The 1,153,433-nt window shown below is 44.7% G+C and overlaps 7 protein-coding genes and 1 pseudogene across 10 annotated transcripts; 5 read left to right on the plus strand and 3 right to left on the minus strand.

The window, feature by feature from the left end:
• Positions 1-3,706: 3,706 nt before the first annotated feature.
• Positions 3,707-153,075, plus strand: WWC1 (WW and C2 domain containing 1). Of its 2 annotated transcripts, none has more exons than XM_068534595.1 (23): positions 3,707-3,825; positions 77,202-77,311; positions 87,284-87,487; positions 97,996-98,072; positions 99,576-99,655; positions 105,332-105,461; positions 106,838-106,984; positions 108,197-108,270; positions 111,897-112,139; positions 117,694-117,783; positions 118,593-119,128; positions 122,642-122,750; positions 123,152-123,232; positions 123,901-123,987; positions 125,197-125,389; positions 130,639-130,791; positions 131,431-131,522; positions 138,205-138,343; positions 139,663-139,827; positions 145,488-145,580; positions 148,143-148,376; positions 150,562-150,683; positions 152,298-153,075. In XM_068534595.1, the coding sequence occupies exons 1-23, from the start codon at positions 3,707-3,709 to the stop codon at positions 152,362-152,364; spliced, it is 3,345 nt and encodes a 1,114-aa protein (XP_068390696.1). In that variant the 3' UTR covers positions 152,365-153,075. The 2 variants fall into 2 exon arrangements, with proteins under 2 accessions (XP_068390696.1, XP_068390697.1); XM_068534596.1 differs by lacking the exon at positions 3,707-3,825 and adding an exon at positions 36,586-36,663.
• Positions 30,334-30,557, plus strand: LOC137758580 (mitochondrial import receptor subunit TOM7 homolog). The gene has a single exon (XM_068534594.1). It carries the CDS (start codon positions 30,334-30,336, stop codon positions 30,499-30,501), a length of 168 nt encoding a protein of 55 aa, XP_068390695.1. The 3' UTR covers positions 30,502-30,557.
• Positions 153,076-177,504: 24,429 nt separating the features above from the next.
• RARS1 (arginyl-tRNA synthetase 1) lies at positions 177,505-201,001 on the plus strand. Its single transcript, XM_068536337.1, has 15 exons — positions 177,505-177,597; positions 178,902-179,036; positions 182,129-182,317; positions 183,273-183,381; positions 184,073-184,173; positions 185,021-185,142; positions 186,088-186,208; positions 188,415-188,544; positions 189,528-189,632; positions 192,389-192,567; positions 192,932-193,041; positions 195,329-195,434; positions 199,380-199,552; positions 199,694-199,941; positions 200,782-201,001. Exons 1-15 carry the CDS (start codon positions 177,553-177,555, stop codon positions 200,889-200,891), a joined length of 1,983 nt encoding a protein of 660 aa, XP_068392438.1. The 5' UTR covers positions 177,505-177,552; the 3' UTR covers positions 200,892-201,001.
• Positions 201,002-216,737: 15,736 nt separating this feature from the next.
• On the plus strand, positions 216,738-223,885 carry FBLL1 (fibrillarin like 1). The gene is made up of 3 exons (XM_068534597.1): positions 216,738-216,797; positions 222,162-222,227; positions 222,548-223,885. The coding sequence occupies exon 3, from the start codon at positions 222,762-222,764 to the stop codon at positions 223,767-223,769; it is 1,008 nt and encodes a 335-aa protein (XP_068390698.1). The 5' UTR covers positions 216,738-216,797; positions 222,162-222,227; positions 222,548-222,761; the 3' UTR covers positions 223,770-223,885.
• A 9,094-nt stretch (positions 223,886-232,979) lies between these two features.
• PANK3 (pantothenate kinase 3) lies at positions 232,980-254,465 on the minus strand. The gene is made up of 7 exons (XM_068536338.1): positions 254,135-254,465; positions 248,324-248,676; positions 245,891-246,144; positions 244,071-244,247; positions 242,925-243,048; positions 240,656-240,781; positions 232,980-239,188 (listed from the first exon to the last, which is right to left on the minus strand). Exons 1-7 carry the CDS (start codon positions 254,160-254,162, stop codon positions 239,138-239,140), a joined length of 1,113 nt encoding a protein of 370 aa, XP_068392439.1. The 5' UTR covers positions 254,163-254,465; the 3' UTR covers positions 232,980-239,137.
• A 99,208-nt stretch (positions 254,466-353,673) lies between these two features.
• SLIT3 (slit guidance ligand 3) lies at positions 353,674-973,652 on the minus strand. Of its 3 annotated transcripts, none has more exons than XM_068536340.1 (36): positions 973,007-973,652; positions 927,880-927,951; positions 921,669-921,740; positions 869,437-869,508; positions 573,214-573,285; positions 534,197-534,268; positions 510,617-510,688; positions 504,590-504,753; positions 495,202-495,343; positions 485,201-485,272; positions 480,223-480,294; positions 476,154-476,225; positions 462,841-462,984; positions 461,203-461,366; positions 451,132-451,282; positions 449,871-449,945; positions 442,888-443,031; positions 442,421-442,564; positions 439,553-439,716; positions 438,340-438,472; positions 429,099-429,167; positions 426,417-426,488; positions 425,735-425,806; positions 417,076-417,147; positions 415,245-415,408; positions 412,743-412,870; positions 408,403-408,500; positions 404,477-404,616; positions 402,698-402,791; positions 398,311-398,448; positions 391,314-391,554; positions 389,176-389,306; positions 358,927-359,081; positions 357,979-358,264; positions 356,616-356,824; positions 353,674-354,258 (listed from the first exon to the last, which is right to left on the minus strand). In XM_068536340.1, exons 1-36 carry the CDS (start codon positions 973,201-973,203, stop codon positions 354,023-354,025), a joined length of 4,575 nt encoding a protein of 1,524 aa, XP_068392441.1. In that variant the 5' UTR covers positions 973,204-973,652; the 3' UTR covers positions 353,674-354,022. The 3 variants fall into 3 exon arrangements, with proteins under 3 accessions (XP_068392441.1, XP_068392442.1, XP_068392440.1); XM_068536339.1 differs by lacking the exon at positions 353,674-354,258 and adding an exon at positions 354,271-355,022 and having other exon boundaries at positions 973,007-973,305; XM_068536341.1 differs by lacking the exons at positions 389,176-389,306; positions 391,314-391,554 and having other exon boundaries at positions 973,007-973,305.
• On the plus strand, positions 426,567-428,258 carry LOC137755387 (guanine nucleotide exchange factor subunit RIC1-like). The gene is given in 3 exon segments (XM_068531537.1): positions 426,567-427,091; positions 427,093-427,250; positions 428,090-428,258. Coding segments are annotated over 3 exon segments (852 nt in total).
• A 146,458-nt stretch (positions 973,653-1,120,110) lies between the features above and the next one.
• LOC137758583 (COMM domain-containing protein 2 pseudogene) lies at positions 1,120,111-1,120,696 on the minus strand (annotated as a pseudogene).
• Between the last annotated feature and the right edge of the window lie 32,737 nt (positions 1,120,697-1,153,433).

Consider the following 1,153,433-nt stretch of genomic DNA (forward strand, 5'->3'; position numbering starts at 1 on the left):
GCCCGTGCTCCTCAACAAGAGAAGCCACCGCAATGAGAAGCCCGCACACTGCAAGGAAGAGTAGCCCCCGCTCGTCGCAACTAGAGAAAGTCTGTGCACAGCAACGAAGACCCAACGCAGCCAAAATAAATAAATTAAATAAAATAAATAAATTTATCAAAAAAAAAAGAAAATAGTTCACGGGCCGAATTATGAACCACACATAATGCACAACTAAAGAAAGGGGACATTATCGGCTCAGTCACATAAACGTAACTGCATCCTCCAGGATGCGTGGGAGGCAAAGCATGATATAGGGAGGAACAGTCATGGAGTCGGAAGAAAAATCTCCGCAGAGGTTTCCACAGCCTCCATTTCCTTGAAGAATGTCAATGCTAACAGGAAAGTACTGCTGGCATATCTGTTCTTTTTTTTTTTTTTAAAGCTAATTTCTCCTCCTTACCATCTTCATGAAATATGTTACCCTGCCTCTCTGATTCTCTGAGACACGTGTGTGTTCTCCTTTGCTGCTGCGGTGGGGGAAAGGATTTCAGTGGGTGTCTTTTAAAAAACAAGACAACCTGTTTTCAGGCTCAGGTGGGCGACCCGGTTGTGAAAGCAAACGAAGAAAGGCTTGTCCTGTGGTTACTTCTGCTCGGCCCCTACTCAGCTCCAGAGCAGCCAGATGCAGCCCCAGGAGGAAGGCCGGGAGAGGCTGGGCTTCTTGTCAGATTCCTGCAGTTCATTCACCTGTAGAATAATGTCCAATTTGCCCTATCACATGGCTGAGCCGGTTTTACCTTTAATCCCTTTCACGTTGGTCCTCAGCCTCGAAGAATGCCTAGGGATGATTCACCCACCATCACATGGGGCAGGCAGTCATCTCTTTCATTACCTCACCCTGCTTGCAGCTTTTGGGAGATAACCCAGGATTCTTCTGCCATGGGGAGGTGGGGGGGGGTGGAGGTAAGGTGAACAGAGTAAGGCTTTAAGGAGTTGACTCCTGCTCTGGTCTCAATTTCCTGCTTCCCAGTCCAGGTCTAAAGATGTGCAGGAACAAGTCATGTGGAAATGCCAGGGCTTGGGCACCTGGGCTAAAAAGAAAGTTGGATTTGGTGGTCTAAAAGGGGTTTTCCCTTCACAACCAACATCAGCCAGTGGGAAGGCATGGTTGCAAAACAAGACAAAAAAATGAAAGCAGCAATTAGGAAGATTGTCACAAACAACCACACACAATTTTCAGGCAGGGAAAGGACATGGGCTTGTGTTTGGAACAGAAAATACTTCATCAGTTTCACAGGGGTGTACATGGTGCTCCAAATGTACCACAAGGAGGCCCCTGAGATGACAGCTTACTATGGAGTGCCAAGCCCTCTACACTTCTCGTCTGTAGCCCTTACAACAAGCCCTACAGAGTCTATATTATTATGGTGACTTTCAGACCTAAGACTGGGACTTCAGTTAAGCAAGTTACTCAAGGTTACAGCTAGAAAATAGGGAGGGTTTAAGACCCACACAGACTGGTTCCAGAGCTTTTGCTTCTCAGCCAAATAATTACGAAGCAAGCATCAAAAGGGACAAGCATTCATAAGCATCTATGATATTCCAGATCCAGACCATGCATAGGTCCAGGAGTTGCAGAGTAACTAAAAAAAAAGAAAGAAAGAATAGGTTAATGGTGGAGAGCACGAGTACTGAAGTCAAGCCTAGGTTCACTTATTAGCTCTGTATCCCTGGTCAACAATATAGCATCTTGGAGCCTCAGTTTTCTCAACAGTGAAATGGGTATAATAAGTAGTATTCCTTATTCCAGAGTGGTGTTGTGACACTTACATGAGATCCTGCGTGTGAAGCACCTAGCACCATGTTGACTTTAATTTTGAGCTATTGCCCTCATCACTAATGCGAGGATTTTATACATAGTGAAGTTGAGGCCCAAGCAGAGGTAGTGTAGAGGGCTATGGGAATCTCCCCATAAAAGGAGGGGGAACTCCTACTTCTAGGTATTCTGAGGCCAGTCTGAGGCCCACATTTCTGGACTTTTGTGCATGGCATCTACGGAATGAGGGAGGGAGGGTAAGGCCAAATACTGAGCCCATGAGTCTGGCCTTAAGAAGTAACTGGCTTTGCAGAAGGCATTTGGAGGTGAGGAGCTGCCGTGGTGGGCCTTCTCTATCAAAAGAAGATGAGACCACAAACATGGGATTCTCCCCTTTGCTCAGCACACCCTGGCCCATACAACACAGAATGCTGGCTCCTCTGGGAGACTGTGGGGCTCAGACAAAAGGATACACCACACTGGGCTTCATTCCTGCAGTCCAGCTCCCCCCTATATATCCAGGGCAAAAAAAGGTTAAAGACACAGTCAGAAGCCATAGACAGCCAGTTGATCCTTAACTCAACTGTAATTAAGTAATTACAAATTTTTAATTTCTCAAGCAATATTGATTTTAAAAATTTCTTCTCATTTTTTTTCAACATGGAATTTTGCTTTGCTTGCTTTCTTCTTTTTCGTAACCCCCTTCCCCCAAAGCTATAACATATCAAATAGTATCACAGATGAGAATGCAGGTGAAGCTGCCTGGGACAGGTTAAGTATTCAATTTAATGAACAACAACAATGTCATTACTATTACTTTTACAGAGTGCTTCCCTGACACCCCCTGGAAGTCCTCCGGGGGCGAGGCGGGTGGGTTGGGTTGATAGCACTCCTAATTTTACGGTCCCGGGGAAAAGCCAGCTACATTTGCAAATACGAGGGGTGGGGGGATGGGTGAAACAACGTGAGGAGAAGAATAGAATAAGAGGGAGACAGATGGTGTGTGTTGGGGGAAGGGATCAGAGATCCTGGAAAACTTATGTTCCCCGATTTGCAAGAATGTTTCCATTTAACCACTTCTTGCCTGACTCCTGATTCTACACGAGAGAAACGAGGAGTTGTAAGATTTGGTGCCACCTGTGCAAGAGCCTAAACACTCGGGGTGGAGAGAGCCAGGAGCGTTGGGAAGCAGAGGGAGAGCGGGTCGTGCTTTAGCCTCCTGGGGCGCCAGTCTGGGTCAGGGACCCAGGTAAGGGGCGGGCTTCCATTCCTCCGGCAGGAGCAGCCGGCGGTTGGGACTGTCCCACGAGGGGGCGCGTCTCGGGCCCTAGGACCCGCCCTCGCTGCGCTGGGCGCGGGGAGGGGACGCGGGAACCCTGGCGCCCGGTGCTCCGCCTCCCGTTTCCGGGGCAGCGCGGTTACCTGCACCGCCCGAGCCGCACCTGGCGGAGGCAGAAGTCGCAAGCCGAGCGGTCGCTGAACGGCGGAGCTGAGAGGAGGGACAGCACCCGGCTGGGGGGAAGAAGAGGCGGCGGCGGGCGGCGGCGTGGAGGCTGCAGGGCGCCGCGCGCCGCGGAGGAGGGCAGGCGGCAGCTGCGCTCGGCTCGCTCTGCCCCGCCGGCGGGGCGCGCACCCGGGCCCGCACCGCGCCGCTGCGGACGCACATGGCAGCGTGAGAGGCCGGCGGCGGGAGGAGCGGGCGGCGCCGGGCCGGGGCCGCAGGGCCGCATGGACAGCGCCGCCACCCCGGCCGGCCCTCACTAGGGCCCCCAGTCCGCGGGCGCCACTCCCCCGATCATGGTGCCTCGGCGGCCGCTCGAGCCGAAAAGAGCCGGCCGGAGCCGCTGAGCCGGGGATCCCCGCGGCGGCCGGGAGCTGCATGGGGGAGCGCGGGCCGCGCTCGGGAAGATGCCCCGGCCGGAGCTGCCCCTGCCGGACGGCTGGGAGGAGGCGCACGACTTCGACGGCAAGGTCTACTACATAGACCACACGAGCCGCACCACCAGCTGGATCGACCCGCGGGACAGGTAGGACCCCGAGAGGACCCCTCCTGCCCCACGGGCCACCAGCCGGGATTGTGCAGGGGATGCCGAGGAGCTCGGCGAGCCTCTTCGCTTTCCCGCATCCCACACGCTCCACCTTCATCCCCTTCTAGACCGCCGCTCCCGCCCGGGTGGGCTGCCGGGAGGAGGGGACGGCCAGTGAGTTGGCCCAGGCTGCCGCCACCGCCTTCCTCTGATGAGGACTCAGGCCCCAGCCGGCACCTGCCCGGAGTTTTGACCTTAAGCTCTAGCCCCGCCCCCCGCCCCCCGCTTCCCCTTAGTTGGGTCGGGCGGGGGCTGGGGGAGCAACCTAGCCGAGTGATGCTGGGGCTTCCCGGGAAGGCTTTCCCCAGCACGGGGTGGGGGAGGAGGGGGGATGGGGAAGCAGCTGGTTTGGAGCGGGTGGCAGGCACCCAGGACTCAGTGGGAGACCGCTGGAGGAAGGACACTGCGTGCGTGCAGGGGAAGGCAGCCTGGAGTGTGGTTTTTGACAGGTGTCTCCGCGGCTCTGAGAGGAGCACGGGAGCAGTCTGGGGGCCTGGAGGCCGAGAGAGGGAAGGAAAGGAAGGAGCGGGGGAGGTCTGATCGGGGAGACCGGTTCTCCAGGAATCTCACGGCAACTTGGAAGCTGTTAGGATGTAGATGGAGGTGAGAGGCCTCCGCAAAGCCCTGCCCATCCCTCTTTCTCCTCCTTCCCTCCCTCTGGGGACCGCGGCTCCTCAGCCCTGCACCAGCGCGTCCTGACCTTGGTGGGCACCAGGCCGGCTGGAGCACCGGATTTGTTTTTGCTGAGGCAGGTGGAGTGTGAGATGGCTGGTGTGGCTCTTAGCTTCCAGACTTTCTCCTGGTTTTGACTGCTTGGCATTTCTTTGCACACACGCACCCCCTCCCCATGAATATCCTGGGGGGAGGGGAGGACCACCCTCTGGGACCGCTTTGTTGTGCTTTGCTGTCACCTCTGTGGTCAAAGTGCCTCAGGAATGTGGAATTTTCACCTGGTCGCTGTGACCTTGGGTGTCAGGTGCCTGTAAAGCAATGGAGGTGAATTGTTTGGACCCTTCATCCTGTGGGGTTGGGATGGAGGTTCCAGAAGTCCAGGATGGGGTGTGTAGTGAGGTGAAGGTTGAGAAAAAGCAGAAAGAAAATGTGAACTGAGATTCCTCGTGGTTTCTGTGAGCACTTTGGTTCATTCATTCAACATTTACTAGGTGCCTCCTCTGTGTTCAGTACCATGCTGAATGTCTCATCAATTTAATCCGGAAGAGAAATTTTTAACGCTGGAGAGCGTCCCGTGAGCAAGCTGCTTTTACCTCTGAGCCTCAGTTTCCCTATTTGTCAGGCAAATGATTTGCTTGGAAGGGAAGTAGTAATAGTGGAACTCTTTTTTTTTAAATTTATTTATTTAATTTATTTTATTTTTGGCTGCGTTGGGTATTTGTTGCTGCGCTCGGGCTTTCTCTAGTTGGCGCGAGCGGGGGCTACTCTTCTTTGCGGTGCGTGTGGGCTTCTCATCGCAGTGGCTTCTCTTGTTGCGGAGCACGGGCTCTAGGCGCGCGGGCTTCAGTAGTTGTGGTGCGTGGGCTCAGTACTTGTGGCTCGTGGGCTCTAGAGCGCAGGCTCAGTAGTTGTGGCGCACAGGCTTAGTTGCTCCGTGGCATGTAGGATCTTCTCTGACCAGGGCTCGAACCCGTGTCCCCTGCATTGGCAGGCAGATTCTTAACCATTGCACCACCAGGGAAGCCCAACAGTGGAACTCTTCAAAGTTGGAAGGGACATAGAAGATCAAGGCCCAACTCCCACTTTCAAACGTGAGACAAACTTTGAGGCCTGGAGGTGCGATTTGCTTGTGTTTTGATCTTTCCACCCCTCTGCCTTATGCCGAGTCCTTTACTGGCTCTGAAGTTCTAACCTCCACACTTGTGGTCCTACTCACTTTCCTTCCCCATGCCCCCCTCAGGGTCAGTTGCCCCAGGGACTCTGTTGCTGTGTTGGTGAACTGGACAGTCCCTTGTCCTCTCCTAATACAGGCACAAGTTCGAGTTTCTGTGTCCTCCCGTATTTTAGGTCCCAGCAGCTACCGAGTTCAGTGTGCTGTTAGCAGTTGAATGTCGAGGACACTGCTAACTCGTCCCAGGTCATGCATCTAGAAACTTCTCTGGGGTGCTGAGAGGATAACACAGCTGTAGAAGGCTTCTTAAACAACGGTCATTTTTTACCCTTGGAAGAGGGCAAGCAGTATAGGTTCTGTGGGATACTGACTTGACTAGAACATAATTTCCCAAATTTTAGTATTATGTGGACCACCTTTTTTGCTATATCCACCTGTTTTATTGCTTACTTAATATGTGACTTTAAATCAACCCCATTTGAATTTTTTTTAGGCACTTTCATAAAGGGGAAACTAGTAACATCTATTGCCCCCAATACTAGGGAACCTTTAAAAATACAGTGGAGGGGAAAAACAACAGTGCCATTATATTTGAGTTCACTCCTGGGGCCTGTCCACGGCTCCAGCAACAGGGCTGTGCAGCCTGTGTTTTTAGGCAGATTGGCAGGCATTAAAAACATATTGGCACTTCATAGAGCTGCTCACTCTCTCCGCCTTGTAAGCCACTGGTTTGAATGCTGCATCTTTGTATTGATATCTCCTGGTCATCCCACCTGCACTGGCCCAGGGTGGGGCCCCTGAGCTTGGGGCGCTGAGGGGTTCTGAGCTCACTGCGTGGTGAGCCAAATTTGAAAGTTTGGGGAAAGAGCTGAGCAGAGGGTATCGACTTCTGACTCCCTGGTATTCCCTCCTGCACACCCCAGAAGGGGGTTTTGCCTTCTCGTCCTACCTGTGTGGCCTCAGGCAAATCGCTTGACCTCTCTGAGGTGCAAGTGCTCCTTCGGTGAGAGAAGAAGGTTGATGAGGTGGTCTCTAAGCCCCCTGCCAGTTCTCAGATAGGATTTCGCTGATTCGGGTTTGGCCTCGCCTTATCCCTCCTGACTCCGTGGCAGAATTGGGAGTGGGGGGGCGGTAGGCAGGAGGGTGAGGGGGCTGAAAGGAGGAGGAGAAAATTTAACAAGGCTGAAAAGCGCCAGGCTTCTTTGGGGTGGTGAGGTTAGGGGAGAGAAATTCTGCCAAGGCAGTTACATCTCTGCAGCTGGTTAATGCTATGAAACAAAATATCACATAAAAAAATTAAAAAACAAAAAAGATTCTGCTCCTTGAGTGTGTGTGTGTGTGTGTGTGTGTGTGTGTGCGCGCATGCACGCGTGCCCATTTGTCTTGGTTTTTTTCCTTATCTGAAGCAAGAAGATACACCTGTCCATTCCCCTGAATTTAAAAGAAGTAAGTCAAATGGTCCTTCAGTCAGAAAAGTGATTTCTTAGCCGCAGAGAACAGAATAGCGTCTCGGGTTACCAAGCCTGAAGAATGTCCTGGCACATTCCTCTCTCTGGGCCTGAGCTGTTTTGTGTGCTGTCCGGCTTGGAGGCTGCTGGGGGTAGGGAATCCAGTTTTCAGCTTCCCCTTTCACCAGGGGGTTGGAAGAGCTGCGGGCAGCCTTGCCAACTCTCTCCCCTTCTCACCCAGGGGAAGACTGGGAGGCCGAAATTCCTGAGGACGGTTGTCCCAACAACCGGAGAGGGGCCAGTGGGCAGCTCGGGCCCTGCCTACTGGGCCAAAGCTCCAACGGCACCACGGGCTCCTCCTGAGGCAAGGCTGGTCTGAGAAGGTGACAGGTCTGTGGGGAATCAGGTGCTGCAGATCGGGCCGCGAAGCAGCGTGCCTTTAGCAGAGTAACCCCGGGTGCTTCTGGGAGCTTCCAGCAAAGAGCCAGCATTCCGGGTATATTTAGCTTAGAGGTATGCAACAACAAACACACTGATTGTTCTCCGGAGGAAGAATGGATTGTTGGAACTGGCCCTGCCGGGGAAGGTTCCTGAAGCCTAATTCCTGCTCATTGGGGGGTTTGTCTTCTGACCTTCTAGGAACCACCTGGGAGCTCTGTGGGCACAGTTTCTGGGGCTGTGTGATCAGTGCTAGAGATCCACGTGTCTGGGAGGCCATGTTGAGAGAACCCAGCAACTTCTCTCATGATTTGAGGGGGAATTTTTGCCAACGCTGTTATTTCAGGAATGATTCATAGTGTACGACGTTGGGTCTACAGCAGGCAAAAGATCTTAATCTCCTTCTGGTCACAGACCCTTATAAGAATCTGACAAAGGTTAAGGGTGTTTCCTGAAGAAAAGCATGAACACGGCTTTTGGCACATAATTTCAGGGAGTTTGTAGACCCCGGGTTCATAACCCCTGCCAGAGATTAACTTAAAAACTGTTCATCACTACCTGTAGGCCCTCCTGTTTAGCTAGGTAGGACATAATGATTGAGCATTTACTATATTCAGGTAGTCTGCTGACAGAACTTTACATGGATAACTTCTTTTAATCCCCCTAACAACCCTGGGAATAGGTTATCTGCCTGAGAAACCCGAGGCTCAGGGGGGCTAAGTTTGGGGAAAGCCACTCAGCTTCTGAGGAGCTGAGATGGGAATGCCAGGCATGCCGACTCCAGAACCCAAATTTCTAACCACTCAGCTGCCTGGAATCCGTTGCTGAATTAAGATCTCTGCTCCACTGCCTAAGGAATTTGGCCTTGGGGAATGGAGCCAGGACAGGCATGATTTCAGTTAACCTGCTGCCATTCTGGTGTGGCCAGGCCATGGTTATCCAGCGAGTGGTGTAGAAAATGGAAAGAGGTTGAGTCTTTGAATCCTGGCATCTTGGATCGGCTGCTTGCTGCCTGAGTGACCTTGGCAAGTTACATATTCTCTCTGAGCCTTGATTTTGTCTTCTTTAGGATGGGGTGATGCGCATAAGCTGTCAAGGGCCATTATGAGCATGAAATAAGTTAAATCACGTAGGGCAGCTAGCACAGAACCTAACATACAGGAGACACTTGGGAATGCCAAACCTTTTGACTTTTACTAGGAAGTACTTAGGAAATACTTAAGTCAAATGGAGACTGAGTCTCCATCCAGCTCTGTAGCAGTTTGCAGCTGGAATGGACCTTTCTGGTCATGTAATCCAGCCCTCTCATTTCACTGATGAAACAGACTCAGAGACTGGTGACTTACCCAAGGTCACACAGCAAACGTCAACCTTGAGTCTCTAGTAGAGGTCTCCTTTCTTCTTTCTTTTATGTAAACTTTTCCCTAAAAATCAGACCCAGTTTCTTCTCATCCATGGTAATAATTTGAGAATATTTTATGCTTGTGGTTTATTCTTTGTAATCCTTTTTGACTATGCAGACCAGCAAGTTTCTTTCATAGCATTGCAATCATTTCTGAGTCGTGTCATAGGAATGTGTTATATGTTGACCAGTTAAAGTACCAGCAATTGCAAGTGCATTACTGTTTTTATAATCAATTTAAATAGATTTAAGGTTATTGTCGGACTAATGTCACTTTCCACCAATTTACATTCTGACAAGCTTTCTTAAGTGGGAATTATAACCAGCCTGCCAGGGAATTTACCCAAAGCCTCTATTCTCCATGCTTCTGCTTTTAATGATCCACTAATACCTTTAGCTTGGGCCTTTACAATTATTAGAGGGTTTTTCTTCTCCTTCCAAGGCTTGAATTTATGATCTACATATTTCATGGGAGTCTGCAATGCATGGGGATATCTTACGTCATTCATTAAGAAAGAAATAAGGTTAAAAAGCACTAGTCTAGCTGACAGGAAGAAATAAGAGGCATTGGAACCCACAAATGAATAAAATAATAATAAATGCTAAGTCTCCTAATATGTATTCTGTGCTGCACACCAAGTGTTTTATATTACGATCTCATTTAATCCTTTTGCCAACCATGTAAGGTAAGTACTGTTATTTTCTCCATCCTCAGATAAGGAAACAGCAATTTAGAAAGGTTAAGAATTTATATTTGCTCAAGGTCACCACCAGTAGGTGATGCACCCAAGATTGGGGCCCAGCTGGTTGAACTCCTGAATCCACACTCGAATTAGCTATTGCCATTTCAGGGCTCCAGATGCCCTGTTGACAAGCTGGGCTGGAAAGTTACCATTTACTCCTAAAATGAGGCAAGCCTGCTGTGGATCTCCGGGAAAGATGTTGCCAAGGAGGCTTAATCAGAGAAGCCAGTGAGATCCACATGGCAGCTTAGGAGACTATCGGGCACAAAGTCTACCTTCCGGGAGCAGCCAGCTAACCAGAGCTCTGGGAGGGAGGGAGGGAAAGAACAGAGAAGGAGGCAGAGAAACTCTGAAGGATGCGGTGTGTGGAGAGAGTTCAAAGTCGTTCCCAAGTCTCTCGGGTAAATGCTCCCAAAGGCCAGGGACTTAGTAGCCAAGGCAGCGCCTCCCTGTCACCACCCCTCCTGCTCTTGGCCTCGCCAAACTGACCTGATTCCCCACTCCCCTGGGATCCCTGGGAGCTGTGCAACACTGCCCTTTTGAAGAGAAGCGAATCAGGTTGCCTTGGTTACTGGGAAGGTTGGAACGCCAAGCTCAGGTGCACATAAGGAGAGACGAGGCTAGAATAAGTGGGAGTTGGAAGGTGGCCGGCGTGCTGCTGCAGAACTCTCTGGATGCAGGAAGCCTCAGTCAGGTTTTGGCAGCATTTGCAGGGGGTGCCAACTTCACTGCAGTCAGCTGTCTGTGCTGAGTGTCTCCAGCCACGTCTGCCTCCAGGCTGCGGGGATCTGCCCCTGGCTCAGCGAGGGGCCCTGGATAAGAGAAACCCACTCCTCTTGGAGAAATGGCCTGGGTAGCATCTCCTAGTACTTCCACTTGGACAGGGCTGAGGGCTGGATTGGGGCTGAGTCTGGGTGAAAAATGCATGCCGTGCCTCTCCCAGCGTGGAGGGGCCAGCCGGCCACACACCTTTAGGTGGAACAGGTAAAGGCTCTAGTTACTGCTACTGACAAGCTTCTCGGCTGCCCTGAATCCCTGTTTCAGAGTGAGATAAAAGAAGAGAACATTCAGAAACTGGATACAGTGGCGTTTTGTTATTTAACCTTCACCAGCGGGCCGTTAAGCCTCCGGCTCCTGAGCAGAAAAGCTCCTGCCAAAATAAAGGGGGGCGTTCACTGTTGTTGTGTGGGGGGAATGTAGAACATTCTATAAAGATGCTAGACAGGGGAGAGGGAGTGGAGTAGAGAGAGCAGGGAGGAGGGGAGGAAAGGACAAGTGCAGTGGGTTACCTCCACCCCCATTGCCTCTTCAATGCTTCTACCCATGACATCTCACCATTAGAGAGAAATGGGATCTTTCAGTTTCAAATGTCTGCCAAAGAAAAAGGACAGAGGCTTAAGTTCTCGTTCAATGGTCGGCCAGAAAAAAAAAAAAAAAGCTGCATCAAGATTAGGGACACCTTTGTTGGCTTTTTTCTTCTCCTGCTCCATTCATCACTCTCCGGCAGCCAGGACACCAGGCCAACGGCAGCTGCTGACTTTCCCCAGCCGGCTGCCTGCTGTTGCCGGGCTTGGTTTGGTGGCAGCAGGGCTGTCCCCATGCTGGCTTCCTCCCCGCCCAGTGGCGGTTACTTGTTTGATTTGTCTCTGGGATGCCCTTAGGATCCACTGACTGATACCTGACTTGGAAGGATAAAGTATCAAGATCCAGGCATCAGGTGGCTGCTAGGATGAGATGACCCTGGGACAGCCTTCCAACCCTACATCTGTCGTGGCTTTTCCTGGATAGTTAGGGCTCTGTGAGCATGGCGTTGTGTAGTCCAGGAATCTCTTACACGTGCATTTGTATCACTAACAGTGAGAACCATAACTGGCCTCTGGTGATCATGATGCTAACAGTTATATTTAGTCATCTTTATCCAGTAGCTGGCATGGGCCAAACACAGTTTGTTGCTCATGGTATTTTTCTGGCGTTTTGCAGATGAGGAAACTGAGGTTAAGAACGGCCAAGTGACAAATTCAAGGTCATAGAGGTAGAAAGGGGCAGAGTTGGAATCTGAATCTAGGTTCTTCTGATTTCAAAGCCTTACTCTTTGCACCACTGCAGTCTTTTTCAGCGAATTTGGAGAGAGGAAGGGAAGAGGGGAAGGGAGCAAAGGAAAAGGGACCTTTGTAACTACAGAGAAATAAACAACACATCTATCAGCATATATACCTTGCTCACTGTGGAGGAAAATGTTTGTGTGGTTCCAGCCGAACATTGGTTTGACATACCACACTGTTCCCTGCAGTAGATAAGGCCTTCATAATGATCTCCAGAGGCCACCAAGTCAAGTCCTGTCTCTGTCATTTACATATAGTAAGTCACCTTGAACAAGTCCCTTCTTTACTGTGTAAAACACAGGTAAGCGTAGGACCTACCTACCACCGAGGGTTGTGGGGAGATGAAAGGACCTCAGCCATGGTGGGTCTTACCCAGTGCCTGGTACACACCAGGCTTTCAAATGGGAGCTGTGACTAGTTAGGCTAGTTTACCCTTCTTTGCCTTGGTAGAGAAACAAGAACCATTGTCCCTTCCTTGCCAACTCAAGTTTTTTCCTGCTGAAGCAGGGCTCACCTGAGCCACGTTGACATCAGAGTTTGCAAACCACCTTGGGGCACTCATTGTGTAAATAAACCAATAAATTCTTTTCCCAGTAGTCTTATCAGAGGCAAGCCCTTGTTTGGAATTTCTGAAGTAAAGTGACTCTTGCCAGGGAGCTGGCACCAGGGCGGTGTGCGAAGCAGGGATAATGAGTTGCAGTGGTCACGGCTGAGTGAAAACGGCTGCTGTGGGAACTGGAGGTCTCTGAAATTCATTGGTAACTGCTCTGATATCTTGGCCCTTCACTCGTGCTTCCCTGTGCCCTGCTCTGATATCCTGGCCCTTCACTCTTGCTTCCCTGTGCCCTGTTCCCTGAGAGCTGTTTGAGAACCTGCTGATTTTAGCATGGAGGTGGTGCAGAAGGGCATTGGTGTTTATCGTGTCCCACCCAGCCAGGGGTTGGCAATTCATTCAGCAGGTATTTATTGAGTGCCTACTGGGCTTCAGGCTCTGTTGCCCTAACCAAGGATCAGAGCAAAGTCCCTGCTACAATGGGGTGTACCCTCGGGCAAGGGAGATGGGCAAACAGTTAAACAGATAAATTACATTCTGACTGGGGGCTTGGTATTTGCTAGAATTCTTTGACCCATCTTAGGAAGCTGGAGGGATGGCCCTGTCTAGGACACCTGTTGGTAGTTGCTGTGTGGACTTGGGCTTTGGATCTGAGAGACCTTTGCGCCTTCCCTAGGGTGTTACCCAGAGCCTGTTAGGATGAGCTGGGCACCGGGCTAAGTGCTGGGAATGCAAGGGTGACATAAGACAGTCTCCAACTCATAACATTTGCTACAATTAGTGAGAGACAGTCATCAAACTGTGCAAATAGAAATGTCAGGTTCTCTGAACCTTGGTTTATTTCCTCTCCTCTTTCATCTGGACTCAACTTAGAAATATTTATTGACTGCCCGTAAATGAATAGAGTGTCTGTAATATGCCAGGCATTGTTCCAGCACTGGGGATTTGGCAGTGATTAAGCCATCAAAAATCCTGTCCTCATGGAGCTTACATTCTAGAGCAGTGAGTGTCAAACTTGGGGAAGTGTCAGAATCACGTGGAGGGTTTGTTAAGCCCGGTCCCACCTGCTCACTCCCACCCACACACCCAGTTTGTGTCAGTAGGGCTGCCGTGGGGCTGGAAGTTGGTGTTTCCAGGGCGTGATGCTGCTGGTTTGTGCCCTGTTGCTTTGCAGACCGCTAACAGTTGATTTATTGAATCCTCGCAATAACCTGGGAGGATTGGGGGTTAGGGTGGGGTAGGGGAGTTGGGGGGAACCCTCTCATGGCTGTTTTACAGACAGGGAACTGAAGAAGGCAGGTGAGGTAACTTGGCCCTCCCTCTTATGCTAAGCAAGCTAAAGGAAGTGACTTTAGGAGCAAGCACTGTTTAACTGCCTCGCCGTGATTGCTATGAGCAATTTTGTTCTAGTTCTTTTGCTGACCCAGAGCCTGACTGGTGGCAAAATCCAGTCGGGTTTGCTCCTGCATTGTGAAATAAAGGACAGGGAAGCAGGAGGTCTGAGCAGATCCCAGAAGCCAGAAGGAAATTCTCTTTACATTAGAATGTGTGGAGTTATGCATCCATGGTCACAGAGAGGAACAGAGGGCACGGGTCTTCCCTGTTTCTCCCTGATGCTGAGCCAGGAGACCTGTGCCGAGCCCGCTCTTCAGAGGAAGGGGTGCTGGGCTCCTTCACCCCTAACCCAGTCTTACTTCGAGTCTAGGAAGTGCAGGCGAGGTGTGGCGAAGAGGCAAGGCCCTCCTCTCAGAATCCTCACAACAGCCCTCTAGGGAGGCCTTTTCCCCTTGACCATGACTTGGATTGTACATCCTCAGCCTTGTCACTGGCTAGTTCTCTGACCTTGTTTAAGCTACTTAAAGCCTCCTGAGCCTCAGTTTCTTCACTGGCAAAATGGGAATAAATTAGAAGCTACGGGCTTCCCTGGTGGCGCAGTGGTTGAGAGTCTGCCTGCCAATGCAGGGGCACGGGTTCGAGCCCTGGTCTGGGAAGATCCCACATGCCGCGGAGCAACTGGGCCTATGAGCCACAATTACTGAGCCTGCGCGTCTGGATCCTGTGCTCCGCAACAGGAGAGGCCGCGATGGTGAGAGGCCCGCGCACCGCGATGAAGAGTGGCGCCCCCACTTGCCACAACTAGAGAAAGCCCTCGCACAGAAACGAAGACCCAACACAGCCATAAATAATAAATAAATAAATAAAATAAAATAAAAGACAAAAAAAAAAAAAATTAGAAGCTACCTCGTAAGCCAGAATGAATTTCGAGGTCTCTCATTATATTTAAGTTCCGCTGTCTGGACAAATCTAACGACAGAGATTAAGGCTTCCTTGATAGCTTCATCTATAGTTCTGTAGTTTCTGCTCAGTTCATATATTTTGAGCACCAGAATTTTTTTGGACATAAACCTCTTTCTTCTCATTTCTCTGGAAAAATGGATCATACTTAAGCAGATACACATCTTCCCAGACAACAAAGACTTCTGCTAGACGGGACTATTAAGCGGTATCTTAATAGCTCAAAAAATTTCAAACCAGCCTGAGTGGTTTATTTCCACTGCTGATATAGAACAAATATTTGCTGGCCGCAGGTGGAGGACCCTGGGTGTTTCTTCAGCCTCCTAACTGGTCACCAGACCTGAGTGGTTCTCAAAATGTGGTCCCAAACCAGGACATCAGCTTCACCTGGGAAGCTGTTAGACCTGCAGACTCTCCTGTCCCACCTCAGACCTACTAATCAGACACTCTGGGGGGTGGAGCCTTGAGAGATGTCTTTTAAGGAGCATCCCAGGTGACTCTGCTGCCCCCTCAAGTCTGGGAACTACTGGCCAAATGTTTGCAGCTAGAATGACTTAAGGTATTTTGTGAGTGGTCGCAGGCAAAAACTGGCCAGGTTTGAAGAGCCTTCCAAGCACAGGTCGATGCAGCCCGTTGAAATGGTCTTCATCGGCTTGAGAACATTTTATGATCGATCCCCAAACCCTTATTGTCCAAGCGGGACCTCCACACTTCTTTCACCAGGCCTCACCATCACTTAACATCTTTGCATCAAGATTCAGCTCACAAGTGAAGTGTAAAAAGGCCTTCCCCATCTCCCTCACCTGGGCTCCATGAAACCTTATGCTGTAGTAGGACAGCGTGACTACCCGCATCCTCTCCATTCTTGTTAATAGGCAGCTCAGTGGCTGGCACACAGTAGGACTGCACCAAGCCAGGAAATGGCTGCTCCCCAGTTGGGAGTTTGGGATTCTGTTTCTGGCCCTTCCTCGTAGCAGCAAGTCCCTTGGCCTTCCTGAGCCCTAGTCTTCATTGCTCTATGATGGGGGAATAATGACCTTTGGTGTCCTTTCCACAATGGAGTATAGGAGTCTGTGTCTGGATCTCGGGGACAATAGGATCAGTCAGTGATTCTCAAGTTCAGTTGCACATCGGACTCAGCAGAGGGGGAGTGCTAAAAATACCCATGCCTGCCCAACTCCCAGAGAATCTGGTTTCATTGGTCTGGGGTATGGCCTGGGCATGGGATTTCTAGAATCTCCCCAGTTGACTCTGGAATACAGCCACATTGGAGAACCACAACTGTAGGTAAATACCTCCCTTCCTCAAAATGCTTGTAGAGTTTGAATGAGATTATGCGAAAGTACCTTGTAAAGGGCTTTAAAATTTAAGAGTTACACAGTTCCACATGGAAAACTGAATGAAGATGATTCAGGAAGTATTAAAAAATAGCTATGGGCGGGGGGGGGGTGGAGAAGGAGATATTTGAGGGATGTCAGGCACCTTGCAGTTTGGTAATTTCCCCTCTTCTAGATCTATCTTGCTATTTCTTTCCTGATGCGTTAAGTATCAAATTGATTTGGGCTCATCTTTGCCTTAATGTGAAAATCTTTCAACTCGCATTGCAGGAGTAATGCTTTTAAATAAATTGGTCTAAGCTATTTTGGAGTTGTAGGCCTTGGGGGTGGGCAGCTGCTGTCTGTCCCCAGCAGATCTTGGTCTGGATTTCATGCACACGTCTGAGTCCTCGAGACTCCAAGGGAGTGGGGAATGCAGATGTTGTCACCGTGTAGATCGTGGCCGGTGGATAAGAGCTCATCATAGCCAACACTTACTGAGACTCTAGATGGTGCAAAGATCTGAGCTGAGTGCTTTGAGTGCATTTTCCAATTTAATTCTCCTAGCAACCCTGCGAGGTGAGAACCGTTACCATCTCCATTCTGCTGCTGGGGAAACTGAGGCTCAGGCAGTTGAGAACTTGCCAGTGATGGCACAGCTAATAAGTGGCAGAACTGGGATGCCACTTTCTCTGCCGCCACAATGCACCCTGAAGGCCAGGCCAGGCTAGGCTGTCAAGGAGAGCAGCAATACTGAATTTGTTCTGGTAATTCAGACCATAGCTCCTTTCACTACTGTGATTTCTTGAGTAGCAACTGCGCTCAGTTGCTCAGGGTCTGTCTGGATAGCTAGACCTTTCTGTTTGCTCTGCTCCTGTTTTCGGAGATGTCCCTCTCTCAGTGAGCAGGGTGAGTGAGCTCTTTTTCTGAGTACAGTCAGTTTTTCAAAATTCCTCCAAGGATCACTTTCCTAGACCACATTCCCCTGTCCTGGTGGTGATCAACATCTTTGTTTCGCCCTCCTTGTAGACTGTTGTGCTCAACGTAGCCCCATCTCTTGTTACTTTGGCATGAAAGACTTAGCAGGAATCAAATTCCCTTTGGACGCTTTGGTGTCTGAATGGCATGTGGGCTTGGACTGCAGCACTCTTGCTTGCCCAGTGGCACATCCTTCAGGATGTTTGTTTGGGTTCACTAGAAGTCAATTGGGTCATCTCAGATCTGAAGTGGCTCTAGCCGTGCACAAATTACCTTCCACTTCTGTTGCGTGTTGGGTAGAATCGAAAACGAAGAATGCCATTACCTTTTGTGTGTTTGGTTCCTGGTGGGAACTGTGCGAAGAAGAGGGTTCAGCAGTGACCAAAGGCAGACGTCATTCCTCATAGAGCTTACGGACACATAATAAGAACATGAACAAAATACTTACAGATTAGGAAAATAAAGAGGATGCTGTATTAGAAAATAATAGGTCTTGTAAATGACACCAAAGATCCAGCTATAGAATTTAAAAGTTCTGTAGTGAGAAAAACTGTTTGCTTTTACCTTTAAGTAGGATCCATCTATAGTGATCGCTGCTCTACCTCTTCAACCAGGTTTTCTTAATTCAAGTCAGGAGATCCTGGCACTCACTGTAGTGGCAACAAGTAGTGTATTTTCTTTTTTTTAGCTTTTTTTTTTTGAATGAAAGATTCTTTAACTTCTGTAGTGCTTCACAATTTTCAGAAGTTTCACACACGTGATTTCATACAGTCTCATAATAACCCTCCTTTTTTTTTTTTTTCATCCCCTACCCCTATATTGTGCCTTTCCCCTTCCCTCTCCCCACTGGTAACCTGTAGTTTGTTCTCTATGTCTGTGAGTCTGCTTCTTTCTGTTTTATTCCCTGTTTTGATGTATTTTTTTGATTCCACATATAAGTGATATCATACAGCATTTGTCTTTCTCTGTCTGACATACTTCACTTAGCATAATGCCCTCCAAGTCCATCCACGTTGCTGCAAATTTCATTCTTTTTTATGGCCGAGTAGTATTCCATTGTACATGTAGACCGTATTTTCTTTATCCATTCCTCTGTTGATGGATACTTAGGTTGCCATACCTTGGCAATTGTAAATAGCACTGCTATGAACACTGGGAAGCAGTGCTTTTTCTTTCTTTTTTTAAAAAAATTTATTTATTTATTTATTTTTGGCTGCATTGGGTCTTCGTTGCTACGCGCCCGGGCTTTCTCTAGTTGCAGCGAGCGGGGGCTACTCTTCATTGCCGTGCGCGGGCTTCTCACTGCGGTGGCTTCTCTTGTTGTGGAGCATGGGCTGTAGGCACACGGGCTCAGTAGTTGTGGCTCGCGGGCTCTAGAGTGCAGGCTCAGTAGTTGTGGCGCATGGGCTTAGTTGCTCCGTGGCATGTTGAATCTTTCTGGACCAGGGCTCAAACCCGTGTCCCCTGCATTGGCAGGCGGATTCTTAACTACTGTGCCAACAGGGAAGTCCCGGCAGTGTTTTTTTCTTAACTTTGGCCAAGGAGCTCTGTTCTTCCCCCAAGGCAGCATGATTGGTCAACCACATGCATCTGAAATTCCTAAGAGAATTAAATGCAGATTCCAAGGAAGGCCTGGCTTTGGTCAACATAATCAGAGTTTCTGGATTATGTGAAACCCAGACTCCTTTGTAAAAAGAACCACTGAGTGATTTTGATACCATCCTAGGTTTGAGAAGTACTGATCAAGGAATAGACTTGTTTCAAAGTGCAAATCATTCTAGAGACTCGACCAGGACTAGAATCCTTTCAGCCTCTTCCACAACCTGGCCTACTTATTTATTGGTCCTCACCTCAAAAACGTCTCTTCCTTTCTTCAGGCATCCATGGGTTTCTAGAGTGTGCTCAGGTGCTCTCTCCCCAAGAGTAAGCCTTCAGTCCTACCCCATGCCCCTTTCTCTGAGGGACACAGAGGGGTTCCATACCCACCGCCCCACACCCCGCCCCCCATTCCTGCCTTACCCTCCATCCTCCTCCTCCCATCCCCGTTCTCTGAGCAAAGTTCCAGGAGTGTCACCAGGAGACCTGCGGCGGCATCTTCCTTGACCTCCCTGTAGTGTCTAACCGTGTTGCCAGCTCTCCTCCTTTCCTGGCGGTCATTCTTATCCAGGAGAGTAAGGCATTGTGCAGTCTCCTCCCTAGTGGTGACCTGTGTTGCCAGGCCTTCGACCACCTGCTCTGCACTGAAACCTCAGGTGCTTATTTCCAGTTTCCGGCTGGACATCACTTCTCTGTCCAGGCGAGCACTGCAAACCACCACAAATCTAAAACTGAATCCAGTCCAGGTCTCACACCAACAGCTTTGCCCATCTGTGTACGTTGACGCCCCACCTCCCTCACCGGCCACGTGGGGTACCACTTGCTGCACGAGGCCTTCCCTCATCTGTCATCTCCTGCGCCGCTCTGGCTGGAGGGTATCTACTTGAAGCCAGGCCTGTTCTGGTCAAAAGCAACAGAGGCCCACATGACATGGCTCTAGAAAAGAGAGGCTGCTGTGAGGTTAGAGATTTCACAGGAATCTAAGGACGGGCATAGCGGCCCCCACTGCCAGGATGGTGGGAGCTGCAGCTGGAGGCCGTGAAGAATAGCGGTCTCCACGTACGTCCCTCTGTTCCCTCCTGTCGGCCCGCTCATGTCATGGTTTCTGCTACCTCTGAAACCTACACACAGACCACAACAAATCTAAAATTTTTTCATACATTCGTAAACCATGTTATGAATTAGTTCTGCCTTGAACTTGCTGTGTGACCCTGGGCAAGCTACTTAATCTCTGTGAGCCTCAGTTTCCTCACTCTATATAAATAAGACGAAGGGTAATGATAGCCAAGATTTTATTGGGTGCCAAACCCTGCTCTAAGTGTTTTATATTTATTAGCTCAATTAACTGTCACACTAACTTTCTGAGGGAGTTACTGTTACTATCCTCATTTATAGATGAGGACGTGGAGGCACAGAGAGGCTAAGTAATTTGCCCAAGGTCACACAGCTAGAAAGTGGCAAAGCCAAGATTCAAACTCAGGCTTTCTGGCTCCAGAGCTCACGCTATTAGACCGCCGTTCACTTTGAGGAGTTATTGTGAGAATTATAGCGTGGTGGATTCTCTTATTTAGGACACATAGCCGAGAGCAATACTCAGAGTAAGTACTTAAGAATGCTAACAGTCATGATGTCATCACAACATTAGTTTGCAGGTGACCCATATGACCTTCACAACCCCAGCCGACCTCGTAACTCTTCGCCTCAGCAGCCACGGCTAACCCGGTGTCCCCAGTTCAAATTCTTGTGAGAGATGCTGATTTGGAAAGATGACAGAGCTGGCCTTGAACTGGATTCACCTGGTACAAGAAATCACAACAGAGCTCAGGGGTCATGTACCAACCACGGCAGCTCTCTACTCAGGAGAGGCCGTGGGCAGCTGGCATCCCTAGGTCGTTCTTTCTCAGAACTTCCAGAGTCAACTGTTCTGAATGCTCTGGCAGTTAGGGGACCTGGCGGTTACTCTCGCTGAGCACATGCTCGATTCTGAGCCCTGCTTTTGGCCTCATCCCCTGTGGCAAGCTCCCATTCGTTTCCGTGACCCTGACTCTCGCTGCTGGAAGTGGGGCCTGTGGACCAGCACATCAGCACCGCCTGGGAGCTTGTTAGAAATGCAGAATCTCAGGCTCCACCTCAGACCCGCTGAATCAGAAACTGCATTTTAACAAGATCCCCAGTGGTCCTTGCAGGTTAATGTTTGAGTAGCCCTGGCCAGCGAACACTACTTATGTCTGCGTAGCGCTGTTTTGTTTTTTTGTTCTGTAGCTGACTGTGCCTCTAACCAGCTCCGATATAGATATCAGATAGTATCAGTAAGCAGTGGATTCTTACAACCAGGTATAAACACTACCAAGGGCAAGGAGCTTCTCAGCCTGTTCCCACAGCCCCACATGGAATAAGGGATTGAAGCCGGATCGGGGATGGGAGTGGGGGAGGGCTCAGTTGCAAGGGGGGAGTGTCGCACCTGCTGAGAAAAGACAGGGTCCTGAGCCTGCAGCATGCCCACCAGCGGGGTCAGATGCCAGAGGTCAGAGTGGATGCAGGCGGTGTGGAAGTCCACCACGGTGGCAGGATGTGGTCTCCGGGGTGCATGGGGCAGTCAGAAGATGGGAACCCTTGGTGGCAGGGGCAGTGTCTCTCAACTGCAACACAGAATGAGGAGGTGGCCCGGTGGGCACCTGGCAGAGATCACAGAGGCAGGATTCCAGCCCTTAGAGAACAGTGGCAAGAGCAAGACAAGGAGGTCTGGGGTCCCCAGTAAGCTTCCCAGGCAGAGGCTTGAGCCAGCAAAATAAATGGCAGGCTCCCTGGAACTAGCTTTGAACAAGGCAGAAGTACCGCCATGAGGGGACTAACAGAAACAGTGCCTGTGGCCAAGGCTGGGACCGGCTGAGCCAGGACCCCCATGCGCAACCCCGGACCCAGCCAAGGGCAGCCTGAGTGGGGTGGCACTGGGGCAGGAGAGGGCAGGCTCCTGGTGGGGGACCAGGGGCGGGAGGGGCAGGCAGCCAGCTGCAGGCTGGAGGGAAAGTGTGTATGAGGCCCTGTGGACCGCCTCGCCTTCCTGGCATGAGGGCGGTGGGGAGGTGTGGCTGGATGCCAGAGGGCTTTCCCATCACTGCTCCCTGGCCCCGGTTCACCTGAGAACAGCGTTCCCCTCATAAGCGTGGACCTTGCCCCCCGACACATTCCCGAGATAACACCCAGCGTCATCCCGGGAACACGGTGACAGCCCGACTGTGTGAGCGAGGCTCCCGACACCCTCCCTGCATTCATTTCCAGTTTGCTGGATGTTGTATGTGTGTCTATGTAAAATGACTGAAGAACGAGTCATTAGTGAGCCGTCCAAAGTCCCTTTGGGAACATTCCAGGAAAATCAATATCCCATCAAAGCCACAAATGGCTTTTTTCTTTCCCCCACTCCTTCAAAGCAGGGTTTCTCAGAGTGTGATCCGCCTACCTCCTGCCTTACTCCCCCATGGAGATTGTAAAACACAGATTCCTGGGGCCGTACCTGAAAACTACTGAATCAGAATCTCAGTGGGGCTTCCCAGAATCTGCATTTTTAACCTGCCCCCCAGCCGATTCTAATACACCTTAAAACTTAAAAACCTCTCCTCCCGCTACCCACAAGGCACTTTCTTTCCTTTGCCTAAACCGGATCCTTGCCCTGCCTGCTGGTACTCCCTCCCTGTGCTGCTACACCCACTTAAAGGGCCACCTCTTCCCAGGAGCCTGCCTAGCTGTCTTTGTCCCAGCTCATGTAGGGGGCCCGCTGTGCACCCTCCTAACATGGCTCTGCCACATCGTCGTCATTTTTTTCCAGTCTGTGTTCTCCACTGAATGGTAACGCATCCTGTCGAGCCTCCCCAGGCCCAGCACAAAGTTTTGCACCTAATTAGAACTAATAAATGAATACGAGCAAAGGCAGATGAGAGGTAATGGTGAAGCCGCAGAGTAGAGGGTGAAAAGTAGATGCTTCCCAGTAGGAAGCTGCCACCTTCCAATTCTTCTCTCGGTCATTCTGAACTCTTAGGTCAAGTTTTGGAGCCAGAGGGCAAGTATTGGACCCAAGGAGAGCCCAGGGCTCTGGCTGGCCTGGGGCACAGCCCACCTGTTTGGGGCTGAGGCATCCCCAGTGGAAGCCTAGCTCTCTATCTACATTTTGGAAAAACTCCAGCAGAAAAAAAGGCTCAAGGATGGTTCGCCAGCCCCAAGCCTGACGCCAAACTCAGGGCCTCTAGAATGTTCAACACCCCCTCCCCTTGTCAGGCAGGAGGAGTCAAAGAATAGAGCTATCGGACCATGAAACTCCCAAGAGTCCTTTCCCCCAGTGTTTCTCAGAGATTGCTGCCACTGTTTTCTGTGTGAGGCTCCGAATTGCCATTTGCCAAACTGGTAAACGTTGACCCAGCAGAAATCAGGCAAAAATAGGAGAAGCCCCTGGACAGGCTGCCTTAATCGTGTTGGTGAAGGGAGAGCCAGGTGCCTGTGAGCTGGAGAATGCTGCCCATCATCTCGCTCTGAAAAACAAAATGTATTTCCTTAATCTTAACAACTTGAGCACCCCGAAACCTGCTTTACCAGTCCAGGGTGCCTCCTCTGATCTTGCTTGCTTCTCTGTGTATACGGGGCGGGGGTCGTGGGACACGGTGACTTTGGAAAGGCCTGGCCTGTTGAGACTCTAGGGTCAGCCCAGACTGCTGTGACCACAGGGGACCTTAGCCCCGGGGACAGACTGACCTCTTAACGCATGAAGTCAGAGTGAGGGCACCTGCTCTCAGTCCGAAGTAGGGTCGGAAGCTTCCTGGGTTCTTTGAAGAGAAAGAGGATTGGCTGAAGTGTAGGTGGCAGGGCAGAGCAGCTGAGGGCTCCGGGCACAGTAGGCCCTCAGCAAATAAATGCTTCTCGCGTTGAGCTGGTGAGAAGGGAGCAGCCAGTGTTAAATGTGGGCTCTGTCAGAATCCTTCAGACATTTGCTGAAATTCCATGAGGGCGTCAGGGATTATAAGGTTTTAAGGTCATTAGTGAGTTTCTTTCGTGATTTTTTTCATAAGGATGTCATTTCTGAATCCACTCTCTTTCTCTTCTCATCTCCCCAAATTACCCTTCCTCCTTCCCTTCCAGGAGGAGGACAGTACGGCGTTATCATTTGGTCAAAATTTCACATTCAGAAAATGGTAACGTTCAAAAATCTTGTTCAATGCTGCAGCAACCCCCCTCCCCCAAGCTGGAGGTTGTGACAGCTGTCATTTACTGAGGAATTTTACATGCATTTACCATTTCACTTGTGCCTTCCAGAGGAGGCAGCTGAGGCCCAGAGAGGCTAGAGAATTTATCAAGGTCACACAGCAAGTTGGCGAGTGGCTTGGGTTTTACTGCGGGCTCTGTGACTCCACGGCCCCGGGTGCTTGTCAGTGCCACATCCTTGTCTCCTAGAGGTCATTGGTGCTTGTTGATATAACATCGCTGCGAACCATTTCTCCACCATTTCTCAGAGCGTTTTGTCCACGTGTCCTGATTAGAGAATTAGTTAAGCTCTCGAGCTCTCCGGGGAGCCGTGGCTGGAATCCTGCCTCCTTCCTAGAGTCTGCAGGCAGCCAGATCCCACAGACCCTGCTCTGTCGGGCGGTGAGGACGAGAGATGTGGCCCCGTGGTTGGGGGGCCGGCAGGCAGGTTGTGATGACCCACGGGGTACGTGCTCCCTGTCAGTTCCCAGGCACTGAACCCAGGCACCCCCCCCTCCCCACCCGGGACCTCCTCTCCTATTTCCCTCTTTGCCTCCTGCCCTCCTAGGATCGACAGCTATTTGGAAAGGTGAGCACAGAGGCCTTTTCAGAAAGAGTCCTGTTCTCCCGTCTTCCTGGTACCCTCGCTCACTGGAGAGAGAGAGAAGCAGGATTGTGTGGGGAGGGAGAGGCAAGTGTACGGGAACAGTTTAGATCTAATTGTTCATGATCCAGAGTGTCCTCGTTTGCATTCAGGGATGCCACCCGCCTTTGTGAGGGGTCACACCACGTTGAATGATGTGTTATCAGTGCAATGCAATAGCCCGATGACGTCATGAAAATCCAGGCTTTGGGAGAACGGGTTCACAGGCAAGAACACAGCGATGAAAAGATGGAAGGGCCTGGTTACGCTGCATAATCCAGCTTTTACTGTATAACCCCTGGGCTTATTGGCCCCTTGTTCCTGTTCTCTTTGACAAAGAATGATTTTTTTTTTTAAACTTTCTGATTAGCAATCAGTAGTTTAAACCTGCTAATCACCTCTTTAGCTTGGCATGTGGACCAAGGAAAGGCCACAGCACTTAATCTGTTCTCTCAGATCCAGAAGTTCAGAAATGTAGTCAGCCCCAGTTTTTAAAATAATTAGACTGTTATTCAGGATAATGCCTACTGTAATTGTATATATATATATATTTTTTTAAATTTATTATTTATTTATTTTTGGCTGCATTGGGTCTTCGTTGCTGCACACAGGCTTTCTCTAGTTGTGGCGAGCGGGGGCTACTCTTCATTGTGGTGTGCGGGCTTCTCATTGCGGTGGCTTCTCTTGTTGCGGAGCACGGGCTCTAGGTGGATGGGCTTCAGTAGTTGTGGCTTGCGGGCTCTAGAGCACAGGCTCCGTAGTTGTGGCGCAGGGCTTAGGTGCTCTGCAGCATGTGGGATCTTCCCAGACCAGGGCTCGAACCTGTGTCCCCTGCATTGGCAGGCGGATTCTTATCTACTGTGCCACCAGGGAAGCCCCTACTGTAATTATAATAATCAACATTCTGAGGTTTATTATGTAGAGACTTGTTTTAGTTTACTTTTTAAAAAATTTATTCTTAATGGGTAAAATATACATAACATACAAGGTATCATTTTAACCATTTTTAAGTGTACAGTTCAGAGGCATTAAGTACATTCCCTTTGCTGTGCAGCTATCCCCACCATCTGTCTCCAGTTCTCTTTTCATCTTGCAAAACTTAAACTCTATCCCGGTTAAACACTCACTCCCCATTCCCCCTCTCCCATCTCCTGGCAACCACCACTCTACTTTCTTCCTGTACGAATTTCACTGTTCTAGGTACCTCATATGAGTGGAGTCATACAGGATTTGTCCTTTTGTGACCGGCTTTTTTCACTCAGCGTAATGTCCTCCAGGTCCATCCACGCTGCAGCGTGTGTCAGGATTTCCTTCCTTTTTCAGGCTGAGTACTATTCTATTGTATGTTTACACCATGTTTTGTTTATCCATTCATTTATTCACGGACACACTTTCACCTTTTGATTATCATGAATAATGCCACTGTAAACACGGGTGTAAAACTATCTGTCTGTGCCCCTGCCTTTACATCCTTTGTGTACGCACCCAGAAGTGGAATTGCTGGATCATATGGTAGTTCTATTTTTAATTTTTTGAGGGACTGCTACGCCGTTTTCCACAGTGGCTGCACCATTTGCCATTCCCACCGGCAGTGCACAAGGGTTCCAATGTCTCCACACCTTCACCAACACACTTAGTATTGTCTGTTTTTGTTTTTTTTTCATAGTACCCATCCTATTGGGTGTGACATGGTATCTCGTGGTTTTGATTTGCGCTTTCCTGATGATTAGTGATGTTGAGCATCTACACAGATACTTTTAAAAAAACGAACTTCTCCTGTCATTTCAAAGCTAAAGGCAGTAAAATGTAAGGTTCAAGGCGCTGAATCTGAGAAGTCGTGCTGCCTGGGTTTAAGTGTTGGCTCCACTCCTTGCTGACTGCAGCTGTGGGTCAGTTGCAAGATCTCTCTGTGCTTCAACTTCTCACCTGTAAAATGGGGTAATGAGTAAACTGCCTCATAGGGCTACTGGGAGGATTCAGTGATCTAATAGAGATAAATCTCATGGGAAGTGTGAGACTTGCTATATGTGTTTGATGAGTGCTGGGCTTCTTTACTCTCAGAGTAGAATCTGCTGCCTTCCATCCTCCAGGGATGGTTTTCCTCTCTGCCTAGTCTTTTTCAAGTGGGGTAACAGCCTGGGGAATTTGAGGTGAGATGGTGGCTTGAACCCAGTAGGTTTTCACACCCCCAGGTTGGGCATGTCAGGAGGAAAAAGAGCAGTGGCACAACTACTGAAGCCCGCGTGCTCTAGAGCCCGTGCTCCGCAGCAAGAGAAGCCACCTCAATGAGAAGCTCGCGCACCGCAATGAAGAGTAGCCCCCGCTCGCCGCAACTAGAGAAAGCCCGCGCGCAGCAACGAAGACCTAACGCAGCCATAAATAAATAAATAAGTAAATTTATTAAAAAAGAAAAAAAACGAGCAGTGGCAGCCTCTGAAATCCATCCTGAAACTCGGCAGCATCTGGTTTCGAGAGTGAGTTTGTGTAGAGCTGGCAGCCAGGAAATGGGACTGGGAATCTAGTGCAAAGGTAGTTTCTCTGGTTCCTTCAACCAATAACTATTAGAGCAAATAACCATCTGGATGAGGAATGGCTCCTAATTGCCTTGGAGTAAGGCAGTTAGCTAAGGGTTTGTGTTGCTGCATGTGTCACCATGGGACTCTGCATCCTGACGGCCTGGAGAACTGTCCTCAGGCCTGTATCCTCTGCATCTCAGCATTTGGGCCTCCCTGTTGTGCCCCATCTGTAGGTCATTAGTCTCCTGTGAGAGAGATTAGGGTTCCCCTGTCCCTAATTCCAGGGGAAATTCCAGGAGTGTCAGAAGGACCCTGGGTCCTTCCCAGGGCAGATCTCTGACTTGGTCACTCAGCCCAAGGGAAAGAGTCATGGGAAAGTAATCCTCATCTCTGATCCTTCTCTAAAGCCTAACCCAGTTTCCTTAGCAAACATACTGGAGGAAGCGGTGGCGGGGCAGGGAGGGCGGCTTCCCCCTCGCCTGCCTTTACCTGGTTAACTCCTTCTCAGGGCCCAGCTTTCAACATCAGTTCCTCAAGGGATCATCACCCTGCTCCCCGAATGGGGCCAGGTGCAGTGTTTATATTCCCTCACAGAGCAATATTCTTTCTCTTTAAATCAGTTGTTCAATGGTTATTAGCTAAGACCTCATGTTTTCTTCTGTTTAGTGTCAGGCCGAGGAGTCTTCTAGACTAGCCATTCTCAAAGTGTGTTCCCTGGAGGCCCCTGAGATTCTCTCAGAAGGTCTGCAACCTCAAACTTCATAATAATACTAAGAAATTATCTGCCTTTTTAACTTTCTACCTATCATGGGAGGACTGTGGAGTTTCCCAGAGGCTACGTGACATGCAGTTTTGCAACAGACTGATGCAAAAGCAGCTCTTGGGACTCAGCGGTCTTCTTTTAAGCCATTCATTAAAGAGATTTGCAAAAATGTAAAATAAGGCCACTCTTCTCACTAATTTGTGGGGGAGGGCTTGGAAAATATAATTAATTATAAGGATGTGATTTATGTTAACATGTGATTGGTTTATTATTTTATTTTCAAAGGAATTAATAAATATTTAAAATTTTTCTGTTTTCATTTCTAATATGATAAATGTTGATAAACAAAACCCACATGTGGACTTCCCTGGTGGCGCAGTGGTTAAGAATCCGCCTGCCAATGCAGGGGACACGGGTTCCATCCCTGGCCCCGGAAGATCCCACATGCCGTGGAGCGACAAAGCCCGTGAGCCACAATTACTGAAGCCTGCGTACTCTAGGGCCCACGTGCCACAACTAGAGAAAGCCCGCATGCAGCAATGAAGACCCAATGCAGCCCCAAAAAAAAAAAAAACACCCACATGAACAACAACTCTTGGGGTCCTCATGTTTTAAGAGTGTGAAGGTGTCCCAAGACCAAAAATTTGAGTGAGGATTGCTGCCCTAAGCAGGGATCAGGAACTTTTTTCTGTAAAGGACTGGTGGACCATACCCTCTCTGTCTTAACTATTCAACTCTATAGCATGAAAGCAGCCATAGATAATATGTATACAAATAGGCATGGCTTTGTCCCAATGAAACAAGCAGTGAGTGAGTTTGGCCTATGGGCCATAATTTGCCATCTCTTGCTCGAGGCTCTAAGCTCTAAAATGCCAGGAACCACATTTAACCGATAAATTGCTTTATCCCCAACACCTAGCACAGGGCCTGCTACTTAGTAGATGCTTAGGAATTATAACAGAAATAGTGTTTAGCGGCTGGTTGTCCAAGTCAAAAATAACAATGGCTTAACTTCAAGGTATAACTTCTTTAGCACATTAAAAAAAAAAAAAATCAAGAGGCAGGCCAGTTAGGGCCAGGGTGATGGCTCAAGGGACCCAGGTTCCTTGTGCTTTCTGGTCCACCATTCTTAGCATGTGACTTCCATCATTAAACTCACCTCATGGCTCAACCAACCTTAAAGAGCCTCAGGAGAATTAAGCTGATCTGCCAATAATGAACTGCCCATCAGAACAAAACTTAACATTCTTCAAAGAAGGAACATAAAATCCAGATTCTCGACAGCTTAGTGTTCAGAGTGTCTAGCATACAATAGAAAAGGTACTAGACTTAGGAAGAAATACAGTAGAAACAGACCCAGGGATAGCAGAGATATTGGAATTAGCAGAAAATGAACTAATATTTATTATAGATATGTTTAAGGATTTTTAAGGAAAAGAAATCAGTAGGGAAATGGAACCAAATAAAAATTCTAGATGAAAACTACAGTATCTGAGATGAAGACTTCCCTAGATGGATCTAACAGTAGTTCAGATGATGCAGGAAGAAAGATCATTGAACGTGAAGTCAGAGCAGTAGAAACTATCCAAACTGAAGCACAGAAAGGAAAAAAAAAAGTTGGAAAAAAATGGTCAGAAGCTCAGTGATCTGTGGGATGTTGTTAATCAATCTAACAAAGGTACATTTGGATTCCCAAAAGGAAAGGAGAGAGAGAGAGAATGAGAAAGAAAATATATTTGAAGAGGTAATGGCTGAAAAGTTTCAAAGTTGGTGAAAAATATTGACCCACAGGTCCAAGAAGCTCAACAAACCCTAAGCACGATAATCATGTGGAAAATCACATGTAGATACATCATAGTCACCTTGCTGAAAACTGAAGAGAAAGAGGAAAATCTTAAAATCTCCCAGAGGATAAAGACATGCTGCATGTAGAACAATAAGAACCATTGCTAACTTATCAGAAACGATGCAAGCCAAAAAATAATTGAATAATATCTCTGAGGTGCTGAAAGGCAGAAAAAACAGTCTGCAACTCTGTATCAACAAAAGTATCCTTAAAAAATGAGGGTAAAATCAAAAGCTTTATTTTCAGTTATAAAGGCCCAGAGAAATGCTCACCAGTGGACTTACACAATAAGAAATGTCAGAAGAAATTCTTTGGGGGGAAAGAAAATGCTATCAGATGGAAACGTGGATCTACATGAGAAATTAAGAGCACCAGAAATATAAAAGACTTAAAACTTTTTTCTTAATTTCTTTAAAAGATAATTGACTGTTTAAAGCAAACATAACGATAGTGTTACTTTCATTGAAATTTTTTGAAAGGAGGAAAAGAGAATCAAGAAACAGATGAGACAAACAGAAAACAACTAGTAAATTAGTAGACTTCAGTCTAGCTACATTAATAATTCATTAAAAGTAAACAGACTAAACACGCCAATTAAAAGGCAGATATTGTCAGGTTGGGGGGAGAAAGCAAAACTCCAGTGTACAGGCTGCCTACAGTAGATTCACGTTGATGTGAATACACAGGTAGGTTAAAGGTAAAAGGAGGGGGGTCTTAAGTGTGTCACCTGGGCCATCGCCATGGTAAAGCTGAGCAAAGAGGCCAAGCGGAGGCTGCAGCAGCTTTTCAAGGGAGGCCGGTTTGCCATCCGCTGGGGCTTTATTCCTCTCGTGATTTACCTGGGATTGAAGAAAGGTGAAGATCCTGGAATGCCTGAACCAACTGTTTTGAGCTTACTTTGGGGATAAAGGACGATTTGCTCATCTGGTTTTGGAAGCAGTCAATGCAGAGGAACAACGTGGAAGGTGTGGACTCCGGCTGGGATAAGAGATGCGACATCGTTTAGATGTTCACCAGTTGGATGACACAGGCTCTTCTCAGATGTGTCTGTGGCAGAGTGGGACCTCTACTGACTTATTTACAGTAAACCGTACTAAATTAAATGTTTTTAACAATGTTAAAAAAAAAAAAAAGTCAAAGGATGGGAAAGGTATAGCATACAGATACTAATCAAAAGAAAACTGGCCAATTAATATAATAATAGGCCAATTCATCAAAAAAACCATAATAACCCTAAATATGTACACACGTAATAGCTGAGTTCAAAGTACATGAATAAGTAAGTGACTGGATCCACTCTTCACAAGGGGAAGGGCTGATGGAGACATTTCCTCATTCCTGGCCCGTCTCCGCTGAGTCAGTGAGGAGGACAGCAGTAGGGGCAGAAGCAAGCCGACTCCGTAGCTTCGTTCTGTGTTCCACATTTGTGTCCTTCCTGTGCCTCTGAGAAGGCAGGCCCTGGGCTCTCCCACAGGGGCCCATGCAGAGAGTTCCCACAGGCTACTCCACCTCTTCTTGCCCTAAAGCGTTTTCTGGAACCTGCCAACCTCACATGGGTTGCCAGCCAGGACTAGGGCCCGTGCACCTGAGGTTGGAGAGGACTGGGGTCCTAGAGTGATGGATGGGGTCAGGGTTGGTCCTGGGGAACTCCAGGTGTCCGAGGACACAGGATAAGGTGGCAGCGTCTACTACCTTCAGGCTGGCTCCTGCCGTTCAGATACTGAAAGGGGCTGAGTCAGCCCCAGGTGGGGCAGGGGAAGGGGTTAGGGGAATTTTTAAGCAGTAATGAAGTGTTGCCTGGAAGGGGAAAAGGAGGTGGTTTCCAGATAGGGTGTGCCTAGATGACAAAGAATTGCATTATTTTCAGTCCCATTTGCTGACAATCCAGCAATGATTTCTTTCCCCTTCCCTTCCCTTCCCTTCCCTTCCCTTCCCTTTCCTTCCCTTCCCTTCCCTTCCCTTCCCTTCCCTTCCCTTCCCTTCCCTTCCCTTCCCTCTCCTTTCCCTCTCCTTTCCCTCTCCCTTTCAAACTGTTAAAAAAATTGTGGCAAAATACACATAACATAAAAATTACAATCTTAAGCATTTTTCAGTGTACAGTTCAGTGGCATTAAATACCTTCACGTTGTCATGCAACCATCACCACCTTACCATCCATCTCCAGAATCCTCTCCATCTTGCAAAAGTGACTGTCTGTACTCATTGAAGAACTAGCTCCTCATTCTAGCCCCTGGCAACCACCATTCGACTTTCTGTCTGTATGAATTTGACTACACTGTGTATTCCATGTAAGTGGAATCATGCGGTATTTGTGTTTTGGGGACTGGCTGATTCACTCAGCATAATGCCCTCCAGACCCATCCATGCTGTAGCATGTGTCAGAATTTCCTTTTTTAAGGCTGAGTGATATTCCATTGTATGTACACACCACATGTTTCTTTTTTTGTCTGTGTTCAGTCTTTGTTGCTGTGTGCGGGCTTCCTAGTTGCGGCGAGTGGGGGCTACTCTACGTTGCGGTGTGCGGGCTTCTCATTGTCGTGGCTTCTCTTGTTGCGGAGCACAGGCTCTAGGTGCATGGGCTTCAGTAGTTGTGGCACGTGGGCTCAGTAGTTGTGGCTCATGGGCTCTAGAGCGTACGCTCAGTAGTTGTGGTGCATGGGCTTAGTTGCTCCGTGGCATGTGGGATCTTCCCGGACCAGGGCTCGAACCCGTGTCCCCTGCATTGGCAGGCAGATTCTTAACCACTGCGCCACCAGGGAAGCCCACCACATGTTTCTTATCCATTCATCTGTTGATGGACGCTGGGGTTGCTTCCACCTTTTGGCTCTTGTGAATAATGCTGCTCTGAACACAAGCGGACAGCAGTGATTTTTTTGTTGTTTAATTTTGCTTTCTGTTAAGGTAATGAGGTAAAGGCGGGGATAGAAGTTAGTGGTTCAGGACACGGGCAGCCTTATTTCACACAGGAGACCTAGAAAATAAGCACCTGGGAGAGTTTATCCGTGCAGATCTGCGTGTTTGATGGGACAGAGCTGTCGAAACCTTTCAGTAGTTGGGGGCTTTAAAGTCCATCCCACCCTTCTGCCAATCCTTTGCCCTTCGTGGCCCCCGTGGTCACAGTTAAGATGTCATTTCTTGCTTCGGCTATTGTAACAGGGTGGCCAGACTCCAAGATCATTTTCCAGCAACTCATGTTGCAACTACTTCTGGAAGTTTCTTCCACAGGGCCTTCCAGAGCAAATTGCTCCCCTTCTCAGAAACTTCTCATGGTTCTCCAATGCCCATAGAAAACCCCGAAACTTCTTAGCATGACTCAGGGCCCCACTGGCCTTCCTCGGCCCCTTCCCTCTCCTTCCCTCCATTTCCCTCATTTATTGATTGGCCCATTTGTTCACCCTGGGGCCTGTATTTTTGTATTTGTTTCCGAGGTGCATGTCTGATGTTGACTCATTGAAATAGTGTGTTAAAGGGCCAAGCACATAAGAAGTGCTGTAATGTTTATGATGAAAAGAGTTTTACCTGGGGTCTCATTAGCTCTAGAGTGATAACCTCATGAGGTCAATTGTTTCATCCCCAGTTGACAAGCTGAGAAATTGAGCTTTAGAACTGCTGAGAAATGAGTTTGTAATTTTGGCCCTTGGATCAGATTCAGAACCAAGAATCAGAACCAAGCTGTTCCTCTGAGCAAGGCTATGGCTTTATGAGATCCTGGAAAGCCGGAGGCAGCAAGAATAAATGCTCAGGGGCTCTGGATATGCTCTCTTGCCAAGGAAAGATGAGGTTTTGTGGGGACTGAGTTTGACTGAAGAACCATGAAAGGCCAGTGCTTGTAGATGTCTACTTAGTGAAAGCCTGAGTGTAAAATAGCAGAGTGGAGCATTCAGTTGGCTGCTTTTCCAACTCTAGAAGGATATATAAAGGGAATATAAGCTCATGTTGGAAGGAACATGCTTCTCCCTTTATAGGGGACCCAGGAATGAGGAAAAAGCCTTACCAAAATAGGTTGCATTCATGCTGGTAAAATTCTGAATGCTCAGCTGGATCGATGAGGAAGTTGGAGCAAGTGGGTGGATGCAGACTCCTTCCTCCAATGGGCAGCTTGCTGAAATGCTGCAGCTGAGGACAGAGGAGAAATCAGAAATGCCCATGGGGTGGTGAGGGACTTGCTCAAGGTCACCCAGCTAAAATAAGCTGAGCTGGGCCTCCCACAATTTAAGAGTACAGGTCCAGTGGTTCTGGCGTGTCATGCAGGCTGCTTTTAATACACACCTTCCAGTTGGAGCCCTGTAGTACCGTGCAAAGAGCATGGGCTTTGGAGCATCATTTGCAGGCTTGGCCAGGTTAGCCGGCCTCAGTGCTTTCATCTCTCTGCAAGGCGTGGATAAGAACCCTTTCCTCACCGGGCAGTGTTGAGGACTAGTGAGCAGTCAGGCAAAGCTGCCAGCAGGTGCCTAGGACAGAGTCGGGTTACTAATGCTGCTGTTTCCTGGTGAGTTCTTGCTTTATCAGCTCTTCCTTTGCTCGGCGGTGTGTATAGCCATCGCCTGGGACTTGCCCCACGTGGTCAAGATTCTTGGTTGACTGCGCCTTAGGTGCTCTCACTAAAGGAATAGAAGGTTCTGATTGAATGCAAAGGTCAGACAAGTACAGCCTCCTTACTTTTCTTGTTAGAGCATTTCCATTGGCCTACACCAGCGATCGTGGGGTAGGTACGGGGAATTTCCTCACTTCCTTTTCCCCCAGAGTATCTGCATGACCTCAGTTTCTGGTGACTCTGTTTGCCGTGGTGTTTGGTACTTCACCTGCTCAGCCAGCATCCACCCTGCGCTGGCTGTGCCCTCGCCCCTCTCCCACCTCCAGTAAACTAGACGTGCCTCACTGAGAACATCAGCTTTGTCTGGAGAGAGCAGGTGGACCTCAGCCTCTTTCCCGCCTGCAAAGTTCTATACCCTAGAGTTTCCAGGAAGCCACTTGATTGCATTACTGATTGATAACTCCGTTTACCCTGGAGTGGAGACAGCCACAGTTCCGAGTTCTGCTTAGGATTTATCGTGTGCTGACGTCAAAGCCCAAGTGAAAAACTGAGAAGGCCTGGTTATGCCGAGTGCCTGTCGGACACCACCGAGAAGGCTTTGAGGTCTCTTATTTTATATGTTTAAAAAGGGCTCCTTCTTCTTTTGAGACAGAACTTCAAACGAAGCATTCCAAGCCACACTTCCTTTTGGTAAATCTTAACCAGTGTAAATGTTTGCTTTTGTGTTGTAAATCTTAGGAGGTTGGGCTGGGGGGGGAGGGGAGGGAGGGAGGAATTTCAGAAGCAGGTGTCCTGCCAGCAAAAGTTAAAACTTAATCTGCTGTTTGGGGTGTTTGGGGGAGGCGGGTGGCTGGAAGGGGAGCGTTCATAATTAACGAGCCATGCTAATGAACTGGAATTTGGAGACAGAGCTTTTTTGCCAGGTTGTGCGAATTCCTGGACCTCGTGCCCGCGGCCCCCTGGAAAGAAAGGGAGTTTAGGAAAATTCCGACTTGCAGGCAGAAACCCCTGTTGGGGAAGTCAGTGAATGAACATGGGAGGAACAGGGCAAAACAGTAATTAAAAGGGCAGAAAGATAAAGGGGAAAGTGAAATGATACAAAGCAGTATTCATTAATAACTGTGGGTTTGGTTAAAATGTAAATTCTTCTAACAGTTATTAAAAGAAGCGTCCATTTCCCTGCTTCCCTGGCTGGGTCCCCCCTCACCACACCCAGGGGCATAATACACTGAATAGGAGGGTCTGGGGAATTGGCCTGGGACCCACACTCTCCAGGAAAAAGACTTCAATTTGCTGCCTAAGATACACCCCCTCGGAAGAGACCCTTGAAAACCTGGGACACTGTGTGGAGGGAGGCCACGTGTGCCATGTGTAACTTGGGCAAAGGCATTCACCTTCTCCTAGACTCAGTTTTCCTGTCAATGAAATGGAGAGCAGTGGGCACTTTCAGAATGGTGAGGATCTCTTGTGATTGTGGATGCTTGCCCCTGCATTCAGTAATCATTATCGTTAGCCCCACCCCTGCAGAGCCCCCGCTGCGTGTATGGAATGTTCTGGAGGGGGATGGCTTAGTGGGAGGTGATCCTGGGGTTAATGAAGCTGAGACCTCCCTCCACCTCTACGTGTACTCACTCCCTGAGGCCCCTTTTGCCTTTCTCTTTCCTCTGTTCCTCTAGAAGGAGTTGGGGCTGGTAGTGGAGGGAAGGGGACAGAGCTCGGCGAGAAGGATGCAGTGAGGGTTTGGCAGGCAGCGGCTGGGTTTGGGGACTACAGCGCTCTGCAGTTCAGTAAGAGGGAGATGGAGAAAGGGTTGGGCCCTCGTCCCGTCCTCTCCCCTAAAGCTACTGAATCTTTTTACTATGAGAAGCAGCGGGTGCTTCTAGAATCCTGTACCTCCAATCCCCCCCGCCCCGCCTCCCCGAGAGCCTCAAACTGACCTCAAGGCAGAACTGCCAAGAAGTGAGCTGGGTGACTCACAGCCATTCCCCAGTTTGGGGCCATCAGAACCCCCTACCCACACTGGCGGGTCATGCTTCAAACGGCAGCTTTGCCACTTCCTCACTTAGCCTTGAGTGTGAAAGCAGCAAAACCGGGGAAGCAGCCTAAACATCTCACGCTGGGAGCTGCACACGTTAAGTTGGGGGGCATCCACACAATGGAGTGCCGTGCAATTAACAGAATGAGGTAGAGCTACACGTGCTGATATGGAAAGACTTCCAAGAAGTGTGATTAAGCAGACAGCAAGATTCAGAATAGTATGTTTTGTGTTTTTAAAATGGGTTTAAAAATACACATCCATATGTAATAGAGTCTTACAGAGGGGCTCCAAAGCATCAGGTATTCCCCAGAAACACTGAGCCCACACAGGATAAAAATAGCTGCTGGTCCAGCATCACTCTTTGAGCCTCACGACTTTGGAACTACTTTGTGTTTCTACAGCCTCGCCTTTCCCACTTCACTGAATTACCTGCCTGACTCATGTTGTGATTTGAGCTTGCAACTCCCAGTCAACGGAGAGTGAGTGGAGGAAGATTGTGTACGCACCATAGTGTAATTTTTTTAATATAAATTTATTTATCTTATTTGTTTTTGGCTGCATTGGGTCTTCGTTGTTGTGCGTGGACTTTAGTTGCGGCGAGCAGGGGCTGCTCTTCCTTGCGGTGCGTGGGCTTCTCATTGCTGTGGCTTCTCTTGTTGCGGAGCACGGGCTCTAGGCGCGCAGGCTCAGTAGTTGTGGCGCATGGGCTTAGTTGTTCCGTGGCATGTGGGATCTTCCTGGACCAGGGATCGAACCTGTGGCCCCTGCATTGGCAGGTGGATTCTTAACCACTGCACCACCAGGGAAGTCCCACTGTAGTGTAATTCATCAGTTTTGTTTTGTTTTTTAATTTTATTTACTTTTGGCTCTGTTGGATCTTCATTGCTGTACGTGGGCTTTCTCTAGTTGTGGTGAGCGGGGGCTACTCTTCGTTCCGGTGCGCAGGCTTATTGCAGTGGCTTCTCTTGTTGTGGAGCATGGGCTCTAGGTTCATGGGCTTCAGTAGTTGTGGCGCATGGGCTCAGTAGTTGCGGTGCGCGGGCTCTAGGGCACGCAGGCTCAGTAGTTGTGGCTCGCAGGCTTAGTTGCTCCACGGCATGTGGAATCTTCCCGGACCAGGGATGGAACCCGTGTCCCCTGCATTGGCAGGCGGATTCTTAACCACTGCGCCACCAGGGAAGTCCCTCATCAGTTTTGAGATGGACTGTTTTTGTTTGTTTGTTTGTTTTACAAAAACAAAATGTTAACATCTTCAAATGTTAACCTGCTGACACCTTCAAATTGGGGATGAGTCTTAGCAATGCCGTTGGCATGGTAATTACGACACACGCACACACTCTGCTGCTTCTGCTAGCGTAGCTGGTACCATGGCTCCTCTGTGTTTCAGTCCCAAACAATCTAAGAACTATTGTGGACGGACCTTGGTTCTTATCAAAAAACCCGTCTTCGACATCTTCTGGTACAATCAAGAAAGGATCAGAATCCAAACTCAAAGTAATTTTCAGCAGCTTGGAAGAAAATCAGAGGCATTATCAGAGGTCTCTTTCAAGAAACGCCACCCCAGCACTCCGTGGCACAAAGAATGGCACTGTGAGGAACCCGCAGGTGCAGGTGACTCAGAGCTGAGGAGGGTGCAAGCTTATCAATACCTGAGCTAATGTCGTTTGCTTCTGTTTTTCCTTTTTGCATATATGGAAGAGAGAGCCATGTAATTAAGTCCATACCTGAATAAGCCTAAATAAGCTTTTTCAATACATATAAATATTCTGAGATAAAGAAAGCATGGGATCATAGTTTATTGGCAGTGTTGTTCTTTCTTTGTTGTATATATAATAAAACTTTTGTAAGTGACGCTTGTTCTCTTAGGTTTGATGAAGTCTAGTGGATGTGTATATGTGCTGGGCACATCACATGCTGGTATGTCCATGAAAATATTTCTGGAAGGACACACAGGAAATCTTTTTATTTTTTAATTGAGGGTAATTAACATATAACATTATATTAGTTTTAGGTGTATAACATAGTGGTTCAGTATTTGTACGTATCGTGAAATGATCACCGCAGTAAGTCTAGTTAACATCTGTCTGCATACGTAGTTACAAGTTTTTTTTTTTTGCTTGTGATGAGGACTTTTAAGTTCTACTCTCACAAACTGCTAAATATAAAATAGATAAAAGCAAGAACTTACTGTATAGTACAGGGAACTGTATTTAATGTCTTGTAATAACCTATAATGGAAAAGAATATGAAAAACTATGTATTTATATGTGTACAACTTAATCACTTTGGTGTACACCAGCAGCTAACACATTGTAAATTGACTATACTTCAATATGAAAAATTAAGATCTGCTTTCTTAGCAAATTTTAAATATGCAATATAGTATGGTTAACTGTAGTCACCATGCTGAGCATTATACCCCTATGACTGCCTTATTTTATAACTGGAAGCTTGTACCTTTTGGCTCCCTTTACCCGATCCACCAACCCCCCGACCCCATCCCAGGCAACTACCAATCTGTTCTTTACATCTATAAGCTTTTTTTTTTTTTTCTTTGTAGATTTCACATATAACTGAGAAGGAAATCTTAACTTTCCTGTTTTTTTAGGGACACCCATGGGTGAAGAGGGGAAAGGTTCTTGTTGCCTGTATTTGCAGATTGTTTTTTTGTTCGTTTTGGGTTTTTTTTTTTAATTAATTAATTTATTTATTTTTGGCTATGTTGGGTCTTCGTTTCTGTGCGAGGGCTCTCTCCAGTTGCGGCAAGCGGGGGCCACTCTTCATCACGGTACGCGGGCCTCTCACTATCGCGGCCTCTCTTGTTGCGAGCACAGGCTCCAGACGCACAGGCTCAGCAGTTATGGCTCACGGGCCTAGTTGCTCCGCGGCATGTGGGATCTTCCCAGACCAGGGCTCGAACCCGTGTCCCCTGCATTAGCAGGCAGATTCTCAACCACTGCGCCACCAGGGAAGCCCTCGTTTTGGGTTTTTTAAAAGATACTTTTCATTATATTTTCTCTGATTTTTTATTTACTTTTGTTAAAAAAAAAATTTATTGGCAGTACCTCTGGAGTCTGAAGCCACATCTCAGACCTCCTGACCTCCTAATCTCTGGGGGTGGGACCCCAGGGGCCAGGCAGCCAGGTTCGGTTATCTATCTAGCCAGGCTGAAAGCCAGCCAGCATCTCCGCATTTGTGAGACCAAGATTTCCCTGAGGCTCATCAGGGTTTCAAAGAAATTACTAACTAACTAACTAATTAACTATCTTGCTGCCTTCCCCTCTTTCTCTCCCCATTCCTTCCTCAGATGTTTTTTGAGCACCTCTCCTGTGTATATAGCATCAAACTCCTACAGACCCTCCTCTCCCTTCTGGAGCTGTAGGGGGTGCCCATTTTGCACTAGAGGTACCTGAGAAATGTGTATGTCATTACAATCCTTGATCATCTCTTTAGAGCCTTTAAGTCTGAGAATGTGCCCTCAATGCTATGAACCCCCCCGCCCCCACCCGGGGAAAAAGGCTTCTCCTCCCTGGAGTGATCTTGATGCAAGGCCAGGTGTAGATTTATCAGATTCCTAACGATGGGCAGCACCTCTGTGACCTTTGCAACCCAGAGAGGCTGCTCTGAAGTGATGTCAGTCTACAAAGGCCGAGCTCAGTGCTGGTGTGGCCGCCAGGGCTTTCCAGAAGGAGAGGGACAAGTGGGAAGAGGACGGCTCCCCCCATCTCCCCATCAGCCCAGACCCATCATTTTGGGGACTTTGACATGGCTACTAAAGTTCCCTAACTGATATACCTGCTTTTTCTCTTCCCTTCTCACTCCACTCTTCAAGATCATCTGAATACAATGTTCTTACAGAAATTCAGTCTGATCATGCCATCCCTTGCGTTAAAAACACTCTGATGCTCTAACATGGCACATAGGACATAAGTCTGACCCTGACTTTGCCTCTCCTGCCCCATCCTGCCCACCCCCCCTCCGCCCCCCACTGTACTCTGACCACAGGTCTGCAAAGGCCTGGCAACTCTGTGCATTACAGCGTCTTTGCAAACGCTAGTCCCTCTACCTGGAATCTTCTTCCCTCCTTGCTTCACCTTTTAACACCTACTTACCCTTCAGCCCTGTGCTTAATCATCACTTACTCAAGGGAGCCTCCTCTAACGTTGCTGAGTAGTTCAGGCCCCCCACAGTCTCATGCCGCTGTGTGCAGCCACTTCGTAGACCTGCTCACATTAGTTGTGTGACTCACTCTCTTCTCCGCCTCAAGCTCCCCGAGAGCAGGGGCTCGGGCTGTTTCTCCATAAAACTCTATCCCCAGTGCCTGGCTGCAGTGAGCTCTGAACTTTTATGTTGGACAAATGAATGGCTGATCATCCTGCTAAGCAGTGATGCTTCTCCCAAGAGGCAGTGGCAGGCCCTGCCCCCAGCAGGCTGTGACCAAGGAGGCTGATTGGTGGGATGGAACGCAACAGGTCCCTCTGGTATCCTGGATACCAGAGAGGGTGGGAATGTAAACTGGGCCCAGAGGCTGCATTCTTGAAATTTCACTTCAGCCCAGGAGGAGTCTGCAGGGAAGTGAACCTGACCTTGAAGTTCTTGCCTTTATTTTTTTCTCCCCCTCTCTCCTAAAAAAGTGAGATAAAAGGGGCAATCCCGCAACACATTCTTTCTGAGGGAGCTGCTAGGTAGGAGCTTCTGAGTCATGCTCCACTCATCACCCAGACCTGCTTCTTGCTGGTACAGGTGCGCCTTCCAAGACTCCTTGGCGTCGCATGGCCTGGAGGAGGTGAGGTTGCAGGGGGCATGCTCCCTGGGCACTCGCAGAACATCTCAGCAGCAGTTTCCCAAATGAGGTGCCACAGAAGGCAAAAGGTGGGCTGATGATAATAGCAGGTGTTTACTGAGCATCTGTTATGGCCCCAGGAAATGTGCTAAGCATTTTGCCTGCTTTATATGATCTGGTCCTCCCAACACACCTGTAAGTGAGGAATTACTATGCCAGATTAGACAGATGAGGAATTAGGACTCAAAGAATTGAAAGATCTGCCTATATCCATCCATACAGCTGGGGGTGGAAGTGCCAGGATGTGAACACAGGTCCATCTAGGAGCTTCCACACCTCTGTTCTGACCACTGTGCCCTCTGCAAGTTGCCCTGACAGCCAGCCCCTGACCACTTACAGTCTTCCTAGCACTTCACATCTGTTCATTTAATTGTTCACAAATTTGATGAGGAAGATATGATTACTCTCATTTCTCCAATTACTAAACTGAGGCTTAGAGAACTTAATTAAGTGACAGAACCAGGATTCGAACACAGTTTTGTCCACCTGCAGAGTCCTTGATTTCCTCCCCCCTAGGAGACCAGGGAAGTCTGTGTTGCTTATAGCGAATCACTTTTCCTCTCTGGTCCTCAGTTTCCTCATCTATAAACCAAGGACACTGGACTCTTATCAGGGGTTTTCAAACGTGTTTTAGCCATGGAGCCATTTCTTCAAGTGGAATCTTGCATTGAACCCTGGTGTATGCACCCCTACCTTTGCTGCCCACTCCTGCTGTAGCCAGCCTGCCTGGGTACGTGCGTCCCTTATACCCCATATATTCTCAAACAGATCCCAGTTTGAGACCTCAGCAGTAGGCGACTTCCAAAGGCCTTTCCAGTGTGGTCAGCCATCTCTGCTTCTGTAATTTGGGGTCCAGTAGAAGAGCCAGGGCACATTCTCATTCTTAAAAACAATACTTCGTGTTCTCCCACCTGCTCAGGACTCCAGTTCAAAGGGTGCTGAGCCTCTGCCCCAGAACACCCTTCCTGCGTGTTTAGACACTGACTCAGCTGTAGGGAATGAAGATGAAACTCATCGTTGTGATTGTGCAGTTAGTGTTCTGACTTGCCGGGAAATTCATACAGATTAGTAGTTATTGCAATACAGCTGGAGGTAAACCGAGTGGGTTCAAATCCCTGCACCTTCACTTCACACCTTGAGCCTGGAGGGCAAGATACCAAATCGATCTGTGTTTTCGTTTCTCCTGTGCATTGAGAAGGCGATGATACCCACCACAGGTCCTAGTATTAAACAGCGTGGTGTACGTGCTCAACAAATATTCGCCATTATTCATCATCATGTTTGACAGCACATGCTATTTCTCATGTACCATGACCACAGTTAGAAATTGTCACCCAGGTAGGTAACCTCGAGTTATGCAAAGTTTGGGGTGGCATCCTAAGAAAAAGGAGCATCCTTTATCAGCATCCCAACCACCTACACCAGTGGATGGTGGTGATATTGTCGGGGCCCTGCAAAGCCCCAAACTTGTAACTTTCCTCTCCCCCCCCCCGACTCTTACACGTGGTGGTGAACAGCCCTGTTCAGTATCCATACACCCCACTTTCAAACCACTTGGCACTTGAGATGAATTATTGTTTCTTTACTTTTGAAAAGTAAACATCTGATGATGTTTCAACAGATACATCAGTGGTTCGTAACTGGGGAACATTTTGACAGCTCCTTTCCCACCCGCCCCAGGGCACATTTGGCAACGTCTGGAGACTCTTTTGGTTGTCACAACTGGCAGGGTGCATCGGTGGTTAGAAACCAGGGATGTTGCTGAACATCCTACAATGCATAGTACAGTTCTTCCCCTACAATGAAGAATTATCTGGCCGCAGATGTCAGCAACGGCTCATGGTGAAGGCCAAGGTCAAAAAACCCTGAAATCTATGTTAAGCACCTATGGTGCAGGTCTGGTCCTTGCTCACATGGATCTTGTAGTCTAGTGTGCGTCATGGGGGGATTAGGGGGACAGAAATTAAATGACTAAACAAAGAAACAAACATATAATTGCCCATTGTCGTAAGTACCCTGAAGGAAATAAAATGGTGCCCTGGTGGAGAATAAACATCTAATTAAGATGGCTCGGTCAGATAAGACCTCTCTGGGAAGGGGACAGTTAAACTGGGATCTGGAAACCCAGGAGCCAGCCATGCGGAGAGAGGAGGAGCGATTCCTGGCGTGAATCAGAATGTGCAGGATGGCTGGAGTAGGGGAGCCTTGACAAAAGTGCTAGGAGCTAGAGGAGGCAGGGGGCCAGACGTGAGGGGTCTTCAGGCCTGGGCAAGGGTGTGGCTTTTGTTCTAAACACAATGAGAAGCCACTGAAAAGCCTGTGACAGGGACAGGGCAGGATCTTGTTTAATTTTTTTTTTAAGATTTAAGAAGTATGAATTGGAAGGGATTTTTCCGGTATTAAAAATGTTGAGAGGTGCTAAGAAACCAGTCCTGGCCGTCGTAGGGACGAAGGGATCCAAGGAAGCCTTGACCCTCTGCAGGTGTGAGGACACTTGGAGTTACATGAACGAAGACACTTTGAGAGGGGAGAAGCAGAGCATGTCAGCTGGTCTCTTGGTAAAAACCAGATTCCCCCCAGAACAGAGGGTTGGGGCTGAGGTGGGGTGTCCTGGGACCTGGGGAGGGAGGGAGCTACCTCACAACTAGCTGCCTAAGGGAAGAGGATGCAAACGAATAGGGGGGTGCTCTCATTTGATGCGAGGGAGAATGTTTGTTTTTGCCAAGTGGTTCCCACTTCAAATCCAGGGAACCCCAGGGTTTGGAGAACGTTGTTCTGTCTGTATGTGATGGTTCAGCACACGGGTTTTGCCTGCTTCTGCCACTTACCAGCCATGTCACCCTAGGCGAGTTACTTAATCTCTGTGAGCCTCAGTTTCCTCATCTGTAAAGTGGGTGAGTACTTCCCTCCATGGGCTATGAGGTTGAAATAGTGTACTATTTGTAAAGTGCTTAGTGTGTAATCAAGGTTCAATGAGTATTAGTTATTACGTAGTTAGTTTAGATAACACTTTCACAAATAATACATTTAATTTAGTCCTTATAGCAGTACTATGAGATAGGTACTATGATTTTTTAAACAGCTTTATTGAAATGTAATTCAAATGCCGTACAACTCACCTGTTTAAAATATGCAATTACATGACTTTTAGTGTATCCACAGAGTTTTGCCACCATCATCACCACAGTCACTTTTAGAATATTTTTATCACCCCCAAAAGAAACCCAGCTCCCCTTAGCCATCACCTCCTCAACTTCTTCCCACCCTTATTCCCAGCCCTAGGAAGCCACTAATTTACTTTCTGGCTCTATAGCTTTATCTGTTTTGGACATTTCATATAAATGGAACCATATGTGGCTTTTTGTGTCTGGCTTCTTTCACTTAAAGTTTTCAAGGTTCATCCATGTTGTTAAGTACTATGTCAGCACTTAATTCCTTTTTATTGCCAAATAATATTCCACTGTATGGATTTACCACATTTTGTTTATCCATTCATCAGCTGATGGATAGTTGGGTTATTTCTACTTTTTGTCTACTATGAATAATGCTGCTATGAACATTCACTTGCAAGCTTTTGCATATATATAAGTTTAAATTTCTCTTGGGTACCTAGTAGGTACTACTCTTACCCTCATTTTATAAGTAAGGAAACTCAGGCATGGAAAGGTTAAGTTACTTGCCTAGGTCCCACAGCTAGTGTGTGACAGAGCTGTAATCAGACCGCAGGCAGTCTAGCCCCAGAGTCTGTGCTCTCTTGAGAGCTTCCTACATAACTACTATGATGGAAGGAGCCAGAGAGACCAGGCGAGAAAAGCAGACACATCCCTGCCCGTACGAAGCTTACCGGGAGACCACAGTGCAATAATCAAAGACGCACAAAGCAACTAATGTAGCAGCTGTAACAGTAGAGAGTTACAGGTTCTGGTGGGTGGGCTGGCGGGCCCTGGGATGTGTCCTCATCAGGGGTGCCTGGGCTAAGAGCTGCAGGATGCAGAGGGCTAACCAGGCAGAGATGGAGGGAAGGGAAGTGGCAGCCTTGCACGGGTGCGAGCCCTCCAGGGTAGGGCCAGTAGAGCATGCATCCTTCAGAGGCCAGGCATTTACTTAGCTTTTATTTAGCCCTCTTAGTAGGCACAGGGTTCCACGGATGATGGATCCTAGGACAGTGCTGGCAGAAAAATCCCTCCAGCTCAGCACCAGGCGTGAACACATCCTTCTGTCGGCTATTACTGATGTCTCAGTCAGGGAGACCCAGATTTCAATCCCCACCTCTCATCTTAACCATCAAAAGGCTGGGATGCTTCAGATGTAAACCTGGGGTGGTGGTTTTCATCTCCTTCCCTCCAGGTAGCTGACCTTTCAATGGGGGAGAAGATGCATTCCTCTTCAAAGGGGTGCATGTGTCTTGTGCTGATGAAAACTGGGTTGGGGAAAAAGGAAGGTGTCATCATCAGATACACCCCAGCCAGGGGTTTGGCCAGCCAGGTCTTCCCCTGACCCCTTCTTAAGGGAGCCATGAAGAGGACCTGGTGATTCACCCACAGGCAGCAGAAGAAAGCCCTTGTCGTCTCTTGCTGGCAGCGATTGAGCCCACCCCTTTTTTCCAGGTGGGCGCGGAGTAGGTGTTCTTAGTTAACTATGCCCACCTCACACATTCACAGCCACGCTGCTCCCTGCTGGGGCCAGACACCAACCTGTGTAATGTCCCCTTATACAGGAAGCAGCTCCCTGTCCCCAGGGCCCTGGGTCCAAGTGCTTCATGAGACCGTGGAATGGCCCCCTCCACATGAGTCGCGGTGAGTGACTTTCAGACATGGGGGAGATCAGACTAAGCGCCAGTCCAGCTGGCCTGGTGTTCTCCTGAATTGTATGGAGCACAAGGAGGGAGAGGGAAAACGTGCAGATCAGGGTAGTAGGTCTGGGGCTGGTGGAGCTCACCTAGGACAGGGACTGTGGAGGGAAGGGTCACTAAGCAAGAATCAGGGCATCAGCGGCTAGGCAGGCACTCAGCTGGGTCCGAGTCACAATGTTAGGTGCTGTGGGTGAATCACAGAGACAGGTGGCACATCCCCTTGCTTCCCAGGCACTTACAGGTCAGCCAGTGATGTGTGTCGTGAAATTAGATTTGGGGTTCAATTCGTGCTGCCAGGTTCAAGCAGAGGGAGACTCCCGTGGCCTTGGTGGAGGCGCTGAAGGCTTTGTATGTTTTAGAAAGGTGATGCGGTCGCCGGTGGCCCGAGGGGTCGTGGAAGGCTTTCAAAGGTCAAGGCACTGAGGCAGGAAGGGACACAGTGACTAGATTCTGTTGCATGGAGAAGGGGACTCGTGGAAGGGGAGAGAACTCAAAGGGTAAATGAAGAAGAGCCTTGGAGACTCAGCTAAGGAAACCTGTAAGTGATGGGAAGGCCTCGGAAATTCCTGAGCAGAGAACGAGAGGACGTGTTTGCAGGACGGGGCCGAGAGCAGACTATGTTGCGTGTGGATTGAGGGCGCTATTGTGGGGCTCCCAAGCCCTATCATCCTCCAGGCAGTGGAGCTTATTCAAGTGCCCACTGCCAAGTACCTGTGTCAGGGCCCAGGCAGGGAGCAAAGGGAGTTTTCAATTCCATTGCTGAATGATTCCTTCTGTTTACGCCCTCCAAGGAATGACCGCCTCCCGGAAGCTTGGCATTCTTGTCCTATAACCACTGCCCCAGCCCTAAGCTTCCCCACCCTAGCCCCGGGGCTCTACACAAACTTCCCACTGCACAGATGAGGCTCCCAGCCCATACTTGACCAACTTTAATTCCCTCTTCTGTTTGGACAAACCCTTCATGGTATTGAAGGTATTGCTAGGGGACACGGAAGTACCTTCCTGATGGAGGGACCTAACATTTATTGAGTGCTATCGTGTGCCCGGCACTTGACTTTGGGCATGACAGTCTCTGTTTTGAGTGTTTACTACGAAGCAGGCACTGTGCTGTGTATCTCACATTATCTCACATGCTTTTCACAACAGGTGTGAGTGTGGATCCCCATTTTATAGATGAGGAAAACTGAGCCTCAAAGGGGGAGGTAACTTGCCCAAAGTCACGGAGCCATGCTGCTTGTGGGCAGCAGCACACAGCTGGTGGCAAAGATGTCGGTGACCAGGTGTGTCTCCTCCTCGTCCTCAGAGGTTCAGACCTCAGAGGTTTGCCCAGCACCCCAGTAGAAGACTCAGTCTTCCACTGATGGCATTTCTTAATAATTCATGTGCTTCTCCCTTGGCTCAGTTAGGAATTTAAGACCACTGCTACCTCTGCCTGTGACGGAAAAGAAGCTATCATGCAGCAGATCGCAGCAGTGGTTTGCAAGACCCCTGCATCCTAAGCATTTGAATTAAGAGTTCCTCTGGTACTTATTTTCCAGCTAGAACAGTCATGATAAAGCAGTGGAAGTGTATTCATTATCACTGTTCTGCTTAAAAGACTTTGGGCTATTTATGTGAAAGGAAAGGAGATATGTCTTGGTGTTTTAAATCAGATAGTTTCTCAAAAGACTTCATTGGCCTGAAAAACTGTTCACTAGCCAGCAGAATTTTCATTTGTCCTTCTAAGCTTGAGAGAAGCAGGTATCCCATGGGAAAGAATAAGCGGTTTAAAGCTGGGTTCCAGTCCTAAAGCTGCCACGTGCTTTCGATCTGAACTGCAGTTTCTCACCTGTAATATGGGAGTGTTACTTTTGCCTGGCAGAATTTTCCTGTCAGTCAAGGTGAGATCGTAGAAGTGATCAGAGTTTCATAAACTACCAAGTGGATATACATGTGTGGAGTAACAGTATACAGTTTCCTTCATTCCTGGAGTTCTTGAAGGCATCTGGTGCAACAGTAGACGGGAGAGTTCTTTGAAGAGTGAGCAGCTCTCTGCATCTCTGAGGCAACGGCATTATTGCTCAGCCCTTCGCAATGGGTCTCCCACAGCAGGAAGCAGGGAGGGCTTGACAAAAAGCATCACAGGGGTTCCTATTCCAAGGGGAGATTGCACTTAGAAGAGAAACTAATTAAAATGGAGATCAAATTTATAGTAGGTATTGGGGACAAAAGATTTTATTTTGAGAAACAAAACAAAGTTTGGACGATAAGCGGATTTTACGTTGTGTTTAACAAAATTTAAGATGTAGTTGCAACTATGCCCCAATTCTTAGTACAAATAAAGCGTTGATTTATTTTTTGTGTAATTATTTTAACACAATTAACATTAGCAATAGGGACAGCTTTCTCTTCTCACTTGACTTTCCCAGCAGATGCATAAGGAAGGTAATTTTTGCCAGATATTGGAGAGAACTTCACCAGGTTCCCAAGGGCCTCATCTGATCCCTATTGTCACTGAAGTTCTCCTGTTGTGAAGAACCTGTTGTCTCTTCTTCGTCCTGCTGGATCTTCTCCTCTCTTGTTAACCGGGGAACTCCACCACTCCTCGGGTGTGACTTGAGTAGTTCTTTAGCATCCCTTTCACCGACTTCCTGAAATCCTGCATCGTTTAGAATATTAGTTATTTCCCCTTTAGATGATGTGTGTTGTACTTGCATCGCTTTGTCAACTGCTAATACATCCAACCAACCCAGGTGGTTGTCGACTTGAAACGTTATGGGCTGGGCTGGACACGGATGTTAAATGGGGAGTGGTATTTGAGCAGGCACTGATTTTATAAGTGCTCAGTTCTTCATGGGTTAAATTTTCAGATCGTGATGACTCTTGCTTCCCAAATTGGTCTTCTATGTACAGGGATCAAGGTAATAAATATCCAGTTACTGAGTTTCCCATGATTAAGAGTGGAGGCTATAGAGTCAGAGCACTTGGGTTTTGCTTGTTTGTTTGTTTGTTTGTTTGTTTTTGGCCACACCACGAGGCATGTGGGATCTTAGTTCCCCAACTAGGGATCGAACCCGTGCCCCCTGCAGTGGAAGCACGGAGTCTTAACCCCTGGACCGCCAGGGAAGCCCGCAGCACTTGGGTTTAAATCTCAGTACCTACTTGTACAATCTGTGTGACCCTTGACAAGATAATTAAATTATCAGAGTCTCAATTTTTCCTGCCTGTGTAAAAGGGACAGTGTTACAACCCCTAACTCATAGGGTTTTTAATGAAGATGAAACGAGATAGTTAAGGTAAAGAGCTTGGTTCATTTCCTGAAACTTACTGTATGTGTTGTTATTATTACCAAATGTTGTTGTTCATGATTTTCACCAGAAGTTTTCACTCATCTGTGGCCCAGATTTTCCGTGGAGCTGCAGTTCACAACGTGAGTGACACTCTACATCCAAGTCTAGGGTCTAACATAAACAAGGCTTCAGCAGGAAGGAGAACCGCCTCAAGGTTGGGAACAAGAGTACTGCCAGCATTCGGGACTCTGTGTGGTGTGAGAGGCTCTACCCAACACCACCTTGGCAGAGAGAAATGACTGACCCGTCTCTTATTAGAACCTGATGGTCAAGGGAGGTACACACCTTCCAGAGCATTGGACCCGGATGCCACCGCCCCAGCTCTCCAGCTGCCTGGAGCTCGCTGCTCCCTGATATTAATCAGGTGCCTTGTGTCCTATGTAAGAAGCAGAGAGGAAAAGGGCATGGGAAAGGCAAGTTCTTGCAGACCGATACCAGCAGGGCTGGAGTTAGGCTAGTTAGTTAGTTAGTCTGTATTTCAGACGTACAGAAACACTGTAAAGAGACAGCACACACCTTGCACGTAGTAGGCATGCCTGAAATCCTTGTTGAAAGAATAAATGCACACGGAATACACTGGAGTTCCTCCTGTTTTTCTCGGAGCAAAGGAATTCAGTTGAGCCATTGTTGAGAAACCTGTGTGACTAGTTAGAATTAGTTAAAAAGTAAAAGCTGGGGGACCTCCCAGGGCCTAAGTTTGCTATGCTTTTTGAGTGATTGTTCCATAAATTGGCAGTGGTTTAGAAATGGTTGCCAAATGTGACAGTGGATGTGTGGGTCCCCGTAAAAGGATTTTCGTAAGAGCCATGTGGTTAAGTCAGGCACTGTGTCTCCCCCTGTCCCCAGATGCTTTCCCTCTGATGTGGGGACACTGGACACACATTCTGAGGGTCTCTTGGGAATCTCAGGGTGGTTGGGGGGGCATATGGGAGGAGCTCTGCAGCTCAGGAACAGGCGTTGTTTTCCGAGTGTAGATTTCTGAATCTGTGACACTGGGCTTGTACTCAGGGTCCTCCTTCCATTCCTGATGGGGTCCTCGGAAATCACCCCCAGGCGTTGGCAATAACCCCCAATCCACTGGACCAGCCTCCAAGCGACAAGTGTACTCCCCAGGGGCCAAGGCCAGGGTCTCCCCAGCTCAGGCAACAACTTTGGCGCACTGGGGTGGGCGCTGTTTCCTGGGACCTGGGATGTGGGGAATTCTTGATTTAGCAGGTTTGGGCCACACGCCCTCCAGGGCAGACCCCAGGGGAGAAGCAGTTCCACGGCGACTGCTTATTCAGCCCACCATGTTGGGGGTCCCTTCCCAGCTGCCCATTTGCCTCCCCCAGTGCCCACCCTTGCCTTGCCTGGAGATGGTGCTTGGAACTGGGGGCCCCAGGTCCCAGCAGCTTCTCCAGGGTCTCCTTACACCTTTTGTTGAGATACTGCCGCTGAAAAAAAGGTCCTGTGAAGTCCTTGCTCACTCTGTTGGGACCTGTCTGTGGGTCCCCTGCTAAAGTGGAACTGAAACCCCCTTTTAGCTGTTCTGTCAGCCTGTGGCCTGATCTGAACGTAGGCTTTATTTTCTCACGTACACCCTCCACTCAAGCGTCAGGGCAGGGAGCTGAAGGAAGGGCAGAGGAATCCACGTGGGGATCCATTTTATTTATTAGCCTGGGTGAAATCTGATGGCGATTTTTAAGTAAAGTTGCCAAGCACAGTCAGTCCAAAAAAACCAAATCCCTATATATTCACAGTCATCATACATGCCAGCATCATTCTGTGCACTGTCCACTGGGGACACTGCAGTGATGGGAACAGGCCTGGTGCCTGACCTTGGGAAGGTCACTGTCTCCAGGGGAAGATTGTAAGTCATTTGAAGCAAGGCTGGGATCTAACCTGGTCTGGAGGGTCAAAGGAGTGGTGTTCGGGTGATGGTGACTTAAGCGTTCACCATACCTATCATGAGAAAGAGTATTGAACACCTGATGTATCCAAGCACCGTGCAGACACATGGCAAGCCTGAGCTCCTTTACTCCCGTGAGCTAGGTCTTCCTGTCAGCCACATTTGACAGGTGGGCGGTGCAGCAATGAAGTGACGTGTGCAGGGCACACAGCTGCCCAGTGGCAGGGCTGGTCCTGAGCAGAAGGGATGCGACTGCTCTTTTAGGGCAGGGGGTTGGGTGGGGGGAGGGTGCAGCTCAGGGAGACCGGAGCCGTCACCCTCACCCTCTCTCCTGTTTTCCTGCCAAGGAAAGGCACGTCCCCAGGATGTTTGCAGGCTTTATTCCGCCTGGGCACTTACCCAGGCTCCTTTAATCCGCAGCCGGATGGGAAGAGCTGCTGGCATTGCTGGCGGAGGGAAGGGCCACACAGCTTTGTCCCTCTCCTGGAGCATACCTCTCAGCAAGTTCCTGGGTGGGGTGGGAGCTTGGCCGGGAGCACAGGCCTGCCTTTATCCCACCTCGACGTCAGATGGCCAGAGAAGAGCCTTGCTGACTTGCCAGCTGGGGGTGATGGCCATCACAAACAAGGGCTTCTCCAAGGAGGAAACGCAAAGGCTCCCTCTGGAGAGCTGGGGCCGGGGAGGATGGAGGAGTAGTTGTCTGGTTAGGGTCTACTTGGGAAACACAAAGGAAGATGGAAATGATCCACCTGGGAAAGAACCTTACGAGAGCCCTTCCTGAAGGTGGCCTATAAGGAATTTGGTGACCAGACCCTAATCTACACTTTGGGTTCTTCACTTGGGGATGTGGGAAGAAAAGAGTTTCTCTTCTGGTGGACAGGTTCTTGAGTAGTCCGAAAATTCTAATAGCTAACGTGCCTCAACTGCTTTCCATATGCCAAACCCAATGCCCAGTAGTGTACACACATTGTCCTGTGAGTCTCCCAATACCCCCATGGTGGGGGGACTACTGTTATCCCCATTTTACAGAGAAGAAAACTGAGTCATGGCGAGGTTAATGGACATGCCCAAGGTTCTAGAACTGGTAAATGGAGGAGTGAGGTGTGTTCTCTTCCCAGCTCTACCATCGAGTGACCAAGGCCACGTCACTTTCACTCCCTCAGCGTCACTTTCCCTACCTCCACAGTGAGATGACTGGACATGATGATTTCTACAAGTCCGTTCGCTACCGGGGCCCCATGATTGTGTCACAGGGACCTGCAAGGTCATTCAGTCACAGAGGGGCAGGTCCTCTTGGGCACCTAGGTTTCTGACACCCCTGCCCGGTTCTCCCCATGCACACCTTTTTCTGAGCCAGCCTCCTGAAATCTCCTTCTTTTTTTTTTTTTAACTTTCTTTTTTTTTCCTTCCCTTCCTTTTCCAACTTATTTTTGGTTGCGTTGGGTCCCCGCCGCTGTGCACAGCCCCCCTCCAGCTGCCTCGAGTGGGGGCTACTCCTCGCTGCACTGCGCGGGCTTCTCATTGCGGTGGCTTCTCTTGTTGCAGAGCAGGAGCTCTAGGCACGTGGGCTTCAGTAGCTGTGGCACGTGGGCTCAGGAGTTGTGGCTCGCGAGCTCTAGAGCGCAGGCTCAGGAGTTGTGGCGCACGGGCTTAGCTGCTCTGCAGCATGTGGGATCTTCCCGGACCAGGGCTCGAACCCATGTCCCCTGCACCGGCAGGCGGACTCCCAACCACTGCGCCACCATGGAAGTCCTGAAATCTCCTTCTGTCTACCGCATCTCCTACCTTACAAACTAAGGGAGGTTTTTATTTCTGTTACGTTTTCTTTCATGTTAAATGTTTTCCAGCGTGAAGCTCAAGGACCCCCTTTATTCCCTGTGAAAGCTTTCTGCTTCCTGTTCCACTCTGCGGGGCCTGGTCGTGGCCATGCAGCCTTGCCTTCAGCACAGCCCTGCAGGCAGGCGTTACCAGCCCTCTAAGAGTTACTGAGCGCCTGGCACAGGGCTTTCCCAAGGTCACATAGTCCGTGAGTGGCTGCTCCAACCTGGGATGCACCCCCTGGTCTGCTGTTAGGCACGGGATAGGTGCTCAAGGAGTGCAGCTTTCTTTCACCTCGTTACACTGGCTCTTCCTTCCTTTGCTTCTGTTTGCAGACGGAAGTCAGAGCAGGGCTGGGAGTGGGGTTGACAACCTCTGACCCACTGGGCCAGGGCCTCCCAAACCCTCCTGCTTTTGGAAGAGTTGGTCTGGACCAGGCAGCTCCACCAGCCCCAAGTCAATGACCGAAAGCAGCCTCCTTAGTGCCTTTGTTTCCTCAAAGCAGTACTCAACACTTCAGCAGCAGAAAGGGTGGTAATCCACGTGGGCCCCATCTTCCAGGGCCCTCCCAACATCAGCTCTCCACCTCTGCTGCTTGAAACACCTGCTTCACTGTCCATCTCCAGGTCAGTCCTCCGGGAGGTCATTGCCCGCAGCCACATTGGGCATTAAATTCTATAGGGATAGACTGGGCACATACTGGGAAGATCCAAGAGAAGTGGCTGTCAGCTCCAGAGCTCTGGTGATGGCCTCAGGACTTGGGTTCTCTCCATCTCCTGACTCCACCTGCTGCCCTATCGAATTCATTCTCAGTTTCCACATGAGGGGCTTCTAGGATTCAAGACAAGTGCAAAAAGGGGTCTCTTTCCTTCATGGATCAGACAGAAGTCCTGGGGTCGACTCTCACTGGTCCATACTGGGTCACTTGCCTGCCTCTGAACCAGAAACAGGGTTCAGGGGCGTAGAATGGGGTTTGGTCAGGCCCACATCAAATGCCCATCTCTAGAGCTGGGCTGAAATCAACTCCCCACCAAAGCACACGGACTGAGAATCCTAGAGAGGTGATTTCCCCAGGAAATTTGCAATACGCTCACCAAAAAGGGCAGAGATGGGTGCCTGGTGGCAAAACCCAAACAACTGTCCTCCATACCTTCCCCTCCTGGTCCCCAGGGCCCAGTCCATGCGGGGGCTGCCCATGTGGGCCAGATGGGCACCCAGACAGAGGTTGAGAGCTCCTCCTCTGGACTGACTTTCCCACGTCCCCTTGGGTCCCTACTTTCCAGCAAATGCTCTATTCTCTTCACTCAAAGATGAAGGGTATCTGGCCAAGGGCAGGACAGGGGAGCAAGGGAGTGGAAGAGATCCTGTCATTATCATGATCATTCACTCATCCCTTCATTCATTCCTCTGCTCATTGGATTACTCAGCTATAGGCTCAACACATGTTTATTAATGTCTAACATTGCAGGCAACAGGTTACATCAGAGTTTCTCAAACTTCAGTCATTGGTGTACCCTCTTCCCAATTTCCCACTTCCCAGTTTTTGGTAAGAGCCAATAGAAGCAAAATGATGTTATCAGTTCTTAGCTGATAGGTCTGAACCTGGGGTCTGATCTCTTTTTATTAAAAGGGGAGCTTGGCAGACGTTGGAGGTTGAAGACACCGTATCACCAGCCTGCGACTGTGTTCTTGATCGAATCTGAAAAGCTGAAGGGGGATTGAAAAGGGAATCACTTTGTCACAGAAAGAGCCAATGCCTAGTCCTGCCTTGTATGTATGCCACATAAAGCTGTCCTGTGTGCCACTGAAAAGCATCGTGTACCCATGGGAAAAGTAAAATACTGGAGGGATTCAGAAAGGAATCCAGCGTAGACTTTGCCTTGAAGCAAGTTCCACTCTAGTAGGAGAGAGAGCGGGACACAAATGACAGTGCTATGAGGCAGGATGTGATGGAAGGAGGGGTCCAGAGGAAGTGCTGTGGGAGATGAGAAGAGGGTGCTCCCCTAGGGGGGGATCCTGACCTCCAGAGAAGGGGGTAGGGCATCCCAGGCAGAGGGGAGGCATGGGAAAGGCAGGGAGGCTGGGGGTTTGGAGAGCAGCACGGAGACCCGCCCATGGGTATGCTGTTCCTGTGCTGAGTGCCACCTGCCCACTCAGGTGTCCTGTTTACACTCGGATCCTAATGGTGGTGTTTAGTCAACTCTCCACTCAGAACTGAGACCAGGATGTCTGCCCAGTGCTTATTCCCCACACGCTCTCCACCCAGGACACCCTGGTTTGCTCCACGTTCTCTACCCCAGTCATCCTGGAGGGGCCGCTGGTGTAGTCGAAGGAGCCCATGTGGATTCAGAGCCCAGAGCTGCTCCTTTCCAGCGGTGGGCTCCTCTCTCCTGTGTATTGGCGGTCATCCAAGTACCTTCCTCAGAGGGTAGATGGGAGTGTAAAATGAGACAAGGCACACAGAGCGCTGAGCACACAACCTGGTACAGGCAAGACCTCAATAAATAACGGACACGGTTTGAAAAATATTATTCCGGACGCGCTTACCGTGTGTTTTACAGCAGAGACACAGTTGGCCTCCCATCCCCATTGCTTCCCGACTCTGGGACCCTAAGAAAGTTAACCTCCCTGAGCTTCAGTTTCATCATCTGAAAAATGAGATATCCAGCCAGGCGCTGAAATAACGTTTACAAAGGAAGACACAGTATACCCTTGGCAGATATTTCTTTTGCCTGGGCAGCTTCAGCTGGGCTTTGGGTTTATCTGGTAATTATTCAGGTATCATTCGTTGAGCTCCAACTTGGTTCCAGAGCCTCCCAGACTTTTTTTTTTTTTTTTTTCCTTCTGATTGTCAAAATAACTCTGCAGGGTATTCTTATTTTTATTCCCTTATTTATTCATTGGTGGTTAAGAGCGCAGGACCTGCTGGCCTGGGTTAAATTCCCAGCTCTGCGGCTTGGCTTTCCTGCTGTAGGGGCTCGAGCAACTGGCTCAACCTCTTCATGCCTCAGTTTCCATCTAAAATGCTACAGAATAGTATCTTCTCAGGGGATTGCTAGGAGAATTAAACTGAGTTCATACTTGTAACTCTTAGGTCAGTGCCTGCCAAATAGTAATGCTCTATATTGAGAGCTCTTATTGTTATTATTATTAATGAGGTGAAGTTACTTACCAGATGATCAGTGAGTGAACCCAAACTTGAACCCAGACGTGTGTGCTCTAACACCCATGTCCTTTCCACTCCACCAGAAGCCTCGCTCCCACATGGAAACCCTTCTGTGTATTTTGGGCCCTTCTAGGGTGCCCGAGACAGCCCCTCCCAGCTGCCTCTCATCCCTGGGGCACCCCAGGCTTACCTCTGCAGATCTGCTCACTTCCCTCTCCTGCCTTCCCTAAGAAGAGGCCACCACTGACCTTCCCCGCTCCTTCCCGGGCTTTCCTGGAGCAACCCCAAGACCAGCCTGCCTCTTCCTTCCAGAATTTTCTTCCAGACCCTGAGGTCGCTCTTGCCCTTTGCATGAGAAGTTCTTAAGCAAAGAGACAAGATGCTGTTGATGTGCAAACATGCGACAGCCTTGTTCCTGGCATCGGCCTGCTCTGACCTTGCTGAGTCTTTCCGCCCCAAAGAATTAGGGTCGCTGCTCCTCCCCTATCTAAGCCCCCAGGGATCCCAGCCCCCTTGGCCTGGACTGTGGTCTTGAGGGCTGTTCTTCCTCAGCTGTGTGTCATCGGGCCAATCACAGCCCCTCTCGAGGCCTTCGTTTCCTCTGCTGCACACGCCTGGTGGTGAAGGTTGAAGACACACTGTGTTGTTTACTTGTGCTGACTCCAAGTGCTGCCCTTCAAGACCCAGGCTACTTCCTGCTTCCTTTCGGGAGCCTCCTGGGAGCAGCCAGCCTGCAGGGCTCTCCTTTCTTTGAATCCTGTGGCCCGTTTCACGAAAGTTTCATTTTAAACAATGTCCTCATTGTTTTCATGCCTTCATATATGTTATCGTGCGTGAATGAATATGTTTGTCTGTTTATTTCCAGCTGGGTGTAAGCTCATGAACGGTATTCAGCGCTGGGCGCCTAATAACTCTGTAAAAGATATTTGTTCATTAGCTTAGGCTCCTTCAAAAATTAATGTTTTTTCATCTTTTGTTTTTCAATATGGATGCCATCGAGCAGACATGAACCAGGGCTCATTGTTGAGTCTTTTTGCACTGGTTTGCTTGTTCTCTAAGGAAAAGCAGCATTTCAACTATTTGGATAAATTTCTTTTTTTTTAATTTTTTTAAAATTCTGGGGTTTTTTTCCCTTTTTTTTTGTATTCTTTTTTTTTTTTTTTGGATAAATTTCTGAAATGTATTTTAGCTTACTTTAAAAAAAGTCATTCATTCTTTTCTAAATCCTATGGGAGCCTGGGATGTGGCCAGCACAAGCACTGTCCTAGGTACAGAAATAAATTATTATTCCTGAAGTTAACAGGACCCTTGGGGTTCACTGTGGACCCAGTTCCAGGGTCTGGCTTCGGCCAGTCCACAGAGAGACGTTTCTGGAGGCCCATGTCATCCCCTCCATCAGCGAGTTTCTTCTTCATGGACCTGTTCTGGCCCTATCAGTTCAAAGCCTTCCCAAGGAGGGTTCTCAGGGCCTGTTCTTTGGTAGTTTCCAGTTTGCTGTGGACTGTGTGGAGGGCATTGAGGGTCAAGCGTGAGCCTGTAACAGACTCTGGAATGGGGCCACGTGCTTCGTGCCCCTGGAACTCTGTAGGAGTCTGGTGCTGGCTTTGTAAGTGTTAGGCTCAGGGACTGTGCCTCAGGAGGGAGGGAAAGGAAAACAAAGACAAAAAAAGAAACTCAAAAACCTTTCCCCAGGGACTTCCCTGGCGGTCCAGTGGTTAGGATTTCGCCTTCCAGTGCTGGGGAGCGGTGAGGGTTCGATCCCTGGTCGGGAAGCTAAGATCCCACATGCCTAGCGACCAAAAAAACATAAAACGGAAGCAATATTGTAACAAATTCAATAAAGACTTTGAAATGTCCACATCAAAAAAATCTTAAAAAAACAAAACCAAACTTCCCCCTTGGAGAGGAAGGGATACTCACAAGTCCTCTGTTTCATTCATTCAGCAGAGAGTAGAGGCATCAGCTAACTCTGTGGTCTGCCGTAGGGAGACAGTGGTGAGGTCGGCAGGCTGGCTCCGTTTGAGTGGGACCGACAGACAGACAGACAACATGTCAACAAATACAGTGATAGAAAGTGATGGGAGGGCCCACTCAGGCAGGGCTGCCTGGGAAGGCCTCTTAGAGATGGCCTTGCGGCTGAGAGCTGACAGACAGAAGGGAACAGCCGTGCAAACTGTGGACGGACATGTGGGTGGGCACAGGTAGCGGCATCCCGGGCAGAGGGCACTGTGCGAGCCAAGGATGTGAGGTGGGAATGAGGTGGTTGAGTTCTGAGAATTGAATAAGGCTGGAGAGGTGGGCAGGGGGCCGGGCCACAGCCAAAAGTTAGGATTTCCTCCTGGTTTGGGTGGCAAGGCTTTGAAGGGATTGAAGCAGGAGAGTGGCAAGATTGGATTTATTTGGAGTGTTTTATGGGGTGGGGCGGGGGAGCAGGAAGGGAGGGGGTAGAAGAACCGAGAAAGCCAACAGCTGGAGGAGTGAGGAAAGGGGGCTGCAAAGTGGAGAGGGGGAGAGGTGGGGAGGGGGTGGCTGAGAGCCAAAGAAAAGAGAGAGCAAGATGGCAGGGGTTCCCTCGGGGACCCTGATGAGAGCAAATGGGAGAGATCTGGGGGCTTCTGGAAATCTAGCTGGTGAAGGTCCAGGCCGTGGACTGTGAAAAGCTCGAAGCTCAAGGATCAGTTTCCCCATCCATGTAGGACGTGGAGAGCGAGCCAGGAGGGAAGGATCCTGGCTCATCCACTGGTACTTGACCCAAATATGTTCTTTTTCCACCATGAAATCTACTGATTTCTACTGATCAGACTTTGTTAAGGAGCTAAAAAGCGTATCTCTTGGAAGGCTTCACTCAGGAGAGAAAGTAGAGGGAAGCGAAGGAACCCACACTTCGTGAGCCCCGTTCCGTGCTGGGGGAGCCGACTGCACGTGGCCCACAGAGGTGAAGAGTCTGGCGCGAGCTCTCACAGCTGGGGACCCGGGTCTCCGTGGTCCCCGAACCCTTGCCCGCTCCCCTGACCTAGTTAAGGCTCTGGGCCCCTCTGTGTTGGTGTCTGTGGAAAAGTAGCCGAAGTACATGAGTGCCAAGCTGGCTTCTAAGTCAGCTGGCTGGGAGTGTTCCCGGCCCAGCCCCTGCTCTGATCTGGGGAGAGCGTGTGGTGATGGAGCCAGCAGGGGCTCCCCAGTAACTGACACCTATAGACAATCCACAAGGGTTGTTTCCACCCTCCGGTGTCACCTCCTTCTCCCAGGACTTCTGAGCAGAGCTCTCCAAGGCCTGTGGAATGCATGTGCCAGGGAAAATTTCGCTTCTGCATGATGATGATTATACTAATGAAAGTGACACAGGAGTAGGAGACAGAGACCTTCCTTGGCTACCCATGGGTAATCCATTCCCCAGGGAAGGAGAACTGGCCATTTCCACACTCTTCTCCAGTTACCAGCTGGGAATGACAGGGGAGAGCCATCAAGACAGTTCAGGAGGGGACCGAGCAGTGGGCCAGGGCTCCCGTGGCCCATGTCCAGTCCTGGCACAAACAGGGACCCGGGAGCCCTGTCGGTTTAGGAGAGTCTCTGAGTATTGGTTTGCTCATTTGTAAAATGGGGGATTCCCAAGATCTTGATTACTAGTCAACATAGTAATGATACCGCTGTTGTGATGGGTATTTGAGAATCAAATATGGTCAAGAATGCAAAGGCACTTTGAAGACCCGATCACAAATTTCTTTGTTGGGTCAAGCAAAACTTGGAACGTAGAGGACCTAGCTCTGAACCCTGCTGGGAATTGCCACGAACCATTTCTTTCTTCGTTTGCTTTTTTGTGAGTACATTTATTCATTCAATGAACATTCACTCGGTGTCTGCTCATATAAGATGCTGAGGTTACAGCGATGAATAAGATACTGCTCAAGTCCTTGTGAAACTCATGGAAGTGACAGACATATAAACAAATAATAAAAGTACATATATTGTTTAAAAAAAAAAAGGAAGGAAGGAAGGAATGTTGTTCTGGGCAGAAGGAACAGTGAAGGCAAAGGTATGGAGCATGTGAAATAGCCTGCAGTTTGCATTGGGTGATCTTGGTGTTGTGTCCTTACCAGGAGCAGCCGGGAGCTGCTGCCATTTTTCCTCAGCCAGAACATTCTCAGGGCAGGGAGACTGGAGTGAGAGTTGTTTTAACAGCTCCTGCTGCTGAGTATTCTAACCATGGTCTTATAACGGTTTGTGGTCTGATCTCTATCAACTTTCTATTTGACACACAAAATATTTCAAGCTGCCCCTTATTTTTTACCCTCCACTAGCACTCCACCAGCAAAACCTAATTTGGGGTCATTGGTAATCGTTTGGTTTTTTTCCTCTGTTCTTCATACCCTGATGTCGGTAGGGAGATCATCTAGAACAGTAAGTCCCTTACGTGCGAACGACTTCCATTCCAAGAGCGTGTTTGTAAGTCCAGTTTATTGATTGATTGATTGATTGGCTGCATTGGGTCTTCACTGCTGCCCGCGGGCTTTCTCTAGTTGCGGTGAGCGGGGGCTACTCTTCATTGTGGTGCGCGGGCTTCTCATTGCGGTGGCTTCTCTTGTTGCAGAGCACGGGCTCTAGGTGCTCGGGCTTCAGTAGTTGTTGCTCACGGGCTCTAGAGTGCAGGCTCAGTAGTTGTGGCGCTCCGGCTTAGTTGCTCTGCGGCATGTGGGATCTTCCCAGACCAGGGCTCGAACCTGTGTCCCCTGCATTGGCAGGCGGATTCTTAATCACTGCACCACCAGGGAAGCCCCCATAAGTCCAGTTTATTTGTAAGTCCAACAAAGTTAGGCTAGGTACCCAACTAACACAATCGGCTCTATAGTACTGTACTCTAATAGGTTTATAATACCTTTCACACAAATAATACATAAAAAACAAAAAAACAAAAAAATATAAAACATTTTTAATCTTACAGTACGGTACCTTGAAAAGTACAGTAGTACAGTACAACAGCTGGCATACAGGGGGTGGCACTGAGTGAACCGGCAAGAAGAGTTACTGACTGGAGGAGGGAGAGGAGGTGGGAGACGGTAGAGCTGAAGGATCGTCAGCAATAGGAGACGGAGGACAAGCTGCAGTTTCACACATGCCTGATGTTGATGGCACAGGTGCTGGTTCCTGGCTGGATTCAATTTTATCTATAAAGATCCTGTACTACTGTACTCTCTACAGTATTGTACAGTAAAGTACACAAAAGCACAACCACTTGTAGAGGATGCACGCACGTGACAATGTACGCCAGACACGTGACCTAGCTTACGTGATTGGACATGTGAACACACATTTGCATCTTTGAAAGTTCACAACTTGAAGGTTCGTATGTAGGGCACTTCCTGTAATGATTTTCACATCTCCTCAGGGCCTTTCACATCAATCTCTAGACAAACTCCCAAGCTTGTCTCTTCTGGGGTCTCAGACTTTAGGGAGGAGACCCAGGAGGGCTGCCTCTGTTCCTCTCCTGGCAGCTGGACCAGGGCCATGCTGGGGGTCTCATTGGCCTCCACAGTGCTTCGTGGCCCCAATTCTATGCAGGAATCATGTAACTACTGTTTATGCTTGTTTTCTTTCAATATTTTAATGCTTTTCTAGACTCTGAATTTTTCTGTAAGAGGAAAATTAGGATTCATTTTCGAATGACTTTTTTATGAAGGGGGAGTAAGGGGTTCTGGAGAGAAGGACTGAAAAATGTACTTGGTATTTTTAGGGGTTTTTGTCTTATTTCTGATTATGAGAGAAGCAAAAACAAACGAACAAACTTGAACTTCATCCCCAACAAGGAAACAGCGAACACTGTCAACATTTTGGCATTTTTCCTTCTAGTCATTTTCCCTTTTACTTGCAGGCGGGTAAGATTATGCTGCATGCACAGTTTTGTAACCTGCTTTTTTTTTTTTTTAATTTATTTAATTTATTTATTTATTTTTGGCTACATTGGGTCTTTGTTGCTGCGCACGGGCTTTCTCTAGTTGCGGGAGCGGGGGCTACTTTTCTTTGCGGTGCGCGGGCTTCTCTTTGCGGTGGCTTCTCTTGTTGCAGAGCCCGGCCTCTAGGCATGTGGGCTCAGTAGTTGTGTCCCGTGGGCTCAGTAGCTGTGGCTCGCGGGCTCTAGAACGCAGGCTCAGTAGTTGGGGCGCACGGGCTTAGTTGCTCCGCCTCATGTGGGATCTTCCTGGATCAGGGCTCGAACCCGTGTCCCCTGCATTGGCAGACAGACTCCCAACCACTGCGCCACCAGGGAAGCCCTGTAACCTGCTTTTTAAATTTCTTTTCAATTCTGTAATATAAACCTTCTCCCTTCTGTCATTCAAAATGCTTCCTGAGCATCCATTTCAAACAGTTGCATCAAATGATTATAACCATAATTTACCAACTATTCATTCCCTACAGATACTGAGGCTGTACACATTTTTTTCTTCCCATGGTAAATAATGTTGCCTTGAACATCTTTGCGTATAAATCTTCCCAGCCGCGTAGGGTCAGAACAGCAGCAAGTCGCCGATGCGTTTGTCTTCAAGGCAGTGGATTAAGTTCTTGAGGCCCCTTCTCTTATAGGAACCAGGTGCTTCCCTGACTGCTCCTGTCCTTTGTCAGCTGTGACTTCTGCTCCTGGGTTGGGCGCCGCCGAGAGCGAACATCTCTTTCAATTTGTCTAAAACACACCTTCTTCTTCTCTTTATCTTCCCCAGCTCTCACAGCCTCCCCCACAGCGTTCCTAATAAACATTCCTAATGTTCGTCCCTAATATTTGTAGCCAGAGCAAAAATAGCCCCCTAATTTTCCCTTCTTACCAGACTTTACAGTTTAAAACCACAGGGGATAGTTTTCAATTCCACGGTATTTAAAACATTACCTCTTCCGGCCTCCCAATTACGTAGATTCACCATCTCCGTTCACTTTCCGAGGAATAGTTAAGACCTGAATTCAAATGCTCAGTCTACCTCTTAACAGCCGAGCGACCTTGGTCAACTTAACATCTCTCTCTAAGGCTCCATTTACTCTTGGGTACCATGGGATCGTAATGGGAGCCACTTAACTGGATTGCTATGAGAATTTAATGACAATTAGTACACTTAAAGTGCTGTGTGTTAGTGTTGTTATTCGCTAAAGGTTTTGACTCTGGGTCAAAACAGGAGCATGCAAGTCACCTCCAAGATGCTAGATTTTCATGACAAAACGGTACCATGTAATGCCAGACCTGGAAGGATGGCGTTGAGATGGAGTCCACCCCCCGCCCCCGGTTTCATTGATGGGGCAACTGAGGCCCACAGAGGGGAAGGGACTTGTCCAGGGTCACCTGGATGGGTATAAGATATGACATCACAATGCTGCTCCTATGATCAGGCAGCAGGAGGGGCTCATGGCTTCAGAGCACAGATAGAGCCCTTCCATCAAGCCCGGGGAGGGGGTGGGGGGGGCTCATCCTTTATGTCTAGGCCTCGGGTGGGCTCAGTGTGGGATTCAGCTAATTGTCCAGATCCCACCCATTGCCTGTTAAGCCCCCCAGATCAATCCCAGAGCAGCTAGGAAGCTTGTGGAGTATTAGAAACACTATATATATCCTCTCTTGCACTGCACAGGTGATTTCCTATGACCCACCCCCCCATACCATCCACGCTTGTGTGACCGCACACACCACACATACACACACACATACCTACCTCTTGGGCCCATTGGAAATTCATATATTCTCCCCTGGCACGGGAGCTGAAGGCGTCTGCCAACCTGTGGGTTTCTTTTCCATGTGGCTCACCATCTGGAGTGGCCACCTGGCCTCCTTGTGGAGTGTGTGTGTGTGTGTTTGCGTGTTTGCGCACACTAGCTCAGGCACCCATGTCCCAGGGCCAGCGTATTGTGTCCCCTCTCTGTGCTTGAACGGCTGAATGAACAAGAGCAAGAGAACAGAGGTGCAGAGGACAATACCCAGAAGTCATCCTGGCAGCGTGAATGAATAATTCATATTGTATCTGCTGCTTTCCAGGGCTTCCCCAAATAGCTGTTTTAATTGCTTATTTGTTTCGCTGCTGACTTTAATTCAGCCGCCTTCAGCTCAGAACACTTTGGTGTTTAACGTTGACTCTCAGGTAGGGCTTCCCTTTGGGGAACAACGGTCTGTTTTCTTCCTTAAAAAGAAATAATGGGAGGGAAAATAAACCCTTAAAGTTGTACTTTTCAGAGGTAAAAACCATTTTCTTTTCACCTCCTGTGCAGAGCTCCTTTGTAATCAGTCACTGTAGGCCTCTGTGGTCTTGGAGAATAAAGAAATAGCGGTTACATGGACAGGCAAGGCGAGCTTCTGGGCTAGATCAGTCGGCCCACTGTGATGCAATCGGCAAACACTTGGGCATCTACAGATTTTGAGATTCTCAGACATGGCCAGGCTGTGCTGCCTTTTGCTTTCCTACACATGCCAGCCAGAGCATCTAGGAAAGGTTATTAGGAAGGCCCTACCTGCCTGGGCAGGCAACCTGGGGGCTGCCCTGCCAATGTAGCCCGTAGAATAGTAGGGGGTCCAATGCCATGTCCCCCCCGGAGCTCTGGCAGGATGCCTCTAGTGTGAAATGCGTGGCTCAGCTTTGAAAGGGCTTCTGCTGGTGGTCCTGGTGGAATGACCTGGAGAAGGGGGCTGGTTGGAAGCCAGACATTTGGAGCCCCTTATATATAAATATAAGGGTAGCCGGAGGTAGCAGGATGTAGAGTGTGGAGGGCCTGGGCCGATAGAAACCGTGTGGGTTACAGCATGAGGTGACGGGTGTGAATCTGAAGACACAAAGGGCACCCAGGACACCCTTGTTGGTTGCAGAGATGGGGCCAGTGGGCTTTGTGGTCTGGTCCCACACCTGCAGAACAGGGGCACCTGTAGAGCCAGTAGGCCAGGGTGCAGTCAATTACTCCCCCTCACCCCCCGCCCCCCAGCTCTGCTTGGCCTTCTGTCTGCAGATAGATGCAAAGGGTAGAGGGCTGGTTTAATGTGGGAGGACAGAAAGTGATGCTCACTGAGGACCTCCTAAGTGCAGAGGAGCAGAGGGGTTAAGAACCTGCGTTCCGGAATCAGGTCCATGTGCTGCTGTGTGCTCACTGGCTGTGTAACCTCAGGCAAGACACTGTGTGGGACAGGAGCTCAGCGAACACTAGGAAAGGGCTGATACAGCTGCTTCCGGGATGTGCTCAGAGAGAGGCCGGGGGGCCGTGACCAGGCCCTGAGAGTGGGACGGGAGGCAGAAAGCTTTGATAAAGAAGGAGAAGGAGAGGGATTTCTCGAACACAAGGTTCGACACCACTTCTAAAGTTCCTGCAGTTATTAAATAGGGGATGTTATACACCAGTCGTCCTAAGTATGGCGCTGGGACCAGAAGCATTGGCATCACCTGGGAGCTTGTGGGAAATGCAAATTCTCAGTGCAGCCCAGAATCAGAAACTCTGGCAGTGAGTCACCGCTCTCTGTGAGTTAACAAGCCCTCCAGGGGATTCTGATGCAGCTCAGGGCTGAGGACAACCGCTGTATACAATAAGGGGAAGTCTGAAGGGGTGTTCAGAGAACGGGTGCATATGGGCCAGGGAGACTAGGGAGTGTTAGGAAACCTGAGTGCCAGCAGGATCCATTCCTCTGTGGCTGTGTGACCTTGGACAATTCCTTAGGACACAGTCTTAGAAACTCAGTACTGAAAGGTCCTTCAGCGATCACTGTGTCATCTTCTTATGGTGGGAACGGGGAAACAGTGGTCCAGGGTGAGGAAGGGACTTGGCTATAGTTCCTCAGTGGCAGAGCTGAAAATTGAAGCCAGTTGGATTTGCCTCCTGACAAACTAAGTGTCCCAGGATGTATCAGCTTGCCTCTCTATGTCTCAGTTTCCACATCTGTAAAATGGAACTAATAGTAGTACTTAGATTATTTTAAATAAGTTAATATCATATAGTATTGAATATGGGGTTTTCCTTTATTTTTTCCTTACAACTGTATTGAGGAATTGCTGAAGCACACTAACTTGTATGTATTTAAAGGGTGCAATTTGATGAATTTTGACATACACGTATACATCTATGAACCTGTCTTCATAATCAATATAACAAACATTCCCATCACCCTCGAAACTTTCTTTGTGCCCTTTTATAATCCCTCTCTCCCTCTACTCCTCCCCAGGCAACTACTGATCTGCTTTCTGTCCTTAAGGTTGGTTTGTATTTTCTAGAATTTTATGTACATGGAATTGTGCAGTACAGTCTCTTTCTTCCCTGGTTTCTTTTACCCAGTATATTTCTGAGATTCATCTGTATTGTGGTGTGTGTTAATAGTTTGTTCCTTTTTATTACTGAGTAGTATTCCAGTGTGTGGATGTACATTTGTCTATCCATTCCCCTATTGATGGACATTTGGATTGTTTCTAGCGTAAGGTTATTACGAATCAACATAACATTGATTTTAAGAAGCACCATTATTTTATGTGCCACTAAGAAAGGAAAAGTGCTACCAATTAAATTATGACTCAATGTTTTTAAATTAACTAGAATGTTTATTTCATACTGATCAAAATAAATCTTTCAAGCTTAGGTTTTTTTTGTTACTCACATATCGCTTTTTTACATACCAAAAAAAAAAAGGAATACCTAAACAAAAATAAAGCTCCAGTGTTCCTAATACATCTTATCATTCCGAATCCAATTCTTTGGAGTCAATTTTTAGCTCAGAATTACTGATGTCTGTGCTTTTAATATCGTCATCCTTGGTGCCCTCAAGGGTGTTGGTGATGCATCCTTGTTATAGGGCCCACAGAGAAGCTCAAAGGCTCCGGTGCTGGGCTCTGCAGCCAGCGTGGCAATTATGCAGTGGTAGCCTCCCTTGCAGTCCTGCTTTGGGAATGTTGCTAAACGTGTCTGTTCATTGCCTTCTCCACCCTTCCCCACAATCATTTGGTTCCTAGGGGTTAAAAGTGCTCCACTATTGTCTCTGAGATTTTATCCCAAGCCCATGACATCTTTGATGTCTGTGCACACACGGGCGGTGACAGCTCCATCAGGACCGCAGCCTAGCTGACAGTGTCGTAAGATGTCAGCAGTGCTAACACACATCCCAGTTTCGGAGATGCTAAAATGTATTTTAAAATGTGCAGCTCAGAATCGTTGAAACAGAGTCTATGTGTACTTTGTAAGTACTCAATGAAATTCAGCTTTTATTATTATTATTGCATTACTGTGAAGCATCAATTTCCTGTTGGTCAAATGAGGGCGGCTGTATCTGCCTCACAGAAATGTTGTGAAGGTAAAGGACATGATTTATTTCACATAGAGCATATGGTCCAGTGCCTAGTACTTAATTGACCTTCAGCAAAAGATGTATTGTTTCATTGCAGCCTCACAATGCCCTTGACTTTGGGGACCGGCAAGATAGAAGACTTGTGAATGTTGAAGCTGCAAAGGGGGCCTTAGAAATGCTACATCTCAGCTCCCTCATTTTACAGATGGGAAGCCCAGAGAGGGTGGGTGCCTTCCCCAAGGGCCTGGTTCATCTGGTGGCAACATCAGGATTCAAACCCAGATCTCGTCACTCCCCTTCCAATGCTCTGCCTAAACTGTGTTGTCATGGAAGGAGCCACAGGTCAGGATCCCAGAGAAGCCTTCATGGCCAGTTCCATTTCCAGAAGGATCAGCTCCTCAGGCTGCATGGCTGGGGTGAGGGTCAGAGCTCAAGGAACAGGAATGGCCAGATTCCAGGGAAGGGTGGCTTTGGCCTCTGTCCATCACGCTGGAAGCTCCTGGACAGCCCAGCACCTGGGAGGACCCTTTGGAAACCCAGCTCTTGGGACTGGGAAGGAGCAAAGCTGGGGGTTGAGTGCCCTCAGGGTCATAAATACAAAAAGGAGGAGCTCTGCATATCTGCCCAGCACCACATGCCAAGGGCTCTATTGAGCTGTTCCTAATGTACTAATTCGTTCAGTGCTACCAGAGCCCCGTGAGGCAGGTTTTCTTGACTGCTTTATACCTATGGGGAAACTGAGGCTTAGAGCTGGGGAAGGAATACCTAAGATTACACAGCTAAGAAAGATGGAACTGGGAGTCCCATTTGGTTCTGTTGGCCCTTTCTATAGGGCACAGAACCTCCTTAGCCTAACTCCCAATTCGGGAATGAGAATGGAGCTGGGTGAAGGGCAAACATGTATACCCAGTGCTTTGTTCTGCTGTGGTACTGGGCTTTAAGAGAATTACCCTCCAACAAGGGAACAAGCAAAACGAAGGGCCCATCTCCCAACCTTGTCTGTCCATGAATGGGAACTTCATAGTTTCATACGGGTTCTGGCCCAGTGATAATTCTCCTTCCAGTATAACAGGGTTAGTTAGCCCAGGACAATACTATCAATAACTATTTCTTGAAGCCTGTTCAGATGATTGCTGTATCTCAGATGGAGCTGAACTCAGCACCAGGCTGACTTGATCTCTTGGTGTCATGAGTGTGATGCAGGCCTGGGGTTGGTCCCCAGGTTTTAGTCTCAGCCTTGCCACTGGGTCCTTGGGTGGCTCTGGGCAAGTCTTTCTCTCTGTACTTCAGTTTTCTCACCAATAAAACAAGGAGTTGATTTGTCAGATCCCAGATATCACACTCAGTTTTAACATTCCTTAATACCCCTGCATCAGGTCCTCATTTGGACAGCAATGAAAATAATAATGAGTTGCTCACATTTATTGAGCACGTACTATATACCAAAGTGATATTTCATCCATTATCTCATCTAATCCTCAAAGAACACTGTAAGGTGGGTTTGAACAGTACTTACCTGAAAGCGTTGTTATGAGGACCAAGTGAGTTAACATATGTAAAGTGCTTGGAACAGTTCCTGGCACAGAATCCATGCTCAATCAATGTATTATTATTTCTCCTGTTCTGCAAGTGTGAAAACTGAGCCGAATAGAGTTTAAGTATCTTGCCCAAGGTCACAGAGCTAGAAACTGGCAGAGCCGAGATGTAAGCCCAAGGAGTCTGGCTCCAAAGCTCTGTGCTCCTAATTTCTACTCTGTGCTGCCTCTAGATAAGACAAGATGCAGGAGAAAGATGTTAGAGAGCAGTGGGGACTACGTGCAGCTAGAGAGTACCTGCCTCCAAAAGGCACGCTAGCTCCATTCTTAAAACACAGCACTGTGGTAGACAGACAAACATATCTATAAGCTGAATTTGGCCACCCAGTAGTCAGTTGGCCATGCCTAGGCTAATCCGTGATCTGGTTCTCAGAATCTTAATCTTAAATCCCAGCAAGTGAGATGCAGAGGAATAGCAGAATCACCACTGTGTCAGTGAGCTGGAGGGTATCCAGGGATGAGTAGGCATAAAGACATGGGGATGGAGACGAAGGAAGGGAACAGGCCCAAGGCTCAGGTGTGTGATCCCAAGAACTCAGTTCGGGGGGACAGAGTGAAGGCAGGATTTAGCAGGAGGAGGTAAGCCACTGGTTTGTGGAAGCCTGGGTTAAAGACTAGAAGGGGGTAGGGGGAACAGTCTGGAACTTTCCCTCCCCAGAGGAGAATGCCAGGAATGAGAGGGAGTGACTAGACCAAGAAAGCTTCTGGATAAACCAGTCCTACCAAAGTAGGGAAGCAAGGAAGTCTGGGGGTCGAATGACCAGAATGTCGAGACAGGTGTTTTGAGGGTAGAGGGACGGAAGTGTTTGAGGGAAAGAAAACTTGGAAATTCCTGGTGTAAATGCCTCCTTCAGAGAACACATTTTGAGAGCCAAAGCCAATCCAGCTGCCACCTCTTAACTCTCTCTGGTTTAATTTCCCAAAAAAAAACCAGAGTCCCAAGTCCTCCAGGAAAGGAGGCGGTGGAATACAGTGCAAGGCTTGTTGGCTATTAGCATGAACCAGTATTTTGCCTCATCATGGAAAGGGATATAAAACCTAACTGATAAGAACAGGTGATGTTGGTCGAGCCCTGTGTGCCGTGGGCTCAAGCATAGCTCATTTAATGCAGGTAGTCACTCGGAACATCCCCACTTTACAGATGGAGAAGCAGGTTCAGGCAAGTTAGGGTCCACGCCCAAGTGGACAGAGTGAGTAAGTGATGGCGCCTGCATGGCAACCCCTCTAGAGCTTATGATTTTTTTTTAACCACCACTCGTATCTCTCGAGTTGAAAAATGGGGACAGTAATGATGATGACGATGATATGATAATAGCTAACACATCCGACCGACTTGAGATGAGAGATGACACAATTCTCACGGTGCGCAGAGCGCAGAAGTCTCTCAGCTGTTAACAGCCCGCATTTACTGAGGGCTTATTACATGGCAGGCCCTGTGCTAAGCACTTTACGTGGGTTATCTCATTTAATCCCTGCAACATCCTTATGAGATTGGAATGTCTAAGTTTCACAGAGAAGGAAACTCCTAACAAGGTTAAGTAACACACCTGTGGTTGTAGACGGAGCAGAGTGGGTTTCAGCCCAGCATCAATTCCACAGCCTTTGTGGGTAGCAACGACCGGGCCTCCCCATTAGCCGTGAAGCCCACCACCGTCTTCCCTGGACTACTTCCTTCTCCAGCCTCCCCCCGCCTACACCCCGTCGTCTCAGTCTCTCCCTTCTCCCACCCCCTTGGTCTTTCACATCTGCACAGCTGACCTAGCATCTTATTAACTATCCCTGCATCCTCTCATTGCCTGGGGTTCACAGTCCAAGGTAGCGTAACCGCTATACGTGCTGTCACAGGGATGGGCCACTCCCTGCTTTCAGTGTAAGCCTCGGCTGCCTGGCCAGACCCTCTGCTCTCGAAGGCAGAAACAAGGCTTATTCAAGTGTCTTAGCCCTCGTCGTGTCTGGCGTGGGACCAGGCTGTTGTGTCCATGCAGTAAATTCTTCTTTTTTTTTAAAAGCCTGATTGAGTTTATTTTTTAATTTTTATTTATAAATGTATTTATTTTATTTATTTACTTTTGGCCGCGTTGGGTCTTCGTTGCGGTGCGCGGGCTTCTCGTTGTCGTGGCTTCTCTTGTTACACGGAGCACGGGCTCTAGGCGCACGGGCTTCAGTAGTTGTGACGCACGGGCTTAGTTGCTCCGCGGCAAGTGGGATCTTCCCAGACCAGGGCTCGAACCCGTGTCCCCTGCATTGGCAGGCAGATTCTTAACCATTGCGCCACCAGGGAAGCCCACGCAATAAATTCTTGTTGCTTGGAGGCCTGATTGAAAGGAGGGAGAAAGGAGTTGAGGAGAGGGTGAGTCAGAGAGCCTCTCTGGGTCGCCTTCTGTAGCTCGGCACTAGGGTGGCGCGGCGCTCAAAGTCTTAACGGGGACCCCAGAGCCCCAAAAGCCCAGCCTCTGCCCACTCTACCTCCAGTTCATCACTCTTAACGTGAAGATACGTGGCTTTCTTTTCTGTTCCTCACACCATCATCCCTCCCCAAAGCCTTTGTACTGGCCGTTCCTGTTGCTTCCCACCATCTGGTCTCCCCTCCAAGATCACCTCCTCCGAGAAGCTTCCCTTGCTTCCTTTGACTGCCCTTCCCCGCCCCACCCTTACACAAAATCCCACTACCCTGTTGTACTTTTCTGAATAGCATGAGTCTCTGAAATGATCCTGTGGATTCATTTTCTGGTTGGGGTGTCTCCCTGACGGGAGTGTAAGGGCAAGGTCCTGTCTGTCTCGTCCACTTCTGTAGCTGGGTGTTTGCTCCGGTTCAGCTGTGGTTCATGTGCTCAGCCGTCCTCACCAACTAGGAGATGGTGATTTTTTTTCATCCCCAGATTTGTTTAAGGAATGAATGAAGGTGTTTGCACCAAACCGAATTAAAGGGAGGAAGGAGAATTGCAAAGATTGCACTTTCTTCCGGCCACCCCAGCCTTGCAGGTGTGGGCTGCTTAGCACTGGGGCTCTGCCGCGGTCCGGTGGTGGAGTGTCCTCAGGAGTTGTGTAATCCTGAGCTATGGGAACTATGCGTGTGAAACACCCCGGGGCGGGAAGAACCGGCCTGGCCATTGTGCCTGGGCTGGGAGGAGAGGTTCGGCTGAAAGTTTGGACAGTTCTTGGCATGCAGTCTGCAGGGCCCTTTAGAAAGCGATCCCGCCCAGTTGGCCCTCAGAGAGAGCACGGTCTGGGGGGGCCAGCATCCCGCTGGACGGCGATAAAGAGGTTACTGTGGGAAGCGTTCAGATTGCTCGGGAAGCACTAGGAACATGAAAGATATGTTACGCGTTCTTCAGTCCCAAGAGAATCACCACCCAGTGTTAGACTTGGCAAAAGGCTTTCTGCTCCTTCTCTGAGCTGCCTCCTTAGAAAAGACGCGCTGTCTGAATACTGAATGCCAGCCGTGGCGATGTGGAGCTGGAAAGAGGACGAGGGGCCTGCGTTCCTGGACAGGTGATCCCACAGGACCCTACCTGTCTCCAAGGCAACACATCCGGGCCCCTTTTTTTCCAGGAGAGCCTGTTGTGAAACATTCAGGAATGTTTGTGCTCCTTCAGAGATTTGTAATTAAGAAGAGGCAGAACTAGTTCTCTTTTGGCGCTCTTCCCTCCTTCCCTCTCACCCCTCCGGCATTTGGGTCATTTGATTTCACGATCTGGGTTTTCAGCGGCCCAGGACTTGGAGGCTGGAGGAAGGGACTGTACCGGGCTGGATTGGGGCGAATCGCTTCAACAGGGGATGGGGGCTGGGAGTTGCAGGCAGGCCCCCAAGGCCTGGCCACATCTGAAAGCAGACATCTCTTCCCAGCTCACATTCTTGGCACTTGCCCAAGGGGAAGCACTGCAGGCCAGAGAAGCACCCACAGTTTCCCAGGGGAGACTGGTTTAAACGGACAGTTCCTCTCTCTGGGAAGAGAAGTGTGTGCACATGTATATATGTATGTGTGTGTGTGTGTGTGTGTGTGTGTGTTTAAATCCTTGTGCAGCTAAAAACGCTTCTCTTCATCCTGATTCTCTGAATGACACGTCTCTGCACACTGAATAATTCATCTCCCTCTTGGCATTTGTTCCAGAGAGAATCTTGCTGTCCAGATTTCTTGTAAGTTGCATAGTCTTCCAATAGAAGCTTTTCTCTTTCCCATGGAAGAGCTCTGGGAGCCTGGATATCAGCCCTCTGGTTTTTTTTCCATGATCGCTTTGAAGGGAAGCCTGAATATCAAACCCAAAGCCTTCCTTTCTCCTCTTGCCCCCTCCGTCTAACATTGGGTCCCCTGGATTCCCTCTTCTTTATCCCTGTTGGGCACGATGTCTGTGTTCACCGTAGGCAGGAATCAGCATCTCAGCCCTGGTAGGATATCCAATGTCGGGTACATTACTGATACTTGTATCTAACATTTACTTCAGGTCTGAATTCTTGATGTCCAAGCCTGGAACAATCAGTGGAGTTAATGGTTTTCTGGAAAAGTGATGCATTTTGGGTGTCTTAGACCTGCCGCTCCTCCCTCAGTCCCCATCCTCACACACAGAGTTCAGTGAATCCCTTGTCGTGGTAACTGTGAAACAGTTGTCTTTCCATGAAGCAGTCGTGCATTATCCAAGTGTATTGCGTAGCTTTGCACCAAGATATAGAATACTGAAGTTGCAAATAGGACGCAGCTTGGGTGCTGTCTGCCTGCTTCAGATTTCCCCCCTGCCCAGCTTCATCATCTGTATCTCGGGCATAGCTTCCTTTGTGCTCCAGACTGTTCTGAGACTCCCTTGGTCTTGTCAGTTTTTATTAGCAAAGCTCAGGTTCTGTAGTCAGGCAATGGGGCTTCAGGTTATACCTCTGGTGTTTGCCAGCTCCGTGACGTTGGGTGTGTTTTCTCACTGGTAAAATAAAGGAAGAGTGCCTGTGGCCCAGAGAGGGAACATGATATGTACGTAACTTGTTTTCTAGGCCTAGATTTAGCCATTATTAAATATTTTAATTCCAACTGATATAGGAATATTACAGAGAAACTAGTTTAAAAAAATGATTAGAAAGGAAAAAGTTAAATTATGTTAAAATCCCTATACCAAGATAGCATTTTAATGTATATCTTTCCAGTTCCTCTTCTACAAACATATATGCATTTTAGGCAAAATATCATATACTGTAACAGTATCCTGTAGCTTTTTTTTTTTTAATAGATCTTTATTGGAGTATAATTGCTTCACAATACTGTGTTAGTTTCTGTTGCACAACAAAGCGAATCAGCCATATGCATACACACGTCCCCATATCCCCTCCCTCTTGAGCCTCCCTCCCATCCTCCCTATCCCACCCCTCTAGGTCATTGCAAAGCACCAAGCCGATCTCCCTGTGCTGTGCTGCTGATTCCCACCAGCCAACTATTTTACATTCAGTAGTGTATATATGTCGATGCTACTCTCACTTAGCCCTGGCTTCGCCCTCCCACCCCATGTCCTCAAGTCCAATCTCTAGGTCTACCTGTCTGCCCCTTTATTCCTGCCCTGCAACTAGGTTCATCAGTATCTTTTTTTTTTTTTTTTTTAGATTCCATATATATGCGTTAGCATATGGTATTTGTTTTTCTTTTTCTGACTTAACTTCACTCTGTATGACAGACTCTAGGTCCAGCCACCTCACTGCAAATAACTCAATTTCGTTTCTTTTTACGGCTGAGTAATATTCCATTGTATATATCTTGTTCAACAATGTTGCTTTTCCTCATAGTATGTTAAGAGCATCCTTCCATGTTGGCAAAATATAGAACACACCATTAATTTTTGTTCTTAGGTATTCGTTATTATATTCACCCATTCCACAAATGTTTATTGAGCACCGATCGTGGGGAACATAAGATTCTGTTGCTTAGACGCACCATTGATGAAATCATTTAATTCATCCCCAGGGAAGAATTTTGAAAGGTGTTGATCCACACAGGGATTCAGGGAGCTGTGGAGAGGAGATGTATCTTTTATCTTCTTGATTTTCTAGGTTGCAAAGTATAACTAACAAGATTCCCATCTCCCCAGCCAGGCTGGCAGGTGGGGCTTCTCAGGGCTGAGCCCAGGGAGAGGAATGAGTCAGAAACAAAGGTCTGACTGTGGTTGGCTCAGGCATTCCTGTTCCCTCCCAGATCTATCTGTCCTCAGTAATAGAGTCACTTGCCGTGGAGGAGTATACCTCTGTATGGAGTTTTCCTTCAGAGGCCTTTTCAAAGCTGTGTTAGATGAAATGATGTTGGATGAGATTTGGCTGTTGGTCACTGGTCTTCATTCTCCATCAGGAAGTGGGAACAAATCATTTACAGTAGTTTGAGGAGGAGGAGGAGTACTGAGGGACATGGTCTTTTGTTTCTGAAGTCTATGCAGGGCTTGGGGTGGAGTGGTGGAGTGGGCTGAAGACAGCTTTGCGGAAACTTTATCCAGGTTGGCAAAGGTGCTCCTGAATGAAGTGCCTTCTGACCCGAGGAAATCACCTGTGTCTTCCCCACCTCTTCCTTCTTTTACTCCAAGACGGTGGCTTGTAATTTTGCGTGGGGCTCAGGAGATGCATTGAAGATGTCAACTTTCAAGAGAACCTTTTGGCTCACAGCAGGGGCTCTGAAGACAGAGTGCCTTGCTTGAAATCCCAGCTTTGTCATTGTTATGGACATCGAGAATGTTATTTAATCTTTCTTAGTCTCAGTTTCCCCTTCTGGGAAGCAGAGAAGAATGTTCTTTGAGCGTCCATTTGCACCAGCCTCTGCACTAAATGTTTTTACAAACGTGACTTTATTTAACATTGACAACCTGGAGAGTTATTATTATCCCCACATTTCAGATAAAAATACTGAGGCTCAGAGAGGGACAGTAAGTTGCCATACTCACACAGCTGGTAAGTAATGCTTATTGAATCCTTATTGGCTAGGGCTTAGTCTGTTGCATATCATATACGCCTCTGCCTCATCCTTTGTCTCCCACAATACAGCAGTAAATTACTGACTAACAGAAGCTTTGGGACTATCCATTCCTCCAGTCAATAGATACTTTTCTTAGCCTACCAGACCCTAGATATATAGTGGCACATGAACACACCAGGTCTATCCACCAGGGGCTCTTGCAGTGTTTCTTTTTTCCCCACATATTTTGCTTTAAGCTTGATTTGGAGTGGGTTTAAGAGGGAAGGAGATTGCACAAGATGGGAGAGTCATTTCCTGCGGCTTGGAGGGAAGTTCTTGATCAGGAATCCTAGACCCCGTCCCACTCATCTTTCCTCCTGTCCCATTGTACGTCAGTTTGCCAATCTGTCTAAAGAGTGTTGAAGCCGAGCCTTCCGGGCTTCCAGAATTGGGAGGGGATTGGGAGCAGACAGGAGACGGAGAATATTAGAATATGTATTTTAGGCAGATACAGCTATGGGGAAAAACCAAAGGGGCCGTCTGGGGGCGCCACTCAGGCTGACTTTTGTGTACCTAGATTCCCGGCTCCCTGCACGCTGGCTAAAGTGCTTGACCAAGGGTTTATGGTGTTTTCCAGCCTTGAAAAACCTTTGTTTGTTTCGTTGGGTGATTTGTCTGTCTGTCCATCTGACTTAGCCACCAAGACTGGGTGATTACTGCCACCTCACTCCCCACAATATGGTGACTTAGAGGGTGGTTATCGCTAAAAGATCAGTTTGGCCTGGATTTTGCAGGGAAGGACAGCAGTGGGTACAGGCATTTGGGAATCGGCCCAGGAAGCAAAGAAATACGGTTTTTGGCCAAACTCACAAGGAGGGAACATCTGCTATTCTAGATGCTGCAGTAAGCTAGTTTTCCAGAGGGGAAGGAGGTAGGACAGACATGGGCTAGAGCCGGGGGGATGGCTGGGGCTGTGGTGGACAAGTGAATTGCAGGTGGAGCAGCCAGAGAGGGCTGGAGTTCGAGTCCGGAAGTAAGACTTGACCCTCGAGCCCTTTCCTGTGACCCCCCCTCACTTAGAGATGCAGGAACAGAGGCCCAGAGAAGGCAGGTGACTTGCTCAAATCACTCCCCAGTTTGTGGCAAAGTTGGGAGCCGAGCAGATTCACCGCCTCCCTCCCAGGTGCTCTAATCCTGCTGCTTCAGTTATGCATTCATCTTCCCGGGGACAGCAGAGCTGGTGTCACAGTGCAAAGCTTCTGGATCTGGTGGGTCGGCGCAGAGGAGCAGGGAGGTTGAGAGCAGCTACATGTTGCGGGGTCTTGGGGACCGTGGGCTGATGGAATCTGTTTCTCCTCTCCCTTGCCAGGTACACCAAACCGCTCACCTTTGCTGACTGCATTAGTGATGAGTTGCCGCTGGGATGGGAAGAGGCGTACGACCCACAGGTTGGAGATTACTTCATAGACCACAACACCAGTAAGTTCCTGGCCGTCCTCCCTTCCCATCTCCTCTGCCCATCCCTCTACCTCCTGCCCAGCCCCCAAGTCTGGAAGAGCTACCAGCAGGGACTCATGAAGCCAGATTGTGTTTTGTTTCACATAGAGTTAGACAGAGATGTCAATGTAGATATAGATAGATAAAGTATGCTCATATATAAATAACAGTTCAGAAGGATTTTAAATAGAATCTAAAACTCCACCTCTCACAACCCGTCTCCCCGATTTTACAGAGGCAACCACTGCTATCAATTTCTTGTGTATCACTCCAGAAATTTCCCAGTCATGTGTGTTTACGTGTATATGTACATATATTCTTTTTTTACATATATTGATTTCCACGCATACAGATTTTTTTTCATATAAGGTAGATGTGTCCCTGTCATTGCCAGACCATTTTGGAGCAGTCACTGCCCCCAAAGCAGGTCCCCAGCAGCCAGCATGCACACGTATGTGTCTGTCATGGAGTGGTCTGACTGTATGTGCCTCTAGCCCATCATACCGTTCAGCCCACCCTCACATCGTATCTGTGCTCCAGGTATCCTGACCCAGAGTGAAGATTCTTAGTGTCTTTGTCTCTGTGACTGTGATGGAGGCATAGGTTGATACAGGAAGAAGCATGTTGTCTGACAGGTGGAAGAACCCAGGTCGAGGTACCCCAGCCGGGGAGAGTTGATGTGTATTTGGGCCTCATCCATCACGCACCTTCTCGGCCAAGACTATTCCTGTCCTCGGAAATTCGCTGCCCCATTTGTTCACGTGTACAGGGGAAAGACGATGTTTCTGTCTCGCTCTCCACCTTCTGAACTGTGGGATTCCTTTTTGTCCTTTCAGGCAAGAGGAAAATGGGATGCAAAGGCACGTGTCTGAAGGTTGAGATTAGGGCGCCAAATCCCAGTGGCCCCTGTTTCCTGAGTGTGCACTCTGTGCTGTGTGCTGGGAGAGGAACTGGAGAGACATCACTCATTCAATCATCCCAGCTTCCCTGTGGCATGCTAGGGTGATTATCCCCACCTTAGAAATGGGACTCACAGGTAGAAATCGACTGCTCAACACTCAGAGTCAAAACATGGCAGAGCTGGGATTTGAACTGGTGCTGGGAGTGGAGTTGGGCTTCTCCATCCACTTCCTCCTCTGGGTTTCAGTAGCACCTGGTCATACCTCTGCTGTGCCCCTCATCGCTCTGTAGTATAACCATTTACCTACCGAGACTAGCTCTTCTAGAGCAGGACAATGTCTAATTCACCTGTCTAGTCCCAGGCCTTTGCCTGGTAAGGCACGTAGTAGGTGTGCACTTGACCTTTGCTACATAGAAAAGGGCATACGTGCATGAATGCATGACCAAGTGGGTGAATGAGCGGACTATTGTTGGCACCAAAGCATAGGAGAGTTTCTGAGAGACGGCTAATGGCATTAATTGCATTGTTGGTGGTAGCCGAGGTTTTTATTAGCACTCATGATTGCATACGGGATAATGAGAAGTAAATATGCCTAATTGAGTATGTATGGGGAATGAGGTTAATGCTTGGAGGGCTGCACGGTATGCTGGGTTAAACACTGATGTACAGAACCCCTAATCAGTCCTTTCCTGTTTGTAATTGCTGAGTGCATCCCCTTCATTAAAATCTGATGGTGGGAGTGAGATTTTCAGGTGCTTCTGGGAGTTGCTGGAGAGATAGAAGGATGGAGTATCATGCAGTGGCAGAGTTTATTCTGGAGGGGATGATGGCAGAAATGGGGGTATGTGTTGGGAGGTGAGTAAATGAGAACCACAATAGGAAGAATTCTCTCTGGTAGTTTTACCAGCTATCGGGCTACTGGTTTTCTTTTGGCTGGAAGGTGCTCTCATTGGACGGAGGGTACCACCTCCGCAGACGGAGCCAGTGATACAGATGCGGTATGTATGTGACCATCGAGGCCCAAGCACTCAGAGCCGTGGGCTCAGACCAATCCTCTGTGTGTCCACTGACTGAAATTACTCTCTTAAGAGTTCTAGACACAATAGAATTGAGCAACAAATTAAATCCACCATCCAGCGTTCGTTCATTCAGCAAATATTTATTGACCTCCTACAATGTTCTAGGCACTGTTCTGGGAGCGTGGGGTACGTGAGAGTTCAAACTGACAATGATCCTTGTCCTTACAGAACTTTCATTTTGGCAGAAGAAACAGAAAATAAACAGAATAAGTAAGCAGATTATGTAGTATTTTAGAAAATTATCAGTGTTATGGGAAAAGGGGAAGCAGAGCATGGGGCTGAGGTGTGCTGGGGTGCCTTTGTGGGTGGCGGGGAGGGACAGTGGTAAAGGTCTTCAGGAAGAAGACCTTGTCGAGAAAATGAGATTTGAGCTAAGACTTGAAGGAGGTGGGGAGAGCGTTTCGAGTAGAGAGAGCTGATCGAACAAAAACTCCACTGCGTGATCACATTTAGCTCGCTTGAGGGATGGCAAGGACGCAGGTGTGCATATAGCAGAATTCGTGAGGAAGCGAGGAGAAGGGCATCAGGCCAGCAGGGTGTGGGCAGTGGTCCACCTGAAGGGTTCAGGCTTTTATTCAACATGGTGGGAGCCATTGGAAAATTTTAAGCAGATGAGTGGCGCGTGACCTGTTTTATGTCTTAAAAGGGTCACTCTGGCTGCTTTGCTGAGAATAGACCTTAGTGGAACAAGGGCAGAAGCAGGGAGACTTGTAAGAGATGATTGCAATAGTCCAGGTGACAAAGGACAGTGCCCCAGACCAAGGCCGTAGTGGCAGAGGTGGTGAAAAGTGGCCTGAAGCTGGAGGTATTTTCAAGATAGAGCCAACAAGCCTTCCTGATAGATTGCACGTGGGGTGTGAAAGAATGGGATAAATGAGCCTCTCTGGGCCTGAGCAGTTGGCAGGATGGAGTTGCCATTTATTGGATGGAGAAAACTGCAGGAGGAGTGGGTTTAGGAAGAAGGAACAAGGGTTCATTGGGATGTGTCGCATCTTCCATGCCTGTTACACACCTGAGAGAAGGTGTCGCTGGTCAGTTTGATGTAGGAATCTGGTGTTTGGAAAAGAGATCTGGGCTGAAGATGTGTATTTGGGAGTTGTTGGCATATAGAGAGTATTTAAAGACATGAAGCTGGATGAGATCACCAAAGGAATAAGTCAAGACAGAGAGAAGACAATCAAAGAATGAGCCATGGGGTCCTCAGACAGGAGGAGGGTACAGAGAAGAGGAAAACCAGTCATGATTCTGGGGAGTGATCGGAAAGATGGGAGGAAAGCGAGAGCGTCTTGGCAGCCATGTGAAGGAGGCATACCGAGGCGAGAGGTGTCAACCCTGTCAAATGCTTCTGACAGATCAAGTACGAAGAGGACTGAGAATTGACCGATAGATTTAGCAAACCCCTGTGACGCTGGTGACCCCGACTTGGAGGGCAGCTTTGGACAAGGACTAGGGGAAAAAGCCTGACTAGAGTGAGTCTAAAAAAAACGGAGGGGAGGCATTGGAAACAGCAAATATGGACAACTCTTTCCAAAATATAACCCGCTTTCATTATTTCATTTATCCGTATTCAGTTTTCCCACTGCCGTGTACATCCAGCATGGTTAGATGGTTTTAATCAGTGATCAAATTGTGTGTTCTGCTGTTTTCTCTTCATACTATGTCATGAATATTTGAGAGATGCTACCTAGTCTTCATATTTGTCATTTTTAATGTGTCAAATAGATGTACTGATACATTTTAACATATAAAATGAGTGTACCATAATACCCCCCTATTGCTGATCTTTTGGGTTCTTTCCATTTGTTTGTTATAAATAAATAACACTAGGGGAAGAATCTTTATGCATATTGCTTTTTTCTTCTATGATACTTTCCTGGAGTTGTATTTCCAAATGTAGGATCGCTAACTGAAAGATTATAAACACTCGTGAGCCTTCTGGTACCTCTTCCTAGTTTGATAAGTATTTCTAAAAGATCGTGTCAATCTGTATTGCCACAGCAATAAGGGTACTATTTTTCTCATACCTTCATCAGTCAGTATGGGGCCAGTTACTTTTCGATAAATTCATCACAGGTTTAAACTGTTACTTCATTGTTTTTCATTTGCATTCATTTCCATAGTGACAAGGTTGGACGTTCTCCAGATGTTCAGCTGTTTTTAAGACAATTGTTGTTCAAGCTGTTAGAGAATTCAATAGTGTTAGTCATGTGGGTGCGCATGTGGTGCGTGTAGAAAACAGGCGTGTGATGGGTAGAGGCGGTGGGGTGAGGGATGTGTGAAGTGCAGTGAATGTGTGAGCTTTATGGAGAGTGAGTGTGAAGTGTGTTTGTAGGTAGAGGTTTGGAGCCTGGGGGAGGCTGAAGAACTGGGTCTCCATGATGGCTGCGCTCAATTGGCTAAATGTTTACTGGAAGTAGCTGCATTTTGGGGAGAGGGGGCATGAGGGGGGAAGGGGACAGAGGGATGCTGTTGTGTGTAGCTGAGTTCGTGACATGCTGAATGATGAAACTATGTCCATGTTTAGCTTTCATAAAAACAAGAACTCAAAAATAGTTGGCCAAGGACATCGCTAAGAACCTGCCCAGGTGTAAAGTTATCTATTCCGGTGAGGTGGACTTAAGGAAGTGGAGTGTCAGCAGAAGGGGCTGGGCTTGGGAGGACCCCTCAGAGTGTGACCAGTTCAGGATGAACAGCAGTTAGCACAGCTCCTTACAACCACCTAGGGAGCTGCCCCCAAAGGACAGTCTTTTCAAGAGTTGCTAGTACAACTGGTATCCACATGGAAAAAAATACATCTCCACTTCTCCCCCCGCCTCACACCATATGTAAAAATAAATTCAGAACGGACCACAGACCTCAACATTAAAGCTAAGACTAGAAAACTTTGAGAAGGAGACTAAGGAGAAAATCTGCAAGATTTTAGGGTAGGCAAAGGTTTTTTGGACAAGGCACAGAAAGCACTAAGCATACAAGAAAAAAGTAATAATAATTGGGCTTCATTGAATTAAAACTTCTGCTCTTCAAAAGACCATTAAGAAACTGAAAACGCAAGCTACAGATAAGGAGAAAATATTTGCAATACATATATCTGACAGCAGATCCATATCAAGAATATAAAAAGAACCCTTACACCTTAATAGTAAGAAGCCCAACAACCCAATAAAAAGTATGAGCAAAAGATTTAAATAGACACTTCACTAAAGAAGACATACAAATGGCCAATAAACACATAAAAATATGCTTTACATAATCAGTCATTAGGGAAATAGGAATTAAACCTACAACGAGGTACCACTATACGCTCACTGTAATGACTAAAAATGAAAAAGATCGACAGTACCAATGGTTGGGGAGGACGTGGAGGAACTGGAACTCTAATTCACTACTAGTGAGGATGTAAATCAGAACAACCATTTTGGAAAACAGTTTTTTAGTTTCTTATAAAATTCAACATATAATTAACATACAAGCCAACAATTCCACCCCTAGATAGTTTTACCTAAGCGAAATGCAGACATTGCAAAGACTTGTGCACGCATGTTCATTACAGCCTTATTCATAATAATCTCAAACAACAACCCAAAAGTTTATCAAAAAGTGAATTATGCTGTATTCATGCAATAGACTGTTATTCCACAATAACAAAAAATGGACGACTGATACAACCTAAATGAGTCTCAAAAGCCTTATGCCAAGTGAAGGAGGTGAGATCCAAAGAGACAACTGATACAACCTAAATGAGTCTCAAAAGCCTTATGCCAAGTGAAGGAGGTGAGATCCAAAGAGCACATGCTGCTTGATTCCATTGTCATGAAGTTCTAAGGCAGAACCGGAGGGAGGAAGTGGGTGGAAGTGACTGACACAGGACTGCAGGGTAAAGGAACCATTTACACATTGATAACAAGTGGTAGTTGATGGTGTATGCGTTTGTCAAAACATATCCAAGACTACACTTTAGATGATTGTGCTTCATTGTATTTAAATTACGCCTTAATGAAGGTGATTTAAACAAGGTGTTGATGCCCAGTTAATACTGCAGACCAATTAAATGGAAATCTCTGGGGTAATTTCCATCATGCAACAAGGTTGAAACCAGTGTTCTTGTGTGGGGTCGTGGGTTGTGTTTGTCTTTCTGTGCATCCATCTATCTGTGTTGGTTTGTGCTGCAGAAGAAAGCCTGGGTCACCAAAAATGGTAGCCAAGCCAGCCTTCAATTAAGGCTCTCACGTGCTCTTATACTCCAAGGAGTGCGGCCTCCAAAGGGAGGGCGCCACTCTCAGATTAAACCCAGAACACCATGGGGAGGATCCATCCAGGGATGCCCCAGGGCATTTGTCAGGGACCCAGCATTTCAGCTAGCCCTCTGGCAGGTGATTCTATCTGGAGCTCAGCATCGCACCTGCCAGCCTTGCCTGCCGTCTTCTGTGACTGCTCAGCCCACCAGTGTTGTCACCTCTTAGCAGGTCTAACCTTCGGTGATATGTTGAAATTATTTGGGGAGCTTTGCGGGTCACCATTGCCTCCTTCCCATCCCCAGAGATTCTGATTTAATTGGTCCAGGGGTGGGATCTGAGCATCGGGATTTAAAAAATTTCCCCCAGTGATTCTACTATGCAAACAGGGGTTCTTAGACATTGGCTGCACAGCAGTTACCTGGCGAAGCTTAAAACTGCCAGTGCCTGGGCCCTACTCTTGGAAACTCTGATGTTAAATGTTCTGGGGGCAGAATTCAGGCTTTTGTTTTTATTTTTGTTTTTTGAAGCTCCATAGCTAATTATAATATGCTGACTGGACCCAGTGTACTGGATGAAGTGCCAAACTTTTTTTTTTTTTTTTTTTTAAAGCAATTTTGCTGAGAGTCTGGGGGGAAAGGCACTCTCATAAAGCTGTCAGTGAGAATAAAAATTGGTACAACGTTTGGGAAGATAATTTGGTAGTGTCTGTTAAAATTTAAGATGCGTATACCCACTGACCCAGTAATTCCTCTTTTAAGGAATTCCTCTTTTTACACTACAGAATTAATAATAGCACACGTTCATAGAAGTATGTTTTTAAGAATCCTCACTACAGCATTGGTTGTGGTAGCAAAAGAACTGAAAACAATCCAGATGTTTCCTGGTAGTGGTCTGGGAGACCAGTAAAGCCCTATCATAAATAAATGTTAGTACCATACCATGGAATACTATGCAACCATTTAAATGACTGAGGTAAGTAAAAAATAAATGAATAAATAAAAGCAATGGTACAAATGAAAAAAAGGATAAATTAAAAATTGAGGTAAATCTTTATGTACCTATAAGGGAAAATGAACATGATATATCATTTGGAGATGAAAGCAAATTGCAGACCAATATACATGACATGGGCTACTTTACATTAAAAATAAATTTATGTGTGTAGATATGTATGTATAAACAGGTTTGTATATAATCAGAGGGCAATATCTGTTAGTGTGTGAGACTCCTAACGGCAGTTACCTCTAGGATGTAGGATTGGAGAGATTTAAACTCCCATTTCTTACTTTACGAATTTGCAATGGTGGAATTGTGAGATTTTTCTTTTTTTGTATTTTTCAATATTTTTCCCAAAAATGTAAATTTTTTAAAAAATGACAAACTTTAAAAAACATCTGCACCCTGGCCATGTTTCTTTTCTTTTCTGTGGCCCGTGTCAGCCAGAAGTGCGGGGCCCCTGAGGGGAACCCAGGAGTCCCTAACCCTGAGGGAATCCACATCTGCTGATGGGAAATGGGACCCCACAGTCTTTCAGCCCAGCTTTGTAAATTCTCTCCTCCCCCTTTTTTTCTTCTCTTACAAGTGTTCCTCCCTCTTACTTGGTTGAAGAGTTGCAAAGCTTTCTTTGTGGGAAGCAATTTTGTGGCCCCTGCCAGCCATCTTCACACCTTGTTTTCTTTCCCAGAAAAAGGGAGGAGGAGAGCTTGAAGAATTGAATAGTTTTGGCTTTACTCTCACCATCATTTGTTTACTTTACCTGGGTGTAAGTACACTACAGCTTCCTGGGAAGCAGTGAGGCAGGGCCCATTATCCTCTTTTATGATTAGAAAAGTAGACTCAGAGGGGTCAAGCAGCCTGCCCATTGTAACACAGTGATTATTGGCAGGCATGAGAACGTGGCCCTGCTACTACCTCTTTGATTATTCTTCCCGTCCCTTCTTTCTTTCATTGGAAATACTCACTGGGGCCTATTCAGGAGGATTGAGAGCTAAAGGGACTGCAAAAGGAGGTACAGACTCAAATCCCTCAGGAGCCACACACATGACGTAAATGAATGAAGCAGATAAATTGTGGACCCACAGTGGCCATGTCTTCTGAATGATCAAGAAAAACCAGAGGGCTTCCCTGGTGGCGCAGTGGTTGAGAGTCTGCCTGCCAATGCAGGGGACGCGGGTTCGAGCCCTGGTCTGGGAGGATCCCACATGCTGTGGAGCAACTGGGCCCGTGAGCCACAATTACTGAGCCTGCGCGTCTGGAGCCTGTGCTCCGCAACAAGAGAGGCCGCGACAGTGAGAGGCCTGCGCACCGCGATGAAGAGTGGCCCCTGCTTGCCGCAACTAGAGAAAGCCCTCGCACAGAAACGAAGACCCAACACAGCCATAAATTAATTAATAAAAAAAGAAAAGAAAAGAAAAACCAGAGATCAGGATTTTAATAAATCTCCTTGTTTTTACATACCAGTAATCAGTTCAAAATTAATAAAGTTCTTTGGGCTAAGCAAAACCTATCTACAGGCTGGATTCACCATATGACTGTGATTATACAATTTCTGGTGTGTTAGTCGCCCCTTACCCCACCCACCAACTGGGAAATGACTGAGGAGTTGACAGTCAACGGGCATTGATTCTTGGACATGGTTTTGACCTCTTTGACATCTGCTCAGCTGCCAGCTACCCTTTTTAAAAAATTTTTTTGTCTTCTGACTTTTTTCCAAGTTATCACTATACATATTTATTGTACACATAATTTTAAAAAATAAAAAATAATGAAGAAAAGGCATCCTACCATCAAGACATATCTGCTGTTGATAATTTGCTAAGTTTCCTCCTAATCTTTTTGAGAATGTACATATGTATTTTGATAAATACAAAATTATTTATGCAGTTTTGCACCCAGTACTTCTACTCACTTTTATATCATAAGCACCTTTCTGTTTTTTTAAAAATTTTTTTCGAAGACATTATTTTTAATGGCTGTTTTAGTGTATTATGTAAATATAGCATACTTATTTGAGCAGTTATTTCCTGTGTGACCTTGAGCAAGTCACTTAACCTCTTTATGTCTCAGTTTTCTCTTTTGTTTAATGGGGGTAATAAAAGAATCTTCCCTATAGGGTTAATGTAAGGATTGGAGAAGTAAATAGATATAAAGTAATTAGAATAGTGCTTGGCATAGAGTAAACATTAAATAAGTGCTTGATGATTATTATGGCTTTATACAAATGCATTTTTGCCTGAATTTATTGCTTTTTATAATTACTACAGGAGAAATTATTGGACAAAGGGTATTAATGTTTTAAGGCTCTTGATTTTCATGGTCAGATAACCTTCTAGTAAGGCTGTTCTAATTTACATTTCCAACACAGTATTTCTTCATATCCTCTGAAATATCAGTTATTTTACTTTCCTTTACTCTTTGCCAAAATGAATGACCTTAAGCGTCTATAATGTTGTTGAGCCTCTCTGTCTAGATTAGAACTCATATCTGGTCCTTCCTCTGGCTGTTCCCAGACAGACTGACTTCAGGTTTGTAAACTGATCCTGGTTTGTGTGTGTGTGTGTTTGTTTGCTTAATCCAAAGGAAGAGTCTCTGTTGTTTAATAGGTAAGTTTAACCCATTCACATTTATTGTGATTTTTCTACTTATTATGCTTTTTGTTTTCTGGTAGTAGATTCTACAGGCCACCAACTCAACAGACATTTGTGAGGTGCTAACCTAGGGTCTCTGGGGTCTGTTCCAGAAACCACTCAGATTGAGGATCCCCGGGTACAATGGCGGCGGGAGCAGGAGCACATGCTGAAGGATTACCTGGTGGTGGCCCAGGAGGCCCTGAGTGCACAAAAGGAGATCTACCAGGTGAAGCAGCAGCGCTTGGAGCTCGCGCAGCAGGAGTATCAGCAGCTGCACGCCGTCTGGGAGCACAAGCTGGGCTCCCAGGTCAGCTGTGAGTACCTCCCCCGCCCCAGGACACCCACAAACACAACTACAGGGAAGAGGGAATGGCCACACAGAGTCTTGCCTCTATTGCCTCTCAGTGTTTCTCAGATCTACCTATTTTCTTTCATCTCCACTCTTTGTCCAAACCACCACCCTCTCTACTGTTTTCCGGCTCCTACTTGTGCTTTACAATGATTCATCTACCATTTTCATTCCATTTCCGTTCATTCATTTGTCATCTCAAAATGCCAGACTTATTACCTGTCTTCTTATTGAAAGCCCTTCAGTGGCTGGGGGCAGTGGGGAGTTCTTGGTTAATGGATAGTTTCAGTTTGGGAAGATGAAAAAGGTCTGGAGATGGATGGTGGTGATGACTGCACAACAGTATGAATGTCTTTAATGCCCCTGAGCTGTATATTTTTAAATGGTTAAAGTGGTAAGTTTTATGTTATGTGTATTTTGTCCCATTGCTCTTTCCATAGCCCACACAGCCGCACGTGGTCAGGCCCCTGCTGGCCACTCCCACCTCATTGCAGGCTCTCATTCACTAGGCTCCAGATGCACTGAATATGTACATCGTGCTCCCGTCTCCTGCCCCGCACCTTTCCACTTTGGGGCTTTTGTAATTGCTGCTCCCCTGCCTAGGAAGCTTTTCTATTGGTCTGTTTGCACAGCTGGCTCCTTCTCACCCTTCCAGTCTCTTCCTTCAGGTCATGTCCTCTGAGAGGTTTGCTTCTGACATCCCCATCCACAGACTCCCTTCCCCAGCATTAACCTCTGTAATGGCTCTCTGTTTATTTTGTTCATAACACGGATCACAGTACGTCTGCTTATACGCTGCTGTCGGTATTTCCGAGTGGAGGAGATTTCCTGTCTCCCTGGTTTCTGCAGGAGGAGAAGAGGCATGCCAGGGTCCCCAGTCCTTCATTCCCAACATAGGGAAATGCCAGATCAGTAGCTTTTAAGGAGTCTGTTGACCTTTTCTGATGTGTTGAGGTTTTTTTTTTGGTCATTTGCCACTTTTTTTTTTAACTTTTTAAAAATTTTAAATTTTTAAAATAATATTTGTTTTATTTTTTATTTTTTTGGCTGCGTCAGCACATGGGATCTTTGTTGAGACATGCGGAATCTTTCATCGTGGTGCACGGGCTTCTCTCTAGCTGTGGTGTGCGGGTTTTCTCTCTCTAGTTGTGGCACGCGGGCTCCAGAATGCAAGGGCTCTGTAGTTTGCGGCACGTGGGCTCTCTAGTTGAGGCAAGTGAGCTCAGTAGTTGTGGCGCACGGGCTTAGTTGCCCTGCGGCATGTGGGATCTTTGTTCCCCGACCAGGGATCGAACCCGCGTCCCCTGCATTGGAAGGAGGGTTCTTTACTACTGGACCACCAGGGAAGTCCCTACCACTCTTTTTAATAACTAATACTTTCCTGTGTTTAATGAGTGCTTACTACATGCTAGCCTGCAGTCTGAATATGTTATTTCAGTTAATTCTCATAACAGTTCTATGGGCAAGCACAGTTAATATCCTCCTGTAACAGATAAGGAATCTGCAGCTTAGAGAAGCCCAATAACATGCCCAGGGTCTTAGAGCTGGCGAGAGGTGGTAAGTTGCAAACATATAAGTTCCGTCTGTCCCAACAACACCTGCATTGTGGGCCAAAGGGCCAGCATTAGGCCACAGTGTCAGGGTGTCCGTGGCTTGGCTGGGTCCTCGAACACTCCCCCTGTCTTTGAGAAGTTTGGTCTGGGAGGAGGACTATGAGTGGTTTATTCACTGTCCCAGCCCCGCCCTTTTCCTTGGCAATTCAAGAAAAAAAACAATCTCAGATTATAGAAAAGAACTGGATTACACTCATTAGCCTTTTCTAGGTCAAATAATGTCCTAGAGATCATCATGAGGGTTTTAGCACTTAATCTATCTTAGTCAGCTGGGGGCTGGCATAACAAAATACCACAGAGTGGGTGGCTTCAACACAGACATTTATTTTCCCACAGTTCTGGAGGCTGGAAGTCTGAGGTCAGGATGTCAGTATGGATGGGTTCTGGTGAGACCCCTCTTCCTGACTTCTCACTGTGTCTTCACGGGGCACAGACAGAGAAAGAGAAACAGCAAGCTGAGTGGTGTCTCTTCTTATAAGGTCACTAATCCCATCATGAGGGCCCCACCCTCAAGACCTCATCTAACCCTAATTACCTCCCAAAGGCCCCTTCTCCAAATACCATCACATTAGGCGTTAGGGCTTTGACGTATGAATTTGGGGGGAACACAATTCAGTGTATAGCATTATTCTTACCAGAGCCCTGGAGGGAGATATTAATATCGCTTGTGAAACTCAGATTCAAAGAGATAGAGGATGTTTTTCTTTCTAAAGTCCTGCAGTCTGAAAAAGTGACAAGTGTATAGAAAAACAAACCTTCCTGTTTTGGAGGTCAGGATGTATACATGGACCCAAGGTATCGCCCCACAAATAACTTACTAATTTTGGGGGGTAAAATGTATTTTTACACAGGAGAGCTGCAGCCACCACCTTACACAGGTGTTAAATTAGCATCACCAATAATGAGGCAAACTGACATTATGTGCTTTCTGGTGTGATGCAATAAAAGCTTAACAGAGGATTCTTGACAAAAATGTTTACTCTGAATCAAATCATGGAGAAACGGCTAGACAAATCCATAATGTGCAATATCCTACAAGATAATTGGCCTAGACACTTCCAAAAAAAAAAAATCCTGTGAAAAAACAAAAAGAGGGGAAACTGTTCTAGACTTAAAAAAAAAAAAAAAAAAGCCTAAGGCGGCATAAACCCAGTGAAGTGTTTGCACCTTGACTAGACCCTGGGTGGAGGGGAAAGCAGCCATAAAAGATATTCTCAGGCAATTGGAGAATTTTCTTAGTTATAATAATGATGTTGTAGCTATGTAGGAGAATGTCCTGTTTTTTATTTATTTATTTTATTTATTTTATTTATTTATTTTCTGTATTTTTTTCTTGGCCGCGTCGGGTCTTCATTGGGGCACACGGGCTTCTCTCTAGTTGTGGCACACGGGTTTTTTCTCTCTCTAGTTGTGGTGCGTGGGCTTCAGGGTGTGTGGGCTCTGTAGTTTGTGGCACGCGGGCTCTCTAGTTGAGGCCCGTGAGCTCAGTAGTTGTGGCATGCAGGCTTAGTTGCCCCGCGGCATGTGGGATCTTAGTTCCCCGACCAGGGATCGAACCCGTGTCCCCTGCATTGGAAGGCGGATCCTTTACCACTGGACCATCAGGGAAGTCCCGAGAGTGTCCTGTTTTTAAGACACATGTGTGGCATCATGTCTGCAACTTAATTCCAAAAAAGTCCAGGGGGAGAAAATGAAAAAATTATGGTGTCAGCCTTAAATGAACAGATCAATGATACATTGATGGTTTTGAATATGGGATAGGTTTTTGTCTTTTGCCACCATTTTCCAGTAATCATTCTTTGAGGGCTTGCTATGAACCAGGCATCCTACTGAGAGAAAGAACTGGAGTGGAGGGAGGGATAGACAGAACATATGTGGGGAAATGTTAAACGTTGGTGGATCTAGGTGAAGAATCCATCAGTATTCATTATATTATGTTTTCAAACTTCCTGTAGATAGAAAGTTTCCAAAATATAAAGGTAAGGTGGGGAATAAAGAGTCAAGTGGCAGGAATGCAGCATTCCTAGTGGGGGCTGTCCTGGGTGTTGTGGGATGTTTAACAGCATTCCTGGTCTCTCTACCCACTAGATGCCTGTAACATTCTCCACCCAGAGTTGTGATCACCGAAAGCGTCTCCAGACACTGCCCTAGGGGGGCAAAATTGCCCCCAGCTGAAAACCACTGGTCTAGATAAACCACTTAGCACAATTCCCTTAGAACATATTAATGGCTCAATAAATATTCTCTTGACAGGAAATACATTTTGAGAATGTTGACTCTGGAGCTAGACTGCTGGGGTTCAAATCCAGGATATGTAACTTCCTAGCCGTGTAACTTTGCACACGTGATGCAGCTTCTCTCTGCCTCAAATTCTTCATCTATATAATTGACATAATAATAGTATCACATTGAGGTGTTATGGGGCTTAATTTAGTTAAATACAAAGTATTTGGAATAGTACGTGTCACATTCTTAAGCTCGCAATAAATAATAACAATATTTATTTGATATTATTAATTTATTGGCATTTGAAATGACAAAGACTTTTAACTGATTCCTGGAACCAATAAGAATAAATACATGATTCGTGGTAGGAATTGATACAGTCCTATCATATGACTTCTGACGCTACTAAGTGCTCCATCAGGTTCAAAAACACCATCATTTTGGTTTTTCTTTTTCTTTTTTTTTTTTTTTGGCCTCACCATGCGGCATGTGGGATCTTAGTTCCCTGACCAGGGATCGAACCTGTGCCTCCTACATTGGAAGCTTGGAGTCTTAACCACTGGACCGCCAGGGAAGTCCCAAGATACCATCATTTTGAATGTTAAAGAAGGAGTCATCTCAGATCACTAGTTCTAAGATGCAAACCAGTGAGGGATGGCCCAGTCCAAGCATCCCAGTGAAATAGGCATGACCCAAGGCTCCTCATGACTTTCTTTGGATTTTATAAGCCAGGTTTGCCTTCCAAGTCAAGCTCTCCAGCATGTTGATAGACCGGTGAGGTAACATGCCTCCCTCTAACTCAAATGATCTGCTGGGGCTTGTGAGAGTTTTGCCGCCTTGCCTTGGCTGCTGTAGGGCTTTGGCTGCAGGTGGGGCCCTGCCCTGGGGCTGGAGGCTTTGTTGTCATCTCTGGTGCAATCTCTAGCTCCACGAGGAAGGAGAAGAGAACTCACATTTAATGTACACCTATTAAATTTCTGCAGGGCAATATGCTGGCACTCTACTTATGTTTAAAGTAACCTCGCTACACACACACACACACACACACACACACACACACAATCTTGCAAGGTATTGTTGTTCCCATTTTACCAATAAGAAAACTGAGGCCCAGAGAGGGAAAGTATCTTCCCCAAGGTCACACTGGTAAAAAGTGACAGAAATAGCTTTTATACCCAGGAGTGTCTGACCTCAAAACCAGTTCTCTTAATTTAATCCAAGTCAGCCAGTCAAATTCTAAGGTTTGGGGGCTATACTGGGGTCCTTCCATCCTCTGAAAGATGAGAACTCGGGAGAGCTGGGTTCTTTGGGACCTCACCATGCTCCTTCCTCCTCCGGGCCTTGGTTTCCCATTTGAAAAATCAATCACTGGGAGCCTTGCAGCTAAAAATGCCAGTTGAAAAAAAAAAAAAAAAATGCCAGTTGAACCACCTACGTGCCTTCACTCATTCCTGAAACTAAGAAAATATCAGATAAGAGATTTTTATGGCATACACGTACAAGGACAGGGAGACTTGGAGAAAAAAGAGGAGCAGTAAAATATGGAGGCTGGAAAGTGGAAGGTCAGGTGGCAGCCTGTCTGATAGACTGGAGAAAAGAGAAAATGGGCTGATAGTGAGGGAAAAAACAGGCCTCTAGTCTACCTGGGGCACGTGCAAAAGCCTCGGGAATTGGAGGGAGTGGCTGTCTCAGTGTGGAAGTGAAGTGAGGAGGGCCTGAAAGAAGATGGGAGGAGAGTTGTTCCTGAGACACAGACCACCAGATCTCCTTCCAGATCAGTGCAAGCAGGCCACTGCCCATCCCCAACGTGGGGAAACATTGGAGGTTTATTTTTTTGAGGTGCACCGTACTGAAAACATGGTGATTAAGTGAACATGGACTTGAGGATTGAGACCCCAGCCCGCCTGTACCACTTGACTCCCAGAAGGGTGCCAGGCTATTACCCTCCAGGCTAGACAGTAGAAGAGTGTGGGGAAACGGAGTCTCTTCTCTTCAGAGAAAAGAGATGTGAAGAGAAAAGATGTAAAGGCACTGACGGTGAGGATTTCTAGATGAAACAGTCCAGCCAAATCACGTACCAAATAACCCACAGTCAACCATGTAACCCATCATCAACAAGCTCCACGCCAGCCAGCTTTTTGGGCCCCCAGTCTTAAGCGTGAGCAGACAGCTGAGATTCCAGACATCCATGGAAAGCCTCTAACATGAACAATAGAGATTAAAACACACACATGGTGATAAGGAGCCCTTGTAGGAAACAGGGAATATGCGTGGAGAAGAAAACATCGAGAGAAGCTGCACAACCATGAAACTAAAACAGGATGCTACATCTTATTAAAAAAAAAAAAAAAGGAGTCTTCAGAGAACACAAAAGAGCCTTAGGAAATTAAACTATGAGAGTAGAAATGAAAAATCCACAGGAAGCCTGGAAGGTAAAACAGAAAGTTTTCTAAAAAGCAGAACAAAAATAAAATGAGATGGAAAAAAAGAGCATCAGGCCAAGAACTCTATCTGAGTAATAAAAGCTCCAGATAGAGCAGAAGAAACAGAGGGGAAGAAGCATCAGTAGCATAATGCAGAAAAATTTCCCAGAACTGATAGAGGGAGAGTTTTTAGATTGAAAGGGCTCAGTGAGCACCCAGCACAATGGACAAAAGTTAACTCACACCAAAGACATATCATTGTGCAACTTCAAACACTGGGAACGATTCAAGATCCTAAAAGCTTTCTGAGAGGAAAACCAGGTCACACAAAAATGATCAGGACTCAGAATAGCTCCAGGCTTCTCAACAGTAACACTAGAAACCTAAAAGACAATGGAGCAATGCATTCAAACTTTTAAGGAAAATCATTTCCGCCCGAGAAGTCTATATCCAGCAAGACCACCTTGACTCAAGGACCGGCTAGAATAACGATCTTTTTAGATGTGCAGGTTTTCCAAAAGTTTATTTCCTTCATGGGTCCTTTCTCAGGTAGCTCCTGGAAGTGATATTCTACCAAAATGAGGGGGTAGTCACAGAGCGGGAAACATGGTATTTAGGAAGGAGGAGGGAAGGAGGCAAGGAGGGGGGGGTCTCAGGATGCCAGCTGTGCAGAGAGAGCGCCCTGAAGCTGGCACATGCCTTGCGAGACAGAGCCCAAGAGGGGACCTCTGTGAGAGGAGATTTAGATAACTGGCCAAGTGTGAAGTTGAATCAGTGTTAAATCTGTGGAAAGTAGGCACGCATAAAAATGATAATTATTAACTCTAGGAAAAACAACCCAAAAAATGTGCTGGAAAGAAAAAGTAGGCAAAGTTGGCTATATGCCTCGGCCCTGACTAGTGTTTACAGTGTAAAAGTAATGCAAACACTGAAGGTTGCTCTCGCCAAAGTTATCTGATGAGGAGCTGGGAGGGGTGTCCTGTGTGGGGTAGGGGCTGAGAAAGGGAGTGAAGGTAACACTCCATCCCCCAGAGAGAGAAGTGAATAAATCATGCCTAAGACTGGAAAAAATCAAGAAACAGCAAAACATGCATATTGTCAGACACACACGGGTGGACCCCCAAGAAACTGGCTGAACCCGTTGAAACAGTTCCTTTTTCATGAGTGAGATAAGCGGATTGGGGAATGCTCTTTTTTTATAGCAAATCTTGGGTGTATAAAATATATAGTATTTTATATATACTGTTAACCTGTTCATATATAACTTGAATAAAAACTAAAAATTAAACCTATAAAAAGGTGTCACCTTGAAGGCACACCTGTTTGAATATAAAATTATTTTGTTGTGGGTTAGTGAGGGGACATGGACACAGAAAGGAAGCTGATGACCTGCTTCTTGACTGGGGTGCTGGTCACTTGAGGGTGTTTCTTTTGTGAAAATTCATCAAGCCGCACACATGATTTGTGTGCTTTTCCATTCTCGCATGTATTTTTCACTTCAACAAAAAGTTTATTTAAAAACTAACGGGCCGGGCTTCCCTGGTGGCGCAGTGGTTGGGAGTCTGCCTGCCGGTGCAGGGGACACGGGTTCGAGCTCTGGTCTGGGAGGATCCCGCGTGCCGTGGAGCAACTGGGCCCGTGAGCCACAATTGCTCAGCCTGCGCGTCTGGAGCCTGTGCTCCGCAACGGGAGGGGCCGTGATGGTGAGAGGCCCGCGCACCGCGATGAAGAGTGGCCCCCGCTTGCCGCAACTGGAGAAAGCCCTCGCACAGAAACGAAGACCCAACACAGCCATAATAAATAAATTAAAAAAAACAAAAAACAAAAAACTAACGGGCCACATCCCACTTCAGCAGCTTTGGGTATAAGCAGTGCATTTCACAGTGATTCTCCAGAGAGTAATAATTCCAGCCCCTGGTGGCCCAGTTGGCAGAGTCTCTTCTTTTTTGGGTTCCCTTCCCTGGAGGGTTTCTAAGTGTGCCCATGGAACACACTCACGTTCCACAATCAGCCCTGGCAGCGCTGATCCCCATGGCAACCCTCTCCTTGTTAGGGTCAGGACCTGCCATGCTTCACAGGCTCTCCCAGGCTGCTAACAACTCGCCTCCACACTTCCCCCTAGTGTAGACCACCCATCCAGCAGCACCGATGAGCAGGGTGGTGAGCGGGACGGGGTGCTCACGGAACGGGCACCCCCCTTTTTAGGTGTATCCCCATCTTACTTCCTCACTGATGACTCTTCTTGTCTTTTTACCATGTTTGCACTACCGATCGGTGGGTAACGATTGTTAATTACCTTAAAATTTTTCCAAAAGTACCTATCTGGGGAATTTGCTTAAGTCAGTGCCTCCAGCTATGTATCCAATTAGGTCCCTCCCCTGAAATCCCCAAGTCCGGCAAAGACCAGAGTGCAGAAAATGAAAGCTTCAAATTGGAAACAAAACATGTGTCTGGAGTCCCTGTTCCATGCTCACGACGAGGTCTGCGAGGTCCTCCCTGTTCAGGTGTTCCTGCCACTCATCTCTTCTGGTAAAGCCTAGCCTCCGTCATCATCATCACCATCACCATCATCGCAAACTCAGCAGAGACGTAATGAATGCTACCCATGGTACAGAATGTCTTGTCAGTTACTATGCAGGGCAATTTTGTTTCTCAAACTTCCCAGTGTTCCATTTTAACTTTAACTTTCCTTATGCATAATCAAAAGGTCCACTCAAGTATTTTAACCAAATCCAAAGAGCAGAGCAGCGTCCCCTTCATGACTGTCCATTCTACCTCCAGACACTGAAAATTGCTAGCAATCTCCAAATAAGCCTCTCTAGCCTCAGAAAAATCCAGGTCCCAGCAGGTGATGTTAAGTGGAAAGGGGAGGTGATGAAATTGCTCAGACTATGGGATTAAGGACTTGGGAGGAACGCTTCTCTGGCCTGTCTCCCAAGAATGACTGTCCCTTTCCTGAACAGTGGGGCTGTGTTTACCTTAAAGACACAGTGACTCTTACATGGGGCCGATTTCCCTCTTCACATCAGCAGGTAGCAAGCTCAGAGCCAGGTCTGTGGCCGCGGGTCAGGAAGTGGGACCTCATGGTATGCAGTGAGCCCTAATCTCATGCCACTGGCTTCTTTACTCTCATTGTCCCTTGTTTCATTTTCCTTACTTTAAATGGATCACTCTGTTGAGTCCATTTTTGTAAGCCTTAAAATCCTTTATCAAGAAACAAAGAAATACTACTTTTAAAATGCAGTAAGATTACAGCTAAAGGCATACCTCATTTTATTGACACTTCACAGATTGTGGTTTTTACAAACTGAAGGTTTGTGGCAACCTGGCGTTGTCAGATGATGGTTAGCATTCTTTAGCAATAAAGTATTTTTTAATTAAGATATGTACTTTTTTTAGGCATAATGCTATTGTACACTTAATAGACTGCAGTATAGTGTAAACATAGATCTTTTAGGCACTTTTAGGCACTCAAAAAAATTTGTGTGACTCGCTTTATTGCAATAATCACTTTATTGCAATAATCGCTTTATTACGGTGGTCTGGAACCAAACCCATAATATCTCTGAGGTATGACTGTACATGATAGAACTGTAGATAAACATTGGAAGGTAACTTGGAGAGAAGGTAATTGTATTAGGGTGATAGCGTTACAGGTAGTTTATTTTCCTTTTCAAATGTACATTAATATTGTAAAGTACAATAAATATTTTTAGTAATTTCTTTTGATTAAAAGTTGTATGTTTGTGTTAGAAAATGTAGCAAAGACAGAAAAATACAAAGATGAAAATGAATGTTATTCATCATTCAAATCTCTAGATAGCAGTATTATCTTTTTGCTATATTTCTCTCTGGTCTTTTTCCAGATGTGTGTGTGTGTGTGTGTGTGTGTATTAACTGTGTATATTTTACAAATTTAACTTATTCCTTCTTTGTGGTTTTTTGTAAATTATTGTTTTTATATAACAGTAAGTTTTGGACATTTCTCAAATGTTCAGTATCCTTCAGCACCATCATTTTAAATCACTTAAGTTGTATAGTCCCCGTTTTATATGTGTACCATATTTATTTAACAAATTCCCCTTTGTTGGACATTCAGGTTGCTCACTAATAGTCATTCCTTTCTGGGTTTACCTAGATGGCCAAATAAGCCAACTTGACCAAAATGTGTTTCTTCCATAGAAAATTTTTTTTTTGCTTTTTCCTTGCAGTGGTCTCTGGTTCGTCATCCAGCTCTAAGTATGACCCTGAGATCCTGAAGGCTGAAATTGCCACAGCAAAATCCCGGGTAGGTCCTCTTTGCTTATACTTTTGATGGGGGTCACTGAGGCAGCCTTAGGCTACTAGCCCACCCACAAGACCAGAGTAGATGCTTCCACCAGGCACTGGCAGCCAGTGCTGACTAACAAGATTCTAAATAATGACAATAGTAGCAGCAGTAGCCATCGTTTCTGTAATAGTAATGGTAATAGCAGCCACCCTTTCGCAAGCACTCACTGTATGCCAGGAGTAGCCCTAAATGCTTCGTGAGTTCTACCTAATGCCCTTGAGACGGCCCCATGAAGTAGCCACTGTCAATATCTACATTTTGAAGATGAGCCGACAGAGGCTTAGCGGGGGACTAAGTAACTTGCCCAAGCTCACAGGGCCTCAAGGCTTACCTTAAAGTTTTTAATGTAAGGTGCTATTTTGCTGGGACTTCCCCGGCAGCCCAGTGGTTAAGACTTCGCCTTCCAATGCAGGTGGCCGGGGTTTGATCCTTAGTCGGGGAGCTAAGATCCCACATGCCTCGTGGCCAAAAAACCGAAAACATAAAACAGAAGCAATATTGTAACAAATTCAATGAAGACTTTAAAAATGGTCCACATCAAAAAGATCTTAAAAAAAAAAAAGATGCTGTCTTGCTAACCACTGCTTATTCTGCAGTATTGTATTTGATTACTTCCTGATTACCTTAGGGGGATAGATATTTTTATTCTCCCTTTACTGATGTGGAAACTGAGGACCAGCAGTTAAATGACTTGCTCAAGATGAAGTCAGTGTTGTGAACACTGGTTTAGTGCACCTTCACGTAGGTTCTACAAATTCAGATGCCTGCAAGAACACATGAAAGGGGGACGGGGGCTGGCAGTGAGGCAGTAGGGAGTAGTGGGGACTGTGTAGCCTAGGGGGTGGGCCCTGTCTAAAGGGGTAGTGGAATTTCAGCCCTACGCTCTTATGGCCATGCTGGAATGTAGGCTCCGCATTGGCAGATCTTCAAGTATTTTTAGAAAAGAACTGTATATCTAGGCCAAGTATATGAAACATCTCAATATTTAATCATTAGCAACTAATTTTTAAAAATTTGATAGCACTGCAAGCCAAACAAAGCAATCCTGCAGGCTGAAGCTGGCTCCCTGGCCATGTCTTGCCTATAAAGTTACTACGTTGCCTCTTAACCTCCATGCACTAGCATATCCAGTACCTGCTTGAAGTAATGCACGACCCAGGAAATTGCCATTCTCCTCATCTGTCAGAATAGGAAGGGGAGGCTCACAGAGGTGAGGTGGCTTGAGAGAGGTTAGCCAGCTCTTGTCTGCTTCCTGTTTCTCTGGAGCAAGGGCCAGCTAGGAATGGCCTGCAGGACAACTGGACCGGGGTGCCAACCGAATGGGCAGCTGCTGAGACCCAGGCAACATCAGTGAGGGGAGCCCAAGGGATGTTGACCTGAGTCATTATGCAGGGGCAGTGGGGGACTCTGGATTGATACCAACCTCTGACCCAGCCCCGTGTGTGGTCTTCTGCCATCCAGGTTAACAAGCTGAAGAGAGAGATGGTTCACCTCCAACAGGAGCTACAGTTCAAAGAGCATGGCTTTCAGACACTGAAGAAGTAAGTCCACCCTGCAGTGCGGGGCATGGGGATTGCCCCCAACCCGTGCTCCCCTCCTGCCTTCTCTGTCCCCCTCCCCTTCAGTCTCTTTCCATCCTCCTTGAAATGGGACTCTCTAATCATTCGATTCCAGTTCTATTCCACTGGCATTTACTGTCACCCAACATTGAGGTTTGGAAAGAGAAAAGGGGAATCATTTCAGACCACCCGGTTCTCATCGTCCTCTGAATTCCCGAAGCCGTTAAAGTCTGTTCCATTCAGTTGAGTTTTGCCAGCCGGTCATAGAAACAAGCATCATTGGGCATTTCTGTGCACCAGTCTCATCCCCTCCAGTAGATCTGGGAGAATCTGATACGCACACAAACAAAACCACCTCTTTCCATGGCCCCTAAAAGTGAGCAACGACTTCAGCTAGGGAGCTCCCCAGAAGGAACAAGGATCTCTTCCACAACAAACGAATTATTAGAAGAGTGGGCACCATGCCGTGCATGCTGTGCTTTATGGGTGACTGCAGGGGTTTCCAGAACTTTGACCAAATGTAATTTTCACTTTTAGAAGCTGACTTGCAGCCAAGCAAGATATAGCTCTGTTGTTACCTTAGAGAAGATGTGTTCATTGTCACTATCATGATTATACTAGCTAAGATTTGTTGAGCAGATACTCTGTGCCAGAGAGCATTTTCAGTGTTTCTGCACGGGTGACCTCATCACAACTCTATAAGCGATGCTCTTTTAGCTGACTCCATTGTATAGATGGGGATAATGGGGCACATAGTGCTCCTAAGAGTTAGCTTATTGTCATTGTTAACCATGGGGATCATCGAGACTTGTGCACTGAGTCATGTTCAGTACATCTGATGGGCTTACGGGATGGTCATTACAGAGGTGCCTGGTAGCCCTCGTGGAAGCTCCAAGGAGGACAGCCAGTAGGTTTCTCTGTTCTAAGGGACGTCCACCTGGATTCCCAGAGAGGCCACCTCTGTACAGACAGCAGCTTCTGTAGACACTTGCTGTTTCACTCTCCCTGACTGTACCTTTTCCTCATTCCCTGGACCTCAGTCCACTCTTCACCACTCTGTGGCCACAGCCCCGAGCCTTTGGGTGTCTGTCTCCAAGTCCAATTAATCGAGCAAACTGTGACCACCAGTCAAGGGGCCGGTTGGTTCTTATTCACATCTCCCCACTCCCCAAACCCCCCCGCCCGGGTGAGTTATCACAACTATCCCAGAACACAGGGTAGAAGGAAGTATGGCTTTGGATTATAGATTGTGTAAAATACCTTTTTGTGTTCTATATTATGGCTTTGTGTTTATATAGATATATGTGATTTCGGTAGGTATATATACACATGCCAATCCCGTCTCTCAAACTGGGTCCTAGTCTCATCAGGACAAGGGGCCGTGCTTTATGCTTCTTCGTAATCACCAGTGGTGCCAAGGACAGTTGAGGGCAGTACTGTGACCTCAGAACATTCCTGCAAAGCAAATAGCCTCACGAGTCCTCCACTTGGTAGTAGAGCAGGTTCTGAGCACATAGTTTAAGGGCTACTCACTCTCAGCGCAGGTGCCCTTCCCTTTCCTCTCCCGCCTCCCCTCTCTGCCATCCTCTGGAGCTTCGGGTTAGAACACTTCCCATTATCCTCCAAGCCACCACAAACCTGTTTTACCACTTTGTCACCCTGCAGCAGCATTGAAAATTCTTGTTGCTTGGTAAGCTGACGCTGAAACCCCTAAGACAAGCCTCCTTTTTTTCCCCTTCCCTCGCCCGCCCGTTTGATATGGGGCCCAGATAAGACTGCATCACTGCTCTGGCTACCCATGCTCCTGGGCCGGAAGCCGGCCCCGTGTTCACTGTAGAAGAAGGTTTCTGCTTTAATGGGCACCTTGGCAGAGAGGGTTAGGGATGTCGCCGCAAGGGACCGATGGCCTAGGTTCAAATCTCAGTTCCCTGGGAACGTGGAAAAGTGGCTTAACCCCCTTGAGCTCCTGTTTCTTTATCTGAAAAATAAGTTATTGTAAACATTGAATTGGAAAATCCACATCGAGCGCGTGACTGTGCCTGGCACGTGGGGAGAGCCCAGTGAGCGGAAGGGGGTGGTGACCTGTAGCTAGTTGCCTGCTTGCGCTCGGGGAGGAACTCAGATGAACTCTGCGTCCTCCCTGGGCTCGAGGCCGCGCTCGGTATGTGCTTGTGTACCGGTCTCCTCGTTTCATTGTCTCTAATCCCTTTAAGAGCAGTTTTTATTCTGCCTCACTGATGGGGCTGAAAATAGACCCACGAGACCCCCTAGCTCGTGAGCGTCAGAGCTTGCTTTGGAACCCGGGACTCTTGGATTTTGAAGCTCGTGTCCTAATACCTCCCTTCCTGGTATCATCCCAGATAACCCCCTCCCCAGACCCAGAAAACATCAGGCCCCTTACCCTCTCACTTGGGATCCTTTTCAGTGTCTAGTGGGGGATGACCCAGTCATTTCGTGGCCTCCTCTCTTTTCAGAACCTGGGGGAAGCTGAAACTCATCCCTTTGTTCACTTCTTGGTCAGCAAACCCAGTTTTAAAAAGCAAAAATTTGCTGAGCATTGAAGCATACCTCGTAGAAGAGGCTGAAAATAAAAATCAAGCCCAAAGCTTGGGATTTGGCCCTGCCAGCTGCCCTGAGCCCTCGTAAATAGGGAAGTCTAGGCCCACCAGCCCCGTGGGAGGAGGGCAGGACAGCATCTTTCTGCATGTCCCCAGAGCCACCCTGCCCAGGTGAGAGTCGTCTGGACAAGACCAAGAGGAGTCGGCCGCCGTCAGAGCCTTGGCTTCACGTCTCTGTGGCTGCCGGGTGTGTGAATCTCTCAAGTGCTGCGAGAAAGGACAGCTGTGTAATTTGGAAATCCTAAAACACACCCTCTCCTTCCCACCAACCACGCAACTTTTCTTTCCCTTAAAAAAAAAAAAAAAAAAAAAAAAAAGATTCATTCACTGAGTGCATAATGGTAACCCTTTGTTCTCCTCCCCCGCTCCCCCAGTCCTAAGAGTGTTCCCTCTCCCAGCTACTCTCTGGAGCCAAATTCCAGAGCCTGGGTTGCTAAGGCCGCTGAGAGCCATCAGGTAGAAGGTGCCTGAGGCCCGGCAGACAGACCACGTCTGTCCCCTCCTGAGGAGTCAAAGCCACCGTCCCCCAGCTGGCAGAGGACAGCCGGGCACAGACCCTTCCCCAGAGCCCCCAGCCCTGTTCAAGCAAACCGCGTCTCCCCTGCACCCCTTTCCCATTTGGGGCAGGGCCACCTCCAGTCCCAGACACTCGGCTGTGCTGGGAAAGCTCCCTGTAGACTAATTTTTCAAACTAAATCTGAGACCAGTCTTAGCCGACCGGGCAGGCTTGCCCAGGCCCAAGTCCTCGAAAGGAACAGACAGGCTATTTTTAGTGGGAAGACATAACTGGGGCTTTGTCTTCCCTGCACGGAGGAGGCTGAAATAACGGAAGGGAGGGGGAGGGCCGAGCTGAGACCGCATCTTCCCCCCACCCCCTACCAACCCACTCCCCTGCTCACAGGCCCGGACAATGAGGCCAGGATGGAAACCTGTGATTCCCCACTCGGATTATTTTTATCCCAGGACACTTTGGCCTCTAGCAGGAAACCAGAAAGGAATGCCTATGAGTGGTTTCTCATCCTGAAATAATGGGTTTGTGGTGTTCCCTTAGACTGTAAAACTTCCTTTTCTTCCCCGGGAACTGAAACCTCGGCCCTAGCCTTTGATGAAAGGGTGAAGCAGTTAAAATTTCCCTCTGCCCTCAGAACCTTTTCCACAGCACAGCCCTCCTTCCCCAGAGGGCTGGGCTCCCCACCACCTCTGATTTGTCTGACCTTCAGAAAACGACACCGTTACCCTTCGCTTTTTTACTCCCATCGTCCCCCATCAGAACGAACCTGTGTGTAGGGCCTGGATGAGCTGGTAAGCTCCCAAGGATGGAAGTATTCTAACTCCTCACATTTGCCTGGTACTCCCTAGTTCCCCACCTGATGTTCCATCCTTATCCCATTTGACATTCCTCACAGCTCCGTGAACACGGGCCGGGCAAGATGACATTATCCAGGTTTTCTCAGAGGAGGAAGCTGAGGACCCATGTGCGTGAGGGCCATGCCCAAGGTCACACTACTAAGTGGTAGGGCTGGGAGTTCTGCATCCTTCTCACCTTTCCTTCACTGTGGCCATTAATGAGAGAAGCAAAATCATCCCTGTGGTTCTCACCAGGGATGATTTTGCTCCTCTCCCCCAAGAGACATGCGGTAAAGTATGGAGACGTTTTTGGTTGTCACAACTCAAGGTCAGGATGCTGCTAGCATCTAGTGGGCAGACACCAGGGGTGCCACTGAACATCCTACAATGCGCAGGACAGCCCGACAACGAAGAATAGTCTAGCCCCAAGAATCCTGAGGTTGAGAGAGCCAGATTAAAGGACATGAAACAATGTTCAACATTGCAAATCATCGGGAAGTGCAAATCAAAGACCACAATGAGCTATTACCTCACATCTGTCAGAATGGCTATCATCAAAAAGAACACAAATAACAAATGTTGGTGAGGATGTGAAGAAAAGGGAACCCCTCCTACACTGTTGGTAGGAATGTAAATTGGCGCAGCCACTGTAGAAAACAGTATGGAGATTTCTCAAAGAACTAAAAACAGAACTACCATACGACTCAGCAACTCCACTCCTGGGTATATATCCAAAAAACACTAATTCAAAAAGATACATGTACCCCAACGTTCATAGCAGCATTATTTACAGTTGTTAAGGTGTGGAAGCAACCTAAGTGTCCATCAACAGATGAATGGATAAAGAACATGTGGTATATGTATACAATGGAATACTACTCAGCCATGAAAAAGAATGGAGTTTTGCCATTTGCAGCAACATGCATGGACTTGGAGGGCATTATCCTAAGTGAAATAAGTCAGACAGAGAAAGACAAATACTGTATGATATCACTTATATGTGGAATCTAAAAAATACAACAAACTAGTGAATAAAACAAAAAGAAGAGGACTCACAGGTATAGAGAACAAACTAGTGGTTATCAGTGGGGAGGGGGAGGGGGAAGGGGCAGTATAGGCGTAGGGAGATAAAAGGGTTATTATGGGGTTATATGAAATCATGTGGGTGAAACTTTTGAAAATTGCAAGGTACTATAGAATTTAAAGAATCTTTCATTCAATAAATAAAGTAAAATAAAACAAAATAACTCTAAGGGGGAAAAACGGACTGTTTTATGCCAGATACTAAAACTACACAAACATATTCAAGCCTGTCGGATCACATCTAGGACATTACCACATAAATTATTAATTATAGCACAGCATACTGAGTGCAGTGTCACAGCTATGCACAACGTGTTATGAGAACACCTAGCCCAGCCTGGAGGACTCAAGGATGTAATCAGGGAAGGCTTCCTGTAAGAGTTGACTTCAAGAATGATGTTGCTTCTGCAGCCCCACACTATGGGACATTTGCAATTTGACAGGGACCTTCTGTGCCTTATCCAATAGGCAGGACCTGGGGAAGAAGGGTATGCAGGGCAGAGAGGAGACTTCTTCCAGGACTGAAGCACTATGGTCTATGCTTTTCTTCTGGGGAAACCCCATCCCTCGCCCTATCTCTGTCTGACCTTTCCTGTTGACTGTCTCCTAGAATCGATAAGAAAATGTCTGATGCTCAAGGCAGCTACAAACTGGATGAAGCACAGGCTGTCCTGAGAGAAACAAAAGCCATCAAAAAAGCCATCACCTGTGGAGAAAAGGAAAAGCAAGATCTCATTAAGGTACGAGAGTTCCAGTGATGTGGGCCCCATCCCAGTTTCTCCTGAGCACCTTCCTGTGCCAGGACTCATGTGGGCTATTTCCACATGCTGCAAGATCTTTGAGTTCTCTCACTAGTTCTCTTGGGCTTTTAGTCTCATTTTATAGAAGAGGAAATGGAGGTTCAGAAGCATGAAGTGACTTGTCTAAGGTCATTGACAGCTAGTGTCAATGGCAGAACTGGAACAAGAGCCCTCTGGTCTAGTCTAAAGGCCACCTCCTTGCCACTAGCTTTAGCCATCTGGCTTATTTTGCACAGAACCAAATGGAGGGAGGTGGTTTCAACATTACCTCGACGTCAAAATGTAGCATCTTTATAAGCATTTCATTTCATGTTCCACCTCTGTGCTGGGAAGTGACAAATGATGACAGATATGATTTAATATCTCTCAGGCAGTAGTGCCAAGCACTTTGCACGCACTGTGCCTCACTTATCCCTTACATCAGTGCTAGGTTATCTCCATCATATAGCCAAAGACTGCACAGATCAGAGAGTAAGCGGTAGAGCCAAGATTCAAACCCATGGACACCTGACTCAGAAGCCCATTCTCTTAACCCCTGTACAGCCCACCTACCCTCAAAGGAACTGCCTCCTTGACCTCTGAGATATTCTATTTTCGTTCCCATCGGCAGATGAGCAGTCAAGCTCAGAGACACTGTAAATGACTTGGTGAAGGAAGCTTTGCACTCTGTGAGAAACAGAATAATTTCATAGCTCCTGCCCAGGACTGCAGCCCAGTGACAAGACATTAGCAGACAGTGAGGCATGTTCCGATCGTGTTTAGCAGTTAAGAGTACCAAGTCGGATAGACCAAAACCAAATCCTGGCTCTGTCAATTGCCAGCTTCTCCCTGTAACAACTCCCTCGTGGATAAAATGGGGGCTAATCATAGGTTACTCCTCGCAGGACCGTGGTTAGGATTAAATCAGATCATGGTAGAGCTGACAGTTATTGAGTATTGACTGAACTAGTGCTTTACACTGGTCATCTCGTTTAATCAATATGATAGCCCTGTGAGATAGAACCCGTGATTATTCCCATTTTGCAGGAGAGGAAACTGAGGCACAGAGAGGTTCATCAACAAGCTCAGACCACACAGCTAGGAAGTAGCCGAGCAGGGCTTCCAGCTCAGTCCGTGTGGCTCCAGAGCCAGTGTCCACACTGGTTGCCCCCATGTAAAGGGCCTGGCCCAGTGCTTGGCACCCACTCACTGGTAGCTCTTTACAGGATGAGTGGGATGTCTAGGGGGAGCATGGGTTCCTAGTAGATTCATAGAGAGTGACAGGCCCAGAGCTCCCTCCCAGGAGGGTGCGTCGCCAACCCTGCCCTCCGTTCCAGAGCCTCGCCATGCTGAAGGACGGCTTCCGCACCGACAGAGGGTCTCACTCTGACCTGTGGTCCAGCAGCAGCTCTCTGGAGAGTTCAGGTTTCCCGCTGCCGAAACAGTACCTGGATGTGAGCTCCCAGACGGACATCTCAGGAAGTGTGAGTAGACGGCGCGTGCTGCTGCGGGCCCCCAAGGGACAGAGTACCCTTCTTGTTACTCACCTGAGGAGCTGGCTGGTGACCACCGTCTGTGGGCCTGGCTGTAACTCAGCCTTCTGGAGCTCCGTTCTCTTGCAGACCACCTGGCCCCCGGATGACATGAGATGATGATGTGGAGAAAAAGCCAGCACTGACTCCCCTGGCCACGTGAATGCATCTCTAGATGCTGCCCAGAAAGTATGTTTGAAGGACCAGGCGTCTCTCTCTGGTTTCCTTCGTGCTAATTTGCAGCGCCATTCTGTTGTTCTTTCACCAGCTGGGAAACAGGATATTTCCCTCCTGTTCATCCCAAAACAATGCATACAGCTTTCAGACAGCTGCTTGCCTCCCAGTTCAAAAGCTCAGCCCGGTCGGAGTAATGAATAGTGCAAGTGCTGTCCAGACGTCGCTCCTGAAAGACTTAGAGCAGGACTGACCCACGGCAATCCATAACTTTGAAGAGCTTTTGTTTTCCTAGAGCAGGTGACATTGAATGAACCAGCCTCCATGGCTAAATGCTATTCTGTCTGGTTTCTATAGTCGTATTCCCACTTGTGAGGAGAAGCTGTGTTCACGTCTGATGGGGTGAGCCGTGTAGCTTCTTGCCACTCCCGACAGAGCGTGGCGTGGCAAACGGGGCTGCGCTCTCCTTCCCCACACCACCCATGTGTCCAGCTACAAGCCACCTGTGGGCCAAAGTATTTGTGAAGGAACTGTGTGCCTTCTTCCAAGTTCTGGGACCTTCCTCTCACTCACTCAGTGTTGCACTCCTGACTGCAGGCTCCCTGAGTGTCTGGTGGGCCCCCTCCCAGCACGCCCAGAATGGCTATCTTGTGTATTGGCTGTCCGTATTTCCTCCTGACCAGCTGTCCGCCATGCTTTTGGTGCTCGAATGGGCTCCAAGCCATTTGGGGCTGCAAGATGATATTCTGGGCCCTTGGCTTCTCTTCTAGAAGTGTTAAATATCTGAGTTTGGGGCTCTTCCCATGCCTTAAGGAAAGAAAGTGTTTTTCCCCTAACTAGCTTCCCTGCAATTCACACAGCCAGCTCAGTAATTGGGGACTATTTTTAGCTGCTTCCCACACAAGCTGTCAAGTCTCTCATGAGCTCCTGAAACCCAGCTCAGCACTGGCCACAATAGCCATATAATTCCCGACTTGTTCTTTCCTCCAGTTCGGCACCAGCAGCAACAATCAGTTGGCGGAGAAGGTCAGATTGCGCCTTCGATATGAAGAGGCTAAGAGAAGGTAATTAGGGGCTGGGGGCAGGATGGCCCCAACAATGATAACTACCATTGTAGAGTGTCTGCTCTGTGCCTGCTTTTTACACATCTCATCATGTTTAATCCTCACAAAGATTGCGAAGGTATTATCATCTTCATACTTTAATCCTCTCTGAAACTCAGGAAATGACTCAACCAGGGACACTTAGCTAGATAAAGAATGGAACTATGCTTTGAACCATACTTTAAACCTCAAAGCCTCGTAATCTTTCCACTTGCCCACCTGAAAATCAACCTCTAAAATCAAGGTTTACCAACAATTGTATAAGTAGTTTGGTGTGAAGGAGCACAGCTGGGGTTTTAGCAACAGGCTAAAAAGACTACGGATACTACCCACTTCAGTGTCTCCTGCCCAACTGGGAACAAGCTGTGTTTTTAAACTGTGTAGACACCAGGGACTTCAGATGTTCTGTGGCTTCACAGAATCCTAAGCAGCTGGGTTCCATTGCCACAAATAAAATTAAAATAGTAATCAAAGCTGACATTTTTAGAGCATCTGTAACGGTCCACGCAATGTGGACAGGAATCCAATAGAAACTATTCAATAGAAGAAGCAAAAAAGGAAATTTGTTGGCCATTGAACTCCAAAGTGCTGCGGTAACTAGCTTCAGGCACAGCTGGATCCAGGGATTCAAATGATGTTACATAGACTCAAACGCTCTCCTTTTCTTAGCCCTGCTTGCCTTTGTGTTGACAGACTTTCCTGTCAAAGCAGAAAGATGACCCCCAGCAATTCTAGGCTTACATACTACCAGGTTAGAAACCCCAGAGGACCTACCTTTCACAACTGTTTTAACAAGCTTTGGGTTTGAGACTCACTGGCTTTTCTGGGAGAACCAATCGTTATTGCAGGGTGGGAGGAATAAGAATTCTATGAAGGTCCAAGCCATGGGTCACGTGCACGACTCTGGGAAGGGGACTGAGGTCAGCTTTGTGGGAACCAAGTGACTTGAAAGTACGGGAGGACTGATTTCCCAAAGAAAATTTGGAATATTGTTAACAAAAGAAGGAGAAATTGGATACAGTTCAGGTGGGGAGAAACACATCCTGTGCACTATTTCAGCTCCCCCTAGAGGTCCAGCAAAACAGCACGACTTCTACGTTTGGACAACCACTTCTTGTCCCCTCTGAAGGCGACCACTCTGAACCCTGGATCTATTCCAGTTTGCTGGAATGCCTATCTTAGATGATCTGTTATGGAGAAATGAAAGGACTGAAATCTTCCCTTTGGGGCTGAGCCATTAAACTTCTCATCACAGAGCTTCCTGGCTCGTCCTTTATCCAGCTTTGTGCCTCCCCCTTCACCCAAAGGTAGTTGAGCACATTATTGACCGTGGGATTTTTGCAGAAACTAACGCCTGTGGACGTAATACGTCTCCGGTCAAAAATGTGTTAAGTATAAAGAATAGAGCAGCCTGCTGAATGGGAAAGCAGAGGCTGCAGGTCTTGAAGCAGGGAGGGCAGGTGGCTATATAACGCAAGGTCTGATCATTGTGTGCCAAGTTTTGTCACATGTGCGTTTCTTGGGAGTGAGTCTAGCAGATTTCATCAGATTCTCCTAAGGATGTATGGCTAAAAGTTTAGGGATCACTGGCATAAGGAAAACGCCACCAGAAAGTACATCCAAGAAAGCATCAATTACCCCTCCAATGTCCCATGTGTAGTGGAGCCCCTGCCAGACCTGGCCATACCACTCTATCCTTGAAGCAGCTGGATGGATAACAGCAGCTACAGAGTTATCCCAAAGCCAGTTTTGATGGATTGCTGTATATGTGAATATGGAATTTAAATTAATTAACTCTGAGAATCCCTGCTGAGACACTTGGCTGGGGAATGAGCACATGTAGATGTGTTTCTCTGTATGGAATTTTCACTACACAGCACGGAGATCTTGTCTCCAACAGTGTTTTGAGTTTGGTCACATTGTTTGCAGATAAGATTGAACTGTGACATCCCTGGTGGTGCAGTGGTTGGGAGTCCGCCTGCCAATGCAGGGGACGCGGGTTCGATCCCTGGTCCAGGAGGATCCCACATGCCGCAGCGCAGCTAAGCCCGTGTGTCACAACTGCTGAGCCTGTGCTCTAGAGGCCGCGCGCCACAACTACTGAGCCAGCGTGCCTAGAGCCCGTGCTCCGCAACAAGAGAAACCACCGCAATGAGAAGCCAGCGCACCGCACTGAAGAGTAGCCCCCACTCCCCGCAACTAGAGAAAGCCTGCGCGCAGCAACAAAGACCCAACACAGCAATTTATTTATTTATTATTTATTTATTTAATTAATTAATTAATTTAAAAAAAGATTTAACTGAGGGGTCCAGAGGTCTGGGACCTCAACAGATATTGACCATGTTTATGACCTGCAGTCTTAGGTGAGCCATATCCTCTCTGGCCATCTGTCCAACAGGGTTACCACCAGGTCCTATCCAGCCTTTAGGGATGGGGTGAGGCTAGGACAGTGATAGCTAAAAGCACTTTGCAAAGACTAAATCCTAAAGGATCACATGATTGCTTTTAAATATTTGAAACAATACTCTTAGCAATACTGTGAATCTTAATTTGATCCAACAATAATCATACCTAAAGTCTATGTCACACTTGGCATTATATAAAGAGCTCTTAATGATATGTTTTCACTTGGTCCTCATAACCCACCTTGCAAGTACCATCATTATTCCCATCTTACAGATGAGGATACTGTGTCTCAAAGCAGTGAAGGGCTCCCAACTCCTTCCTGTAACACTTATTAAGGGCCTGCAGTGTACCAGGCACTGTGCTAGAAGCTTGTGTTACCTAAATGATTTCTTAAGAAGGTCAGAGCCAAGACTCCAACCCAAAGCCTCTGACCTCAAATCCGCAGCTGTTCACAGGGTGTTGCCGCCACTTTCTAGACTGAGAACACAAGGTTAGAAATGGCAGTATTTGCTGTGGTCATAGTGGGCCCATGACTGCCATTGGTTCAGCACTTATGTGCCAGACACACTGAACACATAATTGCTCATTTTCACACCAGTTCTGAAGGACGAGTAACTGTTTTCTTATATACAAGGCTCAGGGAGTGTGCCCAACATTACACACCTAAGAAGTAGTTAAACCAGGGAATAAGCACAGTAGCAGCAGAAACATTCACTGAGTGCTTGTTTAGCATGCACGAAATGTTGTGCTTGGACATTTTATGAATTATGTCATAAAACCTTCAACCGTTACCCCACAAGGAAGGAAGTTTTGTTATTCCCTTCAGAGAGACGAAGAGACTTGCCCAAGGTCACCTAGCTAGTGGTAGGAGGCTATTGCCTGGTGACGAATCCACCTCTACTCTATCAGGCTTCGTGTCCCTCCGGGCAAGGGCGCTGCCTCTACCCTATCCCTGCAGAGCCTACTCACGGTTGGCACATGGTAGGCACCGCATATGTGTGTTAGATAAAAATCTGTTCCTTGAGACCACACGCTGATGAAAAGGAAGTCAGTCACTGTCAAAAAGGATGCTCTGAGGACAGCATGCCTCCTCAGACCACGTAACCTTGGAAACACAGTCCGTCACGCTCCTCCCGCATTGCCCTGGGCACACCAGTCACGCTCACCCTCTTGGCCCGCAGGATCGCCAACCTGAAGATCCAGCTGGCCAAGCTTGACAGCGAGGCCTGGCCGGGAGTGCTCGACTCCGAGAGGGACCGGCTGATCCTCATCAACGAGAAGGAGGAGCTGCTGAAGGAGATGCGCTTCATCAGCCCCCGGAAGTGGACCCAGGGGGAGGTGGAGCAGCTGGAGATGGCCCGGAAGCGGCTGGAGAAGGACCTGCAGGCGGCCCGGGACACCCAGAGCAAGGCGCTGACCGAGAGGTGGGGCTGGGCTGGGGGCTGGGGGGCCGGGGCCCTTCCCTCGCTGCCGGTCCATCCTCCGGCCCCCCGTTGGGGTGGGGAGAGGTGATGGGGACAACCTGGGGCTCCTGGGCTTCAGCCCAAGGACACTCAGTTTAAAGATCTCACCACTTTGCAAAGTAGCAAATCTGGGGAAGTGACTCACCATCCAGCTACCCCAGAACTTTACACAGGGAATCGCATTACCAAAAAAATCTGCTTACCTGCAGGTTTTCAGAGATTATCTTCTGACTAAGATAAACTCTATGTAATTTAGAGCAGTCGTTCTCCAACTTTGTGACAGTGATTCACATTGTATTATTATCTAACAGACAACAGTTTCACGAAGCAGTGCATACTCCTTCTCTGTGTGACAGCCCTCTGATATTTTCTTTTATGTTGCATTTCTTTTCATGCTGGTCGTGACCCACTAAATTGATTTCGCCACACGCTAGCAAATTGCAATTCGCAGTTTGAGATACACTGGTTTAGATGGGGGTTGCGAACTGAGACGTTTATAGGAGTCAAGCAGGTGATATAAATGCCAGAGGCCCACCTGGCCGTGGGCCATGTTAGACTGGAAGGTACAGACCCCACTTGTCTAAAGCAGGCGCCGTCTGCAGCCAGTGGAGGTGCAGGCCCCAGGCTGCCAGAGGTCCCCATAGTTCAAGAAAAGAGTTGTTTGGATTTTTTTTTTTAATATTGGCAACTAATCCAAAAATTTTTTAAAATACCATGAGGGCTAAATCAGCTTCATCTGTGGGCTTGATTTAACCTGAAAGCCACTGGTTTCCATTCTCCGGTTGAAGCCTTATAACAGACTTTACTTCCTGCAGTGTCTCACCAGCCTCCACACCCACATTGCACAGAGCACAACTCCGTGTTCACAGTGGGTCCTACAATCCCCAGTTTCTCATTCATTCATTCATTCATTCACTCTGTCCATCAGCCCATTGTTTATTCATTCATTCATTTAAGAAACGTTTTGTTGCACATATTTTGTGTGCAAGGCAATTTGGAGGATTCAGAAATGAACAAGTCATGATCCCTGCCCTGATACCCTTAAAATCTATTCAGTTATTTTCACTTGTTTTTTTGGCAGCAGACTTTATTGAACAAGGTCCCTGCCCTTAAGGAGCTGGAGTTGAAGATAGTGATTTTCAAAATTGTTGGGGGAGGTGGGAGGTGGGGGAGAGGGATGAGCAAGGGAATTCCTCTTTCCAGTGAAATCAGAGGCAGAAGCCCAGTTTATAAAGCAGATAAACTTGTCTGGGCCCAGTGGCAGCAGGCCAGGCATCCTAGGTGCCTTGCATCACCCCACTGTGGGTCCTAAGATGCCTTCAGGGAGCCTCTCGAGTGCTAAGGAACCCTGCTTGCAATCCCACCCTAGTAACTGAGTAAGCTCTATTTGCACATGGCGGGGTGCCAGATGGGTCAAGTTGACCAGCCTCTTTCTGGCCTCTTGTAACCACATCACACAGCCCATTGACTGGTCAATGGTGGGGAATCTCTCCCCACCAAGCCCCTTGTCAGAACTACTACCAGGGATGTGTCACTTTCCTCTCCTTTATCTTCCCCTGGGAGGGGTGGCTGATCAGCGCTGACCTACCACCAGGCAGGTGGGAGAGGGAGGAGGAGAGGGCTTCAATATTTGGTGTTTTGTAACCCTAGGAAGCACCTTCTAGAATTCTCTGTTAGTGCCAAGACTTTGTCCTGCTTTCCCCAAGGCTGTCTGTGCACCTTGGGGACAAGGCCTGTGTCCAGACACCTTTGTGCCTTTAGAGTTAGTTGAAAGAATAAATGGTTCGCCAGCCTGGGCAGACGCTTACAGGCCTCTGTATATATCTCCTGGTCTGTCTCCCAGTCCTCTGGGCCCCTGACTTGCTCCCAGACCCTACAGCCGTCCCTGGAAAGCCCTCAGCTTTTCATTATGCTCACAGCCGGCAGCTGAAGAGAGCAGATCCCTGGCAGCCTTACTCCTTGTTGGGTCAATAGAGATACCCTTCCCACCACCTACCTTGTGCAAGTCATTGACCAATATGGACTTCAGTTGCCTAATAGGGAAAAAAAAACAGGATAATTACATTGAATACTTAAATATTCTGAAGGCAGGTGGTTTTACCAGATCGTGAATTGAGGCTCTTCTCTGCTATCATAATTTTGGTTTCTCGAAACTAGGATTGGATATTCTCCTAGAGACCCCTATACTACATGCAAAAGGTACCATTAAGTATCAGACTCTGTAAGCTATATCATCTCATTTAAACCTCCCAGCAACCCTGAGGTTAATCTCCATTTCATAGTTGTGGAAACTGAGGCTCACCCAACGTCACCAAATGGCAGAGCTGGGATTACAACCCAGGCTTGCTGGCTCTGGAGCTCATGCTTGCCTTAGTCTCCTGCCCACTTAGAAGGTCTTTTATTATTGCCTTCAGCCCCGTCTTTCAAAGGTCTGATTGCTCCCCTGGAACAGTGAGTTCACACGGCCAGTCCAGGGAAGCCAGAGCCTCCACGCCATGGCAGCTGCTGAGCAGGTGTCTCGAGGTCCCAGAGGGCAAGGTCCCCTGGGGGACATGCAGAGAGAAGCCAGGGGGCACGTGGGCAGGAAGAGGCGAGATCCTCGGGAAGGACAGGGACGGGGCTGACGGCTGTGAGCCTCCTGCACGAAAGAGAGGAGAAAGCCCACCCAGCCGTCTTCATCTGTGTTCAGCTGTCTGCCTGTGGCCCCCTGTTTGTCTGTGTTCATCCCTCTGACTCTCTTGTTCTCTCTCTAGGTTTCTTTCTCTTTTTGCTTCTCATGCTCCTCTCTCTCTTCTCTCTCTCTGTCTCTCCACATGGGACTATTAGACTCCTCACCTCACACAACAGCCTCTCTGTTCAAGGTGCCTTTGAGAAGGCCAGGAAGAGACACATACAGGAAGAGCACACCACAGGGCCTACCAGACCCCAGTGTCGAATCAATCAGAAGCACAGACCTCCCCCAGTACTCCCCGTCCTGCACGCTGCTTCCTCCTCCCTCCCCAGGGGCCCTCCCCAGCACTCCTGAGAGCTGCGGTGCCTGTTAAGAGTGAGGACTCCCTGCCCCCACCCCAGGGACCAATTCCCCAGGCCTGAGATGGAGCCCAGGCTCTTGCATTTTTAACCAGCACCCCAGGGGCTGAGCCGCAGCTTGTGGGGATTCCAGCCCCACCTTCTGGGTCCTCTGCCTGCTTCCGCGCTTGATGCGTTCTTGGCCTCCCGGCATGTGCCAGGCATCCCATGCAAACACCGTATGGCCAGCGAAGCCCCAATACCTGTAGGAGGCCGCCTCGGCATCTGTGTGTTGTTGCTGGTAGCTACACCCCTGTGCTCGGGAGGTCAAGGCCACCTGGCTCCCGGTCCCCTCAGCCTCCTGTTGGGGCTCCACTGGGGACCTGCACTTACTGCCAGAGCACACCTCTGTGGTCTCCTCCCAGGGGAGAGGAAAACAAAGGTAGAAATGGTGGCCCAGGCTGCGCCTTGACCCCAGACCTCACACCCTTTCAAGGTCTTGCTCTTACGGAGGGTCAGATTCCACAGTTGTGTCCATTGCACTGAAAACCGGGGTTTTGTTCATTACGGGCTCCATCTGCCAGCCCCCCTTAGTCCCGGGCAGGACTCTGGAAAAACAGGGCTGGGGACTGAGCTGGCCAAGAACCATGCCGAGGCCGCGGCTCCCGTGGTCTTTTCTGAAATTTCACAAGGCCACTTCCCCAGTGACTGGTCCTGCCCCTCCCTTATCACTTTGCAGTTGTGTCTCAAGCAAGCTCTGGTCTTCACGGCAGGGCCTGTGCTGGAGGCCTTGGGCGTGTCGGCGGAGGGATGGCGGGGTTAGGTTTTCCATGGAAATGAACTCTTTCTCCCAGGCCCCTGGCTGGGTTGGCTGTGCTCTGGGAGCAATGAGTCAGTCATTCCTCCTGCAGCAGGATGGCATAAGGGGATAAGATGCCAACGGTGGGACATATCTGTCCATGGGAGATTTAACATCCAGGTCTCTCAACAGAGCAAATGAGCTTTCCCTCCATCAACTGGGGAAAAGTCTTCCACTCAGCAGTAACTTTTCAAGCACATCCATGTGGTGGGCACCATGCTAGGGGCTGAGAGAGCGAGGCACAGTTCCTGCCTTACAATCCCCAGCCAGTGCAGCAGCTCAGAAACCTTACTGTGCCTAAAAGTCACCTGGAATAGGGAATAAAGATGCAGATTCCAGGGACTTCCCTGGTGGTCCAGTGGTTAGGACTTGGCACTTTCACTGCCGGGGCCCGGGTTCAATCTCTGGTTGGAGAACTCAGATCCTGGAAGCTGCACAGCGTGGCCAAAAAACAAAAACAAAGAGATGCAGATTCCTGAGCCCTGCGCCTAGACTTTCTGATTCAGTAGATCTAAATAGAACTCAGGGATGTGCATTTAATAAGCACACCTCCCTTTCTGGTGGGGGAGCTCTGTGGGCCACAGACAGAGAACCACTAATCTAGTGGATGCAGGAGAGCAGCCCAAGTCATGAGTGGGTGATGGAGCTCCTTCCCTGTCAGATCCAAGGGCCAGCACCCTCTCTGGAGCCCACCCAAGCCGCCCCCGTGGGGAATTTCAGGAGAAACTGGGGGCTGAGCAGAGCCTATATCCAGCCATCCCTTCTAAACTCAAGGGTTTTGCCTTCAGGGAGGGAGTTGCTGAATTGGGCTCTGGTGTGGGCATGCCTGGGTGCAGGCCTTAGCTCCGGGGTTCTGACGCTCTGTCACGCTCACCTGGATCTTCCCCAGGCTCTCTGGAACCACTCTCTTCAGCTCCTTGGCTGACTACTGCCCGTCCATTCAGCCTTGGGATGCTTATAGACTCAGAGCTCAGTCCTGGACCCTACCTTTTTTTTTCCTTCTATATTTTACCCTAAGATGGTGCATTCATTTGTTAGGGCTGCCAAACCAAAGTTCCACGAACTGGGTGACTTAAACAATGGTAATTTATTTCCTCACAGTCCTGGAAGCCACAAGTCCAAGGACAAGGTGTTGGCAGGGTTGTTTCTCCTGAGGTCTCTCTCCTTGGCCTGTGGATGACCCTCTGCACATGGTCATCTACCGTGTCTTCACTTGGTCTTCTCTCTCTGCATGTCTGTACACAGCGTAGGGAGGGATGGTTGGGTGGAATCCTAATTCTGCCAGTAACTCTCTAGCTTTAAGTAAACTATTTAACTCTAAGAGCCTCAGTTTTCTCGTATATAAAGTGGTTAAAAAAAAAAATTCTTACTATGCAGGGTTATTGTGCAAATGATTTAAGGCAACGTTATAAGTTTCTTAGTCAGCCCCTGGTATATAGCAGGTGATGCATATAGCAGTTACTATAGGATTATACATAGAGGCCATACCTCTCCAAACATCCTAATATAATGCCTCCAGGAAGTTCTCGTGTGTGCCTCTGTGGGTCTGTGCGTACATCTCCATGAGCCCATGCCTGTCATTCCTCTTTCGGGCAGATGGAGGCGGGTTCCCTCCGAGCTCCGCACTCATGCCTTCTCTCCCTTCAGGTTGAAATTAAACAGTAAGAGGAACCAGCTGGTGAGAGAGCTTGAGGAAGCCACCCGGCAGGTCGCAGCTCTGCACTCCCAGCTGAAAAGGTGAGTAGTAGGCAGTGGGGTGAGCGCTCCCCTGGGCACGGCCGTATGCAGGCAGGCAGCCCAGCCCAGCCCAGCTTCTGCCCTTCACGTGTCCTCCATGGCCTGAGCGTGCCCGTTTAGCAGCACAGCAGGCAGACGGATGATCTGGGGGACTCGCTCTGGGCCTGGTGTGGCTGGGGGCAGGGTCCTTCACCTCCCCAGACTGCAGCCTCCTCGGTCCTCTGACGACACAGCAGAAGGCCCCAGCTGGGTGCTAGCGTGTCTTGTTCACGTCTCTCCAGCCAACTTGCACAACGCAGAGAGGGTAGGCCTCAGGCTGGCGCCTCGGTGGGCAACGTGGCTGGAATTTTATCACGACATTCTGTTTTCATCAAATATTTTTAACAATTGACAATGCTTTTCAAATTACACTTAGGATATAAAGTTTCCTTTTTAAGAAAATTATATTAACGTGTAAAAAGTGAGTTGAGTTGAAGGAAAATATTAAGCAGCGTTATTTGGGGTTGGATTCAAATATGGAGAAATATGAAAATGGAATGCTGCTGGTGGAGGTTTGAGAAACAGAGATATCGAGGAGAAAGTGGACTTTTAAGGCAGCTGGCTTGGGTTCGAATCCCAGCCCTGCCAGCTCCTGATTATGTGGCCTTCTCGGGATATCCTCTTTAGTGAAATGGGGATGCGTGGTCCGCCCTGGAGACTGTCAGGAGGGTCTGATGCGATGGTGCATTCTAAGTGCACGTGGTGCTTCTCGGGGGAAGTTCGGGGCGGCCCACCCACTCTGTGTCCTCACCCTCCCTCCCCTGCCCCAGCCTCTCTGGCAGCATGCAGAGCCTGTCCTCGGGCAGCAGCCCCGGATCCCTCACGTCCAGCCGGGGCTCCCTGGCCGCCTCGAGCCTGGACTCCTCCACCTCGGCCAGCTTCACCGACCTCTACTATGACCCCTTCGAACAGCTGGACTCGGAACTACAGAGCAAGGTGGAATTCCTGCTCCTGGAGGGGGCCACGGGCTTCCGACCCTCGGGCTGCATCACCACCATCCACGAGGACGAGGTGGCCAAGACCCAGAAGGCAGAGGGGGGCGGCCGCCTGCAGGCCCTGCGCTCCTTGTCCGGAACTCCGAAGTCCATGACCTCCCTGTCGCCCCGCTCCTCGCTCTCCTCCCCATCCCCGCCCTGCTCCCCCCTCATCGCTGACCCCCTCCTGGCTGGAGACGCCTTCCTGAGCAACCTGGAGTTTGAAGACCCCGAGCTGAGTGCCGCTCTTTGCGAACTGAGCCTTGGCAACAGCACCCGGGAGAGGTACCGGCTGGAGGAACCCGGAACAGAGGGCAAGCCGCTGGGCCAAGGTAGAGGGCACCACATCCTGGGGGCGGGAGCCTCCAGGAGGGAGGAGGGTGGGAATTGTGCTCGGGTCTGAGTTCCAAACCCCAGTGATGATTATGGGCAACGTGTTTTTTTTTTTTTTTAATTTATTTTATTTTTGGCTGCGTTGAGTCTACATTGCTGCGCGCGGGCTTTCTCTAATTGCGGTGAGCGGGGGCTACTCTTTGTTGTGGTGCCCAGGCTTCTCATTGCAGTGGCTTCTCTTGTTGCAGAGCACGGGCTCTAGGTGCGCGGGCTTCAGTAGTTGTGGCACGTGGGCTCAGTAGTTGTGGCTCATGGGCTCTAGAGCGCAGGCCCAGTAGTTGTGGCACACGGGCTTAGTTGCTCCGCGGCATGTGGGATATTCCCTGACCAGGGTTCGAACCCATGCCCCCTGCATTGGCAGGCGGATTCTTAACCACTGTGCCACCAGGGAAGCCCCTATGGGCAACATTTACTGACTGCTTTCTATGTGCCACATCTTTACATGGTATATTGATTTATTTATTCATTCAGTAGGTATTTATTATGTGTTTACTATGGTCTAGGTCTTGAGCGAAGGGTTTTCCATGGTGGGTTCATTCATGCAACAGATATTAAGTACCTCCTGAAACTAAATGCCAGGTCCTGTGCTAATGGGTGTACATGGATTCATTCATTCTTTCATTCAGCTGATATGCCCTGTGGGTTAGTCACACGGATACAGCGTGGAGGACAGACAGGGTCCTGGTTCCCGTGAAGCCTACATGCAAATGAAGGCACAGACAATAACTGTACAAGCAGATCAATAAAAGCGCTAGGAAGAAAATAAAACAGGGCATGTGATGGAGCCTTTCAGGTTGGGTTAGGGCTGCCAGTTCACATTGGGTGGTGAAGGAAGGCGACGCTTGAACGGAGGCTTGAGCAATGAGAGGGAGCCAGCCTTGGGAGAAGCAAGAACAAAGTCTCTGAGGCTGGAGCAAGGGGCTGCAAGAGGGGCCAGAGGAAGGAGATCACCAACAAGGCAGAGAGTTGGGCAGAGTACGGGTTGTGTAAGGTAAGGAGTTTACGTTTTACCCTCATTGCAGCAAGGATCCGTGTGACTGTTTGAAGCCAGGGAATGATATGACTCCCATTCTGCATGGGGTCAGAAGAGAGCATTATGGTGTGGACTGAGATTCAGGTCGGAAGCTGTCATCATCAGCTTCAGGTCGGATGCTGATGATGACAGCTAAGATTTATTTCAAGAAAAATCTTTAGCAGCAACCACATAATAAATTATAATAGTTAAAATTTATTGGGGTGCATTATGTGGTGAGCAATGTGCTTTATATGATGAAATAGGTTACTTCCATTATACCCATTTCACAGATGAGGAAACAGACGTTCAGAGAGGTGCTTCCCCAGCAGGTGGGGAAGCAGGGATTGGAATCTGGGTTTTTCTGACCCCAGAGCCCAATCTCTTTATCGTCACGCTCCCCTTAGGACATGAGGCAGCTCTGTGTATTTATTCCTAAGACACTCCTGGTGCTCGCTGATGCCATCATGCCTATGGTATGAAGGTCAGGACTGAGCAGGGTGATTTATCAAGTTCAGATGTGCAAGATACCAGGCACCGTTAGGCATACTTACTCACGGTAAGCCTCACAACAACACTATGAGATGGGTGCTATTATTATCCTCATCTTACAGACTGAAAGGAATGAGACTCAGCAAGGTTAAGTGACTTGTCCAAGGTCACTGTCACTGCTGTGAAGCGGTAGAGTCAGGACTGGCTCCAGGACCACCTGCCTAGAACCCACAATGAGCCATGTGCCAGCTCTGTCGGCAAAGGGCTCCTGGTCCTGGCTCCCGTGAGGACAGCTAGAAGCTCAACCCACTTCAGCCGTCAGCTCCGGGAATGGGTGGGAGGGCTGCCGCTGCACCCAGAGCTATCAATTCCTTCGTGTGCAAGGACCAGTGGGAGCAAGGGGGAAACGACGAGATTTCCCGGTTAATTAAAGGCTCTTCTGCGTGCGTGCCAGCCGCTTCCTTAGAAGAGGAGCCCAGAGATCCCTGGGGCTCCCTCACCGGGAAGGGAGTCTTGCTGAGTGTCCTCAAACAAAAATAAAAACAGGCTTCCTACTGCAGCCGGTGGCAAGCTTCAGAAAATTGTTCCCTGGAGGGGAGGGGTGTGCAGGTGGTACCCCTAACAAGGCTCAAGAAGCGTTCCCGGCACTCCCTGTCTAAAGGCTGTGATAAGCGGGCTCGGGGATGCTGGGACCCCAACCGAGTGCAGGGAGCAACCCCCATCCCCCCGCCTTCTGCCACAACGTCCGTGCAGCTTGGGGGCCAGAGCCCGCTCACGTCTCAGGTTGGCGTTTCTTCATGCCACCTCCAGAAGCCTTCCCCGCTGCCAGCTGATGCCAGGCTGAGCCCAGACACTAAGCAGGTTATGCGATTAGCGCCACTGTTCAGTCAGCAGACAAATTAATCTCCTTAAGTGGTTTAGTGGAGGGTGGAGAGGGGTGGGTCTGAAGGCAGGAGGTCTCCAGGGCTGCAGCCGCAGATGTGGGACACAGGCTGGGAAAGCCATGCCCACATGGCCCCTTGGCTTCTCCCAGGCTCACTGTCACCATCCCCACCCCCAGCCCCTTCTCCTGTCTGCCCACCCCCCGCCCATGTGCCTGGCACACAGGGGGTGCTCAGAAGTGCTGGCCGTGAGGTTGAAGCACCTGAATCTGTCCTTCCCCTGCTGCGTGGAGGTCAGGAGCTGTCCTATTCATCTTAGTAGCTCTGAACTTAGCAATGGACCTGGCACACCGTCAGCGCCCATTACTTGGGGAAGGAAGGAATGTGCAGTGTGTGCTGAACGCTCGGGTCTGAGCCCCGGGAGAGACTTCTGAGGGCCTCTATCAAGGGCAGGGGAGATGGACTGAGTTAGGAATGGAATGGGATGGGCGAGTAGGACAGCCGGTACTTAAGTCCTTCCCTTCTTTCTCCTCTTGCCCCTCCCAAGGGTCCGGGGGCTGTTTGCCCCAGGTGTGTAGGGATCGATCTAGAAGACATCACTGTAGTGATGGGAATGATAGTCGTAGTAACTAAGGATGGTGGTACTGACTTTTCTAGAGCACTTCCCCTGCACCAGTCTCTGTACTAAGGACTTCCCTATATCATCTCATCCAGTCTTCCCAACAGCCCTGCAAGGCAGGTATTATTATCCCCATTTTACAGATGACGAATGCAGGGCTGAGAGGGAGTAAATCAGTGTCCCACTGTCATGAAGCAGTATGTGGCAGAACTGCAACTTGAACACAGGTGGTTTGGCTCTGGAGTCTGAGACATTAAACACAGAATCACATGCTACCCTTTCCTTCACCGCAAAAAAAGGCAGGACCTTGCTGTCAAGTGCAGAGGTGGCTGGATTTTGGCGGGACCATGTTAGGACAGTGAGGGCATCAAAAGATGTATTGTGACGACAGTATCCTGATTTCTAAACCGCGCCTTGCCATCCTTCCTTTTTTCCTCTCTTCTTCCAGCTGCGAATAAGGCTCAGGGGTGCGACCTGAAAGTGGCCTGTGTCTCAGCTGCCGTGTCGGATGAATCCGTGGCCGGGGACAGTGGTGTGTATGAGGCTTCCGTGCAGAGGTGGGTCCCTGAGTCTTGGGAACTCTGAGTATGCAAGGCCCGGGCCTGCTCAGGTGTGTGGGAGGGACCCACAGGAGGGTGGTGCTGAAGTAGCAGCCAGAGCTCCTCCTCCTGGGGCTGGAGATGCTTCACATTTGGGAGACTGCTAGTTCCGCAATTGCCGTTAAGGGTGTATGGCTAGAGGAGCAAGTATTAGAGAAAGCGCAGCTGCTGCTTCAAGAGAGGGATCCGGAGTAGTTGTGGGCAGGCAGGGTCCACAGGGAGGCTGAGCAGACCCAAACCTTCCTCCTTGAGGACCTAGCTGCTCCCTCCCAGAGAGAACCCCGTCTCTGGAAAATGACTTTGGCCCCTGGTCACTACAGGGAAGCCTGACCCTCTTTCTTTCCTGTGTTGCTTTCCAGACTGGGTGCCTCAGAAGCCGCTGCTTTTGACAGTGACGAGTCAGAAGTAGTGGGTGCAACCCGGGTTCAGATCGCCCTGAAGTAAGTGGCAGGGAGGGCGGGACAGAGGGGTGTGGTCTGTGCAAGGTCTCCTCCTGGCCTGCAGCGTCCCCAGCATTTACCCTCACAGCTGCCCAGTGAGGCAGGCAGAACCAGCAGGACCTGCTGACAGCTGTGGGCTCCTAACTAAAGGGGGTTGGGGAGGGGAATCTCTTTCCATGCCTCCCAGTTCCCCATTTCACAAAAGAGAAAAAACAAGGTTTGAAGACCTTGTAAGTTGCCTGATTCACTGAGCTGGCCAGTGGCAGAGCCAGGCAGGGACCAAGACCTCCTGCCTTTTGGCCTGTTTGGTCGTTGTTGCCACGGCTTTTGTCTTATCATCTCACCTGGACCGAAGTCAACCCCTGGGCGCTGCAGCCCAGATTTCTTATTGTTTTCTCTTGATGCAGATTGGCCCCAATATTTTTTAAAATAGGAATTAAGTGCCAGTGTTTAAATGTCAGGAAATTTTATACAACCTCTGGCTTCTCTTTAAACATTCAGACCGACAGCTCTGGACCTGTGTCCCTGCCTGGCAGCAAACACTGGGCCTGTGCTCCCCAGCTCACCGCAGTCCCCAGAGCAGCCAGCAGCCGCCTCTGTGATTATCAAGGGAGAGAGAGATAAATGTGTTACTAACAGGTGCTCCATATGCCCCCTTTTCATTTCAGGTATGATGAGAAGAATAAGCAGTTTGCAATATTAATCATCCAGCTGAGCAACCTTTCTGCTCTGTTGCTGCAGCAAGACCGGAAAGTGTGAGTGTGTAGCTGATGGGCTGTATATTATCCTCTCCCGCGCTGCGCCCATCCCAGGGGACACTCTCCTGCTCTGTTCTGCTCCAACAACAGGCCCCGTAAACCTCTGTGGGTACTTAGTGCACATGACCGTGATGCACAGTGTCAGTGCCGTGAACGTGGATGCAGGCAGGGTAGCAAACACGCTCGCTCTAAACAGAAGCGCTCCAGACAGCTTCAGACCTTCCACATATGCGTCCTGAGCCCCTGCCAGGCGCCAGCACTAAGGAAGGGGTGGTGAGCAAACCTCTGCCCTTGTAAACTTGAAGCCTGCTGAAGAGGAAAGTCACGGCCCCTTTTATCTGCTCTAAGCTCGAGTATTCCACGCAGAAAGAGCCGGGCCTGCCTTTCTGAAGAGCCGGCTCCCATCACTGTGCTTCTATTGGCAGGTTGTGATGGGCGTTTACCTTACGGTTGATGATACAGCAAAGACCGGCACTGTCTGCCTCCCAGCTCGGTCCTGTGCAGACCGGGTTTATGTTGCATTGAGCTCGTCTGCCTACGTGTTCCTCCTTTGCTAGACCGTAGGCCTTCAGGGCAGCAGCAGGAGCTTATATTTCTGTGGCCTGCACCCAGCCAGCGTCTGGGGTGTGACACGTGGGAAGGAGGAAGGCAGGCTGGAAAACAGGCAAAACAGAAGGAAGACAAGATGGGACACTGGACTTGCGTGCACTCTTTGCTGTTACAAACAGGGCCGGGATGAATAACCTTCTCTGTAACTCATTGGTACTTGTGCAGCAGTATCTGTGCCTAGAAGCCAGCTGTCTGGGTCAAAGGGTGAATGCATGTGTACTTCTGTTAGGATTGTCACCTTCCCCTCCGCCGGAGTTGTGGCATTTTGCCTTCCTACCAGCGGTTGTATGAGTATTCCTCAGTGTTAACAAGCAGCCTGTCGGATCCTTCTGTTCACAGCAGTTTGCACACCGTTGACCTCAGGCTCCACAAGCTTTGAGGGCCTCACGATTGGGGGATTCAGTAGAAGGAAAAGCAGCACATTGTCCTTGGGGCCCTTATGCATCCCTCATGAATAACTGCATAACTACTGGAGAAATTACAAACTCTTGTCCGCTGTTGTTTCCTTGGGGATTTGCAGCAGCCGTTTAGCCTAACACCTGAGCCCCAGACCTGGGCTGACCTGACCCAGGCTTTCCTGTGTTTCTGTCCCTCTAGGAACATTCGTGTGGCTATCCTTCCCTGCTCCGAGAGTACCACCTGCCTGTTCCGGACCCGGCCTCTGGACTCCTCGGACACCCTGGTGTTCAACGAGGTGTTCTGGGTGTCCATGTCCTACCCAGCCCTTCACCAGAAGACCTTAAGAGTCGATGTCTGCGCCACCGACAGGAGCCATCTGGAGGCGTGCCTGGTGAGGGCTGTGTCTGTCTATCTGTGCAGCCTTCTGTCCTTCTGGGGATTGGTCCACCTTGCACTTCAGGAAGAAGACTTGGAGAAACACAGCTTGTGCTATCAGCCCAGCCCTTCTTGGGTTCTAGGCAGGGGCTCTTCCACAGATGAACAGCGTTGTTCCCAGACTTATTGAGAGCAGGGGAAGGGGAAGCGGGGAGCTCCTTTTTCTGCCGTGGAATTGCAGCGCCACATCCCTTGTGCCTGAGGCTGAGTCACCAGCCTTCCCACCGTGTGGCCTAAGACTCTTTAATTCTGTCTGTTTCCTTATCTGTAAAACCAGCTAACACTGGCTCCCTCACAGGTGGTTCTCTGAGGGTTAAATGAAGCACTAAAGCAGTGCCTCTCGAACTTTCACGTGCACACAGGTTACCTGCGGCTCTGGTTAAAATGCAGATTCTGATTCAGCAAGTCTGGGCAGGCAAGCAGCAAGATTCTGCATTTCTGTCAAGCTCCCAGGTGATGCCAGTACTGCTGGTGCCTGTAGCAAGGATGTAAAGCAAAGTGTCTGCACACACTAGGTCTCACGGGAAATCAGTTTCCATCCCTTTCCTGCTTGGCGAGGGTTCATAACAGCGTCATTGCCATTTATGTTGTTGTTATTGCTCACAGGAATGCAGTAGCTTGTGCCAATTGGATGCAATTTATATGGTGGGCTCTGAGCTAAGCTCCTTACGTGTGTTATCTCTGCTGATCCTCACTACAATCTTATAAAATAGGTAACTGTTACACCAGTGAGGAAACCGAGGCACAAAGAACTTGCCCAAGGTCACACAGTCAGGAAGTGGCAGGAACAGAGTTAGAGCCCAGGCAGGTCCACCCGTGTCAGACCCTGGATGTTTTCTATGTGCCAGCACAGTGCTCCCTGGAGCCCCCGGGTGGGATGGTGACTGCAGGATTTGGCAGGCAGGGTGGGTGCTGCTGAAGGATGGAGCGGAAAGCTTTTCCAAATCCAGGCTCCAGGGAGTTCCCTGGTGGCCAGTGGTTAGGACTCCAGGCTTTCACTGCCGTGGCCTGGGTTCAATCCCTGGTTGGGGAACTGAGAAAACCCACAAGCTGCACAGTGCAGCCAAAAAAAAAAAAAAAAGTATATATATATATATATATCTCTACCTATATATAGATAGATAGACAGATACTGACACACACACACGTGTGTGTGTATATATATAAAAGGATAGAATTTTTATTATTTATTTATTTAATTTATTTATTTTTGGCTGAGTTGGGTCTTTGTTGCTGCGCGCGGGCTTTCTCCAGTTGCGGCGGGCGGGGCTACTCTTCGTTGTGGTGCGCGGGCTTCTCATTGCCGTGGCTTCTCTTGTTGCGGAGCACGGGCTCTGGGCGCGCGGGCTTCAGTAGTTGTGGCACGCAGGCTCAGTAGTTGTGGCTCGCGGGCTCTAGAGTGCAGGCTCAGTAGTGGTGGTGCACGGGCTTAGTTGCTCCATGGCATGTGGGATCTTCCCGGACCAGGGCTCAAACCCATGCCCCCTGCATTGGCAGGCGGATTCTTAACCACTGTGCCACCAGGGAAGCCCCAAGGAAAGAATTTTTAAAATAAAAATGAATAAACAAATCCAGGCTCCTCCAGTGAAGAGTTTCCTTAGCCCCGAGCATTCCTAAATGAGAAGAGACTCAATCCTGTGTTCTTCTCCTAATTGGATGCCTTTTATTCCTCCTTCCTAATTGACGTCTGGCCATTGCTGGTTGCCATGGCAGCAGCCAAAGCGCTCATCCCGCCGTGCCTTGTCTCCGTCCACGGCCAACGGGAAGCCTCCGTTCCCGTGTCCCGTGGGGACGTGAGTGTTAGGCTGTTGTGTTTTGGTGGCTGGAGGAGGAAAGGAAGCGAGACAAGAGGAGGAAGGGCCGTTGGCTCCCACGCACGGTCTCCCCTCACTGCTGGGTTTGTGGAATCCCTGGTCTGTTTTGAGCCATTTAACCAGCCGGGCAAGGACAATAGTACCCATCCTGAGTAGTGTCTGCGTGTCTAGTACTGGGCTAAGAACTTTGTGTGCAGTATCTCATTTAATCCTCATGACAGCCCTGGGAAGCAATATTAGGATTATCTCCATCTGACAGATAAGGGATCAAGGCCCAGAAAGGCTAATTAACCGGCTCAGGTCATCCAGCAAGTAGGTAGAGAAGTCTGGATTTGAACAAGGATTCCAGCATCTTGACGCATCATCATCACACTATCCTACTGGATTATGGGTGTGGATGAATACTGCCTTCCCCAATATCGTGGGCAACAGTTCCACCAAATGCTTTAGGGTGGTATCGCAGGAGTCACAGGCTTTCCAGCCGGGTCCTGGTTACTCAAGCCCTGACTGTGCACGTTCTGTAAAGGCAGCCCCCTGTCCAGGCCCCACTCATATCCCATGTCTCATCACAACCGCCCCCTTGCCCCTTTCTCACTATGCCATCCCCACTTGGCAAAAGCCCAGCCCCATCAAAGTGAACCCTCCCCTCCTCTCCGCCCGTGCAGTTGGAGCAAAGCGCACACACCACCGCCCTGCGGTGTCATTTTAAAATCGTGGTCACGAACCTCCCGTGAGCCCTCTTGCTGCCCAGCGTTTATACTGTGTCTCCCTGGACCACTTACTCTCCTGCTTGTCTCAGTGACAAATTCTTATCCTCTCCTCTCTCCTCTCTCCTCGCCCTTACTCTCCCTCCGCTGAGGCCCTCCCTTCACACCCAGTTCTGGAAGAGTAGAAGGAACCCCACAGCTGCCACGCCGCACCTACCTGTCCTCGTGGGCTCTGCTGTTCTTCCTGGAGCTAAGGATGGGCCCTCCCCACTCCCATCTAGGGCCATCCTCTCTCAAGGGCGTCACGCCAACCGTTACTCTTTTGCTCTCTCCTGTGTCTCCAGTTTTCCCTCCTCACTGGATCTGGCCTATCAGTATGCCAACATCCTGTTATTTCTCCCCTGCTTTAAAAAAAAATTTTTTAACCCCATTTCTTCCTCCATTTACTACATTATTTCTTTCCTTTGCTCTCTAGCAACGCGTGAAAGAGGTGTGTGTGTTCTCTCTGTATCTCAGTCCACGTGAGCTTTTGCCCTCATCGTTCCACCAGAAATGTGCTCATCAGGGACCTCCTTGTTGCTAAATCCGGTGGCCGGCTCTCCATTCTTGTCCCTCTTGGCCTGCCTACAGCGTTTGGTACAATTGCGTACTCCATCTTCCTCAACATCCTTTGCCCTGACTTGGCTTCCCAGACCCCTCGCTCTCCTGGCCTTCTTCCCCCATCACTGGCCTTCTCTGTCTGTCTCCTTTGTAGATTCTTGCTCATTTCCCTGACCTCTCTCTGTTTGAAGGCCCCAGAGCTCAGGCTTGCTCCTCTCCCCTTTTCTACTTGCGTGCACTGCTTCGGTGATCTCATCCTATCCCCTGGCTTCAAACACCATCCCATGTGATGGTGCCAGCCTGGGCCTTTCCACTCATCTTGGCGTTGTATGTCCACTGCCGGAATCCACATCTCCTCTTGCATGTCCAGTAGCCATCACCAGTGATGTGTCCACAAGCACGCCCCTGATGTTTCCTCCCATGTCTTCAGTATCTCATCAGCTGAAGGCAACCCCATTCTTCCACTGCCCAAGCCAGAGACATCAGGGTCATCCTGGACCCCATTCTTCCTCTCATACCCCAACTCCAATCCTTCAGGGCCTCCTGGAAGCTCTGCCATCAGGAGATCCCCAGATTCCAACCACTTCTCTCCGTGCTCCTGACCTACTACCACCTCTCGCCCGGTGGTTGCAGAATCCCCCACTGGATCCCCCTGCTTCTGTTCTTGCTGCCCTTCGTCTCCTTTCAACACGGTATCCAGGGGCATCCTATTAAATTGCAGATGACTGCATGCCACTCCTCTACTTGAAGCCTTAGGATGGCTTCTGTCTCCACCCAGAGTCAACACCTGGGCCTTTGCCTGGCCCCCCAGGCCCTCCAGGGTCTGCTCCTTGTCATCTCTTGGACTTTATCCCCAAGACTCTTCTTCCAGCCTCCTTTTGCCCCTTGAATACACCCGCACGCCCCCTTCCCCAGCGCTTCGCACTGCTGTCCTCTCTAACCGGAATTCTCTTCTCCCGGATATTGATGGGCAAATCTCACTCCCTTGCCTCATTCTGATCTTAACCCAAATGTCACCTTCTGTGTGACGACTTCCTTCCACCCTATTTAAAATCACATTGCCCCCTCCACTCTCTTACCCCCTTCTCTCCACTTTCCCTGTATTATTTTCTCTGCAGCACTTTACATCACCTAATATTTCTCTATATCATAGGTATTAGGGTACATGTTATTTTCACATTTTATCATCTGTGAAATCAAGATGCAGTGTATACTAGATGGCAGGTCATAGTCTAATTGGCAACTATTTTTCTTTCTTAGTGGTACATGAAATAATAATACACTTTATAATCGATGGCATCTTAGACTCTATGAGACACAATATAGAAGTTACTTATTGATTATCTGATTCCCCCAGACTGGAATGGAAGCTCATGAGGGCAGAGATTTTTCTCTGCCTTAAATCCTTCCATATCCCCAACACCCAGAACAGTGCCTGGCACACAGAGGCTACTGGGAAAATGGGTGTATGTTGAGTAAATGAATGAACAAATGCATAAATGCCGTCAGAGTGCATCCAGTTTACTGAGGTAGACCATTCACGCCTATGAGCCAGCCTAAAATTGACTGTTATCTTGTTGGAATTAATATAGCCTGGAGAACTCTCTACATCACTACCTAGAGATCTTCCTTATTTTTTGTACATAACTATGTAATATTCCACCCTATAGATATATTACAGTTTACGCCTCCAGTCCCCTGTTTCTGGAGCTTTGAGTTGTTTTCCTTGACATCAGTCCTGGTCATGATGTTTTTTGACTCTGACACCAAAAGCAAAAATCAACAAGTGGAACCACCTCAAACAAAAGCTTCTGCACAGCAAAGGAAATCATCAACAAAATGAAAAGGCAACCTACTGAATGGGAGAAAATATTTGCAAATCATGTATCTGATAAATATTTAAAGAACCCATACAACTCAATGAAAGAATAAGTTAGTGAACAAGTGAGTTATTGGAAAATGATTAGCAGCTAGCCATTTCTTCCTCCCAGGAAGCTTCTGTCTCACCTGGAGTGGTGTTTTGCATACTGCCCCCAGAATACCTTGTCACCCCCTGGTTGTGCTTTTTTTCCCATTCTCCACAGGGAGGCGCCCAGATCAGCCTGGCTGAGGTCTGCCGGTCTGGGGAGAGGTCGACTCGCTGGTACAACCTCCTGAGCTACAAATACTTGAAGAAACAGAGCAGGGAGCCCAAACCAGCGGGAGCCATGGCCCCCATGCCAGGACCTGAAAGCACGGTGAGCTGGGCCACAGCTTTGCACCCTTCTCCTGCACATGCGGCACCTGGCTGGATGAAAGGAAAAGCCTCTCCCTGAATTGGAGGTGGCTGGACATCAGAGGTGGAGTAATTATTAGAAGAAACTGAGTCTCAGAGACATTAAATAATTTCCTCAAGTCACACAGGCTTCCTCACCATAGACACCATTCAGTATGAAGACTCTTCCTCTAGGAAGCCTTCCCTGAATACAGCCCCCAAGCTAGCTTTGCCACCATGCCTCTGTTCTCAAACATCCAGTACTTATCTCTCTCATAGTCCTTCCCAGATTGTTTTGTTATTGATGGTCTATGGGGTGGTCTCCCTGACTAAACCATGCTCTCCTTACAGCCGGAGACCTATAATTCCGTCTCACCCAAACACTAAACTTGGCTGTCTTCCAAACTCTGTCTGGGCATGCAGAGGTTATTCTCCAGAGAACTGCCAGTTAGAAGAACTAAGGACTGTATTTCCAATTTATTTGACTCTACAGCAAGACGCTTACCCACTCTGGTCTTCAGTTTTACCCTCCGTTTACTGGGAGGGTGACACACTCTGATTCCTGCCGGGTGGGGCTATGCCCATGGTGTACGGATGGACCCATCAGCCTTTGTCTCTGCAGGATGCCGTGTCTGCTTTGCTGGAACAGACAGCCGTGGAGCTGGAGAAGAGGCAGGAGGGAAGGAGCAGCACACAGACCCTGGAAGACAGCTGGTAAGTGAGGGTGCCCCTGGGAACTGACCTGGCTTGGACCTGAGCCCAAGGATGAGATCCCCAAATACCAGGGCAACCAACAGAAGTGTTCCTCTGTGAAAATGGAGAACCTCTCTCCTCATGGGTTCTCTACAGGCAAAAAGGCAGTATATAGTCTGGTACAGTAGTTCCCAAAAATCCCTTCCCAGTTTGTCATTTTGTGTTCCAGGAATTATTCATGCTAGTTCACATCTAATATTAGTGTTTGTCTTGATGAACTTACATTTATTTTGGTTAAAAAAAAAATTCTTCGGAAGCTTTATATTACTAGAAGTGGAAATAAGTATAATTTGCCATAAATTGAAGATTCCTCAGTAAGGAATTGCAGTTGACTGCTAGGAACAGAGAGCAGAAATAATGGGCTTAAACAAGATAGAAGTGTACTTCTTTGTTACTTAAAAACAAGACTGGAAAAAGGCATTCCAGGGCACGTCTGTCAGCCCCACGATGTTACTGGGAACCCAGGCTCTTTCTCTCATTCTACTTTGTTGGCCTTAGGTGTGACCTCCATCATCAAGGCTGCTAAGCGCAGAATGGCTGCAGAGTCACCAGCCATCAGGCAGGCATCAGGAAAGAGGAGAGACAACAGAGTCTTCCTGCGTGCCTTGTAACCAAGGAGCATTCCTGAAAGTCCCACCCAGCAATTTCTACTTGCTTCTCATTGGCCGAGCTTAGCTACTTGGCCTACCTAACTGCAAGGGAGACTGGGAAATGAGGTCTCTTAGTCGGTACAAAATTCAGGATTCTGTTACTAAGGAAGAAAGTAGGAATGGATATTGAGTAGGCCATGAGCCAAGTCTGCCTCAGAAGGTAACTGTGGAAGATTAAATGTAATGAAAATACAACAAGAGTATTCAAGTCTAGCTGGGTATATTGCTTGCCAAGGTTCTAAGACTAAGGTCTCCTCTCCCGTTGTTAAAAAGGAAGGTCAGTCAGTGTTTCAGCAATGTTAAAGACATGCTACTGCCCAAGAGAGACTTCCTCCTTGATGTAAACAGGTCTGAAGGAGAAGTGAACAGGACACAGCTTTCTCGCTGTGTGATCAGTGTTCTTTAGTCCCTTGTTTACCCACAGAAGGGTCTTATGACACACTTTAGGAAACAGTGATGTAGACTGGGGTTCAAATCCTAGCTTCATCTTTTTTTGTGTAGCCTTAGGCAAAGTGTTTTTAATCTTTGTATTGCAACATAATGTACATACAGAAAGGTTGACATAAGTGTACAGTTCAGTGAATTTTCGGAAACAAAACTACCCGTGAATCCAGTGCCCAAATCGAGAAGCAGAGCGTCAGCGGCTCTCCGGAAACCCACACATGCTTCCTCCCAGTCCCTGCCCTCGCCCTCAAGAGCACCCACTCTTAGGCAAGTCGTTCTGACCTTGTCTGATCCTCAGCTGAAAAGTGGGGACATCACACCGACTGGGTGGGGTTATCAGAAGGGACTGAAGGAAAAGCCACTGATGAAGTGAAAGTGCAAAGCTCGTAGTAGACACGGAAGAAACAGCAGAGATTCTTAGCAGTAAATCGAGGAGCAGCACGAGTAACTACCAGCTGGAAATGAGCACAGCCTAGGAACCTTGCCATTTGGAGGAAGTGTGTGTAGTTGTACTTAAGTGCATGTGCTCTGAATCCAGACAGATGTGAATTTGGAGTCTCACTCATCCAACTCCCTGTGGGATTCTAGGGCTGGGTGAGGCCTGAGCATCAGTAAGTTTAAAAACTTCGTGGGTAATTCTAAGGTGAAGCCTGGGCTGAGAACCAGGCTCTAACCCTGGTTTCCCTATCTGTGAAATATAGATTTAAGAAATAGCCACTGGCTTCCCTGGTGGCGCAGTGGTTGAGAATCTGCCTGCCAATGCAGGGGACACGGGTTCGATCCCTGGTCTGGGAAGATCCCACATGCCGCGGAGCAACTAGACCCGTGAGCCGCAACTACTGAGCCTGCGCGTCTGGAGCCTGTGCTCCGAAACAAGAGAGGCTGCGACAGTGAGAGGCCCGCACACCGCGATGAAGAGTGGCCCCCACTCGCCGCAACTAGAGAAAGCCCTCGCACAGAAACGAAGACCCAACACAGCCAAAAATAATTAATAAATAAATAAAAATTAAAAAAAAAAAAAGCCACTACACATGGGGAATTTTGTAGACTCAAAAAATTACGCATGCTGAGCACTTAACACAAACCTTTACTCACAGGAAGCACTCAGTGACTCTTCTGTTACAGCCCTAGATTATATGTTTGGTCTCACATGAAGTCTTTCCTTAGTATCTTTTACTCCAGGGGTGAGCAGGTGTTTTCTGGAAAGGGCCAGATAGAAAATGTCTGCTTTGTGTGCCATACGGACTCTGTTATATCCACTCAACTCTGCCATCGTAGTGTGAAAGCAGCCATAGATGGTACCTACACCAACCACCGTGATTCTGTCATTGAAGCTTCATTTACAGACACTGAAATTTGAATTTCACATCATTTGCACACACCATGAAATTTCGCTCTCTTTTCGATTTTTTTTTCAGCCATTTAAAAATATAAAAACCATTCATAGCTTGGACCTTGCACTGTCCAAAAACAGGCAGTGGGCTGGATTTGGCCCACAGGCTGGCCCCTCTCTTCCTCTTCTCTTCCTCCATGTGATAAAGAATAGGGCAAGGTTCCTGAATTTTTGTATGTTCGTACGTTTTAGGATTCTCTCTAAATGGTCTCAGTTTCTCTTTCCTTCTCTGTCCCACTCCATCTGTGTCTCCCTGCTTCCTTCCCTTTCCCTCCCTCCCCACCTCCTTCCCTCTCTCCTCTCCTCCTCCCCTCCCCTCTCCTTCCCTTTCTCTTCCTCCCTCCTCCCTCCCTCCATCACCCCGCCTTTCTCTTTCTCCTGTCTTTTTCCCTCCCTCTTCCCTCTCTCTCCCTCTCTCTCCTTCTCTCTGGCACACTGCAAAGGTCTGATGCCGGAAATAGGCCCAGGACCTGTCTTCCAAAACCCTGGCACAAGATCAGTGGTTTCCGCCAAATTCCAAGCTTATGTTGAGACTTTTCACGCCATCTCCTAGCAACCACCTTCTGTTCTCTCTCCCTTTGTGGCCCCCTCTCTCCCCACCCCTTGCCATTCAAACTTCCCCAGACACTGACTTACAAAGAGGGCTGGGAATCCCAGAGCTGCTATACTGGGGTAAATCCATCTGCAGCCCCCTCCCCCCAGACTGGAGGCTTCTTTTGGTCCTGGAATGTTAACTAGCTCTGCTGTGCCCGCTCAGCTCTGGAGTGGAGGGCTCCAGAGACTGGCCCTCCGTTCTCATCTCCTCTCCTTCCCCCTCGGCACCCAAGGCCCAAAGGAGGGTGCCATTGTTACTCCCTCCTTTTAATTGTTTAGGTTTCTTTAGTGCATATAATCAGAAGACTCGATCTTTTTTTAAGATCCACAAGCAAAACAAAACTCTTAGAGGATTAGAAAATATAGAAGAATATAATCACAGACAATGCTAGAGTGAAAATCCTTTTATTTACCTCCTCGGGGACTTGTGTGTGTTTGTCTAGGACAGAGGTTGAGAAGTGGCCTAGCTGAGTCCCAGGGCATGTGTGTTTTATATTTTACCAGGCACTGCAGAATCATTCTCAAGTAAGATTGTCCTAGTAAATGCTCCACCAGCAGTGATTGAGAGTACCCCTAAAGCTACATCCTCTCTGATACAATATAATTGACGAGTATTTAATCAAGAATATGTACATGTTTTGTTTTAGCAGATGCTGCTAAATTGACTTCAGAGTATAAATTGGCTGCTCTAATTAACACTCCCCACGGGGATATGCCTTTTTCCCAAACCCTCACTTCATATTATCAGATATATATTTTAAATTTTTTATTTATTTATTTTTGGGCACTTTTCCAAAGGGTGCAAAGATGTGACTAATTATTTTTCTCTTTACAATTGAGGGTTTTTTTTTTTTTTTTCCTTCCTGGAAAATACTTAGATCAGCTTCTTAGTCACAAAGAAGAGACTTCCCTAGTGGTTGAGCACTTCGTGGAATTGAACAAACGTGGATTGGAAACCTGGCTGCACCACTGAGTGGCCTGTGACACTGGACAAGGCCTACCCACTCTCTGATCCTCCGCTTTTGAATCTGTAAAACGGAGACAAGAGTGTCTTTCAGTGTGGTTGTGAGACCTCCGCGAAGCACCTGCGGTTCATTAAGCCCTCAGTCCATGCTGGTTAGTGATGTGGCATCTACACAATCCTCACTAAGGTGCTCCCTGTGAGCACTCGTGTTTAATGGCTCTTTTATGTGTAGATCAAGGTGGCTGGGGGGGACTTCCCTGGTGGCGCAGTGGATAAGACTCCGTGCTCCCAATGCAGGGGGCCCGGGTTCGATCCCTGTTCAGGGAACTAGATCCCACTCGCGTGCCACAACTAAGGAGCCTGCATGCCGCAACGAAGGACCCGGCGAGCCACAACTAAGGAGCCCTGGAGCCGCAGTTAAGGAGCCCACGTGCTGCAACTAAGGAGCCCACCTGCCACAACTAACAGCCGGTGCAACCAAATTTAAAAAAAAAAAAAAAGAGGCCAGCGGGGAGAAGCCCCTCCGTAGCGATAGTCCCCATCTAAGTGCAAGGGAGGTTTTCATCACAGGGCTGGGGATGGAGAGCCAAGATCTGTTCTCCCTGTTGGGAAAATCCTAAGGGAGATTTTATGTTTATCCACAGTCTCACTGAGCGAGCTAGCTAGGTGTCAAATTCTCTGCTTTTGGCTGGAATTCCTCCAGCTCAGTATGGTAATACTATCTCATGCTGATCAGAAGCCTGGTGGTTATGTATGTCTTTGAAAAGTAAAGATGGGAATGGTGATAAATTACTAATTAACAAATTCCGTCCATTTGTCACACCAACTCCTTCCAACCCTGGAGTCCAAGGAGAAAGGATAATTATGAAGAGTATCACCAAAAATAAAGTCTCTTCAACAAATGGTACAGCCACCCCATTGGCTATCCATATAGAAAAAAATAAATTTTGAGTACCATGGACAAAAATTAATCTGAAATGGATCATAGAGCTAAACATAAAAGCTGAAACGATAAAACTTTTAAAAGAAACTACCAGAGAAACTCTTTGCAAAGACTTCTTAGGTACAGTGTAAAAAGCACAAACCATTAAAGAGAAAAACTGATAAACTGGACTTTATCACAATCAAAAGCTTCTGTTCTTTGGAAGACACCATTTAGAAGAGGAAAAGGCAAGCCAGAGACTTGGAGAAAATATTTGCAAAGGATTCCAATCTAGAATATATAATGAACTCTTACAACTCTGTAATAAAAAGACAGCCCAATTTTTAAATGGGCTAAAAATTCTAAGAGACACCTTGCAAAAGAAAATATGAATGGTCAATAAATGCAGGAAAATATTCTCAACAGGAAAGTGAAAATTAAAACCAGAACGAGATACGAGTACTCACTCAGTTGAATGACTAAATTTGAAGATTAACAATACCAAGTATAGGTGAGGAACCAGAATTCTCATAATATTACTGTGGGAACATAAAATGGTATAACCACGGGGGAAAAACATTGAATCACTTATACTTACTGTTTGACCCAGCAATTCTACTCCTAGGTATGTGTATATATATATCTGTAATAGTCTGAATTGTGTCTCCCCAAAATTCAGATATTCAAGCTCTGACCCCAGTACCAGAGAATGACTGTTTTTGAGTACAGGGTATTTAAAGAGCTGATTCAGTTATCACAAGGCTGTTAAAGTTAGGGTGGGCCCTAATCCATTGTGACTGTTCTTATAAGAAGAGGAGATTTGGACACACAGAGAGATGCCAGGGACACACATACAGAGGGAAGACCACATGAGGACACAGCATGAAGGTGGCCATCTACAAGTCACAGAGGGCGCCCTCAGAGGAAACCAAACCTGCCCACACCTTGATCTTGGACGTTAAGCCTCCAGAACTATGGGAAATAAATTTCTGTTGTTAAAGCCACCCAGTCTGTGGTATTGTGTTATGGCAGCCCTAGCAAACTAATACAACGTCCAAGAGGAATGAAATCCTATTTCTACACAGACTTGTAGGTGAATGTCTATAGAAGCTTTATTCATAATTTCTAAGAAATGGAAACAATCCAAATGTTTATCACCTGATGAACAAAGTATAGTCTATCCATCCAATGGAAGATTACTCAACAATAAGAAGGAGTGAACTATTGATACTATGCACCAATATGGATGGATCTCAGAAACATGATGCTGAGAGAACGAAGCCAGAGACAAAAGAGCATATACTGTCTGATTCCATTTCTATGAAATACAAGAAAAATCAGATTGAATCTTTAGTGACAGAAAACTGGTCGGTGGTGGGCTGGGGCTGGGGAGAGTTTAACTGGGAAAGGGTACAAGGGAACCTTTCAAGGTAATGGAACATTCTTTATCTTGAGTGTGGTAGTGGTTACACAGAGGAACACACTGGTCAAAACTCATCAAACTATACACGAAATGCATTTTGTTATATGTAAAATATACCTCACTAAAATTGATTTTTTTAGAAAGTGTCCTCACTCCTGAAAATGCTTGGAAGCCCTGCCCTGGATGCACTTAAATGGCAGGTGAACAGATGAAAGTGGGTGCTGTGGGTAATCAAAGTACCTTGTCATCACAGGAGGTGCGAGGAGGGGACCAGCGAGAACGAGACAGCAGCTGAGGAGGAGGAGGAGGAAGAGGAGGAAGAGGGGGAAGGGGAAGAGGACATTTTCACTGAGAAAGCCTCACATGATATGGATGAGTGCCCAGCGCTAAAGGTAGGGAGGGCTGGGGACACGGGAAGGGCTGTCCTGGGGAAATAGCCCTCAATCCTTGAACCTGAGCAATCAGAAAAGGCTCGGGGCTAAGTCTCATGCTCCAGCATCAGGGGACAGGCCTTCAGAGTGGGATGACCTGCAGAAGGTTGTGTAGGAGTGTCCCTGCCTGGAATTGGGGTCATTTCGGTGACAGTAAGCCAGGAGAAGTTGACTCATCCCCCTCATCTCTCCCGCCCTCTGCAGTTCCCGGTTTTCTGGGCAGACCTCAGTCTTTGCAGGCAGGTGGGTCTGGGTTCAAATGCCAGCTCTGCTCCTTCCTAGCTGTGTAGCCTTAGGCAGATGACTTCATCCCTCTCCAGCCTTGGTTTCCTCATGTGTAAAATGGACACAGTAATACCAACCTGGCAGGTGGGTTCTAAGATTTTGAGTGAATGGATTTCTCCATTTGGGTCTGCCCAAAGTGCAATAGGAAAGAGGTTCTAGTCAAGTTCCCTTCGCCTCCTGCTTCCCTGCTGCACTAGGGTTACATGATACAACAGGCTTCACGCTCCAAAGAGACCTCCATGTTCTTTGACCTGCAGGACTCCTGGAAGTGGAGTGACCCATTGTGTCTGAGCCGGGCACGTGGGGCTGGAGAGGCAGGTTGTGCACTGCACAAAGGTGCCTGACCCCTGGCGGGGTGGGGGTTGCAGCGGGGGTGTGAGAGGAGAACCTGGGCCTGCCTTCTGACTGCCCCGCACCGAGGGGAAGTCTTTCCGTAGTTTCTCCAGCCAAAGGGGGTGCCTTTTTCAAAATCACATGAAGGCCCTGTTTTGGTGAATCAAGGCCCTTCATTTGGGTGTTTTTATTTACCTCTGCTGGTAACTACTGTGAAAGGACAATAGAAAACCTGATCACCTAGTTTAGATAACGAGATCTGCTAGTTGCCTCCATAACTCCATGAAAACATCTGCAGTTCTTGGCTGGGGCCGTGGAGGCCTTGGTTACGGCTTTGTTAAAATACGGTTGGTCTTGAGGGTGTGAAGTCCGGGACTTTGGCGGGTGAGGTGCCTCTGCTGCTTACGTGAGCTTGTTAGGGGACTGAACATCTCCCACTAGCCCCAGCCCACAGGTGTCAGGGAGGACTGGGGGCCAGTACTCGGGGCCTCGGGCGCTGTCCTGGCTGGGCTGGGGCCGCGGAAGCCCCTGGCTGTGACTGAGGACCAGAGGCAAGGTGACAGGGGTGGGGAGCAGCTGCGGAGGGTGCCCCATGAGTCTCAGGGTGGATGGCTGAGACTCTGCGGATACCGATGGCCTCACAGCTGTGACCTCTTCCTCAGGTGGACAAAGAGACCAACACGGAGACCCCGGCCCCGTCTCCCACGGTGGTGCGGCCCAAGGACCGCCGGGTGGGTGCGCCATCCCCAGGGCCATTTCTTCGAGGGAGTACCATCATCCGCTCCAAGACCTTCTCCCCGGGCCCCCAGAGCCAGTACGTGTGCCGGGTAAGCAACCGTGTGGCGCTTCCCTCCCCCAGAGCACCTGCTTCTCTCCCAGTAGCCGAGAGCCCTGGTTCTCACACCGTCCTGGGTGCAAGTTCCCACTGCGCTCACCTTGCGTCCTCGTCGGAGCCTGTTTCCTCATAATGTTAACAGACCGACTCTATGGGGTTGCTTTAAGGATTGAATTAGCTAAAGCCTGGGAAAGCCTCCATAACCAATACAGGGCCAGTGATTTTATAATTCCAACCAGTTGGAATTCTCCCCTCCTCCTTGTTTATGCCCTGCCCTGCCACACCCCTTGCTGAGATCAGACTGACCCTCACCATCCCTGATGGGCAGGCAGTTCCTCCCCTTCCAGGGCAATTGCAGCGTGCAGCCTGAGGTTACAAAATAGCAACAGACCTGTTTATTACTTAGTCATGGGTTTAGGGGTTTTGGGGGTTTTTTTTTTATATCTTTATATTTTTTTTAATGAACCTAAACATTAACTATAGACAGAACACTCATGAATTCTTCCTGGAGACCAATGAGCATGAGCCCGTGTTGTAGAGAACACTGCTCTGGATTGCTTCAGTCCTTCTGTGTTTCTGCAGGTGGCACCATGGTCCCAGCACCTAGGAAAGGCACGTTGCCATTCTCTTTTAGGGGTTTTTTTAATCGAACTTTTTGCTAACATTGAAAACTTAGGAAATTCAATTAAAAGTTTTAAAAAATGAAGAGGTTTCAAATAAAATTCCAGTTTCTCTTGGGAAAAAAAGGGACTGTCTGGCCCCATGGGCTACACATTCTGTCACAGACACAGCTGGCTGGAGCTGAGCAGTGAGGGCCACTGCCCTTGGAGGGGTGGAGGGGGCAAGGCTTTCAAGTTCCCTGTGGCCTCCACCTGGCCCTCTTTAACCTATTTCACTTGCCAACCTGCTCTTGCAGGCCCCGCTGGATTTAGAAGCCGTGCAGTAGGCTTGGCTCCCTGATCCCTTTGCCTTGCTATCCAATTAGTCTACCCCGTCTGAGGGGTCATGCTGTTTGCTGGGGCTACAGAAACCAAGACCCTGTTCCTGACGCTCAAATGACATGTCGACATCCTTCCTTACCTCCTACCTACCTTCCTTACCTCCTACCATGAAGAACCAACCAGCAATAACTAGAAGCATAAACAGAAACTTCCTGCCTAGTGTGCCAATAAGTTGTCACAGGAAAGGCCCATGGAACCTGCCCCACCTCGTCAACCTGCCACCCACCTGCCTATTGTTATAGGGAGGGGGAGGGGATATGGGGGGTTCAATATCTGATATTCGGTATCCAAGGCCTCCAATTATAAGCTTGAGTAGGGAAGGTAATTTTTTCATAACATGACAATTTCACTAATTTGAAATTGTGGCTACTTTTCAAATTAGTCCCCCCAAAACATTCCCTGTAATACCTCCCAGAAATAACGTAAACCTCTCCCATCTGTGTCAAGTCTCTAGCTAATATTTGAGCTTGTAAGCATCTGAAAAGACAATGTGAGCACCTGCAATGTAGCTGCGTATCTTGCGAAAGGTACAGGGTTTCCTGCAGTCACTGAATGTGATTTTAACATGAGGGAATTCGTGAATCACAAGTGAAGAATCCTGCAATTAAGCCAGCACACAGCTGAAGAAGAGAAAAATCCAGTCCATGTTTCAAATGTGAATAACTTGAAGGACTTAGAAAAGCCCTTAGGATAATGGATAATCTGTTTCTGGCAAAATTGCTGACTTTATGAACGTGCGGTGGAAATCAAACACAAAGTGAAGAATGTCACTTGTTGGAAACATCACACCAAAAGAAATGAGTGTTTGATTCATCCTTTGCCATCAGGATTTAGAATGCAGTTGTAATTTTGTCAAATGCAAGATATGAAATATAACTTGTGAAAAGTGTTTTTCTTTTCCGACTAAAAACTCAAACTTTTTTCCCCAATATTTACAATAAAATTCTGGTCTCCTGGGTAAATGGATTCGCTTTAGGTGGCCTTTTTCAGGATTGGCATCCTTGAATAACAGAGAGCTCCAGTCCCATTTATTACGCATCTTTAACACACCTAGCACTATGCTGGGCCCTTCCCATATTTTATTATCCGGACCCTGCAGGGCTGCAGATTAAAAAATTCCTACTCTGCATGGATCACCTGCCACAGGCAGAAACGACCTTTCTGGGACTTCCCCGGCGGTCCAGTGGTTAAGACCCTGCCTTCCAATGCAGGAGGCGTGGGTTCAATCCCTGGTCAGGGAACTAAGATCCCACATGCCATGGGGTGTGGCCAAAAAAACGAAAAAAAAAAAAAAAAAGGTCTTTCTTAGCAAAGCCGTATATTTTTCCTTCTTTGTTTTCTGACTACACTTGAGCCCAAGCTTATCGGTTTCTTGTAGATTCTTACTTAAGGCTACAAGAAGTAGCCAATGGTACAACATCCTGAATTTTTTCCTATCATTTCCCTTAAAGCTCTGTAGGCGTGCAGATACAGATATCTCTGTCTCTCGAGATACAACAGGTAACAAGTGTATCCCTCTGGTTTTCACCCACAGAATGAGCATTCTCAAATTCCCAACAGGGAATATTGCTGTCTGTGCTGTGCCCCATCCTACCTCCAGTACACAGCCAGCTCCCTGTCTTCTGGTCTGTGGTTTATAGCACCCCACTCCCCAGTACCAAGTCCTGTACTGGTCAGGGTTCTTAATAGCAAGCAGTAGAAACAGACTGTGAGCAGTGTATGTGGGGAAGAAATGTTTGGAAAGGAAATTGAATAGTTCACATATTCATCAGAAAGCTGTAGAACCAACCTCAGAAATCAGGCAGGAACAAGGCGGGCCAGACCACAGCCAAAATCATACCACAAAGACAGTCAAGGGGGGACACCCCAAGTGCTGCTGTAGAACGTGGTCCCAGCTGGCTGTGCCACTGCCTCTGGGGTTCAGCACTGATTCCTCCACCAGACTCCTACCGCTGCAGGAGGCCAGGGAAGCTCCGGCTACTGCCGCTGCGGCCACTCCTCAGCCACTAAGGGCTTCTCCCTGAGAAACCAAGAAACACGGATGCTCATGGAGCAGAGGAGAATGGCCTGGTTAAATCCAAGAGGCACAGTGACAGAGAATTGGTCCAACTAACCAGGCTGTGATTCAAAGACCAGAGCAGTTGCATCTAACTGTCAGAGTCTAGTCCCGTGCCTGCTTCTAGCTACAAGGGAGGCCATGAAAGCAAGACTCTGGTACTTTCTGCTTCATTCGTGGAAAGTGGGCTTCATCTCCCACCGCGAGTCGTAAGAGGATGGTAATTAGATTAGCACCCCCTCCCCCCCCAAAAAATCCCTATTTTCCTGTGTCATCTAATGTCACAAACAGCCCTGCAAGGCATGTTGTATTAATCCCATTTCATATATGTAGAAAGTCGGGGCACTTTGTTCTGAATACAAGCAATCCCTTCTGGCCTGATGCCACACATCTGCACATCAAGTACCCTCTGCTGGGTGTCTCCCTTCTTTGGTCCTCAGCATGGCCTGTGTCACCTGGTGAGTTTCCTGGGCTTGGGACCCCCACTGGACTTTAAATCCGTGAGGGGTGGAGACGGTATATTATACTCCCCACAGCTCTCCGCAACCCCTGTGTCTTTAACACCTACGTATTTATCAGCAGTGCTGGCACATGTGTTGGTCGGCTCACTTTGACCTGAAGGATACAGTCATTCCAAAATTCTCATTTCCCTGTAGCTCCCTCTGACTGCCAATTATTTCACCTCTCTGCTCTTCAATTTCCCTAGCCATCAGATGGAAATAACAAAAAGGCAACAATATTCTCTACCATCTGAGATCAAATGCATTACAACATCTTTCAGAAAAAGTTAAATTCAAGGACTTAATGTAGCTTTCATCGCTTTTTTTATAACATGGTCTTTAGCATATAAACAACTACGACTCGGGATTTCCCTGGTGGCGCAGTGGATGAAACTCCGCGCTCCCAATGCAGGGGACCTGGGTTCAATCCCTCATCAGGGACCTAGATCCCACATGCGTGCCGCAAGTAAGGAGCCTGCGTGCTGCAATGAAGGAGGTGGCGAGCTGCAACTAAGGAGCCCGCCTGCTGCAACTAAGGAGCCCCCTGCTGCAACTGAGGAGCCCACGTGCTGCAACTAAGGAGGCTGCCTGCTGCAACTAAGACCTGGTGCAACCAAATAAATAAATAAATATTTAAAAAAAAAAAAAAACAGCTACGACTTAAGCATCAATTGTCCTGACACATATTCTAGTTGGTATGACACATATTCTGTGAGTGTCAGCTATGGATTGAAACAATGTAGGATAAATCCCCCTTCTGATATGATATGCAGCCCGTCTATTTGTATGAATCCACCCCAGTCAAGATGGTCCACCCCTCTGTCTGTATATTCGTTTCATCTCTGAGCCCTATGTGCATCCTGGGGGCCAGAAGAGGACATGGCCTTGGAGTCAAACAAACGGGACCTTGAACCCTTGTTCTGATGCTTACCAGAACATTTCACTGAACGTGAATGAAATGCTTACTGCATGACTTATAAAAGTGTGTTAATGTCTCCAGGCCTCAGTTCCCTCAGTTAGGATTGTTTGAAGATTCAATGAACCTGTCAGTAAAGCCCATGGCACATAGTAGGGGCTCCGTCCATGTGGCTGCTATGGTTACTGTTGTCTATTTCTCATTCTGGTGGAGCCTCTGCCTAGTGTAGTAGCTATTTCATCAACGTAGCAGGACTATTAATATCATTATCACTAATAATTATTAATAACCACAAAAATGATGATGTGGACAGCTTCTCAGAAGAGACCTGCAGCGGTGAGCTGCCAGCTGCCAGAATAAACAGACTCTGTAGCATCAGCCTGTGGCGATCCCAGTGACTTGGAAATACGACTCCGGAGAGAAGCCCCCGCCTCACACATCCTGGGATGCACTGCCATCCTCACCTCCCTCTCCGGTCCTCCCATTGGGGACACACACTGTCAGTGGAAAAGCATCCACCTTGACCATAGCCCTGATCTCTGGCTATGGATGAGGAACATTAGCTCTCTGGGGAGAGTCCATGTCACTAAGTGACTGAAGGATTCTGAGGAGGGGAGAGCTGTGATCGGCACAGCCCTCACAGAGCGTGTCTGGCCCATCTTCTCCAGGGATACGGTCCCCGAGGCTTTGCCTGTGGGCTGCTTTTTTATGTATATGTCAGTCTTGACAGGGGCTCCATTTGAGCCATGAAGGCGGCTCTCGGGGCAACAGGGAAGAGTTGATACAAATAGGCCTTAGCGTAGGAGGTCAAGAGGTCAGTAGATCCTGGAGTCACGCTGTCGGGTGTCAACCCCGCCATGCTGCGGCTACCAGCTCTCCAACCTCGAGCAAGTTCGGTAACCCCTAACCCTCCGTCTCCTCACCCATGGGTTGCTGGAAGGGTTACATGAGATATCGCATGGCTGGCACGCAAGGGGTGTGCATCGTTGAGTACACACTCAGTGAATGTTCACCGAGAGAGAAAAGGAAGGTTGAATGGAACCTGCCTCCTGCAGCCCCCGGGGAACAAGGAGAGGAAGGACTGGGCTGAGGGCAGGGACCCCACCATGCTCCAGGCCCCAGTGGGCTTTCCGCATGCACTTAGAGCTTCATTAGCTTCCCACGCCTTTTCTCTGGCAGCTGAACCGAAGTGACAGTGACAGCTCCACCCTGTCCAAGAAGCCACCTTTTGTTCGAAATTCCTTGGAGCGGCGCAGCGTCAGGATGAAGCGGGTAAGGCGATCACCTCGGAGCTGTGCGTCCACCTGCTCCTCCCTCGTTTCCCCGAGCCACGTGTCCGGCACACACATCCCCTGACGCCTGACCGTTTCTCCTCAGCCACTGGTTGGAAGAAAGTCGCTCTCGCAAGCATGGGGCTATTTGCAAATGGAACTTGGTAAACTGTAAGGCCTGGGGAGGCACTGGGGAAAGTGCCAGAGGGTCAATGTAACATCGTTATTATGACCAATAGGCTTAGATCAGGAGTGTGCATACTTGGCTTTGTTTTCTTGGGTAGGAATCAGAGTCACTGAGAACTAATCAACCCAAGACGTCACAGCCACCGATGGGAGCCTGCCTCAGGCAGGACCTTGTTCGGTGTGTGTCGTCTAGCTGACTGGGCAGCTGCAGGTCCTGACAGCCTCCCTGCTGGCAGAGAAGCCGGGCGCCCCCCCCCCCGCCCCCCATGGGCTTCTCTCAGTCCAGCTGGAAATGCGCAGGGAAGAGGCCACAAGCTGTCCCCGCAGAGCAATCTGGCCTTTCCTTATGGAGACTTGGCTGAGGGGTCAGGATGGGGCCGTCTTAGACAATGGCCCAACTCCCAACAGGGACTTTCACCAACCAGTCAGGGCTGCAGGAGGTGCGGTGTGGCCCTCCCCACTTTGGCCTTTCAACGCAGGCTCGACAGTAGTTCTGGCGAGCTTGCAGAACTGGAAGAAACCCGGGAGCCAGAATGTCAGAAAGAGAAGCAGAGAGAGCAAAGGGAAAGAGAAAGTGCAGAGAAAGGAGAGGGTGCTGACAGCCCCACGCAGGGGCAGCCGTTCCGCATCTCCCGCGGGCCTGCTGCTGACAGCCCACACGGAGAGTGGTCCTGTGCCTGTCCCCACCCCGCCCCACCCAAGTCTCCAGAAAGAACTAGAGAGAGCAGGAGAAAGAAGGCAGTGCAGAAGAGGCGCACCTGGAAAGGAGAGAGCGCTGGCTGCTGGAGAACGTGGACATGGCCTTAAGTGGCAGGGATGTCCCACCCCAGCCCTACCCCGTCTGCTGTGGCTGGCTGGTGCTACAGTCCCTGGAGCACCAAGTCTCCTTGGGAGCTTGTTGATGATGCAGATTCCGAGGCCACACTCCCAGACTTGTCTCATCCAGGCAGCTGGGGTGGGGCCCTGGAAACTGCATTTTAATAAGCTCCTCGGAGGATTCTGGAGCAGGTGTTCTGGGATCCACTCCTGGAGAAATGATGCTGCAGCTGCAGAAGCTCCCGCCTGCTCCCCCTGCACATCCTACGACTCACTCCCTGCAGTTACCTAATCACAGGAGTGGTAGCCCATCATATTCACAGGTCCCACCCACACTGAAGAGGAGGGGGTTACACAGGGCTTGTATGTTAGGAGGTAGGAATCTTGGGAGCCATCTTAGAACTCCATCTCCCACAGTCATTTAGTCATTCTTTTTTAATGATTAGTGTTTTCTGATAGGAGAGTTAATGATTGTAGTTAATCAAGATCTTTTACATACAGATAACTGAAGAACTCAACTCAACTATAGCTTGAAAGTGAAAAAGGGAATGTATTGGCTCATTTAATGGAAAACTCTAGGATGTTGGACTGACTTCAGGCATGGATTGACCCAGGAGCTGAACCAATGTCATCACGCTTCAGTCCCCCTCTCATGGCACTGCTCTCTCCAGATGGCTTAATTCTTAAGCAGGGCTACCCCATATGCTGGTGAAGACGACCATGATCAGTTCTAGGTTTATATCTTGCTGGCTCAGCGGTCTCTGTGTAAAGACATTGCCTCTTTTCCCAGTAGCTCAGCAAAAGTGCCAGAATTGAGTGGTACTGCCTGGGCTTGGATAACATGCTCACCCCTGAAGCAATCACTGAGATTCTGATTGGCCAGGTTCAGGTCACATTCCTATCCCTGAAGCCCCCCATGTGAAACAGATGGATTGACTATGGCAGATGAGTGGATCCCCAAGGGAAGATGAGGACGCTATTACTATAAGACTAGAGACGTGGAAGCTGAACAGGCAGAAACAATAGATGTCCATTACAGGACCACAAAGTCAATGCATGGGGAACAGACCTGCATTGAGGAGACAGCTTTAGAGCAGGATAGTGACAAGAATCCAGTAAAGGAGGGGGTAAATGTTGAGGACACTGTGAGCAGGGAAAGCAGCACCATGTAGGGAGTGAGTGGGTAGGTTCTGGAGCTGGCTCCTGGGGTGGAATCTCGGCTTTACTGCTTATAATCTGTGTGATTTAACCTCTGGGAGCCTCTTCATCTGTGCAGATGATAACGGTCAGGACCTCACAGGGTTGTGAAAATGAACTGAGGTAACAGAAGTAAAGCGCCTAGCACCGTGCCTGGGACATAAAAATGCTCAATAATACGAGCAGTAGACATGGAAAACATCAAGACGGGCTCCAGGGGGAGGGAGAGCCCCATTCTTGAAGGAGCGGAAGCCCGCGGATGAACGAAGGAGGGAGGGTGTCTGAGGTTCAGACCAGGGGGTCGTGTGAGCTCACTAGACCCGGCCCTGTAATAACGGGTCAAAAACCATCCCCACCTCCATAGCCTTCATCTGTCAAATCCCTGCGCGCCGAGCGCCTACCACGCACCTCGCTGGACCTCGAGTTGGACCTGCAGGCGACCAGGACCTGGCACAGCCAGCTGACTCAGGAGATCTCGGTGCTGAAGGAGCTCAAGGAGCAGCTGGAACAGGCCAAGAGCCACGGGGAGAAAGAGCTTCCCCCGTGGTTGCGGGAGGACGAGCGCTTCCGCCTGCTGCTGAGGATGTTGGAGAAGCGGGTGAGTGGCGCTCCGCCCGTGCAGAGGGCGCACTGCTGCAAGGGAGGCCGGCCGGACCTTCGAACGGGTCCTGCAGCCCTGTGACGCACTTGGAGTGTTCCCAGGTCCCCTCACGCCCATCGGCAAAGAGATCCAGGAATCCCTCTGCCCAGCAAACTTTATTAACTCTTTACCTGGCTGCCAGGACCTTTTGCTGCATTCCCGTGTTTATGTGTGCAAGCCCTTATTATTCACACGTTTATTCCTCCAGGTGGTCCTTCATCAAACATGTTGGGTACCTAATCTACGCTGGGGCACACGCTTGAACAGAGCAAATACAGAACGCTGACCTGCCCCAGTGCCTGCCCATGCGGTCCCGCAGAGCAGGTGTTTCCAAATGGGAAAGCGGCGGCTCCTGGCAGGGCTTTGTCCTGAGGGAGACGCCTGGGAATACAAGCCTGCTCGCGTCCCTGCCCTAGTGTAGTGAGTTTGAGGGATTTCGGCAGTTGCTCAAGGAAGAAGATATAACCACAAAATGGCCAGAGCACACAATGAGTTTAATTTGAGTGGCTGCTGCTTTCACAACTTTGCATCTGGGGGAAGTCCCTCACTGCATGACAATGCCCCCCCCAACCCCCACCAAAGGCAGCTGTTCTGGGACCACTACCTAGAGAGGAGGAGGGCAGGGGAAAGGGGGTTGGAAAGGGGGCCTAGCCATCTAGATGATGTCATTCAGAGTACCATGAGGAGTCTGGGTTGGAGAACACCAAAGCAGCAGCAGTTTGGGGTCTCTTATAGCCCCGGGGTTTATCTTATCTATGACTAGCAGATGTTGGGTGCAGCTTTAGGGGGTATGCAAAACAGGCAGGTTCTAAACAGCTAAAAAATCTTCTTATTTGAACTTCATTTTAAACAGTTGGATGGGTAAAAATTTGACTTTGGCACCAGTGGGCTCTTGAGATCCCAGACTATGGTGAAGAAATAAATACCATAGGGCCAACACACAGAGGCCACCTTCGACTCCATTTCTATAATACCTGCGAGGATTACGGTCCATGGCAGAAATGATAGACTTTTGCTAGTTTTCTCTGTACACAGCCAAGCAGTGCAAGAGCACCTTACGGAGGGTGCCTGCCTGGATTGTTGGGAGGGCCATTAGCTAAAATTCCAGCTCTCAATGCAGGTGACGATAACTTAGAGCAGGAAGGTGGTACTGGGCTTCTTAGGTCTGGACTAATGTGGGAGGTTCAAATTGACTCTGGTAATTCAGAAGTTCCAGAAATGTTTATTTCTTTCTTATTTATTACTTATACCCTAATGTACTTATAATAGAGTTATAATAATAGCATTAAGAGAAAACAGAAAATTAGAGGAAGTTTTAAGGAAGAGAAGGCAATAAATATATCCCTAATCTAATGGTAGTTGTCTATTACATTTATCTTGGCGCTTCCTAGTAGCCAAGGCAAAAAGAGGTAAGAAAACAAGTGCATATGTGCCCTACCTTAAGAAAGCACCAACTAAGAAAACCTGACCTTTTAAATAGAAAAAAAAAAAAAAAAGTACATCTGTGACTGTCTGATGATGAGCTTCTATTAAAAAGCCATTTAAATGGTAGCTTCATTGACCAAAATTCTGTCTTTATGCAGTGTTTTCAAGTATATGGAACATAGATATTTTAGGGCTCTCTGGTTTGTTCTCAAAAGTGCTTCCATAGGTTTGTATCAGGAGGGAAGAGTGTAACGTGCCTAAAGCCCTTGAGCACAACTGCATGACTTGGAATTGGGTTTCCACCGTTTCTCAGTGGTTTGACGTTAAAGAAATTTCTTAACATGCCTGAGCCTTAGTTTCCTCATCTGTAATATAGAGGTAATTTAAAAATTTACCTTCTTAGGTGGCCCTGAGAATTAGAGAGGCAGCACACATTTTACCTGGTAGCCCCTGTCTCCTTACTTCTGACAGGTCCACACAGGTATTCAGTTCCCTGGCCCTGAAAACCTGTCCCGTCTGACAGATGATGGGATCACTTCCCCTCATTGTTCGGGATAAAGAGGATCCTATGGTGGAACAGGAAGCGTCAGGGTGCCTCTTCTGTGACCCTCAAACCTTTTAACTGCAGCAGACTCCTTATTTGTGCTAGAAAGTCCTCCGTGGCTGACCCATTTCTAGAGACCCTAAGGACTCTCTACTGCCTCACTTTGCCCTCCAGATGGACCGAGCAGAGCACAGGGGCGAGCTTCAGACAGACAAGATGATGAGGTCGGCCGCCAAGGACGTGCACAGGCTTCGAGGCCAGAGCTGTAAGGAGCCCCCAGAAGTGCAGTCTTTCAGGTCAGCACGTGGGCGCCCGGCCAGCCGGCTTTCCCTTTCCCACCGTGCCCGCCCAGCCTCTGTCTTCTTTTCTCTGCCTCACTGCTCCCCATCCCACGCTCCCTTCCGTAGCGGAGCCCCAGCTCCCTCTGTAGCAGATGTTCACCCTCTGCCGAGCCGTCTCCGGCAGTCTGTGAGCCCTGCGGTGCTTTCCCTCAGCTGTCTTGCTCAGTCCCCGCACAACTCGAGCTCATGTGTTAGATCCTCTTGTTTAATGAATCAGCCACCTGCTCCACCCTTTCCTCTTAGCGTTTCCATCCCCAGTAATTGCGGAGGATTGGCTGAATGATAAATAAGCCTGGGAGTGATGGATGCTTGCCGGGCCTCCCTAGCTCTGCCTGCTGCCTGCCGGGGTCTCGGGGAGATGCCTTCTTGCCGCCCTGGACCCAGGCGTGTCACGGGAGGGCGCCACACGCCATTTGGCCTGGGCCTCCCATTCACAGAGGGCTTTGCATTTAGACTTGTGTTGTCCTCTCAGAAAAGATACTCATGTTTGTGTATGTGCTAAAACACATTCCTTTGTGGAATATAAACGTGTAAAATATACTGTCATTTGTCTAACCACATTTGGACCTCCCTTAATTTCTAACCAATTGGAAATCTAAAACAAACCAACGGTGGAAGTGGCCCAAGGGCCCTTTCAGACTCTGGAGGCCTCTGATTGGAACTGAAGGTGGCTGGGCCTGGTAATGTCCCCTACAGCAGTGGTTCTCAATCAGGGATGATTTGGGCCCCTGGGGGACATTTGGCAATGTCTAGGGACTTTTTTTTTTTTTTTTTTTGGCTGTGTTGGGTCTTTGTTGCTGTGCGTGGGCTTTTCTCTAGTTGCGGCGAGCGGGGGCTGCTCTTCTTTGCGGTGCGCGGGCTTCTCATTGCGATGGCTTCTCTTGTTGTGGAGCGCGGGCCCTAGAGCGTGCGGGCTTCAGTAGTTGTGGCATGTGAGCTCAGTAGTTGTGGCACACAGGCTTAGTTGCTCCGCGGCATGTGGGATCTTCCCAGACCAGGGATCAAACCCGTGTCCCCTGCATCGGCAGGCGGATTCTTAACCACTGCACCACCAGGGAAGTCCCTAGGGACATTTTTGATTGTCAGACTGGAAGGAGGGGTGGGAGAGCTTGCAGCTGGCATCTAGTGGGTGGAGCCCAGGAATGCTGCTAAACATCCTACATGCACAGGACAACCTCACCACAAAGAATTATCCCGGGCTTCCCTGGTGGCGCAGTGGTTGAGAATCTGCCTGCCAATGCAGGGGGACACGGGTTCGAGCCCTGGTCTGGGAAGATCCCACATGCCGCGGAGCAACTGGGCCCGTGAGCCACAATTACTGAGCCTGTGCGTCTGGAGCCTGTGCTCCGCAACAAGAGAGGCCGCGATAGTGAGAGGCCCGCGCACCGCGATGAAGAGTGGCCCCCGCTTGCCACAGCTGGAGAGAGCCCTCGCACAGACACGAAGACCCAACACAGCCATAAATAAATAAATAAATAAAATTAAAAAAAAAAAAAGAATTATCCTGCCCATTATACCTATAAAGTGAGGGTGAAAAACCCTGCTTTAAAGGGATGGCCTCTTTTACAGGGAGAAGATGGCATTTTTCACCCGGCCTCGGTTGAATATCCCGACCCTCTCTGCGGACGACGTCTAATCGCCAGAAAAGTATTTCCTTTGTTCCACTGACCACGCTGTGAACCTAGACTGTGGCTAAATTTATTTATGTGGTGTTATATGAAGGTACTGAGTCACGAGTCCTCTAGCACTCTTGTCGGTTTGAAGACAAACAGATTTTTTTAGTTTGGGTTCTATTATTAAAAAAACAAAAACAAAAAAACCCACAAAAAACCAGCATTACAATGACAAGATTGTATAGTTTGTATATTTAGGAATGTATTTTTGAGAAAGAAAATTTAAATGAACTAAAGCAGTGTTAAGTTGCTGCTCTTCTTAAAATAAAATTGTTTAGATTTTTTTTTTTTTTTTTGTACAGCTCTACCTTCTAGAGGTTTCACTGCAATAAGAAGTAATGTTTGGGGGACGGTAATCCTCAAAGGACGTCCTGCAGATGTCACAGCACAGCTCACCTTTCCTACTTAACATATTTTGTACAATAGTTAAAAAAAAAAAAAAGTGCACGGGAACTGTTTGGGGGATTCTGAGGTGCACCCACGAATCTTCACGTGCTGTGATGTGTTTTTATGTGGCCGCCTGACATGGAGTAGGCAGCGTGGGGCCGGCTGAGCTGCCCAGCCCGTGCCAGTGACAGGCCTGCCCACGCTGGCCTCAGATGCCCAGTGAAGCCACTGAAACGAGTGAGGGAGGGCTGTGGAGAACTCCTTTCAGTTTTATCTCCATCAATAAAGTGGCCTTTCTGAACGAACGTCCTCTCTCTCTTTTTCTCCTCCACCCCCTCACTTCATCTGTGTTTCCCTGATTTTGACTCTCTGCTTCCCAATCATTCCCTCCCTACCCATCCCCAGTCCAGGGGATGATTTTTTTCTTTCCTCTGCTCATTTGCTCATTAAGTGAAAATCACTGCTCAGCTGGGGCTGTTGCAGACATCCGAAGTCAGCCGTTAACAAACAAGTAGCAGAATCTCTTCCTCCTTCCTTCCTCTGAAATTAGCCCGTGCAGTTGTCCTCCAAGTGTTGGGTTGGTCCAAAAGTTCGTTCGGGTTTTTCCATAAGATGTTACAGAAAAACCTGAACAAACTTTTGGGCCAACCCACTATAATATGTTGCACTGCCAGCCACATCAGAATCACTTGGGGCAGCTTGTTAAAAGTACAGACTCCTGGAGGAGAGAAGATGGCGGAAGAGTAAGACGCGGAGATCACCTTCCTTCCCACAGATACAGTAGAAATACATCTACACGTGGAACTGCTCCTACAGAACACCCACTGAACGCTGGCAGAAAACGTCCGACCTCCAAAAAGGCAAGAAACTCCCCCCGTACTTGGGTAGGGCAAAAGAAAAAAGAAATAACAGAGACAAAAGAATAGGGACGGCACCTGCACCAGTGGGAGGGAGCTGTGAAGGAGGAAAGATTTCCACGCACTAGGAAGCCCCTTCGCGGGCAGAGACTGCGGGTGGCAGAGGGGGGAAGCTTTGGAGCCACGGAGGAGAGCGCAGCCACAGGGGTGCGGAGGGCAAAGCGGAGAGGTTCCCGCACGGAGGAGCAGTGCCGACCAGCACTCTCCAGCCCGAGAGGCTTCTCTGCTCCCCCGCCGGGGCGGGCGGGGCTGAGAGCTGAGGCTCGGGCTTCGGTCGGATCCCAGGGAGAGGACTGGGGCTGGCGGCGTGAACACAGCCTGAAGGGGTTAGTGCACCACAGCTAGCCGGGAGGGAGCCCGGGAAAAAGTCTGCAGCTGCCGAAGAGGCAAGAGACTTTTTCTTCCCTCTTTGTTTCCTGGTGCGCGAGGAGAGGGGATTCAGAGCGCCGCCTAAACGAACTCCAGAGAAGGGCGCGAGCCGCGGCGATCAGCGCGGACCCCAGAGACGGGCGTGAGACGCTGGGGCTGCTGCTGCCGCCTCCAAAAAGCCTGTGTGTGAGCACAGGTCACTCTCCACACCGCCCCTCCCGGGAGCCGGTGCAGCCCACCACTGCCAGGGTCCCATGATCCAGGGATAAATTCCCCAGGAGAACGCACTGCGCGCCTCAGGCTGGTGCAACGTCACGCCGGCCTCTGACGCCGCAGGCTCGCCCCGCCTCCTCCGTACCCCTCCCTCCCCGCGGCCTGAGTGAGCCAGCGCCCCCGAAGCAGCGGCTCCTTTAACCCCGTTCTGTCTGGGCGGGGAATAGACGCCCTCAGGCGACCTACACGCAGAGGCGGGTCCAAATCCAAAGCTGAACCCCAGGAGCTGTGCGAACAGGGAAGAGAAGGGGAAATCTCTCCCAGCAGCCTCAGAAGCAGCGGATTAAAACTCCACAAACAACTTGATGTGCCTGCATCTGTTGAATACCTGAATAGACAACGAATCATCCCAAATTCAGGAGGTGGACTTTGGGAGCAGGATATATTAATTTTTCCCCTTTTCCTTTTTTTTGTGAGTGTATATGTATATGCTTCTGGGTGAGATTTTGTCTGTATAGCTTTGCTTTACAATAGCTTTATTTTACTTCACTATATTTTATCCTCTTTCTTTCTTTCTTTCTATTTTTTCTCCCTTTTACTCTGAGCCGTGTGGACGAAAGGCTCTTGGTGCTCCAGCCAGGCATCAGGGCCGTGCCTCTGAGGTGGGAGAGCCAACTTCAGGACACTGGTCCACAAGAGACCTCCCAGCTCCACGTAATACCAAATGGCAAAAATCTCTCAGAGATCTCCATCTCAACATCAAGACCCAGCATCACTCAATGACCAGCAAGCTACAGTGCTGAACACCCTATGCCAAACAACTAGCAAGACAGGAACACAGCCCCATCCATTAGCAGAGAGGCTGCCTAAAATCATAATAAGGCCACAGACACCCCAAAATACACCACCAGACGTGGATGTGCCCACCAGAAAGACAAGATCCAGCCTCATCCACCAGAGCTCAGGCACTAGTTCCCTACACCAGGAAGCCTACACAACCCACTGGACCAACCTTAGCCACTGGGGACAGATACCAAAAACAACGGGAACTACAAACCTGCAGTCTGTGAAAAGGAGACCCCAAACACAGTAAGATAAGCAAAATGAGACGACAGAAAAACACACAGCAGATGAAGGAGCAGGGTCAAAGCACACCAGACTTAACAAATGAAGAGGAAATAGGTAGTCTACCTGAAAAAGAATTCAGAATAATGATAGTAAGGATGATCCAAAATCTTGGCAATAGAATAGACAAAATGCAAGAAACATTTAACAAGGACGTAGAAGAACTAAAGAGGAACCAAGCAATGATGAAAAACACAATAAATGAAATTAAAAATACTCTAGATGGGATCAATAGCAGAATAACTGAGGCAGAAGAAAGGATAAGTGACCTGGAAGATAAAATGGTGGAAATAACTACTACAGAGCAGGATAAAGAAAAAAGAATGAAAAGAACTGAGGACAGTCTCAGAGACCTCTGGGACAACATTAAATGCACCAACATTCGAATTATAGGGGTCCCAGAAGAAGAAGAGAAAAAGAAAGGGACTGAGAAAATATTTGAAGAGATTATAGTTGAAAACTTCCCTAATATGGGAAAGGAAATAGTTAATCAAGTCCTGGAAGCACAGAGAGTCCCATACAGGATAAACCCAAGGAGAAACACGCCAAGACACATATTAATCAAACTGTCAAAAATTAAATATAAGGAAAACGTATTAAAGACAGCAAGGGAAAAAAAACAAATAACACACAAGGGAATCCCCATAAGGTTAACAGCTGATCTTTCAGCAGAAACTCTGCAAGCCAGAAGGGAGTGGCAGGACATACTTAAAGTGATGAAGGAGAAAAACCTACAACCAAGATTACTCTACCCAGCAAGGATCTCATTCAGATTCGATGGAGAAATTAAAACCTTTACAGACAAGCAAAAGCTGAGAGAGTTCAGCACCACCAAACCAGCTTTACAACAAATGCTAAAGGAACTTCTCTAGCTGGGAAACACAAGAGAAGGAAAACACCTACAATAACAAACCCAAAACATTTAAGAAAATGGGAATAGGGACATACATATCGATAATTACCTTGAATGTAAATGGATTAAATGCTCCCACCAAAAGACACAGGCTGGCTGAATGGATACAAAAACAAGACCCATATATATGCTGTCTACAAGAGACCCACTTCAGACCTAGAGACACATACAGACTGAAAGTGAGGGGATGGAAAAAGATATTCCATGCAAATGGAAATCAAAAGAAAGCTGGAGTAGCAATTCTCATATCAGACAAAATAGACTTTAAAATAAAGACTATTACAAGAGACAAAGAAGGACACTATATAACGATCAAGGGATCGATCCAAGAGGAAACTATAACAATTGTAAATATTTATGCACCCAACATAGGAGCACCTCAATACATAAGGCAAATACTAACAGCCGTAAAAGGGGAAATCGACAGCAACACAATCATAGTAGGGGACTTTAACACCCCACTTTCACCAATGGACAGATCATCCAAAATGAAAATAAATAAGGAAACACAAGCTTTAAATGATACATTAAACAAGATGGACTTAATTGATATTTATAGGACATTCCACCCAAAAACAACAGAATACACATTTTTCTCAAGTGCTCATGGAACATTCTCCAAGATAGATCATATCTTGGGTCACAAATCAAGCCTTGGTAAATTTAAGAAAATTGAAATCGTATCAAGTATCTTTTCCGACCACAATGCTATGAGACTAGATATCAATTACAGGAAAAGACCTGTAAAAAATACAAACACATGGAGGCTACACAATACACTACTTAATAACGAAGTGATTACTGAAGAAATCAAAGGGGAAATCAAAAAATACCTAGAAACAAATGACAATGGAGATACGACGACCCAAAACCTATGGGACGCAGCAAAAGCAGTGCTAAGAGGGAAGTTTATAGCAATACAAGCCTACCTCAAGAAACAGGAAACATCTTGAATAAACAACCTAACCTTGCACCTGAAGCAATTAGAGAAAGAAGAACAAAAAAACCCCAAAGCCAGCAGAAGGAAAGAAATTATAAAGATCAGGTCAGAAATAAATGAAAAAGAAATGAAGGAAACAATAGCAAAAATCAATGAAACTAAAAGCTGGTTCTTTGAGAAGATAAACAAAATTGATAAACCATTAGCCAGACTCATCAAGAGAAAAAGGGAGAAGACTCAGATCAATAGAATTAGAAATGAAAAAGGAGAAGTAACCACTGACACTGCAGAAATACAAAAGATCATGAGGGATTACTACAAGCAACTCTATGCCAATAAAATGGACAACCTGGAAGAAATGGACAGATTCTTAGAAATGCACAAACTGCCGAGACTGAACCAGGAAGAAATAGAAAATATGAACAGACCAATCACAAGCACTGAAATTGAAACTGTGATTAAAAACCTTCCAACAAACAAAAGCCCAGGACCAGATGGCTTCACAGGCGAATTCTATCAAACATTTAGAGAAGAGCTAACACCTATCCTTCTCAAACTCTTCCAAAATATTGCAGAGGGAGGAACACTCCCAAACTCATTCTACGAGGCTACCATCACCCTGATACCAAAACCAGACAAAGATGTCACAAAGAAAGAAAACTACAGGCCAATATCACTGATGAACATAGATGCAAAAATCCTCAACAAAATACTAGCAAACAGAATCCAACAGCACATTAAAAGGATCATACACCATGATCAAGTGGGGTTTATCCCAGGAATGCAAGGATTCTTCAATATATGCAAATCAATCAATGTGATACACCATATTAACAAATTGAAGGAGAAAAACCATATGATCATCTCAATAGATGCAGAGAAAGCTTTCGACAAAATTCAACACCCATTTATGATAAAAGCCCTGCAGAAAGTAGGCATAGAGGGAACTTTCCTCAACATAATAAAGGCCATATATGACAAACCCACAGCCAACATTGTCCTCAATGGTGAAAAACTGAAACCATTTCCACTAAGATCAGGAACAAGACAAGGTTGCCCACTCTCACCACTATTATTCAACATAGTTTTGGAAGTGTTAGCCACAGCAATCAGAGAAGACAAAGAAATAAAAGGAATCCAAATCGGAAAAGAAGTAAAGCTGTCACTATTTGCAGATGACATGATACTATACATAGAGAATCCTAAAGATGCTACCAGAAAACTCCTAGAGCTAATCAATGAATTTGGTAAAGTAGCAGGATACAAAATTAATGCACAGAAATCTCTTGCATTTCTATACACTAATGACGAAAAATCTGAAAGTGAAATTAAGAAAACACTCCCATTTACCATTGCAACAAAAAGAATAAAATATCTAGGAATAAACCTACCTAAGGAGACAAAAGACCTGTATGCAGAAAATTATAAGACACTGATGAAAGAAATTAAAGATGATACAAATAGATGGAGAGATATACCATGTTCCTGGATTGGAAGAATCAACATTGTGAAAATGACTCTACTACCCAAAGCAATCTACAGATTCAATGCAATCCCTATCAAACTACCACTGGCATTTTTCACAGAACTAGAACAAAAAATTTCACAATTTGTATGGAAACACAAAAGACCCCGAATAGCCAAAGCAATCTTGAGAACGAAAAATGGAGCTGGGGGAATCAGGCTCCCTGACTTCAGACTATATTACAAAGCTTCAGTAATCAAGACAGTTTGGTACTGGCACAAAAACAGAAATATAGATCAATGGAACAGGATAGAAAGCCCAGAGATAAACCCACACACATATGGTTACCTTATCTTTGATAAAGGAGGCAAGCATATACAGTGGAGAAAAGACAGCCTCTTCAATAAGTGGTGCTGGGAAAATTGGACAGGTACATGTAAAAGTATGAAATTAGAACACTCCCTGACACCATGCACAAAAATAAACTCAAAATGGATTAAAGACCTAAGTGTAAGGGCAGACACTATCAAACTCTTAGAGGAAAACATAGGCAGAACACTCTATGACATACATCACAGCAAGATTCTTTTTGACCCAGCTCCCAGAGAAATGGAAATAAGAACACAAATAAACAAATGGGACCTAATGAAACTTAAAAGCTTTTGCACAGCAAAGGAAACCATAAACAAGACCAAAAGACAACCATCAGAATGGGAGAAAATATTTGCAAATGAAGCAACTGACAAAGGATTAATCTCCAAGATTTACAAGCAGCTCATGCAGCTCAATAACAAAAAAACCAACAACCCAATCCAAAAATGGGCAGAAGACCTAAGACATTTCTCCAAAGAAGATATACGGATGGCCTACAGACACATGAAAGGATGCTCAACATCATTAATCATTAGAGAAATGCAAATCAAAACTACAATGAGATATCATCTCACACCGATCAGAATGGCCATCATCAAAAAATCTAGAAACAATAAATGCTGGAGAGGGTGTGGAGGAAAGGGAACACTCTTGCACTGTTGGTGGGAATGTAAATTGATACAGCCACTATGGAGAACAGTATGGAGGTTCCTTAAAAAACTACAAATAGAGCTACCATACGACCCAGCAATCCCAATACTGGGCATATACCCTGAGAAAACCATAGGTCAAAAAGAGTCATGTACCAAAATGTTCATTGCAGCTCTATTTACAATAGCCAGGACATGGAAGCAACCTAAATGTCCATCGACAGATGAATGGATAAAGAAGATGTGGCACATATATATACAATGGAATATTACTCAGCCATAAAAAGAAATGAAATGGAGGTATTTGTAATGAGGTGGATGGAGTTAGAGTCTGTCATACAGAGTGAAGTAAGTCAGAAAGAGAAAAAGAAATACAGTATGCTAACACATATATACGGAATCTAAGGGAAAAAAAAAAAAAAAAAGGCCATGAAGAACCTAGTGGCAAGACGGGAATAAAGACACAGACCTACTAGAGAATGGACTTGAGGATATGGGGAGGGGGTGGGGTGAGATGTGACAGGGTAAGAGAGTGTCATGGACATATATACACTACCAAATGTAAAATAGATAACTAGTGGGAAGCAGCCGCATAGCACAGGGAGATCAGCTCGGTGCTTTGTGACCACCTAGAGGGGTGGGATGGGGAGGGTGGGAGGGAGGGAGATGCAAGAGGGAAGAGAAATGGGAACATATTGTATATGTATAACTGATTCACTTTGTTATAAAGCAGAAGCTAACACACCATTGTAAGGCAATTATACTTCAATAAAGATGTTTAAAAAAAAAAAAAAATACAGACTCCTGGACCCCTCCCCAGACCAGGATGGCTCAGAGACCAGCTTTTATCCACGTTCCCACTGTAAGTCTTATGCACGCTGCAGTTTGAGGGACCAGCTGGTTTAATATGAATGAAGACCAGGCAGAGGCAAAGTGGTGTCACCCCACATCCTACCGGAGAGTCAGGCAGGGGACACTAAGAGACGTGATCCTCTCCGGGTCACTGAGGACCATTGGGGGAGGGTTAAGGAGGGAGTAGAGCCCCCTTCTAGGCTTTGGGGGCTTTCCCCCAACTCCTCACTACATTCCTTACATGGCTGTTCCTTGTGTATTATTCCTTATGTAGAAGGAACCTGGAGTGGTGTAGAATCCACTGTTATTCCCCACGTGGCTTCCAGGTCTTTGGACAGCCAGGCCTCCCTCTAACTATCCAGTCCAGTTCCTCACCACCAAGCCGGGGCTTCACCTCTCTGAGCACACGAGTGTCGAATGCACTCTCTCACCTTCTGTGGAAATCCATCGCACGTGCTGAGGGTTGGCTTGGACGTTTCTTTAAATGAGTATCAACGTTGTCCCTGACTCAATTGTAATAGGTCCAAGAGCCCAGGGGTTGCATCTTGTGCTGTTCCTGTGGCCCTTAATGCCTGCTCAGCTTAGAGCATTGAGACAGCTGCTGACCCTGCCCTTCAGTTCAGGGCTCTGGCCGCAGCAATGGGGCAGATGACCTATCCCACTGGCCACCACGATTAGACTGAGGCTAGGCCTGGGGCCCCAGCTGGGCCAATCAGAACCTTTCCCCTGCATTTTCCACCTGAAGGTTGAAAACTAGATTTTCTCTTCCCAAAGCTATCGTGACCGTGATTGCAGCTTCTGGGGCTAGCCCTAAGGAGAAGAGCAGATAAAAGAAGTGGAGAAAGAAGGGGTGTTTTGGGGTCTGAATCCACCAGGACCAGAGGTCAGCTGCATCCTCGCTCTATTCTTAGTCTGTTGGTGAACCAAGTCAAGAGTGCTCGGTAAAAACTTGAAGGTCCTGCAACGGGATTTTTTCACTCAGTCATACCTTCATCCGTGTTCAGCTTTCCCGACGAGGGTCAGCCCCTCCCACCCCCAGAGCAGCAAGTGCTGAGAAGCAGAGCCCTAAACGCCCTCCTTGAGTGTTGGAAAGGCTGCAGCCAGAGAAGTGTGTCTCAGTGTTGCTTCAGCCTATGGAGCATTTGGGAGAAGAAGCAGACCACCGCTGTGGAAGGCAGAAGGCCCTCTGTCAGCCATGGCATTGAATTCTCTATAAAAGCAGTTCACTGGCCAAACACCAATACATCCTGTTGCTTGCCTGGCAAGAAATTGAGGAATAAATAAGGGATCTTCCATTTGTAATTGTGCTTGTGTCTTCTCCAGAATCTTCAGGAAAAAAAAAAGCTCAGACATGTGAGATGACTTGCTCAAGATCACTCGGATAATAAATGGCCAGAGCTAGGATGCAGATCCTATCTTTGGACTTCAAAATTTCTATTGTCTTTCAGCTCCACTCTCTGTTTCCTGGGGTTACCACGTCACATGAGGTCCTACTTGAAGGGACTTTGAACATTTGGTTTTGAAGAATGAAGTCATGAAATCCTGTGGTTTCTCTGTATGGGGGTATGGAGAACGGAGGGGTGACTAGGAGACTAGTCTGGGAAAAGACACTCAGTAAACCTCAGTGGGTCTGACTGTCCTGTTCATAAAACCGGTAGTTGCCTTTTGACTGTAAATATTTTGCAGTGTGCACACTGGCAGCCTTTGTGCCTCCTGCCTCCGAAGAAAGCTAACCAGCAAGATCTGTCCAGTGAACTGTCCCTCTGCTGATCAGGTTCCAGCCACGCTGACCCTTCTTCTCTCCATCCCCACCACAGGGCCTTTGCACCTCTGGTTCCTTCTGCCTGGTTCCACTCTTCCACCGTGTCTTCATCCCCCCACTATACGGCCCTCTGTTCATCCCTATTCAGATCTCAGTTCAATCCTCACCCCCTTGGAGAGCCTCTCCACCCTGACCCTGGGCCACCCCATCCACTTACCCTCCCACACGTCATTCTGTGACACAGTGACCTGCTTTGTTTGCTTCAGAGCGCTGTTCCTCTCTGCAGTGATCTTGTTACATCCCTCTTGCCTGTCTCTTCCCTCTAGGACATAAGATCTTAAAAGCAGGGACCTTGCTTGCCTTGCTTTCTGTTGGATCTGATGCAGAGTGGGTCCTTAATAAATACCTGCGGAATGAATGAATGAGATGAAAAGTCTGCCCCAGAGGTGTGTTTAATCTCGTCTCCTTTGTCATTCCAAATCAGGAAGTAAGGTAGGTTCTGGGTGGGAGAGGAGTACTGAAGACTGCTATGGGGGGGTGTCAGGATGCAGGTGTCTCTCCAATCAGGCTCAGCGCACACCCCCAAACACACCCACACGTCACCCTACAACATAAAGAAGCAGAAGTGATGGGGATTCCTAGTGTGCATGTGCATGCACACAGATATATATATACACACACACACACAGTGTTTACGTCCTTTGGAGGAACAGTTAGATTTTTTACCCTGAAATCAGTCCTCTCTTCTAGCAATTAGTTTTATTATTTTAATGGCTAATACTTACCTACTGCACAAAGTCCAAAGGGCACTCAAGAGCCATGGTAGCAAATCCTTCCACTGCTGTAGGCCTCGGCACTGTTCTAAAGCTTTACTTATTGTTAACTCATTTATCCTCACAATGGCCCTATGAGGTAGATAGTATCATGATCATTCCTATTTTACAGTTGAGGAAAGTGGCCTAGGGAAGAGTGGGATTAAACCCAGAGTGTGCTCTTAAGACATCTCACTACAGTGACAAGTCTTCTTCACACTTCTGTCCCTACCAGCTACTTCCCTCACTAAAGACATCCTGTATTACCAGTTTCTCCCATGTCTTTCCGGAGATAGGCAATGCATAAACAATCTTATATGTGTATCCTTTTTTTTTCCACCTGAAAGTGCATGCTAGACAGACTGTCCTGCACCTTTCCTTTTCTCACTTAATAAGATATCTGTAAGCTATTTCATTCTTTTTTTTAACAACCATGTAGTATTCCACTGCATGGATATACCACAGATTAATGGAGGGACATTTGTATTGTTGCCAGTTTCTTGCTTTTACAGCATCTAATTGCTGTCTTTTCCATCCATCCTTTCACACGTATATGAGAGGATCTATAGATAAATTACTGCCTATGTTTTAAAAATGCATTATCAAAGCTCCCTGTGAAGCTGTAAAAGTGCCTCTCAGTCATTTCTTCTCAGCATGTTTGCTGGCTTCTTTAAGTGGCGTGAAGACTCCGGGAGATATACATTACAGGCACTGAAAAGAATTAAGTTGTTAATGAAAGGTAGGGAAGTTGTTATATTCTAGTAGAAAGTATATTCTTGTTATATTCTAGATGCTCCTGGGTATAACTAAACGTAGAAGTTTGTCCTGCACCACTAATAAGTCTTCTCCCAGGGCACTTGGGACTGAGTACATTTATTTAGGAGAACATGGTAAGTCATATATTTACAACCAACCGTAAATATACATGAAGCTAATGAGAAGTAACAAAATGACCTAAGCTTAATTTTATAAAAGTTTCTACCACTTGCATTTACGTATTTGGTATTTTGGTTTTGGATCTCTGATCATGAGGATATTGGACACATAGAGGCAGGCATCATGCATGTCTTGTGCACCCATTTTAGCCCCAGGGCCAAAGAAGTCCCTGAGGGATATCAGACCCTCAAACAATTGTTCAGTGAATGAATTAGTCTAAGACCAAAGTTCTAATTCCAGTCCTGCCAAGTAACAACACAAACCCGGGTAATTTCCAATGGTTTTCCTTTTTTGTTTGTGGGGTTTTTGGGGGTTTTTTTCCAGTGGTTTTCCACCCTTTTGCCAGGCTGTCTTGATAACCAATGATATCATGCAGTGTTTCCCAAAGCGAAGTGTAGGAGAAGATGTTAGAGGGTACCTAGGTGAACTTTGTATAATGATCATCATATGTTTATTTTAACTTGGCCAATAAACCCATGAATTCACAGCTACTACTCCTTAGGGTGAGGATTAGCAAATACTTAAGTTAAAAAAGTGAATCAATTTAAAGAAAAAGATCGGGAATTCCCTGGCTGTCCAGTGGTTAGGACTCTGTGCTTTCACTGCCGAGGGCCCGGGTTCAATCCCTGGTTGGGGAACTAAGATCCCACAAGCCCCATGGGGTGGGGGAAAAAAAAATCAATCACATAATCAACATAGTGGCACAAAGAAATGGCGAAAGTAGTGATGATAGAAGCACATTTAGAAATGATTGAGTTAATATATCTAGAATGGTTCTAGGTATCTATAAGCTATTTCATTCTTTTTTTTCAGTTTTTTTTTTAACTTTATTTTATATTGGAGTATAGTTGATTAACAATGTTGTGATAGTTTCAGGTGTACAGCAAAGTGATTCAGTTATACATTTACATGTGTCTATTCTTTTTCAAACTCTTTTCCCATTCAGCTTGTTACATAATAGTGCTATACAGTAGGTCCTTGTTGATTATCCATTTTAAATATAGCAGTGTGTACATGTCAATCCCAAACTCCCTAACTATCCCTTCCCCCGACACGTCCCCCCTGGTAACCATAATTTCATTCTCTAAGTCTGTGAGTCTGTTTCTGTTTTGTAAATAAGTTCATTTGTATCATTTCTTTTAAAATTTATTTATTTATTTATTTTTGGCTGTGTTGGGTCTTCGTTGCTGCGCGTGGGCTTTTCTCTAGTTATGGTGAGCGGGGGCTACTCTTCGTTGTGGTGCGTGGGATTCTCACTGCGGTGGCTTCTCTTGCTGCAGAGCATGGGCTCTAGGCGCCTGGGCTTCAGCAGTTGTGGCACGTGGGCTCAGTAGTTGTGGCTCCTAGGCTCTAGAGTGCAGGGTAAGTAGTTGTGGCGCACAGGCTTAGTTGCTCTGCAGCATGTGAGATCTTCCCAGGCCAGGGCTGGAACCCGTGTCCCCTGCATTGACAGGCGGATTCTTAACCACTGCGCCACCAGGGAAGTCCCATATCATTTCTTTTTAGATTCCACATATAAGTGATATCATACGATATTTCTCGTTCTCTGTCTGACTTACTTCACTCAGTATGACAATCTCTAGGTCCATCCATGTTGCTGTAAATGGCATTATTTCATTCTTTTTAATGGCTGAGTAATATTCCATTTTATATATGTACTACATCTTCTTTATCCATTCCTGTGTCGATGGACACTTAGGTTGCTTCCATGTCTTGGCTATTGTAAACAGTGCTGCAGTGAACATTGGGGTACATGCGTCCTTTTGAATTATGGTTTCCTCAGGGTGTATGCCCAGTAGTGGGATTGCTGGGTCATATAGTAGTTCTATTTTTAGTTTTTTAAGGAACCTCCATACTGCTCTCCATAGTGGTATACCAATTTACATTCCCACCAAAAGTGTAGGAGGGTTCCCTTCTCTCCACACCCTCTCCAGCATTTATTGTTTGTGGATTTTTTTGATGATAGCCATTTTGACTGGTGTGAGGTGATATCTCATTGTAGTTTTGATTTGCATTTCTCTAATAATTAACAATGTTTAATATCTTTTCATGTACTCTTGGCCATCTGTATGTCTTCTTTAGAGAAATGTCTATTTAGGTCTTCTACCCATTTTTTCATTGGGTTGTCTGTTTTCATGATATTAAGCCACATGTGCTGTTTGTAAATTTTGGAGACTAATCCCTTGTCAGTCACATCATTTGCAAATATTTTCTCCCAATCTGTGGGTTGTCTTTTCATTTTGCTTATGGTTTCCTTTGTTGTGCAAAAGCTTTTGAGTTTAATTAGGTCCCATTTGTTTATTTTTGTTTTTATTTCCATTACTCTGGGAGATGGATCGAAAAAGATATTGCTGCGGTATATGTCAGAGAGTATTTTGCCTATGTTTTCCTCTAAGAGTTTTACAGTGTCCAGTCTCACATTTAGGTCTTTAATCCATTTTGAGCTTATTTTTGTGTATGGTGTTAAAGAATGTTCTAATTTCATTTTTTTACATGTAGTCGTCCAGTTTTCCCAGCACCATTTATTGAAGGGACTGTCTTTCCCCCACTGTATAGTCTTGCCTCCTTTGTTGTAAATTAATTTTTTTTTAATTTTTATTTTATTTTATTTATTTATTTATTTATTTTTTTGGCTGCATTGGGTCTTCGTTGCTGCGTGCAGGCTTTCTCTAGTTGTGGCGAGCGGGGACCACTCTTCGTTGCAGTGCACAGGCTTCTCACTGCGGTGGCTTCTCTTTATTGTGGAGCACAGGCTTTAGGCACACGGGCTTCAGTACTTGTGGCACTCAGGCTCCATAGCTGTGGCTTGCGGGCTCTAGAGCACAGGCTCAGTAGTTGTGGCACACAGGCTTAGTTGCTCCACAGCATGTGGGATCCTCCCATACCAGGGCTCGAACCCATGTCCCCTGCATTGGCAGGCGGATTCTTAACCACTGCACCACCAGGGAAGTCCCTGTTGTAGATTAATTGACCATGGGAGCATGGGTTTATTTCTGGGCTTTCTATCCTGTTCCATTGATGTATATTTCTATTTTTGACCAATACCATACTGTTCTGATGACTATAGCTTTGTAGTATAGTCTAAAGTCAGGGCACCTGATTCCTCCAGCTCTGTTTTTCTTTCTCAAGATTGCTGTGGCTGTTTGGGGTCTTTCATGTCTCCATACAAATTCTAAGATTTTTTTGTTCCAGTTCTCTGAAAAATGCCATTGGTAATTTGATAGGGATTGCGTTGAATGTGTTGATCTCCTTGGGTAGTATAGTCATTTTGACAATATTGATTCTTGCAATCCAAGAACATGGTATGTCTTTCCATCTGTTTATGTTGTCTTAGATTTCTTTCATCAGCATCTTATAGTTTTCAGAGTACAGGTCTTTTGTCTCCTTATGTAGGTTTATTCGTAGGTATTTTATTCTTTTGGATGCAATGGTAAATGGGATTGTTTCTTGAATTTCTCTTTCTGATCTTTCATTGTTAGTTTATAGAAATGCAACAGATTTCTGTGTATTAATTTTGTAACCTGCAACTTTACTGAATTCATTGATGAGCTCTAGTAGTTTTCTGGTAGCATCTTTGGGATTTTCTATGTATAGTATCATGTCATCTGCAAACAGTGACAATTTAACTTCTTCTTTTCCATTTTGGGTTCCTTTTATTTCTTTTTCTTCTCTGATTGCCATAGCTAGGACTTCCAAAACTATGTTGAATGAAAGTGGCAAGGGTGGACATCCTTGTCTTATTCCTGATCTTAGAGGAAATGCTTTCAGCTTTTCACCATTGAGTATGATGTTAGCTGTAGGTTTGTTGTATATGGCCTTTATTATGTTGAGGTATGTTCCCTCTATGCCCACTTTCTGGAGAGTTTTTAACATAAATGGGTGCTGAATTTTGTCAAAGGCTTTTTCTGCATCTATTGAGATGATAATATGATTTTTAGTCTTCAATTTGTTGATGTGGTGTATCACACTGATTGATTTGTGGATATTGAAACATCCTTGCATCCCTGGGATAAATCCCACTTGATCATGGTGTATGATCCTTTTTATGTATTGTTGGATGCAGATAGCTAGCATTTTGTTGAGGATTTTTGCGTCTGTGTTCATCAGTGATATTGGCCTGTAATTTTCTTTTTTTGTGCTATCTTTGTCTGATTTTGGTATCAGAGTGATGGTGGCCTCACAGGATGAGTTTGGGAGCTTTCCTTCCTCTGCAATTTTTGGAACAGTTTCAGAAGGATAGGTGTTAGCTCCTCTCTAAATGTTTGATAGAATTCGCCTGTGAAGCAATCAGGTTTTGGATTTCTGTTTGTTGGGAGTTTTTTAATCACAGTTTCAGTTTCAGTGCTTGTGATTGGTCTGTTCATATTTTCTATTTCTTCCTGGTTCAGTCTTGGGAGATTGTACCTTCCTAAGAATTTGTCCGTTTCTTCCAGGTTGTCCATTTTACTGGCATACAGTCACTTGTAGTAGTGTCTTATGATCCTTTGTATTTCTGTGGTGTCAGTTGTAACCTCTTCTTTTTCATTTCTAATTTTATTGATTTGAGTGCTCTCCCTTTTTTTCTTGATGAGTCTGGCTAAAGGTTTATCAATTTCATTTGTCTTTTCAAAGAACCAGTTTTATTTTCATTGATCTTTGCTATCATTTTCTTAGTCTCTATTTCATTTATTTCTGCTCTGATCTTTATGATTTCTTTCCTTCTACTAACTTCAGGTTATGTTTGTTCTTCTTTCTCTTGTTGTCTTAGGTGTAAGTTTAGGTTGTTTGAGATTTTTCGTATTTCCTGAGGTAAGCTTGTATTGCTATAAACGTCCCTCTTAGAACTGCTTTTGCTGCATCCCATAGGTTTTGGATCATTGTGCTTTCATTTTCATTTGTCTTTTGGTATTTTTTTATTTCCTCTTTGATTTCTTCACGTGATCCATTGGTTGTTTAGTAGCATAGTGTTTAGTCTCCACGTGTTTGTGTTTTTTGCAGTTTTTTTCTTGTAGTTGATTTCTAATCTCATAGTGTTGCGGTTGGAAAAGATGCTTGATATGATTTCAGTTTTCTTAAATTTACCAAGGCTTGCTTTGTGGCCCAGCGTGTGGTCAGTCCTGGAGAATATTCCATGTGCACTTGAGAAGAATGTGTATTCTGCTGCTTTGGGATGGAATGCTTTATAAATATCAATTAAGTCCATCTGGTCAAATATGTCATTTAAGGCCTGTGTTTCCTTATTGATTTTCTGTCTGGATGATCCATCCATTGATGAAAGTGGGGTGTTAAAGTCCCCCACTATTATTGTGTTACTGCCAATTTCTCCCTTTATGGCTGTTAGTATTTGCCTTATATATTGAGGTGCTCCTCTGTTGGGTAAATATATATTTGCAATTGTTATATCTTCTTCTTGGATTGATCCCTTGATCATTATGTAGTGTCCTTCTTTGTCTCTTATAACAGTCTTTATTTTAAAGTCTATTTTGTCTGATATGAGTATTGCTATTCCAGCTTTCTTTTGATTTCCGTTTGCATGGAATACCTTGTTCCATCCCCTCACTTTCAGTCTGTATGTGTCCCTAGATCCTAAGGGGGTCTCTTGTAGACAGCATATATATGGGTCTTGTTTTTTTTTTTTTTTTTTAATTAATTTATTTATTTATTTATGGCTGTGTTGGGTCTTTGTTTCTGTGCGAGGGCTTTCTCTAGTTGTGGCAAGCAGGGACCGCTCTTCATCGCTGTGCGTGGGCCTCTCACTGTCACGGCCTCTCTTGTTGCGGAGCACAGGCTCCAGACACGCAGGCTCAGTAGTTGTGGCTCACAGGCCCAGTTGCTCCGCGGCATGTGGGATCTTCCCAGACCAGGGCTCGAACCCGTGTCCCCTGCATTGGCAGGCGGATTCTCAACCACTGCACCACCAGGGAAGCCCTATGGGTCTTGTTTTTGTATCCATTCAGCCAGTCTAGTCTTTTGGTTGGAGCATTTAATCCATTTACATTTAAGATAATTATTGATATGTATGTTCCTCTTGTCATTTTCTTAATTGTTTTGGGTTGATTTTGTAAGTCTTTTTTCTTCCCTTCCTCTTTTGTTCTCTTCTCTTGGGGTTTGATGACTAACTCTAGTATTGTGTTTGGGTTAGTTTTTCTTTTTTGTTTGTGTATCTATTGTAGTTTTTGTGTTTGCTGTTCCCATGAGGTCTTGATATAGCAGACTATATATGTACCAGGTCGTTTTAAGTTGCTGGTCTCTTTCCTGCCTAGAGGAGTTCCTTTAGCATTTGTTGCAAAGCTGGTCTGGTGGTACAGAATTCTCTTAGCTTTTGCTTATCTGTAAAGCTTTTGATTTCTTCATCATATGTGAATGAGAGCCTTGCTGAGTAGAGTATTCTTGGTTACGCTCTTCCCTTTCATCACTTTAAATGTATCATGCCACTCCCTTCTGGCCTGCAGAGTTTCTGCTGAGAAATCAGCTGATAACCTTATGGGAGTTCCCTTGTATGTTATTTGTCATTTTTCCCATGTTGCTTTTAATATTTTTTCTTTGTCTTTCTTTTTTGTCAATTTGATTACTGTGTATCTCAGTGTGTTCCTCCTTGGGTTTATCCTGCCTGGGACTCTCTACATTTCCTGGACTTGGATGACTGTTTCCTTTCCCATGTTAGGGACCTTTTCAGCTTTTCTCTCTCTCTTCTCCTTTTGGGACCCCTGTAACGTGAACGTTGGTGCATTTAATGCTGTCCCAGAGGTCTCTTAGACTGTCTTCATTTCTTTTCATTCTTTTTTCTTTATTCTGTTCCACAGCAGTGATTTGCACCATTCCATCTTCTAGCTCACTTATCCATTCTTCTGCCTCATTTATTCTGATACTGATTCCTTCTAGTGCATTTTTCATTTCAGTCATTGTATTGTTCATCTCTGTTTATTTGTTCTTTAGTTCTTCTAGGTCTTTGCTAAACATTTCTTGCATCTTCTAGATCCTTGCCTCCATTCTTTTTCTGAGATCCTGGATCATCTTTACTATCATTATTCTGAATTCTTTTTCTGAAAGATTGCCTATTTCCACTTCACTTAGTTGTTTGTTTTTCTGGGGTTTTATCCTGTTCCTTCATCTGGAGGATGAAACATAATCCTCTGCTCTTTCATTTCATCTAACTTTCTGTGAGTGTGGTTTTCGTTCCGCAGGCTGTAGGATTATAGTTCTTCTTGCTTCTGCTGTCTGCCCTCTGGTGGATGAGGCTATCTAAGAGGCTTGTGCAAGCTTCCTGATGGGAGGGATTGGTGGTGGGTAGAGCTGGGTCTTTTCCCTCTGATGGGCAGGGCTGTGCTCAGTAAGACTTTAATCCACTTGTCTACTGATGGGTGGGGCTGTGTTTCCTCACTCTTGGTTGTTTGGTCTGAGGCAACCCAGCACTGGAGCCTACAGGTTGTTTGGTGGGGCTAATAGCCTCTGGAAGGGCTCATGCCAATAAGTACTTCTGAGAACTGCTGCTGCCGCCAGTGTCTTTGTCCCCACAGTGAGCCACAGCCACCCCCCGCCTCTGCAGGAGACCCTCCAATACTAGCAGGTATGTCTGGCCCAGTCTCTTATGGGGTCACTACTTTTTTCCCCTGGGTCCTGGTGGACACGAGACTTTGTGTGTGCCCTCCAAGAGTAGAGTTTCTATTTCCCCAGGTCCTGTGGAATTGCTGTAATCAAATCCCACTGCTTTTCAAAGCCAGCTTCTCTGAGGACTCCTCCTCCCATTGCCAGACCCCCAGGGTGGGAAGCCTGACATGGGGCTCAGAACTTTTACTCCTGTGGGAGAGTTTCTGTGGTATAATTGTTTTCCAGTTTGTGGTTTGGCCACCCGGCGGGTATGGGATTTGATTTTATTGCAATTGCGCCCCTCCTACCATCTTGTTATGGCTTCTCCTTTGTCTCTGGATGTAGGGTATCTTGTTTGGTAGGTTCCAGCGTTTTTTTGTCGATGGTTGTTCAGCAGTTAGTTGTGATCCCAGTGTTCTCGTAAGAAGGGCTGAGCACACGTCTTCCTACTGCACCATCTTGAGCTATTCTATTTCATTCTTTTTAATAACCATATAGATTCCACTAAATGAAGGTACCATGAATTAATTGATGGATATTTATGTTGTTGCCAATCTCTTGCATTTACACGCAGTAAAATGCCTTCATATAAAGACTAAGGCTGGTGTGACACTGGACCCAGGTGCTGGACAAGTGGGAATGATGAGGGCCAGGGACCCTAGGACCCTGGGTGGCCTCCCCACCATCTCTCTGACAGCAGAGGGGACAAGGAGAGGTTTTCAGCATGGGGAGGGACCCGTCTCCTATTAGGTCAGGACTTTGTCTTGGTCCCATCCCCCTCTGCCCAGAAGTCACTCTGTGCTTGAGGCAGTTCTCATTGTGAGCAGGAGGGTAAGAAAGGGGGCCTGTCCTCACCTAGAGCCTCAGTATGGGAGCTTGGTGAGCAATATTTTTCACTTTAGAATTTGTTTTCAGTTACTATGTAATTAATATACATGGTTAAAAAAAAACCTCAAATGCTACAGAAAGACATAAGATATAAAATAAGACACCCCCATGCTCTGGAATCTACAGTTAATAATTGTCAATCTGGTGGTTATCACTTAAATAATTGATCTTTATTCCTTGTTCATTGTCTGCAGGCAAGATCTGTCCCTTCCCTGCCATAAAGATGAGGAGATTGTGCCACATACTTTCCCTTTCTCCTCAGCAACACCTCCTAATTTTTGTTAGTTACATCATTATTTTTTATGTAGTTTAAAACAGAGTATCACATTTACATTCTCCTCTGTAATGATCATCAAGCTTCCTGTTATGAGTTGATTTGAAAAATTAAGAACTATTAACAGCATTTACAATACGATGGTTGAAGTAAACATTATTCCCTACGGAAGTAGAAAGTATGTTTGGTCCTGGGTCATTAAACTCTTGTTACTGGAAGGAAAATTCAAAGATCCAATAATCTTTTCCTTCCCCATAACCTTCTTCATTTCTTTCTGGCCAGACTTAGCTCACTATTTCTCATACCCTGTATCTTCATTTTTGGATTCCTAGTCCAAGAGCAAGTTCTGTCAGTTCTACCTCCAAAATACATCATGAATCTATCCATTTTTTTTTTCCTGTTACCACTTTGGTTCATTATCCCTCACCTGGACCACTTCCAAAGCCTCCCGTATTAGTTTGCTAGTGATGCCGTAACAATCTGCCAAACTGGAGCTGGGTTGTGGGTGAGGCTTAGCCAACAGAAATTTATTTTCTCAGAGTCCTGGAGGCTAAAAGTCTGAAATCAAAGTGTTGGCAGGCAAGGTTGGTTATTTCTGCAGTCTTTCACCTTGGTTTGTAGACGGCAGTTTTCTCACTATGTCTACACATGGTCTTCCGTCTGTGTGTGTGTGTGTGTGTGTGTGTGTCCTATCTCATAAGGACACCGAACATATTGGATTAGGCCTCACTCTCATGACATCATTTTAAATTAATTCCATCTTTAAAGACCCTACCTCCAAATACAGCCACATTCTGAGGTACTAGGGGTTAGAACTTTGACATATGAATTGAGGGAGAATACAGTTTGGCCTGTAACGCCTTCCTTTTGAAAAACAAAAATTAGACTTCTCTGGTACGCCATCCAATGGTTCATATTGTGCTTAGAATAAAATTAAACCCCCCTGCCTTCACTTACAAATTCTTATATGCTTTGCTTTTGCCAATCTTTCCATCTCAGGTCACACCCAATTCCCCTCCTTTCTGCTTTCGAGTAAACTTAGCTCCTGTCTCAGACCACTTGCATTTGCTATCCTCTCTGCCTAGAACCCTGTTGACTGACGAAAAAAAAAAAAAAAGCACAACCTAAAACTAAAAGCTGAGAATTACGGGTTTTTTTGGCAGACAAAACTGAGGACTTTCAGAAGGAGAAGAACAAATTTCGTACATTAACGCATATATGTGGAATCTAGAAAAACGGTACAGATGAACCGGTTTGCAAGGCAGAAATAGAGACACAGAAGTAGAGAACAAACGTATGGACACCAAGGGGGAAAGCGGGGCGGGGGGTGATGAATTGGGAGATTGGGATTGACATGTATACACTAATATGTATAAAATAGATAACTAATAAGAACCTGCTTATAAAAAATTTAAAAAAAAAATTTTTAAATGCTGTGCTAATTGTAGCTTATTTAAAACTTCTAGTCCTATAATTCTTTGAATTATTTGAAACTGAAACAGGAGGAAAAAATTAAAAAGGAAAAAAAAAAAAAAAAACGAAAAAAACCCTGAGGACTTAAACCTGGGATACAGCCTCTCAGTTAGCTCTGAGGGACTGCTCCCAAGAGGTAAGGGGGGAGCCAGGGTATATAGGAGTTTTTGTAACCAAGACCTGGTAGTCAGAACATCGAAAGATCACTGTTACAGAAAACTAGATATCTCAAGTTAATGAAGTTAGTACTTTTCTATATATGGGAAGATGCAAGAGTCTGGGCTCATTGAAATCATTCCTTTGATATGCACCTTAACTATCTAGAACAAGTATCCTGCTTTTTTTCCATCCTGAATCCCCTCAGGGTGCACAGCTGGGGGTTGCTGCAGTGGCTTAGGGCTTGGCAGTGGGCAGCCCATTTGTCTCCATCCTGAGTTCCCCTGGGGTTCACCGGCTGGGGGGCTGTAATGTGATGGCTTGATGGCTGCAACATCCTTTGTTTGCTGATACGGCAGGCAACATTTTTCATTCACAACCCTCCTATTCGTTACATTAAGAAACAGTTTTTTAGCAATGTCCTGTAACGAACTGGGCGATATGCACCTCAGGGTGTAGGAAGACATTCTAAGGGGGCTCAGGGCCTGGATACATGAGAAGAATCCATTTACAGATTGTGAATTTTTGTATACTCTTTCCTAAAATTTCTTTGCCCGCAAATTTAGTTATCCAGTTCTCTTTTTATATCTCGCTTTCCACAGAGAAAGGCATAACACCCCTCCCACTGCCCTGGGTATAAACTAACAGGAACTGAACAAGGCATATTTTGTCAAGGAGGAAGAGATTTTCCCCTACCCTCTAGATATTTCGGGCTGCCTGGTCTAAGAATTAAATTGACATGAGACAGGTTAGCAGGAGAAATCACAGAAAATTTTAATAATATGTATACATGGGAAAAACTCAGGAGAAATGAGGAACTCCCAAAATGGCCCAAGCCGCCACCTTAAATACCATCTTCAGCTAAAGACAAAAGAGGGCATTGTGGGTAGTGGTTTGGGACTTCCAAGGGGAGGAAGGCAATTCACATAGAGATGGAAAAGGAAGTGTTGGGTAAATAAACGTTGGAGACAAGAGTGGGCTCTGATCTCTAGGCCCTGCCAAGTTTCCCCCAGTACACCTAGCCCACATTCTTTGCAGATATCGATGGTGATAGCTCTATTCCAGGAACAGGCCCTTTATCTAAATTCTTTAGGCCGATAAGGGCAAGGTAAAAAGAAAGACTTCCCGAGTCTTCTGTTTCATAAAAATAATCAGCCTAAAATAATCCTCACACCAAAGAGACACATTTTGAGGTGGCAGATTTTGCTTCTCTACAACTTCAAGAATTTCCCCTGAGGGTAACCCCTTTAGCACCAAGCAAAGGAAACTTACTAAAAAGATGACCCTTTTTCCTGCTTTGTTTCAAAGGCACAAAGGTGGACATCTATCTGTCCATTGATTTGTCCATTCACCAACTCATCCTTCCCTCCATCCATCTTTCTCTCTTAGAGAAGTAAAAACGTGTCACAGGGACATATATTAACACTTGTGTTTGGCTTAAAAATAAAAATGAAAGCAAACTTCAAAAACAAAAAAAAATAGGTAAAAATGATATGAATTATTTGACTTGACAAAGAGAACTGGCTTTGCCAATTAATCAATATGGTAAACATTTTCCATAAATTGGATGAGCTAAGTTCGCCGCTCCATGGTTTTGATGAAAATACATTAACAGCACTTACAAAAGAAACAAGATGCCAGAAAATAGTTCATTACCACTATTTCAATTTGTTGCAAGAGCTTTCAGATGTCAACTTTAAAAAGTCTGTAGACTATAGTAAGAATTTAAAAAATTCATTCATGGGCCAGAGAGCAAAAAAGTTTAGAGACCACTGTTTGAAGCACTGGGGCTCCAGGGAAGAGTGAACAAGACAGTTAACGTCCCTGTCTTCTCAGAACTTAAATCCCAGATTAGCTGTTTAAAATTTTAATTCAAATGTTACCTGCTCAGAGAGACCTTCCCTGACCCAAGTGACTCTACCACATTATCTTCCTGGCAATTAAAACTCATTGAGGGGTTTCCCTGGTGGTGCAGTGGTTAAGAATCCACCTGCCAATGCAGAGGACACGGGTTCGAGCCCTGGGCCGGGAAGATCCCACATGCCGTGGAGCAACTAAGCCCGTGAGCCACAACTACTGAGCCTGCGCTCTAGAGCCCACGAGCCACAACTACTGAGCCCATGAGCCACAACTACTGAGCCCGCGTGCCTAGAGCCCATGCTCCACAACAAGAGAAGCCAGGACAATGAGAAACCCACGCACTGCAATGAAGACCCAACACAGCCAAAAAATTTTTAAAAAACCCTCAAGATTATTATTTACTTTCTTTTTAAATTTATTTATGGCTGAGTTGGGTCTTTGTTGCTGCACGCGGGCTTTCTCTAGTTGCAGTGAGCAGGGGCCACTCTTCGTTGCAGTGCCCAGGCTTCTCATTGCAGTGACTTCTCTTGTTGCGGAGCGCAGGCTGTAGGTGCGCGGGCTCAGTAGTTGTGGCTCTTGGGCTCTAGAGTGCAGGCTCAGTAGTTGTGGCGCACGGGCTTAGTTGCTCCGCGGCATGTGGGATCTTCCCAGCCCAGGGCTCGAACCTGTGTCCCCTGCGTTGGTAGGCGGATTCTTAACTGTTATTTACTTTCTTGTCTGGTATATCTATTCCCTCTAAAATGTAACCTCTATGAAAGTAAGGACCTTGTCGGACTTGTTTCCAGCTGTGTTCCAGCGCCTGGCATAGTGCTGGCATATTAATGTACATAATAAATGCTGTTGAATAAATTAATGGATTTTGTTAGTTCTGTACCCATTTCACAGAAGGGTTAAATGAAGCCCTTGAGAGACAAAGGCTTTAGGTTAAGTGCCTCTGTCCAAGTCAGTCGAGCACAGAGCAGGTCTGGTCCGATTCCCCTCAAATCCTTTGCCCTCGTCCCAACATCAGAATCTAAAGGCTGCAGCCCCCCAAATCCTTGCAGAAAATTCCCGCGGGTTCTCCCCGCAGTGTCTCCTGGATTTCACCAGGTGGCAGCAGAGGCGACACCCACGAGACGGCTGGGCGGGGTCGGGAAAGGCAGAGGGAGAGGGGTTCCGCTTCCGGGCGGGGCTTGCCGCTTCCGCTTCCGGCGGCTTGGTGGGTAAGGCGCTGACGAGAGGATGGACGGGTTGGTTGCTCATTGCTCCGCGCGGCTGCTGCAGCAGGTGGGACAGCGTGGGTCCGGTGGGAAGGTTTGGAAGGGAGGCGCCGGGGCCCGGCTCCCGCCCGGGCAGCAATAAGGCGACGGCAGCGAGGCGGAGACCGGCCTGCGCTGCCTCGGAAGCTAATGCCCTCCCAGGAACGCTCTCCCAGAGGTGGGAGAGGAGGAACCCGTGGTTTCCAGGCCCGGGAGGGTCCCCCCTCTCTCTGACTTCCCCAAGCCAGCGTGTCCGGGGGGGGGGGGTTGGGCTGGAGCCTGGCGTGTTGAGTACAGCCTCGAGCAGTGCTCGTCTTTTCCCGAACACGCGCGCGCTCTCGGTGGAAGCGCGGGACCAGGCAGAGGAGCCCTGGGTCCTGTTTGCAGCTCAGCCACCGTTCTCGCCGTGCTGCTGAGCAAGAGGAATCCTGAAAAGCCTGTGCAGTGGTTCATTATCAAGCTGGAGTTTGCTCTCTTGCCCTCAGTATTCGTGGGGGGAAGAACTATCATAGTTTGTCAAAAAGTGACAGTTCCCTTACCCTCTAGGCCCAGGTGGGGAGGGCTGGGAGGGGTGATGGGAAAGTAGGTTACGGAGTGTCATCTCATCACGGGCACTGCTTTATGCCAAATCCCTCACAACGGTATAAGTTGGTCAGGTAAATTGGCACGTTCTTTACTGCTCTCCTCGCACGGTCTTTGTCCGTGTGGGACTGTAAGTACCCTCTCGCTGGGTTGTGATAAGAGTAATAGAGATAATTTATGAAAAGTGTTGGCTCAGTGCCTGGAACATAATGTATGCTCATTTATGGCAATGTTTTCGGCTGTAGTTATGTCCAGGTAGACTATCTGACAGTTAAAGTGAGGGCGTGTCTCCCTGAGTAATGCAGTTAGGTTGGAAGCTTGATTTTCTTTCGACTGGACATGTCTTTAGTTGGAGGAGAACATCTGGTCTAGGACCTACGACCCTGGAAACAAAGAGAGGAAGAAATGGGAGAATCCTTTTGTCTCAGAAAAGGCAGAAGGGGTGGCACTTGAGCCAAAAAAAGAAACAAGCGATCCGAAGCTTATCCCCTTGCATGCTTAACACTCCTGTTTCTCCCCGCCAGCACACACGCTTCATTTTTTCTTATCAAGGATAATATCCTAATGTCATCAGAAACCTCAAGGAAGAAAAATCACAGCTTATCCAAAGGAAACTCCTTCATTCCCATCACCTCTGCCACACCCAGGTGTAGAGGAGGGGAAAGGAGGAAGTAAGCCTGTGGTACAATTTATTATGTGGTGGGAGTCATCAGTCATGAGGGACCGAACAAAGTGGCTTTTCTTTCCTAGGAGAAAGAGATTACGTTTCTGACCGCTGAAATTGATCGGCTGAAAAACTGCAGCTGTTCAGAAGCTTCTTCAAATTTGCAACAGTTGCGGGAAGAAAATTTAAAATTAAAGTATCGGCTGAATATCCTTCAGAAGGTGAGTACTCTGGGTTCTGGTTTCATTCTACAATTTAAATTATTGTGTCTTTTCTTAAAATCCTTGTTCTCGAAGATTCTGAAAGCATGCCCTGAGGAATTTGGAAAAAGGAGTGAAGAAACCCTGTCCTTTCTCCCTGCATGAGACAAGTTAGGACTAAGTTGTTGGTGCAGATGATGGAGAAATTGCTCTTGTCCTTCTAGGGCCCTTTGAAATGTTTCATCATACTAAGTGTTTGGCCAGCTTAATTTTGCATAATTGCTTCTATCAAATGGAAATATTTTTAAATACACTCGCAGCCCTTCTCTGCTTTAAGTTTGTTATTGTACAGTTTTACTTCCGTATTTTACAGCGTCATATATATATATATATTTTTCCACTTAGTATTTCAGAACATTTTTTTCCATGAAGCTTGTGTTGTACTGGTTATTTAATGACTTCATGATCTAACAGTGTTTATAAGTTTTGTCAACATAATGAGCTTGCTTCAGTTGGGATTTTAATTTCTTGGCCTGCTGGTGACGCATCCCATAATTGTTCTCCTGTGTGTGTACTACTTTCCTCGCATGGTCTTTGCTGCACTGGCCTTATACCTTTTTTCCAAAGCTTACCCCATTTATTCATCTTAGACTCTGCCTGCCCCACTCCCGTGAAGTCTTTTTTATTACCTACCTATCTCTTCTGCTTAAAATAGCTTTGAGTCTTCTAAAGTCACAAAATTCCTTTTCCATGGAATTGCCCCCAAAATATCTCACCTTTCTGATTACCTCATTCATTCTGCACTTATTTCTACTCATTTCCCTATTATATTTATTTCAATTCAGAGGTATTATTAAATCCCTAATATGGGCTAGAGTCTAGGAGGGAAAAGATACAAAAGGAAGTACAATGTATTCTAATACACATTTTCATAATGGGAACTAGCTCTAATTGTAAATAGAATTCTGTCAGTGTAATGTGGAAGGCATATTGGTTCTTTCACAGATACTTTGCCCTACTGAGTAACAGCACTGAATACAAAGTACACAACACAGAACAGCAAGCCACAGAAGAATAAATAGTGAGGAATGCCCATTCTCCCTACCCTCTTCCTCTGGCTCACTTTGGCCACATGCTCTGAGTTAGAAACACGTGTTGGATGGTTGTCTCAGAGGCATTTTTGCCCTTGTTTTCATTAACTCAACAGCCTCAACTCTTCCTTACACCCCCTCCCACTGAGCTGTCTTCCCCCCCTCCCCCGCCAAGATTAAGTCTTATATTTACTTAGTACTTATTAGAATTAGGGGTACGTTTTTCACCAGTGACAATGTTAAGATTGCTGTGTGATGGTGCTCTTATTACAAAATCACAGATTTTGAGTGATCTGCTTCTTATGCTAATTTTCTCATAAGCTCTGTGGTTTTAGGAGGTTTTTTTTTTTTTTTTTTTTTTTTTGCATAATGTGAGGTGTTTCAGAATGCTTATATTGAGTTATAGCAAAGATGTTTGTACCATATGTAATATTTCTTAACCTCATGGAACTTACCATTTTGGGGGAGAAAAGACTTGCATATTTAATTATAGTCAAATACTTAATTGCATGGTGCAGAAATCAAGTACAATGGATTCATATACGTGTGTTTACATATATACACACAAAAACATACACACATCCATACATATATACTGATATTCCCAGCCTTTAAAAATAGATTGAGATTTATCTACAATTGGTTTTGGGTCTTAGGATCATATCTAAATAACTTTAGTATTGTGTCAGCCAAAAAGTTTGTTCTGGTTTTTCCGTTAAGATGTTACAGAGAAACCCAAATGAACTTTTTGGCCAACCCAATATTTGTTATTGGAAATCTTTAGATTGTGAAAAGCGTATCTTCCCCTTTTTTGAGTGTGTCATCACAGAGGAGTCAATTATTGACTAACTAAAAATTTAAATCAGTATTTTAGTGAGTTTAAAGAATATAATTTCTTCCATGTGGTAGAGAGTGTGCCGAGGAAGCAAAGAACTTGAAATGCTCCATTCTAGCAGTACTGACCACGAGTCCTGACTTTGCCACTTGCCTTTGTTATCTTTGGCCAGTTACTTAATCTCTAGCCCACAGGGAAATGATGATAGTAGTCACAAACCGAATTTCTGTTATGTAGATGAAGTAAAATAATGCACATAAATAAATAAAGCACTTGACTCAGTTCTTGAGACTCAAGTTACTCAGTAGTACTCAGTTCAGTACTACTCGAATCATAGTTTTCATTATTGTTGCCATTCATATTGCACATCATTGGCATTTTGACTTATGTAAAGTTGTGATTACTTTGTAGCAGCATTTTCATTTGTATTCCATTATGAGCATATGTGTTCAGTCACCAGTCATCTTGACCTGCTACCTGGCAGGTACAATGCTAGGTGCCAGGGATCGAGCCATAAATAGGACACTTTCTTTGCAATCAGAAGTCTGGTGGTACAGACAGATAATTTGGAGAAGGTATGAAAAGTGCAATAATAGAGGTAATTAATTAATTCTACACCATCTTAAATGAGTATATTCCACTTCAGAGAAAGTGAGAAATAGGAGGTAGTAGTAGTCCAACATGGGAATAGCAGTGAGACAAAACAACCCGTTATTCTGATATATTAATATTACCCAGCAGTATTTTTTATCTGTTTCATTTCATGCCTTGAAGGAGTCAGCATTTTAATGGAGAGAATGTATTTTTTTATTTCTTTTGTCCATAGAGCTTTCAGTTCCGGCATTTGATAAGAAGTTATTTAGGATTTATTTTGTATTATTTTCTCAGTGCTTTAGGGAAGCTGAGAAAATCCAATCAGCCCCTTACTCTCTATTGCTAATTTCTGTTCTGATAAAATAACTGTAGAAAGAAAGTACTCAGGACATTTTTACATGTATGTCTTAGATGCTGTGGGATAGACTTGTCCCATTAATGTTTCTCAGCATATCCTAGGTATGAGAGTATTACACTATCAGTGTATATTACCTTTCAGTTCTTCTCAAGACATTTCAAGATTTCTCAAAATATTTGGGAAAATTTTGTATGATAATTTAGAATTTATTGACATTTTCATTCTTTTCTTACAGAGTCTTCAAGCAGAAAGGAGCAAACCAACTAAAAATATGCTTAACATCAATAGTTGCCTACAAGAGGTCTTTGGTTGTGCCATTAAGGCTGCCTATCCAGATTTGGAAAATCCTCCACTGATAGTGACACCAAGTCAACAGCCCAAGTTTGGGGACTATCAGTGTAATAGTGCTATGGGTATCTCTCAGGTGATTATATTATTATAAAGCATTCTTGGTGATTTGATTTTGTTAAGCATTATAATTATCATTACCATTTGCATAAATAATAGCAAATTGTATCCTCAGTGGAAACATTTTCCACAGTTCTGAAAAACTTGAAGAAAGGGAATGTATGTTTTTAATTTTTAAAAAGCACTAATTTGAATATTTAGATTTTATATATATATATATATATATATATATATATATATATATATATATATATATATATATATATATTTTCTCTATATATATTCTCAGTGTTTAAGGGTAATGGTTGGTATTGTTTTGGCACTTCCCTCCTTTTGTGTCCAGGATGGCAATGTGTTATTGTTGAGGGATTAAAAGTTAGCTGTCTAGAACCAGCATTCCCATCAAATATTTGATGGAGATGTGTCTTTGAGGTGGGCTTGTGTATTTCATATTCAGTTAGAGGAGTTCCCTATTTTTAATAGCTACATTGTCTAATGTGTTAGTAGTTTATTGCCCCTGGTTTGGGACTTTTTGCTTTCTTTTCATTGCTGAATAGAAAGGCTTCATCTAAAGAGACCAGATTTTTTTCTAGATAATTTTTATGTGTCTGCACTGGGGTTAAGTTTATAAGGGTGCTATTTATTACTCAAGTCTGAATATTTGAAAATTAAGAATGTGAATATCCTGGAAACGGGCATTATAACTAAAGACTTTACAAGTCTTCATTAAAAAGCTCTAGATAGTTGTGGCAACTCATTTTGAAATGGAGGTCCTGTGGTTTTGGCACTCTTTTATTCCTTCTGGCACTTTGATGTCTGATGCTTTAATCTATCCCTTTACAAGGTCATTGGTCTCTGCTTTTCTGCCTTTTGATGGGTCTTATGTCAAATGTATCTGATGCTTTGTCAGTTGTGCATTTCCTAGTACCTTGCTGAAACCTGTTGTGTAATGAATCATTTATGTTTTATAGATGCTCAAAACCAAGGAACAGAAAGTTAATCCAAGAGAAATTGCTGGAAACATTATCAAACACCTCCCAGACAATGAATATATTGAAAACGTTGAAATTGCTGGTCCTGGTATGTCATAATGTTATCTTTCTTAAGTAGTTGTATTGATTGCTGAGTCCTTTAGAAATAAGAAAACTTTTTTTAGCCGTGCCACGTGGCTTGTGGGATTTTACCAATAGTTTCCCGACCGAGGGATTGAACCCGGGCCCACAGATTTGAAAGTGCCGAGTCCTAACCACTGGCCCGCCAGGGAATTCCCAAGAAAACCATTTTAAATATAAACATAGGGTTATAACTTGTATACTGAACAAGATGATGAAAGCACCTTAGATTGAGAGTTAGGAAACTGTAGTTTTAAACTAGACTTAGCCACCCTGGTCTTGGATGAGTTACTTTATCTCCCTCTGGCTTAGTTTTTCATCAGCAAAAAGGAGATAGATCATGGCAGGTATTCTGTACGAAAGGATCATCTCTCTTCTGTTAAGAGGTGAACAAATCATTTGCTGAGAGTGAAGGGGCCCTGAATTAAGTAAGAAGCTTTCAGAAGAGTGGTGAAGGTTTGAAATAGATGCTGAAACAGGGAACTTACAGGAGTGCTCAAGCCAAGGCCCTAAGTGGTGTTGGAAGCCTGAAAAGTTTTGCCAGAACCAGACTAAGGCTCTGGAGCCAGCATAAGTGACATTGAGAAAGACTTTGGGGGTGAGCAGTCCTCAAGTTTGTAGGCTATCTGATTTTTTTTCTCTTCTCTATTGTTCTTTAGGTTTTATTAATGTCCACTTAAGAAAGGGCTTTGTATCACAACAGTTGACCAACCTCTTGGTGAATGGTGTTAAACTACCTGCCATTGGAGAGAACAAAAAGGTATATGTACAATTTTTGATTGATATAATAATACATTAGAATTGTGTTAGTTGTAACTAGGAATGGCTTTCACTTTTTATATTGAGATTTAATCATTAATATTTTGAGATTATGAACATAGCTGTGAAGTAACTTTTCCCCTGGGTCTTGATTGCTATGTGATTTTTCCTTTCAATCCATAAAGCATTTGAGGTAGCCAACCGATGTAAATTTACGAGTTGTCTCTGAAATAGAGAATAGAATTTGTTAAAACAAATTTGATTATTTTTCAGTTAATAATGGACAGGTTTCATCAGAAGACCTAACACAATTGAATTACAATGCAAGCTACCGTTTAAGTCTTCAGTTTATTATTATTATTAATAATAAATTTATTTATTTTATTTATTTATTTTTGGCTATGTTGGGTCCTCGCTGCTGTGCACGGGCCCTCTCCAGTTGCGGCGAGCGGGGGCCACTCTTCGCTGCAGTGCACGGGCTTCTCATTGCGGTGGCCTCTCACTGCGGAGCACGTGCGGGCTCTAGGCGCGTGGGCTTCAGCAGTTGTGGCATGTGGGCTCAGTAGTTGTGGCTCACGGGCTCCAGAGCACAGGCTCAGTAGTTGTGGCACACGGGCTCCAAAGCACAGGCTCAGTAGTTGTGGCGCACGGGCCCAGCTGCTCCGTGGCGTGTGGGATCCTCCCGGACCAGGGCTTGAACCCGTGTCCCCTGCATTGGCAGGTGGACTCCCAACCACTGTGCCACCAGGGAAGCCCTTAAGTTTATTATTAAATGTTATTAATGACTGTGTTAGCAGAATAAAATGTTTATATGCCTTTAAAAAAAAAATCTTTATTATTTATCCTAGGTTGTAGTTGACTTTTCCTCTCCCAACATAGCTAAAGAGATGCATGTAGGCCATCTCAGGTCAACGATCATAGGAGAGAGCATGTGCCGCCTCTTTGAGTTTGCAGGCTATAACGTGCTGCGGTATGTACTCTTGGCTTTCTTTGGAGATTTCTATAGACAAGGGAAAATGTCACTTGAGAAAGAATCTGACTAAATCAGTGATTCATAAGTGTGGTTCTGCTTCATAATCACCCATTAGGCTTTTAAATTATGTCCTTGGCCCTTCCTCTGGACTAACAGCTTTTAAGACTTGGGGTAGGGGGTGGAACCAAGGAAAAAGCTCCCCCATTTGTTCCACAAATATTTCTTGATTGTCTCCCGTATACTAGGGGTATATATTCCAGTGGGAGAGGTAAGCAAGAAACAGATTATGCTGGGCCTTGTAGGCCATGGTAGGAAATTGGGATTTTATTAAGTGCAGTGAGAAGTTATTGGAAAGTCTCAGTTAGTAGGGCATGTAATCTAATTAGAGATTACTCTGGTTTCTGTGAAGAAGCTAGGCAAATAAGGGAGAACTACAGTAATGAATTAGAAGGCTGTTTTAATAATCCAGTTAAGAGATGATCTGGTGGTTTGAGATTAGATGAAAGCCGTGAGGAATGAGAAGCGGTTGGATTGACATATTTGGAAGAATTTTGTCCATTGACATTTGGGAACCACTAATTACACTAAATAATTAGTTGAAAAGTTAAATTTTCATAAAATTGTGGTAATGACCAACATTGGCCCAGCTGCCGTTGTCCCAGTTAACTACACAATAAACAGATCACTGTCCATTGATAGGAACTTCATGCAGCAAATCCTAGAGGCCTGCTATTTGCAGCCTCCATTCCTGGGTATGCAATACTAAACATAACAGACCTGGTTTTGCCTCTCAGACCAGTTGAGGAAACACCTCCATAAAAAGATATTACTAAATGTGATGTACTGGCACTTAATGTTAGTGGTTCCTAATGGAATATAATTCCTCTAATTTAACCATGTTTATCATTTTAAAGTGATTTTATGTTCTGTGTCTGGTATTAGATTAAACCATGTAGGAGATTGGGGAACCCAGTTTGGCATGCTCATTGCTCACCTGCAAGACAGATTTCCGGATTACCTAACAGTTTCACCTCCCATTGGGGATCTTCAGGCTTTTTATAAGGTTTGATTTCATTTATTATTCTATTATTTGTGTGTTTATCATTTATCACAATTATTTGTTGTCCTTAGGAGTTTAAAATGGTATTTGAAGCTACTGTGTTATAACAGTTGCTAAACTCTCTGTTCCTTAACACATTATGTTTGCTTTTTTTAATTGGTGTATGTTAAAAATTTAATTCTACCACATTACCCATTCTTAAGTGAATTTAGGAGGTTGTTAGTCAAAATACATTTTAATATTTAAAAATTTCTGATGCTGTAGTTATCGTCTTCATTTTATATATTTTGAAAGCATTGTTAAGTATATATAAACAGTTTTTGCTTTTGTTTTTTTTTTCTCATTCCATAAATAAGATTTTAATATATATGATCTTTTACAAGGAAGAAATACCAGAGTCATGTCTATTACACAACAAGTTTACCATTTTCTGTGTGTGGATGAAAGGAGGGGCTGGAGAACAGTCTCAAAAAAATTAATCAATTAGGGGATAACTACTGTAACAGCCTCGTATTCCTAAATGGACCTTCAAACAGTTGGTTTTACTGTTTACAGCATAGACTTAATATAAGTTTTCATTCACTTAGTAGATTTCAAAAGCTATGTCTTACAGGGTTTGAAATGGTACATTTTTCAAAATATACCAAGAAACACAATTAGTATTTAGGGAAGATATTGATTGATATACATATGTTTTGCATGAGTATATGATTTCAACTGATGGAGTATTTTTCTCTTAAAAGTATTTTATTATTATTTTTTTAAAACATCTTTATTGGAGTATAATTGCTTTACAAGGGTGTGTTAGTTTCTGCTTCATAACAAAGTGAATCAGTTATACATATACATATGTTCCCATATCTCTTCCCTCTCTCCCTCCCTCCCACCCTCCCTATCCCACCCCGCTAGGTGGTCACAAAGCACCGAGCTGATCTCCCTGTGCTATGCGGCTGCTTCCCACTAGCTATCTGTTTTACATTTGGTAGTGTATATATGTCCATGCCACGCTCTCATAAACAGCTTTTTAAAGACAGTTTACCATAAACCATAATTTTAAATCAATTAGTGTGACTCCTTTACTTATCCGTATACAAACATTCAAACATTATCATTTGTGGTTATAATATCATTTTTGTATTCTGACGGTTAAACATTTTATCAGACTCTTTCATATTACTTTATAACAGCACATTATTTTGGATTTGTGGACCGAAGTTTATTTCACTCCCTATTGTTGGATTTTTTTTCCCCCCATTTTGGGGGAGCTCAAACTTCATACATGGAGGGCTTTTTCCTTTTTAAAATTGTTTCCTTATGATAGACAGTATCCCAAGAATAGAATTACTGCATTAAAAAGTAAACATTTGTGGGTTTTTTGGTTGGTTGTTACTGGGTTTTTTGAAGTTATTTTTGTCTTTTGGTATGTATTTTCTAATGAAAAAATTGAAAGTAAACTGTTTACTGATATCAGATGGGTGAAATAACTTATAATCTCTTGGGATTCTGTGCACTGAATATAATGAGGCAAATCTGTTAATGCAATAAAATGTTTCTAATACATTGCTAAATTTTAAAACCAAGGTAAAAGAAAAGCCATGTATTTCCAGTTTTTTTTAAACACATAGATCTGTAATTATAAAGAAATGTCTAGAATTTCCATCAGAATGTTATTGCTGGTCATTTGGGGATGGGATTAACAATAATTTTTTTTTTTTTTTTAGTAGCATGTGTTGCTTTCAAAATAGATATAAAAACAATGAAAGCAATTGTATTTTTAATTACAAAAAAAATTGCTCATCCAGAATGGAAAATAGAGCCCAGAAAATTCCTCCTCATCTGTTAGCTATTCATTATTACTCTCCTGGAACATAGCATTGGTGTGAATTGGAAAGGTAGAGGTAGCACTGTGGTGAGAATTTTATATATATATGTGTATATATATATATATATATTTTTTTTTTTTTAGAATTTTATATTTTTAAGAAAAATTATTTCAGAGGAAATAATAGGGTTTTATTGGCACATTCATCTGTAACAATACTCTTTGTTGAGATAGAGCACTTGTTCTGGTGTTCTAAATTTTTACTTCCTCACTCTGGTCTATTTGTGGGGTTTGTCTAGGTCTTTTACTGAGAAATGTACAAATTTTTTATCTAGAAATATGGGGGTCACTCTTTACAAACCTTACCTTTCTTTTAAAACAACACAGGAATCCAAGAAGAGATTTGATACCGAGGAGGAATTTAAGAAGAGAGCATACCAGTGTGTTGTTTTGCTCCAGAGTAAAAATCCAGACATCATAAAAGCTTGGAAGCTTATCTGTGATGTCTCCCGCCAAGGTGAGTTTCTGGGCTTTGTTCATTCATCTAACAGATACTATTGCCTATAGTTTCTTGAGTTTTCAAAATTGACCTTGAATGACATGTTAAATTTTCAAGGACTAGCAAATAGATTATTTTTCTTAAGTATTTTCTGAAGTTGAAACTACAAAGAAAGTTTATAAAGACAGGCAGGTGCAAAATTTAACTTCCTTAGAAGTCAGGAAAAATTAGTTAGGAAAGAAAGTAGGAAAGAAAACGATGCTTTTCACAGTAGCATCCAAAGCTATAAAAATAGTTAGGAATAAGTCTATCCAAGAATGTGTAGGGCTAAAATGAAGGGAAATACACAAAAGGATGGAATAGAATGTTTGGATAGAGTGTCATGCAGAATCCCCTAGTTCTCCACATTCATTTGTGGTTTTAAGACGATTTTAACATAATCTGAAAGGTCACTTTGAGGAATAAATGAACAAGAATAGCCAGTAGATCTTTGGAAAAAGCTGGTGGCTGTTTTGCCACGCTAGGCAGTAAAATGTGTTGTGGTACTGTAGGTTATCTTGTGTCATTAATGCATGGCTAGACAAACAGATAAATGGTACAAATTAGAAAAAATATATATAAGAAAATTCAGTAAACAGTTGACCTCTAAATAGGAAAGGCTTTTCTTTTTTTCTTCTCATTTACATTTTCTAAGAGTAAATTTTTTAAAAATTACAGAAGGTATTTGTTCCTTGCAGGAACAAAATAAATGTAGACAGGAAAAAAGGAGATACATTATCTGTATTCCTACCCACTATTAATAATTTTGATGTGTATCTTGCTATATTCTTTCCAAATTTTAAAAGTGGCAGTATGTATGTAATGCTCTGTTTCATACATTTTCATGTAATTAATTTCCTTCCAAATGCTTCAGTTAAATAATAAATTTCTTCTAAGGTAAGATGCATGTTTCCTATTTGTTTAAATTACACATTTTCTTTATTTGGTAACTTTTTCCCTAGAGTTTAATAAAATCTATGAGGCGTTGGACATCTCTTTAATAGAGAGGGGAGAATCCTTCTATCAAGATAGGATGAATGATATTGTGAAGGAGTTTGAAGATAGAGGTGAGTTGTTTTTTTTTTTTAACTTTATTATACAAATTTTCAAACATAGGCAAAAGCGGAGGGAATATTATAGGGATCCCCAACTCCATGCACTTGTTACCCAACTTAGTTATGAATGCAGGCCGATCTTATTATGTCTATATCTTCCTATACACACTGCTTATATCATATAATTTCATGTATAACTGCTTTGGTTTGTCTCTGAAACAACAGACCCTTCATCCCACCCCAAAACCACAATACCATTATTATTCCATGACAGTTAATAATTCCTTAATATTAAATAGTGAGTCTAGAGTTCAAACTTCCCAAGTTGATTCATAATCTTTCTTAATCATGAGTATTTTTTTCAGTGTCTGCACATTTGTTTACTATAAATTCTGTAGGTCATGGGTTTCTCTCCGTTAGCCCCATCCTTTTTTCTCATTTATTTGAAGAAACTAGGCCGTTTGTCTTACAGAGATTCCCATATGGTGTTATGTAACAATTCCTCTATCTGTATTTTCTAAAAAGGTTTGATTAAATTCTGGTTTGTGTTTTTCTTTTCTTCCCTTTTTTGTTTTGTTTATTTGCAAGAATGCCAATTTTTAGTTGGCTCTCTTATTATGATGTTAAGATGAATTAGTGGGTTCAGGTGTTGTCAGCCTGATCTATCCTTTAATTTCCCCATTAGACTTTCCCCTAGAGGTTTTAGCAGCTGTTGATTGTCATGACTTTGCTCCATTGTTTCATTAGAGATTGGAAAACGGTGGCATTCTGTCATTCCTTTGTTTGTTACCTGGAATTCTCATGTGCAGAACTTTGTCACATCATCATTTTGGTTATCCTGAGGTACAATTCATAGAAGACAAACAGTATAAATTCTTGGTCCTTTATTTTTCTTTATCAATTTTCAGAATAATAAATTAATTTCTTAATATCTTCCAGATGTGACAACTGGATTGTTTTTAGCATTATTGTAAATTAGGTTTAATATCTCTTATGTTTTTCGACCATTTGCCTTAGATCTGGTTTCAGCCAATCTGATATCTCCAAGGAAACTTGGTTCCTTGAATGAGAAATGGTATTTGTTAGTCACATTCTGGAGCCTAGGGACCATACTTTTAAGATAATAAATTTTTAAAAAAAATTTTAAAATTGAGATATAGTTGATTTACAATGTTGTGTTAATTTCTGCTATACAGCAAAGTGATTCAGTTACATATATATATATATGCACGTATGTGTAAATACATATTTTTCGTATTCTTTTCCATTATGGTTTATCACAGGATGTTGACTATAGTTCCCTGTGCTGTGCAGTAGGACCTTGTTTACCCATTCTATATGTAATAGTTTGCATCTGCTAACCCCACACTCCCACTCCCTCCCTCCCCCCGCCTTGGCAACCACAAGTCTGTTCTCTGTGAGTCTGTTTCTGTCCTGTAGATAGGTTCATTTGTGTCATATTTTGGATTCCACATATAAGTGATATCATATGGTATTTGTCTTTCTCTGTCTGACTCACTTCACTTAGTATGATAATCTCTGGGTCCATCCATGTTGCTGCAAATGGCATTATTTCATTCTTTTTTATGGCTGAGTAATATTCCATTGTGTATATGTACCACATCTTCTTCATCCATTCATCTGTTGATGGACATTTAGGTTGTTTCCATGTCTTGGCTATTACGAATAGTGCTGCTGTGAACATAGGGGTGCATGCATCTTTTCAAATTATAGTTTTGTCCAGATATATGCCCAGGAGTGAGATTGCTGGATCATATGGCAACTCTAGATTTAGTTTATTGGGGAACCTCCATACTGTTTTCCATAGTGGCTGCACCAATTTACATTCCCACCAGCAGTGTAAGAAGGTTCCTTTTTCTCTACCCTCTCTAGCATATTTTATTTGTACACTTAAGATAATGAAATTTTAATAATGAGAAAAGCACAGAGAAGTTAGTAACTTCCCAGAGTTACATAGCTAATAAGTAATAAGTCTGAGATTCAAACCTGGGCAGTCTGGCTTCAGAGTTTGTTTTTAACCAGCATTTTATACTGCCTTCACCTTACCAAGCATCAGTTTCCTAAAGTGTAAAAAAAAAAAAACCAGTAATAACAGTACTTACTGCATAGAGTTATTGTGAAGGTTGAATTTAAGGCTTAGCATAGTATTTAGCACATGGTAGCATGCACTCAAAGATAGCTGTTTTTACCATCATGTACTCTCCTGTCCCTTCTTGCATCCAAGAATTTTGTCTTTTTCATCATGAGTGTATGAACATGATTTTACGTTTACTTTTCACTAATCACTCCAAATGCTAAATCCTGCCATGTTTGTCTCCTGAACTCTGTTGCAGTTTTAACTTTAAAACTGTAAATGAATGAATACATTTTAAGAGGTAATGATAAAAATTGCATCCTTCTCCCAAAGGAAGGCTGTGACTCCAGCTTGAAAACAAAGCACAGATTTCCGTGTTCTGTGTCTGCTGAGCAGGTGGGCTCCAGTGAGATGCTCTATGAAGAGTTTGGGAGTCAAGTGTAGGGTTAGTCCAGAAAACTGCCAGGATATCTCACCTGTGCCCTGAACACACCCTGGGTGCCCAGACAACCTTGACAATAGCCATTTTCCAAGGCTCATGCTAGGTCACATTGAGGAAAAAAATCCTGTGATTTTTTTTTTGAGCTCTCTAATAAATATCCTATAATGGCTAAGCATTTATAGTCCTTTAAGATTATTTTAACGTTATTAATAAAGTCTTTTTTTCTTCTAGGATTTGTGCAAGTGGATGATGGCAGAAAGATTGTGTTTGTTCCAGGATGTTCCATACCATTAACCATAGTAAAATCAGATGGAGGTTATACCTATGATACATCTGACCTGGCTGCTATTAAACAAAGACTATTTGAGGAAAAAGCAGATATAATTGTCTATGTGGTGGACAGTGGACAAGTAAGTGAGTTTGAAGATTTGTATATGTTTACATTGTCCGATTGGTGAGGCATTTGGCCCTATAAGACCCTATAAATTTCCCTACAAAAATTCAGAAAAGTAATGTAATATAAGGGAAAGAACAGGGTTTGGATTTGGCCAAACTTGTATACTTCTCAGCTTTCCCGCTTGTCTCTGTAAACTGAAGGGGTGTTCCTTTTCTCATATATAAGGAATAAAGAAGAGCTTTTACAACTTTACTTGCCTTACAAGATGTGTGAGTGATTTGAATTTTACAAATTTTTATTCCTAAGCAGAAGAGCTTTAAGTTATTTTTTTAATTAGAAAGTTTAGCAAGTAACTTTCTCTTTCTATTTCTTTGTAGTCTTTACACTTCCAGACAACATTTGGTGCTGCTCAAATGATTGGTTGGTATGACCCTGAAGTAACTCGAGTGTCTCATGCTGGATTTGGTGTGGTGCTGGGGGAAGACAAGTAAGTCTGGAAAATCTGAAGGTGGAAATGACACACCTGACCCCCACATTTCTTTGAAAGAGGCTATATTTCATTTGATACCATAGTCTACGTATGCTGTAGTGGTGTACGCAGCTGAGCTGTTTTGTACCTATGTCTTATCACTGCCAGAGAATGTAGCCTTTTAGGGAGAATTTAGAGAAGTTTTTAACATCTTACATTTAATATTGTCTTAGGATCACTTAGCTATTTAATCACCATATCATTTTAGATTTGGTGACACGGCCTAAATACTACCATCACATAAAAGTGGGTGATGTTTCTAAAAACTGCATGAGCTAGCTCAAGATGCTTAACAAGCCAGTGTACAAAAGCCCTAATTAAGCATGTAAAAGGCAGGCTAGGGGTGTCAGGGTATTTATTTTAGATACAAGATTATATGCAGACTAAATACCTTAGATCAAACATCTAATTGTAACATATGACTCTTCTGTATAGCTGCGCTTTTTTGTAATGAGAAGACACTGGGTCCTTACTGTCGTTTTCATGGTCCTAAGAAAGAGCTGAAAAACTAACCCTCGTGTTAGTATTGCTTTATAGTATCTTAGTTTCCTAACTATTGGTTTTTTTGACTAACATTTAGATGATTATTCCTACAGTTAGGAGAAAATTAACACATTTACCTTTTATATCTGATGTTTATCACCAATATTTATACATTGGCATTTAATTTGTTTATCATGTAATGGCTAAGGGATTTTTTACTTTTTTTGGTTGTTGTTTTATATTTCTGCATTCAGTATCATGTAATTATGGTGTCCTACACCATAAAAAAGAAAAATAATATCAGTGATAGTTAGCCAGTAGCAGCCTACCATATTTTAAATATTGACATTAAAATGCTCAGATTCTGCCATCTATTATTTAGTGAATTTTTCTGTTTTAAGGCTTTTTACAGTAAATAACTTATCATTTTATTTGATCATCTTCCTGTTTATTGAGCACCTCATTGGCTGGGTGCTCCACAGTGTGTACATGAAGATAACATAAAACATGGGCTCCTTCCTGAAGAAGCCTGTCATCTAAAGCAGAGCAGTTTCCTGTGGAGCCTGTTAAAATATACATGCCAGGCCCTACCAGGAGAGTTACTGACTTACTAGGTCTACAGTGGGTATTAGGCATCTGTTTTTGAAAGCTCTTTTGGTGTTCAGATATGCATCCCTCTTATTAGAACCACTGGTCAGAGGAGTAGACCAACACAAAAAAACAAAAATTCAAGGCAGGCGCAGGTAGGGAATAATGGAAAAGACCAGTTATTGCAAAGTGGAGACATTAAGGAAGGCTTTCTTAGCATTTTGGCTAGGCTTTATGATGGATATCATTTCATCACACAGAAGGTCTGGAAGTTGTTGGAACACTCAAGGAGGGGAGGGGATGGTATAAGGAAAGCTATGGAAGTATTTAATGTATTTTTGGAATAATAAAGGAGTTTTAATTCTATAATGAAGGGCAAGATGATCCTTTTTAAGGCAGCTCTGAACATATAACTTTAACAGGAAGTATCACAATTACTTTGGCAGACTTTGTGTTAGATAGAAAAACATGCTTCCTTTGTACCATTATTGGGATTGAAGGATTTTATTAACTTAAAAAAAAAGAAAGAAAGAAAGAAAAAGACATCATATACTTGGATGTCTTGCAAACTTCTTTTTAATAGGTAAAATCCAGTTTTCATGAAATGCTTTTTAATAGTGCAGTTGCCCAGGGCAGTGCTTATCAGTACTTTTGCCCCGTCCACAGAGATTCTGATTTCAGTGAGTATGAATGGGACCCTGGCATCCAGTTTTAAAGTTCTCAGGGTGATTCTGATATGCTTCTAGGGTTGGTTACCACTGGACAGGTGGAATTACTATTCAGAGAAATGCAAGTAAGATTCCAGTTAAGAATTTGCTTATTTCCCAAGCAATTCTAGAAGCAAAAGTGTAATTAATAATTTTCTAAGAAGGTAAAACAACTGAGCCAAACTTTGTGTTCAGAAAAATGAACAAATTAACAGATGTCTTCTTTTCTTCCGTTTTAGCGAATGAATTGAAGGTGAACATGTAGAGAATGCTATTAGGAGCCTAAAGCATAGAATGCTTGGAGTTGAGGGTTATAGATGAAAGACACTTGACCGTATCTGCTTTCTTTTGGCATCCTCCCTGGTTGTCAGCTGAATAAGGCAGTGTCAAACCTTAATTTTCAAAGATTTGTAAGTTGGAGGGTCTGCTTCAAAATCTGTTTAACTGGGACATTTAAATTTTATTAGGAAGAAGTTTAAAACACGATCAGGTGAAACAGTGCGCCTCATGGACCTTCTGGAAGAAGGACTAAAACGCTCCATGGACAAATTGAAGGAAAAAGAAAGAGACAAGGTAATCCAAAGACTTATTTGTGTATTGTGTAGCATGCATTGTGTTGTGGTTTTTTATTTTTGTCTTTATTGAGAGAACTGGGGAGGATTATAAGGAGTCAGTCCACTTTTGACAGGCTTATGTTACTCAGATTTTATTGCACAGTTTGTTTCTTGAATTGTTGAGTATTTATAGTGAAAATACAGTTCTTGGCTATTACAAAAGGCCATGGCCTTTTCCGCCTTTGTTAATGTGGCATAGAATCTCTGCTTCTTATTGGCAGTTCACCTGTCACTGCTTTGAACCAGTGATGGGAGAATATTGAAGATTGAGACAGTCTGAGTGAAGAGCCTACATTAGAGTGTACATCTGCTGAGCTCCTCTGTCTGGGAGCAGTTGTAGACTGATCATAGCAGTAAACACCTACCACTCTCGGCCACTGACGAGCCATCAGAGTAGGAAACATGATGGGCTTTCATAGCACCCTTAGAAAGGACTATGGTTGGATCTGTGTGGAATTTGGAGGAACTGCATCAAAGTGGGAAAAAAAGCATCAAAAAAAAATTTTTTTAAGATGGTAATAACAGAGGTCAAGGATTGAGATTCAAAGAGTCTTAGGTCTTTTACTCTCCTGCAAGTCAAGTGGTATTTTGGAATGAACATAATTACTATAAACAGAAGAGTAAAATAACAGAAAGAGACACAGAATAGGAAGAAATGTAGACATCAAAGAGCCAAACAAAAAAAAAGGCTCTTTGAGGACACACTCTCTTGTTTGGTTTGGGTAGATCACTGATAATCCAGAGAGCATGAAGGCAGGCTGTAAGGCTACATTCTTCCCATCTGTTCCCTTTCCATTGTTAGCAAAACGAAATGTAAAATACTTTTTTTCTCTATTTCCAGTAGGTGGTTGTCAGGTATACCCAGTTGGTATCTCCAGAATGGTTTTGCCTTTTAGTTCTGGCCTAGGCACAAGTGGCACAATCAGATGAAAACTGGAAAATTTAGTCACCTAATAAATTTGTTTAGTCTGCATGATAACAAGAACTGCTTTGACTCTTTTATTTATTTGGCCATTTCAGCTAGTATGTTTTGATTTGCATACAGTAAAATGTAAAGCTTGATGAATTTTTACACACACATATGTATAGACATGATAACACCAACCAAACAAGTTATATATCCATCACCCCGGAAAGTTTCTTATCACCATAGATCACTTTTGTTTATTTGAGGACTTTAATGAAATCATAACATGTGTTCTGTTTTCCAGGTGTATCAGTAGTTCACTTCTTTTTATTGCTAGATAATAGTATGTATGTATGTATGTATGTATGTATGTATGTATGTATTTATGGCTGCATTGGGTCTTCATTGCTGCTCTCGGGCTTTCTCTAGTTGTGGTGAGCGGGAGCTACTCTTTGTTGTGGTGTGCAGTGGCTTCTCTTGTTGCGGAGCATGGGCTCTAGGCGCACAGGCTTCAGTAGTTGTGGCACATGAGCTCAGTAGTTGTGGCTCATGGGCTCTAGAGCACAGGCTCAGTAGTTGTGGTGCACGGGTTTAGTTGCTCCGCGGCATGTGGGATCTTCCCGGACCAGGGCTCGAACCTGTGTCCCCTGCATTGGTGGGGGGATTCTTAACCACTATGCCACCAGGGAAGTCCCTAGATAATAGTAGTATGTTTCTTCTGTTGGTGGACATTAGGGTTGTTTCTGTTTGTTGACTATTACAAATAAGAAGCTAATTTCAGCATTGCTGTTCAAGCCACTCTATGGGTACATGCACTTTCCTCTTGGATGTATATCTAGGAATGGCATTGATGGGTTGTAGGGTGGGCTTATGCTTAACTTTATTAAAAATTGTGCCAAGGAGAGAGTTGTAACCGTTGTACACTCTCACCACTAATACGTGATTGTTCCAGTTGCCCCATATCTTCTACTATAACTTTTTGTGAGTCTTATTTTAGCTTTTCTGGTGAATGTGTATTAGTGTGTCACTATGGTTAAAATTTGCATTTCTCTGATGAGTAATTTATGTTGACCATTGCTTATTGGCCATCTGGGTGTCTTTTGTGAAGGGTCCGTTCAAGTCTTTTGTACAGTGTTTGTTTTAGACCATCTATTCATTTATATTTATCCACGTATTTACCCTTTCCTGTGAACTTTATTCCTCCCTGCAGTTTTTTTTATTGCCTAGGTTTGGTTTGGAGAGGGAGTTAGGGAGTTTCGTTCTTTCCTTTGTACTTATCTTGCTTGGGAGTTGCTGAGCTTCCTGTGGGTTGGGCTCCTCATCAGTTTAGGAAAATTCTCAGCCATATTTCTTCAAATATTGCATCTTTGCCCCATTCTGTTCTGGAATTCTAAGTACATATATTATGTTAGAACTTTTGACTGTCTCCCAAAGTGTCTTTCACTTTTTTTTTCACTTTTCTTCTCTCCGTGCTTTATTTTGAGTATTTTTCTACTTCAGATATTTTGCTGTTCTGTATTCCAAATGTCTATTGAAATTTTGCTTTTCATCCAATTTTGTCTCTCGTCTAATTATTTGAATACCTTAATCATAGTTTTCTTTTAGCTTTTCATTTTGAAATTTTTCTTTTAGCTTTTCATTTTGAAATAATTTCAGACATACCAAAAATTGTAAAATAGTACAAAGAATTCCCATATTAGCTTCCCCAAACATTAACATCTTACAGCTGTAGTATGATTATCAAAATCAGGAAATTAACATTGCTGCAATACAATTCACTAATCTGCGGACCTTAGTCAAGTTTTGCCATTTGTCTCACAGACGTCCTTTTTCTAGTCTAAGATCACATGTTGCATTTAGTTTTCATGTCTCCTTAATGTTTTTTAATCTGGGCAGTTCCTTGCTCTTTCTTTGACTTTCATGATCTTGACACTTACGAAGGGTCAGGTTTTTTGTGGAATGCCCCTCAGCTGGATTTATCTGGTATTTCCTCATGATTAAATTCCAGTTATGCAGTCTTGGGAAGACAGGAGTTCTTCTCACTTTGTTATTTCAGGAGGCACATGATGTTGAAATTTCTCATGATTGTTAATATTAATTTTGATCACTTTGTTAAGGTGATACTATCAGTTTTCTCCACTGTAAAATTACTGTTTTTCTTCTTTGTAGCTAATAAGTATTCTTTAAACAATTCCAGACTTTAAAGTTGCTGTTGACTTGTTTTTGTTGTTTCTATTGTCTTGTTTCTCCCTCCCCCTACCTCACCTCCTTGGTTTTTAGTCATTTCATCTGACCTTGTGGATGAAAAATTATAATGGTTCTAGATGATATCATCTTCCTAGTTAGGGTTTCTGGCTGACAGATAGCATACCAGCTGGTTGTCTTGATGGTGTCCTTGTGTTGGTGCTTTCTGGTGACTTCAGACAGTTGTTTCATATAATTTATTCAGCTTTTAAGTAGTTGATTTTGCTGGAAGGGTTAGTCTACTTCAAGCCACTGCATCATGTCCAGAACAGAAATCCTTACTTACTTACTTGTGACCTAATAATGCTTCAGAATGTATGACCAAATTTAGCAAAACAATATTAGATCTCCAGTTCTTGACACCCTATTTTAATTCCAGTTAATTACCTGACCCTAATTTTTGTTTTTATTTTACTGTACTTGTTTCCTGTAAGCTACCTCATAATCTTTGATGGAATGAAGCGGATATAAACTAATAATTGGTGCTTTCAGTTTCTCATTTACTGAGTAACGTATTCAAGCGGACAGTTCATAATTTACAAATCAAGCTTCTCATGGAAACATTCGTCGTTATGCAGAGCTGATGAATTGTATTTTCATTGTTCCCTTCTTTGTAGCTTGGTCCATGTTTTCCTACCTCAAGTGTTGATATTTATTAAAGTTTACTGATTAAAAAGCACCATTAGATGCTCCTTCCGCCCATCTTTTGTCTATGAGACAGGATTATGAAGTATTTTTTTCTTTTTCCAAAAGGTCTTAACCACAGAGGAATTGAAGGCTGCTCAGACATCTGTTGCTTATGGCTGTATCAAATATGCTGATCTTTCCCATAACCGGTTGAATGACTATATCTTCTCCTTTGACAAAATGCTGGATGACAGAGGAAATACAGCGGCTTACTTGTTGTATGCCTTCACTAGAATCAGGTAATTGTGGGTACAGCATTGTTTTATTTTGAATCAAATGATGATCATTTCTAGTTTATATCAGTCATTTCTTATTACATGTTTCAATGGAGAAGAATGTACTTAACAAAGGGAAATGATGGCTGTTACCTGATTTTTCAGGTCGATTGCACGTCTGGCCAGTATTGATGAAGAAATGCTCCAGAAAGCTGCTCGAGAGACCAAGATCATTTTGGACCATGAGAAGGAATGGAAACTAGGCCGGTGCATTTTGCGGTTCCCTGAGGTTCTGCAGAAGATTTTAGATGACTTATTTCTCCACACTCTCTGTGATTATATCTATGAGCTGGCAACTACTTTCACAGAATTCTATGATAGCTGCTATTGTGTGGAGAAAGATCGACAAACTGGTGAGTGGCTCATCTAATAGTCATTTTGGGGATTGGGCATCAACAAGGCATTTATTTGAGTTGGATGTAGGTGGTTTTCAATTTGTTTTATTTATGGAAACCACCTCCCCCCCCCATTTTTCCCCCAATTACACATTAATCCATATCATACACACAAGACAAAATTGAGCTAGCTCTAATAAAAGCATAAACGGAATTCTTCCCATTCCCAAACTGACTAGTTTCCCCACCCTCAGGCACATGGGATGGAACCATAAGAGTCCAAAGAAAAACAGTTGGAAGGCCACTAGGTATAGGACATTTCCAACAAAAGCAGTGTGACTGAGGGTCCCAGAATGAATCTTTGGGGTTCTTGATAACGAAAACTACCCTTGGGGGAAAAAAATGATACCTTTTGGAGGCTTTTTGCTCTACCCTGTTACATAGTTAATGAAGTAGACTGAATTAATGTGTTACATGGCAAGTAGGCATTTCTGAGAGTCATGCCTGAGAACTAAAACTTCATTAGGAAAAAAATCTCACCATTATGGTGTTAAAGTTTATAGTTAATTCAGACCATGAGGCCTAGGAAAGAACTCTAAAAAGAAAGATAAAATTACAGTCTAATCAGTGCAGGCCTTGTATCTCTTTTATCATCAGTTGAAAACAGATTTCTTGAACAGAACACTTTTATTTCTTAGATTGTCTCCCCTTATAGTTTAAGGTAAAGGTGATTCTAGTTAAAGCCCCAAAACATCTATGGGTTGGGCTATTCACTTCTCAGTAAAATCCAGAAGTAACATACATTCTTTAATAGTGATTTGTAAAAAGAAAATTTACTGTCTTTTTCTGTGTTCTCAGGAGAAGTATTGAAGGTGAACATGTGGCGTATGCTGCTGTGCGAAGCAGTAGCTGCTGTCATGGCCAAGGGGTTTGATATCCTGGGAATAAAGCCTGTCCAAAGAATGTAATCCTCCTTAGGTTTGAACACTGTGTGATTTTTACCAAAGTGGCCATTAGCATTGTTTGCTTTTTTACAATCATGTGGATACAAAAACAAGTAAAAGAAATTTGTCAGCTATCTACAGAACATGTGGTTCTTTATCTCTCACGACTAGGCTTCTGAAAAGAAAAATACTGTCACTAATTTTAATTAAATAAGGAATCCCATTTATTGAGCCCTACTATAGTCCCCAAGAACACAACCTTCATTACCATTTATTCTAGAAAAACAAATGCTTAATAAACATGAATGGTATTGCACCATGCTGTTTCCAAGGGTCTCCAAGCTCAAAGGAGCCTTTGATATGCTCTTAATGAGTTAATGACAATAGCTACCATTTATGACCGGTATGCACAGAGCCCATGTCCACAGAATAAAGGATAAATTGAGAATAAATATCTAACCAAAGAGAGAAGAATAGCAATGAGAAGACAAATTATTAAAAAGAAGCCAAGTAGAAGTTCTGGAGTTGAAAAGTATAACTGAAATGAAAGATTTGCTAGAGGGGCCCAACAGCAGATTTGAGCAGATAGATAGATGATAGATGGAGGAACTTAAAGATAGGCCAAATTGAAATTATACAGTCTGAGAAAGAATTATATTAATGCCTAGAATGAAATTTTTAAAAAATGAACAGAGCCTAAGAGATGACCTATAGGACACCATCAAAAGTACCAACATATGTATAATGGGAGTCCCAGATGAGAGGAGAGAAAAGCATAAAATATTTGAAGAAATAATGGCTAAAAATTTCTCAGATTTGATGAAAAACGTTAATCTACATATAGAAGAAGCTTAATGAACTCCAAATGGGATAAACTCAAAAGAGATCCTTTTTGAAATACGTAATCAAACTGTTGAAAGACAGACAAATTGGAAATCTTGAAAGCAACAAGAGAGAAGCTACTCAAATCACATGCAAGGGATCCTCAATAGCAGCGGTCCCCAATTTCAGCAACAATTTTTCCACAGACGGGGTGGAGGGTAATGGTTCAGGCGGTAATGTGAGTGATGGGGAGCAGTAGGTGAAGCTTTGCTCGCTTGCCAGCTGCTCACCTCCTGCCGTGTGGCCCGGTTCCTAACGTTCAGTTATTTCGCCTTCATCAGTTGTCTGTGTCACTGAATGAGAACTGCTAAGGAATGAAAGAGTTTAAACCCTTTACTTCGGACCACACTCAGCCTGTCTGCATCCCTCTGATTGAACCACGAAGGGAGGAGGGAGGCGTCCCGGGGCTGCTGCTCACCACCGACACCCACCCTGTCTAGCACACTTTTGGTCACCAGGATTTTACCAGGTTTGTTCTTTTTAATTCTCAACATTTGGGGTAGAGCTGGATGGTATGAAGCCCCAATTTCCCATTGTGTTTGTAGACAGTTTCAACTGAAGCGATCAGAAACTAGGACTAAAACTTCCTATAAATGAGAAAATTCCCCCAAAGAAGCACTTTAAAGGTATCTCTGAGAAAAGTTAGGGAGCAGAAGTCACTGAGTGATGTAAACCCATGCACACACAAACACACACAATCAAATAAAAAGCAAAAGAAAATGCAATAATTAAGTGCCAGTCTTCTCGGTCCACAGCGCAGGGGTTGGGGACGCCTCTTGGTAGGATTGACAACTACAGAAAACACAGGAAGTGGGGGATGGAGCTATATAGGAACGAACATTTTGTACACTGTTGATGTGAAGTTGTTATAAACTAAAGTTGTCTAATCTTGGTTGTTATAAACTAAGTTTAGATGTTACTTATTATCCCCAGGGCAATCACTAAGAAAATAACTCAAAAATATAAAGTAAAAGAAATTACAAGGGAAATGTTTAGAAATACCTATTCCTTTTTAAGTTGAATAATATCTATGGTATGTATATACCATATTTTGCTGGTCCATTTATCTGTTGATGGGCACTTGGGTTGCTTCCATGTTTTAGCTATTATGAATAATGCTGCTAATGATCATGAGTGTTCAAGTTTTCTTCAGGACCCTGCTTTCAGTTCTTTTGCGTATATGCTCAGAGGCAGAATAGCTGGATCAAATGGTAATTATTTTTAATTTTTCAAGGAACTGCCGCGTTTCCCACAGAAGCTGTACCATTTTACATTCCCAGCAGCAGTGCACAAGGGTTCCAATTTCTCCATCCTTGTCAACACTTTTTGATAGTAGCCATCCTGTTGGGTGTGAGGTGGTATCTCAGTTGTGCTTTGCATTTCCCTAATTAGTTAACATTTTGAAGGCAGAAGGAAGAAAATAATAAAGACTAGAGTGGAGATGAATGAAATAGAGAATAGGAAAACAATGGAGAAAATCAAACCAAAATTTGGTTCTTTGAAAAGATCAATAAAATCGACAAACGAAACATTTATAGCTAGACTGATGAGAGCTCAAATTACTAAAATCAGGAATGAAAGTGGGGATATTACTACTAACCTTACAGAATAAAATGTAAGAGAAGACTATGTACGGTTGCATGCCAAAAAAATTGGACAACTTAGATGAAATTTTAAAAATTCCTAGAAACACACAAGCTACCAAAGCTGATTGAAGAAGGAATAGAAAATCTGAATAGGCCTAAAACAAGTAAAGAGATTGAATCAGTTATACCAAAAAAATTCCAATAAGGAAAATTCCAGGATCATATGGCTTCTCTGGTGAATTCTACCAAACCTTTAAAGGAGAATTAATATCAATTCTTCTCAAAGTCTTCCAAAAAATAGAAGAAAGGAATCACTGCCTAACTCATTCTATGAGGCCATTATTACCCTGATACCAAAACCAAAGACATCACAAGATAAGAAAAGCACAGATCAATATCCCATATGAATATAGGTGAAAACCTCAAAAGTACTAGCAAATCAAATTTAACAATATTAAAAGAATTAATACATCATGAGCAAATGAGGGGCTCAAATCAAGATGGCGGAGCAGTAGGATGTGGAACTCCCCTCCTCCCAAAAATACATCTACAAATGGAACAATTCTTATAGAACACCTACTGAACACCAGCAGAAGTCCTAAAACCTGAAAGGATGAGAAATATCTCCACATAACTGGGTAGGAAGAAAGGGAGGGGAAAAAAAAAAAGGGACAGGACCTGCACCACTGGGAGGGAGCTGAAGAAAGGAAAGATTCCCACACCCTGGGAAGCCCCCCTCACCTGCGGGGAGATCAGCTGGGACAGAAAAGGAGCTTCAGAGCCTCAGAGGAGGGCACGACAACCAGTTTGTGGCAGGCAGAACAGAGAGACCTACACAGATGGTCCGAGCCACCACCCTGTACCCCCAGCCTAACGCACATCCACTGGTACAGGTGGGGGCTGGGTGCTGAAACACGGGGTTTAGAGGACAAACCTGGGGAGAGGACTGGTGTTGGCTGCTCGGAGACAGACTGAAGGAGCTGGAGTGTGGTACGGCCACAACCAGGGCTAGAAGCCAGGCCCACCATAGAAACGAAGCACCGTTGTTAAGTGGTGCACGAAGCGGGGAGGGGGAGCCGCCGTTACAGCCTCTTTCTCCACGTGCTAGCCCCTGCCCACTCAGGCTCCGGGAGAGCACGCCCCAGCTGCCCTGCCTCGGCCAGGTCCCACCTGGGCAGTCTTGCAGGCCCCAGATGCCACCTAGGCAGGCTCTGAGGCCAACCACAGCCTCAGGAGCAGACACCAGCAGTTTGCCCACATTCAGAGGTAGGGCCAAAAGCACAGCTGAGCCCCAGGGGCCACACAACTTAGGAAGCAGGGCTGAAAATTCAGTGCCTGTGGGACATCCGAACAGACAGCGGGTGCTCCCGCGGCTGGGACGGGTCTGGCCTTAATAGCTGTGGGTTTTGCGGGTGCATGCACGCAGGGTCTGGGCCGTGCCAGGGTCTAAGCTACCTCTATAGCTCCCACAGCAGGTCCAGATGTGGGACTTCTGCTGTCCTGGGACCTGACTTCAGTGGCTCTGTACTGGTGTCCTCGAGACACCTGGGTGGGTGGCCGACATACCCACGGTTGAGGCAGGGCCAAGGGCAGTGCCAACAACAGTGTACTTTGTGAGCCCAGACAATGGGTGAAAGGTGACACATCAGAGCACACTCACCGGTGAACAGCTCCAGCAGAGGAATACTCAGTGGCTCCCCTCCCAGTGGGAGTGCTCCAGTCCCATCTACCTCACACCACAGCTCAGTAACGCAGCTCAGAAGCAGATCTGGGGACGTCTACTCCAACATCTAGGTAGCAGACCCTGCCCCTGACAGGGCAGTGACAACCACAGAGCAAAGAGGAGGCCCCACTCAACATCCAGTGCAGGCTCTGGCCACCACACCACCAGTCACACCTCCTATCAAGGGGATAATGGCCAGCATACACTGAGGAAAGAGGTGGCAGCCATGCATACTAAAAAGAGCCCTTGTGCCAAAAATGTTAAACCCATGTAGGCTACAAAGGGACGCTCCCACATTAGTATAGCCCTCCAGGACCAGAGTAGATAACTGTTTTTCCTAAACTCATAGAGCAAGAGAAATATAAGTAAAATGAAGAAGCAGAGGAACCATTGCCAATAAAAAGGTCCAAGAGAATTCCCCTGAAACAACCAACAGTGAAACAGACCTCTTCAGTCTAATAGACAAAAAGGAGATAATGAAAATACTGAAGGAATTAAGAAAGGCTATTGGCAGAAATGCAGATTACTGTAAAAAGGAACTAGAAACTATAAGGAGGAACCAAGAAAAAATAGAAAATTCATCATGAGCAAATGAGACTTACCCAGGAATGTAAGGATGGTTCAACATTTGAAAATAAATCCAAGTAATACATCATATTAATTAATTAAATAGCAGCACTATTTACAAGAGTCAAGACATGGAAACAACCTAAGTGTCCATCAACAGATGAATGGATAAAGAAGATATGGCAAATATATATACAATGGAATATTACTCAGCCATAAAAAAAGAATGAAATAATGCCATTTGGAGAAACATGAATGGACCTAGAGATTATCATACTAAGTGAAGTAAGCCAGACAGAGAAAGACAAATATATGATATTGCTTATATGTGGAATCTAAAAAAAGGATACAAATGAGCTTATTTACAAAACAGAAATAGACTCACACGTACAGAAAACAAACTTATGGTTACCAAAGGGAAGGAGGGGGGAAGGATAAATTAGGAGTTTGGGATTAAAATATACACACTATATATAAAATAGATAACCAACAAGAACCTACAGTATAGCACAGAGAACTCTACTCAGTATCTTGTAACAATCTATAATGAAAGAGAATGTAAAAAAAAGAATATATATTTTTATATATGTATAACTGAATCACTTTACACCAGAAACTAACAATTGTAAATCAACTATATTTCAATAAATTTTTTAATCAAATTTAAAAATATTATTTAATATGTATTGTTGATTGATTAACATGAAAACTCACAGACAGCAGCACTATAACTCATGCCTGAACAAAGCTTATGTAACACACTTATTTGCTTTCAAAGGCACATCATAGCCTTCTTGGACAATTTCAAACAGCGAGATCACCAACAAAAAGCACAAAAGTGTCACTAAATAGGCCACAAAAAGGACCATTTTTTTACAGTATGTGAACTGAAACAAAAGATGGCAGAACAGCACCTTGTTCAACCTAAGCTGGTAATGTGTTCATTGGGTGACTCAAATTTTTCACTGCTCTGTGCATAGCCATGAATGATTGCAAAAGCTCTACGAGTATCAATTTGGGGGTTATGAATAAATGTTAGCAAGCTGTTAAACTCACAAATATGGAATCCACGAATAGGGAGAACAAACTGTATCTTGCTGGTGACTTGATTTTCTCTCATCCTGTAATGTCTGTTTTTCTTTAGAGCTTTTATTTACTTTTATAAATTTATTTATTTATTTTATTTTTGGCTGCATTGGGTCTTCGTTGCTGCGCGGGCTTTCTGTAGTTGCGGCGAGCGGGGGCTACTCTTCATTGTGGTGTGCAGGCTTCTCATTGCGGTGACTTCTCTTACTGCGGAGCACAGGCTCTAGTCTCACGGGCTTCAGTAGTTGTGGCACGCGGGCTCAGTAGCTGTGGCTCACGGGCTCTAGAGTACAGGCTCAATAGCTGTGGTGCACGGGCTTAGTTGGGGGATTGGGAATGCTGCTGGGTGACCAGCTCATAGTTTCTGCTCTATGGGACAATCATTCCTTTTATGTTGTTTAGTGTTAGTTTGCTACTGCTGTTATAACAAATTTCCACTAATTTGGTGGCTTGAAATAATAGAAATTTATTCTTTCACAATTCTGGAAGCCAGAAGTCCAAAATCAGTATCACTGGGACAAAATCAAGGTATTATTGCCTCTTCCAGCTTCCAATGGCTGACAACATTACTTGACTTGGCCACATCATTCCAATTTCTGCCCCTGTGATCACATCACTTTCTCTTCTGTGAAATCCCCTTCTGCCTATAAAGTTACATGTGATTGCCTTCAGGGCCCACTCAAATAATTCAGGATAATCTCCCCATATCAAGATCCTTAAGTGCATATGCAGAGACTCTTTTCCCATATAAGGTAACATTTACAGGTTCGAGGAATTAGGATCTGATATTTTTTACGGACATTTTTCATCTACCACACCTAGTCTTGTCTGTCCATGTGCTTTGTGGGCAGCAAGCTCTTACTCAGAGTCCTGTCAGACTTCCCGGCTTATACCCAAGGGTTCACAATCCAGCTAAGCCTGGGAAGGATGTGTCCATCTCTGAGGTAGAGTGACACACCTCTAAAGAGGCCAGAGAAGTTACCAGGAGCCAAGAAACTGGTCTGTTTCCAGCTCTCCTGTGTACCTTGGACAAAGGGCCCATGCTTACAAAGCCTTGGGTTCCTTATTTCTGAATGCTCTTCTACACCAGGACAGCTCAGAGCTGCTGCAGATGAACTTGCAAATTGTAGCCCTCTCCTTAGTGAAAGACAGTTTAAGGGAAGTGATTTTTTTTTTTTTTTTTTTTAGAAAATTTTTTTTTTCTCTATTTATTTATTTATTTATTTATTTTTGGCTGTGTTGGGTCTTCGTTTCTGTGCGAGGGCTTTCTCTAGTTGCGGCAAGCGGGGTGCGCGGGCCTCTCACTATCGCGGCCTCTCTTGTTGCGGAGCACAGGCTCCAGACGCGCAGGCTCAGTAGTTGTGGCTCACGGGCCTAGTTGCTCCGCGGCATGTGGGATCTTCCCAGACCAGGGCTCGAACCCGTGTCCCCTGCATTGGCAGGCAGACTCTCAACCACTGCGCCACCAGGGAAGCCCTAAGGGAAGTGATTTTGCCTCATTTCTCTGCTTTGGCTGAGTCCGCTCAAGCATAGGCAACAAACATCAACAGATCCCCTACCCCCTACCAGGCTTCCTTCTAGGCCCAGGACGATACAGTACCTCAGACACCAAGGAGCCCCCAGCTAAAATGGGGGTAAAAGGGGGGCATGGCATGGGTAAAGGTACCAGGAAGCCCCAGGGTGAGAAGGCTCAATTATATCTCACAGTATTCAGGCTCACTCATTATAGGAATGTTTTTAAGAAACAGATTAGATATGACTAAAGTTAGTGAGTTGCATTATTTTAAAAGGTCTCAGGCTCTAATCATGAAGTCTAGGGTGCAGGTGAAGGACTCCCCAACCTACTTTTCTTCAGAATAGGTCAGAACAAGAAGAATTTTTCACTTTAGAAAGGAGCAGGACTTCCCTGGTGGCGCAGTGGTTAAGAATCCACCTGCCAATGCAGGGGACACGGGTTCGATCCCTGGTCCTGGAAGATCCCACATGCCGCAGAGCAACTAAGCCCATGCACCACAACTACTGAGCCTGCGCTCTAGAGCCCATGAGCCACAACTACTGAGCCTGCATGCCACAACTACTGAAGCCCACGTGCCTAGAGCCTGTGCTCCGCAACAAGAGACGCCACCGCAATGAGAGCCTGCGCACTGTAACAAAGAGTAGCCCCCACTCGTTGCAAATAGAGAAAGCCCACGTGCAGCAACAAAGACCCAATGCAGCCAAATAAATAAATAATAAAATAAATAAATAATAAAATAAAATAAAAACTGAAAAAGAAAGGAGTTAAGAGCCTCCAGTGTGGTGGTATGAAATGGGACAGATGCATCCACGGAAACTAGAGGCTTGAAGGGGGATATGTGGGACAAATTTCATACAGCTAACCTAATAGGGAGCCAAAGGTTACCATAGACAAACATTTCTATAATTATCAGAAAATTTGAGTTGCTTCTAGTTTGTCAAGGGAGGGAGGTTTGGGGTATTAAAAAGGCCATCCAGCATTTCTCCCTGTATTCTGCAAGGGAAGGGGAAGGGCAGACCCCACCCCAGGGAATTCTTCACTGAACATAGAGGTTAGATGGGCAACAGGGACCTCAGTGGACTGAGAGGCTACCATGCTACAAGGAGTGTCAGGCCAAGTCTCCTGTGTTGGTGTCTGACTGAGACAGGAGTCCAGAAATTCTGTGTGAGTGCCGTTTGCAGACTGGGTGCAGAGGGGTTTGTCCTAGACCACCCTCTAGGAGACCCTTGTTTGGTTAGGATTGCTACCCTTTGAAGGGAGGCACTGATCCATTGGTCCTTTCCTTCCCAACTGGCCCTTTCAGCATTGTTTCTACCTTTCCCAGTGAGCTCTAGCTGTAATTACGAAACTAACTTTAATAAGTTTAGTCCTGTAATAGAAATAAAATGTGTTTGTCAAAACCCATAGAGGGTATAACACCAAGAGTGAGACCAGATAGAAACTATGGACTTTGGGTGATGATGACGTGTCAATGAAGGTTCATCATGGGAACAATGTAGCACTGGTGTGGGACATCTATACTGGGCGAGCCTGTGGGGTGGGGGGCTCAGGGTATATGGGAACCCTGTACTTCCTGCTCAAATTTGTTATGAACCTAAAACTGCTCTAAAAACTAGTCTCTTTTTTTTGAGGAACTGTATGAGAGCTCTTTGCTCACCTTGACCTCCTTGAATCCCTAGACCAGCCTAATCTCCTTGGTTTGTTTTGAATAGAGTATTTGCCAAATATTAAGGGCAAACTCAGTAGAGAGTTGGAGTCAACCATTCAAGAAATTTCCAACTTTCGAGAGTGTCTTTTTTTCCCCCAAATAAATAGTTAGTTGGCTCTTAATTGGAAAAACAGAGGCTGAGTATTGCATCCTATTTGGACCCTATTTGGTGTTTCCTGACTAGGCCTCTCCCCTAGACAGTGTATCAGAGAAAAACATGGAACCTATTTTTTTGGAGCTGGAATGTAAATTAATTTTCTGTTATTATCCTCCTCGCATTCCTTTCATTCCTATGGATATCCAAATGGTTTTAATCAAAATTAGATTGAGAGCCAATATTACAGTTATTCTTTTTAAAAATAATGTTTTTCCCCCTTGCCACACAACTGACTTTATTTTTATTTATTTATTTATTTGGCCACGTGGCATGGCTTGCAGGATCCTAGTTCCCCAACCAGGGACCGAACCTGTGCCTCCGGCAGTGAAAGCACAGAGTCTTAACCACTGGACCGCCAGGGAACTCCCACCACAGAACTAACTTCAGAAACTGAATTAACAAGAAAAATTAAGTTACCAGTAATCCAAATGCCCATTTATAAATACTGTAGTATTTTGTTCCTTTTGTGTACAAACATATGCATGTGTGTACATATATAACGGGAAAGGGTCATATTTTAACTAGATTTTTTTTTCAGTTAATATGGGCATTGGTCCGTGGCTTTGCATATTCTTTCAAAACATCAGTTTTAGGATTTCCCTGGTGGCACAGTGGTTAAGACTCTGTGCTCCCAATGCAGGGGGCCCGGGTTCAATCCCTGGTCAGGGAACTAGATCCCACATGCATGCCGCAACTAAGAGTTCGCATGCCACAACTAAGGAGGCTGCGAGCCGCAACTAAGGAGCCCACGAGCTGCAACTAAGGAGCACACCTGCTGCAACTAAGACCCATAGCAAACAAATAAATAGTAAAATAGATAAAATTTTAAAAAATAAAAGATAATTGGAGAATATTAGAAACGTTAAAAAAAACCATCAGTTTTAGTAGCAAATTATATTCCATTTTATGGCTATGCTACAATTTATATCAGTCTTGTATTGTTGAACACAGAGCTTATTTCTTAACTTATGCTTTTTCAGGTGATACTGCAGTGAAGACTCTTGGGTATAAATCTTGGCACAGATCCATGATCATTCTCCTTCTAGTAAACACCAAGAGGTGGAATTGTGGAGTCAGAAGGTACACTCCTGGTAAAGGCTTCAGCACAATTAACAAATGGCTTGAGAGGGAGGGAAGCACATCACAGTCCCAGCAGCAATGCATGAAAACTCCATGTCCTAAATCCTCGTCATCACTGGATATTGAGTTTGACAGGTTTGGCAACACTAGCTTAGTACTGAGAAAATTAATCAGCCTGAGATCACTGCACCCTAACTCTGTGTTAAAACACAAGAGAAGTATATGTCCTGGTTCTGAAGGAATTCATAGAATATGGGCCGGGTTTTTCCTGGCTCAACCACTTACTTCCCTGCTGTTTGGCTCTGGAAGAGTTACGTACCCTCTTCGCCTTAACCTTGCCTGCGAGCTGTGAGGATGAGTATTTGGACTGAATTTATCATATTCTCATTTATATTTGTATTATATATAATATATAAATGAGAATATATATATATATATATATATGTTCTTATTTATCCTCCCCAACTAGACACAAATATATATATATATAATAAACTAATAACTATAATATATATATGGTTAATATATACAGGGTTCAAAAGCAGTTGTCACTGCCATTGCTATTACTACTACTACTACTGATTATAATAATCATTGAGATGGCTCTGGGTAGACACTTAACAAATGTTAATTACCACTTACAAGCTGTTTAACTTGGCTTAGAAAAGTTACGCCCTCTCTCCAATCATTAGCTTCCCCATCTGTTCAACGGAACTAAAAATACCCATTTCCTAGGATTACTGTGAGGATTATAGGAAATGAAACAATCAGCTCAGTACCAGGAATATAGAAGGAAGTTTTCTTCCTTTAGGAATATTTTAGAAACCGACTTCAGAAAAATAATGCATAATGCCTGATAATAAACAACTCAGTTTCTTTTGTGAAGAACTCTAAGATCAGGGGCTGAATCAGCAAGAGCTGGTGAAACTACATCTTTACCCTTTATCCTCCTTTTTGGAAAAATTATTCTTTCGAAACATCAACTCTTTTGGCCTGATGTTCTGGTCCCTGTCACTGGGTTTGCCTGGCTGACGGCAAAAAATCATTGGCTGAGGTGCCAATGTAGGAGACTGAAATAAGAGTAGGGATTAGGTGGAGAAGAAGGAAACTCTTTCTCCCTATGTTCTTGCTTAGTTAATACCTAATGGCTTTTTAAGGGGTTGCAAGTATAGTTTAATAAAAATGTGCCAATATCTAGCAGCAAAGGCACTCTGCCAACATCATAAGCCCCTCTGTACCTGCTCTGGCGTAATAACTTTGATAAGAACTACTCATTACTGAGCACCTATTGTAAGACTCTATAATCCTTCCAACAACCTGATTATTCCAATGAAGACATAGCTATTCAGAAGACATAACAATTCAGAGCCAGGACTGGGACTCATGTCTGTTTGCCTTGAAGTACATGTTTTTCCTTGTCTACTTTCTCTCTCTTCCTCTCCTCTTTCTCCTCTAGTACTTTTCAGATTCCTGCCTTTTCCTTCTAGCCCACCTGGATTTCAGGCCAGCCTTTGTACCCATCCCAGGTGCATCACCGATCCCCATGGCTTTAAGATCTCCTGTTCCCATGGCCCTGCACCTGGTGGACTGAGAGGGATGCCAGCTGCTCTTTCTTTGCAGGGCACAGAGCTCTGAGTAGCACACCAAGATGTGCAGGAACCTGGAAGCTGAGAACGCTTACATATTCTGAGTCTCTGAGTCATTGAAGAAAAAGAAGGTACTTCAGTGAAAAGGGCTCAGCCTTACTAGGAAGTATAAAGGAAATATTAAAGGCGCTGTGTTTTTAAATAGTATACTTAGCAAACTTGAATATTTTTGGCTAAAGTAATTTCATATTGTGACCAAGGGAACTGAGTAAGAGTTCAATTAAGGTACTATGAGGAGACAGGAGCATTGCATTTAAACAGACCAATGTTTTAACAGTTAAGATTATTTTTTATCTTTGACCTAAAGGAGACAAGTATACTCAACAGGGAAAAGATAGTCTCTAAATAAACAGTGCTGGGAAAGCTGGATATTCACATGCAAAAGAATGAAATTGGACCCCTATCTCACATGACTTACAAAAATTAACTCAAAGTGGATTAAAGACTTAAATGTAAGATCAGAAACCATAAAACTCCTAGAAGAAAACATAGGGGAAAAGCTCCTTGACATTGGGCTTGGCAATGATTTTTTTTTTAGATATGACTCCAAAAGCACAAGCAACACAAGTGAAAATAAACAAGTGAGACTACATCAAACTGAAAAATTTGTGTATAGTCAAGAAGCAATCAACAATATGAAAAGGCAACCTATGTAATGGCAGAAAATATTTGTAAACTACATATCTGATAGGGGGTTGATATCCAAAATACATAGGGAACTCATACAACTCAACAGCCAAAAAAAAAAAAAAATTCCCATGCAAATAATCCAATTAAAAAATGGGCAGGGACTTCCCTGGTGGCACAGTGGTTAAGACTCCGCACTCCCAATGCAGGGGGCCTGGGTTCAATCCCTGGTCACTGAACTAGATCCCACATGCATGCTGCAACTAAGAGTTCACGTGCCACAACTAAGGAGCTCATGTGCCACAACCAAGGAGTCGGAGAGCCACAACTAAGGAGCCTGGGAGCTGCAACTAAGGAGCATGCCTGCTGCAACTAAGACCCAGTGCAATCAAATAAATAAATATATATATATATATATTTTTAAAATGGGCAAAGGATCAGAATAGATGAATAGACATTTTTCCAAAAGATATTCACATGGCCAACAGGTACATGAAAAGGTGCACAGCATGACTAATCATCAGGAAAATGCATTTCAAAACTAAAATGAGATATCACCTCACACCTGTTAGAATAGCTATTACCAAAAAGACAAGAGCTAAGTGCTGGTGAATATGTGGAAAAGAGGGAACTCTTGCTCACTGTTGATGGGAATGTAAATTGGTGAAGGCACAATGGAAAACAGTATGGCAATTCCTCAAAAAATTAAAAACAGAACAACTATATGATCCAACAATTCTACTTTTGGATATATACCTGAAGAAAATGAAATCACTATCTTTGAAACTGAGCAGGACCCTACAGGGTCTTTCTGGGGAAAGACACCCAACCTGTGTCCTCCATCTCTTATTTTAAAAAAAACTTAAGCCTCCTAGGCCTTCCAAAGAGCAAATATAATCAGAAATACAGAACAAAGGAAAGCAATCAAGCAAGACAAAATAATAATAGTTTAACCATAAAACAAAGTCAATGACCTTTAATTCCTCCTCAGAGGCTGTAGATAATATCCTGATCCAGATCTTTGAGTTGTTTTTCAGATATTAAAACCCCCACAAGATGGAAGAAGTTGACTGCATGCTGACCACTAACATGTAGCCCCCAGACGAGCTGGAGCGTGAAGATCGATAATGCTGACCTCTGTGACCTCATCTGGTTGCCTCACCACCCACCAATAAGAAAATTGTGTGTGAGCTGATCACATACTCCACAACACTTTCCCTCACTTTGTCTTTTAAAACCCTTCCCTAGGGACTTCCCTGGCAGTCCAGTGGTTAAGACTCCATGCTTCCATTGCAGGGGGCACGAGTTCAATCCCTGGCCAGGGATCTACGATCCCACATGCCGTGGGACACAGGAAAGAAAGAAAGAGAAAGAAAGGGAAAGAGAGGAAGGAAGGAAAGGAAGGAAGGAAGAAAGAAAGGAGAGAAAAAGAAAGGAAGGAAGGAAGGAAGAAAGAAAGAAAGAAAGCCATTTCCTAAAAGCCATCAGGGAGTTCAGGTTTTCTGAGCATTAGCTGCTTGTTCTCCTTGCTTGTCACCCTGCAATAAATGTTGTACTTTTCTTCACCAAAACCCCGTGTCAGTAGATTGGCTCTGCTGCAGGCGAATAGACCCAAGTTTGGTTTGGTAACGACTTGAAGAGATATCTGCACATCCACATTCATTAGAGCATTATTTACATTAGCCAAGACATGGAAACAACCTAAGTGTTCATCAATGGATGAATGGATAAAGAAGTTATTATACATACACACACACACACACACACACACACACACACACACACAGAATGGAATACTATTCAGCCATTAAAAAGGAACTCCTGGTTGCCATTTGATCCAGCATTCCCACTCCTGGGCATCTATCCAGACAAAATTATAATTTGAAAAGATACATGTATCCCAATGTTCATTGCAGCACTATTTACAATAACCAAGACATGGAAACAACCTAAATGTCCACCAACAGATGAATGGATAAAGACGATGTGGTACATATATACAATGGAATACTATTCAGCCATAAAGAAGAATGAAATACTGCCATTTGCAGCAACATGGTTGGACCTAGAGATTATCATACTAAGTGAAGGAAGTCAGAAAAAGAATGACAAATACCATATGATATCACTTATATGTGGAATCTAAAATATGACACAAATGAACCTAACTATGAAACAGAAACAGATTCACAGACATAGAGAACAGACTTGTGGTTGCCAAAAGGGAGGGGGGAGGGGAAGAGAAGGATTGGGAGTTTGGGATTAACAGATGCAAAGTATTATATATAGAATAGATAAACAACAAGCTCCTACTATATAGCACAGGGAACTATATTCAATATCCTCTGAAAAACCATAGTGGAAAAGAATATATATATGTGCATAACTGAATCACTTTGCTATATAGCAGAAATTAACACAACATTGTAAATTAACTATACTTCAATAAAATAAATTTAAAAAGAGAGAGATGCCAGAGAGGTTACTTTCTCTCCCTACCAGGTGAGGTCACAGTGAGAAGGTGGCCATCTACAAGCCAGAAAGGGACAGCTATCACCAGAAACCGACCATCGACCATGCTAGCAACCTGTTCTTGAACTTCTGTCCTCCAGAACTGAGAAATAAATTTCTGTTTCTCTGGAGGACCCTGATGAATGCAGCCATCTAAGCTTTTTGAGGACTTACTAAGTGTCAGTCACTAATTCTACAGGGGGAAATGGAGTGAGAGTCTGAGCCACCCCAGAGAAGAAGTGCCACACCCAGTGAGGTAGTGGGCAAACGTCAATGGAATCCCAATTAAGGGACTTGAACTATTCTCCAAGGCCCAGATATTAGGAAAGGAGAGACGGTTCTCTTTTTTACTTAACATGCCATATTAGACATGAGATTGAGAACTGATTATTACTCTGGGCTTTAGTCATGTGTTAGTAAAAAGGTATTACATTTTGTCTTGAGGAATAAATTGAAATATATGCACAGTGAACAGTAAATTTGTCTGTGATGTTCATGTAGGTATACTGATCCAGGTGTGCCAGACTGACATTATGCAGTAGATACCTGTGACAAAAACATTTACTGTTCACCAATGATCCCACCCACATTTCCCAGCTGCCTTTCAGTTAGACAGGGCATGTGACTAGTCCTGGCCAATGGGTTGTGAGTAGAAATGACTGTGTCAAACCCTAGGCCACAACAGAGAAAAAGGAAAGTGAGTTCTCCATGCCCTTTCTTCCCGCCTGGCAACAATGGGAGCCTTCTTGTTTCTCATGTTACAGCCACAGGATGTTGGTGTGTGAGCCGTGCAGTGACCATGTGGAGCGAACCTCCGACAGATCTTCAATGGACATGAAATGTAAGCAAGTGGGAAACGTAGTTGTATTAATCCATTGAGGTTTGAGGGCTGTAATATGTTACTGCATCATAGCCCGGTCCATCTTGACCAGATACAACTGTGGCTGTCACTAGGGGTAGAGATGCAAATCCCTGGAGTCACCTTTGGAAGCAGACCACGGCTTATAGAAAACAGGTTGGGGAAGCCTCTTCAGGAGCGAACGTTTAAATGCTAATTACACTGGGGATGAGGTTGCACAGCCTTCCAGCTGGTCTTACCTAAATCATGACTAGTCACTCCTTAGGCAATTTTCTGGAACGGTATATGAGAGAAAGAGAAAAGTTTCTCATATATCTCGTGAAGTCTATGGGTAGGACTGATGTACTCCATGTTACTACTGAAGCCCAGTCACAGATATAATTATGAACATCATGTGAGGGCATACATTATGGAATAATAAGTCAATTGTAAGCAAAAGTTGAAGTGACCATAGTTGTTCTTATTGGCTGTCAAAGCAGTGTCTGGATCACAATGCCAACTTATCCCTTTAAGAAACTTCTTGAGCAGATGAGACACACTGCTAAAGAATCTTTGAAAATGAGACAGATTTTAATGTTGTAAGTAGCCCCAGATGAAATTTTGAGTGGCAGAGGTTTTTTTTGACACCTCAATCTCTTTATGATGCCAATACTTGGCACGAGTCCCTGCCTTGGTTGCATTCTGGGGTCATGCACAGGAGAGGGGAAAATGTTCCACTGGACTGAGAGTCTTGTTGGTGATGGGTGCTCCCAGGCTAGAGCAGCCCAACAGAGAGCCTGTAGCAAATGGCTATGCAAGGTAGGAATCAAAGGCGGGAGACAGAAAAGGTCTCTGTGGGAGTCATCAAACGTCGTGCTGGGAAAGGTTGCCTCTGATCAGAAACAAGATGTGAAAACTTGGTTTGCAATGATTCCAAAGCTGTCAACAGCAATGAGGCAGTGGGAAAGAGCCTGAGAAAGCCACCTTTGTCTTGCAGACCTGGAGGGAGAGTGATGTTGGAAGCCTTGGCAGATTATTGCAAATGACATCAGTAATATGAAGCAACTGATGGGCCACTAGGGGCAGGGGTGGGAAGATATCTGGAGAAACTGTCACTGCTAGAGTGTGGTGGAGGCTGCTTCAAGCCCTGGTATGAAATCTAGTGCGTAGGGCGGGCCACCAAAACCTGGGGAAATAGGCACCCCCAGCAAGGTGGCACACTCCTACTGCTAGTTTACAGTAACTACTCCTGCAGAACAATTCTAAATTCATGAAGATATTGCTCATTATGTTTAGAATTTGTAACCACTAGCCATCCCTCCCAATGGATTCCATTTAATGGAATCACATGGGAAGGCATGAATTGCTTGAGAGCATCAGTTCTGAAATGAGCAGCAAGTGCACTGGAAAGGCCACCATTGTCCACTTAAAACAGAGGCTGTGAACAAGGGCCTCAGAGATACTGGTATCGTGGTGAAGGAGAATTAATGACAACATAACAGAAAGTGATAAGAGAAAGGTCAAGATATGTCAGTAGGTGTGCCCTCTAAGACTTATACTAGAGTGGCAAATAGAATTATCTAAACTATTTAAGGTAAAGTTTGGCGGATCTCTTGCTGTTGGATTCTGATCTCCTTCAGTAGCCTGGTGGCATAGTGGAGAGGGTTCATTGTGGAGGATTGGGCTTTAGTACCCTGAATAAAATCAAAAAAGGAATAAGCTATTCAAATGTAACTGCAGAGCTCCATGATACTGTGCACCAGAGGGAAAAATATTAATGCTTATTGATGAGAGTTTTGTACTGCGAAGTTAAATACAGTTAAATACTACCTGTAATACAGGTAGTATTAGTACATTTATAGTATGACTTTATTTCCTGATGTAATAAGCTTTATGAGTCATGTACTTTTTCCAAGTTCTGTTTGCACAACAAAGTTCGGGCTGTATTTGAGATGTAGTGGCCAACTAAAGCAGGCACCATTGATGCCCTATCTAATATCCCCTAGACTCACCTCTGAGTTCACCTGCAGCTGTGGTAAAGAGCTTCCAGCGTGATTGCAGCTCCCCATTCCAAGTGCCTGCTTCTCTGCCTGAGGGCTGTCTGAAGCATCAGGGGAATTTGCTGAGCCACACACAGGAGCAACTCAAAGGATAAGACAGTTAATGTTCCAGAAACAGGACTTCCCTGGTGGCGCAGTGGTTAAGAATTCGCCTGCCAATGCAGGGGACATGGGTTCAATCCCTGGTCCAGGAAGAGCAATTAAGCCCATGTGCCACAACTACTGAGCATGCGCTGTAGAGCCCATGAGCCACAACTACTGAGCCCACGTGCCACAACTACTGAAGCCCACGCACCTAGAGGCCGTGCTCTGCAACAAGAGAAGCCACCGCAGTGAGAAGCTCGTGCACTGCAAAGAAGAGTAGCCCCTGCTCGCTGCAACTAGAGAAAGCTCGCACGCAGCAACGAAGACACAACACAGCCAAAAATAAATAAACATTTGAAAAAAAAAAAAGTTCCAGAAACAATTCCTGACAGTTGGGGAAGGGAGAATGGTGGATTACTGCCCCCGCCTCCCAGCCTGCAGTGGAACAATTCTGAGATGCCCTCTACACAGTTTCTCAGAGAGTAATCAGAACAGTTGAGCCCTGGGACTTCCCTGGTGGCACAGTGGATAAGACTCCGTGCTCCCAGTGCAGGGGGGCCCAGGTTTGATCCCTGGTCAGGGAACAAGACCCCACATGCATGCTGCAACTAAGAGTTTGCATGCCACAACTAAGGAGCCTGCAAGCCACAACTAAGGAGCCCATGTGCAAGCCATGTGCCGCAACTAAGGAGCCCGCCTGCTGCAAGTAACACCCTGTGCAACCAAATAAATTTTAAAAAAGAACAATTGAGCCCTAATCATGCACTGTGCTAATCTGCTCATTAATGCACTGTTTCGTAGCCTTTCTACCTTCCCTGTCTCATTTTCCCCACACCCACATGTGCTTCCTGGGATCACCTGGACCCAATCCTTGTATCAGGGTCTGTATTAGTCAGGTTTCTCCAGAGGAATAGAACCAGTAGGATAGATAGATCAATCTATTTCTCTATATCCATATCTATAGCTCCATGTCTATAGCTATATATCTATATCTACATCTACATCTATGTATCTCTATAGAAAGATTATAAGGAAATGGCTCACGTGATTATGGAGGCTGGCAAGTCTAAAATCTGCAGAGCAAATGTTGCAGTTCAAGGCCAAAAGCAGGCAGGCTGCTACAGGCCCAGGAAGAGTCAATACGCCAGTGCAATGGCTGTCGGGCAGGAGAATTCTCTATTACTCAGGGGAAGGTCAGCGTTTTGTTATATTCAGGACTTCAGCTGAATGGATGAGGCCCACCCACATTATAGAGGGCAATCTGCTTTACTCAGTCTACTAGTTTATATGTTAATATTATCCCAAAATACCCTCACAAAATACTTAGGATAACATCTAACCAAATATCTGGGCATCCTGTGGTCCAGTCAAGTTGACACACAAAATTAACCATTACAGGGTCTGATTTGGGGGAAATCCAAACCAAGGCACCAAGCATAGCTCATCAATTTGGAGAAGCACCCCTTGTAACGAGAGTAGAAACCTCTAAAGAGAGTGTTTTATGTGGACCATACACCTCAGGAACCATACGTGCACTCTCTGACCCCTTGTCCACATTCCAACACATAGGCTTCTGGCCCACATTAAGGAGGCATTTTGGACAGAAGGGAAAACCAGACCTGGTGTTGCTGTCCATGAATTTGAGACAGAAAGACTCCTGGTCCACGATGGAATGAAAGCTTTGCTGTGTGGACTCTGCCTGACATTTGCCCTAATATTCAGTTACATTTTGTCCTTCTCTGGACCAGGCACTTAGTCCCACTAATAGGGAGGTCCACCGATTGCTTACACCACCTACCTACACCATCTTTCGTTGCTCCTGGTTGAGCCCAAAGCAAGCTCCAGTAGCTTAACCGGCCCCCATTGGTGTTGCTGTCCGTGGTTCTAACAGAACGAGCAAGCCTCTGTGTTGACACCTGTTTTGCTGTCCATGGTGCTGCCTAATGATTTTTTTTAATATAAATTTATTTTATTTTATTTATTTATTTTTGGCTGCGTTGGGTCTTCATTGCTGTGCACAGGCTTTCTCTAGTTGTGGCGAGCAGGGGCTTCTCTTGTGGAGCACGGGCTCTAGGCGTGTGGGCTTCCGTAGTTGTGGCACCCAGGCTCAGTAGTTGTGGCTCATGGGCTCTACAGCGCAGGCTCAGTAGTTGTGGCACACAGGCTTTGTTGTTCCATGACATGTGGGATCTTCCCAGACCAGGGCTCAAACCCATGTCCCCTGCAGTAGCAGGCGGATTCTTAACCACTGAGCCACCAGGGAAGTCCAATGATTCTTTTTTTATGCTCAGGAAGATGCTGCATATTGAAAGAGCAGGTTTTTGAAACGTAGACTAGAACTCAATGATAAACATGAGATTTTGGCTCTTGCTGATGTGTGTTATAGGATTTAGTGCTCTGGTGTATGTGTCCCCATTCAAACTGAAGAATCAATATTTTCTTGCTGCCCCATATTCCCAGAACAGGTTCTAGGATTTAGCACAGTTGATGGAAAAGAGCAGAGCTAAATAGAGAGCAACCAGGGCTGAAACTTGCAGGCTATTAACCACATCAGGGGAGTCACTATCCTTTGGAAATCCCTGGCTTGGAATTTTCCTCTTTTTGGCTTCCTATGTCCAATGTAGTAGAAAGTCTTGTGGATTCTATCTTCTAAATAGCTCTTAGATTAGGCTACTTCATCTCACCTCTGCCAACACTTCCATGACAATGATGATCATCACCACTACTACCATCACCACCTTCACTCTTCTAATTACCATCATTTCTCGCTGGGATCATCCCTTTAGGATAAAAATTTCAAAGTGGAATAACTAAGTGGAAGTATAGGTACGTTGTTTAAGGGTTTGATAGAATATCTGTACCAAGGTGCATTTCCACCAACCTTGTAAGAGAGGGCCAGAGCCACTTTCAGGTGGCAAAAGAGCTATCAGCAATACATTTCAATTAAAGATTGACCGAAAGAAATACGTTAAAATACTAAACAGGGAGTTCCCTGGTGGTCTAGCGGTTAGAATTCGGCACTTTCACTGCCGTGACCTGGGTTCAATCCCTGGCGGGGAAACTGAGATCCTGTAAGCCAAAATTAATTAATTAATCAATCAATCAAGTAAGTAAGTAAAAAACATAAAAAAGCTAATGCTTACAGAGCACTTAGCATGCACCATGGCTGGGCAAGTGTATGTGGTGCTTTAAAACAAACCTTTGTGGTACGTTCTGTTTTCAGATGGAATAATGAGACACAGGTCAAGAAACTTGCCCAAGTTCAGACAAGACCCTCGGAGAAGGTCAGGTAAGCTTTCTGAGACCACACAGCAAGCGAGTGGTGCAGCAAGTACTGAAGCCGATGTTTGTCTCCCCCTCTCCTGCCAAGGAGAACTGCCAGGGGTCCCTGAGAAAGCAGAAGATGGGGAAGAGGGAAGGGAGCAGGCTGCGTCTGCGCGCGTGCTGGGAAGCGGGGGCTTCCGGGGCTGCAGGGTCGCCATAGCGGGTGTGATGCAATCACGCCCGTCGCTGCGTCAACGGCGGCTCCAGGGATGCGGGGACTGCAGTAGAGCAGGTCCCCACTGCCGCCCACCTCGTCCCTGCCGCCCACCGCGGCTAACCCGGCAGGCAACCGCTGTCGCTAACCTTCGTCCAGCGTCAGGACCACCGCCCCGGAGCCACCAGCGACCCCGACAACATCTCTCAGACACCGGCAACCCTGACAACCGCCCCCAGGTACCGGCGGTCCCTGACAACCACTCCGAGCCACCGGTAACTCTTGACAACCGCCGCCAGCCCCCCCCACCCCCACCCCCCCGCCACCCGGCGCCTGGGGCGCGCCATGAAGTCGGCGGTGAGCGCGCGCGGTGGGGTGTCTGGCGGCCGCGGGGGTGGCTGCTGGGGCGGAGGGCGAGGAGGCGGAGGAGGAGGGGGCAAAGGAGGAGGCGGGGGCAAAGGAGCAGGAGGCGATGGCGGCGGCCCGGGGGGCAAGGGCGGCTTCGGAGCGCGAACGCGCGGCTTCGGAAGCGGCAGGGGCCGGGGGCGTGGTGGCGGAGACGGCAGGGACCGCGGAGGCAGCAGGCAGCGGCGTGGCGTGGCCAAGAGCAAGAACCGCCGCAGGAAGGGCGTCACCACGGTATCCGTGGAACCGCACCGGCACGAGGGGGTCTTCATCTATCGCGGGGCGGAGGACGCTCTGGTCACACTGAACATGGTGCCCGGCCAGTCGGTGTACGGCGAGCGGCGGGTCACGGTGACCGAGGGCGGCGTGAAACAGGAGTACCGCACGTGGAACCCCTTCCGCTCCAAGCTGGCCGCGGCCATACTGGGCGGGGTCGACCAGATTCACATCAAGCCCAAGTCCAAAGTGCTGTACCTGGGTGCCGCCTCGGGGACCACCGTCTCCCACGTCTCCGACATCATCGGCCCTGATGGCCTAGTCTACGCGGTCGAGTTCTCCCACCGCGCCGGCCGCGATCTGGTCAACGTGGCCAAGAAGAGAACCAACATCATCCCAGTCCTCGAAGACGCCCGGCACCCCCTCAAGTACCGCATGCTCATCGGGATGGTGGACGTGATCTTTGCCGATGTGGCCCAGCCAGACCAGTCCCGCATCGTGGCTCTGAATGCCCACACCTTCCTGCGCAACGGGGGCCACTTCCTTATCTCCATCAAGGCCAATTGCATCGACTCCACCGCATCTGCCGAGGCAGTGTTTGCTTCTGAGGTGAGGAAGTTGCAGCAGGAGAATTTGAAGCCTCAAGAGCAGCTGACCCTGGAGCCCTATGAGAGGGACCACGCTGTGGTCGTCGGGGTCTATCGGCCCCTTCCCAAGAGCGCCAACAAGTAGCAACCCAGCTCGGGCTGTCCCTGAGATAATGCCTAAGGCTGTGCTGTGTTCAGTGTTACTGTATGTGTGTTTTCTTTGTGCGCCGCTTTTCTATTAAATGGCATAAAGAAACAGTACCCAGGTGTATCAGTGAGGCCAGACTCAGTTATCCCCAAATCTCCAAATCCCCCAAACTCTAAAATAGCCAAGATAACAGGTGATAGGGGTCCATCAAGGATCAGCCTGGGGACTGTGCTTACTCCAATCACTCAGGGTCCTGACTCTTCGGAGCCCCTCTTCACTTGTCACAGGGACAGGGGAAGAGAGCTGGGGAAATAATGAGCTTATAAAATCCCCTTTGGAACCGAGGGGACACTTCTTACACATTGACCACGTCACGTGACCAAGCCTGACTCCAGGGAGTAGCATTGGATATTGATGGACGGTAGTGTAGTCTAACACACCCAATCTATCTGACTCCAAGCCAGAGTCCTAACTATAATATATATTTAGTACTTTACTCTTCAAGGAAGCCCTTTTGCATTCCCTAGTATGTGTGATCAGCACACCAGCCCCAAGATGGCTTTGTTACCATTCCCCTTTTACAGGGGAAGCCACAGAGCTTCTGAAGGTAAACTGGTTGCACAGCCAGTAAGGAGGTAGAACTTAACTGCCAGTCTTTGCGCCTCTAAATTCACTGCTATTTCCTGTACACTAATGGGATCTTACCTCTCCCCCATATGGCCCACGCTGAACAGACCACAAGTCCTAACACAAGGACACACACAAAGAACAGGGCTCTCTGGCTTCTCTGTGTTCTTTCTCCACCTCCCTGTGCTACCCTTTTCTTAGATTTCAAAATAACAAAACAAGGCAGGGAGGTAGGATGTGAGTCTACCTCAAAAAGTATTCCCACCACAAGGCATAATACACCCAAAGTGGCATCACCAAGTGTCTCAGAAATAACCAGAAAAATGACTCCCAGAAAGTATCTGTCTCTGAAAGGCATTTCCTGCAGGCCCTGAATCTCAGTCCATTCAATTCTGGCTCTCAAAAGCAGCCCAAAGGGAGCAGGAGACTGAACAATCCCAGGAGAGCTGGCAATGTTCCAAAACCAAGACTTAAAAAGGTCTTTCATTTATTCATTCACTCATCCACTCAAGAAATCCCCACTGCCAATTGCCAACGTCATCGACATTGCATCCGGGAATGACTGCTCCCTAATCCGTCATTTGGAGAGTGGGTCTACCTTCCTGAAGATGTGCTTGGATAGAGATTATGGTTAGTTTGCATTTTCTGAGGGCATACTTCCTTCACACAATAAGAAGATAAATCAGATTTCTAAAAGGCAGCCACCCTTCTCCTCCCCTCCCCTTCCCACAACGCACACACAGAAGCTATTCCATACAATGCAGGGGGAGAGCTACAGTTCAGATTTGCTGGCCAGACTGACTCAGGAAGAAGAGGGTGAACGGAGTAAATGTCTACAGAACCCTGAACCAGGCATTTCCACAAACAATGTGAGATCTTCATTAAAACCCTGCAAAGCGAGGATCATTATTCCTATTTAACAGGGGAGGAAACTGCAGTTCAGAGATATGACATGACTTGCTTAAGATCCCCCGGTAAGTCTCACAGCCAGAAACCAAACCCCCAGGAGTCTGACTCCAAAATCTATGGCCTTTCCCCTGAGGTCTATGCTGGCTCCCTTACTTTGAAAAGCCCTCTCTCCAGTCCTAGGCTAATTGATTCATTGCTGGGATGAAACCCTGAGGCTGGGAATGGACTCCCAGGAAACAGGATGATTCCTTCTGGAATCTTAAAGGGTCCAGTCCTTCCTCAGAGCCAGCTCAGTCTCAATAAGGAGCTCTTGGAGCCTGCTTACAAGGTGTCTGTCCCTCCAGATCAGGGACATGGCAGGGGAAACTTGGCCTCTTTCCTTGGTGTAAGCATTCCCACATACAGAGAAAATTTATAGTCCATGTTTGAAGCTGCTTGAAGTGGGAACATCAATGGAGACATGGCATGAAAAATACCTCCTGAAGAATGTCTCTGAGCTGCAGACGGGTTCCTGGGCCAATGGAACAACATGGTAAGTCCCAGGAGAAACATAGGAATAAGGACTAAGGGAATATAGGAGGGAAGCTGAAACCTGGTTTTGGAGGATGGGGAGGAGCCGGGGGGTGGGGGGCGGAAGTATGGGACTGTAATTCCAGTGAGCAGTGAGGTTCAGGACATAGGTAGCAGTGACATCGGGCACCTGACCTGCTTGGGTTCCCAGAGGCATTAAATTGGGGTCCCTAGGCGTCTTAGACTGCTGCGGCTACCCTAACAAAATACCACAGTCTGCATGCCTTAGGTAATAGACATTACCTTCTCACAGTCCTGGAGCCTGGAAGTCCAGGATCAAGGTACCAGCAGGGTTGGTTTCTGGTGAAGCCTCTCTCCTTGGCTTGTCAATGGCTGCCTTCTCCCTGGGTCCACACAGGGCCTTTTCTCTGTGTGCACAAGGAGCGAGAGAGAGAGACAGAGAGAGAGAGGGGAGGAGAGAGAGATCACTGGTCTCTTCCTCTTCTTAGAAGCACTCCAGCCCTCTCAAATTACAGCCCCACCCTTATGACCTCCCGGAACCTTAATTACCTCCTTAGAGGCCCTATCTCCAAATACAGTCACATTTGAGAGAGCTGCAACATTTTAATTTGGGGGAATACAATTCAGCCCGTAACACTAGGGCTGGATGGGAACTTTCAGCTAAAATGCCCATCTTGCTGGCTTTTGGAAAGTGACTGGGGAAAGCAATGTGCAACTGAAGTTCCTGCACAAAGCTCAGAGTGTTATCCCTTTCTCCCAACTTTCCTCTTATTGTCAGTGTAAAATACCCGAGAATTAACAGTTAACATAGAGGCCATGGGTTGGAGCGCGCGGTGGGTGGGGTGAGGAGTGATGGGGAGGGAACTTAGTTGAGCTTCTAAGAGGATTGGTTCAACCTGGGAATTGGTTCAGCTGGGTGGAATTTGCTGCTGAGTTTCAGAGAATCAGCAGCCTGACAAGAGCCACGGCTGAGCCCAGCCCAGCAGGTGCAGTGAGGCTGGAGGCTGACGCTCAAAGACTGGGTGAGATGGACCCTGAGTCAGAGAGTCAGCAGGAACCAGCAGGTAGAACACACAGACCCCACCTACCGCCTACCCTCACCCTCAGCGTGATGTCCCTCTGCCTCCTCCACCCCATGCCCCTTGGGGTAAGGGGAGGAAGAATGGGGAGGGAAAAGAAAACAAAGGGGACTGTTTTAAACCGGAAGAAACCAACTTCTTTTCAACTGGCAATTTCCCTCCCAGCTGCAGTCCTGCTACCAAGCAAGATGCTTTAACCACATCGGAGCCGCAGTGAGTAGTATGTTTGGACTCTGCAACACTCGTATTTGTCAAGCACTTATGATGTCCCAGGCATAGAGATAAGCATTTATTTGATTGCAAAAAGTGTTGTTTTTAAATTAATAACGGGAACAAACATAGCAGAAGCTACTGAAACATAAATGTTCAGGTTAACATTTGCTGTAAAATGCACACCGGTGTCAGAGCTGCCGGAAACGTCTGTGTGGCCTGGAGCGAGACAGCACGTGAGACCCCTGGCCAGTGCCCTGCCCCTTTCTCTTCCCACCCCTGGTTCTGCCCCACCTCCTGAAGGGGCTCACCCGCATGTCTGTAGACTCCCAGGCCTCAAATCCAAGATCCGACCCCCTGCTCTTCAAACAGCCTCCTTTAAGCTCCTTGGGACTAGAGTTGTAAACTGGGAGCGTGGTCCCTTCTCGGGAGGACTGGCCTGGGGAAGAATGATGGAAGCGGACTTGGGCTGTTAGGCTGGGCGCCCAGTGCCCAGTGCAGGATCTAGAAGGTGGTGGCGTGGGCTCCTGGGGGCACGGCCCTCGGCCCGTATGGACTCCTTGCCCCATGGGGCAAGGTGCAGGCAGAGGAAGGCCAGAGCGCAGCCCTGTAAGTGCAGGGCCCAGGGCAGGGGCCCTGGCTGACCAGGTCTGAGAGTGGCCCCTTGGCCCGTCCACTCAACCAAATCTCAGTGTTCCTCCTTACGGAGGCCAGTCTAACTCCTCCAAGTAGTCTTCCCGGCTCTTGGGCTCACAGGAAATTCCTCTTGATTCACGTTCTGAGGGAGACAGCATTTACCGTGCACGTAGTACGTTCCAGGTGCCTCCAGACACCTTGTTTCACTTAATTCCCATAACACCCCCTGGGAGGCAAGTGTTATCCTCCCTGATATCACAGATGAGGAAGCTGAGGCTCAGGAAAGTGACAGGAATCACCCAAGGTGTGATGGAGCTGGAGAATGGAAGATCTGGGGTGTCCTGGAGCAGAATGGTACATATTCATTCTCTAAATCAGTGAAATTAAAACCAGACGCTCTAGGGGGAAGGCCTGGCATCGGTGTTTTCGGTAAGTCCCCCAGGTGATTCTAATGTGCATCCAGGGCTGACACCACTATTTAAAACCCCATACCCCTCTTGCTGTTGATTGGGAAAGGCAGATTTAGGATAGTACTTGAGTAACTGGAAGATGACAGCTGAGCTTTTCTGCAGGGTCTCTGGGACAGCCCAGGATGCCCCCTGAGGTTCCTAAGAGAAGGAGGGTTGAAGTCTGTGACTGAAGAAAAAGTTACTGGTATTCCTGCCTCTTTGGTCCCTGGTTGAGTGCTGCCCACGGATCTTGTTTGTAAGGAGCTCAGCTGAGCTGGGAGCGAGAGCTGAGCTGCCAGGTGTGGGAGGAGCTCAAAAGGCAAGGAGCCAAAAATGAGAGTTCAGTCTTTAATCATTTACTGTGGTGGAATAAGCAAAAGGCTAAAACTGGAGAAAGCGCCAACTCCCCTGTTCCATATTCTCACATGGAAAGGCGCCGCAGCCGAGGGTTGGGGGTTCAGAGCTCCTTGGGGATGTCTTACTGCTAAAGGCACCCTTGAAAAAAAGGCTCCAACGTTTTACGGACCCTGAGGCTGCTGGTGAGGGGACGAACGGGGAAGGCTGGGGGTGGAAAAGTCTTCAAGGTTCTCCCCTCCCCCACAAGGAGGCAGAGGTCCTCAGATCAAAACCTATAGAGGACTTCCCTGGCGGTCCAGTGGTAAGACTCCGTGCTTCCCCTGCAGGGGGCACGGGTTTCCCTGGTTGGGGAACTAAGATCCTGCGTGCCGCACACAGCCAAACACACACACACACACACACACACACACACACACACACACACAAAACAAACCTGTGGAATGAAGGTGACGGGTAGGAATGTAAATTTACCTGCCGAGGGCCCTGAGTCCTTGACCGCAAGCCCCTTCAGAAACCGAAGTGCGCCGGCTGTGCCCCAGGTCTGGTGTGAGGAGGGCAGCTTCCCCCAGTCCCGCCAGCTGTGCCGCCTGAAGCCTTCCTAATCGCCTGTGGTCAGGCCTGAGAAATCAGTCACACATGATTCTTTTTTTTTTTTTTAGAGAGCTTTTTTTCTCTTTTTAAAAATTATTTATGGCTGTGTTGGGTCTTCGTTGCTGCATGCGGGCTTTCTCTAGTTGCGGCGAGCGGGGGCTACTCTTCGTTGCAGTGCGCGGGCTTCTCTTTGTTGCAGAGCATGGGCTCTAGGCACCTGGGCTTCAGTATTTGTGGCTCGCGGGCTCTAGAGCGCAGGCTCAGTAGTTGTGGCGCACGGGCTTAGTTGCTCCGCGGCATGTGGGATCTTCCCGGGCCAGGACTGGAACCCGTGTCCCCTGCATTGGCAGGCGGATTCTTAACCACTGCGCAACCAGGGAAGCCCCCCATGTGTTTCGTACAGTAAATTGTCAAATGGAAACAGCCTCCAGTACATGCTACTAACACCACTTTCCTACTTCTCCTAAGGCCACACATCCATTGGCACATGACCTACCTTCCAAGTTGTCAGGTGAGCGAAGTTTCACTTCTCCACAACATGAATCGCCATCCTTCCATCCTCTGATAGCAGTTTTTCTGCCACCTGCTGCCAGTCCCTAATCCAGGGCCTCATTATTTAGGTTTCTATTCTTCAGCGGCATCCATTGCTGGTACCAACGTCTGTATCAGTTGGGATGGGCATATCAGATGGGTTAGGCGGTGGTGACAAACTCCCAAAGTCTGTGCCTAAATGAACAGTTTGTTTTCTTCCTCACACTATACTACCTTCATTATTTTGTGGGTGGTTGAGGGAGAGGGGCCTCTGTTAATTTTAGTCATTTAGGGATCCAGGCTAACAGAGTAGCCACCATCTTGAATGCTGCTGGCTGTCAAGAGGGAAAAGATGGCTCTGGAAAGTCTCAGGTGATTAAGTGCTCTAGCCATGACATGGTAGTTCCAACCACAACTCACTCACTAGTTGGCCAGAACCAGTCATATGAACCTTTTCAACCACGAGGGAGCCCAGAAGTACAATCCTACTGTGTTGGAAAGGTGGAATAAAGATCTCTGCTGAACAACATTAATGATGAACACAAGATCATCACATGGGGGTAAGAAATTTTCCTCAGGGACTTCCCTTGCAGTCCAGTGATTAGGGATCTGTACTTACACTGCAGGGGGCACAGATTCGATCCCTGGTTGGGGAACTAAGATCCTACATGCCAAGCGGGGAAGGAAGGGAGGGAGGGAGGGAGGGAGGATGGAAGGGTGGTTACCTGGGTGTATAAACTTATATTTACTTAAATATACCATTAAATATTATTGTACTTAAAACCATACCTCAATAAGGTTGATTACAAAAAATAAAGAGGTCCAAAACCAAAAGTAAACAAAAATCAGTAGTAGCAGTTACAAATTCACTGAAATCTTTTTTTTTTTTTGAGGCAGTAAACAGATGTCCTGAAAACTGGAAGAGGTGTTCTAGGAAATCTGAAAACACAAGGTATCAGGATTCTTTATTCAAATTGTTAAAATATGATACCTAAAAACAAAACAAAACAAAAACCAAAACCTACGTTAACACATACTCACTTAACTTTTTCAAGTTCAGGGCCTTGAATTTCCTGAATGGCATGTTTAATATATGATAAAAGTTGGATTTTCCTCCACCAAAGAAATTGGGGGTAGCAGACTCCAAACTCTAACTAGAGAAAAATGAGCAAATTGGGCTCTTCAGTCCAAAAGAACATGCCTTCATGGTTTTGATAATTTTTGTTTGTTTCTAGAAACTGCAAAGGTAACTTTTATAGCCCTGGCTGGAGGTGTGCACTTATTTACCTAAATGTAAGTAAGTGTACTGGTGTATTTTTTTTTTTTTTAATCTTTACGTTTGAGGTCAGGTAAATTCACTATGTTTTTTAAAAAATATTTATTTATTTATTTGGTGGCACCAGGTCTTAGTTGTGGCAAGCGGGCTCCTTAGTTGTGGCATGCAAACTCTTAGTTGCAGCACACATGTGGGATGTAGTTCCCTGACCAGGGATCGAACCCAGGCCCTCTGCATTGGGAGTGCAGAATCTTATCCACTGTGCCACCTGGTTTATTGTTGAGCTCTGGGAAAAGCAACATTAAATACCAATTTTTTATGTAAAGAAGGAGGTACAATCCCAGAGATGAGGAGTCAGGTTTTCCAAGTTTATTTTAGAAAACAAAAACAAAAACAAAACTTAAAAACTCTCAAAATCAGAAGCACAGGAATATCTTAAAATAGTTTATAAAGCTTTTTGCATAGAAAGAGATCAAGACTTCAGGTGCAGAAACATTAACAATGTTTGTTCAATACACAATACACTCCACTGAGGAACATGTCAATAGAAAAGAGATGTCTTCCTTTCAAAACGTATACACCAGCTCTGTGTATAGAAGTCAATATAAGCCCTTTTCTTTCCCTCCTGGAATACATTTATTTTTATTATTATTTTTTTAAATAGATCTTTGTTGGAGTGTAATTGCTTCACAATACTGTGTTAGTTTCTGTTGTACAGCAAAGTGACTCAGCCATATGTATACATATATCCCCATATCCCCTCCCTCTTGCATCTCCCTCCCTCCCACCCTCCCTATCCCACCCCTCTAGGTGGTCACAAAGCACCCAGCTGATCTCCCTGTGCAATTCGGCTGCTTCCCACTAGCTAACTATAAATTTATTTTGAATGAAGCACTTAAACTACGCATGTAGCCTTCAACTACGGTTGACCCTTGAACCACCTGGGGAGTTTGGGGGGCCTGATCCTCCGCACAGTTGAAAATCCACGTATAACTTAAGAGTTGGCCCTCTGCATCCGGTTCGGTTCCTCTGCACCTGTGGATTCAACCAATCTAGGATCATGTAGTACTGCAGTATTTACTACGGAAAAAAATCTGCATGTATGTGGACCCGGACAGTTCAACCCGTGTAGCTCAAGGGTCAACTGTACTTTTGCTCTTCAGTAGCTTATTTCCAATTGCTTGCAATGCACTTGGAGAGCTCAAATCTAGTACTTCCACACCAAACTCATAATTTTTCCCTTAGTCACTGTCTCACACTTTTTTCATCCTACTGAAATTTTTTTTTTTAAACAAAGGATATGTACCTTCACAAGTTACCTGGTTTTCATGTTTTCAACCATTCCTATATGCCTGGAGTCTAGGCAATCAGTTTGAAAACTCAGAAGTCAATTTTCCAACTGAATTCCTCACATATTACAGAACACCATCGAAGCTTTTACAAGAACAACGCTAACAGACATTGTCTATTAAAAGCAAAGAAACGAAGTTTTGGTTTAGAGAAAAGCGTGTGTGACATAACCCTTAACAAACTGTGGTAAGAAAGTACTGCACATGTTCCGGCATCTCTGCTGGGAGCGCATCTAAGGGCCACTCTGCTGTCAACATCCATTTCTGGCATAGGACACCATGGCCTCGGTTCAAGGAAAAGCAAAGCTTTTCACATGTTAATAAATGTAAGGCTTAAATTTCAGGAAGGTCTGCACTGCATCTCTGATAAACTAACATTTGTGCTTTCTAAGGCTGGGGAGAGGAAAGTGGGGAAAAACTTCAATTACATCTTACAAAGGGAGACTAGATAGATAAGGACACTTCCTCTACAATTAATTCACTCAGTAAGTACCTTTTACTGAATGCCTTCTCTGTGCCAAGTACTGGGAATACAGAGGTGAGCAAGACTTTACGAAGTCCTTTCTCTCAGTTTACATTCTACTAGAGTTGATTCAATTAAAACCTTATATTTATTTGAAGTGGAAATGTGGGAATACAATATAAACAATAAAAAGATAACATAGTAAACAACTTAGAATTTATTTGCAAGGTAGGAAATAAAAAGCATGATTTTAACATTTATTTAGAATATGAACAAAACTAGAAAAAGTTAAACTACAGAAAAGAAAGTAGAGAGTACTGAAGTTGGCTTAGTGGCCATATAATACAAACAAGCAAAACCCAAGTTTCTTTCATGCAAATAAGCCTTAAGGAAAAGAGAACAGGAATGTTTATAGAACAGACCACAACAAGTATCTTAAAAATTTACATAAGAAACTGTACATAAATGAAAAAATAAATTAGACAATTTACAAGAAATGTTTTATAGGTTATAATAGGCTATAACTTAGTTTATTATGAATAAAATTTGTAGCACATCATACATTTTTACATCACAGATTCAGTGTTAGAATAATTCCAACATGACAGAGCTCAGACTTGGCAAGAACAATGCAATAGATAGAATAAGGCAACTTAAACGGAAATGGCTTGTATAAGTAAAATTAACACAAACATCTTCTAGGTATGATTTGATCTGTAACTGGGCAGAATTAAGACAAATGCCACTCAATTTCAGTTAAAAAGCCAGAGTTTCACTGTAGTTCAAATAAAAAGTCAAAGCACACAATGTATTAAAAAAATGATAAAACCATCTTAACCTGACTTACATCCATGTTCCATTAATTGTATTTAGGACAAGGAGACCAGAATATTAATGTTAGGTCTATAAAGTTATCTTTTGTTTCTAAATGTAAACTAAAAAGGGCACCTCAGAAAAAAAGTGGCAGATTTCAAAATGGCTTAATACTGGTGACAACTATCAACTGTGCCAGGTATGAGATCCGTATGATTCAGAGACACAACATAAAGCTAAAATAATCTCAAACTATCTGCATTATTTATGTATATTTTACAAATTATACAAAACTGAAATGTTTTCTTTGAAAGCTACTGGAACTGTAGGTACTGCGATGTATGAAAGATGTTGAGAAATAGAAAAAAAATCAGCACTATCTTAGATGTGAAATTTAGTTGCACATTTATACAATTCAAAACCTTGAATTTTAACTTTACTCACTCCTTTGAAAAATACATTCCTCATTAGTTCTTTTAAACACAAAACTACTGGTCGCTACAGCAAAAAGACTGAAAATCTAAAAAGAGAAATAGCCTTTTGACTACACAAAGAGCCAGAATGTAAAGATTTGGGTTTTTTTCTTAAGGAAAAAAAAAATTGATTTCCTCTCAAACACATTATTCAGTACCAGCTGTAGTACCTGAAGTCCCAACATCAACTCACTGCTACATTTATTAAGCTGGAAATATCAGACACATGTACAATCTGATTATTCTCAGGCAATCCTAAGGATAAAGGTATTTTAGGTCTTTATCATACTTGATGTAGATGACTACAATCCATGACATTTCAACTCACTTAGAGATAATTAAAATTGCGTTTTATAAATCCCACTATGAATTGTGTTTGACAAAGGCAATAATTCTAGGAGGGGTTTATCCCACATCTATCCCCACTCACAATGATCAGAAATAAGAAACAGCTTAAAGAAAAGGGCTATTAAAAAAAATCCCAAATATATCTAACATTCAAACATCCATAAATTTAGTGGTATGTTTCTTTTTGTACAACGGAAAAGTTATAATAATGCCCATATAATTTTGAAGTTAGAGCACAATAAAAATTCCAGATAGCTCTACAGATTAAAGCACATACACACACACACACACACACACACACAAACACACGCCCTTGATATTACTTTAAGGTATGCCATTACAGGCAATAACAAAACATGAGAGAATAACTAATACCATTCTATGGTGAGAATCCAAAAGCTAGTACCTCTCAACATACATCAACACAAATAAAATGAACTCTAAAACATGATGCCACATATCTGAACAAATTGTTTTCGTCACTTCAAATGGTGCCGTGAATGGAGCAACTAACTGTCTTTTGGGACGGCCTGCTTTTCATGGAACCCTTATTTTCAATAGGCTATTAAAATACCTCAAAGGAAGAAAAATAATTACTCACTTTTTGGGGTCTTTGCTAATCAGTTACTAGGCTCAGTAGAAATATAAAGCTACTGTCTCAAATATTGAAAACAGGCAGTAATATCGATAAAGCACATTACTTTCTGAGATTATCTGATGACAGAAACAAAGTTGGCTGAATTCCTTCTCTATTAGAATAAAACACCCTAAAATAAACAAACTTATTGGGAAAATAGGACATCATTGACGTTTCATGGCAAATCATCATGTTAAATAAGGTCAAAGAGTATTATTACAAAAATGCAGTATGTTTCTAATATTTTGTTTATACATACCACAAAACAGTAAGTTAAATGCAAAATAACACATACTCATTTTTCTGGTGATTATCAGTTTTTACATGGCTTTAGCAGAGAAAAAGTTTCTAAACTACATTCTCAAATGCAACAGACTAAAAAGCATAAAGTGCTCAATAGAGAAAAAACAAAATATGAAACATTTTGCATATAACAAGCAGAGTGGTTATAAAGGACATTTGGAAACTACTGCCTTGCTAAGCTTTCCACCCAAAAATGCGACCTTAGAAATCAAGGCAAGATGCCTTGATTCAAGGCAAGATGGACGACTGCTCTTAGAAGGCAAGAGTACCGCTGGACATAGAGGAAAACCTTTTCCCTTTGAGCTGCCTCATTTTTCTTACAGAAATGGACTTTCAGGAACTGGTACTGAGAATACAACAATCACATTTGCACGCAAAGGTAAAAAACTCAGGAATCTTCACAGTCTAATATTTGGCAAACAATCTGAACCTCTAGAAGGACTGTCAAGACGCCACATATATTACTGGCAATAGCGCTAACTTTACCTAAACTGAGAGTCCACCTATTTAAACTAGAGTAGCTGACCAAGGAACGCCCTTGTCAATAGGCAAGGAAGTCTACTAGTACTTTGTCTTTGGAGAAGTCGGGGTGTAGAACTGAAGGCCATTAGTTCTCAAAGTCTCTCTGGTTAAAAGGCAGTCTTCTGGGGGTACGGATGGTGGTAGCGGTGGTGGAAAGTTCTAGACCTTGTGTTCTTTACCAAGCGCCCAAGCAAACTGATAGTGATCCTTGCATTTGAAAATGTTATTTTTAAAAATGAAAATTAAATCCACAAGTTATAAACAAGATTCTCCTTGTGTGTACAGAACTCAATGAAGAATTAAAAGGGTTTCTTTTTAGTCCTTTAGAATTGGCTTCTCAAAGTTCAATTAGATAACGTGTGTGTGTGGGGTTAAGTCTTTGGAATCATCCAATTTACTGCAGTGAAGGAAATACATATTTTGAAGACGGATGAGGATGCTCAGGATGTGTCTTGGGCAACTTTATTATTAGTATCATTAGAGAAACGATACCTACTGTAATGAGACGGCAGGATGCAATGTAAGATGTTTTTTGGAATGGTCAGACATACAGCTTGTCTGAATAAAATAAACTAGGCCAAATGAGGTATTTCTTATCCCTCTTTACGTATTTAAAAAATAAGGTTCTCACGTGTTCCCTCTCTAACGTTCTTTAAAAAGTCCAGATTCAAATTTAAGTTTTAATGAATACATGATAGTGTTCATTTTTAAGAGCTAGTTCTAGAAACTACACTAATACAGTAACCACTACCCAAACGTGGCTACTGAGAACCTGAAATGTGGTTAGTCTAAACTGAGTTGTGCTGTAAGTGTAAAATACATACTGATTTTGAAGACTAAGTAGCTACAATCCCCCAACCCAAAAAAACCCCTAAATAACTTTTTATGATGATTACATGTTGAATTGATGACACAGATATACTGGGTTAAATAGAAATATATAATTTAAATGAATTTCACCTGTTTCTTTTTACTTTTTAAAATATGTCTGCTAGAAAACGCAAAATTACATGTTGCTCACACTTATTTCTATTAGACAGCACTGTTCAAGAACATAAGAGCTTTGAGGCATTAAGTTGATTGGGATTAGAACCAAACCTATTTACCACTCTATGCTTATACAAGCATTTTCCTGGGATCATAATAAAAAACTAGAATCTTGGCAGCCTTCATCACAATTCTGTGTTCTTATTAGAAATACTTATTAGAATTACTCCAGTAATTCTAGATTGTACAAGAGAAAAGCCAAGAGGTCTGTCTTCTCACAGTGGTGAGATAGTTGCTCACTTTATATGCATTTTAGCAGGTAACTTCAGTTTCAAAAGACAAAAAGTATGAATCATAGTCCCAAATTAACCAAAGTATTGATCAAAGTAACTTGTATATGCTTTTTTTTTTAACTTGTATATACTTTTACCATTCCATTTCCTTCTTGACGACAGCCCCAAACCTATAACTGCTAATGTACAGTTTGCCACAGGTATAAAACTTGAAGTTATCATTTAAAAGCAAAAGCTTCTTGTACAGATGCCCAATCATAAAATTCTAAAATAAAAAGATAGCTTTTGGCTGAAACATCTAGTCACGAAAATGGAAACATTTAGTAAGAAAAAGTTTAAACATTGTAGGTTTTCAAAATGACCACTGACTGACATGAATTCAAAGTTCTAAATATTCTACATTCTCAAAATTACCTTCACATGCTTTTCCCTCTGAACATTACTATTATTCGTATGTTCATGTCTATAGAGAAAGAAAACTGAATTTTAAGTATTTGAGCACAAAATTTGAAAACTACAGGGAGAAATATCTTTATCAAGCACCACCTCTTGAGAGTCAATTGAAAATTTTTCTCTACGGAGCAAAACTGTCGTGTAAAAAGACAGCATAATACCTCTTTCTTCCTGTAATATAAAAGTTTTAAGCTCTTCAAAGTACATCCAGATTTACTCTAATTTAAGGAGGTGAACAGTTTTTCCCAATTTTCCCCAAGTCTTTCAACTTCCTAAACCATAAGTAACAGTCTCAAAAAACTTTGCTGAACTATTGGACCTCCAAAATGTTACTGCCGAAGTAAAAGTCTGAAAAAATTTATAACATTATAAAAAATGACTTCAAAATATAGGATAAATTCCAAGGCAAAAGGATTTACAAATTTTGGAACTATAATGCTTTTATTACCAGAATGTACGAAACATTGATCCTTTTATAATTCTGCAATACTGCCTCAGATTCCCAGTTTCAAAACAACTTGTCTTTTAAATTTCCATAACATGCGTTTAGAATAAATGATTTTGTTGCTGTTCACAGTAGAAGACAGTCTTTAGCTTTGATGGTTCAGACCTAATTAAACAGAAATGGCTAACTTTGGGCCTAAGATAAATGTGGTATAGAGAGAAGAGCACAGAACCCTACCAATACACATAAGCCATACTCCATTCAAATAGTCCTGGGACCTCACTGAACGGACTTTCAAATAAGTAATTAAGCCTCCAATTAAAAAAAAAATTTTTTTTAAATGTACTATCTGATAAACTCAAAATACAAAAAAATGCAGTATCACCAATTATGTGCATTTTCTAGGATTCATTTTAAAATTCAGGCTAATGTTTAACAACAGTATTTCAATTAAATTATGGTATTTGAAAAAGGTTATATACTTCTGAGGAAAGAGCACATAAACATGCTTTTTGGGAGAAGATATGTTTGGAAAACAACAGTAATGAATAATTAATATTGCTTTTTAACATTTCTAAAATCATATAAAAATGATCATCTCTGATTGCCGTTTCAGTAAGTTTCGATACAGGGTATGTTACTGTCCACTTACTAGTAACCAAAACACACAAAGAACAGACTTGTAACAAATATTCAGAATCAATTCTTTTCAAGAGATAAACATTTCTGAGACTTTAAGATTCACGTTTGAACATACAGTACTGCAATGTTGGCTACATAAAATAAAATAAATAGAAAATCTTTCAGAGGAAGCTCATTAATCAGAGACTGTATTGCATTTAAGGATTTAACACTGGCTATATACAGAAGGGAAAGCATTTCGCTTAGAAATACTTCACATTACTGGAGCTCTCTTTTTAATATGGCAACACATAGCAGCTTACCATTCTGACACTTAAAAATCAACAGGAATAGTGCTACTCTTTCATCCTTTGGTTCCCAGTGACAAATAATGTAGTAATAACACCTCTGGTTTTCAGTTCCTCTTGAATGACATTTATTAACAGAGAGAAACCCGATGCTTTAGCTGAAATTTGGCAGCCCAAGAAGTGCACCAACTGCTCCAAAATATCCCTGCATAATTTAAAAGCAATTATTAATGTAGTGCAGCTTCTAAATGAACACGTAATATTAACCACTATTAAGAACACATACTTGTGTATAATCTATTTGAGAACATCGATTCAGAAAGGTACCAATTTGTGTCATCAGTTATTGTAAAAAAATATTTTTTTAAACTGTATTCTCAATATATACAACTTTTTTTTTTTAGTAATTGAATTCCATGTTTAATTGCTCAATATTTCAATCAACAGTCTACTTGAAACAATCAAATAAGTTTTCTGGTAGTATATATTCTTCATACATTACAAATATTGGGTTGACCAATAAGTTTGTTCAGGTTTTTCCTTAAGATGTTGCAGAAAAACCTGAACAAACTTTCTGGCCAACCCAATACATATGTATGTATATGTATGTTTTTGTATTATAATTGAAGCTAAGCATTTTCTAGTTAATTATAATATATATACCTTTGAAATACATATTTTTTTATAAAGAGTGGCTGTCAGACACTAAAGCTTCTAGGACTATTGCTGCAATTCTGGCTCCCCTCCCCTTTCCTGAAGAAAATTCCTTTGGCTCTGCCTGCCATTCCCACAGCAGAGGACACGCCAGGTGGAGCTGCACAAGAGTACACGTTCTGACCTCTATAGCGAGAGCAGTGACAATGACACATGGAAGCTCGTAAGAGCAGAACAAATACTCAGAATCTGTATTATTAAAATGCTTAATAAAATATTCACTTGACCACAAACAAAATAATTCAAGGTAAGTTTACTTAATTCAAAACATTTTGTGAACTGATACTTGCTCCAATCAGAATTTAATTGGATATTGTGATCGAATAGGAAAAGAAAATCTTGAAGAATAAACTCCGAAATGTTAACAGTGGTTACCACTGGATGTGGGGGTGAGGCTGTGGTGGGAGGATTAAGGAGATTTTCATTGCTAAATTATATATATATTTATTGTTCATATTTACCATTTATTCTCTCAGGGGAGGAAAAAAAAAGAAAGAGGGAATTCCCTGGCGGTCCAGTGGTTAGGACTCTGCGCTCTCACTGCCAAGGGCCCGGGTTCGACCCCTGGTTGGGGAGCTACTACTAATATCCCACGTGAGGCGAGGCCAAAAAAACAACAATAAAAACCAAAACAAACAAACAAAGGAACAAAAGAAAACAATTTAACAAAACAAACCCACTAAGTACACAAGCAGCCCCAGTATTTAATGAGCTCACAGACCTGATACTGCTCTCTCTTTTTCAGAAGAACTGTGAGATTCTCATCTTAATGGGATGTCTGCCAGGTTACAAAAACGCCCACCCCCTAACTCAAACTGAAGTGAGGGAATCAACATACTATTTACGTAAATTGCAGTTTTATACTTCACTTATAAAGTACCGGGCAAGGAACAATATATGAAACCTGCATTTCAAAGCATGCTATTAATATTCACAAAACTTTATTTTCATATCATACCTCATGCTCTAGAAACAATGCTTTCAGTTGACCTTTTGACCAGTAATCCAGTGCATATGCCAAAAGTTTCATGGAGAGAGTATTGACACGTAAAAAGTTTCCAACAAAGACAACTCTGTTTATCTTCTAAAAGAAAAGAACAAAGAAAATGACTTGAAAAACGAATTATCAAGTAGATTTTACAATACAATACAGTTTATGAGATCTCTACTTACAAATATAAACAACTGGTACCTTTTTTTAGTGCCTACTACATTCCTGGTATATGCCTTCATTATCCTGAATATTTAAAAATTAGTTTAGGACATGCCACTACACTTGTCAAAACCCATAAAATGTACACTAAGAGTGACCCCAAATGTAAACTATGGACTCTGAGTGATGATGTGTCAATGTAGGCTCATCGATTTTAACAAATGTACCAAACTGGTGCTGGATACGGACAGTAGGGGAGGCTGTGCGTCGGGGGGGGGTCAGTGAACTCTGTACCTTCCACTCAGTTTTGCTGTGAACCTACAACTGCCCTAAAAAATAACGTCTAATTTAAAAAGAAAAGTTCTGGAAAGACCCTAGTTAAATGATCATAGATAGACTTGTTTTTGAAAATGGCCAATAAGTAATACATTCAGCAAAGAAAGTAATTTGGAGAAATGTTACTGATGAGATAAAAGGAGACAAACCAAGGAAAAGTATTTTAAATGTGTTTAGGATTAAAAACAAGCTGTAAACTTGGTCAGCATGTTGCAGTTTATGCTCAGCAATGATACAGAAACCGTGGACTTTATCTATAGCACTGGAGAGCAAAACTGACTGGGATACTGGCATGCCCACCCGACCCCTAGGGCTTCCAGATGGAGGAACTGATGTTTGTTTTGAATCTCCAAAAAACCTATTTCTACTCTCACAATAATATAAGTACTTCTGCGTATACATTTTTGCACACTGAGTTTGGATAGCGTAAACTATAGCCTTAATTACTGTTAAGTCAATTGGCCAGTGAAAATCTGGACCTACAGGGATAACAAAAAAGATCCCAGATTACTATCTGCCCCCTCAAAGTTAAATATTGCCCAAACCTAGGTTAAAATGCCTGCTAGTGGCTCCCTCAACTAACTTACTACACTGTTATTAAGAAACTTAAAAGACAGTATTCTAATTTTGAATTTAGAGTAATTCAGAGGATTAATTCGAGTCTCTGCACAGTTTTCTCTCTGCTGGAGCCTCCCTTTCCCCAAATATCTGCACCCATGATTCTCTCACCTCCATCAAATCTTTGCCTAAGAGTCACATTTTCAACAAAGCCTTCCTTTAACTACCCAGTTACTCAGTAATTTGTCCTCTGCCACTCCTGGTCTGCTCTCAATTCTCTTTATCTTGTTTAATTTTCTCCTTTTTAAAAATAGCATTTATCACTTAATACGGAATAATTTACTTGTTTACTGCATCACTAGAATGGCTGTAAGCTCCACAAAGTCAGGGATCTTTGTTTTCTTCACTAATTTATCTTAAGTGCTCAGAACAATACCTGGCACATGGTACTCTGTAAATATTTACTCAGTGAACAAACGAATGAGTGAACAAATGAAGAATTCCTTTAAAAAGTAAAATTCCCAACACATAAAGTATTTGATATTTATAAAAATTAAATGGGCATATACCTCTATTACACAAAGGCAAAATTGTATATACCGTCTTCTTCAAATAAAAATAACCCAATTATGAGGTAAATCTAGCAGTACATGATTTTTGTAAGTATATACATCATTCAAATTTCATGTGAAGAACGGTCTCAGTGCCTTCATAGCCCTGTACAATGCTGCTTGATCCATATGCAACAAGGCAGCACTGTAAAGAAGCCGAGGGCAGTAAGAAAACTTCCAAGTACTTCACTAATCAAATGTAACACTAGCAGGAAAAAAAACCCCACCCACTTTCAATAATAAGTTACCTCAAAGCGTCTTATTGTTTAGATAGAATTTTTGTTTTACAACTTCAAGATATTTAGGTTGTATATTTCTGAAAAGGTTTCTGGATAAATATGAAATGTAAATTATCTCTTTGTCCTATTTCCGATTTGAATTATCTGCTACTTTCTTTAAAGGTAGTATTCACAATTGGATAGGTAACATATATATTAATGAATCTTGGGATTTAATGGATTAAGAGATCTCGATCCTATGAGGCCTCCTTAAGGAATACGAAGAAGTCTGCTACATGTACATAAAACTCCAACTCACATTTTTCATATAATTAAACAATTTTTTTTTACCTCATTAACAGCACACATTCGTGCCACAGAACCAATGTTATTGGTGATAGTAACTAATGTAGCTCTTGCTAGATCTTCTTTACTAACAGATTCTCGCTTCTCCTTATAAATCATATTCCCAAAACTGCAGAGAAATGAAAAACAAAAACAAATCTGCTGATAACAAACAACATTTCATACATTTTGAGAATATAGCCTACAGATAAATCTACACATGTATAAAATAAGGTAGACATGTACAAGGTTACTGACCCAATGAACTGTACGTAGTAAAATACTGGGAACACCCAAACATCTATCAAACTATGATATATTCATACAATGAAATACCATGAAGCTGTTAATTAAAAAAAAAAGGGTGGGGGGAGAAAGGAAGGAGGGAGAGAGGGAGGAATGGAAGGAAAAAGAAGAAGACAGAGGGTAGGGAGGGAAAGAGGGAAAGGATGAGGGAAGGAAGGGGGGAAAAAGAGAGAGAGAGAGGGAGGGGGGCAGGCAAACAGACTAGGATATACTGCTGTTGTAGACTATACAGTCCTCCCTCTTACCCATGGGGGATTGGTTCCAGGACCTTCCTTGGACACCAAAATCTCTAGATGCTCAAGTCCCTTGTATAAAATGATGTAGTATTTGCATATAACCTATGTATATACTTTAAATCATCTCCAGATCACTTAATAACACTTAATACAATGTAAATACTATGTAAATAGTTGCCTGTGTGCAGCAAATTCAAGTTTTGCTTTTTGCAACTTTCTGGAATTATTATTTTTCCAAATATTTTCGATCCGAGGATGGCTGACTCTGTAGATGTGAAACCATGGATAAGGAGACCCGACTGTATATAGTATACTATATAATGGTATATAAATGTTACCTTCTAAAAGTTACCTTCTGTAAGGGGAGGATAAGGATATTTATTTGTATTTGCATAGAGAAACACTGGAGGGATACTCAAGAACTAATAAAAAACAGTTTCCTATAGTGCATTCAGGGGAGACTTTTGATGTATATTTAATTTTAAAACGATATCAATGTTCAAAACTTAGAACTAAACTGGGTAAGAGGAAGCCCCTTACAACTTCCTGATGCACTGCTTTCTAAAAACTAAATAAGCAACTTTAATTACAATGTAAATGTTAAACTTACCTAGATGCTACAGCCCAACCAGGCAGACCAAATCTTTCATAATCTCCTCCGTAAATATCACGGACCAGCTTGTCAGCTTGGGTGCTGTCACCTTTGGATGCCATTTCAAGAGCCTCTTCAAAACTTTCACAGCCAGTCAATAAACTACATAAACCAAGAAAGGTACCCCCTCCAAGGCTAAAGAAAATAAAGAAACTTGGTAAGTTGCATTTACACGCTGTATTCTTTCTCCAAAGTAAAAGGATGGAGCACTCATTTATTCAATAAACACATGGATAGATATTGCTAAACCTAAGAAAAACACATAGCAAAACCAAATTTGTCAGATCAAAGAATAAACCAAAGGAAAAAAATGTTGTCGTGTGAACAACATGACACAGAAGACCTTTTATATCTTCTAATATCTTCACCTGATACCTTACACTTTGTAATTGCTAAAAATAAATGTTTTTGTGTGCATGAAAAAGGAGTGCTAAAAGTTAATACCATACAAATTAAAAGGGGAAAAATTGTAATTCTAAATGGTTTCCAGGAAATAATTTTGTGAAAGGCCTATTTACTTAGCCTGACAAGGCTGAAATCAACTCAATGTGATACATTAACATTTACATGACTCCGATATGAATACAGTGAGGACATTTATGTCAGGCTGGTCATCATGTTAAAGACAGAAATTAACTTGGTTCTATTATTCTTTTGGATATGCTCACAAAATGAAATTATGCCACTCTAGCCCCTAAATTCAAAACCTCTGCTCCCTAGTCTCACCTAAATTCCTAACAGGTTCTATTCCTGAATCACTGTTGGAATTTAGTTAACAGACTGAATTTCTGTCTTTTTGAATTGACTGAAGTAGGTAGTACTTCCCTGTAGTTCTTTGGCATAGAGAGTTACAACGGAGGTAGACTTTCAGCCACCACAGAAATAAAATACTAATTAAAATTAAGTATTATTCAAACAGGAGTACTACATTAAAATTCAAATGAGTTTTTTTCGGGACTTCCCTGGCAGTCCAATGGTTAAGAGTCTGTGCTCCCAACACAGGGAGCATAGGTTTGATCCCTGGTTTGGGAACTAAGATCCCACATGCTGCACAGCGTGGCCAGAGTTTTTTCCACAAATCAATCTAATTTAAAGCATCCTAAAATCTTTCTTCCTCAATTAAATAAATAGGAATCTCCAGCTTCCTTAAAAGTTGATAAAAGCACATATTGGAATCATAAGGAAAATTTTAAAATCTCATTTCACATTCATATTTCAGGTATTAAAGAAAAAAGTTCATGTTAAATTCATCCTATATGAATTAATTACAATGTTGCCAAATACTCCACTTAAATGTGAATCAAGTAAGAATGTTTCAAGCTTTAGGCTTAAATATATCTACATAAAAATGAGAAAAATGCTTTGGAAAATAAAAATGTTATTGGAATCATTCCAGATAAAAATTCACTCTTTTCATTTGGAAATTTTGATGCCAAATGATGCTAGCCAATATAAACATTTAATGATTTTAGTTTGAGTCTACACACATGCCTTATAAAAAAGTATTATCTGCAACACTTTAACTTATACTTACACATCTACATTTTTAGCTGTTGCACAATACACATTAGTTTTCTGATGAAGCTAGCGTTAATATATAGATTTCACAATTTCTGTGTATAAAACAATATGAACATTACATGAAGTTTCTAAAAATCTTATATTTGTATTTGTATGGAAATATGTATGTAAATATGTTAATATAAATGTTTCAGACATTAAAAAAAAAAAAAAAAAAAACAATATGAACGCTGCCATAAGAACAAAAAGGTTACTACCTTGTCCCAGTTACTCGTTTATAGTTGTCTTTGGAATGGACTGCTAAAATACTGACTCCAGAACCAATGTTCACTACCAGAAGTGGATAGGGATCATCCAGGTTGAAAGGCATCTTTTGGCATCTCTCAGGTTCTGAGGCATTAGCAAAATAATAGCACTCTGCTTGTCCATTGAAACTGACAGAATCTATATACAGCAAGCCCTTTACAAGGCAGTCAAGTTCATCCAGTTTGTGCAGGTGGAGGTTTCCAATCTGTAAAAAAACACCAAAGCGAGTTTTATAAAGTGAACAAAGGACAGCTTTCAAAATACTTGACTCGACTACACCATATAATTTCCATGTACCTTACAAAACTTCAAAATCATGTACAACCCACACGTTTTCACTTGTCTTCTTTTGTGTCAAAATCTCTTAGGGACTTCATTTAGTCCTGTGGTTCTCAGTGGTGGTGGTATTACTTCTAGAGGCGTTTTGGACATCTGTGGGGACTTTTTAGTTTTCACAAAGATGGGGAGGAGGGGAGAATCAAACTAACATTTACTGGGCAGGGTCTTGGGGTGCCAGACGTCGGCAATGGGTGGGGCAGTTGTGCAAAAAAAAAGAGTTAACCCTTTCCTGCATTACCTTTGAACATTATGACAGACATTTTTGTAGGCAGCAGTAGGAAAATTCGTTTATAATTATCTGAGCCTATGTAAACACAAAGTATTTTATCTATATGTGTATAGACACAAGGTATTCTTTACGTGGTTTTAATACATACTACATTTGCTAGGAACGCAACCACCATATAAACTGAGGAAGTGTTGTACTTTTTACTGTTTGGAACTTTACCTTGTGTTGTTTAGCATCTTCGAAAGTTATGTCACAACAGCAATACCACTTATGGTATTTGATTCTCCAATAAAACATACCTTATCAATCTAGCATTTGTGGCTTTAGAAATTAAGTTCAATCTATGTACATACAAGCATCTAAATCTGACTACTTCATTATGCCCTCTTGTGTGATCATACCAGAGAATCCACCTACTGATATATAAATACCTTAATTTCCTATCTTTATATTATAGTTTGGGTACTAATGTGAAATTATTAAATTCATTTCAGGTTAGTAAAGAGTATATTATAAAATATTTACTATAAAAGATCTCAGCTTAGATAAGCTTTTCAATTCTCTAAGGACTTACTAGGTATCACTCCCCCTTGTGTTCCCATGGCATCTCTTTTCATAGCAAAAGTATTAATTGTAATGCATTGTACTTCTTAATTATAATGCACTGAACTTATAGTTCACTTAAATGTGTGGTCTAGGATACTGCACTCTTTGAGAGCTAAGTCTGTGTCTTATTCCTAGCTGACTTCTCAGTGCCTAGCACAATACCTAACACAAGCTAGATGTTCAAATATTAGCTTAATAAATGATTGAGCACCAACAAAAATATTATAAAACTTCATCACTAGAAAATATCAATACTTCTTAAAAAAAACTTAGAACTCCGTAATTTGAATTCCAGTATCTCCAAACAATGGCCAGGTGAGAGCTGGCTTCAAGGACACTGCTTTTGGCAAACATTAAATATCACGCATCCAAAAAAACTGGTTTCAAATTTATGGTCAGATTACTCAATAAACTGAATACAAATCAGTATTACTCATCATAAAAATTTTTAATAAAAACTACCCCAAATTACAAGGTATTCGCTTCTGGGAGCCATGTAAGTGATCACTTATGTTCTAGATTTTCTTATGTGAATTTGAGAAACTAAATGGTCCACATGCATATTTTCAAGAAAAACAAATTTCAGTAAACCCAAGTATAACCTTTTAAATCTTTATTCTAATGGGAAGGACTGGACGCTTGGCAAACCCCTACTAGCACAGAAATCGACGCTTACATAATCCGCCTGCCACATCCAAATGACCCCCTTCAAGACAGAAACATGGTAGGGTCGATGCTATAAAATCCAAGAAAAAAGGGTTAATAGGGACTTTCATTCAGGTGTCTGTTAATCAAAAGATACAGGTTTCAGTTGGGGTTTGGGAAGATGGTGGCCTTAGGAGAGATGACTGGATAATACTCAAAAAAACAAGCCAACAGAATAATAGTGAAAATATTTCAAGCCCCATTTATATCTGGCTTTGCACACTTCCAAATTCACTGAAGTCTGCTTTTACTGTAGCTTTGTAGCAGTTCCTAAACTTAGCAGGTTTTACCCCATATTATGTATGACAGGCCCAACTCTGGCCAGTTTTTACTCATTGTATAAAGGTGTTTAAATGCTCCAATCAAAAGCAAGTCATGAATACATACTTCCCCTGTATCAGCAGGGGGAACTAGTCTAAGAAACATACCAGACAGAAAAGGAGCCTCATACTTTAAAAACTGAAGAGAATGGGTATTGATTTTTGCCTGTAAGTTAAATACCTACTGTGCGAAAATCTTTTTCAAACTTGTAAGCACCACCTCCTGTAGCACATAGCACCGTGTGTAATGTTGAGAAGTTTTTATCTCTTCCCATTTGGATAAAAGTAGGCAGGTCCTGGGTTGGAAATCTGATAAAGTGCAAGTTCCCTCTCCGGCCAAAAAGTGTTAAATCTTTCAGTTCAAGGTGTACATCCCGAATACCAGTGGATCCATAGGCTACATTAGAAGTCAAATATTTCCGGATACTTTTTAAGCTCTCAACTTCTTCTTGTTCTTCTTCTGCTGTGATATCGATAGGTTCAAAATATGAGAGCTTTACCAGAGTTCCCCCGATGTCCATGCCAAACCATGGGAAAGCTATGGATAAAAAACAAATAAATAAAAATATATATCCTGATTTTAGAAATGCAAATTAGGACCTAGTTAATTAGCCACAAGCTTCATTTACCCTGAATCATGCATTCAGTCGATAATACTTTTGAGGTAAGACAGATCTCTGTGAAACTCACCCTTTTCCCTTCAAAGTGTTATTCTGTGTATTTTCTAAAAACCCGTAACTTAGCATGCCTGGGGCTGGACCAGGGCCTTTTAATTCCTGGTCTGGTAGGCATTCCTTTTCATTTATTACATATTTATCATGTGCCCCAGGAGATTAGGAAAAATTTGGTTTTAATAATAGGTCATCACCTACGGCTTGAAAATGTTTCTAAGATTTTAATGTAATAAAATTGGCCTATCATCACTTCAAGTAACCCAAGGGAAAAAGTACCTCCTTAAAAAGAACTTTTTTTCTTTGCTCATTAAACTTACTGGGCTTCTTTAGTGCATCTGGTTAATAAAATCAGCTGTTGATAACGTTGAAGGTAAATCTACTTGGAAACAGGCACACTTGGGGAGGTAGTATCATCTGGGTTTGGGACTTGGTGCTCTCTCACTAACTGGGCTATATGACATTGGAAAAGCCATTAACCTCTCAAATCCTAGTTTCCTTAAGATCTGTTTCTATTCTCTGGGATCTTAATCATTATGATAGAGACAAAAATAATTTAATACTTAAGATACATAGATTATCAAGTGCCTAACAACATGTATTTAACAGTTTATTATGTATAAGTTGTCAAGGAAATTTAGTTCCCTCTAAAATTCTACTTTGTTTCTTATATATTCATATTTTACTTATTTGATATGTGTGTACCATTAGAAACTGGGAACATACGATTCAACGAGAAAAGATTCTATACATTTCTCTATACAGGCACAATGCTTTTGTCACCTATAGATTTGTATAAACAACTAAGATGCTGAAGAAACTAAATTGTCTCAGTTTTGTTGGGTAGCTAGCAATGGAGGCCATCTTAAATAAGTAAAACACTTGTATTGATATATATATTTTTTTGGCCACACCCCGTGGCTTGCGGGATCTTAGTTCCCTGAACTAGCACCCTGCGCCCTGGGAGTGAAAGCGGGGGCTACAAGGGAATTCCCAGTAACACACTTTTAAAATGAATGAGAGGCCATTCAAGACTCATCTCACATCTAGCCTGTTAGATACATCTATGTCTGTTCTCTTAGGGGTATCTGCTCTTAAAGGAAGAGTAACTTGAGGTGCTATATTGCAGACCATGAACGTCTTAGTAACCTTAATATCCAAACTAGAACATTATAGGTCCCTTCTTTTGCATAGAAATCCTTTCAACTCGGCAGAGTTCTGGAATTCATTTCCTTATGCCAGAGAAATAATCACCATTCAAAAAGTATGGGGGAGGCAACAAGAACACAGAAGACACATATTCTTAATTATGATCCACTCCTTTCATTTAGCAAGTGATCTAATTTCCAGTGCATTAAAGCAAATACTTATGCTTGTTATTCTGTCACTAAAATGAGAAGGGGAGGGGGCACAAAACTCAAACTTTATTGATTTGTGATAAAAGTACAAAGTTATTAAGTACAGAGGCCCACTAATATTTCCATGAGGTAAGAAAAATACCACTTTCCAAAGAAATCCGGCAAATATCTAAATCTATAGCTTTCTTGCTTCTGGCCAAGGGACAGGTTAAAAGTAGGTCACCAGTGCATAAGCATCCTACTTCTTGCATACAGCCTAAACATTTCTCATTCTTTCGAGAATAAACTCTCCACTGTCAAGGTGAAAAAAATGAACCAAAATACATTTAAAGAACAAAACATACCTTCCATAAATATAAATAAGTACTTTGATGATGGCAAATAAACATTACCTTCTACAGACTTTGAGCATTTCCTAGAATCTCTCATGATCTGTTTATGTGGCCTTCCAAAAAAATAGTAGCTCCTATTCTATTTCTCACCTTAGCCTAAGAGAACTGCCATTAGTTCCCCATAAGTAACAAAAATATCCAGAATCACCATAAGCAGAGTGCTACCAAGAAATTATCTTTCCTACCAGGTAGATTATGTATGCAAAAGAAGAAACCCACATGCCTGATCACCTTTTTAGCCACAAGGGCAGACTGTTAATTTCTAACAAACTGCATTATAAAAGTTTGGTGTCTTGTTAAGTGTTGGTAAGAGGTAGCGGAGAAGCTTTAAGGAGCTATTTAATTGCTATTGGCCCCATGCAGATTTTAGCCCAAAGGGATCCTATGCGAAACTAGGATTTAATTGTTCTTGAGCAGAAAGAGAAACCAAATGCTGAAAATGTTCAGAAACATTGGTGGATTATTTTAAGGAACAAAATTCTAAAATGAGCATGTGCAGTGGTCAATTCCAGATACGGTTCAAGTTCCCGAATAAAAGACATTTCACTCTTCCCAATAATCATTCCGAATAAAAATGTTGCTTTAAAACAGACTAAGAAAATAAACCATACTCACACCTTCAGTATTATAATTCCTCAGAAGAGCTTCAGAAGACTTTTCCCCCCTTTGGTAAATTAGTTACATCTAAGAGAATATTAGAAACTATCACCTCCAACTGCACCTTACTATCCACTGGAAGTGATCCACTTAAGTAATGACTCAATTTACAAAGGGGCCCATCAAATTACATAGAAGCAAACGCCACACATATGCTACATACTTCTCTCTGGTCTTGACAAAAACTTCACATACCTTAGTGCCTGGGTTAGCAAAGCAGGCACCCAAACCTACACTGCACCAAATGAAAAAATATATATATGTATATAAATAAAATCTTTTATTATTACCTTGTTAATCATGTTACATGCTCTACAGGTAAGCAGAACAGAGGCTGACCCTTACCTTAAAAAATCATGTCAGTTGAGGTACAGAAGAACACACACTGTTTAGATTTTTACTATTATTTAAGTAGTGTGAAAAACACAAATAAAGGTAATGCAAACATTGCCACTGTTTTGGTTCTAGCAAAAAATTTTCATTAGATTAACGTTTGACTTCATTCTTCCCCTGGAGTTGAATTAACACGTAATTTCAAATGCTCATCTTTTAGTTATACAATTTAGAGGATGAAACCAATTCCTTTTCTTATTTTCTGGTTAAATACAGGCATTTGGTTTATAGGCTGGTATATACTAGTGATGTATCAAAAAGCAATGTTTTCTAACACTTGGGTGAGTAACTGTAAGAAAGTGTGTGAAGCCAAAGTCACTTGTTTAACTAGTATGAGATACAGTTTTTAGTTACTAGTGCTGCTCTAAGGATTAAATGACACAATGCATGTAAAGATAGTGCCTTACATACAAAGTGCTCACTAAATTTATGATTATAAAAAAAAGAAACCCTACGCAAGAACTCAAAAACAAAACAAGTGTGTCTTTAGCTAATCTGAGTGGTTTGAAACATCAGAAATAATACTTTCCAGTTATATATATATATATATTTCCATGACAGTTCATAGTTGAAATGCTTTCTTCCCCACACACAAAAGAACAAGATGTTCTTTATTTTTACTGTAAAGAGCTGAGTAGACAGTAAAGTCATCTTTTACATATAGGAAACTGGAAATGTTATTTCAGACTTCTAAATCATATTAATTGACTGGTTTTTCAGCATAACTCTATTTTAACATTAATGGTCTCACAATGTACCACAATATATTAATAAACAAATTACTTCTAAAAAATAGGTGTTCTTTTATTTCTCAACCTAAAGTTTATTTTATAAACTTTATAAATTATCATCTTTGCTAGGTATGAAACACCTTTGCCACAGACGGTATTCACACCTGATTATAAGTTTGCCCAAATCTAAGTAATCAAATCGCTGTCATGGCAAAAATAAAATAATACCATAAGGGTCAGAATATGAGCTTGTCATAGTTAAACTCATTTTACTAAATGGAAATTCTAACACAAGCAGAGAAAACCTGTGTGTTGAGGGAAGATGTCCAACTGTTCTACATTACTGCATCTGTTCAAGATTCATTTAATTCAGCAAATGTAAAGTAAAATAGTAGTGTTTCTATATTACTCTCTCATTTTAAGACTTCACATCACTATTTCATAGACTCCTGAACGAGAACTCTTTAGCTATCGTTGTTTTTTTTTTTTAAAAAAATCATTGTTTAAAAAAATGTTTTAATTGGCAGATAAAACTACCAGATCATAAAGGTTTGTGCTTCTCTAAGTATTTAGACTACACCCTACAGGTGCAAAAGAAAGAATACAGGACTATGAGTCAGGTGACTTAGGGCCCTGAACCTCTGTTAGCAGAGTTGGTTGGTGCAGCCTTGGAAAAGTTACTCTGGGGCTCAGTAAGTTCAGTTTTCCTCAGCAGTAAAATCAGAACCAAATTATCTCACATTTAAATAACAATTAACAGTTTTTGGAGTGCTTTGGTATGTAGCCGCTCCGTGGAGGTTTTCAAGACCGGACGGGCGGGAAAAGCCAGTATCAGTGCTCCCGTTCTATAGCAAGATATTTCCTAGAACTGTTGGGAAGATCACACAACACTGCAAAATGGCAAAACACCAATACAATTCTAAGACAGAAGCATGCATCCCGCATTCCTAGTCGCTCTGGAAGAATGAACTTCAAGTATGACAATCACAACGGCTGAGTGATCAAATAAGCCATTCACAGGAGTAAAAGGTTTTAAAAAGGCTAAAAATAAAAGGAAGCAAATAAAAGTTGATCTACTCTCTTTAAGTATGGAAAGTTTTTGTTTTTTTTTTTTAAGTATAGGCTATATATAGTCGTAGAAAAATCTCTACGGGTAGTCACCAAAATATTAATAGTGGTTAGCTCTGAGTGGCGGGAATACGGATGACTTTGATCTTTTTATCTGTTTTTTAAAAAACAAACATGAACTAGTTGTTATTCTAAACAAGTCACGTCACTTACCCACCGGTAGGTTACATGCCGTGTGTTTAAAAGCTCTAATTATAACAACAGAGACAACTCCCAGGAACCCACCGGGATTTCAAGGACACAAGCAGAAAGCTCAGAAATCAGTTTAAAAAAAATTAAAAAAAAAAAAAAAAAGATTGGTAAATGTCCCCGCGCAACTTGACATCTGTGACCACCCATTTTCAACTTGACTTCAGAGGAAGCTGGGAGCGCGCACTGGTAACTCTGGTCTTGCCTGCCAAACCCCAGAACAAAAATTCCCCCTTGCACCTCCCAGCTCTCGAGGAGGAAGGAGGAGGAAAGGCTAGGGGGCGGCAAGCGTTCGTCAACCGAGCGTAGGGGGATGGGGAGGGAGCCTCGAACCGGGTGCTGCAAAGGTCCCTCCGCCCCCATCCCATGCTGGGTGCCGCCGGGGAGCGACCGGCTTCGAACCAGGCCACCACAAGGGGCTTCCCGACGTGGCCCAACTTGCTCTCCCAACCCGACGAGCCCAAGCCCCCATCTTACAGGGTTTCTTGGCATCCTTGATCTTCATGGCGTCGGCCTGAGGGGCGAGAGGCAGCCTCGGGTACGGCGCGCAGAGGGTTGCGGCGGCGACTCCGGGGGTAGCTGGGCCGCGCTGGGAGGCCCGGCCGGTTCCTCCCCTCGGGCCGGGCGGGGCGGGCCAAGGGCGGGGCGGGGGCGCCTGAGACGAGGCCCCGGCCCAGGGGGCGGCCCCCCCCACCCCCGCGAGGGGCGGCCGGGACCGAGCGAGCAGGGGAAGGCCGCCGGCCTCGCCGCTCCGGGGCCCCCCGCCGCCGCTCCAAACAAAAGGCCCCGGTCCCCCGAGCCGCCGCCGCCGCCGCCGCCGCACTGAGAAGCAGCCCGCCCAGGCCTAGCGCCCACGTGATGCGAGTACCCCCTTTCTCCGCTCTCCGCCCGGCTGCTGGGGATTGTAGTTCCGCGGGTCGCGAAGCCCAGCTCTCAGGCTGCAGCCTTACAGATGGACTACAAAACCCAGGATGCATCGCGGGCCCTCCTCCGAGGCCCCTCCGCTTCCGGAGATGGCCTCAGAGTGGTCCCAGAGAGAAGGGGGAGGGGCCTTAATCACGCCAGCGACGGGGCTACCAATGGTGGCTGATGTGGGCGGGCTCCCGAACCCTAGAGTTCAAGCCTCGCACCGCCGCCGAGAGAGAAGAGGAAGAGAAGTCTTTGCTGCTACCAACATGGCAGTTCTGCAAGGCGCAGACTTCCTTTGGAGGCAGAAAACCTGATCAGTGTGCCAGGGAAAACGCTAAATACAGGGCTCTAGAGCCGCTCTTTAGAGAGACCAGTGAATGCATTTGTAAATTAAAGTCATTCACGAAGGTATCCCCTGGCTTAAGACACACCGCGAATGCTGGAGTTGGAATGATGATGATAGTAATGGCAATAGCAATAATAGGTAACATTTATTGAATGCTTACCATGTCTCAGGCACTCTGCTGAGCTCTTTTGGGGAATTATTTGATTTAATTAAGTAACTTTGTGAAGTGCGTGCAATTATTATCTATCACTCATTTTGAAGATGGGACAGTAACTGAGAAGTCACTTGCGGAACACATGCCTTTTGCCGCGGTTCCATGGTCCCCTCAGGGGCCCTGTGGCCCAGCTCCCTCCTTCCAAAGGGGGAATTGATCCCCAGAAAAGAAAATTAGGTGCTACAGTTCTCACTCCTTTTCCTGTGCCTGCTAGATTCTGAGTTCTCTAGCTGGAATGGGAAGGGACGGCACTGGGAGCTCTTCTCCTGGCCTCCCCTCCCCCAATTAGCTGACCAGGGATTTAGTGACTTTGGCAATGGATGGTTTGAGAGTTGGCAATGGAGGATTGAGCCTTATTGCACCTTCTTTGTGGAGGATATGACAAGGATTGTGAATAAGAACCGGAAGGGACACAAACGATGATCATTTAGGGAGCATGAACAAAGAGCTAGCACAATACAAGTGCTAGCTTGAAATATAATGATTGAAATATAATGATTAAGAACTTAAACTTGAATTCACATCTTGGTTCTGCAATTTGGTTATAAATTTGGGCAAATTACTTCATCTCTCTGATTCTCATTGGGAATGATGATGCCTACATCTCATGGGATTGAGATGAAGATTGAGTTGAAAGAAGGCATATAAAGTGCTTACCTCGTTGCCTGTCCTAGAGATAGTGATCAGTAAGTGATAACTATGTTTTTATCGCCATTGTTAGCCTTACTGTAAAGATAAGGGAGAAAGATTAAGTATCTAGACTGTTTGTCCAAGGTAATTATTTAGGATTGGACCCGAGGTCTGGTGCTTTGTGGTTCCTTATCTTTTGTTATTTTGATCTCAGTTTCCACGTTTGTTATTTAGAAATATATTTTTATTTATATGTTTTATAGAAACATTCTTCTGAGCTCCCAGATATGTGACCCCATAACTTAGAACCCTGAGTGGCAGACTTAACCTTCTTTTCCTCTTTTTTTCCCCAAGTCATTCCATCCCACACAGAACACTCGATATTCTTGAATGGTCCTGTTTTCCCACATTTTTTTGGAGCGAGAGCCATGACTTCTGATTGACATGGCTTCAAAGAGTGTTCACTATCTCATGTGATTCACCCGCTGCTTAAGTCTCGTGTGCAACCCTGTTGTCTACCAACAGATATCTTTCAGTTGTTTCCTGCCTCATTTGGTAGCATCTGCTTGGAAGTTAAAGGGGAAGTGATACCTGTGCCTTGTAATAGGCTGGCCATGAACCAAGAGGAAAGTGAGCTGGAAATGAGAGCCATAGGAATTTGGGTAAGTTTTTTGTTTTTGTTTTTTTGGCCGCGGGGCACGGCTTATGGGATCTTAGTTCCCTGACCAGGGATCGAACCTGGGCCCATAGCAGTGAAAGCGTGGCGTCCTAACCACCGGACCGCCATGCCAGGGAATTCCCTTGGGTAAGTTTTGGACACAGGCTTTTGCTAGTTTCTGTGGCCATACATGGATAACTTAGTTTAATTTAGCTTCAGTGTTAGGCTTACACCTGTGATGTCATGTGCGAGAAAAACACTGACCTTCAAATAGTGAGAATCCTAGCCTTAGATCAGTCATGGAATTTCTGTATGACCCTGGGAAATTCCTTTCTCCGCTCTGGGTTCAAGTTACACATCTGTAAAATGAAACAATTGTTTGAGATTTCTTCCATCTCTGAATTGACGTTCATTAACATATGTCTCTTTTTTAGGAGCAATAGGAGATGAGTTCAAGTTTTCCCCAGTGTTACTGAAACTGACAGGTCATCATGCTTCAGTTTCTGGCCAGAATCTTTCTTCTGCAGCCCCTGTTGGCTATCAGCCCTAATCCCTCCCTCCAGCACGGTCTGGTTAACTGCATTTTCTCTCTTCCCTAGCATGTCCTCAGAATCCTTCCTGGCAGAGTGAGTGCAGGAGCTGCAAAGAACATCTAAAGGGTCCAAGAGAAGTTCTTGATCTGAGCACTTCCTGTCTCAATATTTATTGTCTACCAAACACGGTTAATCCTCCCCATCTTGCAGAGTGACAGAGGAGACCTGACACATGTTCATTTTGCTTTTACTGAGTGGGTCTCCATGGAGACAGGTGGTAGCTTGTACGTAATGATGACTATGAGGTCTCCTGGTGTGAAGAAAACAGACACACACAAACACACACACATTCTAGCTTCAAAGCCCAGACCAAGCTTGTAACAATGGGTTCTGTCTCTAATTAGATGGTCGAGAACATACTCCAGTCAGTCCTTGAATCCACGGAATCAAACCAGCCTCTCACCGTGGGGAGCATCATTAGTATAGCGTCATCGACATCATCATTATCATCATCATCACCATCACCATCATGAAAGCGGAAACACAGTTCTGTCCAACAAATAATAATTGAGCCTTGACTATGTTCTGGACGCTGGAATACATGCCGGGGGAGAGAGAGGTAAAAAAGGGAGAAACAATAATCAAGTCAACAAATCAGTAAACGAGAATAGGCTGTGATAAGTGATGTGAAGGGAGTAATCAGGTTGATGTGCTGGAGGGTACCTGGGATTGCAGGAGAGGAGGAGGGCTGCACTTCAGTTTAGATGGTCAGAGAAGGCTTCTCTGAGGAGGTGGTGTATGAGCAGAGATCCCTGCAGATTGCTGGCGAGGACAGAGGAGTGGCTGGTACTGAAGGTCACTTGGGTGGAGGGACAGAAGCAGAGCATGGGGAGTAGAGAGCAAGGAGTAAAGTGATCGGAGGTGGAGTTGCAGAGGTGGGCATGCTGGGCCTTGAGGACCCCTGGAAGATCTTAAGCAGGCGAGTGACATGATCTCTGATCTTAGAGGGCTACTCCAGCTGCTTCGTGAAAGATGGGTGGATTGGAGAGGTACCAGGACTTGTAAAGACTAGTCACCTCGGACTCCTCCCCCTCCCTCCTGGCCCACATGCAATCAGTTGCCAAGTGTGTGGTGGGAGCCCTCCGGGAACTGTGCGAGGGCTTGAATCCGTGTGGTGGCAGCAGAGAGAGAGAGAGAAGTGCTCAGATGGAGAACTTCATTTAAGAAAAGCTTATGGCGCTCCTACAGTGTGCCGGGCACTGTTGTAGGGATGAGGGATATGATGAAGAACAGGACAAAGCCCCCATCCTCTTGGAGCTTATATTCCAATGGGGACATAGCAAGCAAGTAGACCGACGTAGAGTATTATATTCAGTAGTATAAATTAGATAGTATATTTAGATAGCATAAATGCTTATGAAGATAACAACGCAGGATGAGGGATCACGAGTGATGGGGTGTTTGAGATAAGAGTGGTGGTTGAAGATGAGTTAGACGAAGTGGATGTGGGGAGGGAAAGGGAGGCTTGAAGGGTAAGTTTTAGGGTTTGGGCTTGAGCTCTAGGGTGTATGGTAGTGTCACTTACAAAGAAGGGGGGCATGGGGAATAAATAAATGGGAAATCAAGGGTTCTGCCTTGGCCTTATTGATCCTCTAGGGCAGTGGTCCCCAACCTTGTTGGCACCAGGGACCGGTTTCGTGGAAGACAGTTTTTCCACTGTCGGGGCGGGGAGGGGGACAGTCCAGGCGGCAGATGAAGCTTTGCTCACTCAGCCGCCGCTCACCTCCAGTTCCTAACAGGCCTCGGACCTGTACTGGTCCTTGGCCCAGGGGTTGGGGACCCCTGCTCTAGGGCCATCCTCTCCTCAGATGCGGGACACAACGCATGTTTTGTTATAGGAGTCAGCTTGTTTCAGTAGTTGACGATTTGCATTTTAGAGGCATCCACAGCTTGGGTGTCACATACTCCTGCCCTGCCCAGGAATGAGTCCTGTCAGGTATTTCCCTATGGGAACAGAGAAGAGCCTCTTTCTGGAGCTCTGCTCTGCCCGCTGATCCCCACCTCCTGACTCATTAACCTCAGCAAGTCCAGATAGGAGCTCGTCGTCCTCCCACCCCCTCTTCTCTTGCCTACTCACTTTCGTAAAGGCCCTGCCTCAGCTCGTGGTACCAGCATCCACCCACTCGCCCAACACAGAAAGCTGGGAGTCATCCTGGACTCCTCTCGCCCCCTCGCCGTCCACAGCCAGCCAGTCACCCGGTCCTCTTGTTGTCCTCGCATCTATTCCTTCCTGTCTAACCTCACTGCTCTCGCCTGAGCACCAGCCTCTGCATATCACATTTATACTCTTAAAGGTCCTTCCTGCCTCTTGGCTGACTTTATCCCATCTGCCCTCCTTACTGATGCCAGAGTGAGTTTTCTCAAAAGCAAACCAGACTATCATTTCCAGGGCTTAGAACCATGCCTCTCCCGCAGTATTGTCTTCAGGATAAAATCCCATCCTAGGACATAAGACCCACCATGATTGGATGCTGGGAACCTCTTTAGCTGTATCTCTTGCCTCTCTGCACCCTTCATTATATGCTCTGATAAGACAAAACTGCTTATAGTAAACTGAGTACATGCTACTGCCCATTACTGTTACCTCTTGGGCGTGTGTAAGCCTCTCTTCTTGAGTTCCCATTGAAAGCCTATTTATACTTTAAAACCCAACCCAGAAATCCCCTCCCCTGGAAAGACTTCCTTTCCTCTATGCTACTTCTGGTCCCTGTACATGCTTCTCTGTTTACCACTCATTGCATCATAACATAGTGATCCATTTACTCACCTGTCTCCTTCAATACCAGATGAACTCTTTGAGGGCTAGGGTTGTGACTTATTCTGCTGGGTATCCGCAAGTCTAGCATGGGGTCTGATCCAGGAAGTTGGCCCACAAATGATTAAATTGGATGAGTTTGGGTTCAAGTCCTTCAGATGCAACCTGGAAACTCATCCTTCTAGAAACTTCCAGAACCAATAATTATTGACAACAAAGGCAATTTAGTAGGAGTGAATCATTGTACTTTATGGGCATAACACTGAAGAGCGTAGCACCCGGGAACCATTGTGTATTTCCTAACACCTTGTTTAATCAGGGACAGCTCTAATTATAGATGGACCTCTTCCTGGCCCTGGGACGCCTACGCAAGTGTATTTATTTATCAAGGCTTTGACCAAATTAGAGCAGAGTGCAATGGTTAAAAACTAGACATCACAATCCAGCAGAACCAGGTCCTGATCTCTGATTGACTGTGAAGCTTTGGAGGGGTAATTTTTCCTCCCTGTGTCTTGGTTTCCTCATCTGTAAAATGAGGATAAAAATGGCTCCCATGCCTTCAGTCTTTGTGAAGACGAAATGACTTCCTGCATCTAAAGTGCTTGGTACAGTCGCTGGCCGTGACAGCTTTGGTGGTGACTCCTGCAGAGACAAAGCATTCACGCTGATATTCAAGCCGCCATTTAAATGTCTCTTCTGCCCTCACTAGCGTATGCAAGCAGACTAGATTAGGGTGCCTGTTTGACATCTTAGAAAACTTCAGGACTTTTGTTCATAGCATTCATCATGACACTGTTTGCGTCATATTTCGTCTGACTTCCTGACTCAGCTCAGAAAGATCCCAAAGGACTGTGTTTTTTAATCCTTAACTCTTAGCACAGTTCCTGACACAGAGAAAGCTCTCATTGAATATTTGAATGACTGAGCAAATCTTTCTTACTAGCATGCTATCTTGGCATGGGGTATTTCTGTGTGTGTGTGCGTGTGCGTGTGTGTGTTTAGGGGGGCTATTTGGTGAGGTTAGAAGTGAAAGCACTGATAGAAAGCCCATGGTGATGGAGAATGGGGGCAGATTCTGGTTAGGGAGCTCTGCACCAGTATAATAAGAGATTAAGAGCACATAAGGACAGGCCCCGGCATCACAGGATTTTTAAGGCTGTCACTGCCTTAGGCTGTGAGGCCAGTGTGTATAATAAAAATAGTTTGCACATTTCTGCTTTGGAAATCAGGACTCTGACTGAGAGCTTAGCCAACTAGCCAGCAAGAATAGCTTTCTGGAGCTTGGAGCCTCATGAAAATTCCAAAACTGGGGAATAATCAAAAAAAAAAAAAAAATAGGTTTGTTTGCTGGCTTTGAAAAACTGCATTTAAAAAAAAAAAGGAAAGCAAAAAACCTTCTCAATATTCTCTTCATCTGCAATACAAATTATCAGACACTTCCTGTGCACCAGCCCACAGATGAGAGGAAGAAGGAGCCAGGAATAAAGCAGGTGCTTCATAGGAAGTCATTGGCTAGGGCATGAAGAAGAGTAAGGAGTACGGTGTGGTCGCCAGACTAATGCTAATCTAAGTGTGGGGCACAGGTGAGTGCCGACACCACCTGTTTGTGATTAGCTCCCAATTCGATAGGGAGCTTGCCACAGGATGTAATACATCAACGACATCACTAGCACATTGTTTGCAGTTCAGCCACTATTTTTTTCATAGCAAGATATGCTCAATGAAGGTAGCACTGTATTCTTCCCTGTTTTGGCGCAATCCGTCACTGCCTTAGGCTTGGACCAGTAACGGATAGTTCTCTGACCAGCTGCTTTGAGCAGCACTGGTCTAGAGCACGGACTTCAAAATCAGTCAGACTCAGCTCTGCTGCTTAAGCGAATCTCCTGAGCTGTCTGAGCTTTGGATTCCAAGTCTGGAAAATGGAGAGTCATTCATTCAAAACAAATTTTGAGCACACACTGGTATGCTAGGCACTGTTCTGTGAGTTGAGGATGTTGCAGTGACCCCGGCTGATAGGATTCCTGCTTTCATGGGGCCTACAGATAAAGAAGTGAGATAATTACAGCTTATGATAAGTGCTGTTAAGAATGTCAACTGACCCTTTGATGTGTGTGTAACAGATTGGATGGTTAGGGAGGTTTAAGAAGGAATCAGCTGTGCAAAGAACTCAAGAAAGAGTGCTCTAAGCAGAGACGAGAGCAAGTGCAAAGGCTCTGAGGCATGCTGGGGGAAACAAGAAGATGGCTAGGGTGTCTGGAGTGGAATGAGGGAGGGGAGGTAGAGCATGGGGAGAGGTGAGGTCAGAGAGGATCCAGTTCAGGCAAGGCTTAGTAGGACACAGGGAAGAGTTTGGATTCCATTCTAGAAGCAATGTGATACCACTGGAGGGTTTTAAACCAGACCATAAAGTTTTTTTCTGAACCATGGTAAAGAGTTTAGACTTTGTTCAAAGAACAACAGGGACCCACCAAAGATTTAAAAGCCTGAGAGTGTCAGGATTAGAACCACATTTTATAAAGTTTACTTGGGCTGTGGTAAAGACAGCAGTTAGGTGGGACTCGAGGCAAAGAGACCAGCTAGGGGAAGACATTCTGGTAGTGGAATGAGTGGAGAAATGTAAGAATGACCGAATTAAGATCCTTAACTGGATCGCAGTTTATGTCATGAGCCTCACCGCCTCTTGCTTTGGATGTTCTGTGGCATGAACTTTAGGTCTTTGTGAAAGTCAGTTTTTAATTAACACTCAACTAGCTGAATTGACTAGCTAACATAAAATCAAACTACATCCTCCATCCACTCTTCAGAAACTGACTGCTTGTGTACAGCGCTGGTCTTGTCCATGGTATAGAAGTCGGTCTCCTTTACCTTGTTCTCCTCTCACCTGTTTACCTTCATACCCACTGATGCTCAAGTCTAGGTGAGCCTATCTCCAACAGCAACTGTACGAGAGCGATTTCCATCTGGAACCAAACAAATGCCTAAGCCCTATTTGGAATGTGTATTTCCACAGTCATCCAGCCAGTGTTGCACAAGGCAAACTGGCACTTGGTCAGCCTGCTTAAAAGAACTTTCAGTGCTCTTACATGAGAGGTGGGCTGTTCATCACCAGAGACCTTGCTAGCCATCATGTTGGCAACAATGATGAGAGCTGCTTATTGAGCAACTACTAGGCACTGGGCTAAGGGATTTACGTTTATTCTCTGATTTTAAACCTCACAACAACCTTATACGATAGGTGTTCTTAACTAACTCTATTTTAATGAGAAAGGAACTGGGAATCAGAGAGGCTAGGTAACTTATCTAATGTCATACAACTCATCAGATGCCGACCTGGATTTGAACTTAGTTCTTGCTAATTCCAAAGCCTTGTGTCATTTTAATAGTAAATTTTAATTTATTTTTTCATTCTAGTGACTCCTTATAATTTTTAAAGTTATTTATGCTCATTGTCACACATTCAAACAATTTGAGATTATATAAACTACTGAAAGTATTTGTTCTGGTTATCGATTGCTGTGTAACAAATCACTCCAAAGCTTGGTGGCTTCAAAACATTCATTTAATTATCACCTCACGTGGTTCTGGGACCTGACTGGGCTCGGCTAGTTGTGTCTCTCTGTGTCTGTCATCTGGTTGTGGTCGGATATCAGCTAGGGCTGGAGTCATCTTAAAGCTTTTCTTACCCTCAGGTCTGGCCCCTGAGGCTGACTGGGACCTCCCTGGGACTATCTGCTGGAACACATACACTTGGCCTCTCCCTGTGGCCTGGGCTCCCTCAAAGTGTGATAGGTGGGATCCAAAAGGAAACGGAAGGAAGTAGAAGCTGCTCATTTCTTAAGGCCTGGGTCAGAAATGGGCACAGGGCCACTTCTGCTATTTTCTATGGATCAAGCCAAGATTGAGGGGAAGGAGACATTCCATGAATGTCAAAGAATTTGGAGGCCATATTTTAAAACTGCCACAGTCTGCTTCTGACCGCAAATTATTTCTTTTCCTCTTTCAGCAAAATGAACTTGTTCCATCACGAGACGCTCCCAAACTTCTCATGCCGTCAGGTTCAGGCTTGAAGTCCAGGATCTCGTCTTTGGTATCATTTCCAGGTATGACTGGAGGTGCCTTGAGTGTGGTTTCTTAGTTACAGCTCTTCAAGAATGAGTCTTATTTTTTGTTAATGAATTTTTAAAAATAATTTATTTATTTATTTATTTTTGGCTGCATTGGGTCTTCGTTGCTGCGCGCGGGCTTTCTCTAGTTGTGGAGATGGGGCTTCTCATTGCAGTGGCTCCTCTTGTTGCGTAGCTTGGGCTCTAGGTGCATGGGCTTCAGTAGTTGTGGCATGCAGGCTCAGTAGTTGTGGCACACGGGCTTAGTTGCTCTGTGGCATGTGGGATCTTCCCAGACCAGGGCTCGAACCGGTGTCCCCTGCATTGGCAGGCGGATTCTTAACCACTGCGCCACCAGGGAAGCCCAAGAATGAGTCTTGATCTGAGTATCTGTGAAGTAAAAAGATAACTTATCTGTCTTCCATACCTAACATCCAGCTGTGGGCTAGGCATCTGAATACTGCAGTAAATGTATTGTGGGTTCCTTGATTAGGGTCCAGTTCTATTCAATGTTTCTCTGCAGCTCAGCCTGTTACCCGAAAACGGGGTTTACCTCTTGGTGGATGTGGAAGCCAAATGACACAACCAAGTCAATGAGTGGGAGAAGGAAGGATTTATTACTTGCAGTAAGCAAGGAGAACACCTGGGATCTTCCCCAAAGCAAAACTGGGGAAGTTTTAAGCTAAGGGTGTATACATATTCATGAAGGGGCTTGAGCAGAGAATTCAGCCTAGAATTGGGGCAAAGGTTGACAGAGCTCAAGCTTGAGTTGATTGAAGTCACGAGGGTCAGGAAAGGTCAATATCATCATTCCTTAGGTTCTGACCAGCCTGGGGTCTTAGCATGCAGTTACCATCCTCCATCTGGGTGGGGGGCCTTAGTTCCTACAGAACTCAAAGCTATGTATTAGATTGTTATGTATCTCCTTCTCTTTTCGTTCAAGCTGATTCTAAAAAACTGAGGATTTTTATGATTTTTACTGGAGTTCCTTGCATGGGGAAAAAAGCCACGACACAAATCTTTTTGGCTCCTGTTAAGTCCTTTTCTACCTTGGATGCCTTTTCAGACCACTGTGGGACAATGCCCTTAAGAATCTTAGAAATCCTGTTGTTTATGGAGATAGGAAGGCACACCCTTAAGCTCTTTAGAAGGATTTTGTCTGTTTGGAATGGTTAATGAGGTACCTTCTTAAACCTCTCTGAGCTCTTAACAAAAGATGCAATGCTCATCCTTTGCTGGATAGCCATTTTGACTTGAGAATAGTTTGCCCTCTGGAGAAGCTGGGAGTGAGAAGTAGTTTTATTTTCAAACCCAGAAAACACTGGCTTTGACATAACCTCTACGTTCTGCTTGAAAACCAAAAAAGTTCCTCTTTTTAGCTTCTCTCTCTTCTTTGCATTTTACTAGAGGCAGGTTGGTCAGATCATCATGTTTATGAGGTATGTTTCCTACTTTTTGGCATTACAGCAGACAACAGTGTCACCAAACTTTCTGAAACCGTGAACCTCAGATTGGGACCTGAACCCACATGCCGGGACTCGAACCCAGCCAAAACCGGAACCCAGCCAAAACCCAGACTGGGACTCGAACCCGCATGGCCGGCACTCGAACCCGGCCAAAACCGAGATTGGGACTTGAACCCACACAGCCGGGACTTGAACCCGGCCAAAACCCACAGTCTTCCAACTGAGATCACACACCTGGTTTCAGGACTTAATGAAGCTCAGGTTCTTGATGTCTCATCGTGGAAAGAATTCAGTGAGAGACAAAGTGATAGGTAAGAAGTGGATTTATTTAGAGAGAAACACTCCACAGACAGAGTGTGGGCCACCTCAGAAGGTGAGAAAGGCACCAGGGTATGGGGTTGTCAGTTTTTATAGTGGTGGGTAATTTCATAGGCTAATGAGTGGGAGGAGCATTCCAGCTATTTCAGGAAGGGGCGGGGATTTCCAGGAATTGGGCCACCGCCCACTTTTTGATCCTTATGGTTGGTCTTGGAACTGTCATGGCGCCTGTGGGTGTGTCATTTAGCTTGCTGATGTGAGCATATACTGAGGCTCAAGGTCTAGTGGAAGTTGACTTGTCCTCCATCTTGCACCCATTTGCTTCTAATCAGTTTATATCATATCCTCGGGCTATGTCATTCTTTCAAAGGTTGTGCCCTGCCTCCCTCCCTCCTGTTTCATTTCCCCCACCCACAAGGGTCCCCTTTTGCTCATGGTCCTCAGGCTTGACAAGGCTCATTTAGCCAGTTCTCAGTCAGAGTCTCTCGTGAAGTTGCAGTCGTCTGGTTGCGGCCAGAGTCATCTTGAAGAATGGCCCAGGCTGCACCCATCTAATCCCTCCTCTGGGAATTATCACTGGGGTATTGACAGAGGAATCCAGTTAACTAAGGGCAGCCAAGGCGAGAGACATGGGGACTTTTAGAATCAAAGTGGGGCTGAGCGTAGTATATTACTAGACCATATGCAAGACGGTTAAAAAGAAAGTCATCTGTTGGGAGAGAAAACAGAGGTAGAGATGACAGAGAGCACTGGGCACTCTGATTCCTGGTGGCTTTCTAAGCCCATACGTTCTGTCTGGGCTTTGTTTCCATAATACCTTTGCATTCTCACCATAAACTTCCATTTTGACTTGATTTTGAAACAGGAGGGAAGGAGGCAGGGCACAACCTTTGAAAGAATGACATAGCCTGAGGACATGACATAAACTGATTAGAACCAAATGGGTGCAAAATGGCAGACAAGTCGACTTCCACTAGACCTTGAGCCTCAGTATATGCTCACATCAGCAAGCTAAATGACACACCCACAGGCGCCATGACAGTTCCAAGACCAACCATAAGGATCAAAAAGTGGGCGGTGGCCCAATTCCTGGAAATCCCCGCCCCTTCCTGAAATAGCTGGAATGCTCCTCCCACTCATTAGCCTATGAAATTACCCACCACTATAAAAACTGACAACCCCATACCCTGGTGCCTTTCTCACCTTCTGAGGTGGCCCACACTCTTTCTGTGGAGTGTGTTTCTGTCTAAATAAATCCACTTCTTACCTATCACTTTGTCTCTCACTGAATTCTTTCCACGATGAGACATCAAGAACCTGAGCTTCATTAAATCCTGAAACCAGGTGTGTGATCTCAGTTGGAAGACTGGGTTTTGTCTGGGTTCAAGTCCCGGCTGTGTGGGTTCAAGTCCCAATCTGGGTTTTGGCCGGGTTTGAGTCCCAGTACGTGGGTTCAAGTCCCAGTCTGAGGTGCACGGTTTCTGCTTGGCCTGGGGAGATTTCTGTTTCTGACATGCAACATACTGCCCTGACCGGAAGCCTGGAGAGATATGGTGAGACTCTTTATCTTCACTCTAGGAGTGGTGGGAAGAAACGAACATGTGCTTCAGGGCCCTTGACTCAGGCATTCATTTATTTATCCATTATTAATTCAAATAAGTCTCTACTGAACTTCTTTTGGTTACCAACTTCTGCTGGGCACTGGGGACATGGAGGTGAACAAGGCTGACAATGTCCCAGTCCTCGTGGAGCTCACAGTCTAGTGAGAATCACCCAGAGCCAAGTTCAGATTCCTTCTCTGCCAGTTAGTAGTGAAACTGAGCGGGGCCCTGTGGGGATCCCAGGCATGGAGGCCTTTTTGTCCCCCATTTCTTGTAGGCAAGACTCCAGCCTCCATGACCTTTCCTGAGTTCCAAAGGGCAGATTCAAACAGTTGCTAATCAAGGGAGGCACGGCCAAGAAAGCCCCTGAGGCAAGATTAAAGGGACCAGAGAAGCTCATCAAGATTAGGAGACCCACCCCCTGAGACCCTGCACACACCCTAATCTTGTCAGAGACCCCAGCTTTGAACCATTGTTGTAAAACCCCTCATCAAATCCTCCCCTGTTGGGACACATAGTTTTTTCACGGCAGAAGCCTGGTGTGTGTCCTTTTGCCTGGCAAATTAATAAAGCTATCCTTTTCTACTTCACCCAAAACTCCGTCTCCAAGATTTTTTTTTTTTTTTAAATTACACTATACTAGGTGTGCTTTTATTTATTTATTAATGGCTGTGTTGGATCTTCGTTTCTGTGTGAGGGCTTTCTCTAGTTGTGGCAAGCGGGGGCCTCTCTTCATCACGGTGCGCGGGCCTCTCACTATCGCGGCCTCTCTTGTTGCGGAGCACAGGCTCCAGACGCGCAGGCTCAGTAATTGTGGCTCACGGGCCCATTTGCTCCGTGGCATGTGGGATCCTCCCAGACCAGGGCTCGAACCCGTGTCTCCTGCATTGGCAGGCAGACTCTCAACCACTGCGCCACCAGGGAAGCCCTGTCTCCAAGATTTGATTCAACATGTTGAGAGGCTGAGCTTTAGGTAATATTAGCTGGGTGAATTCCCCACTTAACTGGAGATTCTGTTTTCTCATCTGGGAAATGGGCATCACTTTGTGGAGTTGGTGTGAAGATTAAATGATACATGTGTATATATGTATATATATATGTGTAGATTATATGGGATTTGAAAGCCCCTTAAATATTTGAGTTTCTTTTACCTTTTCACTGTTTATTAAATCAGAGTTGACATTTTGGGTTGGAAAATTCTTTGTTGTGGAAGGCATTGCAGGATGTTTAGCAGCATCCCTGGCTTCTACCTAGAAGATGGTAGTAGCACTTCCCTGATCCCCAAGTAGTGACAACCAAAAATGTTTCCACATGTTGCCAAAAGGGCCCCAGGCGGGTAGGGGTGGGCAAAATCGCTCCCAGTTGCAAATCCCCACTTTAGATAAAAGGCAGACATTTTTGCATAAAACTACAGACCCCAACATTGACCTCTGCATCTGACTTCCCAATCCATCTGACTCCTTTCCCCTGGGTTTTTGCCTCCAAAACTAAATGGCATCAGGAGGAAGTAGGTACCAATGCCAATTTTATAATGTTGACACTGAAGAAAGGAAAATCTGCATAGCCCCCTCCTCCCTTCCTCTCTGAGGCCAAGCCCAGTCCTGCCTGTTTAATTACCTCCAGTGATTTCAGCATTAACTAGGTCTGCTGATCCACCCTGGTGTGAAGAACTAGTCTTGACCAAATCTGATAGTGCAGAGAAATCGGAGCCTTTCCCTAGTACCTTTCATGTGGGCCCCAGCTTGGGTTGAGGGTCATGGCTTTGGTGGGTCATAGTTGGAACACATTTGGCATTGGCATTGACATTGTCTGAGGGTGAGGAAGGGATTCTGTTTCCACCGGTTGCTCTACAGTATCACAGTGGGTCATGGGCATAGCAGTCTGATTAGTATAGAAACTGAATTTGCATGGCAAGAATATGATTTATCCATAGAACTATAAAAATATCTTAGTTTTCCAAAAAGGCCTTTCTTTATACTTTATATAAATTTGAGAAAGAATCAGTTGTCCATGTTAAATATTATGGTGATGATGATAATGATTTCATCTGGGATAGTGGCTTTCTCCTGGCCCTCTGCTATCAGAGCCTGTGGGGCAGGACGGGCCTGGCTCTCTGATCCTCTGTCTTACTACTTTTTTGTTTTTGGCTGCGTTGGGTCTTCATTGCTGCACGCAAGCTTGCTCTAGTTGTGGTGAGCAGGGGCTACTCTTCGTTGCGGTGTGCGAGATTCTCATTGTGGTGGCTTCTCTTGTCACGGAGCATGGGCTCTAGGCGCGTGGACTTCAGTAGTTGCAGCACATGGGCTCAGTAGTCGCAGCATACGGGCCCTAGAGCACGCAAGCTTCAGTAGTTGCGGCACGTGGGCTCAGTAGTTGTGGTTCTAAGGCTGTAGTGCGCAGGCTCAGTAGCTGTGGTGCATGGGCTTAGTTGCCCTGTGGCATGTGGGATCTTCCCGGACCAGGGATCGAACCTGTGTCCCCTGCATTGGCAGACAGATTCTTAACCACTGTGCCAACAGGGAAGTCCCGTCTTACTACTTTCTCTCTTGCTCATTTACCAGCCTTCTGCTGTTCCTTGACTACCAAGCTCCTACAAGGCCTGTTTTTTGTTTTTAATTGAAATATAGAATATAGTTGATTTACAACATTGTATTAGTTTCAGGTATACAGCAAAGTGAGAGATTGGTTCAAGATGGCGGAGTAGAAGGCCGTGTGCTCACTCCCTCTTGCGAGAGCACTGGAATCACAATGAACTGCTGAACAATCATTGACAGGAAGACGCTGGAACTCACCAAAAAAGATACCCCACATCCAAAGACAAAGGAGTAGCTGCAGTGAGATGGAAGGAGGGGCGCAATCAGAGTAAAATCAAATCCCATAACTGGTGGGTGGGTGACTCACAGACTGGCGAACACTTATACCACAGAAGTCCACCCACTGGAGTGAAGGTTCTGAGCCCCATGTCAGGCTTCCCAACCTGGGGGTCCGGCAACGGGAAGAGGAATTCCTAGAGACTCAGAGTTTGAAGACTACACGGATTTGACTGCAGGACTTCGACAGAACTGGGGGAAACGGAGACCCCACTCTTGGAGGGCACACACAAAGTAGTGTGTGCATCAGGACCCTGGGTAAGGAGCGGTGACCCCATAGGAGACTGAACCAGACCTACTTGCTAGTGTTGGAGGGTCTCCTGCAGAGGCGGGGGGTGGCTGTGGCTCATCGTGGGGACAAGAACACTGGCAGCAGAAGTTCTGGGAAGTACTCCTTGGCGTGAGCCCTCCCAGAGTCTGCCATTATCCCCACTAAAGAGTGGGTAGGCTCCAGTGCTGGGTCACCTCAGGCCAAACAACCAACAGGGAGGGAACCCAGCCCCACCCATCAGCAGACAAGCGGATTAAAGTTTTACTGAGCTCTGCCCACCAGAGCAACAGCCAGCTCTACCCACCACCAGTCCCTCCCATCAGGAAGCTTGCACAAGCCTCTTAGATAACCTCATCCACCAGAGAGCAGACAGCAGAAGCAAGAAGAACTACAATTTTGCAGCCTGTGGAAGGAAAACCACGTTCATAGAAAGATAGACAAAATGAAAAGGCAGAGGACTTTGTACTAGATGAAGGAACAAGATAAAACCCCAGAAAAACAACTGAATGAAGTGGAGATAGGCAACCTTCCAGAAAAAGAATTCAGAATAATGATAGTGAAAATGATCCAGGACCTCTGAAAAAGAATGGAGGCAAAGATCAAGAAGATGCAAGAAATGTTTAACAAAGACCTAGAAGAATTAAACAACAAACAGGATAAACAATACAGTAACTGAAATAAAAAATATACTAGAAGGAACCAATAGCAGAATACCTGAGGCAGAAAAACGGATAAGTGACCTGGAAGACAGAATGGTGGAATTCACTGCCACAGAACAGAATAAAGAAAAAAGAATGAAAAGAAATGAAGACAGCCTAAGAGACCTCTGGGACAACATTAAACGCCACAACATTCGCATTATAGGGGTCCCAAAAGGAGAAGAGAGAGAGAAAGGACCAGAGAAAATATTTGAAGAGATTATAGTCGAAAACTTCCCTAACATGGGAAAGGAAAGAGCCACCCAAGTCCAGGAAGCGCAGAGAGTCCCAGGCAGGATAAACCCAAGAGAAACACGCCTAGACACATAATAATCAAATAGACAAAAATTAAAAACACAAAAATTATTGAAAGCAGCAAGGGTAAAGCGACAAATAACATATAAGGGAACTCCCATAAGGTTAACAGTTGATTTCTCAGCAGAAACTCTACAAGCCAGAAGGGAGTGGCATGATATATTTAAAGTGATGAAAGGGAAGAACCTACAACCAAGATTACTCTACCCAGCAAGGATCTCATTCAGATTCGATGGAGAAATCAAAACCTTTACAGACAAGCAAAAGCTAAGAGAATTCAGCACCACCAAACCAGCTCTACAACAAATGCTAAAGGAAATTCTCTAAATGGGAAACACAAGAGAAGAAAAGGACCTACAAAAACAAACCCATAACAATTAAGAAAATGGTAATAGGAACATACATATCAATAATTACCTTAAACGTGAATGGATTAAATGCTCCAACCAAAAGACACAGGCTCGCTGAATGGATACAAAAACAAGACCCATATATATGCTGTCTACAAGAGACCCATTTCAGACCTAGGGACACATACAGACTGAAAGTGAGGGGATGGAAAAAGATATTCCATGCAAATGGAAATCAAAAGAAAGCTGGAATAGCAATACTCATATCAGATAAAATAGACTTTAAAATAAAGACTGTTACAAGAGACAAGGAAGGACACTACATAATGATCAAGGGATCAATCCAAGAAGAAGATATAACAATTATAAATATATATGCACCCAACATAGGAGCACCTCAATACATAAGGCAACTGCTAACAGCTGTAAAAGAGGAAATCGACAGTAACACAATAACAGTGGGGGACTTTAACACCTCACTTACACCAATGGACAGACCATCCAAACAGAAAATTAATAACGAAACACAAGCTTTAAATGACACAATAGACCAGATAGATTTAATTGATATTTATAAGACATTCCATCCAAAACCAGCAGATTACACTTTCTTCTCAAGTGCACATGGAACATTCTCCAGGATAGATCACATCTTGGGTCACAAATCAAGCCTCAGTAAATTCAAGAAAATTGAAATCATATCAAGCATCTTTTCTGACCACAACGCTATGAGATTAGAAATCAATTACAGGGAAAAAACGTAAAAAACACAAACACATGGAGGCTAAACAATACGTTATTAAATAACCAAGAGATCACTGAAGAAATCAAAGAGGAAATCAAAAAATACCTAGAGACAAATGACAACGAAAACACGATGATCCAAAACCTATGGGATGCAGCAAAAGCAGTTCTAAGAGGGAAGTTTATAGCTATACAAGCCTACCTCAAGAAACAAGAAAAATCTCAATCTAACCTTACACCTAAAGGAACTAGAGAAAGAAGAACAAACAAAACGCAAAGTTAGTAGAAGGAAAGAAATCGTAAAGGTCAGAGCAGAAAGAAATGAAATAGAAACAAAGAAAACAGTAGCAAAGATCAACAAAACTAAAAGCTGGTTCTTTGAGAAGATAAACAAAATCGATAAACCATTAGCCAGACTCATCAAGAAAAAGAGGGAGAGGATTCAAATGAATAAAATTTGGAATGAAAAAGGAGAAGTTACAACAGACACTGCAGAAATACAAAGCATCCTAAGAGACTACTACAAGCAACTCTATGCCAATAAAATGGACAACCTGGAAGAAATGGACAAATTCTTAGAAAAGTATAACCTTCCAAGACTGAACCAGGAAGAAATAGAAAATATGAACAGACCAATCACAAGTAATGAAATTGAAACTGTGATTAAAAATCTTCCAACAAACAAAAGTCCAGGCCCAGATGGCTTCACAGGTGAATTTTATCAAACATTTAGAGAAGAGCTAACACCCATCCTTCTCAAACTCTTCCAAAAAACTGCAGAGGAAGGAACACTCCCAAACTCATTGTATGAGGCCACCATCACCCTGGTACCAAAACCAGACAAAGATACTACAAAAAAAGAAAATTACAGACCAATATCACTGATGAATATAGATGCAAAAATCCTCAACCAAATACCAGCAAACAGAATCCAACAATACATTAAAAGGATCATACACCATGATCAAGTGGGGCTTATCCCAGGAATGCAAGGATTCTTCAACATACGCAAATCAATCAATGTGATACACCATATTAACAAAGTGAAGAGTAAAAACCATATGATCATCTCAATAGATGCAGAAAAAGCTTTTGACAAAATTCAACACCGATTTGTGATAAAAAACTCTCCAGAAAGTGAGCATAGAGGGAGCCTACCTCAACATAATAAAGGCCATATACAGCAAAGCATATATATATAATAAATATGAATATATATATGATTCTTTTCCATATAGGTTATTACAAAATATTGAGTATAGGTTTCTGTGCTATACAGTAGGTCTTTGTTGTTTATCTATTTATTTTTAAATTTCTTTTTTTATTGAATACAGTGGATTTATAATGTATTAATTTCTGTTGTACAGCAGACTAACTCAGTTATACACATATATACATTCTTTTTAAAAATACTTATTTATTTATTTGGCTGCGCCCAGTCTTAGTTGAGGCATGCAGGATCTTTAGTTGTGGCATGCAGGCTCTTCGTTAAAGCATGTGGGATCTAGTTCCCTGACCAGGGATTGAACCCGAGCCCCCCGCTCCCCCCGCATTGGGAGCGTGGAGTATTAGCCACTGGACCACCAGGGAAGTGCCTATACATTCTTTTTTATATTCTTTTCCATTATGGTTTATCTCAGGATATTGAATATAGTTCCCTGTGCTATACTGTAGGACCTTGTTGTTTTCCTTCAGGGCCTTTGCATTTGATGTTCCCTTTTCCTAGAACATGCTCTATTTTAGCTCGAGCCGTCATAAAATACCACAGTCTGGGTAGCTTAAACAGAAACTTATGTCTCACAAGTCTGGAGACTGAGAAGTCCAAGGTTAAGCTGCTGACAAGGTAGGTTTCATTCTGAGGCCTCTTCTCTGGGCTTGTAGGTGGCCTCCATCTCACTGTGTGCTCACATGGGCTTTCCTCCAAGCGTGTGTACAGAGGGGCAGGGAGAGCAAGCTCTCTGGTGTCTCTTCTTACAAGGACACTAATCCTATTGGATCAGAGCCCCATCCTTATGATCTCATTTCACCTTCGTTGCTTCCCTAGTGGCCTTATTTCCAAATACAGCCACACTAGGGGTTAGGGCTTCAGTCTGGATTTTAGGGGAATGCAAACATTTAATCCATAACACTCCTCCATTGGCTTTATCCCTACCTTGATATAGCTCTGGGCTATCTATGACATATCTTCCCCCCTTTTCCCTGTCACTTTCTGTCCTTCTCTTTGTTTTTCTTCCTAGAACTTAGCACTACCTAAATGATTTTACATTTAAAAGAATTGTGTTTATTATCTGTCCCTACTTCATAGATTTCAGGATTAAGTGAGCTAGCTTTAATAAGGTATTCACTCAACAAATGTTTATTGAGTGTCTGTAATGTGCAAGGTCTTGAACTAGGTTCTAGGGTTGCAGTGGTCAAGAAAAGCACACACACACTCCTGCCTTCAAGTTGCTTACAGTCTGGTAGGAACATTTATGGAATACTTACTATGTACCAGGTATGGTGCTAAGAGTTTTGCTTAGATGATTTTGTTTAATTGTCATAAAAATCCCATGACATAGGTCCTATTGTTGATTTTATGGAAGGGACAACTAAGGTCCTAAATAGATGAGCTACTTTTTCAGGGTCAATTCAGCTGATTGGAGCTCGGTCTTGCAGTCTGACACCATAGCTGATGCTCTTGACCACGTGTTAAACTGTACGTGGAAGGCTCAGTGGAGCACAGAGCATGTTCAAGGGGATGAACAAAGTCATGTTTGGCTGTAATCTCAGTGTTGAAAAGATTTCAATACTGATTATTCCCAGTAACCATCAGAATAACCCACAGGTGCACTTCACTGTAAACAAATTTGGATATAAAAACTTGCATATACAAGATTGATATTCTGAGGCATTATCAAGAAAGTTTTAGGGCTTCCCTGGTGGCGCAGTGGTTGAGAATCTGCCTGCGAATGCAGGGGACACGGGTTCAAGCCCTGGTCTGGGAGGATCCCACATGCTGCAGAGCAACTAGGCCCGTGAGCCACAACTACTGAGCCTGCGCGTCTGGAGCCTGTGCTCCGCAACAAGAGAGGCTGCGACGGTGAGAGGCCCGCGCACTGCGATGAAGAGTGGCCCCTGCTCGCCACGGTTAGAGAAAGCCCTCGCACAGAAACGAAGGCCCAACACAGCCAAAAATTAATTAATTAATTAATTAATTATTTTAAAATTTTTTTTAAAATTTATTATTTATTTATTATTTTTATTTTTGGCTGTGTTGGGTCTTCGTTTCTGTGTGAGGGCTTTCTCCAGTTGCGGCGAGCGGGGGCCACTCTTCATCGTGGTGCGCGGGCCTCTCACCATCGCGGCCTCTCCTGTTGCGGAGCAGAGGCTCCAGATGCTCAGGCTCAGTAGTTGTGGCTCACGGGCCCAGCTGCTCCGTGGCACGTGGGATCTTCCCAGACCAGGGCTCGAACCCGTGTCCCCTGCATTGGCAGGCAGACTCTCAACCACTGCGCCACCAGGGAAGCCCTAATTAATTAAAAAAAAAAAAAAGAATGTTATAAAAAGCATTGCCATGGGATTCCTTTCCTTTAGAGTGTGTGATTGAAAACACAATGGGGGCTTTGGGGGTAGACAGACCTGGGTTCAAATCCTTGCTCTGTCACTTATTGCCCTTGGAAGCTTGGGTAGGTTCTGAGACTCAGTTTTCTTATCTGTAAAATGGGGATAATATGTACTTCATAGAGTTTTAAAATATTCCTGCAAATAGAGGATACTTAATAAATGGTAGCTAGTTTTTATTATAGTATCTTTTTCACAGTGCATTTAAACACTAACTTGATTTTTTTTAAAGGTTACTAACCTGTACAGAAGCATCTGTATTATATAAAGTGAGTGGTGTAAACTAATTGCTTGGAAACAGATCCTTCTCCATCAGTTTCCCTGAGCACCTCAAAATAATTCTATTAGTCCCCAATTCCTTTTCCCTTGAAAGGAGGGTCTTTGGGACTGGCAGTTCTCCAAGGTTCTGGGAGCTCAACGGAATCAGGTCCCTTGGCATACCATGTGTCTCCTTTCTCTTTGCCTCTGATTTCAACAGGACTGAGTCTGTGTCAGTGTCAGTGGGTTGGGGAAGGAAGAAGAAGAGATAAAAAGGAAAAGTTTGAACTTGAACCCAAGTCATAGCCAGCTCTCATTGGAACCCCAGAAACCATCTTCCTCCTTTGGATAGGACAAAAAGACTTAGAATCTCACCGTCATTGGGCTTGTCAGACCACATGGGACCGCATAGTACCATGCTTTTGGCTGTGAGTGTTTGGAAGGCATCTGTGGGTTTTGCCTGCCCAACATCCATTCTCATTTCTTGTAAAAATAACTTGACTTTTTTTTCTTTGAGAAACTAACCTTCTCCTGGTCTCAGTCCCTCTTCCAGGTCCAGGTAGGTGTGTAGGCAGGCCTGGCAATCAACATGTCTCATTCCTCTGACCACAATGGTTGGTTCAAGGATGACAGTATCATCCAAATCTGGGCCAGCAGGTCTCAATTTTGATGCTTTTATTGGCCTTCTTTTCCCCCAGGGATGGTAAGCTCTGGGGATGTAAGCCTGCTTCTGCCTCAACCCTCTAGAGAGAGCTTACTGCAGAGTGGAGCCAATGTGACCGGAGACCCCCATGCTCATAATGTCATTTGAGTTCCTCCCTTGTCAGGCTTGGATTTTCAGGTACTTGAGCCAATAAATCCAGTGCCTCCATTTTTTTTTTTTTCTTAAATCAGGTTGACTTGGGTTTTTGACACTTGGAATCAAGAGAGTCCTGAGTCATGGATCTGACTTTGTTGGGCTGGAGTGAATGGAAGAGGCACCCAGGGTGTGAGGGGGTCTGGAAGCCATGCCCTAGCAGAAGCTCTTAGGGAGACCAGCAGTGTTCGTCCCCGTCTGGAGGGGCTGTCTCTGGGCTGCTTGTCTTATCTCGTCTGGTTAGGTGTGTTCTCAGGGCAGAACTAGATCAAAGAGAGGTGGTTATGGAGGAACAGATGGTGAGGACATGATTTCCAATTTGCTGGAGAAATATAGTTGGAAATTCCTAGTATAGAAGTGAGAGCCTTGTCACTAGAGCTGTCTGATTCCAGGAGGCTGGACTGACCCTGCCAGTAATGCTAAGCGGGTTTGGGTGGGTGGGGAACAGATTTGGACTGAATTTGAGTTCCATCTCTATTTTGGGAGTTTCTGATTGAATGCAGAATGTTTGGAAATATCGTTCAGCCTGGAATACGTGTAAATAGGAACTTGTAGTGTTTGTATTCTATCTTTATTTTTATGATAATCCTATGTTACTTTTGTAAGCAGAAGAAAACAATAAAAGAAAATTTTAAGGAGAAAAAAAAGAAAAAAAGGTGTGCCCTTGTAAGGACCATGTCTTTTGCACGCCTCTGGCTCCAGTGCTAGCACCGGGGCAGCAGAAGCTGGGTAGCCTGGTGATGAAAAGCAAAGGCCCTGGAGCCTAACCCTGGGTCTGTCACTTGCTGGATGAGTGACCTTGGGCTTCACCCCATGAGGCTATGTCCTGTCTGTAACATGGGGATCCTGTTACCTGCTGCTTAGGGTTGACCTGTGGATTGACCATAAGGCGTGGGAAGCACCTGTCTGACACGTGGATTGTGCTCAGTAAACGGTAGCTGTTATTATCAGAGAACCTCGGCGATCACCCTGCGGACGCCGTTTCGGAGAGGAGCTCAGGGTGAGATGCGAGGAGGAGAAGGTGTGACAGTTGCAGAGACTGGATTCTGCTCTGGCCACAGGACACAATGAATGCCTTGTCTCGTGCTGCTTCTGTGTTTTTTTGGTGGGGGGGAATTCTAGTTTTTTCTTTCCTGGATAAGTTGCATGCGTCTTATGTCAGGGTCCTAGAAGCCACGTCTGGGACAGGAATAGGGGCACTGTTCAAGTGATTTATTGGAGTCAGTGCTCTCAGGAAAAGGAGAGTGAGCAGGGCCAGCTATGTAATTTGTGGGGTCCAGAGCAAAATGAAAATGGGGGGCCCTTCATTCAAAACAAAAAGGGAAAAGTGCTGTTGAAGATACTAACTTATAAAACCTTTCCCTGGGACTTCCCTGGTGGCAAAGTGGTTGAGAATCTGTCTGCCAATGCAGGGGACACGGGTTCAATCCCTGGTCCGGGAAGATCCCACATGCCGCAGAGCAACTAAGCCCGTGTGCCACAACTACTGAGCGCGCATGCCACAACTACTGAAGCCCACGCGCCTAGGGCCTGTGCTCCGCAACAAGAGAAGCCACTGCAATGAGAAGCCCACGGACCTCAATGAAGAGTAGCCCTCTGTCACCACAACGACAGAAAGCCCGTGTGCAGCAACGAAGACCCAACGCAACCAAAAAATAAATATAATAAATAAAATTGATTCTTTAACAAACAAACAAAAAAAACAAAAACCTTTTCCTTTCTTCCACGATCTCTCTCTTAACCTGCCATGATTTTTTTTAATCTGGTATTTAATGTAGTTCTAAGTAAAGGAAAATGTAAAATTTAAATTTAATAAATTTTACCATTCCTTTTTATCTTGTGCAATGCCAATTTAAATGCAAATATCAGCGTGTTTAGCTTGGATGTGGAATCACCAAAATGACACAATTTGTTTTTTTATGGCTCATCCCCAGAAGGTGCCTCCAGTTAGTCAGAAGAGACGAACACAAGCCAGACTCAGGAAGGCTGGAAGGAGGGTGCACGAGGCATAAGGATGCGCTGAGCACCTGATGTGCCGTGTCCTGGCTGGGGAAGTTGTGCCGGGAATCTTCCCTTCTCACAGGCTACCTGCTCCAACCCTCAGTGGAAGGAAATCCTAAGGGTCCAGCAACCTCCGTGCCGGGATGTCTAGGTACCTGCCTCGGGAGTAGGTGAGAGGCTTGTTCTTGCCCAGTGCCAGCTGAGTGTGCCAAGGGCAGCGACGGCTGCCACCAAGCCCTGCCCCGGGAAGCCTGCGTGCCTGTCCCCACCTTTCCCTGTGCCTGCTCTCAGGCCGCTTCCCGGAGTGGAGGGCCACAGCAGTCACTGGGTGGGGCAGGGAGGGAGAGGCTGTGCAGAATGTGGGGTGTCAGGGGGTAAAGGAGGTGAGGAGGCAGTGGGAGGTGGCACTGCCTCTGAGCCAAGGCTCCAAGTCCCTGTGCATCTCTCTTGTCTTAACGTACATAGGACTTCCTTTACAAAACAGATTCAAAGAAAAATTAAGAATTTCAAGATGGCAAGTGCAATTAAGAATTTCAAGATGGTGGGAATTCCCTGGTGGTCCAGTGGTTAGGACTCCACGCTTTCACTGCCGAGGGCATGGGTTTTATCTCTTGTTGGGGAACTAAGATACCGCAAGCTGCGCGGTGTGGCCAAAAAAAAAAAAAAGAAAAAAAGAAAAGAATTTTAAGATGGCAAGCACAGAGCATAAAACCCCAAGCACAGGGCCCTTCTGAGCACTGGACCCAGTGTGACTGCCTCGGTCCTATGCCCATGAATATCTCTGACGTCATTCTTTTGCTCATCCACTCTTGATGTCTTTTGATTGGGTATATTAAGCAAAACCTAGTTGGCTGTCCTAATTTGTCCCCATGATTTCTATGTTTGATGAGCCATCTGCCTGGGTCCCTGCAGTTCAAGCCCCCTGGCTGCTATTCTGACCCTGTTGCCCTTTATGGTAATTGCACCATCTTGTTTCTTAGGGTTGAGTGCTTCCATCGGTCTTTGCTACTCTGGAATTTTATTCTCCAAGTTCTTCTATGGAGCCCAGTTCTGTAACAGCCACTATTGAGCTTCTCGTGATACCATTGCTCCCTCACCAACACTTTTCTTATCGCCATGCTAAATGGAGAGTTCTCCAGGCCTTCCCAAGGAACATGGGCAGCTTGTGGGTTTTCCTGTCTTATATAGTAGGCACGTTCTAGTATGCCCACTCCTCTGAGCCTTTGTGTCCTCCCCTCCAGTTTGCGGTGGCAGTCTGGCATCTCTACATTGTTCAGTTTGGATCATTGCTTTTTTGAATCTTTCAAGTACTGTCCCATCAGCATATTGGAACCATCCTCTGGGGCCCTTGCCAGGGTGTTAAATCCTATATCACTGGAGAGGATCCCTCCACATCAACAAACTCTACTTACCCAGTTTATATCTCACCACCCCCCCCCCCAACCTTGATCCATCACCCTCAGAATCTTCCACAGGCCAGTTTGGGCTTGTGTATGTTGGCCAGGTCTGATATATAATCCCTTTCTTTCCTCAGCAGGCATTTCCTGAGTTGGTCCATACTAAGGTTTTTCCCTGGTTATCAGTCTGGTGGCCAGGAAAGGAGGTGGGGCAAATCCCTAGGAGGGCACGCGTTGCTTTGTAAAGCACCTGCTTCATTTTCCAGAAAGGTAGGGTGGCAGTGGGGCTCTGTCTTCCAGCAAGGGAACAGAGACTCGTCTGCAGGCCCAGAGGGTTCAGGAGTATCTGGGTTTATCTCTTCAGGTAGCCCCTCTCAAGAATCAGGATCCTCTTTCTCCCTTCTGGGGCTTTGTCTTTGGTGTAAAGGGATGCACGTAGCCGAGAACTGGCCTTCTTTGAAGTTCTGCCACTCTTACAATTCAGTCCTGCCACCTGATCTGTGTGCCCTCCAGCTGCAGGAGATGCAAGTCTCTTTAAATGCTGCCACGCAGGCCCTCTGAAATTGTTGATCAATGAGTCTGTCATTTTCTCTCTTTAACAAATCAACAGTGCTGAGCAAAAGCCACCTGATTCAGAGGTCTGTTTGGTGACCACTTCCCCCAGACCTCAGATGCTAGAGACACTGTATCATCGCACCCCCTCCAACTTTACTGCATCCTGTTCACCGAAGGTGAAAATCAGCAATCTCATGAAAGCGGCACGCAGTTTGTTTCCTAGGACCACTTCTGGTACCAACTGTTCTGGATTGGTTTCACTAGAAGCAGAAGCTGAGATGGTGTTCGTTGTTCAGCAATTTTTTTTTCTTTTAATAAATTTATTTATTTATTTGTTTGTTTTGGCTGCGTTGGGTCTTCGTTGCTGTGCACAGGCTTTCTGTAGTTGCGGCGAGCAGGGGCTACTGTTTGTTGCGGTCCGTGGGCTTCTCATTGTGGTGGCTTCCCTTGTTGCGGAGCACAGGCTCTAGGCGCGCGGGCTTCAGTAGTTGTGGCGTGCAGGTGCAGTAGTTGTGGCGCACGGGCTTAGTTGCTCCGCGGCATGTGAGATCTTCCCGGGCCAGGGCTGGAACCCGTGTCCCCTGCATTGGCAGGCGGATTCTTAACCACTGCACCACCAGGGAAGTCCATTCAAGCAATTTTTTGAGGGAGCGAAAATGAAAGGGAACGAGGAAGCCAGACAAGGCTGGTGAAAAGCCCAGCAGGAGTGTAGTCTCAGTGGGCGTCTACTTCGGCCGGATCTCCCTGGGGTGCTCGGCAGCACACATGCGCTCACAGAGCTCTCCCCACCTTGAGGCAGGCAACACGCCTGTTAAATCCCCGTACCAGTCTGCATTGTCCGCCTCTCCTAGCAGGGAGCACAGACCGTGTTGTTCTGTCCTCCTTCTCAGAAACCTGTCTCCAAGGGAAAGTGGATCCTAAGCTTAGGGGAGAGAAGCTCAAAGAAGAGGTCTGGCCTTTGGCCCAGTTTCTCTGGAAAATGATTTCAGGCTTGAAGACATTTTAATTCACTGTAATGTGTGTCATTGGCATGGGGACAATGAGGAGGCCTAGAAACTGCAGCTGTGCAGCCAGGTTTGCCTTCTGGGATCCTGTAGTTGGCTAATGATGGACACCACAGGGATTGCGTTGCACAGGCCTTCGTCTTTGTCTCCGCTTGATTCCTGGAATGTTCAGTACAGGTTCACTAATTACGGACTGAGTGAAAGAATCGATATGAAACCTGAAGAACTTGGGATATAGGAACAGATTTTCTATTTTTCAACCAGATGTTTCCAGTGGATGCGAGAGGCAGGGATGACAGGAAGGAGGAGGGTGAGGCTTAGTGCCTGTAGACCTGGGTTAGAATCCCAACTGAAATCATGTAACTCGGATTGGGACTTGAACCCACGCACTGGGACTCAAACCGAGCCAAAACCCAGATTGGGACTTGAACCCATGGTCTTTTAACTGAGATCACACACCTGGTCTCAGGACTTAATGAAGCTCAGGTTCTTGATGTCTCATGGCAGAAAGAATTCAGTGAGAGACAAAGTGATAGGTAGGAAATGGGTTGATTTAGAGAGAAACGCACTCTACAGACAGAGTGTGGGCCATCTCAGAAGGCGAGAGGCACCGAAATATGTCATGGTTAGTTTTTATGGGCTGGGTAATTTCATAGGCTAATGAGGGGGAGGATTATTCCAGCTATTTTGGGGAAGGGACAGAGATTTCCAGGAATTGGGCCACTGCCCACTTTTTGATCTCTGATGGTCGGCCTCAAAACTGTCATGGCACTGGTGGGTGTGTCACTTAGCTTATGCTAGCTAATATGTTACAATAAGCATATAATGAGGCTCAAGGTCCACTGGAAGTCAAATCTTCCGCCATCTTGGATCTAGTTAGTTCTCACCAGTTTTTGTCATGTCCTATGGCTGTGTCATTCTTTTAAAGTTGTGCCCTGCCCCCTTACCTCCTGTTTCACAACCATGACACTTCATAGCAGCGTGACCTTGAGCTTGGGGCTTGACTTCTCTGAGCCTCAGTTTCCTCTTCTGTTAAATGGGGATGGCACCTGTATCCACTTCATAGGGTTGATACAAGGATTAAATGAGATAATGCAGGGATTCAGTAGTTGTGGCACGCGGGCTCAGTAGTCGTGGCTTGCAGGCTCTAGAGTGCAGGCTCAGTAGTTGTGGCGCTTGGGCTTAGTTGCTCCGTGGCATGCGGGATCTTCCCGGACCAGGGATCGAACCCGTGTCCCCTGCATTGGCAGGCGGATTCTTAACCACTGCGCCATCAGGAAAGTCCTAGATTTTTAAAGTTTCTCAAGGATAAGCAGGTAGGACGCAGAATGTGTGAGCGCATTAATTAAATGCTCACTTTAAAAGGCAAAATAGTCCTGCATTTCAAGAAGCAGTTAAGGATTAATTGGAACAGAAATAGGCAGGATCAAGTAAGCCAAGACCACAAGCTCTGAGATGCCATTTTAACATCAGGAGATATAACCAGTCTTTAGGAGTGTCTGCTTCTCTTAATGCTTAATTACCATGATGACGAAAGGGAGGATGATGATGGAGGCTAGTATCACCATAAGATAGACAGTATGTCTATCAGCCCCCAGAAGTTCCTTTATGCCCCTTGGTAATCCCATTATCTTACCCCTCCCTGCCTCTACCCTCTCCAGGCAACCACTGATGGCTGTCACTTCAGAGTAGTTTGCATTTTCTAGTGTTTTGTATAAATGGGAGTTCTTCTTTTTTTGTCGGGGTCTGGCTCTTTTTAATCTTCTTAATAACCCTATGAGGGAGGTAGAGAAAGTTGAATTTCGGAAAGGAAACTTCCTAAGTCGTGACTGGTAAGAGGCACACTGGTATTAGAATTGAAGTCTGCATACACAGCCCCAGATGGTAAGCAGCACCCCTTACATCACATGACCTTCCCAAGAGTCGACACTCCGAGGAAATGCCCTGAGAGGCCTTCTCTGAGAAATACTGAATCCCTTACACTTTTTTTTTAACTTTTTTATTATGGAAAATTTCAAACAAATAAAAAAGTGGAAGGAGTAGTGTTAATAAATTCCCATGACTCCATCCTTTAGCTTCAAGAATTATCAACACATGGCCAATCTCATCTCATCTATATCATTCTCTTGTCCCCTGAATCCCTTACACTTTTATAAAAAGGTGTTTACCTAGCAGCTAAAATTAAATTCTCCTCTAAAGGGAGTAATTTTGAAGCAATCTTTCATATTGCTTATAAGATTTATTTTTAATGATTGGAGAAATGCTTGTTTCCTCTGGTTAATAACCTAGACACAAAATTATATCTATAATAGTAAGATCTCAAAGTTGAGAAAAAAAAGTTAAAGTCACTTAGAAAAAAATGTTAATAGTGTTGTCTCTGGTAACCCACTGAGGCGTGACAGGGAGGGAGTGGGAAGAGTACAAGTTGACTTTCAAGTTACCTTCTTAGGTGACTGAGTAGATGGTGATACCATAAACCTGGTAGGGACTTCACTAGAAGAAACAGAGTAGGGGTGGAATGAGTGGTAGGGCAAGACGATGACTTCAGTAAGGTTGTGATGAATTTAAGCTCCAATGGGAATTGGATGCATGGACATAGGCTTATCTGCGGGACATTACCCCTCAGTTCATGGCACACACAAAATGTGTATCTTAGAACTGATGAAGGATGGAAGTTCTGCCAGATTGCTCTCCAGTTTAGCTGTTCTGGCTTTCTCTCCCATCAGCAGTGCAAGAGGGTTGGTTGGTGTTTTCTCATAGCCTTGTCAACACTTGGTGTTTTCTTTTTTTAACATTTTTTTTTTTGGCTGTGTTGGGTCTTCATTGCTGCGTGCGGGCTTTCTCTAGTTGCGGCGAGCAGGGGCTACTCTTCATTGTGGTGCACGGGCTTCTCATGGCGGTGGCTTCTCTTGGCGCCCGGGCTCTAGGCACGCGGGCTTAGTAGTTGTGGCGCACGGGCTCTAGGCACGCGGGCTCAGTAGTTGTGACGCACGGGCTTAGCTTCTCCACGGCATGTGGGATCTTCCCAGACCAGGGTTTGAACCCATGTCCCCTGCATTGGCAGGCAGATTCTTAACCACTGCGCCACCAAGGAAGCCCCTGTGAAGGCTTTTTTAAAAACACGAGACTAACATTTAAATCAGTCGGCTTTGAGTAAAGCAGATTACACCACGCAATGTGGGTGGACCTCATCCAGTCAGTTGAAGGCCTTCAGAGAAAAAAGACAGTGGTCCCTTGAAGAAGAGGGAATCCTGCCTCAAGAGGGCCTTCATACTTCAGCTGCAACTCAGCTCCTTCCTGAGTCTGCAGCCTGCGGGCCTGCCCTGCAGAGTTCCAACTTGCCAGCCCCCAGAATTGCATGAGCCAATTTCTAAAAAAACAAAAAAACCCCTCTCTCTCTCTCTCTCTCTCTCTCTCTCTCTCTCCCTCTCTTTCTCTATATGTATGTATATACACATCCTATTGTTCTGTTTCTCTGGAGAATCCTGACTAGTACAGGGATATACTTAATTTTTTTTCCCCTCAACTATTCTAGAGAATGATGTAACCCTGATTCTAAATTTAAGATTTAGGATTCAGTCTCTTAAGTCTGACTAGCTGTGTGTGAATCCTGTCTCAGTCACTTGCTACATGATTTTTTGAAAACTTTAATTGAAGTATTATATGCATATAGAAACACAAACATATAATAAGGGTATAGCTTAATGGATTTTCAGAAAATAGATACAGTAGTGTAACTAACACAATAAAAACCAGAACATTACTAACACTCAAGAAACTTCCCTTATTCCTATTTCCGGTCACTACCTGTACCCTCACTAAGGGAAACCACAATTCTGACTGCTAAAAGAATGTATACGTCTTGACAATTTTTGTACTTTATATGCAAAGAGTCATGCAGTATGTGTTTTTGTTTGTGTTGTATCTATCTTCTTATGCTCAACCTTTTTGAAGATTCATTTGTGTGGTTGTATGTCATTGTAGTTTGTTCATTGTCATGTAGTATCTTGTATAGTATTTCACGACATGGCATGCTACATTTTATGTATTGATTTTAGTTTTGATGAGCATTTGGGTAAATTTCCGGTTTCTTATTTTGTTTGCGATTTTGAAGAGAGCTATCATAACCATTCTAGTGCATGGCTTTTGGTGAGCATAGGTAGGCATTCCTGTTTAGTACGTCAGCTTTAGTCAGTAAGGCTAAACAGATCTCCAAAGTAGGCACGCAAGTATACACCCCATCACCAATGTGAGTTCTAATTGCTCTACTTTATCACCCATACATGTTATTTTTCCATCTTTTTTATTTTTATTTTTTTAAATTATTAGCACCTTTAATTATTATTTATTTATTATTATTATTTTTTTGGCTGTGTTGGGTCTTCATTTATGTGTGAAGGCTTCCTCTAGTTGCGGCGAGCGGGGGCCACTCTTCATCGCGGTGCGCGAGCCTCTCACTATCGCGGTCTCTCTTGTTGCGGAGCACAGGCTCCAGATGCGCAGGCTCAGTATTTGTGGCTCACGGGCCTAGCTGCTCCGCGGCATGCGGGATCCTCCCAGACCAGGGCTCGAACCCGTGTCCCCTGCATTAGCAGGCAGATTCTCAACCACTGCGCCACCAGGGAAGCCCCATCTTTTTTATTTTAGCCATTCTGGTTCTGATGGGTTTGTATCACATTGTGGATTTCATTTGCATTTTCTAATGACTAGCAAAGCTGAGGGCCTTTCATATCTTTCTTAGACATTTGGTAATCCTCTTTTGCAGAGAGATCTTTGATACATTTTTCTATTGTGTTTTTGGTCTCTTTCTAGTTTATTAAGGTAGAAAGTTAGCCTAGAAAGTTAAGTAGACAGTTGAGGTCTTTCTTCTTTTCTTATATAGGTATTTAAAGGTGTGCATTTCTGACTAAGCATTATTTTAGCTACGTCCCAGGAATTTTGATCTGTTATGTCAGTTCAAGATGTTTTCTAATTCTCTTGTGATTTCTTCTTTGACCCATGGGTTATTTGGAGATATGTTGTTTAATTTCGAGATATTTGAGGAATTTTCTATCTTTTTTTTTGGCTGCACTGCACAGCTTGAGGGATCTTTGTTCCCTGACCAGGGATTGAACCTGGGCCCCCGGCAGTCCTAACCACTGGACTGCCAGGGAATTTCCTTTTTTTTTGAGGAATTTTCAGATTTCTTTCTGTTACTGATTTCTAATTTAATTCCATTGTGGTTGGAAAACACACTTTGTATGATTTCAATCCTGTTACCTTTATTCAGACTTGTTTTATGACCTAGCATATGCCTCAGATTTTATTTGACTTTCAAAAGCTTTTAGCCTAGTTCATTTATCCTCCTGCACTCCTAGCCTTTGGAGTCAGCAAATGCGTACTCAGGAAAATCAGATGTGTCTGAGGCTCCTTGTTCTGATTTTGTCATTCCAGCTCTAAGCAATAGCAGAAAGCTTTGATGGTTGCCCTTTCCCCTCATACTGGCTATTTGCCTGGGCCAAGTCCCTAGTCCTCAACCCATGGCCAGATTTGGCAAATGCTCCCAGGGGAATATACCAGCTGCCTATCTGACAGGTCTCTTCTAAACTAGTCTGCCCTCCCTGAGATTTTTAGCTCATCCAGTCCTCATTAGTGCCACAGCCCTTTGACACCTTTAGAATGTGATTTTTTGTAATTTGTCTGGTCTTAATAGTTGCTATTAGTGACAGTGTAGGCCTGTTTCAACCTACATCCTACCCAGAAGTGGAAGTTGTTTGTCCTATTTTAGATGACAGTATCTTTGCTGTGCTGTTTACTCACCTTTATTTCACATATGGCGTACAGCTTTCCTATGGATTTGTTTCTCGTCTTGCTGGAATATTACCTATAAAATATTTTCAAAGGCAATCTTCGAGTGATAAAACTGAGACTCTTTATATAGATGAAAATTCTGGGTTTGATGTTCTTTTCCTTTAAAACTGTTGAAAATATTGTTTCCCTTCGTAGTATTATTATTCTTTGAGGCCCCAAATTGGAAACAACCTAAATGTCCTTCAACAGTAGAAGAGATAAAATAAACTTTGATATGCTCATACTGAGCAGTGCTATACAGCACTATACAGCAGTGCTAAGAGAAGGCGATGTTACCTCCCTGGAGATACTTGGCAATGTCTGGAAATATTTTTTGGTTATCACAACTTGTTGGGGCAGGAAGAGAGGATTGCTACTGGTATCTAGTGGGTAGAGACTGGGGATGTTGCTAAACATTCTACAGTGCATAAGACAGCCTCCGCATAACAAAGAATTACCTGGCCCATACAGGTCAATAGTGCTGAGATTGAGAAACTCTGCCTTGCATCAGTGAGAATAAATGACAATTGCTACATGGGTGCAACCACATGGTGAATCCTACAAACATAATGTCGAACAAAAGAAGCCAGTTACAAATGAATATATACAGTGTGCGTCTATTTACATAAAATTCAAAAAAAAGCAAAAACTAAGGATAGTTAGCTGTAAGGATAGGGTTGTCTTTAGGGGGCAAATGGTGACTGGTAAGGGCCAAGAAGACTTGTTGGGTGGTGGGTAACATTCTCTTTTTTGATACGGGGGTTAGTTACACAGATGTGTTCACATTGTGAAAATCAAGCTGTGCTTTTTAATTGGTGTGCTATACTATATACATATATATAATTTCAATAATTATAATTTTATGTATCATTTTATTAATATATATATTACTTGAATAAATGTTTTTCAAAGTTCCACTGTCTGATTTTAAGAGGTGATCTGTTCTTCCTCTTTGGAAGCATTTACATTTTCTCTGCTTTTGATGTTCTGAACTATCATTGTAATGTCACTATAAGTGGGTTTATTCATACCTATCTGTCACTCTGTAAGATCTTTTAAAGTCTTTCATTTCTTTCTAATCTTAGGAAAAAAAATTGGTCGTTGTTTCTTCAGATATTTTCTTACCTATGTTTATTTTTTCTACTTCTTTCCTGCATATCTCAACTTCATTTTATTAAAAAAAATTTTTAAAATTTTATACTTCTTTAGTCTCTTCCCAGTTATTCTGTGGGTGATTGTCTAGACTAGAATTTCCAGTCTTGCTAATTCATTCTTCAGCTTTATTCATTCCGCTTTTCAACCAATCTATCGAAGTTCATTTTTTTCACCATTATATTTTTTCATACTATTTTTCAACCCAATGTTGCTTATTTTTCCTATGGTTTTTCAATAGATGTGTTTGTTCTTGAATGGGTTTATGAACTCTGATCCTCTTCTATGTTTTTGAAGATATTTGTTGTGCGTATTTGATGTTGTTTATTGTGCTTTATGTGATATTCACTGAATGCCCTTTTGACTTTCTTTTATGGTGTTTCCCATCAGTTATTTTACCGTGTGAGCTCACATGCACTAACCTTCTCCTGGGGGGCTCATCGCCTCATCTAGAGGGAGGGCTGGAAGGCCTGGCCATGGCTTGTGTTCTGCCACGTGCTGAGAGTGTGAGTGTGTGTGGACGTGTCCACTGCAGGGTGAGCACTCTGGAATGACAACCTGGAACGAACCGTCATCAAATGCAAGTTTGTGCACCTGACGCACAGTGAGGCCAAACAGTACAGAAACGTTGGAGTTTGGAGCAGAGAAAGTTTTATTGCAGGGCCAGTCAAGGAGACGGTGGCTCACGCCCAAAAAAACCCTGAACTCCCCGAAGGGTTTCAGCAAAGCATTTTTAAAAACCAGGTGGGGGAAAGGGGTCACGGGGTATGTGATCAGCTCGTGCGCAATTCTCTGATTGGTTGAGGTTGGGGTAACGGGGTGGTGTCACAGGGGTTAAATGATCAATCCTTAGGCTCCGGAGGCCTGGGGGCCTCAGGCTATGGGGCAAGGAGGAGTGCCCAGAGCCAGGCCATCTGTGTGCACCTGCTGTTCTCTGTTCCCCAGCCCAGCCAGTGCCCTACTGCTGCTGTTCTGCCCCAAAGCACTGACTGGCAGGCAATTCCACCCCCAGCCCCTTGGAAACACACGAAAAGAGTGGCTCTAAGATCCCCTTCAGAATCTGTCACCTGGTTGGCACTTGACTGTCATCTTATTTCCTAGGCTACTGTCAGATTCATCAACCCCCCTTTCACCTTCATGTGTTCTTCAGGGTTGATTTGGAGAGAGGGAGCTAGCAGCCCTTGTTAGTTTCTCATCGTGCTGGAAACCAGAAGTGGTAACGAGTGGACTTGAAAAGCTGCCTCTTAATAACCGTGTGACCTCAGCCTAGTTACTTAAGTTTGCTTATCCATGAGCTATGACTGATGATGGTAACTGCTGCTTGTTATCTGTTAATAAATATTTATAACTGTTGTTGTTATGACATGGTTTGGGTAGTCATCAGTGGGGAGCTGATACTGGTGGTTGGAATTGTGGATTTGAATGTCATATCCCCGTGGGAGTGAATACTGCAAGGAATGAAGGAGGCTTAGGGAGTAGCCCTGGCATTTAAGGGTTAATGGGGAAAAAAAGCAAAGGAGATGGAGAGGGAGGGTACACGTCAGGAAAAGGTAGGGCCACAGAGGCCAGGGGAAAGGAGAGTCTCGAGGAATGTGGGAGGAAGTGTCATCCTCAGACCACGTGCTCGGGAGAAACCTTTTTGTTTTTTCCAGTCTATTGGATTTTGCACCTTGATGATCCCTGGTGAATTTAAATCAGTTTTAGTGGAGAGGAAGGGACAGAAGCCACATTGCAGCTGGTTGAGAAATAAACAGGAGGTGAAGAAGTAGAGACATATACAGACCTTTCCCCCAAAATGTTTGGCTGTGAAGAAAAGGAAAGCAATAAGGCAATAGTGGGTGGAATTGTCAAGTCAGAAGACTTGCAAGTGCGTTTGTTTCTTGCGGGCAAATAGCCAGTTCCATCTCTCCCATCTTTTTCTCCCCTTCCTTCCTTTTCTCTTCTCCTTCATCCATTTCCTCTTTCTAATTTTCTTCTATAAGCCTAACTTTCTACCATGCTAGAAATGAATCTTAGGTGACTAGGAAGGTCCAGAAGAGAGAAAGAGAGAGAGAGAGATTGAAACTACTTGAGGAGGGAGGGAATAAATGGTAAATGGGACTTCTCCTGAGAAGAAGAAGGATGGGGTCCAGAGCCCAGACGGGCCTTGGATGTTTTCCCAGTGTTGCAGGAGGGGAGGAGAGGTATCAGTGTAGTTAAGTTTGCAATGGGGGAAAATGGGGAGGGGGAAGGAAAGTAAACAGGGTTTCTTCCACTGTATTTAGTTTGGTTCATTAAGAACTGAAACTGTGGGCTTCCCTGGTGGTGCAGTGGTTAAGAATCCGCCTGCCAATGCAGGGGACACGGGTTCGAGCCCTGGTCCAGGAAGATCCCACATGCTGTGGAGCAGCTAAGCCCATGCGCCACAACTACTGAGCCTGCGCTCTAGAGCCCACGAGCCACAACTCCTGAAGCCCGCGTGCCACAACTACTGAAGCCCGTGCACCTAGAACCTGAGCTCCGCAACAAGAGAAGCCACCGCAATGAGAAGCCTGTGCACCACAACGAAGAGTGACCCCTGCTCACAGCAACTAGAGAAAGCCCATGCACAGCAATGAAGACCCAACGCAGCCAAAAATAAATAATAAATAAATAAATACAAAAAAAAAAAAAAAAAAAAAAGAACTGCAACTGCACAACTCAGATTGGGACTTGAACCCATGGGCTGGGACTCGAACCCAGCCAAATCCCAGATTGGCACTTGAACCCACTGTCTTTTTTAAATTTTTTAAAATTTTTGGCTATGTTGGGTCTTTGTTGCCACATGCGGGCTTTCTCTAGTTTCGGCGAGAGGGGGCTACTCTTTGTTGTGGTGTGCGGGATTCTCATTGGGTGGCTTGTCTTGTTGGGGAGCACGGGCTCTAGGGGCACGGGCTTCAGTAGTTGTGGCACACGGGCTCAGTAGTTGTGGCTCACGGGCTCTAGAGCTCAGGCTCAGTAGTTGTGGTGCACGGGCTTAGTGCATGTGGGATCTTCCCGGGCCAGGGCTCGAACCTGTGTCCCTTGCATTGGCAGGTAGATACTTAACCACTGCACCACCAGGGAAGCCCCCAAACCCACTGTCTTTTAATTGAAATTGCACACCTGGTCTCAGGACTTAATGAAACTCAGGTTTTTTATATCTCAGTGCAGAAGGAATTCAGTGAGAGGCAAAGTGATAGGTAAAGAGTGGATTTATTTAGAGAGATACACATTCCATAGACAGAATGCAGTCCATCTCAAAAGACGAGACTGGCTTTGGGAGAAACACACTGCACAGAGTGTGGGTCATCTCAGAAGGCCAGAGGCCCTGAAATATGGGATGGTTAGTTTTTATGGGCTGGGTAATTTAACAGGCTAAAGAGTGGGAGGATTATTTCAACTATTTTGGGGAAGGGGTGGGGATTTCCAGGAACAGAGCTACTGCCCACTTTTTGGCCTTATATGGTTGGCCTGGGAACCGTCTTGACGCCTATGGGTGTGTCATTTAGCTTATGCTAATGTATTACAATGAGTGTATAATGAGGCTCAAGGTCTACTGGAAGTCGAATCTTCCGCCATCTTGGACCAAGTTGGTTCTAACCAGTTATGTTGTATCCTCAACTCATATGTCATTCTTTTAAAGGTTGTGTCCTGCCCCCTTCCCTCCTGTTTCAGAACTTCAATAGGCTTGAAATGAGCATCTTCATCTTTCCCAGAGACAGATAATATTCTCTTCTCACAGAGCTCTGCGCAAGAGTGAGATAGAGTGAGAGCGGTGTAGAGGGGCTTTGTGAGCTGTGAGCAGTGCATTGCCGACGGGAAAGGCATTCGTCAAAAACATCTATTTTGGCCTGATTATTGGCTCAGATGATGCCAGAACTCAATGACACAAGCTCAGACCTAGTGATGACCTCTGGGGAGACCCACGCACAGGGGTCATTGACGTGTGACAGGGTATTTGGGGCCCAGATGATACTTGTGGGGATAACACCTCCACCACCTAGGTCTCTTAGACTCTGTTTTCAGCTACTTGTATTTTTGTGGGTATGGGAAGGGTGTGTGAGTGTGTGTGTGTGTGTGTGTGTGTGTGTGTGTTTGTGCACATATACATATAGGATTGGAATTTATCCACTATATGCAGATGTGCAAAAAAGAGAGGAAGGAAGGAAGGAAGGAAGAAAGGAAGGAAGAAGGAGGGAAGGAGCAGGGTGTATGGCATTTTAAAAAATTAATTTGTTTTTATATGTATTTTTTCTTTTTATTGAGGTATGAAACTGAGCAGGGCCCTGTAGGGCTCCCGGGCATGGAGGCCCTTTTGTCCCCCATTTCTTGTAGGCAAGACTCCAGCCTCCATGACCTTCCCTGAGTTCCAAAGGGCAGATTCAAACAGTTGCTAATCAAGGGAGGCGCAGCCAAGAAAGCCCCTGAGGCAAGGTTAAAGGGACCTGAGAAGCTCATCAAGATTAGGAGATGTGACCACAGGAGGCCCTGCACACACCCTAATCTTGTCAGAGACCCCACCTTTGAACCATCAATTCCTCATCAAATCCTCCCAGGTTGGGACACATAGTTTTCGAGGGCGGGCGCCCACTGTGTCCCCCTTTGCCTGGCAAAGCAATAAAGCTATCCTTTTCTACTTCACCCAGAGCTCTGCCTCCGAGATTTGATTGGGCACTGTTACTGAAAGCTCGGCCTCTTTGTATTCCTTTGGAACTCAGGGAAGGTCATGGAGGCTGGAGTCTTGCCTACAAGAAATGGGGGACAAAAGGAGGCCTCTGTGCCCAGGCCCCACTCAGTTTCAGCACCCGTGTACAGAGAAGCTGAGCTTTCAGCATCGTGTGTAGTTGATTTACAATAGCATATTGATTTCAGGTGTACAGCGCAGTGACTCAAAATTTTTATAGATTATACTCTATTTAAAGTTGTTATACAATATTGGCTGTATTCCCTGTGCTGTACAATGTATCCTCGTAGTTTATTTCTTTTCTACACGGTAGTTAGTATCTCTTAATCTCTTGCCTCTGTCTTGCCCTGCCCTGCACTCCCGGGCATCCCTGATTTTCTAACATTCAGGCTCTCTTGCTCGGAAGTACCCAAAGAGCTGAGAGCAAAATGTGTTAAGAGCCTGTATGGTCGGGCCACTCAGGATGGCTCCTCTCTTGCTCTCTGTACATCCCGTGCCTGACCAGTGCCTGCTTCACCTACACCCTACGCACAGGACTGACCTTCCTGTGTACTTGCCCCAGGCCCCAGCTGGTGATTGTTCTCATCAAAGGGGCAGTGAGGGGCGTGCCCGTCTGCTGGTTTCCCTGGTAACTGACGAGCCTACCAGATGTCAATCCCCCTCTAACTGGTAATCTCTCCTCCCCCCACCTCCCCCAGAGAAGATCACCACCGTGTCCTGCTGACCGTCCACTACACGTGGCGGGGTGTCGTCGCTCCAGGACCTTGCTTCAGACGTGTAAGCTCCCGCATCCATTGAACCATTGATGATTCTGTTTCTGACTCCAGGGCTTTCTTCAGTCTTGAAGCTGGGCAAGGGCAGGACTTGCAGGTCCGTGGGGTGCAGCCCAACAGAGCCCTTAATATCTAAGGGAGGTGATAGACCAGCTGTGCAGGACATGCTAAATGGGGATCAAAAATCCTGGTCCCTTTGCTACTTTAAGAGTATAAAAGAGGCAGGTAGATCGTGGAGGGAGAGCGACCAAGAGTAGGAATTTCTTTGAGAGGTGCTGTGTATCTTCTCCCCCTGCCCCCACACACCTTGAATGAAGTGAGGGCGCTCCCTGACAACCACTGAGAATGTGACAAGTGTCTCCCAGAGTTCAGGGGTCAATCTGGGACAGATGCCTCTTCCTTCCTAAAACTAGAGGCAAGAGGTTGGCTGGAGCTCGCCTGAGGAGGCAAGACTACCATGGGCGCACGCCAAGCCAGCTGGCAAGGAAACCCAAGGGATAGGCCTCTCAGGGCACAGAACGGAGACAGCAGGGATTGGGTTGGCTGACATGTGTGAGTGTGTGTGTTCACGCGGGCACACGTGCTTGTGTGTGATCTGGAAGTTCATCCTCAGTGGGCACCACGATGAGAGCTGCTGGGAGATACTCATCAGCCTCAGTTTCTCCTTCTGAGAGCTCCAGCTGGGCATAGCCTCCAGACTTCCCACTAGAATCCTCTTCTGCCCCCAGAAGTCTCTGGCGGTGACTAAAAGGAAACATGGTGCCTCAGAGACAAGGCATTTCACCAGCTTCTCCTCATCTTGTGACACTTGTGTAGAAATATAGGGATGGTTGTTAGGCCAGGCTGGGCCTGGTATCCAGGGACATGGCCCTTCCTGACCTCCACTCTCCTGGGGCCTCCAGAATACCTGCCATCCATCACCAGTTCCCTAGCCTGTTATCCCCGGCCAGAGAGATGAGGTCATGGACCAATTGCCAAAGTTGCCCAGTGCTGGGTCCTGGAGCTGTGAGGTCTGCGACAGTCAGAACCCCTGGCAGAGCTGAAACAAAGATTAAAGAAGTGAGAAAAAGGGACTTCCCTGGTGGCGCCCTAGGAATCTGCCTGCCAATGCAGGGGACACGGGTTCGATCCCTGGTCCGGGAAGATCCCACATGCCGCGGAGCAACTAATCCCGTGCACCACAACTACTGAGCCTGAGCTCTAGAGCCTGCGAGCCACAACTACTGAGCCCGTGTGCCACAACTACTGAAGCCTGTGTGCCTAGAGCCTGAGCTCCAAAACAAGAGAAGCCACTGCAATGAGAAGCCCACGCACCACAACAAAAAGTAGCACCCGAATGCCGCAACTAGAGAAAGCCTACGCACAGCAACGAAGACCCAGCAACGAAGACCCAATACAGCCAAAAATAAATAAATTAATAAATTAATAAGTTAATTAATAATAAAAAAAAGAAATGAGAAAAGTCATAAGTTACCATAGTTCAAACAAAGAACATGAAATCCCAGTGCACCCAGAGGGCAGACTGCTTAGTCAAGGTTTCTCCACCCTCCCTGGAAGATTTCACAGAGCCCATGGGCATTAGCACATGTCATGAGTCAGGCCAGCATTTCAAATCAAGATGGGATGCACTCACATTAGCCTAATAGCTTGGACTTTCTATCAGCAGATTTGGATTCTAAGCCTGGCTTTATCACTTACCAGCTTCAGGGCCGTAGATGTGTAGTGTCACTTCCCCACTCCGAGCCTCACTTTTCTTCATCCTTGGAGATGATCATACCTATTCTAAAGGGTTGTTGTAGGAATGAACTGAGGTAACACATATGAAGTGGCTTGTTTGATGTCTGGGAAAGAACAGGGACATACAAACTGCTTTCTTTCCTTGTCAGCTTTGACCTGGACCCCTGTCTCTGATCATATTGATGGAGCAACCACTGCTTGTTGGGAACAGAGGGAGGGAAGGTTTCTGCCCCATGTCCTTGTAACACTGCAATGATGGTAGAAAGGATGGGCATGCTTCCTCTCAGCCAGCCACTCCCAATAGGGAATGCCATCCACCTGTAGGATGGGTGCAATGGACTCTGTGTCAGGCACCAGGGGCCAGGTGTGATGCCGGGTCAGATCCATGCAGAGCATAGATAAAACCCCACAATCTGAAAGAAAAACCTGGCTCAAGACCCTCTTCTAGGGACCCTCCCCAAACCTAATGGCCTCCTCACCTGATCTCCCAGCTCCAGTTTCACACCTTGAATCCATCTTCCACGTTGCCTCAGAGGGAGCTTTCTGAAACCCTAGCCTGTTCATGTCACTCCTCTTCTTAAAACCCTCAGTGGATCCCTATTGTCTAGCAATGAGATTTTCAGAAAATGGATTACGACCTTTAGTGGGCCATGAAATCAGTGTAGTGAGTTATAGTCAGCCAACATAAAAAAAAAAAAATTGAATAGACTAAATGTCAACCTCAATCACATGGATTATTTTGTGAGACAATTGTTTATTTCAGTATTGTTTATTTCAGATTGTTACAAATGTAAGTGTGTATTCTAAGTGGGAATTTGAGCTCCACATATTTGACATGTATTTAGGATAGTGTGGCATAATTTTTAACAACTTTGCATTGAGGTATAACATTTATTCAAGTAAAGTGCAGGGTCTTAAGTGTGCAGCTTGATGAATTTTTATATATTCATATTCTCACTTAGCCACTAACCCAGATCTAGATATAAAACATGTCTAGCACCTGAGAAAGCTCCTTCCTACCCCTTTCCTGTCATAACTGGAGTATTTATGACACCCCACACCCACCTCCGCTCCCTGAAAAATAATCACCATTCTGACTGCTATAATCTTCAGTTAGTTCTGCCTATTCTTGAACTAAATGACATCAAAGAATATATACTGTTTTGGGGTTTGGCTTCTTTAGCTCAATGTTATGTCTGAGACACATTCGTGAAGTCACATGTAGCTGTAGTGTGTCCATTTTCATTATTGTATTCTATTGTATGAATATACTGCAATTTAATTATCCAATTCTCCTGTTGATGGACATTTAGGCTGTTTCCAGTGTTTGGCTATTAGGAATAAAGCGCCTGTGAATATTCCCGGGCATGTCTTTTTGTGGGCATATCCACTCATTCCTTTTGGCCATACTACCAGGAGTAAAATTTCTGGGTCACAGGGTAGATGTATGATGCCTATTTAAACTGCCAAACGGTTTTCCAAAGTAGTTACATTTGAGATTCATATGTACATATGTCTACATCTATACATATGATGTATATATGTATATACATATGGTCCAGGTTGCCATGTGAAATGATTTTATTATCGTGGCTCTTAGTAAGAAAAACACATTGAAAACTACTCATTAGAGGAAAAAGTCATATTCCTTAGCATGACTTACAAAGCAGCGTATGATCTGCTTCTTTCTGTCTCTCCTGCCTCGTCTCCCACCCATTCTTCCAGTCTCTTCACTTGCCTGAAAGATCTCTTCCTTCTTTTTTGTTTGTGGACTCCTACTTGTCCTTGAATATTCATTTCAAATTTTATTTTTTCTAGGAAATCTCCTCTGATCACCCCTTTCTCCTGTCACTTTTTGCCCCTTTATAACCTGCCCATCCCTCTATCATAATGCTTAGTGCCTTGTATTCTGTCTCCTACCAAACTATTTCCTTATACATGAGCTCCTTGAGGAAAAAAACTGTGCTCCACCTTTAGAGTGCGTGGTGAACATTTGTTCTTTGCCTTCCCTCCTCCACTACCCCTTCTTTAGTAACAGCATCTAGTTTTAATCCAGGGAGCTACCTTTCCTGCACTCTCAGTTCAGGTAGCTCAGATGTGGTTCCATTCAGCTGGTATCAAAGATGTGCTTGGAATCGCCGTCTTGATCACCTTGGTTGCCTAGCTGGTTGGAAAGAGCTTTGGGGGACATGGACCACATTGTCTGAGTCTTCTCCATCTCCTGCTCACCCTGTGGTCGCTAGCCCATTACTTACTAGGTACTGTGCTAAGTGCTTTACATTTACAACTTCATTTAGTTTTCCCAGCAGCCCTACGAGGTGAAGGTACTATTATCATCCCCAGTTACAGATGAGAACTTGGGTTCAAAGAGATAAGTAGCACTCAGCTAATGTATATTTGTAGAGCTGGGACTTAGACTAAAAGCTCAGGGCTACCTTTGTATCAATGATAAAACATTGAACTTTTCCTCTGTTGAGAGCAGATGCTTGAAGAAAATAATTTTCATGTATGGGTAGGTTTTTCACAGGTGTTGCAGGAGTGGCCCCTTTACTTTTCTTGAAGCATTTTAAAGATGTCATGATGTTGTCTTCTGGCCTCCATTGTTTCCAATGAGTAGTAAGCTGTGATTATATTTGTTCCTCTATATGTGTTGTATCTTTTATTTTCTGGATATTTTAAAGATTTTCTCCTTATCTTTACTCATCAGTAATTTGATTATGATGTGCGCAGGCATGGTTTTCTTTGTATTGGTATTTATCATGTTTTGGGTTTTCTGAGTTTCTTGAATTGTAGATTGAAATTTTTTCCTATCGAATTTGCAAAAACTTCAGCCATTATTTCTTCAGATATTTGCTTTCTGACCAATTTTCTCTCCCCTCTTCTTCTGAGACTCCAATAACACCAATGTCAGACTACGTAATTTTTCCCATCAATGCTCTGTTCATGTTAAAAAATTTTTTTTTCTGCCGTGGTTCAGTTTGGATAATTTCTGTTGACCTGCCCTCACTTTCACTTATACTTTCAGAATATCCAGTATGCTCTTATCCTATCTAGTGAATTTTTAATTTCAAACATTGTATTTTTCAGTTTGGGGGTTTATGTTTGGCTTAATTTTTTTTTTTTTTTGGCTGCACCATGTGGCACATGGGACCTTAGTTCCCTGACCAGGGATCAACCCGTGCCCCCTGCAGTGGAAGCACAGAGTCTTAACCACTGGACCACCAGGGAAGTCCCCTGGCTTAATTTTTTTTCAAGTAATTTTTTATTTTATTTATTTATTCATTTATTTGTTTATTTTTGGCTGCACTGGGTCTTCGTTGCTGTGCTTGGGCTTTCTGTAGTTGTGGCGAGCGGGGGCTACTCTTCGTTGCGGTGCGCAGGCTTCTCATTGCGGTGCGTGGGCTTCTCATTGCGGTGGCTTCTCTTGTTGCGGAGCACGGGCTCTAGGCACGTGGGCTTCAGTAGTTGCAGCATGCGGGCTCAGTAGTTGTGGCTCGTGGGCTCTAGAGCGCAGGCTCAGTAGTTGTGGCGCACGGGCTTAGTTGCTCCGCAGCATGTGGGATCTTCCTGGACTAGGGCTCAAACCCGTGTCCCCCGCATTGGCAGGCGGATTCTTAACCACTGCGCCACCAGGGAAGTCCCTGGAATCTTTTTTTTTATATTGAGGTAAAATTCATATAATAGAAAATTCCCATTTTAACCATTTTAAATTGTATAATTCAGTAACTTCTAGTACATTCACAATGTTGTACAACCATCATCACTGTCTAATTCCAGAACATTTTCATCACCCCCAAAGGAAACCCCATACCCATTAAATATTTAGTCACTCCCCATTCCCCCTTCCTCCCAGCCCCTGCCAACCATCAGTCTACTTTCTGGATTTGCCTATTCTGGACATTTTGTATAAATGGAATCATACAATATGTGGCTTTTTGTGTTTGGTTTCTTTTCACTTAGTATATGATTTCAAGGTTTGTCCATTGCCTGGAATTTTCAGATATTCATTTTTGTGTAGGCTCCTGTGTTTTTTTTTTTTTGACTTTTCCAAGTTAATTTCTTCTCGGGGGTTTCCTATAGGGAACAGGGAACCCTGGAGAAGTGAGGGGTGGGAGTGCAGAGTGCGTGGGGCACACTGACACCCTTCTGTTCGTAGGTTTCTGTTTCTGCACCCCATTAACAATGCTCTTGAGGCTCTTCTGTAGGAATATCTCAGTTTTTCTACCTGAAAGTCTCCTCACTCGAACTGTAGTCAAAACACTGATGTCTTTCTAAGGTGCCCATTTAAATGCAACGAGGTAATGTTGTTTAGGAAGAAGTACTTGTGTTTTCAAATCAAATGTGGATTTGAATCCCACTTTAGAGACTGCATATAGGTTTGGGGAATCCCAGAGTAGAGGAGACCTGTGTCTACTTTGTCGGCAGAACCTGGGCACGTTCCCAGAGATAGCCTGTGCCATAACATGGCATGAAAGGAGTAGAGTAGAAACAGCTGCTGCACACTGGGTCTGAGTCAGCCGTGTGTGGTGGGAGCGCATGAGAATGACTTTTCCTCGTGTCTAAGGGTAGCAAGCAAGTGGGTGAACAGCCTTGGCTCCCCCTCATTTCTGATGGTCCCAGCATGGCATAGGGGCCACCAAGGGTTCCCAGACATCCGTGGGGAGCAGAGAGGTGGCATAGAGAACCTGCAGACCTGGAGAAGACCTACTGGATAGATGAGGCAAAAGTAGACAAGACACGTCCAGAGGTCCAGATGAATATCGGGACATCTCAGCGGCTCATGGGAATACACGAGGACAGCAAGGGGCAGACACCTTCGCATAGAATTCACATTCACATAGAATTTAGGTGTGATCCTGGAGAAAGTGGCAGAGGCTGAACTGAATGAGATTAAGTTTTTGCTTTGCAGCAGGATGGGGGCTCAAAACAGAGATTCAGTTCAACTTAGAAAAGGCAGTGCACATTTTTAGCGCTTCTGAATAAGTAAGCTGAGAATCCTAAATTAAAATAATTTTTTTTCCCCACTGCGCTTAATTCCACTTTATTTCATTTTAAGCCCCTGAAATAGGTAGGCCCTCTCTCTTTAAAAACATTATCAGAGAAGAGAACCCATGATTGAGCTGACCATTAGAGAGGAGAACTTTCTAGCTTTAGGGGACAACCAGCTGGTGCAGAGGTGCAATTTCTCAGCTGAAGCTCTTTGGGAAAATGCCACAGGCCTGCAGCCTGAGGCTTCCCTCTGGAAAGGGAGGGGTTAACTTAGACTGGGTCCCTGCCGTCCTTGAAGCCGGCTTTTGTGAAAGCTCTACTTCAGCTGCAGGGCTTCCTTCCTCATCCCCCTCCCCCTCTTTTATCCTTCCCTTTTAGAATATTTTAGAAATTGAGGTGAAATTCACACAACATAAAATTAACTACTTTGAAGTATACACTTCAGCGTCCTTTAAGTGCATTCACACTGTTGTGCACCCATCACTTCTATCTGGTTCCAAAACATTTTCATCAGCCTCAAAAGGAACTCATTAACTATTAAGTAGCCCCTCCTCAATCCTCTTCCCCCAAGACCTTGGCAACCACCAATCTGTTTTCTGTCTCTATGGATGTACCAATTCTGCACACTTTATATAAATGAACTTATACAATACGTGACCTTTTGTGTCTGGCCTTTTTCCTCATCCCCTTTGTACCTTTCAGTCCTATCTCTTCTCCCCCAGGCTTTGGGGCCCACCCAAGCAGTCCTCCAGGCATTTCCAAGAAAGGAAGGAAGGTCAGAGGGCTTGGGGGTGGGAATTAAATCAGTTGAGGGAAAAAGAAACCCAGCAGTTTCTGATCAGGTCTCAGCAGCTGAATTTGGTTTGGAGGCCCATTATCTCAGGCCACTAGGTTTTAAGTACCAGGGCCGGGGCTTCTGAGCCACATCATGTGGGAGACAGCCTTGCCCTGCCTTCTGACTTGAAACAGATGCTCTGTGCCCATGAAGGAGGGCTGAGTTTTGAAAAGAATGCAGCCCGATGGAGACAGTGGTGTGGCTGGATTTTCACAAAGTCATATTTATAATCAAGCGGAAAAGCATGGGGAAACAGCTCCAGGATCAAGTTGCCCCTTAATTCCAAGTGGCTACACCTGGCCAGGAGACCCAGGGACGCCGCGCAGACGCAGTAGAAACGTACGTCATAAACTTGTGGACCAGCTCTGGTACTTCTCTGATTAATATACAGCCAGGATCTTGAAACCGTAAGTGAAGGAAATTGTGGGGGGAGGAGATTAGAGGTGGTGGCTTCCGACTCTTCTGTGTGTTTGGTAGAAGAACTGGCAAGTGACGCACTGCTGGCTCTCTGGTTTCTCTCTCGGGCTTCAGTGACTTTTTTGTGGCGCAAGATGCCCATCTTCTTATGTTCCCTGGGAAGGAGAAATATGGGTTGGAATTGCAGAACATGCTTTGGGCAGGCTCCCTCTGGGTTATGTTCACGCAGGATGGGCTTGTTTGTCTTGATCCGTGAAGGTCTGTCCACCACTGTATGGTCTCTGAAAGTCACACAGTGCCCTCGTCTCTCCTCCTTCTAATATCATTTAGACGCAAAACTGTATGACCTTGGGTAAGGCATTTCCCTTTGTAAAGCCTCAGCTTCCTCAGCTGTACTTGAAGACATTCGATTATGTAGTGGGTTGAACAGTGTCCCCCCAAAGTTCAGATCCACCTAGAACCTCAGAACGTGACCTTATTTGGAATTGGGGGTCTTTGCAGGTGTACTTAAGGTAAAGATTGTGCATTACCAAGAAAAATGCACAATGTAAGAGAGTGAGTTTCAGTTTTATTCGGGCCTTACTGAGGACTATAGCCCAGGAGATAGCCTCTCAGATAGCTCTGAGGAACTCCAAAGAGGTAAGGGAAGAGCTAAGATATATATATATATATGAATTATTTATTGGGAAAAACTTGTAGTAAAAAGATTAATACTCATCACAAAGGACAGACATCTCAAATTAATGATTTTAGTGCTCTTCTGTGTTTGGGAAGATGCAAGAATCTGGGGTCATTGAAAGTTTTTCCTTAGATATGCATCTTAACTATCTAGGGCCTGCATATCCAAAGCACAGAATGCTTTCTGTTTTCCTCCATCCTGAATTCCCCTCACAGCGCACTGTTGGTGGGCAACTGCAGTGGGTTGCAACTTAATCCTTGCAGAACTAGAATGGGGGGCAACATTTTTTGTTTTACAATTGAGATGAAATCCTACTGGATAAAGATGGACCCGAAATCCAAGGAGAGTGTCCTTAGACAGAAAAGGACACTTAGACACACAGGGAAGAAGGTCATGTGAAGATGAGGTAGGCAGAGATTGGAGTGATACATCTACAAGCTACGGAATACCAAGGATTGCCAGAAAACACCAGAAGCTAGGAGAGAGGCAGGGAGTTGCTCTCTCACAGCCTCCAGTAGGAATCAATTTTGCTGACGCGTTGATTTTGTGCTTCTGGCCTCCTGAATGGTGTGAGAATAGATTTCTATTGTTTGAAACCAATTTATGATACTTTGTTATAATGACCCCAGGAACCTAATACAGATTAGATACTGTCTCTGGGATTAATCCATATCTTCATGAAGTTTATAGTTTTTTTTTTTTTTAAGGATTATTTTATGCTGATTACTTTTTTTTTTTTTTTTTAGAAATTCACGTTCTTTTATTTATTTATTTATTTATTTATTTATGACTGTGTTGAGTCTTCGTTTCTGTGCAAGGGCTTTCTCTAGTTGCGGCAAGTGGGGACCACTCTTCATCGCGGTGCGCGGGCCTCTCACCATCGCGGCCTCTCTTGTTGCGGAGCACAGGCTCCAGACGCGCAGGCTCAGTAATTGTGGCTCACGGGCCCAGTTGCTCTGTGGCATGTGGGATCTTCCCAGACCAGGGCTCGAACCTGTGTCCCCTGCATTGGCAGGCAGATTCTCAACCACTGCGCCACCAGGGAAGCCCAAGTTTATAGTTTTAACAAAGTGTACTCATATAGTGTATTTCTCATGGTAAGTTCTTGCCAAGTGCGATGCTGTGATTGGTAATAAATATATATTTGGGGACTCCCCTGGTGGTGTGGTGGTTAAGAATCTGCCTGCCAATGCAGGGGACACAGGTTCGATCCCTGGTCCAGGAAGATCCCACATGCGGCGGAGCAACTAAGCCCATGCGCCACAACTACTGAGCCTGTGCTCTAGAGCCCGTCCTCCACAACAAGAGAAGCCACCGCAATGAGAAGCCCGTGCACCACAACGAAGAGTAGCCCCCGCTCACCGCAACTAGAGAAAGCCCGTGGGCAGCAATGAAGACCCAACACAGCCAAAAATAAAAATAAATTTGTTAAAAAAAAAAAAATATATATATATATGTATTTGGTCTTCCCTTTTTCTGGCACAGTGCCCCTAAAAACCTTGGAATTTCCTGTGATAAGTGCCATAAAGATGTATTTTGTTGTGTTAATGACGTGACTTCTGGAAAGCACCTAAGGTTGGGGGCTGGCTGCCCATGGAGCCAAACACATGACAGAGGGTTGGAGCTTTCAGTCCCACCCGCTGACACGGGGAGGGAAGACGGGCTGGAGATTGAGTTCAGTTACCAACGGCCAATGACTTAATCAGTCAAACTTCTGTAACGAAACCCAAAAAGACTAGGTTCGGAGAGATTCCTGGTTGTTGAGCTCGGAGAGCATGGAAGCTCCGCCCCCTTTACCCATAGCTTGCCCTAGGCATCTGTTCCTTCTGGCTGTTCCTGAGTTTTATCTTTTCATAATAAACTGGTACTCTAGCAAGTAAAATGTATCCTGAGTGCTGTGAGCCACTCTAGCAAATTACTTGAACCCAAGGTGGGGTTATAACCTCCAAATCAGAAGTACATGTAACAACCTGAACTTGCAGTTGGCTTCTGGAATTGGCGGGGGAGCAGTCCTGAAGCACTGAGCCTTTATCCTGTGGAATCTGATGCTATCTCTGGGTAGATAGTGTCAGGACTGAGTGAGATTGTAGGACACCCAACTGGTGTCTGAGAATTGCTTGGTGGCATGCGGGGAAAGTACCTGCCCTCTCTCCCACTGCCCCCATTGGAAATTGGGTTAAGGCAGGACCTTTTAACCTTTTAAGGTAACTTTTCTCTGTTACAAGTGGATTTTATCAGCCCATTCCTTTTTGTTTTTTGGTGCAGATGCTCAGAGAGATGACATATTTACCCAAGTGACCTAGCAAGTCAGTGACAGCCCTAGGACCCCAGTTTACGTGCTTTTCTCTCTAGAGCGGGAGCAGGTAGAGGATATTGGTGATAATATTGCAGTGGCCCCCGTCAGCTGAAAAGTTCTGAGTCCATGGAGGATGTATATGATGGAAGATGACCCTCATGGGCATGGGCTAAAGGCCCCTTGGGGAACGACCAGCCTTACCAGCTACACCTTCGTGATCCTGCCCTAGATCTGACCATGAGACTCAGGCGTCAGCTTCCATGGACCCACCACCTTCTCCTATCTTTACAACACCTGTTGCAGTCCCTCCTTCTACCCCTGGAAAATAGAGATTGTTTTTGAGGCCAAAGGTAGGGTAGCATAGTGGGGTGGAAAAGTGTATAATTTTAGATTTAGCAGACCTGGGTTTGAATCCTAGCTCTGCAGTTTACTAGCTGCGGAACTCCGAGTAATGACATCACTTCTCTAAGATCCAGGTGCTTCATCTATAATATGGAGATAATAATCCCTACTTGCAGAATTTTGGAGATGGTTGGGGATAAATGTGCAAAACCTCTGGCACACAGCCGCCACTCTGTAAAAAAAAACAAACAACTGTTCCCATTATTTCCCTGAATAGTTGCATCAGCTTTATTCTAGTGCTTACAAAAGGTCTGGTTTCAGTCTTCCAATGAATTAGCTCGTCAGCTTTTCTTAATCCCAGGAGCCCTGGTATCTTGCCCAAGACAACCCTGAATGTGGGAAGGTGTCCAACAAGAGACTTGCCAAGGGCTTGTGCAAATCATGGTGTGATCGTGGAAAGGACATGGGCCTGTTGTTCTTAGTCTAACCTGGTTCAGATTACCCCTCGCCATTTCCTATCTGTGGGATTCAAGTCTTTCTCACTCATTGGTTAAATGGGGAGAACAGAAACTTCTGGCAGCATTGCTTTGGTTGTGTATAGATGTGTGATAAAGAGTACATACCCAATGAAGTTCAGTTTTTTCACCTTCTCGTTTTGTGAATTCACCTTCTCACCTGTGACTGGGAAATCTTCCACTTCTCCAAACGCTGTTCTTTTTTTTTTTAAGTTTTGAATTTTATTTATTTTGTATACAGCAGGTTCTTATTAGTCATCTATTTTATACACATCACTGTATACATGTCAATCCCAATCGCCCAATTCATCACACCACCACCACCACCCCCCACCACTTTCCCCCCTTGGTGTCCATACATTTGTTCTCTACATCTGTGTCTCAATTTCTGCTCTGCAAACTGGTTCATCTGTACCATTTTCTAGGTTCCACATGTATGCGTTAATATACGATATTTGTTTTTCTTTTCTGACTTACTTTGCTCTGTATGACAGTCTCTAGATGCATCCACGTCTCTACAAATGACCCAATTTCATTCCTTTTTATGGCTGAGTAATATTCCATTGTATATATGTACTACATCTTCTTTATCCATTCATCTGTCGACGGGCATTTAGGTTGCTTCCATGACCTGGCTATTGGAAATAGTGCTGCAATGAACATTGGGGTGCATGTGTCTTTTTGAATTATGGTTTTCTCTGGGTATATGCCCAGTAGTGGGATTGCTGGGTCATATGGTAATTCTATTTTTAGTTTTTTAAGGAACCTCCATACTGTTCTCCATAGTGGCTGTATCAATTTACATTCCCACCAACAGTGCAAGAGGGTTCCCTTTTCTCCACACCCTCTCCAGCATTTGATGTTTGTAGATTTTCTGATGATGCCCATTCTAACTGGTGTGAGGTGATATCTCATTGTAATTTTGATTTGCATTTCTCTAATAATTAGTGATGTTGAGCAGCTTTTCATGTGCTTCTTAGCCATCTGTATGTCTTCTTTGGAGAAATGTCTATTTAGGTCTTCTGCCCATTTTTGGATTGGGTTGTTTGTTTTTTTAATATTGAGCTGCATGAGCTGTTTATATATTTTGGAGATTAATCCTTTGTCCATTGATTCGTTTGCAAATATTTTCTCCCATTCTGAGGGTTGTCTTTTCATCTTGTCCAAATACTGTTCTTATATCCTATCAGCCACCATCAAAAGGAGATGGAAGATGCAATCATTTTTAAAACCAGGGTTGCTGGAGAAGAGGTCGCCCCAAGAATCCCTCTTCAGTTAATTATATTTTATTCTAGTGTTATGGAATTAAGTTGTGGACCCTGCTCGGGCTCTAGCCTGGCTGAGGCTCTCTGCCTCAGTGGGGGAGGGTTCTTTTTCCCTTGGGTTCAAGCAGCCGAATAATGAAACCAAAGCTGAGATCCACAGAGCACAAGCTTTATTCAGTGGCCAAAGAATGCAAAAGGGGCAACTAAGTTCACAGATCAACTTCTCACCCACTTGGCGAGAGGAATTTAATTTTAAAGAATGAAGACAAAGGGAGGAGGAGTGAGGCTAATGATGGGGAGGCATATGCATTAGTCCACCTGAGAAGGGGCAGGGATTTTTCGAGGGAGTGGGATGCCACCCCCGTTGTATCCTTTTTTGGTCCTTAATGTCTGGTCCTGGCTGCTGGTAAGTGTGTCTTTAAATGTGTTAATGTAAGGTCAGTGTATAATGAGACTCTCGGTCTGTTGGATGGAGGTCCGTCTGTTGGATGGAGGTCGTATTTGTCACTATCTTGGTCCCAGGTGGTTCTATCTGGTTTTGTTTGTTTGTTTGTTTGTAGCTTCCTTTCTTATCTCTGGACACTTTAACTTAAAAATTTATGTTAACTCCTGCTGAAGGTGGAGGTTGGCAGGCTTTGAGCAAAGACCTGGAGCTGCTCTGGCAACACTAGGACTCAGAGCAGGTTGAGCAGCTGTTCCCTCCTCCCCGCCCCACCTCCAACTTGGGTAAAGAGATATATATTTATGCTGCATTTTAAAGTTTAATTTTTAAAACCAAATGAAAACTGTGTCTTGGGTCCAATGAAGAGAGTTTTAGACTTTTAAGAATGTTAATAAAAACTTGGTGCTGGGCTTCCCTGGTGACACAGTAGTTAAGAATCCACCTGCCAATGCAGGGGACATGGGTTCGAGCCCTGGTCCGGGAAGATCCCACATGCCACAGAGCAACTAAGCCTGTGCGCCACAACTACTGAGCCCGCATGCCACAACTACTGAGCCCATGTGCCGCAACTACTGAGGCTGCACTCTAGAGCCCGCAAGCCACAACTACTGAAGCCCGCGCACTTGGAGCCCGTGCTCTGCAACAAGAGAAGCCACCGCAATGAGAAGCCTGCGCACCACAACGAAGAGTAGCCCCCGCTCGCCGCAACTAGAGAAAAGCCTGTGCACAGCAACGAAGACCCAATGAAGCCAAAAATAAAATAAATAAATTAAAAAAAGAAACCATTCACTTTAAAAACAAAACAAAAAACCCACAAAAGCTTGGTGTTTTTTTTTTAGCTGCCAAATATTGGCATCTGCATTTATCACCTATATTTACTTGGTGTGCAGGACTCCACAAAGTGGATTCTTAGCCTTATCATATCCATATTGTGTTATATTTTAAAATTGAGATAAAATTGACATATAACAAGTTTCAGGCGTACAAGGTTATGGTTTAATATTTGTAGATATTGTGAAGTGATCACCACAATAAGTCGAGTTAACAACCTGTCACCACACATAGTTACACATTTTTCTTGTGAGGACTACATTTAAGATTTACTCTCTTACTAGCTTTCAACTACACAAGACAGTATTATTAATTTCAATTTCAAATATATAATACAGTCCTATAGTCATCATTCTGTACATTATATCCCTGGGACTTAATTATTTTATAACTGGGAGTTTGTGCCTTTTGATTCCCTTCACTCATTTTGGCCACACGACTCTGCCTCTGGCAACCACCAATTTGTTCTCTGGATCTATTAATTTAGTGTTTTTTTTTGTTTTTTTTGTTTTTTAAAGTTTCCACATATAAGAGATCATACTGTTTTTGTCTCTCTCCCTCTGACTGACTTAGCATAATGCCCTCAAATTCTATCTTTGTCATTGAAAATGGTAAGATTTCTTTTTTATAGCTAAGTAATATTCCATTGTATGTATACACCAGATTTTCTTTATCCTTTCTTCCATCAGTGGATACTTAATGGGAATTCCTTGGTGGTCCAGTGGTTAGAGCTCCATGCTTTCATTGCCAGGGCCTGGTTCAGTCCCTGAACTAAGATCCCTCAAGCCTCGCTGAATGGCCAAAAAAAAAAAAAAGATACTTAGGTTGCATCCATGTCTTGGCTATTATAAATAATGCTGCAGTGAACTTGGGGGTGCATATATCTTTTTGATGTAGTATTTTTGTTTCCTTCCAGTACCCAGAAGTAGAATTGTTGGATCATATAGTTGTTTTTTTGTTTGTTTGTTTGTTTTCTTTCTAATTTTAAAAGTACTACATGTTCACTGAAGACAACTAGAAATACATAAACGCAAAAGAGAAAAGTAACAGTTACAATCCCTCAGAGGTAACCACCATTAGCATTTTGATGCATTTCTTCCCAGCGTTTCCATTTAAAAAAAAATTGAAGTATTGTATAACTGACCTACGACACTATGTTAGTTCCCGGTGTATAACACAGTGATTCAATATTCCTGTACATTGCAAAATGACCATCGTGGGACTTCCCTGGTGGCGCGGTGGTTAAGAATCCGCCTGCCAATGCAGGGGACACAGGTGTGATCCCTGGTCTGGGAAGATCCCACATGTTGCAGAGCAAATAAGCCCGTGTGCCACAACTACTGAGCCTGCACTCGAGCCCGTGAGCCACAACTACTGCGCCCAGGTGCCACAACTACAGAAGCCCATGCTCCACAACAAGAGAAGCCACCACAATGAGAAGCCCGTGCACTGCAATGAAGAGTGGCCTCCCGCTCGCCGCAACTAGAGAAAGCCCACGCGTAGCAACAAAGACCCAACGTAGCCAAAAAATAATTAATTAATTAATTTAAAAAACAGTCTCCAAACCTCTAAAAAAACAAAAACAAAAAAAACCCCAAGATGACCATCATGATGTGTCTAGTTACTATATGTCACTATACAAAGCTCTTACAATATAATTGACTATATTCCCCATGCTGTATGTTTCATCCCTGTGTAGTTTTATTTTTAATTAAAAAAATTCTTTATTGAAGTGTGGTTGATTTATAATGTTTCAGATGCATAGCAAAGTGATTCAGTTATACATATATGTATTCTTTTTCAGATTCTTTTCCAACTGTAGGTTATTATAAGATATGGAATACAGTTCCCTGTGCTATGCAGTAGGTCCTTGTTGATCTGTTTTATATATAGTAGTGTGTTTATGTTAATCCCAAACTCCTAATTTATTCCTCTGCCCCTTTTCACTTTGGTGACCATAAGATTGTTTTCTATGTCTGTGAGTCTCTTTCTGTTTTTTAAATAAGTTCATTTGTATCGTTATTTTATTTATTTATTTAAATTTTTAAATTTATTTATTTTATTTATTTATCTTTGGCTGTGTTGGGTCTTCGTTGCTGTGCTCAGGCTTTCTCTAGTTGCGGCAAGCAGGGGCTACTCTTGGTTGTGGTGCGCGGGCTTCTCATTGCAGCGGCTTCTCTTGTTGTGGAGCATGGGCTCTAGGCGTGCAGGCTTCAGTAGTTGGAGCACGTGGGCTCAGTAGTTGTGGCTCACAGGCTCAGTAGCTGTGGCTTGCGGGCTCAGTAGTTGTGGCTTGCGGGCTCTAGAGCTCAGGCTCAGTAGTTGCGGTGCACGGGCTTAGTTGCTCTGCGGCATGTGGGATCTTCCCAGACCAGGGCTCGAACCCGTGTCCCCTGCATTGGCAGGCGGATTCTTAACCACTGCGCCACCAGGGAAGCCATATTGTTATTTTAGTTTCCACATGTAAGTGATATATATTTGACTTTCGCTGTCTGACTTACTTCACTTAGTATGATAATCTCTAGGTCCATCCATTTTGCTGTAATGGCATTATTTCATTCTTTTTTATGGATGAGTATTCCATTGTGTTTATATACCACATCTTCTTTATTCATTTATCTGTCCACGGACACTTAGGTTGCTTCTATGTCTTGGCTGTTGTAAATAGTACTGCAGTGAACATTGGAGTGTGTGTATCTTTTCAAATTAGAGTTTTTGTCTCTTCCAGATATATGCCCAGGAGTGGGATTGCTGGATCATATGGTAGCTCTATTTTTAGTTTTTTAAGGAACCTCCATACTGTTCTCCATAGTGGCTGCACCAATTTACATTCCTACGAACAGTGTAGGAGGGTTCCCTTTTCTCCACACCTCTTCAGCATTTATTATTTGTAGACTATTTGATGATGGCCACACATTTTGACCATGTGAGGTGATACCTCATTGTAGTTTTGATTTGCATTTCTCTAATAATTAGCGATGTTGAGCATCTTTTCATGTGCCTATTGGCCATCTGTGTATCTTCTTTGGAGCAATGTCTGTTTAGGTCTTGTATCCATTTTTTGATTGGGTTGTTTGTTTTTTTGATATTGATTTGTATGAGCTGTTTGTGTATTTTGGAAATAAAGCACTTGTTGATTGCATCATTTGCAAATATTTTCTCCTAGTCTGTAGGTTGTCTTTTCATTTTGAAACCTCACTTTTTACTAAGGCAACTAAGGGAGAGCTCAAAGAGGAACTGGCTTATGAATTGGGCCTTCAAATAAGGATGTGATTTAATTTAGACTTGGTAAGAGGAAAAGGGAAACCGTTCAAATGAAAGACAAGTGCACGAAAGCAGGAAAGCTTCACGGTGTGCAATAAGGAGCCAGGTTTGGTTATGTAACTCCAAATCTTCCTTAATTTTTTTTTTTTGAAGTATAGTTGGTTTATAATGTTTTAGTTTCTGGTGTACAGCAAAGTGATTCAGATATATATATATATATAAAAATTTTTTTTTTCAGATTCTTTCCCCCTATAGGTTATTACAAACTAATGAGTATAGTTCCCTGTGGTATACAGTAGGTCCTCATTGTTTATCTATAATGGTGTGTTTATGTTAGTCCCAAACTCCTAATTTATCCCTCCCCCCATTTCCCCTTTGGTAACCATAAGCTTGTTTTCTGTGTCTGTGGATCTATTTCTGTTTTGTATGTAAGTTCATTTTTTTTAAATAAATTTATTTTATTTTTGGCTTTACTGGGTCTTTGCTGCTTCACGTGGGCTTTCTCTAGTTGTGACGAGCAACTACTCTTTGTTGTGGTGCGCGGGCTTCTCATTGTGGTGGCTTCTCTTGTTGGGGAGCATAGGCTCTAGGTGCGCAGGCTTCAGTAGTTGTGGCACGTGGGCTCAGTAGTTGTGGCTCGCGGGCTCTAGAGCGCAGGCTTAGTAGTTGCGGCACATGGGCTTAGTTGCTCTGCAGCATGTGGGATCTTCCCGGATGAGGGCTCGAACCCGTGTCCCCTGCATTGGCAGGCGGATTCTTAACCACTGTGCCACCAGGGAAGCCCTGTAAGTTCATTTGTATCATTTGTTTTTCACTTATATATATCACCACATATAAGTGATATCATAGGGTATTTGTCTTTCTCTGACTTACTTCACTTAATATGATAATCTCTAGGTCCATCCATGTTGCTGCAAATGGCATTATTTCATTCTTTTTTATGACTGAGTATTATTCCATTGTATATATATACCACATCTTTATTCATTTGTCTGTTGATGGGCATTTAGGTTGCTTCTACGTCTTGGCTGTTGTATATAGTGCATTGGGGTGCACGTATCTTTTTGAATTAGAGTTTTTGTCTCTTCCGGATATATGCCCAGTATTGGGATTGCTGGATCATATAGTAACTCTATTTTTAGTTTTTTAAGGAATCTCTATACTGCTCTCCATAGTGTTCTGCCCATTTTTAAATCAGTGTTTGTGTTTTTGCTCTTGAATTGTATGAGTTATTTATATATTTTAGTTATTAATCCCATATGAGATAAATGATTTGCAAATATTTTTTTCACATTCAGTAGGTTGCCTTTTCATTTTGTTGATGGTTTCCTTTACTGTGATGAGGCTTTTTATTTATTTATTTATTTATTTTAAAAATTTTATTTGTTTTTCGCTGCGTTGGGTCTGTCTGGCTGCATGTGGGCTTTCTCTAGTTGCGGCGAGCGGGGGCTACTTTTCGTTGAAGCGTGTGGACTTCCCACTGCGGTGGCTTCTCTTGTTGCAGAGTATGGGCTGTAGGGCGCACAAGCTCAGTAGTTGTGGCACATGGGCTTCAGTAGTTGTGGCTCGTGGGCTCTAGAGCATAGGCTCAGTAGTTGTGGTGCATGGGCTTAGTTGCTCCGTGGCATTTGGGATCTTCCTGGACCAGGGCTCGAAACCGTGTCCACTGCATTGGCAGGAAGAGTCTTAACTGCTGCACACCAGGGAAGTCCCTGTGATGAGGCTTTTAAGTTTGATATAGTCCCACTTGTTTATTTTTGCTTTTGTTGCCTTTGCTTTTCGTGTCATATCCAAAAAAAAAAATCATCACCAAGATTGATGTCAAGGAACTTACCTGCTATGTTTTCTTCTAGGAGTTTTATGGTTTCAGGTCTTAATGTTAAAGTCTTTAATTCACTTTGAGTTAATTTTTGTGTATGGTGTAAGATAATGATCCAGTTTCATTCTTTTGCATGTAGTTTGTCTAGTTTTTTCAACTCATTTATTGAAGAGATTGTCCTTTCCCCATTGTGTATCCTTGACTCCTTTGTTGTCAATTACTTGACCATATATGTGTGGGTTTATCTCTGGGCTCTCAGTTCTGTTTCACTGATCTATGTGTCTGTTTTTATGCCAATACTATAGTTGTGATTACTTTAGATTTGTAATACAGTTTGAAATAAAATATGATGCATCCAGCTTTGTTCTTCTTTCTTAAGATTGCTTTAGCTATTTGGGGTCTTTTGTGATTCCCCACAAATTTTAGGATTGTTTTTTCTTCTGTTTCCTTGAAAAATGCCATTAGAATTGTGATAGGGATTGCATTGAATCAGTACATTGCCTTGGGTATTGTGGATATTTTAACAATATTAACTCTTACAATCCATGAGAACTGAATATCTTTCCATTTATGTATATCTTCAGTTTCTTTCATCCCTGTCTGATAGTTTTCAGTGTATATGTCTTTCACTTCCTTGGTTAAGTTTATTCCTAGGTATTATATTTTTTTTGATGTAATTATAAAAGAGATCATTTCCTTAGTTTCTCTTGCTGATAGTTCATTATTGTATAGAAACACAACTTCCTGTTGTGTTTCTGATTTTTGTATGTTAATTTTGTATCCTGTGATTTTACTAATTCATTGATTAGTTCTAACAGCTTTTTGTGTGGTAGAGTCTTTAGGGTTTTCTATATATAAAATGCCATCTGAAATAGTGACAGTTTTTAATTTTTCCTTCCCAGTTTGGATGGCTTTTACTTCAATTTCTTGTCTATTGCTCTGGCTAAGACTGCCAATACTATGTTGAATAAAAATGCCGAGACAGAGCATCTTTGTCTTATTCCTGATCTTGGAGGAAAAGCTTTTATCTTTTCAAAATTGAGTGTGATGTTGGCTGTGGGTTTGTTGTATATGGCCTTTATTATGTTGTTATGTTCCCTCTATACCCACTTTATTGAGAGTTTTAATATAAATGAAAGTTAAATTTTGTCAGGAATTTCCTGGCAGTCCAGTGGTTAGGACTTGGCACTTTCACTGCCGTGGGCCTGGGTTCAATCCCTGGTCAGGGAACTAAGATCCTGCAAGCCACATGGTGTGGCAAAAAAAAAAAAAAAAAAAAAAAAGTTAAATTTTGTCACATGCTTTTTCTGCATCTATTGAGATGATCATATGATTTTTATCATTCATTTTTTTAATGTGTAGTATCACATTGACTGATGTGAGGATGTTGAACCATCCTTGCATCCCTGAAATAATTATAACTTCATCATTATGTATGATCCCTTTTTCTGAGATATAATTGACATATAGCATTGTATAAGTTAAGGTGTACAGCATAATGATTTGACTTACATATATTGTGTACTGATTATTACAGTAAGTTTAGTTAACATCTGTCATCTCATATAGAAACAAAAAAACAAAAATTAAAAAAACTTTTTCCTTGTGATGAGAACCCTTAGGATTTACTCTCTTTACAACTTTCCAAATACCATACAACAGTGTTAACTATAGGCATCAAGTTGTACATTACATTTCCAGTACTTATTTATCCTGTAACGGGACACTTGTACCTTTTGACCGCATTTCTCCATTTCTCCCTCCTCCCAAGCCCCTACTGCCTCTAGTGACTACAAATCTAATATCTTTTCTATGAGATTTGTGTTGGGTTTTTAGTTTGTTTGTTTTTGTATTAAGATTCCATGTATGGTGAGATCATACTGTATTTGTCTTTGTCTGAATTACTTCACTTAGCATAATGCCCTCAAATTTCATCCATGTTGTTGCAAATGCCAGGATTTCCTCCTTTTATTAATTAATTAATTAATTAATTTTTGGCTGAGTTGGGTCTTTGTTGCTGCGCGCTGGCTTTCTCTAGTTGCGGCGAGTGGGGGCTACTCTTCGTTGCGGTGCGCAGGCTTCTCATTCCAGTGGCTTCTCTTTGTTGTGGAGCATGGGCTCTAGGCGTGCGGGCCTTAGTAGTTGAGGCTCACAGACTCCAGAGCGCAGGCTCAGTAGTTGTGGCGCAGGGGCTTAGTTGCTCCGCGGCATGTGGGATCTTCCCGGAACAGAGCTGGAACCCGTGTCCCCTGCATTGGCAGGCGGATTCTTAACCGCTGCACCACCATGGAAGCCCCAGGGTTTCCTCCTTCTTAGGGCTGAGTAATATGCCATTGTATACACACGTATATATGCCACAGTGTCTTTATCCCTTCTTCCGTTGGTGAACACTTAGGTTGTTTCCCTGTCTTGACTATTATAAATAATGCTGCAAGGAACATGGGGGTGCAGATGTGTCTTTGACATAGTGTTTTTTTTTTTCCTTCAGATATATTTCCAGAAGTGGAATTGCTGGATCATATTGTTGTTTTATTTTTGTTTTTGGAGAAGCTCCATACTGTTTTCAGTAGTGGCTGTACACCAACAGTGCACAGTGGATCCCTTTTCTCCACATCCGTGAGAACATTTGCTGTCTCTTGTCTTATAGCTATTAGCCATCCTAACAGGTGTGATGTGATATCTCATTCCAGTTTTGATTTGCATTTTCGTAGTGATTAGTGATGTTGAACATATCCTCATATATCTGTTAGCCAGCCATATATCTTATTTGGAAAAATGTCTTTTCAGGTTTGCCCATTTTAAAAAATTGGATTATTTGAGTTGGAGCTATTGAGTTGTGTGAGTTATTTATATATTTTTATTTTAACCCCTTATCAATATATACAGTTTGCAGGTATTTTTTCACATTCCATAGGTTGTCTTTTCACTTTGTCAGTCATTCCTTTTGCTGTGCAGAGACTTTAAAATTTGATGTAATCTCACTTGTTTGTTTTTGTTGCTTGTGCTTTCGCTGTCATATCCAAAAAATTATTGCCAAGATCCACATCAAGGGATTTTTTTCCTATGTTTTCTTCTAGGAGTTTTGTGGTTTCAGGTCTTACCTTTAAGTCTCTAATCCATTTAGAGTTAATTTTTATAAGTGTTGTAAGATAGGTGTCTAGTTTCAGTTTTTTATATGTAAATATCCAGTTTTCCTAGCACCCTTTTTTGAAGAGACTGTCTTTTCTCCGTTGAGAATTCATGGCTTCCTTCTCAAATATTAGTTGACTGTATATGCATGGGTTTATTTCTGGGCTCTCAATTCTGTTCCATTGGTCTATATGTCTGTTTTAAAGCCAGTACTGTACTGTTTTGATTACTATAGCTTTATAGTGTAGTTTAAAATTGGGAAATGTGATGCCTCCTGCTTTGTTCTTCTTTCTCAGGATTTCTTTGGCTATTTGGGGTCTTTTGTAATTTCAGGATTTTTATTTTTCTATTTCTGTAAAAAAAAAAAAATTGCCGTTGGAATCTTGATAGAGATTGCATCGAGTCTTTGGGTGGCTGTTAGTACTATGAACATTTTAACAAAATTAATTCTTCCAATCCTTGAACACAGGATACTTTTCTACTTATTTGTGTTGTCTTCACTTTCTTTCATCATGTCTTATAGTTTTCAGAACACAGATCTTTTACCTTCTTTGTTAAGTTTGTACCATATTTTATTACTGTTGCTCTTGTAAATGGGATCATTTTTTTAGTTCTTTTTCAGATAATTTTTTTTTAGTGTATGGAAATCCTACTGATTTTGTGTGTTAATTTGTCAACTTTGAATTTATTGATTAGATTCAACAGTTTTTTGTTTGAGTCTTTAGGATTTTCTGTATATAAAATAATGTTATCTGCAAATAGAGACAATTTTACTTCTGCCTTTCCAATTCTGTTACATTTCATTTATTTCTTACTTAATTGCTCTGGCTAGAATTTCCTGTACTGTGCTGAATAGGAGTGGTCAGTGTGGGCACCCTTCTTTTGTTCCTGATCTTAGAGGAAAAGGTTTTAATTTTCCACCATGATATTAGCTGTGGGCTTGTCCTTTGTGGCCTTTATTATGTTGTGGTACATTCCTTCAATTCTTTTTTTTTTTTAAATTTATTTATTTATTCATTTATTTTTGGCTGTGTTGGGTCTTCATTTCTGTGCGAGGGCTTTCTCTAGTTGTGGCAAGCGGGGGCCACTCTTCATTGCGGTGCACGGGCCTCTCACTATCATGTTCTCTCTTGTTGTGGAGCACAGGCTCCAGACGCGCAGGCTCAGCAGTTGTGGCTCACGGGCCTAGTCGGTCCGTGGCATGTGGGATCCTCCCAGACCAGGGCTTGAACCCGTGTCCCCTGCATTGGCAGGCAGATTCTCAACCTCTGCGCCACCAGGGAAGCCACCTTCAATTCTTAATTTGTTATAAACAGATAACTGAATTTTGTCAAATGCTTTTTCTGTGTTACTGAGATCATCGTATGATTCTTATCTTTCATTGTATTGTGATGTATCACAATGATTGATTTGTATATGTTAAACCATTTTTTGTTGCCGAGGGATAAATTGCACCTGATCATGGTGAATAATTCTTTTATGTATTTATTTATTTGGCCACGTCACACAGGTTTTGGGATCTTAGTTCCCCAACCAGGGATTGAACCCGGGCCCTTGGTAGTGAAAGCATGGAGTCCTAACCACTGAACTGTCAGGGAATTCCCAAATAATTCTTTCAATGTGCTGCTGAATTTGGTTTGCTAGTATTTTATTGAGAATAATTAATTAATTAATTAATTAATTGATATTGACATATAGTTGATTTACAATATTAGTTTCAGGTGTACAGCATAGTGATTCAGTATTTTTATAGATTACACTCCATTAAAAGTTATTACAAGATAATTGCTATTATTCCCTGTGGAGAATTTTTATATCTATATTCATCAGGAATATTGGTCTGTTGTTTTCTATTCTGGTAGTGTCATTTTCTGGCTTTGGTATCAGGGTAATATTTGCCTCATAAAATAAGTTTGTGAGTGTGCCATCTTCTTCGATTTTTTTTTTTAAAGACTTTGAACATAATTGGCCTTCATTCTTCTTGAAATGTTTAGTAAAATTCACCAGTGAATTTTTCTTCCTGGCCCTGGGCTTTTCTTTGTTGGGAAATTTTTGATTACTAATTAAATATCCGTACTAGTAATTGGTCTGTTCAGATTTTTCTATTTTATTTTTTATTTCTTGCTTTTTATTTATTTATTTTTTTGGCCACGTGGCTTGTGGGATCTTAGTTCCCCAACTAAGGATTGAACCCAAGCTCTCGGCAGTGAAAGCATGGAGTCCTAACCACTGGACCATCAGGGGATCCCCAGATTTTCTATTTCTTTATGATTCAGTCCTGGTAAATTGTGTGCTTTAAGAACTTTTCTATTTTTTCTAGGTAGTTCAATTTATTGGCATTTAGTTGTTCAGAGGAGCCTCTTATGATCCTTTGTATTTCTGTGTTATCAGTTATAATGTCTCCTTTTTTATTTTTAATTTTGATGATGTGGATCCTTTTTCTTTTTACTTGGTTAGTCTAGTTAAAGTATTCTCAGTTTTATCATTTCAGAGAACCACCTCTTAGTTTTGTTAATCTTTTTTATTATTTTCCTGTTGTCTATTTGATTTATTTCTGCTCTAATCTTATTATTTCCTTATTTATTATTTATGATTTCCCTCTGCTAACTTCATGTTCAGTTCTTTTTCTAGTTTCTCAGTGCATAGAATTAAGTTACTTGAGAACTTTCTTGTTTCTAAGGTAGGCATTTACTACTATGAAATTCTCTCTTAGAACTGCTTTTGCTGTATGTCATAAGTTTTGGTATATTGTGTTTTCATTTTTTTAATCTCAAGATAACTTTTTAATTTCCCCTTTAATTTCTTTGATACATTGGTTGTTCAGGAGAGCATTATTTAATTTTCACGTATTTGTGAAATTTCCAGTTTGCTTTCTGTTACTGATTTCTAGTTTCATACTATTGTGGTCAGACAAGATACTTGGTGTGATTTCAATCTTCTTCTTTTTTTTTTTAAAATTTATTTATTTATTTATTTATATTTTTTATTTTTGGCTGCATTGGGTCTTCATTGCTGCGCTCGGGCTTTCTCTAGTTACGGCGAGTGGGGGCTACTCTGTTGTGGTGCACGGGCTTCTCATTGCAGTGGCTTCTCTTGTTGAGGAGCACAGGCTCTAGGTGCATGGGCTTCAGTAGTTGTGGCACACAGGCTCAGTAGTTGTGGCTCGCGGGCTCTAGAGCGCAGGCTCAGTAGTTGTGGCGCAGGGCTTAGCTGCTCCGCGGCATGTGGGATCTTCCCGGATCAGGGCTCGAACCCGTGTCCCCTGCATTGGCAGGCAGATTCTTTTTTTAAAATAAATTTATTTATTTATTTATTTATATTTGGCTGTGTCGGGTCTTCGTTTCTGTGTGAGGGCTTTCTCTAGTTGCGGCGAGTGGGGGCCACTCTTCATCGCGGTGCGCGGGCCTCTCACTATCGTGGCCTCTCTTGTTGCGGAGCACAGGCTCCAGACGTGCAGGCTCAGGAGCTGTGGCTTACGGGCCTAGTTGCTTCGCGACATGTGGGATCTTCCCAGACCAGGGCTCGAACCTGTGTCCCCTGCATTGGCAGGTGGATTCTTAACCACTGCACCACCAGGGAAGTCTGATTTCAATCTTCTTGAATTTGCTTAGACTTGTTCTGTGGCCTAGTATATGGTCTCTCCTAGAAAATGTTTCATGTGTGCTTGAAAAAAAAATGTGGATTCTGCTGTTGTTGGATAGAATGTTCTGCATTTGTTCTGTTAGGTGCATTTGGTCTATAGTGTTCAAATCTGCTCTTTCCTTATTAATTCGCTGTCTAGATGATTTTTCTATTATTGAGAGTGAGTTAAAGTCCCCAACTATGATTGTACTGATGTTTATTTCTCCTTTTAGCTGTTAGTTTTTAAAAAAAAAAAAAACATTTATTTATTTTTTGGCTGCGTTGGGTCTTCATTGCTGCACACGGGCTTTCTCTAGTTGTGGCGAGCGGGGGCTACTCTTCGTTGTGGTGCGTGGGCTTTTCCTTGTGGTGGCTTCTCGTTGCGGAGCACGGGTTCTAGGTGCACGGGCTTCAGTAGTTGCAGTGTGCAGGATCAGTAGTTGTGGCTTGCGGGCTCTAGAGCTCAGGCTCAGTAGTTGTGTCTCATGGGCCTAGTTGCTCCGCGGCATGTGGGATCTTCCCAGACCAGGGCTCGAACCCATGTCCCCTGCATTGGCAAGCGGATTCTTAACCACTGCGCCACCTGGGAAGTCCCTAGTTGTCTATTCTTGTAGTTTACTTCATGTCTAAACTTCTTTAAGAGGCCTATTCTGAATTCTTTGTCTGACAGGTCATACATCTCCATTTCTTTAGGGTCAGTTATTGGAGGTTTATAAATTTCCTTTGGTGGTGTCATGTTTACCATGTGTTTCATGATCCTTGATTCCTTACATTGGTATCTGCATATTGAGTAAATAGTTTCCTCTTCCAGACTTTACAGGTTCATTTGGCAGAGACAGTTGTTCGCCAGTCACCTCACTTTGGGTTTCTGGACATGTCTACTGGTAACATCCTTGGGTAGGTGGGACTTTCTACCAGTGTTTGTTTTGAGGCAAGGCCACTGTCCAAGCTCTGAGGCTGGGGTGCCGGGTACTGCTGGCTGGGAGGAGTTGGATGAGTCTGCTGGCTTGATTCCCTGCCTAAGCAAGGGTCTAGGATGGACTCTGTGGTTGCCTGGGTTCTCTGGTCAGGCTTACCAGATGGTCAGGACTGGGTAATATACTCAGAAGTAGGTGGGGCTATGAATTAGCTTCTCTGCTTTTGCGGGGAAGTAGGATGGGCCCCAGGGGCTGCATAGCTTGTCACTTGGGGACCTGAACCAGGCAAGACTGTGTACTGGATTCTCTGGTCAGGCAGTGCTACTACTTTTCCCCTATAGATGGGGAAAGGCACAGGCTCTCTGTTCAAGCCACTTAAGCAGGGCAATTGGATCGTCTGTGTAGCTTCCTGTCTGCTCTGGTTAGATTCCCTGTTTGGGTGGGCTGAAGCCTGTGGTAAGCAAGAGGTGGGGCTAAAATTAGTTTTCTTGCCCAGGTGCTGTGGGAGAATCAGCTCCAAGGCTGGAAACGCTGTTTGTGGTCTTGGCTCATTTTGATCAGTGCCCCAAGTTCTCTGGACTAACAGGGCTGTTGCCTTTGCTTTGAAGACTGTTAGCTCTGCCTCTTGGACTCTCTGAGTGTTGCAGGACTGCACAGCTTTCCAGGTGTTCTGACCAGGCTTTCTGGTCAGGTGGGGCTGGAAACTTCACTCAGCTGTGAACACTGCTGTGAGTTGGCTCCCCTTCATGGGCAGCACTGGAGAGCCATCTCCAAGTAGCCTCCCAGGATTTCCAGATCAGGCTTTGCCGTCAGGAGGGATCAGGAACTGCACTGAGCAGTGGGTGGGGCTATGAATTAGCTCCCCTGCCTGGGTGGAGCAGGGAACCCTCCACCTTGGCCCTGACTCTGCAGAAGATCAGCTCTGACTGCTGTACTCTATGCTCCCATGTTTACAGGCTATGTAGCTTACGGGCTTATGATTAGGCTTTGTGGTTGGGAGGGGCTGGGAGCTATACTCAGCACTGAGTGGGGCTATGAATTACCTTCCTACCTGGCCCGGGCAGGGCAGTTGGCTCCAAGCCCAGCAAGACTTTTTTTTTCTTGATCCATTCTGCTACGCACCCCAAGTTCCCTAGCCTGGCAGTGCTACTGGCTTTGCTCTGCCAGTAGAGCAGTCAGCTCTGCCTTGAGCATTGCTGGGCTGCACAGATTCCAGGTGCTCTGGCAAAGCTTTTTGGTTGGGCAGGCTGGGAGCTATACTCAGCAGTGGATGGGGCTGTGACTCAGTTCCCCTGCCTATGGGGGCTGAGGTGTCGGCAGACGAAGTGTCAGTGCAGGCAAGGTTCATCGTTTGAGGTCCCAAGTCAGGCAGAACTGTGGGCCCTGATCAATTCCCCGGTCAGACTGCACCCTGGTCCTGGTTCTACAGATAGCAAAGGTGCTGGTTAGGACTACTGTTGGGGCATTGTAGGCAGGAACTGGGTCTGGCAAGATCTGAGTGTTGGTTGTTGAAACTCTTTCCGCCTTCTCCATCATAAACAGATTCCCAGTGGTCAAGCCCTGCAAATTGCCCTGCAATTCCTGTGGTGTGAGACCAAAGTGGGGTTCCCAAGAGGTGGCCCACAATGCTGGGACAGCTGGATTTCCACCCTGGGTTCCCTTTTCCCACTGGAGCAACGGTGGGCTCAGGGGAGATCTCTCAGTGTGGTTCAGTGGTGGCCTGGGGGAAGGGCAAACGTGGTCAGTGTGTAATTGCTTCTCTTACTCTTCTAAAGCAGTCTGTCTTGGTGTCTGTGGTGCAGGGGGATGCTTCAGCCTCACCTGCCACGTTCTAGGATTTTCGCAGTGGAGTCTTGTCCATGAAGAGCTGTTAGTTGTTCTTCATGTGATGGGGAACAAAGTCAAGAACAACTTAGGTCACCATCTTGGTGATGACATTCTCCTGTATGATCCTTCTAATGTACTGATGAGTTTGTTTTGCTAATATTTTGTTGAGGATTTGTGCATCCATGTTCATCAGAGATACTGGCTTTTTATTTTCTTGTAGTGTTCTTGACTACACTGACTACACTACAGCGTCAGAGTAATGCTGGCCTGGTAAAATGAGTTTGTAAGTGTTCCATTCTCTTCTATTTTTTGAAAGAATTTGAGAAGGATTGGTATTAATTCTTCTTTAACTCTTTGGTAGAATTCACTAGTGAGACCATCTGGTCCTGGACTTCAGTTTGTTGGGAGGTTTTTGATTACTGATTCAATCTCCTTACTATTACTTGGTCTGTTCAGATTTTCTGTTTCCTCATGATTCAGTCTTGATAGGTTGTATGTGTCTAGGAATTTATTCATTTCTTCTAGGTTGTCCCATTTGGCATATAATTGTTCATAGACGTTTCTTATTATCCTTTGCATTTCTGTGGTATCAGTTGTAATATATCCTTGTTCATTTCTCGTTTTATTTGAGTCCTCTTTTTTTGTTGGTGACTCTAAGTAAAGGTTTGTCTATCTTGTTTATTTTTTTCAAAAACCCATCTGTTAGTTTCATCTTTTCTGTTGTCTTTTTAGTCTATTTCATTTATTTCCACTCTGATCTTTATTTCCTTCCTTCCAATAACTTTGGGCTTAATTTATTCTTATTTTTCTTGTTCCTTGAGTTGTTGAGTTAGGTTGTTTATTTGAGATATTTCTTTTTTCTTAATGTAGGCATTTATTGCTCTGAACTTCCCTCTTAGAACTGCTTTTGCTGCATCCCATAAGTGTCGGTATGTTGTATTTCCAATTTTATTTGTTTCAAGGTTTTGTTTTTTTTTTAACATGTAATATGTGGGAGGTTCTTGGTATTTTGATTATTATTTATTTATTTATTTATTTTTGGCTGTGTTGGGTCTTCGTTTCTGTGCGAGGGCTTTCTCCAGTTGCAGCAAGCGGGGGCCACTCTTCATTGCGGTGCGCGGGCCTCTCACTGTCGTGGCCTCTCTTGTTGCGGAGCACAGGCTCCAGACGCGCAGGCTCAGTAGTTGTGGCTCACGGGCCTGGTTGCTCCGCGGCATGTGGGATCTTCCCAGACCAGGGCTCGAACCTGTGTCCCCTGCATCAGCAGGCAGATTCTCAACCACTGCGCCACCAGGGAAGCCCCTCAAGGTACTTTTTGATTTCTCTTTTGATTTCTTCTTTCACTCCTTGGTTGTTCAGTAGCATATTGTTTAATATCCACATATTTGTGAATTTTCCAGTTTTCTTTTTGTAATTGATTTCTAGTTTCATACCATTGTGGTTGGAAAAAAAGCTTGATGTGATTTTAGCCTTCTTAAATATATTAAAACTTGTTTTGTGGCCTAATCTATGATCTGTCCTGGAGAATGTTTCACATAGACTTGAGTAGAATGTGATTTTGTTGCCTTTGGTTGGAATGTTCTGTATATGTCTGTTAAGTTCATCTGGTTAACATGTCATTTAAGGTCAGTGTTTTCTTATTGATTTTCTCTTTGGATGATCTATCTATTGAAGAAAGGCAGGTATTAAAGTCTCCTACTATTATTGTATTGCTGTCTATTTCTCCCTTTAGGTCTGTAAATAGTGACTTTATATATTTAGTTGCTCCTATGTTGGGTGCAGAAATATTTACAAATGTTATCTTTTTGTTGGGTATACCCCTTTATCATTATATAATGACCTTCCTTGTATCTTATTACAGTCATTGTCTTAAAGTCTAATTTGTGTGATATAAGTGTAGCTACCCCAGGTTTCTTTCGGTTTTCATTTGCTTGGAATATGTTTTTTCATCCCTGCATTTTTAGTTTTTGTGTGTCCTCACATCTGAACTGAGTTTCCTGTAGGCAGGATATAGATTTGTCTTAAAAAAAAAAATCCATTCAGCCACTGTATTTCATCAGAGAATTGAGTCCATTTACATTTAAAATAGTTATTGATATATATGTTCTTCTTACTATTTTGTTAATTGTTTTCTGGCTCTTTTGTTGTTCATTTGTTCCATTCTTCTCTTGCTGTCTTCCTTTGTTAACTGATGATTTTCTGTAGTGTTATGCTTACAGTTCTTTATCTTTTGTGTGTCTCCCATAGGTATTTGCTTGTGATTACCATGAGGCTTACATAAAACAACTTATATCTATAACAATCCATTTAAAGTTGATAACAACTTAAGTTCAAATATATTCTAAAGCTGTACATTTTAACTGTCCCCTTACGTTTTGCTTTTAATGTCACAATCTGTATCTTTTTATCTTGTATATCCATTAACAAATTATTATAGTTATGGCTATTTTTATTATTTTGTCTTTTAACCTTCATGTTAGCTTTAGAAGTGATTAACTCGCCACCTTTACAACATTAGGTTATTCTGAATTTTACTGTATATTTACCAGTGAGATTTATACTTTCATATGTTTTGCTGTTACTAATTAGCACCTGTACGTTTCCACTTCAGTCCCTTTAACATTTCTTATAAAGCTGGTCTACTGGTGATGAACTCCTTTAGCTTTTGCTTATCTGGAACACTTTATCTCTTCTTCAACTCTGAAGGACAAATTTGCTAGGTAGATATTGTTTGTTGGCAGTTTATTTCTTTCAGCACTTCGAATATATTGTGCCACTCCCTTCTGGAATGCAACATTTCTGATGAAAAAAAACTTTTAACAACTTGTAAAAACAAGTTGTTACATACAACTTGTGCCCTTGTATGTAACAAGTTGTTTTTCTCTTGTTTTAAGATTTTCTCTGTGTCTTTTTTTTTTAACATCTTTAGTAGAGTATAATTGCTTTACAATGGTGTGTTAGTTTCTGCTTTATAACAAAGTGAATCTGCTATATGTATACATATATCCCCATATCTCCTCTCTCTTGCATCTCCCTCCCACCCTCCCTATCCCACCACTCTAGGTGGTGAAAATTAACATTTTAAAGTGAACAATTCAGGGGTATTTTTTTTTAACATCTTTATTGGAGTATAATTGCTTTACAATGGTGTGCTAGTTTCTGCTTTATAACAAAGTGAATCAGTTATACATATACATATGTTCCCATATCTCCTCCCTCTTGCATCTCCCTCCCTCCCACCCTCCCTATCCCACCCCTCTAGGTGGTCACAAAACACAGAGCTGATCTCCCTGTGCTATGCAGTTGCTTCCCACTAGCTATCTATTTTACATTTGGTAGTGTATATATGTCCATGCCACTCTCTCACTTTGTCACATCTTACCCTTCCCCCTCCCCATATCCTCAAGTCCATTCTCTAGTAGGTCTGTGTCTTTATTCCCGTCTTGCCACTAGGTTCTTCATGACATTTTTTTTCCCCTTAGATTCCATATATATGTGTTAGCATAATGTATTTGTTTTTCTCTTTCTGACTTACTTCACTCTGTATGAGAGATTCTAACTCCATCCACCTCACTACAAATAACTCAATTTCATTTCTTTTTATGGCTGAGTAATATTCCATTGCATATATGTGCCACATCTTCTTTATCCATTCATCCGATGATGGACACTTAGGTTGCTTCCATGTCCTGGCTATTGTAAATAGAGCTGCAATGAACATTTTGGTACATGACTCTTTTTGAATGATGGTTTTCTCAGGGTATATGCCCAGTAGTGGGATTGCTGGGTCGTATGGTAGTTCTATTTTTAGTTTTTTAAGGAACCTCCATACTGTTCTCCATAGTGGCTGTATCAATTTATATTCCCACCAAAAGTGCAAGAGTGTTCCCTTTTCTCCACACCCTCTCCAGCATTTATTGTTTCTAGATTTTTTGATGATGGCCATTCTGCCCGGTGTGAGATGATATCTCATTGTAGTTTTGATTTGCATTTCTCTAATGATTAATGATATTGAGCATTCTTTCATGTGTTTGTTGGCAATCTGTATATCCTCTTTGGAGAAATGTCTGTTTAGGTCTTCTGCCCAGTTTTGGATTGGGTTGCTTGTATTTTTGTTATTGGGCTGCATGAGCTGCTTGTAAATTTTGGAGATTAATCCTTTGTCAGTTGCTTCATTTGCAAATATTTTCTCCCATTCTGAGGGTTGTCTTTTGGTCTTGTTTATGGTTTCCTTTGCTGTGCAAAAGCTTTTAAGTTTCATTAGGTCCCATTTGTTTTTGTTTTTCTTTCCATTTCTCTAGGAGGTGGGTCAAAAAGGATCTTGCTGTGATTTATGTCATAGAGTGTTCTGCCTATGTTTTCCTCTAAGAGTTTGATAGTGTCTGGCCTTACATTTACGTCTTTAATCCATTTTGAGTTTATTTTTGTGTATGGTGTTAGGGAGTGTTCTAATTTCATACTTTTACATGTACCTGTCCAGTTTTCCCAGCACCACTTATTGAAGAGGCTGTCTCTTCTCCACTGTATATGCTTGCCTCCTTTATCAAAGATAAGGTGACCATATGTGCGTGGGTTTATCTCTGGGCTTTCTATCCTGTTCCATTAATCTATATTTCTGTTTTTGTGCCAGTACCAAACTGTCTTGATTACTGTAGCTTTGTAATATAGTCTGAAGTCAGGGAGCCTGATTCCTCCAGCTCCATTTTTCGTTCTCAAGATTGCTTTGGCTATTTGGGGTCTTTTGTGTTTCCATACAATTTGTGAAATTTTTTGTTCTAGTTCTGTGAAAAATGCCGTTGGTAGTTTGATAGGGGTTGCATTGAATCTGTAGATTGCTTTGGGTAGTAGAGTCATTTTCACAATGTTGATTCTTCCAATCCAAGAACATGGTATATCTCTCCATCTGTTTGTATCGTCTTTAATTTCTTTCATCAGTGTCTTATAATTTTCTGCATACAGGTCTTTTGTCTCCTTAGGTAGGTTTATTCCTAGATATTTTATTCTTTATTTTGCAATGGTAAATAGGAGTGTTTTCTTAATTTCACTTTCAGATTTTTCATCATTAGTGTATAGGAATGCAAGAGATTTCTGTGCATTAATTTTGTATCCTGCTACTTTACCAAATTCATTGATTAGCTCTAGTAGTTTTCTGGTAGCATCTTTAGGATTCTCTATGTATAGTATCATGTCATCTGCAAACAGTGACAGTTTTACTTCTTCTTTTCTGATTTGGATTCCTTTTATTTCTTTTTTTCTCTGATTGCTGTGGCTAAAACTTCCAAAACTATGTTGAATAATAGCAGTGAGAGTGGGCAACCTTGTCTTGTTCCTGATCTTAGTGGAAATGGTTTCAGTTTTTCACCATTGAGGAAAATGTTGGCTGTGGGTTTGTCATATATGGCCTTTATTATGTTGAGGAAAGTTCCCTCTATGCCTACTTTCTGCAGGGCTTTTATCATAAATGGGTGTTGAATTTTGTTGAAAGCTTTCTCTGCATCTATTGAGATGATCATATGGTTTTTCTCCTTCAGTTTGTTAATATGGTGTATCACTTTGATTGATTTGAGTATATTGAAGAATCCTTGCATTCCTGGGATAAGCCCCACTTGATCATGGTGTATGATCCTTTTAATGTGCTGTTGGATTCTGTTTGCTAGTATTTTGTTGAGGATTTTTGCCTCTATGTTCATCAGTGATATTGGCCTATAGTTTTCTTTCTTTGTGACATCTTTGTCTGGTTTTGGTATCAGGGTGATGGTGGCCTCGTAGAATGAGTTTGGGAGTGTTCCTCCCTCTGCAATATTTTGGAAGAGTTTGAGAAGGATAGGTGTTAGCTCTTCTCTAAATGTTTGATAGAATTCGCCTGTGAAGCCATATGGTCCTGGGCTTTTGTTTGTTGCAATATTTTAAATCACAGTTTCAATTTCAGTGCTTGTGATTGGTCTGTTCATATTTTCTATTTCTTCCTGGTTCAGTCTTGGCAGGTTGTGCATTTCTAAGAATCTGTCCATTTCTTCCAGGTTGTCCATTTTATTGGCATAGAGTTGCTTGTAGTAATCTCTCATGATCGTTTGTATTTCTGCAGTGTCCGTTGTTACTTCTCCTTTTTCATTTATAATTCTGTTGATTTGAGTCTTACACCTTTTTTTCTTGATGAGTCTGGCTAATGGTTTATCAATTTTGTTTATCTTCTCAAAGAACCAGCTTTTAGTTTTATTGATCTTTGCTATTGTTTCCTTCATTTCTTTTTCATTTATTTCTGATCTGATCTTTATGATTTCTTTCCTTCTGCTAACTTTGGGGTTTTTTTGTTCTTCTTTCTCTAATTGCTTTAGGTGCAAAGTTAGGTTGTTTATTCGAGATGTTTCCTGTTTCTTGAGGTAGGCTTCTATTGCTGTAAACTTCCCTCTTAGAACTGCTTTTGCTGCATCCCATAGGTTTTGGGTCGTCGTGTCTCCATTGTCATTTGTTTCTATGTATTTTTTGATTTCCCCTTTGATTTCTTAAGCGATCACTTCATTATTAAGTAGTGTATTGTTTAGCCTCCACGTTTTTGTATTTTTTACAGATCTTTTCCTGTAATTGATATCTAGTCCCATAGCGTTGTGGTCGGAAAAGATACTTGATACGATTTCAATTTTCTTAAATTTACCAAGGCTTGATTTGTGACCCAAGATATGATCTATCCTAGAGAATGGTCCATGAGCACTTGAGAAAAATGTGTATTCTGTTGTTTTTGGGTGGCATGTCTTATAAATATCAATTAAGTCCATTTTGTTTAATGTATCATTTAAAACTTGTGTTTCCTTATTTATTTTCATTTTGGATGATCTGTCTATTGGTGAAAGTGGGTTGTTCAAGTCCCCTACTATGATTGTGTTACTGTCGATTTCCCCTTTTATGGCTGTTAGTAGTTGCCTTATGTATTGAGGTGCTCCGATGTTGGGTACATAAATATTTGCAATTGTTATGTCTTCTTCTTGGATCGATCCCTTGATCATTATATAGTGTCCTTCTTTGTGTCTTGTAAAAATCTTTATTTTAAAGTCTATTTTGTCTGATATGAGAATTGCTACTCCAGCTTTCTTTTGATTTCCATTTGCATGGAATATCTTTTTCCATCCCCTCACTTTCAGTCTGTATGTGTCCCTAGGTCTGAAGTGGGTCTTTTGTAGACAGCATATATATGGGTCTTGTTTTGTATCCATTCAGTCAGTCTGTGTCTTTTGGTGGGAGCATTTAATCCATTTACATTTAAGGTAATTATCGATATGTGTGTTCCTATTCCCATTTTCTTAAATGTTTTGGGTTTGTTATTGTAGGTGTTTTCCTTCTCTTGTGTTTCTTGCCTAGAGAAGTTCCTTTAGCATTTGTTGTAAAGCTGCTTTGGTGGTGCTGAACTCTCTCAGCTTTTGCTTGTCTGTAAAGGTTTTAATTTCTCCATCAAATCTGAATGAGATCCTTGCTGGGTAGATTAATCTTGGTTGTAGGTTTTTCTCCTTCATCACTTTAAATATGTCCTGCCACTCCCTTCTGGCTTGCAGAGTTTCTGCTGAAAGATCAGCTGTTAACCTTATGGGGATTCCCTTGTGTGTTATTTGTTGTTTTTCCCTTGCTGCTTTTAATATGTTTTCTTTGTATTTAATTTTTGATAGTTTGATTAATATGTGTCTTGGCATGTTTCTCCTTGGATTTATCCTGTATGGGACTCTCTGTGCTTCCAGGACTTGATTAACTATTTCCTTTCCCATATTAGGGAAGTTTTTAACTATAATCTCTTCAAATATTTTCTCAGTCCCTTTTTTTTTCTCTTCTTCTTCTGGGACCCCTATAATTCGAATGTTGGTGCCTTTAATGTTGTCCCAGAGGTCTCTGAGACTGTCCTCAGTTCTTTTCATTCTTTTTTCTTTATTCTGCTCCGCAGTAGTTATTTCCAGTATTTTATTTTCCGGGTCACTTATCCGTTCTTCTACCTCAGTTATTCTGCTATCGATCCCTTCTAGAGTATTTTTAATTTCATTTATTGTGTTGTTCATCGTGCCTTGGTTCCTCTTTAGTTCTTCTAGGTCTTTGTTAAACGTTTCTTGCATTTTGTCTATTCTATTTCCAAGATTTTGGATCATCTTTACTATCATTATTCTGAATTCTTTTTCAGGTAGACTACCTATTTCCTCTTCATTTGTTAGGTCTGGTGTGTTTTTACCTTGCTCCTTCATCTGCTGTGTGTTTTTCTGTCATCTCATTTTGCTTATCTTACTGTGTTTGGTGGTTTCCTTTTCGCAGCTTGCAGGTTCGTAGTTCCTGTTGTTTTTGGTATCTGTCCCCAGTGGCTAAGGTTGGTTCAGTGGGTTGTGTAGGCTTCCTGGTGGAGGGGACTAGTGCCTGTGTTCTGGTGGATGAGGCTGGATCTTGTTTCTCTGGTGGGCAGGTCCACGTCTGGCGGTGTGTTTTCGGGTGTCTGTGGCCTTATTATGATTTTAGGCCTCTCTGCTATTATGATTAGCCTCTCTGCTAATGGATGGGGCTGTGTTCCTGTCTTGCTAGTTGTTTGGCATAGGGTGTCCAGCACTATAGCTTGCTGGTCGTTGAGTGAAGCTGGGTCTTGGTGTTGAGATGGAGATATCTGGGAGATTTTCCCAGTTTGGTATTATGTGGAGCTGGGAGGTCTCTTGTGGACCAGTGTCCTGAGGTTGGCTCTCCCACCTCAGAGGCACAGCACTGACTCCTGGCTGGAGCACCAAGAGCCTTTCATCCACACGGCTCAGAATAAAAGGGAGAAAAAATAGAAAGAAAGAAAGAAAGTGGATAAAATAAAATAAAGTAAAATAAAATAAAATAATGTTATTAAAATAAAAAACACGTATTAGTAAAAAAATGTAAAAGAAAAAAAAACAGACAGACAGAATCCTGGGACAAATGGTAAAAGCAAAGGTATACAGACAAAATCACACACAGAAGCATACACATACACACTCACAAAAAGAGGAAAAGGGGAGAAAATAATATATCTTGCTCCCAAAGTCCACCTCCTCAATTTGGGATGATTCGTTGTCTAGTCAAGTATTCCACAGATGCAGGGTATATCAAGTTGATTGTAGAGATTTAATCCGCTGCTCCTGAGGCTGCTGGGGGAAATTTTCCTTTCTCTTCTTTGTTCGCATGGCTCCCAGGGTTCAGCTTTGGATTTGGACCCGCCTCTGCATGTAGGTCACCTGAGGGCGTCTGTTCTTCGCCCAGACAGGATGGGGTTAAAAGAGCAGCTGATTCGGGGACTCTGGCTCACTCAGGCTGGGGGGAGGGAGGGCTACGGATGCAGGGCGAGCCTGCGACGGCAGAGGCCGGCGTGACGTTGCAACAGCCTGAGGCGCGCTGTGCGTTCTCCTGGGGAAGTTGTCCCTGGATCACGGGACCCTGGCAGTGGCGGGCTGTACCGGCTCCCGGGAGGGGAGGTGCAGATAGTGACCTGTGCTCGCACACAGGCTTCTTGGTGGCGGCAACAGCAGCCTTAGCGTCCCATGCCGGTCTCTGGGGTCCTCGCTGATAGCCGCGGCTCGCGCCCGTCTCTGGAGCTCCTTTAAGCGGTGCTCTGAATCCCCCTCTCCTCGCGCACCAGGAAACAAAGAGGCAAGAAAAAGTCTCTTGTCTCTTCGGCAGCTGCAGACCTTTTCCCAGAATCCCTCCCGGCTAGGTGTGGTGCACTAACTCCTTCAGGCTGTGTTCAGGCAGCCAACCCCAGTACTCTCCCTGCGATCCGACCAAAGCCTGAGCCTCAGCTCCCAGCCCTGACCCGTCCCGGCGGGTGAGCAGACAAGCCTCTCGGGCTGGTGAGTGCTGGTCGGCACTGATCCTCTGTGTGGGAATCTCTCCGCTTTGCCCTCCGCACCCCTGTGGCTGTGCTCTCCTCCGTGGCTCCGAAGCTTCCCCCCTCCACCACCCGCAGTCTCCGCCCGCGAAGGGCCTTCCTAGTGTGTGGAAACCTTTCCTCCTTCACAGCTCCCTCCCACTGGTGCAGGTCCCGTCCCTATTCTTTTGTCTCTGTTTCTTTTTTCTTTTGCCCTACCCAGGTATGTGGGGGAGTTTCTTGCCTTTTGGGAGGTCTGACGTCTTCTGCCATCGTTCAGTGGGTGTTCTATAGGAGCAGTTGCACGTGTAGATGTATTTCTGATGTATCTGTGGGGAGGAAGGTGATCTCCGCGTCTTACTCTTCCGCCATCTTCTCTCTCCTCCTTGTCTTTTTTGTTTGTTTGTTTGTTTGTTTTGGCTGAGTTGTGTCTTCATTGCTGTGCATGGGCTTTCTCTAGTTGGGATAATCAGGGGCTACTCTTCATTGTGGTGTTTGGGTTCTCACTGCAGTGGCTTCTCTTGTGGAGCATGGGCTCTAGGCACGTGGTCTTCAGTAGTTGCAGCATGAGGGCTCAGTAGTTGTGACACGCAGGCCCTAGAGCATGTGGGCTTCAGTAGTTGTGGCATGTGGGCTTCAGTAGTTGTGGTGCGCAGGCTCAGTAGTTGTGGTGCAGGGGCTTAGTTGCTCCACGGCACGTGGGATCTTCCTGGTCCAGGGATCGAACCTGTGTTCCCTTCGTTGGCAGGTGGATTCTTAACCACTGTGCTACCAGGGATGTCCCTCTCTTTGTCTTTAGCTTTTGGCACTTTAATTGCAATTGTCTTGGTGTGGATGTTTTTGTGTTCCTCTTTTTGGAACTTTGTGGGCTTCTTGGATCTGCATTTCTGTTTCCATCCTCAGGTTAGGGAAGTTTTCAGCCATTATTTCTTCAAGTAAGTTTTCTGCTTTCTCTTCTCTTTCTAGAACCCCGATAAAGTGAATGTTGGTTCACTTGATGTTGTCACATAATTCCGTTTAGCTGTCTTCAGTCTTTTTTTATTCTGGTTTCTTTTTTTTTTTTTTAAGATTGAAATATTTAATTACTTTTATTAGTCATTGGAGATTATTGCAAGGGAGTCATAATTTTTTTTAATTTTATCTTTTATTTTTATTTATTTATTTTGGCTGTGTTGGGTCTTCATTGCTGTGCGAGGGCTTTCTCTAGTTGCGGCAAGCGGGGGCCACTCTTCATCGTGGTGTGCGGGCCTCTCACTGTCGCGGCCTCTCTTGTTGCGGAGCACAGGCTCCAGACGCGCAGGCTCAGTAGTTGTGGCTCACGGGCCCAGTTGCTCCGCAGCATGTGGGATCTTCCCAGACCAGGGCTCGAACCCATGTCCCCTGCATTGGCAGGCAGATTCTCAACCACTGCGCCACCAGGGAAGCCCTATCTGGTTTCTTTTTGCTACTCTGATTGTGTGAGTTTCACTGCCCTGTGTTTGAGTTCACTGATCCTTTCTTCCACTTCATCTAGTCTGCTTTTGAATCCCTCTGTTGTATTTTTCAGTACAGTTGTTGTATTCTTCAACTCTGTGATCTCTCTTTGGTACTTACTTATATTTTCTGTCTTTGTTGAAATGATCACTTTGTTCATACATTTTTATTTTGAGGTGAGTGAACATGTTTTTTTTTTTTTTTCTGCACTACACAGCATGCCGAATATTAGTTCTCCAACCAGGGATCAAACCCTTCCCTTCCCCCCATACCAGCCCTATGGTGGAAGCGTGGAGTCTTAACCACTGGACCACTGGGGAAGTCCCTGAGTGAACATCTTTATAACCATTATTTTGAACTCTTTCATCAGGTAAATCACTTATCTACATTTCATTAAGGTCTTTTCTGAGATATTAGCTTGTTCTTTCATTTGGAACATATTCCTCTGTTTCTTCATTTTCCTTGACTTCTCTGTTTGTTTCTAGTATTAGATAAAAAAGTCACCTCTCCCTGTCTTGAAGTAGTGACCTCATTTAGGAGATGAACCTTATTGTTAAATCTTGGCCTAGCTGTTGGTTGTCCTTCAAACCTTTGTGATTGTCCAAGCAGCCTTACCACTTTTTTAAAAAGTTGAAGTATAGTTGATATACAATATTATATAAGTTGCAGGTATATAATACAGTGATTCACAATTTTAAAGGTTATACTCCATTTATAGCTATTATAAAATATTAGCTATGTTCCCCATGTTGTACAGTATATCCTTGCAGAATATTTTATACATAATAGTTTGTACCTCTTAATCCCCTCCCCCCTTTCCTCTCCCCACTGGTAACCAGTAGTTTGTTCTCTGTAACTGTGAGTCTGCTTCTTTTTTGTTATATTAAATAGTTTGTTGTATTTTTAGATTCCACAAAGTGATATCATACTGTATTTGTCTTTCTCTGTCTGGCTTATTTTACTTAGTGTAATACCTTCCAAGTCCATCTGTGTTATTGCAAATAGCAACATTTCCTTCTTTTTTTGTGGCTGAGTAGTATTCCATTGTATATATGTGTGTGTATATATGTGTGTGTGTGTGTGTGTGTGTGTGTGTGTGTATGTATGTGTGTATACCACATCATCTTTATCCATTCATCTGTTGCTGGAGAGTTAGTTGCTTCCGTATCTTGGCAATTGTAAGTAATGGTGCTCTGAACATTGGGGTACATGTATCTTTTTGAATTAGTGGGGTTTTTTTTTGTTTTTTGTTTGGATATATACCAGGAATGGAATTGCTGGATCATATGGTCGTTTTATTTTTAGTTTTTTGAGAAACTTCCATACTGTTTTCCATAGTGGCTGCACCAATTTACATTACCACCAACAGTGTAGGAGGGTTCCCTTTTCTCCACATCCTCACCAATATTTGTTATTTGTGTTCTTTTTGATTATAGCCATTCTGACAGGTGTGAGGTGATATCCCATTGTGGTTTTTTTTTTTTTTTAATAAATTTATTTATTTTATTTGTGGCTGCGTTGGGTCTTTGTTGCTGTGCACAGGCTTTCTGTAGTTGCAGTGAGCAGGGGCTACTCTTCATTGCGGTGCATGGGCTTCTCATTGCGGTGGCTTCTCTTGTTGCGGAGCACGGGCTCTAGGTGCACAGGCTTCAGTAGTTGTGGCTCGTGGGCTCTAGAGTGCAGGCTCAGTAGTTGTGGTGCACGGGCTTAGTTGCTCTGCGCATGTGGGATCTTCCCGGACCAGGGTTCGAACCGGTGTTCCCTGCATTGGCAGGCGGATTCTTAACCACTGTGCCACCAGGGAAACCCCCCACTGTGGTTTTGATTATCATTTCCCTGATGATTAGTGATGTTGTACATCTTTTCTTGTGCCTGTTGGCCACCTTTGTTTCCTCTTTGGAAAAATGTCTATTCAGTCCTTCTGCCTATTTTTTAATCAGGTTTTTTTCAGTGTTTATTTTTAAAATTTTGAGTTGTATGAGCTGTTTACACATGTTGTATATTAACCCCTTATTAGTCATATTATTTGCAAATATTTTCTCCCATTCAGCAAGTTGTCTTTTCATTTTGTTGTTAGTCTCCTATTCTATGCAAAAGCTTTGAAGTTTTAATTAGGTCCCATTTGTTTGTTTCTGCTTTTATTTCCTTTGTTTTAGGAGACAGATCCAAAAAAATATTACTATGATTTATGTCAAGCAGTGTCCTGCCTTTGTTTTCCTTTAGGAGTTACATAGTATCCAGTCTTACATTTAGGTCTTTAATCCATTTTGAGGTTTTTTTTTTTTTTTTTTGGTATATGGTGTTACAGTATGTTCTACTTTCATTCTTTTACATGTAGCTGTCCAGTTTTCCCAACACTACTACTGAAGAGACTGTCTTTTCTCTGTTATGTATTCTTGCCTCCTTTGTCATAGATTATTTGACCATAAGTTCATGGGTTTATTTCTGGGTTCCGTATTCTGTTGCGTTGATCTGTGTGTCTGTTTTTGTGCCAGTACCATACTGTTTTGATGACTGTAGCTTTGGAGTATAATCTGAAGTTAGGGAGTGTGATTTCCCCAGCTCTGTTCCTTTTTCTCAAGATTGTTTTGGCCATTTGGGGTCCTTTGTGTTTCCATACAAATTTTAAAATTATTTGTTCTAGTTCTGTAAAAAATGCCACAGGTATTTTGATAGGGATTGCATTGAATCTGTAGATTGCCTTGGGTAGTATGGTAATTTTAACAATATTTTTTCTTCCAATCCAAGAACACAGTATATCTTTCTATCTGTTTGTGTTTTCTTCAGTTTCTTTCATCATTGTCTTATAGTTTTCTGAGTAGAGGTCTTTTACCTCCTTAGGTAGGTTTATTCCTAGGTAATTTTTTCTTTTTGTCGTGATAGTAAATGGGATTGTATCCTTAATTTCTCTTTCTGCTAGTTTGTTGTTAGTGTATAGAAATGCAAGTGATTTCTGTATATTAATTTTGTGTCCTCTCACTTTACCAAATTCATTGATGAGCTCTAGTATTTTTCTGGTAGTGTCTTTAGGATTTTCTATGTATAGTATCATATTATCTACAAACAGTGACAGTTTTACTTTCTCCTGTCCAATTCGGGTTCCTTTTATTTCTTTTTCTTGTCTCATTGCTGTGGCTAGACTTCCAATACTATGTTGAATAAAAGTGGCGATAGTGGACATCCTTGCCTTCTTCCTGATCTTAGAGGAAATGCTTTCATCTTTTCACCATAGAGTATTATGTTAGCTGTGGGTTTTTTGCATATGGCCTTTACTATGCTGAGGTATGTTACCTTTATACCCACCTTCTGGAGAGTTTTTTATCATAAATTGGTGTTGAATTTTGTGAAAAGCTTTTTCTGCATCTATTGGGCTGATCATATGGTTTTTATTCTTCAATTTGTTATGTGGTATATCACATTGATTGATTTGTAGATACTGAAAAATCCTTGCAACCCTGAGATGAATCCCACTTGATCAAGCTGTATGATCCTTTTAATGTATTGTTGGATTCTGTTTGTTAGTATTTTGTTGAGGATTTTTGCATCTATGTTCATCAGTGAAATTGGCCTGTAATTTTCTTTTTTGGTGATATCTTTGTCTGGTGTTGGTATTAGAATGTTGCTGGCCTCATAGAATGAGTTTGGAAGTATTCCTGACTCTGCAATATTTTGGAATAGTTTGAAAAGGATAGGTGTTAACTCTTTTTTAAGTGTTTGGTAGAATTCTCCTGTGAAGCCATCTGGTCCTGGACTTCTGTTTGTTTTGAACTTTGAAATTACTGACTCAATTGTATTATTGGTAATTGGTCTGTTCATATTTTCTATTTCTTCCTGGTTCAGTCTTGGGAGATTGTACTTTTCTAAGAATTTCTGTATTTCTTCTAGGTTGTCCATTTTATTGTCATATAGTTGTTCACAGTAGTCACTTATGATGCTTTGTATTTCTGTGATGTTAGTTGTAACTTCTCCTTTTTCATTTCTGATTTTGATTTGGGCCCTCTCCCTTTTTTTCTTGATGAGTCTGGCTAAAGATTTTAAAACTTTATTTTTTCAGAAAACTAGCTTTTAGCTTCATTGATATTTTCTAATGTTTTTTAGCCTCTACTTAATTTACTTCTGGTCTGATCTTTATGATTTCTTTCTTTCTACTAACTTTGGGTTTTGTTTGTTCTTCTTTTTCTAGTTGCTTTAGGTGTAAGGTTAGGTTTTTTATTTGAGATTTTCTTTGTTTCCTGAGGTAAACTTGTATCGCTATAAACTTCCCTCTTTGAACTGCTTTTGTTGCATCCCCCAGGATGATTTTGGATCATCCTGTTCTTATTTTCATTTTTTCTAGGTGTTTTTAAATTTCCTCTTTGATTTCTTCAGTGATTTATTGGTTGTTTGGTAGCATAGTGTTTAACCTCCACATGTGTGTGTTTCTTGCAGTCGTTTTTCTTATTGTTGATTTCTAGTCTCATAGTATTGTGGTTGGAAAAGATGCTTGATATGATTTCAGTTTTCTTAAATTTACTGAGGCTTCTTTTGTGGCCTTGCATGTTGTCTACCCTGAAGAATGTTCCATGTGCACTTGAAAAGACTGTATTCTGCTGCTTTTGGATGAAATGCTCTGTATATATTAATTAATTTCATCTGAGTCTAATTTGTCTTTCAAGTTAATTGTTTCCTTATTGGTTTTCTGTCTGGATGATCTGTCCATTGATGTAAATGCGGTGTTAAAGTTCCCTACTATTGTATTATTGTCGATTTCTCCTTTTATGTCTGTTAACATTTGCCTTATATATTTAAGTGCTCCTATGTTGGGTGCATATATGTTTACAATTGTTATATATTCTTGGATTGATCCCTTGATTATTATGTAGTGTCCTTTTTTGTCTCTTGTAACAGTCTTTATAGTGAAGCCTATTTTGTCTGATATAAGTATTGCTACTCCAGCTTTCTTTCTTTTTTTTTCTTCTGATTTTTATTTTATTTTGGTAGCACCATGTGGCATGTGGGATCTTAGTTCTCCAACCAGGGATTGAACCCATGCCCACTGCATTGGAAGCATTGAGTCTTAACCACTGGACCACCAGGGAGGTCCCGTCTTGTAACAGTCTTTATTGTATTGTCTGATATAAGTATTGCTACTCTGGATTTCTTTTGATTTCCATTTGCATGGAATACCTTTTTCTGTCCCCCTCACTTTTAGTCTGTGTGTGTCTTTTGATCTTAAGTGAGTCTCTTGTAGGCAGGATATATATGGGTCTTATTTTGTATCCATTCAGCCACTCTGTCTCTTGATTGGAGCATTTAGCCTATTTATATTTAAGGTGATTATTGATATGTATGTTCTTATTGCCATCTTGTGAACTGTTTGGTGGTTGTGTTTGTAGTATTTTTTCCCCTTTCTTCTTTGTGTTGTCTTCTCTTGTGGTTTGATAACTATCTTTAGTGTTATGTTTGGATTTCTGTGTGTGTGTGTGTGTGTGTGTGTGTGTGTTTATCTATTATAGATTTTTGGTTTTTGGTTACCATGAGGTTTTTCTATAGCAATGTATATATATATATATGTAATTGTCTTAAATTACTGATCTCTTAATTTCAAATGCATTTTAAAAATCCTGTATCGGTACTCTTCTCCCTTCATGATTACTGTTTTTGATATTATATTTTGCATCTAATTGTTTTGTGTATCCCTTAACTGCTCATTGTGGATATAGATGATTTCACTACTTTTGTCTTTTAACCTTTCTACTAGCTTTGTGTGTGGATGTTTTCCAACCTTTACTGTATGTTTACCTTTACTGGTGAGCTTTTTTATTTCATAATTTTCTTGTTTCTAGTTACGGCCTCTTATTTTTCATGTAGAGAAGTTTCTTTAACATTTGTTGTAAAGCTGGTTTGATGGTGCTGAACTCTCTTAGCTTTTGCTTGTGTGTAAAGCTTTTGAGCTCTCCATCAAATCTGAATGAGAGCCTTGCTGGGTAGAGTATTCTTGGTTTTGTTTCCCTTTCATCACTTTAAATATATCATGCCATTCCCTTTCGGTCTGCAGGGAAAAAAATCAGCTGATACCCTTATGGGAGTTCTCTTGTATGTTATTTCTCTGTTCCCTTGATGCTTTAAATATTTTCTTTTTACCTTTAATTTTTGTCGTTTTAATTACAGTGTATCTTGGTGTGTTCCTCTTTGTGTTAATCCTGTATGGGATTCTCTGTGCTTCCTGGACTTGGGTGACTGTTTCCTTTCCCAGGTTAGGGAATTCTTCAGCTATTATGTCTTCAAATATTTTTTCTGCCCCTGTCTCTCTCTTCTTCTTCTGGGACCCCTATAATGCACATACTATTGTGCTTGATGTTGTCCCAGAGGTCTTTTAAACTGTCCTCATTTGTTTTTGTTTTTTTCTGTTCACTGGTAATGATTTCCACTACTCTGTCTTCCAGCTCACGGATCGTTGCTTTGTTTCATTTAGTCTACTGTTGCTGCCTTCTAGTATATCTTTCATTTCAGTTATTGTAGTCGTCATCTCTGTTTGGTTGTTCTTTATATTTTCTAAATCTTTGTTAAAAACTTCTGACTTCTTGCTATGTGCATCCATTCTTCTCCTGATCTCTTTTTTTTTTTAAAGAGTAAGGCATATTAGGGAGTGAAAGGTTTTTTTTTTTAATATTTATTTATTTATTTATGGCTGTGTTGGGTCTTCGTTTCTGTGCGAGGGCTTTCTCTAGTTGTGGCAAGCGGGGGCCACTCTTCATCGTGGTGCGTGGGCCTCTCACTATTGCGGCCTCTCTTGTTGCGGAGCACAGGCTCCAGATGCGCAGGCTCAGTAATTGTGGCTCACAGGCCCAGCTGCTCCGCGGCATGTGGGATCTTCCCAGACCAGGGCTTGAACCCGTGTCCCCTGCATTGGCAGGCAGATTCTCAACCACTGTGCCACCAGGGAAGCCCTCTGATCTCTTTTATCATCTTTATGATCATTACCCTGAACTCTTTCTGGGGTAGATTACCTATCTCTATTTCACTTTATTCTTCTTCTGGGGTTTTATATTGTTCTATCATCTGGAACATGTTACTCTGCCACCTCATTTTGTCTCAGTTGCTATCTGTATTTTTATGTATCTGGTAGCTTAGTTATGTTTTCCGACCTTGTAGAAGTGGTCTTTTGTAGGAGATATACTATGCATCCCAGCAGTGCACTCCCCTCTCATCACCAAAGTTATATGCTCTAAGGGTTCCCCCTATGAGGTCGTTGTGGTGGGCTGACTATGTGTGTGGTCTCTTAGGCTTGGTTGGCCCCAGCCTGGTTGGATGCCAGGTCCTGCCTTGTGCAGAGGCTGCTGGCTGCTGTTTGGCAGTGTCTGATCACAAGGTGGCTGACTGCAGAACCCCAGGGGCCCAGGGGCTAGTGCTGGCTACCTGGTGGGTGGAGTCAAGGTCCAGAAGACTCCAGGGCTGTTGCCCACTAACTGGTGGGTGAAACCCCATCCTGAGGTTAGTGCTGAACTATTGACAGGCAGAGCTGTGTCCTGGAGTCTGACTTCAGGGCTCAGGGATCCCAGAACTTGTATCAGATCACTGTTGGGGGGGGTTGTCCTGACACAGTTGGGTATGGGGTCTGGGGTGTCCCAAAGCTTGTGTTGACCTGCCAGTGGGCAGGGCTGAGGGCCAGTTGGTCCCAGGGCAGGGTCTGGCCTGATTTGGGCAGGCTGGATCTGCAGGCTGTGGGCTTGTGGTTTTCTTGTGTCTGGTGTCTGCCCCTGGTGGGTGAGGCTGGTCTAGAGGCTAGTGCCGGCTTCTTGTAGAGCAGGTCTGGGGCCTGGCCACTGGTGGGTAGAGCTGGGTCTTGGTCCTCTAGTGGGTAGGACCATGTCTAGAGGTGACTGTGGATTCAGGAAGCCTTTAGGTAGCCTGTTGCTGATGGGTGGGGATACAGTTAGTTGTTTGGCTTGAGTTGTCCCAGCACTGGCACCTACAGACTGTTGGGTGGGGCCAGGTCTTGGCTTTAATGAGCTAGGGGGAGGATTCTATAATGTTGCCCACACACACCAGTGTCCATGAGGTAGAAGGAGCTCCCAAGTGTGGCTACCACCAGTGTCTATGTCCCCAGGCTGAGCCACAGCCACTCCCTGCCTCTCTGGGAGATTCTTCAAGAGCGGCAGGTAGGTCTGGTCCAGGCTCCTATCAAATTACTGCTTTTGCCCTGTGTCCCATGCATGTGAAATTTTGTGCGCGCCCTTTAAGAGTGAAGTCTCTGTTCCCACCAGTCCTTTGGGACTCCCGGAGCCCTGCTGTCTTTCAAAGCCAAATGCTCTCTTAGTTTGTCTTCCTAGTGCAGGACCCCCAGGCTGGGGAGCCCAACATGGGTCTTAAAACTCATTCCTGTGGGAGAGCCTGTGCAATAATTATTCTCCAGTTTGTGGGTCACCCACCAGTGGGTATGGGACTTGATTATACTGTGAGTCCGCCCCTCCTACCTGTCTCATCGTGGTTCCTTCTTTATGTCTTTAGTTGTAGAAGTTCTTTTCTGTTAGGTTCTGCAAATAGTTGTGATTTTGGTGTGCTTGTGAGAGGAGGTGAGCTCAGGGTCTTTGTATTCTGCCATCTTGGCCAATCTCCGACAGCTTTTTTTTTTTTTTTTAATGTGGTTTCTCCAAATTTTAAATGTTGTCTCAAGTCAAACAAAGCATGTCTATAGACCAGCCTCAGTCTGTGGATTCCTGATTTTCCAGTTCTAAGGCTCATTGCCGTGAAGATCTAATTGACCCAGTTGATTCACGGTGTATAAGCTGCTGATAATCTACATGGCAATTCTTTTTCACACTGAGGATCAATTAAAGCATAAATAAAACTAAAGGTGGTATTAGCTATACACCTGACATACAATAGACTACAGTCATTTAATGCCCAGTTTGTGACAGGTGCTTTGCTTACATAATCTCATCTAATCCCTACAACAACCCTGCAAGAGAGAACTATATATTTTTTTGTGGCTTCCAGTTGTTCAGTGTCAGTGTCACAAAGGGGAGGATTGTAGTTAGCACCTGGATTCAGGCTGATTGGAAGCCAGACCCTCAGGCAGCAGCTTTTAAAGTATGCCAATATACCTCTTTCAGGGAAAGACTGGAATATTGACATTTCTGTCTGTTCCCTGTGCACTGAGCTCTGGGGTGATAGCCAGTTAAGAACTGCATCTTAGTTTGCTACCATAATGTTGAACCCATGCACACAAGCCCGGCTTGCCAGTAGAGCTGGGCTGTCAAGGGATGTTTTCTCTTGGTGGCAACCACAAAAGCTGGGGTACCAGGAGTATGCTAACTCCTTTCTTGGAGACACCAATGATCTGGGGTGGAGCATAGGGAGAGTGTGAAGATGGTACCTGCCAGGTCTCCTGGGTCTTTGGAGAGGGTTGTAGTCAGCTCCTTGATGCTTGTTGAAATAGAAGACTGCCTCTCAGTTTATGGCTATGAAGATAAGCTAATAGGCCTCTTTCACAGAAAGGCTGGAGGTGTGTTTTAGTCTGCTATCTCTGTGCTGTGCCCTGGGGTCAGGGTAGCCAGAAAAGAACTTTCTGTTTTTGTGATAGTCCTGTAGGACCCATGAATGTAAGCCCCGCTGGCCACCAGAACCAAGTCAGAAAGAGAAAAACAAATACCGTATGCTAACACATACATATGGAATCTTAAAAAAAAAAAAAAAAAAAAAAAGGTTCTGATGAACCTAGGGGCAGGACAGGAATAAAGACGCAGATGTAGGGAATGGACTTGAGGACATGGGGAGGGGGAAGGGTAAGCTGGGACGAAGTGAGAGCGTGGCATGGACATATATACACTACCAAATGTAGAATAGATAGCTAGTGGGAAGCAGCCGCATAGCACAGGGAGATCAGCTCGGTGCTTTGTGTCCACCTAGAGGGGTGGGATAGGGAGGGTGGGAGGGAGATGCAAGAGGGAGGGGATATGGGGATATATGTATACGTATAGCTGATTCACTTTGTTATACAGCAGAAACTAACACACCATTGTAAAGCAATTATACTCCAATAAAAATGTTAAATCAAAAACAAAAAAAAGAAATTAAGGGATGTCCCCTGGGCGGCAGCCCCCATAACCAGGGCACCAGATGTAGACTGGTGCACCAGATGTGTGTACAAGCTCCTTTCTGGGAGATGCTGGGAGGACAGCAGAGGGAGAGCACAAAGATAGCACCTGTCCTCCAAGACTTCTGGAGAGGATTACAGTTGGTCCTTAAATGTGTGTTCAATCAGAAGCCTGCCCCTCAGTCTGCATCCATGAAGATAAACTCATAGGAACTTTTCCCAGAACGACTGGGTACCTCAGTCTGTTCCTTGTGCTTTGGCCTAGGGTATAGCTGTTTAAGAACTCTTTCTCTGTTCGTTTCAGTCCTGTGGGACCCACAAACGCAAGCCCTGCTGGCCTCCAGAACCAGGTGATGAAGGGGTGTTCCCTGGATGGCAGTGGCAAAAATCAGGGTGCCAGCTGAGCGCACAAGTTCCTTTCTAGGAGATGCCAGCAACCTCGAGTGAGGCAGAGGGAGAGCGCAAATATGGCTCTGTTTTTGGAGAGTATTCCAGTAGGCCCCAGAGGTATGTTAATTTAGATGCCTGCCCCTCAGGCTGAAGCTGTTTTTTTTTAAATAAGCAAATAGGCCTCTTTCACAGAAAGACTGGGCACTTTTCACTCTGCTGCCTCTGTACTGTTAACTTTCTCAGCTTACCATAGCCTTGTTGGTCTTGTGGACACAAAGAGAGAGATTTTGGGGGCTTGTATGTCAGGTGCAGATCTTAAAAGTTGGGATGCCAGACGTGGGGTTCCAACCCTTTGCTCTTCACGGAGAAGGTCAGGGTTGTAAGTTCCCTCCTGATCGTGGGTCACCACATGGGGGGTGGGATTTATGGCGAGATTGTCTTTTAACCTCTCTGATTCATTTCAGTGTGTTTTTAAAAAAATTATTTGTTTATTTATGTATTTATTTATTTATTTTATTTTTGGCTGCATTGGCTCTTCATTGCTGTGCGTGGGCTTTCTCTAGTTGTGGCAAGTGGGAGCTACTCTTTGTTGTGGTGTGTGGGCTTCTCATTGTGGTGGCTTCTTTTGTTGCAGAGCATGGGCTCTAGGCACGTGGGCTTCAGTAGTTGTGGCATCTGGGCTCAGTAGTTGTGGCATCTGGGCTCAGTAGTTGTGGCTTGCAGGCTCAGTAGTTGTGGCGCATGGGCTTAGTTGCTCTGCGACATGTGGGATCTTCCAGGACCAGGGCTCAAACCTGTGTCCCCTGCATTGGCAGGCGGATTCTTAACCACTGCGCCACCACGGAAGTCCCTTCAGTGTGCTTTTGTGTGTGTTTTTTTCTCTTAGTTACTTTTTGGGTTTCTTTCAGAGGAAATTGTTCTGTATGTAGCTGTAGATACGGTGTGTCTGTGGGAGGAGGGTGAGTTCAGGATCCTCGTATGTTGCCATCTTGAATTGGAACTTATCAACTTTTCTAAATAACTGCCTGTTGTATTTATTATCTGTCATTTTGCCCACCCAGCATCTATTCCCCTTTTTCCTTGGAGAAACACCTGTTCTCAGTCTCTCCTACCTGTTTCTGGCTCCAGAGGTGGTCATGTCGTACTGGCTTTGGCCAATCAACCCATCTTATCCCCTTGACTATAATGTTTGGTTCAGTGATGGGCGTTTGCCTCAAGTCAGGCCAGTAAGAGCCAGTGACTCTTCTGGGATGTCTCTTGGAATTATTGGAAAAGAGAAGCCCTTTTTTTCTCCTGGGCTTGAAATTAGTAGTATGTACTGCTTTCAGTCTGGTGTGGCTGGGAGTCACTTTGCCATCTCCTCATCTCTCTCTTCCTGAGAATGCAGCCGATGCAGAAGAAAGCCAAGTGTGCACAGGAGACCCCAAGCCCTTATGACACTGTATGATCTCTAGGGAGCAAACACCCCTGCCTGATGCAGCAAGAACTATCTCAGCTTTTCCAATGACTTGAGACAATATACTTCTTTTGTGGCTTCAGTTTGAGTTGCTTTTTGCCACTTGTAATCTCCAGAGCCTTGACTGTGTCAGGTATTGTCATCCTGTTTTCTAGATGGGGAAATTGAAGTTCCTGGTGAGGTTGCCAAAGTCAAGCAGCCATGCTGGAGGAGAGGATGCGGTGATCTCCAGGGCAGGTGGAGCTGGAGAGGGAGGCCTGCCCACTTCGATCCTCCCTGCTCTCAAGCCTCAAGGCTTGCCTCACCCCCTACCTCCTGCAGGAGCTGGCAAACAGGGACGTTTACAGAATCTATTTACAGATCCCTGGTCTGGAGCGCTCATGTCCCTGCAGCGCTTTACAGGGTTACGCTGCCGACCAGGGAATCATGGCATCATTATTGAGAGTTGTTCCAGCACCCTCATCACATTTTGAAGCTGGACTTCTTGTGACTTCGACCCATACTTTCTTCGCTCACCTTTGACAGACCGCAGACAGATCCTCAGTTCTCATGTCTCGATTTGATAACCATCCATGCTCCTTTGGCCGGGGCCTAGCTGAAGGGGCGAGTTCCACGAAATAGAAGCATAACCTTTTTACTAATCCGTTCTTTATTTCTCTGCCAATAGAGATCCAAAGATGAATGTCCCCTGCCCCACCGTATTTTGTGTGTGTCGCCTAAGCATATTAAGTTCATAATCCATGGCTCTGAATCCTTCTGCAATGACTCCATAGTAAGGACAAAGAGTGACAGTGGCACCCCATTGCTGGAAATGTCTCAGTCCCAGTTTCCCATCAATAATGGTGTTCTAAATACTAGTAGAGACCATCAGCCTGCCATGTGTTCCCACAAAGGGACCATCCTCCCTTGAGCAGGCCACTGTTTCTGTCCATTTAGTACCCCTACATCCGTCTTCCTTTGAACATGATTCCAGCCGACTGTTCAATGAGGGATCCGATTAATCCAAGCCAGGGTTTCTCGGGCTTAGGATGCTGTACGTGGGGTCTGGATAATTCTCTGCTGTGGAGGCTGTTTTGTACATTGCAGGATGTTGAGCAGCTTCCCCGGCCTCCATCCACTAGATGCCAGTGGCGCCCTCTGCCCTGGTCCTACAATCAAAAATGTCTCCAGACGTCGCCAGATGTCTCCTGGGGTAGGGGTGGGGGCGAAGCCTCTCCCAGCTGAGAAGCTCTGCAGTGGACTGACACAAAAGGGAACTTGAGAGAGATCGATAGACCCGTAGGTCGCAAACCCGGGAGGAGGGGCTCCTTGGTCTAAGCATGGAAGGTGGAGGCTGTGGGTTCCTGGCCAGCAGCTCCCCCTGGCAGGGACACCCAGGCTGTGTGACATAGCATGTGCCGCCCAAAACCTAACCACCCCCCAGCCCCCCACCCCCCATTTCAGGTTCTTTTACACTGAAACGTAGGAAGCCAATGTCAAGGGCATCTTGATGGGGGCTCAGGGCACCCAGCCTGTGTGGCCCTGTCTTGCTCAGGAAATACCAGGGGAAGAAGTACAGGCCTGGGTCCTTTTCCAACACTTAATGCATCTGCTGCCTACCAGTGTCTTGCTTCCTGTGGGATTCTTCACAGGGGAGATAAACTGTCATCTGCCAGGGAAGTGAAGGTGACCTTCAGCTAGCCAGTAGTGGCCTTTGAACCCGTGGCATTCCTCATTCAGAAAGGCCATGGGCTCCCAAGGCTGCCCCAGGGCTGGGAAGCTGAGGGGTGAGTTCCGCCCGCCTCCCCTCACTCACTAGTCCTCTCCTAGTGCTGTCTTGCTCTCGGCATCACCTCTGGCCTCCTAAGAAGCTCGGGCTACCCACCTCCCTCGGATGCCACCCGGGTGAGAGCAGATAGCTACTGAGTGCTGCAGGGTCAGGCTTCCTCCTTCTTCTGTTTCTTCTTCACCCCACCCCGTGTCTAAATTCTTCAGAGAGGCCTTCCTCAACTTCACTGTGTAAAGTAGCCACCAGCTAATGTGTCAGGTCATCTCTACTTTTTTATATTATCTGATGTTTTCTTTGATTGTTTGCTGATTGACACTCAGTTAAAAATTAAGCTCCAGGAGAACAAGGACTTTGTCTGGGTCATCTTCGTAGTCCTCAGTGCCTAGACCAAAACCTGGCACATAGCAGATCTTCAGTAAATGCTTGTGAAAGAAGTGACAAAAGGAGGGGGTTTAATTAGGCATTGGAGTCCCCAGGAGGAGTCCTCCTTCACATCTTAATAAGTGTGCTCTGTGTTGGAGTGGCTTCCCCCTCTGTGACCCTTGGCCCCCTATCTGTGACCATACATAGACCACGTGCCCTGCAGACCTTAAGCCGTGCGTTGGAGCTTCTCTCCCATGTCTCTGGGGAACCCTGGATCCATTTTTCCCACTTCATGGTGCAAGAAACCAATTTTTTTTCACTTACTCCACACCAGACTTGCCCAAACCCCACGAATACAGTAACCTTTGCTCCAGGGAGTGTGAAGGTCAGGAGTAAAATAAAGCACACACCACAGAGCAGCGCTGAGGGTATGGTATTCACAAGAGCATCTGATAGCTCTTCTGTGACTCATCCATTTATTTTAATGATATCAGCATATGACAGTCTGTTGGAAAAAAAAAAAACCCGAAACACATTATTTATCCCATACTGGGGAAGTGACGCTATTACATTGTTTTAAAAAACATCTTAAAATTTCTCCTCTTAGAAATTTGTTGAGTTAGAGAAATAAGCTTTGCCAAATGCCCCATTCTGTCTTTGCTGGCCTTGCTAGCTGGCATCTCTCATCAACTTTCCCCAAGTGTTTCCTTTGGCACCGTCTAACCCAGACTGGGAAACGTGGATAAGTTTCACCAAACCACATAGTTGCCCCAGCTTCCCGGCCACCTGAGGGCACCGGGAGAGACGGCCGTAGGGGAAGGTGAAGGATACTTTCCCGGCCACCAAGAAGGTATTGGAGGGCCTGTCTCAGGCTTCACTCTGCCTGGATGCCCCCTGTGGATTCGCAGGAAGAACTTTGGCCTGGATAGGCACCTGGGTCTATTCCTGCCCCTGGTGTTCATTTCCTGGATGACCTTGGTCTCTGGTCTAGACACGCCATTTCTCTGATTCTCCGTGTTCCCAGCCACTAGGGACCCCCTTGGGTTCCTCCCACTCTGATATCTGGGACCCTGTGGGCCTTTGAGCGGCAGGTCCATTTACACTAGGGGCTTCTGCTCCCAGCAAAGGCACCGCGTGGCTGCTCGGCCTAAGGGTTCCGCCTGCTGATAGCTTTGTACCTGGTGAAGGGCAAGGTTACCTCAGTCCCCATCCTGGCCACTCCTGGGTTCCTGAGGGTCATCCTGGGGGATTTTCTCCTCTTCCCCTGGTGCTAGGAGATCTCCCTCCCTTTCCTTGCCTCTTTCTGCTTTGTCCCCCTCCCCCTCTCTGTCATCTTTCTGAAGTGTCAGACTCAGGTTCTTTACTATGAAATTGAAAAGGCAAAGCCATGTTGTACAAAGGGCCTTTTGGCATGTCAATAATAGCAACAACAATAGTAATAATAACAATAGCATCTTACATTTAAGGTTTTTAGTTTACACTTTACAAAGAGCTTTTAAATACATTATCTCACTAACCATTTTAGGGTCCCTTGGTTGAGTCAAGAGGGACACTCCCTTCCCCTTTCCCTGAACCCTGCTCAGGGGGGGAACACAGCCTGAGCCCCTTCTTCTGCACACGTGCACATCCTCACACACAGGCATTGAACCATTACGTGTGCAAGTTAACTCCTTCTGTCCCATGGGACTTTCTGTTTCTAGAATTTGGCTGCTCAAGAGAGTTTTCATCTCCAGTTGTTAGAGAAACTTCATTTTGGGGAGGATTTTCTTAATGGTTCTGAGTTTGGCATTTCATAAAGTCAGGGCTACCAAAATTGAGGGGAAAGCTCAAAATCACCGCCAAGCCACACTGAGAGAAAGAACCCTGTCCTTTGGCTGTCTTGGCTGACTGTGTCTGGATTCGGGGCTGGGCCCAGGGGTGATTGGCAGAGAAAGGCCTCAGATTCTTTGGGGAGGCAGAGGGAAAGCTGTCAGCTTGGTGAGTCCTCCCAGAAAGTCAGGGACCCTGGGTGGGGCTCTCAAGATGGCAGGCTGAGTGGGCTTTGTGCTGGGTGGGGAGAGCTAGCTGGGAGTGTTGGTGGTAGAATAAGGCTCAGGACCACCTGCCTGCGTGAGGAGGGCTGGCAGGGCATGGGGGATGGGAGGGGTATTGGGCAGATCCCAGGACACCCCTTCCAGGGGTGAGCTTCTGAGCTACCACAAATACTTTGTGACTCATCCGGAAATCAGCATTGTCTAGCCTCAACAAACTGAAGTCAGCAACCAGGGAAGCCCCAAGGCCATTTTGGGTGGCAAAGCCCTATCTCTTCTTCCAGGCCTTTCTCTACTTTGCCACCCGTTCTCTTCAGAGCTTGTTCTGCTATTCCCCCGCTCAGAAACCCCTGCTGGGGCCCTGTGGTCTAGCCTGCCGCACACAGCTCTTTGTGGTCGAACCCCTGCTTCATGTCTACCCCATTTATCCCTGCTCCCCAGTATGCATCCACACTCCTGCCACCCCAGACCTCTGACTGCTCCCCAAACATGCCAGGTCTTTTCATATTCCCCTGCTTTTTAATAGGGCATTCATGGAAAGTTCAACTCACTTTCCCGTGCCCAGGCAAACTCCTATTCATCTTTGAAGACCCAAGATAGGAAATTCCTTACTCTGGACAGCTACTTCCATATAATAAAACAATTGTCTATTTCCATGATTGTTTCTGCCTCAGACTGTAGGATCCTTAGAGGCAGGACCTTTTTCCTTCCCATGAGGAGCAAGTCCTGGAGTTAGACAGGGTGGGCCCAGATCCCGGCTCTGTAATTTATTAGGCATCTGCTCTCATGCACGTTAACTTCTCCATGCCTCAATTTACTGAACTGTAAAATGGGTTAGCAATGTCTTTACTACAGGGTTGTTTTGAGAATTAAGTGAATATATATTATATATTAATATATATAAATTAGAATGGTACCTAATGTATAATGTAGTAAGTACTAAGTCAATCAGCCATTAATATTTGAAACAGTCATCATAAGGTACAGTAAGTACCTGGAACATGATGTATATTACATATAATATACATATTTTAAAGTAAATTCCTCTATCTTATCCCTCCCTCTCTTCATCCCTCTCTTCTTTTTGTTTCTCTCTCCTTCCCCCTTCCTTCCTTCCTCCTTCCCTCCCTTCCTCCCTCCCTCCCTTCCTCCTCTCTCTCTTCTCCCTCCTTCCTTCCTTCCCTCCCTCCCTCCTTACCTTCCTATCTGCCACTTGCCTTTTGTTCCTCCATCTTCTTTTCTTTCTCCCTTCTTGATTCTTTGAGCCTTTGGCTCGCCATCAGCCCTCAGAGAACCACTGAGCTCCTCTGGGGCTGCTCAGAGCTGGATGGTCCACTGGGGGCCCCACACTCTCCTGACTCTTCTGCAGGGGAGGCTCCTGGGGGAGGGAGCAATGGGTGCGAGACGGGGGTCGGTGTGAGCTGCTGAGCCCCTGGACCATCTGCCCTAGCCTGACTGGGGTGGAAAGGGGCAGACGAGGGTGGGGAAGAGGCAGGGGCAAGTCCCCTTCAGGAGGGCTGGCAGTTCCTGGAGTGGAGTCTGGGCTAGACAGGCTGCCCTGGCTCACACCCCCTGATACGTTAAGTCCCCCAGTCTAGACTCTTTCTGGATACCAAGGAGGCAGAACAAGGAATGAACAAGGCAGAATGAGAGCAGGAAAAATAGCAGAAAAAACCATTTCCTTTTCTGGTAGGGGTTCTCTGATGAACTTAAACTGCCTGCATCTCCTGTGTTTATGTTGTTCTGGAGAAGGAATCTAGAGTTTTTAGTCTAGGCTCTAGGCTTGGCTCATTCATTTATCAGAGATGTGGCGTAAGGAGAGTTACAGGGCTGGAGCGAGGCCTCAGTTTCCTTATCTATGAAATGGGGTTATATTGCTTCCTTTCTCCGGGGGCAGGGGTCGCATGGATAGAATAAGGTGCAGTGCGGATATGCACGGAAAAGTGGTACAGACGGGCAAGGGGTCTTCGTCATCATGACGGAGGCCTGGAGGTTTAGGTGTCAGAGGCCTAGCTACCCCATGGCAGGAGCCTCCCAGAACTTGCCAGTGAGTCGGGCTGCTGCAGAGCTGTGGGCAGGCTTGGCTCCAGCCTTCCTCATTCCCAACAGCCCTGGCTGCTTGCTCTCCTGGTGTCGCCTCCCAGTACGAGGTTGGCTGAGGGAGGAGAGTGGTTCAGAACTTCCAGTGGAAGGGCCAGTGCTGGGGCTTGAGGAGATGGGTGACCCCTGCGTTCCTGGAGGAGCAGCAGGGGGACTGCCTTCCTGGGGAGGGGCAGGAGAAGGGCAGCTGTTTCCAGATTTGGCAAAACAGGCTCAGATGAAGCCTGTGGCGGAGTTCAGACAGTCCTGTAATGGAATCAAGGGCAGCCAGGACGGGGAGGGGGTCTGCAGTGGGCTCAGACCCTGCAGGGGCCCGGGACACACGGGCGGCGGCCAATGCTTTGGGTCCCAGGGTGGGTCGGAGGCCAGTGCCCAGCGGCTTTTCCTGGAAGAACTGGGCATCCTGGGCTTCGGCAACCAGGACTGAAAAGCTGGGTGCTTGTAGGGAAGGAAAAGTCATTAAAAATCGGAAGAAACAAAGAAAAACCTTTTCCTTCGCTCTTTTCCTCTTCTCGTTCTGTTTGTTTCCTGAGCTCAGTAAGCAGGTTCTGGTTTCTGCCGACCTAACGACGACAGTGTTTCCTAGACGTATAAGCCTCCTCCTTCCTTCTCAGACAGGCTGTCACTTCTTCATGCTCATCCTTTCGTTTTAAAACATTTTTATTAGCCTTTTTTCTTAAAACTTTTAACAGCTGTTTATAAAAACACGACAAATACACAACACAGAACAAAAAGCTCGGTAAAAATAACTCACTATATGGTACATATACTCAGATGGTGTGATATATTTATATAATAAGAGATGAAAATAGTCACTTTCCATAATAAAAATAAGTTCTATTTTTTGTTTATTTTACAATATACTTAATATTCTCTTCTTTTGCTTCCTCTCCAGCTTCTACTTCTTCACTGCGAATCTCGCAGGGGGTCCCACGTGGCCGTCCCCACCCACCCAGCTGGAGTCCGGGAGGCGGAAGGGCTGCGGGGGGCCTTAGGAGCACGGTCGGCAGCCGCACTCTAAGTGTCTCTCCACCTCTTCCACGAACGAGGAGCCGTCTGTGCACTGGAACACGTATTTCCGCCGCTTGCTGCGGGTGGGCTGGCAGCACTGGGGACCGCAGCCCCCATGACATTCCATTACGGGCACCTTGGAGGCCGTGGCACACGAGGCGTAACCTTTCTGGCGGCGGATCACCTCTCGGACTACCCCCCCCAGGCATGGAGTGTCTGCAGAGGGCGGAAGAGGTAAGGGCAGGGCATTGGGGCTGGAGATGGCTGTCGGGGGGAGGCTGCTCTGAGACACCTGTGGGCCGAAGCCCGTGCGTACTTACTTACTCATTCACTCATCCGTCCGTCTCCCTGCCCACCCTCCCATAACCCATCTCACTCTTCCACAAATACTAAGTGCCGTTCCGTGCCAGCCTCTATACTAGGTTTAAAACTAAGCCCCAAGGATAGCAGGGTGACAAGAGCAGGCTCGGTCCCTTCCTTCAAGGAATTTAAAGATCAAACTAGTTGTGGCAGATTGGGGGATTGAGGGCTACATCCCATCCCAGATCTATGTTGCTTGTGCCACAGACGCTTAGAAACCAAATTAAATGCCAACATTAAAAGAAAAAGAAAAACCCCCACAATGCCAGGAGATTGCATCTAAACATTGGGATATCTGGTTTCTTTGAAAACCAGGGGGTCTGGCAAAGCTGAGTCTGCATCCCTGCGTGGCAATGACGGGCTGAAGCCGCGGGCTTTAGATGGGGCCAGGAGATCTCCAGTTTGCCCCAGTCCCCACCACTCTCAGTAGCCTGTCTCCGCTGGTGTAGAGTCTAGACACTAATTACAGTGTCATTTAAATAAATATATTTGTAATGATAAACTGAGGCGGATGCTACGGAGAAACGGGATGTGTTTGTTTATACAAAATACACGGCAAAGGAGCCTGACTAGCCCAGGGGCCAGGGATTGTCTCTGGGAAGTGATGCTGGAGTTGAGATCTGAAAGAGGAACAGCAGTCAGTGAGCCAAAGAGTCTGGGCGGGGGTGGGGTGGGTGGTGTGTGTGCGCGCGCACGTGTGTGAGCTTTTCCACAAGTTGTAGAAATGAGGGGAGGGGAGGGGACCCCTGGATCTGTTTAATCCTCTGGTCCCTGACCCAACTCTTCACCTTGACCCCACTACTGTCCCCAGTACACTGGGAAAGCATCTGGAGCAAGGCACTGAGAGAGAGAGTAATGGATTCAGGACTAGGATCCTCGGCCACACAGCCTTGGATCCCTGAGCCTTGTCATCCCTGAGCCTCAGTTTCCTTGTCTGGAAAATGGCAACACATGTCCTGGTTCTTCCTGCTTTTTCATGGGCTGTTATGAGCATCACAGGGATTGTGAATGCAAAAGGGCTTTATGCAGTTTAAAGCTTTAGGTGGTTAATGTGACGTAATGTGAATTTTTTAAGCTTGATATAGTTTTTTAAAATTATGTGATTGTTAACAGGATCAAAAGAAGACTAATGATGATAATAGGTGTGTGTGATGTGCAGGGCAGGGAGAATGCAAACTCGGCAGCATGTTAACAGTTGGGCTGTCCAGTTGAAGGGAATGGGAACGCTGTTTATATTGTTCTGGCAATTTTTCTGTTAGATATGAAATTATTTCAGAATACATTCTTTAACAAAATTGGTTAAGAATGGTATTTCAACAAGGTATAAAATGTGAAAGAGTCCTCTAGTGACAGGAGGTGGCCTGCCCAGGATTCTGGTGGCAGGAAGGAAGACGAAGCCTTCTCAGTTTCCATGCAGGAGAAAAACCTCCCAAGGTGAGACAGAACCATTTCAGCTGGAATATAATTTAATTTCAATTTTCCTTTTTTGCACTTACCTCCAAATTAATACACTAAAGGGGCCACTAAGTGAGGTAAGTGATTTGATGTTTTTGAAATGGGATCAGACCAAGGAACTGTCTTTTGTTGACCCAATAATGGCATGAGATTTGGGAGGAGACTGCAGAGCAACATCTGAAATGTTAATGTGATTAAGAACCATCGAGGGCTCTTGTTAAAATGCAGGTTCTGATTCAAAAGGTCTGGGCTGGGCCTGAGCATCTGTATTTCTAATAAACTCCCAGGTGAGTCAGTGGTGCTGGTCAGAGGGCCACTCTGGCAGCTCCAGGGCCAGCAATCAGAAAAGGAGGGGAGGAGAGAGGAGAGAAAGAACAACCCAGACTGCTCACACAGTCCTGGCGGTTTGCAATCTCGAGAGACCCCAGCTGGAAATATCCAGCTAAGCCGTTTCTGAATCCTTGACCCACAGGAACTGTGTGGGATGGAACATGTTTAGTGTGGTTTTGAACGGCTATGTGTTGGGGCTAATTTGTTACGTGGCAATGGGTAACTGATACAGGAAGTTATAGTGTTGCCCCCCATATTCAACATGATGGAATTTGAGGCTCAGAAAGTAACTTAATGAAGGTCATGCAGCCTCTAAGTGGCTCAGCCAGAACTGGAACTTAGGCCATCTGAATGTGGAGTCCAAGTCTGACCCCTGCATCCTTCCCGGGCACCATCCCCCCACCCCCCCATGCGCACAGTGGACCCACCTTGTTCGCAGTGTTCCCCACTAAAGCCGGGCTGGCACAGGCAGTAGGGCTCCCCTTGATCTGAGACGTGGCATTGCCCGTGGTGACACTTGAAGGCTGAGCAGGCGTTGGCAGAGTCATTCTTGTGGTCACACAAGGCCCCTCTGTAGCCCTCAGTGCACTTGCACACGTATGAGGTCCCAGTTGCCACACATCTCCCCTGGTTGCAGCTGGGGGCAGAGGCGAGGATGAGAGGGGAACCAGGCAGTCAGTGCAGCTGGAGGGTTCCTTTGTCCACCCCAGCCAGGCCCAGGCTCAGACCAGGGGACACGGAGCTGTGGGACCTTAGGCCTTCTCCATCCCTTGGTCCACCCTCCACCAGCCCAGTGGCTGAGAATCAGTTAGCTGGAGGCTGTGAGCATCCCCCAGTGACACTGACAGCTGTGAGCTTGATGAGGCTGGCTGCTTTACACACAGGCGTCAGAACCCACGCAGTCTCCAAACAGTTTAATTGTTCTGCCATCTTAATTGATAACACGCTTACTACTATCTCTACCACCACCAGCTACCACTTGCTCTGTGCCAGGCATTGGGGTAAGTGCTTTACACCTAGCATCAGTCTTATTTTCTACAATCCCCTCTCCTCTGCTGTCCTGTGCAGTAGATAGTCCTATCCACATCTCATAGATGGAGAAACTGATGCCAAAGCCTGGATTCTTAATTGTGCTGCAGCATTCTCTCTACTGGGATGACATTCAGAGGCAGGGTTCATTGTAGACATATTTGTTACAGAGTCAAACGCATACACACTCACACACACACACACACACTCCAGAGCTACCCAGGAAACTCAACCCCTTTATAGCTATCCTTCACTCCTGATCCACAATATCATGTCCCAGCTTGTTCAGCCAAGCAAATTGCTAGACATGGCTCTGGTGTTATTTTTGGCTGATTCAGATTTCTGAACACTGAGGATGCTGGGTCTCCTATTTTTAGCACAAGGCCTGACACATAGTAGGCCCTCAGTAAATATTTTGATGCATAATGAATGCCAGAGCCACGAAATGATTCGGCTGTGCGTGGTTATACACCCCTGGTGCCCTCATAGGGTACCACTGAGTGGGGAGTCGAGTCGGGCCGAAATGCACCCACTTGCCAAGGTGCATGCGCACAGGTGCCCCTTTCAACTTCTGAAGGCCACTTGACAAGTGTTTTTCAGCTAGGCTCTGGCACACTGATGTCTCCTCTGAGCAAGACCTGCTGTTTGGATGTGTTAAGCCCCTGACCTTCTAAGCAGCCCCTGTTTACAGTCTGACTGCAGTTCCTCCGGCTTCCATCAGTGCCCACTTCCCGGGCGGGGCAGAGGGGGAGGGACACTGACCTGTGGCCGAGGCAGGGGTCGCGGGCCTCCTGGTCGCACAGCGGGCCGGCCCAGCCTGGGTGGCACTCGCACACCATGCTGTCCTTCTCCACGGCACGGCACAGGCCGTGCCTGCACACGCTGCAGGACTTGCAGCCCGGCGAGACGCCCAGGGCCTGCGGCGGGAGGGCCTTGAAGTCCTGCAGCTCGTTGTTGATGCGCACCTCGTGGATGCAGCCGTGGAAGCCGCCCAGCGGCCGGTCCACGCCCTGGCGCAAGGCCGAGAGGCCCGTGGAGGTGGGGATGCCTGCGGGAGGGACACCAGGACAGCGACCTGAAGACACTCCCCTGCCCACCCTGCTCGCCCGCATTCCAGCCCTCGGAGGTGGACTCCTTGGGAGAAGTCTTGGGAATCTCCATATTGAACAAGCTGCTCTGATGCCTTTTTTTTTTTTTTTTTTTTTTGCACATAACCCTTTGAGTACTACTGGCTCAAGGCTGGGTTTCAGGCCCATGCTCTGCCAGACTGGTGGCTCCTTCTCTCTTTGGCCTTTGAATGGCCTTAGTAGCAAACATGCTCCTCTACATACATCAGCTGAGCCTCACAGCATCTGAGGGGGTGGCAGAGCAGAGGGAAGCCTGTATATTGAAGGGGCTGGCCTCTGTCTCCCTCTCCTCCCTCCCCATTCCATCTTCACCTTCCACCATCCTCCGTAAAATTGTAGTTTCTCAGAAGGAGCCCTGCTCTCTTTCTTTTCCTCTTCTCCTCCCCATGATCTGGCTAACTATTCACACTTTAGGGAGCAGCTTGGTTGTCACTTCCTCCAGGAAGCCTTCCTTGATTAGCTTTGGCAGTGGGTGCCGAGATGAGAGCAGCAAGCCCCACCAGTTGGCCTGGGGGTGGGTGCCCGAGCACAGGGAGCAGGTGGGAGGTGGAGGTGTTTGGGGTGGGAGGGGATGGGGCTTTACCTCCAAGGTAGAGGGGGCTGTTGATGCTCACTGTTGGCTGCTTCTGGAGCTTTCCCAGGCTTTTGGGGGCTCCTTTGTCCACCACCAGGTTCAGGGTCTGGTTTAGCATCACCAGCTCCACACTGTGAAACTGCCCGTCATTCACAGTCTCCACACTGGGCAGGAGAGAAGCAGGAGAGACAGAGGGTTTGCTGAGTGCCTTCCACAGCCTGCACTGGACTGTGAACTTGACTAGTATTCCTTGCATTTTGTTTTGTTTGTTTTTTATTTGGAAATAATTTCAAACAACATAAATCACAAAAATAAAAACAGTACAGAGAACGCCTATTAATTACCTGTTACACCTATAGATTCTCCAGTGAGTCCCATTTGCTTTATAATTCATTTCATCTATCTTATTTATCTCCATAGATATACAGGCATACCTTGGAGATACTGTGGGTTCAGTTCCAGACCACCTGATGAAGCAAGTCACATGAATTTTCTGGTTTCCCAGTGCGCATAAAAGTTATGTTTATACTACAGTGTACTCTATTAAGGGTGCAATAGCATTTTGTCTAAAAAACAATGTACATACCTTAACTTAAAAATACTTTATTGCTAAAAAATGCTGACTGTCACCTGAGCCTTCAGGGAGGCATAATCTTTTTGCAATAATAACATCAAAGATCACTGATCACAGATCACCATAATAAATACTGTAATAGTGAAAAAGGTTGAAATATTATGAGAATTACCAAAACATGACACACAGACATGAAGTGAGCAAATGCTGTTGGAAAAATGGCACCAACAGACTTGACACAGAGTTGCCACAAACCTTCAATTTGTAAATAATACAGTATCTGTGAAGCACAATATAGCAAGGTGCAGTAAAATGAGGTATGCCTCTAAGGGTATGGAATCAGCTGTCAAAAACCTCCCAACAAACAGAAGTCTAGGACTGGATGGGTTCACTGGTGAATTCTATGAAACATTTAAAGAAGGCTTAATAACAAACAATCCTTCTCAAACTCTTACAAAAAATAGGAAGGAACACTTCCAAACTCATTTTACAAGATCAGCATCATCTTGATACTAAAACCAGACAAGACTGCCACAAAAAAAGAAAATTACAGGCCAATATTCCTGATGAACATAGATGCAAATATTCTTAATAAAATATTAGCAAATCTAATTCAATAATACATTAAAAAGGTCAAATACCATGATTAAGTGGGGGTGTATTCCAAGGATGCAAGAATGGCTCAAAATCACAAATTCAATCAGTGTGATACACCAAATTAACAAAATGAAGGATCAAAATCATGTGATCATCTCAATAAATGCAGAAAAAAGCATTTGACAAAATTCAACATCCATTTATGATGAAAACTCTTAACAATATAGGTATAGAACAAACTCAACAAAATAAAGGCCATATATAACAAGCCCACAGCTAACATTATATTCAGTGGTGAAAACGGAAAGCTTTTCTTTTAAAATCAGAAACAAGACAAGGATGCCCACTCTTGCCATTTACATTCAACATAGTGCTGGAAGTCCCAGCCTGAGCAATTAGGAAAGAAAAAAAAAAAGGCATACACATCAGAAAGTAAGAAGTAGAACTGTCACTATTTGCAGATGACATGATGTTATATATAGAAAAACCTAAAGTTTCCACTAAAAAACTGTTGGAACTAACAAATTCAGTAAAGTTGCTAGATACAGAATTAATGTATAAAAATCAGTTGCATTACCCCTCTTACACCAATGGACAGATGATCCAGACAGAAAATCAATAAGGAAACAAAGGCAGAAGAACTAATAAGTGAGCTGGAGGACAGAATGGTGGAAATAACCACCAAGGAGCAGAATAAAGAAAAAAGAATGAAAAGAATTGAAGACAATCTCAGAGACTTCTGGGACAACACTAATTGCAGCACCAACATTCGAATATAGGGGTCCCAGAAGAAGAAGAGAAAAAGAAAGGGTCTGAGAGAATATTTGAAGAGATTATAGTTGAAAACTTCCCTAACATGGGAAAGGAAATAGTCACCTAAGTCCAGGAAGCACAGAGAGTCCGATACAGGATAAACCCTAGGAAAAACACACCAAGACACACATTAATCAAACTAACAAAAATTACATGCAAAGAAAAAATATTAAAAGCAGCAAGGGAAAAAAAAAATAACACACAAAGGAATCCCCATAAGGTTATCAGCTGATTTTTCAGCAGAAACCCTGCAGGCCAGAAGGGAGTGGCAGGATACACTTTTAAGTGATGAAAAAGAAAAACCTACAACCAAGATTATTCTACCCAGCCAGGATCTCATTCAGATTTGATGGAAAAATCAAAAGCTTTTCAGACAAGCAAAAGCTAAAAGAATTCAGCACCACCAAACCAGCTTTACAACAAATGCTAAAGAAACTCCTGTAGGCAGGAAACACAAGAGAAGAAAAAGACCCACAAAAACAAACCCAAAACAATTAAGAAAATGGTAATAGGAACATACATATCAATCATAACCTTGAATGTGAATGGATTAAATGCCCTAACCTAAAGACACAGACTGGCTGAATGGATACAAAAACAAGACCCATGTATATGCTCTCTACAAGAGACCCACTTCAGACCTAGGGACACAGAGATTGAAAGTGAAGGGATGGAAAAAGATATTCCATGCAAATGGAAATCAAAAGAAACCTGGAGTAGCAATACTTGTATCAGATAAAACAGACTTTAAAATAAAGACTGTTACAAGAGATAAGGAGGAAAGCTACACAATGATCAAAGGATCAATCCAAGAAGAAGAAATAACAATTATAAGTATTTATGCACCCAACATAGCAGCACCTCAATACATAAGGCAAATGCTAAGAGCTATAAAAGGGGAAATCGACAGAAACACAATTATAGTGGAGGATATTAACACCTCACTTACACCAATGGACAGATCATCCAGACAGAAAATTAATAAGGAAACACAAGCTTTAAATGACACAATAGACCAGATAGATTTAATTGATATTTATAGAACATTCCACCCAAAAGTGGCAGAATACACTTTCTTCTCAAGTGCACATGGAACATTCTCCAGGATAGATCATATCTTGGGTCACAAATCAAGCCTCGGAAAATTTAAGAAAATTGAAATCGTTTCAAGCATCTTTTCTGACCACAACACTATGAGATTGGAAATCAATTACAGGAAAAAAAAAATGTAGAAAACACAAATACATGGAGGCTAAACAGTGCACTACTGAATAACCAAGAGATCACTGAAGAAATCAAAGAAGGAATAAAAAAAATACATAGAAACAAATGACAATGAAAACATGACAACCCAAAACCTATGGCACTCAGCAAAAGCAGTTCTAAGAGGGACGTTTATAGCAATTCAATCTCACCTCAAGAAACACGAAACATCTCAAACAATCTAATGCTACACTTAAAACAACTAGAGAAGAACAAAGAAAACCCAGAGTCAGTAGAAGGAAAGAAATTATAAGGATCAGAGCAGAAATAAATGAAATAGAAACAAAGAAAACAATAGCAAAGATCAATAAAACTAAAAGTTGGTTCTATGAGAAGATAAAGAAAATTGATAAACCCTTAGCCAGACTCATCAAGCAAAAAAGGGAGAGGATGCAAATCAATAAAATTAGAAATGAAAAAGGAGAAATCACAACTGACACTGCAGAAATACAAAGGATTATAAGAGACTACTACAAACAACTAGATGCCAATATAATGGACAACCACGAAGAAATGGACAAATTCTTGGAAAGGTACAATTTTACAAGACTGAACCAGGAAGAATTAGAAAATATAAACAGACCTATCACAAGTAATGAAATTGAAACCATAATTAAAAATCTTCCAACAAACAAATGTCTCGGGCCAGATGGCTTCACAGGCGAATTCTATCAAACATGTAGAGAAGAGCTAACACCGATCCTTCTCAAACTCTTCCAAATAATTGCAGAGGGAGAAACACTCCCAAATTCATTCTATGAAGCCACCATCACCATGATACCAAAGCCAGAAAAAGATATCACCAAAAAAGAAAATTATAGACCAATATCACTGATGAACATAGATGCAAAAATCCTTACCAAAATACTAGCAAACAGAATCCAACAACACATTAAAAGGATCATACACCACGATCAAGTGGGATTTATCCCAGGGATGCAAGGATTCTTCAATATACGTAAATCAATCAATGTGATACACAATATTAACAAATTGAAGAAGAAAAACCATATGATCATCTCAATAGATGCAGAAAAAGCTTTTGACAAAATTCAACACCCATTTATGATAAAAACCCTCCAGAAAGTGGGCATAGAGGGAACCTACTCAACATAATAAAGGCCACATATGACAAACCCACAGCAAGCATCATACTCAATGGTGAAAAACTAAAAGCATTTTCCTCTAAGATCAGGAACAAGACAAGGATGTCCACTCTCACCACTCTTATTCAACATAGTTTTGGAAGTCCTAGGTATGGCAATCAGAGAAGAAAAAGAAATAAAAGGAATACAATTGGAAAAGAAGTAAAACTGTCACTGTTTGCAGATGACATGATACTATACATAGAGAATCCTAAAGATGCCACCAGAAAACTACTAGAACTAATCAATGAATTTGGTAAGACTGCAGGATACAAAATGAATGCACAGAAATCTCTGGCATTCCTATACACCAACAATGAAAAATCAGAGAAATTAAGGGAACACTCCCATTTACCATTGCAACAAAATGAATAAAATACCTAAGAATAAACCTGCCTAAGGAGGCGAAAGACTTGTACTCAGAAAACTATAAGACAGTGATGAAAGAAATCAAAGATGACATAAACAGATGGAGAAATATACCACGTTCTTGGATTGGAAGAATCAGTACTGTGAAAATGACTGTACTACCCAAAGCAATCTACAGATTCAATGCAATCCCTTTCAAACTACCAAGGGCACTCTTCACAGAATTAGAACAAAAAATTTTACAATTCATATGGAAACACAACAGACCCCGAATAGCCAAAGCAATTCTGAGAAAAAAAAGAGTTGGAGGAATCAGGCGTCCCGACTTCAAACTATACCACAAAGCTACAGTAATCAAGACAGTATGGTACTGGCACAAAATAAGAAATATAGGTCAATGGTACAGGATAGAATGCCAGAGATAAACCAACGTACATGTGGTCACCTAATTTACGACAAAGGAGGCAAGAACATACAACGGAGAAAAGACAGCCTTTTCCGTAAGTGGTGCTGGGAAAACTGGACAGCTACATGTAAAAGAATGAAAGTAGAACACTCCCTAACATCATACACAAAAACAAACTCAAAATGGATTAAAGACCTAAATGTAAGACCAGACACTATAAAACTCTTAGAGGAAAACATAGGAAGAATACTCTTTGACATAAACCACAGCAAGATCTTTTTTGACCCACCTTCTAGAGTAACGAAAATAAAAACAAAAATAAACAAATGTGACTTAATTAAACTTAAAAGCTTTTGCACAGCAAAGGAAACCATAAACAAGACAAAAAGACAACGCTCAGAATGGGAGAAAATATTTGAAAATGAAACAACAGAAAAAGGATTAATCTCCAAAATATACAAACAACTCATGGAGCTCAATTTCAAAAAAACAAACAATCCACTTAAAAAATGCACAGAAGACCTAAAGAGACATTTCACCAAGGAAGACATACAGATGGCCAAGAGGCACATGAATAGATGTTCAACATCACTAGTTATTAGAGAAATGCAAATCAAAACTACAGTGAAGTATCACCTCATGCTGGTCAGAATGGCCATTTTCAAAAAATCTACAAACAAAAAATGCTGGAAAGGGTGTGGTGAAAATGGCACACTCCTGCACTGTTGGTGGGAATATAAATTGATACAACCACTATGGAAAACAGTATGGAGGTTGCTTAAAAAACTAAAAATAGAACTACCATATGACCCAGTAATCCCACTGCTGGGCATATACCCTGAGAAAACCATAATTCAAAAAGAGTCATGTACCACAATCTTCATTGCAGCACTATTTACAGTAGCCAGGACATGGAACCAACCTAAATGTCCATTGACAGATGAATGGATAAAGAAGATGTGGCACATATATATAATGGAATATTACTCAGCCATAAAAAGATACAAAATTGAGTTATTTGTAGTGAGGTGGATGGACCTAGAGTCTGTCATACAGAGTGAAGTAAGTCAGAAAGAGAAAAATACTGTATGCTAATGCATATATATGGAATCTAAAAAAAAAAAAGGTACTGATGAACCTAGTTGCAGGGCAGAAATAAAGATGTAGACATAGAGAATGGACTTGAGGAAACGGATGGGAGGGGGAAGCTGGGGCGAAGTGAGAGTAGCATCGACATATATATACTACCAAATGTAAAATAGTTAGCTAGTGGGAAGCAGCAGCATAGCACAGGGAGATCAGCTCAGTGCTTTGCGATGACCTAGAGGGGTGGGATCGGGAGGATGAGAGGGAGACTCAAGAGGGAGGGGATATATGGGGACATATGTATGCATATGGCTGTTTCACTTTGGTGTACAACAGAAACTAACACTGTATTGTGAGACAATTATACTCCAATAAAGATCTACTAAAAAAAAAAAAAGAGTGGATCACTGAAGAAATCAAAAAATACCTAGAGACAACAGAAAAGAAAAGCATGATGATCCCAAACCTATGGAATGCAACAAACCTATGGAATGCAGTTCTAAGAGGGAAGTTTATAGCGATACAGGCTTACCTCAGGAAACAAGAAATATCTCAAACAACCTAACCTTACACCTAAAGCAACTAGAGAAGGAACAAACAAAACCAAAGTTAGTAGAAGGAAAGAAATCATAAAGATCAGAGCAGAAATAAATGAAACAGACAATAAGAAAACAACAGAAAAGATCAATGAAACTAAAACCTGGTTCTTTGAAAAGAAAAACAAAATCAATAAGCCTTTAGCAAGACTCATCAAGAAAAATAGGGAGAGGGCCCAAATCAATAAACTCAGAAATGGGGGCCTCCCAGGTGGCACAGTGGTTAAGAATCCATGTGCCAGGCTTCCCTGGTGGCACAGTGGTTAAGAATCCACCTGCTGGCGGATGAAGAAGATGGAAGAGTAAGACGCGGAGATCACCTTCCTTCCCACAGATACATTAGAAATACATATACACGTGGAACTGCTCCTACAGAACACCCACTGAACACTGGCAGAAAACGTCAGACCTCCCAAAAGGGAACAGACGCCCTCAGGCGACCTACACGCAGAGGCGGGTCCAAATCCAAAGCTGAACCCCGGGAGCTGTGCGAACAAAGAAGAGAAAGGGAAATCTCTCCCAGCAGCCTCAGAAGCAGCGGATTAAAACTCCACAAACAACTTGATGTGCCTGCATCTGTTGAATACCTGAATAGACAACGAATCATCCCAAATTCAGGAGGTGGACTTTGGGAGCAGGATATATTAATTTTTCCCCTTTTCCTTTTTTTGTGAGTGTATATGTATATGCTTCTGGGTGAGATTTTGTCTGTATAGCTTTGCTTTATAATAGCTTTATTTTACTTCACAATATTTTATCCTCTTTCTTTCTTTCTTTCTTTCTATTTTTTCTCCCTTTTACTCTGAGCTGTGTGGATGAAAGGCTCTTGGTGCTCCAGCCAGGCATCAGGGCTGTGCCTCTGAGGTGGGAGAGCCAACTTGAGGACACTGGTCCACAAGAGAGAGACCTCCCAGCTCCACGTAATACCAAACGGCAAAAATCTCTCAGCGATCTCCATCTCAACATCAAGACCCAGCTTCACTCAACGACCAGCAAGCTACAGTGCTGGACACCCTATGCCAAACAACTAGCAAGACAGGAACACAGCCCCATCCATTAGCAGAGAGGCTGCCTAAAATCATAATAAGGCCACAGACACCCCAAAATACACCACCAGACGTGGACGTGCCCACCAGAAAGACAAGATCCAGCCTTATCCACCAGAACACAGGCACTAGTTCCCTCCACCAGGAAGCCTACATAACCCACTGAACCAACCTTAGCCACTGGGGACAGATACCAAAAACAACGGGAACTACGAACCTGCAGCCTCTGAAAAGGAGACCCCAAACACAGTAAGATAAGCAAAACGAGAAGACAGAAAAACACACAGCAGATGAAGGAGCAGGGTCAAAACACACCAGACCTAACAAATGAAGAGGAAATAGGTAGTCTACCTGAACAAGAATTCAGAATAATGATAGTAAGGATGATCCAAAATCTTGGAAATAGAATAGACAAAATGCAAGAAACATTTAACAAGGACCTAGAAGAACTAAAGAGGAACCAAGCAACGATGAACAACACAATAAATGAAATTAAAAATACTCTAGAAGGGATCGATAGCAGAATAACTGAGGCAGAAGAACGGATAAGTGACCTGGAAGATAAAATAGTGGAAATAACTACTGCAGAGCAGAATAAAGAAAAAAGAATGAAAAGAACTGAGGACAGTCTCAGAGACCTCTGGGACAACATTAAAGGCACCAACATTCGAATTATACGGGTCCCAGAAGAAGAAGAGAAAAAGAAAGGGACTGAGAAAATATTTGAAGAGATTATAGTTGAAAACTTCCCTAATATGGGAAAGGAAATAGTTAATCAAGTCCTGGAAACACAGACAGTCCCATACAGGATAAATCCAAGGAGAAACACGCCCAGACACATATTAATCAAACTGTCAAAAATTAAATATAAAGAAACCATATTAAAATCAGCAAGGGAAAAACAACAAATAACACACAAGGGAATCCCCATAAGGTTAACAGCTGATCTTTCAGCAGAAACTCTGCAAGCCAGAAGGGAGTGGCAGGATATACTTAAAGTCATGAAGGAGAAAAACCTACAACCAAGATTAATCTACCCAGCAAGGATCTCATTCAGATTTGATGGAGAAATTAAAACCTTTACAGACAAGCAAAAGCTGAGAGAGTTCAGCACCACCAAACCAGCTTTACAACAAATGATAAAGAAACTTCTCTAGGCAAGAAACACAAGAGAAGGAAAACACGTACAATAACAAACCCAAAACATTTAAGAAAATGGGAATAGGAACATACATATTGATAATTACCTTAAATGTGAATGGATTAAATGCTCCCACCAAAAGACACAGACTGGCTGAATGGATACAAAAACAAGACCCATATATATGCTGTCTACAAGAGACCCACTTCAGACCTAGAGACACATACAGACTGAAAGTGAGGGGATGGAAAAAGATATTCCATGCAAATGGAAATCAAAAGAAAGCTGGAGTAGCAATTCTCATATCAGACAAAATAGACTTTAAAACAAAGACTATTACAAGAGACAAAGAAGGACACTACATAATGATCACGGGATCAAACCAAGAAGAAGATATAACAATTGTAAATATGCACCCAACAAAGGAGCACTTCAATATGTAAGGCAAATGCTAACAGCCATAAAAGGGGAAATCGACAGTAACACAATCATAGTAGGGGACTTGAACAACCCACTTTCACCAATGGACAGATCATCCAAAATGAAAATAAATAAGGAAACACAAGCTTTAAATGATACATTAAACAAGATGGACTTAATTGTTATTTATAGGACATTCCACCCAAAAACAACAGAATACACATTTTTCTCAAGTGCTCATGGAACATTCTCCAGGATAGATCATATCTTGGGTCACAAATCAAGCCTTGGTAAATTTAAGAAAATTGAAATCATATCAAGTATCTTTTCCGACCACAATGCTATGAGACTAGATATCAATTACAGGAAAAGACCTGTAAAAAATACAAACACATGGAGGCTACACAATACACTACTTAATAACGAAGTGATCACTGAAGAAATCAAAGGGGAAATCAAAAAATACCTAGAAACAAATGACAATGGAGATACGACGACCCAAAACCTATGGGACGCAGGAAAAGCAGTGCTAAGAGGGAAGTTTATAGCAATACAAACCTACCTCAAGAAACAGGAAACATCTCGAATAAACAACCTAACCTTGCACCTAAAGCAATTAGAGAAAGAAGAACAAAAAACCCCCAAAGCCAGCAGAAGGAAAGAAATCATAAAGATTAGGTCAGAAATAAATGAAAAAGAAATGAAGGAAACAATAGCAAAAATCAATGAAACTAAAAGCTGGTTCTTTGAGAAGATAAAGAAAATTGATAAACCATTAGCCAGACTCATCAAGAGAAAAAGGGAGAAGACTCAAATCAATAGAATTAGAAATGAAAAAGGAGAAGTAACCACTGACACTGCAGAAATACAAACGATCATGAGAGATTACTACAAGCAACTCTATGCCAATAAAATGGACAACCTGGAAGAAATGGACAGATTCTTAGAAATGCACAAACTGCCGAGACTGAACCAGGAAGAAATAGAAAATATGAACAGACCAATCACAAGCACTGAAATTGAAACTGTGATTAAAAACCTTCCAACAAACAAAAGCCCAGGATCAGACGGCTTCACAGGCGAATTCTATCAAACATTTAGAGAAGAGCTAACACCTATCCTTCTCAAACTCTTCCAAAATATTGCAGAGGGAGGAACACTCCCAAACTCATTCTACGAGGCCACCATCACCCTGATACCAAAACCAGACAAAGATGTCACAAAGAAAGAAAACTACAGGCCAATATCACTGATGAACATAGATGCAAAAATCCTCAACAAAATACTAGCAAACAGAATCCAACAGCACATTAAAAGGATCATACACCATGATCAAGTGGGGTTTATCCCAGGAATGCAAGGATTCTTCAATATATGCAAATCAATCAATGTGATACACCATATTCACAAATTGAAGGAGAAAAACCATATGATCATCTCAATAGATGCAGAGAAAGCTTTCGACAAAATTCAACACCCATTTATGATAAAAGCCCTGGAGAAAGTAGGCATAGAGGGAACTTTCCTGAACATAATAAAGGCCATATATGACAAACCCACAGCCAACATTGTCCTCAATGGTGAAAAACTGAAACCATTTCCACTAAGATCAGGAACAAGACAAGGTTGCCCACTCTCACCACTATTATTCAACATAGTTTTGGAAGTGTTAGCCACAGCAATCAGAGAAGACAAAGAAATAAAAGGAATCCAAATCGGAAAAGAAGAAGTAAAGCTGTCACTATTTGCAGATGACATGATACTATACATAGAGAATCCTAAAGATGCTACCAGAAAACTACTAGAGCTAATCAATGAATACCAGAAAACTACTAGAGCTAATCAATGAATTTGGTAAAGTAGCAGGATACAAAATGAATGCAGAGAAATCTCTTGCATTTCTATACACTAATGACGAAAAATCTGAAAGTGAAATTAAGAAAACACTCCCGTTTACCATTGCAACAAAAAGAATAAAATATCTAGGAATAAACCTACCTAAGGAGACAAAAGACCTGTATACAGAAAATTATAAGACACTGACGAAAGAAATTAAAGATGATACAAATAGATGGAGAGATATACCATGTTCCTGGATTGGAAGAATCAACATTGTGAAAATGATTCTACTACCCAAAGCAATCTACAGATTCAATGCAATCCCTATCAAACTACCACTGGCATTTTTCACAGAACTAGAACAAAAAATTTCACAATTTGTATGGAAACACAAAAGACCCCGAATAGCCAAAGCAATCTTGAGAACGAAAAATGGAGCTGGGGGAATCAGGCTCCCTGACTTCAGACTATATTACAAAGCTTCAGTAATCAAGACAGTTTGGTACTGGCACAAAAACAGAAATATAGATCAATAGAACAGGATAGAAAGCCCAGAGATAAACCCACACACATATGGTCACCTTATCTTTGATAAAGGAGGCAAGCATATACAGTGGAGAAAAGACAGCCTCTTCAATAAGTGGTGCTGGGAAAATTGGACAGCTACATGTAAAAGTATGAAATTAGAACACTCCCTGACACCATGCACAAAAATAAACTCAAAATGGATTAAAGACCTAAGTGTAAGGGCAGACACTATCAAACTCTTAGAGGAAAACATAGGCAGAACACTCTATGACATACATCACAGCAAGATTCTTTTTGACCCAGCTCCCAGAGAAATGGAAATAAGAACACAAATAAACAAATGGGACCTAATGAAACTTAAAAGCTTTTGCACAGCAAAGGAAACCATAAACAAGACCAAAAGACAACCATCAGAATGGGAGAAAATATTTGCAAATGAAGCAACTGACAAAGGATTAATCTCCAAGATTTACAAGCAGCTCATGCAGCTCAATAACAAAAAAACGAACAACCCAATCCAAAAATGGGCAGAAGACCTAAATAGACATTTCTCCAAAGAAGATATACAGATGGCCTACAGACACATGAAAGAATGCTCAACATCATTAATCATTAGAGAAATGCAAATCAAAACTACAATGAGATATCATCTCACACCGGTCAGAATGGCCATCGTCAAAAAATCTAGAAACAATAAATGCTGGATAGGGTGTGGAGGAAAGGGAACACTCTTGCACTGTTGGTGGGAATGTAAATTGATACAGCCACTATGGAGAACAGTATGGAGGTTCCTTAAAAAACTAAAAATAGAACTACCATACGACCCAGCAATCCCACTACTGGGCATATACCCTGAGAAAACCATAGGTCAAAAAGAGTCATGTACCAGAATGTTCATTGCTGCTCTATTTACAATAGCCAGGACATGGAAGCAACCTAAATGTCCATCGACAGATGAATGGATAAAGAAGATGTGGCACATACATACAATGGAATATTACTCAGCCATAAAAAGAAATGAAATGGAGGTATTTGTAATGAAAAAAAAAAAAAAGGCCATGAAGAACCTAGTGGCAAGACGGGAATAAAGACACAGACCTACCAGAGAATGGAATTGAGGATATGGGGAGGGGGTGGGGTGAGATGTGACAGGGTAAGAGAGTGTCATGGACATATATACACTACCAAATGTAAAATAGATAGCTAGTGGGAAGCAGCCACATAGCACAGGGAGATCAGCTTGGTGCTTTTTGACCACCTAGAGGGGTGGGATGGGGAGGGTGGGAGGGAGGGAGATGCAAGAGGGAAGAGATATGGGAACATATTGTATGCGTATAACTGATTCACTTTGTTATAAAGCAGAAGCTAACAACAACAACAAAAATACTTAGAAACAAATGACAATGGAGACACGACGACCCAAAACCTATGGGACGCAGCAAAAGCAGTGCTAAGAGGGAAGTTTACAGCAATACAAACCTACCTCAAGAAACAGGAAACATCTTGAATAAACAACCTAACCTTGCACCTGAAGCAATTAGAGAAGAACAAAAAAACCCCAAAGCTAGCAGAAGGAAAGAAATCATAAAGATCAGATCAGAAATAAATGAAAAAGAAATGAAGGAAACAATAGCAAAAATCAATGAAACTAAAAGCTGGTTCTTTGAGAAGATAAAGAAAATTGATAAACCATTAGGCACACTCATCAGGAGAAAAAGGGAGAAGACTCAAATCAATAGGATTAGAAATGAAAAAGGAGAAGTAACCACGGACACTGCAGAAATACAAACGATCATGAGAGATTACTACAAGCAACTCTATGCCAATAAAATGGACAACCTGGAAGAAATGGACAGATCCTTAGAAATGCACAACCTGCCGAGACTGAACCAGGAAGAAATAGAAAATATGAACAGACCAATCACAAGCACTGAAATTGAAACTGTGATTAAAAATCTTCCAACAAACAAAAGCCCAGGACCAGACGGCTTCACAGGCGAATTCTATCAAACAATTAGAGAAGAGCTAACACCTATCCTTCTCAAACTCTTCCAAAATATTGCAGAGGGAGGAACACTCCCAAACTCATTCTACGAGGCCACCATCACCCTGATACCAAAACCAGACAAAGATGTCACAAAGAAAGAAAACTACAGGCCAATATCACTGATGAACATAGATGCAAAAATCCTCAACAAAATACTAGCAAACAGAATCCAACAGCACATTAAAAGGATCATACACCATGATCAAGTGGGGTTTATCCCAGGAATGCAAGGATTCTTCAATATATGCAAATCAATCAATGTGATACACCATATTAACAAATTGAAGGAGAAAAACCATATGATCATCTCAATAGATGCAGAGAAAGCTTTCGACAAAATTCAACACCCATTTATGATAAAAGCCCTGCAGAAAGTAGGCATAGAGGGAACTTTCCTCAACATAATAAAGGCCATATATGACAAACCCACAGCCAACATTGTCCTCAATGGTGAAAAACTGAAACCATTTCCACTAAGATCAGGAACAAGACAAGGTTGCCCACTCTCACCACTATTATTCAACATAGTTTTGGAAGTGTTAGCCACAGCAATCAGAGAAGACAAAGAAATAAAAGGAATCCAAATCGGAAAAGAAGACGTAAAGCTGTCACTGTTTGCAGATGACATGATACTATACATAGAGAATCCTAAAGATGCTACCAGAAAACTACTAGAGCTAATCAATGAATTTGGTAAAGTAGCAGGATACAAAATGAATGCAGAGAAATCTCTTGCATTTCTATACACTAATGACGAAAAATCTGAAAGTGAAATTAAGAAAACACTCCCGTTTACCATTGCAACAAAAAGAATAAAATATCTAGGAATAAACCTACCTAAGGAGACAAAAGACCTGTATACAGAAAATTATAAGACACTGACGAAAGAAATTAAAGATGATACAAATAGATGGAGAGATATACCATGTTCTTGGATTGGAAGAATCAACATTGTGAAAATGACTCTACTACCCAAAGCAATCTACAGATTCAATGCAATCCCTATCAAACTACCACTGGCATTTTTCACAGAACTAGAACAAAAAATTTCACAATTTGTATGGAAACACAAAAGACCCCGAATAGCCAAAGCAATCTTGAGAACGAAAAATGGAGCTGGGGGAATCAGGCTCCCTGACTTCAGACTATATTACAAAGCTACAGTAATCAAGACAGTTTGGTACTGGCACAAAAACAGAAATATAGATCAATGGAACAGGATAGAAAGCCCAGAGATAAACCCACGCACATATGGTCACCTTATCTTTGATAAAGGAGGCAAGCATATACAGTGGAGAAAAGACAGCCTCTTCAATAAGTGGTGCTGGGAAAATTGGACAGCTACATGTAAAAGTATGAAATTAGAACACTCCCTGACACCATGCACAAAAATAAACTCAAAATGGATTAAAGACCTAAGTATAAGGCCAGACACTATCAAACTCTTAGAGGAAAACATAGGCAGAACACTCTATCACATAAATCACAGCAAGATTCTTTTTGACCCAGCTCCTAGAGAAATGGAAATAAAAACAAAAATAAACACATGCGACCTAATGAAACTTAAAACTTTTGCACAGCAAAGGAAACCATAAACCAGATGAAGAGACAACCCTCAGAATGGGAGAAAATATTTGCAAATGAAGCAACTGACAAAGGATTAATCTCCAAGATTCACAAGCAGCTCATGCAGCTCAATAACAAAAAAACGGAGAACCCAATCCAAAAATGGGCAGAAGACCTAAATAGACATTTCTCCAAACAAGATATACAGATTGCCAACAGACACATGAAAGAATACTCAACATCATTAATCATTAGAGAAATGCAAATCAAAACTACAATGAGATATCATCTCACACCGGTCAGAATGGCCATCGTCAAAAAATCTAGAAACAATAAATGCTGGAGAGGGTGTGGAGGAAAGGGAACACTCTTGCACTGTTGGTGGGAATGTAAATTGATACAGCCACTATGGAGAACAGTATGGAGGTTCCTTAAAAAACTAAAAATAGAACTACCATATGACCCAGCAATCCCACTACTGGGCATATACCCTGAGAAAACCATAGTTCAAAAAGAGTCATGTACCAGAATATTCATTGCAGCTCTATTTACAATAGCCAGGACATGGAAGCAACCTAAGTGTCCATCATCGGATGAATGGATAAAGAAGATGTGGCACATATATTACTCAGCCATAAAAAGAAATGAAATGGAGGTATTTGTAATGAGGTGGATGGAGTTAGAGTCTGTCATACAGAGTGAAGTAACTCAGAAAGAGAAAAACAAATACAGTATGTTAACACATATATATGGAATCTAACGGAAAAAAATACAGCCATGAAGAACCTAGTGGCAAGAGAGGAATAAAGACACAGACCTACTAGAGAATGGACTTGAGGATATGGGGAGGGTGAGGGGTGAGATGTGACAGGGTGAGAGAGTGTCATGGACATATATACACTACCAAATGTAAAATAGCTAGCTAGTGGGAAGCAGCCGCATAGCACAGGGAGATCAGCTCGGTGCTTTGTGACCACCTAGAGGGATGGGATGGGGAGGGTGGGAGGGAGGGAGATGCAAGAGTGAAGAGATATGGGAACATATGTATATGTATAACTGATTCACTTTGTTATAAAGCAGAAAATAACACACCATTGTAAAGCAATTATACTTCAATAAAGATGTTTTAAAAGAAAAAAGAAAAATAAGAATCCACCTGCCATGAATTCTATCAAACATTTAGAGAAGAGCTAACACCCATCCTTCTAAAACTCTTCCAAAAAATTGCAGAGGAGGGAACACTCCCAAACTCATTCTATGAGGCCACCATCACCCTGATACCAAAACCAGACATAGATACTACAAAAAAAGAAAATTACAGACCAATATCACTGATGAATATAGACGCAAAAATCCTCAACAAAATACTAGCAAACAGAATCCAACAACACATTAAAAGGATCATACACCACGATCAAGTGGGATTTATCCCAGGGATGCAAGGATTCTTCAATATACGTAAATCAATCAACGTGATACACCATATTAACAAACTGAAGAATAAAAACCATATGATCATCTCAATAGATGCAGAAAAAGCTTCTGACAAAATTCAACACCCATTTATGATAAAAACTCTCCAGAAAGTGGGCATAGAGGGAAACTATCTCAACATAATAAAGGCCATATATGACAAACGCACAGCAAACATCATTCTCAACGGTGAAAAACTGAAAGCATTTCCTCTAAGATCAGGAACAAGACAAGGATGACCACTCTCACCACTATTATTCAACATAGTTTTGGAAGTCCTAGCCAGGCAATCAGAGAAGAAAAAGAAATAAAAGAATAGAAATTGGAAAAGAAGAAGTAAAACTGTCACTGTTTGCAGATGACATGATACTATACATAGAGAATCCTAAAAATGCCACCAGAAAACTACGAGACCTAATCAATGAATTTGGTAAAGTTGCAGGATACAAAATGAATGCACAGAAATCTCTTGCATTCCTATACACTAATGATGAAAAATCTGAAAGAGAAATTATGGAAACACTCCCATTTACCATTGCAACAAAAAGAATAAAATAGCTAGGAATAAACCTACCTAGGGAAAGAAAAGACCTGTATGCAGAAAACTATAAGACACTGATGAAAGAAATTAAAGATGATACAAATAGATGGAGAGATATACCATGTTCTTGGATTGGAAGAATCAATATTGTGAAAATGACTATACTACCCAAAGCAATCCACAGATTCAATGCAATCCCTATCGAATTACCAATGGCATTTTTTACGGAACTAGAACAAATCATTTTAAAATTTGTATGGAGACACATAAGACCCCGAATAGCCAAAGCAGTCTTGAGGGACAAAAACGGAGCTGGAGGAATCAGACTGCCTGACTTCAGACTATACTACAAAGCTACAGTAATCAAGACAATATGGTACTGGCACAAAAACAGAAGCATAGATCAATGGAACAAGATAGAAAGCCCAGAGATAAACCCACGCACCTATGGTCAACTAATCTATGACAAAGGAGGCAAAGATATACAATGGAGAAAAGACAGTCTCTTTAATAAGTGGTGGTGGGAAAATTGGACAGCTACATGTAAAAGAATGAAATTAGAATACTCCCTAACCCCATACACAAAAATAAACTCAAAATAGATTCGAGACCTAAATGTAAGACCGGACACTATAAAACTCTTAGAGGGGGCTTCCCTGGTGGCGCAGTGATTGAGAATCTGCCTGCCAATGCAGGGGACACGGGTTCGAGCCCTGGTCTGGGAAGATCCCACATGCCGTGGAGCAAGTGGGCCCGTGAGCCACAATTACTGAGCTTGCGTGTCTGGAGCCTGTGCTCCTCAACAAGAGAGGCCGCGACAGTGAGAGGCCCGCACACCGCGATGAAGAGTTGCCGCCACTCGCCGCAACTAGAGAAAGCCCTCGCACAGAAACGAAGACCCAACACAGCCAAAAAATAATAATAATAATAATAAAAAAAACTCTTATAGGAAGAACACTCTTTGATATAAATCACAGCAAGATATTTTTTGATCCACCTCCTAGAGTAATGGAAATAAAAACAAAAATAAACAAATGGGACTTAATGAAACTTCAGAGCTTTTGCACAGCAAAGGAAACCATAAACAAGACAAAAAGACAACCCTCAGGATGGGAGAAAATATTTGCAAACGAAGCAACGGACAAAGGATTAATCTCCAAAATATATAAACTGCTCATTCAGCTCAATATTAAAGAAACAACCCAATCCAAAAATGGGCAGAAGACCTAAATAGACATTTCTCCAAAGAAGACATAAAGATGGCCAAGAAGCACATGAAAAGATGCTCAGCATCACTAATTATTAGAGAAATGCAAATCAAAACTACAATGAGGTATCACCTCACACCAGTTAGAATGGGCATCATCAGAAAATCTACAAACAACAAATGCTGGAGCAGGTGTGGAGAAAAGGGAACCCTCTTGCACTGTTGGTGGTAATGTAAAGTGATACAGCCACTATGGAGAACAGTAGGAAGGTTCCTTAAAAAACTAAAAATAGAATTACCATATGATCCAGCAATCCCACTACTGGGCATATACCCAGAGAAAACCATAATTCAAAAAGACACATGCACCCCAATGTTCATTGCAGCACTATTTACAATAGCCAGGTCATGGAAGCAACCTAAATGCCCATCGACAGATGAATGGATAAAGAAGTTGTGGTACATATATACAGTGGAATATTACTCACCCATAAAAAGGAACGAAATTGAGTCATTTGTTGAGACGTGGATGGATCTAGAGACTGTCATACAGAGTAAAGTAAGTCAGAAAGAGAAAAACAAATATCATATATTAATGCATGTATGTGGAACTTAGAAAAATGGTACAGATGAACCGGTTTGCAGGGCAGAAGTTGAGATACAGATATAGAGAACAAATGTATGGACACCAAGGGGGGAAAACCGTGGTGGGGTGGGGATGGTGGTGTGCTGAATTGGGCGATTGGGATTGACATGTATACACTGATGTGTATAAAATTGATGACTGATTAAAATAAAAAAAAAGAATCCACCTGCCAATACAAGGGACATGGGTTCGAGCCCTGGCCCGGGAACATCCCACATGCTGCGGAGCAACTAAGCCCGTGTGCCACAACTACTGAGCCTGAGCTCTAGCGCCCGCAAGCCACAACTACTGAGCCCACGTGCCAGAACTACTGAAGTTCACGTGCATAGAGCCTGTGCTCCACAACAAGAGAAGCTACTGCAATGAGAAGCCCGCGCACCTCAATGAAGAGTAGCCCTCCGCTTGCCACATCTAGAGAAAGCCCATACACAGCAACGAAGACCCAATGCAGCCAAAGATAAATAAATTAAAAAAAAAAAACCCACCTGCCAATGAAGGGGATATGGGTTTGAGCCCTGGTTCAGGAAGATCCCACATGCCGCGGAGCAACTAAGCCCATGCGCCACAACTACTGAGCCTGCCTGCCACAACTAGTGAAGTCTGTGCTCCTAGAGCCCGTGCTCTGCAACAAGAGAAGACACTGCAGTGAGAAGCCCACGTGCCACAACGAAGAGTAGCCCCCGCTCGCCACAACTAGAGAAAACCCACGTGCAGCAACGAAGACCCAACACAGCCAAAAATAAATAAATTTATATTTAAAAAAATCAAAAATGAAAAAGAAGTTACAACTGACACCACAAAAATACAAAGCACCATAAGAGACTACTGCAGGTAACTATATTCCAATAAAATGGACAACCTGGAAGAAATGTAGAAATTCTTAGAAAGGTACAATCTCCCAAGATTGAACCTGGAAGATATAGAAAATATGAACAGACCAATTACGATTACTGAAATTCAATCTGTGATTAAAATACCCCCAACAAACAAAAGCCCAAGTCGAGACGGTTTCACAGGCAAATCCTACAAAACATTTAGAGAAGAGTTAACACCTATCCTTCTGAAACTATTCCAAAATATTGCAGAGGCAAGAACACTTCCAACCTCATTCTATGAGGCCACCATCACCCTGTTACCAAAACCAGACAAATATACCACAAAAAAAGAAAATTACAGACCAATATCACTGATGAACATAGGTGCAAAAATCCTCAACAAAATACTAGCAAACTGAATCCAATAATACATTGAAAGTATCATACACGATAATCAAGTGGCATTCATCCCAGGGGTGCAAGGATTTTTCAGTATCTGCAAATCGATCAGTGTGATACACCACATTAACAAACTGAAGAATAAAAACCATATGATCATCTCAGAAGATGCAGAGAAAGCTTCTGAAAAAATTTAACACCTATTTATGATAAAAACTCTCTAGAAAGTGGGCATAGAGGGAACCTACGTCAACATAATAAAGGCCATACGTGACAAACCCACAGCTAACATCAGACTCAATGGTGAAAAGCTGAAAGCATTTCTTCTAAGATCAGGAACAAGATAAGGATGTCCACTCTCAACACTTTTTTTCTTCTTTTTCTTTTTCTTTTTTTTTGGCCACATAGCGTGACATGCAGGATCTTAGCTCCCTGACCAGGGATTGAACCCACGTCCCCTGCAGTGGAAGTGTGGCGTGCTAACCACTGGACCTCCAGGGAAGTCCCTTTCACCAATTTTATTCAACATAGATAGCCACAGAAATCAGAGAAGAAAAAGAAATAAAAGGGATCCAAATTGGAAAAGAAGTAAAACTGTCACTGTTTGCAGATGACATGATACTATACATAGAAAACCCTAAAGACACTACCAGAAATCTACTAGAGCTCGTCAGTGAATTCAGTAAAGTTGCAGGATACAAAATTAATCCTCGGAAGTCTGTGGCATTTCTATACACTAACAACAATTTACCATCACATTAAAAAGAATAAAATACCTAGAAATAAACCTACCTAAGGAGACAAAAGACCTGTACTGCGAAAACTATAAGACGCTGATGAAAGAAATTAAAGATGATACAAACAGATGGAGAGATATACCATGTTCTTGGATTGGAAGAATCAACTTTGTGAAAATGACTATACTACCCAAAGCAATCTACAGATTCAATGCAATCCCTATCAAATTACCAATGGCATTTTTCAGAGAACTAGAACAAAAAATTTAAAAATTTGTGTGGAAACACAAAAGCTCCTGAATAGCAAAACAATCTTGAGAAAGAAAAATGGAACTGGAGGAATCAGGCTCCCTGACGTCAGACTATACTACAAAGCTACAGTCATCAAAACAGTATTTTACCAGCACAAAGACAGACTTATAGATCAGTGGAACATGATAGAAAGCTCAGAGGTAATCCCACATACCTATGGTCAATTCATCTACAAGAAAGGAGGCAAGAATGTACAGTGGAGAAAAGACAGTCTCTTAAGTAAGTGGTGCTGGGAAAACTGGAGCCACTTGTAAAAAAATGAAATTAGAACATTCTCTAGCACCATACACAAAAATAAACTCAAAATGGATTAAAGACTGAAATGTAAGACTGGATACTATAAAACTCCTAGAGGAAAACATAGGCAGGACACTCTTTGACATAAATAACAGCAATATCTTTTTGGCACCGTCTCCTAGAGTAATGAAAATAAACCCAAAAATAAACAAATGAGACCTAATTAAACTTAAAAGCTTTTGCACAGCAAAGGAAACCATAAACAAAATAAAAAGACAACCCACAGAATGGGAGAAAATATTTGCATACGATGCAACTGACAAGGGATTAATCTCAAAAATACACAAACAGCTCATACCGTTCAATATCAAAAATACAAATAACCCAACCAAAAAATGGGCAGGAGATCCAAATAGACATTTCTCCAAAGAAGACATACAGATGGCCAAAAGGCACATGAAAAGATGCTCAATGTTGGTAATTATTAGAGAAATGTAAATCAAAACTATGATGAAGTATCACCTCACACCAGTCAGAATGGCCATCATCAAAAAGTCCACAAATAATAAATGCTGGAGAGGGTGTGGAGAAAAGGGAACCTTTCTATACTGTTGGTGAGTACGTAACTTGGTACAACCACTATGGAGAACAGTTTGGAGGTTCCTTAAAAAACGAAAAATAGGACTACTATATGATCCTGCAATCCCACTCCTGGGTATATATCCGTAGAAAACCATAACTCAAAAAGATACATGTTCACTGCAGCCCCAGTGTTCGTTGCAGTGCTATTCACAATAGCCAAGACATGGAAGCAACCTAAATATCCATCAGCAGATGAATGGATAAAGATGTGGTACATATATACAATGGAATACTACTCAGCCATAAAATAGAATGAAATAATCCCAATTGCAGCAACATGGATGGACCTGGAGATTATCACTGTAAGTGAAGTATGTCAGACAGGGAAAGACAAATATCATATGCTATCATTTATATGTGGAATCTAAAATAAATGACACAAATGAATTTATTTACAAAACAGAAACAGACTCACATAGAAAACAAACTTATGGTTACCAAAGGGGAAAGGTGCAGGGGGAGGGATAAATTAAGAATTTGGGAGTAATATATACACACTACTATATATAAAATAGATAAATAACAAGGATCTACTGTATAGCACACGGAACTATACTTAATATTTTATAATAACCTATCTGGGAAAAGAATCTGAAAAAATATATATATACACAGACACACACACCTATACATACACATAACTGAATCACTTTGCTGTACACCAGAAACTAACACAACACTGTAAATCAACACTACTTCAATTTAAAAAAGCAAAAAGCAATCAGTTGCATTTCTATACACTAATAGTGAACTATCAGAAAGAGAAATTAAGAAAACAATCCCATTTACAATCGCATCAAAAAGAATAAAATACGTAGAAAAAATTAAATTGAGGAGATATAAAACCTGTACACTTAAAACTGTTAAGACATTGATGAAAGAAAGTGAAGGAGACAAAAATAAATGGAAAGATGTTCAGTGCTCATGGATTGGAAGAATCAGTAGTGTTAAAATGTTCGTACTACCCAAAGCAATCTACAGATTAAGTGCAATCCCTATCAAAAGTCCATTGGCATTTTTCACAGGAATAGAACAATCCTAAAATTTGAATGAAACCATAAAAGACTCTGAACAGCCAAAGCAATCTTGAGAAGGAAAAAGCTGGAGGCATCACTCTCCCTGATTTCAAACTATATATATTACAAAACTATAGTAATCGAAATAGTGTAATACCGGCATAAAAACCGACACATAGATCAATGGAACTGAATAGAGAGTCCAGAAAGAAACTCATGCATATGTGGTCAATTAACTTACAACAAAGGAGCCAAGAATATAAAAAGCAGAAAGGACAGCCTCTTCAACAAATGGTGCTGAGAAAAGTGGGCAGCCACATACAAAAGTAGGAAACTGTACCACTATCTTATACCATACACAAAAATTAACTCAAAATGGATTAAGGACTTGAACATAAGACCTGAAACCATAAAACTCCTAGAAGAAAACATAGGTGGTACGCTCCTTGACATTGTCTTGGTGATGATTTTTTGGATTTGACACCAAAAAGCACAAGAAACAAAATAAGTGGGACTACACCACACTGAAAAGCTTCTGGGCAGCAAAGGAAATCATCAACAAAATGAAAAGGCAACCTAGTAAATGGGAGAAAGTATCTGCAAATCATATATCTGATAAGGGATTAATATCCAAAATATATAAAGAACTCATACATCTCAACAGCAAAAACCCAAACAAATTGATTTAAAAAATGGGCAGAAGATTTGAATAAACATTTTCCCAAAGAATTCATAGAGATGTCCAACAGGTACATGAAAAGGTGCTCCGCATCACTAAGTGCCAGGGAAATGTACATCACAACCACAATGAGACGTCACCTCACACCTGTTAGAATGGCTACTATCAAAAGGAGAAGAGATAACAAGTGTTCTTGAGGATGTGGAGAAAAGGGAACTCTTGTGCACTATTAGAGGGAATGTAAGTTGGTGCAGCCACTATGGAAAACAGTATAAAGGTTCCTCAAAAACTTAAAACTACCATATGATCCAGCAGTTCCACTTCCGGATATTTATCTGAAGGAAACAAAAACACTCACTAAATATCTGCACCTCCGCGTCCATTGTAACATTACTTACAATAGCCAAGACATGGAAGCAACCTAAGTGTCCATCAGTGGAAGAATGGATAAAGAAAATGTGGTATATATGTATGTACAATGGAATACTATTCAGCCATAAAAAAGAAGCAAATCTTACCATTTGTGACAACATGAATGGACCTTGAGGGCATTATGCTAAGTAAGTAAGTCAGAGAGAGAAAGGCAAATACTATATGACCTAACTTATATGTGGAATCTATTGTAAAACAAAACAAAATGAAAAAACCTGAGGAAAGACTGGTTGTTGCCAGGGGTGGGGGGGTAGGCGAAATGGGTGAAGTGGGTCAAAAGGTACAAACTTCCAGTTATAAGAAAAATAAGTCCTGGGGGTGTTATATACAGCATGGTGACTACAGTTAATAATATTCTATATTTGAAAGTTGCTAAGACAGTAGATCTTAAAAGTTCTCATCACAAGAAAAAGAATTACAACTATATATGGTGATGAATGTTAACTAGACTTACTGTGGTGATCATTTCACAATATACACAAATATCGAATCATTGTTGTACACCTGAAACCAATATAATGTTACACATCAACTATATCTCAATTAAAAAAATTAAGCATTGATTCCAAATGGAAACTTCCCATAACCTTGTCTGTGCCAGTAGGTGCTTGTGGGTTAATAGGTCACCTTCTTCCTGGCATATTTTAACCAGGGTCTCCTGGAAATAATGCCTAAAGCTGGTGGTTTTCAAATGGGGTCCCTGGAGGTTTGATGTGGGCCGTGATGAAGGTTCTGATTTCTCACCACCACTTTGCAAATCACGATGGTTCTATTTCTACTTTTATTTATTTATGTATTTTAAATCTTGGCCTTTGAAGTATGGATGGGAAAAATGGCTTTGCTGCTACAAAAGAGAAAAAAATTGGGAAAAGGAAAACAAACTCAAAACCAACCTGCTCTGAACTCTAAAAGAGATGATCCTACTGTGGTTCCAGGGCCCAGTAATTAGTCTCCTGGAAAGACACTCAGGGACTTCAGGGGAGAGAGGGGCTCTGACAGTCTTCGTTGTTACCCTCTAAGCTCGATGAACCTGCATCGACTGGGAGGTGGGAAGCTTTGGCGGTGCCAGAGCCAGGCTGGGCGGCCCCTGTCTGGGACTGGTGTGAGAACATATGTTGGCCAAGAGTGGCCCATAGAGTTCTCTTCTGCTTTTAATAACAATTGTTGGGGGCCGGGGGAGGAGACACGTGTTGAGAGCTGAACTAGGCTGGGTACTTGCATTCTCTCATTGAACCCTAACAACCCCCAGGTGGGATGTACCATTTTTCCTCCATTTTAGAAATGAGACCTAAGGCTCAGAGACTATGTCTAGTCTGAAGTCTTAAAGTGGGGCTGGTAGAAGCAGGACTCAAATCCAAGCTCCCAAGGCACAGGACCCCACACCACCCTGGGACGAATGGTCATTCCTCGATGCGCTAGGCGTGCTCACCTGGATGCTGAGGTGTGACCACTAGGTGGCGACAGAGCCTCATAAAGAGTTCCCGGGATTCCGGTCAGGCAGCAGCCTGAGACCTCAGCCTGCACCACAGCAACCCCGGACTCCTGGACCATCGGAGCAGGGCCATACTCCCTCTCTAGGCCCCGCCTTTCATGCCCCAGCATGTGGGAGAGCGGGTTCTGGTGGGAGCCTGGCCTGGATCTAAATCCCAGCTCTGCCACTTCCTGGCCTCTGTGCCAAGGATGCATCTGAACATCAAGTTTCTCATCTCTAAAACAGGAGTGATGACGCACGTCCGGGGCTTGCAGATGAGAAAAAGACCTGGCAATGGATGGGTTTGTGGTAATTATGACAAAGGGAGCATGCACTGCTTGCAAAGAGAGGTCTCCTGGGGTGTTTTAAAATGGCCAACATTTAAACCCTGAAGCATTTTACATAGAAACCCTGAATTTCTAGCTTCTTTTGAGAATCCGCTTTCCCACACAGCTGCATCTGCTAGAGCCATACCCTCCAGGCTACCACAGTCCCCACCAGTCCCTATTGGGCCTCATTTCCCCCAAGTCTGTCAGCTCACTCAGCCCCTTGGGCCTTGCAGGCAGGGGAGTTTGCTCCTCAGACAAATCTTGGAAGTGAGGAACAGTGCAGTCTGTCCCCATTCCGGGGCAGGTAGGGCTTGGGTGGGTTTTTGTGTATTTCCCTTGGGCCTGGAATAGAACCTCACCACCTGTGACTCCCGCTGGGCACCCCCAGGAAGGAGGGCACGAAACCCAGCTGCTCCAGGCCTGTATATCCCTGCTGGGGGCCGCGGCGGGCAGAAGTCTGCAGACTGCCACCTCCCCTGAGTAGACCAGCCTTGGTTTGCCTCCCTGGCTCTGAGGCTTTGGAGGCCAGAGCTCGCTGCTGTGACTCTGAGGAGGAGATCTCATTGTGAGGCTGGGATGGCCTCCTGGTCCCATCAGCTGCTGGTCAGCTGGGCCCGTGCCCTCTGTTAACCCCGGCATGGCCTCCTTGCGTACCGATGGAGTCTCCCCTTCCCCAGAGCCTCCTCACTTCTCAGCCTGCGGAAATGCTCACGAGCGACAGCTCACGTCTCAGCTCAAACATCACCTCTTCCTCCAGGGAGCCTTTCCTGGTCCTCTAAGCAGAACCAGCCATCTGCTGCTTCTTCACTGTGCCCACAGCATGCACTGGCGTCTCCTGTGAGACCTGTTTTATCCTGCTCAGGCAACAGTTGCTTATTTACATGTCTGCCTTCCTCCCTGGATTGTGTTTTCCTGAACGCTGTGGCTCCTACACCCAGCCCAGGACCCACACGAGGTGCTGTAAGCAGCTTCTGGCAGGAAAGAGCTCTCTGCAGGAGGCCCCCTTTGTCTTGTCACTAACCTTAAACTTGCACCCCCATGCTCTACTCATCTCCAGCCGAAGCACACCTTTCAGATCTTTTGATCGCATAATACTTTGCCTAACCTGTTGGTTCTTTCCACAGATCAAAGAAGTAGAAATGAATAAGTAATTAACAGATGACCAGATCTCTCCACTAGCTTCCCCTTCAGTAATCTCACAAACTGTGTAAGCAAGATAGCATCTAAAGAAAAATCACAAGAAGTCGACAAGTCTGCACATAGTAGGAGATGGTGATGACTGTGACCACCCCCCCCCCCCCCGTCTCAATGATTAACTGAGACTGCTTCCGTTTTTCCCTTTAAAAACTTTCACGGCCAAGCGGAATCTTTAGATGTGGTTTTTGGGGGACACTGAGTCCATCATCTCCCCAGATTGCCAGCATTCTGATTAAAAGCAACTTTCCTTTCTACCAACATTTGCCTCTCTCTCGAGTATCGATTTTTGAGCGGCAAGCATCTGGCCCTGATTCAGTAACAACGCCTGAGAGACATTACTGAGGTGAGTGAAAGCGTGCAGTGTTGGGGCAAAAGCAGGGCTGCCTAGAGAAAAGTATTTGGATGCAAAACCATTTTTTTGTTTTTGGCTGCGCTGCATGGCACGTGGTATCTTAGTCCCCCGATCAGGGATCAAACCCGCCCCCTGCATCGGAAGCTCAGAATCTTAGCCACTGGACCACCAGGGAAGTTCCCGCAAAACCATTTTTAACACAAGATTCTTAAGAGACTTGGGCCCTTTAGGATTTGGGGCTGAAGGGCACTAAATATCTGTCACCAGGCTTGGCATGAGGATCCTGGCAGGGACATCCTTTACTTGGTTCCTCCCATGGGTAAGAGAAGGGGCCGGGGGTCTCCCCAGGGCCACCTGCTAACTCTCACCTGACTCCCTGACAAGGGCTGGAGATGGCAATTCTCCAGGTTCCTGATTCATTCCTCCCACCCTGATTAAGACAACGGCAGAACGTTCCAACATTCCTACCAACAACACACCTCTCTACCAAACCAACAGCTAACATCAGTGTGGGAAGGGCGGGGAAGGTCCCCAAGCTCTGGACAGAGCCCAGCTGCTCCAGAGTCTGGCTGTCACCTTCTGTCCTTCACCTGCCCATGTACAGGCTCAACTTGCCAAGTGCTTTCTCAACCTCCAGCCCCCAGGAACACCCCTGGAGGGACGTGGTGCTGTCATGCACAGCACACCGGGGAGAACACGGAGGCAAGAGGTGGAGTAACTTGGCCAAGCCCAGATGTGTCTGACGCCCCAGGCTTTATGTAGGGCTGCCCTGGCCCCACCCCCGGCTCTCTCTCCCCTGCACTTCACCCATGACCAGCAGCCCCAGGAACAGAGATGTTAGGAGGCCCTGGCTCCAGGGAACTCTGAGGCTCCCGGGACATCCATGGTACCTGCTGTCCTAACCTGGCTGGTCTTGCCTCCTGCCACCCTCTGTCGTGACCCTTCTGCTCTGGTCGCTGCCTTTTCATTGTCCCTCAGGCTTGTCGCTGCTGTTCTCCCAGCCTGCCGGCCCACTGCTCTCCCAGATCACACAAATTCTTCAAGACCCCTTGCAAATGGCTCCTTCTCCAGGAAGCCTTCGTGGGTAAGCTAGCACTTCTCAGAATCACCTAGAGGCTCTTTAAAACCGGTGGCTGGGCCCGACCCCAGAGCTTCGGTCGGTAGGTCTGGGGTGGGGTCTAAAGATGTGCATTTTTCTAACAAGTTCCTGGCTGCTGCTGCTGCTATGGGGCTTCACCTCCAGAACCACTGGTTTGCACCAATGGTTTTCAACTGGGTTTGTTGGAGGCGTACTGGGGGCCTTCGTGAGAGTTGGTGTGAAGGAGGAAACTTTGCTCCCCCCAGCTCTGCAGGGCAGCTTTGCTTCTGTGCGTTTAATATGATGGAGTTCCATGTAAAGTTTTGATTGAAGAAGGGATTTAGTTATTGGGAAAAAATGCTGCCCTTCACTCACCCTGATCAAATGTGCTCTCGCTTCCAGAGGGGAAGGGCTGGCCTCTGGATGTGGGTCTCTGTCACATCCTATGTTTTCCCCAAGTAATGGCTCTCCTTCCACGGGAGGTTCTATGTGATTTTTAAGTGTAACACAGACAAACATTTCTCACTTGAGGAGCTACTTCTATAAGTATTATAAAAATATTTATAACTAAAATAATTTTTAAATGTTAATAGTTTAGAATTCATTTTACTGAGAAGTAGGAAAAAATTCTAACATGTTGAACTAGCAGAGCTGTGATTTCACAGATGATATTACTCAAGCTGAAGCTAAATTTAAAAAGGGAACAGATTTAAAGCCGACGTAAGGTAGCGTGTTAGGTAACAGCCCAGCTGACATACTGATAATGTAAAAATCAGGGTGATGGTTGGAAAGACTGCAGTTTAGGAAAAACTGTCCTTTAGAACGGTTTGAAAGTCACTTGAGGAGTCCTGCTCCCTCTGTGCTCTGGAATTTCTTCCCCTTGAGTTCCATGCTCATCTCCCCCTGTTTTTTTTCTTAAACTAATACAAGATTAGGATGACATTTTGAAAAGGGCATCTCGTTAAGCAGCCCGTCCCCACTGGAGCACAGGCTCCGGCCCAGTAGCCAGCTGGCCATTTATCTTATGGTAATGAGGTGTCATCTCCCCACGGGGTCTGCCTTCCTCCCTTCCACTCCTGCCTCTTCCTCCGAGACCGCCTCTCTCGCTCCCACCCGCCACTCTGTGCCAGCGGAAAGTGTGTGTGTGGGGGGCAGGGAGAGGTGGCACCAAAGCCATCCTGGCATCTTCTCCTAGTGCTGGAAGCAGGCGCGAAGGTGCGAGGGGGCTTGTGCTATGGGGGCGGGACTGTGGTCCTCACCTGTACACCGTGGTCGGCGGGGAGCTCAGGCTGTCGTAGACGAGCCTCACATGGCCCTGGTACAGCTCCAGTGCCAGGGGGTCATTGTCTCCCTTGTAGAGAAGGATGCCGTTGTCCTTGTCCGTGGCCACCTGGAGGGAGTCATGAGGGTCAGGGCTCCCCTGAGTCCCCACCTCTCCCGTCCCCGCCTCACAGAGCCCTCTTCCAGGTGGCCTCTTCTGAACGAACCCTGGATCTGAATTCATGTCCTTATTTCCTCCTTTATCTAGTCTGTTCATTTCCACAAGGAAGGCCTATACTTAATGCTCCAGCAAATGCTGATTGAGCAATTCAACAAATATTTATGGAGTCCCCTTTATGTGCTGCTATGTTTTTATGTATGTGTGTATGTGTATGTGTGTGTGTGTGTGTGTGTGTGTGTGTGTGTACACATATATAAAAATGCCTGGAGCCCTGAGCTCTGATCTAGCCTCTTGGGGCCTTGGTGTCTCTATATAAAGCATAATAATAATTATAAACAAAACACTACCTGTTACTACTTAATTCTGTGTTTACTATGAACCAGGCACTGTGTTAAGTGTCACCTAGGGAATTTTTTAAAACACAGTGTCTGGGGCTTCACCTCAAACCACTTGCATACAGATCTCTAGAGGCCAGAGCCAGGCAAAGATACAAAGTGCCCCAGGAGATTCTAAAGTGTTGCCAGGCTGAGAAGCACTGGTTTCAAAGCTGCTGCCCAGAGGGCGTCTGTTTGCCAGGCACAGGGCACCAGGGGTGGGGCTCTCTGACCAGCCTCTTGGCCCCAACTGCCCAGCCCAGGAGCAGCTGATGTTGGCCTGGGGCCAGACCTTGGCAGAGGCCAGGTCCATGTAGGAGCCCTTGCCCATGAAGCTGATGGTGAGCAGGGGGTCTGATAGGATACTGGGCTGTCCGGGGCACTGGGTGCTGCTCTGGTTATTGGGATGTAACACTTGCGTCCCTGGGTGGCTGGGACTGAGGGAGGAAGGCAGGAGGGCAATGAGAGGACCAGGGGCAAGGGCAGTGATGGCAACCAGAGCTTCTTTCTTGTGTACGCCTGGGGTCAACCCCCATCTCAGAGGCCTGCCCACTGGACTGTAGGCTCCACGAGGTGAGGCCGTGTGAACTTTCATACATCTCTGCAGCCCCAGTGCCTCAAATGGTACCTGGCAGGGGTGGATGCCCAGTGGATCTTTGTTGAGTGAATATTTTCTCCATAAGCTTAAACCTGGGCTAGTGTGGCCATAACCAGAGGAAGAAAGGGCCTTAGCGAATGCTATGTGGCGGAGCCACTAACTGGCCTGCACCCTCTAGCTGTGTCTCTGGGGTCCCCCCTGCCCACTGAGCCTACAGGCAGGGGCCTGCTCTTTATCATACCCCTTCCCTTCTCTCTCTGCCCCCCAACAGCATTGAGGTCACCCAGAAATGTAGTCTGGAAGAACTAGTCAGGTCCATAGGTAAGGAACTTGACAGAAGTTAGTTGGAAAAGAATTTGGTTCATACTGAATGGTTTCCTGTTCCCTGAAAAATGCCCTGCTCCCTTGTGCCTCTGGGCCTTTGCACATGCTGATCTCTGAGGCTCGAATGCACTACCCCCCTTCATCCTGCACCATCAGCCCCTCACCCTTCCGCCCTTCTCCAGGCAAACTCCTACTCATCCTTCAGATCTCAGCTTAGTTCTCATTGCCTCTGGGGAGCCTTCCCTGATTCTTCCCAGCAGGCTGGGATCACTGCCCCGCCCACGTGCTCCCACAACACCCAGGGTTGTCATTGTCCCTTTTCTTGTCATCCTGCCCTGGGCAAGGGGCTTCGCCTGTCTTGTCCACCACTGAATCCCCAGTGCACAGTGTCTGGCATGTAATAGTTGAATGAATATTTCCTAGAGAAAAGAATGAATGAGGCTGGAGTGGGGGCTGCTCTATGCAGTGAGAGCTGGTCACGAGCTGTCTATAGAACCCTCTGGACAGAGCTCGTCCCGGTCCCCCCAAGCTGAGTGTTGTCCCTTATGATGTGTAGGGAAGCGGGCAGGACTGCTGCGATCTGGGGCATCCCAGCTGTTCTTGGAACAGAGCTTGGGGGCATGTTAGGGTCCTTCCAAGGGCTGGGTGGGTGGGGCGCACCTGCAGGGAGATGTTGGCCTGGGGCCGGACCTTGGCGGAGGCCAGTTCCACGTAGGAGTCCTTGCCCACGAAGTTGACGGTGATGAGCTTCTCGCACCTTGGGCCAGCGAAGCCCGGGGGGCAGCGGCAGGTGGGCTCCTGCTGCACCACGATGCACTGGGCCCCGTTCTGGCACTCGTACTGGTCGCAGGGGCTTGTCTGTAGCAGGACCATGGGCGGGGGATGCTCACAGTAGAGCCCGCTGGGAGGGAGGAGAGGAGGATGGGGGGAGGGAAGATGGGGAACAGTGAGAGGAGACATCAAGTTATTTAGGCCAAAGAGCCGCTAGCAGAGACCATGGCATGAGAGGGAACTGAGACTAGTTCCAGCCCTGCTAGTGACTGGGGCAAGGCCTGATCCTTCTCTAAGCCCCAGATTTCCCATTTTTAAAATAATGGGGTCAGACTAGAGCACAGGTCCTCAATTTCAGTGTCATCAGAATTGCCTGTGATGAATTTGTTGAAAGTACAGATTCTCATCCAGCCATGGATCACTGGATAAGCAAAACGGGGTACATACACACAAGGGAATAACACTCAGCCTTGAAAAGGGCATTCTGACACATGCTACAGTATGGATGGACCTTGAGGAGATTATACTAAGCCAAAGAAGCAGATAGAAAAAGACAAATGCTGTCTGATTCCACTCATATGAAGTACCCAGAGTGGTTAAACTCATGGAAACAGAAAGTAGAATGGTGGCTGCCGGGGGACTTCGCTGGTGGTCCAGGGGTTAAGACTCCATGCTTCCAGCGCAGGGGGTGTGGGTTCAATCCCTGGCCAGGGAACTAAGATCCCACATGCCACGTGGTGCGGCCAATAAATTAAAAAAGAATGGTGGCTGCTGGGGCCAGGGGAGGGGGAACGGGAAAATGTTGTTTAATTGGGTACAGAGTTTCAGTTTGCTAGATGAAAAGAGTTCTGGAGGAGTTCCCTGGTGGCGCAGTGGATAAGAATCTGCCTGCCAATTCAGGGGACATGGGTTCAATACCTGGTCCAGGAAGATCCCACATGCCACGCAGCAACTAAGCCCGTGCACCACAACTACTCAGCCTGCGCTCTAGAGCCCACAAGCCACAACTACTGAGCCCATGTGCTGCAACTACTGAAGCCCATGTGCCCTAGAGCCCATGTGCTGCAACTACTCAGCCCACGTGCTGCAACTACTATGCCTGCATGCGTAGAGCCCGTGCTCTGCAACAAGAGAAGCCACCACAATGAGAAGCCCACACACCACAACGAAGAGTAGCGCCCATTAAGAGAATTCAGCACCACCAAACCAGCTTTACAACAAATGCTAAAGGAACTTCTCTAGGCAGGAAACACAAGAGGAGGAAAAGACCTACAAAAACAAACACAAAACAATTAAGAAAATGGTAATAGGAACATACACATTGATAATTACCTTAAATGTAAATGGATTAAATGCTCCAACCAAAAGACATAGACTGGCTGAATGGATAGAAGAATAAGACCTGTATATATGCTATCTACAAGAGACCCACTTCAGATCTAGGGACACGTACAGACTGAAAGTGAGGGGATGGAAAAAGACATTCCACGCAAATGGAAATCAAAAGAAAGCTGGAGTAGCAATTCTCATATCAGACAAAATAGACTTTAAAACAAAGACTATTACAAGAGACAAGGAAGGACACTACATAATGATCAAGGGATCAATCCAAGAAGAAGATATAACAATTGTAAATACGCACCCAACATAGGAGCACTTCAATACGTAAGGCAAATGCTAACAGCCATAAAAGGGGAAATCGACAGTAACACAATCATAGTAGGGGACTTTAACACCCCACTTTCACCAATGAACAGATCATCCATAATGAAAATAAATGAGGAAACACAAGATTTAAATGACACATTAGACAAGATGGACTTAATTGATATTTATAGGACATTCCATCCAAAAAAACAGAATACACTTTGTCAAGTGCTCGTGGAACATTCTCCAGGATAGATCATATCTTGGGTCACAAATCAAGCCTTGGTAAATTTAAGAAAATTGAAATTGTATCAGGTATCTTTTCCAACTGCTATGCTATGAGACTAGATATCAATTACAGGAAAAAAACTGTAAAAAAAAATACAAACACATGGAGGCTAAACAATATGCTACTAAATAACCAAGAGATCACTGAAGAAATCAAAGAGGAAATGAAAAAATACCTAGAAACAAATGACAATGAAAACACGATGACCCAAAACCTATGGGATGCAGCAGAAGCAGTTCTAAGAGGGAAGTTTATAGCAATACAAGCCTACCTAAAGAAACAAGAAAAATCTCAAATAAACAACCTAAACTTAAACCTAAAGCAATTAGAGAAAGAAGAACAAAAAACCCCGAAAGTTAGCAGAAGGAAAGAAATCATAAAGATCAGATCAGGAATAAATGAAAAAGGGCTTCCCTGGTGGTGCAGAGGTTGAGAATCTGCCTGCCAATGCAGGAGACACGGGTTTGATCCCTGGTCCAGGAAGATCCCACATGCCACAGAACAACTAAGCCTGTGCACCACAGCTACTGAGCCTGCGCTCTAGAGCCCATGAGCCACAACTACTGAGCCTGTGTGCCGCAACTACTGAAGCCCGCGTGCCTAAAGCCCATGCTCTGCAACAAGAGAAGGCACCGCAGTGAGAAGCCTGAGCACCACAACGACCCAACACAGGCAAAAATAAATAAATAAAATAAGTAAATTTATTTTAAAAAAAGAAATAAATGAAAAAGAAATGAAGGAAACAATAGCAAAGATCAATAAAACTAAAAGCTGGTTCTTTGAGAAGATAAACAAAATTGATAAACCATTAGCCAGACTCATCAAGAAAAAAAGGTGTAAGACTCAAATTAACAGAATTAGAAATGAAAAAGAAGTAACAACTGACACTGCAGAAATACACAGGATCATGAGAGATTACTACAAGCAACTATATGCCAATAAAGTGGACAACCTGGAAGAAATGGACAAATTCTTAGAAAAGCATAACCTTCCAAGACTGAACCAGGAAGAAATAGAAAATAGAAACAGACCAATCACAAGCACTGAAATTGAAACTGTGATTAAAAATCTGCCAGCAAACAAAAGCCCAGGACCAGATGGCTTCACAGGAGAATTCTATCAAACATTTAGAGAAGAGCTAACACCTATCCTTCTCAAACTCTTCCAAAACATAGCAGAGGGAGGAACACTCCCAAACTTATTCTACGAGGCCACCATCACCCTGATACCAAAACCAGACAAAGATACAACAAAAAAAGAAAATTACAGACCAATATCACTCATGAACATAGATGCAAAAATCCTCAACAAAATACTAGCAAACAGAATCCAACAACACATTAAAAGGATCATACACCATGATCAAGTGGGGTTTATCCCAGGAATGCAAGGATTCTTCAATATACACAAATCAATCAACGTGATACACCATATTAACAAACTGAAGGAGAAAAACCATATGATCATCTCAATAGAGGCAGGGAAAGCTTTCAACAAAATTCAACACCCATTTATGATAAAAACGCTCCAGAAAGTAGGCATAGAGGGAACTTTCCTCAACATAATAAAGGCCATATATGACAAACCCATAGCCAACATTTTCCTCAATGGTGAAAAACTGAAACCATTTCCAGTAAGATCAGGAACAAGACAAGGTTGCCCACTCTCACCGCTATTATTCAACATAGTTTTGGAAGTTTTAGCCACAGCAATCAGAGAAAAAAAGAAATAAAAGGAATCCAAATCAGAAAAGAAGAAGTAAAGCTGTCACTGTTTGCAGATGACATGATACTATACATAGAGAATCCTAAAGATGCTACCAGAAAACTACTAGAGCTAATCAATGAATTTGGTAAAGTAGCAGGATACAAAATTAATGCACAGAAATCTCTTGCATTCCTATACACTAATGATGAAAAATCAGAAAGAGAAATTAAGGAAACACTCCCATTTACCACTGCAACATAAAGAATAAAATACCTAGGAATAAACCTACCTAAGGAGACAAAAGACCTGTATGCAAAAAACTATAAGACACTGATGAAAGAAATTAAAGACGATACAAACAGATGGAGAGATATACCATGTTCTTGGATTGGAAGAATCAACATTGTGAAAATGACTCTACTACCCAAAGCAATCTACAGATTCAATGCAATCCCTATCAAACTACCAACGGCATTTTTCACAAAACTAGAACAAAAAATTTTACAATTTGTATGGAAACACAAAAGACCCCAAATAGCCAAAGCAATCTTGAGAAAGCAAAACGGAGCTGGAGGACTCAGGCTCCCGGACTTCAGACTATACTACAAAGCTACGGTAATCAAGATAATATGGTACTGGCACAAAAATAGAAATATAGATCAATGGAACAGGATAGAAAGCCCAGAGATAAACTCACGCACATACGGTCACCTTGTCTTTGATAAAGGAGGCAAGAATATACAATGGAGAAAAGACAGCCTCATCAATAAGTAGTGTTGGGAAAATTAGGCAGCTACATGTAAAAGAATGAAATTAGAACACTCCCTAACACCGTATAAAAAAATAAACTCAAAATGGATTAAAGACCTAAATGTAATAAGGCCAGACACTGTAATATAAACTCTTAGAGGAAAACATAGGCAGAACACTCTATGACATGAATCACAGCAAGATCCTTTTTGACCCACATCCTAGAGAAATGGAAATAAAAACAAAAATAAACACATGGGACCTAATGAAACTTAAAACTTTTGCACAGCAAAGGAAACCATAAACCAGATGAAGAGACAACCCTCAGAATGGGAGAAAATATTTGCAAACGAAGAAACTGACAAAGGATTAATCTCCAAAATATACAAGCAGCTCATGCAGCTCAATATCAAAAAAACAAACAGCGCAATCCAAAAATGGGCAGAAGACCTAAATAGACATTTCTCCAAAGAAGATATACAGATTGGCAACAACCACATGAAAGGATGCTCGACATCACTAATCATTAGAGAAATGCAAATCAAAACTACAATGAGGTATCACCTCACACCGGTCAGAATGGCCATCATCAAAAAATCTACAAACAATAAATGCTGGAGAGGGTGTGGAGAAAAGGGAACCCTCTTGCATTGTTGGTGGGAATGTAAATTGATACAGTCACTATGGAGAACAGTATGGAGGAAGTTCCTTAAAAAACTAAAAATAGAACTACCATGTGACCCAGCAATCCCACTACTGGGCATATTCCCTGAGAAAACCGTAATTCAAAACAAGTCATGTACCATAATGTTCACTGCAGCACTACTTACAATAGCCAGTACATGGAAGCAACCCAAGTGTCCATTGACAGATGAATGGATAAAGAAGATGTGGCACATATATACAATGGAATATTACTCAGCCATAAGAAGAAACGAAATTGAGTTATTTGTAGTGAGGTGGATGGACTTAGAGTCTGTCATACAGAGTGAAGTAAAGTCAGAAAGAGAAAAACCAATACCGTATGCTAACATATATATGGAATCTAAAAAAAAAAAAAGGTACTGATGAACCTAGGGGCAGGACAGGAATAAAGACGCAGACATAGAGAATGGACTTGAGGACGTGGGTGGGGAAGGGTAAGCTGGGACAAAATGAGAGAGTGGCATGGACATATATACACTACCAAATGTAAAATAGACAGTTAGTGGGAAGCAGCTGCATAGCACAGGGAGATCAGCTCGGTGCTTTGTGACCACCTAGCGGGGTGGGATAGGGAGGGTGGGAGGGAGATGCAAGAGGGAGGGGATATGGGGATATATGTATATGTATAGCTGATTCACTTTGTTATACAGTAGAAACTAACACACCATTGTAAAGCAATTATACTCCAATAAAGATGGTAAAAAAAGAAAAAAAAAAAGAGTAGCCCGCACTCGCAGCAACTAGAGAAAGCCCGCGTGCAGCAACGAAGACCCAACACAGCCAAAAAAAAAAAAAAAAAAACAACGAGTTCTGGAGATGGATGGTGGTGATGTTTGCACGGCAATATGAATGTACTTACTGTACATTTAAAAATGCTTAAGATGGTAAATTTTGTGTTATGTGCATTTTACCACAACCACAATTAAAAAAATTTTTTTAAGTGTGGGTTTCCAGCTCCTTCTCCCCACCCCAAATTCTAATTTTGTAGCTCTGGGGTGGGGCTCTGGAACTTATATTTTCACAAGCCTCGCATGCAGATGGTCTCAATCAGGCTTTGGAACCCACTGCCTTGAGAACTCATGGTTCCTTCCAGGCTCACGTTCTCAGAGTCTATGAGCAGGGCTCGGCTGCACAGTCAGATCTGTATCTCCATGAATACTGACATGTATACAGGACTGTCCCCCAGTCTGACCCCCCTTAAGTGGCCCCTGCCTCCCCTCCAGGCCCCCCTGGGCCCTTCCCTTCCAGTCAGTGTGGGCACGAGAGCCGGCACCCTCATACCCCTTCCACGTACCCCACAGACATCTGACCACCTGGCCAGGGCCTCCAGTCTCCCCTTTCTCTCCCTGGCTTCACTGATTCCAATGACTGACCCCCAAACCCTCCCATTCGCCTCCATTTTCCTGCCATTAGGGGACCATACTGTTTTTGTTCTCCAGCCCAGAAAGAAGACTCCTGCCAGCGTGGCCATGTGCCTACCCACACCCTCCAAGCTGGGCTCCAAAACGGTAGCGTCTTTCATTAGACGGAATCACGCCCAAGTTTGACATACTATGAGCTGGACCCTAAGTCCGACTTCCACGTGGTTGCCTTGGGTACCTCTTTTTTTCCATCTACAACATGGGGTGAACAAGGTCTGCTCTGGCACTTGGAAGTGCTGAAGAAGGTTTGGGGGAATAACAGCACCACAGAGACCTAGGGCTAGGGCTGTCTGGGTCTCCACCCTGGCTGCCTGGGCCCACCAGCCCCCAGCCCGCTGCCCCCTGCCATCCGGCCGCTTGACCATACCTGAAGCCCTGGGGGCACATGCACGTGTAGCCGTTGACCGCATCCACGCACTGGGCCCCATGGCGGCACCTGTGGGCTGTGCAGTCGTCACTGTTCACCTCGCAGAGCTTCCCGCTGTAGCCAGGGAGACATTCGCACCTGGAACACAGCGGAGCGAAGCTGTTCTACGGCCCGGCCGGCTTCTAGGCAGCCTCTCCTCTATCTACCCATGTAGCCAAGTCCCCGCAGCTCTTGCCTGCTCCCCAAAGCCTGGCCTGCAGTGGGTCTCATGGGCTGTCCACAGCCTCTGGTCACTGCAAGCCGATGTCTGCCTGCTTCACATGGGGCATCTTGTCAGGAGCCGGCTGAGGAGCGCAGGGCTGCGGTCACACAGGTTTTGGCTTGGATCTACCACTGTCTACATAGAACTAATATTCAGCTTAGCCTGCCTTTGTGCCAGGCACTGGGCTAAGCACCTTTCACAGAGTGCCTTGCTAAGGCCTCCCAGCACCCTGTGAAGGAGGGTCGGTCCCCCTCCAATACCAGGAGGAAACCAGGGCTCCAGGAGAGCTGACCTGACTTCCCTGAGGCCCCCCACCGTGTAACACTTATGTGTGTCAGTGATACTTCATTTACACTTATGTGTGTCAGACCCTGTTCTCAGTGTATCTGGCACTCAGTGCCTCTCTGTGTTTCAGTTTCTTCACTTTTCAATGTGACTGATGATCAATAACGTCACCTCTTAACGGTGGTTTTAAAAATTAGGTGATACCCTCTGTGCAGGGCACTAGATCCACACTGAGTAAACAGTCAGTGTGATATGTAGAAGGTGCTGATAAGGATGATGAAGAAATGATGCTGTTGGCACTCCCTTTGATTCTATTCTATTGTTTGTTCATTTTTCCCCAGAGATTCGGGCTGATATAAGAAGGTGAATCCCTTTGCATTTGATAAATGCCTCCTGGTCCCCAGGGGAGAGGATGGGAGCTACTGGCCCAACCCAGGCCCTGCAGGCCGACCCGCCCCTCCCTGGGGAGCATGGTGTCAGCAGCTCCATCACATCCTCGCTGGCCCAGGTTTCAACCCGGCCAGAGACGGCTGCTGCGGCGGGTCTCCCTACACATGGGCCTGAGACACGCATCTCTGGGCTCCTCTGTCTGGGATGACAATGTGCCGAAGTCCCAGCAAGGAAGACACCAAAGGTGTACCACCTTACTCACAGCGGCTTCAGCACACAGGCATGTGTGAACACAAATGCTTCCTGGCTCCTCTACACCTCTCTGGGCTCATTGGCTGAATTCCGCTGGGCGGAGTGTAAATAATAACCACAGCCTATCCAAGTCAGAGGAGGAAGGTGGTACGGGCAGGGGAAGGTGTGGTAGGGGTGGCCAGGTGGGAGGGAAGTGAGACCTTGGAATACTTATGTGACGCAGGAGCCTGACTGGGGAAGCATCAGGGCAAAGGGATAGTCCTCCCTCCTCCCTCTCCTCCCTCCACCCCCTTTAGGATGGCTGGAAGTGGGCTGGAATCACAAGTAGACCCTGGCAGTGCTGGGGCTGCCAGAACATGGTGCATGCTGTGGATTCATGGCAAGGTAAGATACTCAGGGGGTGGGGTGTCCCCGGAGGGGGGGCAAGTTCTAGAATCTGAGGATTTACTGGACCTGCGTCCAAAAGCTGTGAAATCTGCTAAGATCTGACCTATTTACTTATTTGATGGGTAAATTTGAAATATGTGACCTATTGCTGCACCAGAAGGTGCAAACTTTCACATCTTAGCCCCCATTCCTTCCTAGTCTTTTAAAGGAACAGCTCGGGGATGCCTTTTGGGGGCACATGCTCAGTATATCACAGGCCAGGCCTCTGCTAGGGTTAAACCTGGCCCCAGCAGGCATCTGTGTTTGTGTCTCCTGAATTCTAAGAAGTACCTGCAGAGCAACTCAAGCTGTATGAGCTTCTCCAAGGCAATAATAGCTGCTCACTACTTACAGGGGAAAACCCAGCCTGATAAACATGGCATTCGAGCCTACTGAGCAGGTCTTTATGAGGAATTAGGGAAGCCATGCTCCCTCGCAGAAGAAGCAGTGGAAGTCTGGAGGAAGGTGTGTTTACATCCTTCTTTTCTCCCAGTGCTACAGCCCTCTCCACACCTGCGCTTCCTAAACGAAACATCCAGGGGTCTTGTTGAAAGTGCAGCTTGTGATTCAGGGAGTCTGGGTGGGGCCTGGGAATTAGCATTCCCAACAAGCTCCCATGGGATGCTGACATTGCTGGTTCGTGGACCTCACCTCCAATAGCGAGGATCTCTACAACATTTCCTCATCGGCCAAAGACAAGCATCTGGTGGTACAACCTGCATTCCCTGTTGTCCTCCAATGTTTTGCCTTTATCTTTTTTCTAAAGCGTAAGGGTTATGCAACTTTGATGTGCATTCGACCTACTGATTCTGGACCAGGAGGAGTAACCAAGTGACTCCAGGAGCCTCTGGATTTAGCCGAGGAATCAGTCAGGCCCGGATTGACTCGCATCCCTTTCTGTGCACGTGTGTCGGCTGCTTGCTGCACCTCACGGAGCCTCAGCCCCACATAGGAGGTGGGTAACAGTTTCTACATCCTAAGATCGCTGAGTGTTAAGTGAGATAATGCACAGTGCCTGACACAGAGGGAGTGTTCAGTGCATGCTAGCCACTGCCATCTTTGTTTCTGTTATTATTTTCAGTGTGCATGGGCAGTGTTCATTATTATTTTCAGGGCTTCAGTATATTATTATTTCAGTGTTCATGTCACAGATACTGATAGAGTACTATCTGTTCTGTTGAGTTGAGGCCTCATTAGAACAGCATACAAGGAAATCCCCAAGGATAAACATCTTCAAACTTGGGCAAAGGTTGCACTGACTGCACATCTCTTTTGTTAATGCCCCTGTTGCCTGCCTTGGGATGTGAGTTGTTATGGTGATGGCAGGGGAGGGCGATAACATTATAAAATGATGCACTGGGAGAAGGGACTTTTCATTTAAATGCATCTCAAAAAGAAAAAAAAAATCAACATTACTGAGTTGGCCTGCAGACCTCTTCAAGATTCTAAGAGACATTGTGCATAAATATATCAATATTATCTCAAGATTTTGAAAGCGAGACTGGTTTCTATATTCTATATTGTCCTTGAACTCAAGGGGTCTTGGTTACAGTAGAGAGAGTTTCCAGGGACAAGTAGTAGAGAATCGTGATCTCTGGTCCTAAGCCTCTAGCACCCCATTCCCAGACCTGTACCCTGGACCACTTCTGACCAGTCTCCAAGCTCGCTACACTCGTCCAAGCCAGCGTCCTCTGAGCTTGCCGTCCACTCGGCCTGGAATGCCACTGGTCTCCTTCCCATCTACAGATATTCTACCCACTCTTCATAGCTCAGATGCCCGGTCACCATCACTGCCCCTTCTTAGGTACACCCAAAGCACTTTTCCTGTCAGTCCAGCCAGCTCGGCTTTGGGTTCAAGTTTGTGTTTTAAGCATCTCTTCCTACCCCTTTGCTCTTCCTTCAGTTAAAGAACAGCCCTGATCTGAAGTCAAATCCTGGAGTGGGAAAAGCAGGGTGGGGGGGAGGCATCCCTCGCTCTTACTCAAGCTCAGGGAACTCGATTATGTGAAAGCCCACCCGGCACATCTCCGAGGGGACAGGAGCAGGTAAGGCAGACTTGAAGGAGGGTGCACGCACCAAAGGACCGCAGCTTCCTTTGCTCCCTCTGAAGCCAGAGGCCCTACACGCCTCTTGCGTTTTCCCTGGTGGTAAGCTCTAGGCTTGGGATATCCAGATAGAAAAGGAAAACACAAGAAGAGGTGCTCACGGCCCCCTCTCACCCTCACCTACTCTAGACTCTTCTCCCACCTGTGGGGCTCCCTCCTTCACGCAGCGCATCCCAATTCCACCCATTCTTTGGTGGTCACTTCACATCCTACCTCCTAGGGTGGGGGGCTTGCCTCTCTGCTCCAGAAGCTTCTTCTCCCCCCCTCCTCAGAACCCCAGCAGCACTCAGAGCCAGAATCTAGGGCCCTAGGAATTGCTTCTTTTCTTAACCTTTGTTTTGTGTCAACTTTTCCTCCCCTAGGTCCATGGCAAGGGCCTTAGAGGGAGGGAATTGAAAACCTCCTGCGCTACGCACTGCCTTCAGCACAGTGAGAATCTGGGGCCTGAGGGAGAGGGAACAGAGAGGACAGACACAGAGACTCAGAAAGAGAGACAGAGAGAGACCAAGAGAGTCAGAGATACAGAAAAGCACATGGTAACAAACAAGTAACAGGCAGAAAGAGAGAGGAAAAAAAAATATGGAGGGAGCCCCAGAGTCTCTGCCTCAAACCCAGACTGCTGGAGCCGAGTCCTTGGGACCGGGTGCTGGGCACGAACGAGCCTCACCTGAATCCTCTGTCCAGGGAGACGCACTTTGCCTCATGCTGACAGAGGTTCATCCCGGGCACGCAGTGGTCGATCACCTCGTCGCACAGCTCACCTGGTGGGGCGGGTAGAGAACCCAGGCATCAGGGAGGGTACCGGGGGGATGCCCTGGCTAGAAGTCAGGTTCATCCAGCCCCTGGCCAGGAGGTCACGGGTATCAGGAGCCCTGCATTTGCTCTTTTGGCGTCTCCTTTCTCCTGTGCCTCAGCCTCGATTTCCCTGGCAGTGACCATGGGAAGACTGCAGGACCTCACCCGGGCACGGTCACTGCACCACCATTTGGCTATTTCACTTGATTATATAGGGGCGGCAGCAGCTGAAACCACCCCTGACCTTGGGCTATGCTTATTTGTTTTTCCTTCCACACCCATTTGTGGAGCACCTCCTGTGTGGCAGCACTGTGCTGGGGACACAGCCGTGACCTGGCCCTGTCCCCCCCTCCCCCCCATGGCTAGTGCGGGGTGGGGGGTGTATCTACAAATAAGCAGGCAATTAATTACAACACAGAGCTGTCAGCGCGATGACAGGAAAACTCGGTGGAAACCCAGAGGCTTCCTGGAGGAGGGGACAGCGCTTAGCAGCACAGCCCACCTGTTAACAGGTAAGTAAGCCCCTTGGATTTTCTCAGAGAAGAAAATATGGAAAGAATGTGGAGTTCTGGTCTCTGGATACATCCCCTTTGAAATTCACAGTGTCAGAAAATGCCTAACAGGCCATAAATACCCAAGGATATAAGCCCTGAAATACTCACACCACCTGAAAGTGTGTTTTGGGAATGTGGGAGGTAAGATAGGACGGCAGGGGGGAGGTCCCTGGCACATGCGCCTCTGAGCTTTGCGCTTCCTCACATTCCACCCCCGGCAAGCCAGGTGGAGAGGGATCTAGAAGAAACAAACTTCCAGCCAGGGAGGTTCATTCAGAGGGCAGGCGTGGGCAGGAGAAGGCAGCCTGGGCCGCGGCTCCCAGGGGACGGTGCAGAGGACGGTCCTGAGGATGGCCGGGGAGTAAAAGCATGACAGGCACAGCCCCGGCGTCTGTTCTCTGTTGCGGTGAGGATACGCTGACACCCCCCCACCCCGTCCTCATTTTGCCCCGGTCTCTCAAGACCACAGAGAGCACTGTGTGCGTCTAAGCCTCCCCTCACCTGCTGGAGACACCCAGAGAGGTGCGTTCTTCGTGGGGGGCACTTTCTGACGTTTCCTGGCGCAGACAAAACCACTACGTCCCATTCTCAGGAACAAAGTACAACACACCAGAACTGCACCCCGGTCCACGGCAGACGCAGGCGGGAAACTGCCTTAATGCGTGTTTCCTCAGCTCCCTCCACCCCTGCCCATGTGCCCACCGTCGGTTCAGACCCGAACGGAGCGTGACCGCAATGCAAGTGCCTCTGTGCCGGCTTCAAACACCACCAGGGCTCCAGAGTTCCCGAAGGAGGGGATGAACACGAGCCAAATGAACACACAGCTGAAAGGGCCCTGGGGACCTGCTCAAAGTGGGGAGGAGCTAGTGATTTGCAGGGCGGGTGGGGGGGCGGCAGAGGGGTGGACAGGCTAGAAGAGAGAGGGCCTCTGGGAAGCCTCTCATGGCACAGTACCAGGCTTTGGGGATTCAAGACTTTGTCCAGAGGGGGACAGGAGGTGGAGTCTTTGGAAGAAGCTAAGAAAGTGGTACTCTTCCAATGCACGGCAAGCCACAGTGTGCACACGCCAAGCCCCACTCGGGTGTCAGGGGGCTCACCTGTGTAGTTTGGTGGGCACACGCACACGTAGTTGTTGATCCCGTCCACACAGGTGGCGTTGTTCTCACAATCGTTGTCCTCGCAGTCGTCCGGGTTGATCTCACACCGCTGCCCCTCGAAGCCCAGGGGGCAGGAGCAGCTGTGGGGACGTGTGGGTGCGGAGAAGGGAGCCGGGGGTCAGGGAGAGGGGTGGGTTGGAGCGGCAGAGGGGAAGGTGGGAAATACAATCAGTCAGGTTTCTCCTCTGGATGGAGGTCCCGGGCAGCACGGTGGACCCAGGAGGGCTTGGGGTCCTGAGCAGGAAGACCCTTAGGAGCCTGAGAGGGCATTTCATCTAGCCCCCTGTCTCCGGGCGGTATTCCATCTCCCCTGGCCCTGGGTGGCTACCTCGCCAGGGGGCAATTCCCATCAGCCATGCCTCCTTCACCGCTCCCCCAGCTGGATGTGGTTTCCTGGGTAGAGCTTAAATTCCTCCAGCTGGCTCCTAAGCAGCCTTTGGGTAGTCTCTTGTAGACAAGGAGAGAAAGAGCAAAACGAACCCTGCCCTTTTGGTGATTCTCTACTCAAGGGCAGCCTTTTTATCTGGAGCAGGAGCAGGACATAGGTCAGGCTCTGCAACCAGGTTTCCTGGGAGTTAAATTCTGCGTCTCAGTTTCCTCAGCTGTTGACTGGTGCTATTTATCTACCCCCAGAGTGGCTGCAGGCATTCAATGAGATTATACAAGCAAAATGCTTAGAAGGGTACACAGCACAGCGAAAATGTTCAGAACATGTTAGCTAGATTTAGTTCTAGGCAAAACTACCCACCTCCTTAACCTTATCCTCAGGGATGCCATTTCTCCCTGTCAGGTATTCCTGCTACTTCTGAGCCCCCTCCAGCTTCTGGGGGCTGAGGGAAGGGTGGGAGGGCCCCTCTCCTGCCAACACTTTCTGGTGAGCCTGGCTTAAAACACCATAGATCAGTATGAGGCATTTTCTTAACCTGTCTCTGGTGTGTTAGACCTCTTGGATTAAAAACCTCAACCCCCGTCATCTGCCTGACCTTGGCTACATCCCCAGGATTAGGCATGCAAAGTCAGAACTGATGAAGTCAGTTCTGGGCAGCTGACAAGGGGTGAAGGGGGCTGGGAGGATGCAGGTGGGAGCCGAGCGTTTGATTAAAGAAGCGCTGCAGGGAATTTCACTTTCTGTGGCCCATTCCCCCTCGTCAGGGGCCAGGGACATACACCCCATCCACGAACGTGTGTTCCAGCCTCAGACCTGGAATTCCAGGCCTCTCTCCGTTTCAGAGACTGCTGTGACTTGGGCGTTTAGCTAAACAACAAAACTAAACTAATAGGAAGTGGATTTTTGTGGTCCTAGAATCCTAATTAACCTCCTTCCCTCTATGACCTGAAAACTGGGTCACATTTTCTACAAAAGGCTGGGGGAAGAGTCCTTGGGTCCGAGCTCTTGAGCTGGAGCAAAATGACTCTAAGTCCTTTTTTTTTCTCTTAGGGACCCTGGCCATTCATGAAAAAGGTCATTTCTTCAGAGCCAGACAGTGGGTAGTTTCCCAAAGATCTTAAACCACAGTGCTGCCTATTTTCCTCAAATAAGCTACTCTGACTCTCCCCGGAGCCTTAGAACTGCGTAAACGTGGGGTGAGAGTGACTGGTCAGGGGAGCAGGGGTTGTTCACGGACTGGGCAGAGGGTGGGAAAGAGGCTAAAGTTTTTTTCTAGCCTCGCTGGAAACCTTACAGGAGGTGGGGCGGTGAGGGGGTGGAGCTATCAAGGATATCTCAAGAGCAATGTGTTAGCTGTAGGGACAGCTCTTTTTTGAGCAGAGACACAATGTGTCAAGACTGGAGAAGCATCTGTATGAAGAGGTAGGTGATGCTTCCAGAATTCTGACCAGTAAGAGGTGTCATGGATTGAATTGTGTCCTCTCGAAAAGATATGTTGAAATCTTAACCCCCCCCCGCCCAGTACCTGAGAATGTGACCTAATTGGGAAACAGAGTCACTGCAGCTGTCATTTGTTAACTGAAGACCACATTCACCGGAGTGGGGTGGGCCCCTAATCCTATATGACTGGTGTCCTTATAAGAAGATGGCCATGTGGAGACAGACACAGGGAGCAGGCCATGTGCAGCTGAAGGTAGACATTGGAGTGATGCAGCTGCAGGCCAAGAAATGCCAGAAACTGCCAGCAGCCATCAGAAGCTAGGAAGGGGCGAGGAAGAATCTTCCCTTGCGGGTTTCAGAGGGAGCATGGCCCTGCTGACACCTTCACTCTGGGCTTCTGATTTCCAGAGCTGTGAGAGAATCCATTCTTTGGTTCCAAGCCCCCCAGCCTGTGGTACTTTGTTATGGCAGCTCTAGGAAACAGATAGAGGAGGGACAAAGGAGCAAAGCCTCCGTCCGAACAGGTGGCTCTCCCTCTGCCAGCCTACCAGGTGCTGCCCCGAGGGGCAGTGCTTTCCTGCTGCTTGAGGAGCCCACACGAGCTATACCATCCCAGGGATGTGGGCCGCATTGCCTGCACCTTCCACCCCGTTTTCCTAACCCTGTGGGTCTGGGCCATTTTCCTTGAAAATTAAGTCCTAAAAATATTTCCAGTTCCTTTGAAATCCTCAACAACGGAGGGTGGAGACGGGATCCTTCCGCTCACCTGCAGCGAGGGGAGCAACACAGTCGCCTGCAGGGGGCGCTCCTGTCCCTTGCCGAGGCGGGTCCCTGGGCTCGGGGGTGGCGGTGAGGGGGCAGACCCAGGCTTTCGGTCCTGGAGGTGTGATTCCTGGCTGAGGCCAGGTGGCCACCACTGTGAGATTTCTGGGTGGTTTCTCCCCCCACCCCACCCCCGGGGCTCTCAGCAGGTGAGAGTGCCTTGTTTGGCCTGCAGGCAGGAAAACGAACTCTGCCTTGCTTTAAGAGTTGATTCTGATGGGGCGGGCTTGGCAGATGGACACGTGGGCGGCTGGGTTCCCTGGGGAGAACCCAGAGCCCAGAACCTGATTTCTTTCGCAGAACAGGCAGCAACCCTGGCCACAGGGCTTTTGATAACTGTTTGCGACCTGAGCGCTAAGACCTCCGCACACAGCTTGCCGCCAGATGCCCCTCCTTTACCGCCTGACCCACTGGCTCACTGGGGCTGCCAAATGGGCCAATTGCCACTGGTCTGCTTTGCCAGGGTAGGGCCCGGGAAACTGGACATGTGCACACAGCTGGGAGGGTGGGAAGCAGGGAGGGGCCTGAGGTTTGGCAGAGCTGCAGAAGGCCCACTCCAAGGACAGCGATGAGAAGAACCTTAAGTGCCTTCTACCCCTTTTCCTCCTGAGCTCTTAATGCCAGGGAGAAAAGAGGTGGGGTTTAGAGACTCAGGAATGAGTGTCAGGATATGGGACCTAGAGCCAATCAATTCTGTGCCTCAGTTTCCTCATCTGTTAAATGGGGATAGTACCTACCTGTACCGGATAGGGTCCTCGTGAGGATTTAAATGAGGCTTAGAGTCACTGCCTGGCACATAACGAGCATGTAATCAATGTCACCTATTATTATTGTTTTTTTATAACACAGAAAAGAGTGGTGGAATTACCAGGCTGGCAGGTCTTTGAGCCATTATCCCATCCTACTCTGACTTTAGTCAGCAACTGTGGCTTCCCTTGGAGACCTCCTGGCTCTGGAGACGGGCTACCTGAATTCAGATTCCTGTACCAATGCTTACTGTGTAACTGTGGACAAACGATTTATCCCTTTGATGCCTCGACTTCCCTATCTATACAAGAGGGATAGTAGTAGCTGCCTTACAGGGAGTGAAGAGCCTTGGAGTCCTTCACATAAAGGGCCGGGCAGAGTGTGGGCACACAGCTGTGCTCCCTCAGCCTGCCCCAGGAGCCTGACCACGAAGACTGAGAGGAGGGAAGGCCCAAGGGCGAGCTGTTACCTGAACCCATCGTTGTGGCTCTCGCTCAGGTGGCAGGTGCCTCCATGCAGACAGGGGTTCTGGAGGCAGGTGTTGATGGGCATAGTGCAGTCTTTGCCCTGAGGAGCAGAAGAGAGAGAAGTGTGTGGTTAGGGAGGCTTTTTGTGTCTGCCATGATGAAGAGACTCCTGTGGGTTCCCAGCTTCCTTTGGGATGAGGTCAGGGAGATGGCTGCACGGAGGCCCTCCCTGGGACAAGCCTGCTGTGTGACCCAGAGAAAGCCCGAGGGAGCCCTTGCCTTTGGTCACTCCACAGTGAGGAGGGGAGGAATGCTGAACTCAGGAGTCTGGGCCCCAGCTTCACTACTTCCCAGACTTCACCCGCTTCTCGCCATCCTAACCTGTAGGCCGAGAGCAGGGGCTTTGGAGCCAGGAAGACCTGGTTTCACATTCCAGCTTCACCTCTTCCTGGTTGGCTGGCTGACCTTGATCTTGTATAATAAGCCTTTTAACTTCTACAAGCCTACCTCATAGAGCTCTTACCAGAATTAAACTAGACCTTTCAATAAGGAAGTGCTTAATATTACATAACACATCTAGCACATAGTAGGCATTCTATAAATACCAGTAGATGATATTATTACTAGCCTCACTGAGGCTTAGCGGTAATCCACAACTTGTAGGATGGAGTACGGCTGAAGTGTGGTCCACAGACCTGGGCCCTATAAAGTGACAGCCCCCCAAGAGAGTCATCTTTGGTGGGTCTGGACGTGGGCCCAGGTGTTGGCATTTACTCTCAAGTTCTGCAGGTGATCCTGATGTTAGGCCAGACTGAGATCTCCTGTGAGAGAGAGTTTTGGGTGGGGTGGGGTGGGGTGGGTTTCCTTTGGAGCAGGCCCCCCTGCAGGGGATGTCTGAGCTGAGAGGGAGCCAAGCGTATGTAGGTGGGGAAGAGTGTGCCAGGCAGAAGGAACAGCGAGGGCAAAGGCACCATGCAGGGAGGCTGAGACAGAGACTGTGGGCATTAAGACCCAGCGTCCCTGGGAGCAGCGCAGCTCTTGGTCCTCTGCGTCCAGCTTCTCCCCCGGGACCCGTGGACCAGTGCTGCACCCAAGTCTTGGCTGGCGGTCCTCGGGAGGACCTGTGGGGTCTGGTGGCGGCAGGGAGGCATCTGCTGGGTTTGTTTCTGGGCTGTGGGCTCGGCGTGGGCGCCGTGCCAGGCGGGGGCGATCGCAGGAGCCCTTCCGCTGCCACACCACCTGCTCGCCATCTGCCCGAGAAAATCCTCTTCCCCGCTCTGCCGAGTACTGCCGCCTTCTCGCTATCTCCACGCCGAGCCTCAGGCCCTGTCTCCAGCAATCTGAAGTCAGGCCCGCGCCTGTCTGCTTCCCCTTCAAGCCCCGTCACGGGTAAAGGGCCCGTCAGAGGTTTCTCGGAGGGGACATGGAGAATGCAGCTCGGGTTGGGGTCTGGTTCTATCCTAAACCAGAGCAACGTGGGATCCCTTTCAGAAAGTCCATGTGTCGATGGAAACTGCGAGGCTCCTTCTCACTCCCATTTATGGAGCACATTTTCTGTTCCAGGCCTCACGCTAAGTTTTATGTTGCGTATAATGTTCGTAACACCCCTGCAAGATCGGTATGGCTGTTATTACCCGCATTCTCACAGAGAGGGAAGGCAGACTCGGAAAGTGAGGTGCTGTCCCCACGATCGCACAGCAGCAAGCGGACATCCAGTCCACAGCCCGCGCTGGGAACCGCGATGCTGTGCTGGGCACTCACTCTGCCCCTCTCAAAACACGGGCTCTGCAGTGAGGCCGGTCTGAATGCACGTGCTAGTCCGGCTGCTGCTACGTGCCTTGAGGAAATTACTAGTTCTCTCTGAGACTTTTCATCACCTGTAAAATGGGAATAATGATGTCTACCCCACGGAGTTAACGAATGATCAGCAGTCACACTCATCTAAGGCACCTGGCAGGTAATGGTAGCTCCATAATTAAGAGCTATTCAGATAATGACCATGATGATCATGGGGCTCTGCGATAGAGCTGAATGTGGGTAATTAAAAGACTTTTGCAGGCCTTTGGTCGTTGCTAAGTAGTTCACGTGTGTGCGCGTGTACGTGTGTGTGTGTACGCGCGTGTGTGTGTGTGTGTGTGTGTGATGAATGGGCCATGGATCGCAGGACTGGAGAACCCTGAGCAGGGCAGGGCAGGGACTCCATGGCCCCTGCCTGGGCCAGCCTCTCTGCTCTGGGGACTCTCAAGTACCAGGGAGTCCAGGGCGATTCCTCCCCTGGGGGTGGGGGAGGGGGAGGTGTCTCCTCCAGCCCCTTATGCCACAGAGCACTGAAGTCCAGGAGGCAGAGCCTAGCCCTTGATCATGTGGTAACTGGGCCTGGAGGTGGGGATTTCTGTCACTTACATGTTCGTGAGAAAAAAATCACCATTGTCAACACCTGGTCAATTAGTTCAGTTCAGCTCTCTTCAGCCTCACTTTGCTCAAATCCACTAGATTGGGGACGCTCCTCGGCTATCCCCCACGACCCCCTCCCCAGTGTGTGAGTGTGTGTGTGTGAGTGTGTTTGTAAAGGTTGTGGCTGGGGCTTCTAGCTTCCTTTACAGGAAACCAGCAACATACCACCTGTTCCTGATGGCCCATTCCACACCCTGGTATTAGGGACCGGCATAGGCTGTAAAGTTAAAAGGCATCCATACGACAGCTGCTGAGTACTTACTGAATGTTAGGTACTGTCCTAGGTGCGCTGCATGTGTTATACTGTACACTTGATTCTCACAGCAAGGCTGTGTGGCAGGTCCTAGTGTGCAGATGGGAGGCCTGAGGTGCAGCCACTGGCCATCACCACCCGGCTAGGGAATGACAAAGCCAGGATCCACACCTGCTGATCTGTGTAAATCCACAGCCTGAGTTTTCTCCACTGAATTAATACGAGGGAGTTTGAGGATCCAGGCGTTTGAGCATGTTTGCTTAATTTCTAGTCTTTGCCTACAATATGTATGTGTGTTTGTACACGTGTGTGTGTGTGTGTACGTAAGTGTGTGTGCAGGGGCGTCGTGGGTCTGGGACTCCTGTGGGTGTGAGGCCTGGGGTTGGCTGCCTGGGGCAGGGAGGCTGTCTGACTGGCCTCATAGGAAGCTTTTGGCTCTCTTGTCTCAGGCTCAGGCCCATAGGTGGCACTCTGACACTGTCTACTGGAAGCACAGCTACGCTGAGAAAGCCACCAGGGAGCCCTGTTCCCCAGCGGCAGTCTGCCCCTCAAGCTTGTCCCTATACACGTAAATCCCCCTGGGGACAGGACACCCGGGGATGCCAGCTCCCTCCTGCTCAGCTTGTACCAGCTGGGTGCACCAGACAGGCTGGGGACTGTCTTGAAATTCTCGACGTGCCTAGTGCCTTCAGATGGGTGCCCTGGGATGGCTGGAATCTGGGAAGCTGGGAGGGTCCTGGGGAAGAGGACCCAGTCACGGCTTTGCTGACCCCAGTGAGGTGCAGTGAGGGGTTCGGCTATTCAGGAAACCTCCAGGCGAAAGTGGGGCCGCTTTGGAATCATGTGGCCCTGGGTCTTAACCCAACCCTACTGCTTACAAGCTTGGGCCAGTGAGTCAAGTCCTTTCAACAGTCTGAGGCTCAGTTTCCACATCTGCAAAATGGGAATCAATAAGTCCTTCCTCACAGGGGAAAAGACGACTAAAGTGCCAAGCAGAGTGCTTGGCGCATCATCCATACTTTATAGATGTTAATATGGAGGCAGGATAATGTGTTCTAGATGCTGCTGGGTGAGAAGAAAGGAGGGAAGGGTTATTCTGGAATTAGCCTGGATTTCTGGGGATCTCTATCCCAGCCCTTGTTGGCTGATCTGAGCCTGTCAACAGTGAAGGCTGGCCTTTTAGTCCTCCATCCCTGTATCCTCCTCAAGCTGGAGCCAGTGCTTCCAGGGCTGGCTGGCCTGCGGGCAGGGAAGGGAGGTGGGGGGAGGACCTGGGAATCACCCTGGCAGGAGGTCAGTGTGGTGGATTCAAGGGATGCCTCTCCTTGGAGGCACTTTAACTCTCTGAGACTTAATTTCCCCGTGTTCAAGAAAGAACATACAAATATTACATTTCCTCCTTATCTCACTGCATCACTGTCAAGACTATATGGGGTCCTCTGTGATGGGTGTGGATGTGATACAACTGGGCAGCCCCCAGCAGTGCTGGGGAGAACGGGAGAGTTGCTGGCAAATGCTGTCTTGGAGTGACCTGTGAAGTGGACTTATCCACCGTCCGTGGAAAAGGGAGGGTCAGCAGTGAACAGTGCCCCTCCCTCGGCCGTGGATGGTAGGGGGCGGGGCCTCCCGTCATACCTTGTAGCCGTAGGGGCAGGCGCAGCGGTACTGCTGCTCCACGGGATCCTGGCTACACGTCCCGTTGTTCTTGCACGGGCTGGAGAGGCAGGCATTGCACTTGACCGCAATGTTGATGTCCACTGGCCCTGGACAGCAAAACCAGAGCGTTGGTGGCAGGTCCCCACGTAGGCTCACTGTCACACCTCCCTCCCTCCCCCTCTGCTCTGGCCCCGCCCTCAGTCAGCCACCAGCCCCTCCCACCTCTGTCCAGAGGGCAGCTGGCCCTGCGCAGCCAGCACATCCAGTGCAGCTAGAGTGCCATTAATTCAGCCAACATCCAGAGAGGAAAAAAATCACAGCGGGACATCATTCGGAAGCACTTCTCAGTCAAATCAATTACCGTAATTAGCCTGATCTGATTTTGGTGCTAATCTGCAAACAATGCACCATAATTAGAAACCCCTTGTGTATCTCTTTATGTTCGGGGAGCTCTGGGCCCAGGCTCCATTTGGACCTCCCGTTTTTCCTTCCCCAGACACCCGTCCTCATGGAATAGTCTGTGCAGGGCTAAGGAGGGCACAGTGCCTGGGCCAAAGGCACACATCACATAGGAAGTCCTCCTTGTAGAACCCTTGAGTCGGCAGGAAGAAGTAAGAAATGGGCCCGGAAGACACAGCAACGATGCCGATGAGGGATGGTCAACTGGGCTCAGGTACACTTTGCATCCATTACAGTTTCAACTGTGTCCTGCTCTCCTCAGCCATCAGGGCTGGAGGGAAGGGAGGCCACGTCCCTACACAGAGCTCTGTTAACAGGGGCTGTGCTACCGCTGCAGCCAGTGTTGACAAAGCCCTGGATAATCAGGCCCTATTTCATGTCAGGACTTTAAATGATCCCAGGATAACAGTCATCAGTGTGGAGATTGGGTTGAGATTGACGGCAGGGTGAGTCTGACCATTTGTGGGTGGGGTGAACAGAATGGGCTGATTGAGAACCAATGCCAGCTGGCTCAACTCTGGCTGCACCGAAGAACAGAGACGTCGTCTGTTCCAGGGAGACTATGTGTTCCAGGGACACAATGAAGTTTTAGAGGTAAAGTATATCTGTAAACCAGAATAAACATTGAGGCCTTAGGAGATGAGCAGAGGACATTAACAGGCAAATGTGTAGTACAAACGGAAAGTAAATTTTTGGAAAAAAAAATAGTTCCGGGCTTCCCTGGTGGCGCAGTGGTTGAGAGTCTGCCTGCCAATGCAGGGGACACGGGTTCGAGCCCTGGTCTGGGAAGATCCCACATGCCGCGGAGCGTCTGGGCCCGTGAGCCACACCTACTGAGCCTGCGCATCTGGAGCCTGTGCTCCGCAACGGGAGAGGCCGCGACAGTGAGAGGCCCGCGCACCGCGATGAAGAGTGGCCCCCGCTTGCCGCAACTAGAGAAAACCCTCGCACAGAAACGAAGACCCAACACAGCTAAAAATAAATAAATAAATAAATAAATTTGTTAAAAAAAAAAAAACAGTTCCCCCAATAATCAAAAACAAACATGAGGGGATATAATATTTTACCTGTTGAATTAGCAATGAATACAAAATGAGATAAAATAATGCAAGGGTCTGATGAAAAACGCACTCAAACGATGCTACTGGGATTGAAAATTGGTTACAACCCTTTCTGGAAATCAATCTGGCATTAAGTGTGAAAAGCTTAGTAATGACCATATACCTTGGCTCAGTAATTTCTGTTCTCTGAATCTTATTTAAGGACATAATTTTAAACAGAGAAAGACATTTATGCAGCCATGGTAAGAAAATAAATGGAAATACTCTGAAAGTTCAAAACCAGGAACTGGTTAAAGAAGTTATGATGGAGTGTTACAGCTTGGTGGTCGAGACCATCCACTCTGGAATCAGAAAGACCTGGAATTCTCTTAACTGAGATCTTGAGAAGTCATCTAACCTCAGTAAGCCTCGGTTTTCTCATTTTTAAAAGTAAGAACAATACTAAAGTAGACCCCACAGAGGTGCTGGGGAATTAAATAAATGACTCCATGGAAAGTGAGAATTAAATGAAATAATACATGAAAAAGTGCTTAACATAATGCCTGCCACATAATAAGAACCCAGTAGTAGTTTGTTATCACAATGATCATGCAGTCAAATCAAAATCTCATGTGCCCCAAATGTGCTGTAGTAAAACGGGAAAATGCTTATGCTCTAAGACTGTTGGGTAAAAAATGCAGGTTAAAGATTTTCTCAACTATGCAAAAATACGTAGAGTAAGAGGTCAACGAGGAATATGTAGAAATGGCAGCAGAGGGGCTTAGGGGAGCGAATGACAAGTGGACCCTTAGATGCAGGTCCACATCAGTTTCAGCATCTGAGTCTTTGTGTGGCCAATGGAAGAACAGGGCAACGGTTTTAGAAGTCACACCTGTTGAGTTGCCTAGCTCTGACAGGCTGCTGCGGACACAGCAGACCCTGCAGGGGGCAGGGAGGGGTGGAGGGGTGAGTCAGCACCTACCTTTGCACTGGAAGCGGTGGGTGGGTGTGGTGAGCAGGAGTCGGTCAGCCATGGGCTCGGGGCTACTGCAGCGGGCGATGCCAGGCTCCTTGTAGCCGGCCTTCACCCACTCCGACAGCCAACGCAGGCTGCAGTCGCAGTGGAGTGGGTTGGTTCCCAGTGCCCTACGAGGCAGAGCAGGAAGTCAGGCTCCCCCCGCCCAGCTTAGCCCATAGGCCCCGTAGTCTTGGTCCTCTGGAAAAGCAGAATTTTCAGACTTTGGCTAGATTGGGGGTGTCTGACAGGAGGACCAGCAGAGACTTCACTGGGGTGAAGTCAGGAACTCCAGACTGTACCTCCAATCCCTGCAGATGTTTCAACCCCACCCAAGCCCCTCACATCCCTAAGGCTTTGCTCTCACCTACCCTGGTAAGATTCCATCCTCCACTCACCCCCAATCTCAGCCCCTCCAGGAGGCTTCCTGGACCTCTGGCCATTGATTATCTGGCTCTCTTGCCCCACTAAAGGTTGCACTGGAGGATGCACTCTGCAGAGAAGGTTTTGATACCCAGCAACCTAGGAAGTAGCTTCAGACCACTGAAGGAGCTCAGAACATGCCACCCCCAAATATGCTGCTTTGTCTATTGACTATTTTGAGCTGAAGGCACTTGAGAAACAGCAGATGCTGTTTCTAGCTAAAAGCAGGTCATACTTCCTATGAGAAAGGTACCCTCCCTGGGCCAGGAAGAGAAGGGCGTTGATACCAAAATGGATCTGTGCAAACAAACCTACTAAAATAACGCCGATCTTCCATCAGTTTCTGCGTGATTTCCTAGTCCTGGTCCCATGATTTACCGCCCCTAGTCCAAGCTCCTCCGTCGTGTCAGAGCCCCATACTTCATCATTCTTTGTGTAAAAATGGTATATAAGCTTTGGGGCCCAATGGCTTCTTTGGGTTTTCATTCTCCTTTTGAAGACTCCCACATACACATAAAAATATTAAATACATTTGTATGCTTTTCTCCTGTTAATCTGTCTTATGTCGGGCCGGCCACAGAGCCTAAGAGAGTAGAAGGAAGGTTCTCCTCCCAGGCACCACTCGGCTGACAAGTGCAGGGGAGGGAAATGGTATCATCCAGTGCAGACACCTCCAAAGTGCTGTTTGAGGAAGAAAATACGAAAACTTCTGCTGATTTTTAACCATAGCCTTTAACATTTCTATTTTTTGAATGTTTTATAATATGCATACATAATATATCAGTGTTGTATATGTGCACAATACAAAAATAATTAAATATACAGACAGCAGGTATACAAACTCAAGCATTTTCACTGGCAGAGGTATGTAATACCTAATATTTATGGGCCTCAGTCTCCCCTGTATAAAGTGGGAGGGGACTACCTGATGCCGAGTGCAGAAGGAATATGTGCTTTGGCGTCAAGGCAAACCTGGATTTGAACCAGGTCTCTGCCACCTGCTAGCTGTGCAACCCTTGGACCAGTTCTTCAGCCTTTCTTAACTTCAGTTTCATCGTGTCTAATAAGGAGATAAAAATGCTTTACTGCTGTAAGAAATCTATGAGATAATTCCTCTAAAGTGTTGAGCATGTAGTAAGAGTTTTATGTTCGTTCTCATTAAATATTTACATTGCTTACATAATTATGTCTTTGAAGGCATCCGAAGCAGAGAACACACAATGTGCACAATGTGGGTACATTTTTGTAAATAAAACGCGCTCTATTCATATGGAAAGAACCACACTGAGGTGGTAGCACTGACAGTATTATCTCTGGCATTATAATCTTTTCTGTTTTGAGGAGATGCACGTGGGGGAGAAACAGGGCTACTTACAGATGGGAAAGAGAGGTCAGGTCATTGAAGGAGCCTTCGGGAACGCTGGAGATGTCGTTGCCATGGAGGGTTCTGAAGCAGAAGCACAGGTCAGAAGGTTAACCCCCAGTAACAGCTCTGAACTCAGCACCCTCTCTTGGCGTCCCAGGCTGGCCCGGTCATGCCTCTGAACATGCAGAGCCCCACTGCCAGCAGCAGGAGGGGATGTCTCCCTCATGTCACGTGCACGGATGTTTCCGTGCCCAGATCAGCAGCAGGGATGTCGGGAGTAGAGGCTTAGGGAAAGACAAAGATGAATCAGACAGACTCGGGATGGAATCAGAAATCAGTCCCTTTCAGCTGTGGAACATTGGGTGAGTTACTTTCCTTTTCCTGGCCTCCATTTTTGCACCTGAAACATGGAGACAGAGAGCAATCTAGTGAAGGCACTGGGGTTTCAGAGATAATGTGAAGAACTATGGTTGAGACCAGAAGTTCTGGAGCTGGGCTGCTTGCATTCAAACCCTGACTCTGTCACTTACCAGCTGTGTGACTATGGGGAAAGTTACTTACCCTCTCTGTGCCTTGGTTTCCTATCATAAAATGGGAATGAAAGAAAGTAAAAAGATTTGCCACAGAAGGTACCTTCGGTTGTGGGTGCGTTAGTCCATGTAGAGCCTGGCATTTTCTAAGTACTAAATGGTTAACCTTATTAATATTTGTAAAAGGTCTTGAACAATGCCTGGTACAGATCAAGAAACTGTTTCCCTTCATATTCACCTAGACAGATTTTAGGGAGATTGAGAAATGCTATCAATCCCAGTTCAGAAGACAAAGGGAAGGGGGCACTCAGCTCCTGGGGAGACTCCCTGGAGCCGGACACTCATCTTTATGGGAAAGGGTGTGGCATTACCCACACACATATGTGGGTATTGTTCTTGTGTGCACCTGAGTGCATTATCCGACAGTGTGTCCGAGGGGCCAGGCAACCTGCTTGGCTCTAATCACGCCTCTCTCCACCCTGCGGTGTAATAGCTGGGAGCTATGCTCACTTGCAGGGCGGTGGCACATACTGAGCTTTCAATAAGTGCCTGGAGAACAGGTTTTTGAAAAATATTGAAGGAACATGGCTCCGCTGCTCAAGTAACAACATGAGCCAATCCACAATTCATGGGTTATACCCTCCGTGGAAGGATTACTCATCCACTGCATACAAAAAAATCCCCAAACTGCTGACTCACTTTGGGGCTGGCCCCTGAAATGCAAGGAGTGACATTCGTAGAAACTCAGAGGTTTCCTTAGTGGCTGCTGGGCACCGTCCCCTGGGCTGTGAAGGGAGCCCTAGTTAAACAAAGGGGGTGATAACGTTGTCTGTGAAAGTGTAAACAGGATAGTAACTTATGAATCTGCTCTTCTGTTCTCCTTCTAGCTGATGTTAGCTTGCCCTGGGTCTTCAGCTGAAATATAGATGTGAGCTTAATTACACTTAATAATGAGCAGAGCCTCTCAAGCTGACTTGAGCATCAGGGCTAATACACATGCAGATTTCTGAGGCCCATTCCCAGAGATTCTGATTCAGTGGGTCTGGGGTGGGGCCTGAGGTTCTGCATTTCTAACACCCACGCGCCAGCCCCCCCTGCTCCCCCGCCAAGATCCCTGGTCTCCCTGAATGGCAGGGTGAAAGCTTTCCGTGAAGCTTAGGCAGCCAGGACAGTAGGATGAGGGTACCCAGTCCTCTAAAGAGTGTTCGTGGAAGGCTTCTCACCTCCCTGAGTAAGAAGGGGCTAGAAGCACTTCCTCACACTTTTATCAGTATCATTTAGTCGCTAATCCATGTGGTTATTTATGAATCACACCGGCTCCCGCCTGCTATTAACTTGGATGACTTCACGGCTGCTTGCTGTTTGGCAAACGCACCCAGCCCCGCTGTTAATCATTTCCGAATGCGGCTCCGGCCCCTGGAGAGGCACAAAGCCCTAATTTAAAAACACCAAATGACCCAAAGGCAGCTTTGGTACTGGGACTCCTGCAAGCCACACTCCCATTTATTAAGAGCTGATCCGCTGAGGTCTCTATAAACTGCAGAGTAATGGGGCTGTAATTTACTGGGACAGTGCTAAAGAAATCTGCCTACACTGCAGGTTCTGGCTCCTGGTTTGGCCCCCAAAGAAGGACTCTTGCATGTCCAACCACCCTCCTAAAGGATGCCAGGGGAGTGGCACAAATGTGCCCTCCCAGGAAGCACTAAGCACTCCCCCTTTCCCTCTCGTTCTCCCTTACACCTCACAGGGAGCTGGTGCAGGCAAGCAACTCTGAACTGGGAATGACTCATCTTCAAGCATCCGGGACTCTTTTTTTTCCCTCCTGACTCTTAGGAGGTGTTAAGGCAGACTAGGGAATTTCAGGATGCAGATGAGGACATCATGAGAGCAACTGGAGGGCATAGCCATCCCCTGTCAGTTCTGGGCTGCCTGAATCTGGGTCTCCGAATCTCTAGGTGCTCACAGTTTGTATGATAGATGACGTGAACTATCCTCATCCTAAATGTGGGATGGGGTGGGTGAATTCTCTTCTGAGCAACACAGGCCACTCCCGGGTGACCTGGGGTTTAAGGTCTGGAGTCAGACAGCCTGGGTTCGAATCCCTATTCTGATAATCACTGTCTGTGTGACCTGAAACAACTGACATTATTTCTGTGCCTCAGTTTTCTCATCTCCAAAATAGAGGAATTCTTAGTATCTACCTATAGTAGATACCTTTTGGGGGGTATGGGTTGACCAACATCATTCTCCTCTTTTCTGTAACAGTTCCTCCCTCTTCCATTAGGGAATCACCCCTGCCCACTTCTGAGTCCAAGTGGTCTGGCCTCACGGGCAGAGCTATGGACCAGGTCTGCCCAATCGGAGTCACAGTGATTGGTTTGAGGTTGAGTATGTGACCTAAGTAGGCCAATGAGAGATCTTTCTGGGGCTTTCCTTGGAACTACTAGGACAGAGGCAGTTTCATTTTGAGAGGCAGAAAGAGATGCATTTCTGACAGTACCACTGGAGTACCCGCATCCAGCCATAGAATCTAATACCTACTACTGCATTTTTCAGTTACCTGCATCGTTAAATTCTCTTTTTCTGCCTAAGGTGGTTTGAACTGATTTTCTTTTCCTTTAGGCAGGAAGGGATCTAATATACTGCTTCCTAAGCTAGGATTTAAAGATACAATGCAAGTGGTTCATCTGGTACAGGATGCAATGCAGGGCCAGCACACGGTAAGCCCTCACTCGGGTCAGCCACGATTATTGCAAGCATCGTCATGACTCCTTCCCCTCTATGTTCCTGGACATATTTGGGGCCGTTCCTCTCAAGGCGTTACCCGCCTAGAGTAGAAGCCCGAAGGTATGCAGCCTATCATCCCAAAGGAGCCCCGTGGAGGATTCCAGGAGAGACACTGAATTTTGGCAGAGCTGCCCTGTGTCCATCATCTTTCGGCCCATGCCTTTCCTGCCACCCCACTCATTAATTCTCATCCCAGGCCTCTCTGGGCAAGGAAAAAAACACTCCCATTTTTAAAAAGGCCATGTCCCCCCCCCCCCCCCCCCAGTCTTCAAGAAAAGTCTGAAATGAGAGGCAATAAAAATAGATGATAACCTACGACAGAGCAGGATGGAAGGTGGTGGAAAGAACACTGGGCTAGAAGCCAGGAGACATGGGTTCCAGCCTTGGTTCTGCTCCCACCTTATGACGAGTGGGCAGCACCTCCTCCTGCTCCCACCCCCAGAAGCCACATTCCAGCCACACCCGGAGCTTCCTGTATATCCCACCCCTCCACCCCCACGCACATGCCCTTCCTGACTTCCAGGCTTCTGTCCAGTGAATTTATATTTTCCCTGCCTAGAATGTTCTTCACTCCCATCCCTATTCGGGTAACTCCCTCGGGCATCCCAGACTCAGCCTTGGAAGCAGAAGTTAAGAGCAGTGATTCTGAGAGTAAACAGTCTTGGGTTCAAATCCCAACTTTACTCTCTCCTCGTCGTGTCACTTTGGGAAAGCTACTCAATTTTGCCAAGCTTCTGTTTCCTCATCTGGGAAATGGGGATAATGGTGGTATATTCTTCATAGAATTGATGGGAAGAGTGAATATGACAATGTAACTAAAGCATTTAGCCCAGTGTGCAGTGCATAGTCAAGGTTTAACAGATGTCAGCAGTGGTAACTATCTCTCAGAAAGTCTTTCTGATGGCCAGTACTGGCTTCCATGCCTCTCACTTGTATTCCTATGGCTCTTTCACAGGCATCACCCTGTACTGTAGTTGTTTGTCTATTTCCCGTTCTAGACCGTGCGCTCTCTGAAAGCAGGAACTGTGCTACATTCACTATTTGTGCCCCACCCGCCGTGGTATTTAGCATAGCATTTAGCTCACAGTGGGCATTCAGGAAAGGATGAAGAAGTGAATGATGTTGAGCAAGTCATTAAACCTTTCTGAATCTGTCTCCTTGTCTTATAAATGAGTGGTTTGGACAGGGTTTCTCAGACTCACTCCCCACTTCTAAAATTCATAATTAAACTTTTTTTTTTTTTTTTTTTTGTGGCACAAAAGGGCCAAACCAGGACCACAAGGAGTCACCTTTTGGCTCACCAAAATTGCCTGATGTTCAACAGCTGGTCAAAAATGGAATGGGGTTGTCTGGGAAGGGAGCGAGCTCTTAGTCTCTGAAGGTAATCAAGCAAAAGGGCAAATGGAGCCCTTTGCAGAGATGTTGTAGGGAGGGTCCATGCAACCAGTTGAGCAGTGGTGAACAGCCGCATGTGCATAAACAGCAAGCACAGTCTTATTTCAGGGAACAGGAGCTAAAAAAATACGGATGATGAATGATAATCCCGCTCGCTCCCTCACAAGCACACACTGACACAGTCCTGGCGCTAGCTGATTCCAGGTGGCCCTCCTGCAGCTGGGGCTGGGGGGTGACAGTTGGGACCACACGCACACAAGGCATGTGGCTCGGCGTGGGGCAGAGATCAGGGAACACACAGATCCCTGAAAAAGGACTAGAATGTCCAGGAGGATGTTCTCTTCCGGCTATTTTTAGATGAGGAGTGAGGTAGGAGAAGCATGTTTTCACACAAAGTTTTGCTCTCAAAGCTCCTTGACCAATATCCTGTCTCTGAAATGTATTCATATCCACCCACCAACACACACACACACACACACACACACACACACACACACACACACACTCTCTCTCCCCCTCTTTCTCTCTCTCCCTCCTGAATGTCAGGTCTTTCGTGCTGCTTTCCAGAACACTTTTTGCCCTTTGTCTATGGCTGAACCTTGCTGCTCATCCTCTTTTCTCACCCCAAACTGCCAGCATCCCTGGGTCTCTGGTTATTTCTGAAATTCTAATCAAATTAATGAAACCCCTTAGAAATGAGACAAGAATATATGAATGACCACATGCAGTTACAGGTACAGCAATTTCTGATTTCCAAAATCCTGTTTTGCTTCCCAACCCCCCAAATTATAAATATGTTACTGTCATCATTCATCTTTGTCTTCACTTATTACAGAAATGATTTGATATTACCCATTAGCTATCAATGGTTTTTTTCATTTATTTGCCCATGTTCCCTTATAGTCCTTCTTCATGGTTATCAATGTTATAATTGATATGGTTACAGTTACTAGATAGCAGTGTGGGAACCTGTTTACCACACAGTGTTATGTGGAAAAATAAACCTAATTTGTATATATGTACATATATATGGGTGGATATATATATATACATACAATTGTACATATATCCAGTTATAATTGTAACAATATACAAATTAGGCTTATTTTTCCACATAATGCAATGTGGTAAACAGGTTCCCACTCTGCTATTAGTTTTCCTCTTTTAATAATTGCACTTCAGGGGCTTCCCTGGTGGCGCAGTGGTTGAGAATCTGCCTGCCAATGCAGGGGACACGGGTTCGAGCCCTGGTCTGGGAAGATCCCACATGCCGCGGAGCAACTAGGCCCATGAGCCACAGTTACTGAGCCTGCGCGTCTGGAGCCTGTGCTCCGCAAAAAGAGAGGCCACGATAATGAGAGGCCCGCGCACCGCGATGAAAAGTGGCCCCCACTTGCCGCAACTAGAGAAAGCCCTCGCACAGACACGAAGACCCAACACAGCCATAAATAAAATAAATAAGTAAATTTAAAAAAAAAATTGCACTTCATCGACTGGTTGCATCATGCTTTCCTTAAATATTTCCCCACTGTGGCCTTCTGGGTAATATTTAAAATTTAGGTTAAACATAACAGTGCAACCAAGATCTTAATGCAGAGAACCCTTCTCTCTTTTTTGGATACCCTTTCGTAAAAATTCCTAGATGTGCAATTAACTGGGAGAAAAGATACAAATATCATAAAAGAAACGCAGCCCATAAACATTTTAATTTTTCCTGCCTTGGCCCTTATGCAGAAAATGGTTGCTCGCCACTGAGGTAGATACTTGGAATGAGGGCCTCTAAGATCCTCTTTTATCTATGAGAGCCCATGATTCTAAAATGATGGTGCGAAAAGCCTACTCATTCTGAATTCAAGAAGCAAGCACAAGTGTGTTGGATGTTTATGTGGACTCCTGGTGAACTAATGACAGCACTGGTTCTGGAGTGACACCAACGAGGTGCTGAGGAAGGAGGAAATCCTGGACAGGGGGGTGATGTGCACCCCACCACGCTGGTAGACAGACAGATGGACAGGCAAACGTTCTGTCTCTTTCTCCCTTCCACATGTTGAGCTGTCCCAACCAGAGCTACTCTGATTATGAACATAGGCACACGGATCCCATTGAAATGGCAGGTCGCACCCCCTGGCAGCCAAGCTATGCCCAGAACTGGAAGACTGGGATGGGGGACAATAGATTGGGATTGAGGGGGGATGGCAGGGGGTGGGGCAGCAGGTCCAGCCCCAGCCAATGAGATGAGCCCATCTCCCGTTGTGTTCAACTCGAAACAGGGAAATGGTTCTGCTGATGTTTCCATTCTCGAGCTCCCCAGAGAAGACAGATAATAAGTAAGTGACAGTAACAGATTGCACACTGTCAGCGCGGGTACTTCTTTGCCCCCCCCACAGAATTGATTTTTAATAACAGCACAGATGACATGTGGCAGGAGTTGTCGCTGACACTGGTGTTTTGTGGGCCTCAATAAATCACATCAGCCTGGAGGCTCCGGAATGGACCTGCTCATTGGGTGCTGTTTGCTGACTGTAACTGGGTCCTGGTAAGGATCCCGGGGCTCTGAGTCAGGAGGCTGGATTCTGCAACCTCCTGACTGCTGAATCTTGGGCCAGTGACTTCTCCAATCTGGGCCTCAGTTTTCCCATCTTTAAAATGGGCATAACCCTCTCAACCGCACAGCACTATGAGGCAATGACCATGAAAAGCCCCATAAAATACGGTTTTCACTATTATAGTCATAATGGGCCAGAAGGAAAAGAAGTTGATAGGTTTGGGGGCAGAGTGTCTGGCATCTCTGTTCTCATGGGAAGATCATTCAAAGGCTCCTCCCTTGCCAACAAAATAGGTGCAAGATGGGCAGGCAGAAATATCAGGTGACAATGGGCCCAGGGTTGGGGTGGCAGTGAGGTGCCATTCTTGCTCTTGCAAGTGCTCATGTGAGAATAGTCATAACAAATGAATATGAAGTGTTTACCATGGGCCAGAGCTGTGCTAAGTGCTTTACGTACAGTATCTCATTTAATCCTCATAAGACCCTGTGAGGCCATTACCATCGTTATCTGATTTCATGATGAGAAGACACACAGCTAGGGAGGGGCAGAGCCATGCCTGGAAAGCAGGGGACTCCATGGCTATCTTACCTTTGCTCAGAGCTCATCTGCCTCAGTTGGCTGTCCACTACCCTTGTGTAGGCCAGGGCCAGGCAGGTATCATAAGGTGACAAGAGGTGGGTGGGCGGTGTGGAGGCTGCAGACTGCAGAACTCTGTTCAAAGGGGCGGGACGGCTCAGCCCTGTAGGAATGCAGAGGGGAGCCCTGGAAGGCCAGGTCTCTGCATCTTCCAAGAGAGTGTAGAAATCAGGATTTATATGAGAAACTTCCTGATATTTAAATGTTGGCAACTTATTAGAACTTTAAAGATACTTTATGAGTCGACTCAGTTGCGAACGGATGGCTGTGTGTGTGCACTGGCCCTGGCCGCTGGCTTCCAGCTTGGGCTCTCCGATGCATGAGCTTGGTTTCCTTGCAGAGGTTCACAGTGTTAACATCGCCCTTCTGAAGCCAGAGGGACCAACTGTGATGTAATGGTCATCAGAAGAGCGGCCAAGTGCTGCACAGTGTGCTCTGCTAGGGTGCAGAATATAACTGCATAGAATTGCAGATCCTAATCCTAGCAAGGGATGTGCTACGGATCCCATTTTGCACATAAAGAAGTAGGAAGTCAGAGGAGTTAGTGATGTGTGCCAGGTTCCACAGAGGAAGTGAGCTGGAACAGGGAATCACTGACTCTTAAGCATGAGCTCTCTCCGCCCCATTGAGCGAATTAAGAGTGTTGGGTAGGGGAGGGACGCATGGCGGGCAGAGTGGGCTCTGAGCAAAGAAGGGCAGGGAACAGGAGTGCTCAGTCCTGCCTGCTGTTACCCAGCGAAGTATAAGTTGAAGTCAGCGCGCTGGGGTACTCACAGCACTCGGAGGGACCGCAGCCCATTGAAGGAGTGGACTGGGATGCATCGCAGCCGGTTGTAGCTCAGGATCCTGCGGGAGAGGACACACAGGCTCTGTTGGCTCTTCCTATTCTCAGCTACTGAAGCATGCATTGTCCACGCTGGACCAGTCAAAGCAAACGGTTTCTTTACCCTCCCAATTTTAATAGACTGACAAAAAGCATCCTAGGGATAAGGGGAAGAGAAACATTCCCCATCACTCCGGGAAGCTCACGGGCTTCATTTCCCAGTTTCCTCATATGTTCCTTAGCAGGCTGGCTCCCTGACCAGCTTTGCCATCACCTCCGTCTATTGTCAGATGGTGAGTGCTCACAGTGTACAGAGCTAATGGGAAATGAATGGGTCTGAGCAAAATATAATTGTGTAGGGAAACCGTCACTGGGAGAGAAAATTCACAAATCACAGAAGGTATTCCAAAGAGGAACTTTTCCAGAAGTAATTAGGTGCCAACTCCTCTCTAACCGCCCAGACAGTGGAGTTCTGACCCACTCTGTTTTCCTTCTGATGATTAAGGTCTGCCCTGCGCTGGGTCAGCCACAGCCCTGAGGATCGCTAGAGCGGAGCATGTAAGCCTGAGGGGACAGAGGAAGGATGCACTTAGTACCAGGCCCATGTTAATCACAGCAGCTCACTGTACTCACAGGGTGGAGAGGTGAGACATGTTACTGAAGGTGTAGTTGGTCAGCATGCCAATGCTGTTGTTGCTCAGGTCACTAGGAAAAGTAAGCAGAAGGGTCACGTTGTACTGTTAGTTGCATCCAAAGGGGGTCATTCCCAACTTTCACACATGCATGCATGCCTGCTATCCATCCATCCATCCATTCACCCATCCATCTGCCCATCTGCCCACCCTCCATGCATCCATTCATCCATCCACCCATCCACCTGTCCATATGTCCGTCCACCCATCTGCCCATTCATCTATCCATCTGTCTGTCTGCCCATTCATCTGCCCATCTGTCCATCTACCCATCCATTTGTCCATCCACTTATCTTCCCATCCATCCATCCATCCATCCATCTGTCCATCCGTCCATCCGTCCATCCACTTATCTTCCCATCCAACCATCCATCCATCCATCCATCCATCCATCCACCTATCTGTCCATCTGTCCATCCATGCATCTGTCCATCCACCCATCTGCCCATTCATTCGTCCACCCACCCACCCATCCATCCATCCATCCATCCATCTGTCCATCCGTCCATCCATCTGTCCATCCACTTATCTTCCCATCCATCCATCCATCCATCCATCCATCCATCCATCCATCCACCCACCCACCCACCTATCTGTCCATCTGTCCATCCACCCATCTGCCCATTCATTCGTCCACCCACCCATCCATCCATCCACTGGTCTGTCCATCCACCTATCTGCCCATCCATCCATTCATCCACCCAACCCCCCACCCACCTTCCCATCCATCCATCCATCCATCCACCTGCCCATTCATCCACCCATCTGCCCATCTGTCTATTCACCCACCCATCCGCCCATCTATTCACCCATCTGCCCATTCATCTATATATATATCCATCTGTCCACCCATCCGTCTGCCCATCCATCCACCCATCCACTCATCCTCCCCATATGTCCATCAGCCCATCCATCCACCTGTCCATCCACCCATCCATCCACCCATCTATCATCCATCCCTCCATCCATCCATCTGTCCATCTGCCACCCATCTGTCCATCTGTTGGCCCATCTGTCCATCCATCCATCTATCCACCCATCCATCTATTCACCTATCCACCCATTAGTCCAAATGTTCATTTTTTTACTGAAGATTTATTCAATCAGTCATTCCACCAATTGTCATTCATTCATTCATCTATTTATTCAGCTATTCAAACATTCAATGATGTCTATCCATCGATTTTATTCTACCAGCAAAACATAACACATAAGACAACAATTTCTCCTTGTTGTAGTGCTTTTTTCCCCCTGATCAATTCTTCTCCTCATAGCCCCTCCACCGTCCCTCTCTTCCAGCATTCATTTATTCCATCTTATCAGATTCTCTCTTGGGGGAATGAGGTTGGTGGGAGTGTGGTCCTTTGCCAACTGCAAGCTCCAGCTTCTCCCCGAGGATAAATATCCAGAGCAGTGCTTTTCAACATCAGCTGTACATTAGCATCATCTGGGGAGCTTCAGTTCTCCGAGGCCTAGGTTTCATGCCCAGATATTCCGATTTAATTGGTGTAAGGCAGGCTTGAGCATCAGTATTTAAAACAAACCCCAAACTACTGATATATAATCAGCTGAGGTTGAGGGCCATTGCTCCGGGGCTCCCTGCCCCCTAAGCAGATGGGGCATCTTTCAACAGCACTTGCCCAAGGATCCTGGGTGCCCTCTTGGCAAGGCAGTGAGGGACAAAGCTCACGGGCTCCCCAGCTTCCTGGGCCCCGCCCGTGCCCAGCAGCCCTGCTCCTCATTCAGAAGTTTTCCTGGGTTTTGGCCGACTTGGAGCCAGTAGCGGCTCCCACCTGAAAGAACCTCAATTTGAACCAGCTCCTTAGAACATTTTCTGAGTAACTAAAGAAGGAGGAAGAAGAAATGCCAAATTTATGCTTTTGGCAAACTTAAGTGTAGCCACAGCTTGCAAGAAACTGAGGGATCTCGGGAATTTAATTGGGAGACCAGAAGGTCAGAGGCTCCAAGCCAAGGAGGAAGGTGCCACAGGTGGCCAATGAGGCCAGGATCTGGGTACTTCTGCGTGAAGTCCTCACTGGGTAAGACCTGGCACATCCGGCCAGCCCATCCTTCCCAGCTGCCTCTTGCTGCTCCACCCAGGGGGAAAAGTGCAGGAATGCGGGCTTCCCTGGTGGCGCAGTGGTTGAGAATCTGCCTGCCAATGCAGGGGACACGGGTTCGAGCCCTGGTCTGGGAAGATCCCACATGCCACGGAGCAACTGGGCCCACGAGCCACGATTACTGAGCCTGCGCGTCTGGAGCCTGTGCTCCGCAACAAGAGAGGCCACGATAGTGAGAGGCCTGCGCACCGCGATGAAGAGTGGCCCCCGCTTGCCACAACTAGAGAAAGCCCTCGCACAGCAACGAAGACCCAACACAGCCATAAATAAATAAATTAATTAAATTAAATTAAATAAAAAAATAAATAAAAGCAGTAACGTCAGCAGGCCCAACTGGCCCTTGAAACAGGAGCTGCTCCCAAGAGCATAAAGGAAAAAAAAAAAAAAAAAAAGTGCAGGAATGCCCCAAAGCCTGCAGCGCTGCCCTACCCACCCTCTGCATCAGTTTCCTGCGCTCCCCAAGGACAGAAAATGAAATATCCCACCAACGCTGGGCTCCTTACATGAGTGTCAGGTGCCGGAGGGTGGGCAGCTCCTTGGGCACGGCTGTTAAGTGGTTTCCTTCTAGGTACCTGAAAGAGAGGTGCAGAGTCACGTCGGGCAAAGAGACACTGGGCACATTGCCGTTATCTCAAGATGCCTCTCCTGACTTCCCAGGCTGGATTGGGTCCCTGTTTTGCTCTCGCATAGCTCTTTTTTCCCGCACTTCAAAGCATATACTACATTTGTCATCTAATATTTATTTGTGTGATTGCTCAACTAATGACACTTTTCCCCACTGGGCTGCTAAGCTCCATGATGGCAGGGCTCTTGCCTAAAACTGCCCAGGGTTGGAGTCCCCTAAGACTGTGTACAGAGCGGCACACGGTAGGTGTTCAATAAATTATATGTTGAATAAAGCACCCACTTTGTACCTGGCCTGCACAATACCCTTACATGGCAGGGATTCACAGTTGAGAAAACAGAAGTTCAGAGATGTTAAAACGCTTGCCCAAGGTCACACAGCAAGTGGCTGAGTTAGGACTTGAACCCAGGTCTCTCTGACTGCAGTTTTATCACAGTTCCAAACGGCCTCTATTTAGCTACCGGAGTTTGTGGAGAGCTGAGCCATTAAGAACCCTAATTCCGTGTTGAGTATCTCTGATATGCATCTGGAAACTGAGGAGACAGGGCATGTTCCTGGAGCCCTGTGCTATGGTCCCCAGCAGGAGGACCACATGCAGGAGGGGACGGGGTTCAGAATGAGGCCGCACCAACAGAAGGAGACCCCTCCTGAATGTGCAAAGGCTGAGCCTAGACCTGCCTGGACTGCGGGGTCCTGTGCCAAGCTGCTCATCAGACACCCAAGCGTGGTTGAAGATGGAGAAGGAAGTCGTGCTTTGATGATGAATTACAAAGGTTATTACTACCCTAAAGAGGAGACATGGGCTGATTCATTTATCCCCACCCTTGCTGTAGACCCCTTTCCCTGGGCTTCCTGTTGCTCTAAGGACAAAATAGCAAAATCTTTAAGATGGCTTATAATGTCTACTCTCAGCTCCTGGGTGAGTCTCCCTTGACATAAAGCTCTCATAGCTTCCTCTCCCATAAGAGTCAACATCCGGCTGCTGCTGTTTGTTGGTGCCGTGCCTGCCTTAGGCTCCACGAAGGCAGATCCTCTCTAGGTCTACCTTTTTCTAGCTCAGGGCTTCTTAAACTGTAATGTACATATGAATCACCTGGGATCTTGCTAAAAAGCAGATTCTGATCCAGTAGGTCTGCCATCAGGTTGGAGAGTCTGCATTCTTGATAGGCTCTTGGGAGATGGTGGAGCTCATTCATGGTCTACAGGCCATATTTTGAGTAATGAGGTGCTAGCTCACTGCCTGGCATCCAGTAGACCCAGCACAAAATGACTGAATGGGATGAAATGGGTTAAAATATGATATGGGTAAGTGTGTCAATGACCAAACCGGGCTTAGCTTTAAGGACAACTTGTCCTTACCTTACCTTAAAGGTAAGGCATTGGGCATTACCTTAAATTAAGGCCAAGTGATTTTATTCCCTTGGCTGGCCCTGAGGGATCCTCGTGGCACAGAACATTGGGCAGGACCCCACACGGTCTCTGGTTGCCATGGTATGTTGGATTAATGTCCCTTTGGTCCTCAATCTTTGTTGTATATCTATTTCTCTAAGAACTATGCTAGATGCTGGGGGAGATACAAAGATGAACCAGACCCCATTTCTGCCTTCAGGGAGCTGGATCACCTGACTTAAAATTCAGCAGCACACGCGTTTAGATTATGCCCTCAGGCAGAGGAGCTAAGAGAAATGTATTCACTGATGTAGTCATTTATTCAGGCAGAAATACTTATTGGGCAACTGCAATGTGCCAGGTACCGTATACACTGGTGAATAAGATAGGGGTGGTGCCTACTTTCTGGCATTTAAAAATCTAATGTGCGTGTGGGAAGGAGGGAGGGAGAGGGGAAGGAGAGAGTGAGAGAAGGAGAGGGAGAGAGAGGGAGGGAGAGAGAAGGGACACACACATAAAGTGATATAAATTACAAATTGCAATGTGTGCTTTGAAGGAAAGGAACAAGGTGTAGTGATAGACAATGCCCAAAGCTTCCTGCAGAAAGATGCAGCCAAGGGGGAGATGCAGCATAGGAGACTGCAGCCTGGGGAGGGCCCTGAACTTGAAGGAAAGGCTGGGGAGGCCAAAGTCTGGTGGGTGAAGGGAGGACAGCGGGAGGTGGGGCAGATCACACTGTGGTCAGTTCATTCACCTGTCAGAATGGCTATTGTCAGAAAGGCAAGAAACAACAAGTGTCAGCAAGGATGTGGAGAAAAGCGAGCCCTCGTGCACTGCTGGGAATGTAAAATGGTGCAGTCACTATGGAAAACAGTATGAAGTTTCCTCAAAAAACGAAAAATTGAACTACCATACATCCAGTAATTCCACTTCTGGGAATTTATCTAAAGAAAACGAACACACTAATTTGAAAAGACACATATAGACCCCGGGCTCCCCTGGTGGCACAGTGGTTAAGAATCCGCCTGCTAATGCAGGGGACACAGGTTCGAGCCCTGGTCCAGGAAGATCCCACATGCCGCGGAGCAACTAAGCCCGTGCGCCACAACTACTGAGCCTGCGCTCTAGAGCCCGCGAGCCACAGCTACTGAGCCCACGTGCCACAACTACTGAAGCCCGTGGGCCTAGAACCCGTGCTCCGCAACAAGAGGAGCCACTGCAATGAGAAGCCCGTGCACCACAAAGAAGAGTAGCCCCCGCGAACCGCAACTAGAGAAAGCCTGCGCGCAGCAACGAAGACCCAACACAGCCAAAAATAAATAAAATACATAAATTTATAAAAAAAAAAATACATGGACCCCAATGTTCATAGAAGTCTTCTTTACAACAGCCAAGCCATAGAAGCAACCTAAGTGTCCATCAGTAGATGAATGGATAAGGAAGATGTGGTATATACACAATGGAATACTTCCCAACCATAAAAAGAATGAAATTCTGCCATTTGCAGCAACATGGATGGACCTAGAAGGTATTATGTAAGTAAAATAAGTCAGACAGAGAGAGCCAAATACTGTATGATTTCACTTAAATGTGGAATCTAAAAACCAAAATAAAGCAGAAACAGACTCCCAGATACAGAGAACTGGTGGTTGCCAGAGAGGAGGGGGCCAGAGGACGGATGAAATAGGTGAAGGGGATTAGGAGACACACATTTCCAGCTATAAAATAAATAAGTCACGGGGAGGAAATGTACAGCATAAGGAATATAGTCAATAGTATTGTATATGATGATGGATGGTAACTGGTCTTATTGGGGTGATCATTTCATAATGTATAAAAACATTCAATCACTATGTACCTGAAACAAATACAATATTATATGTTAATTATAACTCAATTAAAACCCCCCCCAGACTCCCTAAAAACCAAAGTGCAAGGAGAGGCCATGACTGCAGACAGGTGCAGGGGCCGGCGTTTTGGAGAGCTTCCTGAATGCCTCTTCCCCAGCATTACCTGCGGGACATTTACATTTTGTGTGGACACTGGCCCTGCCCCTCATCAGGTGATGGCAGTGGAGGGGCAGGCATCTGAGGGGAGGCTTCCAGCTCTCTCCGCTGGGCAGGGAGGCTGCGGGCATGGTGGGATTCCGGGGTCTACGCAGGCTGAAGGAGGGGAGACAAGCCGAGCTGGGCCGCCACCTGGTCACCTGCAGGAAGTGCTTTGTGGATGAGTGGCATGGAGGGAAGCTGGGAGGCAGAAGCTGGATGAATGAGCAGGGCTGCTGGGGAGGCGCTGGTCCAGAGAGCATCTCTGCTAGAGGGAGACTGATTAACCCCAGGGGAGGGAGCAGCCTGAAGGAGTCTGGCCTCAGCCTGGGAGCGCTCTCTCACCCTCTTCCGCTGCTCGTTCTCTGACTCTCTCTCGTTTGTTTGCTACAATTACTTAGCAAACTTGAGGCATCTAAGATGGAACCCAGAACAAAACACCGAAACCCCAAGTCTCCTTGCTGGGGTCTTTTTAGAAGACCCTGTGGCAAGCACATCGGAGGGTGGGCCTATGGCTTGGGCTTGCTGTGTGGCTTGAGGTACGTTACTCAACCTCACAGACAGCACAATGACAAGGCCAATAACAAAACCAAGACAAAATTCACCGGCATTAGCTGAGGTGTACACGCCAGTGCTTTGGGAGAAAGACTCTGGTCTGTTATCTCCTTTAATCCTCTGGCGTTGGGGGGTGTATTTTGCTGGGTATTTTTGTCCATTTTGTTGGCAAGAACACTGAGGCGCAGAGAGGTATAAGCAGTAAGCTCAGGAGCCGGGATCTAAATGCAGATCTGTTGGACTCCAGAGCCCGAGAAGTCAGCCCTATGTTGCTTCACCTCTCCACTTTGTGTCTCTTATTTTCACTTTTGGCTCTCTCAGCCCAAGAGGATATGCTCTACTCTGTAATTGATTTGCTAACCCTCACTAGAATGTAAGCTGCACGAAGCAGGGGGTTTTGCCAGTTTTGCTTCCTGCTGTATCCCAGAGCATAGTATGCTCAGCTCAGCTCATGGTAGGGCCTCAAATATTTGTTGAATGAATGAATGAATGTGGTGAAAGGCTGTTCACAGGACCTTGGATTAAAAAGACAAAAACCTACAGTGGTGTCAAGGAGTACCCTTGGCCTGGCCTAGCTCCATCTGCAGGGCAGGCCGTGCTCCACAAATGCATGCATTTGCTAAACAGTTGAATAAATGCACAAATGACCACTGGGGTTCAGGGATGCTGACAGCATCCTCATCTGACACAGGGAGGTTCAGGACCCTGGAGGATGGGCAACATGACACAGATGATTCTAGAGCCTCTGGAGCCCACCATGCCAGTCACCCTGGGCTCCAGCCTGGCTCTGGTTAGGACTATGCTGATTATATCAGCCTCTCTCCCTGCTTAAAATCCTTCCCTGTCTTCCACTGCTTGTTGGAGAAGGGCTACCCAACTCTTGCTCAAATCCTGCAAAGCCTTCGGTGGTCTGTCCTGTACCAGTCAGGATTCTCCAGAGAAACAGACCAACAGGGAATATGAATATATTACATATACACATATATTAATACACACACATATGGAGAGAGAGAGAGAGAGAGAGAGAGAGAGAGAGAGATGAAGAGAGAATTTATTCTAAGGAAGGTCAGGCAGGCAGACTTGAAATTCAAGCGGGATTTTTATGTTAACACTCAGGAGGCAGAATTCCCTCTTTTCCAGGAAACCTCAGTTTTTTGTTCTTAAGGTCTTCAACGGATTTTATGAGGCCCACCTCCACCTTAGAAAGGGTGATCTCCTTTACTTCAAAAGCCAACTGACTGTAGATGTTGATGCATCTACCAAGTACCTTCACGGCAACATCTAGCTCATGTTTGCCCAAACAACTGGGCACCACAGCGTGGCGGAGTTGACACACGAAATTAACACTTGCAGTCCCTGCCTGCCTCTCTGGTTCACCTTACAGCAAACTCTCCCTTGACCTCTGGTTCCACCTCCACTGACCTTACCCCTCCTCGAACGCCCCACGCTCCGCCTGGTGCGGGGGCAGGTCTTTGCACCCGCTGGTCCCTCTTCTCCCTCCTTGTTACCTCACATAGATGCTCTGGCCTCCGCTTGAGCTTCGTTTCCCTGATACCATCCCCCGCATCCCCTGGGGACATCCTTTGCGTGAATTTGTGATGATGGGGCAGAATCATGTCTGTTTTGCTCACTAGAGCATCCTTGTACACTAGCGGGCAACAGTAGATGCTCAGGAAACATCGTCTGTGTGATGAAGACCCCAGAACTCCCCAGGTGCTGTTGCATTTGGCACTGCGGAGCCAAGTGGGAGCTGCGAGGGAGCTGTTTTAAGTGCAGAATGTCCCTGGCGACCTGGCATCGAGGCTCAGAGGATGCAGAATCAAAAGGTTTCACTTCAGAAATGCAGACGCGATGGTGTGGGAAAACGCTCTTTGTAGGAAGCCCTTCATGAACACTCTGAACTCCAACGTTGCCTCTAGCCTGCAGCCCAGGCCCCTGAGGGACCCTTTCAGAAGACTGCACTCTTGCCCTGCCAGCCTTAGAACTACTAGAGCATTTCGAGCAGGTCAACCTTTGCGTTGATCTGCATTTAAATGCTCTGTTTCAGCCCCAGCGCAAGCACACGAGGACACGTCTGCCTCGCATGAAAATCCGTGGATGGACCTAGAGTCTGTCATACAGAGTGAAGTAAGTCAGAAAGAGAAAAACAAATACATTATGCTAACACATATATATGGAATCTAAGAGAAAAAAAAAAAAAAAAAAGGTCATGAAGAACCTAGGGGTAAGACGGGAATAAAGACACAGACCTTCTAGAGAATGGACTTGAGGATATGGGGAGGGGGAAGGGTAAGCTGTGACAAAGTGAGAGAGTGGCATGGACATATATACACTACCAAACGAAAAATAGATAGCTAGTGGGAAGCAGCCGCATAGCACAGGGAGATCAGCTCGGTGGTTTGTGACCATCTAGAGGGGTGGGATAGGGAGGGTGGGAGGGAGGGAGACACAAGAGGGAAGAGATATGGGAACATATGTATATGTATAACTGATTCACCTTGTTATAAAGCAGAAACTAACACACCATTGTAAAGCAATTATACTCCAATAAAGATGTTAAAAAAAAAAATCCACACGGAGCGTTGAATGGATTGTTCCCCATTTCTGTTTCGAGCTTTGTGGTGCTGACGAGGGCCGCACAAAGAATTCTTGGACCCACTGAATGGTGAAGGAGGAGGAGGGCAGCCCCCTTCCAGGAGCCCCAACTCCAAGCCAGGAGTCCGACTGGGGGCCTGGGGTGATGCACGGCCAACTCCGGAGTCAGGCAGCTGAGCCTCATATTCAGGCTCCACTAGCTAATAGCTGTGTGACCTTGGGCAAATTAATTACCCTCTCTGAGCTTCTGTTTCCTCATCTGTAAAATGAGGTTGATAATAATCACCACCTTGAAGTAATTATGAAGATTAGATGGGACTTTCTGTGGAAAGCCTTGGAGCGGTGCCTGGCTCTAATACCTTTGAATTATTCAAAACAGTTTGAATACATATATATACATATGTATATACTTAACCTCTCTGAGCTTGCATTTCATCTGTTTACACGCACAGATACATTCATACATATACGTACACACACATACACACATACGTCTACCCACCCCTTCTCAGTGAATTAAACTTAATTTTGTTTTGTAAGTTGGCAGCTCTGCCCGAGATAACTAATGATGCCAAGGGAGCTGGAAAGCCAGTGTTGGAAACACTGAATCTGGACTCAGCCAGTGTCCCTGAACAAGAGACCTCCAAGCCCCAGTTTTCTGGGCCTGCCAGCTTTCACTTTCTCTGGCATCTCTTTTCTTGCCTCCCTCTGCCCTCCCCAGATACTCCCTCTCCCCTCCAGGAGATGGTTTGGGAACAGGGGTGAGGGCTGCCCTCCTTGGCGGGCTCTGGAACCCACGTCTGGCAGAGGGAAGCACCATCATTTCCAAAGCAGGAAATCAGGTCTCCTCCCAAAGCTCTGAAGTTTACCTTATAATTACGGCCAATTATCTTTGTCGTTTCAATCTCTGTTTCGTGAGCTTTGGGGAAAAGCGTCCGAGGGCCTGTTTTCACGGCATTTTCTTCTCTTTGACACGTGACACTTGGCACTCAATTAGCCCAGGAAGGAGGCATGTACCTGGGTCATTTCCTGCAGTCCCCACCCCAAGCCCAGCCCAGCCCAGCCCACCAGGGAGCGGGCGTGGAGCTCACCACACTGCTTCTCATGCACATCTCTGAGGGCACGGCCCCAGCCCAAACCCAGGGCTGACACAGACTTTTCAGTGACTATCCCGACTTTCCTTCTTTCCCTTGGGCTGGCAGCCCTGGTTACAGCCTCGCTGAGTGTCAGGAGACGCCAGGAGCTGTAACACACACCCAGGAACCTCTCAGCCGTTCTAGACCAGAGCGTGGTCAGCTTCCACCCCGTGAGGCACTGGCAGAGCCAGAGGGCGCGTGCTAAGCTGGCCCAGGGGAGGGGGTGTGCCTGGGGTCCGGGCAGAGAGGGCCAGAGTGAGAGGTGGCCGGTGGCGTGGCCCGGCCGGGCCCTCTGGGTTTCCGCCAGCCCCTCTCCTGGCTCTGCCCCCTCCCAGCACGCGGCCTCAGCTCGGGCAGCCTCCCTCCCTTCCCATCATCCGCTCCACCCCCGCCCCCCTCCCCAGAGCAGCTTTCTCCAATCTTCACATCGAAGTCAAATCTCCCTACTTTCGGATGTCATAGCAACCTTGATTCCTCTTCTTTGTAGCGCTTTTCACGGCTGTCATGTCACATGTGCCTCTGAGATGATCGAGTGAATGTCAACCTCCCCCATTAAACCGTGAGCCCACGCGTGGAGAGGTCATGCCTGTTTTGTGTACTACTGTCTCTCCAGTGTTAGCAGAGTACCTGACGCAAGTGGCAGGCACCCAACAAATACGTGTTGAGCGAATGAATGGGAGACTGAACGGGGCTCGCACGCCTGTGCGTGTGTGGGGCTCACCGGGCCGCAGCTGCGCTGCTCCTGCGACCTTCCCGAGAGGCCTCCCTGCCTGTGGGACGCTCTGAGCTTCCCCGGGGGCAGAAATAACGTTTTGTCCACAATAGTAAGAGCCCTTCAGGAAGAGAAGGGCCTCTCTTTCATTTAACTGGGAGCTTCTGGGGCAGGAGGAACCCCTGAGGAGTTAGTGTCAGGAGCTTGGGCTATGCAATAAGAAGGCTCCTGGGTGGAGAGTGAGCAGAACCCAGAGCTAAGATCTCATCTGTAAAATGGGTGTTTTTAAGGTAGAACAGGATCATATTTGTAGAAGTGCTTGGTAAGCCATAGTGCCTCTGGGCCCATGTTTTGACGATTATCCTGTGCTGTTTCTGGTGTCAGACTGAGGGACTATGGGGGAATCTAGAAGGCAGAGCAGGGGACTGGGGGGTGACAGAGAAAACGAGACAACAGCCCTCCCACTTGTATTCTGAATACCGTCACCTGCCAGGCAGAGGCTTGGGGAGGGGAGCTTCCTGTCCCCGTGTGCAAGCTGCTGCCTGCCCCCTGCTGAGGCTCTGACACCACCTTGCTGGGACCCATTCAGGAAGGGCATCCCCAGGCTGTCTTGCTTGCAGGGGTGAAGTGTGACGGATGCCGGTAGTGGCGGGATTACGGGGTGTCAGTGGTGGGGGGGGTACTTACAGCTCCGTCACGTCCTTGGGGATGCCTTTGGGGAGGGTGCGGAGCCCCTTGTTGCTGCATCGCACCACCGTCTCCACGCAGGTGCACTGCTCGGGGCAGCGCGGGCCCAGCTGGCAGCTGCTCTCATCATTGCCTGTGGAGAGCCGGGGAGTGAGCATGGCGCAGGTGAGCGAGGCCCGTTCCCCGACCCAGCTGCCTGCAGGAAAGGGAAGCCCTCCGCTTCGAGCCAGAACTGGGAATGAGGAGCTTGCTGGTCTTATCCGTGGTTGGAAGGGGAAGAAGATGCACCTGGGTTGGGGAACAGGGCTGCCCATCTTCTACCACATTTAACATAAAACAAAGACGCTAAAAACTTGATTAACCAGGTGTTAGATATATAAGAGGTTACTGTTAACCAGGTCTGGATAAGCCAAATTGACTGAAGGAGTGGTCAGGGTAGGGGCAGGGCCCTATCTACTCCCCTCCTTCTCCTCCCTCTCTCCACACCTTCCACTATACAATCCCTCTGGCGTGGTGAGCGTGTCCCCAGCCCTCATTATACCTTAACCTCAGTTAATCTACAAACCAGTTCATCCGTCTCTATATAACCTAAAGTTGACCAAGTAAAAATTGTACTGGCTTGAATTTATGCAAACAAATATGCCCTCTGGAATCCTGACACTCAAAGCCTTGAATCTTCAGGTATTCGTACTGCCTAGCCAGTGACAGGAATTTCCCAGAAGCTCATCTTGAAGTCTGTCTCTCATGAGCACATACTCTCAGCCTCATGATGATGCAGGCAGGAAAACTTCGGCCCAGGGCTGCCATGTACAGTTGTGTAGGTAGCGTACTGCACAAGGGTGCGCCACCATCTAATGAGTGCCAACCTCACTGTGGATACGGCAGATTAAGATATTTGGTACAACAGTGTCTTCACAGATGGCTGTAAAGTATCTCGTTTTAACAAAAGCAGTATATTATGACAGATTTCTGACTGATGGAGGTCAAATGTCTTTAGAAAGAGGCACCTGTTCTTAATTTGCATGACAGAGCCATGTGGGCTAGAAGCAGGCCTGCAGAGCCCTTCAGGGCTTGGGCTGCATGCTGAGGGCAGAGGAGAATCAGATCTCGGGGGGTCCTGACCTGCAGTTACCGCCTGCCCGCACCTCTTTTCTCTTGTAGCTCCCTTGTCTTCCCAGGTGTTGCTCCCCTGCCCCGCCCCCAGCCTTCTTACCTTCACAGGTGAAGTCCTGGATGGCCACGTCCTGGATGGGAATCTCCTTGAGGAAGAAGGGCTTCTGGCACCGGGGGTTCCCACTTACGATTCGCCTCTTCCTCAACCACTTGCCGAGCCAGGCCAGGTGGCAGTTGCAGTTGAAGGGGTTGGACAGGAGGTTTCTGGGAGGAGAGAAGGGCCCTCTCTGAATGGTTAGCCTCTACCCTTGTCCCGTGGGAGCTGGTCCTGGGATCCAGGTCTGCAAGCCTAGGGCCTGGCTCTCCAGGCAGGTCTGCTTCCGGTTCAGGGGAAGGAGAAAGGACGAAGGAGGTAGAAGGTCTGGGAAAAGGAAGGCAGACTCTCTTCTAAAACCCGGAGGCAGTCTTTGCAAGGGTCTCATTCCAGACCTCCGCGGATGGATATGACGCGGTCTCCACCATGCCCTCCTTTGTTTGATGAACTCCAGCTGTGTGAACTGCCTCAATTCCTCCACAGAGATTTTCTTACACTTAGAGCCTTCATGTGTGCTGCTCCTCCCGCCGGGGATGAATTCCTCTACGGTGTGCCTGGCTGGCCCCTCCTCTTCCTTCAGCCCTCAGCTTAAATGACCCCTCCTCAAAGAAGCCCCTCATCTCAAGGGAAATGAAAAGTTCTGCCCTGTCCCGTTCTCCCCCCTCATCCCCCTTCATTTCCTTCACAGCATCCATCTGAGCTGGTAACGCCTCCCTCTTTGGACTCTCAATTCCCGGAGGGGAGGGACCAGGTCTGTCTGTCCTGCTCAGTGTCTCCAGGAACTAGCAGAACATCGGCATAGGCACTTTATACAAATCTGTCAGATGCAGTGATGGGATAGATGGAGGGATGAGGGCAGCTATCACTTTCTGAGGGTTTCCTAGAGGACAGGAACCGGGCCGAGCGCTTTACAAATCCATTTTCTCATTCAGACTTGTCACAGCAACCCTAGGAAGGAGGGGACAGTATTCTCATCTCACAAATGAGGAATGTAAAACTTAGGGAGGTTACAGAAGAGGGCTGGAGAGCCCTTGAGGGTCTGCGGTTTGACATGGCAATTAAGGGCTTGGGAGTCAGTCCTTCCTGGGGTTGATTCTGGCTCTGATACTCAGTAGCTGTGAGAAGGTGGGCAAGTTCCTTCCCCTGTCGGAGCTGGTTCCCTTCATGCTTTGTGACTCTAGCCCTCTCGGCATCTTTTGTGTCTTTGGATTCCCAGTGCAGAGGCATCCAGGAGGGGTGAGAAGTGGGCTGAGATAAACCAACCCACCCGTGCTAGTTCTTAACCCACTGTCCTCTATCTTCACGTAACACATTCATTCAACTCATCCACTTATTCAACCATTATATAATGGGCCAGGCTTAGTGCCAGGCTCAGGTGTAGGCACTGAGGATAGAGGAGTGAACAAAACAGTCATATATCCCCGTCCTTCATCCTTCTGGAACGTATGCTCCAGCTGATGGGAGGCAGACGATATGTAATTAACAACAAAAAGTATAGTATGTTAGGAAAATGGTCAGTGCTATGGAAAAAATCAGAAGAGCAAGGCTGGAAGAACTGGGGGTGATGGCAGAGGGGTGGAATGGGGCTGAGGCAACTGACATTTGAGCAAAAAATAGAAGGAGGGGAGGGAGCCAGGGGGAGGGCTTTCCAGGGAGTGGGAACAGCCAGTGCAAAGTTCTAAGGTGGAAGTGGGCCTGGGGTGTGCGCAGAACAGTGAGGCCAGTGGGGCTGGAATGCAAGGAGGTTCTGTGGGACTAGACTGCATGGGGCCTTTAGGACATTCTGTAACTTTGGCTTTGATTGCCAGTGAGGTGGCTGAATGGGAGCATGACCACGGGCAGCAACAGGAGATGCAGCAATAGCCTTTCTCTTCTGTCTTCCAAAGGGTCTTTGGAGAAGGCAAGGGAGGGAAAAATGAACCACCAACTAAGGGTAACAGAGCCACATGGAAATACTATGAGAAACCATAAAAGCTAACATGTGCTGAGTACTTTTTATATCTCAGGCCCCTGCTGTGCATTTTACCAATATTAACAAATTCAGTCCTCATAACAGTCCTATGAGGTGGATTATGAGAAGGGACAATTAAAGCACAGAGAGATGAAGTAACTCTTCCAAGGCACACAGCTAACAAGAGGTAAAGCTAGGATATGGACCCAGAAAATTTGGCTCTAGAGCCCAAAGCTTTCACCATTATTCTAAACAGCCTCCCTTACCAATACAGTGAATATTACGGGCAGAAAAATTCGTCCAGAAAGCTAGATTCTAACTGGTTCTGATACACATTTAAGCAGTCAGTGACATCATTTTAAAACCCCCTGTCACATCATGTCACTGGCCTGCTTAAAACCTTCTGTGGCTTCCTGATGTGTTTTGGATGAAGACCAAAATGGCCCACGGCAGTCCTGCAGCCTGGCCCTGGTCTCCACTCCAGCCTTGCCCACTCTTTACTATGACCACATTGGACTTTGCTCAGTCCCGCATATCTGCTCTGCTTCAACCTAGCACAGGGCCTTTGTACATGCTCTTCCCGCTGAAAGAAATACACTTCCTGCTTTCGCAAACAAGCCAACTCCCACTCACCTTCCAGAGCATAGCTCCAGCGTTCCTCGACAAAGCCTATGTTAGGCTTTCATATCACTGCGGACCTCCCTTCTGTGGCAACTCGCTATGCTGTGAGCTCCAGGAAGGAGGGCCCACGTCTGTGAATCCTCAGTAGCAAATGGTGCCTGGCACATGGAGGGAGCCTGCCAAGTGTTTAAGTTGACAGATGGATAGATGACCTTGGGCCAAATATAGTAGGGTGTTGTGAGAGGAGAGGTCTGCAGGAGAGGAGCCCAGAATGAGTGCACCATTGGTCCAGGGGGACTTACATGGTGGACAGGGAGACAAGCGTGGTGAAGGCTCCGGGGGTGATGGTGGTGATCCGATTGTCGTAGAGGGACAGCAGCCTCACTGAGCTCAGGCCAGCAAAGGTGTCATTGCTCACACAGCTGATCAGGTTACTCCTCAGCATCCTGCAGGGAGAGGGGTGGGGTGAGCAAGCACAGGTGTCATCCTTTCCCTCCTACGGGTGTGTGTGTGTGTGTGTGTGTGTGTGTGTGTGTGCGTGCGTGCGTGCGTGCGTGCGTGTGTGTGTGTGTGTTGGGGGGTGCTCAGCATGCTAGGTTCCTTCCCATCCAGGGCTGGGAAATGTCTGATGTCTCTCCGGCTCCAGGATTCAGCAGGCCAGGCCGGCGCCCGGGCCCAGTCCGCTGCCCGCCAGCCCTCACGGCCCCTCTGATGCCCCTGCTCTCCCATCTCCCTCCCTCTGGCCTTGGCCCGGGCCCTGGGAACTCACAAGGTCTTGAGGCCGCTGAGGCCACGGAACATGCGCCCATGCACTGTTTCCAGCTGGTTCCCTGTCAGCATCAGCTCCTGCAGGCTGGCCGCTCCGTCAAAGGCACCCTCTCTCACCTCCTTGATCTTATTGTTACTCAAGTTTCTGGAAGGAGGGGACAGAAGAGGTCAGGACGCAGGGAGGGAATGGCTTCCATGCTGAAGATGTTTGGTCTTCAGCACCTGTGCCTCAGGAAGCAGGGAGCCCAGCCCCCCATGGGGTGGATGGGTGGGCTACCTGTGTGAAACAGACTGTGTAGCATTTGAAGTCTTTCAGTACAGTTCTCTTTTCAATGCCCTGGGGACTGGCAGATTTCAAATGGTTCTCAAACTTATTTTCTCTCTTCCACAGATACTCTCACTAAGTAGTGATTCCCAAGAGGAGAGCAGGAGGAAAATACAAAACATGCCTGCTCCCTGCGGGGTGAGGCATTTGTAGAACCTTCGGCTCTTTCACCATTTGAGATCCCTGATATAAATGGACCCTTTCTAGTTACTAGAGTTTGGGCACTTATTATGTACTAGGCACCATGTGAGGGGTTTGACCAACAGAATCACATCAAATCCTCAAAACAACGCCCATCAGATGGGCATCATTTTTATCATTGTCCTGTTTTATGGATGAGGTGGCTGAGGCTCAGAGACACTAAGTAACTTGCCCACAGTCACACAGCGGATAGCACTGGGGTCAGAGACCACGCTTTCGGGCACACAGAAAAGCCTCCAGTGAACCACTTTTCCCACGTGAATGTTCCTTGGACGATGTGGATGCCCATCCCTTCTATTACTGCTCTGCAGAATTCAGGGTTTGGGACACTGTGTTTTCCTAAGTGGGCTCGGTCCTATCAAGTCTCGGTGCTGCCATTTCCAACACTACCCTCGAGCTCTGAGAGCGGGCTCTTCCCTCCAATGCCCAGTCACCACGCAGCAGGCTGCATGGGAGACCTGAGCAGCAAGTGCGTCCCGCAGAACTATAGGTGCTGCGAGCGGCAGGGGGTCTCCACAGACCACCCAAATGTTCAGGCCTGAAAGGTAGCCCCAGCTGGCTGGCTGGGGCAGAAAGTGATGGAGTTACAAAAGCTGAGGGAAGAATCCAGCTTCCCCAGCAAACACCCTGGGGGGGCCTTGTTCTGTGAACAGGAGACCCGTAGGTGGAGACACGGCTGCTAACTGGCTGAGCACCCTGAGCTTGTTAGAACTGAGGGCTCAGGAGAGATGGACCAGCTGGCCCATTGTACTGTTGGACACACTGAGGCCCAGGGAGGGGAGGCCACTGCTCCTGGTCACAGAGCACTGAAAGGGACAGAGCACTCCATGAGTCCCTGGTACTACTGCTTCTCTCAAGTGCCCTCCTTGTGGAGCTCTGGCCTGACTCACAGCACCCCTGGGGGTGAAGCCTCCTATAGGGATGGTTCAGAGCAAGTAAAGTTCAACTGGGCACCCAAGGGCTCGATACAGGTTGCCTGCCTGCCCTCTTCCCGAATAGGGACTGGGTCTGCGGGGGTGGCAATGCCCACACCTGTGGGCAGGTGTGGAGGAAACAGTTCCCACCCTCGCATTGTCTGCTCCCTCTGTGCTCCTGGTCATGGCCTTCCTCGCCTCCCTCCTTCCATCCTGCTGAGAAAACAGGTGCAAATACTCCTCAGAATCCCTCCCCTGAGACCTGACAGAGCTGGGAGATTCTCAAACTGGATTTCTGCTCCCTGCCTGACTCTCCTGCAACTCAGCCGGTCTTCTTATAAATCCTGGTAGCCCTGGTCCACGGTAACTCGGAAATGAAGGTAATACACAGGGGAGACTGCAAGTTACCCCCAAGTTCGACATGGGAGGCGAGAGAAAGACTTTCCCAGCAGCTATAACTCATCCAAGTGCTGGAGCTTCTCCTCCAGCTCGAGAGAGTTAGGCTTCTTGGGGAACTGAAGTACATGGGGTGGGCAATGAAGATGAGTTACAGCAGCTAGGAAGTGGGAGGTTCCCACTTCCTGACATCTTTTTCTTTAAATGAGCAGAATTAACATCACATTAACTGTAAGGTTTGCGAACTGGAGTTCCTCGGGCTGGGAGAATGGAAACACAAGGAGAGTGAAAAAAGGGGATAGAATTTTCCAGAAGACCAGGCTGCTGCTCTCTCTCCATCCATCAAAGCACCACACAAAACTGCAGGCAGCTTGGGCGGGAGGACAGAGAGAGAGCAGCTTGGGGCAAGTGCTCCAGACGCAAAACCAGTGCCTCAGGGTTTTGTAAGAGCTCCATCTTATTCTCAGAGCAGTATCTTCCTGAAGATGCCCCAGATCCCAGGAAACCTCCAAACGCGAAACTAAGGGCACTGAGCCTCTCTCCCTTTTTGTCTCTGCAGACCCACCTGAAGGATTACTGCTTCATCATGGCTTTGACTCCAGTGAGGATGGGGATCTCACACCTGAAAGGACCCAGCCTCAGAAACTCCCACCCCAGGCCGGGGTTGGTTCAGAGTGGTCCACGGCAGGACAGACCCAACGCTTGGCCACACTGCCTCGGCAAACTGCTGGGTGTACCTTTCAGAACCTGTACTCATTCTTCCTAAGAAACACCAAGGCCCCTGTAGGCTGGGGGATTCATCTCTGGAAAGCCTGAGTCTGAGGAGGCGAGCCTGGACTTCTTCTAGGTCTCTGTCTCTTCAGGTTTGTAGGACAGCCCATAAACTCTGGCAACAGAGAAGCATCTGTAATCCTGTTTAAAAGTCCAGTCCTCAATGGACATACAGTTGGGAGAGACCTAAGCGGAGTTTTCTGGAAGCTGAGGCTACCGGGTCAAGATTGAGGAGCACACTGGCACCCTGTCAGGTCGGGGAGGTCCTGTCTACCTCCTTATGGACCTCTCCGGCCCCCGGAGGTGGAAATTCTACTTCGAGCTGGGGTTACAAGCTCAAACGTCCACAGGGTCCAGGCAGGTGACCTAAAATTGGAAGCAAGCCCAGTGGGGACGGCAGTGATCAGGAAAGCACGTGCCCCAGCTGGGGGGCGGCCGCTCCTCAGCTCAACTCAACTGGAGCCGCTTGGGAACATGGGCTCAGTTGTGCCAGATCCTCTGATTTTCCAAAAGGTGCTAGAAATCCACATTTATTTTTCTGTGGAAACTCTTGATTTTTAAAAGAGGGCAACTACTTCTTATTAAGAACACAACCATCATGGACCTGGAATCTGTCATACAGAGTGAAGTAAGTCAGAAAGAGAAAAACAAATACGGTATGCTAACACATATATACGGAATCTTAAAAAAAAAAAAAAAAGGTTCTGAAGGACCTAGGGGCAGGACAGGAATAAAGATGCAGACGTAGAGAATGGACTTGAAGACACGGGGAGGGGGAAGGGTAAGCTGGGACGAAGTGAGAGAGTGGCATGGACATATATACACTACCAAATGTGAAATAGATAGCTAGTGGGAAGCAGCCGCATAGCACAGGGAGATCAGCTTGGTGCTTTGTGACCACCTAGAGGGGTGGGATAGGGAGGGTGGGAGGGAGACGCAAGAGGGAGGGGATATGGGGATATATGTATACGTAGAGCTGATTCACTTTGTTATACAGCAGAAACTAACACACCAGTGTAAAGCAATTATACTCCAATAAAGATGTTTAAAAAAACCCCCAAAAAACACAACCACCACCACCAAATCCACCCATGGGATTTGATTTTGGCTAGAGGGGTGCTAGGTTTCAGCTTCTGCTTGAGATGCTCCTTCAGTGTAAGAAGTGATCTGAAAGTTCGCCCGAGAAGAGGCCGTGACCCCACTCTGAATGGGAGGTCACTTGAAAAGCCACCTTGAGTTACCACAGTCCTAATAACCTTTGTGGGGAACAGCTCACATCTTTTTTTGCACCCCTCAGTGATACTTATGAAATCTCATTATTCCCACATGACAGGAAAGGGCACAGAGGTTCAGAACAGTCTGGAAAGGCACCGCAGAGTCCAAACTCCTGGCTGTGTGTCCACTCTCCTCTGCCTCCGCGCCCTGTCGGGGTGCTGCCGTCCAGACTGTAACCTTAGGGCCCTGGCTCCACAGTCCCTGAGGAAGCTGAGCAGCCTCAGTCACGGCACAGCTGGCTTTAACCACTCTGATGGGCACAATTCCAGCTGACCCATCACCTCACGGGAGTGGAGGGGTGGTGATGGGTCCCAGCAAATAAGGACTGTTTACTTAACAAGAGTCGCCATCAAGTTATTTTAAATAAGTGGTTGCAGCTGGGGGTCTCTGGGACCAGATCTGCCCTACTGGGACGTGTGCTTGGTTGGCTGACACTATATGTATATGGATTTAGGCACACACACGTGCACACACATGCGTTCACTGCCTTCAGATAGTGCGTGCGTTCCCCAGCTACTCTGCACTGTCACCACTCCTGGCTTGATTTTTAAACTTGGACAGGTTACTTTCTGTGTTTCAGCTTCCTCATTTGTAAAACGAAGCAATCTCATAGCTGTTTTGTTTTTCTTGGTGAGGGGTAAGTGCTTGCATATCAGCAGAGTCTGGCACACAGAGTAAAGTGTTTAGTAACTGTTAGTCGCCGTTATTATTATTGCTGCCTTGCAACCATTCCCTTTCCACAGGGCGTCCTGAAAGCACGTGAGTTTGTAACTCCTGTTTTAAATGTATAGCCATCGGCTCTGGGTCACGTGACCCAGATGTCCTCTTTCTGTCTTCCAGCACCTTCTCACCGCAGTCCCATGGACAGAGGCCATGTCTTTCCCCTTATCTCTTATACTTACTTCTGATCCTCATCACACCTTACAAGGAAGGTGGACTTGTTTCTATTATGAAAGGCCCAGAAAGGCTAAGGGCATTCCTAGGGTCACACAGCAGGCGGGGGGCAGAGCTGAACTCAGAACAAATGCCGGCCTGCCTGTTCTTCTGCCATACCTGGATTTCCGGCTGCTCCCGTGAAGGGAGTATTTGGCAGCTCTGACCTTCCTTCCAGCACGGCAGATGCTGGGAGGAACTTAGTGACGTCTGCCCCTTTTGGTGAGGACTCGGCCTACATTTTGCCACAGTCCGCACCACTCCCTTTTGTGGCTTGGATGCTGAGGCTGGGAGTTGGCTGCGACTTATCATTGCATTTGTGCTGTTGTTTTTGTTGGTGTACAGAAACAGTTCTTCATACTCAGGTCCCTGTCAAAACTAGGAAGATGAAAGGCTCAGAGTGCTTGAGTTTCACCTAAAATGGGAGAGCGCATATTTCTTCATGGAAGCAAAGACTACTTGATCCTGTTTATTGTGCAAATATGCACTTGGCCAGCTTTACTTGTTTTAATACATGCCTTATCTCCATGTGCATGTAAATTTGTTTTGAGGTTAAAAAATGTATGCATTTTCGGGGGTTGAATTTAAAAGCACATCTCCTGGCAGGTTATGGGTGATGTCTGTGCTGGGTTCCTGAAGCTAGAGGTGGGCTTGACCACTCGGACAGCCATGAACCTCACCAGGACCCACGTGTGTCCTCCCTCTACTGCCCCCTCAGTTACAGTGCTCTCCACTGCTCCCAGTTACAGAGTTGTCGCTGAGGCCATGGCCAAGGTGGCAACTGCAGGCAGGGAGGGAGGGAGAAATCCTGAATAGCACTGATGCGATCCAGATGCTGCCCAGGGCAGGGGAAGGTCTCTCTCCTTCTTGCCTGCAAGGGACTGATGGGTGGAAGAGTGGAGAGCAAAATAAAATAAGGGTTACCATTAATTCTCATTATTCATCGTGGTTAAGCTCTACAAAGTCACTGGGCAAGATGAATTAGTGAATGCTGAACCACTGCTGTGAGGGGCGCCTCTGGTCACCATTTTCATTAACTGATCAATACCTAACCTTGTTTGATGCATGTTTCTGTTTAAAGACATCTTATTGAATATATATTGTTGATTTATTTACATTGCACTCACAGCCAACAGCACCATAACTCTTGCCTGAACAAAGCTCATGTAACACGTATTTTCTCCGTAAGGCGCATCACAGCCTTCTATGCTTACGATCACTAGACAGCCCTCCAGTGCTAAGCTACGGGGCCATTTTAAACAGTGAAATCACCCACAAAAGCACAAACATGCAAAAAAAGAAATGTGGCACTAAATATACTGTGGATTGGACACTTGTTTACAGTCTGGGAGCTGAAACAAGAAATCAGAGCGTGGCCTTTTTCTATTTCAGCTGGGGACATGCACGTCGGGGGACTCAAATTTTTTGCTGCCCTGTCTATGTATATGAATGACCATGAAAGCACTGCGCGTATTGATTCTGAGATTACAAATAAATGTTAGTGAGTAGGCAAACAGCAAATACAGGTTCTATGAATAATGAGGCTTGACCGTTTTCCTTTGTTCCAGAGGCAGACTCAAACTCTGGGGCCGGGAGATGTGGAGGATGGGGTGGGAGTGGGGAGCAGGGTCAAGGAGAAGGGAATTAGATGGCAAAGAGCCCCCTGTCCATGCTGGTACCTCTGCTGGCACACCTGGGAAGGGAAGGGGAGGGGGAAGCAAGGCCAGCTGTGCACCAGTGTGATTACAGATGAAGGAGGTGAGGCAGCTGTGGCGTCTCCGCTCCGATGTGTCTCAACCATGTGGAGGCCTTTAGGGTCCATCTAAAAACAGACCTTCTGACTGTTACCTCATAAAAATTACTAAGTGATGTGCACCCTAGATCCCCATGTCCCATTGCTGGTCCTCACCTGAGTCCCTCCGACCACCCACTGGGGTAGACATTGGGCGTGGGGTGGAGGATGCGGGTGAGCAAGGATGGGGTGAGGGTCAGGGATGGTGCAAAGTGCATGCTCTGCCTCTGTACAGCCCTGCCTTAGTGTCTTGCTTCCCAGGACGTGCCCATAGCAGGGGTCAGGAGGAGACTGAGAGGGGCTGGAGCGGAGGGAGAGGGAGCCACCCGTGCCCCGGCGTTCTGCTCCAGTCTGCCAAATTCCTGAGACTGACTTACATTTTCCGCAGGTTGGGCAACTTCTTGAAGATACCAGTGGCCTCTAGAACAGATATCTCATTGTCGTTCAGTCGGCTACATGGGAAGCAAGCAGATGAGGCGGTGGGTTAGCTGTGGATGGGACACCTCCTCCATTGGTCCCCCATCCCCCCGTGGCTTCAGCTGAATTGCCACCTGGACCTCACTCAGTCCAGGTCAATAGCACCATAGAAACCCTCCGTGTACCCCATCAGCATGGGGGGCCCAGCAGCAAGAGGAGGGGTGTGAGAAGGGGCCAGAAAGGAGAGGAAGACCCTCTGCCGAAGGTGTATTCAACTTTTTGAACGCTCAGCACTTAACAATCAAGTGCCAATGATTTGCCTTCATTTTGTAGGGGTACCAATGACCACTTAAACCCCCAGGGAGGTTTCCCCAGGTTCTTCCAACTCTCCAAGCCACTCAGGTCTTTCCTGACCACATCCCTCTGCTAAGGGCAGCTCAGGGACTCCATGCCCAACATTCATATAAGTTCAGGGAGGGCAGGAGAAGTCAAAGATAATAATAATAATAATAGTAATAATAATAATAAAGACCACCATCATTTATGCAGGGCTTAGTCCATGCCAGGATTCAAGATAAAGTCTGTGCTTGCATCCTCTTACCTAATCTTTGTAACCCCCGTAGGAGGTAGGTATCAACACCTCCATTCTATAGCTCAGAATCTGATACTCAGATCTGAGAAGCAACTTGCCCAACCTCAGGAAAACTGGAGAAGACAGGAGTCAGGCCCAGATCCATCACCCACCCCATGCTGTAACTTTGAGCTCTGCCACTTCTGGATAAACCAACACGCCTCTTTATTAGCATGGATAACCAGAGGCTCAGATATACCTGATCGTTCTAGCTGTTTTTTCACTTTAGGACAGTCATTTATGCGCTATCCATCTTTCCGGTTATGTTGTAAGCTTCCTAAGGGCTAGGAGGGGTGGTCTGCTTTGTTCACCAGGGAGAAGGGTGGGCCTGGCACAGTGCTTGGCTCGCAGCGGGTGTTCAGAAAATCTTTGTATCAGTAGAATGAATGAGCTGTCTTTATTTGTGAGCAAGCTGTCCCCCGAGGATGCTTGGGGGAGTCTGCCCTCATCCCGGGACGCAGGGGACACCAAGGAGCACCCAGGTGACTGAGCCGGGAGGGGGCCACCTCTAGGAGCCCACACCCACCCTGGCTGGCTCAGGGAGACTGGGCGTGGGGACGTGCAGGGGCTCCCGCCTGGGCAGCACTCACAGGTCGGTGACGTATTCGGGGAGGTGGCTTGGGACACGGGCCAGCTTCTGGTTGGAGCAGTCCACGATGGTGCCCTCGCAGCGGCACCTGTCCGGGCACACGAGGTCCATGAAGCAGTCGCTGCTGAACCTGCTGCGGTAATCCTCCGAGCCTGGGGGGGGGGGGGCGCCAAAGAGGGGGCGTCAGTGCCAGCCGGTCCGGCATGGGGCGAGGTTGTGGGCACTGGAGGTGGGGAGACACGGGGCGGGGGGATGGCCCAGTGACAGAGGCAGCAGTGCCCTCATTTTTTGGCCACCTTGCTCTGCCTTCCCCGCCCCCCAGCCTCCAGGCTGCTTGCTCTCCCTTTGGTCTTTGTCATTCGTCACTTTCCATCTAATGCCGCAAGCTCCGTGGGCTCTTAAGCTTCTGTGGGTCATGGACCTTTTTGAGGTCCCTGTACCGAATTTGGTCTACGATTTACGGGGGGTACTTAGTCCCTGATGCCCATGATCCACGGACCCTCTAAATATTCATGAGAATCCAAATGAAGAGATTTTGATGGGGTTTTGATGGGAGCTATGCCAGGGGTGGGAATGAGGTCAGGGAAGAGGGTCATAAACTCAGTTGTCTTCAGGGACAAAGCAGGTAATGAAACGATAAAGGGGGCCCAGCACATGGCAATCAGTACCCTTGACACCTGGTTTCATGACTGGGAAGCAATCATGAGAGTTGGGGTCCTGGGGAATTGAAGCCCACTGCCTTAACGTTTGGGAATTTGGCTCAGGGTTGCCTGATAATTCTTTTAAAAAATTATTGGTGATGAATTCAAATGTAAAACACTGTAAAGGCAAGTATAATTCTTGTGAGGGTTAGATGTACCTGCTGCCTTTGAGAGGAAGCTCTGTTTAACTACAGTGAAAAGCCAGTTCCAATGAGCTAAAAGTAGTTGGAGCTAAGATTAATTTTTGAAATTGAATTTTTCTGGAGGTTACATACACAGTAATGGTAACAGGGCCAACGACGTGCTGTCTTGAGAGATGCCCTGGGGAGCCGCTTTAATGATCAGAAATGATCCCCTGGCACCTGGGCGAACCTCTGTGAGACCACAAATCTTGCCCGAAATAAAAGGGAAGCTCTGGTTCTCCTATCAGACACGAGCCAGTTGATGGGGGTCGGGTCTCTTTTCTTTTCCCCTTCAGTGGTTCATCAGCACAATGCCAGGCACAAGAGCTTGGCTCACACTTGTCCAGTGCATAAATGGGGTGTCCTTAGCACATAAATTGTTCCATACGTGCGTATTTCTGCAGTGTTTCAGAGAACGTGAATGTCATTTGTTTGCCTGGCTAGTTGAGGTGGACCTTGGCCCTCTTATGTGTATTAGGAGCGGAACGGGGCATCTGCAGTACAGGGGTTTTAGCAATAGAAGGCGTGGATTTGCCCAGGCTTTGCCACTTACTAGCCTCAATCTCTTCACATGTAAAACGGGAATCACATAATTGCCCCTATCTCACAGGGGCTGTGAAGATTTGAGGAAGATCAAGGCGGTGGAGAGCCTCCGGAAAAGGGTCAAGAGTTGTACAGATGTTTGTGATTCTATTTTTTTTGAGCACCTAGCGGAACATTCGGCATGTCAGAAGCCGTTAAAACATCAGCGTAGTGAGTGATGATAGCTGATGTGTACTGAGCATGGAGCACGGGCAGGGCACTATTCTTTGAACTTCAAATAGGCGAGCCCATTAAATCTTCACAACACTCTGAGGCTATCGTGACTCCATGTTATCGATGAGGAAACTGAGGCCTGCAGGTCACTCAGGACGTGGCAGAGAAACAAACCCAGGCAGGCTGCGGCCGGGGCCCATGTGACTAATACTTTGCTTTACTGCAGATGTGCTTTTGGACAAAACCTTAATCCCAGACCTAGGAATGATCATAAAGTCAAGCTGGTGGAGGTGAATTGAATGGCATTTTCCCGCAGTGGGCTGCAGGGAGACAGGAAGCAGATGTCTCCACTGCCCTCTTGGTTTCTCACTCCTCACGTTTTCTCCCCATGGTAATGCCTGATTGGGGATGGACTTGGTGGGTCTCTGATTCTGAAGTGACATCATCCACCTAAAACAGAAGGTCAAGGCCTGGACCTGTCTCTTTCCCTCTTTGCTCCTTCCCCATTCCCCTCCTTCATCCACTTTCCACCTGCAGGCTTGTGTGAGCAAAATCCAAGCAGGTATCCCAGGTGTTTTGGGCGGCTCCCTGGTCCAATGCATTATGCAACTTTCTTGCCCTTGGCTTGTCAGCATCCGTCCCACTGAATGACTCTGACCTGGGCTGTTTCCGGCCCCCCACCCGCCGACGCATCAGCGTGCTGAGTCCTGGATGAATTTCATCGCGCAAACCCTGCTAGATGACAACCCTCTCTTATTCCCCACGGCGGTTCCCCACGGTGACGGTGTGAAGGGGCTTTTCGTACATAGGCACGCATTTTTCCTTGAGAAGGTGTCTAGGATGGGATCCTTGCAAAGCGGAGGAACCCTGAGTGATCAAAGCCAGAAAGACAGGAGGGAACACAGTTTGCTCGCTGACATGATGAGCCTGAAGATGAGCACCGGCTGGGCTGCGGCTGGGGACAGCTGCCGATTAAATGCATTTTCGTTTCAATCAAGGTGAGAGCGTCTGTAGTTAGCAGGAATCGCTCTCTGTAGTATACTTAGATTATAACTGGCCGACCTGTGCAATGGAGCCGCTGACCCATTTTAATGAAATGATTTTGCAATTAGATTCGATAGACTAATGTGTCCTTTCCAACACTTTTCCCCCTGCTGTTTTTGTTATTGCCCTGGTTTGTAATAACGAGGGGGTCAGAGTGTGGTATTTCATATGAGTGGGAGCCAGAAATGTTAATAACGGCGTACGTACAAAACTGAAAGAGTGCGTTCCCCAGTCGGAGCCAGCCTGAAATGCCACCTCCATCACTTCATATTTCATTACCCAAACTACTCAGGGTTTCTCGGAGCCATTTGTTATGCCTAATGCTCATAACTACCCAAAAGTATTTTTAACTTTTCCAGAGCTTTAAAAGTCAATTTCAATCTCAATGCATATTTGTCACTGCCAGAAATACTTAGTAGGAGAGGAGTAACTGAAATAGGCCGTTGCTTCTTGTCTTTAGGGGAGTTGAGACAGGAGAGGTCTCGGAGGATTTGAACAAGGGCCATAAAACTAGACGCCGGCTGAAATGGGTCTCGGGAGAGCTGATGTCACCTGGCATCTCCCCTGCTCCTGCCCCCGTAGCCCTTCTCCCCCTTGGTGGGCAGCTCAGAACGACGACACTTGGGACGTGAGCACAGAGAAACTTCAATAGACCAGGGGAGTGGAAATCCACAGCAACGCGGTTTTATTATGAATCCCTGCCCTGCCGCCACTTCCCAGGAGAGGATGTATGTAATGTTTGGATGGTCACGGGGTTGGGGCAGGTGGGGAGCCAAAGCTCCCATCCTTTGGATGGACTTGGCTGCAGAGGCCAGCACTGGGCCCAGGGTGGCCGCTGTCACTAGCAGTCTGCATTATGCATCACCCTCTGGGCAACCAGTTTGTTTAATGGAAGTCACAGATGCACGGTTATCAGGGCACCAAGGACCTGCCAACGCACGTGTCCAGAGATCTCCTCTTCTACCTCCAATACCCCTAAGGTGGGTGGGATGAAAGAAGGAGGAAAGGAGCAGAAAGAGGAACTGGGGGAGTAGGAGGCCTGCCGGGGCTCTTCAGCTTGAAAGGACAAGCAAAGGTTATAGGTCATGAATGGAATCAAGAGAACATCGTTATCCACTCGTCGGCAAAGGCCAGGGGACCAGACACCAGTTGGCTGGAAAACACCAATTGTTTACCAGGAGTTTGGAGATTGGGTGGGCAGACAGCTGTCCTAGTAAGTTCTCCCTGTCAGAGTCTAACATGAATGCAGTTATCTGCCTGGAAGCAGAGGGAAATAGCCATGGCCTGTAGCTGGTCACTGCCTGGTCACAGCCAGCTGCTGGAGGACCAGGGAGGCACCCGTGGAAGGGCACCCTGTGGACCCACTCCCGAAGGCCTGGCCCTGGCATGGTGGCGGCAGTGCCAAGGAACTCAGAATGCCCTCTCTGTTCAGAGGGAAAGGAAATTTCTCTAGGCCCGAGGACTTGTTCTGTACCAAATGGGTCTTGGTATATTTATGCTGGAGGGGAGGAGCCATGTAAACAGGGATGCTTGCTCTCTTTCTTGCTCAAGTCATTTTCTATTAACAGAAGGCAGTTTGAAAGGGAGTGTTAGTTTTTTCAACTCCCTATCAAGTCAAGTCAAGGTCTTTTTGATTTTATAACTCAAGGCCGTGGGGCTGTCCGCAGCTGGGAAAGCTGAGGATTACAGTTGTAAAGAGCAGCCATGCTGGAGTCCAATGACCCTGGGCAAGTTAATTGGCCTCTCTGAGCCTCAATATTCTCATCTGCAAAATGGGACTTATAGGGTGGTTGTGAAAATTAAACAAGGTAATGATGTAAAATAGTTCAGCACCCAGTCGATAGTAAGCACATGAGAAAAGAATTCAGAGAGGTAAATAGGACTCTCCATTACTCAGCAATGGCTGGGGCCCTGGCTCTGAGGGGTAACCTGAGAGAGAGGAGACAGTGAGAGTCACAGATCGCCATGGAAGCCCAGAGCCCAGCTCCTGGCTCAAGCCAGGGCCCTCTCTCACATGGGACAGGACACACACTCCACGGCATGAACCAACAACACAATCTTCCGGTTACACTGAGTCTAGGATTTATCAAGAAATAAGCAGCATGGGAGGTGCCAAGACACCCCTCTCTTTATTATCAGAGGCAGTGGGCTTCTGCACAGACCCCACATGGCACTGAACTAGCACCATTGAGGAGCCCAGCACTTCCGCCTCATGTTAACTGTGCTTGGAAGGTCAAGGAAACAGCTTGGACTTTAGGCTGCATGGGGACCAAAGTACTCGTGAGGAGAGGGGGTCAGTTCCAGAAGGAGCCTCAGGTTGCATCCAGTGTCTCAGACTCATGGCAGTTTCATCATTCTCATGCTCACATTAAGTCCTAATGCTTCCAATAAAGATGGTAGGTGGAGGGTGGGTACCAGAAGTATGAGCTTTGCGTTAACTGCCACGTGGGAAAAGGACCTCGGGCTGGGACTCTTCCGTGAAACAAAGGGCATACGCCTTGGGTATACGTGTTCTCTTCAAGAAGAAAAACAGTGGTGTCTGAGCTCAGACCTAGCTACTTTACCACTTGGCTGGCATCCAGACTAGATTTGGGGGATGGCAACTCCATTTGGGATAGAGACGTGGATGCAGATCTCAGCTTGTCCCCCATATGCTTCCCCATCCCTATTTCAGCCCAGATCTGCTACCTGGAGGTGGAGGTTCTCTGTGAATCCTTCGAGACTCCCACCCCCCCCCCCCACCCTTCGTGAGGCTGGACCGAGAGAGGCGGGTCTGGCAGGTGGTGGGCTGCGGTGCTCCAGAGCAGAGAAGAGGTGTCCAGCGGTGGCGGGCCATGCTGCAGGAGAGCGCGGTGCTTTCCGCGGTGCTTGACAGAACCATGTTCCGTTTCCATCGTTCCACCACATGGTTAGATCAAGCACAAAGGAAAGCCCCGCGGCGACTGGTCAGAGTCAAGGTCAGGAAGCAGCGTCAGAGAGAGGACAGGAGCGCTCAGAGGAAGCAGCGTGGAGAAGCGGAAGCCGGAGCAGGCCCCCACTGAGCGTGATTAGTACCGAGAGCGGGGTTCCACAGGAACACGTCCGGAGACAGGAGCCCTACCGCCCTTCACGCCCCGCCCCGGGGGAGACACAGGAGGAAGGGAGAAGAACGGGTGGGAGGCCACTGGACATCCCTACTCAGGAGTATCAGGGCAGAACAGATCCTTCCCAAGGGGAATTATGACCACAAATGTCTGGGATTGTATTGCAGGCCTGAACTGAGCCTCTGAACCCCGCTCAATCACACCGTTAGATGTGCCAAGACGTCGAACTTAGCAGAAGCATCTTCTGCATTCTCTGCTGCCTAGGGCCCATCCCATAGCAGAGTGGTTCCATGACAGGCTGTTCCCCCGGCGCCTTCAGTAAAGAGACAGGCCACGGTTCCTAGTGGTCTAGCAAAGCTGCAATGCTCTTCTTTAGAAAAAGTCCCTCTGATGTCTCCTCAGTATCCTTCAAGGCCCCCAGAAACCCCTGGCTGACAGATGTTCATCACAGATCAATCAAGGTATAGTAGAGAAGGGGTGTGACATTGAGAGAAAATACATGTTCCTAGCAGGGAGAAAGTCGGGGAAGCCACGGCGCCCTGGGTTTGGGACTGAGAAACCCACAGTCACAATGATCATGACAAAGAGCCTCTTTCAAACTAAGAAAAGGAAAGAAAGTGGAAGATACCAGATTCTAGGGTCCTTCCTGACTTCCGCCATGACTGTAAATCATGGAGTGGGCCGAGGAGACCAACAACCAGTTGTTCTTGATGCCATGGGCCCAGGGAGGGTGCCCAGCCCTTACACCCTTATCTGCAAAAGATCAGCGGCCGTTTTTATGAATTTCCACCCAAGCCGTGAAGAGGAGATGTGTGCATCTTGAAGAGACCAGAGTCAGGGCATCTTGAAGAGACCAGACTGGGACCCTCACTGCGTTGCCCTCTGACAGGGTCACCGTCCCTCCACAGTGTGTTTTTAGGACGAGATGGTGGCAGCATACTGACGTGTATAGGTTATCTGTGATGACTGACTGGTGAGTCCAAGTCACTCCACAGCTCCGGATCTGGCTCCACCTCTTGCTGAGCCCTCCCATCCGACCGACTAGAGCTGGCCACTGTAATTTAGACTCAACTCTGCTTTGAGTCCCTCCAGACAGGCAGGGCTCTGCAAACACTCTGGTTTGGGGATTTCGTATTCAAGTTTGATCAGGCCCTCGGCACCAGAGCAGGGAAAATCCATCCCTTTCGTGCCCCTGTCCCCAAGCTTTAAAATTCCCCTCCTTCTCTTTGGTTTCCTTCAACAGAAAGAAATAGAAGGGCCCAGGAGAAAATTATCAATAACCTTCTCAGCATATCAGAAGTCCTGGGTTACAGATCTTGTCCTGAAAATACCACTCTATAATCTTAGATAAGACTTCCTGCTGTGTGAGCCTCATTTTCTTCCTCTCTAGCATGGACTGGGTAATCTCTGGGGGCTCTAAAGTTTTGTGATTCCCTGAGAGATGTCTTGCCCTTTGCCATGTTTGTACAGATGAGGACAGGGAGTACACCACTCTGTACTTTTCACCACCAGTTTCTTCTTGCCAACTGGATCTCCATACACAAAGTGGGGGAGGCATGACGGAAGGCAGACAGCATTTTCCAGCCGCCAAGTGCTCCCCCGAGGATGGGCTTGGGGTCTCAGGCAGCCAGATGGTGCCTTTTGAGGAGGCCTTAATCTGATGGTCAGATTACCCCAGCCGGCAGCATTCACCTCTAACCCGATCTTGCTGCCCAGGGCAGCGGATACAGCTGATAGAGGCAGACACAGTGCAGCTGGGAAGCCAGATGCCCAGCCTAAGGAGGGGCTTTATGCGTTGCAAGAGCAGCCCTCAAATTGGCTCCTAATTACATCAGCTGTCTTTGCAATGGGAGTGCTTTTAGGGGAAAGTAAAACGCAGACTTATTATCTGTCAAATCCAGTACGTGTCACCTGCCCCTCCTTCTTTCTTCTTGAGCTTCCTGGAAACACAGAGCTTTAGAGCTATGGCTTCTGCATCCCTCAATGCTAAGCAGGTCTGGGCCCCAGTGCCTCTCAAAGCCAAGGCCTTTGGAGTGCACCAGTAGCTAGCTCTCTTGACCTCTCTTGTCTGTAGCTACATAAAATAAGAGCATATAGGATGTTATATGTTAGGATCATCACAGCTTGAACTTTCTCTACCTTTATAGGAATAATCTTTCTGGTTAGTATTGATGTATAAAAAATATTTTAGACAGGGTCAATCCAAAAACCCTGCCCCTTTTCCCTATTTGTTTCTTTGTAAAATTTCCAATCATTCCTACCCCACATCGGAAAAGAAGCCAGGGTTCCTCCAGTGCAAAGATAGGTAGGTAGTGGCAGATCTAGAGCTAGAACTAAGCTCTACTGTTTCTAGGTCTACTGGCTGTTTTCCTCTTTCTCCTACTTAGTTCTGTCTGTACGCCATCCCCAAACCCAGCCTACAGTCATTCCAAGGCAATGAATGGCTGAGCCCTGGGCTGATTCCATCCCCACCCTATGCCCCAGGGTCTTGGCATCAATCAGGATCTCGAGATCATGATGGGACCACCCCCCCACCAGCCCCCAGACTGAGGGATCGGGCTTGGCAGATGGCACCCTGCCCTCCTCGGCCTCTTATCACCCCTCTTCTTGGGCACAACTGCTGTTAGAGGTAATTAACTCAGCCCCAGCCAGACATGGGTAGGAAGAGAGGAGGCAGAAGGAACAAGAGGTGTAAGTCATGAGGAAAGGGCCCGGGGACAAGACAGTTGTGCCTCAGGGCACAGCTCTGGGCTGGGAGAGCGTTTTCCTCCCTGAGATCCTGCGGCCCCAAGAAGGAACTTAAGAGTTCAGGGCCTGAGGTTGGGGGTGGGGCCATGAGGCTGGGGAAGGAAGTCATCCAAGCAGCTGGGCCTCCTTCCCAAATGGCCCTTCTCTCCTACATGCTGCGTGGTGTCGAGGAGTGAGCCAGACCTGGGGTCCGAGCCTGCCTTTACCGTCTGCTTGCTGTGACCATGGGGTGCCCCCTCACCTCTGAGCCCTCAGCTCCCTCTGCTGCAGCAAGGGGACCTCTCCTGCTGATCTCACAGGACTACTGGAAAAACCGAGTCAAACTAGAAGCCCTGAGCTGCTCATCAGCGGCAAGAAACTGCTCTTGTAACTGACATTGTTATTCTGGGGAAGACACATTGAGATGGATGTCTCAGACTGCCGCCAAGTCCCTGGGGTCCCTCCAAGCCCTCTCAAGGTATTTGCTTCTGTTGAAAAAAATAAAACAGCTCAGGCTGATCATTCTGGAGGCATGGACTGAAGAATTTGACTTTGAGGTCAAGAACAACGTGAAAGAAGTGGAGGTCTGCCTGCTGGTCTTCTCCCGGCGACTAGGGCTGACACTGGCCTTCTCCCCAGGAAAACCCACCGACACAAGATGCTCCGGGCTGGGAGAGAAGAACAGTTCCTGCTGACACACAGATTGTGAGGGTTGGCTTCACCCCATCTCACCACATCATACTATCAACGTCTCACCATTGGGAGCACAAAGCAGCTTGGTGATTTTTTTTCCAGTAGCAAACAACACAAATGATAGTCATTTTTAACTGCCTGTTCATCCAGCTCTTGGGTCAAGGAGAGCGACTTCTCTTTCCAAGATGAGCTGAGAATTCCCCCGCCATCCACCAGCCCCTCCCTCCCCGTTTCATTTCTGGGTGCGGTAGGGAGGAAGGTTTCTGGAGAGAGCTTGGGAACTAGAGAGCAAGGCTTTGCTTTCCTTCTGAGCAACACTCTTTGCTGTTCTCTCCATGATCAGAATGCACCCATCTGGGGTGGAGGAGAGAGCAAAAACGCCTGTGAACCCTAGAATACACTGTGGTCCAAGGGCTGTACCGAAGGTGGCCATAGAGGAGGAGAGGAGGGCCCCAAGGCTCCATGCTTCCTGCAGCCTGGCCTGGGGTATATTTATTTCTCTATCTGCCACTTGGGGAGCGTGATTTGGAAACTAACACAATACAAAATAAATAAATCGTGGCCTCTAAAAGATCGCACGTGTACAGGCTGCCTCATCCCCTCGTTTCCACCTAGCTCGGGAGATGTGCTGCTGCTTGGGTTCTGTCTCTCCCCAAATCACCCCCCTTCCTCCCCACAATGCTTTTATTGTGTGTGTGTGTTTTATTTTAAATCCATAAGCTAATTGGTTTTCTGCGGGGCTAACTGAATTTTCCCAATTTAATTTGCAAAGATGCTCCCCAGGAGCCATTACAGCGCGCGCTGTCCTCCAGATTGGATTACTGGCCTCTCCGGGGCTGCTGTACTCTGAGTCGGAAGGTGGGGCCCTGCCCCATAACCTGATTACCTGAGCAGCGGAACTTCTTGCTCTTGATCTGGCTGATGCGCTTGTTGGCCAGCCGGCGCGGGCTGCTGCAGCGGGCCCCGCTGGTCTCGATGGGGTTGTCCTGAAGGTAGTCGGCCAGCCACTTCAAGTGGCAGTCGCACACAAACGGGTTTTGGGCTAAGTGGCTGCGAGAGGGACGGGAGTTAGTCAGATGGGACCCCTGGTGCCACGTTCCGCCACCACCCTGCCTGGTGCTAGGCTCTGGCGCCAGGCTCCCTCCCTCATCGCCCCAGGAGGCCTCGGGGGGAGGTGGGAGCTGCTCTCAGATGAGACCCGGAGAGGGGGGCCTGAGTTCTGCTGTCTGCAAAAGACAGTCACAGGTGCAGCCGGCATCCCGTCTGGGGAATCAGCCTTCCTTACTCTCCCCACCTGGGTCAGGACCCACCCCTGATCGTCTCCAATCTCACCCACACCAATCCTGAAGGGCAATGAAAGTTGCAGGCTTAGGGTTTATGCTGAGGGCAGACTAAATTTTATTTCTCCAAGCTCAGGAACACCCGGTACATAAAGCAGCTGGCATGGTGTTGGGCACAGGGCGGGTGTTCCATTTATAGGAGCGGGTTTTGTTCTTACCATCCTCAGCATCACAAGGGCAACAGCACCACGGGCCTGGCTTCCCCCGGCTCAGTGAGAAAACTATCCAAAGCACCACACTCAGTGCTCAGCACGTGGTCGGGGTTCAGTGTGTAGCAGCTGCTCTTAACCTTTATTGGCTCCCGTCTCTGGCTACGCGGGCAGTAAGTGCCAGACGACTCAGAAGGGCTCCAGAAGCCCCCAGGCTCATGGTCAGGCCTGGGGCTGGAGCTAGGGTCTAAGCTTAGGGGTGGAGCCATCAGAAACACGGGCTGAGATCCGTACTCAGGTGTCATCTATCTAATGGAACTATTTAGGAACGTCTGCAGGGCTTGGGAGTGAGGAATTGTTCCCTAACGAGGGTGGTGGAATACTCCCGTATTCTGGTAGAGCGTGCCTGTGCCAGAGGCTTGGTTTTGCGGGTGTTGGTGGGCAGGAACGGGTGATCAGCAGAGATGGAACCTGCTCAGGATACAGTGGCCACAGTGGTTAAAAGAGCAGGTGAGCAGCCGCTCGGCCTGGATTCAAATCCTGCTTCTTACTAGTTGTGCAACCTTGAATAAGTTACTTAACTTCTCTGTGCCTCTGGTTTCCTCGCATAGAAATGGGGGATCACAAAAGCACCTACCTCCTAGGGTTGTTGTGAGGCGTAACTGTTTGGATACAGGGAAATCACCCAGTGGGGTGCCAAGCATGGTGTGAGTTCTTAGTACAGGCGAGCTAGCGCTATTATGATTTTTAAAAAAATTGTTTTTTCTTGGGCAAGCCATGCAGCATGTGGAAATGGTAGTTCCCTGACCAGGGATCAAACCCACGCCCCCTGCATTGAAAGCGCAGATTCTTAACCACTGGAGTGCCAGGGACGTCCCAAGCTAGTGCTATTATTAATATTCCGTTCTCGCTGCAGGCTCCAGGACTCCTCCTGGACGTGCTCACTTTGCCTTCATTTTGAATGTTCTCTGCGACTACGTGTTTGGGGTTGCTGGCTGGCTGGGCACGTGCTGGCACTCGAGGTGGCATACTCACAGCGTCTGGATGGCCTGCAGAGGGGCAAAGAGCCCCTTGCTGATGGTCTGAAGCTTGTTGTCGTATAAGGAGAGCAGGTTGAGGCTCTGCAGGTCCTGAAACGTGTTCACCCGCAGGCAGTTGATCTTGTTGGCATTGAGGAGCCTGCAGGCAGGAGAGAGAGGCTGGTGACTCACTAATCCTTGTGATGACCTGCGGAGCAAGGGCCACGCCTGCAGGCTTCCCAGTGCTCTCCTTACAGCAGGGGCTCCCACCCTCAGCAGAGAAAGAGAGGGACTTGCATGCCTGTGGCCACCGAACCTCCGAACACGTCCGGGCACTCATGCACCCGGTCACCACGGATGCTGTGTGGCACACCGATCACTTGGAGACTTCCCCTGCACCCATGCTCTCGGAGGGAGACCCGAAATGGCACCCTGTGTGCTCCACTTTCTGCTTTAGCATGCAGAGCTTCCAGGACTCAAAAAAAAAAAAAAAAAAAATCATTTGGCACAATTATTTTGATGCTTTAGCTGATTGACTAAGGGTAGTTTTGATTCAGAAAATTCCTTAGAGTTCTTTTGGATCACTGATCCCATTGGAAATCTGATGAAAGTTATAGGTCATCGTCCCAGAAAAAATACATCCGTGGGTAGGCATGTGTGCACACACATACACATCCTTTCTCTCTCTCTCACACACAGAGAAACACAAACACACACATGGACGGAGTCCTGTGTGATTCCGCAAATAACGCATGTTCTGAACATGCTGTTTACCCCTTTCATAAGGTGATTCCTTCTCCTCCTCTGTATCTGAGCCCAAATGTCAGCTCCTCAGAGAGGCCTGCCCTGACCCCCTCATCTCCAGTGCGACCCCTACTATTGTCTCTCATAGCCCCCTATTTATTTCCCTCGTAGCACTTCTCTCAATTTGTGGTTAGAGGATATTTGTTTACTTTCTTGTTTATCATTTGCCTCCCACCCAAGACGGTAAGTTCTATGATGGCACAAATGACATTATTTTATTCCTCCCTTTATTCCTAGTGCTTAGCAGAAGGATTTATTAAGAAATACACTCAACTCCATATGCAAATCCAGGGGGTCACTCTCCTCTAAGGTGACACCTATCCCCCAGGGTCAGCCTTCCTATCCATGAGGGACCCCGTTCTGCCATGGGTTTAGTTCTTCAGACCCGCCCCGGCCAACCAAAACCAAAAAAAGAAGCATAAAAGGAAGCTGCCTTTCTGGTGAAATGCTGGTCCATCCTAGGTGATGCCATTAGGGTTGTAGAAGTGTTTTCCAGAATGGGGCTGGCAAGGCAAGCACTTTGGGTCCTACAGATGTCCTTTATGATCCTAGGCTGACTAGCTGTGCCCTTGAACCTCGTGTGAAATCATTGCTCACCCACTCTTGAATGAAAGTGAGGGGGTTACTAAACTAACCGGCAAAAAGGCTGGAATTTAAAAAATTTCTCTTTTCAATGCTGGCTCAGAGCTTCCCTCATGGGGAGGGACCCATGGGATGCATCATGGCTGGCTTGCCTCTGGAGGCTCTTGATGCCAGGGTCCAGGGCACTGGAGCTGGTAACGGAGGGGCTGCCATGGGAGCTCAATCATCCACGCCCCAACTCCCTTGCTGCAGGCCGGTCCTGTGAGGCAGGCAGCTGTGGCGGTGACAAGAGGAGGAAGAACTGACGTTTAATCTGGCTAATAATGGGCAGGGTCCCAAGGGTTCACACAGATGTCCTCCTGCCTCCCAGTGGCAAAAAAAGCTCACGTTGCTAGAATACTTTTCATGTTTTCCAGCGTGCTTTCCTGACATCCTTTTATTCTCACAGTAACCTGGGCAGATGGGCAGAGCCAGCCTTGCACGTTACAGTTGAGGAAACTGAGGCTGAGAGTTTGGTGGGCTTGTTCAAGGTCACACGTTTCCAAGGCGCATGCTGCATGCAGTTGTGGTACTCTAGGTCTCTGGAGGGTTTAGTTTCTTCTTTATGAATGCCTTATCTACCCCACCCATCTGTCTATCCCCTTTGTAGCAATTTCCCCCAAGAATTTACTGTGCTTTGTATATTAAATTTTAGTCGAAATCACTCTATTTGGGGGGTATTCCAAGGAGGATGCTATGGGGCAGAGAAACAGGGAGAAGAGGGAGAGGATCCAACAGGGCTAAGTCCCCACGGGTCAGGAACGAACCCTTCACACACACACATTGTTTGGTTCTCTTGTTTAAAAAGAAAAATAAAGTATGCGGTAGATGATATGTACCAAAGCTTGATGTTCAGGGCCTTCTGAGGGCATCATCTTGCTAGGAAATATCGAATTATCAGTAAAGAGACCAGGTCAGAAATGCCAATCTCATGACCTGAGGATAGAATCCTCCCTGCAGCATATTGCAACATCCCACATGCAACTCTGTTCATTCAGCCCTCCCAGTGTGTTAAAAACTGGGACGAAACTCTAATGAGGTATCACCTCACATCAGTCAGAATGGCCATCATTAAAAAGTCTACAAATAACAAACGCTAGAGAGGGTGTGGAGAAAAGGGAGCCCTCCTACCACTGTTGGTGGGAATGTAGACTGGTGCAGCCACTATGGAAAACAGTATGGAGGTTCCTTAAAAAACTAAAAAAAGAGCTACCATATGATTCACTCCTGGGCACATATCTGGAGAAAATGCTAATCCGAAAAGACACATGCACCCCAATATTCATAGCAGCACTATTTACAACAGCTAAGACATGGAAGCAACCTAAGTATCCATCGACAGATGAATGGATAAAGAAGATGTGGTATGTTTATATATATATATACACACACACATATATATATACACATATATATATAAAATGTAATATTACTCAGCTATAAAAAGCTGAGTAATATATATATATATAATGTATATATATATATAAAATGTAATATTATCTATATATAAAATTATATATTTATATAAAATATATATATATAAAATGCATATATATATAAAATGTAATATTACTCAGCTATAAATATATAATATATATAAAATGTATAAAAAGAATGAAATAATGCCATTTGCAGCAATATGGATGGACCTAGAGATTATCATACCAAGTGAAGTAAGTCAGACAGACAAAGATAAATATATGGTATCACTTACATGTGGAGTCTAAAATATGATACAAATGAACTTATTTACAAGACAGAAACAGACTCACAGACATAGAAAACAAACTATGGTTACCAAAGGGGAAAGGGGAAAGGAGTTTGGGATTAGCAGATACAAACTACTATACATAATGGAAAAGAATTGAAAAAGAACATACATACATATATATGTATAACTGAATCACTTTGCTGTACATCAGAAGCTAACACAACATTGTAAATCAACTATACTTCAATAAAAAATTGGGACATCTCTCTCTCTCTCATTCACACACATCAGATTTCTATTTTCTCTTGAAAAAAGTCAGAAGCTCTAGTAACACTGGGCCCACTGGAGGCAGCCACGGGGTTGCTGCCCCCTTTAGATAAGACATATGCTCCATTTGCCACAGTCCTCACTATTCCCTATTGTGTGCCCTTCACAAGTCTATTCTACTGACCTTGCCTGAGTAGGCATTTAGATTTGAGACCCTAGTGTAGATTCATGAGCCCAATTGCTGTACTTGGTTCTGGGGAATGCCAGACACTGGATAAGGCGGATGGCTATGGGGAGAGAGGAGTGCGACTCTGATCTGCCTTGAAAGGTTATCTAAACTGCAGGCCACTCTGGCAACCCTCCTCACCCATCAGAACTATCGAGGCTTCTTTTTCTGCCCACTTTCTTGTTCCCTATTGCTCCTAGATCTCTCAGCATGAGATGTTATCGCAAAGATGTAAGGCATCAAAACAACCCAGGCTGGCACAATTTTGAGTTAAAGATAGTGCATAAGCAGGAGCAAAAGGAAACACAAAAGGGCAGAGTCTCCCCCTCACTTATTCTCTCCCAGGATGCTTGGCTCCCTAAGGCAAGATGCATCGGTGCAGGGAGAGATAAAATTAAGCTGCTTATCCAGATTTAGATGCCGAGGACAGCCTCACTGATCCCCAGCACAGGCGACATCTAACAGCCTGTCGTTCTGTCCTCTATCCTTTGGGAGGAAGGTTGGCAGCTACTCAACTGGGTCTGGCTTCCATGAAAGGATCTCTGAGCTCTCTGGCACATGGACAAGAGTTGCAGGGGAATTAAACAAACAAACAACATCCTAATCATTTGTAGAGACGTGGATGGACCTAGAGAGTGTCATACAGAGTGAAGTAAGTCAGAAAGAGAGAAGCAAATATTGTATAATAACGCATACATGTGGAATCTAGAAAAATGGTATAGATGGTCTTATTTGCAAAGCAGAAATAGAGACACAGAGGTAGAGAACAAATGTATGGATACCAAGGGGGAAAGGGGTGGGGTGGGAGGAATTGGGAGACTGGGACTGACACATATACATTATTGTTACTATCTATAAAATAGACAACTGATGGGAACATACTGTATAGCACAGGGAACTCCACCTAATGCACCGTGGTAACCTAAATGGGAGGGAAGTCCAAAAGGGAGGGGATATCTGTATGTGTATGGCTGATTTATTTTGTTGTGCAGTGGAGGCTAACACAGCATTGTAAAGCAACCATAGTCCAATAAAAATTAATTTAAAAAAACACCCTAAAAAATAAAAATAAAGAAAAACCACCCTGTGGTGGAGCAAACAGAGAGTAAACAACTATTTGCAATGGGGTTCAGCAATTCTGTAAGAAGTTCTGAACACAGGCCTTCTCCCTCTTTCACTGGAGGGATGGATTCTGCCTCTTTCTCCATCAAGGCTGCTTGACCTGTCCCAGTTCATTCCCCTTTGAGGAGCAGTGGTGTAACTGCTGTGTGAATTATTAATAATGCAGCAACATCTCCAGAGACCACAGCTCTGCGTGCAGCCCTGTGCCAAAGGTTTTCCAAAGCGCTTTCCATGTAGTATTTTCTTTCACCCTCACGGCAGCACTATGCTTGTCCTCATTTTGCTGATGAGGAAACTGAGGGTCAGAGTGGTGATGGATTTAACCAAGGTTGCCCAGTGAAGTTCCAGCCTGTCCGACTCCAAAGTTCCTCTCTCATCCACCATGTAAAATCCATCCTCTCATTCCTGTGCCTGGTGGAAGGTGTTGCCTGTTTCTGGGGAGTGGCTGTCTTTGCTAGCTTCGGAATGCACCTGGGCACACTTCAGGTGGACGTCTGGTTGGGTCCGGAAGACTGCTTGCCTCTTGGTTGCGTAGAGGCATCAGGAGTCCTGCTGACTCTTAGGGAGAACCTGGCACCAAGCTGCTGCGATGGGTTTGCTCTTTGAAATGCTCACTAAACTGCCACTGGCACAACGGCAGGCTCTCTGCTGAGTGGCCTGCACCTGTGCAAAGCAGGGTCTCAACCTTCACGCATCATTGACTAAATGCCGATTTAGGAGCTGGTATGCTTGGCTCTGTACTCCCCTCACCCTGAATTCTCACTCAAGGCAGACCAGGGGACGGCGATGAAGCAGAGACAAAGCATCCCTTAAGCATCCCTTATGCAAGATGGGATGCTCCAGCTCGCCTCATTCGAGAGGCTGCCTGGTACTCAAACTCCAAATTCTGACGCCCCCAACTAGATCTCAGCTTGATCCGTTACTGGAGCCAGCGAGGGGTGAGGGGTTGGAGATGTACTGTGTTCATCAGTATTTCCCCAGAAGCAGATCCAACCATCTTGCGGGGCCACCCGTTCCCAGACTCACCTCCCAAAGGAAACGTGGAGGTCATATAAACAAAAGAGAGATGGCGGTTGGCCGGGGGTGGGGCTGAGATGATCAGGCCAGGTTGAACAGCTGGGACCACGTGACCTAACAGGTAATAAGCACTATGTGTGGCCAGGCACTTGCTCAGCTCCTTACAAATATTAACTTATGGAATCTCCGTCTGACAGATGATGAGACCCCTGGGACTCAAAAAGCTTGAGTACTTTTGACCAAACTTGCACAACTAGTAAGTGGTAGCTTGAGATCTGGATCCATGCTATCTTAGTTCAAAAGCCTTTGCTCCCCCTCCCATGCCTGTGAAGGGACCGTGGGAAGCGCCCGAAGCTTGTGGAAGGAGGTAGAAGGAGGTTTCTGTAGCCACTCCCATTAACTCAGTGATGATTCTACAATAAGACGAAAGCAAAGAGCCGTGCTCCCGTCAGAGGAAATTACGGAGAGTGCGAGTACACAGACATCACCTTCTAAACTTACGTCTAAGTGTGAGCTCTACGAGGCACTCTTCCCGCCCTCCCCTTCACCGAGCCCTTTCAGCTTCCACATATGTTCCACGTCAAGAGGTATTAGCACTCAGCCCATTGACTAACCAACCTAACGATGCGGCGGAGAGATAATCCTTTCCAGGAGCTGATGCCTTCAGAAAAAAGCAAGGCAGGAAACAGAAGCCATTGGGAGCCTCACAGCTGGAGCGTGGGGCGGGGGGAGGGGGAACGAATAGCACGAGTCCTCAGTCTGGGCTAAGCAGGGCTCTTCTGATTCCAGTCCCGCTGGGGGACCGGGCCTAGCCCGGCCAGAGAAGTCCCAGGTGCTCTCGTCGCGCGTAGCAGCTTGCAGCCTCATTCTCTCAGGGTGCAGGTAATAGGGGGAGATGGGCCACAGGAGGGAAGTGAGGTCCACCCTGACCTGTGAAAAGGACCCCCGCACCCAGTCTCCCTGAAGAGGCCACATGGTGGGGGTGCACTTTGTAGCAGCTGTTCTTACTCTTTAGTGGCTCCCGTCTCTGGCTACAGGGGCAGAGGACCACTGAGGCCCCATTTTTAGCTACTGCCCTTGCCCACATCTCCTCCTCCAAGAAGATTCCCCTGAGCTCACAGCCTTGGCCGCAAGGTTTGGAAAACACAAACAGCTGGAATCAGGCTTAATGATAAATTGCATCAAAATCACCTACGTAACGCCAGTGGTTCACATATTGATTCAGTGGCCCCGAGCTCTCATCTGGGTGATATTTATATTCTCCACATCTGCCCACAGGTCTGCGGAAGACAGCGGTTTAAGGCTACTCCTCCTACTTATACCGTGTTTGTCTGCAAACACCAAAAGCATATTCCAAACCTGGAGTGTACAAGGTCTTCTCAGAAAACGTGTCAAGAAAGAGCGCAGCAGTCCCTTCCTGGAGAATAAGTGAAGCCCTTCCGGGAAAGACCACGGGATAGGAAGATGGGCCCAGGCTCCCGCCAGGCAGGGACTTCATGGAGCCTCCTTTTCTTAAAGTGACACTGGCAGGGGGCGGGGGGGGGGGGGTCAGTTTCTGTTTCGTAAACACTCAGATGCATCCATAGGAGGGGAAAGATGTACCAACAACCCCATGGCATAACCCTTTCTCTGGCTCCTCCTGTAGGGGAATGATTTTTCAGGAATGGGTTACAAAGGCTCTCTGTTATCAAAAAAAGTTCTCTGTGTATCCCTGCAAGTATTTCTCACTATTAAGCACTGGCATTAACTATTAGTGAGGATGCCAATTAGGGGAGCCATTCTGGACCCCTGATTAAGCTGCAGGATTTAGATTTAACCCCTCTCATTATTGTGTCTTTCTCTTTTAGAAAAATTTCTTTAGAATTAACCCTCTGCCACCCTGAGAGTCTTTATCTACTCATTGTAATAAGGACCACTCTCTTGCCTTAGAACAAACATGCTATTATCTTTCCCATATGAAATACGGGGGATGTATTTTGACCTTTGGCAACCTCCTGAGGCTGGACATGGGGAAGAACCTGGTGACATCTGGTGTCACGAGGTCAAGGACTTCTGACCCCGCCCAGAATCTTCTCTGAGCCTGTGAATGGGTGCTCTGGGCCACGCCATGCTAAACACTCACAAAGAAACAAGAGGAACCCTCCAAGTCCCTGGGGGCAATGATGACGCTTTCTTCTCTCCTGATAATGACTGCACTGCTGGTCATGGGCTGTGTGTGGGTTGTCATGGTGACTCAAACTGAAGTGCAGAAACGGGGCGGCCTGTCTGAAAAATAGGACCTCCTTTGACTCCACAGATTTAGGAGGGCACGAGGAAGAGTGTGCAAGCAACGGGGACCTCCTAAGGTAATCAGAGGGAAGCTGAGCTTCTGAGACCGGATGAAGGAGACATCACCTGCTCTCAGGAGATCCAGGGCCTCACCTAGGGTGACCTGGCTTGCCCCTTCCCTCCCCAACAGCTACTAGGGTGGAACTTGCCTATCTGACTGCTACCTGCTTACTGATCAGTCCTTTAAGTGGGATAAACCATTCACTCAATGACCAAAGCATGGAATGATTCCAGAATTTAAGTCCCCCCAAGAGCTTTCCTTAGGAAGCTCCAGGTACACAAGAGAGGGAAGAATTCCTCCCTCAAAAATGCATCACAGGGGCTTCCCTGGTGGCGCAGTGGTTGAGAATCTGCCTGCTAATGCAGGGGACGCGGGTTCGAGCCCTGGTCTGGGAAGATCCCACATGCCGCGGAGCAACTAGGCCCGTGAGCCACAACTACTGAGCCTGCGCATCTGGAGCCTGTGCTCCGCAACAAGAGAGGCCGCGATTGTGAGAGGCCCGCGCATCGCGATGGAGAGTGGCCCCCACTTGCCGCAACTAGAGAAAGCCCTCGCACAGAAACGAAGACCCAACACAGCCAAAAATAAATAATAAATAAATAATAAATAAAAATGCATCACAAAGGAAGTCTGCTTCTACTGCTGGGGAGAATTCTCATCATCTCACCTCAACCCAGTCTTTAAGAACAAGCAGCTTCCTGATTGCCCTCTTACAGGGCTCAGCTCAAACTTTAGTGGGGTGAGGACAGTCAACCAGAGGAAGTTCCATGGGAGACAGAGGGTCTGTGATTTAGACTGAGGCTTAACAAGAGGAGCTGATAAAGCATCAGTTCCATAGTACTCCCTCCTTGGCTTGAGCCAGTGAGGAAGTCTTGTTTCGTGTATCACAAAACTAGCTCTGCAGATTGGCCCATGACTGGGTCAGAAGCAGATATCTCTGGTGTGGACTCCAGATTCAGACTGCTTGGGTTCCAACGCTCCATCGCTTACATGCTGAGAGACAATGGCCAAGTTACTTAACCCGTCAGTTACTCAGTGTCTACGTCTATAAAATGGGCCTCTGAACAATGCCTTTCTCTTAGCATGGTTGTAAAGGTTAGATGAGATGATGTACGTGAAATTGCTTAGCACAGGTTCTGGAACATATTAAGTATTCAATAAATGGTAGCTGTTAGCAGCAGCAGCAGTAGTTGTACTTGCAAAACAGCTGGTGAGGGAAAGTGAGCTATAGGGAGCGGAGTTTTGCTCACTGCCCTGTAACTCGCATGTTGCTTGGAAAACTCCAAGATGCTCCAGTGGTCTTGTCTGCCTTCCAAGAAAATCAAACAACAGGTGCCGGGCTGTCTTAACTTATTCCAGCCCTAAGACAGTCTGGTTTGGTTAAGACCTCTTGGAGCAGGTTTAACATCGACCGGAGCCAGCATTTACACAAAAGCTTCCACCTCAAATGACTGCCTACCCCACTTGAATCCCTCTTCCGTGCATGCCATGCCATCAATGAGCACTAACTGCATGTGCTGATCCCCCGGGGGAGCTGTAACGGCGCAGCTTACCGCTGCCCATCAGAGGGGAAAGTGATGGCTCCGGAGACACGCTGACTGCTTGCTTTCCTTGCCTTGGGGAGGACTGACCCCTGAGCTGCAAGGTGACATATCTGGGGGCACTCTGGCTGGCTGCACACACAGGATCATCATCTCCACTCACACCCTAGGAACGCAGGAGCCAGGGTGGGCAGGGGAACGGCGAATAGCTAAGCTTTCACCCTGCTTCTGGTGAGGAAGGGCATGGATGGAGTCTGGGAGAAGAGGACAGGTCACTTCTCGGGTGATCAGAGTCGGGCGCGCATGCCCAGTGGCACGTCCGGTCCTAACCTTGGATTCTGAGATGTCTCTATGTGGGAAATTTCAGTTCTCTGCAGTTTAGGAGGGAGTCTCTAAACATACTTCTTGCCCTACTGGGCACCTGACTCGTGTCCCAGTAGCCTGTTTTAAGGAAGGAAACAGACAGACTCCCTTGCATCCCCCGAAGATCATAAGGGTTGTTACTAATAACAAATGTGTGTTTATACAATGGAAGTCTGCAGGAACTGAACCTGTTTAGGATTAATTACAGGGAGACATACTAGCTATTTTCAAACACTTGAAGAATATGAGAATAGCCTTTTCCGAGTTTCCCAGAAGCCATTACTGAGGTTTAGTATAAGAAAGAGCTTCCTAACCTTCTAACTACACTGAGACAACTTATCACAGAAACTTATCAGCAAAAGAGTAGTAGGATTTGTCCCAGGGTGCGTGGGACGGGTTTCCATACCAGCTGGGTGAGAGGCTGTCCTGGAAGCCCTGAAGATTTTGGAAGTCCAGCTAAAGGAGGTGACTCTTGAGAGGCTGACACCAAGAGGATAGGGGGTTGGGGGTCCTTCCCAGGACTGCTGAAGCTTGTCCATGGAGACCCATTTGCTGCAGCCTCTGAGAAACTCTGAAGACTGAGATATCCTCCTATCAGCATTGGCCATCTGCCCGAATAAACAGGGCAAGAGAATGACCCAGGAGGGCTGGGTACAGAACAGGCTGGGCAAGTGTGGTGGAATAGCTGAAAAGTTTAGAGAAACAGGGAAAGGGGAGATGGGCAGGCAGGACAACCAACTACAATGCACCTGCTTTACTCCTGGTAGCGTCATGACAAGTGCCAGAAAGGAAACATCCAAGATCATTTTGGGTGGCAGAGACAGCTTGGCTTTGTGATGCACCCATAACCTGAGAGATGGAGAGAGAAGAAAAAAATACAAACCTCTTGCAAAAAGTCTTCGAGTCAAAGGACAGGAAATTTCCCAGACTAGCAGGGTATTCTAATCAGAGTCTTCTTATCGGAGTGTCTCCAGTCTAACAAGGAGAAATCCAATCTACCGCGGGCTGAACGCTAAATTAGATCTAATCAGGACCTGCTTTCTAACTGCTCAACAGCAGGTCAAAGCCCAATGACGGCCACAGTTGCTGGTTCTTTCTGGAAAGTGAGGTGGCCTGAGTTGTGTCAACTCTCGGTCTCGAGAGAAGGGGGGGATGCTTTGTCTTTACTCCCAGCTACTCAACTCCCTCTACTCAAAATGGTGATACTCAGCCAGAGTTGCCTTCCTGGTCCATGCAAAGTACTGTTAGCTCTAGTCAGCTCACGACTGCTGTCAGCTTGCAGCTGGGATACATTTCCTTTTTTAAAAAACATGCATTTATGGAATCTTTGCTACATGCCCTGCACTGTGCTAGACACTTTGATGCATGCTACGTTTCTCCTTAATGCATGCAAGGGCATAGAGCTTTCTGCAATCAAAACACAGACTGTAAAAGGATATTCACTCCAGCCCAGTGAAACACACCACCTCCAAATCTAACTCTAGGCCATGCTATTGTTACTCTTCTTGGAAGGGATTAATAGCTACAGCTAACTGGCCTTATAGTGGCAGCTATAACTTACAGTTTCTTTGCTACAAGCAAAGAATACCATCTGTGAACCCCCCAGCTCCCTGCAGAGCCCTGGCATGTCATTCTAACAAACAGCCACAAAGGCCCACCAAGGGCTGCAACTTTTGAACACTAGTAGGTAGGTACACAGAGACACAGAGAGTGAGATAGACACGGAGACAGAGGTGTGAAGGGCTGGATGGGTGGGATGCAGAGAAAAAGAACAGAATTTTCTTTCTCTTGCTTTCGGCTTCATTGAAACAAACCTGACTATTGCTGTGATGGATGTGCTGCCTGGAAACTAGCTGGGCATCTCATCCGGACATGATTCACATTCTTATATTGTCTTAGGAGACTCTGTCCAGGGCTGAGTCTTACAGGACGTGGGAAGGGTAGGGAGTAAAGATGTGAGAAGAAAAGGCTAAAGGAAAAGTCTCACTTCCTTTTTCTTTGGATGCCACCATGTGAGATGCGTTGCCAACCTTCCTCTATTCACCATTGCTCCTGGCCGCCCACCCATCCGGAGCCACAACTTGACTACATTGTGTGCAAGCTCATAATGGAGCTTCATGTAACTGCCCACGGGAGCAGGGAGGCCCCAGGCCCCTTCCTTCCTGCCTGTGACTTGGAGGTGATTTTACAATGGCATACATACAAATGTGCATGCACACACACACACACACACACACACACGCACACACACACACACACACACACGCACACACATTCATCTGTACTCAGATGCATGCCTCTGGGAACATGCGTCTTGTGCTATTCAGAGGTCTGGGAGGCTTCTGAGCCACAGGACCCCATAAGCTCTACTCCAGCTTCCACACCTGTTTTGCTGTGTGACTGAGGGCAAGTCATTTACCTCTCTGAAACTTGGTATCTTCCATTGCTCACAGGATACTCAAGATCAATTCCTAATACCAATAGGAATCGTGATGGTCCCTGAGCACACATGGACATGCATGCGCGTGTGTGCACACACACACACACACACACACACACTCCCCACACCCATAGTACATGTGTGTAGATACTATGGCTACCTGATCGCAAACCAGAGATAATTCTCCCCCAATCATAAAGTCTTAAAATACGGGATGAGCTAAATTCCTTTCCTGGCCTCTCCACATCAGAGTTCATTTATCTTCTTCAAACATTTAAGCTCAAATGACCACAATGAAATAAATGCAAATAAATTATCCCAGAGCTTAAAATTTGAGGCAACAAATCTTCCTTTAAATTAAATAAACGCTTCCCAGCTCAGCCATATCTTACCCAGATAGAGTCACGCCGGTGACTGATCACGCTCTTCTCTAATTATTTCACTGCCCCACCCCTACCCTTCTTCAGGGTCTCACGTCTACCGGCAGCTCTGTTTCAGCTTTCGTATCGGAATATGGTGTATGAATATTTTAGTTCCCTAAGTTCCGAGCACACCCCTGCCCGATGCTTCCCTTTGTAGGATTCATCTCTGGCTTAATTTCTAGCCCCCCAAGCCTGAGGTTAGTGATTCATACCTGGGCCAGGCTCCCGAGCTGTATCATCTAGCTCGTTTACATTGACCTTAGCCTTCCTCTGCCAACTCCCTGGCTCTCCTTCCACCGAGAAGAGGTGATGGAGGTACGGGGTGGACAGCTCAAAAAAAAATTTTTTTTTCCTTTTAATGGGCATAAAGTCAAAAGAAGAACTCTACAGAGCATGGCTCAAAGTTTGCAGGAAAGAGCCTGCAAATAGTTCCAGAGACACGATTAGTGACAAAGTTCCTACTCACAGCAGCTGTAGGGACACCAGCCCATCAAACAATCCCTTGGCAATCTCGGTGATCTTGTTCCCATAGAGCACCCTGGAAAAGAGCAGAGAGGACAGTGGTCACTGCGGATGAGAGGCCACTGGAACTCCTTCAAGTAGGAGGTCGCCAGCTCGGCCCACTCTGGGGGGCATCTCAGAGCACTGGCTTCCCCAGCCTGCCTCACCTTCTCCTCACCAGTGAGACAGTGGGCTAGTGCCACTGGGGGCTGGAGGGGCAGGCTGTCCGGGAGGCGAGAAGAAATGGGCTCCATCATGTTCTACTCCTGGGCAGCCCAGCTCAATAAATCATCCACAATAGGAAGACGCAATCCCTTTGTGGTATCTCCCAGAGCTGCTAATATGACTCACACCCCAGCAATAAATAAGATGTGTGGGAAGCTGGCCAGCCCTGTGTTTTCTTGTCTTCAATGGGTATTGATCAGGCTGAGCCCAGCCTATAGAACGTTTCCTTTTAATATCCTGTTGCATCCTAAGAATTCCTGAGCTGAGTCCTTTAATCATCCATCTAGACAGGGCTTTGGGTATCTAGGGTCCTATCTAGATGGCTCAGGGACTGCTGAGTCAAGGACTGGCTCTTAGGAAAAACTAGGGAGCAAGGAATTGTTATCGCGGTACCAGCAGCTTCTACATTACAGCCTTTTTTCCTATCCTCTGAGCTCCAGGAGCCAAGGAACTCAGAATTCTTTTACCCTTCTCTCTTCCACCCTACAGTGTCCCTCACACTGGGTGTCCTATTCAAGGGCTGGTCTCTGGTGACCTGTGAGGCTTGGGGAAGAAGTGTACTGGGTCTGCCTCCCCCGAAGACACCGCTGGCCTCTCTCTGCTCTCATCCATGGCACAGACCTTGCTGTCTCTTGGGTCCAGCCTCCTCCGAGATGGAGGGAACTTAGCTAAGAAGAATTTTTTTTAAAAATTCCCTCTCGAGCCCTGGAGTGCCTTGAATGAAGGCAGGATTCGGTCCCCACTCAGATTGCAAATCCAGGCTGTGATGTGTCATTGAGGAGGCCAAATATGAGGATGAGGAAACGGTCAATGGGAGCGATAAACCCAACTCCCCATTCTCCAGACGCCACCAGGAGTGAAGAGTGAGCGTCCCGCTCAGCCTGCGGGTGTGTTTCATGAATGTTTCAGCAAATTAATGGCTAAATAAGAGTCAGCAGGATGGCTCAGGCTCGCATTTGTAATTCATACTATTAATGTCCCACCGCTCAGTGTGCCAAATGCAGTCGTGTCACTGTCCGTTCGCTGATGTCAGAACCTCCAGGGTAGCAGAAGCCGGAGGGACAACGGGGCTGGGGCGGGGAGGGGTTCCTCAAATCATGTGTCTGTATGGGGCAGCTCTAAGCCTCAGTGGGTCAAAACCACTCTCCGGCAGGCTGACGTGGGCTGTGGGTCCACCTCGGGGCACCTGGGTGTGGACCTGTCTGGCTTTATCCCCAGATCTTTCCTTGACTTTCCTTCCCACCTTTCAGATCTGGGCTCCAACACCTCGTCCTTGGGAAGCTTCTCTTGAATATCTTAGTCAACATTTTCTACCACCTGTCACTCTATTTTTATTTCTTCATCCCTTTTCATTATGTCATGTTATATTACTTATACATTTATTTATTTTAAACATTTTCTGTGCCTCCTGCACCGGCCCCCTTGAGTATAGGTTCTGTGTGTGGTGACATCATGTGGCTTGTTCATGGCTGGGTCCCTAGAGTTGAAATCTGAATAGTATCTAACACAATAAATATTTGTTGAAAGAATGAACAGCTCTGGGCTTTCCTGGTGGCACAATGATTAAGAATCCTCCTGCCAATGCAGGGGACACGGGTTCGAACCCTGGTCCGGGAAGATCCCACATGCCACGGAGCAATTAAGTCCGTGCGCCACAACTACTGAGCCTGCGCTCTAGAGCCCGCGAGCCACAACTACTGAGCCCACGTGCCACAACTACTGAAGCCCGTGTGCCTAGAGCCCGTGCTCCGCAACAAGGGAGCCCACCGCAATGAGAAGCCCGTGCACCGCAACGAAGAGTAGCCCCCGCTCGCCGCAACTAGAGAAAGCCCGCGCGCAGCAACAAAGACCCAACGTAGCCAAAAATAAATAAATTAAAAAAAAAAAAAAAGAATGAACAGGTCTGGGGTAAAGGCTTTCCTGCCCTTTACGTTGGCCATTCCTGACTTTGGACTGGGGGTGTTGGTATTCAAAGCTCCATGAGGCCAAGGGTCTTGTCTGTCCAGTTCACTGCCACATTCTCAGTGCCTATAAGGCTACTCAGTACACAGTAGGCATCTACTGAATAGCTGAATGCATGCATTGGGGGTGAGAGGCACTTCACTTAAACAATGCCCTGATATATTTCAGAATTGGCTAGTGGCATGCCAATTTCCTGTTTGGCAACCAGATTTTGAATTTCTTTTCCTGCGAGACAGGAAGCGTCTCACTGTCCTCAGATTGTTCCCAGATCCCGGCAGAGGGACAGTAGACAAGGGGAACAGGAAGGTGGGGACAGGGATAGGATCGTGGTGGCAGATGGCCACTCTCCCTTCTCCTCTGTGATCTTCAGCACAATAAGCAGACACTAATCTCACACACAATCCTGTCTTTGATATCCCAGCCAGATGTTCTACCCGATAAATGAAACTACTTTACTCCGCCAGCAGCAGGCAACAACTGAATCAAGAGACTTCCCTGTCTTCAGCCCCTTCCCAGTGGGATAGGGCCAGGTCGGGGGAGAATGTGTGCCTCGTTACCTGCCCACTCATCCATTAAACAAACCGGTTGCACAGAGAGACAAAGCATGGACAGCTTGCCTCTGAGCGTCCTTACTTAAACAAACCGGTTGCACAGAGAGACAAAGCATGGACAGCTTGCCTCTGAGCGTCCTTACTCTTGGGCAGGTCACCAAATAATACAAAAACTATCAACTGATGATACCTTTGCTGTATCTTATACATTTTATGTTATCTCAGGAGGGCAGCATAGCATGGGGATCAAGAGCACAGTTCTGGAGTCAGACTGCTTGGGTCCAAATCCTGCCTCTCTCGCTTGTTACCGTGGACTTTGGATAAGTTACATTTATTTATTCAACACATTTTTTTGGCACGGTAACTACGTGCCAGGTACTGTTTGAGGTGCCAGAGATTCAGCCAGGATCAAAAGAAATAAAAACCTCTGTCTGTGTGGAGCTTAGATCACCCAATTTCTCCAACCATTAAAGACAGAAGAGGATAGATCCTATATTTTAGGTCATGGTGAGGATGAAACTTGCAAGCCTCCTAGAATAGTACCAGGTACACAGTAGGTGCTCAATAAGTACTGCCAATGATTGTTGTGACTGTAATCATGAATGTGTGTCAGGCAGGAAAGGTGTCATCGTCCCCATTTTGCCTGTGAGGGAACGCACACAGAAGACTCAAGTGACAGTTCCTGTGCCACAGGGCGAGTCACTGGCAGAAATCAGGACAAAGCTCTGTACTTCCCTGCTCCTGAGGGTCTCTGAGCTCCTGGTGGGCATAGCTTTGGTTCCATCCACTAGGCTGCTTTAGGGTTTAAAAATCAAAGAAAAGAAAGGCTTATAGGATGGGGTTGATGCTTTCTCAGGACAATAGCCATGAGGTTGGTCTGGAGAAAAAGGCTTCAAATCAGAGGAAGAAAATGAGCTCCTTCCTTGACAAGGCCACGTGCACAAGTAAAATGGGTACATGGTAATAATCATACATTACGACTCTCTCCCTCCACCTCCCCGGACAGCACTGCCTAGGCATGTGGGATGGGAGTGCGGTTAGAGGAGAAGATGCATTTGAATTAGAAGCCAATAACTAGGAAGGCTGCTGGGCATTTAATCAATAAAAATAATGCATTTGGGGTTGTAGAAATATTCCCCAAGATCAATTTCCCCTGAAGAAATATTTGTTTCTTTTACCAGGTTGCCACAAGTGTGTAAAGGAACATAAAACCTTGATAAACACCCCCTGAAAAATATGGACGCCCCCCTCGCCCATGCTCCCACCCACACCCTACACACTTTGCTCCCCACTTACAGCGATGTGAGCGATTTCAGACCCTGGAAGGCATCTGGAGCGATGTCCGAGATCTGATTCTTGCTGATGTCTCTGAAAAATTAACCAGAGACTCTGAGAACATAGCTCAAAGGTGTGCTATGGCCATTCCTAAAGTGTGGACCAAGCATTTCAGGTATGCAAAATGGTGAGGATGAATTCATCACTTAATCAATTTATTTATTCATAGTGTGAGAGCAGGGGCTTAAGGATCATTCAGTTCAACTGCCGCATGATAAAATGCACTACATTTGTATCACTCTTCTTGGCTTCCAAAGAATGCTCACTCATGGCACCTTGACTTTGACATAGGGCCATGCACACGTGAGCAGGTGGGAAATGGAAGCCAGTGAGATTAGGGCCTCATCGTAGGTCTCATAACCAAGCAATTATAGCATAAACAAAGCAAAAGCTGGCCTTGCCCAAACACAGCCCAAGGTTCCTGTAAGCCTCACTTTCTTGCCTCATGCCTTGGCAAATGCTTATTTTTCTCCCCAGAAGTCCTGAGTCATTTCACCTCCTCAGTGACTTTTCCTTCCTGACCTGAATGGAGGTTTTGAGCAGTGACTTAAGTCTCTGTTTGGTTCAGTGCATCTTCCAGGCCGGGTGATGTAAAGACATCATGAGATTCTCATGGGATGGCTTTGAGATGTGGGCTTGTCGCTGGCAGTTCTCCTCAGACGGGAGCAAGCCCAGGGCGATGACGATCAGGGCTTTGGGATAATGTGAGCGAGAAGGATGCTGTGTGTTAGAAAGCAGCTAACCTGGCCTCGTTGGCGCACAGGAATCTCCCTGACCCGGAGGCTGCCCACTCTGCACCCCAGTGTCTTCTGAGCGCCTGTCTCGCTAACAACACTTTCCTGAGGATGGAGACTTCTCTTAGGAGTTATTAGCTCAGGGACAGCCTCTGGGCTCCTGTCCCTGGAAGGGGAGATGCTCCAATTTCCAGCTACAATGAACCTCTCTGGTTCCTTTTCTTTACCAAAATAAATCAATGGGTCTTTGCTTTTGTGGAGAAGAGGGAGAGCTGGGGTCTTGGAGGGTCAACAAGGAGGAGACAAGGGAATATTGCCAAGCAAGAACATCTAAGCAGATTCCTTAGCAACTGCCTCCAGCGAGGCCAGACGTCCCAGCCCCACAGCCTCTTAAGCTCAGTCCTTCTGCCTGTGTCTCTCCTCCTCCTACTATCCTTCAAAAGGGCTGCGCAACAACCTTTGCCTAGTCCTCTGCTCCCTTCCCTCCTTGTTTCCAAGACCTGCGAGTTGAAAGACACTTCACAGGTTAAGGTTTCTTAGGCACAGCTGTTGAACTTATCCCTTTAGCAGGCGAGATCGCCTCTAACAAATGCACAGATTGTGCTCGCAAACTAGTCAGCTTACACTGGCCTTTTCTTCAGAGCTCTGCTTTTGTATAAGGGTCTTAACAAGCAAATGCTCCGGATTATCCTAATCTTGCTCGCAACTCAGCCTGGCTGCCTAGCAAGGCATTTCAGGCAAGCATGCAGGGTCGGTGCTTGGATCAGACTAGTGAGAAAGCCTCATTTGTTTGTTTTTTGGGGTTTTTTTTTTCCTGACATTTTTAATGTGATGTCCCTTCAAGGTCCTTGGCCCTCTACCATGTCAGAGGAGGTTCTGTGACCAGTGGGGAAGCCCTCTGCTTTAGCCTTGTCAGGGCAAATTCGTTTTCAGTTCACAGCTAGACTTCTGGATGCACCCGTCTCTAAGGACAAGGTGAGATGTCTCGTGATCTGGAGATGCTGGGCAGTGGAAACTGGAGAAGTGATAGTTTAGCTGGGAACTGACCCTGGCGGTCACTTCATCTTAGTTCTTCATTCTGCAGGAAGGAAACAGCAGCCACAGGTAAAGGACCTGTAGCCACAAGTGACTGGACACAGCGATTTGGGTACAGAGCTGGCATCTCCAGTCTCCCTTCCATTTCACTGTGATGGGTGCAGAAGGTGGTGGCCCTGGCCAGGAAGGTAGGCTGGGGAAGGCTTCAGTGCCCACCCATCTCCACGCCTGACCCCTCCCAGTCCACATCAGGTGGTCCCAGAGCTGACTCCTGGTGTTTGGGTCGCCCTCGATGACCAGTGGTTCTCAAACCTCACTAGGGTGTTTATTAAAATGCACCCACAGAGGGTCTGATTTGGCCTTCTGGAGAACTGGGGTTAGAAATCTGCATACGTAACAAATCTCCAGATGATTCCCAGGCAGGTGGTTTCTGAGTCATACTTTAGACCAGTATTTCAGAATCTGATCAGTCTCAAACCTACCCCAGGTCCCCTGGGGCTTGATAAACTGGATGGCGGAGAGGAAGTGGCCTTTGCAGACAGTTCAGAAGTGAGGTGGTAAATTCCAGTACCGACGAGGGTCAAGCGGGGATCATAAGCGTGAGACACTAGGAATTGGTGGAACTTGTGGAATATTGCTCTACCTTAGAACATGGGAGGGAAAGAACTCAACACCTTTGAAGGTCTGGCCTTCAAGTGTCAGTGCTCTCGGTTAACCAACCCTGTAAGACTGGCCATCCTCTCTGACGTCTGCTATTCTCCCTGCAGATGGCGTCTCTATCTTGGTACTAGATTTCACGTGGAAGTACTTTTTTTACACTAAGCTGACCGCTAGAAATTCATCCTCTTCAGGGACAAAGCCATTCAACATTCAGTCAAGCCATTCAATCAAGGAAAATTTTTTTTTTCTTTTTGTCATTGGAGATAAGAAGAGGATGCGGTTCACTCATAGCTGAGGGAAAACCTTTTTCTGTGGGATATTAGAGATAAACTGGTCACGTATACCTAGGAGGAGTTCACCCTTAGGGTTGTAAATTCCGTTTTCACCAGGGACCCTACTTCTCCAAAGCCCTTGCATTTCAGTGTGGGTTTCTGAAGTTCTGTTAGTCAGAAAAATTTCTAAGTGGTCTCTCTTCCCTACCGCCATCCCCTTGGGGGGGAATAAAAGGGCATCATAGTAAATATCAATAGCATCAGAAGTGATCAAAAATGATTTACTTCCCAGGTCGTGACGGAGAAGATCTTATGAATTTTGAATGCACAGATCATGGCAACTCCAATGGGATGGAGAAGGGACAGTAAAACATAGTCACACTCTAAATTAACTGGACTTCACAAAAAATTAGAGCAGTCACTTAAATCATGTAAGAGATATAGGTTGGGGCCGTGACTGAACTTGTCATTTTTCATTGAAATTACTATCTGGCTGCATAATCAAGCTGGGCTTTAAAAATGAATTGGGGGGGGCATATGGAGAGTGAGCTGGAGAAGCAGGGAGACCAGGAGATTAATGGCCCAAGGTTTAAATATTAAGGTCTATATTTATACAGCTCCTCCAGCAGGAATGCTGCCAAAGGGAGGGAAGGAGTACGTGCTTAGGGCTGGCGCATTATGTTGGTTTCTACTTCTGGAACTGTACCAGGAGAAAATCTTGTTTGGTTTGGATTTCCAGGGAGATGGGAAGTTGGCTTCCTAAGATCTGAGGGTAAAGCGTACCAATGCCACTGTTTCGCAGGGATGTTTATTTTTAACATAAAAGGAGCAAGCAGACACTTAACCTCTTTAATGCAGGCCCTCCTACTCAAGGGAAACCGATGAATCAGCCTGCGGTGGAAGGGAACAAGACCAAGTCCATGCATATTTCTACCTGCCCTCTCTCTTTTCTCTGTGTGGGGGGCCAGAGAGAGTAGGCAAGTGCAATCAAAGCAGCATCGTGATTACTGGGCTATAATAAATGATTTTTTAGCCTGGAAAAGGGACAGGAGCCTCCCTCCTAGGCTCTTAGTATCTGTGATGGCAATGGCTGGGTTGTTTCTGAATCCTACTAGCCTCCCTTCAGAGCACCCCGCTCTGAGTGACTCACAGAGCAGTGCTCAGGGTGGTCACGTGATGGGGAGGGGTGGCGCTGATGATGTTACCACGATGGCAGGGATGAGGGTCATGAGGCTCAGATGCTGTCAATGGAGTAGGGAAGGTACCCTGCAGTGTTGGTGTCAGCAGGTACTGATAGGCTGTAGTGATGGCGCGGTATTGGATATGGTGGTAATGGCCATGCTGGGGATCATCATGGGCAAGGGAGGTTCCAAGGCTTCTTATCTCACTTAGAAAGATTAGAAAGTCCTTACCATGGTCTAAAGAGCCCACGGGAGCTGGCCCTTATCTACGTCTCCAGCACAATCCCCACCACTTTCTCTTCGTTCACCCCGTTCCTCCTCACTATTCTGCAAACCATCCATGCACGCTCCTGAGAACTCCTCTAGACTCACTCCCTTCCTTCATTCAGGTCGCCGGCACACGGAGGCCTTCATGGGTCAACCCATCTAGAGACTACCCCTCCATCAATCTCTAGCCCCTTCCCTTCTTTTGTTTTACATTCTAGTACTGGTCAGTTTCTGACATTTACTTGGTTTTATTTCTGTGCCCTCCCACTCGAATATGCAAGCTCCATCAGACGAGACTTCGTTTTAGTTCACCCTCTACCCACAGATCCCAGCACGGTTCTTTGTTCCCGGTGGACATCGGCTAAGAATTTGTTAGATGAATGCGTTCATGGTGGTAGGGATGTTGGTGACGGTGCTGTAGGATGATATAGGGAAAGGGCCACATCTCTACTGAAGCTCCTACTTGAGGTCCACATCCCCCAAACCAGGGGACAATCAAATGGTGAGATGGGATTGTTTTAGGCTGACACAGCCCCACCTCCCACCCAGATCATTTTACTTCACTCTAGTTGGAGTCGCCCTTAGATCTGAGGTGCCTAAACCCATACACCGCCCCATCTGAATGCAGCACTCTGGCCTTACCTCCCCGTCTTGGGAGACATTCCAGGTCTGACACTGCACTCTCCTGAGGATTGTGATGCAGCCTCTCATCTGGGCAGGCTGCCCGCTACACACAGTACCCCCCCAAACTGAAAACATTTGGGCCCATTTCTCTCCAGGGGAGACTCACATTCGCTTCAGTTTCTTGTACTGGGTGAAGGCTCCAGCAGGGATGGATTTGATGGAGTTCTGTTCCAGGCGTCTGAGAAACAGAGCAGAAAAGAGTCGATTAACCATCCACCCAACAACAAATGGTTGCCGGGGGGCCCTGAGAACAGGATGGTCTCTCCCATCACGTGGCATACATTCTTAGATGAGGGAGCCTTGGTAAACACCGTCCGAAAGCCAGAGACTCATGTTCTGGTGTGTGGAGCGGCCAGCTCAGGGTCTGATACACCCTGGGAGAAAGCTAGAAAAGATGACTTCTCCTTGAGGATATTTGGTTCTTGCTTATGATAAGTTGTCTTTGGGGGGCAGTTGTCATCTTCAGAAAATGCTGTAGGAAGTAACCAGAATGCTGAAAAAGTCAAAGGGATAAAGAGAAGGAAGAGTAAAGAGAGATGGACAGAGAGCAATGCCTATCTGTTCTGGAAGCATGTCACCATTCAGTTAAAACCTCCACCATCCTGCTGCTGGGGTGCAGTACAGGCAGAGACTTCATTTCTGGGCTTTTCTTTTTTTAATGGAGGTATAATTGACATATAACTTTAGTTTCAGGTGTACAACCTAATGATTCAGTATTTGTTTCTGGGTTTTTCAATTGGCTGTTCTAATATGATGAAGAAATAGCCTTCAAGTCTCTAGGCTCCCAGCCTGACATTCATCAAACTGGCTCCCTGATATCCTGAGGGCCCCAGGGGCCCCGAATGGGTCACTCCCCTGGGTTGCTGCTACAGTCTGTAGCTTTATGGCCTTACGGACTTTGCTGAAATGCTCCCTCTCCTATTACTCTGGAAAGAACAAGAGATGCTGCAGGCCCAGGGCCCAGAGCTTCCTTGGAAGAGGAACATGCGGAGCAAGCAAGCCTTTTCATTCCTCATTCTTTCATCTATCAAATGACATCCCATCACCAAGAACAGGTGTGGTTGGAAACAGGCATGAGCGAAGGCGGGGCCCTCTATTAGAGGTGATGAATGACGGCCTGGTCCAGGCTGAGGAGTCAGCACTTCCTCCTCATCCATCTCCTGTCTCTCCGAGGTGTGGATCTTTTCATCACCTCCTCATTTGGCATGGATGTTCCCCAAACCCTCTGCTGGGAAGACACAAAAAAGGGTGTGTGTGTGTGTGTGTGTGTGTGTGTGTGGAACTGGCCCCCTTGGAGGCTACATCTAGAGGATGCACACTTCTGGCTGGGAAGAACCCATTCATCTTGAAGAGTAATCCCCGCTGCAGAAGAGGGGAGACAGTTGTATTAATTTGTGCCTCTGCGATCTCATCTTCACTGGGGGAAAGAGAGTATTTGTTACTGGAACCACTAATGGAGCAGTTTGCCAGCAATTTTCCCATTTCAAACAACATCTCAGCTGCTAATGTGGAATGGTTTGTCAGGCCTACCCATAACACAGACAAATCACTCTCCAGGCCGAAGGAAGGGGGTGAGGGGGGAGGAAGAGGAAGGGCGGGTGAGAGGAGAGAGGGAGCATCAGGACAGATCATTCTTGGCTGCCGGATGAATCGAGTCTACAAATGAGGCTGCCACGGTCTATTAAGAGAGCCTCCGTGGGGCTGGAGGGGCCGGGGAGCGTGCTCTGTCGAGCACGTGGGCATAGGCTGGCTGGACAGCGGCCTGGCTGGCCCGCGGTGAGCCAAAAAGCACGCCACAAGGTCGCAGAGGCTGCGGGCTCCTGGATATAGCCACCCACAGAGGCAGCAGACCCGGGCAGGCTGCCTTGACTGAGAAGTTCCAAGGACATTCTCATTTTCCAGCTGAGCAGAGTTCAGGGATTTCTCAGCCAAGGCAGCAGCTCCGTGAACCTCTGGGGCTGCCAGTCGGGTGGCAAATGCTCTCCAGGAATCCTGGGATTCACCTGCCGTTTTTGCAGGGGGATTGCGGCTGGAGGATGCCTCTGGAGAGAGCCACTGTCTGTAATGATGGCAATCCCCTCAGTTTCTGCAAGAGGATCCACTGCTCCCAGCTGCAGGCCAAGAGCCCAGGCAAGTCAGGTCAGCTGGCTGACCGTGCAGTTCATAATGAATAACGTCCACTTTAGTAATGGGTGCAAGAGCTAAGGGAAGGATGAATCAGTGAGTAGGATGTGATACCTATGCCCAAGGAGTTTAATAACCTGGTGATAGAGACCAGCCCAAGACGGTCCATCACAGAACCAGATTTTATTGCTAACATAACAAGAAGAGTTGTCCTTTATGGACTCGAGTTGGTTTATGTCTATTATCTCTTTGAATCCTTACACTTCTGAGGCAAGCTGTGTCGGCCCTACTTTGTGGACGAGGAAAATAAAACCTACATGGATCAAAGAGCCTACCCAAAGTGACAGAGCTAATGAGTGGCAGAACTGGCATCTTTCTCTTTCCGTCCATTGGATGCACTGCCTTCTCTATTTTTTGAAAACAGAGAAAGTGAAGTCCATATACTAAAATAGCTTTCCCAAAGTCCCAGAAAAGTTTAAGTGGTGAAGACCCCAGTACTCATTCTGAGACATCATGCAGCCTCTGCAGAAGTAGGTATGTTGTAAAAAGGCTGTAGGAGTTGAGGGAAGATGGAATATAGATGCATGGGTGTGTATATATATATATATATACACACACACACACATATATATATATATATATATATATCAATATATGTATAAAATATGCAAATAGAGTGCAAAGCTGTGGCTTTGAACAAAGAACAAAGAATTCCCATCTTAGCCTGTTAACCCTGGCAGGGACGTTGCTGTGTATCCTGTACCCTTTACCCTTGCACACTCTGGGGATGGTCTTTATTTCTGCAGTCTCTCTGCCTCTTATGCTGCTGTGGGTACCCGCTGGACATCCAATCCCTTACAGGGTGCCAAGGCCAGGACGTGATGTGGGTTAGCCTTGCCCCAGGGGGCATTAGAGTTTGTCAGTGTGCTTCAGATGTAAAGTTAAGGCAAGGGTGAGGATAGTAACAGTAAGAGCTACTATGTATCAGCTTGTACTTGTAAGTCAGGCATCAGACTAAGAGCTTTGCACCGTACATCTAACTTAGTATTGACACCCCTCTGAGGCAGATCCTGTTTGTTTTCACTACTCCCACTTTAAACATGAGAACACTGAGGCTCAGAGATGTTAAGTCACTTGTCCATATTCACAAAGCCAGGAAGAGCTACAGCCGGGACTCAAACTCAAGTTCACCCAATTGGAAAGCCTGCACTCTCAGTCACTGAGCTTTGCTGAATACCATGTGCTGCGGAGGCACCTCCATTCCTTTAGTCATTGCCCGTTCATCCTCAGGAAAACTGCCCCTCGGTCAAGGGAGGAAGTCTGGGGTGTGTGCGCACACGCACGTGTGTGGGCACACACACAGTCTCTACACAGCGGGCAGCCTCTGGTGGGTTTTTGCACAGCTTGGAACAAGCATGCAAAAATCCATACTCCCGGTGACAAAAATTCAGTGTGAAAGACAAAAAGCAGCATTAGCATCAGCAAAAAACTGTCACATTTAGGGATGTGTCTGAAGCCAGCGGCTGTCTTTGGTCTCTCTTAACTGGCACATGTGTCTTTCTTTGGCAAACATTCTTCAGGCTGCAAACTGATTTAATAGAACTAGCATAAAAACAAACATACAAATCAAACATCTGAGCATCTTCCGGCACTGGTAGAAACAATGCGAACACCTGATGGGGATTTCAGCCATTTGCGTTCTGTATTGATTTGCCCTAGTTCCTCAGTGCTTCCTTAATGATCTGCCATTTGCAAACACGCGACTGAACACAATATATTTCTAGCAATACATAAGTCAACGTGATGCCGGAGGAACTGGCAGGGGCATAGCTGGTGCAGGGCCATGGCAGCAAGTCAACTGATAGAGAGTTTCTGGAGCTGGATTAGAATACTGGTTGCAATAATGGTGGACATCTACCATTTATTGAGGGCTTTTTATATATCAGACACTGTGCTCCTCACACACTGGCTCATTTTATTCCTTCAACAATACTACAAAGCAAGTAGTATCACTAATATAATAACAACAGAGATGAGGCATGTGGGCATATGTGACATGAGTCATTCCTAACCAGCTTTGCAGAGTACCTGACATTGCCTACAGAAAAGAGAGGTGCAGACACAGAGCCAGATTTGCTCTTCTTATTATATGCATATTCTCAGATGTCTCCAACAGAGAAATCTTTGTCATCAACTTGGAAAAAAATGAGAACTTGAGACTAAAGCATTCTATCATGTCACGTATGTGACACGTGCATGAGCTTTTTCCTTTTAGATTCCACTTAGTAGCTTTCAAACATTGTGCTAATTTTCTACACAATTATGTTATATTATTTAATCTTCATGGAGAATCTCTAGTAGGGACGATGAGCCCCATTTTGCAAAGATGGGAACTAAGTGAAACATGAGATGTTAAGAAAGGTACCAAGAAAGAGGCAGAACCGGGATCCAAACCCAGGACTATCTACCCCAAGGCTCTGTTCTTAATTATTCTGCTGCCTGATCAGCTTCACCTTTATCCCACCTGCCCCCAACCCACCCCATCCCCCCTCCTTCCACATGGAAGCCCCCCGGAAACCTGGTGTCCTCAGAAGAAGATGTGGTACGTATATACAATGGAATATTACTCAGCCATAAAAAAAGAACAAAATAATGCCATTTGCAACAACGTGGATGCAACTAGAGATTATCACACTAAGTGAAATAAGTCAGAAAGAGAAAGACAAATACCATATGATATCACTTACATGTGGAATCTAAAATATGGCACAAATGAACCTATCTACAAACAGAAACAGACTCACAGACATACAGAACGGACTTGTGGTTGCCTGGTTGCCAAGGGAGAGGTGGGGGAGGGACAGGGATGGACTGGGAATTTGGGGTCTGTAAATGCAAACTATTACGTTTAGAATGGATAAACAACAAGGTCCTACTGTATAGCACAGGGAACTATATTCAATATCCTGGGATAAACCATAATGGAAAAGAATATAAAAAAAGAATGTATATATGTGTAAAACTGAGTCACTTTGCTGTATAGCAGAGACTGGCACAACATAGTAAATAACTATACTTCAATTTTTTAAAAAAGGAAAAGAATCCCTGATGTTGATGATTTCCAGAGCCCTCCAGCCCTTTTGTTCTGCTGGCTGCTTTTTTTTTTTTTTTTTTTTTAACTTCTCTCTCTTTTTAAAAATGTCCCTGGTGACCAGTATCCTGGGAGCATATCTGCTTTGTTTAGCAGATAAACCATTGTTTATCTCCCCACCCCAGATAAACAATGGGGTTGAGGGGAGGCTAAGTGGAAAATGGGGCTACCTTTTCCCCTAGATGCTTTTGATTTATGATTTGACGTTTAAGTCCATCCACAACCTTTCTCCGGCAACTAAATTTACCTGTTATAGCCAAGGGCATGAGACTCGGGATGACACTAAGTGGAGGTATAGAGCAAAAATGGAAGAAGATGGGACAGAGATGAAGGTGAGGTTCTAGGCACAGATGGCCCCTCTCGAGCCCTGAGGCCAGGAGGGCGGAACGAAGACCACAGAACAGAAGAACGTGTGGGCCTCTGGCTCTTCCCAGAATCTATCCCTGCTGGAGGCTGCAGCGGGTTCAGAGAAACGACAGGGAGCAGCAAGGACAGCGCTGTGGGTGGGAGCTCAGTTTTGAGGAAAATCTGCAGTGAATTGTCTCACTGTGGGTTCTCTGGAAGAAAGCTGTTTTTAGAGGAATTGGCTCTGCTATTTGGGGAGACCAGTGCACACTTCTCTGAGCTGCTTTGGCTTTGAAAAAAATCTAGAAGAGTCTGCAAGATTGCTTTGCATGAGAGATAGACCTTCCTTCCCCTGAATGTTGGGGAGCGCAGAACCCCTCCCAAGGTTTAAGTGCATCACTGCCAGCTAAGGATTGCACATGTAGGGAACAGAGAACCAGATGTGGTGCAAAGCGACCCTAAGGAGAAGGAGAAATCTGGGTTATATAGGTGGCTATGGACATGAGGTGGAATTCTTGATGGTAAAAAGAGAAGTCACGTTCAGATGTCTTTGGGATGATAAATCAGACACTTCCTGTGCATCTTGGGGTGCATGCTACAGTTTCTACTCCCTGCTCCCTCTTTCTCATCTTTCAACCTCCCCCACCTACTGGTCTTCTCTCATTGATAAGAGGATGAATTTTAACTGCTCGAAAGACTTTTAGGCCAACACACAGATCCCCAGGCACGGGCTTCGTTGCCTCAAGGAACAAACAGGTCTCCTCTGCAAAGGTCTCTCTTACATGTCACCTCTCCCAGCACCTAACCAGAGAATCTTGCCTCATCTGCTTTAATGTCTCAGCTTTATTTTATCACAGAGGAGAATGAGGCAAGCACAGCAAGAGAAGTTCTAGGCGATCTGTCTGGTGGGTCGTGTGTGCCCGGTCAGCAGGGGCAGCCTTATTTCCATGTCTGCATACATTTGCATGAAGATGAGCTACTGCCAGGCTCCATTCACAGTGCAAGTGGCTAGCCTAATTCTTGAACCTGTTCTCTCAACCATAATCTTCAAAGAACTGACGGAGCTTTATGGAGGGATCTTACGCAGGTAGCTTCAGCTCCTGTGATGTGGTTTCCAACCTTTCTCACCATGCCTAATATAAAAGTGGTGGCAGTAGTAGCCGCAGTTGTAGTAAAATAATACCAATCGCTGCTAACATAGTATATCCTATGCGCCAGACCCAATACTAAGCATCTGATAGCATATATTCATTTCACTTTCACACGAACCATTAAGACGGTACCACTAGCCTCCAAATTTTTCAGTTGAGTAAACCAAGACTCAGAAATGTTATTTGCCAATGGCTAAAAGGCAGGGCAGAGCTAAAATGTGGGTCTGCCTGAATTCATGGTCTACACTCTTAAGACCGTGCTTGTTGCTGTGGCTGCTTATTTTTAGAAGTACTCTAGCTAGGTTGGCCATTCCCAGACTTCTAGATTTCATAGGCTAGGTGGTTACAGACCTCTTATTTTGTCAATTAAGGCAATCTCTGTGTGTCTGTTGTACATAACATTTATATATAGACTTATAATTATATAATAATGACACATATGATTAAACACATATTTATATTACACACACATATTCATCCTTCAGTGGCCATCATTTTATAAAATGAAGAGTATTTTTAACAACAATGATAACAGAGTAAGGAAGTCTAGAAATTTAAAACAAAGGACACTTCTTGAAATGGAATATTTTTGCTCAATGGAAAAATATCACATTGTTCTTGTTATTCTTACTTGACCTCATTTAAGGAAAAACTCAGTAATAATCAAGACAGCCTTTCAGAAAGAACTAGCCTAGCTTGTCAATGTTCCTTTTAAAATTCAATGTCCAGGTGTGAGCCCAACGGCCCAGGTATGGTCTGGCCTCCATGGGTCGCATCTCCAGTGGGGACGTCTGTAATTTCTCTCCCCCAGACACCTGAGCTGTGTGCCCGTGAGGCCCAGGCTGGAGGCATAGGGGTGTGGAGTGGGAGAGGAGGGCGGGCAGGCCCGAGCTCCTGAATCAGGGCTGGGGTTTGGGACCTGGTCAGCGGAAGGTCTGTGGTTGCCAAAGAGAAAAGATAAAAACTGGCAGATGTTAGGGGAAAGGAACGAGCCGGGGCAGAGAAAGAAACCAATGTGCTATGGGAATCTGAAATGCGATGAATGTTGGCAGGAATTCTGTCTTGACACCCTCGTTGGGAGGCCCAGAGTCCTACCCTGGCATGGATGGAGGGGATGGCCCTTGTGACGAGGAGCACAGGGTTAACTGGGTGGAGAAAGAGACCAGGCTGGGGAGGAAAGTGGGAAGACCATGGGTGCAGAGAGGGAAAGAAGTGGGGGGTGGATCAAGGGAGGGAGAAAAAGAGAAGGGCGAACGGTACAGAAAAGGCAGAGAGGAGGGACAGGCGTAGGGGGAAATGGGGGACGAAGGGCAGGGGGTGGGGATGGGCGGGACAGGTGTGAGGTCTAAGTGAAGTCCCGGGAAGGAAGGGCTCTCCAAGGCTAGAGCGACGGACCACAAGGAGTGAAGGCAAGTCACAGTAAAACACAAAGGGAATTCACTGTTGGTTTTTGCTAAAAGAAGACTGACGGCTGAGTGAAGGTGGAGGAAGGTACAGAAGGTGTGGATGTCAGGGCCAAAAAAACACTCGTGGCTGACTCGCTCCTGCCTGCAGGAAGGGTGTGGAGGCATGGGTTGTGTCCACTGGGGCTGGGGAAGAACGTTTTAAAGGGAATCAGAGAAAAGCTGGCAAAGCAACTGAAGAAAGAAGAAACGAAGGCTCCCCTGTTGTAAGTTATATGTTTCTTCTCATCTCAATCAGGGTGAAACCAAAGTCATTAAAATGATCTGGCCCCTCATTACCCCTCTGACCTCATCCCCTGACACTCTTCCTTGTGTTTACTCCACTCCAGCCACACTGGCCTTCTGGTATACCAGGCACAGTCCTACCTCAGGACCTTTGTGCATGCTGTCCTCTCTATTTGCAATACTCTCCTCCAGATATCCACTTGCTTTTTCTCTCACTCATTTCTTTATTTTTCTGCATAGAACCTACCATCTTCTAACATAATATCTAATTTACTTTGTTCTGTTTATTGTTTATTGTACTCTTCCCTCAACTAGAATGCAAGCACCATAAAGGTAGAAATTTGGTCTATTTTGTTCACTGCTGCTCCCTAAGCACAGAACAATGATTGGACCACAGTGGGCTCACAATAGATGTTTGTTGAATGAATGCATGAATGAATGAAAGGGTCAGTGGGTCATCTATTGGAATGCATTGGGAACAGAAGGGCATGCATAAGAGGAGAAAGAGGAGGGGGAGGAGGGGAAAAGGGAGGAGGAGGAAGGAGAGGAGGGGAAGGGGGAGTAGGGAGAGGAGATGATGCAGCAGAGAGGTGAGGGAAATGTATACAATATCTTTCATTTGGAGGGCTTTTATCTAATGGTGTTTGTAGTTGGGGGGGTTCCATCTAATGATGTGTTTAATAAAGCCATCTAAAGATGAAGGTAGAAGTGAAAACAGTTATTGTCATGTAAAGAGTGATCTTCAGGTCAATGTTCACCGACCCTCTACTCAATCCAGAATGAGACACTGGCCATTTTCTAACATATGAGAGAAGAGTGGACAAGATTAAGCTACATGGACAAACAAATTTTACTGGAGTTTTGGACACCTGTGCACACACATAGACACACACAATCTTGTCTCATTACCCAAAGGTCTAATCTAGACGACAGTAATCTGATTTGAAATGATTAAGAGCTCAGTCTCTTGCTCAGTAATAGTAGCTGTGAAATCAGTTCATTATTCGTATACTTTCCTCCTCCACCACCATTTTATAGAAGGCTTGCCCTTGTGTCAAGGGCTATATTAAGTGCTTTACATGTGGTATTTCATTTAGTTTTCACAATGACCCATTGAGTAATACTATAATTATCACATTACTATAAATGAGAATACTAGAGACGAGGGAGAGCAATTATTTTGCCCATAATCACAAACAGCTAGTACATGGTAGAGGCAGGATATAATCCCGGGGTGACTCTAGGGCAGGGACTGGCCAACCTTTACTGCAAAGGGCCAGACAGAAGATATATTAGGCTTGGTGGGCTGTAAGTTCCTTTGTCACAACTACTCAATAATGCCCTACAAGAACAGCCATAGGCAATACATAAATGAATGGGTGTGGCTGTGTTCCAATAAAACTTTATTTACAAAAATAGGTGGTGGACATACTTGGCCCATGGGCTGTCATTTGCTGACTGTGCTCTAGAATCTATGCTCTTAACCCCTGAGCTATCATACCTGGGAAAGCCTGGAAAGAGAGCAAAGAGATGCTGAGTGCTTTCAACAGTCAGCTCTAACAGCCCAGCATGCCGCCAGCCTGTGGGGGACTGGCTGAGACCAAGAGGCGAACTCGCCAGGGACAGAGGGCAGCGGACAGGCACTTACATTTCAACGATGCCCTCTGGCAAGTTGGCGGGGATCTCCATCAAGCCCTTCCCTCGACAGTCCACGATGTTATTACTGCAAGTGCAGGCTGAAGGGCAGGAGATGGAGTTGGCATTGCAGGATGGAGGCTCCGAGTGCGGGCCTGTGGGACCAGAACACAATGGTCAATTCATGTCAGTGTCAGCAGCCGCCTGGGCTTCTGTGTCTCTTAACCAGCTTCCCAAGGAGGCAGCGTTACCTGATCAGCTACCTGAAAAATCATCACCAGTTAACATCGGCCCTCAGATGGAGACACAGCTGCTGCTGGCTAAACATTCAGCCAAGAGGAGAGAGTCTACCCTTGACCTGACCATTTCTAGATTGTTCCACTTGCTCTGTCATCCCCTCATCCTTAGTCTTTCAGAGACAGAGTTGCTCTCAGAATCAATCACACATGAAAATATGCCACTGCAATGCAAAGAGCATACGCTGGGACTACTTTTTCAGGGAGTCCCATGTCTGAATGACATTCCAGGGTTTTGGGCTTTTATCTGGGGCTTGGATACCGCATGTAGACACACCTTCGTTTCTTTCTCAAGTGGCTGGAAGTCACTATCAGAACCAAGTGGGAAGAGAAAAGGTGACAGAATTTCCTCATTTGGGGCACTGATGTTGTCCAAGTGTCAACAGATCCATCAACAGCGACATCCAAGGCCTTTTCAAACAGCTTTTATGTCCAAAGAACATGTAAATAAAACTTATCTCATTAGAAAAAAAGTGAATAAGTTACTACATATTTTGGAGTCTTAGTTTTGTTTGAGGTGAGAACCCGTGTGAATTTAACGCAAAGTGGTAAAAAACCCAAGAAAATGGCAAGGAAGGAGCTTATTTAGAAAGCCGAATGAAGATAAACATATTAGCAAACTAACTCAAGATTCAAAGAGTCATAAGAATCTTAATCACTTTCTCTGGTGGTCACACCAAATCGCTAGCAGAAGTAAATTCAAACATTTTAAAGACACTGTAAGTTTTCACGCTATGACTGTTTCTTCAAAGTGAGGTAAGAATTGCAAACCTGTGGTTAGTTTCTCAAATGTGGACACTGTGGTCCAAAAGGTAAACTCAACCCAATGGCCTTCTCAGGACCTTATCCTATACCTGGGGATCCAGCCAACAGGGGTGATTTCAATGTCTTTCCAGATCCACCTCCCTGAGCAAAGGGCCATGGGCTGAGACCAAACTCAGACTAACTCTGCAAACACCCTCACTGCTCAGACATGGACCGTCTGGCTGGGGGCTCTTGGAGAGAGGTTAAACGTGAAACATGGAAAACACCTGTAGGCAAAGATGATTTTGGTTTGGCCCCTGTTCACTGGAGAGGCTGAGGCTGGGAAGCCAGAGCGAGTCTAGCTACGGTGGTAGAATCAGAGGACTGACCGGGCCTGGGGCAAGTCCTCGTTTGGACAGTGAGTGAGCCTTAAAGCAGAAGCTCCCCTCTCCACGTTCAACAGTCCCTATACTTGGGGGTGGTCCTCCTGCAAGACTCAAATCGATGCCTATGGCTTAATTTGGAACATTTACTTTGCCATAAGTGCAACCCAGTGACCAAAGATTCTTACTTCCCTTGGCCTCACTTTCACACACACATACACAGACACACAGACACACACACACAATTTAAAAACACCCTCTTAGGTGGAACATTCGAGCAAATATTCTTGTCTAGGGTACAAGGACTTCAAACTCTCCAGTGTCACACTAGTGGATCTAACAGAGACCATGGAAAATGCCAGAGAGATGATAACTTACATTAAAATCCCCAAGTGGAACATTCTCTTAGATAGAGAGGTGGTGCTGGCTTTGTTCCAAACTGGGAAAGTCTTTACATTTCTGAGAAAATGACAACCCCAGAGAGCCAGCCTGTAAGAACCTCAGATCAGGAATGAGACTGTTGTGGCCAAGAGTGTGGGCTCTGGAGTCCCACTGGCTCAATTTGAACCCTGGTTCTATCCTATCATCCTTATGTCCCCGTGCCTCAGTTTTCCCCACCTGTAAAATGGGGGAAACAACAATACTTACTTCATAGCATGGCTTTATTGCTAAGGCAAAGGAAATTAATGCACGTAAAATATCAATATTTAGAAGAGGGCATGGCACAGAGTTAGCGCTTAGTCGTGTTATTTGTTATTGTTTTTGTTGTTATTATTGTTATCACTGTTTTTTGGCTGCACCATGCGGAACACAGAACTTTCCAGACCAGGGATCGAACCCTCGCCCCCTGTGGTGGAAGCATGGAGCCTTAACCGCTGGACCACCAGGGAAGTCCTGTTGTTGTTATTATTAATAATGGGTCTGGCTCTGCCATGAATTGTCTACAAGACCTCAGGCAAGTCACAGTACCCCCCCGCCCTGAGCTTTTCTGCTGCCATCTTGGTGAAGTTTGGACTGCATGACTTCTGAAGTCCTTTCTGGGTCTAGAGATCGACTAGTGTTCTTCAGAAAAATGGAAGTAGAAGGAGCAGAAGACACCTAAAAGCTTTCCCTCCTCTGCTGCATCTCTTTGCAGGTGGCAAAGAGGATCTACAGCGGGCAGGGCTCACGTCCCCTCACCTGCATCCTCCCAAGGAGGCTGGGAGCGTCAGGACTGCAGGTGTCAGGGCTTCTGAAGTGTAGATGGTGCTCCCCAAAGAAAACTGCCATGCCTGGCCCTGCATATCAAGGGGCTCGGGTGCCTGACCAGCCAGGGAGACACGCCACACCCCGCACCTTCCTGGATGGGAAGCATCAGGGGCTCCAAGGAGCCCTGAGCCTGAGCACTTGCCTTTCTTTCCATCCACTGAGGCACAGGGTATCCGATGGCCGTCCCTCTTTTGATCTGTCAAAATATTACTTAGTGGGGTATGTCAGAAAAGAGCGGAAGAAAGGCGCTATGTTTTACGGCTCACATGGGCAACAGAAAGTTCTGAAATGGAGTTTCTTCAAAGGTACCCCTTCTGACTTCTGTGCTGAAATGAATTCTGTTTAAACCAGACCCAGGCTGCAGCCTTGAGTCCCTCTGGGAACGAGCTGTGTCTTTCACAGGGTGGCTCTGATCTGGAAGAAAGGGTGTGCTACATTGCAAAGGATGTTGTCAAGGCCAAAAAGGATTTGAAAAGCTTCCTTAACCAGGTCACTAACAACACCTTTAATTACGCAGAGAGAAACAACGGTAATTATAGTCTCTGTCAGCATCCTGGGCTGGCAGCTCCCCAGCTAGGTATTCACACATGGCAAGGATGCTACTCTCTTGTTGAAACAAAACACTTCAGGTTTAAGCCGGGGTTGAAAGATGAGTTTGCTTTCCCTGGAAACATTCCCCCTTAATCAATGCTGGAGGGACCAAGCCTATTTCCCTCTGGGCCTCTAAGTCCTGTGTGGTAGAAGTCCTTCCCCTTTGCTTTCTGTCTCTGGACAGAGTGAGACTAGCATGTAAGTTCTACAAGGTCAGTGACCTTTTCTGTCTTATTCACTATTATATCCTCAGTGCCTAAAAGAGGGCCTGGCACAAAACACTCAATAAACACACCTTGGGTGAGTGAGAGGATGAATACATGAATGAAGTTGCCCCAGAAGCCTTAGAGACATGGGGACTGAATGCCACCAAGCTATGGAGGTGAACGATTCTTCTGGAAGGACCGTGAGGGGAGGCCCCCTGAGTTCTGAGTGCCCTGGGCGCCGGTCCATAGCATCAGCCTCAGAGTGGGGAAACGGAGTGGCAATGGGTAGACAGGACTCTCACGCCTGAAGCTCAGGTCTTTCTATCACAGCAAAGGCCATCTGTCCAGTCCCCCGAGGCTCCCTCTGAGACTAGCTCACCTGCGCAGGTCAGGTGTCCTAGGTCCTCTGTCAGCAAATCCATCCCTCCCAGCCTTTCCTGTGCACACACGTTGAGGCTAAAGAGAGTGATGCAGGAGATAGGAGATTTCCAAGGGGGACAAAGCGAGGAAACACCTACCTTTCTACCCAGCAAACTCTATGACGACAAGCTAGGAAGCAGAGAGGAATGGGAGCAGAGCTTTTATATTGGGGTAGAAGGAGTCTCTGCGTCTCCTTGATGGAAAGGGTCTCTCTAGGTGTGTGCCTGCCTGCATGCACGTGTGTGTCCCTGTTGTATGATGCGTTCTCAGGGGGCCTATGAGTCCTCATGGTCCTCGAGGGAGCCTGCCGACTGGTACCACTGCCTCTTCTCCCTGGCACAGCAAGGGCCTTAAATCAGAGCGTACTGATGAACTAGCAGGCAGACCCCCTGTCATCTACTTTCTAAGACGTTCTCTTATAAACCTAGGAGTGCATGTGGACTTGTTCTTCCTTTCTTCATTTTAAAATAAGTGCCCAGCTTCTCTGCTCTTGGAACTCTTCCATCCCAGTGCTAAAATGCTACTGCCCTGGGGTGGAAGGATGTCCTGATCAGAGTAGGGAGATGGGGATGTGGGCCGAGTACCTGTCTCTCTTCTGGGGGCCCATCTCACCTTTCCTTAATCACTGCAGCTCTGGAATTTCAATCTGGAGCCAAAGCCACCTCTGTGCCAAACAAGGAGGAAGCTGAGATGCCCGGCCTCCCTTCAGATGTCTCCTAAGACTCCCTGGACTGTGGCCTGATGTCTGGAGGGAGGGCAGAGCAGAGCTCGGGGGGAACGGAGGTGCTGGCCCTTCCTGCTCTTACTGGTCATCAAGGGAGCTGCTTCCCAGCCCAGGGGGTTGTCAACGAGCAAGAGGGCAGGAACGCGTTCCCAGCTAGACCTCTCACAGGGCAAGTACCTGTGGTCACCGGCATGGACATTGTACAAATTACCCTCCCTCTGCTGACTGCACAATTCTCCCTCTGGTTCTGAGAAAGAAGAAAGATGGAGCAGCGACCAGGGATATGACTCCTGCCCAGCTCTGACCCCATCTTTGTTCTTCTGCTCATTGGCAAACGGGAATGATCATCACCCTGAAAGCCAAAGGCCCTAACTTGTCTGCCCAGATGAGTGGGGCAGAGGTCACCGAACTCCAGGCCCAGAGAGGGCCATGGAGATGGTGGGGAAACAGAAGCCCTGAGAGAGAAGCGTACCTGCCCGTGGACACAGTCGTGGCCAATCTAATAATGACCATCATTCTCATAATAGTAGCTAACGTTTATAGGATGTTTCCTATGCACTGCACTGAGTGCTTTGTATATATCACCTCACTTGACCCTCATAAAACCCCTGTCGTAGATCCATTATTATTATTCCCATAATAGAAGGGCTCTTCTACCATCTCCTCTGCCAAAAAGACACCCACCTTGCCTCTCTATTGCCATGAAGTGGAAAACCGTCAAAGCCTTGGAATCTCAGGAGGCAGGAAAGGAGGCTCAGGGGAGAGACATGTATTGTGTCAGCTACCCTGGAGATGGCTGGACACTCTTGCGTTAGAGCCGTTGTTTCTCTCTTTCTGTCTTTAAAGAGAACTTCGCCCAGTAGAGTGCGGACAGTTGGAAAATCTACTGGCCTCGTGAGCGCGTGGAAATAAATTAATTCCAGTATTCAAATTAAGCATCCCTGTTGGCCTCTGGTCTTTCAAAAGCCAACAACAGACTGCAATGACAATGGGACTTGAGCAATTATGATGAGAATATAAATGAACATGATTTAAATACCAGAGGCATGATAACTTGGAGAATGGCTAAATAAACCTAATAATCTCATTCCTGCAATGTCCAATTATGGTGTTTTAATTAAAACCTCCTAAGGGAATGGGTGGCTAGTCATGGCTCACCTTAATTATCTTTATACCTAGTAACTAGTCTCAAATTAAAAAAAAAAAAAAGATGTAGAAGGGGAAAGTTTCTTGTTTCCAAGGAGATACACCTGTTTCATTTTTAATAATAACTGAGGAAGAGTTTGTTGAGAGGCTATTAGGATCCAGCACTATTCTAGGTATTGGGGCACCGGAAAAAAATGTAAGACACAGAGCCTTATTACTAGAAGACAAGATTAATCTTCATGAAAATATATCTCACATTCAAAGGCAAAGGACGGATAAATGTGAAAAGGGTGGACAAACCAATGGGTTCAAAGATATTCAGAGGAAAGAGATAACTGACTCAAGAGGTCAAATATTTAGCTACTACCCTTGAATTACAAATTGTAACTGGTAGAAACTTTCTCAGATTAAGGGATAAGAAAATTGACACGTGGAAGACAAATCCTAAAGTTTAAACTCCAAAATAAGCCCTTTAGCTAAGGATGGAAAAAAAAATTCAACTTGCAACTCACGTGAGCCTAATCATGGCCAAAGCAGAACCTTTTCTCCAATCTGCTGTATGAACTCATAACGTCCACTGAGGGACTCTTCTAGTCCTAGGGCCCTAACTTCCTCTTAAAACAAGGAAAATTAACAGAAATCCCTTCAGCAAGAGCTAAAGGAAACTAAGCAGTCCTGCTGTATATCATAGAAAACTGTTAATAATAAATAAAATAAGAGTCTCCCACCCTTGTGAAAAATGCCCAGCTCTCTCCCCAGGGGAGGAAAATAAACGCCTTTGATTGAAGGGGACCGTTGACAGAGGGGACGAATTTTGCCAGAGTGTGCTACTAGCAAATTTCTGGGTTAGCTGCGGTGATAAGGAACCAGTAGCCTGGACTTCTGGGGAGAAGAGGCTGGGCTCCAGACAGCCGGATTTAATTCAAAGGGAGATATCAGGAACTTGGGCAGGCAGGGCTGTCACAGGCTGAGAGAGATAAAGCTCTTTCCTGTCTCTGGAGTCATGCGTTGGGTGAATTTTTCGATACCGTGTAGGGGCGCAGGGAGGTTTTTCTAAGGCTGCCTCAACAGGGGCCACTGGTGATGAATACGCATAGGGATGGTTGAAGTACTGCCCCATGCCCTTTTTTCTCCTGAGCAGACGACTTCTATTTTTTAAGAGATTTTCATGCTCCTCCTTTCTTGACTGAAGTCCTCCTCCTGCGGGTTATGGGAGAAATAGCTTGGATGAGGAGGGACCCTGGTGGTTTTGCAGCTTTCAACAATGGCCATCAGGTCTGTCCCAGACCGCCTCATTCGGATGCCTAGCTGGGCTCTGCCGTGGGGCAGGGCCTGCACCCTCAGAGGTGGGCTGCATCTCATGGTAGGCGGGTTGGTCGGTACCTGAAAATAGCCCGTTTCTTTGACCTCCTGTGCTTGCACAGGCTGAGTCCTGCTCCACGCTGCTTCCTCTGGCATCCTTTTATCACAGTCTCACCACCTACCTTGAACAAATCATGAAAGACGTAGTACTTTTGGGAGGGGGTGCTCCTCCTGAACCCCACTAATGAGGGCGGTTGTTCATTCGTTACAGATGTTCAGTTCACCAGTTCCCCCCGCCATTGTATCTGACTTACTTTTCAGAAAGTTACCCTGCACAGCATCCTATTTTGAAGCCTTGAGAGCCTGGGAAAAGCATCTAAAAAATCCCCCATGCATAGGGGCCCTAATATGTCACTCCCTTAAATTCATACTACTAGTGAGAGGGTGGAGGTTAACAGCATATTCATGTCTGCAGTCTGTGGATTAAATTCTCGTGTCCTTAAAAGACACCTGGCCTCGTATGAAGAAGTTACAGCCCGTCACAAGCAATGGGCTTGATTGCTATAAACAGGGGATATGACAAAGGTCACAGTCACCTATGTAACTATTAATCCACCTGTGAGATCCAGCTTTTTCAGAGGAAGGAGACCTGGGGCAGTAACGTTTCCAGGACCCAGGAGGATCAGCCTTCCGGCCCTGGGTTTTGGGTCCTGACTGCTGCTGGGTAAGCAATGTCTCGGCACTCCCTTGATGGGAAGGTGCTTTCATGACAAAGCACCTTCGTGTTGGTGCGCAGCTTTAAACTTGGTACCCACCCGTAATAATGTGTTTTAACCTTCTCCCTAATTAGTTTTTCTCAATAGCTTTTGGATGACTCCTGCACTCTATAATTATTTCTTTCACTGGCACTTATGCCGATATTGTACCCTTTGCCTAATAATTACTGTAATTACAGTCACTATATTTGAGTTGGGTGCCTGTGTGATAAACGGTTTTATTATGTGTTTGATGGAAAGTGATTTCTAAGTGGGCGTCTATAGGAAATTGTTGAGGTACTGCTCTGAAACATGTTAAAATATTTTTGGGTATTAAATGACTTGATAAAGTTGTAACATGACAGGAGAAAGCAGCAGATCAGGGAGATAAAGTTGAATTCAAGGAAAATTCCTATATATGGCAAATGCAGCCTAAGAGCAGAAGAGGGCCAGTCTGCACTCCTGGCCACATGGGGGTCCCATAGCGCATAGTGGGCTCAATAAACCTTCCATACTGAAAGTGGGCAGCAATTAAAAAAAGGTGAAAAGTGCAGTCCCCACCCACGCTAAGCTCCTCATTGACCTTTTCCCTTCCTACACACCAGAGCCCCAAGATCAGCCTTTAGAAGCCACTGGGTCCCAATTCCAGGACTGAGTTCCTGGATCTCAGGAATGCATCTTTGGGGAACTCCTCAACTGAATACTCTTTTTTTTTTTTTTTTTTTTGAGGAAATCAAGAGATTAGCTTACTTCCTTGCCACCAGAAAAGGGAAGAATGGATGGGATTGGGCAATGTCAATGAAAAGTAAAAACAAACAAGCAAACAACATTTAGGACCCAAGGCAAAGGTGACATCCTCTGGGAAGCTTTTCTCAGGCCACTCAGCCACCTCCCGTCCTGGAGAGATGAGCGGCCTTCAGTCATGTCCAAGCACAGCTCTGTTTTCTGTACTACATGGGCACCTGTGCTTCTATTACAGTTCGATTACCCACAGATCAAACTCTCGTGTTTGCTCAGCATTTTGTGGGCCCACTAAACTATAATAATTAAGCTCCACTCATTAGCTCTCACCAAGTGCTGTGTATTATGCTAAGTGCTTTATATGCATTACTTCATTTAATCCTCCCACCCATCTCTGGAGTTATGGACTACAATTTTTTCTATTTTGCAGACATGCAGAAACTTACCAAAGTCACACACCATTAACAGACAGAGCTAAGATTTCCAGCCAAGCAGGCTGACCCCATAGCCTCTATTAGCCTGACTCTCCATTTCTAGGAGCAATGGGCGATAGGAACGGGTTTGGCCAATGCTCAAGTACCTAATGGACTCTGAGGCGTCAAAGGAAGTGATTCATGAGTTCCTTGAGCATTTTCCTTTATCAGATGGCAAGAGCTTCTTTTCTGGAACCCCTGGAGGCACCTTAGAGTTCTTTTAAGTGACTGGCGAATGCTGGGGCAACCTGCGAGGCTCCACACCGAGCTCTGGGCTGGGGTGTGCGTTCAAGGCCAAGGTGATGTTAAGGAGAGCTCACAGGTGGGCGAGTCACAGGACAGGAGGGGAGGGGAGTGGTGGGGTCACCTCACCTGGGCACACGTACTCCTTCTTCTGCACGTCCGCCACGTTGAAGCCCCTCAGGTGCACAGGAGCCATGCAGAGAGTGAACTGGCCAATGGTCCGCCTCTGTCGCAGCCAATCCGAGAGCCAGGCCAGGTGGCAGTCGCAGTACAGGTGGTTGGAGTGGAGGCGCCTGGGAGAGGGAGGGACAGAGGGAAGATGCTGTCACAGCAGGAAGTGGGGAGGATGCCACTGTCTGAATAGAGTGGGCTGAACCTCCGTGCCCTTTGCCCAGTGTGACAATCCTCGGGAGCCCAGGGGAGCACTGCCCTCTGCACCGTGGAATCACCACAGGAGCCTCAACCCTCTTATTGCCAAGCCACAAATGACAGTCATCTTCTCGTGCCGGCCACATCCAATGGAGGCCTCCAGGGTTCTGAGCAATTCCCATTTTTTAATAGTAATTCCACCCTTTTCTCTCCCACTCAGGAAAGGCTCAACACATAGAAGAGGGAGGGTGACATTATTACAGCAATGATCCTGATTCAGGTCAAACTTCCAAAAGGGTGACTCAGGTGTAGCTTTCCGTACTTTAGCTAGCCCTGGTTACAGATGCTTTACAACGGCTTCTTAATCTCCACGCTCCAGTCTGTGGTGAACTGTGGCCGAGATCGGCTGTTGTCTTTCCTCTCCTTCCTTCGTTTTCTCTCTAAGTGTCCCTTTAATGGACCCCCTGTGTGTCATGCTGGTGAGCCTAAAACCAATACCGCTGTGTGCTCTAGCCAGGGTAAGCAGGGCACAGAGAGAAGGGTACTTGCTGAAGGATGTACCTTCTCTTCATCCTCCTATTTAAATAAGGTGTTTACAGACTCTTGTAATCCACAGCACTTTCTCCAGAGTGCCCTTCCTAGCCTTCCCAAGTTCAAGTCCACCTGGTGTATTTGCTATTCTGACTGGTTCAGTGCCTCTGAAAAGGCTTTATCCATCTTCAGGACTCTTGGGCTTTCTCCCTCTAGTAGCTGTGGTTCCAGATCAGCTTCTCATCCTGGAGTGAATAAGATTCCTGAGACGGATCTGGAGGTTCCACATCTGAGGGGAACCTCATCTGGTTAAGTTGAATTTCCTTTCCACTGTCTGGAGGGCAACCTAAGGATACCCAGGGGCTCCTAAAGGTTCCTCCCCAGGGTTTCTGCATCAGGGGTTTCCAACTTCCACAGTCCCTACAAACTTAGATCATTAGCAGTGGCGGTAGGTGAGTTTTAGTCACGACAGCTTATCATATACTTGGCTTTCTGATGCAAATTTTAACTGCCCCATCCTGCACCTGCACCAGCCAGCAATATCTTGGGACTTGCAAGTACTCTGTGTCATGCCAGTTAATACTGAGTGGCAGACCGAAGCAGTGGCTCAGGCTACATCCGTGTCTGAAATGGAGAGAGCTGAAGGGCTCTTGACCACACTCCACTTAGTGTAAGGTCAACATTGCTAAACATTGGCCAAGTGTAGCCCATCTGCGCTGCCTGCCAGCAGAGTCTCCCTGGCCCTGCACGGGTGCAAATTTCGGGCAGGCCAGGGCCACCAGGGACCTTGGCAGACTCAGGGTGGGGGTCCCAGGTCCCATAATATCAGACTGACTAAACAAACCCATATCCCACCTAGAATGCCATTTTTTTCTGCTGAAAAATATTTGAAAAGATTTTTTACGATTTTGTTTAAACATGATTAACTTTGATGCTATAATTTTCTTTTTGTATTTCAGAGCCAATTCTTAAAAGTCAAAGACAACTGCATAGACCCCCAGGACCAAGATACTGTGCCTGTAATGGGCCCCAAGCAATGCTCGCCTCTGAGCGTCAAAGCTCAGGCCCCGATGCTGTGGAAACAAGCCTGGCTCCCTCTTAGTCTGGCACTCCAGGAAGAGGTACGACAGGTGGGAAGGGGGAGGGGAGGCAAAATCCTAACCTGGAGGGAAGGACCTCTGTTCTAAGAAGGAAGGCAAGACCTCTGTGTATTCAACAAAGATGACCACTTTGTGCCAAGGATGGAGGAGGGCCTGGTGTTGGACTTGGAGCTGGTTACTCTTTCCCAAAGAGTATGAAGGGGAGGAGGGAATTCCTTTTCTGCATTGGGACTTTTTGGGAAACTGCAGGATGAGGGAAAATGATCTGTCTCCTGACCCATCAGTGAGCTGTTGAGAGACAGAGAGAGAGAGACAGAGAGAGAGAGAGAGAGAGAGGGAGAGGGAGGGAGAGAGAGATGATTGCGCAGCCAGGAATACACCACCAGGTATAAAGGCTGTCTAGGAAAAAAGTGACAGTGGGTCAGTTCTTAGTGACAAGGGAGAGCAGAGGTAGGTTGCAGTGGCACACACAGGCTGAGGTGCCAGAGTTTTTTTGTGTGCCTTTTAATGAGTTTGGCTTTTATTAGGAAAGGCAGTTGCCCTCTTTGGCACTGAGGTATGGAAGCTAAGGAAACAAGGCGGATCAATGCAAACAAATTCCCATCAGTTCCAGTCAGAGGTAAGAGATCAATGGAACAACAAAAATGAGGTTTAGGTAAGTCAGATCCTAACTGAGCTGATTAATTTCTGGGATAATCAAAATGTCAGCGGTTTCCCTTTTGGAAGATTATATTAGGTTGGTTGTTCCTTAACCCCCACTGGCGAGCCCCAAGCTACCTCTTTTTTAACCTTGCTACAGATGGTCCTTATCCCTTTGTCCATTTCCTGTAGGAATTTCTCCTCTCGTAAGTAGGACCATGGAAAAGAGGTGACCCAAACTGCTTTTGAAGCCATGTGAAGGCTCTTGTCAAAAGCCCAGGACAGTGGACAGGCTCAGATCTCCCCCTCTTGGAATTTTACCCAGCAGAAGGGCTGGAGAGTCGAGCTGGGCAGAGTCTTTCAAGCTGCCTTTTACATCATGTTTCGTAGATCAAATTGAGCAATGTTATCCCAAATACGAATGTTAAAAGAAAAAGAATCTTGATTATCTCGAAACTTGAGCCCAGACACTGCCAGGAGTATGTCTAGTTTTCTTGAGTGAGAAGAGACATAATCTTAATTACTTTCAATAACTTTTGTGATGGCCATGACACAAGGAGGGTGGCCTCCAGTGGCCTTTCAGCCATGTGGAAGCTCCGGTCTCCCCTTCCTCAGCTCACCTGATGCTCTTCTGCTTTTGTTCCTACTGAATGGGACAAGCTCAGGTTCTGATGTCATAGTGCCAGAATCTGACATAGGCTCTGTGGTTTTCGACTTTGACCTTGGGCAGCAATCTAATCCTGGGCCTCAGTGTTATCATCTATAAAACGGGGATATTAATGGTGCCTCCTTGCTTGGGCCATTGTGAGGATTGAAATGATTCATGAAAAATGCTAAGCACAAGGCCTGGGACACCGTAAACTACCGAAGAAATGTTTGCTCTTATTATTCTTACTGTGAGGAGACTAGCTCCAGACTTCAGGCTCTTCCCAACCCAAGGCCCTGCCTGTACAAGGCTATCATTTCTTAGCCACCAAAGCATCAAGGTGGCTACGTGGTTCCTGTCAGTTGTTCTGTGGTCTTTTGTGGACAGAAACACCATATTTCATGTTGGCGAAACCACTTTTACAGAAGATAAGGTGAATGAATACAAATGCCAATTTGTAAAAGGTGCCTTTTAGCCACAGATGCTAAATTAAATTTCCAGCAAATCCTTTTAGAGAGGGTCAGCGTTCATTTTCTATAAAATGTGGCTTCCTGAATTCAATATAAAAGCTTTCCTTTAGAAATCCCATTTACGACTTCCTTCCTCTCTCCTCTTCCCCCTTTCTCCACCACCAGCGCTCCCCCCTCACCACCACACTTTAATTACAGTGAAGGGGGATTAGTCAGCTCAAGTCTCTGGGGTGTTCTCTACAGAGCCATCTCTGAAATTAAACTAAAGAGAAAATGGCAGCAGGCAGGGAGCAAAGAGAACAGACGAGATTGATGGATTGATCTGAACTCATCAGATGAGTGTTCAGGACCACAGGGAAGTATGACAGCAGAAACAAGGAGAAAAAACTCTCCTGCCCTCTTCCCCCACCCTTACAACACCCCGACAAAGATCCAGACCTCACCATCTTCCCTGCCTCCCGTGGACCCCTCCCTGCTCTCTTACTGATGCTTTTCAACTGAAAATAACAGGAGGGGAGGTAGAAATCACAAAGCTGCAGCCCACAGGAGCTGGACTGCTGGTTGCGCAGGCGAGAGCCGTATTTCTTCTATTCAACCCACTCGCCTGGGGAGATGCGGGCCCAGCACCCCGAGGACCCAGTGATTTCTCCTGCACCATTCCCTTTAATTAATCAATCTATCTATCTATCTATCTATCTACCTATCTATCTATCTATCTATCTATCTAGGCCGCACCATGCAGCACGTAGGATGTGGGATCTTAGCTCCCCGACCTGGGATCGAACCCGTGCCCCCTGCATTGGGAGTGTGGAGTTTTAACCACTGGACTGCCTGGGAAGTCCCACCATCCTCTTTTAAAAGGGAAGTAAGAAGATAGATGTTCTTGGCTGAATTCTGCTACCCCATGAGGGAACAGAGGGAGAAATGGGCACAATGATGGAAGCTGAGCTTGGATCCTCCTTCTATATAATAACTTGTATTTGTTGCGTGGACACCATGACCAGGCGCTTTACATGTTAGTACATGTCATTCCCACCATAACTTTGAGGCAAGCGCTTATGAATTCACTATCTATGAAGAACAGAGAGATGAAGCAACTTGCCCAGAGTAAGTGGCGGAGCTCGTATTTAACCTCAGGTCTGTCTGACTCCCAACTCTGTGTCCTTCTGAGGGCTCTCTGTATCATCTCCTCATCAATTGCTTCATTGATCTTTGCTTCATTCTTACCTGAGATAAGGTCACTTTCTCACTAATGCAGGGGTCTCAAACCTTATGAGTACTGAGATCTCCTGGAGGGTTTGTTAAAAACAGATGGCTGGGCCCACCCCAGAGATTCTGATTCCATGGGTCTGAGGTGGGACCTGCAATTTTGCTTTTCAACAAGTTCCAGGTGATGCTGATACTACTGGTCTAGGGACCCCCCACTTTGGGAACCACTGTTCTAAGGATTTTCACATCTGCTTGGATGCAGTGTTGCTCAGGGGCCATAGATAAGCTGGTTGCTTGGTATTTTTAATCCAGATTTCTGGATAATTAGTACGATGATGATAATAATAATATAACTATAAATACCATTTATTGTCTACTATGTGCCAGGCACTTTACTCTTGGGGGCTGACTCTCCCCTACTGCTGTGATATAAACTCCATTGACGCTCCACCAACACAAGAAAAACATCAAGTATGAACCTCATTGGAAAGGCCAGCAGAGTACATTTGCAGGTGAACTGAAAAAGGATTTCTGGCTGAGAGAGGACAACTTCCCAGGTAACAACGGCACTAGACCTGCTCTCGGTATGGGGCGCCGTGGGGAGATTTGCTTCCTGAGTACACATTCTGGAAGGCTTGAGCCCACCCAACACATTAAAGATAAAGAACGGAGTTACTGCATTCTGATACCAGAGTATCATCCAGGGAGCAGGAAAGTGTGGTGTGTGGCGGGTGGGAGGATGGGGTGAAGGAGCAGCTAAGACTCCCCCTCCTCCACCGTTCCCAGAGCGGGAAACAACTGTAGCCTTTGGCAGGAGGACAGAACTGCCGGTGGTACAGGACATGAACTAAACAAATGATGAATTATCACATCCCTGTTCTAAAATGTAACACCAATAAACTTTTCCATCCAGGTGGAAAACACAAAGAAGATTTCCCCAGTCCAGGAAGATTCCTGGGGTGAAGAGAATTGAGTTGGCCTGAAGCAGGATGGTGGTTCAGAACCATGGATGGCTCCGTGACCCTTCCCCACATCTGCCCTCGCTCACCAACACCCCTTAGTCAGTAGCAGAGGGAGGGGGCATTTGGATGTAGGAACCGAGGGTGAGGTTTTACAAGCAGCTGAGAATGTTGCTCTGAAGCTGCATAAGGTGGGGAGCAGGTGGGGGAGGAAGCAGGGGACCTTTACTCACAAGGTTCGAATCTTCGGCATGTGGTTGAAGCTGGTGACCAGGATGCGGCTAATGTTGTTGTTATTGAGAGTGCTGCGGAGAGAGAGGAGAAACAGGTCAACAGGGCAGCAGCGTGGCGGGTACCAGGATGCTTATGGAAGGTGGGGAAGGGATGGATGTGACTGCACGAGGGACCATCAATCAACAGCCATGGGTCAGTTGGTGCAGCAGCCGGAGACAAGTGGACGGGTCTCCAGATGATAAGAGAATCCCTGATTCCTTTTACAGGTGGATCCCTCCTTTCCTCTGCTGCCCTCTCAGTACTTACTTACCTACCTGGAGCAATAAGGTTGCTTCCTGAAATCCTACCGTGTCCTGAGTGCTTCATTACAACGTCGCTGATTCCCACAACTACAAGGCCAGTTACATGTTCTTGTTCTCATTTTAGAGAGAAGGAAACAGATACAAAGCATCTTTCTTAGTTGCACACAACCCTACAGGGGAGGCTTTATCCTTGTGTTATAGATGAGGAAACTGAGCTTCAGAGAAGCAAAACTACTTTTCCAAGGACTCACAGCTATTAAGCTGTGGACATGGGATGTGAACCCAGCACTAGCTTGCTCCAAACTCCTCGCTCTGCCCATTATACATACTGCCTCATACAGGGTGCTATCGTGGATAGGTTATTTTATGAGTATTTTCCAGCCATCTTCTGGCTCTTTAAGCACATCTTGTCTGGAGTGAGTCTGTGAGCTCTGTGAGGACAGGGATTAAGTCTCTACTCGCTTGTGCCTCCCCACGACCATGGATGGAGACTCCTCCAGTGCAGCATTGACACTGACTGGTATCTTTGTACAGGGAAAAGGGAAGAGAGGGATGTGAGCCCCATAAATGGACCAGAATGAAATCAGGCTGTAGGTAAGTACGGCCCTGGGCTTACCCTTCTAGAAGGACCTATTACGGGAGCCCAGGGAAAGCATGGCAGCCAAGGAAACCATGTGCAGAGGTGGAAATGTTATGTAGCAGAAGGGCCTGTCTGGGTCGGTTATTTCAGTGACTGTGCAGACAGAGGCAACCGTTCGCGGCAAGACTGTTCTCAGCTCTCTGACCCACACCTGCCTCACTTTGCATCCCAAAGAGCAGGAGATGGATATAGCCCATGGGACGCTCCTTCGTGATGGCCACTTACTTCTGTGCTCTTCCCTCTCCTGTGCTCCTCCAAGGCCACATCAGATAATACCCTCTTCTCATCCACCCCCTCCTCTTACCCTCCCACGGGGTCCCACCGGCCCAGGAAGGAGCCTTTCTTTGGAAGCCTTCACTGGTTAAAAAGACTTCTTTTGCCCCTGGCTCTCGGTAAACACATTATCTTCCTCTTAAAACGCCCTCTAACATTTTCTACCTTATGCACTCCTACAGTCCCAAGGCCTGGTCCATACATGGTTCAGATTGAGTCTTCTATACCCTAGTTGTGCGGTCTCGGGCCAATGATCAACATCTCTTAACCACAGCTTCTGCATCGGCAGAAGGAGGCAGGCAATGGTACCTACCTCACAGGCTGGTAAAAGGCTTAGCAGACACTATGTGCTCAGTAATTGAGGCGACCATTTAACTGACGTTGGTGGAGAGAATCTAGTCCTGTCCTGGTCATTCCTGTTCCCCTCACACAACCCCAACCCCCAAGGGAAAATAAACAGAGCTCTGCCTGGCACACAGTGGCCCCCCCACACACCCCACCCCACCCAAGGGGCCCTGCACACATGCTTTCTCCCCTGGGGACACTAGTCCACAGCAGGATTCCAGGGACCACGTACCCCTCACCCCAGGCTATTCCTCAAGGCCTTTGGCCAAAAAGGCCAGGAGGAAATCTATTTACACAGAGGCACAGAACCTAATACTTTTTCCCCCCTCCCTGTCATATTTCTTCTGCACCTACCCTGTGTCTGGCATTATTTTAGGCATATAGTATGATAAAGAGGAATGAACCAAATTTACACTGCCTGCTTCTGCCCACTCTGGAACTTTACTAATGCACCAATTCAGACACTTGACATTTTATGAAGTTGAACCTACATAGCTATTTTGTTTCATGTGCCTTATCTTTTCTATAAGTGTGTGTGTGCATGCGTGTGTGTGTGTGCATGCGTGTGTGTGTGTGTGTGTGTGTGTGAATCCATCCTATCTCCATCCACCCAGGAAGTGTTCAGAGCATGTCATCAGACAGGGCGGAAGAATCGGTCCTTCCCACCGGTCCGGGCTCTCCTGCCTTGGTAGGGAGTTTCTGAGGAGCGACTGCTATGCTCCCCATCCCACCCCCTCTCCGGCGGATTAGGAATGCCTCCAGGGCAGAAACAATGCCTTCATTTCCGCTTCCATCCATCCCAGAGTTCTAGGCTCCACACCTGGGGGATACCTAAGCTAGGGTCGTTGACTCACTACCAGACAAAAATCTGAGTGTCCCCCTTATCTCTCAAAAGCAAGGAGCAAGAAGCCTTTGCAGAAAAAAGGCTTCCTTCCAAACATACCTAGCAACTCAACATCAGGCTGAGTTCACAGCCAGCCCTAATTTAGCTGAATATACAGCGCAGTTATATGCCGGGCTTGGATTGTAACTGCATCCGGCAGTCGTCCGGCAGCGATGACTTATTAATGTATGACTACACTGATATTTAAATGTGAGCCGTAATGAGGGCTATAAAACATTTACGATAATAGCAATTATTCCAGAACCAAAGTGACTAAACACAGTATTCAGACCTTCATGATTTGCTGTGTGGGGCTGCCCGGCCCAGGGACGTCAGAGGGTTGCTAACCTCTTGGATGCCGATCTCCATGGCAGCTACAGTTTCTTTTTCCCTAATAAACACAGATTTATTTGATTTCCAATCTTGGTGGCTTTTGCCCATGCAGGGAGCATTCTTTTCTATCTGGTTCTTGTGTCCCAGCCTAAGCAGCTGGCATTTGATGGAGATGTCATTGTCATAACCCTGATGCAGAAGAGCAGAGTGGGTAAGCATGGCCTCAAAGGCAATGACCTGGTTTAGATTCTGCCTCTGCCACTTACAGCCTGTGCAACCATGAGTAAGTTTTCATAATCTTATTAAGTTTCCTCCTCTGTAACATGGGGCAAATAGCAGCACTGATCTCACAGAGCTTTCCTGGTGATTAAATGAGATGGTACTAATAATTGCCAACATTAACTGAGAGCTTATTTTATGCCAGGCAGGCACTGGGCTGAGGGTCCTACTTGTCATCTCATTTCTATAACCACCCGATGAGGCAGGCACCTTTCTATCACCTCCATGTCATGGATGAAGCAAGTGGTGGTACCAGGACTTAAATCCACACAAGCCTGACTCCAGAAATGACACCTGCCTTAGTTGCCTAAGGCTGCTGTAACAGATTACCACACATTCTGTGGTTTAAAGCAACATAAACTTATTCTCATACAGTCTGGGGGTCAGAAGTCTAAAATGGGTTCACGGGACTGTGTTTCTTCTGGAGGCCTCAAGAGGAGAATTCATCTCCTTGTCTTTTGCGGCTTGTAGAGGCCACCATATTCCTTGGCTCATGGCCCCTTCCCTGTATCACTCCAACCTCTTGCTTCTGTTGTCACATCTCCTACTGTTCACTCTGATGTCCTGCCTCCCTCTTAAGAGGACCTGTGTGATGACACTTAGAGCCTGACTGGATAATCCAGGATAACCTCCCCATCTCAGGCTTCTTAGTCATATATGCCAAGTTCCTTTTGCCACATAAGGTACGATTCATAAGTTCCTGGGATGAGGACATGAACATCTTTGGGGGGACATTATCCAGCTGACCATCACGCCCTTGAAACAGGGCATGGAAAGCACACTTGTTAGCACACTGCCTGGCTCATAGGCAGTGATCGGTAATTATTAGCTATTATTATTGTAGCTTGTGTTTGTTTGGTCCTTTATGGTTTACAGTATACTTTCACATTCATCTTATTTGGTACCTGAAGCACTCTGAGGTTAAAATTATTATCCCCATCTTACAGATGAGCAATTTGAGGCTATAAGACATGAGAGACCTACCCAGGGTAGCAACGAGCTCCTAGAGGATTCAGGACTCACTACTCTTTCTTTTCACAGTTTCTCCCAACTTTATCACTGCCTCCTGTTTTCAGGGCAAGTTTGTTACTCCAGCAAAGATATTCTCTGTCATTTCTACTCAGGGACCCAAAGCCGGAAATAACTGAGCAAGCCTCCCATTGCCTCTTGTTCTAGAAACTTTCTTGAAAATTAATCAACAGAAAAAATAAATGGTTTGGTCTGACAATGACCCACCTCCACCCCCATTAGATGACTGCCCAAGCCTAACCTATGGTGACCTCATCAACCTCACCTTATTTATTACTTCCATTTCCTGGAAGAGTTTTGCTAGTTCTAGAATCTAGCTTTAATCTCACTGCCCTGTTCCTATTGAGAAGATATGCTTTACCCCAAGTCGCCCTAGTTGGAAGCTTTTCTCCAAGTAAGTGCTCTTAATTCAGCATTTTCCGTCAGGTTTCAAGCTCAAGTTCAGGGTCACATTAATTCTATGAAACTTCAAGACTGCCCTGGCGTCCCCTTTTTGTACCATGACAAGCTACTGAATGGGCATTTCAGTATGAACTAGAAATAATGCAATTTCCCCCCATCGGATTTATTTATTTAGTTAGTTAGTTATTTTTTTAAATTGGGGTATAGTTGTTTTACCATGTTGTGTTAGTTTCCACTGTACAGCAAAGTGAAGTGGAGTTCCCTGTGCTGTACAGCAGGTTCTTATTAGTTATCTATTTTATACATATTAGTGAATATATGTCAATCCCAATCTCCCAATTCATCCCACCCCCAACCCCCCTCTTTCCCCCCTTGGTGTCCATGTATTCGTTCTCTACATCTGTGTCTCTATTTCTGCCTTGCAAACCGGTTCATCTGTACCATTTTCCTAGATTCCACATATATGCGTTAATATACGATATTTGTTTTTCCCTTTCTAACTTACTTCACTCTGTATGACAGTCTCTAGGTCCATCCCTGTCTCTGCAAATGACCCAATTTCACTCCTTTCTATGGCTGAGTAGTATTCCATTGTGTGTATGTATCACATCTTCTTTATCCCTTTGTCTGTCGATGGACATTTAGGTTGCTTCCATGTCCTGGCTATTGTAAATAGTGCTGCAGTGAACATTGTGGTATATGACTCTTTTTGAATTACAGTTTTCTCTGGGTGTATGCCCAATAGTGGGATTGCTGGGTCATATGGTAGTTCTATTTTTAGTTTTTTAAGGAACCTCCATACTGTTCTCCATAGTGGCTGTATCAATTTACATTCCCACCAACAGTGCAAGAGGGTTCCCTTTTCTCCACACCCTCTCCAGCATTTGTTGTTTGTAGATTTTCTGATGATGCCCATTCAAACTGCTGTGAGGTGATACCTCACTGTAGTTTTGATTTGCATTTCTCTAATAATTAGTGATGTTGAGCAGCTTTTCATGTGCGTCTTGGCTATCTGTATGTCTTCTTTGGAGAAATGTCTATTTAGGTCTTCTGCCCATGTTTTGATTGGGTTGTTTGTTTTTCTGATATTGAGCTGCATGAGCTGTTTATATATTTTGGAGATTAATCTTTTGTCCGTTGATTCATTTGCAAATATTTTCTCCCATTCTGAGGCTTGTCTTTCCCCCTTGTTTATAGTTTCCTTTGCTGTGCAAAAGCTTTTAAGTTTCATTAGGTCCCATCTGTTTATTTTTGTTTTTATTTTCATTACTCTAGGAGGTCGGTCAAAAAAGATCTTGCTGTGATTTATGTCAAAGATTGTTCTTCCTATGTTTTTCTCTAAGAGTTTTATAGTGTCCAGTCTTACCTTTAGGTCTTTAATCCATTTTGAGTTTATTTTTGTGTATGGTGGTAGGAAGTGTTCTAATTTCATTCTTTTACATGTAGCTGTCCTGTTTTCCCAGCACCACTTATTGAAGAGACTGTCTTTTTCCATTGAATATCCTTGCCTCCTTTGTCATAGATTAGTTGACCATAGGTGCGTGGGTTTATCTCTGGGCTTTCTATCCTGTTCCATTGATCTGTATTTCTGTTTTTATGCCAGTACCATATTGTCTTGATTACTGAAGCTTTGTAGTGTAGTCTGAAGTCAGGGAGTCTGATTTCTCCAGCTCCTTTTTTCTTTCTCAAGATTGCTCTGGCTATTCGGGGTCTTTTGTGTCTCCATACAAATTTTAAGATTTTTTGTTTTAGTTCTGTAAAAAATGCCATTGGTAATTTGATAGGGATTGCACTGAATCTGTAGATTGCTTTGGGTAGTACAGTCATTTTCACAATATTGATTCTTCCAATCCAAGAACATGGTATATCTCTCCGTCTGTTTGTATCGTCGTTGATTTCTTTCATCAGTGTCTTATAGTTTTCTGCATACAGGTCTTTTGCCTCCTTAGGTAGGTTTATTCCTAGGTATTTTATTCTTTTTGTTGCAACAGTGAATGGGATTGTTTCCTTAATTGTTGTTAGTGTATAGGAATGCAAGAGATTTCTGTGCATTAGTTTTATATCCTGCAGCTTTACCAAATTCATTGATTAGCTCTAGTAGTTTTCTGGTGGCATCCTTAGGATTCTCTATGTATAGTATCATGTCATCTGCAAACAGTGACAGTTTTACTTCTTCTTTTCCAATTTGGATTCCTTTTATTTCTTTTTCTTCTCTGATTGCTGTGGCTAGGACTTCCAAAACTATGTTGAATAATAGTGGCGAGAGTGGACATCCTTGTCTTATTCCTGATCTTAGAGGAAATGCTTTCAGTTTTTCACCATCGAGAATGATGTTTGTTGTGGGTTTGTCGTATATGGCCTTTATTATGTTGAGGTAGGTTCCCTCAATGCCCACCTCCTGGAGAGTTTTTTATCATAAATGGGTGTTGAATTTTGTCAAAAGCTTTTTCTGCATCTGTTGAGATGATCATATGGTTTTTACTCTTAATTTATTAATGTGGTATATCACATTGATTGATTTGTATATATTGAAGAATCCTTGCATCCCTGGGACAAATCCCACTTGATCATGGTGTATGATCCTTTTAATGTGTTGTTGGATTCTGTTTGCTTGTATTTTGTTGAGGATTTTTGCATCTATATTCATCAGTGATATTGGTCTGTAATTTTCTTTTTTTGTAGTATCTTTATCTGCTTTTGGTATCAGGGTGATGGTGTCCTTGTAGAATGAGTTTGGGAGTGTTCCTTCCTCTGCAATTTTTTGCAAGAGTTTGAGAAGGATACCCCATGGCATTTAAAAGACAGTCCATCTACCTCCCATTTCTCTCTTATAAAGCCCCTACTTACCCCATTATACATACTATATTTCTATTGAGACTAACCTGTATTCTAGTCTCTTTTCTGTTTTGTCATAATTAGAGCATTAATGTCTAATGAAAAGGGACTGTTTTCCATATTAAAATCATCTGTTTGGACAATGCTACTTCTACCAGTGGATTCCATTCTCTCTTGCTTGTGAGCACTAGAGAGGGCACATTAAACTTTTTTTCCAGGGCACTAGGGGATTAGCGCACTTACTATTGCTCCTATAGTGCACGTAATTGAACACTGGTACCCGGACAAAGTTTGTGTTTCCCTGTGTTCTTCAGCTAAATACTGGGGCACCCAGGCAACACAAGGGCTCCTAGTCACAATGTATGTATGAAGCTGTGGTACGCATACCAGTCTGTTCCAGGGGTTGGCAAACTATTGCCTACAGGCTAAAGCCCATCCAACGCAGCCTGTTTTTGTAAATACAGTTTTACCCATTTGTTTATGTACTGTCTATGGCTGCTTTCACATTACAGCAGCTGAGTAGTTGCAACAGAGACCATATGGCCTGAAAGCCTAAAATATTTACTAACTGGCTTTTTATAAACCATGTTTGCTGCCCACTGGCTGCTCTAGAACTGGGCAGTTCCGGTCCTGTCTTTGCCAATGATTAGCTGTGATATGCTGGGCGAGTCACATAACTGCTTGGTAAGGAGAGGGGATTAGGTCAATGACTTTCAAAACTTAAAGACTGTAAAATATTGCCAGGAAAGCAAGCCCCAGTGGCAAGTGGTAGGGCTGGGATTCAAAAATGGGCAATCTCACCCTAGAATCCACACTTCTTATTCCCATCCCACTCTCCCACCTGGGAAGCTGGGCCCCACTGCTCCTGGAACCTGTAATGCTGTGATGGAATGAGAGCCTAGCAGAAGGCCCTGTTCAAGAGACAGGGCAGGAGAACCCACCTTGGGGTGGGCAGGGAATGAACTTGGACAGTGGTTCTCCAGGTGTGGTCCCCAGATCTGCAACATCACCTGTGGACTTGTTAGAGATGCATATGTTCAGTATATGCATCAGGCCAACCTACTGAATCAGCAACTCTGGTGTAGGCCCAGCTTTGTGTGTTTCAATGAATGAGAGGATTCTTATGCAAGCTCAAGTTGGAGAACCAGTGAACTAGGGAAAAGGCTAAGGACAGAGCCTTGACCAGAATGTGGAGGGCAGCACATGGCTGCCCCTGAGACCGAAGGCCTCTTGTGTGGAGAGCACAAGGGAGTTGGGTCTCTTCCTGTTTAGGGAGAGGCCCAAGTTCTTAAGTCGTACGCAGTCCTCAACGGAGGTGGCTGTGATCACTCTTAGAGAGGTCCGACTTGATTTCTGCCCCTGGCTCCCCACTGATCTCTGCTGAGGGCTAAAGTGTGGCTCTCCCTTGCATCACTCAAGATAACCATCTTTGATCTGGAGGAGCTAAGTCCAGCTGCAGCCACGCCACACTGGCAACCTTAATAAGGCTGACATTTCCCTCCGTCTCCTCCGATTAGGCCATTGCTTTGTCAGGCTGTGCTTTCCTGGCTCTGGGTGTAATCTGCATGTTGTGTGTCCATAACACTATGTAATTGGCTCTAATGCAGCAATATTATCTGTGAGCATGTATCACATAATTGCAAAACCAGGCATCCACAGTAAGTGCCACTGCAGTCTCCCAGAGTGCCAAGCTTCCTGGGGGTGCTCTTGGAACCCCTCTTCTTCCCCTCCGCACAGGTGGGGATCCAGACTCCTTGGGTCAGATAGACCGTCTTGGTAGCTCGGCCCATTCATCTCCTGTCTCAAGGCAGGCTGACCTCTCCTTAAGTCTAGATAAATAAGGTGGTTCCCTCTTTAAGGGTCCCCAGGAAGGAGACTCTTGGTGGGTCATCAGCAGCCATGGCCATGGCAACAGGATGTCTTTTTAAAGTGAGTCTAGAGATTCCATGACTTGTACTTACAAATGTGGGAGCCCAGTGGCCAGCACTCTAAACTAAGGAGATATAACTACCTCCCACAGGGCCTACATTGAATTCACAGGGCCAGGCACAACCAAAGTAGGCAGAATCATTTCCGAAAGAGCTGATGAGTGCAAACACTGTGGCTGGACCCTGTGGGAAATACGTAAATGGCTGCCATGGGGGCATGAAAGTACAGAGGGGTTCTGGTAGCATGTAGACCTCAAAGGGAGGGTCTGGCAGGGCTCACTTCTGCCTCTCCCTCTTGCTGTGTCAAAGCAGGACTGGCTTGTCCTGGTCTTGCTTGGTGGGTGTTGACTGACAGCCATCATGGTGCCAGGAATCAACCATGGTACCTACTGCTGATGACCAGGCCCTTCCACATGCTCCTGGATCCTGGGAATGTGAAAGCTGTTGGCTAGCTCGGCCCATTAGAATGTTGTGTAGGTGGCATCTCTGTGGACTTGGCCCTGGGAGAGCACACACTGAATGCCACTGGGCCTACCGAGGTTGAGAGAGGCATCCCCAAGCCTCTCTCCCAGCCCAGGGTCTCTCCCCAACTGCACTGACTCAGTCATTTTTGGATGAAGTTCCCTGGCTGTTTCCCTCCTATCAAAGCTGAACTTGCCTTTCTCACCCAGCTATGCACTGTTCTGATTTGGCCGGAAGCTCTGGGAAATTCCAGAAATCAGGAAGCATAATGTACAATAACGTGTCCTTCGAGAAACCTAAACTGATGTTATAGGTTCTCCCATGAGCTCTCTGCTTTCCTCCAATGAGGTGGACTAGTAAAGGACACTGCTTTGAGGTGCGCTTGCCAAGATCTTCCAATAAAGATGCCCATGACAATAACAACAACAATACTGATGCTATTGATCATGTTTTTGCTAATTGCATGCATTATCTCATTTAATTCTTCCAACAATCCTGAGATACTCTTGTCATTTCCACTTTGGACCCTGGAAAGATCAATGAACTCTGCCCCGATCACATAACAGTAGAGTTGTGGAGCCAATATTCAAATCCAGGAAAGTGTCACACCAGACCCTATATTTTTTATCATTACACAAAGCTGCCTCTTACAGGATTGCCTTTGGCAGACATCGGCCATCCAACTTCCCCGCCGTCCAGAGGTGGAGGTGAATCAGATGTGTTAGTGGTAGAGTCAGCCCTGCCTGGCTTCGATGTGGCAGGGACCCAGGTGTTTGCCTCGCGGTCAAGGCTGTTCAAAGCAACAGCGTCACCCGACCCTCCTCTGGTCCCAGGAACAGAGAAAGCTCAGCACGGACAGGAGGACGGTAGTAGAGGCTACAGAGAAGAGAGGGCAATCGTGGCTCAACGCCTTCCAAGGTCCAGGCTTGGCCGACGAGTCTAAGTGTTGCCAAAAGCCGCCCTGACTGTTGGATTGGCTGATTGGGATTTTTCAGAACACCCCGAAGAACCAAGAGTCCAGATCTGCTCCTTGAGAAAAGCTCATCTTTTGCCTGTTTGGAGCAGACAATGAGTCTCTGAGGGCAGATGTGGTAGGAGGAATGAAAGATGGAGGGAGAGAGAAGAGACAGGAGGGTGGGAAGCCATCTCCCTTACGGTACCTGCTCTCCTGGACTATCCTGGGTGCTGCCTAATACTGATTTCCTTCATCTCCCTGCGGACCATTTAAATTAAAGCTCATAACCATTGTGTGGGCATATAATGAAAACAACCGATGCTGCACTGATTAGTCCATTACTCTCAACTGTTAGAAAACATAATGACCTCACAAGGGGCCTTATTCACTGACGTATAGCAGTCGGGCTCTCATCTGACACCTCAAATTAGCAGCCAAAGCAATAACAGCTGGGGTTTTTGTCTCAATATTTGTACCCGACTCTAAAGTGATTTGGCACTGGGTGAGCGTTATTTTTAAATACAGAGCTCTCACCGCCAAGTAACATTTTAAATGGTCTCCAGGTGTCATGTAAAAACCTACAGAAATAAATAAAAACAATCAGCTGCCAACTGGGGCCTCTGATGATATGGATTCCTTAACAAAAGGGCTTGTCTTTGGTTCTGCCTTCATTATACATTCATATTATGACAGGCAGAAACTCATCTCCTTCCACCCAGCAGAGCCTCAGTGTTAAAAAAAAAAAAAAAAAAAAGATGCCTGCAAAATAAATGTAAAAAGTGGAAGGGCAAAAGAGAAAGATGAATCTTCAAATCCCACCATTGCTCAGTCAGACGCTTGCGGTGTAAGTATTCGTGATGCTCCAGTGTTTTTGGTTCCTGGATTCTGAAGAACGCCTTACTCATTTACCGAGATCATAACAGATACTGCCTGGTGGTGATGCAGTATGATTCAACTGCCTCCCAATGACCAGCTGAATTGTAAAATGTACCTTAAACGACAACATGAATGAGATGGCCTCAGTCTCCTAATTCTATTTCATCATCTGTAAACTGGGAGCCTGGACAATCAATCTTGTCTACTATATTATTTAGAAACCAGGCATTTTCCAGTGTGCAAGATGTCTGCTGGGGGTGAAAGAATGACCTCCAACTTACATAACTGGACAGGTGAGTTTGTAGTTGAGACGGAGAGAAACAGACAATTCCACCTCAGCTGCCCTTGAGCCAGGAAGGGAGGAAGAAGGGGAAAGTTCTTAAATACCCACGAACGTGTACACTAAGAGGCGGCAGAGAGCACATCTGTTTTATGCCCCGCTGTGTAGGCAGGACCTAGCTCTGTGTTTGGCACAAAGGATGACTCAATAAATATTTACTGAAGGAACGGATGAGTTTCCAAATGCAAAGGGTCATGCTTTTGGCATCTTTCGATAAAAAATAAATTTCCACTCTAAACAGCCTTCTGGGCTGATCTGGGAGTACAAAGTCAATTGCCTACAGGAACGAGGCTTGACATCTGAGGAAGGGAACTGTGCGTAAACACAACTCTACCTACTCGGGACCATCGCTTCTCGTTTCAAAGGTCTGCTGCTACGCCGGAACGTGGGTGCAGTGCCGCCAGCTTTCTCCTTTTGTTGAAGAGAAAGCCAGACGTCTAGAATTTTTATGTGAAATCTCCTTGTTCCTCCATATTGGTGACTAAATCGCCTTAAGGAGCTAAAGTCACAAAGGAAACATACCCAGGGGCTGGATTTGGCTTGCGGAAGCCAGTTTTCAGTCTCTGAACCAAGCGGATTACTTTAACAATCTGAATCAAATATACATATTTAACATCTATATAGCACATATGGGCTATATAAATAAATAAATCATCAAAGTATTTTAATGGCATTGTGGTGCTGTGTGGTTAAAGCCTTCTTCCCATACTGCATCTCCTGAAGGGCAGGCTCTGGTTAAGGCACGCTCCAGGAAACTACTATTCAAACCGACTACCTTTAAACGGTTGAAAATTGATATTCAATGCTTCCCCCACCCCCCCATCATTACTCGGGGACAAAGAGCCCTGAAGAAGAGTCTGTTTATAGGGTAAAACTGTGTTCCGCCAGGCCTGTGTGCTCTTGTCTAGTTTCTGTTCGCTACTCATCAGCTCTGTGGCTAAACACATAAGTTGTTTCTCGTGGACGGTTTGGAACTTAGCCACTTCAGAGCTGTTAGCAGAAAAAACTGCACAGGGTGCAGGAAGGAGGCTCTGCTCTTGGGCTGAGATGTCAGAGGGAACTTGTTTTTACCTGCTGATGTTTGTAAGGGAAGGACTCTCTCAGGGAACTGGGTATAGTTTACACTTCGGGCTATGTAGGCTCAAAGATGGGGTCCCTGGTGCTTACTCATGGGGCCTCGGGTCACCCCTGCTAGCTGGGATCAATGATGCAGAATTTGATCTCTTCCCAGACTGCCCTCTGACTGGGGTACCGGTATCCCCCAAGCAGTGGCCTCAGGACTGGAAGCTTCTAGAAAGGGAGGGTGTGTTCCCCATGTTGAAGGTAAAATGTTCCCTCTGGTAAAATGCTGGAGATTAAGGGATGTTGAGATGGATAGGACATACAGGCTGGCTCCACTAATTTTTGTTTCCTGCCTGTTAATATAGGGAAAGGTTAGATGGCAATATACAGCATTAGATAACAGTCAATAGACCCATTTTCTGGCCTGGTTCTTCCGTGAAATTTTCCTATAGCTGTGGGCAAGTCACTTAACCTTTCTGGGGAGTTTCTTTCTCTTCAAATGAAGTGGTGGGACCAGTTGACCTCCAGGGTCTTCCCCCGGAGCCTGCAGTTCCACTCTCCAATTTCACTAGGGCTGATGTTGGCTCTAAAATGGCATTTCTGGAAATAGGAATAGTTTTCCAGAAGGCGGTGGAAGGGATTGTGGATGCCCAGATCTATCTAGGTCTGCATAAAGACAGGACATCTGACCAAACTCTGAAAGTTGCAACCAGCCCCCGCTGTGCAGCATTTGAAAATAGTTGCGCGGGTCGGCTCTTTTTCTTTCTCTCTTTATGCAGACACCAGGCTCAGCTTCTGCGGGGTTAATGGGCTTGCTTCCCTAACTGCCTGCTGCATCTTCCGCTTATGTATGGAGAAGGGATGGGTCTAGACATGGGAGCGATTTTCCTACCTAGTTGACTTTGTGGAAGTCATTTGCAGAGCTGAGAGAAGTGAATAATTGGGATCCAGAAACTAATTCACTCAGAGAGGGTTTTGCTTTGATGAGAGACGGTTTTAATAAGCCTACTCCTGGGCTTCAGTGAAAATAGGTCTTTTGGGGGTAAAAGATCCAGATGTTTAAATTAAGAGAGAGAAAGGGCAGAGTTGGGGGGTGGGTGGTGAGGGGTGTGGCAGGTATTTCAAAGTATCTAGCTTCAGAAAATATACCGTTTAAACACTGTGCTTATTAATGGATGTGAAATGGCTCCAGGGGTTTGGAGCAGGGCAGGCAGGAGAGTGGGCCTGGTGGGAGCTATGCAGATTTGCAGAGGGCATGCCCTGTCCAAATGCAGTCCTTGCCCCTCAGCTCTAAACCTGCACTATCCGATAAGGCAGCCACAAGCTACGTGTGGCAATTTAAATTCATATCAAGTAAAATTAAATAAAGCTAAACATTTAGTTTCTTAGTTGCACTAGCCACCTTTCACGTGCTCGAGAGTCACATGTGGCTAGTGGCTATCATCCTGGACAGCTCAGATATGAAACACTTCCTTCATCAAAGAGAGTCCTTTAGTGCAGGGGTCCCCAACCCCCGGGCCGCGGAACGGTACCCAGCCTCAGCCTGTTAGAAACCGGGCCGCACAGCAGGAGGTGAGTGGCGGCAGACAAGCGAGGGAAGCCTCATCTGCAGCTCCCCATCACTCCCCATCGCTTGCATTACGGCCTGAACCATCCCCTGCCCACCCCCTACTCCCTTGCGTGGAAAAATTGTCTTCCACGAAACCGGTCCCTGGTGCCAAAAAGGTTGGGGACCGCTGCTTTAGTGGACAATGTTGCTCCGGAGCACCACAGCCACATGTCAACCCAGGGTTGCCACAGCTTCTAAATATTCAAGGGAAGTTGAAATCATATACTTTTCTATAAAATTACCCAGGAGTTAAGTGTTGGGAATGAATTCTAATTTTTTTAAACACTGGAAAGACCAAAAAATTAAAAAACAGGAAGAAACCTCACATTGGCAGGTTTCATTCAATCCATGGATAAAATAGAGCTGATAGCTGGGGTCCTCAAAAGAGAAGGGGCTCTCTACAGCTTTTCTACAGTGAGTCCAAATATGGCCTTGGAGAAACAGAACCATTATTCCCTTCATCCCTCCTCCTCACCATCCCTTACTTGTGTGCGCCTTCAAAGATAGGAAGTGAAAGCTCAGGGAAAGGGAAAAACGATGCTCTGATTCTCCCCAGCTCTGTGTCTCTATGTCTTCCCCATGCTCTCCTCCCCTCCAGAAACCCAAGTGACAGGAGGGATCAATTTCCTAGGATCTTGGCTTTCAGGACCCAGTTCTGTAGAGTAATGGACTCTCGGCCATAGGTAAGCCAAGCCACCCAATATTCCACAGCCCGGGTGGAAGTGGCAGTATCAGTCATAGGCAGGTTTGACTCTTCAAGGGCATTCACGAGCTGATAAGGGGCAAGGTACAAAAGGTGCTCAAACACTGGTCACCAAAGCCACTGCTGGCAGCTGGGGCATGGAGAAAGGGTAGTGTCTGACCATCGGCATAGGAGCGCCTTTTCAAATCAGCATAGAAGCTCTGTTTTGGGAGTGAACTGACCCCTGAATGCCTTTGGCAGCTCTGAGGCATTTCCTCACCAGCCACGTGCTCCTGAGAGAAAACCCTCCGGAATCTTTTTTTCAAAGATGCAAAGGTATTTTTCCATTTTGTTTTAGGTGGGACAAAGCTAAACCAAAAGGCTGCCCCCAAACCTAGTTTGTCAGGCCAGAATCTCAGCCCAGAGACCTAGTGGCTGTAGTCTACGGCCCCTGGGGACAGCAAGACTGTGACCTGATTCCACCTAAGTGCTGCCCATAGGAGATGCTGACAGCGGGAGTCTCACTGATTCAAGACCCTCTGTTGGTGAAGAACGATTCAATGATCTTCACCATAGCCTCTCAATTCAGGAATGAAGAGCAATACATTTTCAATTCAGAAACTAAACTAGCCTTTAGTGAACAGGAAAATGAAATAAAATGGAAACCACTAGAACCCCCCCCCCCCAGATTCTAGTTACTTGGACTATTAAAGGGCTGCTTATTTAAATGGAAAAGATTATTCTACATTTCAAAGAAATGTTCACTTTTTCCTTAAGCTGATGTTCTCAAAACCAAGTTTGTTATTTTAAGAGCTTGATTATGATCCAGCTCCCAGTCTGGGTGACTATGAAGGAGGGGTGTGCATTTATGGGAAACCCAGTTCCCTTCCTAGTACTTTGAGGGTCGAATGGAAGTTAACTATGTTTTCCACAAAGTACAATTTTAATCCTAATTGCCTCAACAAATCACAATTTGCAGCACAGTACCCAAAAAATTATATTCTGGAGATATTTTAAGCCTTTCATTAAGCAATGACAGTTCTATATTCAAAGCTATGTCAGGATTAAACGCCCTGATTCGGAAGGCTGTTGTGTTGAAACAAATAAAATGTTTGCATCTCCCAGAGAAACCCAGGTGAAACATTTTGTAAATAAATGAAAATGAATCTTGTCTCTGTTAGAAAACACCAATTTTCATTGTGGCTATAATTTTGTTCCTTCTTAAAAAGAAAAAGAAAAAAGAAAAAAAATCACCACTTAGCTAAAGGGATAAGAAACCAAAGGTAATGTGAGAAATGTTTCAGTAAAATACGACATTGTTCAACATCTAAAATAATTCTGGGACAACCACAATCTTAGTTCTGTTCAGGGCCACGTCAAAACAGAGAATCTAGAGACTGGGGTAGGGTAAGCTTCAAATGCAGTTCATTACAACCGGCCCTCTGCATCCACGGGAGCCGCGTCCCGGATTTAACCAACAGCGGACTGATCCGCGGGGATCTGGGATCCGCAGGATACGGCACCAGAGGATGCAGAGAGCCGACTGGTAATTTCAACTCAATTTGGTTCCATGAACTTTAACTGACCACCTACTATGTGCCAGGTTTCTGCAAGGCAGTGAACAGTATAGAAGTATTCTCTGACTTTGATTTTTATGAGCGTCCTGATGGGGCATCTGTTAGACATATGACTGAGGTATCTCCTTTAATCCCCATAACTAGCCTAAGAAGTGGTATGAATGTTTCTCTTTTGCAAGGGGATGAACCCCAAACCATTCAATCTGGTGAAGCTGGTTTGGCACCCACTGCTAAGGGAGGACCGTAAACTCCAGCAGCTCAGCCTTTGCCTCCTGCCATGTCTGGGGCAGTCTCATGGAACGGGATGTGATGCTGGTTAAGCTGACGTCATAGGTTTAGATCTGAGCACCCTAGGCGGCAACTTTTCAAAAAAGAAAGTCTGTGGTTCCTGAATTATTCTGGGCATTTACTACAGTGAATAATCTCACTAATGCATATAATTGTTTCTCTAGGATGTACTTTTTAATTTTAATTTTTTTTGGTAGCAGAGCAGTTAAGTGCAGGGGATTTGATACTGGAAGAGTAATCCCCTTCTTGTACTTATCCGTGTCACCCTGAGCAAGTTATTCAACTTCTCTAAGCTTCAGTTTCCTCACTGGTAAAATGAGGAAATTACCAGGATCTACCTCGTAAGGGTGTAGAACGGGGTTATGTAAAATACCGCATTCTGATATCTTATCACAGGGCCTGGAAGATAGAAGATGCTAAAACATGGAGGCTATAACAATAATTATAATATTTATAATAACTATACTAATAATTGGTATGATGTCATTGCATTATATATCAACACATTATTATTATTTGTTAATCAGAGCATCTGGTTCCATACCCAGAGGAAGGTCATTTGAAGTGGAGGACACGCCACTGCTTGCATTAAGCGCTGGGTTTTCTGAACTGGACCAACCATGTCTATAAATGTCCCAACGCCCAGTACCCAGCACCCTGCAGCTGGGACAACCACCCTGTACTAGGAGAGTGAGCACACCCTGATCTGGGTATCAGGACTGGTGTCAATTTCTTTTCACTGCCTTCTTATATCAAAACAGGACTTTCTTTTACATTCACTTTCTGTATCTACAAGTAGGGCTCAGGGTCAGGCCATGTCATACTTGCCCAGAGGTGGTTCAAGTAGAACTCTGCTACAAGTCTGGTTAATTCCCATCACTGCTTTAACTCGACTCTCTTTTCTCTAAACGTGGACTGAAAGGGAGCTCATTACCCAGGCTGATGCTGGGGTCTAGGGAGCAAGAAACAGGGTGGGAGGTATTTGTCTCTTGCTTCTCATCATGTGAATAAACCCAGTTACAATTGTTTTAGAATCAAAGGGAATTTGGAGGCGAGCTCAACTCCTGAGAAGAACTTCCCAGAAGATGAGACATGAGACATCATGTCTCATGGGCACCTGATGGCTTCTGAGGTACCCCTGTCCAGTCTGGGAGTCTTCGACTCCCCATCACTTAGCTCTGTCTGTGCTTGTCTATTCAACAATTCTGGTAAAGCCCTCGCCTTTAGAGTTTGATCTGCCAGAGGACCTGCTCATTTAAAGCTTTACTGTCCCTGGTATCTGGCACTATGGTGACACACAGTGCATCCTTGCTTCTTGGCTGGATTAAAGCAGGGGCTGCGTGGGCTGGCAGGTCACTGAAATGGGGGAAGGTCGGTGAGAAAGTGGAGTCTACATACCCCATCTACGGAGGGTATGTGCTTTTCAGTCACAGCTCACCGTTGCAATGCAGAAATGCAGCTCAGGGTTGCCAATGTTTCTGATTCACCAAAGTCCAAAGCTGGAATTCTGGACTTTTACAAAAAATAGCATCAATTTGCAATCTGAAATGCTAATTTAAAATGGTAAAAAAACACTCCACGGGATTAAAAAATCCCTCATCTGCGGCCACAATGTAGTCTGTGATCTAGTTTGCAACCTCTGGTTTCGAGGGAGCTGAAAGCAGAATCTTTGTTTGATTCTGTCATGGACTAAAGTTTGCCCTCCCCCAACCTGCTAAATAATATAAAACATTTAATGATGAGGTTGGAAAGGACAAGTGTGCTTAGGACCCCCAGTCTTACCAGGGGATTTCTTCTAAACAGCCTAACTGCCTGCAGATGCCCACTGTGGGCAAAGAACATGGGATCAGGGGTCCGGAGACCCAGGTCCTAGTCTTTTGTTACCGCTAACTTGCTGTCGCCCTTGTCTAGTCTCCTAGCCAGGGCTAGGACTAGGGTGAGGGAAGCGGGGTGCCCTGGGTACGAAATGTTAGGAGGCGGGCCCCACTCTAGTCCCGACCCTGCTCTCAACCTCTCTGTGCCTTATCTCAACAATAAGAGGTCATCCTGGAGACAGCTAAGGTCCTTCCAGAACCAGCCTATGATGATGTCACTGAACTTCCAAAATTGGTAAGTGACATAAATGGGAGTGAGGCTTTCAAAACAGCACTCGTGGGTTATCTGCAGACCTGTCGCATCTATGTGAATTTTGGCCAGTACTAGTGATTTATCAAGGGCAGACCACTCACGGAAAGCGCTTTCAGGATGTGTTCCTGACATCTTTAGCCTGGCATTTTTGGCAGCATATCTACTGAACTTCTGATTTGCTACAAGTAGTCAGGAGACAATGTCTGAGAATCTCTTCTCTTCTCCTGCAATACTGTTGAAACAAAATTAAATAGTTTGTTAACTAGGTTGTCTCATTTTTGTTTCATTTGTCCATACTCTTAATTTTTTTTCCATTAAACATTTTTCCGACCCAAGATGGCATGTCGGGGAGAGAGGAGCCTGGTAAAACTGGTGACATGCCTGGCTCTCCTCTACCTAGCTGGCGGGGGCTAGAAACCCAGGGCTCCGAATCCCTCCACAGATGATTCCTGACCAGCCAGGGAAACGCAGTCTTGGCATATTTGACCGTGGTTTAAACACGCCTTACTCAGAGAAAATCTAGTACGCGAACCGCCAAATGTACAGATCAAGCAGGAATGAATGGTCCATGATTTGTGTAACAGAAGGGCGTCTGACTCACAGAAAGCGAGGTCCCTCAGTTAAGAACCTTAAGCTCCATACAGAAAGTTGGGGCTGTATTTTAGGGAGGTCTGGAGAACGGAGCACTGTGGAGTACCAAAATCAATTGGTGATGTCCAGAAGTGAGAAAAAGTCATCGCTGGGACTAGAATGTACGTCAGTGAAAAAGCAGGATGATTTTCTTTCCCCTGTGAGTCTGATTTACCTTCAACTTTGTGGGGAGCCATCCCTGGGTAAAGGGAATGACAATTTTACAGGCTGTGGGAGGCTCTGGCGTTCTCCTCGGCAGGACCGCGAGTCACTGATAGCTTGCCTAGACCAGCTCTTGGGGTCAGTTCACACCGCCCTGCAGCACACATTGGTCATGCTTCAGGGCAGCCAACATCACGAGAGCCTTAGCAACACAGATCAGAAAGGCAGCTTGGTAGAAGGGTTAATTACACAGGTTCTGCTGCTTGCTAGTTAAGCAGTTACTTGGCTTCTCTGAAATGGGTATCTCTCTGTAAAAGGAGGGAGACACTAACAGTTTCATGGAGGGGTTGTGAGGATGCAAAGAGATAACAATGTAAAAGTACTGCTTTTGGTGTTGGGTACTAGTAACTGCACAACAAATGCCAGCTATTATCACTTGCTTCGCCCGTACTATGCTTTCCTTCTCACTCCCTTTTCTGGCTACCTGAAAAGGGGAGGGTGGTGGCTCTCTTCCTTTGTCTACCATACTCTGTGCTGGACATCTGCCATTGGGCATGAGTCAAAAATGAGGTTGAGGTGGGCAGATTTCACAGTCTTTCCCAATGTTGCACAGTTCCTACTGCTAGGGGTTCCCGCCCAGACTCACCCCCTAGGTTCAGTGCAACCAACCTCAGACTGGATGGAAAGAGGTTTTATAGCATTTCCATCCGCAGAAAGGATGGAATAACAGGGTGATCCCATGTGAAATATTTTCACTAGTAGTTTTTTGTCCCTAAACTTAAGTTAATTTTGAGAGAGCTTTCCATGAGGTAATCAGGAGTGTTTCCTTATTTTGTACTTCATGCTGCCTAGTGTCAGAGAGAAAACACACCTGAAATACTATATTTTGCCTTCTTGACTTGCAGACTTTAAAAGCTTGAGATACTTAGACACGACCTTTGTGCGGACAGAGTGTTTTGAATTCCCTCCCGCCCCCCGTCTCTGTCTCTCTCTCTGAAGAATTTATTAAGTTAATGTATGACGCCCTCACTTAGTTCCTATTTATTATTTCATTGTCAAGTTTCTTTATGGTGCCTAAGTTGTGATTACAGAGAAGTATTATAAAATGTCAATGCGTAGATGAGACTTGGAAGGTCTGGGGGTAGGGCGGGGAGGTTCTTTAAATGGAGATGTCAGCTCCAGCCAATTTCAGAATGGCTCACCATGAAGACGGATGGTTCCAAAGCTGTGTGCCTCTGCTGGAAATTAAAAACCCATGGAATACCTGATTATGATTAATTTTCAGTGCTTAGCCATGTGAAGCCAAATGAGAGTGTCTTTAAAACAAAGCTATTGATCTAGCTTTGTTTGGAATTGAGAAGATAAACTAATCAGATCCTGGGGGCGCTTTATAATGATGGGCAAAGAGAACTTTTTTTTTCCATCCTGGGTTTTTAAGCTTCAAGTTTGAGAGACCTGGTGTATCTGGATAAAATATAAATATATATTTTGATAGCAAATATCAGAGTAGAGAGGGGCAATCCAATTCTGTCCCGGACAGGAGTCTGGTGGAGATGAGGGCATGGTGGGGAGAAAGTTAGGGAAGTGGAGGGGACATCATTTAGAGATCCCCTCCTATGTCGTATATAGGGCATCTCCTCTTAAAGTTAAAGAAGCAGACTCAGAGAGGTGGAGTAGCTTGGCCAAAGTGCCACCACATTCGGGATTCCACACCCAGGCGTGTCTGACTGTACAGCCCTTCCCTCTCCCCGCAGACAGCCTTCCTGGTGAGGCGAGATGACACCACTCCGAGTCGAGAGAACTAACATGTGGGCTGTCAGGTGGTCACAGCTGTTTTGTGGCAGCTGGTGACTTCCATTTCCTGGTCTCTTCCCAGGGAATTTTCTCATCCTTCTCAAGAAGAAGGTGATATGCTCCTAGCAGCCCTTTCTACAGAGGCTTTTTTTTTGCAGGCAGGGAAAATCGAGCCTACCCTTCTCAGCTCCAGCCTCTTGCTACGAGGAGTCCTGGGTTACTAAATTTGGGCTGGCATCCTCTCCCTAGCAGACACGCATTTGGTGTCGGTTCCGGGGTCAGAGTTTGGGTGAGGAGAGACCATCCATCTTAGGAATGACAACCTGACCTCTCTGGCTGTGGGTCCTGCCTTTTCTGTACCGGGAATTCTCGGTTTTCATCCGATTTCCAGCAGCTTGCAGCATCATCATCCTCTCTGATTTCCCGTGATTCCTCTTGGAATCACCTTCCTCTCACACAACGTGAAGAGGACGTCTCCAACCCACTGCTACTGTCTGCGGGGCCAGGTGAAAAGGATGGTGGAAGGAGGACCTTCCCTTATGGACAAAGGGACATTTTAATGTACCTGTTCTTCCATTTATTTGACATTTATTCATTCTTCTGGAAGTCAGAGATATGTAACCTGGTGACTACGTAATTTATTTATTTATTTAATTTTCAGGGGGATGCTCAACACATCCTATGCTTATCATTCTGGCTAGAACTGTAGCATCAGAATTATTTTTAGAAGCAAGCAGTTACAGAACTTGGAAAGGGGAAGTCACCCCCGAGATAAAGCAACCGTCCCCTTCATTTTTCAAATGAGAAGCTGAGGGTCCAAGCACAGAAGGGACTTGCCCAAGGTCACACAGCTAACTGAGGGGCTGAGTCGGGACTGAGCTGCACGTCTCCTGAAGCAAGTTCTGCTAGGCTGTATTGCCTTCCTCTCCAGGTTTCCCCAAATCAGGGACGGCTGGAAGTGTAGTTGGGGCATAGGGGAGAACAATCAAAATGTTTTCTTACACAATTCAATTTTAGTTTGAATGACCCCAGGATGCCTCCTAGCCGACTTTCCCCCTGGAAATCAGGTGTCCTTAGCTGGACCCATCTGAAAATCCAGAACACAGAAGGGCAGCTACACATTTTTCCTAGACAAGGTGTGCAGGGTGGTCTTCTGGGGAGGGGTCCATCTCCTCTCATCTTCCCCCCAGACCTTGTCACTTTAAGGTTACTGCTTAAAGTTTGGATTTAATCCTGAGATGTGATCCCAAGTGCAACAGCAATGACTGGACTTTACCAGGCTGTTTGGCATTCCCCCTGGTCCTGTGCTAAAGTCCCTTTCTGATTCTGGGTAATTCCAGCCGACCCCCTGGTGCTACCCCTTTCTCATCTCCCAGACCTGTAACCTGCCTCTCCGTAAGTAAGCCCACACTCAGACGCTCCCTGATTGCTCTGGCAGGCGCTGGGGGTCTACTCCAGCCCATCTGTTTCACCCAGCAACAAATACCGTGGGAGCATCGGGGGAGAAAGGACTCAATTGAGACTTAATTAGCAGTAACCCCAGTTTGTGGGAGGAGAGAAATCCCACTTTGCTGCCTGCAAACACTTTGGCCAAGGTGAGCCGGAGGGATCTCCCGGTTCCCAATTTTAATAGCACTGCAGCAGAAGACACAGAAATGCATCCACACGGACCCCCCCAGGCACACACACTCCCCCTCTCTCCTCCTCACCCGGACACACACACGCACGCACACGCACACAAGGCAGCGATCGCAAAATCAACTCACAGGATCTCTAAATCACGCAGCGCTCGGAAGGCTCCATCTTCAATGCAGCTGATGCGGTTGTTGTCTAGTTGCCTGTGGAAAAGCAAGGGAAGATCATGAAGGCTGAGTGGGGGCCGTGCTGAGGAGCTGGGCAGTCTGGGCCGGGTGTCCCTGGTCCCCCGAGCGCCTGCCCCTCCACCCTCGCCGGCTCTGCTCGTCCCCGCCAGGAGCTCGTGCAGAGCCAGCCTGTCTGCCACGCTGCTGTCTCTCCTCTCTGACTGTCTGAGGGAACTACACAGACGAGCGCACCAAAGGCTGTCAGGTCTCAGTAAATATTAATTGCGCATTTTTTTTTTTAGGCAGAAGGGAGTAATTTCATTACATTAGGGCATCCAATCCATTACGAGCTCTTACCGTCATGTCACTGAAACAATTTCATTAAGCTAAAGGCCTGTAAATCATTGGAGGTCACTGCTCTGCCCTCCGTGACCTCCCAGAATGCTTTTTTTCCCCCTCTCTCCCTCTCCCTGTCTCCCTTTTACTGGAAGTTGCGGTCTTCTGCTCTGACACAGTGCTAAATCTCAAGGCTTTATCTGCCCAAGAGCAGCAAGGGTGCATGGGGAATATACCAATTCCAAATTAGACTCAACTAATCTAATTTTATAGTCTTTTTATTATTCTAAGCACCAAACGTCTGTGGTGGTTTGATGCCTCCGTGCTTTGTTATGGGGCCCATCTGGTAGGTCATTCTATTGAAGTATTTTCTGACTAAATACAGATTCCCTCAAACTGCACCAAGCATCATCAACATTAAAGAAATTCATTGATGGAAGCGTTCTGGATGGGGGAAAAAAAAGGACTATCATTATTGCCTTAAAGATATACCACTTAAATTTAAATTGGGGAGAATTAAATGCACCTATTTCAGGACTTTTTTTTCTTATGTCCCTTTCGATCTTATGAGCACGGAAATCATGTCTTTTAAAAAGATGCCTTGACTAATATACATTCCAGCTGGGGACTGAGGTTATTCTAGTTGAAGGATAACAAATAGATCCCACTATCTCAAATGCCTGACGTGTAAGTCAGAAGACTTACCATGACCACACCCCAACTGAAATATCATCTATTATGTATATATATATAATTTAATTTAAAAAAAAGATGTTATACAGAAAATGGTTATTATCACCAGGCTGTCTTATATTTTGTGTGCGGAACACACACAAAATATAATTTATGCTGGGGGCCAGGAGAAAAGTGTGACTGGAAGAAAATATTGTAAAGCGATTATACTCCGATAAAAAAAAAGAAAAAAAAAAAAGAAAGAGAGAAAGAAGTGTGACTGTGTTGAAAAACTCCCTCCTAGACTCCTTTTTCTTTCTTTTGTCTCAGACAAAATCAGCCCCTCTCAGGTGGAGGGTTCTCCTGATGCTGGAATTTTCACTTGAAACTTGTGCTAATCTATTCCAAGACAACTCTCTGCAGAAGATATGTCAAAGCTGCCTTTGGTAGCCCTCTTGGAGCATTTTATATTCTGCTGAAGGAAGGTGGAATTACAATTAAAATCCTATTATCACTGAAAAAATATATAGATGCAGGATTGCGTAAATACGCAGGAATGAAACACGTAGAATCAGAGTGATGGAGCGCATCACAGCAGATGGGCTCTGCCGCGGTCTCATGCGGAACGGAATCATCTCAAAAGACGCTCCCGATACAACACACTAGGTGTTTAGGATTACAGAATAGGCAGGAAATGGGTATCTCAAGAAGCAGAAGCACTCCGTAGGTTGACAAATTCTACATCTAGCGTTCAAAGTCCTTGCTGACGCCAACTCACACGGGATCTCAGAGTAGTTCCTGCTACCCTGAATTCTTCCCTTAACGAGAGTTGACTGAGTGGCCTTTCTGTAGAGCTCCTGTAAGCGTTGGGGCCGCTGATTCCCCGCAAAGGTTCTGTTAAGGCAGCCTGCTACCACTGCCCAACTTCTAGATTTATCATCGTTTAAGTGCCAATGAATCAACAACCCTTGCTCCACGCCAAGGCCACCGAACCTTACCAAGCAGAAATGCAGTGGAGCTGGCTTTTGGCGCCAAGAAATTGTTCATTGAACATGCTGAATTCGGCAAAAACGGTACCATCCGCCTAAGTAGAAAAGTACCTAAATCGTCCAATTGGGAAGTCTGGGGTAGTGCATAGAGATGGCAGTCTGTGGTGCACCTGCTTTTGTGCAGACATTTTAGAGAGGTCCTGGCTATTAGAATATTATTTATTTGCCAGATTTGTGAAGCGTTTTCCATTCCTTTTCTTTATGAGTGCACCAGAAACCAAACAGGATACTCTAAATGCACAGACTTTTACATTAAAAGTATGTAACTTGCAGGGGAGAAGAAACTCACAGAAAGAAGAGAACAAATGAAGTGGTAGAAAGAAATTAAAAAGGGTAGGGGGGGAAGGAGATGTGCAAAAGATTTTAAAAAATCCACTAGTCAGTCTCCCATCAGGGTCCTGCCACTCAGGATACAGAGCAGTGGGGACAGAGTCTCTGAAAGGACTCTGCTCATTTTAAGGCTAAAAGCAGAGATCTCTAGTACGTTATCAATTACGTGATGTTTAAATAGTTTCAGGGGGTGGCACTAGTTCTTCATGAATAATGGGGAAAACCAAGCTTTAACATAAGCATCTCTGTGGGTGTATTTTATAGAGTATTTTGGAACACATGAAATGTATCAAATTTTAAAATATTTATGCTGAAGTGTGCTTTTCTAGAAGACATTTATTATAACCAAGATTGTCTCCTTTCATTCGAGCCACAGATAAACAGTATCCCCGCCTTGGTGGTCAGAGTCCTTCCCAAGACGCATCATTCATTACAGAAGTCTACAGGGGTAAAGGCCTGCGAGGGTCCTGTCAGGAGACGAAAACCCGAGTTACTTCACTTCCCAGCTATTACATCTCCATGGCACTGAGCATCAGAGTGTTCGTGAAATGCTCATTAATTGTCTGCAATCAATTCTGATACTTCCTGCAAATAATCTAGGTCCCTAAAACAAAGTAAAAACACACGTGGGTCCGACAAGTTTTCGTTTTCTTTCAAAATTACATCTCAGACACACACAAGTTAGTCCTGAAGCACAGGAGAGGGGAGGTGAAATCAAAGCAAACCCAGCATCTCTCTGTGGGTGTTGGGAGAGAAGTGAAATAGACACATAGAGAACATTCCAGAGCTAAGGCCAAAGCATTTGTCTTAGCAGTTTGCTTCTGGGGGTGGATGGAGGCTGCCGACGTATGCTCTAAGCTCTCAAGTCAAAGGCCGATACTGTGCCTTTGAAAAGACTCATGCAAAGATCCGCTTAAAAACAAATCAAAAAAGCCCACTGCCCGCCACATACACCGTTACTCAGGAGGCAGGTGCAAAAGGAACTTCGGACACGGGAGCACTCAGAACTCAGCCATCTGAAAGTGCCTGGTAGCCCTCTTTCTATTTTTCCTTGGCAGTAAGAAGTGTGTTTTGTACTGCTACTGAATCTTTTCTTCTTGCCCCACGAAATAACCCACCCCCATGCCTTGCGTAGCGCCAGGGACTTCACAGCTGGTCACGTATGGCTGCAGAATGAGTCCTTCTAGAGCAAGTGTGACAGGGCTGGGCTCAAAATGTATGGAAGAAAGCTCTAAGCCACGAGCAACACTGTCCTGGCTGTGGCCCTATGGCCCTGGCACTAACAATAATGACAGAGCATTCCCTTCACGAGCACATGGGGGGCCGCCTTTCTGTCACACAGATCTCTGCGAGCCAGCATTTGGGAAGGTCGCTTGGAAGAAAGGGAGATTTCCATGGGTGCAGAGTGAAGGTGGGGAGCAGGAAGGCAGTGGATGGAGGAAAGGTTGGCTGTTTATTTTTTGGAGGCGACTTTTATTGTCCTCTTACTTTATACAGAATACTCAATGTGATTTACACTCTCCTGCCTGTGAATAAGGCGAGAAGCCCCCAGACGTTCATGATATTAAATTAACTGCTCTCATTTCCCTGGGCAGCTCAGATTTCGGCAAACAATGTGAGTGCTAAAAGGATACCAGAGTCCATTTAGAAAGGAATCCTCCAACAAGAACTAAATGCAGACTCCCGGAGAGGAGCTTTCTGACTACTGTATTTTCATACTCTGAGAATATAAACAAGTCAGAAAGGAAAGTCAGCGTGAGTGAGGACTTAAAATAATCTCCACAAACAGCGGACAGGGAGATAGTGCTTTTGTAAGAATTCCCATTTGTAAGCATAATATTATCACAATTCATCTCTTTCCATCACAATTTCAAATTTCATCATTGAAGCAGGATAGAAATATTTTTGCAGTTCAAAAATGAAAAGAAGCACATCTAAATCCTTAAAAAGGGGTTTAAAAAAAAACTGATTACAGTATCAAGAGGCATCTATCTATCTCCCAAACACCACCACACAACAACAAGAGAAGAAAGAAAATTTCATGATTTCAGTGATGCATTTGAGACTCCATGAGGAATACCTCGAAAAGAGAAAGCTCCAGAAATAGGCTTTAGAGAGCTGGAAGAAAAGAAGAATTCCCAACTAGCTATCTAGATGCAAGGTCTACATACCAGGGTACACCTACCCAGATGCTCACTTCTCATCCTGATGTTCTGTGGGTCTCAAGCATCTCAGCCCATGGATCGGTAAACTTAGCCTCAGGGCACTGTCACTCTGGGCCCAAAATTCAGCTGCAGTGTTTTGCTATAGGACTGCAGCGACTCTAGCTGCAGTCCTCCTAATGCTAAATGGGGGAAGTAGCTAAAGCTCAGCACCCTTTGGAGTTAAGCAGTTTGCTAATTTCCGAGCAAAACGATCTACACGAAATGCGCAAAATAAGTGGAAGGGCTTCTGCATGAAATTCACAAGGGAAGCCTTACTAGAAATTCAAAGCAAGTCTATGGTCCCGGAATCCAACAATTAATGAACCTATAAGAGCAACTGAGTATTATTAGATGTTCACACTGATTAGGTACCGGGGTATAGAATGAAGTGTGAGAAATCCTTTGAAAATATTTGGATGGTTATCACCTGTGGTTTTATATCTCAGTTATCTTAAAAGGTATAAGAGAATTCTAAAAACTAAACTAATTTGAATTTGTTTTTGATGAAATAGATATGTTCCAACATAAACATATTCGAAGTGTATTTCTTTTTCTGCACCGAGGAGAAATAGAATGTTGCAACTATGAAAAAAACAAAAAAACAAAAACCTGGGAAAAAAAGAACCTGCTTTCTTAAAACAAGCCAGAAGACAAAACATGAAGTAGCCTTGACCTGCTATTCCGTTTCTTCCTGTTAGCCAACTGTCCTTTAAGGAGAAAACAAGAAATCTAGTAGTGTTTCTGAAGGTTGCTTTATATGACAGTTTAACATTCTAAAAAAATCATTATTGAAGAACAAATTATAGAAGCATTTGTCTTCTGCTGGCTGGGGTCTTCAAAAGAAACAAAGTAAAGCTCAAGGTTATTTTAACTGGCAAAAGGAAAAAAAATCACGTTCAAAAGAAATGCATACACTTCATATAATTGAGTACTGGTCACACTTTGTAGGCAAATCAAACACTTGATCCAAGCCACAGTCTGCTAAGGAATTGTCACTATCTCTCATCATTAAGGAGCTACTGTAATTCCACATTAAAACATCTCAAATGAGCAAAAAGAGGTGAATCTATTATTTTGCACATTTTGTACACTTGCCCACCAGACCTAAGAACAACTGCATATAGATATGTTTACTGATCCATGAATTATTTATGTATCCACAAAGATTCTTGTCTATAGAACTGACAATTTTATGCCTACTTTTCCTACATAATAATTACATGTACTATCTCCCTATTATATGCATGTAAATGAAAACACATATTATAAGATAGGTAAAGATTCTTGTCTATAGAACTGACAACTTTATGCCTATTGTTCCTACATAATAATTACATGTACTATCTCCCTACTATACGCATGTAAATGAAAACACATATTATAAGATAGATAAAGAAAGTGATATTGATCTCTGAAATTTAACATGCCTGCATCAGTTACACTTACAGAGATATTTAGATAATTAAGTGATTGTTAGCATTCCCAAACTTCAACCAACCAAATCTACTTTGCAAAGGACAGAGTCCTAGGTTAACTAAGGTCTCTGATCAGAACATCCTGCCTAGAACTTAGTTAAAAATTGAAGCATGGATCTGTTTTACCAAGCATCGTTATGCATACTTCGCCACATGCCCAGCATAATACCTTTTATACAGTATATATCATACTGCTGTTTGACATATGCAACTTCTCAGCAGGAGAATGACTGCATCCACTCCAGTAGATGCTCCTGAAAGCCAGCTCTGCAATAATGCAAACACAGATGTTGGATTAGCACCAAAGCGGCACGCCAGACTTTGGAGAATAAAGGCGTGTTTTACACATCACTGGGAAATATCAATAACTCCACTTCTGTGTTTATATAGTTTCCGGTTTGTCGGGGATTTGGCAAATGAATTTGTGCAGAAAAATGTGTGTGTGGGGGGGTGTTAGAAATCCCTGCAAATTAATTCAGCAGGAAGGACAGTTGTTGGGAAGAAGCTGAGCTCTCATTTATTCTGGACAAGTTTCAGAAACAAATTTCTGGCTTTTCTAGATAAAACAACAACAACAAAAACCAAGCAAACAAAAAGCAAATCAAACGAAGATACCCCATATTCACAATGAGAGAATTTCTTTTCTCAGCAACTTTTAGACCAAGGGACCGAGGAAGTTTGGTTATTGTTTGCAAAATGTGCTCTCATGTTTGGAGGCATGCCTCAAATCCAGCCTTTCTTGTGTCAACCTGATATGAGGACCAAAGGACTTTATAGCTAGGATGTCCAACTTGCCAAGGTTGGCCCAGAACTTCCCCCGTTTTAGCACTGAAACTTCTGAGACCAATCCTGGGAAACTCTTCCGTCTCAGGTAAACCTGATGGTTTTGCACCTTAGTGTATAACTCTGTTGGAAACATTTATTCTCAGCACATCATCCCTTCACCAATGTCGCTAAACCTTAAAATGTCTGTTGATTCACAAACTTGGCTTTCAGTTATATCATCTCTAAAAAGCTCCTCACTGCAGCTACTGTAAAATGGGCTGTTGCTTTACAAACACACCTGCAACTGGACTGGTGGGGGCCTTCAAAGTGGCTGAAATGTTCTAATGTGATTCTTAACCTTCCTCACTGGGAATTAAAATTTCTTTGTAAGAGGCATCCTTGCTGATGTCATGAATACTCAGAGGCCAAACAAATAAAAGGCTGTCTCCATAGTGATGGGGGGTCGGTTTGCGGTTTCCCTAGTTACACTCTTGAGTGATAACCATCTGGGGTTCCTCCCTGGCAGAGGGGAGAGGGAGTGAGAAACTGGAAAGACGAAATGTGCTTTTGTTAACAAGCCTGAAAGTTATCTCCCATATCTCTGTGTTTTACTTCTTTTTAAATCAACCAGCACAAACTGTAGTGAGTTTCAACATTTTTTCACCCTCATGGGCATTTTGGAAATTTTTCCTTTGGACTCTAGGGGTAAATGATTCCAGCTGTGAGAATATGACCCATAAGCACAGCCGGAGAAGAGTATTTTTTCCGATACTGAAGTGACTGCAGGCATCGGAGCCCAGGTGGGACACTGGTTTTCATTCAAATATGGGATGGTAAGCAGCACTACTCTGGTCTGAAGTCAAGGGTCTCTCCCAAACAGTAAGCCTGCATCACAGGAGGGCAGGGACAGCCTCCTAAGACCTTGAAAGATCTTTGTTTCCCTTTAAAAAAAACCCCATGGATCTCTCATGTAGAAATTTAAGACTTCCTTGAATTTAGCCACATTTCCAACTCTCAACATTTGCTACCCATTTTTTATAAAATGGAAGACGAGGGCTCCTGTACTTTCTGGCCATGTGATTGATGTGATTCACATCTGCCCCAGTGGGCCTGGAGGGCAGAACATGGGGTCAAAGAAGATTATTCTGGAGTCTTAAGGTTCTGGACTTGCTTGGGACTTGCCACTCCTTTCTTCTGTCCTATTTCTTTCTTTTGGAATGGGACCATCTGGCCTATACCTGTCCCACCATTGTGTTTTGGAAGCACATATATATTTGATTTCACAGGTTCACAGCTTTTGTCTCAGAATGAATCATAGCTCGAGTCCCACCCATATCTGATTTAGGTGATATTTAGATGAGACTTTGGACTTGAGACTTTTAAGTTGAGGCTGGACCGAGTGTGGGTCTATTGGGATGGAATGAACATATTTAGCATGTGAGAAGGACATGAATTTGGAGGGGATCAGGGGCAGAATACTATAGACTGAATGTCTGTGTCTTCCCCGAATTCATATGTTGAAGCCTATCCCCCTAAGTGAGTAGGTCATGAAGGCAGAGCCCTCATGAATGGGATTAATGTCCTTATAAAAGAGGTCCTATAAAAAGGGCTCCCGGGCTTCCCTGGTGGCACAGTGGTTGAGAATCTGCCTGTCAATGCAGGGGACACGGGTTCAAGCCCTGGTCCGGGAAGATCCCACATGCCGCGAAGCGACTAGGCTCGTGAGCCACAATTGCTGAGTCTGCGCGTCTGGAGCCTGTGCTCCGCAACAAGAGAGGCCGCGATAGCGAGAGGCCCGGGCACCGCAATGAAGAGTGGCCCCCGCTTGCCGCAACTAGAGAAAGCCCTCGCACAGAAACGAAGACCCAACACAGCCATAAATAAATAAATAAATAAATAAAATTTAAAAATAAATAAATAAATAAAGCAAATAATTAAAAAAAAAAAAAAGGGCTCCCTTGCCCCTTCCATCATAGCAAAAAGACAGCTGTTTAGGAGGCAGGCCCTCAGCACACAGAATCTGCCGGCACCTTGATCTTGGATGTCCCAGCCTCCAGAACGGTGAGAAACACACTTCTGCTGTTGGTAAGCCACCCAGTTTCCGGTATTTTGCTACAGCAGCCTGAACAGACTATGCACCATCCATGCCCCCAAGTCTCAGTTTCTCTGTCTGTAAAATGGAGATAATAACATTTAGCCCGAAAGGAAGTTTTGAGTACGCAAGTTATGAAATGTATGCACTCTGAAAATGTATTTGTGGCCTTGCTTAATTTTCTTTGCTTTTTTTTTTTTTTTTTTTTTTTTTTTTTTTTTTAATTTTTTATTTTTTTTTTAATTTTCTTTGCTTTGAAATAAATAATATTAAACATAAGAATGCGTCTTACATAATCTCAAAGGGCTCTTTCAGCTCTCAAGTTATGGGGCCCGAGGTCAATTTCTTATGAGATTTTTAAGAGAAAGTTCCTGCTCATCTTACTCAGATCCTGCTGTGATTTGAGCCTATCCTTTTATCCCTTCTTCCTCCATCCCAGACCAAAGAATCTATTATTGAGATATTCAATATATTCTTTCTGGACTGAGGGCAGCAGTTCAGACTCACGTGCTTTTTGCACTTCTCCAGCTGATATGAGATTGAAAGACAAGAAGCCATCAAAACCCTGTGCGGAAGACAATACAAATTTTTCTCTTACCAGGACAATGATGTCAAAACAGACCCATATTTACAACTCCCGTAGGCGTGAACCACTAAGAAGGGTAATTACAAAATTTAACCCCATTTCTTCGTGGCCATTTGCAATTAATAACCAATCAAGTAATGTATTGAGCACCTAAACTAATCAAATGCCACACCATCATCTATGGTGTATGATTTCTTCATCTTAACATTCCTTAATCTGTACACAAACCTTGAACGACTCCCTGCGGCCTTACGCTGTAACTGTTACAACAACACAAGCACAATAATCACCGCACGTGGTACCTACTCACATGTAGTAGGCATTAAGTATTGAGCTGAGTATCTTCAATATCTTCTCTCAGTTGGGTCTCACAATAACACCACCCCTATTTTACAGAAAAGGCAAGTGAGGCATCAAGAGTTTCATCTCTAAGCTCGGCTTTGGACCCAGATCTGTCCACACCCATAATGACTGCAGGTGATGCTGTTTCTCTGTAAATGGCCCAGACTCCTTAGCATGGCATTGTTCACCCTCGCTATGCACCATGGGAGAGTACCACGTACTCACTTTTGCTGGTCCTTTCCCCCTCCTCCGTTTGGGGAATCCCTTCCCCTCCATCAAGGCCCTCCTCAGAGGCCACATCCTCTATGAAACCTTCCTCTGCAAACTCAGGCAAAATGAACCACTCTCTCCAAAACCTCCTGACCCTTTGGTCATCCTTCCATTAAAGCACTTACTTCACAGCAGTAGGACTAGCTGTAAACACAGGAGGAAACCAAGGTTCAGAGAGGTTACGTAGCATCTTCAAGGCAACTCAGCTAATAGATCGGACAGTCAGGTTCACACCTGTATTCCTGATCCGGGAAACTTAGGTCTCACCCTCCATGCTATCCCACCTCTCCCTGACTTTCAAAGTGCAAGGATGGGGAGCCTATAAAGTGACTGTGTGGACTTAACTCATTCATATTCAGATAGAAAGAGGCTGGTGAGAAAAGTCAAGGTTTGGTCTTGGCATATGTCACGGAGACCCAGTTGCTGTCATTGGTCTGCAAGCATTCTGACCCAGAAGATGGGAGGTGAGGGCAGTGCAGTCAATAGGGTCCCTTCACCTCCCCTGTGTGTCTCTGAATTAGATTCCCTGGGAGCCCTAGGCCACCTGACTTTTAGGATCATTGGAGAAACCAGGCTGATTTTAGCTCCAGTTTCTGGAGATAATGGGAAGGGATCTACACCCTAAGGAGATGCTACAATTCCAGGTCACCTATTGGGACTGATGGGCAGTCTCCTGACCAGGCTGGGACAGCTTAGTGCTTCTTGAGCAGGGGTGAGGCACATCCAGGGAAATGGCTCTCTCTGCTCCAGGCAAGTGGCAAATTGCACAGATTTTAATCAGTCTTTCCTGGGCCTGGCCTTCCCTAGTGTCACATAGGCTTGTCTTCTAAAGGTGTACAAGCCACGGGTCCTGAACAACTGGGTAGCCCTCACCAGGTCATGTACTCAGATGTACGGGGTCAGTGGCCATTAGCAAGGTGTCACTCAAAGGTATCTTTGTGGCAGCAGAAGCCAATTAAAATGTGTCTTGTAAGCTCAGTGTAAGGGGATATCAAGGTCTTCCTGTAATTAACTGCTGAAAAAAGGGGCATCAAAACTCAGCAACATGGGCAGTGCTGATAACTATATTCAATTCAGCTAATGCACAGAACTGAAATACTCTAGGAAAAGGCCAGCTTTTTTCTTCGCTATGACTTGAAATGAATAATGGATGTCTGGACTCATTGGCAACAGGAGAGCAGGGGCAGGATCTGTCTTGCTCACGACTGCACCTGCCTCACAGGAAGTGCTTGGTGTAAAACCCTAGGGGGTCACAGTGAGATACTGCTTTATACCCACTAGGATGGCTATGCTCAAAAAGATGGAGAGCAACTGCTGGCAAGGACATGGAGAAATTGGGACCCTCCTACATGGCTGGAGGGAATGTAAAATGGTGCAGCCACTCTGAATGACAGTTTGATGGTTTCTCAAAAAGTTAAACACAGAATTACCCGATGACCCAGCAATTCAACTCCCTAAGGATATACTTAAAAGAACTGAAAACAGGCGTTCAAACAAAAACTTGTACACAAATGTTCACAGCAGTATTCACAATAGCCAAAGGCAGAAACAACCCAAATGCCAGCCAATGAATGAACGGAAAAACAAAATGTGGTATATCCATACAATGGAGTACTATTCCGTCATAAAAAAGGAACAAAATCCTGATACATGCTACAACATGGATGAACCTTGAAAACATTATGCTAAGTAAAAGGGCCAGACAAGAAAGGGCACATATTGTATGATTCCATTTATGTGAAATATCCAGAACAGGTAATCTATAGAAACAGAAAACACATTAACAGTTGTTGGGGACTGGGGGTGAGGGGGAGAAGGGGGAGTGGCTGCTTAACGGGTATAGGGTTTCCTTTTGGGGGGATGAAAATGTTTTAGATCAGAAGGATGGTTGAACAACACTGTGAATGTACTAAATGCCACTGAATTGCATACTTAAAAACGGTGAGTTCTACGTTATGTGAATTTTACCTTAAAAAAATTTAAAAAGAGGAGCTTTATGAGAGCATCACATTGTGAGAGTAATTTTCCTGTGACGACATCACAGAGAAAGGCAGGGAAACCTAGGGCAGATCTTATACTAGGCACAATCAGGCAATAAACCCAGTTCGGTCTGGTGTGGAAAAAAATGTCTCGGCATTTGAAGAGCAATGAGAATGATGGAGAGAAACAAGGGGGATGGGGGAATTATTTACAGCAAATTTTAAAACTCTTTCTCCTAGCTGGCTTTGGGGACACTACCAGTCACTTTACACTTTGGAAAAAATAAAATTGGTTGAAGCAAAAGAATGAGGATGGTAAACTTGATGGAAGGGGGCAAAAGCACCTGCTCGATTCCTAAGGCAAATATAAAATGTTGGGGGATTAGCCACTATTTTGTATTTTCCACACCACTGCTCCCTCCTCTCCATTGGTACCTAGCACAGATAACTCAGTAGATTGTGTTTGCATTTCAGCAGCTGAGTTCCTCATTTTCTTTTTGCCTGTCCTCAGATTGGTTCTTTGGCTTCCCTCTCTGAGAAGGCAGGAAAGGAGGCCTTGGCTTACCCTCACGGCAGCAAGAGAAGCATCTCTGACCAGAAATCCTTCCCTGCCCTGGCCTCCGGTATGGGTGGGCTATGGGAGCCCCCAGGCAAGGTTTCAGGGGAGGAGATGAGGATGGAGGCCAGGTGAAAATGGTGAGTCATTTCCCTGACTGCTTGGCTCCAAATTCCCACAGGATTCTGGGGCAGCCACAATGGTCTCACTGAGCTGAATAAATCCAAAAAAGTTGGATCAGAAAGAAGAGGCCAGAAAAAGAAAGGAGAGAAGGGGGCTGGAAGTCAGAGAGGCCCCTCTGAGATGGTTCCCACCTGGGTACCCAGGTGACGGCCAGTTTAACCAATAAGCTTCCACGTCTGGAGCTATTGTTTGTGGCTTTCTGTCGTGGCTACTGCTATTTAAGCTGGCCATATCCAGCCTGAAGGAGGTTTCTAATTTCTCTCCTGATTCCAGAAAAAAGAAATAAGAACTGAGAATAAGAAACACTACACTAGGGGAAAAAAGAAAAACAGAGATTCTCTTTTTCTCATTTGCCAGTAGTAGAGTTTTATCTAAGATGCTGTGGTTTAGTGGGGAAAATAAAAACAATTTGCTCAGGAAGCAGACACCAAGGATCTTTGACCTTGCTGGGTCATGGTCTAACTTCCATGGGCTAAAATTTCCCTATCAGTCAGACAAAGGGGTGAAATAGATGATTTCTATGCATCTCTCCTGAGCAGACACTCAGGGCTGCAAAATATTAATCCAGCCCCTGAATCCTCATATGAAGATTTCCTCATGTTGTTGTTACAAGGTACTATCGAAGGAGTGAGATTTTATTTTAATGCAATATGTTGAGAATGTAAATATGAGTATCCTCTTGTCTGGAACAGTTAAGACAGGAAACATCCAAGCATTGGATGTCTGAACAGTAGGCTGGAAAAAAATACAAGTATGAATGAAATGTGGTATTACTCCTGCCAAACTGCTCCACGGGAACCCACCAAGCTCAGATGTCCTCACCAGTGCCTATGGGGTAGAGATTCATGGAGCATGTGGTAGATAGGACAAGTCCAGCTCTCCCAAGCTTCTGGATGCTTATGGGGTTAGAAATAAGGGGTTAGGCTGTTGCAGCTCCTTCTACCTCATCTCCTCGAAATGTCCTCTTTTCCTGGTCAGAAACAGCATGTCTCAGAAACAGTCTTTCCTCCCATTAGTCACAGAGATGACATTTTTTTTTTGTTGTTAACATCTTTATTGGAGTATATAATTGCTTTACAATGGTGTGTTAGTTTCTGCTTTATAACAAAGTGAATCAGCTATACATATCAGAGATGACTTTTGAAAAGCACTGAATAATTTTTACTGTGGTATCAGAAAGCAATACCACTGTAAAAATGGATATCCCACATCTAATGGGGGGGTCTGAAAAAATGGGGAACACAGCCTCTGAAGGCAGAAGGGGAGAAAGCCATCCCAGGTGATACCCTCAAGTTGAGTGATTTACCAAGAAGCTGCTGGGAGGTGCCAGGGCAGAGAATCAGTCTTCCAGGATTTTCCCAAGATTTGCCACTAAAGTACGTAAAAATGGGAATCCTCACCCCCAGAAATGATCTTGGGACTGGCACTGCTTTTTCTGGCAAGTTCACCCTATTTTTACATCCCAGCTAAATGTTAGTTCCCTCACTACCCTTGGAAGTTGGACCTGAGGGGGGAAATGCATATTTCCAAGTCAAAGTCCTATTTTTCTCAGCCATTCAAACTTCAGCTATGGAGTGTGCTGGCCTCTGTGCACAAAGTCCCCAAAGCAGCCTCCCTCACTCGTTGGGCGCCCAGAGCTCTCCTAGCTTCCTCAGCTGTTGCTGGCCTTCGGAGGCCTGAGCCCGACGGGTACAAATGCATGAGCTTGTGTCTTCTTATACTTCCTCAAGTTCTCTGATTCTTTCTTTTTCCTTAGGAAATTCCTTTTTGAATTCACCACCCAAGGTTTCAATTTCCCATCCTAGGTTCTTCACATCCTTTCCTGGACATCCACATCCTCAGCAGAGGACACAGCACATTTACATCCCAGTACACTTTGGTTCCTTTGCCCCCGGCCAGACTGGATGCAGGGGGTTCAGGATTCACGTGGGAATTGTGGAATGGGGTGACCGCTGCCATGAACAAGCCTTCTGTAAACAGACGGCAAATGAAGCTTGGGGTGGGATAAACCCAGTGATCCTGCCACAATGAGCGAAGCCATCTCTCAGGATTTGAAAACGGAAAAGTTGAACCCATCCGATCAGAGGAAAGGGTTGGATAGTCAGAGCTAACATTTCCTTTGTCTGTGATGGATAGCCACTTTGGAACTATTTCCTGTCCTGATTTTTCCTTCGGTCAGCATTGCGGGGGAAACAGGGGGTGGAGGGATGGTGTCTGTTTCGGTCATGATGTTCTATACGGACCCCTCCAAGAAGAGTGCAGTACTAGAACTGTGTCTGTACAAAAGGTTTGCATTAACTGTAATGAAGCAAATGACAAAATCAATAAAGTGGGAATTGTGCGGCTGTCATAAAGATGATGTAAATCCAGGGTTCACGATGGTTATGAAGCTATTTAAAATTGTAATTAAAACCAGTACCATTTTTTTCAAGATAAAAGCCCCTGTGACAACCATAAATGCAAGCTACAGGAAATTTTCAACAAATATATTCAAAATTAATGTATGGCACAAAGATGGCATAAATTAACAGAGGATAATCCATAAGCCCAGGCTTCAGAACGTAAGAGCACAGAGTAAGGAGATTTTGATTTCGTGTTTGGTTTTCCAGTGATGTGGTTTTCAATTTTAATCAAGTTAAAGCTTGGCAGAGCACTTAGAGACTCTGAATGAATGGCATATTTCTGACAACTACTCTTCAATGAGACTGAAAATGCTGTCTCTGTATTTGCACAACTTGAGATCTGACGGCATTTGCCACTTTATGCATCCCACATATTTTAGAAAAGAATCTAGCGGTGTGTGTGTGTGTGTGTGTGTGTGTAGGAGAAGATGACCTTTTTGTTTCATTCAGGAGTGGGGACGGGATGAGGTGGGGGAGAAAGGGGGTGGGATGTCCACTCTTCCAGTCCTAATGAGCTATCATCCTTAGACTTTCTTTCTGAGCCCTGATTGTAAACGGTTAACACTGAGATTTCTTGGGAAACATTATGTACCTACCTACCTATCCATCCACCTAACTTTAGAGCATCACTGTTTACTTTCAGATCATAAGCAATATCTCCTATTATGGCCTTCAGCGCTGCTGAAGGAGATTCCAGCCGTCTGGGTGATAATAACTATAGAGTCATAGAATCTCAGTATTGGGAGCAATCTCAGAGATCATCAGGTCCAAGTCCATCATTTTTAACAGAAGAGGAAAGTGAGGATTAGAGAGAGGAAGAGTTACTTAAAATCCTAAGGTAGCATTTGGCAGTATACTCAGGACTTGATCAAGAACACCTCAGGTCACAGTATTTGGAGCAGGAAGAGTGACATACAATATGCCAGTGAAAAAAATAAGACAGTAAATGATGATTATATTGTATTGTCAACTCTGAAATGCCACTAGAATTCAGAGATGCTTGATTCTTTCAATCCTTTTGGGGCTTCAAGTATGGTGAGGAGGTGGCTGGGGAAGGTAATAAGTAGGAATTGAGGAATCCCAGCGATTTAGGGGTATATTCACGTTTTTTTATTTTCCTCATTTCTTTTTTTTTTTTTTTTTAATTATTTATTTTTTTAATTTTTGGCTGTGTGGGTCTTCGTTTCTGTGCGAGGGCTTTCTCTAGTTGTGGCGAGTGGGGGCCACTCTTCATCGCGGTGCGCAGGCCTCTCACTATCGCGGCCTCTCTTGTTGCGGAGCACAGGCTCCAGACGCGCAGGCTCAGTAGTTGTGGCTCACGGGCCCAGTTGCTCCGCGGCATGTGGGATCTTCCCAGACCAGGGCTCGAACCCGTGTCCCCTGCATTGGCAGGCAGATTCTCAACCACTGCGCCACCAGGGAAGCCCAATTTTCCTCATTTCTTGATGGCTTGACATCTTAGGGGGCCTTGCTGACTAGGGAGAGACTGCCACTCCTAGAGCTAGTTAATTCCTTGAGATAGTAAGCAATTTATCAGTGAGCCCATCTTTCATATACAAATAAACCAATCCTGAGTCCCTACCCCCAAGCACCTCCTTTACCTAACTCTCACACACGGAGCAAATATTTTCCCTCCCTACATCACCCCAGGGCCAGGTACCAGACCACTACAAACAGCCTCTGTTCCCCCAAGGCCCATTGGAATTATTCAGACTGGCCAGTCCCAAGCTGTTTCCCGAGCCCTGCCTTGTCTTTCCCCAGGAAACCGCAGTACAGGCTGTGGTCTTCCTTCCCTCTTGCTTCTGTCTCCTGACCCTGGTGCTTCCCTTTGTGGCCCTGCATGGCATGGTGTGCCTCACATTTCTAGGAAAACTCTGAGGAATGATGAACTTTTCTTTTAATGGCATTCACCTCCCTGTGTTATCGCTCAGTCACCTTTATAAATTAAGCCCTGGACATAGGACAAAGGGACCCAGGTTTAGGTCACAACTCCTGCCCACTGTCTGAACGCTCCTGGACAAGTTTAATCACCACATTTTTAAAAAGAGAAGCGTGGACTGTATTTTCTTCAAGTCCTCTCTAGCTTGATAAGTCTATGACTCTAAGTAGAGTGACCTGAATTCTAAGTCCTCTGTTCAACAGGCAGCGAGGCAGGCTGCAGTACAGGAACGGCAAAGCTGGCCAAACCACTTAGTATAGAAGCACAGCTCTCACTTGTCTCAGTAGTAAAATGGGCAAAGAAAGGAATTCATTTTAGGAAATCTAATTGCATTAAGGAGCTGATTCCAGAAAACGGTCTTGGATTGATAGTCTACTGAGATGCCTCGTCTCCTGCGATGAACAATCCAGCAGAGAAGATGTGCACATCCACAACTCGATTATACTGGTTGACAGCAGGTTCCCCAAACTGCACAAGGACCATCTTAATTGCCAGAAAGGTGCGGATCTGGGAAGCAGTTTCACAATGGACCCCAAAGAAAGTTGAATGCCAGACCTCACTTTAAAATGGCCCAAGACATGTAAAGAGGCTCCGGGAAGGTTTGATTCAAACCATTCAACCTCTGGGACACACAATAAGAAAGCCCCTCAAAGTTCAAAGCAGGAAGCCTTAGCTTGGGAGCCTTGGGGTTGTTGTGTACAGGGCAAAGACGGGCTTTTTTTTTTTTTTTTTTTTAAACAGTAGCAGCTGGAGCTGCAGTGAGAGCATCACTTAACGGGCTACAGGAGATGTAACGAGGAGAGATGGACCTTCTCTTTTGAGGGAAGACAATACAGGACCATTGCTAAAGTAGAGTTCAAGTTTAGAATATTGGCTTTGTGGTCTACGTGTTTTCCCTGTAGCTGAGTAAGGCTGACACAGGACGAAAGGAATCCCTTGGGATATTTAAAATAAGGCATGGGCAGTAAAGGCAGGTTAAAGGGAATGGGGGCAAGGAGATTCTGCTTAAGGGAATCTTCGGAAAACCCCTTTTGTTTGAACCCCTGTGAAATGTCTTCAGTTTTGAGTGCAGAAAACTCCAGAAACTGATTACAGTTATTGGGGTTTTACTGCCTGGTGGGGTCCTCTTACTCTATTATTCTGGGCTGAATCACCAGCACCCAGCCACACCCTCCTCTGCAGTCATTTCTGCTCTGTCTATAACTCCTAAAGTTCATTGAAGAGAAAGCTGGGTTTTATCTTCTTCATTGTCTGGCTTGGGTAACAATGTGTGCTGGGAATGAAGGAAAAGAATGCCACGCATGAAACACCCATGGTATGAGACCCAAAGTGTTCACAAACCCAAATTAAATGCAGTCTGTTCACAGCACCACAAAGTCTGATTTGCTTGACAACTGAATAATGACTCAATATTTGTATCTTCCCAATGAATCGATGCATTGGTTGCTTTCAGTGACCACACAGAGCACATTGTGAGTTTGGGTGTGAAGTCTTATTTTAGAAAGACTCAAGCAAACATTTGCAGGTTTGTGAGCTGAATGTGCTTAAGTAGACAAAAGCGATATTCAGCCAGTGATCTAATTGACATTTTACTCGGGCAAGAGAACTGAGGCCAGCCCAACGGCAGGCAAATTCATTTTCCAAAGGTCATGGGGTTGGCTGCTGGTGATTCGTTGTTGAAAGATATCTCAGAGCTGGTCAAGGCCACAATCAGAGATGCCCGTGGAATACAAATAATTCCCCTTATTCAAATCTGGCAGCCAGGACCACGGGTCAATGTGGTTGCACTTATGCAAATGGTAATCATCACAGTTTCCAGTTGAGGAGGGTCAGGGGTGACAGAGACGGGCAGCCTGGGGCTTGGCCGGCTCTAGAGTCTTGTGAGTTCCTGCTTGGAAAATCACTCTCTGGTATCTCGTCCCAGAGAATCAAATGGGAGTGCTCCCATTCTTTGGGCTGAGATCAGATGGATTTCTTTAACTCACAGAGAAATTTAAAATATGTAATATATGCACATGATAAAGGAAAGTTCAGAGAGCCTCAGAGTCCAAAGTTAAAAACAACACCCTCTCCTGCCCCATCCCTGCAGTTCTGCACTTTGCTTCCCCGGCAGCAACTACTTTTAGAATTTTCTATAAATTTGTCCACAGATATTTCACATATCTAAAAGCCTATGAGAACAAATACAAGCATACTGTCTTAAAAGCACAAATGGTAAAAAACTGCACTGACCTTCCTGCCTTTTGGGTTCTCGTTTATCAGCTTTGGATGCTGTTCTGTATCATCTATAAAGATCAGTCTCCAAGAGATGAATGGATAAAGATGTGGTATATGTATATATCTATAGCTATATCTATCTATCTATCTATACACAGTGGAATATTACTCAGCCATAAAAAAGAATGAAATAATGCCATTTGCAGCAACACAGTTGGACCTAGAGATTATCATACTAAGTGAAGTAAGTCAGACAAAGACAAATACCATATGATATCACTTATATGTAGAATCTAAAAAAATGACATAAATGAACTTATTTACAAAACAGAAATAGACTCACAGACATACAATACAAACCTATGGTCACCAAAGGGGAGGGATAAATTAGGAATTTGAGATTAACAGATACACACTACTATATATAAAACAGATAAACAACCAGGACCTACTTATAGCATAGGGAACTATATTCAATATTTTTTTTTTCTGTTACTATACTGGACTTTATTAGTAACACAGATGAACTAGAGTGAACTAATGTCTAAGTGTGCAGTCTCTGTTAGGATCTTTGCAGTTCAATATCTTGTAATAACCTATAATGGAGAAGAATCTGAAAAAGAATATATATGTGTGTGTCTGTGTGTGTGTGTGTATTTTGTGTGTGTGTATATACACACACACACACACACACATATATACACACACATACACACATAAAACTGAATCGCTTTACTGTGCACTTGAAACACTGTAAATAAACTATACTTCAATAAAAAAATTAAAAATTCATTCCCTAAATTACAGTAGCACTTTTTAAGTGCTCAGTAGCCATATGTGGCTAGTGGCTCCCATTATTTTGTGCTAATACAGAACATTTCTATTATTGCAGAAAGTTCCACTGAAGAGTGTTGGTCTACAGATTCACAAAGAAAGAGCAATGGAAACATTAGATTAAATCAACCCTGAAGCTTGCCCTACCTTTGGACTTCCAGATGTGTGAACCAATAAATGCCATTGTTGTTTTAAGTCAGTTTGAACTCGGCTTTCAATTCTCTTCAGCTGGAAGTATCCTAGCTGATTAGACAATTAAGCTGTTTAAATATTAAAAATTAAGATATTTTGTGCAACAAATACAAACTGCGATTCTCTCATGTGACAGCTCCCATCATTTTGTCTGGCCCTTCAGTAAGCACTAAAAGTTTTGGCCAATTAATAAAGGAATAATTAAGTAAATTAAAAAAAAAATCAGTCTCATTGCTCTTAACTGTAATAGTCCAGTGAATGACATACCATGATTCATTTAACTAGTGTCCTACTGATGGGCTTTTAGGTGGCTCCCAAGACATTTTCTCTACAAATGATGCTGACCTATACATTTTTTGGAGACTTGTATAAGTTTACCTTTTAAAATAAATTCATAAAAAAGTTAAACGGATAGATTGAGGAGTATGTGTGTTTTTTATTTTAATAGCTGCTGCCAGACTGCTAGTTAAGGGGGTTATACCAAGTGACACTCTTACCGTTAGTGTAAAATACTGCCCCACACCTTTGCCAATTCAGTGTCTTATGAACTCCTAGCAAGCACTCAAGAAAAGAAATCTCTCTAATCACACCTAAATTTCATGGGAAGAAGTTGGATGCATGGTCCTGGCATCAAGACGGCTGTGGCTAAAATATATTGATTAAGGCTTTCTTTCCTACCTTACGTGAGCTTTCTAAAAAAATGGGACATAGGGCAGGTTTTTCCTACTCTGGTATTTGTTGTTGATGTTTTTAAGTAATGTATGTTCATTGTAGAAATATTAAAAACCAGGCAAAGTTAAGAAAATAAAACCACTCAGGTATTTACTCAAGAGAAATGAAAACATAAGTGAAGGTTCATGCAGCTTTACTCACAATAACCAAAACTTGGAAACAATTTAAGTGCCCATCAACAGGGGAATGGATAAACGTACTATCATATATCCCTACAGTGGAGTATTACTCAGCAATCAAAACTGATAGACAATACATAAGATGAATTTCAAAATATTATGCTGAGTGAAAGAAGCTGGATACACAAGACAACATACTGTATGAGTCCATTTATATGAACTAGTTGTAGAGAGAAAACTACACAGAGTGACAGAAAGCCGATTGGTGGTTGCTGAGGGTTGAGGTCGGGGAGAGGGGCTTGACTCTACAGAGATATAAAGCACATTCTGAGTGGTGATGACATTATGATATACTTGTAAAAATGCACTGAACTGTAGAGTCAAAATGGGTGCATTTTTTGTTAGTACTTTTTTAAATTGAAGCATAGTTGATCTACATATTAAAACTTTTTATACACATTTTAAAGGTTACTTTCCATTTACAGTTGTTACAAAAGATTGGCTATATTCCTTGTGTTGCATAATACATCCTTGAGCCTATTTTACATCCAATAGTTTGTACTTTCTACTCTTCCACCTCTGTTTTGCTCCTCCCCCTGATCTCCCCACTGGTAACCACTAGTTTGTTCTCTATCTGTGAGTCTGCTTCTTTTTTGTTATATTTACTAGTTTATTGTATTTTTTAGATTTCACATATAAGTGATATCATACAGTATTTGTCTTTCTTTGAGTTATTTCACTTAGCATAATGCCCTCCAAGTCCATCCATGTTGCTGCAAACGGCACATTTTCATTTTTTACAGCTAAGTTGTATTCCGTTGTATATATATACCACATCTTCTTTACCCATTCATCTGTTGATGGAAACTTAGATTGTTTCCATATCTTGGCAATTGTAAATAATGCTGCTATGAACACTGGGGTGCATATATCTTTTCCAATTAGTGTTTTTGGTTTTTTTTGGATATATACCCAGGAGTGGCATTGCTGGGTCATATGGTAGTTCTATTTTTAGCTTTTTGGGAAACCTCCATACTGTTTTCCACAATGGCTGCACCAATTTACAATTTCTAGCAACAATGTACAAGGGTTCCCTTTTCTCCACATCCTCGCCAACATTTGTTATTTGTGTTCTTTTTGATGGTAGCCTAAAACGGGTGCATTTTATGGCAGGTAGATTATATCTTGATAAAATAGCATCTTGGTTTACGTCCTTCGGACTTTATTTCCCATGCAAATATATACGTATATAAAACTATAATCACACTTTTAAATGTACTTCCCATTTTATTTTTTTCATTAAATGGGGACATATATGGCTCGGTAATTTGATTTTAAAAAATCTTGATGACATATTGGCTAGATTCTTTACTCGTTTAATTTCTCATCTTAAACAGAAACAGGAGTCAGCTTCACCATCCCGCCCACCCCAGCCTTAGGTAAAAAATCATCCTGGTAGAGTAACCAAATTTGAGGAAGCACTATGAATTTCAACGTCTCTTGTTTTAGATGCCTTTCCCTTTCTCCCTACACGGTGCGTGGACTAAACTGGCCTCAGGCAGATGGCAACACTCTCACTGCCCTGCCGGGGTCGTGTTTCACAGTACAGTGTAGTCAGCAGAAACGGAAAGCTGGGCCAGACTCATCCACAGCTGGTAGGGCACTCACAGGGAGAAACCCAAAAATGCTCCAAAGAAAACCAGAGGTCCTCCACCCTCCACTATTTGGGGAAACAAAAGCCTCAAAGGAACTGAAAGGGAGGCTTTGTTCTCTGGCTTTGCTCCAGAGGAGGCCCTCCCACGTTCTCCAACTCACCCTCCAATGCACCCTCAGGACAGGGGACCTCCTCCACTGACAGCCTTCCAAGGGGTTGACAAATTAAGAGCGACAAAGGCTGGGGCCTTAGGCACAAAGGGAGTCAATGCTAGTCACAACCGCCGCCTCTCTCATTCCCAAAGGCACAAAGGGAAAGTCCAACATCACAACAGACACCTGCCTAGCATCGTGTGTGGGTAGGTTCCCCCCCCCCCTTTTAATCCTCCAGGCTTTTAACCCTCATTTTAATTCTGGATGGATTTCCCACTATTGCTTTAAGAATAGTTAACAGTTTGAGTCAGATTAACATAGGTTCAGATTTCAGCTCTGCCGTGTGATCTCGGCAAACTACCTAACCTTGCTGAGTGTACATTTCTTCATCTTTAAAAGAGGGATAGTCTCACCAACCCCATTGGGTTGTTATAACAATTAAATGAAATAATAATAATCAACATTTAAAGCGCTCGCTCTGTGTCAGTGTTAACTGCTTTATAAACATTGTCTGATTTAGGTACTACCTTTAGTCTCCATGGAAAACAAAACAAAACAAAAAACAAGCTTGAGAAGTCAGCCACTTGTTCAAGACCAGCAGGGAGGGCTGGGACTCAAACCCAGATTTCTCTCACTTTGGTGCTAAATCCTTATTCAGCATGTCAGTGGCTCTCAAACATTATAGAATCAGCTGAAGAGTGGATTAAAAATTTAGATTCCTGGGTCTTGACCCAAAATTATGATTCATTCAGTCATTACCAGGGCTCAGGAATCTGCATTCTTAATAAGGTCCAGGAGATTTAGAAGCAGGTGGTTTTCAAACCACATTTGGAAACATGGAACATGGCTATAAGGAAACAGTGTAATGATTATTTTACAATTATTACTTTAAAAAAACAAAAGGAGAGGGCTTCCCTGGTGGCGCAGTGGGTGAGAATCTGCCTGCTAATGCAGGGGACACGGGTTCGAACCCTGGTCTGGGAAGATCCCACATGCCGCGGAGCAACTGGGCCCGTGAGCCACAACTACTGAGCCTGTGTGTCTGGAGCCTGTGCTCCGCCACAGGGGGGGCCGCGGTAGTGAGAGGCCCGCACACTGCGATGAAGAGTGGCCCCCGCTCGCCGCAACTAGAGAAAGCCCTCGCACAGAAACGAAGACCCAACACAGCCATAAATAAAAAATAAATAAATAAATAAAAAAAAAAGATGGCTCTGCACAGCAATGGGATCCTCTAGAAGCTTGTACGACTAGTGAAGCAGGCCTGCTGGGGACAGGAGAGCACATGCCATATCTAAGAGGGAAGCTGCAATTCAGCTCCAGTCTGTCGTTGCCAGGCAGGACTGAGCATTGTATGATTTTTCCAGAGAACCTGGAAATCCAGATTTTTCAAGCCAAATGTACAAAGAGGAAATAAAACCTATCTGGGAAGTGGGATTTGGTCCACGGTTTTTGATTTTCATGAAATGCTTTTCTAAGCTTAGGCAGTATTGTATAGTGGTTACAGGTTCTAGATTTAAACTCTCTGGGTTCAAATCCCAGCTTGGCCACTTATTATTAGCATGTGACTGTGGGTAAAGCACTTCTCTGTACCTCAGGTTTATCATCTGTAAACTGGTGACAGTAATCATAAGGTTGTGATGAGGATGAAATGACATAATAGGTAGAAATGAATGACAGTGACTGATACATGGTCAGGGCTCTATAAGAACTTATTACCTGCCAAGAAGAATGAGTGTGTGAGGCTACTACTCCTTTCTTCAGAGAACCTCTGTTTATTCTGGGGGTGGAGGTTGGCGGGTAGATTGTGTTTTGGGTAATATGGGCTTTAGAGGGGTCTCAGAACAAATACTCCATCCCTGTGCCCAAGAAATGCTATTGCCTCTAAGAGCAGAAAAAGAAGTGCAAACTTCCATAATCAAATGCTAATTAGCTATAAAATTTCAGAACAGCTTCTGGACTATGCACCATGTAAACCAAGCCTTATTCACTGGATACTTATTTGTTTGGCTAGGTAGTTTTCCTGGCAGACCCAGTACCTGAGAACTGATCATCGGCATTTAGAAGTAATTTAGGTTGGTACATTGTGCCTGGGGACTGGTTATAGAGAGAGCTTTAAAGGAGGGTGTTAACAATGGCAAATAATAGCTGTCGTTTTAAATGGACACATTGTAACACACTGTCCATTTACAGAGCTGAAGGCTGTGGCAGACAACCAAGTGCTTTACTCAGGCATGGCAGGTGCCGTGCATATGGATTTATCAGTTTCAGGACGACAGAGTGCTCTGAAACACCAGCTCCTACAAAGGACCGCACCCACCACCAGCAGTGTCAAGGCTATTTCAGGCTCTGAACACCACCATCCTGCACCCTGCACAAACGGCTTCTCTATTTACCCAGCAAATAATTTTTTTTAAACATCTTTATTGGAGTATAATTGCTTTACAATGTTGTGGTAGTTTCTGCTTTATAACAAAGTGAATCAGCTATAGGTATACATATATCCCCATATCCCCTCCCTCTTGCGTCTCCCTCCCACCCTCCCTATCCCACCCCTTTAGGTGGTTTCAAAGCACCGAGCTGATCTCCCTGTGCTATGCGGCTGCTTCCCACTAGCTATCTATTTTACATTTGGTAGTGTATGTATGTCAATGCTACTCTCTCACTTTGTCCCAGCTTACCCTTCCCCCTCCCCGTGTCCTCAAGTCCATTCTCTACATCTGTGTCTTTATTCCTGTCCTGCCCCTAGGTTCATCAGAACCATTTTTTCTTTTTAGATTCCATATATACGTGTTAGCATACGGTATTTGTTTTTCTCTTTCTGACTTACTTCACTCTGTATGACAGACTCTAGGTCCGTCCACCTCACTACAAATAACTCAATTTCATTTCTTTTTATGGCTGAGTAATATTCCATTGCATATATGTGCCACATCTTCTTTATCCATTCATCTGTCAATGGACACTTAGGTTGCTTCCATGTCCTGGCTATTGTAAATAGTGCTGCAATGAACATTGTGGTACATGACTCTTTTTGAATTATGGTCTTCTCTGGGTATATGCTCTGGGATTGCCGGGTCATATGGCAGTTCTATTTTTAGGTTTTTTTTTTTTTGGCTGTGTTGGGTCATCATTACTGCACGTGGGCTTTCTCCACTTGCGGTGAGCGGGGGCTACTCTTCGTTGAGGTGTGCAGACTTCTCATTACGGTGGCTTCTCTTGTTGCAGAGCATGGGCTCTATGCGTGTGGGCTTCAGTAGTTGTGGCACACGGGCTCAGTAGTTGTGGCTCATGGGCTCTAGAGTGCAGGCTCAGTAGTTGTGGTGCACGGGCTTAGTTGCTTCATGGCATGTGGGATCTTCCCGGACCAGGGCTCGAACCCGTGTCTCCTGCATTGGCACACGGATTCTTAACCACTGTGCCACCAGGGAAGCCCTATTTTTAGTTTTTTAAGGGACCTCCATACTGTTCTCCCTAGTGGTGTACCAGTTTACATTCCCACCGACAGTATAGGAGGGTTCCCTTTTCTCCACACCCGCTCCAGCATTTATTGTTTGTAGATTTTTTGATGATGGCCATTCTGACTGCTGTGAGGTGATACCTCATTGTAGTTTTGATTTGCATTTCTCTAATGATTAGTGATGTTGAGCATCCTTTCATGTGTTTGTTGGTAATCTGTATATCTTCTTTGGAGAAATGTCTATTTAGATCTTCTGCCCATTTTTGGATTGGGTTGTTTGTTTTTTTGATATTGAGCTGCATGAGCTGCTTGTACATTTTGGAGATTAATCCTTTGTCAGTTTCTTCCTTTGCAAATATTTCCTCCCATTCTGAGGGTTGTCTTTTCGTCTTATGGTTTCCTTCGCTGCACAAAAAGTTTTAAGTTTCATTAGGTCCATTTCTTTACTTTTATTTCCATTTCTCTAGGAGGTGGGTCAAAAAAGATCTTGCTGTGATCTATGTCAAAGAGTGTGTTCTTCCTGTGTTTTCCTCTGAGAGTTTTATAGTGTCTGGCCTTACATTTAGGTCTTTAATCCATATTGAGTTTATTTTTGTGTATGGTGTTAGGGACTGTTCTAATTTCATTCTTTTACATGTAGCTGTCCAGTTTTCCCAGCACCACTTATTGCCCAGCAAATAATTTTTGAGCACTGTGGCTGACCAAGTCCACCCCCCTGAGTCTGTAAGAACTCCCTTTCCCAAACCAGCCATTTCCTTGAGATGCAAAGCAGTAGATCTGGTGCAGGAAGCAGAAAGCCAAGATGGTACAGGAAAGCTGGTTGAACTCAGACCTGCCGCAGAGATCCCTAACCAGTCCCAAGGATGTTGGAAAGATTCCAGAGGCCCTCAGCCTCATTCCAGAAAATCTCTCTCAGTCAGCATACAACTCCCTCTTTTCCTTTCTCTGAAGGTGAGCCTAGCCCAGACCTCAACCTGATATCCAAATTCCAGGCACCAAGATCTGGTGTCATTCTGATCCCTCTTTTCTGCGGTCCCTCACCAGGCCCTGGCTTCCTGATTCTGCTCCTGAGTTTTGTCTCAGTGACAAAGCTTCGCTCCTCTCTGATGTAAGGAGGTCTCAAAGAATCATCACATTAAAGAATATGAATCAGCCTGAAAGACTGTCTATCTAGTGCCAGTGATTTTTTTAAGCCTTTTTTTTTTTTTGAACGTAAGACTCTTTATTACACAAAACCTATGTTGAACCTTAATGTCTTAAAGAGACAATTTAAAACATTATCATTAATGAAAAGCTACTTTTTATTTGTGGGCTCTTGGAGTACTAGAGTTTCTCAGTATGCACATTGAAATCCACTGATCATAATGTGTCAATGACTTATTTTAACAGACTCGGAAACTGAGACCAAGAGGTTAAGTGGCAGCCTGAAGGCAGTGTTAGTATGGGTTTCCTATTGCTGCCAGAACAAATTACCCCCAATTTAGTGGTCTACAACAAACAACACGAATGTATTTTCTTAGCATTCTGGAGGTCAGAAGTTCTAGATCAGTTTCACTGGGCTAATGTTGAGGCATAAGCAGGGCTGCATTCCTTCCGGGGGCTCTGGGGGAGAATCTGTTTCCTTGCATCCTCCAGGATAGGTGGGTCCTCATTCCCTGCATCACATGGTCTTTTCTCCCTCTGCTGCCAGTGCATGTCTTCTTTCTTGTAAAGACCCTTCTGATTACATTGGGTGCACTGGAATAATCCAGGATAATCTATCCATCTCAAGATCCTTAATTTAATCACATCTGCAAAGTCCTTTTTGCCATGTAGGATACATGGTCACATATTCTGGAGAGTAGGATGTGCACATCTTTGGGGAGGTCAATCAGCCTATCTCAAATAGGCAGCAGTTAATAGTAGAGCTGTGACCAAACCCAGAATTCCTGGGCTCTTCGGTACTTTCTGAGTCTTGACGGGGACGTGGGGAGGGAACAGGGTGAGGAAGGTACACCTTCCTTTTATCTGAACTGTTTTGTCCCTGGCCTATTACAAGCCATAAACCAGAACAGGGCAGCCCCACTGGATGAAAGAAGAGAAGGTGTGATGAAGTTAAAATTTTCAGAGTTGGGGTTACTTTGGAGCAGAACATCATAAATATGAGTTTTGTTTTGGGGTATGTATTTGTCTAGGAAGGGAAGATTTAGTCCATTAGATATGATAATCTGAGGCAAATTAACTCTCAGAGATGGAATAAAGGCAGCAATAGTTAAGTTATTTGTAATCTTCATAACAACCCCATGATGCGAGTAATATTATTTCCACTTAACGTATGGGGAAACTGAGGCTAAGAAAGAGTTATGTAATTGCTTAAGATCACATAGGTGGTAAAAGTCAGAGTTTGTTGACTCCAGGAAGCCTGACTGAGGAACCTGAATACTTAACCATCATCTAAACATCCTCAGAGTTGATTCAGTTTATACATAACCCCAGGCCTGGGTAGGTTCTCTGAATCATAGCTCTTCTCTGAAGGAGAAGCAATTGCTATACTTTTTCCTCAGGCTATGAGACTTTCCTGGTCCTGGCTTTCTTGCTGATTTGCTCTATGGCACTTAAACTTGCAGGGTGTCCCTTACCCTCTCTCAAAGAAGAAAAAAGGAAGACTCACACTGTTGAGTAAGCTATTGTGAAGGGCTGTGAAAGATGAAGGGGTTTACCTGTACATTTAAAAGCTCATACTTCAGGGCTTAACAGAAGAGAGGGAGGCATGAATGGGTGCAGCACAGGGAGTTTTTAGGGCAGAGAACTCTTCTGTATGTTACTACCATGGAGGATACCAGTCATTATACATTTGTCCAAACCCACAGAGTGAGCCCTCAGGTAAACTATGGATCTTAGTTAAAATGCATCAATATTGGTTCAGCAATTGCAACTAATGTACCGTACTAATGCAAGGTGTTAATAATAGGAGAAACTGTGCGTGGGGGTGTGTGGACAGGAGGTACACGGCAACTATGCACTTTCCACTCAATTCCTGCATAAACCTAATAAAACTGCTCTTAAAAAATAAAGTCTATTAATTAAAAAAAAAAAAAAAAAAAGAACTCACACTTTCAGACAATTTCGATGGTCTTCTCAGAAATACTGTCCCAATGATGACCGTCACAGCGTGTTTCTGCCTGGGATCTTGGCTGGTGCTGGAAACCACAAATGCTCTTCCAGTGTTCCTCACTGATCTGTACCTGCTGTTTCCTACAAGCCATCACTCTGTGCTTGTCAAATCTCAGAGCTTTTCCTAGCTAACCACTCAGAAAAGCACTAACCGAGACTCCAGACTTGTCCTAGCCTTGCCGCTGACTAGCTTTGTTGCCTTGAGAGAGTTCCTGAATTTCTTTGAGCCTCAACTTCCCCATCTATACCTAGAGGCTAATAAACTTTTCCCTAATGATCTGGCAGGGCTGGTGCATTAGTTAAACAAGATAATACCAATGAAGGATTTGGGCAAACCGTAAAGTAGTATTATGCACATATGTAAGACACATAGTTTCCCTATTTTACTTCTCACTAACACTTTTTCCATTATACAGATTGGGAGACTGAGGCTCAGAAAGGTAAGTCACTTGCTTAAAGTCACATAAGTCATAGCAGCAAATCTGAAATTAAAAGCAAATATCAAGTCTGACTCCAAAACTCATACTTTCAATCACTCTATTACATTGACTCCGATGAGATAAAGAATCAGAACAGCAATAGCTACTAGAGTCTCAAAGTATGATCTCTACTGTAACAATCATCTCCCCTCTTCTTAAGACCCTTTCATTTCTCTTTGGATCTACAAATCTCCAGGCAAAAGCTCAGGTCAACAGTGTATGTCTCGGGACTTCCCTGGTGGTGCAGTGGTTAAGAACCCGCCTGCCAATGTAGGGGACACGGGTTCGAGCCCTGGTCCAGGAAGATCCCACATGCCATGGAGCAACTAAGCCCATGCACCACAACTACTGAGCCTGCGCTCTAGAGCCCGTGAGCCACAACTACTGAGCCTGCGTGCTGCAACTACTGAAGCCTGCGTGCCTAGAGCCTGTGCTCCGCAACAAGAGAAGCCACTGCAATGAGAAGCCTGTGCGCCGCAACGAAGAGTAGCCCCTGCTCGCCACAACTAGAGAAAGCCTGCACGCAGCAACGAAGACCCAACACGGCCAAAAAGAAATAAATAAAATAAATAAATTTATAAAACAAAAACAAAAACAGTGTATGTCTTATAGGACCGCTAAACCTAACTCAGAGGGGCCCAGAATCACTGTGCCTTCTTCCCAGGACACAGGAAAGATGTGATTCTAGTTTACATGCTTGTTGTAAACCCCTTGTTTGCTGTGCATTTAGTGCCCAGAGGGGTTAAATATCTGTGATGAGTTAAAAAAAGAATTTTGCCTACAAATAAAAATGTCCCAGATAACAAATTTTAGTGCTGGAGCCAGAATAATGGTCTCCATTATCCTGAAAAAACAGGAAGGCTTCTCTGGGCTGGTTTTTGCAGCTTTGCTTTTACTCTTCTTTGCTCTGAGATGCCATCATGCTCTTTCACTCAGGGTTTTAGCCGTCCTCTAAATGCTGGAGTCTCTTTGTTCTGAAAGTCACCCACTTACTCATTGCTTATTGAGCACCTACTATGAACCAGGCATAAAGCCAACTTTTCTAAATAAAACAGTGAGGAAGACAGACTCACCTTCTCCCTCTGCATAGCTTGCAGGCTGTTGGAGGGGAAAGATGACTCAGAAAGAAGGCAGTTAGAACTTAGGGTGGGGTGTTATGAGAAATATCCAAAGCCCAACAGAGGACCTCTAGCACAATCTATAAAACGGTGTAATCTTGGCCTGGAAGGAATTCTACGTGGTGCCTATACAGCTTCCAATTCTAGGTGCAATTTCTGGGAAGGGGCAATTACCACCACCATCATCCTGCCTTTGGACAACACTGTATCATATCTTTTCCAGACTGATGGAGTCTAATTTGCCCGTTTCTTTTATTATTGTTCTCATTTCAGAGGATTTACTTTAATAAATCAACTGGTATTTACTGAGCACTTACATTGGTGGCCATGGGGGCAGAGAGAGAATAGTGCTCTAGGGGAGTATTTATCATATTATATACACTCTTTGTGTATCTGTTGGCCTCCCTCTATGACGAAAAGCAGGGACTGTGCTTATTCATGTTTTTCTTTGCAGGACTTGCTTTGGGCCTGGCGAGGGTAAGGGCTCAATGATGGTCTGTGGAAGGAAGAATGGAAAAATGGGAGAGTGGAAAGAAAGAAGGAAGGAGGGGAGGAAGGGAGGGGTGGGGAAGGGAGGGAGGAGGGAGGAAGTGGGGGAGAAGGGAGGGAGGAGGGAGGAAGTGGGGGAGAAGGGAGGGAGGAAGGGGCAGGCAGCCAGGCAGGCTGCTGTGATCCCTTTCTTTAGACAGCTTATTTGGGTAGCACTTAGCAAACTGGGGTGCCGTCCAACTCCCTCCAGTAGCACCTCTGAACCCGACACACGCAGTCAGGAATGCAAAAGAAGGAGAGGCTAGAAAACCTTCTGCACCTCGGGAAGGTGACGCGTCAGCATCCGCTGGCCTCCTGAGAGCAGATTTTCCCAAATCCCCCTTCCAAGACGCAGCATCGCTTCCATCAGGAGAGGCAGGCGCAACTCCCGTCCTCTGGCTCCGCCCCACTAAGCCCTGGTGAACAAGCACTCAGTTCACCCCTCCGGTCGGCTGCCAGGGCCTGCTGGCTTTCTCCCGTGGGTGTCTGTTGTTTGCCGCTGCCTCTTTAGGTCCGCTTTGCCTGCTTGATTCAGGACTATAAGCTTTCACCAACTGCACGAGTCTCCTTGCTGGCCACCCTGACTCCAGTCTCTGCTTCTCAGCGATTCACCCTCCCCACTGATGCTGGAGCTGTCTTTCTGCAATGAAAATCTGATCACACCGCTCCCCTACTAAAACCTTTTCGTTGGATCCCCCCTTGCCATTGCCATATGGATCAGGCATTCAAGGTCCTCCCTGACCGTCATTCCCCCATCTTCCACCTCCTGTCTCACTAACCTCAACTCTCTTCCCTGTTCTCCTTGCTCACTGGGCTCCAGCCACAAATCTCTGACAAGCCTCAACTCTTTCACATACCTCTGTCCCTTTGCACAGGTTGGTGATTTTTCATATGCTGTTCCTTCTGCCTGGAATGCCCTTCCCCTGGGTGAACTCCTACTCATCCTTCAAGACCCAACTCATGTCACTTCCTGAGTGAAGCCAGAATCAGGCCTGTCTCTCTGGGCTTTCCCACGTCTTTGTCCTTACCTCCAATGGAATCCTGGCCCATGTCCTGCAACCACTGATTTACTAGTCTGCCCCCTCACCACACTGTGAGTTCTCCAAGTGCAAGGACGGTGTCTTATTCTTTTTATAATATCATTTTCATATTAAGCATTTTAACAATTATGCATGACTTCTCGTATGTAATAGGCCAACCGCAAATACTTGAGGAACAAAAGAACAAATACATTCATTGGATTTGTTCTTAGTTCACCTTATTCTCTGCCATGAGCCATTTGGGCACTGGGGATTCCACAGTGATTGAGACAGACAGGGTCCCTGTGTACACATGTTCATTCTGTGTGACATCCAGAGACAGGGTGACAAACAGATGAACAAGATCATTTCATAGGGCGATAAGTGCTCTGAATAAATATAACTGGGTAGTGGGATAGAGAGGAAGGTCAGTGGGGGCTGAGGAGCTGCTTTAGATGGGTCAAGGAAGGCCACTCTGAGGAGGTGATGTTTGAGATGAGACCTGAACGATTTGAAGGAGCCGACTGTGCGGAGGTCCGAGGGCTTAGCATCCCACGCAAAGGGAGGAGCAAGTGCAAAGGCCCGGAGGCAGGAAGGAGCTTGGGGTGTTCAGGGATGGACTGGAGCATGGGAAGCACAAGATGAGTGAGAGGGGACCCAGACCGTGTAGAGTCTTGCAGGGCATGACCAGGAGCGTGAACTCTGTTGCAGGTGCAGTGATGGAGTGAACGGCTGCTGAGATTAGCAGACAGAGATGCCACCAACCAGTGGGCACTTCCCGTCCCTCCCCCCTCCCCGCCCAAACACACACAAGATTACTGCCTGCTCACGGGGGCCGAGACAGCCCTCATTAATCTCAGGAAGCGGGAGGGCAGTGCAGCAACTCAGACTAACTAGGAAACACAAAGGCCGCCTGCCCAGCTTTGTTTTGAAACCATCAGTTCCAAATTTTGCTAGCTGGCAGAGACAGGGGTTATTGATTTTCCCCTCTGGAATGCATGTCCTACAGAGTCCTTGCAAATAGAAACTGAAAAACAGAGGAAAACATAACTGCTGAGAAAGATAGAGCAAGGGGGCATTTTTAAAAAAACAATCTATGCTGGTTTTGCCTTTTTCTTATTATGCTTTGTTGGATTGTGGCTTGTCATCCCTCTTTTTGACCAATTCATTTTCCCCCTATCTCTATGTCTTACGATTATTTCTCTCTCTCTCTCTCTTCTCTCTCTCTCCCCTTCTTTTTCTCACTGTCTTCCCCAATCCCTAGCACGGCATTTGCATATGGTAGGCAGGGAATACTGGCATGTCAAGTGTTGGTCTATCTTCCGGTCAGTCTACCTGAGTGCCTCTTTCTCCAGATCAATCTATCCATCTCATCTCCCTTTAAATATAGCACCTTCCCCCCTCCCAGACAGGCAGCAGAGCGGGATCAGCCCATAAAACCAGCTTTTAGTAACTGCAGAGAGTGGTATCCCCAGCTAATTACTTTCTCTTTTCTCTGGAGAAGCAGGAAGCAATTAGGGGTTTCCTTCCGCTGCCTGGGTAGGGGCAGGGCGCCAAATCCCTCCAGCACCAGTATTACACCTGTGGCGCCTCATTCCCACAAGGTTCAAACACCCCCCTGGGTCCTTTCTCTTGGCTCTGACAACAGCTGTATGCTTGCCTACTTGCCTCTGTGAATCAGGCCTCCAACTGCCAGCAACCTCCTTGGTTACTCTTTCCTTTTTCCTGTTGCTAGCATGGCTGAGTAGGGAGCACTCCGGGTAGACAGAAATGTCTATGGATTAAGTCCAGAAGACGGTTGAGTGGGTTACTAAGGGGAAGCTAAGTGCGGAGGCCTAGGCCCAATGGTGTCTGCTGACTTTTACAAAATTATACACACTGATCACAACTCAATTTTGTCATCTGGAAAATGGGGGTAACACAGTCTCTTCCTTCTTGAGGGGGACTGTCAGGACAAGCAAAGAAAATCCATATCAAAACTACAAAATTGGGCTTCCCTGGTGGAGCAGTGGTTGAGAATCTTCCTGCTAATGCAGGGGACACGGGTTCGAGCCCTGGTCTGGGAGGATCCCACATGCCGCGGAGCAACTGGGCCCGTGCACCACAACTACTGAGCCTGCGCGTCTGGAGCCTGTGCTCCGCAACAAGAGAGGCCGCGATAGTGAGAGCCCTGCGCACCGCGATGAAGAGTGGCCCCCGCTTGCCGCAACTAGAGAAAGCCCTCGCACAGAAACGAAGACCCAACACAGCCAAAAATAAATAAATAAATAAATAAATAAATAAATTTAAAAAAAAACTACAAAATTATAAACAACAAATAGCCAATCCTTGATTTTCTCCTCTTAATGAAGCATATGGTATCATGAATAGGCCCAGTTGTCATTTCAAGCCTGACATTCCAATAATTTATCATCTTCTCCTATGTTACTTAAGTAACAAGTAGAAGAGTGTTCTATTCCCTGAGCTCACACAAGGTGATGGAGAAGGTTCGAGGGCTGGCAGGTGGTTTATAAACAGATCGATGACAGGGATGTACATTCCTGAGGTTTAAAATTCACTACTCATCACTCACGAAAGAGACAATCCCTACAAGTGGGTAATTGAGGTCTGGTCGGAGGAGGGTGCTTCCTTAACAGGTTTTATACAAACTTAATTTCTGCAAAGCGTCTCGTATTTTACACGTACTGATGCATATTTAAATGCACAACTTCAGTCATCAACCTTTACCCAGATGCCTCCCTTCTTGAACTTGTTCCTCAGCTTGGGTCCTATACCTCCAATTACCCACACTTCATTTTCTCTTAAGGCCACAAGATTATTTAATTTCACTCTCTCTTAGTCAAACCAGAGATGTAGCTGTGGTCACAGACCAAAGTCACATAACCAGTAGAAACAGGGCAGGATGTCAAGTTCACCAACACATGGAAGACGCTCCGTCCACACTGCCTGTGGAAGACGTGACACTACTTTACACTCAACTCATCATCTTCCAGCCTGGTTCTTCCCCCGATCTTTCAACCTCTGTGGAGTGGGAGCTCCAAGAAGGCAGAGCTCACAGATACATATCTTACGTCCTGCATTTACCCCCAGAACTGGCATTTAGTAGGAGCTCAAAAAACATTTTGAGGGCTGCCTGGATGAATGACTCTAAGAATTTGCCATCATTCTCTGTGTCATCTAAATACGGAACTTATCATTTTCTCCTTCCTTTCCCCGGCCTCTAGTAACTCGTGGATTGCCACTTCTCTTGCCTTGGTCCCCACTGGCGTCTTACTGGGGGCTCCTCCTTTCAGTCCTGACTGCGAGCCCTGATCCCTCACGTTGGACCACGGCCTCATCTCCCACTGCCCCCCTCCTTCTTCCACCTTCTCCTGTCCTAGGTTCCTCTTCCAGAATCAATGTTTTCATCATGACCTTTCCCAGATCGGAAGCTAGCCACCTTCTCAGTACCTACATCTAAAGTCCATACTCCTTGCAGGCGAGGCTCGTGACCACCTGGTCCCCACCTCTCTTTCTGACCTGATCACCTATTACTCCGCCTCATAATCCCCCCACTCCCATGAGACGGCTCGGCGTAGGTCCCTTAAAACACACCTTGTATAGGTTTGCCTCCCCACTCTGCACACACTATTTGCCTGTTCACTCGGCAAATTCCAATCATCATTCCGCGAAAGTCTTTACAATTATAACAACAACAAAGGAAGACAGCAGTAATAGTAGCTAGAACTTTCTAAGTACCTTCCACATGCCAAGCATAGTACTGAGTTATTCACACACATCATTTCATTCACCTTCACAAAACGGCTAAGAGGTTAGGTACAATTCTTATCCTCCTCTCCCTGTGGAAGAAATCTAGGCTCAGAAGTGTCAAGTACTGTACCCGAGGTCACAGACTCAGTACGCAGAACAGCTGGGAACCAGACACAGATTTATCAGATGGCCACCCTTTGGGCGACACTGCCCAAAGCTATTGTTCTTCTCTGAGCTCTGACAGTCCTTCATAATGCCTGGCCACTCACTGGCCCATTTTGCTGTGGACTGTTAAATCACTAAACTTCCTCTCGTATGCACGTTTCTTGTCCCCAGTTATACCGTAAGTCACCTGAGAATTACACTTCTGGGTCTTAGAGGTTCTGGCCCCCCAGAGTATTCTGAGTGAACTGATTAGAAGTATAAAGTAATCAACCCCTTTCATTTTGTTGGCTAATTCATCCTTTAAGCAGTGAGTTTACTCTCCTCCCCTGTCCCACTAGATCCTTGCTGTTTAGGACGCACATCCAGGTGGAGAAGGAGGGCCTGTCCGTAGTTCTTGAGTTTGCGGACTCTTAACACTTTTAGCTCCTGAGGCCTTTGTGAAGTTAGAGACAGTACAGGAAAACAACAACAATAACCCCCCCAAACCCCAGCAACTATTGAGGACCACTGTGAGACTGAATCACTTTCTTGAGAATCAAAAATGTAGTTGGTAATTACACAGCCCTGTGTATCTATCACCACAATATGTTTTTTTAGTAACTGGCCCATTTAAAATTAGAGCCATGAGATAGGATAGATATACCACTTTATGTATGCAAGATGTTAATTTAGGGCTCAACCATCAAGAAGCTGGTTGACTTTAAATTAGTCACTGCCCTTCTCTGGTCCTCAATTTTCTCACTGCTGATCTGTGGGGTTTTATTGGATCTGTAAGTTCCCCTCTCGTCTTGCTTTTCTGGGATGCTAATCAACACAACCTCTTAGTTTTGCTTTATGTGCACGATCTCGAGTCACATTTTCTGCAGCTTTGTCTGCTCCTCCCGGCCCACTCCTGCTTCTGGGCAAATGCTCCCAGATGAAGCAATGGGTAGCCTGCTGTCTGGAGCCCCTTGCAAAGTGCTCTCTGTTCCCTGTTCCCTCCACCCCAGATGCCTCTGCCCTCTGGTGTGCTTTGCATGTTAAACACCTAAAGCTTTCTGCTTGGTTCTCAGCAGAGGAGAGGCACATAGCTTGTATCAGGAAGCCAACATCAGCTTCCCGGCACGCCAAAATCTCTGCAGTACTTACAGGGAAAACTAAGAGCTAAAGCAGTTTTTAAAACAATCTCCTTCAAGACTTCTCAAGTTGGATGCAAGCCTGTGGAGGAGGTCAGTGGGCAGAAATGCCTCCTCTGTATCCCTCTCCAAACACATGGGCACAGTGGTGTGGATAGAAAATTCAGGAGGCACGCTCCTCGTGAAGGGAAGGGCCTGGGAGTCATGATAAGCAGCAGACAGCGGGGGCCAGGTAGGAAACAACAAGGTTATTTGGCAAGTTCAAAAGCGTGGTGATGGAACAGTTCTGCATCAGTTGCAGTAATGGGCAACGGAATCTGCACGTGATAAAATGACACAGAATTGCACATGCGCACGTGTGCACACAGACACAAATGAGCGCGTGTAAAACTGGGACATCTGAAGAATAAGGTCTGTGGATTGCACTCAGTCAATTTTCTGGCTTAATATTATATGAGAGTTATACAGGGTGTTACCACTGGGAGAAAACTGGGTAAAAGCATACACAGGCTAGTCTACTATTCTTGAAACTTCCTGTGAATCAATAATTATTTCAAAATAAAAATTAAGAAAACCCCCAAGCACCTAGTGCAGTAGATCTGGCTATGTCTCCCCATGATCCTGGGACACAAGTCCTGACGCTCCCTCATAAGATCCTATTACTAACAGTGAGATCTTCACCATCATGATCTTCGGCATCTTTGTCTCCCATTTACAGAACACTTACTATGTACGAGGCACTAAGCGTTAAAAATATTTTCTCGTTTGCATCAATACCCCACCAGGCTATCATCCCCATTTTATAGAAGGTAATGACCTTGGGAGAAGCTGAGTTGAGCCCCAGGCCCACAGAGTGCGGCCAGGCTGTGACTCAGGTCTGGGACTCTACGTTCATACCTGGGGACAAATCTCCAGAGAAGAACAAGACTCCCTGGAGCTGCCGTGGTGTTCGACGTGTGTTCTCTGGAAACCACTTAAGCACACCCCTCAATCTGTCTCAAAGGTGCCTGGACTGAGGGCACAAGGCACGGGGATACCACCTCCCTGTCCCGTGTCCCTCAGCCCTGCTCTGGCCAGAGAACCACATCTGCCGCGAAGCAACAAAAACATCACTTACAGGTTCTTCACGTCGGCGATGCCTCGGAAGGCCTTCCTCGGGATCCCCAGGATCTGGTTTTCGCTCAGATCTCTAAACAAGAAGAGAAGAGGCACAGGCATTAAGGATCCAGGCCCGGCTTTATCTGCATCTCATTATGATAACAAAACCCCTCTGGAGGCTGCCTCTGCGCTCAGGAGTGTTTGGGGGACTGTTTAGTCTCAGGCCCCAGGCTGCTACAAGCCTTCACATTGTTCTTCTAGCGATGGCCTTGCTGAAATGGTTACCAGGCCAGCGGCTCGCCTCCAGGGCGGGCTCTGTGGGTGGTCTCACACCTCCAGGCCACGAGCCAAGTGCTGGGTTATTTGTTGCACACACACTACACACAATTCTCTTGTTCTGCCACCTCCCAGAGGTGACCCCTTCCTCCGCCTCCGGCACAGCGTCCCTCCCCCACGGCGGGGTCAACACCACTCCATCTCCCATCTTCTCAGGGACTCTCTCTGCCTTTGTCATCTGAGATTGGAATGGAGCCTGGCCATCCTGACTTTCTGATGGGGGATGACCCTCTCTGCTTTTCTAGAGCCCCAGAGAGACCCCTGGGGGCCACCTGGATCGTGTTAGTGACAGGCATGATGAATCCAAATTGCATTTCCACAAACCCGCCCAAAATGGGGGTCCCACTGCACCTCATGTAGCATTTAGCAATGCTAACATGTTGCTCTGAGCAGGGAGGGGAAGGGACAAAGTGTCAGGTCCTGAAGCTGGCTCAAACCCAAGTCTTGTACCAGTGTCCACTTTAAGAATCCCAAAAGCCTCAATATCCCTTCCTAAGACCCATGCATTTTTTTTGTTTGTTTTTTCATTTTGTTTTCGGGTTTTATTTTTTGCTGGACCAAACACATGCACTTGTTTTCATTCATACCCCAAGCTTGCTTGGGGTCTTAGTGAGTAATCAAGCATATATATGTGTATCAATCATATATCTATATATCTATATATCTATATATATCTATATATATAGATATATAGATATATATCTATCTATCTCCATTATTTTGAAAAGAACACAAAAACCTTCAGATATTAAGTTAAAAAATTACCTACCCAGACACAACCACTGTTACCAATTAGGAGTAATATATATATAAATTTTACCAATATGATCTCATAGTATGTAGTCCGTTTTAACCTCTTTTTTCGCATACTATATTGAGAACATCTGTTCCTGTCATTAACAGTACATGTATGCCAACATTTTTAATGGCTGTGTATCATCCAATTCTATAGATGGCTATATGATCCCACGTTGCTAGGTATTTATTTACTTGCCATTTAAGGAAACACCAGGATGAATTTTCCTGCTCACACATTTTGAGGACACTTGTACAGCTACTTCCTTGGTATAAAGTCCTATAGGAGAATGTGCTGGGTCACAGGGTAAACACGTCTTAAATTGCCATGTTGTCCTAGAGACGGATGGACACTCCCACACTGATTTTCCACGGGCACCTAATCAAAAGCTATAGATGACTCCAAATATATTTGCAAAGAGAGGTCAGATGACCATCCTCCACTAAAACCTGGGCCCTCTAAATCACCATTTTGCCAGGGAGCAGGAGGAAACACAGGAAGCAGAAGAGAGGCGTCCACTTTTCTGCTCTCATCGGCTGAGCTGAGCGGGCACACTCTGAGTGGCGGGCTAAAGCTCAAGACACGTGGGGATTGTCTGGGGCCACTGTTAGATACCAAGGCAAGGCTCAGAGTTGGGGTAGGGTGCAGAGATGAATACAGAGAGAAATTCTGGGGCAGAATAACAGGATGCTCCCCATCTCAAATCCAGTTTCCTCTGCCTGTGACTGATATAAGTAAATTCAGATGCACAGTGAGCCCCACTGCAGGCTCCCCTGGCCGGGCCTGATTCAATGAGCAGGGCTCCAGCCTGGAGTCGGGGCGCTGAACAAAGCCCACGATGACAGTAGAGGTCAGGCAGTGTCACCAAGGCCACTCCTCTGCTCTCCATCAGCCTCCAAGAGAAGGGGGCCCAGGTCCTGTCATCTGACTAATGCAATTTCCACCAGGCATCTGGGCTATACCCAAGGCTTCGGCAGCCACAATGGGCCCAGCCTGTTCTGTCAAGTGAAGGCTGGTCTCCGGGACAGCAAGCCCCTGCCCGCTAGCCTCCCAGGCTCGGCTGCTAGTTTTGGCCGCTCTGGGAAACAGCTCAGGCCACACTTTTGGCAAACGGCTAATGAGCAAAATCAGGGGCAGGTGGGGGAAACAGGAGAGAGGTTTAGAACAATCAGCTCTAAAAACGCTTGGAAGCCGGATGAAGGGGTACATGTCCCAATTATGCATTAACCCTTTGAGTTTAAGGCACCCCAGTATACTGAAAGAACAGCAATTGTATGAGCATTCTGGTTTGCAGTACAGCGGGATGAAGAAAGGACAGCCGTATTTAAGCAGAAAAATCTGATGGAGTTGCTGGGCAATCTCCCACGAAAGCGGTCACACAGACAAAATCCTGCACTTGGATGGGACGGCCACTTGGGTTTCCGTTCACTATTTTCTCGCTGTAAATATACCCCGTCTTGCTCCTACTTTCAGGAGCCTCGTTTAAAGCACAGCTCTTTCCGTCTCCCTGCCATGGCTTTCCTCCTGCCGCAATTGAGCAAAACAGTAGATTGTAGGGAATTTATCTGCTCCCCATGACAATCTGCTTGTAAATTTTATTAATTTTATTTTCCATTGAGCCTCTCTTCTCTGGCTAACAATACCGCTGCCATCCATCTGCAGGATTGTATATTGATTTCATAAATACCTCCAGTGGGCTGACAAACTGACAGCTTTAACGGTGTTACTGATGGGGCGTGGAGGAGGGTTCAGGTCTGGGTGCTTCATTTTCGGTAACTGTCCCTTCACAATTATCTCGGGGCCTTTGTGAGGATTCCTAATAGTGTGTTTATCTCAGCGTGATGCCAGAGCATGGAGCTATCGTTAAGTACTATCCTTGAGAGAGACAAGAGCCACCATTTTCGGCTGACACTTAAATAAAAATAACAAAATCTATCCATAGTGCCCAAGAGCCTAGTTCCGGCCAATTGCTTATTGGGGGTTTAGTGCCTCCCTCTTCCTGCGGGAAAATGCTCAGAAGTGACCAGGGAAATGGAACTTGCTTTTTTTTTTTTTTTTTTTTTAACCTTAGATGAACAGGATGAGGTTGGAGTAGGGTGAGAGAAGGAATGGTGAGCTGGGATTTTCTGGGGAAATAAAGGAAGATGGCTGGTGGGAAAGGCTTTCTTGGTTGGGAAGTGGGGTTCCCGATTGGGATGCCTTTTTAAATAATTAGGATTCTGAAAGAAAGGCGAACTGCATTAGCTAAAGTGCATTTTCCTGCTTCTGGAAAATGATTAACCGGCTGATTATTCCATCCAAAAACATCAGACCAGAGAGAACTTATTAAGGAGACAGTAAGTCAAATAGGAGTTGGCAAGAACCAATATATCCCCCTTCCAGCCAACATCCCCCCCTTTTTAATTTACTAAAATGCTTTGGACACAGATTAACTTTCTTCGCAAATTTATTATTGCTTCATCTACCTTGAAACAGGGACTGCAGACACTTTGATAAATGGATTGAAAGGTTGTCTAGTTCCAGTGGAGCTTTTGAAATGCTTCCCGGGGCTCTCCCTGCAATGTCAGACATGCTTTGTTCTCAGAGCAACAGTGAATGACAGTCCCCACCTTCACCCCACCCCTACCTCCCCATGTTTACCAGGCAAGGCAAGAAGCAGGAAAATGCTCTCCTTTTTGCTCTGGTGGGGACAACGTGTTTGTCTCAGTCACCTTCATGCTACCAGAAAGCCCTGTCTGTGTTAAATGGCAGTTTATGGCTCCTAGAGGTCCATGTCGAATTATTCCGAAGGTACAGAATGGGACTTGGAAGCTCCTCAAGAATTGGGGAATTCTTGTGTGGGAAGTGGATAGAGCCACTTATTAGCTCTATGATCACACAAACTACTGAAATGCTCTATGACTCAGGTTCTCCATCTTTACAGTGAGGCTATTAATTTTACTGATCTCTTGCAGATTAATACTGAGGATGAAATGAATTGGTATGTGTATACTTTGCACAGAACCTGGAACCCTGGAGGCATTCAGTGAAAGGCTGCATGTATTTCTTGGACTTTCCCTCCATTTACCCCTGGATTTGCATCGCTGAAAATGTCCCTTTTCACTATCCTCAGGACATATGCCTACAACTCTGCAAAGAATAGAACATGCAAACATTGCTAATATTCTTTCCATAAAGTCTGAGGGAGGTTAAACTTCCTCTCATCTATCATCTAGATACGAGTATCCATATTTGACTCCAGATTCTTTTGGATAAAACAGAAGAGTTTGATTCAGGAGTAAAGTTCTGTCTTAGGTTGGGCTCGCTCAGATGCAGATGCTTGGCCAAGTGATGGATTCACAAAGTACTCCTGGGAGAGGCAAGTAAGGGATGGAGGAAACAGGATGGAGAAGGAAATAAAGGACAATTAGGTAAAGTGCTGGTCTTAGCCCCAAACCCTGGGAGCTCCTGTCTCTAACCAAGGGATCTGGGTCTTTGTAGCCCAGCATCAGACAGTCCTTGGTTAGACCACCCAGGAGAAATGCAAATTCCCTGGCTCTGCCTGTTCTCCATAAGGCTGGATGAAGTGACTCTAGCAACTCAAGGACAGGTTGCTGAAGAAGTTCCAGCCACGACTTTCAGCAGCAAAGTCCAAAGAATCAGGAGATGGAGGCCAATGTCAGCAAAGGGAACCCAAGGGATCCAAACCAAAGCATTTCATAAGAAGGCTTCAAGGTCAGTTTTCTTAAATCAGGAAAGATTTCTTAAAAAAATCTTTAATCTCAGAAGATTCAAAAAAATCACCCCTGAAAGATGACATATCCAGGATCAAGGATCAAGAGGCCATGCATGGTAGGGGGTGGGAAGCAATTGAGCAAAGAAAACTGGAGCAACCCAATCTGGTACCTTCTTTATCTACATCCCCAAACCTTTTGCACTAAGACCAATCAAGTGCCTTTTTAGTAACATTAAAAAGAAAAAAATCCATCAACTCTTGATTAGCCAAACTAAAAGAGGGGATGATCTAAAAGCATTTATATTTAGAATCCTTTATTGGCTTTGGGATGAGGGCATTGAATTGCGATTCTGATTCTCTTTGGCCTGAGTATGTACTGAAATTACTTTCCTAGTCACTCACTGCCTAGTAGGAAGAAACCGCCCACTGGTGCAGTAGGTATCAATCCAAACTCATTTCATTTCTGAGGGATAATCTACAAATCTAAAATTTCTTGGACTCTCAATGCTACCATCCTATACAAAGCTGAACCTTGCTCCCCTACCCCCAACTCCTCAAATATGGTAACTATGACACATCACTCTGCTCTAGGAACCAAAGAGAAAGATATTGTTTTGCTTACCTTATTTCATACAGCAGGAGGGACAGATATGCAGGAAAAATTATTCCCTGGGGATTTCACAATGTGGGCTTCGGGGAGGATTTATCTTTAAAGGTAAATCTCTTGTGCAGGCGATTTATCTTAATAAGCAAGATTATATGTTTGCAGTTGGGTCACTGTCAAAACCAAATGAGCCCCAAACATATGTCCCAGCTAGGAAGCCCTGGTACCTCCAGCTGAGTGTCCGGCTAATAGCATCCTTTGTCTGAGGGAGATTACAGTGGAGTACCTGAATCATTTCCTGGAAGAAATGCCACCTATCTCAGAGACCCAGAGACTCCAAAGTATCAATGGGGGATGAAAACAATGATTTCCCACTGCTCCAGCTGGGTTTCTAATATTTCACTGCAGCAAGAGTTGACACTGCCTGCTCCCTTGATGTGAAAAAGTTACTGAATGAAACATTTCAATAAGAGCTCCTTCCACTGTGCCTTCTTTGATAAGCTCATTAGAAAAGTCCTAGTCATAGCGTTCAGGCGTTTAATACTGGTGGATTAAATGCCAGTTCAGATTCTTACTTCACTCAACAAAAAAATGAATTGAGCACCTACTACGTGCTACACTACTGAGACACAGAAGTGAACAGAACCAAGCTTCTGTCCTCCTGGAACTTGCATCTCATTGACCCCAGATACAAATAAACAGACTCCTTTATATGAACATGAACATCTAGACACCTCAAAAAATAAGAGCTGAAGTTTCACTGTTTTTTCCTTTTCAAGAAGAAGGAAGCCTGTATCTAAATTCACACTGCAAGATTGTTCCTAACCACCAAGGAAAATAATTCACAGTTTTGTTTTACTCGAAGTCCAAAATCTTTTTTGGTTTTTAGGAGGCAGGGAAAGGGAAAGATGCCAATCTGAATCACTGGGACTTGCAGAGATGCAGATTTGTTTCATCAAGTATTCTGGATTTTATTTATCTATCTATCTATCTATCGATCGATCGATCTATCTATCTATGGCTGCATTGGGTCTCCGTTGCTGTGCGTGGGCTTTCTCTAGTTGCCGTGAGCGGGGGCTACTCTTTGTTGCAGTGCGCGGGCTTCTCACTGAGGTGGCTTCTCTTGTTGCGGAGCACGGGCTCTAGGCGTGCAGCCTTCAGTAGTTATGGTGCACAGGCTTCAGTAGTTGTGGTGTGCGGGTTTAGTTGCTCTGCGGCATGTGGGATCTTCCTGGGCCAGGGCTCGAACCCGTGTCCCCTGCATTGGCAGGCGGATTCTTAACCACTGTGCCAGCAGGGAAGTCCATGGATTTGTCTTTTAAAGTGGGCAGTTTGATAAAAATCAGGACAGTTTGAAAATGTTATTAAGAGTCGGCATGGCACAGGGCAGCTGTTCTCACAGTGGGGCTCACCATCTACCTGATAAGAATTTACTGATGATGCTTTGAAAAAAATACAGATCCCTGGTTTTTAAAATAATTTAGATATGATCATGGTATTGTGTTTTGATATGTTTGCTATGTTATTATTGTTCTTTTCATTTATGTCTTTATCTTTGAGAGATACATACTGAAATAATTAAGGATGAAATGATGATGTCTGGATTTTGCTTCAAAATAATATAGAAGAGGGAGAACCGGGTAGAAGTATAGATGAAACAAGATTGGCCATAAGTTGATACTTATTAGAGCTGAGTGATGGGTAAAAAGGGGGTACATTTATAATCTGTGCTTGACTTTTACACAAGAGTGAAATTTTCCATAATAAAAAAATTTTAATGCCGATTCCTAGGACCCATCCCAGACCTACTGAATCAGAAACCTTCGGAATGAGTTCTGGACACTTTGGGCAAGTTTGAGAACATGGGTAGACTGATTAGTGTATGTGATTAGGTGTTAAGTTCACGTTCTAGCTGCGTGTCTTTACGAGCATTAATACAATTCTCTAAGCCTCAACTTGTACTTCTGTGATATTAGGATAAGCATTATAGGTAATGGACAAGCAAGTGCTTTCTATATTTGAACGCAGGATATAAATGCAAATCACTATCTTCATTTCATTAGCATGAGGTTAACAAACACAGCATCCTACTTCTTTATGTATCTAGTCTGCTTGGGTCCAAGATGCAAAGGCCTCCTGTGTCTCAGGTGTGACCCTGCTGGTGTTGGGCGAAATGCCCATGGGATAGATAGGTAGGTAGGTAGGTAGGTAGGTAGGTAGGTAGGTAGGTAGGTAGGTAGGTAGATAGATAGATAAATAGATGGATGGGTAGGTAGGTGGGTGGATGGATGGATGGATGGATGGATGGATGGATGGATAGGTAGGTAGGTAGGTAGGTAGGTAGGTAGGTAGGTAGGTAGGTAGGTAGGTAGGTAGGTAGGTAGGTAGATAGATAGATAGATAGGTAGGTAGGTAGGTAGGTAGATAGATAGATAGATGATGGATGGATAGGGTCTCCTTACAGGGGGAGGCCGAGACAGGCAGAGTGACAACATCTAATCTATATTTTAGAAAGCCACTCAGGGGCCCAGTTTGGAGGCTGACCTAGGAGGAACTAAGAGTTCATGGGTGGTTACACCCCTCCCTGGGATCTCAGAGATATGGCAGAGGCAAACCAAGCACTTTGTCCCTCCCAAACGCGCAGGTGAGACTCTGCTTGACTGAGATGAGGACATTCCTGGCAGGGCCTCACAGACAAGTGATTTCCTACAGTGTTCTAGGACGGCTGCGATCTAGGGGAGAAATCACTGGAGGGCAGGTAGTGAGCCGAACGACGCAGCCAGGCTGAGCGGCAGATCTAGAGCCGTGACTGCAGACGAAGACCTGGTGTTCAAGCACAGTAGAACTTAAGGATCCTCTGAGGGGCTGAGGGTTACGAGCTGTTACAAAAGGCTGCAAATGGAGTGAGGGTTATTGGTTTACTATCTGAGTAGTTACTAGTGTGGGCACCCTTTCTGGGCAGACGTCCCAGAGACCACAGACTCAAATGTATTAGGGTTTCGCAGGTTAAAGCAAATGAGTAAAGCAGGCTGAATGTGGACAATAATAATCGTGAGGGGGTGAGCTAGGGGAATGCAGGGCCCATTTAAATTAATTTCCCCCAAGTCAAAACCAAATAACCCTCTGTGCTGGCCAACAAAACACTTCAAGGGCTGAAGGGTGTGGAGGTCAGCACCCCTCCAGGGAAGACCCACTAATTCTAGAACAGTGCAGTCCCATGGAAGTATCATATGAGCTACCGATGCAATTAAAATGTTTCTCTCAGCTGCAGTAAAAACAATAAGAAGAAACAATTGAGACGAATATTATAATAAAGTATTTAACTTAACCTGACATACCCAAGATATAATCATTTCAATATGAAATCAATATGAAAATATATTAGCGAGATACTTCACAATTCTTTTTTCATACCAAGTCTTTGGAATCTGGTGTGTATTTTATGTACATCTCAATTCGAGCCAGCCATCCTCTAAGTGCTCCATGGCCACGTGCGCCTGATGTCTATTGTATTAGACAGTGCAGTTCTAGGGTAAGGCTAGGAGCTGGATGCTGTAGCTATGTGTCCACTCATTGCCGAGAGAGAGAAAGAGTTTTAGATGTTGGAGCCCATCTAAAGGAGCCCAGTGGAGGACTGCTTGGTGGCGGGGGCATGGCGGGGGGGGTTTGGGTTACCAATGGGAAATGTGGAAGGGAGCCAGTCAAGATAGAAACTTCTGGATTTGGGGAAGCAAGTCATAAATTGAAATATTCCAGTCATTCAGCCACCCCTCCTGGGAGCAAAGAATCTCCTTCTAGCCATAGGAATTAATCTGAGTCCTTCCAAACCATCACCCTTCTAGGGCTGACAGGATATAACCAATACTTCAATTCCACATAGAAGCTTTTTGCATTTAATTATCATATGCAACTCCAACTGAGGTTCTTTGTGTTCGTGAAATAGCATTATATATAATTGACTGATCATCTCCAGCCAGTGGTACAGAGGCTTAGCTTCTCAACAGTATACTAATCTCTGGGATTATCACAATTTAGTGACAAATCAGTTACATTAGACAGGATTGGGGAGTTCTAATTATCAGCCCAATTGTGCCTTCTATTCTGGTCCTGACTTCCCTGTGTCACTAAATGGTCCAGAAAACATCACCAGGATTCCAACTACTGGCATCTGACTTGAGTCTGTGTGTTCATCACCAACATACCCTTCAGGGAGTAAAACTGTGATTCAGGTATCCTTATGTCATGTGCAGAAATCTGGTGCTGAAAATCATCTGATCGTAAGGATCTAATCAAGTACCTGAGACAGACCCCTGCCAACTTTTTTTTTTTTTTTTTCCCCCGAATGGGACGTTTTGGTTTGATTTGTCAGTCTTGGTTGGGGTGGGAGGAGTGGTCCACTCGGTTCAAAAAGATGGAGATTGGTGTTTTCTTATTTGCCTTTGTTTGAAGCTGTGTGTCTGCCCAATGGAGTTTGGGAAAGGGAGCCCATTTCTGTGCAATCCATCCTCCTCCCTGCCCGACATACTGTTCCCACCCCCTCCTTCCCCTCCGTCCCTCTCTCTTGGCAACCCTCTGAGGCTTTCATCCCTAATTTGATTGTCGTAGCTGACACTGTCAATCTGAAATCCAGTAGCATGTCTAATGCTGGCTGGACAAGGGGCATGCGGGAGGAGTCGAGGGAGAGGCAAATTCATCTTGAGAAGTAGCTTTATGTAAATCGATCCTTTGGCCGAACGCTAGAGCCAAGCATTTGCTGATTAATTGGAGAAGCGTCCTTGTCTTCTTTAGAGAGATGGCCCAGATTGAGTCTGCTCTTCTTCACAAAGACATTCCCATGCCCCAAAGCCTTTGCAATTAGGAGATGAAACCTTGCGAGTGAGGGGGTGGGGGGAGCGTTTATGGAATTGTTCTGAAATGCAGCGTGTGCACTTGGCCTGCTTCGTGATTAATTGCTGACCCGAGTACCCTCATTTGCCTCCCAGACGGTGTCCTGACGGCCGAAGTTCTGAGGCACAGCATCCCATAGGTGAAGATCTGCTTGTGCAATAATTAGCAAAAATGAAGAGGGTAGCTAGCCTGCTTTCTACACGTGTTTTTCTTGTGGATTCCAAATGTATATTTTCAGTTACCGCTTGGGCCCATTTCTGCTGGCATCAGAAAGGAGGGAGTGCATCTGTAATGGACGCAATCCCCTTTCCATGTCTTCTAAACTTTGCCGGAAAAAGAAAGCTCCAGCAAGATGGCACATCATTCTCCAGGGTGGTCTTTTTAACTCCGTCCCAGGGCACTGTTTAACTTGCCTTTACCAAGGCAAATGAGGGGCCTGCACACAGGTAAAGTGAGTTTGGATCTGGAAAGATTGCTGTTGCTGCTGACCTACACGCTGACCAGAGGTGGAGCTGGTCAGGTCACATGGTCTTCCCCACTGCCCTCCCCCCCGCCCCCCACTAAATTATCAGCTTCATGTGGTCAGGGACTTTTGCTAAGCAGAAGGCCTGACGCATAGCTTTAAAAATACTTGTTGAATGTATAAAAGAAATAGTTGAAATGATTTCATGCCGTTGCCTGGTTCAAGGATGATAGAGAATAAATCTCAAGCTATGAGGATTTTTTTTTCCAAGTCCAGTTTGTCCATTTAGATTAGAAAGAGCTCTGGCCTCTTGTTGTACCTTCCCACCTCCACCTGCCTGATGGAGTATCATGCGTGTGAAGTAACGCCACTAGAATAGGCTTGCATTCTAAGGAGCCACAGGTAAATTCTCCAACTGAGAAGCATTTAGTGAGCTGAGCTGAAGCGTGGGAATAAGCAATTATACTGGGAAGGTAGGCTAAGCAGATGAATAATTAGGTTTTGGGGGACAGAGATTAAACCTGGCCTGAGAGGGTGCAACAGATTTGGAAAGTGGATTCGACCCAGAAAGGGGCTGTGTGCCTGACAATGTTTCATCTCCCCGCTTCTGATTTCTGGCGCTCGTGGAGACTAGGATAATATAAGATAATGAAACTCCGGCTGCCGAAGGAGACACTTTGAGCCTCAAGCTGCAGGAGATGTCAAAAGGGGATGACTGGCGGTGAGGAAGTTTTGATGATCTTTGCGATAATCTGCTCTGTGATCAGTCTCCTCACCGCCGAACTGTCTAAAAGATCTGGAAGCCCTCAAGGAGCCTGAGGATTAGCAGAAGTCAAGCCGGGGGTGGGAGAGGAGGAAGCGGGGGTGGGAAGGAGAGAGGCAGCCCAGAGCAAGCCGCGACTGTAGTTTGGGAGCAGTTGAAGCCACTTTCCAATGTCCACCCCTTGTAACCTTAAATGTTCAACTTGATGATGAGGAAAGAGTTCTTTGCACATTCCTCTGGATGCCGTGTGCGTGCCTGATGCTAAGACTAACGTTTTGTGGACTGAACAATTCCTCCCTCCCACACTTAAGGGGATACAGCACTGGGGTTACTCTTCTGCGATCCATCTGTTTTCTTGAAGACCTGGGAGGCGGCAGGGGCAGAGGAGCGGGCTCTGCTTTGGGCTGCAGCCGTCCAGAGGCTGGAATTTGGAATGCAGGGCTGCAGCTCAAGGAAATGTGGCTTGTATATGCCTGTTCTTTCTTGTAACTTTTCAGAACCCCATCAAACAAGTGAAATCTCTACAGTGAAGGTGAGATGCTATCCCAGGGGCCATCTGCCAATAAAATCAATGTGGTTTCAGAAAGGCTCAAAATTATCTTCTACCGAAGCAGGAAAGCAATTCAGCAAGAGCTCAGCGCTCTGAGTTGCAAAGCCAGCTTCTGGAAGCCCAGTGTTGGATGAAGTATATAGCAGCTTAAGGCATTAGGCTATGTTAATACTATAGAAGGACATTTCTCATCATGACCCTTGCGCTATTTACTATTCCACTCAAAGCAATTACAGTTATTGCTAATAACTCACACCTGTGGCTGTCCTGGTATTGACGAAAGGAGAATAGATGCTGTTCTCTGGCTTATTTATGTAAAAATAGATGCAGTTCAATAGATTTACACCAAGTTTGAAGTTAACACTAATATTTAATCCCAAACCTGCTTCTGGCCATTTAGCTTGAAAGGCACCAGGCAAGGGATGTGAGCGCTGGGAGAACCCAGCAAACCGCAAAGATGACATTAATTAGTGACAAACGTGAGACTGCCGCCACTAGTCTCATGCCAGATACAATAAACTCCCCTGTCCCAGGCAAAGAGGACAGGACCTCCACGGTAAGAGGTCGGGGAGGGAGAGGGAAAAAAGGGGAAACACCTCCCTGGCCTCTCTGAGACTGTGCATTGATTGCAGCCTGAGCCTGGCGACTCAACTCCTTTCCTTTCATACCTGAGCCCAGAAGTCCTGCATATGGTCAAGGTCCCAGGAGGCAGTGAGGCACAGTATCAAAAACATGGCTCAGGAGCCTGGAAGACCTTGGTGTGAACTCCAGCTCTGCCTCTTGCTAGCCGTGTGACTTTGCAGGAGTAATTACCCTGTCTGAGCCTCAGTCTCCTCATCTGTAAAATGGGGACAGTGAAGTGTCAGGGGATTATTATAAAATGCCTTATGAGTTCAGAGCTCTTTGCTTGTTGCCATGGCTCATCATAAGCACTTAATAAATACTAATTATTATGAGTACTGCTTGCATCTGTTCGAGTCTGCAAACACTCTGAGTTGAAGACAAGAAAATCCCTGCCTCCTTTGTCCCATAAAATATTACACAGGAACTCTGAAACTGTAAAACAGCAACTCCAGGTCAAGCTTAATATCAAAGGAAGCAATAATTGTGTCCCACTCAAAGCTGTGTTTCTAAGGTCCTGCAGGGAGACTCAATCTCTTGGAATCTCCCAGGCTCTCCCGAGGATGGAGCGGGTGGGGCGGCAGAGAGAGGAACAGAGGTGAAAGCCGCACAGCTCTCTGTAACCCCCCATAGGAAGCTGGCTGGACATGGTTGGCTGTGCAGTCTCTGCTGTGCAGAGGAGAATTGGGCAGGAGATTTCCATCAAGAGGAAGAAGAAGAAGGAGAGCCAGAAGGCAGCTGGTGGTACAGCAGGGAGGAGAGGCTAAGATCACAGCCCAGGCAGGGTTCAGACTGGGAACTGGCCTCAACACAACACAGTTCTGGGCTGAGAGCAGACTGTTGATCCAGCTGCCTCTGCACAGACTCAGAACAAGCCAAAGTAGTCCTCCACCTTCCAAAGGAAGCTGGGGACTTGCGGGAGCTTCCAAGGGGTCCAGGGCCATGCAGGAAACAGCCTTCAGAGGAAAGGCTGAGAGCAGTCAAGGTGGGAAGGCCAGTTGACTTTGCTACTAAAGCAAATTCCCGGCTGCGGTTAGTCTCCTGAGAAAAGACTCTTCACCATCCTGTGAAAACTGTCCTGGGGCTTACATTTCAACGAAGGGTCACCATTAATACGGTGATCACGATGTACCCAGGGAGTTAGGTGCTGCAGGTCAGAGCGAAGTAAGTGAGAAGACACAGTCCCTGGGAGAGGACGACTTGGGACAGCAAGTATGACGTCACCTCTTAGGAAATGAAGGTCACCTGTGCAGATGGAGCCGGCTGCTGGAGGCAAGACCGTTTTCCTATCCCAGAGTGAAGGCGGTTGCTCAAGGATCAAGGGGGTGGAACCAGAGAGGCAGCCTCTGTTATGCTGGTGTGGAGGCTATCATGGGTTCTACCTCCATGAATGAGAGACCTCCTTTGAAGTCAATGGTTGGTGGGCAGGAGAACGCAAGCAGAGAGGGATAGAGATGGATAGATAGATGGATGGATGGATGGATGGATAGATAAGATATGAGAGAGAGACACAGGGAAGAGAGAGAGACACGGAGGGAGACAGAGAGAAAGACTGGCAGCAGAGAGACAAAAACCAAGAGGGAGGCAGGGAGAAAGAGACTGACACCGTGAGATAGAATAAAACTAGAGAAAACAAAAGAAAAAAGAAAGCCAGAGAGAAACCCACATGCACAGAGACAGTCACTGCACAGAAGAGACCATGAAAGGCAGAGACACACAGAGAAAGAGAGCTGCATGGGTATGAGATAAAGAGAAACAGGATGGAGACAGGTTCGCACACACAGGAAAGAGACGGGCTGAGAGAACAAGAGACGAGAAAAGCAAGAGGAAAAGGATCAGGCGGAGGCCAGCAGGGGTTTGTGAGGCCGGAAGACAGGCTGCTCTCTGAAAGACCCCAGGGTTTGGGCTTTCCCACAACCAGGAGACAAAGAATGGGAGGGGGTCCGAGGCCTCTCTCGCATCCAGTGTGGGAGGCTGCTCTAGGGCAAGGAGGTGTCACCCACCCTGTCTGGACCCTGCCCTGAGTTCCCGGTTCCATCTCCCATCCCAGCCTTGTCCTGCGGGACAAACCCTCCTCCCCGAAGGAGGGGAGCTACCCAGAGCAGGGGAGGGGCTGCCAGGGCTTCTCCTAAGCTCCCATCTCTAGCGGGTCCCGTGCTTCCTGTCTCCCTCAGCTCTGGAAGCCAGACACAGGGCTTTGGCAGAGAAAACTTGTGGAGGTTTCAAACTTTTTACATTACCAAGCGAGTTTTTAAAAGCTCCATAAAATTTCAAGGCACATACTTAATGTTCAAATGGCAGAATATATCGATCCCTGCCCATCCTCTAGTATCTTAAGTTTACCCAGAGGACCATTTTGTTTAATTAACTTGGTGCTTTATTAATATAAATATTCTCCTATTGATCATAAGAGGGCCTGACAGGCATTCGAGCTGGGTATACATCACCTTCCCTCTGAGCAACGCCACTTAGAGAAGGAGCTGGCTTTGAATCAAGGAAAGTGGCAGGAAGTGGTCCCCTGGGATGTCAGGCGCGGATGAATCTACAGCATTTTTATGGAGGGAGTCTTTTCATTTTTTTTAAGATCCAGCTCCTTACTTCTCTTAAAGCAGAAAGCATATGGAAATGAGATATGAAAATGGTCTTGGCTTACATGTATCAATTAGGCATGTCAATACCTTAATTAAATCGCTCAACGAGATTTATACCAGTGCATATGTTTTATAGTTATAATAGCTTTTCTGGCTACTGTTCAAAATGTCAAATACATTGTAAAAAGGGGACTTAAAAAAGACATAATTGACATTCTGAACCGAAGCCAGTTTTTTTCTTCCCTCCTTTCTTTCCTCTTTATTCATGTAATTTTGGAGAACATACATAAAGTAATGGACCTTAGAATGGATTGGGTTTTTGGAAGTCTTTTTTATCCTTCAATTCTAATCCATTTTATCAACTTTTCTAAGCCTCAGATCATTGAACCTGCGAACGCCGCTCACTTTCTTCTGGGCCTTTGGAGCTTGTTTTTTAATAATCTATAACTGAAGCTCCCTGGCTGCACCCACAGAAAAGAAAACACACTCTCTGCTCTGACGAACAAAACCCCAAACAGGGAATAAGGTTACAAGGCTTTATGACGTGAGAAGGCTATTACTATAACATCAAAACACTCAGGTAAAAGTATTCTTAATCTCTTATGTACAAGCCTATTCTCTTTAACTTATGTGGCACAGAAAGGAAAGATTCTCCCTCCTTTCTCCTTATACTCTTTTTCTCTCTGAGCTTTTCTAAATCATTTCTTCATTTATTTCTAACCATGACCTATTTCCCTAAGGATAGAAAACCGAGAGAAGACCTTCTAGATACGTACAAACAAACACAAAAAAGGAAGAAGAAATGGTTGGGGAAGATTGCACTCCCGTCATGGATTCCTCCCGATAAGTCACAGACAGAATGAGCGAAGCAGCAAGTATTGCCATGTCGGTTCAAGGTTATTATCTAACACTGCGAATGCAAAAAAGAAAATGAAAGAAAAAGAATATACATGATTTGGGGGCACTCGTCTGAAATGCACAAGTGCACTTCAAGTCTTGGTTAAATACTCCAGTCCTGAGATCTCAGCCAGGCCACGGGTTGAACGCTGCCCTAAAGCAGGGTGACCAGAGGCAGGAGGTGGGCTCCCCTTGGGCTTTGTGCTCGATGATCCCCCTGAGGCTCTGGCCTTTGAGGACTGTGTCTGTGGCTTCTCAGCCTTTCACAGCCAAGCCCCTCCCAATTTCTGGGGAAGAATGACACCAAACAGAGGCTCCAGAGGGAAGCAAGAACCAGGTCCGTCCTCCCATTCTGATTCGTTTCACTGACATGATTTGGCTGAGATTAGGGGAAAGAACCAAAGATCGCGACCATTATTGGATTCTATTCAGAATAAAGCATCTTTGCTCAGAACCTAGGATTCTTAACAAATTTTGGAGCCCAAAGATCCAATCTTCTTGGTTTACAGACGGCAAAACTGAGGCCCCCGGGAAAGGATTTGCCCAAAGTCACACAGTTTGGGGCAAGAACACAGGACCCTGACTCTGTGGACAAGGCCCCTGTCCTCCTTGTGGGTTGTTTCTGTTTAATATCAATAGGGCAGGACAGGAGGGAGGTCTGGGTGCAGTAGCTGTCATTTGCCTTGGTTACCAGGGAGCACCCTGGCTGATGCAGCTACCTGAGCAGGTTCCCTCCTCCTTTGCTCTCTCTGCGACACGTGAATTGCTTTCCTGATGCTCTGCCTGCATTTAAAATGGGTAGTCTTTCCAGATCCATCCGCCCATCCAACAAACATTTATTGAGCACTTACTGTATGCCAGACACAGTGCTAGGCACAGGGGAAGAGGGGGTGAACTAGCTCTCTGTTCATGCAGCTTATAGACTTATAGGGAAGACAAATATAAGCAAATAATTGTTCAGATAAGCATTTATAATTTAGACACTATGAAGAAATACAAGATGCTTGTATGATAGGAACATGTATAATAAGAGAGCTCAACCCATACGAGACAGCCAGAGGAATGAAGCCCAAATGGAGACACGAAGGATGAGGAGGAATAATGCAGGGGAAGAGTGTTTGTGGTTGGAGGTCGGTGTAATGGTTCTCAAAGTACAGTCTCTGGACCAGTATCATCTGAGAACCTGTTAGAAATGCAGATTCTTGGATGCAATCCCAGATGTTCGAAGTTAGAACCTCAGTGGGTGGGGAACAGCCACCTGTGGAGTTTTCTCCCCAGGGAAATAATTGTTTTGTTTTGTTTTTTAATTTTAGTGGAAATTTTAAAACATACATGAAAGTACAGAGAATAGTATAATAAACATCAACTTCAACAATGATCAATATTTTGCTAATTTTGTTTCATCTATCCCTGCCCCTCTCCTTCCCCCACATGTTCTTTTTTTTCTGGAGTATTTTAAAAGCAAATCTCAGACATCATGTCATTTTATTTATATACATATAAATATATTTCAGTATGCAATTCTAACCAATAAGAACTTTTAATTTAACCATCTAGCAATTATTACACCTAACAAAATTAACAGTCCTTATTGTTTGTAGTCAAGATTTAAACAAAGCCAAGGCATTGCGTTTCAGCTACCTGTGTTTTAAAGCCCTTCTGGGACTTCCCCGGTGGTCCAGTGGTTAAGACTCCATGTTCTCAATGCAGGGGGTCCGGGTTCAATCCCTAGTCAAGGAACTAGATCCCGCATGCTGCAACTAAGAACCCGCATGCCACAACTATTAATAAAAGATCCCGCATGCCGCAAGGAAGATCCCGTGTGCCACAACTAAGACCTGGTGCAGCCAAATTAAAAAAAAAACAAAAAACAAAACCCCAGCCCTCCAGATGATGCTAATACCCATGGGAGTTTGAGACCCACTGGCGTAGAGCATGCTGGGAAAGGGAACGTGTGGCGAGAATGCTGAGATGGTTAAGCACAGGGCATGTGTGATTTGAGGAGCAGACCAAGGCGAGCGTGGCTACAATGGGGCAGGGAGAGGGTAGTGGCTGAGGGGGGGCTGGTTGGGAAACAGGAGGGGATGGCAGATGGGATCTGCTTTGGACATGATCTGAGGACAAGGAGAGCCACTGAAGGGTTTTAATCAGGGGAGAGGACAGTTCATTGAATGTTGATGAGAACCTCACAACGAAACAAGCAGACCAACAGGGATAGGCTTCCTTACGCTGATTTGGAAAGCCAATTAAAAATAACTGATATTTTAACTAATTCATATTTACATGTAAATTTTCATTTAAAAAGCCACAGGCTGTCCCTCTCTCACCATATGCTTCTTCCCCATTCCATTCTCCACAGAGAGGAATAAGCCCTGAGTCTCCATGCACACGAAGTGGGGCAGGAGAAGAACGGACAAAGAACTCAGAAGCAGCCGGGCTCCCTGTGGGTGTGAAACGGGCACCCCTGGAAACCCTGAGCTCTTGCTTCAGTATGTTTTCCCGGTCAGGGCTTTACTTGTTTTGGTATTTTGGGGATGAGTTATAAACCTATCCACACTTCAGCGTCTCATTACCAGAGGGAGCTAGGTCCCATTCTCCAGGTCAGAGGACCATAATCCCAATGTCACAGAAAGCCAGGGCAGAACCCCTGAATCCCTCGCTCTTTGTTCTAGCTGCCCAGGCGAAAAGAGTGCACTTGGGGGCATGGAATGAATGACTTGAGAGTTAAAGTGCATTCAGGCCTGGCCCCTCTGCTGTGCATGCATGGCTGGAGCATACTGCCCTCCTACTGGCCCTTCTCAAGGTCCCCACCCACCTCTCCTCACCTCTCTGTCCTCACCCCTGACCCCAACTCTACACTAGCTATCCCTTCCTACTCTCCATACACATCAGTCATGGTGCTTCCTCCCAGCATCTAGTTCAGTGGGTTTTAAATTATTATTTAAATGCAGAATTGTTTTGCTGAAGGGGTGTCTCCACAGTACCTACAAATTGGCACTTGCCATCTACCTCTATGGGGATTAAATCATGAGCTGCTGCAACTGCTGACTTTCAACACTCCCTGAAAGGAGTTCAGGGTGGAGAGCAGAGATGAGGCACTCTGGGAAAAACTGGCAGAACAGGTCTTCAGATAGATATTTTCAGGAGACGATTTTATGAGCCCAATTCTTGTATCTCCTCATATCTAGGAAAGCACTAAGATCCTTCATGGTGACGTCTGCTCCTCATGACTAGCAGTAACCTTCACAAGACTAGCAGAAACCTTCTGCAAAAACTATGTTCTTGGGACTTCCCTGGTGGTCCAGCAGCTAAGACTCTGTGCTCCCAATGCAGGGGGCCTGGGTTCGATCCCTGGTCAGGAAACTAGATCCCACACACCGCAACTAAGAGCCTGCATGCCCCAACTAAAGATCCCGCGTGCCGCAACGAAGACTCGGTGCAACCAAATAAACAAATAAACAAATAAATATTTTAAAAAATGTGCTTGACTGCATGTACCCCCCCTTCACCAAAATCACATATATACTGACCTTCTCCCCTACCTCTTCAGGGCAGTTTCTCAGAGCTATCTGAAATGCTGTCTCCCAGGCTACAGTCCTCATTTTGCCCCAAATAAAACTTAACTCGCAACTCTCACATTGTGCATTTTTTTTCAGTCGATGGTACCCCGATGTACAAAATAGATCTCACTGGAGCTTCTCTGACTGAAGTGGTGGGTTGACATGGGAGCCCAGTGTGGTTGTACCCCCAATAACCCAGGGCACTTTGACACATTTTGAATACTACCAACCCCCTCAATTTACTCAGGAGGAAGCAGTGTCCCAAGGGTCAATGCCTTGTCTGAGGCACTCAGCAGAGAGGACCCCGAAACACCTACCTTTAATGTTCTACTGCCTCTCACTCCATTTCCAGAAGCTTAGTAATGTTCGGATCAGGGAGAACTATCCTCAGTGAAGACTCAGTTTTACCTCTTCCGAACTTGCCTCCTAGTAACTAACTTGGGGACCACACATTCTACATAAGAAAAACCACACTTCATTTCCCTCATGGCCTCTCCTGCTCAGTTTGCATGGGGTAGAAGACTACTGAGAAGGTGACCAATGAGAAAAAAACACCAAATAGCTGAATTCTCCATTCCTGATCATCAGTCTCTGTGTATTTACAGCTGTGAATCAGAGCTCCCCTCAGAGAGAAAGTTATGGAATTTTAAGTCTTGACTTTTACCTCCTCTGTGGGGGCTAATCCAGAAAACTTTACTTTATAAATAATAATTATAATAACAATGATAATAATACCTTGCACATACTTAACTAGCACTTAACACGGTGCTAGTATTCTTCTAAGCATTTTTGCAAAGGTTTCAATTTCTCTTTCCTATCAGAACACAGAAAATAACTCCCAGACATCACTGCAAAATGCTAATTCCAGTTTTGGGGGCAGGCATAATGGCAGGAGGGTGAGTTACAATGGAGATAATACATTCTGACAGACACGTGTGCATAATTAGAGGAACCCATAACAAAAGGGATCATGCCACTGGTCTCTGGGGAAGGGCAGGGCAGTTCCTCTGTGCCATAGTTTTGGCAGCACAAGGGTGCCCTGGGCTGGCACAGAAGTTCTAGATAATTCTGGGGTTCCTTAGGGTTATAATCTGACAACCTTCTTTAAAAGAATAGGGACTTCTATACCCTGCTCATTGACAGGAATGCATCTATTGGGCACCATGAAATACTAGGAGTCATGGCTTAAGTTTGCACTCATACTCAGAGAAATAAACATTTGATGAACACCTACTATGTGCTCACTCCAACTTTGAAAACGATGATGAGGCAGGTACGGTTGTTCTGATTTTACATATAAGATCACCACAGTTCAAACACTACGCAACTTGCCCCAGGGCACACAGCAGAGGAGCTGGGATTGCACGTGTCTGTCCTGACTCCAGAACCTTCTCCTGCCCTTGCCAAACCACAACATTTCCTCGGAGGAGCCTGGTTCATCACACCCATCCTGCCCATCTTCCCCCCACCCCTCCCTGATATCACCCAGTTAGAAAGAAGGACACACTCAGGTAGGTACCCATGCGAACAGAGATCATGTCTAGACTTTTTGACCTTGGAAAGAAGATATAGCTTCCTGGTTTAATACTGTGAATCATTCTGTATTGTATTATTGTATTATTCTGTCAATTATTGAAATAGTATTTTATTTCACTATATTTCAATTATTGGGGTAATGCTAAAGCTTTGGCATTAATGAGGTGCTGGGGGTACAAAAGAAGTTGAAGAGATAGTCTCTTTCTACAAGATTTTGCCTGATGTCCCACATCACGTAGCATAAATTTGGGAATGGAGATTGGTTTCTGGGTAAGTCCTTGGTTGAGGCACTGAGCAAAGCATTAAGAGAGGGAGAGAGCTAAAGAAATACAAGTGTCCTGGGGGATTCCCTGGCGGTCCAGTGGTTAGGACTCAGCGCTTTCACTGCCGTGGCTCGGGTTCAATCCCTGGTTGGGGAACTAAGATCCTGCAAGCCGAGCAGCTGGGCCAAAAAAAAAAAAAAAAAAAGAAATACAAAGGCCCTATAAGGACTTAGCTAGATTGCTAGAAACAGCAAGCACAGATCAGCAAGTCCTAATTTCTGCCCCACATCCCTCAGAGTCTGCAGAAATAGTGTGTTTTCTCATAAGGAAAAGATCACATTCCTCTCCCCACCTTACCCCTATATTTAATTTATTTTTAAAATAAATTTATTTATTTTTGGCCGCGTTGGGTCTTCGTTGCTGCGCACAGGCTCCCTCTAGTTGTCGCGAGTGGGGGCTACTCTTCATTGCGGTACACGGGTTTCTCATTGCCGTGGCTTCTCTTGTTGCGGAGCACGGGCTCTAGGCGTGCGGGCTCAGTAGTTGTGGCTCGCAGGCTCTAGAGCGCAGGCTCAGTAGTTGTGGCGCAATGGGCTTAACTGCTCCGCGGCATGTGGGATCTTCCCAGACCAGGGCTCGAACCCGTGTCCCCTGCATTGGCAGGTAGACTCTCAACCACTGTGCCACCAGGGAAGTCCCACCCCTATATTTTAAAGCTCAAGAAAGGAAAGAATGGGAAAAAAATCTTAACACACCATACCATTCCATTATACTTAAAAATACAGAAAGGATTAAAACGGCCAGACCACATTAAAACTAATGACCAGTTGGTACAACCCTTCGTTGCCTTGGTGTTGCCCATTGTCTCCAGCAATAAAGAAACATCACAGGCAATTTATTGGGAGTTATTCTCAAATGAATTGCATTTGCTGAGAAGAGCACATTTAGCATTTGGTGATTCATATGTGGGAAACATTATTGCTCTGGTAAAGAGCTTAGAATAAGTGAGATTTAGAGCCCAGGGGATAAAAAAAAACCTGATGGTTTAAGTTTAATTGAAATTTTAAAAAGCACGCGTTCATTATGTGTTTGTGCGTGGTTATGAACCTGGATAAAAGTGCATCAGGAAAGTTTTGTCTAGATCCCAAATCATTAACAGGGGTTATCGCTACAGCGAGGCGTGGGATTGGGAAGAGGGTAAAGGGGGAATTGTCTACATTTTGTTTTCAATAAAAATAGAGGAATAGAAGAATATATGGCCCAACATATATACTTTATAACTCTTGATATTTCTGTATTTTAAATGATTTTTATAGCAAAGTATTCATAGGTTATATGGGTCTACTTGAAAGTTAAAATTGAAGGGAGTGATTACACTTTCAAGAGCTCCTTTTTACTGCCTTTCCTCACCAGGTAGTTTAGTCTCTGTCCTCCAAGTGGCTGATGCCAGGCCCTTTGCTCCAACAAGCTTCTGTGTCCATGCAGAAGCACAGCTGCAGGTCAGCTAGGCAGGGTGGCCTTGGCCCTAGTACCTCACACTAAAAGGCAGATCATAGCAGCATAACTGCCTGCTGCCCCTTCTCCTCATCTGTGTGGCTGGTTTATCAGGATGTAAATTTATCTACAGCCTCCCAGTTGGAAGACCTTTCTTTCTTATTTTCTTCAACACCTGTATGCACACAGATGCAACATTCCTCTTTTGAAAGTTACTTTTCAAACTTTTCCTTTCCTTTTTTTTTATTATATAGGGAATAGAAAAGACATCTTGAATACTTTGTTAATCAAAAGGCAAGTTATTCAACTGTATTAAAGAATGATCATGTAAAGGCAAAGAAAAGGCCAGGAAGGTAGCATGCCAGCAGATGAAGTATCATCAACCCTGAGTTGGGGGCTGTGAGAAAATGAGTGACTTTTCTTCTCTTTGATGATTGGTAATGGCCACTTTTGCTCCAGTGACTTTAATGATGGTATTATACTTAAAAAAAATAAGGAAATTTATGTATTATTTTCTAAGAGCAATATACATAGAATAAAGACTTTTTAGAAAACATAGGAAGGTAGAAGCAATTACCTATAATCCTTGTACTTGAAATAACCACTGTAAACATTCTGCTTATTTCTTTCAGTCTGTCGTCTATGGATCCATCTGTGTGTGTGTGTCTGTGTGTGTTTAGATACATATATATTTAAATGAATATATAAGTAAATATACATATCGAGAGAGAGTTGGAGGAGAGGCTTAGCTTTATACTCTTCTTTTTTCACTGAACATCACATTGCAACCTGGGAGGCTATGCACGCATGGGAGACAGAGGGAGACTTGTCATCATCTGTATCATTTGAATTTTGAGCCATTTAAATATACTGCCTATCTTCAAATAGATTAAAATGTAATTCCACATTGTATTTAGCATTTTCCCGTGCTACTGCATTTTGTATACTCATCTTTTTAAGTGGCCACATTATACTCCTTGCAAACATTCTGGAAGGGACAGCGACCATGACAGTCATCCCATCAGTGGTGGACCAGTCCCCTCGGTCCTCCTGACCTTCTCACACCCTTGCCCGATCTCTCCTCAAATCTGCCCCAGGAACATGCGGTCCACGGCTTGGTCTGCAGAGACGGAGGGCAGGTTTCCAGCAGAGCTGATGTCACTCTGTGGGAACGAAGCCTGATGTCAAGAAGGATGAGTGGTGCAGGAGGACAAGAGATGCCGAAGAGCCTGAATGAACAGTGTCACCAATTCCCAGACCTCTCACGACCGCACTGCTGAAGTGAGCGGGGGCAGAGCACTGTGGATGGATCGTTCCTAAGGTAGCTCCAGGGACTTCTTCCTCGTATGACAAGGGATTTTAGGACACTGGTAATCAGGGTAACAAACTGTGCAAGGAAACGCAGCAAGGACATGCATTAAAAAAATGAAATTCTGAAGACCAACAAACATGGCTCATTATAGATCCTTATCCTGAAATAGTATAAAAAAGCAGACCAGATAATAAAGTTCACTGCAGTTTTTCTAACCATGATTACCCTAGAGCATATATTAAGAATGATAAATGTTTTCAACCTCTATTTCAAAATAAAAATGTTTCCCATGTAAGACCTATGGAGGAATGGCAGTCATTTCTGTGTAAGAGGCTCCCCAGCAATGCTAGTAACACCTACCTAACCCCCACCTTGACTTTTAACCTCCCTTACAGATACGAAGGTGACATGGAAACCATATCAGGGTACCCACCCTGTCTTCTTGCCTTTTCTCCCAATACACTCAAGGGCTTTTCTACGCAAACTCGTGTCATACACACAGACTTCTGTCCTCTGGTCACACATCCATCATGCCCGTGTGCTTATGTGAATAGAGAGCACCTAAGATAGCAAGGATCACTCCTGAAGGCTGTCCTCCCACAGAGGACCAAAATTTAGGGCACAGTTTTACTTCTTGTGGATTCTCCCTCTGCCTACAGCAGCTGTTGCAAACTAGCGTTTAATTTGGCTTGCATGTCCTCTAAAAAATATCTCAGCCAACATTTTAAAATTGGGAGATTTATATAAACATCTGGATTTGGGGCTACTCTTGAAAACTCCGAATAGCCACCCATTTAGGCCCTCTCTCCCACTGCACAAACTCAGCGGCAGCTGCCCTCTGTGGAAGGGGCAGGCAATTTTTATTTCGAGTTCAGCATCGTCCATGGAAGTCCCCATTGCCTCCTAACCTTGAGGTCCCTGGGTCCACTGCCATTTGTCATCGGGCTTGCATTGTTGTTTTCTGATCGTAGAGAAATAATTTTATTACACCTGCCCGTTTCACTCAGTGACTTTACTTGAAGGCATTTGTGCTGTAATCCCTGGCCTAGAGTTTTGAGAATATGGCCTGAAGATTTATTTAGGCGCTATAAACAGTAAGAGACACAAAGAACAAAACCATGCCTTCTGCTTTTTCCTCCACTATGGCGATTGCCCTAACTCAGCTCCTCCTGGCATTAAAACCGGCTTTCTGGTCTGGGTTTGAGCACATTCTAAGGGACTGATACTCGTGGTCCCCTGGGTCGAGACTCTGGATCTGTCTACCTAGACTCGGTTGTACTTTCCAGCCTTTCCCCAAAGAAGCCCTGCCTTCCCCTTTGCACGATCTGCTTTAAACCCATTAACTTAATTTGTCACAAATGTGCAGCATTCCCTTTCTTGCTAAACATGGACAGATAGGTACATGATTTCAAAGCTGAGAGAAGCACATAATCAAATGATTTTGTGCAGAACCAAACCATCTGGGCTGAAAACAAGCTTCTTAAAGTAATTTTTTCTCCCCTTGATGGTGGATCACATTAGAGTATTTAGCTCTTTGGCTGGTCCAGTCTAGCTATGCAGACGAAGTCTATTTACTTACACGGTAATGATACCAAAGGTTCACTGTAACTTACCCTCTGCCATCATAGAAAAATCAGCCTCTAGACTAAAAGAGCGAAATGAGCAGAAGTTCCATTACATTAGCTTACTCCAGTTGTTTAAAGAAATATTTTACCCATAGATACACACACACACGTTTATATAATCACCTATGCACCTTCATATGGTGACACATTTACACACATACATGCATGTCTGGCCATGCATAATGGACGGATTAAACCATCACACAACGCTTGCAAAGTTAGATGGTGATAACAAGTGCGTCTTTATACTTGATCAAAATGACCTCTGGGAACAGAACCTCTTTCAAAACAGTTTATGCTTTGTATCCTTCAGAAGGGCACCTGGAGCCCTACCTATGAGACCAGGAGAAGTCACAGCCCTCACCCCTATTTTGTAAAGAAAACACCAATGAAACTCCTAGACTCTGTGAAATGGAGAGTGCAGCCTGATATTTTGCACCGGGTAAAAGAGCAAAAGCAGAAAAAGCTGTGTTTAAAACCAAGCAGCTTCTCCACTGGTTTGACGAAAGCCTGCCTCTCCTCTCTGACCCTGTCTCTCAAATCAGCCTGACTTCCCAAGACAAATAATGCATGTTAATTAAATACCAAATGATTATTAAAAACACTTGTGAAGAATAATTATTATGTCTGCAACAGATATATGTATGTTAGACTGCAGTGCATACTTTTGAATAATTTATGGAGTATCTGAGCTGTAGCTATATCCTATTAGTTTCACCCTTTTCTTTACAATCTCCAAATGCTGGTATAACTAGTGCACGTGGGAGAACACCTGCATTGTGGATTTAAACTTATTTTCTCTCACTTATCATTAGCTCCCAACGAGTATGCTTTTAATGAAGAGTCTCTGATTAAAAATGGGGTTTTGCAAAATCTACATTAAATGCATGGCTTAGGAATTGTTTTGTAAAACAGTCCCACCACACGTAAGTCTTGTTAGCATAATGAAAACATACACATGCATTCTATCAACGGCAATAAGAAGTGGCTATCATTTAACCATCGTCAGGCTACCTTTCTAACTAATTCCAGCCCCTGATTTCAGAATAAAGGAGGTTTACATTAGGTGGTGTATTTGATGTCAGGATTATAGTGGGGAAGGCCGGCCGTTTAGAGTATATAGCAAATTCAGGTTCAAGTTTGAGATGCATCACTTTTTAGAGAAACCTTTTCCTTACTGTGTCTTAATTCTCGTCTCACTTAGAGAGTCTTCAAGAGGATTCGATATAACAATGTTTTAAAACTGCCAGACTGCACGATGCTGGCTGTGCTGGACCAGCTTTTTGAGTTGACTTTCATTCACACAACAATCATTACCATTTATCAAGGACTTAGTATGCACCAGGGTTTTCACCTTCTCCCTATTTAACAGACAAGAAAACCAAGGATCCCAGAGGTCAGGGAAGTCTTGTGTCACACAGCTAGGAAGCAGGAGAGTGAAGTATTGGAGCCAGACCATCTGACTTTGAAGTCAGCTCTCTTTACCATGTGCTACCTCTACCCTTCCTCTCTTGTGATTTCTCTCTCTCTTCCCATTTATACCCCAGAGCCAGGAAAGTCTGGGTGTGTATTACGAATAGACTCACCACTGAATGTAGATTATACCCTTTAATCCTCACGACGTCTCTACAATATATTTTACACATTTCACAAATGTGCATCTATGCATCTATTACACTTGATTTGGCTTAGAGATTCCACCCCTGCCTGTCTTCGGATAGGAGATTCTCTTCTGTATTCTGAAGCACCCAGAGCCTAGAAGCCAAGATCAGCATTTAATTCCAGACTGGCTGCTACTATCGGAGTCATGTGAGGTCTATTGGTCTTTTCTCCCTAAAGGGAGCAAGCTCCTTACCACTTGCGTGTCCCCACCCCATTGTACCCTGCTCAATGCCCAGCAAGCACCTCCAGGGCTCGGTACATACGCACAGGAATGCAGTTGGTTGCTGTTGATCTGAGAAGCACTACTGCCCATTTGTTCAGTGACCAAAAGACCAGATTTTTAAACCTGCACCATTAGCTTTCCCCTAACCCAGCTGCTTTATTTGAACACTCAAATTTGCTTATAAACTTAGTATTTAACAAATTAATGCATGTCCATGATTTAAAAAAATAAAGATATAAAATAAGTAAAACCGGTATCTTTCCCCCCTCACTCTGACCTCTAGTCTCTTCCTCTAAAAAATATTTTCTTGTGTATCCTTCTTGAAAAATTTTATACACATACTGGCATTTATCCATATTATTTAAAACAGGCACAAATAAGAAAATAACATACACACTGTTCTACATTTTTCTTTTTTTAACTTAACGGTACCTTTTAAACTTAAGTGTACCTTTCCCATATTTGCACACGCAGCCCTAGCTAACTTTTAAATGACCATATACGAATTCCTTTATAGATGGATGTGCTATGAACTATTAACTGGTCCCTTGTTGAAGACTGGTTCCAGCGTTCTGTGGGGAGCGTGAACTTCAAGACATATATATTTTGAAATATTTTGTGAATATATCTGTTAGAAAAATTCCTTGCAGTGCAATTGCTGGGTCTAAAAGGATCGACACACTTAAAATTTTGATAAATAGTGCCCAAGGGGGTCTCCAAAGAGGCTGCACTAATCCTATTTATTTTGAGTAGTTCACGTTGACTCTGTAGGTCCTAGTCCCCAAGGAGAGCCCTGAACTAGAGCTACTGCCATACGCAGCATCAGAATCCGCCCAGGGTTTGGGAAAAATTTAATCATGGTCAGAGATCCAATGGCAGCAGTATTAAGCTGTCATCTGCACGTAGAAAATGCAGAGCACGTACTGAATGTGCACCTTCCACTAGCTGCTGTCTTGTTACTTAGTCTTTCTGGGAAGCGCCTCTTGGCAGCTGAGGATGAGCATGACGGTCCTCCTGGGAGGCAGGAAACGTGGCTTCAAGCCCCAACTCTCCCCCTCACTTTGCTTTTTCACCCTCAGCCAGTCCCCTCTCCTCTCTGTACTTTTAACGTCCTTACTTATGACATAAGGTAGGCTTGGGGTCACAACCTCAAAAAACGGGGAGGAGGCAGAGAACTTAACTCGGTGGCTGGTGTAGATGGTCACCAGCCAGGGAGCACATGCCCGTCTAAGGACTGAGCCAAACTCCACGCCAGAGGACTCGGGGGATGAACGTGTGACCCACTGTCGCTATATCCCCCAGTGTCCCATGGGAATCCAAAAATAACAGATTTTATGCAACATTTCTAGATTTCTTTTTCTAGATTTTTAAATGCTAGAAACTGATTTAAAAACTTAAAAATTATATTTGATATGTAATATTAAAAATCCATGAGTTCACAAATATACTCAAAACGAGAAAGTTAAAAAAAAAAAAAAAGGAAAATTCACTTGTTACCACTATACAACTCTATTCTGAGAACTGGTAGTTAAAGAGAAAGAATCAAACATTTGTCTGTAGGAACTTGTCTGTAGGTACAGGTATCTCTGTAGGCGATATCTCAGGGTAGGAACTGTATCTCAGAGTAACCAAATGGTCCAGGTTTCTGAGCTTTTCTTTACATATGAATTCTAACTAATAGATATAAATAGAACGGTAGATAAAAGTCATTTTGCAACCTCCAATTAAGGAACTGATCCAGGCAACAGTCATCAATGAATGCCAAAATCATTAAGTTATAAGTTGACTCAGGGTGCCAAATCATGAGTCACAGATGATTGCTGGTGGTAAGGGGAGAAAAACAACTTTACAAAAGAGGGATCGGACGGTAACCATCTACACCCATGGACCAGTCTCAGCATGAGAACAGTTAAACGATGTTAGGTGCATCCTGAGATACAATGTCACTCATATTCTTGTCAAAAAATTTAAACCTGAATCTAAGCAAGCCTAATTAACCAGTGGCTAGAAATATGGGGGATAGAGGAATATGTTAAACTACAGCCTGGAGAAGCCATCAGAAAAATCCAGAAAGTGGGGCATGCTTCAGGATCTGGTTTCTTCCACAAGTCACTGGCATAAGGAGAAAAAAAAAAAAAACGAGGAAGCTTCCAGATTAAAAGCAGAGAGTCATGTTTTAGACCAGCACCATCCAGTGGAAATATATGAGCCCCAAATGCCGGCCACAAATGTAATTTTAAATTTTCTAGTAGCTGCATTAAAAAGTAAAAAGAAACATATTTAATAATAAATTTTATTATGCCCAATCATATTCAAAATACTATAATTTCAACATATAATCAACATAAAATTGTTAATGAGATATTTTACATTCTTTTTCTGGTACTGTCTTCGAAATCCAGGGTGTATTTCACACTTACAGCACATCTGAATTCGGATCAGCCACATTTCACATGCTTATTGGCCACATGTGGCCAGACGCTACAGCAGAGAACAGCACAGTTCTATCTAGACTGAAACAGGCATAACAACTAAATGTGATGCATGAACTGTGTTTGGTCTGTAGTTTGAACAAACCAATTGTTGAAAAATATTTTGGGGGTAATTGGGAGATGTAATTTGGACTAGATATCAAATGATACTAAGGAATTATTCACTTTCTTAGGTGTGATAACGTTGCTGTAATTTTATAAGAATGTATTTTTAATTTTTAGTGAGGTATACTGAAATATTTTGGTGTACAGTGTCATGATGTCTACAATTTACTTTAAAATACATGGGCAAGACAATAATGGCCACTCACAAATAGCAAAATATCCATAACTGTTAAATCTAGGTGGTGGGTATACAGGGGAATCTCAATTTAAGTGACCTTTATGGTCTCTTCCAGATGAGAAATTTTAGGATGCCAGTTGCATCTCTGCCTTTGAATTCCACTGTTCTGGGAAAGAAGAAGCATATACAGCAAGCAAGGAACTCTCACTTGAACAGGGCTTTTCTCCTCTCCTCTGCAGGGAAAACCTAGGAGAACCTACAGCCAGGGGAGGCTGCCTGGCGAGCCCTGCTCCACAGAGCTGTGGCTCAGGCAGCAGGACCCAGGCAAGTCAGGGCCCAGCTGAGCTGGAGCCAGAGGAGAGGGGCCCTCCAGGCACCCAGCGTGTCACTTACCGGACTCCAGGCAGGACGCAGCCAGCCCTGTCCTTCATTAGCGCTAATGGAATTTCAAGGTCAACGACCAGTCATAAATACCAGCCCTAAATTAAGTGTATCTGAGGCTGCTTGCCCAGAGGATTTTTTTCTTTTTTCTTAAAAGCCAAGTTGCTTGGGAGATAGGGGAGTGTGAAAAATACAGTTAACCTTTCAAGATGAAAACATTATCAATTCTATTGATTTAGATCATACCTCCCTTCCACTTAACACATCACGAAGGATTGCCAGTTTTAGAAATAATGTATTTCTCAGTCTTATGGAGTTTTTTTCCTTTCCGTCTCCCCTCTCCCCCACCGCCCGCCCCTCTCTTCCTCCAGGCAACTTTTCTCTCAGCTCCACTGGGGAAGCCTCATACAGGAGATTGACTGGGGTCTGGCTAGATTGCTGACAACACCAAAATGCCGCCCATCTCACCCGTGGTGCTTTATATTATTGATAGCGGCTTCTCTGCCTGTCATTTCTCCCCTTCTCCTTCTGAACAGCTGGGAATACCCTTGCAATCCTCGTCATACAACATGACCAATATGTTCGGCTTCAGAGGTACAAAGGAGATGGAAATAAATGAAGGGATCGCTAAACAGGAGTTTTTCTATCCCTCCGGTGGGATGATGAGTAACTAGGAACAGACAACCACGTGCATCACTGCATAATAATCAAGTTGAGGGCCTGAGAGACTCTAGAAGAATCTGACATCAACACCTTATCTAAGGTCAATAGTACAGTGAGCTTAGGTTCCAGGGCCAGAGTCAACAGTAATTCCTAGCTAAGTCCTAGTGTTATCACACCACGAGGCATACAAGCCAGGTTTTAGCAGCTCCCAATCCCTCCTGCTCAGCTCTGTGGGATGTTGTGCCTTGGCTGTATACATCAGCTTGTTTCCTCGCCTACTTCTGAATCTGCATGTGGCACTACAGGAGAGGAAAGAACTGGTCTCCCGACATAAATCACAGTCAAATATTTGCTTTGTATCGATACTCCATGCTGAAGAATCCCAGCCAGAGCTCTAAACAAGGCACATCTTGCTGCAGACAGGAATGACAATTTTTTATAAGATTCTGTCTGTATTGAAGAAAGATGGCCATAGCCCTTCTCCCATGCCCTTGTGGCTCCCTGCCAGCCTTCTCTCTAAATCCTGAAGTCTGTTGTAATGTCTCCTGTTTCCCATCAAAAAAGAAAAGTTCGGCATTGCTTTTATGTCCATCTTATCTCCAGAAGCATACCCTCCACTATGGAAGGTTTTGGTGTCTTCAAATCTAATTCCTCTTTGGAGAAGCCAAGGAAGCCTTTGCAGGGCTATTGTGTAATTCTTTTATTCCCCAGGCTGAAAGAGTTCGCTTTATCAAGCTAATACAATCTCTCCCAAGACAGACTAACCCTGACTTTAAACAATCTGTGAATAAATAGCTGAGGCTTCCCCCAAGTCTCTTTGCATTCATCTGTGCTGAGGAATGAGGGAATATGGATTATCGTTTTGGTTACAAATATATTTCTATCTGGAGGAAGATCTACGAAGGGCTAAAGTCACCTCTATAAATTTAAACAGTCTCCAGTTAGTCCTAAAGAGTTAAATCCTCTCTCTCTTTTTTTAAATATCCTGGTGCTTCAAAGATGTTGTATTAGACAGATGTCACGTTGATATAATAAACAGCAATGCCAAATCTAATGAATTAAGGGAAAAGAGAACCACATGGTGAGATTTTCAGATGAAATCAGGTAATGACAGGGAAGAAAAATGAAGCCGCATTTAAAAACGGATTGAGAGTCCAAAATTCAAGGTGTGGAAAGACTCATAGCAGGAGAAATCTCACCTGTGCACTGCATGCATCTTACATATATATGCATTTCTGCCTGATGCCCTGACTTGGGCAAAAGAAAAAGAAAATGAAATTTAAAGGCTCCCTAGGGCTAGTAATACTTTGGTAAAGGAAGTTCGTATATCAGTTGTCACTGAAGGCCTCAGCCATGTTGTCAACGGCTGCACTAAGGTGAGAGTTTTTAGAAGATATTTTATAAAAGGTCTGTGAACCCGATTTACGTTTCCAACCACTTCCTTGCACTTGCCATTAATTATGATCGGGTGGAAGAATTCAGCTTTCAGCGGTTTGGATCCGGGGATGAACATGTGGCTACAGCCTCCCTAAGCATCAATGTGGAGTGCACATCCGGGCCTGGACCAGGGATGGTTCTTCCTAAAGCTCTTTAAAAGGAGACGTCACAACCTCAGTGCTGCATTCAAGGTTACGCACAGATGACAAAACTCGACTTTTTGTCCAGCTCAAAGACATCTGGCTTTAATATGTGCCAATTCATTTTTTTCTTAAAAATGTTCTGCAGACACATCAACACCCTTCTCAAAACAGAAATCAAAACACCCTCCCTAGGACCACTTAGCCATACCTACCCAAATAGAAAATGCTTATACCCTTTGCCCAGCCATTCTACTCCTAGAGGTTTATCCTATAGATAACTTAGAGTAATGTGCAAAGATATATGCACAAGGATGTTTACTGCAGCATTACCTTATCAATACCAGAAACAATTTAAATCTCTATCAGTGCTTACCTGGCTACTGTTAAACTAAATTCTAGTGCATCCAGACAACAGAACACCATACAGTCTGTCGAAAAAGAGTCATGTCCTGACATGGAAACATAGCCATGATATATTGTTAGATGAGACAGCAAACTTCAAAACCATATGCAGACTGATTCCATTTGATCATGCATAGAAACATTCTGGAAAGACACCCAAGCTTTTAATAATGGTTACCTCTGTAAAGAGGAAGTCAGGAGAGGATAGGGACTTTTATATTGTAAGATTAGGCAATATGTGATTTTGACTTTCCTGGCGGTCCAGTGGTTGGGAATACGCACTTCCACTGCAGGGGGCACGGGTTCCATCCCTGGTCAGGGACCTAACATCCCACATGCCGTGAGGTGTGGCCAAAAAAATAAATAAAATAAAATAAAATAAAACAACAATTTTAAAAAACGACCCTCTGCTTTAAAAAAAAACGTGATTTTTTTAAAAAAAACAAAGAACATTGTTATTTTTATAATTAAAAACAAAAAAGCCCCTTATCTAATAAAGATAAATTGAGTCACACTTTAGACTTTTCCAGATTAAATACCACCAGGTGCTTTAATTTGTCAACCCTAATAATAGTAATAATAATAATAATAGATTATATTTTGGATTCTGCATATTTATTATTTAAGGTTACTTCGTCACTGATAAAAAATGGGAACATACAAGCAAAAACCTTCTTCCATGCCGCATTTTGGTGACTTACACTCAATTTGATATGATTCAATATGCTTTCTTCTATTGAAAGACCTTGCTTTGAGGACAGTCAATGTCAATGATCAGCACAGAGTAAGTAATTCTGAGGGGTTAAAATCAAATGGGGTTTTGGCTTCTACTACATGGAAGTGACTGTCATTTTTTTCCAGCAGGGATCTCTAGCACCTCGAGTGTCCCAAACAGCAAACTCTCTGTAACACTGACCTTGATTCTGGACGATAAAGGACTTTTGGCGATCTGGTTCCTTTTGGGCAGAATTCTAGAAGAGGACAATAAAAGCCTACAAAATAAGGAGGTCAGCCCTGCCTTTGGGGGAAAATACGCATACTTATTTGATTAATTTGGTTTATATTTGGGAGTCAAAGATTTCAGCCAGCTGGAGCCCCTGGCCCCTTCATGCCAGCCCTCCATCCCCCCTTCCCCCAGGGTCTGTCGAGACCCTGAATCTATGAACTTCACCGGGGTGCTAACTTCCCCTCTCCAGGATGCCTCGGTCTTACAGAATCACAGCAGCTTCATGCACGGGGCCAAATCTTTGGAGAGCAAGAGAAACAACTTAACCAGAGGCAGGGAGGATAATCTCAGAATGAATTATTCACCAGTGAGACCATCAGGGCTGCACGGAGAGAATACAGATGCCCGCCGTGGGGCTACATCTCACCAACTTCCTTATTCAGTTTTAATGCATCTTTCCAACCCTTGTGAATCGAGTGTACGTATCGGCATTCAGGGAGCTTCCACAATGATTCCAAAACTGCTGCCTTCCCGCTCCATCTTCTAGTTCAAGCTTACTTCTCTGAGGGTCGGTGAAGTCCCTTCTCTTTAAATCCTTTTTTGTTTAAGTCAGTTTCTCTGTCTGTTTCTGTCCCTATCTCTCTCCTTCTTCGGCTTATTTAAACTCAGTCTCTCCCTATCACTGAAAAAAAAAAAAACAACAACAAAACAGGAATCACAAACACCACCCACTAAGTCTTTCATGTTGTGCTCACTGATACATTAGATATAAGCCATTGCATAAATACCCACACACATCTCTCATTCATTCATTTATAGACTTTGGAATAACTGCAATCTCACCATCATGACGCATTGTTACGCTCCGTTAGTGGGGGAGTAACTTAGCATAATGGCTGAATGCGGAAGCCCTGGAGTCAGATTGCTTGAGTTTGAAACCCAGGTCTCTGATTTAAAATCCTAAATTTTTATTTCTCATAATCTGTGTATTTGGACATCATCTGTCACCTGACTTGTGAAAGGAAAAACGATAGGGAACCTCTATCTAAGAGGGTATTTTTCTCTGCACTTGATCTTGCACAGAAAAACAGCTTTTTTTTTTTTTCTTGTTCTTCTCTGTGATCTTCTGGAAAACTCTCACAATCCCAACTCTTCATGTTCCAAACTGCCCTTAATGCCTTCACTCAGAGTCACGTACACCGGGGCTCATCCATTCACCTCACGTGCAAGACGAAGAGGGCCATTTTATGTAGTAAAGACATATGGGACAAGCCAACCTCAAGTTCACATCCGTTAAAGCATTTCTCTGTTGGCAACATTTTTACAAGCCTCTCACAGCTATATGCTTAATTAAAATAAAAGGGTGATACACACCACTGCACCAAGTCCTTGCTGATGTAGAGGAAGGGAGGGAAGAAAATGAGTGCATTAGTTCCCCTTTATTAAAAGAGTTATTTCAGCATGACATCTCACATAAAGACTAACCATTAGCAAAATTAAAAATTAGGTGAAGTTGATTTGGGGAAATGCACACATTAGTGCTTTCCTCCTGCCTCTGGCTGCATCTCCTCCGGTCCTATCCCAGCTTCAAGCTGCCTACCTGCCCCACCCACGTGGCATTCTTGATCTTCAGTTCCCAAATCTGATTATCATAATAATGAAATGACAAGCAGAAGGAGAACTGTTTGTTTATAATTTCTGCCTAATACTTCCTCAAATTAAATAAGAAAAATATAGTCAACTTTTACTGAGCACCTACTATGTGCCAGACACTATTTGAAGCTTTATTCATAAATGCTTGCTAAATTATTTAAACCACTCTTAGGGAGTGTGGGGGATGGGAGGCAATATTTACTGAACACTTGCCACTTTCTAAAGGCATGATGTGAGTTTTCTCTTTTAATATACTAACCCTGCAAGGTTAATGAAATGAACCCCATTTCACAGATGAGCAAACTGAGACTTTGAGAAGTTAAGTAACTGGCCCCACTCTGCAGTGTTACTAAGTCAAGTGCAAGGTTTCAAACTGAGGTCTTCCTCTTTGCAAACAAGATCAATCCAATATAGAACACAGTAGGAGGAGGGTGGGAACCGACATGAATAAAAATCTGCAGAGAAGACCTAAATACACATTTCTCCAAAGAAGACATACAGATGGCCAATAGGTACATGAAAAGATGCTCATCATTGCTAATTATTAGAGAAATGCAAATCAAAACTACAATGAGGTATCACCTCATACCAGTCAGAATGGCCATGATTAAAAGTCTACAAATAACAAATGCTGGAGAGGGTGTGGAGAAAAGGGAGCCCTCCTACACTGTTGTTGGTGGGAATGTAAACTGGTGTGGCCACTATCAAGAACAGTATGGAGGTTCCTCAAAAAGCTTAAAATAGAGTTGCCATTTGATCCAGCAACCCCACTCCTGGGCATATACCCAGACAAAACTACAATTTGAAAAGATACATGCACTTCTATGTTCATAGCAGCACTATTTACAATAGCCAAGACATGGAAACAACCTAAATGTCCATCAACAGATGAATGGATAAAGATGTGGTACATATATACAATGGAATATTACTCAACCATAGAAAATAATGAAATAATGCCATTTGCAGCAACATGAACGGGCCTAGAGATTAACATACGAAGTGAAGTAAGTCAGACAGAGAAAGACAAATGCCATATGAAATCACTTATATGTGGAATCTAAAATATGACACAAATGAACGTATCTACGAAACAGAAACAGACTCAAAGACATAGAGAACAGACTTGTGGTTGCCAAGGGGGAGGAGGGGTGAGGGAGGGAAGGATTGGGGGTTTGGGGTTAGCTGATACAAACTATTATATACAGGATGGACAAACAACGAGGTCTTACTGTATAGCACGGGGAACTATATTCAGTATCCTGTGATAAACCATAATGGAAAAGAATATGAAAAAGAATACATATGTATAACTGAATCACTTTGCTGTACTGCAGAAACTAACACAACATTGTAAATCAACTGTACGTCAATAAAATTGGAAAAAAAGTCTGCAGAGGTGGGAGTGTGCACGGTGCATTTGAGGAGGACGAAGGGATTAACCAAGACCAAGGGGTCCTGAAGGGGAAGACAGAGAGACCACGGTCACAGAGAGGGGCTGGGCTGTAACTGCAGATGTTGGAAGGCCAGGTTAAGGCCATGAGCTTTAGTCTGGAGGCAGTGGGCACCCATCAGAGGTTTTTAGGCAGCCTCACTAAAGAAGTGCTTCATGAAGGTTGATCACAGGGGACTGATTACAGGGGACGCTGGTAAGGAGTCTGGGCCTGAGACTGGGCTGGACTGGAGGGGCCACTGAGAATCATTAAGAAACTGAGGATGCTGCTTGATAAGGGAACGACTGCTATCCTAACTCAGGAACTGAACTGATTCAGATAAATATCTTAAGATACGCTTACCACTTGAACATGTATCAAAAGTCTCTCTATTTGAACTAGGAATGAAGCAGATGTCGAAAGCGAGGATATTTGTATTTAAAAGGCATTGAGTAGCTGAGTTGACAGATCAGGTACTTAATGAGATGAGAGAAGGACTCATAGGAAAAAAGAAATCAAGGATGATTCCAGCCTGGAGTCTTCACGACTGGGACAGTGAGAGTGAATCCATGAACGGAAGAGAGATGCCTGTACGGAGAATGTTTTGAAGAACTGGTTTGCTTTAACACATCATTGGATGGAAGAGAAAAAGAAGGGTGAGCAAAATGACCCCCAGAACATTCTATAAGCCAGAGACCTGGGTATCAGTCTTTTTTTTTTTTTTTATTCTTTTATTTTTTAGTCTTTTTTTTTTTTTTTAATTGGGGTATAGTTGTTTTACAATGTTGTGTTAGTTTCTACTGTACAGTGGAGTTCCCTGTGCTATACAGCAGGTTCTTATTAGTCACCCATTTTATACATATTAGTGTGTACATGTCGATCCCAATCTCCCAATTCATCCCACCCCCAAACCCCCACTCTTCCCCCTTTGGCATCCATACATTTGTTCTCTACATCTGTGTCTCTATCTCTGCCCTGCAAACCGGTTCAGCTGTACCATTTTTCTAGATCCACATATATGCATTAATATACGATATTTGTTTTTCTCTTTCTGACTTACTTCACTCTGTATGACAGTCTCTAGGTCCATCCACGTCTCTACGAATGACCCAATTTCGTTCCTTTTTATGACTGAGTAATATTCCATTGTATATATAATGTACCACATCTTCTTTATCCATTCTTCTATCGATGGACATTTAGGTTGCTTCCATGACCTGGCTATTGTAAATAATGCTGCAATGAACACTGGGGTGCATGTGTCTTTTTGAATTATGGTTTTCTTTGGGTATATGCCCAGGAGTGGGATTGCTGGGTCATATGGTAGCTGGGTTTCAGTCTTGATGTTTCCCTCTCCTTAATTATTTTTTTTTAAATTGAAGCGCAGTCGATTACAATGCTGTGTTAGTTTCAGGTATATAGCAAAGTGATTCAGTTATACATATATATTATATCTATTCTTTTTCAGATTCTTTCCTATTATAGGTTATTACAGGACATTGAATATGGTTCCCTGTGCTGTACAGTAGGTCCTTGTGGTTTATACATTTTATATACAGTAGTGTGTATCTGATAGTCCCAAACTTCTAGTTTATCCCTCCCCCTCCCCACTGTGCCCTTTGGTAACCATAAGTCTGTTTTCTACGTCTGGTGAGTCTGTTTCTGTTTTGTAAGTAAGTTCATTTGTGTATCCATCTAATCACCAAGTTCTATTATTTTTACTTCCAAACGTCTGCGCAATCCACTTCTCTGTCTCCACTGGCCTAAGCCACCAACCCCTCTTCCTGGGCTGCTCAGATTCCTCTGCTCTCTCCAATCAACTCTCCACCTGGAATTCAAAAGGCTCTTCTATAAACATGAATATAATTAGGTAATCCCCTTCCTAAATATCTTTTAAGGCTTCTCAGCGTCCTCAGACTAGGCCCAGCATCAGCAAACTACGGCCCGTGGGCCGAATCCAGCCTGCTGCCTAAATAAAGTTTACCGGAGCACAGCCACGCTCGTTCATTTATGCATTGTCCTTGGCTGCTTTTATGCCACGGTCTCAGAGAGTGGAGTAGCTATAACAGAGACACTCCGGCCCTTTACAGAAAAAGTCTGCCAACCACTGGATTAGATTAGAGTCCTTAACATGGTCCATGAGGCCCTGCACAATCTAACCCCCACCTACTTCTCCAGTCTCTCTTTGTACCACTGATCCCTTTGTTCTTGGTACTTCAGTCATTCTGGCCAACTTCCAGCTGCTCACAGGGCCACAGAAATGGAGCTCCGTGGTAACGTCCTGGCACGGCCCATGGAGCACCCTGATTCCACGTGTTTCTGGGAGACAGGCCTTTTACACTGAGGGCACTTCCAGCTCTGGTCTTCGTCTGGCTTCCTTTCCCTGTGTCCTGCTCCTCTCCCTCCTGAGGACTGGAGTCCAGTACCCTCCATCTCTATCAATCCTTCCTCTTTAAACCCTCCTTTTAGGAGAGGAGCCCAAATCAACCACTGCACCTCATTTCAACTCAAGCCAGTAGGATGAATGCAGGAACATTTTAGTTTTGAGCCTAACTTCTAAGTGGGAAAGTCTTTTCCCTTTTTCAAAACCTTCCAGAGATCAATGAGCAGGTGGGAGGACTCAGCAGAGTGGAGGGAAAAAGGTAGAAAATCCCTTCCTTGCATCCCTGAGATTCTATCATAGGGGAAAGCAGCGGCCTCCTCCACCAAGGTGAAGATCAGCCTGAATTTCAGATTCAGGGTCAACCAGTTTTTATTGAGCATCTTCTAGGAGCCAGGAATGGTGCTAGGAACATTTGCTTGTTATTTTGTGTTGTCCTCCTAAACCTGTAAACTAGTCTGGGACTGGTTGCAGGTGACAGGAGGCACTTCTAGAGAGTTTAAGCAGGAAGACCAACAGTTTTGTAAGCGACTATCAATTTTGTGGCAAATGGGATTAGATGCTTACAAACTTGCTGGGTGTGCTGGAGGAGAAGGATCCAGGGTGTGCCTTGGGAGTAGATTGCAGCAATAATACTGCAGAACTGACCAGCCAAGGGAGCTACTTCTATGCACAAGCTGTGGAACCAGGACACAACTGCCCCTATTGCTGCTTCCAGAATCAGACCCTCTTAGCTGCCATGCGGGGATTTGGAAACTACATCCAGAGATGCTGGCTCCATAGCCATGCCCTACCTGCCAGAGCCACACCAGCAAGGTGGATCCCTGGCAGGCCTCCTCCCTTCCCGCCTAACTCCATTCTGGATTCCAGTCTTGTACAAACACATCAGATGGAAGATATTAAATCACCCCTAGAGCCCCAGCTGTGGGAGAGTCTGGAAATGGTCATTTTTAGCTTTCCCATCTCTGCAGGATAGGGACGTACACAGGGAAGGTGCTGGGGTGGATGTTGAGTAAGGCAGACTGTAGTCTCTGTCTACAGTCAGAGAAAAAAAGGGGGGGGGGGCTGCTTCCCTGATTCTATAGAAGCAGAAACCAAGGGTCCAAGGGTGACGTGTTCAGTCCCAAAGTCAAGTCCAGGTTTGCCAACTCTAAGCTCCATTACTTTTTCTAATACAGGGAAAGAAAATGTCATTTGTTATATTCAAAGGCAGTAACCAAGTGAGGTCTTGGTCCTCTTGCTGCCAAAATGACACATTTTAGAGCTCAGCTAGCTGCTGGGAAACGGATTCAAAGTCAGCTGACAAGGGTTAGCCCGTGAACCGGAATGGGTAGAATCTGGAATCTCTACCAGCTTTTCCAGCAACTCACCATTCAGAAAGTGATTTGCACAGGATGTGTTTCATCCCCTAATGCGCTCAATGGCAACAGTGCTTTTCTCCAGGAGCAGTGACTCAGAATTCAGGAACATCATTAAACTACAAGCTATAGTTCCCAAAGAGCCAGAAGTCTAACTCCATCTACCCAAGTGGTGGAGAAGGGTGGATATGAGGTCCTCAGAAGAAGCTCATTTCTCTAGGAGGGAACATAGGTCTCTGGTTTGGGGGACTGCAGTTTTCTAGGAGTGAGTAGATGTAATTAGCTATGCTGTTAGTCATCACCACTGCCTTGGTTTCAGCTCCTGCCGTATCTCAACTGGATCATCACAAAGCCAGCTCCCTAGGAGCCCAGCTTCGAGTTTCTACCCTTTGATTCGTCTTTCTTGCTACCAGACCTATATTTCTACAGTCTAGATCTAACTCAGATAATACCCTGCTGAATAACCTTTTAGCTTGTCATTGCTTAAAAGATAAAGTCCATTCAGCAACAACAACAAAAGAACCCAATTAAAAAATGAGCAATGGGGACTTCCCTGGTGGCGCAGTGGTTAGGAATCTGCCTACCAATGTAGGGGACACTGGTTCGATCCCTGGTCCGGGAAGATCCCACATGCCGCAGAACAACTAAGCCTGTGCACCACAACTACTGAGCCCGCGCGTCACAACTACTGGCGCCCATGCTCCCTAGAGCCCGTGCACCGCTACTACTGAGCCTGTGTGCTGCAACTGCTGAAGCCCGCACGCCTAGAGCCCTGCTCTGCAACAAGAGAAGCCACCGCGATGAGAAGTCCATGCACCGCAACAAAGAGTAGCCCCCGCTCACCACAACTAGAGAAAGCTCATGCGCAGTAACAAAGACCAAACGCAGCCAAAAAAACCAAAAAACCAGAAAACTGAGCCATGGACATGAATAGACTTTAATCCAGAAAAGATATATAGATGGCTAATAGGCACATGAAAAGATGCTCAACATCACTAATCACTAGGGAAATGAAACTCAAAACCACAATGAGATATCCCATTATACACTTTAGGATGGCTATTACTAAAAAATTTATTATTTCCTAATAATAAGTGTTGGTGAGGATATGGAGAAATTGAAACCCTTGTGCACTGTTGGTGGGAATATAAAGTGGTGTAGCTGCTGTGGAAAACAATATGGTGGTGCCTCCAAAAGTTAAAAAGGGAATGACCTACCATACAACCCAGCAATCCCACTACTGGGCATATACCCTGAGAAAGTATTAATTCAAAAAGAGTCATGTATCACAATGTTCACTGCAGCTCTATTTACAATAGCCAGGACATGGAAGCAACCTAAGTGTCCATCGACAGATGAATGGATAAAGAAGATGTGGCACATATATACAATGGAATATTACTCAGCCAGAAAAAGAAACAAAATTGACTTATTTGTAGTGAGGTGGATGGACCTAGAGTCTGTCATACAGAGTGAAGTAAGTCAGAAAGAGAAAAACAAATACCGTATGCTAACACATATATATGGAATTAAAAAAAAAAAAAAAGGTTCTGAAGAACCTAGAGTCAGGACAGGAATAAAGATGCAGACGTAGAGAATGGACTTGAGGACGCGGGGAGGGGGAAGGGTAAGCTGGGACGAAGTGAGAGAGTGGCATGGACTTATAGATACTACCAAATGTAAAATAGATAGCTAGCGGGAAGCAGCCGCATAGCACAGGGAGATCAGCTCAGTACTTTGTGACCACCTAGAGCGGTGGGATAGGGAGGGTGGGAGAGAGACGCAAGAGGGAGGAGATATGGGGATATATGTATATGTATAGCTGATTCACTTTGTTATAAAGCAGAAACTAACACACCATTGTAAAGCAATTATACTCCAAAGAAAAAAGGGGGGTGGGGAATTACCATAAGAGCCAAAAGAATTGAATTGGTGTATCCCCAAAAGAATTGAAATCAGGATCGTGAAGAGGTATTGGTACACCCACGTTCATAGCAGTATTATTCCCGATAGCCCAGGGGTAAAGGGAACCCGAGTCTGTCAGCAGATGGATGGATAAACAAAATGTGATATGTACATACAATGGACTATTATTCATCTTTAAGAAGGAAGGACGGGCTTCCTGGGTGGTGCAGTGGTTAAGAATCCGCCTGCCAATGCAGGGGACACAGGTTCGATCCCTGGTCCAGGAAAATCCCACATGCCGCGGAGCAACTAAGCCCATGTGCCACAACAACTGGGCCTGCACTCTAGAGCCCGTGAGCCACAACTACTGAGCCCGCACGCTGCAACTACTGAAGCCCGTGCACCTGGAGCCCGTGCTCCATAACAAGAGAAGCCACCGTGGTGAGAGAGGCCCGCGCACCGCAATGAAGAGTAGTCCCCGCGAACCGCAGCTAGAGAGGAGCCTGCGCGCAGCAGCAAAGACCCAACGCAGCCAAAAATAAGATAAATAAAATAAATAAATTTATTTAAAAAAAAAAGAAGGAAGGACGTTCTGACACATGCTACAACATGGATAAACCTTGAGGACATTATATTGGGTTGGCCAAAACGTTCGTTCGGGTTTTCCCATAACACCATACCAAAAACCCGAACGAACTTTTTGGCCAGCCCAATACTACGTGAAATAAGCCAGATACAAAAGGACAAACACTGTACGATTCCACTGATGTGAGGCATCAGGGTAGTCAAACTCACAAAGACAGAAAGCAGAGTGGTGGCTGCTAGGGATTGGGCGTGGCGGAGGCATAGGGAGAGCTATTATCTAATGGACATAGAGTTTCAGTTTGTAAGATGAAAAGAGTTCTGAAGATATACTCAACAGTGTTGAACTGTACACTTAAAAATGGTTAAGATGGTCAGTTTCATCTTATGTGTCTTGTACCACAATTTAAAACAAAAGATACGAAGTCCAAGGCACCTGGTGTGGCATTCAATGCCTTAGACCAACGGGTTCCAACCTGCTGTTCTAGCTTCGCCCCCTGTATCTTGCTGCGATGAACTATATTGGCCATTCCTGAAGCTCATCACACCCTTCCATATCTCTGGGCCTTTGCTCAAACTGCTCCCTGGACCTGGAGTGTCCAAATGTTTGCCAGACAACCCCTTACTTACTCTCTTGACTTCTCCCTGAGTTTAGAGTCAAAGTCAACTCTTAATTCTGAGCTTAGAATCAAGGCCCTTTGCTATTTTGCCCGTGGACCACTTGCCCGCTTGCACCCTGTTCTACAGTCACATAGGCCTTCTTTCAGTTCCTAGAACACCCAAGTTCTTCCCTGCCTCAGAGCCTTAGTGCACACCCTTCCCTCTGCTTGGAACGCTCTTGTGCCACCATTCCCATGGCCGGTGGGCTTCTTACCAGTATGTTTCAGCTTCACTCTTCAGAGAGACCTTCTCTGATTGCTCCACATAGAAGGGCCCCCATCCTCATTCCGTAGCTTCTTTCCTTCAGGGTGCTTGTCAGAACTTGCAATGGCATCACATACCTCCTTGACCATTAGGAGTCTGCCTCTCTTGCCTACAATAATGTCAGCTCCGTGACATTAGGGACATTGTTCACTGCAGTGTTGAGTGCCTACTACTAAGTGGGTGCTGGAGGCATCACCATCAGTCCCTGGTCAGGCGTCATTCCTCTCCGACGCCTGTCCCAGTCATCCCAGCAGAATGGATCCCTCCTTTATCTGGTTTGGTCTGAACTTTCTTCAACTGCTAACTCATCACCTATCACATCGTGTTACCGTTAGCGTGTATGGGCTATTTCACATACCGGATGGAGAGCTTCAAGCCAGGGAATCATACATTATTAATCACGACATTCCCAGCACCCAGCAGAATGCCTGGCAAATAGTAGGTGCTCAGTAAAGGTTTGTTTAATGTGGCATTTTCCAAACTTTTGTCATTTTTTTCACCTTGAAGATTTCTGTCATATTTACTTACACTTCCCTTTAAGTTGGCTCACATTTAAAAAATTATTTAAAGAGGAAAAACGGCCATACCAGTAAAATCAAGAGTTTACTGTGCTCATGTATTTTCTCTATTACACATTAAATTAAATGCATAATAATAAATTAAGACATTTTTTTCATGTGCCCCTCAATAATGCTGACTATCATTCTTTGGAAAACACTGGTTTAAAGAATGAGCACCTTGATTCCACGCCACTCTGCTGTCCCTCCAGGATCTCTGGAAAAGACTAGATTTGGGCCAAGCCCAGGAAAGCAGGCACCAGAGTCTGCTGTGTCTATCACGTCTGTCCACCTTTCTTTCCCCTGCATAGAAACCTGGCCCACGGGGACATTTATTGCTCCTTGTGCATGCTCAAGTCTTTCCAGAGGAGGACATGCCAAACATAATTTAAAGATCTCTTCTTTTTTTTTTTAAAGAGGAAATGGACACTCCCTAGGTTGTAATACTTTTTCTTCTTTATATTCTCTGTACTTTACAGGTTTGAAATATATGATGAATATACATTATAATTTTATAATCAGAACTGTTTGATGACATTGCAAGGCTGAAAGCTTTTTTTTTTTTTTTTTAAATATTTCAGCTTACTTTTTTTTTTTTTTTTTTAAACTTTGGGTTTATTTTATTTATTTATTTATTTATTTATGGCTGTGTTGGGTCTTCGTTTCTGTGCGAGGGCTTTCTCTAGTTGTGGTAAGTGGGGGCCACTCTTCATCACGGTGCGTGGGCCTCTCACTATCGCGGCCTCTCTTGTTGAGGAGCACAGGCTCCAGACGCGCAGGCTCAGTAATTGTGGCTCACGGGCCTAGTTGCTCCGCGGCATGTGGGATCTTCCCAGACCAGGGCTCGAACCCGTGTCCCCTGCATCGGCAGGCAGATTCTCAACCACTGCGCCACCAGGGAGGCCCCTAAAGATCTCTTCTGTTTGACATTCTACATTCTCCTTTGGAGGATTTCTTCTTATTTATTTATTTTTTTTAACATTTAAACAGTCAGGAGCGAATCTAAGTAATATTTTAGGTGCTACTTTACTTAAAATAGAACTTTTAGAGCCAAAGCACTTTCACACCTATTTTCCCATTTTCTCTTCATAATATCTCTCGATGGAAGCTGGGAAATGGGTAATATTTTATGGGCAGAGAGAGGAACCCAGGCTGAGCTCATCTGAGTACCTCTGCCCAAAGTCGCTGGGCTGGTCAATGGCACACATCTTTGACTCTAGGGTTAAGACTTTTTCCAGTAGGTTATATGTCATTGGCCTGGACCCAATAATAAACAATAATAAATTATTCATTAAAAGCACTGGATAGTAATAATGATAATATAATAGCTAATACTTGGTGAGTGTTTATTATTTCCAGGCACTGTTCTAAGAACTTATTCAAAGCTAACAAAGATCCTGTGAGTTAGGTACTCTTATTGTGCCCATTTCATAGATGTTGAACCCAAGGCTAATAGAGATTAGGTCACTCACTCAAGGTCACACCAGCATGTGCTTCCCCACCCCACCCAATGTCCTGTAATAATCGTATTAAGCATGGTTACTATTGTCGTGGTTGTTATCAGGGGAAGAGTTAACATTTATGGAGGGCTTACCTTGTGCCAAATGCTGTGTTAAACATGTTATGTGATTGAAATCATTTAATCACCATGACAGTCCTATAAGTAGGTGCTATCATGACCTTCGTTTTACAGGTGAGGAAACTGAGGCCTAGAGGGGTTAACCAACCTATCCAAAGCTGTGTTGGCAACTAAACAGTGGCAGAAGCAGGGTCAAAGCCAGGCATGCTCTGGAATCAGGATGAATGAGGGTCAGAGAAGAGCAGAGAGAGGGGAGATTCTGTACAACTGGAAATGAGGCTTCCTGGGATTAAAACTTTCCCCAGTTACCCTGGAGGGATAGCTATCTCTATTGACTGGCAGGTTATTTATCTGAAGTCTATCTGAGAAGTCCATTTGTGCACGAAGAGACAAAGCCTGGCTCCTATGGGGAGGGGAAATAGCTGCGGAGACTGTCCAATAGTTCACTCTGCCTCTTGGGCTGTCATGGAAAGAAGCTGCTATAGAATATGGACCACTGGGAAGTGGCCGAGGCTGGCCTCCATGGCAGGGGAGAAGGCTGCCTCCTCACAGCCAGGCGTTATTCCGTGGGTTTATTCCTCCTTGGGGAGTACACCCACCTTTGCTCAGTGTCTACACTTAGGAAGGCAGGTGCGGAGGAGACATGGTAAGGCCAGGGACCCGCAGCACCAGTCAGTCTCACAAGACAGAAATGAGGTCCCGGTCAGTGTTACACAGGTGGGGCAAGTGGCCCACCTGCATCGCTGGGGAGGAGTGATGTACAGATTCCTGGGCATCCCCCAGATGAACCAGCACCTGCAGGGGCAGGGACTGGGAATTTAAGAGCCCCCTCTCAGCTTTGAGAGCCCATGGCTGCATCTTTGCCTAAAGAAAAGATGGCTGAGAAGTGGGGGGGATCCATCCACTGCATGAAGGGCCATCCGTGTGGAAGAGACGAAACCCTTTTTAATTTTCCCTACACAGCCCTGCCAGGGAAATAGGTGTACATTTCACCAAACAATAAAATGGGCAGACAGCCGTGGAGGCGGAACGCGTTATTGTCTGGGGCTCCGAGGCCAGGCAAGCTGGTTTCCAATAGGCACTCTGTCACTTCTCAATAAGTACAACCCTCAGCCCTGTAACTGCTGTTGCTGTGATTAACAAGGAAGTTTGGGGCACTGCCGTCCTCTTCCCCCTCAGGTCTAGAAGCAGAACCCTGGGGTGCATCAGCAGCTGACACCTGCAGCTCAGTTCACATGAGAGGCTGAGTTCCAGTTCTGGAAAGTCTCAAACCAGGAGTCCCCTGGAGGCCTGATCCGCCTAGCACTGTCCCTTGTCCTGTTTCACGGTGCCACACACCATGAGCAATGTGCCTCCTGGGCAATAACTTGTGGGCTTTTGGGCCCATGGAAGATGTAACATCTTATTTCAGAGGATAAATGCTGCAAATCCACAGGGAGCCTGCAAAGCCTCCTGGAATCTCATGGGCCGACAATTCTGCTGCCCGCCCCTGCAAATTCCGTCTCCTGCCCTGACGGCTGACAGCCAGCCTGGGCCCAAAGACCTCCATGCCCCCTGGCAGGGAAAGCCCAGGAGACCCTTGCTGGCTGACAGCCAGCCTGGGCCCAGAGACCTCCACGCCCCCTGGCAGGGAAAGCCCGGGAGACCCCTGACGGCTGACAGCCAGCCTGGGCCCAAAGACCTCCACGCCCCCTGGCAGGGAAAGCCCGGGAGACCCTCACTAATTGTCTCCTGGGCGGTGCCCATGATTTGGCAGGAAAGAAACGCAAACATAGATCAAACTCCCCGGGGCAAGTCAGAGCAGCAGCCGAAAAGGTTCCCCAAAAAGAGAAAGACCACATAATTTTATTCTGCCTTTTCTTATGTTATGTATGGAGTTTAGACTGCCTCTTACCCGATACTTTCCTTTTCAGAGAAAAAAAAAAAATCAGATGGAGGATTTGAAATAACACATGATTAACTGATTGACTGACTGATTCATTTATCCATGCATGCATCCATGCATCCATCCATCCTGCAAATATTATTTGCCGCAGACCGGCTGCAGAAAGCTAGAAGTTCCTGGCGGTGAGGGGTAAGGAACTGAAAAGCACCAGTATGGGGTCAGAAGGGCCAAGACAACTGATGGTTGCAAGGCAAGTTTATTCAAAGAGCATGAATGTATATATAGGTTTAGTACGGAACGAATATTAGACAATAAATCAGTAAACCTTGTATTTCCACATAATTCTGTCGCCACTATCTATGCGCCACTATCTATGTGCCACTATCTATGCGTCAGCATGCCTTATGGGCCATTCTTTGGAGATGCAGACTTCCCCCTCAGGGCAGCACGTCCTTCTTCTGGGGAACAACCAGGGGCTCTTAGATCCAGAGCAGGCACCTGGAACGAAACTGGCCGCAAGCCATTTTCCATTTTTACGCTCAATACCGCAGCGTCAGGAGTGCATACCAAGAAAGAGACAAGCAGTTCTCCGGAAAGCAGAAAGCTGAATAAGCTTACAGCTTGGGGGCCACCACAATTATTGTACATCTATTATGTGCCAGACACTGTGCTAGGATCTGAGGATGCAGGGGTGAGGAAAATAAAGACATGGTCCCTGGCATCACTGAGCCTAAGATTGAAATGGAAGAGAGACCTTTCCCCCATCTGCCCCTCCACAGAAATGTCAAGTCACAAGTTCAGAGTTCTGATAAAAGTTCTCTCTGAGAAGGAAAGGCACGGTGTGTCTGAGAGCATATAATAAGGGGTGTGTCCTAGGCTGGGTAGGGTGGGTGGCCCTGGATGGTCAGGGGATCTCACGGCCACAGGCCCAGCCTCCTGGCTTCAGTAGTTCTGCCCTGACATTGCGCTGAGTGAGTGCAGGCGAATAAATCAGAATGAAGACTTGTGGTCGGCAAGTTTGTGGCACAGGTGTCTGTCAGCACACACTTCTGCACAGGGAGAACGGCCCAGGACACGCTGGTCTGAGATGACTCCTGGAGGTTTCCCTCCCATCACCTGCTTTAATAGCTTCCTGGAGATGTTTTCACCATGTACCCAAGCACTGGAGCCAGACTTTAAAATGTTCCTTGACACTTCTACTCTGAGCCACCGACCTGCAGGGGAGTGAACCCTGCCCATCTGCCAGGCCTGTAGCCATTGCAATGATCCTGGTGGGATGGTGGTGATTTCAAATATGATGGAATCAAGACCACACGTTATCGCTGAGGATCACAGGCTGGTGAAGAGAGGGGAGGCTGCCTGCTGCAGAGGAGCCTGGCTGCCATATGCCAGGAGTTCCCCGGCAGGTGGCCAGGACCCTTTGGGACCATTTCTCCCAATCGAACCTCCAATCCCAACTCCCTACCCCATTCCTGACACTTTTCTTTTTGGTAGAAGACATCACAAATTTGCAAGTTATTCTTCTGGACCAGATAAGAAGGAGAGAAAGGGGACGAGGAGAAAAAGACACATATGCATGAGTTTCTTCTCTGTAGGTGTCTCTCTTCCTGGCCCCGACATATAAGGAGACAGAAACAGCAGTTAGTTCCTGATGCTTTTTTTTTTTGGTTGGCAAAATTCCTTGCAGATAGCAAAGCCCTAGTGTATACTCATCTGTTAATCAATCAACATGCATGATGTGGGCAAGGACCTGCCCAGGGACACCCCATGAGGCAGCATGCTGAGTCACCAACAAACTTGGTGGGAAACAGCACTGCGGTCAGGTCCCAGCTCCTCCATATCTAGTTGTGTGACTTGGGCCAATTCGTACCCTCTGGGTCTGTTTCTGTATCTGTAAAATGGGGAAGCCTGCCTCTTAGGGCTACTGTGAGAATTCAGCGAGGTCACGCACGGCTAAACCTGCCCCACGTGTGTAAAGACTTCATTCAGCAGCATAGACTACAATCCGGGTAGCGCCCCCTAGAGTTGAACACTGTGCAACATGCATAGCCTTATGTGGGAGTCTGGTCCACAGCAAGAGCTCAATCACTAGCAGCTGTTATTATAAGTTGCTATCCTTGTCTTCCGAAGCTGACACTACAACAGAGCCTTCTATATGAATAATGCCACCAAGCATACCAGGCAAAGTGGGAGAACTGCCAGCTTACAGAGGTGACAACATCCACTGTCAGTGGATAGAGAACCTCACGGATAGGAGAGACAGCAGCTTCAGCAAAGACTCAAGGCAAAGATGGGCAGGTGTGTCAAATAGAGCAACCGGGCTGAAGTGGAAGGTACTTGATCATCACCAGCACATTACAAAGGACTTTCCAGTCTGCTGAGCGTTTCTGAGCAGCATCTCTGCTAATTCTTGCAATTAGCCGAGGAGGCAAGAAGCGTGATTGCCTTTTTAGGGATGAGGAAATTGAGGCTTTGAAGAGCTGTGCCCCTGCCCCTAGAGAGCATCATTAGTGAGTTCTGGAGCTAGGACTTGGGTCTGGGGCCTCTGGCTCCAAAGCATCCATGTGGGTAAAGTGTCAGAGAGAAAATGACAAGGATAATCTGCGGCCAGGCCCTGGAGGTCAGAGAAGGACCAATGGGAGAGCTGGGATTATACTGAATAAGCAATGGGAGGAAAGCAACATCTTTCAACAGAAGAGTGACATGATAGAGATGTTTCTAGAGGATGCACTGGGCCAGGATGGGCTGAATGGCATGTGCAGGGGGGAGAGAGGCAAGGAGGAATTCGTCCTTCATTTAGTATTCAACCAATGTTTATTGAGCACAGGGGTGCGCTGTGTGGCTTGCTCCATCCCCTCCCTTTCTGACGGGGAGTTTGCATTCTGCTCCCTCAGGCAGCAGTGGCTCTAGAGTTCTGACAAAGCTGGGAACCGCAGGACTCCTGGGCAGGGAGGGGCTCGATGTGCCTCCCAGAAGCTCACCGGGACTTCAGCTCTGTTATCCTCTAAAGAGATCCGCTTGCCAACGTGGGCAAGGCCACCTGGTAGATGGCACAGCGCTCATCACCTGCGAGAGCTCCCCGGAGAAATAATTAACCTATCGGAAGCTCCTGCTTGAAGGGAGAGACAGGAGAGAGAGCAGACTGACGATTCTGAGCCACCCAAGCCTGCTTCCCCTTCCAGCTGGTTGGGATTCTGCTTAAACAGCCCGCCTTTAAATGATCTACTCCCGATTCACGTTTTCTCTGCACGGAGTGAAACTACAGGAGAGAAATAGCTCATTCATGCACTCATTCATTCAACTAATAATTATTGAACCTATTGTGGAGGGAAACGGAGGTCAGTGTGACAATGTGTGCCTTCAGGAGATGTCAGGCTGGTGGGAGAGACGGGCTGATCCCACATCACACTCATGGGGAAGCAGGAGGCTGCAGGAGCACCCAGGACGAGGGGCAGGCTTCCCGCTAGCACTGACGTTCAAGTTCAGTCCTGAGAGAAGAGCAAAGTCAGCCTTTGAGACGAGGCCAGTGTGGTTTAGGAGGGCAGAGAGCCTGTGCAAAGATCTGGAGGCAAGAGAGCCTATTTTGGGAACTAAAACAACAGCAGTAAATAATGGCTAATTATTCGTAAGCTCTTATTGTGGGCCATGAGCTATGCCAAATACATTATATACATTATCTCATATATCTTTAAATGCCAAACAACAGAAAAGAATAATAACTTTGTGAAGATCAATCTTGCCCCCATTTTGCAGATGAGAATTTGAGACTCAAGAGAGGATAGCTAACTTGTCCGAGGTGACCTGTTAAAATACGGTGAAGTTGGCATTCAGATGCAGGCCATCTCCCACCGGGTCCAGAAACGGAAGAACTGCGCTGTGCCTTAAGGGCCTCTCTGGCCAACCCCGCTCCAGGAAGCCTGCAGGGATGATCTGCTCTTATCCTGGTTAGCTCTGGATTCCTTCTTATCTCCACCACAAGACAGCCTCTTCCTCAAAGTCAGGGGTACAGCCTCCACTCTGTTGTTTTGGAGTGCCTGTTCACTCCTTTGTTTTAATTCTCCCACAGCAGCTGAAGAAGTATATGTTGATTGACCATTCTTTTGACCATTCTTTTTGTCCCAGTGCCGTACTGATGAAATGATCTTTTTAAATGACAAAGCCTGGTGGGTCTACCCATGCAGCTCACTCCGGTTGAAAGGGAAATCTGAGTGTGTTTCGGCTTTCATGGTGTTTTCATACATACACAGGGATGTAGGGTTATGATGAGGAGTAGGGAAAGAGAGCTTCAGCACAAATCGTGACATTTTGTTCTGAGCTCCTAGGGCCCTGGAGAGATTCAGAGAAATCCCATCACAGTGCTCACAGACCCCGTGGTGTGGTTTCTTTGAGAAGCATCCTTTGTATGTATGTCTGATTTTTGTTTCAAGAATATTCTTTCCAAGATGGCAAACATTAAAGAAGCAAATCTGTTTGTATTTGTCTGGCAACTAATAAAACGCATCAGACTGAAAGCAAATTTCAAACAATGAAATGAACCTGGCCTAGCAAATAAAGGCTCTGGAATCCCATAGTTACAATTAGCTTCCCCTACACAATTAGGCATGCTTAGCCTAGGGAGGATTACATGGATGGGAAATTAGTCAATTGGAAAAAGGAGATTCTAAAGAAAGCTGCCCCCTGGCATTAAGGTACTTGGATCCCATTACCTGCAGATGGGAAATCAACAACCATTAGGCTAAGACCAAAGATGGGGCCAGCTCATTCACATGCCCCTCCTGGACCACAGCCTTCCCACTCAAAGCAAGTGGTCTTTGCAAAGACCTCCCAAGCCATAGCGTCCACCCAGGAAGAATGAATGTCCACCAGAAGGGAAGAAGTTAACCCTATGAGCAGCTTAGATCATACTGGAATAACAAACACACAGCTTTCCTTGTCCCAGGACTACCTATAATGCCCTGCTCCAAGGCTAGGATCCTCAATGGGTGCAGCGTGGTATTCAGTAAAGGGAGTGGGCTTTGAAATCATTCTGCCGTTTAGTCAATCAACACATATTTATTGAGCACCTACAAGGTTCTCATCCCATGCTAGGAACTGGGGCTACAGTGGTGAAGATTTCAATGTAATCCTGCTCTCCTGGAGCTTCCAGTTTGGTGGAGGTACCTGGAGGTGAAAAAACTACACAAGTAGCTCTGTAATTATAACTGGGTTTAGTGCTGTGGAAGTGAGTTTACTGCACACAGAGGTGTATATGGGAGCAAGGGCACAGTCAGAGAAGGCTTCCTGGAGGAAGGGACATCCGAGTTGGGGTCTGAAGAATGAGTAGGACTCAACCAGGTGGAGTCAGGGGAGAAACTCCCATGGGGCTATGGGGTAGGAATGAGTCCACATATTGGAGGGACAGGGAGAAGGCTAGTTGAGCCTGGAGCACAGGGGCCGTGGGGATGAGTGTGGGGATGACGCTGGGGTGAAATCAAGCAGGCCACGTGGAAGGACTTTCACTTCTGCCCTAAGAGAATGGGGGAAACCATTACAGTGCTTTAAGCAGGAGAGCGAGGGGATCAGAGGTGCATTTCGGAAGAAAGACACCAATTCCGTGGAGGATGAGTTAGACAGGGACAAGAGTGCAGGAGGAGATATTTAGGAGGTAGCAGTCCAGGCAAAAGGAGGTGGCAGCCTGGCCTTGGATGGTGGCAGTAGGAAAAGATGAAGTAGATAGATTATATGTTGTAGAGATAATCAACTAGACTGATGAGATATGGGGTCGGGGTAAGGGCGAGGTGGTATCCAAGATGCCATCAACCTTTTGTGGCTGGATGGGAGGTTCTGGCTTTCTCTGAGCCTGGGACACTGGAGGCAACTGGGATTGGGGAGGAAGATACAGACATGGGTGAGGATCCCAGGCTACTGCTCTAGGATGACTCACTAGCTGTACGACCTTGGATGAGTCAGGTACCTCATGTTTTCTTTTTTGAATAATAGGAATATTAACAGCTACTTTTTTTTTTAAAGGATTCGAATAAACTTTGGTGTCCACTGGGAATCTTTCTGGGCAAAACTATAATTCAAAAAGATACATGCACCCCTATGTTCATAGCCATATATATATATAATGGAGTACTACTCAGCCATAAAAAAGAATGAAATAATGTCATTTGCAGCAACATGGGTGGATCTAGAGATTACCATACTAAGTGAAATAAGTCAGTCAGAAAAAGACAAATACCATATGATATCACTTATATGTGGAATCTAAAATATGATAGAAATGAAGTAATCTACGAAACAAAAACAGACATAGAGAACAGACCTGTGGTTGCCAAGGGGGAGAGAGAGTGGGGAAGGGAAGGATTGGGAGTTTGGGATTAACAGATGGAAACTATTACATATGGAATGGATATACAAGTTCCTACTGTATAGCACAGAGAACTATATTCAGTATCCTGTAATAAACCATAATGGAAAAGAATATGAAAAAGAATATGTATATATATGTACAGCTGAGTCACTGCTGTACAGCAGAAATTAACACAACATTGTAAATCAACTCTACTTCAGTAAAATACATTTTAAGAAAAGAATAAACTTTGATGTCCAACCCAGTGGCAGGTATATAAAAGATTCTAATAAATGATAGCAGTTATAATCATCAGTGTTTTTTCCTGAAGCAAACCATCAGATTCACACTAAGTCTCCTGATCAGAAACACCTTAGATGGTAATTCTGACTTCCAGAACACAAGTATACAACATGGACATAATCCTAGGGGGTTCCAGCCACGTCAGAGACACTGTAGGTCTGTATATTTACCACATTTTCCTCCTCAGAGTATGGCAATAAAGCCCTTGTTCTGGCGTGTTGGAGCAAACTACTTGCAGGAAGGGTGAACTTCTAAATTCATACAATTTGCTGTGGTTCTATCCATGATAAGAGTACATGAGGTGTATTCTGCCTAACACTAGGCAAAAAAGCATCTACATTTTTCTGTCGGCATTTAACTGTCAGCAAGAATGGATTTTAGCACCTAACTTTTATAGAGAATGTTGGATTCTAATACATTAGTGTGTGAGAGAAAGGGGCATTTAACAGGAAATGGTGAGAAATGCATATAAAGTGCTCAGCAGGTCGCCTGGTACCTCGTAAGTGACAAATGCATGGCGCCATGATTGTACTGCTGCTAATGCTGATATTGTCGTGTTCTGGAATAAACCTCGATATATGAGTATTGTAATTTATAAGAACCCCTTTTCAGGGCATTTAGACACTAAGATTTGATTTTTAATCTCCTCTCTTTATTCTGCTTTGTCCCTTTCTCTATATAATAATTGGAGCAGAAAACAATCTACCCCAAGGTGGAAGACAGAGATACTTGTTCAAAATGGAAGACATGCTATGCCTCCGGATCCACTGTGGGACAATGACATGAAAAAACGTTCTCACTGGGTGTATGAAACCCTGTAGACACACAGGAATAGGGCACCTGGGCGGAGGGAGGCAAGGGACAGGAAATAAAGGAGAACCCAAGGCAGACAAATCAGCAGCAGGGCAGGTGGAGACACCTGGGCAACAAGCCTAGGCCAGCTGCAGGTGAGGACTGGGATTGATGAGAGGGGTCTTCAGGTGTCACACTGTGCTTGGGCACATTTCACCATGGGAAGTCTGCATCATCTCCCCCCCCAGATTGCTATATTAAAATAGACAACAGGGAGAACACGAATGTATACCTGGCTTAGGAATTTCAGCTAGAACTGCTGTCTAGTGAGTATCCCAGGAATACAGTAAAACTTGTGGATTCTCACACTTCAGAAATTTGGAATTTTTGCTAATTCAGAAGGGCTTAAGATGATCTAAGTATATTCTATACAGAGAGGCTTGGTGAAACAATATACCACTGCAGACACAATGGAGACTTAGTCGCAGAAAAACCAAGCATTCAAAAAGCACATCAGACAGCTTTAGGCAGTCTTCTTCTGTAAAGCAAGCTGTCCTAAGCATCTCTATTGGTCACTATTTCGCTTTAGGATATTTATAATTTTAAAATGCAGTGAAATTGATCTTTTAAAATAAATGTTCTATAATCAAGAGTTTTCACGGATGCATGTTACAGGCATATCTCGGAGAAATTGTGGGTTCAGTTCCAGACCTTTGCAATAAAGTGAATATTGCAATAAAGCAAGTCACACACACTTTTTGGTTTCCCAGTGCATATAAAAGTTATGTTTACACTATACTGCAGTCTACTAAGTATGTAATAGCATTATGTCTAAAAAAACAATGTACATACCTTAATCAAAAATACTTTATTACTGAAAAATGCTAACCACCACCTGAGCCCTCAGGGCATCGTAATCTTTTTGCCGGTGGAGGGTTTGAAACATCTCGAGAATTACCAAAATGTGACACAGAGACACGGAGTGAGCAAACGTTGTTGGAAAAATGGCGCCCACAGACTTGCTCAATGCAGGGTTACCACAAACCTTCAATTTGTAAAAAATGCAGTATCTTCAAAGTGCAATAAAATGGGATATGCCAGTATCTACACTTACGCAAGGCACTTTGGTATACAAAACCAAAAGTAACATTTAAGACCACGTTTTATGCTGTTAGCATTATTACTGTCCCTATATTAATCATAATAATAACACTTGCCATTTATTAAGCACTTTCCTTGTGCTTGGAACCCTGTTAGCGGTGTTTCATGCATTACTTAACTGCATTATCCTATGTTTATCCCTGTTTTGCAAATGAGCAAACTCAAGATTCAGGGTTAAGTTAAATAGCCGTGGTTACCCAAGGAGTCGGTGGCAGAGAGGGGATTTAAACTGGATTGGACTAACTCTGGGGCCGCAGTCTCAGCAGATGGTAATGCAGTGGGGGGAGGATAGGATAAAAGCTGAGTTAGACTGTCAGGCAATAAAGGACGACTGTCAAATGAGATGCGGGTGACATATGCTAACGAAGGCTAATAGCCCTTGGTGAGTGCCACTGGCTGTTTTGGTAATAACAGGCTTGTTCTGTTCAAGTCTTCATCTTGAAAAAGTATGATGGCTGCCCAGGGCTTAAGAACAAGAAGACTTAAATGCTGAAATGCTTCTGGATGGTGCTTCCATAGGTTTGTCATCTTGAATGCCAGATGTCACCAGTCCTTCGTGCAGAGTGGTGATTCCAGAGAACGTAGGTGATTTCCCACTGCTGCAAATCAACTGTTAAGAAGAACCACATCCTTGAATGTATTTACCGCTATTTATATTCAAACGACATCACTGATAGTAAAGAAGGGGAATAAAAAAGAAAAAGAACCCAGACTCTCCTAGACACATAAAGTTATAAAGTACTTTTTATCATCTCTGTTTAAAAAAAAAATGGAAGCAACTAGAGTCTTCAGATTCTTTTACAGCCTGGCCTATTTTGCAAGCACCAACCATCCTACTAAGGGTATCAACGGTACGAGGGTGACTTAGTCCCAACCTGGAGATGGGAAATAAACTACTAGTCAGGTTGCATTAAATCAATCCTGAAATGAATCTTCCAGCTATCAAATCTGGGCTTTTCAGGACAGTTTTATTTGCTAATAAGCCTAATAAATTGAAAGCTGCCAAGTGTTGTTGTGAGACGTGTTCCTTGAAAAGTATACACGATGTGAAAATGTGGGTTTGCAGCAAGCAGACGTGGCAATAGATGGGGCTGGGAAAAGGAACGTGGGCCCTGTGTTTCAGTGAAGCTCTGGCTGGTCTGCCCCATCTCCAGATGGAACCACTCAGGATCCCCCAAGGACTGTTGTCATTCCTGAGTGAGTTACAGGAACAAGTGAAACCCAAGACTCTCCTATGACAGCAAACTAGCCCACAGGGCTTGGACAGTTAAAACCTAGTCAATCTTAACTTTTGGAAATCTTTGAAAGATGATATTCTTGTTTTAGCCTGTAGTTTGCCTGCTTATTTGTTTCTCATTATTTTGGTTTGAGGCCTTTTGAATCACCAGGAATTTGTCTACAATCTAATTTCCTTCCACTTTTTCTGGCCTCTCACAAAGTTGGGGATAGATGCTTTTCTCATCTCCCATCTCTACCCTGTTTTCTAATGAATTCAGTCAGTGACTGAAACTGAAGACACCAGGCCCATTCATCTCTAGGTAGGAAGAATAGCAGAGTCGCATGAGAGCTGGGTTCAAACTCTGGCTCCACATACTACCTATGTTAGGTCACTTCATCCTTCTGAGACTTGCTTTTCTCAGCTGCCTAACAGGAATGAGAAGTGCTGTTCCACATGGTTGTTTCCAGTATTAAATGGGATATTCTTTGTAAAGTGCTTACATGGTGCCTGGCACGTAGCAAGTGCTCAATAAACTACAGCAGGTATTGTTTCTAAGATTGTACCTGAGTACTGATGCCCAGTTGGGGATACAGTTCTCCTTATTATAACTTTGGGGTTCAAGGTTTGTCCCCAAGTGGAGAAATGGAAATCCAGTTTCTGACTTGCCTCTTTCAGGTAAATGAGTGAAGAATTCCAATTTTTCATGGTAATATTTTCACCTATCCAGACACAGGGATCATAGGGCACAGAATTTGCAGTTGAGTAAATTGAAGGTCAAGTGCCAGGTCTACTCAAGTATGTTACAGAACTCCTCTGAACATAACTGTCCTCATCTGTACAGTGGTAAGACTAAAAATATTTATCTTGTGATGTTTGTCAGGGTCTAATAGGTTTATTTATATAGAAAGAATCTGCAAATTGTTAAGTTTAAACCTATTTGTAATGTCTTCTTTTAGTATCTAGCACTGGGTCTGGTATATAGCAAGCAGTTATTTGAGAGGTGGTCAACTTTCCCTCCAATCCACCATATCTGCATCATTTTCAATGTAAGTAGTTGATGTGTGGAAGGGGGAGTGGGGCAGGGCTAGTCTCCAGGGAGGCCACATGACTCAGGGTGGCCAATGTGAATAGTGCATCCCCCAGAAGCAGTGATTGGTTCAGGGATGGGCACATGACCATGCCAGAATAAGTTTCAGAACTTTTACAGGATCTATTGGGGGGGAAAAAAAAAGCTTTTTTTTTTTTTTTCCTGCCAAACTCCATGCTGAAGTGATAAGTATAGAAATACTGGGAGCCACCATGTAGAAAAAGTCCCAATGACATTATTGAACTGCTAGGTCCAGCCTTGCCTGAAGCCCTTGAATTTTTAGTTTTATGTGCCAAGAAGTTTCCTTTTCTTTCTTTCTTTCTTTTTTTTTTTAAAGCCATTTTTAATTTGGGTTCTACTACTTGCAAATGAGAATCCTGACTATACTTCAACAGTTTATATTGGTTTTGTTTATTTGCTTGTTTTTAAACCTTGGTCTGTAAGCTAGATGTGCTTTAGGGAATAAACATCTGTATAGCATGTTGTATCTGTGTGCATTTCTTTTTTGGGGGAAGCGGGGGTATATAGAATCGTTGGTCTGCAGCAATTTAGATTTCTGCTTATGCACAAACCTTTCTTTTTTGGAACGTTGGATTCTTCCCTAATCTTTACTGTAACTGTACTATGAATATAGTCACTTCCTAAATCTTTTTTGATCATTCCACATTCTCCTTGACCTTCCGTGGGTGTCTTGAATTGCTGATCACCAAATGAGGCCATAACATGTTATCAGACATAAAGGGACCGACTGGTTGGTCTGGTTGTGCCTCTCAAAGCCTCTGGAGTTTTGCGGGGGGTCACCAGAGTCTAGGATCAGAAGGATAAAGAGATGCCATCTTGCTAGCCAATGCCTGACTCTCGGTGGTGGTTGCTTGGAGGTCAGTTCTGAGATGTGTTGGAAGTCCAAGCCCAGGCTAAGTAGAGAAGTGTGTGATGGTCCATTAGCAATGTCTGCAGTGGGCTTAGGAGGAGGAAGTGGAGGCACTGCTGACCCTAACAGACATCAGGAGCTCAGATTTACCTACTTAGAGTTTAAATTCTTACCAGTTCACCCAGAGGAGTTTGGGCCCAAAAAACCGTCATTAAGTCAAATTATAAGAAATCGATTGGTAATTTACATCTTTCCACTGATGTTAATATCCATGTCTCTAATTCCAGGAACTTCAGAAGGGACTCGGGCGCTTACTCTAGTCAGTCCTAAAAGAGGACAGACTCTAGTGAATACACCAGAAGAAGGGTTTGGGGTAACCCCCAAAAAACAGTTCCATGATGTGTTCTGTGTGCAAAATTTTCCTGAGCTCAGGAAGAAGAAGAAAGTATTTAGTAACTAAATTAGTTGTTCAAAACTGACATCTAATTCTCATGGCAAATAGAGGAAGAAAACTGCTCTCAACCAACTTGGTTAATCCAAATATTCAACTGCCATGAGCTGAACACATACTTTGTGCTTAAAATACATATATAAACTGAGTTCACATGTGTTTGTAGAATGCTAGGCTAGGAATAGCAACTGTGAGTGGTAACCTCAGTTCTGGGACCATCTAGCTAGGTGACCACAGATTAACCTCTTTGAGTCTCAGTTTCATTATCTGTAAAATCATTATAATAATGCCAATTTATCCCAAAGCGCTGCTGTGTGGGCCAAATGACAAATGTGGAAGAGCTCTGTAAAGCTATGAAACATTATGCAAATGCAAGGTATTATATGGGCACACACTCTCTCTATACGTGCAGAGTTTATGAATAATATATGAGCTCTGTGAGTCTCAGCTCCACTCTGATCAATAATCTCACCTCCACGCTCACACAGAACATTAGCGACAAACATCTTGGATTAGTGTTTTGACAATGACTACAATGGCACTGAAGAACAGTGTTGAGAAAAGGAAAACAAACAGGAAACTGCTGACAGTGGCTTTAAGCCACAAACTCTATCTGAACAAAACTCCTTGGCGAATCCCTAAGCAGTAATTCAATAAACAAAGCCATTCACTCAGTTTTACCCCCAAAGTCCTTGGTGGCCCAACAGTGCACATTCTGAAGGTTCACTTTGTTATGCACGGTCCCCATCCTCGGACTAATCTTTTTATAATAAACTTAATCCAGTTAGAGCTCCCTAGAATGGCCACGTGTCAACGTAATTGGATAACGGCCTGAGATTTTGTAATTATTCCTACTCTTCAAGCAGAGCTGGTTTGAGTGTGCCCAGCCCCTCCTCCTAGCACTGACAACCATTTTCCCAGTGATAAAGCTAATGCTGAGGGGGGAGAGCGTCAGATGAGCTCTGTCCTGGGGGCCGGGGTGTTAGCAGGAGGAAACTGGGATGGAGGGAAAGGGAAGAGTGGTGGAGAGTGAGCTGCTCTGGGTAGATGATCTGTCTCTCTTAATAGGCCACTCCTTGCAATAAAGAAACGCAGACTTTGAAAGGCGTAGGTGTCTCTGCGCCACGGGGAAGAACAATTAACCCAGTGGAGAAAATGGTTTTGAACAATTTTGCAGCTGCTCGGGCACTGGGTCCCGCCTCATTTTCCTCTTTACCTTTCCCCCCATCGATGCACACCAGGCTCGCCTCTGTTCTCCCCAGTGCCCTCAGACATAAAGACACAGAGCCTCTTTGGGGGCGCTAGTCCCAAAACACTCTGAAAGAGGAAGTGCGGGTTGAGTCGGCGATTATGGAATTAAGATGCCAAAGTGTTCCCTGAAAACAGAAAATTCAAATGCACAATCACACTAAAAGGGTGCCTTTCCAGTTTGTTCCTTGAACGTCTGTGGGTCAAAGTCATTAGCAAGTCTAGGCTTGGTCTCCCCAAGCTATTTAGTATGGGGACTTGATGACTCTTTAATATCAAATGGGCCTCTCCTATGTATCCCAAACTTCCCCTGAGCTGAGAGTGTCGGTCCCATTTTAATAAGACTGTTACAATACTTAAAAGGGTCTGTACCTCCCATCATCTAAAGGATGCTGATGAAATAGAGATGAGCGTCAGACCCCTAACTGGGAAGGGCCTGTGATGCGAGAGGAAAGGAGGAGGAAGGAGGGAAGAAGAGGCCCCCAAGGTGGTACCTCTCTCCAGCTCAGCAGATCTGCAACACTGATGCTTAACTTGTGCAAAGTGAACGGAAACCTGGTAAAACCGGCACTCACGTAAAGGGAACGAGACCGTGGTGAAACTAGCTCACACGGCTCAGAGCCACACCACACTGACTCATATCAGGGAGTCCTCTTAATAATTTACAATTGTGAAATCTCATTCCAGGGAAGGAGACCAAAAGGAGATCAAAGGCTTCCTGACTGGTATTCACTATTAGGGCAAGGGAGAGGCTGACAAATTCTGGCTTCCCTCTGAGGGTCTGTGCCTCTCCTCCCTGCTTGGAGCCCATTCCACGCACTTTCCTTTTAACATGTTCTAGGTCTGCTTTCAGTTATTCCAAATCTAATCTATCAACACTGAGATAGGAAAAAAAAAAAAAAAAAAAAAATCCCCTGACTGCTTTAGGGCTAAACTCGGGTGCTTCCTCTCAACACAGGGATCGAAACACATGCATGTGTGGCTCGGTAAAGCGGCAGCCAGCGACTTAGGAAGCTCAAACCAAGTGAAGAAAAAAAGAGGGCATTGGTTCTGTTAGGTCTGGGCCAAATCAGTCTTGATTTGTTCTAATCTCTGCACTAGTATTTATTTCCATGATTGGATTAGAGACATGCTTTCCCTCCCAGGCTACGGCCTTGGAAGGTCCTTTGCACACTCTTTCTAAATTTCTTGTTGTAATAATAGCTGCACTATATATATTAAGTTTTATGTACACTCTGCTTATTTAATTATTACAGAGCTGTAAGGAGTCCCATCTAAGGTAGGTGATGAAACAGAGGCTCTGAGACATGAGACAACTTCGCCAAATTCACCCGGCTGTTTAGAGGGAGGCTGGAGTTTGGGTTTCACCACCACACACGCTGGCCTGGAACCCTCTCCCACCACTTCTGACTTGCGAGCTCTGCCTGAGGGCCTGAGAGCCACGAGGAAGGGGTGGGGGGGCTCGGCTGAACCCAGTTCTCTTAGCTACCCCAGCCTCTTTGCACTAAAGAATCAGTCCAGGACATATACACACTACCAAACGTAAAATAGATAGCTAGTGGGAAGCAGCCGCATAGCACAGGGAGATCAGCATGGTGGTTTGTGACCACCTAGAGGGGTGGCATAGGGACGGTGGGAAGGAGGGAGACGCAAGAGGGAAGAGATATGGGGACATATGTATAACTGATTCACTTTGTTATAAAGCAGAAACTAACACACCATTGTAAAGCAATTATACTCCAATAAAGATGTTAAAAAAAAAAAAAGAAAATCATAAAAAAAAAAAGAATCAGTCCCGCCCCAGGGCTGGCGGGACCAGAGGGCCTTGGTGTCACCACAGCCGCTATCGTGGGGCAGTACTGTTGGCCTGGGGACACTGAGCATCCCCCCAATACCTGCACATACGTCTGGTCCTGCCTTTTCCTACCAGGCCTCCCCCAAGAGGCAGCCACTTCCAGGGAGGGTTTTTCATGGTCCCATAAGTGCTCCCCAGCGTTGCTCACACAGCACAACAGTGACATCCAGGGGAGAGGCTGGGTGATGGCAGGGACTACCTGGCCCCAGCTTCTTCCACAGGTTTTGGGCTGACTTACAAGCACACAAACCCTGACTCATCAGGGGCTGGGCATCTTGGGGCTTGTGGGTCAGCAACACCCCCTGCAGCTTGCCTGGGGTCCTTCTACACTGACTACATGCCCTCCCCCCAGCCTGGCCCTCACCCTCTCATTCCCATCTCATCCCCAGCCTTTGCTCAATGACTCCAGCGTTTAGGGAAGGCGTCTTTAACTTGACCTAGTCGGATACACATCAGCTCCCCCCACCCCTCAAACACATCTCCATTCAGGAAGTCTTTTTATCAGCACCACCTGAGGACAGAGACGTTTCTGGAATTAAAAATGAGCTCAGTCCTTCCCTCAAAGAAAAGTTTTCACAAGCAAATGGCAAATGTGCTGGATGTCTTATTATTACTATTATGTCTCTATCATTTTATCATTCATATTCATTGCGCTGTTGCCTTTGGCTTGATCTGCACTAAGAAGAGTAAAGGTTGTCTATGGAAGCAAGGAACAGTCACTACACATAGAGAATGAGACCCTAAACACACATGCGTGCTCGTACACACACACACACACACACACACACACACACAGAGAGAGACAGAGAGAGAGAAATACGCAAGCATTTAAACATCTAAACAGACACCAGGGGCAATACAAATGGAAAGGTTAAAAGAGAAATGCAACAAGAGAAAAAAACAGATCCTTGCCTCTGCCAGGGCCACTTTCTGGGGGAGTGTTTGGGCTGGTGTCTGCCCATAATGGTGCACGGCCTGTGGGTGTTGTCTCTGTAGAGGGCACTCAGGATGCACCCTGGATCCCTCAGGAGCTGGGGGGAGAGCTGCCACCTGCAGCCTGGGCGCTGGGTCTTTCCTCACAGTCCCCTGCTCATTACCTGCTTTGGTCAGCAGGTGGCAGGGCAGAGATGCTGTGCAAGACTGAGGCCCAAAGAGGCAGTAAAAAAGGGAACCCGGACTGGGATGATGAGCCCTGGTCCTTTGTGCCCTGCATCCCTGCCACCACCTGTCCAGGCTGAGTGAAGCTTCAGCGCCACTGGTGTTACCACTGGGGCCAGTTCCTCTGTATACTTTGTCGGGTTCGGTGAAATCCTTCTCAAAGTATGTGCCCCACATCCAGGGCCGGGGGCAGGGTGAAGCTCCGGGGAAGGAGCCTGAAAGGTCGCTCGCATCATCCTGGGAGAAAGGCAGGAGGGAAAGCACAAGGGCCCAGCTGCCTGCTTCCTCTCCCCCGACTGGACGGTCCACCCGAGCGTCACGCCTGCCTTGTCTAGGGCATACACAGTGCTGGGCACAGGTGCTCAAGCACTATTTGACTTGTAGTCATGACTACATGAGGCATTGGAGCAGCTGAGGTGAGCTGTCGTTTTCTGGGTGTAGCGGGGAGAATCAGAGAGGGAAGGAGCTCAGTTTGGAGCAGGCAGGATTTAGGTGCAGATAGAGTTCAGAGCCAGAGCCTGTGGGAGCTGCGAAAGGACACACGGCTGCAGGTAGCAGCTTTCTCTCAGCTCCTGAGAGAAATGATCGTGAAGACTGGGTGACACTTTGCAGGTTTAGGTGGCGGAGTCCCCCTCTCTGGAGATTTTTAAGAAAAGGAGAATCTGGCAGGAAAGTTTCAGTGGACTGACTTGCTGCAAGATGCAAGGATAAGAGCTTCCTTTTTCCATTAGCAGGTATTTTTTCTTGCCTGTTCTTGCTCTAGAAACAAAATCTAGCCTGAGCCTAACACATACAACAAACAAAAGGAACGAGTCTGATTGAACACGGACAAGGCCAGAGCTCAGCTATTTGGACCACCCCCTGGTTGTCACTGTCTCCTCAAAGGCATTGTGTGAAAATCCCAGGGCTCTGCTAACATAGGTTTGGAAACTGTTGGTGAGGACAGATCATCAAGGCCCACAGAATTCCTAGCTGGTCATCCACTGGGTCAGTTTCAAATTCATCTTCCTGAGCTCTCAAGGGAGAGGTGTGGGCTAGATCAGCAGCTCCCACACCTGGTTGTTCTTCAGACGCCTACACCCCACCCCACGTCTCCAGGATCAGAACTTCCTGGGGCAGCACCTGAGCATCTGCATTTTTCATAAGCGTGTTTGGGGGCTCTGATGCTCAGGATTGGGAGCCCCTGGACAAGCTGGCCTGTGAGATTCTCCTCACCTGCAGGACTTCCGAGGCTCTGCAGCTCTGCTTTTAACCTGGAACAAACCTGACTGGGTTTGGGTAAGCTATGCTTCCCTCCCAATAACGTATCCACAGAGCGGAGGTCGCAGAAAGTCCAGGCAGTCATGGGGACCGTTCAGCATCTCGATGGACATTCCAAGAGGAACCACACCATGGGAAATATAAAGCAACGGGGTCACCGATGAAGGCTCAGATCTGTAGTATGTCACCCACATGTGGCTCCGTGAAACTCCAGCCCCTGGAACACATCACAGGGATGTTCTTGCTCTTGTTATAGCCAGCACATCCTCCGGAGAAGGCTTCCTTTGAGAATCCTCCAAAAGCATGTGCCATGACTATATACACATGAGGCCAAAAACAGCTGACCAGACGGGGTAAAAAAAAAAAAAAAAAAAAAAAGCAAAAGCAAAGTGCCAAAGTGGAGGGGAATCTTTGCTAGAGTTAGGTACAGAAGTCAGTGTGTAAGGCAAATTTACAGCTAGTTAAAATTGCCCTTGAAAATTCCTTAAATCACCCATAAAACACTGCATTGGATGGCTTTGAGTACACAGTTCTGTATAGTAATATATACATGTTAATATATAAAGCAGGACAGGAAAACTTTTTCTTAAAGGCCCAGATGGTCAATATTTTAGGCTTCGTGGGTCATACAAACTCTGTCACAACTACCTGATTCTGCTGTTGTAGCAAGAAAGCAGCCACAGCCATACAAATAAGTGAGCATGGCTGTGTCTTAATAAAACTTTATTAACAACAACAGGCAGCGGGACAGACTTGGTCCTTGGGCCAATTCCCCAGGCCAGAGTTTGTCACCCTCCATTATACAATATAATAGAGGGAAGGACCTATTTTACAAAAAATATCTGTCTCAAAACTACCGTATAAGGATGTGGAGTGGGAGAGAGGAGCCGATTCGAGTTTTCTGTCTCAGGTTCACCGGGGCATGCATTGACCAGAATGGCAGGTGAAATCACCCAATATTAAATGATGTATTTGACTCTCACTGCTCAGCCCACAGAGCTGAATTCCGTAAGTTGACTCTTACCCTTCGTAACTCAATATATAAATATATAAATATAAAAACACCAAGTCTGTTTTGTTTTTTTTTCTAATTTCAATTAGTTATACCACATCCCAGAGGTTCAGACTAGGGCACATCTAAATCATGGGTGGCAGCAAGGGGAAATATCAGAAAAGTCAGGTTCTAACCCTTCATCTAGGAAGATGGCAGACACCAGGAGAAAAATCAGCCCCAAGGTAGGGCAGGTATTGGTGTGGGAGAGGGGAGTGAGGGTTTTCTTACTGCCAACATTTGGCAAGAGAATAGCATCACTCTGTTTGTTTGCAATGGTCACAGTGCAAAAGTTCTTGTGAAAGACTTACACATACTTGGCATAGTATTTAAGGCAGAGTGACTTACTGTCAACACTGGTTAAAGGAAGCAGTGATTCCTAGATGTGAACAATGCTTATTAAGAAAAACATCATTTCAGGCAATGGGAAGGAGCTGCACCATTCAATGGGAAAGTCCAAGAAATGAGCTCTTGGCTTACTCTTAGAGAAGCGAGACCTCTTTATGATAAGGGGGTCCTGCTGACCAGTGGGCTGACCCCTGGTTTGGCCTGATCTGTCACTCTGTCTACCCCTACAAAACCATCTCATGAAGAGAGACCTCCACCAAAGCGAGACGCAGAGCCAAGAGTAAAGAGACCCACAGCTTAAGTTCATAGACGCACAAGGCTGTTCCGGACGTGGGAAATACATGGCACAGCCCCGACAAACCCGGCTGGAAGGTCCCTCTTCACTGTTCCCCCTCGTCCCTGTCTTCCAGACTCAACACCGCGAGCTCCACCTTGCCCCACTGCCCAAAGCTATCTTGAATTTCCTGTTGCTTCCTGGGGAAGTAGGAGGCAGCTCCAAAGAGTTGGGAAATAGATTTAATGAGAAGTATTCCCCCCAAATTCCCAAGTTCTGTGGGTTATAAATGAGGCCATGAATCACGGGGCTTCCCGTAACATTTTATTTATAAAATAAAATAATATAAATAAAATAAAATAATATAAAATAAAAATAAATAAAGTATTTTGTAATATTTTTATTTGAAAAAGCAAGAAAGGATGTTGGAGGCATAAATAGATGCAAAGACCAGATTTTGGCCCATGTCTGGTTAAGAGGGAAGGCCTCATTCCCCCTCCTTCTGGCATTCCCAGCCCTCCAGCTGTAAGAGCTTTATTACTGGAGTTCAGCACGCGTTTACATTCCAGGCTGATTGTTGGCACCAATGTCACATTTGGTATTACTTCCCCCACGTTGCTGCATTCCTCCCCCCTTCCCCCCCCCACCCCCCCCCGCCGCCGCCTCCGGCTCCAGCTCCGGCTCCGTCACCCCCTGAGAAGTTCCCGCAAACAGTCTTGAAGGCCTGAGGGCCCACTCTGCGGGGAGCAGGAGGAAGATGAGGAGGAGGAGGAGGAGGAGGGAAAAGAGGAGCAGGAAGAGAGGGCGGCCAGAAGAGGAGAAGGGAGGAGAGAAAGAGGAGGGAGAGAGGGAGGAGAGGGAGGAAGAAAAAATGGCTAAAGGGGTGGGAAAAAAATGACACCAAAGGGATGAAGGAAATATTACAGAGAAGGAAGAAAAGACAAGAAAAAGGATAATAATAAGAAGAAAAGGGCTTCCCTGTTGGGGCAGTGGTTGAGAATCTGCCTGCTGATGCAGGGGACACGGGTTCGAGCCCTGGTCAGGGAAGATCCCACATGCCACGGAGCAACTAGGCCCGTGAGCCACAACTACTGAGCCTGCGTGTCTGGAGCCTGTGCTCCGCAACAAGAGAGGCCGCGATAGTGAGAGGCCCACGCACCGCGATGAAGAGTGGCCCCCACTTGCCGCAACTAGAGAAAGCCCTCGCACAGAAACGAAGACCCAACACAGCCAAATAAATAAATAAATAAATACATAAATACATAAATAGATTAAAAAAAAAAAAAAAAAGAAGAAGAAGAAAAAAGTGAGAGCCAGCGAAGTGAATGGGGAGGCAAATCCCACAGAGAATACTATTTCCTTCTTAAGAAGCTGATCCAATTGGAGGATTTCTTTGCTCTGACATCTTCTGCGTAGAGATTTAGGTCTAACCCAAATGGATATTTCTCTTCCCACTGCCATGGCTGTGAGCAGATTGGTACAGCTTTCATTCGTTCATTCATAAAGCTTGCGTTTCTGAGGAATTATTTATACCCAGGTCATGAGGGTCGTTGTGAGGATTCAAAGAAATAGCAAGTGCTTAGCAGAGGGGCTGCCCCCTAGGAAGGGCCCAACAGCATCTCAGCAATTATTATCACCCCAGCTACTCCTCAAGGAGCCTACAGTTTAGTGCGGAAAAGGGGGAAAACGAAGTGAGAATATTATCTGTTTTCTTGGCTCATGTCTACGCACGTCCGGTCAGAAACAAACTCGGCCTGTTCTCATCTGCAACAGGAAGAGCTGTGGTAGTTAAATGAGATAATTAGTGCAAAGCACTAAGCAGGTCTCCAGGTACATGCAAGCACAGCCTGTCATCAGCGATGCAGGGCCCAGTGCCTGCACATAGCAGATGCTTGATATAACCCCGCGGAAGGGACGTAGGTGCTGTATGCACACTCACTCCCACATTCTCTTCTGGGTCCCCTAATTGACTCTCAGCCTGGGGAATTGGGGCAACAGAATCAAACATTTACTGTGCACAAAGAGCCCTCCTACATAAATATTTATTTGCCCTTCAAAATGTTTTCTCTGCTGCTGCCGGCTGAGCACCAAAGAAACGCTATATTTAAGCATCCAAGTTGACGGCTTCTAAAATGCAGCCATAATGGGCCCCCAGATAGGCTCTGCCTGTGGAGCTGGGAGCTGAGAAAATTTTTCTTCAAAGGTGTCATTTCTGCTCTGGGGAAACAGGTGTCACTCCAGAGCCCAACAATTTGCTGAAAATGGTCTTATCCTAGATGATCGAGCATAGGAAGGAAGGAAGGAGGCAGGAGGGTGGTAGAAAGCTTTGGCAATTGCTTCTCCAAAGGAGTTAACCTCGGGCAGAGTATTCAACCCTCTGGGCCCTAACTGCTCACCCATAAACTAGGAAAAATAATCCCAACTTTGCCGGGCTGGAAGCAGCACAAATAACGGACACTAAATAAGAGAAGTGCAGCTGGCACATAAGGCTCTCCATGAATGCTGGTTATTATTTTTATTTATTAGAAACAGTGGCTTAGGGACTTCCCTGGTGGCGCAGTGTTTAAGAATCTGCCTGCCAATGCAGGGGACACGGGTTTGAGCCCTGGTCTGGGAAGATCCCACATGCCGCGGAGCAATTAAGCCCGTGCGCCACAACTCCTGAGCCTGAGCTCTAGAGCCCACGAGCCACAACTACTGAGCCCACGTGTTGCAACTACTGAAGCCCGCGTGCCTAGAGCCCGTGCTCCGCAACGAGAGAAGCCACCGCAATGAGAAGCCCGTGCACCGCAACAAAGAGTAGCCCTTGCTCGCTGCAACTAGAGAAAGTCCGCACGCAGCAACGAAGACCCAACACAGCCAAAAATAAATAAATAAATTTATATAAAAAAGAAAAAAGAAACAGTGGCTTAGTTTTGTTTGGGGTCTGAGGAACAAAAATGGTAGGAAGCTCCTTGAGACGAAAGGAAGGATATTCCTTTCTAATGCCTTCAAGATGCCTGTCTCACAGTTTAAGTTGGTTAACACTCTGCAAAGTAGGTTCCCAGAGATAATGATTCTATCAGTTAATTGACATACTACTATCAGGGTATGTCACCTCCAATTTACGGATGACAAAAGCAAGGTTTGCAGGCAGGATACGACCTTTCCAAGGTCATTTGAAGCCAAGGTTCTATGTCTCCAACGTCTAAGAACTCAGGGAGTTCAAACCCACGTACCAGCAGGGGCCAGGCAAGTCAGGAAGAAGAGTGACGTGGCCACATGTAAAGCCATTGTTTGGTAAGATGGAGAGTTAGGGCTTGCTTACAGGGGGCGGCTCTTCTAGCTGATTGTTGCCAGGAAAGAATATGGGCCAGGGTGGCCAGATCTTCTGATTTTCAAGCAAAACAAAGACTTTGGATTTCTAATGGCAACAACTTTTTAAAAAGCACATGAAAATAGATGAAAAATGAATATTAAAGATTATGCTTAAAACATTGGAAAAAAAAAAAAAAAAAAGCACATGCACCTATGTGTCAGATCTGACCTGAAGTCCTCCCGGTTTCTGCTCCCACCCTCCATCTCTGCCTCCAAAGACTTCAGAATATCTCTGGGTGTTCCGCGGGGAGGCCTGTTCCCGGGCCACGCTTCTCCGGCCACCTAGTGGCACTCCTGGCCTTCCCCACGGTGGGGGGCCCAGCTCACCAGGTGTTTCCTATTTAATTTTGATGTGCAGGTTTTAACAAGAGCAATTTATAAGTTTGACATTGTCAGTGGTGGTCTGAATGGCTTCTCAGACTAATACAAAGGCTGCCAGAACCCATTAGCAAATCAATTGGGTAGTGTGGTGTTTTTGAATAGAAAATTATTTTTCTATTTTTGCAGGTTAGACAGCACTGGAGGCTCCCGCAAGAGGGACTCCGGGTGGCTGTTTTCTCTAAGTCGTGAATACTAATGGTTAGGACTAAACTGCTTCCTGCTCTCCTGCCTCTCCCCTCCCCTCCCTGCCCACAGCCTCAAGCCTGTTTACTAGCTCAGGTTGAAGCAGTTTATTTAGCCCCTTCTGGGGGTCAGGCTGTTGTAGGCCCAGAGAGGTAGGAGATGCATTTGAACATGAGCTCAAAATCCGTGGCCCCGACTGTACCCCGGCAGATGCACTCCAGTACCGACCACGTGGCCAGGTGAGCATGCAAGGGACAAGCTTGGGAAACATCAGCATTGGACCAGGTTCCCACACTTTGTTGGGCCCAGAAAGAACACTAAGCTTTGGGCCACTGCTGAAGGATTCAGCGTAAGAGTGGGGATTATAGAGGCTGTGTGTCGAGGTGAGGGAGGGAGAGGAGACCAAACAGAGCACCAGCAAGGAGGAACTCGCTAATGATGGAGTCTGATTAAATTTTGTTTTGTAACATGTGATGAAAGCTTCTTTCCTGCCCCTTTACCCCTTCCAATGAATCCTGTGGGAATGTCTCCGTTCGTGGCTAAGATTTCAGGTTTAGGTATGTGACTCCTGTTGAGTCTGATCTTAAGTTGGTCAAGAAGCAAGAGGGGCGGCTTCCCTGGTGGCGCAGTGGTTGAGAATCCGCCTGCCAATGCAGGAGACACGGGTTCGAGCCCTGGTCTGGGAAGATCCCACATGCCGCGGAGCAGCTGGGCCCGTGAGCCACAACTACTGAGCCTGCGCGTCTGGAGCCTGTGCTCCGCAACAAGAGAGGCCGCAATAGTGAGAGGCCCGCGCACCACGATGAAGAGTGGCCTTCGCTTGCCGCAACTAGAGAAAGCCCTCGCACAGAAACGAAGACCCAACACAGATAAAAACAAATAAATAAATAAATAAATAAAAAGCAAAAAACAAACAAACAAAAAAAGAAGCAAGAGGGACCAGCCAACGAACATGTGGGTTATTTCCATGCCAGCAAAATAGCAGGGGCAGCGATCTGCTGCTCTGGGGTAACACACACTCTGCAGGCAGCCACACCATGTGCACGGGCATGAAGCCTTCCTGGCCCGATGGCAAAGTAGACATGGTACCTGTCTGAGAATCTGGAGGCCTGAGTTCTAATCCTGGCTCTTGCACTAGCTTGCTTGTGACCTCACGCAGGTTATATCTGACCCTGGACCTCAGTTTAACCATCAGTACATGAAGGCGATGGCCTACATCCTGGAGAAGCTGAAGTCTCTCTTAAGAATGACATCCCAGCTTCTGACAGGCGTTCAAAGCCAGGTGGAGCTCCTCAGGGGAAAGAGGCTCTGTGTTAGTTACTATGACTGCAGGCCAGACCCATGTAAGCAAGTCCCCCCACATGTGAGAACCACCCTGGAGAGGCCACTATTCTACACCATCTGTGACTTTGTGGGATAAAGTGTCTGTAAGTGGAAGAAAAAACAAACAATTACGTTTGCTTCAGTTATGACCGACACCCCGGGAGAGGCCCCGCCCTGGCTGTCTGGAGCAGGTGATCTCCCCGGAACGAATCCTGAGGTGTAGGGACCAGGAACCCATCCTAGTGATGTAGGCAGAGGGATTCAGAGCCTTGAGGACGTGGCTGCTTTAGTTCTTCTGCAGCCCCCAGGCCTCAGCTCTGTCTGCCCTGTGCCTGGAAGTCAGCCTGGAGCTGCTTCTCCTGCGTTCAGCTCAGACATGAAGGACCCCGGCTGTGGTCCCCAGCAAAACGAAGACATCTGGCCTTAGTGGGAACCATGTCACTCTAGAAGATAACAACAAAGAACGTTTACTGAGCGCTCTGCCTGTGCCTTGCGCTGTGATATACGCTTGAACCCTTGCAACAGTCCTATGAGACAGGAACTATTCTTATCCTCATTTTAGAGATGAGGGAACTAAGGCACAGAGAGGTTAAATAACTTGCCCACAGTGACACACGGGTAGAAGGCAGAGCCAGGACTCAATCCCAGGCAATCACATTCCCAGGCTCTTCATCTTAGCCACATATTATACTGTTCCCCTAACATGGCCGGTGGCTCTAGACAGAGTCAGGAGCTCTGTTGCGTATTTTCTACACTCTTGTTTAAACGTGTGCCTTCCCAGAGCAAGACAAATATCATATGATATTGCTTATATGTGGAATCTGAGAAAAAGATAAAATGAACTTCTTTGCAAAACAGAAATAGACCTACAGACATAGAAAACAAACTTTACCAAAGGGGGGAGTGGGGGGAGGGTGAGGGATAAATTAGGAGTTTGGGATTAGCAGATACACACCACTATATATAAAATAGGTAAACAAGGACCTACTGTATAGCACAGGGAACTCTAGTCAATATTTTGTAATAACCTATAAGGGAAAAGAATCTGAAAAAGAATACATACATATGTATTTTCATATATATGTTTAACTGAATCACTGTGCTGTACACTTGAAACTAACACGGCAATGTAAATCAACTATACTTCAATTAAAAAAAAAAAAAAAATGAGTGTCTTCCCTGCTGGATTAGAAACTCTAGGAGAGCAGGAGCCGTGTCTTACTTATTCACCACTGTGCGTACAGTGCCCAGCAGGTACATGGCATGTAGTAATGCTCAGTGCACCTCTGGTTTATAATGCAGACACAAATAGATGTGTGAATAAAATCCAGCAGCTGAGGGTTAAAAAGCAATACCTCTCCCCTAGAATTCTGAAAAGAAAAAGGTTAAATACATTTGTTAAATGCCCACTTGTTTGCCAGATATTGTGCGAAATGTTTTACATGATTGGTTTCTTTAATTGTCATCACAACAAGGGAGGTACAACTTCATCCTTCCGTGGGGAAAACTGAGGCTCAGGGAGCTTAAGTAAATTGCCCCAAATCATGCAGACTTAAATGGCAGAGCTGGGATTCAAATTCAGGACTATCTGACTACAGAACAATCTGTGACTGTGTGTCACGTGAGTCCAAACTTAAATCAGTCCTGGTCAAAGATACCTTCTTAGGCTTGGATGGTTTGGTTTGGGAGAAAATAATCACCACATAGTACAATGTAAATAACATAAAACTGAGTGAGTATCACAAGTTGTGGATTTTAAGCTTGGCACGTTTACTAAATTAGTAAGTTTCTCCCCTGTCTTGGACCATCTGTAAAATGAGGAGGCTTGAGCAAAGGATCAGCAAAGTGCCTCTCAATTTTAATGGTCTATGACTCAATGGAAGAAATAGAGCCCAGAAGAGAGCCAGGAGATGCAGCAGTGGTCTTGGGGATCTGGGAGTAGGTGATCTCTCTCCGGCCCGCTGGAGGTGGTGATAAAGAGGACAGCAATGAGAAGGTAGGTATGATACCCTTAGATTTTTTTTTTTTTTTCTAATTTCCCATCCTGCGTGAACCTTGTGAGGCTTCAAAGCCCTTGAGTCATTCAGACACTCACTAGCTCAATGTCAGGAAGTGGTGGCTGTTTCTTCAGCGTCCCAGATAATGCTAAGATCTTAAGAGAGAGCCAACGACACAAAGCCAGGTTATGAATACTGGAAGGAAAATACCTGAGCGTTTAGCAAGGATTTGTAGTCATGGAACCAGAGAATACTAATAAAGTCAGACCCCTAGAGCACTGGGAGATGGGAACTGGGAGCTCAAAGAAATGTTTTGTTTGGTCCAAATGGTACTTTAATAATAAAATGTAAGCTAAAACCCCAAATATCCAGATTTTCTTAGGGAAAAAAAGGAAAATCTGAAAAGTGTGGGCCTGCATTCCCACATGGTAAATACTGGATAGAGCTGAATTGGGTAAGAATCTTGTTATAATAGAAGAAAAGGAAAACCCAATCCAAATACCTGAAAAGCCAGAGGGAGATTAGAGGGTAAGGTTGGTTAAATTTAGAGCCTAGCAAGATCATCAAGGACCCTATTTCTTTCTGCTTCTCCTTTCTTCCTTCTAAGATATTAGCTTCCTCATAAGGCTGGCTTCCCTCATGGGGGCAGAATGGTAGTTACGGTTCTAGACTTTACAACTGCATTCTGTAGAACTGAGAGGGAACCAGGCTTTGTGTGTCTCACATTTTCCAGCAAAGACCCCTGAGCTTTGGGCTGATTGGGCCACCTTGGCTTTGGGAATACCATTCCGTGGGTTGGCTTAAACTGGGATGACCTGAAACAATTATGATAGCAAGGTGTACTGGATCCTTCTGATTAGTTTATACCCGTCAGGGGCATAGCATGTGTCTTGGGGTGGGTCCCATCCTAAGCACATGGCTGCTACCCAGTGGGGGAAGAGCAGGATTGATGTCAGAGAGACAGTCTCATTGTTCACTAGATCCTGCTGTCCCCCTTGTTGGGTACCTGCTCTCCAATTCACCATGCTCCCCATCACCCCCGCCTGTCTGACACCTGGCTCATTTTAGCCGTGCTTCCCAGGTACTGGACAATGAATCAAATGAGAGGGCACGAACTAATGCCCTCCTCTCCTCAATTAAATGAAAGAACACGTAGGTGCTTAGAAGCACAGAAAAGGCAAAAGCGTTGAGTCAGAATCATTTTACAAATGGGGAAGTCAAGGCCCAGGAACCTGGGACATATTCCACAGTCGCAGGTCAGGTAGGAAGAGTTAGCTCCAAATGGCATGGCTGAGCCAAGGAGAGGGCACAGGGAATTTCACGCTGTCCACATGGTGGCAAGCCTGATGTGGAATGAAGCTGAATGACTTACTGTCGACTTGGACGGGATCAATTCCCCGCTCAAGAGTTAACTTTCAGTCCATGTACAGATGGAAAGTGATGGAGAAATCAAGTCAATTCAGCTTTGATGAGCAGAGGCAGCCTTTAACATATGCACGGCTGGGAGAAATCCCTGTTTTAAAGGTTAAAACTAGTGGGTTTTTTTTCCTGCTGAGGACAGGGCTGAACTAACACAAGTTGGTAAAAAGCTCCCACATTGGTTTGTAACAGCATCCCAGGTTCACACCGCTAAGCAGTTCTGGGAGGTCCTGGTTTGAATATGGGTGTTTACTGAGCTGAACTGCAGAAAAAGGCATGAACACAACTCGATGGTTTGACAGTGGAGTCAGAGAAATTACCAATCAATGTATCGTGAATATAGGACAGGTAAGTTTCTACAATGATATTAGGTCAGGAAAGGTGGACAAAGGAAAATCCTCTAGAAGATGTTGGGTACCCCTGGAGTGGAAAGAGGCACTGGACCTGATTGGGGGTGAACAATGAGATTGGAGAGGAGGAATCCAAGAGGGAAGGGGAAAGGTGCTGGAGCTTTATTAGTTTCCGGAAGTTAACCTTGCTTTAAGAAAAAAAGGGCACTGCTCTCAGGAAAGATGCTGGACTGAGACGGAGGGCAGGCAGTATGGCTTATGGTAAGAATCTGTCCTAAGAACTCACAATTTGGGCTGTAAAGATGGATGGTAATCTAATGAGCCTTTGACCTTGAAAACCTTTAGTTTCTCACCTGTATAAGGGGGAGTCAATGGCTAATCTATTACATCTTTTCCTCAGAAAATCTTCATCCCAGAAAGAATTGTCATCACCCTCCCCCACTCCACCCCCTTCCCCTTTCACTGTTAAAATACCCCATCAGGGACCAATGCATCTTTGATTGCATAAAAGCCCTGGCAGAGGGGAAAGATTACTCAGGTGTCCACTGCAAGAGGAAATAGCCCCCAGAGTCACTCATTCATTAAAAAAAGTACTGTATTTAGTTTCAACCATGTACTAGACACTGTTTCAGTGCAAAGATGAACAAACAGGACAAAACAAAAATAGAATCAGTACAAAAGCTATATACAGACCCGGCCCAGTCTCCTGCCCCACGACAGATGAGGCAGTGGGGGTGGAGAGTGAGAGCCAAGATTAATCAAAGGTTAATCAACAGTAATCAAATAATACAAGGCAATATAAAACTATAGGAGTAATAAGTGCTTTGAAAGAGAAACAAAGGGCGTTGTAGGGATTTAGAGAAGAGAAAATGGGTTTAACTAGGAAGCCGGGTGTTTGAGCTGAAAACAAAGTGAAGAGGTATCAGGAAATAGAGCTCTCCATGCAGAGGGAACAGCATGGACAAAGGTTCTGTAGCAGAAGGAAGCAGGATGGGATGGTAGAATTGATAACTAGTTCAGGGATGCTGGAGAAAAATGCAAAATGATTCTTGGAGAAAAGTCAAAGGCCTAACTATAGGGATATTTTGTACTGTGTTGGAAAAGTTTACCTTTATCTTAAGAGCCATAGGGTACCATTTAAGGTATACGTATGTGGGTATGTATGTATGAGTGTGTGTGTGTGTGTGTGTGTGTGTGTGTGTGTGTTTGTGTGTGCATATGAGAGAGAGAAAGATGGAGAGAGAGAGAGAAAGATGGAGAGAGAGAGAGAAAGATGGAGAGAGAGAGAGAGAGAGATGGAGAGAAAAGATGGCTCTGGGTATTGCACGGAGCAGGGATGGGGTGAGTGGGTGGGGTCAGGAAGGTATGACGAGGCCACAACAGCCTGTGATTTTGCTGTGACCTGCAGTGCCCAAGACTGCGGTGACTAGCATTCTTCCTGGGCAGAACTATGGATTCTGATGCTCTAGAATCCCTAGCTGTCCACCTGCTCAACTTCTGCCCCGACCAGGGATCTCTGGCCAGTTTCAGTACCTGTGGGGGATTTCAATACCCTTCGGGGTTAGGGGCATCTCTCTAGTGGCTGGCCATGCTGGAGACATGGCTTCCAGATGTAGAAAGCACATGCATTCTGCTCTTCAGATAGGACCAGATGATGAAATTCTGCCTTGGAAATCAAACAACACACACACACACACACACACACACACACACACACACACACCCAGTACCCTGCGTATCTGTCAGAAACCTTTTCCCTGGACAAATGATGATTTATGGGAGGCTGCTCTATTTCCCGCCTTTCTCTTGCTCTATTTTAGGAGAATATATCCAGACCATGTGTTTTTGCTTAGCCTGACACATTCCAAGCAAGCTTTCTGTTTTCCATGTACTGGTGAAAGGTCCTCCCTTAAGAAGTAGAAGGGAAAAAAAGAAAAAGAAAAAGTGAGCCCCTCTGCCCCCATCTTCCCTGGATGCCTAGAGGAGGGGCCATTATCCACACACTGGGAGTCCCAGGGAGGCCCCCAGGGCAGCCTGCGCCGCTGCTTTCATGGCCAGATTCTGGGGTGCACCAACAGATGCCCCATGTTTCACAGGATACCCTACTTCAGGCACGAAGACAGCTGGGAGGGATGAAAGGTGCCCCAATGGCCTTTCACCTCCTCAGACTCACCAAGCACTTTCCCTCCTCTGAACCGCAGTTCTCACTGCCTCAAATCTTCCACCACACATTGCTGACCCCTCACCTCTCTCAGGACTCAGCTTAAATGACACCTCTACCAAGCCACCTTCCCCCCAAGACTGCCCCGTCCAAAGGAAGTCCCCTGTCACTTCTATCTCAGCACTCTGCTTCTTCTATGGCAATGATCACATAGGGTAATTATTATATTTAGTTCTTACTTGTTTTCACTTCTTTCTTTCATCCGGCTAGGGGTAGGCAAACTATGGCCTGTGGGCCCAATCCGATCCACTGCCTGTTTTTGTAAATAAAATTATACTGGGGAACTTCCCTGGTGGCGCAGTGGATAAGATTCCGCGCTCCCAATGCAGGGGGCCCGGGTTTGATCCCTGGTCAGGGAACTAGATCCCACACGTATGCCGCAACTTAAGGGTTCTCATGCCGCAACTAAGGAGCCCTGGAGCCGCAACTAAGGAGCCCGCCTGCCACAACTAGACCCAGAGCAACCAAATAAATAAAAAAATAAACAAACAAACAAATAAATAAATATTAAAAAAAAATTATATTGGGATACGGTCACTCACGCTCTCTTCACAGACTGCCCAAGGCAGCTTTTGTCACACATGGCAGAGGGCAGTTGAGTTGCTGTGCCAAAGACCATGTGACACAGCAAATGGACTTATTTACAAAACAGAAACAGACTCACCGGCTTAGGAAACAAACTTATGGTCACCAAAGGGGAAGGGAGGGGGGAGGGATAAATTAGGAGGCTGGGATTAACAGATACACACTGCTATATAGAAAATAGATAATCAACAAGGACCTATTGATAGCACAGGGAACTCTAGTCAGTAATCTGTAATAATCTGTATGGGAAAAGAATCTGAAAAAGAATAGATATATGTATAACTGAATCACTGTGCTGTACACCTGAAACTAACACAACATTGTAAATCAACTCGACTCCAAAAGAAAAGAAGAAAAAGACCATATGGCTTTCCAAGCCTAAAATATTTACTCTCTGGCCCATTACAGGAAAAGTTTAGTGCCCTCTGTATTAGACAGCAAACTCCATGAGGGCAGAGACTAAAAAAACCTTGTCTTTTTAAACAGTGCATCCCCAGTTGCTAGCCCAGAGTTTGGCCCGTATTTGGCACTGGATAAGTATTTATTGAAAGACCCCTGCAAATGTTAGGTTGAGATTTGCTGCGTCAGTGACAAGAGGTGACCTGCATCTTTAAACCTCAGAATCTTGTTTCTGCTTTGTTTAAGGCTTGCCTTGTACTTAGTTTGGAGTTGAAAACCAGGAGAAGATAACTTTCGTTCCGTAACATAGTGTCCTTAAAAAAGAAAAGGTAAATTTTAAGAGAGAGAGAGAAAAAATACTCTCAAACTGGATTTTAAAAGACCAACAAAGACATAAATATTAACAATTCTGATTTATGAGGCCACTGAGTGTTGTCACTCATTACAATAGCAAGCTGGAGGTGGGCAACCCGAATGGAGAGAAATGCAAGGGGCTGGAGAAAAGGGAAAAAAAATTCATTAGCCTGGTTTTTCTCCAAGTGCGCAAAGACTTTCTGCTGATAAAAAGTGAGCATTTGTGTAAATCTTAATCTAATACAGCATTTGGGAAAACACTTTTGTAAGCACAACCAAGATTTTTAAAGTCATCCAGTCATGGGAAAATATTAGGAACAATTTCACTGGGCTCAGGGATGGAATACTTTGAGTCCTGTAATTTGATCAGAGATATCCAATGTGGGTTTATGTAAGGGAGAGTTTAATACCTAGCCTGCTGGAAATAAGTTTCCTTGATAAATTACTACCATGAAAAATAAAAGAGAGGCAGATATTTACATGCACTTCCCGAAAGCCTGGCGCACAGTTTCACGTACCTATGATGGGATGTTAGGAGACTGCTGAATGCATCGTGCCCCAAATGAACTCATTTCATTTTTCAAGCCGAACAGAAAGTAAAAAGCCAGGTGAATTGAGTGAACTTGACTGTTTATAAATAAAGCAAAAGCTGAAAACATGTAAAATCATTCAGTTCGACACCGTCAAACTTTGAGCGTTCTGGTCACCTAGTAGTATTCGTTTCATATCTTTTGGCCCAAATGTAATGGAGGCAAAGATGTAACATAAACTAGGATGGACACTGAAGAAACAGCAGTCAATCTGCGTTGTTAGGAGCTGAGCCACCTGGGGAGCAGCAAAGAGGGACCTCTGTACCGTAAGACACGTCTGCTCTTCATCACCCACACACCACCAAGTGCGTGTCCCTTAACAAGTTCCTAGTGGAGAAGCCTCTAAAAGCTAGGTATCATTGATGCGTCCAAAAAAAGCCTGGAGATCATAACTGGGCCCAGAGCCAGGACTAGGGTGAGGCTGGTGAAGGGACCAGAACACTATTCAATGAGACTGCTCACTCCCAGGGGCCGACCCTACACTTACACGTCCCCCGGAGTGGTCGCCTCCTTAAATGGCGTGCCCCGGGCATTGTGCTTATCCCATCCCAGTCCAGGTGCCTCACCTTTTGTTTTCAGAACAACTGAGCCCGAACGGATCACTCTCAAAGAAGAGAAATGGTGATTTCCTTCATTTAGAGTTTCGTGAAAGGGAAAAATCTTAAGATGCTAAATATCTATTAGAGATAAAATGGTAAGAACAAAATTAAGACATAAGCTCATTCTCCTAACATTTAGGAGACAAGTAACACATTAATTAGGTGTGAAAATATGCTCACTTTAACAAGGAAGATATGACACCACTTTAAGTAAAGCTGAAGCAGGAAGATGAAGTCTGAGACCGTAATAGCTAAGAAGCACAGACAGATAGGGCGTTTCTCTTTTGACTCCTGAACATGAACTTGAGATAGCTATAAAACACTAAATTACTTTGTCCATTCTAGACAGTCCCAAAATATATAATTGTGACTTGCATTGCATTTTGACCGATACTAAGTTAGTTCAGGAAAATATGATGTGTTCTGCCTATTCAAGCGTGGTCCCTATGGATCCCTTGTTGGTTATCCCAAATGAGCTTCGTGCCAACGGCACTCTGACACACCAGTGTCGCAAATGGATATGACACGGCTACTCTGAGCACAGACAGGATTCTCCTCTGTCACTTATCAGCCATGCCACCGAACAGCTCACTGTCTTTCTGAGGACAAATCTTCCACTTGATTCCGAGTTGGCACTTCTCATTTCTAGGTAAATAGCTCAATCATCCCAACTGGAAGGTCCTGTAATGTGTCTACCTTCCCAACGGTGAGCTCACCCCGGCTCTCTCACTCTGTCTGCCCTTACCCTGTTTAGCTGGGGAAACAAGATCTGCCTTCTAAGTCACCCAATGGCGAGGTCTCAGAACTGAGGATCTCAACACGGACAAATAAGCAAGAGCATGTGGTTCCCTTATCAGAAGCAGGCCTGAGCCTAGGTGCTCGTAATGTGCAGAAATGCCTGAAGAGATGTTATATTGATTATGAGATACAACTGTGAATTTTATTACCTTCTGGGAACAAATAGGAAACATAAAAGCAAGAGTTTTGTGCCAGATGTAAGAACTAAACGCTACGGTTATCTGATTAGCATTAGAGACACGTGCTTTGAATGTGAAACACTTGTAAGTCTCCCCAGGTGAGCTCTCCATCTTCTCTGCACCATTGCTGTCAGACTTTTACATGCCTGCTCTTCTCAAATGGGACCCAGATGAAGTTCATTTTTTTGCCTGGAAGAGACTGAGGTGTTCGGTGGATTTCTTTAGACAACACTCGGGGACCTTGCTTGGCATCATTAGGAAGTAGGAGGCAGGAAGAGGGCAGAGAGAAGTCGGCGTGATGCTTCCTCTGCCTGTATCACCATGAGCCTGTTACTCGTGTGCGCTCTTCTTTAAAGTGTCAGTTCCGATCACAGAAGCTAGCTCTTGATTCTACATATTAAGACTGACAAGGAGAGAACCTCCCAGTCACTGCCACTGCCACTGCCCAGACATTAAATGCATTTGTTTACATGTCCTTTGATTTCCCCAAATCCACCTCCGGGGGCTCCAAATGTCCCCAGTGACTAAACCTGTTCTGCCTGAAGAGTGCCATGGGGGGTTCCAGGAGGAGTTAGGTCATGGTGTTCTTTCAAGACTCAAATTTTAATAGCGTCATCTTCTTTTTTTAATGATGATACTCTGTGAACGTGAGGATGGGGAGAGACAGATGCTCACACTCACTTCTGGAAGGAATATAAACGGGTAATGCCTTTCAGTTGGGCAATTTGGCAATATATCTCCACAGCTCTTAATGTATGCATAACCTTTTATTTAGCAAGTCTGCTTGTAAGGAGATCATCTGACAAAGGTACAAAAAATTACATATACAGGGCTGTTCACTGGAGCACTTCTGATGATGGAAAAAGCTGGAAACCACCTAAACTTCCCAACTGTAGGAGCTGGATGTCAGGGCCCATCACTACAATGGAAGACCAATGGCCATTTAAAAGGAGGATGTTATTCATAAATGTAGACAAATGCTTTGCACACATTTTTAAGTGAAAGGGGGGGTTTCCAAAGAGTATGCAGAGTGTAATTTAATGCTATAAATATAAATGTGTGTGTGTGTGTGTGTGTGTGTGTATGTGTGTGTGAGGGAGAAGAAGGTCTGGGGGAAAATTGCACCCAAATGTTCATAGCAATTATGTGTAAATTATTTTTATTTTTTGGCTTCTCTGCAATTTTTCTACGGTGAATATATAACACTTGTGTAATAATTAAAAAAAAATCCTCGCATTCCTCTGGCACTCCCAATCTCAAATCTTTGAGGGGTTTTTCACGACCTTACTTGCACCCGTCTTTCTCATAGCTCTACTGCTGTGATATTTGATGTGGTCAGCCTTCCTCGGCAGGAAGGATAACGCACTGGGTTCCCACTTTGCTTCCTCCCATGGCCAAGCCGGTGGAAAATATGAGGTCTGCGCTCTTACTCTCGCACCTCCTGCTAGCATCTCTATGCTGGCACTGGATCCTCTCCCCAAGCCTTGCTCACCTGCTCTGGCAGGTGTTCAAATTCCTTCCTCACTGCACTCCCTGAGCCTTGGAAAGAGAGTGGGTTTTGAAGATTCCTCGCCACCCTCCTCTCTGAACATAAAGATAAAGAATTATTTATCTCTCCCCGCCTGTTAAATATGGCATTCCTTCTCTCACAGCCTATCTCCTCCTCTGCTTGCCCAGGTCAGCAGAGCTGAGGCGAAGGCTCGACACCATCGCTATCAGCAAGCTTTCCCACTCTGTTTCACCCCTATGCCCTTGCTCCGCCGTTACTCTTCTTGCGTCTCCCTACACAACCTGTGAATCTCCTTCTCTGCCTCTCCCTGTTATCCTGGAATTTCAAACTTGTCTCTTTCCAAATACGGCTGGGCTGGGAGCTCCAGTCTCCACACTTGGACAGCAGCAGGCTCCCATCCCTGTCATCACCCTGGCAGACATCAGCCTTCACTGCCAGCATTGTCAACAGCATCCTTGGAAACTTTGGAAGATATCTTTGTGCTTGGCTCTGCCGGGTGCACTACAAAGGAGAATTTTCTGCAGACCTAACTGTATACTCTTTTGAAGAACTTGTCTTCAAGGAGCATAAAATCTCATTGGGGAGACAGGACATAAACCTCGACTTGCTCATCTATAGCCATGCAGCTCCCACCTTACCTGTCAACCCAAACTACTCTCCTGAAGTTAGAGTAACTTCTGGGTTTACCACCTCGATCTCCTACTTCATAGTGTCTTGGCTACATACCTCTGTAGGTCTTTGCCCTACTGCCCATGATCTCCTACATGAAACTCAGGAAATTTAGAGGCTACGACTCAGCTGGCCTTAGATTTGTCTTAGCTCTGACTTTCTAGCTGTGTGACCTTGGACAAGTCACTCTACCTCTCTGATCTTCATCTATAAAATGATGACAACAATGTCTACTGTGCTCTGATGTTTTTAGAAGCCAAAGATAACATAGCTGGAGTCTGTAATTGGGGCTTTGCTTTCCTGGTCTAGAGAACTTTGATTCAGAAAAAAATCCAGAGCACATTTTCTTTTCAAGAGACATTAAACTTGAAATCATCATCATCATCATCATCATCATCACCATCATCATTAATCATTGGGATGCGGAGCCATTTCCTTCTCAACCAGTCGAGAAAACAAAGACGTTTGCGGAATACAGTGGAAGAACTGTTGTTGCAGTTTTCTGTTTTGGTTTATCTTACTCCCCCTGAGCTGATTCTTCTGTTTTCTCTTTAAACAGACACAGTGGAAGCAGTTAAATGAGCTCAACCTGAATACAGACAAGCAGGAAGTCAGCTTTAGGTTGTGATGAATAAACTATACAGAGGGTTTTGGCTTTAAATTTCTCCTCGGTTGATGTGTTATACCTTGAGCCACTGACTGCCCAGGCGCCAGCGTTTAACTGGACAAAAATAGACACAGCTAACCCGTGCAATCCGTGGCCGGCCGTAGGCGGGTGAGTTGGCTTCTCCATCCCCCCCAGCAGAGGGCTTTGTCAGTTTGTTTTGTTTTCCTCCCGTTCAGGGAAACAGCAGCAGGAGGAGAAGCCTCTCCTTCTCTCAGGTCGTCCTGAGTACAGCCATCCAGCTATCCTCAAGAAAAGCAGCTGATGGGGCTGTCCTGCTCCATCTGGCTGATAGACTCAAACACATCTAGAAGGTTTTCTGACACGTTAGGAGTTGACAGCTTGATAAACGGGAAGGAGTCTCCCTGAACGTGTCTGTGACAGGTGCAGTTTCCACGAACTTGCTTTCCCTCCCCGTAGCAGCCCCAGCTCCTGAGGATGAGGAAAGGAGTGCTTAGCTCAGGGTCTCCTTGGGGTCCTCGAAACAACATTTCTCACCATGATGGAAGATTAGTTAACACCCTATTTCTTCCTCACCATCCTTCCATTGAAAAATAAGACCAAAAAAAAAAAAAAAAAAAAAAAACCCCAAACAAAACCAAACTCTTCTGAACAGAACTGTGTAAGAAAACCCAGAAGCAGAATCTTTGCAGAGTCCAGTGCTAAGCTGACTTCCATCTACAAATTACACTGCTTACAGCAAGTAAGTTATAGCAACTTAAAGCATTTTTTGTGGGTTATCTCAAACTCTCGCACCCTCACCTGTTATTTTCTATGCAGTTTTTTACTCCCACCCCTAAACCAGCAGTACCCTTTTTTCTTTTGAATAATAATTAAAAGCCGATTGTCACCACTTCATCACTTCCTGGCTATGTGACCTTGGGAAGGTTACATCACCTCTCCAGGTCTCAGTTTCCTCATCTGCAAAATGGGAAGCCGTTTATTCAGCAAATGTCTCTTGAGTACTTATTTTGTGCCAGGCATTTTCTGGGCATCACATCTGTGCTGGTGAATCACACCAAACAAGCCCCTTACATTAAAAGGGCTTGTATGCTGGTGGATCATTACAGGACCCACCTCCTAATTTATTCATTCACCCAAGAATTACTAAACATCTTCTACAGGCCAGACACTACTCTAGATGCTGAGTGAGTCAATGATTAGAAAGGCAAGTTTCCTGTTCTCGTGGAGATTGTGTTTGTATGGAAATCCTGTGGGGACCGACTGAGATAAAGCGAGGAAAGGTGCTCAATCAGAACTGGCCTGTTCACTATATGGTGACCCTTGCTCTGATCATCAGTATCTTCATTACTGCCATGTGTGGATCACCTGCGATCACAGAGCAGTTGCCTTGGACACAGGGTCCTCACGCTCTACGTCTGCCTTAGACGCCAGTAAGATTGGGCGAGTCTAGCCTGTGAGGACGAGCTGGCCAGGTGGTTGCATTGCATTGCAGGGACCAGATAGTCATTTCTTCCATGGCCCTGCCTACGTGGCTGTAGCTAATGGAAACGAAAATAGATTGGAGTTTTTTCTTTTCCTTGACAATCCTGCCCCTTCCCACCCCTAACCTAGGACCGTAGACTTTAAAATTGCATCTCACGGTCAAATTTCAACTTCAGCGTCCACATTTCCCGCCACCCAGGATATCTGTTTGCAATCACTGAGAAGTGGATTTTATTTTTAATACAAAGTGTTCAGTAAATATCTGTAGAAATGGAGGCATGGGAAAGGTGTTCAGAGGCTCACAGCAAGTGAGCAGAAAACCAAGGCATCCCAGAGCCCTCCGCTCCCTAGAAATGTCTGTTCTGAAGCTCTTCTTTGCCTGGTGGGGTACCTCCAGACAGCCCCCTTCCACCTTCCCTTCCATGCTCCCTCCCGAGCATCTGCCAAGGGCAAGACACCGTCCTGGGTTCCAGGACTATCTCAGGGAATGAGAGAATTGAATCCCTGCCCTCCTGGACTTATAGTTAGGGACATAGCAAACAAATATGACTACATATAAATAAACTGCAGATTAAGACAAGTGTTACATAGGAAATAATCATGGTGATGGGGAAGGAAGTATTTGGAGAAGGCCATATCAGACGGGCTGCCAGGAAGTCTCTCTGAAGAGGTGGTGACTCCTGAGCTGAGACCTGAAGTACGAGGAGGATCGCGAAGTACGAGAAGGTGAGAAGACCTAAAAGGGCATTCCTGGCAGAGGAAAGCACAGTTGTTCTCCCAGTGGATTGGGAGAAGGGTGAGCAAGGGGCAGAGAATGGTCTAGGATGAGTTGGGCAGGGAAGGAGGAGCCAGGGCATGCATGACCTCGAGGGACCAGGTGAGGACCTTGATCCAACCTGCCTTGCTGGATGGACTGGTTGAGGGGAAAGTAGGGGGAGAAATCAGAGCATGAAGAATGACTCCTAGGTTTTTGACTGGCGCAACCGGGTGGATTATGGCGGACCCTTTTCCCAGGTCTGCTTTAGGGCGATGTTGGTGAAGGTCTTACGCTTGGATCTCAGTTTCCCTACTTGTTAATTAAGTGCCTTCTGAAAAGGAACATCACCTCTCTGAGCTGCAGTTTCCTTATTAGTAAAAGTGGTATAATAACACCTACCTTTAGAAATGTCACAGAGACTAAGCGAGAGGACCTTTGTGAAGCACCCGGTGTGGTATGTACTCACAGTGAAGGTTTCCTGACTGCTGGTTCCCCTTTCTCTCTCTTCCCTTCGCTGTCTGCTCTAGACTCATACCTGTGTCTGCCTACTTTTGCTTGGGGTTTGCTTGTGCACGGGGTGTGAGCAGCATGTAACATCTCACCCACACTTCGGGGCAGCTGTTGTCACTCTGCTCTCTCCTCCCATCCATGGGGTCAAATGCATTCTTTCTCAAGTCCTTCCTTCCCCCCAAGCCGTACCACAAATATTCCCCACATGGATTTTTAAGTTCTCTTCTCCTCTCTAGGTGTAATTTCCTGGTAAAAGCAGAGATTAAGAAGTGTCTGGCTGAGCTGAAATGCTGGCAGTGACTGGGGCATATTTTCCTTAGATGACCTTTGAAATTCTTTCCAACTTAAGGATGTTAAGCTTCAGCAGAACATAGATTCTGGATATTGTCCCTGCAGAGCCCGAAGGAATGAAGGGACACAGACAGGTTCCTTCTGTCCTGTTTCCGTGCCCGTCATGAATATAACTACAGCTTTCTAATGCTGTTAAATAGCGTTATTGAGACGTAATTCAAATACCTTACAATTCATCCATTTAAAGCATACAAATCAATAGTTTTTAATATATTCACAAATATGTGCAACCGTCCCTATAGTCAATTTATACAGTTTTTATCACCTCAAAAATAAACCCCAAATGCTTTAGCGATCACCCCATGCCCCCATCTCTGTCCTCCCCCCGGCCCTAAACAGCCACTAGTCTATTTTTTTTTTTTCTCTATAGATTTCCCCATTCTGGATTTTCATATGAATTGAATTATGTAACACATAATATTTAATGACTGGCTTCTCTCACTTAGCGTAATGTTTTCAAGATTCATCCATGTGGTAGCATGTATCAGTACTTCATTACATTTTATGGATGAATAATATTTCATTGTATGGATATACCATATTTTGTTTATCCATTTGTCCTTTATTTGGAGTGTTTGGAGTGTTTCCACTTTTTGGCTATTACGGATAATGCTGCTATAAATATTTGTGTACAAGACTTTGTGTGGACATATGTTTTCATTTCTCTTTAGAAATGTCTTTTAAAAGCTTCTCTTTGATTAAATTTCTGCACTGTTAGGATGTTAATAACCATTATCATAACAAAGAATATATATTGTGTTGTTAGTTGGTGTTAGGAACTATGCTAAGTTTATCTCATTGAATCCTCATAGGACTGGCTTGAGATAGGTATGTTTTTATCCCTACTTTACAGATGAGGAACTTGAGGCTTATAGAATCTAAATAACATAAGAGGAAAGAGAAACTCCTAGATATCAACCAGGTTTGTTTCTCTTCTTAGGAGAACCAAACACGAAAGATGCAGACGGATCCTGAAACATTTTTCTTCCAAAGGGTTACATGCCCTGTGACACTAAGATACCACTCCCCTGCCCACAATTTTATATTCATTCTTCCAGAAAAGAAATTATATTTGCCTTTATACTTTGCATCCAAAGTCACCTACCTGTTCTCTAATGACTCCAATATAGAAAAATATTGCTACAAAGACTACAAAAATAAATGTATGCATCAATAGATACAGACGCTAGGTTTGTCCCATAACCCTGATAAAACTATGGTCCTAGTGGCCCAGTGTCTACATAGAGTTATATGTAAAGAAGTAGTTGGGCAACCACAGATGGTTAAATGGGAATTCTAACATTTATTTGAATCTCTAAAATTATACTTATCTGGAGGAAGACCTTTCAGACACCCTTTCTCCTGATCTCCATGTGTTATGTACATCCCTCGGGGATGCTTTGCATACTCTTACTTGCAACACGCCCCATCCCTCAGTCAATCCTGCCATGTTACTGCCTCTCAGGTCCTGTTTCTCTACTCATTCTCCAGATTTCACATCACAAGGAAAATAGGAACTAGGTTGGTAAAAACAGGACTTTCCTTTGGAGAGTAGGATTCAGGGGAGGCAGCAGGGAGTGGTGGAGCAGAGAAAAGTAAGTGGTCAGAGAAGGAGGGAACTGTTACGTATAATTACATTTTCTTCTTACAATGCATTCATTTCCACTTTAGTTTTTCATTAGTAAAAATGGGAAAATTCAGACTTGTTCAAGGGGGTCCCACCCAGATCACATGACTAATAGATTACCATGAAAGGCAAGTGGATACATAAAATGTCCTGTGCACATGAACAACAGAATACTAAAATGCATAATTTACCTAGTTTTGACTAGAATGCAAATGGCTGACATTATATGGATAGATCTTCATTATTGAAGATCACTCATTGATCTTCATTATTTGCAGATTCCATCTTTGCAAATTCTCCTACTTGCGAAAATTTCTTTGTAACCCCAAAATCAATCCTCTCCATGCTTTCAAGGTCATTTATGGACACGTGAAGACAGGCAAAAATTCTGAGTTGCCCAATGTACACGTGCCCAGGTAAGGTCAAACAAGGCCATTCTCTGCCTTCTTGTCTCAGGTCTCACAGATGTGGCCGGAGGTGGAGAGTCTGGGGGCAGGGCCGTGCAGTGCAAGAAGATCCGCTCTCAGGCTAGTATGGGGTTTAATCCCAACCTTGGCATCTGTTTAGTGGGGTGGCCTCAGGCAATCCACTTAATACTTCTGAACCTTGTTTTTCCTTTCATAAAATAGAGAAAACAGAATCTACGAGGATGAATTGTGTCTAGGAATTAAGATGATGATTTATGTGAGGTGTGTGTGTGTGTGTGTGTGTGTGTGTGTGTGTGTGTGTACATACTTCCCCTAGGGGCAAACGATTCAGTATTCACTAAATCAGTGTTCAAGGTGACTTTGTAGTCTATAACTATCGTGCGTAATGAGAATCAACTATATATATTGGTTTCCTGGCCCTTAGGTGAGTGGGATGATGGAAAGGAATCTACATTCCTTCTTGGAAACTAGCAGAGGGCTGGGTGTTCTGCTTAAGACTCATCTGCCCAGGACTCATAAACTCAGATTTTTGTCTCTTTCTCTATAAACATCACAAAAACTTAGACATGGCAGACCTCAGACTTTAAAGATCATCTGTCTCTTTTCTTTCTTTTTTTTCTTACCATGGACCCTTTATTTAAATGAAATCTGACATGAAACCCTTAATATAAAGATCAGATAAAAGTAGAGCTGTATCCTTGCAAGCAGAGGCCCAGGGGAACCTGGAGTCTTGACAGTTAGGAATTTCCTCACCTCCTTTCTCCCTTCCCCACTCCGAAAGGGCCTCTGGGGCATGCGCAGAGAACCTCATCAACATGTTTGAAGACCACAGATTTAGTCCAACAGCCTCATGGTCTATTTGAGTAAAGTCAGCCTCTGAGAAGTAAATTCCCTGAAAGTGTAAATTTTAAAAGTCCTAAATAGTAAGGCCTCCAAGTTCTGTAAGATGGTACCAACCTGCCAAAGTTGTCTCCCTAGGGTATCAAATAGTCAACCAAGACTTGCCTCTAATTTACCTTCTGTATCTCCAACATACATGGCATCTATAACAAGAAGGATTTTTCTTGGTTCACAAGGAGGACATCACAAATATTAGCTGATTTCAATTCTAAAATGGGATATATTCAACACTTTGTATATAAATTCTGGCTGTTTGTAATCCAATTCAACAATATCAAAGAGGAAAGGTTAGATTTCTAGTTCACAGGGCTTTCATGAAAAGTACAGATAATTGTGAAACCGTAATTATAAAAGTATCTTATTCTCCTCTAGTTTGGAACACTTTAAATACACATTTTTGTAAAAGCTGGAATCTATTTATTCACCTACTTACCTATCTAAATATTTTCACTGAGTTTGTTCTGAAGTTTGGAAAATTACTATCCAGAGAGGTCAAGTGTCTTGTTCAAGGCCATACAACTAGTTTGTAGCGGAACTAGACCCAATTTGAGGTCTTTTGCTTCTTGGTTCACTGCCTTCTCCATTCTTGATATTATTTACTGAAGTCACATCAGTAAGCACATCTGCCTTATGAAACAGAACTATATTGCTTGACGAAAAGAGAAAAATCCTTTGCTGACCCCATCGTCTTTCCAGTTCAGACTAGAATCTTGGCCTCAACTACTCCAGGGAAGGCTGGATCCCAAAAGAAAACAGAATTTTAAAAAGTAAGTTCCCTTTTTGGCTTTTGAGTTTTGAAGGGACCACGTTCTGAAGATTTATGAGTGATTTAAGGGATTTTTACGGGTACACGTGATTGTGCTGCTGACTTTAGAACCAAATGCTTGCATTCAATGTACTGTATTGTACTTCCCTCCAAAATAGTTCCACTTAAAGAGCCTGTTGGGCTCTGGAATCAACTGGAGAGAAGAGGAGAGGTGGCTCTTTAAAAATAGTTGTTCAGTTACCTCTATCCTTAGGGAGGGCCTGTCACCCACTTACTCTCTGTCCTGGGCCCTGTGCCTGGCAGACTAAGGCTCGGCCAAACCAATCTCTCCTCTACCAAGGTACTCCAGCTGCCCAGCTCACATGAATCTGATCCCAGCTGCTGCAGGGGCTTCAGGAAATCCCCAGAGGAGGTGGCTCTTACCTTCCACCTGCTAACACACCTCTAGCCTCTCCTTTGAGTATGGGGGAAAAGGGAGAGTGTCCCCTGAGTCTTCCCTCTTGGCATCAGGGGGCTGGTCTTGTGGAGGACCATTCTCTTTCCCAGGGTTGACCACACATCCCCACGGTGTCCTCAGACTGGTGCTCTGGATAGGTAGAAAAGTCACTTACAAGGAACAGACAGACCCTACATTGATCAGAAATGCAGGTACATGTAGGATGGGACTTCCTGGACAGAGGACTTCAGCATACCTGGCAGATGCTATCCAGCCAGGCCCTCCTCAGCCTACACAAGAGGAGGAGGAAGAGCAAAGGAAGTGGGTGCAAGATACGCCTCACTTGCCGGGGAAGCCCTGTGTCTGCCCAGTCTCTCCAGTGCCTGGGGTGGGGGCCAAGACCAGGCTCCTCCCAGTGAGTTCTGGTTTGAAGTCCTACTTCTGCTAAAATGGATCAGTTTATGGATCACCTGGCTGATCTGACACGTGCCGCTCCTCTCACGTACCACGTCACCCCAGACAGGAAACCCAGCCTCTTTTCCATCATTTATGGACATAACATCCATCCACTCACGCACACAGACACACACACACACACACACACACAGATACACACAGTATTTGTATACGATGCAGACTGATGTGAAGGCTGTGGAGATAGAGGGAGGTTTAAAAATGAATTTTAAGCATCTCTGTTCTTAAAAAATTCAGCCACCTTTCTGCAAGGCTCCACTTCCTGCGTTCTTCCCTGGATTCTCTCTTTTGTTTCCCTCTCTCGAAAGAGTCCTCTAGAAACCTGTTCTTCCCGGCTTGCTCCCATTTCATTATTCAGGACGATTTAACTCAGCTGAATCCCCACCTCCAAGGGGAGGTCCTACTTTTGCAATGTGCCCAGACCTATGGGTGGACACATTCATTCTCATTCCCACAAGAAGAAGGCAACAGGACAGAGATGAACTTCTACAATTGATTCTACTTCTTCAAGAGCCAAAACATCTAGGGTTGATCTTCATTTTGATAGCAGTAAAACTCTCTCTGTGAACCACCAACTTCAGCCTTACCCTGGCTTTGTAACCCCATGACCACCACCGAGAACAATGTCAAACACTGTGGGTACCAGGTGCCAGCTATGGTCCTAAGCGCCCTTCATTCACATCTCATTCGGTCCTCAGTGCCTCACGAGGCAGGTGCTATCATTGTCTCCTTTTATAGGGAGGGAAACTGAGGCTCAGAGAGAATATGTAACTTGCTCAAACTTCTTCTTGACTCTTCTGTAGCTGCAGGTCACTGATTCTATTGTCCCCCGCGTGGCTGCACAACCAAACTTCCTGGGAGATTGAGGACCCAGAATTCCCAGGTGGGTGCAGAGGAGGTAATGAATGGGGTCCCATATGCTGTGCCTATCACTGCCTAGACATCGCTAGAGAGCCTTGTCAACCTCAGAAAATGCGGCATTCCACGCTAACCAATCATTTGAAATTCCTGCAATAAATGAAAAAATAAACACGCAGCTGAGGATATAGTTCAGCTAACGTCGCTCCCAAAGGAGGCTGATTCCAGATAGAAAGCAGATTTTCATATTTACTGTATGTGACAGCTGGAGGAATTAAATGAATCATCTGTCTATCTCCATCGCCTCATTCCTCCTGTGCTGTACGTATCACCCCTGGGGTTGTCTGTCTTCCCATTCCGGGAAGACAGATCAGTGTAGTTTCAATTATTAATTCCATGTTTGGATCACAGTAACACCAGTTCCAGCTCAGTGACCTGCAGTTCCTAGTGATTTAAGTGATGAATTATCTACACCGCATTGTATTATTAACTTTATTTTGTCTCTTATTCCTTCCGCATTCATGCATCAAAATAATAAAGCACCATTCACAGGCTAAATGGACCTGTTTCCCTTCTCACATTTCCCAGGAGGACGGAGCCAGTGCACACCAGGGAGGTAATTACGCAGATCTGGGGATGGGGCTGAGTGTTTATTTTGCCTATGAATTATTTATCTCAGCTGTGAATTTGGGGGAGGGTGTGGGACAGGGATCTTGAGTGGTGGCAGGGATCTGAATGGGGCACAAAGAGGCCCAGGAGGGAAGTTAATGAAGACAAGAGTGGAACCTTGGAAATTCCAAGGAAGTAAATTAACTTCAACTCCAAAGGTCGAGTTTTAGGAGTCTGTCTGTTCTGATACTGACAGGAGGATGGGTGTGGGTGTGGTGATGGTGGTACCGTGAAGGGAAGGAGGCAAGAGAAGAAAGCATCACCAGTCTCTTGCAAAAGCCTGTGCGCTGTCATAGCAAGACCCACCTAGCAAGGTCAGGTCCTAGAGAGGCAGAGACCTGTGACTGTTTGGCTGAAATCTGTTGGCTTTTGGCTGCCTACCATCACCTTCCTCTTTGGATAACAGCACACCGACCTATTACCTGCTGAGGAATCGCCTTTCCCTGCATACAATCTGGTAGGACAGTTAATCAAGATGCCCTACTGTTTCACGGCCAAATTAATGGCCCAAGCTGAGCCAATAAGAGTCTCCTTCCATGGCATTTGAATTATATGTAGGCAAAGGGACCAAAAAACTGAATGTAGTTGACCTCCTTTCATTAGCAGTGGTGCCTGGGTACAACTGCTGAGCGATCGCTGCTCTCAGGACCCTCTGAAGATGATCAGTACCTGTCTTTGTAGGCCCTGTTTTTCAACCTTCTCTTTGATTCGAGATGTCCCACCCCATATGCTTTCCAAAATCCCCTATTAATTAACTAGATTTGCTTATGTTTTGTTGCTTTCAACCAGAGAACTCTGGCTAAGAGGCCAAAGGACTTGGCTTTATCTGGAGTGTCACTGAGCCCTGAGAGATGGGAAGAGGAAGATGCTGGAGATCTTGCCTATGCCTCTCGCACAATTAAGCAACAATCTCACAAACGGGGAAGGATGGGCAGGCGGGAGGTGAAAGCATTCCTCTGCTCACTTTCTCGTTCAAACTGAACCCAACTTTCCAGCCTTCAGGATTCCTGTCGGGGCGACTCCCAAAGTTAGGGGGGCTGGAGAGACACTCCCACCCCACCTGGCAACCCCACCTGAAGGGAAGACCTCAGCGCGGGTTGCCTGGGGTCAAGCACCGCCTATGAGTCAAACCCAGAGAGGAAGGAGAGACACCCCAAGACCTCCCAGCTCAAAAGGGAAAGGGAGGATGCCGAATGCATAGAAGTTTCCATTTGCAGACAATCGGAGGATTACCTCGGTCTCGTTCCTAACTCGATTACACCCAGAAGACAGTGGAAGGAGGCCTCACCTAAGGTTGCTCTCAGTTTGTGACTCACAGCTCTCGAGGTGGCCTTGGTACGAAACAGATGTCACGACTGTCTTATTGTAGTTCCCAACTGTCCCAATTGCCAACCTTCATTCATCTGATTCAGACACGAGAGCCTTTGGCCTTCCTTTCCTTTTCTTGTCTTCTTCCTCCCTCCCTCCCCCATTTGAAGAGCACAGGACCTGCAGCGGGCAGGGTCTGATTTTGCCGGTCAGCCCAGCCCCTCACGAGAACCAGAGCATGGCCAGCCATGCTAGAGAAATGAGTTCTTTCTCCTTCCCGAACTTCACCAAATAAGGAGAAGAGGATCAGAAAACCACCATGATTAGATTATATGGAAGAGGGTCAAAGATTAAAAATCCGCTGCCTCTCATTATTAGAGGAGGGATGACAGATTCAGACCAGAGCACAAAAGAAAATACATTATTTCAAAACAGGATATGAAACCCAGTCCCAGGCGATTAGTCTCTGTTAAGTAAATTTACTATCTAATCTTTTAACTGTCTCCCGAAATTGCTGGTCCAAGACTCCCTCCCTCCTCGGTTGGAAGCTCAACCTTGGGCGGGTGCTGTCATCTGCCCCGCGCTCCATCAGCACGTTAATGGAACTGGGACTCATCTCCAGGAGGAGGGGGGGGGGGCGGTGCTGGGCACAAGGGGCTGGAAGCAAAATGCACCTCCTAATAAAAACAGGATGTGTACACCACAGACCAGCCCAACTGGAGGAAGGACAGGAATGGAGGACGGGGGAAATTGTCCTGGCTTTGGTTTCCAAGCCAGGCCCATCAACCAGGAGACTATTCTTCAACATCGCTTTGGGCTTATCCTGGGGAAACTAGGCTCCCCTCTCTCCACGCAGCCCCGAGGGGCCCACATGCCAAGGAATCCTATGCTCCTGGATTGTTCTCAAACCAGACCAACCTTCAAAGCTTTGATTTTAAATGAATGCTGCTTTGCAGGCCAAATACCGCAGGCCTGTGTTGGGACCCGGAGAGCACAAGATGTGCACTTGGAGGCCAGACAGGCTCACTGCACCATCCAAGCGATGAGAAAACAAAGAGAAAACAGGACACAGTGAAAACGAGGGTCTGTTTCTCAATATCTTTCTTGGCTTGGGTGCCACTATTGACCCGGAGAATATGAATCAGAGAGGTGCAGGATCTTAAACCCAGAGCAACGTCTTCCCTCCTCTATTTACCAGAAGGAACTCTTTTTTTTTTTTTCTAGGCTTCACTATTTTCTCATCGTCTGTTTAGTCTAAAAGGCTGAACTATTGCACAAAGAAAGTTCTCTCCAAGAATGAGTTTTCCAGAGAAAACTCTTTAGACAAGGCTGGTGTGTGCAGTGCTCTCCACAGCCCAGAGAATGGGGCATGTGTTTAACAGGAGTGGGGCGGGAGCAGAGCTGGACTCCCTGAAGGATTCCCGAGGTGCTCTGTTTGTGTGATTTACCCCTTCTGGAAAATCCAAACATACAAATGTGCCTGCTGCAAAGCAAGGGCAGATGGGGGACTTAGGTTCCCAAACAAAGCCAACCGCGTACCGCTCACCTCCCCCGGGAGCCTGGCCAATTTTAACCTTTGTAGGTTTCAACCGAACAGATTGAAACCTGTTGGGGAGGTGCATGCCCTTTTGCTGGGGATCAGCGAGCATCATTCCTCTCTCTCTAGCTCCTTAGCCCTCAGCACGCTTCACACAGAACCTGGAAGAGAGGGAACTGGGCAGAAAGGGACTTCCCTCAGCTCCTGGGTGTCAGAGCTTGACACTGTCATCTTGTTCATCAAGGAAGCAAAAACACACAACTCTGAGTCCCCGAACTTCTAGAGAATGGGACGCAACGCTCAGAAGAACCCAAACTCTTTCTATCTAGTACGCATTTGTTCACAGGGGATTCTATTCGCTTTGCAGAAGAGCTAAGACCAGTTCTGTGTGCCTTTGAAATTCCGGCCCCGACACGTTGTCTCCCCGGCATAGATTGTACTATGGAGCCATGCCCGGGTATGAGACTTGTGTGACAGCTGATGGAGGTGGCAGACAGAGTTAAAAGCGTGTGCTCGCTCAGACGTCATCTGTCCAAGGGGACGGCTGCTTCCTAGGAACTGTGCTCAGGGCTTGAAACCCATGATTTTAGCTGAGCTTCAAGACAGTCCTGTGAAGTCAACGCTTTTACTTTCCTCCCTCTGCTATATGGAGGCGACCGAAGCTCAGAGAGTGTCAGTCCTTAACAAAGGTCACCCAGCAGAGTGCAAGTTAGGACCAAGGCCTATCTTTCTCCACAGTCCAAGGTCTTGTCTCTTCATATTGACTTGGCCAATATGACAAGGCTTCAGGAAGGCCCCAGAATTTTCCATGCCCTTTGATCCAGAGCTTACCAGGCTATGGGCTTCACCTAAGAAAATAATCATGAAGGCAGACAAGATATATTTACAAGGATGTTCAGTAACACTACTGATAACAGCAGAAATCAGGGAGAAAAACACGGTATTGGTTAAATAAAGTATTATATCCATACAAGAGAACATGATGTAGTCACTGAATCACTAGGCTAGAAGACTATTTAATGACATGGGAATGTTTATAATGTCAAGTGAAAAAAAATGAATGTATGATCCCATGTCCATCAATAAAGTAATGGATAGATCCATTTTCGTATAGCCACACAATGCAATACTTCGACGCTATGGAAAAGAATAATTGAGTTCCAGACAAGCACTGACTTAGAAGGATTTCTTCATTTTGCTAATTTGTACTTTACTCCCAAACATATTGTTTTTTAAATAAGAAAAAAAGCATTAAAAACCATTTTCAACAATCGTGTGCAGGGCACTATTTTTAGAAACTGTCTCAGTATATGATTTTGTTCAGTGTGTGATGATGATATTATATATAAGCAAGGTTGCTTTTGTTTATCAACATGTATGTAGTTTGAATCACATTGGTTGATTCCTCAATGTGTACTGGGCACATTGTGGGAGATCTGACTATGCAACAGGTCAGATCTTGGTAAGTGGGGAGATCCGAGGGAGGTGGGGTTCATATCTGAATAGAGACAGGGTGGAAAAGACATCAGGAAAGGAGGTGGGAGGATTATTCCCTCCTCAAGAACAGTAGCGCCAGTGCATATAGTGGGTGTTCCATACCCTCCCTCATGCCCATCAAACAAAACTAAACTAAACAGTAAAGCCTCAGGTGGCAGGGCCAGCAGCCGAGAGCAGGCCTGATCATCTGGTCCAGTTCCCAGCCAACGCTCCCTGACTTTAATTATTACAGATCGAGATGAACGGGTTACCCGGCACCCCAGGCACTGCTGCCCCTCCCCCTCCCGCCCTTTACTATAATGACCATAAGTCTTAATTTCTCCTTTGATCAATAACTCCATGCCTGAATTCTAAAGATACATCATCATCTGCTCTCACTTTCCTCTGATAAATGGTTTGAATCATTGTTGGGCACATTATTCCTAGAGCCCTGGATTGCTGTATCAAAGGCATCTGGTTTCTCAAGAAGCTTCTAGGACCCTGGATATTTAAGGGCACTGAAGGTTGGAGCCAAGACTGGAGTCCCATAAACTTTCAGGGGATCACTGCCAGTCCGCGAACTTTTGATTACTGGTCTCTGAAGACATAAACACAGAAGCTAAGCGTAAGTTACCTAGAAACTCTTAGAACAGTTTGGCATTGCCACATTCTAGTACGTGATGCTAATCACCTATACACACCCTTTCCGTAACCAACGTGCACAGTGTTGTAATTATTTTTCCTTTTTCTTATTATGTGTATTCTGATTATACTTTTTTCAAATGTCATTCTATGCCTGTTGCATAATTACATATGTGGGCCTCCATTTTCTGTGTCTTTTTCATTTCCCTTTTCTAGTAAGTCATTTTTATTATATTTTACAAATGCATTAGTCTATAGATTGGAGATTTTCTTTTTAAAAGAAAACAGTCCAGCTCCACAGATAGTTTGAGAAGCACCAGGGAGGCATGGGCTCAGTCCTCTTAGCTTTTTTGATTAATGGACATAATCAAGAGTTGAATAGAGCTGGCATGTGGGGTAGAGCTTTGTCTTCGAGTAGAACTCCAGCTGGGTGGCACTTCGAAGGATCCTCAGGGCCTTCTAAGAGTCTCTTTGGACGAAGCCAATGGGAAGGTCAATGGGCTGAGAGAATTCTGGAGCGTAATCTCCTTATTTTGTGCTGAGGGACTCCTGGTTACTAATATCCTTTCCTCAAACAGTCATTACCCCCGCTGCACCCTGCCTTTTTGCAATTTCACTCAAACTTTCTAGTTTGCATAATTCTCCTCTGCAATATTAAATTTTTATTTGAAACAACCTCTGCTACAAGAAAATTTATATAAAAATGGGGGAGGGGAGGATAAGATATTGCCTGTAGCTTTGACTTCCTTGCTCAGCTTCCTCTGAGAAAGAACAGTCATGCATTTTTAGCCATGCTATCAAAGCCACAGAATAGTCCGAACTGCAAGGCGAGAACTGGTCACACTGCTGTCCTGGAGACCTGGGTGAATTGACGACCCCGTCTCATGTGACATTTCCATCTGCATTTGAGATGGATTTGAACGTCAAAAGGCTAAGTCAGACTTCCTGATATCTACTGGCCCCAGAAAACTCAGCGATCAAAACATCACTCCCTGTGCAATAAAATGCCCCTTGCTTTGTAAGGATCTTACAAGCCTTATCCCCCAGGTAAACTCCTCAAGATTACCTAAAGCCAGGGATTTCCCTGTCTGGTGCCAATTTATCTTTTCACATAAATCAACAGTAGGCTAGTGCTAAGGTTTTCTCTGCCTAAGCCCTGCAATCCCTTCCCCTAGGATGGAAGCAAATATCTTCTTCATCAGAAATATTGCAGATCCTGAGTGGGGCTTTGATGTTGCCTTATTTCTCTGAGGCTAACTTTCTTTTAAGGAGGTGACACAGGATGGTGGGGAAAGGCAGAGGCCTGAAGGCTATTCCCTGCTCCACCACCTCTCAGCTGTGGGCCCTGAGGGAAATCACGTAACTTCTCTATGCCTCAGCTCCCTCATCTGTGAAATGGGGAACATGACTCCTAGAGTTACTGTAAAAAATTAAATTACAAAGTACTTAGAACAGTGCTTGGCACATAGTAAATATTAGCTGCGATAACCATTTAATTATTTAAGAGGGTCTAAGCTATTTCCAAAAGGTGTTTTGATGTGCATCATATGGACAGAGAAAGAAAATTTTTCCTTTCTCAAAAGAACCATAATACCCAAATTTGAGTCTTGGATCAAAACTACTTTAGGAGCTTATTGCCATATTAAAAGGAGACCAAGGAAGAAAGGAAAAGGAAAAAAAAAAAAAAAGTGAAATTGATAGGAAAAATAATGGATAAAAGGAGGGCAAAACATTAGAAAATGCACTTGGGACAAATCAGTAATTCACTTGACTTTGAACCTGAGTACCAAAAAATTAAAAATAATAATAGTAATAATTAAAAATAATAATAGCAATCCCAAGGTAGGAGGGAAACAGACAAATACCAAGTGACTCTAAAATGCTGGTGAACAGAAGTGGGGCAAGAACCCAGTGTCGGAACTGGCTGGGTTGTCAGGGTCTGATGCAGAACTCTTCAAATTGCATCGCCGTCTTTAACAACGGAACTGGTTATTCAATCTGAATTTCCTAAATGAGAGCCAGCTACCCCATCTGAATTGCCCAACTTCAATCAAGTCACCTGGTGTGCTTCCTGTCAATTCCCTCTCTCAGCTGGCTTTGTCTTTTAACCACGATGGCCTCTGATCATCATGAAGTTAGGGCGGCCCCGCTGTTTGTAAAAGGCCAGCAACAGGAGAACACTCTTTGCAGTCCCTGGGAAATAGCCAGGTGTGACTGCACAGGGCCACATGACCTCTTGCTGGGAAAATGTCAGGGTCACTCTGCAAACCTCTTGCTTGCCCTGCTTTTCCAAGAGGAGGGGCCCCATTTAGAATGTTTTCTATTCCTTCATGGACCACTTCTAGAATTCCAAGGAAAGCAACTGGAAGATGAGGCTGATTTTCAGTTAAGTGTTGATAAGATGTGAGTTACAGGGGAAATTTGTATAGAACAGAAGGACATCTCAAACCTCTGTAGACTTAGCCACCCAGGGAGGGGGCTTGTCAAACAGGAAGCTTGCTGTTCCCCTGACCCCCACCCCCCATTCTGAACCACGAGGTCTCCAACAGGACCAGTTCTGCACTTTCAAGCACCTAGATGATTTTAATAATAAACTTTAAGAAATAATGATCCAGGGACTTCCCTGGTGGCACAGTGGTTAAGAATCTGCCTGCCAATGCAGGGGGCACGGGTTTGAGCCCTGGTCCAGGAAGATCCCACATGCTGCGGAGCAATGAAGCCCACGAGCCACAACTACCGAGCCCACGTGCCACAACTACTGAAGCCTGCGTGCCTAGGGCCTGTGCTCTGCAGTAAGAGAAGCCACCGCAGTGAGAAGTCCACACACCGCAACAAAGAGTAGTCCCCGTTCGCCACAACTAGAGAAAGCCCGCGCGCAGCAACAAAGACCCAATGCAGCCAAAAATAAACAAATTTAAAAAAAAAGAAATAATGATCCAGAAACATCTCACACAGAAGAGAAATGCTAAGACGAAAGCAACAAGAAACCATAAAGGACTCATCTAAAACTTTCAGGTTTAGGTTTCATACAATGACAGTGTCTTGACCCTCAAATGCCTTCCCTACTAGATGAAATGTCCTTAAGGCCAGGGATTTTCAATATTGCACCTGCAGCCCCTGGGGCCCCGTATCCTGCAGGAGAGGAGGAGTTCAATTCCTGGGCCAGGAACTCAACTGCAGCCTGAATTCACTTGCACTCTCTCAACGACCAGCTCAGGAGTCACGACCCAATTCCCTCGAGAGCTGCCATCTGAGCTGGGCCAGGAATAGGCCATTCTGGTCTCCAAGGTTATACTGCCCATTTTTTCCCCTGGATTCTGCAAGGTCTTAGGAAGTAGAAAGAGATTAGGCTTCAGCAATCTCTGCTTTGCTGTCGTTAGAAGAACAAAGTAGCAGTTTGGGTTCTGTAGGGGAGTCTGTATCCCAAACTGAAGGGCAAGACAGTGGTGGCGGGGTATCTGTTGATGGATGGTTTATCTACCCAGCACTTCTTTCCCTGTTTTTTATTTCAACGGTCCTCCTTTTTGTTGGCAGAGCCAGTCTTCCTCACATTTTAGTTCCTGTGCTTGGGTGGGCAGAGCGTGGCCCTGGGCTGAGCCAATCAGAGCTGCTCATTTCTCCATCCCCTGACCCAGCTGGAACCAGTGGGAGGGGGTGTGTTTTCAGGAATGCTGGAACAAAGGCAAAGGTAGGTATTATTCTCTGCTCAAGTTGAACCTGAGCGATGCGAGGTCCTGAGCTGTGGTGGCCATCTTGCCACAGTGATGGGAGTGCTTGTCTGCAATGCAGAGAAAATTAGGGCAAAGGGAAAGTGAGCAAGAGAGAGAAAGACAGAAGAAGAGAGAGAGAGAGAGAAACAGTGTGGTTGCTGCATCTGAACCCCCGATCAAACCATCTTGTAGGGTGTCCTACTCCTGGGCTTTTCGGATCCATGAGGCAATCATCTTTTTTTTTTTTTTTTTTTTTTTAATAAACTTGGACTGGCTTTTCCTAAAACTTTGTAACTGAAAGACACCTAACCAATTCAGTAAGGTTTTTAAAAATGAGCTGTCCAACCTCAGGAAGAAATCACTCCTTTCATGCTCTTTGTACAAGATGCTGACACCGAGTTTTCCCCATGAAGCATCTACGTTCAGTTTAGGAAATCAGAATACATCATAGAGCTCAGGTCGTTCACATCTCTTCTTACATTTTATCCTCACCACTTCCCCTCCTACAGTGTGAGATGCTATTTAGGTAAATCCCATGAGGTACAGCAGCAGTGGTGATAGAGGAGGCGGCTGAGGTCAGGAGAGGTGAATGAACTTGCCCAAGGTCAATGGATCCATGAAGGAGTCATCCTGCTGCATTTCCTGGGGGTGTGGATAAGGGGTCATCAATACTTGGATGGTGGGGTCCTTTTCTCTCCGGCTACATGGTCCTCCTCTCCCCCTGTAGTACAAAGGCAGCTCTCGGCCCACATTGGTAGCTGGAGGGAGAGGGCTTTCAACATATTCACCATCCAGAACTTTGGCATTCAGCCCTCTGTCTCAGTTCCCAGCACCCTCACCCATCTCTCCCCTGCACAAACCCTCCTTTATCGCTGGTGTGACCTTGACTCTTCCAGACATGCGTGAGCGTTGCCCTCCACGTCCGCGCCAGTTCTGTTTACTTCCACAAGCAAACATGTCGAGATTTAGCACAGGCTTTGAGTCAGAAGAACCTAACTCTCACTTATTATCCATACGACTCTGGGTAGGTAACAACCTCTCTAAGGCTCAGTTTCCTCACCTATAAAGTGAGGGTCATAATAATACAGATCTCACAGGGCTCTTGCAAATTAGTGAGATATATAAGACCCTTAGCATAGGTCTAACTAACAATAGTAAACATTGTTAATAGAAGCTACTGAATAATGTTTACGGAGCACGGACTCTGTCAGCACATCATTTCATGGTCACTAAGCTGTAGCTTGTTCTGTTTATCTGATTCCTACCTTTCTTATTTATTTATTTATTTATTTGGTTGCGCTGGATCTTAGCTGCAGCAGGCAGGCTCCTTAGTTGAGGCACGCGAACTCTTAGCTGTGGCATGCGTGTGGGATCTAGTTCCCTGACCAGGGATCGAACCTGGACCCCCTGAATTGGGAGCGCAGAGTCCTTCCCACTGCGCCACCAGGGAAGTCCTTGATTCCTACCTTTCACAGAGTGCTTCATATCATGTCTTCCTCCTTAATCTTTAATCCTGACAACTCTAGTTCTCTCTTCCCCTCTACCCTGGATTCCACTGTATTTGACATCAGAGCCGTTCTGTGACTTGTATTCATTCTTTATGTCCATCAAGTGAGTTTCTCCCATATATTCAGGATGACCCATTTTATGTTCATCTTTCCTCCAGTACAGACAAGTGGTCAAGGCCATGAGCTTTAGGGCCAAGCTATCCTGGTTTCAAACTCTAGCTTTTTGTTTTGTCACCTAAAAAAAGTGACAGGGCTTCCCTGGTGGCACAGTGGTTGAGAATCCGCCTGCCAATGCAGGGGACACGGGTTCGAGCCCTGGTCTGGGAAGATCCCACATGCCACGGAGCAACTGGGCCCGTGAGCCACAACTACTGAGCCTGCGTGTCTGGAGCTTGTGCTCCGCAACAAGAGAGGCCGCGATAGTGAGAGGCCCGCGCACCGCAATGAAGAGTGGCCCCCACTCGCCGCAACTGGAGAAAGCCCTCGCACAGAAACGAAGACCCAACACAGCCAAAAATAAATAAATAAATAAATAAAAGGAATTCCTTTAAAAAAAATAAAAAGTGACAACCTCTCCGTCTCAGTGTCCTCATCTGTAAATGATAACAATAACAATACCTACCTCTCAGGGTTGCTGGGAACAGTTTAGGAGATACTGCCTGCAAAGTGCTAAGCATCTTCGTCTATCACGTGGAATCAGCAAGTTCTCCCCGTGTTAATCTAATTATAGTCTTAGCTGCACAGCGTTTAGTTTGCTGCCTCTTAACGGGTAGGAGCTGAACTGATCTGAACCCAGAGGCGTTTCCTTCTCTGTGGTTACCTGCAGTCTCCCACATTCCCTCTTTTGGCCACAAGGTGGCAGCCTATCCATTATAGAGGAAGCTTCTATTCTCAGAATACTGGGAGAGGACGAAATGATTTCTTACGGAATAGAGACGACTTCTCTTTTTCCTTTTTGGCGATGGAGGGGGCAAGAGTGGACTGAAAATCCTCACAAGCTCCTGCTTAAATTTTCTGTGAGTTTAATATCGGTGCACAGCAGTCCGAAGTGGCACAGCAAACAAACATATCAACCAAACTTGAGGGTGTTACCTTTTAGGGAACGAGGTTGTCACCTACCCCCTTGTTCCCTCCGCAGACTCCATCAGAAAGCCCGCTGGGCTTAGAAATACCCTCTAGGCTGGGCTTCCCCTATCCCACATCTATTTTACGGTGTCAGGGAGGCTGATATAGGGCACCGTAAGTGCACCTAGGGTCACTGTTTTGTCCAGAGCTTTCCTGGTTTTAAAACAGAAAATCCCGTGTCCTGGGAGGTGTTTCAGTCCCAGGCAAAGTGGGACGGTTGGTCACTCCAGGGCATCTCTCTGCCACATAGCTCCTCTAACTCCACGACCCGGTTTCCCTTTTTCTATTAATGACATGGGTATACAATTTGCCAAAGCCCTAGAATTCTGTAATTGTATATTTGGAAGGGATCACAGACAACATTTGGTTTCCTAAGGAGGGGGAGGATGAAGAGGATGGAATGGGTTTGCCCAGGTCCCATGACTTGACTGGCACGGAATGATCCAGAACCTTGGGTCTCATCCACAGCTCTTTCCATGGGCTTCCCGTCTACTCAGAGCCACAGGATACAGAAGGAGGGGGTGTCTGGCTTCCTGTCCACTCAGAATAGCTTCTGGAAAATAGTAACCTAGGGCAGGATGCACCCAGGGAGACTAGAAGCTCTAACTTAAAGCAAACTTCACCCCAGATGCTTAAGGGTGTAATTAATGTGTTCCTCAACACACATATGTTCTATATGATGGGAAGGGGAGGGTTTTAAACTTAACCTGGATGGCAGCCCTCACAGACCTCGCTTTGGTAGGCTGGAGGAGGATTAACTAGGAGAGTCCCACCCGGGGGCCAGCAGGGCAAGAACTGAGTCGCGAATGCCTTTCTGGATTTCGCCTCCAGAGAAAAGAATGCACCAGCTTTCTCCTGGAATCTGTTTGGCATGGCCCATCTCAGCCGTGCCAGCCGTTTGCCCTCCTTGTTCACTTCAGAAAGCCAAATTTTCTGGACTTATTTTCATTAACAAATCCTGCTGAGGCAAACTCCCACTCTCCACGTTATCACACGTTTACATCTCTACCGCCTCAGCCCCAGCGCTAAATTGATTTGCCTCAGAGACACACCACCGAACTGAAGTTTTTTTATTAGAACGCTAAGGTGAATGCAGGAAAGCTTTGCAAAACAGGATAGAAAGAATGCCTCTTTTACAAAGCCATGAAGAGCAGGCAAATCCATTCATGACTGAATACGGTAAGTATACTTATATCTTTAAGAAATGATTCTCACAAAATAAAATTCTTATTAGTAACAAAACCTTTCAGAAATTGGTTTTCCAAAACAAAGTCTGCAGGAAATGAAAGCATCTACGTGAGGAAGGAACAAACCCAAGCAATTCTTCTACAAAATAGAAGATGAACTGCAAACTCAGATTTAGCCACTTGAAAGGAATCTGCTAAGAACACAGTAGAGAGCCTTCTAGCAAATCTCCTGTGGGATTTGCCACATTTGTCTCCCTCCCCAGGGTCAATAAAAAGGAGAGCCCAACCAGGGGAAGGCTGGGGGGACAAGTCACAGCTAACCTCTCTGCATCGAATATAATATAATTCCAAAAGTTCTACGGTGAGCTACCTGGACCCTAAAAGAGCTAGGGAAGTCTGAGCTGTAACCAACCCCCGCGAGAATGGAAGAGGTAGATACAACCTAATGCAAAGCCATCGGGTAAAAGACCTGGAAAAGGAAGGGGTCCTCACTGCCCCCAGTGCTCCACTAAAACAGGAGGACTGGAGAGAACAGGTGAAGGAACAGATCACCAGCTGGGTGATCGGAGTTTCATCCCAGGGACGCCAGACACCAGCAGAGGGACCCTGAACAAGTTATTCGCCTACCTGGGATACGAGTTCCTTTTCCTGGAAGCAGTGGGGTCAGGTTCAAGGCCCTCTGAGGTCCCTTTTATCTCTGACAGTTCTGTGAATAAATATGTAGCTGGCACACAACAGTCAAGAGGTAAAACTGAGGAGACAAGAAGGTCCAGACCCATTCCCTCAAAATCCCAAGGCCGCTTCTTCCCCTCTGTATGCGGCTTCAGAATACCGTCCTGAGCTCCCGTTTGCAGACCTAGCCGTGGATCCCTAAGCACCTTCCCCTAAAGATGTGGAGGAGATGGGATGGACCAGGGAAATGACCACAGTCCCAGCGAGCAGAGATGGGCCGGCAGGAGGTCTGTCTTCTGCCCTGGCAGCTGTGGCCTGGTGGGCATGTCGGTCACGAGCACCTCCTCTTCCACAATCTCCTCTCTTGCCTGCCCCACCCCCAGTCAACAAAGGAGAGAGCAAGAGGGGACCAGGGAGGGTGGGACAGGGAGAGAAACTCCAGTCCCTGCTCCAAAACGGTCAAGGAAAGCCGTTTTCATGTTAGACATTTTTGTTTCGTTTTGTCTTAAATGATACAGATTCTGTGAAATCCTGTCTCTTCCCTTTCCCTTTTCTATCCAGTCTTCTATCTCCCCGTACCTTCCGCCATCACCTGGCAGCCTTAAGAACATTATCTTTATTACATTCGATGAGACGCAACAAGTTGAAAACAATGATGTCCTTGTCCCAGCCAAGAGCCTGAAAAGCATGGCTCCAAAAGGGGAGTCTAGGGGACCCGGGCACAGGGTCCCTCTCGGGTGGATCAGTGCTTTTGTCTGTCAGCTGACCACTGGTTCAGTCTGGAGAACACACTCTGAGGAGGCTTCAGGAAAACAAACCCTTAAGTTCTCCGCGGAGAATGCTAGATGTGAGAGTTGGCACTAATAAGTGTATCATTTATTGACTACTTGCTAATAAATGCCAAGCCCTGTGCTAAGCACTTACGTGCATTATCATCTTTATTCTGCAAATGGGGACAATGAAGCTCAGAGAGGTCAAGGAATCTATCAAAAACCACACAGCCAGCAACTGGCACAGCTGAGACTGGAACCCATATCTTTTTTACTGCAAACCATGTGCCTTTACTAAACACTAGATTAACGTGCTCGCTTCCCAACTGAGTGAACTAATGATGGTGGATATTTATGTGAGTGGTTACTATGTGCCAAGGACTGAGCTGAGTCTCCTCTCATCCTTCCGAAAGACTTATAAAGCAGGTGCTATTCGGATCCCCATTTTAGAGCTGAAGAAACTGAGGCTCAGAGGGTTCAAACGGAAAAAGTGGTAGGGCTAGGATCTGAAGAATCCTGGAATCCTGCTCTCAGCAGCACATGCACGGCCTGGCCCCCGCTACCTGCCTGGCAGTGAAGGGAACAGAGGGCCTGCAGCCCCAGGCTCAGGACGGACCCAGCAGCCCCAGGCGTCGAGGCTGGGTCATGGTTGTCATAAACCATGGCCGTCCACCTTGGCTTTTTGGTCCAGCAGCAAACCTGCAGCCAGGTCGCGGGATACACTGTGCCATGGTGGTCTGTCCAGAGAACCAGGAAAAGGCTTGCCCTCCTCTCCTGATTTTGCCTGGGGCTCTATGAAGATCCTCTTTAGTCTCTGAAGCAGGCAGATGTTTACAAGAGCCTGTCCTGGAAACCTGAGAGGAGAAAGCCCCTTTCTCAGAGAGGCCGCCCCTGCCTGTCCCTCCCCGTACAAACCCAGCCCAGACTCCTGCTGCCTCTACCCCCATACTTCCCTCTTGACTCGGCCTTTGCAATTCCCAGCTGCTTCTGACCCAGGAGCCTGGAAGCAGGGGTGGGGACCACGCCGTTGTGCCGTCCCTTTCAGGGCCTGAGAGGCCCCTGGCTGGCAGACACTCCTTTTTTATTTAAAAGCAAAGCAAACGGCAATATAAAAGGGCCCATATAAGAACTCAGTGTGCGAGTAGGACCTGCCTCGGGCAAATTTCTCTAATTTTCCTGGAAACTTGCATTTTTACCTTTTGGCCCAAAGCCATGGCTTTTGCCTCTGGACTTGCCCCCTCCCTGCCTCCCTCTGCTGGGCCACCGTTCAGTGGTTGAGAAATTGCCCCCTGCAGAAAAGTGAATGACCGCCTGCGTTTTCTTCAGGAGCTTTAGGAGAGTCTAGCAAATATTTTTTGAGTTTGCTCCCTTTCCAGCCAGACTCCATGGAAGTTAGTCCCACACAGCGCGAGGTGACCTTATGCGTTAGGAGCAGGGGCTCGACGACAGATGCGAGGACCCTCAACTACATCCAAAAGGGAGAAAAGAATTCTGATGGCTCAGAATCCTGTAGAATTCTGCTGAAGGTTTGCTTTCACTTTTTGCAAGGACTAATTAAGCTGGATTTGTAAATGGGTTTTTATTTATTTTTTCCTGTGGATATAATTATAGCTTGAACCCTGTGGATAGAACCTCTAAAGCAGTCAGTGGTCTTCAAGCTCTTTTTGAAAAAGCAGTGGAACCTTCTGTCAATGAAGCAGTACGCAGAACCACAGCATAAAGAACAGATGAAAACAGAAGTTCCGGAATGGAGGCAGAAGGCCTGGAGCCTTGGCCACTGGGCTTCCCGTTCCCCTGCCCTTTTCCTCCGGATCCCTGACCCCTGCCTCAGTCCCTGACGTAGTCCATGGAACCTCAGGGTTCCGAGGGATGCAGTTTGAGAAACACTGCCCTCTATGACTGAATACTCCTTGGAGCCTATTTTCTAGTGGCTGCCTGCCTCCCGGGATTACCGAACATAGAAGAACTGCAGTTTCAGAGCCCAGTGTCATTAGCATTTCCATTTCTTGGGGTTTGATACAGTGCCCCCCTTGTACTAGAAAATGCCAGTGGGTATTAGCTAAGGCTCTCGACAGGCAGAACAATGACCACCAGAGCTCGGCGTGAGCTTCAAAGAGTTCTCTTGATTGGAAAGGGTGACAAGGTGCAGGATTTCCCCCTGAGCCTCTCATGGAGGGTCAGCCGCTGGGGCTTCAGTAGATGGTTGTTTGGGGGCCGGGAAGCCCACGCGGGTCTGTCGCGCCCCTGATGAAAACAGTCCTTCTGTGCTCACTCTAAGCTTCAGGTCTGACATTTAGAGATTTATCTTCCTTCTCCGAGTGAAAATACACATTTCCTCTCCATCTCCTACGGGAATGAGGAAACCCGAGACGTCTGCCAAGTGCAGAAGAGCCGGGTCCTCAGGGAGCTGCCGACAGGCAGATGGGACCGAGCAAGACTCGGGGCTCCTTGCTCTGGTCCAGGCTCCTGGGGTCGGGGAAGAGATGCACCCACAGGCGAGGATCCTACCCTTGCAAAAGCCGAAAAATCCCCCTCCTGCAACCGTCCTCGGAAGCAGGCAGTGTCGACAGGAACCCACCATAGAGACGTGGAGAACGAGGCAGCACGAGGTGAAAGGTCAGGTAACAAAATCCCCCAGGTGGGCGATCTCCTCTCCATCCTCTTGAGATGCCCTCATGACCTGCTCTGTATGAGCTTTCATCATAGAAGTACTTTCCATTTTTGGTGACTACGTACTTTTCCACCTCCTCACTACGATTGATGACAAAAGGTTTTTGTTTTCTCACATACTTTCTAAGTCACCAGGAAAAAAAAAAAAACCTGACTAAATGATGAAAGTCAGAAAATAAAAACAAGAAAAAGTGATGCCTGGCAATGGAAAGCCACCACCTCGCTCCTGGGCAGTGCCTGTCTTCCATGCTGCACCAACTCCAAAGCCACGTAAGAACATGACCAACTTGGCCTCCCTCTTCCCATTCTGGCAAAGTCCTCAGATTCCTCTTGATGTCATGTTACAATATAAAAAACAAAAACGAAAGCAAAATGAAATTTATAGAAGGTAAGTTTCTAGCAGCAGCTGATGGAGGGTTTTTAGAATCAGCTAGGATTGAAGGGCACCTGTGGGACGTGGAGGAGAAATCAGAGGCTGGGGTTCTCCTTCTGACTGCCCCTCATGGGCTACTGTGTGGCTTTGGGAAGAGGCGTAGGAGCAGAAAAGCACTTTACCAGACTGACTGCAGACACCCTTGTCCCAGAGGCGCTGGAGTGGGAAGGCTCCAGAACCCCACGACCTGTAAGATTCATGACGCTGAGGAACAAATGGGGCAAATGGAACCCTGGGTGCTGGGAGAGATGTGATGCTGGTTAAAAGCCTCGTCAGGACTTTCTGGGGCATATAACAAATCAAAAGGCATCTTCCGGATCCCTACAGAAAAAGAGCCCTAACTCATACATTGTCTCCCACCTTTACTTTCCACACTTTCATATGTGGAACTTGCTCGTACCCTGTAAGGTGGAAAAGCACCATCCCAGGATTCAGTTATCTGTCTGTCTCGGTCTCCTCCCACTCCCAACCAGATTATTTATTTATATATCCATACAAATCCCACCTCGCCTCCAAAATTAATAGCCCCTCCATCCCCCGGTCAAAATGGTGACAAACACAATAATAATATTTAATGCCATTAAGCTTCTTCATGTGTCAGGCTTTCTACTTTGCACATGTCTTATTTAATGCTTATAACAAACCTAGGAAGTTAGGAGCTATTATTCGCCCCATTTTTACACGAGGGAACTGAGGCACAGAGGAACTGGTGTCCTGCCCAAGATCTCATAGCTGGTAGGGGATAGAGGCACGATTCAAATGAATGTTACCTAAGAGCCCCATCTTTTATGCACGCCCCTCAACTGCAGCATGTACGCTACACCTTGGGATATTCACAGTGCAACCAAGCAAACTGACATGGTAAGAGCACACAGAGCTTTCCAGCACACACAGCAGAAAAGTGTTCCCAAAGGAGCTCTTTAGGGCTGGGCTAAAAAGGGGGGCGGTGTGGACAGGACAGGGAAAATTAGCCACTTGGATCACCCAACAGAACAGAGACTCCAAAAGTCACTTATTCTCCTATCAATTAATTACATCTCCCATTCCTAATTGTGATACCTTAGTCACGGTTTGTACAAACTAACACTAAACTTAGTCTGTCTTCTCTGGGTACGCAATGATTAAGTGATGAAAGGCAATGATTTGAATAGTATTAGGGGATAAGGAAGAAAAAAAAAAAAACCCTGGTTAATCTACTGTCAGAAAATTGAGAATTATCAGTGTCAAGAAGGCTCTTCCCCCAAGAGGACACACTTGACACATTTGCAAAATAAATGATTCTCATTAGTCAGACGGAAACGGTTCCAATGGATTGGGAGCCTGTGGTCTTCAATGGTGGCTTCTCTTGCTCCTCACCACCTCCTGTCCCTCTTTGTGGCATAATTGCTCACCTGGCAAACCAGCATCAAGCTGGCACCTGCCAACTCTGCGCACAGACCAGCTTCCAGATAGCAAGACCAAAACACATTGGCTATCTGGGCCTCTGTTCTCATGCAGAGCTGGAGAACTACGGTTCATTTCTCAGAGAAAGAATTCTATTGAATCCAATTCCTCCAGCAAGGATATCCTTTCTGGCTCCTCCTGACCAACCATAAGCACCCTTGCTACCCTGCCTCCCCCATACATTCGACTGGTGACTGCCAAGATCATTAATGTACGTAAAGGCATTTAGTACAGCACCAGGCACAGAGGAGGAGCCCACAGAGCTCGTAGAAGCTCAGTGTGGCTGGGCAGCTGGGAAAGAAGAAGGAGGGAATAGACTTCTGTTCTGGGGCAGCTCCTCCATTCCAGGGAGGCCTTTGCTTTTCAGGTGGAGGCATAAACACAGAGACATTGGGTCTGCAAGCAGAATGCCCCCCCGCCCCCGCCCCCACAGAGCCCAGCCCGCCCCCCTCCTCCCCAGACACACACGATTTACCCTGGGCTGAAGTCAACACGGGGCATCTGAGCTACAAATATCCCTTCCCATTTCAGACCGGGGTGACATCAAATGGTTCCATTTTAAGTGGATGGGGGATGGGAAGAGGTTGGATTGGAGTTAAGTTTTCATTTTTAATGAACACCAATGAAATCTTCTTCCCTAGGTACTTAAAACTTATGCAAGAGAAATCATCAGTGCCTTCCAATGACCCTGGGCTTGCTTAGACATACTGATATTTGGGGGCTTTGGCAACAAGGTCAAACCGCTTCATGGTGCCACTGTTTGACTTCTTAAAAACGGTGAATTCAGAAACTCATGAGGAACTCTGTCCACTTTGACCCTCAACTCTTGGCTTGTAGGAGTTTACCTGACGCAGGTTAGAGTAGCCGATTTTTCAGTGGCCCTTCATACGTGGTCATGTCACTCTGGGCTGGGCAGTGATTTGGCATCCAGCCAGCCCATCCAATCCTCAGGCAAAGGTGACAGGAAGTAGCGCTCCTGATAGAGAGGGGCCCCAGCCACCCGTGTGTTTATGGCGTCCACTGGGATGCAGAAGCCAGTGAGACTTGGACCTGCCTCATGAGGTGGGCGGGCTGCGCTGGGGATGAGCCAGTGTACAGCAGGATCTGGCTCATGGTCTGGTCAAGGTTAGGATCCTTTTAGCCATTCCAGGACCGGCAGGTGACCGCTACATACAGTTCTGCTGGATGAGCAGGTCATCTTCACAGCTGTGGGGCAAGGTTAGAGCCCCCTCAAGAAATCACAGTGGGAGGGAGGGATTAACTGTCTCACTGACGAAGAGCCCCTCAAATCTCCTGGCATTCCCTCTTTCTATCCCAGTGGAACTCAGCTTTCTGCCCCATACACTAGGGATTTGACACCTGCCAGCCCCTTTCCTAAGAGTGACACCTGCACTCTCTAGGACACAGGGCCTGGGAGCTGGTCCCCTGAGAGTTCACATCGTGATCTGGGAAAAGCTGTGCTCGGCGCCTCTGGAGGGCTCGGAGGGTTGGGGAAGGGGACACCGTTCAAGAGGGGAAGCTATGCCTGGGGCCCAAAGATTTGGGAGGGGCCTTGCTTCCTACTGTGCCTCAGGGAGGGGAAAGACCCCAGGAGTCACAGCTGTGTGGCCTGTCTAGAAGCCTTGCCAAAAATTCCCCTTCCCATCAAAGCTCAGGAAAAGCAGAGCTGCTGCATTCCAAGGGACCTCAGGGGGCCAGGGCAATGGGCGGGGGCCAGTGCTGCCACCGTGTGTTGCTGGGCACCTTTCAAACTCCTAACTCTGCTGGGAGGGATGCTGAGGGAAAGGAAGAAGATCCAGGGAGTGACTGACGTGGAGTTTCCAACCAGCATGGTAAGATGGGGACTTAAGGGTCAAAATCAGGTTCATGGGAATGGTATTTCGGCACGCCTGAATTTGTCCACGGCATTTCACACCCACCTATAGCCCCTGTTTGGCCTTATTTTTGGTGTCTATAAAAGACCAGGGGCTCTATCCTTCATCTAATCACCCTTTCCTGAATTTGGAACCAATTTCTTCGTGTCCATTCATTCTCTCTCCTCTCTCTCTCTCTCTCTCTCTGTCTCGTTCATATTCAAAACCAGGTGGAAGCTGTCAGTAATAAATTCTACGAATCACTTGGGACACAGGGATGGTTCCAGTTTCACAGAATTCCAAGAAGGAAAGTCATCCAAATTGTCTCTAGAATAAAATGTCACCAGAAAATGTATTTTAAGAATAAAACGCTCTGTCATGCTTTAAAGTGACACGTCCCTTCATCCTTTCCTTGATTCATTTTAGCTTTAGAAAGTACAACAACCTCCAACATGCCTTCAAAATGATCTGTCTTCTATGCAAGATCACAGATACCTTAGTTAATATTTCAAATCAGCTTACTTTCCTAGTTCTAATGTTTTGCACCAAAATTTTATACCACTTCATGTACTAGTGAACTCTGAAGCTTGGAACTAAGAAACGCCAGCGACGGTTAAGAGACTGAGCACAGAGCACAGCGAGGTCCCTAGACCAGCAGCACCTGCACCACCTGGGAACTTGTTAGAAACGCAAATTTTTGGACCCCACCTGAAATCCACTGAATCAGAAACTCTGGGAGGCGGTGTGTTTCAGTGAGTCGCCTGGGGGATGCTGGGTGAACTTCCAAGTCTGAGAACCTCTGGTGAGGGGCTCAAGACCCCAAGCTCTGGAGTCCGACAAATCTGGGTTTGAATCCCAGGTCTTCGTTCAGCAGGCTGTTCATCTCATGTTGCTGGTTTCATCTCTCTTAGCCTGGTTCTCTGACCCGATATACAGGAATAATAATCCCTATCTCATAGGGTTGTCAGATCAAGGGAAATAACACAGCTATGCAGAGCCTGGTGTGGGTATTTTAGGGGTGCTTCCTGGAAACTAATCACAACCCCATCCCTTCCACGTTCCAGACCAATGTAATCAAGCAGATGGAGACCAGAATGTTGGCTTTATGGCTGATAAAGCTCCTTTAATAAAGGACGTGACTCAGGTGTGTGGCTGTGCCCCCAACCCCTGGACTTCCTAAGTGTCATCTGCCAGAACTTTGGAGGATGCCTCCAGCAGGGGGTGGCGGGAGGGTGGGGTACATGGAGGAGGCATGTTTCATCTGAATCACTGCCTCATGCTGTCAAACCCAGGGGTGTGAACAGAGGGTACACGAGGGACAGTCCCCACAAACCCCAGGGGCAGGCACGGAGCTCATGCCCACTTGTGAGCTGGGAGATTTATATAAAAGGGGACCTGCGGGGCTCACTGTTGCTCCTGAGCTCAGAGACCTTGTAGCCTGGGGCCCGGAGTAGGGAGAAGTGAGTGAAGGGGTGTGCAGACAGCCTGAAGCCCTTCATGATGTTTCCTCTTGGGGCCTGGATGCTCCCGCCCCTCTATGGAAATAGGAGGAGTGGGGGGTGGGGTGGGGAAAGCATTCCCCATCATTTGCAAAAATTGGTGCTCAATAAATGCTGTGATCATTATTAAGAAGTGATACGATATTTCCAGATTGCTACATGGGAAAATAATGGTAACGCTGAATGCTTCCTAGCAGGTAGGAATAGCAACAGTCAACATGCAGGGAGAGAGCCAAGAATGGGCCAGGCATGTATTAACCCACTGATTGTTATTAACACAATTAATTACTGCATTAATCAATGTATTAACCCATCAACTCCTACAGCACCGCTATACTGTACATGTAATATTATTCACATCAGTTCTACGTATGAGGAAACTGAGGCATGAGATGCTCAGGCAGAAGCCAAAGGTGACATAGCCAGTAAGTGGAGGACCCCAAAGTCAAGTCCAGGTGCTCTGCCTGCAGGGCCCCTGCCTCTTGCCACGGTGCTACACCACCACTCCGTGGGCTGGCTGGGGCAAGGCTGGAAATTCTGAAACATGCTTGTGACTTGCTTTAGAAAAATTGTTTAAGAACACAAAAAATTGTAAGTTACTAACATGACCTTTTCCAGAACTGGAAAGTTCTTTCAACTGCATTAATGCTTAAGTCTACAATTCAGAATTATATCAAGAGAAAAACAAAGGGATCACAGACAATATTCAACAACTTAAAAACAAGAACCATAACAAAAAACCTTTAGGTAAGAACTAATAACAGAAACATGATGGTATTAGAAGTCACAGCATGAGATGATTCACATAATATAGAGTCGAACCGCAGTAAAGAATGGCTAGAAATTACCTTAATACAAAGAGAGCCACAGAAAGAAAGATACACGCCTGCTGGTTATAACAACCTCCTGCATACTGTAAGCCTCTGATAAATACTCATTGACTGACTGTTCAATAATAACAATCCGGAGCAATTACTTTTAAGTTTTAGTACTACAGCTTTTCCTAAATAACTTTTCCCGCTAATCTGTCATTTGTTTCAGAAACCTTTTTTTAGTGAATTCTGTACTGACTGAGCAAGGTGCCTCTAAGAAATCTGTTCCTTTGTCATCTTACTTATTAGCAAAGTTGTGATATGTCAGAGGCATAGAAATAATCCCATTCTGCTGAAAAAAAATGCTTTTCTGCAAGTAGGTCATACTTTTCACATTTCAAACCACTCACCTTTTTCTAAATGCTTTGCTATTTTTTTTTTTTATTGAAGTGTAGTTGATTTACAATATTGTATTATTTTCAGGTGTACAGCATAGTGACTCAGGTTTTTTTTTTGCAGATTATATTCCATTATAGGTTATTACAAGATATTGAATATAATTCCTCATGGTACACAGTAAATCCTGTTGCTTATCTATTTTATGTACAGTAGTTTGTATCTGTTAATCTCATACTCTTAATTTGCAGCCCCCCTCCCCTTGGTAACCACAAGTTTCTTTTCTGTCTGTGAGTCTGTTTGTATATAGATTCATTTGTATAATTTTTTAGATTCTAGATATAAGCGCTATCATGTAGTATTTGTCTTTCTCCAACTCATTTCACTATAAATGCTTTGCTATGTTTTAATGAATGTCTGATGGGAATGAAATGAAAACATCTCAGCCAAAACTTCACAGTTCCTCACATCTAGTGCCTCTCCATCATTAATTTTTCAACCCTGCATCTTCTTTGCCTAATCCTGAGAAAATAAGAAGTTCTCAAAGTAGCCCTCTTTATTAATTTTCAGTCACCCTCCCCTACTAAGTCATTAAAAATTCACCTTCTGCTTGAAATAAAGGGAGCGTGTCCCTCACCACCTCTTTCAAATTTGGCCTTAACAATAAAAGGTTAAGATAAAAACGCAAAATAACTATAAGAGGCAGTGCAATTTGCTGCTTATATCTCTATTTTTTTTTTTTTTCTCCTCAAGTGTTTACGGTGGAGCATTTCAACTTGTTATGAGAGTGGGAATGAGAAAGTGAAATAGACTAGAAGCAGACCAGTTTCATTTCTCTGTCAGCATCTCCTGACAGGCCAAAGATAAACCTCATAAACTGTGAAAAATGAACAATTCTTGGTTTTGATAACCTAAGCTGGGAGGAGGACCAAGGAGTTACTATCTCTGGAAACCAAGAGTTTATCTCACTTGTTTTTCAATGATTAATCCCAAACTTATCCTCTTTCGTCAACAACTTCAACAAGCCAGAAGGGACGTTTTAGACCCCCGGCTCCAGCTCCTCTCTGTGTCCAGGCTTACTGGTGCCAAATGAAGTGGTAATTAACCCGAAGTCCCCTTTTTTTTCTGACAGGCAGACTTGCAAGGCAGCAAGAGTCCAGAGAAGGGAGACACCGGTGGGAACTGCCAACAACAGATCTGTAGGGCCAGGGGCTCCAGAGAGGAATAAGCAGCACAGGATGTGGAAGTAATTATACCAGCAAAAGCAACGAGGCAGAAATGAACATGGAATGTGGGCGCTGGGGGGACGGTGAAAAGAACGGTCTGGCAGGAGAAGAGTTTTCAAAGTAGGAAATAATGAGGGTAACATCAGCTAGATGGCTGGGCTTGAAAACCCAGTTAGAGGAATATGGAGAAAATGTGGTGGCCATAGGGAGCCATCACGTGTTCTAGAGAAGGAGAGTCTCACGATCCGAGTGGGTATTAGAATGACAATGGTGTGCAGGTGACTGGTGGAAGAGACTAGAATCAGGGGGTCTAATTTAGAAACATCTCAGTTGTTGGGACAAGAGGTAACGAGGGCTGGATTCTCCCATGTTTTTCTTCCTTGATACAAATAGTTCCCTATTCACCATCAGCGAATTCTGCCACAGAAGCATAGAACTTTTACTACTATTTATTTACTTCTTTTATCCTTATCCACTTGACCCTTATGTTTACTTACATAATCTGTTTTAGCCTCACCTTGATCTGTAATATATGTGAATCATAAACTTGATATATTAGTTATACATATATATATGTATTTTTTAACCCACATGAAAACCAGTACATGGTTAGTAAAATAAGAAGTTTGTGTGAGCTGTACTTAAAATCACCTCAAACCACCAGTGTGGCATGTATACTTTGGAGAAAGCTGCCTTAGTTCATGGGTTCTTAAGCTTACTGAGGTCATAGGCCCCTTTGCTTACCTACTAAAACCTACAGACCCCCTTCCCAGAAAACTGAGTGTACGTTTGCACACACACGATTCTGTATATCATTTCAAGTTGTCACTGTCCCCTTGGGTTAAAACCCTCTCAACTTATCTGGGGCTGGTAGAATGTGAACCTTAGCTTCCCAGCAGGCCAGGTTACCTGGCAAATCTTCCCGAAGCTCACTGTGGCTTTGGAGAAGTCCTTCCAAGAGCCTGCAACACCTTCTGGGGGTGTCTGACCCCTCAGCTTCTAGAACGTTTTGTGGCGAAAGCCACTGCTAACGGCTCGCCAGACACCCTTGCTCTCGTCTGAGGCTCCCAGCAGACAACTGCCACAAGGAAACTCTTTCTGGGGCGCCCGTCTACACGGGTCAGAGTGGGCGAGGGCCTGCACACACCCCCTCGGGTTAACGCGGACACGGCTGGACCAGCTCCAGGGCGGTGGGATGTGCAGTCCCGCTGGGTCCCCCAGCCTGTTGCTGAGAAAAGCGTTTGGTCTCACCCATGGCCTGTGATTGCTCTGTCAAATCAATTCGAGAGACTATAAAGATATAAGAGCCGAACAGCACCAGCAGGGGACTCCTGTTTTTCTGGAAGGCTCCTTGCCAGATAAAACAAGGCTAAATATGAAATGGCTTCATATTCCAAGCATGAACTAATGTTGAGGTTGCGGCCGATAAGTAAGGAACAGCTAAACAGGCTTTGACACCGTGACTCTGGAGAGGGGAGCGCTCGCCCTGGAAGTGGGGCTGCCGGGATTTATCGGGACTGCTGGGGAGAGAGCTGTCTGGAAGAGGTTCCTCCCTCATAAAAAACCCAGGCCCCTGCTGACTGATTCTCACGTTAGGAAAACACTGGTAAATCATCAGCATAATCCAAGAATCATTCCCTTCCTCTGCTCTGAGCACGAGGGCCCTTCTCTTCTTATCTGGTTCTAATTTTCTTCATGGGTGCTGTTCCTAGTTCATTAATTGAAAGGATTTTTGGCTAGAAGCCCATGACCCGCCTGGAACAAAAACACAAAATCGGAGGGGCTGATCTTCTGTTCATCTAAGAGAAGTAAAAGTCGATGGGGCTGTGGCTTTGGGGTCCCTACTGGGTTCGGTTTGGAGCCCTGAGGCCCAGGTCTGGGGAACTGGCTGCCTGGAGGTCTTCCCTAGCCAGGGAGCCATGGTAAATCACCGGCTTTCGGAATGTCCTCTGGAGAACATACAAGGTCACACAAGGCTTTTGAGATCAACCATAATAGACTCCCTACAATTTGTTTTTCTCTGGCTGCTTTTACTGACCCCCCTGGGCCTCCCTCCAACGCTGGGTCTGATATTGTTCAGTATGACATGAAGGTAAGAGAAGGGGCTTTGGAGTCTGACAACGGGCCTGAATTAAAATATGCCTCCATGCCTTCCTAACTGTGTGGCTTTGGGTATGTGGGTTAACCCCCCTGGGCTTCAGTTTCTGTGCAAGCCAGAGAAATCGAGTAACCGCATTATATAACGGCTATGAGGCTTCAATGAGATGACGCAGGTAAAATGGATAGGAGAGTTTCCAGCACACAGTAGCTCTCAACTTATGGTAAGCGTTATCATCATCACCAACATCTTCCCTGACGACCTGGGCCAGGGGTGAAAGAGAACAAAGACATTAAGTTCAACTCAACCCAATGTCATTTAGAATGGCTTTGCAAATGGCACTCGTGATAGTACCAGTAAGTACATTCCCAGTTTCATTCTTCAGCTGGACAATCAGGATATGGGAGAACACAGAGCTGTAACATTCTTTCATTCGTTTACTCATTCAACAAATATTGTACCCACCACGTTCCAGATATTTTCCTAGCGTGGCAGATACAGGATAGCGGGATAGACACAGCCCTCGCCCTGGAAAGTATAGTCCCCTCCTCCACTTGGCTGTAACACAGCCTCGGCAAACACAGTGCAGAATGCCTCAAAGGCAGCCTGAGTTATCACTAAAGGTTAGTTTTGCGACCAAATGTCAGGACACAGAAGTGTCCAGGGCCATAGCAACTTTCCCCAAAATGCCCATAGGAAATTCAACAGGTATTTGCTGACATCTACTCAATACCAGGTACTGTGCTAGGCCCCGGGAATGTCATGGTGAACAAAGCAGGCCCAGGCCCAGATCATGAGATTAGGGCCATCATCTAAGTGGAGGGAGAAGACAGCCGAGAAAACAGTCGTCCTTCCCAATGGCAATGTCTGATTCCCCAGGCATCTGCTATGTCACTGTATGACCATCCACCAGCCAGGTCATCTTCTGAAGCAGGGTATATGCTTAACTTTAAACCAACTCTGCATGCTCCAATCATCTATTTCATTTACAGGACAATCATAAAAATAAGGAAAGCAAAAGACTCACAAATATAGAGAATAAACTAGTGGTTACCAGTGTATGTGGCGGGGGGCAATATAGGGGTGGAGGAGTGGCAGGTACAAACTATTGGGTGTAAGATAGGCTCAAGGATGTATTGTACAACATGGGGAACACAGCCAATATTTTGTAATAACTGTAAATGGAAAGTAACATTTAAAAATTGTATAAAAATGAACAATTTGTAGAAATCTGATTAAAAAATAAGGAGAGCAAAGATTACCTTCCCCACCTAAGAGGTGGGCCAACAGCTAGAGAGTTTCGTAGATCTGCATTGTATCCGACCGTCCATGGGGCTGGTTCCCCTACCCCTTACAGCACGCTTCGCCGCAGGATCCATTAGGAATCCGCCCCGCGACCCTCTCTTCACTAGCCCCCAGCCTCCCATGCTAGCACATAAGTCGTGGTCTGGGACTAAGAGGGTTTTGTTTTTTAAACAGTTAAATCTTTCATTGCAGACTATCTTTAAAATTTAAAGACTGCCTCTTCTCCGCCAACCTCTCTCCTCTCTCTCCCTCCCTGTTTCTCACACACACGCACACATGCACGCACACACTTCCACCTCTCTGAGCACAAAGAGATGATGATAGCTTGGGGTTTACTATTAGAAATAGGATTTGAAAACCCAATGAGAGCAATCGTAGCTCTTCACCTCCACTTGTAGTTTTCCTGCCCAGACTTCCCCGAATGAGAGATTGGTCTACCAGGGGATTCCGAGTGCCTCCTACCCAAGCACCCTTTAAGTAGAAGATAAAGCCCACGTCCTTGGCCTTCTAACCTTCATTCCCTGGCAGAGCAGGAGGAGGTAAACTCACTGGCAATTTCGGGGGACCCCCCCCACCACCCACGCCACGATCATAAGGATGAAGGGGAAGGACATTAAGTTACCCCTCTGGCCCCAACCTCATTCTACATGTTCTTTGATCCCAAAACAATAGACTTTAAAAATGAGATTAGGTAGAGAGGGTCTCGGAGTTTCCGGATAGGCGGGTAAATGTATTTACATTTTACCTGTGCACGTGTGTGTGCACTTGAAAGTGTGTATTTTGGGGTACACAGTCTGTGTGTCTGCCTACATACATACACTGCAGCCTGTCTGCCTAGCTGAATATATACCGACTTGCTCGGCTACCATTTTATCCTGACTTTCTCAAAGCAGAAAGCTCCTTTCAATAGTTTTTCTTTCCAAGATTTATCGGAGCTGAAGATGGCCTCTTCCCAATGCAGTTAAGTTGTACACAAGCGGGTGTGTATGTGTGCATGCGTGCACACACACACACATTTTGCTTTTAGAGCTCTTGGGATCCCCATGGATTCTCTTGCTGGAACACTCAGAGCCAAGGAAGTCATCCTTGGGTGTTAGTTTGGACATTAATCTTCCCTCCTCACCTTCCTTTTTTCCCTGTTGCCTTAATGGGACCCAAACAGGGTGACTTCCTTGCAGTACAGTCAGCCTGAGGTTCTAGTGCTGGGCTTCATGGGGCCCCATTCCGGGAGAACTGACCACTTTCCCTTGGGATTAGAGGGTAGAGAGCGGTCATCCCACTACGATGTTGGGCGTACACTCCCAGCTCTAGATGGCTCTTGGTGAAGTGATGACAACTTTATCCTTCTCCTGGGTAAAGCCGATATAAGGAAAGATAGAGATTAAAAAGCAAAAACAACATCAATTCTTTGTGATGGAAAGAAATCATCCCTGGCAGGATGTGAGTTAGAAAAAACTCTGGGTCCTGTGGAGAAAGGGATCTCTAGACTCCTATAAAACAAGGCAAATGGGGTGACTCATTGTAGGGTCAGGACATAATCTGTGCTGTGGCGCTGTGAGACAGGAAGGAGACCAGAGAAGGAAGAGCACATAGGGAACGGGGCCTGGTTTCTCTGGCCAGACAGAGGAACACAGAGGTTTGGGAAGAGGCTGTCATAACAGCCAGAGCTGGCATTTAGGAAGGAGCCAGAGAAATCCACTGAGCTAGTGGTCCTGGCCAGGTCCACCCCTTCACTGAGGAAGGGCTCCCAGCTCAGCTACTGACTTCCCTTGTAAGTCTGGACCAGCCACTTGGTCTCTTTAGGTCTCATCATGCCCTTTTAAATTGGGAAATCTTCCTGCCCCTTCCTTTGCCTCACAGATGGATGACTCCAAACACAGTAACAGCAAACTTTCACCACACCCTTACCATACACCAGGTGCTGCAGCAAGCACGTCCAGGCGTTTTCTCCCGTGACCCTTGCACCACGTCGCGGTGAACTTACATATGTGCTGTTATTATTTGCATTTCACTAACAAAGAAGCCGAAGTTCCGAGATGAGCTAACTTGTTTGCGGTCATAATACTGGTTAAGTGGTTGAGCCAGGATTTGAGCAAAGGCAGCTCGACCTTTCTGCACCCCAGGTAACGTTTCAATACGAACAAACATTACTGCTCTTTTTAGAAGAAACCAGGAAAGGTAAATGAGGAGAGAGAGAGAGATTGCCTTGGAACACAAAGCAAGTGCGAAAGATCCTCCAAAGGTGTCAAAACAGAACACTGTCCGCCTCCCCTGGAAACTTGCATTCCACGGCATGTGCTCCCCATTAACTCCGGAGCCCCTCAGCCTGCTAATTCACTTTCCAGACCCCGTGTAGCTGTGTCTCTGGGTGACCATAACTTGGTTAAGTCAGCTGACTAACTCTGCAAGCTCTCGGAAAGATATCATTCGTTGGAAATGATGCCAAGTGTCACACAGAGAGTCTGGTTGCAAACACTTTCCTCTCTCCTTGCCAAAGAGGTGCATTCTGGGTATCCACCAGCTCCTTTCCATGTCGCTTTTCTGTGCCTGGCTCCCCCAGCCCACTCAGCCCATGCCAATGAAGGACAAGCCAACAGTAACCCACAGGGCAGCCAACTTTCCAGAAAGGTGCCTAGGATCCAGATGGGGATAGCCCTGCAGCTGATGCCACATCCCACATCCCACTAAGCAGCTATAAGCCACCAAAACAAGTTCAACAAACATTCACTGAGCACTTACTTCAGGTCAGATAGCAGACGTGAAAAAGCATGGTGCTTACCGTTCCCCAAATGCTAAATAAAAGACCAGCAAAGAAATGCCATGCTATAGGGTGTAATTAAATACATGTTAGGGCTTCCCTGGTGGCACAGTGGTTGAGAATCTGCCTGCCAGTGCAGGGGACACGGGTTCGAGCCCTGGTCTGGGAAGATCCCACATGCCGCGGAGCAACTAGGCCCGTGAGCCACAACTACTGAGCCTGCGCGTCCGGAGCCTGTGCTCCGCAACAAGAGAGGCCGCGATAATGAGAGGCCCGCGCACTGCGATGAAGAGTGGCCCCCACTCGCCGCAACTAGAGAAAGCCCTCGCACAGAAACGAAGACCCAACACAGCCAAAAAAAAAAAAAAAAAAAAAAAAAAACATGTTAAATGCGCACCATTTTAATTATGGCTGGAACATATTTTGAATGATTAATTTGTATTTAATTTTTCATCAGTTATCTCCTTTCCTCTCTTCTCTCCTCAAGCAAGTAGCCAATCAGCCTTGTCTTCATTCCCTTAGAAACGGTACATTCCAGAGAGAAAGGAGAGGTTGACTGCAAGACTCCCTGACTTCGGTATTCCAAAAGCTGAGGCTCAGGGTTGATCCGGTAGGGTTTATAGAGGAGAAGGCAAAAGAGGATTTGGAGGAAGAAGCAACGCGAACTGGAGAAAGCCAAGGTCGAGAGGGGCTTTCACCCAGAATAGAAAGAAATATCCCCAGGCTGGGGGCAAGGTAGGGTGAGTATGAGAGTGAGAGTGAAAGAGAGGAGAGAAAGAGAAGAGAGACACTGACACTGAGGTTAGGATTGTTGGGTGCCCAGGCAGAGAGGACTTAGCCTCAGGATTCCTGCCTAGGAAGACCCCAACAAGCAATGGCTGTGTGGTATGTCTAGGTTAACACAGGACCAAAGGTGATCCTGTAAAAAAAAAAAATTCTCACGTTGCCCATGTGACCACAGAGAGCTGCTAGCCCTAAGGAGGGAATACGACGCATCCCAAAGGTAACTTGCTTGGTTTCTGCCTTACTTTGATGCTGCACAAGTCCCTAGAGAGGGTGGATCCCAAACAATTCCTACCATGGTTTCCTGGTGTCCTGGAGGGATAGTGGTAAGCTTGCCAGACACCGTACGGGAGGCCCTGTACTGGGGGGGGGGGGGTCCTATATTTTTATTTGCTAATCCTGGCAACCCTAGCTTGGGTTTGATGTTGAAATTAAGGTGACAAAAACGATGTGGATGAAAATTCGTACCAGGGTTTGCAGAACTGAGTTTGTGGACCGAGAGTCACACCTGTTCGAACACAATGCCTTTTACTTTTGGAGTGCTTTACAGTTTATGAAGCTCCTTCACATTTACTGTATCGTTTGATTCTCCCAATGACCTGGTGAGATGAGAAATGCGGGTCTTATTATTTTCAGAAAAAGACACGGGGCTTAGGGAAGCTGAGCCTGCTGAAGATGTTAAGTCCACGTGGGCCAAAGCTGTAAGCCAATCCTGCCCCAGCTCCCAGGCTTCTCTGCTCCAGAGCCAGCCAGAGTCCCAGCCTGGCCCCAGCTCTGGCACTGCAGAGATGACACCACTGAATTCAGTTCCCAAATGCCTCTCACAAGCTTTCGTGCAGCCTGGAGTTTCAGGGGTGCCTGATTGCAGATGACCCCTCTCTGGCTGGCAAAAGAACCAGAACTAGGAAATGACTTTACTAGGTAAGGTGACCACGGTCAAGTCTCCAGTGTCTATGGGTTCCAGGATGATGAGACTCATGATAGGTCCATCTGTTAACCCTTTGGTTCTTATGTCCCAGACCAGGGGACACCCACCTACCAAAAAGATAGCCTGACTCCACTGCCGCTCAGCGAAGATGGTGTGGATGGTGATTGAGGGAGAAGAGAGCTATGCAAAGAACGGGTCCAGACTTTGGAGGATACCTTGAAGACCCCAGAGGAGATGAGGCTGAGGCATGCACTGTCCAGTACACTCAAAACAGCCACTGCCGGGGGGAGGGACCCCTCTGTCAGAGCTCAGTGTTTTACACATCCTAAAATCTCTACTTATGGACAGCAGGCCAAAGGGAAGGGAAAAAATACAACCAGACTTGAGAAGTCACCTGGTGCTGTTATCAGCAAATGGACTGCAGCTGTTTTTGCCATTTCACAAGCTGGTGCTTTTTTTTTTTAGTTAGTATGTTATAGGAAATAAAGAATAGGATTCTGGGGAAGCCTTCACCACCCACTTTGATAAACATTTCATTTTTCACTCTACAGAGGGGGACTTCAAGGACAGGGGAAATTTTTTCTTTCTTTCTTTTTATTTTTTTAAAGTGTTGGAAGATAGGAACCAGTTTTATTGTCATTTTTTATTCTTTGTACTTTGATATGTTATAAATATTATTTATCATCCCCACTAAATAGTTAATGCAAACAACAGTAACTCTTCATTGTGGGTGGAAGCCATTTTTGCTGTGTGAGAAAGGGCATCTTCTAGACTGGGAAATGAGAAAAAGATTTTGATGATCACCAAAACACTCCTTACAAACGTCTGTTCTGTAATGTTTCCAAAGAAAAATGATGCAAAGCTCAGCAGACCTGTGATAACTGCATCTGAGTATTTCTTTCAAGGGTCTCCTTGACTGGCAGCCCCTGACCCGGGGTTATGTCGTCTAAGGAGCTGGGGCCAGCAACGTGTCCATGGCAGGACTCTGTTGCTGTATCTGGGCAGGTGTGTCCTACACAGAGCTCCTTCTCACCAGCCTGGCTCAGGACTGAACTCAGCACCACGGTCTCAAGTTCCCTTCCTCCACTTCGGGCCAGTGACTTGTAAACGTGGAGGCTCTGCTAAGCATTGGGATTTCATTAGGGGCCTTGTTAAAATTTACTAGAGTCAAATAAAGAAAAGACCCAGTCTTGGAAATCATTCTCCACCCATGTCTCTCCCTCTCCCCGCTTCCCACCTCCACCCCCAATCCCACTTATTCATCCATTAAACGGCTAGGAACTGAGCTAATTCTGGAAAGTTGCCCATATCAAACATCTTTAGAAATCCCTTCAGAAAATGCCTTTAGGAACACAGGTCACCTCTTCCCATTTGTCCTACTCTGGCAGGTCTGGCACCTGCACAAAGAGGCCGTGAAGCGACATTGTGAAGAGTACGGATACTTAAGTCAGACCCAGATACATCCTGGCCATCGCCTACTCTCTGGATGACCTTGGGCATGGTCCTTAACCTCTTTGAGTCTCACTCTCTGCATCCATAAAATGGGAATAGTACTATGACTTACTGTATAACACGTTAAGAGGGTTAGACCAAATGATGCATGTCAACTGCACAACCCAGTGTCTAGCACACAGCAAGTGCCCAAAATGGGAGCTATGAACAGGGGTATTTCGTGGGCACCGTCTATCTTCCCGTCACATTGCTTTGCCTTGTGTTTAACAGAAATTTTGCCAGGTGCGTGGGAACTAAGCAGAGGGGAAAAAGGTATTCATGCTTCTGGACTCAAAAGTGGTCCCATCCATCTGTGATGTCATAATCTCAGCTGCAGCCCACAAATCTGAACTCTCACAGTCCCGGCAACCGGTCCTCACCACCCACACGATTTTCATCACCTGCTCGCACACAACATCTAGGGCCTCTGTTTCCATCCTACCATTTCATAAGCCCATCCAACTCAGCTTCCTCGTTCAGCATCATCAGGGGCAGCCGGTATCTGCAAGAGGTAAGCACACCGGGGCCCCCAGGAGCTGAGACAGGAAACCCTCTTCCTGGAGAAGCTGAAATTTAGCAAGATGGGATACAGGCAGGGGCATCTCTTTGGTTTCGTGATTAAAACTGAAACTTGATCTCCTGGCTCTGGGAGACCTGGCCACAGGTTTCATCTTTCAAAGGACTACCTGGACGCTTATTAAGGGCTGACTCGTCCCCAAGATTGGGTTACTCCACTTTCAGCAGCTGCTTGACCTCTCACCTCCACCCGTTCTGAGGTGAAGACTCACTTGGAATTAAGCCCAGGCTAAATAGGCAGCCCAGGGCAGCCGGGGCCAGAGGCAGCTCCTTGGTGGACAAATATTTTTTGAGGAAGGCTGGCTCCTGCTTATTCAGGTCTCCGCCTGAAGCTCCTTCCAAACCTCCAAATATAGTCACACACCTCTTATCTCTCCTGCACATTTTCCTTTCCTATTTTCTCATGCCTCTTACCTCAAAGCATCTCATTTCTCTATTTGCTTATTTGCTTTTGCTTGCTGCCCCTAGACTGTCAGTTCCACCAGAAGAGAAACTCTGCCTGTCTTGTTTATGCTATAAGCCCAGCATGTGCTGGTTTTTGCATTGAGTAGATGAAGGAAAAGAGTAAACGATTTATCAAATGCCACACAAAAATGCCTGCCTGCCAATGGGGCTTGGGGTATAGAGAATGCTCTGTGAAGGAAGGAAGGACAGTTACGTTCTTTTACTTTTGATGTCCCAAAGCTTTATGACACATTCTTGGACTGACCACACTCTTTATGACATCATACACAAGGACTGAGCAATTCAAGATCATTTTATCTGAAGTCTCACCCGCCACTATACATTATACGTATTTTCTCTCTCTCGCTATATCTAGTGAATTTTCCGAAACAAAATTGACAGTGGTGCGGATACCTAAGTACATGGAGTGGAAAGTCAGTATAAATCTGATGCAAGCCAAGAAACCTCTCCCCTGAGTGGGGGCGAGAGAGGATGGTGAGATGGGGGAGAGGAGGGAGAACAGGAAAAGTCAGGGCTGTCCTCCAGCTGAAGCGTAAGACAGATAAAAAAGGACAGGCCTAGACTTAAGTCCAGCTAGCTTCCCTCCCATGGACACAACTGCTGGCCTTTGCTCCTCTGGGCTGGGGAACAGTGATCTCCATACACAGGGCTACAGGGGAGGAAGATAAGTTGGGCAGAGAAGGGGTAGCTGTGTTTGCTGGAGGATTAACAAGCAACCTCAGAGGCTGCAACGGCAGAACAAAACTTACAGGAGGGCCAAAAGCAAAACCTGGCCATTGATGAGGGCTACACATCCGTTCAAAAATAAACTGCAAACCGGTAAGAACGAAAACAAAGCAACACCCTCGACAAGTTGCTATATTTGGTCCAGCGTGGATTTTCTCTATGTTATGAAAGAGCAAAACATGAGCAGCTCTACCCACCCCCAGCCCCATACCCTTGTCATGGTAACCGTTGCTGCCCGCCCCCCCCCTCCAAGGTAGCTGTGCTTATGTTCAGGACAGAATGCTCCTGCAAGGGCAGGTTCAGGGCATGTTTCTGGTGACCCTGAATCAGCAGGAGAGCTCCTACAGGTGTGTGTTTAATGCTGTATGGACCTCTGTGAAGGGACTCTGGATTTCTGAGTTCTAGGAGCCAGTTAGCAATGGGGTTCCAAAAGCCAGAGTTTGGTAATATGCATGCATGCCCCATGCATAGACAGGCAGAAGCAAAGTTATTGCTGCGATTGTCCAAAAATGATACATAATCCCTAGCTGTGTAACTCTGTTACAAAAACCTCTCTGGAACTTTCCAAGGTTATTGATGAAATTAAGACACTGGATAGATACTCTCTAAGAATCTTCCAGTTTAAAAATTCTACACTTCTAGGGACTTCCTTGGCGGTCCAGTGGTTAAGACTCCGCGCTCCCTAATGCAGGAGGCATGGGTTCGATCCCTGGGCGGGGAACTAAGATCCCGCATGCCGCGTGGCACTGCCAAAAGAAATCATTAAAAAAATAAAAATTCTATACTTCTATATAACCAACAAGGACCTATTGTATAGCACTGGGAACTGTGCTCAATATTCAATAATAACCTAAATGGGAAAAGAACTTGAAAAAGAATAGATACATGTATATGTATAACTGAATCACTTTGCTGTACAGCTGAAACTAACATAACATTGTTAATCAACTATGCTCCAATATAAAATAAAAATTTTAAAAACTTCCACACTTCGATGACAAACATTACTCTTTGTACACTTTTTTCTTTCTCTTTCCTTTGCTTTTCCCGACTCATCTTCCGCTTTTCTTCTTTCTTCTGTCTTGGCCAAGTCCCTTTCATCTACCTCACAAGGGCCAGTGGCCCCCAAACAGCCAACCATGGAAGCCAGCAAATCAGCAGTTGTATTGACAAGGTTTGGAGTAGCTGATATCCCAAGATTGTGATTCAACTATTGAGTTCTGAGGCTCTAAAACAAATCCCCAAGTCTCCCGTTGAGCAATGGATAAGGAAAACCAGCTAGTCAGCAAGCAAGGGCCTCCTGATTGAGTCCTGGGGATGCAGCACAATAAATACAGCCACTGCACCAAGAAGTTTGATCTAATACAGAAACAGGTGCACACAGAAATGCAACATTTCTGCTGCAGAAATCAAGATGGAGCTAATGGGTGAAATGCCAGCAACTAAGGTAACATACTGATTATAGGAGGAGTGAATTTTATGGATCCAGAAAGTTTTCCTAGTAGTGGGCACAGTAATGTGGGAGTTTAGCAAAATATAATTAATATTATTCTTCATTAAGCACATCTATTTCTATAAATTGAGAAATTACCTCATTTGGGACGAATCCATTTATTTAAACATATATAATACATGTGATTATCATTTACTGAGTACTGTCTGCTATGAATTGTGCTAATAAGCTCCTCATACACATCTTATTCAGTCCTCATAAAACAGGAGATGGATGTTAGCACAGTGTTAAGATCATGTTAACAGTCACTCAGATTCTATCCTTCTCTGTACCTCAAGTTTTTCATCTGTGAAATGGTACAAATAACAGTACACACCTCACAGAATTGGTGTGATTTTTCAATTAAAAGTTACATAAAGCACTTAATGCAATGTTAGGAACTTAGTAAATGCTCCATAAACATTATTTATTGATATTAGCATCCTTTTCCCAAATATGCCTTGACAGCATAAGTGACCTGTCCGAGGTTGAACCAGCTCCGTCTGTCACCATACTCTTGCTGTCCCTTGTGATGTAAACTATCACTGCTGAACTCAATTTTGCTCGATGGCAACTGCTTTATATGTTCCAGTAAACTTGGCACCTTCTGTGTGGCTTGTCCTGCAATCTACCTTTAAACATCACCATGGATCTGCACTTCCAATAATTCTGTCCTGGAAAGGTCGTGCATATTTGTGGCATATACAGTCAGGTCTTAATTAGAGTTAGAGATGCCTACGGTCTTTACTTTGTGGTTGGATCAGGCCGCTTCCTGCATCATCTGTGATTCTTCCTTGCCCAGCCCCCATTCTGAACTCTTCTGGTACATTCCTTTCTGCTCTTTCCTAATGATTCAGCTCACATCAGGCACAGGGGGTCCCCAATACAGAAAAGTTGGAAGAGCCAAGAAGATCAATGGCATGAAGTAAGGCAGGAAAGGCACAGACCTGGGAACGCTGGAGGCTCTCACCAAAGGAAGCTTTTAAGGGAAGGAAAGCAACCACCTTGGCAGCTTGGGGAATATATATAACGCTCATGGCAGCCCTTGTTTGCAGCAGGGCTGGAAAGGACAGGCCAAACTGCACACCTTCTGCAGCCAGCTCCTCAGAGTCAGCTGAATGCTTCCCAAGAGCCTCTGTACATCCCCGGGGCCAAATTCCCTTAGAAGTGGTTGACCTCAAAGGTGTGCGCTGCAGCAGGAACTCTAGGAAGGGTGGCATATTGGCATGGATAATCAGGCCTATGAGGAAGTCCTAAAGGAATTTTGTCTATAAGAAAAAGAAAAGAAAAGAAGAGAAAAACCTAAGGAATGGCTTAAGTGCCTTTAAGCAGCTCCAAAGTTTTATTTCCATTTACTTGCTTCTGTGAGGAGAAGTCAGAGAAGTAATCTGGACCCATTGAGGATCAAAGAAAAAGGAAAATGGGGGGGGGGGTACTAAAATAAAAATAAAGCTGCCTTCTCCAGGGAAGTGGGTTGCTCTTCTGCTAGAGCACCATCCTGAGCCCTGGGCACTGCCAAGCTGCTGAGCTGAGGCACAGGGTTCGGCTTCGTCCACTCTTGTATGCTGACAGACAGCTGAGAGGGGGCTGCCAGGCCTTATCTAGGAGAGATCAGGAGAAATTTCAGGGCAAATCCCGATGCCCAGATATCAGATCTGAGTATAGGACTGCCATCCTCTCCTAGAGAAAGAAATCTTAGAGTAATTTATCTTTTTCCCCCTCTTATCTCTGAGTTGGGTGGTGAACTGCAGAAACACGTGTATTGATTTGCTCTTCACTCTTCAATGTTTTGCAGTCCTCTCGCTAAGGGAATAGAAAACATCCCCACCCATTCGGACGGTAGACAATAGGCTAATTCTGGGGGAAAGCAGGGGGCTGGAAGACAGGTTTCTTTTTCCTTCTACTTCCACTTTGGAACATGAACATGCGGGCTGGCGTATGGGACTCCCTTCCCTGGGCACTTGCAAGGTGACTCTCTCGAGGTGCATCTTTACCTCTCCCTCTTGGGGTGCCCAGCAGCACCCAGCATTGACACCTAGCCATGCCTGACTCTCCCAGGCCAATTTGCCTCAGCACACTCTGGGCTGCTGGGTGACAGGAGGGGAAGCTGGTGGCCAGGGATAACGGATGCACAGAATTTTGAGCTACATCATGGGGAGGGGAAGAGAAATGACAGGGCATTAGGAACCAGCATTGTCCAGCTCTGTCACCTCATTCCCCACAACTGCGAATCTCTCTCCCCAGCACAAACACCGTCGTCTCTCAGATGTGGGGGCTACCATTTTTCAGAGGAGGGAAGCAAGTGATGGGATGCCCAGAGGAAGCCGGATGGCCTGCCAGTCAGTCATGGTCTGGTTGGAAGGCTTGACTCTCTGCTCCTTGCTCCTTATCCAATTGTGCCAAACACAATTCGTTACTAAAAAGACTCCCAAGTTAACACACTTAAAAAAATTTAGAAAGACCTATCAGATCACTCCCACTATCTTTCATTCTGATAACTTCCTTGAAGGAAAAAGAAAACTTGGGCTTACCTAGATCAGTGGATTCGTGCATACCTTGCATCTTATTTTCTATGTACTCTGAAGGCTCATAGCTGGTTATATCCATGGGAGTCAGAAAAACAAATGGCTTAGTGGTATTTAGCAAATTGTGATCACCAACCACTTGCTTAGAACCAGCTGGGGAAGCACGTTGACAATGCAGATTCCTTGGACCCACCCCAAAGATACTGAGGGTGGAATCCTGAAATCTACATTTTTAAGAAACTTCCTCTTCATAGCTATCACTCCTTTCCTTCAAAGCACAGCTGAAAACATTTCTCTTTTAAAAAAGATTAAATAAGTCATCCCATTCCTTTTACATCGTCTTAATCCATTTTCTTTTGCTGTCTCCAGCACTCAGAGAAAACACACATGCTTTTTTCCAGTTCTTTGAAAATAGTTTAAGATGTTCCTGTTCTGTGTTTTACTTGGGAACAAGTGTTTTCCCTGGTCTAGAACAGAGGTTGGCTGGCCCACTGCCTGTTCTTGTAATAAAGTTTCATTGGAACACAGTCATGCCACTTTGTTTACATATTGTTTACGGCTACTTGTATATTGCAATGGCAGAGGTGAATATTTGCAACAGAGACAGTATGGCCTGTAAAGCCTAAAATATTTACTTTTGTAGAAAAAGTTTGCCAAATGCTGGTTTAGAAGAGTGGCAGCTGTTCAACACATTCCCTTGTCTTCCTGGACACATGTCTTGACTACATTTCCCAGCCTCCCTTGCAGCTAGGGACGGTCACGTGACTGAGTTCTGGTAAGGAGATGTGAGAGGAAACTCTGAGCCTGGCCTGGCCTCTAAAATCTCCTGGAATTGATCCTCCATGCTGCAGACAAACCTAGACTTGAACCTAGGATGCCTCCTGCTAAATGTGGCAGAGCCTCATGAGGGAGTTTGGGTCTCTTAGTCATCACCTGGAGGCAAGCCACTCGCTCATCAGAAAAAGCCATTTTGAGCTGCATATGACAGAGAAGTAAACCTCAATCAGTTTGAGTCATTATGCATTATATTAAATTCATCTGTGGCAGCGGTCCAGTCTAACTTAAACTCAGAGCCTCCTCCCCTAGGCTAAAAGTTGGAGAGAGTTAAGGAGTGAGGTGTTTTCCTTATTCAGAATGCCCTTAGCTTCTCCAAAAGCATGGATGGGAAGTGTAGGACTGCTCCTTGGGGACAAGAGAAAGAGAAGGATGGAGGCGAGGCAGAGAGGGGAGTGGCTATGGGAACCAGTTTTGTCCAAGGTGTCTACTCCCATCCTATGACGCCAGCATGGTGAGCTAGCTGATCCTCCCCACTGATGACTGGTAGATGCCCTACCATAGACAGTGCCAGAGGAGACATGCCCCTCTCTCCAGGAAATAATTATTTCCAGGGGAGATGGAACAGTCTAGCCTCAAGGTTAGAATCCTCTAGAAAGATATGAAGTGTAGGAAAAAGAGTTTTGAACAAGGTGTGGCAGACCCGGCTCTCAGACCTTTCCTGTAAAAATGAGCTGTGTAGCTTCAGGCAAGTCACCACCCCTTCCAAGCCATGACTCCCTCATTTATATGTCTACATCTTAGAAGGTCAGAACCAGACTGGATTTTCGATATAACTAGCTCAGTGGTTTCCAAAGCAAGTTGCAAGAACCCCTGTTATCCTTCAGAGGAGCCTCACTGTCTTCTGCAATGTTTAAGGGATGGGCAATGGGCAGATTCTAGACTGCCCACTGATTCAACTAGTATAACACAACTTTTTATTTATTGATGGTGGGATAGTGTTTTGAAGTGATAACTGATGTATTCCATGCTGCACCCTCCAAGACGTGAATAACTGCTTGTACGGAAGTAGACAGGACTTATTCCACCCTTGCCTTAAGGATGAAAGATCCCAGCACAACATAGAGAACAAAGACATGAATTCTTTTATAAGTTTGAAAAATCTAGACCTGTGCTGTCCAGCACGGTGACCACTAGCCATAGGTGGCTACTTGAATTTAAGTCAATTAAATTCAATATTCATTTCATTGGTCACATCAGTCACATGTAGCTGTGGCTTCCAAAATGAACGTTTGTACCATCACAGAAAGTTCTTTTGGACAGTGCCAATCTAAACCCTATGTGTACTCAGGGTATACTTGGTTACTCAGAATTAGTAACCTCCATTTTCCAAACATTTCTCTAGCTGGGGAAAATAGTAAAAGGGTGCTGAAGGGAGTTGAGACACAGACAAGCACCTGGTGAAAGACCCCTTTCTTGTCCTCTCTATGCCAAGTACCAGGACTGGAAATGGGTGGGTTGAAGGAGATGACAGAAGCTGAGGTCTGAGCAGACACCCACCCCTCTGCCAGGTGGAGCCATGGGAGGTGGCAAGGCCTCTCAGAATTCCCTTGGATCTGTCCTATGCAGGAGCACTGGATGAGTAATAGATTCATGGCATAAGCAGCCTTGCTTGAAAGACATCCTTCAAGAGTTTCCCAGAGCCTCTGAGTAGCAGGGAAGTAGAATAAATTCCTGTGTCCTGGAGAATTACAGGGAAGAAGCAAGTGGAGTGGGAAGGGGTTGTCTCACTGGACGCAAGGTGGAGAGACTTCAGTTCCACAAACTAGACGCCCATCACATCCTCTCTTGTGCTGGGCACCAATTAAACACCCTGGAACTTGGACACAGCCCTGGGCAAGGGGGCAGAGGGACGCAGAGTGCCTGAGATTTAGTTTCTGTGGAAAGTGGGACGTGAACATGAGCGAGAAATTGGTATATATACTGATGTTTGCAGACTGAGTTTATACCTACTATGTATTTATGTTTGCCTTTTGTGCCCCGGGAAACAATGCAAGGTTGAGAAATTAGTTGAGTCAGTGATCTCTGTTTCCTGTACCTGAAAGCATCCTATTGGATATAATGGGATTTGGAGTAACAGGCAGATGCAGGAAGTGGTTTCAGGCCCCTCACTGTTTTAGATGAAATGCTGGGTGTAGAGATGACAGAATTCTCCAGCGTGTGTCCAGACACCCCTCCTGAAGGAAGCGAGAGCCGCGATACCAAGTAAACAACAGAGTGTGTGCTCTAAGCTTAAACACAGAAACACACCAAGAGAGGACACACCCCATCCAAGCTTAAAGCCTTGCTACGTTCTGCAAGAAAATGAGCAAATGGTGAACAGGTAGTAAGCAAAAGGGTGTCACCTTCTCGGTAAAAGCGCTGTTTTGTCTGCACTTCTAGTGACACCCACTCTAAAATGACGTTCTCTGCATGTACGAAGGTGCCTAAGGAAATTGAAGCTCTAACTTCCGTTATCCATGCACGCTCTCCCTCTGCATGTTCCTGAATAATTTCTTAAGTTATCGATTGCCACATTTTTACCACTCTGGATGCCCCTCTTTTGGTGAGGACTTGCACAAACGTCCAGATGCAGAGAGCTGTGTATCATGCAAACACGCTGAAGGAGGCCCTGAGAGCCGGGACCTGGTGTGAGCGCTTCTGCGAGGCCCTTGTGCTGGTGCCCAGACAGTGAGCACCTCCCCATGGATGTGCCTGGGGTTTCTTTTCCTCCGTTACTGTGAAAGATGGTTTGTTCTTTGTTTAAAAAAAATGGGTTGTGTTCTTTTAGGACCCTATTTTAAAAATGGGGGGCATGGAATTTTCATTGAAAGAAGAATGCTTATAAGACTAAAGATTTTCAAAGGCCCTTATCATCTGCTTTAGAGACAGCTCTAGACCTCTGAGTTCCAGGGGGTTGGCATTGAGAAGAGGCTACAATAAACTTTCCCCAAAAACTTGGAGCCTAGTCTAAGCTCACTGGGAGATCTCTCTCTCCCTCTCCCTCCGACCCTTCTCATTCCTCTCCTATTTCTACCGTCTGTCCTCTGTTCTCCTCACCTCCACCTACCAGCTCTCACTACTGTCTTCAGTAATCCTCACCTTCCCTTCTCCTTTGCCCTAAACCCTTGGGCTCCCCCCCATCACACTGAAGGCCTTGCCTGAAAGGTGCCCGCAGCGCTTATAATGTTTGGCTGGGTGTGTATGTGAATAGATGGGGTCAGAAGTTGGGTTTTCTACCTGTGCTTTACCCATCTCTTCAGACAAGATGGGAGCAGGTATCATACGGGCAGGTGCATCTTCAGAAAGGGGTGAAGGACTGAATCCAGGGAAAGGGAAAAAATTGTTTTCTCTCCCCGTGGAAACATTTATATCCTGAAGTTGGGGGATTTGATTCTGCCAGTAGGTCACGTTGGGTACGTCTAGAGCTGTGGACCTCATGCATGCTATTTTATTTATCCTCAAAACCCAGCTTTGAGGTAGGCATAGTAACTCTCCTTTTATGAATACCCAACAGGAGGACCAGAAATATGATAACATGAACAGTCACCCAGCTGGTAAGCTCTGAACGAGGCACTGGGGGTGAAGGCAGCGCCGGGAGACGCTGGGATGGCCAGTCTACCCCGAGGAAGTGGAGGAGCATTCGAGGGGGATATGATAACAGCTTGTATTTATAGAGTGCTGTCTGTGTGCCTTGTCTAGTAAGCATCAGGGCTGGGATTCAGTTGAGATTCCAGAATTTGAGTTCTCTTCCAATTAACCACGCTGCCCCCAGTGTGAGATGTGGGCAGACATGCGTGCTCTAATTTCAAGGGGCAAACTTTTCCATTGGGGAGAGAAAGCTATCAGTCCAAAACCCCTCACTGGGCAGGGGGAGCAGATGCACTTTTCGTGCCGGAAGTTGCCAGAACGGCTGTGAGACTATTCAGGCTGAGTAGGCCACGATCCTACTCTAGATCATGTTGCTGCTTCAGTTTCCAGAGCAACAGCACACACTTGCGTGAACATACGTGTCATCAGATTTGGACGGGGAGGCGAGCAGCAGTGTCTGTCGGTGGGATTGGAGTGTGACACAAACAGCCTGGGCTCCGTGCCTTGCCCAAGCTGTCACATGCACCACATCCTCCAGAAGCAAACTGGTAACAGCCCAGAATAAACCACTCCCTGCTTGTCTTTAAAGAGTGGCAGAGTAATGGGGGGAAAGAGACAAAACAGAGACAAAGAAAAGACCTAAACCCAAAGCACAGGTTTCAGCCTCAAGCAACTCCTACCTAAGTGTACGGCATCCTCACCTGGCCACAGGATTAGAGGACAACACAGGGATTCCTGACGTCTCCAAACACTGCCAAATCTCACCGAATTAGAAGACCATTTGTGAAATTTAATTACTTCTCATCAGGACACTGTTCTGTTCTTCATTATTGAGGCTGGTACTTTTTTAAAGAACAGATGTGAAGGGAAGTGTGAGTCAGGGCAAAGTGTTGGAAGTTTCAGAATGCAATCCAGTCTCTTCTGTTGGGCTACAATCGGAGGAGGAGATTTAGAAGGGACTTCTCTGGATACGTTTCTGGAATCAGGTGGAGAGTTAACAGAGGGAATTTTTTAAAAATTAACTTGAATCCATCTGGAATCTTAAATGATCACTCAAGGAAGGAAAGGGGTGAATTCAGAATTGGCTCCAGCCCAGTTATGGAAGCAGCAACTTGGACTCCTGAGTCCCCGGCTCATTCCAGAAGGTCACACTTACTGCATGTCTCCTCCAACATCTCTGCCCTGGGGTGGATTCTATAGATGTGATGGGCAAGAGACCAAACCAGGTGGGTCTAGACAGGAAGCAGATAGACTCAAAACCATGTCCTTGGAACAGATGGTACATTCTTCACTCTTCTTTCTTTTTTTTTGGTCTTGTTTTCTTTTATGAGTTCCTTCTGCGGGAGGGATTGTGGGGAATCCAGGAGCCTCGTTCCATACTGGGTAGAGACCAGGCATACAGGAAACCTGGACCTACCTCTCTACGGTAAAAGAATCCAAGAGATGGAGAGATCAACTCTCTTCTTCATAGAGAGGGAAGCACACAGCTCTCGGGGCCTCGCAGAGTCATGGTATGCAAATAATTCAACAAATGGTTTAACAGCAATGTTGTCAGAAAAAGAATTTCTAATTCCATCACCATGGTGACAGCTCATCAAAAAAAAAAAATCTAAATCTAAAAATTGCCTTCATTTGACTGATGAAAAATAATAAATAGGGCTCCTGGTGCCTGCACTTTGTATTAATTCACTACCACCCCTAACTTTCCCCCAGCTCCACCTTTACACCCTCCTGGTCCCAGCAGAGCTACAGCCACCTGTGATTCCCCAGGATGCACTCGAGCCTATGAACTTCAAAGGGGAGTGGCTCATGCCCCCAACCTCCAAATCCCCAGCCTGCCTCCTCTCCCCGTGCTCTTGTTGGCATTCATTAACCTTTGACCCCAGGTTTATTGGCTGTCCACAGCAATTTCATAGATGGAACATTTACAGAAATGGCTCCAAGACCCATGTTGTGGTGATCTCAGGGAGAGAGTGCCCACGGGGGAGGAGTCTAGAATATCCTGATGGACAGATCCAGGAATGGGCACTTGTGACTTCCTTCTGTTCTAAGAGCAACGCGCAGCCTAATTTTTATATTAAAAACTGAACCCTGTAAGTCTTGCGAGGCATCCTGAAACAGATAACATATATGCTTTGCCATTTCTAGGAGAACTGTAATCCAAGCAAGTGTGAAGTTTTCAAGAAGCAGGGCCAAGAAGGGGACTGAAAGAAGCACCAAGTTGTAAGTGCAGGAATGTTTGCTGCATCTTTGTAGAGACAAGCAAGTATCAGGGGCCACCAGAGTCCATCCGCTGTGGATGAGTGAATTCAACATTAGATGATGGTGGATCACATTCACTCGGGAGACAGACATAGTTTGGTGGTTAGAAGGTCCCCATCCAAGTGGATGTGACATGGGTCAAGTTGCTGATCTGCTTTGAGGTCCAATTACCCCACCTGAAAGTGGGGTTAATAATAGTAGAGGCTCCACTTCAGAGGGCAGCTGTGAGGTTTAGACGAAGTAAAGACGTAAGACCGTACCTGCAGGAGGGACATTCGGGAAAGGCTGACTATCATTATGACTTCATTATCATTTTTACCAAGAGCTCCGTGGGAAAGCTACTGTGGGAGCAGCTTTGGGTAGAAGAAACACTGCCCTTTGCTATAACATCTTTTGGATGGGTCCAGTCATCTGCCTTCTGAAAAACATCCTTCTTTTAGCTTTTAGTGTTTAAACAAGTGTTTCAATTAAACGGCGCTCATTTTCCCAGGAACGTGGGAAGTCTGGCCCACACTTCCTGGCACGATGCAGTTTTTCTTATAGCGCTGAATCAGTTGGTGCCTGAATCTGTTGATGAAGCCAATCAATGGCGTCCTCCCCTCCTAAGCAAATGATTTGTGCCACTCCAATCAAAAGGTACCTTGAATCTGATTCCTTTTCACTCAACTCTCCCCCCTGACCCATATGTCATTTCATTCCTCCTTTCCCCTCCTGAAAGTAATCAGCCTGGTCCAATTTGCTTGTATAAACAAGAGGCCGAGGTGGGGGTATGTCAGTTGGCCATGGCGGTTCTGCTTTTTATACATCCCTCCGCCTTGTTTCCTGAGACCTTTCAATAGAGCCAGACTTGGAGGAGAGTTATATTAAACAGTTTGACTCCAAACCTAAACAGCCCCTGAAGCATTAGCGGTTCAAAGATCTCCTGGTGCATTTATGAAAAGCCATTGATCTGGGAAGAGGTGTTAGCGGACTTGAAATGCACTAAGAAAACTCCTTTGCTGGCAGGAGGCAGAGTGGTTTTCATTAAGAAACTGCCCTTTATCTCGTCACATTACTGACCTGCCCAAGCTGAGATGGGCTACTTCCCCTTGCCTTGAAAGTAGGCCGCCTCTTGCTAGAAACGATGATAAGAAAGCATTCATTTTTCCGACAGACACAAAGGACAGAAGTGGCTTGCTCTCCTGAGTCTGGACACCACATCCCCTTTAAACTCTAAGTTTGGGGACCACCTCTGATGCATAAAAGCCTAGAATACACCATGGGTCTTTTCCCCAACGTTTGGTTCTTGGGACTTAGAAAAAAATATTGTAGAATCCTGGGACCTCAGAGCTCAAGGAACCTGAAATATCACCTAGAATAGGATCCATTCTTAACTCAGGGTCATACATGCCAGGGGCTCTTCCCTAAAGAGGAAGAGCCACTAATCTCACTAGACTAACCCCCTCCTTTAACTGATGAATAAAATCCTGCCTAGGGGTTTAAAGTGATTTCTCCATGGTCATGTGGTAATCCAGATGCAAGGCCAGAGCTAAAATCCCAAATCTGAGGACTCACTGTGCAGTGCTTTGCAAAGTTCTGGAAACATTAGCAAAAGTAGCCCAGGTCTTATCCAGCCTTGCACAGAAGGAGTGATCTGTAAATAAATGTGGAATAGGATTGGGATACATACTGGTGGCCTCAAGGCAGAGGGAGTGGTCAGGGGTCTGGAGGTGTGATGTCTGTGGAGTTGCCAAAAGACGACTTGACTAGTTATCCCCAGAAGAGGAAGGTGTGCAAAGCAGACAGAAGAAGGAATGGGTCAGGGCCACCAGAAGGAGCTTGCCCCAGTGCCTAACTCTTTTGCATTTCATGTGCCACAGCGAAGCACATTCATCCGTCAGCCATCCACAAGCTTTATAAAATCCAAGAGAATATATGCATATTTGGCGTAGGAAATAAATAATTTTTCACTTCTGAGTGATTGCACCTCCTCTTCCAGGGAGACTCAGCCCTAGCACTTTGAGATTTGCATTGTCCTCTTTTCTTTGACCAGATTCTTTAAAATACTTTAATATTTCCCTAGTTCTGTGGTTCTCAAAGTGTGTCTCAAAAGCCCCACCACCATCAGTGGTACTGGGAAACTTGTCAGAAATACAAGCTTGGGGGACTCTCCTTAGACCTAGTGACTCAGAGATGCAGGGTGGGACCCAGGCATGTGTTTGCACAGGGTCTCCAGTGATTCTGAAGCACATTCAACTTTGAGAACCACTAGTTTCAGTCATTAGATAGAGAAACTGAGCAAGGAAAGAGGGCTTGCAAAAGCCTTCCAGAAATCTGAGTCCCTGGAATACTTTATTTTTTTTCTTGGTATGAGATAAATTGGAACTAGCTTAGTAACCTAGTTTCTCTTGTGTTTTGCAAACAAGAGATCTTGGAGGAGAGTGGACAATCAATTTCAAGGCCTTTCATCTCAGTTACAATGACATGTTCATTTAGCATTGTGTGGGGAGGGAGGGAGGGAGGCAGGGAAGGAGGGACAGTGGTTAGGCTTTTGGAGGAAAATACACAATTCCAATGGAATCCACTGTAATTTAGGGGCGATTAGCGTCTGCACATTCTCCAGCCATGAGACTCCATTAATCCAGTTAATCCTTATCTTCTAATCAAAAACAAACATCCTTGAGTGTACTTGGGATCCTTTTAACACGTTCTGCCCACCTGGACGGTGTCCTCAGCCTTGTAATCCAGAGCTTTTTGAAGCCACTTCAGCTCCTGGAAAGGGGGGAACAACCCACTGTCATGGATGGGTCCTGTCAGCCCCTTGGAAGTAAGCCCTCTCCTAGACCTGCCCTGTCCCCGCCATTATTCAAGTCAGCCTTGATACTTCCTTGCTATTTTGGGCAGCCCTCCCTGACAACTCCTTGACTGCCCCTTGGCTAAATTAGGCAAGTGCCTGGATAATATTAATGCCTTTGCTAAGGCACTTCGCAGTTTCCAAAGGCCTTTCTTAGTGGCTGTTTCATTTGATCCTCCAAACTACCATAATGTCATTATCATTCTCCACTTCCCCACCCACACCCACTCCCTGCAATTTACCGACAGGGGGCCACTGAGGTTTCCAAGGGTTAGGTGACCTATCGAACTCCCACAGCTAGTAACTGGATGACAAGATAGGTTCAAACCCGGGTCTCCTGATCTGTAGACGAAGATCTTCCTGCTATAGAACACTGTCTCTTTCTGACCACCCACCTAAATCCATAAAGCTAATGAATAATGCATTTGTTCTTTCACTATGTTTGTCTTTGGAATGTCTTTCTATCTATGAAAATCAGGGCATCTTCCTTCATTTAAAAGCCCTTAAGGAGAAGATATCATATCTGGGTCACTTGGGCTCAAATAATAACATAAAGTGCTTCTACCTATTCAAAATGTTGCCATTTTATCTTATTCTGTCTACAAAACAGTCCAATGAATTAAGTAGGATGAGGAATATTACACCTATTTTAATGGAAAGCAAAATGAAGTTTGGCCAATAAAAGCAACTTACTGGCTCAGAAGTAGAAAGTGGCATCCTTGGGAATAGCATACTGATTCCCAATTTCTGGTGCTGTATTTATCTACTAGATTTGTAGTTTTATAATTGTGTTCCTGAGAGCCCTAGCATTCCTATACGCTGCCTCGGGAAGTTCTGGGGGAACTATGGAGAGGTGGGACCAGCAGGGCTTTGGGTATTGTACTCGCAGTTTAACTTACAACGTTTGCTCCCTTAAATAGTAGCTTGGAAGCCACTGGCAGTTTCTCATGTCCTGCCTAGAGTATCCAGTATAGTAGTTGTCAGGTGTAGACAGTAGCTTCAGGATCATACAGTGGCAGGTGGTCCTGCTCAGCCTTGAAGGTCTTGCAAGCACTTCGTACTCCTGGCTTGCTCTCAGTGTAGGCAGTAAAAACTCACCCTGTCCTCAGGGAGGGTAAGCTACCCCTGTGTCTTTTCATGTTCTGCTTGTTAATTCAACAATATTTTTATCGAGCAGCTACTATGCACTAACTTCTATGCTGCGACTAGAATAGTAGAAAAATATGGGATGATTCCACCTCTGCCCTCATGTAGCTTCACACCAATAAATAATTCCAAGTCATAATGAGAGCTGTGAAGGAAAGATCTGTCTGCTGCAGGAGAGAGGGACGAGGGGGTCTCATCCCATTAGGAGATAAGAAATTCCACTCCTTGAGATAACGCTGAAGCTAGGTTTTCGGCAGAGTAGAGAGGGAGGACATTGCTGTTGCGTGGAACACGGTCGTCTAGACATGAAGGGACAGCGTGTGGCCTGTTTGAGGCATCACGAGGAGATGAAGCTGGCTGGCACCCCGTGAGCAGGACCAGAGCGGCAGGAGAGGGGAGACGGGGGCCGGGGGAGTGGGGTTTGGAATTGATGCAAAGCAAAGCATCAGCCATTGCAGGGATTTAAGTACGGAATGTCATGATGGGTCAACATGTTTTCACAGATGATTTTGGCTACTGCCCAGAGAAGAAAAAAAATTGGGGTTGGTCAAGAGTAGAAGAGACCTGGGAGGAAGTTATTATAAAGTGGTTTTCCTTTATATGTGACCAAACTGGCCTGATTCCTGGTCCTGGAAGTAACATGGAATGCTCTTGAGTGCAGAGCAAGTTAAGTTATCAGAAAGGAAATCCACCGTCACACAGTCAGAGGTACCCTTGAGGGATTTTATAATTTAATGTGGAAGAGAGAGCAGGCAGCATGGACTGACTAGACTTAGAAGAGCAATAGTAGTTAAAAAAGTAAAAGTTCTACCCTGGGTGGAGATGATGAGATTCCAATCCTGCACCACCACGACTTAGCTGTGGAACGTGGGACAGGCCATTTAACCACTCCCTCGGGGCCTCATTTTCCCCATCTGTGACAAGGGGCTAATAATCCAACCTCAGCAAGTTATGAAGAAACCCAATTAAGTGATGTAAGAGCAAGTGCTTTATAAACGACAAAGCATTAAAACGCAGGATGTCGTTATCATTAACCATGTCAATATATAAAAAGTCATTATAATTACAGTTCTTAGTATATATGGAATAACATTTTTATCTTGGACTGTGTCCTGAAAGTGAATTACTAGCAATTAAGAATTTTCTGTTCTTAGGTTATAAGTTTCACCATATTTCATAAATCTATTTTTTCAAATACTGAAAATTGTACAATTACTGAGTAAAATAACTTTATTCTTTCCAAGTATCACATTGACTCAGAATTATAATTTTAATCACATTTGTTTCATGCATTTCCCATACTTTAGTCATTTACATAGCAAAGTCACATTTTTTACCATCAATGTGTAAATATTAACTTGATATTTAATTTGAATTGATATACATTCCTCTCTACTTTGTGTTTAAACGAAATTTTAACCTAAAGAATATTACCTGTGAAATCACAGGGTTGATAATGCTAGTTATACTTTTTCCTAATTTGCACTAAGAGAGTTGTAGGACTGTTAACATATAACTAATTTAAACTATCTAACAGGATCTCATGGAATACCTCCAGTAAATGCTATACTTAGGAAACAACAGTTTATACCATTCACATTTCAGGAAGCTTTTTCAATATCAAAATTAACGAGGTCTTCCACTAGCCTAGTGGTTCTTAACATTAAAATCACATGGAGAGCTTTAAAAATTTTTGATGCCCAGCCGGACTACAGATTAATTAAATCAACATCTCCAGGCATGGGATTCAAGCCTTAGAGTTCCCCAGGATGATTGTTATATGAACCCAGGTTGAGAACCATTGACCTAGATTCTTGGATGCTTTCCAGGACTGCCTAGGCCTCCTAGGATTGGATAGACATTGAGGACAGACCATATGGGGAGAACTTGGCAGTAGTGGAGTCAATCTTATTCAGAAGGGGATAGCCATCTGGATAAATAATAATAGCAGTGGTGTTATTACTCATAATAGATAGGCAACATTAACTGAGGGCTAACTTTATGTCAGTTACTCGTCTAAGTGCTTTATAAGAATTATTTCTTTTAACCTTCATAGCAACACTGTAAAGGGAGCACTGTAATGATCTATTTCTGAGATGAGGCATCTGAGGTCCAGAGAGGTGTAGTAACTTGCCCAAGGTCACACGTAGTAAGTGGTAGAGCTGGAATGGGAGGCTCCTTGAAAGCAACCCCAAGTTTCCATCCTTTCTTGGCTTTGTACTTAAAGCACATACTTTAGTGCTTATATAAACTCCAGGATCTCTTTTCTCTGTGCCTTTTTATTAGACTTCTTTCCCCATCCCTAACTTTACAGATGAGCACATTTGTTCGATGTGAAAATGAAGATCTGTAGAGACTGCATTATTTCTCGGGTCATATAACCAACTACATGTGTGGTCTTGTGAAAGTCCCCTAACTTCTCTTGGACATGGCTTTTCTCGTCTGAGTTGCAAAAATAAATGCTTCTGCCTTGTAGCCATTAATGTTGGAAGAAAAAGAGACATCCAAAGTATTGGGTCCCCACCGCTCCTTGCCGGGGAGAAAGCTCCGGAGGGAGGGGAGGATGGCTTCCAGCAGCCCCAGAAATCACTTTGCTCCTTTGTAGGATCCGGTTACACCCAACAGCCTTCAGTCTGAATAAACAAGACTAGATTAGCACACCTACAGGATCTTTGGGTCCAGCCTCAGTGTTTAGCATACAACCACAGGGAGGTTAGAAGAGCCTGCTGTTTTCCAAAAGAGAGATGAAGAAAGCTCCCTTCCATCATGTAGCAGAGTCCGCTTCACCGTTGAATAAGGGGCATGAAATCGGATGTTTCTCTGGCTCAAAATAAAGCAGTGGAAAATCTACTTCCCCTTTCCCTCTATAATGAACATCTAAACGCACAGCGTTTAACTCCCAAATAGGGCAATGTTCTTTTTAAGGGAAATGTTAAGCGGGGATTAGAGACACGATGGGCTGTGTAACTCTATCCTCAGCCCTTTCATTGTTAATAGCATTTTTTTTTTTGGCGGTGTCTGTGCGGAGATGTGGGAAAAACCGAAGTCTTATGTAAATGAGAATTGACACACACTGATAAACCAAGCGCCAGACCTGAGGTCTTAATTACACAGGAGTCTAGATGTCAAAATGAATGCGGCTTATTGACGTGCAGAGATTTCACTCAGTAGTAAGTCGGGCGACCTTCTTCCGGGAGCAGAGAGCAAAGCGCGGGTTTCTCATTACTCAGGGCCATGTTCACAAATGGTGAAGGGCTAGGTCGTGTCTAGGTGCTTTTCTGGTTGCAATACATCCCTGCACCCTGACAGCCACAACTGGTTGTGGTGGCACAAGCAAAGCAAGGTGTTTGAGGTGTTTCCAGCTGTGCGGTAAGCTGCCGCTAATTGGCCAAGGGTTCCTAATAGCCAAGGTCTCTAATGGCATCTCCTCCCCCTCCCCTCTAGCCCGCCTACCCCTTCAGCATCATTCGCAGCATCTGAGCAGTGCCACAGGCGTGATCTCATTTCAACAACTAATATTCCTACGAGATGCATAGAAGCATCAGTAGTCACGTTTTAAGACTAAGAAACCTGCAAAGTCAATAAATGATGAGCATTTATGTCGCTGAAGATGAGGCCACCTGGGGGGTGCAGCTCCCTCACACACGTTGTTCCCGGTGGACAAGAATCTAGTGAGGTTTATACCTCCCAGCTATGGCTCTTTTCATGAGCTGACATTATGGCTGTCATCCTGGGGGTACCGGCTGTGTTTGTGAAAGGAGAGAAGGCCGCATGCAGGCTTGGGCATAACCAAACAGTTCTCAGTGGGTGTTAGGGTCTTTGCCTTGAAACAGAAAAATAATACACCCTTTCCCTCTGCCCGTACTAATTAAAGTGTCAGGATGGAGCCCTAACACTGATTTGACACGTGACATGACGTCCCGTGTAATCTGACGTGTTTTACGCTCACATCAAAGCCCCGTCAAGGATAATGGAGCGGGATATTTAGTGCGTGCGCGCTGCAGCCTGACACATAACTCCGTCCGGCTTCATTCGCAGGCCCTCGCTCACCGGGAGGTTAACCCGTCAGGCCGCCGAGTGAGAAGGGACAGAGCAGACCCTGACAGGAGGCCCGGGATGCAGAGGAAGTCACAACAAATCCACCTGCTCAGGGAAGAGTTTTCCCACCGCTGCCGTACCGTGACCTCGTCCTCTTGCGGACTTCGGTGGCACGTGTTATCCCAGCCACTAATATGGCACTGGGTCATTTATGACTGCCTTATGACATTATTTTTCAGTATTGTGTTTGCACTCGTGTTTAACAACTTTGTGTAATCGTCTCTTCTTACTTCAAATAAACCTTAGCACCCGGCAGGCAAAAAGTAGCTCAGTATGTGTCTGTTCTAGCAAGCTTCTTCAATGATTCTGTGAAGGGCTAGTTTTTTGTTTATTTGTTTTTTGTTTTTGCAATCTATCACACACCAAAACTTTTGCAGAATACAATAAAAATGAAGTATTAGAAAAATAAACACGGGCGTGGAGGTCTCAGCAGTGTCAAATTACCGTAAATGTGTCAATGCTTATGCTTCATTTCTGTACTCATCCTGTCCCAGACCAGCAACCCAGTTTCAATTGGTACCCATCTGTGGACCAGACTTTGAGCAGCACTAAACCAGAACACCGGAATGCCTGGAACAAGGTGGAACCTAGGATCTATCTCCTCAATATGTAACTGTTGATTAAATATAGATGTATATGTATATATAACATATATACCTATATCATCTACATACGTATATATGGTACGATCATGCCAAATATAGCCACACGCAAATACATTCAATTAAATTATCCTTTACACCATACATGTACTAGAAGATAGAATTACAAAATGGAGACCTATACCTAGGAAAAAGAAAGCATAAGTGGAAGACCCCCCTCGATGAAAAGGCACGCATGGAAAGAGAACTATGACTGAGCAATGCCTACCCTGTGTCTCTGCTCCATGCTTTCATTCTCCTAAGTTCCCTGTGGATGCTGCATACTTATATTTCATCCAAGGGGCAGTGAAGCTCACTGAGGGTAAGTGATCCACCAAGGTCACACAGCTCTTTTGGGACGAAGATGGGATTCAAATGCAGGACTGTGTGACTCCACCGTCTGTGTTCTTTCTGCTGCACCATGTGAATGCAGTGATGTCACGGGTATCTATGTCTTGGTCATATCACAGAGGGTACCAAGCGGATGGTTGTGTTCCTACCACCACCTCCAAGCAAAGAGGACTTTAAAATTAGCGTCGATGGGCTGGCGTAGGCAGGTTTCAAGTGAGAGCGAGTCTACTGTCGAGCTTCTAGGAAATTTACTTCTTCCCAAGAGAGAGGCCTAGACCCCTTCTTCTGCTGGAGATTGAAGCCTCAAGATAGGAAGGCTGAGACATCCAACAGCCACCTATGACCCAATTAGAGGGTGCTTGTCAACCCTCTGAGGAAGGCAGAGCACCAGGAGAACCACAGAGAAGCAGGGTAGGAGCCCTAACATCCTGCATCTGGGGTATCCCCACCTACAGACTTATCACGTGAGCCACCACAGTCCCTTGTAAAACTAATTCCAGCGGGGACTGTTCTGTTACTTGCAGGCAAAGACACCCTGTCTAATGCAGCCTCCTCACATGATAAGACACAACTTCACACTGTCCCTTTTTTAAAAAGCCAATGTTTGATTCACACTGTTGGGCCAGAAATTGAAAGGAAACTATCATCTAATTTATGGCAGCAACATACATTTTTCAAACCACCCTTTGAAATGAAATTTAGACGCCTTGAAGGCACCATAAAAAGTTTAACCTGGAAATTAAAAAAAAAGAAAGAAAACCCACAACATGTAACGTAATGCTTACTGACTATATCCAGGGTTTAGTTCAACTTTCAGGACACAGCACATCAAGGCATATACAATCACAGGCCATCAGCTCCGCTTAGTAATTCCCCTGCTCCTTCCTGCATGTTTACACAACTTTAATACTTTTGTATATTGGCTCAATAAAGCATTTTTCTATTGAGATGGCATTGCTCAGCCGTATTTATCCCACAGTGAGGAGACTGAGCTATCTTAACTGTCCATTTTGGTAACTGTAGAGCTGATAAATTGTGTATAAACAGCTCAAATATTTCTCAGGAAATAAAACTGGAAAGCAGATGCTTTTGCTTCAACCACCTAAGACAGCCTTGCATATTTAGAGATTAAGGCTGAGGTGTGGGTTTCTTCTTTCAGCTAAACCTCATCCCCGCTGCCCTTGACAACTTAATTTCCTGTCCTCTTTGGGAGACAGACGGATGAATATTTAGTGTAGAACATGATTGTGATTAAGCTTCCAAATGTATCTTCATCTGGATTCCAGCTGGTGAGGCATCTCAATTACTCCTTCATCTCCCATGGAACTGTCTTATTGATGTAGTAAGCTTTGCATGATGGCACTGGGTTAAAAATCTCCCAGGACTCTTCAAAACTTCTGACCTCAATCAATTATCCCTTAATAAAGAGAAAAAAGAAGTCTTGTGCATACATTGTGACCTGAAGAATCCCACCAATAGGCATCAGACCCTTGTTGACTAGCTACCCTCAAAGTACAAGAATGTGCCTTGCAGCCAGCTCCTTTCTCTTACTCCCCACCTCTGCAAATGATGATCGATGCCTTAACGTGAGGCTGATAAACTGATGGAGGTGGTGATTAATAGGTATACTGTTGATACAACACAAAGAAGGTTGCAAAACGTTCAGCGGCCCAGAATTTCTTTACTGGACCAATATTTCATATTTGTCACTCTTCCCATGATTCCTGGTTGCATTATGCTCAAATTGAATTACATAAGTACGGTATCATTCTCTGAATCAATTCTGAATATCTTGGATATGCACACATTATTTTTCAGTATCATTTCTTTTGAGAAGAAGCCCCAACTCATTTACATAGCTCTTTCACTCAATCATTCATTCAACATTCGCTGAGCTGTGTATAGGTTGTGTGCAAAGCACTGGGCATAGATCTATAAACAAGATACCGACACAGAACAAGTTCTTTGTTCTCAGGGAACACCGTAGAGTGGGGGTGATAGACATGCACACAAGTGGACACAGCTGAGTGTGAACAGTGCTGGACGGAGCCAAGTACCAGATTCCGTAGGAACACACAGGCGTGGCATCTATCTTAGACTAAGGAGGACAAATAGAGAAGGCTTTTCAGAGCTTTTCTTCCTACCCATTCCATCTGCAGTGGCCTCAGCACTTAGACAAAGTCTTCTAAACTACAGAACAACAATACCGGCCCTTCCTCCTTCCCTCTCTCCCTCCCTATAAAAGTAAATGTCAGACACTCTTCAACTCTTGCACTTACAATATGGTGAAATAAAACATATTCAAACAATGTTGGGAAAGAAAGGCAGGTTGGGACCTGCTGGCGGTCCAGTGGTTAAGACTCCATGCTTCCACTGCAGGGGGCACACGTTCGATCCCTGGTCGAGAAAACTAAGATCCCATGTGCCGCATGGTGCAGCCTCAAACAACAAACAAACAAACGAAAAGGCACGCTAAGAGGTACCTTCTGCTTTTTTCTTGCCGTGAATATATGTTGCTCGACGAATGGCTATGGATGATTAAATGCTATACCCAATGTTGCAGACTGTACAGCTGCCACAGGAGTTCAGAGAATGTGGGCAATCTGTGGATTAGAGTATTTGGGAGATGCTTCAGAAGACGACGAGGCTGAGATTGCTTTCCAAGACAGGCTAACAGTGAAGTCAGTACTTTCTACTTCCATCAGACAAGACCCTCACTTTCAGCAAGCAGACTTATGAAGGTAGATCCTCTTAGGAATGCAAGTAGGCCAGTTGAGAGCCCCAAGACCCCTGCCCGAAATGAAGAGGAAAAAAATAAGCTATGGATCTCATTCCTCATTCAAAGCTTGCAGAGCTAAAGAAGGTACTTCTCTCTCCAAGAGGGAAGCTTGCTTCTCCTGCTTGCCTTCTTGGTTCAGTGACTATGTGTATATTGTTGGTACACAGGGCATAGCAAGGAAAATGGAAGCTGAAGGAAGAATACTCAGTAGCAAAGTGGGACAGGCCAGCTCAAAGGGCCTACTGAAGAATTTTCAAACTCTCCGGAATCACTCCTCCAGACAATGACCAAGGAGAAAATACAGCTCCTCAAATACCCTCATATGGAGACGCTTAAAACAAATCACCCTACGCATTAAAAAATCCTCAGAAACTAGGAGAGGCTGGAATGGTAGCCTGAAGCACTATGAACTCATGAAAAATTAATTCAGTCCTCAAAGTCAGCACCAGTAAGGACTTTTCTACATAACAAAAAGTTCTCGGTTGCATTATTAAAAACACTGGAGTGACCGATTAATTTCAAAGGGCCCACTCTCTGCATTAGAAGTTATCAAAGACAGATGTGCTAAAAAGGTTCCCTCTATCAAATCCAGTGCCCATCTGCTCTCCCAGGGTTATAATTGAGATCCTTGTTATGGTTGGAGCACTTTTGTTTTCATTTTAAAGTAAAGGTTTTTGTGAGATTTCCCTTGAAAGCACGGGACGGAAAACAAGATTAGTGAAATCTTTTTTTCACTAATCTTTTTCTCCCAGGAACCAGTACCTCCTTCAGTCCAGGGACCCCAGGCTTGCACACACAGTCCAGTCACATCAAGGGAAGGTGTTGTTTGTCTGCCACACCAGCATTTGCCAACCTGAGAAACTGTAACATTTTTCAAGCAGAGGCAGGAGATGGGGTGGGGGGGGGCGCTTAAGATTGTGGACAGGTGTGTCCCATTGGCAGAAACCCTACTACCCAAAAACGAAATGTATATAAACCAGATAAAACTAGAAGTGATGCATCCATTTACAAAAGAGGACTCACCATGGGGTTCCTTAAGAATCGGTTCCCTAATCTAGTTAATATTTTTCATTGTCCACAAAACAAAAATAAAATGGTGTTTACTTGCACCATTTCTGGACATGCCTATTATGTAAAGAAAGATATGTCTATTGTACTGCTACTACTAATGACTTCCCTTTACTGAATGCCTGCTATTTCTGTGACTATCCCTGTGCTGACGTTTTACATAAGTAATCTCATTTACGTCTCAAAACAGCCCTGTAACCTACATATCAGAACCTCATTTTACACTAGAGAAAAATGACTTGCCAGAGGTCCTATGGCCAGAGCAGAGGTGGAATTCAAACCAAAGTCTGTTTTGCTTTGCACTCCACTGTTGCAGTCTTCTTCAGAGCCGGACTCAATGGTCAGACTCTAAAGCCTCATTAATTGGGGCTGGTTGAGACACGTGACAGTTTAAATTTGCTGGAAAAGTCTGAATTACAAAATATGCACAGATTACCCACAAGTACACCCCATGAGTTGGTAATTTCAATCTTTGCTGGAGATCCTTCAGGACTTACTTTAATAAGAAGAACTATTTATAAGTCGTAATTCCAATACACCACTAAAATAGATGAAAATACTTTGTTCCCTTAAGTTGGTTTAATATAGTTTGATAACATGCATGTCGAATCTCTTTCGAAGATACTTTATGCCAGCTGTTTTCAAGGGACCACAAATTCTTGAATAGTAAGTCTGGATGTGACTATGCCTTGCTTTTAATTTCTTCCAAACCAAAGTTCATTGTATATTTCATTAGCCCCTTGGTTTAGAAGTAAAGAGAAGCAAGAGACTGCATATGAAAGCCAGGAGCTCCTTCCCTCCTCCCTCCAGCTGCCTGGGCTGGAAGGGTGGCTGCTTTAAGAGGGAGTAGCTATCTCTGTCTTAGTGAAATTCAGGCCTTATAATTAGCAAAGAATAGGAGTAAGAGGGATCTTGATCTTTGGAAGGCACATGAATTGGGAGCTCAAGATTGGGATAGGGCAGATTCAGGCCATGTTAACAGTAAGAATGCTATAACTATGAGACACACAAGATACTAAGAACTGTCCATCATCTTTCTTTCAGAGTTTTAGGAAGAATTCTTGATCCTACCTAGGAGGAAACTATGCTGATAGGAGCAATGGGCAGAGAGAAGTGGAAAAAGCCTAGTGTGATCAAATTAATACACACAAGAAATGGCACCATTTCACACCCAGTAGACACTAGAATGGAGATATATATCTCTCCATATAAATATATATCTCCATAACAAGTGTTGGCAAGGATGTGGAGAAACTGGAACCCTCATACATTATTGGTACGGGTATAAATGGCACAGCTACCGTGGAAAACACTTCGGCAGTTCCTCAGAAAGTTAAACACAGAATTACCATATGACCTAGTAATCCCACTCCTAGGTATATACCCATGACAACTGAAAACATACATCCACACAATACCTTATACACGAATGTTCATAGCAGCCTATTCACAGTAGCCAAAAGGTAGAAACAACCAAATGCCCATCAACTGATGAATGGATAAACAAAACGTGGTAGATGCATACAGTGGAATATTATTCAGCCATAGAAAAGGAACGCGGTACTGTTAAATGCTACAGCATGAATGAACCTTGAAACATGTTAGGTGACAGAAGTAAAAGGTCAACTCCTGCATGATTCCATTTATATAAAATGCCCACAAAAGGCAAATCCAGGGCTTCCCTGGTGGCGCAGTGGTTGGGAGTCTGCCTGCCGGTGCAGGGGACACGGGTTCGAGCCCTGGTCTGGGAAGATCCCACATGCCGCGAAGCAACTAGGCCCGTGAGCCACAATTGCTGAGCCTGCGCGTCTGGAGCCTGTGCTCCGCAACAAGAGAGGCCGCGACAGTGAGAGGCCCGCGCACCGCGATGAAGAGTGGCCCCCACTTGCCGCAACTAGAGAAAACCCTCGCACAGGAATGAAGACCCAGCACAGCCATAAATAAATAAATAAATAAAATAAAATTTAAAAAAAAAAAAAAAAAAAAGGCAAATCCATAGGGACAAAAAATAAATGAGTGGTTACCAGGTCTGTGGGGAGGGGAATAGCAGAAGAGACTGCTAATGGGTGGCGGATTTCTTTTTGGGATGATGGCTATGCCCTGGAATTAGATCCTTGCGAAGGCTGCACAACATAATGAATATACCTACAACTGAATTGTATGCTTTAAGATGATGAATATTACATTATTTGAATCGAAAGAGAGAGAAAGAAAGAAAGAAAGGAAGAAAGAAACGAGAGAGAGAGAGAGAGAAAGAAGGAAAGAAAGAAAGAAAGAAAGAAAGAAAGAAAGAAAGAAAGAAAGAAAGAAAGAAAGAAAGAGAGAAAAAAAGAAAGAAAAAAAGAAAGAAAAAAGAAAGAAAGAAAGAAGGAAAGAGAGGGAGAGAAAGAAAGGAGGAAAGAAGGAAAGGAAGAAAGGGAAAGGCATCTGTTGGAAAGAGAACGGCTCAAAACAGTGGTGCTGTACGCTTTTCATTTCAGTGGGGCTGAAGAGTCGAGCTCTGTGTTCTGGAAGGAGGCTACTTATTGCTGCATTTGGGGAGCATCAACCACAGCAGCAAGCATCACTTCCTTAGCTGCCCACAGCGCAAGTTTATCTTCTCCGGAGAAGCAGCCCCTGTCCATCACGGCATGGGGAGGACTCCGCCACAAGGCAGAGTTGCTCTGAGGCAAGGTGGCCCCAGAGACGCTGGGTCATGCTAACGTTTAGCTGGGTCAGCGGTGTACAGTATCCTCTTCACTCCATGTGAAACAGCTGCGGCTGGACACGTGAAGGAGATGGCCAGGTTCTCCCTGAGGAAAAGCTCCTGGGAGCAGTGCATTTTATTTCTAAGAATTTCAAGTATTCAGCAGCAGCGGACGCCTGTAAAAATTTAAGGCACCCAATTTGGTTTTTAGACTATTCCTGACAGCAACAGAGGATGACAGTGCATTCCTATGTGCCTCATCCGTGCTGAGCGGACCTAAATTTGAGACGGGGGTGGGGAGGGAGGTGGTGGCGGGAGAGGGTGACTCCTGTCGAGCTGGGCCAATGGGAGGCAGCCTGGAGAGGCTGGTGAGATGATCACCTGCAAAGTGCAAGTGGGGCGCAGCTACAGTGCTACTTCCTCACTGCCCGGGCTTTTCCTCGCCCGTAGGAAATCCGCTTGGTTGCTGCTTCAACAGGCAGCAAAAGAGAACTATTAATACTACTTCTAAGATTCTCCCCAAATATAGTCCGTGCAGGAAAAAAAGGGCTGAGATGAAGTCATTTACTTCCTAGAATTGCTGAGGTTCTAAGACCCGAGCATACCTCTACACATCTCCGAGAACACTGCCTGTCACAGGGTGGTACTTGATAGGTGTTTACTGAATGAAGGAGTGAATGAATGAATATGTGCTTTTTGAGCATTTATTCCGTGCTAGCTACTTTACTAGATTCTTAATTCGGTATCACGTTTTAAAGTCACAGACGTGTTAAGTGACTTGCCCAAAGTAATACAGCTTGTAAATAGTTGATTCAGGATCCAAACCATAGCAAGCTCACTCTTACTTCCTATAAGAAGTACACTGCCTCACCAAAGTGAGTTAGGGGCCCATATTCTGTGTTACCATGGCACCCAGCGCTTACCCCCATCTTGGCATCTACCATAGCAGACTGTAAGTTCATGCTCACTTTTCTGTCATCTCCCCGACTATATCGTGAGGTCCTAGAGGCAGGGACTGACTGCGTTTTTTTTACATTTTATTTATTTTTTATACAGCAGGTTCTTATTAGTTATTTATTTTATACATATTAGTGTATATATGTCAATCCCAATCTCCCACTTCAGCACACCACCACCCGCCACCCGCCACTTTCCTCCCTTGTTGTCCATATGTTTGTTCTCTACATCTGTGTCTCTATTTCTGCCTTGCAAACCAGTTCATCTGTACCATTTTTCTAGGTTCCACATATATGCATTAATATACGACATTTGTTTTTCTCTTTCTGACTTACTTCACTCTGTATGACAGTCTCTAGATCCATCCACATCGCTACAAATGACCCAATTTCATTCCTTTTCATGGCTGAGTAATATTCCATTGTATATATGTACCACATCTTCTTTATCCATTCGTCTGTCAATGGGCATTTAGGCTGCTTCCATGACCTGGCTATTGTAAACAGTGCTGCAATGAACATTGGGATTGGGGTGCATGTGTCTTTTTGAATTACGATTTTCTCTGGGTATATGCCCAGTAGTGGGATTGCTGGGTCATATGGTAGTTCCATTTTTAGTTTTTTAAGGAAACTCCATACTGTTCTCCATAGTGGCTGTATCAATTTACATTCCCACCAACAGTGCAAGAGGGTTCCCTTTTCTCCACACCCTCTCCAGCATTTGCTGTTTGTAGATTTTTTGATGATGCCCATTCTAACTGGTGTGAGGTGATACCTCATTGTAGTTTTGATTTGCATTTCTCTAATAATTAGTGATGGTGAGCAGCTTTTCATGTACTTCTTGGCCATCTATATGTCTACTGACTGTGCTTTGCTCACTGCTGTATCCCTGGTGACACAACAAGTACAGTCTTCAGTGTATTCAGTCCATATAGACATAATGAATTAACCAATGGAAGTGAATTGATGAGTGGGAGTTATACAGACTGAACAGAGAAGGCAGAGTATGAGAAGGGTTTGATGGGCAAAGGAGTAGAAGGCAGTGTGTGGAAGGAGACCCTGCCCCCAGGGTACCTTGTCTGTGTTGCTTAGCTGCAGGTAAAGGGGTGGTATTGCCGAGAGGGATTGTAACTTGCCGGGGATCTCAAAGCAAATTAGGGGGCACCAGGGTCTGGCAGGGGAACATCTGTACAGCACATTGCGAGCGCCAGATGAAAGGCATGCATAGAAAAGCAAAGATCACAGCACCACTTTTGCAGAAATGAAACATTCCTAAATTAATACAAGAAGGGAGGTGAGGCTCCCAGAATCAGATATGTTGCAGAGGGTACGTACGGGTTCGCTTTGACATTGCTTTCAAAGTGAGTAGGTAAGTAAGTAAAAAATAAGGCACAAGAGAGAGCAACAATATTCTGCATATTTGAAACTCCTCCAGATCCACAATCTCATGGGTATACTCAGGCAGATCAGAGTTTAAAGGTGGACTGCACGTTTAGGAAAGCATGAAGAAAGCCATGGAAGGTTTGGGAATCACTTTCTCCTTGCCCTTCACCCAAAGTACATTCTTTTGAGCACCGGAATCTGTTCAGCAGAAAGCAACAGTGCCCCCCAGCCTCTCATGAAGGGAGGCTCATGCTTATCTCTCCATCTTTCTCCATCGCTAAGCCCTGTTCCTGCAAGTATTATGAGCCCCATGTGTGTAAAATTAAAAACAAAAGTGGTTTCTTCTCAGAGATAATTCTCCTGCCCCCCTTTTCTCCATCCTCCCCCAGCACTCCTCTGCTCCCGGCCCCATCTCCAGGCTAAACCCCCTACTTAGCAGCTGGGTGCCTGTCCCAGCCTGCCAAAAACACCATTTGCTTTCTATATTCTGGGCTTTGCCACAGGGGGTTTACTCCGGCCACAGTCAAGACACACTAATTCCGACATTATTTTTACTGGCAACTTCACTTCTTTAAGGAGGATTCAAGTTATATCTGTAGACTGGGAGCAGGGGGTGGGGAACCACAACAATGCACCGCCGAAAAAAATCTCTCTCTCCACTTGGATGTGTCCCGTAGGCATCTCAAACTCAACACGCCCCAAACTGACTCCCAACCACCTCCTCAAGGCACCTCTTTATCCTCATCCTGGTTAACAACACCCCCATTCCCACTCTCCCCCGCTTCAAATCTGTCCCCAAGCCCTGTGGATTTTACAGTCTTTTAAATCCAACCCGTCCCCCATCTCTGCTAACTTCTGTCCTAACATAGGCCCTTCCGCCCATCCTTATGGGAGTCTTTGCCTTCAACAGCCCCAAAGGTCTTCTGGGCATGGATCTAATCACCTTTCCGTTCAGCCTCATGACCACCATTTTCCACGATGATTCCTTCAATCCATTCGGTCTGACCAAACTCCCCTGATTACTTTGTCACCCTCTGAATATGCCGTATGTTTTCAGGTTTCTGGGCCCTCACACACAAGGCTGTCTCGTTTTGCGTTAGGATACTTGCTGCACTCACTTCCCTGGCCGCTCTTGTCCCTGTGCTATGGCAAACCAGGACAGAGCTCTACGACGGTCCTCAGCCCATTGTGCCACAACGATGCACTGCGTTCTCATACCCTCTTCCAGGTGATGAGTGACTTGAGAGCAGGATCAGGTTACAGTCAACTTAGCACAGTGCCTAGTAAATGTTTGTGGAAGAAGAAAGGACGAGGCAGGAAGAAAGGAAAGAAGGAAACGAAAGGGAAGAAAAGGTCAGATTCTGCTCCATTGCTTCTTTCGAGATCCACATACTGTCCCCCAAACTCATTCAGTTTCTCTGAACGCCCCTCAACACACAGACTTTGCAGCAGACAAATGTGTGAATATTCACACTCTGTCCATGGTGGTCTCGGACTTAACCTCTCAAAGCCTCAGTTTCTTCCTTTTTTTTTTTTAAATTTATTTATTTTATTTATTTTTGGCTGTGTTGGGTCTTCGTTGCTGCGTGCGGGCTTTCTCTAGTTGCGGCGAGCGGGGGCTACTCTTTATTTAGGTGCGCAGGCTTCTCATTGCAGTGGCTTCTCTTGTTGCGGAGCACGTGCTCTTGGCACGTGGGCTTCAGTAGTTGTCGCCTGCGGGTTCAGTAGTTGTGGCTTGCGGCCTCTAGAGTGCAGGCTCAGTGGTTGTGGTGAATGGGCTTAGTTGCTCCGTGGCATGTGGGATCTTCCCAGACCAGGGCTCAAACCCGTGTCCCCTGCACTGGCAGGCGGATTCTTAACCACTGCACCACCAGGGAAGCCCTCTTCCTTTTTTTAAAAAAAACTTTTTTTATTGGGGTATAGTTGTTTTACAGTGTTGTGTTGTGATCACTGTACAGTGAAGTTCCCTGTGCTACACAGCAGGTTCTCATTAGTTATCTGTTTTATACATATTAGTGTATATATGTTAATCCCAATCTCCCCGTTTCCTCCTTCTTAAGCAGGGAATCATCCGCTCTTCGACAAAGACTTGCCTAAATGTTTGACCGGTAGGATAAGGTATAAAACATTCTGATAACAGAACCAGGGATTTGGTAAGCATTGAATGATTGATTTTTAATGATTATTTCTTATGGTCCTTAGTGATTTTTACTGAATACACCTCCTCAGACTATAAGACAATCTCTGCCCTGGTGAAGCTGGTGGTCTGGTTGGGGTGAGAGACGAGGTGTGACGATTTAAAAAGGAGACAGATTTTCTTAAACCATACTTATCAGAATTTAAGCATCGCCTTAGATATGGTCATTCACAGCAAGCGTTATTTAGTTTGCCTACAGGCTTCTTCCAGTGTTGCTGCCAAGGATTCAACATCGTTTGTACTTTTCAGCTTTGAGTATAAAAAGATCCAAGTTCCAGTATAGTAATACACATTAAATTCCACGATATTTTTTAAAGTTTATCTTTATTTTATTTATTTTTGGCTGCGTTGGGTCTTCGTTGCTGCGCGCGGGCTTTCTCTAGTTGCAGCGAGCGGGGGCCACTGTTTGTTGCGGTGCGCGGGCTTCTCATTGCGGTGGCTTCTGTTGTTGCAGAGCACGGGATCTAGGCGAGCGGGCTTCAGTAGTTGTGGCTCGCAGGCTCTAGAATGATGGCTCAGTAGTTGTGGCGCACGGCTTAGTTGCTCCACAGCACGTGGGATCCTCTTGGACCAGGGCTCGATCCCGTGGCCCCTGCATTGGCAGGTGGATTCTTAACCACTGTGCCACCAGGGAAGCTCCCCCCACAATATTTTTGCTTCAGATAATAATAATTAAGTGGTTATAGTTATCACTTCTATCTCATCTCTGCAGGTGGCATGAGATTCTTCTGCAAGGAATCACAGTCTGGAAAAGGGAACCCAGGTCCCTTGTCCCAGTGGCTCAGCTGCTTGGAAAAACGCCCCACTTAGTTAAGATACTGTTCTTGAAATGTGGAGTGTCAGATTCGACTGAACAAAGAAGAGGCCAGAGCCTGGGGCCCTTGGAAACCGAGTGACACCCTGACAAGCAAAGTGCTTGACCTTTAGTGGTTGACTGAAAATCCAGCTTTTTAAAAATTGAAGTATAGTTGCTGTACAATATTATCTAAGTTACAGGTGTACAATACAGTGATTCAAACTGTTTAAAGGTTACACTCCATTTATAATCATTATAAAATATTGGCTCTATTCTCTTTGTTGTACAATATTATCCTTGTAGCTTATTTTATACCTAATAGTTCATACCTCTTACTCCCCTACCCCTATACTACCCAGCACCCCCTTCCCTCTCCCCGCTGCTAACCACTTAGTTGTTCTCTGTATCTGTTAGTCTGCTTCTTTTGTCTGTTATATTTTTTAGATTCCACATATAAGTGACATCATACAGCATTTGTCTTTCTCTGTCTGACTTATTTCACTTAGCATAATGCCCTCCAAGTCCATCCATGTTGCCGCAGATGGCAAAATTTCATTCTTTTTTATGCTGAATAGTATTCCATTGAACATATATACCTAAGTGTCCATCAACAGATAAATGGATAATGAAAATCCAGCTTGACGGAACAGAGAGGACAGTCAGGCAATGTTCCTATGAAAGCCAACAGCCAGCAAGGGGGCCACTGGAATTGCTATGGCAAGAGGAGCCATTTCCTATGTTAGTCAATACCTATATATATTCAGGGTATATGAACACCCTGCTTTCTCAAGAGTATGCAAAAATGTTTGGAGTTGGAAAATATACTAGCCCCCATATATAAAAAAGTATAAAACCAAAATGATAAGAAGCAAAATTATAAAAAGTACTTTAATTGTTCTGCAAATTTATGCTATTTAATGTATGATATACGTATAATTTACTATGTTTGCTATGGTGGGAGTGTAGGACTCCTCCAAAAATAAGAGCTCTTAGGGATTCTCAGGCCCTAAGATGACCAGAGCAGGTCAGCAGGGATCAATATACATATTTATTGCATTACTATATTTACAAAGGTATTGCTTTGTTCGACTTTTGGTCTCCTATGCTATTAACGCCTCCTCTACCCCTCAAAAAAGCTGTGTAAACAAGAAAAACCAACTAGCAACAGAAGTGGAGAAGCAAAGAGGATAATCCAAAGTGTAGAGAGATTGTAATCTTTCAAATGGTCATGAAAGGAAGTATCAGAAGTACTCATTTCCCCCAGGAAGTCCAGTCTAGGGCTCCAGACTCCCTGCAGGGAAGCTGGGAAGTTCTTCATTGTCCAGAGATTTATTGTAGTGGTAAGAAGAAGTGACATTAAGAAATAGAAACTGGCATTTGGGGTTGACAGATGATAGGCAACACACTTCAATCTGTTAGATGAAAACCTACATTCAGAAGTGGGTGAAAGAGAAACAAAATAAAAGTGTTTCAGTAGGTCCCAGGGTAGGTTTGTGGTACTGTTTTTATTTGTTGTCTTTGGCTCCATTTTGGTCAAGAAATGCTTGCCACGAGCATTTGATCTTTACCAGGGAGGTGGCAGCCTTGCAACGTCAGGAGTAGACGCTGGTTTCCTGGCATAGCTGAGCCCTTTTTTCCTTCTTGGCTGTCTCCTTTTCTCCCCATTCCTCCTTTCTGTAAATGACATGGCTCCAGAAGAGATAAAAGAAGAGGTGTGTGAGTGGAAGAGCATTTTCTCCAGGCAGCCCTTTGCTGCCTTTAGTGGAATAGACACAGCAGCAGACCCTGGATTTGCTAGACCGTACTGCTTGATGTCAAGGGCTCCTTCACCATTCTTCTCACTTATTGTCCAAACCTAACTAAAGGAGAATTATTCAACACTTAGTTATATCTCCTTACATACAAATACCCAAAGGTCTTTCCTGAAAGTGAACATTGTGCCTTATTTGCTCATTATCAGTTATTCTATGTTTGTCCAAAACAAAATCTCATTTCCTCTTATCTTCCTTTATCCAGTGCATCCATCCATCCATCTATCCATCCATTCATCCACCCATCTTTCCAATAATTATTGTCTGTGACCAGCTTTCCAAGCACAAAGTTGGCCCATGTTTCTTTGAAATCATTGGGTCTGTGCCCAGATAATTCATTCATTCAACAGATATCCGTTCAGTATCTGTGACATGCCAAGGTCTGTGCTAGGCTATCAGAATGAACATGAAATTTGAAGTCAAATAAAATGCCAATTAATGTTAGGATTTGCCTAACCACTGCCCCCTTTGAACTGGATACTGAGCAGCCTATAATAGCACTTTCTTTTCAACTACATAACGGTGTTCATATTGAGCTTGCTGCCAACTGTAATACTTAGATTTCCTTTCTCACTGGGAAGAATACGCATGGAGAGAAGGGGATGCCACAGGTATCACAGACAGATCACCATCCACCCCTTCTAGCAGTTTCCATGTATCTGACACATAATAGACAGAAATACGTGTTGAATGAATGTGCTGGTTTTATTTCTTTTATGTTTCATTTTTAGGGTCAGCATCTTTCCAGCCCTCTGCTATCTTTATGGAGCCTGGTTTTCTATCTGACATAACATCTCTCTTATTGACTTTTTTAAAAAAAATCTGAAAATACCACAAGAAAGCCATCAAAATCTGCATCCAAATCATTGGGGAAAAAATATGGAAAATTCAAAGTTGGCTGTACCAGAAAGTTCATGTCAACTTTTGAACTTGTCAGAACTAATCAAGAAGAGACTTTGTGGGTCCTTTAGAACAGGAAAGGAAAAGGAAATCAAACATTCAAGGGATCAAATTTAGATTCATGAAAAATAGAAAGGAAGAAAAATGCAAGCCAACAGAATTAACTTTAGTTTGATTTAAAAATAAATTGCCATTAAAAAAATTTTTCTAGCCTTTTTCCCCCTCTACAAGACACTGTGGGGCTGTATATAAAAGTGTAAATCAGAGCCGTGGGTGCTGAATCTCAGTTCTCTATTTAAGTTTCCTCCTGCCCAGGAGTGACTCCAAGAAGGAAATGAATTCTCAGTGTGGGATCCTGTAGCTGATTAGCTTCTACCTTCCAGAGGAGATGTCAATCAGGTTAATTGGAATCAATAGACAGCTGTTCAGGAGCCCAGGATAATTATGCAAGTCATAAAGGGTAGAATTGGAGTCCCCTTTAAAAATTAAAAGGGATCCCACTTTTGTGCTAACATTTTAAGCCACTTTGGCTACCTAAGACCTATTCTGATTTAAACTCACTGATCAAAGAGAGGCCAACTTTTGTGTAGAGGGAGGAAAGGCATATGCTCATCCTGTGGGAAAGAGGAAAATCCACCCACCGTTCGGCAGTGAACTTCCACAGCACTCCAAGGAGAGGTCTCTTTTGGTTTTGAGCTTATGAGCCAGGTTGTTCTAGAGAACTGGGGTGGAGGTATGGGGAGGGAGAAAGGGAGAGAAGGAGAGAGAGAGTGAGCATACACAGTAGTCCTCTGGGCTCTTGTCCTTGTCAAGCTTGCACACCCTGGTGTCCCCTAAGCAACCTACAGAATCCATAATCTGTGAGCCAGGTCTTCCCAGAGGGCAGCACAGAGAAAACTTCACAGAAGCAGAAGGAAAGAAGACATACAGACAGCACGTTACAGTAACCGGACATCCCCAGCCCCCTTCAAAAAGATGCCCCCCGACCAGAGAACTTCTTCACAGAAATGCATGTGCATTTTTATGCCTCCTTTAAAACTTGAAAGGGAGTTCACATACCACCACTAGCACCCGCTCGCTCCCCCTAAACACACACACACGCACGCACGCACGCACGCACGCACACACACTTGCTTAAAGACAGAGAGGGGCTCCTTCACCCACATGGCAACATGAAAAGAATATGAAATTCTGTCCTAGGGCTTGTGAGTTTTTTTTCTTCCTTTTCCTGAGTCAATGAGTGCCAGATGTTCTTACAAAACGTCTTCATTTCTTCAGGACAGCCTGTGAACGTACTATTTATTATTGCTCAGAGGTCAAGAGGCCATAACGGATTTATATGAAGACTGTGGTCACTCTCTGTGTCTCCTATACTTCAGAGATATATGTGGCAAGAGTCATAGATGGCTCTTCTCTCTACATAATTTACTTCCTCAGGGTCAATTAGCCGGGTCAGGTTAAGAGTAGAGGTGGTTTCCCAGCCTTAGGCGAAAGTTTGTCAAGGCCAGCAAAGCCATACAAGACTTCCCAACTGTCAGAAGAACTAAGGGAGGGAACACATCCAAAAGAACACGGAGGGTGAGGGCCATGTAAGCCCATCTGTCAACGATCTGCAAAATGTGGTAGGTCACATTCTCTTTGGACTTGACCTGGCAATGTCTCAGCCCCAATAAGCTATCACGTGGTTGAGGTCTTCCAAGGTTGAAGTGGGTTCTGAGAAGAAGGAAGGTAGATTTCATTCTGCATAACCCAAGCTTCCTCCCAGACCACTGCTGAAATAGTGTATCATCGCCTCTGTCTGGTGCTTACAAATTCAATCGGCCTTTTCACGGGGATCCTCCACCCACCTCCGCCCCACTCTGTTTCAAAGCATAAGCGGATGTTGCAGAGAACCATGGCCTCCAGGTAAACATGCTGAAAGGCACCGATGCCCATGGGAAAGTGGGTCGTGTTTGGTCTGCACATCAAAGAGGCTCGGCCACAGGCGCCGGATGGACCACGTCAGAACAAGGTCCTGGATTCTTGGGGCCAACGCAGAGGGTACTCTACCTGTAGAGTCTGCTGTTTCCTGTGCATGTGAATGATCTTCTGAAATAAGCTCTGTGGCTAGAGTTGGCCTCCCTTTTCTAAGTTTTTTCCAACCAAACAAGACACTATTGATTTCAACCTGGCTCCAGAATGAATAAGGGTCAATAGATTTGGCTGGGAAAACAGGTTTCCTTCCTCTTCCTCCACAAGGAAAACTCAGGTTGTGTCTGTGGCTCTAGTTTTTAAGAAGTCAATTGAATTTAGTAACTTGATTTCCATCTTGGCTTCTGGTCTGAATTTTGAGCAAGGTAATATTCCCTCTTGCTTTACTCATGCAGTTGCCTTCTTGGTCATTTCTTTCTCTCTAGGGGAGTTCCTTAGGCTACTGAGATGGCTTTGGATGACGGGCTACGTATTTGAAGATGAGGAAAAGGAATCGTGTATAATATATTCTATATTTTAATGAATGGCTCCACCCTCCACTGATTGCATAAACCCAAAACGTGGGACTCTCTCTAGATTACCCCCTCTCCTTCCAACTTGCACATCTGCTTAACTTCTAAGACTTACTGAATCCACTTTCATTTAACTCTGGAATTTTCCCCCTTGTTTCTATTCACTCTCTATTATGGGTTGAATTATGTGCTCCCCAAAGATATATTGAAATCAAAACTCCTGTGCTATGGATTGAATATTTATGTCCCCCTAAAATTCATATGTTGGAACCTAATGCCAAATGTGATGGTATTAGGAGTTGGGGCCTTTGGGAGGTACATAGGCCAAGAGGGTAGAGCCCTCATGAATGGATTAGTGCTCTTATAAAGGGACCCCACAGAGCTCTGCAGCCCTCTTTCTGCCATGTGAGGATACAAGGAGAAGTCAGCAGTCTGCAACCTGGAAGAGGGTTCTCACCAGATACTGAATCTGCCAGCACTTTGATCTTGGACTTCCCAGCCTCCAGAACTGTGAGAAATAAATTTCTGTTGTTTATAAGTCACCCAGTTTATGGTATTTTGTTATAGCAGCCTGAAAGGACTAAGATAACCCAGGGCCTGTAAATGTGTCCATATTTCAAAGTGGGGTCTTTGCAGGTATAATCAAGATGAAGTATTAACGTGGGCCTTAGTCCAACATGACTGATGTTCTCGTAAGAGAAGGAAAACAGCATAAGAGGCCAGGAACACACAAGGAGAAGATGCCAGTGTAAAGACAGAGGCAGAGATTGAAGTGATGCTACCACAAGCCAAGGAACACTGGGGCTACCAGAACTGGGAAGACGCAAGGAAGGCTCCTCGACCTCCCCACACCTTGATTTTGGATTTCTGTCCTCCAGAACTGTAAGAGGGTCAATTTCTGTTTTAAGCCACCCAGTCTGTGGTAATTTGTTACAGCAGCCTTAGGAAACTATGACACTCCCCTAGTCCAGGCCCATAGGGTCTTTTAAGACCAGTATTTTCTTCCTCTGACACATCCTCTTCACTGGGGCCAATGTGATCTTCTTAAAAGTTTACAGTTGTTTCAAGATAAAGTCCAAACTCCTTAATATTATAAAGGTCCTTCGTAATCTAGCCCTTATCATCACTCTAGTTCCTTCTTCTCCTTTGTGGGAATCCTTTATTCCACATGGAGGGATGTCTGCCAGGCTCCCCTGGGCCTCTTGACATTTGCTTTTTCTCTGTTTAGAATACTGCAACCCCTTGTTTGCCTAACTCCTATACATCCTTCAAGTTACAGCTCAAGGTTTACCTCCTTTTTGAAATCCCGTCCTTGAAGCCCCTAACCTAGGGGTCCATTTTCTGAGTACATGACACACACCTTTGTTATATTTCTTATCATGGTGAACAAGTATCATGGAGTTTTCTATGAGTTCTTTGAGGTCAGAGCCTGCCTTGTGGCCCCAATGCCTGGCATACAGGCTGGCAAATAGTTGGGAGTTACTGCATGTCTGTTGAACAAACGAATTTTAAAAATGAATGAATCTCTGGTAAATTTCAATATGGTCGTTTCTCAACTGGTAAAGGAAACCATCAGGTTGGTGGGGGGAGGAGGAATCGGTCCAGTCAATCAAGTTTCATGGGAGACCAACCATAGGACAAGTAACACTAAGTACTAGGGATGCACGAGAGAGACAAAGTCCTTGCTTTCTGGAACCTTTCATTGTAGGGAGATGGATAATAATTGAAAAAATAAGTACACTTCAGATAGAGATATATGCTAAAAGAAATAAAACAGGGTAATACCATCTGTTTCGGACGAGGTGACATTTGAGATTAGATTTGAATGATGTGCTAAGTCAAAAGCTGGACATTCAGGCAGAGGTTGAGCAAAGGCCCAGAGGCAGGGAGAGCATGACCTGTTCTAGTAAGAGCAAGAAGGCCAGAAGAGGCTGCAGCTTAGAAACAACACTGGGCCAAAGTATGGGAAGAAGTCAGAGAAGTAGGTAGTGGTCAAAACTGTAGGGCTTTATGGACAATGGTATGAGATGGGGATTTTACTGGAGATACAATGGGCCACGAGTGGAGGTGGGCTTGAGCAGAGGCAGGACATGATCTGACCTCGGTTCTCAGAAGACCGCTTTGGCTTCTCCTTGGATATGGATGTAGAGGGCAGTATGGAGTCAAGGAGGCTGGTTAGGCAGCTTTCACAGAAGTCCAGGTGGGAGTTGAAGGGGGCCTGCAGGAGGCAATGGAGTGGTAGTGTCCCATCTTTTCTCCTCGGGTAAGAGTATTGCACAGAAAGGGGCCTGAGTAGGTCCCGGAGCCTTTGCTATGACAGCAGGGGCCCTGTTTTCTCCTAAGCCCAGTGGATGAAGAGGGGGAGCCTCCTGGATTCAGGGGCCTTGTGGATTCTGGGCTGGGCAGGTTTCCCAGCAAGGAGAATGGTAGAGGCCAAAAGATTCCTCGATTATTAAGCCAGTTTTTGTTTCTTCTGCACTCCATTAAATACATATGTTTATACACACTTACATATCCATGTGCTGCCTTCCCGAAACACCTTTGGAGAGGCCCAGGGGTGACTGATTTGTCTTTTCAATGTGGGCTGTTGATTGAGTTTGACACCACATTGTCATCAATAGAGAGGTCTGACTTACAAATTATTTAGTGCTTACAACGGATCGTTGGCCACCTCCCAGATATTCATAGCAGGCAATCTTAAAAAAAAAAAAAAAGATTAAATGAAGCTCACAGTGACTTCAGCATTAACTGCCGGCTTCCAGGATTTGTGTCTATTTGAGGCAGAATTCCTGCCGTTCTTGCAGCTGTTGATTTCATGGTTTCCACTTTATAATCACTCTAAGGGACAGGGGAGCAGATTGGCAGAGCTGAGGGTACCCTGTGGCTGACTTCACAGCCCCGACGAGGGGAAGGGTACCCTAGCAGGTGAGGCAGGACGCTGTCACAGAAGGAGCGCTCGATCCAGAGTCAAAACACCCACAAGCTGTGTGACCTTGATGGGTCTCTTCACCTCTCTGAGCCTCAGTTTTCTCAGCTGTAAAATAGAAAAATGCTATCTACCTTACCTGTCCCCATAATGATAAGAGCAAGAATGTTGTAAGTGAAATGGTATTAATATTATTAATAATGTTAACATTTTAAAATATTTCCTGATACATTTCCCTCTTTTTGGTAAGATCCTCTCACTACATCCTATATACCATTAAGGCCATACTGAGGTTTGGTATTCCAGGAACAAAAAGGGAAGCTACTACTTGTGACCTGGGGAAGGTGAGAAGGAAGATATGGCACAGTGGTGAGTTCCCTTCAATCAGGAAAGGAAAAGAATGCTCTCTTGGACAATATGGGAGAAATTCAGAGGGGGTAAGACTTGGGGATGTGGTGGGAAAAGATGTCATTACCCCATAACCCTGAGCTGAGGTCTGGAAGGATGGGTCAAGGAGTGTAACCCCAGATAGACTGTGAAGAGGGTGAGTACAGGGGGCCCTTTTCTCTCTCTTCCCTCTCCTGGGAGGAGACCGCCTTGCCAAGTGCTCTGGCACGAGCATGGGGCAGCTCGGGAAGCCTGAAAATGGTGGTATGGAGGGCTTAGGCAGAGAGAACTGAGAAATAGAACCCTGAGGGTGGAAAACCAGAGTCTGAAAAGTGCCCATGAGCCCCTGGCGGAGGATGTGGAAGGTGGTGAAGAGTAGGAATCTGGTGGGTCCATCATGAGGTCATCATGTGGAGGTGATAGAATCCCTTAGCAGAAGCAAAGGGAGGAGTAAGCCAGGGGCTGGAAGGAAAACATGTTGGAGACACAAAGAAACTGCAGAAGGTAGGTGAAGCCCAGGTTCAGAGGGCGGGGTGTGGTCATCCTGACAGCCCACCGTGCTGACAGAAGAGACCACATGTTTCATCAGCCATAGACATCAGTGGTGGCTGTCAGAGGACCAGGAGGGATGGCGCCAGCACATGGATTTAAGGGTCTTCCCTCCACCCCTGCCATGAGGGGTATGTAAGTTTCTCTCTGTGCCCAAAAGAGACTACCTTAGCAAAAAGAGATGGGCTTCCTTTTCATTGGAAAGGTTGGGGAACTTTCCCCTCCCCTTTCAGCAGAATGGGGGCTTGAGATCAAGACGAGATTGACTACAGAAAATAATGTTACCCTGGTTGTTGCCCTACTATGTAGTGAATGAAAAGATCAGCCCTATTCCATAAGGTACAAAGAATGGAATTTCCTTCAGGGTCAACTGAAGTGAGCGCTACAGCAGATGTAGGGACCGCCCTGTTCTCACGTGCCAGGTCTACTCCTCAGCCTGCTTTTCAAATAATCTGCCCGTCAGAGGCTCTGGAGCTGCTTAAAAGAGCTCCAGAGCCTGTGACATCCTCTAGATTAAAGTGATGGGGCAAAATACAGATGCCTATGTATTCACAGCCTTTCTCTCCACTGGCATTCCAATGCAGAGTCTTTGTTGCCTGCTTGCTTTTGCTGCCTCGAGTTCTGGGGAGAGGCACAGAGCAGGGGCAGCCAGCCGGGAAGGTGAGCCTGATTTGCATGGGAAAGACAGAGTTAGGAAGAAACTAGATCTGAGAGGTAAGAGAGCAGGTCAAGGAGGCAGGAGCAGCTCAAGCTACATTTGGAAGACTAATTGGGGCAAGGTGGGGAGCGGGGGGCAGCTGCCTGACACGTGAGGTTCGGAGAGAGTTCAGGGAACTTTTGTTGTGTGTTATGAGTGGAATCCTGTGCTGTCATTTTTGAGAAATTGTTTTAAGATCATGGGGCCTTCCTTTTGGGTGCTGGTCTGTGCTTCTGTCTGAACCCTTCACTGTGCTGGGATAGACTGTGGGGCAATTTGGTTTTCTCTGGATTGCATTCATTACTAATTCTGTTCCGTTTCCTACTCTGGCTATACCTCCCCTCGGCGAGGGTGCCCTCCACTCTCTCTCACTCCTCTTCTGAGATTCAGACAGTAGGCTGACTCCAGAGGGAAGCTAAGACGGCCTCAGGTTTGGAAAGTGCATCTCCCCAGGGAAAGGATTCTCTACTGCTCCAGAGGGTAGACAAGAAGAGCTTCCAGAATATTCCACACCAGGAAGCCACCCACCACTGCACAGGACCAAACATAGTGAGGATGTTGAAAAGTGAGGAACACAGGTGCTGAAGAGTTTGCCAAAAGAACTGAGGATAAACCCGAACCAGAGGGTTTATTTTAAAGCACGGGCTCCAAGAACACTTGATTTTGTCCTGGAGGGGGTGCTGAAGGAATAGATCTCAAGCTCATGGCATCCTTTGACCTTCTTGGTAAGGAAGTCACTGTCAGAATTCTCCTGGCAGACAGAAAGCTGCAATTTCTTCAGCTCTAGACTACAGAGATTCTATGAAGGACACCTAAGGCACCTTCCCCTCTTCGCAGGAGCGAAGTCAAGCAGCTCACCCTTCACACCTATACGACATAAGGATAATAATAGCAACATTTTTTAAGCATTTATTGCCTGCCAGGCCCCTTACCAGGCATTTCAAGAGCATTACTTATTTACCACTGGAGCAAATCTGCAAGGTGGCATTAGGATCCCCATCTTATCAGGATGTCAAGTCATTTAGTAAATTGCACTGCCAGGAAGCAGAAGAGCAGGGATTTGAACCCCGTGCTGGCTGTCCCGAAGCCCTTGCTCTGATCCATTACTGTACTGTGGAAGTCTCAAACTAGTGGCCCCTGGGCTTCCTTCAGCTCACAGACGTACTTAGTACACCCAGCACAACATTAAAAGCACTTCTTAAAAATTAGTTGCCAACATTTTAAAGATGGGAGATTTTACCTTTAAAAATCTAAATTTCTGCCTTGACTTAAAAAAATGAAAAGACCTGAGTACATGAGCCCCACGTTACCACAGGGCCCAACGCGTAGAAGCTGAGGAGCAGCTGCCCCTTTGACGGAAGACAGACTCGCATTTGGCTGGCTTCTGTCCCTCGGAGGACGTGCCCAGCCCCGCGGGGGCGTGGCTTCTCCAGTTCTGCGTGTTGCCTTATGTCACCACCACCTTGGGTGCAGCTCTAGCATGCACATCACCAGCTAGGAGTCTGGATCAGGACTCTGCAGTCCTACACTCTGGTCTCCTGCTCTCTACTGCACCACATGATGCAGCCTCCTCTCCAGCTCACCTGCAAGATTCCAGCCTGAGGTTGTCCAGAGGCACAGCTGCAGGCAGAGAAGAACCTTGGACGACAGGATGAGACAGTGCTCATCAGGTTTTGTGAGGCACCGACCACAACCTGGGGCCTGGATTAGAAAATCCAGGGCTGCCCGAGTGCCACTGGGAAAATCACAGACCCTCCCCCTGACTGTTTATGAGGAACCGCCCGTCAGCCCTAAGCGGGAACCGCAGTGGTGCCCCAAGGACTGCGGGGCTGGGGACTGTGGTCCCAAGTCCTGCCCGGTCCCCTCCTCCACTGTGCCCTGTGCAACTCTACCACCTCTCTACACCCCAGTCTCCTCACTTGCAAACCGGGGATGGGAACATAAGCCACCTCACTGGGAGGCTGTGAGTATCCCGTGAAGTCATTCACTGGCGTGGCGTTTTGGATAAACATTCAATAAATAGAAGCCACTCTTGCCATTTTCCCATTCGTGTTTCCTTCCTGGACGACTTAGAGGGATTTTCAACTCAGCCCAGGAAGGAGAATGCCCCTTTACAAGGGTGCGGATGTTGTGTGTGCCCTCAGTGGTGTTTGGGAGAGTTCTCTTAGCAGTCTGGTCCAGTTTGGGGGCTGGGAGAGAAAAGCGCTCAAGTGATGGTTCCCATATGCTGTGCACGCGACTGGATGTTGACGGATGACACGCGCTGCACTAGAACCTGAGTCTGCTTGACCCTCAGTTGTATATTTGTTCTGCATAACTCTCCCCTCCCTCACCCAAATCTACAAATGCCATTCCTCTTAGAGGCCCACCTCCCTCCACTTGGCTCCCTACCGTCCACCCCGTCGTCCTGACCGCAGACAGCATCCTGTTAACCACGCAAGGTGAGGTCGGATGGACAAGACGCTCCTGTACAGCATTCGATGCCCCGTCCTGTCTCCATTTGACCATATTACAGAGCTCACCTGAGCCCCAGCCCCGAGCTGAGAAGGACAAGGCTGGCTGTGCTTCTGTCATATTTAACAATGTAGCACAAGGAGCCATGAGCGCTTGGATTAGAAAGACTTTAAAGCAAGCATCAACGGGATGCTACCAGCCCTTCCTGGGAAAATGCTGGAACATCACTCATCTAAGGTCATGACTTCTGTTCTGAGAAACAATCCCCCTCACCTCCAGCTGAAGACCAGTGTCATGATGACAGAATCATTCCCCACCCACATCCTCCACTCTCTGGGGCCAGAAAGGTGTCTGGAGAGACTGAGTCTATCCCTGTACGATGGGGAAGCTCGAATCTAGGTCACCCCAGGAAAAGTTCCAGACAGTTCATTTGACAGACGTTCACCAGTCATCCTTCTAGGTAGAATCTTTATTGCTGAAAGAGAAACCCACCCATTTACTCAGTGCTCAGTAATACTTTAGGAACCCTATTATTGCCCACTGAGTCTATACAGATGTCTAGGAATAGACTTTGGTATCTGTTTAATCCTTTTCCTTCCTTCACGGTACAGACAAAATTTACCATCTTCGAGTCCCCATCTTGGCCCTAAACTATCTGACCTCTGTCTCTGTCTCTGGTTTTATCTGCTTCCACCCCGCTCTTTCACTCACTGTGCTCTGGCCACACTCGCCTCCTTTCTGTCCCTTGAACTTGCTAAGCCCCTTCCTCTTGCCCCTGCCACCAGTCACTAGTATATCATCCTACTGTGTTTTTTAAATATTATTTTACACGTTTTGAAATTATTTCACTTACTCTTGTGTTTGGCTCTTATGGTCTGTCTCTCCCCAAGACAAAGTAAATCCCATGAGAGCAGAGACCCTGTCAGTGAGGTTTTGTCACCCGTGAACCCCCTGGCACACGGTTAAGCATAATAAGGTTCTTGTTATCTTCATCTTCCCATTAATGTTCCCTCCCTGCCTTACCCACGTGGAGAAGTTCTCAACATAGCCAGGGAGGAGAAAGATTTTTAACTATGAATGAGAGAGAGAGTGTGTGTGCGTGTGTGAGAGAACCTCTTCAAAATCAAGCCTTTGCTAAGATGTTGCTTACATTTTGAAATGGAAACTACTTGTCTGAACTGTTTTAAAATGCACCTGTTGGACTGCCTGCCAAGCTTAAATATGACACTTGGGCAAATTAGCACATTGGCAGCTGCAGAGACCCAGAGTGGGGAAGTTTGGAATCCTAAATGCCAACCAAGCCCCAGCTCCAGCTGTACACGAAGGGCCACGACTTGCCATGGAGCCAGATGTAGGACCTCGACGGTCAGTTCTGTATTCTCCAAGGTCACTTTATTCAATCTCCTCTTAGAGGATTGTTCCTCTGCATCCCATTAGCTCCATCTCTGGAAGGATGGGGCTGCAGATTTCCCTTCTACCAGGAACAGATGATACCCCTCAGCTTTTCTTCTCCTAAATGTCTCTGCTCCTTCAATCCTCCCACGTTCTCTTAATTCCTTTGTGGCTGACGAAAGGATTGGGGACAGACTTGTCAGAACCGAGGCTCCCAAACACTGCCGCATTCCCATTGGCTTCTGGATGCTCTCTCTTGGTCTTTACACCCTTCTGGTGATGACTAGTTCCCCAAGCTACTCCACCTGCAGCCACAACTGACTTCCTGCCGTGCGTGAGAAAGAGGGCAATCCAAGTGAAAGTTTTATGTGTGTGATGCGGACACCATAAATCAGGGCCCTGGCAGTATTTAAATCTGTGAAATGCAAAGGGAATTTAAATAACAAGTCAGCCACGCAGGCAGGTGGCCCCTGAAGCTCGGAATGTTCATCTCACGCTAACAGCTTGCACATTTATATTATGGTACTAGAAGCAGCAAGCAGAAGGAGAGAAAGGTGTTAACAACTGCTGCAAAATATTTCTTTAAGGATACATTTCCTCCATTTCTTCTCAACATAAATTCTGACAACACAAAGGCAGTATTTATCCATGAAATCATGTATCGGGGAGGACTGCTTTTAATTTATGAAATGATTTGAAAAAGCCGTCCTTTAATCTGTACTGGAAGTAGTTGGTTAATGTGGTGTAATTAGCAGGGTAAATTATTTTCATAAGGGAAAGGTTTAAGGCACGAAACCAGCCCATTACAAATGAACACCTTTCCATTCTGTTTGGTGCCGGAAAAATGGATTCCGTTGTTCTTCTTTAAACAGATACATAGATGCACATTCTTGGATTATGAAAAGGCAAACTTAACTCCTATGATTCACCTGTGACTTCCTGGAAGGACCCTAACTGAGGTGGGAAGGGGAGACAGGGGACAGAACAAACAATCTTTGCCTGCTCCAACATTTCTTGGCTCCTGTCCCTCGATGCTTTGGGTGGCTGAAACAGGAATTTGCCTCCTCTGTTTTAGTCCAATAATAGCAATGGTGGGCACATTAGTGAATGCCTGCTGTGTGTGAGACCCTATAACATGCAAGTATTTTTAGGCACATGATCTTATTTGCCACTCACAAGAGCCAGAAGATGTATTATCCTTTTTTTAAAAAAAAACAAACAAACAGATGGAACCTGAGGCTGGAGAGGTGAAATAGGTCATTTTCAATTACAGAGCTAGAAAATGACAAAACAAGATCTGAACCCAGGTCTTTTGCTGCCAAATTTAATGTACTTTTAATGCAACGCCGCCTGTATGCTGAGTGTTACTGCTGCCTGTGCCTGACTGCAGCTACAAGAAAGGGCAATCTCTCCCCTCTGTGCACATCTTCTGTCCTGTGAAGCTGGATTTCCTTCAACAGTGACTCAGTCCTAAACACACTGTCTATATTCCAGGGATGTGCTGGTGATGAATCCTTTTGGACATTTGATATAGACTCCCAGAATGTTACAGCTATAAGAGACCCAGTTCAACCTCTTCATTTTAAAGACGGAGAATGAAGGCTCCGGAGGGCTTTTCCCTGGCAGTTTTGAAACTAAAACCCAGCCTAAATTGCTCACCTTGACCTTATGAGCTTTGAGCTTTCACTTCTACTATTTAATTTTATCGCCGAAAGTTTCCCTTTGAGGAAGGCGTGAAAATTATTACTATTGTTCTTGAAGAAATGGAAGCCCAGAGGAGTCAAGTTCACATGGTTAGTTCACAGTCGTATGTAATACTGATGGAAATGTTCAAAGCTGGACCTGTAGATCCTACCCAAAGTGCTCCAAGAGGATCCTTAGAGAGTCTCAGGTGTTCATAAGAAGTAAGATTAATGCCTCTCTCAAACTAGCTTCAAAGGCAGTCACATCATCTCTCCGACTACCAGACAACATTCAGCACCCACCTTTATAGCAGTTACTCTTTATGGTGTGTCATACAGGATACTGGAATCAAAAACGACAGAAGAAATTCTCCCTACTCTGTCCCAAATGGATAATGCAAAAGCCATCACACAGAGCAGGATCCAAGGTTCATGCTGGGGTCTTCGGTTTTTCCCTCCACTTGGGTGGCCCCTCTGAAGTGCCTGTAGAGTTGAGCCGATGTCTGGTGTCCCCAGAAATTCTAAGCCTGTGTCCCTTGGGAATGAATTAGAGAAGCCTGACCACCAAAGCGATCCTCTTTTTGACTTGACCTTTGTCTTGACCTTTGACCTGGCATCCCACTCATTGCTGGGGCACATGGAGGCCAAGTCATCCTCCCCAAGGTGTCCTTGGGTCCTGGGAGCACTTCTATTCCCACGGCACTGTGAGCCAGGATGGATGTGGGATATCTGCAAATCCCCAAGAATGCCCATCCCATGGGAGCTGGAAGACTTTTCTAACATAGCATGCACCCCTCCTCTCTCATCCCCTCAGCAAAGAGTGAGAGGTTGAGGGAGGTCCCAAGGGTTACATCAGGGCTACTCAAAAGTGACATGTTGCAGCAGAAAATTGGACTCTGCACAGTCTCTTAAGTGATAATAATGATAATAATGGCATCTCTCATTGGCGCCATCTTTGTGCCAAGCACTGTGTTTTATAAGCTTTATCGCATTTTCTCCTAGAGAAAGCCCTGTGAGATGGGGGTCATTATCCCATTTGACAGATGAGGAAACTAAGGTTCAGAGAGGTGAGGCAACCTCGCCTAAGTTCACAAAGCTAGTAAATGGCAGAGCCAGGACTAAAACACGGTCTAACTAGAATGACGCAGATAGCACCAGAACTGGCAATAAATTTTTAAATATCTTTGGGTAGCCTGGAATTTGTTACATATACTTTGCTAGACTTGGATGCAGGGGTGCCATTATACTTTCCCCAATCCCAAACCCAGAGTTCATGTTATCTTCCCCTTTAGTATGCAGTAAGACAGCCAGTCAGTGACTTTTTTTGGTAATGTAGGACACTCTGAGCCCCTCAAAAGATAATCACACCAATATCAACATCACAACACAAAATGCACAAAGGACAAGAAGAGGTAGTTCACAAAATAAACTCAAATGACCAACACATGCATGAAAAAACGTTCAACCTGACTTGTACAGAAAAGAAAAAAGCTCAAATTAAATCAACTACCTTTCCCTGCCTTGAAACCTAGAAAAGAATACTAATCATAAAAATGATAATTCCCGGGACTGATAATTCCCACCAGGGGATGGTCCAGTGGTAAAGAATCCACCTTCCAATGCAGGGGATGCGGGTTCGATCCCTGGTCGAGGAACTCAGATCCCACATGCCACGGGGCAACTAAGCCCTCGTGCTGCAAACTACAGAGCCCACACGCTCTGGAGCTCACACACCACAACCAGAGAAGAGAAAATTCACACATCACAACTAGAAAGAAGCCTATGCGCCTCAACGAAGAGCTCACGTGCCACAACTAAGACCTGACGCAGCCAAATAAATAAATAAGTAAATAAATAAATAACTAAATAAATAATAAAGATTTTTAGAAAATATTTTTTAAAAATGATAATTCCCAGTGTTGGAGAACATTAACAAAAGCATTAAAATTCTCCACTCCCTTTGACCAGCATCTAAATTTTTTGACCAAGAAAGTAATCAAATATATTTCTAAAAGTAGGATATTAATTGCAGTGTTGCTTTTAATAATATAAGCCTTGAAAATAATTCAAACGTCCAACAATTGGCATAGATTAATAAATTATGGCACATCTATGTAATGACATACTTTGTGGACCTTAAAAAATGATTTGGTAGAAGATGGTTTAATGACATGGGAAAATGTTCATGATCTATTGCTAAGGCAACAACATGATGCCATTTTTGAAAAAAAGAAAGTAGAGATAGATACATGCCTAGAAAAAGACAAGAAGAACAAACATGCAATATTAATAGTAAAACAAATGATGGCTGTTATTCTGTTCCTCTGAGGCATTTTCAAAAATTTCCACGGTTACCACATCTTTGTTTATAAAATACATATTTTTTTAAAAGGGTGAAGAGTGAAGACTAATTACTCCACATAGGCAGTGGGGCTCCCTACATCCTATACAGGGACAATTCATTCTCCTCTGCACCTCTACGGAGAAAGAGCTGGTGCATAGAGGGAGGACGCTGCACGTTTTAATCCTCCGCCCAGTGGCCAATATGGATGAGTCTTTGAGTCCGCCATTTGCAAGCTCACACACCTCCAGCTAGTTGGGCTTCCCAACTTACATCCCAGCTAGAGATTGAAACATACCCAGGGAAACATTCCCATTGGGTTAATTGGGTTAGCTGCCAGAAGCCTCTCTTATGAGGGGAATGCCGTGGAGGGCGCTGCGAGCAGCTCTCCATACAACCCAAAGACACGAGCTCTGAGAGACAGCGCCCTCTGTCCTCAGCGCTTTCCTATGTCTGCAGGCGTCCCGGCCTCCAGCGCAAAACAGCAGTTCTGTTGCGCACTGCAGAGAAAAAGAGAGAGGCTGAGGCCAGCTACAGTACCGCTAACACGCAGGGCATCGAACTGGGCTGGAACACTTGAGGAAAATTATTTAGTTATGATCATTATTAGCTGCTTTTAATCACAATAATGAACTAATACAGCAGTACTTATGCTTGGGAAAGTAAAAGAGGATCCATTAAAAATCTAATTAAAAGCCAGTCCTTAAGAAGAATCATGGCTTATTTATCTCTCTGTTAGGTAATATAAACTAGTGAACTGTGCAGCTTGGAAATTTTCCACCAGCAGAGCTGGTAAGGACTATTCCCTGTTCAGCTATAAAAGTACAATAAATTCTGATTTAAAGGAACTCTCGCTATGTTTTAAGAAGAGAGAAAATAAAGGAGGAAAAAAGAGAGAGAAAGAGAAAGAAATGTTAATAATGTTTCTTCACTTACATTTTGCCATTTTCCCCAAAAGTCACACACACACACACACACACACACACACACATATATATATACATTTCTATAGAAAAAAGTATGAAGAGCAGTCTGTTAGTAATAGAGTTTGGGAACAAGACCGGGGTTAAAAATTCTTTGCTATGGGTCAGGCATTGAGTTGGTGCTGAGGTAAAGAGACTAAAGTAAAAGGAAAATAAGGTAGGCCACTAAGATGAAACCTGGGGTAAAGTCAGAAGATGACATTGATCACCAGAGGGACTTGTTTAAGGTGAGCTAAATGAAAGTTGTACTCTGAGCTTCCTAGTGGCCAAAGCAAAGAGAGATACAAAAGTTTAAGACACAGCAAACATTCTATAGAAATAGAGTCCTTCCTGGCAACCAAAGGCTGAATGGAATTTCTTCGGTGAATGTCCAAAACACAATGTCCCCAACAATCACCTTAGAGAGACAGTATCCTGGCAAGTTTCACAGGTCTTCCCCACATGATGCTCCTGGGTGTCTAATGCATCTTATGACGCCCCTTGTTCAGCAGCAGCCACTCTTCAAAGGCCTAAAGCAACGAGGTCCAAATACTTACATGTTGGATGAGACAGGCAAGTGAGGAGACTTTTGATGGCAGAGCACACCTGGGCGTGTGCACGTGTGCACAATGCACACACGGCCCACCCAGCTGGAGAAGCTTCGCCATAGTGCTTTCACTCTACTTATTACGGGGAAATTCCTATTAAACATCTAAATTAGAAAAGCCTCGAAAGAAGACTGCAGAATCCTTTTCGTATGATCTCATAGGAAAAGACTACCTTCTGAAATAGCAGCAGCTGAGGGGCAGTTCAATTTCGATTAATAAGTTTGCTGGGTTTGTTTTTAGGCTCTACAACATACAGGAGAAATAAGTGGATAGGAAGAAACTCTGCTACCACGGAGTGGAAGGCACGATGGGAAATAACAGGAGTGGCAGCTACCCTTTGCTGACTGGTGAGATATGGGCTACATGCTTTATGCAAATTGTCTCCATAATCCTCACCACAACTACCATCCCCGATGGACAGAAGAGGCACATATCGAGAGGCATGGACAACAAGGACCTACTGTATATACAGCACAGGGAACTCTACTCAATACTCTGTAATAACCTCTATGAGAAAAGAATCTGAAAAAGAATGGAGATATGTATATGTATAAGTAAATCACTCTGCCGTACACCTGAAACTGACACAACATTGTAAATCAACTATACTCCAATATAAAATAAAAATTAAAAAAAAAAAAAGAGGCATGGAAATCCTCAGAGACAGAGACTGGCCATCAAGGCCGGGGACTATCTTCCAGATGCCCCCATGTAAGGAGGGGCAGAGGAGGGACACGTGGCTGGCAGGGGAGGGGTGTGAAGAGGAACTGCCATGGAAGGCCCCAGGGGACACAGGCAGGAGATTTGCAATCAGAGTCGCTTTAGGACCAGAGTCAGAAGGATGAGCAGTGGCGTCGAAGGCTCACTCAGTCTCCATTTGTTCCATTGACGGCTTTCAGCTTTTACCACGTACCAAGTCCTCTGCAATTCCCCAGAGAAACAGGGCCCGTGCTCGTGGTCCCTGAGGAACGCAGACTTGTAGGAATGGTCCCAGAAGGCTTGAAAGCCTGGGAGAAAGATGTCTAACTTCCACTGCGGGCTTAGCATACTCTACGTGTAGTGAGATTATTACAGGTTGAGGCAATATAACATGCAAAAGTGTACAAGAACATGGCCCATTTGGGGTTTGGTCAGAGGAGAGCGAGGGGGCGGGGGAGGTGCAGGGGAGGTGTGGGGAGGCATACAGACAGAGAGACAGAGTGAAATGGGAAAAAAAAAAAAAAAAAAAAGGAGCATGGAGGATGTGTAACACATGAGGATAGAGAAACTGGCAGGAACCAGTCCAGTCCACGGAAGAGTCTGGGCTGTATTCTGAGAGCAGTGGGGAATTCTGAAAGATTTTGAGCAAGATTAAGTCAAGGTCACGTAGGCGTTCTAGAAAGGTCATTCCACCCAGGTATGGAGGAGGCACAGGAAAGTGGGATGCAGACAGGCCAGGCCAAAGGTCATGGGATGTGCATGAGGGCAGCGGCAGTGGGAACGGAAAAGGAAGGGGAAAGAAAAGAGATCTTACAGAGGCAGACAATCCTATCAGATGCTGAGTAAGAGGAAAGGTTGGTTCAGATTCCCAGGGTTCTGGCTGAAGGTGATACAGACGAGAGAGGGGGCCTTTAGGGAGCTTCAACAGGGTAATATTTGGGGGCTTGTGGTATATTCAGATGGTGTGTCTGGGAGGTAAGTGGATGTTCCTGGGGCTCAGGGAGCATCCCAGGGGAGTGATCCATGTAACGGATCGAAGAGATTGCCCTTGGAGAGCCTGCTGCCTGTCGCTATGCCCCCTCACCCCCCGTATGAATGTCTAGCCCCGCTGCTGGCCCAGATGAAGAGAAATTTTTGATCGCCGCACATTCTGTACCGAGTCTAATCACAGGTTGCCTCCTGTCACTGACCATATGTTGCAAAGAGGATGAAAATTTGAGGTTTCGGCTAAAACTCTCACCCGGGGGGGAAAAGCAAAAGGCAAACCTGAACTAATTGCTCCACCGATTGAGATGACCTTTAGAAACAAGCCTGAACTTTTGTCAGTGTGTTATCAGTATTTCCATCAGGAAGTATTTCAACCAGCTAATGTTTGCCAACTGGGAGGACCAAGTGTTCGGTTCAGCCTCAGGGTTTCTGTGCTAATCTGACCTTCTAAGGTATTTAAAGATGCAAAGGCCAGATTCATCACTGGAGTTCCCAAACCCATCGCCTGAATGCCATCGTGCTATGTCTACCAGCATGTGCCCAGACTTTCTCTCTACCTTTTCCTCCAAAAAAAAGCCTGATGCCCTAACTTTCTCACTGACCTTACAAACCTTCTAGAATCCCACACTGCTGAGCCACCTTCATCATCATCAACTCTCTTCCGTAAAAAGAAGCATGTGTAGCAGTTGGGTACTTGGGCTCGGGAGCCAGCCTGCTGGGTTTGAATCCTGTCTTCAGGATTCCTTGGGCAAGCTCCTTCATGTCCTTAAGGCTCAGTTTCCCCATCTGTAAAATGCGGCTTGGAAGGGAAATCACCTTACAGGGAAGGTAATTATGAGGCTAATACAAAAAGGGCCTTGAGACTGTGCTCATGACCGGTGGTGGTTCACGGGGAGTTCTTGATGTGTGGCCACCACGATCCAGAAGTCTTTGTTACACTGAATCACACAGAAGGTGCTGGGTTAGTTTTAGTACCCGATGGGGGCCCATGTAGCTGCCACAAAACCAGGGAATGTGCTTGTCTTCCTTCGTCTTTATAAGCAGAAGCAACAGATGAAATCATTTCTGCACAATCTAAGCAGCAGCAGGAGAAACCCAGAGTTTCATTCAACTCTTATTTTGTGTAAAATAAGGGAAGAGAAAGAGGCTTCAAGGGAAAGCGAGTCCATAAAACACTGATTGCTGCAGTGGGGGACACACGGAGTGACAAGGACCATACCAGGAAAGGGCATTTGAAGAGGCCTTTTCCCTACTCTGGAAGTTTTCTCTAGCTCGAAGGCCCCCTCGTGAAGCTGCATCCCTTTAGAACATTCTGTGTTCTCCATTTTCCCCCAACAATACAAGCCTGCACATTGGGGGAGCTTCTGTGGTAGCCCTTTGATGGGGGGTCATTGCTGGGGGTAGGACCCAGGATCGCGACTGGAATTGAAACTCTGCCCACCCTGTCTCTTGCCAACACGAAGGCCTTGTGTTCTTGAGTTACCACCATGACTGACTCAGCCTCTTGTTCAGGAAACACAGCCAGCCTTGCCTTCTCAATTCCTTGTGTGAGCAGTTGGGAGGGTGGGACAGGGCAGGCGGAGGAGAAGGAAGGGGTCGTGATGGTTAGGGGCGGAAGGGGGGTGGGGTGACAGGTGCAAGGCTCTCGGAATGTCACGGGGAAACACTAGAAGGTAACAGATGCTCCCTTTGATGTTTCTTGGGCCTGAGTTGGCTTGAGTTGGGACTAGAACAATAGCTCAGTTTTGATCCCCAAAGAGTTCTTTATTAACAGGTATGAGAATTGCTACCCCCAGATTCCAGAAACCAGTGAGGGGGAGAGGAAGATGGCTCCCACGTGAAAGTACTGTATCAAGACAGAGGGGACTTTTGGCAGTGCTGGAGGTGTGGTGATGGGCCCAGATATGCGCCAGAGAATAATGATAAACATGAAAAATAAGAACATGACTGAGAGCCGTCATTTGACTGACCCTGTGCTAAGTGTTTTACGGCATCATCTCCCTTAATCCTTACAGCAACGCAGGCAGGCTAAGTCCAGCCCCAGGGCTGTCAAGCACTGCGCCCTCCCTCCTCCTACCCTGACGTGTCTCCAGACAAGGAGAGAGACAATTGCACTGGCCCTGCACCGGGAGACAGGAGACCTGAGATCAGCCCTCTTCTTGCTGCTGTGTGACCTTGGAGAAGTCACAGAAGCTTCCTGAACCCCACCTGCCTCCCTCATCTATCAAGTGAGGTTGGTAACTATCTGCTGGCCCTTGAGAAGAGCAAGTGACTTAAGGCAGGTATGTCTCTGTATAATATCATCTCTTCCATTATTCATATCAGGTCTCTCCAGCTCCAAACGCACTGTGATGAAAGGTGAGTACAAATGAAGATGTGACTTATTATTCAAGGCTGAAGAGTCTCAGATGGATCAAACGGAGCCACTACGCTGGGTCTAGCCTGCCTGGAGAGGCTTAATCATCCTGACATAGCCACCCACGGAGAGAGTTAGGGATGTTTCTAGATTCCAGCTGGGCAGAGGTCAGTCCAGAGCAGCGGGGGCCTACCCAGGGAAGAGAGAACTCATACCAGATCATCTACACAGCCCGGTCACTGGCCAGAGTAGTCCCTTGGGCAACCTTATGCCCAGCCCTGGTCTGAACATCTGGACATTCTTTCTGCCGCCTCTGGCCATGCTCAGCCTCCAACACCCTTCGCCTTGCTGAGCAGCCCTGCACTCGCTACACTCACAGCAGCCTTAACTGTTCCAGTAAAGGGCGCCCGCCACTTGCTAAAATGCTGCCAGCTTCCACAGCAGACCCCAGCCTACCTCGAACACGCCTGTGACTTCAGGTGGCCAGAGGACTCACCTGGTAGTCACAGTACATTCATTTAATATTTACTGGTAAACGCGCATGCAGTGCAGGGAGCATGGAAAGCACTGGAAAGTTATCCTTCAGACCTGACATTTCATATCCCATTGTTAGGCTTTCATTTTAATACTCCTTTTCTTGCGCTGTTCCCTCCCCTCCCCCTGTCACTTTGTTTCTCCTTGGGGGTGGGAAGAACTCAGTCCCCTGATTCTCCTGTACTTCCAGAAGCACCAGTACACTAAAAGGGGGTGGGGATTATATACATGACAGTCACCACCATGCGCAAGCCCAACCCTACACATACCCCATCCTTCTTCCAATATTTGGGGAATTCTCTGAATTTTGAGTCTAGGTGGGAGGCAAAGCCCATTTCTACAGTAAAACCAGACAGTGCCAGATGCGTGCTTCCTAGATGCCCTTGCAGGAATGACAGCTACAGGCCACTGAGACTCTACCAATCAAAGCAGATCCACAGGTGAATAAGGAGTGGGTTCCTCAAAGAAGTGGGGATTTGGAGGAACCCTTTGCAGAGGCTGAGCAGGATGGGGTTCTGGGGCGGTGGCGGCTGGAGAGGGCGGTGGTGTGCACCATACCATCTCCGGAGCTCGGTGGGGTAGCAGTGTCGCCCTCAAGGGCAAGTCTCCAGGGTGATCTGGGGTGTTATTCCTGGGTAGGTGGTCTCCAGGTCTCATTTTCCATCTCTCTGAGCAAGTCTGTAGAGCACCCAATATCATTTTTAACTCATTCGTCTTCTGCTCAAATCAGCTAAGTCTGATTTTGTAGCTTGAAACCAGGAATGACACAAATAATAATAATATTTCCATAATATTTGTATTTCCACATTCCAGACACTGTCCCAAAGTTTTTCATATAATAGCTCATTTACTTCTAAAACACAGCCTATGAAGTAAGAATACTATCAGCAGTACAATTTTCTAGTGGAAGAAGCAGAAGGTCAGAGAGGTAAGTAACAAAGCTCTCAAGAATCACCCTTTCCTTTGACCACCTCCTAAGGAGCAGGCTTAAGTAGGGAATCCAGAATTCAAGTCCTCATGCCTGGGGCTCCTAAACTCTGGCTCCTTTGTGTTTGGACCTGGGGTAAGCCTTCTTAAAGGGGGAGAATCTATACCACGAAGTGTTCTCTGCAGCGAGGCTGAAACTTCTACTACAGGGACCCAACTGTGGCCGTTTGCCTCGGTCAGCCTTGTTATAAACAACGGAGCAAGGCTCCAAAGTAGGTCAGGCCCCCAGAGCTGCTGGAATCCAGAGCCACCCCGTGGGGTTTGGAGCCCTGGGACAAGCTCGCTCCTGGAGGACAGAGGGGGCTCTCTGGACATGTCACTGTTGACCTCTTAATCACCATCCCGTGATTGGATTAATTAAGCTGTGAGCTCTGCAGATTGAGCTGTTCTCACACGTGGAGTAGGTTTATAACGCAGGAAACTCACCGCCGAAGGCCACCTGTCGAGCCGGAGAGTCAGATATAAACACAATACATCACAGAGAGGCTCCGCTTATGGCCGGGTCATGATTCGTCACCTGGGAGCGATTGATGGTCTCCTCTCTGTTCTAATTTTGGACCAGTCAACTTTGGGATGATGGTTGGGTCTGACATTTTAGTCGTCCTTTCTCCTCCCAAGAGAAAGTCTAAAGTAATTGCGAGTCCGGTAGGAAAGGGAGGAAGGAGGGGATCTGTTGATGCCAGATTTTTATATTTATTTTTCTTGAACCAACTACAGTAAGTGCATACTTGGGAAGTAAAGTCTTCTGCATCGGGGGTGAGTGAGGGCCTGGCACTTTCTCTGTTGGTCTGCTTTTGGTGTTGCTGGTATATGTGTGTCTAAATCCTGGGAAATCATAAAAGCCGAGTCCTCAAATTTTGGGGGTTGAAGGCATTTTGTTAAGAATTTCTCCCTTCTACAACTCCAGAGTGAGGAAAGTGTTTGCCTAAATTCTAGCTATGCTAGGGTGGGCTCTATGAAAGCTTTCTTTGCAGACTCCCCCAACAATTTGTGATAGGTTGACTGAGCTTGGTTCATGCCCAGAAACATTCTAGACAGAAGCAAAGGAAAGACTCGGTTTCCTGTGTACAGACAGAACAATCAAGGGAAAAACTATTAATGACAGTATTCTTTTCAGTTCCCACTGCCTTTCATGCAAAGCCCTACATGATCTGCTCTTTCCTGCCTCTCTCTTGGATCTCATCTAGTACTTTCTCCAGCCATGCCCGTCTGCTTTTGATGCTCCTAACAGGCCAACCTAGGTGCTTGCCTGCTTTTCCACTGGCTATTTCCTTGCCTGGAGTGCTCTCATTCCACAAGAAGGTCTAAAGCACCCTCCTAGGTGGGGCAGGCTCTTCCCTCATTGGCATTTAGAACCAGGCTACTCAAAGTGTGGTCCAGCTCACATCAAAGCATGATGTCAGCATCCCCTGGGGGGTTGTCAGAAATGCAGAGTCTCAGCCCCACTCAGCCCTTCTGAATTGGAATCTGCATTTTTAAGAAGATTCCCCAGGGGATCCTGTCCGGGTGAAAGTGTGAGAAGCACCAAATTAGAATTTAGTTTGAACGTCACCACCTTCCTTTCACCTTGGAGGCCTTCTCTGACCAGCACACCCTCCTAAACAGCGTTCTCCCCACTCCTAACCACCTCCTCCAAGTTTGTTCTCTGCATAGTACTTATTAGAACTTGATGTTTCCGTTTTACTTTCAGTCTGTCTGTAAGGTTGTAGTCTCCGAAGCCTCAGTGGGACCAAGGAATTGTCTGGTTTACCTGAGTGTTCTCAGGGCCAACATGCATAATTGGAGTAGGTATTCAATAACTGTATTTTTTCTACATGAATTACTTTATTTTGTCAACTTTACTGAGGTATAGACAAATAAAACTGTCAGATATTTAAGGTGTAATTGTCACAATTTGATATACATATACATTGTAAAAAGATTCCCCCCATCTAGTTAATTAATGCGTCCATCACTCACAGATTTATCTTTTTTTTTCAATAAACATTTCTTGAATGAATGGATGAGTCAATCAATCGTCTGCTACTACAAGATGCATCCTTCCCTCCCTTCCTGTCTATGGATCGATCAATTGATCTATCTATCTAATCTGTCTCTGGGGGCTTTAATTCAACAAATTCCACCAGAGGAGTGAGGGGAAAGGCATCAGGACCTTGGGGTGGGGTGATAGCTTGACCCCCTCTTTGTGCACCTGCCGTGTGGTAAGAGGTACCCCAGACAGGCTCCTTACCAAAGCTGAGTCCCATTTTGCCCTGGGAGAGAGTTCCCTGCAGGGGGCCCACCAACAAGGGCAGGACCCTCAGGGGAGGTCTCATTCAGGAGAGGACAGGCTCGGTGCTGGCCTTGGTGCTGGGTTGGTCTGACCCTGGCTGTAGGGAGTTGCAAGGGGATTACAGGACAGAAGATAAATTGAGTTTCTCCATTAGTATATGAAGAGTGCTATTCAAAGGCCAAGGGGATTGAGGGTCCTTTTTAGACTTAAGAGAGATCAAAGAGACCATATATTATGGCCAGGGTTTGTTCAGGGGGCTGTGATTATTACCCAGGGCTGGCCTTTGGTGGGCATTCAATGAATATTAGCAAACGAACGATACTGCAGGTCCCACACTGCAGGAAAGCACTGCCATGAGCCCCTCTCATTTCTCTGCCCTCCTGCTTCCACTGTCTTTACCATCTCTCTCTCTTTCCTACCTCCTTTTCTTCCTCATTTACCCTCTCTCCCCACCTCTCTCTCCAGCTTGCTAAAACCTCTTTTCATAGAACACATTCAGGAAAGAAACAGTCAAAAATCAGGTTTTTCCGGCTTTCATACTACTCTAAGAGGGGAGAGAGGGCAGAAGAAATTTGTCTCGTGAGCCTAGGAGAAGGGACATAGTAGAACTCAATCCTTGGAAATTCCAGTCTTTGGATATTCAAGAATAGATTGTAGAATATAGCATTAACATTTCCCAAGAATATTCTTTTCAATTTCAGGGACTTGAGAAAAGCTAATCAGAAATAGAATCTAGTTCACTTCACTGAGTACAGGATCTGATATACAGTCAATAAAATAAATTGAACTGATGGGTCTCGGGAAAACTATCTAAGTACTTAGAAAATAATAAAAAAATACTCCAATTTTACACCACCCTCACCAAAAAGAAAGGCATGTGCAGGTATATACATCAAAAAGTCAAGGGTGGATTATCTCCTGATGGGCTTAACGGTATTCTTTTCTACGTTTTCCCAGATTTTCAGAATGAATGCCCACAACTTCCTTAATTACTAGAAATGAAAATGGCATTATAAAAATATTAAATCTTATTTTTTAAAATAGCAATGCTTCCCAGGAATACTTTTTTCACACTGTGTGTCTCTTTGGACACACGGCCAGTGTGCTGCCTGGCTGGCTAGGCCAACTGACAACGGCAGCCTCCAACCCACACAGGATCAAGACAGCTGCCTGTAAGTTGCAGAATCCGGGAGACGTCATTTTACTTTCTAGGGACGTGGTCTGGGGTCCCACGTTCATTGTGCTTCGCCCCCAGGGAATGCATCCCATGCATACATCACCCTCTCTGGATCCCAACCACCCACTGCTTCACTTGAGTCATATCAGGTTACGAAAGAGAAGGTTTAGCATTAAGGTGATGTCCAAGTGCAATGACTTCTCAGGCCCGAGTCCAACCCTTACTGGCCAGACGCAGCAGGAAAGGACTGGATTTTAAGACAGAAACTCCAAACTCCTCCTTTTCTCTCCGTTTGCTTCCCCCTGCTTCATGTTCTGCTTCTTTCTAGTTTCTTTGCTTCTCTTTTCCTCTCCACCTTCAGATTTCATGCCATTTTGTACCCAAGGCACGCCAGGAACTCTGGGGGCTGCCTGCCTTCACGAATGTATGTCTCCTTGGAGACACACCACCAGTAAATGAATGTTTTCATTCCCATCTTACAGACAAGGAACCTACACTCAGAGCATACGGCCAAGTGGAAATCTCAGACCTAGGGTGTAAGACAAGGCCGGCCTCATGCAAATCCAGAGCTCTTCCTATCCACCATCTCTCCCTTTCCTTCTATACTTATTCTCCAGCATCCCCTTCCCATCACTTTCCTTTCTTTATCCTTCCTCTTTCTCTAAGGAGCACGTCTAAAATGAGAAAAGAAAAAATAAACATACAATGGACATAACTGAGCTAATGGCTTTCACACACCATATCTCAATAAACAATTTCAACAACTCAGTAGGCAAGTGGCTTGCATTCATTCAAATACTTACTGAACACTAACAGGGTGGCAAATATCACACTAGACACTCAGTGAAATAAGTTTAAAAAAGGACACAGTCCCTGGCCTCAAGTCACTTACGGTCTAGTAGATACTCCCATTATCATTGTTTTCAAAAGATAAAGAAATTGAGGATTGGAAAAATTAATCAGCCTCCTCAGAGTCAAGTTCAAACCCAGAGTCCTTCTTTTTGACCCCAGATTTCAAGTTTTCTAATGGCACGGAATTCTGGGGGATACGAGAAAAATCATAGCTTCCCAGAATCAGCCTTCATCTTTAACTCCTTAAATAGGAAAGAAAAAAAAAAAAAGACAGAGAGAGAGAGAGCGAGAGAGACAGAGGTGGGGAGAGAGACAGAAAAGCAGATGCTTGGCCCTCATCCCACTGTATCCCAAGGCAATGACTCACTGATGAATTCCTTCTTTTTCCATCTGGGAGCGAACATACTTCAAGGGGCCCAAGGCTTTCAGGCCAGGGTTTGCCCAGGTGGTTGTGTAAATGAGAGAACGAAAGGGTGAGGCGTGTCATTATGCACCTGCCTCCTTTCAGCTGTTTTGTTTTCAGATTTCACAGCCTCTTGCTAAACAAAGAAGCTTTACTTCTCATCCCGGGTCTCTGGCAGAGAGAATTGCAATTCTTTCAACAGAAAGGAAGACTCCCACTGACCGGGTGGAGACAACAGGGTCAGAGATGGGATGCCCAGCTTCCGGGCCCCATGAGAAAATGCTGATGATACTGAGGATGAGGATGATGAGAGAACCGAATATTTGTTGAGCATTTCTATGCCAAACACTGTGCTAAGTGCTTTTACATATAGTATCTCATTTAACCCACAATGACATAATTCATGAGGTAGGTACTATCATCATGCCCATGGTAAAGGCAAGGAGCCTGGTGCTGGGAGACAGGACATAACTTGCCCAAGATCCCGTCGGTAGGTGATGGAGCTAGGATTTGATCCCAGGCCGTCTGGTTCCCGGACCTGTACGGGCACATCTGTTATTACTCCCTGGCGAAAGCTCTAAAGCCCACGGTAGGCGCTCAGTAAATGTTAGTTTCCTCTTTATTTTGGGAAAACACCTCTGGGGAGGCTATTTTTCATAAACCTCCCCCTTCCCCAACCCATGGGCCACTCTACCATTCTACCATACAGCCAACTGCAGTCAGGCAAGGAGACCTTTGTAGTATCTAACCACCATCCATCATGCTGCAGATAAGCCCTCAGAGTCCCCAGCTGGCTGTCCCCAAACGTCACCGTGGTGCTGTCAGCTTTCCCTGCTATGCCCAGATTGCTGGGTGATGTGCAAGCCCATGAACGTTTAAGAACCACTGCTCTAGAGAGCATTTGTGTTTGTCTTCTCTGAACAACGATTTATCAAATTTCACGGCTTTAAAGAAAAAAAGAAAACAAAAACATAAAAAGCCAGGCACCCTGGAGGAGCTGACAGGATAACCTCTGACCTGTGGCTTAGGATAGGAACGAACGCACAGCTAGCTCTGTGGCTGTGCTGCCCCGCCCCGCCCTGCTCCCCTCCCTCCTGGCTGTGTGGACTTGGAAATGGCCTGGAGAAGTGGGGGAGGACGGGAGAGGGCTCCGCACAAGTCACCGAGGGCCCGGGCCAGGCCTGGTCAGCCAGGTGCCTGCCACTTACAAGAAAATAATTTTCTCAGGTTGAACTCTACTTCTAGCTCTGGGGACTCCCTGGAGGGGTCGATGCCTTTCTCTTTCATTAAACAAGGGCAGGGGGTGCACGGGCAGGGTGGGAAGGAGTCTGGGAGGGGAGGAGAGGAAGAGGGTTTTATGCTGTGCAGGCAGGGGGCCTGCTGGGCCTCCGCCTCCCAGCCTGGGCCAAATTGAGCCAGAGAGACCCACGGATTCATAATTCATCTTAATGAAGGGCCTCAGTAAACCTGCCATGCCCTCGGGTTTCGGCAGGAAGCTCCTGGCCATTTTGCTGACACGGGTCCCCAAATGTGCAGGTGCTAATGGGCTCTTTCCTCCCGGGGCTTTTATGGCATGTTTTGGAGCGACTGGAGGCTTCAGAACTCTCTCCCATCAGGGCCTCTGAGGAGACGGGGATGCAGAACTGAGAGGTCTGCTCTGGGAAGGTCCCAGAAGCCACTAGAAGCTCTTCCACTCAGCACATAGCTAGTGGAGGGGCAGCCGTGGTGGACATGGGAAGGAATTATATTCAAAGTCGCTAAGAACACTCCAAATTAACCAAAAATTCATTCTAGGCCAGACCCTGCACTGGGCTCTTTTACGGACACTGTCTCACTCCTCACAATAACACACGTACTCAGCACAGATTTTCAGCTGAGAAAACAGAAGCTCAGAGGGGCCAAGTGATTTGCCCAAGGCCACACAGCTGGAGAGTTGCAGAGCCAACATTAGAACCCAGGTCAGTCTGACTCCAGAGCTCCCCACACGGTAACACATTTAGTGAGTATTATACAAGGTAACATATATTCGATTTCTCTTTTAATGTAAACAACCCTCTGTAAGGTCCTTATTCTTAACACATTTTGCAGATGAGGAAGGCATCGCTCAGAGAGCCATCAGGATTTGCACAAAGTAACACAGTAAGTGTCCTTTGCTGGAACTCTACAGCCTGTGGTCTTTCCAGCGAACCGGTCCGTGAGTTGAAATCTACACTAAACCAACCACTGCTTTCTATGGTTTAGTTGAAAACTCTCAATCTTTTCTAGCTTTTTTTCTATTTTCCCCTATCCTCTCAAGGAAGCGCACAGACACTGAAGATACAGGGCTTGTATATTATGCTCCAGAACTTGTAGTTTGAATTGTTGGCCAAAGATCGTGTTAAGATAATGATGACATTTTTAAAATACCGTATGCCTCACCTATTTCCAAAAGAGAACAAGACAACTTATTTAAAAACAAAAAACAAAAAAAACCACGCAAGCCTCCTCTATCACACTGTGTACTCAAGGTTGGATATGTCTGTTGATGGTCTGTATCCTGCTTTTCTGACCCCAGTGCCCAGGGTTTTAGAAAAGTGTGTGTGTGTGTGTGTGTGTGTGTGTGTGTGTGACAAAATCATGTGAAGAATGGAGAAATGACTGCACCAGGGCTAAGAGTTACCACAATTTGCCATTTCATCGGTTCAGAATATCCTGGCAACCCTGGAAAAAAGTGAAGAAACGATAGAAATGATGTTACTTAACACTTTTTTTCTGTAAGACCCACTGGTTCTCTTTTTCCTCAGTCTGGTAACTTCATCAGCAACTGTATGCAGGTTCCTACCCCTTTTGGCTAAGTTTATCCCTGCTCCTTCCTTGCTTCAGTAACACCATTCACAGGTCATTGATAAATGTGCTCCCAGCAGTTCAATGCAGGGCAAATCCACAATTTGAACTCATCCATTTCTCTTACAGCTCCAAAGAACATGAAGTGATTGCAGAATCAGATAATCTGATCTTTACTGAATGACTACCATATGTGACATAACTTATCCAAAATCGGAATTTGATTCCCTTGTATGCACTGTCTTTCGATGCTAGTTGGGAACCAATTAGTCACCTCAGAGGGGGAACGGAACACACAAATGCCCCAAACCAAACTAACTTCGTTGTAGATTCTACCTCCATTTATATTATGTGTATTTACATTTACCTATCAAATGCATATGGTAATCTGGACACACGTGTGAATATCCATTTATGGGCAGAAGGACACATATCTGTTCCTTTAAGAGAACAGATTCATATGAAAAGTCTCTGGGTTTACTGGGCCCTGAAAGCTTGACCCATCTAACACCCTCCCCTCCCCCTCCAAAGCACACACACCTGAAGATGAAATGCAGGGGCGAAAAGAGATCACCACCAATCCATGATTAGAACTTTCAGCAAAAGTGTTAAATGCCATCAACATGCCTTAGTTAAACTCAACACAATCCCAAACTGATGAGATCTGGGGTTGCAAACTGGCAAACAGGAAATTGTCCCTGTGATCTGCTCTTCAAAGGGGAGCCTCTCCAGCCTGTTTGTCAGTTCAGAGTTTAATTAGCCATCTCTATGTACTCAATCTGGGCTCAGCGGGGAGGACCAAACACTGTCAGGGCTGGAGCCCGCCCTCGCAGGCCTCTGGGAAGCACACAGCATTGCTCAGAGCTCTGTCCACCAGGGAGCTGGTGTGCCAGCCACCCGCCAGGAATTCCTCCTTCCCCTTCCCAATTTTTAAGGGCCCAGGGGGAGACCTGGAATCCTTCTAGTCTGCCTGGCAATTAAAGAGGGGAAACTCATTATAGGCTACAGAAAATACCCACCTGGAGCAGAACTGTCCCTCTTGTTAACTCTGCTTGACTCACTGAATAAACCCCCTCTCTTCCGGGCCCTGCATCTCCTTGGGATTTTACTCTCTTCTCTTGGAGAACAGTCTCTCCATTACCAGTCTCAACGTGCTCAGGCCTGGCATTTGTTCTTTTCCAAAGTGTGCCCATTTTGGTATAAGAATCAAAAGAAAAGAATTCGAGATCCTCAAGTGTTCTGTTTCGTGTGTGTGTGTGTGTGTGTGTGTAGGAGCAGAGGTGGTATATGAGTAACTCATCTACAATATAATATCAGAGTCCGCAAACTTGGAGCCCAATCCATCCCTCACCTATGCCTTGTTGCTTCACTCTAACACTATGTAGAACAAGCAAAAAATGTGGCTTACGTTTTTATTTTTTTTAAAGATTTCTTTTTTTGATGTGGACCATTTTTAAAGTCTTTATTGAATCTGTTACAGTGTTGCTTCTGCTTTATGTTTTGGTGTTTTGGCCAGGAGGCATGTGGGATCTTAGCTCCCCGACCAGGGATCAAACCCACATCCCCTGCATCGGAGGGCGAAGTCTTAACCACTAGACCGCCAGGGAAGTCCCTGGCTTACATTTTTAAATCAGGATATTTCACACACAAAAATTCGATTTCCAGTTTCCTTTAAAAACAAAAATCAGAAGGTGTTAGCAAGCTGGGTCCACACTCTTGCATGACAAATGTTGCCTTGAGCGGAGGAGCCCCTTTCAGGTGGGCGGGTCACTGCATTTGGATGGGTGGGCTGTGTGTCTGAAATCAAAGCCGGCCCAGTTGGCTTCCGTGGGGAGGAAGGGGCCCCTTTTCCTAATTCACACAAAGGCTCCCTATGGGCCAGAGTGGCCCAGTTCCCTCCACTGGCCACCTGACCAAATTCACCCATTCCTGTTACCTGCTTTTCCCAGCAGGAGCATCTAATCCCCTCTATAGACAACAAGGACTTACAGCTATAAAGTTTTTACAAGTTCAACAGCACTGATACGTAGATTAGATTTCTACCCAGGCTTCAGAGAAAGTTCTCACTGGGTTGCCATCCAAGTCCAAACTTATCTAGACCCCAGGTTGCTTGCTTTCTTAAATTCAGCACCCCTCCTTCTGCTCAGGCTACTTGGTTCCCTGGGTCCTGGAAAAACACAAAACCTGACTCTTAGAGCCAGAGCAGGTCAGCTGGAAACATATGTGGCTTATTACACCACCGAGTTATAAAGAATGAGAATGGCCGGTCCAATTTCCTTGTGGAGCGGCCTGCTGTCTCTGAGGTTGTCAACAACCTTGGGCTTCTGCTTTTATGACATCTTCTGACCCAATGAGCAGATCTGGGCAATAAAATGCAAATCATTCGGACAGTCAATTAATCCCACTGAAATCGCTTCAACTAACACAGCAGTAAAAGAGTGGGGGTCGGAGTGGGGAAGGAGTTTTTCTCTCTGGTCTTTCTCAGAGATAACCTGCAAAACTTAAAGGACTTTTAATTTTCCAGATACACCTAAATTCCCCAAATCCAGGCCACATGCATGGCTGTTTAAGCCTTAATGAAAATTAATGAAACGGAAACAAGAAGGAGGTTTTGCTGTTGTGAATCACCACTGTCTGGTGTCAACACCCAAACCAAACACTGCCTGCCCAGCTCAGCAAGACTGATCACAGTGTTAAAGAGACCAGCCAGCGGGATGCAATGCTTACCCCAGCCCCAGTGCTGATCCGTCCTCTCCCTGGTTTCTGGAATAATGAAAGGTCTGTGAGTTCATAAAAATTTCTTCTGTGATTTTCTCGGCTGGATAGAGAGCACGTTCAAGCCACAGGCAGAAATGACATGGGCACTGCCAAGCAGCACCATCTTGCCCCTCTTCTTTCAAAGCTGGTCCAGTGTTGGCATCTTTGATCTCCAGCTGACCCAGCCACAGAGCACCAGCCCGAAGCCCGGGGAATCAGCATCCGCACCAACCTGAATTCCATGGGTGCCCCCGAAATCATTTCTCAGAGGCCTTCATTTGAGCTATAGTCAGTTTCCTCAGCAAAAACTCCAACCCCCCTCTAAAGCCCACCATATTTCCACTCTTAGCCAGGAGGTGTCCTTCAGAAGCACGAGAATCCTATGTAATTGATTTTTATTCTCCTGAGAGAATGACCAAGGCCAAGGAGCACAAACACCTTTTATTTTTAAAGAGCTTAGAGGTTACACAGGTCAGACACCCCATTTTACACATAAACAAAGCAGAAATGACTTGCAGGAGGGCAAAGAGCTAGGATCAGAATTCAAGAATCCAGAGTCGCTATTCAAATTCGAAAAGTGTGTTTGCATCTCCCCAGTTCCTCCCGCATTCTTTTTATTCTCCTACCATCCATCCTGGCTTTCCAGGCCACTTACAAGGAGGGGTGGGGGGCATCCCTGGCTTCCAAGAAGGTGGGACAACAAAAGCAAGAGGGCAGGAGTGTCCCTAGATGCCAACATCCATGCTTCTCTACATCTGTAGATGGTCCCCACTGCTGTTTTCAAGGCAGATACTCCCCAGATTCTCTAACAAAGGACAACGGCTTTAGATAAGGTGGGAACTAAGCAACCAAATCTCCTATAGTGTGTGTGTGTGTGTGTGTGTGTGTGTGTGTGTGTGTGCGTGCGCGTATGTGTGTGTGTGTGGGGGGGGGGGGTGGCTTTCTGGTACTGATGAGTGAGAGAAGCCTGTCCTTCCTCCTAAGTTGTTCTCATCTTAGCCAGGAGCTACAGAGTGCTTCAGAAGTTTCCGAAGACACAACGTGTGTTACAAAGGGTCCAGCAGGGAGTTTGCAAAATGCTGAGATCAACGTTGCGCCCGACTTCCCTGTCAATGTTTTTTCTTAAAATAGTTGTCCTTTGCTGTCACCACAGCAACAATAACAACACCAAGAGCAACGGGCACTGGAACAGCCAACCACAAGAGAATCACAGCGTCAACCCAGCATTTCTGAAGCAGGAATCTGCAAGCAGCCCAGGAGTGAGGAGCGTGGAGGGAGAGAGAATCGCACCACAAACAAGGGGTCCCTGCAAGGATCAGAGTGTGAGCACTGGCTGTGCATAAAAATCTCCAGGGAGCTTTGAATACTGCAGATGCCAGGCCCTTCCTCAGAAATACTGCAACGAAATCCCCAGAGGCAGGGCCAAGGAAACTGTGTTTTAAGGAAACGTGCCTAGGATTCTCAGGCAGCCAGCCCCGGACTCCTGGCCTGCACGCAAGTCCTAATGAACCTTAGGATCCCTTCCCAGGCACAGCCAGAAATCTTCTCCATCCTTCACCCTGGCTATCCATCATTGAGTTCAAGGGCTTCTGGGGAGCTGACAGGCCCCTCTGTAGCTGGAAAGTTCTAAAGACTTCTTCCCGGCATCTGAATCCTGAGGTTGTTTCCCATGGCCTCTGTGTCCAGTATGTGCTACCTCGTTACTTGGGAAGACATATGGCTGCTCAAACCCCACAGCTGGTTTGGGGGAGCGGGGTGGCATGTGTCCCTGACCTCCTATGGCTCAGCTAAGACCCACCTTAGGTAGCTGCCAGCCCAGACTATATTCCCTTCTGCCCCAAGGACACAAGACCATTAACTCCTTTTCCTGAACCCAAATCCCACAAGGCCCTGCACGATCCACCTTCTGTCTCTCCTTTCTGCCCTCCTGGTGAAGCCTTTTACTTGGGCTGTTGGTGTTCTAGTCACACTGATCTTCTTTCAGATCCCTGAGAGCTCCCTCCTGCATCAGGACTTGTGCATATGCCTCTCCCGCTCTCTGGAATGTCTCAGCTGGGTCACCTCCTAACTCCACTCTCAGATCTTAGCTCAGACGTCACTCCGCAGGGAGCCCTCATAACCCTCCATCCGGGACGAGATGTCCCATCACTGTATTTTTCGAAAGCTCTCTTACTTCCACTTCATACACTGACCATTGTGCGTAATCATTATTTGGATGGTGAGTTGATTAGTGTCTATCTTTTCCATTCAACTGAGGGTTTCAAAGAGGCAGTGTCTGGCCAGCTGGCTCACCACTGTAGCTCTTGGCACAAAGGTCCTCATCCTAGAGTGGTCATCCTTCAAATCTCAGCTTGGACTTGGCATCGGTCAGGGGCCTACCAAGAAAACTGAAAACACTTTAAGTACTTCCTCCAGAGGGAATTTAATGCAGGGCACTTGGTTGTGCAGGTGACAGAGGAGCTGAGAGCCCAACAGTGGATGCTGAGCTATCCCATAGCAACAGTGGAAGCTGTTCTCAAGCCTAGGCTGGAGGTACAAAGGGAGCAGGTGATGTTACCAGAGCTCAGGGACCCAACTGGTAGGAGATGCAACCGCCAAGGATACACAGACACTACCAGAGAGGCTGTTACACAAAAAAGAAGGCAAAGAAGAAGAAATTACCCCGATTCTCCCTCCCAGTCTGCTCCTCGCACATCTCCCACGAATGACTCTCGTTGGTAGGATTCAGATGGAGGCCAGTTGACACAGGAGCATGGGAACCACAACCTTCAGAGCTTGGCCCCCCTGAGACACAGAGCAGAGCAGGGAGGGAAATGGGTCCAAAGGCAAACAGGCCTAAGACCAGTGGTCCTTAATTCCTCTAGGAACTCTTTCTTGCCCCCATCCTAGGCTGGATTAGGGGGCTTGGTCAGCTGAAAAAATGCCCCCCCCCCAAATATATTCATTTCCTAATCCCCAGAACCTCTGAATATTACCTTATATGACAACCTTACGTTATGTTTCAACAGATGTGATTAAGTTAAGGATCTTAAGAGGCGGAGCTTATCCTGGATGTTCTATATGGGCCCTAAAAGCCATCATAAGTGTCCTTATAAGAGAGGTAGAAGAAGACAGACACACAGGAGACAAGGTGATGTGAAGACAAGATGGGGGCAGAGATGGAAATGAATCAGCCGCAAGCCAAGGAATGCAGGTAGCCACCAGAAGCTGGAGAGACACGGAACAAATTCTCTCCTGGGGCCTCCAGAGGGAGTGCAGTCCTACCAACACCTTGATTTCAGACTTCAGGCCTCCAGGACTATGAGAGAATACATTTCTACTGTTTTAAGCTACATTTTATTTGTTAGAGCAGCTACAGGAAACTAACACAGTGCCCCTCGATTGTGTTCCCATAACAGCACCCCCTGCTTACCCCCACGGCCCACTGTCCCTTTGCACTGAAGTGGCCTATTGCACTATCTTATCTGTCCTACTACACTGACCTCCTTGAGGACACGACTATGTCTTGAGTGGTTATTTCTCCAGTTCTCTGCATAGTGACTGGCATATGATGGATGCCAAGTACGTATTACTGAATTAAATTCAGGTTTAAGCCACATCAGATCTTTGATCTCTTATTTAGGACACTATTGCCCAAACCAAGAGGTTTGGCTCATTCTAATATTGCTAGCAACTTCGCCAGACTCTACACTGCAGGTCTCTCTACCCTGTAATCCAGCCCCCACCTCCCAAGGCCCTGCAAGGAATATTCTCTGCTTCAGGTGGCAGGAAACAGACTCCCAATGGCAGCTGTGGTCCCACTCTTCCTACCTATCTAACCCATGGTCCCTGAGAGTGATGGTGGGCCATGGGGGAAGAACACTCCTCTTCCATGCAGCTTTCCTGAGTTATCCAGCTCACAGCCCTGGGCCAGGGCAAAGTTTCTCCAGAGTGCCCTGTGTTGACAAGCTGGAAGCCAAACAGCACAGTGTCGTACAGCATTTTTCTGAGTAGTTAATTAACGAGGGGATAAGCTACCTTGACAATCACTGGAGCAAGCCGCCTCGCTGTGCAGTCATCAAGAGGGACGGGATTAGTTTCCAGGGAGACAACAGGGAAAGGACAAGGGGGGCAGGCTTGATGGGACCTGTGGCTTCCTTGGCGCTGCTCCCTGCCCAACTCGCCTTCTGCCCACAATGCAGAGCAGACATGTGCAAAGCCTTGCGGTGAGGCTGGACCGGCCTGATAATTAGTCGTCACTCAGTGCTGTGGGTGGCTTTAGAGTGTGCTCACAGGTAGCCTGAGACAGATGAAGGACTTTCTGGAAATCACACTGCCAGAGGATGACAGCCCAGGGAGGTGATGTGTCCCAGGGAAATCACCGAGTGGCCCAGGGAAGTGACTCAGAGGTAGGCAGGGTTGCTCAGGTCATGGGTTCTGGTTGACCCACAAAGGACGGGAGGTAAGCTGTGGCAGTGGCTAAGGGCCAAGGGTGATGAGCAGGTGCCCATGCAGGGTGGCTGCATTTCTAGGAAAGGGAAGATGGACCATAGTGGACATGTGCCATTTTGTTTTATTTACTTCTACTCTACTCCGTTCCATTCCATTGTTTTCTGCTGCCCAAAGTCTCAGGGGGAGGTGCAGTCCGCCTTCCACCCAAGAAGTCAAAACGGCCAGATCACTTTCCCAGCCTCCCTTGCAGCTGGATGCAGGCATGTGACGTAGGCTGAGACAATCAGATGCCCCTGCCTGGGATTTTTGACTCCGAACTTTTAATGAAGAGGCAGTGTCAGTCAGCACATAGAATTCCTGCAGGGGAGGTAGCACACTCCATTTCTGGGGCAGCAGTGCCAGGACAAGGCTGTCTGCATCCAGGACAGCATCCAGTGTTGCAGTGGCAGTAGCTTTTTCTCCATCCGGCCCCTTGTGGTGCTGGTGCACCAACTTCCCTTGCTCCCAGCCCCGTCCTGAGCCCCAGTTCTTCAGATCTCTTGCAATGCTGAGATTCACCTGATTTATTTTCTCTAAATCAATCTGTTTACTTTAGCCAGTGTGGACTTCTGTTCCTTAGAACTATTAACCTGGCCTGATTCAGAGTGTCTACCGGCTTTTTTTTTTTTTTTTTAATTAATTAATTAAATTTATTTTACTTTTGGCTGTGTTGGGTCTTCGTTGCTGCGTGCGGGCTTTCTCTAGTTGTGGTGAGCGGGGGCTACTCTGTTGTGGTGCGTGGGCTTCTCATTGTGGTGGCTTCTCTTTGCTGTGGAGCAGGGGCTCTAGGGACACAGGCTCAGTAGTTGTGGCGCACGGGCTCAGTAGTTGTGGCTTGCAGGCTCTAGAGCGCAGGCTCAGTAGTTGTGGGGTTTAGTTGCTCTGCGGCATGTGGGATCTTCCTGGACCAGGGCTCGAACCCGTGTCCCCTGCGTTGGCAGGCGGATCCTTAACCACTGCACCACCAGGGAAGTCCTAGTGGTTTGTTTCTAAGTGGTTGGAGGAAGTGAGAAAAGTGTGCCCTCTTTTATCCAGAACAGAGTCCTGGAAAACGATTTTCAAATTTTTTTTTTCTGTCACGGCATAATAGGTTGGATATATTTGTCAGACCTCTTTGAGGTACAAGTAACAGAAACTGGTTTAAGAACAATGGGGATTTATTTATAACTGTGAAGTATGGGGTTGAAGAGGATCCAGGTACAGCTGGATCTGGTGAGGTAAGTAATGTCAAGAATGTCTCTCTTGCTTTCCTCTTTCCTGGCCTCATTCTTGGGCAGGTTCTGCTCATGTAATGGTCTCTGGCTCTTCCAGGCTTGTATCCTACCAGCTTAGCAAGGCCAGCAGAAAAAAAAAAAAAAAAGACTTATTTCCCAGAAGGTCCAGCAAAATCCTGGGTAAACTCAAGTCCCCTGTCCACTTGAACCTATGGCTCAGGCTGGATGGGGCGAGGGGCAGAGGCCGACTGGCCCAGGGCTAGATTGTGCTGTGTGGGTCCAGTGGCTCATTCAGTTAAATATTCTCAGATTTCACTGGAGACACTCGCCTCCCACCCTCCCTACTTCCCCAGTTTATGAGAATTAAAGCCTTACAATAGAGTAACTCGTGTTTTTAAAATTTTTATTCTTTTACAATTAACATATTATTAGTAGAATTTAGTTGCTTCCCCATGGGCTGTGCCAGATATAAGACAGGCAGTTGATTAAAAGCTGATGCTTCATTTGTTTCTCATCCTCTCAAAAAAAAAAAAAACAAAACTGCAGTGCAAGTGAATAAGGGGGACCTTATCCTGAGGATAGCCTTAAATTAGCTTTCATTTATTAATTTTTAATGTAGGTGAAAATCTATTACTATTTAAAACAAAGTGCTTATAATAGAAGCAATAACTAGCACTTACTACCAGTAGTACTATTTTCCCAGAACTATTCTAAGCTCCCCCTATCTGTCAACTCACATCACAGTCCTAACATACTATGAAGTAGGTATCCTTATGAATCCCATTTTACAGATGATGAAACTGAGGAATAGAAATATAAAGAACCTGGCCCAAGATTACACAGCTAATAAATGCTGGAGCCATGATGGGAGTCCAGTAAATCTGCATTCTATATTCTTAACTACTATGCTAACCTTCCTCCATTCATTAATCTAACAATATTCAAAAGAGCCCAGTGAGGTGGGCATTAGTCCTATTTTTACAGATGAGGACACTAAGCCTCAAGAGGTAACACCATTTTTCCAGTCACAGAGCTAAATAAGGGCTTTGGGCCGGAATTCAAAGCCGCTGTCCTTAACCAGCTCCCAGCATACTGCAAATCTGGGGAAAGAACAGTGTCGACACCCCAAGGTGTAGAATCTTTGCTTTAGAACAGAGGTTGGCAAACTGTGGCTCATGGGCCAAATCTAGCTTGACGCTGTCTTTATAAATAAAGCTTTATTAGAATACAACCATCCTCATTCATCTATGTACCATCTGTGACTGCTTTGTGGTCACAACGGCAGAACTGTGACAGAGACCACAAATCCTAAAATCCTAAAATACTGACTATCTGATTCTTTACAAAAGCAGCTTGCTCACTGACCCTTGCCTGGGGAACACCCACTGGTTCCATCTAACACCACAGGGACCACCACAGGGTGGAGGCAGCCAGCAAGGAATGACTGCTTCCCTAATCCCTAATCCCAGAGATGAAGTCTAAGAATCATCTCTGTGGCTTTGAAACTTTATTTCCCTGCCCTACTTCCTGTTTCCACCCAGCACTCCTAGCCAGGGCACACCCTTGTCTTAAACAAGAGCCACAAATCTGGCCACCTACTCAGTTTCTTCTTGTCTATTGTGTAACTACTGCTCATCTTAGGAAGCTCATTTAAATTCTTCTCCAGCTGGGTGGATTTCCTAATGTTAACACTATGAATGCAGAGTCATCTGGCCCCAAACCACATCTGACTGGCACGTGCACATTTTTTGCAACTGTTTCAGAACAGGCATTTTTAAAAAATCCTAATGTTAACAACCAAATCCAATTGCCCAGTCAGTTTTATGAAGCCCTGAGAAATAGAACACATTCTCTGGTCCCCTCCTGCTAGAACATAGTCTGAAGAAACTAAAACATTAAAAGGGGGGGAGGAATTGAGAAGAGCAAACGCCACCTCCTAGTCTGACAGGACAGATGGATCCCAGGGCTCTGTCCAGCCTCCTTGTAAGTAGGCATGACCTTCCCACCTGCTTCCTCTCTCGGGAGGGGCCCACTGTGGCATCAGGTGTAACACTTTAATTCCCCTTTATGACCTCTACTGTGATAAATGGCATTCCCCTCCCTGTGCTAATTGTCTGTTTCCCTTCTGCCACCCTCACCTTCTCCTGACTTTCACGGGGCCACATCAGTCACTGTTGCCACTGCCCAGTGACAGCGGTGCCTTTCCAGCCCCCACTGTTTTGCTCTTGTGGTCCCTCTGCCTGGCATCATGTTCTTCCCCCATCACTCCACCTACTGGAATCACACCCATCCCTCAATGTTCTGCCCATGTGTCTTACAGTTTATATACAATGCTTTTTCAATCAATCTTAATTAAACAAGAAACACATGAATGAATTCTCCTGGCCATAATGTAGAAGCATTACAGATAGGCTTGAAGTCTCTATTGACAAAAACCTGCAAGCTCTATTCCTCCTCAAAAGCAAGTACTCTTATCTGTGTGTTGCATATTTTTCCAGAGTCGTTTCCATGCATTTGTATATTTATATATGAACTGGTAGAAAACATACAATACGTTTTGCATGCTTTACACAAATGGCAACATCTCTGTTTTTTTTTTACTCAACAATCCCTACTGGAGATTTTTCCACATTACTCAATAGAGACAGAACGCATTCTTTTTATCTGCCATAGTGTGAGTACAGCATTCCTCTTCTGATTGACATTTAGATTGTTTCCAGCTATTTGCGAGTAAAATAATGATGTTATAAACATCTTTGTCTATGCCTCCTTGAGCACTTGTGTGTTTCTCCAGGGTAGATTATATATTATTTATTGTTTTCTAATTGTTTAGAGCAGTGGGTGGCAACCGCTTTTTTGTAAAGGGCCAGGAAGTAAATGTTTTAGGCTTTGCAAGCCATAGGGTCCTCGTCACAATACTCAACTCTGCACTTGTGGTTTGAAAGAGGTCACAGACAATACATAAATGAATAGCTGTGGCCATGTCCTAATAAAACTTTACTTACAAAAACAGCCAGATTTGGCCCACAGTTTGCTGTCCTTTGGTTTAGAGCACATAACATTGGTGATATTTTAGGGGTATTTCTAGGCTATCACACCAACGCGCCAACAGTTACTAACATTAATTGAGCCTCTTAGATGTGCTACGCCCATTGCTGCATGCTTTGCCTGGATTATCTCATTTAATCCAAGCTCAGTAATGTTAACTACTAACTCTTTAAGGTCACAAAGCTGCTAAGGGATAGAGCTGGCCTTCCTATTCAAGTGGCATGACTCCAGAGCTCATGTTTTTAACTACTAAACCACTATATCTTCCTACTCTTAAAGGGAGAAGATGTAGAGGGAGGACAAGTCAAAACAGCTAATTGGTAACTTAAGTCCCAGGTGGTTGTGACAACTAAGAATCTGATGGTTTTGGTGGACCATTTTCCTAGGAATATGTACATTCTTTTGGCCTCCAACTTCAGGTCATTTCAGAGAGCTCCTGAGTGCCATCCATGAGCCTCAGGTTAAGATTCCTTATGTTAGGACCCAATGTGGCTGGGCATCTATCCAATGCCCTCCCAGCAGTGTGCATCACAACCCTGCCTACAGGCCTGAGACTCTGTAACTCTTAACTTTTTTCTTTGAATGGAGATCCTCACTTATCTTCCCTACTTGGTCCAGTAAGTTTGAGGAGTGGCAATAAGGCTGGCTTGTGCTTCACCCACTAAGATCAAAGGAGGATGGATGGATAAATAGATGGGTGGGTAGGAGGATGGAAGGGAGGGAGCGAGGGCAGGGGAGAAGGGAGAAAAAGGAAGGGAGGGAAGGAAGGAGGCAGAAAAGAAGGAAGGAAGGAGGCAGAAAAGAAGGAAGGAAGGAAGGGTGAGAGAAGGGAAAAAAGAATTGCCTTGTTAAATGCATGTGCCCTTTTAACATTGTATTTACTCAATATTCTTTCATTGCTTAGGGACAGTTTGGGGACCTATTAAGACTATCAGGGGCAGACGACCAGGGAGATGTTGATTCTACAAGAAGACTGGTTTTGGGAGGATGTGATCTTAGCAGTCCTGGGCAGGCTGGCCATCAGGGGTTCTCGGGGGAAGTGGGCAGGGGAGGTGGCATTAACAGGCACGCTGCCAGTTGACCCTGGGGTTTTACAGCTTGCTCTGGAGCCCCCAAAGGTCCCCCAGTGCTGCTCCTCCTTGTTTCATCTGCCCTTTGTTAGCTCTAAACCGAGATCCCCAGGCACAGCTTGGAGGATCAAGTGCATTTTCCACTCTGTTTCATGCCAACTGGAAAGCCAAGCCCTGCCAAGGACTGAGCTGTTAAAAACATAAGTGGGAAACTCCCAAGGGGCCTGAACCGGGAGCCATGCAAAATGTTTTCTTCCTTTTAAAAAAAATTTAATATACTTGACAAATGCTTACTCTCAGTTTGGGGAAAACCTGTCAGAGGGATGCCCAGAGCAAAGGAAAACTCAGTCTGGGCCGGCTGCCCATACCTTCCCGATGGTTATCACTGGGCCCAGCTTGGTTTTATTTCTTTTGGAGAGCTGTTTTCTTCTCACCCTTGGTGTTTCACGACTTGGGGTTCATTATTGGGTCACAAGTTACTCCAGAAGAACTTCCCTTCCCAAGGAGCCAAGTGACCAAGTATCTTTCCTTCTACAAAAAGAACTTCATCTTCTTTAACAGGGGCACCCCCTGCCCAAACCACGTCTATGTGCCCATGGGCACGCACACACACCCTACAATGCAGTCAATAAGCAAGCACAATCTTTGGCACATTTTTGGCCTGAGTGTGAATCCATTCGTAGCAGATGCAGGAGCTTTTTTCCCCCTAAGCCCAGAGACTCAGCGGAGACTATTTTTATGACAGTAAACCAGATCTGAATAAATGCTGGTAGGCAGGGAGGATTCCGTCTATCAGTGGATTCACCATCTATTTTTCCACACATCACATGGCTCTAGTTCCAGAGATTTACAGCTCTGATCACTCCAGAAAGGGAGACATCGCATACAACTTGGTAGACACGAAACAGCTCAGAAAACGAGCACAGCAGTGAAAGTGGATGAAGTTGACATACCCACCTACAAATGCACCACACGATATGAGAGTTACGTGTGGATGGCTTCTGACAAAGATGTCATTGGAAATCCTAGACTTCTACTTTGCTGCACGGGGTCACTACAGTGGGGCAATTGTTCAGGCCCAAGAAGCAGGAGCCACATTTTCCTAACCTGTTTGTATTTCTCCCTCCCAGAGGGGCATTTCTCGAGAAGTCAGAGGAATTCTGCTGATTACATCTCCAGCACAGCCACATTCCAGGGGGTGGGAGGGTCTCACACCTGGGCAGGCAGGAGAAGGCCAGAGCACGGGGCTCTGAGGTCAGATCTCGGATGTCTGCTCCTCCTAGCAACACGAAAGCTCGGGGCCTGCTCCCCACAGCCCGGTGAAGGTGTCACAAATCTGCTGCCTCTGCTTGATATGATTCCACTTCACAGGGTTGCTGTGGGCACAGAGAGTGGGAAGAAAGTGCTTTGTACAGGAAAGCAGGTAAGGTGCTCCACAGTGTTAAGAGAGTCAGGAAGGTGAGGCCATGATCTCTCGTGGGCAGAGGAGAATAATGGTAGCTCAACAAATGATGTGTGAGGTCCCTTTAGATGCTGGGTCATTCCTTCAGATGCTGAGGGTGGGGAGAAGAGGGAAACAAAGACACCAAAATCGCGATCTATAACCTGCATCGTGACCATCTGATTCAGAGCTTCCATTCCTGAGCCCGTGGTGGAGGGAAAGGCTGGAGCGGACACTGAGTCATTCCATCTTCCAGTGTTCCTGTGGCTAATTCCAGGTGCCTCCGTCCTCACCAATGGGCCAGGGATGCCTCCAGGTTTAGAATTAGGCTGACTCATCAGCGTTCTCCATGGTCACTGACAGATGACAAGCTGATACAAGGAAATTCCATTTATCAACAAAGCCGGCAGGCAAGAAAATGCTAGTTGCTGCCTCTCCAAATGTCCTCCTGTTTTCAAAACAAATAGCCCAGCATGGGAGCCAGAGTGAAAGTTGACAATGAAAGCCCTTCTCTTAGGGCCTCATCCTGGCTAACTGGTTCTGATTTCTGTTTGTTTTGACAAAGGAAAAGTTAGTATCCAGCATTCAGTCTCATTCCAAGTCCCATGGATGTCTGAAATTACTGTTTTCACTTTAACAGTCTTAGGGAGCAAAGAAAAACTAGTTTTCACCTTTCAAGAAGAAAGCTACGAACATGAGCATCAGGGGGCAATGAGACCTTGGGTTCGCTGTACAATGTTTAGTCCAGAAAAAGAGCCAATAAATGTCCCACCCAAGATCAGGAAATGTTACTGAGCTCTTGAATGGTCCCTCTTCACAGGATAGGACCTGGGCAAAATCGTCAGGCAGGTGAACCTTGTTTTCAATGTCCTAGTATCACAGAAACTTGCTCTTGGGGAAGGTCCCTGAACTCATTCACATTGACGTGTGATAAGAGATTGAATTCTTATCCCATACGTACACAGTATGGTAGGAATCCAAGCTTTAACTACTAGAATGGAAATCTTAGACTTCCAGACATCTGCCACAGAGACTCCCTGGTCACCTTGCCTACACCTTTCATTCTCCACAATACAGCTGAGTGATCCTCCTAAAATGGAAATACTTCTGTCATTTCTTGGCTAAAAACCCCTCAAGGGTCTTGAATCATTTTCAAGAAAATTGATCTTGATGATCCTGCCTCTCCTTACCTCTCTGGCCTCAACCTGAGTGTCATCATATGCCCCAGCTATGGCAAACTGTTCTCTAAATCCATTCTGCTTCCCTTACCTCAGGGCCTTTGCACATGCTACTCCCGATGAATCCTGTATTCTGAAGGGCGGCCAACTCTCCCAGTATCCCTCAAAAATTTTCTCCATGGACTATGTGGAGCTGGATATAAAAGGGACTATGTGTGTCGGGGTGGGAGGTGAGAACGAGGGATCACATGCCCTGTCTGTCTGATGCGGACAGTTTAAATCACCTCCAGCCAATTTTAAACTACTGCTTATTTTTCAAAGAACCTGGATATTTGGGTTATTTTTAACATGGAAACATGTAGACAATCATACATACGTACACACATGCCTTCACAGATGAACACACACTGCTGAGAGCCAAATTTGGCCCGTAGGTCATACATTGGGTTCTCCAGAGAAATAGAACCAATTGTGTGTGTGTGTGTGTGTGTGTGTGTGTGTGTGTGTGTGTGTGTAAATTAAACATATATAACATACATACATATATATAAAGAGAGATTTATTATATGGAGGCTGGCAAGTCCAAAATTTTCAGAGCTGATGTCCCACTTAAAGGCCAGTAGACCACTACAGACTCAGGAAGAGCCAATGTCCCAGTTAGAAGGGCATCAGGAAAGAAAATTCTCTCTTACTTGGGGTAGGGTCAGCCTTTTTGTCCTAGTCAAGCCTTCAACTGATTGGATGAGGCTCATCACATTAGGGAGGGCAATCTGCTTCACTCTGTCTACTGATTTAAATGTTATTCTCATCCTAAAACACCCTCACAGAAATATCCAGAGTAATGTCTGACCAAACATCTGAGCACCTCATAGCCCAGTCAAGTTGATAAATAAAATTAACCATAACAGGCCACTTTTGTTCCAAATCAGTGACTTTCAAACATACTTTATCCCTCAGAACACCCCCCTTTTTCTTCAAACTGAATCTTCTCCACCACTCTTACATGATAATGACCATGGTAAATAAATAGTAGCGGTAACATTTCTGTGTGATTATTATGTCCAGGTCCTATTCATAGTGCTTTTGTATACATTAACTCATTGAATCTCCATAGCAATCCTGTAAATCTAATTTATTAGAAATAAATACTATTCTTCTTCTTGCCCTTTCACAGAGGTGGAAACTGGGGGACACATAGAAGGTTGGATAATATATTTAAAGTCACACAGCTCCTAAATAGAGAAGGCTGCATTTGAACTCAAGGAGTAGAATTTTTTTCCCAGCACGTTATGTCAAACAAAGTAAACGTGTTCTATTGGAGGTGGAGGTGTGGCCCCATCCTCTCAGCAATGGCCCTGGAATTGTAGCCCTGGCTCAGGTGATCTGCAGAGACTATGAGGAAAACCAACCTGAGGACATGCAACCCTGTGGTTCCCCAGCACAAGGAAGGTCAACTCTGCTTGGCAAGTTCTGAAAGCAAGTGGCTGCCAGTATCCTGAGTTGTCCCCTGGGCCAGGGTCAAGAGCATATGTGGAGAGTGAGACCCCCTTTCCCATTCTGGGCCATTCCTCTTCCATTTGAAAAAATGCAGGGATTAAATTACACACCTCAAAGCCCCTTCCCCGGAGCCCCCATGCTGTGACTGGGAGATGAGAGGGTCGGCCCCTTTCCTAGGCTTGGATGGAGTCACTGCCAGCCTGCACTACGGGAGCTTTCTACAAGCATGACCTGGCAGCCCACCCCCACCCATGTCCGCCCCTCCTGGCAGGGGCAGGCCTGCACAGGCATGGGGTGGGCCACACCACCCAGAAGCCTCGGCTCCCAGCCTCTGTCTCTCACGGCAGGAAGGGCAGCGGGACATAGGAGACAGTAAGCCGGCCGTGCATCCCGCCCCTCCCACCAGAGTGGACCTGCCACTTGGTGCTCTGTGTTGGGCTTCCTCAAGATTGGTCTGTGAACTGCCACAGCCACTTGTTAGCAGGGCTGGCTACAACTTGTCATAGATCCTATTACTCCTGAATCCAGTTCCAAAAACAATACGGGGCCTGATACATTAGCCCTGATTAAATTGGCCCACAACATGCTTTTCACTTAATTCACCTATTTTTCTTCTTGCCTCTCCTTCCCTGGGCTCCACCCCTCGAAGCTCCATTTGGAAATAACCCCACATTTGATCCCAAAGTGGGTCCCCTTGCCAAGAAGCGTACCCATGAAGCGGTGCCAGCAAGGAGCCAAGAGCGGTGAAATCACCTGCCTTTTGTGCATTTTGCAGTTAAGCCTCAATGAGGGGAAATGCCCCAAGAGCAGATGCACGAGGAATAAATAAGCCTGTGCAGAAACGCCCGGGAAGAGGCAGCACATGCTTGGCTCCATCACATGGTCCAATTTCCTCTTGTATATTTTTCCTGACATCTCTGCCTAGGGTAATTCTGATGAGGTTTTCACCTGTCAAAATGGAAAGGCTTTAAAACTAACCACCCGGTTTCACAAGGGCCCTATTTAACCTTAAATCGAAGGCCCATTGAACGCAACTTCACACGGATGCACGGACCCGTGGGCCGCTTTCGCAGCAGTCACTGAATGCGCACATTCATTCCACCCCGGGCCACGCTCGGATACTTATCACCTTCTCCTGGTCAGGAGCCCCGGTGAGTTTTTCTCATATTTTGGCAGGGGCACTTCAGGGAACCATCCACTTCCCCCTTTGCCTGGTCTCCTGGCAACCAGGAGCCATCTGGGAGCCCGACAAGGACAGCCCACCTCCAAATCAGCAGCGCCAAGGAAAACTCCCAGGGGAGAAAGAGAAGAAAATCACAGAGGTCAGCCAGTACTCTGCGTCTGCGCTTCCGATGTGCGCCCTTCTTGACCGGGTGCAACATTTTGAAAGCAACATGCACAAGACTTTAATGTCAAGAGAAGAATTAGTGTCTCAGAAAAGCCTCAAGTATGATCACATGTAATTGTTTTATAGATGCTGGCACAGTTTCAGGGAAGAATGGATTTTTAATACTGAATCTTTCCATTTCTCTTTGTTTCCCTGTGATCCGTGGACTCTTTGAGTGGCAGGTTTCTGGCAGATCCACAATTTCGATTTCCCCTTTGTTTTCTCACGCTCGTGGAGTTCAAGGTTTCTTTTCTTTCCTTTTCTTTTTCCATGCATTACAAATACTATTTAATGGGGGTGGGGGGTGGTTTTCTCCCCTCTGGAGACACATCGTTTGGTTAAACTGCACATAAATTTAACCTCTCTCCAAAGAAACATTAACGATTCTAATGCATGTATATGTACATGATCACACAGATTGAGAAGGCTTTTCTTTTTCCTTTTAAACCAAGGAAATACCCAAGGAACAACTTCTTGCCCCATCTTGGTCCTCATGGAAAAGCGATTTTTCAGGCAAAGTAATGCAAGAGGGCCGTACTCAACCGTGTTGAGAAAACTCTTCTCCTGACCTCCCACAAAGGCACGCTGTTACTGAGGTTTGGGGACACCCCCTAGAGGTAGAAGGCAGCCTCAGGGGGGGCTCAAGCTGTGAAGATAAAACTTATCCACCAGAAAATGCCCTCAAACGCTATTCTTGGATCAACCAGCATGCTCCAGAGCAGAGGGAAGTAGAAAGAACAGGATTCCAAAATGAGGGCCAGCGGCCTTGGGTTTGTAACAGGATGCAGAAGCCAAGGATCCTCTTTTATTTATTTTTATTTATTTTAAACGTCTTTATTGGAGTATAACTGCTTTACAATGGTGTGTTAGTTTCTGCTTTATAACAAAGTGAATCAGCTATACGTATACATATATCCCCATATCTCTTCCCTCTCGCGTCTCCCTCCCACCCTCCCTATCCCACCCCTCTAGGTGGACACAAAGCACGGAGCTGATCTCCCTGTGCTACGCGGCTGCTTCCCACTAGCTATCTATTTTACGTTTGGTAGTATATATATGTCCATGCCACTCTCTCACTTCGTCCCAGCTTACCCTTCCCCAAGGATCCTCTTTTAAACAGATGTGTTTCAGAAAAAAATCCCTCTGGCTGCAACATGGAGGGCAGACCACAGAATGACCAGTGCTGGGACTGCTGCAGTATCACGAGTGACGGGATGCTGAGGGTCTAGGCCAAGGGTGTGAAAGGGGAGGAGGGATGGGGGAACTCCATGAAGATTTCTGTCAAATGGACCCTTCCTCAGCATCACCAATGCAAAGTGGGTCTTTCTGATATGACCATCTTGGCAGTCACTGCAATGTCACAATTGTCGTATCAACACGCAAAACACTGTTTTACATATTGCCAGGATTGAGTGCAACCAGCATCTTATCCCTGATTCTTTACTATCTCTGACCTCCTCATTCTTTGTCTCAGTCCTGAGCTTCCCCCAACCCCGATGCTCCTGCACGTGTCCCGTCACCCGCTCCCTACCTTTCTGCAGCAGCTAAGGCATCACGACATGCGCTGACAATCCGCTGGCCTGATTTCTAGGTCATGTCAAAATGACCCGGTGTCAAAACACCTAGGTCAAAATATACCCACCCCTGTGCAGAACTTCAAAAGCAGCAGAAGTCCTTCAGCTTTTGCAGATAAACCCTCCAAAGAGAGAGCTGGGGAGACGGTGGTGCCCTGCACAAAGCAGTCTCCAGAACCTTTAGCCAAACCCAGCTTCTCTGGGCCTTCCAAGGTCACGGGCATCTCGAGGTGAGCTGCGGGAGCAGGTGAGATGCTGCCGAGAGTATCAGAGAAGGCAGCACCTGTGGGCCCCCTCATCCAGGGCTGCTCTCCCTGTGCAGGAAGTGGTCCCCGCTGGGCGTCCTTGCAGCCACTTCAGCCAGGCCTTAGTTTGCTCCTAAGGAGGGCTAAGCAGGGCGCACAGCCCCTGCCTCCTCACGACGGCCCAAATGCTCCTCGCGGCTAGTGGAGAAGGTGAGGGAGTCTGTCTCCCGTTCTCTTCTTTCAGAGATCAACCCTGCAGTCACAACCCACCCCCCCACCCAGCCCAAGATCTTACTTCCAAACACAAAGACGTTGGGGCGGGAGCGGGGGGCAAACAGGGTAGAAAATCAAGCTTCCCTCTCCCCCTTTACAAACCCACATGCACTTGTTGACTTTAATTTCCTAAGAACTGTGGCCTGCATACTTTCAGGGTGCTCAGAGCTGAGACACTGGTCTCTCATTCCAAGTAGATGGGGGTCTGACACTTCGGAAGGCTTGGAAAAAATGTTATTATTCTAAGCTGTGTGCCTCGAACGTGGTAAGAGGATTGGCTGGATCTCTGCGTGGCGATAACCTCTCCCAAGGGGTGAGAGCCCCAGGGAACAGGCATGGCGGGGCTCTTCGGAATGATGAATGCGAGGCCTGGCGTGTGGGGATCACAGAGAGCCTGGGAATGAGGAGGGCTCGGGGCCTTTGCACCCTCTCCATTTGGGTCTGGCTGTCTGACTTCAGACTGAGCACAAACAACCACCTGGCTCTCTGCTCTCCAACCCAACTCGCCTTGTGAGTTTCTCCAAACTTCCTCCCACTTCAGGGTCTTTGCCCACATTACACCCTCTGCCTGGATTACTGTTCTAACTGCTGCTTCTCATGCCTTGGCTTGACTAACTTCTTCGTCCTCCTAATTTCAGCTCAAGAAACCTCGAAGCAGGGGTGCCTTCCCTGACCTCGCCCACCAGCTCAGATGCTGCCACCATGGGCTCTCCCATCACCGCGTTCCGCTCACTCTTAACATTTATTACAGACGGAATCACACGTCATCTCCGCTTATGTGTGTTCAGTCCACACCTGTCTCCCCCACTAGACCGTAAGCTCACCAAGGGTGTTTTCATCCCAGGGCACCCAGTACAGGGTCTGGCACCGAGCAGGCACTCAACGAACACTTGTGGAATAAGTGAAAGGTCAAAAGTTCTCCAGACGGAAGGTAAGCACAGGGGTTTTCCCTCCAGACAGGAAAGTGCTCTGGAAGAGAAGGGCGGCCTCCAGGTCAGGCGACCCGGATCCAAGTCCCCACCCTGACACTTGGATGCTGGCATCGCTACATGTGAGAACAGATTTTTGGCAGACGCAGAGGCAGCTGGTACAGCATGCTCCGAGGACCAACTGCACCACAGACCAAACGGAGGCATCCTAGCGCTGGTCTGAAGTCCGGAGGGATTCTTCAGAGAGATGGTCCTCGAGGCTAGGGAAGGAGATGGGGTGGAAGTGGTAGAGGCAGAAGAAGGGCATAAGGCCATGGAGGGCTTGACTCAGTTATTGTAAGGGTGAGAAATGGCAGCTTCAGCTGCTGGGGATGATGGGGGCATCATAACCCCTGAGGTCCGAGGGATGGCTAAACCCACGGCTGGCCAATGACCCTGCCTAATGCTCTGGGGCTCTGGGGGGACGGAGCAGCTCTTTTTTTTTTTTTTTTTTTTTTTTTTGGCTGAGCCACTCGGCTTGTGGGATCTTAGTTCCCCAACCGGGGATCGAACCTGGGCCCTCAGCAGTGAAAGCATGGAGTCCTAACCACTGGACCACAGGGAATTCCCAAGGATGGAGAAGCTTTTGAGAAGGAAGACCCTCTACGTGGCAGGCTGTCAGAGGGAAGATGCCCAAAGACCACCCCAGGGAAAGCCGCCTCCCCTCTCACGGCCCACTCCAGCTGCTCTGAGTGCAGAAGCTCCAGGAAGATGGCTGGTCTGTCTTGTTCTCTGCTGTGTTCCCAGCACCAAGAACGGTGCCTGGCAGAGAGTGAGTGCTCTGAGTGAGAGAGGGAATGGTTTGCATCCTCACACGATACTTCTTCGGGGGTCTGTGGTAGACAAACGCTGGAGTGACCCCTGATGATTCTCTACCAACTGGGCTCCACGTCTGCGTGATCTCCTCCTCTGGAGCGTGGGACCTGTGACTTGCTTCTATCCAACGGGACAAGAAAGAGGCGATGGAGTGTCATCCCTTGATTCAGTTCAATCATAGAGCCAAGCAAGCAGGATTCCCTCCCTTGGTTACTATATGTTACAGAGCAAAAGTGATGGGTTGCACCCCTGTGATTACATTCAGTTACACAAGACTCCATCTCAGTGGACTGGAGAGAGGTTCTCCTCGCTGGTGTGATGAAGCCACGCACGTTGAGGAGGCCCCCACGGGAGGAACCGCCGGAGGCCGCTAGGACACGGGGGTGGCCTCTAGCCAAGAGCCAGCAAAAAGCAGGACCTTCAGTCATACAGTCACAAAAAAAATGCATTTTGCCAACAACCGGCAAGAGCTTGGAGGTAGACCCTTCCCCAGTCAGGCCTCCGGATGAAAATGCAGTCCAACCAACAGCTTGACTGCAGCCCTGTGAGATGCTGAGCAGAGGCCCCAGCCGCTCTGCCCAGACTCCTGACCCCATAAACTGTGAGACAGCAAGTGCTGTTTTGAATCAGTAAGTGTGTAGTAATTTGCTACACAAGAATAGAAAAGTAATACAGCTACCAGGACTTAATTTCGCTGTTTCTCTATCTGGAAAGGTGGGAGTAAGGGACTCTCATGAGACTAAGTTTCAGCACCGCTTCCTCCAGGAAGCCTTCCCGATTCTCACTCTGCTCTCACCTTAGGAGTCTCTCATCTGTGCTGCTACAAAGCACGGATGTTTGCTCCATAATAACACGCTTGGCACTATACTGTTTTTTATATTTGCACATTGATTTCACTCACTGAGCTCCTCAAGGGGAGAGGCCCTGTCTGTCTCTCCATTTTCTTTCCTCGCTTCTCCTTACCTCTGGCAGAGCTCACAGTGGGCCAGGCAGTGAGCTAGCTGCCAGGATACAGAGGCAAACAACAGCAGCAGCAAAGGGATCGTGTTCTTATCTCATGGAGTATCTGATCTAATGACAGAGAGACATCAATCCCAGAATCACACACTCTCCCAGAGCAGTAAGGTTTTGGATAAGCACCAGGATGGTGCTGTAAAGCCAATAACGGGTGATGTGACCTAGTGAATGAGGTCAGGGAAGGATTCCTGAGAAAGGTATGCTTAGGAGGCTCTATGAAGGACAAATGGGAGTCAAACAGGCAGAGGTGAGAAGAAGAATGGCTTAGGCAGAGGGACAGTTTATATAAAGGTCCTGTAGAGGAAGGATGCTCAGCAAGTTTGAACAACTGAAGGAAGACCAGTGAGGCCGCAGCAGAGACAGGGCGAAGGCACGTGGGGTACGAGGAAGCAGTAAGGTCCCCGGGGCAGACCCCACAGCACATTGCAGACTATGTTAAGAGTTCAGCCTTGACCCACTGGGTGTGCATCGGAGGGTTTCAAACACAACAGTGACATAATCTGATGCAAACTGAAATGATTCATCTGAGATGTGGACAGTCGGTGTAGGATAGGGGTTTGAGGCTGGGGTGGGGTACCGTGCAAAAATGGCTATGGGGAAACCAGGCAGGCAGCTACTGTACAGTCCAGGTGAGAAATCATGTTGCTTGGTGTTATGGGCTGAACTGCGCGCCCCACCATCCAAATCCTAACCCCCAGTACCTGCGAATGTGACCTTATTTGGAAACGGGATCTTTGCAGACGATCCAGTTAAGATGAGGTCATGAGGATGGGCCCAAATCCAGTATGACTGCCCAAAAGAGAAAATGTGAACATAGAGAAAGACACACACAGAGGGAAGATGATGTGAAGACACAGGGAGAACACCGTCTACAAGCCAAGGAATGCCTGAGGCTGCCAGAAGCTAGGGGAGAGGCCGGGAAGTGTTCTCCCTCCCAACCCTCAGAAGGAACCAGCCCTGTGACCCTGTCATCTTGGATTTCTGGCCTCCAGCTGTGAAACAATAAATTTCTGTTATTTTAAGCCACCCAATTTGTGGGACTTTGTTTAGGGCAGCCCCAGCAAACTAAGACCCTTGGTTTAGGTCAGGAGTCGGAAAGCTTTTTCTGCAAAGGGCCAGGTAGTAAACATTTTGGTCTTTAGGGCCCGACTGTCCCTATAGAAACTACTCAACCGAGCTGTTATAATGTGAAAGCAGCCCACAGGCAGCAGGTAAGCAAATGGGCCTGACTGTGTAACACTTGATTTCCTAAAACAGGCAGCAGGCCGGGTCATGTTTTGGACTCTGGGTCTAGGTGATGGTGGTGCAGATGAAAAGAAGGGGATGGCGTGTGACATACCAAGTCTGCGTCTTGGGTCTCCCCCGTGTCTAGTTCAGACTGGACACCAGCAAGGTGCTCCATGAATGCTGAACTGTTGAGCGGAATTCACACTGGACTAGTGGGTCATTCTGGCCCAGGCAAAATGAGGGGGTCGACAGGTGGTTTCGAACGTCCCTTTCAGCTGTAGCATCCTGGGGTCTGCTGCCGGGGGCGGAGGGCGTTTTGTGTCCGTGCTTAGTGTGGCTTGTTATAAAGTTGGTGCCTTGGCCTGAAGGCTCAGTGGGGGTGGGAGAGGCACGGGGTCTGTGCACAGTAGCTCCCTTTGTGCAGACACAAGGCACAATGCAGCCCTTGCTCAGTGACCGCGTCCTGATGCCGGCGATAATGGTGGTGACGGTGAGTGACTGCCTAGCTGAAGGCCCCTGCAGTTGGTGGAAAGAGCTCGGCTTTGGAGTCTGAAATCCTGGATTTGCTCCTTATTAGCTGCCTGACCTTGGGCTAGTTACTGAATTAAGCTCTCTGAGTCTCTGTTTCCTCACTCATTTGAGGAAGAGAAAGCACAGGGCCGGGCACATCGTTGACCTTCATCACATTTTAGTTTCTGTCCTCTCCCTCAGGAGACTCGGGGGTTCAAAGCCGGCTTTGCATTCACTACTTGTGTGAGCTACTTTACCTCAGTGTTCTCATCTGTAGAGTGGGAACAATGGTAGCTGTGCCGAATCTTTTCTGGTCGCCCCACCCACCCCTCTGCCTTTTTCTGAGCCCTGGGGAGGCTAACGCAATGGAGGACATCATCAGCTTCCCTTGCCCTCCGATTCCAGCTGGTGTGGCCAAGGGAATCATGGGCAGCAGGACAGAGGTCAGGGTACTTATCCCCTGGCTCCCATCTGCTGGGCTGTGGTTTGGCAGTGCTGAGTTCCTATACCTAAAGCCACAGCTCCTGTTGGGTGGCCCTTTCCCCATGGCTACTGCTCTCACCTTGTTCTGGTCCCCGCTGCTTCCACTCACCCCTCAGAGGCCTGTGGGTGGATTAGCTTCCTGTGGTTGCTACTTCTTCTGTGCTGAACCTCATTGCTCATTGGCATTTATAACCCATCTAAATCTTTGTAAATATCCCTTTCCTTAAACCCTCTTTTAAAATTATTTTTAATTGTGGTCAAATACACATAACATAAACTTTACCATTTTAACCATTTTTAAGTGCACAGATTAGTGGCATTAAATATAGTTGCACTACTGTTGTGCAACTATCACCACCACCCATCTCCAGAACTCTTTTCATCTTGTAAAACTGAAACTCTACACCTGTTAAACAAGCATTCCCCCTGCCCTCCAGTCTCTGGCAACCACCCCTCTACTTTCTGTCTCTAAATTTTCTACTCAAGGTACCTCATGTAAGTGGAATCATACAGTATTTGTCTTTCTGTGACTGGCTTATTTAGCGTAATTATCCTTCAGGTTTATCCTTAAGGTTAATCTATGTTGTAGCATGTGTCAGAATTTCCTTCCTTTTAAAGGATGAGTAATTCTCTACTGTATGTATATACCACATTTTGGTATCCATGCATCTGTTGATAGACATTTGGGTGGCTTCTACCTTTTGGCTATCGTGGAAAATGCTACAATGAACATGAGTATGCAGATATCCTTCAACTCTCTTTAATTGTCCCTTTGAGGGTTCCACTGGGTTCCTCCCAAGACTCTCGCTGATACATAATCTATACACTTAGTATCATCATGTCATTTTGAGTCGTTAAGTTAATACATGCAAAGCACTTAGATCAGCACCTGACACCTGGCAAGTACTCAATAAATACCTGCTGTTACCAGGAAGGTTTCTCTGTGTGGCAGAGGCTGGGTGGCAGTGCATCATCACCTTAAGCTCTTAAGCACCAGCTAACTACCGACCCCAGCCTACTTAGGCTGGGACCACAGGACTGCATTCTAGAGCATGGAATGTGACATCCCCCTTCTAAGCCTGGCCCATCAAAACCTCCCCCACCCAACCCTTCATGCATCTCCCTTTCTGGCCCGGCAGACATCTGTGCTGTTTTGAATCTTTTCTATTCTTGTGTAGCAGACACCAGATGTCTGGTGGGGCAGACATCCACCTTGCAGGAAGATCCTGGATGCCACATGTGAAAGACGGCAGAGCCACCACCAGCCTGGGTCCCTCCATGGGTGGAGCAGAGGCAGGTACTAGTATTATCATCCATGTTTCACAGATGAAAAATCCGGAGATTTGGTAACATGCCCAGCAAGTAGCAGAGCCTAGATTTGAACCTAAGCAAGGAGTCTGGTCCCAGGGTCCACACTCCAGAACACTGCTCTGCACTGTCTCTCTTTCAAACTTAGGAATAAGGCTTGGCAATTACATTTTCCTTTTCCCAGACAACCCCCAGACCCAGTCTAAACTCATGCTTGTCATGGTGGAAATCCATGGAGCTAACCACTGCACCGCAAGGCTAAGGTGCCCAGGTGGACGTTCCAATTCATTGCAGTTCATTCCCAACGGGGCATGCGGGAAAGAAGGGAAACACCTCAGTGCTTGCAGCAGTGTCCTTGGCCGCCTCTGTCCTGCTCTCTGATGTTCTTTTCTCTGAAAGCCAGTGGTCTGCTCTAACCAGTAGGTACATAAGCTGAAGAAGGAAGGGTGCTCTCTGGATCCATGGCAGCAAAGCTGGGATTACCCACTGACATTACAGCTGGCAGCCTCCAGCTGCTGGCACCCTTTAAAAGAGAACGTGATGGCAATTTTCCAGCTAAATTCTCCCAATTAGGCAGTTGGAGAAACATTATCCACCCTAGGATCAAGCTGATGAAATGGAGGGGGCAGGGCTGGGGAGGAGGGGCACTAATCTATGTGTGTTGGATCGCACAGCCCAGGGTGTGTATTTCTAGGGGTGTTCATGGGGAGGCATTCGCTGGGCCTGAGGAGCTGCCTGGGGCCAAACAGGTGATCCATCCACCTCAGCCACTTGACGGGCCCCACTTTCCTAAGTTAGGAACACAAAACTGTCTCCAAATCCCAAAGCTGTCCCAGCTCTGGTCTGGGCTGAATGGACAAAGGGTAGGGGTGGGGCAGAAGAACAGACTTACATAAAGTCGGAGCCCAAAGGAAGCTTCTCTCTCCCACCCCAACTAGACTCAAGGTGGGGACCGGGGAAACTGAGGCCCAACAAGGCAAGCCTGAGGCATGACAAGGGCCAGAATTCCTGACCTTTTCCCCACCGTGATCCTCTGAGTCCCAGGGGTTTCTCATTTACCGAGCCTTTCTGAAGGGAAGGCATTTTACACCTATCATCACACTTAATTCTTACATCCCTGGGAGGTGAGTACTCCTGATCTCCCCTATTTACACAGGAGGAAACTGAGACTTACTCAGATTTACAGAAGCAGACCAGGGGTTCCACACACAGACTGAGCCAAACGTTCACTCCCGCAGAAAGGCCCTGGATTTCACCACCAGAACTCTGTTCATCAATACATGCTTATTTAATGATTATGAGAATAATAATAATAATAATAATAGTGCATTCAGCACCATGCCAAGTGCCTAACCCGGAATATCGAATGTAATCATTACAGCTATTTCTGTCAAATGAGTTGTCACTTCCCACTTTGCAAATGAGGACACTGGACCAGAGAGAAAAAGGAACTTGCCCAGGGTTGCACACGACGGTGGGACTCAAGCCTCGACCCTCCTGGCTCGGTCCAGTGCCCACCTCCACTTTGGACAAGGTCCACCCAGCACAGCGGGCACAGTGGGCTCTGCAGAGAGCAGTCTCCACACTTAGGGCAGGTGTCCCATAAAGTGGTGAGAAATAAGCTCCCAGCCGGCAAGTGCTAAAGGAGTAGAGAGACAGACAGACAAACCTGGGGTTGGGGCTCTCAGGGATGTTCTGTGACGGATGAGGATTTGAATAGAGCATCTTTGCAGGGCAGTACAGTCAAGGGAGGTCATTCTGAGCAGGGATATGCCTCAGGGGCAAGAGCTCTCCGGTCTGGTCTCCACAGAATTAGTGTGGGGCACGAGGCCATAAGATGGGTTGAGACTTGAGACCAGGCTGTGTAGGGATCTGGATGTCAGATGCAAAGTTAGGACTTTACTCTGGGGAAATAGGGAGCTACTGAATGTGTGGGGGCCAGGTGCCGAGATATCGCTTCAGGATGAACAACGCCGTTGTGTCGTTCAGGATGGATGTGAGGAGGGAAAGGCTAGAAGCCTGAAGACGTGATAACGGAATGGAGGGGGAGTTATAAAGGCCGTGCTGACAGAACATGGTGGCTGAGTGGAAAAATACAGGTAACCGGGCCTATTGTCATCACTGATAAGAGGAGAGTTCATGTGCATACTCTCTGTGTTAATTACGTTTCTTTTGGCCACAAATATTTCTTCCCCTCAACAAAAGGTTGAGGTTGGAGGGAGAGCCAGGCTAATCAAGCCTAGATCATGTGAAGAGGCTCCAACTGCTTGGCACCGGCGCTGGAGAAAAGTCCTCAAGCGTGAAACGGCCTCCTGTCCTCCCATTCCCACGGCAATCATGGCCTAGCTGTTTATAGGGAATCTAATAAAAAAGCAAGGGGTCACTGATTGGTTGAGGTTTCCCTGGGCTGGCCTCAAAGTCCACACAGCCTTTTAGATGTACCTAACCCTTCAGGGAGGGATGCATCCTCAAGGCTTCCTTCATGCCCACAACCTCCGGGACGGGTTGGGGGACCCTCAGCCAGAGACACTGAGCCAATCAGAGGCTGCCCTGGGTCCCGGAGGAGCATGGCTTCCGTGAAAGGCTGGGAGGGACCGTCGTGCTGGATGAAGCAGGGACAGCGCGGAAGGGGAAGGCACCGACAAACATGTGTGTGCCTGCATGGTCCTGGGTCACCAGTAAAGATAAAACACTACAGACTGCCGGGATACAGAACTTCACAATGGACTTACAGTCTATAAAAATGCGGCTCGGTGCCCAGCGCTGGGAGAGCCAAACCGGAAGTGGGAGAGCAGAGAGCTCGTGAAATTACTTCCTGATATAGATCCCCATCACTGGGCTATTCACAGCAATTACTCTCGCTTTTCTCCCCGCACCCCTCCCTCCTCTACCCCCACATGTCTTGCCAGCCCTATTTTGCCCATCATTTTGAAAGCCATGGATACGTTTCACTGGGACTTGGCTCAAGTCTGCCAGGAAAAGCAAATTCGGGCCAGAAGTAGTAAAATTTAGACATGATGGCAGAGCCAAGCTTCTGCCAACCCGAACTTCACCTCGAATTTGATGTGGGAAGGAGGAACGGAGGCCTTCTAGGCACTGATGGGTGGTGTGAGCCAGAATTCTGTTTGTTTAAAAACTTTTACCCAACTCACAGCCAAGGTAAGGGTTCCCATTCCCTGGAGATGTCTGATGAATGCTATTCCATGGCACCCAAAGATCTCTATTCTCAAGAGAATTCTCTCGTTCTCCTATGCAAGGTGAGCTCTGAATATTGCCAGTGAATTCAGAAATAGATCTAATACAGATTTGAAAACTCTGGCCTCTCTTTCTTGGCCCTTGAAATGGCACTTGAAAACATTCCAGCGTGTTTTCTAAGTATGAGTTGGCATAACAAGGAAAAGATGCTCTGATATGGGTCCAGAATGATGTTGTAGGTCTTTGATTCTACAGTGTATGCCTTCCACTTTAATATTCTTGAAATGTGTACCTTTCCAATGTGTATGTATAACAGAGAGTTCATTTCCCAAACAATTTGTATTAGTTTGTGTGATACATTCAGTAAAGTCTTAAAGAAAGACACTTGTGGGCTGGGGGATGAGCGTTTGACAGATGGCACTCAGACCATCCATGGGTTTTTGAGTTTGCCTCTCCTGTGACAGTGCCTCGAGTAGCCTCGGGCTTGAATGCTCCCTTCAGTCTTTGAGGGTTCCTTGAACCTTTGAAATAGCCTTTGAGAGACCAGGTGAGATCACGAAGCAGAAAGAAAATTTGCAATTAGCGGTTTTGTCCTGCACTTCTTGAAATCCTAACCAGGCCAAACCAGGCTGTCAACCCTGCAGAAAAGGGTCAAGGAGCAGGGTTCCATCTATGCTTTAAGTTAAAGGTATAAGATGTGGTCTCCCAAGTGGTCTGCTCTAGATCTCTAGAGAAGAGATGACCCAGGAATCTGAATGATATATAGGTCTGGGGGACTTAGGACCTTGGCCATCACTAGGATATGAAACTTAACAGTTGCTAAAAGGGGTAGGTGTGTCATTTGGCACCTGAAGAAACCTGTTTATGTGCAAACCTGCTACTCTGATAGTGACTCACTCTGAGAGTAGGGAACACTAGCCACCTTTTCACCTGACAGCATTTATGACATTTTTTAGTTTGCTTCTGCCTCTCAGAATATACTCCACGGTGCTAAAGCCCCAGAAAACAGACTGGGGATTTATGAATTTTTAAAAGCAATTTCAGTGGTCTCAGTTTTTAAACTATCATTTATGAGCATTCACTGTGTACCAGGCACCATGTTAAACTATTCTACATAGATTATTGTATTTACTCCTCTGTTAAAATTTCCCGAGCTCCCATGACCAGTTAGTACTGAAGCTCATATTTGAACCCAAGTCTGTCCAGATCCAAAACCGTGGTACTTGGAATGCCTGTGTAGTTATTAAAAGCGTCAAAGCCAATATATATGGATGTCAAAGACACTGGCGGACTCAGAGCAAAGGTCTTGAATTCCACCACCTCAGCCTTGTTCACCCTTGCCTTGCCTTGCCTTGCCTTGCCTTGCCTTGCCTTGCAGATGACCCTTGGAAACTATCCAGGCTGAATCTCACACAGGAACATTTTCCCTATGAGCACATGTGGCTCTCTTAGGAAACAGCATCTACCACAGAATGTTTTTCCAGTCTTCATGATGGTTTGATAAAGGGACCTGCAATTGGCATAAAATCTGGTTATGTTGTTAATGACTAGAAACTGTTATCATGCTGATTAATGCTGCCATTGTTTAGAATAACTATTAACCCAGCTGGGAGGACCCATGGGAATGAAATAGTGAGTAATCAATCTCGAAGGAGTTGCCAGGTGATGTTTATTTCGTGAGAACTGGAGGGAACCAAAGACACGATCATTTTTCCTTGACATTGATGTTCCCTCCAACAGGTGGGCAGCAGCAGCAGTCAGAGCCCATTCACATCCCATTTCAGGTGTACAGTCGGCAATACTCATGCAGGGGCAGCAGGAAAGGGATGGGGGGATTTGTCTTTGGCTGACACCCGGGGTGTGCTGCCTGTGAGGGTCTCCTGTCTTCCTTCCAATCTTAACATGCACTTTCTCAAGAGTGGGCACCCACCTGAGATGCTAATTAAGTAATTTTCTTCTTCATCTGACTTGGATGGTTTTCTTGCAGCATTGCCAAGTAAAAATGGCTCTTAATTATGTAAATTCATGAAACCATACCAAAGACAACCTTATCAGAACATTTGTTTGTCATACTATTTAAAGAAAGAAAAAAAATCAGCTAACTGATGGGAGGCCAATAAAATCCATTTTCATCATAAAACTCTTCATATTTGCACCACTTCTCAGCTTCCAAATCCAGCCTTGGATCTGGCTATTTAAAACCCTACTCTATGCGCAGGAACAGAACAGAACCAAGAAGGATATCTTCTTAAGTAGGAAGGTAAAGAGAGTCTTACCTTTCTTCCCATTTAAAATTAGACTTAATTTGATCTTTCAAGAAACATAACTGATCACAGATATAAAGTCAACAGTGCTCAGCTTGGGGATCATGGCATTAAGACATAAGATGGAGAAGCAACAGGGAACTAATTCTCTAGCCTTGTCCGTCTTCTTCATATAGTTGCTCTGGGAACACGTGCTTTGGAGAAATCCTGTGGGAGGGAAGTGATTTCTATCTAGTGCCACTCACCAGGGTTCCACCCCTGACCCAGGAGGAGAGAGAAGGCAATGTGACAACAGAAACAGAGAGTGAGATTTAAATACTATGCTGCTGCTTTGAAGATGGAGGAAGGGGCCATGAGCCAAGGGTTGCAGGCAGCCTCTAGAATGTGGAAAAGGCAAGGAAATGGGTTCTCCCCTAGAGCCTCCAGAAGGAGTATGGCCCTACAATGTCTTAATTTCGGCCCAGTGAAATCCATTTCAGACTACTGACCTCCAGAACCGTCAGAGGATAAATCTGTGTTGCTTTATGCCACTACAGTTATAATAATTTGTTACAGCAGCAGTAAGAAACTCATACACGTGATCCAAGACTTTTCCTACCTTGCACACATACCTGCTCTGTGCCCACCCCCAAAGCTGCATCTATCTGTGCTTAGCTTCCCACTGGTCTTTTTCTACCATGGTCTTGGTTTACCTGCCTCTGACCTACCACTCACAACACCCAGCATCAAGCTAGTCCCCTTCTCCCTGTTTTAGTGCTGCTGGGTTTGATACTAGCGTTTTGGTCTCAGGATTGATACAGGATCTTCTCTCATAATTCTAGGTTCCATTTCTTGGGAATTTACCATGAGATCTCTTACTTCTCAAAACTCCTCGCTATATGCAACATACTGTTATTTCCCCCCATGTTGCAAGAAGGAAGCTAAAGTTAGAGAGGTATTAACTTGCCCAAATTTACAGCTACTAAGTGGTAGAGCCAGGACTGTAATCCAGATCTGTCAAACTCTAAAGGCGTGTTCTCGAAGACTCTTCAGCACGGCCACCCTCATGAACCACCCCTATGGGAGGCCCCACGAGCTGTGGCCCAGAGCCACATCTCTTAACCACAATGGCTCAGAATTAACCTCAGGCATTCCAAAACCTACACCTTTCTGATGACAGCTGAAACTGACTTAATCTCTACTTGATTTCATTCGAGAGAGCAAGATTAAATCCAAGTTCTAGAGTGGCATACTCTATATAACTTTAGACTCATCGACAGCAGTAATGCAAAAAAATACCCCCCCCAACCCCCCACCCTTGCAGACGTGTGTCTGTTATGTCTGTGCCTCGAACACCTGACTCTCCCACGACCCCCGATGGCCTGGCTGCCCCAGCTGCTGACTGACACTAAGGCTGTCCTATCCTGTCCGTGTTCAACCTTCAGAACTGAAAGAGCTTGGCGTTCATAGTTCGCCAGTGTTCACGGGATCACGCATCTCAATGTTCCTTGCTGCTCTGTATTTACCTTTGGAGGTTATTCTGTGAGGTGAACACAACCTCATCATTAACATTTTAAAAAACCCTACTGTCTGTAAATATTAGAGACATTTATTCTGCAAGGAGAGAGAGAGAGGGAAAAACAATCAACACTTCTTTCTGGTCGGAAGGCTTTTCCTTGTGAGTGATTTTTCTTTCAGGCATCCTTAGCTGGTGGTTCCGTTCACAAACCATGGGGTTTTACAGCAGGAAGGGCCCCTAGTGACGCACTGGTAACATCAAGGACAATGATGTACCTGAGGTCATCCAGGAGCTGCTCAGATTCCTAGTTCAGTGCTTTTCCCTCTCCCCTAAGTCACCACCTGATACTCCAATTCTACTGACTTCTCAGAGAATTCGAGGGCTGCTCCTAAGCCGCCCTGGGACACTCCCTCTGCTTACCAAATGTTAACTCCTTTCACCATCCCCCAAAATGCTGAGGTGACTTCTTGTTGCTTTTCACTGAGCTGAGAGTGGGGAGCTGACCAGCTTGGCCCCAGACTGCCCTGCAGATAATGCTGCTCCTAAATTCCGCCTCACTAGGGCCTATGTTTAGGTGTTTCCAGATAGGAGGGTGTTCTGAACTAGAACCCAAAGTAAAGGCGGTCAGTGGGAGCACAGTCAGATGTTATTACACACTTAGACTACACAAGGCAAGGTCTCAGACCACGCTCTCAGGAGGGGAACTCGGAAGGACTGTTTGGTGGTTCATAAAACTGTCATTATTCCAGCCCTGAAATTAAAACAAGGCTGCCCCAGTCTCTGGGCTCAGGGAAGCTATTTTTGGAACATGCCTGCCTTTTTGCATGTGCATTATCAAAGCCTTGGGCTCTGGTACCCAGCGTCCTCCTGGCTCATTCCAGCTTTCCTCTGACTCGAGGAAAGAACTCTGGGAGCTATTTGGTTCCAATATTTCATGCCTATTGGATATCTCACGCTACTGTACGTAACAAAGGTGAGACCACACCATACAAAGAGATGTAGACTGAAAGGAGGATGAAAGAATTTGACCATCTTCCACCTTAGAGCTTAGCCACATGGTCATGGTGTCCCTTTATTTTAGGTCACTGGTGACACCATCACCACCTCCTAGAACGATGAGGGCTACCTGCAACCTATTGGCATCCGAGGGTTACTTGGGTCTTTCAATGGTCAGTGTCTATTACTGACATTCCAAAGTCAAATATTCTTGCTCCTCTCCCAACACATTCTCATCCCAGGAAATATGAATTTAAGCACATAGGAGGATACTAGCAAGGCCCAAAGAAACTGGTCCTTCTGAATAACCCTTGAACACCTACCCTTATAGAAAGCCATTTCTAAAATCTGAACCTGAGCATAAAGAATCCTGCTACAATTAGACTGGGAAAGAATTCCCTTTTATCATACAATATGGTAGTTATATGAGATGGCTAAAATGATTAACAACGCACACAAGCATACACACACACACACACACACACACATACACAGAAGCAGAGCTGCTGCAAGAAAATCCGTCATTGTACGAACTCAAAAAGGACACCTCTTCCGGGCAGATAAATTATAGAAAAAGGCTCCCTTTCCTTTGGGAAAGCACAGCCCAGGGACGGTTTTGCAAGTAGTTCAAGAGATGGATTTCAGACACCACTCACCCCTTCTAAACCAGTGCTGGTGCAATGCACAATCTATCCCATTGTACAGAGAGACTCTAGAGAAAAGTATAGCTGTAGATATGGAATATGAACATAGGTAGAAATTGCTAGAACTAGAGTGACTGTGAATCATCAGAGGAAAGAAAAAAGTTTGGAAAACAGGAAAACCTCAAAAGAAAAATAATTACCAGTAGCAATACCCTGAGAAATGATGACTATTTAAATCTTTGGTGTATTCCTTTCCGCTCTCCTTTTTCAAATGCATATATCTAAAGAATACCAACATGGAAACGTACTCTGCATACGGTTTATGGTCTTTTGGTTTTTGCCTGTTACATTCTGCCCATCTTTGCAAGTGAGATAAGATAGATCCCTGGTATCACTTACAACAGCAATGCGGCATTCTCTTGAACTGTAATGCATTTGGCCAATCCCGTGGTCGGAACTTCAGATTAACTAGTTCTCTTAATTCCTGTCTTAGCCACCTGCTTGCCATGAAAAGCCTTCTGGCTAGACACAGAAGCAAAGGGAACACCAAGCATCACAATTAGGATGGAGCTGCGTCTGACTAACAGTGTGGGCTGGGAAATGCCCTTCTTTGGGAGAATATATCCAGGGCAAGCTTGTTCCTGACTTGTAGTGAAGGTTTCCCTTGCCTCCCACTGGTCACTTCACCTCCACCATTTTCCTGGCTTCCGTGCTCACCGAGTCAGATGCCATTGTTGGAATCCATTGACAAGCAGCAGCTTGCAGAAACTGAGACAGCTTGTTCTGCACCCCTCTCCCTGCAGAGCAGCCCCCTCCACCATGGTTTTTTTCCCCCAAAGCAGAGAGAGGACGGGTAAGAACGTGACTTCCATTTGTTCCCCGGGCACCATCGAATTCCTGCCAACAAATGCATTCCTTCCATACCTGTCCATCAGCTTGAGAGGAACAAGGCCTGGGAACAGAGGCTCACATTTCCTGAGCAAAGTTCTTTATCTTTCCTCAGGTAGAGATGAAACCAGTTTGCTAAGAGATGAAATAGGCTTCTAGCCTGGCTGTTGGAAGAGCACATCAGCTGGGGGCCCAGAGTCCCCAGACTCCTCGGGGACTTCATTTTGGTGAGCTTGCCTTTGAGCTCATCTCACGACCACATGTTTGCATGGGGACCCACAGAGAGAAATTACACAGGGAGACGCTACATTTACCGGGGGGAGACTGGTACCAGAGGCCATGCTAGATTCCAGCACTCCAGTGCACACCATTTGACCTCAAAACATGTTATAGGAATACCTTCTCATGGAAGATCCTGTGATACATTTTTATTTTAAAAATCATTCACCTTGGACATCTTATTTAGGTTCTGAAGTGACAGGTACTCTGAAAAATTAAAAAGCAAATGTATATAGATGAAAGAGAGAGAGTCAGGAGAGTGGGGGAAGGAGACAAGAAGAGGAAGGTGGAGAGGGAGGGAGGGAGGGAGGGAGGGAGGGAGGGAGAGAGATGCAAGATGCAAGACCTCATCCAGGGAACACCATGACATTGCTAAAGGTAAAGTATTCAATAATCTTCAGGGGGGCTTCCCTGGTGGCGCAGTGGTTGAGAATCTGCCTGCCGATGCACGGGACACGGGTTCGAGCCCTGGTCTGGGAAGATCCCACATGCCGTGGAGCAACTAGGCCCGTGAGCCACAACTACTGAGCCCGCACGTCTGGAGCCTGTGCCCCGCAACAAGAGAGGCCGTGACAGCGAGAGGCCCGCGCACCGCGATGAAGAGTGGCCCCCGCTTGCCGCGACTAGAGAAAGCCCTCGCACAGAAACGAAGACCCAACACAGCCAAAAATAAAAATTAATTAATTAATTTTTTAAAAAAGAAGCGTTTAAAAAAAAAAAATCTTCAGGGCCTCTTTCCTCTCTTATTACCAATTAACAAAAAAAAGAAGTTAACATAAGAGAAACAACTGAGATTCAGAGCCAAGGGACTTTAACGGTGATATCATGAGGAACAGAGCCTGGGCCGGGCTGACCCTCACAAATGACATCGTGGTTTATGTGGAGCACAAGCTCTCCATGGCAGCTCTGCTCACAGACACAGGCTCTGCTCTCTTGACACAGCGACATCAACCACTCAAGGCAGCAGGGGGGCAAGGGGCAAAGCTGGAGATGCATGAACCTGCCAGTGTGTTTGCAGCTTTCCTCTAACGAGGCTGGGGAGGCAGGCCCTGAGGAGACAGAGTCTTCAGGTGACAGAAGGACACAGCATTTGCTGGAGGTCGGCCACAGATGGCGACTGCCTCAAGCCTTGCCCTTCCTTGCCCAGATTTTTCTCCTCAACTTAACCACACGACCCCGTGATCCATCAGTCACTTTACTGAGATCCACTGAGAGGCACGGGACTTCACGATCCACATAATTAACAATGAAAAGTCTGCACTGGCTTCAATGATTCAAGTGATTTAGACAAAACGTTCCCCAGACAACTGACTGTGGCTTCATCATCCGAGCTAGCTGTGAGTTACTCCTGTTGGCCTCAGTCACAGGCTGCTAAGAGACGGACATTTGTTCCTCCAATCCTATTGGGAGGCCATTTTAAGTTGGTACCTCTTACACCCAGTCATGATCAAAAAAAAAAAAAAAAAAAAAAGGAAAAAGCCAAACGAAAACCCTGTGTATGAGGTTAAGATGACCAATGAAGAGGATCAGAAGGGTAGACTCATAAAATCAGGGGCTTTACTTCCCAATGCAGAGAACAGTAAAACAGGCACCATCCTTAAAATCACTGGAGAAACCCCCCAGACTGCACTTTCCATTGTTGTCAGAAGCCTTAAAAGTGCATTTCGATTATTAAAAAGAAGGCAGTAGCAGCAAGGCCTATGAACATCAGCCTTCTAACCAAGATGGTTTGCCCATGCACAGAGAAAATGCTGTAGTTTCGTCTCCTGGGCTCAAATCAAATGTCTCTCAAATCGGATGTGGAGAGGCCATCTTTCTCTAGAATCAGAAGAGCTTAGTTAGAAAAACAAAACCGGAAGTAAAGAGTCAGCATTAAACCATCAAGCCTCTGCTGAAAGAGATGCTTTCAAAAAGGGTCTATCTAACTTCTTTTGTCTCAACCAAATCAGGGTCTTCCTCAGCCAGATGCTGTTTTGGACATGAAAACAGGAGCTCTAGTTTTGTTTAGCATCTTATCCTCAGCATCTGGTAGAGTGCCTGACATCTAGACTTATATCAGTGAGTGAATGAATAAATGAATGATGAATGAATGAATGAATGCATCAGGACTTGAGTTGTTCTGGCTAAGTCAAAGTTTAAGTCCAGAGAGCAAGCAGTGACATAGGACAAAGTTAGGACATATAGCATTATTACTTGGTTTCTATAGAGCTCTAATAAGATGGGGTCCCTCCTACCCCAAAATGTATCAAAAACTTAAAAAATGTTCATAATAACTCAGTAACTCCACTTCCAGGATTCTATTTTATAGAAATAATCTAATATATAAGGGGAGGAAAGCCCTACTTTAAAAAATACTTCTCTCGGGGGCTTCCCTGGTGGCACAGTGGTTGAGAATCTGCCTGCTAATGCAGGGGACGTGGGTTCGAGCCCTGGTCTGGGAAGATCCCACATGCCGCGGAGCAACTGGGCCCGTGAGCCACAACTACTGAGCCTGCGCGTCTGGAGCCTGGGCTCCGCAACAAGAGAGGCCACGATAGTGAGAGGCCCGCGCACCGCGATGAAGAGTGGCCCCCGCTTGCCGCAACTAGAGAAAGCCCTCGCACAGAAACGAAGACCCAACACAGCCAAAAATAAATAAATAAATAAATAAAAATTAAAAAAAAAAACAAAACTTCTCTCAGCCGTGAAAATTAACCAAATGTATCATAGAATGATTATGTGAAATAAAGATTACTTAGATAAGAAATTATTAGGTATTTATTTGCTAGTTACTTAAAAGAAACAGGTAGAATGCTTATGATGGCATTGTATAAAAATATTAAAAAGTATATAACACGCTCTGAGGCAAAAAGCATAAATATGTAGGAGACAGGTAAAATATCAACAATAATTGTCTTTGGGAAGTGGAGGATGAATAAATTATTTTTAGGTGCTATTTTCTGAAAAATTTCTAAAGTTTTTACAGTGAACATTTATCATGTATTTTATAATGGGGGATGAAAGTAAACATAATTTTATGTATGTATACTTTAAATATATTTTAAAATAAAATAAATTTTAAATAAATATATAAAACAAAATTTACTTTTAAAACACAAAGCATCCCAAACACTGACCTCCTACGAAAGCATCTGGCTCTAAGAATTGACCCTGTCTGGGCTCTTCCATCCTGCAGCCTAATAACTTTAAGCCAATAATTTGGATGTTGCTTCAAAGAGTTCCCTGATACCACCATGGTGCTATAGCCAACACGGACAGTGGGTGTGGCAAATGTAATTATTAAATTCTCTCTTGTGACTGCATCACAGAACCCAGGCACAGGAAGCTCACTCTCATCCCTTTGTCACTGAAGAAGGGCTTTTATTTGGAGTCATCAGAAGTAAGGACTGACATTTGAGAGACACAGATATTCACAGGAAAAGGCAGCACTGAGGGAAATGGAACAACATCACATTGTGGTCACAAGACACTTGGAATTGGAATTGGAATTGGAATTGGACATTGGTGGGTAGGAGGTTATAATTCCTCAGTCAGCTGCTTGGTCACCAAAATCTATCAGCTGCCATACTCAGCAAGCATTTGGCCCTTCCAGCCTCAAGACAATGTGGCACTCCACTGTCTCCCGGTGTCCCTGCGCCAGGACAGCACCCAGGCAGTAGTGTCAAAAAGATGTCCCTTTCTGATGCGCTGAAACGGCAACTTTCCTCCACTGCCAGGATGCCCCAAACCCTCTCAGGTGAGTTGGTTACGGCTCTCTAAATTTCTTGATACTGCCTCATTTGGACATTTGTGATAAACTACACTAAATCAAGGCCTCAGTACACTGATGGTCAAGGTCATGAAAAACAAGGAAAGATTGAGAAGCTGTTTTATCAGAGGAAACTGAGATGATGACTTAATGCAATGTGGTGCCCTGGATAGGATCTTGGAACAGGAAGGACATTAATGGGAAAACTGGTGACGTCCAAATGAAGTCTGGAGTTTGATTAACAGTAACAGACAAATGTCAGTTTCTTAGTTTTGACAAGCATACCATAGTAATATGTTAATAATGAGGGAAACCGGATTAGGGGTGTACAGATATTCTCTGTACTATCTTTGAAACTTTTCTATAAATCTAAAATTATTCAAAAATTAAAAACTTTATTTTTAAAAGAATCAAGGCCTCCGAAGAAGATTAAGATGAGGAATGGTAACTGTTATTAGTCTCACTGATATTAGACTCACCAGAAATTCCAGTGAAATTAGCGTTTTGGAATTGTAATGAGACGATTTGATTCAAAACTCTCTGCTCCTCACAGCTACTGAGCCTGCGCGTCTGGAGCCTGTGCTCCGCAACAAGAGAGGCCGCGATGGTGAGAGGCCCGCACACCGCGATGAAGAGTGGCCCCCGCTTGCCACAACTGGAGAAAGCCCTCGCACAGAAACGAAGACCCAACACAGCCAAAAATAAATAAATAAATTTTAAAAAAAACAAAAACAAAAAAAAAACTCCCTGCTCTTTTCAATGGGAACCAGGATGAGTCACTTAAATTCAGAGAATTTCAGTTTCCTCATCTGTAAAATGTGAATAACAGCACCTGTTTGAGAGACTTGTAGCAAGTATCATTGGAAGTAAGCATCATGAGGGAGGGAGGGAGTTCATCCCCTGCTAAATCCCTGGTGCCTAAAACAGTGCCTAGCACAAAGTAGCTACCTGACAAATATGTGTTACATGAGTGAATGTATGAAAAGAATTCAAAATGGCATCCCACTTCAATATACTATTGGTATTCATAGCAAGATCAAAGCTTATTCATCCTATTGAAAATAACTTGAAACACAGGGGAAAGACAAATGCATTATGTTACATGAAAACAGAACACCATGAAGCAGTTAAAATAAATAAACTAGATTGAGACGTATCACCGGGACTAGAGTTCAACATATTGTTGAACAAAAAATGTAAGTTACAGAACAATATATATGGTATGATACTACTTACGTAAAACGTTTGAAAATATACAAAAGGTTGCCATGTTCAGTTCATAGATACTACTGATTTACATGGTGAAAAAAACGGAGAAACACAGACCAGAAAGGTTCACTAAGTGTGTGGTAGTGGTCATCTCAGGGAAAGGGCAGAATGACAGAGGACGGACCACTGTTCATCCTTTTTGAGGCATGGCCAAGTCATAGGAGCAAAGAGACTGCCTCCCAAAAAATGTGACCAGACAATTCCAAGATTGAGGTTAGTTGGCCCGTTAGCCACATTCATTGTCTGCGACTACGCTATTTGGTTGCTAAAGAACGCACAAGGAAGCACAGATTAAAATAGCATAATTTAGGAAAGTCTGTCATGGAATTACTGGTTGTAAATTGCATGCCTGCAATTGGTTGGCAGAGTGCTTCTCAAAGTGGGGTTCCTGGACCAGCAGCGTCCACATCACCTGGGAACTTGGTAAAAATGCAAATTCTCAGACCCCCCCCTCAGACCTACTGAATCCTGACCTCTGGGGATGGGGCCCAGCAATAGGCATTCTAACAAGCCCTGCTGGTGATTCTGATGCTTACTCCAAAGGCGAACCACTGGACTACTAGGGTCTGCTGAGAAGGGTTTTTTTCTGGCTGAGTCTTGAAGAATCCCCTTCATTTCAGACTTAGTTTCTTCATCTGTTAAAATATGGACCAGACCCAAATGATCTCTAAACTCTTTTCCAATTCTACAAGTTTATAGTAATACATCAACTTACATAAAATTATAAGGTTCACTTTTAATACCTACTTTCTCACCTCGGAGAACACGATGACAGAGATCACTGTCTACACTTCTTTTTTTTTTTTTTTTTTTATAGATTTATTTATTTTTATTTACTTATTTTTGGCTGCACTGGGTCTTCATTGCTGCGCACGGGCTTTCTCTAGTTGCGGCGAGCGGGGGCTACTCTTCATTGTGGTGCGCGGGCTTCTCATTGCGGTGGCTTCTCTTGTTGCGGAGCACAGGCTCTAGGCGCACGGGCTTCAGTAGTTGTGGCACGCAGGCTCAGTAGTTGTGGCTCACGGGCTCTAGAGCACAGGCTCAGTAGTTGTGGTGCACGGGCTTAGTTGCTCTGCAGCATGTGGGATCTTCCCGGACCAGGGCTTGAACCCGTGTCCCCTGCATTAGCAGGCTGATTCTTCACCACTGCACCACCAGGGAAGCCCACTGTCTACACTTCTTACTGTCCTCCCCCTTGGCTGGCTCTGGCTTAGCTACCCCCGAACCATCCATATTCCAGTCCTCCCTTGCCTTCCTCTACCGTTGAGACTGTAAAGGTAAAACACGCTCTCTCTCCACTCCCCTCGCAGCCAGGTACAACCCATGGGAAACAGTTCTGGCCAACGTGATGTGAGTGAAAGGGTTTCACTTCCTAAATACAGAACATAGTCTATAGAGAAGGAGGGCATCACTTCTGTGTAGATGGAAGGATAGAGGCCCAGGACGAGAGAAGGAGCCTGGGACTTTGGCGTCATCCAGAACAGCTGCATCAGCTCTATTCTGCCTCCTTCGGAACTCAAAAGCCCCCATTTCTTTAAGCCACTGCAGGACTTTTCTGTCACCACAGCTGAACACGTTCCTGATTGATGTCCCCCACGTGCCCAGCTCTAAGGAATGCCTGTGGATGGTAACAGGGAGAAGGAAGAGGAAGCAGGGGAGGACCAGAAATAAAGAAGTAGGACAAAGAGGGTTAAAGACAGGATGGGGTTACTGAGGATGGGGTGCCTAAAAGGAGAAAGTTTTAAGCACATATGTAAAGTGAGCAAAAAAGCCTGGGAGAGAGGAAAAAAGAAGGCATGCCAAACCTGTATTTATACGAGAAACTTTATTATATCCATTAAAACATTGGTTTGGTGTGCTGCTTATACATATTTCAATGCACACTAAAATGAATACATAGCTATTAAAGTAAAAAAATATATATTGGTCCATGTGCCACCAACAATCATCTTGTGAACTAACTAGAAGCTCGCCTAGCACTCCCAGGGAGCGCTGACTTATGCAAATTCCTGGCCAGAGGGTTTGCAGCTCTGGGTCCGAAATAGCAAAAGGTAAGCTGGAAAGATCCAAATCAAAGACTGCTTGAACTGAGCAGGAACCAGTTCTCCTGAAAGAGTACATTCTGTACCAAGCCAAGGGTCTTTAGGTCTAACCTTTATTTCCCTAAGGTGCACCAAATTTCTTGGCTGATCCCAGGTATACGAGGAAATATAATGGACACAGAGGGAGGAATGGTTCCTGCTCTAGCCTTGGGAGGGCTCCTATGATCTCTAATCCCCCGGGACATTAACTTTATACCCGTAGCAGGGTTGTTGTGTGTGTTTCCATGTGCCTTTGCTATATGCTGAGACACAGAGTCTTGTCACAAGGCACACTTTTAAAAAATCCCTTTTGGTGTTCTGGTTGCTTTCATTTTCAAGCCATTCCTTTCTTTCTTGTTCTGCTCTCACAACTTCTTTTCTCTTTTCAACTACGTCCCTCCAGCAGAGCGACAAAGACAGCCCTCTCCTGTTCATGGAGAGGCCATTACAGACACACCAGCCAAGATGACAGACCAGCAGGAGGTGCTCGTGTGCCTCTCGTCTTCCTTTTCCTCCCCTATCCCAGAATCTCCCCTAAGCAGAGATTTTGCATTTCTGCCCTTGCCCAGCCCCCAGCCCTCAGGCCCATCTCTGCAGGCTTGGCCAGGCACTCGGCCTGACCCGGCTCTGATGGCCTTGTCAACGGCACCCTCCAAAGAACACACCGCAGCCTTGGTCCACAGCCTTGGAACCTCGAGTGGTGAGCCCACTTTTGCCGCCTTCCCATGAAGGTAAAGTTGGAGCCTGTTTGTCTACCACCCACAGCTGCTGAGCTGCGTCATCGGGACCAAGGGAGTCAGCTTGCCAGCCGTCTCCAAGGAGAAGGGCAGAGGTCACCAGAGAAGCCACCAAGAGACGTGCCAACATATCAAAGGATGCTCAAGGTTGACAGGGATCACTTTCCTTTCTCAAAGTGGGAGGAAAAAAACCCCATACAATCTCTATAGTAGGAGCTAGATCGAGTGGGAGGGAGAGGCAGAACGGGAGTGTGAGAATGACATCTGTGTCAACTGTTTATTTTGGTGATTGTCTGCAAGTTGCAGGCAACATGGCTGAGCTAAGCTGTCATGGAAACACGATTTCGTCGCAGATGACAAGTTGGCATAAAGACAATGCAGGTGGAAAAGAGGTACGGGAAACAAAACTACCTGTCAGGCGGGCAGAGGGAGGAAGAATATCTACCCTCACACACTTTCCCGTAATTGAATGTCAGATGTACACAATGCAGTAAAATAATTACCATGGCATAATTACCGTTCAGATGGAGTCCCGTGTATATGCCAAACACATTGCTGTACTAGAGCACAAGCTGTTAAAACAAATTGAGTTACTTAATTTTTACATGTAGCAGCCTGTTTTATCATTTCCTAAGATGCAAATGTTTCATTAATGATGCAGTCTTTCTAAGTGTGCCAAGCTCTGGGCTACTGCAAAAGCAGAGCCTTTGGTTCCCCTGTGGAGACTCTGTAGACAAAAACTCACTCATCTTTCTCTTCCACACTTGCCCCCTCCAACCTCTTCTCCACATAGTAGCCCAGGGGATATTTGAAAGCCATACATCGGATCATGTCACATACCTCCTTTAAGGTCTTTCAATGGCTCCCACTTAGAATAAAGTCCGCCTTTAGGAGTGAGCTCCTGTGTCTCTTTGTGAACATCTCGGGCCTCTCTCTCCCCGTCACTGTGTTCCAGCCACACCGGCTTTCTTTCAGTTCAAGTTCAATTCTTCTTTGACCCAAGGTCTTCATACTTGCCGTTCCCTTTGCTCAAAACACACCTCCTCCACTCTGCCATCTCCTGCCCTCCCCCTCTCCCATCCCTCCAGAATTGCCTAATTCTCTTAAATTTTGCATCTTCAGGGAGACCTCTTCTGTCCACCCTGTAAAAAGTAGGCCCTGGCCCTCCCTGCCCCTCCAGCTGGTCTCCCCTAGAGCTCCTGGCTTGCTTCCCCCATAGCACTGATCCCATTTTGTACTATAATTTTATACACTAGTCTGTGTTTTTGCTTCATGTCTACCTCCCCCACGAGGCTCTAAGCAGCTGGAGGGCAGAGATCACATCAGTTTTGCTCTCCACAATACCACGAGTGCCTCGGGCAGTTCATCGCAGGTAGTAGCTGTTCAATAAATCTATCCAGGTGATTTGTGATCCTGGGTAAGTCATGTCCCTACCACTGTGCCTGTCTTCTCCTCTGCAAAACGAGGGTGTGGGCTACATCAGTGTTCTTTCAACCTGTGCGTGGTTATCTATTCCTGGCAGCATGAGACCAATTGTCAACTACTGTTAGCACTGATACTTTCAAAGCAAGAAATAGCGTAGAAACCACCAGAAACATAGAAACAATATTTGCCCTCACCACCAGTGATTCCAGAAGGGTAAGTTTTGTTTCACGGCACACTTCTTTCCATATTTATGTGTTTACATGCATTTGTTTACTGGGTCATGGTACAGAGTATACATAGCTCTTCCTGTGGGGCACAGACAAGAAATATCAGAGTCTTCAAAACACTGGAGCCTGGGAAAGGGCTGGACTAAACAAGCTCTGAGATCCCTACACTGGCTCCCAGCCTTGGCCTTCTTGGATCCTTCTTCCCACTCCCCCTTCACCACCTGAGGTGGGCTGGGAGGGTCTTTCTAAATGGGACAGAAGCTCTCTTTGCTGCCAGTGACTGTGAAGAGACTTGAGGCAACGGCCTTGGTCCATGGGAAAGCATGGCCCGGTCAGTCCTGCCTTTGACCACCTCACCAGTGCGGTCTTCCGTGTCCCCAACAGGGAAAAAAAAACGCCTTTCTCAACGCTGCTCCTCTCAGGAAAGTCTCCTGAACAAAAGGAAATGGGCCAAAAGGCCAGACAAGGAGAACTAGAAATAAAGTTGGTTCTCCATTTTCCTACCGCTTGAGGAGGAGCTGAGCTGGACATCACAGTCAGAACCCAGACCTGGGGAGGGGAATCATTTCCCCAGAGTGTTTCCCCAATGTGGCAGACTGCTCAGGAGTTTACCCTGATAGGAAACGTTAGAGGAAACAGCATGAAACAGGAGATGGAAATAGCAGTGGTGAACTGAAACACTTCTAAACAAAAGGGGTCAGTGGGCATCACCTCTTGCAGGGGCTTGCTGCTTCTCCCTGCATCCCCTCCAGAACCCATACCACCGAGCCCCGTCTACCCTCTGTTCCTCTGCTCTGGCCAGACTGGAGGAGTGGTGGCTAGAACTTTGCTCTAACTGTCCTACGGCCCCGGATGATCACATGACCACCTTTACTCCTGAGGTGGCAGGAAGTGGCAGTCCAACCATGGGTGCGACCGGACCATGTGTCAACAATGCTGTGGATGGGGGCAGATTGCTAATTTGACCATTTTGGAGGTTAAACTTGGTGACCCTTGGCCCCTCATTTCAACTCCTAAAAATAAGCCTTACCCCCGAGTCTGGGCTTTGGCTGCGGTTTCCCATCTGGAGAATGGGCCAGGGTATTTTTCTGGTTAGAAGGAGGTGTGTGGGTGTGAGCATGTGTATACGCCCGTGCATGCATGTATATGTACGTTTATATACACATGCATATATGTGTACATATATACGTACCTACATATGTATTTATATACCTATATTACAGGGATTACATACATATACATGAGAGTTGAGACATTACAGCCTAACACTCAATCCTGGGGACCCAGGACTCGTTTTTGCTTTTAGGCTTTTGCACCTCAGATCCCAACCACCCATTTGCCTGTTACCCAGAAAGCTTCACCAAAGGCCATGATTATTCATGAGTTTCATGGCTCCTGGCTTCCTGAGAGCTTCTCTTGCCAAGTCTGCAGATAACTCAGACTCAGATGATTGGGCCTTTCAAAAGTACAAGAGCCTATTTCACCTCACCCAGCCCTGCGGATGGATAGGAACTTAACAGGACGACACTTACTCACTGGATTAATGCAAACGTGCATCCTCCTTTCCTCTTTCTCCCTTGCGCTCGCTTGCTCTCTCTCTCTCTCTCTCTCTCACACACACACTCACACACACACATACACACACATCTCAAAACAGCCTGCTTCAAAGCAGGAGACAGGAGAGGGGTATCTATTTCTGGCAAGCTCCCCGAGGAGGCCTCCCTCAGGGGACTGGTAACTTACACCCCTCCCCTTCTCCGATCCAGCCAAGTCTCTCCTCTCATTAGCCCACCCTGGATCTCAGACCACCCTCTCTGCTCAGCTCCTGGCTGGGATACCCTCCTTTTCCTGGTTTGCTCCCCCTCACCCCCTCACCCCCGTGCCCTAATCAGCCCCTAGCTGAAGCTGTGACTTCAGGAGCCCTGGGGAATGACAGCTCTGATTGCCTTTCAACAGCCTCACTGGCACCCCACGGCACCATAAATAAAGTCCCTCACATCCTTACCTTGTTCCCATCCAGGAGGCCACGCTGACCAGCTGTCCCGATTTGCCTGGGACTGAGGGGTTTTCCAGGATGTGGGACTTTCACTGCCCAAACTGGGAGAGTCTTAGGCAAAGCAGGATGAGTTGGTCACACTACAGGGGCCTAAAGTCTGGTGTTGCCCCTTGGGCTCCTCTCATGACCTCTAACCTTCTTTCCAGGCCTCCTGAGCCCATGGTCTCACCTCTGTCTGGTTTACTGGTTCCTACCTGGCCCTTGATTGGGACACATGAGTTATCAGGGGAGAGAGTTTAAGTCATGCAAGACCACAGACTCTGGAGACAGATGCCTGGGTTTAACTCCTGCTTCCACACAGCTGGGGGCCAACTACATAAATACGCTAGGCCTCAGTTTCCTCATCTGGAAAATGGGCCTATTAATTATACCTACAGTAGCAAATGCTGTTGGGGCCCCACCCAGTTTCCCTTTCCTGTCCCCCAGCGGCTGTAAGACTTGGCTGCTATTAGCTCAAAGCTGCCCTTGGAATATGGGAGTGGCTCTCCTAGAAATGCAGGAGAAGTTACGCCCCACCCTCTCTGGGAGGAGTGAGCTACAGCTCATGACTGACATGAGAAGAAAGCCCCCTTGCCTCAAGTGAGAGGAGGCCTCGGGTGCCATTCACACGCCAGCACTGCCCGTGGGATCAGGCTGAGGCTGGATGCTTCCTGCAGCCACAGCTTTGCTTGGCTTGCTCCCCATCCCATCCTGCTTCCCTCACTTAAAGTTCTCTCCTTGAGCACATCCTCATCAAATCACTTGCAAAAGAATCCCTAGCTCAGGATTTGCTCCTCTGGAGCGTGACCCAAGACACCTGCCTTACCAAATTGCTGCAAAGATTAAATGAGATCATGCACATGAAATGCTTAGGTCAGAGCCTGGCACATAATAAGTTCCCATATTGTGGCTGCGCTGTCCTGACCCCTGACCCCGTGACTTAGCCTTGTCCCGTGGAACGGCAGGACTGGCCTCTTCCCCTCGCTGTGGCACCACATTTCCTATCTAATGCCCTTGTGCACGACACACTCGCACGGACACACCCAGGGGTATGCCAAATGCCGGGTATCCCAGCTGTTACACAGTCCCTGAAGTGCTTCAGAATGGAAATGACCTAAAGTAACATAGTTACAGGGGAAATTTCTAATTTCTTAAAAAATAAATTTATTTATTTTTGGCTGCATTGGGTCTTCGTTGCTGCATGCAGGCTTTCTCTAGTTGCGGCGAGCGGGGGCTATTCTTCGTTGCGGTGCGCAGGCTAGGCACGTGGGCTTCAGTAGCTGTGGTGTGCAGGCTCAGTAGTTGTGGCTCGCGGGCTCTAGAGCGCAGGCTCAGTACTTGTGGTGCACGGGCTTCAGTAGTTGTGGCTCGTGGGCTCTAGAGCGCAGGCTCGGTAGTTGTGGCGCACGGGCTTAGTTGCTCCGCGGCATGTGGGATCTTCCCGGACCAGGGATCGAACCTGTGTTCCCTGCATTGGCAGGTGGATTCTTAACCACTGCGCCACCAGGGAAGTCCCTGTTCTAGTTTTTAAAGTAACCGTTTGGAAGCATCAGTCGCATGATAAGCAGCAAACTTCTCGTTGATCCATTGATACAGTTGAGAACTGCTGCCTATATCTCGCCCCCACTGTCCTAGCCCTTCCTGGAGGGAATACGTGCCCCAGACATCAGGCCTGAGTCTTCTTTAAATCCGCCTCCCAGACAGAAGGGTTCCCCTCTCGTTTTTCACTGGATAGCCCTGTCCAGGCACAAGTTTTCTGCCTGGTGTTTGTGGTTACCCCCTGGATGCTCCTGCCTTTGACGTAGGGCACTTCGATTACAACCCCAAAGTTGTAGGACCTTTCCTGTGTACCCAGCATGGCACTGTTAGAAGAGAGACAGAAGAACCACAGAAGAAATAGAAGGTTCAATCCCTGTCCTCAAGAAGCTGAGGGCAGGCAGAAGGATCCAAGAATCAGCAGATATTGACTGAAAAACAATGATTAACAAGGTCTGACTTTTCTGAACACCCACTATGCACAAGGTGTTTTGCTAACTGCTTTGCTAACCCTTACAGCTCTTCCATCCTCCTCCTCTTCACTTCCCAGAGGGATATCTGAGACCGTGAGAGGTGCGGAGCTCGCCCAGGTGCGCGTCTCACCAGCAAGCGCAGGATTCAGCCCAGGCGGCCTGATTCCGGGCCTAAACTCTCAGCTTCTAAGCTCTACTCCTCCGAGCGCAGCCCGAGCCCCAGGGGCTTCCAGCCCAGTGGTGGAAAGAAATGTGGGTATAAGGACCAGAATTCTAGCAGAGGGGGAGGTGAGTGGAAATATGTCGGGAAACAGGGAGTGACGGGAACGATGTGAGGCACTGACAGCATCATATGGGGCCCAGTTGTGAGACTGAAGCGCTCATGGGAAAAGCGGGGCTCCTTCTCCCTGCCTCTTGTCAGAGGCCAGGCACACCCCCCTGCCATCCCTGCCAAAACAAGGAAGAATGCCGCGAGAGAGGCCGTCTATCTGCCGGCGTCCTGGGGACCCGCTCTGTGCCAAATACCCTCCCGAGCAAATATTGATCTATTAACCACAGCTCAAACACTGTGAGTGCAGCGAACATGCCTCAGCAGGGAGGGGGCGGCTGGCCCACTGCCACCTCCCCACAGGGCCCCTGAGCCAGGGCCGGCTGGGGGGAAAGAGACCAGGAGATGCTGAGTTCAGTCCCCCACCGTTGATGGGAAGGTGGCACAGGCAGGCTTGGAGATGGAGCGAGAGTCTGTTCAGAAAGGGCTCCCTCTGGGGACTGCCATCACCTCCTCCTGCAGGCTTCAGGGATGTGCAGATTAGGCCAGGAGCAGGCATCAGGGAGCAAGGAGCTTGAGAGATGTGATAATGATGCCGAAGGTCTACGTGGAGACCCCGCATGGAGTTTTGTTTGGTTACGGATCACAGAGCTCTTATTTATACTGATATACATACAGTAACAAAACCCAGAAACCTGTTTTACCTCCTTCCCTTGTTATTTCCTCCACCATGAAAGGTCAGGCTGGAACTTCGTTTCTTAGATTTAAAAGGGAAATATTTCATGAGTTGGATCCGAAAATGCCAGAGCCAGAAGGGATACGACTTCACCCAAACTCTTATTTCAATGATGAGAAGACCAAGACCCAGGCAGGTACGTCTGCCCAAGGTCCCAGCCAGCAAATGACAAGCCCGGAATAGGACCCAGGCTTCCAACTCCTGCAGCATGTAACTCATGTAACCCCTGCCGCCCCACCACCGCCAAACACCACTGCCAGTTTCCAGTGGTGGCCAGTGTGTCTTCTCACCTTTGAGTGAGCATAGGAAGGGCTGGGCGGGTGGAGGGATGAGGGGAGGGGGAAGCAGATGGGGTGGAGTGTGCAGGTGCCTCTGGGCATGCCAGACAATCACATGTGAAGAAAGTCGGGCATGCCCAGCTGGTATTTAGTAGGGACGTCAGACATGCAGGAACAATCCTAGGAGCCCACTCTTTTTTTTTTTTTTAACATCTTTATTGGAGTATAATTGCTTTGCAATGGTGTGTTAGTTTCTGCTGTATAACAAAGTGAATCAGCTATACATATACATATATCCCCATATCCCCTCCCTCTTGAGCCTCCCTCCCACCCTCCCTATCCCACCCCTCTAGGTGGTCACAAAGCACCGAGCTGACCTAGGAGCCCACTCTTACTCACTGGAAGTGCCTGGAGCACCGTGTCAAGAATGATTCTGAAGCATCTTCCAGGCTCTATGAGATAGTGTTTTGTGATCTGTTTGTGACGTTGGCCATGGGCAGAGGGGGAGTCTCAACAAATATACCCGTCATTTGCCATACCTTTCTATATGTATAAGGATAATGATGATGCGTCAGGCTGCAATCATTTTTTTTTCACCAAGAAACCCTTCTGGGACTTCCCTGGTGGCGCAGTGGTTGGGAGTCTGCCTGCCAATGCAGGGGACACGAGTTCGTGTCCTGGTCCGGGAAGACTCCACATGCCTCGGAGCAACTAAGCCCGTGCGCCACAACTACTGAGCCTGAACTCTAGAGCCCACGAGCCACAACGACCGAGCCCGCGTGCCTAGAGCCCGTGCTCCGCAACAAAAGAAGCCAACGCAATGAGAAGCCCACACACTACAACGAAGAGTAGCCCCCGCTGGCCGCAACTAGAGAAAGCCCGTGCACAGCAACGAAAACCCAATGTAACCAAGAATAAATAAATAAATAAATTAAAAAAAAAAAAAAAAAAAACCCTTCTGGGTCTCTCCGAGGAGAAAATGCAAAATGCCAAGTACATAACAGGAGCTTAATAAATACATTCGTTGGAAGAAAGGAAGAAAGGGAGGGAGGGAAGAAGGCTGCAGGCAGGATATCCCTGGCATCTCCTGGAGTTTTACTGCCTTGAAAAACTCCGCTTTCACTCCTGGACTTCTCTTCCCCTTCGCAAGGCTGCTATAGGAAGACCCCGAAGAACTGTTCCATCCACTAGGCACCAAAGTTTACTTAGAAACACCTGAAGCACTAGAAGGTCTTTGGTAAGAAATTCAGAGCCCATTCATTCCACAGAGACCCTGAAGTTCCCCCTTCCTTCCTTCTAAGAGCAAGCCTTCACACAGAGACCACCTCCACCTGGAACTGCAGCAACCACAAAGACCAGAAGGAAGGGAAGAAGGGTGAGGGTGAGGGAAATCAGGAGAGAGATGGGGGCTGTTCTTCCAGGGTTCAGGGAAGATGCTGGTTAAAAGAGGAGAGGTCATGTCTGAGGGGTGGAACTAGCTGGAAGAATCATACAAAAGGTAAGGTGAACCACGCTCCTCCCTGAGTCAAAAACTCAGTGGTTCCCCACTGCCTTCTAAGTCAGGTATAAAACCCTTTGCACCAGGCCACCATCCTCCAGCGGCATCCGGTCCTTGAAGCTATCCAATCTCCCTTGTGTCATCTTCATGCCTTCTGCAAACTGATCCTCTTGCAACCCCAATTTTTCCCCTTCGCCATGAATTTGACTCATGTTTTTTCCTTCCTGTTTGCTCTTGAATTGCTCAGAATCTGACCCATCCTTAAAGACTCAGCTCAGTGCCACCTACTCCAAGAAGCCTTCACTATTCCCTTGAGTTGCACATTGTCTGTCTCTTTCTGTCTCTCTGTCTCTTTCTGTCTCTGTCTCTCTCTCACACACACACACACACACACATTCTCTCAAACAGAAATAGACTTAGGTCTACCCCAATTCCATCCCCTCAATCATAGAACTGTACCCAAAGACATTATGCCTGCTATAATGTCAAATAAACAAACAAAAACAAAAAGAAACTAAAAAAAAAAAAAAAAACAATCCACCACCACAAAGCTGATTTAAAAATCTTAAACTCCTCCTTCCCTTGGAAAAGGTTTTGTCCAGACCACAGAGACATTTAACCATGTTTTTAATAAAGTCAGGTCACGAGTGTGCATAATTCTGTGGTGTGTGCCCATCCATTGCATATTCACTGTGAATGTAAACTAAAACTTAACCAGTTAACTTTATTTATACTCTGGATGGAGACTTCTCTTTTAATAAAACAGAATCTGTTAAGGATTATAAACAAACAGTGTTTTATGAACTAAAACTGCAGTGTACTAGTCACTCAAGGGCAAAAACTAGGCTCTGGGAGGCTCGGCCAGCTATAAATAAAGATGAGGCCCTGCCAGGCACGGGCAGAGTAACTGCTGATCCATAATCAGTCTCTCCTCTCCTCCTTCAGGCGCACAAATCACTTGGGCGTTGGGTCACTGCCCACTGGATTCAGCCCAGAGACAGAGAGAAATGGCAAAGCAGTTCATTAGCTCCAAGACTGAGTGTAAACCGGGACTCATGAAATGTCTAGGTCCTGAGTCAAATGACAGAGCGCTAATCCTCGAAGCCATTGATAAGTCTGATCAAGAGCACCCCGGACTTGAGCCTGTGCTACACTCTCTGGGCCTGGGCCCTAATAAGGGGGTGTCTCTGCTAAACCACTCCGCCCTCTCTGGGAGAACCTGCTCCCACATCCCGACTCCCAGCCTTCAACCATACAGTGGGGGGCTGCCAATCACCCCAGGTCAGATCCTGGGCTGCTGTCGTTAGTCCATATGATGGGCGTGTGTGCAAGCAGAGCCAATGAGAGTCCACTTGGGGAGCCATGCAAATTGGAGCTGGGAGAGGACATCCCTTTCCAGGTGGATCACCCCTTTCCAGGTCTTTGGAGCTTCTAGAGACCATCTTTCTGCTACATGAAGAAAGCCCACCTACAGTGAAAATACTCTGTACGATACTACAATGATAGACGCATGTCATTGTATGTTTGTCCAAACCCACAGAATATGCACCACCGAGAGTGGTGTAATCTAAACTATGGGCTTGGAATGACTGTGATGTGTCAATGTAGTTTCATCGTTTTTAACAAATGCCCGACTCCGGCGGGGAACGTTGATCCTGGGGGGAGCTACGCGTGTGTAGGGGAAGGGGTATATGGGAAATCTTTGCAGCTTCCTTTCAGTTTTGCGGTAAACCTAAAACTGCTCTAAAATAATAAAGTCTTGGGAAAGGGAGAAAAAGATAAGAAGAAAGCCCATTTGTCACAGGGAGAATGAAGCTGATATGCAGAAAGACACAGAGAGGAAACGGGGATGCGTCCTGAAAGCCAGTTAGTCCTCATTTTTGTATAAGTTGTGTCTGTGCCTCTTTACCCTAAAGCATCCTATCAATACTACTCTTAGTAACTACATCATTTACAGAGCACCTACTAGCTGTCAGACATTGTACTGAGCCATTCAGTACGAATAATGTTGTTACTGTTACTATTTACGGAGAGTTTACAGCTTGCTAAGGGCTTTTGTTGTGTTTTGGGGTTTTTTTGCATGGGAAAACTGAGGTCCATCCTGGGCAGCCTCTGTCTGTTACGTGTGACATGCACCTCTGTGTTCTAGTCCACTGACTGTATTTTCTGGTTTTTTTTTTTGTTTTTTGTTTTTGGCTGCATTGCACGGCTGTTAGGATCTTAGTTCCCCAACCAGGGATTGAACCCAGGCCCTCGGCAGTGAAAGCACAGAGTCCCAACCGCTGGACAGCCAGGGAATTCTCTATTTTCTGTTCTTTGAAGGTGTCTCCCTTGCCCTTGGCTCAGAGCCCTTGTACCTGCTCTTCCTGGGACCAAGATACTCCCTCCCTCCCCCATGGGCTGCTAACCTGAGCTCCTCTCCTTCTGATCTCAGGTCAAAGTCCTTTTCTTGGGGTCCTCTTCCCTGACCACTTTGATGCCCCCAGTTTATGGTCCCATAGCACCCTTTTCTTGCATGGCATGTTTCAGTGCTTCTCATGATGTATTTGGTTTTTGTTTCACTAACATCCAGCTGGCCCATCTGACTATAAAGTCCTGAAGGCATGGGACATGCCTGTGCTCACCACTGCATCCCAAGAGTCTAGCGCAGTGTCTAGAATGCTCTCAACAAACGTTTGATGGAAGATGAGTGAATGAATGAATGTGTGTCCAGGATGACACTGGAATTAAAAGTGCCCCTAACATGTAAAATCCTAAGGGGGAGGTGGGGGTCTGGTCTCGTTGGGAAGCCACGCCCAACACCCAAGGGCCCCTGCCAACTGAGCTTGGTCCGGGCCTTCTGGCTGACTTCAATGGCAGGAGAAGGTCCACTGGCCAAGACCTCAAAAGCAAAGACCCATGACATGCCAAGTCTTGTAACCTGGCCAGAAAAAGATGGGCTCATCACACACCCGACCCTGTAAGAGCAGAGGCAGTTGTGAACTGGGAAAAGAGACAACCAAGAAAGAAAATGTCGCCTGCCTGGAACACAAGCTCCTTCCCTCTCTCCTCCTGAATCTGCCAGGGAGCACCTTTTACATCCAGCTGATTATGTTTAACCACGGCTTTTGTCCTCGACTTATAATTACTGCCTTTTAAAACCCAGTCACCAAATTAATTGCCCCTTAATGAAGCAGGGTAGCAATTAAGGGCAGCGAACCTTATGAGGAAGGAGAAACACACGTTTTGTTCGAGGTGTATCGTCAGGAGCCCGGCTTTGGAAGCGTCATCATTACGGTCGTTAATTATTTTCCAAGGCTGTGTGACGCCTCCCTAGACCCGACTGGAACTGCCAGGCTCTGGAGAAACCCATTGTTCCTTCAGAGTTAATTAGAGTCCAATTTGGAGCTTCCGGTCTCCTGCACTCGAGAGGAAATAAATTTTATCATTGCGCAATGCCCACTAAGGTCCGCTGAGTATAAGTGGCCTTCTCAGGAAAGCCAAGGCACTGCACGCCGGCCTCTCCCCTGCCATACGGCTCCTAAGGTAGGAATGTGCAGTTGCTGGAGAAGCCCACAGCTGCAGGCAGAGCCTCAGGACCTCCACTCGGGGCGTCTCTCCATGTAAAAGGAAGCACATGTGCGTTATTAGCCTTGTAGTAAGGCAGCCGCAAAGTGCTTCATAGCCAAGCGGCCAGGTCACATTGGTTGGGTCCCCTGTCACCCTTTAGCAGAATTAATGCCCTTGATTAGACAGCTGAGAAGCAAAGAGACAGGGATAAACCTGCATACTCTTAGATGGTCTGCCCCTGGCGTTCTCTGGGCTGTGGAATAATGCTCGGGTCTCAAAGCTGAAGATGAGAATGACAAAAACAGAAACGGTAACAGCTAACACTTAACTGAGGACCTCCTGCATGCCAGGCACTTTGATTCTTACAACAGCTGCACCAGAATGTACCGCGCCTCCATTCTACAGCACAGACAAGACTCAGGCACAGAGAGACTGAGTTACCCTTCCAAAGGCACACAGCTAAATGGCACAACCAGAACACAGACCCAGGCATTTGCTCCCAACCGCAAAACGTATTCCCTCTCAAGCACAGGCTGGCGGCACTGTAAAATAACAATGACACAGTGGCTGGCCCACGAGCCTGCTAACTAATGGCAGTTTCCATCTTTAGGACAAGGGGACCTACGGCCCTGAGGGAGCCTGGCGCCCATCAGGATTCCACCAACCGCAGGGCTTTCATCACTTCATTTCCCCTGGTTCTGGTTTGGTGACAGTGACTTGACGTTCAAGGCCCTCCACGAGCCAGCTGGCCCCAGCCATACTCCTGCCCTTCACATACCCTCCTCCGCCACCCTTCTCAGATCACCCCAGCTCCTCCTGTCTCCCCAGACTCCTGCACAACTTCCTCCGAGAGGGATGCTCTTCCTGCTCGTCTCCACATTTGTAAGTTCTTCCAAACCCAAGCAGTGCACCCCGCTGTCTTACAACACCTTTGCCAAAGACCCAGCTCATGGAAACTTCTTCCTCCTCCAAACAGCTATAGTCCTGAGTTTTTTCAAATTTCACATAAATTTGCCAAGCTGGTATGTAGATATAAATATATGTATTGATACACACATATATATATATGTATCGTATTTACTGATTTTTTTACTTACTTTTTTAATGCATGACACTAGAACATTATCTTTTTGTGCAGCAGAATCCCTGAGCTGCCACTTACTAGCTGTGGGACCTTGGGCAAGCTGCTTAGCTTCTTTGTGCCTTAGTTTCCTTGTCTGGAAAATGGGATGACTGTGCCTACCTCAGAGAGTTGTCTGCAGTTAACACAGGGGAACCACTGAACCTAGTGCCTGGCTCAGAGTCAGTGCTCAGTCCATGGCCATTGGCATTATCTGTCACACTGGATTATAGCTCCTTGGGGATGGAACCATGTCTGATGCTCGTGTGCAAGTATGACTTGCAAGCATGTATCTATGTGTGGATAGGCAAGTTTCAGAGAACCTGCCCTCTGCACCTTTCTTTCTAACCTTTGCACTTTCTAACCTGGCGCCTGTGGGGGTGCCAGGGTGGGAGTATGGAGAGACGTGGAGCCTGCTTCTTCATGGATGGTGTCTGGTCCAGCCTGCGCCACGTGTAGTGTCCCTGGGCCTTGGGCGTCTATGCACTGAAGTCTTCCTGACACTGACTCACCACCCACTGCAGCTCGGGCAAGCAGAGCTGTGTGCCTTTCCCTCTGCCTCCCTCCATGTCCTCTCTGCCCCCCACAGAGCTGGCACCCTGCATTCCTGAAGCCAAAAGGAAGCCCCTGTACTTCTGGAGAAAGATCCTAAGCTGATACATCCCTGTCTATTTCTGCAGGTCACAGTGAAATAAGAAGAGATGTGGGTCCGCAGCTTTGGAAGCCAACCATCAGATCTCCTTGCACCCACTGTCTGGTCTCCATTGCTCTTTCCACGCAGCTCCAAGGTCCAGGGGCTTCTAGAGCCTTCCAAGCTCTGGTCCACTATTGCTGCTCATGTTCAGGGTCAGGATCATTCAGGTACGTTTTGATGTTGCTGGAAAACCCCAATGGGTTTTGAAAAATGGAGGCGGCCCCAGCAGCCAGCGCCGGGCCGTATTTAACCAATTTAACTCTGCAAAATGCTCCAACTACACACATGCTTGGGCTGCTGGCTCGGCTTCTCTTTTTAAAAGGCCGGAGAGGAAATAAAAAAAGAACGATGACAAAATGTCCACGTGGGTAGAAAAACAGAATAGCTTGAAAGCTCCAGGGCAGGAACTGACACAATTTAATTAACAATTTGGAATAAACATGTTTGCTGCCTGCCGCCAGCAGAGCTGTTTGTTTGCCTTCACAAAATAATGTTCTTAATAAGTCTGAGTTTAAACCTTCTAGAGAGTAATTAAATGCAACACCTTGACTTGAATTGTTAGGAATGGCCGAGAAGGCATAATATTTTCTTTGCGTGTTGTTCGGTGGCTGCTGTCATCTTGCATAAACAGTTCCCAACCTCTGTTATGCACTGTATACAAATCGTCACTAATTGTGACTTGGCACAGGCATCCTATGTAAAATACTTATTTCTTAATAGTCTAATAAACGCTTAACAAGGAAACAGGATGGATCAAGTTTAAATCATGATGGAGTAGAACTGACACGTTTAATTACATCCTGGAAGTCCTAAGTTGCTCTCCAAGGCAGATCAATGATGTTTGTGACAACAGTGGCATTTAAAAAATCAAAATAATCATAATATCTGCCATTTATTGAAAAGCTACTATAATCCCAGACACTGTACTCACTGCATATCTACTATTCACAGAAGTCCTTTAAAGGAATATCAGCATTCCCATTTTATAGAGGAGAAAACTGAGGGTCAGAGAGGTTACATGATCTGCCAAAAGCTAAAACAGCTGGTAGGTGAAGGAAGCTGGGATTTGAAGCCAGATCTCTCTGACTCTGAAGTTCACAACCACCAGCCACCTAGCCTCCTAAAACAAAAGAAACATAGCCTGGGAAATTCCCATCACACGCTAATTGCATGACAAATTAAGAGGAAATGATACTAACAGATTTTATTTGATTGCTTAGAGAAGGGCATTTTGTACTCAATGATTGTTTGGGGGTAAAATCATTGTAAACGCTCTTGTTAGAAAAAGATAGCCTAACCTCACAAAGGAACACAACACGGGCTTTTTTTTCATCATGTGGTAAGACTCCTTTATTAATTCCAGCTCCAAAATTCTGTTCCCGTCATCTGCACTGCAGTCTGGCTTTTCCCTAATGAGGGTTTCTACAGCGACTGACTTTTGGCTTTTCAGTCGATCAGTAGAAGACCCAGACTCCAGAGACCTCTGGTGCACCCTCTAGTGGCTATCAGCACAAGCCCAGGAAATCCAAGAAACTGGGACCTGAAAGGGGCTACTATTTAACTATTTTTGCTTGTGCCCATAAAAGTGAAGTGGGGCAAATTGTCTGATATTGCACAACTTGAAAGACCAGGGGCACGAATAATGTAAGATGATCTTAAAAATCTGGTTATGCCATGGTGTCCCAAACTAGGAAGGTCTTGGGGCACTCCTTTAACAATTAAATTCCAACAGATTCTCTCCTCCTCAGTCAGGAATGATCAAGGTCAGATGATCCCACTTCAATAGGAATCTGAGCTGTAGGCACAAGGAGTACCACCAGGCACTGGACGGCGACGGCATGCTGGACAGGACTCCCTACTTTAGTTGACTTCTCTGTATGCCGGGGACAGTGCCAGGTACTTTAACTGAGTATCTCATTTCATCCTTGTTTTACCTTCCTGTTTTACAGATGACAAAATTGAGGCTCTGAGAGAGAAAGAAACTTACCCAGAATCACGCAGCCAGTGAGTGGAATTCCAACCCTAGCACTTAGACACCAAAACCAGGCTCTTCCCCATTACAGTTTGATTTGCAATCAGATATTGCAAATATTCCTTATACAAGCAACAGATAAACAAATAATTGGTTTCTGTTTTTTAAAGTCTTCTGCAAATTAGTATGGGCTTTTCTGATTTTTCCCCTCATATCCTGTTATATTCAAGCTCTCGAAGTTACTCACTACACCAGACACTCCACAGCTGAGCTAAACATCAGGGCCCCTTGCCCTTGTGTGCCTGCCCTTATGATCTGGCCCAGGCAAGCCTGCAAATGGCTAACGAGGTCAAATATAAAGTAAGATAAAGCTGTGAGGCTGTGCAGGGTCTCAGGGACTAGCAGATGACACTTGGGGTCTAAACAGTGGTCTAAATAAGGAAAGAAAAATGGTCTCTGTTCCAGGCTGGGATCAAGGAACAATTTCCCATCCACTTGATGAACACACATACATGTACACACACACACACACACACACACACACACACACACACCCCTCATTCTCTCTCTCTCATACACACACTTACTTTTTCTCACCTACACACACCTATGTCACGTCACATAGGGACGTAAGGATTTTGGGTGGAGTAGCCACTGTCACCTCTTTGTCTTAAGGAGGTACCAGGATATAGAAGGTGAGAGGTCTGGCCTGGGAATCAGATAACCTGACTTCTGTTCTTGGGCATTACTAAAGCAATGTGACCCTGAACAAGACCTTGAACAAGAGTTCCCATCTGAATAAGAGGGGTCCTATCTACCCATCTCCAAAGGACATAGGGAGGTAGAGCAGCTTCCAGATATCACTCTGTAAATTACCTGTCATTCTTAAAGGACTCCCTTTGCACGTGGCTTTGGGAATCAGCAATTTGAACTCATGCCAGAGATGCTGGAAACATCTACTGAAATTGAGTCCCCAGCAGTTTGGAGAAAGCAAAACTCAAACCTTTATTTCCCCCAAGAGAGAGGACCCGTAAGCATTTTGCAGCTGGACCTCTGGATGTGAGGGGTCCAGCAGTAGAAGAAACCCCAGCAACAGAACTTGGGACATGGGAGGCAGGTGGCAGGTCAGGAATTAGGGCAGGGCGTGAGGGAGAAAAGCTAAGTGTAAGAGACACTGGGATCAATGTTTTCAACGGAATCAGCAATCCGGCCCCACCCCCCCCCCCGCCCCCCCCCGCCCCCGCAACTCCGCTGCTTCCCATTGAGCCAGAGGCTCCTGGCCTGCCCACGGCCATCTCTCTCAGCACAGTAGGTGGCCATTTCATTAAATGCGCAATTTGCGGCCTTCCCTGCCCGGGATTGTGTTCCCTCCGCTGTGCATGGCCCTACTTCTCCCTTTATTGGGATCAAACCTCCTGCCCTCATTTCTGAGACTTCCCTGAGCTCCCTCCACTGCACTATGGGGCCCAGTTCTAACGGCCCAATTCCACTTAAGGTGCAGCACTCACTCCAAAGAGCTATCTCGCTTTAAAAGTCAGTCCGGAATAACAGCTTTGGTGGGAGGAAAATGAATGCTGGGACAACCCTCCTGTCAGGACCCAAATGAGCTTCGTCTGCAGAGTATAGCGCGTGCTGTTATCTGAGGAATGTTCTTAGCACGGGCAGAAGGGGGGCTGGCCAGGATTTCACTTGGCATCAGTGTCATACTTCTTGGGAACTTTAGTCAGAAGACAAGGTCATTTGCTACTAACTTCTTGCAGGTCTCAATTAAGAGCAAGCCAGAGAGCCCAGGGTAAGGTACTCACATCTGATCCTTCTACCTCCGAAGGGCTTGTGGGCACGTGGCTCTGTGGTCAGGAAAAAGATGAGAACGAGGCCGGAGAGCAAGGTGGTTAAGGGTATGGGCTTGGGAGCTGCCCAGGTCTGGGTTCAAAACCCACCCCTGGTGCTTTCAAGCTTAGTGACCCTGTTCAATCTTTCTGTGCCTTAGTTCTCCTTTCTATAAAATGGGGATAATCAGAGCCTCCCTCAGGGTGTTGCTGGAAGAGCAAAGGAGATAAAAACATATACAACACTTGGCGCAAGGTGAGATCTCAATACTCGTCGTTGCCATTGTCATCATCACCATCATCATTACTGAAAGGTCAGCACAACACAGTAACATCGGACTGCGGGAGGCCCTGGGATGGAGGTATAAAGAGGCCCAGGTTTGAAGTCGGGGGCCTTGGCTGGAATGCCTGCTCTGTAACTTACAGCACATTTCCAGCGCACGTTCATGTCAATCGGGCAAATTCAAGTACGTGCATTTGTTACAAGAGGGGAAGTCAACAGCTGAAATAGCTACCTGTCCCACCGCTCAGAAGGCAATGCCCCCGGAGGCGGGAGCGTGGAAGGGGAGACGCAAACCTGCCGCTGCCTCAGGTGTCTCAGCTCCTCCACGCTCCTGTGTGTGCGTCTCAGCAGGCTGAGAACTAAGAAACTCTCCTTTTTCATAAAACATGTCCTCAAAACGCAAGTCAACTACTTCAGCTGGCACTCCACTCAAGAAACTGATCTCTTCCAACCCTGGAGGGTAAACTGGGTGGACACAGCTCTTGGGGTACGGGGGGTGATTTGTGTTATTTTTCCGGGTCATTTTGACTAGACATCATTTTTTGGCCTCACGTGCTGAGTGTAGGGGCTGAGGGTCTCCCGCCGAGTTGTGAGGACATAGGACATGAACCTCAAGATCCTCATCAGAAGACTAAGGGGGGCAACAGGCTTGACCAGTGGATCCGGTGCTGCCAGTGACATCAACTCTGTCCACGTGTTTTGTAAACCACATTCACAAACACAGGGAGTAACGATCTCCTACCCTGACACTGTCGGTGTCCCAGTCCCAGGCTAAATGGGTGGGGGGCTGCTGTGATTACAGCCATCCCCTGCATGTCACGTTCCCAGGGCTTAACAACAGGGGCTCCTCCTCCAACCCCAGGGAGCAGCTAGGGGGCTTCCCCCAGTTAGGTAATAGCCTGCTTTAGCTATGAGCCACTCGCAGCTCATGGTCTCCATAAAGGTGGCACTTTCCCTTTTTTCAGGTTAAAAGCATTCTAAAAATACCTTCAGAAGGCTCTGAGGTCCCACAGCCTTCCCTGCTCTGATTTTAATCCAGTTCACATCTCCTATGGCGCGTGTGTGGATAAGACATCATTTTTCCTCATGTGGGCCGGGTTCCTGAACTCACAGCTGAAGACTGACAAGTTGCTTCAATTCAAGTCCATGGCCCAACCCTTGCTCCACTTGGGCCCAGAAGAGAGCAGGAAGACTCCCTGACCCCACTGTGACTGATAGCAAGTTCCCAGTCTTTGGCAAATGGACAAACAACGGTTTTTCTCTCCCTGAACAACCCCTGAAGTCCAAAAACCTTACATCCAGCTTCCAGACTTCACAAAGCAATGGAAATTATACTGGGCAATTTACAGGTCCCTTTGTAGAAGGCCCATTCTCTCAACGGATACTGTATCCTGTAAACTGTGGCAGAGACAGTGTTTCATTTGAGTGAGTGTCTAGGTGGTATTGCAACACCCCTGCTGTTTTCCTATCTCCACTAACAGACTGTCAGACAACATTCAGATACTTGGCATTTTTTTTTTTTTTTTTTTTTTTTGGAAATGCCCAGGCCTGGGTTTTCTCTTTGGCTCCAGGACAGGCTGTGTCAGGCACAGCCTGCTTGCACTCTGCCTGGGGGCTGGTCCTGAATCAATACTAGGAGTTAATTATCACATGGGCAGAGAGGATCTTGGGATCTCTGCCTCACAGTTTGGGATGCCCCATCATCAACACAGCGTTGACTCTGGCTCTAAGCCTGGCCTTTTAGCTCAACTTTTGCCTTTGGTCTCCACCTTGGACTCTGCTTCTGGCTTTTGGTTCCAGATGTTTTCCTTTGGCCTGAGCCTATCAAGGTGAACTATGTGGCACCAGAGTCTCTTCACTTGCAGGTGTTACCTCTAAACTCTACCCACCCAGCTGAAACCTTGACAAGGGCCCCTGATGCTGCCAGCCTTTCCAGATCTCTGGGGAACACTGACTCCTGATTCTCCATCACTGAGTTCTGCTCCCATCACTCCTAATTACCTCCCCATGCTGACAGCTCTTTGGCATTACCTCCGTTACCTACACGGCCATGCTCTCCACTTCCTAGGGTCTGCCTCCTGCCATCACCTCCAGCTCAGCTGAGCCCGACTCTGCCCCTTCTGCAGAGTCCTAGGGTGCTAGGTCCAGCCCCTGCCTGCCTGTCTCATCTCACTGCTGGGAGTGAGGTCATGTCCAGGTGAGAGAGGATGCACAGGCTCCAGGGTTAGGCTGCTGGCTTCAAATCCCAGCCCCAGAGCATCGCTGGCTGGGCAACCTTGAACATGTTCTCAGTCACCCTGTGCCTTACTTTCCTCACTGTAAAGTCAAGATAGCCTTATAGAGTTGTCGAGGGAGTAAAATCTGATAGTGATTATAAAGGATAGCATGGTGCTTGGTTAAGTTTTAAGTGCAAAATAAACAGTAGCGAGCTTCCCCGGTGGCACAGTGGTTAAGAATCCACCTGCCAGCGCAGGAGACATGGGTTCGAGCCCTGGGCTGGGAAGATCCCACATGCCGCAGAGCAACTAAGCCCGTGCACCCCAGCTACTGAGCCTGCGCTCTAGAGCCCGCAAGCCACAACTACTGAGCCCACGTGCCACAACTACTGAAGCCCGCACACCTAGAGCCTGTGCTCCGCAATAAGAGAAGCCACCAAAATGAGAAGCCCGCGCACTGCAATGAGGAGTAGCTCCCGCTTGCCGCAACTAGAGAAAGCCCGCACGCAGCAACAAAGACCCAACAGAGCCAAAAATAAATAAAATAAATTTATTAAAAAAAAAAAAAAAAACGGTAGCTATTGTGTTAATTACGTGGCGTTGACATTCAGGAATTCTAAAATTTATCTTGAAATCTGGAGCAAACTGAGAATGAGGATTAGAGAACATGAGCATGATTTGTGGGAACGTTCCTTTTGAACGTGGAAGCTCATCAAGGCCTTTCCAAATTAACCTTCAAAGCAATCCCACACCAAGCCATCTTTTGGCCATATCTCATGGCAAAAAGAATGCTTTACTTAGGAACCTTAACAGAGGACCAGCTCTAAGAATCAAACGGGTTGAGAAACTAAAAACGTTTGACCTACCAGCTTCACCAAGACCTGGTTAAAGTTAACTAAAACAAGCAGCTGCAGCTTTTAGTAGCCTCGTGTCAGGCGGCTGGTGTTTGAGCTGATCAGCCCTGTGTCTGTGAGTCAGATAAGGACCCGTTTACAAAGCACATCCACATATTTGGCTCGACAAAAGGACAATGTGCTCGAGTCTTCCCTATCAACGCGGTCAGCTTTCGGAGGTTGCATTCCTACTCAGACAAAGCGAGACTGTTCCAAGCACTGTCAACACCTCGGGGTCTGCAACTGATAGCATCAGAGCCGTACTCCTGGCTCAAGTCACGTTTACATGATGCCACATCACGAACAATTTGGATCTGAAATTAATTTATTGAAAACCCCAATTCCCCACAAGCTGCTAAAAGTATGAACCTTTTGTCCTAGGTAAAATCAAATCACAGGAGCAAATGGTCCCTAAATGAGCAGAGATCTGAATTCTAATGTGGATACAGGGCTACAACTGAGAGAAGGTAAGAAGAGGATATAAACCTTGGTCTGCACAGCAGAGGAATGAGCCTGCACCGCTGTGTAACCTGGGGGACTTGACTCTTTGGAAGAAACCTAAGGCAGAGTCTTGGGACTTTTCCTTTCCTTCAGATAAGGGTTTACAGGGGACATGGATCTGACTAAGATATCACTCCTCAATTCCCCAAGTGACAGACGCAAGTTGGGGCTGCCTTTTTTGAAGGCACAGAGGTGGGCACAGATAGGGGGAGAGCTTGCTTGTGCACCTTGGTTAGAAGGACCATTTTCTCTTCAAAGTTGTGAAATGCTGAACCTTGTCTAAAGCAGCACTTCCTATAAGATGTCTCCCCAGGACACTAAGTCTCCAGCAATGCTCCATCATAAAACGGATCCATGACTGGGTAAATGTGGGAAACACTGCAGATTTTACAATGCACGTCAGCACATTAAACGTTCTTAGAAGTCCCACAAGAAAGAAATGTATTTCACTTATTTTAACCTAGAATTTCTCAAATGTTTTCGGCCACAGCACTTTTTAATTTACTAGCCTATAGAAGCTTCAGGAAACACTCTGGGAAATGGCAGGCTTATTATTATAAGCTGCCCAGTTCATTCTTCTGACTGCTAAAGAGAGAAGCAATGACTCTCATCCCAGCTCGTTCCCTCCTCGCAAAGAGTGAGTAATCAACATGACGGTAAAGGGAACACTTTGAAAACATGGTTTCCTCTAAGACAGCTGTCCTGCAGACAGCCATAAAGCACACGTGTACATATGCACACACACACACACACAGACCAGGCAACATCTCATTTAATGGCCCTTAAGACCTGAACTGAGGACACCCTGATTGATTCCCACCCCCAAAGGCTTCTCTGACAAGTGTCCTGCTCAGCCTGTCAACAGTCTTCCTGCCCCAGCAACCTGGTCCTGGGATCAGCAGGAGGTGGGGCATCCCCAGGCTGTGGAGGTGGGAAGGCCCAACTGTACCCCTTCTCTGTCCTGCCCTGGGCTGTTTCCTCTCCTTGAGGGCAGCTTTCCATCATGAGTTCAGTGGAAAGCATCTTCCATCACTTTTCTAATGGGCACCAGGCAAAATCTTTAAGAATGATCGCTAGGGGATTTAGAGGTGGATTTATAAATGAACAAACCATGGGTCAGGTCAACTGGCTCAGATCTGTGTTGTCAGAACCATTGAGGTCCCTGATGAGATGCTTAAAAAGCCATCTTAGTGGACTTCCACTTCTGGGAAGGTGGAGTAGATAGTTTTCCTTATTTCTCCCGCCGAGTTCAATTTAAAGCCCTCAACATAATACGAAGCAAATATCAGAAGACTCTAAAAGGTGGGGAGAAGAAGGCAGTCTGGCTAGGGAACTGGAAGCCAAGGAATGACATGATGGTGAGTTCCTTAGGTTTTCTTTTTGCCTCCCCTATCCCAGACCTGGTACTGGTAAAGCCAGCAACCCCAAGATATCAATGGGCACAGACCGAAAAAGCCTGCTACCCTAGTCAAAGGAGTAGAAAAGAGGCAGCCTAGCTAGCGGAAAACTTCTAGACAGTAACTGCTCTACTCTAGCCATGTCTGTGGCTTCATCTCCACCAGCACTGGCTGAGTGAGGAACCTAGACTTCTGTCCACATCAGCCTGACAAGGCATCCCAACCCCTTGCTGAGGCAGTATCAGAGAAGGCCAAGTTACCTCTGCTGAATGGTAATGAAATCCCTCCCCACAATGTCAGTGGAGATCACGTGGGAGGCCTGGTCTTCTAGACTCACCTGATGACAGGTAACAAGATGGCTCTTCCTAATGCTAACCACTGGGGTGGTGTCAGGGAAGTCCTAGGGAAGGTCTGTACTTTCACCACTGCCCAGAGATAATGAGGCCAACTTTACCCCCCTATGGTGTTGGGGAAGCCATGTGGGGAGTAGTAACAAGTTACTCTTGCTCTCCCAGCCAGGTGGTATCAACAGAAGCCTGGGGGAGTGGAATTCCCACTTCCATCCAGCCATAACAAGGAGCCCTCCTCTCCCCCAGGTATCAATAACGAATCAGGACTTCCATCCCCTCTGGAAGTAACAAGGCGATGTTACCCCCTTCCACTGTCAGAGCAGGGTCAGGAGCCAGATAAAACAGAAGACTTAAATAAGATCCAGAGTTCCATTACATAATACCCCAAATGTTCAGTTTCAATAGAAAAACTACCCATTGTACCATGAACAAGGAAAGCCACAACTTAAATTTGAAATGACAATCAAAAGGTGCCAACACTGATGTGGATTTTTCAAGCAGCCGTCATAAAAATGCTTCCATGAGCAATAAAGAATATGCTTGGTACAAATGCAAACCTAGAAAGTCTCAGCAAAGAGACTGAAGATGAAAGAAGAACCTAATGGAAATTTCAGAACTGAAAAATACAATAATCAAAATTTAAAAACTCAATGGGTGGGCTCCACAGCAGGATGGAATGAACGGAGGAAAGACTAAGTAAGCTTGAGGACAGGCCTGTAGAAATGACTTAATCTGAACAACAGAGAGAACATACACTGAAAAGAAATGGACAATGCCTCAGAGATCTGACATTTGTGTCATTGGGAGACCCAAAAGGAGAAAAGACAACAGGACTGTACTTGAGGAAATAACAGCTGAAAACATCCCAGATTTGGAAAAAGACATAAACCCACAGATTCAAGAAGGTGAGCAGACTCAAACAGGATAAACCCAAAGAAACCTGTGCATCACAGTCAAACTTTTAAAAACTAAAAACAAAACAAAACGAACAAACAAAAAAACCCTGAAAGCAGTGAGCAAGAAACACCACCTTACCTATAGGGAAAAACAATTCAAATGACAGCAGATTTCTTATCAGACATCATGAAGTCCAAAAGGAAATGGAATAAATTTATTCAAGGGCTGAAAAAAAAAGCACTAATGATCCCAAATTCTATACAGCAAAAACATCCTTCAGAATGAAGGGAAAATCAAAACATTCTCAGATGAGAGACAACACAGAGAATTTGTCACCAGTAGCCTAAAAAATGGCTGAAAGAAATTCTCTAAATAGAAATCAACGTCAGAAAAGAGAAAGAATAATGGGGAAGGTAAAAATATGAGTAAATTTATTTTCTTCTCCTCTTAAGCTTTCTAAATTATGTTTGTGGTTGAAGCAAAAATTATAATACTGCCTGGTGTGGTTCTTAACGTACAGAGAGGAAATATTTAAGACAACTATATTTTAAATTGTGGAGAGTAAAGGGACATAAATGGAGGTAAGGTTTCTATACTTCACTCGAACTGGTAAATTGTCAAAACCAGTGATAAGAATGTGGGAAGTACATATAACATAATACCTAGAGTAACTACTAAAAACGCCATCCTAAAGAGACATTGGAAAAACACTAAAAATGAATCAAATGGAATTCTTTTAAAATGATTGTGTAACCCACAGAAAGACTCAGGAAAACAGAAACAAAAACCAGAACAAACAGAAAACAGAACATAAAATGGCAGACTTAACGTACCAATAACTACACTAAATGTAAATGGTCTAAATATACCAATTAAAAGACAGAGATTTATGGATTTTTTTTTTAAAGCGTGATTCAACGATATGCTAATATGATGTGTGAAAAATTGTTATGTGGCTACTTTCCTTAAAAGGCAGCTGGCACATGTCCCTTTGCCTTATTGGGTTTTCCTCCATTCTGCTTCTTGGAAAATGTATGCCATGGCTGCCACACCAACTTAAGGCTATTAGGGAAAGGCCACAACATAGTGATAATGGAAGAAAAAGCTAGAGCAACTGGCTCTCCGAATACGTGTTAGAGCAGAGCTGCTGTGCCAACTCTGGACTTCCCCTCCATGGATTCTTAGTTCAGAGAAGAAGAAATCTCTACTCTGTTTAAACCCTGTTACTGCATGGTTTTCTATTCCTTGCAGTTGAACATAATCCTCACCGATACCAAAGAGTTATTACTCACTGAGAGCTAGTATAGGTCTAACACTGTGCCAGGCCCTTCACAGAGATTATTCTAATGAACTGAGGAGGAAGGTACTATTTACTCTTTTCCTTATTTTATAATGCTGAGGAAACTACTGCTCAGAGAAGTTAAGCCACTTGCCCAAGGTCACACATCTCATCTTCCCAGTGCAAACTTGTTTATTTAGTCTAACTCTAGGGCTTGGGTTGTTAACCTCAAGAGTGTACTGTGAAACCTCCTCCCCCCAAAAGAGGCTTGGCTGAAAGGCTTCCTTCCACAATCACACAAAACCATGATGAGCTCAGAGAAAGCTTGTATTCATCAGGCATTTCTGAAATGTTGACTGAGATTCTTTTTGAATCCATTATCCTCTCGGACATAATCAATCTATTAATCAATCAGCCCTCATTCATTCAACAAACATTTTTAAGGGCTTAATGGTGCCAGGTCTTGAGATAAGCCAGGGGAATGAATCAAGTGACACAAACCTATTCCTCCAGGGGTCCTCATTATGGCACTGAGTTCATTTACTCTGAAAGTTGATTTTTCCATATCTCATTGCTCAGCTCCAAGCCTAAGATGTCAAACAAGCAGACTACAGGGGTTCACTGGTGAAGTCAGTTCTCCCAGAAGCCCCGCTGTTCCATTCCATCTATACTTTGAGGATTCTGGTCCGTTTTTCCCTTTTATGTCTCTAACATGGCAATGGAGACTTTGATGTCTCACCTTGCAGAGAGGAGAAGAAAGGGCAGAAATGCCTCAGAGATGGTGGCCAAAAAAGCTTTGAGATCATGCCAAGCCCCAGCAGCATGGCTTGATCTTTCCTCTATGTTCCCTGGAATGAAAAGTGGATTTTTCTAGCTTCCCTCTCACTCCCACGTCCCCACCCAGCTCTCGGCTCCTGGTAGTGCCAGCACTCACATCCAGGGATAACAGTCAAAATCGCCTCCTTCTTCTTTGACAATAAAATACAGCAACCATTTGGCATCCCAGCAGTGCCCCAGTCTCCTGACCCCTGGCTGGGTCCCAGGGGATTTGTGGTCGGCTGCTAATCAGAGCCCTGGCCGTAGCCATTTCCCATGACATAGCTGGAATTCTCCCACTCCCTGCCCTCTCGGCTTCAGTTACCCAGCCAGGCTGAAACTATTTGCTCCCCTCCCACCCTGTCCATCACTGACCCTTCCTCAGGCCGCGCCTCTGCACCCGCCCACTGGCCAGACTCCTGAGGCCCTCAGCGGGGGAGCTGCAAACCTCTCTCCACTTTTATTACTGACCCGCAGCCCACCTCCTACACTCCTTCAGCCCACAAGGCTTCTTTTAAGCACCCCCCTCTTGAGCAATGATAAACCTCCGTGCCAGGGAAGTTTAAAGAGAAATAGCCACTCCCGACCGACCAAACTGATATCAAGGAGGGAGGTCAAGTGTGTGATTTTCAAGCTGTGGTCATGAAACGGTTGTCTTTTCTTTGTCATTTCTGGTTAATATGCCTACCAACTAGAAAACCAGTCTCTCTGCCCTTTTGGAGGGCTCAGTCTTAGCCTACCTGGGAACGGGAAGGAATGTCTGCCAACCACAGGGCAGGTACCGTACACTGTGTAGCACTGAGTGCATGGACTCTGGAGCCAGGCTGGCGGGGTTGTAGCCCAGCTCCTCAGACTTAGTAAGCTAGGGGACCTTGGGCAAGTCTCTGGGCCTCAGTCACCTCTCTGGACAATGAAGAAAATGAGGGCCACCTCCTAGGCTTGTCATGGGTATTAAATGAATTCATATTTATAAAGGATAGGAAGAGTCATATCTGCTTTTAGTAAAGAAATACTATGCGTATATGTGATATTCATTTTCATAACAGCTTGATGAGGTTATTATCCTCTCTTTAGAGAAAACTCCACTGGATGTCACAGAGTTGTAGAAGGAACTTGCCTGTGGTCAGACAATAAGTGGCAGAGCTGGGACTTGAACTTGGGTTGTACTTCCTGTTATGACAGTGGTTCTTAGAAGCAAGGTCCCAGACCACCTAGGAGTTTGGTAGAAATGCAAATTATCGGGTCCCACACAGACCTCCTCCTGACTCAGGATCGCTAGGGGTGGGTCCAAAGATGTTCCAACCAGTCCTCCGGGAGGGCATGGTACCAGAAGGTTAAGATGCACTATCACCACGTTCCCCTCACAGCGGTAGCAGGGTCTCTCCCTTGTCACCTGGTAATTGGTACGAAGTAAACACAAGCTGTACACACCTCTTAATCAACACACGAAAACACAGGTCTTCTCTGTGCAAAGTGTTGTGCTAGATGCCATGAGGACACAAAGAAATGTGAGCTTCCTGCCTGCACATACTTCCCTAATTATCAAGCTCAGATAAACACGTGCACGAAGTTAGCCAATAGCATAGACCACACTAGGAGTCAAAAGCATCAGCATTCAGAGGTTGCAGGCAGTCAAACAGAGCTGGGTGCAAATCCTGGCCTCCATTCTCATGAGCTGGGACTTCAATGAAGTCACGTGACTTTGCTGTGCCCGGCTTCCCTACCCTCCTCATGGGGCTGCTCTAAGGATGAAATGAAATTAAGGCAACCATCTTGCATGGTGCCTGGCACATAGTACAGGGCTCAGTTACTAAATGGCTGGAGACGTTAAGATCTGTCACCAGATGATACGGGTTTCACTGCCAAATCATGACAGAAAGGTAAGGTGGGGGGGGATGGCATTGAGGGAGGAAGACTTACAGAGAATGGGGACTTGAGCTTGATTTCAAGCAGGCTGAAAATCTCACAGATGAACACAAGGGAAAAGAAGGAAATGGTATCATTGATTATTAAAAAGGGAAATTAAAAGGCATACCACGCTAAGAGTCAGTAGGCCAAATCACTCTTATTTGCATGACTTTCACCTTGAGCGTGCAGACTCAAACACAGGAAACCCAAATTGTGCTCAAGATCCCAGAATATCACGGCCCCAGACACAGGCTTTCTGAGCCAGGCCTTGTTTAATCACCAGGGGTTTAGGAAGGGGTCTGCGAATATCCCTATGGCTGCTCCTTTTAATCTGGACATTCTCTGGAGGAACATCTAAAATATAACTTAATATAATATAACTTAATATAATTAATAATATAATAATATAACTTAATATAATGCTGAGAAAAGTAACTGAAAAAAATTGAAATTCCGATTCTTCTACATTTCCTCGCTATTCTGGAGGCCTAAACCTTCATAAAAGTGATTAGACAGGCAGCGTGGGCTATTAGCTCAAAGCAAGGGCAAAAAGTCTGGAAGCTTCATTCTACCTTTGCCTGGGGCATACATGGAAATACTAAAGATGTCCAGGAACAATCTCCTGGACCACAGAAGGATGGGTGGCACGTTCACTCCCATCCCCTCCCAATCTTGTGACTTGCAGGCTAGTTTCCCTATCAAACTCACCAAGGGAAACTCCTCAGACTTGTGCCCAGTTGGTTCCTTTGGGGCCTGGGCAGAGGTGGGGCTTGTGGGCCCAGTGAGGGAAGCTCGGGGGAGGAGAGCAGGGTGTAACCGGAAGACCATGGGAGATGGGCACTGGGCCCATCTCAGGATGAGCTCGGACAGCACCCAACAGCCCTCCAACCCTCAGCCCAGTGATTTATGTTCCGGGAGGATTTTAGCAAATCAAGACGTTTTGGCTGCTCCTTTTCAAAGCCAGGGTAAGGCAACCCAAGACATCTCAACATGACCACATTTTTGAAAGTCTCGTCTATTGTTTTTAGAATTTCCCTTGAAGGCCCTCTAAGTACCACCCTCAGACTCCCCACCAAGACCAGTAAACACAAGTCAATGGGAGGGAAAATGTGATCTGAAATATTTCCTGCTCATTGACTTCCCTTGGAGAAAGCTTTGCTTCCAAAGGTCCCACTCTAGAAGCTGGGGGCGGGGGCTCAGCACCGCAGAATCTTTTCCCGAAGAAGCAGCAGAGTCTGTGGTTCCCTTCTGCTTGATCGTTTTAGTACAAACGATCTCTGTGGCTTCAGGGTGTGCTTCCACTCTGGGTGGGATGGTGAAGGGACTGATTGTCTGCTACATTACTCACCCCAAAGTATATGCCACTGGGGGCAAACTTGGCTTCTGCATTTTCCCTTTTTCTCTGGGCTGTGCTCTCATCTCCCGTGAGTCAGCCTTTTCCTGGGCTGTACCCAGCCAGACCCTCCAGGCCCTGGCTCTGCTGGATCAAGAGCAGTTGTTTGGGTTGGGAGCAGTGACCGTGCCCTTTCCTGCTGGTATGTGGAGCTATTGTTCTCTGAGCCCAGGGCCGCTTTTATCCCTGGCACTCCTACGATCAGGATTAGCAGATCTGTGCCTGTCTCACTGGGTTGCTTTCTACTTCGCTTAACTGCAAGCCAACCACAGACCCTGTCCCCTAGTTTCTCGTGCACGGTTGGCCACCCCAAACTGGCACCCCCAAGCCCTCACACGCGGACCAAGGTGGGGGTCAGGCAAGCCACAACGATGTTGCACCAAAGGACACCTAGGGTCAGCCCCACAGGGCACTCGCTGTTGTGCCTCTCAGGGCCAGTCACAGACCCAGCTGCACCGTGGTTTTCCCACCTCTAACAGTAGTGACAACTAATGTCCTCCTGGGCCTGAGGGACGACTAAGGGAGGCAACATGCAAATGCAAAGCAACTGCAGAACACCTGGCACATAGTAACTGCTCAAGAAACGCTAGATCCCTTTGCCCTTTCTAAGCTAGACGGGCAGCTGGGAGCACCTGCCTTACCTACCCCACAGGGCTGTTGGAAGGAATAAGTAATGCAAAATATGTAAAAGCATGAAAAACCTCCAAAGGGCTACACGTATAAGGGAACATTATTATGATTCACGTATGTGTGATGAGTCTTTGTTTGAGTCCAGAGAGGTCCTATTGCACAGTGTCTGCCAACAGATCAGAGGAAGTTCTGTGGCCTTCCTTTTTGCACATCCTGAAAACGACGTTTCTGAAAGCCACAAATAGGGGGCGTGGCAGCAGCTCCATTGCTTCATCTGCTAAATATAAAAATAGCTAACATTTGCTGAGCACATACTATGTGTGCGGCACTACTCTAAGTGCTTTACGCATGTTAAGGTTACATTTCATCCACACAACCCCATCCATTCACTCATTCATTCACTCAATCACTGGTGCTCTTCCCCCGGACATCCACATGGCTCTCTCTCACCTTCTTCCAGTCACTACTCAAATGTCACCTTCCCAGCAAGGGCTCCTCTGGCCACCTTATCTAACATTCACCTTGCCACCCGCAAGCATCTTTGCTGTGTAACTGTTCTCCTTAGCATGTATCATTATCCAACGGACCAGTTGTTTTATTTGTTAAACTTGTTTATCTTGTGCATCCCTCACTAGAATACGAGCCCCCTGAGGGCTCACGTTTTGTTCTGTTTCATTCCCAGCTACGTCCCCAGCACCTGGAACAGAATAGAGTCTGAGTGTCTAGCTCAGAGTGGGTGTTCAATGGACATTTGTCAACCTAATGAAATATATATATGTTTATATATTATATATATATATATATATATACATATATTCTTTTTTAGATTCTTTTCTATTATAGATTATTACAAGGTATTGAATATAGTGCTATGCAGTAGGACCTTGTTGTTTATCTATTCTATATATAGCAGTATGTATTTGTTAATCCCGTACCCCTAATGTATCCCTTCCCCTTCTCCCCTTTGGTAACCATAAGTTTGTTTTCTTGAGGTAGGTAGTACTAGCATCATCATGCCTGTCTCACAGATAAAGAAACTGAGGCACAGGGAGGTTAAGTAATTTGCCCAGGGTCACACAGTAAAGATCAAAGCCAGGTTTGGACTCCAGAAACCACGCTCTATATTCTTTCACCTTTTGATCTAAGCTTTGCGTCTGCACTAACACTACCATTTTTTATCCTCTTCCTCCTCCTTCTCCTCCTCTTCCGGGGTCACTGCTTTTGTGTCTAGCTTGCTTCTCCATGGAGACCAATGACTCCCCCAAAGGACTTGTTCATGCTGAGATACAGACTCATTTGCCGACACATGTTCTTAACGAGAAAACTGCTGCCTGGTAAATGATTCACTCAGCGTATTCATGCTCAGATGCTTCATTTAGCAGTGGACACATCAAGGTACACGATAGCAGTATTATTGCTGGCAGGACCGTGGAGATCTTCTTGAGCAACAGGGCGGGGATATAAGGTGGCAGAACTAGCCTGGGTCCTAGAGCCACACACAGCTCAGTCTGAACCCTAGTGAGACCTTATTACAACGTAGCTGTGGGATCTTGGTCAAGTCAGTTCACCCCTCCCGGCAGTAAACACTTAACCAAGGGCTGGCAACATGGTAGGTGCTCCACGAACGTTATTTCCATGCCTCCCTCTGACCCCCAGCACAATATCGCCTTCCCTAGTGCTACACGTCTCATCTTTTCCAGTTTCTGCTTTATTTCACAACCAGCACTGCAAGTTCAGGTGAGAGAAACTCAAGAATGGTAGAAATGAGAAAAATGACACTTCCTATCCAGAAAAGTCTGTGTATGTCTCCAAATCACTCAGAGAATCTGCAGTATTCTCCGAAGTGACTTTCCTACCTCCCTTCCCCGCCACCCCCCGGTGTTAAGAACAGTGATACGGGCCAACACGAAGGGAATGCTTACTTGGTTCCAGGTTCTGTTCTACACACTTACGTGCATTAACTCATTTCATGCCCACAGCAATCCTGTGAACTAGGTACTATCAGCACGCCCATTTCACAGGTGACAAAAGTTGAGACCCTAAGAGGTTAAATAATCTGCCTGAGGTCAGCAGCAGAGGATTCAAAGCCAGGCAGGCCAGCTTCAGGCACTGGTCCTTCTGCTTATCCCACCTGCTGCCTAGCATCCGGGACCTCACCAACCCTTGGGCAGCACTAAGGAGAGATGAGTGATGGGGGGAGGGGCAGAGGTTGGCTGGACTCTGGAAAGTGCTCTGGCCTGGGTGGGGGTGGGGAGAGCACACAGCTCTCTTGGAACACTGCCTGAGAACTTCCTAACCTCTCCACAGTGAGGATCTGAACTTTAATGTTCTGTTGAGGTTTCCGGCAACGAAGACCGGCAGTAATGAGGGAATACCCCGTGGGAGCCCCTCGTCATCTTTTCAAGCACTTCTATCCCGTAGGTCAAGAGAACCCAAATCCCTCACATCCTCCTGGGCCACTCATTCTGAGCACGGGTCAGCCCCTTTCTACAACCTCACAGTAATGAAAACAGTTTCCAGAGAGGAGGCTATGTGTCTTACGAAGCTGTGGCTTAGTACTCATTTCCAAAATTGTTCACCCAAATCATTCTTAATTAGGTGAAAAATAACTTTTTAGAAAAGTATAAATATGCGACCACCTTGTTTTCTATTGTTCTAAGACTGCAGAGCCTCAGAGCCCCGGGACTGCTCGATAATCTGGTAAATTCTCTGCCTTGGAGACTTTTGACAGGGGAAAATGTGCTCCACGGAGGCAGACGGTAAAAATAGCAAACATTTGCTGAGACGGTGTCAATTAAATGCTGTGCACCGGTGCTGGAAGCTTTACAGGCATCATCTCATTTAATTTTTACCACAGCTCTAAGAAGTAGGTGTTAGTATCATTACTTCCAACCGAAAGAAAACAAAAGTGAATCTCTGGCAAAGAAAGGAACTTGGGCAAGGAGCCCAAAGTGGCAAAGTCAGGATTCAAACCCAGGTCTGTCTGGCTTTTCGTCTCAAACCACTCAGTTATACAGACTCCCCCTTCCAGCCTATAAGGACGGAAGCACCTGCAAGGATCCTCCTAACAGCCGATGGCCAGTGTCTGACCTGCCTTCATCCTCGGGAGGAATAACGGGGAATAGAAACGGGAGGCAAATTGCATAGAAGCTCCCTGGACCCTGGGACGCGGCCACTGGCCGGAGACCTTGCGGGGACAGAGAGAGGGTCAGGGGGCCGTGCAGCTCTACGCCGCCCCTTGCTCCACCATGGCATTGGGGGACCGTCTTCTAAGTCATTCACTTAAGATTCATCCCAAATCCCGTGACTCTGGTGCACTGTCAGCTCAGAGGGGGGCTCCTTTTCCCACCCAGGACTGTTGTAAGGGCTAGCAGAACCCTCGCTGCCTCTGGTTTCTGGGCACAGTCTCCTCGCCTGTAAAGTGGGGAGCGTGAACTTCATTAGGGGTGCCGGTACCTTAGGGAATGTCCTGCCGGTCGCTGTCCTGGGTCCATGCCAACGGAGCATAATATACCCCAGGGCGCCTTCCTGAGCTTGGATGGGCCTCAGAATCCTTTGCAACATAGCACCCTGGGCACCATTTATCTACTCACGGTTGGCATTCAAGACGCAATCAGTTTGCCATGGCTAAACTAGGAGATCTCAGAGGGCCCTTCCAGATTAATATATCATTTTATGGTATGTCCACACATGAAGCATATGAAAGCACGCATTCTTCTGGAAGAAATAACGGAGTCAGTTTTCAATGACATAACTCGGGAAAATAAATTAGCTGGCTTCTCCCAAACCTTTCCGTGAGAAGGTCCCCGGCGCGGGGAACCTAGAGATGTCAAATGAGAGAGGATGGAAGAAGGTTTCACGATGCAGAAAATGAGAGAGGCCATCCCTGGCAATGGAAGTCTCCCTACCACAAATTGCTCCCTGTCAGAGAACTGCTGGCCACTTCAGGCGGTCATTAGCACTCCCCAAGTCACTTGCTAGCAACAGCAGCGCTAAGATGCGGAGACAGAGGCGCCTAAAACTTGAGAGAGAAGCCGTGTCACCACAAAAACAGGGCCCTGACCAAGGGATGCTGGGATGAAATGAAGTAACCGTTTCGATTAAAAACAGACCCACCCGTTTCTCTAAACCCCCTATTTGCAAAGTCCCACCAGGCAGAGGAGCTTCAAGGCCTATCCTGACCGTGTGACGCTGGAGGCCGCATGGACTAGCCATGGGGACTGAGTCCAGCCCTCCTCCTGGGTGGAAGGAAGCCTGCGATGTGGGGCAGGCAGCTCAGGCGTGCCCTTCCTCAGAGAGGGAACGTACACGCGGGCCAAGGGCTTCCCGGAGCTGTGCCGAGCTGCAACTCCCTCTGTGCTCCCTGACTGCACCCACATGACAGGATTTGGCCTTGTGGACCGGAGGTGGCAGACGTGCTGTGAAGGTCCACGGACTACAAGGACGCCTGCATTTGAAAGGCTCTGCCCACTTCTCAGGGGCGAAAGGGATGTGGAAACCATCAAAGAAAGGTCCAGTAGAGTCTGCAACAATTTCCAAACCCAACAAAGGAAAAAGGGGCCCTGCTGGGGGCCCACTCTCCCTCCAGGGGCGTGAAGGAGCAGCCTGATGGCCAGCCCCCCTCGATGGTCTCCACCAACACTGACCAATCGGTGGCCCTGGCCTTGTGGCCCTCAGCCACCTCTTCTGCGACTGCTGCTGGGCAATGAAGAAGGTCTGGTCCCCCAAATATAAGACTGCAAAGGTTATGAAAATAAATGAGCAGGGCCAACACGGGGCAGTGAGAGTGACGGGAACTTTTACACATTGGAGAAAGCGTGCTCCTTGAAAAGGGCACCCAAACGCGGCTCTGAAGACTGTTACTATATGGGCATCGGGGCCCAGTGCAGCTGCCAGAGCTCCCACTCTGGGGGCAGGAATAAGGAATCTGGATACTTACTATGAAATCTCCCAATTTTTAAATATAGGCAACTCATTTTTTTTTTCAAATTATGCAGGCCAAACACAATCCATCTGTGGGCAGGAGTCTACCTGTGGGAGCGCGATTTTGCAGTCCCTTTAAATGAAAGAGTGGTTGCAAGGGAAGAATGAGGGTGATTTTTCCAAATCCTTGACTTTTTTTTTTTTTTTAGCCAATCAGGTGGCTCGATTAAACAAACGAGTAAATCAACCAGCTACTCTGTGCCACATACCCCAGCAGACAACATGACCATCAACCATGCGGCTGAGAGAAAGAGGCAGAAACAGAGAAAGTGTCCTGTTTAATAACACCAGAGATGAAGAGCAGTCCACAGAACAATGCCAAAAATACCACTAAACGTCTCCTCCATGTGGTTCTGATGCTCGTGCTGAGGAACTGGGGGGACTGATGTGGGGTGAGGTGGCCACGAAGTCTTCACTGAATGGGGAGGATTTGAGGCTTGAGGACTAGATAAAAGCGACTGACATTTACTGGACATCAGGCCGTGTGCTAAGTGCTCTATAAAAGATTGCTTCTTTTAACGTTCGCGATAATCTTCTAACTTAGAACTCACTCTTAAGCCACTGTCTCTAGATTTGGAAAGGCCTTGGAAGAGAAGGCAGGGCATCCCAGGCAGGGGAAATGGGCACGAGCAAAAGCAGGGAGGTAGGAAGGGGTCAAACAAGCGTGTGGGTGTAAGGGCAGGGGAAAGCATGAGTGTGCGTTGCAGGTTTTCTTGGTGTCTGTGTGCTCCTGCAGGTGTCCAACACCAAGATACCAGGGGTGGCAGCAGCCCTGAGGCTGGTGTAGCACTCCCTTGATCGAAAGCCTCAGAAGAGAGATTTTCTAAGAGGGTCCTCAGATGATGATGGGGTCCTGATCCTGTACCCCCTCCTGTGATGGGGTCCTCACAGGAGGTACAAGGGTCAGACCACAGTCCTGAGGAACAGAGAGGCAGAATGGAGAAAGGTCCCTGTCCCCAGGCTGGAATGCAGCCCACCAAGTGAAGGCATGAATATTCATTGTTCTGGAGAAGCTGCTGAATATCTGTAGGCATCCATCTCATCAGACTCAGCTGGGAAGAATTCATCCCAGCCCTGGAGGGAAAGTGGTGGGATTGGGTGGGGATGTTGGATTCAGGCAGGGATCTGGATCCCAACAACCCACCCAGAATGCCCAAGTGCCCTACAGCTATTCTCTGCTCTTGGGGCCAAAGGAATCACCCACAGATAGAGTCAGAGGGGGAAGTGTTGAAGGTGGTGGGCAAGGAGAGAGAGCGAGAGGACCAGCGAGTGCAGACAGGGTAGGCATGGAGGGGGAATGCCGCCTTTCCTTTAGCAGATCAAGGAAAGCTTTGCGAAAGAGGTGGGATGTTCAGAAAGCCTCTGTAATGCTTCTTGACCTCAGTGGGAGGAAGTGCCCAGAGAGAGAGACCCTGCCACTGTATCAGGACCAATAATAAGAAGGCTCTCAAGGGCCAAGTTGAGATTACAATTAAATGGGGCTTCAGAATCATGAACCCGGACTGACCAATCTTTGATCCATTTTGATTAAAAGGTTCCCAGGGGAAATACTGAAATTACCCTCAGATAGTTCTTTCAGAGTCCTTTTATGGCCCTTTAACCTATGAATTAACCTAATTTTTACAAAGTTCTAACCTCACATTTTCTCAACACCAGTCCTATAAAACCCAAGTCCCACCAAATGTGCCATGAACACAGATTCCACAGTCAAAAAATATTTTGGGAACTACCTGTGTACTAATTTTCACCTCTTGGAAATTTTCTAATGCATATTAACATTGTAAAGGTTCTGAGCAGTCCTACAATCAAAAAGCTTTCCATATTTCCTTTAGCACAATATTTCCCAGACATATATGATGAGGATACTTTTTTCTGAACATATATTAAGATGGCACACATTTGGGAAATGTACATCTAGATTTGAAGCTGATGTTCAGATCCTCTACCTCAAATACCTCTGAGGTATGAGTTCCATAAAATCAATAGCTACTCTCTGGCCCTACTTCCCATTTGTTATGGACTTAATGTCTGTGTCCCCCTCAAAATTCATATGTTGAAGTCCTAATCTCCAATGTAATGGTATTTAGTTGTAGGTGGGGCCTTTGGGAGGTAATTAGGTTTAGATGAGGTCATGGCAGGTCCTCGAGTTGGGATTAGTGCCCTCGTAAGAAGAGTACAGAAAGCACTCTCTCTCCATCTCTCCCTCTCTCTTGTTCTCCCTCGATTTCTCCCTCGATCTCTCTTCCCATGTAAGGACACCTCATGAAGATGGCCTTCTGCAAGCCAGGAAGAGTTCTCACCAGAACCCAACCATGCTGACACCTTGATCTCATACTTCCTAGCTTCCAGAACTGTGAGAAATAAATGTCTATCATTTAAGCTGCTGATCTATTGGATTTTGTTATAGCAGCCTGAGTTAAGACACCATTTATTCGGTTTTTCCATTAACAAAATAGTTTAGCACTGTACTAAACCCTGCTAATAAAAAATAGAAATATAATTCCCCACTCACAAGTAGCTCATAGTCTGGTGGGAAAGGCAGACAAAATATCAGCCTCAGAGTTGGCATGGTTGATGCTCAAATGGCAGGACCCAGAGGCAGTCTTTCTAATAAATAAGACTAGCATCGGGCTTCCCTGGTGGCGCAGTGGTTGAGAATCTGCCTGCTAATGCAGGGGACACAGGTTCGAGCCCTGGTCTGGGAAGATCCCACATGCCACGGAGCAACTGGGCCCGTGAGCCACAACTACTGAGCCTGCGCCTCTGGAGCCTGTGCCCTGCAACGGGAGGGGCTGCGATAGTGAAAGGCCCGCACACCGCGATGAAGAGTGGCCCCCGCTCCGCGATGAAGAGTGGCCCCCGCTTGCCGCAACTAGAGAAAGCCCTCGCACGAAACGAAGACCCAACACAGCCAAAAATACATAAATAAATAAATAAAGTAGAGAGGTGATCTGAAAGATGGGAAGACATTTCAAAGGCCCAGGGGCTGGGTTTAAAAAAAAAAAAAAAAAAAAAAAAGACTAGCATCATCAGGGAGGGCTTCCTGGAGGAGGAGAGATGCGAGCTGAGTTTTAAAAAGTGAAATTTAGTTAGACAATAGGATGTGAGAAATGCCTTCCAGGTATGAATAAGAAGGCATAAAGATGCAGAGAAAATAAATCATGGTGAATTTCTGAACTGCTAAAGGCTAGCTACAGCAGGATTGAAAGGAGTGAACAAAGACATGGCAGGAGTTAAGAGCCAGAGAGGGAGGCAGAGGTGAAATCCAGAATTCCATAAAGTCTCCTTTGTGCTCCTAAAGTCCTGCCGAGCTTCAAGGATGCTGCCTCTTAGATCTGGAAACAAAGGCATGGCTGTCCTGACTTTGCATCCCTTTTCCACATTATTATCTCAGCCTATGAATTCAAATGCTCACTCATCCTACAGTAGCCTTGACGTCTCCTCAATCTTTTTTTTTTTTTTTTTTTTTTTAGCTGCCTTGGATCTTTCTGGGAATAGCTGCAGAGGAGTTTTCCCTATGTTAGGGAGGACCCGGGAATGAAATTGCAAGGCATTCTAGGCATGACTGTTGTCTTGAAGCAGCCTACCATTCTGGACAGAAGGCTGGCTGCGATCTTCGGCATGCCTCATAATCAGAGCTCCTCCTGGCTGAGGCATATTGGCTCTAGTCTCTGGATGCCTAGAACCCACCCCACTCTTTTCCAGTATGTGGCCCAGACTGAGCAAATCATAGGCCCTAGCCTCTGGCCACAGTGATTGGTCCAGGGAAGGGCACATGGCTCTAGCTAGGCCTAATGGGAGTCCTGCCCTGAGAATCTTCTGGGATGAACACCAGGGAAGACTCTTTGCTCTCTGGTCGCAAAGCTGTAAGGATATGGTGTCAGTCTGCCAGGGCATCACAAGGGGACATGAGGGACAAAGCTACCAGGCAGAGAGATGTGAGATGACATTTGGAGAGTGGCAGACACCAAGTGGGCTTCGGGTCTGGGTCCTGGTGACCTTTAACACCAGCCCTACATCGTGGCTTTGTGTTCGCATCATTGACACTTGTTTGTTTTTCCTTATTCTACCTTGCTTCAGATTTCTGTCAGTGGTAATCTTGAGAGTCCTAAAAAGCCAGGTTCCTCTAGGGTGGAAGTGGTCAGACCCCAAGAAGCCACACACAGTCCCTGGAATCATTTCTAGAAGTCTTTGGAGACAGTTGGGATGTCATTAGGAAGAAGGGAAGAGAGTATCTCCTCCTCACAGTATGACGACAGATCATTTGACGTGTAGTGTATAATGAGCTCCAGAAGTGGAAAGAAGTGGGTTCTGATCTTGCTTCCATCTCTTCTTAACTCTGAGACCATAAGTTCTTTAAACCCTTTCCCTCAATGCAAATGGAGATGACTGATACCCACCTCACAGGGTTGGGAGGAAAAAAATAAAGATGCTGGAGAAAGAACTTGCCCAGAACAGAGTACAACACCAAACAACATTAATTTTCTGTGTTTCAAATTCTTCTACAGAAGGCCAACTCATCAGTACATCACAATCCATGCCAACTCCAGGAGAAGAGGAGACTGAACCAAGAGCCTTTACAGCTTGATCAAAAGAGAAGTGACAGCTGGCCCTCACCTGTCCCACCTGCATATTTCCAAATCTCTCTCTGCTTTCTATTCCCCAGAGTAGAAGCTCAGCAAAGATGAATGAATTGCAAAAAAGTTTTCCTCTAAAATGCAACTTCCCTTGGCACACGTGTGACGCAAATGCCTTTTGCTCCATTCCCATTTGGTGGGATGTCCTCTCTCCCTGGCCGCACGGCCCATTAAGGTACATCCACTGATACCTGGATAAATGTAATATATACCCATCTTAGACAGAAAATGCCTCAAAGGGAGAGGTTGGGTCTGTGTATCCCACTCCCTGCAGAGCTCAGTAGGACATCATAGACAATGATGGTAGTGATAGAAAAGCTTGGGTTTGTGTCTTATTGCCATGGAAACAGAGAAGAAAATGGGGAGGGGTCCACTGAGCTCTTACTATGAGTCAGACAATAGGTTTACGCTGAAAATACACCATCACCCTTGACTGTCTTCACAACCCTGGCTGTCATATCCATTCAAACTTTGGACACTGAGGCTCAGAAAAGAAAAATTATGTGCCCACCTGGCAGAGCTGGTCTATGATCATTTGACCACGCCTGTGGTTCCCCTACCTCCCACCCCTAGTACATGGTCAGGCAGACTGGGTTCTCAGCTCCACCACTGACACATTAGCTTGAGCAAATTTTTTTATCATCGCTGAGCTCCATTTCCTCTTCAGTAAAAGGGAATAGTTAGACCCACCTCACAAGATGATTATGAAGATTAAATGAGATCATGAAGATGATAGGGTTTAGAACAATGCCTGATGCTTTGTAAACACTTAACAAATGGTAGCTGCTGTGACATGGCTGTGTTATCTACTATTATGTCCACTACACCCTCTTGCCTTTTAGGTTCAGAGGCCAAAAACTATTTTGCAAGAGGTACTTTTGCTCCTGTTTTCAACCTGAGATTTCTACAGCTGCACCACGCACACTGGTAATGTCTGCAGGCCTGTGGACATAACCACTTTTCCCACACCCACTGCAGAAGTTCAGGGCATCTGGGTCTGGCTCCAGGCTGCCCCAAAGCCGAAAGAACTTCTCCCAGAGGGTACAAGAGCCAAGGCTCTCCTTCTACCCTGGCTGCAGCAGAGCTGGTGGCGTCCACCTCCCCCATGAGGAGGACATATGGACCATGCTCTCTCTCTGTCAGTCAGCATTGCACAGGCAACGCAGGCCGTGAAATAAGCTTTTTATCACCCAGGCCTTCTTCTCTTTGGTTTTCTCTTGCTGCCTGACAAACAATTGTTATGTTTCCCGACATGATAAAGCACTCTTGGTTCTGCTCCACCAGCCACCCCACAGTGAGTGTGGATGGAAGAAAACAAGACCCCCTCACTTTCTCCTTGAGCTTTGGTGTGTCTTGTGACTTGGCTGCTCACATGTTCCCTTTCAACAGCCCTTCTGCAGAGAGAGGCAAGGCCGAGATAAATCCTCCCCCACTGCCAATGCCTTCATCCTTCTTTTTTGTTGAGAGGCAGTGAGGCTTAGCTGAAAGAAGACAGAATTTGGAGCTAGACAGGCAAGGTCTGAATCCCAGTTCTGCAAATTCCTTACTGAATGACCTTGGGCAAAACACTCCACTTTTCAGAGTCTCAGTTTTCTCTTCTGTCAAATGGGTTCATAATCCCTACTAAGCCACACAACTGTTGAGAGAAGCCACATGAGTAGAGGCAGAAGCACTGCAGAGCGAGTGATGACTATCCTAGTTGCCATCCAATTTCCTTGAAATGGGATTGAATTGTCTGAAAAAAGAAAGTCAAGGGGAGTGATCCAAATTAATCTCTCCATCTCCATATAAAATATTTGTCTGAAGGTTCTTCTGGCAAAGCAAGGATTGGCAAACTTTTTCTGTAAAGGCCACACTATAAATATTTTTGGCTTTGGGGGGCCATATAGTCTCTGCCAATAACTAGGCCCCTCTGCCACTGTAGCACACATAGGGCCACAGACAGTATGAAAATGAGTGACTGTGGCTATGTTCCAATAAAACTTTATTTACAATAGCAGGTGGCAGCGGGCTGGACGGGCCTGCAGGCTGTGGTTTGCCCACCCTGGCCTTAGCTGTTTAGAGTTTGGAGCTGGAGAACAGCATCTTCCTTGCCAAGCAAACCAGCATGCCGACATCCTCTTTCTGCCAGCACCCTCTCAGAAACCCACCTGTCAGAGAGTCAGAGCCCATGCCAGCTGCCCAAATTCCCTCTCTGCCTTTGAGACACTGGAGGTTTAGATTTATGGGCATGGCAATTTGTTTCACATAATCTTGTCCGTAATTACACCAGCAGCCATTAGGTAAATGATTTGGCCCTTTCCCCTGAGTGATATTTCCCCCCCTGAAATAAATAGGGGGGGGGGACTTCTCTCCCATAAGTTAAGCATATTATTTGCCTCATCACACAAGGCAAATGGGGTAGCTCCGAGCTATTAGTCTATCACTGCAGCGATCAGACTGCCAGGAGCCAGAAGTAATTTACAACAGGGAAGTAAACAGGACCCCAGATAGATAAATAAGAGGCCCCGGGCTGGTCTGGGGCCTGAAAAGATTAAGTAATGAGAGTATCTAGCGAGAGATTTAGTGCTAAGTGAGCTAGGACCAGAGCAGCCTCCTATGGAGGAATCAAATTATATCATTGGAAAGAGAGATTATTGAAGCCCTTCATGCTGAGCCGGGAAATCAGCACTTCTTGGGAGGGGAGGGCTGCCGTCATTAGCATAGCAACTGGGGACTCTGTGCTGAAGGCTGGCTAATTAGCTGCAGGTAAATGGTTACATATGACAGGTAAGCAGGGTGCGGTGCCCCTGCCCACTAGGAAAACCCAGTCAGTTCCTCAGTGGCTGCTGGGTTATACGTAACAGGCTGAGGTCTTTTTTCTTAAATGAACAGGCGCCTTATAAAGATGTGTCCTCAGAGAGGTAACTACCGGGAACGGGGAAAAAAAAACGTTGCTGAAGTTGATACCAAGTTGACTCCTCTGGCCTTTTAACTTCTGAAATTCCTAGGAGGTGGAAATTCAGATGCACCAGGCTGGCTGTCCCTGGGAGGGCTGCAAGCTCCGGGAAGCAGCCCCCATCACCACACTCCAAGAAGACTTCCTCTTCACTTCCCTTTGATGGTACCGCCATTCCTCCAACAGCAGGATGGAAACCTTGGGGGTCGGCCTCTGTGCCTTCCTTTTGGTTGCCTATTTTGTTGATTCTTTTCGAGGAATGGCTCTCAAGTGATGTTGGTTCCTTCAATCCCCTTCCTCAAGTATGTCGTGACAATAACCCCACGGAACTCGCAACAACCCCTTTCACACGTAAGAATTGCTCATCCTTACTTGGATGAGCAAATCCATCGCCAATATCACCTCTTTCAAAAGAATATCCTTTTTCTGAAAAGAGAAACTGCTACTCCAGGCAGCCTGACCCCTGGAAACACCAATCCTTAATCCCTTGTAAACCAGTGATCCTTCTTCCATGGTTTTTCTTCTTTGCCACTCACTGAAAAATCATGGCAAAGGTAAGAACGTATCTTTGGGCTGGGACCACAGCACCAGACGAGGAATCCTAGGGCTGGGGTTTGTTGAGTTCCCTACAGCTCTGTGCCTCTATTTCTCCAACTGTGAAAGAAAGGCATAGTTCTAGAAATTCTAAAAGTGCCGTCCAGCTCTGGGAGTCTATGAAGATGATGTTCTTCCCTCCTGAGGGGTTGCTGTAGAGACAAGAGTTGACACAGAGCTTGGTACAGAATGGAGAGGCACACGTGTGATCAGAAATTCTTGCAGCTGCCTTAGGAGGAACCAGAAAAAGATGAAAATAAACCCGAGATACATCTCCCCCCAAAGATTCTTATTTTCTTTTTTTCCTTGCTCCTTCACTGTATCTTTACCATCTCTGTTCCATGTTTACTTTTTGGTGATTGTTGTCCTTTTTTCTCCCTCCCTCTCTTCCTTATTCTAGGGTTTCTTCCTTTCTCTCCATCCTATCTTCCCTTTCTCCCACTCATCTAATGAAAAGACCCCTCCTCTTTTCCTCATGACATGGAATTAAAGGTGGTGAGTGGGTCAAGTCACTCTGAAGAGTAGCATCTCTCCTGATTACAGCAGCAGTAAAGCGAGTCTCGAAGGCCTGCATTCCCAGGGCAGCACCAGCGATCACCCATTGCTGACTGATGTCAGGTTTGCAGAAAGGAGAAGTGACAGGTAGGCGCGGAGGGCTGGGAGGGGGAGAAGAGGAACAAACAGTAGGTTGGTGCTATAGCTACGCCAGCCAGAGACCCAGAGAGAGTCCGTTTGGAAAAATTAATATTTTGATGTTCCAGTGTGGTTCTGGTTCAATTATTTTAGAAGACATGGTTGACTTCAGGTTTGGACTAATTCACCAGATGTCTTTCAAACAACCTCTGGTTTAGATCTCAGTTCAAGAAAAAAAATAATTTGAAGGTTTAGGTCAATGCCCAGTAAATTAGTGCAATCTATTCTTTTTTTTTTCCAGACTAAGACTTGGTTTTTGTTTGAGTCCCCACAGGTCTCTTTTTTGGAAAGCCTTCACTGAGCTGAGCCTTCCAATAGCTAGACAACTCCTTTCAATGCCCATTAGAAGTAAAACAATCAATGAGGCCTGGAGATGAAGCAAACACAGTTTATTTTTTCATTTCATTGTATCACAGAATATTATTCCCAGGTCTTTGAAAAAAGTGTCAAAAAATAACATTCCCTCCCTAACTCAGCCTCGGACACTGGCTCACATCTGCTAGTGGAGGACCCCAGCACGGGCTGTTTCTCTCTCTTTGGTGGGAGTTTGAAATCCCACCCCGGTAGCCCTTGAAGTCAGCTCACCTCCATGCTATGTGGCCCACCTGTGTGTGGATGGGCTCATCCCATGAAGGCCCTCTCAGGACCCCAGGGCAGGGTCCTTCTACTTTGTTTGTTTGCTTGTTTGTTTATTTATTTATGGCTGTGTTGGGTCTTCGTTTCTGTGCGAGGGCTTTCTCTAGTTGCGGCAAGCGGGGGCCACTCTTCATCGCAGTGCGCGGGCCTCTCACTATCGCGGCCTCTCTTGTTGCGGAGCACGCGCTCCAGAGGCGCAGGCTCAGTAGTTGTGGCTCACGGGCCCAGTTGCTCCGTGGCATGTGGGATCCTCCCAGGCGAGGGCTCGAACCCGTGTCCCCTGTATTAGCAGGCAGATTCTCAACCACTGCGCCACCAGGGAGGCCCCCTTCTACTTTTTAAACCCAAGTAATTTGTCTTGCAAAGAGTGAAATAACTAGAGGCTAGAAACTGCGGGAAGAAGTCCAATGTGTTAGTTTTATTCTTCACTCTTGTGTGTGTGCTTGTTGAGCGTGCGTGCATGCGTGTATGACTGTGTGTGCATATATGCACACACATCCTATTAAATATCATTTGGGGCTTTTTCAGGGCAATGAGGAGAGAGTGCTGGTTTGAAGCAGAAGCTGCCTTTGACCATATATTGAGAGTAAAAAGCGGATTGTGGAGAGACCAAGTTCCTTCTCGCATTTACTCTTTTATAGAATACTTACCAAGTACCCACTGTGTGCTAGATACAGTGGTAGACAATCATAGAGTCAACAGGACAGACAAAATCCCCGCTCTCAGGAAGCTTAAAATCTCCTGGGGGATGCGTGAGCAGAAAGTAAACAAATAAATGAGCAAAAGAATTTCGGGTAGTGATACACGTGCTATGAAGAAAATAAAGCCGGGTCACGTCATAGACAGTGACTGAGAAGGAAGGGATGTTACTGTAAGTAGGGTGATCAGGAAAGGCTCTCTGAGGGAGTGATGTTTGAGCCAGGACCTGAATTTCAGGAAGGACCTGGCCATGCCAACATCTGGGGTCAGCGTGTACCGGCAGAAGGAACAGCAAGGCCAAGGCCGTGAGTCGAGAAAGGGACAGGAGTGTTGGAGCATCAGGAAGAAGGCCCAGGAGGCTGCAGCGTGGTGAATGTGGGAAGTGTGGCCTAGGATGGCACTAGGAAGAGTGGTGGGGCCAGACTGTATAACGTGGGAGCTTGGGTTTATTCTTAGGACCGTGTGAAGCCACTGGGAGGTTTAACTGGGAGAATGAGGAGATCTGATTGGTCTTAAAACAATCACGGAGGCTGCTGGATGGATGATGGATAATGAACGAACATGCGTAGAAGCAGGAAGATTTAGTGGGGAGGTCCTTGCAGTCATCTCATGGAGAAAGGATGGTGGCCTGTACCAGGGTGATGGCAGCAGGTGGTAGACAACTGATAACGCACGGTGACAAACTCTGTGCAGTCGCCTCACCACTCCTATCAGCGACTCTCCACGTGGGGAAAAACTGGCAGTAGGGTACTCCCTGGGCAACTGGTCTTTCCCTGCTGCTGCTTTTCCGGGCTCATTAGGCCTAATGATCTCCCATCCTTCACTCTCACTTAAATAAAGGAAGTGCCATGCACAGGGCAAGAGGATCTGCAGAGAGCGCCATTAGCAGTGGAAACCATAACAATTATTTCCTAAGATAATTTTGTTCAGTGGCTGAGCCCTTGGGAGCTGGTAGTCGACAAAGCTCTGCTTTGTGTTGTACAATGGAATGAAAGTCTCTTCAGGTCTTGGGTAGAAGCCTGACCCATGCACATCTCTTCCAGGGAAAAGAGGAGCTCTCTCTTGAGACCAGAAAACATTTACACTAATAATTTACTGTCTCTGACACAGAACTGCCACTACCATCTCCATGCACCAAAAACACCAATTATATGAGCCAAGGAGACAAAGTGTCTCCTGTTCCACCACCGCTGCCACTTTTCTGACCTCTGATATATCTCCTCACAGTGTTGCTCAATAATTTGAGCTAATTTAAAAGTCAGTATCTTGCACTAAAGTGAAATTATATCTGTGCTTTCATTCCACAGCCTGGAAGGGACCTTCATTTATCTGTCTGGGATTCTCATATAGAGAGAAGGCTTTATGTGTTTGTGTGCGGTATGCTATGTGTATGTGCATGTGCTTTTGAAATAAAAGGGGGGATAGAGGAGGAGACGTGGAGACGCAGGAAGGAGATGACTGGGGCCGTGATATTAATAACACTGATGATTCAGGCTTTCTTTCTATATTGCTACCACTGATTTTCATTTTTTTAAAAATCATTAAAGTTAGGTCTCTCTGAGCATCTTGATCTATGGCTTAGAGTTTCCTAAATCCCAAATTCAATGAAATTGACACGGAGGGGATCAGTCCTCGGCTACCCTTTCACCCTCTTAGAAACGCAGTTTTCTCCCCTAGACAGAGCATTCTGACCTCCCAAAGTCAAGATGCTTTTCACTGGGAGAAAAGCTGGCATGACTCTGTGTATATTTCAATCAAAAGCTGACTCACTGACGAGAAATTTGAGTCCAGAGCCCTAGACATGCCAATGAGAGGCCAAACTATCAGTTCCATAGCTGAATACTCCACTTAGCCAACCACGGGGAGGATTTTTGGCTACACAACAGGCAGCACCAATCAAGACAAGTCCAGACTTCCAAGCAGGCTACATCACCATAAGCAGGGTGAGGAGAATTAGAGAAGGAATGATGGGAAGAAAGGAACATCATGAATAAAACATTAAAATATTCTTCTAAACCATGAATCAAAAACTCAGGCCCAGCACACCACATTCAGGCAAGGAGCGTGAAATTTACTTAAACTTCTCTATTTCTATTTGGTTTGGACGGTACTGTGTTATCATAGTTTTGCTGTTGTTAATACGGTGTCAACACGTTCATTACAAGCTTCAGTCTCCAGGACTTTGTAAATGGACTGCAAACCTTACAAATGGAAATTAATGCTCAAAATCCGGGATACTGAGCCCACAGGACAGCCAGAAGAAAGCCAAAGTTACAGACTTTTGTGTACGCGTGTGATTTGAAATTATGCTAGAATTTAGGACATCAAATTAAAATGCTCTTCGTCCCCTGGAGAGACTCCCAAATGTTGGCTGAAAATGAGAGATGATTAGGCCCTTTAGAAAGGTTTCTGTTGATGCTGAATGTGATTCAAGAAAAAATATTTCAAGATTATGAGATGCGGGTCCAGTAGCATCATTCAGGCCATGGAAGAATGTGTGTTTGGGGTCTGCCCACCTCAAAAGGCTGATATTTTTCTATATGCAATGTGGCATTTCCCTGACATTTTCCATTCCCCTGACAGCTTCTAACTCCAGATAAGGAGAATGAGGATCCCCAGGGTGTGGGTGAAGGCTGGCCTCTGGTTCTCATCTTCAGCAAAGGGCTTTGTTGCCAACGGACAGCACGGTCTCTATCTGAGCACCCTTGGGGATGTCCGCACAGCCCGGCCGAGGCTGGCCAGCTCCGCCGCATTGCCGCACGGTGCTGAGAGCAGCACATGCTCTTCTGCAGAAAGGTTCCAACTCTGCAGGTGGGTCCCGGACGAGGAAGTGTGAGAAGGCGCCAGGTGGCGAGAAGCCCGCACTCACACCCTCTGGGCTGAGATTAGACACGTCTGCGTTCTGGACTCAGCATCCCAATAACCAGCATATGGCAGTGACACACACACGCAGTAGGTGTTCAACGGATGCTTGAATTGCCCCTGGTCACACAGTTCTCCACCTGGGAATTGGGCAAGAATGTCCCCAATAGGCAATTGACCACATGCCAGGTATCAGCCTGGGTGTTTGTTTTATTTTTCCATTTTCCCAACTCACTGTTTTCATATCCAGGACAGAGAATGCACGGATGTACCAAGGCTTTTGGCTTTGCAAGGACTTGAGCTCTTCTTGCCATCAGCTGTTTCACGCACCAGCTGAGCTAAGATTCAGGAGGTCTCCTGAAGCCCTTACACATACAACCCTTTCTCCCTGCATTTTCCCTTTTTCTGTAGCAATTCAATTGGCACCCGGGCTTCACCATCGTCACCAGTGTCCAGTGTTTTTCACCAAACGTTGGTCTGACTTCCTGCAAGCGTGGCCTTTTCCACCCCGATCCATGGCCTGACTCTCAAACGTTAACCCTTTCCACACATCCTCGGAAAACCATCTTGGAATCCCCACCAAGCAGACCAGCAAAAACCCTTACCTTCAAACCAAAGAAAATACTAAATCCATGAAATCACTTAAGCCACCCTTCCAAAGCGAGGGAGACTCGAAATGTTTTATACAGCAACCTATAAGAAACTCATTTTGTGGGATGTTTCACATTCCAGCCCATGGTTTATTCCCCCATATATCCCTGCCAGTAATATCAACCAGATGTGGCAAAGAAGTCTGTGCAGAATTGTAAAGATTACAAGCATATTCTGTAATTCCAAAGCACTGTAAAATCACAGCTTGGTTTTCTTTCTTTTTTAAAAAAATAAAAAATAAAAACTTTCCAAGCTGGCAGAATGTTCTCAAGTACAAGTATCGCATGATCACTTTAGAAAATTCTGCTGCTGGCCCGAAAGGCTAAAGAATTTGAAGATGTAAAACTTCACTCTACCTTTGATAAATTGTAGGGAACTTAGAAAAGTCTATTTGCAAACATGCATTTAAGTCTATAAATTTTTCTCTTTCAATGTTTCAAGTCTTAATATCCTAGATCTCAGATATGAGCATATGTTCATATACACTCATATGAGCATAAAAGTACAAATACTGAACCTTGAAAGCTACAGAGGTCCATGATTTTTCTCTTATTCTCCCGTCTACCCAACCTTCTTTTTCAAGATGTATTTCAGCACAAGCGGCACATTATAAAGCAGAAAGATATACAGAATTGGGGGTCAGAAAGACCTGGGTTTATTCCTCGTGAGTTAGTTAAACTCCTCAACCCTCAGTTTCATCATCTGTGTAGTGGGCATACCTACCTTGAAGGAGGACCAAAGAAGATGGCAAATGCATAAGGTGTGCAGCACACAGTAGGTGCTCATGAAATGTTTGGTTCCTCCTCTGATCCCAAATCTATAAAATAACAGGGGTTGTACTAGATCGGCGTTTCCCAAAATATGCCTCATGGGTGACATACACCAAAATCACCTAGGGTGCCTACTTACAGAGTCAAATCCCTATACGTCCATTCCAGATCTAATGAAACTAGAGTCCTTGGGGACATAGTCTGGGAATCAGCATTTTAATTGGAACCTCAAGGGATTAGTTTTTCTATATGCTAAGTCTGAGAACCACTGTAGTCTGGATCCTCGCTCTGCAAAGTGTGGTCCTGTAGAAACGCAGACTCTTAGGTCCCACCCCAGACCTGCAGAACCAGAGTCCACATTTTAACCAGATTCCCAGGTGTTCAGATGCACAGTAAAGGTTGAAAAACACTGGCCCAGATAACTTTTATTCCTAGCTCTGAAATTCTATAGTATGAGTCCATAAGGCAATTCGAAGTATTAGCCTTATAATCAGCTCTGTGAATAAGGCAACAGGCTTCTGTGCTCAGCTGGATAAAGGCTCAGTGGAGGAGAGAAGAACAGAAACCTTCCCTGCCTGCCTTCTTTCTTCGCTCCGGCTTCAGGTACTACAGAGAGTGCAACTCACACAAAACAGAGATCCCAAGAGTGACAGGGCACCCACTGTAATCCATTATCTGTCCACACACAGATTAAAGCTAAACCCGTCTTCAGGCACATGAGGAAGCACGCAGGTGAGGAAGCCTGCCTTAAAGCAAATGGAAGGCTGGCCTCACCGCAGTGCTCGGTGATCGGGGAAATGTTGGAGAAGGAAATGGAGCTCCAGTTTGCAGGGACTTTTTCCATGAGCTTTAGGCAGCCGTGCCCCTGGAAAAAGCGACCCCACGTCTGCGATGGTGAGGCGGGTCTCACCATCCGTCCCCTGGCCTCTGAAGGCTGCTGCGCCAGCCCAGACCAGAGGCAAGAACAGGTCTCTGGGATCCAGCTCCGGGTAGGCAAGCAGGCAGGCAGGCAGGCAGTCTCTGAAGCCCCCATGGTCCTGATGGATTGGTTTTCCCATCGCCCTATGATCATTTCACCACATCAGATAACAACTCTGCTGGAAAACTGAATAGTATGGTTTTTGTTTTCTCCACTGATTTTTCACTTTTATAGCATCGTTTCACATCAATACAGAGTTTTATGGAGACACATACTGCACGTAGTTATGTTTTAAAGGTTAGTGCAGAATTGGAAGACTAAGGTGGCTACAAAAGGAGCTCTGAGTAGCAGAAGGTACTACCTAGAGGTACAGGGTTCCAGTCATTCAACAGATCTGGTCTCATTTAGGGCTTCAAAGAGATAAAGGAACTAGAGCACTAACCGAGCTTCTATGAGGGGCTGCTGGCCCTTTAGTTACTGACTTCTCATAAGTATGGAAATTGTGGTAAGGATGTGGGCTCTGTAGTCAGGCAAGCCCGGGTTTGAAGTTTAGCTCTGTCAGTGACTGGCTCTATGACCTTGGACAAGCTGTCTAAATCTCTAGGACTCGGTGTGTTTATCTGTATAATGGGGCTAATGTAGTATCTAACCTCCCAAGCCTGAGATTGAGGAAGAGAATCTATCTAAAAGCAGTTCGCAGAGCACTTGACCCACAGTAAATATGCAGTGCACACTTGGGAACTATTATGTGCTAATGTGTTCATTCGTACGTTGAAGCCCTTGCCCCCAGTCCTTCAGAATGTAACTGTATTTGGAGCTTGGGTCTTTAAAGAGGTGACTAAGTTAAATGTGGCCATTAGGGTGGGGCCCTAAGCCAACATGACTGGTGTCCTTATGAGAAGAGGACAGGACACCAGAGGTGAGCGTGAACAGAGGGACAACCATGTTAAGAGGCAACAAGAAGACCACCATCTGCAAGACAAGGAGACAGCCCTCAGGAAATCAATCCTGCCAGCACCTTGATCTGAAACTTCCAGGCCGCAGACTGTGAGGAAACAAATTTCTGTTGTTTAAGCCATCCGGTCTGAGGTACTTCTTTATCACAGACCTAGCAAACTACGACAGGAACTATGATGATTATCCTTATTGTACTGCTAACCAACCAGAGACTGAGAAAGTTGAGGTCACTTGCCCAGGGTCAGTCACCAGAGGGCAGGATCCAAACCCAGGTCTGGACAGTTCCAAAGCCCCTGCTCTTTGCTCTGATATTGGGTTACCTCAAAGAAACATTAGATCACCTTGCTGAATGCAGTTTCTGGCTTGTTTGGGGATACAGGGCATGGATGCACATGGCTGGGTGGTAAGGGCAGAAAACGGTAAATAAGAAGGAGAGGTACAAGCTAGCAGAAATGAGAGTTCAGGGGATGGCCCACTCATTGCAAGTAAGTTCCGTGGAAACTGAGGTCTCACAACTCTTTGGGAGGGAAGCAGCCCCACCAGGACAGCAGCCCCAGTGACTTGGGGTTAACTTGGCTGGTCACATTTCATGTTGTTTTCAGCTGCCCGGGGATTAACTTCCCAAGTCTCTTGCAACTCCACTGACCCAAGTGAGCGACAGCGGTTTAACCCCAGTGGCATGTTTTAAATCTGCCAAATACCTAGTAGGACTGTGTGAAGAATAATCGGGGGCCTCCGTCCTGCTGCTAGCACAACTGCTTCTTCAGCAACAGGCTTTAAACCACTACCAAATATGTAACGGACTCTTTGGACATGAATCCAGGAGACGTGGACCAGAAGGACCCCAGTGGTCTGCTCATCCTCACATGGCAAAGTCAAATTTAAAAAAAAAAAACAGTTGTGGACCACTGTGTGCCTCTCATCCCCTTCAAAGCTCCCTAATCTGGTGCAAGGCAGACAGCTTTTAATTACTGTTTTCATCTTGTCTTTTGCTTCTTCTAAGGAATTTCTGGCAACATTAACCACTTAACTTCCGAATCACCAGAAATCCTTCCCTCCTTCCCCCATGTGTAGGTAAAAGAGAAAGCTTGAAGGAGAGGCCAAAAAGGAGAAATTCGTAACTTACAGACCACGTAACAGACCATGCTTCATCCCAGCCTCTCTAGATGAGGCCCAGAGAGATGAAGTAACATGCCTAAGGTCACACAGCTTGTGGGTGGCCGAGCCAGTAGGAGGATCAGGATCTTCCCACTCCCGGTGCAGTGCTCCCTCAACCCTCATTTATTTTGGAGCCTGAACTCTTTGAGAGGTGCTGAAATGTTTACACCAGAGATGCCAAAGCCCCAGCATATGCACCATTCCTATCAGTCAACCAGCAAAAGTTAACCATAGCCGTCTTTCACTGAGCACTTTACTATGGGCTATAGTCAATGCTAAAGGTTGTCCCCGGGCTATTTCCATTTACCTCACAACAATCTGGAGAAGTAGGTTCTATTATTGTCTACTTTACTGATGAAGAACCTGAGACCCAGAGAGGTTAAGTAATTTGCCCATGGTCTCACAGCAAGTAACTGGCAGCCCCTTAACCTTTTCACTTTACTGCCATCTCCTGTGCTCAGTCAAGAGTGATAGGAAACCTAGAAAGAGCAGAAGTACAGTCCTGACCCTTGAAAACCTTATAATATACATCAGGACAGGAGTGAGCTAATATTTATTGAGTGCCCAAAGCAGGAAAGAGACCTTGCTGGGTGTTTTACAGACCACAGTGGTATTACCTAAGCCTCAGGGCACTTCTGAGCTCTAGCATTCTATGGCTCGTGCTCTAGGCGCTGAAGGACAGAGTAAGAGGGTGGATACATCGCTACTATACACATGCACCAATGAATCAGACGGTGCTGCATCTAAGGGGGGTGGGGCGGGGTAACCAGCCAAGGCCTGACAGAAGCACTTGGATGTATGACAGGTCCATCACCAATCCTTTTTAGCATGACTTCAGCTCTCCACAACAGTTAGCACAGCAGTGTGGCATGGTAGAAAACAGAGGTACTTGGCAGCAACACACATGCGTTTCTTTCCCCATGCCGTTGTATCCTGGTTATACAGCTATGGGTAAGTCAGATAACACTTCTACGCTTTAGAAGTAGATTTTTTTTTTTTTTAAATAAATTTACTTATTTTATTTATTTATTTTTGGCTGCATTGGGTCTTCGCTGCTGTGCGAGGGCTTTCTCTAGTTGCGGCGAGCGGAGGCAGAAGTAGATTTAATAATGATTCTCTTTGCAGGATTGGTGTGAAGGCTAAATCTGAGTATTGAGGCAGAGTGCCCAGTGCTGCTGCTTAGAAATACGGGATATATGGACAAGTAATTTAAACTCTGGGCCTCAGTTTCCTCATCTGTAAAGTGGGAGTATTGAGGCAGGGAGTTAATTGTAGTAGAAAAAAAGCACAGGCTTCGGAGTCAGATTACCCACATTAGATTCCTGGTTCTGTCGCGGAGTAACTGTATGATGCTGAGCAAGTTCTTTGACCTCTTTGAGCCTCAGTTTCACATCTACAGAATAGTACTCATAGTCCCTACCCCATAGCATCGTTAGGAGTGTCAAACAAGTTATATGTGAAGTGCTCAGAAGAGCACCCGACACTCATTGTGTTTGCTATTGTTATTATCTTGAAGCGTTATTGTGAGGATCCAAACCATTCAATGAAAGCACAGGGAACTGAACCGACTAGATGCTCAATAAACTTGTAGATGTCTGCTGTGTTCAAGTCTAGTATGTCTTCCCCTGTCCTCTGATAACAGAATTACTCTTCCCTTTGGGAAACCCATTCCCAGGCCCTGCACACCCTCATCTGCAAACAACTGTGATGGACGCATGGCCCAAACTTGGTCAATCAGAGGACACCATCTCACCAGGAACAGCATCTGCTCAGAGCTGGACGTGCGACCAAGGTAAGCAATTGACCCTCAGTTCTTCTCTGCAGGACTGCTGTTGAGGACACCCTCTCCACCCTGCTTGCTAGGTTACTGCCCTCAGAGTCTTCTGCTTTTGCCTGCCATCCCGTGCACTCTTCCTAGGGCTGGAGGGAGTGAGATGAAGTCCCGACGACACCACCATGCCCCTGGCTCCAGCTGTTCCTAAAGCCAACCATAACTACCACTGGCCTTCTCATGCACATTAACTCACATATTTCCCCTCTGAGTTAAACTAATTTGTCACATTTCTGCCACTTACTAGTTAGTGGTAATATTATAATCATATATATATAATAGGTTCTCAATAAATATTGTTTCCCTTTCCCATCACTACATGTCTTATTATACGACCATAGCCTTTCCAAAAGGTATTTTTCAGATAATCATTGAATATTAAGCAGTCTTTGTCTATAGATCTAATAAGAAAAGGTGCGTCAGAATTGCTGTTTAAACTACATGGCCGACTGTGGAGGAGACAGCCACCCAGCAGCCCCATTTAGCATTCCCTGGAAAATGGCTCACTGAGTCTATTGAGATGCAGTGCTCTTTTAAAACAGAGCCAGTGGCATATGTATACACACTCATGATTGCACATTTATTGATTTCTAATTTGTACCCTGCTTACTTCCACAAAGGCCCTGGAGTGGCTGACAAAATAAGACAAAGACACAATAGGGTCATTAAGAAAAATCAAAGATCAAGCCCAGAGAGAAAAAGGGATTGCTGATTATAGCCCAAGCCTGGGTTAATAGAGCTGCTTCAATGAAAAAAAGTATGTATTTAGCTCTCAGCTCTTTGGCAGCCATTCAGAATGTGTCATGATAGGGCACATAGAGAACTGGGCAACCTTCATATCTGCAGTTTAACACCCAGCACAGAGGCCAGGCTGGAACAAGCACCTGGGAAAAGCTTATTGAATGAACGAATGAACGAACAAACGAATGAGTGAATGAAGGAATGGTGGATAAAAGATTCAAAGTTCCCTCAGAACATGGTTCATACCCTGAGGCCTGTATCATTCATTTATTCATCCACCCATTCCTGAGTGCCTGTGTGTCACATTGGGCCTGGCTGGGGACCTGGAGAGGGGCAGAAACCAAAACGAGCCAAACGTCCTCCCTGCCTTCCCAGCTGCAGCTCTCTGGCTTGAGGGCAAAAGCTCTGTGCAACAGATCTCAGGGCCCACGGCAGCTCCTGGTTTCTTCATGTCTCCCAGAGAAAGGAGATTAGAAACAAGTTGTGAAGATGGGAATTGCAGGAGTAACAATAGCTATCTTGGTAACTGCACTCACACAGCACTTTAAACCCTAGAAAATGCATGCCCACCATAATCTCATCGGATACGTACAGCTCCTTGGTGAGGTGGGTAGAAGGGAAGATGGGGCATCTCCCATTTACTGATGAAGACATTTAGGCACAGAAGGGAAAGTGGCTCTCCCGACCTCTTTCAGTTAGAAAGTGGCCTTTAGGACACTGGACTTTCCCATGCCCCTGTGCTACCTGCCTGGGCCTGGCCCGCAGCACGGCAGAGACCTGTTATCACGGCCTGAAACTCCTCCTCTGCCTGGATCAAGACCAGCCCCGCCTAAAATGGGCCTCACCTGGTGGCCGTGGGGAGCAAGAATCAGCCCCCCTGACCTCCTGCAGCAACTGGAACTCTCAGACCTACCCGCTCAAAGCTGCCCAGCAGCCCCAGTCCCATAAGCACCTTTTACTTGCCTCCAAAGTGACGCTGAGATTCCAGATGAACAGCATACTGTCTGCGTTATTTAGTTGAAAAGCAGAAGGTAATGCTGGGTGGAGAGATGGCTATTAGGTGAGCATTTAAGGAAAGAACTGTACAGGGAAGAGGAAGTTAAAAACCAGAGTGGTTTCCCCGTCTGCCCACTTGCTGTTGCTCATTCAGCCCAGCAACAGCACCTCATGCACCCTCACGTCCATCAAGGTGGATTCAGAGCAGAAGAGTGGAAAGGGAGGCATGCTCTTTCCCTCATTTAGCACCATCAGCCGGGTGGACTGAGCCAGAGGAAGGGAGTAGCAGCAAGAGGAGACCGTGACAAAGTACAGGTGTGTCCCGGAGAAGGCAAGCAAGGTCGCGGTACCCTTGAAACACCAGCCAACCCCAGTCCGTTCCTGTTGCAGCCAAGTGCCCTTGCAAGTACATTTATGTATACAGTCTCTGTGTGTGTGTAGAGAGAGAGATACCGATTCCTCATTCAGAACTCATTCTTAAGTGCACACGCAAACAGGCGTTTCATATTTCCCAATTTATCTACACGCATCGGCGGACTGCCTACAGAGGTATTAAACACAGCCACCGGAAATGAGAAGGGAGGCTACCACTTTGCAGCCTCCCCGGTAAGGTTAGAGTCTTCCCAGCCAGGCCGTAGATCTCACTGCCTGACTGCTAAGCAGTCGGATACTTATTGCTCCAGCCAGAAAGTCAAGCCTTGGGCAACCAATTCACCCTATAATGTACACTAGTTACTGCCGGTAGGACTTTCAGGTTCAAAGTCATGGAGTTGTTCACTGTCAATAATTAGCACTTGCCTAATAACCCCAACATATGAATCACAATCTCCATCGCGACGTGCAACTCCAGCTCTTCAGTATCCAAACTCTCACGCTGAATAAATACACAGAGAATGTGCAAGTCTCCCCCAACCCCCCGTTATACCCTGGACCGTTACCGAACATAAAGCAAAATTCAAAGCGTTTCTTTCTTTTCCCACAAAATCACAGATCTCCAGACCCAGGGTTCCCAGACTGGCAGCGGTAGGAAGCAAGCAAAGGGCAGAAATCCTTCTGGCCAGCAAGGAGGTGAGGTTGAAATGCTTAACCCAAACCACTGCCCTCCTCTGAGACCACTGGCAGTCTTGTGTAAATCAATTCACCTCCAAGCCCACCCTCAGGGCATTTCCCTGAGGTTAATTCAGACCCAAGTTAAAAGGAAGAGTTTCCTCCCTCCTTGCAAAGGAGAGATGCGCTACCACAGGTCCACAGCCCTCACCGGCCACGTAAGCGGATGATCTGGGAAGGACGGACGCACGAAAGGCGGGCTGGAGGGGAGTGTGAGGACCCAGCACGCTGAAGCCTGGCTCCAAGCGCCCACATGCACGGACTCACTGCCAAGGTCCACACGGCTCAGGGCTCCCCACGCTAAGGCAACCGCATCCTCGGCATCAGCAAAGCCGGACAAGACACCAGGTAGGGAACACAACTCCATTCTACTCACAGTCTGGTGAGCTTCGGGTTGCTCTGGAAAAGCAGTTCCGGGAGGACCTGGAGTTTATTCTTGTTCAGGCGCCTGAAGGGGGAAAAAAAGAATGAAAAGATGTCAAGGGGACATGAAACGGGATCAAGAGTACTTACAGACACCCCTTCGGTCCATCGATCAACGGGTATTAAGAGGCTTCTAGATCTTTCAACGTGGGATGCTCAGCACGTGTAAGGCATACTCTTTTAACTCGCGGAGCTGGGAGTCAAGTTGAGGATAAAAAGGCCAAGGTCAGTCGGAAGCAGGAACACAACATGCTTCCTGCCACACCCCCCTTCACGAGCCTCGGAGGGGCATCACTAACTGATCATGACATTCTTTCCCACGAACCTCAGACAGGCTTTTGAACTTTTCTCAACATGTGCCTGCGGTAGCTAGCTATTGCCAAGTGATGCAATGGGCATGTGAAATGGGTCCCTAAAAATGAACAAAATACCAGAGAGAATATTCCAGATCCTAAGTGGTGAGGAGCAGTGGGACACACAGCAGTCGTTATAGGAACAGAGAAGAGGGTGGGGCAGATCACCAGGGGTTAAAGGGCCAAATGGAATCCCTGCCAGCCTGGCTTTTCAGACCAGAGCTGGGCTGCATTATGACTGCCATGGGCCCTGAGCATTTTTGCCTCTGTGGGCCCCCTCCCCTACTTAAAAAAAGTAAATATTGTATTTTATAACTGTGTTGGTATAAAAACAAATATATTAATATTATATAACATTTCCTTTGACCTGAACACTCATCCCTTTCCTCTAATGTTAAAAGAAATTAAACCATTTTCATGGGTCCCTAAAAAGTACTGTCAGCCCTGGGTGCTGTCCCCGCTGTGCCTAATGGCAAAGTCGGCCCTGGGTCAGGGATCATGGTCGAGGTGTGTAGACCTAGAGGTAAAACTCAGCCCAGGAGGGGTGTCCCACGTTGGGTGGTGGCAACAGAGCCAGACTCTCTCCTGAGAACGGTCCATGCTGATGCCCACAGAAAAGAAGGCCATCTGAGTTTCCGAGGGACCGTAAGTCGTTGTGCTCTCCACGAAGCCTGCTCTCCCGGGAGCGTGAGGCCAAGCGGGAGAGCCTGCCCCGTGCTCATTCCCAGGCCTCTCTGTCCAAGCATCTTTACGCGGCCTAATCAGGGAAGCCCAGACCAGTGTCCCCAAATCTCCTGTCCCCAGAATCCTCAGAATCTCCCTCTCCAGAATCTCCTCGTACAGAAGAGCAGTTTATAGCCCGGCTGAACTTCTCCGCTTTAACTGTGCATATTTGGCTACGTGGAAAACATGTGTTATCCCATCTAGAGCTAAGCGAACTGAAGAGAAGAAAAGGTGAGCTTCTTCCCAGCTTCTGTCCCCATAGCCCACACTTCCTCCACCACATCATGCAGACGTGATCCCCTGGGGGTCGGGGGGATTGCTATTTTCCCCTTTTCGTTCCAGGTTGAAGGACAAAAACTTCAGAGGGACAGGGGACGAGAAGGAAGTTTGCAAGGGCAGAGCACGTGAGAGGAGCATTCAGCACCTCAAGTCAGAAGCGTGCAGCTCAGCCCTGAAGGGGTTCCCGTGGTGCGGGGCAGGGGTGGGCCCGCGGAGCTGCTGGTGACACTCCTGACTGTAAGGAAGCCTGAGAAAAGGCTGGCAAGTGGGACAAGATACGCTCAAATTCCCTGCCCCACCGAAACGGCAACCTGCCTCCCTGGGCTCTTTTTCGTTTTGCTTTGTTTTCGTTTGTTTAACTGTGGTTAAAACGAAAGCCCTACCATAAAATTGACCATCTTAACCATTTTTAAGTGTCCAGTTCTGTAGTGTTAAGTATATTCTCACTGCTGTGCGACAGATGTCCAGAGCTTTTTCATCTTGCAAATCTGAAACGCTGTACCCATTAAACAACCCCACCCCAGGGCCCCCTCCCCTCGTCCCTGGCAGCCACCGTTCTATTTTCTGTCTCTATGGATTTGACCAGTGCTCTTTTGATCACTCCCAGTATCTGCTCTTTGTGTGTTCCTGTCACCAAAGTGGGAGGAAAGGGGGGAGCCCAGAGGAGAGGAGGGGGAGGGGGAGTCTAGCTCCTTGTCTAGAGCAGTTCTCATACAGCCAGTGATAAGCCCCTTTCTAACACGGGGAAGCACTGGTCCCAGAGAAGGCGTGGTGCTATGACTTTGGGGTTGGTCACGCTGGGTTCAGGTCGGGCTCTATCATGCTCTCGCCATGGGACCTCGGGGAAGTTACCTAACTCCTTGAGCCTCCGTTTTCCAACGGCCAAATAACCCTACTCAGTGAGTTACAGTAAGTTTTAATGACACACTGTATGCATAAGTGTCTAGCATTGCAATGAGAGCATGGCAATAATAATTGAAATGAGTTGCGGCACAAATGCGTGTCAGACACTACGCCACGTGCTAGAGGGGTAGGATCTCAAGCAGCGCAGCTCAGAGGCTGGTGTCATAACTACCCACATCTCACAGATAAAGACATCGACCCCTGGAGCAGTTGAGCCCATTCTGCAAGGCCACTGTGACAGGAAGTGGCGGAGGCAGGATGTAGACCCCGGGGGTCTGCCTCCAGAGCCTGGTTCTGAACCACTGTGTTACTCGAAGGCTTTCAATCTGTGACAGCTGCCTTCCCCTTCTTTTCTCCCCTCCCTAGTCTTCTTTTTGCCTCTGCTTCCTTTCATCCAGGGTTGCCACCTCCTCTGCCCCAGCCCAGACAACCATCCACCCTGAGTACATTTCCCTCCCTGAAAAGGATGCCCTTGGAGTCCCCAAGAATAGAAGTGGGTCTCTAGGTGGGTCTGTCTGGAACAACCCTCTATTGCCACAGCTGCACAAAGCCTGGTGAGAGTTACACTCAGACAACCAACGCTCCAGTTTAGACAAAAGTCTTGAAATCGGCCCACCGCTGCCTGCAGTGGGGAGGGTATTGAGTGCCCTAAAAGCTCAAAACCAGAGTTGAAGCTAAAAATAAAACCAGCTTGGCTCCGAGGCTCCAGGAAGGGAAGGAATCGTTTTCAGTTCTTTGCCGGTATTTGTGGCTGGACAAAAATAAAAAACACAACCAAATTTAGTCAATTGTGTGCTGCCTGCTGCTTCATAAACCCTGAATGAGGATTCCAGGGTGGCTGGGCTGGGCTCTTCTCCCAAAAGCCTCAGGGTCTTTCCACTTCAGCTTGGGAGGGCAGCATGCTGGTTCTCTGTATCAAGAGGAGCTCGACAGGACATTTCGTTTCTAGTTCATTCCATTCCAAGATTTATCTGTGTTTATTTAGTGAACCAGGTCGGCCTGAAAGGTCTTCCTCGAAGAGCTGATAAAGGCTCCAAGCTGCATAAGGTGAACTTCTCACGTGGCTGCTCTAAGAGCAGCTCCTGAACAGGAAAATGAACAGAGTGAAACGTGCTCTTCTCCTGACAGAAGAACAGGTAAGCGCTGGGCCACACACAGCGGCTATTGGTCAAGGCATCCTCCATCACTCATGCCATCTGCTGCTCTGTCACCCTGGAACCAGAGGCGGAAATCTGCCATGGTTCAAGGTGGAAATAAATCCATGATGCCTGGATGAAAAAAAGGACTGAATGGGACTCGTATGAGGGCAGACCTGAGGAGGTCAGCAGAAAGGCTATAGGCTGGGTCAATGATGGGATAAAGCCCACCTGGCTGTCCACTCTCCCTCTAAGATCAACACTCCTTCTCAGCCTTCCTGCTGGAACAATGGGGAGCATCAAGGTCAAAAAAACCCACTGGCTGCTAGTTGCAAGGTCATTCTGCTTTTCGGCCTGAACTATGAAGCTCCAAGAAAGGGAGCCTTGTCTCGGCAGTGCCACTGATGGCCGCAAGATCTAATTAGAGGTTTTTGCCACTTTATTGAATTCCTTCATTTATCTATCCATTATCCATTCATAAAACCACCCTCTACCCATCTGTCTGTCCATCCATCCGTCCATCCGTCCGTCCATCCATCCACTATTCTATCCAACAATTCACCTATCCATCCATCTACCCATTTGTCCATTTATCCATCCATCCATCTTCCTAGTCATTTATCAGTATGAACATATAAAGATGAATAAGATACAGTCCCTTCCTGCACCTGCATGAATAAGATGTAGATGAAGAAGGTCAGATGCTAGCGAAGGAGACAGACATGAAAACAAAAATCTGCAGCATGATCTTGTAAGCAAAGCTACTGTGGGAGCACAGAGGAGGGGCAGCTAAGCCAGACCTGGGAAAGGAAGGTTTCCCAAAGAAAGTGGTTTGGAGGGTTTTTGTTGTTTTTTTTTTTTTTTTTAAGCATAATTTTGACTCTTCAGGAGATAGGGACAAAGGGTTCTAGACTTTGAGAGGTGTATGTGCATGACTATGGAGGACCAGGAGACGGAGGAGAATTTGGGGCACAGGGCTGCATTGCTGGGACTTGGAGGTGACTTGAGAAACACAGGCGATGAAGCTCTAGAGCTAGGCAGGGGTCATATCAATGAGGGCCCTTGTGGGTCATGATCAAGGATTTGGGCTTGGCTGTTTACTGAGAGTCAGAGGGAGCCACAGAAAGAGTCTGAGCAAGGAAATGATAATCTGTTTTGGATTTTAACAAGTTCTCTTGAGTAGCAGTAAGGCTTGTTTGGAAGAGGGTGAAATCAAAAGCAAGGTGAGCAGTCAAGAGGGCTCCTGAGTCATCAGCGTGGCTGTGTGAGGACCCAGTTAAGTGTAAGAGCCATATGGAGGACACAGATGTGAGGTCTAATCAACAGGGTTTTGTGATTAAATGCATATGAGGGCCCCCAGGGCTCCAGCTTGGGAAACCGATCAGTCAAAATGACCAATCAGTGCTGAAAGGAATAAAGACGAGAGGATCATTATGCAGAAGGGGGTGTGTTTAGATTCAGGATTTCTAAACTACTGGGGTCCCTCAAATATATTTTGACAACTAGTAGCAGTAGCTGGTAATAACCCTAAGACCATGAGTCAGGCACTGTACAAGGCGCTTCACATATGCCAGCTCATTTAATTCCCCACAGAAGTGCTTGAGGCTAGTACCCTTGGTCAACCTATAATAAGGAAACAGAGGCCTAAGAAGGTTAAGGCACTTGCCCAAAGTCAAACTCAGCCAAGATGATGGTGGTGGGATTTGAACCCACACATCTAATGCCAAACCTGGGCTCTTAACTACCATGGATAACGATGGTATTTAATTTAGCCCTTATTACAGACTGTTGTGATTTATTACCTCATACGTGGGTCTCGTCTTCCCGTTAAGTTCTGAAGGTCCTTGAGAGTGGGAAATAGGTCTAATATCTACTCAGTGACCCATTGTGAGCTGACACAGCCCCAGGCATGCAAGGGGGCCTTCAGTAAGGGCCTGTTGAATTTCATGAGTAAATCATAAGGTGGGAATGGCCAATTAGGGGAGCCTGAAAAAGCAATAGCCTTCCTGCGCTGGGTGAGGGGAGCCATCCTGTTTGCAGGTCAACAGAACTCCCAGAGGGCCCAGTTGCTTGAACCTGTCCGCATCCTCCAGAATCTTCTTGAAGACTCGGCTTCCAGACTCACCTGCCTCACTACTGACCTACTGGGCAGCAAGGCAAGAAAGGACGGGGCCAGTTCGTCCCCTCAGTCGGTGCAGGACGGGTGAGAGGCCTCCAGGCCGGAAGGAGGCAATGCTTAGTCAGCAACAGGCCCCAGCACCCACTCAAAGTGCTTCCCCTTTCTCAGGGAGGTGTGGAATGTTCAGCTGCCCAGCGAAGGCCTGAGGGAGGGAGGAAGTCAAAATGTGCTAATTCCCAAAGGTCACCAGGACTGTTTGCTTTTGTAATGAAATCAAGTGAATCCCCTTCTCCAGGCACTTTCCTAGGCAGCCTGGACACCTTCCAGGTCTACTGGTATTTTCAGAAACACCGACAAGGACCAAAGCGGCTTTGCTATTCAGAGCGGAAGCTCCAGGCATTCCCCAAGTGGAGGGATGGATAGGCCCAAGACGTCTTGGCAGACCCCAAGAGAAGGGCAGAACCAAACTCAGAGGCCTCGAATCCCAGCTCAGAGGTGGCACGCTCATTCATGAGGAGATGCAGATGTCACTATACATCAGGGGAACTCTGAGTTGAGCAGAGTCAAAAAAGCAGAGAACCTTGAATAGGGGTTGTTTCCGTAGTTGCTCACTGTAGCCACTGATGGCCTCATATTTTCTTGGTTTCCTCATCTGCCAGACAAATCAGATTCAGGCTTTTTCCTGCTATGCAAATTTTCATAATGCAAATTGGATGTAACCTGATCAGTTCAGCAAGGAACTCAATTTGTGCTGGTTGTTGGTTTACACCACTGTCATGATCAGAAAGGATCCCTGCGTGTATCAGAGGAGAGCCTATTGGCCTCCAGCTTCAACACCCACGGGCCACTTTAGTCGGTGACTGGCTGTTCTTTGCCACTGGTATTCCCTTTTTTTTTTTTAAATAATGTATTTTTAGGGTTTTTTGTTTTGGGTTTTTTTTTTTTTGCAGGGGCGGGGGAGGGTTGCAGCTTTCTTGAGATCTAATGGGGTTTCCTTTTTACTAGCGCTTCTGGACCAAGCCACAATTTATTTTGATGGTCTGGAAGCAAGTTGACCTGAATCTTGTCTTCCATGGAATTCAGCATTTGCTCAATGACCTTTAGGTTGGCTTATGTCCGTTCTGAAAATCTGTTATTTGTAGTTTGTAACTTCAGAATGTCCTAATAGCAATTAAAACCCTTTACTTTTGACATTTCTGTAAGAGCAATAACTGTGTTGTCATAGTCTAAAACTCTTGCCCTAAGCAGTTTTTTTCCTCACTGAAGTTTTTAAGAGAACCCTTTAAGAAAATACAGTTTACTCTAGGAACACAATTATTATGTAATAGCAAAACATGAACCTCGTGAGATACCTGAATAGTTTAACATCTGCGATGGGCTTTGCAGTATTTCTCAAAGGCTCGATAAATGGTAGCTGTTACAGCCACTGTTATTATCATTATCATCATCCTTAGATGCCCCAGGAGGTCAGGAGTAGGGGAGATGTATTTCTCCTTCATAGATGACTATATCGGTCAGCAAGGCTATTAGCAGTAACAAAGGAACTCCGAAATCTCACTGGGTTAACACAGTGGACACAGACTCCACACTCACATAAAGGCTTGACTCCATCTCTAAGATGTCATAGAGCAGGGGTCCCCAACCCCCGGGCCGTGGACCAGTACCGGTCCGCAGCCTGTTAGGAACCGGGCTGCACAGCAGGAGGTGAGCGGCAGGTGAGCCAGCAAAAGCTTCATGTGCTGCTCCCCTTCGCTCCCCATCGTTCACATTACTGCCCGAACCATCCTCCCCCCTCCCCCACGTCCGTGGAAAAACTGTCTTCCACGAAACCGGTCCCTGGTGCCAACAAGGTTGGGGACCGCTGCCATAGAGAACATGTGGCCCCCAAGGTCAGTGTGTTGGGGATGAGAGGGAGGGAGGAGCCGCACCAGCTCTTAATTTCCTTGACCTCACAATGACTCATATCATTTCTACTCTCAGTCTACTGGCCAGAACTAGTCACATGGCCAAACCTAACTGCAAAGGAAGCTGGGAGATCTACAGGGACGCTTGAATATTTGGCGAGAACTATCATAATAACCAACTCACTTTAGAACCAAAGCAATAATAATGATCTCTTTGATCTTGTTGTTCTTCCTTCCTTCCTTTTTTTCTATCCATGCAGGGCACTTACAGTGGGCTAACTGCTATGCGAGGTGCTTTATATGCATTATCTCATCTCATCCTTAAGGCACATTGCTAATGTCATTATGTTACACAAGGAAACTGAGGCTCAGAGAGGTAATGAAACCTGTCTAAAGTCACGCAGCTGATAAATAAGGTTTGGAAAGAAGTCTCTTTGACACTGAAACCTGAACTTTGAACCCCTTCACCATTCTGCTTCCTTAACTCTTTGGTGCTTGGTTGACCAGGAGGCTTCCCAACAATCCTAAGAGGGAGGCCAGTAATAAGAGTATTTATTCATTTTATAGCTGGAGAAACTTGAGTCAAAGCAGACTAGGAAACTGACCCTGTGCTTCCTTGGCCTTACTGTCCAAAGCCTATTTAATGATCCTGCCCCTCTGGTTTCAGAAGACGGCTCTGAGGGTCCCAGGAAATCACTGCCCCCAGGCCAGGGGGCAGGAATCCTGAGCCATCTCTTAAGAGCATTTATCCTTCTTCTCCTCTCAGACCTAAAAGGTCTGTTTATTCAGATGTTCCCCAAGGGCATTCTCAGCCCCTGCCTGCCCTGGTAGGTGACTCTGTCCCGAGATATCTGTCCAGTTCTAGAGAGCTCTGGGGCTTGCCCAGGATCTTGCTGGGCTCCAACTCAACACTCCAGCATGAAAAGAAAACAGGCACAAAGACCCTGAAACAACCCTTTTTGAACTTTCCAGCACCTCACATTGGACCAATTTTCCTCCAATTACACGGTTGTTAGGGATAAAGCAGAGCACATCGGTGGCCTGAGCCTGCCTTGCCTTTGACCCCTGTCCCAGCTGCTGCCATGTGCCCAAATACCCCTGTCTCCAGAAGACCCTGATTTCAGGAGGAGAAAAGGGGGCGGGGGGAAGAAGGGCAGGAGTCCTGGCTCTGCAGAGAAGGAGCCAAGGGCTCGGAGGGTCATCTTGGTCCATGGTGACCAACCCATAAAGCCTAAGTCATGTTTGCCTAGAACGACACAAGGAACCCCAAAGGTCTGTGAACAAAAAGGCTGCTTCATCTAGGACTAAAGTCATGAGCAGGGGTTTCTGGGGATCCCCCAGTAGATTGGACATGGAACTACATTAGTACACTGATGGCTCAGAGTCCAGGGAAAGATGTCTGGAGTGGGACAAAATGCATACTTATGCATGCATATGAACACACACACACAGACACACACAACATACATTGCAGACGTAACGCACATGCAATTAACAGAAACATGTACATCCCTTAGAGCTGGCCAGATCCATTCCAGACAGCCAGACTGCTTGGCAGTGGCCAAAACTCAGATCCCCATAGCGATCGCTTCAACCCTGTTTCATAACGAGGCCAATAGGGCAGGCAACTCCCAGACTCAAGCATCATGCCTTTATCCCTGCAGAGATACTCCAGTCCCGCATCTTCCCCTGCCTCAGGGTTTCTGCACATGCTCCTCCCTTCTCTGGGAACTCTCTTTACCCTGCTACGTAGGTGGTAGCTGCAGAGGTGTGAAGAAGAAAATATTTTGAAGGTGGAGCAGACTGGATTTGCTGATGGATTGGAGGCAAAGCTTGAGAGAGGAGAATGAAGGATGATGCTGAGGTTTCGGCATGTGCATCTGAAAGTGCGGATCTGTTGTTACCTGAGCTGGAGGAAGACTGTGGGCAGAGCACGTTTGGCGAGGGGCCAGACTGGACATGTTAAATTTGATATGCCCATAAGTATCCATGTGGAGATACCCAATAGACGGTTGGATATGCAAATCTGGGCTTCAGGGATAAGACCAAAATAGAGATGTAGATGGTATTTAAATACAGGAACCACAGCCACCATGAGAAATGAAGAAAAGAAGGGAAGAGGATTTAGGACTGAGTCCTGGGCTGCACCATCCATTAGAGACCAGAGGGAGGAGGAAATGGTAGAGTGTGGTAGGAGGAGAAGCAAGAGAAGGTGGAATTGTGGAAGCCAAGTGAAAATGGGGTTCCAAGGAGGGAGAAAGGGAGGGAGGGACTGGTTAGTCAAATGCGGCCAAGAGGTAGAGAAAGATGAGGACGACACTGACCTGAGCAACACGGTGACTTAGAAAGAACAGCTTGGTACAGAGTTAGGCAGCAACTATTAACTGGAGTGGTTCAAGAAAGAGTGGGAGGACAAAGGTCAAGGGAAAATAATAATTTGGAGGGATTTCGCTATAAAGGGGAACAGAAAATGGGTTGATAGTTAGCAGGGGAAATGGGGTGAAGAAAGGTTTTGTTTTTATTTTTTAGGATGGGGCAAATTGCAACATGCTCCTATGCTGATGAGACTGATCTGGTAAATCAATGATGCAGGGGATGAGGGGGAAATTTTTAGAGTGAGGCTCCTGAATAGGTGACAGAGGAGATTCCAGTGCACAAGTGATGGCTGTGGCCTTTGACAGGGCCAAAGACAGGTCATCTGTGGCAAGAACAGGGAAGGCGGAGGTTAGGGGACAGGGTATGGCAGGTCTGGTACTAAGAGTCTGTGGAAGGCAAGACTGGGCAAGGCAGTTGAGGGAATGCGCTTACAGTACTTAGGAAAACAAGTCATGAGAGCTGTTGGTTAAGGAAGTAAGGGAGGTCACTGTGGTGTCAATGTTGGTGTCCTCCTCTCGCCCAAATTCATATGCTGAGATCCTAACCCCCAAGATGATGGCATTAGGAGGTGGGGCCTTGGAGAGCTGATTAGGATATGAGGGCAGAGGCTTCATGAATGGGATTAGTGCATTTATAAAAGAGGCTCCAGAGAGATCCCTTGCCCCTTCTACCATGTGAGGACACAGCAAGATGTTGGCAATCTGCAACCCGGAAGAACCAGAGCATGGCCACGATCTCAGACTTCCAGCCTCCAGAACCGTAAGAAACAAATCTCTGTTGCTAATAAGCTACCCGCTCTGTGGTGCTTTGCTATAGCAGCCTGAACGGACTAAGACAGAGTGACAGTGACATGATGGCAGATCCAGTGAATCTTAGGCCACTGCAGGGTCCATGCACTCATGGACAGGGCCCCGGGGCTGGGGCTTGGGAAGCTGGGCTATGGTCCTAGCTCTGCCCCCCAAAGCTGTGTGACTGTGTGAACCACAGCCCCTCTCTGAGGCTTGGTTTTCTGTATCAACAGAATCAGTTGGTTGGATGAGATGAGTCCTAAGATCCTTATTCTATTCTTATTCTGGAAGCTGGTTAGGATACTTGGATTCTAAATCCAGCTCTAAGTAAGCTGTGTGTCCTTTAGAGTTTAACCTGTCTCTTTTTCTTGGTTTCTTCATGTGAAAATGGGAATAATGATCTCGATTAGAATATCCATTCTAAGATGAAGTATGCCGAGAAGAGGGTCTTCGTCTCTTTTTTTCACTGCAACTCAGAGCTTAGAATAGTTTCTAGCAACCAAGAGGTGCTCAATAAATATTTGCTAGTTGTTTAGTTGGTTGGTTGAATGGATGAATGAATGAGTGAGTGATACCTACTTCACAGAATTACTGAGGAGCAAAGGAGATGAAGATGGCCAAATTGGTGGAAAACTTAAAGTACTATAAAGTTGCTATGCAACTGCCGCAACACCCCCGTACTGGCTACTTCACTTCTGGTTATTAAAACCTGAGTAGCCCGTCAGAGACCTTCCAGAGTGTTGCACCCAGGTAACAGGAGGGTTGCAATCACAATAGCATAAATTAAACACTTTTGCCACAGTGCTTGAAAGAGGGTCCTGAGAATAAGGAGCCCGAGGCGCACGCCATCTGAATTGCACAGTGGGGTGAGGGGCAAGAAGGGGCAGTTTCAGAACCAAGTGAAGCCAGAGTAAGGGTAAGGGTCCCTACGCCAGGTGGGGCATCAGAGTGAGGTTTCTATATTAGTAAAACAAAGGTGCTAAAAAAAAAGGCAGCAGGCCCCCAAAGGCTAACTCTCTCTTGTCTGTGCTGCCTGGGAATAAATATGGGAGAGCTGTGTTGGGTAGGGAAGGAGGATTGAGAATTCCTTAGAAGTTAGTGTTGTTCTCTAAAAACATGCTCCCCCAAGACATTAAGCGTGCCTTGAGCAGCCTTGAGTTAATGTTGAGTCATTTCTACTAGGAGTTAAGAGAAAAATACTTTAGGCAGCTATAGGATTTCCCCTCCACCCTAAAAATCCTCAAAACAATGCAGCAAAGCTGGTTCTAAATAGGATGGCATGAGCACAACTCACCACAGATTTCCCATGTTCTGTCTGGATTATTCTAGGCCCTTCATCTGGGTCTCCAACCCCTTCAACCCACTGGTAGGAAAATGACAGATGCAAACTGAAGGAGAAATACTCTGGTCGGTAGATGTCACCAACGGCAGGTGCAACTCAGCACAAATTTTCTGGAAGGGTACTGTTTAAAATGATCCTGTTTGAACCCATTGAACTTTTGTTTTGAGAAAGTTCGAAGTAAAAAAAAAAAAAAAAAAAGGAAAGAAAGAAAAGAAAAAAAAGAGGCCTGACAGCGAACGGTTCAAACATTCCTGGCTTGTGAATGACAAATTTCCCTTTCATTTCTGTTCTAAACACTTGCGCTCTGCAAGATCTGTTAAGGATGGTGAGCTTCTCTCTGTGTTTATCTAGTTATCTAGATATATGTCTACATATCTAGCAACAAAAAAAAGATCTTTTAAGCCCTCCCAGGCATGAGCCAGGGAATGTCGAGTAATTATCTGTGACCAATTCTCATCTATAACTAATTAGAATTTTACTTCCTCAGAGCATTTCCTTTCTGATCAAGGCCCGACTTTTTTTTCTTCTTTTTTTTTTTTCCTAGAAAAGGAAGATACCTGGACATTTTTAGCACTATGGGGTGGAGAAGGGTAAAAGGAGAAAGGGGGCACTTTTCAGATCGCATTATTGCTTTGATCTGACTGAATCTCCTTTCGTTATCCTCTCCGCCCCCCACCATCCCCGCTTTTTTTTAATGCTTTTCCAGCCTGGGAAGGGTTTCTCAACCCTCTGGCTATTGCATTTGAACTGAAGTCTGCAGAATAGTTTAAGAGCCCCTGCTCACCTCTCTCACTCCCACCTCTGGCGAGCAGTCCCTCATCCCAACCACGGCTTTGAGATCCCATCCAAACTTGTTGGTGTCTCAAACTGAATCCCAGATGTTCACTTAGTGAGAAATAAATGAATGGTCCAAGCTGTGGACTGAACCAGTGATCCTCACAAATAGATTCCAGGTGTGTTGGCATCTGGACTGCTATCTCTCTTTTTCTCTGTTTTACACACACACACACACACACACACACATGCACACACACGCACACACACACAATACCAACTGCATCCTGAAAAGAATTTGACACCATCTCCAGATGCAGAGCTGATATAGAATAGACAGGACTAGGTACCTAACATAATTGCATCTTTCCTTTTAATCACGAACAAAGGCAAAGGGCTCCAACGCGGCCCCATTTGCCTTCAGTTATCAAAATCATGATGCATTTGGTGTTCAAAATCAGCTTAGGCCTAAAAGAGCTTAGAATTGCTAAGCTATCTTAATTGGCACCAATTTTCATTGTCAACCATAGCCACCTCCTGTGTTTCCTACGAAACTCATCTTGCTGCAAACTTAATAAGCACCTACTGTTTGCCTACCTGGGGCAAGCAACATGGGGGAGAAAAAAGAGAGAAGGCAAGATCTCTGCCCTCAAAGAATGCCTAGTCCCGTTGAAACAGCAAAGTTCAGGTCACTTTAATTCAAATTTAAATTGATTGAGAAATTCAATGTTTACTAAGTGCCTATTCCATGTCATGCTCTGGGACAGATCCACTTCTTAAGGAGCTTACAGTCAGTCTAGTGGGGAAGGGAGATAAGTACACTGGTGACCACAGGCACACGTGACATACGCTGAGAGAGAAGGACATACAGCAAGTTGTGGGAGGAGACTTTGTGGCTTCACAGAAGAGGCAATATTTGATTAGCATCTCGAAAGAGAAGGAGGAATGAACCAGGGGATGGAAGACAGAGAAAGGGCCGAGAGGAAACAGTCAAAGACACTGCGATGGGGCATCAAGGAAACAGCACCTGTTTTAATATGCAGAGTGAAGGATGAAGAATCTCTGAGGGCTGGATGGAAAGAGACTGGGCAGGCACAAGCCACGCGAGGCTTGGGGCACTTGTGAGCCAAGCTGGTGAGATAAGTACACGTGAAACGATGAGAAAAGCCTGAGCTGGGACTCTGGGTGATGGGTCTAGACTGTAAGCAAAGCAGGAAGTGAGAGCCAGCTAACTAGGGGGAAGGGGGTTCGTGGAAGAGGCACAAATCTTGAAGGATAGACAGGAAGAGAGAAAGAGGTAGGGTCTTCCAGGCTCCGAGGGCAGTCTGACCAAGGCTAAGGGCTAACATTCTTCTGTAACAGGTGCACAGACAAGGAAGAGACCATGATGACCCCAGCAACAGAAATATGCAAAGATGAGAGTGAAGGTTAGACAGGTGGGATGAAGCTGTGTAGGAGGCAAGTGGGTCCCTGAAAGCAATCATCATACCTCTAGTGACTTCAGAGGGTAAATGCACAAGCAGGTTTATCTTAATCACCATGTATTTTTATGTTTTTAGAAAAATGTAGTTTTCTCGTGGTCACTATGATTTAAGACGAGGCTAAGAAAAAAAAAAGTAAGCTGACTTAAGGTTAAATGATAGAAAATATTAAATAATAATAATACAGGTGGAGACGTCCCTGGCGGTCCAGTGGTTAAGACTTCACCTTCCAATGCAGGGGGTGCAGGTTTGATCCCTGGTTGGGGAGCTAACATCCCACATGCCTTGCCGCCAAAAAACCAAAACATAAAACAGAAGCAATATTGTAACAAATTCAATAAAGAGTTTTAAAATGGTCCACATTAAAAAAAAAAAAAATCTTAAAAAAAAAAAATACAGGTGTTCTACAGATTGACCAAAACCATGAAGAGGGTACAGAAATTACTGGCACTTGAGGAACCCTGTGTTGCTAAATGGTTAGTCACTGAAGTTTCTCAAGCAGGATCGGTGTGAAGAAAGAAACATCGTAGGAGGAAAACTCAGGCGGAGGCATGCAGGATGTGTTGTCGGGGAGAAACAAGAGTTGATGGGGGGAGATTCTATGAAGGAGACCATTGTGTGAGGCAGTATGTGAGTCGAAGGGGACCAGAGTTAGGAATGTATGAAAGAAATAGAAAGATGACAGGCAACACTTGGCGACGCTGGATGAGGGTAATTGCAATAGAGAGGATGTGGTAAATTGGTTTATTGTTTCTAATTTCTTCTCTCCTTCTGCACTATAGAATCATCCACCCCAGGCTTTGGCCATGTGCCTAAGCAGGATCTCCCATTCAAGCGGGCAGTGTATACTTCCTTGCCCCCCTAATGTTGGGCTTGGCCATGTACCTTGGTTTGGCCAACAGAAGGTTGGTGGGTGTGATGTGAGCAGAGGCTTTAAATGTGCTTCTGTGACCTGGCTGGACCTCATCTCTTCTTCCATCTGCCATGAGAAAAATATGCCTCTGGGAGCCACTAAGCCAAGGAGAATGAGAAGTCACAGGAAAGACCCTGAACCCAATCTACAGCCCGAATCCAAGCCCTGCTGAGCTCAGCTGAGCTCAGCTGCAATCAGCCAAAGCCGGCCAAACCATGACCCATCAGTGAGGAAAATAAATGTTTATTTTTGGCAAGCCACTGAGATGCTAGGGTTGTTAGGACAGAAGGGAAAACTGACAAATACAGAGGAGGAGGAAGTGCATTCAGATTTGCAGTAGTCTCCCCAACCAGTCTCCTGGTTCTACCCTGGCTCCCCGACACCCTATTCTCCACTAGCAGCTAGAGCGATCCTTCCAAAACCCTCATTAATCAAGGCATTCCTTTGCTCAAACCCTCCAATGGCTCCCATATCACTCAGAGCGAAAGTGAATGTCCTTGTGATGGGCCACCATCCACACATGCTCTGTCCACCTCTCCCCACCCCTTTACCCCTCAGTCTCGACCTCCTTCCACTCTCCCACGTGCTCACTCTGCTCCAGCCACATGGCCCCCCTGCTACTCCTGGGCCACATCAGGGTACACCCTCCCTTGAGCCTTTTCTTGCTTTCCTCTTCCTAGAAAACACTTCCTTCAGATATCCAAGTGGCTAACATCTTCGGCTCTTGGCTTAAAGCAGTGGAATGAATGGCATGGGCTGCTCTGAAAAGACTCAACACACACACACACACACACACACACACACACATACACACACACATATACATGCTCAGTTAACCATAATACAGTGCTAGTACAAAAAATAGATGTAAAATACCATGGAACTGAAAAATGGAGGGCAATTATTTCTTAGGTTGGGTGTAAGTTGCTGGTAAGGGAAAACTGCACTGAGAAGTTAATACTTGAGTGGGGTCTTGAAGGGGTTTCTTAAATGGACCAAACGGGGGATATCGTCCAAGCAGGGCACGACACAGGCAGCTGCTGTGTGCTCTCCAAAACTGCCAATATTTCTAGCCCTGACGCCGTGCCCAGCCACTGTTCTACATGCTTCATATGCATTCTCTCATCTAATCCTCACAGTGGCTCTGTAGAGTAGGCACGGCTACGCCATTCACAGATGCGGTAACTAAGGCACAGAGTGGTGAAATAACCCGCCCAAGGTCACACTGGTATTGACACTGGCTAGCAGAGCCAGGCTTCTGGCTCCAAAGCCCATGCTCTTCACCCCGGCGTGTGCCCAGCCCAGTGCTCTGGGAAGGCTGGGTCCCAGTATACACAGGGAAGAGGAGGAATCACAGCCAAGTCTGCTGGGAGCACTGCTCTGGCTTGGTCAAGGGCTCCGCAAGGGCCATTTAGGGAGCTTGAAGCTTGCTTTTTGGTCATGAGAAAAGCCACTGTGGGTTTTTAAGCTGGAAAGGGCTGTGACGAGAACCGTGACCTGACGGTGACTCTGGAATTGATGTGTAGGCTAGAATGGAGGTGAAACGGGCTGAAGGTGTCCATGGTGAGGAGGAGGAAGAGAGAGGGCGAGACCCAGGGCCTGAGGGCCTCTGGCTCATCTCAATGCCTGGTATACAACAGGCGTCCAATAATGACTGGTTAAATAAACGTCTCATAGTTGTCTTAGTTGGCTTCCCCCGGAAGCAGACTTTGAAATAAGGGTTCCACTATGAGAGGTTTATTTAGGAGGCTACATCCGGGGGCATCTGGAGCTCAGTCCTCCGGGACAGCTGTGGGGGACAGTGCAAAACACACCCTCGGAATCATCCCGGGAGGAAAGCGAGGGAGTTGGGTGTTCACAGACCCATTCGGTTAGTAGTGGAGGGTTGCCGCTGGCGAGTGTTAATTTCCTGGCACCGGGGCAGTAGAAGCGTGTCACTTGGGGAAGGAGAGGCAGGCACAGGGGTGTGGCTGGACACCCCTCGGGTGCGCTGACCATCAGGTGCCTACAGATGGGGATGAATAGGGTCTGCTATAAAATCAATCTTGGGCCAAAAAAGCGAAGAGTAGAAACTGAATTGTGGAACTTATCCCCCCAAGGGCGTCCCACAGGCATGTCCGACATGGACACTGTCATCTCCCTCCACCCCAAACTTGCTCTTGCCCATATGGTCCCCTTCTCGGGGAGTGACCCTCCTCCATGCTTTCCTCCTTTTCACTTGACACTCGCCATGTGCAATCAATCGCTATTGTGCTGCTAGCACTGCCTCTTAAATACGTCTGCAAACTGCTCTCTTCTCCTAACTCCACTGCTACCCCATAGTTCAGGCTACCATGCTCGTCCCTGAACTACTGAAATGGGCTCCCCACTGGCCTTTCTTGACCCCAGTCTTGACCCTCGCCCTCCACTCAGCTCTTAAATCCAGCCTCCATATTCCAGGTGGACTGATCTCCCTATAATATAAGGCTAATTATGTTCTTCCCCTGCTGAAAATTCTTTAATAGCTCTCTACTGCCCTCAGAAAATCATCAAAACTTCCTCCTACCTGTGAAGCTCTATGTGACCTGTCCTTTGTCCCTCCAGTCATGATGAATTTCGTTTGGCTCCTGAACATACCCTGCTCTCTCTTACCTCTTGAGCCTTTGCTAATGTTGTTCCCTCTATCTGGAACAATTTTCCCTTCTCCTCTACTTCATTAACTCCTATTCAGCCTCCAGGTCTCAGCTGAGAGGCCATCTCTTTTAAGAAGTCTGTCTGATCCTCTTTTCTACATACATGATCCCCTGAAATTATTTTATTATATTGCCATTTCCTATTGACTTGCCTCTTTCAAGAGAGCTGAGGACCCGCTGAAAGGTCTCTCTAGATCAGGATCAGCAAATGTTTTCTATAAAGAGCCAGATGATAATTACTTTGGGCTTTGCAGACTCTATGCTGCCTGTCACAGCTACTCAATTCTACCGCTATAGCATGAAAGCAGCCATAAACAATACACAAATGAACGGCCATGGCTGTGTTCCAATAAAACTTTATTTACAAAAACAGGCATTGAGCCAGATTTGGCCCATGGGGCCACAGTTTGCCAACCCCTACTCTACGTTGTCACTGTATCCCTGGGCCTAGAACAGTGCCTTACACGTCAGAGGGGCTCAAATATTTCTTGACTGAAGAAGGAACGATTGAATGAAAGTGAATAAATAAATAGTACATTTCAAAGGACAAGCTAACCTAATTTGAAAAACTTCTTTCCTGTAACATACTCATGTTTATACTCATGTTTTAGGACTGTCTTTTCTGGTTCCCTCATGTCTAAACCCTTGCCTGGAAATAATAACCAAATGTATTGAGTGCCAGTCATTTAAACACTTCATAATGATTAATCTATTTTATCCTCAAAATAACCCTATAAGCTATGAACTACTACCTTCAGTTTACACAGGAGGAAACCTCAGAGAGGTTCCTCAAAGATGGGGCCCTGTCTTGCCTTTGGCAGACCCCTCTTTCCCTAGAGACCCTCGCTCGGTGCCTGTAATCTAGCCCCTTGGTTGGCCTGAGTGTTTGTGGTTCACCTGAATCCACGTATCTCTTTGGCTGGCTCTGCCCATGTGCCATGCATCCAGCCTGGGGTTGGACATCCCTAATTCTGATCACCTGCCTGCCTGACCCTCTAATTCCCTTGCCCACAATCTACAGTCTGATACTGCTTCCCTATTTCCTAAGGGTTTATCTCTGCTCTGGGCCCCCCTGACCCTCTGAGCTCCATTCTATCACTTTTTCCCTCTCTCACCTTTTTTTTGCCCTCCAAGGAAGTTCTAATACCAGCATGACATGTTTCAAAGGCCAATGCACTACTGATTGTATCTAGAACTTGAAAAGTGTGAGAAAAATCCAAGTGATGAGAAATGCTCTGATCGAAGCAGTAGCAAGCTCAGCGGTCTTCCTACGGAGATTCGGCCAATTACCGAAAACACGTTCTTCGGCTGAAAAGCTCACCATTGAATCAGACTTGGGGAAGAACACGATGTAACATTAAACCCCAAAGGGCCGCTCTTTGCTCCGCGGCTGGCCCTGATTTCATCTGTAATTCCTCGATGCTTATCTGAAGTATGTTCCCCGTGAGGATTTAAGGGCTCCCAACAAAAGCAGATCCCTCATGGGGAAGCTGGAGGAAGGAGCACTTTGAGTCTGAATTTGTCTTTTCCCCCCTTTTCCAGACATGGGTCTCTGCCTTTCACCCTGAACTCAGCAGCCCCCCGGCAGCTCACAGCTCTGGTTTGAATCTGACTTATGAGGCGATGGGTATCTCCGTGGCGGGACGCGCAGCTCGGGTGTTAATTGCTCATTAGCCGTCTGTGCGTGCTGCACCTCGGCTGAGACAAGAGAAAGAATGTGAGCCGCTGATACCTGGGAGTCCAGCTACCGACACACGTGGAAACCATCCAGGGAGACCTCAGGTTCAATCTGCAGCTTGGCCACATATTTATTTCTCACTAAAAAAACATCTGGCTTTCATTTTTTGGTGACAACTCGTTTGGACAAGACCTCAAGTAGGTTAAAAAAAAAAAAAATTAGACTTTCCACCCTTCCCCCAGCCTTGGGGAACTAAACTTTGTTTAAGCTCTTTCATGAGCCAAGGGTGTGAATACGGAATTGGTGTGGGGATCGAAAGCTGGGGTGTAAACAAGGACTTATTTGTTTCCTCTTCTTAAAAGATGGCGACTCTGAGGATTTCACTCCCCACTTGGATGCAGGGCAGAGTTCCTGGGGAGAATATACAACAAATCACATGAAGTTCCCAGTAGTCCACAGCCAAAGTGCTTGGCAATCTTAGGGCTCAACCCCATGGCCGAGGCATTTGGGACCGCAGTGTAGGATGACTGGGTTTGGGGATTGTGTTTGAGTCGTGCAGTGACCCAGGAGAACATGACACGTTGCCTCAAACACTGCAGGCTCCATGAAGAGCTGGTGGCCCGGGCTGCTACGGCCTGGGGTACCTGGGGGTCCCCATCACAATATAAGCTCCGTGAGGTTAGGAGCATTATCTCTTCTGTTCTTTACCGCATCCTCGACACCTAGCAGAGTATCTGCTTTTAGTAGGTACTCGCAAGTGTTTGCTGAATGAAAGAACAAATGACACGATACACGGATTCTACTGGGATTCCAGTCCCTATACCTACAGCCACATCTCTTCCAAACTACAACAAGAGTATTTCCTACAATACTGAGAGATGGGAGGTTACCAGCCATATATACGGTAAAGAAGGTTCCTTGAGGGGCTTCCCTGGTGGCACAGTGGTTGAGAATCTGCCTGCCAATGCAGGGGACACGGGTTCGAGCCCTGGTCTGGGAAGATCCCACATGCCGCGGAGGAACTAGGCCCGTGAGCCACAGCTACTGAGCCCGCGCGTCTGGAGCCTGTGCTCCGCAACAAGAGAGGCCGCGATGGTGAGAGGCCCGCGCACCGCGATGAAGAGTGGTCCCTGCTCGCCGCAACTGGAGAGAAAAGCCCTCGCACAGAAACGAAGACCCAACACAGCCATAAATAAATAAATAAATAATTAAAAAAAAAAAAAAAAAAAGAAGGTTCCTTGAGACAAAAAGACGAGGGCCCTTACTGACTGGAACCTCCAGAGCAGAGATGGAATGGGAGCCCTGTTTCCTGGCTCTCCAGCTGGAGCATTTCTTCTCTTTTTTTTTTTTAATTTGCATTTTAAAAAATTTATTTATTCATTCATTCATTCATCTATGGCTGCACTGGGTCTTCGTTGCTGAGCATGGGCTTTCTCTAGTTGTGGCGAGCGGGGGCTACTCGGGGGCTACTCTTCATTGCGGTGCGCGGGCTTCTCATTGAGGTGGCTTCTCTTTGTTGCGGAGCACGGGCTCTAGGCACACGGCCTTCAGTAGCTGTGGCATGCGGGGCTCAGTAGTTGTGGCTCGCGGGCTCTAGAGTGCAGGCTCAGCAGTTGTAGCGCACGGGCCCAGGTGCTCCGTGGCATGTGGGGTCTTCCCGGACCAGGGATCAAACCCGTGCCCCCTGCACTGGCAGGTGGACTCTTAATCACTGTGCCACGAGGGAAGTCCCAGCTGGGGCGTTTCTGAGGAAGAAATGGGTGAGGTTGCATAGGAACTGAGGCCTTGGCGTCACACATCCAAACCCGAAGTTTAATTCAGTGCCTACCATGTGCAGAACGTGGTGCTAAGTGCTTTGGAGATTTCAAGGGAGAGGGAAGAATGGTGTTTGCTCTTGGACTCTCAGAGATCTTCCCATAGGCCATGATCTTTTCTACCACAGACCATTTGCACACGCAGCTTGCTCATCTGCATGTGTGCCCTTCACACTGCCTACACTCTTTTGAGTACCTTCAGATTTTGCTCAATCATGACTATGTCAGGAAAGCCTTCACTGACCACCAGCACCACCAGGCTAGGTCAGATCCCCCCACTACGCCTTTATGCAACTGTGTACTCCTACGTGCCAGTACTTATTACAACTGTAGTTTTCCATTGATTTTTTGGTGATTTTGATTAATAGCTCTCTCCTACTACCTGCACTGTCTAATGCAGTGTCCACTAGCCACATGTGGCCATTTACATTAAAATTAATTAAAATTAAGCAAAATTTAAAATTCAGGAATTTTTTTAAAAGACACAAATGAACTTATTTATAAAACAGAAACAGACCCACAGACACAGAAAACAAACTTATGGTTACCAAAGGGTAAAGGAGGGGAGGGATAAATTAGGTTATATTAGGAGTTTGAGATTAACAGATACACACTACTATATATAAAATAGATAACCAACAAGGACCTACTGTACAGCATAGGGACTATACTCAATATTGTATAATAACCCATAAGGGAAAAGAACCTGAAAAAGTATACATATATTCTGAAAAAGAATATTTATATATATAGTCATATATATATATATATACACACACACACATATATATATAAAACTGAATCACTGTGCTGCACACCTGAAACTAACCCAACACTGTAAACCAACTATACTTCAATTAAAAAAAAAAATTCAGTCGCTCAGCTACATTAGTGACATTCTAAGGGATCAGTAGCATTAACGTATGGGAATAGTGGCTAATGGCTACCATGCTGGACACCGCAGAGACGGAACATCTCCGTGACTGCAGAACGTTCTGTTGGACAGTGCTGTGCTAGACGGAATGCTCTGTGAAAGCAGGCCCCATGACAGCTATTACCTCCCTCGCACATCGCATGGGGAGCACAGGGCCCATCAGAGAGTGAGCACTCATGAAGTGTTTGCTGAACGAGTGAGGAACCTTATGACTGAGCAAAGGAGACAGGCTTCTAAACTAGAACACAAGGCAGCATGATTCCGTGCTACGTGGGAGCGCAGAGGACAAGGGTACTGTGGAACAGAAAGCTGTTCTTACAGGTGAGACTGGTGAAGGCTTAGTGGAAGGGGCAACTTTTGTGTTGGGCTTTGAAGAGTGGGTAGGAGTTTGACAGTGGAGAAGAGGTAGGCTGCTATAAACAGCAAAAGAAAATAGCACTCGAATAGGGTCATGGAATCAGCAAAAGCGTGTCATGCCTGGGGAAGAGCAATGATTCATGGGTGTTTGGAATGAAGGTCTTGGAATGGCATGCTGAGGAACCTGGATTTAATGCACGTGCAATTTCAGGTAAGATTATTTTCCATCTACTATCTGCCAGGGCTAAGTGCTGCGTACATGACCCCATGTGATATCTGCAGCATCCCTATGGGGTAGGTACAATAATGATCCCTATTTATAGCTGTGAAAACTGAGGTTCAAATGAGCCACATGGGTTAACTAACCTGATAAAAGTCGCGCGGCTAGCAGGTAGCAACTGTGTGATTACTGACATGACGCTCCATACAAGTAGGGAATATGGCTATCTCACTCTCCGCTGTACGACCAGCACTTCACATAGTGCTGGAACACACCAGAGGCCTAATAGGAAGTTGTCGAATGAATAAATGGTCAAACGTGTTCGACAGGGATGCCTCTTGCTGTAGCGGAGATGGAGAAAAAGGAGAGTGTCACAGTACTGCAGTATCACAAAGGGGTTAGGAGTGACAGTGTTAAGTTAGACCCTCTGAGTTCAGTCCTAGAGCCAAACTTACTTTCTGGGTGACCTGGAGTGAGTCTCTTAACGCTTGTACACATCATCAGGCTAACAGCAATAATAATAGCACCTTGACTGGATAGCGGTTAAGAGCTTAATGAAGTAGATAATTCACATATCGGCTATCGAGGATTCCCTGGTGGTCCAGTGGTTAGCACTCTGCGCTTTCACTGCCGAGGGCGTGGGATCGATCCCTGGTCAGGGAACTAAGATCACACCAGCCACAGGGCGCGGTCCAAAAAATAATTTACTTCCACATATCAGCTATCAAATAAATAATGGCTTATGTTATGAAGAAGTGACCAGGGCCTTGTCCCTTTCCCTCAGTTTTGGAGGGCACAGATGTCAGCAGTATTATGCAGGTTGAATCAATTTGGGACTTGACAACCAGAGGAAAGCTGGGGCTAAGGAAGGAATCAAAGACTGCTGAAAGGATTTATCCTGGGGAGAATGAAAGGCTAAATGAGACCATGATCAGAGATGGGGAGCACAGGAAGAGAAAGAGGTTTGGGTTCAAAATAAAGGTCAGGTGACTTCCCTTGGACCCCAGACCCAGGAACCCAGCAGAGACTAGGACAATAGACACCTCCAGGGGTGCAGAGGGGCCCTCTCTCTCAGTCCAGTAGGATGGATTTAAGACAGAAGGGAGAGGAGCCGTCCTGCTTAACTTCTAAGAGCGGGGCAACCGCCTCATCAAGTACATCCCCCAAAGCCTCACAGGGCTTAGCGCCTCACTTGCTGAGAGCCCCACATGACACCACCTTTGCTGTGAGCGGTGAGCCAACGGCTGCCAGGCAACGGTGCATGAGGTCAACCCTTAGGCCCAGCAAAACAAACAAGACAACACATCAAGCTGTGTGGATTCCTGGTTTGATGCCATGTCACTCAAAGCAGCATCAGCATCACCTGGGAGCTTGTGAGAAATGCAGCATCTCAGGCCAGGCCCCAGATCTGTGGAACCCGCCTCTGCCTGTCAGCCACGTCTCCAGTGACTCGAGAGGACACTAATGTCTGCACGCTTAGAGCTCTGCAGGCAGACGGCCTAAGTTCTGGCTCTGCACTTACTGGATCTGTGACCTTAAGGCGAGTGATTTAACATCCCCAAGCCTCCATGTCCTCATCCAGGCGAAGGGAAAACAATCAAGCTGACTCATCGAGTGGTTCTGAGGCTGACCCAAGAATATGCATATGGAAGTGGTTAGCACAGAGCTTATAACTGGTAAGTGCCCAATTAATGACAGCGGCAGTCATTAAAAACTCAGTGCCCTAGGGACTTCCCTGGTGGCGCAGTGGTTAAGACTCCGCGCTCCCAATGCAGGGGGCCCGGGTTCGATCCCTGATCCAGGAACTAGATCCCACATGCATGCCGCAACTAAGGAGCCAGCGAGCCGCAACTAAGGAGCCCGCCTGCCGCGACTAAGGAGCCCACGTGCCGCAACTAAGGAGACAGCGAGCCGCAACTAAGGAGCCCTCAAGCCGCAACTAAGGAGCTCACCTGCCACAACTAAGGAGCCCATGTGCCGCAACTAAGAAGTCGGAGAGCTGCAAATAAGGAGCCTGTGAGCCACAACTAAGGAGCCTGCCTGCCACAACTAAGACCTGACGCAACCAAATAAATAGATAAATACATGAATAAATAAATATGAAAAAAAAAACCTCAGTGCCCAAGACAGGAGGCAGAATGATGGTGCAGTTGGCCACTCTTTAGATAATAAGATGTTCTCCAAGGACTGAATTGGTAAAGCTAACATGAACCTACCAGCAACTCAGCCACCCTCCCCAGATGCATTTATTTATCACTTCAAGTGCTGGGGAGGCTCCACCCTGCAGAGTACTTGAACCAGATCAGGCCCATCTTCTTGAACGTCAAGATAGACTAGACTAGGCCCAGAGCCAACATAAACATATGAATGGGCCCTGAATTCCTCTCCTGATTAGATCAGCAAACACACTAGGGCCACTGGAGGACACATTCCCCGAGGACACAGGCAGATAGGAATCAGGTCAACCTCAGGCCCTGCCCAACAGGGGTTTATGGCCAGAAGGAACAGAAAGACCACAGGTTGGACTGACCCAGTTCAGCCCAGACCACAAGCTGACAACAGAGACAGAATATAAGGTTCCAGAAGAACAGAGCAACACTACCTAACCTTTCTGGAGTGTTTACCAGCAGTGTGCTAAAAGCTTTATAGCTTTTACTAATTAAAACCTGGAGAACCCTATAAGGTACAGACCATTATTAATCTCATTTTACAGGTGATAAAACTGAGGCTCATGTTGATAGATGCAAACTATTACATTTGGAATGGATAAACAACAAGGTCCTTCTGTATAACACAGGGAATTATATCCTATCTCCTGGGATATACCATAATGGAATAAAATATTTTAAAAATAATGTATATATGTGTATAACTGAGTCACTTTGCTGTATAGCAGAGACTGACACAACACTGTAAATCAACTATACTTCAAAAAAAAATTTAAAAACCCAAAACCAAAAAACCGAGGCTCGGAGAACTTCAGTTACTTGTTATATAACTTAACACACCATTAGTAAGTAGCAGAGCTAGGATTCCGGTTGGGGTGCAGAATGGGCCTCTCACCTCATCTGTGCCTTAACTGAGCATCCTTTGCTCTCCTGCTGTCTGTCCATCCTGCACGGCCGGGAGCTATCTGTACTGCCCCGAGGAGGCAAGGGTAGGCTGCCTGAGGCATGCATCAAGGGCCTGCCCCACCTTGGGAGGGATGGATTCCAGACCCCGCCTGGGGGAGGGCTTTTCATCTTACTGAGCCTCAGCTACAAGCAAGTGGTGATACTTTCTAGGACACTTCTACTGCAACAAGGAGATGCAAATGTGGAATCACAGAAGCAGCTTATCAGAGAAGCAGCACAAAGACAGGCATTTGTCACAAAGGTACACAATCATAGGTGCGCATTCACTGAGGGGCTCTTCCTCTGTTGCTCTCTAGCCTTTTGAGACCTCAAGTGGTCAAGAAGTCTCTAGTTGCAGAGACCCGCTAGCTCTGTGAGCACTGAGACAGACACAGAGACTGTGATCTCTGCTCCGTGCCTGCCTCTTGGACCATGGTCTGCTCGCTCGCACACCAGGCAGCCAATCAGAATGAGCCCGGGCTCCTGTCCTGGACCCTAGGGCTCCCGTAGTCTTCTGGCTCCCCTCCTCAGACTTGGCATCACTCTAGCCATTGGCTCCTGTTGCCTCATGGCTTTCTCATTCAGCCCTGGCCCTGTCCTTGGGAGCCCACACGTCTCTATAGGGATGTTGATAATGGGGGAGGGCTACACATACATGGGGGCAGAGAGCATATGGGAAAATCTCTATACTTTCCCCTCAATTTCGCTTTGAACCTAGAACCGCGCTAAAAATAATCTTAATAATTTTTTTTAAATGTAAAGAATAACTTTCAAATGGTTAAAAAATGATCTTGGATCTATGGCAGGCTTGGGGATGATTTTTTGGCTATGGGACCTTCTGGCTTCCTTCAGCCATACCAAAAAAAGAATTATCTTCTCCATCTACGGATAAAGCCCTGACTGGTGTATGAGATCTCTCTCTTTCTCTCTCTCTCTCTCTCTCACACACACACACACACACACACACACACTTTTATAAATTTGTATAAGGATAATGTCTCGAAGCATATAAAAGAAACAAGACAATGGCTACATTTGGGAAGGGGAACCAGGAATCAGGTAAAGCAGTGACACACGTTTTACTGACTTTTAATCCTTAATAATTTTGTATCATGACTACGTAGTCCCTGCCACTTTCAATGTCAACAATAGTCAATAGTAACAATAAAACATGGGTCTGGTGAGAGAAATATGGTCACGGCACATGCTCACTCTCTAAACTGGTTCTTCAGACCAACCTTTTCCCCCAAAGCACAAAGCAGTGGCAACAATGAGGAAGAGCCAGCACCCTGCAGGACAAACCCAGCACGTCCAACTCAATCCCGTCACCCACAACTGCTTCCTTCTATACCAGCCCCTCTGGCGTCTGACCCTGCACCAGGCCTCTACTTCCTGCTCCCAGTATTTATTAATCAACAGATCTGGTTTCCTGGGACAAAGGACTTTGCCCAAGAAATGCCCTCAGGCTTTTCCTTAGAGTGTGATGTCTTGTGCCGACTCCTGATATCCCAAACCCAGGCAGCCCCATCCCTTATCCCAGCAAGGGATCAGGACACAAGAACTCACTTTCTCTATCAGGCAAAGATGCTTCTGTGATCTCCTTGTGAAATCAAACGGGAGCTCTTTGGAACTGCAAGTGTAAAGTGAACCTACGTACTATCAGGGTTCACAGTCCCGGCTCTCAACGACTGAAGAAAATCGCATGACTGACTCAAAGCACACGTGGCTCAGAACACAAATGCTTCCCCTCCGGCTCGGCTGCTTTGTTTACGCACTACTTCTTTCCATTCAATAGGCTGTCATTAAACTGGAGGAATCGTGGACACAGTATATCACTGTTCGGTGCTGCCAGAACTGCAACGTAAAGACCACTTAGTTCAGAACAAAATCAGGGAGCCCACACATTAGTCACCGCAGAGATGCCAAGACGATGTTAGTCTATTCCCTGCATTCAACAGTCTTACACATCTGAACGGGTTTTTTTTAAAGCTCCTCAGAGGGCACGTGGGTTGAGTTTCTTTGCTGCTTCTGTGGCAGGGGATGGGCTGTCAGTAGCCCATCAGACCAGCAGCCCCCATGCCTCAAGACATCCTTTTCCCTCTGTCCCTCCCTCCTCTGACATCTAGCCATCAGCTCTTGGTGCTGTGTCTGCCTTTTGCCAGGTCCCCAGCATCCATCCCCCTCTCAACGCCAATGCAGAGTGGGATGTGCACAGTCTAACAGGGAGCTTATTTTTTCCCACCCAAACTCCTCCACATCCAGATTGTCAAGGTTGCAGGGAGTGGTCTCCATCTCAATGCTACCGTTGTATGGACAGTGGGAAGTACACAAGGACGTGTGTGAGAGCAGTTTCATTAAAAGCCCATCATGGCTCAGCTGCGCAGTGAGCCGTGCAAGCTAATGACCAGGTATTGTCAAACACTCAAAGGCCCTTGGCTTACCTCCCCTGAATAATAAACTGACTTGCTGGGGCTTCCCTGGTGGCGCAGTGGTTGAGAATCTGCCTGCCAACGCAGGGGACACGGGTTCGAGCCCTGGTCTGGGAAGATCCCACATGCCGTGGAGCAACTAGGCCCGTGAGCCACAACTACTGAGCCTGCGCGTCTGGAGCCTGTGCTCCACAACAAGAGAGGCCGCGATAGTGAGAGGCCCGCGCACCGCGATGAAGAGTGGCCCCTGCTCGCTGCAACTGGAGAAAGCCCTCGCACAGAAACGAAGACCCAACACAGCCAAAAATAAATAAATTAATTAATTAATTTTAAAAAAACAAAAAAAACAAAACAACAGTGAGATACCACAACACACCTAAAAAAAAAATCAACTGACTTGCTTCCTTAGGGATGTGTGTTTAAGTCCATCTAGGATATTGGCTTTTGAGATTCTAATCATCCACATACCACCTTGTTATCATTTCTAGGTATGATCTCTATTATTTTTTAATTAATATATTTCTGTAAGTTAACTCACCTTTTTCATTTTACTTAACTGCCTGCTTCGTTCTCATTCTAAGCAAAAATACCCATAAGGCCATGCATTTGAAGAGCTATTTATCTAATATACATCACAAAAAATCCATGAAAATTAAAATGTTATGACTGTCACACCTGGGCACTCTTGGAAGGAAAATAATCACTCAGAAGTCAAGAGACTCCACTGTGTCTTGAACTCTTATTTCCCACCATTCCTAGCAAGGACTCCTGCACACAATAAGTGCTCAATATCAATTTGCTGATTTGAATTGATCTCAGGTGCCATTTAACCAAACTTGTCAGGATTGTGTTGAAAAAGAAAATATTCCAGAATCAAATTATTTCCCTGATTCCTAGGCCCTGAGACCTGGAAGCTACTGAAGAAAACATCTTAGCCCTGAACTTCTTGGTTCAATTAGAAGGGTCTAAGGAAACTGACAAAGTTATGCCACAAGTTATTCTTAGCAAAACGAGAAAGCACTCAGGAAAGTGGAGCTTGCAAACAAAGATGCAGAACTCTGCTTTAAGTGTCTTTAGGAGGAAGAATGTCTGCAGATTCAGGCCCCTCATGTAGAGCTGGTATATGCATGGCAATCCACGTGGGTGGATGTCAGCGCTTCAGCCATCTATAAGCATCAAGGGCCATGGTGAAATCCCCCAGCCTACTCTTGATCAAAGCTGGCTCTTAACCAAAACGGCCAAGGCATGGGTGTTCACTCAACAAAGACACCAACAAACCTGCATGGGAAGGTCTCCTTCTCACCGGAGAAACAGGACTGCGCGTGGAAAATTCCATACCACAGTTCAAAGGGGCATGGTGACCTAATAAATTTAGTTGCATGGGTTATTAAAGGAAACTGTAAATTCAGCCTGAGGTTTTTTTTTATTTTCCGCCTGTGCTTTTCCCATAGCTGAAACACATGTTAAAGTGGAGAAAGTTCCCAGGGAAGCCTGGTGCCTGTTTTGACTGCATCTAACATGCCATGTGCCAGGATGAGGGATGCTTCTGGTAAATGGACTTGCTGCCGACACGGTGACCCCAGGAACCCTGGCCGGGAATCTCTGCTGAAGGTCTCGGAGTGGGGCCTCTTGGATCTCCAGGTAAAGAACCCAACAGTAATTGAATCTGCAGCCAGCCAGAGCTGGGAACATTTCCTTTCACTGGCTGGTTGTAACACCTAATCTCAGCAGAGAAGCCCCATTGGAGAGTGAATAATTCCTGTGCTCTTCCTCTGCGGGGTTTAGCAACGTAGGTGTCCTGCCAAGTCAAACAACGTGATGAAGAAGTGTCTTTAGGGATTAGTGCAAATCGTACTCCTACCTGATGGGATTTAGCTCTGCTCAGCCCCTGTTCTGCAACTTGTGTGATCTCAGGGTCAGAAACTAAAGTAAAAAGGCAGAGTTCAGGGTTTAGAAAGCATTGCACAGGGAGTAGCATACACAGCCTCTCTTTTATTTCTTCTTCAGCTTTTTAAGAGAGACCTTTGGAGATAAAAAAAGATTTTGAAATTCCAAAATGATGTACAGAGCAGGTCCTTGTCAAATAAATCAACCAAGAAAAATAAAACCAACAAAGAGATTTCTTTTTTTCCAGGGCTGACTCAGAGATTCGTTTCTGTAGCAATGCCTGCGTATGTGTCTCCCAGGCCATCTGCAGGGATATTTAGGAGGGAAGGGGGGAGGCTGCAGAGAACAGGGAAGGCTAAGAGATGGGTCCTCCACCTTTGGTGCTACCTCCAGAGCCTGTTTACCAGGTACACAGAACAAGCGGGCATCTTGCTGTTACTAAGGATTTAAGAAGGTGCACAGGAGCAGGCAATGGCAAGATATCCACTTTGGAGCCAATGAGAGCTGCTTTCTATTCTTGCCTCTACTTCTCATAGCACTGAGACTTTGGTTAAATCACTTAATCTCTCTGGACCCCAGTTTCCTCCCTGGTAAAATGGGAGGATAATAATAATTACTCCGTAGGGTTACAGTAAACATTAAATAGGGAAATGTACGGGGATTCCCTGGTGGTCCAGTGGTTAGGACTCTGCGCTTCCACGGTAGGGGGCACGGGTTCAATCCCTGGTCGGGGAACTAAGATCCTGCATGCTGCACGGCACGGCCAAAAAAAAAAAAAAATTAAGGAAATGTATGAATGCAAGACGCATAATGGGATATCACTACAGAAATTAGATCGTATATAAAAAATTACTATGATAGGAAATTGTCCAGCTTACCGATGTGCTATAATTACTTCACACGGCTCTATTTTTTAAATGAAATGCACAATTACTCTAACAAGTAATATAACACTCAGAATGCATATATTTTATTTCACATAAATCGAACCTCAATTTTAAAAATTGCTGCTAAGAAGAATGAATATTCAAAGTAACACGCTGCTGAGCATTCAACACATGTTCCCAGAATACCTACTACGTGCTGGGTTTTCCATCACTGCCAGGGGAGAGGTGAAGGCAATTCTAGAAGAGGTGCTTCACAAGCGGGCTCCTCACTGGGATAAGTGTATACGGACTCACATGGGAAAGACTGTAACAGGTACATAAGGGAAGTTCTAGATGTTTGTCATTCCCATTGGAGGTGGGGTGGAGGAGAGCCCAGCAGAGCCTAGCCAGCTGGAGGTGGAAGGGGAACGGCTAGGGTAACCACAGGAGCCTCAGTCTGGCCACACTTCTATCAGCATCCTACCCGGGTTTCCAAAGCACAGAAGTCACACCACTCACTCACACGACCAGTGTTACCCAGCACAGGCTCTGCCCAGGCACGATGTCAGGTGCCAGTGACGCTGAGCTGAGCGCGAACACGCGCTTTCCATGTCGGGGATGAATAGTCTAATGAGGGAGACACCACCCACCCAGCACCACTAACAAAATCATAAATACGGGCAGACACGAGCAAAGGGTCGGAACCCTGTAAGAATGTGTAGGAGAGGAATTTAACAACCTGGAGGGGCACAGAAGGCTTCCCTGAGTAAGTGACCTTGTTGCTGGGAGCTGAAAGGTGAATGGTGGTTACTAGGTGAGGAGGGGAGAGGATGAGGAGCAAGGGAGGGGGGGAGGGGGGCCAGACCCCACAGCCCTGAGGGTCGCGATGTGGAACCGAAGTTGATTTTGATTTTAAGAGTCAGAGGAAGCCAAGGAAGGATTTTAAGCACGGTCTGTATTTGAGAAGCTCACTTGGGCTTGATCCACTGTGAACACTTTCCTTGGGGCCTGAGTGGAGATAGACAGGTAAGACCAGAGGTCTGTGGTCCTTCAAGCAAGAGATGCTGATGGCATGGGTGAGTTCAGTGGCAGTGGGGATGGAGACAAGGGGAGAAGAGAGAAGCCACAGTTAGAGGCAGCCCGCGCCCATGTCCCTCATTGCTCTGCATTCCCCCTTCCAGCCCCCGCCACCGCCGCGGTACAGCGATGTGCATGTGGAATCCCCACCCGCACCTGCTAACCACTTTTAGCTGGGCAACGGGAGCTCCAGAGGTACAGAGCTGGGCAAACCCCAGAGCTCTTGGGGCATGGGGGGAGGACTAGAGAGAGAAGCTGAATGGTGGGCTGTGCGGGGGACAATCAGCCACCTAGATATGCCTTTAGGAGGCAGGATGGACTCCTCTTCAGCCTCTATCTTCTTCCTGCCCTTTTCCCCCAAACATGGGATGGAAAAGGAAGCAGCCTTATCACCGCTTCTCGCCTACTCAGTCCCCAGTACAAAACCAAAAACCCATGGAGACCTGGAGCACTTGCTTTGGTTTAAGCTTTGGTTCAGGCACCAGTCCCTGCTCTGTGGGACGGAAAGCAAGTGATTCACCTTCCTTGAGATTCTGTGTCCTCATGTGTAAAATGCTGATAATAACCCCTGCCCTGCAGGCTAGCTCAGAGGATGCAGACAGTTCTGTAAAGCCCCAAGCGCTGTGTCTGCCTGAGTAGGTGTTTAATAAATGTTAGTACTATTCATTATTCTACAGGTTAGTCATTAACCTAGAGGTTAAGGCCAGTCGTTCTCCTCAGTCCCTTTTCTCACTTTGTCACAACCTATAGAGGTGGTAATGGTGGGTCTTGGGATACTCAAAGCTTCGAGCAAGATTCATCTTCATTTTTTGCTAAGATCCAAGCCTAAATTCTCTTTGGTATCATACAAAGTGGAGGCTGGAAGGGGCATTTTAACATGAGCTGGATACTAAGACTGGAGGAGTGGCAGGGACTTTATGTGAACTCCTCACATCCCTGGGCTCTGCATCCCTAGTCCTGTCACTACAGCCTCCACCCTGCAGGAGGTGGGGACCAGCTTAGGAAAGGGTGGGACCCGGGCAATAGCAGGTCTACAAGATCACAGGTAAATGGGAGGCATGGAGACCACCGGGGAGTTGGAGTCTCAGGCATAGGTGATGGGGGTGGCTGTCTCTGGATGGGCATAAGCACACGTGGGACACATGCATATACGTGAGCACTCGTGAATGAGGGAAGAGCTGAACCATCCATCCTCGTGTTTACACTTGCTTCCATTCTTAAAAGAGATTCTATAACTAAATTATGTCACTTCAATCAGATCATAATGATGATGAGGTAAGTAACAGTTCATATGTATTAAGCACTTACTTTGTTTTGTGTCAGATGCTTTGCTAGACACAAGACATGCATTATTTCGTTTAATCCTCTCAATAACGCAGGTAGGTAACCCTATTACCCTTTTTCACAGATGAGAGATTCAGGCACTTGCGTAAGGCTGCACAGCTGGCCAGTGGAAAACCCCGCGATTCCCAGCGAGGTAGCCTGAGGACACAGCCTGTGCTCCTAATCACTAATCTCCAACAAAAATCGAAAATTGTCATTTTAGCAATACAACTTGGGTAGCACTCTACAATCTTCTATAAAAAGGGCTGCAGTCCCAAGTTTATCTCATTTGATTCCATAGAAACAATGTCATAGTACATGCCCAGGTTCCCAATGAAGAACCTGATGGTATACTTTCCCAGAAATGACCACAATTGCCCTACTTAATCAAGTATAAGTGGTACATTTGTACACTGTACAGTAGAAAGTTCTCTGGTGTGTACATAGATCAAATAAATACAGCAGTACAAGAACCAATCCCATACATTTAATCACATTTTATTTATTTAGGCGCTCCTGGGAAAAGAGCCTAGCCGTGCAGAGAGGAGGCGGTGGGGCTTTGAGGAAACAGCTGGAAGAATCTCGGGGAGAGGGTCTGAGGCCAAGAGGCAGGGAGAGCCCCCAAGAGAGGGGGGGTGGCCATTTAAGAGAGATTTCCTAAATGACAGGACCAGGAGAACATGCTCTGAAAACAAAAAAGCTGTCAGGGGGTGAAACTACTGGGTGACAGGGAGTAAGGACTGCCAAACAGAAACTCTCTAAGTAATGACATGGGTGCAGCCGACAGGGACCTCTAACCATTTGAAGCACGGTAAATCAAAGGTGTCCTGGGACAATTTTTTTTTTTTTTAATATGTTTGTTTAGGGTATCCATCTCCTTACAGCACTCACATCTCATAGATAAATTCTTTAACAACATATATTTAATGTGTGCCTGTTTTGTGCTGTTTGGTCTTTGGGCCACTAAAAGTAAACTAGCACACTCAAAACATAAATTTAAAAAGAAAAGAAAAGGAAAGCATCCTGGAATGTCATTCTTCATGTTACCACTCGAAAGCTCTTAGGATCTTCCTGGTTAGAACCTTAATTGTGGAAGTTCTCACTTGTGTTACATGATTTATTTAAAACCCTGTCTTTCCAAGAGAATAAAATCCAGGTTTTGAAGTACCTCTCAAAACAATTTATTCTTCTCCACTGACTAACTGCTTTGGCCAGCAATTGTAAATTTATAGTACATTATGCCAAAGCAAAAACATTCTAATAACTTAATCAAACATTTAAAATCCAGCTCACAGCCATATAATATACAGAAGCCATTCTCTCAGCTCTCTCATTAAAGGTCAATTACCATTTTTATTCAAAACCTCCACATCTTGGAAAAGCCACACACACACACACACACACACACACACACACACACACACACACACACACAAGAGAGAAAGACAGAGGGAGACATTAGCATTTTGAGATTCAAAACTTGGCTAACATATTCCCAGACTTAGAGCAATTCTCCTTGTTACACTTCGAAATGAGAAAATTGATCCTTCAGATTTTTAAAAAAATTCTAGCCAAACAATATGGATGTAAAGAAAGAGAATACAACAAACGAAACTAAAGTATTGGTTCTTTTGATTTTCAAGGCATTCAGGGGAAGAACTGGGCACAATTCTAAACTGGTGATGTAGCTGTACCCCCACAAGGACAGTATTATAGAAAAAAAGATGATAATTTGCATTGTTTTGACTGTTTGCCTTTTTAGAGTGCTTTAGCAGATACACACTTTCTGACAAGCCCTCACTCCTATCAGACAGAAAATACTATTAAGCTCGTTTTTCAGATGAAAAAACATGCTTCAACAACTTTTGATGACAGAACAAGGACAGGAAGGAGATTTGGTATGTTTTTGGCTTGGGGTGTATGACCTCAGGATGGAAAAGAGCCAATGAGTGAAAATGCAGTCATTTCGTTCACTTGGTCAAAGAAATGGCTCTCTTTCCTAATTCGTCACTCTTGGCTTATGATGATGATGAAGAGGAGGAGAAGGACGGTCCAGGAGATGGCTGAAGATACTGTGATAACTGTGCCAATCACTGTGTGAAACACTTCACATAGATAATCTGATGACACTCTGGTGAAGTGGGTTAATTGAGTCACGCCATGTATGCATTTAACCTGTGAGTGAACCAAAGTGCAGGCACTCAGCAAAAATTAAAGAAGAATAAGGTGAAAAATATACGGTGCAGAGGGTCCTACCAGCCATTCTTCTCAATGAACCTGCGCCTCCAAATGACCTTGGATGAGAGATGTGAACCAGCTCTCCCCGCAACTTCTCAGTCCTCATGGGCTGCTCACGGTCGGCATTTTCGTTGGTGGGGATTCCAGAGGTCAATGGTACTTCTAGGTACAAAATGATCCCTACGTGTCTTGTTTATGAGAGAGAGAACTGTCAATAATTTTGAATATTTTCCATTTTTATCTTTCATGCCAACTTCAGAAACAAGCCTTTGTTTAAAAGGCAACTCTACTCAACAATGATTCTATTTAACAGATGGTACTTGGAGCTATTAAGAAACTTTCCCAAGGCCTCATAGCTGGTAAGTGAAATGAGAAGATGGCTACAGGTTCAAATCCAGGTCTATCCTAACTCTAGCGTCCATGCTCTTCATCTTGTAATCATTAGGTTAAGTGTCCACCACAGATTCACTCTAACTAAATTAGCAGATCGAAAGGCCTGTGGAAAATGCAGAGAGCAGATAACCCATCCTGAATGACCCCAGATGCATCATTCTTTGCTCAACTGGTGGTCATGATTTATACTCCTATTTGATCTTCAAGACTCGGTTCAAATGATGCCTCCTTGGTAAAGCTTTCCCTGAGCTCCCCAGGAGAGGCAGTCACTTCCTCCGTACTCTTGAAACTTCAATGTTCGCCATGTTGAAACGATACAAGTTTACACGTTTGCCTTGCTAGTGGACTGTAAGCTCCTTGAGGGCAGGCCCCCTCTAGAGGTGGGTGGGCTGCAGTGGGGTGGGTGGGGGAAGAAGTTGCTGAAAGGAAGTACGAAAATCTCTGTCTTAGAGATTCCCCAGGACCACATAAACAGTCATTTTTTTTCAGTCCTGCTTAAGAGACTGAAGTGAAATGCTTATGAGCACTTATGACAAGCCAGATACTATCCTAAATTCTTTGCGTGCATGCTAGTTTTCTTCAACAGCCCTATGAGGCAAATACACAGATGTTTTATAAATGAGGCATCTGAGGCTCAAAGAGGTTCATTAATTTGTCCAGTGTCAAACAGTGTATAAATGTGAGCCAGCAGGCCAGAGCTCAGCTTCCTTACTGCTCTGCTATACTTTCTTCCTATGTAGCTACTTAAATTTCCGCCACCACCAACCCTATATTCCTGAGTTTTGCTCTCCACAGAGCTAGCCCCATCTTCCACTATATGGCAGTTTGAAGTGTTTAGGCCTAAGTCTTCCAACAACCTCTTCTGCCTTAGACCTTTTAATGCAACCAGAGAAAAGTGAGCTTGGTGGAGGGAATCAAGCAGGGCTGCCTGACAACTGCAGGCTGACAGTCCTGCCTGGGCCTTCTGACGGCCTTGAAAGTCTTCTCCAGCCTTTTTTTCCCCTAATACTTCCTTAATTTGGGGTTTTTTTTAAAAGCAATTTTTAAAAATTAATTAATTAATTAATTTTATTTTTGGCTGCGTTGGGTCTTCGTTGCTGCGCGCGGGCTTTCTCTAGTTGAGGTGAGCTGGGGCTACTCTTCGTTGTTATGTGCGCGCTTCTCATTGCAGGGGCTTCTCTTGTTGCAGAGCACGGGCTCTAGAGCGCAGGCTCAGTAGTTGTGGCGCACGGGCTTAGTTGCTCTGCGGCATGTGGGATCTTCCCGGACCAGGGCTCGAACCCGTGTCCCCTGCATTGGCAGTCGGATTCTTAACCGCTGCGCCACCAGGGAAGTCCCCTATAAAACTTCCTTAGTTTTATAGCTTCCCTTCAGTCTGCCTTGTAATTCTTAAGGAACCAATGGAGAAAATATTCCAAGACAGAAGATTTTTTTGTTTTGTTTTGTTTTGAATAAGGAATAATAACGTAAACCAATCAAAAATCTGTCAACAGTGGTCTTTCTGGTGTTGGCAGCTTATACCCTCACAGACACTGGGTTTTTTTTTTTTTCAAGGACTTAGAGTAAATTAAGTGTTGACACCGTAGGCGATAAATTTCACAAAGAAAACCCTGTCCATAATTCTGAGTTAATAACAATGCTCAGGCTTTGATGTTGATATAAATGAGGCCGAATGAAGAAAAAGCCACATTCATGGGCTGTTGGAGGGTATATGGCCTGTAAATGATAAGCTTAAGGGACATAACACATGTTATTGATGGTGGGACAAGCAGGGCTCTATCTACCAGGAACAAAATAACTCTTGCAGTAATTTAAATACACACACACACACACACACACACACATATATTTGCTATACATATGCATTTAAATATATCCATATAATCTAATTATTTACTTCATATCTAATTAAATGGTAAATGTGAACTCTGGGTTAGAGCTAAGGACACCATTGTGTTCTGCTCTTTGGAAAAACCAAGCTAATGCCAAGGCAGCTCAACACTTCAAACACTGCGTGCTGCATTAACATTTCATGGAAGTCAAATTGTTCTCTAGCCTGTTTTCTTGTCTGCAAAATGAGGGAATTGAATAATACAATATCTCAATCTCCTTCCAGTTTGTGACGGTCATAGTTTCTTTTCCTAACTCCTAAATTCAGAATAGTCCTGGATTCAAATCTCAGCATGGCAAGTTACTTTAACTTTCTGAGCTTCAGGTTTTTTTCCTCTGTGAAAAGGATATGATCATTTAAAAAAATGCATTAAAATTTTTCTTTATCAATAAAACGTTCAAAAATACAGAAAAGGAAAAATGTATTTTGAACGTTCATATGCCCACCATTTAAATTCAACAATTGTTTTCATTTTGCTCTATTTGGTTTTGTTTGTTTTCTTTACTGAACCATTTTAAAGTAAATTATCAACATCAGGACACTGGATCCCTAAATACTTCAGCATGCATCCCTCCCCCAAATTAAGGAGATTCTCTTCTTTAACTAGAGTACCATTATCATACTTAGCAAAATTAATAATTCCCTAACAACATCTGATACCCAGTTCACTTTCAGATTTCTCCATTTCTCCCCAAATTTTATTTTATACATTCATTTCTTCAAACCAGGCTTCAATGAAGAGCCATGTAGTAAAGCTGGTTCTCACACATCTGTCTCTAAAATCTCTTTTTAAAATAAATAATTTTTTAGTGTAACACACATACAAAAAAATGCACAAATCAAAATTGTATGGCTTGAAGCATTTTCACCCAATGAACAGATCCACAAAACCTCTACCCAGATCTAGAAACAGAGGATGATACACCTCAGAAACCTCTTAAAGTCCCCTTCCGTTTACAATCCTCCAAAGATAAATACTATCCTGACTTTCAATACCATAGATTGCTTTTGCCTGTCTTGAAGATTATATAAATGGAATCAAGTAATTTCTACTCTTTCATGTCCTGCTTTTGTTGCTTATTCTGTTTCTGAGATTTCTCATGGTGTCACATGTAGCAGTAGTTTTTGTGTGTTGTTTCCATTCTCCATGGTATGAATGTACCACAGTTGATTTTTTTCTCATGTTGGTGAGCATTTGGTTCATTTCCAGTTTGGGGCTATTACAAATTGTGCTTCTATGAACATTATTGTGTATGTCTTTTGTGGGATGTAAATCCAGGAGTGGGATTGCTGGGTCATGGGGTATGTGTATGTTCTGCTCTAGTTGACACTGCTGAAGAGTTTTCTGGAGTAACTGTATCAATGAGTCCCACAGCAGTATATGATTAACGTAGTTTGTTTCACATCATCATCAACACGTGTAAGTTTTCTTATGCTTTTCTGATGAGTGTGCGGTGTATGTCATTGTGGTTTTATTTTACGTTTCTCTGAAGACTGATGACACACTGAGCATCTTTTCATATGACCACTGGCCGTTTGGACATCCTCTTTTTTTTAAAGTACCTGTTGGAAACTCTTAACCATTTTTCTACTGGGTCATTTTTCTTTTTCTTATTGATTTGCAGAAGTTCTTTATAAATTCTTATATTTAATATAAGTTCTTTGTTAGTTCCATGCACTGCCAATATCTTTGACCACTCTGGCATGCTTTTTCACTCAATTAGTGATGTATTTTGATGAACAAAAGTTATTTATTTTAATGTAGTCCAAGTTACCTATTTTTTTTCCTGTAAAGTTAATGCCTTCTGTATCCTGCTTAAGAAATACCAACTACTGCAAAGCCATGAAGATAACCTATGTGATATTCTAGAAGTGTTATTACTTCATCTTTCATGTGTAAATCTACAATTCATCTGTAACTGATTTTGTGAATGGTATGAGCCAGGGGGCAAGATAATTCATTTTCCATATCCAATTATTCTATCACAATTTATTAGACAGATCATCCATTCCAAGCTGCTTCACAGTGCCATCTTTGTTACAAATCAAGTGTCCTTCTGTTACCTGGGTCTTCAATCTGTCTTGGCTCTTCTTGGCCAACTGCATTTCCATACAAACTTTAGAATCATTTTCACAATTTCCACAACAACCTGTTAGCATTAGGACTGCCCTGAATCTGTATATCAATTGGGAGAGAACTGACATCCCTGAGATATTGAGTTTTCCAATCCAAGAACATAATGTATTGCTCTATATATTTGAGTCATCTTTCATTTTTCCAGTAATGTTTGTTGTTTTCTGTGTTAAGGCCTCGCACATCTTTCATTAGATTTATTCCTGGGCAGATGATGTTTTTCGATGCTGTTAACACACATCATTTTTTAAAATTTCCTAATCATTTGTTGTTAGTATATAGAAGTTACACTGATTTTTTTGGTACATTGTGTCCAGTGACCTGAGGAGTTCACTTAGGAATCCTGAGAGTTCATCTGTAGATTATTTTGCATTTTCCATGTATTTAATTCATGTCATCTGCAAATAATGACATTGATATTTCTTCTATTCTAATCCTTATACCTGTTCTTTCTCTTTTCTTCCATCCTTCCTTCTTCTTCTTCTTTTTTTTTTTTTTTAAATCATGGCCAGGACCAGGATTTCCAATACAATGTTGAATGGGAGTCATGATGACAGGTGTCTCTCAAGAGGAATGTTTTAAATATTTCACCATTAACAATGTTATTTAGGTTTTCTTGTTAAAAACTTCCATTTTATTCTTAGCATTTTAAATACTTTAAAATCAGGAATTAGTGTTGAATTTCATTAGATATTTTTTTCTACATCTATGGAGATGAAATGACTTTTCTCATCTATTCTATTAATGGTATGAAATACATTGTTATTTTTGAAATAATAGAAATTTATTTCTTGTTCATGTCAGAGCCACACGCATGTCAGCAGGGGCTTAGAATCCTTTCACTTTGTGTCTCCACATCCTTTAAGTTCTTAGAGTCCTGTCAATTTAGCCACCATAGGGGAAGAGAGCAAGGATGGAGGACCATGGTGAACACAGCACTTCCAATCTCATTCCATGGAGATCCAAGATTCAGTCACAAGACTCCACCTAACTTCCAGGTGTTTGGGAAGTGCAGATCATATCTGTCCTTAATGCCAATACCTCTCCAGCTGTATGAAACGTGTTCTCTGAGAGATTCCTTAAGAAGGGCTCCATGAAAACCATGATGTCTGAGTTCCTGAATGCTCATAATAGTTTTTCTGTAGTCATTACTTTTGAATATATGTAGGGCTCTGGTTCACATTTTATAAAATTTCTGCTTCACAGTTTATTTCCTTAAAAAATTATTCAATTGTATTCTGGCTTTGGTGTCAAAAATATGCTAGCAATCTGATTTTCTTTTCCATTTTAAGTGTCTAATCCATTGAATGCTTAAGGATTTTTTTTTCTCTTTCAAAACAAAATGCTTTTATTAGAATATTTAGTTTTGAACCTGGTCTATCTTTCCAGGCATTCAGTTGTCCTTTCAGTATGTACCTTCAAATCATCTTCTATTTCAAAAAATTTTCATTACTATTAGTTTTGTTCCACAGCTTTAGTTTCTTCCTCAGAGATTCATATTATAAGTGTATTAGAACTTCTTTGACTGACTTCCATATCTACCACTTTCTCTTAAATCCTTTTTACCTCCCTATTAGTTTCTTACTGATTTTTAAAAATACTCCTTTCCATTTTCCATTTCTTTTTCTTTAATTGGGGTACAGTTAGTTGTTTTACAACGTTGTGTTAGTTTCTACTGTACAGCGAAGTGGAGTTCCCTGTGCTATACAACAGGTTCTCATTAGTTATCTATTTTATACATATTAGTGTATATATGCCAATCCCAGTCTCCCAGTTCATCCCACCCCCCAACCCCCCACTTTCCCCCCTTGGTGTCCATACGTTTGTTCTCTACATCTGTGTCTCTATTTCTGCCTTGCAAACCAGTTCATCTGTACCATTTTTCTAGATTCCACAAATATGCGTTAATATATGATATTTGTTTTTCTCTGTCTGACTTACTTCACGCTGTATGACAGTCTCTAGGACCATCCACGTCTCTATAACCCATTTCTCTTAAAGCATTATCCATTACATTTATCTGCTCTTGAGTTCCATCTAGGTGGGTATGCATGAATGCGTTTTTGGTGTAAACCGATAGCATTTATTTTGCTCATGAATCTGTAATTCAAGCAGAGTTTGGCATAGTCCACCTTTTAAAAACTAATGTTTTGCAAGATGGGAATAAAGACACAGACCTACTAGAGAATGGACTTGAGGATACGGGGAGGGGGAAGGGTAAGATGTGACAAAGTGAGAGAGTGGCATGGACATATATACACTACCAAATGTAAAATAGATAGCTAGTGGGAAGCAGCTGCATAGCACAGGGAGATCAGCTCTGTGCTTTGTGACCACCTAGAGGGGTGGGATAGGGAGGGTGGGAGGGAGGGAGATACAAGAGGGAAGAGATATGGGAACATATGTATATGTATAACTGATTCACTTTGTTATAAAGCAGAAACTAACACACCATTGTAAAGCAATTATACTCCAATAAAGATGTTAAAAAAATAAAAATAAAAAAAATAAAAACTAATGTTTTATATTAATTTAGATTTACATAAAAGTTGGGAAGATAGTACAGAGTGATCTCATATACCTCAAGCCCAATTTCCCCTATTCTTGACATCTTACATTAATATAGTACATTTGCCATAATGAACTAATATTGATACATTGTTATTAATGAAAGTTAACACTTTATTAAGAGTCCCTTGATTTTTACCTATGACTTTTTTCTGTTTTAGGATGCCATCCAGGATGCCTCATTACATTTAGTCGTCACGTCTCCTTATGCTCTTTTTGGCTGTGACCGTTTCTGACTTGTCTTGCTTTTGATGACCTTGATAGTATTGAGGACTAGTCACATGTTTTTTAGAACAGCCCTTGATTGAGATTTGTCTGATGCTTTTCTCATTAGACTGGGGTGATGGGTTTTTGAGATGAAGATCACAGATGGGAACTGTTATGCTCATTACATCGTATCAAAGATACATACTATCGACATGACTTATCACTTTTGATATGGACCTTGATCACCTGGCTGAGGGAGTGTGTGTCGTATTTCTCCACTATAAAGTTACTATTCCCCACCCTCCCTTTCTCATACTCTTTTGAAGGCAGTCACTACGCAAAGCCCACACATAAGGAGTGAAGAGTTATGCCCTACCTTCTTGAGGGCAGAAAATCTACATAAATTCCTTAGAATTCTTCTGGATGGGTGATTTCTCCTCTTCCCATTTATTTATTTATTTATTTAATCATTTATTTATATTAGTATGAACTCAGGGATATTTATTTTATACTTTGGTTGTAATCTGATACTCATTTATTTTGTTGCTCAAATTGTTTCAGCTTTGGCCATTAGGAGCTCTTTCAGTTGGTTCCTATGTCCTTTTGACATTTCCCCATAATTGTAGTGTTGTTGCTGTTTTGAGCACTTCCTTTCTGGCACAACTTATCTCATGCCCCCATCCTAGAATCAACCCATTTTTCCAAGACATCTTAGTTTCTTTTTATTGGAGAACTGATTAGAAACCAAAATCTGGGTTGCTTCTAGGCCTTCTCGCTAACAGAGCAAGGAAATATTTGCTTGTATAAAAACCTATGTATATTCACATATCAATAAATATTTCTATGTATATGTCCACCTGTATTAAGTGAAAGTATCTATATTAGGTTAAACATTTGTTCATACTGGTGTCTCTAACTCTAATCCGTTACCACATGGGTCATTATAGCTTTCCCCATTGCTAGTCTGTAACGACATTGCTTGTCTTTCCACTGTTGAATTCCAATATACGTGTGTAGTGATTTCAGAATTGTTAACCCATGCCTCTGTGGGAAACAACTCTGTCAACTAGAGTACAGTTCTTATGTGCTATTCCTTTTGACTTTTAAAGTCTATGAGACTTTAGTCTCATAGACTCCACTCATTTCAAGTCTACTTTGGTCAGCACCTTTTTCCCCATCACCTTCAGTGAGGTTGATTCACACATTCATCACAGTGTGCATTCCATCGTGGGATCCTCCAATTTCCTAAATGATATTTTTAATTTGCATGCATTAAGGTTCGCTCATTGTGCTGTCAAATTTTATGGGTTTGATCAATGCATATGTTGTGCATCACCATTTCAATATCACACAGTATAGTTTCACCATTCTCAGCGACCCCCTCTCCCATGCTTCACCTATTTGACCCTCCATCCCCTCCTCTTCCCTAAACCCCTAGCAACCACTGATCTGGATTATAAGATACAATTATGTTTAGCTTTGTAAGAAACTGCTAAACTGTCCTCCAAAGTGGCTGTACCATTTTGCATTACCATCAGTAATAAATGAGAGTTCCAGTTACTCTACCTCCTGAGCAGCAATTAGTATTGTCAGTTTTTAGTACTGTAGCCATTCTAGTAGATGTGCAGTGGTACCTTATTGTTGTCTAATTTGCATTACCCTAATGAAAAATGATGTTCAGGATGTCCTTATGTGCTTATTTGCCAACTGTATATCTTCTTTGGTGTTGTGCCTCTTCAAATCTTTTGCTCATTTCTTTCTTTTTTTGTGGGTAGGAATGTTTGTTTTCTGAATGCTGTGTTTTGAAAGTTCTTTGTATATTCTGTATACAAGTCCTTTACCAGATATATGCTTTGCAAAAATTTTCTCCCAGTCTGTGACTTGTCTCTTCATTTTCCTAACTGCCCTTTGCAGAGCAGAAGTTTTTAATTTTAAAAAAGTTCAAAAAAAAAAAAGTTCAATTGATCCTTTTTTTTTTTTTTTTAACATGGATCATGCTTTTTATATCAAAAAACTCATCCTCAAACCCAAGTCATGTAGATTTTTTCACTTATGTCTTCTTCTAGACGGTTCACAGTTTTACATTTTACATTTAGGTCTATGATCCATTTTGAATTAAATGTTGCATAAGATGTAAGGTTTGTGTAGGTTCAGTGTTCTGTATATAAACATCCAATTGTCCCAGCACCATTTGTTGAAAAGACTGTTCTTTCTCCATTGAGTTGTCTTTGCTCCTTTGTCAAAAATCAGCTGACTATTTTCGAATGGGTCTATTTCTAGGCTATGTATTCTGTTCCATTAATTTATATGTCTAATATTTCACAAGTACCATGCTGTCTTGATTACTGTAGCTTTATAGTAAGTCTTGAAATTGGATAGTGTAATTCTTCCAAGTTTGCTCTTCTTCAGTATTGGCAGTACTTACTTTGAAATGACTTCTTTTATTTCTAAATTGTTTCTTGAGTTCTCTGCCCTTCCTTTCAAATCCTACTCTTTTCTAATCATCTAATTTCTGAGTTTTTAAAATTCAGATTTATGTTGGTCTTTTAGAGTTTATAAAGTCTTAAATTTGTGTAGCTAGTTTTGAACCATCTATTATAGTTTTCATCTGTTTTGTGGGTACCTCTTTCTTACATGTTTTCATTGTTTCTATGCAGATTATTATGTTTCTTATTCTTCATTTTTCTTATAAAAAATTTTTGTATGAGCTTCAATCATAATCCTCTTGGTTGCTTATTTCTTTTCTTTTTTTTTTAATAAATTTATTTATTTAATTTATTTTTGGCTGTGTTGGGTCTTCATTGTTGTGCATGGGCTTTCTCTAGTTGCAGCGAGCAGGGGCTACTCTTCTTTGCGGTGTGCGGTTTCTCATTGCGGTGGCTTCTCTTGTTGCGGAGCACGGGCTCTAGAGCATGGGCTCAGTAGTTGTGGTGCAGGGGCTTAGTTGCTCCGCGCCACGTGGGATCTTCCCGGACCAGGGCTCGAACCCGTGTCCCCTGCATTGGCAGGCGGATTCTTAACCACTGCGCCACCAGGGAAGTCCCGGTTGCTTATTTCTTAAATGAAAGAAATTTCCTTTAGTCTTATGAGGTAGGGGTGGGAAGTGATAGCTTTTTTAGCTTTAAGAGTCTAGAGAGCTCATTCTTGGGGTTGTTTTTTGTTGTTGTTGTTAAACTAATGAAAAACATGGCCTTGTATTTTCTAAGATCTGCCTCTTCTGGTGATTTCTAGCACTTTCATCAAGAAGGTTTCTTTTCATTTCTACTACTGTACCTGTTCTGATTGACTAGTCCCCAAATTTTCTTACCAAAGTTAGGCCTTTCTTTGGAAAAGAGTCTTGTTTTTGTTAGTTTAAAGAATTTATAGGACCCAGAATACTCCAAATACTATCAGTCATTATCACATCATGATTCCTTTGTACTCACCATGAACTGGATCTAATCAAACTCCCTTCTGATTTGGCGGTTTTTCTCAGTTTGACCACTGTGTTTTCTGGTGAGTACAGTGCTGGTAATTTTATTAATCTCCTGTTCTCAAGGACTTCCCTCTGCTTTCTTCCACACAGATGAGACAATGCAACAGTCTTATAACCATCCGCTGCACCCCCTTCACCCCCCCTCCACTTACACTCAGGAGGCAGGCGTTTACTGGGATACTTTGTCAACGAGCTTTATTGTAGATGCTGTGTGTCTTTGGTTTTGCTATCCTAGTTTTTCAGCATGTTTTTATTTGAGAGGGGGGATTTTCAAATGTTTAACCAACCTTGCCTTCCTTGAATAAGCCAAACTTGGTTGTAATATATCCTTTTCAGGTATTGCCAAATTCATTTTGCTAATATTTTGTTAGGAAATTCATATAAATATTCATGAAATACGTTGGTTGATGTTTTCTCTTGAAATGCCTTGTTGGGTTTTGCTATAAAGGTTATGCTATCCAAATGACAAAAGTCATTTTTTTAATAGAATGAGTTTATGGTAAATTGATACTATTTATTTCTTAAAACTTTGGTGCAATTTACTGGCGAAGCCATCTGAGCTTAGAAAGTTCTTAGTGAAATATTTTAATTAAAGGTTTAATTAGATTTAGGACTATACATACTTTCTACTCCTTCTTGTTTCAGTTTTTAATTTCACTTAATCTTTAAAATCATTGAAATAAAGTTCTTCAAAATCTGCTCTTACTATCATTTTCATCTTTGTAATATCCACAGTTATGTCCCCCATTTTATCCTTTATGTTAGTAATTTAGTCTTCTTTCTTTTTTGTTTAATAATAAGTCCTGCTGGTTTTTATAATTTTTTCAAGAATGAAAGTTTGGTTTTTTAGAGTTTTTCTATTTCACATACGTCTGGTATTATTGATTTTCTCTCTTCTACTTTGTTATTCTTTCTCTAGCTTCTTATGATGGGTATTTTAATAAAGATTTTAGCCTTACTTCATTTTAAATATATACTCTACATAAATCAAATAATATGCTTAAAGGCTATACGTTTTCCCGTGGGCATGACTTTGACTGCCATCCACACTTTGTGATATATTGTGTGTTTATTAACATTCTGAAAAATATATCTTCCAATTTCGACAGTGAAATGTTCTTTGATTCAAAGGTTATTTAGAAGAATATCATTCAATTTCCAAATATTTTGAAAATTTCCACTTAGTGCTTTTTATTGATTTCTGTATTTCTACTGTGGTCAGAGAAAATACTCCTTATGATTTTAATCCTTTGATATTTGTTGAGACCTGATTTCTATATCAGTATTTGATAAAAGTTCTGTATGCACTTGAAAAGAATGTTTATTCTGCACTTGTTGGTTGCATTGTTCTCTTTGTTTCACTTAGGTCAGGTTTGCACACTTTGTCATTAAAATATTCTATATTGTTACTAACAATTTTGTCTGCTTGTTCATCAATTACAAGAACCATGTCTTAAACGAGTATGAACTTATCTATACATCCATTAGTTCTGTCAATATTTGTTTTCTGTATTTTCAGAATATGTTTTTAATATGTACTATACATAATACATACATGCACACTATACATAATACATACATACATACTATACATAATAGTACATACAAACATAGATTTGCTGTACCTTCCTGGTATATTTACTCCTTTATCATTATGAAATATCCCTCTTTATCTCCATTAATGTTTCTTGTTTTGAAGTCTTTTATCTGTGTTAATACAGCCACACCAACCTTCTATTGGTTAGTGTTTTCATGGTATCATTTTCTAACCTTTTACTTTCAGCTTTTCTCTCTCCTTATGCTTAATGTTCATCTTTTGAAAGAATCATATAATTATTATTTATTTTTTAATCCACCCTGACAATCTGTCATTTAATTAAAGTATTAATCATTTTCATACAAAATAATTATGATATATTTTTATTTAAATACATCATCTTACTATTTGTTTTCTTTGTCTCATTTTATTCTATGTTCCCTTATTTGAATTAATCACATTTTTTGGTATCATTCTATGTCATTTCTCCCTCTGTTAGGTTATATTTTTTTTAACTATTCTTTTCAAAAGTTATCTTACAGATTACAAAATGAATCTTTAATAAGGCAATAAACATTAGCACTATTATCACTTTCTGCATAATTCAAAGATCTTCAAACACAAACTCCATTGACCTTGCCAAGTTTTGTGCTACTGTTTCTATCCTAAGCTTCTTTCAATATAGAACAGTCAAGTCCCACCTCCTTCATAACACTGACTTTTTAAGAGACCAGGGCAGTTATCTTGCAGAATGTCCCAGATACAGGATTTGCTTGTTTCCTCCTGGTTTTATTTATCTTTTTCCTCTATCCTGTTCACTTCCTGGAAATCAGAAGCGAGCGCGAGCTAAATTAGATTTAGAGTAGGCATATTTAGCCAATGCTTTGAAATTTATATTTTGTCACATCAGGGACATGATAATTCTAACCTCATAATGTTATATGGATTAAATGAGATGGCCTATGTCGTGACTAAGATGGCATCTGACACATAACAGGGAAAGAGCAGAGTTTCTCAACCTCAACACTACTGACATTTTGGACTGGGTAATTCTTTGTTGTGGGAGCTATTCTGTACATTGTAGGATGTTTAGCCACATTCCTGACTTCTACTCAATACATGCTATTAACATCCTACCATTTTGACAACCAAAAATGTCTCCAGACATTGCCAAGGGTCCTCTGGCGGGGAAAACTGGTCCCAGTTCAGAACCACTGGTATAGAACAAAAGCCTAAGTATTTGATAAATATTCTACAAGTGCTTACTATCATGCTTTGTGCAAGGCTTAGAGATTAACAGTTAAATGGAACATAATTCCTCATCTCCAAATACTCATAGTTCTGCGGAGAGACAATCAGGCAAATAGGGAATTAAAATATGGCATAAGTGCTATGATATGGACCATCATGTGTTGTCATGAGGAAAGGGGCACCTAACTCAGCCTGGCGCAGAGGTCCTTTCACAGAGGAATAGAGAATTCCTGAGTAGAGACCTGAAGGACAGGGTTCTCTCCCTTTTCCCTGTAAGCCTCAAGAGATTACACCCATAATGACCATTCCAAATGAAAATAAACATTACAGAAATGATACAATTTCCAGCCTCTTTCAGAGTATGATCAATAAAGATTAATTTACTACCAAATATAGAGACACAGGTAAAGTAAGCCAGTAGTGAGAGCCAGGGATGATGGCACAATCAGCCCTCTACCTCTTCCGTTGTTAATAGCAAATACATTGTATTTTCCCATTCTATAGTCCTCTGTCTGTGGGCAGACTGGATAACCAAAACCAGATAAACACTAGTCAGGATCACATCACACACACGGACACTGAAAGGCCTTAAATGAGAGAGCCTGTCTAGCTGTACATACTAGTGCAGCTACCTATACTTCCATTCTTCTTCCTGACCAAGTACTTCTCAGCTCACTTGCAATATAAGTCAGAAACTGGCTAGCTGTTCACTAAGCCTGTTTCCTCTACTTCCAGGGCATATAGCTCGACTACTTTCCTAGCCTCCCCTGCAGTTTACTGTGGCCACATGACTGAGTTCCAGCCCAAGGTATGTAACAGTAGAAGTAACATGTAGTCCTTCCAGGTGTTTCCCATGAAAACCTCCCATGTACAATCCTTCCTGCTGTTTTCCCTTCCACTAGCTTGACGCCGACAAACACTGGTACCTTGGAAGCCGAGATTTAAAGATGGCAGAGCCAAGGAGAGGAAGGAGCCCATGTCCCGAAGTCTCCCCTCGGAGGAGAGAGGCCCAGCAACCAGGAATGCCCTTACTGGGTTTTATATGAATAAGAAGTAAACTTCCACCCTGTTAAGCTATGATATTTGAGGGTTTATCTAGTACAGCAGCTAGCATTACCCTCCTAATACACCAAAGCAGAGAGACAGCCAGGTTTACCCTACAGCTGTAATGCTCTCAGTCCCTCAGACGTGCAAGGTATTTCAGCCATGTTGACCAAGCCAAAGAAAAGCGCCTTTTGCTAGACTATTCCACTGATATTCCCTGGAGTTCAATGGGCATGTGAGAGGCTACTTGCAGGGCCATTGCTAAAGATCACACTTCATCTAATGCCTGCAGCGGAGAAATATGAAAGGACGTGGGCTTTGATGTCAGACAGATGTGGCTTTGAACCTTGGCTCCCCCCACTGACAATTCTTTGGCTTCATCTCCCTCAGCCTCTGTTTCTTCATCTGCAAAATGAGGGTAATCACACCTCACAGGAATTTTGTGGGGATAAAATAATAGATAGCATATAATATACTGGCGTAGTTCCCAGCATGTCCAAGGTACTCAATTAGTTCTTTCCCAACAACCATGAAATTAATGAATTGGGAATTTATTTATACTTCTAATCAGAAGACTAAGCAAGAAGTGGCCTTCTCACAAAGGATTTTGTATTTATCCTTCCACGTAAATGCTGACTATTTCATACAAAGGAAACAGGTTCAACAAGTACTTTTATTTTTTTTTTCCTTGATCTAAATAAGGAGAAGAGTTAACATTTTCAGAAACTTAAAAGTATAGATAGAGGCAACATTCATTCTTTTTATCTCTATTTTCCCTTATAAGAAATTAAAGTCATATTTTCAAACCAACAACAGAACATATGCTGACCTTTGACCCAGAAGGAGAGCAATGAATGAGACAGTTCACAACACAGAGCGGGGAGTAAAGGATTTTGCTGGGTAATATCCCTTCCCCTTCTCAGGTTGCCCCAGATGGAATGACTCCAAGGGAAAAGATGGCAGATTACAAAGCTCACAAGTTGGTGGAAAGTCCTATACCTTACCCAAGCCCATCTCTGTAGATGACATTTGAAAACAGGACAGGTAAAGATGGGAAGATCCTTAAGCTGCAGGAGCAGAGAGCTGTTGCAGGCTCGTCCCCCGAATGCAGGAGAAGGAGGCTGAAATATCAGGTCAACCAGGATACAGAAGGAAGCATGGAAAGAGCCGCCCACCAGCATGACTAAGTGCTCTTGGGGACAATCCCCTCTCAAAGGGCAGAAAGCAAATATCCAGATGTTAAGAGCTGCCAGATGTGATTAACCGAGGAAAGGGGAAGCTGCCCACTTAACTATCTGAGCAGCCTTCCTCATCACAGTGACCCGAGAGTTTTCTGCAAAAGCATTAATCAACCAAACGAATGGAGGCTCCATCCGTCTCCCATCCCCACCCCTTTTGCTCTCTCCCTCTGTCAGAGTCAGAACAGTGGCCTATTTTTAAACCACTGGCAATGCATTCTCTCATGGAAATATGTGGGCTTCCTGACACAGGCTGATGCTCCCTCAGAGAAGATACAGGCGCACCGAAGGCCTCGCCTACCCGCCTGTCCTTCTTCTCCCATGACAATGGGGCAGAGGGGGCCCAGAGGAGAAGGCCCGAGGAGGGAGCCTGCTACCCATGTATAGGAGTAGGGAGTTTCTGACGCTAGTTTCCATGACAGGGATAGCTAACTGAGGTCCTTCTTCCCTCACAGAAGGGAAGGCTGAGGCTTGGGCAGGAACAAGCCCCACGTACAGCTACCAAGACAGAGCTCAAGGCTGGGAAGCAGAAAAACAAGCCCCAGATGCCAATTCTAGCATCTTTTAAAGAAAAAAAAGTTTAAATGGGTTTCAGTGTCTCTTTAGCAGGCATCTAATGTGCTTTAAATATAATAGCAAACATTTTATTAAACATTGGAGCCTTTTTTTTTTTTCTTAGCAAGGCCACAACGAAGCCAATTCACAAACAAATAAGGCTTTTCAAGAAAGGAGGTTGTGCTGTACTTACAATCGCTCCAGCTGCTTCAGATCCTGGAAGGCGCCTCTCTCGATGACACTGACCTGGTTGTCTTCCAGATGCCTGGAACCACAAAGGCAGCAATGGTCAAGGACAAGCGGGCCTCCAGGATCCTCGTACTAGGCTGCAGGCCATGCAGGCATGGTCACTCAGCCCCTCCCTCGACCCTCGGATGGGCCCCCTCAGCCAGGATCAGTCTGGGGGGACAAGATAATTCACATCCCAGCTTGGTGTCACGGTAACCAGGGTTTCACCGCCTGCATACTTCTACCTGACAGATTGGTTTCCAAGCCTCTATTTTAAGAATGTTCTCAGCAAATACCCTCCCAAGCACTGCAGGATGTTGCACAGAAAAAGAAGAGGTAAAAGCTGCTTCTTATAAAAACCACACATATATTCAGCATCTCTTCCCTCGGAGCTCCCTCCTCCAAGGATTCAAAAATACTCCATTGAAAAGGGCCTTCTCTGCTCACTCTGTCTCTGGGTCACCTCGTAGAAAGGTTGAAGCTATTGTTGGGTGCCTGCCTGTGCCGGAAGCTCCACAAGCCCAGGGCTCCCAACATGAAGGTGATGGTCACAAAAGCTAAGTCCTCCCAGCCACAGGCTCTGCTGACCTCCAAAGTCCTCCAAGCAGATGATTAGAAGTTTGATTCATGCATGTGGCATATCCTAAGAATTGAGCAGACAATGAAACATTTGTTTCCCTAAGTTTGAAAAAAAAAAAAAAGGGCAGCTTAAAACGGATTAGCTGAACAGTAGAAAAGAGAAGAAGTGAGGCTGCATAGTTTCCATCCAGGGCTGACCCTGGTGGCTGAAGGGGACTTAGCCGGGATGCAGTGGTGATTGAAGGATGTTTCTTTGGTAGGTGGAGTTTAGAAGGGCTGTGGGTTCCTCCGGATCAGACAGGAGGACAGGCGCCCTGAGGCACCTGATGGAAAAGCAGAAGGAAGGAAGAGTAGCCTTGAGGAAGCTTGGCCTTCACTTCAGAATAACTCCTTGCATGCCAGCCCTCCACCTCGGAGATATTTCATAACCCCCTGCACTTCTTAGGCTTAACACGCAGGCCCTTGTGTTTATCTTCAAGTTCATCTTCCTCACTGTGCCTAAGGACCAAGAGGGTAAGGTCTTCTGTTAATTCACAGTCCCAGCCCTAACACAGGTGCCCAGCACAGCAGCCACTTCATAGACTTGGTGAATGAATAAAACACTAAAGAGGACGTTGGACCACAGCACACACTGATTTTACCCACACCTTTGCAAAGGCTACGGAAAAGGCTAGTCCAGGACACGTGAAGTTTCCGACTATCGGAGCGATGGGGATATTTTGTATGGGCTCAACGATATTTTATATTTTTGTGAATTTGTTGCAAACATTTAAAAAAAAATCGGGATATTATACACACATACACACCCCACAGAAGAAACTCCAAAATCAGCTCTCATATTTCCAAATATCAACAACTTTGGATGAGGCCAGAGTCCTCATCCACTCTGATTCACACATTTATGTTCCTTCTGGCCCCTGTAGGCTGGCCTCATATAGGCTCCTCACTTAACATACATGGGCTCCCAGGAACAGAGGTTAAGAGACTTGCCCAAGGAGAAATTATTTGTATGAAGTCACACAGCTAGTGAGGGTGGACCTAACTCCCAATCTGGTATGCTTATCAAATTTGGTTGAGAATCCCTTTCCTGATTTCTTACTAGCTGATGGTGTGCTTTTAAACTATCTAGCCAACCTCTCAGAGACTCAGTTTCCTCATCTGTAAAATAGCACAAATAAAACATTTCATAAGTCCTCGTAAGAATAAAAGTGGAATAAAGTATATAAGTTATCTAGCCCAGGATCTGGAGTACAATCAGAGGCTTAATAAATGTTCTTTTCCTTCCCTTTTCTTCCTTTTCCACCCCGCCATATGGCAAGGAGGGCCTTGGAATGCTAGTCGACTCACACTAGCACATCTTGCTAAACAGGGAACCAGTTCAATATTTGTGACTGGGGGTTTGCTCAGCTGGGTTTTTACTATCAATCAATCCATCACAGAGCTTGCTGTCATTACTTCCCAATTGTTACAAGGAGCAACGCTAGGGGTGGCTTAGCGTCACATTCCCTCAGGGTTTCTGAAGGAGTCTTAACTCCAACCTCCCATGAGGAATCTCTTAGTTCTGTCCTAATTAATCTAACACTACCAGCTTCTTTCAGAAAGGGGAGTAAAAGGGATGGTTGATACCTGCCCCTCCTCCTTTTTGCTCAAGCCCTGGGAGGCTAACTTTTACCGGCTTCATCAAGAAGCTTCCTTGACTCTGGTTTCCTGTTCGGTTCAGCCAAAGGGAGTCACCAGCAGGAGATGAGAGGGTGGGAGAAGAGGGAGTGAGGTGAGGGATTTATTCCCAGCTCCCTCCCTGCCAAGTCACTGCAGGTTGACTGCATTCCTCTACCTAAGACCCCAGGTGCTAACAGGCAGTCCTTCCTTTGCTGGGCTCAGGTAACCACTCCCTCCCACTGGTCCTTGAGGCTCGGAGGGTACTAGTGACCACTGTTGCTAGCCCCAGGGAACTGCGCCAACTAACTCTTCCTGGTTTCTCTTAATCTCACCCACACCTTTGCAAATAAATCTTCATTTAGCTCTCCTCATTTGTCCTGCTGGGATCCTGACTGGTAAGGTAGCTAGGGTCTCCTCTGGATCTACTTCCTAGACCGATCAGAATCCAGCCTAGTACCCCGTCTTTAAAGGCTCAAGAAATAACCAACACTTGATGAATAAATGGATCACTGAATGAATGAGCTGTGAACTTCCCATCCAGACTTCTAGGCTGCGATGCAATTCAGGAGTTTGTGCTAAAACCATCGCCATCACTCTCATCTTACTGAGTAGATGCAGGAGACCCGGGGATCCAGGAGGGGCTGGACACCCAGAAGGGCTGACTATGGCTTGAATCTGTTCTGAGTTAGAGGGACACAGACTGTGCTCATTTTCAGTTCTTTCGGCATTGTTATTTTTTTACTTTTAACACTGGATCAGAATCGGAAATCGCCCCCATGTGATGATGGCTGGGGTGGAGTTTAACCCTTTTATTAACCCCATTTGGGATAAAGCTGGTTCCCACATTGTGGGCATACTTGCAAGAGTTCTTGCAACAGACTACTAAGAAAGGGAATATAATTGATACCACCAGAAGAGACCTTTTCCTATTCCTGCCCCTTGGAAGAAAGAATTATTATAAGCAATTCTTATATCTTCCCCTTGAATGCACTTTATTTGGGGAAAACCTCTGGATGAAGCCGAAGTTCCCCAATCTCCATTTTATTTGCTTTCGCCCATTCACCTGCACCGTATTAACAGTTCTGCATGGAAATGGGTGGTAGGCTCAAATTATTCAAGACGACTGAGCCTTTTCTGGTTTCACTATAAACTGTAAATAAGAAACAGATACAGGGAATACGCCGAGGTGTGATGAAAGCTTTTCAAAAAGATAGTTGTCTAGGTTACTCAGCTAAAAAGAATAGACTGAGGGAAAATATGGTTTAAACGTCTGGATACTTTATTGGTGTCAGTTAGAAAGCATTTCAGCTACCCCACGTAGCAGATTCTTTCACACTAATAAAGGGCCACTTGAATGGGATTGTCTTTGAGTTGCTAAGGAAGATAATGAAACACAGTATATTAATAGAGTCTATGAAGTGAGGGGAGGGGGAGGGTGTCCGCACTGCTTATCAAAATAAGAAGAATGTACCAATTAACTGAAAAGATAAACTGTAGTCAAAGGAATGTTGTAGACCATCCAGAGGATATAAATATGATCTTTTGTGATTATTTTAAACTTTCTATCTGCAGAGAGCAGATATGGAAATTGGAATTTTTATTAGTCTTTCTGATGTAATGGTAAGAAAATCAAAGGGTTGTTTTTGACTTTGTTAGAAAAATGAAGCATTAGGTGAAATTTCTGACTTGTATGAAAGGAAATTTCTCACAGATTCCGGGGGGAAAAAAATGGAAAAAAATAGAGAAGTTAAGTGTTTGTTCTTTAAGGTGGTAAATGACCTGGAATTAGGAGTTTACTGCCTATATCTCTTTAATAAAAATCACCCTAAAACTGAGCCATGAAAATCCCCCACCTTTATCCCAATCTCCATTCTGATCCACACACACTTGTCGGAGCTGCCAGTCATTTGACAGACGCATGACTGCTTGGGGCAAAAGAAAGACTTGCCAGAGGGTAGGGTCTTCCCTCCAGGGATGGTGGGAGGTGGGGCGCACTGGCCAAAGACCAGAGACCACATCGAGGGGAGAGCATCTGCTAGCTGGAGGCCCAGCACTCAGATCCTAGCAGTCCCACACCCTGTTGCTCAGGGAAACTCCGGTCAGCCACTTGCACATCACACTGCACTTACAAAATTCCTAGACTATCACCTTCCTGGTTTTCTAAACTTCCTGTAGCACAAATGAACAGAGGTACTGCATGGAGGTTAGAAAGCACACATTCTGCCTTCTGAGTCCTCCTCCTTCAGTTCCCTGCTGTGTGGAGTTGGGACCACTTAATCTATCTGTGCCTGTTTCCTCTGGGCAGATAAGGGTTAATAACTATGTAACAGAGCTTGGCCTGTGGAAGGTACCATATATACATCAGTTATCGTCATCATCATGACCATCTACTTCTCAATCAGGAAAACAATGAGACACAAGTAATGTTCCACAGGTTTCAGTTGAGAATAAACACATTGTTCGTGAAAGTCTCAAAATCATAAAGCATTATATGTGTAACTATTAGGGTTAGAAGGACTTCTAAATACTTGTTATGGGTCAAACTGCATGCCCCCCAAAATTCATATATTGAAGCCCTAACTCCCAATATAACAAAAAGTGACTTTATTTGGAGACAGGGTCTTTACTAAGTAATCAAGTTTAAATGAGGCCATTAGGATGGATCCTAATCCAATATGACTGGTGTCCTTATAAAAAGGGAAAATTTGGACACAGAGATAGACATGCGTAGAAGGAAGACAATGCAGAGAGACCCAGAGACAGCTATCTTAAAGCCAAGAAATCCCTGAGGCCACCAGAAGCTAGAAGAGAGGCCTGGACCAGATCCTTCCCTCACAGTCCTCAAAAGGAACCAATCCTGCCAACACCTTGATTTTGGACTTTGGAAATGTGAGATGATAAATTTCTGTTGTTTAAGCCCCCTGGTCTGTGGTACAAAGTTACAGTAGCCCTAGAAAACTAATATACTACTCATTCCCTATTTTACAGATGAGAAAAGTAAGGCCCAAAGGAGTATAATAGGGTACAAGGTCACATGGGCAGTTAATTCTGAGTCAGGACCAGAACCTAATATTTCCAGTCCCCAGAATACAACTCACTGTATTATAACAGGCTACGAGTAAAAAGAAGGAGGTGGCTTTAGATACCAAGACTTTAGCTGCTACTTCTAGTAAAAACCTGCCAGCCAAGATTCCAGGACACGACAAACACCAAGGCAGTGGCCGGATTGCCCAGGCTGCACTCCAGGTCTGGAGCCACATTTATGGATCCAAATCACCTTCTGAGTAAAGAAGGAAAGAGGGTCCAATTGCTCCTCTCTTGTACCTCTGAATGTCTGAGACTCGTCAGTGGACAAGAATTTGGGCAGCTTCTTATCACTCAGATTTAGGGATGGATATTTAGCAATGAAACCTGATATTTCTTGCTCCCCTGCTGCACCAATGCCCCTCTCAAATTTTGCTACCTGTCTGCACAGCTGCAAGTGTTCAGCAAAGGCTCTGACCCTGTCTGACTCTCTCCCTCCTTCCTCCCCTCCTCTCCATTAAGCAACAAGATAAATAACTTTTGTCCTGATTGCTCTTTTAATTCACAGGCTGGGGGAGAAATTATCATCTCTATGGAAGGGAAGCACGGTTAGCCAACCTGACCCTGCTGTCACCCTAGAAGCTGGGCATGTTGATTTATCTGTGTATAACCTTCTGTGTTCCCTGTCACTGGAACTGACTTCCTCCACTGGTCTAGCCCAGCCTACAGCATGGAGACACAGAACGAGACAGCTGGGGAAGGAAACCTGGATGTACTAATGAAGGGCTTTCTGCTGCAGAAGGGCGAATTCTTGTTGCCCAGTGCTTGGGGGTGTGATGTCAGGGCAGTGGGACATTTTCACAAGGCTGAAGAGCTGAGAGTGAAAATGCACTGGAGAGCCACGCGTTACTTACAAGACTCGGAGGTTCTTGAGTCCAGCGAAGTCGGTCTTGGTGATCCTGGTGATGTTATTTCTGTCCAGGTCACTGCAATGGAGAACAAATTTGGGTCAGATTTTTGCAGGTTACACTTACGGTCTATTTAACCCAGACTGGCTTAAGCTGGAGGGACGTTGCTTGTTAAGGAGAAGGCAATTCCAATGATTAATGATATTCCCTAGAGCATGTCCAACCAACCCGAAGGACATTGTATGGAATAAGCTAGCCAGTATGTACACAGTAGAGCCCTGGTATAAACATACTGCCTGGCTTCTTTTGCCCCTTCTTCAGATAACAAAATTTCTTTGGAAGCCCCCCTCCCCCAGCTCTTGGATCATATCATACAAGTGGGGCTGCCCCCTCTCCCCGACTCTAGAGTTGGGCACCTGATATAGGCCAGGCTTATAAGCATCTTCACTCCCTGTGACCACAGTAATTGTTTCAGGAGTACATACATGACTCAAATTCCCAATAGCTTTCGCTCCACTGGAGTTGCCAGAAGCTATCTAGCTACCATGAAGAGAGAATTTCCAGAGTCAGGAGATGAAAAGAGACTGGTTCCTGGTGCTATGCTATGAGTAGCTGGATCCACCCATGCCTGATGCCAGATACCTCTGTATTTTGAGATTATGTGAGCCAATCTATCCCATCTCCCTTATATTTTGTCCTAAATCAGTTTGAGTTGAATTTTCTATCACCTGAAACCAAAGGAATCTTGACAGACTTTGGTACCCACCTAGGTACTTGTCTATTTTCCAGCTAATCTGCAAACTCTCTGAGGGCCAAGACCATATTTCATTTAACTCCATAGACCAACATAGTAGAACATGTGCCTGGCAAGAGTAATCTCGTACAATAGGTAAAGATAGCTTCATGGATTACTCCTGCCCCAATTTGTAGGCTGAAGCTCCTGAAAATGGCCCCAAAGAGAAGAATTTGCCATGGAAGAGCTCAAAGCATTATGGTGGCGTTGGTGTCCAGGACAAGGAGGCACCTTGGATGGTAGAAAACCAGGATTAGAGAAAACCAAAGTCAAGAAAGAACTTGTGAACAATCGTATAAATACCGTGTTCACTAAAGCTATCTACGAAGACAGGATACAAAAAAAAAAATCTTTTTAAAAAAGGACCATGAATAATATGTTACAGTTTTTAATAATGGAGGCTGAACAATTAATTCCTATTTACCATGTCTTCTTGATCAGAAACTTTTCAAGGTCTTGGCCAAGTTGGAGTTTAGCTCTGCTTCCTGCCAGAACATTTAGGTAGTAAAAGGCCACTGTCCCAATGACGGATCCCCATCCATACGTTCACTACTTCTTTGGTTCTCCTACTCAGGTCCTAAAGTTGCCATCCTGTTATTAAGCCTCAGAAAGACCTGTGAGTTCTCAAGTTGCATAAAATGAAAAGGGAAACAATTTTCAGATTCTAGCACTCTGTGTAAGAAAAAATCAAATTGGAGGAGGGATTACTCTCCTGATTTCAAAAGTCATACTGAAATAAAAATCAAGTGAGTCCTGGAGCCCCCTCCCCGGGGAACCACCTCCCTTCCTCATCCAGTTTTCCACTATCTAAAGTAACAATCATTTAGGTTACTGCAGAATATTGAGCAGAGTTCCTTGTGCTATACGGTAGGTCCTTGTTGGTTATCTATTTTAAATACAGTAGGGGATATATGTATATGTATAGCTGATTCACTTTGTTATAAAGCAGAAACTAACACACCATAGTAAAGCAATTATACTCCAAAAAAGATGGTTAAAAAATAAACAAATAAATACAGTAGTGTGAATATGTCAATCCCAAACTCCCAAAAAATAAAAAAAAAATTTAAAAAATACAGTAACAATCCAAGTTGTTTCTTAACCAGCTTGTGACGGAGAGAGGCAGCATTTAGACTTCTCAGACTAAGCTGAGGGCTGGTAAAGGAGAGCAAGAGTCACACAGGGAAATAACAAAAGCTGTTCACGCAAGGAGTGGACACCAGCACAGACAGGAATCTGTGTGTGCTCATCACCACCACGAGTTCCTTCTTACCGCCCATCTCAACTGGGATGGATGTCTGGGGACCGTGACAACTGAGAATATGACAATGCAACTAAGAGTTTAATCACCAGGACACAGCGTGGTAACTCAGCAGCTTGCGTTAGCGGCTGCGGCACTGATATTTTCAATTAATATTTATTTATGAAGGGGCACAAAGTGTGCCGCTGAAATGCCGAGGACTTGGGGGCATGGGTTCGGGTGGGAACTGTGGGCTTGTCTCAGGCACAGAGTCGGTGTTTGGGAGGCTGAGCTTCAGAGGGAAGCAGCCATGAGTTTGAATGCCTGCCCTGCCGCTTACTGAGGGACTTATGGGCAGTTCACTTCATCTCCAAGGCTCAGTTTCTCCAACACCCTCTAACTGACGGTGACAATCTTGACCTCAAGAGTTTTTGCGAGGGTTAAATGAGATGACGACGCATACGCAGTGCTTATCAGGCACTCGTTAAATAATCATGGCAGCTACCGTTACTATAATTAGTTGAACGGCATCCCCGCCATCACTCCCGTCCTCTCAGCCTCCCCCCTCACAAACTTCCACTCCGACATTTCAGCGCACCAGGAGCGGAGGACCACCCCACCCCAAATTATGTGCCTTAGAGATGAGTCTTGGGATTCCAAGAGACCCTGCTGGCGTGCTATCTTCCTATAGACGAAAAGTGGGTGCCTTTTGTGGCTGGTAAACAGAGTGACAGCACCAAGGGCGGTCCCCTTCTGCTGCCTCTCCCGTGCAGTGTGTCTAGGACACCTATTTCCCTGGTATCTGGCTACAGAGAGAGGGGAGGGAGAGAGCTCTGTTGCCTGTCTGCCCCAAACCCCACCGCCTCCCTTGCCCAACGCGCACACTGCCAGGGAGGCCAGGGAGCATATGGGTTTTGGGTGACACAGGTCAGGGTTCAAATCTCTGTCCCGCTCCCCACTCCTAGCTGTGTGAATTTGAGTAACTGACTTAAGTTCTCTGAGCTTCCATGCTTTACATAACCCTCTCCTGCTTGCAGACCTTGGTTTGGTGAGGACAGAGCCTGGATTGCCAACCCGCTTGGCTGAAAATGGGAACTAAGGAAACTGACACTGAGAAGAGGTTGCACCACCTCAGGTGTCCGTCCCTTCCCCAGCCCCATCATCCCAGGCCAGGCTCCTTCGCCAGATTTCTCAGCCTTCAGCTCTGTCCTTTGAAGAAATCAGTCTCCTTTAGCCCAGTATGAGTTCTGAACCATCTGCAGGCACGAATGACCCCATCTGGGGAGATGCTAGATGGGGAAGCCATTACAGCATCTAGATCGGGGGTAGGCTGGGGAAGTGGGGCCGTTTCATCAATAAAACATGTCTGCAAACAGTTTCTTTGACACACCTGTCCTCAAGAGGTGGAGTCTCTGCCCCTTTCCGTTGAGCCTGAGCAGGCCTTTGTGACTGCTTGGACAAACAGGATTCTGGCAGAAGCGATACTGCAGAACTTCTGAGGCTAGATTAGAAGAGGCACTAAGTGACTGCCTGACTGCTTCTCAGAGCACTTGCATTGGAGCCCTGAGCTGCCATGTGAGGTCAGCAGACCCAAAGTCCCCAGTGGTAAGATCATGTGAGGGGACCAGACAGAGAGAGAGAGAGAGGTACCTGAAGAGCCCCATCTGGTCCAGCCCTGGCTGTTTGAGTCTTCACAGCCTAGAGGTCAGGCGTATGAGTGCAGACGCCTTTGAGAGTCCAGCCCCAGCTACCATCTGACTGTGACTTATGAGAAGTTCTGAGCCAGATCACCCAGCTGAACCACTCTTGAATTTCTGCCCACAGAAACCATGAGAGACAATACTAAAGCGAGTGCGTATCTTTTAAGCCATTAAGTTTTGGAGTGATTCGTTTTGCAACAATAGAGAGATGGAAGAGAAGGGAAGAGAAATATTTAAGGTCTGAATAGCTAATTTGCCATTAACAATGGAACTCCATTCATATGACTCTCAATGGCATGTCCTCTCTGAGGCTTGCCTGGCACTCTGGAGACCCTAAGTCCTGTCATTATGGCCAACGATGGCTCAGAGGGGCACATGCCACTGTAGGGATGAGGTGAGAACCGGCCCTTCTCTCAGGCTCTGAGAAGAAGAGACTGCGTAATTAGGGTTGCCCATCCCTCTAAGTGGGGCTTAGGATGCCATGGGAATCACCATGGTATTATATTAGTACTCACAAAATGTGGTTGCCATGCATTGAACGCTGGGGCAGAGACTGGCAAGTTGTCCACCGCACCATTTTCCTTCTGTCCAGTGCACAGAGATAGACCACATTTCCCAGCTTCCCTTGCAGGGAGGTGCAACCATGTGACTGAGTTTTCATCATTATTACATGAGTACAAGTAATAAATGCCACCTTCAGGCCTGTTCCATAAAACTTCCTGCCCAATCCTCCATATTCTTTCTTCTTCCTCATCTTGGGCTAGATTCAATAGATCTGGTGGAGGAGTCCAAGGATGGCAGATAGAAAGAGCCTGAGTCCTTGAATGACTGCATGCAACAGAGATCTTCCTGCCCTGTCTCCCCATTTACCCATATTAGACTCAGACATGTTCCAGAAATAACTCTTAAGTCACTGAAATTTGGGGACTATTTGTATAGCACTCTACATTGATGAATGCAGTATCTTTGAGTCAGGAGCTTTCTAACCTTTTTCTTTTCCTTCTCTTTGCAACAGTTCTGAAAGGTAAGTACTACTACCTTCCTTCAACTGATAAAAAATACTGAAGATCAGCCTTAAAAAGAGCTGATATTTGCTAGGCCCAAACTATGCACCAGGCACTGGACCAAAAACTTTATGCTTATTCCCTCTAATCCAGTCAGCAATCCTATGTAATAGGTACCTTAATTATCCCATTTTTCACATGAGGAAGCACCCTAGCTTAGAAGATTTTATCAGTAAGTCAAATTGCCACGAGGTCATACAAACAGTAAGTGGCAAAGTTGGGATTTGAACCCAAGCTCTTTGAATCCAGAGGCCATTGTTCTTAACCATAACATCATGCTGCCCATCTCCAGCTAGGGTCTAAGCATATTCTACTATATCAGGTAACCAACGACTGCCAGAAAAATGAATGAATAAATAAATAGAACAGAATAGAATTTGCCATCATTTGTCTTAAAGAAAGTAAAGGGATACTCCTAGTGGCTTTGCTGCTCTCCACTCCAGCCAAGTTGGTGCATTTTTTATCCCATCTCCCCTGTGAGATCTGGGCCCGTACAAGTGCTGAGCCCCTTTGCAAACTCCAGGGGAAAGTGCTTTCTTGCTGTTTTTGCCCATGTCTGGTTTCTACCATGTTCCTCATCGTCTACCACATTGCTTTCATAAACAGGCATCACCACGGTAAACTCCTGCATTATTTTTCCCCATCCCAAACAGTGAATCATAAACCGGTGCTGTGACTTGGAGCTCTGCGGTATTTCCACATCTGTTTGACACCTTTGGTGGGGTGGGGAGGAAGTGCAATTCCGAACAACATTGGAAAAAATGAAACAAAAATGTTCTAGGGCAGACCACTGTCCTTATCTTGGCACGTGTATATTCATCCTTCTTTTGATTCATTATGTGGCATCCTTGCAAAATTTTCTTTTTGCTGTGGCACATTCAGGAGGGGCGAGGAGCAGAAAACAACCCGCAGTGAGGCAGCATGGGGGTGGAGGAAAGGGCTTCAACTATAAACTCAGAAGATGTGGATTTGAGTCTCCACTTTCTCACTTCTTAGCTATGTGACTTTGAGAAAGTCACTTAACTTTATTGAGCCCCAGTTGTTGGTATTGTTGATGAAACTTTTAGAAAGTATGACCAAAACTACCAGATCTACGGGATTGCTATGAGGCTCAAGAGATAAAGTATGTGAGGAAGTGTTTCCTAAACAGCATTTGGAGTGGTTAATTTTCACCCACAGCCAACAACTGGTAGGGAGAGGATGCAGAGGATAGATTAGCACTGGCTTCACAAAAGATGTTTCTCTGTGATGGTGAAACATACAGAGTTAGAGAATACACCATCAGTTCAGATCAGACTTTAAGACCACCTGCCCTCTGTAAGACCAGTGTATACAGAGCGCCGCCTTTTGGGTTTCAGGAAAGAAGATAAGGTCTCAACATACGGTGAACTTGTAAGGGCCGCCCTACAACAAAGTAGTCCCTATTGCAGGGGTACACAAGCGGAGATTAGTAGTTGACTCATGTTGGGCATGATGCCTAGGGGGCCCTTGAGACAGGTAGGAGACTGGATTCACGACCCGTAAAGTCCTGACCATTTTGAGATCTACAATTCTCATATTTGGGGACCCAGGCCAAGTGGGCTTAAAAATTATGGCTTGGTTCTTGCTGTCAGAGAGCTTGCAGTCTCGTTGAGGAGATGGACTAAGATTTATGAGATACTTAGAGAACGATGTAAGAACGTGCAAAATTAAATGTTAAGAGATGTGGTCTACAGTCGGTGGGGAGTGGGCAGTCAGAGATCTGAGAGAGACGTCACAGCTAATTGAGACCTCAAGAATGACTTGGCCATAGCCAGGTTGGTTGGCATGGGAACTCAGAGAGAAGACCCCCTAGAGCGGATGGGAAGGAAGTGAGGGGGATGGGGTGACAGCAGGGGCCGTGGCAGGGGTCACAGAGAAGTGGCAGGTCTGAGGAGGGGGCAGGCAGCAAGCTCCTAAACAAGCCTTCAGAGGGTGTGATGCACTCACATCAAGGTCGCATAGCCCGATCTGGGGAATCCCGCTCAGGAAAGGGTAGGAGGGGCCCGAATTAAGATGTCTCTTGCCTAGCCTGACCCCTTGTTTATCACTAGCAAAGAACAGGTTCCAACCAAACCAGAAGAAGTTGGCAAGGGGGCTGTGGCCTCAGTTGCAGTTATTCACCTTTCTCCACGCTGGGAGGCTGACCTGAATGGACCACATTGCAAGGCTGGCTCCTGGGCCCTGTTCTTCTCTTTGAGTGGAGCAGGAGCAGGAGCTGGGAGGAAGGGAGAAGAGGGAGGAAGGGCATTCACTCTCCTGGTTGCCACCCTGAGAGGTCACCCAGGTTAGCCGGTGTCGCCACCAAAGGTCACAGCTCCTCCTCCTGACTGACTGCTTCCTGCCCCAGAACACTTGGCCTCCTCTCCTCCCTTCTGGTTTAGGGATGGTAACAGCTCCATCGCCTCTAGTCCTGAGGCGATTTGAGTCCCGGTTCCCTGAGCCACACCCACACCTCTGAAACAGCCCCTTGTAAATCGACCCTCCTCAAGTAACCCTAATTTGAGTTTTTCCACCGGTTTTCTATTTCTGACAGATTCATCATTCACTCATTCATTCATTCAACAAACATATCTTGACCATTAAGTTTCAGGGCCTGGACTAAATGCTGGGAAACAGGGGTAAACTGGCATCATCCGTGTCCTTAAGGAACTCAAGAGTTTAGTGGGGAAGAAATAAATAAAGGGTCAAATACCACAGACTGTGGTAAGCATCCTACACTAGGGGCTCACAAACATTTTTTTTAAAGGGCCAGATAATAAATAAGTTAGATTCTGCTGGCCATATTTTCTATTGGAACAATTTGACTTTGCTTCCTAGCATGAAAGAGGCCACAGACAATACACAATCTAATGGGTGTGGCCATGTGCCAATAAAACTTTATTTACAAAACAGGATGAAGGCTGGATTTGGCCTGGAGGCTATAGTGTGCAGACTCCTGCCCTAGACTGTGCCAGACGTATAAACAAACACAGGGCGGGTAGGGGAGGGTGGGATGAATTGGGAGATTAGGTTTGACATAAATACACTACCATGTGTAAAATACATAGCTAGTGGGAACCTGTGGTATAGCACAGGGCGCTCAGCTCGGTGCTCTGTGATGACCTAGATGGGCGGGATGGGGGGGGGGATGATGGGAAGGAGGTCCAAGAGGGAGGGGATATATGTATACGTAGAGCTGATTCACTTCATTGTACAGCAGAAACTAACACAACATTGTAAAGCAATTATACTCCGATTAAAAGAAAAAAAAGCTTATGGGAGAGTATAGAGGAAGGAATACTGAGTTATCTGGTTTTCAGGGTCAGGAGAGGCTTCTCTGAAAAAGTAACATTTTAATTGAGACCTCAAGAATGACTTGGCCATAGCCAGGTTGGTTGGCATGGGAATATGTGAGAGGGAGAAAAGAGGATTCCAATAAAAGAAACAGCATGTATAAAAACCCAGAGGCATTGCCTCAGGATAACCGCAAGCAGATTTGTTTAGCTGTTACTTTTGGCATGTTGCAGGGGAAAGCAGGACATTCCTTCTTTCCCTCCTTCCTTCCTTCCTTCCTCCCTCCCCCTCTCTCTCTCCTTCCCTTGCATCCTTCCTTTCTTCCTACAGCATGCCTTTATTAAACACCTACTCTGAACCTGGCACTGTGCTTGTGGCTAGGGTATTGCACAACACCCGAAAGGTTCCTTTCAGGAACTCTGTGATTCCCGCCATGGCCCCTGCTGTCACTTTTATTCTCTTGGAGAACTTCTAGGGCAGACAACTTCTAGGGCAGCCTCCAGATCCCTGCTCCCTGGTGTTAGCACCTTTGTGTGATCCCCTCTCCTTGAGCGTGGGCAGGACCTGATGGCTTGCTTCCCGCCGACGTAATGCCACAAAGGGGGACAGGAGGTCACTGCTGTGGTTACATTACGTATGACTGGAGTGCCTGCCTTGCTAGGGGACCCTTTCCCTTGCTACCTGTGATGAAGTGAGCAGCATGTTAGGGAGGCCAATCAGGCAAGGAACTGAGGGCAGCCTCCACAACAGCCAAGGAGAACCTGAGGACAACCCGCAAGAGCCTGAAGCCCACAGTTCTAACGGGCTTCCAGAGGCTGACTTCTGCCAACAACCTCAAGAGTTTGGAAGTGGGTCCATCCCCAGTTGAGCCTTCAGATGAGACGACAGCCCCAAGCAACAGCTGAATTGCAGCTTTGTGAGACCCTGAAGCAGAGGCCCCCAGCTAACTGTGGGGTAATAAATGGGAGTTGTTTAAAGCTGCCAAGTTTGTGGTAAGACTGTTGAGCAGGCAGCAAAAACTAATACAGTGGGACACAGGCAACCACAAATAGATGGCATAACTACAGGCTACAAGGAAATAACCAGGAAATCATGCCAGGGTGAGGTGATGAGAAGAAAGGTGGGGGTGGGAAGAAGCAGGAGCGCTAGCAAAGGTGGCCAGGAGGGGCCTCTGTTAGGGGGAGAGATTTGGTCCAAGACTCAAACAAAAAGGAGGAGCCAGATGAGGGGACAGGCTGAAGGCAGAAATTTCCAAGTGGAGGAACAGAAACACAAAGACTTTCTGAATAGAGAAAGCACTTGAAGGGCCTAAGCAACAGAAAGGAGGTCCAGGTGACTGGATTGGAATGGCCCCAAATGGGATATAGAGGCAGGTGGCACCCAGACTGTGGAGAACCCACAGGGCAGACTTCAGGTCTTCAGCAATCGGAACCACAGTGGGGGGTCAAGCAGGGAAATGACTGAACAGCCCTCAGCCTCTTTCCCTGACATCAAACCTGCTCCCTACAACCAGATTAATCTCCCCAAAATGCCAGCTTCTCTCCCAGTGCAAGAGCACAGCAGCTGGTGGGTCGCATGGCCTGCCTCGTTTAATTCTTTTCCTTTGCTTTTTTGTTTTTATCTTTGTTTTTGTTTTTTAACTTGCATTGGAGTAGAGTTGATTTACAATGTTGTGTTAGTCTCTGCTGTACAGCAAAATGAATCAGTTATACATATACATATATCCACTCTTCTTTAGATTCTTTTGCCATATAGGCCATTACAGAGTACTGAGTAGAGTTCCCTGTGCTATACAGTAGGTCCTTATTAGCTATCTATCTTATATATAGTGGTATGTATATGTCAATTCCAGTCTCCCAATTTATCCCTCCCCCTCCCACACACCTCCCGCCCCGCCCCGCTCCGCTTTCACCCCTGGCAACCGTAAGTTTGTTAATTCTTACTTCTTTCAGTCCATAGACATTTACTGAGTACTCATCAGATCAGGAATTGTACAGGGCACTCCATCAACACCTATGTCCCTGCTATTTGCTGGCCTCGAAAGCCCTCAATATCCTCCCCTCATCCAAATCCTACTGTTCTGTTATGGGTTGAACTGTGTTCCCCCAAAAGATACGTTGAAGTCCTAACTCCCAGTACTTGTGAACATGATTTTATTTGGAAATAGGGCCTTTGCTGATGTAATCAGGTTATAAGAGGCCATTAGGGTGGGCCCTAGTCCAATATGACTGGAGTCCTTAGAAGATGAAGAGACAGAGACACACAGAGAAGACATGTGATGAAAGAGGCAGAGACTGGAGTGATGCAGCTGCAAGCCAAGGACCACCAGGGATTGCCGGCCACCACCCGAAGCTGGGAAGAGGCAAGGAAGGACTCTCCCTACAGACTTCAGAGCAAGCACAGCCCTACCAATTCCTCAATTTCAGACTTTCGCCTGCACAACTGTGACAGAATATATTTCTGTCGTTTGAAGCCACCCAGTCTGTGGCATTTTGTTACAGCAGCTCCAGGAAACCGATACACCCTCATTCCAGGCTTGGTGAAGCCTCCCGCCCCTGCTCTCTGCAGGGCTCCCAGCCTCTCCATCCTACGCTGATCTGTCCCTGCCCTGAACTTCTGCATCATTTAGCCTCTGCACAATTCATTCTGGTCTTTCGTCACATTTCCTTCCACCTCGTATGTTGCTGCCTGTTTCCTGTGTGTTTGCCTCCTCTCCCAAAGGAGCACGAAGTTCCGTGGGAGCCAAGGCCACAGACTCTACTCCCCCCCCTTCCCCCCCCAGACACCTCGAGTGAAATGAGGCCCCTTGGAGACACTCAGAGAAATGTACACTAGTTTTCTTTGGATCCTGGGGTGAAGAGTTTTGTTTTGTTTTTTAAACATTTCACATTTTACTCATTAGTATTGTCAATTTTTTCCACAGTAATTCTGTATTACTAATACACCCCCTCTTCCCTCTGGAAAAGAAACACTGAAAAAAGTGGTCCAGTTGAAATAAGACTCTCCCCATAGCTAAAGTGACCTGCAGAACTAAAGCCATTCAAGACTCTGGAAATGTGGCCAGAGGAAAACATTCCTTGATGAGTCCAGGCACAGTTCTTAGGAGCTGCTCAGACTGCCCTGTCCTAATGGGTGTCTTTCTTTCTTTGCTTCCTCTCCCAGCCCCAAGGGACCTAATGTCATCCATGCATCTTCCCCGCTGGAAGAGAGAAAACAGCATGTGTTCAAGAACTGTCAAATTACCATCCCACCGGGTCACAGACAGCAGTGTGTCCCCGCGGATCAGCCATCACAGAGTTCTTACCTCCTGCCTTACCCCTCCCGACTAGCACAACAGGAGGTATCATTCAATTATTCTGCGACTTTTATACTTCATTCTCATCAGTTACATAACCACATACAAGTTTAAAAACACAGACAGGCAGTCGGGAGAGAAAGGACTGAATTCGATTTAAAAAACTAGCTTCACGCTACCTCAGTTGTTTGGGAACTAAGCCTCCCTAGGCTAAATGTCTGGCTTGGCAACACTCTTGCATATGTAATTTTACACCTGCAAAAGTTTGCAGCCAGCGCCGTGCAGACAGCTACCTGCAGGGAGGAGAACGGGCCAGACAGAGGGGCAGCCTGCATGCTCGTATGCAGTGGAGGATGTGGTGGAAGTGAGGGCCTGTGGGAAGAAGGCTCCACTCTTCCTCTCCTTTCAGCAGAAGGACCCTGTCTTGCTCTGTTCAGCTTCATCTTCCAGCAGGAAGAGGCACACCTGGGGCATATCCAGCTCTTTGCTGGAGACAGTAGAGTAGAAGTTGCAAATGGATAGCCCATGGGCCAGTTCTGGCCCACAGAGATGTTTAGTCTGGTCCTCAGCGTGACTTTAACATTTGTAACTCAACTGCCAATTTGGGAGCATTTCACATACAAATCTGCAATTCTGGTTTATCTCCCCCAAATCAGGTGATGTGACAACCCTGGGTCTTCACGGCCACTGGAAACTGGAGCTAAGAGGCAACAGCCCATTTTGCTCTGGTATTCATCAGTCCCATTCATCTGCGTCCCTCACCTATGTCACCTGCCTGTTCCCTACTGGAAACTGGAGCTAACAGGCAACAGCCCATTTTGCTCTGGTATTCAATCAGTCCCATTCATCTGCTTCCCTCACCTATGTCACCTGCCTGTTCCCTACCGGCATGTGAGTTTGAGATCCCTGCTCCAGAGCCTAATGCTTAAGAAAGCAGGTCCTGGAATCAGACAGTCTCAGCTCAAATCTTACCAGAGAGCAGTGTGATTTCAGGCAAGCTACTTAACCCACCCCTAAGCTTCTGTTGCCTCACCTGTAAAATGGATATAATACCAGTAGTACCCCACAACTAGGATGTTGTGAGGATTAAATGAGATGATAAAGTGACTCTACCACAGGGCTGGTGATATAGTAAGTACTCAATAAGTAACCATTACCATCAATTTGATGATTATTATTCATGTAAAATGTGAGCACAAGTAAGATGTAGAAAGGGTGGGTGGGACCTTGGTGCTTAACTAACCTAGAAGAGGCACCTGGTCTTCCCCCGATTTTCCTTGTCCACACAGACACATCATCCTTCCATAAAGCATCTTGAGATCCAAAGTGGATGTCCATATTTCATTTATAGCAGTGAACGTGGACACCAGTTAGAGCCAGAGTGACCATATAGTTTATGATACAAACTTGAATGCTTTTGTGAATCAAAGGCGATGCCATTAACAATAATATCAAGAAAACAGGAAAAAGCTGGAACTATCCTGAGCCAATCAACATAACGTTCATGCTCGCTAGAGCCACAAAATACCCATGACAGAGGTGGAAGACAAAGGAAGCGCTCACAAGGGGGCCTGGATGCCCACCATGTTTTTGTTCTGAAGGAGCCCACCTTCTAGTCCACTTGGGCCACTGACCACGTCAAAGTCTATGTTATTTGCAGGACGCGTCACGGTTAGGTGTCATTCTCTGAACGATGCACGTCTGCAAGCCTGAGCAGCTACAGAATACACACACGATTCACTTTTAATATAGGTTCAGTAATCGCTTTAAGAAAACAGGAAGGAGCAGCCCAAGGAATGCAATGATTGCTCCACGAATATAAACATGGATTGCATTGGAACAGACTACATACTTTGTATAAACACTAATAAAGTGAGTTCAGGCCGAGCTGTGGCTTTAAAGGAAACTCTTCCCCATAAACATGTCCTGCCATGCCCTAATAACTCTTTAATTTGATGCACATTTCGGAAGGATGACACGAAGTAATCATAGAATAATGTTAAGGTCTGTTGTGAAGGAGGAGTGGTGGGAGGGGTGGGGGGATTGTGACGCAACCTGGACCTAACGCAATCCACCAGAGAGAGTTGGCTCCGTTGCTCATTTCATACATGGAGGGAATTTGCTGAGTGACACGCAGCAAATCAGAGACAGGTCTTTGCAGGTTCAGCACAAGAAAATTCTGGGTGTCATCTGATGGCGCCATATAAGACTCCTGGCTAGTGGATTTCTGGCCTACCCTCTCTTGCTGAAGACAGCAAAAATGGCTTCCACTTGTATGTGGACTCTCCACTTCCTAGACGGGGCTCTTCAAACTTCACTAGACTCTCAGCTCCTTAAGAGCAGAGAACACTTGTTCCATACCTGGGCACCACCCACAGGGCTGACACGGCCCCAGACCCCTGCAGGAAGGCAGAATGACACACAGTCATTGATGACAACCAGACCAGGAGCTGCAGCACTGGGGCTCACAACCTGGTTCCATAATGTAGTTCCAAATTGGGTAGTCTGGGCAAGACACTCTTCTCATCTGCAAAATGGGTTAATAGCACTTGCTGAGCCTCAGAGGGCTTTTGAGACAATTAAATGAGGCACTGTAAGAGAGAGGGCTTTATAAATTAAAAAAGAGTTGCACAAACGTAGGAAATTATTCTTGCTAGGAAATAACAACAACAACAATACAGTTTTGTCATGCACTGACATCTCACCATGTATCAGGCACTACTCATCTCCTGTGAGTCCTCACAGCAATCTTATGAGGTAGATACTATCATTAACCCCATTTCACAGGAAACAGGTCCTGAAAGGCTAAGTAACTTGCCCTCAGTTAACGTCTTCTAAGTATTACCTACAGGGTAACAAGACTGGAGGACAGAGCTGGATTGTTGGGGCTCCGTGCTCCTTGTTCCTGTATCTCTCAGGGAATTGAAGGAACGGAATCTGTCTACTTTATTACAAGCAACTAGAGAGCAAGGGCTGGATGGGAGTCCTGTCCACGACTCCAGAACCCAGCAAAGAACTGAGGAGTTAAGGCTTTCAGATCAAATGTATGCTGTTTCCCCCCTCTCCCAGCCAATCTTAGGTGTATACCAACTCTCGGAATCCACACCCAGCAGCGTTTGGCCAAACACAAAGCTGATTTGACTTTCATCCAGATACGTGGCACATGGTCCCTGAATCCATCAAGGTTCTCCACCTCCACCAAGATGAGAGGCCTCAGCCTTGTAGCTGGCTGCCTGGAAGTGTAGCCCAAATAGCCAATCCATCCAGGCAGGTCCCCCTCACCCACCAGGCTCATTCCAAGCACCATGCCTTTGCTCAGGGAAGTCTCCCATCCGTAATGTCCTCTCCCATGGGCCAGAATGAACTGCAGCCATTGGAAGCTTGACTGTGGAGAGGGGACCTACTTTAGTAGCATGCTGAAGAGGAGCTGGAAAGGAAGGGAATGTCTTTACAGTGAGACACTGGGCCCCGGATGGGCCCACCAACGCCCATGCGGGCAGGAGCCACTCACCCACATCTGGTGCTGATAAAATACCAAGGGGCAGGAATTAGGCAGGGATTCAGAAGGGCCGATCTGATCCTCCAAGCAGTCCTGCACATCCAGACCCAAGGAAGGCAAACCTCCCTTTCATCATTCATGAAACCATATCTTGCTTATTATTATGACAATTTAAAAAACTTCTCTGATTATTCCTTTGAGAATCCAATTTGTTTCCTTTGTAAAGAGGAAACAATCCTCTTCTCAGTTTGGGAGGTGGGGACATTCCATTTATCTTCGGGGAAAATCTGTTTCCTATTACAAATCATGCTCTTTAGGTCTCTTTGCGAAGAATAAATCCCTCCACTTTATGTAGAAAAAAAATTCTCTCTTCACTCTCCTGCAAACATCCATGAAGGGAGGCTCCTGCCCTCTTCTTGGCCATTGTGACAATGACTGCATTTCCATCCCCTGCTTTCAGAAAGGGAAACTTTTTACTCATGCTCTGAAAGTCAGCGGTATCCCTGAGTCATCGAGCGTACCTGGGAGAGCTTACCATGGAGTAATTCATTCAATCATTATTTGTGGATGGAGACAGAGTCAGGACCGAGAGAGATCCTGGGGAGGCACAGACTAAAACCAATCCTTAACCCTCCAGGTCCCTGCCCTCTAGAACAGATGTCCCATAGGCCAGATGGAGCCTTCAACCTGTTTGTTTGTTTTTTTTAATTAATTAATTAATTTATTTATTTTTGGCTGTGTTGGGTCTTCGTTTCTGTGCGAGGGCTTTCTCTAGTTGCGGCGAGCAGGGGCCACTCTTCATCGCGGTGCGCGGTCCTCTCACTATCGCGGCCTCTCTTGTTGCGGGGCACAGGCTCCAGACGCGCAGGCTCAGTAGTTGTGGCTCACGGGCCTAGTTGCTTCGCGGCATGTGGGATCTTCCCAGACCAGGGCTCGAACCCGTGTCCCCTGTATTGGCAGGCAGATTCTCAACCACTGCGCCACCAGGGAAGCCCTTCAACCTGTTTTTGTTATGGCCCATGAGCTAAGTAAGAATGGCTTTCATACTTTTAAATAGCTGAAAAAAAATCAAAAGAAGAATAATATTTCATGACATAAAAATTATATGAAATTCAAATTTCAGAACCCATAAATACAGTTTTCCTGGAACACAGCCTGCTCCTCTGTTTATAGATGGTCTATGGCTGCTCTCGCACTATACGGGCAGTTGAGTATAGTTGCAGCTGGGACTGTATGGTCCCCAGAGCCTAAATATTTACTATGTGGTCCTTTACAGAAAATGTTTGCTGACCTCTGATCTAGGAACTTATATAGTCCAGTAGGGTCGAAAACAAGGAAATGGCAGTGTTATGACTGAATGTTTGCGCCCCTCAAAAAACAATTCATATGTTGAAGCCCTAGCCCCCAGTGTGATGGTATTTGGAGGTGGGGCGTTTGGGAGGTAAACAGGTTTAGATGAGGTCGCACAGGTGGAGCCCCATGATGGGATTAGTGCCCTTAGAAGAAGAGGAAGAGGGAGTTCCCTGGTGGCACAGTGGTTAAGAAACCGCCTGCCAATGCAGGGGATGTGGGTTCAATCCCTGGTCTGGGAAGATCCCACATGCCACGGCGCAACTAAGCCCGTGAGCCACAACTACTGAAGCCCCTGCACTTAAGAGTCTGTGCTCCGCAACAAGAGAAGCCACTGCAATGAAAACCCGCACACCGCAATGAAGAGTAGTCCCTGCTCGCCACAACTAGAGAAAGCCCGGGCACAGCAACGAAGACCCAACACAGCCAAAAAAAAAAAAAAAAGAAGAAAAGGAAGAGACACCAGAGCACTCTCTCCACTATGGGAGGACATAGAGAGAAGGTGTCCATCTGCAAGCCAGGAAGAGAGCCCTCACCACGCTGGCACCTTGATCTTCGATTTCTAGCCTCCACAACTATGATAAATCAATGCTGTTTAAGCCACCCAGTCTGTGGTATTTTGTTATAGCAGCCCGAACTCAGACAGACAGTAATCACAATAACAAGAATAAAAACCACAAAATATTAACATGGAAGGTGATGCATAATGGTTAAGTGTGGGCACTGGGGTCATACTGACACTTACTCTGCACTTGGTACACTGACCTAGCAACACGACTCTGGAGAAGTAACTTAAACTGTCTGTGCCTCCACTTCCTTGTCTGTAGAATGGAGCTAATCACAGTGTCCTCCTCCTTGGGTTGGGCTGAGAATTAAGCAAGTTTATTCATGTCAAGAGGCTAGAACAATGTCTAGCCCAGAGGTGCTCAGTATCTCTTTGCTCTTATTATTACCAGTTCCACGTCTTACACCAACTCCAGGGGGCGTTGTTCAAGACTATACAGTTAGAATGGCACCCCTGGAACATATAATGTGCACAGTGACCCAAGAGTTCAGCAACATGGTTGTCCTGATTATAGCTAATATTACAACAATGCCTGCACAGAGTTTTGAGAAAGAGGGGGAGCAAATACTCCATTCCAGACGGAGTAGGCAGGTCCCATGTATTTTTACTGCCGCATCGTTCACTCTTCCATTATGAAAGACACCCAAGAAGACAATGTCAAATGAGCTGCAGGGGCCTCCAGCCCAGACTCCCAACCTCTATGCCTGTCTTTCTCCCAGCCCGCAGCCCCTGCTCGGTCATCCTGGGGTGGGTCCCCAATACCCATTCCTGCCATGACACCTTGCTCCTGATCCCTCAAACTCTCGGGCTATGAGCTATTTTAAGCCCAAATTAAAGACTCCTCTCTCCTGAATGGCTGCAATTTCAGTCTGTGGTTTGTTCACTGTGACGTGGCTTGGGGCCATGGTGTCGGTACGTGAGGTGCTTCAAGGGGGTAAACTATTCTAAGAAGGAGGCAAGGGACTTTGCAGGAACCGTCTCACTGCAACCCACTCTCCGCAGAAAACACAAGCACGTGGATGGACAAATAAGAAGAAAACAACAATGGGAGAGTCCCATATATCTGGATAAGGAAGCTAAAAACAGCACTACATAAGAAGCGAGAAAGGCTTGGAAGCTATGGAGGGCTTCAGACCCCAGAGAAAAGGATTTGCCACTCTAATTCCATGAGCTCAAGTCTGTGTTTCTTCGTCAGTCTCTTGTAAGAAAGATCTCTGAGCCTGATACAGGCCTTTCGATCTACAGCAACCCTTCCATAGATTTTATGGCACATGGGGTAGAGCTCGGGAAGCTGAGACCACAGGCAAAGCTTCCAGGGCCACCCCCTGGGGGATCTGGGTCTGAGTCTGGCGGTGGGCAAATGAGCACAGTGCTGGTGAAAGCAGGCAGGTGAGGACAGAGGCAAACCAGGAGGAAACTGGGTGGGAGCAGGGCAGAAGCCCACCAAGCTCTCCAAGTCAACATTCTCTGTCCAAGCTGGAGGAAGCAGAGACAAGGGTGACCAGGACCCCACTCTGTGCCTTGCTCCTCCTGTTCCTAGAGGGACAGATGAGCCTTCCAGCCATAGCCGGAGGGCAGAGTCACCGCAGTTTCTTCCCTGGTCCCATGTGCAGCCTCTTCCGAAGCCTCCACACTAACCCACTGGCCCGGGTCAGTTCCCGACTTGGCTGGCTGCACTCTGCAGGCTTCCCCAGGTGCTCAGTCAGCATGGATGGGCTCCTTCAGCAGCCTCTGCAGAGGAAGCCAGCTCCGGAAGAGAACATCTCCAGAATCATGAGTCCATCCTGGGCTTTGGGTTTCCAGACCCTCACACAGACGTGAGGGAGCCTGTGGCCCTTTAGCTGAGTGCTCGCACCTTAAGTGGCTAGAAGAAGGTGTGACACTGGCTGCCCCCCCACTAAGTCCCATTGTACAGACCCTGTTCTGTTTGCTTGGCAGTGAGAGCTTTTTAAAAACGCCCTTTTGATGCAGATGTAGAGAATGGACCTGAGGACATGAGGAGGGGGAAGGGTAAGCTGGGACGAAGTGAGAGAGTGGCATCGACATACATACACTACCAAATGTAAAACAGATAGCTAGTGGGAAGCAGCCGAATAGCACAGGGAGATCAGCTCGGTGCTTTGTGACCACCTAGAGGGGTGGGATAGGGAGGGTGGGAGGGAGACGCAAGAGGGAGGAGATATGGGGATATATATATACGTATAGCTGATTCTCTTTGTTATACAGCAGAAACTAACACACCATTGTAAAGCAATTATACTCCAATAAAGATGTTAAAAAATAAAAATAAATCAACATAAAAATTAAAAATGCCTTCTGGCTGGGCATGAGTTCCCCAGTTCACTTACGGCCCCTACTGGCCCCCATTACTCCCTGTGGCTTCACAGGCAGCCCAACTTACCCATTTATATAATCTCCCTGGCCCAAGGAGGTCACTGGATTTGCTTCCAGACTCCATAACGACTAAATGCTTTCCTACCTAGTGTAAAACCTCCGGCGCCCAGCGCAGTGCATTACTCAAGACTACCTCTCAAACAACAGCGGGTGATTTGAATGTAGTGATGTGATGGCGTCTCCTACACACAGCTTCTGAGACCATGTGAGGAGAGAAAAAGGAAGGGAAGGGAATGAGAATTACTCACCCAACCATCATTCCGGGAGACTTGATCCTGCCGGACTACTGAAGCGTACCCCAGCGACTCAGACACAAACTGATGGAGATGGCTGTAGGTGAGCCAAACCTTGGCTCCAATAAAATTGAGAACAGCTGGCACTTCTGAATCCCCTGGTCCCTGGGGACCCGGGCTGAGTGCACGCCAATAAGCACCAGCCCTTTCCCCTTTTCCCTCTTGTCATGCCTAATTACGCCAGGATTGTGCTGAGTCAAGCAACCTGCTGGGGTTGGGGCCCAGGCATGACCTTTCCCATTGCTTTCAGCCAGCGCGTGGGGCTCAAGTAGCCGTGTGCATTTCCACCAAGAAACCCAAGAATAAACTCAGCGCCGACGCGCACGATGCCAAACGCTAAGCCCCCCACCTCAGCCCCTGGGAGGATGGCCCCTTCTGAACCGAGGGAACAAAAGGGCCTTCCAATAGCCACACCACCTGCATTCAGCCCACCACCTCCTGCCCCCAGCCTTGAAACAGAGCCCCCTTGGCCAAGGAACATGGCGACCAGCAGTCAGCCAAAGGCGGTCCCAGGAAAGGGAAGCAGGCATGCTCGATGCCCTCAAGGACCCTCCTGGCCTGGCCAAGCTTTTACCCAAGGCTTGATTTCCAATCCCTGCACCCTCATCCTAGAGTCAGAGATGCCCACTCTGCACCACTCAGTAAGGAATGTCCGGCCTCACCCTTCTCTACACACATGTGCACCCATAAGCAGGTACATGCATAGCCCTCTGTAATGCCCCAGAGAAAACCATGCACCCAAGTGCTCTAGGTCAGGGTTCCCAGCGTTGGCTGCATATTAGAATCACCTGGGGGAGCATTAGAAGTCTTGCTTCCCAGGCCACGCTTCAGAGCAATGAAATCAGAATCTCTAGGGGTAGGTATCAGGCATACATATTATTTTAAAGCACCCCAGATTCCAGTGTGCAGCTAGGGTTAAGAATCATTGCTGTAGGTGAACTGAAAGCCCTGGAAAATTCCATCCATCAACCTATGCTTTGAGGCTGAGCTCCCAAGCTGGAACTGAGCTCAAGGTAGCAGGCAGACCCTCAGGCTATTGGCCACAAAGCCACAGAGACTGGTGATATTCATTCAACAAACATTACTAAGCACCAGCAATATACTAGGGCCTCTTCTAGGGATCTAGAGATTGTTTCAAGAGTTATACTCCCAGAGTTCAATTGGCTTGCAATTTGGGTCTTAATGAGGTTGGTCTCTGAATTACCAACCAACCAGCCAACATTTACCAAACACCCGGTGAGTGCAAGGTTCTGCGAAAGGTGCTACAAAGTATAAGGTGAAATTCCTGATCCCTGGGCGTTTAAATCCTAAATGGCAAAGCCTAAGAATTTGCACATTTAGAAATAAAAACACAACATGGTATATAAAGGAAAAATGAAAGTGCGATTGAACAATTCAAAATAACAAATACATACCAAGCAGCGACTTTGTGCCAGGCACTGTGTAATGCTAGAGGAAAAACAAAGACAGGATCTCTGTCCTGAAAGAATCTGGACTAGAGCAGTGGTTCCCAAAGTGGGGTCCCCCAGCTAGGAGCCTCCACATCACCTGGGGACTTGTGAGAAATGCACATTCTTGGGCTTCATCCCAACCTACTGAATCAGAAGCTCTGGGGGCGAGGCCCATCAATCTGTGTTTTAACAAGCCCTCCAGGTGATTCTGATGCCTGTTCAACTAGAAGGCTAATTAACGCTACAGGAGTAGGAAAAGGAAAGACATCTTTTTGGGTCTAGAGTCGATGAAGGCCTTGAAGGATTTGAATCCTGGCTCTGACATAATTTGGGAACCTTAAGCAACCGCTTTAACCTCCTTAGGGCCTTTGTTTCATCAACTGTGAAGCAGTAACAAGCAGCAAGTGGTAACAAGGTCTACCATATAGAGTTGTATGAAGATGACATCGGACAATGTGTGAAAGTCACCAGGACAGTGCCTGGGGCCTAGTAAGTACTCAATAAAGGATCTCCAGCACTAGCAGTCATGATACAAAGGAGCTGGTCAGCAAAATGAATGCTGACGGAATAAATGCAAGAATGAACTAATTAATGCATGATTGATGGGGACTGAGTTTGGCAAGCTTGGAAAAGCAACAAAGAACGGGGACTCCATTCAATGGGCAAATGGGGAGATGTTCAAGATAGGACAAGGGCTTCTGAGACTGAGTGGTCAGAACACATGGCAGACCTTGAGACCAGCATCTCCCTGGCTCACCCTCCAAAGTGACCCCAAGGAAGGCTTTTGTGCCCCAGCAGCTTGTGTGTTGGTTACGCACTTGGGCTCTGGAGTCAGATGTCTGGGTTCAAGTACTTACTGGTTGATTGGCCTTGGGTGAGTCATTTAACCTCACTAAACCTCAGTTTTCTCTTCTAAAAATGGGTATAATAATAGTACCAACATTACAGAGTTGGGGTGAGAATGGAACATGATAATGTGTATAAAGCAGCTTGGTGCTTTAAATACAGCGACTGACCTCTAAACATTAGCTCTTTGTATCATGGCTCACAGCTGGGTGCTGTCGTGACCTCTGCTAAATTATGGCTGCCTGGGATTTGTCAAGCAGACCAGCAGCTGTACACTCTAGTGCCAGATCCAAATGACACAAAATGGCCGTTGGCTTCCTCATAATAGCAATAACTGCCAAGGAGCGGGCAGCTGCCTACTTGCAGGTGGTGTGCAGGTGCTTCTCATGTACAGGTGCTGTACACATGAACCCTGGGTCATGGTATCACTGTGCCCATTTTGCAGATGAGGAAACTGAAGTTCAGTGACTTATCAAAGTTATACGACTATCAAGTATCAAAGCCTGGATTCAATTTAGCCCTAATTCCAAACCCCATGGACTTTGTATTACCATGAAATCATCCCCAGATTTCCCCCAGAGGCTGCCTAAAGACCTTTCCAAATGGGATTCGCCCAGTGGCAGTGTCAGAAGGCCAGGCTCTTTCATGGTGCCACTGTGTCACACAACACATCAGAAGGGGATAGGACTCAGAACTCTGAGTCTGGAAGAGGGAAGTCATAGGTGGGCTGAGGACAGGATGGTGGACCCTGCAGGACATCAGGCTCTTGGATTCTAAGACTGCTCCCCGCTTGCTAATGATTGTTTGTATACTGCATGTCTGTGTATCTGTGTGTGTTGGTGGTGGGGAGGGGTGTTAGAGGGGAGGGGAGGCAAAGACTTTCCTTCCCAATCCAGAAATGGTTACCTAAGCCTGAACACAAGGGAGAACAACTGACCACAACACACAATTCACATCAGCTTTTAGAAACCACTTCCTTCTAAAAGAAGCATTCCAGCCTATGAAACAACACAAAAGGAAGACGAATCCCTTTTATCTCCTCCCAGGTTTATTTCCTTAAATGTCAAATTATGGTCTTCTTTCTTCTTCCCCCAGATACCAGCTGTGACTCTGCTAACGGTCAAGGAGATCCTTAGACCCACAAAGGCTCTTCCTGAGGATTCAAACCGTGCCATGAACGAATGGAGAGAAGTATGGTTGGCCTCCTGTCATCCCTTGAGAGCGTCTAGCAAAGATTCCTGGAGTCCAATACCAACCTCATCCTCTTACCCCCTTTGGTCCAAAGAGCTGCCTCGATGCTCTCAACCAGAACAAAGAGGACACAGCCTGGTTGGGATTCTGAAATTTTATAACAATTACTAACCGTTCACGCTGCCTCAAACCTTACATTTACCTGCAATGGGCCATGTTACCTTCAGCTGACCCCACCCGCCAAAAATACCACTGCATTTTCCTATGTATCATCTTGGTGTTCCACAGTTGCCATGGCAGTAAAATTTACACTCAACAGCCTCACTGCCATTTCCGACTACAAATGGAATTAGTCTGTTCCCAGTTCGGTTCAGCAAAAAAAGAAATATGCATCTACTATATGCCAGGCCCTATGCGAGGCATATATGCCCCGGGTGCTGAGGGGAATAAGAAAGGGATTTCTACAAGATGTTACTCCTTTATAAAGCAGACTTTTTCTTTCTCTTGTGATGAGATTCTTTTCATTAAATTGCAGTGAAATATATGTAAAATTTACCATTTTAACCATTTTTAAGCACACAGTTCAGTGGCATTAAGTACATTTACAATGTTGCACAACCATCATCACCATTATTTCCAAAGTTTTTCGTCAACCCAAACAGACACTCTGTACCCATTAAGCACTAACTCCCTATTCTCCACTCCCACTAGCCTCTAATAACCTCTAATCTACTTTCTGTCTCTATAAACTTGCCTATTCCGGACATTTCACATAAGTGGAATCACATGATATTTGTCCTTTCGTGTCTGACTTATTTTGCTTAACACAATGTTTTCAAGGCTCATCTTGGTCGTAGCACGTATCAGAACTCCATTCCTTTTTAAGGCTGAATAACATTCCATTGTATGTACATATCTCATCTGTTGATGGACACTTGGGTTATTTCCACCTTTTGGCTATTGTGAATAATGCTGCAATACTGACATACAAGTACCTGTTTGAGTCCCTGCTTTCACTTCTTTTTGAGTATAAACTTCCTCAAATGTAAGTGGAATTGCTAGATCATACGGCAGCTCTGTGCTTAACTTTTTGAGGAATCGCCATACTGCTTTACACAGAGGGTGCACCATTTTACATTGCATTCTCATTTCTCCACATCCTTGCCAATACTTAATTTCTGAGTTCTTGGTTTTTGTTTTACTGTTTCGATTATAACCATCATAGTAGGTTGTTTTTTGTAAGAGAAAACTGGCGAGATAAGAAATGGTTTGTTCACCGGAACATCACAGGCGCACATGGGTGCACTCAGCACAGCTTTGTTGCATGAATGAGTGAATGAATGAATGGGCTCTCCTGGTAATAGTACTGTGTTACTCCCTTGAACCTGTACAACTCTTCCTTTGATGGAATTTGGAACTGGCACAAGGGAGTCCAGCTCCACAAAGGAGACCCAGGCAGCAATTGAGACCACAAGTATCCCAGAGCTTTAATTCAGGGACCATCAGCACCATCTTTCTGCAATCTTTTTCCACGTCTAGGAATCAGTAAAACCTGCTGCTTTAGAATCAGGGGAGCCCACTTGGTGGAAACTCAAAAGTAAGAAGACTCTAAGCTATAGAGTGGAGTGGTTAAGAAACCAAAGCTATGGGTCAAACTGGCCTGAATTATGGCTCTACCACTGGCACATGTGTGAACACGGCAAACTATCCTCTGTGCCTCAATTCAGACCTAATCCTATTCTTGTAAGGATTAAATGAAACAGTAAGAAACACTTTGCACAGTGCCTGACGCAACGTGAGGTCTCAATAAAAGTCAGCTTTTATTATTACTATGAAGCTCCAGTATTAGTGCACAGACCCAAACACCCCTACCCCCCTCAGGTACTTCCTCTGAGCCCCAAGATCCCTGGGGAAACAGGAGGGGCTCCCTCCAGGATGAGGGCAGACTTAGTCTCCTAATGATTTTCCAGACTGATTGGAAGGACTGCTAACACCCATCCAGAGGCACTGCCAGGATTGAAGATGAGGAATTCAGCCTTGTTTCTTCTCTACTTGGGCCACCAACCCCTCCAAGCTCATTTTGGCAAGGGGTTTCGGGAGAGAGCAGGGCCATCACCACAGCTCTCCTGCAAAGACCTAGAACCTCAGGAGGTCAGAAAGAACTTTCATTGTATTAAAACCCACAGACAGGACTGGAGTTGGGTAGAGTTTCCAAAGAGAAGGTTGACTGACAAGCCGGAAGTTCAGTAAGAACAGCAAGGGGGGCTGTCCCATGAGGACCTGAGAGCCAACACAGAAGGAATGAGCTATGAGGCTGGGCAGGGTGCTATTTCATGCTGGCAGCCCCTTCATTCTTATGTGCGTGGAAGGCAACAGCGTTCGGCCTGGCCTGACAGGAAGCTTTGTATTTGACTGAAGCATACTGAAAATATCAAAGTCCTGTGGAATAAAAATACAGCTCCTGGACCCAATACTTCACCTATAACCTGAAAGTTTTATTGCACATGAAGACCCTCAAGCTAAAAGCCAAGCCACTGGGGTTGGAAGAAGGAGTACTAAAGAACAGGACCCTACAGGTGTGTGGGGAGCCACGGCTGTAACCAGGTAATAACAGTGGATCTTACTTATTGAGCACTATGCTAGATGCTTTCCACACACATTGTCTGACTGACACGGTAGAGCAGCACCACTTGTGAGGAGGTTAGACCCATTTTGTGGAGGAGGAGACTGAGGTTCAGTTAGGAACGTTCTGAGGAAGGTGAGAGAAGGAGACATTTCTGTGACTGGTATAGCATATATTAGGGTGACCTCTATGAGATTACTACTTTCAACCTTTCCTACCAACAAAAATGACAATTCCATAGGGTTCAACCTAATAGAATACATTTTATATATAAGTTATTTATACAGTAATTACTTTAGCGTATAATTTAATTAATTTATTGTATAAGTGATATCATACATAAATGTCCTATATTATTTACTGGTTATATAATGGTATCTATACATTACATCATATGCATAAGAGGCAGAGTGCTTAACGGTTGAGAACGTGGATTCCTGACTCGGACGACACTGGAAACTTGGCTCTACCACTTACTAGCTTTGGGACATCGAGTAAATAACGTATCCTCTCAGTGCCTTTGTTCTTCATCTACACCATGAGCTAATAATAGTACGAACTCCACAGGACTCTTGTAAAGAGTAAGAGAATACAGGCCACGCGCTGGACCGGTGCCTGGCACACAGTACTGATTAGCAGTCATTGTCCCTGCTTTTGTTCACTGATGCCTTGCTACAGCCCTTGGCAATACTCAATGCTACATTGATTTCACAGAGACTTGCCCGGGTTTACACATCCTGCAAGAACGCATCAGCAATTCAAACTCAGGTCTTCCTGAGTCCCAAGCCCTGCTGTTCTTTCTAAGCTGGTCAGCTTCTCCTGGTAGCCTCTCTGAGCCTTCATTTGCCATTTGGTGAAAGGAGAGGTTGGATCAGATGATGTTATGGTTCTTCCCAGCATCCTTGTATATCAAAGCAACAGCAGCAAAGACAGACAAACAAACAAACAAACAAACCACGATCAAATGTTTTCAGTTCCACTGAATGCAGTCTCCTTAGCCATGTGGCTAGAAGCTTTCTGTATTTAGGGTTCCAATTTTTTTTCCTTTTCTGCTATTTCTTTCCAGAGTCCTCAGTACATTTCCTAATTAATCACTCCCACTTAATTTCCTAAAGCAATCACATCCTCCCCACAGGCAAGCAGCCTCGTCTCAGGCAGAAGCACACACACCAGCTGGTCCCACAGCTACGTGGGAGTGTGTGAGCAGCTTTTGGACACAGACCAAAGAGTGGCACAGACACGGGAAAAACGCAGCTTTAGAGCTACACTCAGAGGACACTCTTCCCGTCCCAGTGACATGTGGGTTTCCTGGTGATCAAAAGGACACTGAGATTTGGTTCTCCAAGGAAACCCTAAGATGCAGAAGATCTGGCTGGAGCATCCCAGGATGCAGGGAGACTCTACCGGTGGCTACTTTGTGATTCCAGGCAGGGCAATGCTGGTGAGATAGGAAGGCTTAGATTCCGCTCTCAGCTTTTCTGCTTATTTGTTGTATGAATTTGGACAAGAGCTTTCCTTTGGCTGAGCCTCAGTTTTCCCACCTTTAAAATGAGAACGGTAATATATGCCACACAGTGTGGTGTAGTGTAAGGAAAGAGCCACAAATGCGACAGCCTAGAGGAGCCTGGCGGCTGATATCAATGAGGGAAGTTGGGCTGAGCAAAAGAAAAATAACATGATGCCAAATGGCAGCTGACGCACAGTCTCAGGGTTGGAGTCACAACAGGGAGTGGTGGGGACTGCGGTGAAATAGAGACATGCCTCATCTAAACGCTAGTCAACCACTGCCACAGAGCCAAGCTGAACCCCTGTTGCCAAAATTTCCAATTTTTTAAAAAAGAAGCCAGAAATGGATTTTTACATGAATTCACGAATCTTAAAATGTTGGCAAGAAATTGACACTAAAAAAAGCAAAAAACAGAAAAATACCAATATGTGAGTCAATACCATGTGAGCCAAGCACAACACTTTGGAGGGTTGGTTTTGGCCCCGTGGCCACTGGTTTGCAAGTTCTCTCAATGTAAGTATTAATTGAGACAATGTAATAATATATCAAGCACTTAGCTATGCACATAACACATAATAAACACTCGATAAATGGTAGCCGTGGTTATTATTATTATTATTGCAGTTAACTTCTCTGTAACTCAGAACCCCCATCTGTGACAATGGACATAAGGCTCATGGACGTCTGAGAAAATCCCTGAGGGTACTACAGAGGTTAACCATTGTGCATACATATTGATGCTGCTTTATTAATTGAAACGCACTTCACTGAGATTAGGTAGGACAGTGGTTCTCAACCAGAGGTGATTCTGTCCCCCAGGGAACATCTGGCAATGTCTGGAGACATTCTTTTGGTTGTCAGACTAGGGAAGGGTGCTACTGGAATCTAGTGGGTAGGGGTCAGGGATACTGCTAAATATCGTAAAATGAGCAGGACAGCCCACAACGACAATAAAACATCCCGCTGAAAATGTCAATAGTACAGAGGTAGAAAAACCCTGTGTAGGCCGAAGCTTCCCTTTGCATCTCCTTTGTAGAAAAGACTTTATTAAGACAGAGGTGTGGATAGGTTCCTACATGGCAAGATACAGGAAAGGCTATGGGGTACGGGGAAAGAGGGATGGCAGTTGGGAGAACAAGCAGATATACACATAATTATCTCCTCTAAGAGTCTCAAAGCCCTGCTTCCACTCTGCTTCCTCTAGAACTTTTTCATCATTGTCTTAACAACTGTCACATCAACATATTTCCTTAAAAGATACTGCTGAAGCTGCACCAATTGGAAAGTAGGATCTGGGGAAACTGAGAACTTGAGAGCCAAGCTGCTTGAGGCAAGGTCACTCAGCAGGTTGCAGGGCAGACCTGGGAGAGAATCCTCTTGGGTCCTGGTCCAGGTCCCTCAGGAAGACATCACTCCATTTTGCTCTTGTCATAGTAATTATAAATCAATTCTGTCTACCCATTAGAGCAGTTATTCCATAGAATGTTCTCACAAAGCATTGTTGAACTCACCCTCGTTATTTTATGGATGTAAAAGTAATCACATTTTTGTATATTCTATAATTCCAGCTACATTTACAATCGGCCTTCACCTCAAACGGTAAAAACAATCTGGGTTATATTACACCATGGTTGTCATGCATTGCTATGACTACTCCAAACAAAGAAAACTGTGCTAGAAGCAAAAGCAAGCAATTCTAGTTCACCTTAAGAAGGGAAGGGAAAGGAGAGTGACTTTATCAATTCCTACATAATGCTAAGTGTTTTATATAACTTATTTAATATTCTCTATAATTGGGAACTTTTCTTTAGGTCAGTTTTCTCACACACTGCTGCACATCAGAAATACCTGGGAGCTTTACAAAATCACAACATCTGGGAAGCACCTCAAAATCATTAAATTAGAATCACTGGGGATGGGACCCAAGCATCAGTAATTTTTAAATCTCCCCAGGTGATTCCAACGTGCAACCAAATTTGAGAATCAGGATTTCAGGACTCATTATCATTATTTTACAATGATGCTGACATCCTAAGAGCAAAGTGAACCTGCCCAAGGGCACCCAGCTGGTGAAAGGTAAAACTGTGATTCAGACCAGGGTCTGCCTTTCTCCAAATGCCAGGCACAATCTTTCTCATTATGCCACTTTCTCCCAGAAGTTTGCTGACTGTGGCTTCCTCAGTTAGAGTTATTTGGTTGTAAGTTTGTGAACTTGAGCAAAAGGGAATTCACTAGAAGGTGATCAGGGTCTTCTGGCTTCAATGGGAATCTTTTTTTTAATTTTTTTTTTTTTTTTTTTATTTTTGGCTGTGTTGGGTCTTCGTTTCTGTGCGAGGGCTTTCTCTAGCTGTGGCAAGTGGGGGCCACTCTCCATCACAGTGCGCGGGCCTCTCACTGTCGCGGCCTCTCTTGTTGCGGAGCACAAGCTCCAGATGCGCAGGCTCAGTAGTTGTGGCTCACGGGCCTAGTTGCTCCGTGGCATGTGGGATCTTCCCAGACCAGGGCTCGAACCCGTGTCCCCTGCATTGGCAGGCAGATTCTCAACCACTGCGCCACCAGGGAAGCCCTCAATGGGAATCTTAAAAACAGGTCTGGGAAAAAGGAAAGCAGGCACGTCTGGTCCCTGCACAAGTGCCTAGATGATCTGGCAAGCCAACATGTCCAGTGTTTTTGTCCCTCTGGTTCAGATTCCAGTTCCAGGGAGGAAGCACCAGACAGACCTGACTTGGGTCATGAGCTCATCCCTTGACTAGGAGAAGGCAAGGTCCCTGATTACAAATCCACCAGACTGTATCCTGTGAGTGCAAAAGACAATATTCCTCTAGGAAGCAAGACTGAATCCTGGGCAGCCACAACACAACACGTCTACTATGACGGAGGGAATAGAGGGACTTATGCAAGTAAGCAAGAAGACATAAGACAGTCTCACAGGTACACTATGAACTTCAAGTAGAACTCAGCAAAAACCCGGAAGCCCCTGTAATCAAAATCATTGAAACAGATAGGGTCATTCAGAAGAAAGTTGCCATCGGAAAAGTGGCCATGAATGGCCTCAAAATCATTTGCAAAATATTGTGAGTTTGTGCATTTTTCTAAGAACACAGTCAATTTATTCTATCAGATTATCTAGACTTTTTTAAAAAGGATTTTAGGAGCTCTTAGGGAAGAAAAGGAGAAGCTCCTAACAGAGCTCAGGTCCCAGAAACTACCTGGAAAAATGAGACCTGGTGTCCTGGCCTGGCACCACACAGACAAGGCTGGTAGAGCTTTGCCAACTTTGAGCCAGGAAAACAACACTTTTCAAAAAAAGCAACAACAAAAACAGACACAGGTAAGAGTTAGCATGTTTGCCTGTAGTTACACAGCAGTAAGGAAGAGGATAGTCCCAAAGGAGAAAAGAAATCAAGGAAGCCGAGGGCGCTCTGGGGTCAAAAGCGAACAGGGGCCATTACAGTTCAATTGCAGATGTGTTCAAACAGCGGCACTCTCCCAAGCTGGCTCCTTGCCAAAGGGCCAGTTCTCTATCCTGTGAGGCTTTCTTCCCAGTTCTAGGCATCTACAGACCCTAGTATGCAGGGACTTGAAAAATGAGGCTACTGTGTAATTAAATATATAATTACAATTAAATATTTAATTGTTCAATGCATAAATTCATGGATGAATCAATATACAAACAAGAGAACTATAATTGTTAACTGTGGTTACTCAGTATACAGGTACTATGTATTAAGTCCCTACTAAGAGTCAGGGACTGAGCTGGTAGCTTTAGATGACACATTTCTTAACCTCACAATAACCCTAAAAGGTACTTACTATTATACTATACCCATTGAATAGACAAGGCTCCTAAGACTGCAAACAATGAAAGGACTGGTCTGTGGACACATGACAGTAAGCGATGGGATCTGAAACCAGATCTGTCAGCTTGAGCATCTGTGTGCTTGCCGCAGCTCCAGGATGCCTCACAATGTTCATGACCATCAACTACGTGTTGGGCATTTTGCTAATTCTTACAACAATCCTTGAAATAGGTATTACTGTCTCCGTTTTTTTTAGATGAGGAAACTGAGTCTAGAAAGACAAGTAACTTGCCAAAGGGCACATTTTGAATACAGATTTTTTAAATCCAAATCTCTCTGGCTTTAAAGCTCAGGGACTTTCCAGCAAACCTCCTGCCTATCTAATTCAATCTGATTTTTTTAAATGTGTTGACTTAGTTTGATTTTCACAAACATTGTACAAAGCCCATAGAGAAACATAGCTCCTGCCCTCAAGGAGCTTTTAATCTAGTTAGGAGATTAGTTACACAGTATAGAAAATAACAATGATAATTACATGGCTGTAGAGTTTTTTAAACATGGCCACAAATTCTTTGGGACTTCTTCCTTGGAGAAGTGGTTCCTACACTTTAACCTGGGCTAGCTTGTGTTGCTTAGAGCAACAGAATACAGCAGAAGGAATACTATGTTACTTGTAAGACCAGTTCATAAAAAGCCAGGCAGCTTCTGGGTTGTGTACTGACACAACCATTCTTAGAGCTCTGAGCCTCCGTGTGAGATGTTAGGTCACTCTAAGGCTGCCATTCTTCGAGGAAGCTCGAGCCACATAGAGAGGTCACATGTGGGCACTCTGGTCAACACCCCCAACGGAGCCCAGCCTTCGAGTCAAACCACCTGGGTGCCAGACCTATGAGTGAACAGCCTGCAGATGATTCTAGTAGCCACCCATTCAAGTCTCCCCCAGTCATTCCCATTCTCTAGATGATGCCTCATACATCAGGAAGCAGACACAAGCCACCCTACTGAACTATGTCTTCAACCCTGACCCAAAGCACCATGGAGCATAATAAAATGGCCATTGCTTTACAACACTAAGTTTTGGGGGTGGTTTGTTAATCACTAATAGGCAATCAGAATAATGGCTTTTTGAGTGGATATTTAATGCCAGGCACTGTCCTCTAAGCTTGACATGTATCACACCTCATTTGATCCTCCAGCAGCCCAAGGAAGCAGGTGATTGTTAAAGAACATGCCCAGGATTGCTTAGCTAGTGATGGCATCCAAGCCCAGATCACACTAATTCCAGCATCGATACTGTAAACTGCTCTGCTATAGAGGAAGGGAAATTCTGTCTTTGCAGACAGTCTACAAAGCCCCAATCCAATCAGTCTTAAGAAACATGCTATTTTTGAAACTAAACATCTTTTTCTTTCTTAATTTCAGAAGGCTTACTGTGGAACTGAGCTAATTATTTGAGCCTTAATCAAGGACCAGCCACTCCCTGAAGCAGCTGTCCTGGCCTCTCTACTGCCTCTAGGAAGTCCCTTGGGTTGGTTGGATATTGGCTCCAGTCTAAACCCCAAATCCCAGCCCTTAGAAGTAAAGATGCATAGGGCTAAAATGATCCTTGGAGATCATCCAGTCTACTCCCTTCATCCCCTTATAAGACGAGGAAACTGAGGCCCAGAAAGGTCAAGTGACTTGTCCAAGGTCACACGGTATGTCAGAGGTACAGCCAGGTCTCCAAATTCCCAGGCAAACATTCTTTCTACTACACCATGCTGCAGTTGCTAAAAATTCCCCAGAGCTGCCTCCCTCAGCCCTCCTCTTGACAAAGCCGTTTTCCCCGCCACACGCCCACACAACTACACACAGTCACATTTGGCAAGAGGTGCCCTCAGCCCCACTCTGCTCATGAAATGCTGTTTTGCAGTGGGGCCTCTTTGTTCGTTAGCAACACAAAGAAAACTGTAGTGCAGTCTTCTCAGAAGGAGATGTTTCTTGTTTTAAAGACGGAAAGAGAGCTTCCTGGCTGAATATGGCTCGAATCAGCATGCAGCTCCAGTCAGGAAAGAACCCAGAGGAGATTTAGGTCTTTGCAAAATTTCTAGAACACACGAAGAGGGCACATGGCAGGAAGAAGCTTATGGGAAATGTTTCAGAAAGTATTAAAAGGTACGCCTAAACAGAGTAAACAGAGCAGATTGGTTACCGTCTTGTGGTATGAAGTAATTAGAATGGGGGGGGCACTAGAATCGTTAAAAACTCTCATGAAGTAACTGGCCTTCCCATTTTGGATTTCTGCTCTAGTCCTGTTTCCCAGCTGTCCTTTGGATCTGGCATTTTCCCTTTCTAGACCGTAATCAAGCTACCTTGGTGCTTGGAGCCCTCAGGATAGGCTCTGAAATCCCAAGTCACCCATGTGGTGCCTCTCCTTTGGTTCCACATTATTCCTTATTGTTTGTACTAGATTTGGTCCCTCGTCCATCTCCCTAGTTTCCCTGATTGGCAGAGGCTTCCTACGGCTCTGAGTGATCGTTATCGAGGCCCAAATGCTGTGATCAAGGCTGAAATGAAAGCAGGACAAACTTCTCATGAGGGCAGCTCACGCCACAAAGCTGAGGTCCCCACCGATCACAGCTCTAAGACACGTCTCTGTCCAGGTGGGTTGAGAGCAGTGGGGAGTGGGTAGACCAGATGATCTCCAGAGATACTTAAAAAGCCTGAAACCCTCTCGGCTACGGAAGGAAACGAGAGAGGGAGGGACAGAACCGAGTTCCATGGCAGAAATTCAGGACTTGTAAGCTGGCAGCAGATGGAAAGAAAAGTGCCAACTTCTAGCAGGAGGAGATGTAGTGCACGCATTTCTTAGGGCTACTGCAAGCCCCAGGTCTTCCCTTCCGCAGGATCAGGTGAACGCCACCCAGGAGCCACCCTCCTACACACAGGCACAGCACACATCTCCAGGCACAAGACAAGATCTCCAAGAAGAAACTGGGCCAAATGAAAGTTCTCAGACCCTTCCCCTCAAAGCTGAGTCTTCCCTATTACCTTCCCCACGCCTAGGCAAACCTGCCCAAAGAGCCAATTTCCGTCCAAAGCCCCCCTCCCTCATTTTCCCCTGGGAAATCTCCTACCTGCTTTGTTAAACCTAAGAGAGAAGAATGAGTGAATGAGCACCACAGGGAAACAATGTCCAGTGGTCTGGTTACAGCTGGAATAGCCCAGGAGGGGAAGCTGGCCTCCCAAAGGAGGCCCTGTATCTCTTCATGGCCTCAAATACTGCTGCGCTGTGCGTCAGTGTTTATGAAATGCTTCTCAAATAAGGTCAGTGTTCTACGCAGAGTTAGGACTCTAATAAAATGCAGAACTTGTGCTGTTTGCCAGCTAGCTGTGGAGGCATACTGGAATTCTTTCTCGGATACAATTGTTCTCAGATTAATATTTTCCCCGTGAGTTTTTTTTTTTTATTCTACTTGTACTATTTTTTTTTTTTTTATGATGTGTGAGTTTTTCTACATATTTATACCCACTAAAAGGGATGAGTGGGGCTTGCTTTCATCAGTGGTTCCTGAGGGCTTGGTGTCCCATCCTTCATTTCCCCCAACACCCCATAAATGTCCTCTCAGAACCTAGCCTGGTGGCCTTTGCCTTGTCAGTCACTTGGTGGGAAAGGATAGCCCAGATTGATTTTCCACATTATTTTGAGCTGTTCCAGTGATGAGGACATTTCACTTGCCTTAGTCATCATTGTAGGCACTCAACAAATAGCTCCTTTAAATGACTGCATCCTTCACAGAGACCCTTATTTGGTTCTACTTTCTTTTTTGCTTTTATAAATTTATTTTATTTATTTTATTTTTGGCTGCGTTGGGTCTTTGTTGCTGCGTGCCGGCTTTCTCTAGTTGCAGCTAGCGGGGGCTACTCTTCGTTGTGGTGTGTGGGCTTCTCACTGCGGTGGCTTCTCTTGTTGCGGAGCACGGGCTCTAGGCACGCGGGCTTCAGTAGTTGTGACACACGGGCTCAGTAGTTGTGGCTCGCGGGCTTAGTTGCTCCGTGGCACGTGGGATCTTCCCGGACCAGGGCTCGAACCTGTGTCCCCTGCAGTGGCAGGCAGATTCTTAACCACTGCGCCACCAGGGAAGTCCCTGGTTCTACGTTCTTGGAAACTGCCACTTATTCATTACTAAGGCAAAAAGTCCTCTCAACTCCACCCATTTGGATTGCCAACATTGGTGTGAGGCTATGTGTGCATTTGTAAAAGATGCATCTTGATAAATGAAAAGAAAACCCCAGTAAAAGTTCAAAAACATGGGTGACCTTGAGCAAGGCCTTTGAGTCCGCTGAGTTTCCTCACCTGTAAATATAAGATTCTAAGATGAACCCTGATCATCTTTCAGATGCAGGATTTAGATATTGTGGGTGGAATCAGTAAGGTATTCCCACGGCACTAGATTTAGGAGACATTTGCAGACATCTGATCTCATTTAAACCTTGCATCAGATCTGAGAGAAGTGTTATTCCCACCATTCTAAAGGTTACAGATGAGATGATTAAGACTCAGCAAGACACTCCTATAAATTCCTGCAGTTAAAAAAAATGGATGGAAACCAGGATTCCACCTAGGTCTTTTTCCTCATTAAAGGTTATATCACACCGTACTCTCCACTGGTTTCCCATTCACACCCCTTCAAAACCCAATGTATAAAACACTTTCTACCTACGTTTTAGAGCTTGGCAGAGATGCAGAGGAGAAAAAGAATATCAGGAAAGTGCTAGATGGTCCAGAAACTTTTGTACCACATTTCTGAGCAGGACAGCTCTCCAGTGAAATCATCATTGCTGAGCTTTTCAATCACAGAAGAATCTGCTCTATTCTCTGCTTGGGCTGCAGGGAGTTTAAGAGCATGTTGTATGTAACTCATCATTCACAGAGTCCAGCCCCAGAGGACCTCTACACACCACCCTGGGCATCATAAAAGGCTTCAGATGGCCATGAAGATGAAGTCTGAAGTTGTTTTCCGGACACAGCCATGGATTGGGAGTCTCCAGTCTCCAATGAAGGTCCAGGCCACAAAGATCCCATGAAAATCCAATCTCAGGAACTGAAGCTTAGATGGTCAAAGTCCAAATTCAGTACTAGGCAATGGAGAGCTACATAGAGGGCAGGATCGGGCAAGAAGCCAAGCTGGAAGGGTCAAGACAGGGGCCAGGAGCCACTCAGGCTCCAGGAGAGATACACAAGATGCACAAGTCCACGGTCAAGCCCATAAACCTCAGATTAGAAGAGGACCATGGACACACTATGCAGACAGACCCAAGCCAGGGTATACGCTAATTGAGGGCAGGGGAGCAAAGAGTGGGTATGCTAGGTAGCAGACAGTAACTAGGGAGGCTGAAAAACTCAAGAGGGAGTCAAGGTGGGTGGTTAAATGTGCTGGCAGACTTTCAGGAATGACGATGCACACTGCTGCCAAAGTGCAGAATGAATCAGGGGTCAGGAACTCAGACTGGCATTTCGGACAAGAGAAGAGAAGTCTGAGCCCACACAAGTAGTGGTAAGACCGTGAAAAGTGAAGTCACATTTAGTCCAGCCAGGATGCATCTTATATGCATCCTGCACCAGCAGGACCCGATCTCAGGGTGGCAGGAGCCTGGAGATCATGGCTGAAAGAAGGCAAGTAGTACACCTAACTGAAAAGGAAGGCGATCCCTGGCAAAAGCTATAGGCAGGTACTCGTGGGGGAAAATATTGGTCAAGAAGGCTCATCAGAACTGTTCTTGGAGGGTTTATCCCCTCAAATCCAAAATAAAAAATCATAATAATTAGCCACATAACTATGGTGATATTCTTCCTGAGACTGGATTCAGCCCTAAACACCCTAAACTCCCCTGTTAGATAAAACTGCCTTAAGCACAGCTCCTGTCATTTTAAATGGGGCTCAGGCCCTCTTAGGTTCCATGCAACCGTGAACTTCTGCGAATCTAAACCACGTTCCCACTTCTACCCATGGGAACCCTATTCACCCTCAAGCTCCAATTCGAATGTCACCTACTTCCCCAAGCTGGACAGGATGGGTCCTTTGCCAGGTGTCCAGACATAGCCTTGGCACCCCTCTCGGGATGCCTTACGTCAAACAGGTTCTCCCTGATTCGACTGGATATCATTGTTGTTGTTGTTTTTCTTCTGGTTCTTCTTTGAGAATTGGGTTTAGAAGACAGGTAAGGGCGGCTGACTTAACCTGGGGGAGGAATGACATGACCAGTGGTTGGAGCGCAGACCAGAGACCAGTCTGCCTGGATAAACCCCGGCTCCACTTCTCCCACCTGAGGAAGTTACTTCACCTCTCTGACTTTGTTTCCTTATCTGTAAAATGGGGACACAATGAGTTCCTGTCTCACGTGATTGTCCGAAGATTGAGTCCATGCACATAAAGGGTGAGAAAAGCGCCAGGCGCAAAGAAGGGCTCCATAAATGGGAGCTGTCATGGTGATGGTGATTGTTGTTGTTATTCTTCACAAAGATGTCGGGAGTGCCTCAGCCCTCTCTGCTTCATTCTCCATCACATTCATTCCAAGCACTACTCAAGCAAATGAGCCCTGTGCCAGTGGGCACCCCAGATGGTAGAGGAAATCACTTTGAGAAACTCAGGCTTCTCAGCTGAGCCATGCTGCTGAAAGAAGGGCCCAATTTTTCAGGCTAAAATATTTTACAGGAGAGAATAACACACATATACACATCAACACACACACACACACACACACACACACATACCCCACATCCCATGCTGATGGGGCTTCTGGCACCAGCCTGACAGAACAAGGAGGAAGCAAAAGTCATGAAGGAAAAGACTACAAGAAACCAAGAGTTTAAGAGAAAATTCAACAAACAGGGGAATTAAACATTAATAGGAAATCATTCCAGAGAAAATATGAACAGAACCCCAGGGAAAGAAGATGCTACAGGCTAATAAGACCTCAACATTTTTATCCACCCCAGCAGGAAAGAACAGGACAATGTATTTATGTAATCCACACCCCAGACCACAGAAAGACTTGGAAAAAAGCAGGGAGAACTCTGTTGATTATACTGACAACCTGGATAAAGATCTGTAGGGCAAGCTCACTAAAACTGCAGAGGAAATGAGGAGAGGACTGCTTATTATGTAAGAAGGGAAAATCAAAATAGAAATGTTCCTGAAAAGCTGATGAAATGAAACTATTTGCCAAAATTTAATTAGGATAAATGCAAAGTGTTGCAGTTAGATGCCAAAAGGTCAAGTGCACAAATCTGGGATGGGGGAAAATAGGATCAACAGCAGTGAGGGCTGGGGAGACACTGGGGATGCAGTGAACAGCTGGGTCAAAATGAGCCAACCCAGGGGCGGTGGCTGTCCAAAGTGAAGAGGTCCCTTTAGCATGCACTGATAGAAGGTAAGATAACAGGAGAGTGGAAGGTCTCATCCAAACTAATAAAAGGCAAAGAGAATTGGAATCTATTTAGAGGAACATAACTAGGAATGGGGAGAGTGCCTGTCTCAAAGTCTAACACGCACAGAACAGTTGAGGTGATTATAAAAGTTTATGGAAGAAAAGAGAAGACTTAGGTAAGTGGGTGGTGAGAAATGCAAGAGCAATAAGACGTTTGAAATCCTATCATTTGGGAAAAGGATTCTGCTTGCTCTATGTAATAACAAGTAATGGGAGATAAGTTCAACCCCCAAACAAAGAAAAATTTCTTCTTAGAACTGCTTTTAAAGATGGAATAAATTGCCCTAGGAAGAACTGAGTGCCTCACCACTAAATGTAATCAAACCAAGGAGAATGACCACTTTCCCCAAAATCGTGCTGGTGGAAGATCAACCTGTACATGGTTGGAACTTGGACAAGAAGACCCCCTTCAACCTTGAAAATCCATATTTTTCCAAATCAGGTTTTATCTTGAGCACGCTATGGAAGGAAGACTACAGTCAGCAAGAATTATGGTAATCAAAATGATAGGAATATTTATAGAGGATGCACTATGATTCAGGTAGTCTGTATATTCAATATTCATAGCATCCTATGAAGGGGTATTATTATTATTCCCATTTTATAAATGAGGAAACTGAGGTCACCCAGCTAGTTAAATGGTAAACCGGGACTGGTGACCCAACTGGCTCTGGACTTCACACCTTTACTCACAAAATTATTCCTTTCTCACTTCCCATTCCTCTCAGTATTGAGGATTTTTAATCATACACTCGTGACAATGTTTCCGAGGGAACTGCTGTACCAAACATGGTGCTAGCAACAGACCCAGGAAGACCACAGAGAGTGGGAAGGAAAGCATAGCCTTTGGCAGACCAGCACTAGCAGTAGTTACAAAATAACAATCTAGGTCTCCAAGCAGAGGATTGCTATTATGAGTTCTTCCCACCTGAGTAAGACGGATTTAAATTGAAGGCTGGAGAATCACGAACAATGGAGAGCCTTGAAAACGCAGCACCAGAAACCACAGCAGGGCACCCTCTGATCTACTGTATCCAGAACGAGTGGTGGTTCAGAAAACCTCTCAGGAAATACCATACCTTGTTATTTTTTTGTTTTTGTTTTTTTGTTTTTCCAGCAGTTCTAAAAAGGGTTAAGACCACCTTACATAATGAGGGTGGAGCATGCTAGTAAATACAGCTGTTTCAAGTAAAAGCAGTAACAGAGGCAGACACGGGAAGTCAGTAAAAGGAGGTATTTAGGGAAAGACGTAAGGAATGAGCATTGAAAAAAAAAAAAGTCAGGGCCAAAAATTCCCCATGAAAATCTGACCCCCCAAAATAAATAAATAAAATGCATTCCTTATTTAAATATACCACAAAGCAGCATGCCCATGGAAAAGATATAAACCACTTCAACCGTAATCCCCATTTTATGGAACGGAGGCCAACCTGGGCTTAGCTGGGGAGGAGAGGGAGGGAACCAGGCACAGGGAGACTGCGCAGAGCCGACGTGCAGGCGAGGAACTTGCCTCGACAGGCACACTTCAAGTGGGCATCTCCAAACTTCCAGCTGGATGGGGCCCGAGATGAAGAAATGGAAGTAACAGCTGTGGTCACTATCATTAAGAGTTTGTGGAGGCCTATGCGCCAGGTACTGTGTTAAGCACTTCCTGTGCATTATTTCATGTAATCGACCCCCAGAGGACCATTTACTCTTCGCCCTTTACAAGTAAGGAATGGTAGGTGGAAAAGCAACGTACTGGGCATTGTGCTGAGCGCATCACATGGATTGCCTCGGGCCACATTCACAGCATTCCCGCAGGGCCAGTGCGATTATCACCCCCCTATTACAGGCATGGAAATATGGTACAAAGGGATTAAACGGACCGCAGCACAGAGGAGTGGAGTGACCCGCCCCAGGTGCAACAGCAAAGATGTAACAGAGCCAGAATTTAAACCAGAGCTGTCTTATCTCCAGAGCCCAGGCCTGAACCAGAAGGCATGGGGCTCTGAAACCTTCCTGCACGACCCACTCAGTGCAAAAGATCCCACAGCTCTCGGACCCACTGTTCTCACTTTCCAGGGGAGAAAGCACTCAGTGACAACAAACAGAACTGGGGAGAAACAAAATAACAATCAAAGTGGCAAAAATGCCAAAATAAACAAGGCCCAGCTCATGGCAAAAGCAAAACTTAATAGTGAATCTACAAATACATCGATTAACACAAGCAGAGCAGCAATCAAAAACCACAGAGAGTGCAGGATAATGCTGATGAGCTCCTGATCAGAAAATCCTATGGTTTAAGTGTTCAGGATTTCTAGCTCTTTTCATGGGCATGTGCACAGTAGGAGTTTTGCACGGTTGCTAAGCAACGTCTGGCAACCAGACTCCAGAGTGGATCACTCATTATGAGTCCTTGGTAACTCTAGTAAGGCAGTAATTTTAGTTCATGAAAGCCAAATTTTAGAAACCCTTAATAACTCATACAATAGGTTACTAATAAGTAGCCCTTAGCCATACATAAAAAATGCAGATCTATAACTGCCCAGCTTTCACTTGTAAGAACTAAAGATAGACTCGTACTTTTGAGATTCATCATTAATTTATTCAACACATACTTGTTGAAAACGTACTATGTGCCAGGCGCTGTTCTATGCTATGGGGAAGAGGCCCCTGACAGTTCACCAGTGAACTACAGACTATACACAAAAAAACCACAGACTATACTAGAATTCTACTTTTAGGAAAATGAGGCTCAGAGAGGTAAAGCAATCTGTTCAGTGTTGCACAGCACACTGGAGGCGGATATGTTCAGCTGCTCACGTCCAGGCCAGTAGGCTCGGCAGGAGAACACTGCTTCCCGGAAAGGCCACGTCCCCATGGTTGGTCAAGAGAGGCCCCATGATCCACCAGCTTGCCCCCGGTCCTCTGAGCTAGCCCCGAGGGCTGGGAGTACCAGGATGCAGGGCTTGGCTGTTGAGCGTCTTGGAAAGTCTCCCACTTGACCTCAGGACCTCTGTGGTCAAGTAAGGGAAAGCCTATGACACGGTGTTGGTTTTTATTGGACCCAACCACCGGCGAAGCTTGCCGTCATCTGGAGTGATGGAGAAAATTAAGTTACCACATTCTCACGTTTCAGCCTTTAGCCTGTATTCCTTCGCAAACAGGAAATGTTTATTTAAATACAGCAGTCTCCAGCATGTTCCAGAGCCAAGTGAAAAACCAAAGATGTCCACTCTTGCCCCACTCCACTGTTCAGGCCACCACCTCGCTGCGGGTGAGAAGGAGGCCTCTGCCTGCCTTTAGGCAGGACGAGGCAAAGGGGCCCTGCATGAGAGTTCATTTTCATCTGTCTCCTCTTTTTCCAGGCCGAGATTGTGGTTGGAGAAGAATTACATCTGTGGGCTCCTTTTGTACTCAGAAGGGTAAATGCAACATCTGTTTACTCTGTGCTCCATGGTAAATGTTTTGTTTCAGGCACCACCATTCACTTCCTCTCCCCTTGTCCTCTATCTTTGCTCCATGGATAATAAATTACACTGAGTTCTCCTCTGCGTTTATTTAGCTTTCTTGTGGGTGTCACCTCCCCACTGAGGGAAAAAAAAAAAATTGTCGGTAGTTTATAAACAACAGAGAGTTTCTCTGTGTGATGTGCTGACATTATGGAGAATATGCTAGAACACAGACCCCTAGCTCTGATACCAGCTTAATTATGAACAATTTAACAGGCCCCATTCCAGGCCTGAAGCAAAGTCCAAATGGTGACCACATTATCCTCAAGGACGCTTGCTTTAATGGCGTGCCATGGGTGGACAAGGCCTCAGAAGTCAACACTACCAGAGCAACAAACCCTCCCTCCCCACACACACACACCTCTTCATAAAAGCCTCTTTGGGAGACAGAACAGCAGGAACAGAGAAGGGAGAAAATGTTTCCTCTTTGTTATAAAACACAACATAAACATTTGACATCAGAAAATGGATCTTAGGAAGGTCCCGAGCATCTGATGGCAGGGCTGACAAAACTTAGCCACATGAAAAAAAATGAGCCCTGAGAAGTTTAAAGGCTCACTAAAGGAAAGTTCCTTCTTCCGTCGTTTGCTTACATTCTTTAAGTTGGATTGCTGGTTTTCTTCTGTATATGCCATGATTTTATATACAGTTACTGGAATGCAGTGGACGCTCAAGTCATGTTTGTCGAATGAATGAAGGGAGGAATGAATGAAAAATTCCTCCCTAAAGAAATCCTTAGCATAGCTCAGAAATGCCACCGCCCCACAAGAGTTTGCAAAATTGAAATGTCACAGGTGAGTTGACTGAGACAGGGTGTGGGGTGATGCAGGAGTATTGGGACTATTGGGAGGCTGCACCTAATCCCTGCAGTAACCCTGACCCAGGCTGCTTGTAAAGCTGCCCCCTCTCCTGGGGAGGGAAGAGACTAGAATGAGAAGCCAGCCGCATCACCCCAACGCACCCCAACCAAAGAGACATCAGTGACCAGAACCAAGGAAGAGGAGACTCAGATATTCCAAAGCACCTCCTACTTCGCCAATGCCTGCCGGTGGCCATGACAGCAGGGGGCCCCTGGGAACGCCCAGGACTCCAGTCTCTACCCAGTCTCTTCAATTATAGAGCAGATGGGCAGCCCCCAGCTGCCTGGGTCTCCTGGGAGAGGTACCACGGTGGCATGCTGGCTGCAATGCTGTGCCTGCAGCTTTTGAAGACCTCCTACATGCTAGAAGGAGAGGGGCCCACTCTCCTTGGTGTCTCAAACATGCAACATGATTTTGAATATCAAAGAGAAGTAGACTCAAGACCCCAAAAGGAGAGCTAATGTCAAGGCAAGTCAAATGTTTGCAGGGTGTACCTGAAGCAGCAGCAACAGCTGCCTATTTTAAGACCCCAGCCCACGGAGAGCCCCGCCAGGACCGTCTACTTATAGATCTTGGCCCAAGCTGAACCTTGTTCCAAGGATGTCCAGCAGCGTGGTAGGGGGTATGGACTTAGGAGCCAGACGTGCTCGAGTTCAAACACTTAACTAGCTACTACATGACCTCGAACAAATGACAAAAAGGCTTAACTGTAAAGTGGAATAATAAGCATTACCTTTGTAACTAATGATCATGGTAGAGATTCAATAAGATAACACATGTAAACAAACTGAGGCACAGAAAGCATTCATTAAACATTAGCTACAGCTATTATTTCACTAACTCATGTGGCTGGCCCTGGTGTTGAGGAGGGAGGGGAATTTAGCTTATAAGTTACAGGTTTCCAAAAATACCACTAAAACAAGTTTTTCACTGGCATGGTAGAATATAATGTCTGAGTTAAGCTGTAGAAACCTGGATTCTGCCCTTTTATTGCCATCACCTTGCTGTGTGACCTTAGGCAAGTCATTTCACATTTCCAAGCCTCGTTTTCTACACATATTCATGAAGGTTCAGCTCTAACCCTCAAGAATTGTTTGGTTCAACCCCACAGAATAATCACTGCACTTGAAAAAAATGTCTTGAGCCAAAGGTAAAACTCCAGGAAAAAGGAAGGCAGTTCTACTGAGTCTCCGCTCAGGGACACATAAAAAGTAAGCGGAAGAGAAGTGGAGGGACAGGAGGTGATTAACAGGAATAACACACTCTAGGACAATACATCTTAGTCTCTTGCCCACTCTCCTCCAGACTAAAGTCAAGAAGGCAGAATCTTGAAAACCCATGCACCTACTCTAAGACATGTGCAGAAGGGGGCAGCGGGAGAGCAAGGCATGCAGAAATCTACCAGCTAGAGCAAACCCTCACCCACTTCTGGGCTGTGTTCCCAGTCCAGTTCCAACCCCCTCTACCATTTCTCCCTCCTTTCCCACTCCCCAACTGCAGGCTAGGAAGAGCCCACCCCAGAGTCCAAGTTTTGAAATTGGTCCGAGGATCAAAATGATAAATGTTTCCAAAACGTTGACATATGAAAAGTAAATATTTGGTTGCACAATTGGGGTTAAAACGAGGGTCAATCCACCCCACTCTCCAAGCGCCTCTCCTCTTGCTGCCAAGCCCAGGATCCGAGGCTGAGTGCGGTTTGTAAGATTATAGCGCTGGGTCTCATTTAAAGGGCTGTCAGCATTTCCATTCTCCGGCCCGTTTGGGGAGGCATTTATAACCGAGCCATAAAAAATTCACCGGGGCTGCAACTTGGCATCTCCGAGGCCGCGCTCCAGGCAGGGCGGGTTTTGCAAGCACCCACTCTGAATTGGTTCGGTTCCTCAGAAGTTAGACCTTCAGACACACTCTCAACTTTCCTAGCAAGGGCAGCCAGAGAGCGGCTGGCCCATTCTGATCTCCAAGCCGGTCACAGTCTCTCAGGCCCTCTCTCCTGTCTCCGTGCCCTGACGCCCCATCACCCTTCAGCTTTCTCCTTCGCCCCCTCTTTAATGAGCGCGGACCCCTTACCCTCACCCTAAGACCTCCCTGTCTGCAGTGTCATCTCTCCTTGCCTCCTGCCAGCATTCTCCTTGGAAGCTGTCAGCTGGCCCTGCGTCTGGCACCCTCACCCCTGGAGAGACACTGCTCTTTGCTCATCACTGGGGTCCTCGAGACCTCTCTCCCCAGACCTGCCCAAAGCCACAGACCCCCAACTCAGAGAGTGAAGGATCCGATGCAGGAGAGGGTGAAGGCAGAGACTGCAACTAGCGCGGCCAAGGAGAAGGAAGGATCTGGCGCCGGGGGGCCCCTCTGTGGGACCCAGGTGGGTGGCCCGCGTGAGGCAGGGTGGGGCGGGGGTACTCACAGGCGCTCGGCGTTGCGGGGGATGCCCCGGGGAACCGCCCGGAGGCCCAGCCCGTGGCAGTCCACGCTGGCGGCGGAGCAGGTACACTTGGTGGGGCAGGCGGCAGCGGGGGGGCCGCTCAGAACACTCGCCAGCGCGAAGGCCAGCACCAGGCGGGCGCGCACCGCGGCGCCTTCCTCCGTCCGCCCGGGGGCCATAGTGTGCAGGGGCCCGCGCCCGGAGGAGGTTGCCTCGGCGGGGCAAGACGCGTGGAGCCCACGGAGGTGCGCTGGGAGCACGGGCGGCCTGGGGAGCGGGCGGCTGAGTTGGCGCGGAGGAGGAGCGAGCTCGGCGCTCAAGCGCACGGGGCGCGGGCGGAGCGGGGCGCGCCGGGCGGCGGCGGCGGCAGCAGCAGCTCCATCGGCGGGGCCGGCGCTGCCCCGCTGCGCATCGCTCGGAGTGCCCAGGTGCCGAGCGCCCCCTGGCCCCGCTGGCCCGCGGCCCGGGGCGCGGGCCGGGTTGGGGACCTGGGGCGAGCGCAGTGAGGCACGGCGCGCCGGGAGGTTCGGCTTGGGGCTGGGCTCGGGAGCGCGGCGGCGGTGGCGGCGGCTGAGGCACGGGGCGAGCGGGTGAGCTGGCCGGCGCTCGCTCTCTCCATTCACTGAGCCGGGCAGACTCCGGAGACGTGGGGCCCACCCCTCCCGCCCCCCAAAAACGCCAGCTCCGCCTCCCATTGGCTGCGCCGCGCGTCATGTCGACTAAGTTGGGAACTTTGCTGGAGCAACCGAGAGCTCGAAGGGAGGAGGCAGCGGAGGAGGGAGCTCGGCCAGCAGGGCCCCAGAATTGAGGCTTACTCACTCTGGGGAGCCAAGGACTGACCAGGCTGGTGGCCCTGAGCTGGGCATGCTACTCAGTATTCTTTCCTTCTGTCCCAACACCGGCCCGCAAGGGGGCATTTGAGTACCCCGACTTTATAGATAAAAACTCACAAAGTTCAGAGAAGTGAAGTGACTTGCCTGGTCACAGCCACGAGGGACCCCAAACCGCGGCCCTCTCATTCACCCATGTTTCACTTCACAGCCCATCAAAGCCCATCAAGCTACCTCATCTACAAAGATCCTACCTCATCTTGGCCAAGATCCACTTCTTCCCGAAGGACCTACTCTATTGACATTACTGCACTCCGTGGTCACAAATGTTACAGAAAATGGTCACCTGAGTGGTTCAGGTCGCTGCTGGTAAACCCTACCCATAGGCCTGTCCTTCTTTGCCCAACCCCAATGCCTGATGTGCTCTAAAAGTAGGGATGGCAGGGCCTTGGACCCCTGGATTGACAATGCTGTGTTCCTAGTCCTTGAGCTTCTGCCTCCTGACGAGGTGACTCTGGGTCAATCGTGTCACCACTGAGCTTTGGTTTCCTCAAAACAAGGAGGCCACAGCCCTGTCTGGGCCCACCTCACTGGGCTGTTTGGAGCATCAAAGAAGAGAAAGTGTTTTTTTCAAAAGAGTCATTTGCATGCAAGGCATCCCTTCTGCCCCCTATGCCTTCCTCTTCCAGTGGCCGCTCAAAATTGGCCAGGTCTGAGCTTTTCCAGATGCTGTGGGGAGGGGCGTGTGTTAGAGGCTCCATAAATACTTGTAGGAATGATTCTGTTTGTTTGTTTGGAGGGAGAGGGCAGGAACTTGAGGAAGTATTGCCCAGACTTCCTTGAGGTCTGCTCACACTGGAAAAATCTGAATGAGCCCTGTACACACACACACACACACACACACACACACACACCATCACACATACCCACTTGTACACAAACATGCTTACACACTCACTCATACACATTCACACTCAATCACATATAACACATGTGCACATGCACGCTCACACACTCACACACCCCGTGTCGTCGACAGCAACTACACTCCTGAGAGTTCTTCCCTTTTCTTTCACATAAATGCTATTCTGATTCCTTCTACTTCATTTTCCTTCAAGGGAACTTTGAACTGCTTGGACCACATCCTGTGAATATATAGTAGAGGTGCAGATTTTATTTTATTGTACTTAACAGATTTTCAAAGTTTTAGCTGCAGGCACCCAACTGTACGTACACACACACACGCACACACTTCAGCCCCTCCATCATTCATAAACACATTAAGTGCAATTTACTGCTGTTATTCTTGGGAGCAGCTTGCAGTACAGATGCTGTTGTCATCGCCCTCTGGTGGTCATAGAGGGTCTAGGGGTGACTTCAACATTTAAGAACTCTAAACATCCTTGCCTCTGAAGCTTTCCTCCAAACCTTGAACCAATTTAGTACCAGGACTGAGGCAGATGAGAGAACTGGGCAAAGGCCCAAGGGCACACAAGCGTCTCAGACTGTCTGGAGCAGAAAAGAGTAGGGTTTTCTTTGTTTTCCCCAATGCACACTAGAGCATGTTTTGCAATCCCTTCAGGCTGGGCCTGGGTCTGGGCTGTAAGCACAGTATATGTGTATGTGTGTGTGTTTTGCAGTCCCTTCAGGCTGGGCCTGGGTCTGGGCTGTAAGCACAGTATATGTGTATGTGTGTGTGCGTTGGGGTGACATGGGTTGTTTTCCATTTAAGCTGCTGGGAGGGGGGTTCATGAACCTGACTAGATCTTTAAGTGACTTCACAGGCATTCAGGTTTGCTTTTCCCTGGGAGAGCCACCTTAGAACAGAGCCCAGAGTCAATCAACCCAAGGAAGGAGCAAGTGGAAGAAACAGGAGGTGCACAGGACACTGGAAGCCCAGAAACATGGAGTGTTTGGGCTGGAATAACCTTAGACATCACCTAATCCATCATCTCTGCAAGTGTCTTCTGATGATGACTAGTTCCACATGTTTCTTCATGGGGGGGTGGAAAGCTTCCTTGGGCAAAAATAGAGTAAGAAATGCTGTTCGCTTTCACCTCACCAGATACAGATAAGTGTATTTAAGAGTCCTAAAATAAAGAAAGTGGCTTAAAGTTTGTTTAATTCAGTTTCCCAGTATCGCTGGCCCTTTTACGTGTAAACTTAATACTCTTTTGGAATTTTTGGAGAACCCCCAATAAAGTTCATCCCTTGTATTTAATAACATGGAAACTAAGTCCCAGAGAGGGGAGGGCACTGGTGCAAAGTCACCCAGCTGATCAATGAGAGAGCCAGAGCCAGAACCCAGGGCTCCCCATGCCTAGAATGGAGCTCCATCCACTGCCCACCCTTCACTGATTCCAAGGAATCTGCAGAATGTGTCAGCCTCCCCATGGAAGAATTACTCTCCCTAGAGAAGTCTAAGTCCTTATGAGGTCAGGCTATTGGGTAGGACTTTTTATGTCAAGTTCCAGAGATGGCTTTTATACTCTGTGGTATGAGTTTCAGAGTTCCACACAAGTCTCCTGGGATTTTTGGATTTTTTTCCAAATTAAAGAAAAATGTTCCCTTTACTTTTCCATAGACGTCTCAGAAGCAAACTACCCACCCACTCCCCCAGGAAAAGCCACCTCAGACTTTGCCTGTTTTCTGTCTCTCGGTGTAAGGCACCACCATTCACATGGCCGCTGTAATCGCTTGAGGTTTACTGGGTGCAGCAATAACTAACTAATTGAAGTAAAAAACATATATATGACTTTTTAAGCAGGCTTTTGGGTGGCATAAAAATTTAAGGAAAAAAATGAAGAGGGAGATTTCAAGAAAGACAAGAACCAAGGCAGGAACTAGGTGCACAGCCTAAGATTTCCAGGTACCTAGGAGGAAAAGACTGCTTGGCCTGCTTACATCATGTGATCACCCTCTTGGCCAGAAAAGACAAGAACCCATGGGTGACGGTTCTTTGCAAACCACACTCAGCAGGGCAGGTAGGAGTGGTGCCCTCAAAGGAAAATCAGGGAGCTATTAGCTAAGAAAAGTAAGGGGAGGCAAAACAGCACTGAAGCATCTTCCCTCTGCCTCATACCACAGCCATTCAGTTCCTGAGTCCTGTTAATTCTTCCCCATGATTATCTTCTGAATATGTCCCCTCTTCATCTTTGGTCCTCCTGCCATTGTTCAGATCCTGTTTTCATACATGGCTGTTGTTCACATTGGTCCCCACATTAATTCTCTAACTCTGTTTGTTTTGCTCTACCAATCCATCTTTTGCTCTGACGATCAAGGGACCTTTCTAAAATGCAGATGTGACAGTGCAATCTTGAACTTTGAAATAGATTTCTGTCCTTGCCACCTCATCTCCCACCACTCTCCCACACCCACTCAACATCCCTCCTGTAACATCCTTTCCTGTTCTTTCCTATCTGGCTCCCCCAGAGTCAGTTTAGCTGTCAGTTTCTCTAGGAAACCTTGCTGGGCCAGACTATTAGATTCTCTAGGGCAGTCACCATATATAATCCATTTGTTACAACATTTTATTATAAAATTTTTCAAACATTCAGAGACATCTAATCCATTTTTGCATGCTTGATGCCTAGAGGTACAAATAAATCTTTGACATTTGATGAATGAATAAATGAACAAATCCATGAATGAATGATCTTCCCAATCAGCTAGCATATTTGATAGTCTCTTGTTGTAGTTTTACTTATTTTGATCAACATTGCTTGATCTTTGGGGGAGAAAGAGGTTACATTCTTTCAGAATTTCTGGGAGGGTTTTTTGCTAACTATATACATTCTCTCTCATTATGATATGTTGTCTCCTACCCCACTGAAACTTAGCATTTACGCTGGTCATTCTCTAATGGATTGCCCAGATCACTCTCTGCCCACTGTCACCCGGTTCTATTCCCAAGGAGGCTGACCTTAAAGGACTGTATCACCTGCACTTCCTTGGGTCTGGTCATGTGGGGAACTAGCAGGATATCAGAGGGCTGGAGGAGGGAGGCCAGGGCTTCCTCCACAAGGGCTTCAGTTTGGCAGTGGCTGCCTTCCTCGACTGAAGGTCATAATTCATGTCCTCTAGACCTGTCCTCCAACTCCTAGTCCCATCCCCTTGCCTCTTTGGGGGTAGGAGTAAGAACAGCTTCCTGTTATGCTAAACCCGGCAATCCCCATCCCTTGCTGATTCCTTAACCTTTGCCTCATCTTTCTAAATAGTCCCCTTATTAAACTTTCTTCAATTACTCCTTTGAGTTGTGTCATCCGTTGCCAACCAGGGACCCTGGAACTAACACACTACTCACTGAGCCAGTAAAGCAGATCTCTAGGGAGTAGTTGAAAAGGGAGGGGAGGGAGAGACGATGAAAACTCCAATTTGAGATTAAGACTGTGATCCCTATTAAATGCTCCTGGGAGAGAGAACAACGCATGTATGTGAATTTTAGGTCTTTTCTGGAGAACAGGTTTAAGGGACAGGTACCATCAGTCAGACCATGGTTTTCAAGGCAAAGTCTTCTTTCTCTCTCCTCTGAGAAAGAACGAACAATAAAGGTTTACTGACAGTTAATCTATTGAGCCTCCCCAACGAGCAGGATCCACTCTGACTAGATAAATATTTGATGAATGAAGATCTAATTTAAAAATAAGCTATCTTGGAGAAGATAAAGAAACAGAACCTTCCAAAATCCAGGTACACCTGTAGTGGACAATTGTCACTCTTTACTCCAACCATTGCGATTGTGGTTCAGAACTTTCTTGTTCTTATATAATCTTATTTCCTTCAAGACTGATTTTTTTTTTAGGGGTTCAGCACATGACTTAAATGAGCAAATCAGAGTCTTCTCTAGGATTTTTCTAACGGGAACTGGAGAAAGAGATCCAGTCCCTCTGTGATTATAAAGCTGGAAAATGTGAGGAACATGAGTGAGTGGTCATCTTTTCAGCTGTGTGGCTCAAGCTGCTACAATGGAATGGATTTGAACCATTTTCCAGAAGTGTAAGTGGCATCTACCTTAACTGAAGCAATCAAACAACCATTTATTGGGACTTTCATATATGCCCAGGAGAAAACACAGCCCACAGCTGCCAACAATCCAATTAGGAAGACAAAATTAGGATACATGAAAGAAGAGAAAAGACATGGCATATAATTAAATGCTAATTGACGTGGGTCATATAGTAATTGCTATGAAAATTCTACAGTGGAAGAAATCACTTCAAGCTGAATTAGAAGGGCTGAGGAATACCATTTGGCTTTTGAAGGATGCATAGATTTGATGAAATCAATGGGAGGGAAAAGGGTCTTTGCATTGAGGGAAGCAAAGGCAAGGAGGCAAGAATAGAATGAATGGCGTATGGGTTTAGGGAGAGGGCTTTGGGAATGTGGTATATGAGAGTTTGGAGGCAGGTTTCTATTGATCTGAGAGCGAATTTGAGAGAAAGAGCTTTGATGCCTGATTTGCCCTTGGAGGTAGCTTGGTCACCTTGCCGTGGAAGTTGGAGGGCTCTGTGTAGAGACAATGACTCTGACCTTGAGAGATGATACAGATTGAAATCCCCAGAAGGGAACCATTAATGTACCACCAGATCAACTTTGCCCTGGCCTGAGAGGAGGCCAGATGATCTGGGGCGCTTTTGTTTCCCTAAACTGGTCCATCTAGATGGCGACTCAGCCAGATGCGGGGTCAGCCAGAGTGATGACCTGAGAGGCCTGGCAGACAGGTGAATGCAATCACGCGCCTCTCCAAACTATACAATGAAGATTTGTCTCATATTTGAGCAAAACAAGAACTGTCACTGGGGAAATGGCTCTCTAATTTGAGGAGTATTAATCACCTAATTAACCAGAACACCTGCTTATAAAACTTCTCCCACCCAGGGAACCAAATTAAACAAAGCACGAGGATGTGCCACACAGACTTGGTGGTGGCATCTGCATCTTTGGCTGGCCTCCTTGGGCACTGGGGCTCACAAAACTCTCCAGCCAGCTGTTGGTTTTGACAGAAACTTTTAGAATATCAGCCTTGTTTAGCAAGCAGTAATTAGTGCAAACTCAGAGAAACTCCTCTCGCAATTTCCCTGGAATCGTGGATGTCCCTGATGTGCTGGGTACTATTCTGAGTATTTTGCATACATTAACTCTGTAATCCTCATGGTAACCAGTTGAAGTCCCCTGTTGTAGTAGAGGCTGGCTCCATGCTCACAGATCCAGTTTCTTTTCCTGGGCACACAGGAAAACTACATTTCCCAGCTTCCTTTGCAGTTACATGGGGGCCATGTGCCTCATTCTGACCAACAGAGTGTGTGCAGAAGTGATGCATACCACTCCCAGACTTGGTCTTTGAAATCTCTTACATAACCAGGCAAGACTTCCCTCTTTGACTGTTGGCTGTATATATAGAGGGGATCCAGTGAAGGATCCCAAAGTGTCACTGAGAGAGTAGTAGAGCCACAAAAAGACACTGGAATGCCTGAATGGTCACATAGAAGGCAGTAGTCAAACAGTCAGTCTGTAACATGAGAAAAACCTAAACCCCCACTGAGATTTTGGGGTTGTTTATTATATCCATTAGCATTAATTACGCAGGCTGATACATCAGTGCAATCTTGGCAATTTTGTTTGTGCAATCACACAGGACCAATCTTAGGGAAAGCTACTACCTGTGTGTTATGATTTCAGAGACAACAGGGAATTCCTCCCATCCTAAAATAATACTTTCTCCTATTGGTTCATTGATGAAATGCTTTTTAATAATAACCTTCATTATCTACTCTTTATTTCTTATTCACTTAACATATCTTTACGGAGTTCTTTCTAGGTACAGGTAATATTATACATGTTATAGTGGAGACAAAGTAAACATGATCGCCACTCTCATAAAGTCTTGTATGGGCAACAGATGCAAAACAATCAATTAAACAAGGAAATAGATAATTACAAATTACAAGGTGTTGGGAAGGGAATTAATAGGGTGATATGATAAAGACCAATGGAGGCTAATAAAGTTTCCAAAAGGTGGTTAGGGAAGGAGATTCAAAAGAAAAGAAGAATCTAGCTATGATATAATAAAGTATGGAGTGGGGTAGGTCATATTCCAAGAGACAAAACAGCACGTGTAAAGGCCCTACAATATGGCTTGACCAGTTAGAGGAACGGAAAGAAGGGCACTATGGCTAGATCCTAGAGCATGAGGGAGACCTGTTCTGGGAAGGTCAGAATTATTTCTCCCTCACCATCGCATTGACCCCTGTCTGTGCAAAGTACAGCAATGAGTGGTGTTACCCCTATCATTTGTAAATGATATGAAGAGAAGCCAAAACTTTTGGATTAATCTGACTTAGAATCTATTGCAGTTCCAGAGGTATTTGTATATAGGGGACTGACAAAAGGCAAACTAGTTAAGGGAATTGTATTAAAGCTATCTTGTATAGGCAGCAGCATATTCTCCTACAGCTTTCAAGTTTTTTGATGCAGCTGGTAGGTGGGAGAAGACTTGATAAGGACCACCAGGGTAGGAGATTAAAGCCCTTCTAACCTACCCTTGGTACCACCACCTCACAGAGTGAATATTCAGTCCTGGGGAGGGCATGTAAAATATTTTATTGTACAAATTTCTATTTTCCCAAGTTTAGCTAATGGCATCACCATCTCCTCAGATGGCCAGGCCAAAAAGCTAAATGCCATCTTTAACTCCTCCCTTTTCTACCTCTTAACGCACTCCATCCATCAGCTCGCCAAGACCTCTTGATTTCTCAACTTAAAACTTTGTGAGATCCTACCCACCAATGCTCCATCTCCTTGGCTTTGTTCAGCCTCAATAGCTTCTTACCCAGGCCCTTTAATCGGCTTTCCTGTTCAACTCCTCCAGCCACATGCCAGAGCTTAGAAGCATTTCCATTACTTACAGAATAAAGTCTAAAGTGTATACATGGTAAAGAAGGGTCTTTATCAGCTAACGTTTTGCTTCGTTTCTTCATGAAACTCTTGCTTCATTTCTTCACAAATCCCCACTTCCACCTTAGGCTGAGCCATGGAGAATTAACATTTCCTGAATGTGTTGAGGTGTTTGCCATCTGTCACAGTATCCCATGCTCTTCCCTCTTTCTGCAATGCCCTTGCCCACCTCCTCCCTCTGGTGAAATTTTCCTAGTCCTTCACCATGCAGCTTAAGCATCACCACCTCTGTGAAACATTTTATACTTTCTTTTTAAACACCTCACTATATTAGAGATTTCTTCATTTGATCTGTGGCTGTAGAAATCTATTACTGCACACCTTATACTAATGTAAGTATCTCTTTACACTTCTCCATTCTTCCCCAACTAGATTGTGAGTCCCTTGAGAGATGGCATGTGAGATAGATAGCTCTCTCCTTGAGAGAGCTATCGATCTTCATTGTGTCGGAATCCTCTTTTACCATTCTTTCTTCAATCCACCGCTTTCAGAATTTCTTCCCAACGTTCTACTGAAACTGACCTCCCCATTCTTCTGGTTACTTAAGCCAAAATTCATCCTTCACTTCTGTCTTCCTTTTATATTTAACATCCAAACAATCACCAAATCCTGTTTATTTTTTCTTCAAGTCCAGAATTCTACTATTTTGTTTCATGTCTACTGTTACCACAAGTGATTGTCACTTCTGGCCTGGATTATGGTAATAGCCTCCTAATTCCTTGCCTCTATCACTCTCTACTTTCTACAATCTACTTTTAGCCCATCAGCCTCAAAATGTTAAAATATATGTAAGATCACGTCCTTCTTCTCATCTAAAGTTTCTGGCTACGATGCAGTACCAGGAACTGGATTTACCTTCCCTTCTTAAACACATAGAAAACTGGACACGATGTATGAAAAAGAAGGATTTTAAACTTTGGAAAATAAGAAGTGCATGACTGTGCTCCCTGAAATGAGAAAGAAATGAGGTGAGCTGTAAAATTTTGCTCTTACAACCTAGAGATAATTTCCAGGCTGAAGCACAGCATTCTCTCTAAGTTGAAGAGACAGAGATTGGAGAGGCCAATGAGTCTAGAGTTGTGAGACTGCATACCTGAGAAGTGGGAGCTGAACAGAAGAGAATTCCAGATTCTAAAACCTACAGAGAGGTTCCTCTGAGTCTCTGGCTGAGTATTTGTGAAAGAAAACTACATGAGGCTGGGGAAAGAACCACCAGAGAGCAGTAGAATGACCCTAATTTCCAGAGTTCACACAAGACTGGAAATTAAGGGTTTCCACCAGCCACAGTGAAAGTCCCTCATAATACATAGGCCATTGGGTAGAAACCTCAGAAGAGTATTGCCTTTGTAGTAGAGCCAAAGACACTACAAAGTGGGTGTACCTAAGAAAAGCTTAAAAACAAATCTCAAAAGGATTCAACTGATTCCATGTAACTTAATTGTGAGATAGAACAAAGTTCCATACTCTTAAAAAAACATATACAACATGAGCACCCAACAATGTAAATTTCATAAAGACTGCCATCAAATAAAAAGTCACCAGGAACACAAAGAAGCCTGAAAATATGATTTATAAAAGAGAAAAAAATAAAATCAATAGAAACAGACCCAGAAATGGTAGAGATGATATAATTAACAGACGATGATGTTAAAATAGCTCTTATAAACATACTTGATATATTTAGGAGGTAGGGAAAAATGGAAGATATAGAAAGAATCAAATAGAACTTTTAGAGCTGTAAAATACAATATCTAAAATGAAAATGCACTGGAAGGGGCTAACAGCAGGTAAGATCCAGCAAAAGGTCTTGCATCTAGGATTTTTTTAAGTCTTACAACTTCATAATTAAAAGACAAACAGCCAAATTAAAACTAAGCAAAAGACCTTAAGATACATTTCATAAAAATGTAGAAAGAGATACAAATAACAAGTAGACACATGGAAAGATGCTAAAAATCATTAGTCATAAAGAAATGCAAATTAAAATCACAAGCTACCACTATACAGCCACTAGAATGGCCAATATCAAAAGGAGTGAAATTACTAAGCATTGATGAGGATATGGAGAAACTGGGACCCCAATTCATTGATAGTAGGAGTAAAAATGCTACAACTGCTTTGGAAAACAGTTTGGCAGTTTCTTAAAAATTAAACATATACTTATCATATGACCGAGTAATTTTACTACTTACTAAATGCCTACCAAAGAAAAAGGAAAACATGTGTCCACAGAAAAACCTGTATAGTGGTATTATTCATAACAACCAAAAATTGAAACCATCTATATGTCTATCAACTGATGATTGGATAAAAAACTAAAAATAATATATCCATACAATGGAATCCTACTCATCAATTAAAATAAATTCAAACAATCTCCTGATATATGCAATGATGTATACAAAACTCAAAAACATGTTAAGTGTAGGAAGCAAGACACAAAGACAAGACTACATATTGTATGATTCCATTTACATTAAATATAAGGAAAACAAAAACCACAGATACAGAAAGCAGACCAGTGGTTTCCTGAGGCTGGGGGTGGAGTGGGATGGGCAGTGGGAATTGATGGCTAACAGGGAATTTTTGAGGTGATGGAAATGTTCTAAGGCTGGATTGTGGTAATAGGTACACGACCGTAAATTTATTGAAACTCTTCAAACTGGATTTAAAATGGGTGATTTTTATTGTATGTAAATTATGCCTCAATAAAGCAGCTAAAAAAGAAAATTGCTTAAAGTAAAATAATAACAATGTACCAAGGAGTTTATAACATATGTAGAAATAAAGTATACAAAAGTAATAGCACAAAGGACAGGAGGAAGATAATAAAAGTATACTGTTCAAAGCTTATAGGTAGAGTGGTATCATATTATTTGAAGATAGACTAAGATAAATTAAAAATACATGTTTTAAACCCTAGGGAAACCATCAAGAAGTAAAACAAAGACATAGAGCTAAAAGCCAATAGGGGAAATAAAATGTAATCATAAAAAATAATTCCCACTGCATCTAAAATAAGGTAAGAAAATAGGAAAAAAGCAAAGAAGGAATAGATGGGACAAATAGAGAACAAAAACCAAGTTGGTAGATTTAATCCCATATAGCAGTAATTACATTACATATAAATGGTCTAAACAATCCAATTAAAGCCAGAGATTTGTCAGATTGGATTAAAAAATGTAAGACCCAACTGGATGCTGTCTATAGGAAATACACTTTAAATATAAAGGCACAAAGAGGTTAAAATTAAAAGAATTGAAAAGAATACAGCATGAATATACTGGTCAAAGAAAGTTAGAGTGACTATATTAATATTAGATAAAGTAGATTTTAATCTAATCATTATTTCCCTGGATAAAGAGGCAAAATTTTATCTTGAAAAGTGGGTCAATTCATCGAAGGACATAACAATCCTAAATGGGGATGCACCTAACAACAGAGTTTCAAAATACATAAAAATGGAAACTAGTAGAACTAAAAGAAGAAATAGACCAATCCATAACTATAGTTGTAAGTATTAACACTCCTATCTCAGTTGTGCTAAAACAAGCAGACTCCTATCTAAGAAATTACTTAAGGATATTTATATAAGAGTCTTGAAAAACACTAGCAACCAAATAAGCTTAATTGACGTTTAGAGAAGTCTCTACACAACAATAGCAGAATACACATTATTTTCAACTTGGAACATTCACCAAGATAAATCACAGTCTGGACCATAAAGCAAGGTTCAATAATTTTAAAAGGATTCAAATGATATAAAAGTATTCTTGATCACAATAGAATTAAACTAAAAATCAAAGACAGAAGGATATGTGAAAAATCATCAAAAAATTTGAGAAGTAAACATCACTCTTCTAAGTAAATCATGTCAAAGAAGAAATCACAAGAGAAATTAGAAAATATTTTAACTGAATGAAAATGAAAACAAAACATATAAACATTTATGGAATGAAGCTAAAGCAGTGTTCAGAGGGGACATTTTATCATTAAACACACATATTAGAAGAGAAGGAAGGTTCAAAACAATAACCTAAGGTTCCACCTTAATAAATTAGATAAAAAGAGCATTTCAAATCCAAAGTAAACAGAAGGAAGGAAATACTGAAGAGTAGAAATCACTAAAACTGAAACAAGAGTGCAATAGAGAAAAGCAATGAAATCAATATTGCTTCTTTGAAAAGATAAATAAATTTTTAAAAATTCTAGCCAGAATAATAATGAAAGAAAGAGAGAAGACATAAATGATCAATATTGGGAATTAAATAGAGGACACCCTATTTAACTTACCCCTATAAAGCCAACTATCATGAAAAGTATAATAAAAGAATATTATGGGAAGCTTTATGCCAAACTTTTGATAACTTAGATGGAATGGACAAATTCCTTGGAAGACAAAAACTACAAAAGCTCACTCAAGAAGAAATAAATAACCTAACTAACCCTACATCTATTAAAAAATTAAATTCATAGTTTAAAAACTTTCCCACAAAAAGAATCCAGTTTAGATGATTTCACTGGCAAGTATAACCAATTCTACACAAACTCTTCCAGAAAATAGAAAAGGAGAGAATACTTTCCAACCATTAATGAGATCAGAATTACCCCGGTACCAAAGCCAAAGACATTATAAAAGAAATAAAAATTATATACCAATTTCCCTCATAAAAATTAACTCAAAAAGCTTTAACAAAATATTAGAAAATGAAATTCCATAATAAACAGAAAGGATAATACATCATGATCAAGAGGAGTCTATGCCAAATATGGAAAGTTAGTTCAACACTTGAAGATTAAGCGATGTCATTTACTAAAGTAACAGTAAAAAAGAAAAAGCAAATGATCATCTGACAGACGCAGAAAAAGCACTGGACAAAATTTCACGTCTATTCATTATAAAAATTCTCAAAAAACTAGGGGAAAAAGGAAACATCCTCAACATGATAAAGGACATCTACAAAAATCTTTACAGCTAATATATTTATATAGAGAGAGAATGATAAAAGAATAAATGCTTTCCCTTAAAATTATGAACTAGGCAATGATATTTGATCTCACTGTTCATTTCAACACCACACTGGAGGTCCTAGCCAATTAATTATATGAGAAAAAGTAAAAAAGGCATGGAGACTTGAAAGGAAAAAATAAACCTCTATTCATAGACAACATGACTGTCTAGATAGGCAATCCCAAAGAGTCTACCAATAAGTGTGTTTAATATGGTTGCAGGATATACGGTCAATATATGAAAATCAATTGTTTTCTTAGATACTGGAAAAGAATAACTGGTAATCGAGATGACGAAAACAGTACCATTTACAATATCATTAAAAACATGAAATGCTTAGAGGCAAAAGATGTAAATGCTCACAATGACAAAATGTTGATGAAAGAAACCAAGAGGGCCTTATAAATGGATAGATATAACTGTGCTCATAGGTTGGAAAATTGACTATTAAGATGTCAGTTCACCTCCAATTGATTTATACATTCAGTGCAATCCCAATCAAAATCCCAGCATGATTTTCTGGGGTAGAAATTGACAGGGAAATTCTAAAATTTATATAGAAAAGCAAAGGAACTAAAATCACCAAAACAGGTAATTTTGATTAAGAATAGCAAAGTTGGAGGATTCGCATTACCCGTTTGAAGACTTACTATAAAGATACAGTAATCAAGACTGTGTGGTATTGACTAAAAGAGAGACATAGATCAAGGGAATAGAATCAAGAGTTCAGCAACAGACCCACATATATACGGTTATTGATTTTCAACCGAAGTGCCAGGGTAAGTCAATGGATAAAAGATAATCTTTTCAGCAATGGGTGCTGGAACAATTGGCCATTTATATGCTAAATAAGTAAATAACCTTGACCTATTTTCTGCGCCATATACAAAATTAACTTGAAATGGTCTGTATCTAAATGTCAGTGTTACATGTGTAAAAACTTCTAGAAGATGTAGAAGAAACTCTTTCTGATCTTGAGTAAGGCAAAGATTTCTCAGTTAAGTCACAGAAAGCACACACCAAAAGAGAAAAAATTGATAAGTTGAACTAAATCAAAATTCAAAGCATCTGTTCTTTGAAAGATATTGTTAAGAAGATTAAAGACAAGTGACATATATCTGATAATGGCTTTGTGTCCAGAATAAAAAAAAAACTCTCAAAATTCACTAAGACAAGGAAACTAATAAAAAAACGGGTAAAAGCTTGAATAGACACTTTACCAAAGAAGACATATAGATGGCAATAAACCCGTGAAAAGAAACTAAACATCATTAGTCATCAGGGAAACTGCAAATTAAAATCATAGTGAGAAACCACTACACACTCATTAGAAAGACTAAAATTAAAAAGTGCCGTTGAGAATGTAGGGCACCTGCAGGCCTCGTACACATTAGTGATGGGAATGTTAAATGGTCAGGTCTTTGGCAGTTTCTAGTAATGCTACACATTCACTTACTACGTGACCCATAAACCCCACTCTTGGTATTTTAACCAAGAAAAGTAAAAACCTATGTCCACAAAAACCTGTTTACAGATGTTTATAGAAGCTTTATTTATAATAATCAAAAAACAGAAGCAACTCAGATGTTTATCAACTGCTTGAATGGATAACCAATTTGTGGTATATTAATGTAACGGAATACAACTTAGTAATAAAATAAAGCATCAATACAGGCAAGAAAATGGATGAATTTTAGAAGCATTATATTAGTGAAAGAAGTTACAAAACCTGCATACTCTACATATAATTACACTTATGTGACATTTTATATAAAAAGGCAGAAAGCAGATCCAAAACTAGATTGATCATTGGTTTCTAGGGACTGGCTGTGGGGGAAGATAACTGACTACAAAAAGACACAAGGAAACTTTTTGCAGTGATGGAAATGTTCTACATCTTAATTATGGTTTTGGTTACAAAACTATATATATTTGTCAAAACTCATCATACTACACTCTTAGAAAGGTAAAATTTTATCATCTATAAATATCTCAATAAATCTGACACCCTCCCCCAAATTTCGCTTAAGCCTCAGTTTCTTCATCTATAAAATTATGGCCACTGTTATTTTTTTCCTTAAAAATGATCCTTTTCCATGGAAATATTATTCTGGCCCTGATTTCTAAGTCATTCCTTTGATTATCATTTGCCATTTTATATCACTGGTACACAAAGGCAAAATACATTCAGGACGAGCATCTATTATCATGCTCCATATGTACTGATAACTTGTGCAATACTTAAAAGTATATGACATTTAATAAAAGAGGCAGAAGGAGTCCATTTTTTCAGGTTCCAAGCATACACTCCAGACTCCAGACCTTGATGAGAACAATTTGCTTTTCGAATTCACACCCTGTCCTCTTTTTTCAGTCTGCAATGGGAAGAATTCTCAAAAATGTTGCTAGTTATTTCTCAGAGCCTAGCAGGTATCAGGGCTCTGACATAGAGCAGTGGGACTTGTAAATGTATTTTCATAGCTGACATAATTACATTCAGAGTAACTGGATCCATTTTGGGTTTCTTCCCTTTTGTTTCTTGTGGAAGTGGGGTTACTCCTTCACTTGGCCTCAGAACTCAGCCTGTGTTTACCTCCTATTACAACTCTAACGGTAATTCTCGTTGCTCACCCTGAGCGTCTACTGCCTTCACAAACCTCCTCCTCCACTGTCCTGATGTAGTCAACCCTATGGAAACCAATTTCTAGTCTTTTATTTCAATTGGGGACATATTCTCTAAACCTACCTAGAGCTGAATTTTCTAAACCAGACCTGTCTGCAGACTGCACCACCATTATCATTATTTTGCTTTTTAATAATAATCATAACAACAATAATAATAATGATAATAATGTAGCAACATTACCATTAATTAACAATTGGGCCCAGGTCAGTGCTAAATACTTATAACTAATCCTCACATCTCTCAGTGACACAGGTATGGTCCCCATTTTACAATGAGGAATTGAGGCACAGAGCATCTCAATGGCTTTGCCCTGGCCATATAGCCTATGAATGGCACATCTGGGCTCCAGCACAGGTCTGACTCCAAAACCCACATTCTTTCCCTGGCTGACAAGGCTCAAGAGCTCACCTTGCCTATCAGCCAGGACATATTGGCACAGGAATTAATTTAGGTCAAATTTTTGAAAAGAGTGAAAGAAATGAGACTTCAAAAAGAAATACTTGGCAAAATTTTCCTCTTAATCAAGCCACTGACAACCTTTAGATCTTCTCTTTAATTACAACAGGGTTACTCACCAGACAGCTGCTTTTCCTGGATGACTGCTGATAGGCAAATCCTGGTGGCAGGTTGGTAATTATGCACCTCACCTGTTTGACCACTTACTTATAGCCAACCCATGGCAGACATCACTAATCAGTTATAGCAATCGTCACCACAGTGGCCTTGGGTGGCTTTACAATCATTCTCATTGTTCTGCTGAGGCAGCTTTCAGCAACTGATTACCACTGATAGGTAAGTTAAGAATCATTTGCCTTCCCAGTCCTAGCTGAGCTTGTTTGTCTTGTGTTTTGATTCTTCCCTTCCACAGGTAAAAGCATAGACAGAAGTGGCAGATGAATTGCAAAGGTGTCATCTAGTGACCAGTCTGCCTTGAGATCTCTCTTCTGACAGACCATATCCATAGATATCCACAGCCGCTCTTGAGATCGCTCAGCCCTCGAACACCGAGGCAGCACCCTCAGTAATCAGGATTTTACGCATCTAGTTCGACATTTATAAAGTGAAGAGGTGGGTGATAATTTAACTGTACGTGAAAAGGATAAAATCTAGAGCAGCAGTTCTCAGCCCCAGCTACACACCAAAAGCCCTGGGGAGCCTTTAAACTATACAGATTCCCAAACACCATTCTAGACTAATTAATTTCACATCTAGATACACATGCTAAAGAACACAGCAATTCTAAATCTAAGGGCATGCATGGGAAAAGATGCTAATTAGAGCATTGCTTGGAAGTGCAAATTATTAGGAAACCCTAAGTGTCTACCAAAATAGTAGATAATAAATTGTGATTATATATACAGTGGAAAATATGCAGCTACTTAAATCAATGAAATCATTACATATCAACATAAATATACTTTTAAAACACAAGTGGAAAATGAAGCTCAAAAATATATGAAGTATTATGTCATTTACATAAAACTTGAAACAAGCAAAGTCAATACTGCAATTCAAATGTCATATGTTCCTCATGGACAAATTCATGTGAACAAATTAATTAGAAAATCAATAGCTATGTAAACACTAACTTCTGGATATTAGTCACCCATGGGGAAGAAGGGAAGGCAATGGGTAAGAAGCTTCAACTCTATCTGTTATATTTTATTTCTTTAGAAAATTCTGAAACAAATACGGCTATATATTAAGATCTAGCAAGGATGATGAGTCAGCTCAAGAGTGTTGTTTTTATATCATTTTAAAACTTTTATATATGCTAAAGTATATAAATATAAAAATTACTTTTTCTGCCATTAAGATCATCAAATGAGATGTATGAAAAATCATTAGCACAGAGCTCCATAACTGGTAGTCAGTAATCAGTCACTAAATGGTAGATAGCTTTATTATGAACTCATCAATTATGCTCAAATACACCCAAAGACATTCATAACAGTAAATTTTAATAACATATTTGAAGCAATTTAAACATCCAATTAAAATCGTTGTGTAAAATATAATACATTCATTTACATGAATGGACACATGAAAAAATATGCACCCATTGAAATGATGGTCTTGAAGATTAACATTATGTAAAATGCTTAATACATAATGTTAAGTGAAAAAAACAATATGTAATTTTGGCTGTATATGTGATATCTAATTCTGAGATTGGAATAAAAGTCAGCATGAAAAAGTAAAACACCAAGGAGAACTGGTAGAATGATGAATGATTTATTTCCTTTCTCTATTTGTAATTTTTTGTTCTAATTTCTTACGATTAAAAAAATTAAGATATCAAATTGAGTTCACACTTTTCTAGGTAGCATACAAAGAAAATGTACCACATGATGCTTATTGTTAGAGAATTGAGGGCCTGATAGAGAAGCAGATACACACGCTGATGTGTAGGCCTGATGATGGCAACTAGGAGATTTTGAACATTGGCTTTTGATACATTATTGCCAACCCTCACAAAATCTGTGCAATTTATAAATTCTTGTCCCTGATATAATTGAGGCTCAAAGATATATGTGACTTCCACATCCTCTTTCTCCTCAAGCCACCAAAAGAGCCTCTCTTCTTCTCTCTCTCCCACTTCCTTTCTTCCTTTGCCTTTTCCCACTCCCCTTTTCCCCTAGTCTCTGTCTCTGAGCTTGGCTACTACATCACTGAGAAAATTGAAGCAATCACAAGAGCTCGTCTACTTCGCTAGATCCTACCACCACAGCTAGCCATCTTCTACAGTTTCCATCCATAGACTTTTCTTTGCCTTCTTACCTATGTGTGAACTATCCATGTTCCCATCAAAAGCTAAGCCCTTCCACCTGTACAGCAGATCCTATTCCCTTCTCTTCCATGATCATTCTAGCAATCTCTCTTCTCTTTTCCATGTAATTAAACTTCTCTTCTGGGCTTTCCCTTCAGCATAAAAATGTGCTGTATCCTCTTCCATTAAAAAAGGGAAGAAAGTTCTTCTTGACCTCACTTCAGCATCCATCACCAACTGTGCTCCAGCTTGAACAAAAGTTTTCTCTGTAGGCAGCCACCAGGGCTCCTCCTCCATCACTCCACTAAAAGCCCCTCGCCAAGGTCAACAATGACCTCCACGTGTTGCTGAATCAATGGTCGCTTCTAAGTCCTTGTCTTGACTTATTTCACACAGTTGCTCACTCTCTTTTAATACTGTCTTCCCCTACACTCTGTTGCTTTTCTTCTTCCCTTGCTGAATAAACTGCGTCAGTGTCCTTTGCTTGTTCCTCTTCTCTCCAATCCCTCCATGTTTAAATGCTTCAGGACTCAGTATTTGAATCTCTTCCCTTCTTTATCTTTGCTAATTCTTCAGTGATCTCGTCTGGTTTCAAGACGTTAAGCAACATCTGTACACTGATGGCTCTTAAATTTATATCCTTATGCCAGACTCCAGATGTGTACATCTGACTGCCTATCCAACTGTTCCCCTTGGATGTTTAATGGAAATCTCAAACTTAGCAAATTCAAAACTGAATTCCTGGTCTTTCCCCTAAAACTTTCTGTGTGCCCCCTTCCCCATCTCAGCAGATGGAGACTGCATCCTCCCAGTCTCTCAGCCTCCAAACTCTGGAATCATCCCTGGCTCCTTTCCCTTTTAGCCTCCACATCCAATACGTCAGCAAATCCTGTCAGTTCCATGTTCAAAATACGTTCAGATTCTGGCCACATCTCACCACTCCACAGCCCTTCTCCAAGCCACAGTGCCATTTTTCTTTTACTACTGCACTAATCCCTTAATTGGGCTGTTTCTAATCGTTGCTGCCTACGACATTCCAATGACTCGTCATTCCACTCAAAGCCAAAGTCCTTCCAATGTCTTAAGCTCTACATGGTCTGACACACACCCCCATGACATCCATGACCTCCTTCCTTATCATTTCCCCCCTTCGTTTACCCCACTGCAGCCCCACTGGCTTCCTTTCTGTTCATTGACTATGCTAGGCACCCTTCTGCCTTACCTTTCTCCAGATTTTCCCTCAGCCTGGAGCAAACTTCCCTTAGACATCCACTTGCCTCACCCTCTCATCTCCTTCAATGCTTTGCTCATATCTGACTAATCAATGAGTCCTGCACTGACCATGTTACTTAATACAGCAATCTCTACCTCCGCCTCCAACATCTTCTCCTGACTCATCCTTACCCTGCTCCATTTTTCCTTTTTTTGCTGAGCACTTATGTATTTTTTTACCACATAAGTCATTTGCTTTTCATGTTTATAATTTATTGACTATCTCCTGTGCTAGAATGCAAGCTTCCTGAAGAGAGGGCCCTTTATTTTGATTAGTTATGTAACCCAGGGCTAAGAACAGAGCCTGACATGTAGGAGGTGTTTAAAACAGTGTCATTGAATGAGTGAACTGATAAGCAAATTGCCTAAGTTCATAAGGTAGGTTATAGAAGTGGGTCTGTCTGACTCCAAAACCCAAGCTTTTCCACTAAGCCTGTGCTAATATAAGTTACTCATATGCTTGAAGGAAACCATTTATTGAAATAAATCTTTAAAAAGAATAATAGACATGTTGTATTTCAAAGGACTCTAAGAAACCTCTGTTCTCTTCCCAAATGTGCCTTGGGGAAGTATCTTCACATTTTTAACTCTGGGTTTAGGCTTTGTGATTCTTGAAGGTAGATCCTTGAAGCTATATCATGTACACAGGAAAGAGCTTATTACACCAATATTGTCCATTAATCTCTGAACATAGGTATGTGAGAAGGTTGTCCATGGAGTGGGTGTAAGCAATAAAATATCTTATGGTGACCAGAATGAGAGACTGAAAACATTTTAAACCCATGAGGCTGTGCTTAACCTTAGTGAGAAGAGCCTTGAACTCAGGGAAGAAAGCAGGGTAGTCCCTCACAGCGTGGCCTCAGAATCAATCAGACTTGGATTAGAGACCCAGCCTTTCCATTTGCTAGCTGTGTGACCTAGAGACAGTTACTTAATGAAAGGGAGTTTCATTTTCCTTATCCATAAAGAAAGGATACTGATAGTATCTGTTACATAAGGCTGTTGTAAAAAAATTAAATTCTGTGATACAGGCAAAGGGCTCAGTGCAGTGCCATTTACATAGTACACCCAATAGATGTTGAGACGCTGGTTTATACTGCTAATATTTGTCTTTTGCCAAAAAGTATGATGTTAGTTGTAGTTTTTAAGATGTATTATTACTAAAAGAATGAATGCTTTCTTAAGAACAAAGTGAGGCTATTCACTCTCATGACTCCTATTTAACATCCTATTAGAGGTCCTAGCCAGTGAAATAAAGCAAGAAAAAAAAGCTTTCACATTAAAAAAAGAAATAAAACTGTCTATATTCACAGATAACATGATTTTTGTATACAAAATCTCAAAGAATCTCTAAAAATCTACTAGCAGTAACATGCTGCAGGATAAAGGATCTAAAAATCTATTATCTTTCTATACACTAGCAATGAAAAAATGGAATTTTAAACAATAGTGTAATTTACAATATCACCAAAAAGCATGAAATAAATAGTATACATCTAACAAAATCTATGCAATATCTGTATGCTAAAACAAAATATTGCAAAAACAATTTAAAAAGACTTAAAATAAATGGATACATTAGTTATACATTGATAGTTGCAATATTCAAAGATGGCAATCCTTCCCAAAACTGACATATAGATTTAACATAATTTCAACCACATTCTCATAGAAATTCACAAGTTGCATCTAAAATTTATATGTAAAGGCAAAGAAACTAAAATAGTCAAAAAAATTTGAAAAAATAACAACAAAGTTGGAGAACTTACACTACCTGATTTCAAAACTTAGTAGTAAGCTATAGTAATTATTACTATAGTAATAGTAAGCTATAGTAATTAAGACAATGTGGTGAAAAAATAGACACACAGATCAATGGTATAGAATGGAGTGTCCAGAAATAGATCCATACACATTTAGTCAATTGGTTTCAACAAAGGTGTGAAGGCAATGCAATACAGAAAGATGGTCTTTTCAACGCACTGCAGTGGAATAATTTTGGATAACCTATAAAAAAAATCAAAACCAAAAACCCTGAGCCCATAACTTGTACCAGAGACAACAATGAATTCAAAATGCATATAGACCTAAATGCAGACCTTTAGGATATGTATTCCTAGAAGAAAACATAAGAAAAAAGTTTTTGATCTCAGATTAGGCAAATATTTCTTAGGTATGACACCAAGCACATCATGTATAAAAGAAGAAAATCATAAATAAGTTTCATCTAAATAAAAATTTCTGTTCTTCAAAATACAGTTAAAACAATTAAAATAGAAAACCAAAAACCCAACTAAAAGGACAAAGATTTAAACATTTAACCAAAGAAGTATATCAATGGAAAATAAGCACATGAAAGGATACAAATTAAAATGGCAACAAAATATCATTACACACAGATTAGAAGGGAAAAAAGGGATATTACAAAGTGCTGGTGAGGGTGTGGAGCAACTAGAACTCTCACACGTTGCTAGTATTAATGCAAAATGGTACAGCCACTTTAGAAAACCATTAATTTCCGCATACAGTTAAATATACACTTGCCACATATGATCTAACAGTCCCATTCCTAGGTATTTACCTCAAAGAAATGAAAGGATCTGTTCACACAAAACTTTGTATGCAGATGTTTATAGCAGCTTTATTCATAAATGCCAAACACTGAAAACAACCCAAATGCCCTTCTACTGGTGGTTAGGAAAATTAACTGTATTGCATTTATTCAATGGAATACTACACAGCAATAATAAATGAACTATAGATACATACAACAGCTTAGATGAATCTCAAATACGTTATACTGAGCGAAGTTAGTCTGTTTGAAAAGGCTACGTTCTCTATGATTCCATTTATATGATATTCTGGAAATTAAAAATTATAGGGACAGAAAGCAGATCAGTGGTTGCCATGGACTGGGGTGGGAGCAGGCTTGACCACAATGGGGCATGAGGGAATTTTTTGTGTGATGGAACCATTCTATATCCTGACCATAGTAGAGATTGCATGACTGTATACATTTGTCAAATCTCATAGAACCATAGAGTAAAAAGAGAATTTTGCCTGATGTAAACCATACTTCATACACCTAAGTAAAAAAGAAAAATCTAGGCTGACTGCTATTTCTTCTTCAGCATTTTGAAATTATTATTCCACTGCTTTTTATCCTTTATTGTTGTTATGATAATAGTATTTCTTAGCTTAACTACACTATATCAAGAGATGTCTTTATTTTCATTTTTATTTATCCTGCTTTCTAAATCTGAGGAATCATATCTTTTATTAGGTCTGGAAAATTTTCAGCATTATCTCTTTGAATGTTTCATCTCCTATTCTCTATACTCTCTCTTTATGTAGCATCTATTCTAGATAAACTTGACCCTTCTCATTCTCACATTCTTTTTTATGTTTTTCATCTTATTATCCTCTAGTGGCATTCTGAAGAATTTCTTCAGGTTTTCTTCCCAATTTTCAATTCTCACCTCAGTTGTGTCTGATCTGGTTTTTAACCAATCCATTGCCTTCTAAAGTTAAATGATTTATTGTAATATAGCATACACATACAAATATGCATAAATCATAAATGTCAACTCAAATAATTTTCACAAACCAAACACACAGTGAAACTGCCACCCAGATCAAGAAATTAAGTATTGCCAGCACCCCATAGACCCCCTTTGCATCGCTTCTCAGTCACCAGACCCCCTGCCAAGGCAACCACAATTCTGATTCTAACACCATAGTAGATTAGTTTTACTCATCTTGAACTTACTATAGATGGAATTTTCAATCTGAAATCTTTTGGCTTCTTTTACTCAACATTATGTTTGTGAGACCCATCATATTGTTGTGTGTAGCATTCATTTATCATTGTGCTTTAGGACTTCCCTGGTGGTCCAGTGGTTAAGACTCTGTGCTGCCACTGCAGGGGACACGGGTTCCATCCCTGGTCAGGGAACTAAGATCCCACATGCCGTGTGGTGTGGCCAAAAAAAAAACCCTGTGGTTTAGTATCCCGTTTTATTAAGACATTACACATGATCTATTTATGTACATGTGGGTAGTTTCCTAGTTGAGACAATATGAATTAAGATGGTATGAACATTCTTGTACATATCTCTGCCTTTCTGTTGGGTATATATCTAGGAGTAGAATTGCTGAGTCATAGGATAGATTAGTTGTCTCTCGACGCTGTGACAAACTGCCACAAACTTAGTGGCTTAAGACAATAGAAATTTAATAACTTACAGTTCTGTATATCAGAAATCCAACATGAATCTCACTGACAGATTGGCAGGGCTGCCTTTCTTTCTGGAGGTTCTGGGAGATAATCCATTTCCTTGCCTTTTCTAGCTTCTAGAGGCCACCTGCTTCCTTTGGCTCAAGTGCCTTCCTCCAGTAACTTTGATCCAAATCCTTCTCACTCTTTCATCTGCTTCTCTCTTATGATTTCCTCTTCCAATTTTAAGGACCCTTGTGATTACATTGGGTGCACCCAGATAATCTCCCTATTTTAAGGTCAGGTGATTTGTAGCCTTAATTCCATCTACAAATTTAATTCCTCTTTGCCCCATAACATAACATATTTACAAGTTCTTGAGATTAGGACATGGACGTCTTTGGGGAGCCATATTTTGCCTACCACTTAGGGTATGCATATGTCAAGTTTTATTTTACTGTATAAGTTTTTCAAAGTGGCTATTAATTTACACTCCCACAGCAGTGGAGGAAAGTTCTAGTTGCTTGATATCATTGCCACCACATTGTTTTTTTCATTTTATTCATTTTGGTGGCATTGTATTGGTATTTCACTTAAGTTTCAATTTGTATTTTCCTAATGGCTAATAATGTTGAGCATCTTTTTCAGTTCTAACTGGCCTTTGGATAGCTTCTTTTCTGAAGTGCTTATTTGTGTCTTTTGCCTATCTTTCTATTGGGTTCGTGTCTTTATTGCTAATCTGTAAGAGTTCTTTAGATATTATGGATAGCAATCCTTTGTCAGATATACATACTGTAAATATGTTTCCCACTCTATGGCTTGCCTTTTCACTTTCATAGTGGTGTCTTTTGACAAACATAAGTTCTTAACTCTAACATAGTCCAACTGTCTTCTACTGTTAGTATTCTATGGTTATTCCATTTAAGAAATCTTTGTCTAAAAATATTTTTCAATGTTTTCATTTAGAAACTATATTTTCATATTTATATTTATAATACATCTGGAATTTTTCTATAATGTGAGGTATAAATCAAAATTCAATTTTCTCGTATGGATATCCAATTGATAAAAGATTAATTTGTTAAAAAAACACTTCACTTCCCACTGCATTTCAGTTTCACCTTTGTCATTAAATGAGTAAATATGTGTAAGGTGTGTGTGTCTTCTATTGATTTTTCAATTTGAAATGCAATGCTTCTTATTTTTAAAAGACCTGCTCATTTCTTTTTAAATAGTTTTTTAAAAAGTTTCCCAAATGGTACCCTATATTTCTGTAAATGGCACTTCAAATATTCAAAATGTACTTTTTAATATTGGCTCTATCATATAGTTCCATTATTTCAAACTTTTGGGCCAATTAATTCCTGGGTTATGTCTGCCATTCCCCTCATAGTGGATTGCTTCCCTGTGTAGTTTTAATTTTTGTATGAGATCTTCTTTTCAATGAGCTGTGTGTGTGTGTCTGTTTGTGTATAAAAGTCACACACAACATGAGTTTTGGCTTAACATACAAAGCTTTTTTCTCTCATGCAAAGTCTGCAGCTGCCTTCCAAGCAGTGATCTAGCAATCCAGCTGTTTCCATCTAGTGGCTAAACTATCTCAAGATGCGGCTGCCACTGTCACCGAGGAATGAAAAGAAAGAGCAGGAGATCTCATGCCTTTTCTTGCATGCTTCAGTGCAGGTGTGACCTGTGTCACTTCCACTTGAATCCATTGCCTAGACATAGTCCATTGGTCCTGCCTAACTGCAAGTGGCCTGGAAATTGTAAGGGAGCATATGAATATTTGGTAAGCAGTAAATGTCTCTGCTTTTTAATCACCATATATTATTTTTCTCCCTTATTCCCAGTTGTAGAACATATTCAAGCCCTCCCCTTCCCCAACGGAAGCAACTCAAAGGCCCACTCGGTCATTTCATCCAGTTCAAACCCCATCAGATCCAGACATGGTTACTCTTTGTCTTGAGGCCTGTGAACTAAAAGGATAAATATCTTCCCCTTTTCCAACACAGTGGTAGAATACCAGCAGGATAATTTCAGTGAACACATCCATTCAGAAAGGGGGGAAAGGGAGATGCCAGCAGTCATTGGTCTGAAATGGCACTGTGTAGATGTTGTGAGGGCCCACTTCAATGGGAATGGGAGCTTCTTATTATTTAGCTTCCTTAGGAATGTTCTATAATATCCAGTCCTTGAAAGCCTCATTCTCCAGTTAGTGGTGTCTGCTGACTCTCCTTCATGATGGACTACTTTCTTGTGTATTTTGTAATTGTTGTTTGTGAGCTGATCAGCAGTAGGGATTTATGAATGTGGTAGTCAGTCATGTGTGCCCCAAGTCATGAAGGCATTTCTGCCAAGTGCTGCAGGGGATTCATCAGTCCAGGACTGCTTTTTTTAAACAGCAGTTTCTCAGTTGGAGATTTTTACGTCATGAAAGTAGTGTAAATTTAGACTCACACTCACCCAAGCAAAGGCTTGGGAATTTTACCTCTCATGGGAAATTTCTGACTGCTCTGAGCCACAGAACATTCAGTTACAGCCTTTCTTGTTCCCTTCCCAATCTCATTTCCCAACTCTCTTCCCCAGAGGTAACTGGTATTCTGAAGATGGCTTGTATCCTTCCCTTTTACTGTGTCTAAAAATAGTCTATAGTATTGACCTGTGGTTTAAAATTTATAGTAATGGCATCATATTGTGGTTATTTACTGCAACTTGTTTTTTCTCAGTAAACATAAAGATCAAGTTCATTCATTTTAATTGTTGTGCAGTATTCCACTTTAAATAAAACCTCAAAAACTCAACAGTTTTCCATTTTTCTATTATGAAAAAAATTCAGGTTGTTTCCAATTCCTCCCTATTTATAAATTATTGCTGCATGAATATTCTTTGTACATTTTCATGGAAGTGTATTTGGGCTATATACCTGTTATGGAATTATTGGGCCATAGGATTTGGATATCTTTAACTTTATTAAGTATTGATAAATTACTCTTCTAAATGGTTATGCCAATTTATAGTCATAAGCGTTTTGATAGACAGCATGATGTTGCCTTTTCAATATCTAAGTCAAAACTTGGTTTTGCTAGATCTTTTAATTTTTTTCCATATGATAGATGTAAAATGTTATCTCATTGCAGTTTTAATTTGCAGTTACAAGATTATCACGAGGTTGACCTTTTTTTCACAATTATTGGCTTTTCAGGTTTCTTCTGTGAAGTATTCATTTTTCTACTGTGATTTTGTCTTTCCTCTATTGATTTATGAGGAAGTTTTATATTTTCTGGATATAATCCTTTGTCAGCTCTGTGAATTGTAAGCGTTTTCTTCCAGTCTGTGGCTTGGAAACCTTCCTTAGAGTCCTAAGAAAACCTTACTTGGTTGAGATTTCTGGAGTCTGTATGCTAACATGTCTTGTTCATGCTTTTCCACCTTCCTGCAGTGTGTCGTGGACACCATATGAGTAGGCGACATTTCCATGTTCCCTGGGACCCATGTAGACACTGCTCCTGAAGCTGAATTGATTTTTCTCGCCGACTGTGTCTGTGGGGCTCCTGGCTGCCAGTAGGACCCAGGGTACACTGGTCACCCTAGACTCCTGGAGCCATGTCACCTGATGCCACCAGAGTGAGAGCTTAAAAGGCTGGAGACCTAACGAGAATCATAATTTGGGCAACGACTCACTAGCAGCCAGGGAAAGACTTCCTACAAGCCTTCCACAGACTAGAAATGGTGCTAAGAGTCAGGATCACTGGATAGGAAGCTTTTTATCTGACATGAAAAACTTATAAGCTATCAGAACCATTGCACAAGGTTTCTACCACAACGTGTAACATTTAATTTTGAGAGAGCATCACACAAGCAGGGGAACAATTTGTATTAGAGCCACCCCACACATGAGCTATCTCTTGGTTGTTACTTAAAGAGCGCTGGAGAGCCTTAGCTGTGCATCCCCAGGCAAGGGCTGCCTTCTCTTGAAAACTCATTCTCTCTATAGACAAAATTAGAAAAAGGGATTTGGTATCTAACATTTTACCATTTTCTTTGCTTCTGACATTCTTGGTCCCATGCAATTTCTATCACCAGGAACACTTCTCTAGTTTAGTTGTGAATCTCAAACTTTGGCCACCAAGTTCTCTAACGGAAGGTTTTCCATAACGTCTGCATCACAGCTCTAAGCAGCCTACTAAAACGCAAATTCTCATTCTTTATCACAAGTTTTCGTGTGAATTTTTCAGTCTACTCCACGTTTTATCTGGATTTATTTTAATGAACGAATGATGCATTTGGAATTTAGTTTTCAAGTATGTTGAACCTCCAGGAAGAGATATGTTTATGCTGTGACTTGGAATAGACCCTAGTTCATGTGTAAAAACACCCATGGGGCTATGGCTCCTAGAGCAAAGGTTTCTTCTAGCCATATGTTCCATTACTCTCCAAACACATACAGGATGCTTCAGTCATATGGTCTGTTTGTTGTCCTTTGCACTTGCTATTCTATTTCTTACCTGAAGATCTTTACTGATGTCAAGTCATTTTCCAATTCAGCATACTTATCCTCTTCCTGCTAACTTTTCTGAGAGCTTGAAGGCCCTGATTCTCAGATAAGATTTCCCAAGCCCATGGAGCTTGACCTTAGAGCTTACTGTCTTTTATTGTTGGTTCCTCAATTGGACACATTTATCATTAGCTGGACTGCATGTTCCTCAAGGTTAGGTCCATGTCTCAGACCTCTCTGTCTCTCTTAAACCTCATTAGGACTATCCTTTCTAGTAGAAAGCATCTACATTTTTTTACATTCTATGAGTATTTGTAAACCAAGATGAGGTCACCCTCATAAAAAGAAGAAAAATGAGGAAGGGGGGAGAAGGAAGAAAAGGTCTAAGTCCATTCTGCTGCTGTAACAAAGTACCACAGACTGGGTAGCGTATAAACAGAAGTTTTCTTTCACAGTTCTAGAGGCTTGGACATCCAAATTCAAGGCACCAGCATGGTTACATCCTGGTCACGGCCCTCTTCCTGGTTCACAGCTGTCACTTTCTTGCTGTGTCCTCACATGGTGAATAGGGCAAGGGAACTCTGTGAAACCTCTTTTACAGTAGCATTAATCCCATCCATGATAAGGTCCTCACAAAGGCCCCACCTCCTAATACCACACATTGGGCATTAGTATTTCAACATATGAATTTTGAGGGGACACAAACATTCAAATGTTACAAGAAGCTAACATTGATTGAGTGCTGACTGTATGCAGGCACTGCGAAAACACGAATGCACTTACACACATCATGCTCAGTCTTTACCACATCCCTGCGAAGTAGGTATCATTGATACCCATGTTCTGCAGATAGGAAAACTGAGGCTCCGAGAGGTTAAATAACTCCCCAAAGATCACACCACTGTGAGAGAGCCAGAACGCTGGCCCCTAATTCCCTGATGGTGGATCTTAAGTTCTTAACTATTAAGGGGAAAGAGAGATGGGGGCAAACGTCAGACCAGTTTAACATGGGTTGGGGGGACTGGTGAAAGTAGTGACACATGACATTACCTGTGGTCGGGTGGGAGGTGGTGTTCTTTCTAGTTGAAGAAACTATTACTTTCTAGCAGGAAGTAGATGCTTTCTACTGGAAAGAATTGTCCTAATGGGGTCCAGGAGAGACAAAAGAGGTCTGAGGCACAGACTTGATCTTGAGAAGCATGCAGTCTAGTTAGGGATACATGTGAACAACAAAGGAACCTAAAATGGTGTTCCAGGCTCAAGCGGGCATCACTGAGCAGCACGAAGGCCCCAGGCATTGGAAACAGGGCCAGAGGAAAGGGCACGGAGAACACGAATTCCCCTAGAACCTACTTCCTTTCTTGCAGCTGACCCCTAACAGAAACCAAACTCTTGCCCAGCCTGTCAGTCTGATACCATGCCTGGCCACAGCACTCATGCCTGCTCAGCATTCCCACAGATGGATATCGTTTTCCAGAATAGAGTGTGGAAAACGATATTTTTCTACTGCCATGATAACATCCCCACAATTAGAGGGAAAAAAAGCCAGAAACTGATATTTTACAAGGTCACGCTTCATTTTCCCTGGCAGCCCAGGGAGGAGGGCTTTGTTTCTAAGAAGCCAGTGGGAACTTTTGGGGCTGTGTATCTGGTGGGGTCTGTACTCGGAGTCTGGTGAGTCTTTTGCAGCATCTCCTTAAGTGGAAGAATATAAAATTGTGCAGAGAAATGCTTTAACATGCAGGCAGTCAGTGAAGATTTGTCAGATCGACGAAGGCCAATTCTGAGTGTTCCCTGCTGGGTTTCCTAACACCATGGGACACTCAGCTGAACTATCTATTAGGAATATTTTCCCAAGTCATTTGTGTTAGATTATAGGTGATAAACTGCTTATTGTTGCCTGTCTGCCATAAATATAAAGCAATCATTTTTAATGCAAACAGCTGTTGGGCTAGCCTCTCCAAGATGCATTGCCCAGGGACCCATGTTCAGCTGTTTTCTCCTTCATCAAGTGCATTTCTGATTGTTTTTCTGCTCTGTGGCATACCACACATGTGGTGGTGTTGGGGGTGGGTATAAATTTTCCTTGTTTGGGCACAGCATTTCTAAAAATATCCAAAAGGAATTGAAGGTGCAGAGGGGCAATTTAAGTTGTATGAAATCTGGTGACTCAAACCCTTATTACAGCCTCTAATTTCTTAAAATGACCTTGGAAATACCAACCCATGTTTCCTAACCTCCAGCAATAAGATTTGGGATTTTGGATTATATGCATTGATTCAAAAATGCTTTATGGAGGATCTGCAATGTACTAGGGCACCATGGTAGATACTGAGTACATACAGGTGAACCAAAATTGACATGGTGCCTGCTCCCCTGCCTCTTTCCCCCTCCCCTAGCTTTACTGGGGTATAATGAACAAATAAAATTGTAAGATATTTAAAATCTACAATATGATTTGATATACATATACATTGTGAAAGGATTCCCCCCATGGGGGGGATTTAATTAATTAATTAATTAAATTAACACATCCATCACCCCACATATTTATCCCCCATCTTTTTGGAGGGGGGTGAGAACATTCAGTTCTACTCTCTTAGCAAATTTCAAATGATACAATATGGTGTTATCAACTATTGTCACATTATACGTTAGCTCTGCAGGCCTTATTTATCTTATAGCTAAAAGTTTGTACCCTTTTACCAACTCTATTTCCTCCACCAACCCCTGGCAACCACTTTCCTACTTTCTGTGTCTATGAGTTCAATCCCCTGCCTCTTATAGTCTAGTAGGGGAGACAGGCTGATCAAATTTTTGCATAAATTGTGATCCCAGGTATGAAGGAAATTTAAAGAACTAACAAAATGCCTAATCTAATGATTCATGGCAATTTTCCTAAGAAAGCAGCATTTGAGCTGAAGGTAAAGTGGAGTTAAATCTGCAAGGGAAGAGGGGGAATGAGGACGAGATTTCCAGGAAGACATAAAGGCACATTCAAAGGCTACAGGTGGGATGAGCATTGTAAGAACCGAGTTAAAGCCTGGGCACTGGATGCAGAGAGGGAGACAAACAGCACAGTGGGGCTGAGAGGCGAACGGGGTTCAAATCTATCAGGGCTTTGAGGGCCGTGTGAAGAGGAGCTTGGGCTCTATCCTGAGACTCATAGGAAGCCATTGGAAGCTACAGCCATTGGGGCCTCAGGAGGAAACTGCTGGTTTCCTTGAACCATACTTCAGTGAAATGTTGGGGATAACTTACAGAAGGAATTATTTAAATGGGTGTGGGTGGAGTTAAAGGAACCATGGAAGGATGTTGAGGCACCCAAGCAAAGCAACATGGAGAAGCCATGATCACTTCTAGGCCTGAAGAGGCAAGGGGAGGAAATAGTGAGAGCTGGAGCGGAGAAGGAGAGCCGCCCTGCAGGAGCTGTGGTAATGGAAAGTCACAGACAACAAGAGAACTGTAGCACTCCAGTGGGAAGACATACTTCAAATGCTCCTGCCTCTTGCCCTCCAGTCTCCTGCTGGATCCTTCACTGGCTGAACGCCCACAGAAGACAGAAAGCCAAAGAAATCCATTGAGATCAGCCTCCCCTCACAACCAGGTATAAAAAAGCAGAGAGAGGGAAAAATGGAGAATAACCAGTCCTGCAGGCTTTTAGCCTGTGAGTGACATGATCATATTTGTGTTACAAAACAGATTATTCTGATTGCTCTGTAGAAGACCAATGGGCAAAAATTAAGAGCGGGAGGACCTGTAAAGAGGCATCCATAAATAATAACAGTAGCCTAAGCCAGAGTGGTAACCGAGTTGATGGGGAGGAGTGGACACATTTAGAGATTCCTAACATGGAAGGGCTTGGCCAAGACTAGAAGGAACTCTGCAGTCTTCAGATCACACCCATCCATTGCTGTGAGATAACTGAGGCTCAGAAAATAGAAGGAACCTGAGCCAGAGGCAGAGTTTTCCCCCAGCCCCTCCACCGCACTGCCTCTGTCGACACGCTCCGCCTGGATCAGACCCTCCCCCTTCACTTTTATTCTCCAGGACAAATTCCTTTCTTCTCTAAGGCCCCTAAGGGTCACTGTGGCAATACCCACTCCCAAAACCTTGACTTTACCTTCCTGACTGTAGTTTCTCGACGCCATGGCCTTCTTGCTGGGGAGACCTGAACATCAGTGGCACTGTAGAGCTCAGCTCACCTCGATGGCTGGGTCAGAATAAACAAGGGGTGCTGGAGAAGCAAAGCATGGCTTCTTTTCACCTTTATTTCTAAGAGTGAACAATTATTGAATTCTTACTCTATGCTGGGCAACATTTAAGTCCCACAACCACACATGGAAGTGTGTGTGTGTGTGTGTGTATAAAATCATTTTTTATAAATGAGCCAACCAAGCGTCACACAGATTAAACTGCTTGCCCAAGATCCACAGCTGGTAAATGGAAAAGCCCAGATTCAAACGCAGGTCTCCCGACCCCTAAGCATCTAGGGTCTTAACCACTACCCCCCTACTGCCTCTCACTACTTGGCATAGCATTCTGCCAGGCTCTCTTGTGTGGAGTATTGGGGTTGGGAGATAGAGTTCAAGGCATCAAAGAGTAGGGAGTGGTAAACAGTCAAAGACAGCAACCTTCAGTCCTGTTCTCTCTGTGTGTAGAGAGAGACACACTACTCTTCACATCAAGAGGAGTCACGCAATGTCCCTCACCTTGAATCTGGGCTGGCCTCAGTGCATTTGCTTTAACCAACTGAAATCTGGAGTTTCTGCAGCTGTTTCACAATAGGCTTTGCAGCTTTCTCTTCAGATGTTCCCTCTTTGGAGCCCACTGCCATGCTTTAAGAAGTCCAAGCCACGTGGAGAGGCCAGGTGCGCACGTTCCAGGTGCAGCCACAGCTGAGCTATAAGCAGAGAGCCAGAAATAAATGCAACCCAGGTGAGTGAGCTGTCTTGCACATCAAGGCCAGTCAAGGCTTCAGATGACTGTAGACCCAGCCAACATCTGACTGTAACCACGTGTGAGAAGTCCAAGTGAGAACCACCCGGATGAGCCCAGGCAACTGAAGAACTACGAGAGATACTAATAAATTGCTTGAGGCCACTTAATTTAGGGGTGGTTTGTTATGCATTTATGGATAGTCAGAACAAAGGGTAAGGTCTCTGGCCTCATGGAAACAATATTTAGACAAATGGAACATAGGCATACCACAAGAATTCCCTCTCCCACGCAGCTGTTAATGAGGAGCCCCTTTCCTGGAAGCTTTCCCTCCTCTGCCAAAATCTGGTCCCACCAGTTCTTGAGCCCAGCCTCCCTCTTAGTCTTTAGGGGTTTCCCTGCCTGTGAATGCCTCAGTGTACAAGTGAGACCCCCCAGCCAGGGAAGATGGGGAGTGTCTTGGATCATAGCTCTCTGCCTTCCATTCCCTCCCAGCTTATGGCCATGCAGGTCCTCCACCAACATGGAGTGAGGGTGTGGAACAGACTCTGGGAGCTGCAGGACTCAGATGAGAAGGATGCAAACCGAGGGTGAAGGAGAGCACAATGGGAACCTTGCCGGAAAGCCTTCATCCTAGAAAGGAAAAAAAAAAAAACAACCCATATGTTATCCTAGCCCAAGACTAGATTTAAGTCTGGCTCTAACGAGGTTTCTCAGCTTCAGCACTGTTGACATTTTGGACTAGATAATTCTCCGTTGTGGGGTCTGTTCTGTGCATTATAGGATGTTTAGCAGCACCTCCGGCCTCCACCCACCAGATGCCAGTAGCACTCACCCACACCCCCCTCCCAGGTTGTGACAACCAAAAATGTCTCTAGACATTGCCAGCTGTTCTGGGGGTGGGGCTGGGGGAATGGCAAAGCTGCCCCTGGTTGAAAACCACCACCCCTCCCTTCCTTCTCTGCTCTGAAGATTTTCCTCTCAGATCGGAGAAAACACGGTGCCTTCCCGCCACAGCTGTCCTTCACCCTCGTGCGCGTGACCAGCACAGCATCGCTCATCCATCTCCCCAGCACTCCCCTCTCCCTGGTCTTCCCCTGGCCAGACGGCCCTCAAGCTCTCTGGAGGGCATTTCATAGACACAATGTGGTACTGCAGGCTGAGTCCATTCCATACCCCAGGCTGAGGATGACACAGGCCAGATTAATGGGTGAGCCACTAGGCAGCTGTCCAGAGCACCAGTCAACAGGGGACACTGAAATGTCAGTGCAATAAAAGTACAGTAGGGAGCTAGTTAACTCAGGTCTCTACACATAATTGCTGACAAAACTGGTGAGACATAAATTAGTTTGGTTGCAATTAAACACTGGGTACTGCTGTCAGCCTATCTCTGTTGATATTTTTGTGGCAAGTATGTGCAATTTACATGGTATATATGAGGTCTCACCACTAACTTTGAGACTGGCCCCCTGAGAGTTCCCTGTAAAAACCCAGACTGTTGAAATTCTGAAACTGAAAAATTCACCATGCTGCATGTGCTCTTTCCCGGAGATGATTTATTAGAATGTCTTCATTTAAAGGGTTTAATATGCCTCTCAAGAAACTGTCTAGTTCAGAAAATCACATGCAATATGTACATGGAGTATAAATCTTTATTTTCAACATTAAAAATGCATTTAATTTTTATTATTTTTCCATTCCTACTAAATGTTGAACAGACATGTAAAGAATAGTAGTGTTAAAAGGCCCCAAATTACTCACCTGACATGTCCATGTCTCAGTCTGACCAGGGGTGTTGATGGGAGGTGAAGGGGCAGAAACTCAGAGAAATTGCTCTGGAAAACTTTTCTTTCTACTCCCATTTATTTCCATGTAAAATCAGATCAATATAAATCCTCGAAGTTACTTTCATGTAAAAATAAAGCAAAAACAAAACAAGAAACTGCCTGAAATATAAGTCAGGAAATGGGGAGGAGCAGGTCATCTTCTATTTGAGCTTGGGGTTTTGAGAAAGACGAGGTGCTCACTGTGTAGATCTTTTTCAGCTCCATTAGGTAGATCCAAGCCCTCCTGCTCCAACGGATACTTCTTTGATTCACTGGTCAACTACCCTCTTCTGCACCTGAAGCAAGAAAGTGCTCACCAACTGTTCGGGTTGGAGAAGACTCCCTGCTGCACGTGGCCTGTATGCAGTCTCGAGGTCACAAGTGTGTTACTCCTGGTCCTGAAAGCAGCAGATGCCAAGATGGGATTAGACATGCGAAAGACCTGTTGGGAAAATGACTACAGGAGGAACAATAATTTCAATTTCAATAATTCTGTTACAAATCACCTTCCATTGTGCTTCCCAGTCCTTTGCTCATATGGCAGTTGTCCCGTGAAACACATTGTATTCCAATTAGTTACTTGTGGATTTATTTCCCCCTGATAGTTTGCAAAATCCCCAAGGACTAGGAACATGTGTGTTAATTCACTAAATAAATAAATAACTTATCACTCATATATTTATTCAACAAAGGCTTTTGAGTGCTTTGTCTGTGCCTGCTATTGGTATCTGGGGAGGCCAAGATAAGTAAGACACAATACCTGTCGCACAGGAGCTCAAAAAAAAATTAGGGCGAAAGATGAGGAGCCATCAGTATAGCCCTGCATTGTGTACAGTACAGTCAAGGTATTTACTGAGAAGAGCAGGAGCATCAGGAGGGATACCTAGCTCTGCCGAGGGGGTGGCAGTGAAGGAATTCATCATAGGATTGATGACTCCCGGGCTGCATCATAAAGGACAACTTGAAGTTGTCCAGGATTTCACCCCTAGTTTCTAGCACACACCAAGTCCTCAATATGACTCTGCAAAATGAATGAATGAATAAATGAAGATGAATAAACAGAAAGTAACTGAGAGTATTTTGTCCTGATCAGCATCTATTGCCCTTCATTCTGGTAATAGCATTTTTTCCTTGCTCCAGAAATGTACCCATGAACCAGGCCTTGGCAATTAGTAAATGAACAGGTTCTGGCCAGTGGATGGTTCAGGAGTGTGGACATGGTTGAACTTGGGCCAGTGAGACTCATCTTAGGACTTGGTTGAGCAGTGGGAAGATAGAATCTGTCTGCTGACCTGGAGCTGTGAGGATGTCAGTCGGGGGAATCTGGGGGCATCTTGGTTGAGAGAAATCTGCCAGAGGGTGAAGCTGCATAGAAGAAGAAGGACTGAGAGGTGGAGGGAGAGAAATTGGGTCCTGATGATATTGTTTTAGCTCTTGGATCCAGCAATAATAATAAATGGGTCTATTCCTTATCTGTTCTTTGGGTGATCATTAAATTACCTTTTCTGGGGGGTGATGAGGTGGGGTTTAGGCCAGTTTGAGTCGGTTTTTCTATTAGTTGCAACCAAACATGCCTTGACTAATAGAGATAAACAGCTATCTATAGTATGAGTTGCTCCAAAAAGTACTGAGCTCCCCATTTCCAACATGGTTCATGTAAAAATCAAGATAATTCTATCAGAAAAGGAAATGCTATATTACTGGGGACCCTTAAGCCCTTTTCAGCCTTGCTGATTGCTGATTGAAATTTGTGCCTGTTACCTGAAGCAGAGAATGTGTGTGAAAGAAAGAAAGGCAGGAGTGGACACAGAGAATCCACACCCATAATGTCAACCAGATTGCCCAGCAGGCTTTCCATAAAGGCTTGGTATGTTTAGCCTAAAGTGTCACTTCAGAATTGCTATTTTCTTTCTGCATTTTGGATGAGTGACAAGAATGACCTAAACCAGAGAGAACGGACACACCAAAAATTTTGTTAAAAAGAATTAACAAGTATGCAGGTTGGTTGAGAGAAAGTGATGTGGCCACTGAGACATAGCAGCTGAGAAAGGTATTTTTCTTTTTCCTCTTGCCCCTACATGCACCATCGAAAGGAGGAATTATTATCAAAGTCCAGAGTCCTTCTAACTCCTCAACAAACATAAACATCCTCGCCACAGTGCCAACCTTGGCAGGGACCAGAGGGGAAAGTGCCCACTGCCCCCACTCCCAGGGGTTTGAGTCAAGAGGCCAAGGAATCTGTGCAACATATGTGGGGCAGCCGTCTAATGGGGCAAAGCCTAGAACCAGAGAAGATGCATTTTATGAAACGGAAATACAAATAAATAGCTGACACCAGAAGACAGACTGTCTCCTGACTGTTTAGAAACCACTGGACTCTGGTTCTATTTATAAAGAAGACATGTTCCACAGAACCAGTTTTTCCTCAAGGCCAAAGAACCAACATATTCCAGGCACATGTGGAAAGGGATTGAGATGTGGGTTCAGGGTTTCAAGCTCTTTAATGAATTCATTCTGTCTCTGGGTCAAGACACATGCAGAGTGTTTTTGTATTTTCTACTCTCAATAACTGGGGGAGACATAGATGCATAGCCCTCCTCTGCATTTCTAGCCCTTCTCACCTTCCCGTCAGTTTCATCTTTCTACTTTCTTGCTTACCTGCCTCCATTACCCACCTTTCATTCCCTCTTAGCAGAAAGAACACTCCCAACTATTCAAGAGGCATGGATTCTGGGTTCAGACTTTGCTAATAACTGGCTATTGAACATTAGGCATCTTATTTAATCTCTCTGGACCCCAGTTTCTTCATCTGCAAAATGCACTTAGATAAGTGTTTACCCAATTTATGGTCCTCAAAATATGAAGAACTGGGGTGCATGTTTGGATATTAACAACTCTGAGATATAATGCAGGGAAGAATCATGTTTAACTTTGTTTTGCCAGCGTGATTCAAATTCATTTGAGAACAAAATCTCTTAAAAACAAAACAAAACCAAACCAAAATCTAGCTACATCTTGTTATTCTATGATATAAAAATTGGAAAAAATTCTTGTTGTGGTCAATACTTTGGTTCTCTAAACCTCCTTTTAATATCCTTCTATTTAGAAAGGTTGGGAACAAAAACTATACTTCTCAGACTTCCTTGCAGCTAGGGTTCTACTTTTGGATTATATCCTACCAATTAGATATACTCATGTGAGATGGGAAAGATATTTTCATTTCCTGCCCAATGTCTTTCTAAAAGCCTAGCTCAATTCTGTGGGGCTTTTATGTTTTCTCTCATGGCCATACCTTCTCCTAGGCAAAGAGCTTATTTAGATATAGCAGGTCTAGTCCATTTCTTCTCTTCTGAGTTGTAATAAATCCCAAGAAATAGACCCATGACAAGTCAGGAAAGGGTAAATGCTAACTGGGATCATCTTTCTCTGAAGTTTCCATCATCTTTTACAGTTTATTTCTGATTCAGTAGAACATAGTTCATTTTCCTAGGGTCATGCAGCAATTCCAGGAAGAGAGATACTTGCTAAAAAGTTGGAACGGTAACCATGATGCCCTATGGACCCTCTGGCAGCCATTATGAGGCTAGATTGAGGTGGGCACACAGACTGTCCCCCTTCAACATCCCCTGTTGTTAATTTTATATAGCGATGACTATATTTCTCATAACATTATTAACATATTTCTCATTAACATATTTCCAGAAGCATCTTAAATGCTGCTCCAGTTACAGAAGACAGCTCTGGAAGGACAGAAACCTAGCTCTGGCTCCCCAATGACTTAGTAAGCCACCTTGGTAAGGACAAATAACCACCCTATCTTTTAGATTCCCTGGGTCTAAAATCAAGAAAGCACCATTTTCCCTGGTTGCCAGTACTTCAGACAAATAGAAGACCCTGTGGTGCAGTGAGTTTTAAAGCTGAGCTTTTAAGGTGGGTATCAGCAGAAATCTCTTGCATTCCTAAACACTAACAACAAAAGATCAGAAAGAGAAATTAAGGAAACAATCCCATTTACCATCACATCAAAAAGAATAAAATACCTAGGAATAAACCTACCTAAGGAGGCAAAAGACCTGTACTCAGAAAACTATAAGACACTGATGAAAGAAATCATAGATGATGCAAACAGATGGAGAGATATACCATGTTCTTGGATTGGAAGAATCAATATTGTGAAAATGACTATACTACCCAAAGTAATCTACAGACTCAATGCAATCCCTATCAAATTACCAGTAGCGTTTTTCACAGAATTAGAACAAAAAATTTTACAATTTGTATAGAAACACAAAAGAACCCGAATAGCCAAGGCAATCTTGAGAAAGAAAAACGGAGATGGAGGAATCAGGCTGCTGGACTTCAGACTATACTACAAAGCTACAGTAATCAAGACAGTATGGTACTGGCACAAAAACAGAAATATAGATCAATGGAACAGGATAGAAAGCCCAGAGATAAACTCACGCCCCTATGGTCACCTTATTTTTGATAAAGGAGGCAAGAATATACAACGGAGAAAAGACAGCCTCTTCAATAAGTGGTGTTGGGAAAACTGGACAGCTACATGTAAAAGAATGAAATCAGAACATTCTCTAACACCATACACAAAAATAAACTCAAAATGAATTAAAGACCTAAATGTAAGACCAGATACTGTAAAACACTTGGAGGGAAACATAGGCAGAACATCTCTGACATAAATTGCAGCAAGATCTTTTTTGATCCACCTCTGAGAGTAATGAAAATAAAAACAAAAGTAAACAAATGGGACCTAATTAAACTTAAAAGCTTTTGCACAGCAAAGGAAACCATCAACAAGACGAAAAGAAAACCCACAGAATGGGAGAGAATATTTGCAAACGAAGCGACCAACAACGGATTAATCTCCAAAATATACAAACAGCTCATGCAGCTCAATATAAAAAAAAAAAAACAACCCAATCAAAAAATGGGCCAAAGATCTTAATAGACATTTCTCAAAGAAGACATACAGATGGCCAAGAGGCACATGAAAAGATGTTCAACATCACTAATTATTAGATAAATGCAACTCAAAACTACAATGAGGTATCACCTTACAGCAGTCAGAATGGCCATCATCAAAAAATCTACAAACAATAAATGCTGGAGAGGGTGTGGAGAAAAGGGAACCCTCCTATACTGTTGGTGGGAATGTAAATTGGTAGAGCCACTATGGAGAACAGTATGGAGATTCCTTAAAAAACTAAAAATAGATCTACCATATGATCCAGCAATCCCACTCCTGGGCATGTATCTGGAGAAAATCATATTTGAAAGGATACATGCACCCCAATGTTCATTGCAGCTCTACTTACAATAGCCAGGACATGGAAGCAACCTAAATGTCCATCAATGGAGGAATGGATAAAGAAGTTGTGGTACATATATACACTGGAATATTGCTCAGCCATAAAAAAGAATGAAATAATTCCATTTGCAGTAACATGGATGGACTTAGAGGCTGTCATACTGGGTGAAGTAAGTCAGACAGAGAAAGACAAATATCATATGATATCACTTATATGTGAATGTAAAAAAATGGTACAAGAGAACCTATTTACAAAACAGAAATTGAGTCACAGATGTAGAAAACAAACTTATGGTTACAAAGGGGAATGGGGGGATAAGCTGAGAGATTGGGATTGACATACACACACTACTATATATAAAAGATAACTAATAAGAACCTACTGTATAGCACAGGGAACTCTATTTGGTGCTCTGTAATGACCTATATGGGAATGGAGTCTAGAAGAGAGTGGATATATGTATGTGTATGGCTGATTCACTTGGTGATACAGTAGAAACTAACACAACATTATAAATCAACTATACTCCAACTAAAAAAATTAATTAAAAAAATTAAAAAAAAAAATAAGGTGTGTGTCAGATACTACCAACGTCAATCCTGACCTTGACTCCATGAAGGTTAGACACTAGAAGTTAGATTCACCAAAACATGGGCTAAAGGGAATCTCTGGGTCCTTTGGCAAAACTGTGAAGTAGCTAAAACTTGTCTTTTCCTCCTTCCAAATGAGAAAAATTCAGTTTTCCAAACTTCAGCACCAGAAATCTTTTCCCACTTCCTCTGCCCTCTAGAATTGTGCAGGGTTTTATCAATAGCTCTGTCCTTCTTCTCAGGGCAAGGAAAAATAGTAAGCTCATATATCCTGGGGCCGTGGTTTCAACCCTGGCTGCTCATCAGCCCTGGATAGCTTCAGGGAGCATAGATGCCAGGGCCCCACAGCTAGAAACCCAACTCAGTTGGTCTTGGATGGCGCCCAAGTAGACTAACTATTCCACAGCTCCCACGGGTTGAGAACCACAAGGGTATTGTTACCTAAAAGCACCTCTTCAAAGAGGATCATGGATGAGGTTCCAGGGATGAACTAAGTTTGCCTCACTCCTACTCAGAATTTCCATAAAGCAGTTTATTGCCATTCACTTTTACTTGCAAGCTTCAAGGTAGCCAAATGGGAAGTGGGCTCTTGCCATAAATAAGCTCATAAAATCTTGCATTAATGCCAAGGTGAATTTAATACAGAGCTTCTGTCTAGTAGCTGGTGCCCTGTTCTGGAAATTCTATGCCCATTCTGCCTGCTGGCTTCATTGTGCTCAATTATCCCACCCTTGAATACCCCCAGAACCTGGCTTTCATCCTCCATCTGGTGTCCTATTCCTCATCTACCATTCCAGTACTAACCTGATAGTATCAAATAATGACAAGCACATGGGCTTTGAGTCAGATCTTGTTCAAGTCTTGACCACACTACTCTATAACTCAGGATACCTTGAGAAAGATATTCTGTGTCTTGGTTTCTTCATCTGTAGAGTAGGGAGGATATAACCTACTCTCTCAGTTTAGGGTTTGACACACAGTATATACTAAACAATTGAGAGGTCCCTTCTCCCCTATTTCATTGTTTACCTGTGCTTATTTCCACCTCTACTGTTGATGTGACCGGTAACCCAAAGGATTTTTAAAGGTAGGATTTGGGGTATTAGTAGGAAGATGTTTTAGGGACAGCAAGACCTTTGTGTTGCAATTGACATTACAGCCTACTAGTCCCCGCTAACTCTGTCTTAGTTCCCACCATAAGGGGTCCTACCAAGGTATTCAGGACAGTGATGTGATGGGGAAAACTAAGGAATGCAGTGGGCGTAGAGATCTGAAGAAGCTCTCTGACAGTCACTCGCGGAAGGCTGAAAAATAAACCCAGAGAAGACATGGAAAGGGCAGACCACCAGATGTCCAACTAGGAAGCAGAAATCCTGGCTGGAGTCTGTTTCAAACCACAGAATCTGAATTTTGGGAAGAAAGCATTAAAAACAATAAATTATTCCAAATGGCAAATTTAGGATTCAACTGTCTCAAACTGTAACAATTTAGGCACTTGTAAAAGAGAAATATTCCAGATGGCAAAGTGGAAGGATGAATTACAGAGAAGGAAGTGGCTAATATCCTGTGCAAGACTTTGAAGCAATGCAAAGAGAGAGCCTTCCTTAAAGAAGCAGGCTAGGGGAGCCTGGTGTTTCTAAGAGACAGAAATGGAGTGCCATTCTCTCAGGGTCAGCTTGCCCCACTGGCCAGCCCTGGGTGCTCAGGGCTCAGGTTTGATATCAAATTGCCTTCTGTCTTCCAAGAGATTCTGGAACAAACAGCTCTGGTGGCCTCAGGGGGGCATCTGAAGTGACCACTTAACATGTATAGAACTTTGATTGACATGGTCCATCTTCTTAATTCAGGGTTCCATGAGCCTCGGTAGGGTGTCAAATTGTTCCTGGTCCCCTTTTATCTTCTATCTCTCTTTATACGAGGTCACTCCAGCTCTGGAATCAAGGGGATTGAATCTGAACAGGTGAGCTGAAGGCAGCTGAGGGATCTTGGCTGCATCCTGCTCAAAGGGGCCTTAGTTCTGGCTTCTCAAAACGTAGCCTTTAGGCTACATGACTTGACTACATGACGCTTCCGTGTTACCTGGGAGATTATTGGAAATGCAGCAACCCAAATCTACCAAATCAGAACCTGCATTTTAACATGATCTGCAGGTGTTCTGCATGCATGTTAAGATTTGAGAAGCAATGTTCTACTAGATTGTATAGGCAAAAGAGGTATGTAGTCCCACAACAATTCCTTTATTCATCAGGAAGGACATTTCTCATTGAGTTTGTTTAATATTTTCAACAATACTGCACCTCATTGAGTCTATGAGATCCTAATAATACTACCAAGGCCTTGACCTCAATACTACTAATAAAAGCCCTTTCCATCTGGGTCCTTAAATGAAGGGCCATCTAGTGCTCAATCTCGGCCTCAGTTACTCCATTCTATAATTTCTCCCCCTTTTCGATGGGACAATCCATCTCAGCTGAAGGAAAGTCACAGCATGAAAGTTGGATAAATTCCTCTATTGGTTTCCCATCACATTAAAAACAAAAATCAGATTCCTTATAGTGGTCTTACAAGGCCCTTCCTTAATGGTCTGGCACCTGACTGTATCTTACATTTTATTTCTTGCCCTTTCTGCTCCAGCCACTCTGGACTTCTTTCTTTCTGGAACACAACAAGTTCTTTCCTAGCTCTGAGCACTTCCAGTCATTGTTTCCTCATGGGAATACTGTTTCCTTCCTCATATCTTATCGTTGCTGACTCATCATTTAGGTCTCAGTGTGAATACTCTTTTCCTAGAAGGACCAATCCTGCCACTCTATCTGAAATCCCACCCACCTCATCCATCTCTATTACATCATCCTGTGTGATTTTCTTCACTGTACTTCACATTACCTGGTATTCTCTTGTTTATATTTACTAATTTATTTCTCCTCCCCTACCACATACAATATAAGCTTTAGAATAGCAGGGAACAAGTTCCTCTTACTGATTGCTATATCCCAAGTGCCTAGAACAGTGCCTGGCAGAGTATTTACTCAATGAACGTTTACTGAATTTGAGGGAATGATAGTGCTGGCATGAAATCATTGACTTTTCGATTATCTGTGTGTTCCTGCTTTTCCTGCCCTAACCACTCCACTCATGCCCACAGATAACTCAGAAGGGCTCAGGTGGCAAAGCCTGGGTTAATGATGCTTTAGGTCTGGCCTGTAGGATTGAGGTAGGTCATGTTGTGGTCACTTCAGAAATGTGTGATATTTCAATTCAATACAGTTCTGTAAACCCTTACTGACTGCCTGCCCATGTACAAGGCACTGTGAAATATAACAAGGAATATTATAAATTCCTGACTTCAAGGGCCTCTCCTTAATCAGGCAGACAGGTAGATAAGCTAATAATTTTCGTACAGTATGAAAAGTGCCCCAGCCCCAGTTAGTTCAAGTTATAGACGTACAAAGAAAAAGCAAGAGTTTAACTCCAAAGGAGGAGGATTAGTGGTAATTTCCCCAAATAAATGATGTCTGATTTGGGTCGTAAGGCACAACTACGAGTGTTCCAGAGGCATATAAAGGCAAAAGGCATTCCAGGGGAACAAAGGTACAGAAGCAAGAAAGGGGGCTGAAGGCACTGCAGAGAGTTTGGCGATGCCAGAGTGCAAAGTGCACAGTTAGAGGAGGCAGAAGGAAACAGGCTGGGGAAGGAGTCCGGAGCCTGTAATAACACATCTCTTTAAGGTGCCAGGCCTACTTTATGTTTGAGGTCAGATGTAAACATCTCAAATTGATTTTAGTCCAAAAGAGCCAGCAGTGAATTTAGCTGAGCGCGTGTTGCAACCTCTAGCCCTCCTCTGTGCTCCCCTTGGGCACCATGAGCGCCATACCCAGCAATCTCAAAAGCCCTCACATGCTGGACCCATTAGGCACTGCATGCTCCACTGTCTGAGTCATTTCCCCCTCTGCCAATCGTGGCAGAACTCAGAGGAACTCTCCACTAATTGAATTTGAGATGACTCACTCCAAACCAGGGACTTGAAACTTGAAAACCTCAGCAGCAATACCTTGGCAGTGAGACTCTTGGTTCAAATTGTCCAGTTTGTTGTCTGGGAGCCAGTGGAAGTGAAGGGATAGAGCAGGGGTATGTGGGGGGCAGGGGTTTGAAGCAGGAACTTTGGGTGTTTTCAGAGAGCTGGAAAGACAACGGCACCCACTGTTTGTCATTGCTTGAGATCCAGCTGGTTGCCAAGAGCCAAAAATGACACTCAAACATGTTTTGTTCAGTATACCTAGTTTTGTTTACAATATTTGATGAAATATTAAAAAATAAGGAGATTTCACATTAAATTCTGGATTTCTGGATTCTCTCAATGATTTGAAAGATCTGCAATAACCCACTACAAGTGAAGAGTGGGTGCCCTTTACATGGGTTGTGTGCTCCTCAGGTTTCCATGGTCCTCACCCTAACATTTACATTCTGGTGCCTCTGCACTCATGCTCAGAATGCTTCGTTGGTATACTATACCTTTTTGGCCCCTCTGGACATTTGAGTTTGCAACCCCTATTCTGAAGTTATCACTGAGAGGACAAGCTCTGATGACATTTTCAGCAACAGAGGAATGGACCTCAAAATATCTCTGGAAAATTTCACCTGCTCAAGGCTCAGGAATTTTTTAGAAAATAATACAAAAAAAGGGCATGAAGATGACCAATCTCCACCTCCCACTTCTCTCCTGGCAGATTCATGGTATTCACATTTGAGGCTCGGGTTATATATTTTTATTGTCTTATTGTTTCTCATCATAATTACATCATGGTTTGTATTTAACTGATGCCCAATAAATGGGTAAGGAATGGAATGGCATTGCTGGTCTAGGTCTTGTGCATCTGGTATCTTCCCTCAGGAAATCTGACACCCAGGATATGGCATGTTTGGCTCTTTCTTCCATCTATTTATGTTTTAATGCTTTCCTTCCCTCCATCTGTATTCATCTGCCTGCTCTTACAAGAAGCATTCTGTGATGTCCCCAGGCTGGAAATATTAGCCTTCCCTTCTCTATTCAAAATTAGTACTTATTTGTTTTTGTTATGTAACTTCCTGAGTTTTTGTTTCCTTCATGGGAAAAATAATATCTACTTCATAAGATCAGTATGTACATTATGTCTGGACATGGTGGAAATGACCATTGCACACACTTATATATCACTTGCCATATGCCAGGAACCCTTCCAAGTACTCTGTACATGTTGACTTATTTAATCTTTACTACAGTGCTATAAAGTAGGTACTTATGTTATAACCCCATTTTACAGATGAAGCAGCTAAGGCACAAATAGGTTAAGTAACTTGCTCAAGGTCACCCAACTAATAAGTGCTGGATATAAGCTTCAGAAGCTAGACCCAGCATCTATGGCCCTAGCTACTAGGTAACACCGCCTCTCTTCTAAAGTGAGGTCTACAATACACAATAGTGTGCTTTGTGTTTGAGATTGCAAATTGTCCTCCATTATCCATTCTTAAAAGTGCTATTTTGTATTTTTAGTCACATACAGCCAGACTGAATCCTACTTGCTTTTAAAGCATGATTTGACTAGCTGAAGAGAAATGTGGAGGGAAGAGTCTCAAATAACATAAATAATGCTTGAGAGGTGGGATACTCTGTCCTTCCTTCTCCTCTCTACTTTAGGCAGGAGAATCTTCAGGCAGAGAACTCTTTTGAAAAATAGCTTATCAGCAGATCCTTCCAAAAGGTCTTTTCCTTCTAAAAGTACCAAACATCCAGCATAGACGCAAAACACCCCTGAGACCAAGAAAAGACTTGGAACTATGAGAATGCAAATGACACTGGTTTTCCTTTCATTGTTTTTAGACATGGATCCATTCCCAATTCTACCACTAACTTACCTGTACAATTTGATACAGACTTCTATCTGTCCTTGGTTTTTCTATCTGTAAAATGAAGGATTGGAAAATGGCAAACAGATTTGTTTTTGTAGGGCATATCCAATTGATTCATTGGTTTTGCCTGGAGTACTGCAAGCCATTAGCAGTATTTGACCAGCACTGTCTGCCATCGGGGAGAAGGTGTGTCAACATATTGGGCAAGAATTTGCCTCCCTGGATTAGATGATTCTCTAGTCTCCTACACAATTTTATGTGCATGTGAAAACAGCTACAAGGAGAAAAGAGAATAACAAAGCAAGAGATATGGATAAGATTTTTTAAAATGGATTTTGAGGAAACAAAGTATGACTGTTGAATTACCACTTATGCTGGAGGCAGTACAGGACAGGATTAATATTACAGAAAATCAAATCAGTAATGTGGTAGACAAATGTAAAATTAATGCAGAGAAAAAGAACAAAGAAGGAAGTAGGGCAGGAAGGGCAACATGAGGGATCTTTGTCGTGATGGACCTGTTTTGTGTTTTGACTGTGATGGTGGAAAATAAACCAACACATGTAATAAATCACCATAAAATTAAGTGCACACACACACACACACCCCACCCCCCAAATGAGTACAAGTAAATCTGGGGAAATCTGAATAAGACTGGTGATGTATAAATGTCAATATCCTGTTTATGACACTATACTATATTTTTGCAAGATATTACCGTGGGAGAAAACTGAATAAAAAATACATGGGGGCTTCCCTGGTGGCGCAGTGGTTGAGAATCTGCCTGCTAATGCAGGGGACATGGGTTCGAGCCCTGGTCTGGGAAGATCCCACATGCCGCGGAGCAGCTGGGCCCGTGAGCCACACCTACTGAGCCTGTGCATCTGGACCCTGTGCTCCGCAACAGGAGAGGCCGCGATAGTGAGAGGCCCGCGCACCGCGATGAAGAGTGGCCCCTGCTTGCCACAACTGGAGAAAGCCTGCGCACAGAAACGAAGACCCAACACAGCCAAAAATAAATAAATAAATAAACAAATGTGGGTTTTAAAAAAAAAAAATACATGGGATATCTCTGTATTATTTCTTACAAGGAGGCTACAATGTATCTGGACCTACGATGAGCTCAAAATAAAAAGTTAATTAAAAAAGAAGATCAAAGCTATAAACACATAATAGGAGAATTAGAGATAACAGAATAGATACCCAATAAACAGACAAATAGTGTTATAGAAGGGAACTAGAAGCAATGATCAAAGGTAAAAATAGATTAAAATGTTTTATGCTGAAAAAAATGCTGATTTTCACAGATCTAAAAGACTCACCAAAATCTAGACATAATGAAAGAAAAGAGATTGATTCTTAAACACGTGTCAAACTTTCTATATTATGATAATTATAACCGAAAATGAAAGCCAGATGAAGTAGCTAGGAACCAAGAACTTGTAAACAGCTCTGGGGACAACAGAGGAAAACTCGCAAGCCAGTGGCATTGATGAGCCACTCTCTCCATGACTTGTTTTAGGGATTCCATTCCCCCTTAAAGCCATGGACTGGTGACAAATCTGAAAATGCTGCTGAATCACAGATGCTGCATGAGGAACATTTGCACTGAGAGGAAGATTAACGTTCCCTAACATTCTGAATAATTCCCTACCATTCATAAACAATTTCTTGAAAAACGTGAAGGCAACTTTTACAGTTATTATTTAGATGGGGGTCTGGGTACCAAGCAAACTCAATCATACCTGTACTTGCCCTCAGAAATATTTCTTTAACCTTAATGAGTGCATTCAGTCAAGGGACATTTATGGACACATGGCAAGTAGAAGGCATTGAGAATGTACAAAAATACTGAATCAGGCATGACCCTTACCCCAAACAGCCCACTAGAGATGAGCATAAATACTAACAATAATGACTACGATTTATTGTTATCTACAATTCCAGACACTGCACAAGTGCTTTATATATTATTTAATTTAATGATGTCAATAATTCCATTGAAGGTAGAACTGGGATTTTACTTTATGTTTGTGTGACCCAACCACTGTGCTATTCTCTAAGCTTACTGCCCACCATTTTTCAAGATGAAGGTCAAGTCATACAGTCACCATTAAATACATCTTCTATAAACATGTACAGATTCATCATTCATTCATTCATCCATCAACAAATATTTATTAGCATCATCTTTGTATCAGGATCTATGCTAGGTCCTGGGATACAATCATGAGAAAAACAGAAAAGAATCCATCTTTGAGGAGCTTCAAGTTAATGGGGAAAACTGGTATTACTCAAATGATGAAACGAATGTATAAATTTCTGTGTCTATGGCAAGGGCTACAGGGAAATATACTTGTTGCTTTGAGGGCATATAAGGAACCAATTTGACCTGATAAGGAAAGTAGGGAAGGTTTCTCCAAAGAAGTGACCCTTTAAGGAAATCAGAGGAGGGAGTAAGAGTTACCTGGTTGAAGAATGGAAGGAAGGCACTCCAGGAAGAGGAAACAGCATGGGGAAAATTTCAGTGCTGGGAAGGGGCTTGGCAATATGATGGAATAAAAGAGGACCACTGAGGAGAGAGTGAAGCAGTGTGGTGCAAGGTGAGGATGGAAACTTAGGACATGCTAAGCCTTGGGGCCCGTGAAAGGGATTTTGCCTTTATCCTAAAAGCTAGAGAAAGCCATTGGAAGGGTTTAGAAAAGGAGTGGTAGGGACATGGTGAGTTTGGAATTTTCAGTCAATTCAACTTTTTTTTCTATAGCCAAAGCTGTTAGTGTGAACTTCTCAATTATATTCTGTCTTATACTGCTTATTGTAACATCAAGTAATAAAATATCATCTCCCCAGCTAGAGCGGAGACACCTGGAAGGATGGGGCCATTTCTTAAACCATATTTTACTGAATTTAAGACACCCAAATAAGATGTATGTTCACCACTGCATTCCACTAAAAAAGAGAAAACATGCCAGTAATTAAAAACAGCATCTCTATTCTGAAGATTTAAAATGTGAAATAATGTACATCTTTAACTTGATGAAATATTATACTTCCTTTGACTCTCTTATAATGCCTAATACAATACTGAGTTGGTCATAAGTAGAGTGGGGAGAGTGCCAGACTTCAAATGAGAAACTAAGTTTGCAACTGGTTCTGCCATGCACCTGAACGAGAATGACTTTTTGGGTCCCAGTACACTCCTCTGTAAAATGATTATGTGGTCCCTGAGGTTCCTCCCAGATCCACATCTTCTTTCTGCAAGGGACTTTGAGGCTTTCCTCTGCTGGAAAGTGGGCCTGGCAGTGAGCTATAGGACCCCCTACGCTTCCCCAGGTGAAAGGCAGTAGGGAATGTGCCTAGAAGCCACACAGCCCTGATTAGAGACAGAAAACTGAAGGCTCGAGATGCCTAGTGACCAAGGAAACTTTCTGTAGGTCCCATGTTAACCAGAGATGGGAGCAAAGCATGGACTGTGTTTTGGATTGAAATGTGGTCCCCCGCAAAGATAAAGTCCTAACCTCCAGTATCTGTGGATGTGACCTTATTTGGAAATAGGCTCTTTGCAGAGGATCACGTTAAGATGAGGTCATTAGGGTGGGCCCTAATCCAACATGGCTGAGTCTTCATGAAAAGAGAATATTTGGACATGGAGACAGACATGTGCAGAGGGAAGTGATGGAAAGACACAGGGGGAACATCTTCTCCAAGCCAAGGAATGCCTGAGGCTGCCAGAAGCTAGGAAAGACACGGACCAATTCTCCCTCAGCGCTTGGAAGGTACCAACCCTGCTAACACCTTGATTTTGGATTTCTGGCTTCCAAATTTTGTTTCTGCAGCCCCAGAAAACTACTACAGAATTGTATTACTCCCGTGATGTAGTGTCTTTCACTACCCATCCTCCTCTGCTTCTGAGAGAGTAGCAGATGATCACAGACCAGGGGGCAGCAATACATGAAATTAAGAGAGTAAAATTTGTTCTCAATACTCTCCCACCTCTGTTTTCCACACCTGACAATTCCTTCTCATGCCTCTGGCCTCAGGTACCAGCACCCCATTCTGCCTTCTCGTAGCCAAGAATACTCCAGGCTCCCTGCAGCCCTGCGAGTATTACTTTCTCAACCTTAATTCCACTCTGCATCCTCCTCTCTCCTTCGCCTTCATCTCATGTGTATTTTAAAAATTAGTATTTGGCACAGGAAAGGGATGCGGAATTTTGTAGCAGAGGTGATGAATTTTGTCGGTATCTGACATATAAATTTCCAGTGGGTGAAACACTTGACAGTGTGCAAGACACATTAGTTTCAGGAGCCACCCTGGTGAGCTGAGAGGACATATAACATTTGGTTTTGATGGCTGAGAAGTCAGACTTCCTCCATCCAAAATCTGCCCTCCTACACTGGCATTTCTTTCCCCTCTGAATCAACAGAGGACAGTCTGTCTGAAAGTTGAAGCCCTCTGGGGGCCCAACCCCAGTCCCAACCATTCACAGGACCCCATCCATTAATGTTTAATAAATTGCTGCCCCAAGGCCAAGACTCTCCCCCAACCTGGCCCCTTTCCCCACCTCCACAGGGATGGAGGGTTGACCTAGAAGTTAAGGTCCCTGTCTCTACCAGCTTTAAGATGTAGTGATGCTAGGACTTCATTCTTGTTACATGATCTTCACTCACAGCCCCTTGTCCTCTACAGCCATTTTCTCTCCTACTTTCCCAAGCTTTCTCTTTTCACACCTGCCCTTGAGGTGTGCCTGGAAATGGAGGCAAGATTGAAATTCAAATTTCACACAATATCCAGTGTAGAAGAATACTACTAATAATTATTATTAGAGCTTTCATTTCTTGAGAGCTCACTGTGTGCCTGAGTTGATGTTCTGTTTTATAAGCATGTTTTTTAAACCTCCCTATAAGCCTATCAAGTAGGTATGAATATAAGTCCAATTTTATAATGAAGACTGAGGCCCGCATAGATTAAAAATACTTTCCTAAGATCAGATAGGAAGAGATAGAAGTGGGAATCAAACTTATTTTTAAAAAAATTTTTAAACATTTTTATTGGAATATAATTGCTTCACAATGTTGTGTTAGTTTCTGCTGTATAACAAAGTGAATCATCTATATGTATACATATATCCCCATAACCCCTCCCTCTTGCACCTCACTCCCACCCTCCCTATCTCACCCCTCTAGGTAGACACAAAGCACTGAGCTGATCTCCCTGTGCTATGCAGCTGCTTCCCAATAGCTATCTATTCTACATTTGGTAGTGTATATACGTCAATGTTACTTTCTCACTTCATCCCAGCTTACCCTTCCCCCCTCCCCCATGTCCTTAAGTCCATTCTCTACGTCTGCATCTCTATTCCTGTCCTGTCCCTAGGTTCATCAGAACCATTTTCTTTTTTAGATTCCATATATATGTGTTAGCATATGGTATTTGTTTTTCTCTTTCTGACTTACTTCACTCGTATGACAGACTCTAGGTCCATCCACCTCACGACAAATAACTCAATTTCGTTTCTTTTTATGGCTGAGTAATATTCCATTGTATATATGTGCCACATCTTCTTCATCCATTCATCTGTCAAAGGACACTGAGGTTGCTTCCATGTCCTGGCTACTGTAAATAGTGCTGCAATGAACATTGTGGTACATGACTCTTTTTAAATTATGGTTTTCTCGAGAGACCTTCAAGATAGCGGAGGAGTAAGATGTGGAGATCACCTTCCTCCCCACAAATACATCAGAAATACATCTACATGTGGAACAACTCCTACAGAACACCTACTGAACACTGGCAGAAGACCTCAGACTTCCCAAAAGGCAAGAAACTCCCCACGTACCTGGGTAGGGCAAAAGAAAAAACAGAGACAGAAGAATAGGGACAGGACCTGCACCTGTGGGAGGGAGCTGTGAAGCAGGAAAAGTTTCCACACACTAGGAAGCCCCTTCACTGGTGGAGACGGGGAGTGACACGGGGGAAGCTTCGGAGCCACGGCGAAGAGCACAGCAACAGGGGTGCAGAGGGCAAAGCGGAGAGATACGCACACAGAGGATCGGTGCCGACCAACACTCACCAGCCCGAGAGGCTTGTCTGCTCACCTGCCGGGGCGGGCGGGGGCTGGGAGCTGAGGCTCGGGCTTCGGTCGGATCGCAGGGAGAGGACTGGGGTTGGCTGTGTGAACGCACCCTGAAGGGGGCTAGTGCACCACAGCTAGCCGGGAGGGAGTCTGGGAAAAAGTACGGAACTGCCTAAAAGGCAAGAGACCATTGTTTCGGGGTGCGCAAGGAGAGGGGATTCAGAGCACCACCTAAATGAGCTCGAGACGGGCGCGAGCCACAGCTATCAGCGTGGACACCAGAGACGGGAGTGAAGTGCTAAAGCTGCTGCTGCAGCCACCAAGAAGCCTGTGTGCAAGCACAGGCCACTATCCACACCTCCCCTCCCAGGAGCCTGTGTAGCCCACCTCTGACAGGGTCCTGTGATCCAGGGACAACTTCCCTGGGAGAACACACGGCGCGCCTCCGGCTGTTGCAACTTCACATCGGCCTCTGCCGCCACAGGCTCACCCCGCATACCATATCGCTCCCTCCCCCCAGCCTGAGTGAGCCAGAGCCCCCTAATCAGCTACTATTTTAATCCTGTCCTGTCTGAGCGAAGAACAGATGCCCTCAGGCGACCTACATGCAGAAGCAGGGCCAACTCCAAAGCTGAACCCCAGGAGCTGTGCCAACAAAGAAGAGAAAGGGAAATTTCTCCCAGCAGCCTCAGGAGTAGCGGATTAAATCTCCACAATCAACTTGATGCACCCTGAATCTCTGGAATACCTGAATAGACAACGAATCATCCCAAAATTGAGGTGGTGGACTTTGGGAGCAACTGGAGACTTGGGGTTTGCTTTCTGCATCTAATTTGTTTCTGGTTTTATGTTTATCTTAGTTTAGTAATTAGAATTTTTTTATCATTGAGTTTAGTAATTAGAATTTTTTTATCATTGGTAGATTTGTTTATTGATTTGGTTGCTCTCTTCCTTTTTTTTAATATATAGATATATATATATTTTTTTCCTTTTTCTGTTTTTGTGAGTATGTGTATGCTTCTTTGTGTGATTTTGTCTGTAAAGCTTTGCTTTTACCATTTGTCCTAGGGTTCTGGCTGTCCGTTTTTTTTTTGTTTTGTTTTGTTTTTTGGTATAGTTTTTAGCGCTTGTTATCATTGGTGGATTTGTTTTTTGGTTTGGTTGCGCTCTTCTTTCTTTTTATTACTTTTTAAAATTTTTAATAACTTAAAATTTTTTTTATTTTAATAACTTTCTTTTCTTTTCTTTCCTTCTTTTCTGTTTTCTTCCATTTTTTTCTCCCTTTTCTTCTGAGCCCTGTGGCTGACAGGGTCTTTGTGCTCTGGCCAGGTGTCAGGCCTGTGCCTCTGAGGTGGGAGAGCTGAGTTCAGGACATTGGTTCACCAGAGACCTCCCGGCTCCATGTAATATCAAATGGCGAAAGCTGTCCCAGAGATCTCCATCTCAACGCTAAGACCCAGCTCCACTCAACGACCAGCAAGCTACAGTGCTGGACACCATATGCCAAACAACTAGCAAGGCAGGAACACACCCCACCCATTAGCAGAGAGGCTTCCTAAAATCATAATAAGATCACAGACACCCCAAAACATGCCACCGGATGTGGTCCTGCCCACCAGAAAGACAAAATCCAGCCTCATTCACCAGAATACAGGCACCAGTCCCTGTCACCAGGAAGCCTACACAACCCACTGAACCAACCTTACCCACTGGGGGAAGACACCAAAAACAATGGGAACTACGAGCCTACAACCTGGGAAAAGGAGACCCCAAACACAGTAAGTTAAGCAAAATGAGAAGACAGAGAAACACACAGCAGATGAAGGAGCAAGGTAAAAACCCACCAGACCAAACAAATGAAGAGGAAACGGGCAGTCTACCTGAAAAAGATTTCAGAGGAATGATAGTAAAGATGATCCAAAATCTTAGAAATAGAATGGAGAAAATACAAGAAACGTTTAACAAGGACCTAGAAGAACTGAAGAGCAAACAAACAATGATGAACACAATAAATGAAATTAAAAATTCTCTAGAAGGAATCAATAGCAGAATAACTGAGGCAGAAGAACAGATAAGTGACCTGGAAGATAAAATAGTGGAAATAACTACTGCAGAGCAGAATAAAGAAAAAAGAATGAAAAGAATTGAGGACAGTCTCAGAGACCTCTGGGACAACATTAAACATATGAACATTTGAATTATAGGGGTCCCAGAAGAAGAAGAGAAACAGAAAGAGACTGAGAAAATATTTGAAGAGATTATAGTTGAAAACTTCCCTACTATGGGAAAGGAAATAGTCAATCAAGTCCAGGAAACACAGAGAGTCCCATACAGCATAAATCCAAGGAGGAACATGCCAAGACACATATTAATCAAACTATCAAAAATTAAACACAAAGAAAAAATATTAAAAGCAGCAAGGGAAAAACAACAAATAACATACAAGGGAATCCGCATAAGGTTAACAGCTGATCTTTCAGTGGAAACTCTGCAAGCCAGAAGGGAGTGGCAGGACATATTTAAAGTGATGAAAGGGAAAAACCTACAACCAAGATGACTCTACTCAGCAAGGATCTCATTCAGATTCGATGGAGAAATTAAAACCTTTACAGAAAGCAAAAGCTAAGAGAATTCAGCACCACCAAACCAGCTTTACAACAAGTGCTAAAGGAACTTCTCTAGGCAGGAAACACAAGAGAAGGAAAAGACCTACAATAACAAACCCAAAACAATTAAGAAAATGGTAATAGGAACATACATATCAATAACTAACTTAAATGTAAATGGATTATATGCTCCAATGAAAAGACATAGACTGGCTGAATGGATACAAAAACAAGACCTGTATATATGCTGTCTACAAGAGACCCACTTCAGACCTAGGGACATGTACAGACTGAAAGTGAGGGGATGGAAAAAGACATTCCATGCAAATGGAAATCTAAAAAAGCTGGAGTAGCAATTCTCATATCAGATAAAACAGACTTTAAAATAAAGACTATTACAAGAGACAAAGAAGGCCACTATATAATGATCAAGGGATCAATCCAAGAAGAAGATATAACAATTGTAAATATTTATGCATCCAACATAGGAGCACCTCAATACATAAGGCAAATGCTAACAGCCATAAAAGGGGAAATCAACAGTAACACAATCCTAGTAGGGGACTTTACCACCCCACTTTCACCAATGGACAGATCATCCAAAATGAAAATAAATAAGGAAACATAAGCTTTAAATGATGCATTAAACAAGTTGGACTTAATTGATATTTAGAGGATATTCCATCCAAAAACAACAGAATACACTTTCTTCTCAAGTGCTCATGGAACATTTTCCAGGATAGATCATATCTTGGGTCACAAGCCAAGCCTTGGTAAATTTAAGAAAATTGAAATCATATCAAGTATCTTTTCCAACCACAACGCTATAAGACTAGATATCAATTACATGAAAAAATCTGTAAAAAATACGAACACAAGGAGGCTAAACAATACACTACTAAATAACCAAGAGATCACTGAAGAAATCAAAAAGTACCTAGAAACAAATGACAATGAAAACACGCTGACCCAAAACCTTTGGGATGCAGCAAGAGCAGTTCTAAGAGGGAAGTTTATAGCAATACAATCCTACCTCATGAAACAAGAAACATCTCAAATAAACAACCTAACCTTACACCTAAAGCGTTAGAGACAGAAAAACAAAAAAAAAAACCAGAGTTAGCAGAAGGAAAGAAATCATAAAGATCAGATCAGAATTAAATGAAAAAGAAATGAAGGAAACAATAGCAAAGATCAATAAAACTAAAAGCTGGTTCTTTGAGAAGATAAAGAAAATTGATAAACCATTAGCCAGACTCACCATGAAACAAAGGGAGAAGACTCAAATCAATAGAATTAGAAATGAAAAAGGAGAAGTAGCAACTGACACTGCAGAAATACAAAGGATCATGAGAGATTACTACAAGCAACTATATGCCAATAAAATGCACAAGCTGGAAGAAATGGACAAATTCTTAGATAAGCACAACCTTCTGAGACTGAACCAGGAAGAAATAGAAAATATAGACAGACCAATCACAAGCACTGAAATTTAGACTGTGATTAAAAATCTTCCACCAAAAAAAGCCCAGGACAAGACGGCTTCACAGGCGAATTCTATCAAACATTTAGAGAAGAGCTAACACCTATCTTTCTCAAACTCTTCCAAAATATAGCAGAGGGAGGAACACTCCCAAACTCATTCTACCAGGCCATCATCACCCTGATACAAAAACCAGACAAACATGTCACAAAGAAAGAAAACTACAGGCCAATATCAATGATGAAAGAGATGTAAAAATCCTCAACAAAATACTAGCAAACAGAATCTAGCAGCACATTAAAAGGATCATACACCGAGATCTAGTGGGGTTTATCCCAGGAATGCAAGGATTCTTCAATATACGCAAATCAATCAATGTGATAAACCATATTAACAAATTGAAGGAGAAAAACCATATGATCATCTCAATAGATGCAGAAAAAGCTTTCAACAAAATTCAACACCCATTTATGATAAAAACCCTCCAGAAAGTAGGCATAGAGGGAACTTACCTCAACATAATAAAGGCCATATATGACAAACCCACAGCCAACATTGTTCTCAGTGGTTAAAAACTGAAACCATTTCCTCTAAGATCACAAACAAGACAAGGCTGTCCACTCTCACCACTATTATTCAACATAGTTTTGGAAGTTTAAGCACAGCAATCAGAGAAGAAAAAGAAATAAAAGGAATCCAAATCGGAAAAGAAGAAGTAATGCTGTCACTGTTTGCAGATGACATGATACTATACATAGAGAATCCTAAAGATGCTACCAGAAAACTACTAGAGCTAATCAAGGAATTTGGTAAAGTTGTAGGATACAAAATTAATGCACAGAAATCTCTTGCATTCCTATATGCTAATGCTGAAAAATCTGAAAGAGAAATTAAGGAAACACTCCCATTTACCACTGCAACAAAAAGAATAAAATACCTAGGAATAAACCTACCTAAGGAGACAAAAGACCTGTACTCAGAAAACTATAAGACACTGATGAAAGAAATTAAAGATCATACTAACAGATGGAGAGATATACCATGTTCTTGGATTGGAAGAATCAACATTGTGAAAATGACTATACTACCCAAAGCAATCTACAGATTCAATGCAACCCCTATCAAACTACCACTGGCATTTTTCACAGAACTAGAAAAAAAAATTTAAAAATTTGTATGGAAACAGAAAAGACCCCGAACAGCCAAAGCAATCTTGAGAAAGAAAAACGGAGCTGGAGGAATCAGGCTGCCGGACTTCAGACTATACTACAAAGCTACAGTAATCAAGACAGTATGGTACTGGCACAAAAACAGAAATATAGATCAATGGAACAGGATAGAAAGCCCAGAGATAAACTCACGCTCCTATGGTCACCTTATTTTTGATAAAGGAGGCAAGAATATACAACGGAGAAAAGACAGCCTCTTCAATAAGCGGTGCTGGGAAAACTGGACAGCTACATGTAAAAGAATGAAATTAGAACACTCCCTAACACCATACACCAAAATAAACTCAAAATGGATTAAAGACCTAAATGTAACAGCAGACACTATAAATTTCTTAAGAGGAAAACATAGGCAGAACACTCTATGACATAAATCACAGCAAGATCCTTTTTGACCCATCTCCTAGAGAAATGGAAATAAAAACAAAAATAAACAAATGGGACCTAATGAAACTTAAAAGCTTTGGCACAGCAAAGGAAAACATAAACAAGATGGAAAGATAACCCTCAGAATGGGAGAAAATATTTGAAAATGAAGCAACTGACAAAGGATTAATCTCCAAAATATACAAGCAGCTCATGCAGCTCAAAATCAAAAAAACACACACCTCAATCCAAAAATGGGCAGAAGATCTAAATAGACATTTCTCCAAAGGAGATATACAGAGTGCCAACAAACAGGAGATATACAGAGTGCCAACAAACACATGAAAAGATGCTCAACATCACTAATCATTAGAGAATGCAAATCAAAACTACAATGAGGTATCACCTCACACCAGTCACAGTGGTCATCATCAAAAAATCTACAAACAATAAATGCTGGAGAGAGTGTGGAGAAAAGGGAACCCTCTTGCACTGTTGGTGGGAATGTAGATTGATACAGTCATTATGGAGAACAGTATGGAGGTTCCTTAAAACACTAAAAACAAAACTACCATATGATCCAGCAATCCCAGTACTGGTCATATACCCTGAGGAAACCATAATTCAAAAAGAGTCATGTATCAAAATGTTCATTGCAGCACTATTTACAATAGCCAGGACATGGAAGCAACCTAAGTGTCCATTGACAGATGAATGGATAAAGAAGATGTGGCACATATATACAGTGGAATATTACTCAGCCATAAAAAGAAACAAAATTGAGTTATCTGTAGTGAGGTGGATGGACCTAGAGTCTGTCCTACAGAGCGAAGTAAGTCAGAAAGAGAAAAACAAATACCGTCTGCTAACACATATATACGGAATCTAGAAAAAAAAAAAAAAAGGTTCTGAAGAACTTAAGGGCAGGACAGGAATAAAGACGCAGACGTAGAGAATGGACTTGAGGACACGGGGAGGGGGAAGGGTAAGCTGGGACGAAGTGAGGGAGTGGCATGTACATATATACGCTACCAAATGTAAAATACTTAGCTAGTGGGAAGCAGCCACATAGCACAGGGAGATCAGCTCGGTGCTTTGTGACCACCTAGAGGGGTGGGATGGGGGGTGGGAGGGAGACGCTAGAGGGACGAGATATGGGGACATATGTATATGTATAGCTGATTCACTTTGTTATAAAGCAGAAACTAACATACCATTTTAAAGCAATTATACTCCAAAAAAGATGTTAAAAAAATATATATATGGTTTTCTCAGGGTATATGCCCAGTAGTGGGACTGCTGGGTCATATGGTAGTTCCGTTTTTAATTTTTTAAGGATCATCCATAGTGTTCTCCAGAGCGGCTGTATCAATTTATGGGAATCAAATGTAGATACAACCAGGAGTCCATGCTTTTAATCACTTTGCTATATTGACTTCCCATGTGTGGAAATTAGAATGTCTTTGTTGATGGTTTAGGAAAATCTCCTTCCATCACGGAACTTGAATCAGTTCTGAAAATTAAGAAAGGATTATGCAAATGCAGAGATTTAACTTTAGAAGACACCTTAGAGATTTTCTTGCCTTTCCCCTCACTTAACAAATGAAGAATCTGAGGATTTCATGGGCACAAGTACTTGCCAGTGGATAAACATTTACAAAGCTTTGCACTAAGTCCAGACCTCCAGACTCCTAAGCCATGGTACAAGGGAAGAAGAGAAACATGTCCTAATCTTTGTATTAGTGTTCTCAAAGTCATGCAAGCATCAGAATTATCTTGTAGGGTGGTTAAAACACAGATGGCTGGGTCCCATCCAAGAGTTTCTGTCTGATCCAAGGTCTGGACCCGGGCCTGAGAATTTTCATTTTTAAGTTCTCATGTGATGCTTCTGGAGACTTCCTTCTGAAAATCACTGTCTTTAAACTCAGAAGATGCTGTATGATTAGGTGAGCAGGCCTCTTACCATGGTCATTGAGTACGAATTGCACCCTAATATAATGGTTCTTATCCTTGGCTGGACATTAGGATCACCTGGGGAAATTAAAAAACCCACTGTAGAGTCTGATTTAATTGGTCTGAGGTATGGGTTGAGCACTGAATGTTTTACAAGCCCTTGAGATGATTCTTAAGTGCAATCAGCATTAAGAACCTCTGTCTTAACACTTCTAACTCTCTGATTTTAGGTTTATATAAACTCTTGGTACTTCAGTTTTCTCATATGTATAATGAGAATAATAATGATACTTATGATTTTTGTGTATTTTGAGTACTAAATGAATTAATAAATTTAAAAACATTTAGAAATATGCCCGGCATTTAGTAAATATTATATAAATGTTGGCTGTTGCCATCATCATTGTAGTTGTAATTAGTGTCTTCTTTCCTCATTCCCTTATTAATGTGTGTTCTAATTTTCATGGACTGTTTTACATGTGGGCAAGACTTTAAGTCTTTTCTAGAATGATCTATATTAAAGCTGTGAAAATTAAGTGGGTCCAGCTGGCCCCCTTCAGCTTCATCTTACACACACATTCCCCACCACCCTCCCTGTCCAAAGAAACAGAAACAAAAACAAAACCTGCTCCGTTCTTTCAGTCAGTTTTGTTTAGTGGAATCAGGAGGTAAAGATTCTTCGTTATGATCTAAATTCTAAAGCCCTTGCTGAAAATCAATTGACCATAAATGTGAGAGTTTTATCTTGTGACTCTCAATTCTATTCCACTGAGTTATATCTCTGTCCTTATTCTGGTACCTCAATATCTTGATTAATGTAGCTTTGTACTAAGTTTTTAAATGAGAAAGTGTGAGTCCACTAACATTGTTCTTTTTCAAGATTGTTCTGGCTATTCTTATTCTCTTGCACTTCCATATGAATTTTAGAATCAGCTTGTCAATTTCTGAAAAAGATGAAAACTGGGATTTTAATAGTGATTGCATTGAATCTGTCATTCAATTTGGGGCATATTGCTATCAACAATTATTAAGTAAACCTTCTGATTCATGAACGTGGTATCTCTTTCCATTTATCTGAGTCTTTAATTTCTTTCATCAATGTTGTATAGTTTTCAGATTGTAAGTTTTATATTTTTGGTTACATTCTTAAGTATTTTATTCTTTTTGATGCTAATATAAATGGAATTGTTTTCTTAATTTCATTTTCAGATTGTTCATTGCTAGTGTGTAGAAATACAATTGATTTTTATATACTGATCATGCTTCCTACACCCTTACTGAACTTGTTTATTATTCTAATAGGTTTTTAGTGAATCCTGTAGGATTTTCTATACAGAAGATCATATCATCTGCAATAGTGATAGTTTTATTTCTTCCTTTACAGTTTAAATGTCTTTTATTTAATTTTCTTGCCTAATCATGCTAGCTAGAACTTCTAGTACAATTTGAATAGAAGTGACAAAAGCAGACATTCTGCTCTTGTTCTTAGTCTTACAGGGAAAGCATTGATCCTTTCACAACTAAGTATCATGTTAACTGTGGGTTTTTCACAGATGGCCTCTATCAGGTTGATAAAGTCCCCTTCTCTTTCTATTTTGTTGAGTGTTTTATCATGAAGGGGTATTGGATTTTGTCAAATGATTCTCCTGAATCTACTGAAATGACTGTGTGAGTTTTATTCCTTTTTCTATTGATATGGTGTATTACATTGATATTCATAGATTAAACCAACTTCACATTCCTGGGTATGTCAAGGCCCTTATAAAAAAACTTGTTTTTATAAAAAATTTTAAACACATAAGAAGTAGAGAGAATCATACACTGGACTGTCAACTTTATTATCAACTCCAGGGCCAATTTGGTTCATCTATATTCCTTGCTTCACTCTGCCACATTCCAATAATTTTGAAGGAAATCCCAGCAGTTATATTTTTCATATGTTACTATTGGGTGTATGTACCTCAAAAGTATACGACTTTTTAAAAAAAAGTCATAATATCATTATCATATTTAAAAGCAATAATTCCTTGATATCGTAAAATATCCAGTTAGTGAACAAATTTCTCTAGTTATCTCATTATTTTTTAGAAAACTTGTTTGATTCAAGACCAAAATAAAGTCTATATTTAAAAATCAATTCATATATCCCTTAAATCTCATTTAACTTACTGGATCACCCCTCTATCTCCCCCCCATCTCTTTTTTGCATGAAGAAATTAGATAATTTGTCTGGTAATGCTTGCCACAGTCTGGATGTTGCCAATTTTATGCCCATGGTATAGTTTAACATGTTCCTCTGGACACTGTACTTCCTATAAACTGCAAGTTATATTTAGAGACTTGATCAGACTCAAGTTTGATTTTCTAGCGGTAATACATCACAGGTAATGCTGTGTGCATCCACTAGGAGACATATATATGATTGTCTTAATTTTTGTTATGTTAGTAGCTATTACTACTTACTTCTAATTTCATTAAGAGTTTCAAAATAGTTAAATTCTAACTTTTCCTCTGGTTCTAAGTAACATTTTCACTTCATGCAAGATTAAGGAAGAAAATAAGGGTGTTTGAGGGGGTGGAGTGAGACTTATTGGAAGGATTTGTGGGGTGTTTCCAAGAACCAAGGCTTCGTGAAGGACTACCAGAGTCCTAGAATCTATCAGGCAATATGGAGCTTCTGTCTCTCATCTCTCTCCTGAGGATAGCCCCCATTCCTCCTCACTTAACTTATTTAGGCTTTTCATAACACTTACCGACTTGACGTTTCTACAGCCAAACAATTTACAGAGCTACTGTGCAAGGATGTTTCAATGTCAGATTCCCTGGCTGATATCTTCTGATTAGTCCAGTTTTGGCCAATTAGCTATGACCATTAGGACAGTATGGCAAATTCACACAGTACAAACAGGTCCACCTGTGGGTCAGGTGAAGGAGGGTTCTTAGAGAAGTGTATGGGTGTATATTCCAAAATATTGGCTATTGGTACCTCCTCCTCCCGTGTCTACCCATGACTTCAAACCACCATTTTTATACATTGATGAATCTCCCTCTCCTCCCTTCCATCAAATGAACTTCAGACTCATATAAATCCACCAACTAAAATATCCCCTTAGAAATCCCAAATCTTAACATGTCAAAGACTGAACTCATCATCTTACCCCCCAAACTTGCCCAACCTCCATGAAAGGAACCATAATGAATGCAGTGAACCATATAAAATGTGTGAATTTCCCTAGACTCTTCCCTGTACTAAATCCCTTTCTTTCCATCTCATCCATCTCGTCACCAAGGACTCTAATTCAGCCTCCTTTAATATCATTTGCATTTGTCCCCACTAATGGGCACTGCTTAGTCACTATCCATTGCTTCTAACCTTGATTACTGCCTTAGCCTCCTAACTGGGCTCTCTGGGTTTCAGATGTTTTTTTCCACATTTATCTTCCACACCTCTCATAAGAGCCACCTTTCTAAAACACAGTTATAATCACTTCCCTTTGCTGATTAAATTCCTTCAATAGTCCACTGTAGCTTTCGGGGTAAAGAGTTCAAACTCCCTTTCTCAGCAACAAAGTTCATCACCATCTGGCTCCTGGCCACTCCTCCAGCTTTGTCCCCATCACTCCCTCACAGTCAATGTATTGTCTAGTCATCCAGAAGCATTTGCAGTTTCCCAAATTTGACAAGTTATTTCATGCGTCTCTGCTTGCTTTCCCTCAGCTGTTTCCACTATCTGGTGTCCTTTCACCTTTTTCATCCACCTAATAGCTAGTGGCTCCTCAAAACTCAACTAAGAAGTTGACTTTTCACCTTCTGTGAGAAACATCCTAGGGTACATGTTTAGCTTGACTTTTCATCTCCAGCACAGAGTAAGTGTTCAGTATACATTTGTAATATAAATAAATTGAAAACCTGTAGTTAAGTCTTTAGGCAAAAGTGCCTTGGCTTGTTGCAGCTCCATTTTTCAGACATTCTGGGCAATGCCTACGCCCCTGAACCTCAGTCGCCATAGGAGTCCCCACAGGCTCCTTGGATAGATTCTCTTAGCTCAGTGCATTTCAGTTCATGGACCAAAGCCCAACAGGCATGAACCAGACAGCTCTGAGAGTCAGTGCTGCTGCTGGGTACCAGTGCAGACAGAAGGAGACCAGGCAGGCAAAGGAGAGTGAGAACAGACTCTTGGAATTTCCAAGGAGCACAGTGAATGTCCCCTTGCTTGATTATGGAAAATTCCAAAATCAAGCACCAGTCTTTTGGAGTTTAGGGTTACATCCTTACCAGGGGGCTTTTGCTGATTACCTGCAGCCCACACTAATCACTTCTTGACCACTTAGGACATTTCTCTATGTCTGTCATTCATTTTAATATCTGACTACATTTTGTGTAATATGTTACCTATTGTCTAGTTTCTTTCAGTTTCATGTAGCATTCTGTAGGCAAAAAAGCCTCACAAAAAAGATGACATGTTTCTCAATGGGAGAAGTGCCAGAAACCTGGAGAAGGATAAATGTTTTGCTTTTTTTAAGAAAGAAGGGATGATTCTAGAATTTATGAACCTACTGTCCCTAAAATTTAAGAAACTAGCAAAAAGAAAAGTTTAAGGGTGACTTGTGAGTACTGTATACATAAAAAGGTGAATTTATAATCACCTAGAAGCCACTTGAGTTCCCTGAGGACAAATTATGCCAAATGAACCTATTTTTTTTTCCAGTAGAATTTCTAACTGGTAAACTAAATCATAATAACAATTCATATCGGGGCTTCCCTGGTGGCGCAGTGGTTGAGAATCTGCCTGCCAATGCAGGGGACACGGGTTCGAGCCCTGGTCTGGGAAGATCCCACATGCCGTGGAGCGACTAGGCCCGTGTGCCACAACTGCTGAGCTTGCGCGTCTGGAGCCTGTGCTCCGCAACGAGAGACTGCGATGGTGAGAGGCCCGCGCACCGCGATGAAGAGTGGCCCCCGCTTGCCGCAACTAGAGAAGGCCCTCGCACAGAAACGAAGACCCAACACAGCCAAATAAATAAATAAATAAATAAAGAAAGAAAGAAAGAAAGAAAGTGAAATTCTTTAAAAAAAAAACAATTCATATCAACCCAGGGTTTTATAATACAAAGCACTTTTCACATGTTATCTCGGTGAAGTACCACGGCATTGTGGAAAGATGATGGATTTTCTAGCAAGGCAGATACGAGTTTGAATCTTGGTGCTACTTCTCTGGGCCTTTTTTCTTCGTCTGTAGAGTATCTTTAAATATGTACAAGAATAAAAGGCAATCTGTGTCCCAGTCCAGTTAGTGAAATACAACAATATCTGCATTTTATGGAGAATTTATTCCAATTATCACCATTCTTAATTCTCTCAGTAAACACTGAGGAACATATTAGTGTTGTCTTTTTTGCATATGAGAGAATCGAAAGTAGGTTTAAGTAATTTTCTACGAGACACCCAGCAAGTGTGTTAAAGACAAAGGTTTGATCCCTCTTCTTTGCTATACTCTTTCTCCTATATGGCATGGGGAGCAAGGTAACCTTCTAATTTCCTCATTTTGCAGGCACAGACTATGTGAAATGGCAAAAAAAAAAAACTATGAGCTAGATGGCATTACAGTGCGGAGAGTTTACAGCCATTTGATTGACAGACCTTCATAATGTTGATCAAAATCTACCTGGATGGGGGTGGGCTGTTTTTTACCTCACAGAGCTCTGGTTTGACCTATTCTCTTCAACAGTTTAATTAACTTAAACAAATAAAGGGCATTCTGATTAAATCTGTAATTACTGTAACAAGCAGTTAATATGCTGGATATATAAATCAAAATTTATTGAAATAGATAAAAGGAAATAGATAAAAGGAATGGGTCAAAATAAGACCAATTTTACCAGAGATCAAGAAAAAATCCTATATTTATAATCAAAAAATTAAACTTCATCAGTATGGAATTGGAGAAACATGGCTTAACAGCAGCAAATGTGAAAACAACTTCATGATTTAAGTTGATTACAAGCTTGATATGAATCAACAATATGGCCAGTCTACCACTTAATCTTTTGCTGCATTCAAAGGAACTTATCACACACAATGAAGATGATGGTCTCAAAGTGTTTTGGGATGGTCAACTTGCACGTGGAGTTGCACATTTAAATTTGAACATCATATTTTGAAAAAAACCTTGACAAAGGGAAGGCAAGTTGGAAAACATTCCAAGGATGTTGAAAGGTGTTCAAAACCTTATTCAAGAAATGCTTTGGAGATACTGGGAAAGTCTGTTTACACTAGGGGAAAGAAAACCTATGGGAGACATTATAATGAAGAATATAAATGGAAGAAAGATTTAACTTTGTGTAGATCCAAAAAGTGAGCCAAAGACCTTGAAAGGCAGACATCTCTGAAGGCAAATGAATGGAAGTGAATGATAACGAAGTGTACCATTTACCTAGCACAGAGCTAATATGTATCTTATATACTTTATTTCTCACAAAAGCCCTTTAAGTACCAAGCACTACTACCTCTATTTTACAGATTAAAAAAATTCAAGTTTAGAAAAATGCAAATAACTTGCCCAAGGTCCTAAAACTAGTAAGTTTTTAAGCAGGGATGCATCCTCACAACTCTATGTTGTAGGTATTACTTCAGTTACAAGAGAACCTGAAGATACCGAATTTACTAAAGACCAAAGGTGACTACATGGTGGAACTGGCTTAATAAGCACTTATTTTGTGCTGGGACCTGGGCAATACATTTTACAAGCACAATTTATTTTCATAAAATAATGGTTTGCAATGGTTATTGTTATTGCCTTGTTACAGATAAGGAAACTGAGGCATAGGTAGATTAAAGTAACTTGCTCAAGATCATAAGTGACAGAGATGGGATTAGAACCTAACCCTAACCCTAACCCTAACCACTGTGCTATGCTGCCTCTCTCAGAGAAGTCCAAAGAATTTTCTACCAACGAAAGCTCTCCACAAATGCTTCAAGAGGCAGTCAGCTCTTCATTAATGAAGTGGTCCAAGGAGTGGCTGGTGGTCCCTGTGTGAGGGTAGACCTGTAGACTGAGATGCCTGGATAATCCAAGCCTTTATGATTCTACCAAATTTGCTTTTCAGATTAATTCTTCACGGGGTGTGCTAAACACCAAATAGGTGCTGGTAAGTAGTTGTTGATTTGAATGGAATAGAAGTCCGCTCTCAGGAAGGGGACCCCTCAGTGCATTGCTGTGGGAGTTGTGGCTTTGCAAGTGAACTTTCTAGCTATTTGTGTCAAGGCTGAATTAGAGAGAGGAGGGCTTCCAAGCATAGCTAGCAATTAGAGTCCAACCCACAAATTCATGCACTGGACTGGCTGCTTGCGTGGGAAGGAGAGGGAAGGAGGCACCTTCAAGGGGGCAGCGGAATAAAGTAGGGGCAGCTGTGGGCAGCAGCCCTGAGAGCTGTGGCCACAAGAACAGCCTGGACAGCTGGCTTCAGTCTTGATTTGGATTAAGATGTTTATTCTGCTCTGCCTCCCAGGCCTCTCCCTTCCTGCCTCAAGGGCTGTCCACTCGAGTGTCTGAAGAGGTCATTAATTGAATACAGACTCTCAGATCCAGCCAAGAAGTGTTCTCGGACTAAGATTCACTTTTGGGGTGAAGGATACCCTCCCAGTGGTACTTTGTAGAAATTCCCTTCCCTTGCCAACTCCTATAGTTTAAAGGTCATGATCCACGAAAAAATCTGCATTGAATGCATGCCACACTGAGCTTCACTCGGTTTTTGGAGGGAAGATAAAAAGTCCTCTTGCTCAATGACTACTCCACTAGTTTATCAGAAACATCCCTGGGTTAAAGCAGAGGTTCTCAGACATTTTGGTCTCAAGTCCCATTTACACTCTTAAAAATAATTTCGGGTCCCAAAGAACTTTTGCTTATGTGATTTATACCTTTCAAAATTTATCATATTTGAAATTAACTGAGAAATTTTTAAATAATTAATTAATCCATGAACTTGTTAACTCATTTAAAATAACAATAAACGATTATGTGTCAATGCAATTTTTTTCTTTAAAAAATATTTTCCAAAACAAAAATATTTCGTGAGAAGAATGTCACTGCTTTACGTTTTTGAAAATCTCTTTAATGTCTGGCTTAATAGAAGGCAGCTGTATTCTAAGATCTGCTTCTGCTTTCAATCTGTTGTGATATGTTGTTTGGGTTGAAGGTTATGAAGAAAATCCCACCTCACACAGTATGTAATTGGGAAGGAGAGGAGTATTTCAACAGCCCTTTTAGATAACTGTAGTGATTCCTTTTTTACCACACCAAAACAGGTTAGCTGCAGTGTAGAACCTGACTCCATATCAATGAACCTTTCATACTCTATTACATTAAAATCCACTGATCTGTCCTGCACTTTGACTACATCTTTTACCCATGCATGGTTTTGTAATATCATACATTAATCATTTAGAAAACATTGATTCACTGAGTTATACAGACCTTCCAAATGTTGATACATTTCATTTGACAATATAAAAAATTTCCCACATCTATTAATATCTCCACTGAACTTATCAGAAAAATCTTGAAGTATTGGGAACCTGTCAAGCCCATGGTGGCAAATCAAAATTTTTCAGAATTCTAATTTTCACTTGAAAGCTCAAATTTTATCATTGACATCGGGCACTGTCAGTTGTTTTCCTTGAAGTGACAGACTCACTTTGCTCAGTTTTGAGAAAATGTCTGCCAAATACTCAAGTCTGAATAACCAGTTTGTCTCTTAGTCATTTTTTCAAGAAAAAATGGTGTTCCATGGAAAAAGTGGCTAGTTCAGTTCACAGCTCAAACAATCACAGGAGTGCTTTTACTTGAGAATTTGGTACGCAGCAAAAGTGTTTTATGGGTGCTTCCCATTTCGTCACAGAAAATACTAAAAATACGTGTACTCAACAGCTGAGATTTTAATAAAAGTAACAATACTTACTGCTTCATCAAAATAGTCTTTTTTTTTGAATTTTTCTTTTTTAAAAAATTTATTTATTTATTTTTGGCTGTGTTGGGTCTTTGTTGCTACGCAGGGGCTTTCTCTAGTTGCGGCACGCAGGCTTCTCATTGCAGTGGCTTCTCTTGTTGCAGAGCATGGGTTCTAGGCGCGCAGGCTTCAGTAGTTGTGGCGCGTGGGCTCAGTAGTTGTGGCACATGGGCTCAGTAGTTATGGCTCGCAGGCTCTAGAGTGCAGGCTCAGTAGTTGTGGCGCATGGGCATAGTTGCTCCGCGGCATGTGGGATCTTCCCGGACCAGGGCTCGAACCTGTGTCCCCTGCATTGTCAGGCGGATTCTTAACCACTATGCCACCAGGGAAGTCCCCATCATAAATATTCTTAAGAAAACTGCCTTTTTGTTTTTCCTGTGAGTGTGTGGTGTTGAAGAAGGCAATGACAGTTGGGCATCACTGACTCAATTTGTTCTAAAGGGCCAGCAGTTATGTCCACAGTTGCTTTTGCACCATCAATGCAAATATTAACTCCGTGACAATGGCAGATAACATCTTAGTATTATTATGAACATAGTTTGACTTTGCAGACCTGCTGAAAGGCTCTTAGGGACCCCAGAGGCCCATGGACTTCACTTTGAGAACTGTTGGGCTGAAGCACTGAAAGACCTTATTAAAATGCAAGTGTCACTTGGGAGAGATGGGTAGAAAAACAAACTCTTGGCAGTCATTGCCAGCACTGCATGGAGGCAGGAGAGTTCAGCAAGTATGACCTTCAACTTTAGGAGTCAGATAAATCTGGGATAGAATACCAGATCCCACACTTCCTAGTTCTGTAAATTATGTCATTTTTAAGGTCTTGTTTTTTTCATATGTAAATGGAGATAATAATCCTAAACTCTTAATTTTGCTATAAGTATTTAATATGATAATTAAGTACCTAATGCAGAGTCCATACTTAATAAATGTTAACTGGTTTTATAAGTTATGTTCTTAATAACCTAGAAATAATGGGATAAAAGATGGTTAAGTTTTTATGGACTTGGGGAACAGGAAACTGCCTGGGGGCTTCAGGATAGGATATTCCTGAGTATCAACCAAGATTAGCCATCTAGAGGGTACACAGAAAAGAGATGCAGAAAGGACTAAAGACAGCCTTCACTTTTTCATTCATCCATTCAACAAATATATGATGATCACCTACTGCAGGCCAGACTCCAATTTTGTACTAAGGAAAGCCGCCAAGTAATGACAATGACTGGTACTGTGGGCAGGATGTAGGATTCAAGTCAGGAACCTTTTGGTCCTAGCTTTGTCATAGCTGTGTTACCTAGGGCATGCCCTTTAAATCCTCTGAAATTTGGTTTCCCTATTTGCAAAATGGGAAAGATAATAAATGCTTCACTGTGATGTTTCAAAGAATAAAGGTAGAAATGTAGTTAAAGCAGTCTTTAATCATTTTGGTGCCTGTGGTTCTTGAAGTGACTCACCTTTTAATGTCTTGAAAAGCAGCATCACATGGAGGAAGGAATCCCTCCATCCTTAATGTCTTTGACTCTAAACTGTAATAATAACACCTGTCTACTTTTGAGGGGTCTTAGTATACACAGTATCAATATAGTTAGTGTATGGCACATGGTATAGTTAGTGCTCCACAAATAGCAGTTATTATTTATAATTTTGTAGTGAGACAAATATACTTCCATGGAAGCTGGCACATAATAAGCCAAGAAAATAAATGATAGAGAAGGACTTTTAGCACCATACCAAATAATAAAATACAGCAGTTAAGGATTTAATATTGATAGAATGAAAGGTCTGATTATCATTAAGAGACTCAATCTGTGGCCAAACCACAATGAGGGCATCTTCTTGCCTTCCTACCACCATTCTCAAGATCTAACCTCCTACCTTTAAGCAGTGTTGGAAGCAAGAGAGGTGGATAAATGATAAATTGTGCTGGTCTGAGCAAATGATTAGGTAGTGCCTTGGTCGGGGGTAAGGAGTGGAGTATGGTGAAAACAAAGGATCTGAAAGGATTAAGAAAGTGCGAGAGCAGAGAGATGAAGCATCCAAGAAGGGACGTGAGGTGTCTCTGCTGACTCTGGGGGTTGCTACATGGAGAGCCCCATGACCCTATAGCTAGTACCCCAGGCCTCGATGAGCTGAAAGATGGAAAGAATAGCACAGAGAAGTCTTCTCTACTCTCTACCTCATAATAGGATGTGTATAAGATGGGAAATACCACCAAACTCAAAGACTGAACATTCTCCTGTACTCCTCATGGGAGTTTGACAAGCTAGCAGTTAATCTCCTTGGTTTTGGGCTGTATTTTATGATATTTTAAAACAGATATACAATATTTACTAAGTGCTGGGAACTAATGTAATTCACACATATTATTCTTTAAATCCCAATAAATTAGAGTGAGATGCAATATCAAAAAAACAAACAACCCAATCAACAATGGGCAGAAGACCTAAATAGACATTTCTCCAAAGAAGATATACAGATAGCCAGCAAACACATGAAATGAGGCTCAACATCGCTAACCATTAGAGAAATGCAAATCAAAACTACAATGAGATATCATCTCACACCAGTCAGAATGGCCATCATCAAAAAATATACAAACAATAAATGCTGAAGAGGGTGTGGAGAAAAGGGAACCCTTTTGCACTGTTGGTGGGAATGTAAATTGATATAGTCACTATGGAGAACAGTATGGAGGTTCCTTAAAAAACTAAAAATAGAACTACCATATGACCCAGCAATCCCACTACTGGGCATATACCCTGGGAAAACCATAATTCAAAAAGAGTCATGTACCACAATGTTCATTGCAGCTCTATTTACAATAGCCAGGACATGGAAGCAACCTAAGTGTCCATCGACAGATGAATGGATAAAGAAGATGTGGCACATATATACAATGGAATATTACTCAGCCATTAAAAGAAACAAAATTGAGTTATTTGTAGTGAGGTGGATGGACCTAGAGTCTGTCATACAGAGTGAAATAAGTCAGAAAGAGAAAAACAAATACCGTACGCTAACACATATATATGGAATTAAAAAAAAAAAAAGGTTCTGATGAACCTAGAGGCAGGACAGGAATAAAGATGCAGACGTAGAGAATGGACTTGAGGACATGGGGAAGGGAAAGGGTAAGCTGGGATGAAGTGAGAGAGTGGCATGGACATATATACACTACAAAATGTAAAATAGATAGCTAGTGGGAAGCAGCTGCATCCCATGGGGAGATCAGCTCGGTGCTTTGTGACCACTTAGAGGGGTGCGATGGGGGGGTGGGATAGGGAGATGCAAGAGGGAGGGGATATGGGGATATATGTATACGTATAGCTGATTCACTTTGTTATACAGCAGCAACTAACACACCATTGTAAAGCAATTATACTCCAATAAAGATGTTAAAAAAAATTAGAGTGAGATGAAGTAAGGTGCCCATTTCATAGATAAAGAAATTGAGGCAAAGTAACTTGCCTAAAGTATTCCATCAATAAGGGGCAGACTCTCAGGAGCCAGAGAATCAAGCTCCAGAGTTCAGGCTCCTAATCATATAGCTCTACCATTATGAAGAGAGTAAATTGGGAGTACAATTATTTTGATGCTGGTAACAGTACTCAGTGATGATGTGATGATGATAAGGAGGAGGAAGGTACCCATTGTCAAGGTAATCTTTACACTACAGACTAAGACTAGCAGACTGTAAACAATGACTACTATTCTTATTTTTTAAATGAAAAGTAGTATGTTTTAACTGCCAGTTTAACCTGCTGAAGGATCATCTGAAGTCTGCACAAGGGGCAGCTCAGCTGAGGAAAGGAAAGGTTTCCTTTTCTCATAGAGGAAAGCCAGAGAACTTATTAATGTGTCCTTCCCCCAGGCAACCCCTATCTTTAATGCCTCATCCTATCCCCAAACTCCCTGAAGAACTTAAGCAGGCTTGCAAAGTTGCTGCCACTGAAGCTCCTAGAGATGCATGGATACTCAACCTTCAGGAACCATTCATCTCCTACTTGAAAAGAAATTGCCTCAGGATTTCAGGAAGAGAGATGTGGATTACATTTCCTTAGAGGCTGCTCAGTATGAAATGAATTTTTGGAGGAGATCTGAAACTGTCATTCACATGATCCTGTGTAACCAAACAGCCTCTAGAAACCCTCTTTATCATGTTCGCCTCTCAAAGTACTCTCTTGTCCAAGAACACCATCCAGGGAGCAACATGGGCTCCCCATCAGACTCCAGTCAACCAGGTGCTGAGGTTACCTGGCCTGGCCAGTGGACTTATGAAGGGAGAAACAGTCCAAGAGGATCATCTCAGCTTGAACAAGGTAGCCTCCTTCCAACCAAACTATGACAGTTTCTCAATCCTGACTGCAAGTTAGAATCACTTGAGGTACCTTTTAAAACTTCTTGAAGCCCAGGTTGCATCTAGATCTCTTCATCTGTAAAATGGGTATATTAATGTCTCTCTTGCAGGAGAGTATGTTTGGGATTATAAATTCTCTAAGTAAACCATTTAGTACAGGGCTGGGCACTTGGTAGCTATTATTATAAGGACTTCAGAATTTCTTGCATATTCTACCCCACTGCAACCTAATATCAAGCCAAACCAGACCTGTAGGAGATGAGATTTCTAGGAAGAGGTTGGGGGTAGGCAGTGACTACAACTGAGAAGCCTTGTAGAACATTGTAATTATTGTGACCATTATGCTAATTTATGCTGAATATGGATAGTTCCATTTATACTTTAAGAAGACCACTCTGGCTGCTGTGTGAAGAATAGGTTGGGATGGATAAGAATGGAAGCAAGGGGATTAGTTAGGAGGCTATTGTAGTAGTTTATGTGAAAGATGATGGATGTTCAGAGTAAGGAAGTGGAAGAAGAGTGTAGAGACATCGTCTGAGATGAGTTTTGAAAGTAGCAGGGAGCTGGCTTATGGATTCATTGGACATGGGAGGTAAGAGGAATGGGGAGCTTTCTGTGACTCCCAGGTTTCTGATATGGGCTTCTGGGTGGAATATGGGTCTACTTACTACCAAGATGGGAGAGGCTGGAGAAGGATTTTGGAGGACAATTGAAAGTTAAGTTATGATCATATGAATTTTGAGATTCATGTTTCATTTAAGTTGAGAAAATGCACAGATAGTTAGGTATAAGGGTATGAAACTCCAAAAAGAGAACTGGTCAGGTGATGTATATTTGAGAATCACCTTCATAGAAATGGTGTGAATTTATGAGAAGGGCCAAGCTCACCTAGGTGAGATTATACAGTGGAAACAAAAGGAAAGAAAAGGGACCCAGAATGGATCCCTGCAGAACACTAAAAGAAGCTTGCTGTGTTTCCTACTAGAGTGTAGATTCCTTGAGGCCAGGAATATGCCTTATTCACTCCCATGTTCCTAGTGCCTGATACACAGTAGGCACTTAATAAATGTTGGATGAATCCATCAATCAATCAAGTGAATCAATGAAGTAGGTGACCGAAGAAGTGTCTCTGATTCTGATATTCTAGACTCTGTGTCTGTTTTCTGTGAAGTAGGAGTAGAAATTTCTGGAAGGCAAGCTCAGCCTTTGAGGAGATATGAAGACTCTTTTTTTTTTTTTAATCTAGTCTTTTTTTTTTTTTTTTTTTAAATTTTGTAAATTATTTTATTTTTTATTTTAGGCTGCGTTGGGTCCTCGTTGCTGCGCGCGGGCCTTCCCCAGTTGCAGCGAGTTATTGCGGAGCACGGGCTCCAGGCTCACGGGCTTCAGCAGCCGCGGCTCACAGGCTCCAGAGCGAAGGCTGAGCAGCTGCGGCGCAAGGGCCCAGTTGCTCCGCGGCACGTGGGATCCTCCCGGACCAGGGCTCGAACCCATGTCCCCTGAATCGACAGGCAGATTCCCAACCACTAGCGCCACCAGGGAAGCCCCGATATGAAGACTCTTAATCGTCCAGAGAATTCTTACTACTGTAACTCCATGGCTCCCACTGTCTTTTGCCTGAGGAAGCTATTTGATGTTCAGGCTTCCACATAAACAGGTATTTAAGGCATTAAGAAGAACAAAAATGGTTTAGTTTAATTACACGCTTTCAACCCATTGGTTCTATTTAATGAGGTTCATCTCCTGAGACACTTTAATCCAGATGCAAAATAATCCTCTCTGAAAGGGACTGACATTTCTACAGAGACCATGATGGGGCCAGTTCATCTCTGATAGGTGTCGCCCCCTGCATCTCCCTGGTAACCTCTTCATGCCCCGTCTGAGCCATTGCCTCTCTCCTCTTTAAAATTTAGTGAACTCTCCCATTACTTCTTGTGCAGCTCTGGCTCCCACAAAGGAAAAAGAAGCAATTTCTCTAGGACCCCTTTAAAAAAAATTGACCAGCCACCTGGTTTAGATTTGCCAATAATGGTATGTTAGAGACTGAAAAGGAGGCTATTGAGGCGCCCTGCAAAAAAAAAAAAAAAAAAAATTGAAAAGAGCAATATTCCAGCTGGTCTCTTTTCTCCAGCTTCTCTGTGTAGGAGGGGTGGGAGGACAGTGTAGTGGTTATAGACACTGGCTTTCCAGCCAAACTGAGTTGGCAACTCACTCTCCTGCTCCTTAGCTGTGCCTCCTTGAGCACACTGCTTTGTCTCTCTATACCTTAGTTTCCTCATCAATAAAATGGGGAGAATAACGTTACCTATAGTCTAGGATTTTAGGGAGGAGGAAATGAGATAATAGATACAATGCATTCAGCATAGTACCTGGCCCAAAGTAAGTACTTAGGAAATAGACACTATTATAACTGAAAGAATCCCAGGTTCCTCTGCCCTTCAAGTCATCAATTATGAATGCAACTTCAACTTAGCATTCTAGGGAACTCCTAAACTGTCTACAGAAATAATGACTGGTGGACCAAAATCGGGGTTTTCCCAAGTTGTTATTATCACTCTGGATCACTCTGCTTTCTTATGCTTTAAAAAGTCCAAATCACATCCTGACATCCATAAGCAATCAAATGTAGATTAAAAAGTACGCATGCGACATTAATAGAACTATCCCCAGGTACATGCAGATTAAAAAAACACGTTCATCATTCAGAATAGGAGTCATGTGCCAGGGTGTCTGCATCCCATCCCTGGTGCAGAATATTTGCTGGAGTAACGGCTAAGGATTCTACTGGTGCAAACATATGTAAATTAAATCTTTAGCTGGCTGAAACACCTTGAGGGAGAAGAAATAACAGACACCATGTTATTCACGTCTGGCATTTATATTACATGCAGGCCCTACTAGACACCATTCTGAAATTCTATCAGATACAGTTTTTACATTACTAAAGCTATTTTCTCAGACCTCATCATGTTCCATCGGGGAGCTCTATTCCAGGAGAGATATTAACAAGTAAAGCTTGTTTAATGAGGATATCTAGGAGACAGAAGAAGAGTTGAAATTGTGTCATAAGTATGTAGCAGGGACCCTTTTGGGAAGATAATTTTGTTGTTTAGAAACATTTTTTGATAAATAGCTTTGGTATGGCAGATAAGACCCTATGGGCATAACTTGGAAGGAGAGAGCTCTGTATAAGTAATGTGCAGGAATTTGAATATTGTTAGAAAAAAAGAGTCAGAAGTGGGGAAAGTAATGAAGAGAGGGGAGCAATGGCAATATACTAGAAGACACAGTTCAAGGAAAAGGGGGGCAAATAATAAATTCCTGGTGGCATAATGGATAAGAGATTTGAAGAAATATATTGTCAAATATTTATTTGCAAATTGATTATGTTCGGCAGGGGAAATTGCCTCCATTATCACCATCAGTAAACTCTATCATGCACCCAAATGCTACATGTGTGTAGTTTAGGGGTTCAAGAGGATGAATTCATGTCAAGATCATGGTCGGGTACAGAATTGAGGAAATCCAAGACAAAGAAACATAAATGAGACAGAGTTCTGTGGAATTAAGAACTCAAAGCCAGAGGTCACCTTAAGAACATAAATCCCCAGGAATTCACAGAAACCTTGGGTTGGGCCTCAGATTTCCCACAGGATGTGGGACGGGAGGCTCTAACCAATTTTATTTAAATCTCAAAGGACAGACTGTCCTGAATTGACATCTGGTTTATATGAGGAATGATGGAAGTTACTAGGCATATCTGGCTTGAAATGGAAGGTACCAAGTGAATCTCTGAGCTGTAGTGCAATATCTGAAGGAGGACTCAAGCAAAATAAGACAAAAACAAAAACAAAGGTATTCCATGCACTTCCAGAGGGCAGAATCAGAGTTAATACCCTAAATTTATAGATCATTTGCCTTAATATAAAGGAAAAAATTCCTAAGAATAGACTTTTTCAACAATAGAGAGGATGGCCTTGTTAAAATGGTGAATTAGTTGCCTTCCCTCTTTGGAGGTTCCCTAAAAAAGGATTCCTTTAATGAGTCAGGTTGAATTAGGTGACTTCTAAAGTCCTTTTTTAACTCTAAGATTTGCATACTTACATTTTAACAATACTTATTGGGAGCCAATACTGTACCTGGCACTGTGTTAGGTACTGAGATACAATAATGATCAAGATAACCCATCCAAGGAAAAAACAATTCAGTGGATTCTACAGTTCTAGGAAATGTGTCTGCCTATATAAGCAACTAACAATATTGAGTGCCTACCATATGCCAGGCATGTTACATTAATTGCCTTACCCAATCAAACCACCAAGGCTAATTACACATGAAAAATACAAAGTCAGAAAGGTTATTAAGAACTTACTCAATATATGACTATGGATGATTAATTAAACTCTCCTTGCATCCATTCTTCATGAGTGTAGTAATAATATTCAATGCTTAGAGTTCTTGTGATGATTACAGTGAGTTAAAACATGCAAAGTGCTTAGTAATTCATGTCAGTGGTTATAATAACAATTTTATTACAGTCATTGCACAGCTTTCACTAGTGGATCTGAAAGTGGAACACAGGTCTGCTACTTTCAGAATGCCTTGGCCTCACATAGATTGGGGCAAGATGAGCAGTGAAGGGAGCTTGGTGCCCTTTATTTCTCTTGAACAGGAAAACAAAAGCCATTAGAGCCATGGGATATGGGAGGACAGGAAACTGAATCTTCAAACTGATATCATTTCATTTCAAGTGTCAGTAAACTTTACAGTCACTCCTGCCAATAGTGAACTCTCAGCAAAAAGATATCAGAGGAGGAAATTAAATTACCTCACAGGCTTCATGAACTTTTGTTCATTCCATCTTTTAAGAAATTAATGCACTGTGTTGCTTCTCCTACAGACCACATAATCTTAAAGAGTATTAAGTGGATAAAGACTAGAAAAGCCAATGGGGCTCATTTTCCAGCAAGATACGGAAGATAAACCACAAACAAGATAAAAAATACTAACCGATATCCTTTCCATAATCAATGGATAATTGCTTGAACCGTTTAAGAAGCAGGAATGGGCTCTAATCATTCTTTTAACGATTTCTGCCCACCCCGTTCTGATTATCTTAGCCACAGAGGTAAGCCTTGACTGGAAAAATATTTTCTTTTCCTTTACATACCTTGAAATTCTCAATGGCATGCAAATTATATGATTATTTCCCCTCCTGACAGAGAGATTCAATAGTTGCTGTACAGGTGTAACAATTAGTAAGACACAGTCCTTACCAATAACATAATAAAAATAATAGCTATTTTAATTGAGAGTTTATATATTTTGCTAAATAATTTATTCATATATCATTTGGGTCTCACAATAATACCATATGATCAGTGTTTATGGACGCTACAGATGAAACAATAAAGTCTTGGGTAATGGTGGATTAGGTAGTTCAGACTGATCTTCCTGATGAGGACAAATTTTAAAATTCTAGAAGAAATATGTAAAGCATCTTCCCCTAAAAGCATCACACAACAATCAAGTTAGAGTGGAATTACTAGGCAAAAATCTGAGAGAAAACAGATATTCAGAAAAGTGAGCCTGCATTTGGTTCCCCTTTAGCCCAGAGGACATTTACTAATGCAGCAGAAGTGGATGAAAAGCTAAGCAGCACTTTTTACAGCATTATACAGGTTTAGGCAGACAAAAATTGAAATCCAATTTGGCTTGCCAAACTCAGGGGTCCTAAGAAAACATGCTACACTAAGGACTGGAACCTGGAAGGACAAGACCCCAGAAATAATGATGAAATCACATTCACATGGAATAGTTTTAATTCATCTGGGTGGCCCAGAAAAATTTCAGTCCCTAAAATTAGATTCAGATGATCCTATGTTGCTAGTAACCCCAGACACCTGCAAAAAGGAAATGAGAATCTTCTCTGGAGAAAGATAATAGCATGATAGTCATCATATTATTTTTGCAAATTTATTTTCACATACAGTAGCCAGCACACAGTCAACAGTAACCAGGACAAGAGAAGACAAGACAACATAAAAGAAAATCATTATAAACAAATTAGACCACAAGTGCTCCAAATAGTGGAAATTCTAAGCATAGGTTGTGAAAACAATTAGCTTACTATTTTCATAAATAGAAAAGTTGAACTTAATATTTTCAGCAAAGAACTGGAAAGTATTAAAGCTAACTTTGCAGAATTAGAAAATAATTAGAAATTCTAGAATTTAAAAAGGTACTAGCTGGTTGGATTCAATAGCTCATTAACAGAGTTGAAGAGAGGATAGGTAAACTGAAAGAGAGGTCAGAAGAAACTATTCAGAAAATATCATGGGGAGAAAAATGTATACAAAACAGAGTAGAGTAAGTAGGATCCCAGAGGACATAACAAGGAAGTCTAACATACCTGTAACTGGAGAGCCAGAGGAATTGGAAGAAGAAAAGAAAAAAATAGGAAAGAAGGGATAATGGCTGAGAATGGTCCAAAATTGATGAAAATACTGATCCACAGATTTGGGATAACTTAAAAAATTCCAAGCATAATATAAAAATAAATCCATACCTAAACACATCATATTGAAATTATATTGAAAAATTTAAAAAGGAAGCATTCTATAAAGTAGCCAAAGGAGAACACAAATAACCTTCAAAGGAGTAATAATAAGAGTGACAGATGACGTTCAATAGCAACAATGGAAGCCAGCAGAGAGTGGAATGGCAGCCTTTTATTTGCTTTAAGAAAGCAATTGTCATCATAGAAATTATATCCAACAAAAATATTCTTCAAGAATAAAACTGAGACAGGAATTCTGGGAAGATAGCTGTTGTGGTGGAAATGGTTGTTTTACAGTCTCTTGACTCACCCCATAAAAAATACACAGAGTAACTAAGTTTGAAAAACTAAGAGACCAAAAACAATACCTACAACAAAAATAGAGATTAAAGTATCCCCACCTATCCAAACATAAATGATTCAGATGAAGAGCTACTAGGCACGTGTGACGTCAGCAAGTATGTGAAAAAGACCAGAGGGAAACAACAGGGCATTTGATTGTCCTAAAATGAGAACCACAAAATCCTCGACGGTTATTCCCTAAAAAATGTGAGACTGGGGAGCTGAAATTGAGAGGAATTTTTCATATTACAATTTATAATTGAGGGCAAAGGATCTGTGGTAACATCTGAATGACTAGAGCAGCCAGTACCCTACAAATTCTCAAAACTAACCAACTCAAGTTTCCTTCCAGGATGAAAACCCACAATGGAGTGTAACGGTTGGAAACAGAATTTAAATTGAGTAGGACAGAATCAATAGGGGGGAAAAAAAAAAAAACAAAACAGATAAATGTGGAGAAGGGGAATGAGTCAGGAGGTCTCATAAAATACAAGGCCCTATTTTTTTTTTTTAACACTTTACAAAAACAAGGAAGGAGGAGCAAAGCTAGAAAAACTATTCACCTTCCTTTCTAAAAGTTCAAAAACACTAATTTCACATGTAAATAAAAGAAACCAAAAAGAACCTTGATCATTACCCATTTGAAGTTATGATGAGAAAAAAAGAAAATGAAGAGCAGAATAACATCCCTCCAGGAGCTGAAACTACACCAGAAAGACATGAGCACAGATAAAGATTGTAACCTAATACATCAAATGAAGCTAGAAGATTTTAAGAAAATCAACAAAGATATAAAAGAATAGCATACAACAGAAATTTTAAAACTCAGAAATGAAGTGATGGAATTTAGGAAAGAATGAGAAAGAAAAGGAAGGCAAATGAATTTCAGAAATGAAGATTAAGCTAAAAGGAACACAAAAGTAAACAAAATAAATAATGCCTTAAGAAAGCTAGAAGGTGAAAAGGAGAAAAAATAAAAATAAAACTGAAATGAAAAGACTAACATTATTTGAGAGAAAATAGGCAAAATTCCATGAATGTATAGTCAGAATTTCTTTTAAAAAATGTAAATCAAAGCAATAGGAAGAAAATGTTTAACTATAATTCAAGAAAACTTTGTGGAAACTGAAAAAAAATAAGACATCAAAGTACATATTGAAAGGGCATACTGGTTAGCTTAATAAATCAAACCAGAACAACCAATACCAAATATATTCTAGAAAAACAATAGAACTTTATAGAAATAGAAAAATTCCTTTGGATAGCCAGACAAAATTACCAAGTTACTTACAAAGAAAAAAATTATTATCATCATCTGACTTAGCAATAGCTGTACTTTATGCCAGAAAACAATGCTGTAACATATTTAAAATTCCCATGGAGGGAACTGTGAGTTGATTATTTATTCAGTCAAACTATCTTTCAAGGATAAAAACACAAACAAACCATGAACATGTAAGAATATTATTATCATTAGTACTTTTCAAAGAAAGTACTAGATGAGAGGCTTCAGACAACCAAAATAAGTTGTCTGAGGTAATATGTGTTATTGACTTAATATGATTAGAGTTGATCAATAACTTTTCTCATCAGAAAAAAAGAAGCAAACAGATATTATGTGCCTCCTGATGAAAGGACTCAATACCATGTCTGAATAATCCTGCCAAATAATTGAACCTGCAATTTAATGACTAATAAGTCCCTTAACTACCAATTTGTGAAAATATAGGGAGAGAGGAACATGTTAAGTGACACTCCAGAGATGCTATCAGCAAAACTAAGTTTATGGACAAATGATGGTAGCTTCAAAAAATAAGTTGTAAGGAAAAGGAAGAGATGGAGAGAAAACTACAGGTTACAATAATTTAAAATCTTATTAAGTAATTACCATGTATAGACTTTATTAGGGTCCTGATTCAAACAAACTGGAAAAAAATGAATATTAAATACAGTCATTTTCATACCAAGAAAAACTGATAGAATTTGCTGCCAGTGGATCTGCACTAAAGAAAATACTAAAGAATGCTCCTCAGACAGAAGAAAAATGAGGTGCAGGAAGAAACAAGGAACAATTAAAATGGTAAACATAGGAATAATCTAAATGAAATGACTGAGCAAAGTAAAATGAACAAGGTTGATATATAAAAATAAATTGCATTTCTAAATTCAAGTGGCAGTTGGAAAATAAATTTTATCTATTTTATAATAGGGTCAAAAAATCAAATTCCTAGGAATGAATCCAACAAAATCTGCAAAACCGCCTCATAGAATACTACAAAATATAATTTAAAAAAATTTTTTAAGTACAAAATAGATGGAGATATATTGATCGTGAATTAGAACACTCATTATCACAAAAGTGTTCAATTCTCTCTAGATTGATTTTTGCCTTAAAAAATTCCCAAAGTCTCTTCTGTGGAATTTTTCAATATGATTTAAAAATATAAATAGAAATGCAAATGTACAAGAATAGCAAAGACAAATTAAAGAAGGAAAGTCAGGTGGAAAGACTTGCTCGATTGGACATTAAGATTTATTATAAAGTTACAGTAATTAAGGCAATGTTTAATAGTACCAAGTTAGACAAATAGGCTGAAGACTCATAATAGAAGCAGATCTACACAATAAATGGACATTTGATTTATGCTAAAAATGTCACTGCAGAGAAGTAGGGAAAGGATGGCCTTTTCAATAAATATTGCTGGGATAATTAGGTATGCATATGGGGAAAAATGAATTTGACTCAACACCATAAACAAAAAAATCAATTCTACATGGATTATAGACCTAAATATGAAGAGCGAACAATAATATTTTAGATTATAATAGAGGAGATTATCTTTATAACTGGTTTGAGATAAAAATTCTTAAATGTGACATAAAAAGCACTAGGTTGATAAATTTGACCACGTTAATACTAAGAATTTCATTTCCTCAAAATGTACCATTAAGCAAATGAAAAGGTATTTCCACACAGAGTGTGAATAGATATTAGCAAAACATATAACTCGCAAAGGGCTCATATCCAGGACATACAAAAAATTCTCATAAACGGATAAAAATAAGACAGGCAACCCAGCAGAAAAACAGGCAAGGAAAGAAAAGTAAAAAAGAAAAGGAAAATAAAGGAGACTCTAACAGGTCCTTTGCAAAAGAGAAAATCCAAATAGTCCATAAACATATGGAAAGGTATACAACCTATCAATAATCAAGAAAAGGCAAATTAAAACCAAGATAAAATATTATCACACACCTAGCCAAATGGCTAAAACTAAAAAGATGGACAATATCAAGTGTTGGTGAAGATGGAAAGTGATGGAAAATATAAATTGGAACACTTTGGAAACACTTTGTATTATCCACTAAATTTGAAGATAATGCATGCCTGTGATCCAGCAATTCTGTGATGCATGCATATATGCTCCACAAGGCATGGATAAGAAGATTCATAGCAGCAATGCAGCCATGGCCCCAAACTGGGAATGATCCAAATGTCCATCACAAGTAGAATGGCTATATAAACTGTAGTATATTCATACCATGGAATATTAGACAATAACAAACATGAGTGAATTACAGCTAAGTATAACAAGGTGACTGAATCACACAAACATAATACTGAGGAAAAGAGGTCATGCAGAAAAGAATACATACTACAGATTTCCATTTTAACAACATTCAAACCAGGATATTTACATGGTATTTACACGGTAAATCTAAAGAAATGCAAAGAAGTTATCATCATATAATTCATCATATGATTAATCACTACATCACCATATAATGGTAGTTATATTTAGGTGAGAGGAATAAAGTGTTATGAGAAAAGGGCACAGAGAGGACTTCTAAGGTCCTGATAAAGTTCTATATTGTGCCCTGATTGGTATGACCTGGGGGCATCCACTTTATAAAAATTCATTAAACTGTGTATTTATGGTTTATACATTTTCTCTGGCTGCTTCACAAATACTCAGTTTTAAAAGAGGTTTTAAATGAAGACAGGAAATCAAGGTGCAGAGATTTTGAGCTTTCCAAGGTGGGATACCTATCCACTCAAGACATCCCTGGTGTCCTTGACCCCAAAACTTGGGCTCTCAAGCACCATCTACAAGTTAGTCATCATATAGTAAAGGACATCAGTTATATCTGTAATACAAATAAAATAAAATAAAATAAAATAAAATAAAATAAAATAAAAACAGTGGCATAAGGAGGTAGAAAGAGAATCAAACCAAGGAAGAGATAATGTCCAGCCCAACTACTGGAACAAGCTCCATGGAAGTGACATAACCTGTACTAAGTCCAAAAGACCATGGCTTTTGGGATTCTGAAAGCCTCCAGGCCTAGATGGATGTGGTCATCCTAACCTAGAAGGACAGATATGGTGCCAGTGCTGCCTCAGGTAATCGGGAGACACAGCCTCTCTGGCCCTCTCTGGAATGAAGGTAGGTCACAGTTTTGGAACAAGAGGCCTGAAGAACAACCATCTCAGACCTGAGTGCCCAAGTTCACAAACAGGAAATCATAGCTGCCAGGAGTAAATTTTGAAGGATTCCCAGTTATAAAATTGTTCTCATTAAACAACAGCTTAATGAGTTTAATGAATGAGTCCGTAGGAATTAAGTTTCTCCTACAAACGTGCAGATGGGCTCAAAGAGCAAGAGGGAAAACGCATGAGAGCAACTATCTCTAGAGAACTGATCAAACCTTGTGGGACTAGAGGGAAGAGACTGGGAGCTTAATGCAATCTGAAAACAAATCTACATGTCCCCAGCCCAGCTTCCTTCCCCCTCCCCACTCTCAGCCTGATCTCCCACCCTAAACCACGTTTCTTCACAGGAGCCAGAAGCTTCTGCATCTTCCATCTGGTGCACAGAGAAGTGACTCATAGCAATAAACACCAAGAAGAAAGGAGCCCTTCATGAATAAAAGGGTAGAAGCAGGACTGGCATGAAGCACTCAACTCTCCTTCCTATAAAGTAAATAAATAAAGCAATGCCAACAACTTAAAAGTGACGTGCCTCCTTTCCACACTGCCTGTCACGTGCCGCAGTGTCTTCACTGCATCTGACAGCATGACAAGCCAGAATCACTCACTAGTTCCTGTCTTTCTGGGCAGACAAAGACATGGTGTAATTTTCGGAAGCTTCCTCAATGTGCCCTGAACTGAGCACAGTTGGCCTAGCTCCTGTGAAAAGAAACGCTGTCTAGAAGTCGCACAGTGCAGGTGGGTTGGAGGGTTACATATTTAATTACTTTTAGTCATCAGACCCCTGGGCACTTCTGGGTCTGCTCGTCTCTTAAAACAGCCTCTGCAGTTCTTTTCAAATTATAGAGCATTTAAGAAGGGCCAGCTCTGTCAGGTTCTGCAGACCTGACAGTTGGTGCAGACGGGACCCAGAACCAGTGCCCACTCTCAGGAAGCAGTCTAGCAGGAGAGATAGCCACACTAATACATGAATGCCATTTAGAGGGATCAGTATTACAATGGAGAAAGATTAAAAGATACTAGGAGGATGGATAAATTCTACTTGGGAGACCAGGGGAGGTATCCTAGAAGAGATGGTATTTGAACTGGATTTTGAAGAATGATTTAGTAGCTACAAAGAAGACAGGAGAAGAGCCAATCAGACAGAGGCATGGAATATGCAAAGACATGGAGTACTACTAATAATATTTATCCTAATTCTAATCCCAATTCTAATTGTTAAGCCTAATACTAATATTCCATTTACTGAGGATTACTATGAGTTAGGTGCTGCACCAAGCTCTTTACTGTAATTGCTTCATTTAAATCCTGTAAAAATCTTACAAAGTAGAAATTATTATTATCATTCCCATTTACAAATAAGGGCCTGTGGTTGGAGAATTCATACTGCTGGTGTTTGAGAAAACCTGGATAGTGAAGCACACATTTGGCCACTAGGTTACACTGTCCTTCAGGATGTCGGCATTCTAGCTGAAAATAGAGGTAACCTAACTTGAAGAGTCTTTCTGCTTCTCATAGGACACCAAAGATATTAGAAGAGAGATGTGTGAATGGCTCTTCAAATGGGGATCTGTACTTGTGAAGCAATTCTTCCTTGTAGAAACGAACCAAAGACAGGTGTGTAGAGTCACGCTGGGCATGAGTAGAGTGAACAGAGATAGGATTATGCAATCCTAGAAAACTAGACCTCAAGTGGTCAGATCAGTGGCAGCTGAACTGCTTTACAAAGCAGGCAGGAATCTTCTTTAGCTTTTGAAAATAACTAGAAATAGTCCCTAAAATGACTTACTAAACTCCTGAATAAAAAAAAAATAAACAATACTGGGGGGATACAGAGCTGACACCAAAAACACCCATTTCTACCTGGGTCCCCAGTAGCCTGGTAACATACATGCTTGTCTTACAGCCAGCCACGAAGCAATGAGAGTGGGGAAGGCAGATTTCAGTGAATTCCATAAAATAAAGCTGTCTCTTCAATTTAGGATATTTATACACACTTTCTTGTTAATAACCATAACAACAAGAGTGATAATAGTAGCTATTGCTTAATGGGAGCCAACAATATGCGGACACTGAGGAAAGCCTGCCTTAGCTCATTGACTAACGCTGCCACCAATCCTATGGGTTGTTTTACAAGGTCCCACAGTCAATATAAGTAGAGACAAGACGGCTCAAGTCCTGCGCTCCCAGACTTTGAATCTTACTCTTTTCACCTCAGTGTTAAGGGAAAGTGTGAGAACAGAAAGTGTGTCCTGGTGATAATCAACAGCCTTGGCCTGCAGGGATTCCAGGAAGCTGAGCTGGGAGCCAACAGAGATCTTACAAACATGCTAACCACATCTGTCACTTTGTGGGTGTCAGCACTGAGAGCATTTACTCTGCCGTCCATGGGGGAATTTGAATGAAATTCCTCATAGGATTCCCAACCCACTTCCAAAGCATCTTGGAACAATGGGAGACTCTTCAGAGTGCTCTGCATGCCTGAGATCTTACAAGTGTATGAGCTGACCTAATCAGACAAAGCCCACACTTGACTGCAGCAGGGAGATGCCCACAAGTTTGTCATTAGGCAGAAAGCAGCTAGAATCACTTATGAAGTCATTCTTTGTGACAAAGGCTGACAAAAGAGGATCCCTTTATGGACTCCTAACAGAGGGACATTGACTTAGCCCCTTGGGGATGTTTTGAAGGTAGAGGAGCTTGGTTCCTCTGGCTCTGTCCCTGGGCCTATCTCCAGAAGGGAAGGGAGTGAAGACAAGGCCAAGTGGGTCTCAGAGAAGACTCCAACTTCCCCGGACCTTGCACTGAGATGAATGGAAAGTTCTGCTCTCCATGGCAACCTTCTCCTGCTGACTCCAAAGACCGTAGAAACAGGTTATGACCCCTGAGCTCCCCTGAAAGAATCTCATGAACCTCCATGGCGCTGGTTGGGAACGCTTCCTCTGCATACCAGGGTTACCCTTGCTTACCTCTGTTATAGTATGTTTGTATCAATCAGCAGCTCAGGCCATTACTCAAACTTGAGTTCAAATCCCAGCTCTGCTATTTACCGTGTTACCTTGGACAAGTTGCTTAATAACCCTGTGCCTCAATAAAGTTTGTTGAATTAAAGAGGACTTCATTCATTCACTCATTCTTAGTGAGAGATAATAATACTAAATTTATTCAAGACATGTCCAAGGAATAGGAATGTGACAGCAACCCAGGGCAGGATATGTCCTCCTTCTCTCCCCCACCATACGGGGACTGGACTGGGGAGAAAGCTTTCATTTTAAAACACCAGAAAAGTCACACGATTGCCAATCTACAGTCAACCTGGATGAAGGTTTTGATTCTAGAAGACTGTTTCTGTGTAGAAGAAATCCTCTCTGTAAATCTTCCCCTTTTCCATAAAATAGAAACTTCTCCCTTTTCCAAAATATTTGAAAGACAACAGCTTCCCTCCCTTTTAGGTCCCTCTCTACACGTTGCCAAGGAGGAAGGAATGGATTGACTTGTGAGGTGAACAGAACAGAACTCGTAGGGCTAGGCCTCTGCTGGGCTGACTCTCTGGGACCTGCCCACAGAGCATGAGCAGTCACTGCTCCTCCTGAAGTCCTGGGAAGGTAAACTCACCTGAACGGGGCTTGGTCTCCTTGCATGTGGGTGGACACATAAATCTAATTTTAGGTAGAAAGGGGGAAGCCCATTCTCAATAGGCAATACAGTTGAAATCTTGATTCCTCTATGCCTGCTGTATCTATTTCCCAAGTGCTTCCAAAGTTAAGTGGGGAGACTGAAGAACGGCTTCTCTAAAATACCAATATTCCCACTCAAGGAACTAACGTGCCCATCATTCAATAATCCAAGGGAGATGACTGGGAGAAATGTGAGGAATTCTGGAGCTTCTAATGCAAGAAAAGTCAAATTTCAAGGCAGACCTCCTTTGAAAAGTAATCAGTAATATAATGTACAAAAATCAGTCTTCTTCTAACACTGACTTTTACACAAGGGTTATTCTATCAGTTAGGGCCCCAGGGGCACACTCACTGAGGAGGATTTATTTATAAAGGAACTAATTGCAAAGCTGTGGGTGGAGTGTAGGCAAGTACTCCCAAGCCACCTCCTTCTCATTTTCCGTTCCCTTTCTCTCCTTTGATTTGGGACAAATCTGGTAAATGATGCCAGAAAATGTGGCTTAGTCTACTTCCTCCTTTAATAGATATGGCTAGGTCAGCAGAGCAGACCCTGAATGTATCAATCCCACAATCTGTGTAGCCAGGGATGACCAGCCTGCCTAAAAAGAGCAAAACCCTCTGAGAGTGGCACAAGGAGGCAGAAACAGAAGGAAGACCATACCTGGGACCTGATACAGTAACTCACCCTCTAGTAGGTGGCCCAGTGAATGTTCTTTGTTCAACCAATCGAGTTAGCAGCACTGCCTTGGGAAGGATATAGTATGTATGTGGAGACTGGGAGAGAGATAGTTTCTTCCCCTCTGGACTTAAGCAGAGTTGTGAAAGGAGAGGAGTGAAATTCCCTTCTCCATACAAGGGCCTTTCCTCAGTTTTGGATGCCCCAAACAAGCCTACTTCATTTAAGAATAAGCCATTCTAGAAAGGATCATTCACCAAAGTTAAAAGTGACTCTGGGTGTGTACAGGCGAGGAAGGATATATCTACACATAAGTGTTCCTACTCTTGTCTGTGAACACAGCTTGAGGGACAGAATCCTGGTGAGAGAGACAAGTCCTCATTCCTCGTACTCACAGAAACACATAATGGGGACCAGGAAAGAAGACAGAAAGAGGAACTTTGAGCCTGCCATTACAATAGGATACAGCTTGGAGATACTCCCCTGCCCCTTCAGGGGAGAACTTGTCTACCCATCTCAGACATGTGTCACTTCATTTGTACCCAAAAGATCTCTGGGGAAATGACATCACAACTGCACTTGAAAACTCCTCCTCCAAGTTCCTGACACGAAGTTCTTCCAGTTGTCCCCCCAGGGCAATGGGAATCCATTTCCTCTCTACAGGTCCTAGGACAGACTTTATTAAGTCATTCCTCAGCTTTGATTTCTGTCACTAAGTAACCATAATCCAGTGGGATTTCCTCATATCATGACTATCAATAATTAATCAACTTCTCTTGAGAGCTCTGAAGAGCTTTGATAAGGTTAAGTGACGATATCCAGAGTCAATCTTGCCTAATTATCAGGTCTAATGGCTTGCCTCCTTCACATTATGAGAAGCTGTTCCTGCTTCTGAAATGTGTATGTCTGAACTAGTTTCTCACATAAAAATATCTAGAAATCCATGTTTTAAACTAATGATTCACTCTGCTGTCTTATGTGTGACCTGCTAATTTGTGGAACCACTTAAGACTATGGCAAAGCTGGGCCTTCCAAACTCATGACCAATAGGGAGAGATGCTCCAATCACTTAGCTGGACCTTGTAGCATTTGGGTTTTTGCAGACAGATACTGAATCACTGCCATGCCTTCAGGCATCAGCACCACAATTTGAAAATGACACAGTGTGTTTGATATAGGAGATGGGCCTCTGAAAAGCCAGGATTGTGAGAATTTTTGTAAACCAGAATTAACTTTCCATATGTATTGTCAACCACATTTTAAAGATCTTCAATTTCTGATTCACTGTGGTCAGTCTTGGGGTTATCTCCAAATTCAAACCCCATCCCTAGATGAATAGTAAATTTTATGGACAAAAACAATACCAATAAAACCCCAAATTTTATAGAACTAGTGATGGCCTCTATATAAGAGATTATTTTCATAAAGGAAACCCTTTAGGCACAAGGGATGAAAATAGGCATCTCCTATTACAGTGATTCCCATACTTTTGGAATGGCCTAGAATATTTTGGGTATTGACAGGATTGTCAACATTTTAGTGTGCCAAGTTAGGATATGATTTAAAACTTCAAAATAAACACCATTTAGAATCATCATTACTTCGTAATAGGAGGTACATTTGAACACCAAAATGTAAGAAAGCTATAACCTCACAATGAATTAAGAAACAGTTGGCAGTAGTGTACTGATTTTTAAATAGATATTTTCAACTCTTTTAAATGTTGAAAAATTGTATGATACATTTTAATCTATGGTGTTATTTTGCATGTAATGTATTTTGGTACAAGTGTGGTCAAGTTAGGAATATACATTCACCGGCGGGACACAAATTAGGGCTCAAACATTCAATTTTTGCTTCTGTCATGGACGTTGTCTAAAATCCAGGTTGATACAGGTATATGAACGCAAATGGAAACAATGTACCTAATAATACCATTTCTTTCAATAAAGACTGTGGTAGCTTGAATTGTGTCCCCCAAAGAGATATGCTGAAGTCTCAACTCCCAGTACCTGTGAATGTAACCTTAATTGGACAGTTTTGCAGATGTAATCAAGTTAAGATGAGGTCATACTGGATTAGGGTGGTCCCTAGTCTAGTGATTGGTATCTTTATAAGAGAAAGGAGAGCAGCACAGAGACACAGAGAAAAACACAGAGGGAAGATGGCCATGTGAAGATGGAGGCAAGCCAAGGAATGCCAAGGATTGCCAGGAACCACCAGAAGCTAGGAAGAGGAAAGGAAGGGTTTTTCCCCAAAGGCTTCAGAGGGAGTATGGTCCTGTCAACGGCTTAATTTTGGACTTTTGGCCTCAAGAATTGTGAGACAATAATTTTCTATTGTTTTAAGCCACCCACTCCGTGGTACTTTGTTACAGCAGCCCTAGGAAACTAACAGAGACTATTCTGGGTGAACTGAAAGAAGCGAAGGAAAGAAGCTCCTCTCATCCTAGTTCCTGGCTCTGCTTTCTTTCTACATGGGTAGGGAAAGATCAGGGGAGGGGGCCAAAGATCTGGACATCACAAGCTATCGGAAAGTGTGCCCCATTCAGCAGTGGCTTGTGTGGGGCAGCACATTTTGTCACAGATGAGCACTGGTCATCAGAGTTTTCACAACTGATAAAAAAAAATTAAAAAGCAACCAGGACAAAATAGCAAGAATGTTGCTCATCTGTATGTTCTCATTTTCATGTAATAGGTTTTCTTGAAGCAAGGTTACCCTTGAACTGAAGCATCCTGTAGACCAGAAAGGCTCTTCTGGAAGCCAAAGCCCAAATGGCTAAGACTGAGGAGAAAACTCCGAGGCCTTTCGCCTTCTGAGTGAAGAATTAGATTCCTCTGCCTTCCAGGCTCTTCAGCTAAGTCCTTTAACCCAGAGTTTCCTGCAAGACCCAGCTGTCCCCACTGGCAATGGGGCAATGGTCTCTAGGGGAACAACTGTCCAGGCCACTCAAAGCAGTTACACAAACCTATGAGAGCAGTTCTTAAACCAAACGCAAGAGCCCCCATCTGTTTTTGCCCTCCTCCACTCTTGTTTGCAAGCCTAGGGAGGGCAATGCCTTCCCTATGGCTCCTGGGTTATGGAATGTATTTAAATGCCTGGTTCAAAACCCTCACTCACCGCTCTCAAATTTGACAATTGTTTAAGCATTATTGCTTGAATGGATACAGATGTTCAGCTCATCTCTTGTTGGGGGGAGTGTTTCTTTAGAAGAAGGGGGAGAATAGGCTTTTTTCTTCTTTTTTTTCAGACACATATTTTATCTTTATGTTTGTATCAAGAACTGCCAAGAGATGCATCTGGTCCCCAAATCAAGAATCTCACACTCCTCCTCCCAACTCACAGCTTTCTAAGCGCCTTTCTTTGTGATCTCTGCCCAAACAAAGCTGTAGGCAGAGCTCACTGGACAGATGACCCACACCTTGTGGAAAAAGAAGAATCACTTTCTCATCAGTGCCAGAAAGAATGGCGCCGATGGCATTTTTCATGATGTCGCCCTCCCCCAGCCTTTTACTTTTTTGTGTGTAATTCATTTTCTGATTAATATTTTCAGCAGCTAGAGCAAATGCCAGTTTAATTAAATTCCCACACCACCCCCCTTTATCCAGTTAGTGGGTTCACTGGCTCCTCAACAACCTTCAGCATCTGCATTTTCGTGAATGCTCAGTTGCTTCTGGCCTCACCAAAAAAAATCTGTTACACATTAAGTTATAATAAGATATAGGCAATTATAGTGGCAGCAGGACAAATAGATTTGTATGGTTCATTACAAGGGATTTCTGGAACATACATAGTGGAAATAGCCTGTTTCTGGGGCAGAGCACATTCTGGAGGAAAAATACATTTTAAAAAGGTGGGAGGGGGCAGGTAGCAGAAGTTTCCATAAGAAAGTTCTGGATATAAGGAAACCCTATCAGCTCAGTAGCTCTCCGTTACTGAGATGAGTGATGTTTCAACGTGAGAACCACAAACAAGTGAAAGATACAAGGATTTCCCCTGGAAAATGGGTGGGGCCTGTTTCTCATTTTTAGAAACAAAATGTAATACCGTTGTCATGGCACTGAAATAGACAAAATAAGCAAGAGGAATGAACGAACACTGGAGGAGCATCTGACATGCGACCAGCCATGTGCTACACACTTTGCACACACTATCTCATTTAAAACTCATGACAACCCTTCGAGATATTAGGTAGAGATACTAAAATGACACTTTCACAGAGGTCACTCTAATAGCTATTGTTTTGTGAAGGAGAAAACCCAGGCTCAAGAAGCAATAACTGCTCAAGGTCACCCAGGGTCTGTCTGGCTCCGAAGACTGTGCTATTTCCACAATACTATTCTAACCAAAGAGGTCCAGGGCCAATGTATAAATAAAGTGGAAGAGGAGACCTTCTGCCTGTAATGATAATTTTGGAAATACCAGAGAAGTCCCTCTCTTAGGTTAATTACTATATTAGACGATGAACATCACTCAATATACATTAGGTTATGCTTGACATTTAGCAGGTTTTAATAACAGAGTAAAGGGATGGTATTCCACTTGAAGGGCGAGAAAAGAGTTTCCTTAATGGCAGTGAAAATGTGCCTAAAGCAATGATGGAGTAGATTAGTTGAATTCACAGTTTTGTCTAAGTAGACCCAGAAGCAGACCCACTTTAATGCCACAGCTCTACCTCAAGGACCTAAAAAAAATCCCAAGTTGGGAAATACAGTATCTTCCTTTTCTTTACTATGTTAAAAACAATACTACTTCCTAAGAGCTGCACCTGGAAAGAACCCTAAGAAATCTTGCTCCTCCCGTCACCCAATTTATCTCTAAACTGTAAGAATTGTTGTTTTTATCTTAAAAACTTTCAAGGATGGTGGTTCTCCAGCACTTTTCTACTTTCCATATAGAGAACTGTTTTTTAACCAATACCATTCTGCAGAATCCATTTCATTTTTCCCAGGATAAATTCAAGGCATTTTGCCTAATTTATCAGCCCAGATTGGAGAGTGGGGTTGAAAAATCCCATATAAGTAAATACTCCATGAGTTTATATGGGCTGAAGTCACTGAGCCCAGAATATTATCAAGCTCCCCAGGGACCCCACAGAAGCATATGAAAATGGCTTTAAAGAGATGTGCCAAGATGCTGACCCTGTCCCTTTGAGAAGCAAGGGTGGGAATGGGAGATCCTGAGCCAATGCTGGTCACTTGGGTGGGTAGAGAGTCAAGCTGAGCAAAACCAGCATATCAGTTTAGAGTGAAAGTCAGCTGAACCTGAAAATGCCAGCAGCTAACCAAGGAGTAGAAACCTAGTTGCTAAGTGTGAGAAAGTGAGCAGTGTTTTCTGTCTGAATGGCACTGACACCTTGGTGGTGTCAAAATGGCCCCTCCTGTTATCTTTTGTGTTCTGTATGTTCACTTTTGCTGGCCTCTGAGTTGCCTTTTCCTCCCAGGGAAGCATCATGGCGCAGTGGGGAGTGCTGAATTTGGGGTCTTGGGAAGTGAGTTTCATCTGTCTCTGCCTTTATGCACTTGTTTTTAATCAAAACACTTTGAAGTCTCCATTTCCTCATCTCTAAAATGAGAGGTTCTGAATTCATGACCACATGCTCTTTTTCTTTTTCTTAAATTGAAGTATGATTGACATACGACATTCCATTGGTCTCAGGTGTACAACATAATGATTCAACATTTGTATATGTTGCAAAATGATCATCACAATGAGTCTAGTTACCATCTGTCACCATACAAAGTTACAGAATTTTCTTCTTGTTATGAGAGCAACTTGTAAATTTGTACTACAATATTACTGACTGTAGTCACCATGCTGCACATTACCTCCTAATGAGTTATTAATTTTATAACATAAGTTTGTACCTCTTGATTCCCTTCACCCATTTTTCCCAGCCCCCAAACCATCTCCCCTCTGGCAACCACCAATCTGTTCTCTGTATCTATGAGCTTTGTTTTGTTTATTCATTTTATTTTTTTAGATTCCACATATAAGTGAAATCATATGGTATCTGTCTTTCTCTGACTTGTCTCACTTAGCATAATACACTGGAAATCCATCCATGTTGTCACAAATGGCAAGATTTCTTTTTTATGGCTGAGTAGTATTCCATTGTATATACGTACACATCTTCTTTATCCATTCATCCACTGATGGACACTTAGGTTGTTTCCATGTCTTGGTTATTATAAATAATGCTGCAATGAACATTGGGGTTCATATTTCTTTTCAAATTAGAGTGTTCATTTTCTTCCAATAAATACTTAGAATTTCTTCAAATAGATTCAGAAGTGGAATTGCTGAATCATACAGTAGTTCCTTTTAAAAAAATTTTTTTGAGGAATCCCCATACTGTTTTCCATAGTGGTTGCACCAATTCACAGTCCCACCAACAGTGTATGAGGGTTCCCTTTTCTCCACATCCTTGCCAACACTTGTTATTTCTTGTCCTTTTGATAACAGCCACTTTGACAGGTGTGAGGTGACATCTCATTGTGGTTTTGATTTGCATTTCCCTATGATTAGTGAGGTTGAACATCTTTTCATGTGCCTGGTGGCCATCTGTACGTTTCCTCTGGAAAAATGTTTATTCAGGTCCCTGCCCGTTTCTTAAATGTGTTATTTGGTTTTTTGTTATTGAGCTATGTGTGCTCTTTATATTTTTTGTATATTAATCCCTTATCAGATATATGATTTGCAAGTATCTTCTCTCATTCTGTAGGATACTTTTAAATTTTATTGATTGTTTCCTTTGCTGTTCTGAAACTTTTTAGTTTGAGGTAGTCCCATTTACTTTATCTTTGGTTGCCATGGCCTTTGGAGTCACATCCAAAATATACAGCCAAGTGAGACATCAAGGAGCTTACTGATTATGGTTTCTTCTAGAAGTTTTATAGTTTCTGGTCTTACATTCAAGCCTTTAATTCATTCTGAGTTAATTTTTGTGTATGGTGTAACATAGTGGTCCAGTTTCACTCTTTTGCACATAGCTGACCAGTTTTCCCAATACCATTTACTGAAGAGACTGTCCTTTTCCCATTGTATATTCGTGCCTCCTTTGTTAAAAATTAGTTGGCCATATATGTGTGGGTTTATTTCTGGGCTCTCTACTCTGTTCCATTGACCTATGCGTCTGGTTTTATGCCAATACAATACTGTTTTGATTATTCTAGCTTTGTAACATAGTTTGAAATCTGGGCACATGATGCCTCCAGCTTTGCTCTTCTTTCCCAGGAGTACTTTGCTATGCGGGATCTTTTGTTGTTCCATATAAACTTTAGAATTGTTTGTTCTATTTCTGTGAAAATTGCCATTGGAATTCTGATAGAGATTGCACTGAATCTGTAGATTGCTTTGGGTACAGACACTTTCACAATACTAATTCTTGCAATCCATGAGCACTGCATGTCTTTCCATTTATTTGTGTCTTCAGTTTCTTTCATCAATGCCCTTTCATTTTCAGCGTATAGGTTTTTCATCTCCTTCATTAAATTTATACCTAGGCATTTTGTTCTTTTTTATGAAATTGTAAATGATACTGTCTTTTCAATTTCTCTTTGATAGTTCATTGTTAGTGTTTAAAAAATACAACAGATTTTTATATGTTGATTTTTACCCTGCAACTTTACTGAATTATTTTTTATCAGTTCTGTCAGTTTTTTTGTGGAGTGTTTAGGGTTTTCTATATATAAAATCATGTCAACTGCAAATTGTGACAGTTTTACTCCTTTCCAATTCGGATGTCTTTTATTTCCTTTTCCTGCCTAATTGTTCTGACTAGGACTTCCAGTACTATGTTGAATAAAAGTGGTGAGAGTGGGCATCCGTTTTTTATTCCTGATCTTAAGGGAAATGCTTTAAGCTTTTTGCCATTGAGTATGACGCTAGCTGTAGGCTTGTCGTATATGGCCTTTATTATGTTGAGGTACATTCCATCTATTCCCACTTTATTAAGAATTTTTATCATAAATGGGTGTTAAATTTTGTCAAATAATTTTTCTGCATCTATTAAAATGATCATATAATTTATAGCCTTCATTTTGTTAACATGGTGTATCATGATGATTGATTTGCAGATATTGAACCATCCTTCCATCACTGGAGTAAATCCCACTTGATCATAGTGTATGATCCATTTAATGCATTGTTGAATTCAGTTTGCTAATATTTTGTTGAGGATTTTTGCATCTATGGTCATTAGGGATATTGACCTATAATTTTCTTTTTGTGTGGTGTCCTTGTCTGGTTTTGGTATGAGGGTAATGCTGGGCTCACAAAAATGAGTTTGGGAATGTTCCCTCATCTTCAATTATTTGGAAGGGTTTGAGAAGGACAGGTATTAAATCTTCGAATGCTTAGTAGAATTCACCAGTGAAGCCATCTGGTCCTGGACTTTTCTTTGTTGGGAGTTTTTTAAATTACTGATTCAATCTCCTTACTAGTGATCAATTTATTCAGTTTCTATTTCTTCACTGATTTAGTCTTATAAGATTGTACGTTTCTAGAAATTCATCCATTTCTTCCAGGCTGTCCAATTTGTTGGTATATAATTGTTCATAGTAATCTCTTATTATCCTTTTTATTAATTGGTATCAGTTGTAATTTCTCCTCATTCATTTTTTATTTGAGCCCTCTCTTTTTCTCTTAGTGAGTCTAGTTAAAGGTTTATCAATTTTGTTTCTCTTTTCAAAGAACCAGCTATTAGTTTCATTGATCTATTGTCTTTTAGTCCTATTTTATTTATTTCCACTCTGATCTTTATAATTTCCTTCCTTCAACTACCTTTGGATCTCATTTGTTCTCCTTTTTCTAGTTCCTTTAGGTGTAAAGTTAGATTGTTTATTTGAGTTTTCTGGTTTCTTGAAGTAGGCCTGTATGTCTATAAACTTCCCTCTTAAAACTGCTTCTGCTGCATCCTATAGATTTTGGTATGTTGTATTTCCATTTTCATTTGTCTCAAGGTATTTTAAAATTTCTCTTGATTTCCTCGTTGACCCATTGGTTGTCCAGTAGCATGTTGTTTAATCTCCACATATTTGTTATTTTTCCAGTTTTCTTTCTAGCTTCATATCATTGTGGTTGGAAAAGTTGCTTGATATGATTTCAATCTTCTTCATTTTTTGAGACTTGTTTTATGACTTAGCATATAATCTATCCTGGAGAATGTTCTGTGTGCACTTGAGAAGAATGTGTATTCTGCTGCTTTTGGACGGAATGTTATATATATCTATTAAGTCCATTGGAGTAATGTGTCATTTAAGGCCAATCTTTCTTTATTGATTTTTTCATCTAATGACCTATCCATTGAATTAGTGAGGGCCACATGCTCTTTTCAAGTGCTAAGACACAGGTGTATTCTCTGAGTCACAGACAACAAAGGCCAAGGTTAAATGCCTCGGATTCATAGAGGCTGTCCTAATAGAATTATGTGGCAGAATTTAAGAGCTCCAAACTGGACATCAGGCATAAGACAAAGGATCTGGAACTGACCTCTCCAGATTATTGGTCCCTTTATAGTGGTACTACTTAATTATTAAATTCCATGGGAAAAGGCAAGGCAAAAACAATTTGTACAAGTCATGTCTTCTAGAGTGACTGTCACACACATATAATCCTAACGAGAAGGCAAGCCTGGGTTGCTATGTTTAGTGCCACTGGGACCCACCCAAATCTGGCCTTAACTGATAGTACAGGAGCTGAACAAGCAATCCATAGGCTGTCCAGTAAAACTATAGGCCAGACAGATTGCTCCATCAAGAATTCGAAATTTGTGAACTGGATGATTAAGCCTGTAAGAGTGGGGACAGGAACTTAAAAGGTTGTCACGGAAAAAACTCGAGAGAGGCCAGGAGCAACAGTCAGGATGGATCATACACAAACTAAAATTATGAGGAAGCATAAACTACGGGTAAGCAAATGAATGATCCTATGGTACCTGGTCTCCAAATATGGCCCTCTCAGGCAACCAGTCATCTTGGTATTCATGCTCTTTTGTACTCTTCTCCCCTTGAATCTAGCCTGACCCTGCAACCAGTCAAATATGGTAGACGTGACAGAGTGTGGTTTCTAAGGATAGGCCATTTAAAGCCTTGCAGCTTCCACCTGGGTCTCTTGGAATGCTGGCTCTTGAGATGTTATTAGAAAACCCAGATGCCATGAAAAAAGAAATGCCAGGCACATGGGGAGGCCACATATATTTACTCTAGTCAACAGCCTCAACTGAACTGCTAGTATCAGCAGCCAGCATCAAGTACCACCCATGTGAGTGAGCCATTTTAGAAGTCCAGCCCAGTTGAGCATTTAGGTCATTCTAGCTCCAGCTGTCATATGACTGAAACTACATGAAATATCTCAGGTGAGAATTGTACAGTATGGTCAACTCACAGAACTATGACATATAATGATAATTGTCGTTTTGAGCCACTAAGTTTTGGAGTGGTTTGCTGTACAGCAGTAGGTAACCAGAAGGTCCATAGGGAAAAGACAGATGGACAAATGGAAGTACAGTCTCCAAGAGAGGTACTGGCTCCCAGGGCTGCCTTGGTGTCTAAGATTTCTAGTCCTCAGCAGAGCCACATTTATCTCCAATATAACATTTGTTTTTTTTATCTGAAGCAGCTTGAGATCTGTTTTCCTTATAATCTAATCAAACAAACAAACTACAATCCAACTGGAAAGAGACTAAAATAGATACCTAGTGAGAGTTTAGTACAGAGACTTCCAGAAGCTAGTCCATGGATAAATACTTGTGCTAACAAGGTTTTCACAACTCTTCAATATAATGAGAAATATAAAGACAATATAGCAATTTTTGTTTGTTAACCTAAATTCATTCAAGTTAATAAAGGCAAATAGATCTACTCACAGAATCTGAAATGTGAAGTAGGATAGAATTGAATCCCCACCACCCAAACATTAATCATCAAATTCTTGATCATCAAGAGATGGCAACATTCATGTCTTGCCTTTGCTCTCCTCCTTCAGTCTCTGTTTCTCCCCACACGCCCCAGGACTGAAAAGGTTGGGAATTGCTTTTACCTTCCCATATTGATCAAACTGCCCTTCCCTTAGGGAAAGGTGGTTCCAGACCTCCCACCTCCTCTATGTCATGTCCTTCTTCCCTATCCCAGACTCATGGCTAAGCATCAACGGCAGATAGTATGAGAGGGGCCATCAGAAATACAAACATTTAGGGAATGGGGGAGGGTGCATAGCTTTTATCAGATTCAATAAAAGAAGCCACTAATATAAGACAGGTGGGACAATCTATTATTTCTCAATGCCCTTGGTCTTGCTTTAACTCAGCTACTAACCCTATATTTGAGTAAAAATAAGTAAATAGATAAAACCTTCTCAACAAGGTGCCCTTTCCTCCCTAGCCCCTTTAATGCTCTGTATAGTGTAAATTATTGTAATTCAGATAGTTTGATGATTATCACTACGAGTCATGTGACTTTTCTACACACCGAAAACAGAAGCCCTTCCACAGACTCCACCTTGCCCAAGGTTACAGAGAAGCAGCAGGTGAGCAGGGACCAGGGTGACGGCATTCCTTACCAGCCTCCTCCTTAGGTAGGAGGTCAAAGCCTGGACAGAGAGCCAGGTGGTCTTGATTTGCATCGCGAAAGTCACCTGTCCAGCTTTGTGCCCGAGGCAGAGAGATCAAAGCTGGAAGGGTAGCTGGGAGCAGGGAGGAAATAAAATACTGATATAATGATATGCATGATAATTCGCCTCCATCCACCTTTTCAGGAATGAAAGTGGGGCCAAGAAGTGACCATTATTCATGCTCCTTCCATGAGCTCACATTACGGCTCCCGTTTGCCCTGCCAGATGGGTCTCATACCGCTTTGCCCAGGAAAGGAAGAACAGGAGGTAAATGAAGATGCAGAAATGTGGTACAATCAGACAGTTTCCCAAGCACTGCTACCACCTCTGTGGAGATGTTCTGTAAGGAGGTCGGTTTTGATCTCTTTCGGTCCCAGTTTGAAAATACTTAACATGCAGAAGCTCAAAATCTAACACATATAAAAGAGCATCTGCTATCCTTAAAAAGAGGTGGGTAGAGGGGGTTTACTCTGGAGCCCCCATCTCTCTTCCTCAATTACTGAAGAAGCCACAGAGGACAAATGGAAAATGACTGTCCCCACTTTGGGCATTTCTATTGCTGAAATGATCTGAAGTTCACCATACTTGAGCTGGGGTTTGATGAAATGGGGTGAGGGGTAGCGGGTAGATGAGAGTAAGAAGGGATGCCAAGCTTGGTGGCAAGCTGAACTATTAGAGCAGCACATAAAACTCAGGGAATGGATATATTTCCTGGCTGGGAAGGAGACGGGGGCAAGAGACATATTGATGGTGAGGTCCCCGGGGAATTCTCCATCTGAAATGCCTGCCGAAGATGACGTCACTAACCCTCATCAGAGGCCAGGCTCCGGGGAGCTGTGGCTCACCACAGAAGCGGCTCCAGTTTCTGGGTAAGAGGAGCCAAGGCCTCTTTGGCCCTGGCTGCAGAGTGTGGGCGAGCAAGGGAAGATTTAAAGATTAAGTGGTGAAAACGTTAAGTGAACACGAGCTCCTTATTCATTGTCTAGATCTTAAAATCTTTCTGCTTCTTTACTGCAATACCCAAGAGCAGCTTATGTATTTGTTCCTCACATTTCTAAAAATATAATAAAAGTTGTCTAAAAATAAAAAGCTGGCCCCTCTCCCCATGACAGGTATCCCTGGTGCCATTTGCAATCTGGTCTCCAGCTGAATCTCCCCACTTGCCTCAATGTTCTATCCTTTCACACCTTTGTTGAGCATTGTCTTGAGCACACTGCTTCTCTTCCCAGAGGACCTTTCCACCTTCTGTATAGCAAATACTGTCACCAAGAGCAGGGAAGTTTGGAGTTCTGGGTTCAAATTCTGACTCCCCTACTTAGAGTTTCTACGTCTTTAGGCAAGTCATTGAAACTCTCTGAGCCTCAGCTTCTCTATAAAACAGGGTCAGGATGAAAAGAGAAAAGAGATATGCAGCATGTGCCTGTGGAGAGCTGTTATTCTCCTGGCAAACTCTGACTCCATTCATCAGTATGCGGCTCTGAGAACCTCCAGTGACTGGGGGCTCACTTCCTCCCAAGCAAGGCTATGGATTATTGACAGAAAGTTTCCATTATATTACAGCAAAACTTACTTCCACCAGCAGTTGCTGAGGAATGGGCACCCCTACTTCCGGTCAAGGAAAATGTTTTGTGCAAGTCACACTGAGGATCCACTCAGTGGATCCACTGCTCCAATGTGTCTGACTCCCCCTCCCCATGGTGGAGTGACAGCAGAGCCAGGAGGATGACATTCACCTCTTCTAGGCTCCACATGGAACCAAGTAGAGGAGGAGAAAGTCTCCAAGATCTCCTCCGTCCCTTTCTCTGGATCCAACAAATCCTATCTCCACTAATGCAGCAGCCCAATGATTCCCAAGCCCAGTTATTCCTAACACCTTTCATCTACGCCCAAATGCCCTTTGTTTGCCAAGAACCCACCCAAAACATCTGGAGCGCTGAATGTAAAGCAGGTATCTTGGATGGTAGAATATCACTAAGGAAGGAGAGAAGAAAGAGCTCCTAAGAGACACTGAAAACTGTCTCTGATCCAGACACCTTATGGGCTTATTTATACTCACAGGGGTCTCACAGTAATGGGGTAGAATGTTCCAGTGGGTAGGAAATGGAAGGTAAGAGAAGTGGAGTCTGCAACATTTAGGGCATCTATCCCTAAGCCCAAGTTCAGCAAGGGGGTGAGCTGGAACCTGTGTAGTGTGAAACTAGACAAGGAAAAAGATTCAGTATGAGATGATTCTGCATATATTTCTCAATCAGAGGAATTTTCTTGGCTATTGTTGCTACTGAGAGCCCCATACTGGATTGCAGATCCACCCAACATTTTCAGCAAGCCGCCAGCCTCAAAACACCTGAGCCACACAAAGACATCATTCATTCATTCACAAATATTTATTGCAAGTCTAGAAATCTCTAGACACTGTTCTAAGTCCTAGAGAAACATTTAAGAAAAAAGACAACAGTCCCTGCCTTTGAGGAGCTTACATTCTAGTGAGGCATTCTTTGTCTGGCTAAAGCATAACACCACATTGAGATTCAAGATCAGGGTGCACAAACCCAATTCCTCTAGAAGCTGGATGGGTAACAGACATGAGCAGAGTGATCTAGTTGCAAGACAATAGGGGGTGGGGACTGTGGAGACTAGAGGTCTCATACACTATCTAAAGGAAGAAGCTGATATTTGATTTCAGACAATTATTTCCACACAACAATGCAATTTCATTGCTTCCAGATCTGGTTTGTCAGTAGAAGCCAGGAATCTAGATTTCTGTGAAATTCTCCAGCTTTTCAAACCTGGAAAAATCAAACTAAAGTCATCTGTCAGGTTCTATCTGAAAGACATCTGCTTGTGACTCCCGCTTTTGACATCCAATGGGATTAGTGAGAATTGAGGAATGAAGTAGATCAACTACAAAACTTGGAGTCAGAATGACACAGTCTCAAACCAGCTTCACCACTTACTACCAGTGTTGTAGGGTTACTTTTTAAAAGGTTACTTAAACTCCTCTAGTCTCAATTTCACCATATGTAGAACAGGAATAAGACCCTGGAAAGGGTACACTAAGCAATAAATGATAGGTGTGTAGCACCCATGTCTGGTACATAGTAAGAGCACAATAAATGTCAATTATTATAACTGTCAGGGTCACGACAGGAAACAGATGCACATTCCAATGTTTTAACTGAAGAAGTTTAATTATTCTATTTATGGAGGCATAGACATGGTTTAGGGAAAAATGCATAAGGACTGACAAAGCACCCAGAGTAGAAATATCAATATCGGGGAGCCATTACCACCCCTGGCCTGCAGGAGCAAAGAAATAAAAAGAGTTACCAGGTCCCACTGAAAGATGGGCCTGCGGAAGAAGGAAACTTGGTAGGAGATATGGTCCTAAAGGAATACCAGCCTTGTCAGAACTTAAGGGAGGAAGGGAGGAAGGAGAGAAGAATACCCATGCCTCATAGTCTCTCTTCAATTTCCTTGCCTCCCATTGGCCAAACCAATCTGGAAGCCAGAAGGCAAGAGGGCCTGTGTGGTGCAGTGCACAGAGGTCAGTCTCCCAGGCCCAAGCAAGGGTAGAAAAGAGCAGAGCATGGGCCAGTATATCTGAAAGAAGACACGGTTGTCCTCTACTTCTTCCCATTGAGTATGTATCAGCCCACTTTCTCAATCTCTGCATTTTAGTGGCAAATATTCTAGTGGAGCTCTCAGTATTCTACTTGAAAATGCTCACTACTCTGAACTTGTCAAGTAAACCAAGAAGCAGTACCCAAAGAGCAATTTTCTGGAACAGGCTAGGGCATCTACACTGGCTTCCCCAGGGAAAGGCTGGGCTGTGTGCTGAGCTAAATTCACAGTTAGTCTAAACTATTACTTAAGATTCCTCTTCTATACAGGTCACTGGAATAGGAGGTTTGCCAAAAGAGTAAGGAGCAAGTGAGAAGAGGAAGGCAGGGGAGAGGCAGGAAGCAGGCTGCCCTGATCTTATTGCCACCTTGGGCTGGAAGAGGGCGGGTAAGTAGGAAAAGGGGTGATTGGGAGAAGCCACACCTAAAGCGATGTTTTTAAAAATATCACTTAGCACATGTTAAGCTGCAAGTAACTGAAAGCTCACTAGTGTAACCAAACAAGTCCAGAGGTATGGCAGTGATCAAGTGAGGCCTGGGCGGATCTGTGGCTCTGGGTCCCGCCTTCTTCCACATGATGGCCTATCATGGGAAGGCTGCAGCAGTCTTGGGACTTACATCCAGACATGACAGTATTCAGAAGGAAGAAGAGTTAGCTTCTGGTATCTCAGTCAGGAAAGAATGCTCTTTTCCAGACGCACCCAGCACACTTAGCACATTTCACGAGCCCAAACTGAGTCATTTGCCCATTTTTGAATCAATTCCTATGTACAAGATAACACCACATGATGACTGGCTTAGAGCTAGGTCGCCAGAAACAATTTCTATAGCAACAAGGGTAGGTGGGATTACTCTGACAGAGTGACAGTTTTCTCAATTCTCTCATGGATGGTACTTAACTAGTACCATTTAGATGTATAGGAGACAAGATAATTCATTACATACAACAGATGCCTTAGGGCATTAAGGCTTATTTCTCCTGATGAACCCTATAAAAACGATCATCTTTAAAAACAAAGGTTTATTTCTCATTCATGTGCTATATCCAGTGAGGGCTACCTGGGAGCTTTGCTCCGCATCTCGTCTCTCAGAGACCCAGGCAGATAGTTGTACCTCCACCATCAGAATGTTGCAGTGGCAGGGGAAAAAAACAGTGATTTCACACTCACTGCCTTGTAAGCATCCATCTGGAAGTGACACATGTCAATTCTACTTGCATGTCAGTGACCAGAGCAAGTCACACAGCCGCTTCTAACTTTAAGGCAGTAGGGAAGTGCAATTTGACGTTATGCCTGGAAGGAGAAGAATGGACCTATTTGTTAGCAGCCCTAGTAACTACCACGCAACACTGGCAAGAGTTAGGTGGGATGGACACTTGCAGGCATCCTGGTAGCAGTGTAAATCAGCACAGATTCTCTAGAAAGCAAGTTGTGAAAATGTGCGTTAAGGCTCTAAAAGGAAGTTCATTCTCTTCTTCATGTAACCTTCTCTTAGGAAGTAGAAACTTAGACAAAGATTCTGAACAAAAGTGTATGTTGACGCACTCACTGTATATATAAACAAAAAACCAAATAACGAGATTATCCAACAGCAGGGTAATGGTTAAATAAATCAAAGTATCATATGATGGCTAATTCTCTAATGCTTTAAAATGTTGCTTTTTGAAGAGTGTTTAATGACATGGGAACAGGCACATATCAAGGAAAAGTTAAGTGAAGGATAAAAAATTGTACTGTACAACTTAATATAAAATTAAGGTACAAAGAAGAAAGACAAAGGAAGCACAGTGAAGTATTAATGATGGCTATCTCTAGGTGAATGTTATTGTATTCTTTGTTTTTCTCTATTTCTTTAGTTCTCTATACAGATAAGCAAATATTTCTTAGTAATCAGGAAAAAAGATTATTAACATATATAATCCATGGCAATTTCTGTAATAGTAGAAATTGAAAACATCTAAACTCCATCAATAGGGAGTTGGTTAAAGGAATTATAGTTCAGTCAAATAATAGATTATGATGAAACACTTAAAAATTAAGATATATTTGATCTGTCATGGAACACTTGCTAATATAAATTAAGAAAAAAAGCAAGGTGCAGAAAATCAGATATAGTACACTGCCATTTGTATAAACATGCACACACACACATACACATTTCTGAAAAGAACGCACAAAAAACTAGTAAGAGTGGTTACCTTTTGGTGGTGGAAGCTAGGAGACTGGAGTGCTGATTTATAGCCATGGAAGGGAGACTTTCAACTCTAAGTCCTTCACATTATTTGATTTTTTAAAACCATGTGAGTATATTATTTACCTTGAGTTATATTTTACAAACAAATAATAAACAAATAAATCAGATCCTGGCTCTGGCAGACACATCATAACTACTGGTTACCTTCCCTGCCCTTTTCCTGTCCTTAGACCATTTCACTCAGTGACTCAGTCCTAGGTTGAGCCATAGCTATAGCTTAACAAGGCTTAGGGATTGCGAATGGATTTCATTGATCTGTCTGCCATTCTGAGCATGAATAACAGAGGGTCCCCCGAGGAGGCTTGACTCAGGCACAGGGAACACAAGTCATCCTTTCACCTGGGCTACAGGCATCTTGTACCCTTCCCAAGGGCCCATCTGCTAAAAATACAAAGGCCTTTATTTGGCCGATAGGGAACATTTCCTGCAAACAGTTGACATCTTGAGCCCAGGCCTTTGTGTCTGCCCAGGGCTATTTAATTCTTGGGAGTTACTTATAACCACGGATACTGAGCTGGATCAATCACTGTGGACAATCTCAGGGTCAAACATTCTGAAGAGAGGCTCCAATGCTGATAGAGAAAATTGAGCTCTCAGCTCCCCAGAGCAAGGCATTGGAGAATGGCTTCTTCTAATTCTATGTCCCAGGACAAGCATGGTGAGATGTAGAAGAGTTTGCTCTTACCTTATTCTGAGCTTGGACACTATGGCTCTGTAGGCTTCTGCCACACAGGCCTTCTTCTCCCAGTACCTCCAGCAGCATATGTTCCCTCCTCCCCACCTCTGCTGGGGATGGTCTGTGACAAATGCTACGTATGCAGCAAATCTCCAATCCGGGGAAACAGAACTGAAAAACGATCTCTGCTCATGTGGAGTTTATGTTCAAGTAGACAAGCACCAGTAATAATCAAAACTCAAAAAATAAGATATCCAGTATGACACAAGTGCTGTGGAGTTAAATAAAGGAGAGATATGGATAGGGAGTGCCAGAGAGAGGCCTCACTCCAAAGGTGAAACTTGAGTGAAGATCTGAAGGCAACAGGGAGGGAGCCATGTGGATATTGGGGAGAGCATGCTTTGTAGAAGTGGCTGAATTTTACCCCTACTTCAGCAGAAGATAGAAGTAGACAGCCAGCTGAGGTGCAGGAATAATGTTTTAAAATTTCTGCATTTAAAAGTCTTAAAATTTATATTCAAGATCTGCACAGTTATAAGAAATAATCTAAATGTCCAACAGCAGTCATATCATGGTATGAACATGAAATCGATTATGATCTTGTCTCTAAAAACCACGCATTTGGAAGAATATTTTAAATGGTGGGAAAATACACTCAAAATAAAACGTCAAATGGGAAAAGTAGAACGCAAAATTGTATTCTAGTTTGTCTTGTTCACTGTGATAAACTAGTTTAGCACCCAAAACAATGCTTGGTACATCACAGATATGTAATAAACAGTAACAAATACCTGTTGATTAAGTTAACTGTTGAATTTAAGCATGATGCAGAAAAAAAAAAGCTAGAAGGAACATTATCATTAATGGTTGTTGGCCTTCAATGATGGAATTCTTGATAATTTTCTGTGGTTTCCAAATTTTCTACATTGAAAAAAAGTGTTGCTTATTTTTTAAAGGATTTGAAAAGATAAGATTACATCTGAGCCCCTCTACCATGGACACATTTGGCTATATTTGCCCTGAAAAAAAATAGTTGCTACAAAAAAACCAAAGATCTCTTCACCTAGCCTGAAGTTTCTACCATGAGGAACCTTCTTGGGGAGGCATTATCTAAGAACTTCCACTTATCGAATGCGTATTTGGGGACCAGAAAAAGTGCTATCCCTTTTATATTAGGTGTTCTCAGTTTTGGCTGCACATTAGAATAACCTGGAAGCAACACGGCAGACCAGTTGAATTATATTTTTGGAGGTGGGACCGAGGCATCAGTGTTTCTTAAAGCTCCCCAGATGATACCAATACGTAGCCAATGTTGAAAATGACTGTTTTATGTATGTGTTATTTTATTCTCTGAAGTATTTCAATCCCCAACGTATAGATGAGGAACTGAGTTTCAAAGAGGCAAAGGTCAGTCTGCCCAAGGCCATATGCTAGGAAGTGGGTTAGCAGGTGACTTAACTTCAGACCTGATAGAAATCACTTGGCCTGATTTTTTACTGGAAGCAGCTGATACGCAAAGAGGGAGCTGGAAGAACTTACCCCAAGGTTCCTTGTAAGTCAGCACCCAATCTGAGGTTTCTATACCCTGCTTGGAACTCTTCCAACTACTCCTTGTAACTGAGACAGGAAAGATAACAGAAGGGACACACACACACACACACACCTGACTGTGAGTTTCTTTTCTGTCCCAAATTCAATAAGAATTCCAAATTTGGAATAGAGATTTCTCCAAAGAAGATATATGAATGGCCAATGGGTACATGAAAAGATGCTCAACATCACTAGTCATTAGGGAAATGCAAATTAAAACTACAATTAGATATCACCTCATGCCTATTAGAATGGCCATCATCAAAAAGATAAGAGATAACACATGCTGGCATGGATGTGGAGAAAAGAGAACACTTTTGCACTGTTGGTGGGATTGTAAATTGGTGCAGCTACTGTGGAAAACAGTATGGAAGTTCCACAGAAAATTAAAAATAGAGCTACCATAATATCCAACAATTCTACTTTGGGGAATATATCGAAAGGAAACAAAAACACGGACTTAGAAAGATATATACACCTCCGTGTTTACAGCAGCATTATTTATAATAGCCAAGACATGGAAACAACCTAGGTATACATCAATGGGTGAATGGATAAAGAAGTTGTGGTATATACATATACAATGGAATATTATTCAGCCATAAAAAGTGAGGAAATCCTACCATTTGTGACAACATGGATGGACCTTGAAGATATCATACTAAATGAAATAAGTCAGACAGAGAAAGACAAATACTGTATGATCTCACTTATATGTAGAATAAAAAATCACCCACCAAAGTTATAGAAAAAGAGATCAGACTTGTAAGTGGTGGAATGGGGGGTGGGGGGAGGAGGAAGGTGGTCAAAAGGGAGAAACTTCCAGTTATAAGATAAATAAGTACTAGGGATGTAATGCACAACATGATGACTATAGTTAACATTACTACATGATATATATAGGAAAGCTGTAGAAAGTAGATCCTAAGAGTTCTCATCACAAGGAGAAATTTTTTCTTTTCTTTCTATTGTTATCTACATGAGATGATGGCTGTTAACTAAACCTACTGTTGTAATGATTTCATAATATATGTAACCAAACCATCATGCTGTATACCTTAAACTTATACAGTGATGTATATCCATTATTTCTCAATAAAACTGGAAAAAAAAGAATTCTAGGTTTGGTTATATCTAGTTCCACCTTGGTGAGATGCAGGAGCTTCCCTCTCATGCCAATCCATGGCCTGTGGGAATGCAGAGGCCACTCAAGGATGCATGAGAACTTAAATGAGGGCTGTCTGCATGGGGTGGTTGGTTGGGGGCTGAGCACAGTTTTAAGCCCACACAATCATTACTTGATTATTAGGGACCATCTGGCTGATGGTTGGTCATCCCCACTAGGTGTCAGTGACGAAGATAAGTGGGTGCTCTTAGCTGTCATTTGGATCTGCTGGTGAATGGAGTCTGCTGTATTCATCAGTCTCACACGGTTGGGTCTCCCTCCTTTTTCCTCAACCTAACTGCCTTTTTTCTAGTCATAGGTGGGAAAATAGATCCATAAGTATTCACTAGAATCATCCTTTTGTTTCCCCTTTTGAAAATTGTTAGAATGGGTTTGTGGCCTCTGTTTTTTGGTACTACAGTGGATGACTCATGCCTTCTGTCAGGAACAGGACAAGGCTTCTGGGTCATACTCATCTTGTCCTACTGACTCAAGGTGCAGAGCAAACATGGAGAGGAAACCAAGATGACTGATAAAGCAATGTGTCACTGTGACAAAGACAAAAGGCCAAGCACCTCAATGTAGGCTTTAAAATGCTTCTTTTCGCCCCTGGGTGAATACACGTGAAAGTGAACTGGGTGTTATTAATATTACTGCAGCTATTAGCTCGGCTTTAGTCTACCTATATTAAAGCCTAAAAGAAATCTCCTGGCCGGAAGCCTGGCCCGCTAACAATTGATTTCCTTTTCAGGCAGGCCAAAGAATTCCCTTGGAAGGCTGCATAAACCACCAAGCACTTTGGGCCGGATGGAACACACTGGCACAAACGCAAAAGGTCACCTTGGACTGGGCCAACCTGGTGAATACCAATGAGCTGGAGCTCCCTGAAACCTCAGCTTATGCATGTCAGGCAGCTAACTTCACCATCAGGCCCACGCCTCTGCCTCTGCAGCCCACGCTGACCCAAGTTGAAAGGGTTTGGCTCACTGAGGGACCCCTTCAGAACTGTTCACACGGGAACCTGCCCATCCAGGGTTCTCAACCTGCTAAAAGCTCTGGCCAAGCCCTTTTGCAAGCTAACTTTTTTCTGCATACAACCATTTACAGATTTTGTTTTACCCTCCTGACATGAGTTAAAACAATAAAGGGGGTTCCTGAAATTGCAGCATCATGGAACACAGCTCTCTTTGCCCTTTCTACAGGCACACCCCCTCCACTCCATGCAGGAGCCCCCTTTATTCTTCACTGTTCCCAGGGCTTTTTGCCCAGAGTAAACTTCAAAGAAACAGGAACGTAAGATTCACATGTCAACAGGTCTATAGAAGACCCTGAGAATCTCATTGGAATGGGAGGCCCAACACCCCCTAAACATTAACTTCTCCACCCCAGTCCCATTGCATTGTCCTAAGCCAGCTGAGAACGTGGTCTTCTGCTAAAGTGCACATCTTTCTGGGAAAGGTTCTGCTCCTGGTTACGTATCAGCTTTTCTTTGGGAGTCTGTCGTGTGTACAGAGACTGCTTGCACTCAAATCCAGGTTGCAGCACTTACTAATTATGTGAACTTGGCCTGTTCTTGAACATCCCTTGAAGGGCCTCAGTGTTCCCATCAGTAAATGGAAGTTACAGTAATATCTACCTCATAGAGTGTTGTGGGGTTTAATCAGGTCAATCCCTGTAAAATGGTCAAAACAGTGCCTGGCACATAGTGCTCAATAAATGTACGTATTTTATTCCCTAGGAAGAGGGTTTGATCAGGCGGGGCACTTAGGCAGAATGGGACCCTGCTGCAGAAAAGGGACAGAGAAGAGGGTGAGAAAGGACACAGAAGAAGAAAACTTAAGGCATTGAAACTGAAATGCCATCGTGTAACTTGTACTCCTGGTTCTCTTGTAGACAGGTGCACTGACTCTGGTAGAGACAGACACAGAAATGCAGGCCCCAGCACAAGGAGGATATAGCACTGACAGGGTGCTAAAGGATGTGTGAGTGGCAAAAACGACACTTTGCCATTTTGAGGGGTTAAATTGGCACTAAAATTATAAACATAATGAATGCTTCTATAGAAATTTGGAAGATCACAAACAAAAAGAAAAAAATTTTAATCAATATTTCTACTATCCAGTGACCATTTTGATGTATTTCATTCCAATATTTTTCTTCATGCAGAACTTATATACCTAATATGCATTCTGTACTATGCTATATCCAATTTTAACAATATTGGGATCATATTTTAAACTACTTTTTCCCCACTTAATACAGTTTGAGCACTTTCCCCTCATTAAATATGGCTTTTAATGGCTACATTATATCATCATATGGATTCATTTATCCAATTCACTATAAACATTTAGGTTATTTCTAATTCTTTTAGTACTATAAATCATGCAGCAATGAACATCTGTGCACATATATCTTTATGTGCATGTCTGGTAACTTCCTTAGGATAAATTCTTAGAAGTGGAATTATTGGATCAAGAGTTATATTCATTTTGAAGAACCTTGATACATATTGCCCTCTTTCTTGTTATGAATGTACATGCACAGGAATGGCACAGCTATAATTCAAGCACCCTTTCTTCCTTCCTCTACTTTCTTTCCTTGGCTGAATATTTCTCATCTTTGCATACTCATCCCCAGGAAGCCTCCCACTCTCCCACCATTTAGATGTCCCCCTTTTTTTTTACTCTTATAGCCCTTGCCCTTCGCTCTAATTACAGCATTTGGCATACTGGATTGCACTTGCTGATTTACATGTATGTCTACCTGGCTGGAATAGAAACACCTTAAAGGTAATCTCTATAGTCTTGGCATCTGGCACATAATAGATGGAGTCAATGCAGAGCAAGCACTTGAGGGGGCTGGTGCTCTGTAGGGGCACATATGGTGTACTTCTCTGCTCAAACAGGCCTGCTCCATCACAAGCTCTTTAGGTAATGTGATCCAGGGGAATATTCCCAGTCCTTCTACTGACCTCTAAACCAATGAAAACGCTGACTCAGGGACTATTATTATACCTCTCACAGAAGGCTTATCTACACACAGGATTAAGGGAAATAACCTACAAGTCTTGATTAATAGAAGCCAAGACTCTTGACAGTAACGACCTCTGGTCTGAGGTGTCAGAGACAAGGGCCTTGAACAGCCCATAGCAGGCCATTAATAGGATCACAGACTCTTAAAGTTGAAAGGAAACTAAGAGACTTGGATTACAGATCAACATACCAAGGTCTAGAGAAGTACAGATGATAATACTTATACCACAGAATTGTTCTAAGGATTAAAAGAACAACACACAAAGAAGATATACAGATTGCCAACAAACACATGAAAGAATGCTCAACATCACTAGTCATGAGAGAAATGCAAATCAAAACTACAGTGAGGTATCACCTCACACTGGTCAGAATGGCCATCATCAAAAAATCTACAAACAATAAATGCTAGAGAGGGTGTGGAGAAAAGGGAACCCTTTTGCACTGCTGGTGGGAACGTAAATTGATACAGCCACTATGGAGAACAGTATGCAGGGTCCTTAAAAAACTAAAAACAGAACTACCATACAACCCAGCAATCCCACTACTGGGCATATACCCTGAGAAAACCATAATTCAAAAAGAGGCATGTACCACAATGTTCATTGCAGCTCTATTTACAATAGCCAGGACATGAAAGCAACCTAAGTGTCCATCGACAGATGAATGGATAAAGAAGATGTGGCACATATATACAATGGAATATTACCCAGCCATAAAAAGAAACGAAATTGAGTCATTTGTAGTGAGGTGGATGGACTTAGAGACTGTCATACAGAGTGAAGTAAGTCAGAAAGAGAAAAACAAATACCGTCTGCTAACACATATATATGGAATTAAAAACAAAAAAAGGTTCTGAAGAACCTAGGGGCAGGACAGGAATAAAGACACAGACATAGAGAATGGACTTGAGGACACGGGGCGGGGGAAGGGTAAGCTGGGACGAAGTGAGAGAGTGGCATGGACATATACACACTACCAAATGTAAAATAGATAGCTAGCGGGAAGCAGCTGCATAGCACAGGGAAGTCAGCTCAGTGCTTTGTGACCACTTAGAGGGGTGTGATAGGGAGGGTGGGAGGGAGACGCAAGAGGGAGGAGATATGGGGATATATGTATATGTATAGCTGATTCACTTTGTTATAAAGCAGAAACTAACACACCATTGTAAAGCAATTGTACTCCAATAAAGATGTTAAAAAAAAAAAAGAGGGAGGGGATATGGGGATATATGTATACGTATAGCTGATTCACTTTGTTATACAGCAGAAACTAACACACCATTGCAAAGCAATTATACTCCAATAAAGATGTTAAAAATAAATAAATAAATAATAAACATGGGCAATAATTTAAAAAAGAAAAAAAGAACAACACATGTTGAAGTTCTAGTAAATATCTGGTATATAATATTTGTTCAACAAAAGGGATTCATTCATTAATTAATTCAATCATTCATTTAGCTAATATTTACTGAGCACCTCTTATGTGCTGTTATGGACTGAATTCAGCCCCCCCAAATTTACATGTTGAAGCCCTAACCCCAGTGTGACTGCATTTGAAAATAGGGCTATTAATGAGGTAATAAGATTAAATGAGGTCATAAGGATGGAACCCTAATCCGATAGGACTGGTGTCCTTATAAGAAGAGGAAGAGACACTAGAGCATGCTCTCCCTCTCCACACACAGAGGAAAGGCCACTTGAGGACATAGCAAGAAGGAAGCCATCTACAAGCCATGAAGAGAGGCCTCGCCAGAAACCAGTCCTGGCAACACCTTGATCTTAGACATCAAGCCTCCAGAAATATGAGAAAGTAAATCTGATGTTTATGCCCCTCAGTCTGTGGCATCTTGTTATGGCAGCCCAAGTAGACTAATACATGTGCCCTAACCCACCAACTAATGTGTGGTAGTGATTACACCCAGTGTTAACTTGTGCTGGGATCATATAAAAAGACACCTGGGATAAAATGCAACAGTACCCTTTTGATCGTTAAGGGGTCTCTATTTTCTCATAATTCAAGGATGCTCCCCAGCTCCAAGTTAGAAAGGCATCCAGTCATTACATTCTACAAATTGCCACCTATCCAACGCTGCTGCCCAGTTCTATGACCAGCACAAAAATGTTTGAGAAGGCAGCTTGCTGTCCCAGATGAGCACTTCTGAGTCAAAGAGACCCAAGTCTAAATCCCAGACCTGTCACTTACTAGATGTGGGACTTGGGAAAGTCACTTCACTTCTCTGAGTCTTAGTTTCCTCGTCTGTAGAATAGGGTTACTTGTGTATACTGTAGTGAGCATTTTAATGACCCCCAAATATGTCCAACGCTTCAGTCCCCAGAACCTGTGAATATGTTACCTTACGTGACAAAAGGGACTTTGCAGATGTGATTAAGGTTAAAGACCTTGAGAGGAAGAGATTATCCTGCATTATCGGTGGGGGGCGGGGGGGGGTTGTTGGAGGGGGAGGGTCAATCTAATCATATGAATCCTTAAAAGCAGAGAAATTTTCTTGGCTGTTGTCTGAGACAGTGTGGCAATGGAAGCATGCCAGAGATAGCAGCATGAGGACTTGAACCACTATTGCTGGCTTTGAAGGTGGAGTAGGGGCTTTATAAACCAAGGAATGTAGGCTGTCACTAGAAAGCAGAAAAGACAATGCAGCAGATTCTCCCCTAGAGCCTCCAGAAAGGAGAGCATCCCTGTCGACCTCTTGATTTCAGTCCCGTGAGACCCTGTTGGACTTCTGACCTACAGACGTAAAGATAAATTTGTGTTTTTTTAACCCACTACATTTGTGGTACTTTGTTACAGCAGCTATAGGAAACTCATACAACTTTATATGATTGTTGTTAGTTTCAAAAGAGAACATGTGCTTGTCACCTAGGAGGACCACCACACAGGCTCATTCATGGTCCTTTGAAGGAGGGCAGGAGATCATTACTGAAAAGAAATGCTGTTTATAATCGAATGTCTTATAAGGAAGCAAAGGAATCTATAAACAAGAGTCCCTTAACTACAGGTGATGAATGTGTGCTTGTATCTGTTCTCCACTCTCCTCTTCTGACTATTTATTTCAATCAGCAGCAGCTAGCTGGCACAGACTCCTCTCCCTATGGCCAACCAAGGACCCGGCTGACAATCCCAAATGGTCTCCACCTTCCTGTCTGGCGACACGTCCTCTCCATTCACCCCACTGAAAGCAGACTCCCTAATGGATTTTTTTATGCCTTGGCATACACATGGGCCTATGTCATACACACAGCCTTGGGCTCAAATTTTGTTGCTGCCATTTCCTGGTGGTATGTCCTTGGGCAACCATTATACCTCCTTGAGCCCTAGATTTCTCATTTGAGAATTAAAGGTAACTCCTACTTTATATGGTTGGTCAGAGCAGGAAAAGAGATACGTTTGCAAATTGCTTAATACAGTACCTGTCACATAGAAGTTGTCAGTAAATGGATTAATTTATCCAAAATAAATAAAAGGAGAGCAATAACTAAATATGTATGAATATACACACATAAGAAATATATTTATCAATATAATATTATATATAAAATCATATATAAAACATATACATATATAAACATGTAAACATATATATACAAATACACATATATAAATGTATGTACCACACACCAAATAAGATCTAGAGCTTGTCTTCAAATTTTTCCCAGTCCAGTGGGGACAAGACAGGTAAGTCAGGTCATTATAAGATAATGTAGTAAGTGCTAAAACAGGAGGAAGTACCCAGTACTATGGGTTCATGGGGGGAGATGCGACTACCTCAGTTTGTGTACTCAAGGAAGGCTTCTGGGTAAAGTCACTTCTCAACTGAATCCTTCAGGATTAACAAAAATTGGGTAGGTAAAAGACAGAGGGAATAAATATTATATGAAGATAGACAATCAAGCACAAAGACCTAACATAAGAGAGAACACACACAGAAATCAAGAAATGAACACAATTTAATATTGCAGAGTTGGAAAGAAGAAGTGTTGAGAAATTACTTACTGATGCAATTGTTATGTATAGGTTTATACTCATATTATTGTTAGATGTGTCAGACAAAATATACCTTTGCATTAGTACATAGCCTATTCCCCTCCCCCACTGCTAAGGAAAATTTTGGTTGCCACTCAACCCTGTCCTGAGACTCAATGGGAAGATTGAGGTAATCCGTGGAGTAGAGAAATGCTGAAAAAGGTAGAGAATAATTTACCAGAAGAGATGAGAACTTAAAAGGAGGGAAAAATTGGTGATGAGGGGCAGAAGTCCTCTAGCTTTTGTGTTTTCTTAAGAAGCTGTAGTAAAGATTTAAAACAGTTTCAATTTTTCCAACTATTAGTTCTTCGAATTTGATTCCATGCCAAGAGTAGACTTTGCAGGGCCCGGTTTTATACAGTTTTCACATATACATATAAATCCGAACGAACCTTCTCCAGCCAGACTATTTTATTTATTGTTCCTTCAAAATACCTATCTCTAACCCTTTACTTATGCCATTTGCCCTGCCTGGAATGCTTTCCCTACTTATCTAAATCCCTCCCATTCTTCAAGGCCTAGCTTATGCTCCACGTGTGCCATAAAAGCTGTCCCAGCACAGAGGAAAGCCCCTTTGATGAATTTAATGCATTTGTTGTCTGAATTGTAGACTTTAGTGCTTATCTTCCAGAAAATCTTCACAAAAACATCAAAGGACAATATAGAAGAAAATGCATCACCCCTTAAGACCACTGCCCTAAAGGAGCAATTATTTACACACAATCCCTTCCAATCCTTAATTATGGGTATAGATAATCAACAATATTGCAACCATGGTAGGAATTTTGATTTCATCTCTTAACTTTCTGCCTTACAATGTTAGTGACATTTTTATGTTTAGAGTGCACATCCCCTCTACTTTTCTGGCTTTCATATAGCATAGGGTCTTATAAAGTTGTAATTTTAAATCTGTAGAAGAGAGCAGTGTCTCAAATAGAGAAGATGCTCAATAAATGTTCATTACTCCCTTTGAGCAGCTTACAGCTCCCTAGAGAAGGGCTGCATCATTTTTTTCCTTTCAAATCTCCCCAGCAACTTAACAAAGGTCACAAACTCAAACACTTCTAGGAGTCAAGCAGATTTTGTAAATAAATAAAATAAGCTGGGTGTAGGATGATATTGACAGTTTCAATAATGTGCTGGAAGTGGTGTTACCAGCTTGCAAGAGCCAGTTGTTATATTGTCAGGACTTTTATGAGCCAGGTTAAACAAAGATTTTATCAACTTACCACTAAATAAATTACATTAAAAACAGAGGTAATACATACTCAGAAGTCATCACTTCCTAATTATTTTACTAAATGGTGCTCTTATTTATGCTTTTCAGGTTGTTTGTGACTATTGTTTCTGTATCATGGAAATGCTACACTGTGTGTTCCTGTATATCTCGTCCCAATTTTTCATTCAGTGATGTCAAGTTGGCAGGTTGAAATTGGCTATGGTGAGAGTTTAGACAATACAGAAATTAGCAAATGCTACAAATCAGAGCTCGGTTTACTGTTTTGTTGATTTTCTAGACTGAAGAAAATGATGGCAGAAATGTCATTCATGATGATAAAACAAAATTGTGATATGTTTACAACTGTTACATAGCGAACAGCACAAAAAATTGAGGAAACAGTCTTCTAGTATTCAAAACCTAGTATGTGATTCAGCAAAGAAATCACTCATGTCATTGAAGAACAAGTGAAGTTTTTCAATGCTAGACAAAATACAGGATGCCCAGTTAAATTTGAAATTCAAATCAACAAGAATATTTTTAGCATAAGTATATCTGAAATATTGTTCAGAACATACTTAAACTAAAATTTTATTTGTTTATCTAAAATTCAAATTTAACTGAGCCTTCCGTATTTTTATTTGTTAAATCTGGCAACCCTAGACATGTATCTTCATTGTTTCATTTCCATCTTACATGTTAAGATAAACAAAAATATCAACAAATATTCATGTTGGAGCTCAACTTGTTTGTCAGTTGTAACCATAGGTTGGCTATGGGTAAGACAGTTTGATAAAAATCAAGGAAACAATCCTGTGAGAATCAATTGGTATATGAAATTGATAATAAAGAATATTGTATAACATTATTATTCATAAGTTTTATGTTACACATCCTTTATATCAGTAAAATGTATAACAAATTTTTGTGTGTATATACACACACATATGCACACCTTAATAATTTTTGGAGAGCTGGTCATTAAATATTCATCAGCAAACCACTGGAGACATTGAGATGGTGATAAACCTTTCCTTGAGAATGCATACAAATTCATTTTAAACACTGTCCTTCCAAACAAAACTTCTACACCCCTCCCTCCTCCAATTGCCACTTTGCTGTGTCAGACCTAGGACTGGTCAAGGTCAGGGCCCATTTGAACAATAACAGCAAAATTCACACTATTGAGAAATAAATCCCCTCTGAAGCAGCTAAACACTAGTAACTGAAATAAGTTATCTCCCTGCTCAAAGACTAAGTTAAAAAAGAACAAAGAAGGAAGATCATTCCTCCCTAACCCCACACCCTCTTTTTGAGTCTCATCCAACCATCTGGACTATTGTACACCACACCCATCTCCACCCAACTACCCATTCAAGCTGAGGAGGCATCTCTGGGTGCCATCAGGCCCCAACAAACAGAATCATAACCATGAGCAGATAGCATTCCCATTCTTGCCAGAGTGGTGTTCGTCTTAGGAAGACTGATGCAGTTGGCGAGCCTGCCTAGTTATGCTTCTGCTATTCTCTCTGACTGGAGGCCACCTGGACCTTGTTTTGGACAGTCGTGGGGCCCAAGATGGCCCTGGAATGAAGAGTCCCTCTGATTCAACCTGGTTAAACACACAAGAGCAGGAAGCACATCAGTGAGGCAACATCTTTAGACTGTCTCATCCCCAGAAAGGCAGATTAGTGAGGGCAGAAAAGAAGACAAGCTGGGCCTCCAATCCAGGTGCCTGGAAAGAGCCAGGGGCTCCAGGCAGACCAGGTTTCCACATTCCAGGGCTTGCTCAGCTCCCACTTGGTTCTCTTGCCACACGCTTGCTTTGTGTTAGTAACAAGAGAGAATCAACAAACTTCAGTGCGAGGAATACTCAGTTGTTTATTTTATGGGTAGTATCTGTCTGTCTATTTCTCTCTCTAGAATAAACAAAGACACAATAGAAAAAAAAAACAAACAAAGAAAGGAAGAAAAAAGAAAAAGAACAGAATCTCTTATCTGGGTGTAACTGCAGTATTAAACACCCTCATGGATACAGTCTCAACTCTAAATCTATGTCCTAGGCCAGCGTTTTCCAAACTGTGTTCAGATAGATGTTTATAGAAAAATGAGGGGAGAATTCCATGGTCAAATAAGTTTGGCTATTGCATGTTTAAAGTTTTAATTAAATTTCTTTGCAGCAGAACTTCTCAGAGCCTTTAATATACAGATGTGCTTTGGGAATCTATTCACCAGAGTAAAGTTCACCATATTTTCCAAATTTATTTGAGTAAAGAACCCCCTTTTGAAACCATGTAACTTGGATTGGGACTTGAACCCATGCACTGGGACTCAAACCAAGCCAAAACCCAGATTGGGACTTGAACCCATGGTCTTTTAACTGAGATCACACACTTGGTCTCAGGACTTAATGAAGCTCAGGTTCTTAACGTCTCATCACAGAAAGAATTCAGTGAGAGACAAAGTGATAGGTAAGAAGTGGATTTATTTAGAGAGAAACACTCCACAGACAAAGTGTGGGCCATCTCAGAAGGCAACAGTGGCACCAGGGTATAGGGTTGTCAGTTTTTATAGGAGTGGGTAATTTCATAGGCTGAGTGGGAGGAGTATTCCAGCTATTTTGGGGAAGGGGAGGGGATTTCCAGAAATTGGGCCACTGTCCACTTGACCTTTATGGTTGGCCTTGGAACTGTCTTGGCACCTGTGGGTATGTCGTTTAGCTTGCTGATGTGTTACAATGAGCGTATACTGAGGCTCAAGGTCTAGTGGAAGTTGACTCGTCCACCATCTTGGACCTATTGGGTTCTAATTAGTTCATGTCATGTCCTATGGCTATGTCATTCCTTTAAAAGTTGTGCCCTGCCCCCCTCCCTCCTGTTTCACTTTCCATGGAGTATCTTACAGAACCATGTCCCATGGAAGACACTTTACAAAACTCTTAGGCTCTAGCTATTTTCAATAGCTTCCCATTAATCAACAATAGACTGATACTCACATTTCCATGACTTTCTTCACCTACTCTCTTCTCTCATCCTCAACTATTAAAGGATTTCTCTTTCTTCAAGGCCCTTTGGGTGCTCTCAGAGCCCCTACATAATTCCCTTCTGTCCTTTTTTTGTTCAAACCAGAGTGTCTTGGTACCAATGTCATTATCATTACTACCAGCTCCTAGAAGGCAGTTGGTCTTGGTGGGGAGGACCTGGATTAAAAGCCACGTGGTCTGGAGTCAAGGTCTTGCCCCAAATGACCTTAGTCAGTCCACTTTACCTTTTAGAGGCTCAGTTTCCTTTTATGTAAAATGGGAATAATAGTATTTTTGTCACAGACTCATGATGAGGATCTCATGAAAGGGTTTCATGAAAGTGCTTTATTATCATAACGTGAAACTGAAAAATTATCATTAGCCCCATTTTTCCTAAATTCCTCTGACCATAAGAATCACCTAGGGCAGAACTGGAGCCTACCCGGCTCTTTGGTGGGGCTAAAGGTGGACTCCAGGAGGGCTCTGGGCAAGGAGTACTTCCCAGAACTTCTGCTGCCAGTGTCCTTGTCCCTGCGGTGAGCCACAGCCACCCCTCGCCTCTGCAGGAGACCCTCGAACACTAGCAGACCCTTATTGATTAAAGAAGTTTCCTGCAATGACTACTAACAGCAGTACTTGTACTGAGGAACAACACTGCCTACATGCATAACATATAAAGAATATACTGAGAGGGCAGACAGCAGAAGCAAGAAGAACTACAATCTTGCAGTCTGTGGAACAAAAACCACAATCACAGAAAGATAAACAAGATGAAAACGCACAAGGCTATGTATCAGATGAAGGAACGAGATAAAATCCCAGAAAAACAATTAAATGAAGTGGAGATAGGCAACCTTCCAGAAAAAGAATTCAGAATAATGATAGTGAAGTTGATCCAGGACCTCAGAAAAAGAATGGAGGCAAAGGTCGAGAAGATGCAAGAAATGTTTAACAAAGACCCAGAAGAATTAAAGAACAAACACCTAGAAGAATTAAAGAACAAACAAACAGAGATGAACAATACAATAACTGAAATGAAAAATACACTAGAAGGAATCAATAGCAGAATAACTGAGGCAGAAGAACGGATAAGTGACCTGGAAGACAAAATGGTGGAATTCACTACTGCAGAACGGAATAAAGAAAAAAGAATGAAAAGAAATGAAGACAGCCTAAGAGACCTCTGGGACAACATTAAACGCAACAACATTCGCATTATAGGGGTCCCAGAAGAAGACGAGAGAGAGAAAGGACCTGAGAAAATATTTGAAGAGATTATAGTCGAAAACTTCCCTAACATGGGAAAGGAAATAGCCACCCAAGTCCAGGAAGTGAAGAGAGTCCCAGGCAGGATATACCCAAGAAGAAACACGCCAAGACACATAGTAATCAAATTGGCAAAAATTAAAGACAAAGAAAAATTATTGAAAGCAGCAAGGGAAAAGCGACAAATAACATACAAGGGAACTCCCATAAGGTTAACAGCTGATTTCTCAGCAGAAAATCTACAAGCCAGAAGGGAGTGGCATGACAGATTTAAAGTGATGAAAGGGAAGAACCTACAATCAAGTTTACTCTACCCAGCAAGGATATCATTCAGATTCAATGGAGAAAGCTTTACAGACAAGCAAAAGCTAAGAGAATTCAGCACCACCAAACCAGCTCTACAACAAATGCTAAAGGAACTTCTCTAAGTGGGAGACACAAGAGAAGAAAAGGACCTACAAAAACAAATGCAAAACAGTTAAGAAAATGGTCATAGGAACATACATATTGATAATTACCTTAAGCGTGAATGGATTAAATGCTCCAACCAAAAGACACAGGCTTGCTGAATGGATACAAAAACAAGATCCATATATGTGCTGTCTACAAGAGACACACTTCAGACCTAGGGACACATATAGACTGAAAGGGAGGGGATGGAAAAAGATATTCCATGCAAATGGAAATCAAAAGAAAGCTGGAGCAGCAATACTCATATCAGATAAAACAGACTTTAAAATAAAGAATGTTACAAGAGACAAGGAAGGACACTACATAATGATCAAGGGATCAATCCAAGAAGAAGATATAACAATTATAAATATATATGCACCCAACACAGGAGCACCTCAATACATAAGGCAACTGCTAGCAGCTATAAAAGAGGAAATCGACAGTAACACAATAATAGTGGGGGACTTGTAACACCACACTTACACCAATGGACAGATCATCCAAACAGGAAATTAATAAGAAAACACAAGCTTTAAGTGACACAATAGACCAGATAGATTTAATTGACATTTATAGGACATTCCATCCAAAACCAGCAGATTACACTTTCTTCTCAAGTGTGCACGGAACACTCTCCAGGATAGATCACATCTTGGGTCACAAATCAAGCCTCAGTAAATTTAAGAAAACTGAAATCATATCAAGCATCTTTTCTGACCACAATGCTATGAGATTAGAAATCAATTACAGGGAAAAAAAACGTAAAAACCACAAACACATGGAGGCTAAAAAATATGTTACTAAATAATCAAGAGATCACTGAAGAAATCAAAGAGGGAATCAAAAAATACCTAGAGACAAATGACAACAAAAACACAATGATCCAAAACCCATGGGATGCAGCAAAAGCAGTTCTAAGAGGGAAGTTTATAGCTATACAAGCCTACCTCAAGAAACAAGAAAAATCTCAAATAAACAATTTAACCTTACACCTACAGGAACTAGAGAAAGAAGAACAAACAAACCCAAAGTTAGTAGAAGGAAAGAAATCATAAAGATCAGATCAGTAATAAATGAAATAGAAACAAAGAAAACAATAGCAAAGATCAGTGAAACTAAAAGCTGGTTCTTTGAGAAGATAAACAATATCGATAAACCATTAGCCAGACTCATCAAGAAAAAGAGGGAGAGGACTCAAACCAATAAAATTAGAAATGAAAAAGGAGAAGTTACAACAGACACCGCAGAAATACAAAGCATCCTAAGAGACTACTACAAGCAACTCTATGGCAATAAAATGGACAACCTGGAAGAAATGGACAAATTCTTAGAAAGGTATAACCTTCTAAGACTGAACCAGGAAGAAATAGAAAATATGAACAGACCAAGCACAAGTAATGAAATTGAAACTGTGATTAAAAATCTTCCAACAAACAAAAGTCCAGGACCAGATGGCTTCACAGGTGAATTCTATCAAACATTTAGAGAAGAGCTAACACCCATCCTTCTCAAACTCTTCCAAAAAATTGCAGAGGAAGGAACACTCTCAGACTAATTCTATGAGGCCACCATCACCCTGATACCAAAACCAGACAAAGATACTACAAAAAAAGAAAATTACAGACCTATATCACTGATGAATATAGATGCAAAAATCTTCAACAAAGTACTAGCAAACAGAATCCAACAACACATTAAAAGGATCATACACCATGATCAAGTGGGGTTTATCCCAGGAATGCAAGGATTCTTCAATATACGCAAATCAATCAACGTGATACACCATATTAACAAACTGAAGAATAAAAACCATATGATCATCTCAATAGATGCAGAAAAAGCTTTTGAGAAATTCAACGCCCATTTATGAAAAAACTCTCCAGAAAGTGGGCATAGAGGGAACCTACCTCAACATAATAAAGGCCATATATGACAAACCCAGAGCAAACATCATTCTCAATGGTGAAAAACTGAAAGCATTTCCTCTAAAATCAGGAACAAGACAAGGATGTCCACTCTCGCCACTATTATTCAAGATAGTTTTGGAAGTCCTAGCCACGGCAATCAGAGAAGAAAAAGAAATAAAAGGAACACAAATTGGAAAAGAAAAAGTCAAACTGTCACTGTTTGCAGATGACATGATATTTTACATAAAGAATCCTAAAGATGTCACCAGAAAACTACTAGAGCTAATCAATGAATTTGGTAAAGTTGCAGGATACAAAATTAAGGCACAGAAATCTCTTGCATTCCTATACACTAATGATAAAAAATCTGAAAGAGAAATTAAGGAAGCACTCCCATTTACCATTGCAACAAAAAGAATAAAATACCTAGGAATAAACCTACCTAGGGAGACAAAAGACCTGTATGCAGAAAACTATAAGACACTGATGAAAGAAATTAAAGATGATACAAACAGATGGAGAGATATACCATGTTCTTGGAAAGGAAGAATCAATATTGTGAAGATGAATATACCACCTAAAACAATCTACAGATTCAATGCAATCCCTATCAAATTACCAATGGCAGTTTTTACAGAACTAGAACAAAAAAATCTTAAAATTTGTATGCAGACACCAAAGACCCTGAATAGCCAAAGCAGTCTTGAGGGAAAAAAACGGAGCTGGAGGAATCAGATTCCCTGACTTCAGACTACAAAGCTATAGTAATCAAGACAGTATGGTACTGGCACAAAAACAGAAATATAGAACAATGAAACAGGATAGAAAGCCCAGAGATAAACCCACGCACCTATGGTCAACTAATCTATGACAAAGGAGGCAAGTATATACAATGGAGAAAAGACAGTCTCTTCAATAAGTGGTGCTGGGAAAACTGGACAGCTACATGTAAAAGAATGAAATTAGAACACTCCCTAACACCGTACACGAAAATAAACTCATAATGGATTACAGAACTAAACGTAAGACTGGACACTATAAAACTCTTAGAGGGAAACATGGAAGAACACTCTTCGACATAAATCACAGCAAGATCTTTTTTGATCCATCTCCTAGAGTAAAGGAAATAAAAACAAAAATAAACAAATGGGACCTAATGAAACTTAAAAGCTTTTGCCAAGCAAAGGAAACTACAAGCAAGACGAAAAGACAACCCTCAGAATGGGAGAAAATATTTGCAAACGAATTGATGGACAAAGGATTAATCTCCAAAATATATAAACAGCTCATGAAGCTCAATATTAAGAAAACAAACAAGCCAATCAAAAAATGGGCAGAAGACCTAAATAGACATTTCTCCAAAGAAGACACACAGATGACCAAGAAGCACATGAAAAGCTGCTCAACATCACTTATTATTAGAGAAATTCAAATCAAAACTACAATGAGGTATCACCTCACACCTGTTAGAATGGTCATCATCAGAAAATCTACAAACAACAAATGCTGGAGAGGGTGTGGAGAAAAGGGAAACCTCTTGCACTGCTGGTGGGAACGTAAATTGATACAGCCACTATGGAGAACAGTATGGAGGTTCCTTAAAACATAAGAATAGAATTACCATATGACCCAGCAATCCCACTACTGGGCATATACCCAGAGAAAACCATAATTCAAAAAGACACATACACCCCAATGTTCACTGCAGCCCTATTTACAATAGCCAGGTCATGGAAGCAACCTAAATGCCCATCGACAGACGACTGGATAAAGAAGAAGTGGTACATATATACAATGGAATACTATTCAGCCATAAAAAGGAATGAAATTGGGTCATTTGTAGAGAGGTGGATGGATCTAGAGACTGTCATACAGAGTGAAGTAAGTCAGAAAGAGAAAAACAAATATTGTATAGTAACGCATATATGTGGAACCTAGAAAAATGGTACAGATGAACCAGTTTGTAGGGCAGAAATTGAGACACTGATGTAGAGAACAAATGTGTGGACATCAAGGGGGGAAAGTGGCAGGGGGTGGTGGTGTGATGAATTGGGAGATTGGGATTGACATATATACATTAATATGTATAAAATGATCAACAGAAGAATGGATAAAGAAGATGTGGCACATATATACAATGGAATATTACTCAGCCATAAAAAGAAACGAAATTGAGTTATTTGTAGTGAGGTGGATGGACCTAGAGTCTGTCATACAGAGTGAAGTAAGTCTGAAAGAGAAAAACAAATACTGTATGCTAACACATATATATGGAATCTAAGAAAAAAAAAAAAAAGGTCATGAAGAACCTAGGGGCAAGACGGGAATAAAGACACAGACCTACTAGAGAATGGACTTGATGATATGGGGAGGGGGAAGGGTAAGCTGTGACAAAGTGAGAGAGTGGCATGGACATATATACACTACCAAACGTAAAATAGATAGCTAGTGGAAAGCAGCCGCATAGCACAGGGAGATCAGCTCGGTGCTTTGTGACCACCTAGAGGGGTGGGATAGGGAGGGTGGGAGGGAGGGAGACGCAAGAGGGAAGAGATATGGAGACATATGTATATGCATAACTGATTCACTTTGTTATAAAGCAGAAACTAACACACCATTGTAAAGCAATTATACTTCAATAAAGATGTTTAAAAAAAAAAAGGATAACTCATAAGAACCTGCTGTATAAAAAAATAAATAAAATTCAAAAATTCAAAAAAAAAAAAGAATCACCTAGGGCATTTATTAAAAAGAGAGATTTGTCTTAAGAGTCTGTTTCCATTGGTGGGACCTAGAATCTGTGATTTTAACAAGCATCCCAGGTGATTTTTACCATCAGAAGAATTTAGAAGGTACTGAATTATCCAGAGAAATAAGGAATGAATGGTGAATTTAACAGCAAAAGTTAAACAAGTGGGAGATATTTGCTTGGGGGACAGGCAGGTGAAGTGAAACACTGCAAGGCTCCTTCTATTTATCACACTAGATAGGTGTGTGTATGTCCCTTTGCTGGGCAAAATTGGGCTGGACATTGACCTTTGTATAGTAATTCCTGGAGTACATACTCCAAACAATATATTATTAAATATCCTACTGGTCAGAATTTATCCAAAGTAGCCCTGGTTAGTTCGTTGTTTGAAACTTGGATCTTTTTAAAAAAATCAATTATAATCTTGTGGATCATCATAGATAGAGATATTCATTCAATAAATTAATCTCACTGCACTTCTAATCAAGCATTTGCTAGGCATGAGAGAGGAAGCAAAAAATACACACACAAACACATCTCTCTGCACTAGCTGATGCCACATTTTGCATTAGCCAACCCTTATGTAATTTTTGAAATGCTCATGAATGACAAAAAAAAGGCCCCATCTCTGAAATAATCTGTTTGTGTGTATTCTTTATGCCGTCAGAATACAGAAGCTGGGATTACTTAAAGATTTTATTTCTTCAGTGGAGAAGTAAGGGAATAAAAACAATATTTGCTTTATTAAAAATAAAGCAAACACCCCAAACAGAAACTCATTATTTCTAGAAAATCCCCTCTCATGTCCAACCACCAAGGGAGCCTCTACTGCCACTGGTTTTTTGAAAAAGTCCAAATCAAAGCCGGGAAAATCTTGTAGCCATTAGACTGTAATCTCTATGAATCACTAATTTGTTTTTTCCTGACTTTTCCTGCATTCCTTCTATCTTCTGTAGTTTATTTTGTTCACTGTTTCCAGCAACAGCTTTGCCAAGTCCCAGAGTATAGAAGCCATCCAAGCAGGACGTGTGTTTCCCACTCCACAAGCTGCTTGCCCAAGTGACAAGGCATGAGTCTGACTTCTCTCCCATCCCATTCTTTCCCTGTGTGGTTCAGGCACAGACAAGAAACAACCAGACCTAAACACTCATGGAATAAGGCCCTAAACAGTCAAGGATGCCATGAGCAAATTCTGAGCATTAGGACTTTCATTCCTATTACTCAGAGCGTATCTTGCAGAGACTGAGGCCTTTAAGAAAATAAAAAGGAACAGCAGTTGTGACCAGTTGGCAGTGGCCATGCTGTGGCTTAGTTAACGCAATAAATAGTTTACTTTAACTTAGCTCCAGCTTACCAAGTCTCTCCCTTCTCCACTCCTATACATAAACAATCCACTTCTCATTTACAAATATTACACATCTGCATGTGTAACTACACTCTCTCTTGCTAAATAGGTATTTGTTTCTCTTTCTTCCCAACATGGGGAACTGGTATTGAAGTTAACCAAATCAACTTCTTTCACTGTGTTAAGTAGACTAGTATTTCTGAATGTATTTTGATGGTGACAGCAGGGTAGGTATCTAATTTATTCACTCAACCATCCATTCATCAATCCATTCATTCATTGAGTAAATATTATTGTGTCTATTCTGTGGCGCACAGGCATTGGGGTAGATACTGAGGGTACAATGGTGAATAAAATACATGAAGTCCATGCCTTGGTGAAATGTACAGTCTAATGGAGAGACAGACATTAAACAAATGATCACACATATTAAACTTTTTAATTCTAATAAGGGCTGCAAGAAGTAAAGGGAGCTATGAAAGTTAATTAAAGGAGACCTAAGGACCACATACTGTGTGATTCCATCGATACGAAATGTCCAGAATAGGCAAATATGGACAGAGAGAAAAAGTATACTAGTGGTTGCCTAGGCCTGTGGGGGGAAGCACCTGAAGGGGTTCCGGATGATGGCTAAGGGGAGTGGGATGTCTTTTTTAGGTAATAAAAATGTTCTAAAATTGACTGTGGTGATGGATGCACAACTCTGTGAACAAACTCAAAGCTTTGAATCCCTCTTTCTCCATTCACCACTAGTACTTTCTTGGGGGCTAGATTAATTCTCAGGGAGTATGTCCACCTACAGCTATTAGTGTTTATTCTACTAGCCTAGCAACTCAACGACAGTGAGTGTCTTTACCTTCTTGCTCCTGTCAAAGTCCTAAGTAGGGCTTAATTGGTCTGACTTGGTAACATGTACCTACTTCTGCATCAAACACTAGATGGGGGAACGTGGTGCCAGCATGGATACATGCCTACCCCAGGAGGTGGAGTCAGCTCTACCAGAACCTCATGCTCTGAGATGGAGGAAGAGATGCTTCTATTACCAGATGCAGAGAGGCTGGGCAGGCAAAAGCAGCAGCAGCCCACCTTGAGGCGATCCATTGTCTCATACATCCTTGGAATAAAGGTTTAATCTTGAGGGACCGCAGCCCTTCAGGATACAGACTCACTACCCTTCATACAGTCTGCAATTGCTGAATCATTCAAAGTGTCACACAGAGAGCCTCAAAATTTGTAACTCTGAATCGATTATATTACTTAGTTAAATATAACAACAACAAAACCCAGTCGTTAGCTACAAGTAAGATTTTAAAACAGTTAATGTATTTGTAAATTGACTTATGTAGACATTTAATTCATATTAAAAACTCTAATTTGCATTATGGTCTTGGGTTTCTTTAGGGGGGTGGGTGAGATTGGGATTTTCACTTGGTTGGTTTTGTTCTTACGTGCATATATCAGCTGCTGGGAATCCTGAAGTTCCAAGTGGTATGTAATGAAAAATAGTCAACCTGGGATGTTTCCACTAACAAGTGTAGAGGAATTACAGGCAACACATTTATCTGCTAATTACTGCCATGAAATTTGCTTTGCTAGCAGGTAAATGTAATCCCACGATGATGGCAAATGCATGGCTGGTGAGTTTCACTGCCCTATCACACACAAACATCATGAACTGGTCATGGCACTTGTTCCTACTGTTATCCAATGTGGCCTCAGAATCCTCCTCAACCCAGTGCTTCAAGGAAACACAATCAATCAAATGTAGTTAGAAACCAGGATGATCTGTGTGAGCTTGGAAGAGTTATTTAATCTTACTAAGTCTTAATTAACTTGCTTATACTTATGAAATGTACTTGTGCTTGGCAAAAGGTAGTTAAATGATAGTGATGATGATGATGATTGCCTTTAGATAATATCTAAATATAACTGCCTCCGAAATTTTTCTCCAGAGATTAGTGGTGAGGAGGGCAGCATAAGTGATTCCTTTTTTGGTTTATTTCAGGCTCTCTCAGTGTATCGGAAAGGGGGTTCCTAGTTACTATGCAATGTTTACTTCATAAATGTTCAAGATTAGAACATTCAGGTGAAAAACTACACATTCTGTAAGAACCCATGGAGGGATGGACTGTCCATTCTGTCCCACAGTGTCCTTTATACAATGACTCATGTGATAAATGCCTAAGTTTGGTTCCAGGAAAAAGTTTGCACAGACAAAATGTGTAGGCTTTCCATTGTCACAAAACCAAAAGTAAGTAACCCAACATGTTTCCACTTTGCCTTCAGTGCCAGGAAGCTCGTGCCAAAAATGTATTACCCAAGTGTTATAATTAGCCCCAATCAGGTGCCTGAAGACATCAACTCCTTTTGAGTCAGATGTCTCAGTTTTCTTTTTTCCTTAAATGGTTTATTTTATACTGATTGAATCTGCAAGCTTCTTTAATCCCACTGGAAGAGTTGGGTCACCTGACCATTTAAAGTCTCTTTCAACTATTAAATTCTATGAACTCTTCAATAAAATTCAATCATCAAAGCAAAAATGATTAGTTCTAAACAAGATATATGGCCTCTGGCACCCAAATAAATGGGAAAGAGATGAAGGGATTTAAAATGTATTCGAAACTTACTGTAGGTTAGGCAGTCTACATCCATAACTGGTATTCTAGATGGTCTTGCTAGGTTGTGGGTATAAGTGTGGCCAGGTTGCCATCTCTAGTCACATCTGTAGCTCAGTGCCCCCATGCTATCACTCCATATTACAGAAGAAGAATCTAGGCTCAGACAGGTTAATTTTATTTGACCAAGATCACAAAGCCAGTGAGTGTCAGAGTTGAAACTCAAAGCCAAGTCAGCTACGTTCTTTCCATGACACACCTGTGTGAAATGGATTGTAGAACACGCCTTTCCTGTTCCTCTAATGTTGTCAGTATCTATTTCCTGAACCCACAACAGACCATTTCTATTATAATGCTTCCAAAATCAACTTCTCACTCTGACAAATGCCAAGGACAGCAACCAATAGCTTAAAAATCAGACTCCCAGTCTCTTATCTAGGCCAGAGTGGCAAGGAGAGAAGGACTCATAGGGCAGATTTGAAACCAAGATAGAATTTGGAGGTTTTTATTTTTAGTGTTATTTTCTATGAATATTCTAATAGAAATATGGTTCATAAAAATCATAAAGCATACAGAGGCTTCCCTGGTGGCACAGAGGTTAAGAATCCGCCTGCCAATGCAGGGGACACGGGTTGGAGCCCTGGTCCAGGAAGATCCCACATGCCGTGGAGCAACTAAACCCATGCGCCACAACAATTGAGCCTGGGCTCTAGAGCCCGAGTGCCACAACTACTGAAGCCCATGCGCCTAGAGCCCGTGCTCCGCAATAAGAGAAGCCACTGCAATGAGAAACCCGTGACCGTAACAAAGAGTAGCCCCCGCTTACTGCAACTAGAGAAAGCCCGCACGCAGCAACAAAGACCCAATGCAGCCAAAAAATAATAAATAAATAAATAAATTTATTTAAAAAAATTATAAAGCATATACACACACACACACACACACACACACACATATATATGATTACTGGCTTTATTGGAGGATGAGAAGATAATGACCTTTGTGGATTTTTTATTTCTTGTGTAGCTATAAGCCAACACCAATACATAAAGTAAGATTGAGAAACTCTATAATAATACTTTCTCTTCATTGAGAGAACGGTCTCCTCCATCTATATCATCTGTATGACTGAATTTTCCTGAGATGGGGTGGGGTGAAGAGGCTAGAAATATTCTGAGAGCTATGGGATAAAATGATTTACTTTGAGGGGAAAAGCATGTTATCTGAATATTGTGCTAGGTTCTAGTCTTCTGGCACTTCAGCCCCCTTGATTCCTTAGAAAAGGGCCAACAGTATCTCCAAGCTCCTGGGAATGTGCCTGGAGGAGAAATGGCTAGGCTGGGTGTCCCAATATGTACTCTCCCCTGATCTATCACTAGAAGACATGGACTAAGGCATCTCACACTGCCAAGAAACTTTATTTCCCCAGAATCACAGAATTTAAGAGGCTGAAAACACCCTGAAGACCTGGCCAGTATTTTTAATATTTATTTTTAAGCTATGGAACCCTTTGTGTGTATATATAAACATAACAAGTTGAAAAAATATTGTCTTGACATTTGACATCCTAATCCCTATTACGGAAGAAACTATTATTGTTTTGGAAAACACCTTGGTAAACATACTTGGGATATGACATCAGCAGGAGCCAGGACCTCAGAGGAGAAAGAAGACAAACTATTCTGGTTGAGGATCTATTCTCAACCAGAGGGTTGAGGGTCAACCCCTTGGAGGGTCATATCCAAGTTTTTGTTTTTGTTCCTGAATGGGAGGAGGAGAGGTAAGTGAGGAGCAAAAAGAATGGAGAAGGGAGTGAGAGGAACCAGAAATTAAAATAATAATAGCTTAATTTTCTTTCCCTTTCTTCCTTCCTTCCCTTCCCTTCCCTTCTCCTTCCTTCCTTCCTCCCTCCCTCCCTTCCTTCCTTTCTTCCTTCCTTTTCTCTCCCTCTATCTATCGATCGATCGTACCTGGCCCTGTTGTAATCGTTTTAGTTATATTAACTCGTTTCATCCTCAAACCAATCCTGTGGGTAGATATTACTATAGTTCCTCATTTTAAATATGAGAAACTGAAGCACAGAAAGGCTAGGTAATTTACCCAGATCCTACAACTAGCAAACATGAGCAGGCAGGGAATAGGTGAAATGGCATCTTAAAAATAATAATGTCTGCTCTTCCATATGAAGTTAATTTGCCTTTTTGCAAAATAAAACTTTTTCTGTTTCCTGAACCCCGCCCACACCCCTACCAAAAATGTCTTCTGTAAAGTCTATAAATATTTTGGGTGATTGAGTTAGCTTCTGATGGAATTCAAAGAAAGAGTCAAGTTCCGTGACTGGGCACAGTACCATTTCAAGGGGTGATGCAGCAGCCTGGGAGATAGAGGAGGCCCCCACTTCCAGGAACTCACCGAAGCTTGGGCAGGGTTTGTACCTTGGAATTGGTGGATTTTAGGCAATTTAACCTGGATCTAAGGGGACAAGGAAAACTCAAATGACATCTGGGAACGCCGGTAGAAACAGCACTCCACTGGCTGGAATTGGGTGGGGACCAGCGCCCTGCCAGGACAGCCTCCCTCCTGCTCCAACAGCAGCCTGTAAGTCACCACATAGACCATCACATTCCACAGATTTAGGACTTCTCTCTTACTGATGAACAAACTGAGAAGGACACTCCCTAAGAGGCTGCAAACTGGATTTTTTTAATTTTGCCCTGACCAGTGTTTTATAACACCAAGTCACTAGTATTTAAAATGGGGGGATTTTGCATCTTAAAGGTCAGGATTTCCTGCTTGTCTTGAAAATCTGAAAAACTGTGCTGTCTTCCAGCAGAACAACACTTCACCAGAACTGGGGTTCACCATCCACTGTGCGTGGGGCATGAAATTTCCAGAGTGACATGGTCCCGGCTCTGCCTGATTCATCCATTTACTACCTGATCAAGCGGTGTATTGGAAGCTCCTGAGAGAGCACACAACAGAGTGATTGTCAATGCAGACCTGAACTCAAACCTCTGGCTTCCCTTTTCAGAGCTTTACTGTATCATAGAGATCAGAGACCAGCACCAAAGTTTTTCTTACCAATGTATTCCGGTGTCTAGTACAGTTCTTGGCACGTCAGAAGAACTCAATGCATATTTCTTCACTCATGGATAGATGGATGGATGGATGGATGGATGAAAGCTCATAGTGGTCAATGAGCAGAGGGAGGTATACCCCATTTCTCCTCCTACCATTACCACCATCACCAAACAGCCTCACACACAGGCAAGTGTCTCTGTTGACTTTGCCCCTGCAAGACACAGCTGCTTTATCAAGGCCTGAAGCTCCCTACTAGGGAAGAAATGCACCACCCCTTCTTCTTAAGTATCAACTGTTCCAGTCAGTTCCCAGGGTCATGCTTCTCAGATTGGGGACCTGAAGAGGACAAGCGAACCCAAACCAAAAGCAGGGGTGTGGACAACTCAGAGAGTCTTCAAAAGATGGATGGGGCCCAAGGAATCAGACGCTGGGTCATCATGAGAAACCCCAGATCCCAAGGCATAGCCCTGTGCAGCTTAGCTGTTGGCTGGATGGCATTTTAAGCCTTAATTATTATTCTGTTTTATACTTGCAGCCTCAGAGCCTTGGTAGTAAAGTGCTTTCAAATGTTTGGGAAGTCAGTTGCATTCAAGTTTATCCTCTTACTGTTTGGTTGACAGGAACTATTTGTAAACGGAGCACCCTGCCAGTTACCAGCATTTATTTGCAGTTATATCACAAATGTTTTTCAAACTTGTGTTTATCTATAATTTGACACATCAAGAGGACTTTTGCTCTTGGCCCGAGCTCCTGCCAAGGCAAATGGTGATGTGTTAATGTTACTTTCATCAGACCTTCACACACCTAATGGCTGACTCTCATATCTCCCTGGCATCAGGGTTACCCAAACTGATGTTAAGAGAGCAATTGAACACATATGTGACAAACAGGAGAGCCCAAGTAAGAGAAAAGGGGGTGGCGTGGGGGGCAGGCTCTGCTTGGAGTAATGTTTTAAATAAAGGGCTGTTTTCAGAGAAGCTGGCTCTGACATCCACAAAGGCAATTTGGCAAAAGACCTAGTTACTGTCTCATCCACCTCCTTACTGATTATGATGATTGCTCTTTGCTTTGTTGTTAAACTCAGAGCAAGATATGTCGGCACCCGAAAGGCGTCTGTTTCACTCGGCTTGCTTACCCACCATTTCAGTTAAGCCCTAGGAAATCCTATCTTGGCCGATTTGTGGAGAAAAGCTCTCCGTTAGAAAGATAAATGCTTTTTGTGATGGATTTTGAAAATCATAGTACTTCATAGCTGGAAGGAGACCCTCACAGATGATCTAGTCCAAAACCCAGCTTATCTAATTCATGTATTCATTCAACAAGTATTTGCCAAGCTCCTTCCACATGCCAGGCACTATTCAACTCGATGGGGAAATATTGAGAACAAAACAGACAAGACTCCTCTTTTATGGAGCAAGCAAACAAAGAACATAATTTCAGGGAGTCTTAGTTTCTATGAAGAAGACAAAAATAGGATAATGTGATAAAGAGTGATTGGAGAAGTGGTTCTTTCAACAGGCAGAGCTGGAGAGGAGGCAATACTGGAGCTGAGATCAAGTGACAAGAAACTGGCCAAGCAAAGATCTTTGGGAAGGCAGACAGAGGAAAGTGCGGGTGCACAGGCTCTGGGAGAGAACAAGTTTCGCATGCTAGACAACAGAAAGCTGCCCATGAAGCGGAAGCTTACCAGGTGAAGTTGGAGAGGAGCAGGGACCAGGTCATGTAGGGGCCTGGGAATGATGATGAGGCAAGAAGACTAAAGGGACTGGCTGAGTGTCTGTCATATAGTACAGGTCTCTCTCCCCGACTCAGAATTTTTTACCTAACACATGTAGTCCCTAAAACAAAAGCCACCATCCTTTCTCTCATTATATTTTCCCACCAGATATGTGCCCTAGGAGACATTGGATATGGGGAAATATGTCTTGGCACAAGACAGAGAGATTAATATTAATTAATATGTCACTCATATAATGAAAATCACTTGATTAAAACGATCTCTCAGCCTGAGATGTTTTATGTGCTTGTTTCTGCATATGTCTTTTTTTTTTTAGGAGAAGAAAATCTCTATTTCCAGCATTTCCCAAAATTCACCAATTTGTGAGTCATCTTTGGAGCTCATGCCATATCTGTGTCCCATCTTTACTATTTTCTACTTAATATTTTTGTTTAAGCTGACTTACTGTTTTATACTTTTTCCTCCTGCCCCAATCGATAACATTCATAAAATTATCAGTTTGATGTGATACTTTTTTATTTTATTACATATAAAATAATTATAATTTTAAAGTTTAAGAGTTCTGACTTTTGTACCACCTAAAATCATACCCTATGGGTAAAATTTTTAGGGGAAAAAACCCACTCCTGTGTCCAACAGGGGCATGGTGTCTCAGAAGGTTAGGGATATAAGCATTCTCTCTCTGTTTCTACCTTTTATTTTTGTTCCTGACATAAACATTTATGCCAACTTTCAATCGCTCCTCTTATCTCAATGATAGAATATACAAAATCTCCAGAATGCCTTATTTCTGAAAAACATAGGATTCCTAAATGAGAATAAGTAACACAACCACCAACTCTCTTGGAAAGTGCCACCCATAGGTGGTGGCCGTAGAAGAACAGGGGAGAAGACAGGCATCCCCTCTGGAAAGCCCTATCAAGTGGCAGAGGCACATGCATGCCATGGACCAGGCAGAGCAAAACGTATCCACAGGCAGTATTTGCCAAAACCAAGCTCATTTTAAAAATCATTACTTAAATCTTTATTTTAAAAAAATATTTACATAAGTAAAGAGAATAGTATAGTGACCACTCATGCACCCATCACCCACTTTCAAGAATTATCAACTCACAGCCAACCTTGTTTCCTCTATGCTCACACCCATTGCTTCCTCCCCAGTGGATTATTGTAAGGCAAGTCACAGACATTGTTTTATTTTATCTGTAAATATTTCAGTATGTGCCTTTAAAAGGAGCCTGATTTCGACTATAATCACAATAGTCTGATTTTGACTAGAACCACAATACTATAATCACAATACCAGTATCACACTTAACAAAATTAATAATTCTTTAAATATAAAATGGCTAGTGTTCACAACATATTTTTTTACAGTTGTTTTGCTCAAATCAGGATCCAAACAAGATCCACATAATCCATCTGATTGGTATATTTCATAAGTCATTTTAAATCAATGACACTTTCCCCCACCCAACTTTCCCCTTGCCTTTTTCTTGCAACTTTTTTTAGTGAAAGAAACCAGATCATTGTCCTACAGAACTTCCCGTATTCTGGATCTTTTGTGGTTGCATCCTTGGACTGTGTGTAACATAGCCCTCTGTCCTCCAGTTGTCCTACAAATTGGTGTTCAACTCTACGGGTGCTCTGTCCAAAACAGCAGCCACTCACCATGGGCCTGCTGAGCACCTGAAATGTGGTTAGTCTGAATGGAGATGTTCTGTAAGTGCAAAATACGCACCAGATTCCAAAAAAGTGAAATGTTTCATTAATAATGTTTATCTTGATTATATGTTGAAATAACAGCACCTTGTTTATATTGGGGCTGAATAAAATATATTATTAAATTAATTTCTACCTGTTCCTTTTTATTTATTAATGTGGCAACTAGAAAAATTTTAATTGCATATGTCGCTTACATAGTTCACATAGCCAGTGCTGCTCTAGAGGCTTGGTCAGGTTCAGATTTGATCTTGCAGTGAGAATATTTCATATACTACAAGGGGGTACATAGAAAGCCTGGTTACCTCTCTCTTTTTTTGTGGTAAGAATGATCGGTGTAGTCAGCCTGATCCATCCATTCTAAAATTACCTATCAGCCTCTCACCTAACAGTTTTAGCAGCAATTGATAACTATCGTCTTAATGAGGGTTTCTTGCCCTCAGCACTATTGGCATTTTGGGCAAGATAATTCTTTGTTGGGGCTGCCCTGTGCATTGTAGGATGTATAGCAGCATCCCTAGTCTCTGCCTGCTAGATGCCAATAGCATCTCTCCCTGCCTCCAGTTGTGACAGTAAAAATGTCTCTAGATATTGCCAAATACGCCCTGTGGGGCAAAATCACCTTCCCTACCGTCCCACCTCCATCCCCAATTTGAAAATCACTGCTCTAGAGCCCTTATCTCAGTGGAGCCAAACACAAATTCAACCTTTTCAGTGAAGTCTTCCCCTAACACCGTCTTCCTACAACCAAAAATCAACCCCTTCAACTCTGTATTTCCCTAGCACTCTGTGACATTCTAGTAGCATTTATTGCATTATTTTACAATTGTTTGGGTCTGTTCCCTTCCCTAGAACGTGAGCTCCTCAAGGGCAGCCTCCACACCTTTGTATTCGTACTGTCTGAAAGAATATCTGAATGTAGGGCTCAATGGATGAAATGCCTAATCAAGGCAAGAGGCCAGAACCTCTGAGTTCCCTGATCCCACTAAGAAGAAAAGCATGACTGCCCATCTGATTGCTCAGGAACCATTTCTGCAGTTTGCCTATTAGAGGGCCCTTGTGTCGAATGTACTGTTTGTGAGAAGAAGTTTGGAGTCAGACCTGTCATTATAATTGAGAATTTATTCATTCGTTCAAGAAACATACTGAGCACCAACTACTGGACAAACATTTTTTCCCTCAAAATTAGAGATATGTGAAGAACAAGCCAGAAAAGGTACTCCCTGAAAAAGCTACATCCTAATGCTAGGGGGATGTGCCTGAGGTGTCAATAAACAAATACACAAATAAATACATAGATAAACAAGATAATCTCAATTTGGGATTATAAGTGTATAAAGAAAATAAACAACATTATATGATAATGAGTACAGAATGGGAAACAATTACTTTTAGACAGAGAAAGAATGAGGTGGAGAAAGCCATGAGCACAACAGGGAAGGGCATTCCAGGCAGAAGAAAGAGCAAATGCCAGGACTCTGCAATAGAAAAGAGCTAGATGTGTTCAAATAACAGATTGCAGGTCAGGGTGACTGGAGCACACGGAGAGGGACATGTGGAACAAGACAGCTCAGAAGCATGGGCAGGACAGTGTAGACCATGGGCAAGTTTTGGACTTTAAGAATGAGAAGAAGGTGTTGAATAGCTTAGGAAATAGATTTGGGGACTTCCCTGGTAGCACAGTGGTTAAGAATCCGCCTGCCAGTGCAGGGTTCGAGCCCTGGTCCGGGAAGATCCCACCCACATGCCGCAGAGCAACTAAGCCCGTGTGCCACAACTACTGAGCCTGGGCTCCAGAGCCCGCGAGCCACAACTACTGAAGCCAGTGTGCCTACAGCCCATGCTCCGCAACAAGAGAAGCCACCGCAATGAGAAGCCCGTGCACGGAGACGAAGAGTAGCCCCCGCTCACTGCAACTAGTGAAAGCCCGCGCACAGCAGCGAAGACCCAATGCAGCCAAAAAATAAAATTAATAAATAAATTTATTAAAAAAAAAAGAAAATAGATTTGAATTACGCAATTTACATTTAAAAAATAATAGCTTTATTGAGATATAATCCATGTACTATAAAATTCACCCTTTTTAAAGTGTACTGTTTAGTTTTCAGTGTGTTCACAGAGTTGTGCGGCCATCACCACTATCTAATTTTAGAATATTTTCATTACCTCAAAAAGAAACCCCACTCCTCATTCTCTCTTACCCCCAGACCCTGGCAACTATTGATCTACCTTCTCTGTGGATTTGCCTATTCTATATATTTCACATAAATGAAAACATATAATATGTGGCCTTTTGTGTCTGGTTTCTTTCACTTAGCATAAAGTTTTCAGTGTTCATTCATGTTGTAGCATGTATCAGTACTTTGTTTCTTTTTATGGCTGAATAATACTGCATTCTATGGATAGACTACTTTTATTTATCCATTCATCTGTTGATGGACACTTGGGTTGTTTTCACTTTTTGTCTATTATGAAAAGTGCTACTATAAACCTTCGTATAAAAGTTTTTGTGTGGACATTATTGTCATTTCTCTTGGGCATATGACTAAGAATGGAATTATTGAGTCCTGTGGTAACTCTATGCTTAACTTTTCAAGGAATTGCTGCACCATTTTTCCAAAATGACTAAACAATTTTACAATCCCACCAGCAACATATGGTTCACCTCCACGTCCTTGCCAACACCTGTCATTGTTTGTCTTCTTTTAGCCATCTGAGTGGAATAGAGGAGTATCTCATTGTGATTTTGATTTGCATTTTCATAATGACTAATGATTTGAGGATCTTTCCAAGTACTTCTTGGACATTTTTACATCTCCTTTGAAACAAATGCCCATTCAAACTTTTTGCCCATTTTTAATTGGGTTATCTGTCTTTTTATTTTTGAGTTGGAAGAGTTCTTTATATTTTCTAGATACAAATCTTTTATTGGATATATAATTTGCAAATATCTCTCCTCATTCTGGAAGCTGTCTTTTCACTTCCTTGATGGTATCCTTTGAAGCACAAAAGTTTTTAATTTTGATGAAGTCCTATTTTTTTCTTTTGTCCCTTGTGCTTTTGGTGTTATATCTAGTAAGGCTTTGTCTAACCTAAGGTCACAAAGATTTACTCCTGTATTTTCTTGTAAGAGTTTTATTGTTTTAGCTCTTACATTTAGGCCTATGATCCACTTGAATTAATTTTTGTATGTTGTGTGAGAAAAAGGTCCCACTTCATCTTTTGCATAAAGTTATCTAGTTGCCCCAACACCATTTGTTGAAAAGATTATTCTTTTCCCATTGAATGGTCTTGGCACCCTTATCAAAAATCAGTTGACAATAAATGTGAGAGTTTATTTATGGATTCTCAATTCTGTTCCATTACCTATATGTCAATCTTATGCCAGTATCACATGGTCTAGATTACTATAGATTTGTAGTAAGTTTTGAAATTGAGAAGTGTGCGTCTCCCACTTTTGTTCTTTTTCGAGATAATTTTGGTTATCCTGGTTCTCTTATAGTTCCACAAGAATTTTAGGCTCAGCTTTTCAATTTCTGAAAGGAAGGCAACCGAAATTTTGATAGAAATAGTGTTGAATCTGAAGATTAATTTGGGGAGTACTGCCATCGTTAAGTCTTTCAAACCAAGAAAATAGGATGATTTCCCTTTTATTTATGTCTTCTTCAATTTCTTTCGACAATGTTTTGTGATTTTCAGTATACATGTTTTGCACGTCTTTTGTTAAGATTATTCATAAGTATTTTATTCTTTTTGATGCTATTGGAAATGGAATTTTAAACATTTCATTTTGGATTGTTCATTAGCGTACAGAAATACAATTGATTTTCATATACTGATCACATACCTACAACCTTGCTGAACTCATTTACTAGTTCTATAGTGTGTTTGTCTTTTTTTTTTTTTTTTTTTTTGCCTAATTGCCTTGGCTAGAATTCCTATAACAGTGTTGAATAGAAGTGGAAAGAGTGGGCGTATTTCTCTTGTGCATTACCTTAGGGGTAAAGTTTTAAGTCTCTCACCATTAGGTATGATTTAGAAGTGTGTATTTTACAGATGTCCTTTATCAAGTTGAAGAAATTACCTTTGATTGCTACTTTGTTAGGTATTTTTATCATAAAAGGGTATATAGTATTTTGTCAATGGCTTTTTGGAGTCAGTAGTATTACCATATGTTTTTTGTTATTTATTCCTTTAATATGATGTATTACATTGATTGACTTTACTATGTTGATTCAATTTTGTATTTGCATTCTTGGGACAAGTCTCACTTGGTCATGGTTGTATAATCCTTTAAGTATGTTGCTAGATTCAGCTTGCTAGTATTTTGTTAAGGATTTTTGCATTTATATTCATAAGGGATATTGGTCTGTGGTTTTCTTGTGATGCCTTTGTCTGGTTTTGGTATCAGAGTAATACTGGTTCCATAGAATATATTAGGCAGTGTTCCCTCTTGTTCTATTTTTTTCTAAGAGTTGGCAAAGGATTAGTATTCTTTTTTAGACATCTGGTAGATTTCAGTAGTGAAACCATCTGGGCCTGGGTTTCTCTTTGTGAGAGTTTTTTTTTTTTATTACTAATTCATTCTATTTACTTATTATAGGTCTGTTCAGATTGTCTATTTCTTCTTGAGTCAGTTTTGGTAGTTTGTGTCTTTCTAGGAATTTGTCCATTTTTCCTGTGTTATCTATTTTGTTAGCATACAATAGTTCATACTATTCCCTTATAATACTTTTTATTTCTGTAAGTTCAGTAGTGATGTCCTCTCTTTCGCTCTTGAGTTGAGTAATTTGAGTCTTTCTTTTTTTTCTCTTGTTCAGTCTGGCTAAAAGTTTGTCGATTTTATTGATTTTTCAAAGAATCAACTTTTGGTTTCATGGAGTTTTTTTCTATTGTTTTCTAATATTTTTTTCACTACCTTCCACACTGATCTGAATTATTTTCTTCCTTCTACTAGCTTTGGGTTTAGTTTGCTGTATTTTTGTAGTTTCTCAAAGTGGCAGTTTAGGCTATTGATTTAAGATCATTTTTAATATAAGAAGTTACATGTAAAATTTCTATCTAAGCACTACTTTTGCTTTATCCCATAAGTTTTAGAATGCTCTATTTTCATTTTCATTAATCTCAAAGTCTTTTCTTATTTCTCTTGTGATTTCTTCTCTAACCCATTGTCTATTTTAAGAGCATGCTGTGTAATTTCCACATATTTGTGAATTCCCCAAATTTCCTTCTGTTATTAATTTTTAATTTCAATCTATCATGGTTTGAGAACATACTTTGTATGTTTTAAATCCTTCTAACATTTTTTTGGCTTGTTTTGTGGCTTAAAGTATGGTTTATCCTAGAGGATGCTTCATGTGTGCTTGAGAAGAATGTCTGTTCTACAGCTGTTGAGTATTCTATAAATATGTTAAGTGTCTAGTTGGCTTATAGTGTTATTCAAATCTTCTATTTCCTTTGATTTTCTATATGGTTGTTCTAGCTATTATTGAATGTAGGGTATTGAAGTCTCCAATTATTATTGTTCAATTGTCTATTTCTCCTTCCACTTCTGTCAGTTTTTGCTTCATGTATTTTCAGCTCTGTTGTTAGGTGATATGTTTGTAATTTTTATGTATTTTTCCTTATGGATTGACACCTTTGTCATTACAAAATCTCCTTCTCTGTTTCTATGACACTTCTTGTCTTAAAGTCTATTTTGTCTCATTTTAGGATAGTCGTCCCCCCCATCCCCATCCCCAGTTATCTTTGGTTATTCTTTGCATGGTATCTCTTTTTATATCATTTTTTTCTATCTATTTATGTATTTGAAGCTAAATATGTCTCTTTTAGACAGAATACAGTTGGACAATGTTTTATAAAATCCATTTGCCAATCTCTGCCTCTTGATTAGAGTGTTTAGTTCATTTTGCTATTTGTTTTCTATATGTTTTAGATCTTTTTTGTTCCTCTAGTCCTCTGTTATTTCCTTCTTTTGTGTAAAATAGATAGTTGCTAGTATACCATTTTAATTCCCTTGAGATACACACACACACACACACACACGCATACTCACACACACACGACTTTGAGATTAATGAAAATGAAAACACAGAATTCCAAAATTTACAGGATGAAGTGAAAGCAGTACTTAGATAGAAATTTTACCTGTAACTCCTTATATTAAAAAAGATCTTAAATCAATAGCCCAAACTGCCGTTTGAGAAACTACAATATATATTTGTATATATATATATATTTTTTCAACTTTATAAGGAAGAAGGGATATTTATTTGGAATGGTCTCTCTTTGCCCTCTTTGTACTTTATTCAAACAAAATTATTAAAATAATAATTTATAACCAGATAATTAAGAATTGATTACATTATGGCTGCATCCATTGTTTATAAACGTACATAACAGTGTGTCACTTTTTTTTTTTTTTAGCTGCGCCGCGCAGCCTGTGGGATCATAGTTCCCCAACCAGGGATTGAACCTGGGCCCTGGCAGTGAAAGTGCCAAGTCCTAACCACTGGACTGCCAGGGAATTTCTACTGTGTATCTCTCAGATGCTTTGGTTAACAGGAAAAAAAGCAGTCCTTCATAAAATGCAATATTTTCACACAAATTTGTGTACTATTTAAGTTTATTAGCCATGGCAACTTAAACTTAAGCAACACAGTAAGTACTTATTATATTCACATGCAAAGGAAAATGCATGAACTGCCTAAACGATATAGCATTAAAAAAAATTAACATTCACTTCCAACTATTCTGTGGCTATTAACATCATGTGGTGCCTTTAAAGGTCAAAAACAATAAGCTGTCTAGAAATATTCAGAATAGTAATAGTATTACATTGTGAATTTTATTTTCAAATTTAGGTCAATAAGAAGGAAAATAATAAAGTTAAGTAGTCAAAAGAAGTATCTAAAAAAGGATAGTCATTTATATATACAGAGGATTTGAACAGTACATATTCACTTTCAGTTGATTCAATCCTATCTACACATTTAAATTAGAAAATACATCTTTTTTTTTTTTTTTTTTTTGGCCATGCTGCGAGGCTTGCAGGATCTTAGTTCCCCAACCAGGGACCGAACCCCAGCCATCGCAGTGAAAAGTGCTGAGTCCTAACCACTGGATCATCAGGGAATCCCCAAAATACACCTTAATTGTCAAGAAGCTGAAGACGTTTAGCACCAGGAAAGGAACTTTACTTAGCCTTTGATCATGACCTCAATTTCTTGACATAGGAAAAGAAATTTTATGAAATCTCTATGTATTTATCACTATCAAAAGAATTAATTTTGAGAAGTAACGGCTACATGTCATCAATTCACAAGCAATTCAAAGGGAAGAAAACCATAAAACTGGGACTACTTGATATTGCGCGCAGCTCTCCTACGGTGGTCTGTTTTCATCTCCTTCAAGGCTTGCTCCAATTGGAGCAGGGTGGCTGGGTGTGTCTGCAGAACTTGGGAGTTATGATCTCCATTCTATTAAGGTGTAGCTTTATAGCCACTGTTGGTTTAATCTGTTGCCTGAGGCTTCTGCTTGCAAGCTGTACATCCAGTCGCCATTCAAGGGCTGTGGTAACTGGGGAGGTCTGGTGCTGATTCACTCAGGATAGTTCTGATCTCCTTTCTGTTGTCCAGATAAAGCTGAAGCAACAGTTTGTTCAATTCTTCAGAGAATCCCAGAACAAAAACAGTATTGGAAATCCAGTTCAGAAATCATAAGCTTTGAACTTTCAGTGAGGAGGTATATTAATTCTTCCACACCGTGTTGGACAGTGTCACTACTCACGCTGAGCTTTCTCGCAGCGCCTTCGTAGATCTTGCGGTTCGAGCCTCACCTCGGGAACTCCACCACAATTCGCCCAAACTCAGAGACCACCGTGCTGTCCACTTGAGGCAGGAAGGCCAGGTGCTCCTTGCGTTCCTCCGACAGGTCCAGTGGCATCTTCACCGGGCGGCCGATTTCATCCTTATTTTTTTTAAGTTAGTGGTTGCCCTGGCATCTTAACTTAAAACCATTTAGTTCAGATTAATGCCAACTTATTTTCAATAGTATATGAAAAAACTGCTCAAATAAATAAAATTCCTTTCCCCTCCTTCATGCTATTATTGCCATACAAATTACATGTTTACACATTATAAGCCCATCAATAGTTTTATAATTATTGCTTTATGCAGTGTTTTTAAAACCAGATAATAGAAAAAAAGAGTTACAAACAAAAATTCATTTATACTTTCTTTTATATAATATTTATCTATTTATCTATTTATTTATTTAACTATGTAGTTACCTTTACTGGTGCTCTCTAAATCTTGTGAATTCAGTTTACTGTCTAGTGTCCTTTTATTTCAGCCTGAAGGACTTCCTTTAGTATTTCTTGTAGGGCAGGTCTGCTAGTAATAAATTCTCTGTTTTTATTTTTCTGAGAATTACTTAATTTCTCCTCTGTTACTGAAGGATAAGTTTCTGGTTATAGAATTCCTAATAGATAGTCTTTGTTTTGGCACTTTGAATATGTCATCTCACTGCTTTCTGGCCTCCAAAATTCTGAAGAGAAATCAGTTTTAATTATTACTGAAGATCCCTAGAACATGATGGGTTTTCTCTTGCTACTTTCAAGATTTTCTCTTTGTCTTTCAATAGTTTCACTATGATATATTTAGGCGTATATCTCTTTGAGGTTTTCCTACTTGGATTCGTTGAGCCTCTTGAATATGTAGATTAATGGTTTTCACCAAATTTGAGATTTTGGCTATTGTTTATTCAAATAGTCTTTCTTCCCCTTTCTCTTTCTCCTCTCCTTCTAGGATTCCCATTACATGTATATTGGTAGGTTTGATGTTTCCTACAAGATTCTGAGGCTCTGTTCATTTTTCTTCATTCTTTTTCCTTTCTGTTCCTCAAAATAGTTAATCTTAATTGATGTATCTTCAAGTTTACTGATTCTTTCTTTTGCTGGCTGAAATATGCTCTTGAGCTCCTCTACTGAATTTTTCATTTAAGTTATTTTATTTTTCAACTCCAGGATTTTTATTTTTTAAATTAACTTCTACCTCTATATGGATATTCTTTATTTTGGAAATATCATTTTTATAGTTTACTTTTTACATGGCTTCTTTTATTTCTTTGAACTTTTTATAGTAGCTGCTTTAAGGTATTTATCCAGTAAGCCCAATGTCTGAGATTCCTCAGGGACAGTTTGTATTGACTTCTTTTTTTCTTGTATGTGAGCTGTACTTTCCTGTTTCTTTGCATATATTATAATTTTGTGGAAAACTGAACATTTAAAATAAGATATGTAGCAACTCTGGAAATCAGATACTTCTCTCCTCCCAGAGTTTCTCATTGTTGCTGTTCACTTAGTAACATTTCAGAATTAATTCTGTGAAGTCTGTATTCTTTATTGTGTGGGACCGCTGAAGTCTCTACCTGGTTAGCTTAGTGTTCAACTAATGACTGGACAGAGATTTCCTTAAATGCCTTGAAATAGTATGTCTCTCAGCCTTCACCAGAGGTTCTGTGTGTTTGCTGGGGCATTCTGTCAACACTAAAACAGGCAGTTGACAACTCTGCCTTAGCCTTCACTTACTGATTGTGCAGATCATCAGGGTCAGACAGATGTGTGATTGGGGTCTTCTCATGTCTTTCCTGGGCATGTGTACTGCCCTTCACATATGCATGGCCTTCTAGATTCCCAGGAATATGTCATAGCTTTTTTTTTTTTTAATAAATTTATTTATTTATTTATTGGCTGCATTGGGTTTTCATTGCTGCGCGCAGACTTTCTCTAGTTGTGGCGAGCAGGGGCTACTCTTCGTTGTGGTGCACAGGCTTCTCGTTGCGGTGGCTTCTCTTGTTGCGGAGCACAGGCTCTAGGCATGCGGCTTTCAGCAGTGTGGCACATGGCCTCAGTATTGTGGCTCACGGGCTCTAGAGCGCAGGCTCAGTAGCTGTGGCGGCACACAGGCTTAGTTGCTCTGTGGCATGTGGGATCTTCCTGGACCAGGGATTGAACCCCTGTCCCCTGCATTCACAGGTGGATTCTTAACCACCGTGCCATGAGGGAAGTCCCTGTCATAGCTTTTAAAATTCCCCTATGGACAGCTCATTCCACAATTTTTCCTTTAAAGATTTTTGGCTGTCAGTCCCTTGTTAGCTTCAACTGACATTGCCACCACAGGCAACTGTGACGTTAAACAATTGCCATTGACTGTTTTTAACAAATTCCCTAGGGATACAGCTGTTCACAAAGACCAGAGGTCTGCATCAGCCAAATACAGACAATCACTAAGACTGGAGCATTTTTTACATTTTTTTGGGACATTTTTTAAAAATTCAGGTTTATTGTGGCATATTCACACACAATGAAATCCACTCTTTTTATTTTTTTTATTTTTTATTTTTAAACATCTTGAGGTATAATTGCCTTACAATGGTGTGTTAGCTTCTGCTTTATAACAAAGTGAATCAGTTATACATATACAATATGTTCCCATATCTCTTCCCTCTTGCATCTCCCTCCCTCCCACCCTCCCCATCCCACCCCTCTAGGTGGTCGCAGAGCACCGAGCTGATCTCCCTGTGCTATGCGGCTGCTTCCCACTAGCTATCTATTTTACATTTGGTAGTGTATATATGTCCATGACACTCTCTCACCCCACCCCCTCCCCATATCCTCAAGTCCATTCTCTAGTAGGTCTGTGTCTTTATTCCCGTCTTGCCACTAGGTTCTTCATGGCCTTTTTTTTTTTCTCCTTAGATTCCGTATATATGTGTTAGCATACTGTATTTGTTTTTCTCTTTCTGACTTACTTCACTCTGTATGACAGACTCTAACTCCATCCACCTCATTACAAATACCTCCATTTCATTTCTTTTTATGGCTGAGTAATATTCCATTGTATATATGTGCCACATCTTCTTTATCCATTCGTCTGTCGATGGACATTTAGGTTGCTTCCATGTCCTGGCTATTGTAAATAGAGCTGCAATGAACATTTTGGTACATGACCCTTTTTGAACTATGGTTTTCTCAGGGTATATGCCCAGTATGACAGACTCTAACTCCATCCACCTCATTACAAATACCTCCATTTCATTTCTTTTTATGGCTGAGTAATATTCCATTGTATATATGTGCCACATCTTCTTTATCCATTCGTCTGTCGATGGACATTTAGGTTGCTTCCATGTCCTGGCTATTGTAAATAGAGCTGCAATGAACATTTTGGTACATGACTCTTTTTGAACTATGGTTTTCTCAGGGTATATGCCCAGTAGTGGGATTGCTGGGTCGTATGGTAGTTCTATCTGTAGTTTTTTAAGGAACCTCCATACTGTTCTCCATAGTGGCTGTATCAATGTACATTCCCACCAACAGTGCAAGAGGGTTCCCTTTCCTCCACACCCTCTCCAGCATTTATTGTTTCTAGATTTTTTGATGATGGCCATTCTGACCGGTGTGAGATGATATCTCATTGTAGTTTTGATTTGCATTTCTCTAATGATTAAGGATGTTGAGCATTCTTTCATGTGTCTGTAGGCCATCTGTATATCTTCTTTGGAGAAATGTCTATTTAGGTCTTCTGCCCATTTTTGGATTGGGTTGTTCGTTTTTTTGTTATTGAGCTGCATGAGCTGCTTGTAAACCTTGGAGATTAATCCTTTGTCAGTTGCTTCATTTGCAAATATTTTCTCCCATTCTGAGGGTTGTCTTTTGGTCTTGTTTATGGTTTCCTTTACTGTGCAAAAGCTTTTAAGTTTCATTAGGTCCCATTTGTTTATTTGTGTTCTTATTTCCATTTCTCTGGGAGCTGGGTCAAAAAGAATCTTGCTGTGATGTATGTCATAGAGTGTTCTGCCTATGTTTTCCTCTAAGAGTTTGATAGTGTCTGGCCTTACACTTAGGTCTTTAATCCATTTTGAGTTTATTTTTGTGCATGGTGTCAGGGATCTTTTTATTTTATATTGAAGTATAGTTGATGTACAAAGTTGTGTTAGCTTCAGGTGCACAGCAAAGTGATTCATATATATATATGTATGTACGTATGTATGTATATATATACACACACACATATATATATTATATATATATATTTTTTTTGAATTAGAGTTTTCTCCAGCTATATGTCCAGGAGTGTGATGGAGAAAGGAAAAGGGGATGAGGAAAAGTAATAGGGGAATGAGGAACATGGAAAACCCAAAAAATGACTTCTAGTTCTCTGTGTAGTTGTGGCCTTTACTGAGCTGGGGATACTGGTGGAGGGAAATATCAAGAATTCTAATTTAATCACGTGGGAAACATTTTAGGTTAAGAAAAAAATTATGCTTCCTATATAGCAAGCTATCAGAACTTACTTTAAAATGTAAACCTATTCATCCTTTCTCATGGGTGCTCAGAGTTCCCCACACAGATATTCATTTCTACATGTTCAAGAAAATGCCACTGTCAGGCAGGTCTACCATGGACTGTATATCTGTGGGCAGAGTCCTAAGTAGAGCTTTCATCTTCTCCCCTTGAACTGACAAGTTGAACAGGAGATACTCTGCTTTGCCAGCCTTCCACTTAAGACAGAACCTAGTTGTCTCCTGGCTTTGATCAGAGAGGGTCTTCAGAAAGTTTAACAGGTCAGAATGAACTTGAATGCCAGACAGAAACGGGCGTGCCAAAAATAAAGCATTAACCAAAGCCAAGAAAACAGTGTTGGCTGAGGCGTGGCTTAACATGGGGCTCTAGGTATTTCAAACAGCCAGGTTTGATGGAAGCAATTAGGAACAGCACTAATTGCCTGTCAGGCAACATTGCCATTTGCTGAGGACAGAGCTGATACGTTTAGACACAAAGTCTGCCCAGCCTCCATTGTAGCCTTTCACTTTTGGAGATTGTCTTCTGGTTTCCATTACAATGAAGCTCAAGCTGCCGACTCCATTAAAATGTCAAGGTGGGAGGGAAACGAGGTCTTGAAATAAGTCTTTCAAGGCTATTGCCATGGTTGGTTTTATTTATGGAGTAAGGTTCCTGTACACACTTATTTTACCGTTTCTTTCCCTTAAGTGGTGAAAGCACCAAGTCCCTTAGCCCCATCACCAGGGAGCTGAGGAGCTGAATCTGTTCTTTCCGTGGCAGGGCTATATTCAGGTCCACTCTACCCTCTTCTGTTTTTCCCTATACATGGAGGAATGAGTTCAGGTGCTACAGAGCAACTTTTCTGCACAAGTCCCTTAGCCAGTGACTCTCAACCCTTCACAGCATTTTAAAAACCCAATTCCTCAACCAGAAATGTTGTGGCAATCTGGAATTCCCCTTTCCCTCCTCTCTTCAGAAATACTCTATCATAAGCAGCTATTCTTGCATCAGATTATTTTATTCCAAATTCAGGGCCAAGGAAAAAAAGAAGAGTATGCATCCTCAGGGCTAGAGAGGACTATAATAATACATGTAATGTGTCTTTAGGAAGTATAATGTAAGTTTGCTAGTAAAGAGGTAAGCTCCTGAGCTCCCTAGAGAATAGGAAAAAAAATCCAAGCACATTCACGGGCAGTATAAGCATTGCCAGTATTAGAGTCACGCTTTACTTAGGAGGATGTAATTGAAATAAACCAAAACAGAAATGCTGATCTGGAAGCCTGGAAACCTGGGTCTCATCACAGTATTTGTCTTTAACAAGCTATGCACCCTAGAGCATAATTTTAACTTTGTTTTGTTTAGAGCGATACAACCAGGATCTAAAAGACTACCTGGTGCTTAGTAGGCACTTGGAAAATATATGCTGTTAGGATTTTTTTTGAATCTCAGCATACTGGTCAGAAATATGGGGCTTGTATTAGTTTCCTAAGGCTTCCATAACAAAGTATCACAAACTAGGTGGCTCAAAACGACAGAAATTTATTCTCTCTCAGCTCTGGAGGATAGAAGTCCAATATCAGGACGATAGCAGGTCCATGTTCCATCTGAAGTGTGTAGGGGAAAATTCTTCCTTGCCTCTTCCTAGCTTCTGGTGGTGGCTGTCACTCCTAGGTATTCCTTGGCCTGTAGCTGCATCACTCCAGTCTCTGACCGTGTTGTCACAAGGCATTCTCCCTGTGTGCTTCTTTTTCCTCTACTTATAAGGACAACAGTCACGTTGGATTAAGGATCCACCCACTACAGTATGAGCTCAGCTTAACTAATTACATCTGCAACAACCCTATTTCCAAAGAAGTTCACACTCTGAGGTGCTGTGGGTTAGGACTTCAACATATCTTTTGGAGGGACACAATTCAACCCATAACGGGGATAATTCCAGTTGTCTAATCCATCTCAACATTCGTTATGAGGACTCAGTAGGATAATGTGTGGGAAAAGTCTCTAAAATTACAGATTATTATTCACATGCCTGGAAGAGTTTCTTCCCCTTACCATTTACTGTGAGGATGCAGTAATACTTCACGAAACCTAAATTGTCAGCTTTAATACTTAATAGGTCAATACCACTAATATACATATTCCACTTTAGCCTGTGAGGTGGCCAGGGAAAGGACTACTATCCCCATTCTAAAGGTGAAAAAAACTGAGACTGAGATATTAAATTAAATGATATAATCAAAGGCACATGGCCTGACAGTGAAAGCACTACTAGTAGATCTCAGGGTGTCAGCCTCCTGGTTGTGATGCTTTCTAGCTCAATGTGCTGCTGGGATGACAATTCCTCCTTGGAGCTTTCATTTCTCAGCATTTTCTCTGCCTGCTGCAGAGAACCAGAGTTCATTTCCTGATCAACTGAAACTTGCTAGTACTATGAAACTTCTGTTCAGCTGGATCTACCTCTCTGTATTGTGGTGTTGGAAATGCAAAGTGGGATAAGAGAGAAGGGGGTGGTAAAAAAGGATGAGGATAAGGAGTAATTACAATGAGTAGGTGAACTCACAACTCAGCCAACAAGGCATGAATTAAGTGTGGTGTATAGGATAATTAGCAGTCATTTAGTGCAGGAAAATTGCTACCAGCTGTTCAAAACCCAAGACTGAGGGGCTGATCTGTAAATGGTTATCTGAACAAGCAGGCAGACAGCTACAAAATGAAGCTGTGCCCCAGGTCCCAAAGGCTATGTTTTGTTGTCCAGAGAAAGCCTTGTCCTGAGATGAATCCATTATGCTCATTAGTTACTGTTACATGAATGTAATGGCCTGGCCAAAGGCTCCTAGAGAACACTGGGTCGTAGATCTGTGGAGAATCAGACCAACAAAGGGGTAAACAGGAATGTCAGAGTCCTGAAATCCCAAAACTACTCTCAATATGGACCTCCCACTTTCTTCGTTGGAGCCTAGTCAACAAACACAACCTTATCCATCAAATGCCCATTTCCTCATTCAATCCCTCTGCCTACCTCTTAATAGATTAGCATAAGCACTATTCCAAACAGTCTGATGCCTATCTTCTATTTAGCACCCAAATGCAGCTGAGTAACTTGGGAACCTACAGAATAACAACAACAATCTTATCACACCTGGAAGCAAGGACACTGTCAGAGCAAATCAAAAGGTCAAAAATCAGCTCAAAGAGGCTTTTATTGGCTAAAATGGGGCAATTTGAGGCTTGACATGAATAATACTATACCAAGGAATTAAATGCTTCAAATATATTAAATTCCATGAGTTTGTAAGACACTAAAAACAATACTCAATGTCATCTTTGGAGCTTGCTGGGAAAACACAATATACTCTGAAAACTGGTAAATAAAGGAAAGAATCAAGCAGTTAGCCTGATTTCCTGTAGGACCTGTACCTCAGATAACAAACAGTTGATGAAGGAAAGTTTTTCTTTATAGAAGGATTCCCAGTAATAAGTGAAGAAATAAATAAATAAATCCTTTGGCAAATCCCTACCTAAATAATGAATCCAGGCCATGATCAATGGTGGCCACTAACAACACAAAAAGAGAGACAGAGGGATGTTTGTTCCTCCTGATAAAAGTACACATCACTACCTATAAAGGATCCTTGTAAAAAGTCACATCAGATCAAGCCTCTAGATCTAACTACCAATTTAAGGAAATGCAAAGAACAGAGAAATATGTCAAATGCTACTATGGGTATGCAATCAGAAAAATCCAGAATGTGGGAAATTCCACAGGACAAATCATTTGGTTTCTTCAACAAATAAATTACAGGGAGGAAAAAAAAAAGGGAAGGGGAACTGTGATTGACTGAATTGTTGGCCTCTGTTATTCACCCCTTCCTACATTCACACCCATGCCTCGCCTCCCTGCGGGAAAAGTATACCTCCCTGCCCTTGAATCTGGGCTTGGAAATGAGAATTGCTTGAATAAAAGAATTCCGTGAAAGGGACAGTGCAAATCTCTGATCTAAGGCCTTAAGAGGCCTCTTGGGTTTCCACTCAACCTCTTATACTCCTGCTGTTGTCTTGGGAAGAGCTTCCCTTGGGTAATTGTTGATCTTTCAGCCTGGACAGTGAACAAATCAATGGCAACAACAATGGACTGAAGACAGGAAGCCACAACCCAACATTCTAGACAAGATGTACAACCCTGAGAAGAGGAAAGTATCCTCTTCATCCCAACTCACCCCCATGACCTGCCACCACCACCACAGTCATGACTACGTTAACATTTCCTGACTTCTCTGCAGATGGAGTGAAACTAGAGGAAGCTGATTTAAGAACAGGAAAGAAAGAGTGAAATATCTCATTCAAATCTACTACAAAATAATTTTAGTTCCCAATCTTTAGTAGTTTGAGTACCAAAGACAGTAAAATACATCAACTGACCCCTACGACAGAATCTTTTACTCTTGTGGCAGAGAAAAATAGAACATGTCATCACCATCACCAGGTTAAAATATTTACGTGGAATGTCTCTGGGTAGAGACCTGAGCACATAAATGGGTAGAGATGAATGTTCCTTACAAGCGACTCTCCTGCACGAAGGTCAACTGCTTTTCTTACTTGGGATATTAATCCAGGTCCCCAGTCTGATCTGCTTTCCTGTAAGAAGTCCTAAGGAAGCACGTTGCTCCATGTTATCAACTTGGCAGGACCTTGGGATCCAAGAGTTGGGAGTGGGGGGGATCAATACACTTTAATCGAAAAGGCAGAAGATGTGCTTAGTTGAATCTTTTAACTTTTTTTTTTTTTAATTATTATTATTATTATTTTTTTTAACATCTTTATTGAGAATCTTTTAACTTTTAAGGGCAGAATTTATTGTGGAAGGTTTGTAGCCTGAAGCAAGACAGGGAACATGTGAAAGGATTCTCTGCTGTAGGTCTTAACTTTCTTGCCAGAGAAAAACAATTGGGAGAAACCTTAAAAGGACAGGGCCACACTCAGAGTATCAACTCAAGAGGCCCCAGAGCCACTTCAATTAGCAGTTAATCTAGAAGTTGCAAGTATGTGATGGTCTCTCCCATCCCCGGAACTTAAGAGCTTATAAACCATAGAAGGTCATGACTCCAAAAAATGGCTACAGCAATATCTCAGGTCCCACGGGCTCTTCCAGAACTTTGTCACTCCCCATTAAGAAGTGGAATCTATTTTCCCTCCCCTTGAAATTGGGCAAGACTTTATGGCTAATTTGATGAATACAATGCAGTGGAAGTGACACCGTGTGATAGCTGGGACAGTAGTCTTCTCCTGTCCTTAGACTGGGATTTACACCATCAGCTCCCCTGGTTCTTAGGGCTTCAGACACAGACTGGAATTACACCACTGGTTTTCTGGGTCTCCAGCTTGCAGATGGCAGATCATGGGACTTCTCAGCTTCCATAATATCCCTCTCTCTCTCACCACACACACACACACACATATCCTTTTTGTTTTATTTCCCTGGAGAACCTTGACTAATACAAATATTTACTGAGCAATTACTACACGTTATTCCAATGCTCTAAGCACGCTAATGAATGATCTCATTTAACCTTCACACCAGCCTGGATGTAGGAACTATTTCCTCTTTCACATTTTTCACATGAGAAAACTGAGGAACAGGGATCAAGTTATTTGCCAAGTTCACACAGCTAGTAAGTGGTAGAGCAGGGATTCAAACAGACTGGTCCAGGTGCCACACTCCCTGGAATTTCTTTAGGTGGCCTTTTAAATCTCAAATCAGATACTCTCATCTTGGGAAAAACAACAACAACAAACAGCTTGTGTTACAAAAATAGTTTAAATTCAACTTTTTTCATGTAAAAGTGTTTGAATTTTTTCCAGGAATGTTCATTATTGCATCCTGGTCTGGACACCAGACCTAATTAATCATCTCTTTGGGTCCCCCATTATTCTTTGTGGCAGCTACAAATCCCTTTCTAGAAAGAAAACCTTCAAGTCTTGCCCTAAGAGGAAGGCTGGGGGAGAAAAGGAGGGGTCTTGTTCCTGTTTGAATCAATTGTTTACTTAACCCTGTGGCTGAATTATAAACAGGTTTTTTTTTTTTAAAGGCTAAAGAGAGAATTAAATTGGTTTAATATAATGACTGAGAAGGGAGAGGGCCAAAATCTGACCAGGATTCCGAATGTGCAGGAATGCATTCATCTTTTTTCCATATGTTTTGGTTTTTCTTTCATATTGTGTTAAAAGTAGCTATGAAGAAGGGGAGGAGGGAGAGAGCTAGAGGAGGAGATGGAGATGAATAGGGAGGGGAGAGGGAGAAAAGTGAAGGAGGAGGAAAAGGAGGAAGCAGCTCTAGACACACTACCCAACTCTTTAGAGATTCTAAATATAAGGTTCATGTTTGTTATACTTGGGGAAGAAGCTTATAGTCTCAGCTAAGGCAGCACTGAAATAGTTATATTACACTGAAAATACTGAAAGACTTGCAAACTGCTTGGTTAATATCCATTGCTCCCAGTCTCCTGCGTGCTCCACCATCACACTTCCTGTGACCAAGACCTCCACACCACCCAGCAACCAAAGGGTATCACCTGATACTGCAGGGGGCTCTTGGGACCTGCTCCGTTACCAAGGTGGCATTGCCCGATTTTCCTGCCTACAGGTTGTTAAATATTTTGACTATCATTTCTGGACAGAAATCCCTATCTTTCAGCCTTGGAATCAAGCTGCTGTTATCCCAAGCTTTCCTTGCTTTGTTCACCTCTGACTGTCCCTGGCTGAGCATCTAATAGCCTGAGACCACCAGTCACCAGGTCAGTCTGAATGTCACCAGTCAACTTGCCTTTGGCCATCCACTCAAGACAAACAAAGCTAGAGGAATGGTGTGCTATCTCGAAGCTGGGGATGGAAGTGATGGAGAAATTAAGAGAGCAGGGAATGGGGCAGGGTCTGTAAAGTTCTCAGGGTAAGAAGGAAAACCAGAGGCTTTCTAGTTCATATAACATAAATGCATAGGATGACTCTCTGTTCTGGGTACTGGACAGATTACATGATATCACACAGCTTGTAAAACTCTTTCACATCCATGATTTCACCTGATTTTCATGATAAATCTTTTGGTAGGCAGGGCAGGGGTAATGGTTCCAGTTTCACAGAGAAGGAAATGTAAGGCCAGAAAAGAGATGTGACTTGCCAAGGTCCTAGAGCTAAGTTTTGAACTGTGGCATGTAGATGCCAAGTTCAGCCCTCCATGGTGCCTTGCTAGTAACAAGCAGGGAAGTACCCAAGAAGAGCGATCAAGTTGGGTCTGACACCAGTAAAAATACCTGGGTTTTTATAAGCATGTTATTCATCTTGATTTTATTTTTTCCTTCATCTTTCATGTGTCCTTAACAATAATCATGTGAGGACATCAAATGACACATCATTGCCTACATTTTAAAATGAGGAAATGGGATCCCAATGACATTCAGCGATTGACAAGGTCACACACAGTGGGTGACAACACAGCCGGGCTGGGGTGCCAATGTTCTGAATCCCTGTCCAATGCTTGTCACTGACCCTGTACCATCTACCGCTGCACACACATCTCATGTCCTTCCAAACAAGGAAAGAGACAGTTTGGGTAAAAAAAGTTGAATCATCAGCTGCTGATTCTCCAACATCATGAAGAGATGGGAATGTAGACAATCTACAACATGAAATAAACCAAAAATAATTTATCATTTGAGAACATGTTCTTAGGTAGGAAATCTACCTTTTCCATCCTGTTGTGTTCTGCTTCCAATTAAAAGTAAGAAAGGAGGCTAAAAAGAAATGAATATTTACTACTTCCACTACGTTATCTCATTTAACCATCATAATAACTGTCATGCAAGAATAGTATTATTCACTTCACACAGATGAGGAAACAGCTTCTGAGGCATTACATAATTTGCTCAGTCTTACAGGCAGGAATTTGCCTTCCCAAATGCTCATGAACTTCGTAAGGAGGTGTCCCTTTAACATGATGTAGCTTTGCCATTTGAAGGGAAGAGTATGAGTTCTGGCTCCATTCCTCAGAATCTGTGTGATCCAGAGCCAGTTATTATTTTCTTCCCTGAAACTGTTTCCTCATTTCTAAAATGCAGATAATATACCCCCTTCTCAAGAAGGTTATGAGGATTAGTATCAATAGCTAACATTTGTTGAGTGTTTGCTGCATGTTAGGCGCCATTTTATGCCCTTTCCATTTATTATCTACACCAACTGCTCTGAAAATCTCTGTGGTATTGGGTACTAATTTTTAGCTCCGTTCTTCAGGTGAGAAATCTGAAGCCCAAAGCATTTAAGAGACACCTCCAAGTTAGCAGCTGGAAGGACCAGTATTTGAAGTCAAGGTGTCTGACTCCACAGTCTACACACATAATAGGAGCTCATAAGCAGTGTCTGTTTCGTCATTAGGACTGGTAGCTGAAGTAAACCTGAAATGAGCAAGTCACTGGGACCTACCTACAAAACAGCTTAAATTACCCACCTAAGGTGCATAAATGAGAAAGAGGCAAGGACTACTTCAAGTACACAGAGGTACTGTAAGCGTTGACAGGTTTTAAATGGCATGATGGAGGTCTCAGAGAGAGAGAGGCCACCCATCATCTGTGGAAGGTTTGGGGCTCCCAGGCCTTTAGTCTCTCCTCTAGGCTTGTACAGCAGGATGATCTCAAGGAAGAGAGCATGGGTTCTAGAAACATTCAGAAGACAGAGGAGTCTGGTTGTTAAAGAACAAAGCATTTTAAATGAATAAACTGGGGCTTCCCTGGTGGCGCAGTGGTTAAGAGCCTGCCTGTCAATTCAGGGGACACAGGTTCAAGCCCTGGTCCGGGAAGATCCCACATGCCGCGGAGCGACTAAGCCCGTGTGTCACAACTACTGAGCCTGCGCTCTAGAGCCCGCAAACCACAACTACTGAAGCCCGCGCGCCTAGAGCCTGTGCTCCGCAACAAGAGAAGCCACCACAATGAGAAGCCCGCGCACCGCAAAGAAGAGTAGCCCTCGCTCACCGCAACTAGAGGAAACCCACGTGCGGCAATGAAGACCCAATGCAGCCAAAAATAGATAAATTAATTAAAATAAATAAATAAATAAACTGAATGTTATATGGACGCACTCAGTTACACAAACACACATACACACACTTTTCACGATTTTTCTTTTATCTTTCACATACTTTGCAAACACTCTCTTGAGCAGCTGGTAAGCTGTTCCTCATCTTCCCACTCAGCTGAATGCCAGTTGTCCCACCCTCCCTACCCAGCCTCTCATAACAGCTTCAGCTTCCAAGAGACAGCTTGACTCAAAATGCCATCCAGTCTTATGCCAGGGGGAGGACTAGGACTCGTCCAGCAGGAAGGGACAGAAAAGACAACAGCCAGAACTATCGTCCCAGGAGAACTCTAGGAACATGAGCATCTGCAAGGCATTTATGCCCAGAGGTGGGCCTGCAACCTCTGAAAATTACCAGCCTATCAGGGAGTATGCCACGGGGCAAGAAGGGTCTTCAGTCTTAGCCTCTGGCCTCAACCTATGTTAAAAGTTAAATGTCTGAGACAAATCATGCATCTCATGTTACTTGTCTGTATCTTGTTTTTCCTCACTTAATGGTACATCATAAGTACCTCACTTTGTCCTAAATTTCACTGGTATTTTAGTAAGAAACCTCAGAAACCCAACAGGGAAAGACTGAAAATCCAAGAGCTCTCTGATTTACTTTTCTTGGATTCAGTCTCCTCTATCACCTGTCAACTTTGTCTATGATGCACTCATGATAATCCTGTGGAAATGTCTGTGCTATGGCCATGGAGGTGGATCAGTGACCAGGCTGGGCCAATCGTAGCTTCTCATCACCTGTGCACAGAGATTAGTCCAAGGGGTGAGCACATGACCCAAGCCAGCCAATCAGAATCCTTGCCCTAGATTTTCCAAACCAAAGTTACGACTGAGAGGTGCTCCTTCTTATTTGCTTGCAATACTTTGAGGACATGAGCTGAGCACTGCCTGCAGTCACGGTTCCAGTCTACCGAAGAGAGCTGCTCAGAGAAAATGGAAAGATAATTAAGCTGAGAGGGCTGAGAGGGCAGCTTCTGTGGTGTTTCCTGGTTCTCTACTTCCTGGTTTCATGAGCTTATAAACCCTTTTTACTTGTTTTGTTTTGTTTTGTTTTGGGTATGTGCCAGGCTGTTTCACTGGGTTTCTGTCTTTTGACTAAAATAGTAGGCAGGGTTTGAAAGGTGGTAGGGTAGGGGAAGGAGCTGATAAGCCATCTAGCCTCCGAAACCTTGTAATAGTATAGTAGCCAAAGAGGAACAGACTTTTTAGAGTTTATATCTCAGTTAGGACAATGTGTTGCTACGTTACCAAAAAAAAATTCTCTTCAAAATGGCTTAAATATAAAGGGAATGTATTGACCCATGAAGCTGAAAAGTCCAGAAGTGGCTCTCAAGTACAGACAGCAATGCTTGATGCAAGAGCTCAAACACTCTCTCCAGTAGCTTGGACTCTCTGCATCTCTCCTTTCTACTTTCTATGATGTCAGCTTTATCCGTAGGCTCCATCAGACAACCAAGAAAATCCTTGTAAGGCAGGCCGACTCCGGTCCCAACTGTATCACCTGTAGCCATATTTAATTGTAAAAACAATCTGAAAAGTTTAAGTGTGATGCAAATAGGAATTGTGCTTCCATTTTTATAAAATAATTTCAAAATCATCCGCGTGAGTGTGTGTGTGACTGTATAAGCATGAAAGTGCATGAAGACGTACTGGGCCAAAAAGTGCTTTCGGTTTTGTTTTTTTTTTTTGCTTTCAGTTTTTAAGTAAAAATAAAAGACGCATTTTTCATTTTCACCAAGAACTTTGTTGAACAACGTATTCACCTTTTTGTGAATCTGTGAATTCACCACTACCTTCTGCCATTTTTCAGGCAACTTCATAATTCCATCTTCCCAAAACTTTTTATCTTTTTGAGCAAAGAACTGTTCCAGGTGCCTTTTAAAGTCTTCCAGGGAATTGAAATTTTTTCCATTAAAAGAATTTTGTGGGCTTCCCTGGTGGCACAGTGGTTGAGAATCTGCCTGCCAATGCAGGTGACACGGGTTCGAGCCCTGGTCTGGGAAGATCCCACGTGCCGCGGAGCAACTGGACCCGTGAGCCACAATTACTGAGCCTGCGCGTCTGGAGCCTGTGCTCTGCAACAAGAGAGGCCGCGACAGTGAGAGGCCAGCGCACCGCGATGAAGAGTGGCCCCCGCTCGCCGCAACTAGAGAAAGCCCTCGTACAGAAACGAAGACCCAACACAGCCATAAATAAATAAATTTAAAAAAAATATATATATAAATGCTGCGAGTACTGCATAAAAAAATAAAAAAAAAAAAGAGAATTTTGTAAAGACCTAAGTAAATGGAAATCCGAAGGTGCAATGTTCTGGTGAATACGGTGAATGAATCAGAACTTCCCAACCAAGCTGTTAACAGTTTTTGCCTGGTCATCAAAGAAACATACAGTCTTGCAATATCCTGACGGAAGATTATGCATTTTCTGTTGAATAATTCCGGACGTTTCTCGTCGAGTGCTGCTTTCAGTTGGTCTAATTGGGAGTATTTGTTGGAATTAATCGTTTGGTTTTCCGGAGGAGCTCATAATAGAGGACTCCCTTCCAATCCCACCATATACACAACATCACCTTGTTTGGATGAAGACCGGCCTTTGGTGTGGTTGGTGGTGGTTCATTTCACTTGCCCCACGATCTCTTCCGTTCCACATTATTGTACAGTATCCACTTTTCATCACCCGTCACAATTTGTTTTAAAAGCGGAACGTTTTCATTATGTTTACGTAGAGAATCGCATGCGGAAATATGGTCAAGAAGATTTTATTTGCTTAACTTATGTGGAACCCAAACATCAAAGCAATGAACATAACCAAGCTGGTGCAAATGATTTTCAACGCTTGATTTGGATATTTTGAGTATGTCGGCTATCTCCCGTGTGGTATAATGTTGATTGTTCTCAATTAGTGTCTCAATTTGATCTCTATCAACTTCAACTGGTCTACCCGACCATGGAGCATCACGCAGCGAGAAATCTCTAGCATGAAACTTCGCAAACCACTTTTGACACGTTCGATTAGTCACAGCACCTTCTCCATAAACTGCACGAATCTTTTTTTGCATTTCAGTTGCATTTTAACGTTTTGTGAAATAATAAAGCATAATATGCCGAAAATCTTGCTTTTTCTCTTCCATCTTCAATATTAAAATGGCTATACAAAAATTCACCAATTTTGATGTCTTTTTTTTAAAAGCACACTGACATGACAGCTGTCATATACAATCTAACAAAATTGTTTCAAATGAAGTTAAAGACAACTAAGAGATACTAGAGCCGTCTTACGGAAAAAAAACCAACGAACCTTTTGGCCAACCCAATACCTATCATGTCATTAAAACTGTTTTGTGTGATGGGGATGTAGACACAAGGAAAGGAGGGTTGAGACACTTAGGGGGGGAAGTATCTTTCATAATAACAGTATTTACAGCATGTATTAGTTTTACATGCTTTTCCAGTCTTTAGGGGCCACCCACATTCCTTGGCTGGTGGCCCCTTTCTCCATCTCCAAAGCCAGCAATGACTTGGTGGAGTCTTTCTCACATCACATCACTTTGACACTGACTCTTCTGCCCCCACTGTCCACATTGAAGGACCCTTGTGACTATGTTGGGCCCACCTGAATAATCCAAAAAATCTTCCTATTTTAAGGTCAGCTGATTAACAACCTTAGTTCTATCTGCTATTTTCATTACCATTTGCCATGTAATGTAACATCTTCACAGGTTCTGTGGATTAGGATGTGGATATCTTTGAAGGCACTGCCTACAACAAATTATGATCCCATTTATGCAATTGTGGATGTGTGTATATATATATATATATATATATATATATATATAATGACAAATGGTAGGTGGTTATCAAATTGACAGTGGTTATCACAGGCAGTAAAAGTCAGTTCTCTTTACTTTTTTCTTCAAATTTTTATGTAGTGTCTTATCTTTTTAAGTATTTGTAAATTTATGTACAGAAAAAAGCAACAAAGCTAGTTTTGCTGGTGAAAATGATCAAAATGACCCGAACTCCCTCAAATATCGTAAAACTGGGCCCTGAACGGGGAGGTCCAGCCTCAGAGGAACTTTGTACCTACGGAAACTCCCCCATCAAACCTCCTTCTTCTGTACACAATAGGAGATACTAAGCCAAGGCAATAGAAAGACTCCCAACTGTTAATAATCCAATTAGAGATATCTAAAGCCAAGCAGAATATGCAGACTGATGGATGTGCAGAAATCTACTTTGCAGTGGCTCCACAAGGAGCTGGGGATGGTAGAGAGAGTATGGAGGCAACTCTGAGGGTCTCAGAACATACATTCCGAAGGAAGTCACTTGCCCCTCCTTACCCTTCAGCCCACTCCAAAATGACTACTCATTTTCATCACCCTCCAGCTGCTCCTTTCCATATCCTTGGTCACTCTCATGCACATCCCTTTCAACTTCTCCATTTCCGGGTCTCAGAGGGTTAGTACAACACTTCTCTGAGAGCATCCTCCCCCCATTAATTCTTGCTCTTTAGAAGACAATCTGTGACATCAACACTGCCCAAATCATGAGCTATTTATCAGGTGTTCAGTCAAACATATCATTCTGTGGTCAAAACATAGGAAGACAGAGCAAAAACAAAATTAAATTCATTTTTTTCTCTGCAGGACACCCCAGAGCCCTTGCTAATGTGCACTGCAATGCTCCAGGAGGTGGCTATAGCAAGCAGTTAATCCACCTAAATGTTGAATCATGTTATAGAAAGATAACTGATTAAATTAGTCCTCCACATGCTGGAAACAGTATCAAGAAATCTCTGTATGATGGTAGGGCGTGTTAAAAACCTAACCTTGGAGCCGGAAAGAGCCCTCTAGAACTTTATTTTAAAACTGAATAAACGAACAGAGAGGGCAAGTGATTTGTCTGAAGTCACACAGCTAGTTAATGGCAAAGCTGGGAACCTTTTTTTTTTTTTAACATCTTTACTGGAGTATAATTGCTTTACAATGGTGTGTTAGTTTCTGCTTTATAATAAAGTGAATCAGCTATACATATACATATATCCCCATATCTCCTCCCTCTTTTTTTTTTTTTAAACTATTATTATTATTTTTTTTTTTTTAATTTTATTTATTTATTTATTTATGGCTGTGTTGGGTCTTCGTTTCTGTGCGAGGGCTTTCTCTAGTTGCGGCAAGCGGGGGCCACTCTTCATCGCGGTGCACGGGCCTCTCACTATCGCGGCCTCTCTTGTTGCGGAGCACAGGCTCCAAACGCGCAGGCTCAGCAGTTGTGGCGCACGGGCCTAGTTGCTCCGCGGCACGTGGGATCTTCCCAGACCAGGTCTCGAACCCGTGTCCCCTGCATTGGCAGGCAGACTCTCAACCACTGCGCCACCGGGGAAGCCCTCTCCTCCCTCTTGCATCTCCCTCCCACCCCCCCCATCCCACCCCTCTAGGTGGTCACAGAGCACCGAGCTGATCTCCCTGTGCTATGTGGCTGCTTCCCACTAGCTAAGTATTTTACATTTGGTAGTGTATATATGTCCATGCCACTCCCTCACTTTGTCCCAGCTTACCCTTCCCCCTCCCCGTGTCCTCAAGTCCATTCTCTGTGTCTGCGTCTTTATTCCTGTCCTGCCCTTAAGTTCTTCAGAACCTTGTTTTTTTTTTTTAGATTCCGTATATATGTGTTAGCAGACGGTATTTGTTTTTCTCTTTCTGACTTACTTCACTCTGTATGACAGACTCTAGGTCCATCCACCTCATTGCAAATAACTCAATTTCGTTTCTTTTTATGGCTGAGTAATATTCCATTGTATATATGTGCCACATCTTCTTTATCCACTCACCTGTCGATGGACACTTAGGTTGCTTCCATGTCCTGGCTATTGTAAATAGAGCTGCAATATACATTGTGGTACATGATTCTTTTTGAATTATGGTTTTCTCAGGATATATGCCCAGTAGTGGGATTGCTGCATCATATGGTAGTTCTATTTTTAGTGTTTTAAGGAACCTCCATACTGTTCTCCATAGTGGCTGTATCAATTTACATTCCCACCAACAGTGCAAGAGGGTTCCCTTTTCTCCACACCCTCTCCAGCATTCATTGTTTGTAGATTTTTTGATGATGACCATTCTGACTGGTGTGAGGTGATACCTCATTGTAGTTTTGATTTGCATTTCTCTAATGATTAGTGATGTTGAGCATCCTTTCATGTGTTTGTTGGCAATCTGTATATCTTCCTTGGAGAAATGTCTGTTTAGGTCGTCTGCCCATTTTTGGATTGGGTTGCTTCTTTTTTTGAAATTGAGCTGCATGAGCTGCTTGTAAATTTTGGAGATTAATACTTTGTCAGTTGCTTCATTTGCAAATATTTTCTCCCATTCTGAGGGTTGTCTTTTCATCTTGTTTATGGTGTCCTTTGCTGTGCCAAAGCTTTTAAGTTTCATTAGGTCCCATTTGTTTATTTTTGTTTTTATTTCCATTTCTCTAGGAGGTGGGTCAAAAAGGATCTTGCTGTGATGTATGTCATAGAGTGTTCTGCCTATGTTTTCCTCTAAGAGTTTGATAGTGTCTGGCCTTACATTTAGGTCTTTAATCCATTTTGAGTTTATTTTTGTGTATGGTGTTAGGGATTGTTCTAATTTCATTCTTTTCCAAGTAGCTGTCCAGTTTTCCCGGCACTACTTATTGAACAGACTGTCTTTTCTCCATTGTATATTCTTGCCTCCTTTATCAAAGATAAGGTGACCATCTTAAAGGTGGGCTTTCTATCCTGTTCCATTGATCTATATTTCTGTTTTTGTGCCAGTACCATACTGTCTTGATTACTGTAGCTTTGTAGTACAGTCTGAAGTCAGGGAGTCTGATTCCTCCAGCTGTATTTTTTTCCCTCAAGACTGCTTTGGCTATTTGGGGTCTTTGGTGTCTCCATACAAATTTTAAGATTGTTTGTTCTAGTTCTGTAAAAAAGGACATTGGTAGTTTGATAGGGATTGCATTGAATCTGTAGATTGCTTTGGGTAGTACAGTCATTTTCACAATATTGATTCTTCCTATCCAAGAACATGGTACATTTCTCCATTTGTTTGTATCATCTTTAATTTCTTTCATCAGTGTCTTACAGTTTTCTGCAAACAGGTCTTTTGTCTCCCTAGGTAGGTTTATTCCTAGGTATTTTATTCTTTTTGTTGCAATGGTAAATGGGAGTGTTTCCTTAATTTCTCTTTCAGATTTTTCATCATTAGCATATAGGAATGCAAGAGATTTCTGTGCATTCATTTTGTATCCTGCAACTTTACCAAATTCATTGATTAGCTCTAGTAGTTCTCTGGTAGCATCTTTAGGATTCTCTATGTATAGTATCATGTCATCTGCAAACAGTGGCAGTTTTACTTCTTCTTTTCCGATTTGGATTCCTTTTATTTCTTTTTCTTCTCTGATTGCTGTGCTTAAACTTCCAAAACTATGTTGAATAATAGTGGTGAGAGTGGACAACCTTATCTTGTTCGTGATCTTAGAGGAAATGGTTTCAGTTTTTCACCACTGAGAACAATGTTGGCTGTGGGATTGTCATATATGGCCTTCATTATGTTGAGGTAAGCTCCCTCTATGCCTTCTTTCTGGAGGGTTTTTATCATAAATCGGTGTGGAATTTTGTCAAAAGCTTTTTCTGCAGCTATTGAGATGATGATATGGTTTTTCTCCTTCAATTTGTTAATATGGTTTATCACATTGATTGATTTGCATATACTGAAGAATCTTTGCATTCCCTGGGATAAATCCCACTTGGTCATGGTGTATGATCCTTTTAATGTGCTGTTGGATTCTGTCTGTTAGTATTCTGTTGAGGATTTTTGCATCTATGTTCGTCAGTGATATTGGCCTGTAGTTTTCTTTCTTTGTGACATCTTTGTCTGGTTTTGGTATCAGGGTGATGGTGGCCTTGTAGAATGAGTTGGGGAGTGTTCCTCCCTCTGCTATATTTTGGAACAGTTTGAGAAGGATAGGAGTTAGCTCTTCTCTAAATGTTTCATAGAATTCACCTGTGAAGCCATCTGATCCTGGGCTTTTGTTTGCTGGAAGATTTTTAATCAGTCTCAATTTCAGTGCTTGTGATTGGTCTGTTTATATTTTCTATTTTTTCCTGGTTCAGTCTCGGAAGGTTGTGCTTTTCTAAGAATTTGTTCATTTCTTCCAGCTTGTCCATTTTAGTGGCATATAGTTGCTTGTAGTTATCCCTCAGGATCCTTTGTATTTCTGCAGTGTCAGTTATTCTCCCTTTTCATTTCTAATTCTACTGATTTGAATCTTCTCCCTTTTTTTCTTGATGAGTCTGGGTAATGGTTTATTAATTTTGTTTATCTTCTCAAAGAACCATCTTTTAGTTTTATTGTGTTTGCTATTGTTTCTTTCATTTCTTTTTCATTTATTTGTGATCTGATCTTTATGATTTCTCTCCACCTGCTAACTTTGGGGGTTTTTTGTTCTTCTTTCCCTAATTGCTTTAAGTGTAAGGTTAGGTTGTTTATTTGAGATTTTTCTTCTTTGTTGAGGCAGGACTGTATTGTTATAAACTTCCCTCTTGGAACTGCTTTTGCTGCATACCATAAGTTTTGGGTTGTTGTGGTTTCATTGTCATTTGTTTGTAGGTATTTTTTGATTTCTTCAGTGATCTCTTGGTTATTTAGTAGTGTATTGTTTAACATCCTTGTGTTTGTATTTTTTACAGATTTTTTCCTGTAATTGATATCTACTCTTATAGTGTTGTGGTTGGAAAAGATACTTGATATGATTTCAATTTTCTTAAATTTACCAAGGCTTGATTTGTGACCCAAGATATGATCTATCCTGGAAAATGTTCCATGAGCACATGAGAAGAAAGTGCATTCTGTTGTTTTTGGATGGAATGTCCTATAAATATCAATTAAGTCCATCTTGTTTAATGTATCATTTAAAGCTTGTGTTTCCTTATTTATTTTCATTTTGGATGATCTGTCCATTGGTGAAAGTCAGGTGTTAAAGTCCCCTACTATGATCGTCTTACTGTCAATTTCCCCTTTTATGGCTGTTAGCATTTGCCTTATGTATTGAGGTGCTCCTATGTTGGGTGCATAAATATTTACAATTGTTATAGCTTCCTCTTGGATTCATCCCTTGATCATTATGTAGTGTCCTTCTTTGTCTGTTTTAATAGTCTTTATTTTAAAGTCTATTTTGTCTGATATGAGAATTGCTACTCCAGCTTTCTTTTGATTTCCATTTGCATGGAATATCTTTTTCCATCCCCTCACTTTCAGTCTGTACGTGTCCCTAGGTCTGAAGTGGGTCTCTTGTAGACAGCATATATACGGGTCTTGTTTTTGTATCCATTCAGCCAGTCTGTCTTTTGGTTGGAGCATTTAATCCATTTACATTTAAGGTAATTATCGATATGTATGTTCCTTTTACCATTTTCTTAATTGTTTTGGGTTTGTTATTGTAGGTCTTTTCCTTCTCTTGTGTTTCCTGCCTAGAGAAGTTCCTTTAGCATTTGTTGGAAAGCTGGTTTGGTGGTGCTGAATTCTCTTAGCTTTTGCTTGTCTGTAAAGGTTTTGATTTCTCCGTAGAATCTGAATGAGATCCTTGCTGGGTAGAGTAATCTTGGTTTAGGTTTTTCCCTTTCATCACTTTAAATATGTCCTGCCACTCTTTTCTGGCTTGCAGAGTTTCTGCTGAAAGATCAGCTGTTAACCTTATGGGGATTCCCTTGTATGTTATTTGTTGCTTTTCCCTTGCCGCTTTTAATATATTTTTCTCTGTATTTAAATTTTGATAGTTTGATTAATATGTGCCTTGGCGTGTGTCTCCTTGGATTTATCCTTTATGGGACTCTCTGTGCTTCCTGGACTTGATTATTTCCTTTCCCATATTAGGGAATTTTTCAACTATAATCTCTTCAAATATTTTCCCAGTCCCTTTCTGTTTCTCTTCTTCTTCTGGGACCCCTATAATTCGAATGTTGGTGCATTTAATGCTGTCCCAGAGGTCTCTGAGACTGTCCTCAATTCTTTTCATTCTTTTTTCTTTATTCTGCTCCGCAGTAGTTATTTCCACTATTTTACCTTCCAGGTCACTTATCCGTTCTTCTGCCTCAGTTATTCTGCTCTTGATTCCTTCTAGAGAATTTTTCATTTCATTTATTGTGGTGTTCACAATAGATGGTGTTATCATTGTTTGTTTGCTCTTTAGTTCTTCTAGGTCCTTGTTAAACGTTTCTTGTATTTTGTCTGTTCTATTTCCAAGATTTTAGATCATCTTTACTATCATTACTCTGAATTCTTTTTTAGGTAGACTGCCTGTTTCCTCTTCATTTGTTTGGTCTGGTGGGTTTTTACCTTGCTCCTCCATCTGCTGCATATTTCTCTGTCTTCTCATTTTGCTTACCTTACTGTGTTTGGGATCTCCTTTTCGCAGGCTGCAGACTCGTAATTCCGTTGTTTTTTGTGTCTGCCCCCAGTAGCTAAGGGTGGTTCAGTGGGTTTTAAGCACTCTTTCTTTCAGTTAGCTCAAAGCTTTGTAATGCTCTGGTTGCTGGCTGTCAGTGCAGCGGCTGTGCCTCATCCCCTTCTCCTCCTTGGCTGCTACATCGCTCGGAGCGCCATGTTCCGGGTCTCACCAGGTGCACGCCGGGCAACTACTATGGGCAGGGTAGGGGCAAGGTGGGTGGGGGTCAGCAGAGGGGGTGGGAGGCTAAGTCAAAGCTTTCAACTCTCCACGCAAACCTCCCCCAGCTACTGAGCATGCTCAGCTGCCTGGCTTTGCCCTAGGAGGACTTTCCAGGAGCGCACGCAGCTGTTCCAGGTTTTCGTGGCAGCCGGCTGAAGGCAGGCTGGGAATCCGTGCCCCACCTTGTTCACTATTTTATACTCAAGTTACCTCCACCACACACAGAAAGGAGGCACACCCCATGTAGCAGATCTGATGGGGAATCACAAATTATCCCTGGATACTGTAAGCCTTATCTAGGTTGGTGTACTGGCTTTCTTACCCCTTGAAGATATTTCAGACATTACAGTAAAGATGACTTGGGTATTTTGGTTTGTGGCAGTGGTGAGACAACAAGCACGTAGAATTGTAATGCCCCTCAATGGTTTCTTCATTCAGTATTACACCTGGGATATGAATTTCATCCATGGCAATACAGAAAATAATTACAGGATTTAAAAAAAACTGCTTTATTGAGGTTTAACTGATGTACAACAAACTAAACATAATTAATAAAGTATACACTTACAATCTGATAAGTTTTCACCCATGAAACTCTCACCTCAATCAAAAGAGTAAGTGTATCTATCACCCCCAAATATTTCTTCATGTTCCACAGCAATCCTGCCTTCTTGCCCTCCTGATCCCACCCCCACCCCCAGCAACCACTGATCTGCTTTCCATTATTACAGATTAGTTTGCATTTTCAGGAATATTATATAAATGGAAACATACAAGCTACTTTAGATTTGGTTTGGCTTCTTTTACTCAGCATAATTTTTCTGAAATATATCCACATTGTTGCTGGCATCAATAGTTTATTCCCATTTATTGCTAAGTAGTATTCCATTGCATGTATATATCACAATTTGTTTATCCATTCATCTGTTGATGAACTTTTGGGTAATTTCCAGTTTGGGACTATTACAAATAAATCTGCTATGAACATTCATGTACAAAACTTTAAATGGACATATACTTCCTTTTCTCTTTGGTAAAAATCTAAGAATTGAGTGGATAATACGCTAGGTACATGTTTAATGTTTTAACAACATACCCCACGTTTTTCTGAAGTGACTGTAACATTTTACACATCCAACAAGAGTGTGTGAGAGTTCCAGTTCCTCCACATCCTCACCAGCACTCAGTAAAGTCACCCTTATTAATTTCAGTCTTTCTAGTAAGTATTTAATGGTATATAATTATGGGTTTAATTTGCATTTCTTTAATTACTAATAATATTGAGCATATTTTCACGTGCTTACTTGCAAATTGAGTACCTTCTTTGACGACATGTCATTTCAAATCTTTACCCATTTTGTAATTGGGTTGATTGTTTTCTTATAATTGAGTTATGAGAGCTCTTTATAAATTCTGAATACATGTAGTTCATCAAACATATGCTTTGCAAATATTTTCTATCAATTTGTGCCTTGCCTTTTCATTCTCTTAGCAGTATCTTTCAAAAAGCAGAAGTTTTTTAATGTTGACGAAGTCAAATTTATCAAGTAGTAGCTTTCTTTTCTTATAATGTCTTACTTTGGGATCAGGGTAATGCTGGCATCGAAGAATGAGTAGGAAAGTATTTCCTCCTCTTCATTTTTCTTGAAGAGTTTATGTAGAATTGGTATTATTTCTTCCTCAAATGTTAGGTGGAGTTCATCAGTGAAACCATCTGGGTCTGATGGCTTCTTTGTGGAAAGATTTTTAATTATAAATTCAATTTCTTAAAGAGACTTAAGGTATTCAGCTTATCTATTTCTTCTTTTTTTTTAATTTATTTATTTATTTTTGGCTTGTGTTGGGTCTTCGTTTCTGTGCTAGGGCTTTCTCTAGTTGCGGCAAGTGGGGCCACTCTTCATCACGGTGCGCGGGCCTCTCACTATCGCGGGCTCGCTTGTTGCGGAGCACGGGCTCCAGACGCACAGGCTCAGTAGTTGTGGCTCACAGGCCTAGTTGCTCCGCGGCATGTGGGATCTTCCCGGACCAGGGCTCGAACCCGTGTCCCCTGCATTGGCAGGCAGACTCTCAACCACTGCGCCACCAGGGAAGCCCTCTATTTCTTCTTGAATGAGCTTTGGTAGTTGTAGCTTTCAAGAAAATTCATCCAATGTATCTAAGTTGTTCAATTTATAGGCATAAAGTTGTTCATAACATCTCCCTTATTATTCTTTTAATATCTGTAGAATCTGTAGTGATAGTACCCCAGTGGTTCCTTATTTTGGTAATGTGTGTGTTCTCTCTTTTTTCCTCAGCAGTTTGGATACACTTGATCAATTTTAATGATCTCAAAGAACCAGCTTTTATTTCATTGATTTTCTCTTTGTTTGTTTTTTGTTTGTTTGTTTTATATCTCATTGATTTCTGCTTTAGTCTTTATTATTTCCTTTCTATACTGAGTTTGGTTTTAATTTGCTCTTCTTTTTCAAGTTTCTTATGGAAGAAGATGAATGCATTGATTTGAGACCTTTTTTCTTTTCTACAACAGTCATCTCTTGCTATAGTATTTCTCCTAAGTACCTCTCTAGCAACATTCCACAAACGCTGATATGGTGTGTTTTCATTTTCATACAGTTCAAAATACTTTCTAATTTCTCTTTTTATTTCTTCTTTGTCTCAGAGGTTTTTTAGAAGAGTATTATTTAGTTTCTAAATATTTGGGGATTTTCTATACATCTTTCCATGATTGATTTCTAGTTTAATTTCACTGTGGTCAGAGAACATACTTTGTATGACTTTAATCCTTTTAAATTTACTGAAACTTGTTTTATGGCTTAGAATATGGTTTATCTTGATAAATGTTCTGTGTACACTTCAAAAGCATGTGCATTTTACTGTTGTTGGGTGGGGTGTTTTACAAATGTCAGGACAAGTTTGTTAATAGGATTGTCCAAGTCTACTACATACTCTTTGGCTTTCTCTCTGCTTGTTCTACCCATCATGGAGATGGAGTTATTTCTCTCAGCATAATTCTTTTTTTCTATTTCTCTTTGTAGTTCTATCAGTTTTTCTTCGTGTATTTTAAAGTTTTGTTATTAGGGGCTTTATTTATTTAGGACTGTTATGTCCTCTCAGTAAATTGGACCCTTTATCACCATAAAATAACCTTTTTATCTCTGGTAAAACTGTTTTCTCTGAATGCTACTTTGCCTGAGATGAATACACTCACTCAAGTAGCTTTTGATTAGAGTTAGCATAATATACTTTTCCCAACCTTTAACCTTTAATCTATTTTTGTCTTTATATTTAAACTGTGTTTTTTGTAGACAACATGTAGTTGTTTTTTATTGAACCTGAAAATCTCTGACTTTTAAATGGAGTGTTTAGACTGTTTACATTTAATATGATTTTTGATATGGTTAGGCTTAAGTCTATCAGCTTGCTACTTGTTTTATATCTGTCTCCTTTTCTCGTCATTCTCCTTTACCTCTTTTTCTGTGTTGTTTTACATTAATTATTTTTATGATTTCATTTCATCTTCTTTATTGGCTTATTAGGTATAACTCTTCTTTATTTTATTGGTTGCTTTAGGTTTATAATATACAGTGTAACTTATTAAACTCTAGCTTCAAGTGATGTTATAACACTTTATGTGTAAGACCTTATAATACTATACTTCATTTCTGTCCTTTCAGGCTTTTTGCTATTTTTGTCATACATTTTACCTATACCTATGAAATAAAGCTCAGACTACATTAATATTATCATTGTTTAAGCAATCAACTTTCTTTTAGAAACATTTACTTAATAAGAAAAATTGTATACATGCACCCATATAGTTACTATATCTGGTGCTCTTCATGCCTTTGTGTAGAAATTTCCATCTAGAATCATTTTCATTCTGTGTAAAGGATTTCCTTTAACATTAATTTAACTTTTTTTGTGGTGCAAGTGTTCTGGTGATGAGGTCACTCAGTTTTTGTATATATGAAAATGCCTTTATTTCATCTTTAGTTTGAAAGATATTTTCACTGGGTATACAATTCTGTCTTTATAGTGTTTATTTTTTTCCCTCTCAGTACTTAGAGATGTTGTTCCACTGCCTTCATGATTAAATTGTTTCTAACGAGAAATCTGCTGTCATCCATATCTTTGTTTCTTTGTATGTAATGTGCTTTTGTTTCTCTATCTACTTTTGGTATTTTATCATTAGTTTTGAGCAATTTCATTATGAAGTGCCATAATGCAGTTTTCTGAATCTTTTTTGTGCTTGGGGTTAATTAAGGTTTGTGATCTGTGGGTTTGTAGTTTTTATCAAAACTGGAAAATTTTTATCAAAATTGGAAAAATTTTTAATTCTTTTAAAAAATGTTGGGGCTTCCCTGGTGGTGCAGTGGTTAAGAATCTGCCTGCCAATGCAGGGGACATGGGTTCAAGCCCTGGTCCGGGAAGATCCCACATGCCGCGGAGCAACTAAGTCTGTGTGCCACAACTACTGAGCCTGCGCTCTAGAGTCCTCAAGCCGTAACTGCTGAAGCCTGTGTGCCTAGAGCCTGTGCTCCGCAACGAGAGAAGCCACCACAATGAGAAGCCCGCTCACTGCAACAAAGAGTAGCCCCCGCTCACCGCAACTAGAGAAATCCTGCTCACAGCAACGAAGACCCAATGCAGCCAAAAAATAAATAAATAAAAATAAAATAAATTAATTTAAAAAAATATAAAAAATGTTCTCTCCTCCTCTCTTAGGGACTTAAAGTACATGTATGTTAGGCTGCTTGTATTTTTCCTATAACTCACTGATATATATATATATATTTTTTTTTTAATTCTTTGCTGTGTTTCATTTTGCATCATTTCTATGTAGTCAAGTGCACCGGTATTTTCTTTTGCAATATCTAATCTGGTATTAATCTCATTCAGTGTATTTTCATCTCAAACACTGTAGTTTTCATCTCTAAAAGTTTGAGTTGGCTCTGTTTTTACATCTTTCATGACTAATTCATATTTTCAATCTTCCCTCTAGATTTGTGAGTATATGGAATAGAGTTATAACAGTGTTTTAGTATCTTTGTCTACTATTGTTATCATCTGTTTTATTTCTGAAACAGTTTCAACTGATTAGTTGGTAATTTTGGTTGAATATAAGAATGTTGTGTATCTTACATTGTTGGCCATTGGATATTTTTGTATTCCTATAAATATTCTTGAGCTTTGTTCTGTGACGTGTTAAGTTACTTGAAGAGAGTTTGATCCTTTTGGTCTTGGCTTTAAGTTTTGTTAGGTGAATTTACTCTAGGGTTAATTTTACCATGCTACTAAAGTAGAACCCTTTCAAGTATTCTTCCTGATATCCAATTAAGATATTAAGATTTTTCCACTCTAGCTGGCAAGAAGAAGCATTAATCCTTGCCCCGTATATATGTCTTAGGGAGTGTTCCTTTATTAATTTTAGGTGATTCTGTCCTTGGTTTTGGATAGTCTTCTCACATGCACGCACTAATCGGTACTCACCTGAATACTTGAGGAGCACCATCTTCAGATTTCTGAAGTTCTCCTTCTGTGCAGTTCTCTCATTCCAGTGTTCTTTCCTGTGAACCCTAGCTACCTTGGTCTCCCCAGACTCTCTACTTCATCTCTTCAACTCACAGAGTCCCAGGCACTGGCAGTGTTGCCTCTGTGCCTCAACCTAGAAATTCTCTCAGGGCAGTAGCTGGGGCAATTTTAGGGCTTACCTCATTTATTCCTATCCCATGTGCATCACTGTTTTTTTTTTCTGCTTTATGTCCAGTATCTTGAAAACTGTTGTTTTACAATATTTTTCTGTTTTGTTGTTGGTGATGGTTTTTTTTTTCAGGTGGAAGGGTGAATCTGGTCACTTTTACTCTACATTAAGCAAACATGGAAGTCCCTGATTATAACGTTTTGATAAGGTTGTGCTTCCTCAGTTTTTCACTAGCTTTGCTGCTATTCTCTCTTTAAAACTGGATATTTTCCATACAATTCTTCTTCACCCTCATCTTTCTCTCTCTGGCGGATCTCATCCCAAAGTTTCAAGTAAACCACATGTTGCTGAATCCCAAATTTCCATCATCATCTCAGTCCATTCTCTTAATTTCTAGATTTATCTGCCCGATGGCTTACTGGTTATCTTTTTCTAGATGTCCCATAAGTTGCATGAACTCAACATATACAAAATAAATAGCCCCTCCTACATGCTCCTATCTAGTATTTAAATCTTCCTGTAGCATTCATCATATAGCTCCTTGACACTAAAGAGCTTCTCAATAAAGAGGCTGAATTAAATTGAATCCTACAGATAAGGGGATCTGTCAGAGGCAGGGAAGATAAATAGTCTAAGCTAAAAGCTGTCATGCTGAACAGGACCTGGTCCTTCTCTCTGAAACAACAGATTGGGAAGCAGAGCCAGTCTGGGGTACTGGCTGACTTTCCATCTCTTGTCACTGTGAAGTAGATACCTGGGACAAGCAAGCATGGAAAATAAAGTGGAAAGAATGGAAGGAAGCCAACTTTTTAGGCTCCAAAATGCTAAAGATTGCCTCTTAAAACTGTGTCCAAATTAACTACTTATATTGCTTCCTTCTGTGCTAAAGTACTTCTACCAAATTCATCATACATTGCTTTTTTAAGTGTTCTTGAGTCACTTTATGTGAAGATGTTTCATCTTGTCAATCACATTATAACTTTCAACTAGACATAACAACACTTATTTTCTCAGTAGCTTTGGGAGATTTTAAGAACAATGAGGATGCCTCTTTATCACAATAGGTGCATCTCAATAATAGGGACCATGACTCTTTTTCCCCCTAGAGAAAGATAATGAACAAAAATATTGATTATCTATACAAAAAGTAAAGATACAGGACTAGTTTGGGGTCTGCAGCCCACATCTAGTCATAGCCTCATTTTCACCACACATTCCCTATCCACGCTACAACCATGGTCCAATCATACTGAGAAGCCAAGCTATTTCGCATTGGCAAACCAACTTCAGCTTTGCCTAAAGCTTGTTTGCCAGGGAAATCTTGGCACAGCTTCTCTGGATGCAGACTCCCCGGCATGTTTTTCTGCCTTTGGGGAAGTTCTCAGCATGCTCTGCCTCTGTTCGAACTGGCTGGGTGGAGTTAAATTAACAGGGGATTTGGAGTGTAGGCCAGGCAGGTATGAAGCCCTGTTCCAGCAACCCAAATAACAGAAAGCCTTTTCAATCATCTTGTCTGGTGCCCAGGTCTGGTTCCTCTCAGACAGGAGGCTGGAATGGCTCAGCCCTCCAAATTCCAAGACCCAATGTTACAGACAGTGTGAAGTAATTAGACCTGCCTTAGAAGACTATCGCTATAAAGAACAGTCCAACTTCTCAGCAACCACACTTTACTCACATTCTGTTCTAATAAAATTTAATAAAAATCTCCAAACTGGGGAAGGAAAGCCAAAAGAGGTTTAAAATAAAGATTAAAACATGATGTTTAATAAATTAATACAAACATGGGATATCATTATTTGCCTAAATTAACAATTTTTTTAAAACTGATAACAGCCAGTATTGACAAAAATATGAAAAAACAGAAATTCTCATATACTCTTGGTAGAAATTTTTAACGGGCATTTTGGAAGTATCTATCAAAATTTACTGTAACTATACTTTTCAATCCAACAATTCCAGTTCTAGTTATCTGTTCTTGAGAATTACATTCACATGTGCACAAAGATACACATTCAAGGATGCTCAACTCAGCATTATTTTTTAATGTCAAAAAGTTACAGATAATCTTAATCCTTATTAGTAAGGGTAAGGGAAAATTATTCCATATACCCACATTATGAAATACTATACCACGGGCTTCTCTGGTGTCTCAGTGGTTAAGAATCCGCCTGTCAATGCAGGGGACATGGGTTCGAGCCCTGGTCCGGGAAGATCTCACATGCCGTGGAGCAACTAAGCCCGTGCACCACAACTACTGAGTCTGTGCTCTAGAGCCCACGAGTCACAACTACTGAAGCCCACGAGCCATAACTACTGAAGCCCGTGCGCCTAGAGCCCGTGCTCCGCAACAAGAGAAGCCACCACAGTGAGAAGCTCGTGCACTGTGATGAAGAGTAGCCCTAAATCGCCGCAACTAAAAAAAGCCCATGCACAGCAACGAAGACCCAACGCAGTCAAAAATTAAAAAAATAAAATAAAAATTAAAAAAAAAAAGAAATACTATACCACAACTCAAAAGAATAAAGAATCTCTTTGTATTATGACAATCTCTGAGAGATACTGTTAAATGACAAAAACGATTACAATATGGATAGATGATCATGTTCATGCAAAAAATAAAAGACCCTTGGAACTCTATGTCTATATATGAAATACACTTCTACAAGGCAGCACATCAAACTGTTTACAGTATTAATGCTGGGACTCTGAGAAAGTGAGTGGATGGGGAATAGTGAGAAAAAGGGATGGCAAAGAGAGAGTTTTAAATGTTATTCTACACTTGTTTTGAAATTTAATAAAAAGGAACATTAAGAAAAACTA

This window comes from Eschrichtius robustus, chromosome 2 (genome assembly GCF_028021215.1).
Source record: "Eschrichtius robustus isolate mEscRob2 chromosome 2, mEscRob2.pri, whole genome shotgun sequence".
Lineage (NCBI taxonomy): Eukaryota > Metazoa > Chordata > Mammalia > Artiodactyla > Eschrichtiidae > Eschrichtius > Eschrichtius robustus.

Excerpts from the sequence above, each read along its gene's own strand:
- WWC1 (XM_068534595.1), top strand. The coding sequence starts at position 3,707 with ATGCCCCGGCCGGAGCTGCCCCTGCCGGACGGCTGGGAGGAGGCGCAC. Across the intron at positions 99,656-105,331 it reads GGCTTTCAGACACTGAAGAA|AATCGATAAGAAAATGTCTG; the intron begins GTAAGTCCACCC and ends ACTGTCTCCTAG. Across the intron at positions 122,751-123,151 it reads TATGAGGCTTCCGTGCAGAG|ACTGGGTGCCTCAGAAGCCG; the intron begins GTGGGTCCCTGA and ends GTTGCTTTCCAG.
- LOC137758580 (XM_068534594.1), top strand. The coding sequence starts at position 30,334 with ATGGTAAAGCTGAGCAAAGAGGCCAAGCGGAGGCTGCAGCAGCTTTTC.
- RARS1 (XM_068536337.1), top strand. The coding sequence starts at position 177,553 with ATGGACGGGTTGGTTGCTCATTGCTCCGCGCGGCTGCTGCAGCAG. Across the intron at positions 185,143-186,087 it reads GCAGGCTATAACGTGCTGCG|ATTAAACCATGTAGGAGATT; the intron begins GTATGTACTCTT and ends GTCTGGTATTAG. Across the intron at positions 188,545-189,527 it reads CTGTGATGTCTCCCGCCAAG|AGTTTAATAAAATCTATGAG; the intron begins GTGAGTTTCTGG and ends CTTTTTCCCTAG.
- FBLL1 (XM_068534597.1), top strand. The coding sequence starts at position 222,762 with ATGAAGTCGGCGGTGAGCGCGCGCGGTGGGGTGTCTGGCGGCCGCGGG.
- PANK3 (XM_068536338.1), bottom strand. The coding sequence starts at position 254,162 with ATGAAGATCAAGGATGCCAAGAAACCCT. Across the intron at positions 248,677-254,134 it reads CAAGGATGCCAAGAAACCCT|CTTTCCCATGGTTTGGCATG; the intron begins GTAAGATGGGGG and ends TTTTATCCATAG. Across the intron at positions 244,248-245,890 it reads AAACGAGTAACTGGGACAAG|CCTTGGAGGGGGTACCTTTC; the intron begins GTAGTAACCTTT and ends TATTTTCTTTAG.
- SLIT3 (XM_068536340.1), bottom strand. The coding sequence starts at position 973,203 with ATGGCCCCCGGGCGGACGGAGGAAGGCGCCGCGGTGCGCGCCCGCCTG. Across the intron at positions 921,741-927,879 it reads CTCAAGAACCTCCGAGTCTT|GCATCTGGAAGACAACCAGG; the intron begins GTAAGTAACGCG and ends TTGTGGTTCCAG. Across the intron at positions 402,792-404,476 it reads GTGCCCACCAAACTACACAG|GTGAGCTGTGCGACGAGGTG; the intron begins GTGAGCCCCCTG and ends CCGCCCCACCAG.